The sequence below is a fragment of the Meles meles genome, chromosome 13 (genome assembly GCF_922984935.1).
Source record: "Meles meles chromosome 13, mMelMel3.1 paternal haplotype, whole genome shotgun sequence".
NCBI lineage: Eukaryota > Metazoa > Chordata > Mammalia > Carnivora > Mustelidae > Meles > Meles meles.
Genome location: NC_060078.1, coordinates 8386498 through 9539930, shown reverse-complemented (window position 1 = coordinate 9539930; position 1153433 = coordinate 8386498). Strand labels below are relative to the sequence as shown.

At 40.5% G+C, this 1153433-nt stretch overlaps 2 protein-coding genes, 1 non-coding gene and 1 pseudogene across 14 annotated transcripts; 2 read left to right on the top strand and 2 right to left on the bottom strand.

The window, feature by feature from the left end:
- Positions 1 to 213672: 213672 nt before the first annotated feature.
- ZP4 (zona pellucida glycoprotein 4) lies at positions 213673 to 220266 on the top strand. The gene is made up of 11 exons (XM_046027953.1): positions 213673 to 213844; positions 214097 to 214387; positions 215370 to 215519; positions 216095 to 216282; positions 216830 to 216927; positions 217740 to 217870; positions 218055 to 218244; positions 218321 to 218468; positions 218768 to 218846; positions 219911 to 220027; positions 220163 to 220266. The coding sequence occupies exons 1-11, from the start codon at positions 213673 to 213675 to the stop codon at positions 220264 to 220266; spliced, it is 1668 nt and encodes a 555-aa protein (XP_045883909.1).
- A 59070-nt stretch (positions 220267 to 279336) lies between these two features.
- RYR2 (ryanodine receptor 2) lies at positions 279337 to 1028524 on the bottom strand. Of its 12 annotated transcripts, none has more exons than XM_046026812.1 (108): positions 1028168 to 1028524; positions 827995 to 828114; positions 740972 to 741076; positions 715613 to 715633; positions 707355 to 707369; positions 693873 to 693947; positions 690926 to 691004; positions 687819 to 687931; positions 680136 to 680235; positions 679324 to 679420; positions 657726 to 657800; positions 651815 to 651971; positions 638283 to 638447; positions 632648 to 632769; positions 628304 to 628487; positions 625772 to 625907; positions 610083 to 610178; positions 592346 to 592464; positions 591870 to 592003; positions 589981 to 590222; positions 585076 to 585268; positions 583153 to 583369; positions 581276 to 581380; positions 578457 to 578560; positions 571934 to 572017; positions 545799 to 545958; positions 542625 to 542772; positions 528951 to 529159; positions 526932 to 527106; positions 508800 to 509008; positions 508008 to 508360; positions 506353 to 506467; positions 504169 to 504329; positions 503664 to 503693; positions 502202 to 502361; positions 501501 to 501587; positions 497526 to 497752; positions 493964 to 494768; positions 491695 to 491895; positions 483997 to 484102; positions 477108 to 477251; positions 475129 to 475402; positions 469712 to 469826; positions 468199 to 468331; positions 467897 to 468000; positions 463819 to 463954; positions 462877 to 463063; positions 461146 to 461251; positions 459014 to 459134; positions 455428 to 455597; positions 454206 to 454426; positions 452770 to 452860; positions 450483 to 450623; positions 448805 to 448968; positions 446511 to 446589; positions 444376 to 444465; positions 443465 to 443602; positions 441674 to 441751; positions 439927 to 440002; positions 436360 to 436483; positions 435782 to 435897; positions 432105 to 432169; positions 430969 to 431090; positions 424821 to 424870; positions 414080 to 414140; positions 412636 to 412874; positions 411080 to 411161; positions 405691 to 405821; positions 400759 to 401079; positions 398693 to 398933; positions 398190 to 398277; positions 395101 to 395193; positions 392484 to 392654; positions 391049 to 391108; positions 388104 to 388238; positions 384132 to 384244; positions 381417 to 381513; positions 379423 to 379526; positions 377841 to 377892; positions 370819 to 370872; positions 369568 to 369591; positions 358205 to 358304; positions 356461 to 356540; positions 353793 to 353869; positions 352925 to 352998; positions 351050 to 351067; positions 344067 to 344099; positions 342698 to 342778; positions 341842 to 341930; positions 340191 to 340319; positions 328436 to 328540; positions 325830 to 325911; positions 322073 to 323370; positions 321254 to 321321; positions 319599 to 319746; positions 316626 to 316712; positions 315806 to 316024; positions 314198 to 314328; positions 312852 to 312894; positions 309755 to 309888; positions 306427 to 306487; positions 300004 to 300150; positions 298168 to 298302; positions 285812 to 285968; positions 284261 to 284325; positions 282468 to 282568; positions 281494 to 281545; positions 279337 to 280765 (listed from the first exon to the last, which is right to left on the bottom strand). In XM_046026812.1, the coding sequence occupies exons 1-108, from the start codon at positions 1028213 to 1028215 to the stop codon at positions 280670 to 280672; spliced, it is 14973 nt and encodes a 4990-aa protein (XP_045882768.1). In that variant the 5' UTR covers positions 1028216 to 1028524; the 3' UTR covers positions 279337 to 280669. The 12 variants fall into 12 exon arrangements, with proteins under 12 accessions (XP_045882768.1, XP_045882773.1, XP_045882772.1 ...); XM_046026817.1 differs by lacking the exon at positions 1028168 to 1028524 and adding an exon at positions 851937 to 851995; XM_046026816.1 differs by lacking the exon at positions 344067 to 344099.
- On the bottom strand, positions 560665 to 560802 carry LOC123955825. Its single transcript, XR_006821377.1, has one exon. It is a non-coding gene; the product is annotated as a U4 spliceosomal RNA (small nuclear RNA).
- On the top strand, positions 738833 to 739963 carry LOC123955146 (annotated as a pseudogene).
- Positions 1028525 to 1153433: the final 124909 nt, after the last annotated feature.

Genomic DNA, 1153433 nt, shown 5'->3' with positions numbered 1-1153433 from the left:
GGAGGTCCCTTGATGCTCAAGAAATAGTGTAGTAATTAATATTATATGTTAACATGACAGGATCATAGGGTGCCCAGATATTAAATACTATTTCTGGGTGTGTCTCTGAGGGTGTTTCTAGATGAGATTAATACTGGAATCATTACATAAAGCAGATTGTCTTCCCCAGTGTGGATGGACTTTATCCAATCCATTGAAGACCAGAATAGAATAAAAGACTAAGTGAGAAAGAATTCTTTCTCTCCGCCTGACTGTCTCTGAACTAGGATATCAGTCTTATCCTGATTACAGACTCAGATTAGCCTGAAATTACATCATCAGCTCTCCTGAGTACCTAATTTGACAATTGCAGATCTTGGATTTCTCAGGCTTTATAATTATATGAGCCAATTCCTAATAGTAAATCTTTTTATATATCTATATATGTATATTTTTTTTTTTAGTATTTTATTTATTTATTTGACAGAGAGAGAGAGATCACAAGCAGGCAGAGAGGAAGGCAGAGAGAGAGGGAAGAAGCAGGCTCCCCGCTGAGCAGAGAGCCCAATGCGGGGCTCCATCTCAGGACCCTGAGATCATGACCTGAGCCGAAGGCAGAGGCTTTAACCTACTGAGCCACCCAGGCGCCCCTATATGTATACTCTTTTAAATGCCTTTCCTGCCACAAAAGAAATTGCCCTTCTCATTTGTCCCTCACCCAAAGCCATACACTCAAGAGAATTCTACCTGTAAGTAATTATAGTTTTCATCTGAGAAGAGAGTAACATTAGAGAAAAGAACTTCACTGAAGTTCACTACAGGTTGAAGATACCTCTTGGAACTCATGAAACATCATAAAAGACTAGATTCCTTTTGATGAGGGCTGGAAGGGATGTAGTAAGGAAAGCTGAGATCCTTCTTCCGTCTTTCATCACTCCCATCTCCAGAACCCACACCCACACTTTACCACATTTGTTTTGGTCCATCTATAAGTGATAAACAAATATAAATATGTATTTTTACACTAACTGTAGCTATGGCATTACATTTTAATTTATTACATAGCATTCCATTTTTTGGACAGGAGTAGTGGTAAGGGTTTGGATGTTTATTTTGGATATTGAAATTAGAAACTGAGAAGCATCTAAAAATGCCAGTTTAAATAACACATCCTCTGAAGTCTATAACCTGAGACGTATTTTTAACCTGAGACGTATTTTTTCCCAGGGTCTTAAAAATGCTTTCCCAACATTAACTTTAGGCAGACTGACATCACCTCTATTAATATAATCATATTCCCATTTGAAAGATGTAGAAAGAGTCACACAGAAAAATGTAAGAGGGAGCCGAAGGTCACAGACTTCTGTGCCTGGAATAGAAAATCTTTAAGAGTCGGGCATTTGGGATGTCTTCTTTTTCCCACTTGACAAGAACTAGTCATGCAAGTGACAGCCTAGGAGCACTATCATTTGCAAGAATCCCTTCCTTGCCCTCTCCAAGCATTCTGCATAGTCATTTACATAGAGGCCCATGAATTATACATCAGTAGCATCTCTTTGTACCCTTCATGCACCTACACTTCAAATAGGTGTGCGATCTTGAATTCATCATTTTGATTTTTCCATCTGTCTTCTCCCTAATTTCTGGCAAACACAGTTCCTGCTACAGACACACGACCCCTTGCCACAGCCCTAAGAAGTTAGAGGGAGAGAAAATCCTATCCCTTCCTTGTTCATGTTTTGTCTTCAAATTAAAGAGCGTTCTGACTTCTGGTTATGGATGAGGAAGGAGGTCAGCAAATCCTCTCCCCCAAGAACCTCCCCCACCACTCCCCCCCATCAAATCAATAAATTCTGAATAAATAAATAAAAAAGAATAAAAATCTAACATCACTGATGACTTTTTAAAAAACTCTCAAAAATCCGGAATAAAAGGTAACTTCTTCAACCTAAGAAAACCCACAGGTAACTTCATATTAAATAGTAAGAGACTGAATGCTCTCCCCCAAGGCAATAATAAGGTAATGATTTCTTGTTATTTCCATTCCACTTTGTACTGGAATGTATAACCATTACAATAAGAAAAAAAATTAAAGTCATCTAGATTGAAAAGAAAGATGTTAAACTGGTTTTATGCACAGATAACATAATCCTAATGTAGAAAACACCAAGGAATCCATAAAAACCTATTGAACTAATAAATGAGTTTTGCAAGCTCACAGGATACAAGATAAATACACCCAGATATTGTATCTCTATACACTAGCATCTCAAACATCCAAAACTAATTCAAGAAAAAAAATTTATTCACAGTAGGATCAAAGATAATAAAGTCATTAAATAAATTTAACAAAATGATTGTAGGATTTGTTCACTGAAAAGCACAAAATTTTGCTGAAATAATTAAGGAAACTCACAATGAAAGAGGGGACATTCCATGTTTATGGACTGGAAGACTCATATTGTTAATACAGCAATTCTCTACATATTGATCCATAAATTCAACACAACCCCTATCAAAATCCAACATCACTTTTTTAGAGGAATTGACAAGTTGATATAACAATTTAAAAGAAAATTCAAAGGACCTACTAGATCTAGTAGATCTACAAAGGATCTACTACTAGCTAGAACAATTTTGAAAGAGAAAAAAATCAGAGACCTTTATCTGATCTCAAATCTTACTTCAATGCAGCAGTAATGAAGACAATGTCATATTGGTACCACAAGAGGCACAGACAACAGAATTGACAGTTCTCTACATTCATGGTGGTTAATTTATATTTAACAATGGTGTGAAGATAATGCAATGGGGGAAACAGCCTTTTCAACAAATGGTGTTGAGATGATTGGATGTCCACATACAAAAAAATTTAACTCACACACACAGGGAATGATAATAGTAACAACTCAAAATGGATCACAGATTTAAATGTATGGATGAAACTACACAAGCTTTGGAAGAAGCAGAAAATGTTTATGACCTTGGGTTAAGCAAAGACACAGAACTAAAAGCATGACCTATAAAGGAAAACACTGATAACCTGGAGCTCATAAAAATTAAAACCTATTGCACTTCAAAAGATGCCATTTAAAAAATAGAAATACAAGCTACAGGCTGGAAGAAAATGTTTGCAAATCATATATTGATTGATAAAAGGCTTGTATCCAGAATATATAAATAACAATAAGATTACTAGATTATAGCAAATGTTGTCTCCTAATGGGGACAAAAGGGAAGGGATGGGTTTGGAAGATATATTTGTAACATAGAATTGATATGACGTAGCAATGGATTACAGGGTTATCAAGGAAGAGGAGGGAATCAGGGTGATTATCAAGTTTCTGTGTGTGGAAACTCTATTTGCCCATAGTGCCCATGCATCATGATTAAGGATTAAGAAGAATGGGGAAATGAGAAGTTTAGTTGGTGTCAAAGCAGGCATGTCTAGAGTAAGATGGATATAAGGAAATGAAAGTCAGGAGAAAGTCCTCCTGGAGAAAAAAAACACATAATATAATATAGGGACACTGAATTATTGAAATGGAAAAACATCAGTGGAAAGGGTAACCAAGAAGGCAGAGAACAAATCCAATGAAGAACCAAATTTAATGCTTAGCAACCCAGCTTTTCTCACCCCGTATTTGTGTATTAGGAGCAAGATAATGCTCTGAACTTCAGGTTACTTATGTCTAAAATGAGTGTGATAAAGAAGGAAGGGAAATAAACTGTAACTTTTGCTGTAATGCCTAGCATAGTCTTCTAACCTTGGAAGGCTTTTGTCTACAGGAAGACTATGACCATCAAAGGCATTCCACCCTTTACAGCAGATCTCTCAGGGGCTAACACAATCCCTGATTACTTTAAGATGTGGGTCATCAATCAAAAACTATTGAATCTATAATCATTCCAAAGCATCTACGGAGTGTTTACAGTGGGCCAGGAGCCAATTTTCATGTCATATGGCAAGATCACAATCTCCACATTTAAAAATTTATATTAGGAGGTGAAAAAGAATCAATGTTCTTGGAAGACCAGCAAGAGTAAGTGCTAATTGGTGCACCTGGGTTGCTCAGTGGGTTAAGCTTCTGCCTTCGGCTCAGGTCATGATCTCAGGGTCCTGGGATCGAGTCCCTCATCGGGCTCTCTGCTCAGTGGGGAGCCTGCTTCCTCCTCTCTCTCTGCCTGCCTCTCTGCCTACTTATGATCTCTCTCTCTCTGCCAAATAAATAAATAAGATCTTAAAGGAAAAAAAAAAAGAATAAGTGCTAAGAAGAAACTCCCACCACTTAGACTGAATCCAAACCTCCTCTTTATCAAAAATTTCTCCTTAAAGAAGGACATCACCCATTTAAAAATCATTTATCACATGGAAGGATGGGCAAATTGAATAATTCATAGTCCGGGAAACACACAAGCATAAGCAGGAGAACATTTTTTGATGTCAAAAATCTCACTTTCTATAAAGCATAATCACTGGTATAAGAAAAGTTCATCTAACAATATGAGAATAATGAATCTCTAATTATTGACTAAAAACACACATCTCTGGAAGCTTTATTTGCAAAGGGCTACCAAACAATTAAATAAGAGATTTATTTTTCTTCCTAAAATAATAATTTGTTCGTTTGGTCTTCACATAAATAACCCCAGTTCATCATGGAAAAATTTAAAAGATGATCAAAGCAACAATACTGTCCAGCCATCCAAACAACTTCAGTTTGGTAAGCTACTATTACTATTTTGGTGATGGTGCTGGATGCGGGCTATGTATATGTGTTTTTCAGACTGATCCTTCTATTACTGGTTAGGAATATATCATAGAGATCTTATAATCTTTACATGTAAAAACACACAATCTGCATAATTACTTAAATAACTATATAACAACCCAATCTACATATCTAGTGTTTCAATGTTCTAGAATTCATTTAGTCTATTTCATAGTACTAGACTAATAGTTATTCTCCCCAAATAACTATTTAGCTATTAATGGGCTGAAGTGTGTGGGTATTTTTAATGTATATTTGTATGTATATTTATGTACATTTTATGTATATTTGTCAAACTGTCCTCCATACAAACTGTAACATCTTATATTTCCACCCAACAACAAGCAGGAGAAATCTGCTATTCATACCTTCACCAGCGTTATTGTTTTAAAAATTATTACAAGTAATTTATGAGAAAATAATGGTACAAAATAAGCATGCAAATATGTAGAAAAACCACAATACTAATTCACTGTAAAATATAGTTGATTCTTTATAAAATCACATTAAACAGAAGAGAAAAGCTATATATACAATTCTATAGTGATTTGCATGCAACCTTATAACAGTAATTTGCAACCATGTAATTCACTTTTCTGTGAGTAACATCAATTCTCCTTCAGGATTATGTCAAATAGACGTGCTTTCAATGAGTCACAAGTAAAAACAGAATTGTTTACAAGATCAAACTTTCTCAAGTGTACTATTAAAATATCAATCAAATTCTTAGATTTTTACTGCTAAAGGGCATTATTTTAAGAACAAAAGAGGTTTGTAGACTGGCACAAAAACATAAAACGATCTACAACTTTGTGAAGAAAAATGGTATTTCGTTAGTTTTAACAACAGCAGCTTGGCATGAAAAGTTCACAAAGCCTATTCAGATGTAGCAGATAATGAGAAAATCTTCCAGGGTGACTCTTGTTTCAATAATGTTGGGGGCTCTCCTTAAAAGTAAATTATTTCGCACTAAGCTTTATCATGTAATTGTGACAACTGAATCGACATTTGATCGAAGTCATGCTTTAATAGAATTTTACGAATTTGAAAATAAATCATTATATTTATAGAAGGACATATTGAGGGCACCTGGGTGGCTCAGTGGGTTAAGCCGCTGCCTTCGGCTCAGGTCATGATCTTGGGGTCCTGGGATCGAGTCCCGCGTCGGGCTCTCTGCTCATCAGGGAGCCTGCTTCCCTCTCTCTCTCTCTCTCTGCCTGCCTTTCTGCCTACTTGTGATCTCTCTCTGTCAAATAAATAAATAAAATCTTTAAAAAAAAAAAAAAGGACATATTGATTATGGCAGCATTTCCAAAATACGTTTTCTATGTCACAACATAGTCAATTTTAAAAAGGGTTTCATGGTCAAATATATTTAAAAAACACAGCTTACCATATACCCTTCTCTTAGAGATGTGCAACATACATTAGTAAATTAAGAGCTCTGAAGTTCTAAAAATAAGCATCCTGTTTGTTTTAATATATTCCACATTTTTACCTAGATTCTGCTTTGTGTCCCCTCCCCACATTCTGACTGACAGCTTCACTCTTCTCTGGTCATTTTCTTCTTGGCTGGTGCAAACAAAGCCTGGTGATGGGAGCTGGTCGCGTGACTGCCTCCCAGCATGTTGCAAGGGTAGGAGGCCCAGCTGCTAAATGGTAGAAGAGGCCCACTTATGGGCACCACTGGGTCCCGGGGACAGCTGGGAGCTTGGTCTGCCTCAGTAGCACCAGGGTCAGCTTGCTCCTGCCTCCCTTAGTTCTTATGTAAGCTGAGAGTGGCCTCCTCCATCTCTCTCTGCTCGCCATCTGGGATTTCTGGGCTGTTTGTTTTTGCTGCTTCCCTGACTTCTGTTTCATTCGGGAATTATAGTGATAACACAGTGCAGAAATTCTCATCTTGGCTCAGTCTCCAACTGACTTCACTAATTTAAAAACACATAAGGTGCTTACTGCATGTCAGGCACTGCTCTAAATGCTTCACTAATATGAACTCATTTAATCTCCATACAACCCTATGAAATGCATGCTCCTTATCAGCCCTATACTATGAATGGGAAACTGAAGCTCAGAGAAGTTCAGTAACTCGCTAGTGATTGCTAATGGTGGTATGGGGCTGCGGCAGGATTTGTACTCCACTGCGTTTAGCTACGGTGCTTTTTGCTGGTTGTTACTAATGTTCTTCCACATCATACCCTCTTCCTAAGGTCTGCTCACGTGGCCCCATTGTGTATTCTGCTGGAACTAAATGCTCTGCCAATTTTTAAGTTAGAGAACTATTCCTTTTCTTCCAAAAACATTTAATCTCCTAGTTAATTGAGAGTTCAATCTCAACTTGTTCAGGAAATGGAGCTCTGTTAAAAAAAAAAAAAAATCTTTCTTTTCTTATCTTTCTTTCCTTTCTTCCTTCCATCTATGTGCTTTAAGGTTTGACATAGTCATGTGTAATTCCCTTCCCTGAGCCAATTTCCTTTGTTTCTTCTAAAACAAGCAATGGATGGGGCACCTGGGTGGCTCAGTCGGTGAAGCGTCTGCCTTTGACTCAGGTCATGATCCCAGGGTCCTCAGATGGAGTCCTGCGTCGGGTTCCCTGCTCAGCAGGCAGCCTGCTTCTCCCAACCCCCACCCCTTGTGCTCGCTCTCTCTCTATCAAATAAATAAATCTTTTTTAAAAATTAAAAAAATAAAATAAGCAATGAAAAAGACATTTTAAGTGATGTAAGAATGAGATGAATCAAAAAGATTTTTCTATTGCTCCTTTATTCTCTACCCTAGATGATGTTGAAAATAGATTCAGATGATACTACAAAGATTTCAGCTCTCTGCTTATCTTCTTTCGGATTTTGAAGTGAATGTGTTTCTGAAAACCCCACTCTCCCCGCACCAGGAGAGGGGTCTTGCCTATGGCTGGGCAACTGCTTCAGAGCAAGAAGGTGCTGGAGAGATCCCCAGCCCGAATGTTTTACTTCACTTGAAGGAGAGTGCTGTCTGGACAACACAGATAAGTGTTACTGCCTTAGTGACTGGGGCTCAAGCGGCAGGTGGCCAGCAGCACAGAAATCAATGTTGGAAGCTCAAAAAAATGGTGGTCTATGTTCTGTATTGTCAGACAGTAAAATTATCATCCATGGTACCGTGGAAGATTATATGCCATAGTCCCTACTCTACTCCTGGCTGTGTTTGGCTAAGCCTTTTGAGAAAAAGATAAGTTCAGGGAAGATTAGACAAGTTATACTCAGATGTAACATAGAATAAGAGTCCAGAATTTGGGATATTTAAATGTTTGGAAAAGCCAACTGCTTCTGAATTACACAGTAAAAGATAGGATTTTAAAAGACTTTCAGAGGCAAAGACCTGATAGAGCCTGGCTAAACTCAGGCAAAGACTGGAGTAAGGATGTAGACCTTCTGTTCAGGCCTAATAGCCTTGGGGTAGCCACTGTTAGGTTTAGGGAAGAAGTAAAGACAAAAAAACAGACAACAAAAAGGAGAGGTGAGAAATAAAAGAAAGAGGAAGGAAGGGAAAGCAGAAGACAGGGATGGAGGGAGGCGAGCCAGTTAGAAGGCTGGGTTTAGAAAATGACATAGCTGCGCTTATTAAGAATGTAATTGTCTAGAAGGGAATATATAAGAAACCTTCTAAGCTTGCTCAGGAAATTCCATTTTAAAGGAACACCGGATCAAAACAAAACAAAACAAAAACAAAAACTTAAGACTATTCAAGAGCTAAAATATCCCATGGGCTCCAACCTTCCACAAATGGTAAATAAACTCCAAAACCTATGCAGTCCCTAAGAGGGGACACATGCCAATGCCCAGATGTGGTGGCCAGATGACAACTGGCAAGATAAAACTTCACTCCACCCCCCAGGGCAAAGCAACCAACCAGACAAGAAGAACAAAGAAGGGAGGAAGGAAGGAAGGGAGGAAAGAAGGAAAGAAAGTGTTTCTCCCTAAGAACTGAACCAGTAACCAGTAAGAACAATGCTCCCAAGACCCAAAAAGACCCATCTCTTGGATTCACAGGATTCCAGGAGTGCTGAGGACCACTGCATCTTTAGAATGAGAGTTTTTATTATAACCATCCTATACATGTGTTACCCACTATTGAAAGGATTTGGGGTGCAAAAGAGGGAATACTGGTATCTTAATTTTTTGGTTTTGTATACTCATAAAGGAGTCACATCTGCTATCTGAAGAAGCGGTCTCTGCTGTACATAGACATTGATCTGAATAAAGTTATTGGTGACAGTCTACTTTGTCTCCTTTTTTTCTTTTTTTAAAAGATTTTATTTATTTGAGAGAGAGAGAGAAAATGAGGAAGAGCTGAGCAGGGAGCCCAATGTGGGGTTTGATCCCAGGACTCTGAGATCATGACCCAAGTCAAAAGCAGATGCTTAACGGACTGAGCCACCCAGGTGCCCTCTAGTTTGTCTCTCTTAAAGAGATATTGATTGTGTGGGAAGAATGAGAGATTTGGTCATTAGAAGGGCAAATGATGGCAGCACCTGGTTAAAAGTTTAAGAAACCTATTTCCTCTTCTTCAGAGCACGGTTCTACAGTCATGATACACGTTCAGCTTGGCTTGCAAATGGGATCACTGTGGGACTGGAGTCTAGCTAGTGGTGTGCAAGCAGAAGAGTTGGGTGCTCATCTGGCTCTGGTTCATTCAGATCCTCTGTTCTCTGTGCTCCTCTTCATCTGCAGCAACCCTAGAGGCCATGTGATAATGACAAAGAAACCTGCAAAGAGCAGAGCTTCCCTGAAGCTCCAACCACTTACACTGGATGAAAACTTGAGAAAACAATAAACATTGCATTACTTTCTATTGTTAAGTCTCCCAGATATGTGAGGTGTTTGCTACTGCACTTAGGCTATGGCCACGTGTGCTAATATGGAAATTAGTCAGTGTTCAGAATCCCAAACAGCAAGCAAGCATTGTATGTTCCCTTTGTTCTAGTAAATGTACTTATTTTTCTGCAAGAGTTACAAACAGATCTTAGTGTGAATTTAAGAACAAAGACAACAGTAACAATTTGCTAATACCATCTGTTTTCTGCCCAAATTGCGCGGTGAGGGGGATCGCTTGTATAAAGAGTACTGGGATCATAAATGTTTCTGCCAGGACACTACATCTAATGAATGTATTATACCATGACTGAGGGACCAGAGTGGTGTTCTTCTCTTTCCCAGATTAGACTGATGCACTGGAAATAAGAAAGAACCACCTCCATACCTTCATCTAGTGCCCTTGTGCTGGTCACAGGCATATACATCACTTACTAACGTGATTTATCCCTGGCACAACTGGATAAGCCTTCTGATGAACAGAACATTATTCTGTTTTGTAGAAGAGAATAGAATAGAAATAGTTTTCTATTTCAGACTTAGAGGATGTTTTTCTCATGTGAGGTTTTACAAATACCTAATCACTTTTCTCTAATAAAGATAATACTTTAATACTGTTACATTTATATTTATTTAACAATAATATACTTGTAAGCATTTAGAAGACATTTTTTCCCCAATAGTCTCGTTTCAAGAAAATTTTAGCCAAGAAGATAAGTGAAAATAAAAATTCTTATTCTCATGAAATAGACCTGATTATTTCCACAGAAAATTAGAATGGGTGAATGTTAGAGATAATGTCTGCTGATCAAAATGCACACATACAGAATAAGTATAATGAAAACGTAGCTAATAAAAAACTGTCTATTTAAAGATAAATAATGTCAAGATGAAAATTTAAGCATCAATCATTATTTAATGGTTTCTTAATAGTTTGGTGTGGTTTGGTATTGCCATTTAGACAAGATAATTGGAAGACTGAATTTTCATGTGGATGTTCTGATTCTAACATACCAGACCACTGGTTAAGTGTCACTTTTCAGCCCTTCAAATCTAAGCAATATTCAGATAGAATAAAATGTTTCTTAATCTAGAATGAGTAATATTTATAGACATAATAAATTATTAATCTCAGCATGAATAATTTATACCAGAAAACTCAGATACTCAAAGAGTATTTCCAACTCTGGTACATTTGAAAGAGAGGTAGAATTTTTCAATCCCAGAGATCTACATAAATTATTTTTTCAAGGACAAATACATTTTCCAGAATGTTTCAGATCAACATGAGTCACTGAGGTTGATTTCGTATTTAAATTTATACCTTGCACCTGGTCTCATTCTATTTCCACTTCCTAATCACTACACTAGAACAATATCTTTTCAAGATATTGACAATGCTGTGATATTTTGGGAATGGTGGTTTAGGGAGGAATCAGTGAAGACAATTACTCTCTCTTCGTGAATTTACAGCTTAACATTTCAAGTTGACATGTTCGCATATAATCCTGTAAATGTAATTAATGCAATAGCTCTACAATCAGAAATCTTTTATCAGAAGCTGAACCTTTTGATTCGTTAATATCTTTCTTAACACCCTTTCCATTTTTACATATTATACCTTTCCAATTAAAGTTTAAATAAGGGTTCAAACGTTGCCCTTAGGTATTCATTCACAAAATTGACCTGATTATCTGAGGGCAAAGATTAGCACATTACTTCCTGAGAGAATTACACATGTTAATTGAGGGTAGATATTAGCCCTTGATAGTAATGGAAGCTATTCATGCTCATTGTGCATGTAATTTCATCATTTGCAAGTCTTGTATTAGTGCATAGAAATAAAATGCTGAGAAGCCCTGTTTTTCAACTTAAATATTTGTGTTTAGTTGAACCTGCCCTATAAAGCCAGTTTTTAAATCTATTCTGTGGCTCTTCTCTTCCCTACTATCTGTGACCTTGCTCTCCCTAGTTAGTTATATTTACCCTAGTAGGTATTTATAACCCTTTGACTAACATCTGATTGCCCTGGTTGGTATAAACAGAAGTGCACGTAGGGGCGCCTGGGTGGCTCAGTGGGTTAAAGCCTCTGCCTTGGGCTCAGGTCATGATCCCAGGGTACTGGGATGGAGCCCCAGTCCACTCTCTGCTCAGCAGGGAGCCTGCTTCCTCCTCTCTCTCTCTGCCTGCCTCTCTGCCTACTTGTAATCTCTGTCTGTCAAATAAAATAAATAAATCTTTAAAAAAAATAAAGGGAAGTGCACATAAATAAATTTAAAGAAGGAAGGAAGGAAAGAGGAAAGTAGATATAGTATAATTTTGCTAAATGAATGTGCTTTATTTCTGTATTGAAATTTTCTTTTAAGATTTTATTTATTTTATCTTAGAGAGGGAAAGCAAACATGAGAGAGATGAGGAGCAGAGGGAGAAGGAGAATCTCAAGCCGACTCTGCCCTGAGCGATCGCACAACCGTGAGATCATGACCTGAACCCAGAGTTATCTGCTTAACTGACTGAACCACCCAGGTGCCCCCTGTGTTGAAATTTAAAACCATTTTGTATCTAAATTCTTTTGGAATTCCACCAAGGCCTGGGCATCACAATACTTGTTTGCAGACCAGGGCTGACTAATGTGAAGAATGTGATATTTTAACACTAGATCTTACAATTACAGTGTTGAGAGGGATAAAATATGAATAAGGGCAGAGAATATGTAGAGAGAGTAGATTTCATAACCAAAGTTAAAAATCAGAAATTCTGAGACCTATAGTTTATTTTATTCATTCACCCGATTCTGAGACTGGAAGTGCTTTATTATCTTATGATCACATTAACAGTCTGAGATCACATAACTTCTGAAATGCATGTGCTAACTCAAAAAAATATATATGACTTCCCTTCCAAAGGTAGCTCTCCCTGATGACATGAGCAGAGCATGTAGGAACATGGACAAAGCACTCAAACGCCAGCTGAGTGATAAGCTGAGAAATTCACTCATATCACCTGTACTTACCAGCATCATTCATTGGATGGTGCTAAACTGAGCTCATTAGCTATGTTTGGAAACAGCTTCTATTACACAGTCATGCTACATTTTTTAAGGACCATATTACTAGTAAAAAGAGAGGGTTATCGATAAAGGGTGCCCTACATAAATAATACATAATAGGTCACACTATCTCAACATGAGTAAGAGAATAAAGTAAATAGCACAAGAGTTCTTTGACCCATTTCACTAAAATGGACCCATTTCACTAAAGCAACCCCCTGCCCTGATATATATTAGTTTATTTTTATCTTTTTTGTTTGTTTGTTTGTTTTTCCAACAAGCAAAACAGTACTGTTTGTCTTTGTCATAATACTAACCCCTTCTAGAAGCAAGAACTGTTTCTTAGTTTGGGCAACAATTGTAACTGCATTATAGAGCTCTTTGTATTCCTTCCTTTCCCTCAGCACAGCTACCAGCTGCTGGAATGGCTCCCCAGAGGGGTGGTGAGAGACAGAAACACTTGGGAACATGTATTCAATTTATAAAAAATCAACTCTATTTCAGTTTGAATGAGGAAGGGAAGGGTCCAGTGCAAAGACAGGAAGTCTAAGCCAGGCTTGAAAAAATGCATGTCCTTCCAGACTGAACAATGACTTTTTTTTTTAAGTAGGTTCCACACCTAGTATGGAGCCCAACATGGCTTGAACTCCCCACCCTGAGATCAAGACCTGAGCTGAGATCAAGAGTCGGCTGCTTGACTGAACATCTACCCAGGCACCCCTGAACAGTGACAATATATCTGTAAACATTGGTGGTCTGAAATAGTAAAGCACCATTCATTAAAATCTAGGGTACTAAATACTTAATGGGACTTTTTTTTTTTTAAGACTTATTTCTTTATTTGAGGGAGAGAGCATGCTATGCATGGGGAGAGGGAGAGGGAGAGAGAGAATCCTTAAATAGACTGTCCACTGAGCACAGAGACCAACTTAGGGCTTGATCCCAGGGCCCTGGGATCATGACCTGAGCGGGAATCAAGAGTTGAATGCTTAATCGATTAAGCCAACCAGGTGCCCAAATGGGACTTTTTTGTTTGTTTGTTTGTTTGTTAAGGAAAAATGTCTAGGCCTATTTAGGCTGTACTCTCTAGTCACTTTTGTGAATTCTATGAGCACTTTCTGAGACAAAGAATATCTGGGGCATCTGAGCAGTGTTGCTCCTGGGGGACATGCCATAAGGCCAAGTTCTGATAGCACAGTCTTCCTCCTAACTGCCAGATAGCCTTGGCCAAAGTACTCAGCATCTCCTACATGGCAGTTTGCTCCTCTGTGATGTGGGGCATGCTAATACGTCGCTCAGCATAATGGCTAAGGGTAAAAGGAGTTAATGAGTATAAGAGCATTTTGAAAAGGATAAATCACCTTCTTAATAAAAGTGAAAATTTTCAATGCAGCCTATTTGTCCCTGCTTTACAAATGACTCTGTTTCGAATGTTAACTGTTTTGCTAAAAACATTACCTAGAAATGCATCTGTTAATCAAGAGCTCCTAGATATATTCAGATACATCTTCATCTGTATTTACATTTATCCATGAAGCAACCCTTGTATATACAGGATTATCTTAATTCTGCACATATAACCCACACTCTACAGTACATATCTAGGTGACACAAAATTCCTAAATTTTGTTCAGGTCTGCACATCCACCCCTAACCATCACTGGACATTTAATCAAGGCATTTCTATATTTGGGAATTGAGGCAGGAGAAACGTAGCTAGGACCCTAGAGCACCAAGTTTACTTCCCCCATGGGTGCAAAACACGCACAGACCAAAGAGTTAAGTTTCAAGCAGGTGGTTAAAAAAAAAACAACAACAAATGAATTTCAAATTTATTAATAGGAGGTGATAAGTAGACAGTCAGCTTGAGGAACTGAAGCAACAAACACAAATCTACATTCCAAAAAAATGAACTTTAAGAGTTTAAGATCAGGGCGCCTGGGTGGCTCAGTGGGTTAAGCCACTGCCTTCGGCTCAGGTCATGATCTCGGGGTCCTGGGATCAAGTCCCGCATTGGGCTCTCTGCTCAGCAGGGAGCCTGCTTCCCTCTCTCTCTCTCTGCCTGCCTCTCTATCTACTTGTGATCTCTCTCTGTCAAATAAATAAATATTTTTAAAGAGTTTAAGACCAACACTGTAAATCCAGAAATAACTAGAACAGAATAGCATTCATAAAATAAGATACCATATTCCATCAAATCACAGATGTCATTGTTTATAAAAAAAAATAAACAAAACCGATTTCAGAGAGGATACAAACTAAAAAAATGTTTTGCACGCTGTGTTAGAGTTTCTGAAATATAGCATATGATTGAGAAACAGAAATGTCTCTGACCAACAGAATCATTATTTAGGAATATTTTACTTTTTTCCAGTTTTCTTGAGATACAACTGACATATGATATTATGTAAGTTGAAAGTGTCCAAGGTGCTAATCTGATACACTTGGATATTGAAAAATGATTAACACCATAACATTAGCTAACATCTTTATTAACTGACATAATTATCATCCCTGTTTTGTGGTGAGAACATTTATGATCTGCTCTCCCAGCAACTTCCAAGTATATAATACAGTATTATTAACTGTTATCACCCTAGTGTACATTAGATCCCCAGAACGTATTCACCTAACTAGAAGTCAATGCCCTGTGGCTAACATCTCCCAATTTAGGTACACTTTACCTGATTTCAAGCCCAGGAAAGCTAGCCGGCTCTCTGGGTCCCTGGTGGGAGGTGCATTGAGATTCAGCTATGTGGAATAGGCAGTAGAAAGAAATAAAAGTGCAGGTCTTGAAATATTGGTCAAAGTTGAATCAATCCAGGGATGTGAAGGAATAAAGCACTCCCTCCATAATGGTATTTGAGGGAATCATGGAAAATAATTGGCTTTCATGCTCTAGAAGGTCACTGTGAACTAAGGTAATGAAGGTTCTCATATTGGTCAGACATTGGTATTTCCTTTCCTGAAACACATTCACTTAAAATGTTTAGCTTCAAAGAATCATCAATCTAGTACTTTTTCTTCAGAGAGCAGACCAACTATGTGGCATGTGAGTAAAATGAGGCAAGTTGATAGTGTTGATGAATTTTTCTCGCAGGACCCCAATCTATCATCTTTTGTCACCAAGTTGTGATGTGAACTTTAAAATCAAAGTATAGACTTATTTACTTGTGTTCACATCCATCTTTATGGATCTCTTTGCCAAAAATTGCCTAAGAATTTGTAGGTAAGCATTCCTGCTCAAAAATCTCTCCCCCGACTGTCCACTTCCCATCATGAGACTTACTTTTATAAAAGTGATGCTAGTCATCATTTTCTGTGTTAAAGGGAGCCCAGAGAACACAGGTTTCATTCGTACTGGGTTAGAATCTTAGAGTGACAGAGATGGAACCCATTTACAGTTCCTGAAAAACAAACAAACAAATAAACAACACCATTCAATCATTTTGCTTTGGGTTTGAAAGAGCCTCGCGAAAATGCCATTTTTCCAGGTAGGCAAGCCATTTCTATGAACTCTACCTGATGGTTCCTCTAGGATTGTTGTTAGCTAGGAAAGAATAAAATGTATAGAAATGGAACCCAAGGGGCGCCTGGGTGGCTCAGTGGGTTAAGCCTCTGCCTTCAGCTCAGGTCATGATCTCAAGGTCCTGGGATAGATCCCTGCATCAGGCTCTCTGGTCAGCAGGGAGCCTGCTTCCCCCTCTCTGCCTGCGGCTCTGCCTACTTGCGATCTCTGTCTGTCAAATAAATAAATAAATAAAATCTTTAAAAAAAAGAAAAAAAAAAGAAAAGAAATGGAACCCAAGAAAACAGATCTTGACAAGTCAGGGAGCCCAAAAGTTTGTTCAGAGGACTTGAAAACCAATGCATAAGGTCCAACAGCATCAAAAACAACTTTCTTCATTGTTGGGCATAAAGTTGTTGGCTCACAAACTGTCTCCCACACACAAAGGGCAAGGAGAGATGAGATGAGAAGCAGACCTCTCCAGATCCATAGGTATCATGTTTGATATTTAAGGGAACTTAGAGGGTAGACCTCCACACCTTCCTGCCAGAAGCCTTTTTAAAGGTGTTTAGTCAGCTCTGTTATCCAGATGATCTCAACAACACCTCACTCTCTCAAGACTGTCCTTGGATCAGCTCCCACTGTGGGAATGGGGGTGAAAGGCCATTTCAAGGACAGGGGAGGGGTGAGGAGCCTTCCACTGGGTCAGCTGCAAGTCATGTCCTTTCCAATTACCTCCTCCAACAAAATCAAATATTAACATTTATCTGCAGCATCAACTGGAATAATGATTTAGCACTTAATTTAGCTCATGATTTTCAATGATAGTAGGTAAATAGCTACTGATTTTTAAATATCATCTCTTGGTATTTTGTAGGCCAGTTGTGAAAACTAAAATGGTATTAAAATAGTAAGAAGGCAACTGGGGCACCTGGGTGGCTCAGTTAATTAAGCATCCAACTCTTGGTTTTGGTTCACATCATGATTTCAGGGTCTTGAGATGGAGCCTGCTTAAGATTATCTCTGCCTCTTCCTCTGCCCCTCCACACCCATGCTCTCTCTCTCTCTCAAATAAATAAATAAACCTTTTAAAAAATTGTAAGACGGCAACTGTCAACTGTCAACATCTCATCATAAAAAAAAGGAAATTAAATAAAATGCTCTTGTTCTGAAGAATAACTTAATTCTGAAATGCTCATTAGCATTATTTTTGTTCTTTCAAAGTTAAGCCATGGTTCGTGTCCAAGATCTTTGCAAAATGGACAAACAAATAAGAGGTGGTTATGTATAAATTTTGAATTTTTTCCTGAAGAGGAGCAGAATACATCCCCTCAAAATATGCCATTTTGACAAACTGATTATTTTGAATTGAAGTTGTGTGTGGAATAATCTCTCACATGAAAACTACCCTCCCTGGACCAGAAGAGGAGAGGGCATCCTTATCACCAGAAATAGGAAATTCAGGGCCAGGGAGTGCTTACGAACAAAACTTGTTACTTCACTAATTTACTATGCGAAGCCCAAACTCCTTTGTGCTGTCAATTCTTCACAAATTTACTGTTTCTCTGTCTAAAAGTTATGAAATTTTCCTATTTTGGTCACATATTTGAGTCTAATATTTTTGATAGGGCATCTGTAAGTACAAAATTCAATTTGGTTTTCTCCTGCTAATCTGGTGTATGGAAGAAAATTTTCTTCCTCTGCCTTTCAAGTTCTTCCAGCTGGACCAAAAATTAAATTTACATGAGACATTAACAGGAGGAAAAAACCCAAAGTTTTATTATGTGTGCACAGAGGGCCAATAATGAAATTGAGATCTAAAAAGTGACCAAGTTAGGCAGTTTTTATACTTCCTAGACAAAGACTATAAATTTGAGAGGAATTGACAGGATTAAAAAAAAAAAAGGACAGATATTTGAGAGCTTTTATTAATAAGGAATTCTAAGTGGAATCTGGGCTGAGGGAGCAGATTAGTAAAGAAGTAAAAAGGTTTGTTTCCATAACTCAAAGTTTTCTTGGATTTAAAGTTTCTCTCTCTGCTGATAAGGATGTCTTTCTACCTCTTAGGGCAGAGAGGCCCCCCTCCACATGGGAGGTTTATTTCATGCTTTCAGAGAGACAGGGGAGGGTCTGAGTGTCCTCGTACAGGCTATTTCCCAAGAAGCTTCAATTCAAAATAATCAATACGCCCTTGTGCTACGCTCTGGGTAGCTTGCCCTTTGCCCTGATACTGTCTTATGTCGATTTAGTTATTAGACCAGCCCAAGAATCTAGCAGGAAAGAAGGGACAAGTTTTTTGTGATTTCTGAAAATCCTAAGGGATCTTTAAACTAGACCGGAAATAATTCGATTTTTAAATGCAAATAAAAAAAAAAAAGCATTACTTAAAATCTTTCATATTCAATAGATTTTATTACTTTATTCTGTAATATTTCTAAATATAATTTCAGTATGTTAGTACCTCCTCTGATAAAGGTCTCTTTGGTTGTAAACGTAAAGGCAGGGTCATACGATCTACCTCCTCTTTAGGTCTTTCAGTCCATTTGCATTCAGAACTTGGCAACTAGTCTCTGTCTCTATGTCTTTTTGCAATCCCTCCCTCCCTATCCTCACATTAACCGGAGATGTGCCCCTAAATAGGAAAACAGCCCTTTTGGTGCCCCACACAGTGGAGCCACATGATACAGCACTTGAAACTGAAGTCTGATCACTTGTTGAGCGTGAAAATGCTTTTAATGGTTTGAAAAGGCTACATTTTTCTCTCTGAATTGAATGTATTTTTAGATATGTTAATGTATTTACTCAAAAGAACTGTCTTCCTCCGTCATTCATGCAACAACTCTTTATTGAATTCCTGCTGTGTGTCAGGAATATAAGGCAGTGAAAAAAAAAATCCGATATGGTTGCTGCCATCTTGAAGCCAAATACCGTCTTATCAACGTTTGGCTTCTGGTTCATGGCCTCCCTTTCATTTCTCCCATTTCTCCCATTTCTCCCATTCCCACCACCCAGGCTTTTACTCAAACATCCATCCTGTGCTTGCTTGCATGATTTCTAAGTTGGAACAACTTTCTTAGATGATTTTCTAGCCTCCATCCTTGCCCTTCAGAATTTCAAAGACTTACATAAGCGATTTTAATTAACATGCTCATGAATCCCCACATTCTTACCCTGACCGGAGACGTTGTTATTTCTCTAGCATCGAGTGCGGTACAATAATCTTGATACCGTTTGGTCTTTGCTCTGTTGCAAAAGGAAATCTCATTTCACAGCTCCCGTAAGAGGCTTCCAATTTTTGTTTTATGAGAAATTATTATAAAGTATCTTTCAGAGTTTTTCAAGATGAACTTCGGTTTTCAAATTAACGATTTCCCTGAGAGCACAGTAGCTTTGTTAAAATTTTAGGTTGGTTACTTTAAAATAGACCTACTCCTGTCAAAATGAAGTGAGAGGCAAAGAATAGCATTGAAGTGGGAAAGAGAGTGTTTCATAGTGACAGCTTCCCTGTTCTTCAGTGTTTTAGCAGAAATAATTAAATTGAGACTCAAGCCTACCTTAATTGAGGCATATTTTTATAAAACTCACTCATGAAATTATCCCAGACCCAAAGGCCTTATTCCAGGGAAGTGAATGCCTCCTGAGGTATGATTTGGTTGGAAAAACAAAACTCCACACTGGACTGCTAATAAATATTTTTATCTCTCTCATTCATCAAGGCAAAAGTACTGAAAAATGGGCCTTGTGAGATAAGTACATTTAAAAGTAACATGATGTGTTGGGAATAAAAGTGGGCCAAGAATCAGAGTGATGGATATTAATGCCAGCTCTGGCACGATAAATTTTCGACCTTGGATAATTTGCTTAATTTCTCTGAGCACAGAGTTCCTACTGCATACAAATAGGGTCACAATACCTCCCTCATGGGCTTGTTGAAGGGTAAAAGTGAGATAAAATACATATGTACCTAGCATAAGGCCTGGCTCAAAAATACTAGTTTCTTCTGTCCTTCTCCCTCCTTCTGTAACTGGAGAAGCCCATGTGAGGCAACGGAAAGCCTAGATCTCATAGATGACAGTTGGAAGCTGTGTTCCCTCCACACAAGAGAGAAAGCTCTGTAGGATGTGGGGGAACCAATGCCTTTTCGGTGTGATTTCATGGCTGTCACGACGTCCACTGTGAAACGACGGACATGTCACACTACAATATTTTCACCCCTTCGTAATGGTGAAAAATTATGCTCTGGTTATCAGCCTGTCGTTAGGGAGTTGTCATTGAAAACTTTAAATATAGTGTGAGATTTACCCATTGCTCTGGCTGGTGTTTAATTTCCCTATTCCCTCTTACTTGTTTCTCAGAAACCGCTTCTCTGGCTTCTTCCTTCTCAAGCTCCATGCCATATTCCCTCCTCTTCCAGACTTCTGAATTCTGGAGTGACCCAGGGGTCAATGGAGCCTCTGTTCTTCGTCTCCCAATTCAGGACTCATCCATCTCCCGGACTTGAACTTCCACCTGTATTCCAATGACTTACATAGGGGTTTCCTGCATCTCTCTCAGATGTACTCTGACGTACCCAACCGCCTACTTGCTTAGACATGTAGGGAGGAAAAATAATTTTCCTTCTACCTTTCCAGGATCTCGGCTGGGACTCTTTTAATAAAAGATTAACAAGAGAAACACAGATACATTATTTGTGCCTTATGTACACATAGGGGATACCCAGGAAAGAAATGAGCGACTCCTGAAGAGGCTTAGAATTCCAATGTATATATCATCTTCAACAAAGAACAATACATTTGTGAAGAAAAGATGGGACAAAGGTGAGAAGTTTTAGACTTCCAAGGCAGAAGATAAAGGCTAGTTGCATAGCCTGTTGCACAGATTCATCTCGTGCCTTCACCAGGCTGAAAGGATCTAACGTCATCTTGGGGATTAACTTGTGCCTTCCTGGTAGAGGGGAGAAGAACACCTTTTTAAAATGTATGTCCTGCTTTTAAGCAAATCGGAGGATGAAGAGAGCTTTTCTTATATCCCCTTCTTCTCACTTGTCTTCAGCTCACAATAACCCTTCTGTCAAAGAGCCTTATTTGGGGTGACATAATCTGCTACTCTTCAGAGATCTGATAGGCAAAAGAGAACTCTTGATTTTCTCCCCCCAAAACTACTTCCTTGACTCGGTGAATGGCACTATCAGGCCGTCCATTGCTTAGACCAGAAATCTAAGAGCCAACCTTGACTTCACTCCGCATTCTTCTCTTTTGCTGTTCCCATGTCCCCCACATGCAGCGCACTGACCAGTTTCTCAGCTCCCCTTTCAAAGTATATTCCAGTGTCACACTTCCCAGCACCTGGCCTAACCACACTCATCTCTACAAACGGCCAGTAAAATTGTCTGCTCCCAGGTGGCTCTTTCTGCACTCTGCTCCTCACCAACACAGCGAGAGTGATCTTTCCACAACATAAGTCAAGTTGTGTCTTTCTCCTACTTCAATTCTTCCACTGTATTGTTATTCAACTCCTACTCAAGCTTACAGGACCCCACATTATCTGGCTGCTGCATCCCTCACTGATGGCAGGTGCTGCTAACTCTCCTTCACTCATGGTATTCCAACCACAGTGGCCTTCTTGGGGATCCTTAAATGCATCTGCCTCTCTCCCTCTCATAGCACCACCACCCTTTTCTGAAATGTATCTCCTCAGACCTCCACACAATTCACTGCTTCTCTACTTTTTAGGCTCTTCCCAAATGTTACCTTGAGAACAGGCTGTCCCTGACCATCCCACCTAAAGCAGCTCTTGGATCCTTCTTACTGCAACTTTCTTCCCATCACCGGTTTGAATGACTTGGCATTCTGTCACCATCTGAAATTATTTCATGTATGAATTTATGGACTATCTGAACCCCCTGCTAGAAGGGAAATTCCTTCTGCCAGAGACTTCATCTCTCATTCTCCTTCATGGCATATAATCAGTGTTCAAAGCTATTTTGTGTAATTAATAAGCCATTCACTTAGTCCCCCAAGATGTGAAACTCCTAATGATGTTTAACCTCTTTTCTTTTTCCTCCTGTAACTACTTCATCACTAGCTCTTATTTATTTTATCTACAAAGTGATGTCTCCTCATCCATCTCCATCTTCCCGCCCTCATCATTTTTCATGTGAACCATTACAGTAAATTTCTAACTGATTTGCTCAGTCCAGCTCTTCCCTATCCCTCATTAAATGAGTCCTCTTTTTTGTTTTGTTGCTGTTGTTGGCACTCCATGAAGGCTCAGAAGGGCAACGTAGTCTAGAAGATTCTAGAGCTCTCTTTGGAACCAAAGATTACTTGGGTTTGAAGTTCTAGTGAGTCTTGCTTGTGTATGTGTATCTGTGTGTGTGTGTGGCCTTAGGAAAATCATTCGAAGCCTCTAATGATGGAGATAACACCACTTGCCCTGTAGGATGGTTTTGAAGATGAAGTGAATTGTCATAAGGATAAAATAAGTTACACAGCATATAGTAAGTACCCGAAAAATGTTAGCTATTTTATTATACCTGCTTCTATCTGACATTGATTTGTTCCTGACTTTTAGCTTCCATGACATCAGTTCTGACCACAACTCTATGCCGCCATGTGATTCCAGTGTACAACACCAGCTCTCTTTAATTCCTACTTCTTATGCAAATTCTTTTGAAAGGCATCCTTGGGTCATTGTTTGTCCTTGATCCAGTCACTTAGGGCCAGGAGAAAGAGGGGTCACCTGGTTCAATCAAGTCGACCTATGACCACCCCATCAGCAAGGGCCACAGGAGCAAGGGAAGACTGGGAAGGACCAAGCATGTCTATCCTACTAAGCAAGATGCCTGCCAAGTGTCACCAAGTCCTTTAGGAATAGAATAAAACAATGTAGATTCTTAGTACAAGAATCCTCTATTTCGAAAAAAAAATAACTATTTGAATTCTGTTTTTATTTTCTGTAATGGGGGGGGTCTCCCCTTATCAGTTACTGAAGATCTATTTGGGAGAAGTTAACTTATGACCACCATGTTTAACTGGAGCCAGGGGAGTGGTTTCAAATGGGTAGTTACCCCTGGGGTTGGGTGCAGGTGAAGGAGGAATTATAATGAAGAACCCCAGTTCTGAGATACATCTGGACTTCCTCAGAGCTTCTGTCCCACCCTAAAGGTGGTCCTTAGGAAGATCATCTCTACTAAAATTTTGAATGTTGTGCTTTGAATAGCTTCCCCCACCTCCTATCCCTTGATACTCTTCAGAAATCTGCATAGTAATCACTTTTAAAAAAAAAAATTCTTTTCAGTGTTCCAGAGTTCATTGTTTATGCACCACACCCAGTGCTCCATGCAATACGCGTCCTCTATAATACCCACCACCAGGCCACCGTTAATACATCAATATGTTCATTGGGAAGAGTGAGCTCTTAGGTGCTATCACTTAATACCTCAAATCCTTATCAGTTTGTCAGATTTGCCAGCAGAAGGTGATGTTCCCAGGGAAGAGAGAGTGGGACAGGTACGTTTTGGTGGTAGAAGGGAAGGTGGAGTCCAGAGCATGAAGCATGAAGCTGGGAGGCCTCCTTAGCTGATGGTGTGTACACTGGGTGCTATGAGAAAGAACAGATCAGAGGAGAAAAAATAGAGAGGAAAAATAAGGCTGTAACTAGAGATAGAGGGACAGTCTTAAGACATTTATTCCAAATGTCTGTTTGAAAGCAACCCCTTAATAATGAAGAGTAAATAGCTTTATGTTCAAATGAGGGCTACACCATGGTGTGGAACTCAGAGTGGGTGGAGCCGAGGGTTTGTTCCCATCTTCTCCAGGGATGGTTGTCCCATCTGGGGTTCCCCTGAGCACCTGGTCACCATAAGCAATGGAAACATGTCTTTCAAGTTGATAAACTTCAACACTGTTATCTATCAACACTTTTTCCCCCCAAAATTGCTAGGGAATTTACAAAAGCAAAACTTAATGGGTTAAAGTCCCATTAAACTCCCATGGTTGGAAGTCTACATGTTAGCAAGCTCACAGGCAGCAAGGCATTGTTGGTGAGCACAGGAGCTATTTATCAAATAAGCACACAGTTTTCAAACTTGGCTCAAGATCTAGCTTTGGACCTTTATAACTAAGCCAAGGGAAGATCACCTCTTTAAAGTTGTGAGAACAAGGTTATTTTTAACAGAAAAACAATTAGCTCTTCAACCATTTCCTGGCCTCAAAGAACACTATAGCCAAGTTTACCTTGATAAGCAAAGAGTGAAGCCTATCTTACTAAGCTGTCATTACTTATGAGGTAAATAGAATGACTTCAACCAAAGTGGGCCTCTCTTGCTGCCAGGCAAGAGCAAGGCAGCGTCTCCCATGCTGCTCTCATGGTCTTCCCAGTTAAGAGGTTTTATATCTTGAGGCACCTGGGTGGATCAATCAGTTAAGAATCTGCCTTCGGCTCAAGTCATGATCTTGGGGTGCCAGGCTCCCTGCTCAGTGGGGAGTTTGCTTCTCCCTGTCCCTCTGTTCCTCCCCACAGCTCATGCTCTCTCCCTCTCAAATAAATAAATCTTTAAAAAAAAAAAGTTGTGTATCTTTAAGCAAAAAAAGATCTTCTGTCCTCCTTAAACATCAATATTTTGATATAAATCTTTCATTTCGTTTTGAGGGGATTTATATTTTCTGCAACAAGTGTAGAAGGTAACATTTCCAATGCTCTCAAGGTTTGAGTCACAGTTATACTGAGCACACAGTGATTAAAAGCGCACATTCTAGAGTACAATGCTTACATCCAAGTCCCCACTCCATCACCTCCTAGATGTGTGACTCCATCTACATTAACCTCCACTGTAGTAAAGTCTGCTAACCTCTCATGAGCTAGGATATGAGCAGCATGCACTGAGAACCACGCCTGGGCCGGTAGTAAGTTTTTACTACTGTTAGCATGTTTCATGTACTACGTCATTTATTCTTCACAGAACTCTTATTGAAAGATCCCAAGTAGCCTTCTGAAATTGTTACAATTAAAATCCTCATTTTATAGCTGAAGAAACAGGGCTTAAGAAGATTAAACCCAGGATTGCAGAGCTAAGAAGTAATAGAGGGGGAATCAATCATACGTCAGTCTGACTCCTAAGACACAAGCCAGGTGTGTCCCAGCCCATATAATCAATGTTAGCCATTCCTCCAAGATGTGCTGGCTATCTTAACAGTGTTTTTGAGAGACTGGATTGCCAACAGAGACAAGAGGAGCATAAATAACAAAAGGAAACCAACACACAGAGTGAATTGAAGCCCTATACATTTAACTAACTTGGAGTTCGTGGGGGGCGTCTTGAAGTCTACCAAGTCTGCCAGACAAAAGAAAAGCTGAAGAAGCCAGAGTATGCACTGCTAGAAGGACACAAGATGTAGTCATTACTCCTGAGTAGATGATGATCTGGTTGGACAGACTAAACCCTGTATGCAAAATAATCATATAATTACCAGTGGGATGCATAATGCATGATCAGCTTAATCCAGGGTTGTACTCAAGCCAGAATTTTAGAACAAATGATGAGCATGGGCTCTTAAAAAAAATGACATGACCCATGTGGTTCAGATATTAAATGCTATGGAGTTTGGAGTTAGGGAGAGAATTACATTATTGTAGAGCAAGAATTTGAATTGAGTCTCAAAAGAAGAGTCTTGGATAAATGGGCAGGGATTGAAAGACATTCTAAAAACACGCTGGGTGGGGGGGAAGCATGACTGGTGCCATGGGGTCAGAAGAAAGTGGCGTATGTCTGGGATGGGAAAGGAGAGAAAGGGAGAGGAAGAAAGGAAGGAAGGGAAGAACGAGAGAAAGAAAAAAAAGGGGGGAAGGAAGGAAGGAAAAGAAAGAAAGAAAAAAGAAGAAAGAGAGAAAGAGAAAGAAAGAAAGTGTAAGAAAAGAAAAAGGAAGGAAGGAAGGAAGGAAGGAGGCTGGCTCATTCAAGAAGGTAAGGGATAGAGCTGTTATCTGTGTGATTAAGCTCACAAAGAGTTTTCACAAATGATCAGTTACTACGTAGAAATGTTTGGGTATTAGTATTTCTATTCAAAAAATAAGTTGAAAGTTGAACATACACCGTTCTGCCTTCAATTAGTGTTATAGACTCTTGTTTTATTATATCATCCATTCCCTGCAATACATAGGGTATAGAATTAGACTTTTCAAAGTCAGAAAAAGAATGAAAAGAACATTACAGAGTCAAATGCAGTGCTCATACATCCCATGGAACAGCATCTGATACACTCAGGTCGTTACTATAGGGTTCTACTTTGAAAGCTCTGTGTTCCCCTCTCTCTGTCTCTCCCCCCCTCCCCCTCCCTGTCTCTGCAACATCTGTCCATCTATCTCCATATACAAGTCGTCTACCTGAAGAGTCACCTCTTAGTCCTCTTACCTTATTTCCTTTATCTCGAAAATGAGCTCTGTAAAAAAACAAAACAAAACAAACAAACAAACAAAACAAAACAGAGCAGAATGAATTTGACTTATTGCTATGGTCCCTTTTCAATGGAAGGTCCCCTTCCACCTCTTAAATTTTTAACTTGAGCTATATGCTAGTGGAGGATCTTTGAAGATTCATTTTTATGAAAATATTCTTCAGAAACCCACTGAGATGATAGGACTTCAAAAACACTCCCCTCCCACTCATAGGAGCCCACACAATAGAGAGAAATGAAGCTTATTACTTAGAAAGATTCTGATATAAGGTGGAAGATTTCACAGATTTTTTAACTTTCCTCAGGATCAGAGTCCAAATAATTTGTCCATCATGGTTTATGCCGGAAGGTAAAATGCTGCTTCACATGTGCATGTGTTTATAAGGACTAAGGTCATTGGGACTGGGAAACTCTGGCTTATAAGAAAACCAGATAAAGCCAGAATTTTATAATATTAATATTGACACCAGTAAATGTTTGTTGATTACGTATAGTTAGTGAGGCCCTGTGCTAAGTGCTTTAAATGCATTATTTTATCTTTGCAAGATCCCTGTGTGATCGGATTTTTTCTGCTGTTTTACATGCAGGCTTAGAGGGTGTAAGCAACATGCCCAAGACCATACAAAATATTAGGCCGCAGAACAAAAATCCACCATATATGCCTCTAAAAAGTAAAAATGTAAGATGTACACAGTCTCGTTTCATGTTCAAGCATTATACATTTCCTAACTAAAGGATTCTATAACAACCCCAAACCTCCTAATTATGAAATAATAACACTGATTGCATAAGAAATGGTGGCTTCTCTGAAAAAGATGCTATCAGGAAAGGGAGATAGATACGGGGTTCACTTCTAGGGTCAAGCTGAAGGGTTTGAGGCTTGCTTGAGGAAAGTAGATCCAGTCCTGGAGTGGAGAGGAGGTCAAGCAGACTGAAGCAAATCCCAAAGAGCCAACAAGAAAAGTCTACAGAGGGGATACAAGTGAGAAAACCAGCATGGGGACACAAGGGGGCAGAGTCCTAACAATAGAGTTGAAAAGAAAGCCCAAAAGCCTGCACGGGGAAGGGAGCATAGGTAGGACTTCAGACACTAATGATGTATAAAAATGGAAAACAGGGAGAGCAAGGGTGCGTGATGCATTCAGAGAATGGGCTTAAAAGTGATGGAGAAGCGGGGCACCTGGGTGGCTCGGTCAGTTGAGTGTCTGACTCTTGGTTTCAGCTCAGGCCATGATCCCTGGATCTTGAGATGGAGCCCTCTGTGGGGCTCTGCACTCAGGAGGTAGTCCACTTGAATTTCTCTCTCTCTCTCTCTCTCTCAATATAAATAAATAAATCTTAAATAGGAAAAAAAAATATGTTCGGGAAGCAAGGTGTTTTCTGAATCTACAGCCTGCTACAATGCAGGGCTTTAGCGAAATCCCTTGAAAAAGTGCTTTGCTCCAGCTGGCTGGTTTGCTGATGTGGGAGACACGAGAAGCCCCAGACTGGAGTCAAGCAGGTTAGGGTGGCTGTGAGCCTCTGGGGCCTCGGAAGCCACAGGGATGCACATCCCAGCTCTGCCTTTCACGGACTACACCTCATGCAATCTTCTGTTGTCCTCCTCTGTAGAAATCACCACGTCAACAGATAAAATCATAAGGTTCCATGTGGATTAAATGGCTTGTTTACTGTAAATAATGGACTTCATGCAGTGCCTAATATAGAGTAAGCACTCCAGAAAAGCTATTAACAGGATACAAAAATATTTATAGAGTTCCTGTTTAAGGAGCAGGCCATTTGCAAGGATGATCATTTTACCTGTAATAGTTTATCTAAACATGTGAATTCCTCCAAGCAAGAAGAAAAGGAGAGAAGAGATTAAATAAAACCGAAAAGAAAACAAGGTGCAGTTAAGAACAGTGTCCAATAGTCCCAATATTGCTAAAATCTCCGCCAAGCACCTGGCAGGAGGGCGTCCTGTCCCCCAGGGTAATGTAGTGCAGGGAAGCAGGGGCACAGTGCAGTGAGGGGTATGGAGGCTCTCTAACCTCATCTGTCTCCTTCTATTGCATCCCACAAAAGCAAATGTGCACCTTCATCACAAATCATCACAAACGTCACTCCAGACTTGCAAAATTTTGAGTGTCACTGCAGGGGAACTCAACCCAGGGTCCCATCCCCAGCCACTCAGGTCTCAGATCACTGTCCCTTTGCTTCTGTCCTTCTCGGACAGCCTCATTCCTGCCCATGCCCTGGCCTGTTGCCTTGGTGTCTTTTCCAGCCCGACCCTTCCTGATAGTCCCCTGTGCAGCTCTGCCATGGAAACCTGACACTTCCTGCCCTGGGGTTACTGTGGCTTATTTCTGCTACTGCTGATGGGTGCTGCCACCAGCAAAGGCAGCCTCTCTGGAAGAAGGAGCACGAGACTGGGCAAAACCCTTTGTGGGTATTTCCATCGTATCAGTGCTAGGCAGATCTAAACAACTATGGTCCTATTGTATTTTTTCTTTTATTTCTGTATTACTATGGAGGCATTACTATTCTCATGGTTCACTAGAAGGGAAAGAGAGAAATTCCAGAAATATTCTTTTTTTTTTTTTAAGATCTCATTTATTTATTCGTCAGAGAGAGAGCAGAAGCAGGGGGAGCAACAGGCACAGGAAGAAGCAGGCTCCCCACTGAGCAAGGAACCTTATGCAGGACTCAATTCCAGCACCATGGGATCATGACCTGAGCAGACACTTAACCAACTGAGCCACCCAGGCATCCCCAGAAATATTCTTTTCTTTTAAAAAAGATTTTGTTTATTTGAGAGAGAGAGAGAAAGAACATGAGCAGGGCGAGGGGCAGACAGAGAAGCCAAATCCCTGCTGAGCAGGGAGCCTGGCCCACCCCCACCCCCCAACGTGGGGCCTGATCCTAGGTCCTGGGATCATGACCTGAGCCAAAGCAGACACTTAAGAAAGTGAGCCACCCAGGGGCCCCCAGAAATAGTCTAATTCAGCTAATATTTACTTTGTATCAGTCACTGTTCAGAACACCTCTCTGCCCCCTTAACCTTTCACCCTCCCACTGAATCTGTGCACTGTAGCATCCTCTAGGATGAAAGACTTGCCCAAGGCCACGCAGCCAGCGGTAGAGTTTGAAGTGAACTGTACCTCCCTACTCTTTGTTCTGGCTGGTTCCTTACGTTGCCAAACAGTATCTTCTCTACACAGATGGGTTTTTTTAAGATCCCTGCTCTGACAAAAGACAAGTGTGCTCGTCTCTCCAGGGAATTGCCATTCTATGAAAATGCAAAGTAACTAGAGCTGGAGTTTGGGTTGTCGGGGACTGTAGTCTGTAACACTGTTTTTTATTTTGTGTAAAGTTCCAGGAGGAAAGAGAAAATGCTTTCACTTTGCATTCACTACGAGTGACCCAGGAGACCAACTCTCCAGGATCCATAGCTGTCAGAAAACAAAACAAAATGCCTTTCTTTGCAACACAAGGGCTGACGGTGGACGTTCTGAGAAGTTCATGCTGCAGTCAGCAGTCACATTGTTTCACCAGGTTCAGCCAAAGTCAATAGGCTTTTATTCCTAGAATATCTTAGCCCAAAGACCTACAGCATCCTTTCAGAGACAGTCTTGGAAAGCTGACTGCTCACCTGCAGCTGCTCCTTCCAGACTATAAAGCAACTTTTCTGCAACAGCAGAAGGAACTAGGCAAGTAAGTTTTAAATGGTGGCTGCTTTAGCAAAACATCACTGTGAATTTAGGATCCTTGATTATCAATTTATTTATGGAAAATCAGAAGTAATACCATGTAATATATTCTATGTAAAATAGAAATTAAGAATACTTAGTACTTAAAATACTTAAAAATTCTATTTTTAGCATTAAAAATACTATTTTTATTATTTGCAAAAAATAAAAGTAAACAAAAAAAAATAATGTTGCAGTCTGGTCTGTAATTGTACATCTATGCTACAACATTTCACATTTGATTACAGACTATGTAATCATATTCTCTGCTTTCTTCCTTGAGGGTGAGAGTATTTATTTCTCTTCTTTACAGCTTTCCCCTCACACTGTTGGGCAGGAGGGGTGTTTAATAAACAACTTGACTCGAGATTTTGATCTTCAGTTCCTTAATTGCTAAAAGCAAAGATAGCTATTTCTTTCTGACCTTAGAAGTTTCCTGTCTCTGTCTCTCTTAGCCCAAGAGACTACAGTTACATTTTGCTCTAAGTAAGATACAACACTGATCAGTGCCCTACCCCCATCCCATCCTGGGGTCCCTAAACACTTAGGCTTCGGTTGGCCCTGAAATGGTGACCAAATATTGTGTAGATGTGCTTATGTGCAGCTTTCTCAGTGTCCTTAGCTTTTATTAATTCCCAAAAGACTCTGGATGCAAGACAGAACACTCTGTGAGAATTAGAACTTCCTTTAGAATTTATCAGCAAGAGGTTTTTTTTCTGTCCTCCAGTTTGTGATATTCTATATTGCAGTGATTTTCTTACCCATGGTCCATTTTCTAAGTGTGTCCTGGACTCTAGAGTGCTCAAAGGACAAACACTGCTCAGTGTCAGCACACAATCTTCATTCTGGAATCTTGTTATGTCAGTTAAGAAGGACTAGTCACTGTTTTTGAAGAAGTAGATGTTCTGAAATTGACCCACATGGAAAATGGTACCCAGTCATCTCTCTAAAAACTTCAGGATTGGTTTAAATATGACTCCTCCTTTTCCCCACGTTATGATTCCTTTCTAGTGGCCACGACCTTCCTGAAATTATCAAGGTACCCAAAACCAATCAGGTTTGTGTAATCTTAATATGTGCTAATGTGTTGTCAGCGTTGTTAGCACACACACCAAAGAAGTAAGCTTTCCACCATCAGGCATGTACTAAAGTTCTGCTCACACATAAACAACTGTCCCAACTATCTCTGTGAAGACTCCTAAGAACACTTGCAAGAAGAACAAAAAAGGAACCCGCATGCATGATCTTTGCCCCTTATTTGGAGAACTATGTCTTCATGGGTCTTATCCAGGGATTCTGAAAATTTCACAGAACTGACAAACCATCATTTAAAATCTTCCTTTCTGGACCAAGTGTCCTAAGTTCCTGATGCTAGATAAACTGCTCTGACCTACAGTATCTTCCATGAGGATAAGCAGAGTTATGTAGATCTGTGTGTACTACATGATAACATTTGGATATGTTGGGTTAAATTAAATATACTATTAAAATTGATTTTGTCTGTTTCTTTTGACTTTTTGTGTTACGTGGTTAGCACAGAGCATAAATGTACACACTATAGGACTCACATTACATTTTATTGGTTTGTAGCAACTACACTGCTCTAAGCCCTAAACAGCGAGATGGGGAAGGTAGATCCATGGAGCTCTTTCTAGATCCCATCTTCAACACAAATAGGAAATGAAAACCATGCTGGGATAAAAGGGAAATGATGACTTTCAGTAAGAACGCAGATGTTAGAAAGCAAACTGGAAGAGGATTATAAAACAAGCTAATGCAATGGAGAAAAAAGAACTCTCCCAGTAAGGCCCCAATCCCTCAGCAATCTAAATGTAATACAGGGAACATGTATTTTTGGGAGAAAATATGAGTGGATTTCTCTACAGCCTGAGAGTGAAAGAAGGTTTTCTGATGGTAACAGAAACTTTAGATATTGGGGGGGAAAAGGAGATAAAAAAAAAGTCCATCAGCAGATGAATGGATAAAGAAGATGTGGTGTATATATATACAATGGAATACTATGCAGTCATCAAAAGAAATGAATCTTGCCTTTTGCAACGACGTGGATGGAACTAGAGGGTATTATGCTTAGCGAAATAAGTCAATCGGAGAAAGACAACTATCATATGATCTCCCTGATATGAGGAAGTGGAGATGCAACATGGGGGGTTTGGGGGGTAGGAAAAGAATAAATGAAACAAGATGGGATCGGGAGGGAGACAAACCATAAGTGACTCTTAATCTCACAAAACAAACCGAGGGTTGCTGGGGGGAGGGGGGTAGGGAGAGGGGGGTGGGGAGAGGGGGGTGGGGTTATGGACACTGGGGAGGGTATGTGCTATGGTGAGTGCTGTAAAGTGTGTAAACCTGGCGATTCAAAGACCTGAACCCCTGGGGATAAAAATACATTATATGTTTATAAAAAAAATTTTAAAATTAATAAAAAAGGAGAGAAAAAATATTGATAAACTTACTATATTACTATATTAAAAGTTGGCTAAAATCTTTTTTTAAAGGACATAAGTAAGGTCAAAAGCCAAATGAAAAATTAGAAGAAAATACTTGCAACACATATGACAGGTAAATGACTCATACCCTACTGCACAAAGAACGACACTTCAAAAATTAAGAAAACAGAGACCACAAATTCTAGAGAAAATTGGGAAACAGACTAAAACATTAAACAAAAACTATGTAAAAATACCTATGAGAAGGTGTTCGAACTCTTACAGAGTAATAGAAATGCAAATTAAAACTATAGTGAGGGGCACCTGGGTGGCTCAGTGGGTTAAAGCCTCTGCTTTTGGCTCAGGTCATGATCCCAGGGTCCTGGGATCGAGCCCCGCATCGGGCTCTCTGCTCAGCGGGAGGCCTGCTTCTCTTCCTCTCTCTCTCTGCCTACTTGTAATCTCTGTCTGTCAAATAAATAAATAAAATCTTAAAAAAAAACTATAGTGAGATTCTCATCATCAGACTGACAAAAATTCAAAATCCCAATGATACCATCTGTTGTCAAAGAGCAGAGAAGCACACGCTGTCATGCATTGCTTGTGGGACTACAACCCAACACAACGCAGCCTAACTATGCTCACGTTTACCCTTGGACCCTTATTTATTAGAAACTCCAATTGATCCAGATGGGGCCAAGGGAAACTCATTTGGCTCACCTCTGGGTCCTCCTGACGTACTTCCCTCACTCTCAGGGCACATTCAATTGAAGTAACTTCTGGACATTGTGTTTTGACTCTATCTACCCTCATCTAAAGAGCTGCAAACAAATCTTGGTTGGTTTGTTTATGTTCTGGAGTAGTGTAGGAATGACAGTTCTGAGATGTTTTGTGTATACTAGAAGACTGAGTAAATGCACTGATGTCATTGGAAGTCAAGGTTTCACTGTGGAAGAAAAGCAGCCACACTTACGGAAAAGGATTAGGTGGAAGAAAAGCAGCCACACTTACGGAAAAGGATTAGGTGAGCAAGAACACTTCCTAGTTCACAGTTGTGTGTGTGTGTGTGTGTGTGTGTGTGTGTGTGTGTTTCTAACTGTTCTTTGTAAGGTAATAGAAGCGAAGAGTATACTGCAGGCCCTGGTTTCCAAATATCATTCTTCTTTTTTTTTAAAGATTTTATTTATTTAATTTGTCAGAGAGAGAAAGAGAGTGGCAGGCAGAGGGAGAAGCAGGCTCCCCACCGAGCAGGAAGCCCAGCATGGGACTTGATCCCAGGACCCTGACGTCATCACCTGAGCCGAAGAAAGATACTTAACTGACTGAGCCACCCAGGCTTCCCTCTAAATATCATTCTTTTTTTTTTTTTAAGATTTTATTTCTTTATTTGACAGAGAGAGAGAGATCACAAGTAGGCAGAGAGGCAGGCAGAGAGAGAGGGAAGCAGGGCTCCCACTGAGCAGAGAGCCCAATGCGGGGCTCGATCCCAGGACCCTGGAATCATGACCCGAGCCGAAGGCAGAGGCTTCACCCACTGAGCCACCCAGGTGCCCCTAAATATCATTCTTAATGAAAAAGAACCAGCATCCTTGGAAACATTTTTTCCCTGATTACAAGGCTGGTTCAAGGAAGGTGTAAGATAAGAATGGAATATCTTGTGCCACAAATTCTAAAAGTGCTCCCAAATTGAAAGAAATATGTCAAAAAGATACAGAAACAAGCTTGAGGCTCTTGCTGGCCAAATGTAGGGCAATTTGATCAACAAAATAAACGAGGACATTAAGAGCTTATAAAATGATGATCCATGAGTCTATACTGATGATACAGATTATAGATAGACAGACAGACAGATATGTAGATGACAGATACACAGGAAAGCTCTCCTTTGATATACTCTAGCATATCAACTTAGAAAAAGGATTAATGGATCCAAAAATCCCCATTTGCAACTGTCATGGTTAAAACTGATTCCAGCAAGCATCATCAGTCAGTGGGAGGGTAGTTGTGCTCAGAAACAGAATATTATATAATCTCAAACTAGTTCCTTGCAATACGCATATTAATTACAGAAAGAAGAATAATAATGGTGTCATGGGGAAATAGCACAAAATCGTAACCATATGTTCAGAATTATCATCTCTAACAAGGGCCACATGATTCTCCAGATGTGACACCCAGTAGGGCCCAATGTCACCCATGCAGGATTCTAGGCAAACACAGACAGACCATTGAATCGTGAGGGTACTTTGTAGAATCTCATAGGGACGCAACTTTGTCAGATTTTTCACAAATACCCATAACATGAGAGTCAAAGGAAAACTGATTAATTGTTCTAGATTAAATGGTATTAAGCATAAATGACCCTGAAGGCAATACATGATCCCAGGCAAGGAAATAAAAAGTACTATGAAGGATGTAATTGCGACAATTGATGAAAATAAAATATTGACAAATCAGAATATGGACTGTAGATTAGAGTTTTGCATCAGTGTTAAGGTTCGTGAGTTTAATAGCTAAACTATGGAGATAAGAATATTCTCGTTCTTCTGCAATACACACTGAAATGGTGGGGTAAAGTGATATGATCCAAGCAACCTACTTTCAAATGATTAAAAAAATAAAAATATGTATTTATAGAAGGAAAAAGATAAAGCAAGTGTGACAAGATACTAAAAACTAGTGAAACTGGGTAGAGTATACAGGGTACTTTGTACTACTCTTGCAAATTTTTTTGGAAGCTTGAAATTTTTTCTAAACTGAAAAAAAATGTTTTTAAAGTATCTCTTGAATAGGTTTGTCAGATCAAACAGAGCCAAACTATGTTCATTTCCCAGATAGACCCCAAGCGTTCCAGGCATGATTTCAAAAATAAATGGCCATACAAACTATCTGGTGAGGGACAGATTAGCTAATCTGGGAGATTTCTGTGACCAGTCTTCCAAACAGACTCAGCACAAGTGCCCAGAAGTAACTGAGAAGAGGAAGAGACAGCAGCTCAACTGATTGGTACACAGATCTTAGACAAGGAGATGGTCACCTCAACTGATACCTGACTGGCACCTTCATCTCTCCCCACCTCACCCCTACTTCCAGCACCTAGTCCATGCCTGGTGAAACAGAGATCTCCTGAAACTTAAAATCCAGGTTAGAACCCAATCTAAGGAGATTAAAGTCAGGCACCTGGCCCAAATGGGACCGACCACAAGATGAAAATGAAGTAAAATGTTAAATTAAAAGCATCTAAAAAAACTCCTGAGATTTGGACTTGGTAAAATGTATTATTTACACTTAACATATAACAGCTACCTCTCAAATTGACTCTGTAAAAACACACATTTTAGTATCCTGTGTGGTTTTTATCTAGAGAAAATCGGCATTAAAAAATTTATCTTTTCAAAAGAAGAATGTGTCTCCTGAAACTAGGTCTATTTCTGAAATTAGATCTAAAACATCAGTATATATCAAAACACGTTCACCCTGACAACAACCAAAAAGTGATTCAGCTCACAGTTTACTTCAGCTGTTTTGATGCAAAAAAGAACTAAAAGAAAACACCCATGGCCTGCGACACGCTATTGACTGAACTTCTCATTGCCACAGTCCGGTGGTGCCACATGCTGCCTTCTATGAATGAAATTTCTATTTTCTCTGCTTCTCAAAATGATCTAGAAGCCAAGAAATTTCCTATAAGATGGTATAAATAACCACAGTGAGATGTATTTATTTCCTGTATTTATTTCCTGTGGGGGCCGTTTCTCTGGAGAGCCCTAATACACATGGGAACGCAGTTTGGAAAGTTCAACCAGTCTGACAGGTAGGGCCCCTGTTTCAGAAGTTGCAACCCCTTATCTGTGGCCTTACATACTTCTGTGATTTGTGCAGAAGAGCTAGCTTTCTGTGTCTAGCTGACGGAGGTCACTGCACCTTACGCCATGTTCTAGAACCATGCGCTCCACCTAGAATCAACTGCTGAGTTACATTAGGAAAGGAAAACCTTCAATATTCTCTGTTTTTACCTCTAATTTCTTGGATTATGCATTAGCCCAAGAGAATTCATGTCCATTGGAAGAAGTCATCGAGAGGACATGACCACCAGCTGACCCATGAGTTGGAGCCAAGCAATCAGAGACTCCTTACGCTCTCTTGTCCTTGGAATACATACATTCTGTTCTCCGTTCTCAGAGCCAGAGCTGATTCGAGGGTGCTGCCTTGAGACCGCCTGGACTGAATGCATGACTGAGCTCAGTGAAGGCCTTTTATAAAGTTCTAAGGTTTTGGAGTGTGGGTGTGGAGCTTGGCTCATCCTGCAGCCACCCAGGACAAACCTCCTATGTAAGTTCTCTTGCTTATTAAAACTGCCACCTACCAGTCTGGAGTGATCTGTCTCTTTCTTTGGTCTCTCCTTGCCCTCTGTCTATGAGGACCGGTCTGCACAAGGTCACCTTGTAAAATTATTTGAACTTACACAGTAACGTTCCCTTCAAGATAGGAAAATGGCAGAACACCACATAATGGTGGAAAGAGCTACAGAGTCTGAGAAGCATAGTTTTAATACCGACCTCCTCCACTTACCAGCTATGCGAACTTGGAAAAATTCTCTAATTGAGCTTCATTGTCTTCACATGCATGATAGTGACAAGTATGTCATTCCTTTCATGCAACTGCTGCAAGAATTGAATGGAATAACTAAGGCAAAAAGCCTGGCCTACAAAAGAAAAATGAAATTAACATCCATTCTTTTTCCTCTTTCCATTGTAGCTTGGGTCATGTTTGAGGTAACTTCGTCTTTAGAGATAGTTAATAGTCACATTTTTGAATTAAATTTTAACAGCACCTTAAGTTTGAAAACTTTAAATAAAAGAAAGCTGCCTAACTTTTTAGGCTATTTTTGCCGGTGTTATTGTTTCTTGGCATACTACGCTCCTGTATTAGATGCAAATTAGAAAGAATTTAGTTTTTTTTTCTTTCCCTCTACTTGTCATTAAGAGATTTTACATTTATTGTTCCAGTGTGATGTAGGTTTCAGTGGTGAACCAAATTCAGTGAAGACTGTTTTTAATTTTCTTAGTGTATAAAACAATGTGTTCCCTTTATATTATCAATGTTGAAATGAATTACTTGCGTTATCCTCTCCTTTACCTCCTCTTGGATCTTGGCTGGGACCAATGTGAAAAAATTTTTTATGAAAAGACTACATTTTATGGGGGAGAAGTATAAAAAGAGTTCACTGAATAAAAAAACCTGTAGGAGATGAATCTATAGTTGAGTTTTTGCGCCACGGGGAAACGATAGTGGGGTAGGTTCTCAATGGCCATGCATAACGAGGAATTATTCTTTCTCATATAATGGAATATAATTATATCCTTCACCAGATTTATCAAAGTGATGTTCTGTCATTTTAAATCTGTATTATTTGATCAAGGCAAACAGATATTCCATTTTTCCATTCTTTGCCCAATAAAAATGCCTTAGGACTTCCCGCCCCCCCGAGATATTTGTGTGGAGGGATGCTCTAAGACTGCACTTCATTATTTCTGAAGCCTGGCCAGCTAGAAAGAAATGCAACTTTCATTTGAAAATGACCAGCATTTGCTTCTAAGAGTATAAGGGTGAAAACTGGATTTTATAGGGTTGGGCGTAGACTCTCCTATTCTGGGAAGGACTGCTTGGCAGAGCCTCCTGATCACTGAGAAGTAAGTCAACTGTTCAATTACTGTCCACGGGGAATCCCAAGCACTTGTGAATTAATCCAAATGCAAATGTTGTGACTTGAACAGAAGTATTCTGATTAAGTATGCAAAATTATGTAAATGACCCAATAAGGGCTGGGATGGATTTCTGCAGAAAATGCATCTGTACGTTAAGGTATTTTCAGTTCATTTCCATTCATGAGGACCAGATAGAGAAGAGAGGGAAGAAATGAAAGGGATGGGCCTCTCTGAATAGGAACAGGTCCCAGCAACTGGGTGACACAGAGTAAGCAGGGCTACAAGATTTTAGGGGTGTCTGATGTCCAAAGGAGCAACTCTTACTAATTATGTAGTTAATTCTCTAATGGTAGGCCCTAATTTCATTCAGTTTGCCTTGATCTAGCTCTGATGTGGAAATAAAACAAGGACCTCTATCTTCCTGCAAGAGACAGAGGCCAAGATAAAGTGACCCTGTGAGTATGTTTCCTCTTTCTTGTGAAAAAAGAGTGGTAGTAGGCAATAGAGGGTTATTAGGGCAGCTCCATCTGGGGCCTAGGCTGCTTCATCTTTCTGCCATCCCTAGTTTCTGGCTTCAACTCAAGTTTGCCCCACAAGCACAGAATGTTGCTAACATTCCAGGCATCACCTCCTTATTCCAAAAAGAGGGAAGTCTCCCAGGTTAAGTCGGTTGCCTTTGCATACTTCCCCACAAGTCTTATCCAAGGACTTTTCTACTTATATCTCATTGACCACCTCCAGGTAGGAGTACGGAGTTAAGAAATGTAATATTTTAGCTGGATACATTGTTTTCCCAAATAAATTAGTTTTCTGTTAAAAAGAAAGAAAGGGAATGTCTACTGGGTAGGTTAACAGTTTCTTCCTGGGTTGTGCCCATTTCTCCCAGCATGCAGGAATAGATAGAAGCTTCAGATAGTCTTGGAACTCATGGAGCAGAGAGGACAGAGTGTTTTCCAAGAAGCTATCAAGACCCCAGACTTCCCCCAGTCCATTAAGGTGAAAGCAGAAGAATGAAAAATGGGAAAACAAAGCAGGCATCCCTTTCCACAGTGCCAAGAAGCTCAGGACATCTTAATGTTTCCTATGGAAGGGAGCACACAATGGCTCTAAGTTTTGAATGCCCCCTCCCTGCTACACACCTTTTCCTACCACGTCAAAGTTACTGCTCCAAGGGACTTGGCACCCAACTCTACTACTGGGCTGTGTTTAATCTGGGGCTCAGAAAAATGCCACATGTGGATACTTTGAGAAATCCCACATTGTTCACCACAGGCAGTGGACTCAAATCTCAGTCACAAATTCAGGGGTACAAGAAATTGTAAATTTCTTCCCCTTTTTTACCACCAACTCCATTCTGTCAGACGAGAAAAACATGATTACAATCCCTGCGTGTTCCACAAGTCCACCTCAAGAGCCAGCCCAGAGACATGAGTATTTACAGTAAGATGTGCCAAGCACTTTCATTAGGGTGATCATAATATGCTACTAAGGACCAGGGAAGAGCATACTCTTCATACTCGCCATGAATTTTCTTTTACATTTAATCTTCAATACTTCTTTTACCTCTAAATGTCCAAATCTATGACCTAACAGTCCTCAGGGCATGAGGATTTTAGAAACTTGAAACAAATTCTTTATCTTTCTTCAGTTGAGTCATTTTTTCTTAGTTGAGTTGCATTACTTAAGAAAAGGTTAACATCATGGGGCGCCTGAGGGGCTCAGTCAGTTAAGTGTCTGTCTCATGATTTTGGCTCCAGTCGTGATCTCAGGTCATGGGGTTGAGCCCTGTATCGGGATAACCCCTACCACTGGCCAACTGTGTGACTTTGTGCAAGTCACTCAACCCTTCTGTGGTCAAATTTCCTCATGTATGAAATCAGGGTAATAATAGTACCTCTTTCATAGGGATGGGTTATCAGGAGTAAATAAATTTGTATCTTTAGAATAGTGCCTGCAATAGAGTATTATCCATATAGTGCTATTTATTATTAATTTTCATTGAAGATAATAGATTTCACTGATTTTTACTATTTCTCTGCCTCTAGAAGCATGCTAGGAGGTGGCCAGTTATAAACTATGTGCATTATTTTCTTGGCCAGCCTCTTTCAGAGTCTATGGCATAGATTTGTTAAAGACACCTTAATGTTAAATGGACTTAGTATAAGAATATTCAGGGAAATAAGAAATAAATAAAAAATTAAAAAAGAAGAAAGAATATTCAGGGAAGTGAGGAAACCTTCTTGTAAGTTGGGCTTGCTGGTGTTATTCATCACAGGAAAATCAGTCAGGATATAGCCAGAGCCAGGAGCCCCCACCCTCTGCTCCCAACGAGAGTCGCTCCTCCATCCCCATGACCCAGCCAATCCCCATGTGTCCTCTCCTAGCAGACCTGCAGCTACAATATCTTCAACCTCACTGTGCTGAACTGCTATGTGCTCTTGGGTCTCATATTCCCAATCCCAAAGAAAGGAGACCTGACATAGATCATCAGTCTCTTTCCAACAGAGAGCACACTGCTGGAAGATTTCCCACACCAAACATCCCGTGCTTCATCCTGGCATGCCTGTGCAACGGTGGGTCCAAGTTCCCTGTCCAAACAGTGGTGGCCAATGTACCCAGGTCATGTCTCAGAAGCAGATTTTTGAGGAAAGAAACCCTTCTATGGTAGCTTTTATGAGAAGGAACCTATATAATTGGTAGGCACAATGAGATACTATTGCTCCCATGTATTGCTAAGAAAAGTTTGTTTTTTTTTTAATATTGGGTTTTATTTTTTGCCTATTTGTTCATCTGTTTCAATTAAATACCTCACAGGGTCAAATCTTTATGCCCAAACTTTGAAGGCATATAAGAAACTTATAGTGTATCATCTCCTTTCTATAGACTTAAAATTATCCTCAAAGGTGTTCTTTTTTTTTTTTCTTTTTTGGTCAAGGGAAAAGAGGCCTTCTCTTTCTGGAGTGAAAATCACTACTTATCCTAAGAACATTCATCTTAAAGTGACAGGGGTTGAAAAATATAACATTACTTGCCTTTTCACTTTCAAAAACTGGAACATTTTTAACATGTTGGGGGCTATAAAAATGCCTTTGCTTTTATTCCTAAATCTTGACCAGGAAAAAAAAAAATCCTAGGACTTAATAGACCCAGAGAGATTGTGTCAAAATATGAAGCTACTTTTCCACCTGTTGTAAAATTAACTTTACGTAACTTACTCTTGTTGCCATTCTTAGAAACCTAAAGCAGGGACTGAAACCCTCACCACCCCTGCTATCCTACCCACAAGGCCAAAAGGTGGGCTTCCTCCAATAAGAGGTGTTGGCACTATGCATCGAGATATCTGCCAAAGGATGTACAAATATTGATTTTCCAAGGATTTCCAGTCATGGTACAAAAGAGACGAAGGACTCTGATTCCAAAATTCATTTACCTGTCTGAAGAGGGTTTGCCTTTGGATTAGTCAAGACGGTTAGTGCCAGAGCCAAGTCAACTGAAATATTGCTTTCACAAACAGGAATGTGATGGAAGGAAACTAGGTTATAACTGACAGAATAGTGTGGCCTCAATGAGGAGATGGACAGCTGTCTCAGGGTGGCTGAAACCGGTGACTTACAGGTCATAAGGATGCTTTCCACATCTTCATCTCCATCCCCACACATCCCATCCCATGGAAAAACAGACTTTCCTACTCCCACAGCAGTGTTCCTGGGGCAGTTGCCCAACATGAGCCAATCAGGACAGACATCTGCTTCTGGGCCAGTCCACTGTAGCTGGTGAATGAAGACTCAGAAGAACACAAACCGAAGAGAGAATACATTTCCCAGAGAAGACAAGGTTTCCAGACGAAGACAATGCACTGATCAGACCACAGATTTCTGCTCCAAATTCAAAAATAAAACACCATGAATCTCAACGTGAAAACAGTTTGACTCTGGATGGAAATGACTGACTCTACAATTAGGAAGAAGAATTTGCTCTCTACCAGGTGATACCGTAAGCATTTTTCCTTTGGGTTGCCAAGAACTAAGTGATACCCACTGACAAAACAAACATGAAAAATACATCATTAATATTAGCAAATAAATTTTAGTATTTTCTTCTGACTGAATAAAAAATGATGCCTAAAACTGACATTATGGTAATTTTAAAATATCAACAAAATATTCAAATCCCTACCCAAAGTTGGTCCTCTTGCATTTCTCAGGAATCTTCATTATTTTAACCAGTTACTTAAAAGATGCCTGAATTCATCCTACAGTTTATAGTCATATCAGGATTTTAATCTTTGTTTTGCCCATCCCCACAATCCATATCTACTCCTTTGGAGTAAGAACCGGAAAAGTGTTTCTCAGGGGCTTTCCTTCTTTCCAAGAAACAAGTGTTATGTTCTTCTCAAAAAAAAAAAAAAAAAGAAGAAGAAGAAAATTTGTTAGGTTTTAATCCTTATAATAACATACAGCAGAGGGGAGCCTGGGTAGCTCAGTGGGTTAAAGCCTCTGCCTTCGGCTCAGATCATGATCCCAGGGTCCTGGGATTAAGCCCAGCATCAAGCTCTCTGCTCAGCAGGGAGCCTGCTTCCTCCTCTCTCTCTGCCTGCCTGTCTGCCCATTTGTGATCTCTGTCTGTCCAATAAATAAAATCTTTTTTTTTAATATTTTATTTATTTGACAGAGAGAAATCACAACTAGGTAGAGAGGCAGGTAGAGAGAGAGAGGAGGAAGCAGGCTCCCTGCTGAGCAGAGAGCCCGACGGGGGGCTCGATCCCAGGACCCTGGGATCATGACCTGAGCTGAAGGCAGAGGCTTTAACCCACTGAGCCAACCAGGCACCCCTCAAATAAATAAAATCTTAAAACAAAAACAAACAAACAAAAAAAAACGCACAGCATAGAAGCATAACAATGGAAGAGAAATCAATACCCTAATTATAAAAAAGCAAGATACTGCATAAAATTCAGTCCATAATGACAAGTTTTAATCTTAAACAGGTAAAAATTTCCACCTCTTTCATTTCAAATAGGTTTAATCTAACTCAGTTTTCATATATTGCTGCATTATTTTGTTGTTTGGAAAAAGAGAGAAACGATTTTTATTATGGTAAAATACACATAATATAAAATGTACTATTTTAATCATTTTTAAGTGTACAATTCAGTGATATTAAGTTGTACTTATATTGTTGTTATATATGTTGTTATATATGTACTTATATTGTTAACAATGTTGTACATTGTTGTACAACCATTTCCATCATCAATCCCCAGGTAGAGAAAGAAACCTCACATTTAGAAAAATTTCACCCTTTACCAAAAATACCTTTTTCCAATGTTATAGTTAGAGAGGAAATATTAAGTTCTGGTCCCAAATATATTAAGGCCAAGTCCAGAGAGGATCTCCCTCCTCCTCTGCTCCAAAGTGCTTTTGGTGCCAAGACCAAAAACCATCTGGTCAGACCACTGTCCAGCCCCATCTCTATACCAGAAATCACAGTGCTTACGTCTTGAAATCTCTGAATATTTTCAGGGAAATGTGCATTCACTCCCTTTTCACCAATACATGACAGTTAATTACAATTTTATGTTGGCCCTGACAAGTGGCACGTGGAACAGGTTTTCACACGAAACCTTGATGGGAAAAGAAATGGAACAAAAGCATCAGTTATAAGGATAGATTATGCCCTCTTCACGTGGACGGAATGAACTTCTGAATCCTGAGTGGCAGTCAGTGCAGAACCACTAGGAATAACAAAGAGATAATTGATCCATCTTTCCTCTGCATTTTAAAACACACATAATTGTTTCTTGCTTGACTGGATGTAGCAATCTCCCCTGTCAAGTAAATGTCTGAGCTGTCTTTTAGAAATTAAACTGAAGAAATTAACATTCCTCCAAGCTTTTAGTACAACGTATTTTACCCTCAATAGCCCACAGATTCAACCTGCTTGGGTGATGACAATGTCTTGGCTGAAGGTGCTAACTGAAAATAATATATTATAATCATTATCATGCCAAAATATTAAAAGCCGTTGTGTGTGAACCCACTGCAGTTTTGTCTGATAACCTTTATGAAAATGGTGTACTGTTTTGCCATCCCGACCTCTAGTCCCTGATACAACAGATTAATGTTCAGCATCACAAAAATAATTACAGAGATTATAGCTGAGTGAGATGGGAGAAAAAAGAAGGACTATTTTCTATGCTTGCTTTCTGACTGGAGATTTGCATCATTAATTTTAAGACAAAATGTTGGCTCCAGCTAAAGAAGTGTGTACCCAAATACTGATTATAATCAGCATTTAAAAATTCTGGCATCATCCCAATTGCTTTTGTTACTTTCACAATACAGGAGGTGAAGCTGTTACAGGCTTTGCTTTCAGGGAGGTGAATGTATAGAAACAACTGGAAACAGTCACATGATTATGCATGGATTTCCCCAGGAATGCAGCACCCTACACAGAGAAGAGTACTCAGAAAATGCCCAGTTTTGTTTAAAGCTTGCGAGTTTCCTCTTTGTCACTACAAAGATACATTGGTTAGGATTGCACACCCATTAGAACTGCTAAGGAAGTACAGAATATTGGAATCACAAGGATCCTGCAGGTCATCCCCTATTCCCTCATTTACTGGTGGGGAAACTGGGAGCTCAAGGTGAAGGTTACCTGCCAAGGAGACCAGAGAGATTCAGAATGAATGGAGTTCTTTGTTGTTGTTGTTGAGAGAGAGAGAGAGAGCACGTGCAAGTGCAGGAGGAGGAGGAGAGGGAGAGAATCTGGAGCAGACTCCTCACTGAGTCTGGATCCTGACGTAGGTCTTGATCTCAAGACCCTGAGATCATGACCTGAGCCGACACTGAGACTGGGACAGTTAACACACTGAGCCGCCCCGGGGTTCCAGAATGGAGCTCCTAACAACCCCCGCACCAACAGGTCATCACCTTGATTTCCCCAATCTGCACTGTCCCCTGTCAACTCCCAGGATCCCGGTGGGGTATGTGCGAAACAAGGTGTCCAGCCTGGAAGTGAAGGTGAGCTACCCTCGGCAGACAGATTCGCTGATTACAACCCCTTATCCTGACCTGATTGCGAGGCAATGTAGGACTGTGTAGAGGCCTGAACGGTGGGTCTGGTGGTGAAAGTGAGCATTGCTTAGTTTCACTGGTCTCAGGTTCAGATAGACACATTGATAGATGATAGATAGTGACAGTTGGATAGATAGATAGATAGATAGATAGATAGATAGATAGATGGATAGATATAGACAAATGAGACACAGAGCAAGAGAGAACACCCTGGGTTCTGTGAAAATTAAATGAGAACACATATCAAGATCTTAGCACGGTGCTGAGAATCTTCTTTTCCTGCCCTGGGTTTCTCCAGACAAACAGGCATGGACAATGAACTCTAGAATTACATGCAGGCAAAGTTCACCACTCCTACAACCTTTAATTAGTGAGGAATGGAGCCAAGTGGATGGACAAATGATCCCCCTTACATCCCTCCAGCGGACTCTTCATGGAGGCGTTCTAGAAGTCTCAAGGAGACATCAGAGCCCACAAACTCGGTGACAAGCCCTATGTCAGCTCTTCCCGACCCACCGTCTCTCTCCCCAATCCCTCACACCTATTCCTTGGTCTCAGTTGTTGCCCAAATAAACCACCTGCACCCATGTCCTTGTCCCCGGCTCCGTTCTCTGGGAAACCCAAATGAAGGCAGCCATTTATAGCTAGCTATACAGTCTCGAGAGAATGACTCACAGTCTCTGGAATTCTCTTTCCCCCTCTCAAAGCGTTAAAAATAAGACAGTCCACAGGCATGTTGAAAGAGCCCAAGAAGGTGACTCTGGGGAAGGGCTTAACCCGGGACCAGCCCTTCCTGGGGGGTGTCACCTTGATTATGCCATTCCTGCATGTGCTCTGGCCACATCTGGGAGTCATCCTTGAGTTGGCTCCATCTCTCGGACCCCACACCCAGTTCTGTGGCAAAGTCTCGTCTCCACCTTCAGAATCTCTCCACTCGCCGCCCCTTCTCTCCATCACCGGGACTTCCACCCTGGTCTAAGACGTCATCGCCCCTGCCCACATCACTGCAACAGCTCCAGACTGGCTTCCCGGTTCCTGCCCTTGCTTCCCTGAAGTCTCGTTTTGTTTTCTTCAGGGCAGCAGCTACATGTGAGCCTGCGTCAAATCCTTTAACTCCTCTACCCCAAACGCTCCTCTAAGAGCTTTCCACCCCTTTCAAAATATAAGCTGAAGTCTCTCCAAAGGCATGCAAGGCCTCACGGGAACTGGCTCCCCACCACCCAAGGCCGGCCACTGTCTTCCTCCTTCATTCTGTGCTGCCACAGGGGCTTCATTGCCGCCTCCAGACGCACCTGCAGACAATCCCGTGTACAAACTGCTGCCCACTGCAGATCCACACAGCTCACTCACTCTCGGCATCTAATCCTCTGCCCAAATAGCACCCATCAAAGGATTTTATTCTGATCACCTCTTAGAAAACCACACACACCCTTAGGGGTCCCTGGGGGGTTCAGCCAGTTAAGCATCTGCCTTCCTGCCTTCGGCTGAGGTCCTGATCTCAGGGTTCCAGGGTAGAGCCCTGCCTGGGGCTTCCTGCTCAGCAGGGAGTCTGCTTTTCCCTCTCCCTCTGCTCCTCTTTCATACTTTTTTTTTCCCTCTCTCTCTCTCTCAAATAAAATCTTTAAGCGCGCGCATGCGCGCGCGCACACACACACACACACACACACCCTGACCTAGCAAACTCCCTTACCTGTTATCATCTATTTGCTAAAGAAAAATTGCACCAAACAAAATGAGCAATCAGAAGTTCATTTTATTCTGAAACTATTTCCAGAGATAGGAGAGGGAACACAGACCAAGGCTAGATGGCATCTCCTCTGAAACAGAGGTCTGGAGAGTTTCTTAGTGCTGGGTTGGGGAGATCTGAGGCCATCTGTACTTGCTAATTGGCTTCACCCAGAGGAAAAGTAAAACTTCCACTTTGCAACAGGAGGTGGGTTTTACAAGCTGGAGCAAGGCGGCCACCCCGGTGAAGCTTCTTCTCTCCCACAGAGACTGAGGTTTAGGGATACTGTCTGCCTGGACAATCTCATTTCAAAGGATGGCTCTCAGGTCCTTGAGCAAGGAAGTTGTGGCTAGTAAAACAGGCAAGAGGCTGGTTAAAGACTTATACAACTCAGAGAGGCAGTGTATAATTTACAATTATACACTTTCAAAAGTCAGTCTCTGAAACAAAGGAGGTCAGGGGCCCAGTGTCTAGAAGAAGCCTGTTTAACCAAACGGAGGGAATTAACACTCCCTCCACTGGCCACCTTGGGCACATCACCACTTCACACTGTATCATGCACTTGCTCATTTGTCCCCTCTCTCTTCTCACTAGAACCTACACTCCAGGAGAGCTGGGATTTGGTCTGCCTTGTTGACTGCTCTACCTCAGCCCTTAGAGGAGCCCTTAGAAGAGCACGGAGCTTATAGTATTTGCTCAATTAATAGCAAATGCACAGCATTCTAGAATGTTGCAAACTTTACTTTTAGAATTAAATCATTTTCTTTTGAATAGTTTCAGTGGCCTTATTCATGGTACCACATATTTTATTCAGTTTTTACGCTACAGAATTATTTTGAGGTCATGCTTCCTGAGAACGACTTAAAATTTCTTCTTTGGGTCATCACTCAGAGCTCTTCTGTAGATGTGTGTAATATATGTATATTGATACAGGTCAATGTGTGTACATATACCTATATGTACACACAAAAATTCAGTATGTGCAATATATATAAAAATACACACATATATTGGATTTTCATTCCTAAGCACATTCATTTGAACAGGGTTTCAGTACAATTTATATACTAATAATTTTTTTTTCTTATTCATACACATTTACTACCTAATTCGATCCTCTATCCTCAGCTGGGCTTTTCACTATCTGGAAGACACTCATGAAACAGTTTCAAAATGGTTGAAAAAACACCAGGTCTGAGAAGGAAGGATCCTCCCATAGAGCCAAAAGCAGACCAGAATGGTGGACTCTGGCAGAGGGCTCACCCCATCTTGATGGTGCCCTGCCCTGGGTGCTTCTCTCTTGCCACCCCAGCCCACTCCCAAGCTGCTACAAAGAAGACCCACTTGGTCCAGAGCAGGAAGGGGCAGGTGACCCTGGAGGGTCTCTCAAGCAGAGGATGGACACCCTCAATGAGAAGGTGCAGCTGATCAAGGATTATTGAAATAAAGTGTCATCATCATCTTTACTGAGATCTCTCTGCACCCCAGCTGGAATCCTTGGGTACTGAGTAGCCAATGCTACTAACCAGAGGAATGACTTGTATCTAAAAGTAGAAGGATATTACTCCCAGTAGGTAGCTGTAGTTGCATGTGGTGATGATGGAAAATGAATGACAGATAATTCCCAAGACATTTACCAATAGGCATTTGATATAAGTCAGAAAGAGAAGCCACCCACACACCATTCTTCCTGGGGCTGGCTCTTCATTTTTCTGTATTTTACTAGGAGCTCCTTAATAACCCGGAGCTTACCTACACATGGACTAAAACAGTCTTCTAGGAGGCCTTCAGAGAACTTATACACCAAAGGATGTCATAACAAACAGCACCCTCCTCATGTAGTCTCTTAGTGAAAACCCTGACAGCAGACAGAGCAGGAGAAGAATGTGACGAAGCAGAACGGGCAGAAAACTAAATGCAGGGGTATAGGGGGCATCCTTCTCCCCCTCCAGAAACCTTTCCATACCTCTCCATTTCTTATTCCACGTGGCTTTCCTATGGTGAAGAAGCCCATTCAGGTGTATGGAATTGATGTGTAAATAGACTTTTCATTCTGCAAGCTTGGGAAACTCTATTCCTGATTAATGTTTGTCTTGTCCTTCCTGGTGTGCAGTTTCTGCTCTAGAAGAGTATTAGTGGCTTCAATTCATATAGACGCAAATAGCACCCAAGCGTTTCATGTACAGGACTTAAAGTGCATCTGGTATTGAAGCATCACCTGAACCAGTTGGCAAGTAGCAATGTTTTTATTGTCTTACATGCTGCAAGGTCTGGAAAGACAGTTAATTACATTTAAAGAGTGGTCTATATAACTTTGCAATTTCTACATTCGCTTCTTTCCGACTTCCCTTCAGTAAACAACTTTCCTGTGCTTTTCATGATTTATTTTTAGTAGGAACCCAGAAGCATTAGACTGAATGGAAAAGCAGCTGACCTTCCTGGCCTGGGAGTCACAAACTGAGAACCTCCTGTGTATTAGGATGATCCTGTCTGTCTGTGACAACAGGGAGTCTCCTTAGTCACTCCTCTGGCTGTGGTTAAAGCCGACAACCCGTCTTTGTCATTTTGGTATCAGTATTCGCTTTACCATGTGAAATTAGAATTAACATGGTGCTACCAGAATACAAGCCTTGCTTTCTGCAAATGGAAGGCCACGTCATTCCCTAAGACGCTAGAAATGGGAAATAAGGCACACACGTCCACCTCTGAAACTTCAGTGCTTTTCCCTGCAGATGTGAGCACCTGTGAGGGAGCATCTGGTTCGTCCAGCAATGGCCATGTGGAGGGCTGGACCACTACTGCCTGCGGTTTATCATTCCCTGTCATCTCCCAAAAGAGCCCTGTGAAAACGTGATGCCCTGTGTAACAGCAGAGTTACATAAAATAAACTCATATTTTATAAACCATTTGCTATGCCTTTGTAAAAAGGGCATGTGGTTATTTCAAGGGACAGATGAATTTACTACTTTCTGAAATTTACTAATAGTTTTATTTTATGTAAGACATCGCAGGGACACCCACATTTCTTCACTGTGATACATTTGTCTAGGGATGCCTGAAAATGTATAGAATTGGACTACATTTATTATAGTAAGTGGTTTATCATGGACCAGTGTGGGAGATTTGTTTCCTGCTTTCCTGTCCTTGCCCCTGCTGTTTCTTAAGTAACTTTTATTGCCCAAGTGGCCCTTATACTCATCATTCCCTTTCTGGTATCTGGTATCTTCAATGTAAGATTATCCCTATCAATGTATCTCATGTTAGACGGAAGGAAGATTTAAAAAAAAAAAAAAAAAGGAATTGTTAATATATATGCAAATGCATTCACAGCAAAGGGAAGGAAGAAGTACTAATATTGCTCTAGGCCCTGTTTCTGAAACCAGGCGTATGGTCATAGTATTTATAAAGTTATTGCTTTTCTCCTACTCATTCCATGTTCCTTTGCTGTCAGCAGAAACTCTAGCTGGTCCTTATCCCTAGCACAGTAGGATGACTAAAACCTTCACTCCCGAGGGGCCTGTGTCCTTTGTTGTCATGGCTGCCGAAGGACAAGGGAGTCCTCTGAAGCACGCCAGTGAACTCCCGCATTTCAGAGACTCCTCCCTGTCCCCACTGTGCCATCCATTCCCCTGGGTCCCTTCAACTGTAATGACCAGTTATCTCAGCAACCTCCACCATTCCCTCTATCAGCTGTAGTTTCTGAAGTGAGGACGATTTCATCCTACATCCTTTTCCAGGGGTTTCTGGGATTCATCAATTTATTATATATTCAATTAGTAACCTGACCTCATTCTATATTTGACCTTATATATATTGAAAAAGTTGACACTTTCAATACAGAACTATATATTACATATTATATATAATTATACCTATAATTATATATCAGTTATCATGTACTGTTTCTTAACTGTATTCTGAATTTTCTAGGTCATGTCTTCTTTTTTCCTTTCAACCAGATTGATTATAAATTCCATAAGGTCTTCTGCCTCTTTATTTCCCAGAGAGATACTTTCATTAACAATTTTTCTTGAGAAGTCTTAGGAAAGTCAATAGAATTCTCTTCTGGAATGTGCTGCATTCAAAGTGTTAAATTTTAGGAAGAAAACCTGATACAAATATTTCAACCTTGATCACCTCTGAATTATTCATCCCTGGTAGATATTTTGCGCCCTGGAAGATCTGCCTGTGTCTTAGCAACCCAAGCTGACAGAGCCTTATTGAATGAAAAGTAATCTGAAAGCACGTCATGGGTGGCAAAAATAAATAAATGCTAGATTTTTCTACTCCAGGCAATATAAATACAAAATTTTCCTATTATCTTCTCCACTGATTCCAGTCTTTAAAAGGTGGCTTAAACCTACTAGTATATTCCAGATACTGTCTCAACATTCTTGTGACTAAGTAAGAATAGTCAAATGAAAAACATATATACATAGATAAAAGGAAATTTCAGGTTTAATAGTTGTCCAGAAATTCACTTATCCCAAGGTTCTCTAGGCCAAGAGCCGTGTCTTACTGGTCTCTGTAATTCCGTTGTTTCATAGGGAATCTGACACAAAGAAGGCACTCTCTCATGAATGGAATCAATGTTATGGTTGTGGTTATTACTACTTTGCAGACTGAAGGTGGTGAGTGTCGCCGTGTTGGTAAAAGGACACCATATCATCTCAAGTGTTTGCCTTCACTGGGAAGTCCTTCTATTGCTATCTCAGTTTGGGGTCCCCAGGGAAACAGACTGCCAGAGAAAAATCAGGTGCAGGAGCTGTAATGGGGCAGGTGCTCAGGATCTACACACACCTGGGGGAGTAGAGATTGGGCAAAGAAGGAAGCTGAACTGGGATGCCTGGTGTCCACAGAGACCTCAGCAGATCCATCCCATAGTAAACTCTGGGCTGGGAAGGCCCCTCCCAGTTGCTCTTCCCTGAGGCCTGGGGACCTGGCCCTCAAGGGCCAGGCATTTGGTTGCTTGGATGCAGGCAGATCCAGGGAGGGGCACCTCACTCGGGACAAGCAGCTCCCTATAGCCAAGGCAAGGCCTCAAGAGGGACTCAGCTGAGAGATTCTGAGCAACTGGGTTTTAACTATTCGGGTACTGGGTACTTTCTCCCTGCATATTGTTAGTAAGACTGGAATAAAGTAGTCGTTGTGATTTCAATAATCTCCCAGCCACACGGAAGCCAGTGTCTGCCCCGAAGGGGAATAAGGACAGGGCACTACCTCTGCCAGCACGATTTCTACATGAATTTTCCAAACAATTTCCTCCCCTGGTTTTCATTTTGTGCAGTTGGAGCTTGCAAGTATGTAGCCTTTGTTTTAAACTTTTCTAAACAAGCTGCCCTCTGGTTTCCAGTTATTTTAGTTCTGAGCTGTACATAGACACGCTCTCTAATAAGGTGAACATACTCTTTAGATGTCATAAATGACAAATGTTAGCCAGAACTTTTAGCGGATTGGAAAATGTAACAGCATGTCCAGAATATCGGTGTATCTGCAAATGACAAAACTTATTTCTCAAGAAAAAGCTCAACGTTGGACTCACATATTTCCCTTAGATCCTTCCCTTTCCCTCTCAGTAATGATTGACAGAGGATTATTTGTTGTTTCTCTTATGTGACTGAGACAGGAAGACAAGAGCAAGGGAGCAAAGACAATGAGTATAAGCAGCTCCCGGTTAACTGTTCAGTAAACTGTAAAATTCCACGGGGCACGTTTGGAATCTTGCAAATCATCTCGTTCTGCAAAGACTACATTCATGCATTATTACAGAACTTTCTTTCTTCCTTTTTATCCCATCTTCCCTCTTTCCCTCTCTCATCCTTTCTCCCCTCTGTTCTTTCTTGTGACCTCAGATAGGAAAGTTGTAAATAAACCTGATTTCTCAAGTCACGCAGATAATCTCTGTGCATTCATGCAAGATGTGCTCCTTGCCTGAGAAATATTTTTTTCATTCATTTTTCATTTGTTCATGTCTTCCAAACCTCCCTGAGAGGTACATGCCTCATATATTTAATAAGTATAAATGAATTTGTAAAATATGTGGACTTGGTGTATATATTTGATTTATGCACATTTTACTATAGATCTCATCCTGATTTTTTTCTCACTCAGCACCGTTTTCTGGGATGTAGGCTCTCCTCCCTACTCCCACACACAATTCTGCAACTTGGACCTGTTTTCTTTAAAGATGTGTGTGAGCAGGTCCTTGGGGACATATACCTAGAGGAGGGGTGGGTGGATTGTGACATATCTGCCCCCAGCTAGACCATTCCATGCTGCCTTCAGAGTGTACAACAGGTGTTCATTGATCAGATGGGTCACAACTTAAAATTTCAGTCAAAAAGCAGGAAAGAATGTCCAATGGAAAAAAGACAGCCTCTTCAATAAATGGTGCTGGGAAAATTGGACAGCCACATGCAGAAAAATGAAATTGGACCACTTCCTTACACCACACACGAAAATAGACTCCAAATGGATGAAGGACCTCAATGTGAGAAAGGAATCCATCAAAATCCTTGAGGAGAACGCAGGCAGCAACCTCTTCGACCTCAGCCGCAGCAACATCTTCCTAGGAACAACGGCAAAGGCAAGGGAAGCAAGGGCGAAAATGAACTATTGGGATTTCATCAAGATCAAAAGCTTTTGCACAGCAAAGGAAACAGTTAACAAAACCAAAAGACAGCTGACAGAATGGGAGAAGATATTTGCAAACGACATATCAGATAAAGGGCTAGTATCCAAAATCTATAAGGAACTTAGCAAACTCAACACCCAAAGAACAAACAATCCAATCAAGAAATGGGCAGAGGACATGAACAGACATTTCTGCAAAGAAGACATCCAGATGGCCAACAGACACATGAAAAAGTGCTCCACGTCACTCGGCATCAGGGAAATACAAATCAAAACCACAATGAGATATCACCTCACACCAGTCAGAATGGCTAAAATTAACAAGTCAGGAAATGACAGATGCTGGAGAGGATGTGGAGAAAGGGGAACCCTCCTCCACTGTTGGTGGGAATGCAAGCTGGTCCAACCACTCTGGAAAACAGCATGGAGGTTCCTCAAAATGTTGAAAATAGAACTACCCTATGACCCAGCAATTGCACTACTGGGTATTTACCCTAAAGATACAAACATAGTGATCCGAAGGGGCACGTGTACCCGAATGTTTATAGCAGCAATGTCTACAATAGCCAGACTATGGAAAGAACCTAGATGTCCATCAACAGATGAATGGATAAAGAAAATGTGGTATATATACACAATGGAATACTATGCAGCCGTCAAAAGAAATGAAATCTTGCCATTTGCGACGACGTGGATGGAACTAGAGCGTATCATGCTTAGTGAAATAAGTCAATCGGAGAAAGACAACTATCATATGATCTCCCTGATATGAGGACATGGAGAAGCAACATGGGGGGGTAGGTGGATAGGAGAAGAATAAATGAAACAAGATGGGATTGGGAGGGAGACAAACCATAAATGACTCTTAATCTCACAAAACAAACTGGGGGTTGCTGGGGGGAGGTGGGATTGGGAGAGGGGGAGCGGGCTATGGACATTGGGGAGGGGAGGCGAACCATAAGAGACTATGGACTCTGAAAAACAACCTGAGGGTTTTGAAGGGTCAGGGGTGGGAGGTTGGGGGAACAGGTGGTGGGTGATGGGGAGGGCACGTTTTGCATGGAGCACTGGGTGTTGTGCAAAAAGAATGAATACTGTTACGCTGAAAAAATAAATAAAAAAGGAAAAAAAAAAAATTTCAGTCAAAACTTTGTGACCCAGAGTACACACACACCAAGCAAGATGTGCCTTCAAAAGAGAGTGATGTCAATGTACATAAGCCTGCCATTTTCAGAGACAGCTAGATTTAGTTCTTAAAAAAACAAAACAAGGGGCTCCTGGGTGGCTCAGTGGGTTAAGCCACTGCTGTTGCCTCAGGTCATGATCTCGGGATCCTGGGGCTCTCTGCTCAGTGGGGAGCCTGCTTCCTCCTCTCTCTCTCTGCCCGCCTCTCTGCTGGCTTGTGATCTCTCTCTCTGTCAAGTAAGTAAATAAAATCTTAAAAACAAAAAACAAAACAAAACAAAAAAACCAAGTGTTTGACTTCTGTTAAAAGTGGAGACATCTTCCCATCGAGATGAATTTAATTTTTGTTTAAATTAATTTTAATTTAAACTCAATTTAAATATCTTCATCTCTTCCACATGGTTGAACAAACAGGAAACCACCATAACTAGAAGCAGGAACCTCTTTCAATAAGCCTCAGGCACTCAGCAAAAAGACGTCTGTTTTCCCACGGCAGCCACCTTTTCTATCTGTTCTCCTTCACAATAGTTGTCCTGGAACTTTCTTATGGTTCTAAACTATCTCTTCCCCAACATCACACCACCTTCACTCCTGGAAGAACGAGATACCTGAGTCTAGGCAGTTCACATACATATTATCTTCCTTAAACCTCTTTTTATTTTCAAATGCATGGCCTGCCTATTTGCAGCTGGGTAATATTTTCCCCATCTACTAAAATGAGATTAGACTAGAAGAATGCCAAGGGATACCCTAATTCAAAAGTTCTAGGGGTGCCTGGGTGGCTCAGTCGGGTAGTGTCTGCCTTTGGCTCAGGTCATGATCCCAGGGTCCTGGAATTGAGCCCTGCATGGGGCTTGCTGCTCAGCGGGAAGCTTGCTTTTCCCTCTCCCTCTGCTGCGCCCCCGCTTGTGTTTTCTGGCTCTCTTGCTCTCAAATAAATAAATAGAATTTAGAAAAATTCTATAATTTCACACATTTTTAAATAATTAGTGCTTTCTTTCTATTAAGTCACTAGTTTTGTTGCAAAATTGTCACATCATTTCACTGTATCCAGTAACCCTATTCTTTTGTACAGAGGAAAAGCAAGAGAGCTGAAAAGTCACAGTTTTCTTTATGGTATGGTCCTCTAGTTCTCACATGTAGAACCTATTCGAGTTGGGGCTTTGCCGAGATATAAAAATTATCTCTTATGAAAGATATAAATTATATATATGCTGAACACTAGTTTCTCTTACAGCAAAGAATAAATCCATGCAAATAAAGAATGATACACTTTTCCTTATTATTATATAACCAAACTTCCACCATGAACTAGAGAAAAATCTCTATTATAATGAGCACATTCTGATACAGTAAAGGGGCGATTTTTTCTTAAGTAATTTATTATACATAAAAACAGAACAAGCCTTCCGAGTTAAGGCAATATAGGGAAAAATTCCATGGACCATGCTATAGAGGAATAAATCCCTCATTGCACAAAGAATTAAGCTGGGGAGAAACCATCTTCTAGAATTATCTTTATTTATACTAAGGAATATAAATGAAAATATTTAAAGCCATTAAGTTTTGTTGAAATGATGGAAAGTATCTTGGCTATCCCATCAAAATCCAGGGATACTTTTGACAGTTGGCTATTTTATCTGTGAATGCTTACTGCCAATGAGATATCAATAAAGTGTTCATTGCAATTTAACAATAAAGACATATTTCAGTTTACAGTGCCAATATCACAGCCAAGGAAGTAGGGCAGGGATAAGCTGATTTCCAGAGAATCTAGAACCTTGCAGTGTTGTAATGCAATTCGACAAACATTTCTTTAAAGCCTACCAGGTTGCAAGTGTATCATTCACTCAGCAAAGATACTGAGAGGCTGCCACACAGAACACTTTGTGCTAAGTGCTTTGGGAATATGAAGAAAAAAGAACTTTCAAGGTTTGGGGAGGTTTTTTGTTTTGTTTTTAGATTTTATTTATTTGTTCATTTGTTTTTCTAGAGAGCGTGCAAGTGGTCAGAGGGAGAGAGAGTCATCTTCAGCAGACTCCCCACTGAGCACGCAGCCCCACTCCTGCCTCCATCCTGTGACCCTGAGATCAAGACCTGAGCCGAAATCCAGAGTCTGACACAGGGGTGCCCGTGTGGCTCAGCTAGTTGGGCATCTGATTTTAGCTCAGGGGCTGGAAGTGTGCCAGGCATGGGGCCCCCTGCTCAGTGGGGAGTCTATTTGTCTCTCTGCTCCTCCCCTCACTTGTGCACACACTCTCTCATAAATGAATAAAATCTTAAAAAAAAAAAAAAAAAAAAGTCTGTTGCTTAACCAACTGAGCCACCCAGGCACCCTGAAAACTTTATTGCTTCAGGGTATTTTCAACCATTTTACAGGAGGAAATAAGTAGAAAAAAGTTCAGTGACAAAATATACGTATGCATCCATATATATGCTGGGTTCTCTAGAACGTTTTTAAGCACTAATAATTTTTTTAAGAGTTTATTTATTTGACAGAGAGAGAGGCAGTGAGAGAGGGAACACAAGCAGGTGTAGAGGGAGAGGGAGCCCGATGCGAGTCTCGATTCCAGGACTTGGGATCATGACCTGAGCTGAAGGCAGATGCCAAACAACTGAGCCACCCAGGCGCCCCATTTTTTTTTTAAATGTATAAGAAACTTGCCTTAAATGAATGTATATTATAATATTAAACATACAGGAAATTATTAATGACATTAAGTATGTGCAACTCATTGGATTAATGGCAGGATTATAGACATAGTATGGATTGACTTACTTCCTTTTCTGATAATGTTTCCCTTTCACTATGTCTCTGCAGTCATTTCCTTATTTATTTTCCCAGAGTGCTTACTGGTTTTGAAGAAAGAGAGAAGTTCTCAGGAAGGAATGGGAAGAAGCAAAAACTTTGTTATAATGGCCCAGGAAAGATGAAGACTGTCAAACAGAGCAGCACCCATGCCATCCCTGGGGGACATACAGGTGGCACCAATATTTACTCCGTAAGAGCAGGGATCATGGGTGTGTCTTTGCTGCAACCAGTTATGTTGTAGACTAGCTGATTAACAATATTGTTTGTTAATATTAATATTGTATGCATACATTTCTATTCTGGATTTACTGGAATTGCTATCTATCCATCTATCTATATCTATATATAGGTATATAGATATATTTTAAGTAGGCTCCATATACAGCTTGGAGCCCAATGCTGGGCTTGAACTCAAGACTGTGAGATCAAGACCAGAGCTGAGATCAAGAGTCAGATGCAAAACCTTTTGGAACACCCAGGCATCCTGGAATTATTATAATTTCTTGAATGAAATATTAATAATTCAAACTCCCATCTGGATATTAAAATCAAGATTAATAGACTGACTAGTTTGTCTCTTTATTTTATTCGTCTAGAATTTAATACTCTTTAACATTAAAATTAGATCCTTTTTTATAGTTCAGATGAAATAATCAGACGGCTTCACAGAAATGAAGAAAATGTACATAAGAATGACTTTTGCTCTCGGTATAAAATACTCCAGTGGATGGGCACCTGGGTGGCTCAGTAGGTTAAGTGTCTGCCTTTGGCTCAGCTCATGATCCCAGAGTCCTGGGATCGTGCCCCATGTTGGGCTCCTTGCTCAGCAGGGAGTCTGCTTCTCCTTCTGGGCCCCCTTTTCCCCTGCCTTGCTTGTTCTCTTTCTCTCTCTGAAATAAACAAATAAAATCTTTTTTTTTAAAGTGTAAGAAGACCTTTAAAAAACATATTCTACTGGACAAAAAAATAAGAAAGGTTTAGTGTATTTTGTTAATAAACTAATGTTCTTCAATTTATCAATGCTAAATGATACCATGACCAGAAAGTTCATATTGATCAAAAGAATTTTCCAGGAAATACTAATGCGTGAACAATTCCTTGTATAGAACAATAATCAGTACTCATTAAATGACATTATGAGGTTTCTCTGTTTTATGAGGATGGTGGTTAAAATCATATGTATAATGATAAGTTTTTAGGAATGAGATATATATAATTTGATAAATAATCTTAAAGTTTAAACTTTCCAAATAAGTATATGTTATTTTTTAAAAGTATATAGGGACCCATAGGCTTTTTTTCTCTCAGAAAAAAAAGTAAAATAGTTGTTTAAAACTATTCAGAATTTTCTATTATGGTTTTGGTTAATTATTACACTTCCCATTTGAATAGGGACTTACTTCCATATAACATTCCTAATTAGTTCCTGTAAGCAAAGGACTCAAGTGTGTTTTTCATTGTAACACAACTCAGGAGCAGGGACTCCCAGGAGGGTATTAGGAAGTTTTGTATTATTTTTGTTTTCATTGTCAACTGTATTTGCTTAGTATACACAGAATGTGTTGCCCCTATTCTTGTGATATTGGTTCTATACATTTTCCACACACAGAATTCTTATGGCCACGAACCTGGATAGCAGACATAGCCCAGGTGAGTCTCACTTGGGTCTCACGAGCCCTTAGTGACATGTTAGGGGGAACATGGCAGAGAGGCCGTGTACCTGTGTAGGAGGTGGGGAGATAAAGTCCTTCCCTAGTACTAACTACTCCTGTCTCGGGGTTATTATGACCATTGTCTCTCCTATCACCTATGTTTAAATAATTCTTGGAACACACTGACAAAGGAAAAGCAAAATGCATTGTCAGAGTTTCCTAGGTGCTAATTTTATTAATGTCCTAGGGCTGCTATCTCAAATTACCACAAACGTGTGGCTTAAGAACTAGAAATACAATGGTTAACAGTTCTAGAGTCTAGAGGCTCACATCAAGAGTTTGCCAGGGCCATTCTCCCATTGAAACCTATAGAGGAATATCCAACTTTGCCTTTTCTAGCCTGTGATATTTGCTGCCAATCCTAGATGGATAATTATAGAAATATCATCACTCCAATCTCGACTTTGTCACCCAATGGCTATCTTCTCCCAGTGTGGCTCTCCTCTTCTTATTAGGACAATGATGATACTAGATTAAGGACATACCCTACTCCATTATAACATCATCTTAACTAATAGTATCTGCTTTTACTCTATTTCCAAATAAGGTCACATTCTGAACTACAATGTAGGGAACATAATTCAACCTATAACACTTACCAGACTCATTCCCTCTTCTTCCTCACATAGCTACACTAAAGTTTCTAGTCTCCACAGCAGACAGAGACATCCATAGAAGCCATTCTGGCTGATAGGATGAGAGCATAAATTATTTATGATACTTATGGCCCAGCTATAGGAACTCCCATGCAGTCCTCTGATGCCTTTCTTTCTCTACATCACCCATATCCAATGGAAGAAGCTGCTAAACATGGTAGAGCCATTGGCTGGAAGAATCTTGAACCTCACATGACCACAGAATGCAGAATGCCACTCGCCCTGATCCACACTGGATTGTGTCATGAGCAAAAAATAAAGTTTTATGGCTGAACTCAACCTTTTTGAGTTATCCCACTGTGCCCAAAACAGGCCCCCTGAGATTCATTCAACTATAAAATCATCATAATATAAACATTATGAATTAAACATGGCCTGGTTTGGAGTATGGCACAAAAATAGAAAAATTAAACATTCTTTTTCTGTTCTATGTAGTCTTCACATTTTTATTTGACTTCTCTTCCCTTTTGATCTACATCTATAAGCTTCATCACTTATTATTACTTATCATTACTTTATTAGAGAGAATCTTTATCAAATGGTCATACTTTTTGTTATTATTGCCATCCTTTGTCTTTACAATAAAACACATTAGCAAATCTTCCTCCTTTCAGAAGGAAGAGGTGGAAAAAGAAGGGCAACTCTCAGAGGTATAGGAATGTGTACATTTCCTACTGTCAGATCCATATCCTAATGTGTAAGAGCCAAGCCTATGGCCAACCATGAGAATGGCTTCCCCTTAAGGGAGAAGCTATAGAAGATCTGCCTGACCCTTGGGGTTCTCTCCAGGGCTGTAGTTCTATGTGTGCACCTCCTGGGACGAGTGAGATGAGAGTTCAATATTGGCTTAGAAGCTCTTCAGCTATAGGTTAGGAGAAGACGATAATTAAGTTAATCTGAAGGCTACACTGTCAACTAGTCTTAAAGTTCAATTCATAATCTATTTCCTTCTTAAAGCATACTTAGCTATGTTAGCTAACATAATTCACCAAAATGACTATAAACACAAGACAATCCAAGCACCTGATGTTTCCAAAATTAAAAAACTATTAACTCCTGACGTTAAGTACCTACAAATGAAAATTCAAATATGGAAGTTTCATTTTGTTTTTACAAAGTGAAGAGGGAAATATCCCTAAGCAAAATAACTTAGCCCATTGAAGAAATTAAATTCCCCCCAAAGTTAAAGTTATAAAATCTTCTCTGGCCAATTTCTCTATTTCTTCATGTGAGCCCAAACATCCTTAGTCGGATGCCTGACTGATTTGTTTTCCTGCTTTATCACCCTCAGCAGCCCAAACCATCTTCTGCTGGAAGTGATGTAGCTTTTTCAGAATCCAATTCCAAACCTCTCATGTATCTTGTATTTGCAAAATTTCAGAATCCAAAGGACACATAGAGCTTTCAAGTACAAGTTCCAATTTCATAGCCTTTATAAAACACCAGCAACTCCACTGGTAGCCTGTCCAACAGCTGTTAAATCCTTCCTTCTTGTTGGCACATCCCTGACTTTGTTCCAGTGTCCAGCCTTCCTTATGAAGCCAAGTGCTTTAGGGGACATGAATCCCAACCATTCATACCTGCCCCACTATGTATTATCATGTCTGTATGTGACGCCTGATTCTGAACAAGCCAACTTGCAACCATGAGGGGAGCCAATCATGACACTGATGATGGTTTTATCAGTAAAGGTTCATTCAGAGAAGCAAAACTGATATGAGCTATATAGAATAAGGAACTTATAGTAGGGATTCAATCATCCACAATTCTAGGAGAGGCTAGGGGAGAAAACTATCCAGAAGTGAATGATTAAGGGATCATCAAAAAGTAAGTGAAGACGTCCTTGCAAGAGGTCTATTTCCTTTGCACCTGGTCACGGGTGTGAAGTCAGTTCAGGTTAACAGGGTAGGCAGTTAAGAAGAAAAGCTCAGGGGGTGCCTGGGTGGCTCAGTGGGTTAAAGCCTCTGCCTTCAGCTCAGGTCATGATCCCAAGGTCCTGCAATCAAGCCCGGCATCAGGCTGTCTGCTCAGCAGGGAGCCTGCTTCCCTCTCTCTCTCTCTCTCTCTCTCTCTCTCTGCCTCTCTGCCTACTTGTGATCTCTGTCTGTCAAATAAATAAATAAAATATTAAAAAAAAAAAAAAGAAGAAGAAAAGCTCAGTCAACTAAGCATCTGCCTTTGTCTAGGGTCCTGGTTTCATGATCCTGGGATAGAGCCCCACATCACATCCAGGGCCCCTTGCTGAGCAGGGGATCTGCTTATTCATCTCCCTCTGCCTCTCCTCCCCCATTCCTGCTCTCTCTTTCTCAAATAAATAAATAAAATCTTAAAAAATAAAAATCAAAAAGATGAAACGGTGAATGTGAAGAGAGGCTAATCAAAGACACAGCGGGATCCATGAAAACAAATTAAAATCTCTGTCTCTAACAGCACTGAAGCCTGAGGCCGCATGCTGGTAACCTATAGAAGATGGTACTCATCATCAAATAGCCATACACATCTACCCAAAGACTCAGCAAAGCTGAAGGAGACGATTCGTGCTGGAGAAGTTGCTGACTTACCTGCTGCCCTTCCCCTGAGGACTCGGGTCAGCAGATCAGAGATAACAGGTGTGATCAACCATAGCACGTTCCCAGCCAAGTGGTTGCTGCCTCACCTTTCACTTGCAGAACTATAGAGGGAAGGGAATTCCCAGAAATACACTCTCGGCTTTGCTATATCATAGTACAAATCCACCGCATTGGGAAACAGAAAGACAGAGGGAATTGGGGCTCTTGATTACATCACTGCGCTGCTGTATACACCGACTTTGAGAACTATCTTGTCAGACGTCTTATTTCTGAGAAAAAGTATATTTTTAGGAGACAAAGTCTGTGGAGTTGTGGTCTTTTACCTCTAGCCAAAATTAGGCTGATAAACCCATATTCTTCATAATTTAGAGACACAAACACCATAGAGAAATTTAGTGTTCTCTGGAAGAACAAGGAAAAATAATGAAATGAAAGAGAAATAACTCTTACATATAACACTAGCCATCAATCACTCTATCAGTGTTTGCTCTAAAATCTGTGAATTGAAATTGAAATGGAAGGAACCTCCCATTAGGAAATTGTGATAAAATTTCCTGTATCTTTAGGGGGGAAATATCCTCCTGTACCTGGTTTCTCCCATTCAACATGCCCCTGCCTTTTGAAATGCAAGTGGCTATAACTGCTAAATGGAAAAAGCCAGGTCACCAGAGTGACCCCGTGTTTATCACGGGACAGAACACGCATATTTAAGTTACCTTTATTTCTGTGTCACCTTAACCCATGGCTCTCTAGTGTCACGAAACTGTATGGGTCAGAAGTCTACTTGGAAAGCTCTACTGTGAGAAGAGTAGCCCACTTCCTACAGCCCAGCCCTTTCTTGTGTGTTTATGTCCCAACCAGAACCCTAACAAAGGCATATTTACCCTGTCGTCCAGGCCTCTTGCTCTGGTTTCTGTAAACCTACGAAGGCTGTGTCCTAAGAGAATGTTCTCTTTGGTCCTCAGGTTTGATCCTGCGGGAGAGTCACCTTCAACACACACCTGCCCTGAAGCACGGGACTTGATGCTTCAGAGGCTGGTCCCTTCCAGGGCTCAGTGAAGGGTGTTGTGTCCTCTGAAGTGTGCTCTTGCCCTGCTTCACCTTCATCTTTTAATTTTCCAGGCTTTGGGTAATGTGGGCCATTACAGTAATGGCAGAAACCTATACTGATGTTATTTTTCTCTATTCATAGGAGATGCCTCTGGTATCTACCTCTCTCATCCCTCGATTCCCTTTAAGAGATCAACCAAGGACCTCTTCCTACTCTACGGCAAATAAGGCCCATCTCTTTCTGTTAGGAGCATCCCAGTAGCTCCTTTCTGTTTGTCAATACTCTAATTGCCTATGAGGGAAAGACACCCTTTCTTCCTGAAATTCTGTGTTTCCTCTAAAGCTCTTTTCTTACATTAAACGCCAAAGCTTTCTCAGTTTCTTACAGTAAAATTTCTTTCTGCCTAAGAGTGAATTTGATTTCAAGAGCCAAACTGACCGAGCCACTTAGTTGGGTCATTTTAATATCGTTGGCACTTAATTTTTACAATAATTTTATTGAGATTTTTTTTCCTAAGATGAAAAATGCCCTATGGAATAAAGGCCTCTATTTTTCATTATCTGTAAATTGATGAAATATTTTAACCACTGCAAAGAACTTGATGTATGACTCCATATTCCAAAGCACGATTAGCTTCTAGCCCAAGTTCAAAACCTAGAGGGAGAAGGAGAAACATGACAATGCAGAGAAGGCTCCAGGCTTGGATATTGTTCACAACAACGTAAGGAGGAGCCTACTTTGTCACAGTCGATCTGGGAGAGCAAATCAATACCTTAATCCACTTCTTTTTTTTTTTCTTAAGATTTTATTTATTTATTTGAGAGAGAGAGAGAGAATAACCATGAGCCGGCGGGGGGGGGGGGGGGGGTTAAGGAGAGGGAGAAGCAGGCTCCCTGTTGAGCAGGGAGCCCTACCTCACAGGGTTCAATCCCTGGAGCTGAAAGCAGACGCTTAACCGACTGAGTTACCCAGCACCCCATCCACTTCGTGTTTTAAGGGAAGGAGGCTTCTCCAACTCTAACAAAGCCATTTGCCCTTTCCATGTGTGATTCTGTCAACACAAAATATACTTAACCACAATCAAATATCCCCAGCACAGTTTCCCTGATTATCAAAACAAATGCATCCTTAGCCAATACTAGATCCCTGATCACTCATTGTAAGATTTCAGACAACTTATCTAGACACCAAATATAAACCCCTTTCTACTTAGAGCAGCTTCAGTCACACACAGGATTGTATACGAAAACACGGGAGGCCTCTGCCAGTCGACCAGGAACACTCATCTCTGCCAACTGTAAATCTTTTCTCCAGATGCTACAGCCCCCTAATATATTAAACACCATATGAGGGTTATACCGAGTAGGACACTGCAGGCATCTGTGTCTTTCATGTCGCTACCACCCCAAATAAAAGCATATTAAAAGCTAAGGTTGGTTTAGTGGATTTACCTTGCCACATCCATGGACCTTTAAACTGTACAAATAATTCCCAGTCCTCCTTTCAGAGTTTTCTTAGAGATTTGTTCTATCTTGATACTGTATTATTTTTTAAACATATATTATATTATTTTTATTATATTTTATCTATTTATTTATTTATTATTTTTATCTATTTATTTATTATTTTATTATTTATTATTTATTTCAGGGGTACAGGTCTGTGATTAATCAGTCCCACACAGCACACAGCACTCACCACAACACACACCCTCCCCGGCGTCCATCATTCAGCCACCTCATCCCTCCCACCCCCCCTAGAGATGTTTTTATCTGTAAGACTCCATATCTTCATCAGGTGGAGTCAAATGGAGATACCACCCACTCCCCAGAGCTCATCCAGCCATTGAGAAGGTTCCTTTCCATTCTCTTGACACTTGGAGACTCTCCCACATTTTTTTTTTTTTAATTTAGGGATTACTGAGACTCATCTCCTAATGTCATTTTTGCCTGCCCCTGTCAATTACCATAGGAAAGATCCATTTCCAGATTGGGAGTGTGAGGATCTCAGGAGATAACTCTCTTACAAAAACTATGAAAATGCTGAGAAAACAACTAAAATGAACCATTTCAGAAATCTGAAAATTACTCAAAGCCACAGAAAAACAAAATTATGTATGCAAGAGAAACCACTGACAGTAAGACCGTGGGGTCTGCGACATTTTCACATGTGATTACTCCCTTCACCCCTCTTTGTGCTGCCCAGTGGCTCAGTAGCCTCATGAAAACCCAGTGGTCTCACAGATAGCAGAGAGCTGACCACTCTTGGAACTCTAAGAAAAGCTGAAGTTCAGTGTCTTGTCCAAACTTCCAGACGCCTAGAAAATCTGTTCCTAGGAAGCTTGGCTATTTGACTTAACTCAGAACCCAGCTCAGCAGAGATACAAAGTCCCTACCTCCATGGTGTTCACAGAACAACAGGAGTCTACTCACAACATCGCAGATGCTTTTGGCTGGGATGTCATTTGGTGCAAACAAGAGCCAGGCCGTGAATTTACAAGGATATCCTGGAAAACAAAAAGAGCAGAAGGAACTTGAAGAAGCTCCAATATACTCCTGCGATCCTGAAGGCTGTTTCCATTAGGCAAGGCTGTGTGCATACCCAGGAAAGGCTATAGTCACCTCTTGGTGGGCTTAAAAGTCCTGTCAAAGTAGGTAGTGAGAGCTAAAACTGTCTTGTGAACTGCTTGAAATTTGAAGGTTTGCTTTCTTGTATGGAACACCTTCAGAAATGCTGGGAGAAACACAGGCAAGGCATTTAAGGAAATCTGCCAATCACTGGCTGATTGCAACATAACTGAACTCTCTGATGACCCCTAGGAAGCCAGGCATGAAGTTAAATACAAGAATTGAAAAAAAAAAAATAATGGAGAATGCATGCTATATATTGTACTACAAAGAATACAGAATCCACAGAATTAGTTTAGGGAGGTCCATAAATAAATGAGCAGCAACAATAAAATTAAGAAAAACAAACAGCCAGCAACATAAACAAACTTGGGGGAAGGCAAGGGGGATTCGCTGATAACCGAGTTGTTGCAACTTCCTATCTAAAATGTCCGGGTGCCAACGAGAAATCACGAGGCAGGCACAGAAGTCTGCAGTTGAAAACACCATAAGTGAACTAATTCACTAGAGGGGAGAAGAATGGGGAGTGAGCACTAAGGGGTCCTGGACGTCTTCTGGGTGATATAAGTGTTATCAAGTTAGATTGTGTTTAGTGATTGTACCATTCTGTGAACACAGGGTAGGACAAACCACTAAACTCTGTATTTTAAATACGTTTAAGTGTTGTGATGTATGATTTATATCTCAACAGTTATTTAAAAATCACCATAGAAAGCCCAGCACTCTGGAGCACCTGGGTTGCTCAGTCAGTTAAGCATCTGACTCTTGATTTCAGCTCAGGTCATAATCTCAGGGCCATGAGATTGAGCCCCACGTCAGGTTCCAAGCTAGACATGGAGCCTGCTTAAGATTCTCCCTCTCCCTCTGTCCCTTGCTGTCTCTGCCTGCTTCTCTCTCTTAAAAAAGGATGGGAGGGAGGGAGAGAAGGAAGAAGGGAGGGAGAAGTCCCGCACTCGAAATTCATAATTCATTTCTTACATTATGCTCACCTTTCAACTGTATTCTTGACTTATTTTACCCCATATCCCATTCCTCCTGTCACTAGAATTTCCCTCATTGTGCCTCTGGAATTAGACATTGGTGATCACAAAACCTGCTTTCTCTGCATCCTCTGCTCTCAACATTCCTGTCAACGTTCTTGCTCTAGTTAAAACCTGGCTTTCCCTGAAGACACTGCTTCCCTGCAATTTTTTCAAATGGTTGTCATTTTATCCTACATATTTCACACTTTGGGACATGCAGATGTCTTATTAATTTTCTTAAGTAATTGAACAAAGAATTTTTTATTTATTTTTTTGTTTGTTTATTTACAGCATAACAGTGTTCATTGTTTTGGCATTACACCCAGTGCTCCATGCAGTACGTGCCCTCCCTATTACCCACCACCTGGTTCCTCAACCTACCCCCCCCCCCCCGCCCCTTCAAAACCCTCTGGTTGTTTTTCAGAGTCCATAGTCTCTCATGGTTCATCTCCCCTTCCAGTTTCCCTCAACTCCCTGTCCTCTCCATCTCCCCATGTCCTCCATGTTTTTTGTTATGCTCCACAAATAAGTGAGACCATATGATACTTGACTGTCTCTGCTTGACTTATTTCGCTCAGCATAATCTCTTCCAGTCCCGTCCATGTTGCTACAAAAGTTGGGTATTCATCCTTTCTGATGGAGACATAATACTTCATTGTGTATATGGACCACATCTTCCTTATCCATTCATCCGTTGAAGGGCATCTTGGTTCTTTCCACAGTTTGGCGACTGTAGCCATTGCTGCAATAAACATTGGGGTACAAATGGCCCTTCTTTTCACTACATCTGTATCTTTGGGATAAATACCCAGCAGTGCAATTGCAGGGTCATAGTGAAGCTCTATTCTTAATTTCTTGAGGAATCTCCACACTGTTCTCCAAAGTGGCTGCACTAACTTGCATTCCCACCAACAGTGGAAGAGGGTTCCCCTTTCTCCACATCCTCTCCAACACACGTTGTTTCCTGTCTTGCTAATTTTGGCCATTCTAACTGGTGTCAGGTGGTATCTCAATGTGGTTTTAATTTGAATCTCCCTGATGGCTAGTGATGATGAACATTTTTTCATGTGTCTGATAGCCATTTGTATGTCTTTATTGGAGAAGTGTCTGTTCATATCTTTCGCCCATTTTTTGATATGATTATCTGTTTTGTGTGTGTTGAGTTTGAGAAGTTCTTTATAGATCCTGGATATCAACCTTTTGTCTGTACTGTCATTTGCAAATATCTTCTCCCATTCCATGGGTTGCCTTTTTGTTTTGTTGACTGTTGAACAAAGAATTTTTTAAACAGTATTACTGAAAGACTATTTCAACACATGGGACTGCTGCTAACATTTACAAGACCTGCAGATGGATACAAGTGTGAGGGCTCCAGCTTGCAGTTAGCTTCCCACTCCAAGCTCCATCCCACAGTGTGAGAGACCTTATGTACAAATGTGTACACACCACCACTGCACATCTAATCACAGTCTGCCTCCCGGTCCCCAGCCCCTTGGGACCAAGCATGGTCTACACTTAGGAGGCTAGCTTCAGGTATAGGCTGATCCAGGCCCGCCCTAGTAGCTATATTCGAGACAATTTGGGCATGGGCTTGAAGTGTTCCATATACATTGTGCATAGTCTAGAAGGGATCTGCCAGTTCTGAGTGGCTTGTCCTTCTTGCCCCATGGAATTCATACACCAAGGAGATGGGCATGGCAGGAAGAGGGCCTACTCTGAGCCTGGAAAAATGTATGACTCAAAAACAGGGGCCTCACTTTGCTGAGTCTAAGGATGACACTGTCATTATATTCCCATATGCATAAAAAAACATTTATAACCAACCCTATACACCGACTTGTTTTGAAAATGAAATTCCTTCATCTTTGAAGTAACCAATGTTACATATGGGACTAGAGTAAAGACTAACTCAAAACCACTCTTCTTAAGCATTCCTTAAACTGTTCTTTTGAAACATGTAATTTTTGGGAAAAGATAGGAATCAATAGTTCACCACAAAAAGATGTAAAACAAGTCCTCAAATATTTAAATAAAAAGGCTCAAAGTTGCTCATAATTAGAGAAATTAATACATTAATACAACACTGAGATACCATTTCTTACCTACTAGATTGGAAAAATTTACAAGTATGATAAACCATTCCACCGGACATTCTATAAAAGTAGGGGCCTGGTTGGGCAGAGGGAGCCCTTTTGTTGTGGGCTTGGATTGACCCTGCCCCTCCCGGAGGAACTTGCTTGAAGGCCCCGGATGTAGGGGCGGACCAGCCGGACGGAGACGTCCAATCAGTGGGGCACACACATATTTACTACGGTAAATTGGAATTCTACTGGCTGCCCATATTGCTGACCGAGCGTGACTGTGCAGCTTTCCCTGTGTGCTGCAGTCCTATTGGCCACCTGTGTGTGGGCCGGGCTCGGCCATCCCTATAAAGGTCAGTCTGTGAGGCAGTGTGGGGCTTTTTTTTTTTTGCCCCGTTCCTGGGTTCATCAGGAGAAGCGTTCGTCGGTTTGTTGGTTCATTGGGAGCAGCGTTTGTCCGTTCGCCGGGCAACGGCCTCGCCAGCCGGGGAGCGGCCTCGCTGGGGAGCAGCGCTGCTGGAGCATCATCATCGGGAAGCGGCCTCATGGAGGAGCAGTGCCACCAGGAGTGCCATTGTCGGGTAGGGGGGCCATGGGGTAGCAGCTGTTGTCAGGTAGCGGGAGTCATAGGGTAACGGGAGTCATGGGGTAGCGGGAGTCGTGGGGTAGCGGGAGTCGTCAGGTAAGGGAAGTAATCGGGGTTGGTGTCCTGGTCGATGTTGCCTCTTTGTAAGAGACTGCCCTGACTGGTTGGTTTGATTTTTGATGCTTGGCGTGAAATAAAGTTTGCTTGACTTTGGCTTTGTGTCGGTCTCGTTCCTTTGATCACGGACCCTAACATAAAGAAGCAGGCATTCACCTTTCAATTTGTCAATCCTGGTTCTAAGAATCAACTCCTGAAACTATACCTCCAACTGTATCAAAATATATGAACATATTTATTCATTGCGGTGTTGTTTGTAACTGCAGAATGGTGGGAACAACCTGAATGTCCATATGTAGGAGAGCAACTGAATCCAGTATAGCCCATTCCATGATGGAATACTATGCACTTGTGAGAAAAGAATGAGGAAGACCTTTATGAATTCATACAGAATGATTCTGTGACATACTATCAGGTTAAAAAAAAGTCTAGTCCAAAATATTACAGACTGCAGGCTATGCTTCAAGTGAGAAACAAATTGATACGAGCCCATAAACATGGATCTGTTCATTTGTGTGAAGAGATACAGGAAGGATGAACCTGAAACTTCATGAAAAGAGGTTAGCAGAGGGTGAGAGTTAAGGGAATAGAAAGAAGGAAGGAATAAAAACAGGTAGTGACAATTCTCAGAACATACATTTTTGTACAGCTCTGACTCTTAGAACCTCACATTTCATATATTACAAAATAGATGAACAATTAAAACCAGCCAGAATGTTGGTATTCCCAAGTGAAATATCAGCAATAACAAATAAGCCTAAATAAATGAATATTTTAATCACACTAAAGGGAGTGAGAGAGAAAAAGAACTAACCTAAGCAACTTTAGAAAACAATATTTTGATTAGATATTATGAGGCTATAGACAAAAACAAGTCTATTCAAAAACTGTAATCTAATTAGTAATTTTGTTTCTCCTAGGGGTACTAGTTAGCAATTCTGAAACCATTTTATGTTTATATTAGGATTAAACCAATAAGTAAGTATATGAAATAATGAAAGCCAAGTTTCTCATGACTAAAGAACAATGCTGGGGAACATATTTTCTGTAAACAAAGAATAAGGGAAGGCTAGAAATAAACCTGTGGTTTGGGACTGTAATTAGAGGTATCACTACAAGGAGAACTTGTATCCAAGTATCCAAGTATCTCCCTCAAGATGCTTATTAATTACAAAAGGAAAAGAAAAACTTTACAATAAAGAAATCTAGCAGACACCACTTTAACCAAATGACTCAGGTTAATATCAATGGCAATAGGACATACAGACCTCAGGTACCCCTGATACGATGTACTAACAGTACAGTGTCATTTCTGTGGCATTTGTGACCAAAATGTCTAACCTCAATCAAATGTCAAGACACCAGACAAACACAATTTGAAGGACATTTTACAAAACAACTGACATTCTGACTTGTTGATGACAACACTCTTTAACAGTGTCAACGTCATGAAAGACAAGGAAAGACTGAGGAACTGTCAGACATTGGAAAAGACTAAAGACCAACGACAATGAAATTCAATGTGTTATCCTATACTGGATCCTAGGACGGAAAAAGGATATTAGTGGAAAAACTGGTGAAATTTGAATAAGGTCTATGATTGTGTTTATGCTCCTGTATCCATGTTGACTTCCTGGTTTTAATCATTGTGCTACAGTGACATAAGATATTAATTTGACAGAAAGGGGTGGTTCATGAAGAACAAATGGAAACTTTGCTATAGTTATTTTTTAAAATACTATGGAGTATTATGCCCTCATCAGAAAGGATGAATAAAACCAACTTCTGTATCAACATGGATGGGACTGGAAGAGATTATGCTGAGTGAAATAAGTCAAACAGAGAGAGTCAGTTATCATATGATTTCACTTACTTGTGGAGCATAAGGAATAACATGGAGGACATTGTGAGATGGAGAGGAGAAGTGAGTTGGGGGAAATTGGAGAGGGGAGACGAACCATAAGAGACTATGGACTCTGAGAAACAAACTGAGGGTTTTGGAGGGGAGGGGGTTAAGGGGCTGGGTGAGCCTGGTGGTGGGTATTAAGGGGGGCACGTATTGCATAGGGCACTGGGTGTGGTGCATAAACAATGAATTTTGGAACACTGGAAAAAAAAGAATAAAATAAAAATTCTTTAAAAAGTTTGAAAATAATGTTTTTTGAAACTCCTTGTTTCCTTCGACATCTTTTGGCTGCTTTAAAAACAAAAAAAAACCTATTTTATTTATTTATTTGAGAGAGAGAGTGCATGAGCAGGGGGAGCAGCAGAGGGAGAGAGAGAAGCAGGATCCCCACTGAACAGGAAGCCTGACACGGGACTCAATTCCAGGACCCTGAGATTATGACCTGAGCCAAAGGCAGATGCTTAATTTACTGAGCCACCCAGGGACCCCTGCTGGCTGGTTTTTGAATCAGTTTTAAAAGCTAATCTCTTCTAAGCTCAGGAGATGTTAAGATCCATCTCAGGACCTGTAAATTTCCTAAAATTCTATGGGGTGTGAGGGAGGGGATTGGGGGAGCATGTAGCAGTTAAAGAGAGGAGAAATGTGCAAGAAGAGGCAGCATTATCTGCCAGGAGTATCTAATTTGAAGGAGCTAAGACAACACAGTTTACCCAAATTAATTCACCGCACTCCTGGGAGATTGAAAGTTCATCATTAACTATTAATGTGTTAGCTATAGTAATTACATAAGGATCTCTGGCTCTCTATGGAAAGGCATAAACAGATGACATGAAGCCATGATCAACTACTAACACTTTACAGTGCATTTATTCATGTTGCTCTTTAACGCAAACCGTGCAGTCCCTAAACTAGAACTCCCCAAGAGTGGGACCCAAGACTTCCATGCCTCACAAAGAGAACAGAGGGACGTAGTTCAAACATCAACTCATCTGAATGCCTTCTGACCTTGTTTGGACTAAGTGGCCTTCCCAGTGGTTCCCCTCAGCCTCTGGGTCTTCTACACTCTAGCATTCAAGGCACTATTAAGCCTTTGTTTCCCTGACACCTTGGGTACAGATATTGTATTCTATATGAAAACTTTTTGTTCCCAGAAACAATGGTGGTACTTAATGTACACAAGATAGTCAATATTATGTTGTTGAAAGATCAAGGAAAACGTTTCGGCCCATACTTTTTCTACATTAAACATCTGGTAAAATTTTTTGAAGAGTTGTCTCTTGGTAGTTACTAAAACTGTGAGGGATTTTTTAAACCATGTTTGCATTCATTCATTATGATTAGGATCTTTTTTTAGGCACATTTGTGTGGATCATCTTCACATATCCATAGCTGATTGCCTAGTAAATAATAAAACCTAGTTACTAGGTCATTACTGCTATATACAGTGATTTATGTATGTATATAGACAACCTAGAACATATTCATACTTTATAGATTTATAAATATATCTACACATTACAAAATGTAACATGATATAAAGAATAAATCCATTTCTCTGTAGCTTATTAGGTATCTTGGCCAATTCAGGAAAGAAATTCCTACTCCACAACTGCACTGACTCAGATAGGTTTCCCTTGGGTGTCTAGATGAGGAAGTATTCACACAGTAGCCACTCCATGGGCAAGCCAGAGATCTTTTATATCATTTGGTGTGGAGGCCGTTTTCAGTGAGGGGGATGCCAGGCTCACTCACCTCACTCACCAAGCCTTGATTGTATCAAAATGTGGAGATATAAGAGAACTGGCAAATCAGACTAAGGAGCAGATACTCCAGTGAAGGCACTAGGAAATAGAAACATACAGGAAGAACTTTCTACAGAGTCCCTTTGGAAATGGATTTTCTACATTTTACCACAAATACTCACGTATAAATGAAGCTTGTTAGTTTCACAAATCCTTCTCTTTCCCATCAGAATTAGCCATAAAACCACAGAAAGTGAAATGTCTGCATGTTGGCCTTTAGCAAGGAATGGTGTCCTTCTCGGCCACCAGCCAATGGGTCGGCCTTGCCTATCCTGAACTAGGCTAGGCATTACAGAGGCTGCAGAGAACACTGCTGACGACAGAGCGGCAGTGAGACTAGGATGCAAACCCATTTTGGAGTTAATTCCACCACAGCCAAGTAATCGTCTCCTGAGCTCCTCCTCATTCCAGAGGGCAAGAGTTAGAAGACGCTACAAAAGAAGATGTTCCCAGAGGCGCCTGGGTGGCTCAGTCGGATAAGTGTCTGACATCAGCTCAGGTCATGATCCCAGGGTCCCAGGATTGAGTCCCGCATCAGGCTCCTTGCTCAGTAGACAGCCTGCTTCTCCCTCTGCCTGCTACTGCCCCCTGCTTGTACTCTCTCTCTCACCTTGTCTCTCTGACAAATAAAAAAATAAAATCTTTTAAAAAATTAATAAAATAGGGGCACCTGGGTGGCTCAGTGGGTTAAGCCTCTGCCTTCAGCTCAGGTCATGGTCCTAGGGTCCTGGGATCAAGCCCCACATCAGGCTCTCTGCTCAGCAAGGAGCCTGCTTCCCCCACCCCCTACCTGCTTTTCTGCCTACTTGTGATCTCTGTCAAATAAATAAATAAAATTGTAAATAAATAAATAAATAAAATCTTAAAAAAGAGAAGATGCTCCCATTCTCATGTCTAAGCCTCATGACAACCCTGTCTGAGAAATCTCCCTCTTACAAAGTTTGTATAATCATCTGGTCCAGTTTCCTTTATTGTCAGCCCTCTTCAATTTCCATCATCCCTTTATCATTCCACATAATTATTTTATCTATGAATATTTGATGACAGTGTGCAAGAAATCCGTTTTTTCAAACTGTTTTTCGAATATGCCTCTGAGTGTAATAATCTTAATGGGGTAAGCCTATTTTTAAATATCTCAAAAGCCTATTTTGAGATAAGCCTGTTTTGAATGTCTCAAAACCTTGTTATCAAATCAGTATGCTTATTTATTTATTTGTAATCACAATTTTAGCAAGAAGAGTCTCTTAAAGGTCCTTCTTTTTTTTCTCCTGAGCTGTAGTAATTGCAATATCTCTGATTAAATTTGAAAACTAAAATCAAGTTTTAAATGATTTTGTAACTGTAACTTTATTCCTACCATAAATTATTCTATCCTATCTTTATAATTATTCTATCCTATCTTTCTAAAGAATAACCACAAATGCTATTTCCTTATACAGGTAAAGAAATTATTAGGTATCATATTGCTATTGTGTTTGAAAGAGCCTATTTCCACAAATGAGATATACTTTATAAGAAACATTGTTTTTTGTTAAGAATGCAACTTTTTTAGGATGTAGTTAGTGGGACGTAGTCTGTTTTCTTGGGTACAGTGTGCTGTCCTGTGACTGCTTTGTACAACACAGAGTAACAAATTCTCAGACAGACAAGGGGTAAGGATCAGGGGGTCGGGGTGGGAAGTTGGGGGAGGTAGGTTCTGAAATCAAAGGTCAATCGGACCTAAATACTGACTCCTACAAGATCTCCGAAAACCGTGGGAAACATACACGTAATCCTGAAGTAGGAGGTAGACTCCATACATACAATAGGGTACTCGGTACAGTTGAGGTGAATCGCCAAAGCTGCTTCTCTTCTTCTTTTCACTTGTGTTTGTTAGGAAGAGCGCTAGAGTTACGACAAATTTTGCTTACTTCTCTCTCAGGATCCCACAACAAAGTTATTCTCAGTTAGTTCAGCTGTATTTCTTTAGATAATTGCCCATTTTATAACCCAGTACACCACTCCAGGTCTTTGCATTTACTTGTTAGATGTCAGTTTGGAACTCTGCCACACCTAAAACGTTAATTTCAGAGCTACAAAAAGAATTAAGAAGGAAAAAAGCAGCACAAAGTGAGAAACAAAAAGCAGCATCACTAGAATTCACCTTGAGGAAATACATGATAATGAAAAAGAAACAAGTCAAGAACCTGTGGGAGATGTGGGATTGTCTTCACCCACTGTCAGGAGTTTGGTTGCAGAGGATCGTAATCCTTTCTTTATGGCTCCAAATTTGCAATGGGCAATATTTGTATCATTGTGTATCTGTAGATGTTACTTAGATTGAGTCAACTTAGACTCCAGCTGGAGGTAATACTTGGAATATTTCATCATAGCCAAAGGTCAAATGGTCAGGGAGGGAAGCTGCAATTCCACGTACAAGTTGAAGCTATTGTGCAAAGGAGGAATTCCTTCTCTGTCTTGGGGATACCTCAGCCCTCTTTGTAAGGTCTTCCAACTGGTGAAGGCAGGCCCACTTAGATTATCCAGAACCATCTCTTTTAGTTCAAGTCAGCTGATTAGAAATTTTGATTCCATCTGAAAAATCCCATCACAATAAAACCTAGATATTAGTGTTGGACTAAGAAACTGGGTACTGCAGCCTAGCCAAGCTAACACATCAAAACAATCATCACAGTCCACCCGCAATCAACTTCCCACCCCCCAAAAGTCCACACCAATCAGCCCCCTTCCCACCCTGCCATCACCCCTCACTCTGAAGCACAAGAGAATTTTCCCAAGTGAACCCAGACCGGGGGCGGGGGGGGTATTTTAAGTTACTGGTGACCCTGGAAACCTGCCCAGAATCTGCCATTTTCTCAGATTGAGACAGTCAGTCCCATAGTCCATAATGAAAATGGGAAAAAAAATAAATAATAAGGTAGCACTTATAATATAGTTCCATGCCCATCCCCTCATTCTGAGGACTGACAGTAAGACACAGTAAGAGTAACTTACCTGCCCCACTCGGTTTCATACAAATATATTGGAAAATGTCCTTTAATTCTGGAAGTTTCTTTTTCTTTTCAAGAATGAGACAGAGGGACGCCTGGGTGACTCAGTCAGTTAAGCATCTGCCTTCAGCTTGGGTCATGATCTCAGGATCCTGGGGTCAAGCCCCACCTGCTCCGTGGTGAGGATGCTTCTCCCTCTCCCTCTGCCCCTCCCCACCAACTGCCGCTCATGATCCCTCTCTCTTTCAAATAAATAAAATCTTAAAAAAAAAAAAAAAAAGAATGAAACAGAATACTTTCTTTCAAGAAAATTTCTCCGGTGTTCTGTACCAACTGTCATGTGTGTTTGGACTGTCCACTGCTCTTTGCTGAAACTGCTCCAGTACCAAGCTTATGGCCAAAAGTTACGGCATAACTCAAAGCCAAAGCTTTCAGAAGCCATCTTTCACACTCATCAAAGGAAGTAGCCACTGAGGAGAGGAGGGCTTCCATCATTCACCTCCCCTGGGGATACACTTAGTAATACCCTGATGTCTATTTTGCCAGCGGACAGGTGGGGGGACACCACGATTTCACACTGAATATTTCCGGCTGCCCAGTCCTGACCCACGCTACCTCCTGACATATATACACCTTGAGAGTGAGGGATGCCTGCCAGTAAGTCAGAGAAACTCCCTCAGCCACTGGCAAAGGAAGGCACTCAGCTGTGCAGCTCTCACAAACTGAAGTTAATGAACAGTGAGGCAGAAAATGAACCATGCAGCTGACCGTGGGCACAGAAGGTCATGGGGAAACCACTGAGAGCCCTCAGTGCAGCTGCTCCACAGCGAGCACGGGCCCCTGCTAAGCCAACACCTGTCGTGTAGGCCAGACCCCCCGCAGCTCCATGCAGTCCACGTACTAGGGCATCAGGGGGCAGCCCAGCATGCTGCACCAGGAGCCCCTACCGGCACCAGCGGAGGCCAGTCTCACCGTCCCTGGAATTCTATGATAAAAGAGTAGACAGACAGTAGAGTAGACAGGTACTGCATCCAATTTCCTAATCTATCTATCCTCACAGTGAACCGCTGGGATTGCTGGCCTCCGCATGGGTGCGCTGGGACAGAGAGTCACCTGGAATGACAGGCACTTGATTTACTTAATGCCAGTGATGAAAACATCTCCTCCTTATCACTTAGAAGCCAACTTCTTACTCTCCTGATGTTAATACTTGCCGTGGTGGTAATTTCGACCCAATTCCTACTTGTAATCACTCTGGTATTTTTGCAAATTTAGTTGGTGAACATGGTGGCAGAGATAGGCCTCTTTGGTCTTCACTCAGTCAGCATACCCTGGATCACTTGCTTCCTGAGGAAGGCTGCTTCTCAAGGATGGGTACCCTAGGGCAGCTTATATCCCTTCAGACCAGGCCAGATTACAGTAGCAGTAAACAGGATTCTCTAGTCTACCCCATCTACAAGTCAGCAGCCAGGAAAGCACTGGGGTGGGATGGGAACGCAGCATGGAACAACTGGGTAGTAGGAGGCATCTATCCAGGGTGGGCAGATCCTGCCTCTTGAAAGGCCCAGAGACAGCCACAATACCCACCACAGCTGTGGCTATCAAAAGGAAGGACCCAGCTTACATAGTCACCACTGGCCTTGGTGGGCTGCATTTTCTGTCATGTCCTATCCCCAACATTTCCCCAAGCTTCCAAAGCTGTCCTCACCAGATGACACAGATAGGAACAACCCCCTTCCTGAGGGGTCATCAGTTCCATAAATGGCTCCTTGGCCCTAATAGCTCAATCCCTACCTCCCCAGCACATTCATTATGTTTCTGTAAGTCCCCACCTAACACATGGGCATCTACTGATCCTGCTTAATAATGAGAAATGGGTGTCTGTCACCACTATTTTAGTGTTTCCATGATCCCTATTGAAACCACAAGGTCAGGGGCACCTGGGTGACTCATTTGGTTAAGTGTCTGTCATCCATTTGGGTCATGAGCCCAGGGTCCTGGGATTAAGTCCTGCATCAGGCTCCCCGCTCAGCAGGCAGATTCCTACTTCCTCTCTCTCTCTGCCTGCTGCTCCCCTTGCTTGTGCTCTCTCTCTCAAATGAATACATAAAAAAATCTTTAAAAAAAATAAAAATAAACTTGGGTGGGAGATAAGGGTGGGACAGCACCCTCAAAATCTTTCTATTACCATAAAATTTCTAGCTGCACCACAGCTGTAAAAACCTCACTTCTTTTCAATTTTGTCTCACGCTGTGTCATTGGCCCACTTAAGATTCAGTGTATCAGCACTTATCTTAGAAATTCTTCCTGTTAATTTTTATATTTATGAGACTCTTTTTAGTGAAAAAGAGCATATAATAGAAAAATAAGTTCTTATTTGAATTTTACCCTCGAGGGACATAAGGGAACTTCCTAAGGTGATAAAAATGTGAATATATTGAAAGAGATACTGGTTTCCACAATAAGTGTAGTTACCATCTGTCACCAGACAAGGTTATTACAATATTGCGGACTATATTCCCTATGCTGGACTTTTCATCCCCATGACTTATTTTATAATGGAAAGTTTGTACCTCTTAATGCCCTTCATCTATTTCACCCGACCCCCCCACCACTCCCCCTCTGGCCATCACTGGTTTGTTCTCTGTATTTATAAGTGCTTCCTGTTTTTTGTTTGGTGGTTGGTTTTGTCATGTAGATTAGGTAAGCATTACGTCATGTGTAGAACTGTGGATCACTACGTTACGCACCTGAAACTAACATAACATATACTACAATAAAGAGAGTTCCTGGTTTCACAGATAATGCTCATTTAGCAAAACCCAACAAGTTGTACACTTCAGATCTATGCATTTCCAACAATGTGAATGTGCTTAATGCCAAAAAATCATATACCTAAAATTGGTTTCAATGGTACATCTTATGTTATGTATATTTAACTACAATATTAAAAAGATCTGGGCTTTTCACTGTATGTTAAATTTATCTTAAAAGAAGGCTATTTTAAAATTCCATCCTTGTGTTAATTGAACATTCACAGAACATAAGGATTTATATGTCATACGTGCTGCCTCCAAGCCACAGTCTAAACTCAGCCTGTGATACTGAGTTTTAGCCTTGGAGAGTGCATTACTTTCCAATTTTATTCAGTTAGGCACCCTACTAGTTCCTTGGCACTGTTTTTCAGTGAAGAGTACTTTTGGGAACGGCTTTTGATGTTCCTTTCACCACTTCTCCTAAGGATCGTACGGCTGCCCTGAAGCCCAGGCAGCAGATTCTTTCCAGAGCCGCTCTCGAGGGACAGGGGCCCACAGCATGCTGGGTAATGACTGCGGGCTCCGAAGAAACCGTGGAGCTTTTCAGCTGACAGGTGTGAGGTAACCTGACAGTGAGTTACTGAAAAGCCTGCTGCCATAAAGACTACCCACGGCAGGGCAGTCCCTGGCAAAGACTTTGTGGTTTTTATTTCTCGCCTTTGGGGGAAAAAAATCAATCTCTTTTTAAAAATCTGTACAGTGAATACAAAAATGCCTGTGTCGGATGAGCACGCTTTCAACAGCAGTTCAGAGCTAAGCCAACAAGTTAACAGTCTCAGAGTAAAAGAAGAAAGGGAAATGGATCTAGGAAAGAATGTCTTCGCTCTTTTAATTCCTTTTCATTCAGATGGAGGGACGGGCGTTCCAGTGAAGCCCTGGATTTCCAGAAGACATTGTTTCTGAAGCCTTTAATTTCATCAACTTTGGTAGTGTTGGTCACAGTTTAAAGGAAATCTGTTATTGTAGGAGTCTTGATCAGTCCATTTAATCTGTTTTCTGCAATTAACTGGACTGATCAAGACTCCTAAAATAATTCCTGCTCTATATATCCTAAAACTGACACCTTTCATTGATATCATATAAAAAATAGAAAAAGAAATCACTTCTGTGGCAAGATAGGAGATGTACATTAATAACAAAACAAAACTTCATCCCTTACTTGGGATAAGATAAAGTTGAAACTTCCTGGCAAACACAGTTCTCAAAAAGAATGCAGATCACAAGAGGGCTACATTTTATAAGACTGAAATGTAGAAGAATCAGTTTCAGATTTAGCACTTAGGATATCTAAAAGCAATACAGAAAACAGGATGGAGCAAAAAGGTCTTAGCAAAACTACATTTGAAAAGACTAAGGGGGTTTAGTTGACTACTAGTTCATACAAATAAATTATATTTATGTATATAATTACATATATATATATAGTTGCAAATTATACAAAATAATGCTGCTGTAACGGATTATTATAGAGCATTATTTTGCAGAATTTGTAAGGAAGGTCCTGGTTAGATGGTCCTTGGAGAATGGCATCGATTTCTGGGACTACACGTATGTTAAGGATGTGAACAAATGAAAGCCCATGCAGAAGAAAGTAGCTAGAATGTTGAAGGCTTTAGAACCAGATCACATGAGGAACTATTAAAAGCATGAGGCTTCTTTGCTTGATCAAGGAAACACTCGAGTGCATTTTTCTTTTATCTTCATACATCAGGGAAGACATATTAGAATGATTTTACATTATATTAGGATAAGGTCCAATATGTGACAATTAAAATGCAACTGTCCAACACAAAAGGCTGCATCAGAAGGCCCAAAAGTCCCCTTTAGAAAAGGTGTTTGGACGTATAGAAGTCCATTAACTTATGTTGTCTAAAGACTCTTCCTTTACATAAAATTTAAATGGACAGGGTTTTTGTGGTTTCTGTTTTCCATTTTAAAGATCGTATTTATTTATTTGAGAGAGAGAGAGAGAGCATAGCGGGACTCGTTCCTAGGACCCTGGGATGATGACCTGAGCCGAAGGCTCTATAACCCACTGAGTCACCCAGGTGCCCCTCTATTTTCCACTTGATAGGTATAAAATGAATTGTCTCCCCTCTTAAATATTGTTTCTTATTATGTATCTTATTATGTATGTATATTCTTTCATTATTTTACTGTATATAACATTTTTTATATCTCTAGATAATTTTGATTTTCTTTTTATCTCTGGTTTTTAGAAATTTGACTATAATGTAACCTGGTGTGTTTGTCTTTGTATTTATCCTATCTCTGGTTAACTGAGCTTCTTAGGTGTGTGAGCTTATTGTTTTCATCAAATTTAGTAATTTTTCTTCAACTTTTTTTTTCTGCTATAATTTCCTTCTCTCTTTTTTATCCCCTGGAACCCCAGTAACATGTATATTAAACAAGTGACTCAGCAGTCACTGAGTCTCTGTTTTTTTGTTTGTTTTTCCAGTATTTTTTTCCTCTCTGTGGTTTAGCTTCAATGAGTTTCTAACATCTTATCTTCATGTTAATTTCTTTTATTCCACTAGGTCAGATCTGCCATTAAACCCACTTAGTGAATTTTTTATTTCTAGAATTCCCATTTGTTTATTTTTTATAATTTTAATATCTCAGCTGGGATCCCATCTGTAGTCCCTATACTCACATTGGGAATCCATACTTTCACTTAAACACTGGAATATATTTGCAATAGCTATTTTAAGGTCCTTTCTCCTAATTCTCACATACACAAGTTTATTTTTTCATTAGATACTATATATTGTAGGTGCTACATTGTTGGAAGTCTGGATGTTTTCTTCTTCCTTTAAAAAGTATTGTGTTTTCTTCTAGAAGACAGCTCATTACTGATGGAACAATGTATTTTGTTCAACACTTGGTTTTACACTTTGATAAGGCAGGTCTAGAGTTATTATTCTAAATCAATGATATCCAACAGAAATTTCTATGATGATGGAGATGTATCTCCACTCTTGAATAGTATAGCCCCTAGTAACATGTGGCCATTGGGTGTTTTAAAATGTGGCTACTATGACTGAATAACTATTTTTTTAATTTTGTTTCATTTTATTTCATTTAAATTTAAATAACCACCTCTGACTAGAGACTATCATTTTGAACCAGACAGCTCTAAGACTTGAGAGTAAACCTACTCCTTGGACATAAACTTTCTGTGGTCTCAAATACATGTTTGGGATATTCAGCATGGTTTCTTTACTGTGACTGCCCTGAATTCTCGTGTCCCAAGCACTGCGTGACCTGTTATACCCTATTTAGCTCACCATCCTCCAGTAACTGTTCTCAGACCAGTCTTCTGGAATTGCATGATACACATGAACTTAGTATTCAGTCTAAAATTCCAAAGGGGGTGCCTGGGTGGCTCAGCCAGTTAAGCGTCCAACTCTTGATTTCAGCTCATGTCATGAACTCAGGGTCACGAGACTGAACCCTGTGTCAAGCCTTCCATCATGGAGTCTGCTTGAGATTCTCTCTCTCCCTCTGCCTCTACTAGTGTGTGCTCTCTCTCTCTCTCTCTCTCTCAAAATAAATAAATGAAATCTTAAGGAAAAAAGAAAAAAAGGTTCCAAAGGATACTCATGTGGATTTTTGGAACTTCTACTCTGCAGAGCTCTCCCTTCTATATCCTGCTCGAAAATTCTAGCAACCTGGGAATCCCTGAGCTCCAATCTATTTTTTCTTTATTCAGTAACACCCACTGGTCTCTGCTTAGGTTCTACTGCCCACTGCTACATTATGGAAACTGCTGCAGGCAGAAAGCTGGAGTGAATGTGGATCCCATCTCAAGTGTCTCCCTTATCCTCCAAGATGGCAGCCATCAGCCATACCCTGTCTGTTTTTCAGTACCTGTAAGTAACTGCTTCATACATTTTCTCCACTTTTATAATTGTTTACATTGTGAAAGTAAGTATTAAATCTATTACTTCTTCAAGATCTGATCCAGAAATCAAAAGGATTCCTTTCAGGGCATCTGGGTGGCTCAGCTGGTTATGTGTCCAACTCTTGATTTTGGCCCAGGTCATGATCTCAGTGTTGTGAGATCGAGCCCCACATTGTGCTTGCGCTGGGCATGGAACCTATTTGGAATTCTCTCTCCCCCTTTATCTCCACCTGCCCTGGACATGCTCAATCTCTCTCTCCCTCTCTCAAACAAAAACAAACAAACAAAAACAAAAAACAAACCAAAAAAAATGGATCGCTTTTTTTTTATTTAGGTTTGATTTGATTTTTTTTATATAAAGCTTTCACATAACTTCAAAGTTAAAATTATATACCAGGAACATGTACACAAATGTCATTTCCAAACTTGTCCTCTCTGTTCTGTTCCTTCTCATAGCTTAACATGCTAGCTTTAGTTTTATACTTCTTTAATATGTAGGTAGGTAAATAGACAGGTGTACTTTCTTGTGTAAGAAGATGCTTTCTATAAATACTCTGCACGTTGCTGTCTTTTTTTTTTTTTAAGATTTTAGTTATTTTGACAGAGAGAGAGAACACAAGTAGGAAGAGTAGCAGGCGAGGGAGAGGGAGAAGGGCTCTCTGCTGAGCAGGGAGCCCAACGTGGGGCTCTATCACAGGACCCTGGGATCATGACCCGAGCCGAAGGCAGCTGCTTAATAGACTGAGCCAGCCACAGGCCCCTGCACATTGCTGTCTTTACTTAAAAATAGATCTTGGGAGTGCCTGGGTGGCTCAGTCTGTTGGGCATCTGACTCTTGGTTTCAGCTGGGGTCACGAACTCAGGATCGTGATATTTAGCCCCATACTAGCCTCTGTGCACAGCAGGGGGTCTGCTTGAAATTTTCTCTCTTTTCTCCCTCCACCCCTCTTCCCTTTTCTCCTCCACCCCTCTTCCCCCTCTCTCTTTCAAAAATAAATAAATCTTTAAACAAAACAGATCTCGGACATCATTCATTCACTTTTATTGCTGAATATTTCTCAATTATACAGATATGCCATTTTCTCACTCAACCAATCTGCTTTTGATCAACATTGCAGCCACTTCCAATTCTGTGCTATTAAAACAATGCTTCAGCAGATAGCTATATACATTTGTCATTGCCAGTGTATCACTGAGACAGATTTCAAGAAACAGGATCTGGCGGGGGTGGGGGGCTCAAAGGAAAATCTCTTCATTTTGCATTTATATCTCTCTGCAATTCTATATGCTATGCACTATGTATTTGGCATAAACCGTGTTGTTTACAGTCTCCAAGAAAGCATTCTTTCCTGTCCCTGGGTCTTGCTACCAGTTAGTTCCTCCATTGGAAGTCTACTATTCTATCCTCCTCTGAACTTAACTTCACTGAAATGAAGAGAGACATAGCAGCATAAATGGTAGAAATGAGAAAACAATATGGATGAGGGGAAGGAGGAAATCACATCTCTGTAAGCACAACTGGTAACAAATGAGCTTCAGAATTGGATCAAAATGTAGACAACTGCAAAATTACCCTTGAGGGCAGAAAGAGGAAAGAAAATTTAAAGGAGTTCATGAAGAAAAACAGCATGTAGAGTCTGATGATTAGCGATTACCCACTTTCTGGGGGGCACTGACTAATGAATCATTAACTAAAATTACAACAAAACAGGTTAAGCATTAGAAATAAATGTCCTTGATCCTATGGGTTTTCTGACATAAATTAATTTACTGGAGAAGGCTGAGGAATCTGGTAACACTGAGAGAAAACCACCTTTGAAAATCGTGTACTGATAATATAATATTGATAATAATTAAAAGAGTGAGGAACCAGCATAGAAATGGACAGAGAGCAATGGAACAGATTAGAAAATTCTGGACAAGATTAAAACATATATATATGAATTAGACTATAATAAAGGTACTAATTCAACCACCAATGATTTATCCAAGTAAAATAAGTAAGGATGTTTGCAAATATTTAGCTGTTAAGGATATGCACAGTGTACTTCATAGAAGAGCAAAGAAAAAACAAATTTTCCAGTTACTTAAGTATATATGAAGAATGAAACTGCTAGAATATATCAAAAGCATTACTTTGGAAACATGGTCACTGATATGGAAAATGTTCATGCTATACATGTGATTGGGTGAATACAATGGATTATAAAACAGCACAGGGCGCCTGGGTGGCTCAGTGGGTTGGGCCACTGCCTTCGGCTCAGGTCATGGTCTGGGGGTCCTGGGATCGAGTCCCGCATCGGGCTCTCTGCTCAGCAGGGAGCCTGCTTCCCCCTCTCTCTCTCTGCCTGCCTCTCTACTTGTGATCTCTCTCTGTCAAATAAATAAATAAATAAATAAATAAATAATCTAAAAAAAATAAAATAAAACAGCACAGACAACAGGTTAGTATTTTGTAAATATATCTGCACCTATGTACAGATAAAGTCTTCTAAACATGGACACAGAACAACATCTGGGAGTTTATACTCTGAAATGTTACCAATCACTCTTGGTGGTAGAATTATAGATTATTTTTTTCTGCTTCTTTGCTTTTTAATTTCAGGATATTAATGAATAATAGTATAAAATGCAGTAATAATACCATTTTAAATGAAATTGACTGCTTCTAGTCTAAGTGCATTGAATAATAATGAACAGTACTAATGTAAATTAGTTATTTGAAATAAAATTGAACTTTCAATCTTTCCAAGAGGCACCAGAAAGAAGGAAAGGATTCTTTCCTCCCACACTGAGCCTGTTTAGATGGTAAATAGACATGACCTAGCAGATAAAATAGTTTGATCTTGTAAACATCTCTTACCGTAGTTTTTAAAGGTTGTCTTGGTACTCAGAATTTTTTACACCATTAAAAGCAAGTTAAAAAGATCAAAACATTTATCATGGGGTTTCTTCCGTGGAAGTTAAAAACCGTAACTGCTGGGATTATCTGGACACCAATTTTAATAACGTCATAGTGCCACAAAGACACATGGCAAAATTATAATACGCTACTCAGGCAGAAACCTTCTCCTTCTTTTACTAATGTGGAAACAGCTTTAAGTTACTGAAGACTGAGTGACAAAACAAAGATCCTCCATCAGACACACAGACTATTATATCCTGCTGATTCTCAAATTTAAGCTGAACAAAGGAATCTAACAAGCTCAGAAAGACCTACAATCCAAACAGTCCCTTCTGGAAGTTGAAAAATAAGCTGTAATTGCTGTTTGGTTGAAAACTACATTGAAGGGGACATGGCAAGTCTTTCCAGGGAAGCAAAATAATGTAAATTTGTGCTCTCATTCTATTTCTTTGGTTGCTACTGTCTTATTTGAAGTTTCCATCACAAATTTCAGGCATCATCTGATAGCATTTTGGGATTACAGCTTTTATTTAACACTTAACTGTGTTCCTGCAAAACTTGTAAATTATCGTTACTTAAAAACAGGCGATAACATGGCTCACGTAAGTAGGAGGAAGACATTTTCTTTCCTTTTTTTTTTTTTAAGATTTTATTTATTTATTTGTCAGAGAGAGAGGTCATGAGTAGGGGCAGCAGCAGGTAGATGGAGAGGCAGGCTCCCCACTGAGCAAAGGGCCCGATGCAGGACTCAGATCCCAGGACCCCGGGATCATGACCTGAGTGGAAGGCAGATGCTGAACTGACTGAGCCACCAGGCATCCCAGGAAGACATATTTTCGACGTTGGTCACTGGGCAAGCTATACTCACCAACGCCTATCTATCAAAAAAAGACCATTCGTTCACTTTACATATCCACATGGATGTAAACATTTCTCCAATTATTTACTCGGATTTTACTGAAAAGTAGCATCTTTACTTCTTGACCATGCCTCCAGTGCTTCACTGCACACACTGCCACACTCAGCACACACACATGCTGTTCTCTTCTAGCTTCGTTATTGCTAGGATAGGTAATATGATTTGTCTGGGATTCCTCCTTCCACTGTCATGTTTCTCCGGGATGTCACGTATATCCCCACCTCACTGGCTGAGAAGGGCGGGCCTGAAACAGCAGCTCCACCTTGCCAGGACCCCAAAAGGAGAGGCAGGTAGAGGAGCCCTGGACCCAACCAGCACCTTGGAGTTAAGTCCAGACAAGAAGAAGCTGCTCTGTGAGTCCCTGAGCATAAAAGAAATATTTGCCATAAACTACCAGCAAGTTCAGGGGCACCTGGGTGGCTCTGTTGTTTTCGCTTCTGCCTTCCTCTCAGGTCTTGATCCCAGGGCCCTGGGATTGAGCCCCATGTCAGGCTGCCTGCTCAGCAGGGAGCCTGTATCTCCCTCTCCCTCTGCCCTACCCCCCAGTTCATATTCTCTCTCAAAGAAATAGATAAAATCTGGGGCACCTGGGTGGCTCAGTAGGTTAAAGCCTCTGCCTTCGGCTCAGGTCATGGTCCCACGGTCCTGGGATAGAGCCCCGAATCGGGCTCTCTGCTCGGCAGGGAGCCTGCTTCCTCCTCTCTCTCTGCCTGCCTCTCTGCCTACTTGTGATCTTTGTCTGTCAAATAAATAAATAAAATATTTTAAAAAAATAAATAAAATCTTTAAAAAATAATAATAATAACCTTAAAAAAATAAACTACCAAGTTCTGAGTTGGTTTGTTGTGCACCAAAACTAAATTTCTAAGATGATATATTCCCAGAAAAGTATAAGCAGGATACTCCTAGCCAAAGGAATTCTGAATAGATTAAGGTTAATAACACAGAGTCATTAATTCCCAGTGCATTTTCCAAACATAAACAGTCCTTTTTGGATGGCTGTCTCATGGCTCTTTTGTATGAAATAAATATCTAGTCTCTACATCTAAAGAGTTGCAATCATGTGCAAAATGTAAGAAATAAATAAAAAGGAATGGACATATAAATGAAGGAGCAAAATTCAAACACTTTGGCTAGAAAACCATCCGTTCTATGCACACCATCTGGGTGTACTTTTTTTTTAAAGATACATTTATGGGTTTGAGAGAGCAAGCAGGGGGAGGGGCAGAGGGAAAGAGAGAGACAGAATCTCAAGCAGATTCTGCTGAATGCAGTGCCCAATGTAGGGCTCAATCCCACGACCCTGACATCATGACCTAAGTCAGATGCTTAAATGATTGAGCCACCCAGGCACCCCTGGGTGTACTTTTATTTATATATAAAGATTCAATACATTGATGGATAATAACATGACTGTCCAAGAAGAGTTTATATTCACCACCATCATAACACTGTTATTCTGAAATCCTGGTGCTTGGTCAGATAACCCTCTTCTGTCTTCCATAGCACCTGTGTTCCCCTCCTGCCTGCACTCACACTGTGTTACCATTGCCCTTGTGTTACCTATTCGTCTCACTAGTCTCTGGAGTCAGGGAAAAGTGGGTTTCCCTCACTCTGTGCTCCAGCTTCAGCACAATTCCAGGCATATTGCAGTGTACAGTAGTAGTAGGCCACTACTTGTTTTTCAGTGAGCTATTTGACTGCCCTTTGAATTGTGATAATAAGCATAGCATATCATTCATGAAAACATTTCTATTTTTCTTTACCCTCTGATAAAAGTTGTTTTCACTTAAATCAACTGGCCAATGAAATGCAGCAGAACAAAGGGAGGACTAACCTCAAAGGAGAGAAATTAGTCGAGTAAGAAACAGTTAAACCATATTAACATTTTCTCTTGATTCTTCCTTGATTCAGTCTAGGGCTCTCTTCTTCCTTTATCTGACCTCCCCACTACACTAGAGCACTGAATAAAACTCACGAGCTGGGAGAGGGAAGAATAGATAAAAAATTGGAAATTGATGCTATAAGCAAAAACTAACAGTGCAAAACTTAGTCAGTGAGGAAAGGAGAACCCTGGAACCTTCAAAAATAAGCACAGAATAAATGTGATGAGCTTTGGTAATTCGATTTGCTAATGCAGGGAAAATCAAATTTGAGTTACTTTCAGATGAAGTGGATGGAAGCAAGGACAGGGATTAGCATTCCTCAAAGGAACACAGCTGAAGTACTGGGATACGCTCAGAGAGGGAGGTGAGAGCAGAGGAGGGGAAACCTTTGCCACAACTTGGAGTCAATTCTAACACCGAGTTTGGATAAAAGGGAAGTAAGAGACCTCAGACAGAATTCTTCATTTTAGACTCCTTGCCTGTAATGGCACACATGTTAGTGTTGTGAAATATTTTGAGTGTCTTCAATAAGTAAAACATCTGTTAGACTATCAGTTGTGGTCTGAATATGCTGTCAAAGAAAAAGAAATATATATATATATATATATCTTTATTTTTATACAATAAAATCCAAAATTTATAACATTATATACATACATGTATGTGTCTAGGAATACGCAGTAGATAGAAATACAGGAGACATAATTATTAGAAGTTAGCTAATTAAATATCCAATCTATAGGGAGAAAATTCAGAGGGAATAAAACTATCAAAATGTCTTGAATACATGGCAGAAACTACGTGAGCTACAAACCATGGCCAGCCGGGGACTGGGGCTGCTATCCTCCTGACTTGAACAACAAGGGAAACCTAGCCAGACTATAAATACCAGGCACCTTTGAATGACCTCTGCCATTTCTCTCCTGGTGCTGTCTCTCGATATTCCCTCTAGCATCAATGTCTAGTTTCCATTAACTCTTCACAATATTCAGGGTCAAATGGAATCCAGCCTCATTGCTTGCTGTAAATGACCTTTAAACTGCAGTGACAGGATATGGGTGGTGATGTCACAAATCATGTAATGAACACCTTCCAAGGTGACTTCTAACATCTACTCTGTGGTCTTGGCCCGGGATGAGCCTGAAGCCTCCCAAAGACTGATGGGGTCCCACACAGCTACAGGTTTACCAACCCTTCACAGAAACAGAAAGCAGAGTACGTTCACAGAAGACAAAATGAATGTCCGACTTTGTCAGTATACTCATCAGTGGGACAAAGAAAAGCTGTACATCAGAACTTATCATTTGTAAACCATGATACCACCATTGCTACAGATGAATATGAACTCGACCAGTGACTTAACCTTGTGTCAGCAATCTAACATTTTTGATTCACTGTCATAAATGGGTCACTCACATATTTTCCTCATCAATTTAAGATGCATACCTGAAGAGATGGTTCACCAATGTTTCCCAACCTGGCTCTAAATGCCAGTCCTAAGGGGAAAGGTTTGGCAGTCTACCCACAACTGACCCCCTTCACCCCCTACCATTACAATGAGTACTTACAATGAATACTAGAGAGAGTGCATGCCAAGGACTGGGAGCATGAGGTCTGGACCAGCCACTGACAAGGCCCAGAGCTTCTGTTTACTGAAGCGGGAACACCACACAAAATACCAGACCTCTTTGTCTCATTTCCTCATTTGTAGAAGAGGACACTTATAATTAATGCCACATAAAGTTGTTGCGATAATTATATGAGATAATGTAAGTAAAGAGCTTATCACTAGCAAGAAGTGTTCATTGTCATGGTTGCTCCTCATGGCACAGTATTTCTGAAACTACCATTACTACTATTGCTGCCACTACTACTTCCTGTTGCCGCTAATATGTCATACTGGGTCTGAGTCTGGACTAAGTCAACTTTCAGAGGGCCACTGCTCCATGGAGCTCATGTAGTAAGGAGAGGCAGGCAGACGAATGAACGCCACAAAGCAGATGCTCTAATCAAATGTCTCCTTAAGGTTCTGAAGAAACACAAAGGGAAGAAGGCAGGATCAGAGACCTGGAGTACTGAAGCATCCTAGAATATTCAGGAATCATTTGTAGCTCAGGTAGGACTCTAGAGAGCAAGGGACAGGCTTGCTCATCAGGCCAAATGAGGAAGTGCTATCAACACTGTGTTTAGGAGATAAGGGTCAACATCTCTGTCTTTTGAACAACTCCTATGTGGAAGGAGCTTTCCAGATCTTTTTCTCAGCTTTTTGTAGTACTCAACATTAAATCAGTTTTATAGAGAGGATACTGAGGAAGGGGGTAGAGAAAGGTGTTAAATGGCATGCCCAAAGTTACAGAACTAGTAAGTAGTAGTGCTGGGGCTTGAGCCCAGAATTCACACTCCCAGTCTCTAGAACCTGCCGGTACATGACAGGTGAGCCATGTGGCTTGGAACATCCTCTGGAACAGTATGGAGAGTGACCTGGAGGGTTACTGGACTTATAACAACAGCCAACCACAGTCATGTCATTTCCCCTCAAAGAAGGAAGAGAATTCCTGAAATATTCTTGTCTGTTCCATAAAGCTTGGCTCACTGAGGTCTGAGCATAGCCCCATGCTCCTACAGTACTAGATAAGGCTAGTTTTCTGTGTGAAATTCTTTAAGGCAAACCAAAGGCTGGAAATTCCTGTGGAAGGGAAAACTTGAACAGCAAGTTCTTGGGTTCATAGCTTGGCCAAAGGTCTCTACCCATTACCCATTGTGCGTTTTATACCTGAGAACAGAAAGGAATCAAACTGCAATTATTGGGAAGTTTATCCACTTCACTAAGGTCTGGGAAGCTTCTTTCTTCCTTGTCACAAGGGGAAAGAGAGTTCATAAGGAGAGTTTACTTAGTATTGGCGGAACATTGTTACTGCCATTGATGGGTTTTAGCTTACAAAACTGCAATGGACTAATTTTTCTCACTTTACAAATCTATACTCCTCATCTGGGTCTTCCTGCCCACTATCAATTGTCATGTAAATAAGGATTTTTTCCCCCAGCAGGAGCTGCCCTCCATTTATAAACTGGCTGTGTTTCCCAAGTTCATTTGTAAGTCAATTGCTGAGAACTCAGAATACATTGTCTCAAACTAGCAATTAAGATAATGCTGATTAGGTCCCAGGCCAGCCCATAAGATTTAACCCAGAGTAGTGTGACTAAATCTACTACCTTAGAGCACTTTTCAGTCCCACAAAACCACCATTCATTCCTATTCCTGGTTCCTCAAGGTAATAGATCCTGTGTGCCTTGGAATATAATCCTCTCTCCGGCAGAGGAAGAGTTAAGAAAATCCTGAAAGTTGTCACTGGTTATCATCCAGCATTGTACAAAAATAAGTCTCTTTCTAAGTCTACTTAAGAAAAAGTCCCTCTGGGGTTCCTGGGTGGATCAGTGGGTTAAGCATCTGCCTTTGGCTGGGGCCCTGACCCAAGGTCCTGGGATCAAGCCCTGTGTGGGGTTCCCTGCTCAGCAGGGAGTCTGCTTCTCCCCGTCTCTCTGCCTCTCTCCCTGGCTTGTACTCTCTCTCTCAAATAAATACAATCGTTCCCAAAAAAAGTCCCTTTAGAGGTAGCCTAGGTGGCACAGTCAATTAAGCACGGACTTTTAGTTTCAGCTCCAGTCCAGGGTCCTGAGATGGAGACGTGTGACAGACTCCATGGTCAGCACGGAGTATGCTTAATTAAGCCTCTCTCTTCCTCTCCCTCTGCCTCTCCCTGCCACGCACTCTCTCTAAAATAAGTAAACCTTAGAAAAGAAGTCTCTCTCCATTTCTATATATATTCATCTAAGAGAATGTTCTGCTTTATGTCAAATACCTTTGGGACGCTTTTTAGAATTTAATACTCGTTTGAAACATTCCCGAAGATTCTAATTTAGTCTCTCTGGAGTGGGGCCTAAGAATCTGCATTGTAAACAAACTCTTCAATGATAACATTTTTTCAATTAAGTTATAATTTGCGTAGAACAATAACACACACAGATGTTATATGTTTGGTTTGATGAGTTTTGACAGTCGGTGAAACCACCATTCCAAACAAGAGATAGAACATTTTAATCCTCTCAGAAACTTCCTGATACTCTTCTCAGTTCAATTTTCCCACATTGAGTAGAGTGGAGAAAACCAGAGATTGGATTTTACTGTTTTAGAACTTCCTATAAATGGAGTCACACAATATATTCCATCTTGTGTGTCTCACGATGTTTGTGAAAGACATCCATGTGGTAGCACCTATCACTGGTATGTTTCTTTAAAAAAAAAAAAAAAGATTTTATTTATTTATTTGACAGAGAGGGAGAGTGCACAAGCAGGGGGAGCAGTAGGCAGAGAGAGAGAGAGAGAAGCAGGCTCCCTGCTGAGCAGAGAGCCTTACACGGGGCTCAATCCCAGGACCCTGAGATCACGACCCCAGCTAAAGGTAGACACCCAACTGACTGAACCACCCAGGCACCCTGGTATGTTTCTTTTTGTAGCTGAGTGACACTCTGTGGCATGGATGTACTGCCAATTCATTTATTGTTGCTAGTCATGGGCATTTCCAATTTGAGGCCATTGTGAATAAGACTACTATTCGTATTTGTGTATAAGCCTTTTTGTGGACATATGTTTTTCATGTATCTTGGTTTAAACACCTACGAGTAGAATTGTTGAGTCCTAGGTAGATGCCTTTTTTTTTAACTTTATACTTTCAAATATTTTTCCTAAGTAATTACATCATTTTATCCCAATAGTACTAATATACAAGACTGGTCTACATTTTCCCCAATATTTTATATTAGCAGTCCTTTTCATTTTGGCCATTGAAATATGTATAAAATGGTACTTTATTATAGTTTAATTTGTGTTTTCTGATAACCATAATTTGAGTACCTTTGCTTGTATTTATTGTCCACTATAGTCTCTTCTTTTGGAAAGTGTCTGTTGAAGACTTCTGCCCATCTTTTTATTAGCTTTTTTGCCTTATGTGTGTAGGAATTCTAAATATATCTAGATTTGATTGTTTACACATCATATGTGTGGATTCTGACTATGTCTTCTGGGTCTGGGACTTACTTGCCTATTGATTTTCTTAGTTAAGTCCTTGATCTAATTTGTTGAACGTATTGCATAAGGTTGTCCATAACGTTCTCTTATTTCTCCTTTCTGCATCTATGGTGGTCTCCTCAAAGTCTCTGAAAAGGTTCTATCTCAGTGCCCCTGCCTGTCTCCAGCATTTGGCATCCATACCCACTAAGTGAGGGGTAACAAGAAAGAAATAGTGAGTGTGTGCAGGTTCACTTTGTGGCTGCTTTTCCTCAGTATTCTGGTTTATCTTGTCAGCCCAAACATATATTAAAAACTTGTTCAAACTTCTACTGTTTTCTCCCTGACCCTGTCCATGGTACATTCTTCACATTCCCAACACTCTGCCAGGCATGAAAGGAATAATGTGTCTCTTAGCTCCCAGAAAAGTTAATAGCTCCCTGGATTTTAGTTCATGTAAGTCCATTTTTATCCTCAGTCCTCTGATGGATTTTTTAAAACTATGATTTTATAGCTTGCTGCTAATCTGGTTTATTATTTTTAGAGTAGAAGCAATAGTCTCTCGTGGCTTCCGACAACCCAGCCAGAAAGAAAGTCTCCCCAGTTCACTGAGGCAAGTGCCCCTTGAACAACACTTGAAAGAGCCTTTCCTACATGTTTTCAGTGGGGATATAAAGTATGGCTGGTCCCATTAGGGTGGAGGTTAAGACTCCAGTTGTAAAATTCTCTGGATATCCATATATCCATATATCTTGTGAGGGAGTTCTTATTGCTTAGAAAATCTCAACATGGATGTACTACTTTTATTATTAAGTAAAATGGAAGTTAGGAAATATATACTGAGAACTTTAAATACCAGACTTGAAAATAACCGCTTTCTCATGAAAAACTTAAGCCCTCATTTCTTCTTTCTCTTAAGAATGAAACTCTAGAATTAGCAATCTTCAGTCTAACTCTTCAACAATAAAAAAGTTTTCCTTTTATTCCATACCAGAACAAACTTTATTCCAGATGGTAATGTCTAAGCTAAGGAAGCAGTACTTTTAATGAATTTTAAAATTAAACAAGAGAGATGTGCCTTGACAGTTGGAATAGGAGAATATAATTCTAGATATGTACTTTTCCACTAGAAGTTTTTATTACTTATTTATAACTAGTATTTACCGTGTCAAACTGTTCTATTTTCCAAAGAGAAAAGAAATTTTATTTTTCTTTTTTGCATCTGTATTGTTTCAATTCTGATGATCTCTGGAGAGATTCACATGATTACTAACTTCTAAATTAATGAGATAGTCAGCATTATATATCATATCTACCACAATTTAAATTAAGGGCTCATGCCTATGAGGTCATAATTCATACCCTGTATTTGAAACACACAAATTTCTATTTTTACTCTGCCCTGCAAAGCATACCTTGGTTTCTAAACAGAGTCATAAAACCTAGAGTCAAAATAACAGTCTCAGGAGGGCAGACAGGATATCTTCATCTGCACTTCTATGAGGGTACCGTATTTCAGAATCTGGTCCCCAAACTCTCACTTTACCACCCTGGATTTCTTACTGTATCTTCAGGCACTTGATAACTCAGAACTAAATACTCACAGGAACTAAATATACCCCAAAATTGTACATAAAGTGAAAAGCTCATTGGCAGTAGACCTATCACTGTTTCATGGTCGGTATTGCTTCAGTTCCTACTCAGGACACCCTGTCCTCAGCAAACCAAGATACCCAAATCCTCAATTATTTCTCATAACTCTGCTCTCTGATCCTGTCATTCTGACAACAAAGGTATAATGATCTCAAGGGTATGTTTTATCAGAGCTCTGGAAAAGTACAACCATATAATGACCCCACGAGAGGCAAGGTAAGTTGCTCACTTTGCACAAATATACTATCTAAAAATATTTTCCCTTTTTTTTCCCAACTCTGACCCGTGAATATATTGATTACATTCCTTGTGATTATGATTCTTCTTTTTCTTAAATATGTTATTATCACTAGTAAAACTCTGTGAAGGGTTATTTTCTTGAGCCTAGGAAACATTTTATGTTATTATTAGGGTTGCTCATGATCCAATTAAAATGGGCTTAAACAATGGTTTGAATAGAAAAGTACTTCAATGGGATGCCTGGGTGGCTCAGTGGGTTAAGCCTCTGCCTTTGGCTCAGGTCATGATCCCAGGGTCCTGGGATCGAGCCCTGCATCAGGCTCTCTGCTCAGCAACGAGCCTGCTTCCTCCTCCTCTCTCTGCCTACTTGTGATCTCTGTCTGTCAAATGAATAAATAAATAATCTTAAAAAAAAAAGAGGTATTTCAATATTTATGACAGAGTTTAAATCTGGCCAGGATCCAGGCTCCCACTGTCCTTTTTTGGGTCAATGTCATTGCTTTTGGTTCTTAAGTGGACTCTCTTCCTACAGTCCCTGGTGGCTGCCTATCTCCAGCGCCAGCTTTATTCATTCTTATGCACTGGGAAAAAGAAAGTCTCTTTTGATTGATTTCACGGTGGGGCGGGGGGTGAGTGGTGGTAAGAGTGACTCAGAGATTGTGTCCTAAAATCTCGTTGGTTCTGGGTAGATTATGTGCCTATCTCTGACCCAGTCACTATGATCTGGGGGTTGTGGTATCTCAATTTTCTGAAGCCAATCAAGACCCAGCCCTGAAAGAAAAAGAAAAAAAGAAGAAGAAATGAAAGAAGGAGAAGGAGGAAAAGGAGAAAAGATCTAGCCCTGGAGTTTGAAGACTACTTCAAGGCCACCCAAACCACATAATCAAAATGGGAGTGAGTGAATTCCTCAGGAGAAAATTAGGCAGATGATGGGGAAAGAACCAACAATAGCCACTGTGGGCTCCTTAAATAATGAGTTCATGAAATTAACCAAATCTCATTTTATCTGGGGTCTCCATGATAGGGAGCTACAGGAATTTCTCAAGGGAGGTCAGAGAAACAGTAGAGAGGAGATAAAAGCAGCTCCCTATTTAAATATCTCTGCTAAGAGGAGGGTAGAAAATCCCTACTTTCAGCTCACATCTGATGTTTGATAATGGTTAAGATTTTTTCTAGCTTCAATCAAAACAGGATGGAAGCACAAAATGAAAACTCACAGAAGTTTTCTACATTAGACTGCCAAGTTTGACACAGCAATCACTGTCCCAGAATCATGCCCATAGTGACAAGACTGATGCAGGAGGAGTCTATCCTTGGGCCACACAACAAGACACATATGACAGTCTAGACCTATGTGAGAGGCATGGGACAAATACAGCCATCCTTCCTGTCGCACCCTCTCCATTTCAAGTGGAGTGTTTGTTCTCAAGTCCCTTTTGTCCTTTCTCAACAACCAGTGTTGGATGGAGCCATTCCAATTTACTCAACATGACTCAAATTGACTCAGATTGTTGCAATAGTGCAACAGTGACCCAAACTGTTCAATAACAACCATTCTCAGAAGACCCCTGGGCTCCTCTGCTCTTTTTCTCATCCTTTCTCCAGCAACTGCTATGCTCAATACATCAATAGAAATGAGGATTGAAGTAACTTCACTCTATTCACAGAACAAATGCCAAGGCTCTGGGTCAATATCAATGGACAGTGTGGGACCAAAAAGAAGTAGGAGTCACCCCCAAACAAAAGATGGATGCCCAAGTTAGCAGTCCAACTACTCAAAATGAAAACTGTGAATAGAAGTTATCTTTTTAACTAGAGGAATGGAAAAAGATAAGAAAGGAGGGGGAAAAGAAGGGAGAAAAAAATACTACCTCCTAAGAAATCTCATTTCCACTTGTTTTAGTTATAGGAATGAAATAAAAATCACCAGCATTTCTCTGAATGACTTATTATCTATATATAATTACAGGTAGCATGAGAAATGGTCCAAACCTGCATCATTGTTATTTTATTTGATTAGGACATTCAATCATATTCATTTCTGTTCAGCCATCCTAGCTGATAACATGTTTATCCACTTAAAACTTGGGTGAATTTTATAGGCTTATTGCTTTCTATCATAAGCAGAACACTGCAGTTTGAGGGTGGGAAGGAAGTTGAAGTGGGAGCTATAAGTAAATACCACATGATCCTAATCTTAGGTTACCAAAAATCCAAAAATCTCACTCCTGCATTAAAGTAGGCATACAAGAAAAGCTTAAAAAAATACAGTATAATTATAACACATTTTTGTGGACATATTAAAACCAAGATAAAAGTTTTTGGATTTGGGGATACCTGGGTGGCTCAGTTAGTTAAGAATCTGACTCTTGGTTTCAGCTCAGGTCATGGTCTCAGGGTCAAGAGATCCATGGAACCCCACTCCAGGCTCTGCACTCACTGCACGGTCTGCTTGAGATTCTTTCCCTCTCCTTCTGTGTCTCCCCTCCACAATGAAAAAAAATCTTTAAAAAAAGTCTTTGGAGATATAGATATAGCTATATCTCCAAAGACTTTTTAATATATTATTTATTGGTATATATGGTTTGTATATATTATACACACACACACACCTTAATGTGATTTGTAAACAAACTAAATTAAATATAAAACAAGCTATCATTGTATACAAGTTTCAAAAACATGGAAGTGTCAAGGCTTCACATTTTGAGATACTTCTATTTTCAGAACTCATTACATTTCAGCTGCAGGAATTATTTATGCTAGCCTATTTAAAAAACTGGCAGTTTACAGTAGAATACTAAAGAGTAAAACAAAGAAATGTCAAGAGTTTGGTCATGCGTCTTTGATTATTTGGAAGTAGGTGGGAATCACTGGGTGAGACACAAGATAGAAGTAGGAAGGGTCAAGCAAGCCCAGAAGGATCTTGTGAAAATATAATAATTGGGGACGAGTCTATACTGGGTATGTGGAAGTTGCCATGATTTTTAATGTGTGAACAAAATAGTCTAATTATGAAGTTATGTGAATTTTTCATTGAAACCTAGGTGTTGAGTCTGCTTTCTCTTCATCAGTCTGTTCTAGAAAATACACAGAGTGGCCGGGCTCTGGCACTGGCAAGAGGAGAGCTGGAAGGAACACCGCAATGTCTTGTCGTCCTCTGCCACTGACCCCTTAGTTCCATGTGGTTTAAACAGTTTTTTTTTTTTTTTTTTTTTTTTTTTTTAATATTTTATTTATCTGACAGAGAGAAATCACAACTAGGCAGAGAAGCAGGCAGAGAGAGAGGAGGAAGCAGGCTCCCTGCGGAGCAGAGAGCCCGATGCGGGGCTCGATCCCAGGACCCCGAGATCATGACCCGAGCTCCAATCATCAGCAACTTTGCAATTTAGAAAAGATGTCTAAACTACAGAAAAGTGGAAAATAGAACAATAAGTTCTCCTCTGTCTATCACCTACACTCAGCTATTTTTATCATTTTACATTAATGAGCCTTACTCTCTTACTCTCTGTAAAGAGAGTATATACTTTAAAAAAAAAAAAAAAACCAGGATAGGGCGCTTGGGTGGCTCAGTGGATTAAAGCCGCTGCCTTCGGCTCAGGTCATGATCCCAGCATCCTGGGATCGAGCCCCACGTCTGGCTCTCTGCTAGGCGGGGAGCCTGCGCTCTCTCTGCCTGCCTCTCTAACTGCCTCTCTGCCTTCCTCTCTGCCTGCTTGTGATCTGTCAAATAAATAAATAAAATCTTTAAAAAAAAATCAGGATATTTGTCATCTTTTAATTTTTTTTATTTCACCAAATTACTAATGGTTTAAAAAAAAGGAATTCATACTTAATTTTTACTCTTCTTTTCTTATCATTCACCTACCTTTACCAAGTTTGGCTCTTTTAACTCAAAGGGTTATTCATCTGTTTCTTCCTATTTGCACTACCATTCCCCTGGTTCAAGATTCCATTCTTTCTTTTTTTTTTTAAGATTTTGTTTATTTATTTGATGGACAAAGATCACAAGTAGGCAGAGAGTCAGGCAGAGAGAGAGGGGAAAGCAGGATCCCCGCTGAGCAGAGAGCCCGATGTGGGGCTCAATCCCAGGACCCTGAGATCATGACCCGAGCCGAAGGCAGTGGCTTAATCCACTGAGCCACCAAGGGACCCCATTGTTTCTTAACCAAGTTACAGCCACAGTCTCCCAACTGGCATTCCTGTCTCTGATATTTCCTTCCTCTGGCCCAACTCTGTTTGCACAGTTATACCTCTAACCAATGTCTCCCTGCCTCACCACCTACACAACAGAGAACAGACTCCTTAGACATCTTGGAAACTGGCCCCAGTCTTCCTTTCCATTCTCACTGCCTGCTTCTCCCCCTTGCAGCTCCTTCTTTTAGCCACAGCAACTACACTGCCATTCGCCCAAGGAACTTTCCATGTTCTCGGTCTCAAATGCCCTCTCCCCTTTGTTCATTCAGCATTCAGAATCTCACTAGCATAGTCTTCTTTGACGCCACAGGCTGCTGGATGCCTCTTCTAGGTTCCTGAAACATTTTAACTTGTCACACCGCATGTCACCATTTATTTTCAAATCTGTCTCCTCCCAGAGAGTACATTTCCACCCTTGCCCAACAGCTGGAACACGGGACAGTTTCCCACTGTTGTTCCTAGACGCACTTTATATTTTGTAATTCTTAATTTTAGCAATTTAGGAGGACTGAAAAGAAAATATCTTTAACACTTGAAAGAAAAGACATTAGAACGAGATTTCATTGTTTTCTCACGTTCTACGTATGCTTTAATACCATTTGCTATTGCATGCTTCTGAGACTCACAAAGCCATTGCCTAAAGTATTTGGCCACCCACAGAGATGGAATTTGACCAACAATTAAAGACCAGTTACTGTGCTCCATGTTGATAACAGAGAAGATCCCAAAACAAGTAAAATTAACTAACATATAAAGTCCTCAAAATTAACTAACATATAAGGTCCAAAAATGTAATTTCAGCCAAAAGTGAGAAAAGTAAAGTTTAAGGAACAGAAAGGATAACATTTACAAGAGATGGATTTTTCATAAGCTGCTAAGATGGGGACTAGCACCCACATGCTTACATACCTAAATTACGTTACACCATCCCATCTAGCTCTCCACTACATAACATGGTCTTTTTAATTTTTTATATTGATTATGTTATTATTACTAATTTTTTTTACCTGAGCTTTACATTCAGACCTTCAATTTCTTCCTAGGAAAGGCTTAAAACCTAGAGCTACACAAAGAAATTAAATGTAGACACAGATTAGTATACTGGTATTACCTGGAAAATGGCTAAGAATAGTTTCCTTTTGAGGTTTTTTTTTTTTTTAAGATTTTGTTTATTTATTTGACAGATAGAGATCACAAGTAGGCAGAGAGGGAGGCAGAGAGAGAGAGGAGGAAGCAGGCTCCCTGCTGAGCAGAGAGCCTGATGCCAGGCTCGATCCCAGGGCCATGGGATCATGACCACTGAGCCATCCAGTCACCCCCTTTTGAGGTTTTGTAGCCAATATTTTTTCCTTCTATTTTTTTTCCCCACACATCTACAGGAAACTTTTCCTCCCACTTCCTCCCCTGTTCTCTATCTTTGGCTTCCCTCCTTGTCTATTATTTCCAAGAACTTCTGCACTGTCTGCATAAAGCCAGCTCTAGCCCACAAGACGTCCAACAAGTAACCGTATTGGATTTGCCAAGGGACAGCAAGAGGACGCACACAACTTCCTGTAAGTAAGAACTTCTGGGATGAGTATTCTTTGGCCTAGATATAGCCTTCTCTCCTCATCACCATCCCTCTAGAAATAGCTAATTATTAAACTTTCGCCCCCTGTCCTTAATGCACATACGCACATGCACACGCACACACACACCTTAATTCAACAGAAGTCTCAAGGAATTGCTGACGCAGTGCTCTTAGCTGCTACATCCCTGACAACATCAGCATTGACTCTGGCCTTAGGGGATCCACTATGGATCACAGCACCCGTAACCCTTAGCTATTCTGATTATGAAAATTCTCAGCATCTAGAGCTGATGTATGAGCACCATAATAAACCTTTTACTTGTCTAGTGTCTGCATCTGTGTGATAGATTGCCACGCAATGGCTGTGTTACTTAGACATTCTGCACTATTTGGGAAAATGTCAAGACTACAAGTTACCTACATGACGACAAGTTGAATTTGCTGTGTATAGAGACCCACAACCACTTTTAGGCAGGTAGAATGCCAGAGAGGCGCTATAGGTCTCATCATAGAAGAGCAGGGTCTCCTGCCCAGTCTTCCAAACCCACAAGGAAAGTGGCTATCCCAGTCCCGGGACTCAGTGAGGAACAAAGCCTGGAGAGAATCCTGTGTTTCTTTTAGTAATTGAAGTCACCGCCCTTTCTGCACCGTTCAAGTAAGGATCAAGTGGGCTTGCACCTTCTGCTCCACGATGTAGTAAAGTTGCCCCCCATCATTATACTACAGACACAACCACAACAACTGGATATCCCAGTGGCCCATCTACCTCAACTGACACCCTGGAAACTGCTTGCTCACCTAACACTATCAGGACTAAGATCAAATTGCAGCTTATGTACTTGTATTTTTGTGTGATTTCCTTGCATGCATGTAAAAATAAATTTTCAGGTTTCACGGAGAAAGGAGAAAAAGAGCTGTCAAAAAGCTAAGCTCTGCTACTTGATTACTATATCAAAAAGTAATCAATTTGGCTCTGAATCCCTAAGTTGTTGCCTGTGCATAGCTTATATCTTCTTCAAAAACCTAAATTTATTGCCTTATTTCCCTTTTATCGCTCTAATCCATTTGCATTCAAGATGCTGAATCAAGTTACACTGAACATTGGAAAATGGTATTTCGGTTTAACTCAAATGACTTCACTGGAAAGATACTGTATCTTGTCTATCAGGTTGAGAGAGATTTGGGTTTAATGATTGTTTTCTCTTTAAATTACATTTTCTACAGAAAATTCTTTGAAGCAAATTATCAGGTGGTTTGTGGACTATTTTGAAGGCTTGGAAAATCATATTTGGGTAAGGAAAGCAACTTCTGTATCATAAATAACCTACCTTATAATCATAACTGCCCAATGGTCACTGACAGTGAGAATATACAGTGGCTATTAAACATCTTGCTTTATCAGACAGTCAGTGAAATGTGGACTTCTCCCTAATGACTAAATCATCTCATTTCTGACTTCTACACTATCAAAATTTAGTCTCCTGCACCAACACAAAGGATATTCTCACTGATTTGCGTGTTAAAAAAATAATAATAAAATGAGTCCCCTGAGGCAAGTAACTTAAAATACAAAGCTTGGGTTCTTAAGAATTACAATCAGGAAAAGATTAAGCCCCACACTAGCCAGCTGGTGGAGAAGCAGAAAACAGAAAAGGGCTCTTTAGCAGTACAAAGACAACTGTTCATAGCCCCAGTGTGGTCACAAGGAGAACGTCAGACATGTCCAGCTTCCAAGTACTCTTCTAAACTGTCACAGGAGAGATAAAGGAAGACAGGGGAACTATCACAGATTTGAGGAGACAGGAGGACGGGAGCACCCAAATCTTGAAGAGAAGCCTCCTGTACCTGTGCTTCCGATTTCACATCCTTGCCAGGCTTCCTACACAATTACTTCCTACACAATTCTCCCATCACCAGAAATCTACGTTCCATGATAAGCAAACAAAAACAACCAATGAGAAATGCCAGCAGTCACTCAAATGTGCCCAAACATTTGAGGAAAACCAAGACCTGCAAGAGAGGCCCCAAAGCCAAGGAAAAGAACTAAAAGATTCAGAGTTAATGGAGTAAACAGAAGAGAACATAAAAATAACATTAATTTGTATTCTCAGGGAAAGTCAAGACACATCTTATTCAAAAATCCAAAGAAGCTGATATAAAGAAAAAATAATGGTTTTGGAAATTAAATATATGATGGCCAAAAAGTTTAAGAACACAACAGATGAGCTGAATAGCAGAACTGACCTACAGAAAGTTTAAATAGACAGCTAAAGTTTAAGGAAAGGTTCTTCCAGAATTCATGTGTATTCGTATAAATGGCTGAGATCTTTGTCTTGCATGTCTACAGAGGAGAATAGAGACATGCTAAATTATTTTTAATATATATTTTTTAAGTTTTATCTTAATTCCAATTAGTTAACATGTAACAAGTTTAATATATCTTTATCACCCAGTGCCCAGCACAGTCAAATAAACATGATAAATGACAACTCACATATCAGAGAAACTTAAATAAATGTTTACAGAACAAACCTGAAATAGAAAGATGTCAAGCACTTTGAAAAGCAATGAAACATAGTACATGAATTCAAATATATGTGGGATCCACTCTGGTTTTGCTGCATAGGGGAACTGGGACAACGCCTTGTTTCTCTCAACTCAAATATATCTAATATATCAAATAAAAATCATGCTGGCAATGTGTATATCCTAGAGTTAGCATGAAGATTAAATAACATGAGATTAGCTAGCATAAAACCAGACTAGCATTATGAAAGTTAAAAAAAAAACGAAAGAAAGAAATTACAGACAGAATTTAATTTATTTCATTTTCACAACATAACAGGAAAAAACCTGGAGATTAAAAAATGCACAACTTTTGGGCCAAAAAAAATTGATTTGTTTTTAGAAAATATGCTTTCACGTAGCATGAGGAAAACAGGCTGTTAAATAGAACACCACCTAGGTTACAAGCTGTCTCTATGTTGGATGTTAACACACACACACACACACACACACACACACACACTCGCACAATTCTAGCAGTCATGACAGTAAAACAAAAACAGAATTAAATAAGGAAAAGGGACATATGGTAGGTATGTGTGCCTAGTTGGAGCACGAGATCTGGGTTTCATTCCAAATCCACATACTATAGCACAAGGTAAACAGATGTATCATTGGAAATCAAAACCTTAATCATGACTATGTAACGGACTCACTCCTCCAACGATAATGTATTTCCTTCATCAGACAATCTGATCTGCATCTTCTTCCATTCCATTTCTCCTGTTCTCCTAATCTCTCAATATAAGCTGAATACCCTTGTCAAAAGCTCATCTGCTGACACTCTTGACTATTCCTTTCATAACTGGTTTCAAAGATATCAGCTGCTGGTTTTTCTCATGATTTGATCATCTTTTCAAAGGCTGTTCTTTTCCCTTTCCTTAAGGATTAGGCATTGCCCAAAGTTCTATCTTCAGTTCTCGTCATTCCCATCTAAATGCTCCATAGTGTCAACTATCACTTCTAGATACACGATCACCACTCTGTGTAAACACAAGTATCCAACCACTGTAGACATCACGTAGAGAAACACTGTCCTATGGGGAACTGGAATTCTATGTTTTCCTTAGTCATATTTATCTGTAAAAGACAATGTAGCCAAAGATGTAACGTACAAAGGGGCATTGGGAGGGGCAGTGGTTTGGCATAAATAAGAGTCTGATATTCTTGGGGCAGCTGGGTGGCTTAGTCAGTAAAGCGTCTGACTCTTGATCTCAGCTCAGGTCTTGATCTCAGGGTCATGAGTTTGAGCCCCATGCTGGGCTCCACTCTGGGTATGGAGCTTACTTAAAAAAAAAAAGAGTTTGATATATCAATCCTAGGATCTGTGTTTATCTCTGGATATTTACCAAATTGCTTTAAAGTTCTTTTATTTGTTTTTTTACAGTAATGACTGTTTCTAATATATCTTTATCCCCCAGCACCACACACAATCATATAAATACATTAAATGATAGCACCCATATCATAGAAATTTAATAAATGTTTGTGGCAGAAAACTGAAATGGAAAGGTACAACCACGTGGAAGAGCAAGACAACATAGTGTTTGAATTCAGATATACATGGGACCCACTTTGGTTTTGCTGCTTATGGGTATTGGGGCAACACCTTATTTCTCACAACTCAAATAAAAATAATGCAGGACAAATAATCCTAAAATTTGTATGGAACCACAAAAGACCATGATTGCTAAAGCAATCATGAAAAATAAAAACAAAACTGGAGGGTATTATAATTCCATATGTCAAGTTATATTACAAAGCAGTAGTAATCAAAATAGAATGATACTGGTATAAAAATAGACACATAGATTAATGGCAAAGAATAGAAAACCCAGAAATAAACCCACAACCATATGGTCAATTAATCTTTGATAAAGGAAGAATGAATACACAATGGGAAAAAGACAATCTCTTCAATAAATGGTATTGGGAGACCTGGACAGCCACATGCAAAAGAAAGAAACTGGACCACTTTCTTTCACTACACAAAAATAAATTCAAAATGTATTAAAGACCTAAATGTGATACCTGAAACCAGAAAAATTCTATAAGAGAGCGTAGGCAGTAATCTGTATGAGATCAATTGTAGCAACATTTTTCTAAACATATCTCCTGAGGCAAGGGAAATAATAAAATAAACTATTGGGACTACATCAAAATAAAAAGCTTCTGCAAAGCAAACAATAAATAAAACTAAAAGGTAATGTACAGAATGGGAGAAGATATTTGCAAATGACATATTTCATAAATGGTTAGTATCCAAAATATATAAAGAACTTACATAAATCAACCCAAAAAACCACAAGCCAATTAAAAATGGGCAGAAGACATTAATAGACATTTTTCCAAAGAAGATAACAAGATGGCCAAAAGAGACATATGAAAAGATGCTCAACACCACTGATAATCTGGGAAATGAAAACCAAAACTACAAGGAAATAGCACTTGTCAGAATGGTTAAAATTAAAAACACAGGAAACAAGTGTTGACGAGGATGTAGAAAAAAAAGGAACCCTCTTGTACTGTTCATAGAAATGTAAACTGGTGCAGTCATTGTGAAAAACTATACAGAGGTTTCTCAAAAAATTAAAAATAGAACTACTTTATAATCCAGTAATCACACTACTTGGTATTTACCCCCAAAATACAAAAACACTAATTCAAAGGGATTTGTGTACCCTTATGTTTATTGCAGCATCATTTATAATAGCAGAACTACAGAAGCAGACCAAGTGTCTGTTGGTGGATGAATGGATAAAGATGTGATGTGTGTGTGTGTCTATGTGTGTGTGTGTATGAATTTTAGCCATAAAAAAGAATGCAATCTTGCCATTTGTAACAACATGGAGCTAGAGAGTATAATGGTGAATGAAATATGTCAGAGAAAGACAAATACCATATGATCTCAGGTGTATGTGGAATTTAAGAAACAAAACAAATGACCAAAGGAAATAAAAAGAGAGACACACCAAGATTCTTTTTCTTTTTTTTTAACAGATTCTTACCTATAGAGAACAAATTGACGGCCACCAGAAGGGAGGGAAGTGGGGGGATGGGGATTAAAGAGTACACTTATCATGATAAGATAACATAAGAGAAGAGAAGAGAAGATAATAAAAAATTCATGATGGCAATGTGTGTTTCTTAAAATTAGCATGAAGATTAAATAACGTCACATTAGGTAGCATAAAACCAAATGAAGTACCATTACCATAAACTCAGTATTACCTGATTTTTGCCCTGAATAAAATGATGGTTAAAACTGTAAGCAATCATTTTCAGTAAGAAATGAGGAGAAGTAAAACTACTTATAACTACTTTCGATGGGGCTAAACATTAAGTTAACCCTTTGTTTAGGAGAATAAGTATCTTCTATTTCTGGAAATATGGCAGAATAGATATTCTGATAATCCTTCCTGCTGGAAAACATCTAGATGGCGGATAATATTTCAATAAGTGTCCTTTAAATACATAGTTCAGCTTCCAAGAATATAAGACACAACTCAGGGACCAAAAATGAAGAGGGAGCTGAAAATCCAGTAGTGAGTTAGCAACGAACCCACAGCTGTCCAGGAGATGTGACAAAGCCAGAAGCCTGATGTGCAGACATTTACCACCACACAACCACTCAGAGCACAGAAGACAAAATTTTGGCCACACAAAATGTTAGAAGGAAGAAATTAGATCTTCACATTAAGTTCTCAATTATTACACCTACAATGAATCAGAGGGTAGAGGGGAAAAAAGTCTTAACTGCCAAAATAACAAGAAATCAAAATCATCTCCATTGAGAATAATGTTTTAGGACATGAAAGAAGTTTCAACAAATTTCAGAGAATCAGTATCTAACAGCTCCCATTATCCAGCCAAATGAAGTTCAATTGGAAATCAACAATTCAGATAAATAACTTATGAATCAAAGAAGAAATTAGAATAGCAATCAAAATATACCTTTTGTCAGAAAAAGGTGTTTTCTCATATATATCTTAAAAATTAACCTGCTAATTATGGCCTCTTTGATCTTACTATAACATATTGTAACATGAGAACTTAGAAATTATGATAGTGTATTATATGAGCATGTTTTTTTCTTTGTAAGCTGAGACATTATTTGTAAGTATGATATTTATGGAAATAAACATAAAATAAGTGAATCAAGGGGCGCCTGGGTGGTTCAGTTGGTTAACCTTCTGACTCTTGGTTTTGGCTCAGGTCATGATATTAGGGTCATGAGATCAAGCTCCCACCAGGCTCTGAACTCAGCATGGACTCTGCTTGAGAGTCTCTCTCTCCCCCTGCCCCTCCCACAAGGGCTCCCTCTCTCTCAAATAAATAAATGTTTTAAAAAATAAGTGAATCAATGGGGCGCCTGGGTGGCTCAGTGGGTTAAAGCCTCTGCCTTCGGCTCGGGTTGTGGTCTCGGGGTCCTGGGATCGAGCCCCGTGTCTGGCTCTCTCCTCAGTGCGGAACCTGCTTCCCCCTCTCTCTCTGCCTGCCTCTCTGCCTACTTGTGATCTCTCTCTCTGTCAAATAAATAAATAAAATCTTAAAAAAAATAAGTGAATCAAATATATTAATTTTAAAATACAAAACAAATTCCATTGTTCCGTATTTACAGAGCCTGTGGCTCACAGTAGGTATTCAATACTCGTTAGGAATTTTTATAAAAGGTGACATGGCATTATAACAATAAATAAACTTTACCCTCAGTCATTTTTTTATCCTTTTATCAAGAATACTACCTGGAAACTAGCATTTTCCACAGCAACCCATAAACCAGCTTTCATTTTTCGTTTGAAATGTAATAGAGTTTCTCAGATTGGGGAGTGGGAGGTGTGCAGACCCACTCTAGACAAAATGAATAGAAATAGCTCCAGTGAATCCAACCATTCGTAGGCCAATTCGTGTCTCTGAGAATGAAGGGGAAGCCTACATAGTGTTCTTTTTGCAGTGACATATTTATTTACCTATTTATGTTTATTTAATGTTTAATCTGAAATGTATCCAGTTACAACTGTAACCTGATTAAAAAGCCTATCAGATTTGTTGCGGGCGACACCTCTGGTCATTTTAAAACTGGGAAAGAAGGTTCACTGCGTCCTTCCACAGGATGGACTCCTTCCGGCAGTTTTGTTTTTAAAGGGTGAATATTTTGGTGTGGGTAAAAATGTTCACTTTTAAGTGATCTTTAAATAAATGTTCTACCACTGTGTCTTCTCTGTGGACAGTTCATTGTTTAATGGGTATGTGTTCACTGTATGATGCGATGCTTTTTGTGGAGCCTAAAATCCTCTGTTTAGCTTCATATTTTATAAACTGTAAGACGGTAGAACTTTTATGTGTATTTTTAAGGCTTGATGATGTGAGGGCAATTACGTTAAATAGCACATTTTTGTACCTCCTGTACAACCTCACAATTCTACTGATTGATGATGGCATCAAAGTCTGACCAACCACAAATAAAGGTAGTTTTAAATTTGGAGAAAGGAAAAAGAGGAAAGGAAAGTTTTCATGGTTATTAGATCTTTTTGAGCTTCCCTGAAGAGCTCCTCCTGCCCCTATGGAAAACAGGATGGCAGTTCCTCAAAATATTAAAAATATAATTGCCATATGATCCAGCAATTTCACCTCTGAATTTATTATAGGACTGGAAAAGATGTTTGTATACTCATGTTTGTAGCAGTATTATTCAAGAGGCAAAAGGTAGAAGCAAACTGACTGTCTGTTAACAGATGAAAAAATAAAATGTCATGTACACATATAATGGAATATTACTCAGCCTTAAAAAGGAAGGACATTCTGACATAGGTTACAACATGGATGAATCTTGAGGGCATTATACTAAGGGAAATAAACCAGCCACAAAAAGACAGATACCGTATGATTCCACTTATACGAAGTACCAAGAAGAGTCAAATTCATAGAGACAGAAGGTAGAATGGTGGTGGCCAGAGGCTGCAGGGACAAGGGCATGGGGAGTTGTTGTTTAATGGGGACAGAGTTTCAGTTTTGGAGGATGAGAAGTGTTCTGGAGAGGGACAGTGGTGATGGTCGCACCACAATGTGAGCATACGTAATGCCAGTGAAACGTACACTTAGAAATGGGTAAGGTGGTAAGTTCTACATTATGTGTTTCTTATTATAACTTATTAAAATGGCTCTTCCCACTTTAAACCATACAATCTGCCCAGCCTCCACTGTTGCCAACTGGTTTCTGCTCCAAGCTAAAGGGAAGATGAGGCTACTCTTAATTTTGTGAGAACTATTTCTTTCTCCCGCTTTCCCTCCATTATCTAAAGCAAACCCAGCTTTTATGGATGCGTGAGGATTAACGAGATCTGACAGGAATACTGGCAAGAAACCCCGTAAGAACGAAACATATGAATCCTTTTCTAAATATAGCATAAATATAGGCTATGCTCCAGCAGGAATAATAGTTAGTATTCGGATGTTAAGAGTGTTTACTTTTACTAAAGCAGGCTCTCATTATCCCACTATGATTCGTTAGGCTTCATTATAACAGGAGTATTTCTTTTTTTTTTTTTTTTAAGATTTTTTTTTTTTTTATTTATTTGACAGAGAGAGAGATCACAAGTAGGCAGAGAGGCAGGCAGAGAGAGAGGAGGAACAGTCTCCCTGCGGAGCAGAGAGCCGGATGCGGGGCTCGATCCCAGGACCCTGAGATCATGACCTGAGCCGAAGGCAGCGGCTTAATCCACTGAGCCACCCAGGCGCCCCATAACAGGAGTATTTCTAATATATGGTACACACTCACTCACTCATTTACTACGTAGACTGCCATTTGCATAGCAAAGTGTGACTGCTCAATTGTATAAGTGAGTTCTTGGTTTTTTATGAGACAAGAAATTGTTTTACCCAACAGAAATGCCTGCAGGGCAACATCACTGCCTATGAGAAGGGAAGGAAATTTGTGTTATTAGTATGATTTCTTCTCCAATATTGATTCTTATTCTGAATTTAATAAGACTTTAAAATGCACATTAAAATACACAGGGCCTATTTGAGCATCTCCAACAAATAAATTCTGGACCCTAATCTCATTTTCAGTAGCTCCTCATTAAGCAAGGATAGATGCTAGTGGGCTGCAGAGTGGCGGAAAGGAAGAAATGGGCTTATCCCATGGGTAAGCCACGGGCACACTGACGACTGCAGGGACTCTATTAAAACCATGAGTGCACTTTTCAAAAATAATCTACCTTTCAATTGCTCCAGTCCTTAAAAATAAGAGCAGTAAGCTTCACAGAGATAAGAACAATATGCCACCGACCTCTTTTTTCCCCTCCACAGCATGGAGTTCTGCATTCACCAATTATTTCAAGGGCTTAAATATTTACAGGGCAATTAGAGTTTTCCAGACACGTTCCAGGCCCTGGGAGGTCAAGTGTTAAGGCAACAAAGCCTGGTTCCCTGGCAATTGCATTTGAATCTGGAACATGCCACGTGTTCAATAAATTGGAAAGATTTACGGAAAGGAGAAAATTATTAATGGCTCTTTGTATCTTTTGGTAATTTGGGACTCATGTCAGTGAGAGATATTCCTTTATCTGTGATAGCTATCTTCTGCACAAGCTACAGAACCTTCAGTGCTTCTCTCTGTGGTCTCCTGAAATCAAATGTCATGGACATAAGTGAATCTATGAGTCTGCGTCAACACACACATCCTCCAACACCATGCCCAGGAAGATGGCCCTGTAGAGTGCTCTAGGCTGCTTGGTGAAGTGTCTTTGTTTCCATGTGGGCCTTTTTTTCACTTGTAAACAAGCCCTTTTCCCTTTTTTCCCCAACTTACGGAATCCTTCCTTGATGGGCCCTCATCAGTTCCTCTTCACTGACTCTCCACTCACAATGTATTAGATGAACTTCTCGATACTGTGCGTGCTAAGTTTCCTTCAAACGTTTCTTTTGAGAAAGATACTTAAGGAAAAGAAAAATATTTTCCATGACTTTTTAAAATGAAACAACATAAGGAAGAGATTCTGAGTTGTTGAAAAGTCATTTCCAGAATTACACTGCATCATTTTACCATTTAACGTGATCTGAGCTGGTTTCAGAAACATGCTAAAAATATCTCTAGTTGTAAAGGCTGATTATTAGAAATGTATTTTGATGAAAGATGGCTTTCACTGTTCAGGCACATGACCTTTCTTCCCTGATGACTCAAAAAACAATTTTGTGAGATTGAAATAATGATGTTGCTAGGAATGGGTATGCTCTTAAAATTCCATTTAACATAATTTTCTTTAATGGTGATTTTTGTTTGTTTGTTTGTTTCTCTCCCTTCCCAACTAGAAATTGGCAGTTCAGAGTAATACATTTAATAAAACAGACTGGTGCTCCTCACAATCTGAAACAATGTCTCAGCTGCCTTTTTACAAACAATGTCAAACTCACTTCATCTCCTATAGCCAAGGTTCTGCACACTCTTTTCTACCAACTGGAGATTAAGCTACGACCATAGATAAAAAGAATACTGCTGGACTGGTAATATGCTGAAAAGTAGTATTTACATTTAGGATTCCATTTCCTTTCAAACTTCAAGAATAAAATTTCTGAATTTTGGAATTGAAATCCACATTACTCAGCCTCCCTGGTCTCCTGGGTTTGAGGTCCACTCTGGGGTTCTTTCAGAAGAAAAAAGAAACAGATGAAGCTGTATCCACAAAGGTTGGACTCTGGACTGAACACTCAGAATTCCTGAGAGTGACTTCCTTCTTTCTTTCCTTTCTTTTAAAGATTTGTTTATTTATTTGAGGAACAGAGAGAGCATGTAGGAGAGGAGCAGAGGGAGAGAGAGAAAATCTCAAAAAGCCACCCTGCTAAGACTGGAGCCTGACTTGGGGCTCGATCTCAGGACCCTGAGATCATGAGCTGAGCTGAAATCAAGAGTCTCAGGATGCTTAACCAACTGAGCCCCTCAGGTAATCCTCCCTGAAACATTTTTTTAAAAATTCAAATTCTAGGACTTCAATTCCACACTAAGAATAAGAATACCCAAGATGCTCCCCAAGGCACAGCACGTTTATATGCAACCGGGGTGATTTTTATGCACACTGGATTTGAGAACCAAATGTACTAGAGATGAAGAAATAAGAACTAGATCTTAATTTTTTTTTCCCTCTTTCATATTCCAACCAATACAAAGTGACTGCTTCTTAAATATGTTGACTCTTAAATATGTTGACTCTTCTTAGCTGATGGCAATAATTAGTAGCTAAGAACAGAAAAGGTGGGGTAGGGAAGAAAGAAATCACCAGGGAAATGGTTCTCTCTCTCCATCTGCTTCTTTCTCTGCCTTTCTCTCTCTCTCTCTCTCTCTCTCTCTCTCTCTCTCTCACACACACACACACACACACACACACAAAATGGACCTCGGCTGCTTCTCTTATTTATTTGGATATTGCTTCTTAACCGAATTAAGTCATGCCAAATCACTGGAAAGGAAATGTTTATAATCTGATACCCAAATAAATAAGTCTCTAATTAATACATGTTTAATGCCTGCTTCTTTAAAAAGACTTGTTTAAGAGAGAGCACATGCATAGGGTACAGAGCAGAGGGAAAGGGAGAGAAAAATTTAAGCAGTACCCATGCTGAACGTGAGTCCAAAACAGGGCTCATCTCAGGGCTTAAGCCCTTGACCCCAAGATCATTACCTGAGCCAGAACCAGGAGTCTGACACTCAGCTGACTGAGCCACCCAGCTGCTCCTAATGCCTGATTCTTAAAGACAATACTACTCACACCCCAACCCATTAATGAGTCAATCAATACATTTAACGGACACAGTAGAAGGATGTTTTAACATAAGCACATAAACATACTGAGTTAATGACAATGAACGTAAGAAGCAGAAATGGGAGAGTAATTTCGGAAATGCCTTTAAGGAAGATCTGAAACTTGATGGAGTTTTCAGCACAAGTGGGATTTTCACAGGAAGAAAGGATTAGAGAAGGCATGCCTGAGCGGGGCAGTCAGTTGCTTGAGTATTTTACAGATCTGTCTGTTGTTTACTGAAGGCAACATGCAAAGGTGTCCACTTAGTTCAAAAGTATTCACAGACCACATGAACAGACATTTCTGCAAAGAAGACATCCAGATGGCCAACAGACACATGAAAAAGTGCTCCACGTCACTCGGCATCAGGGAAATACAGATCAAAACCACAATGAGATATCACCTCACACCAGTCAGAATGGCTAAAATTAACAAGTCAGGAAATGACAGATGCTGGAGAGGATGTGGAGAAAGGGGAACCCTCCTCCACTGTTGGTGGGAATGCAAGCTGGTCCAACCACTCTGGAAAACAGCATGGAGGTTCCTCAAAATGTTGAAAATAGAACTACCCTATGACCCAGCAATTGCACTACTGGGTATTTACCCTAAAGATACAAACATAGTGATCCGAAGGGGCACGTGTACCCGAATGTTTATAGCAGCAATGTCTACAATAGCCAGACTATGGAAAGAACCTAGATGTCCATCAACAGATGAATGGATAAAGAAGATGTGGTATATATACACAATGGAATACTATGCAGCCATCAAAAGAAATGAAATCTTGCCATTTGCGACGACGTGGATGGAACTAGAGCGTATCATGCTTAGTGAAATAAGTCAATCGGAGAAAGACAACTATCATATGATCTCCCTGATATGAGGACATGGAGAAGCAACATGGGGGGGTAGGGGGATAGGAGAAGAATAAATGAAACAAGATGGGATTGGGAGGGAGACAAACCATAAATGACTCTTAATCTCACAAAACAAACTGGGGGTTGCTGGGGGGAGGTGGGATTGGGAGAGGGGGAGCGGGCTATGGACATTGGGGAGGGGAGGTGAACCATAAGAGACTATGGACTCTGAAAAACAACCTGAGGGTTTTGAAGGGTCAGGGGTGGGAGGTTGGGGGAACAGGTGGTGGGTGATGGGGAGGGCACGTTTTGCATGGAGCACTGGGTGTTGTGCAAAAAGAATGAATACTGTTACGCTGAAAAAATTAATAAAAAGGGAAAAAAAAAAAAAAAAAAGAAAAGTATTCACAGACCAGGTTTCTTACTCCACCCAAGAAAACAATTCTGTAAGATCTCTTGCCAGAAGAAAAATTACTCATTTTCTCCTTCTCTTACCTTCTCTCTACTGTTCTTGGTTATAGATTTTTTTCAAGAAAGCATTTATTTAAAAAGTAACATCCAAATAGAGTTTGCACTTGAGATATCAAGGGTAAAGATGAATGCCTGCCTGACACAGAATATGGTCTTCTTAACAAACTAATTAATCATACTCATGGGCCCAGTTCACATATCCACACACCGACTCCTCAAGCCCAAAGGACATTTAAAACTCACCCTTCGGGGCGCCTGGGTGGCTCAGTGGGTTAAAGCCTCTGCCTTCGGCTCAGGTCATGATCCCAGGGTCCTGGGATCGAGCCCTGCATCAGGCTCTCTGCTCTGCGGGGAGCCTGTTTCCTCCTCTCTCTCTGCCTGCCTCTCTGCCTACTTGGATCTCTGTCTGTCAAATAAATAAATAAAATCTTTAAAAAAAAAAAAAAACAAACAAAAAAACAAAAAACTCACCCTTCAATTCCTGGGTCAAACTTCATCTCCTTTGCAAGTTATATTGTCATCCGCCGTCAGAATCACTGGCTTCACCCCTGAACTTCTGCAGCACTTTCCACCCTTTCTTACAGCACTGCTTTGAGATTGTGCTTCTATTGCATGAAAGTCTAATGACTAGGTTATGAAGTTCTGTAGGACTGGGACCTTGACTTAAAAAAAATATATATACACACATACATATGCTGGGGCACCTCGGGGGCTGTCAGTTAAGCACTGGAATCTTGGTTTCAGCTCTGGTCATGATCTCATGGGCTGTGAGATGGAGCCCTGCATTGGGCTTGAAGATTCTCTGTCTCTGCTCTTCCCCTCACTCACGCACACACACACACACACACACACACACATATACACACACACACACACACACACTCTCTCTCTCTCACAAATAAATCTTTTTTTAAAAAGTATGCCTATAATGACATATGACAGGTGCTTAACATGTTTGATGAATGAATGAATGGGTGAATGGATGGAGGAATGGATGAAAAATACAATAAAATATATCCAGGAGACTGCTAGACCCAGCTCAGTGGGGAGAACATAGTCCTGACGCTAGCCTCTATGATCCCCTCTGATCCCACAACCATTCACATCTCATTGTTCTCTTTTCAGTTCTCATCCTCTTCTGGTTCTCTTTCCTCTGGCTCCCAAGTCTCTCTGATGCTGCAAAAATTAGAAGTAACAAAAGGCTCCCACTGTTTGCACTCACTGTATCCACTTCCTGAGTTCCCAGGCAACTGGCAGCAATTTGGTTCTTGTGCACTCTACCTTTCCACTGAAACCACTCGGGCAACCATCACCCATGACATCCCACCTGTCAAATAGTCATCAATTCTTATTTCTTAAATTCTGATGTTTTAAGATTTTATATATTTATTTGACAGAGAGAGGGAGAGAGAGCACAAGCAGGGAGAGCAGCAGGGGGAACAGCAGCAGGAGAGGGAGAAGCAGGCTCCCCATTGAGCAGGGAGCCCAATGTGAGGCTAGAACCCACAACCCTGGGATCGTGACTTGAGCCAAAGGCAGATGCTTAACTGACTGAGCCACCCAGGCACCTCTTAACTCCTCTGTTTTAAATGGGTAAGGTGAAACTTCATATAAAATTCTCTCCTCCCTAGACCTCTGTGACATGCCTCCTTATTCTGGACTTGACTGTGCAAGTCTCCTGTCCATTTCCCCTTTCATTTACTCATTACCCAAAGCTCATGTCCCTCAAACCTTCATGTTTTAGCCCAAAGCATGTCTACTCGATGCTTAGCCAGAGTGACAGCTCCTGCTCTCATGGTGGGTGCCAGTGACACCTGTAGGATCGTATGACACCCAGTCAGAGTTAGACTCCCTTAGCCTATGACTGTCCATCTGTGTCTTAAATTGGATTCCCCAGAAGCAGGACTTGAGATGGAGATTCTCTTTTCTTAAGTTTTTATTTAAATTCCAGCTATTTAACATACAGTATAATGTTAGTTTCAAGTGTACAATTCACTGATTTGACACTTGGTGCTCATCACAAGTGCCCTCCTTAACCCCCATCATCTATTTCCCACCTACCTCCCTTCTGGTAACCGTCAGTTTGTTCTCTGTAGTTGAGTCTGTTTCTTGGTTTACTTCTCTCTGTTCCCCCATGATCCTTTGTTTTGTCTTTTAAATTCCACATATGAGTGAAATCATACAGTATTTGTCTTTCTCTGGCTCACCTATTTCATTTAGCATAATACCCTCTAGCTCCATCCATGTCATGGCAAGTGGCAAGATTTCACTCTTATTTATGGCTGAGTAATATTCCATCATATATGTATCCCCTCTTCTTTATCCATTCATCAGCTGATGGATACTTGGGCTCTCTCCATAATCTGGCTATTGAGATAATGCTGCTATCAACACCGGGGGGTGTATATCCCTTCAAGTCTGTATTTTTTATATCATCTGAGCAAAAACCTAGCAGTGCAATTGATGGATCATAAGATAACTCTATTTTTAAATTTTTGAGGAACCTCCATACTGCTTTCCAGAGTGTTTGCTCCAGTTTGCATTCTCACCAACAGTGAAAGGGGGTTCCCCTTTCTCCACATCCTTCCCAATACCTGGAGATTCTTACACAAGGGTTTAATTGAAGAATCTCTGCCTCTGCCTTTCCTCCTTTTGTTGAAGGGAGAACAAAAATAAACTTTTTGGACTATGAGTCTAAAGTGCCTATCGAACACCCAGGTTGAAAGAAAAGCAATGGCATAACCTCAGGTCAGTGTCCCAACTCTAGAAGTTCTGTAAGCCTCATTTTTTAGTGTAGACTATTTTGTTTTTAGTTGAGAGTCTGAACTTTTCAAAATAAAATGTTTTTGATAATACTTCTGTGGTGGTCTTACATTTTTGAAATACTATCAAGGATTTCTGCTCTTGGTATTTCCTTTTACCTCTGGCTCTTTCCCCAGTGCATCTAAGCAACGCATGTTCACCAACTCAAAAGATGGATGACAAAACAGAGAGGCCTAACATCTGGTAAGATACTGTGAGCATAGACAATAGATTTTGGAGAATATCTGATGCATCTGGACAGGGCTTCCATGTCCCAAGACTACAAAAGTCCACAAGTTGGGGCACGGCAGCAGAGAGAATAGGGAGAGGAGGAGCAAGGAGAGCCTAGATCTGACTGGGATCTGGGAAGAGGCCAACACTTGCTTCTGGAATGTAGGGTCTGACAGAAATCCTGAAAGCTTTCAGGAATATATGAGCTTATTCCCAAGAGAAATGCTCTGGAAGAAAAACAGCAATGTGGAGAATGTAGGCATCTTCGTCCTAAGACAGCCACACTAAATTTCCTGTGCCTTGGTGTGGAGGGAAGCGGCATAAGGACAACTAGGTGCCCTGAGGGGGTCCCTGAAGTAGCAGAGAGGCTCAGTAGAAGAGGTCTTGTGATTAGGTATAAAGGGTGATACAGATGTGACCCAGGAGAATGGCAGACCTGGGCGGATGGCAGATGTAAAAGAGGTTGCTTGGACTGACAAGATAGAGAAACCCCCCCCGCCCCGTCCCTGGTGCCCAGGACACAAGGAGCACTGGAGGAAAGTTCTCCCCTGAACTGACTCTGATCACTGACATGGACAGTCATAATAAAATTTAACTGATTTTTCAATATCAAGACAGTTCTATTTCTTACACATATCAGGTTGTAGACTGAGATAAGCAATAATTCATCTTATCTGAAAATTTAGCTTGAGCAAAAAAGAAAGTATTTTTACCATATTATATTTTTCTCACGTACCAGCAAAAACGTTGCACTGAGAAGGGAGCACCAAAGTGTGAGTCCAAGGATGTGAGTTAGTTTGGCTGTGTGTGAGAGGGGCTTGGGGGAATAGGGAGTGTTTGTGTGGGTGTGTGAGGGGGAGTGTGTATATGCATGTGTCTGTGTGTTGTGAGAGGGGGTGTGTGTATTTGTGGGTGTGAGGGGGAGTATGTGTATGTGTATGTGAGAGGGAATATGTATCTCTGTGAGGAGAGAGTGTGTGTGCATATGAGGGGGAGTGTGTAAATGTATGTGTCAGTGTGTGTAAGGAGGAGTGTGTATATGTGTGTGGGGTGTGTCAGGGGGTGATCTAGAAACGTCTTCCTGGGGATCCCGCTTTGCAGGCTGTAGGCCAAGGGTGGGGAGCATGATGGGCTTCGGTTGTCATTGAAACCTGTGTGGAGAGCACTCCATTCTTTCCTAAAGAACACTGAACACAGGCCGTTTGAGAGGGAGTGTGTATGTGTGAGAGAGAATATATGTCTCTATGTGAGGGTATGTGTGTGTCTGCATGTAAGAGGGAGTGTGTAAATGTGTGTGTCTGTGCATGTGAGGGGGAGAGTGTATGTGTGAGGGAAAGTGTGTATATGTATATGTCTGTGGGGGAAGTGTGTAAATGCATCTGTTTGTGAGAGGGAGTGTGTATGTGTGAAAGGGAGTGTGTATGTGTGTGTGTGTGTGAAGAGAGAATGTATGTCTCTATGTGAAGGAGTGTGTGTGTGTCTGTGTATGTGTGAGAAGCAGTGTGTATATGTGTGTGTCTGTGTGTATGAGGGGGAGTGCATGGGAGCTACATCTTGAGCAAGTGCTTCTGGGGCAACTTATTCAGGAGGGAGGAGTTCCAAACCTCACATAAAATTACCACTCTGTAATAAATCTTTTTTCTTTACTCTTCAAAACTAATTAGATGTTAGTTAGTATTAGTATTAAACATAAAACTTGCTCCAATAACTATTATAATTTAGCAATTTGAACTGAAACACAGTGTTTAAAATCTAGGTGTATGACAAGACTTTGGCAGCATATTTAGAAATTATTGATGAATTACTTTTCCCAGGGTAGCCTGGTCCTGAAGGTCATGCCAGCTTTAGGGAGACTCAAAACCATTCTCAAAGGAACTCATAAATAAAGCCAAATCGCCATCTACCCAAGGACAAAATATGGTATAATAAGGCTGAGCAGTTACTGTTCCCCTGGATGGGATGGGAAAGCCCAGATTCCCTCAAGGTACCCCGGGTCACTTTGACAGTCTGTAATACTGCTATGGACTGTGTAACCTACCTGGAGGGTGATCACTCTGACATTTTACTCTCCTCATTAGCTAAGGACCCTCTCCTTTCTTCCCTTACAGATTTACAGAAAACACAGAAAGTGGCCTAAAGCTAGTTTGAGTTTCATCTGTAACTTCTGAGTGTACATTTCTATGTAAAGGTCCAGTTCATTCAGATGGAGAAGAATCTGCTCAGATATAGAAAATTAGGCTTAACCAAACTCACACACACTATGTGAGTTGAGATGAATCCATGTAATTTGCAATTGCTTAGTTTCCTCATCTGGAAGATGAATAAATGATGAGTATCAATCCCTTAGTCCATCTCGGCTCCAGTATTCTATAATCAAGGTTAAGCAGAAGCCTTGACTGGGAGCAGGGGGTGAGGAGGAGGGAGGGTGGGTGGCCAGGGGCATATACATCTTCCCAGTTCATCTGCTTCCCTAAATATTTTATTCCGTCAACATGACATTCTCCCAGTTTATTCAAATCCCATAGCTGTGCTACACTGGAGAGAAATATTCTCTTCCCAAGGCGTCAGAAAGCTCCTCTAAATCGGACTTGCTCTCGTTCCTACCTTTTGTGAACTTACAAAAAAGCCAGATTCTTTTAAAATCTAAATATCATGTTGAGTTCCAGACGTGTCTTGTGTGTCTTACACATCTGAAATAGAATGCCATGTGTGGCATTCAGCAATGTTAACATTTGGTTCCAAACCTCTGAGGGGAAAAAAAAAAAAAAATGAATCAAAGAATCCTCCATGCAACCCTGAACCTCAGCCTGTCCAGACATGGGGCTATGTCTCTGGAGAAGGAGATATTTCAGTTTCTCTTCTAAGCCTCATCAGCCTGTGTTCAGTGTTCTTTAGGAACGAATAGAGTGCTCTCCACACAGGTTTCAATGACAACCGAAGCCCATCTTGCTCCCCACCCTTGGCCTACAGCCTGCAAAGCGGGATCCCCAGGAAGACGCTTCTAGTTCACCCCCTGACATGCCCCACTCATACATAGCTGTCAAGCTGGCAGGAACTGAGCAACAATACTCCCCCTCATCTTCCTTCCTCCCCTAGAAAGCTCCTTCTTCCAAATCAGAATCTACATATAGAGACATCCACTTTTAGTGCTGGGCAAGGTTATATGGAAAAAATTGTTGAATTTCGTATTATTTACCAGAAAACAGCACCCTCAAAGTGGATAATATGATGTTACTTTAATAAGGGGACTATTTACAAAGAAGGAATCAAGGGTTTGGGGAAAGCATCAAGGTATGAGCCAATACTATGGAGCTGAGAACAGGGGGAGCCATCACCAACCCCAGGCCTGAAGAGGCAAAAGGGACAAAAAGAGATTGTTGGTTAGAATGAGTGACCTGAGGAAGACTGTGATTTTCGGAAGAGATGCTAAGACCTGGCAAGCGGAAATCAAAGAAGGAAGTGGCTCTCTCTCCTCTCAGCCAGTACATCTTCGGCTGGGGCCCCCAAGCCTAAATGGAACCAGGACTCAGAAGGCAATGGGTCAGCCTAAATGGGTAGAGCAGTGTGGGAGGTAGATACGGAGAGTCAAATGGAAAGTGGCAGGGGTTGCGCTAGGTTACAAATGGTGGAAGAGGCGGAAGAAACATGGCTCTTCTATGATGGCTCTGACTCTGAAGTTTTAAGCATCCCAATTATGTCGGCCCTCTTGCCTTTTAAACCCGGAAGCAATGTGTATTCCTTGTTTGTTGCTGCATAACAAATGACCACAAATTCTGCAGTGTAAAGCAACACACGTACTATATCATAGTCTCCATGGGTCAGCAGTCCAGGGCCAGTCCAGCTGGGTTCTCTGCAAGGCAGCAATCAGGGATGGGATCATGCCTCAGCTGGGATAGTCCACCTATTTCTCACTCGGGTCGCTGGAGGATTTTGTTTCTTTGATGCTACAGAACCAAGGGCTGTGGCTTATTGCCAGCTGTACTGGAGATGGCCCTCAGATCCTAGGGCCCATCCACAATTCCTTACCATCCAAAACCCCCAGCATGGCTAGTTCCTTCATCAAAGCTGGCAAGAAAGAGAGAGGCCCTAAAGTGAGTCTGTAAGTTAGACAATTTTTTCTATTGTACATTGCAGCAACCGACCTGACATCCCTTCACCTTTGCTATATTCTATTGTTTGAAGGAAATTACCAGCCCCACCCACATTCAAGGGGAATAAATTACACAATGGTGTGACTATCAGGAGGTGGGAATCACTGGGAGTCACTGAGAGTCCGTCCACTGCCCAGTACAAAATCAATCAACTTGACCGTGATATCATTCTTTTTGCACATGTGGTAAATATAATGCATCTCATTTTGGCTTCTACATTGGACATTTTACAGGTTTGCTTGCCCATATCTCTAGTAATATAGACAGACCACCACAGCCCCAAAGACCTAATGATGTTTATGTCTGTGACCTGACCCAAGCATAGCCAAATCATGGGATGGCCAATAAACCTACCATCTGCGTAGCCAGTCTTTAAAATGTGATTTTTGCCTTTCATGTTACTCTCACAGGAATAGAGAATTGGGAACTAAAGAGATTAAGGCAGTTGTTAGTGGAATCAAAGGTAAAAAAGGATGCCAAAGAGCAAGCTGGGACCCTAGTGAGCCAAATACATTCCCAAGGGGAAGGTATACAGAAGTTGAAAAGATGTGGACTACAGTTAATATTCAACTGGGAGAAGAAAATGAAAGAGACACCCAGAGGGTAACAGATGGGCCTGGAGGGAAAAGATGGTTCCTAGGGTTGCCCAAGGGCCTACATTCTCCAGGTTCCAACTGCACACGTCTTTACCAGAAGCACTAATTCTCTCCAGTTAACTGGAGTGATTCTGTTTTTCACAAAAACAATTTCCAACACCTCTTCTCTCCTGGGGCTTGATTTTCTTTCTTCTCTCATTTAACAGAACAATCTTATCTCCCCGTTCAATTTGATGATAATCTCGGGTCTTAACAACAGCAGAGTTGCTATGTTTTTGCCTTGTACAGTTAGCTGACAAGATTGAGCCCCATATTACAGTTGTTTTTAGGCTACAGCAGAAAACTATGCAATGCCAAATTCAAGAGACAAACAGCTAAGGAACAGACAATTAGATGGTATCTCGTTTCTTAAAAAGCTCTGCCAAAGATCTTCCATCCCTGAATGTTGATTTTGTCCTGTTCTTGAATATCCTGCAGTTCCTTGAAATCAGATTTAATATTAGGAATTCAGTGCAGTGACAACCATAGATTGAAAAAATACATAAATTCATTGACTTCTTTTCTACACCTTTGTCATCTACATAAGCATTTTATCATGAAATTGTATCCAGGAGATTATGAAAGTTAATGCTGTTTATTTGTGTCATATAGTAGCCAACGTTTTTAACCACAGATGGTACAACCAATATGCCTTTGATATTAAAGGATAAGATGTTGCAAAAGCCATTTAATATTGCTTTAGACACTGCTCAAAATGACCTTGTATGTCATAGGCCCTTGGGTTCTGTTCTGTTAGTAAGCTCCTTTTTTCTCTAATTTTCAACACAGACAATTTTTTATCGCGATTGATTCTTGGGTTTTGTTTACCAATATTGTACACCAGAGACTGTTTGTCACCTATATTTCTCCTGAACTTAGCTTCTGTTTTTCAAGTTAATATTTTTCATGGGAAGATCAGTTATAAAAAGATAGTGTAGCAACTGTAAGAAACTCCATTCAAAATATAAATACGATAAACATGAAGAAAGGTTTCTTGTGTGACACTAAATTAAAATTACAAAAGTTCACAGGCACTGGGTTGCTCAGTTGGATTAGCATCCAACTCTTGATTTTAGCTCAGATTGTGATCTCAGAGTCCTGAGATCTACGCCCTAGTCTAGTCCAGGCTCCACCCACAGCAAGGAGTAGGCTTGAAGACTCTCTCCCTCTGGCCCTCCCCTACTTGCTCTTTCTCCTAAATAAATCTTAAAAAAATAAATAAAATGACAAAAGCTCAAATTATACTTTAAAAAAATTTTTTTATTTAATTTCTTTTCAGTGTAACAGATTTCACTGTTTATGCACCACACTCAGTGCTCCATGAAATACGTGCCCTCCATAATACCCACCTTAACTATTTAAAAAAAACGGATACAAGTGTAACAAAATATTAACAAAGTTGTTTCTAGGAATATAATTATAGATGTTCTTTCTCCTTCCAATTATGCATATATAAATAAGATGCCCCACACTTTCTATTTTTGACAATTGTACATGTACTGAAACGTCATTGGCCTTACACAAGCCTGAAAGAAAATCATACATTTTAATTCCTTCTGATTTTCTTCAAAAACATGGACCTAGTCTGGAACTCCTACGTGGTTAGAATCCACTTTTATAATTCATTTCATAAAAATTTTATATTTTATTACTACAGAGTTTGATTTAGCCATTCACATTAAATCATCTATAATGTTCATAAGATTCTAAGTTAAAGAACATCTTATAAATAATGTTACAAAATACATTGGTGCCTGAATTCAGTATATCTACTATATTATAACAGTCAAGGTAAGTGGCAATCCTAAGAGAATTCTGCCTTCATTAGGCTTTTTTTTTTTTTCTTGCCTGGGCTTTGCTACATGCTACATCAATAATTTCAATAAAACCAAAAGCTCAATATGACTGAATAATATTGAGTGTTTTAGCCTTGTATCACCAGTAAGTTATTGAAAACAAAGAGCCAGCCTTAAATTCATGAAATTAAATTTATTCTTCTTTATCCTTAGCCATTCAGAGCTTTACCCATTGCTATTAGGCATGGTAAGTGTGATCATATTAAATCATTCTAATCTTTCATAAAGAAAGGACAATTAAAATTCTCAATATGATTTCTTATGAGCTCATTCAAGTAGTAGAAAGAGAAACAAATGTGTTTGTTTTCCACATCCTGGCTAGTTTTGGGATAAATTACTACCTTCTTCATGTGTAATACCTAAAATGATAAAGACCTTTATTGGTGAATAAAAAACATAAACTAAAAGGGATCAAATAAAGATGATGGCTATACAATGAATAATCAACAAATATCTGCAAAAAATGAATAAATGTTTAAGAAGAATATTTTCTGCAAGTAAACTGTAACACTATGGCTACTTCAGATTTTATGTTGAAAGGAGTTCAAATGATTTTAAGATCTAGATAGGTTCGACTTCCCACCAACTATTTTTGTCTCTCCTTTTCCAGTGTGTCCTATTACTTATTCCTCCTCCATATTTGTTCTTATAATGATGGCGTATGTGTTTACAAACAATATTAATTCATTTAATTATGTGTTGTCTGGCTCTTCATTAGAATAAGGATTCATTAAGCCATGAATATTGTATGTCTTTCTCATCCTTATAGTCCAGCACCTACGGCAGATCATAACTGCTCAATAAATATCTGTTCTGTCTTTCCCCCCTTATCAATATACACGTAACTGAGACTCCAAGATGTATGAAACCACGTAGGTTATAATTTTATACAACTCTCGGTTTCCTCACTGAGATCTATTTCTTAAAACTCACTTCATTCACATAGACAATGTACCTTCAAGTTTCTCTTTACTCCCTTTTTGCCTGGCAATAAGTCCTTTATAACCTATTTGGGATAAAAGATAAGGAAGATTATTGTGTAACTAGATACACAGGAGGCAAATGATCTTATTCAAAGCTTATGTCCAAAAAGAGCTGAATAATCATTTAGTTTCAGCTTGGAGAAGACTGAATGGATTCTAAACCTGTTTGTACATCAAAACAAACGGAAGGAAGTTTATTTAAGATTATAAAGTGGAGATAAAGTAGGAACAATAAGTTATATATTGTAAGTAACATGTCATGTATTGTATGCTCTGGTAAATAGAAATAAAGCAAATTTTAACAAGTAGAAAGAAGGAGGAAAAAGTTATTGCTTATTGTATAGACAAGAGAAGGGAGGTAAACATTGTATGAAAGACTTACAAATCAGATTAGAAGGTGAAATGAAAAGATTATGGGACCAGGGGCATTAAAAACCATATAAGTACAAAGATAATCACTAAAACAAAAATACAAACTCTCCTGAATACCCAAAGTATTCTTAAAATATCACAGAAAATAATCACACACAAAAAAAATACCAAATATACAATAGTATCTCTAACATAAAATATAAGACAGAACTGAGACAACATGATTCAGTCATATCAATAAATATCAATGGGCAGAACTTAACCTGTTAAAAGAAAAATATTTTCCTTTTGGTTCTCAAAGTAAGATCCAACTACATGTGATGTAAGAGGAGCAGGTCCCAAACAAAGATATGCAGAAAAGCTAATACTAAAAGACAGTGCTAAAAAGGTAACAGGGGTTTGCAGCGGGTCACAAATGTCAGTGTGAATGAGCTCCCATTCACCGGTCTGGGACAATATGAGCACCAAAATAAGTAATGGTGACAACACAGTATTACACACTGAAGAAAAGAAGAAGAAAGAAAGAAAGAGAGAGAGAGACAAAGGTGGGGGAGGGAGAGAGGGAGGAAGGAAGGGAGGAAGGGAGAAAGGAAGAGAAAAATATCTTCCTTTTAACAGCATGCTAAGTAATGTAGAAAGAATGATGAAATTATAAACTTATTATCAAGCAACCAATAAATTATTATTTTAGACAAGAAGCACCAATATTTGCTAAAAGTAGTGAAAAATTCTATGATAAATAGGACATTTAGACATATCTCTTTACAATGTATTTATTAATCACCAAAGAGAAAAAGTTATTAATTTGCAGTACAAAAACCCAGCAGACTTAACCCTTACCAACTAAAGTTAGCATTAACTGTGATGAGACAAAAATCATCATGTTCCTTCTGACAGCATCCATATACTGGAAGGACACCACGCACTTGTATGGTACCCTTGAGTTTTGTTTAATACATAACATGTATCAGATCATGAGGAAACATCACACACACCCAAAGTGAAGGATGTTCCACAAAATAAATGGCCTGTACTTCTCTCTTTTTTTTAAAAGATTTTATTTATTTATTTGACAGACATACATCACAAGTAGATAGAGAGGCAGGCAGAGAGAGGTGGGGGGATGCAGGTTCTCCGCTGAGCAGAGAACCCGATGTGGGGCTCCATCCCAGGACCCTGAGATCATGACCTGAGCCAAAGGCAGGAGTCCAACCACTGAGCCACCCGGGCGCCCCTGGCCTGTACCTTTCTTTTTTTCTTTTTTTTTTTTTAAAGATTTTATTTATTTATTTGACAGAGAGAGAGATTACAAGTAGGCAGAGAGAGAGGAGGAAGCAGGCTCCCGGCGGAGCAGAGAGCCCGATGCGGGGCTCGATCCCAGGACCCTGAGATCATGACCTGAGCTGAAGGCAGCGGCTTAATCCACTGAGCCACCCAGGCGCCCCTGGCCTGTACTTTTCAAAAATGTTCAGACCATGGAGGTAAGAAAACAATGAGGAATTGTCACAGATGAAAGAACAATACAGAGGCATGATGGAGTTGACAAGTGAACATGGAGCCAGAATGAGAATGTTCTTCTTCTTAGGAAACAAACGTGAAATATTTAGTGGTAAAGGGGCATTACATCTTGTATGGATCGGGGGGGGGGGGGGGGGGGGAGGGATGTCTAAATGTATGTGTAGAAAGAATTCTCAAAATAATAAAGCAAAAGTGATGAGTTTCTAATACTTGAGGAATTGGGGTGAAGGATATATGGGAATTCTTTGCACTGTTTTTAAATTTCTTCTGTAAGTCTGAAATTATTTCAAAATTTAAAAAGAGCCAAAGACTAAAAATTAAAGACAACCCAAAACAAATGAATGTAATCATATATCTAATGGTTAATAATAGAGAGATTTTTTTATACCTTATACATATTTAGTGGGATGTTGTGTAGGAATGAAAAGAACGATCCAGAAATTTCAAATTTCACTGGTGTTTTACTAAAGTAAATCTTGTAGAGTTATTGTTAGTAACAATATCTTGTTATTTTGATACTATTCTTTTACATTATGAAAATAAGTGAAATAAGTAATTTGGCTAATGTCAAAAACAAGATTTTCAGCTTAGGCGAAAAGGTACAATTGAGAAATCAAAAAATTAAAATGCTATAATACTCAAATGAAACAAAATTATCAGTATGAGCTCATGATTTCCAAACTATCTCTTTTCTGACCATGTTCCATGAAATGGTACCCCAGCAATGCCATTCCAGCAGCAATGAGCTTCTTTCATGCAGATTTTTCTAGTAACATTCACACTGACAGGATGAACTTTTTTGGATAAAGGGCTGATTTTGTGCCTAAGACAGGGAAGACCAGAGATGGACTTAGGACATCTGGGTGGGTCAGAAGGCAAAGAAACTCTTAATGCTGTGTCAGTGGGACATGGTGTCCAGCCCAGAGATGTGCCCAGGGGCTACAATAATGACAGTTTGAACATGAGAAGGAAGAGGAAGATAACACATTGCATCTATGTCCACTCACAAAGGCCAGAAAAGTCTATTCTTTCCTATTCAAAAGTGTATTTATTAAATCAACCCCTCAACCTGAAAATTGGCAATTGAAGGGAAAGAAGAAGGCAGTTATTCAGTAAGAACTGAATTTCAGGATAACCAAAGGCCCCTGTTAACCAGCAAAACCTCTTCAAAAGAATTCCAGTTAAATGTCTAAGAAATGATATAATTTTTCATGTTTGTGCCTTTGTATTATTTCAATAATACAAAATCTTCATTGATTTATTGAAGAGAGCTTTACTGAAGTATGACTGACAAAACTCTATATATTTAAGGTGGAAAAAAAAAAAGAAATGGTACCTTTTTTTTTTCAAATTCTAAGGAAATTACTGATTAAGGCAAAAATTGATGTTAAAACCTGTAGGTGAATGGTTGATGGGCAATAAGCCCAGAGCTTGATTCTGAGAGGAGAGGCAGGAAAAGAGGAAAAGAGAAACTAATGGAATTCAACTATAATTTGAAAAGGGGTCCTGATAAGTCAGTAAAGATAATTCTATTAACATGGCTTAAATGAGGAACTGCTAGCTTTTAGATCTTCATAATTAGGGCTGCATTTCCTTTTGTTAGTTAAATTAACATGAAGTTCTTATCTGTGATTAGAATCCAATTAAAATCCTCCTCAAACAGTCTTGGGGGCCACAATTTACACTCTAATTATGAAAGCCCAAAAGTCAAACTTTGTCTTTAATCTTCTTCACCTTGAACAACTGGTAGAAACTCGATGCTGGGAAACCTAGAAAGACCTACAATTTTCTGGACAACATAAGTTGATGATATTTATTGTGATTCATGTATAGCAAAGCACTGTAACTACCAACTGCAGTTGGCCCTTGAACAATGTGGAGGTTAGGGGCACCAATCCACAGTCATGGATGTCAAAAATCCATCCATAACTTTTGAATCCCCCCAAATTTAACTATGAATATCTTACTGTTGACTAAACATCTTCCTGATGAATTACCAGTTGATTAACACTTTTTTGGATATGTTTTATGTATTATATACTGTATTCCTACAACAAAGTAAGCTATAGAAAGGGAAATATTACTAAGAAAACCATTAGGGAGAGAAAATACATTTATAATACAGTACTGTATTTACTGAAAAGAATCCAAGTATAAGGGGACCTGTAAAGTTCAAACCCATGTTGTTCAAGGGTCAACTGTTGTGTTTTGTCATTGAACAGCGATTGCATACCAATAACTTTCCAAGAATAAATCAATCCACTTCTGTGATGCAAATGCAGAGAGATAAAAAATTAGTTATCCACACAACTCTTATAGAGGCCCCTAAGTGTAGGACCCTCCCTTGGATGGTGAGATGCTGAGGCAGGGATAAAGGAATTTAGAATATCAGTTATCGCTCAGGAATGCCTGTCCCTTGATCTTATGTTCTTATAGCAAATACTATTTATAAGAGCCAGAAAACGAATATCATTCCCCTACAGGTTCTTGAACTAATGATACCGGAAAAAGAAAAAAAAATTAAATAATTTTCAAACTACTACCTCCATTACAAAAATGTTGCATTAGTTGGATTTCCAGAAAATTAGCCGTATTTAATGTTAGGAAATGCTTTAAAACAGCTGTAAAATCACTATGTACAGAATTTTGTCACTGATGTCATAATGCACATATTATAAATTTAACATTTACATTTCACTCTTATTGCCTAACTACAATTAATTCCATGCTGTCACATTATTATTAGTGACATTATCTCATCATGTTGGAGCTTTCAGAAAATTTTCCCAATGGTAATATCAGTGAATAGCTTAGCATGAAGATTTTGATACCAATATTCTTTAGTTAAGCTAATTTGCATTACTTGATTAGATTTATCCTCAGGATAAAGGCAGAGTTATTTTATGTAGTGCTGTTTCAATGAAATGTACATTTTCCACAAAAACTGATTAGTAACTTTATTATTGAAAAGAAAGAGTCTCAATTTTTAGCAGATTTTACACAGATTCACCCTGTAATCCTGAGAAATCTACAGGTTTGAGTGACATCACTCCAATAATATTCTAGATCCAACAACCAGATGCGTTTCCCTGAGGAGAACACCATACACTGTTTGCTCATGATTTGTGAGCAGGTAGAAAGAGAAAACAATGAACCATAAGCATGCAGAAAGCCTACTTCCTGGGTAGTCCGCCTTCCCTGAAGAAGTTAGCTCGGAGCTGTATATCCCTAGATAAAGAGTGTGTCTGTATACTGTGGGCTCTGGATGTCTGAATGAGGAGAACTTTATTTGGGGTTCATGTACCAACTTTATTTAGCTGCTCTAATTTTTCCAAGGCACATCATTGTAAGATAATGGAGTTCTCCAGTTATTTGTTTACAGAGCAACATGGTGGCCGCGTTTCCTAACACTTCTCAGCTTCCCTGGCCTCCACCGCGTCTTGACCCAGAGCCTTTCACGATTCCCTGGGCAGCTTTCTCTTTTATTCTATTCCCCACCCTGTGTTCTTGGCAGCTGCTCCTTTGCTTTCTCTCATCCAGCAAACTTCCATCTGCCTCAGCCTTCCAGAAATTTATAATCTACCACTCATTCACTTCACTACATGGGTCATTCCATTCTTAAATCATTTTATTGTTTGCTTAAGAAGGAAGGAGAGTCACAGCTGTTCTTAATCTTATTTTTTTTAATTTCATTTTATTTTTTTCAGTGTTACAAGATTCATTGTTTAAGCACCACACCCAGTGCTCCATGCACTACATGACCTCCTTAATACCCACCACCAGGATCACCTAACCCTCCGCTTTTCTCCCCTCCAAAACCCTCAGTTTGTTTCTCAGACTTTTTAAGAGTAGGTGTAGGTTTACAACAAAATGGAGAGGAAGGTACAGAGAATTCTCATATACACCCTATCTCAACACATGCATAGCCTCTCCCATTATCAACAGTGTTCACAGAATGGTATTTTTTTAAAAATAAAGGATGAATCTACACTGACATATCATAATCAACCAAAGTTCATAGTTTTCCTTAGAATTCACTCTTGGCATTGCAATTCTATGGTTTTGGACAGAAGTATATTGACATAAATTCATCATCATGATATATAGAATATATTTACTACCCTAAAATTCCTCTGTGTTCTGCTTTTCATCTCTCCCCACCATATACAACAATACACACCTGCAACCATTGAGCTCTCCCACCTTTTTAAAAAGACTTTATTTATTTGAGAGACAGACAGAAAGATCACGGCAGTGGAGGGGCGAGGAGGAATAGGGAAAGGGAGAAGCAGACTCCCCCGTGAGCAGGGAGCCTAACACCAGGCTCTAGCCCAAGATTCCAAAATCACGACCTGAGCCTAAGGCAGACACAACCAACTGAGCCACTAAGGCGCCCCCATCGATCTTTTTATTGACTCCATGGTTTTGCCTTTTCCCAGAAAGTCCTACAGTTGGAGTTATACACTATGAAGCCTTTTCAGATGGGTTTCTTTCATTTAGTAATATGCATTTAAGTTTCCTCTGTATATTTTCATGGCTAGACGGCACATTTCTTTTAGCACTGAATGATATTCCATTGTGTTCATTTACCACAGTTCATTCACACATTCCTCTACTAAAGGACATATTCATTGCTTCTAAGATTTAACAGTTATAATTAAAGCTACTACAAGTGTCCATATGCAGGTGTTTTTTTTTTTTTTTGTGGATATAAGTTTTCATCTGCTTTATATAAATACCCAGGAGCACAACTGCTAGATCATATGGTAAGAGTTTTTCTTTAAAGAAATTGTCACAGTATTTCAAAATGGCTGTAACATTTCACATTGCCTCCAGCAATTAAGGAGAGTTCCTGTTGTTCCACATTCTCACCAGGGTGTGATGCTGTCAGTGTTCTAGATTTTGGTCATTCTGATGGTATCTTTTTGCCTTAATTTGCATTTCACTGATGACGTAGGATGCAGAGCACCTTTCCATATACTTATTTGCCATCTCTATATCCTGTTTGGTGAGGTGTCTGTTGAGGTCCTCGGCCCATTTTTCAGCTGATCTGTGTGTTCTCTTATTGTTGAGCTTTAAGAATTCTTTATATTTTTTGGATAACAGTACTTTACCAGATGTGTCTTTTGCAAATATTTTCTCCCAGGCTATGTCTTGTCCCCTATTTTCTTGATATTCTCTTTCAGAGAGCCATTTTTAATTTTAATGGAGTACCGCTCAACCCATCTCTCTTTTGTGGATGTGTTTGGTGTTTTATCTAAAAAGGCCTACTCAATGCATCACGTGAATTTTCACTTGTGTTATCTTCTAGCAATTTTTTAGTTTTGCCCTTTGTATTTAGAACTATGGTCCATTTTGAGTTAGTTTTTGTGAAGTGTGTGAAGTCTGTCTATATTCTTTTTCTTTTTCTCCTGCTTGTGGATATCCAGTCATTCTAGTACCATATGTTAGACTGTCTTTTCTCCATTGTATTGCCTTTGTTGTTTTGTCAAAAGAAGCCTTTGACTATATTTATGTAGGTCTATTTTCAGACTCTCTATTCTGTTCCACTGGCATATCTTTTTTTTTTTTTTTTTTTGCCAATTCAATACTGTCTTAATTAGTTTACAGTAACTATATAGTAAAACCTGAAGCCCTCATTTTGTTTTGCCCCTTCAATCTTATGTTGGTCATTTTGGGACTTTTGCCTCTCCATATAAATTTTAGAATCCATTTGTCAATATCCATAAAGTAATTTGGGGGGATTTTGATTAGGATTGCAATGTATCAATAGATCAAGTTGGAAAGAACTGACATCTTGAGAATATTGAGTTTTCCTATTCACAAACATGGAGTATCCCCCCATTTATTTATTTTAGATTTCTTTCATTAGAGTTTTATTAGTTTTCCTCTTATAGATTTTGGACATATCTTGTTAGATTTATAATTAAGTACCTTATTTTGGAAGGTTATAATGTAAATTTTTTAAAATCTCTATTTCACATGTTCATTTTTGTTATTTAGGAAAGCAATTGACTTTCATATATTAATCCTGCATCCTACCACCTTGTTGTAATTGCTTATTAATTCCAGAAGTTTTTCAGCATGTCATTTTGAACCAAAGCACTCCTGTCCCTTCTTTCTATCACTCTATTTTTTCCTTCACTTTCTAGTTTCGATATTTTCAATTTCATCATTTCCTATTATTACTAGTAAAACCAAAATATTTTACTTTTGCCTTATTTAAAACCCTTTACAGTATTTCTCCTTAAGTACCTTCAAGGAAAAAAGGGATCAAAATGAACAAAATGTAAATAAAATTACCAAGTTTGGGTTCAGTCTCAATAATTTCATATTAAACATTTATTAGTATAAAATAACTGGGGTGCCTGGGTGGCTCAGTGGTTTAAGCCTCTGCCTTCAGGTCAGATCATGATCTCAGGGTCCTGGGATCCAGCCCTGCATTGGGCTCTCTGCTCAGCAGGGAGCCTGTTTCCTCACCTCTCTCTGCCTACTTGTGATCTCTCTCTGTCAAATAAATAAATAAAATCTTTTTTAAAAAATAAAATAACTATAGTACTTTCTAGCAAGAAATATATCCTTTGCAAAAATAAGTGAAAGGCAGGGGGACTGGATGAAGGAAAGAAAAGAGGGTATGATTTTATTATTTTCAAAAATTCCTCCAAAGTTAACTACTTTTTGCTACTGCAAAAAGACATATTAAGCATTACACACAGGTTTTTCCCTAAGAAGATAATGTTAACCTTATGCATTCTATTTTAGAGTGTCCTATCAATGGGTGTACTATTACTAGCTTTCCCTTTTATGCTAACCTGTTAAAGAACAGTTTCAAAAGAAGTTCATTGATTTGAAATACATGATGATCAATTTTATAATTATCTGGGGAAGGAAACAGCCCATGTAGCATTCAAGAGAACTTTGTATATACAGCGCTAAGTGAATTGGCATGTTCCATAGACATGTAACCACTGGGGCTTTTTTCTATCAATTTAAAAAGCTATGTTTTCATAATCAAGCAATGAGACTAAGGAATTTCATATGCCTTCCAATGCTGGACACAGAGAACGACATCCTCATGATTACAACAGTAAGAAAGGTTTCCATTCTCACCTATGATCTATATAGAGTCAAATCCATCTCTCTGTCTCTTGCTCCTACTTCTACCCCTCTCTCCTTCATTTTCTCTATCTCATTTTCTCTCTCCCTTTCCACTCTCTGATATTTTACCCAAATTTAGTTATAGCTGTGGGCACCTGAGTGGCTCAGTCGATTAAGTGACTGACTCTTGGTTTTGGCTCAGGTCATGATCTCAGGGTCCTGAGATCTTGAGGTCAATCCCCATGCCGGGCCCCACACTCAGTGGGGAGTCTACCTGAGATTCTCTTCCTCTTCTTCTCCCTCTGCCCTTCCCCTGCTTGCACTCTTACTCTATTTCAAGTAAATAAATACATCTTTTAAAATATTTAGGTATGGGACGTCTGGGTGGCTCAGTTGGTTAAGCGGCTGCCTTCGGCTCGGGTCATGATCCCAGCGTCCTGGGATTGAGTCCCACATCGGGCTCCTTGCTCAGCGGGGAGCCTGCTTCTCCCTCTGCCTCTGCCTACCACTCTGCCTGCCTGTGCTCGTGATCTCTCTCTCTCCCTCTAACAAATAATAAAATCTTTTAAAAATATATTTAGTTATAACTGTCCAGTAAACATGGTGACTCTTTTGATACATGATCTAAGGACAAAGCATATTAAATCTAAAACATCATTTACCTTTAATATCAGATCCATTTAAGTAATTATTATTGATAAAATATAACCCAAAGTAGCTATAAAGATAAAACTTACAAGAAAATGTTAGGAGTATAAAAAACAGATCTCTATGGTCCAGGTAAAATATAACTGATATTCCTTATCACCTCTTATGATTCAAGGTCGTCCTTTATCCTTGTTTACAATTCCATGAATTATGACAATTAAATGTCTATTTCACATCATCATCGTATTTCTTCATAAGCAAAGTCTGATTCATTTCTCCCCCAACTAATCCTTTCAGTAAGTACAAGAACAGTAGTTCAGTCTTTATTCAGTAGTTGGAATTATCTGTGTCTCACGAAGAGAAAACCGGAAAATGTAAGTAGACCTCTTATGGACCTCATCCTCTTCCCTTGTTGCTGCTACCATGTGATGTAATTTTGAAAATAAATGATCTTTCATTTTTATTTTTTAACATGGTGGAATGCAATTTTGAATATTTATTAAAAATTTTAACACACCACCAGGCACCTGGATGATGCAGTCAGTTAAGTCTCTGACTCTTGGTTTACTCTCAGGTTCTCATCTCGGGTCATGAGACGGGGCTCTGTGCTCAGTGCACAGTCTGCTTGAGATTCTCTCTCCTCTCTCTCTCCTTCTGCCCCTCCTACTCGTGCCCTCACTCTTGCTCTAAAATAAATAAAATTTGAAAAAAATTTTAGTACACTACCAATCCTTCAGTCCTTTATCCTTGTTTACAATTCTAAAATAAATAAAATTTTAAGAAAATGAAATCACCCTGACATCAATCAAAAGATAAAGTGCTAAAAGAATTGGAGTACAGCTGTAATGTGTAATACTATATTTCACATTAAGAGAATTATATATATATAGAAAGACAGATGGACAGATCACCATGTACACATACCAAATGTATGTGTGTTTGTGTGTATGTGTGTTTGTGTGTGTGTGTGTGTGTGTGTGTGTGTATAAAGATTATCAAGAGGGGCACTTGGGTGGCTCAGCTGGTTAAGTGTCATGATCTCAGGGTCCTGGGATTAAGTGCATCAGGCTCCCTGCTCACTGGGGAGTCTGCTTCTCCCCTCTCTCTCCCTCTGCCTCTCCTCCCAGCTCTCTCTCTCTCTCAAATAAATAAATAAAATCTTTTTTTAAAAAAGATCATCAAGAATAATTAGAAATATTGGATATGGAATCTGTAAGCTATATTATTGAGATTGCAAAAGTCCAAAGTTCCAAAAATGGATCCAAAGATTCCAATTTTCCAAAGATTATCAAAACATACTTCTAAGTAATTGCAAAATTAGACATGCAGAATGTGACTATGTCAAAATGAAAGAGAAGTAGGAAAAGCAAAAGTGTAACTCTTCTGGTAGGAAGCAGTAACTTAGGACAGACCAGCCTCCCACTGAGAATAAATAGAAAAGCCAGAGTTAAAAATGCAGAGTGAAAAACACATAATGTACAGAGTTGATACGTGTGAAGGCAGTAGAGAGGTGCCAGGACAAGTAGAGAGTTAAGGGAAAATGTGGACACTGGGCAGAGTTGACTCTGCAGCTGCTTCTCCTGCAAAGCAATTGCCAGTTGGGAGCACAGACACAAGGGTCAGAATCAGGGCTTGGCCCCGTCAAGGGGCTACAGTCAGGGAAGCTCTGGCAGAGACTCCAACAGTCCCAGTTCAGAAGCCCACCTTCTCCCCTTGTCATCTGCCATATCTAGGGGTGATTCAGGTGACACAATGGATTCCTTAGCAAAAACCCTTTGAAAAGCAGAATGGGGTTTTCAGTGGTTTCATGAGACCAAGATGAAATTTAGTGGCCCACGGTGGAAAAGGACTCTATAAAATGCTTCAATTTCTCAGATGCAAATCCTAGAGAACCAGGGTCAATTGAGAGGGGGACAGAGCCTTACCAAAGCCATGACCCAGTCCACAACCAGTAAAAGAGAGGCCACAGCAAGTCACTCTCAAACACATCTTTGTTCTGCATGTGATTACTTGAGTGGCAAGGCAGGTGGATTCCTGTGATTCTGGGCTAGGGTGTAACAGGATGTTTTCTGGGATGATTTACCTCCAACAGTACAACAGGCCGCTTCTCTTGCCTCATCACACCACCAGGGAGAAAGAACAACCTTCCCTATAGCCTGGGAGCAAATGACCAGATTATCCTCTTTTCCAAATATGCACAAGGCATCTTAGAATGCTGACCCTATCTCAAAAACGTGGTGACCGTGACATGCCTCTAGCTTGCTGAGAGGGATGGGATTTTAGGACCAGACCTTTTGGAGCACCTTCAATGCAATTATGACTTCAGTGTCTGCTCACACTGACAGCCAGAAATAACACTAATTTAGATGAAGATGCTTGTTCACAATGAGAATGCAAAGAGGCTGTACTTTCCAAAATAAAGGGTCTAATCCTTAGGGGTGAGGTATTCTTATCCTTATTTCATTCAGATGATGAAATTAAGTTTTAGAGAGATGAAGAAAGATGCATAAGATAATACAGCCACTGGTAGGTCTGGGAGTCAAACTCTGGTCTGATTTCAAAATCATACTTTTTCTGTTACAAAACAGCGTCTCAGAAAGCTGCCGATATTGTCATCACTGTTTCAAGCACTGGAAATGATAAGAATTTTAGTCACACCCACATTCAAAACCTAGTACCAAACCTGTAAAGCAGGGTGAGTAATTAAGTCTGTGTCTGGAGTATAAGTCAGTAAGAGGGAAGTGAAATTTAACAGAGAACGAAGAGGGGCATTTGCAAAGAGGAGGGAGGCTCAGAATGAGAAGGAAGGGTTTGATGTAACATGAATCATTTAGAATAGGTGGCATTATGTTGGGTGACAAATATTCCCCCAAAACTCAGAGGTTTAAAATCACAAAGGTTTATTTTTTTCCTACACTATAGCTGAGAGTTAGCTTGGGTCCAGTCATCTTTCCAGGGACCAGGAAAATCCAGCAGCCACTACCTTGATATATTCTGGTCACCAAGACAGGGTTAAGAGAGCTTGAGAACACATTTGCAGTATGAACAAACACATCTCCCAAGCACATTCAGTTGGCTAAATTAAGTTCTCTGGACACCTCTAACTGCAAGCATGGGGGCGGGAAGGGGTGGTGGAGTGTGGTCTTCCCAGGATCCTGCAGGGAGAGAAATCCAGACTCTCTAGAATATCTGAGAACAGTCCTAACGGTCCCCATATAACGAAAGCTCATTTGAGTGTTGCTTTTATTACCACCAAAGTGATCGAAACCACCAACTACACCACATACATAATAAGAAGGAAAGTTGTCGTTTACTGAGTTCCTAATAAGCAGAAAGAATACCCTTGAGTCCTTTTTTAAAAAGTTCAGTATGATTTTCCCTACCTCTCAGAATGAAATGTGAGATTCCGGAAGTTTCAGTGAAGGTTTCAGGTTCAAGATTGTATACTAAGAACATGCATTTAGCTTCAATCCCTTCTAAAGTCTTCAAAATGAAAGCAAAGAACAAAAGGGAATAAATTTATAATCAGGCCATGAAAAGGAGAGAGAGAGATCATGGAATAGAGATTTGTTGCGTTTCTCAAACAAAAGAACTGATAAAGCAGAGTGGAAGGGAGGGCTCCCGAGAGCCTGAATATTCAGGCATGGAGGTGGGAGGGGAAAGAATGACAGAGCAGCATGATTCAATGGAGATAAATCTAGGGAATAGCTCTGTCAGACCACCCAGAAACCTCACCCACCACCATACCTGCAAATCACCTGGCACAGCGGATCACATGCAACTCCTGGGAGCCTGCCTTCTGAAGCGATTGAATGATTATCTAGGGGAAGGCTAGTGTCTCTCTTGTGAATATCCGTTTCCCTCTCTCCTCTGCTGTGGGGCTGCTGCAGCCCACCTGCCCCTCAGCCCCGTGCTCTCAAGGGGAGCCTGAATGTCATGGAAGTCCCCTGGAAGGGTGCGGTAGGCTGAGCCTGAGTCTTTACATCACCGTCACCACTCTAATAAAACGATAGCTAACATCCTTTGTGTGTGGAGGCTGAACAAGTGCTAACCTCAGTTTCTGCCTGATTATGGAACCACGTGGGACATAGAACATGGAGTCAGTCTGACAAGAGAGCAAACATTAACTTTCTGAATAAAAAAGCAACTGGAAAACCTGAGTTAGGTCTCTAGCACCCGTGGGCCTGGCTGTACTACACCCCAGAATCAGGAAGGTCTGCCAACCTGGTTATGACTGGACCACTCCCTGGGGCCGGCCCCTCTTCCCAGAGAGCAGAGCAAAATGCATGCTCCCTAAGGTTGGCTGGCCCCAAAGAACAATGAGAAAGGAAGGAGATGAACTATGTATCACTCTTCCTCCTCACAAAGTCACCAATCAGACTTGGAGATAAGTCAACAGTCCCCCCTGGGGATAAGACCCCCCGAACGCTATACACGTGGAAGCTTCTCCAAATGAAACAAAAACTAGAGAAGAAGCTTCTACCTGTAACACCTTAATAGTCAGCCTCCAACCAGAGAAACAAAACCATCTGAGCGTATTAACGAGGGCACTTAATACAGGGACTTGGTTTCAGAGTAGACGGAAATGTCCGAAGAGCCAACCAAGGAATAATCAGACAACAAATTAGCAATCTCAGGAGGTCACTGCCACCCACACAAAGATGAGGTGGTGCTATTGGAACCTGCGGGTCTCCTTACCCAGAAGAAGCTGAAAGCACAGCAGGCATCACCTTTGGGGCTGAAGCCACGGAAAGACAGAACTGTCAGAAGTGCACATGACTTAGAAAGGGGGGAGGGAAAACACCTGGCTTCTCTCTCCAGCTAGAAACCAGCAGACACACAGCTCTGGGAGCACAGACTGAAGAGGCTGGCTGAGCCTCAAAGGGAGAGTGAGGATGGGCCTCAGGACAGACAGGTCATGAGTGGGCACAACCACTGATGTTTACTTGCACACTTGGTCTGTACCAGGCACTAAATATGCTAAATATTTACACAGATCACCTCATTTAATTCTTACAGCAAGTCTATATGGTATTTACTGCTATGATTCCATTGGATAGGCAAGAAGCTTATCAGACCAACAGAACTAATATAAATAATAAAATGAGTAACAATCAGGGATGCCTGGGTGGCTCAGTGGTTTAGCCTCTGCCTTCGGCTCAGGTCATGATCCCAGGGTCCTGGGATTGAGCCCCACATCGGGCTCTCTCCTTGGCAGGGAGCCTGCTTCCTCCTCTCTCTGCTGCCTCTCTGCCTACTTGTGATCTCTATCTGTCAGATAAATAAATAAAATCTTTAAAAAAAAATGACTAACAATCAGGGGGAGTAGTTTTGTGGGGTAATCAACAGCTAACATTTACAATTGATGAATGGATACCTAAATGTATAATAATACCACTTAGGATCCTGGAGGAAACCGGAAGAACTAAACCAAGAAGTAGTTAAGAGGATCATCTCTGTGCTACACGACTAGAAGGGGGCAGGATATTTTTGCTATTTTATTTTAGAATTTGCTAAGATATTTAAATTTTTGCCAAATTTCCAAACAATAGGGGGAAAGAACGTTAACTGGAAGAGCCAATGTCATAGAACTCTAACGTTCATGTTTTTACATTACATGGCACTGTTTGCAACCCAGGATCAACCTGTAAATAATTTCTCTGCCACAGAAACCAGTCCCCCCTGTGACCCTGTGATACGCTCCCTGGACAATCAATCCACATGGCTGGAAATCCTGGAGGAAGGGAAAACTGTCTGGGACCTCAAGGGCAAAACAGTGTGCTGCTTTGTGATTCATTACACAGAACAGCCATCAAGCACTTCATCTACTGAACTAAGTATGTGAAGGATGCTGATTGCTACACAACCAACAGCTACAGCGCGGCAGTGTTAGCACAGACTTTGATAGTTGAGTAGTTACTCTGAGGCACTGCTGGCAAAGTTTCTCTGTGATGGGCTTAAATAACTGAGCTTTTCATGTGTGAAGTGTGTACAAGCTAAATAAAATTATCAGGTGTTGTGATTGGTTTTATGGAATAGCTCTAGTCAGTGATAAGGCAATTGACATAAAATTATTTTATAAACCTGAAAGGTACTCTTTCTTCACCTCAGTGAACACCTGCTGCAATCTCAACAACATCTCATTGTAACAGCCAAACACAACATCATCAAGGTGAACTTGACTTCTCCTCCAGGGGCTCATTTAATTACCCCCAGGAAATGGAGACTATACTGCTTAAAATCCTATGTGATCTAGCCTCCCATCTTACAGTTTTCAGCAAAACAGAATTATGACTTCACCTTAATATTTTTCTTCCTCCCTCAAGACCAGTGAGGAAGTGGTTCTTTTGTTGGGAGACAGAATCAAGCATAATAATTCAAGTGGGTCGCCGGAGGAAAGGTGGCCAGTGTTAGGGTATGTTGTCTCCCACCTGGGTTGGTCTCAGAGACCGAGATGCATGGAAAGATCCTACCCATTCTCCTCAAGGACAGAGTAGGAAAAGTGCTCAGAACCTGTAAGCAGGTCCAGCTTCTTGGGCAAGAAACCCACACAATCACACTGGGTCCCGACTCAGATGGACCCTGTGTTTGACATAAATGCCTCTGCTATCAGCAACTTGAAATTCTTACTATCTTTATTTTTTTTTTTTAAAGATTTATTTATTTGACAGAGAGAGATTACAAGTAGGCAGAGAGGCAGGCAGAGAGAGAGGAGGAAGCAGGCTCTGCGCTAAGCAGAGAGCCCGATGCGGGGCTCGATCCCAGGACCCGGGATCATGACCTGAGCTGAAGGCAGAGGCTTTAACCCGCTGAGCCACCCAGGCGCCCCTCTTACTATCTTTATTAGGAGACTTGCATTTTTGTTTTCACTGGGCTCCACAAATTATGTAGCTGGTCCTGCACTGAGGACAAAGCCAAGACCCTGGGGGCAGGATTGACGGGGCTACAGGTACGGATGAAAAAAAGAACAGAAAAAGACAAGACCCGAGGACACCCAAATTAAGGTGAATTTATCTGGAATGAAAGGAGACACAAAAGAAAAAGAAAACTGTTTTGCATTATCTCATGGACAGATATAAGACTATCCCCACAGGCTTGTTTATCCTAATACTGGATCCATAACAGTGGGTGGAGGTTATCTTAGCTCCTATTAACTAGTCTATCAATTCTTCCTTCAATTGAAGAATTCACATTTGGTCTTCTTTAGGTGATTTTATTATCTTACTTCATATTATTTTTTCCTGTTTTTGTTATTTGGTTGCCTGATCTTCTTTGCCAATCTATCATTTGACATAACTGGCCTAAATTTATTTGATGTTGTTGGGACAATAATCCACAGGTAACTTAGAATTTCTACCATATTTTTTTCATTCCATTAATGATTACTTTCTCTAGCACTTAAAATCAGACACATCAGTCCAGTTCAAAATGATAACATAAAAGGATTCTGAACTCATCTCCTCCTATGGAAACACTGCACCGCTGGTGCAGCAATCCACAACTGGAAGGGAACTCACAACACTGAGCTTCTCCCTGAAGAGTGAAGGGTTTGAATGCCATATCTGATACCCCAACTTTTAAGATCTGTAATTGAGAGATGAGACCCCAAAACACCCAGCTTTGAAAACCAATAGTTCTTCTGTCCACGAGATCCACAATGGTATACTGAAATGAGGAACAGTTCTGTGAGGGGGGGTTTTGTTTTTGTTTTTTAAAGTAGGCTCCAGGCGCAGCATGGAGCCCAACACATGGCTTGAACTCATGACCCAAAGATCAAGATCTGAGCTGAGATCAAGAGTCAGACTAACTGACTGAGCCACCCAGGAACCCTAAGAAGCAGTTCTTACAGAGTTCCCACAGACTCACCCACCAGGACTCAGCACAGAGGCAGCCAACCGAAAAGCTCCCAATTCTGCTGTGAAAGAGGCCTGCTGACTTATCTTAAAACTTGGGATTGAGGGGCAGACCTCTATCTGAACACACATGCAGGGGTTTCCCAAGAGACTCTCAAAAGCCTGAAGCCCGCAGGAGCTGTTTTCATACCTTCCAGCTACCTGACTCCAGACCGCTGCTATCCCCAACAAGGGAATTCGTATGCTCCTATGGTGCCCCAATTTTGGGGGCTGTTATCCAGGGACTTCAGTGGACTGCCTGGCTCTGGTGGCCAGCAGGGCTTATAGTCATGGGTCCCACAGGACTGAAACACATGGGGGAAACAGCTCTGTCCACCCCAGGGCACACCATGGAGACAATAGACTGGAATTCATCCCCAGTCTTCCTTTGAAAGAGGTGCGTTACCTTCTTTTCGTATGTGTGACCAGAGTGGCAGGCTTCCTATTAAACACACATTTCAGGGCAGGCTACAGTCCTCTCCCGAACACAGAGAGACCAGGGGTACCATCTCTGTGCCCTCTGCTGTCCCATTCCAGGTCCTCAGTGTCTCTAAGAAAAGAGTATCTGTAGGAAACTGGTTCATTGGGTGAGAACTAAGCAAACTGAGAGAAACAGAAGAAAATACTGGTGACAGAACTTTCTGGAGGTGTTCAGACCTCTGGTGTCAGATACTCTGAAAGTCCATCTGTATCTCAACACTTCATGACATCGTCGTTCAACCCTTCGTTCAAAGATATGAAATGTCCAAATATGCTTATAGCAAATGCATCCCTTTTTCAAAGTTTGAGTTGAGATTAATCATTTGTAACCTAAATTATCATAACTTTACAAGGACTAAAATGTCAGCATTCTCTTACCTCACAATATGCAATGTTTGTGATAAAACATGTAATTTACAGCACACTTGTCTAACAGCCGGAGTATCCAAGCAAAATGTAGGATCCTCAAGGAAGAACTCCATGGGGTGCCTGGATAGCTCAGTGGGTTAAGCCTCTGCCTTCGGCTCAGGTTGTGATCCCAGGGTCCTGGGATGGAGCCCCACATTGGGCTCTCTGCTCAGCAGGGAGCCTGCTTCCTCCTCTCTCTCTCTGCCTGCCTTTCTGCCTACTGGTGATCTCTGTCTGTCTTCAAATAAATAAATAAAATCTTTAAAAAAAAGAAAAGGAAAAAAAGAACTCCATTATAGAAAAGTGACCCATGTAATCTTTTCTCCTATGTAAGTCTTGCACGATGTCAGAGTAATGTTATCACAAATGCTACTGATATGTGTCCCTCAGAAGCTAGAAATAGCAGGAATTTCAAAACTAAATTCTCAAGTTATGTTTTTGTCTGGTTTTTCCTTACCCACAAAACTGTCTATACATATAAGCTCATATTGTTTGAAGAACCACAGAATACACAGAAACACACACAACAGACACACGCAAGTCCCAGTCACTTTAAAATTATCTTAAGAAAGAAGAAAATTTTAGAACTTTTTGAGCCTGTGTCACACTTTAGCAAGAACTTGTTTTGTAGCTGAGAAATCTTGTGGGAGGCCTCAGTTGCCAAGGTGAAAAGGACGCTGGTCTCTGCAAGCTACAGGTTACTCACCAGAACCCTATGCGTGTCCATCAGGAAAGAGAAGGGGAGACAGTTGGGCCTTCTTGGTAACAGCCACTCATGTGACAGCCCCAGAGGGACTTTCACAGCTGCCAACATCAAGGCTCATGGATTCCGTCAAGGAATTAATACTGTCATGAAAAAATATGCTTTATCATTTTTATAGCTTGGCATCCATATCCTTTGACAGACCATCTGCCCTATCCCATTCTCTCCCCTTCTCCCTACACTCCGCTCTCTGTGACACCAGCTGCATTTAGAGACAAATTGAAGAGGAAAATGCAGACAACTGGAGTTTCTGTCTTTCTGTTTGCAAGGCAACGTTGCTGATGTGACTAAGATTTCAGTGATTTTAACGGGAAGGAAACGGGAATGATTTTATCGGAATGCAGAGAGAGAATCTTAGCAGTACTGAGATAGGGAAACAGAAGCATTCCACAAAAACCTGCTCTTTGCTCCTTTTCCTGCTTCTGTTCTTGCTAGAACTGGCACCTCCACTTTATACATGCTGCGTAAGGCAAATTGTGTATGTCCTCCTCATGAGGGACAAGGAGTCAGTGATTTCTCCAGAATAGAGAAAATCTAAGGAAGGACCAGGTGAGAGCGACCTGAAGAAGCTACCATATGTATATTACAGACTACCAGAGCTAGCCATCTCCACAGCAAGACCCCTGAATCCAAAGAATAACACCAATCTTTGTTCTCATGGCTCCTGGATGCCTGAGGAGACACATACACCAGACCATGACCCTCACTAAAAACCCCAGACCCCACACAAAGACTCCCTCCTTTCCTTTCCAAGTCTCCATCTGTACTTGCACTCCCTCTATACCCTGAATAAAGTGCTCTCACTGCCTGGTGGTTCACATTTGACTTCTGTGTGCAACCAGAGACCCTCTTGGCTGGTCCAATGAGACCCCCTGATCCTGCAGGCATCAGTATAAACCTCCCACACCAATCCTCACAGGACCCTCCCAGGGAATGCTGTGCCTGGAAGCAGAGTAGAACAATTTAGCTCTGCCCCCCCATCCATCTCCCGCTTCAGGTGAGATTATCAGTTGGCCTGAATTGAAGCAGCAGATATATCTTTCAGGAACTGATTCAAAGCCATTTTATTTGATTCAGACTATTGCATTTTTCTAAAACCTGACAAAAGCTGTTTTTTTCTTTTGTTTTTTCTTTTTCTGGGGGAGAAGAAAAGCCAATTTAAATTGGGCACTTTTGTGAAAGTGCATTTTCTCAAAAGCAACTTCTCTGATAGGACACGTGGGGAGACGATAGTCCTTGGCCTTCTGGCTGGTAGCAGGTGGGACTCAGAGTGGATGTAGAAGGTTGATAACTTGCATTTTATCTAATTTAGCTAAGAGGGTTTTTCATAATGTTATTGAACACATGAAAACTGCTGCTATTATGAATTTTTCAGTACTATGAACATATAGGGAGAGCTAAAAAAAAAAAATCCAGCACACACTTACACACACACACATACACACACACAGACACCCCCCACACAATAACAATTCACTGACAGTTTACAACTCTGAAAACACATCACATCGCTCAGGGCCTCCTTCCCAATCTGTTTATACTGAACATTGATCACAAGTTCTTTATGTTTCCTGAGGCAGACAAGAGTTTTGTAAATGGATACAGCTTATTTGCTATCCCCAGTGTAATGAATAAAGCATCTCTCATAACCGACTGGCTCAAATAATGATTTGGGGAAGGAAAACAGTGTTTCCAAAGACAAAGATACAGTCTTCCTGCTGTGTATTGCTCCAAATGGAGGGCATCATCTGTGTTTAAACAGACGGGGGAGTTTCCTCAGCATGCTGATCCATCTCTCTTCCCTAAAGGATCTTAATCTTAGTCTCAGCCTTCCCCTCCCCCCGCCCCAGGAGCCTCCTCAACTCTTCCCTCTCCAGTAGCTTGTTTCATTTTTCCTTCTAGATAACATCTACCTCAGCCCATAAAAACTTTCCCCTGTCTTCAGTGCATTTCTTCTCATCCTTATTTTCAACCTGCTCACAAGGTGCATTAACTCATGGGGTTCCTCATCCTCTGACGGACCCTCTGCCTACATTCTGTGCTCCATCTACACTAACACTCCTTTCTCTCCCTGCTCATCTAACACATGCACTTGTTTTATGGGTGTGAGGAAAAGACTCAGATAAATGGACTTCAAGGCTGAAAAACATAATACAAAAAACTACAAGGCAAAATTATATTTTATTTGATTCTCCAACACCTAGAACCACCACTCGATTAAAATAAGCACTCAGTGATTTTATATGGTGTCTTTAACAATGGGTGTCTTGTTCAGAGAATGACCTGGGAAAAAGTTGGCCCATGACAGACCTGGTTTATAGCTGTTGTCCCAACATGACCACGAATAGTTTCCCTCTCACTTTCAAAAATGAAGAGTGCCGGGACACCTGGGTGGCTCAGTCAGTTTAGTGGTGGACTCTTGATTTTGGTTCAGGTCATGGTCTCAGGATCCTGGGATCGAGCCCCAAATTGGGGTCTGTGCTCAGTCAGAGGGGAGTCCGCTTGAGGAGTCTCCCTCTCCTTCTGCCCCCCCTCCTCTCTCTCTCTCAGATAAACGAATAAATCTTTTTTAAAAATGAAGACTGCCTCTCTGCTATAGGTTTGAACAATAAGTTTTTGATCACCTTACCTACAAGTGTACCATATATAGTCCCAAAAAGGACCGAAAAATCCTCAAGAAGATATGTATTTTATTCCCTGTTGGAACCATTAGAAATATAACAAAAGCATATTTGCTTTATTATAAAGCAAATAAAGGGGAAAATGGAATAATTTTTAAAAATTTGATTAATCTAAGAATAAGTCAAGGGGTGCTGGGCTGGCTCAGTAGGTAGAATGTACAACTCCTGATTTTGGGGTTGTGAGGTCAAGTCCCACGTTGGATATAGAGATGATTAAAGGCTTTAAAAATAAATAAATAAAAATTAGTCAAGGGGCTGCTGGGTGGCTCAGTGGATTAAGCCACTGCCTTCGGCTCGGGTCATGATCTCAGGGTCCTGGGATCGAGCCCCACGTCGGGCTCTCTGCTTCCTCCTCTCTCTCTCTCTGCCTACCTCTCTGCCTACTTGTGATCTCTCTCTCTGTCAAATAAATAAAAATAAAATCTTTAAAAAAAATTAGTCAATAAACAAGAGGGAAGAAGAATAAAAACAGATGGGACAAATAGAAAAGAAATAATATATAATAGATATAAACCCAAAAGCACCAGTATGTTTTTAAATATAAATGTTTAAGTGCCTCAATTAAAAAGACTCTCAGACCAGATGTTTTTTCAATCCCACTATACACTGCAAGCAAGAGAGACTCAGAAAGTTTGAAAGCAGAAACAAGCCAGCAGAAACAAATATTATGTGAACACTCACCAAAAGAAAGCTGACATGGACCCTACTAACATTCAGACCTGTGGACTTGAAAGGAAGACACAATAACTAGGTTTAAAAAGGCATATTTCCTGGGGAAGGAGAAGATGGCGGAGAAGTAGCAGGCTGAGACTTCATCAGGTAGCAGGAGATCAGCTAGATAGCTTATCTAAACATTGCAAACACCTACAACTCCAACGGGAGATCTAAGAGAAGAACAGCAATTCTAGAAAGAGAAAATCAACCACTTTCTGAAAGGTAGGACTGGCGGAGAAGTGAATAAAAACAACGGGAAGATAGACCGCATGGGGAGGGGCTGCTCCCGGCAAGTGGCAGAGCAACGGAACACAAAATCAGGACTTTTAAAAGTCTGTTCCACTGAGGGACATTGCTCCAGAGGCTAAACTGAGGTGAAGCCCACGCGGGGTCAGCGTGGCCCCAGGTCCCACAAGGTCACAGAAGGATCGGGGTGTTGGGAGTGTCGCAGAGCTCGCAGGTATTAGAACAGGGAACCGGCTACAGAGACAGAGCCGAGGACTGAGCTCTCAGTTCCGGGGTTACCTTGAACCGGTCACAGGCTGGGTGAGCTCGGAGCACAGCTGGAGGCCGGGGATACGGGAGTGATTGGACGCTGTTCTCTGGGGCCGCACTGAGGAGTGGGGCCCTGGGCTCTCAGGTCTTTCGGGCCAGAGACTGGGAGGCCGCCATTTTCATTCCCGTCCTCCAGAACTCTACGGAAAGCGTTCAGGGAACAGAAGCTCCCAAAAGCAAACCTGAGCAGATTACTTAGTCCGGCCGCCGATAAGGGTGGTGCAATTCTGCCTCGGGCAAAGACACTTGAGAGTCACTACAATAGGCCCCTCCCCAAGAAGATCAACAAAAAATCCAGCCAGGACGAAGTTCATCTACCAAGGAAAGCAGGTTAAATACCTAGGACAGCAACGGAATTCCAGAGGAGGAGAAAGCAAAGCACGGAACTCATGGCTTTCTCCCCATGATTCTTTAGTCCTGCAGGTAATTCAATTTTTTTTCATTGTTTTCTTCTTCTGCTAATTTTTTTTAAACTTCTACCCTTTTCTTTTTTAACGTTTTTTGACTAGTTTATCTAATATATATATTTTTTTTCTTTTTTATATTTTTTCTTTAATTGTTTTCTTTTTTAAATTTTTTTCTTTTTTTTTCCTGAACCTCTTTTTTTTTTTTTAAAGATTTTATTTATTTATTTGACAGAGAGAGAGAGATCACAAGTAGGCAGAGAGGCAGGCAGAGAGAGAGGAGGAAGCAGGCTCACCGCTGAGCAGAGAGCCCGATGCGGGACTCGATCCCAGGACCCTGAGATCATGACCTGAGCCGAAGGCAGCGGCTTAATCCACTGAGCCACCCAGGCGCCCCTCCTGAACCTCTTTTTATCCCTTTCCCCCCTGACGATTTGGGGTCTCTTCTGATCTGGTTAAAGTGCATTTTTCTGCGGTCTTTGCCACCATTTTAGTATTTTATTTGATCCTACATATCCTTTTATCTGGACAAAATGAAAAGGCAGAAAAATTTACAACAAAAAAAAAGAACAAGAGGCAGTACCGAAGGCTAGAGACCTAATCAACACAGACATTGGCAATATGTCAGATCTAGAGTTCAGAATGACAATTCTCAAGGTTCTAGCAAGGCTTGAAAAAGGCATGGAAGATATTAGAGAAACCCTCTCTGGAGATATAAAAGAACTTTCTGGAGAAATAAAAGAACTAAAATCTAACCAAGTTGAAATCAAAAAAGCTATTAATGACATGCAATCAAAAATGGAGGCTCTCACTGCTAGGATAAATGAGGCAGTAGAAAGAATTAATGATATAGAAGACCAAATGACAGAGAATAAAGAAGCTGAGCAAAAGAGGGACAAACAGCTACTGGACCACGAGGGGAGAATTTGAGAGATAAGTGACACCATAAAATGAAACAACATTAGAATAATTGGGATTCCAGAAGAAGAAGAAAGAGAGAGGGGAGCAGAAGGTATATTGGAGAGAATTATTGGAGAGAATTTCCCTAATATGGCAAAGGGAACAAGCATCAAAATCCAGGAGGTGCAGAGAACCCCCCTCAAAGTCAACAAGAATAGGTTCACACCCCATCACCTAATAGTAAAATTTACAAGTCTTAGTGACAAAGAGAAAATCCTGAAAGCAGCCCGGGAAAAGAAGTCTGTAACGTACAATGGTAAAAATATTAGATTGGCAGCAGACTTATCCACAGAGACCTGGCAGGCCAGAAAGAGCTGGCATGATATATTCAGAGCACTAAACGAGAAAAACTTGCAGCCAAGAATACTATATCCAGCTAGGCTATCATTGAAAATAGAAGGAGAGATAAAAAGCTTCCAGGACAAACAAAAACTGAAAGAACTTGCAAACACCGAATCAACTCTACAGGAAATATTGAAAGGGGTCCTCTAAGCAAAGAGAGAGTCTAAAAGTAGTAGATCAGAAAGGTACAGAGACAATATACAGTAACAGTCACCTTACAGGCAATACAATGGCACTAAATTCATATCTCGCAATAGTTACCCTGAATGTAAATGGGCTAAATGCCCCAATCAAAAGACACAGAGTTCAGAAAGGATAAAAATACCAAAACTCATCAATATGTTGCCTACAAGAAACTCATTTTAGACCTGAAAACACCTCCAGATTTAAACTGAGGGGATGGAATACAATTTACCATACTAATGGACATCAGAAGAAAGCTGGGGTGGCAATGCATAGCAGATAAGTTAGATTTTAAGCCAAAGACTAGAATAAGAAATGAGGAAGGACACTATATCATTCTCAAAGGGACAGTTCCACAAGAAGATCTAACAATTTAAAATATCTATGCCCCTAACATGGGAGCAGCCAACTACATAAACCAATTAATAACAAAATCAAAGAAATACATTGACAATAATACAATAACAGTAGGGGACTTTAACACTCCCCTCACTGAAATGGACAGATCATCCAAGCACACGATCAACAAGGAAATAAAGGCCTTAAACGACATACTGGACCAGATGGACATCACAGATATATTCAGAACATTCTATTCCAAGCAACAGAATACACATTCTTCCCTAGTGAACATGGAACATTCTCCAGAATAGGTCACATCCTGGGTCCTAAATCAGGTCTCAATCGGTATCAAAAGATTAGGATCATTCCCTGCATATTTTCAGACCACAATGATCTGAAGCTAGAACTCAATCACAAGAGGAAAGCTGGAAGGAACCCAAATACATGGAGACTAAATAGCATCCTTCTAAAGAATGAATGGGTCTACCAGGAAATTAAAGAAGAATTGAAAAAATTCATGGAAACAAATGATAATGAAAACACAATGGTTCAAAATCTGTGGGACGCAACAAAGGCAGTCCTGAGAGGAAAATATATAGCGGTACAAGCCTTTCTCAAGAAACAAGAAAGGTCTCAAGTACACAACCTAACCCTACACATAAAGGAGCTGGAGAAAGAGCAAGAAAGAAACTCTAAACCCAGCAGCAGAAGAGAAATCATAAAGATCAGAGCAGAAATCAATGAAATAGAAACCAAAAATCAATGGAACAAATCAACGAAACTAGGAGCTGGTTCTTTGAAAGAATCAATAAGATTGATAAACCCCTAGCCAGACTCATCAAAAAGAAAAGAGAAAGGACCCAAATAAATAAAATCATGAGTGAAAGAGGAGAGATCACAACTAACACCAAAGAAATACAGACAATTATAAGAACATACTATGAGCAACTCTACGCCAACAAATTGGACAATCTGGAAGAAATGGATGCATTCCTAGAGACATATAAACTACCACAACTGAACCAGAAAGAAATAGAAACCCTGAACAGGCATAACCAGTAAGGAGATTGAAACAGTCATCAAAAATCTCCAAACAAACAAAAGCCCAGGGCCGGACGGCTTCCCAGGGGAATTCTACCAAACATTTAAAGAAGAACTAATTCCTATTCTCCTGAAACTGTTCCATAAAATAGAAATGGAAGGAAAACTTCCAAACTCATTTTATGAAGCCAGCATCACCTTGATCCCAAAACCAGACAAGGATCCCACCAAAAAAGAGAACAGACCAATATCCTTGATGAACACAGATGCAAAAATTCTCACCAAAATACTGGCCAATAGGATTCAACAGTACATTAAAAGGATTATTTACCACGACCAAGTGGGATTTTTTCCAGGGCTGCAAGATTGGTTCAACATCCGCAAATCAATCAATGTGATACAACACATTAATAAAATAAAGAACAAGAACCATATGATACTCTCAACAGATGCTGAAAAAGCATGTGACAAAGTACAGGATCCCTTCCTGATCAAAACTCTTCAAAGTGTAGGGATAGAGGGCACATACCTCAATATTATCAAAGCCATCTATGAAAAACCCACCGCAAATATCATTCTCAATGGAGGAAAAACTGAAAGCTTTTCTGTTAAGGTCAGGAACACGGCAGGGATGTCCATTATCACCACTGCTATTCAACATAGTACTAGAAGTCCTAGCCTCAGCAATCAGACAACAAAAAGAAATTAAAGGCATCCAAATCAGCAAAGAAGAAGTCAAACTATCACTCTTCACAGATGATATGATACTCTGTGTGGAAAACCCAAAAGACTCCACTCAAAAACTGCTAGAACTTGTACAGGAATTCAGTAAAGTGTCAGGATATAAAATCAATGCACAGAAATCAGTTGCACCTACAACAAGTCAGAAGAAAGAGAAATTAAGGAGTCAATCCCATTTACAATTGCACCCAAACTATAAGATATCTAGGAATAAACCTAACAAAAGAGGCTAAGTATCTATATGCAGAAAACTATGAAGTACTCATGAAAGAAATTGAGGAAGACACAAAGAAATGGAAAAATGTTCCATGCTCCTGGATTGGAAGAATAAATATTGTGAAAATGTCTATGCTACTTAAAGCAATCTACACATTTAATGCAATCCCTATCAAAATACCATCCATTTTTTTCAAAGAAAGGGAACAAATAATCCTAAAATTTATATGGAACCAGAAAAGACCTCGAATAGCCAAAGGAATATTGAAAAGGAAAGCCAAAGTTGGTGGCATCACAATTCTGGACTTCAAGCTCTATTACAAAGCTATCATCCTCAAGACAGCATGGTACTGGCACAAAAACAGACACATAGATCAGTGGAACAGAATAGAGAGCCCAGAAATAGACCCTCAACTCTATGGTCAACTAATCTTTGATAAAGCAGGAAAGAATGTCCAATGGAAAAAAGACAGCCTCTTCAATAAATGGTGCTGGGAAAATTGGACAGCCACATGCAGAAAAATGAAATTGGACCACTTCCTTACACCACACACAAAAATAGACTCAAAATGGATGAAGGACCTCAATGTGAGAAAGGAATCCATCAAAATCCTTGAGGAGAACGCAGGCAGCAAACTCTTCGACCTCGGCTGCAGCAACATCCCTGATGCCGAGTGACGTGGAGCACTTCTTCATGTGTCTGTTGGCCATCTGGATGTCTTCTTTGCAGAAATGTCTATTCATGTCCTCTGCCCATTTCTTGATTGGATTGTTTGTTCTTTGGGTGTTGTTTGCTAAGTTCCTTATAGATTTTGGATACTAGCCCTTTATCTGATATGTCGTTTGCAAATATCTTCTCCCATTCCGTCAGTTGTCTTTTGGTTTTGTTAACTGTTTCCTTTGCTGTGCAAAAGCTTTTGATCTTGATGAAATCCCAATATATATATGCTTAAAGCTGAGTAGTAGTTGTTATCAACAGAAACTCTTCTGAAACCACTGAATTGGAATTAATTTTACAATGGCATAAAAGATGTTAAGAATGTGAGTGACCCTTGGCATCAGGGAAATACAAATCAAAACCACAATGAGATATCACCTCACACCAGTCAGAATGGCTAAAATTAACAAGTCAGGAAATGACAGATGCTGGAGAGGATGTGGAGAAAGGGGAACCCTCCTCCACTGTTGGTGGGAATGCAAGCTGGTGCAACCACTCTGGAAAACAGCATGGAGGTTCCTCAAAATGTTGAAAATAGAACTACCCTATGACCCAGCAATTGCACTACTGGGTATTTACCCTAAAGATACAAATGTATAAACCCCAACAGGACTAATCAAGAAAAAGAGAAAAAGCACCAATAATTAGTATCAGGAATGAGTAGGGGGCCTTTAGTAACACCCAAAAGACATTTAAAAAATAAGACAGAGTGCCTGGGTGGTTCAGTCAGTTAAGCCTCCAATGACTGATTTTGGTTCAGGGTCATGATCTCATGGTCATGGGGACTGAGCCCCATGTAAGGACTCTGCACTCAACACGGAGTCTGCTTGAAGCTTCTCTCCCTCTCCCCGCCACTCACTCTGTTTCACTCTCTCATTTTTAAAAAATGAGAAAAGAGGACAACTTTTCATTATAGCAGAATTCCATGTAATATATGCAGATAGTGTTCCCATAAAAGGTGGACTTTAATTCCTCTCCTCTTGAGTGTGAGCAGGTCTTAGTGACGCAATTCCAAAGAACAGAATATAACAATGGAAAGAAGTAATTCTACACTGGAGAAGCCTGGCAGACACAATGTGATTAGCCCATAATTACAAAAATGGTTCACAGATTAACACAAATCTGTTATTTAGGAAAGAGAAGATTCAAAAACCATGCCTGTCCCTCTATGGCAAATATATTTTTGTGGATTAATTTGCCTCCCACCAAAACAGTATTTGCTTTGATTTAATGTCCCCATTTCTTTGCTCTTTTTCTTCCATCCCTTGTAATCTTATAGAATGGGAACATAAATATCAGGAAACACAGTATCTGGAAAATGATTGCAGTAGATTACTGCAATGTGCTTCCCATTCTTCCATATTCTTTTCTTTGCAGTGTCATGTTTGCAGTTTCTCCCATCAAGGATTAGACTGATTGCTCTTCCCCTAAGTCTGGACTTGGTCATTATCTTGCCTCAGACAATGGGACAATGGGAAATGCAAGCATAGACTTGAAACTTTTGAGACAGCCAAGTGAAAAGTCCAAGGTAGGCTGCTGAAGGATAAGAGCCACTTGGAACAGAGATAAACTGTCTTATCAGAGGTTCTTCCCAGATCAACCAGTCGGCCAAACATCACACAGGTGGGTGAGGCCAGTGCAGACCACCCATCCCCGCTGGGTCAGCCCACACTGGAAGAATCACCGGAGGAATTCACAGAGTCATGAGAAACAGTAAATGTTCTTTCAAGTCACTAAGTTTTGGGATGCACTGTTATACACTGGAAGTTAGCTGATACAATTACCTTTTCTGTTTTTTATCCCTTCTGAGATAGTCATACCAAAAAAAAAAAAAAAAATCTATATACTTAATGACCAGATTCCTACTGCCATTACTCTTCAAATCCCATTAATGGGTTCTCCACCACACATCTGGAAGTAGAGTGTACCTCAGAATCTAGGCCCAACTTTGACCCTCCTGTTGACATAGCCCTAGGGCAATTATGCACATGGCCAACAGTGATTCCCACCTGCCCCTGATATGGGACTTCTGGTTCTTGAAGCTGCCAGGTTGTGCCCCTGAAACAGTCCATGATTGAATCCATTTAATTAAATTTCTTAAATATATACCCATGCTAAGAATGGTACCTGAGAGGTAGAGACAAAAGAGAATAAGAAAACCTTGCTCTCAAGAAAGTGTAGTGCAGGGGAGACAGGCAAGCCAAAAGGGAACACGACACACTGCCATGTCCAGTAGATAGCACTAGTGAACTGGTACCTCAGTTCTCCCCTAACGCACATTTGCCTTGTTGCCTGAGACTGCCGGGCGTCTCCAAAAACCAGGCTATTGTTTCTGTGAAACTGTAGTTTCTCTTTCTCAAGCTGCTCATCTGCCTGCCTGAGTGTTCACCAGTTGCTTGTTCTTTGAGTCTTTGGAGTCACAAATCTCCCCAGGTCCCAGCTTGGATAGAGGCCTTAGATAAGATTAACCCAGCTGCTCTCCTCATCAAGATGTGATTTGTTGATCTCAGACCCACCTGTTGTCACATCCTGTCAATGCCTCCCCTCTTCTTATCTCTGCCCCCCTGCTCCACTGTGTGACCACACCAGGGTTTATGAAGCCCCATATGTCTTCCTGGACAGGTGGTTATCCCTTTTATGGACAATGCTGATTCTACCCCATCAACTCTCCTCCTGGCCCTAATTGTGCTACTTTGGATTCCCCACCACCACCACCTGTTCCGTGCTCTTACTAATTTAGCATGCTTCTTACTATCTTCTGTTCTCCATTCCACAATTTTCCCCTGCTTTCGGCATCATCACTTGTCTCATAATGAATCTGATTGTAGTAAATGTCCAAACTAGAAAATCTAAACCCGAATTAATTGGGCAGAATAACTGAATCAGTTTACATTGATCAAAATCATCCCTTAGTATGTATTTATAAGAGAATAGACAATTTTAGTTAATACAAGATTTTTAAGTTTTCTAAATAACAAGAAGATATGGTAGAGTCATCAACATCTCATTGACAAATTCCTTGGAGATATTTTAAAGGATAACTAGCAGATAGGAAAGGCATGGAATCTGGTTCCATTACTGTTGCCTTTTCCCTTAGCAGTGAACCTATGGAACAAGAGTTATTTAATTCACTGCCTTAGAATCTCCTAATCCTTCCTCTTCTCTAGGAGACCTGATTAAAACAAAGGCAGGAAACAAAGCCCAGACAACCAGCAGAATATCTCCTGTCAGAACAAACAAACAACAATAATAAAAGGATCCAACAACTGATGAAAACCAGGGCTGTAGTTTAGTCTAAAAACAACTATGGTTTGACATTGAACCCCTGTGTAGAACTCGGGTTATTCTGCTGGGGATCCCTGTGCCCACAAAACTCCCTCATCAATCACCCTTAACCTGCATAACCTTGTTTTTTTCTCCTAGTAGCATATGTAAGTAAAACTAAACCTTCCCTGAAGGCAAAACTAATGACTAGCCCCTTAAAATGACACTGTTTATCCTAAACAAATAGTGGACGGGGTATCTACAATTCTGCATGAAATGACATTGATATTTTTTAAATAGTTTGGATGCTAGAAAGATCATGACTGGGCTGTATTTAATAACTCTAAATGTTAAATGTAGTCCAGACTCCCCAGAAACCAATTTAAATTGGCAAGGAAAAAAAAATGTCAGAGTTAGAAATGACTGGTTTGGGGATATTATGTATAACTTCTGCTGATAGTTGAATAAGAAATTTGCCAGGGCTCAAGCACTGGCTAGACCTGAAGCAAGAGAAGAAAGCCATGAAAATACTGTGAAGCTCCTGGCAGAAGTGGAAAACGGTATCTGGGGGCAAGACGTGAGTTGGGTTTGTCATGTAAGCCAGAGATGTTAGCTACCCTTGAGGTAACTTCTGAGAGTTGACCTGAATTCAAAACCATTGAAGTCAAAACCACTCACCAGGAGTTCCACTTGGAGTCCATGAGCCCCCCTGCCTCTCTCCCCCCCACACCACGCACATCTGGGCTGGTGGTCACCACCACCAGCTCCACAAGAAATGTTTTAGGTGTACTGATAACCTACATTCGCAGGAAGGGATGGATCTAGCCATCTCTCTGGCTCCACATCCACCAATTTCTTTTTCTCTTCCAAAACGTATCCTTCCTATGAAGCCTCAGAAGAGCAACCTCCCAGACCCATATGCTGATCAACTCTACACACCCGGGGTTCCCTCTCCTAAACCTAGTACTCACTGGGGAGATTTTACAAACAGACATAGTTTCTTCTCTAAAATGAGTACTGGTGTTTTTCTTGCTCCCACTGAATTATATTGACTTTCATCTTTGGAGTGTGTTGAAGGGTGCCATTTATGTTCTCAATTTTCTTTTCTCTACTATTGCTGCTGCTGCTGTCAGTAATAGTACCTTACTTCTCTTACTTAACATTTCAACAGTCTTATTGAGTTTATGATTGATATAAAAGAACTGCACGTATTTAATGTGTACAATTTGATGACCTTGGACATAATGCAAACACCCAGGATACCATCATCATAATTAAAGTAATAGATATATCCAGCAGCTCCCCAAGTTTCCTTGTGGCCCTTTGTTTCTTTGTCTGTTTTGTGGCAGGAATACTTACCATGAGATATGTGGTCTGATGCTCTCCCATGAGGCTGGGCAGTGGCAGCCTGCATAGCTCCCAGGCTGCCATGAATCACAAGGTTGACAACCGATACATGCACCACCATTTTGCACCCACAAAGCTGTTCTGTTTTTCCCTTTCAGTACAGTATTCAAGAAATTATATAAAGTAATCAACACTGTATTAAAATACACCTTCTGAGGGTGCCTGAGACACTGTTGAGTGTCTGACTTTTGATTTCAGCTGGGGTTGGACTCCACACTTGGCATGGAGGCTGCTTGATGTTCTCTTTCTCCCTCTCCCTCTCTCTCTACCTCTCCCTTGGCTTGCACTCTCTCTCTCTCCAAATTTTTAAACAAGTACACTTTCTGTTAGATGATTTTGCCCAACTGCAGGCTAAGTGTTCCGAGTACATTTAAGGTAGGCTAGACTTAATCTACAGCATTTGGTAAGTTAGATGTATTAAATGCATTTTTGATTTATGATACTTTGAACTTAAAATGAGTTCCTTGAGATGTAACCCTATCATAAGTCAAGAAAGTCAATCTTGACTATATATATTTGTAAAAATCTTTTAGACGCAGAGGAGCACTTTTGGTTGGAGTTACTATGAATCTGTCAGCCTCCCCATGAGGCCAAAAAGACCTAGCCCCAACCTACTTTCTCTAGTAGGGTGCTTCAAATCTTAGTACATAGCTATTGGATATCCTTTTTGCTAAACGGGGAAGATGGATAGTGACCAGAATAACTTTTGTTCAAAGAGCAGCAGCAGTAATAACAGCAGGAGAGATCTATCATGTTTACTGGCAATGTCAACTGTTTGCATTTAGTATAAATGCCCTCCCTTTAAATTGGCCTCATCAGGAAAAATCCTAGAATTTTAAATTGCTTTCCCTTGCCAAGTATAGAAGTTCTGTCCTTTTCTAAGCAAAAATGATGTGTTTTCCTAGGTAGCAAAGCATTCTATTATCTCAGGAAGAAAAGAAGTCCTGGAGAGGAGCATTGTGAGAACTCCATCAAACATTAGTGAGAAAAAAATTCCCCAGAAACTGATCTTTGAGACTTCACCCTAAGGGACAGCCATTGAAGAAAAAAAAATTGTATACTCTAGGGGCGCCTGGGTGGCTCAGTGGGTTAAAGCCTCTGCCTTCGGCTCGGGTCATGATCCCGGGGTCCTGGGATCCAGCCCCGCATCGGGCTCTATGCTCCGCAGGGAGCCTGCTTCCTCTTCTCTCTCTGCCTGCCTCTCTGCCTACTTGTGATCTCTCTCTGTCAAATAAATAAAATATTAAAAAAAAAAAAAGAAATTGTATACTCTAGTGAAGAAAAAGACTAAACTAGAAATGAGGAACTGGTAAGCATTTTTTTTCCAGAGCTCAAAAACAGTCACAAATTCTTGTACATTAATTTTCCTTCTTATTGCCTCGTTACCATGTTCAATAATGAAAATCTGATGATGTTATAACCATATTATGGTTACATGCATAGATTTCCTTGACATTACAAGCTTCCTCTTTATAGGGAGAATATCATAGGGAAAAAAACCACACTGTTGATTCTTGTACTGTTTCACAAAGTTTCAAAAAAAATTAGTAAAACTCTCATCGATAGTCACAATTTCTCTAAGAGCTTCAAAACTCCAAAATCTAGAGGGCTTTTTCTTTCTTCTTAATTTTTTTTTGAGATACCAGATGTTTTTTGCTTTACCACAATTAAAAATCAAACCATCTCCATTAATTTCCATTGACATTTTAAACTTCACATTCTCTGGGGCAACTCAAGGGTTTTTATAATTTTCTCATTTCAAATGCAAGGAATTGGAATTGAGTTTATTAACATTTGAAAATAAGAAACTACTAGTTGTGAGCCTTTTTTAAGAAAAAAAATATACAGAGTAGTAACTAAAGTCTTTAAAAATAATGTACTCTACTCTCCCTGGAACATATATAATTTCTTTGAAGTTAAATGCCTAACGAAGCTAACACAGACTAAAAGGCAAACCCTGAGGGCCAAATTAATGTTCTTCCACTTGTATCTAAATGCTTACCAGGGAGCCACCCACACAAAAGGAATGACTCCAAACCAGAAGAATTTTGAGAACCAAAGTCATTAATGGTCGCTATTTACATATTTCATATTTCTCACCACATATTTCATATTTCTCATGCACTTTTATATGAAGTAAGCTTTAAGACTAAATGCAAACTCAACTTACCCATTATTTAGATCCATAAGTGATTAGACTAAACTAATCATTTGAATTTTAATTGATTAGCTGTTTTGGTCATTGATCAGACTACTCGGCAGAATACAGGCCATCTTTTCGCTTCAAGTCTTCCGTCTGATCACAATGGATCTGTCAATTCCTTTTCCCACTCTACATAGTAGGACTGAAATACAATCTGAAGGTCCCCCTGTTCCTTTTGTCTTAAACCCTAGCTATTAAAAATGGAGTAAGGACCTTCCCAGAGGGAAAAGGCTCAGTTAACAGATTCAACTCAGGGAGGGATTTAAGGAATCAATTACTTGCCAACTAGGGTTAATCACTTGTGAATATGCCCCCAGGCTATACTTCCTTTGAGAAAATAAACCATAACTTACTCCCTTCTGTTTAGTACCTAACACCTGTAAAGACTCAAAGCCTATTTACAGAACTGCAGGAACAAATAAATGAATGAACAGATGAACAAATGAATTCCTCAATCCTTTTCCCCTGACACTGGTGAATTGTCCTATGCCTCCCAAACAAAAGGGTTCAGAAAGACAAGGAAGGCTGGAAAGCTATTATGTATTGGACCCTGGAGACTAACTACATACTTGTTTATATATGTTACTTCCTAAGGTTCAGAGTTGTTCCATGACATTGACCAAGGTCACACACAGCCACTATGTGGCAAGGTCAGGTTTTAAAACTTATTCTGTCTGGTAGTAAAGCTAGTAATCCTTTTGCCACCCCAATACCTGTTACTTTATACCCATTCTACAATATGTGGGGAAGGAGAGAATTGTAAATAAAAGTTTCTCCTCCTAAAGGAGAGGCTGTATTTTGGGAAACTTGCAATTGAAACGTCTTCCAGATGACTTAGGGAAATCAGTAATCACGGAGAAAGAAAAAGCTGGGTCTGTGGTGTATTAAGAAACAGGGGAAGAAAGGTTACAATATTAAGTATTTAGTTCTTTATGGCCAATCATCACCTCCGTTGAGGTTCATCAGTATCTCACTTCAGCAAATAAATCACCAAAGCCAATCGCTAAGATATCTGCCCCCCAATTCAGAAAATACCATGTATTCACCTTCGATCTGGGTCTGGGTCACTGCATATACTCCTTCACAGGAAAGATCAGTCCTCCTTAGCACCAGGAAGCCCACATGCTGACGAATGCTGGTGTAGGACATGTACTCTCTCTGACAAGTCTCCTTACCTCAGTTAATGTCCTACAAACAAAAGCAGCTCTTAAGCAAGGTCTTAACATGGGTCAACAATTGCTGTGTATGTGGGTGTGTGCACATTTTTTTTTTTTTTTTTTTTTGGTCAAGAAGTTCTTTAGCTATTATTGGCCTCCAAAGTGGTTCAAAACTGAAAAGGTTAGAGATTTCTGGGAGAAAAAATACTCCTCATAATTATAATTCCTACTTTATATTTCTCTGATGCTAACATGTGTATTCTCATTTATATTTTATGACCGGATAAAGCATGCTTTTGCTATCAACCCCTAAAAGTAAAAACTGAAAAAATACATCAGTAGATGGTTAAGCTGTGGCAGTAGAGACACTGGGAACAGCTGAAGTGAAGCTTGCTGGTGGCCGCTGGCAAGAGATCTCGTCCCAGAGGCTCTCCAGAGCACGGCCTCACACACAGGACACGGAGAAATGCCAATGGCTTCCTAAAGCGAGTTCAGGTCTATGCAAAGCCTGCTATCAGGCATAGTCATAAAGATGCCAAGGTCATCGCTGTTGAGAAAGCAGGTACCACCTTAGTCCAAACTAAGAGTGACGGCATGCACTAGCATTAATTCGATGGAGATCTGTCGCACCATGGGAACACGGAGCTGAGAGATGAGACACCCCTATTGTCACAAGGCAGCCCAGGAAAAGGTGCATGTCATTCCAGGTCCACACACTGACGCTTTCCTAAAGCACATCTATCAACTGCTTATACTCAGCAAAGTGCCTGGGAATCATTAGTACTTGTTATTACTCTGCTCACACGGACCAGGATGTTATGTGATTTCTACATACAAATTGGCAAAATAAACCCTAACTACACCCAAGGAACCAATATGGCACGTTACATCAAGGGCACAGTGTGAACAATTCCCTGGATAGATACTGTGAAGTCACAGTCTCATAGTTTCAATAGAGGTGCTGACTTGTATTGTGTCAACAGCTGTATGTTAAAGTCTCTCTAAATAGATAGTGACACGACAGGAATAAATTAGCAGCTGTTTGCTGTGCCAATCATCTGAAGCTAATGTGATAAGATGTTGCATATAAAAACTAGAGGGAAAAATAGATTAGGTGTGTTAAAATTCACCTAAGTTTAGTTTGTAGATTATAATAACCTTGTCAAACCGCTTGGTATTTGAATTGAGTGGTCCACTGCACAACCTTCCCAAAGTCTAACACTGAAGCAAGAATGAAGATCAGTGAGCTGTGCTAATTTGTACACAGAATGTTCCCACCGACTCATAAATTTTACATCAACTATTAAATCTGTTGGTGGTACAAGATGCTAATGACCTGAGGTCAAGGTTTGACCCCATGTGTGCCACTTGGTTTCACCTACGTCTGTGACTAAAGATAAACTGCCCAAGCACCAACAGCCTTTCTGCTGGCGAGCACCAGGGGACCATATAGAAAAGGACCAATTTCTCACTAATGCTAAGATAGGTCGGGGAAGGGGGGTGAGGTCCATATTTTGCACAAGCCAAAACCAGTCACATCTCGAAGCAGGACTACAACTCTTCTTCCCCGTGCTTGCTGCAGACTCTCTTGAAAGCAGGACATGGCGCCATCTAGACAACTTCCGTCACTTTTGTATTCCTCACAGTGTCATAGGGCACTAAAAGCTTGGGACTAGTTTGTGGAGTTAGAGTAACATGTAAATATCTACATTTTAGTAATAATGTTCCTCATTAGAAAAAAGGCAATAATAAAATCTACATCCCATCAGTCTCATATATACATTTATGTACGCATACACATATATGTACACACATACATATACACATTTTTACACAATACATCTTCCTATACATATATGCTTATGTTCCACAAAATAGGATCACACTATATATACTATTACGTTAGCTGATTTTTTCCCCTTAGTGATAGGTCATAAAAGTCAGCTAATTGAAGAAACAGTTCGAAAATATGCTTACTAAGATATTGTATGATGTAATCTGAAACAGGTACCTTCAGCAGAAATTCTTTCTGACCTTTTGAAAACTGAAATCTATAGCACTACCAAAGGTTTGAGACTTTGGACCAAGCAACAATCCTATCTTGATTTTCCTTCTCAAGGCCTATCCAACCCCTACCTTTACGGGTAAGAAGCTATAATGCTCCTTTGCTGCCAACTAGTGGTGAATTTTGACCAGTAAATTTTGACCCAGGTTCCCCCTAAAGACAAGAACTGCATATCCTTTGAAAACCATTGCATCTAGACAAGACCCAGACTTCAGACTACAGGCCACAGCCCCTCAGTGGTTGTGAAATCCATTTCATTTTTCAGGGAACCTATAAGAAGAGAAAGGAATAGGAAAATAACAAGCACATCACAAAGTAAATACAGGTGCTGAATTATGAAACTTTACTTTCAGTAGAAAACAACTGATCTAGGGAGAGGAGCTTTTAGAAAAGCAGAATTCCAAAGTTCCCCTAAAATCCCTCTGCACTTAAAAAAAAAAAAGGAAAGAAAGAAAGAAAGTTTAATGCATAAATCCATTAAGTCTGGACTCTCTCCAACAGCTTCAGGGCTCCAAGTAGCCGGCCTCCATATTTGTTAAAAGCAAACCTTTGACAGATTCTTTACTGCCTGCTGCTGGGTTCTTACAGGAAAAATGAAATGTGTGCAGCCTGACTTATTTTAATCATAAAACTAGGCATGTTTCTGGAATAATGAATCTTCTGATTAAAGACTGCAAAGTTCAAAGACTCGTTTTGGCCGCAGGAAATAAAATGATTTGGAATTAAAGACGAAGGCACTGAAGCGGGTGAAATGCGAAATGGCTCAACCACGGCTCTGGTCTCTCCCCTTCCACAGAATCTCCACTAGAGGAGATAATCAGGGGAGACAACTGCTACTGGAACCATTCCTCAGCCCTCGCACAGCATCCATAAATTTAGGACACAATAAAAAAAAGTTTCTGCCTTGACTCCTGACCATTAACAACTTCATGAAACAAGACACTATGATATCCACAAGAGACCGCAAAATACACTACTAATTCCACTAACTCAGCATAAGCTACATCTCCAAACTGTGAGCACTGATTGGCAGGGTTTGAATTGAAAGGCTTAAGAGTTCACTTTGGGAATTAATTGGACAGTTCTCAGTTTGTGTCCTTTAAAACAGTCTATTTCTTGTGAATGTCGTGAATGATTACGTATCTGTTCAATGCAAGATCTGCATCCTTCACAAAGCTTTCCCTGACTCTACTTTTCTTTGCTTTTAACAGTAATAACACACATTCTGAACCATAATGAGGCATATAAATATATACTAGAGTGGACTATTCACTATTTAAGATGTAATAATTTCTTTAACCTGGATCCTTATGGGTAAGGACAGAGTTTGGCATATCATAATCCCCAGATTAACAGAACAATACCGAGTACAAAAAGGTCCCTCAACCAGTATAGATTAAATAACAAAACAGAAACTGAGAAGGAAACCAGCATTTATTGATATCCTAAGTAGTACTGACAATTATTCCTACTTTACAAAATGAAGAAAACTGAGCTCGGTAATGTTCAACAACTCATGAATCATTCCCCAAGTCTCCAGAACCTGGAGATCTTTCTACCATATCAGGGATGGCAAATATGTGCCAGCTGCCTGGCAGATAAGCACAGTGCTCTTCCCTGCTGAGAAAAGACATAACCTCAGAATCCTCCTCAACACAGGGCTCTGAGTAGCTTCAGCCAATTGATCACAGTTCATTCAGGAGTTGAAAACAAATTTCAGTCCTTGAAATTCAGCATCTTGTCTCCAAGAAAATTTCCATCTCAGTCTATAATCCCTACCCATACTTATTAAAGAGTTTTCTAATAATACATTTTAGAATAAAAATTTTAATAAATGTAAATAAAATTATATTTATACATAATATATATATTTATACATAATAAATTAGAAAACTCGAAGTCCTCGTTAAAGAATAATGCTTCAAGATGTCACCTTATCAAGAGTCAAGCTGCCAGTAGGGGCTTCTCTGGGCCTCGAAGCACCCATGCTCCCTCCTTCATTTACCCTCCCCAACCATCTCTGCTTCACTGTCTCTTCCTGTCTGATATGATAGCACTATCCACATGAACTAAGAGCTGGTTCTAACTGAAATGTGCTAAAAATATAAAATACTCTCTAGATTTTGAAGATTTGGTATGAAAAAGAGAAAGTATCTTATTAATAATGTTTTATGGTGGTCACATAGTAACATCGTAATATTTTGAATATAACTGAGTTAAATAAAATATATTGTTGGGACACCTGGCTGGCTAAATTGGAAGAGCATACAACTCTTAATCTCGGCATTTTGAGTTTGAGCCCTACATTGGGCATAGAGATCACTTAAAAAAAAAAGAGAGATTAAAAAAATATATATATATAGTTTGCATCCCCACCAAGAGTGTAAGAGGGTTCCCCTTTCTCTGCATCATCACCAACTTCTGTTGTTTCCTGACTTGTTAATTTTAGTCATTCTGATAGGTGTGAGGTGATATTGCGGTTTTGATTTGTATTTCCCTGATGCCGAGTGATGTGGAGGACTTTTTCATGTGTCTGTTGGCCCTCTGTATGTCTTCTTTGGAGAAATTTCTATTCATGTCATCTGCCCATTTCTTGATTGGATTATTTGTTTTTTGGATGTTGAGTTTGATAAGCTCTTTATAGATTTTTGGATACTACGCCTTTATCTGGTGGGAATGCAAACTGGTACAGCTACTATGGAAAACAGTATGGAGGTTCCTCAAAAAGTTAAAAACAGAGCTACCATATGACCCAGAAATTATACTACTAGGTATTTATCCAAAGGATACAAACAGGGCAATTCCAAGGGGCACATGCACCTTTATAGCAGCAATGTCCACAATAGCCAAACTATGGAAAAAGCCCAGATCTCCAATGACAGATGAATGGATGAAGAAGATGTGGTATATATACACACAGTGCAATATTACTCAGCCATCAAAAAAGAATGAAATCTTACCATTTGTAACAACGTGGATGGAACCAGAGGGTATTATGCTGAGCAAAATAAGCCAGTCAAAGACAAATACCATATGATTTCACTCATATGCAGAATTTAATAAACAAAAGAGAAGAATATAGGGGAAGGGAGGGAAAAATAAAATAAGACAAAATCAGAGGAGATAAACTATAAGAGTCTCTAAACTACAGGAAACAAACAAACCGAGGGTTGCTGGAGGGGAGGTGGGTGGGGGGATGGGGTAACTGAGTGATGGGCATTAAGGAGGGTATGTGATGTAACGAACTCTGGGTGTTACATGCAACTGGTGAATCACTAAACTCTACCTCTGAAACTAATAAAACCCTCTATGGTAACTGACTGATTTTAAATTAAAAAATAAAAAGAAACCTAATTTGTACCTATACTAAAATAATAAATCAATCAAATAAAATATATACATTGTTAAAATTAGTTTCATGTGTTTCTTTTTACTTTTTTGTGACATGGCTACTGGAAAATTTAAACACACGTGCGGCTCTTATTCGTGGCTTGCTCTGTATTTCTATTAGACGGCACTTCCATAAAAGCTTCCATCTTCCATTTTTGATTCTTCTGTCATCCTCCCTTCTGCCCAGCTTCCTATTCCATTTTCAAGTCTGGAGAGTCCTCCATCTTCCTTAGTTGCTGGCTCCCGGCTGCAGTCTGAGTCTGGCTTTCATGTAGTGGAGCTGCTGTTCCTTCTCTCAGTCGGCCATAGTCTCCCCTCACCAACAACCCTCTATTGCCAACTGTTGTTGCTGAGAAACCTCTGAACCTTCAGCTGGATTTCAGTTCTTCTAGCCAAACCCCGTTACTTGTAGCAACCTTAGTTTCCTAAGAGTTCTTTGGAGATACACATCAAGAGATCAAATTTGGAATGGGAAAGTGGGAAGACCACCAAATCTCTCCCTCCGTTGCCTAGAAATATACCTTCTGTTTGAATACTCCAGGTCACAGAATTCCACCAGTGGCCGACTGACAAAGCATCAGAAGAAGGTGATCCTTGCCGATGATGGCTTACCAACTGTCAGGTGTGGAAAATGGTAGTGGAAGTGGAACAGTTGAGACCACAACTAGAAACAGCCAGAGCAAGGCAGATGGCTGTTCGGGGTCCAAACAAGAGATGCAGGGCAGGAACTGGCTCTTTGGGGGGCAGAAGGGAACCGCAGGAAGATTCAAAGACAAGAAATTTACCTACAGAGTATAGTAAAAGAGCAAGCCAGTCAGATACAAACCTCATTAGTCAAAAATCCAACCACCAGGGGGCAGCAGAAAAAACTGTCAAATGACCAGTGTTCACATTTCCGCTCCACCGCCTTATGCGGTCAGTTGTGTCATTAACTTTTGCATCTGAGAATGGCAGACAATAATGCTTATCTTACCTGGGATTGTGTCAGTTATATCAAACACACATGGAAGAGGGGAGAGTTGCAGAAAGAGAAGGTAATAGAAGGGGCAGTGATCTCTCCTCCAATTTCCCAGATTGGGAAAAATATGTAGCTATAAGGGGATGTGATACTTAATATAAAAGCACGAAAGCAGGTATATACATTATAAAAATAATTTGCTGTTTAGTTACTTCAAAACAACATAAAAATGCATTTATTAAAAATCATGCATGAACATTAAAACAAACAAACAAACAAAAAACCAGTGATTCCCAAAGGAACTTGGAGAATGCTGCCTTTGGAAGGCTCTCTCTTGACCACACATACTTCTCCAAAAGTTTAGTCAGAGGAATGAAATCAGGAGTATGAAAATTTTCTGGAATCTTTGCTCAGGTTACACTAGTCTTCTTGCTTTTCTTCAATCATGGTAAACTTGTCTTGCTGTTCCCTGGCTAAAATGCTTTTCCCTGCTCATTTCCCCATTTCTCTTCTACTCATCAGAACTGCCCCTTCTGCTATGCCCACCAGGAGACCTTTGGAGATTAAATGAAACCTGCAGTCTCAGAAGTGAGCCGCAGCCACTGTGACACCAGTTGCCTGAGAAGGCTGTGTGACAAGAACCAATTTGAATCGGCCAAGCCATAGTCTCGGGTGTTCCTCTACATCAATGGGCAATGTTACAGTAAGTCCCTTGTTGCAGGCCACACCAGGGCAAGGCGAAGAGAACCACTCGGGTGGTGTGCGCGCTGACCATGCATAAAAGCTTCCTCTCCCACAGGAGCCAATAACTCTGACAATAAATTAATGTGCGTGTCTTACCGTGTCCCCGAAACCAATATGCTTGGCTGTAAGACTCATGGAGTCAGAGAAGCCCAAAGCATGTCACCCCCATCAGATACTGATGCAATCTACCAATACGCCATCATTTGTATCATAAGTTTGCTTAATAACATAGTTGGTATTTTTTACTCTTACCCGATCACCAGAGAAACAGATCTAGAGTGAAGATCTAGATCCTTAGAAGAGATTCTCAGGAAGAAGATTTAGTTAGCCATCTAAAACAGCAATGCACTCTGTCACTGTAGATTTTCAACCCTCTTGCTCTGCTTTTACATCTATTCATAACACATCATTATTTACTTATGTGTTTGTTGTCTGCTGCCCGCAATATCAGCTCCATTAGAACAAAGTTCTATCTGTTATGTTCCCTCCTGTACCCAGAGTCAAGAAAAATGTCCTGGATAAAGTAGGCATTCAATAAACATTTGTTAAATGAATGACACCCAATAGCCAGGATTTTGTGCAAAGAGAAGGAATCCAAGCTATTACTGGCAGTCTAACCAGCAACCAATGAGCAGACATGCAAGTAGCAGGCAATCCCTTAGTAATCCATCAGCATACCCAGTGTCCCCTGCCCCCATCCCAGAGACCTGATCCCAAGAGCACACGGGCTCAAGGGAAATAATCATATTTCTAAAATGATTAGGGTATCAGGGATTTTATTACAGAGCAATAATAGTGACCTAGTCCCTAGGCCCTAACAAGCTGAAAACAGTAACATCAAACAGAAAGAACTTAATGCAACAAACTAACTACTGGGGCATGAGAATCTTGCCATTGGAATGGGCTCCTCACCAAGATGGCTCCATCAACAGTTGGGTAAACTCTATAAGCAGCCCTGGCACAAGAGATCAAATTACAATATCTTCCACTAGGATTTCCAACAGAGTTCTGTGAGCCATCAGTAAATACTATTTAGAAAAGCATTCTTCTGTGGTAAGTCCCAGGTTAAAGACTTTTGTTTATTAAAAGACTTCTGTGAGAATTTACATAGTAAATCCCAAAGGGAGAACACAACCCAAGCATTTCACCCAAGTTCTTAAACTGTAGAATCCTTCTTTCACAGAGCAGCTGACTGTCCTTGAGAACAACTTTCATAAATTTATTTTATACTAGTTGGTAGAAAATCATATATTGCATATGCCATGACCAGAACCCCTTCAAACGAGGAAGCAGGAACTAAGCTGAGAGCAAAATTAACATACTCAAAACTTTTAAAAAGGTTTTTTTTTTCAGATAGATATATACACAGCAATTTAATTAAAAGTCTGTCCCTGAATACCTACCAGTTCCCCTTGTCCCAGATCTATTCCAGTCTCCACAGAATGCGCCCTTTTATGTCTTCCAATTTTAAGAACAGTGAATAGCCACAAAACCACAGTGCTTATACAACCTGAATAATTTCAAACACTTAAACAGCTAGCTTAATGCCTACCTTTGATAATAGGCAATCTAAGAAAATAGCAATTTTATGTTTAATCAGGTACCAAATGGAACATTCTTTTCCTGAAATGTACTAAAAACGAGGAGAAAAGAAAAACAAATTTGAAAATAAATAGGCCAGCCCAATTTGTGACCCAGACCCTGCATCAGTTATTTGAAGTGAGCATCGGGGTATCTAAAGATCACTCTCCTGTACATGTGGATAGTGTGTGAGGCAGCTGCCCCTCCCCATTTTCTTTCTCCTGGCCTCAGCCAAACACACCCAGGGAGAAAACTAGGAATTTTGTTTGTCCCCTTCTGACACATGGGAAATTTGCAAAAATTTTCTTAGGCAGAATAATGTGCTACCATGCAGAAAGTGAGCTGCATGCAAAGAAGTCTAAATCAACCCAAAATTATATACTCTTTTATCGTTGCGGCCCTCAGATGCTTCCAACAGCCAAATGAAGTGAAATAAAGAGCTTTTTTTTTAAATAAGAGAAATTATCATTAACTGCTTTCCACATAAACTAAGCAAATAGCAAATCAAGAATCTCCCATTTTGCCTACACATGTGAACAAAGGTTGTGTCCAGCATTAATATTCATCTCTGAAATACTGACATGTTTACACTTCCTGTAGTTCTTCACACTTCATGACAAGCAATTTGTTACACATAAAAGATTTTTAAATGTGCACTTCTGGCAGAATAATCATCAATTTTTTTTACAATGAATGACCAAGGAAATATCTTAATTCTAATTCCCATTGCAATATATTTCACTGCCTCGCTCCTGGCTAGAGAACCTCAAAACATTCGAGCAATCTCCGCCCCCATGTCTTACCCCTAGCAGCATAAAGGAAGTTGGGGGGGGGGGGCGGCGCGGTTACTTAAAAACTTGATGTATCTTGTAGCTTTCTGGCAGTCTGCTAACATTTTAAGCATACCATGAATCATAAAACATTTTCTTTTCTTTTTTTTTTTTTCATAAAACATTTTCAATCTTGTCTCCAAGTTAAAAAAAAAAAAAAGGATTCGTTGATTGGTTTGTAGAAAGCAGAGAACAAAGTTAAAATCATTCTTAAAACAGAAATGGTCTGCTTCCCTGTTCATATGTTATCTCATTCCCAAATCTGCAAAAAGGAAAGCCTTCTCTATCCATGCGTCTTCAATGCATGTAGGAACATAGCTATACATGCATAGTAATAACAGGAGAAACACAAAATGCCTATTACGGTATTTGATTGCTATTAAATCAGTGAGCATCAGAACGTGTCCCTGCATTCACCTGGGTTCCCCTCCATCATTCAGCTCCTGCCTGGTTACCCTACTTGTAGTATGTATGCTCTCCCACTTCTAATCTGATCTCCAACTTCCAATAAAGTTTCAGGTCATTACATTCACACCAGCCCCTGTTTAGCAGTCTGTAATGCCAAAGTAGATGTGAAGTGCAAAGAAACCCTTCCACTGCTTATGCCCTTGTTCCCAAAGATTTGCCGGGGCCTAACACACACAAGAAGAGGACAAGTAAATCCTGGGTGTACTTTGTGACCTGGAATCAATGCCACCCTGCTCCTCCAGACTTCTCATTCCAGCTGGGGCTCTCTGTGACCCCACGCCAGGTACCTAGACTATTGTACTGAGACTGATATTACATATGCTCTTTACAGAGACTACAGGATGGCAAATCAAGTGAAACCAATTTAAGTCTAGCTTAAGCAAAAAAAAAAAAAAAAAAAAGCTTTATTATGAGGAAAAAAGGGATATTTCAAGGATCCACAAAGGAAAAATTCCTCTGGGTCTCAGGCAGTCTGAAACAAGGACCAGCAAAACTCTCAAAGGTCTACATCTACATTTCTCTGTCTCCTTGCTTCCGTCTGCACTCCTGTCCCATTTTCTCTTGGCTAATGGGGCATGCTCTGCTTCGCCAGTACCTAGGGTAGAATACGGCCACCCCATATCTCTAAAGAAACTGACTAGCTGGCTGTCAGTCCCAATTCAAATTCCTGAGAAAGAACTGAAGTGGCTCAGCCTGGGCTGGGTATCTACTCCAAACCTGAACTGTGTTTTGGGAAGTTGGGTTAAGAGATGCAGAGCAGGGTCAGAAGGCTGCCCTATAGATCAGCGGTAAAGAGAGAATTCACCTCCCATTCCCCCTCCAAAAAAAGACAGTTAGTAACTCATGAACAAGCCAGACACCCAAAAGTCACATGATCAAATGGGCAATTATGAAATGCAGGGTTTGGCTTACTGCTTCAGGGACATTCTGCCTTAAATGAAATGTTTCTTTAAACTTTATTAATTTGAAAAACATTTAGTTATTTTGAGAAATGTGTCTACTGTAAAATATCAACACTTAAATTACACTGATTCTATCAGATGAAGCTGATATGACAACTGCTTATGATTTGTAATACTTTTTAAAAGAGAGAACTCAGTAGCAGAACTTTGATGTGAAAAATTGATCATATTTTATAACTATATTGCACACACATGTATACAAGCATACCGTATTTCCCACTTGGTTATGATATCACATGGATATTTTGAGCCCCTCAAATTCATTCTTGAGATGGAAAGTTATGGACGGTGAGTTCCTGCAGGCCATGGTCTGGAACCCACCTCAGTCAATAGCTTTGTAAACAGTGTCTGCACTAAGTGTCAGTTTCTCTTTTGGAAAACAGAGTTCATAACTCCCTCCATAGGCTTTTATGAGATTTTTAAAAAGATAAAATATGTAAAATATATCATGCCATTTGGCACATAGTAAGTGCTCAGCTGATATCATTCTCTTCTTCTAGAATAAAAGGAATATTAAATAAATACAATTTTTAGAAGGGGAAAGGCTCCAAACACTTAAATCAAGAGTAGTCATTATCGTATAAATACAAACAGATTGAGTCCAAAAGGTGCCTCAGATGGAGTACCAAGGAACAGGCTGGGCAACTCAGGCAGCTGGAGGAGACCACCAGTTTGCCAATATGCCACTCCTCCAACTAACAGTAATGAATATTTTTTTTTTTGCATATACCACTTCTTTTCCTTTTGTTACGAACCACTTTCTCAGGATCAAGTTTTCCTAAAACAGAAAAACTCCAACTAAAAATGACCTAAATAAGATAATAGTTTATTTCCCACTCTCACTTAAAAGAAAAAAAAAAAAAAAAAAGTCCTGCATTAGGCATGAGGGCTCGTGGGGCAGCCCCAAGAGGTAACCAGAGACTGCATACCAACCCTCCTTCCTGCTCCACCAACCCTGCACCTGTCTGTCGCCTGCAGGAGCCAGAGCACGCTGTGGTCCAGGATGGTGGGTGGTGCTCCTGCTGTCACATGACTCTTCTAAGCCAATGGAAGGAAGTAATAAACAGTGAGCCTGTTCCTTCCTGGACATCCGCACAAACTTCCGCTTACATTTCACCAGACAGAACTCAGGTATGTGCCACAGCGAACTGCGAGAAGGCTGACAAATTTATCTTAGCTCTCCTCAGGGGAAAAGCAGCCTTCTGTTCCTAGGTCCTAGGCAGCAAGGGGATAATGGATGTTGGGGTACACAAGTTAGCAACTACCACCATACCAAACTTGCCCAGACTCATCCTGGCATTCCCCTCTGCCACTGTAATCTATCATACACACAAGTTAATCATCCTAAAAAGCTCTTCCACTTACAGGGTTCAAGATGAGACCAGACATTTCAAATCCACATCCCCTAACCTCCCAAATTCATTTCATTCCTGAGAATATTTAAGAACCACCCCTGCTAAATCATCCAAAAGCTCAGTGCCTTAAGGACCTCAATCGCCCTCCCCCAAGATGCCCCCTCCAGATTTTTCACCTTCACCTTTATTAAAACAGGGCTCCACCCAAATCCGTCACTCAACATCCACTGAATGCAGCTAGGGTTCTTCTACCTCTGAAATCTTTCATTGTTTACACCAAGGACCTAGAATTTATTCTTGTTCTTGCTCTCATCTCAGGCAACACTCCCTCTGCTCCTCTAGTCAAAATATTTACATCCTTTAAAAGCAAAATAAAGTCCCATCTTCTCGTTGAGGCACAGCCTAAAATTCATCAACTGGATATAATTTATCTGAATTGTATAGCCTTCGTGTCTCTTCTATTTATTTAATGCTTATGATTCTCATCTCTCCAAGGCACAGAGCCTTTCTATTCCTTACGGTTATCATGAAATTTAAACGGTATATTTACCTGTTCCCATATGCTACAGCTTCTAGTCTACACATAGTAAATATGCAACAAACACTTCTTGCCTGGGTTACCTCTGCCAGAGTCTCACTTTGTATGACCTTAAACTTTATTTAAGATGCTATTCTGTTTTCCCCCAAATACTATAAGGCACAAAAAGCTGCTGTTATCCTTTCCTGGGTGATACAGGGTAGCCAAGCCTGTAATATTTTAACTTCCGTCCCCATACTATTTCAGGATTTCTCCTGCCAAAGCAGAAAATAAGGTCTCACATGAAGCATATACTTTTCATAGCTGGAAATCATCAAGGTGCTTTCCTGAAACTTCTATAGCCTAAATATCACTTTTGCAGTACTTTATCCAGAAGTGACTCTTGGGGCAAGAAGAACAGAGATTATATTTGATGCCAGAAGCGATATAAACTACTATGGAAGCGTGATTTTAACCTGATGCTTTTGGAAACACCAACTAGATAAATCAAAGCAAAGGGAACAAGAGAGAAGTTTACTTTGGATGCATCTATGGTTAAACATTCGCTCGGAATGAGTAATTTGTGCTTCTGCAGTCACTTAGAGGGTTCAAGATTAGAACAGGCAAGTCTGAGCCCTGTTTCCTAATTTCCTAAACACACTTCACTCCACTCCCAAGAAACAACATCCAGAGTGGATCCATTGGCACTTATTGTACAAGCACAGATTATTTGTTTTGACCCCAATTCCTTGGGAACAATCACATTCCCTTAGCTTAAATTACCTGCCTAGAAACAATTGAGTTTGGTACATTTTTTCCTAAGCAAGTGAAGAAAAATTTACCATGTCTTTCAGAGGTACAGTCTTGGATTTTCAAGAAGTCCAATACTGTATTTTTCAACTTACACTTAATAACTCTGAAAATATTTTACTCTCCTGATTCAAGAATTATATGAAACGAATTTTCCAATAAATTGAATCCTTCTGGACCTCCTATACAGTAAATGCTGAAGCATTTTAATGAACTGGCTTTAGAAATCTTAATAGAATAAGTCACAATCATGATCCCACCCTACTCTGTGATCCCAGTGAAACAGAATTTTCTATCAGCTGAACCAGGGACATAGGCTAAATCCTAATGATGTGTTGAGAATAAACACTAATGTTTGTGATAAATTCTACTGTCATTTGTGAATATCTTCTCCCATTCTGTGGGTTGCCTCTTTGTTTTGTTGATTGCTTCCTTTGCTGTGCAGAAGCTTTTGATCTTGATGAAGTCCCAAAAGTTCGTTTTCACTTTTGTTTCCTTTGCCTTTGGAGACATATCTTGAAAGAAGTTGCTGTGGTTGATATCGAAGAGGTTACTACCTATGTTTTCCTCTAGGATTCTGATGGATTCCAATCTCACGGTGAGGTCTTTTATCCATTTCGAGTTTATCTTTGTGTACGGTGTAAGAGAATGGTCAAGTTTCATTCTTCTACATATAGCTGTCCAGTTTTCCCAGCACCATTTGTTGAAGAGACTGTCTTTTTTCCACTGCATATTTTTTCCGGCTTTGTCGAAGATTATTTGAACATAGAGTTGAGGGTCCATATCTGGGCTCTCCACTCTGTTCCACTGGTCTATGTGTCTGTTTTTATGCCAGTATCATGCTGTCTTGGTGATCACAGCTTTTCAGTAAAGCTTGAAATCGGGTAATGTGATGTCGCCAGTTTTGTTTTTGTTTTTCAACATTTCCTTAGCAATTCAGGGTCTCTTCTGATTCCATACAAATTTCAAGATTATCTGCTCCAGCTCTTTGAAAAAACCTGGTGGAATTTTGATAAGAATGGCATTAAAAGTATAGATTGCTCTAGGCAGTATAGACATTTTAACAATGTTTATTCTTCTGATCCAAGAGCATGGAATGGTCTTCCATCTTTTTGTGTCTTCTTCAATTTCTTTCATGAGTGTTCTGTAGTTCCTCGAGTACAGATACTTTACCTCTTTGGTCAGGTTTATTCCCATGTATCTTATAGTTCTTGGTGCTATAGTAAATGGAATCGATTCTCTAATTTCCCTTTCTGTATTTTCATTGTTAGTGTATAAGAAAGCAACTGATTTCTGTACATTGACTTTGTATCCTGCCACATTACTGAATTGCTGTATGAGTTCTAGTAGTTTGGGGGTGGAGTCTTTTGGGTTTTCCATATAAAGTATCATGTCATCTCCAGACTCTTTTTATGAAGCCAGCATTACCCTGATCCCCAAACCAAACGAAGACCCCACCAAAAAGGAGAATTTCAGACCAATATCACTGATGAATATGGATGCTAAGATTCTCAACAAGATCCTAGCAAATAGGATCCAACAGCACATTAAAAAGATTATCCACCATGACCAGGTGGGATTCATCCCTGGATTACAAGGATGGTTCAACACTCGCAAATCAATCAATGTGACAGAACAAATCAATAAGAGAAGAGAGAAGAACCACATGGTCCTCTCAATTGATGCAGAAAAAGCATTTAACAAAATCCAGCATCCGTTCCTGATTAAAATGCTTCAAAGTATGGGGATAGAGGGAACATTCCTGAACTTCATAAAATCCATCTATGAAAAACCCACAACAAATATCACCCTCAATGGGAAAAAGCTCACAGCCTTCCCATTGAGATCAGGAACACAAGGATGCCCACTCCCACCACTCTTGTTCAACATTGTATTAGAAGTCCCAGCAACAGCAATCAGACAACAAAGAGAAATAAAATGTATCCAAACTGGCAATGAAGAAGTCAAACTCTCTCTCTTCACAGATGTGATAAATTCTAATATCTATCGATTATTTTGTAGAGGTCTGATGTGCATAATACTATCATCCCCATTCTTGGTGAAGAAACCAAGGAGCACAAGCTTAAGTGATTTGCTTGCAATTATGTAAGTAGTAGGTGGTACAGCTGGGATTGTGTCTGGCTACTTGGCCTCAGACTTTGTGATCCTCATCATGCTGCTGTTCTATAATAAGTTAAGGAAGTGATTCTCCAGATGTCAACAAAAAACATAGTTCACCATCAAGGATCAGGTACAACTTAAGATACTCATCCTGTTTCATCTATAGGAAGATAAAAGAAAGAAAAAGTGTAGGGAAAATGCAGTAGGAATTTGGAAGACCAGTAATAATACTTTCCCAGTTTTCACAAACACATGCCAGCAGTTAGTAAGTTTATTACAGAACACTTTATAAATTGGAAATCCCTAGAAACCAATACTTCTGGTCCTACCAGTGTAACAGTAGGTCTAGAAACTTGCATCAATCTACATATAAGTTAATCAGGCTGCAGTCTATTTGGTGGGATTATTGAGGATTTTCAGAAAGTTGTCACCTATGTTTTACTGATATTCCTTAATAATGCTGATGACTTGCCAATTAAAAAAATTTTTTTTATTTCTGTGTTTAGTGTATAAAGGACAAAAATAGATGTCATTAAGTAGTGGTTTTCTGGGGTGCCTGGGTGGCTCAAACGGTTAAATGTCTTGCCTTCAGCCCAGGTCATGATCCCAGTTTTCTGGGATCAAGGCCCACATCAGGCTCCCTGCTTTACAGAGAGCCTGCTTCTCCCTCTCCCTCTCTGCTGCTCCCTCTCCTTGTGCTCTCTCTCTTCCTGCCAAATAAATAAATAAAACCTTAAAAAAAAAAAAGGTCTTCTCAGCAATATTATTTCTTTGCAAGCCAACACAAAATTTTAAAATAAAACACATAATATTTTTTAAAACTATTGAATGCTTATAAAGATACTTAAGTCAATGTGAAATCACATAGAATTATAAATATATAATGAGAAAGTACAAATTTGGATAATAGGACACAAAGAATAAATATTTTTTAAAGATTTTATTTATTTGAGAGAGAGAGGAGAGAGAGAGAGAGCACAAGCAGGGGGAAGGGCGGAGGGAGAAGAAGCAGGCTCCCCATCGAGCAGGGAGCCTTATTTGGGGCTCAAACCCAGGACCCCAGATCCTGACTGGAGTCAATGCAGACACTTAACTGACTGAGCCACCCGAGCACCCCAAATAAACTTAATTTTTAAAGTGGGTTTATCATTGAATTTTCATATTAAAGAATACCAGTTGATAACTCCCCAACTGTGGTTACTGTAGTTGTAAGAAAATCCTCTTTACTCTTTCAAAGAACAAAGATTCAGCATTAAGCTAGCTGCTTTTATTAATATAAAATATCACCGAGTAAGTGTTGATCTTAACTACAGACTAGACATCAACACTATTATCTTCCAAAAGGTCCATCTTTGGCAAGGTCCACATGGATTCCAAAAACATTATACAAGTCTCAGTTGGTTGAGCCACTGGAGATGGCCGATAAAAGAAGCTGTTCTAACAGCTTGCATTCTCTAGGTAATCTGAGAAATGTCACAGAAAATAACAGGGAACTTTGAAATGATGTAGCAAACTGATGTCTGCTATCAGATAACAGCACACATTTTAAATCAATTTCAAAGGATTTGCAGAGTGCTCCCACAGGTTCAATCATTCTAAATAATAGATCTAATCAATTATTACACAAAATTAAAGATTCTTGAAAAGTTCTAAGTATTTTCTACTTGAAAAATCTTAGAATTTTATTTATAAGGAAAAGCTGAAGAGGTCTTTCTCAGAAAATAACATAATTTTGTTATTTAAAATATCTAATGTTAACATCTGAATAAATGATATGAACTTCAGAACTTTCAGGGTCTGGTCAGAGTTCTGAAATCAGATTTGGTTAAAATTTTGACTTTTTCAATCTGTGACTGAGATCTAGGACATTACTTACTTTGTCTATGTTTAATTTTTGTCAGTACTACATACTTCACAAGGTTATCCTAAGTTTGAAATAAGATGGGCTGCAGTGTTTAGCATAGTTAGTGATATATGGTCAAGATCTCAATTTTGATGGACTTTTTAAAAATTCAATATATAGGTATCCCTTACTGTCTCTTTCCCAGTGGAAAGAAGGTGGCCACAGTGAATACAGGAACATCAATTCATTCAGTGCAATGTTAAAGCCATTTTTGGTAATATTATAAGAGCTCAGTAAATATTTATTGATTGGAGAACTAATACTTCATTATTATTTGAAATGGAATATCCTACTACTCTAAAGTTCATGATTTCCATATTCTAAAATGTCTTTCCTTCTATTATAAAATGTAAGAGGGGCTCTCACTATTGATCCCATGAACATTAAAAGGATAATAGGGGAATATTATGAATAACCTCTGCCCCCCAAGTTTGATAATTTGGATGAAATGGATCAATTCCTTGAAAGATTCAATCTATCAAAACACATACAAGAATATAGAGGTAATGTGAAATTGACCTATATCTATTAAAGAAATTGAATCACTAATTAATCATCTTCTAATCATCTTCTAAAATAGAAAGGATCAGGGCCAGATGGTTTCCTTGGTGAATTCTACCAAATATTTTAGGAAGAAACAATAACAATTCTCTATAATCTCTTCCAGAAAATAAAAGCAAAATGAATATTTTATTCATTCTATGAGGCCAGCATTACCTAACACCAAAAGTAGATAAAGACATTACAAGAAAGGAAAATGACAAGACCAATATCTCTTCTGAACACAGATCCAAAACTCCTCAACAAAATACTAGCAAATCAAATCCAACAATGTATACAGAGAATTATATACTATGATCAAATTGTAACAATTAATCTATCACATCTACAAGCTAAAGAAAATTTACATGATCATATTAATAGAAGCAGAAAAAGCATTTGATAAAATCTAACACCAATATATGATAAAAAAAAAAAAAAAAAAAACAACTCTCACAGACAACTGGGAACAGAGGTGAACTTCCTGAACTTGATAAAGCATATCTACAGAAAAACCTATAGCTAATATCATATTTAACAGAGAGAAACTATTTTGTTTTTCCACTAAGATCAGGAATAAGGCAAGGATTTCCCTTCCCACCCCTTGTATTCAACATTGCACAGCAAATCTTAGTTAATGATGTAAGAGTAGAAATAAAAGGTATACAGATTAGGAAGGAAGAAATAGAACTATCTTTGTTCTCAGATGATATAATTGTCTATGTAGAAGATCCCAAAGAATCAATAATAAAACAACAAAAAATTTGAATAAGTGATCATATCAAGGTGGCAGGATACAACACTAATATACAAAAGTCAATCACTTTTTGTATACCAGCAATGAACAATTGAAATTTGAAATTAAAAATAAATATGCCAGGGCACCTGGGTGGCTCAGTGGGTTAAAGCCTCTGCCTTTGGCTCAGGTCATGATCCCAGGGTTGTCGGGTTCTCTGCTGGCGGGAAGCCTGCTTCCTCCTCTTTCTCTGTCTGCCTCTCTGCCTACTTGTGGTCTCTGTCTGTCAAATAAATAAATAAATAATCTTAAAAAGAAATAAATATGCCATTTATATTAGCACCAAAAATTGAAATATTTTAAGGATAAATCTAGCAAAATAGGCATAAGATCTATATGAAGATCAGATAACTCAAATAGGGTAGAGACATTTACCCTAACTCAAATAGGGTAGAAACAATAAAGTTCTTCAAGACATTTGAAGAACTTTATTGAACTTATAGGCAACGTCACACTTTCTATTTTCCTCACAATCCACTTTTTAGAACTCAATTCATGCAGAAATCCCTATTTTTAAGGACATCATTATCCCACAATAATGACATGATGCATATATCTTTAAAAATATATGTATGTACATCGATACTTCAGATTTTAAATAGAAGATTCCTCTTAGATGATATCATTGTTTTCCCTGGAGAACAGCCTCGTCCATCAATTTTTCCACTTATGCAGCCAAAATTTCCAAGTCACATCTTTGAAACAAACTAATTGACAACTCTAAACTTAGTTTTCCCTATTAAATGGAGATAGTTATAACATCCTCATTGACTTACTGACACTGAAATAAGATCATCAATCTAAATCTCTCAGTTTAGTGCCTTGCACGTAGTAAATACTAGCTGTTCTTGACTTGTTTTTCTATCTAATCTTCAAAGTAGAAAGGGAGAGGGAAAAGGAAACAAATTGGTATTCCATCTGTCCCAGCTGCATGGAAATCTCTGGCAGAGTTGCCCTTCCACAGCTTGACTAACATATATTCATGTAATCTGAAGGCCATCAGCTAAAACAAAGGCTAGAAAAATGAAATACTGAAGATGAAAGTAAATGGATGTTAGCAGACACAAAGATGGATCTTGTCAAAACTACATCTAATTGATTTTTGCCAAGGCAATTGGATAAGAAAAAGAAATAAAAGGCATCCAGATTGGAAAGGAAAAAGTAAAAATATATTTACAGATGGCATAATCTTAAATATTGATAATTCTAAGAAATATGTTTTGAAAACTACCAGAAAAAATAAGCAAGTTCAACAAGATTATTGACTATAAAATCAATTGAATTTATATAGAATAGCATTGAAAGATCCAAAATACTAAATTAAGAAAAATAATTCCATTTACAAAAATATTCAAAAGAATGTAATATTTAAGAATAAACTTCATGGTCTGGGAGATTCAACATTGTAAAGATAGTAGTACTCTCCAAATTGATCTATAGATTCAGTACAATCTCTGCCAAAGTTTCAGCTTGTTTTTTCACATAGATTGACAAGCTAGTCCTAAAATTCATGCAGAAATGCAAGGGACTCAAGAAGCCAAAACAAACTTGAAAAAGAACAAAGTATGAGAACTCACATTTACTGTTCTGAAACCTTACTACAAAGATCATAATCAAGATCCCATGGTACTGGCATAGGGTAGAGATAAAGATCCATGGAAAAGAATAGAGAGACCAAAACCAAAGTTCACATATGATCAACTAACTTTTGACAAGAGTACCAAGATCATTCTTTTCAACAAAGGGTACTGGGACAACTGGATATTCACATACAAAAGAATGAAGTTGGACTCCTACCTCGTTATATACAAAAATTAACTCAACATTACGTAGGCCTAAATGTAAGAGCTAGAACTATAAACTACTTAGAAAAAAATCACAGGCATAAATCTGTGACTGTGGATTAGGCAATGATTTTCTACATAGGACATCAAAAGCACAAGTGACGAAAGAAAGAGAGAGAGAGAGAGGAGAAGGGAAGGAGGCAGGAGGGAGAGAGAGAGAGGAGAGGGGACAAGGAAGAAGGAAAGGAGGGAGGAAGGAAGACTGGAAGGAGGGAGGGAAGGGGGGAAGAAGGAAGGGAAGGGAAGGGAAAGAAAAAAGATAATGTGACATCATTAATAATGAAAACCTGTTTTGCTTCAAATGACAGCACCAACAGAACAGTGAAAAGAACTCACGAAGTGGGACAAAACATTTTCAAATCACATGTCACTTCAGAGACTTATATCCACAATACATTTTAAAAATATCTTACTACCCCACCGTAAAAAGACAAATGACACAATTTTAAAATGGGCAAAAGAGGGGCGCCTGGGTGGCTCAGTGGATTAAGCTGCTGCCTTCGGCTCAGGTCATGATCTCAGGGTCCTGGGATCAAGCCCCGCTTCGGGCTCTCTGCTCAGCAAGGAGCCTGCTTCCTCCTCTCTCTCTGCCTGCCTCTCTGCCTACTTGTGATCTCTCTCTCTGTCAAATAAATAAATAAAATCTTTAAAAAAAAAAATGGGCAAAAGACGTGTACAGACATTTCTCCAAGTAAGACATGGAAATGGTCAATAAGTCCATGAAAAGACATTCAACATCTTTAGCCATAAAGGAAATGCAAATCAGAACCATAATGAGATAACCCTGCATACCCATGAGGATGGATATAATAATAATAAAAAAAAAACAATTACCAATGCTGGTGAGATGTGAAGACATTGGAACCATCATGTGTTGCTGCTGGGGGTGTAAAATGATGTGGCCACCTTAGGAAATAATGAGTCACTTACTCAAAATGGAATTTTCATATGATCCATCAATCCCAGTCTGTTGTGGCTACTTTTAAGCAAGTGATTGCAGATCTCATCTTTGAGGATAGACCTCAAATCAAAGGAATGTTATGAATTCTGACATTAAATGTCAAAGGTCACTTTTTACACATGGCAAATCATACTCAGCAAAGTCCTTATAAATACACAGACGCAAACTCTCATGAAACCTTATCAATATCAGCACTAGTGTTAGTTTTAGTTGTTGCTGGTGTTCATTTGCCTCTTCAGTTCATCCAAATATTTGATGTCCTCTTATATAATCAATGTCTATTCTGACCCATGTTACAAGACCTGAACCTTCATTTTGTCATTTTAAACAATCATAGGTTTTTAGTTGTGCTATCTTTCTCTTGCCCAGCACAAAACTGTCCTTTATTGAATTTGAGTCCCTGGACAGGAAAACAACTTTAGTGTACACATTGAGGGAGGTCTTTGTGGGGTGTTTGTTTGTTTGAGGGAGGTTTTTGTATTCTGACCTAAACTACCAAGTGACTCAGCCCTTCCAGTTCAGCTTCTAACATACTTGCTGTTCCCTGGATAGTCAGGGCACTCTCCATTCTGGAAAGTTTCCTCTGTCTGTTATTCCTTCTCATTTCTTTCTTTTCTCTTTCTTTCTCTTTCTCTTTCTCAGTCTCATTCTCTCTTTCTCCCACCTTCCCTCCCGTCTTTTGTTCCATCTTCCTCCACTAATCAAAGTCCTACTATAGCTAACTTAAAAAACAACAGCAACAAAACTAAAGAAACTTTCTCATTCCCTCCATCGCAATGTATGGGTATTTTCTCTGTGTTCCAATTGCATAAAATGCGTAAAAATGGTAAATCTAACCCTACTGAGGGTTTACCACGTGGCAGGCTCTGATGCTAAACACGACAGAGTGTTGGGGAAAGCCACAGAAAAGACATGACTGTCTAATGACCCATGAAGTGGACCCAGGCACTCAGAGATTCCTCTTCTCCTCCCCTGTCCTTGAAATGTGAGTATCTCCTGCCTTTCCCACTCACAGAGACTGATCCAAGGACACAGCCTTGAGAAAGTGATGTGGTGTTGAGAAAACCGACACGTTATACATGACTGAACCCAGTCAAGGCCTCTTTACAAACTTTTAAGATTTGGTAGACGGATATAGGGATCCATTTGTCTTGCTGCCATACATGTAAGTTCCCTTGCTTATTAAAACTGCCACCTGCCAACTGCCTCTTTCTTTGGTCTCTGCCTGCCCTCCATGTATAGACGGTGGTTTCAGATTTCACTCTGGCAGTTCCAGAGAGGGCCACAAACCAACACAGAGATCCCTTCATTTACTCTTCTCAATATCCCACATAATGACAGTCTTATTAATCCCAATTTTACAATTTACAAGGAAATTTTAGGAAGATACCTGGTCATAAGAGGTAGAGCTGGGATTCAAACCCAGGGAGACTGACTCAAACTAGCCCCAGACTGTTGATCCCACTGACCAGAATCCTACCTGTATTCAGGTTACTAGTTTCTGGATGGCCTGTTCTTCTCATTTGACTGGAATCTGGGGATGAGGGGTGGGAACAGGGGTGGAAACCATCCTCTTATTTCTACTTCTACCTTGCCAGGCCATACACAATGCCTGGGACATAGTGGTGCTCAATTCACATTTATAAAATTAAATTACAATAGTGTTCCCCCTGGGAAATTACAATCAGCTCAAGATAATGCTTCATAATTTTGTCCAGAAATGTCTTGTGGCAAAAAGACCGGATTACAATGATGTGTTTGTTATTCACCCACTCATTACCTAGAATCATCTGTCTTATCAATACCACCCACTCATGTTCCTTAGTACTCAGAAAGAAGCAAGAGCTCTGTCCAAGATGAAGAGAGAAGATGATGATTACAATAACTAGAATCATCATCATTATACACGTCCGTATTCTAAGTGTTTTACACATGCATCGTTTCATACATATAACAAACCTATAAAGTATGTGCTATTATCTCCATTTGAAAGATAAGAAAACTGAGACGCAGGTTAAATAACCTGTCATAGGTCACAGACGATCAGTCCCAGCTGTCTCTCTGCAGAACGCAGGCCCATGAACGCCCTCCCCACCACCACATCACTCACTGATCGTGCACTGCAACAGGGTTTGGTGCATGCATCAGGCCAGAGAGTGAGCGGCTCCCAACCAATGTCTCCTCTGCTCCCCGAAATGTCCTCTGGGTCTGAAAAGTCCAATGACATTCTTCAGCCCCAGGCAACACCATTTTATACAAACCACCACCACGTATTTGTAAACAAGAGCTAATATTTTGTTTCCTTAGTGGTTTCTCTCTTCCTTTTCTGTTGCTAGCCTCAAAATCCCCACAAAACTGCTAGCAGGATAATGATCATCTCAATTCCATTTCGAAGAACCAACTTACAATCCTTTTTTTTGGGTGTCCCTAACCCAGAATACAGTCTTTCTGCTCTTCTCACATAAGTTAATGGGATTCCAGCAGTCCGCATTTTAGGCTAAAGTATGCACTCTACAACCGAAGTAGTAGTTCATTGTGTAGTGCCATGCTATGTTGTCTTGTCTCAGGTTATCTTGTGTTACTGCTACAGTAAAAATAGGTTTAATGGTGGTGAGAAACATCTTCTGGGTCATTTCAGAGTAATCATTGGAAATTCCCTTTCCAACAACAGTGAGTTGCAAGGTGCTAATGTCAGAGAAAACATAATTCTTTAGTGTCACTTTCGGGCATATGAAGTGCTTCATTTTTTTTTTCTTTATTGTTTTAATCCCAATTTTCTTCCTTGTTGGCACAGTCAGAATGGCATGGACTCATCCTATGTTAACAGGATCAGTTGCCAATGTTCCCCAAAAACCTGGAAAAATAAGAAGTCTCTCTGTAACTCTTACTTTCTGGGGCCTTCCCTTAGACTTTGAAGGAACAGATTCCACTGATACAAACAGAAAGCACTTTTGCAAAGAAAAACATCTTATGGATGTTCGTACAAAGTAATCCCAAGAATGAGTTCTTAGAGGGACATATCCGAAAGTATTAAATTTGTGACATAAATCCTTTGACCTTTCCATTAATTTGTTTAATAATTAGTTTGGCATTTTTGCTGCTTAATTAAATGGGGAAAAAATCTGCCCATTCTAAAGGCTTGTCTAATCAATTTTAACTAATGTTTATGTAAATTTGTAAATCTTACTTGAGCAATTAATATTATAATAAGGATGAGTCTTAAATTAAAGTCTGTTTATCAGGGAAAAATGAGCCCATGGGAGTGGCATGTTCATTGTTGCCAGTTTCTCTGTTTCCATTAGGACTCTGCAAATGGGCATCATTTATATATTTGGCCTAGTTTTCATTTCCCTGGTAACAAAGCTCCTGCAAAGGGAGGACTGTGATTTCATCAAGGTTTAAGGACCACAAAGAGGGCTCGCTCAAGGCCTCTGAAAGTGTGCCTTTGATAAAGAAACAAATGCAACAAGAAATAACTGACCATGGAAATTATATTCATTATTTATATTCTGTCCCTTTGAACTCTCAGTGCTCTATGTCATTTTCTCTTCCAAATATTTTACAGTCAGATGTGTCTCTGACTAAAAGCCAATGAAACTAAATAAGCAGACAAGTAAGGAATGAGACAGAAGCATGGTAAGCAGAAAGAGTTGTTACTCCATTTATTTTTGAACTGTAGATTTGGGTAAGGGATGTCGGCATCCAGGGCTAAGCAAAGGCGAGGTGGTGAAGCAGGTGCTTGGGCCCACCTCTCTTAATGTCCACAGCCAGGTCCTTATGCCCCTGTCTTCCTACCTTCAAGGTCCAGGACAACTTTCCTGCATGCCTGCCTGCATGAGTGCCCACTGGGCCTGATGCCAACTGATAGAACTCTGTAGAGGCTAACTGAGCAAAGGTATTTGGACTGAGGCTTTAACAAGTTGACATTGACATCTGAAAGTTAGCCTTTAACCCTTAAACCCAAAGGAATCAATCATGTGATGTCAAAGATGGAATTTTCCCCAATGAATTAATAAGAATTCTATTTTTTCAGAGCCATTTTTACCTGTCATCACATTTGCTTTTGCAGAATGAAACAACCCTGTGAGGTACTGAAAAGCAAATAATAATGGCAGTGGTTGTATTCTCTTTTTAAGGAAGGAGGATACTGAGGTTTTCTTGGGGGGACAGGCAATGGCTCTCAAGGTCATGGGAAAAATGTATTGGCTGTTAAGGTGCAAGACAGGTATATCCACTCAGAGCAGTTCCCTTTCCACCTCCAACAAGTGAGGCTACCCTTTGTACTCAGTGCTTCCTGGATCTCACCTGTCTCTGGTGGCCTATACTATAGACACTGCCTGTAACTATCATGGTCTGAACAGCTCATGAACAGGTCTGCTCCCCTGATCTGGGATAGAGGCGTTCCCTCCTCCTCAGCCTTCCCTCCCCTGCACCACATTCACACACCTTACAAAAGCCCAGCTCAGAAGGAAGAAAAATTTCTCTGATCTTTAATTGAAATTCATCACATCCCCTACTCTATATGTTTTTCACTGAATTTCTTGAGATGGATTCTTAAGGTTTTAAAATATTTTGTTGTAAACTTCTTGTGTTTAATTCATATTATTCTTTAATGTCATAGTAGGAAGAGCAGTATAGAAAATAAAACTGTTACTTATAATCTCTCCCAACCAGGGGTTAAAACAGTAGGGCAAGGAGCAAAGGTCTGGCAGACTCTCAACTTAAGCCCTCATGATCCCCACAGATAAGGGTTAATGAAACAAAAAACTTGTAACCAAAGATCCCCAAATCCTCAGGGAAACAGATCTGATGGTGACAAACAACTGATAATATATTTAGAGCCCCTAGAACCATAGTCAACAAAATTATTAAATATAGGACAAAAAGTGACCATATATGAAACATTAAATAATAATTAAAATAAAAGTGGAGGAAAGACCAAGAATGAAGAAGCTATAAAAAGTGAATAGGCAGATATAAAAAAGACCTAAATATAACTATTAGAAGCAAAACATATTTTTTGAAACTAAAAACACAGTGGAGGAATTAAAAAGTACATTATGCCACAGTCAAGGAAAAAAAGGAATTAGTCAGTGGGAAGACATGGGAAATAATTACTTAAAAATTGAAGCTCAGAGAGACTGAAGATAAAAATATGAAAAAGGGATTTAAAAAATATAGAAAAGTAGCATGAGAGAACTGTTATAAAGAATTTGGCTGCCATTTGTCCCCCAGATCCTGGGACGAAGTCTCTGAATCTTTAGAAGTAACCCAGTGATGGGGATGTCTTTGTTTTCAGGGTGTGCCCTGATAACTCACGTTATCATGGAGGCTGGTGGTGGGCCCCTGGATAGTTGATGTTACTGTGAGAGTCAGAAGGGCGCTGGCCCCAGCAGAAAGACCCACCATGTTAGGGCAGTGGGGGTTCTGAGCCATGTGATAACAGCCCAATATCCAGAGGGGAGGGAGGCTGGAGACTGTGTTCAGTTACATGGTCACTGATTCAACCCATCAGGCTTCAATGATCTAGAGTAACAGTTCCGCATGCTAAGCTCAGGTGAGCTTCCCTGGTTAATGATACTCTGTGCATATTCTTACCTAACAATGTTCCAGGAAGGTGATACATCCTGACTTCACAAGGAAAAGGACACAGAAGTTCCACATCTGGGATCCCCTCAGACCTCATCCTGGCTGGTGTTGATTTGTATCGTTTCTGCCATAATAAAGCTGTAGTCGTTAAGCATAGCTTTTTCCTGAGTTCTAGGAGTCATTCTAGTGAATTATGGAATCTGAGAAGGTAGTGGGAACCCCTGAACTTGCAGTCAGTTGGTTAGAAGTACAGGAGTCCTGGGGACCCCTGAGCTTGTGGCTGGTGTCTGAAGCAAGGACTGACTGTGAACTTCACTTGTGATGTTTGGCCTATCTCTGGCTTATTGGTCCCGGAAGTCATTGCAATAACATACTTTTAAGCAGAGTCCCAGAAAGGGGGTGGGGGAACACATGGAAATTGCAAGAGTCCATTTGTTTAGAAGGAGCCTATCTGGGTGTTAGGAACCACAGATCACAATGCACAGACTCAAGATCAAGGTGTCTCACCCCAGGTGGAAAGACTGGCAGTACCCATACTCTATAAATTAATGAGCCACAGAAATCCAACTCCAAGTTCAGTCAGGCCTCTGGAAGGCCTGCGATGTCAGATAGAGATCCACAAAACAAATTTTTTTCTGAAATTATCCCTGGAGTGATCTGATCCATGGTTTCAGCCTGTGTGGGCCCCACCTCCCTCCACCGCGGCACTGCCTGCCCATGGCAGTTCTGTTTCCTCCTCCTTCTAGCTCATGGAGTCTGCTTCGACATGGGCTCTCCTGACTCATAGGGGATGTTTGCATTCTCCCTTGTCTGTCTGAGTGTCTCTCTCTGAAGTGTTTACACTCGGATTCTGAGTAAGAGGAGATGCGAGGGCCTGTCACTCCACATAGAAGCTATCTCTGACAGACACGACGCTCACAGTAGGTAGGAGGTCTCACAGGCTGCTGGTCTTCCTGAAGCCCAGTCTGTAAAGTACTGGCTTCCTTTGGGTCCAGGACTTACCCTCAACCCAGTCAGTCATGCCCATAACTGCTGTTTCATGTGGCATTCAACATGTGTACGAGGAATCTCTTCTGGCTTCTCTGTACAGAATTAAGCTGCAGAGTAGGACAAATAGCACAAGTATTTTGGATTCCTCTCTATGGCTTCTACGTGTAAGACTCTTGAAGGGTTCCTGGGTTCTGATTCCTTCTTTACTTTGATAAAATATCACTGTGCCAAAGACTTCCATCATAGCCTATACAAGACTGAAACACAGCTCTTTCATTTCACTCAATCTGCTCATCCCTTCAACACTTTCATCAAACCTGCATTAATAGCCTATTGTTCTGGGGCACCTGGATGTCTCCGTCAGTTAAGCATCTGATTCTTGGTTCTGGCTGAGGTTGTGATCTCAGGGTCATGAGATCGGGTCCCGCACTCAGCGTGGAGTCGGCTTCAGATTCTCTCCCTCTGCCCCTCCCACTTGTGTTCTCTCTCTCTAAAATAAATAAATGAATCTTAAAAAAAAGAAATGAGTATCATTGTCCCACTACTATATGCACCATGTAATTTCAGAACACGCTGGTAAGAACATTATATAGATTTGCTTCTGACTTCTGTTTTTACCACTTTAGCATCAGAAAAGCTAAACAACAAGATTTGATAGTAATGATATGCTGACTAGCACTTACTCTGTGCCAGGCACTACTTAAGGAATTCTATTATAGCTATGAACTCATTTATCTCTTGTAAAAGTCTCCATATAACAAGTAATATTATTATCCCCCTTTTGCAGGTAGGGAAACTGAGTTTAAGGACTGGAGTCATACAGTTAGTTGCTAGAGAGACAGAGCCAGATGGCCTGACCCCTGAGTCTCTGCCCTTGCCCATCATGCTAATAACCACATATTTAGTGGCTATGCATTCAAGAGCAGTCAGGAAAACTTGGACTCAAACCTAAGGTTTTTCAATTTTGGTTGTATAGCCTCAGTTTTGTTATCATCTGTGGAGTGGAGCTAATTCTCTCACAGGATTGTCAGAATAATTAAATGAGTTCATACATAAAGAGCACTTAGCATAGTGCCTAAAAAGTAGTAAGTGGCTACAAGTTGTGGCTCATTAGTACTGCTCTGAGCCCTATTCAGAATGTTAGCCTCAAATCAATATTAAATAAATATGAACTATTGCTTATCTCATAACCACACACTGAACCATACAAACGAAAACAGATGAGCATGGCGCTCACACTCGGACACAGCTCTCGAGTTCAAAAAAGAAAGCACACATAACTACCCATTGATGAAATGTATGAACTGAACAAAGGGTTGGACAAGTCCATCAATCTGAAGGGGAAACGTGGTGATGGAGGAGGGAAGGTGAATGCTATGTATGGGCTGGTGTGGGAAACACATATAAAGTTAGTACCTCATCCCACCATCCGGGGAAGACTTCGAAAAGAAGTAAGAACTAAGGGAAATTCTGGAGGTGAAGAAGAGGACTGTGCAACTTTTGAGAGAAGAAAAACAGAAGGGAATTTCCATACTTCCTTGTGAAGGAACAGGGGACTGAATTTCCCGAGTTTCTGCCATTCAATGATTTGCTTAACAAATTGAGCTAACATCATTTCTCGCTTTGTGTCTTCTCAAATTATCAGGATTTCATGAGCCATCTGTTCTTCTAAACTATCTACTGGTTATTCTAGATGTTTAAAAGCAAAATATAGGTTCATCTTCCCTGGCCTCCAGCACAGGTCCCAGAATTCAGTATGTGCTCAATAAATGATTATTCGAAGAACCTTGGTGATTACATGCAGTGAAAGCTCTCTCATTCTAACAAGGTTCTACATGTTTAACTATGTATTAGACTGTTACTAATTTCAGCATATTTCTACCACCATCACCTTATTTGATGTGGTCCCAATTGCAAAGATTCATACTTGTTTTCTCAGCAGTTAAAAAAAAAAAAAAGCCTCTGGTAGCATGATTAACACAAATTCACACACACATATGACTGACAGCCCCTCATAAAAACCTCAAAAAACCAAAAAACAAACAAACAAAAACCACCAGAATGTTGGAGAAAAGAACTGGCTCACATATCTCAGCAAACTAGTTGAAAAGTCTTTATGGAATTGTTCTATTGGCCAAGAAGTAATTCTGTAATGACGTGAGTTTGCACAAGGTTAACAAAAGATTTTTTAGCCCCCAATTTAACTTCAGAGCATTCACATTAAGGCAAATGGCCATAGTAGCTTTAAAGTTTTAATATACATATTCTGCATGAATGGAAAATTGTTAAATGAGGAGGAAAAAACCATTCTGATATAATTCCTGCTTCATTTAATTCAGAGTACAAGAAAAACTAACCTTTCTGGATACTTTATTCTTATTCAATGAACAGTTCAACTTTTATTTTTCCCTCAAACATTGGTATTTATAATTACCTTTCTTTATACTTTTAAAAGAAAGACATAGTTTTAAGAAAAGCTCAAAATGAGTTATATTTTGTTCATTAACATTGGTCACTCACATTTTTTTCCCCATTTTATTTATTTTTTTCAGCATAACAGTATTCATTGTTTTTGCACAACACCCAGTGCTCCATGCAAAACGTGCCGTCCCTATTACCCACCACCTGTTCCCCCAACCTCCCACCCCTGACCCTTCAAAACCCTCAGGTTGTTTTTCAGAGTCCATAGTCTCTTATGGTTCGCCTCCCCTCCCCAATGTCCATAGCCCCCTCCCCGTCTCCCAGTCCCACCTCCCCCCAGCAAACCCCAGTTTGTTTTGTGAGATTAAGAGTCATTTATGGTTTGTCTCCCTCCCAATCCCATCTTGTTTCATTTATTCTTCTCCTATCCCCCTACCCCCCCCATGTTGCTTCTCCATGTCCTCATATCAGGGAGATCATATGATAGTTGTCTTTCTCTGATTGACTTATTTCACTAAGCATGATACGCTCTAGTTCCATCCACGTCGTCGCAAATGGCCAGATTTCATTTCTTTTGATGGCTGCATGGTCACTCACATTCTTAACATCTTTTATGCCATTGTAAAATTAATTCCAATTCAGTGGTTTCAGAAGAGTTTGTTGATAACAACTACTACTCAGCTTTAAGCATATAAAAGTGAAGCAAGTGAAGGCACTTTTTACACACTCATCACCTTATATAATGCAAGTAACTTTTCCAATCTAATTTTTTACCTTTGTGACAAAATTAATTATACTTGAGGGAAATTCTTATTTTTGTATTAGATACATTACTTATAGAAATAGATTATTTGTTTTTTTTAATATTTTTTAAAAGCTGTTACCTATTTATTTGTCAAGGAGAGAGCGGGAAAGAGAGAGCACAAGCAGGGGGAGTGGCAGGTAAAGGAAGAAGCGGGCTCCCTGCTGAGCAAAGAGACTGATGCAGGAATCGATCCCAGAACCCTGAGATCATGACCAGAGCTGAAGGCAGACACTTAACTGACTGAACCACCCAGGCATCCCACAGACATACATTATTATATACTACAATAATTGGGAGTAAGAATACTAATGGTGTGCATGTCTGAAAGTTTTACAAAAGGTGCATTTATACTGCTTCTGTTCTAATCAGCCAACAAAAGGACTCAACTTTGATGTGGGTTCCAATTTATCCTTCTGATTGGATGCCCATGGTAAACACTGTTGGCATTCCCCTAGGAACGATACTACCCAATTGATTCATTTAGGAACCAGTACTGCCCAGTTGTTTCCTCTCAGTAGATGAAGAGCTTCATCTCCTCCTTCAGGAGAATAGAGATCTCAGCTTTCTGATTACAGAGCAACACAGGTTTTGAAGGTGAAACATGTCTGCTTCTCCCTCTTGCTATGCCCCTTCTCCAATGTAAGGTCAGTTCCTCAGCTTATGCTCTGGGCCCACTTCCTTTTCCCTTTGCTGGATTCTTACTTCCACTATCAATGACCTCTTCTTATCCTGCATTTATTCTTTTATTTCTAGTTAATGATTACATTCCATCAGGTTTTAAACAGTCTTAAGTCTCTTCCATCTTAAAATAAAATTCCTTCTACCTTTACCACTTACTCTTGAAGTCACTGCCCTATCTCTTCTCCTTGACACTGAAATGTCAATATAATTCTGTGTTAACTCACTATCTCTATTTCTCACCTCCCCAAACTCAATTCTTTTCCATATATCTTTCATCTCTTTCTGTATCAAAACAACTTTCCAGAGGCTGTCAGTGACAATGACAATAAACCCATTAAATTGTTCAGTCTTCATCTCACTTAACCTTTCAAGAAACACCATCAGCCTTCCTTCTTAAAATGTTCTCTTCTACCAGCTCTGATGGAACTACACACTTTTAGCTTCCTCTGGCTACTCTCCAATCTCCTTGGTTAATTCATCCTTCTCTGAATACCTTTTAAATAAGAGGGGGCTCCTCATGAATTAGACAGAGGTATGCACACTGTTTTTACTTTATACCCTTTGTTTAGGGTGATCTCATGGCTTCAAACATCATCCAGATGTCAACGAGTTCCAATTTAAGTATGTAACCCAGACCTTTCCTTGGAGTTCCAATTCCAATACACCCACCCAACTCCCTACTCAACATTACCATACAAAGCCCTAAAGGCACATTAAATTCAACAGGTCCCAAACCAAACTTAGGACTTTCCCAAAAGCCTAGTCTCCCTCTAGTCTTCCATATCTTAGTGAATGGCAACTAACACCATTAGGCTATGCACATCAGAAACCTAAGAGCCAGTCTTGACACCACACCCCCTTCTTCCAGCTCTGCCAGTTACTATTTACCTAATTTCCAAATTCTTCACTCTGTCTCTACCACTGCCACCCTAAACCAAACTACCATCTTATCTTACGTGGACTACAGTTCAAGCTTTCTAACTGGCCCTGCCCATATCCAAAATGGACCTTCAATCTGTTCTTCACACCACAGCCAGACTGGTGAATAGCCAGTCTCTGTTCTAGCTGCTGAGGCTCAGCTTTTCAAACCACAATCTGCTTATTCCATGCTCTAGCTCAGAACCTCGTAATGGAACGCCCATTGTTGTCATGATAAGGAACGAAATACGTGATGTGTTCTCCAAGGCTCCATGTGATCTAACCTAGACATGTCTTCATAGCACCATCCTCCTCACTCTCCACACCAGCCGCCCCAACCTTCTTTAGTATTCTTGACCAGTCTAATAGCACTCTCCATTTTTTCTTCATTTGCCTTTATCAAAAGTTTGACATATTTATTTTTGGAGTACTTGATTATCTGTCTTCTCTAAAAAACAGTTTTTAAAATTATCCCTCAGCATTTTGCTCACACATAGCCGGCATTCCCCACACATCTACGGATGAATGTCTGAATTAGGGGTATCAGATTTATGATTAATCAGTTAAAACTATGGGATCAGATAAGCTCAGCTAAAATTAAAAGAGAAGTAGATCCAAGAGAGCACCCCAAGAGAGCTGTCATTCATGGGTACCCAAGGAAGAATGTGTAGGGTAATTAAGGTTGTAGGAAATTAAACCAATCTGGCATATTTTAAGTAGCTCTGGAAAGGTATTCTCTTAGCATAGGTTATCCACCCCCAAATTTTACTTGTTTCTCCTGAATTATTAACAGAACAGAGCATGAAATTTCTCATGGGTATCCTTTCATCTTTTCCCTGTGATGTAGACTTGCCTCATAACCTAGGGTTAAAGAAGTACCAACTTCACTTGTTTTGACTGATGTGCAACAGAAAATAACCAAATTTGCCCCATTGGTCCCCAAGGCAGGGTTCCCTCAGGAACTGGCAGTAAAGGTGTGTCACAAAAGTTTTCAGGGGCAAAGTTTTCACTGTCTGAAAGGCTGGCTGGAGTATGAGTAAAGGACCCACTTTGGGTGAAGAGACTATGACAAACCTCCTCTGCTTTCTGAAAGTCACATGCCAGCCATCCATCTCCCCTCTCCTAGGAAGGATAACTTAAACCTCTCAATAACTAGGCAGCAAGAAATCCAATAGGAATACTGAACCTCATAAAAAAGATGCCAGATCAAATATAGGGCATTCACTTAAGTTTGGATTTCAGATAAACAACAAATAATTTGTAATGTAAGTATGTCCATGCAACATTTATAGTTTAAAAAGTATTCATTTATTAGAAATTCAAATTTACTGTGTGCTGTATATTTGTTGAATCTGATAACCCTAGCCAAAGTCCACTCATTGATTCATTCATTCACTCATTCATTCTTCAAACATATTTGAGCACCAACTGTGAGCCAGTCTCTGTTCTAGCTGCTAAGGATCAGCAGTGAACGAAATAAATTCCCGCACCAAGCTTTTAGTCCATGATGAAAACCAAATCTAGGTGCTTGAAAAATCTGGCAGCTTCCCTGTCTGAGGAATGACCCCAACGCACCACTTGGCCCAAGATGTCCCCATCAAAAGATGTAGAGTTGGTCTCTCCTAAAGACTTGCAGTCTCCTTGTTAAAATATTCTTTTCTTAGGACGACAGCCACACCAAAATTTTGACAGGGATTGTCATTGGGGTTGGGAGCTTGAATGATTTTTTTTTTCCTATTTCTTTGCATTTTCCACATCTTCTAAATATGTACATATTACTTACAAAAAATAGTGTAAATTGTTCCATCAGCTGTTCATCCAGCTGCCATGGGTCATTTCTTTCTTTCTTTTTTTTTTTAATTTGACAGAGAGAGAGAGATCACAAGTAGGCAGAGAGGCAGGCAGAGAGAGAAGGAAGCAGGCTCCCTGCTGATCCCAGGACCCTGAGACCATGACCTCAGCCGAAGGCAGAGGCTTAACCCACTGAGTCACCCAGGCGCCCCTGCCATGGGTCATTTCTTAAAGTGATCATCCAAGCCCTGATCTGTACCATTAACAGCATATCTATTGTCTACCGCTGAGATGCCCCTCACCTCCAGAATTGTCCGGGTACTTGAGCAGTCCCAAAGCGGGTGGGGGTGAGGGTTGGAAGGAGGGCAGAGATCTCATCACTGTAGCATGGCTAGTGCCAGAGCCTACTCACCACCCCCTGAAGGATCTACCCCTGCGGCAGGTGTGTCCTGTGCCCAAAGCAACAGCAGGAGCTGAGACTCTAGGGAATGGCCGCCTGCCTAGAGACTCTCTACAGTAGGGTCACCCTCTCCTTCAATAATCCAGTGTGCACCTGAGGCTGCAGAATTTCAGGTTTGGATCTTCCTGTTGCTACACCTAGCCACCTCCCTGGGGACCTACTGGTTTTCTCTTGTGGACTCAGGGCTGGTTCTGATGTGCTCACTCACCTCTCCTTTCACTGGTCCAAAACCACAGCCCGCTCCTCTTCTTGGCCACAGCCCTCCCCCCACTTCCTAGGAATCCACACTTTGGGGGCTCCCAGCCTCTCTTTCGAAATACACAAAACACAAGGAATCAGAGTACATTTACTTTTCTACACGGGCAGGGTTACTGCTCAGCAATACCCATCTAAAAGAAGCTTCTTCAATACCCCAGGAACTCCTACCCTTTCCAGGGGAGCTCTGGCAGGGATTCCAGGCGGGCCAACACCCAGGCTAGAGAAATTAACATTTTCCCTACTGGGGTTCTAAAGCACTTTCCTGGCTTTTCTTTCAGAAGAGAAAAAAAAAGGTACAAATGTAATTTCTAGTAGGGCATCCCCATGCATCCATAGTGAATACATAAAAATAACATAAAGCATACTGAGCCCACATCCCACCATTCACCAATGGACTTGATATGGATTTCTTAAGCTCTTATGTCAGACAAAGCTTTTCTTTCATTACCTTTATCTTACTAGGTAACTCATAATGGTAAAATCTCTCATTGGACTAATTTTTAGAATTAGAAATAAAGCTGAATGGATCAAGGTAATGTGCCCTAACATAAATTTAATGGAAAATTGTTCATTTTTTAAAATAATATTTTATTTCACTGGTCTTGGTATGATCTCCTATGCCTAACAATAACTATTTACATATAATCTAAAAATAGAGATTGCCTTAAACAGAATTTTCATCATGAGCAAAATTGTTAGGAAGACTTTTCAATTCATACATCACAGGCCACAGCTAACATTTTTATCAGATGAGTCAAAAATGATAATTAAATAAAATAAGCTCCAGTCTCACAAGGTCCAAGTCATAGGATTTTAGTGCAGGAAAGATGATCAACAAGGATGCATTTATTTCCCAGCTGAGAAAACTGACACCCAGACAAGCAAATGTACAAGATCCCCCAACTAGCTTGTCATACATTCAGCAATTTGTGAGCTTGCAACTCTGACATGAGAACCCTCGGATAGCAAGTAGAAGGATGAAGACATTGTACATGGAATAATCTGATGGAACTAGGACCCAGGCCTCCTCAATCCCAGACCAAATTTTTTTTCCTTCCCTAGAAGACAGGTTGTTGCAATAGCTTCTGCTCCCTTTGGGATATTTAATTAGAATGGCATTTAATGGCTATCAGACACATGAAAAAACGTTCATCATCACTAGCCATCAGGGAGATTCAAATTAAAACAACATTGAGATACCACCTGACACCAGTTAGAATGGCCAAAATTAGCAAGACAGGAAACAACGTGTGTTGGAGAGGATGTGGAGAAAGGGGAACCCTCTTACACTGTTGGTGGGAATGCAAGTTAGTGCAGCCACTTTGGAGAACAGTGTGGAGATTCCTGAAGAAATTAAGAATAGAGCTTCCCTATGACCCTGCAATTGCACTGCTGGGTATTTACCCCAAAGATACAGATGTAGTGAAACGAAGGGCCATCTGTACCCCAATGTGTATTGCAGCAATGGCTACGGTCGCCAAACTGTGGAAAGAACCAAGATGCCCTTCAAAGGATGAATGGATAAGGAAGATGTGGTACATATACACGATGGAGTATTATGCCTCCATCAGAAAGAATGAATACCCAACTTTTGTAGCAACATGGACGGGACTGGAAGAGATTATGCTGAGCGAAATAAGTCAAGCAGAAAGAGTCAAGTATCATATGGTCTCACTTATTTGTGGAGCATAACAAATAACATGGAGGACATGGGGAGATGGAGAGGAGAGGGAGTTGAGGGAAACTGGAAGGGGAGATGAACCATGAGACACTATGGACTCTGAAAAACAACCAGAGCGTTTTGAAGGGGAGGGGGTGGGGGTGGGAGGTTGAGGAACCAGGTGGTGGGTAATAGGGAGGGCACGTACCGCATGGAGCACTGGGTTTGATGCCAAAACAATGAACACTGTTATGCTGTAAATAAACAAATAAAAAATTAAAAAAAAAACCTAAAAGATAAACAAACAAAAAAAAGAATGGCATTTAATGTCTGGTCGCATTAGTGAATACCCAGCCAATATCCCACACTCTGAGGTTTTTATTTACTGTCCAGGGGTCACTTACACACCCATAGACGAATAACCTCTGTTTGGAAATAAGGAAGGTTTGGAGAATTTTCTCCAAAGTCATACAAGTAACTCTGAATCCAATGGTATTATCAAATCCCCGCATGACTTTGAATGCTTTCTCCCTCATTCTAAGCCTCTGCTAAATTATCTATGCCCCAGAGCATGAAAATGCAGTGCATAAGTCAAAAACAGGTTGTTGGTTGTTGTGGGTTTTTTTTTTCCTGTGCTGTTACAGAAATGTCAATTTGCCACATCATTTAGCAGCAGAGAAGAAGGCCACAGATGGGATAGGGGAAGCATGAGCGATCACCCTGATCACTTGGGAAAAAAACTTGGAATTTCTGACCAAAGTGAATTCCTTAGAGTTTCAGGGAAAGGTATTATTATTATGTAGATAAAATAGGAGGCCTGAAGAATTACCTCCCCTACCCAGACTGTCTCAGTTTTTATTTTGATAGTATTTATTCCTAATTCTCTCCCACACACTGACCTCTTCTGGCTATCCACAACACCATCATCATCACTGTCATCTGAAGTGTTTCCCTTTTCAATTTTTTTTTTTCCATCCTAATTAACTGATGGCTTCCCAAACTGAGATAAAATCCAGATTCTTTATCTAACTTGGCAAGCAAGAATCCATGTTTTTTTAAATACACAGAGGAAAATGCATACGTGCGCGCCACCAGAGGACACAACTGGAAGAAGGTATTTGTTTCCATGGAAAAGTCCTTAGACTTAGGTTTAGGAGGGCTGGATTCTGATTCCAGGTCTGACATTCAAATATAAACACCTCCAGATCTACTATACTCACCCTGTACATTTGCTCCCAATGCAAGGCACATGAGAGGAGCTAAAGAGGCATCTCCTGTCAAATTTATCTCCTGGCATGGAACTTCACTGTCTCCCATCTCTACATCCTGTTGATTCCGTGTTCTAATAAGTGTTCCTTCATGGATTTAGTCATTGAATTTTCACTGGTCACTACTCATCACATCTAGACTAACCTCTTTCTTTGCCATCTACCCTTTCCTATGAGACCATCCTCAACAAGAACTCAAATTCCACTTCTGGACAGCTTCAATTCCAATGTCATTGGTCTTGCTCTGCTATGAAGTCCTCACTCCTTCTGCTAGTACTACACATTTTTCCCTTGGTTATATAATGTCTTGTGTTATTGTTTTAGAATTTGTTTGCATTATTTATTTATTGCTTCACTGAGTTTGCCTTGGTTCCCATCTGAGTTCTGAACTCTTACTCTATTTAATCAAAAGTCTTAGTTTCTTGTTCCAATTCTCAACTACTCCTAATGACTCTAAGCAAAACCAACAATATTCCATTTTCTTAGATAAAAAATAAGATCTTTAAAATTGCTTCCAGCTCTAATATTATAAAAGTCTGAGATTTTCTTTACTGTTTAAAAATTCAGATTTGCTTTGAGTTTTTTTAATTACTATCACTCCTTTCAATTCCTAGCACAATTATAGCATATCATACAGTTGTCCCTTGAACAACACAGGTTTGGGTCCACTTATATGCAGGTAGACTTGTTTTTTTTTAAATAAGTACAGCACAGTACTGTATATGTATTTTCTCCTAAGACTGACATTTTATTTTCTCTAGCTTACTTAAGAACACAGTAGGAAACATACAAGATATGTATTAATTGTTTATGTTATTGGTAAGGTTTCTGGTCAAAAATAGGCAATAGTTTTGAGGGAATCAAAATTTACACATGGATTTTCAACTCTGGAGGGGGTCAGCACTCCTAATCCCTACATTGCTGAAGGGTCAACTGCAGATGTTAAATCAAGGAGAAAGTTTAAATGAGGCCAGTGAGATCATTTCCTGGCTATTCTGTGGAAGTGCTAGGATTCCAAGGGTGGAAATGAAGTCCCCCACCTCCTAAAGCTTTTCCTATTAAGCTACGAGTTTCATCAAAATGTCTTCTTTTTCCCCTTTTGAAGTCCCGAACAGGATACTATATACACACAGCTCAGTACTTATTGCAAGAGAAAAGCTCCCTAAAAATCCATTTTCAAAACACGATTTTCAACTGATGAGAAACAATTCCTTTACCTCCAAAGGCCACAAGTCTTCGGTATTTTTAAATACAGGCATGACCTGTCACACAACAAGCCAACAATAAGACCCAATTTAAGAAGAAAGAAACGAAATGATCAACAGTTTGAGTTTGCAATTTGGAAAGAGAGGGTGAGGTCTGATAATCCTGGCATGTTCCTCATTTTCTGCTTGAGGAAAAAATAAAGGGTATTTATGGGAACTGTCCAGTGTTATTAAAGTGAAATGATTGCTTCTACCCTTCTAAAATGTTTTATAATATTAATTTTTCACTAATGACATTTTTAATACACTCCATGATAAATCCCTGCCAGAGTCTAGCTCTCACTAGCGTGGGTGCATGGGGCTGTAATAAGCATGACCCCAGCCTCTTACACAGATTGGAATCATTTATTACCCAATGCCGTAGCCAATTTGCATCTCTGATCCACAAGCAATCTCTCTCCAGCTGTTACCTCAATTTGTCCTTGCAACGATTTTCATCAGTTCTGGAGAAATTTTGTGATAAAGCTGTGCAAAGTATCACTAAGAGTGGGGCGAAGAGGGATTGCATGTCCTTCATCAGAGGACACCAGGTGAGTCTCAGTTTCTAGGGGAGACTCAAAGGGGCAGCCCCTTTGGCCTTCAGAACCTACAGGTCCCCCAGTCAGCAACATCAGCCCAAAAGCTAGTTGTTCATAGGCTCCTGGTGAATTTGGAGGAATCTTACTTAAAATTTTATTGGCATCAAGGAGATCAGATGGCTTTGTAAAAATGAGGGATTTGAAGTTTGAGGGAAAATAAAAAGGCAAACTTGACTAGGTTTTCTAGCTCAAATTCTGCCACATGAAGGAAGAAAGGAAAAGGAGGAGAGTGAGAAATACATGGAGAAGATGAATATTAGAGGCATTCTCTGGAATACTTGGCATCTTGTCAGAAAGGACACCCCCCAAACCACATGGCCTGATAAAACCAGGGGCTGGTTGTTCTTAACTGAAATGTATAAAAACATTTGAAATTGGCTTATCCATGATTTTATAGTATCCATCGCCAGATACTGCGCTCGGCATAAGAATCCAGGTGTGATTAACTGTTGTTCAGAAAGCAACTCATCTGTAAATTCCATGAGACCGAGTACCTCCTATTTACCACTAGACCCCCTGAGTCTAGCATAGTACATGGCAGGGAATATGCCCAATGCAAGAGAGAACCAGAAAATGAGGGCAGGAGAAAAATGAGTTCCATCCCCAGGATCTAGGAAAATATCTAGGAAATATCTAGGAATATGATCCAGAATGTTAGTCATTCACATTCAATGAATGTTAGTTATTGTTTTTACATAGAGTGGAATTAACTTTTTTTTTTTTTTGAAAGGGAGAGGAGGAGAGAGAGAGAGTGCATGTACAAGAGAGCCAGGGGGACAGAGGCAGAGAGGGAGAGAGAGAATCTTAAGCAGGTTCCATACCCAGCCCAGCATGGAGTCTGACTCGGAACTCGATTTCACAACCCAGAGATCATGACCTGAACTGAAACCCAGAGTTGGATGCCACCCAGGCATCCCATGAATTAACATCATTGATTCCCAGAACATTCACTAACTGTAGGATTTGAGTTATTTGTGTTCAGGTTGGATAAAAAGATCTTAACAGAAAATTTTCATGCTTTCATTGATTATTTACTTAGAGTGAAATGAACCCAGTTAGCAGCTGCTCTTCTCCAAGATATATTTTTGAATATGATCAAATATGTTTTGGTAAAATCATTTTAACTAGTCCAACTTCCAGGGAAGGTTGTAAAGAAAGTAAACAAACAAACAAACAAACAACAAAAAAAGCAAAAAAAAAAAAACCCAACTCTGTTTAAGTGAATGCAAATAGGACTGCTACTCAGCAGTGTGGAATGCAGGCCAGATGCAAGAGGGTAGGAGGGCATTCAATGGGTTAGTTAAATTTCCTTTAAGAATCATTCCCAGAACATTATCTGTCCATTCTGGAATTATTTATTGAGGCCTTGATGTGTTGAAGGCACTAAACTAGAAAGAACACAGCCTACACTCAAAGCCCTGTGGCCGAGAAGGCCCCAGACAGAGGAAGTAATAATTAAGATGCACTGAGAAGGGTTGTAGGAGCACAAGGCACAGAATGTCCCAGGATACAGTCCCCAACCTAGCCCGGGGGGCCAGTGGCCAGACAAGGATTTCCAGAGGGGGTGATACCACAGCCAGACATTTGAAAGAATAAGATACAATGATGAGGTACCTGGTAGATCAGTTGCTTGAGCATCCTACTCTCAACTTCAGCTCAGGTCATGATCTCATGGTCCTGGGATTGAACCCTGTGTTGGGCTCCACACTCAGAGGAGAGGCTCCTTGAGATTCTCTCTCCCTCTGTCTCTGCCCCCCCCCATTTGTGTTCTCTTTCTCTCTTTCAAGTAAATAAATATATATATATATACGTATATATATATATATTTTTAAGATTTTATTTATTTATTTGACAGACAGAGATCACAAGTAGGCAGAGAAGCAGGCAGAGAGAGAGGAAGAAGCAGGCTTCTCCGCTAAGCAGAGAGCCCGATGTGGGCTCGATCCCAGGACCCTGGGATCATGACCTGAGCCGAAGGCAGAGGCCCAACCCACTGAGCCACCCAGGCGCCCCTCAAGTAAATAAATATATATTTTTTAAATGCAATGACATAAGTTAAAATAATCCAGGCAGGAGCAAACAAGCAGATAAGGCCAGAGAGGGTGTTTCAAAAGAAGAAAACAGCACAGGCCACAGCTCAGGGTGGGATAGGTCAGAGTAGGTTTGGGAAAACTCAGAGGAATTCTATTTGTCCAGCCAGGGGCAGGAAAGAGGCTACCCTGGACCTGTGGGCAGGGGCACAGTTGGGGAGGGCTTGGGGGCCATGCCAAGGAGCCTGAATCCTAGCCTGAAGATAACAGGAAGGTTCTATTCACATGCTGAGATAAGCCCCAAAATACAGGCTGATGGCAATTATGAAGTAGGCCCTGTAAAACCAGCTTCCCTCAGAAACATTATGCAAATGATTTAAATATTCAGAGTTGAAATAAGTACATACAGACAGACATACATAAATACTCAGAGTTCATTTGTCTCAAAAATACTGTCTGAACACATGGGAAAATCATGTGGGGAATTCAAAGGTGAGTATGATACAGCCTTCAAGGACCTTACGCTCCAGGAGGGGAAATAGAATACTGGATCATAATGGTTCCAAGAGGAACACAGAGGGCACTGAAAACCAAATCAAGAGGTAATGACCACCAGTCTGGGGACTAGGAAACACTTCATGGAGAAGAGGAGCTGGACTCTGGTCCCACCGCAAGGTACGCTACCCCAAGGCCTGCTTCCCAAAGTTGAATATGCATCACAATCACCTAGGAGACTTACCCATACAATATTGGTGCCCATACCAGAGCTTCTGATTCACCAGGTCTGGAGTTAGGCCCCCAGATTTACACTTCTGATACGTCCTCAGCTGAGACATACACTGTTGGTCCAGGGATGAGTCTTTGGAGAATGTTTGCTTAAAGTGAAAGTGGGGAACTGGTCCAACAGAGACGAGATCATAGTCAGCACATGAAGAGGAAATTATGCATGTAAAGGCACCCGGTTAGAAAAGCAAGGTTATATCCTGGTTATAAGCTGGGGTAGAATGTAAGAAACCTGAGTATATAAGATAGCATCAGACACAACATTTGTAAACTCCAATCAACTCTAATCAGCTGAGAACAATTGCAATGACCAAAGTGGGCATGGCTCCAAGTGGGCTGCATCTTTCCTTTTAAATTTTCTAACCTCAGCTGCGCTGGCTCACCAGGTCTGCCCTGCTTTCTAAACCAAAGCAGCCAATTGGTACCAACCAACTCAGCCACGGTATGCATTACTGATCCCTTTCTTCTAAAAAAAAGAACTTTAAGATCCTTTAGTTTAGAACAAAAACTTGCAAATTCATTCTATGAGGGCAGCATTACCCTGATACCAAAACCAGAAAAAGACACCACATAAAAAGAGAATTATGGGCCAATATCCCTGATGAACATAGATGCAAAAATCCTCAACAAAATACTACCAATCAGAATGCAGCAATACATTTAAAAAAAAATCATTCACCATGATCAAATGGGATTTATTCCTGGGCTTCAAAGGATTCACAAATCAATCAACATGACATATCAGATCAGTAAGAGAAAGGATAAGAACCATATGATCATCTCAGTAGATGCAGAAAAGGCATTTAACAAAGTAAAAAACTATTCATGATAAAAACCCTCAACAAAGTAGATTTGGAGGGAATATATCTCAATATAATAAAGGCTATTTATGAAAAATTCACAGATAGCATCATCTTTAACAAGGAAAACCTGAAAAATTTCCCCTAAGATTAGGAACAAGATGAGGATGTCCACTCTCACCACTTTTACTCAACATAGAACTAGCAGTCCTAGCCACAACAATCAGACAACAAAAAGAAATAAAAGACACCCAAATGGTAAGAAGTATAACTTTCACTATTTGCAGATGAAAAATACTATATATGGAAAACCCAAAAAGTCCACCCCAAAACTGCTAGAACTGATAAACAAATTCAGTAAAATTCCAGGATACAAAATCAACATACAGAAATCTGTTGCATTTCTATACACCAGTGATGAAGCAGCAGAAAGAGAAATTAAGACAACAATCCCACTTACAATAGAACAAAAAATAATAAAATACCTAGGAATAAACCAAGCCAAAGAGGTAAAAGACCTGTACTCTGAAAACTATAAAACACTGATGGAAGAAATTAAAGATGATATGAAGAAACAGAAAGGCATTCCATGCTCATGGATGTGAAAAACAAGTATTGTTAAAATGTCCATACCACCCAAAGCAATCTGCACATTTAATGCAATCCCTATCAAAACACCAACAGATTTTTCACAGAACTATAACAAACAACCCTAAAATTCACATGGAACCACAAAAAAGCCCCAAATAGACAAAGTAGTCTTGGAAAAAGAAACAAAAAAAACACAAAGCTGGAGCTTTCACAAGTCTGGACTTCAAGTAGTATTATGAACCTGCAGTAGTCAATACAGTATGGTACCAGCACTAAAAAAGACAGATCAATAGAACAGAATAGAAAACCCATAAACGAACCTACAACTGTATGGTCAATGAATCTTTGACAAAACAGGAAAGAATGTCCAATGGGAAAAAATACTCTTCAATAAATGGTGTTAGGAAAACTGGACAGAAACGTGCAAAAGAATAGAACTGGACAACATTCTTTCACCATACACAAAAATAAACTCAAAATGGATTAAACACCTAATTGTGTGGCCTAAAATCATAGCAGCCACAGCAACTTCTTACTAGCCATGCCTCCTGAGGCAAGGAAAACAAAAGCAAAAATAAACTACTGGGACTACATCAATTAAAAAGCTTTTGCACAACAAAGGAAACAACAAAACTAAAAGGTAACCTACAGAATGGGAGAAGATATTTGCAAATGACATATCCAGTAAAGGGTTAGTATCTGAAATATAAAGAACATAGAAAACTCAACACACAAGAAGTGAATAACCCAACTAAAAAATGGGCAGAAGATATGAATAGACATTTTTCCAAAAAAGACATCCAGATGGCCAACAGACACATGAAAAGATGCTCAACATCACCAATCATCAGGGAAATGCAAATGAAAACCACAATGAGATAGTACCTTACAGCTATAACAATGACTAAAAACAATGTAAGAAACAGCTGGTGTTGTCAAGGATGTGGAGAAAGGGGAACCCTCTTGCACTGCTGGTGGGAATGTAAGCTGATGCTACCACTTTGGAAAATAATATAGAGGTTTCCCAAAAAGCTAAAAAATGGAACTACTCTATTAACACAAAAGAATACAAAAATAGTATTTCAAAGGGATAACTTCACCCCAATGCTTACAGCAGCATTATCTATAGTAATGAAATTATGGGAACAGCCCAAATGTTCATTGACTGATAAACTGATAAAGAAGTGAAAAATAGATGACAGAATATTACTCAGCCATAAAAAGAATGAAATCTTGCCATTTGCAACAATGTGGGTGGAGCTAGAGACTATCATGCTAAGTGAAATAAGTCAGTCAGAGAAAGACGAATACCATATGATTTCATTCATATGTGGAAGTGAGGAAACAAAGGAGCAAAGGGGAAAAAAAGAAAGACAAACCAAGAAGCAGATTCTTAATTATACAGAACTGATGGTTACCAGAGGGGAAGCGGGGGAATGGGTGAATTAGGTGATAGGGAATAAAGTGTCCACTTGTGGTGAGCTCCAGGTAATATGTGGAATTGTTGAATCACTGTATTATACACCTCATACCAATATTACACTGTATGTTTACCAACTGAAATTAAAATTTAAAACTTTATGGGACACCTGGGTGGTTCAGTCAGTTAAGCAACCAACTCTTGATTTCGGCTCAGGTCATGATCTCAGGGTCATGACATTTAGCCCCACAGTGGGCTCCACGCTCAGCATGAAGTCTACTTCAGAGCTTCTCTCCCTCTCCCTCTACCCCTTCCCTCCCTTCCACTCTAAAATAAATAAATAAATAAAAATAGAAACTTTAAATAATAAACAAAAAAAAATCCCTTCCGTTTTGCCAAAGCAAGGTAGGGAATTTTTTTTTTTTAAGATTTTATTTATTTATTTGACAGAGAGACACAGCGAGAGAAGGAACACAAGCATAAAAGGAGTGGGAGAGGGAGAAGCAGGCTTCCTGATCCAGGGCTTGATTCTAGGACCCTGGGATCATGACCTGAGCCGAAAGCAGATGCTTAATGACTGAGCCACCCAGGCACCCCAAGTTTGGGAATTTTTTAAAAGGAATTTTAACAAGGAAATAAAAACTATGAAAGTGGAGAAACAAAGGCATTCACATGCACACAGTTCTCATGTCTTTCAAATATAAAGAAAAAAAAAAAGGTCCAAACAAAGATTGGTTTGGCTGATGTGGCTTTACAATGTTTGGCAAGATGTTTTGAGCTGAATTATGCCTAACGAAGACATGTTAAAATCTTACGGAGGTAATGAAGTTAAAATCAGATCATTAGTGTGGGCCTTAATCCAATATGACTGGTTGCCTTTCCCTTAAGTAGATGAGCACAATTAAGGAGGCAGGGCATCATTTCAATTGACTCCCTTATGAATCAGAAACAGCAACTGTATCTGTAAATCCCTACCCCAAAGTCCTTAATTTCAGCTCTTTTTTTTTTTTTGGCAACTTACTCTCCTACCTCTTTATTAAGCACCCCTTCCACTTCAAAAGAGAGGAACACCAATATATATATATATTCTTCCCAAAGTCCAAAAAGCTATTCAGCTAGGTCTACCTAGGGGTGAAAGGGGAAGGATATTTCTTCTTAAAGGTAGCCGTTGGTCCTGGTGGCAAAGAAAGGGGTACAGTGGAGGGGTCAGACAACTTCAAAGCAGAGTGGGCACTAGGGAGGGGTGTTGTGTGGCCCAGGATGGAGACAGGAAGTCAAAAGAAGAGACCCAGCAAGGGGACTCATCATCTCACAACTGAGTCAGGCTTACATTTCATTCTTGCTTATTGAAAAGAAAAACCATGTAAGTACTTACAGTAAATTAAGTTTGACATCTTCCTTCAGAAGAGAGTGTCCTAATTTCCACCACATGCCGAGAACAGCTGGGTACTCCCTCACTGCTCCCTAATTACTAATTAGCACACAAAATGGTCTAATCGCTCCTCCATATTTGGGGGTAATTTTGATTATTGCTTTATCAGACTTGAAGAGGGTTTCCTGGGGCTTTGTTTACCCCATACCTCACCCTCCAGTGAGGAGGACACACACCAGTCATGGCAAGGGAACCACTGTAAATGCCTATCCCGAGGAATGGCCAGAAAGCTTTATAATAACCCTGGAACTATCAAAATGCAACCATCTCTACAGAAATTACTATGTGTGTCCACATTCCAAAAAAGGGAACATTAGTAAACTGCATAGTGATACCCTTGTTTCTAGTTTAAATTGAAACAGTCAAATGTGACTCAGGAAAAATATGCCCTAATTGAATAAGGATTCTGGAAATCACAGTTTGCCTTGTCCCAGGGGTGGAAACTACCCTGTCCTCCCCTCTTAGCGGGACCCACAGTGGCAGACCAGTGAAAGAGAAACTGGTAGGATCTTAGTCAAGGTTCTCCATGGAAACAGAAAGAATTTATATATATATATATATAGAGAGAGAGAGAGAGAGAGAGAGAGAGATTTATTATGAGGAATTGGCTCACATATATATGAAGAACAATCTTCCCAGCCCACGGATTCAAATGCTAATTCATCCAAAAACACCTTCTCAGACACACCCAGAAATAATATTTAATCTGGGAACTCCATGCCACAGCCAATTTGACACATAAAATTAACCATTACAAGCAGTTTGGCCCCTTGTGTGGGACTCTCCAGTACTTTGGTACTTGACACAAGGTAGATCCTTAAATATGCCTGTAAAATATGGATCAAAGGAATATTACCTTGATTACAGGGCTTTCAGTAAGTCTCTACGAGTTATGCTGATTTGTATTCTGTATGTAATTCCAGAAAAATTATTTTTAAGTGATCGAGTGATTCTAACATAAAACAGCATCTACCCTTCCAAATTCAAAGAGCAGAGCATTACTTTTGAGATAATAGGGGGACAGGATATCTTATCAGTTAAATTTGGGGCTCCTCAAGGTGGATCACACGCTATCAGTGCACTTTCTCTTCTGCAATTGAGTGGTACAGTTGAATGAATATATCTTCAGAGGATTTAGCACAGGAGTGAGGGAGCATGAAGTCACCTAACCCCAGACCCCTGCTGGCATAGTCTCCTGGGAACTCATCCTTCATCCTCTGTGGCATCAGGAGGACTGGTATGAGCCGGGGTAGACCTCCAGATATCTCCACTCAGTTTCGTTTTTTAACTCTGTAAACACACAACCTCCCTAGAGAATGTGATCCCACCAGGATAGGCTGTTCCTCAGACTCCCCACCAATCCAAGGAGGCCACTGCTTGGCACCTGCTTCACCTTTCTGTCTCCAGTAGGTGGACTGGTCTTGTTGACATCCCTGACACTGAGACAAGTAGCAGTTACACAGCAAGTTTTGTAACAGACACTTATTTCCTTGAACAATACCTGTTGGTTATGCTACTACCTCACATGTGAGGCAGGTGTTACTATCCCCACTTCACAGATGGAAAAGTTGTACCTCACTGACAGAGGCCACAGGGCTAGGAAGTAATGACTTGGAATTTGTACCCAGCTTCATTCGTTGCCAAAATCCAAATAACTACGATGCTACGCTGCCGCCAAGCATTAGCAAAAAGGGCAACTCTCCTTGATCTTTCACTGCTTCAGAGAACAGCCTTCGTAAGTCTAGTGGGGAGACTGGCCTGTAAGCTACTGAGACACAACACGCTTCACCTTCTTTCTTATACCTGCAATCACATATAGAGTAACCTGAAGAAAAACAGCTAAAGGTTATGAGTTGGAGCCACATTTTCAAGGGGGGCAGCCTTAGGACATGGCCACTAACGAATGCAAATTCATGGATTCATTCTTTACTCAGTGAGCAGGGAGTACACACTGTCTAAGGCATTGAGGATGCAATGAAAAATAAGTAAAAGGCCCTTAGAATCCAACACAGTAAGTCCCCTGAGCAGTATATGGGCTGTGTCAGGCCAGTGGCCAAATCCAGTGCAGACAAAGGATATCAGGAAGCCACATCCCACCCAGGAAGGCAGAGTCCTGTGTTCCTTCAATGTTTTCTGTTACCACGTGGTTAAATGGGTCATCCAATTTCCCTAGGAAGATATATGCTTATTTGTTCACTTCTAGTAGCTGACAAGAATTAGAGATAACTGTATATACATTCTCAGTGCTTTGGCTAAAACTTTTGCTGACTTGGGATATGTTATTGTATGATAAATATTGGGCTAAATATAAACAGAAGATCATTTGGGGGAAAGACCATGGAAGCCAGTTTTCATGTTCCTGCCTCTCCAGTAAGGAATATATCTATCCATTCCTCAGACTCTTAGAATATCTCTAGAACCTGGTCTGACACTATGGCCCAAATAGTTGCCAGGACATGTGAACCACAAACCTTGTAAGAAGGAAAAAAGCAATGTGGAAACCAAGCAAATAAGAAACTCCTACATTAAAAAAAAAGAAAGAAAGAAAGAAACCTGCACATATTCATGAAAATATGTCTAAAACAGAGGTAAGTGATGAGAGATTTTGAAATTTCCCTAAGAAGCTAAATTCCTTTAGGGAATCCATGTTATGATCCACATTTCTCCTTATGTCCTATATAGGAGCCCAATAGGATAACTATGGCAAATAAAAGCTTTGGAATTTGTCAAGACTCTAGTGGTGGAACTCTTAGGACCAGGGAAAGGTTCTAAATCCACTTTTTTTTTTCTTGAATCAAGGTTAAATTTCTGTGAAATTTCAAGCCAGACTCCAATTTTCCAATTTTGCAAAGCTTAGAACCATGAAGGTAACGGGGATCCCTAAAGGCCCCAACAGTGTTTACCGGGCACTCTTCGCCTGAGTATTTGGCACACAGTTGGCCTAGAACACCTCACTTAACCCTCAAGAACACTACTACAGGGAGATATTATTCCCATTTTACAGAAGAGAAAACCGAGTTTCCAAAAGGTTGTAACTTAGCCAGATTGCAGAGCTCATAGGTGACAGAGTTCACATTCCTACCCAAATGTGCAAAATTCAAGAGTATGGTCTTCTAAAGTCAATAAGCTACTAGAGTAAGTGCTACCTTGACCAACTCTGGGGAAGCCTCTTTTAGCTAAAAGGTACCACATTTTTCCTAAGCTTGGAATTGCCTAGATTGCAATGTTTAAAGTAATGCGGCTGCAGACTATGGCCCAAAGTGAATGAAGCTGGAAGAATCACCCTTCCCAAAGGAGGTCCACCTGCATATCACACAGGCCTGCAGGTGAAGCCAGTTCCTTCTGTATATAAAGAACCTCACGGAGCATGGGGAGCTCTGGTTCTTGGGAGTTTAGGCAGGTCTTACAGCCAGTGGGGGCTCCTAGCGGCACTATGTGGCTGCTGCAGTCCATCTTGCTCTGTTTACCCTTGTCTCTTGCTTTGAGTGGCCACCAGAAGCCAGAGGCACCAGATTATCCTGGTGAACTCCAATGCGGGCTACAAAGCCTTCAGTTCACCATAAACCTGAGCCAGGGGACAGCAACTCCTACACTGATAGCCTGGGGTAAGTTTGATGACTCACTCGGCTTAGCCCTCTAGTTTCCCCTCCTAACACATTCCCCTTTTGGTAAACTCTGCAGCCTCTCTTATAGACTAAATCCTCTAAAACACAACTTCCCTTCCCAGAGTCCCTCCTTCTTCTTGCTGCTGCCACTTGAGGTCTGATAGCAAAGCGGGCTATCAGTGCTGGGCTTTCCCAGCACTGAGGACTGTGGCCACTGACCCCCTGTGCTTTTTACTCCTGCCTGCCCTCCAGACAACCACGGGCTGCCACACAGGCTGCAGAATGACTCTGGCTGTGGTACCTGGCTAAGGGAAGGCCCAGGCAGCACCATGGTGCTAGAAGCCTCTTACAGCGGCTGCTATGTCACTGAGTGGGTGAGGACGACCCAATCGCCAGGAATGCTGCGAACCCCTGCACCACCATCTGGGGGGACTCCCCAGGATCCCCACTACATCATGCTACTTGGAGTTGAAAGAGCGGATGTGGCTGGACGCAGCACGGTTACAAAGACAAAGCTGCTCAAGTGTCCTGTGGATCCCCCAGGTAAGGGTTGGAAACTCTCAAGGTCTGGGGGGAGCTGAGCTGCCTGGAAGATGCTCTTGGGCTCTTCTACCTGCTTTGTGCCATGACAGTGACCTGAAGGACTGTCTTCCAGCTCCCCTGCACATGAGGTCCTTAAGATAACTACTACTTGAGTGCCTAGATTACTCAGTGCCAGGCACCGCAGAGGGCAGAGCACTGTCCCCTCCCCAGTCCTAACCAGTACTGTATGTACTGTATGTGCTATTGCTGCCCCCCACTGGGGAGCTGCCCCCCCACTGGGGAGCTCCAGAGCTGAGATTCAAACAAGAATTAGCCCAAGACCAGGAGCTCCTCAGTCTTGAGAAGCACAGGAAAGGAACTAAATCTATTAAGGATACTTGGCAAATATCTCTGAGAATCAACTATGCCCTGAAAATAGGGTTCAGCCCTTTCAGGTGGAGGCTACTTGATCACTTAATGGGGGAATTAGCAGAAAGTATGACTCAGCTTCAGCAAATCTTGTCTTGTGCTCTGCAAGCCCTACCTTCAAGTCCTAAGGGATTCAAACTTGTAGTTCACTCTTTTCCCCTGCCTTGTACCCAAAATATAATCCAAAGAGGTAGCACTGACAACATGCAGAATCCCAATCTCCATATCAGACCTGCTGTACCAGACCCCACATTTCAAAAAGATCACCCATTAACTCACAGTACAGGAAGATAGAGAAGCACCTCTACAGAAGGAAGAATTCTTTGTTTGAAGGAAAAAGAAGCCCCATTGCTTCCCCTCACCTTGCTGGTATTCTCTTCTTTCAAAAAGTACTAATTTCAGGGGACTTCATATTTACTTCGCTTTCTGAAACTTACTGCTAGCATGTAATACAGACCTACCCTGATCATCTGGACATCTATGTGAATGTTAATACTTTGTAATGAAATGATTTTTTTTCCTTAAGACCCAATTTTGTTATCTAGCTTACGTTACTCTCCTCTTCAAAATGTAGCCCTAGATGCTCCAAAAGCTGACCTGTGTGACTCTGTCCCAGTGTGGGACAGGCTGCCATGCACTCCTTCATCTATCAGTCAAAGAGACTGTGAGAAGGTTGGTTGCTGCTACAATTTGGAGGATAATTCCTGTTACTATGGAAACACAGGTGAGTTGCTGCATCTCTGAAACCAGCTAAAGAAAATTACCAATAACTTGCAATTAAATCCAGAGAAGAGTGATCTCCCCCCCCTCCCTCCACCCCCAGAAGACAAATGTTAAAGATGACCAGAAGTTAGTGTATAAGCAATGAGGGTATTGTAGAATATTGACCCTAAAGGAGCACTTTCTACAGCCTTGTCTTGTCAACTCTCCTAGAAACCAAGTATTTTTTTTCTCTTTAAAAGATTTTATCTGTTTATTTGACAGAGACAGCTAGAGGGGGAGCACAAGAAGGGGGAGTGGAGTGGGAGAGGGAGAAGCAGGCTTCCCGCCAAGCAGGGAGCCCAATGCAGGTCTCAATCACAGGACCTCAAGATCGTGACCTAACAGGAAGCAGTGGAGGCAACGCTCAAATCCAGGGCCTCTATCCAGGCACTCGTTCAGGGCTTCAGTTAACTTGCACAGAGTCCATTAGGTGGGACTGCCAGCCTCTCAGGGGAGGGATCAAAACTCTCTAAATGTCTAGCTGGCTTAAAACAGGAGGTATGACCTGTTTTCAGCACAGCCACTCTGGTTTTTCAGTGACGTCCCACTGTACCCAAGATGGCCACTTCTCCATCGCCGTGTCTCGGAAGGTGACCTCACCCCCACTGCTCTTAAATTCTGTGCACTTGGCCTTCAGGAATGACCATGAATGCATCCCTGTGATGGCAACCCATGCCTTTGCCATCTTCTGGTTTCCATTTAATTCCTGTGGTACCACAAGACGGGTAAGAGCAGTTGACCTTTGGCTCTGTTCCTAGCTCTAGAAGTCAGATAGAAATGCCCTAGTGACTGGAGGGAGAGGTGGAGTATCTTAGCCATGAAGGAGACAGCTGACTGCGGCGTGGTGCGTATGATGGTCTTTAGGACAGAGGAATATTAACCACTGAGAAAGCCGAAACCACCCCTGGGCGTTCAGCTAAGATCCCAGCTGTGCTCAAGGGGCCAGCACTTCTACCAAGCCCTGGACAGGAGGAACAAGTAATAGGTTCTTCTTGCCACATTGCCCCAGAGAAGTAAGCAGGGAGGTTGGCTGACATTATCTGGTCCTGTTCCTGGCTGCCTCATTTGAGTACTCCAAGCCCTATTGCCTTATCCTGAGGTAAGGTGAAGTGATAATGTCCCAAGTTAGTTGCCACCTGCTTCTGCTGTTCAAGGAGCAGAAAATGCAACCTAAAGTAGCCTAGCACTGCTAACTGCTAGGTGAGAGCAAGTTCTGAATGACCTGGCACCTGGCTAACAGGAATGATAATACTTCTTTCCCCATACGTCTAGATCATTGGAGACTGGGTAGTATATGAAAATGAGCTGGTCGCAGCTAGAGATGTGAGAACTTGGAGCCATGGTTCTATCACCCGTGATAGTATTTTCAGGTAAAGGTCTCAGTTAACCTGACCTTGTTTAACAAGAATGCCTTCTCTTCCATAAAACAGGAGTTCTGAGGTAAGCCCTGAATCCACAAAACCTCTTTTCATGACTGGAGAACCTGTCTCCTGACTTGGTTGTCCAATCTCAGGGATCATTTTTTGACCAAGTCATCCTGAATCACTGCCATCAAACTCCCTGGGACTCCGATTTCAGTTACTTGGACCCTCATTTTGCCCTTCTCCTTCCATAGTCTTTCTGGAACATAAAGAATCCCCTCAATGCCTCAGAGAAAATGGCACACTTAAAGCTGCCTCATTGTCTTGTCACAGCTTAAACTTGACATGAACAGAACCTGAAGCACCTGCTTGAAATACCTCCTACTTCCCTCTCTAGTGCAAACCCCTCAAATACCCTCTATCCCTCACTCACTATTCCCCAATCTCAGACTGAAGTCCCTTAAAGATTCCCAGAAGGACAAAGTCTAGTCTCCATTCTCTGTTCTGTCTGCTGTTTCTCTCCTTCCTCTTACCTCCATTACTTTTTATCTTCCTTCAAGACCACTCCCTGCAAGCTCTTCCCTGACTACCCTCTCTACAGAAAGCACCTGTTTCTCTCAGTACCACACTGACTGTGATCCTGTATACCTATTGGTCTCCCCAACTAAGATCTAGCACCTACAAGCTCAGGAACCACACCCCTCATGTTTACAAACTTGTCCAGCACCTCGCATGTATGGTTCCTAAAACCTTTACAAACTGAAGGGTGGCCTGGCCCATCCTACTACTCACACTAGCTAACAAAGATCTTGGTTTTTTAGGCTTCGAGTTAGCTGCAGCTACTTGATCAGCAGCAATGCCTCCCCAGTTAATGTCCAGATTTTTACGCTCCCACCACCCCTTCCTGAGACCCAGGCTGGACCCCTTACTCTGGAACTCAAGATTGCCAAAGGTAAGACCCACTTGGCTGGAGCTTCTGGCCTACAGTCTCCAGCACTAGCTCTTCTCTGGGCATTAAGAGAATAACCCAGTAATAAGATCTGCTGGAGGTATTCGGGTGTATATGCTCGGTCTCAGGCAATATAGAAGTTCCTAATTCTGGTTTTATTGCTTCAACTCCTTTTGGGCTCTTATAGATCAGCGCTATGAATCCTACTACACTGCCAGTGACTACCCAGTGGTGAAGCTGCTTCGGGATCCCATTTACGTGGAGGTGTCTATCCACCACAGAACAGACCCCCACCTGGGGCTGTTCCTCCAGCACTGTTGGGCCACACCCAGCACGAACCCCCAGCATCAGCCCCAGTGGCCTGTGCTGGTGAAAGGGTAAGGGGCTCCTCTGTGCACCTGTGCTGGAGTCCCTCGGAGAAGCCTCTCCTGACTGTCGGATATCTTTGCTTAGGTGCCCCTATGCTGGAGACAACTATCAGACGCAGCTGATCCCTGTCAGGAAAGCCCTCGATCCTCCATTTCCATCTCACTACCAGCGGTTCAGCATTTTCACCTTCAGCTTCGTGGACTCAGTGACAAAGAAGGCACTCAGAGGACCGGTACGATGCTTCCCTCTGTGCTCCTCAGCTCAGAACCCCCCGACTCAGAAGTGCTTCCACATCCTACCACTCTTTGGCCAGGGGTGCTCCTTAATTGTGGCTGTTGGTACTCCCTCAGCACCATCACTGGTCCCAATGGCATGAATGACATTTGCCTACTGGACTCCAGTTCTTCAGTGTTGTTGTGGTATCTGCGTAGGATGTCAGGATATTACAACTTTCAACTTCTTCCCGGGAAGTTAAGTTGGAAGACTTGTGATGTGGTTCTGTACAATGATCTCTATTCTGTTGGCTCCCAGGTGTACCTACACTGTAGTGCATCCATCTGCCAGCCTGCTGGGACACCATCCTGTATGATAACCTGTCCTGTTGCCAGGAGTGAGTAGCCAAGCTGTCCACACTGGAGGACAGACCCAAAATCCTCTTGAGTCCCATGGCTAACTTTCTTTAGCCTATAGGCAAATGATTCCAAGTAAACAATCCTCTTATTAATGAGTCCACTTTATGAATTTTTAGGATGCAGCAGAACAGACAACAAGCTTTCTAGAATTCCAGGCCTCTTAAATATAAGCTATAAATCCTCAAGTCTCAGCCTTAGTCAAAATGTATAGAAAAAGCTAAGTAAGGAATCGGACTGGCCCAAGACCTACACATGGCTCAGTCTAACAAAACCTTTATCTGGCCAGCTCACAAACCAAGCCATTGACACCTGCTTATAGGCCGGTCTAGCAACACGGCCTGAAGATCTTTAGTTGGCAAATGACTGCAGACAGAGTACGTGCTCTAGTTGGTCAGACCCAGTCCTCCTATATGTGTGTACTCCTACCTGGGCCACTGACTTTTACCTGTCTAGCTCCTGAATTCACTGGGATTCATGACCCCTAAAACTTTAAGTCCCTTGTTGGGGTGGGCAGGCCTCGTATAGTTACACCTCAATAATAGTTATGAAATACTGAATTAAATATTTAGAACCTAACTCTGATGACCTATATTCTAGACCTTTCTAAAAGAAATGTCTATGCTTCTGAAAGAAACAGATACCCTTCCAAAACTTAGACTGACTTTTCGAAGATCCTATAACTGGCAATAGAAATGGGATTCAAACAGCTTTGCTCTGTTACTGTCTTACAGTTATGTTTGTAGCTTAGGACAAGGTCTTGGTATTAAACTATTACTGACCAAATACCTCTCTTACAGAATAGCAGTTTGGGTAAAGTCAAATATCATAATTCTATTATCAAATTCTGGTGAAAATGAGGTAGCAGTGTTAGATACAAAGTCTTGGACTTGTTTGAGTTTCTATTAACACACTTAAGACATGGAACAGAGCTGTGCCTATTGAAGGACCTAACTCTCCCATTCCCATCCATGTACAAAGAATTCTAATTATTAGAATTATTATAATTATTCTAATTAATCCCTAGCTCTCCTTTCTCTAACAGGAAGAAGAAACTCCAACATCCATTTTCATAACCATACTGCTAGCATTTCTAGCAAGGGTCCCATGATTCTACTCCAAGCCACTAAGGACTCCTCAGAAAAGCTCCATAAAAACCCAAGTGAGTGGGCAGAGAATAAGCAGCTATTAGAAGCCCCTTACCTGAACCAATAGTCAAGCCAAAGCTACTTATATATATCAAGGTTATAGAATCACTTGGTCTTGGCATACATTAACCTACCTTTCTACCCCACAGGTTCTCTTGTAGATTCCCAAGCTCTGTGGATGGCAGGCCTTTCTGGGACCTTAATCATTGGAGCCTTGTTAGTGTCCTACTTGGCTATCAGAAAATGGAGATGAATTATTCCAGTTGTGTTAATAAAACCAGACCGAACTACCGGACTGTGCCAAGCTTCTCATTTCAAAGAAAGTAAGTAACCTGCTGTTGGCATCTCCTCTTTGCAGCTTGGGGCAGTATTTTGCATGACAACAGAATAACAACCATGATACCCTGGGCCTCTACTTCAGCCCTTCTAACTTCTGTAGATTCATAGTTGGTTGACAAGTTAGGTAGTAAAGTAAACACAGAGAGGGCTACAAGTTTAAGAGGGGTGTAAAACAAAACTCTTCCACAAAATCCATCAAACTAAGGTAGAACTAGCCTAGAGCTAGTCTGGTATCTTATAGACACTGGTTCTCCAATTTCAGTGTACATCAGGATCAAAGGGGGCTGATGAAATTGATTACTGGTCCCACCCCCAGAATTTAAGCAGGTCTGAGCTAAGGCTTAAAAACTTATATTTCTAACGATTTCTCAGGTGAGGATGATATTCTAAACATCATATTGAAAACCAATGTCAAAAACAATGACTAAAAGGAAGTATCTGATCATCGATTGGTCAGCTGGAAGTGGTTTGATCAGAAGAGGCTTAGTTTTGAGCCATACCAGCAATTCCCTAGTTTAAGGGTCCTTAAGACTAATAGAAACACATGGTGACTTAAAGTAAATATTCTGCTCAGCTCTCTAGTAACTAACATTGTTGGCCATACTCTGGTACTCTGTACTCTCATCATGGCGGAGTTCTGAAATTAATCCTGGGGAAATTTCGTTTCCCCATTTGTCTTCAGGGAGTAACTTTTAGGTTGCCTTATATTTCAGCAAAGTTAAGGGCATTAACCTCGGTACTTAAATACCTGCTTTGTAGGCAAGTCAACTCCACTTCATACTGCTTCTAAGCAGGGAATGAATATTTCCTTACTCAACTGACAAGGGCACTGTATGCTTTTTATGTGACAGGAACTATCCTAAATGCTTGATAACATACTTGAGCTTTATGAAAACCTAGAAAGGTAAATATTCATCCCTGATTTCCAGGATTTGGAACACCTATAAAGCCAAATAACTTACCCAGTATCACATAGTCAACTAATGGCAAGACTGGACCATAAATTCAAGTTTGATTTCAGATACTGTGTTTTTAACTCCATATTCTACTGAAAATACTCAGTCCTTCCATAGGACCAATTTCCAGTGGGACAGATTCAGCTTGACCAAAGTTTTTCTGCAGCTTGCCTGTCTGCCTGACACTTGCTTGAGGGAGGCTGCTAAAACAGATGCCTAGAACAAAGGTCTGGGACTAATGACAGACTCCCCTTTTTGCTAAAGAGGAAGAACAGTGGTCTTGGATTGCAGTGGTGACAGTGGTTAACTTGGTCAGTAACCAAGTATAACAGTAGGTTACCTGGGCAATCATGAATAGATGTATTAGATTAAGTACAATTAAAATAAATTAGGGGTGCCTGGGTGGCTCAGTGGGTTAAAGACTCTGCCTTCGGCCCAGGTCATGATCCCAGGGTCCTGGGATGGAGGCCCACATTGGATCTCTGCTCAGCAGGGAGCCCTGCTTCTACCCCCGCCTCTGCCTGCCTCTCTGCCTACTTGTGATCTCTCTCTAATAAATCTTTAAAAAAATAAATAAATTACATGTAAGTTTTTAATCACTTAAGTAAAGCAGAATTTGATATTTTTATACCCATGTATATTTGTAGCACATCTCAATTCGCAGGTAAAAAATTGGAAGTACCATATTTTTAGGTCTCCTAATATTTACAGGTGAAAAAAGATTCATGTACCCAAATTGTTCCAAACATTAAGTTTTCTTATAGCTGAGAAAAGTAGGTGTTTCCAAATTTAATTAAAACTCCTTTTTTTAAGATTTTTATTTATTTGACAGAGCAAGAGAGCACAAGCAGGCACAGCAGCAGAGGGAGAGGGAGAAGCAGGCTTCCCATTGAGCAGGGAGCCCGAAGTGAGCCTCGGTCCCAGGACCCTGGGATCATGACCTGAGCCAAAGGCAGTTGCCTAAACAACTCAGCCACCCAGGCACCCCTCTTAATTAAAAATTCTTATACTAGCCATACTTCATGTGTCTATAGCCACATCTGGCTAGGAGCTACTTCAGCTAGGAGCTACAGCATGAGTGAAGTCACTAAATTCAAATATGTACTAGACCTCCTATGGGACAGGCATTATACTAGCATGGGAAAAAAAGGCAACGTAAACCATGAAAGATGTCCCAGCAACAAGTGCAGACAAATCGTGATGGTAAATAAGGGGGTGGGGGGGGAATCAAGAGAATGATGAGGAGAAGGAATTGCCAAGTCCAGTCCTGCTCTGCCTGTGAGAAAACTAAGTGAATAAGGTCATGAGTTCCTGGCTTATCCCACTAAAACAAAACCAGTGTGTGGAGTCCTATAGACTCAGTGCTGACTGAGCTCAAGCCCAACTTGGGCTTGACACTGAGATCATGACATGAGCCAAAACAAAGAGTTGGATGTTTAACTGACTGAGCCACCCAGGTGTCCCCTACTTTTTTTTCTTTTGGAAAGGTGATAACCTCTGTATTTATACTAGATCCAATTAAGGAAAAAAATCATGGAGCTTAAGCCTTGACCTAGAACATGCCAGGTTCTCTCCAGCCAGGTTTCTCAGATTGATATTAATGCGTTGTTAGCCTCCAAAGGGAGCTAAAAACTATTTCCCAAACATATGTGACTGTGGAAAATTTCTTTCAGAAAATCTTACAGGAGTAGAGCTCTACAGAACATATTTCTATATATCTAGGGTGTTTCTGCTTTCCTAACCATGGAATCCTTATTGGAACTTAGACTGCTCAACAGGGAAAAAGGAATATTGCAGAGAGAAATTATTATAGTGTACCTCTGAATAGAAAAGCCGCTGGTTAAATCTACTTACCTTAAAGTTAAATCATAGTTCTAAAGTGAAATATCAGTTGGGACCATTAACTTGAATAGCTTATTACAGTCTCTTAGCTAAATTGGAAACTTTATTATCCCCAGAGGAGATAATTCTTAAACACTCTCAAATTTTATACTACTTTTTGGCATTTGTCTAATTTTAAGAGGCTTTTTCTGGTAACTTCTTATAAGCTTATATTGCCACCCAGACTCTTCCCTATCTTCACAATATACTCCAAACTTAATAAAAGTGATTTCTAGCTCTTGTATATTTTGGGTTTTTCCTGGATAAAATAATTGCTCATTTTGTTTATTCCTTTGTGTGCCTATTACTAATTTATCTTGCAGAGTGTTCACTCTCTACGTAGCTCCGTAGGACTGTTATACAGCTATCAGCCTAAGATTTCCCTTTGATGGCTTCCCTTCCTCTTGGATGAATCTTAGCTCATGTTTCCGTTTGTTACTTAGCTCTGGCACCATATACTTGTTTTTTTTGTTTGTTTGTTTTTTGGATATCCATTTGAGAAAGAATGGCATAGAAGGCAAACTTTAAGAACCTGGATGCCTGAGAATATCTTTCTTCTTGCCCCTCCCCCAAGATAGCTCTTAACAGTTTAGCTAGGTACCAAATTGCAGATGAGTGGCCTATTCTCTGTTTTGAAGGTATTGCTCTGTTGACCTCCAGGTTATTCTGGAAGGTTATTCCAGCCCATTACTCTGACTTCTGAACTCCTGTATTTGGCTATTCCATATGCTTTAGAACTTAGAATATTCTCTATCACTATTCTCTGGTCTTCTGTGATTTGCTGATAGAAAATTTTAATATAGAGTACATGACTTATAACTCAAGGAAAAATCCTTGTTTCTGGTTTATCCGCCTTCTGTCTTGTCTCTATCCCCCTAGTTCATTTCCAGATGAAATGTTCTTAAATTGCCTATTTCCTTGATCTGTCTTTTGTTTAGGCACATATTTTGAGATTTAAAAACATTGTATATTCTGACTTTTCAAATACAAATCTGGTTTATCCTGAATTGTCTTCCCAGACCTTTTTTTCTTGATAATATGTCTTCAAGTATCAAACTTTTCCATTCACATGGTATAAAAGCCAATCGGAAGCTCTGTGTAACTGAAGACCAAGAAGCACCAACTTTGACCACAAACTCAGTGCTCACATTTCTCCCACATTTATATGTATCTACTCATTCAAAGTAGACTGGAAGAGTCTTACACTCCTAAATTCCAGGAATCCCTTGTCCCAGGTCCATCTGTTCAATGCCAGGGTGGAAGAAAGTAAATGGCCTAGTCATATACAGAAAGATCAGGTGTTTAACAGTTCCTGGTTTTTTTTTCTTCTCTAGTTCTAATATACATACAATGAAGCTTATAATGCATACCAGTGTTGTAGAGAGCCTGCTGAATATATATTTGTCTAACCACCACCCTAATCAAAAGATAAAACAAATGAAGCAACCCCAGGAAGTTTCTTCATTTTTATCCCTGGTGAACATTTTCTAGAGGTGCTGTCTTATCACCAGAGGTTTGTTTTACTTGTTCTTGAACTTCGTATAAATGGAATCATACATATACTTCTGTTTAGACTCTTTAGTGTCTGAGATATACATTACATGTGTCAACTGTTATTTTATGTACTACATTACATGAAAAATATCAGTTTAAGGGTGTGTGGGTGGCTCAGTCAGTTGAGCATCGACTCTTGAATTTTGGTTCAGGTCATGATCTAAGGATCATGAGACTGAGGCCCCCATCAGGCTCTACACTCCACACAGTCTGCTTGTCCCTTTCCCCATGCTCCTGCACCTGTTTGTGTTCTCTCCCTCTCTCCCCTCTCCCTCAAACAAGATCATTTAAAAATAGGAGCTTGGGGTGCCTGGGTGGCTCAGTGGGTTAAAGCCACTGCCTTCGGCTCAGGTCATGATCCTAGGTTCCTGGGATCGAGCCCTGCATTGGGCTCTCTTCTTGGTGGGGAGCCTGCTTCCCCTGCTTCTCTCTCTCTGCCTACTTGTGATCTCCGTCAAATAAATAAAATCTTTAAAAAAAAAAAATAAAAATAGGAGCTTAAGGGGGTGCCTGGGTGGCTCAGTGGGTTAAAGCCTCTGCCTTCGGCTTCGGTCATGATCCCAGGTCCTGGGATCAAGCCCCACATCTGGCTCTCTGCTCCTCGGAGAGCCTGCTTCCTTCTCTCTGTCTGCCTCCCTGCCTACCTGTGATCTCTATCTGTCAAACAAATAAATAAAATAATTTAAAAAAATAGGAGCTTAGGGTACCTGGGTGCTCAGTTAAGTGTTTGCCTTTGGCTCAGGTCATGATCCTGGGGCCCTGGGATTGAGTTCTGCATCACGCTCCCTGCTTAGTGAGGAGGCTGCTTCTCCTTCTATGCTTCCCCCCTGTTCATGATCTCTCTCTTTCAAATAAAATGTTTAATATAAAATATATTAAAAAGGAAATTCCTCTTTTTTTCTTATTGATGGGCATTTGAGTGGTTACCCCTTTGGAGTTATTAAATACTGGTAATCAGCCTCCTTCCTAGTGTACAACAAACTTATGCAATCTTCTCTTCTGAACTAAAATGGCCCTGTGACAATAGAACATAGTAAAAGTGATGATGGGCCGGGGCACAGGTTATAAAAGACTGTGCAGCTTCTGCCTTGTCTACGGAGAAGTCAGTTGTCCTGCCACAATAAGGATGCTGAAGCAGCCCTGTGGCAAGGGACTGAGCCTCTCACCAGCCAACAGCCATGTGAGTGCCTCCTTGGAAGAGAATCCTCCGGCCCACAGCCTTATAAAAAGACCTTGCACTGGAACCACCCAGCTGAGCTGGTTCTGAATATCTGTTCTACAACCGTGAAAAAGAACTGATTATTACTTTTACGAGACACTATGTTCCAAAGTATTTCTCTTTTTACACTCAGGCTAGCTATTAACTATGTAAAAGAGTTCTAATTGTTCTATATCCCTTAAGGCCAGGCACCTATTTTCAGAGGTAAGATCTGCTATAGTCCAGTGTCTGCTCCTCCTCCTCCTTAGGCTGTACCTAGTCCTGGCTACAGGGGTCCCCTCCATCATCACTGTTTTCTGACACTATGCACCTTGGTATCGGCAGATCCTATTAGACTGCTATGTCCTCAGTGTTAGCAAGCTGGGGGGTTGTGGCTCCCTGTGTCTAATCAGCCCATAAGCAAGGGAGATTTAAAATAAGTCTATGAAATATCTTAGATTGATAATACCTATAAAATTGAGAGATAAAAAGTAACAGTTTCAGTCAAGGAGGATGGAAATCTGCTGGTCATTGACCACTTAGGGACCTAAGTGTTAAGATTCCATCATTCTGTCACTTTCCAGAGAAACAGAATTTCCTCTTAGGACAAATCTAAGAAAACCCAAAGCAGTTGGCAGATGATGGGAAATAATATCTTGATTTGATATTGATATTTGAAATAATATCTTGATTTGAGCACTATGTATTGAAACTATATATATATATATATATATATATATATATATAGGATCTTCATGTTCAACAAATTCCCTTTTGTATTGGGAATTGAGATTAGAATGATCTATTACAATTACAGAGAACTTAGATGGTCTGAGAACAGGAGAAACAACAGAGAACCAGAAATTGAACCTGATATCATAGTGACCATTCTAAGACCTTGTCAGCCTCTGCTGCCCCCACTTTTACCCAGAATATTCAGACCAGGATACTACTAGCTTGACTGTTGGTAAAACATTTAACCTCTACAGACTTGACCTTCTCATATCTGAAATAAGGACTAAATTATTTCTATCTTTCTGGATTTAAATTCTTAGCTCTTGGACTTTTCTGAATCTCCTTTGGTCATTTTTGTTGGTCTTGATTCCTGGCTATCCCTTGGAAATTCAACTTCCCTAATTCCTCACTCAGGATTTTCATGCTGTTGAGCTGGCAATGTGCTTTTGTCCTACACTACAGCACACTTCTGCCTTCTGAGAGCTAAAGCCTTGTTTTTCAATCAAAGTCTAAACAAGTCTTATTGCAATAGTCACAGGCCAGGGGGGAGCACAAATTAGAAGGGCCTGCCACTCAACAGCCTCTTCTCTTCACACTTCTTCCAAGAAGTACTCTCTTATCTTTGCTGTTATGGAAGGGACTAAACGCCATGACAAAGAGAAATATATCACCTTCCCCAGCACTCCCAATAACTGAGTTAGGTGATAAGAAATGGCCAAATCCAGTGAAGTCTCTCAAATAGTTTGGGAGGGGAGGAAGCAGAGGGCAGAGTGCTGACTGTAAAAAGATTGATGGTGGTCAAATAAAGATTTAGGCTTCAATGATACAAAATGAAATAGACCAGTCAAGTTTTAACTATTAATCTCAATATTAGAGTAAGAACTGGATTGTAATAGCTACTGCTGCATGTTTACCGGCTGTTTCTCCCCTGTGCCTGTCTGGTAATTCATCCCCTCGTTCGTCCATAAGCAGGGCTCTCTCAGGATGCTGACTTTATTTTCCATGGGTCAAAAATACCTAGGAGTTTAGTTTTCAAAGAAGAATCTGTTCTCTTATCCTCATGATTATTTGGCCTTATTGTGTTCTTCAGGATAACCCTAGGGGTTGGCAGGGAGGGGGTGAGGAGACAAGCACCAACCTAAGGAGAGAAACCCATTGTCTACCGGTCACTATTTCCTCACAGCGGAAAAGGACACGTCCAGGAAATGCCCTGAGACTGACAACATAGCTGTTGGGAGGTCTGATTCCTGTTGCCAGTTGCCTTCACAGCTGGTTGTGCTACCCAGACCTCCTCAAAGTCAGACTCTCATCCTAAAAATTCCCTTGTCCTTGTCCAGGACAAAGGGACTGGCACAGCCTGGGAGCTCTGGGAACATTTGCTGAGTGAATCACACCAAATTATGACATAATTTAACCAGATTTAAAGGAGCATAGAAAATCCCCAGAGAATGGCTGAATTTACTCAGAACATAGTCATTCCCTAAGATGGGAATTCCTGACCAGGCTGGCCTTTTAGGACATGGGCACTGTCTACTTCTGTTAGCAACTACCTAACTCCTTGAGTCCTCATGGTTCACAGGAATGGAAAATGCTTCAGGATAACAAAGGATTGTCCCTTCACCTACAACTCATTTTTTCCCTTCAAGAAAAAGTACCTGGCCAAAGCATAAAAATGCCACAAAAAAAATTACAAATCCAATGGCAACTATAGCCTTTTCTCTTAAACCTAGTCTTTGGTGCTCATATAATTTAATAACTTTGTTGAAACACTGTTCACATTCTATACAATTTAAAATGTATACTTCCATGGTTTTTAGTATATTCAAAGTTGTGCAGTCACCACTCTACTCCATTTTAGAACATTTTCATCAGCCCAAAAGAAATACCATTAGCAGTCACTTCCCTGTCTCTCCTTTCCTCAGCCCCTGACGTCCACTAATCTACTGTTTGTCTTTAGAGATTTGTCTATTTGGGAATATCTCACATAAATCATACAATATATGGCCCTATGGCCCTTTGTGATTGGCTGCTTTCATTAGTGTAACATTTTCAAGATTGATTTATGCTGTAGCATGTGTCAATACTTCAGTTCTTTTTATGGCTAGATAATATTCTTTGTTTCATTTCCTAGTTGATGGGCATTTGGATTTTCATCTTTGACCATTAGGAATAATGCTCTATGAACATTCGTGTACAAGTTCTTGTGCATACAGACATCTTTATTTCTCTTTGCTCTAGACCTAGGAGTAGATTATGGGGATCATATGGTAGCTCTATGTTTAACATTTTAGGAGCTTCATGAGTGTTTTCCAAAGTGGCTACACCATTTTATAGTCCTACCAGGAGCGTATGAGGCCCCCATTTCTCCACATCCTCACCAACACCTATTACCTGTCATTTTATCTCATAACTGTAAGCAACATTTGTAAACTATTTTTAAATATAACAAAGCATAAAGACATTGACAGCACCCATAATCCTACCAAAAAAAATATTAAAGTGTATGATTCTAAATAATTCAAACTGTATACCAAAGCCAAATGAACAGAACTCCCACCATCCTCTGCCTCCAGTTGCTCTTCCTGAAAGCAATGGTCATCAAACGCATCCTGCATGTCAGTCCTGAAACAAGTCTCACGAGCATGTGTATTTCAGTTTCACAATGGTGAAAACCCTCCTATACACAGTTCTCACTGTTTTTTTCCTATGGTATATGCTAGCTGACTCTTGTCCAAAAGGCCTATAGTCTCCAAAAATTAAGGACATGATGGCACAGGAAGGCCTGCATGCCCCTCAGGAGTCCTGAAGGACATCGCAGTATCTGTTCCCTCTGTTCCTTTCACAGGCCTAATCAAGCACTCTGCATAGAGGAAAACCATTTTCACAAGATCACTTTTCCTTGACCACAGTGGGAAGAAAGCGAGTGTGTTGGCTTTTTTGCTGAGCGCTCTAAAGTAAACCCTGGGTGTGCAGAAGGCAGAGGCCAGGGTCAGTGGTGCTTTTATGTGCTTGCATTGTATTCTGCATTAGGCTGTTAGATCGGGCTCCCTGCTCCTGTTAGTACTTTGCACATTGTCTTTCTTGTCTCCTTCAAATGGTTTCTACCTACAAGCATGCTGTTTCTGGCATTCGCTGTTACCCAGGAAGCTGCAGAGACAAGTGATGGGGAAGTGTTCATAAATAAGCCTGTCCGTAATGAAGGCCAGGGAAGAAGCCCTCTGTCAAAGTCACATTTAAATTCGATGAGTCAACCCTTTTTGCAATTACCATACAGACAAGCTTAATATAATCTATTGGAGTGGCCTCCGTAAGATGACACCAAAGCCCTGAGACACCTCCGGGATGACTCGGTGCCCTTGGTTTGGGGCCAACTGACTTAATGTTCTGTGTTTCCTGTGAATGAGTCCTTCCCCTCATCTCACCCCACTGGCAACATTATAATTTCTTTTTCTTTTTTTTTTTTTTTAATTTATTCATTTGACAGAGAGATCACAAGTAGGCAGTGAGGCAGGCAGAGAGAGAGAGAGGAGGAAGCAGGCTCCCTGCAGAGCAGAGAGCCCAGTGCGGGACTAGATCCCAGGACCCTGAGATCATGACCTGAGCCGAAGGCAGAGGCTTAACCCACTGAGCCACCCAGGTGCCCAACATTATAATTTCTTAAATTCTCACTTTAACCAGTTCGTTCGTTCATTCTCTCTCTTTCTTTCAATATCTGGTACCTCAGAAACCATCTTCTGGCCACAGAAAAAAAATAAAATCTGGAATGTGGTAGCACAATGAAAGTGTTCGCCCGCTGAGGTCTGATAAACAATATAGTAGAATATATTAATGGAGAAGTGGACAGAGCATAAAAACTGTGTGATTTAAATATGACAATTGCAATAAATGTTTATTTCATGTTAATGATGCACTGGGTAAAATTAAAAACAATGAGATGCAGAATTAATCATGAGTCCACCCTGATGAACTTATCCAAGTGAAAGGTTATTCTATGAAACAGATGGAGTTGAAAGGAAAATATTAATTTGTGCATTTTAACCCCTGAAGCAAATGTTAGAAAGCATAAAATAATAATTATCATTTTTTAGCATATACAACATGCCAAATATTGTGTAAGCAATTTCCACAGATGATTTTATTTAATGCTCATAATAATCTATAAAGTAGGCAATACCTTAAAACAAAAAGAGAGAGATTTCTGAGTTTTATAAGCTGGGGCTACACAGAAGAGCATGGTTTATAGTAGATCTGCAATGAATATTTCATGATGAATGGCAAATTAATGTTGTCCATGGCCTGCACCACAGCACCAAGCAGGCTAACCCAGTGATCAACACTCTGGTTCTAAGAGGTTAGGAACTAAAGAAGGAACCAATAAAATCACTAATTTCTCAAGGTATGCCTGTATATCCCACCTCAAAAAGCTTTTTGAATTTCTACTTTATTACTTTCCAGCTTCAATTCAGCTTTGGAAACTGAAACCCAGAGCACTCATTAAACTACTTGGTAATCCGAATTTGGATTTGAATTTTCCCAGTTCCAAAGAGCATCTCCTTTCTACTGTAACACTTCCCTACATTCTTCCTCATTCTGATAGCTCTCTTTATTTTCTCCACTTTAATTTGGAAGTATCAAATTGCAGTAATCCATGTAAGCCTTGGCTCTATACCTCTGTTTAGGTGCTTCCACAGAATTTACAAATGGAAGCCAGCGGCCTAGGTGTCTGCACTCCCCACCTTGAGGCTCAGTAGGAGAGCTGTTAGTAGGTGTATTTTGTTCCTTAGTGTATTTGGGTAGCTACTTCTGCATCCTTATCTCCATCAATAGGCCGTTCAAATAACCTGTGGCTTAAGTCACTAATATGAGATACCTTGACTTTTAATTTATTGCAGTTCAACTCCTACCAAGACTTTGAGGATCTTGGTAATTGGTTTCAAAAGTACCTCTTTTAGAGGAGCCTGGGTAGCTCAGTTCATTGAGTGTCCGAATTTTGGTTTTAGCTCAGGTCATGATCTCAGGACCCTGAGATCAAGCCCCATGTCAGGCACAGTGCTCAGCAGGGAGTCTGCTTGTCCCTCCCTCTACACCTCCCTCTGCTCTCCCACTTTCCCACTCTTTTTCAGAAATAAATAAAATCTTAAAAAAAAAGTACCTCTTCTATCAGTCCCCAGCAAGACCTTCAAGACCCTCCAAATCCACATAACCACCTTCACCTAGTGTGCTCCTTGTCCTCCCTGGCCCCTGAGGATTCAGTTGCCTCTGTTAGATCACTTGCTGGGAACTTCACCCATGACCCTGCTCTGACTGCATCACACTCTTCCTCTCTGCCTTCAAACCCCTGTTCAAAAATGGCTATTCGGGGGGGGGGGGGGGAGCAAAAAAAAAAAGAAAAAAAAAAAATGGCTATTCGCAGGAAGCTCCAAAGTTTATTTTGGGAAGATCAGAAAGTCAGATGACATTCATATACAGAAAATGAAGATTAAATGGGATATGTTTAATCAGCTTAGCATAGTGCACATCACCCACAAAAATGGTAGAGATGTGTAGTATTGACATCATCACTACATCACCATGGGATGCTTATTAAATATTACACTTTTGGTACAGAAGTACAGCTGTACCTAAGAAAATGAGCAAAAGTAATGAGCTCTCCAGGACCCCACTTCCATCCCTTCTTCCTGACTGAACAGTCATTTGAATCTACCTCACCCCACACCCTCATGTTATTAGGAGAAGCTGACCCCACCCGTGCTTGAGGAAGTGGCCTCCTTGGTCTAAGAGTCATCCCATCTCCTTTATTAATAGTAGCTGGTTCTGGAGAGAATGCACAAACACCAGGGCTTTGAGACTGGAGAATTCCTGAGAGCTATCAGGGATACTCTCCTTTTCCTCCAGGTGACTTGTCTGTGCAGCTCGGACAGCTGGCACTGCTGAGTTCTGTGTGCTTTCTCTCTATTTCCACAGGCTTAGCCTAAGGGGACAGAGTGAGTTTAGGGAAGACTACCGGCATTCCTGGGGACATCACTGAGCCATGCAATCAACCTCTCTGTGGACTTGTAGTTATATGTGGTAACAAATGTCTTTTTGGTTTAAGACAAATACCCCTCAAATATACCAGAGCTGTTAAATATTTAGACAAGGCAAAAATAGCAAAACCTGCTGAATATTTATAGTATGCTGCCATCTTAGAGAAGATCAGATAATCATAGGAGAGCAAACTCTTAACTTATGTACCCAAAGGTCTCTTTTGAGTTTATCATGGGAGGATGCCAAAGATAGTTTTGGTTTCTCACCCACCTGGTACTTTCCTTAGTGAGAATGAGGGACACACTCCTTCATGGAAGCCAAAGTAAAATTCATTGTTCAAGGACATTCTCTTAAACATTCTTTTAGGGTGTCTGGGTGGCTCAATTGGTTAAGCATCTGCCTTTGGCTCAGGTCATGATCCCAGGGTCCTGGGATTGAGCCCCTACATCAAGCTCCTTGCTCAGTGGGGAGTCTGCTTCTCCCTTTCCCTCTGCTGTTACCCCTGTGCTCACTTGTGTGCTCTCTCACATAAATAATAAATAAAATCTTAAAAAAAAAACCACCACTCTCTTGTCAGGCACTGTGTGAGGGAGGTATTACGGATCAGAACTCACAGTCTACGGAATAACTTACTGAAGTAAATGTAACACAGAGATAGAGACAAGGAAGGGTACTTGCAGGGACCACATGCAGGGACCCAAAATGTAAGGGCTTAAGAATCTGGGGTTTAAACTGGTGAATAACTGGAGTGGGAGGGACAGCGAGGGCTAGGAACTTAGAAGGAGACAAAGGAGGACATTCCAAGCAGAAGAAAAGGCATGATCAATGTCAGGGGGAGGCAACAAACAGCCCCATGTAGCCAACAGATGCTGAAGCATATGATATAGCTATCAATTTTCGAACACTGTGAAAATTGTTCTAGAATGGTCAAACAGACCAGAGAGCTGAAAGAAAACCATTTATACCAGTAAATTTTGTATATAAAAAAGGGCAGCATTTCTAATCATTGCAGAAATGCTGAGGGATTTCACTTTTCACTCTTATCACTATATATTGTTTGAATTCTTTAAAAAATATTTATATATTACATAGGTTTAATAAAAATAAAAATCCTTTACTCCTTTTCATGACTAAAAGTAGAGGTGTGCATTAAACATTTGAAACATATAAAGTAAAAAGATAGCAAATATTACCCTTGGGTGCATTCTTCTTGCAAAATTCTTAAGTATTATTTTTCTTTTTATAAAAATAGAATTATAATTCATGTTCTGTGTTTCCCTTCTATGGTCCCCACCCTCATAGTTGGTTTAAAATATTTCTTTGACATATCTCTCATTAAGAGTAGAGCCTTACTCCTTCCCTTGAATGGGGGTCAGGCTTTGTGACTGGCTTCTAACCAACAGAGTATGTTGGAAAGACAGGGTATGAATTCTAAGGTGAGATCATAAAGAAGATATTGCTCCTGTCTTCTGTGCTGCTATTGTACAGCAAAATAGGAATAAGAATAAATACACCAATACATCATGGACATCTCAATGTTAATGTATGTAAATCTGATTATATTAGATGGTGTGGCAAACTGACCTTAGCCAATCTGTCCATGTATAAATCTTAGGTTCTTTTGGTAGATAATAGTAGCCACAGAACATGTAGGTAATTGAGAGTTAGCTACTTCCCACCACAAATGAAAGCAAGGCTCAGCCCAAGTTTATCCCTACACACATACATAGATGGGCAATGTCATCTATACCATGAACTAGGTGAAAGCCCAACTCTGTAGGTTTTTTTTTTTACCATCTTTGTCATGAGCTAGACCTCAAGACCTGACCTTTACTGCTCACCTACTTATAACCACTAACTTTTGTGCCACATTTCCCCGTAACCTCTTCTTTCCACATTAGCTTCTAACTCAAGCAAAGGACCCAAAGGGCATAGCATCCCATACAGTGACTGCCCAGAGGAAGACCAGCCAGACCAGTGTGAGCAAAACCCTTGATTCGTGCCTACACAGATAGACCCGGGAGTGACCCAGAGTGACCCAGTTACCTCTACCTCATTATACTACTAAAATATCCACCCAAGGAAGAGCCTCAGCCTCATTTACATTACATGCAAATTCTGTACAAGCATGTTACCTTAAGGCCCATGTGCAGCCTTATGTGGCTCTACCTATGATGACAAGGCTCCCCTTTCCGAATATTCATTCTAACACTAAATAAAAAGAACCCATCCACCCTTGCTGGGAACTCCCAGCTTTGGAATTTATTCCCTGTGATCTCCTTATTTGGACAAATAAAGTTTCCTTTGTGTTAAGTTTCTGTGACTCACCAAAGAGCAGATTCATGTTGATTCAGTTAATCTTGAATGAAAGCTTCAGTCCAGCAATACAGAATGTCCTAGAATCCAGTCAGCCTGGGCAACCAGAATCCAGACTGAAATGGAGCACTGTTGAAAGGCCAGCTTGAATCGGCTACTGGATTTTTTAGAATCAAGCTTCAATGTTTCACCCATTTGGGTGTGGGCCACAGGCCTTGTTAAATTCTTACACCCTCTTCAGGTGAAGTTAGGGGGTATTTCAAATAGTGAATTCAACCCATGATCATAAATACCACTGATTTCACCAATAAGGACCATCTCTAACAATCATTAGGGTAAATAGCTTAGTCTGTGGGGCTGAGGAAGCGATGGGAGCAAGGATCCCTGGCTGTGGTCACACTAAGTGGGGGCTTCCTGATTAGAAGGTTAGCTGACTATCCCTCTAGGGTTCAAATTTCTGAAAGAATAAACTATATCCGGGGTGTAGCTTTTTTAAAAGTTTTTTGTTTGTTTGTTTGTTTTTAAAGATTTTATTTATTTGATAGAGATCACAAGTAGGCAGAGAGGCAGGCAGAGAGGAGGAGGAAACAGGCTCCCTGCTGAGCAGAGAGCCTGATGCAGGGCTGGATCCCAGGACCCTGGGACCATGACCTGAGCTGAAGGCAGAGGCTTCAACCCACTGAGCCACCCAGGCGCCCCCTGTTTGTTTGTTTTTTAAGTGATTGCTACACTCAACACAATCAAGAGTTGCATGCTCCTCCTGGGTCACAAATCAGGTCTCAACCGGTATCAAAAGATTAGGATCATTCCCTGCATATTTTCAGACCACAATGCTCTGAAGCTAGAACTCAATCACAAGAGGAAAGCTGGAAAGAACCCAAATACATGGAGACTAAACAGCATCCTTCTAAAGAATGAATGGGTTAACCAGGAAATTAAAGAAGAATTGAAAAAATTCATGGAAACAAATGATAATGAAAACACAACAGTTCAAAATCTGTGGGACACAGCAAAGGCAGTCCTGAGAGGAAAATATATAGCGGTACAAGCCTTTCTCAAGAAACAAGAAAGGTCTCAAGTACACAACCTAACCCTACACGTAAAGGAGCTGGAGAAAGAACAAGAAAGAAACCCTAAACCCAGCAGGAGAAGAGAAATCATAAAGATCAGAGCAGAAATCAATGAAATAGAAACCAAAAAAACAATAGAAAAAATCAATGAAACTAGGAGCTGGTTCTTTGAAAGAATCAATAAGATTGATAAACCCCTGGCCAGACTCATCAAAAAGAAAAGAGAAAGGACCCAAATCAATAAAATCATGAATGAAAGAGGAGAGATCACAACTAACACCAAAGAAATACAGACAATTATAAGAACATACTATGAGCAACTTTACGCCAACAAATTGGACAATCTGGAAGAAATGGATGCATTCCTAGAGACATATAAACTACCACAACTGAACCAGGAAGAAATAGAAAACCTGAACAGGCCCATAACCAGTAAGGAGATTGAAACAGTCATCAAAAATCTCCAAACAAACAAAAGCCCAGGGCCAGACGGCTTCCCAGGGGAATTCTACCAAACATTTAAAGAAGAACTCATTCCTATTCTCCTGAAACTGTTCCAAAAAATAGAAATGGAAGGAAAACTTCCAAACTCATTTTATGAGGCCAGCATCACCTTGATCCCAAAACCAGACAAGGATCCCACCAAAAAAGAGAACTACAGACCAATATCCTTGATGAACACAGACGCAAAAATTCTCGCCAAAATACTAGCCAATAGGATTCAACAGTACATTAAAAGGATTATTCACCACGATCAAGTGGGATTTATTCCAGGGCTGCAGGGTTGGTTCAACATCCACAAATCAATCAATGTGATAGAACACATTAATAAAAGAAAGAACAAGAACCATATGATACTCTCAATAGATGCTAAAAAAGCATTTGACAAAGTACAGCATCCCTTCCTGATCAAAACTCTTGAAAGTGTGGGGATAGAGGGCACATACCTCAATATTATCAAAGCCATCTATGAAAAACCCACCGCAAATATCATTCTCAATGGAGAAAATCTGAAAGCTTTTCCGTTAAGGTCAGGAACACGGCAGGGATGTCCATTATCACCACTGCTATTCAACATAGTACTAGAAGTCCTAGCCTCAGCAATCAGACAACAAAAAGAAATTAAAGGCATCCAAATTGGTAAAGAAGAAGTCAAACTATCACTCTTCGCAGATGATATGATACTATATGTGGAAAACCCAAAAGACTCCACTCCAAAACTGCTAGAACTTGTTCAGGAATTCAGTAAAGTGTCAGGATATAAAATCAATGCACAGAAATCAGTTGCATTTCTGTACACCAACAACAAGACTGAAGAAAGAGAAATTAAGGAGTCAATCCCATTTACAATTGTACCCAAAACTATAAGATACCTAGGAATAAACCTAACCAAAGAGACTAAGAATCTATACACAGAAAATTATAAAGTACTCATGAAAGAAATTGAGGAAGACACAAAAAAATGGAAAAATGTTCCATGCTCCTGGATTGGAAGAATAAATATTGTGAAAATGTCTATGCTACCTAAAGCAATCTACACATTTAATGCAATCCCTATCAAAATACCATCCATTTTTTTCAAAGAAATGGAACAAATAATCCTAAAATTTATATGGAACCAGAAAAGACCTCGAATAGCCAAAGGAATATTGAAGAACAAAGCCAAAGTTGGTGGCATTACAATTCCGGACTTCAAGCTCTATTACAAAGCTGTCATCATCAAGACAGCATGGTACTGGCACAAAAACAGACACATAGATCAGTGGAACAGAATAGAGAGCCCAGAAATCGACCCTCAACTCTATGGTCAACTAATCTTCGACAAAGCAGGAAAGAATGTCCAATGGAAAAAAGACAGCCTCTTCCATAAATGGTGCTGGGAAAATTGGACAGCCACATGCAGAAAAATGAAATTGGACCACTTCCTTACACCACACACAAAAATAGACTCCAAATGGATGAAGGACCTCAATGTGAGAAAGGAATCCATCAAAATCCTTGAGGAGAATGCAGGCAGCAACCTCTTTGACCTCAGCCGTAGCAACATCTTCCTAGGAACAACGGCAAAGGCAAGGGAAGCAAGGGCAAAAATGAACTGTTGGGATTTCATCAAGATCAAAAGCTTTTGCACAGCAAAGGAAACAGTTAACAAAACCAAAAGACAACTGACAGAATGGGAGAAGATATTTGCAAACGACATATCAGATAAAGGGCTAGTATCCAAAATCTATAAGGAACTTAGCAAACTCAACACCCAAAGAACAAACAATCCAATCAAGAAATGGGCAGAGGACATGAACAGACATTTCTGCAAAGAAGACATCCAGATGGCCAACAGACACATGAAAAAATGCTCCACGTCACTCAGCATCAGGGAAATACAAATCAAAACCACAATGAGATATCACCTCACACCAGTCAGAATGGCTAAAATGAACAAGTCAGGAAATGACAGATGCTGGAGAGGATGTGGAGAAAGGGGAACCCTCCTCCACTGTTGGTGGGAATGCAAGCTGGTGCAACCACTCTGGAAAACAGCATGGAGGTTCCTCAAAATGTTGAAAATAGAACTACCCTATGACCCAGCAATTGCACTACTGGGTATTTACCCTAAAGATACAAACATAGTGATCCGAAGGGGCACGTGTACCCGAATGTTTATAGCAGCAATGTCTACAATAGCCAGACTATGGAAAGAACCTAGATGTCCATCAACAGATGAATGGATACAGAAGATGTGGTATATATACACAATGGAATACTATGCAGCCATCAAAAGAAATGAAATCTTGCCATTTGCGACGACGTGGATGGAACTAGAGCGTATCATGCTTAGTGAAATAAGTCAATCGGAGAAAGACAACTATCATATGATCTCCCTGATATGAGGACATGGAGAAGCAACATGGGGGGGTAGGAGATAGGAGAAGAATAAATGAAACAAGATGGGATTGGGAGGGAGACAAACCATAAATGACTCTTAATCTCACAAAACAAACTGGGGGTTGCTGCGGGGAGGTGGGATTGGGGGAGGGGGAGCGGGCTATGGACATTGGGGAGGGGAAGCGAACCATAAGAGACTATGGACTCTGAAAAACAACCTGAGGGTTTTGAAGGGTCAGGGGTGGGAGGTTGGGGCAACCTGAGGGTTTTGAAGGGTCAGGGGTGGGAGGTTGGGGGAACAGGTGGTGGGTAATGGGGAGGGCACGTTTTGCATGGAGCACTGGGTGTTGTGCAAAAAGAATGAATACTGTTACGCTGAAAAAATAAATAAAATGAGAAAAAAAAAAAAAAAAAAGAGTTGCATGCTCCTTGGGGCACCTGGGTGGTTCAGTGGGTTAAAGCCTCTGCCTTCAGCTCAGGTCATGATCCCAGGGTCCTGGGATGGATTTCTGCATCGGGCTCTCTGCTCAGCAGGAAGCCTTCTTTTCGTTCTCTGTCTCTGACTGCCTCTCTGCCTACTTGTGATCTCTGTCTGTCAAATAAATAAATAAAATCTTAAAAATCTTTTTAAAAAAATCTTAAAAAAAAAAAAAAAGAGTTGCATGCTCTACTGACTTAGCCAGCAGGGCGCGCCTCCAGGGTGTAATGTTTAAAACTCCGCCTATGGCAAAATATTTTAAAGCAAGTAATAGACATCGCTGTAAACAATGCCATTGTATTCTAATATATGTCTACACCAGACTTTTTTGAATCATGTTCATTTAATACATATTTATGCCATGGCCCATTTTTTTATATTGTAAACAATTCAGAGATGCATGCCCTCTACATATATTTTTCGTGCCCTGTTCTAATTATTCTGTAACTGGGGTACGAGGAGGCAGGAGCACCTGGCTCCAGGGGTCCCAAAAAGACCAGGTTCAGCCACCTACCGCTGGTAAAATCCAAAGGCGGAGATGAGTGGTAGTGACACAAAATAGGAACTTACTGCGGTACCTGGGTGGCTCAGTCATTAAAGCGTCTGCCTTCAGATCAGGTCATGATCCCGGGTCCTGGGATCGAGCGCCACATCTGGCTCCCTGCTGAGCGGGAGGCCTGCTTCTCCCTCTCTCACTTCCCCTTGTGTCTCTCTCGGTGAAATAAATAAATAAAATCTTAAAAAAAAAAAAAAAGGAGGGGGGGGTACTTCTTTCCAAGAGGCCAACACTGGGAACAATGGGAGAAAAATAAAGTTGAGGCCATATTGCAGCTCACAGGCTCAGGCAGGATTCCTGAGGCATACAGGTTGTAACTCCCACTGCTCCCTCAAGGACTTCCTTTAATGTTCTACCGCTATAGCTTTGCTCCAGTGTCACTTCACTTCACATAACCTAACTCCCCCAAAATACGTTAGCAAGTCATCTGTCAAACATATGGCCCACTGACACACATCTGAAGGATCTCATGACTAAGGTTTTACTAGACAACAATAAAAGTAACCTTAGCCTAAAACAACTAGCCCTCCGAGGTCCCGGAGACCTTGCTTCTAATATGCAAACTCCTTAGAGACCTTCCCTATCCCTAACCCCCACTAACTAAGAAGTACATAATCAGTATCCCCTCACAATCCCAGTGCAGCTCTTTCTGCCCACGGGTCTTGTTCCCGTGCTTTAATAAAAGACCCTTGACAATGTCTCAAATTATTTCTTGACCTTTCGTTTGCACCCCACATCAGGAAGACACGGGACTCACGGCTCAAAGACTGTCTCCAAAATGCTGAAAATACTTCTAGGTTTATATAAGGAGGAGGTGGGACAAAGGTCAATGGGTATGAGACAGAGCCGGGACTGGACTGGGGGTCCCCTCGATCCTGACTGGAACCCAGGGCTCCCTGATAGCTGAAACCGTGCCGCGGAGTCACACACCTTGCGGGACGCGGAGGCAGGCAGTTTACCAAACGGGCCTACACCACGAAGACTGGCGAAGTCAGAACCAAACCAGTCTGCTCCGGGGTGGACCCCAGCGCTGACCCTTTGACAAGCTGTGTCCCACGTTGTAACATAAAAATCACCCCCCACGGTGGAGATTTAACATGCTGAAGGGATCCACGAGGTAGGGTCTATCTACTGCGCCTGCGCACGCAAACTTCTGGTTCCCGCCCCTACGTACTTTGACGTCACTCCATTCCCTCCTCAGTCTCTTCAGAACTTCTCGCGTTTATTGAGGAGGTCGGCGTGGAGGACTCGAGTCTTTCGCTTCCGTTAAAAGGTAAGCTGGAAAGAAAAAACAACTCACCTAGAAAATACAGGCTGAAGTCAAAATGGAGGCAGTTGAAGTTCTCTTTAGGCCTTTGGGATAAATTTCTCCCAAGTGGGATTGCTGGGTCAAATGGTATATGCGGTGCCTATTTTCTAAAAAACAAAACAAAACAAAAAACTAAACAAACAAAAAAAATGTAAGAAAGTTAGGTGAAGATGTTAAATAAAAATACTTCTTAAAAGATTTATTTAAATATGTGAAAGCACGTGGCGGCGGGGGGTGGGGGCAGAGGGAGAGCTCTCACGCTGACTTGCCGACTTCCTGCTGAGCAGGAACGTGATGACGAGGATGACGGGGTGGGGGTCGTAGAGGCTCATCTCAGAACCCTGAGATCATGACCTGAGCTGACACCAAGAGCCGGTGGCTCGAACCGGCTGTCACCCAGGTGCTCCCAAAGAAACGGTACTTTAAAATTAAAGGCGGGTAGTAAAATACAAAGCTCCAAACAGAAGTAAAAGGAATCTGTTTTCAGACTGTCAATTCCCAAACTTAAGATATGCGCCCAGATTGCTTCCTTCCCAGTCTGGCTAGAACCCAGGCTCCTTGCGGACCTCTCCCCTCCCCAGCCTCCCATTCCCGGAGGGACCAAGTACATAGTCCTAGGCGAATTAATGGAATTGTTTAGAATTAGGGTTTTCCTTTCAGCGTGCAATCCTATTTCCTTCTCTTTTGCTTCAAGGGGAGGAATGGGAAATGAAATTTTAGTCCTTTCTCCTACCTGCAAGTAAAGGGGACAGCACAGTTCCCTGAGGGTGGGTGAGCGCAGTAGGAAAAGACCCAAACTCCAGGCTCCAGGGTGTCCTAGGAAAAAAGGGATTAGCTTCACTTCAGTCAGTGCTCCTAAGAGGAGGCAGCTTAAGTCCAGACAGGAATAATCCAGTTCCAATTTCTGAATTGAAAAAGATTGGACTCTTTAAGTGACCAATTAAATCTTCTTTACATGACTGAAACCAATTTACATAACTATTTCCCACTTTCAAACAAAAGGACAACAAACAAACTTCCAGTGAGTGAAGAACAGAGGGGAAAGCAGGCAGTCTCAAGGTTACCTGGGGCAGGATCTGGTACCCAGAGATAAGAGTCAAAGCCTGGAACCCAGGCTGAGTTCCTATGGGGCAAATGCTTGTTTTATTCATTGTCCTGTTTGAACGTGCGAACCAATTACTGCACTGGTTGAATGCATTTCCACTGAGGGAAAGTGAGAGAAGGAAGAAGCTGGCATTACCCAATGACTCCTAGGCAGGATGGACAGAACGACAAGGACAGGGACCATAGCATTGTCTTACTGTCTCAGCAGCGCAGGTCTGATCAGCACTGGTAATGGACAGCTGATGACTAGATGCATGAATGTTTGATAAACTTGGATCACAGTGCTGATCTCGCAGCAGTTACTCATCAGGGGTCAGTGCCCTTGCTACACTGTAACCACTGAAAGAAGTTGGGAAACAGGTGCTGTCAGTCTGTTTTAAGTGTCCAAGCACGGCTGCTGGGAAAACAGCTTCACACAGGTGCTCGCTGACGAATGAGTGGATGCCACCAGGAGAATGCTCATCATTAGTGGTCCAGTTCCCATTGGAGTCTAGGCAGCTTTTAATCAAAATCACGTGTGTTTCAGCATTCATACACTGTAAGCACACCCTCCCCTCAGCAAACAGGAAGGTAAGCAGCTTCCTTCAGCCCATGTCATGTTCAAAACCCAGGAATGGCCTCAAAAGCCTCCTGACTTATTTGACAAATAATAAGTGAAAGATAAATGTTTATGAGAAAACAAAATAATAGCACATGTTATTTTATTAAAAGCAATCTTTAATGGGGAAAAGAAGTCACAGTGAGCATGAAATCACAACTCCAGTTAAGCAAATGTCCATTAATACAAAAAAAAACCCACAAAAAAACTCCACAAGCAATTAGACCAAAATTACCCTGTTCTGACCCTCTTCTTTGGATGTTTCCACTCTTGGATGGTGGCACCACATGCCTCCATTTCCGCGGACAGAAACCCAGGACTCTGCTATCTGACCTCTTTATCTGGTTTATCTCACTATCCCATTAGTCCTGCCCTGGTTCACAGTCTATCCCTCCTGCCTGCATACCTATCCCCAGGGCTGAAGTGGCATTCCCAAAAACACAAATTTGATCCCTTCCTCTCCTTGTTAAATATGCAGTATTCACTGCCTACAAAATATGCAACACACCCCTTCCACTCCCCAACTTTGGTCTTAGACTCAGCTCTCACCTGCCCAGCCCGGCCTTGTCACTGGGATGCCCTTAAGACCTGTCTCTCCGACGTGGCTTTAGTTAATCAGGAACCACCAAAGGCCAGCAGTGCTTTGGGAACAGTCCAGAAACAGTGGCCTTGGCACAGAGGTCAAAACTCCCTCAGTGTGCAGACAAGGCAGTGGCAAAGCAGCTCCCCAAGTGGGTGGGAAGCAGAAGACAGGAGAGAGCATGGATCAGAAATACTTGGGTGGGAGTATGATATTTTAGAATATAGAAGCCCCACATTATTCATGCAGGTGCAAATGACAACAAATATGAATTATAACTTATAGTAGGCCCCTTAAGCTGGCCAAGTCTAGAAGAAGTTAAATTAGACTTAAAAGTGATTTAATCATTCTATTTGGTTTTTGCTTTTACTAAAAGTAAACAATGATAGGGTTTTTCTTTGATTTTGTTGTTGGCTTTTATTTTTAATAAACTTTCAGAAAAAATTAACCTGAAATTCAGAAATAAGCCATGTGGCCTCACACAGTAGCCTTTCATGGCTTTGTTTTTCTGATGGTTATAACTGACAAGGGGCATCTGGGTGGCTTAGTTGGTTGAGTGCAGGATGCTTGGTTTCTGCTCAGGGCATATCTCCCAGCTGTGAGTCTGTTCTACCCTCAGCAGCAAAGTCAGCTTGAGAGCCTCTCACTCTGCCTCTCCTCCCACTCACACCTGTGCAGGCGCATGTGCGTGCACATTCTCTATCTCAAATAAATAACATAAATCTCTTAAAAAATGACAAGATTCAACTTCATGATTTCTCAGCTTCCTTCCAGCTCAGGAATATTGTAGTTATTTCTGGGATGCATAAGATGTTTGGGGTTTTGTTTGTTTGTTTTAAGATTTTATTTATTTATTTGACAGATCATAAGTAGGCAGAGAGGCAGCCAGAGAGAGAGGAGAAAGCAGGCTCCCTGCTAAGCAGAGAGCCCAATGTGGGGCTTAATCCCAGGACCCTGGGATCGTGACCTGAGCTGAAGGCAGAGGCTTTAACCCACTGAGCCACCCAGGCACCCCAAGAGGTTTATCTCTATATTTGACAATTTGTATTAGAATTATCATAATTCCATTAAAAGTAATTTAAAACACAGGCAACAGGGTTGCACTCACACTGGCTCACACTGGCATTCACACTTTGCATGGAAAGGAGGAGTAAGGAAGGGAATATCAGGGAAGCCAGGGACACAAGCTGAAATTCACTCAGGCCTCAGGGAAAGGAATGGGAGCTGTCAGGAGCTGGTGCTGCTCTCTGACATGGCCTCCCCACTTTCATGGGCTGTGAGCACCCCTCCTGGCTTCTGCTCCTCTGAGCTCATCGGTCCCATTGTCTCCTGATGCCTACAACCACCCCTTGCCCCCTGCACATTGCCAGCTGGGATACCTGTGTCTTCACAGTTCCTAATGCTGACCAGGACCCTGCCGGTGTTGCAGGAACTTTATGTTCAGTTCCCCAGAGCCAGTTCACTTTCTATTTCCCAATTCCAAACCCTACATAGAGAAATATGGATTGGATTGGAGCAGCTCATCTTTGGAATCAGACCTCGCTAATCACTAGCAGCCCCCAAGTGTCTGTCCTTGAGGCAGGTAACAATCCCTGGTCCAATCATCTGTGGGTGGGGGTGGGGAGGTCATGTGACAAACACTGGCCACTGATGTGTGGTGTGGGTGGGGCAGATTCCCTCATTTACACTATCCACATTTCAGGTGTTCATGTGATTCATGGCTACTACATTGAATTGCACAGATATAGATAGGGAAGGTGTCCATCTTTGTAGGAAGTCCTGTTGAATAGCACTGGCCTCCAGATGATAGATAAATCTGGTGGAGTTATTAAATCATTCTCAAAACATGAGAATCTAAATTCAAATTAATTGAGATAAAATAAAGTTAAAAAAATCCAGTTCCTTGATTTATTTGACAGATAGAGATCACAAGTGGGCAGAGAGGCAGGCAGAGAAAGAGAAAGAGAGGAGGAAGCAGGCTCCCTGCCCAACAGAGAGCCGGACGCGGGGCTGGATCCCAGGACTCCGGGATCAGGACCCGAGCCTAAGGCAGATGGCTTTAACCCACTGAGCCACTCAGGTGCCCCTCAGCCATCACTTTCTTAACTAGGCAGAGACTATTTCCTAAGTTGTGGCCTAGTCCATGATTTTTGGGATCAGCAAGAAAATCTACAGATGCACAAGGGGAAAAATGAGAACATGGGTACTTTTTTGTTTTTTGTTTTTGATTCATTTGTCTCTGTCGTGAAAGCGCCAGATTCAAAACTGTGAGATTTGGTACCCATGCCAACAGGGGTTCCATTGTCTGCTCTGTCAAGATGACCCTCAAAAAATGGTCTTAAAGCATTAGAAGCACAGTGCTTGGTCCTAGCACAATAAGAAAAAAATGGATTGATCTGGGTCCTATTGCCTCTCCTGCCTTTATTCTTGTAACCAGAGGGGTACCTGGGTTGGGGGGGAGTAATCCTCACAGGACAGAAAAGGGGGAAAATGGAGGGAGGGAGAGAGAGAAAGTAAGTCAGAAGAGAGAAGCATTAAAGTGACTTCTTTGTACCTCTGATTCACTGGCCCCAGAAGTGAGACTCTTGTAAGCAGTTAATACTTGTCCTTTTCTTGAAGGACTCTAATTTAGGTTTATTTTACTTGTAGCCAAAGGAATCTTCATTTTCTTTATGCCTTGAAGCCAACTAATGACAGGAAAGAAGATTAGCTCTTAAAGTAAGTTGTAAGTTACTCATGGCTTTAATGTTGCATTTGCTCTCACAAGTTTAATTTAGGTTTTTGAAAGTACACTGAACATTTGATGCCCTCTTTCTGTAGCACTGTATTACTTGCTCTTTGTTCTTTTCCCCTCTTCCTCTCTCTCTATTAACAGGGTTCATTTTTAAAAAGATTTTATTTATTTGTCCAAGAGAAGGGGAGCAGCAGGCAGAGGGAGAAGCAGGCTCCCTACTGAGCAAGAAGCCCAATGCAGAACTTGATCCCAGACCGCTGGGATCATGACCTGAGTGGAAGGCAGATGCTTAACTGACTGAGCCATACAGGTGTTCCCAGGGTTCATTTTTTTAAGAGAAGTTTTAGGTTTATAGAAAATTGAAAGAAAATATGGAGGAGAAAATATATTCCCTTTCCCCACCCCAACAATTTCCCATTATTAACATCTTGTATTAGTATGGTACATTTATCACAATTGATGAACCATCAGTTGTACTCCATTATTAACTACAGTCCATAGTTTATATTATGGTTCACTCTTTAGGATATTGTACATTCTCTAGGTTTTGACAGACGACTAATGTTGTATATCCACCATTACAGTATCGCACAGAATAGTTCCACTGCCCTAAAAATTCTCTGTGCTCCACCTGTTTATTCCCCTCTCTCTCCAAACCCCTAGTAACCACTGATCGTTTACTGCCTCCATTGTTTGCTTTCTCCAGAAGGTCATTGAGTTGAAATTATACAATGTGTAGGTCTTTTCAGATTGACTTCTTTCACTTAGTAATATGCATTAAAGTTTCCTCTATAATTTCTCATGGTTTAGTAGCTCATTTCTTTTTATTGATGAATAATATTCCATATCTGGATGCACTACCATTTATTTACCCATTCACCTACTGGAGGACATCTCAGTTGCTTCCAGTAATGAATGAAGCTGCTGTAGATTGTATGACCTCTTTCTCTTATGGCCTATCTGTCCTTTTCTGAAAGCTGGTTTTCATTTTTCAAGAGCTACTCCAATGTCACTGGCCTGACAACCTTCCCAGCTCCCCCAGATGGTGTAAATCATACCATAGTCTCTTCCTACCACACTTCCTGTATGTTTCTATAAGCATTATCCCATTATTCGGTGGTTTCTTGGTCTGTGTGTTCTTTGCCACAGTAAACTCTTTCAGGATGTCTTATTCTCTGTTGAGCTACTCAACCTCCCTTCGTCTTGGTTTCCTTGTCTGTAAAATGATAGGGTTATTGTGAGAAGTAAATAAATAAATTTACAATAGATTTATATTTAGAATATGCATAGATTGTGCATATATTTAGAATATATATTTAAAACATAAAGATTATATATGATATATATTTAGAATATATGTTTAAAATATATACAGCATATATAGATCATGTATATGTAGAATATATATGTATATATGTAGATTATATTATAGCATATATATTTAGAGCATATATAGATCATATAGGTTTAGAATATATATTAAATAGAATATATGTATTTAGAATACAGATGTTTAAAATACATATTTAGAATATATGTATATATATAAACTGCATATATATAGATTATATGTATTTAGAACGTACGTATTTAGAATATATATTTTTTGTGTGTATAGATTAGAATACATATATTTAGAAGTATATATTTAGAATAGTACCTGGCACACAGTATACACTATATAAATTTTACCTGTTTTTTTTTCATTATTAATATTAATCTGTGTACATATAGCAAGCAGCATATAGACACCATTTCATACATAGTTTTTGATTCAATAGTTTCCTCGTGGTTTTGTTGATATGTGATTGATGTGGACTTATAATTTAAAGTGGTGATAACTCTATCAGAGTCCTTCCTGCTGGTTAGGGCTTCCCCACACCACTGCTCAGCTACTTTCACAGCCTTGGCTAAGCTCTGCCTGGACTTAGGGCCTGACAGGCTATGGCCAGCCGAGCAGGCCTGAAATTACTGAAAGAACTGAGGCATCCCCCACTTTCAGGTCCCCAAACTCAGTAGATCCAGAAACTTTATATCTAGTGCTTTTGACTTGATTCATCTCACAGGAATTGACACAAACTCAAAGTAAACTCAACAGGCTCTGGGAAGAAAACTAGAACATTAATTCTTTAGTTTTCCATAAAATCTGTGATTGCCCGAGGAAGGTGAATGGTTGGCCAACCTTGAGCAGTGCATTTATTTTCTCCCTGTGGGAAACTCAGTGCCACAATCCTACCTCAGTCTGTGGGTTTAAAGACATTTCACCCAATTTATATACAACCTATGCCATTTACAAAAGGAATATAAAAAATACCAACGTTATCTTCATATCCTCCTCCCCTTTCAGCAAGAAATAAAGTCAAGCTATAGTCAGTGTGTGCTAGGCACACCCTGGGACCCAAGTCCTGAAGTCTCAAATTTGGAGCATTCCAGTTGCCCCTCAGCTTGTTTGTGCAATAGGGTTAGGGATACTTACTTCCAAGGGTTGCTATAGAGGGAGTTGAATAGGGAATGCACTTCAGGCGTTTAGCAGAGAGCCTGCCTCAAGTTCCCTTCCTCTCTCTTTCTCTCTCCCCCTCTCTCTCTCCCCCTCTCTTTCTCCCTCTCCCCCTCTCTTTCTCCCTCTCCCCCTCTCTCCCTCTCCCTTTTTTGGCAATCAAGAGCACGTGATATGGGGGTGGGGATGAGGAGTGGGGGGATGCATGGTACAGCACAGAGGGAGAGAGAATCCCAAGCAGCCTCCATGTCCAGCACAGCCTGATGCAGGGCCAGATCCCATAACCCTGAGATACCACCTGAGCCCAAATCAAGAGTCAAATGTTCAGAGGGCCTCGCTCCTGCTGCTGAATGCCCACCTCCCAGTGCAACAGGATTTCTACATGCCTCTCTGCGTTGTTCATGGCTGACTTGCCTTAAGGCTTAGATATAACCAGCTTTTCAAAAGTTGAGTTAAAGATTAAAATTCCTAAAAAGTTAAATCTCTTTGGGCCACAGTAGCACTTGAGACTTAATTACTTTATAAATGAGCTTTGATCTCTCAATTGTGACAGCCTTTCCATCCCCCCTCCCTCCATCCCCCCTCCTGCCCACTGTTCAGTCAACTATGCCTAATTATCTTATCTTGCTAAGTCATTAAATATGCATTTGCTAAAGTCATTTCCCTTCTCCCCGCACCCTCTCTGGAGATTTTATCCTAATTACTGATTTGATTTGCTTCAGGAGAGTATGATTAGATCGTGAATCTTTTGTTCGCTAACTTGTCTCTGTAACTGGGTGGTCTTGTGAATCCTCTGCAATAACTAGTTGTGTCCTTCCCTTTTCTCTCCAAAGGAGAGACTTGGTAGGAAGAGAAGTCCAAACTCCACAGTTGATCTAAATGAGCCATTTTTGAACTGGGTCAACCATTTGTGTTTTAGCCAGGGTTCCTCTGAGGCGAAAACAGAGACAAAGTCTTCAGGGCAAGTAGTTTCCATGTTGGCAGGACAAAAGTAAGAGACCAAGAGGGCTTACACTTTCACTAAGGGAAGGAGTAAAAGCCAATGCAAGGGCATGTTGCCAAGTTAACCACTGTTGCAATGCACAGGGGCTCCATCCTTCTGAACCCAGATATATTTCTTCATTCCCTTAAACCTTTACTAGGCCCTCCCTCCAGTAACTTCATTTGCTGCACATGGGTGCATTTCTCTACCTCTTTGTAAGAAGTATTAACCTTGTCCTTTTGTTCTTTCTCTTGAAGTACAGTACAGGGACCAGGGTTAGGATGCCGGTTGATAATGTTTGTCTTGCAGAACAGATATCAGACATGAGGTTAACCTGTAACAAACCAGAAGCCCCAGATGGTGCTAGGATGCCAACAACAACTTATAACCTGGATAAGTTTTGAAGTCTGTGTAGGTCCTGCCCTGACCTCCACATGCTTTGGTGATCATATATAAACTCTTCCTAGGCTCAACAGGGCAAAGCGCATTTGGGACCGATCCTTTGCCTTCTCATTAGGCTGTCCTGGTAATAAAGCTTTCTCTGCTTCCAACCCAGTAATTCAGAGATTGGTTCACTGTGCGTCAGACTCACAAATCTGATTTCAGGGTTTGGCAACACTGGCATTTCCTGAGGATCTTTCTGACCTGTGGCTCTGAATGTCTTTCCCAGGGAAGTAGGAGGCAGCATTTACCCATTGACCCTGGTTCCCTATCAGTTATAGCGATATGGTTTTGGAATACAGGTGGGGTGAGGTTGGAGCCGACGACCAAGAAAGAATTCTTGAGGTGTCTTTGGTGCAAAATGGTAGTTTATTAAAGCAGGGGACAAGACCCGGGGGCAAAAGGAGCTGCTGTGCCAGTGTCTTGAACAGTGATGATATACTTAGAAGATGGGAGAAGTAAGGAAAGGGAGGTTTCAAAAGAACTTTCATATGTTAAAGAGGACGAACCGATACCAGAGGTCTTGCCATTGCTAAGTTAAGGTTGTTTTCCCTTCTAGCAAGGTATTAACGTTAAGACAGTTGGGAGACTTCTGGATGAATGTCACACGTGTCCCACCCAGGAGTGGAACGGTGGGGGGAGGTTGCTGGTGTCAGCTTGTGCTTTGCCTTCAAGCAGAAGGCTCCCTCATCAATAGGACTTAACTCTTTGGGTTGTATTTCAGGGCAAGGGTGTATCACCTAAAACCTCATAGGTGATAGAAACCTCAGGCTTGTTATGCTGCCAAGGCAGAAAAGCCCAGAGCAGGAAGCAACAAGTCTGTGGCATGATCCAGGCAAGGCGTTGTAGAAAGTAGCAGCCCAGTGTCAGCAGACCCCTGGTGTGGAAGCACAAGGAAGGGAGGTGTGCACTAGAGATCAGACTGGCATTTGTACCTTTAGCCCTTTTAATGTTCTACTTCCAATGTGATTTCAAATGATACAGACCTTTTTCAAATCCTTTATCTGGTGCTCCTCATTTTGAACTGAAGTTTAGAAGGAAAATTAAGTTGATTCTAGGCACTATTTAATGACAGTCTGGGTCCTGCCAGTTATTTCAAAGAAATATTGTAAAATCCTCCAAAATGATTTGAACTTGTGTTTTAAAATACCATAGCACACATTTAAGAGGAGTATTGATTTGGGGGAGGGAGGCATGTCATGGAGTCAAGCAGCAATGAGATGCCCCCCCGACCCCCCCGCCAATAAAGCATCAGGAGTTTGCTTAAAGCATGATATCCACTTTAACACTGTCCTGTGGAAGCTAGTGGCTGCCTGGAAAGCTTTTGCCACTGACTCTGATACCGTTTAGAGTAGGGAGCGAGGGGACTTCAAACCCAAGATGATGGAGGTTCAGAGAAAATGAATGCTTCCTTACCAAATAGAATATATTTGGGAAAATATTTTCCTCTGGCAATGCAGAAAACCGTTGTCTGCTTCAGAAGTGGCTCACATGTGATTCAGAGCATTTTTATATTTCTTCAGCATAACAAAAGTAATTTAGAGTCTGAATTTAAATGCACAAGACTCTAGAGGGCAGGGAGTTGATTTATATACTTATCACATTGTGGCTAATCATGTATTTGAAAAACATGATGAATTACACTAAGTAAGACAGGCAAATACGTAAAGGCCAGAGTGTCTTCAGAAATCAATTACTCCACTCTGGTTAAAAGTCACACCCATGGTAACTGGCAGGAGGAGGTTTACATTCAGATCTATAGAGAAAACATGACCTTCACCATCTAAGTTAATGAAAGAACACGATGCGTTGCCCTGAGGAAAAACAACATCCTTCAGCCCACAGCAAAGTGAGTTACTTAACTATATAAACTACGAGCATGTGGTTGCAGTTTTCACCAGCTGTGATTTCTCATTCTGAGGATGTTTTCGGGAAGAGAGCCTGACATTAGCTAGCGCAAGATAGTAGGGTATTTACCTGAAAAGAGTCAGTCTAAAGCCTGAAAAAAAACTTTCAAGTGTGTTACAATTTCTGTGGAGAAAACAGACCTTATGGTATTTGTCTATGCTATTTCTAACCTGAGACAATGGATAACTGAAGAAAGTCAATGACCCAGATGACACTGTGGAGAAAGAGAGTCAGAAGGGTGATCCATCCAGAGAAGGATTGAGTGAAGCAAGTGGGTAAGTGTTGGAGGCAGAATGTTGGAGGTGGGGCCGAAACTAGGAAATAATATTTGTGAGATTAGTCATCTTTAGACAGTACAGGCAGTGAAGAGAGAAGATAAAATGTTGAGAAAGGGATAGGCAAGGTCAAGACCTTAAGAAACAAAGGCAATTTAGGAAGTTTATTTTAGAAGCTGCAAGCAAGATATGGACAAGAAGGTTATGCTAAGGGCATAGTTATATGAATGAGGGATTTAGCTGCAAGATATGGATACATTTAGCTGTTACTCAATAAAAATGATTAAGGATAAAAGAAAGCCATGATTTTACTCTCCTGCTTCAATAATAATTGAGAAATTTAACCTTTGCTCTTCTGGAATTGGAGACATGGCAAAAAGCTCAGGCTAAGCTTGATAATAATAGGGTAAGTAAGATTGATCTGTGTATGTGTATGTGTGAGAGAGAGAGGCTCTGGGAGGATTCTGCATAAAACCAGACTGCCAACATGTTTATAAATGTAATTAATAAATTCTCATCAAGAGGATTTTTAAAATTTTTAAAAATACAAAATGCTTTGTAGTTGACTTGGGAATATCAAATGCAAATCATGGAAGACAAATTCCAGTTAAGGAACACAAGAGAAACTTTTAGAGATTTTCAGCTTCCAGTAAGCAAATTTAAAATAAATGAAAAGAGAGACCATAAAACTTACTCTTAACTATTGAAGAATAGTTGAAGCACACACAGTTTATTACAATGCCATTGTGAAGATTATTGTAATGTAACCAGAAACCCTAATCACATAAGATTTTTCAGTATTCTAAATCACTCAGTCAACAAAAACATCATGGAGAATTCAGAGCATTTGATTTACCACCTGTTTGAAGCATGGATACAGATTATTAACAGATATGATAAAGACTAATATTTACTGAGCATTGTTCAGGCACATAGTAACGTTGGCATCTTAATCTCATTTAAGTCTCATGACAGTGCAGTGAGGTTAGACATTGTTCAGTCTTCATTCTGTGGTGGAGAAAAGTGAGATTAAAAGGGTGAGGAAATGTGCCATATTCAGTTTCATTCACGCCTATGTTCATAGTACCATAGCAATTGTATTTAGTAACAATCTGCTGAATGAATGATGAATGAATGAATGAATGATGAAGTTGAGGGGGGAGGGATAAAGGGGAGGGCAATGCCTAGATTCACATCCTGAGCTACCTAATGCCAAACCTTTAAGGTTTCTGCTCTATTGCTTATAACTAATAGGACTGTGAAATACAGTTTGAAAGGAGAGTTTAGTAGTATTAATAACTTTAAGCAGCCACCAAGACAAGTTAGCTACATCCTTTCTTTGGAATTTCTGTGGCTAATCCAATGGGATATATATCACAATAATCCAAGAACCTACAGAGAAAGTAGGTAGAACTTGCAGTTTAGCCTCTTCCTCTCATTTTCCAAGCCAAAAATTAGTATCTACATTCAAGATAGGCTTAAAAACTCATTAGAGGGGGGACGCCTGGGTGGCTCAGTCATCAAGCATCTGCTTTCAGTGGATGAATGGATAAGGAAGATCTGGTCCATATACACTATGGAGTATTATGCTTCCATTAGAAAGGATGAATACCCATCGTTTTTATCAACATGGACGGGACTGGAGGAGATTATGCTGAGTGAAATAAGTCAAGCCGAGAGAGTCAATTATCATATAGTTTCGCTTATTTGTGGAGCATAAGGAATAACACGGAGGACATGGGGAGATGGAGAGGAGAAGGGAGTTGAGGGAAATTGGAGGGGGAGATGAAAAATGAGAGAATGTGGACTCTGAAAAACAATCAGGGTTTTGAAGGGGTAAGGGGTAGGAGGTTGGGTGAGCCTGGTGGTGGGTATTATGGAGGGCGCGTATTGCATGAAGCACTGGGTGTGGTGCATAAACAATGAATTCTGTTACACGGAAAAGAAATTAAAAAAAAAAAAAAAGCATCTGCCTTCGGCTCAGGTCGTGATCTCAGGGTCCTCGGATGGAGCCCCACATCAGGCTCCCTGCTCAGCAGGAAGCCTGCTCCTCCCTCTCCCTCTCCCCTTAGTTGTGTTCCTTCTCTCACTATCTCTCTGTCAAATAAATAAATAAAATCTTTTAAAATAAAACCTCATTAGAGGGGATGTGTATTAAAATACCTACAAAAACCCATCCTTACACATAAATTAAACCCCAAAGTATTCAACAATCAGACAGACATCACAGTCTTTTTTTTTTTTTTTTAAAGGGGTTGAGAGTCAGGGATGAAAAAGAAACCATGCTCATAGGAGACAGAAATGAAGACCTTCAGAGAAGTTTCAGAACATCAACTGAGAAAGAATAAAATCAGAGTCATGCAAAAGAGGTGGTATCTACCATGTCCACCCCAGCAAGAAGTCGTCCTACCCCACGTTCATTTGTGCATTTTCAGGGAGGCAGTCAGATTGTCTCTACTTGCTGCACCATAATTGGATGGCAGTTATATTAGGAGCCGAACATGGTGTCTGGAGGCCAGCAAATATGCTTTGAAGGACTGCTTTCCTGTTGCTCCTTGCTAAGCAACTCTGGCAGTGATTCCCTGGGAGACAAGCATCCAGCCTAGAACTCAGTGCTAGGAGAAGCTGCATGTTTTTAGCTCCGTTCAGTTGCCTTTTCCTGGCTCTGATTACACCTTGCCTTGTCTTTGTAGAAATGTTTCAGTGAAGTGCTAAGTGCTCATACAAAGTACAGGTGGGTTTCCTATCTGGTGGTATAAGTAGGGTACCTATCCTGATCATCTGTCCCAGGAAAAATTAAAACACAAAAAACAACTTTGGTTTAAAATAACATTTTAAAAATATTTATGTATTTGAGAGAGAGCATGAGAGGGAGAACATAAGCAGGAGGGAGAAGGAACAGCAGATCTCCCGGCTGAGCAAGGAGCCGGACACAGGACTCGTTCCCAGGACCCTGGGATCATGACCTAACCTGAAGGCAGATGCTTAACTGACTGAGCCACCCAGGTGCCCTAACTAAACATTTTTATTAAATCATGTCATGCATAGAGAAAAATACTCCAGTGATTGCATAATTAGCACAAAGTGAACACATCTGTATAATAACCACCCAGATCAACAAATGTAACCCGACTTGCATTTTAAAAGCTAGCCTCTGTCCACTCTCAGTTACAAAGCTTCTCCTCTTCCCAAGTTGATTTTAAAATCCTAGGTTATTTTTGCCTGTTGGGAATCATACAGTATTTATTGTTTCTAGATCTAACTTCTTTCAGCTGAGATGCATTCATACTGTTCCATGTGTAGTAGTTCATTCATTTTCATTGAGGTATAGTATTCCATTATGCGAATATAGAACATAAATGTAGAATTGATTTGTTTATTGAATTGCTGAAGGACATTTTTCTGCAGTGTTTAGCTATTACAAAAACTTATGTGAAAACTATTGTATATATTTTTTAAGTGCACATATGTACAGTTGAGTATTCTCTAGTGGAATTTCTGGTTCACGGTATGCATGCAATCACCTTTATAGATATCATTATGTAGGAAATTCATCTTATTACACAGCTTTGATGAATTGGCAGGAAAGTGAGGAATAGTTGGAAGACAAAGACCACCCCCCACCCTCCCTTCCTTCCTCCGATCTATGCTTCCTTAATAATTCAGCCTAAAAACCATTAGGAGGGGCATCTGGAGGAAGAGGGGGCAGTGGTAGCATCTCTGTGTGGGGTGTAGGAATTCCAAAGAAGTGAAGATGACAACTTCAAGGGAGAGTGAGAGTGAAGTCGAGGGAGGATGGGAGCAGCGAGAGAGGTCTATTGAGGGATGAAGAAGGTGTCCAGGTTGGAGGAAAGTGACCAAGCTGGTAGCAGCAGTGACTGGACATGAAATGGCTACATAGGCACAAGCAGTCGGTAGAAATACCAGAATCTGAGTGAGGCAAGGAGAGGGACCAAATGGAGGATGATGTGGAAATGGGAAATTGGTTACATAAAGTATCCATCTAATAAATCTATTCAGAATGAAGGGACCCAGGTTTTTAACTGCTGGAGAAAAAACTTACAAATATGGAAGGGGAGATTCTAGAATGAACTCTGGCTTTGGACTGAAGTTGGAGATATTGTGTAAAATCATACTTTTCAATATGTAGAAATACAGAAATGTGGATGAAGATGTAAGTGTGCGTGGGTGGAAATACACCTCTATCCCCTCGGTTTGTCTACTGTGAATATGGATAGTTTTACTTCTTCCTTTTCAATCTGGTTGCCTTTTTTTTTTTTTTTAAGATTTTACTTATTTATTTGACAGGGAGAGAGAGATCACAAGTAGGCAGAGGGGCAGGCAGAGAGGGAGGGGGAAGCTGGCTCCCTACTGAGCAAAGAGCCTGATGCGGGGGCTCAATCCCAGGACCCTGGGATCATGACCTGAGCCGAAGGCAGAGGCTTAACCCACTGAGCCACCCAGGCACCCCTAAGATTTATTTATTTTAGAGGGAAAGTTAGAGAGCTGGGTGGGGAGCAGAGGGACAAGAGAGAGAATCCCAAGAAAACTCCTTGCTGAGCATGGAGCCCGACTCTGGACTTGATCCCATGACCCTGAGATCACAACCTGAGTCAAAACCAGGAGTTGGGGGGCGCCTGGGTGGCTCAGTGGGTTAAGCCTCTGCCTTCAGCTCAGGTCATGATCTCAGGGTCTCTGGGATCGAGCCCCGTATCGGGCTCTCTGCTTGGCAGGGAGCCTGCTTCCTCCCCTCTCTGGCTGCTGCTCTGCCTACTTGTAATCTCTCTCTCTCTCTCTCTATCTGTAAAAAAGAAAAAAAAAAAATTAAAAAAAAAAACAAAAAAAAAAAAACCAGGAGTTGGACACTTAACCAACTGAGCTACCCAGGCACCCCTGAATGCCTTTTATTACTTTTTCTTGCCTACTTTCCCTGGCTAGGACCTCTAATAAAAAGTTGAATAGAAATGGTGAGAATAGACATTTCAATTTTGTTCCTGATGTTAGGGGAAAACATTCTGTCTTTCATCATTAATTATGATGTTAGTTGAGGGGTTTTTGCAGATGTTATCAAGTTGAGGAAATTCTCTATTTCTTGTTTGTTTTCATCATGAAAGGCTGTTCGATTTTGTTAAATCATTTTTCTGCATCTGTTGAGATGATCATATACTTTTTCGTGCTTTATTAGGTTTTTTTAAGATGTTACTAGAGCTCACAGTGGAGGGGGATGGGTGGTGAGGGGCAGAGGGAGGGGCAGACTCCCCGCTGAGCAGGGAACCCGACAATTGGGGCTCCATTCCAGGGCCCTAAGATTGTAACCTAAGCCAGAGGCAGAGGCTTAACTGACTGAGCCCTCCAAGCACCCCATGCTTTCTTCATTTTTTAAGTAAAGTTTCTATTTTCAGTCTTCTTCTTTCCACGATTTACTTTCAGTAGTGTTCATTGTGATTTCTTCAAGTTCCTTATCATTTCTTTTGCACTCAAACATTTGTTAATCCCATCCCACATATCTGTCATCTCAGATGCTATATCATTGCATTACTGTGTCTGTCCTGGTATTTGTTTTCTACTGCTATCAGAACAAATTACTATAAATTTGGCACCTTAAAACAACACTTACTTATTATCTCATAGTTCTGTAGGTCAGAAGCCCGGACGCTGTGTGACTCAGTCAATTCTTTTTTTTTTTTTTTTTTTTTTTTTAAAGCTTTTATTTATTTATTTGACAGAGGGAGAGAGATAGATCACAAGTAGGCAGTGCAGCAGGCACAGAGAGAGGGGGGAGCAGGCTCCCCGCTGAGCAGAGAGCCTGATGTGGGGCTCGATCCCAGGACGCTGAGATCATGACCGACTCAGTCAATTCTAAGCTTTGTGTTTTAAAGGGTTGAACTCCAGGTGTTGGCAGAGCTATGTTCCTCTCTTGAGGCTCTGGGGATGAATACACTTCCAAGCTCATTCAGGGCGTTGACAGAATTTACTTCCATGCTGCTATAGGTCAGATCTCCTGTTTCCCTGTTGGCTGTTGGCCAGGGTCATTCTCAGCTTCTAGAGGTCACCTGCATTTCTGGTCCCAGCTATTCTGTCTTTTAACACAGACACCTCTGCTTTCTGTTCTTGTCACACTTTCAGTCTTACTCTAACAACCTCTTCTGACTTGTCTCTCTTCTGCCTTCAGCCTGAGGAAATTCTTTCAGGTGTTTTGTTGTTGTTGTTGTTTTTGGTTTCTTTTTCCTGGCTTTAGGTATTTTCCTTACAGACTTCTGTTGATCATTACCCAGCTAAAGACTGGAGGGGACCCTACACACATCACAGATTTCTCTATAACCCTCTCTCTCTCTCTTTCTGCAGCTTTCCTCTCTCTCTGGTTCTCTTCCCACAGAACCCTAACTACTGTTGGCTTCCCCAGACTCCTAGCAACATCTCCTTAACTTAGACAAGGTGGTAGTATTGTTTCAAGTAAGGGAAATTAACCAGCACTTCCTTAAGTAATTGATTTGTATGGAATTGGAAATATCAAAAAGTTAAACTCATATTCATGGACACCAAAGATTATATCCTTGAGCATCAGTTTGAGAAATACTAATCGGTATAAAGAAACCCCAAATCATTTCAGGACTGTTAGGGATTGAATTGTGTCCTTCCAACAAAAGATATGTTGGTACCCTAACCCCCAGTACCTCATAATGTGGACTTATTTAGAGATGGGGTTGTTACAGAGGTAATTGAGTTAAAATGGGATCATTATGCGGCAGGCAAGAGGGAGCAGTGCTAATCCAATATGGCAGGTGTCCTTATAAAGAAGGGAAATACTACCCAGATGCGGATCCAGGGTGAATGGCATGTGAAGGTTAGAGTTGCATTGACATAGTAAAGTTACTTCAGAGATCACTAGCGAACACTGCAAGTATGGTGTTTGCTGGGGCAGAGGCATGGGGCAGGTACGGGGCAGACTCAGGGGGAAGTGTGATTTTAGAAGGAACTGAGACAGTACATTTCTGTTTAAGCCACTCAGATTGAAGAGATACAAACAAACAGAGCATTGAAAGTGTTTCTAGTTTGACAACTAGAAGAATGTGTGTTTTCTACAAATGAGTCAATAATTGTAGCAATTAAAGCCCTAATAAGAATTTTTTGGAACTTGTGAAAATTATTTAGATATTACCTGAAAAGAACTGAAGCATTAGAAAAATCAAGAGCTTGGGGAGAAATAATAAATGAGGATGGAAGGAGGGCTTGCTTTATTATATATTAAAACATTTTGAAGTTTTAGTGATTAAAATAGGCCCTAATGTAGGTTTTGCTTGACACTTCTTGTTGCAAGTAACAAAATTAGTTCAAACCAGCTTAAGCAGTAATGAAAATGTTAGTATTTTATATAAATGAAAGGCTGTATGGCAGGCTTTTAGTGATGCTGTACGCTAGATGTTCATGATGACATTAGGAACATAGCTCTATTTCTCTGTACTTTCTCTTCTGCCTTCCCCTTCTGCCAGCATCATTCTTGGACTGCATTCTCTCACAGTAGCAAAACATCTGTCTGAACTGTCAGAGCTCAATGCTTGTCATTCAGATCCAGCGTGATAGATTCCTAGTCAAGGGGATATGTCAAGTCCCCTATCAAATAAAAGTCCCAAGCTTATTTCCGATAGACCATCGTAAGTCAACTACCTGCTGTTATAAAAATCACAAGGTCAAGGACATGGTTACTTCATTGCTGACCATCTGTTTAACGATATAAACAGGCTCTTCTTTTGCAAGAATGATTGTAACTAGAAGGAAAGGACACTTGAAATAGTAGGGAAGACACACTTGGATGGAATTTACCACTAAAACCATCTTTTAAGGAACTTTTTTTTTTTTAAGATTTTATTTGTTTATTTGACAGAGATCACAAGTTGGCAGAGAGGCAGAGAGAGAGAGAGACAGAGGAGGAAGCAGGCTCCCTGCTAAGCAGAGAGCCAGATGCGGGGCTTAATCCCAGGACCCTGGGATCATGACCTGAGCCGAAGGCAGAGGCTTTAACCCACTGAGCCACCCAGGTGCCCCTTAAGGAACATTTTATTTCTCTATAAAGATTGTAGAATTTTATTTTTTTTATTTCTTTTAATTGTAACAGAATTCATTGTTTATGCACCACACCCAGTGCTCCATGCAATACGTGCCCTCCATAATACCCACCACCTGGCTCCTCCAACCTCCCACCCCCCACCCCTTCAAAACCCTCAGATTGTTTTTCAGAGTCCATAGTGTCTCATGGTTCATCTCCCCTTCCAATTTCCCTCAACTCCCTTCTCCTCTCCGTTTCCCCATGTCCTCCATCTTATTCCTTATGCTCCACAAATAATTGAAACCATATGATAATTGACTCTCTCTGCTTGACTTATTTCACTCAGCATAATCTCCTCCAGTCCCGTCCATGTTGATAAAAACGATGGGTATTCATCCTTTTTGATGGAGGCATAATACTCCATAATGTATATGGACCACATCTTCCTTATCCATTTGTCCATTGAAGGGTATCTTGGTTCTTTCCACAGTTTGGCAACCATGGCCATTGCTGCTATGAACATTGCGGTACAGATGGCCCTTCTTTTCACTACATCTGTATCCTTGGGGTAAATACTCAGTAGTGCAATTGCAGGGAGTCTCCACACTGTTCTCCAAAGTGGCTGCACTAACTTGCATTCCCACCAACAGTGGAAGAGGGTTCCCCTTTCTCCACATCCTCTCCAACACACGTTGTTTCCTGTCTTGCTAATTTTGGCCATTCTGACTGGTGTCAGGTGGTATCTCAATGTTGTTTTAATTTGAATCTCCCTGATGGCTAGTGATGATGAACATTTTTTCATGTGTCTGATAGCCATTTGTATGTCTTCGTTGGAGAAGTGTCTGTTCATATCTTCTGCCCATTTTTTGATATGATTATCTGTTTTGTGTGTGTTGAGTTTGAGAAGTTCTTTATAGATCCTGGATATCAACCTTATGTCTGTACTGTCATTTGCAAATATCTTCTCCCATTCCGTGGGTTGCCTTTTTGTTTTGTTGACTGTTTCCTTTGCTGTGCAGAAGCTTTTGATCTTGATGAAGTCCCAAAAGTTCATTTTGGCTTTTGTTTCCTTGGCCTTTGGAGACATATCTTGAAAGAAGTTGCTGTGGCTGATATCAAAGAGGTTACTGCCTATGTTCTCCTCTAACATCCTGATAGATTCCTGTCTCACGTTGAGGTCTTTTATCCATTTCGAGTTTATCTTTGTGTACGGTGTAAGAGAATGGTCAAGTTTCATTCTTCTACATATCGCTGTCCTGTTTTCCCAGCACCATTGATTGAAGAGACTGTCTTTTTCCCATTGAATATTTTTTCCTGTTTTGTCGAAGATTATTTCACCATAGAGTTGAGGGTCCATATCTGGGCTCTATTCCACCGGTCCATGTGTCTGTTTTTATGCCAGTACCATGCTGTCTTGATGATCACAGCTTTGTAGTAAAGCTTGAAATCAGGTAATGTGATGCCGCCAGTTTTGTTTTTGTTTTTCAACATTTCCTTAGCAATTCGGGGTCTCTTCTGATTCCATACAAATTTTAGGATTATTTGCCCCAGCTCTTTGAAAAATACTGGTGGAATTTTGATTGGAATGGCATTAAAAGTATAGATTGCTCTAGGCAGTATAGACATTTTAACAATGTTTATTCTTCCAATCCAAGAGCATGGAACAGTCTTCCATCTTTTTGTGTCTTCTTCAGTTTCTTTCATGAGTGTTCTGTAGTTCCTCGAGTACAGGTTCTTTACCTCTTTGGTTAGGTTTATTCCCAGGTATCTTATGGTTCTTGGTGCTATAGTAAATGGAATCGATTCTCTAATTTCCTTTTCTATATATTCATTGTTAATGTATAAGAAAGCCACTGATTTCTGTACATTGATATTGTATCCTGCCACATTACTGAACTGCTGTATGAGTTCTAGTAGTTTGGGAGTGGAGTCTTTTGGGTTGTCTATATAAAGTATCATGTCATCTGTGAATAGAGAGATCTTGACTTCTTTGCCAATTTGGATACCTTTAATTTCTCTTTGTTGTCTGATTGCTGTTGCTAGGACTTCTAATACTATGTTGAACAAGAGTGGTGAGAGCAGGCATCCTTGTTATGTTCCTGATCTCAACAGGTAGGCTGTGAGCTTTTTCCATTGAGGATGATATTTGCTGTGGGTTTTTCATAGTTTTATGAAGTTGAGGAATGTTCCTTCTATCCCTGTACTTTAAAGCATTTTAATCAGGAACAGATGCTGGATTTTGTTAAATGCTTTTTCTGCATCAATTGAGAGGACCATGTGGTTCTTCTCTCTTCTCTTATTGATTTGTTCTATCACATTGATTGATTTGCGAATGTTGAACCATCCTTGTAATCCAGGGATGAATCCCACCTGGTCATGGTGGATATCTTTTTAATGTGCTGTTTGACCCTATTTGCTAGGATCTTGTTGAGAATCTTAGCATCCATATTCATCAGTGATATTGGTCTGAAATTCTCCTTTTTGGTGGGGTCTTTGCCTGGTTTGGTGATCAGGGTAATGCTGGTTTCATAAAAGGAGTCTGAAAGTTTTCCTTCTGCTTCCATTTTTTGAGACAACTTAGGAGAAGAGGTGTTATTTCTTCTTTGAAAGTTTGGTATAATTCCCCAGGGAATCCATCAGGTCCTGGGCTCTTATTTTTTGGGGAGGTTTTTGATCACTGCTTCAATCTCTTTACTAGATATCGGTCTATTCAGGCTGCCAATTTCTTCCTGGTTCAATTTTGGGAGTTTATAGTTTTCCAGGAATGCATCCATTTCATCTAGGTTGCTTAACTTATTGGCATATAACTGTTGATAATAACTTCTGATGATTGTTTCTATTTCCTTGGTATTAGTTGTGATTTGTCCATTTTCATTCATAATTTTATTAATTTGCACCTTCTCTCTTTTCTTTTTAGTGTGGCCAATGGTTTATCAATCTTATTGATTCGTTCAAAAAACCAGCTTCTAGTTTCATTGATATGTTCTACTGTATCTCTAGTTTCTATCTCCTTGATCTCTGCTCTAATCTTGATTATTTCCCTTAAGGAACATTTTTAATGACAAATGTAATCTTGTCAGTGTAGTATAGTATTTTTCAAGAATGTGTCTGTTTCATTTTAGAAAAAATAAACTGTCAAGTTTATTGTCATATAGTTGTTCATAATACTTATTATCCTTTGGATACCTGTGCTATCCATAGTGATATCCTTTCTTTTATTCCTGATATTAGTAAATAATGCTTTCTGTCTTTCCTTTTTTCATGTTCAGTCTTCAGAAAACCAATTTTGGCTCGATTAATCTCTATTTTTTGTGTTTTATTGATTTCAGCTCATGTCTTATTTCCTACTAATTTAGGGTTTAATATCTTTTTTCCATTCTAACTTCTAAATATAGAAACCTACATAATTGATTTTATTTTTTAAAGAATTTTATTTTTTCAGGGGCGCCTGGGTGGCTCAGTGGGTTAAACCGCTGCCTTCGGCTCAGGTCATGATCTCAGGGTCCTGGGATTGAGTCCCGCATTGGGCTCTCTGCTCAGCAGGGAGCCTGCTTCCCTCTCTCTCTCTCTGCCTGCCTCTCTATCTACTTGTGATCTCTCTCTGTCAAATAAATAAATAAAATCTTTAAAAAAAAAATTTTATTTTTTCAGTGTTCCAAGATTCATTGTTTATGCACCACACTTGGTGCTCCATGCAATATGTGCCCTCCTTAATACCCACCACCAGGCTCACCCAACCCTCTCCCCCTCTCCACTCCAAAACCCTCATTTTGTTTCTCAGAGCCCACAGTCTCTCGTGGTTCATCTCCCTCTCTGATTTCCCCCAACTCCCTTCTCTCCTTCTCCCATTGTGCTTCCTGTCATTCCTTAGGCTCCACAAGCAAGTGAAAGCATATTATAATTGACTCTTTCTGCTTGACTTACTTCACGCAGCATAATCTCCTCCAGTCCCATCCATGTTGATACAAAAATTGGGTATTCATCCTTTCTGATGGAGGATACTCCACTGTATATATCGACCATATCTTCTTTATCCATTCATCTGTTGAAGGGCATCTTGGCTCTTTCAACAGTTTGGCAACTGTGGCCATTGCAGCTATGAACATTGGGGTACAGATGGCCTTTCTTTTCACTACATCTGTATCTTTCGGGGTAAATACTCAGTAGTGCAATTGCAGGGTCATATGGTAGCTCTGTTTTTAATTTCTTAAGGAATCTCCACACTGTTTTCCAAACTGAAAAACACTTGTTTACTGTCTTGTTGATTTTGGCCATTCTAACTGGCATAAGGTGATATCTCAGTGTGGTTTAGATTTGAATCTGCCTGATGGCTAATGAGGGATTAACATTTTTTTGTGTGTCTGTTACCATTTATATGTCTTCTTTGGAGAAGTATCTGTTCATGTCTTCTGCCCATATTTGACATGATTACTTGTTTCTTGAGTGTTGAATTTGAGGAGTTCTTTATAGATTGTGGATATCAGCCCTTTGTCTGTAGTGTCATTTGTGAATATCTTCTCCCATTCCGTGGGTTGTCTCTTTGTTTTGTTGACTGTTTCCTTTGCTGTGCAGAAGCTTTTGATCTTGATGAAGTCCCAAAAGTTCATTTTTGCTTTTGTTTCCTTTGCCTTTGGAGACATGTCTTGAAAGAAGTTGCTGTGGCCGATGTCGAAGAGGTTACTGCTGATGTTCTCCTCTAGGATTTTGATAGATTCCTGCCTCACATTGAGGTCTTTTATCCATTTCAAGTTTATCTTTGTGTATGGTGTAAGAGAATGGTCAAGTTTCATTCTTCTATAGATAGTTGTCCAATTTTCCCTGCACCATTTATTGAAGAGACTGTCTTTTTTCCTCTGTATATTTTTTCTTGCTTTGTTGAAGATTATTTGACCATGGAGTTGTGGTTCTATATCTGGGCTCTCTAATCTGTTACACTGGTCTATGTGTCTGTTTTTGTGTCAGTACCATGCTGTCTTGGTAATCACAGCTTTGTAGTAAAACTTGAAATCAGGGACTGTGATGCCCTCAGTTTTGTTTTACTTTTCTAACACTTCCTTAGCAATTCAGGGTCTCTTCTGGTTCCATACAAATTTTAGGATTGTTTGTTCCAGCTCTTTGAAAATGCCACTGGAATTTTGATCAGGGTGTCATTGAAAGTATAGATTGCTCTAGGCAGTATAGACATTTAACAATGTTTATTCTTCCGATCCATGAGCATGGAATGATCTCCCATCTTTTTGTGTTTTCTTCAATTTCTTTCATGAGTGTTCTGTAGTTCCTTAAGTATAGATCTTTTACCTCTTTGCTTAGGTTTATCCCCAGGTATTTATGGTTCTTGGTGCTATAGTAAATGGAATCGATTCTCTAATTTCCCTGTCTATATTTACTTTGTTAGTGTATAAGAAAGCAACTGATTTCTGTACATTGATTTTGTATCCTGCCACATTCCTGAATTGCTATATGAGTTCTAGTAATTTGGGCGTGGAGTCTTTTGGGTTTTCTATATAAAGTATCATGTCATCTGTGAAGAGAGAGAGTTTGACTTCTTCTTTGCCAATTTGAATACCTTTTATTTCTTTTTGTTGTCCGACTGCTATTGCAAGGACTTCCAGTATTTTGTTGAACAATAGTGGCTAGAGTGGACATCGTTGTCACATTTCCCCATTTTCAGCTTTTCCCCATTGAGGATGATATTCGCTGTGGGTTTTTCATAGATAGGTTTTATGAAGTTGAGTAATGTTCCCTCTATCCCTAAATTAATACTTGAATTGTATTAATCAGGAATGGATGCTGTATGTTGTCAAATGCTTTTTCTGCATCAATTGAGAGGACCATGTGTTTCTTCTCTCTTCTCTTATTGATTTGTTCTATCACATTGATTGATTTGTGAATCAACCCTTGCATCCCAGGGATAAGTTTGTTCTATATTTGTTCAAATATTGATTTGTTCTATCACATTGATTTGATTTGTGAATCCCTTGCAACCCAGGGATAAATCCACCTCGTCATGGTGGATAATCTTTTTAATGTACTGTTAGATCCTATTAGCCAGGATCTTGCTGAGAATCTTGGCATCCATATTCATCAGGGATATTGGTCTGAAAGTCTCCTTTTTGGTGGGGTCTTTGCCTGGTTTGGGGATCAGGGTAATGCTGGCTTCATAAAAAGAGTCTGGATGTTTTCCTTCTGTTTCTGTTTTTATTTTTTGAAACAGCTTCAAGGGAATAGGTATTATTTCTTCTTTAATTGTTTGGAGGAGTTCCCCAAGGAACTGTCAGGTCCTGGGCTCTTGTTTATTTGGGAGGTTTTTGATCACTGTTTCAATCTCCTTACTAGGTATTGGTCTATTCAGGTTGTCAGTTTCTTGCTGATTCAGTCTTGGAAGTTTATAGGTTTCCAGGAATGCATCCATTTCTTCTAGGTTGCTTAACTTATTGGCATATAACTGTTGGTAATAATTTCTGATGATTGTTTCTATTTCCTTGGTGTTAGTCATGATCTCTCCCCTTTCATTGATAATTTTATTAATTTGGGTCCTCTCTTTTCTTTTGGATTAGTTTGGCCAGTGGTTTATTGATCTTACTGATTCTTTCACAGAACCAGCTTCTAGTTTCATTGTTGTGTTCCACTGTATCTCTAGTTTCTATCTCATTGATCTCTACTTTAATCTTGATTATTTCACTTCTTGTGCATGGGGTTGGCTTAATTTGTTGTTGATTCTCCAGTTCTTTATGGTGTAAAGAAAACCAGTGTATTCTGGATATTTCAGTTTTTTTTGAGGGAGGCTTATGCCTATGTATTTCTCCCTTAGGACTGCCTTTGCTGTACCCCATAGGTTTTGGACCAATGTGTCTTCATTCCCATTGGTTTCCGTGAATTTTTTAAGTTCTTCTTTGATTTCCTGGTTGATCCAAACATTCTTTAGCAGGGTGGTCTTTAGCTTCCAAGTGTTTGAATTCCTTCTAAACTTTTTCTTGTGGTTGAGTTCCAGTTTCATAGCATTGTGGTCTAAGAATATGCAGGGAATAATCTCAGTCCTTTGGTATTAATTGAGTCCTGATTTGTGACCCAGTATGTGATCTATTCTGGAGGTTTCAGAATTCTCGAGAGAATTCTCGAGAAGAATGTGTATTCTATTTTTTTTAGTGTGGAATGTTCTGTATATATCTATGAGGTCCATTTGGTCCAATGTGTCATTCAAAACTCTTGTTTCTTGGGGCGCCTGGGTGGCTCAGTGGATTAAGCCGCTGCCTTCGGCTCAGGTCATGATCTCAGGGTCCTGGGATCGAGCCCGGCATCGGGCGCTCTGCTCAGCAGGGAGCCTGCTTCCTCCTCTCTCTCTTCCTGCCTCTCTGCCTACTTGTGATCTCTCTCTCTGTCAAATGAATAAATAAAATCTTTAAAAAAAAAAAAAAACTCTTGTTTCTTTATTGATTTTCTGCTTGGATGATCTGTCTGTTACTGAGAGTGGCATGTTAAGATCCCTGCTATTAATGTATTCATATCAATATGACTCTTTATTTTGATTAACAGTTGGCTTATGTCGTTGGCTGCTCCCATATTGGGGGCATAAATATTTATAGTTTTTAGATCTTCTTGGTGGATAGACCCTTTACAAATGATGTAGTGTCTTTATCTCTGACTACAGTCTTTAGTTTAAAATCTCTTTTTATCTGATATGAGAATCACTACGCCAGCCTTCTTTTGGGGCCCATTGGCATGAAAGCTGCTTCTCCATCCCTTCACTTTCAGTCTGGATGTATCTTTAGGTTCCATGTGTTTCTCTTGTAGACAGCATATGGATGAGTCCTATGATTTTATCCAGTCTGCAACACTATGCCATTTTATGGGAGCATTTGGGCCATTCACCTTGAGAGTCATAATTGAAAGATATGTTTTTATTGACATCATATTGCTTGTGAAGCCCTTGTTTCTATAGATTGTCTCTGTAAATTTGTGTTCTTTGTCACTCCTGGGTTCTTTCTTTTCTAGAACCCCCCTTAATATTTCTTGTAGTGCCTGCTTGGTGGTCACATACTCTTTTAAACCTTGCAGGTCTTGGAAGCTCTTTATCTCTCCATCCATTTTAAATGTCATCTTTGCTGGATAAAGTATTCTTGGCTGCATGTTTCTCTCATTTAGTGCCCTGAATATGTCTTGCTAGCCCTTTCTGGCTTGCCGGATGTGGGAGGCCACGGTAAGGCTTGAGACGAGGATGAAACCAGGCCCTCACTTGTGTCTCCTTTACAGTCCGAATAGCCTAACAAAAGGCTTATTAGGCGGAAAAGTTGAGTTGCACTGAGAAAGGGTCTATGCTATGTGTTGTGTGCTTGCCTACATGACTTCCCTCACGTTTACTAGTGAGATGAGAACAATTTGGGTGGGGTCCTAAATTTTTAACTGGTCCTTGCTGTTCCAGCACAGCTCAAAGAACACTCTCAGGTTTGTTGTTACTTCTTTGTAATTATTATCTGAAGACAAAGACCACTGGCCTTGGAAGATCTGCATTTAGACCTTGAGAAGTAGTTAATGGGGAAGTCTGGAGGGTTTCATGCATATGTAACAAATTCTTTCATAATTAACTAATGATGGATACTTCTTTGTAATTATTTCTGTTGGCTATATAATGCCTCTCTGCCCTGAATAAACTTTGCACTCTTGGACATCCTCCTCAGTATCCCTCCTGCCCCCATCTCTTTGTCTCTTTAACTTCTTTTCACCATCCTCTTACCCTCACGTTCCCTGGTCGATGTGTCGTGACAGCCGGATTTCTGTGAGAGGTCTGACGTTACTCTGATGGACCTTCTTCTGTATGTAAGGAATCTCTTCCCCCTAGCGCCCCTCAGGAGCTCTTGTCTAAAATTATGATTTGTCAGTCTCATGATCAAGTGCCTTGAGTTCTTTCTAGATTTGTTGATCCTGGAGTTGTTCTTTCTGCCTCTAGGACAGGAACACTGGTTCCATTCCTCAAAGTCAGAAAATGTTCATCCAGAATTTGTTCGGCTGTATCTTCTAGTCTTCTCTCTTTCTCCACCCCCTCAGGGATCCCAATAATTCTGATGGTGGAACATTTCATGGCGTCATTTATTTCCCTAATTCTGTTTTCATGGCTTCTAAGCTGTTTGTTCCATGCCTCCTCTTGATGCTTTTTCTCTGTTTGTCCTCTAGATCACTAATTCTGTGTTCTGCCTCAGTTACTCTAGCTGTTAAAATATTTAGATTAGATTGGATCTCATTGATAGCATTTTTTAACTTCTTCCCAGGAGGCTTTCACTTCTGCCCTTAGAGATTCTATGTTGTCACTAATAGTTTTCTGCAACCTAGCCATTACCTGGATAATTGTTACCCTGAATTCCCTTTCCAACACACTGTTTATGTCCATATCCAATAGTTCTGTTGGAGATGGCACAGTCTCTGAATTTTTCCTCTGTTGGGTGTTCCTCTTCTTGGTCATTTTAGTGAGAGGTTGTTGAGGGGAATGTGTAGCTGAACATATCAACCATGAACAGGCAGGGTGCACCCTGCTTCTCTTCACTGGAGTCTTCTGCCCCTGTAGAGATCCAGAAGTATATAATCCTACATCTCAGGCTGATTTTGTGGGTGTTCAGAGTGTTCTGCTAGATAATTAGCTCACTTTAGGAGACCGGTTGAAACAGGGTCTCCTACTTCTCCCCATCTATACTGTGAAAGTAAATGTCAAGTCCCTTGCTTTAATTGTTTTTCAATTCTTAACATTTGCATAAACTTTGATCCTCAAAATTCTGCCATTAAGCATGAGATAAAGCAGTCCAGCCTTTGCCAGGTTAAATGAATTCATCAATGCAGGTTAAATAAATTTACCAAAAGTATATAGCTGCTGAGAGCAAGAGCTGGGGCTGAAAACCAGGTCACCAGACTCCTAGGTCAGTGCTCTAACACATCACACTGGAGGCCAGTGCCTCCTGTCCTCAGCCCTCAGCAGATAATCATAGGATCTTAGGGACTTCAAGATCATTAATGCAACTTTCCCCTTAGCTGTAGTCAGTGAACCACTTGAACCAAATACTGTGCAGTAGGGGAGACTGGGTACTGATTTGAGATGCAGATTCCCTGGCTTTATCAGGATTTCCAAATCAGAATATTTTGGAGTATGGCTTTGGCGTATGAATTGCTTATGAATTCCCAGGGAATTTATGCTCCTTGACTGAGAATCTCTCCTAGGAATGCTGAAAAATTGCCCTTTACTCTCTACTTAAGTATTTCTCAAGGGAGTATCATCACCCAAATTCACTTACCTCCCTGTTGGGCAGAAGTATTAAAAAGCCATTGGAAAGTTGAGAAAAAATCTATATATTACTTCTGACAAGTGGTTACACCTTTTTGGAACAGAATTATTTTTATTTTTCCTATGACATCTTCAGAAACTTGAATTTTTCAGATTTGATGAGCAGGCCATCTATGCTCTCATTCAAGCGATTAATTGAACCATTCTCCTTGTTGGAGAAAATGAAAGTAAAGTAAGGGTTAAAACTTTGTTCTCGGGGCGCCTGGGTGGCTCAGTGGGTTAAGCCGCTGCCTTCGGCTCAGGTCATGATCTCGGGGTCCTGGGATCGAGTCCTGCATCAGGCTCTCTGCTCAGCAGGGAGCCTGCTTCCCTCTCTCTCTCTCTGCCTGCCTCTCTATCTGCTTGTGATCTCTCTCTGTCAAATAAATAAATAAAATCTCAAAAAAAAAAAAAACAACTTTGTTCTCTTTATGTGATCTATTAGCATGAGTCCATGTTCCCCTAAGCTTTGAAGCTACTTTTTTCTTGTCTCCATTTTTTATTATTAAATATTTCAAGTATATAAAAAGAAAATGAAAACTCCTATGATGGACACTTGTAGCAGACCCAAATCTCATGTGCTTCTTCAGATTATCTCCATGCCTCCTGTTTCTGGGGCCTCCAGCCTTTCACCCTGCCTCAGCCTCCTGCACCAGGCAACTTTTTTTAAGCCATCATAGTTCTATTGCCTGGGGCCAACCAATCTCTTGCACTTGACACACTGGCCTCCTCTAGGCCCTGTGTGTGCATTCAGGCTGAGTGGCTCCTCTTCCTACTTCCTGACTCGGATTCACCTGCCCACTAGAGCATATAGATCTGACATTCAGAGTGGGCTCCTAGAGTCCAGATAATTCAGTACAGTAGTGGATGGGGAGAGGGATTTGATAAGCCTCAGGGTGAACTTTGACCAATGGGAAACAGGAGATGGAGGAGAAATGATAGACATACTCCCTGCCCTATCTCCTTCCCATGGACCATTCCAAGGTAGAATTTCTTTTTACAGAATGTCGTGTGAGTTCCTAGCATGCCAGTTGGACAGACCTGCCAAGCAGCCTTTTCTCTTCTGGACTCAGGGTATAGTGCGGCCATTGCATGCATGCATTAGCTTGCATTGCTACACATCCTTCGTTGACTCACCCTTGCTTATTGCTTGGCTGTCCTAATAAAGCATAATCAGTTCCATCCTTGCCTCAGGCTACATTCTGGAGAACCCAGGCTAATATAAAACCATGTAGGCCCTAGCTTTTTAGCTCCTTTCATGCTGTTAAGCCTAGTGTGGGGTATGAATTATTTTTACAATTTATAAAATGTGTAGCATTTTGTCTCAGCTCATTCTAAACTCGGCCTTCATGACATTTTTATATGCCGGCAGTCCCCTCATGATTTATACTCTTCAAAACAAAATGGTAAGAGTTTCTCGCAGTTTACCTCATTGGTGAAAAAAATGCTTAAATGTTTGTCTTCTGTATGTATAGAAATAAAGAATGACAGTCATCTGGCTATGACTTTTTATTAATTCATAATATATCTTGCTAAGACTTCTACTCTATTTATCTTTATTTTATGTAGGACGAAAGTCCTTAGTTTGGTTATAATATTCAAAGATTAAATAGATATCTCCAATTTCTCTTTCTGCTGATAAAGAATGTAACATCTCCAGATCATCGATTACTTTTCTCTTGATATTGTATCTTCCTATATTTCTGAATTTACACATAAAGTATTAGGTCTACCTAAATGTTAACACAATTTTGAAAATTAGGATGAAAACTGCAGGTAATTCACATTACAATGAGCAATAACTTCCAGGTTTGGTGGTCCTTTAAAAAACTCATTAACTCTAGTGTTTCTACTTATATGTTAATATAATATTGTTCACGTTAGGAACATCACATTTTATAATACTTACTAGTGTTAATCAGGTCTATAGAAAGTAAATTTTTTTCTTTACAAACAAAAATTCAAAGGCCTATTTAGCTTAGCCATGCTTAATGCAAAGAGAGGGCACGTATATCAGGTTTACAAATTTCTTGGAGGAGAATAAGGTTTATGATGTGTGGAAAGAATCAGAACATACTGTGGGTGTGTGGGAGTTGGTGGACAAGAAAGGCAAATCAGATGCTCCTTTGCCATTAAAACACCTTTGATGGTGTCCCTGGGTGGCTCAGTCAGTTAAGCATCTGCCTTCAGCTCAGGTCATGATCCTAGAGTCCTGGGATGGAGCCCTGCATTGTGCTCCCTGCTCAGTGGGGAATCTGCTTCTCCCTCTGTCCTTCACCCTGCTTTCATGCTCTCTCTCTTCCACTCTCAAATAAATAAAATCTTTAAAAAAAAAAAAACCACCTTTGACATGCTAACATGTAGGATTCTTTGATCCCCTCAAACTTTTCATCAATTGGTGATACCCAAAATGTTTAAGAAGGAAATAAAAACCCAAATTACTATTTTCTTTTGGGAGGAGGGGATGCACATGCATGTCCCTGCAAGCAGGGTAGAGGAAGGAGCAGAGGGAGAGAGAGAGAGTATATCTTAGGCAGACTCCATGGCCCAGCGTGGAGCTTGATGCAGGGCTTAATCTCATGACCCTGAGATCAGGTCATGACCTGAGGAAATTCTACCTTGGAATGGTCCATGGGAAGGAGATAGGGCAGGGAGTATGTCTATCATTTCTCCTCCATCTCCTGTTTTAGGAGATCATGACCTGAGCTGAAATCAACAGTCAGATTCTTAACCTTCTGAGCCACTCAGGTACTCCAAATCTGAATTATTTTAATCATGGTGAATATTATAATGAGAATTGAATCTATTAGCCACAGTGAAGTACTTATGACCATTAGGAAAACCAGTGAAATATCTAACAGAACTCTATCAGGAAGGTAGATACAATACTGAAACAATCCTGAGGTGAGAATTTCCTACTGTCTTGGAATAAAAATTTTGTTTTTATTATGTTCAGTTAACCACCATATAGTACATCATTAGCTTTTGATGCAGTCTTCAGTGATTGAGTAGTTGTGTGTAACACTCAGTGCTCATCACAACACGTGACTTCCTTAATACCCATCACCCGGCTACCCCATCCCCTACCCCCCTCCCCTCTGAAACTTTCTGTTTCTTGGAGTCCACAGTCTCTCATGGTTTGTCTCCCTCTCTATTTCACCCCCTTCAGGTGAAATGGTCTTCCATGTTATCCCTTATATTCCACATATGAGTAAAATCATATGGTAATTGTCTTCCTCTGCCTCACTTATTTCACTTAGCATACCCCCTCCAGTTCCATCCATGTCGATGCAAATGGTGGGTATTCATCCTTTCTGATGGATGAGTTATATTCCATTGTATATATGGATCACATCTTCTTTATCCATTCATCTGTTGAAAGGCATCTCTGCTCCTTCCATAGTTTTGCTATTGTAGACATTGCTGCTGTGAACATTGGGGTGCATGTGCCCCTTATTTCCACTACATTTGTATCTTTGGGGTAAATACCTGGTAATGGAATTGCTAGGTGGTAGGATAGCTCTATTTTTAATTTTTTGAGGAACCTCTGTACTGTTTTCCATAATGGCTATACCAGCTTGCATTCCCACCAACAGCGTAAGAGGCTTTCCTTTTCTCCACATCCTGGCCAACATTTGTTGTTTCCTGCCTTGTTAATTTTTGCCATTCTAACTTGTGTAAAGTGGTATCTCATTGTGGTTTTAAAATTTTTTTTTCTTTTTTTCTTTTTTTTTTACAGAGAGAGAGAGAGAGATTACAAGTAGGCAGAGCAGCAGCCAGAGAGGGGGAGGAAGCAGGCTCCTTGCCAAGCAGAGAGCCCAATACGGGGCTCAATCCCAGGACCCTGAGATCATGACCTGAGCTGAAGGCAGAGGCTTAACTCACTGAGCCACCCAGGTGCCCCTCATTGTGGTTTTGATTTGAATTTCCCTGATGGCTAGTGATGTTGAATGATTTTTCATGTGTTTGTTAGCCATTTGTATGTCTTCTTTGGAGAAGTGTCTGTTCATGTCTTCTGCCCATTTTTGACTGGATTACTTGTTTTATGTGTGTTGAGTTTGAGAAGTTCTTTATAGATTTTGGATACCAGCACTTTATCTGTCTGGTCATTTGCAAATACCTTCTCTCATTCCCTGGGTTATCTCTTAGTTTTGTTGACTGTTTCCTTTGCTGTGCATAAGATTTTTATCTTGATTAAGTCCCAAAAGTTCATTTTTGCTTTTGTTTCCCTTGCTTTTGGAGACATGTCTTGAAAGAAGTTGCTGTGGGCTGATTTCAAAGAGGTCGCTGCTAGGATTTTGATGGATTCCTGTCTCACGTTGAGGTCTCTCATCCATTTTGAGTTTATCTTTGTGTATGGTGTAAGAGAATGATCCAGTTTTGCTCTCCTATGTGTAGCTGTCCAATATTCCCAGCACCATTTATTGAAGAGGCTTTTTTCCATTGGATATTTTTTTCCTGATTTGTCAAAGATTAGTTGACCATAGAGCTGAGGGTCCATTTCTAGAGTCTCTGATCTGTTCCATTGGTCTGTGTATCTGTAAATGTTGCAAACAATGCTGTCTTGGTAATCACAGCTTTGTAATATAGCAGGAAATCAGGCAACATGATGCCCCATCTTTGTTTTTCTTTTTCAACATTCCATTGTTGATTCGCAGTCTTTTCTAGTTCCATACAAATTTTAGGAATGTTTGTTCTAGCTCTTTGGAGAAGGCCAATGGTATTTTAATAGGGATGGAATTGAAAGTATAGATTGCTCTAGGCAGCATAGACATTTTAACAATGTTTATTCTTCCAATCCATGAGCATGGAACATTTTTCTATCTTTTTGTGTCTTTCTCTATTTCTTTCGTAAGTGTTCTGTAGTTTCTAGAATATAGATCCTTTACCTTTTTGGTTAGGTTTATTCCTAGGTATCTTGTGATTTTTGGTGCTGTTATAAATGGAATCAGTTCCCTAATTTCTCATTCTACAGTTACATTATTAGTATGTAGAAAAGCAACTGATTTCTGTGCATTGATTTTGTATCTTGCCACATTAATACAATTCATTTGTATTAATGAATTGCTGTATGAGTTCTAGTAATTTGGGGGTGGAGTCTTGTTGAAATGACAAAAAGGTAAAAAGAAAAAAACATAGAAGAAACATAAGAGAAAGAATAAAAAGAAAACAGTTGTATCTGAAAAATTAGCCGTGATGCAATGACTAGACCTCAATATACTATTTTCCCCTGGTGTTTAACCCTATGGGAACCATAGGGTTGTCATTTTCTTGTTCTTCCAGACTGTCTTCTGGAGAAAGGGCCTGCCGCACTGTTTCTCAGTAACCCTGCTTGGGCAGAGTTGCCCTGCCCCGTGTGTGTTTTGTGGGGGCAGGCTGGGCTCTATGGAAACCAGTTTTTTCAGCTTTTATTCCCTTGCGGTTTTCCACACCTCCTCCCAGGGTCTGAGCAAAAATGGCTGCACCCAAACCTCTGTCCAGAGCAGAGAAATTGCAGTCTGTTCTCATCACTAAACCCTCCAAAACAGTCTCTGTTTCTGTATGTGTCCCTGAAAACCCCCACCTCCCACAGTGCATACCCACAGCGACTGTCAGAGGTCGTCCCAGGGACCCAGGCATGTCTTGGCCCTTTGTGTTTCTAAAAGCAGGAGCACCCCCAGCCCCAGGTTCACACGCACACCTGCAGCGCCTAGATCCTGCCTGAGCTGCTCTAAAGCCCTGCCCAGCTGCTACCAAGCTGCGAGTTTTCACCCAGTCCCGGTGTAGGCCATTTTTGTGCTCCTGTTGTATTGCTTTACTGGTGCCAGCTTATGGCAGCTCCCTTCCTGTTCTGTTTATCTTCCAATACATCCACAGAATCAGGACTCCACCCTTCCTACCTTGGGACAGGTGGTGTTTTTCTGCTTGTAGAGATCCACATATATATTCTTACTTCTCAGGATGATTGCATGGTTGTTCACAATGGTTGGTAGATATCCAGCTAAAGTTAGGGGACCAGTTGATACTCCTCTGCCATCTTGCCTCCCTGTCTTGGATTAAAATTGATGCTAAGTTTCTTTTTCTCAGAAATAGCTGCATTTAGTGGTGCATTCTGGAACCAGCTGTTTGTTTGATAATCACTTCCAGAATTCTCCTTATCACAGACACAGAATGTCAGTGAGCACTGGTGACATTTCATCAAAGCTTTTGTAACTAACTGCTTTCCAGTTTCATTTTTGCTGGATCATAAGGAACCTGTTATTTTTCAAACCATTCTGGCCACAATAGGAGAAAAATTAAACGGAAACCTGGCCCAGCTCTGCCACTAACCAGAGATGTGACATTTAACCTACCTATATTGCTCAGCTGAAACATAATTGCTCAAATCTTTTCCAGCTCTGACATTCTAGAAAGCCTCAAATATTATACATACAAGGAATGTGGTGCTTCAACTGCTCACTGTTTCTATACTGAGTTGTGACATTATAAATTCTCTGTGATTTGGGGAACATGGAACTTGAAGGACCTACTTAGCTACCTATTTAATACTTGCATTAGCACACAATTGAATATTATGGGTCTAGATGATATGATAAGTTCAGACCTTGTCCTATTAAGGAATGTGTTATTACTATTTATGGCCACTAACAAACCTGGGTGCCATGCATGCACTTGGCCCAACATGGACACACTCCTTTTCCAGCTTCTGTCTTAGGTATTGCAGACTGCTGGACAGAAATGTCACCAGTAAGAGGACAGGGAGGTCTTCCTTTTCACCACACAATAGATGCTATAAAATAATTTGGAGAACGTCTGTCCAGAGCTTTCCATGTCAAGTTACACCAGGCTTGGGTAAATATATTAAACACATTTTTTTAAAGTTCCTCTTTACTGTGTCCAGAGTAAATGAGGCACGCGCCACACTGACAGCCACCCAAAGCCCTTCCAACAATGGGCGGGGAGCATATTGGTATATTCACCCAGAAAATTGGAGTTTAAGAAATATGAGCACTTATCCCAGTTAAGCAAAATGAAATGAAAAGCAGTATGAAAAAAAGTATCATTTTCATAGATACACTTTTACAGTCAGGAAGAAAGAATTTTCATTACAATATGTCTTTTACATGAGGTTTTGAGGGGCTAAGAACTGCTGCTTGCACGTGAGAAATTATGAGCATCAGTCCAACAACTAAGTACCATTTAGTGCATTTGGAAAACTTAAACTGTGATTCCAAATTTGTTTGATGGAGACATGTTTCCGCAGGATCAAGACATGTTTCTACAGGTGGTGGTGGGGAGGAGAAAAATAAGAATGGCAGAAAAAGTTCTGAGTGTTCAAATGGAAATATGCAGACATAACATCTGTTGGGAAGGTCTGAATATTTGTATAATACAGAATCTCTAAAGGGATTCTGGAGGTTGAGTTAGGCAGCCTGAGTTTAATCAGAAAAGTGGAGAGCCTCACTGATTTCTATGACATTTCCTGGGAGAATTAATAATGCTGATACAGAAAAGCCTCCTCTTCCCCTGAGGCCTTGAGAAGGGAATGGAAAGGTGACTGCCTTTCAGTGTTAGCCATGATGATGCTGGGCAGAGGGTGGCTTTCTAAAGTGGCTGGCTCTTCTCCCTTACTCTTTCTTTAACATTGATGCCCAGAGTCTGCGGGAGGAGGGAAGCTTCCTTTCCAGAGTTTGGCTTTTTTCTTGTTTCTCTGTGGGCACCATCACCTTCCCAGGCACTAAAGCCAGGAGCAATTAAGGGAGTGAACAGTTCTGCAAAATCCAGGCCAGGTGATGACTAGGGATTTGTTCACTCACCTCTTACCTGTGCTATTGTTTCATATCAAATCTGCCTTTGCCTTATAAATAGAAGACCTGAATCTATCAGCAGATTTTATGTCCTGGAGAAATACTTACTCCTCCTTGCTATATGCTTCCTCTGCTGTGTTTCGTGTCAAAGGGGAACGTGCTTCCTGTTTACTCCTCAGAATCTAAGAGCACCTCCTTAAGCAGGCTCAGGAGTTCCCATTCTTTCCCCCAAACAAAAGTGATACCAAAAGACAAATGCAAAATCTAGGTACCACAGCCCTCATGTTGTGTCAGTAAGGTGATAAATGATACCCACCAGTGCTTGGCACACAGCGAGTGTTCATTTAGTGTTTGAGAGTTTAATACACCACTTCTAGTATACCAGTCCTCTTTCATATGAAGGCAGGAAGTGAACCCCTACTATTACAGGGAAACAAATTTGCCCTGAGCAAGGAAGAACCTTCTAGAATGAGAGCTGTGTAACATTTAAAATGATTTGGGAAAGAGTGATTTTTCCTGTCGGTGGTGTTTAAGGAACTCAGGATGGCCCCACGTCAGGGAAATGACAGGCGTGGAGCGAGGTGATTCAAACTGCTGCTGACTCTGAGGTTCTGTAATCCTAAAGCAGAGGACTTGTCAGCCACCCGGAAATCTGCAAGGGTTAAAGGCTGTAGGGCACGGTTTGCATTGCCCTTAGACTAAACCCCCCCTCAGGTTATTATAAAGCCTCACCGCTGTAAGTGAAATGGGAAAAGAAGAGAGTGAGAATGTTAGTTAAATAGTTTAATCAGAGCAGTTTTACAGTTCTAAAATTAACAAGCAGACTTGTAATAAAAGAGCTCCAATGTTTGCAAAATGATCTTGCTTCCATTCTGAATCTCTTTTTTATTTGTAAAGATAAGCATTACATTTAAAAGGACTCAAAATGGAGTAATTGATAATTATCATCCGTGTTTTTTGATGCAACTGATGAAATCCCTGAATGGATATTGCTTCAGCTTTGATATTAAAAAAATGGCCTGACAAGAAGTCCTTAATCAGCAACTGATCACAGGTGGCCAAAAGAAAGAGAAAAACCCAAAACTACTGTCAAGTTCATAATGTATCACATTGTTGGTGGATGACACTGGCTCCAAATATACAAGTAAGCCCACGACACTTTATTACTATGAATATAATTATCATGAAAATTCTCTCACGTTGATCAACTTGCTTCTGGAGGTTTTCTTTGTTCTTTTAAACTTGCATAATAAACATGCAATGAATTATTTCTTTTGAAAGTATATTTTTTTGCAGTCTTTTTGTTTTCATACAAAGATTTCATAAAGTTGCAGTGTTGCATCAGAGCATTACCAAAATAAGAGCAGGAGCACATGGGGAGGGTAAATGTGAATTTAGCGAATGAGAAGAGCCTCCTCTAGTCCTGAGACAGGCCACCCGTCTTTTTTGCTTAAAAGGTGCGCACAAACTGCTTTTCTTACCCTCCCCAACCAGAGAAAAGAATAAAGAAAAAAAAACCCACAAAATCAGTCTAACTAAGGAAAGAAAAAAAATCGACATAAAATAAAGATGTTTTTTCATGCACATATCTTCTGCATAGCTCAACCCACATATAGTAAGGCACTATTTCCCTTCGTAACTGGTGTCCACAGCAATCTCTTAAGTGCTACAGTGCTCTGTGACCATCAGAGAGTTCCTTTCAGGATGGTGAAATAAAGAGGCCGGATGAGTGTGGCTGTTATGCTTCTCTGTGACTGTCCCAAAGCTCAAGGGGACTTCCAGGAGTCTCGGAAGGAAATTGGTCTGTTGGCATTATGATTGAGAGTGTCCGAAACGGTGTTCTTTCCACAGTTCCTAGTTTGTCTGTGTAGGAGTTTAGGCTATTCTTCAGTCTTTATTCTCAAAGAAAATACAGAAGGTGGGGGGGAAAGCATGGTCAAGTCTTCAGAAACAGAGTTCACTGCTCCCAGAAAGAAGAGAATGCTGGCAATTCACAAATTCAGCAGGATGTTTCCGAGAGAGCAGAGACAGAGGGAGAGAGACCGAGACAGAAAGAGTGAATGTGTATGTTTTGGTTTTCAGAGGTGATCTGAGTCTGAGTTTAGTTTAGCTGGTCCTCATACTGTTTCCGGAAACAGTCCCCTGCTGGGAAAAATTCCCAGCACCTTTCTTGATACATCTTCCAGACATAAGATTCCTGGAAAAGTAAAGGAAATGTATTAACATCAGGTCTTTCCCCAGAATCTGGGCATCACCACAAAACAGAAGACAGAAAGAAACGCAAATTTGTTGCATGTATATATCCCGGTAACTGTGTAGTTATGCATAATTTACATGATTGGAAAAGCCTATATTCATTTAGAGAGTTCTTAACCATACCAGACCTCACTTCTATTAATAATCAGTCTTCATCTGGACCATAATCTAATTATGATTAAAAGAACTCTTAAAATCATATACTACAAGTAAGTTTTTAAAAAGACATTACTATTATTAATTGTATCCTTCAAATTCAAACTATTAACTGGAGGCAAATATCTGCAGGGGGAGATTTTCAAATACTTAAGGAGAACCTTAGACATTTCATACAAAATTATTTTTAACTGACCCTAATAATGTGGGTTGAAGTTCATCTGAAATCATCTGCTGATTAAGCAATCAAAGACATTATACTTAGCAAACCCCAAACTCAGCATGTTGAGCTAATAAAAGCTTAAAATTTTTATGTGAACTTATAATTTTACCCTTTCTACAAAGGCGATTTTTGCACACTTGTCCAGGTAACAGGGATTTCTTTAGTAAAATACTACGACTAATATCTGAAAGTAATTGCAACTCTTCGTATTTCATGCACACATATGCCCACCATGTATAGATTCTCTGTCACTTCTTTCAGAAGATGGTGTGTGGTCACTGTTTACCTACCTGTCCTGTGTGCTCTGTTTCATCTTTGTTTATGAGATACATCAGAAAAAACCTACAGATACAGAGAGACTAATCAGAAATGGATGGAATGGACATGTCAGCATACACAGATACTTCTGATTGGGCTACAAGCTAACTCTTGACACTGTTGGGAGGCCAAAGAAATGGAACAAATGGCAAGGCAAAAACAAAAACAAACAAAAAAACATGCCATGGTAATCAAACACTTAACCTTTTTTAAAAGTATTTTTTCAGAGGAGCTAAAATGTGTGCACAGAGCATGTTATTCCTCTTGGGAGCTGCTATCTGCCATGCTTGGGTGCCAGATCCCACCTTCAAGGGTATCCATATTTATTCACTCAGGGGCCAGGAATCCCAATCCCCACTTAGAAAGCCAGGGATCAAAAAGTTTAAATAACTTGTCAAATGCCTCATGGCTGTGAATTCTAAAGCCTGCTTTTTCCCCCCTTTTGCTACAATGCTACTCTGCATCTCTTCTGTTTGATACTAAAACTGGGTTAGAAAGTAAGAATTCTATTTTACCAAACTAGTTGTAAGCAAAAGATTTCTATGTGTTTTTTTTTTTAAATGCAGCTTTTGACTCTGTTAAAATATAGTGCCTCAAGAGATATGTAGGTTCTCAGAAAAATGGAGATTTATAGATCTCGAGGAAGCAGCTGGAGTCTTCCTACTTGAAATGGGAAACATGGCCAATGCTCTCTGAGAGGCTAAGCATGTATTCCACTTATTCGAATTTTTCCATCTTTCCATTTCACGTTTTAGAAGGTATTGCTCACATGAACGGCTGCAAGTTCTTTTCTTAGGTGAACCTCCTCTTGGGGATAAGAGAACCACTAGCTGTGGGTCTTTCTCTCAAAGCCTGAGCCCAGTTGTATAAAGAAAAGGAAGCCATAGTTCTCTTCCATTTCTGAGAGAGAGGGAGAGGCTGAAGAGTCCGAGAGAGGCACACTCACAGGTAATTGGCCAGATTGTGTTCCTGTAAAGTGTGAGTTTCAAAGCCATGTGGTACTGTGTCGAAGTAATCGTTGCCTATCCCACAGATAAAGCATTTGGTCTAGAAGACAAAGGGAAATATTAAAATGTCAGATATCAAAAAGTAAAACAAAGGAACACACAACTCACCAATGGGGCAGCTGTTTGATTTACTCAGTATTGTATAAGATCATGAGGGAAGACTGAGCCAAGCACATGAGTATTAAGGTAACTGTGGCCTCAACTGTATCTTGCTGGAGGCTTAAAGGACATAGGTACCAGTGACAAGTAACATGGAGAAAGAAGTGTCCATAATGATGGTGGTAAAGCTCTGTCTTTTCATTGTGTTCTCTACCCTAAGTGAGAATGCCCAAGACTTAGTGATCACTCTTGTTCATGACATTGACTGAAATTAGGTAGGCAGGACTCAGTGTGTCCTCGACTGAGACCACAAACTTGGTACCTACCTGAACAAAGTCTGATGACCCAGGGGAGAAAGGTACAGATGACTCACATTTGGGGAGGGCCAAATCAAATACCAGGCTGTGGGGTGTTCAGTCCATGCCTGAGAGGGTCTGCCGTGTGCCAGGCACCGTGCTAGATACAGAATTAACCAGTGAACGGGTACTGGGGTAACTTTCTACTCTAGGGATGGGATGCTGCTCCTTCTGCTCCCTGTTTGTTCGTACCACATCTCTTCGAGCGACACCTGCTTAGGTCTGCCGTCCACGAGACTGGCATGCAAGACCCCCCGAGAAGCAGGCTTTCTGTTTTATTATTAGAATTTTTTATGTATCAACTGGAGTGAATTTAATCATTGTGGCCTTCATGTGGCTCCAGATGCTCACCTTCCTTGCAAATTAGAAACTGTTTAATACCACTGAAGGCATGTTTATGATGCCTTAGATTTTAGGGCCTCGACTAGAGATGATTTAAGATAATTTATTGAATTCTCTCTGTCTTATTGATCAACGACTGTGGACAAAGATAAGCACATTCATCAGTAGGTCTTTACAGCACTCGATGTCTTAACTATGTGGGCTCACACATAACAGGTCACCCGTGGACCTTCCCTTCCTCTTTGTTACCTCTCGTAGTTACTCTGGGTATAACTGAGCCACCATCTGTCTGGTAGCTCATGCTGGAAATCCGGGTATCGTTCCTGCTTGCTCCAAACCCCTCGTCCTCTGCATCTCGCCAATCACCCACTTGTCACACCAACTCCAAAGTACTGCTTGAATCCATCTGGCCCCTATATCTTTGATTTCTTCAGGAGCCTCATAATCTCCTGCCCCCCAAAAAAGTGCTCACAGCCTGCTCCTCTGCCCCTGATCTTCCCAGTGGCTAATGTACTCCCTATGTTTTAAACCATAGTAATCTTTGCAAAATGTAAACCCCCCTCACCTGCTTAAAACCCATTTCTGGTTTTCCACAGCCTCTAAGTTCTATAAAGTTCTTCTCTGAGTTATTAGAAAGGGCTCAACATAGGGCTCTGCAGTTGCCTGTTTATGTGTCAGTGAATCTATCATTTTGAATGGGTGGTTCTCCCCCTCCTTGAGGGGTTGATGGTGCCTTATTACTTTGCACACACCTGGAGCCCTAGCAGTAAACTGGTCAGTGGTACGCACTGCCTGGATTGGAAGCAGGCTAAGGCAGCCCCCTGTTGCTTATGTCCTCCACCTACTTTCTCCCACATTTATGAATCTTGGATAAAGACAGTAGGGGAGACAAGTGCCCACAGTAACAAAGCCGAGCCAGCCACAGACAGACTCACCTCCATGTCTTCTTTGACTTGCTCCTGTTGGTCTCTTAGTTCTCCAAAAGCATCAATAATTAAACCTAGTGTTCAATAAAAACACACTCTAATCTTTATCAACCAGAGAAGAATAATAAATTCCCAGCCCCTTGGCTGATCCTTCCAAGGTCAGGGAAAATGTACAACCGTGCCGGGAGAGGCTCAGAGTGTGGCACCAGTTGTGAGCGCACACCCGATACTCCTCCCAGGGCAGCAGCCTTCTCTCTGGGGGGCAGGAAAGGGTTTCAAAATGAAGGGACACAGCAGGAAAAACCCTTTGTTACCTTGGCACTTACAGAGGATAGGTTTCCTGCTACTTCACTGTGAGAAAGAACACTTGTGATTTCTGGTTGGAAAGCGCCAAAAACTCCACTAATGAGATTTTCGAGTACCAATTTGGAAATCAGACATTACCATATTAACTGAGGAACGTGCCTCAAATCATTCTTTTCACAAATTCCTGACAGATAAACTCAACAGCACATTATTAACCATATCAGCCAGAAATTAACTGCCCTGCGCTGTTTTCCCTCAGACCCTTTTCCTTCTCGGACTCACGGGCTGCACCTCTTCCAAGGGATTTATGAGTTTGCTCTCTTATAAAACACATCATTGTTACACTCAGTGAAGACAGAAAGGATGGATTATGAATCCTTTAAACTTGTTCGTGTATTTTACTGGAAAAAAATTACAGTACCGTTTAGTGCCTGTATGACCTGGAGGATAATATCACGTTCACAGACATTTAATTCAAGCCAGGATCAGGGATGAACAGAAAGAGATAAATAAGAGTGATTTTTCTGAGGGAGGAAAACACCACATTGCAAGTGTCCCTGGAGTGAAGGGAAGAACTAGGGGTCGGTATGGCATTCTGCTTTTAAGTGAGGGCTCTGGGTCCAGACACCCTGCCTGGGTTTGGATTCCAGCCCTGACACTTCTTAACTGTGTCCTTTTGCCAAGTTACTTACACTTGTTATGGCTCAGTTTCTGAAATCTAAAAACCACCATTCTCAATGGGTGCATGAGGGTAGAATTAATACCTGTGGCAGGCACGTAACAGATACCCAACAATGGTAGCCTTAAGATTATTTAGGAAGCACAATCTTGCAATAGGTACTCTCTGGATACTTGTGTATAAATATCACTTCTTTTAAAAGAAAAAAAAACTTTTCAATAATCTACTGTAGCTTAGAGATTTATATAATTTGCATTTGAAAAATCCAAAGGAGTTACACTGCTCACCCACCCAACACTGTGTCAGTAAGTGGCAGGGCAGAGAGTCAAACTGAGGGAAGTGCTGCTTTTAGCAGGTTATGGGAAAAGAGCCCCATACCCATCTTCCCCTACACCCAGGGTCCTATGCTTCTTTGATTTTCCTTCACAGACTTTGAAGGAAGAAATCCTGAAAGGAAAAATTCTATTTGGCTTTTGCAGAGAGCAGCTGACGTTCCTACCCTACCTTAATGTTACTTAAACAACAGGTGGCTCAAATTCTAGATCCTCTGGTGCTTCAGTGAAGACAATGCTTACCTTGTATTATGGCCAAGAGAATGACAATCACGAAGAAGAAGAAGGTGATGTCAAAGATGATTCGATAGATCTCATATTCGTCGCCTGCTGGGTCTTCGATTTCATCACCGATCCCTCCTCCAGCACGTACCCCGACATACATGTGGAACATATAGCACTGGAAAGGAGAGAAACGGTCACTGCTTGAGGAACACTGCAAAGCTAAGATTCTCCTTCTAGTTCTTAATCCTCACTCTGGAAGCAGTGAGAATCTTCGCATTCTACATTGCCTCTTTTTGTTTCAGTATCTGTAATTGTAACGCACATACTTGGCTCCTACACTCTGCTGCCTTTTATTTATTTATTTTTTTTTATTTTTTTTTTAAAGATTTATTTATTTGACAGATAGAGATTACAAGTAGGCAGAGAGGCAGGCAGAGAGAGAGAGAGGAGGAAGCAGGCTCCCCGCTAAGCAGAGAGCCCGATGCGGGGCTCGATCCCAGGACCCTGGGATCATGACCTGAGCTGAAGGCAGAGGCTTTAACCCGCTGAGCCATCCAGGCGCCCCTCTGCTGCCTTTTAAACAAAACTCTACACTGCACACTCTACTTAGCACCTTTTGTCACACTTTGCAGAGAATGAAAAATACCTCACTAGCATCTGGCATAAGGTGATCCTATTAAGATCACATTAAAGTCCACAAATCTATGTTTAATCACTCTGTTCATGTTTTTAGCATAATAGACATAGGAAGGAGGAAATAAAAATAAATGTATAATCGGATGGAATCTCAGAAATTTAAACTAGAAAAAACCAAACTCCATAACCCTCACCATCCCCTCATCTGTCATGTATGGAATGTGGTGCTGAAATTTTTCTACTCGAATATGAATAATAATGAAGAGAGGAGAGGCAGGGAGGAAATAACAGCTCATTGTTTAAAGTGTGAAACATTAAAGCAACCAGTAATAAGTACAGCTTCAAGTGTCTGGAGGGATTTCTCAGCATCAGCCCTATTGACATTCTGGGCCAGGTCACTCTTTGTGTGAGGTCTGTCCTATACATCATAGGATATTTTTTTTTCATCATGGGATATTTTAGAAGGATCTCTAGCCTCCACCCACTCAATACCAGTCGCACCCCATCCTGCAGATAACCAAAAGTGTCTGCAGACATTGCCAGGTGTCCCTGGGGGGCAAAATCAGAACAGTTGAGAATCGGTGGGTGTAAGCATCCATGGTTGATCTTTATTCAGGATAAGTTCATACTGTCCATGTTGGGGTCTCAGATACAGTGACACTTAACCCCTCTCTGGTGATCAGTCATGGCTCCCAAACACCACCCTCCATCCTAACCATGCCCTTCAGATAAACTATCCCAGATTCTAGATCTTGGTTTGCACATATTCCTTGAAAAATCATTCCACATTCTTTTTTTTTTTTCAAAGATTTTTTTCAAATATTTTCAAAGATTTTATTTATTTATTTGACAGATCACAAGTAGGCAGAGAGTTAGGCAGAGAGAGAGAGGAAGCAGGCTCCCTGTTGAGCAGAACGTCTGATGTGGGGCTCGATCCCAGGACCCTGGGATCATGACCTGAGCTGAAGGCAGAGGCTTTAACCCACTGAGCCACACAGGTGCCCCTCATTCTACATTCTTATGCATTCCTTTCATCCCTTCAACCCTCAATGAATAACCCTTCCTCCATGAGACCTTCTTAAACTGTTCCAGACACTCTGATTTACCCAACTGATGTCACCCACCAGTGCAAGACACATTTACCCACTGTCTGCCATAATGAAGGGAGTAAAGGCCTTGAAAGTGTTCTCTTGGGGAGACATCACAATCCCCTGATTTTCTTCTACATTTCTGGCCATTCTTAGCCTCCTTGGCCACTTCTTCTTCATCTTCCTGTCTTTTCATGAACCAGTGCCCTAGCACTGGGTTCTCTGACCTCTGTTCTTTTAGGACACTTCCTAGGGGAATGTGCCCAAGTTCATACTTCAGTTCTCATCTCTGGGCTAATCACTTAAAAACATTTCTGTTTACATCATGGGTCTCCTTCCTGAATTCCATCCAGACTTGTATCTCCAGTTCACCTAGTTTTGATGCTTTATGATCTCTCTCACTCAACTAGGATTGGCTTCATTAGAACTATTTTGGTTACTCTCTATCATCAGTTCTAGAAGAAGGTCCAGCACATGATAGGAACTTATAAAGCACTTGTGGGATGAACGAGGAGTGAAAAATCATGACTGATCAGTGTTCTCATGGAGACTTCACTGCCTCAACCTATAAACCTCAACTTCTCAGATCACCTTAAAAAGCACAAAATGCAGTCACAGAACTGGCAGCAAGGGGATACCACAATGCTCAATAGTTCAACAGCTAATAGTGATAGATATAGCTAAAAAGTTTCCTGGGTCAGATGCCTGGAATTTAATGAACAAAATTTTTTAAAAACTGGGTCACTCAGAAAGGAAGGTTGTCAGTCTGGCACACAAAGAACAGAGTGTATCACAAGGCAGCTCTACACCCACCCCTACCCCAGCCAACCAAGAACTGTTCTGGAGCTCAGGTATGGGGCTACTCTCACAGAGAGGCCTGGAAAGTCAATATTTAGAGCCCAGTGAGACCAGTGGTGCCTAAACTAAACTATGTATCTGGATCACCTAGAGACAGAAACACTGAGGATTCCTGGTACCCCCTACTGAACTAAACTCTGGAAGTAAAATTTTGAAGACCATCTCTTAAAAAAATATCCCTCAGGACACTGCATTAATTTCCAACAACTGTCTAAAACAGTGCTTGAAACTCAGAACAGTGGATCTATAGGAAGAGGAAATTTTATTTTCACTATATACTCTTGCATACTATTAGGATCATTTTTACCATAAGCATTTTAATTAAGAAAAAAAGATCAGGCTGTATATTTTTCTCTAAATCTGTCTTCATATGTGCTTAGTTGTGGGCATGGGAAATAATTATTGCAGCTGCCTACTCTTTACTTGTTGAACTAACATAGGCCATCCTTTCCTGGCTTCACCATATTTAGCCAGGCATGTAACTCCTCTGTGGGCTGGAGACTCAGTTCTGACACTCTGCCTGGCTCTGGTCTAGCACTTCTCCATATCCAGTTCGGCCCTTCGGCTCCCACACTGCTGCTATACCCATATTGGGCCAACAGTGTAACACTGCAGTGCCCCATCCAGGTTCTGGAATGTCCTAGCTCTCCAAGTCCTGCTTCTTTGACAAGTAGGGGATGAAGATCATCTAGCTCCTTCCTTTTTCTAAATCTTGCTAACCAAGACTTTGGATTATAATTTGGCTTCCAACATAGAGTTTGTGTTGATTTGTGGCACAAACTCTTAACAAGTAGGATGTTGGTATTCTGACTCATACTTCTGACTCTTAGGAGCCTGGTTAATTTGAGTCTGTCCTCAAACAAATGATTCATTTTTATTTTCTAGACATGTCTAGGAGACAAGACCATGGAATGATGCTAAATTACCAAAGTAAGTGTCTACTATTTACTATTCCCAGATTTTCAGATCTCATTCATCTAGCCTCTCCCAGCAATAGCCCTGTCTCTCTGCCCACCTTCATTCTGTGGCAACTCTGATGCCAGAAAAGGCATTAACTAGCAATAAAGACTTAAGGCCATGCTGAAAAGATAAGTAGTCCTTAGGGATTTAATTATTTAGGCTTAATAAGATAGTACATTTTAAAAGAATAAAATGTGTGGTTCACTTGTGGGATTTTTTATACTGATTTTACCAACCTTAACCTTCACTACCTGCTGAAATAGCAGGTAGATGGCTGCTAGGGTAGACTGTAAGATAGTGTGGTAAACAACCAGAAACATGGGGCAATCAGGCTTTTAGTTGTCAGGTTCTCATTCTGCTTCTGAAAACAGGAAACCTCCTGTTCAGCTTCCTTTTCATAAAATCAGCTCAAACCTGATCATCAGAGCTGGAGAATGGGAAGTAATTCCAGGAGACAAACAGATATATTTTGTTCAGAGAATCTGAGTCACAAGGAAGGAGGATATCTGGCACTACAAACACTGGACACCATTGTTAATTCTCAAGATTTACTATTCTATGGCTTCTGTCACTCATCTCAGTGGCTTCATTCCGGGGTTAAGCACTGTTTGCAATAGCTGTAGGAAACACAGGAGAAACAGTTCCTGGTGGACTGGTGAAGATCTTTATGATCTTTATCCTGATCCAAAAAATGGGGGTGGTGGGGCACGGGGAGAAATAGAGATAGAGACCGAGATTACTTGTTGGGAGAGTAAAATAAGTGATTCAGAATAGTGGCACCCATGTGGCTCAGTCGGTTAAGTACCCAACTCTGGATTTTGGCTCAGGTCATGATCTTAGGGTCCTGGGATTGAGCCCCATGTAGGACTCCCCATTCGAGGTGGGAGGTCTTTGTCTCCCTTTGCCCCTCCCCTGGCTCCCTCTGCTTGCTAGCATGCTCTCATTCTCTAAAATGAATAAATCAATCTTAAAAAACAAAAAACAAACAAAAAAACCTAAGCTGGTTACTTACCTAGGAGTGACTCCTTATCTCAACCACCTGGAAAGTTTTTTGGTTTTTTGGTTTTTTGTTTGTTTGGTTTTTTTCCCCCAAATACACAGGTCTTGACAACTCCCTTGCAGTATCTGATTCAGGGGATCTGGGGTCTTCCCAGAGACCTATGGATTCATAAAGAGCTGCCCTGGTGAATCCTGTGTGCCTTGGTAGTTGAGAACCACCCCTTTGGAGATGAATGTCTTTATATATGTCAAGCCAGTCTCCCTGGCTATCTAGCTAAAATCATCTCTCTGCCCAGGACTCTGGAACTTTGGATCATTTTTCACTTTTTCCTCTTACATTCTTGGAGAGGAGGTTCAAATTCTCTCAGGATATTGCTGGCTTAATTAGATTTTCACGCTCAAAACACCAGGCATGGCTGTGCCTTTTTCCCCTGGCAAGTTGTAGGTACTTAGTGCAGGGTATGGGTAATATAGAGAGCACAAACGAATATCGCCCTGACATATGTTTGCTGAGGCGGCTCCTAAGGGTGGGAGGAGCAAAAGTCAGCAAGGGTAAACTTTTGGAGCTTATAAAAGTAATTAAAGAACATCACTCCTGGTTCTGTATATTAGGGACTTTAGGCCTACAGACATGGGAGAAAGTAGGTCATGAATGAAAACTTTTGCATGCTAAAAGAAAACCAATTCCATTACTTTATGGTCTACTTGGACTCTTATTTGCTGCTTTCTGGACCTTTTGCAAACCCCAGTGTCTCAGGTAAAAATTGAAAGTGGGGTGGGCCCAGGTGGAACATAAATCAGTATTTAAACTAAGTTATCTGCACTACATGTAAAACTTACTCTGTCGAGGTCTGCTGAAGGTCAAATAAGCTCATATTATCTCTGTTGGAATTTGTTAACAAAAAGATGACTAAACTGATAATTGTCTTTCTCAAAGTTTTCATGGGTAATTGTTAAGATAGCTTTTGAAGTCTTCGGTAACCTGAAACTTTAGTTTTGCTTGGATGACAAATGAAATTAAATTTGTTGGACATCCAGGTCTTTTTGAAATGGGATAAAATGCTAAAGCATTAATTACTGGACATAGTTTTGTGCTTTTGACTTATTGCAAAGAACTAAGGATATTTAAATCTGTTGGTAAACATGTTTTGTGCTTAACTGATTCACAAATTTGACATCTAAAGAATTCTGGTGTAACAGTCCACAACTGGTTACTCCTTAGTCTTCACTGGAGATTAAGGTTCCTAAAGAGTGCAAAATTCTGCTAACTGTAAATAAGACTGATGGAAATAAGGGAATCAACTCTGTATGTGGAAAAGTAGGAGATATGTAAGAAAGATAAGGAATGGGAATGCATTTTTGTTGAACATAAAAGAAGGTAATTTTGTCCTAAATGAGATGGTTGTTTGGAAAGAAATGACTTGGGACAAAATCTGAATGCAAAGGAAAGTTGTAGAAGGTTTGTGAAGGGAAATCTTTGGAAATGAATTTTAGGTGTGTTCAGGATGGACTGAGATTGAAATGAATGAATTTTAAAGACACTGGTATAAGATTGAAAGTCAGCTTTCGCTCTGTTCAAAAAGACAAAGTATTCTCAAGTGTTGTTCTGCTCTTGATAAGAAAATTCTGCAAATAGTTGTTTTCTCTCCTTCCTGCCTGGAAAAACCAGTTTCTGTGTCTTGCCTTTATCAGGTTTTAAGGTCTCTGAACTATTTAGGCATGTGTTTAAAACTTCCTAAGGTTTTAACAAACTCCCCCAAGATTTAAATCATGCACCAAGTCTTTTTTTTTTTTTAAAGATTTTATTTATTTATTTGTCAGAGAGAGAGAGCAAGAGAGCAAGCACAGGCAGACAGAGTGGCAGGCAGAGGCAGAGGGAGAAGCAGGGTCCCTGCCAAGCAAGGAGCCCGATGTGGGACTCGATCCCAGGATGCTGGGATCATGACCTGAGCCGAAGGCAGCCGCTTAACCAACTGAGCAACCCAGGCGTCCCTGAACCAAGTCTTAATAATGTTCTGGTTCTGACTATTAAAGTGTTATGTGTCACAGAATTAGTTTCCTTGTCTAATTATATCATAGTGAACTCTCATCAGATCATTAACAATGTCCATTTCTGAGGGGTTTTTTTGTTGTTTATAGTTGTTCTTACTCTCTGGTAAAATGAGTTTCATTTCAAGAAGAGTCCCATAAAGGACTTTTAGGACAATATAGGTATTCAGTATCTCTGAGATCAGAACTGAAGTATTTCCAGAGCTAACTAAAGCTGCATTCAAGCTAAATCAGAATTAGTAACATGGGACTAAATAAAAAGTTTATAGTGTTGTGACTCTTGTTTGAAATGTTGCTGGTTCTCTAATGTTTGCTCTTCCAGACTAAGGAAACTTTTTCTTAAGATATCTGTGACTTGTAGAAGTGTAAAAATACTCATTTGTAAACAAATCAAAGCATTCAACCTTTCTCTCAACCCATACCCTCAAATTCAAAGGTCTCAGTAAGCTTTCTTCCATGATAATCCTGGTCACTTGCATAAATTCACTAAGAATCTGTTCTTGTAACAGGACACCATTGGAAACATGGGTCATTTTACCAAGGCTTTGACTGGAATGTCATATTTGAGAAAGACATGCATAGACTCAGATATGACCCGACAGCTTTAAGGAATTGAGGTTGACTTTATGAAACCTGGAGCCACAAAGCCCCTTGGAACTGTTGTCCTGATACCTTGCTTACAGGTTCCCAGCAGCCTCACCAAGTGAATAAAGAATGTCACTTCCTCACAGGTGCAGGAACCTCAGGATACTCTGGGGACCTCAGGAAGAGGAATTCCACCCAACTCCCCAGGTACTGCAGGCATTTCTGATGGCAAATATTTGACTTGGCTTCTGGCCTAGAGCTACTAAAAGTTCAACCTAGAGATTCCTTATAAAGTTCTAGCAAAGCAGATTCTAAAAGATCTGTATGATCACTCACTGTTCTTGCTGAGTTTATGTAAATAATTAGACCAAGGTTGTTAAAACTGGACTTGTTTTTTCAAATAAACTAGTCCTGATTTGGCTATCTTTGGAAATGAGGGCAATTTAAGAGAAAAAAATTGTTTAAAAAACAATTTTAAACACCCACCTTTGTGGATGTTAAATTCTAGATTTGATTGTCTTTAAATGTTTGTAGTTTACCTAAGCTAGACACCCTGAGGTAAGCTTCTCAGAATTTACTGCAGTAACTCCTGTATAGACGATCTTTTTACTTATTATTCTATGGGGATAATAACAGAACCCCATGGACACATAATTATTTAAACAGCTGGAAAATGGAATTAATTCCCCAACAATTGTGTAACTCAACTAGCACCCTGACCAATTCTGTGTGGCGTGGATAATGAAATTATTCCCTAAAAGCCAGAACATATCCCACTCCACAGGATTGACTATGGACTTGCGGAGATAATGGATGGCCCCACTTCCTTTATGATTGGATTGGATGATGCACTTGGGGATAGCCTTATCTCCTGAGACAAGTTTTCTCCCACTTGCCACTGATCCTTTGTAATTAGATTATTAACATTTTACCTCAAACAAAGAGGTCTTGATGGTATTATTCCTTAGTCATATTTATCCTAGAAGCCACCTCTATTGAGGTACAGTTGCAAACAAAGGCTCTAGCTAAGCATAAAACAGCCCTCCTGCTAAAAGGAGCCTCAAAGCTCACTATGGGACAGTCCCTGACTGTAATGACTTCACCACGTGGGCAGATGATCCTGACCACACACAAAGACACTTCTTTACTGTTGGTGTTGGATTCAGCTGCCTCCATCTTTTGTAACTCCCCTCTACACTCCCCAACTGACCAATGTTGACCCGAGTAGGTAGGGACAACTCTATGTCCTATTCAGCAGGAAGAAGTTAAAGAAGATGAGACCTTCCACCTTCAAGAACCTTAAAGATTTAAGGTAAAAAAAATTGTTCAGGGGGAATGAAAAGGGAACAAAAGGCAAAAGTCTGTTATTATGGTTCTACGTCAAAAATCATCACTACTGGTCTCTCAGCACAAAAATCAGAACTAAGGACAATGATTACACCTTAATAAATAAGTAAGCAGAGAAAGAAAAAAAGAAAGGAAAGGAGGGGTGAGCCAGCCAAATCTGAAGCATCACCTAATCTGAAAAACTGCAGCTATAGCGCCACCTGCTGTTAGATTTGAAACACTGGCAGGTGATCAAGGACCCTGAGAAAACCTAAAATGTTCTTACAATACCCTAGAAAACAACCAGAAATAACAAAGGCAGTGGAAGCTTAGCATGATGCCCAGAAAGTAGGGCATGAGTGAAGAAAACCTATCTCAAGCCAACAAAACTAGTTCTCCCCTGTGAAGACTAAATGCTAGAGGTGCATGTAAAGGGAGGATTCTCCTTTGAGAAGCACATGAAAGAAATCAAACCTGACCACCTCCTACTCCATCCTTCAGCCTTGCTGCCTGCTTGGTTATACTAAGCCATGACTTCTGATGAGCACTACCTTAAGTGATCAGTTACATCTTACATGTTGTCGGCTTGTTCACGCCTCGCAGCAGGAGTATCAGTAAGAGATTAAAAGGCATTTTGAGACCTAACCACTATAAGGGAAATCTAGGTCATGTGGCCTCTGGTGCGACAGTTCTTAAGCACCGTCAGCTAGATGGGAGCATGTGCAAAGCTACACAGCCTCTTGTCTGGGTGGTCCACTCAACAGCCGCACACAGTTATGACTGAGCTGTTTGTATCATGGCATTGAGTTGTCTTTTGCAAGAACAAACATCTAAGAGGTATCCTTGTGGTGCTCCCAATCTCACCCCAGCCAAAGGCAAGACAGAAAGCTTTAGAGATATAAACACGCACAACAGAGCTGGTCGTAGGTAGTCTCACTTATATGGACAGAAACCCCTTCAACTGAGCAAAATCCAGGCTCAGTCCTGAGCCCATAGTTGAAAACATCAAGAAGCTTTATTTCTCTACCTTCTCTATACTTGCGCCATGCAATTGGTAAAGGCAGTTAGTTGTCTTCCTAACCCACCTCTTGTTCAAAGCATGCCTGGATTCTTCTCATAATAAGTACATTGGCAAAATTCACAAAAGCAGTAGAAACACATACTGAAAGTGATATTCAAAATGTAGTCATCCAAGGATACCATTAGGATAACGAACAGGTCAAATCTGACTCATGACATTAGAAGGAGAGACCAAGATATTGCAGGGTAGGAGGTCAGGGGATGAAGGCCACACTGTTCCTACTCCCCAAGATAGGTCACTCGATACTGCTCCCTGAAGTCATCCCGCCTTTCCAGCATTCTTCAGCAATGGATGAGGACCATACCCTCTGAGAATGAATGACCTTAGTAAACCTTCTGACCTAAGGAGCGTGGACTTTGAGATTTAACCACTGGGGACAGGGTGGGAGAGGGTTCTGCGGGTAGAGAAATGAATCTCCCTGGAGTCCGTGGAAACACAGTGGCCTGCTGTTAGTACTTACTCCATTTCTCCTGTGCCTTGTCAACTCTTCCAGCCTTCAGGTCCCCTCCCTGCCTCTGGCCAGCTTCTATCCCTAGTCTTCAGGGTCATCAGGTAGAGAAGCAAAATGGATATTAAAAGCAGCTCCCAGAAGAGGAGTTAAGGATCTCTAAAGTACTTCCTTACTGATTGTAAAGTGTTGCACGTTAGTGACTCTGGTGGGTGTTTTGCTACCAGTGACCAGTCTCTTACTATGTAAGTTTATTTGCTCCCTAATCTAGTCCTGCTCCCTGTAGGAATGCTTGTTAACAGTTTCCTATGTATCCTTCCTGTGTCCATATTGTAGCATATCTAATATGTACATTCTAGCGTGTGTGTGTGTGTGGTGTGTACACACAATTAGGATTTTATGATACTATTGAAGATCCGCTCCCCCTCCACTTAAAAGCAATTTGTATGCTTTTGTATATCAACATGTAGAGATCTATCTTCTATTTTTTATTTTTTCCGTCTTGTTGTTGTTGTTTTTTTATATTTTATTTATTTGACAGACAGAGAGGTCACAAGTAGGCAGAGAGGCAGGCAGAGAGAGAGGGAGAAACAGGCTCCCCACTGAGCAGAGAGCCCGATGCAGGGCTCAATCCCAGGACCCTGAGATCATGACCTGAGCCGAAGGCAGAGGCTTAAACCACTGAGCCACCCAGGAGCCCCTTCCGTCTTATTTTTAAATAGCTACCTACTTTCCTGTTGTATGGATTTGCCATAAATGACTTAATCAGGACTCTATTGATAATTGTGGTAGCAGCAAGTATCCTTGGACATACAGGAGCATATTCGTAAATAAACATTTACATCAATACTAGTAGAGGAACTGACAAGGAAAAGGGTAAGTACCATTAAAAATGTGAGAGCAACATTGCAAAATTTCTCTAAAATCATTGTGTTGATTTAAATTCCCAACAAGTGTTTATGAAAGTGCCAGTTTTCCCATCAATATCACAACTGTGGGTATTAACAAACTTTAATATTTTGCAAACCTGATAGGTAAAAAAGGGCGGCCAGTTGTTCTGATTCACATTTCTTTAATTACAAAAGAGGGTAAGCATTTTCCCAATTTATAAGCTGATTGAATTTTACCATGAGTTGTCTAGACATAGTCTGTTCATTTTTCTATTGGCTTGTTTATTTCCTAGTGATGTAATAAGGACTCAGTAAATTAAGGACACTTAGAATTGTTTATATTCTTCTCAGTTTCTCATTTGTCTAATATTTTGCTTATAGTTGATCTTTTTTAAAGTAAGTTTTTAGGCTTCCATACATCTCAGGTTTTATGTCATACTCAGAAATACCATTTCCCACTTAAAAATTGTTATTATTTCAGAAGTCAAATTCTAACTTTTTTTGCATTAAAATATTTGTTCCATTCAGATTTTTTTTTAATTTAAAGAACTAGGCTGATACCAATTTTTATCAAAATTTCCTCAAAAGCACATCCATAGCACCAATACCATTTATTGAATTCTTCAGTCATGATTTCAAAAGCCACTTCTATCATGTTAATTTCCCAAGTGTATCTGCATGTATTTCTAGACTCTATCCTGCCCCATAGATTTATCATAGTCTTGTAATATTAGTTCTCTCTCACTATTCTTTTGGGATGTTTATTTTTTCTAGAGTAATTTTACCATCAGTTTGTTAGTCTCTTACCCCACTAACCCCATTTATGTAGCTATTTTGATTTGATGTCATTGAAGAATTCGCCTCCTTTCAGCTAGAGGTACATATTTCCAATCTAAGATCTCATGTTGGATAGCTTCTGATTTGCCATTTTCAGAGGGGTGGGTTACGGAACAGTGATAGACCAATATGAAAATGTTCACATCCACTGATTTTAAAATCAAGACTAAAAAGATAATTTAAGCCAGGATCTGAATATAGAAGCAAAAACCAACAGTTATATTAAGATGTATTTTTGGACTTCAGTGATGTCAGTTAATACCATTAAAGGGAACAAGTCACTAAGGCTTCAAAATAGTCTCCAAGGAAATAATATCACCTGCTGTCCTGGACTCTGTGAACCAGTAAGCTAAAGTGCTGATAGTGAGCCTCCCAGTTCTAAGTTCTTTATGCAGGAAATCTCCTCATTACCAGGTTGCTGTACCTGATGTGCAAAAATGGTAGAAATGGTCCTTTATGTTCCATAAAAAATTGAAAATAGTTGTTTGTTTGCCACACAACTTTTTACTGTGCATGCTGTTTTCTCTTCCACATGGCTGAAGAATAACTACACTGACCGACTCAGGCTGAAGAAGGAGAATTTTTTCATTCATATGAGATCAAGTGTATGAACTTACCGTTAGCATATCATCACATTTCATATCTGGAGTATCACCATCTTCACTTTTATTGTAGAATTTTCGGAAAAAATTGAATGCCACAACAGTATATAGGTATACAACAACAGCTAATAAGCCAACGGTTAATACAAGCTGGAAAGCAAGGTGACAATGGAAATGCATTAGAAAAGTAAGACATATATGCCTGGCATATTTGACATCAGTGTGGGAGGAAAGCATTCTATGAACACATAGTTGGATCTGTGGACTGGAAAGTAATGGCATCCATACCTTATTCCATACCTTTCTTACTCCCCTGGGGGGGATTTATTTTCATATTCTCTTTATCAAGTTTTTAGACTATTTCGTGCAAAAATTGCCTACTTAATTGCTAGTCGATGCATACTACACATGGAATAGGAATAAACTCTGATTTACTTTCATGTCCAAGCTGATCAGAGTACATATATGTTGAAAACATGACTTTCACCAGGTTGGTGAAAATATGTTTCTGGTTTTATCACAGAAATTCTAAACACGCCAAAATGCATTCTTTTTTCTGTCTACTTCCTCTGACTACAGTGAATCCCTGTTGTGCCCTGTGGCAGCACATCTTAAGTCGTTCAAAAATCACTTTATAATGATCTGGAGAAAACACGTTATCTGAATAGAGGGCTTAATTCACTTCTACAAATTAAGTACAATGCCACTGTAAATTTCAGCATGTTTTACCTATAAGGACTACGAAACTCTCTAGTTTGCTGCAAATGAAAAACTGATAGCTCAAAAAGAAAAGAAATAATCACAGCAGAATTTTAGAAGTAACTGAAACTAGTGCCAGAACTTGTGTGAAAATATACAATAGATTCAGCATCTCCAGTTTTTTAAATATATGAGGAACTCAATACTATAAGTGAATAAGCATAATATACTCTATTGCTAAAGTCATATATTCAGAAACTAAAGTGACATGTAGGAACAATGTGTTGAAATTTGGGAAACTAAAGATCATGAAAATTTAACTGTGAATCAATCATGTGAAATTAACAGTGGACATGGTTCAAGTTTTTTGCAGGGGCATGGATTTTAAAATATGCTGGATTATAAAATTCTGGGAGAGGACTCTGTTACGCCAAATAACCTTCCAGTGGATACTCGATAGAGAATGAATCAATTAATACATGCTTCTACAGTAAAATGACATTACAGTTGGACTCCATTAAAACATAAATTGATTATCTGGAACTACACCATTATTAGGTAAGTACTCTAAGTATGACCCTGTCAAGTATGAAACATTTTTTTGTTTTTTTCCACCCAATTTAAAAGTGGAGAAAAGAATACCTGGATACCCACTTTTGAAATACTACGTTAAAATAAGAACGTGGCATCTCGTGTTTTATTACTGTTACAACTAGTGGCTCAGGATGCTATGACATATTTTGGTTCCCTCTGGTATCAAATGGAGTAAATATGGTATTGGGGAAAAATGAACTATTTCCTGGGGGTGTTTTGTATGTGCTGCGGCCTGTGCTAACACCCCCACAATTATGTTTTTATTTAATTTTCCCCCAAACTCTAAAAGGCAGGTACTTTTATTGTATTCATTTTACAAAATGAGTAGTTTTAAAAACGTTAAGTAAGTTAGTTATCCAAGGTCACTCAGCGACTCAGGCAAGCCCAGACTTGAATGTGGGTTTAAGGGGACTCTTAATAACTCTCATGGTTTATAAAGGTACAGATCCTCCATTCACAAAAATCTGTACGTTGCCATTGGAGGTTGGGTTTATTTAGGTTAGTATATTTGTTGGGGTTTTTTGGTTTTTGCAGGAGGGGGAAAAGTTCAACTTTTACCTGCTTGCCATTGTGAGTTACCGATGACAAGATAGTTCTTAGCGTCTTAAATCCCATAGCAATGTCAAGAAGATGAGCAGCAAAAAAAAAGTTGTTATAGTGTCCAAGAACGGACATAGTCATATACCAGGCCAGGTAGAGGAAGGACTGAGAAGACAAAACAGGAGGGAAGCATATTAGAAGATAGAGTGAGTGACTATTATCAAAAGCTACTCTGATTTCATTCTACTATAATCACTTCATTTACTCCCTTCTTAGTCTATACATTTATATCATTCTAATTAGTTGTATCAGTTTGTGTATTTTATTATCCTTTAGTTTGTTCGGAGAAGTTCAATGTCCCTTCTCTCCTTTATAGCAGAGATCGTGTTCTTGAGAATTTTCCCACAGAGAAAGTTTAATTGACTTAATATTTGATAGCAAGGGATCTCCACCTATGCACTACTGATAGTTTACACTTGGTAATTCTTTGTTGTGGGGACTGTCCAAGGCATTGTAGGATGGTTAGTAACAACCCTGGTCTCTACCCATCCAATACCAGTAGCCCCTCCTCCATAGCCATGGCCACTAAAGATGTCCCCAGACATTGCCAAATGCACTTTGGGGGACAAAACTGCCCCTGCTGGGACCCCCCTGTTCTAAAGTCAACCAAAGAACCAACACACTTACCTTCCCTATTTCTCATTTACTTAACTAAATCAGTATTTGTTGAGACCTACTAGTTAGATTCTATGTGATGTCTTTTTTTCTATTAATATATAATGTATTATTTGCCCCAGGAGTACAGGTCTGTGAATCATCAGGCTTACACACTTCACAGCACTCACCATAGCACATACTGTCCCCAGTGTCCATCACTAAGCCACCCTATCCCTACCCCTCACCCACCCAGCAACCCTCAATTTGTTTTGTGAGATTAAGAGTCTCTTACGGTTTGTCTCCCTCCTGATCCCATCTTGTTTCATTTTTTTCCCTCCCTACCCCCCAGGACCCCACCATCTCTCTCAAATTCCTCAGAGAGATCATATGATAATTGTCTTACTCTGATTGACTTATTTCGCTTAGCATAATACCCCCTAGTTTCATCCACATCATTGCAAATGGCAAGATTTCATTTCTTTTGATGGATGCTTAGTATTCCATTATATACACACACACACACACACCCCACATCCCACATCTTCTTTATCCATTCATCCATTGATGGACATCTAGGTTCTTTCCATAGTTTGGCTATTGTGGACAGTCCTGCTGTAAACACTCGGGTGCACGTTCCCCTTCGAATCACTACATTTGTATCTTTAGGGTAAATACCCAGTAGAGCGATTTCTGGGTCGTAGAATAGCTCTATTTTCAACTTTTTGAGGAACCTCCATACTGTTTTCCAGACTGACTGCACCAGCTTACATTCCCACCAACAGTATAGGAGGTTCCCCTTTCTTGGCAGCCTCGCCAACATCTGTCATTTCTTGACTTGTTAATTTTAGCCATTCTGACTGGTGTGAGGTGGTATCTCACTGTGGTTTTGATTTGTATTTCCCTGATGCCAAGTGATGTTGAGCACTTTTTCATGTGTCTTTTGACAATTTGGATGTCATCTTTGGAGAAATGTTCATGTATTCTGCCCTTTTCTTGGTTGGATGATTTGTTCTTTGGGTGTTAAGTTTGATAAGTTCTTTATAGATTTTGGATACTAGCCCTTTATCTGAGAGGTCATTTGCCAAACATCTCCCTTTCTGTCAGTTGTCTTTTGGTTTTGTTGACTGTTTCCTTTGCTGCGTTAAAAACTTTTGATCTTGATGAAGTCCCAATAGTTCATTTTTGCCCTTGCTTCCCTTGTCTTTGGCTGTGTTTCTAGGAAGAAGTTGCTGTGGCTGAGGTTGAAGAGATTGCTGCCTGTGTTCTCAAGGATTTTGATGGATTCCTGCCTCACACTGAAGTCTTTCAACCATTTTAAGTCTATTTTTGTGTGTGCTGTAAGGAAATGGTCCATTCATTGGACCACTGGACCACAGCATGTGGCTGTCCAATTTTCCCAATACCATTTGTTGAAGAGACTGTGTTTTTTCCATTGGACATTCTTTCCTGCTTTGTCAAAGGTTAGTTGACCATAGAGTTGAGGGTCCATTTCTGGGTTCTCTATTCTGTTCCATTGATCTATGTGTCTGTTTTTGTGCTAGTACCATACTTTTGTGATGATGAAAGCTTTTTTTTTTTTTTTAAAAGATTTTATTTATTTATTTGACAGACAGAGATCACAAGTAGGCAGAGAGGCAGGCAGAGAGAGAGAGGAGGAAGCAGGCTGTCCGCAGAGCAGAGAGCCCGATGCGGGGCTCGATCCCAGAACCCTGGGATCATGACCTGAGCTGAAGGCAGAGGCCTTAACCCACTGAGCCACCCAGGCGCCCCATGATGACAGCTTTATAATAGAGCTTGAAGTCTGGAATTGCAGTGCCACCAACTTTGGCTTTTTCAGCATTCCTCTGGCTATTCGGGGTCTTTTCTGGTTCCATATAAATTTTAGGATTATTTTTCCATTTCTTTGGAAAAATTGATGGTATTTTGATAGGGATTGTGTTAAATGTATAGATTGCTGTAGGTAGCATAGGCATTTTCACAATATTTGTTCTTCCAATCTAGGAGCATGGAACATTTTTCCGTTTCTTTGTGTTTTCCTTAATTTCTTACATGAGTACTTTATGGGTTTCTGAGTACAGATTCTTTGGATCTTTGGTTAGATTTATTTCTAGGTATCTTATGGTTTTGGGTGCAATTGTAAATGGGATTGACTCCTTAATTTCTCTTTCTTCTGTCTTGCTGTTGGGTATAGAAATGCAACTGATTTCTGTGCATTGATTTTATATCCTAACACTTTACTGAATTCCTGTATGAAGTCTAGTGGTTTTGGAGTTGGAGTCTTGGATTTTCCACATAAAGTATCATATCATCTGCAAAGAGTGAGAGTTTGACTTCTTCTTTGCTGATTTGGTTGCCTTTTATTTCTTTTTGTTGTCTCATTGCTGAGGCTAGGATTTCTAGTACTGTGTTGAATAGCAGTGGTGATAGTGGACGTCCTTGCTGTGTTCCTGACCTTACGGGAAAAGCTCTCGGTTATTCCCCTTGAGAATGATATTCACTGTAGGTTTTCATAGATGGCTTTGATGATATTGAGGTATGTACCCTCTATCCCTATAAAGAGTTTTGATCAAGAAAGGATGCTGTACTTTGTCAAATGCTTTCTCAGCATCTATTGAGAATATCATATCGTGGCATATTCTTAACCAAGCATTTCACTTTATGTGAGCCAAAACAAGTCGAGCAGAAATTGCAGATCTCATGATACAATTGGTACTATCTGTAGAAATTCTGATTACAATCAATGTGAGGGATTAACTTTTCAGAGGCTAGAAAATGTATATGCTTTTTGAGGGGAGGGGAATGAATAAAGTAGAGGAAAAGATACTGTGATCATGCTTACTTTTTGGATTAGAGTCTCTTGGGCAAAAGTTATGTTTTTGCCAGTAGGGTTGGGAGCTACCTGTTTTGGGAAGGGGTGGAAACCTCCGTTTTGACCAGAGTATATCTTAAACCTTAGAACAAAAACAAGACAAGGGGCTGAGATGGTACAGAGTTTTTATGGGCAGCTTGGGGCTTACGTTAGAAATGAGGCTGAAAAAAAAATACTATTTGAAAACAGACACTGAGGTAAGACTACGCAGAATGTGCTCAGTGTGGTTTGGCAGAGTTTCAGAAGATGAGTCTGGAAATGTACAGCAGGGTTGGAAGGCCTTAAGCCCATGTGAGGGGTGTGGGCACATCTTTTGGCCCATGAGAGCCCCTGGAGCATTGTACAGAATAATGGTGTATGAAAAGCGGCATCTTATGAACATGTCTTGAGCACCTACCAAGTGCTGGTCACTGCCCTATATATTTGCACATACAGTCTCTCATTTTATTCTAGCAAGATCCCTGGTAAGGAGGCAGTTTTAGCTCCAAATTTACAAATGAGGAAAAGTGAGCTCACTCAGGTCAAGCTCCCTCCTAAAAGAAGTTGTAGGTGGCAGAGCCATCATGCTGGGACACCACTGGCTGAGCCCATGGGTGGGTGAGGTTATGAGAGCCCTGACTAGCAGCAGAACTGGCCAGGGAAAAAGGGAGAATCACTGAGGACAGAAAAACAATATGATTATTAACATAATTAAATGTGTATGTTGGAAGGAAAAAGAGGAGCCCAAGCTGGTCATTTAAGTGTAGAAGAATAATATACTGAGAGAAAGAGGAAATGGCAGATAGGGGACTGCATTTAGTGGAAGGGGAGAGGGGAGATACATTTGTCATGGGACATCTGGATGGACACATCTAGCAGGCTATTAAGAAATGCAAAGAGTGAGGAGCAAGGACAAATTTGTGTGCATAAGATGAGTGAGGTGCCTAACACAGGTGATAAACTGAGCCAAGGGTATGTGTGTAGACTACACTGGGGCTCTGCTGAGACAGCCAGGTTTAGCAAAGAAGAACACAGGCTGCCAAGTTATAGCAGAACATCGGGTAAAGAAGAACTAACTTTTATTATTACTGTTCTTTAAGATTTTAGTCACTTATTTAGGAGAGAAGATTTTATTTTTAAGTACTCTCCACACCCTAGTGTGGGGCTCAAACAACCCAAGATCAGGAGTCATGTGTTCCACTGACTGGGCCAGCCAGATGCCCCAAGAATAAGTAATTTTTAGTTTAAGTATGTCCCATGCAGTATTTGGGATGTCTACATTTAGTTATCTGAAATTTTAATTTAACTAGGAATCTCGTACTGCATCTAGTAACCTCAGTGGTGTTTCAGACAGAAACTGCACTGTGAAGAATAAAGACATGTTGAAAGGTGACTGGCCAAAGAGAAGCCATGAATCTGCAGGAGGATGAATGATGTATCATAGTAATATATAGGGAAGAAGTCTGTCCATGCCCTGATTCTCTGGACAAGAACTGCATGGCAAGAGGACTATTACTCACGATGCAAGTTACTGTGGCATATGAGGGGGTGAAGGAGGACAGACCTCCAGACGCCAAGATGGCAGGGCTACTTGAATGGAAAACACCAGTGCTGGAGGTGAGTTGGTCTTTTTACTCAAGGGAGATGCTTCCATTATTAGATGAGAAATTGGTCAATAGGCCATCTTACTAACAGTTGACAGTTGCAAAGGATACTTACAAGACTTGTTTTTGGGCTCTTTGGAGAGTTCTCCAAGAGACCCAGAGTTCTAGGCCTATGGCTGGGTGGCGATAGAGGCAGGAGAATTTGGGGGGTGTCATGGGCCTTCAGGAGAATAGAACTAATGTTCACTATAAAAGTCAATGCCAATTAGAGTGACATTTTGAAACTAAATGAGATGTCCAACGGAGAAAGCACAGAAGCAAAAACAGTGGAAGGTCTATGACTAAGCCTTTGGATATGTTCATACGTTCCCCTTCATAAGTGTGTGAGGGTGGTAAGAGGATTATGAGCCAGCAGGAGGAGATGAGCTGAGACCCCATGGCAAAATTCTAGTTGATCCATCCAGCAGAGTTTCAGGACCATCTCCAGCAACTTCCCATAGAAAGCAAATGAGAGCATAAAAACAAGTGATGGTAACAATTTTTAAACTGAAAATTCTAGGGGCGCCTGGGTGGCTCGGTCAGTTGAGGGCTGCCTTTGGGTCAGGTCATGATCCCAGGGTCCTGGGATCAAGCCCCGCATCGGGCTCCCTGCTCGGTGGGGAGCCTGCTTCTCCCTCTCCTTCTGCCTGGCACTTTGTCTACTTGTGCTATCTCTCTGTCAAATAAATAAATAAAATCTTAAACTGAAAATTCTAAAAGTCAAAAATGTCAGGCTGTGGAGCAAGCCAAGGTAATAAAATGTGACTGAGCTGACAGCTAGTGGCTCTTAGTACTAGGGGATTTTTGTTCCTTATATTTGGACATACACTTGGGCCCTATGTTTTAGTTCATAGGCTCCTAGGCTCTTTGAGAAAAGGATTGATCAAGAATAAAAAATACAATAATTTAACATGCTTAATTGGAGAAAACTTAAATTTATAAATGTTTTTAAATTTTATTTACTTAGAACTTTTGTTTTAACGTCTAGAAAACTTTGAAGTATGCCAGTGTCCAACTAAAACCTAAATGAAAATACACATGAATTTGCCATCTTAGTTTCTTTTTCTTATGTAAATATATTTTCATATTAATCTTCTGGCTATTGAAAGAAATGGGATGAGAGATCAGCTAATTAATCATGTATTTCCCTGGGTCATTGTCAAGTAATGATCTGTATTAAATGAATTGATATTTGATTAATTTTCTCAAGTAACTGTTGATCCCTCTGCAGAAGCCCAGCAGACTCCTCTAATGTGAGTGCGGTGTACTTTATGGAAATGAAGGAGGGCTTACGTTGTCGGTGAAGACGACTCCAAGTTTCCACATCTGATACTTCACGTCGATAGAGTTCAATCTGGAAAGACAAAAAAGAAGAATTTGTAGATATGTACATGAAGCGCTTTCTTGTCCTACATTAAATATAAGGTAAACTCACTTATGTGACAGTGATCTCTAGAACTGCTAAATTAACCAATGTGCACATCAAGCGTCCTCACTAGTTTTCATTATACAGTGGTAAATACATTCCAACAAAATAATTTTTACTTACACTGATAAACACTTGCATAAAAAGAGATATTCATTTTACAACTATACTTAGTTTAGCAATGAAAGGGCTTTTCCATCTTCATTGTTTCCTTTTGTTTTCAAAAGCCTCTCTACCCGAGAAGGGATTCACTTCTTCCCCTTGGTTCCCAAAGCACCTTGTAGGCTTGGACTTACTATGATTTCCCACATTGTTTTGTGGTTATGGGTACGTAGGTATCTATGTATGTACATTATGCCTCTCTCCCTAGTCTGTGAGCTCCCTAGCCAACCAAGCACATTATATCTTACATGGAACATTTGTCAGTAAATACATGTTGAGAGAATAAATCTTAGCATAAGTATTCATGGTCTTTGCAGATTAAATACACACGTATTAAAACAAACTTTCTAATTTTCATTTTTTTCAGAACTTGCTACTGATTTACAGGTTAAAAAGTATAACTTTGTTCGCCTTTCCAATATGCCGAGTACTTGATATAATGCAATATAATATTAGCATTATTTTCAAAAAGGCTTCTGTAGACTTATTGTCTTAATCTTTGATTATTTCTTTACTCATTGAAAAATGCCAATCTTTAATTATAAGTGGTAGGATCAATCATGGCTAATCAAATCTGACTTCTTAGGAGACTTCACCCTCAAAAGTTAAGTTTTGTTGACCTTAGCCCAGGACTTTTTAAGCAAATAGTTATCTTTGAGCTAGAATCAATTTTATTACTAAAGAATATTTTTTAATAAAGATTTTTATAATGTATTTTAGAGACAGAGTGGAGGGAGGGGCAGAGGGAGACAGAATTTCCAGCAGACTCCCTGCTGTGCATGGAGCCCTACAACGTGCTCCATCCCACAACCCTGAGATCATGACCTGAGCCAAAACCAAGAGCCTGATGCTCAACTGACTGAGCCACCCATGTGCCCCTGCTAAAGAATATTTTTAAAAGTTCTGTGAATATTTACAATGGGTTTCAATATAAGACTATATTTTTTAAACAATGCGGTAAAATGCTCGACAGCATGATTGTTTTCCATGAAAGTAACCTAAAAAAAAAATATATATATATATATATATATTTCTATCAGGGTGCCTGAATGTCCTATATCAGTTTCTTACTTACTTAAAACCCCATTCTCATTTATCATCCCTATCAATCATTAGGATGACAAGATTGCTATCAATATCATGAAGCAGCATATCCTTTTCATAGTGCAGGACACTCTTTTCTAACCAATCGGGGGCAGTCCTACTGTTTGGGTGGGCTGACCTACCCCCCAGGGATGGGCCATCCCTGATCTAGGCCAGCCAGGACATGTATGCACCTCACCACAGTGCGTGGTTCAGGGGAAACTTTAAGCCAGAAGCTGAGGAGTTTTGCTAGAGAATTTTGAGATACGGGTCCACATAAAGACACAAATGAAAAAAATGCAGGCTGCTAGTTGTCATTCTGTCCCCAGGAGGTAATCTGGCCACTGATTTGATTGACAAGCTCTATATTTTTGATTGGTGGATAAATACATGCACAGATACATGAATCAATTTAAAAGTATTAATGCCTAAGGAAAAAAAAAAACTAAGGAAAAAATGTATTATGCCACATTAATTTCTCGGTCCTTTGCAAGGAGTCAAACTTGGAAACATTTCCTAGGTGAAACAACGGAAAATGCCCCTCATTTAAAACTATTTGTTCATAGTGGGGGAAAAAAAAAACCAACAATAAAAAAACAGTCTGAACTTTACTTCCATTTTTTCAGACTTATGTTCTAGGGTCATAAAGATGGCTAGGGAAAGTGCATAACCTAGTGAAACTTGTTGATTCTACATTGTTTGTTAGAGATCTGAAAATATTAGTAGAAAGCTCAGCACCACTCTGACCCTTGTTTTATCTGAAATTCTAGCATAAGGGTCTTAGTTCTAAGCACCATCAATGTGCTTCATTTTCTATACAGCGACACAGTCTTTAAGTCCCACATGTGTTTTCTTAAAGCACCAAGGTGATATTTTGGATCTAAATTTGCGGTTTCTGACATATGTTTGCTTATCTGATTTTCAACTGAGTTCAAATTATTTTTAAAAACCACTAGCTCTAACAACTTCTCAATAAACAATATATGACTTATAAGATAGGTCAGCCAAAGTGGTTTTCTTTTTTTAAATGCTAGTTAAAATATTTATCTGAGACAAAATAATACTGCCCTACAAAGCCTCACATATCTACAGTTTCAAATTCATCATCACATCCCTAGTTGGCTGAGACCATAAATATACAAATGGGAAGGGTTGACTTATTGTAAAGAAAAAGTAACTGTTACATTTCTTCTAAAATCATTTAAGTGGCTACAGTAAGAAATTACATTTTTATAAGCATGTATGCTTAACATTTATTCCAGAATTACAGGTGGTCCAATTTGCAAAATATATTTATATGTACACTCACACTACGTGTGTGTGTGTGTGTGTGAAATTCAGTCTCAGGCAAATTCAGCTCAACTGGTTCACATCCTTCTAGTTATATAATAAATTAGTCCATTAAAAGCATGGCATTAGGAGCACCTCATTTTAAAATTAAATTTCAAGTAACAGCATGACAGCATAGTACTTCTGGCATTGGAGTCTTTGCTATTTAAATGAAACACATTATAATAAAAGAATATGAACTTTGAACATTTCTAATGAAAGGGCTACACAGATCCCTTTTCCAGAACATAAGAAAGATTAACCTCTTTTCAGGCAGTAAGCATCAGAAAAGAAAGTCAAATATGCTTTTGCATGTGTTTGACTTTGACTTAAGTGGCATATAGGGATTAGAAAAAGCAAATTAAGAACACAAATATTTATTTTTGCTTTATGTAAATAACAAAAAGTCACCTTCCAAAATTAGTAGGAAAAAAAAACAATCATTCCATAACTGAAAACACCTGCAAGTTTAAAGCAGACTTAGGTTTATCTTCTGTTTCTCTCCTCTCTATGCCTCAGACATCGAGGGAAAGGAAATCAGTGCACTAGCAAGTTCAGAAATGTCTGAATTTCTTCTCCTTTCAGTCTGTAGCTATAGGAAAGGGCATAAGCCGCACTCACACGGCCGACAGGGAGCTGTCTTTCTTCGGCTTCTTCTTCTCCCGGGCATCGCTGAAGTCCAGGGCGGCTTTGTCCATGCCGAGGAGCTCACTAATTCTGTCCCGGCCGTAGAACTCTCCGTACTTATCCATAACCTGGGGGACAGGAATAAAAGCACTTGACCCGCCTCATGCATTAACTAACTCCTTGTATGCCTGTGTACACAAACATCTAATTATTTTTACACTTATTATATTTTTGCCTTATGTTCAAGTTCACTTGAAATTCTTGTTTATGGCTCCTTTTCTGTGATCACACTGCTTAAGGTCAAAGCAAGCTTACAGCGTTTTAGATAATACCCCTCGGTGGAACAAGATTTCTTACTCAAGAGGGAGGCATGCAAAAGGAAGAGAGTAGGCCAAATATGTAAGAGAAGAAGTAGAAGAAGTTGGAATGAAAGGAACTTCAACCAAATTCCTACTTTGTGCCAGGAATCATGGTAAGAACTTTGCCTTGCTCTCCCTCATAGGATTGTCACAGTATTTAACTTTCCTGTTATTAGGATCCTACTCTGCAGATAAAGCAGTTGTGTCTTAGAAAACAGAACATGCTCAAGGTTGCTAAGCTTGGCAAGAGATGGAGTAAGAAAGCTATCAGGCAGGAGCTGACTCGCGGCCAAGGTCTGTATAGACGACCACTGACCAAGGGCGGGCCACTAGTGATGGCATTGGGATGCCCATCATCCCCACCATTCAACACTCCCATCGTTTCCTGACTGAAGCAGCCCTTCAGTAATCCCCAGAGCCTTGTCTCCTCTGCTCTCCTGTCTTCAGGGCAGTCCTAGCATAGGTTCCTGGGCACCATTTGAATCCCTTCTAAGCAACCCCTGTCTCCCTTGGCCACATGCACCTGGTTTATTTTCAGACTAGTGCACAGACATGGGCCCACAGCTCACCCCTGAGCCCAGGAGGTGCAACTCCATCACACAGCCACTCTTGGCCCAATGCTGACAGACCACGAGAGTCCCCCACACAGAGGAAGTGGGGGCAATAAGAACAGTAAGAAGAGAAAAGCAGGAGAGAGGACCCGCTCTGAGGGGTCAAGGAGGTAGGAAAGGAGGGCAGAAGGACAGGAGGAAATAACATGGGGAAAGGAGGCAAGGAATGCCAGAGTGGGTGAAGAAGCACACTAATGGGAAGGCAGAAGGGACGAGCAGAAGTAAAATTCAGAGGCGCCTGGGTGGCTCAGTCAGTTGAGGGTCTGACTCTTGATTTCAGCTTAGGTTGTGGTCTCAGGGTGGTGGGATCAAGCCCTGCATCCAGCTCTACCCTCATCGGGGAGTCTGCTTGAGATGCTTTCTCTCCCTCTGACCCCTCCTCCACTTTGTCCTCTCACTCTCTAAAATAAAAAATTCTTTTAAAAAAATCAGCTTTCTCGGGGCACCTGGGTGGCTCAGTGGGTTAAAGCCTCTGCCTTCGGCTCAGGTCATGATCCCAGGGTCCTGGGATCGAGCCCCGCATCGGGCTCTCTGCTTGGCAGGGAGCCTGCTTCTCCTCTCTCTCTCTCTGCCTGCCTCTCTGCCTACTTGTGATCTCTGTGTGTCAAATAAATAAAATATTTTTAAAAAATCAGCTTTCTCTAAATGTGTATAATGAAAGTAAATGAAAACATGAAAGAGTAAAGAGTCTGTGAACACTGATTACAAAAGTTCGTGAAAACACTTGTTCTGTGTTATTCTTCTGGCACTACAGATAGGCTGGGATAAGCTGAGTGATGGTTCCCTCTGGTCTGTGTTCTCACCTGGTTCCCAGAAGGTTCCCAGAAGAACGAACTGGGCAGCACACAAACACACACACACACACACACACAGAGCCATGAACAGTCCTAGCCGCAAGTACTGTTCATCTGATCCTGAATGTGCAGTTTCCTTCTGAGAAACTTGTGCTTTAAGAATTTAAAGCTGCTTCTTCATTAAATAATTGAGACTAAAATGATCAAATTATCTATTTAAAATAATTTAAAAATAAGTCTTTCCATGTTTAGCCTAGTTTGGATGTGCTCCTTAGGCAGTAGCTCAGTGCTACTCACAACGCCAGGTCGCACAAAAATCTTGCACCGAAATAAAAAGCAACTACTCTCAACTAGAAAGTCTTGTTATTAAGGGGGAAAAAAAGGTCAGTGGGTTTCACCATGTACCTGATTTTTAAACTCTTGGTGCAAGCCCTCCATTTGCCCTGAGACTGGTAATACAGAATTTGCAGCTGCTTCTGGAGAACCGTCCTGAGTAACACTGAATTGGGGAAATCAAAGGGAACAAGATCACTTCGTGTGGCCGGTGCCTCTGCCTGTTCACTCCAGAGAGCATCCCCTGGGGCTAGAGCCCATTAAGGAGCAGAGGGTGAGCTGGGTCAGTTTGGCAATTAAAAAGGTTCAAAGAATAAGTAGGAGCTAGAATGTAATCATTGTAGTATTTTTACAACATACAAGTAATGGTGCATATATTTCATTCAAAAATGTGATCTAACATTAAAATTCTGTGTGGGAAAAGCAGAGATGATCCTTGATTCAAAATCAGAGACTTAGCAGGTGCCACAGTGGTCTACGGACTCTGTATCAGTGTTCTTTCTGCTACACTCTGAGGCGGTGGGCATCAGAAGGATAAAACGTGATGAAAATAAAAAGATCTTTGAAGTTTATAGAAAGTAAATAAAACTCAATCCTTTGTTGTCATACAAGGACTTGACTTCTGTAAAGCAGGATTCCAGCCCTAGTGATTCATAGCTGTCTTATCAGAAAATGGCCATCAGCTAATTTATGTTACCCAAACAATCTCAGAAAATTCTCACCAAGTCCTGATACTGTGCAGACCGAGTACTGTTTATTCGCCGGAGTCAGAGCACAGGCAGATAAAACAGTGCTTATTTATCTTAGAGCTACAGCGCATGTGTATTTTTTACATGCAGTTTTTGAAATTCATATTCAGTTACGCTGCCATTTTGAAATGACATTGACAGATAAAGCACACCTCAGTATTTCATTCTACATAGGAGCCGCATCAAATTCAAATCTGAAGTGTGCTCTAGGAAAGAAAGAATGCATTCCTTTTGAGAAGTATTACCTTTCTTTTAACAAATTTGTCCCAGTAGTTGTTGGGAAATGACCTAAAAAATACAAAAGCATACAAGTAAAATAATATCATGTGAAAAAACAATAAGCAGCATTATATTGTTTGGACTATACAACATACTTCAAATAATATGTAAGATCTTTCCATTCACAAAAATCATAATTTATGTCCCATCTTATCCCATAACTTTTCTATATTTTAGGTAAATCAAACATTATTTAAATGTTACTCTATCAATATATACATGCAAAATCACAAAAAGACTATGGGCTGCTATTTTAGTGGAAAAGAATATGAACATATTTATTAATAAGCAGTCTTGTTATATTTATTTACATGTCAGTATATGTCATTTGTAATGTCAAATACAGTTTTTCGTCAATTGTGTTTAAAAATTAAAGTACCTAAAAGTCTGTCATTGTTTTTCCCATGAAGTAAAAAACATCTCATTCCCCCTAGTTATCCTCAAGGAAACTAAGCAAGATACCAAAACACCATTCTGGCACCTTGACTAACACTGAGTTCACTTAAAGGGAAAGACTTAATTGGCTTAGTATAAACAGCTAGAGTTGATAAATTAAACATTTATAATGCACAAAGAAACCATCCCTATTTGAGAACTTGGAGTTTATAGAAATGTTAACTTTTTAAGAATAAGCAAAACTGATGAAAATAAAAAGTATTTCAGTCTTGAGTAGTACAAACTACTCGAAAAGTGTAGCATCACTAATGCTTTTAGTGTTGGACAATTACACTTCTGTGATGAATTCACACCTGGAACAGCAGCTAGTAGTTTGGGTCTTGATCTCACAAGGCTAAATATTTAGTGTACAGAAAAATTATTTGTTTCTCTGCCTTGAGTTTTACAGGTCAGACTCTTTAACTCATTTGATACCCTGCTGGATGGTACTGACAACAAGCTTACAATATAGATACGTCAAAAGTATGAAATTCAGTATTTTTGCTTTTAAGGCTACAACTCTTTCCCTTATTTCTGCCTCCTCTGTGCTTTTGGAGGAGAGAACCCTGTACTGTAGTTATGTACCTCTAACTGTGCTCTTCCCTGAGCACTGAGTAATGGATCACATTCCATCACTTCTGTGAAAATGGACTCAAAGCCATTTTTGATTAAGGAATTCAGAACACAGATGGGAAAAAATGGATAGCATCCATTAAGAGGCTGACAGCGCTTAGTCTTTTGATTTTCTTGGCTGAAAATATCACTATTATTCACCTCTGCTAAACTTTTGACAAATCTGTAAGAACTCCAGCAAAGTATTTTGTTTTTGTCTTAAAATTTTTGAGCATAGAAATGTCTCATATAATTCTTTACTCACTGTGTGTTGATTACAAGTCTATCCCACTGGCCTTTAATATCATCTTCTGAAGGCTGTTCTGTAATATAAAGCCCATCAAATTCCAGTTTTCGAGCTACTTCCTTTTCTCGCTTAAAAATAACCAATGGGACCTATGTTTGAAAAAATAAACACATTAAAATTAGTTTAGATTTACTGGTATCTCTTGTGGTCACTATCTGTACAAAACAGCTTTTTGGAAAAAGAAATACTTCCCATGTTACTTCCAGGAACCAAAACTGAGTGAAAATGAATTGGGTATATTTAGGCAGAAAGGAACATCTAGAGGTTTAGGAAAAATAGAAATGGAACAGATACCATGTACAACCCTATGTTTCTAAACACACAGAATTTTACAGATATTTGCACTAAAGAAATCATTTTTAAATATTAAAGAGAAGATACATCTTTTATTACAATATATTTGTTATATATCTTTATATATATATGAGACACAAACAGCTACAATAAAATATAGCAATGTTACCAAGGTTCCAAAATGTATGCTCCTAAAAAGTGCAGTTTTAACTTGCGAAATCTCTTTAATGATTCCATGCTCAGAGTGTCCAAAATGCATTTTGAAATAAACTTTAATTTCTGCAAAAATCTTTGTCAGTTTGCCCAAATATTTCCAGAACATACTGATTCTTATCATCTCATCTGGACAGATTTTACACAGGGCACAGATATGAAGAGGATATAGACATTCTGGAAGTATTCAAGAATACTTCCTCCTGCCCCAACTCATAAAACAGGAAAGAAAAGGAGAGGAATTGCTGAAGAAAATTTTACATTATAGTCTTTTACTCCAGGCTCTGGTTTTCCAAAAGTCTTCTAGAAGTTTCACAATCAGAGGCAGGGGACAGTGAAATAAAGTGTTACCATGAAAAGGGGTCTTGCTAGGAAAAAATAAAGAGGTTTGCAAAAGTAATGGGCAGCCCTGAGCACTCGGAGACTCTTGAGTTCTATTCACCAAATTATATTATTCTTTTGGCAGGGATCTAGGGATAGAGCTCTATTTTCTGGGTGAAAAGCGACAAACTATAAAAAGCATTTCTGCCATGAAGGCTTTAGATACATTCCTTACAAAGGACAATTCAAACAACTCAGTTCCACATGACGTATTCTGTAACTCTAATATGCCAGAGCATCGCTAGGACAACAGGGTGGGTTACTTCTGTGGAGTCAAGTTTTGGTGAAACTGGCCATTATAGGAATGATTACCAATATGGGACAGAAAGCTACAGCAAGAAGGCTCAAAGCCCCCTGCCCTTGCGGGGACAGTCTGTAGCCAACGTGGAGCCCTGAAGACAAGCCTCCAATGCCCCAATCCAAGACAACTGTGTAGGGGTATCCCACCCCCGTGGACTAAGGCCCACATGTGTGCCCTGTCGTGTCTGAATGGTAGCCCCACTTGTCCTTGCGTTGCACTCTGCTTCCTTCCCTTGCCCCACAGGTGTTGACTCATAGAACATTCCCTTCATGCAGGTAATTTTCCCATCTCAGAGTCTGCTTCCCCAGAAGTCCAGCCTGCAAGAGACACATGCACACACAGACACACACAGGTAACTTGGTGCCTTACTATCTTACTTTCAAGCAGTAGTATCCGATGATGCAGAAGAAAGAAATGACCGTGTGGAGAACAGCTAGGATCCTCAGCGTGGGTTCCATATAGCCACTGCTCTCCTCCAGGACATAGTGAACCGCAATGATTCGGGGCGAGCCAGTGTCTAGGCTGCTAACTTTGGTGTTTTCACTCAAACTGCGGATGGGGAGCTCCTTTCCTTCAACCACAGAAGAAGTGGAGACCTGATTCAAACCATTTAAAGTAGAGTCAGTTCGCTTCCTCTAAGATACCGGCGCAAACCAGAAACCCAATGGAAACCCAGCAAAGAGCCAGAGATGAAGCCCGTGCCTGTGAAAAGACTAAAATCAAGGGCTAAAAATAAGATAGCTTTTCAAAACTGATGGCAAATCATGAGCACACTCTTTAAAATGCCTTCTAATCCAAGCAAGACTTAGGAGGATTCTAAGGCATGCCTGGGGTGGGAGGGAGTACAGATGGCTAAGCCACCTTCCCAATTATCCAAAGAATTTGACGTAATGAAGTTATGCCACACCTGGAAGTGGTAACAAGTGAGAAATTCAGCCAAATGAGGCGAGGGACACTGGGGAGACCCTCCACTGAATCAATGCTCATCAGCTGAGGCATTTCCCATTTAGTTCGGAGGAAAAAAATCTACTGCCTTACTAGAGCGTCAGTGACGTGCTTAACCTCTAGGTTCCTCTTTCGTCAAAACATTTTAGAATGGGTTTAGACGTGCTCATTAGTGGATTTGTGAACTCTATACATGCAATTAAGTCCATCTGTAGTTTCGTACTGGTTATTGAAAGATGAACACGTACGTACCTTATAAAAGAGCAAGATGAAATTGATTGCAAATGCGACAAATAAGGCTAACATTCTCATGTTGTAAAAGTTGCGAGCAAAATAGTTCTGAAGGTGAAAAAAATGATTAAAAGGTCACTGAATTGAGATTGACATGTGCAGACAATTTAAACTAAGCATTCCTTCCTTTACCCAAAACTATTTCTCAAGAGTCTACTTTGTATCAAGTAGCCTTCTTGGTGCTGACATAACGGCAAATAAGAAAATCTGGGCCACCAGTGGAGGGTAGAAATGATAAGCACATCCACAGATTAAAGATAAAATGAAACAAAACATAATCTCAAGGGATGCTAATACTTTGAAGGAAAAGCCATCAGGTTAAGGGCTTTTGGAATGGGGGTGCTATTTTAGATAGATGGGTCAGGGAAGGCTTCTTTTAGGAAATGACATTTGAGCACAATCTTGAATACCATGGGAAAGCAAGGCAAGTAAGCGACTGGGGAGAGAGTGTATGAGAGTGAGAAAGAGCACATGGGCTGGGAGGACGAAGGTTCTGAGTTCAGAGTGACAGTGTTGTTGGGGACAGTGAGGGAGAAGAGGAGGGAGTGGGAGCAAATGAGGTCAGGGAGGTGAGGCGGACATAGGCTTACAGGCTTCTGGTAAAGTTTGTAATGTTCCTTCCCATGCAGTGGGTTGGTTTATGACCTCTGGAGCCACACTGCGCACTCGCTCGCTGCAAATGCAGACGAGCACTTAAGCACTCCGACAGCATCCCTTCTATCATCTGTAAAGTGGGCATAACAACAGAAGCTTCCTCAGAGGTTTGTTCTAAGTTCATGGAGGGAAAGTTAGTTATTAATCGTGTTATTATAACTGGAATTATTACTTTATTCTAGGTGGGATGGCAAGCTATCAGGGGATCTGAAAAGGGCTTGATATGACCAGATTATAATTTGGAAAGATCATTCCAGTTGCTGTGTGGGAGACAGGAGGCGAGTGGAAGCAAGGGGACTAATCAGAGCTACCACAGGAGCGCAGGAAGGGATGATGCTGGTGGTGGTGGCCTGGTCTAGGGGGAGCTGTGCGGATGGAAGAATGGAGCAGACTCTGGCTATACCTGGAAGACAGAACTGGGAAGAATTCCCGCTGGATTGGATTTGAGGGAGGCAAGAAAGAAAGGACTCAGATATAGTAACTTCTGGATCTGGGGTCAGAGCAACTCATTACATGGTTGGTGCCATTTAGCGGCTGGAAAAAACACCCAGAGGAGAAGTAGGTTTAAGGGAAAAGGCGATGGGGAAATATCAAGTCTCTGTTTTACTATGAAGTGGGAGATGTCGACGAGGCATCCAAGAGGATATGCCAGGGGCTTTCGCGTGACAGGTCCTATCGAGATGACAACGTACTCCATTATCAGTCTCCATGTACACACCCCATTTGGGTGCGTCATCTCCCATCCAAGACCCTACCTTTACTGCCATGGCTTACGGACTAAGGCAGCCCGCCACAGACTAGTCACATTGGTTCTCCTTGCAGAAGGCTGGTACTGGGTCACAGAGGCTGTAGCCTTGGTTATCTGAGTTGTGACCTGAAGGACAGGAGGCCTCGGGTGGCCTGATGTGGCTGTGATTAGTCTTGTGTAGGCAAAATGGTGGGGAGAGAAAGTCATATTGGAAAGAGAAGCAGGAAAACAGAGAACGCGTGACCCCGAGGCAGATGACGTAAGAAGACCTCACTGACTTGCTCTGCGTGCCTGTAGTTAAATGCAGTCTTCAGGAACCCACTGGGGCTATGGAGGGTTATCGGTGAGCCCTTTCAACCTCCTGCCCTACCATCGATGCTGCCCCTGTCGCCATGGCAACTATCACAACACTGAAAATCTGTGATTATCCAGGGGTATCTACATAATGTTTACGTTTGGGATACTTTGTGATATAGGGAAAATACAAGATAATTTAAGAAGACATAGTTGAAACTATTCATTAAAATATGTTTGCATAAATGATATAAGAATGTGTAATATTTATTTACATATAAGCAGGTAGAATATATAATTACTGAGGACACTCCATTTCCTTATAGGTGAAGGGCTAGAATATACTGTGTTCCTGTCCATTTTTGATTTTGCAAAGGCTGTAAAACATTAAATATGACTTTGACTTTCAAACGGTGTTATTACGAAGAACGTTGGCCTTGGTTTCTAGGTCGACATTGTTGGTTAGCCCCGCCTGTAGGGTTATTCTGCACATTCATCTCCCAACATTTTCCTGCCTTAAAAAACTGTATTAAAGGCCTTTCAACCAAAATTTTTATGAATTCCATCTTGTATGAATAGGAACAGAAAACTACACCTCCTTTCTTGGGTTTTCGAATATGAATATGCATTTTATTTGGGGAGCATTTCTGCAAAATATATAGGACACTATATAAATGTCCTCTCTTTTTTCATTCCCTTCTTTCCTCGTTTCTATTTAAAGAGTAACTTTGAATAGACCTTCTTATTATCAGGAGGAAGCTGGCTCACTACTACAATGTTTTTGTAACTGGGCTTTTAATAAAAAGGTGATGTTCTAGGAAAACCTGATGAACCCAGTTCTGGAATAGCAATATGAATCTACTTGTACCCTTTTAGTCGTGTTTTTGCTTTCATGCACCGCAGACCCTCACACAATGGCCCACAGAGTATATTTATTAATCTGCCCTAAAGTCTTTGTGGGAAGACGTTGGTTGCCCTCTGCTGGCCGTCACTATATCAGAAGGTCTCAGATAATGTGGACATGTGTAACAGCTTATGGTTTGGTGACAGGGAGCAGTGGACCGTAGGCATTTATTATAAAATATGAACACACTCAGGTGAGCAAATAAAAAAATACTTGTAGGACTGACTGGGTCCCCTGATTGCCACCCAAGGAAAGATCAACGAATATATACTGGGCCTGAATTATTACGGTCTCACAACCTACCAATAACAATATTCACTCTAAAATATCTTACTAGAAGTTTCTGTTGATATGCTATGATTTTCTTCCAGAACGCTGACTCAGGAACTTCTGGCTCTCCATATCTGTGTGTGTGGAGCTGCCTCAACTTCTGTTTACCCTTCTCTTCTTTGGCTTTTTCTTCTTTTTCTCCATCTTCTCCCCTATAAACACAAACGAATGAAATATAAGCCAACCAGAAACTAAAGAGGTTAACAAGTTTGTGCCAAATTATACAAATCAATAAGTATTTAAATCAAAGTATCACTATTGAAAACTAGTTCTTCTTCCAGTCCTCTATGATATTCAGAATTTTAGAATGAGGGCTAGGATTTTCTGCCTTTGCCTGTCCCCAGTAGATGGACAATCCTGTTAAGTTCAAATCTAAAGGACATTTTATGGCTTGAAGTGTCTTTATAGCCATATGTAGTGCATAACCTTCCAGTTGTGCAATAGAAACATTTACGTAAAAAGAGTATCAGTGACTTATTATTATTTTTTTTTTCTGTGACTTTCAAACAACCTTCTTTTTAAGTTACGATTTTAATGTTCAGTTTTAACACTGACCAGCCATTAGGACTTAAAATCAGAGGCATATGCATTTGGCTGTTCACATGTATAAAGCATGTCAAGATATTCATTTTGCAGACAATTATAGAGTTAGAAGCACTGAAATTTGACACCTACACCCCTTCCAGGTGCAAAATACCGCAATCCTTTATGAAAGTATATTTATGGGTAGTCGCATATACATAACTCATACTTAACCTGTATGAGGTCTATCTAACATCCTTTTTAACATGGAAGATTTATCCCTGAAATGACTGTCATGCTGTTTCATTTCACTAAAACAGTTATTAACGTGACCATTTTTACAACCAAGAAGGATCTATAAATAGAGCTGACTATAAAGAATAGCCAAAGAAAATAACAACGAAGGGAAAAATACAAGTGCTATGAGAGCACAGTGGCTCTTATGGGCACTTCAAATTTGACTTTGCTGATTTTTAAAAGTATGCACATGAAACAATCTGAACTGGGGGGAAAGATGTAGGTTTCAATGGTTAACAGAAAGCCAGGGTTATGAGGAAGTGATCCATTTTTATTGCTTTGCACTCAGATCTTTATTTTTTATTGCTCTGTAGTACCAGGAATGTGGGAGGGGGGACTGAAGATTTCTGGGTCCCGAAGATTTCTGGGTCCCGCATCAGACCTGCCGTATTAGGGATCTCTGCAGTGGGGTCCAGGGATGGATCTTTGTTTTAAGAAATTCACCAGGCCATTTTTATGCATGTGGCTCTGGGACCACGCTCCGAGGGACATCACTGCAAGAACTGCATGCAACAGCGTTAGAACATTTGTCTCCTCCCTGGCTTACAGGACAGGAGCGTCTGCATGGTTTTAGGCACAGAACTGAAGCAGTCGGTGCCTGTGGACAGCGTTACATGGAATCCCCGGAGTCGTCCACAAACAGAATCCTCATGGAACAAGGAGGAAGAGATGGTGTGGCAGCCCGAGGGTCCTCCCGCCCCCCGGGCCACAGAGCCTCTCCTCTGGGATGGCGGAACTTGTCCTATAGCACCAGACTGACCAGCATGGCCTCAGAAGGGAGGGAGAGCAAGCAACAGAGACTGACTGAAACAAAGGGAAGTATACAGAAACGACACATACTCGGCCTTTTCGGGTTCAGATTTGTTTTCTTCTTTTTCCTCCTTTTCTTCCTCTTTCACCTTCTGTTCCTTGAATGAGCCAAGGGGGAGAAGAAAGAAAAGCAGGATCACACGTCACCTCACACGTTGAGAGAACCCTGTGACCGCGAGCCGGATCATAACCCGCAGGAGAGACCCGCTTCCCACACAAGCCCTTCACCCTGCTGGTCTGAATCCTCAGCCTTCCCCGCACTCGGCCCTCCCCGCCAGCAGTGAGGACAGACCTGCTGGGCTCCTCTTCGCTTTCTTTTCGTGCGTCAGAAGTACGGTCCTCACCTCATCCCCCGCTCAAACGTTCCTCACCCTTTAAGTTTTACCGAACTACTCCCAACCAGAGTGATGTCTCTGCTTTCTCAAGGTTTGCGACCCTACAGTCTGTCTACACGGTTGCGCACTTACTGGTTTCCCAGTTTTTTCGTGAGCATCAGTGATATTTTTCTAACAAACTCTCTAAGGCGGTCCGAAAGCCGTGGTCACATCTTGTTTCCTTGGATGCACTCTGACACCCCGTGGCATTAGGCACATGGTAAAGACTCATAAAATATGTGTGGATGGGATGATCCCTCCGCTGACGGCTGTCCTCACAGCTTACACCTCAACAGTTTAAGATACTTCAGTCATTTGTAAAGACTCTTAACAAGGCCAGCATTGCCAAGCGCTTCCTTTGGAAGCTCAAGCACGTATATAAGAGCGCTCTGGCGCCAGCTGGAGGACGGGTGTAGGGTTCATTTTCCACACCCACCTGACCGCCAGAGGGCTACGGTGACTTAGAGCCCATTACCTGGAATTTTTCCTGCACGTCGGGGATGGGGACCGGGTTGCTCATGAGGTCACTGAGGCCAGCGTTCGGGTTATGAGGAATGAGTTTGTACTGTCCTCCTTCTCTCTTTAGATCCAAGCCGAATATGTCAGAAAGGAGGTCGCTTTCCTCCGTCAGTTCCTTCAGGTCTGTCAGGTCTTCCGAGGGCAGGGCGGCCTCCATGGGCTTCCTGTCCCCCTCCTCGCCGTCCCCCCTCACCTCGTCCTGGGTGGGGTCCGGCATGTTAGCTAAGAGCTCCGCCACCCTGATCTTCTTCGCTCCTTCTACCAGGCTGCCCCCCAGCAGCAGGCTGCAGACGATGCGGAAGAAGCCTCTGGAAACGCTGGCCACGAAGTGCAGGAGGCTCATGAAGACGCTCCAGTAGGACGAAAAGGCGGCGGTGACCATGTCCTTCACGGTCATCTTCTTCACCTTCTTCATCTGTTTCTTCAGACTCTTCAGGCTGAGCATTCGCATGAGGGTCAAGACATTGTACCTGAGAGCCAGCAGCGCCGACGTGACCGTCAGGATGGAAAAGAAGCCCATCCTGGGCCCCTGCTCCTCCGGCTTCTCCTTCTCGCTCTCGTCCTTGCTCACCGACCTCTCGTTCAGATCCGACTCTGAGATCTGCGCCGCCAGCTGCATCTCGAAGATGGTGTCCTCACAGAAGTTGACGAAGAGCTCCATCTTCTCCTTCTCCCCCCCTTCGTTGACCACGTCGAATATGAACTGCCGTTTGGACTCCTTGACCTGCGGCTTCTCCCACTGCGTGCGGCTGGACTCGCTGATTTCGAAATAGACCCGCTCGATGCGCTTGGCGCTTCCCATGATCTCGATGCGGCCCAGGAAGGGCTGGAAGTAGTTCAGCACGCTCTCGGCCAGCTCCAGGAAGGTCTGCAGCCGGGTGTCATTGGGCATGTGTTCAGACAGGTTGGTCAGGAGAACAGCGACGTTGAAGCCGATGTCCTTCGCGGGCTCGTGGAACCGTTTGACGAACTCTTCATAGTCGAGGGTCTCGTTTTCGTCCGTCTCCGTGCAGGACAAAAGAAACTCGGTTTCGGACTGCGTGTAGTGCTTATGGCTCTCCATCGCTTTATGGAAGTCCCTCTTGGAAATGACTCCCTTGCCATCGGGATCATATTCCTTAAATGTGTCAGAAGATGTCAAATCCTTTAGTTTTAAGAACATGTCAAAAAACTTGAGAATCATCTCCACGTTGTTGGAAGATTCCACGAGCATGTCGACCATCTGCTTGCCGATGGTGCCGTTGACAACATTTCCTGGTGGGCAAGAATTGCATGTGTTCAAAGGCAACATTTTTGATAAAATCAGTGTCTACAGAAAAAAAGGACAATATAAATCTTACATGACATCTGAATCAAGGATGCCTCCTTGTTTATCTTCCACTGCATGAAGGTTCAGGAAAAGAGGGAGAGTGATTTGCAAACTCTAGTTTAAAGAAGGGATTACATAAACACATGCAAAACCGTATTTGCAAAGTGGTTAGACTAACAGGAATACAGCAATATTTGAACAAAAGCTGTTTTTTTTTTCCTTCAAATCGATCAAGGAAGCAACATGTTCTCGAATAGAGAAAATGGAGGAAACATTTATATCCTAAAGTCAGAAACTGAAGTCCAGTTTCATGTTAATAATAAAGATGAGCATCTGGACGGCTTTTTTAAGATTGAAAAATCACTGGAAGGGGGCACCTGGGTGGCTCAGAGGATTAAGCCTCTGCCTTAGGCTCAGGTCATGATGTTAGAGTCCTGGGATCGAGCCCCGCATGGGGCTTTCTGCTCAGCAGGAAGCCTGCTTCTCCCTCTCCCACTCCCCCTGCTTGTGTTCCCTCTCTTGCTATCTCTGTCAAATAAATAAATAAAATCTTAAAAAAAAAAAAAAGGACTGAAAAATCTCTACTTGAAGACAATAGCCTATTTAATGTTCAAAGGTCTGTAAGGCGGGTACTTTTTTTTTTTTTTTATTAATTCTGATTTTACTACTGAGGAAAGTGAAGTTTAGCAAGGCTAAATCAATGTGCCCTTTGTGACAGGATAAGTGGGGGCGAGTGCCAGGACTTCAAACAGATCCTCTGAAAGCAAATGATATGCTCTTTCTGGTTTACAATGTAAAGCCCTCTCCCTGCGTTTCTTCATGGTCCAGAATATTTATTGTCAGAAAATGGGAGATCACTGATAAGCTTGAGAAAATTAGATAGTATCCTAAATTATAGAGTCACAGAATGCTCTTATTCCTCGAACAGAATGTGCAGTGTGACATCAAGACCGAAACAGAACAAAGACACGTGGTGAAGTCTGCTGGCGTCCCCTCGTGCCGCAGTGAACACCGTGGTTATGAGTGTGGGCTCGGGAGCCACACTGTTGGGTTTGAATCCAGGCTCCACCATCTACTAGCTGAGCAACTGGGCAGATGTCGGTGCCTCAGTTTCCTCATGTGCAAAATAACGATAATGATAGTATCAAACTCGTCACCCTGGCATGAGGATTAGATGAGCTGACACGTGAGAGCGGGTGAATTTACGTTGTCACGGGGGCAATCACTGCTGCTCCTCTATTATTCTGCTTGTCATTACTGTCGTCCAGACTTGAATTTGATGTGACGTCATAGTAAAGCGTCCTGCACTCTGAGGCTATATAATGACTGCCACCTAAGGGTTTCTGCATCTTTGAAGTTCTAGCACACGGCATGCCTCCTGTAGTTATGCAAAGCACAACAGACTAAGAACCAGAGAGAAATTAGGAGGGATTCGAGAAAGAAGGATAGGCAACAAAAGCAAATGGTTTTTTAATGGCTTTGGTCCTAGTCACGTGATTTCATGGACTTCTCACATTCCCTCTGTCATCACCTCCAATTCGCGGGGGAGGAAGTGGAGAAGGAACTAGTGCACAGGTTGCACTAAGCACTAGGAAGTAGGGAACTGGGGATTTGAACCCAAGCTCTTGACCACCATGCTTATTACTGTGTGACACAGAAGAGAAATGCAGGAGCAGAGAAAGACAAGCTGGAAAGAGAAAAGACGAGATGAGTGCTGAGGGAGGCCCATGGTGGGAGCACGAGACTGCCACCAGAGGCTGCTGTGCGGGCCGATGGCCTCTGTCCTCCTCCTCCTGCAGGATGTGAATAACCCCCCGAGAGTCACAGTGTAGCCAGCTCAATGCAGTGGTTTACACAGCTGGAGTTATTCAAATGCCCGTAGTCCCCACTGATCACAGACTAACAAATGAATAAGATCGTTATGTACTATGTCTAGAGAGTGTATTCTTCAGGAGAAGTGTCCCTAAACATTACTACTGGTTTCATCCCACTGCTGTATAAACCGAGATAAGCAAGTTATCTCTTTTTAAAAAGATAACTTGGAGGGGCGCCTGGGTGGCTCAGTGGGTTAAGCCTCTGCCTTCAGCTCAGGTCATGATCCCAGGGTCCTGGGATGGAGCCCCACATCGGGTTCTCTGCTCAGCAGGGAGCCTGCTTTCTCCTCTCTCTGTCTGCCTGCCTCTCTGCCTACTTGTAATCTCTGTCTGTTAAATAAATAAATAAATATTAAAAAAAAAAGATAACTTGGAGAAAACAGTAATAAAGCCAGCGATAAATCCACGGTATCTGTCATATCTCAGTGTTGATATTTTATTCTCTGTGGCAGGCGGACTTCACAAGCAAGCACCTATTGATCCTTGAAATAAAAGGATAACGGGTACTTGAAAATATAAATCAAGATTACCTTCTAACATGGACAGCAACATGACTACCATATCCTTCTGAAGATCCATTAATTCTTTTAAGAGTTCAATTTGACTGGAATCCTGAAAACATTAACATAGGTTATATTAACATAGAACACATAATGCATCATAGATATAAAATACATAGCATATTTCTGCATTTGAGATAATATGAGAAAATTATGTAGCAGGAAGGGCATACTTATTCTCACAAAGAGTACTGCTTCACCCATCGTAAACACTTTCCGGGATCACAGAATAAAAGAAAGGCCAAGTGTAAGCATGTAGCTTATTGCAAAGAGATGCACTTCAGAATTAGTATTTACTACTAATTGTATCTCATTTTATTAAAGTATGTGTGAGGACAATGAGTAAGTCTAACAGAGGGATGAAAGCAGCAGCAAATTCTCCAGCAACATGCAAGACTCAGGTGCCTCCACCATCAGAAGTCTTTCTTTTACTTGAAGACTGAATTTGTTTTTCCTTCTTCCTAACTTATTACACAAAAATGCTATATGTTTTGTAAGAATTAACTTATTCAGGAAAAACAGGCGAAACAGTGATATGACGTAAATTTACATCAATCTGACAAAAATGTAACCAAGTAACACCTGTATGAACAATGTATGATGTATCTTATTTACCAATTTTATTCAAAACCCTGATATTTCTCTGGTTAAGATTTTCTGAGTTTTTTTGTTTGTTAGTGTTTGCTTTTGATTTTTTGCCACGAAAAAAATTCTTTTACAAAGATATGCTGTGTCCAAACATCAATTGCTTAGATTTTGCATCTTGAAACACAATGTACTTACATCAGCGTTAGGACATTATGAATCACCAAATTGTCTTTTAATTTGAAACTATGCTTTGTTTCTTTTTAAAAAAATTATAAAAGGCAGTCATTTTATTCATTTAGATTTTGCGAAATAGAAGGCTGGAAGAATGAGACTTTGTAAATAGTGTTCCCTTGGCTAGGTCTACAAACTGGATGACTACTAGGTAGCACCACATGTTAATAAAATGATGGAACTACACTAGAATGAGAACTCTCTTGAAAGTGTATAAATTTGGCTCATGTTGGTTTCCTTTATTTAGTAAAATGCCACTAGTGGTGAGATGAAAGAATCATGTTATTTCCTTATTTGGTGGAAGTCACCAATAATTAGATATTGACAAAACTCAAGTCAGGCTCTTCTGAGTCCTCTTTTCAACCAGGGTGTAATCTGGGGCTCAAAGACTTGAACAGAATAATAACTAATAGAGTTTCTACCAACTTAAGGCTGCATCCCCTAGGATGGTCCTAGCCCACCTTAGAGGGACTGCATGGGAAAACTCAAGGCTGCTTAAAAAACAAACAAAAAATTGTCCTGTGTGTGCCTGCTGACACGGGGGGACCGGTCTCATCTCCCGTCTCTGTATGAGGGTAGGAGCTGAACTTCAGTAATTGCCAGCCTGTGGACACAGCTGGCCTAATCGTATCTACACTGACCAAACCTTTGTGATCTCTCCCTTCCTACCTCTACTGCCCCCACCCACTCATCCCTGTACATTTCCCTACTGTGATCGTTATTGCTGATGAAAACCTGTCCTCACCACTTTAACCAATGCCTGGCTTTGACATGCTCCTGCTTGTAGCCACTGGTGGTGTGTGTGTGTGTGTCTGTGTGTGTGTGTGTGTGTAAATGTCCCTACTTCACAGGAGGAAAGGGAGCTGGTGCAGGCATACTGTAGGGACACGTGAATGAAAACACGGCAGGACCGGCAATGGTCTGGCCTTAAATCCAGCAGTCTTTCCTCTGACACCGGGCAAACACCCGCACCCTGACAGGTGTGTCAGATCTCAGGACCTGTCATCAAAGTTCACCGCATCAAAGAGACTTATCTACTCTTTTCTGTAAATCTCTTCTTTATGTGCTTATTCTTACGAAGTTTTTCTCTGACTTTCACAAAATTAAATGTCTTGTTGATGAGTGAATCTCATCTACTGAGAACAGCTGCTCATTTATGACTCAGCAAGGAAACTGCTTCTCTTTAACAAGGGATTTACACATGACAAATCCTTTTTCAGTCACCTGGATGGAGGAGGAAAATTCTAGTGAATAATCACTAAGAAGTCTATGGGTCTCCGAAGGACTGTAAAATGTCCCATGTTTGAGGACTACACTGTGTTATTTCTTCATTAAATTAAACTCCTTAATATCTTTTGTTCTCCAATTTGAATAATGGCTCCCACCTATTCTTAGTTTGCATAAAATACTTGAATTAAAAACTCTTTAAAATATAGAGTAAAAGAGGGGTGCTTAGGTGGCTCAGTTGGTTAAGCATCTGAATCTTGATTACGGCTGAGGTCGTGATCTCAGGGTCATGAGATCAAGCCCCCCATTGGGCTCTGCACTCAGCACGGAGTCTGCTTGCAAATCTCTCTCTCCCTCTGCTCCCCCTCCCGCCACACCACTCTCTCTAAAATAAATAAAATCTTTAAGAAATATGTAGAGAGTAAAAGATGTATAAAGAAGTGATCCAAGAAAGATCATCGTCAAACAAAGGTGAGCATGTTGAGTTTGCCAATGATTACAGTATTTGTCATTTAGGCTGGAGGATTTACCTGAGACAGCTTCATCTGCATGTGGGCAAATACGTGAAGAAAGCCCACAACAGCATCCCACAGCCTGCTGTGGGCCAGGCTCTGCTGATTCCCAGTGCAAGGACCCTGGACCGGAAACAGATGGACAGTGATCATTCTCGGTGACTTATTGCCAAAACAAGCTGCCCACTAATGAGCAGGGACAAAATCAACTTCGCGTTCACATGTAACAAATTCTAGACACAGTCTCTCAAGGATTTTCATGTTCTTTCTGTATACTTAATAACAAAAAAAGGATGGTGGATTACTTCATGTCTGTCTGGTTTTTAGTTTCTTTTATTTAGAGGAGGAAGGTAGGATCCAGTTTTGGTTATTAAGTCACATCAATCGGTCATTACTCTCTGCTGTAGGATCTGAGATGAAGCTTACGATAAGAGGCAATTACTTCATATTGCTAAATAGTAACCTGGACAAAGCATTCATATCAAGGGAAAAGTCCTCTTCAACGACTTCTTAAGTGTGCAGCATTTACCAATCTTACAACCACTGAATTTTAAAAGATTATTACTCAGTGATTAACTTCGTGAATCCAGAATCCAGGGCAACTGGAACCTAACTTCACTCTCTTGGCTCACACTTCAGAAGTGATCTTTAGGTTACACCAGAGAGGACACATTGTAGCAGGCAGAGTGCTTGAAGGCAGACCGTTTCTATTTTTATTTTCCAAGGAAAAATTCTATAGTCACTAAGTTTTGCATGCATACCTATATCGACCAGGGAAATAAATGACAGGGATTTTATTTAAAAAGAAAAAATATACATACAATACAGTTCTTAACTTCCAATTTACTCATTCCTTTCGACAAATGACTCTTAAGGAGTATAAATTTGAGAGAACATTAAAACACATTTACTCTAGGAACAAGTGACCAGAAGAGATGACCACGTCGAAGATACTGAGAAGATGTTGAATTGGAACTTTGTCCTGTGTCCGGCTTCTCTTTTGTCCTAAAGCTGATGGTAAAAGACAGTAAGTACCAGGTGACCCCGTGCTTCAAAAGCAAGGTGCCAGACTCAGTATGTGCAAAGGGGGAGACCAAATAGCTCTTTCCACCCCAAGGATATAAAGGAGATGAAAGTGAAAAGTGAGACTTTGGAGAGCTCCGCATGTGCTCGGCATCTCCACCTTCCACTCCTGCCGTGATGGAAGAGGGGAGACACTGAATCCTTTATACCAAGTGAGCAAGGAGCCTTCGAGAGAGCCATTGGAGTGCTTGGCATCTGTCTCCTGAAGCTGGGTGGTAGAGAGTGTGAAAGGCACAGAATAACCAAAAAAGATACGTGTTTCTCACACAGGCTCCTATAAGACGATGGAATTTTGCCCAACAACACTGTCTGAAAGTGTGATGTGATTCCAAGGTGGATGGACAGAGGTCACGGGATGCACAGGGTCTGGGTGGGAGAAGAGGCATGGGCGGCCCAGGCCACTCGTCAGAGAAGAATGCAAGACGCACCAGACCCGACTCCGGCGTGCAGTCCTGAATTACACGTGTCCTGGGAGGGAGAAGACCTTCTCCACCATCAACCCCCACCTCCACCCCTAATGCTCCTTCCTCGCACGGGTCCAATCCACCCCTGAGGACACCAGGGGCTGAGGGGAAGGAGGGGAAAGAGAAGGAAGTAAAGGATCCTGTGGGCGGACAGAAGAGAAGCGCGGATCATACACCTGGCCGCCTACCTTCATGTCAGAGGCATTTCCAGCCCCAAGGCAAGGGGAGATTTCACATAAGAGTGTAGTATATACACCACTGTGCTGGGACTGAGTGGGACTCCTCCTGTGACAAAGTGCCTGAGGAATGGATTTATCTGAGAGCGGCCAGTGCACAAGACCCATTCAAAGAGTGGTCAAAAAATGGCCCACAAGGGGCACCTGGGAGCTCAGTGGGTTAAGCTTCCCCTTCTCCCTGCCTCTCTACCTACTTGAGGTCTCTCTCTCTCTGTCAAATAAATAAATAAAATCTTAAAGACAGAAAGAAAGGAGGAAGGAAGGAAGGAAGGAAGGAAGGAAGGAAGGAAAGAAGGAAAGAGAAATAAAGAAATAAAGAAAGAAAGAAAGAAAGAAAGAAAGGAAGGAAGAAAAAAAAAAAAGGCCCACAGGGGGCACCTGGGTGGCTCAGTCATTAAGTGTCTGCCTTCAGCTCAGGTCATGATTCCAGGGTCCTGGGATCCAGCCCCATATCAGGCTCCCTGCTCGGTGGGAAGCCTGCTTGTCCCTCCCCCACTCCCCCTGCTTGTGTTCCCTCTCTCGCTGTCTCTCTTTCTGTCAAATAAATAAACACAAACTTAGAAAAAAAGGATTATAGACCTCAATGCAAAATCTAAAACTATAAACCTTCAAAAACAACAACAGCAGCAACAGCTCACAGCATAAGTGTGAGAGAAAGTGGTGAGGAGGGATCAGGTTATTTTAACTTACAGCTTGATACCTTCGGGCCATTCAAGCGACCAGGCTAGGGGTACTCGACTGTACTTCTGGCCCGGCCGGCTCCTACAACTCCAGTTTCGAAGCAGTGGAGCTTCAGGATTTCCCCCGGGGCTCAAGTCAAGCATCTGCACGGTGCTTCACGTTGCAAAAACCTGCGAGGGTGCCAAGTGCCGGGGCCACTACGGGAATGCTAAAAGGCCATTTCAGGGGTGCCTGGCTGGCTCAGTCAGAGGAGCGCACAACTCTCCATCTCGGGATCGTGAACTCAAGCCCCACCCTGGGTGCAGAGATCACTTCAATAAACAAGTATGTAAAAATAAAATAAAACTAAATGCCATTTCAAAGAAAATAATCTTGATTTTTCAAGTCAGGAAAAATTTCTTCATGGGGTATTCGGTATTTCAAACAAAAGTTAAAATATTATATGGCAAGGGACTAAGGTCTTCTGCCAACTCGAGGTGACCAAGAGTTATTTTTGCAACCCAATGTGGCAGAGTGGCAGACATGAGGCCAACGGGCCCGTTTTTCCTTCTAAAGTAGAAACATCCAGAATTTACACTACTTTGTAGGACCTGCTCAACCTTAGGCCGTGTACTTCTAGGAAGTGATAACGAACCCAAATCGGGCACGTGCGTCACCCACTTTGGAACATTCTTATTTCTTTCATCTCCTCAGTGCCTGCCTCGTGTAAAACCTTGACTGACTGACGGAGAGTGGGTTGGTCTTACTTTCAGACTGAACTTCTGGCAATAACACCTAAAACTTTCTCTTTTTTCACCAATTATTTTGCCGTCTTACTCTAGGTACTGAGACAATATAATGTCCTCTCCCCCCCAAGCACTTCTTGTGCTTCCCCCCTTATTAAAACTGCAATGGAATCCTAGAGATGATTACCTTGATTTCACTGGTTTTGAATCTTCCTCTGAAGTAAGTCTCTAGAGTTAGCAAAAATTTGAATCAAAAGCAATATGCAATATGGTAATCTAAAAGGCAGTCCAAAATAAGCATGAAGCTAATGATGAGTTTTTAGTCACGGTATTAACAACTGTCAGTAAATACGATGCTAACACAAGCTTCTTCAAAATATATTTCATTAAATTCAATGTGGTGGCTTGGATTGGTTCCTGGAACAGAAAAAGGACATTTGTGGAAAAACTGGTAAAGTCTGTAATTTAGATGAGAAGATTCTATTTCTTGCATTTGGTAAATGTGTCATAGTTACAGAAAATGTTAGGGAGATCTGGGTGAACCTTACTTACACAGAGACTTTCTCTACATTTTCTTGGCAACTTCTCTGTATATCTAAAATTGTAAACAAAATAATTTTTATTCACATAACTATTTCAGAATTATTTTAAAAATGCCATATAAACTAGGAGTAACAAGTTAAAAAATGAGTAAGCCATGGGGTGCCTGGGTGGCTCAGTCAGTTTAGTGACTGCCTTTGGCTCAGGTCATGATTCCTGGGTCTGAGGGATTCCCCCACATTGGGCTCCCTGCTCAGTGTGTATGGGGGGGGGTCTGCTTCTCCCGTCTTGCTCCTGCTCTCTTTCTCAAATAAATTTTTTAAAAATCTTTTTTTAAAAGATGTATTTATTTACTTTTTATTTGACAGAGAGAGACAGCAAGAAAGGGAACACAAGCAGGGGGAGGGGGAGTGGGAGAAGGAGAAGCAGGCTTCCTGCTGAGCAGGACCCTGGGATCGTGACCTGAGCCGACGGTAGACGCTTAATGACTGAGTGACCCAGGCGCCCCAATTTTTAAAATCTTTTTAAAAAAATGAAGCCATAATAAGCTAAGCTACTTTATCCCTTGGATGCTCATCTAGAATGTTCTCTGTTATGTGAACAAGTGAGAATAAAGTTTGGGGTTCCAGTTCAAGATGATGACATAGGAGGGTCCTGAACTCACCTCCTCCCACGGAGACAACAAATCTATAGCAATGTATAGAACAATTTCCTTTGGGACAAAAAAACCTACAATTGGTGGACTGACCCCTACTTGTCTCCAACTGAGACAGAAAGCATATGCAAGCAGGCAGGAAAGGCTGAGCAGTCTTGCCATAAACTCCACTCCAGGTATGATACCCCACAGCTGGAAGAAAACTCAAAACCCAGAGTTTCTCCCTGAGGAGCAAAGGGCTTTGCACCATACACTGGACACCCCAACTATAAATACCAGTACCTGAGAAATGAGCCCTCAAAACACTTGGCTTTCAAGACCAGTGGGGCTCCCGCCCACAAGACCTATGGGGCTATGGTAAACTAAGGAAAGAAAAGCTCATAAACTACGTCTGAGTAGACTCACCCTTCCCAGGGCCCAGCACAGAAGCAGCCCCTTGTAAAGCACCCAGACTTCATGTAACAGAGGCTCATTTCCTAATTCCAAAGCATGGGGCCGAGGGGCAAGGGCCCACTGGGATCTCTCCAGGGAAGGAGGTTGCCATACTCCCATTTCTCCTCAGCCTCGCTGACACTAGCGGGCACCATCTCTATTCCCCAGTCTGGGCTCGCTCATCCCTGCTCTCCCAGGGCTTGATGAAAGCCAGTTTGCGGGGGGGGGGGGGGTGTTAACCATCTTTTTTTCCTTTTCTTTTTAATTTCTTCTTCTTTTTTTTCCCCCCTGGTGTGTACTGTGTTTCCACCCCAGCCACTGAGTGCTGTCTTCGCACTGTCCCCCAGCTGCGGTCGGGAGCACCCGTATCTCCAGACGGGACCCCCCATCCATATCTGGAGGACTTGCGATCCTGGCTGCCATGAGGCTGTAACAAGTGTAACAAGCAGACAGGAGCTCTTGGCAGAGCCCTGCTGGCAGGATACTGCACCGAGAGCAGCTAGAAACAACCCCCCCCCCCCCCCCCCCCCCCGTGTTTCTGAGAAGAGGCTTATGTGTTTGTGTAGGTGCTTCAGGCTGGGCGCTGGCTTCCTGGGTGACACACTTCCAGGGCCCGTGGAGCTGCGCTCAGGGCAGGAGGGCCGCGGAGCACAGTCTTTGCGCTCTCCTTCCGCCTTGCTCCTGCAAACTGGTATCTTGCGGAGAGACGCTTACACTCTTCTCTGGGCCCCTGGTTTTCATGGCTGCAGACAGGGAACACCTCTACAGTGCCTGGCTCCGGTGGCCAGGGAGGCTTAAACTCAGAGGCCCGCAGGATTAAAACGGATGAGGTCAGAGTTCTTAAAACCTAGCCCCCCCCACCCCCCCCCCCCGCCCCCCACCCAGACCCAGGAGCTCCATCTTTCTGTGAAAGAGGCTTATTCGCATATCAAGGGACTGCAAACAAGCAGAGAAACAGCTCTCGGCAGGCTACCAATTCCAGGGAACTGCATGGAGGGCAGACAGGAACATACCCCTTGTCTTTCCATGAAAGAGGCCCCCTTGCTAGTCCTGGAGCTTGTGTCACGGGGACAAACTTCAGGTCAGGCACACACAAGAAGCCAGAAGGTATTTTCAGGGAACGCGGGCTGAGGGATGCCATCATCGTCCCCTCCACCCCTTTCTGTCTTGAGACAGCTCCCTGCTGTCCCCCAGAAAGGAATATGCACACTCATCTGGAGCCCTGGTCTTTACAACCGCTGCCCATGGCACACCCCCAGATTGTCTTGTTCTGGGGCCAGCAGGGTTAATGCTTGCCATCCCACAGGATGGTATACTTTTGCATTTTTGAAAAAGCTGCTGCCTGAGCATCTAGCTAGGCGCTAAGCTCTTCCCCTTTGGGTCACTGACTGGCCCAGCCTCCTTCAGCTATTGTCAGTTGTTAAAAATAAGATACACTGTCTGGGCAATCATGAGGGTTTGAGACACAGCCAAGAGCTAGGGCAGGCCTGACCAGTAAAGTTCATCTACAGGAGGCCACCCCTTCAAGACTGAGAGGGGTAACTGTTTCATTTAATATATAGAAACCCATACAGAAAGTCAAGAAGAATGAAGAAATAGAGGAATATGTTCTAAGTGAAAGAACAAGATGAAACCTCAGAGAAAAAATATTAACCAAACAATATGGAGTACAAAGGAATGGTCATAAAGACACTGCCCAAACTCAGGGTGAAAATGGATATAAGTGAGAAATTCAACAGAGAAAGGAAATATAAGAAAATTCCAAAGAGCTGAAAAATACAACTGAACTGAAAAAAATATGCGGGGGGTTCAGTAGCAGACAAGATGGAGTGAAGAGAGGATCCGTGAACTTAAAGACGGAGCAGTGGAACTCACCCAGTCACAGCAGCAAAAAATGAAAAAAAGTGAAAATAGCTTAAGAGACTTAAGGGATAATACCAAGGGAACTAATATTCACATCACAGGGGTCCCAGAAGGAGAAAAGAAAGGGACAGAAAACTTACTTCCAGAGAGGATGGCTGAAAACTTCCTTAGCCTGGGGAAAGTAACTCATTAAGAAGAACCAAAAGAGACCAAGGCACATTATAGTTACAATATCAAAAGTTAAAGCCAAGGAGAGCCTCTTAAGAGCATCAAGAGAAAAAACAACTTGTTACATCCAAGGAAATCCCCATAAAACTACTGGCAAATTTTTTCAGCAGAAACTTCTCCACTAAGATCAGGAATAAGTCAAGGATGCCCACTCCTTCCAAAAGTGAATTTTGCAAAAGCAAAGACAAACAAGTGGGACGACATTTTTATTCAACGTAGTACTGGAAGTCTTAGCCAGAGCCATTAGGCAAGGGACATAAAAGACATACAAATTGGAAAGAAAGAAGTAAAACTATTCTTACTCGCATGAGGATAGGATATCGTATATATAAAATCCTAAAATACACTCCACAGAAAAATGGTGAGAGCTAATATTTCAATAAAGCTGTAGGATACAAAATCGTTACACAAAAGTTAATAATGAACTATCAGAAGAGAAATTAGGGCAGCAATCCCAAATACAATTGCATCAAAAGATTAAAATACCAGGGACAGGTTTAATCAAGGAGGTAGAAGTGTTGTACAGTGATAACTGTAAGGCCCTGTTGAAACTGAAGAAGATACAAACAAATGCAAAGATATCCCACACTCCTGCACTGAAAGAATATATATTGTTGAAATGGCCAAACCACCCAAAGCAATCTATTGATTCAAAGCAATGCCTCTCAAAACTTCAACGGCATCTTTCACAAAATAGAACAAATAATCCTAAAATCTGCATGGAACCACAAAAGATCCTGAATAGCCAAAGCAATCTTGTGAAATCAGGAGGTACCATGTTCCCTGATTTCAAACTATACTATGAAACTACAGTAATGAAAGCAGCATTGCACTGGCATATAGACAGACCTGCAGATCAACAGAAGAGAAAAGAATCGGGAAATACACACTTCTGTAGTCAATCAACTTATGACCAAAAAACCAAGAATATGCAATGAGAAAGGAGGTCTCTTCCATAAATTGTGTTGGGAAAACAAAATAAACCACACATGCAAGAATGAAACTAGACCCCTACGTTACACCATCCACAAAAATTAACTCAAAATGTATTAAAGACTTGAGGGGTGCCTGGGTGGCTCAGTGGGTTAAGCCTCTGCCTTCAGCTCAGGTCATAATCTCAGGGTCCGGGGATCGAGCCCCGCATCGGGCTCTCTGCTCAGCACCCCTGCCTGCCTCTCTGCCTACTTGTGATCTCTCTCTGTCAAATAAATAAATAAAATCTTTAAAAAATCAGTGCATTAAAAACTTGAATGTAAGATCTGAGAGCCATAAAGCTTTTTAAAGAAAAAAAGTATTAAGTTCCTTGAAGTAAATCTTAGCAATAATTTTTTTTTTGACACCAAAAATAAAGGCCACAAAAGCAGAAACAAACAAGTGGGACTGTATCAAATTAAAAGCCTGCTGCACAGCAAAGGAAACCATCAACAAAATGAAAAGGCAACCTACGGAATGAAACAAAATACAGGTAAATCATGTATCTGATAAAGAGTTAATATCCAAAATATACAAAAATTCATACAACTAAACAGCAAAAAAATAACCTGATTAAAAAATGAGCAGAGGTATCAGACACATGAAAAAATGCTCATCATCACTAGCCATCAGGGAGATTCAAATTAAAACCACATTGAGATACCACCTGACACCAGTTAGAATGGCCAAAATTAGCAGACAGGAAACAACGTGTGTTGGAGAGGATGTGGAGAAAGGGGAACCCTCTTACACTGTTGGTGGGAATGCAAGTTGGTGCAGCCACTTTGGAGAACAGTATGGAGATTCCTCAAGAAATGAAAAATAGAGCTTCCCTATGACCCTGCAATTGCACTGCTGGGTATTTACCCCAAAGATACAGATGTAGTGAAAAGAAGAGCCATCTGTATCCCAATGTTTATAGCAGCAATGGCCACGGTCACCAAACTGTGGAAAGAATCAAGATGCCCTTCAACGGATGAATGGATAAGGAAGATGTGGTCCATATACACAATGGAGTATTATGCCTCCATCAGAAAGGATGAATACCCAACTTTTGTAGCAACATGGACGGGACTGGAAGAGATTATGCTGAGTGAAATAAGTCAAGCAGAGAGAGTCAAGTATCATATGGTCTCACTTATTTGTGGAGCATAATAACAGGGAGGACATGGGGAGATGGAGAGGAAAGGGAGTTGAGGGAAACTGGAAGGGGAGATGAACCATGAGAGACTATGGACTCTGAAAAACAACCTGAGGGTTTTAAAGGGGCGGGGGGTGGGAGGTTGAGGAACCAGGTGGTGGGTAATAGGGAGGGCCCGTACTGCATGGAGCACTGGGTGTGGTGCAAAAACAATGAATACTGTTACGCTGAAAATAAATAAATAATTTAAAAAAATGAGCAGAGGACCTGAATAAACATTTTTCTAAAAAAGACATCCAGATGGCCAACAGGCACATGAAAAGATGTCAAACATCACTCATCATCAGGGAAATACAAATCAAAATCATAACAGGATATCACCTCACACCTTTTAGGATGGCTATTATAAGTAGACATGTTTTATATATACATATATAAATATATACATATATTTCATATACATATACATATATATATATATAAAATAAGGAGCATTGGCAAGCATGTGGAGAAAAGGGACTCCTTGTGCACTGTTATCGGGAATGTAAATTGTTATAGTCACTGCAGAAAACAGTATGGAGGTTCTTCAAAAAAAAATAAAATGGAACTACCAAATGATCCAGCAATTCCATTTACAGGTATCTGAAGAAAATGAAAACACGAACTCAAAAAAATACACGCAATCCTATGTTCATTGCAACTTTACTTATAAGATATGATAATAACCTAATTGTCTACTTATAGATGAATGGATAAAGAAAACGTGATACACACATACACAGGAGTATTACTCAGCCATAAAAAAGGAAACTTGACACTTGTAACATGCATGGACCTTGAGGGTATTATGCTCAGTGAAATAAGTCAGACAAAGAAAGACAATTCCTGTATGATCTCACTTAAATGTAGAATCTAAAATCAAACAAATGAATGAAAAAGTTCATAAACATACAGAAAAGACTGGTAGTTGTCAGAGCTGGGGGTGGGCATGAAATGGGCAAAGGGGTCAGGAGGTTCAAACTTTCAGTTATAAAATAAATAAGTCTAGGGAATGTAATATACAACAGGGTAACAACAGTTAATAACACTATATTACATATCTGAAAGTTGCGATGAGAATAAATCCTAAATTTCCTCCTCGTAAGAAACTGTAGCTATGCACAGTGACAGATATTAACTAGACTTATTTTGGTGATCATTTTGCAATATATACAGATATCAAATCATTATGTTTCTATCTAAAACTAATATAATATTTTGTCAAGCATATCTCAATAAAAAATTAGTTTGCACATAGTGAGGGGCTAATGGATTCTTCTAGTTTTATATATATTTAGGAATCTCACCTATTTTAAGAACCAGGAAATGCTCGCTGTCCACTGAGAAAGGCATTTAAGTTCCATATGTGATACAGAAATCATTTTATCAGCTTTCTATAGAATTCACTGGCTTCCTAATGTCATCGGATAATTATATCATTTAAACAAGAGAATCCACACGGAATGCTATGGCTAGACCTTGCATGACACGTGTAAGAAGACGAAGGCAGCAGTGGAAGCCAGTCAAGACAAGGAAAGAGGAATGTGACTGGATCGAAACAGATTTAAATTTTCACTTTTATCTGACTTAAAGAAAAATTCTCAGAATGATCGACTGTGGCTTTTCCATTTTGAAATGTGGTAAGGATCACCACTTTCCTGCCCAGGGAGGGAGAGAATACAGAAAGTGAGATCCGTCCCACGTATGACTAGAGAGGAGAGAAGGGGCAGAGGAGGGGAGGGGTCGTTCCCTCTCACCCCCCACTTCTGCAGCCGCATCCCTGCGTCACCCTCCCCTGGCCCTGCATGTTCATCCTGTAAACACCTGCACCTATGCTAGGCCCTGGGGGACCGTCTGCTATTTTTACTTCCTGCTTTACGTCCTCTTCCTGCCACAGGCTTCTGTTTAAGTCTAATGAAACAAACTAAACGTATCCCTCCTGTTTTCTCCTCGGCACATGGCACTTCAAACACACTGACTGATTTAGAGGGATTCTGGCCACCGAGACAGAAAACAAAGATGGCTGACAGTGCCCTAGCAAAGAGCAAAGCTTCACGCGTTGAAAAAAACAGAATTTTATAAAATCTTTTAAAAATCTACAGGTTAAGTCTAGCTGTTTAACCTAAGGAAAATATAAAACAAATTGATGTTAAAAAAAAAAGATATTTTCTTCATGGTTATTGGAATTATACCTGAAATATACATTACTATACGATTTTATATTTATGAGTGTATGTGTACCCATACACGTATGTGTTCTAAAATGAAGCTTCACTATTCTCTTTTATATAAAGTTTCTACAAAACTCCTTATTTTTACTGGAACACAATAAAGAGTAATTTAGTGTTCTGTCCTTTCACTTTCCCTTCTTCTTTTTTCCTCCTTCCTTTCTTTAATGTTTACGGAGTACTTACTACACATTCCAGGCTCTAGAGATACAAGAGAGTCAACGCTCTTGTTCATGCCTCAAAGGAATCAATAGTATCTCCATCCGCCAAACGGTAAAGCAAATTCAGTCCATATAAAATCACATCTCAACCTGATATTTACTTGTCACTGGCTAAGAATCTATATGAAATGTTCACAGGAAACGTGGGCCATGGCAGGAAAGTAGGCATCTTGCATTTTCCAAAGAATTCCAAAGGAATTCAAAGGTAACCAGTTGACTCTTTTTTATTTTTATTCATTAAAGGCAGAAATATTTAAATGTTTACCTGAATATATTCTGTGAGAGTGTTAAAGACTTGCTTTGCTACTTGAATTGCTTTGGAGAAATTCCGTTGTCCTTGTTCATCAATAACGTCTTTCCCAGAGTAATACCAGTAGAAATCGCTAATGGATTCCTGGAAAAGAGGGGTGATAGGATTAAGATACAACCTCAAGCTACCACTGACCTGTCCTCCCTAGACAGAAATAACAGCTGGAGAGAAAAAGCAGAAAACTTAGCTTTAAAAATGACTGTCTCTGATGATCTTGAATCTCACAGACATAAGGATTCATAAGATCAACCTATATTCATCCACTGAGCAAAGCTAAATGTTGACTATGTAAGCACAAAAATTAGACAAGTCATGGATGTTTTCTGGGTTACAGACCTCAGGGCTTTTTCTCCAACAAAGTCCATAATGTTTCCTCATGAGAACTCCCAAATGTTCCTTGTTCCTGTAAATGCCCCTCAAGAAACTGATTAGACTATTAAAAACACTGACACAACCAGGGTGCCTGGGTGGCTCAGTGGGTTAAAGCCTCTGCCTTCGGCTCAGGTCATGATCTCAGGGTCCTGGGGATTCAGTCCTGCATTGGGCTCTGCTCATCAGGGAGCCTGCCTCCCTCTCTCTCTCTCTGCCTACTTGTGATCTCTGTCTGTCAGATAAATAAAATCTTCGAAAAAAAAATTAAAAAAGAAAACACTGACACACCCATAAACAAAATCAACCTTTCTAAACAAGATGTTGTCAATGATAATCTACATTGGAAGGAATTTTAGTGGGCTAAAGGACTAACACACTGTAGTCTAGCACACAGACTACACTTGGGTTTTGAGATATGATTTTTAAAAAAACCACAAATATGTTTTCAGCAATTTTTTTTTGTAATTTACTTTCAAAATGGAAACTTTAGGTAATATATATATACACACATATATATATACACACACATATATATAAATGTGTTTGTGTATAGTGCTTTTATACACTCCAGAGATTCAGGGAGAAACTGAAAGTTTGAATGTGCAGGTTTTACACAACTCTATCTGGCCAGTCTTATAAATAAGATGAGGGAAGTAAAATTTGTACAGGGCTCCCATTACTTAGAAGCCTAAGCCTTCAGATTCAGTCTATTAACATGTGAAAGATTATTACAATATCAGGGAGATTTTTAAGTGGTGGAGTGTTAAGCTGAATTTTAAAATTAATTCACATTATCAGGACAGCTGAAAATAACTACCTGTTAAATTTAAGTATATTGTAGATATTTTGAAAGCCTTTCCTTCTCACTTTTGAAAATGTTTCAAATACTCTTCCCCCATTTATCTATGAACTGTAGTGGAAGGAGCAGAGCATGTAAGTACTTTGCAAAACGAAAATGAATTTAAAATGCCATCAAGCTGAAAACTATGGGGGAAGAAGATTCCCACTTATAGAAAGGAAATAATGAGCCAAGGAGGAGCCAGGATCAGAGGCAAAGACAAAAGGAGCCGTTTCACCCTAGGACTTGGTGAAAGGCTGTGATCACGGACAAAATACCTCCAAAACTTCCATCTAGTCCTCCATCAAAGCACATTACAACAGGCCAGTTTAGGAGCTCTGCCCCTCATTTCAACTACCCCGCCCTTCCATTTCTTCCCAACAGAAGGCAACGCACCTGGACTCTCAGGAGGTAGTCTACGGTCGAGATGATTATGTTCACAGTCGTATTATTGCCAGTCTGAGTTCTCAGATAATTTTGAAAATCTACATAAGATCAAAAGATGTTACTAAAGCTTCCCAATAGCTTAAAATGAGTTATCTGAAGAACTCCAAAAGCAAATGATGTCTCCAGCAAAATCAACGTGGCTAAGAATGGTGCTTGCTTTATTCAAGAAGAGAGTTTTACATGGGAATCCCAACACATCGAGGTGCTTCACAGACTATCAATATTCAATTTTTGGTCTACAAGGTGGCTAACGTCTGTTTCCTGATCCCTAAGTCTAGAGCTCTGGACATGGGAATCGCCGGAAGGAGTTCCTTCCTTTGGGATGGAGTAATTAAATTACGTATTCAGTTATCCTTTGTCCCTCAGTACTGTTCTCAGTCCTGGGGATACAAAGATAAAATTAAGATACAGTTCCTGCTTCCTACAGAGTCTGGGAGAGAGCTAGTTACATCAACTTGCGAGAAAGCAAGTTATATCAACCACAAGGGAAAATATGTTATGCTAAGTAATACAATGAAGTAGATTCCCCAGTTAAAGAGAAGAGGTATAAAAGAAATAAAGCCCTGTATTTCTCTGTAGCTATCTGTCTCATGTATCTCTTTTTTCCACCTGTCTTCTTCAACAGAAGAACAACTGATGGAAATTGAGTGAAGAGGCTAGCAAAGGACTTTGAAGGTAGGAATGCAATACATAAAAGGTCACCGTGCATGTACTGAGCATACTGAAGAAGGCTTGGGGCTGCTTGCTGACTGGTTTCAAAATTCTGATTCCTTGGTACCATCCCATAGCCTGGGGTCTCACACACCTGAGTTGTGTCCCTCACAAAGCAGTTGTAGGAAGCGAAAGAGGTCGCAAGTGAACTCGTCATCCTGGAGAACCTTTTCTCCTGCAGAAAAGCCAGAGAAATCAGACATGATCAGCTACTCTGGCCTGTCCCTCCCCCTTCTCTCCCCACCTCCATAAAACTTGCAGGTTGATCTAGCATTGTTCTGAACCAAAAACAGTCACAAATCATAGCCAATGTTCTATCTGAAGCTCATACGATCATGCGCTTGGCAGATAGATGTACTTTTTCTTTGTCAGAAAAGAACATTTGAATCTTAAAACTAGGTTTCTCTCTGTTAAAAGTAGCAGCATGGGTTTGGCAACATTTTAGAAACAACCTGAAGGTTTAAACGTCTCTTCTTTTCTTTTCTTTTTTGGGGGGATAAGGTGCATCTAGGAATGATCTCTACATCTCTTAAAAACACCAAAGTTAAGTCTCCTTTGTTCCCAGAGTAAGACCAAGTGATTCAATGCAAAGGCATTCAATGCATATGGAAAACAGGACCAAGAGTTTCTTTTATTTAAAGAATAATTAACAGAAACTGTAAATAACAATGGAATTTATAAATGACTAGAAAATGTTTCTTAATTCATTTCAACTAATGGTCTCATTAGCTTGCCTATGGATTTTTAAAAAAGTAAAAGCTTCAAAAATCTGATACAGAGATGTCATTGGTTGGAGCATTACTTGCAGAGGAGAGAGAACTGGTGAACAGACCTAATTTTAAATACCAAACCAAAAGAAAGACTTTGGTGGCTCATGCTCTGTGAGTAGAGACAAAGCAGCAAAGGTGAAAAGAAGGCTAGCTCAGAGCTACAGAAGCATCATTTAAAAACAAAATGAAAGTAATCGGGTTTCTCTTCAGATCGTATAAATCTTTCACCTTTCAAAAAACAAAACAGAACAAAACAAAACAAAAAACCAATCTATCTCTATCAATGGGGCAAGCAGGACAGCTCAGAAAAGCGTTCAGATATTTTACCTACATTTCAGTCAAAATGTATCTTGATCACAAGTCACTCTGAAAGCAAAAACACAAAGAAAGAAACAAACGGAAAAACGGCACCACACAAATGAAAGTTGATTTCAAAAGCATAGAGTGTCAGTGGAAAAAATTTCAACGTTATGAGTGTACGTTCTGGCGTCTAAATGTGTTGTCCAGAAATCAAAATGACACAAACATGTTGTTCGGCAAGTGGATGGATGTACTTATGTCTTTGAAAAAAAATGATAATAACTTTTCAGACTGGAAATACTTTGGGCCAAGAAAGAAAACTATGCAATGACCATGTGTTTACTTTAACTAAAATTATGAATGATTATAAGGACAGAGAGCTGATGGACTTACCAGTCTGTAGTCTGTGACTTTCAAAGTGAGAGGCTTCATATAATGGGAGGGTTAGGAAGCAAAACCATTTTGAAAACTAATATAAACATTAAAAAAGGTACATAAAATCACTGTCCTGGTTTCCCTGCAAGATATGATATTTGGTGACCAAACTAAAATCACCATGCATACAGACAGTCGTGTGGCAAGTTCAAGTTTAAGTGCGCATTGCTGTGACTCAGTGCATGGCTGATAAGCCCATTCCTCAGTGTCTACATTCATGGCGGGATAGCAAAGACAGGGAGAACAGTCTAGGCTAATAGACAGAACTCATCCCGGATGATACTCAGTATCTTTCTGTGAACTATTTGAATCAGAAGAGTCTTTAACATAATATTTAAACCAAAATATGATGAGCTATTGACACAGACTTATTGACTCTCTCCTTGCGAGCCCATCTAAAATGGTTTTTGTTCTAGAAAACTGCATTGACAGACCAGGTACTTCCCAGTGTTCATATACTCAATGTGGAATAAGTAACCCTTGATAGAAAGTCCTCAGAAAGGTTAACAACGGAAAAAAAAAATATACAGTCTACCTGTGTTCCTAGAAATGCTCTGCACCATGCACACTGATTCATGACATAAGGCTATATTCATTGTCTGCATGCACAGTAGTTTCATGACATACCAAAACACATACAAGTAACTTCACTTACATAGGAACACGCTGAACACAGCAGAACAATGGGAAGAGGAGAGTGGGAGGGGGCGGCCAAGCCTTTATTTACCATCAGGGGATACAAGGTATAAACTGGGGTGCTCTTGCCTATTGGACACATTACTATCTGATTAAAATGCTGCCATTCCCCATGCTGCATGTAAGTGGTACAGTAACAGAGATGGATGATGGCTTTATGTCTGCAGAAGGTACAGGACCAACCGTCTATTTTGTGATGTATGCAAAAGAAATTCCATTGTAAGATGGAAACCGAGATTAGTAACATAACGAAATGGAGTAAAATGTAGTTGAAAGTGCTCTGACGTTCTTAAAATATTTTGTAATAGCCACGTGATGGTCAAATGCAAATATAGTAAAGGGCATTCCTTTGGTTTCATTTTTAATTATAAGGGGCTTATGATTTCTAATACCATAATAAAGGGAGAGTTATTTCAATACTGTTGCTGATGATGAGATGCTTTTGTGTTCCCTACTGTTCTCATCTGTGAAATGAGAACATGTGCACTACCTCATTGACTCTTCATAATTTGTGGAAGCATTTATAAAATTGTGGAAAGGTTACAGTTATTAGCAGCAGTGGCAAGAACACTAAATAAACATGGGAACAACATGCCTAGGTGATGAAGAACATAATTATTAAACGTGTTCAATATTTCTGAAAAGCCAGTTTTAGTGGGCCAAAATATTCTCAAAAACAGAAATTTTCACTTGGAAATAATATTAGTAGACTTTCTTTATTCAAGCTACCAGTAAAATTAGTTCCTATTTGAAAAATCTAATCACTTTCATTTATTTTTTTTTTTAAGATTTATTTTTTATTTGAGAGAGACAGCAACGGAGGGGAGGGCCTCCTCCCCTCCCAATGGAGGGAGAGAATCTTCAAGCAGACTCCCCATCGAGTGCGAAGTCCAACGTGGGGCTCGATATTACAACCCATGAGATCACAACCTGAGATGAAAACAAGCACTGGATGCTCAACCAACTGAGCCACCCAACAGCCCCTGTTGGGGTCACTGTTCTACTCACTAATTGGTTTATCTAATTAATAGAAAAGTACATAAGGGATTGCTTAAGTGTTTGTTTTATTAGTTACCTAAAACATCCATGGACACAGCTCAATGCTGTGACCTAGAGAGGGTGGGTTTAATTATTATTAATTGCTAAAAGTTATCAATAATTGTTTAAAAAAATGAAAGCAATGAGTGAAAAGACTACCTACATAAAAACAACTGAATTAGGATAAATAGACCAGAAGACTAAGATCCTCTTTGTTATAAGGTCTTTGCATGGCAACATCTCCAATAATGGAAAGCTAAAACGGTGAATAGCATGAAATAGAAGATTGGCTGCATCAAAGAACTCCCTACAAAAGCTTGTTAACTGGAACTCAAGAGTGCTTCCCCACCGCCCTCCACCCTGCCAAAACCATGGAAGAAATAGTTTTGATCACTGATCTTCAGAGGACTCAAATATCTATTTTGTACAATGGCAAAACTGAAAGATTAAGATAAAAATATTTTTCAATAGTGAAAAGTCAGGTATTTGATTCCATGTGGGTGATTTTACTGTCACTGCTTAAATGGTTTAACTGGCTGCTTAAATTATATGACCACTCAACTGACAAAGGATACAATTTTTTAAACGGATTCACAAGTAACGTTTAGTTAGTGACTACAGTGTGCTAGGCATCGTGCTAGATATATTCTCTCATCATTTCATCTCAGGTTTGCAATAATCCTATGAGATGGGTTACACGAATCCCATCTTGTGTTCAGTAAACAAATGAGCAATTAAGTAACTTGACGAAGATCCTATAGCTACTGGCTAGTTAAAGGTTTAAGTCCAGTAAATTTCAAAAAACATTCATTAGGGACACCTGGGTGGCTCAGTCGCTGGGCATCTGCCTTCGGCTCTGGTCATGATCCTGGGATCAAGCCCCACATAAAGCTGACTGCTCAGCAGGAGGCCTGCTACTCTCACTTCCTCTCCCCCTACTTGTGTTCCTTTAGCTGTGTGTCTCTCTGTCAAAAAAATAAAATCTCTAAAACAAACAAACAAACAAACAAACAAAAAACCCATTCATTAAGTGTCATCTACACACTAGGCACCTTGTGAGGTCCTGGGCACATAAGGAGTAACAGACACAAGCCTGAACCTGAAGTTTATAGTCTAATGGAAAAAGACAGGCAATGAACAGGTCATTTCAATATCATATGGTCTGAGTCCAATATGCTCTAGTTTCTACACTTCCTACAGCTCACTCAGTAATCGGTAAGATCTTTAGCTAACAATCACTGACTACATGGACCCTATGTTAGTTAAAATTGTGAACTCCTACTTGTTTTTATCAATTTTAGAACCCAAGAAAAAACATCTTCAAGCTATATGGCCTTGGGAAAGTCAGTTCACCTTACTGAGCCTTTTTGTCATTCTGATATGGCAATTAACAATCTCCAGAGCTAATGACTTTATAGGGTTGTTGGGAGAATAAAATTGGTTTGAGCAAGTACAATTGCATTGAGATATGCAACACACAATAGGAATAAAAGTGACATTTCAATGACATGAAGTCATAGGTTCAAAAAAACCTAGGTTTCTAAAACACAGACTTCCAGTGGGCTGTGGAGGTGTAAGTAATCCACATATGCCGTGCACTTGACTTGACACCAGTGCATAAAATGTATTCCTCTTGCAGATCCCAAGACAGCAAAAACGACCACTACGTGAAATAAATTAGGTATGTCCCATGGATAACAGAATTAAAGGACCTGTCAGCTATGGAGGAAGACATTCTTTTGCTTTCAAATGGGATGCGCAGATTATTTCTCTTATAACCTCTTACTGCCTTTCAGCTCCCACTCCTCTAACCGGAATCCTTACTGTTCTTCACCCATTCCATCCACCGACATCCTGACGGATCTCCCTGCCTTCATCCTGCGGGATTCATCATACACACCGCTGCCCACAGTGCTGGTAGGCAATCTAATTGCAACACTCTCCCATGAAACAGATGTGTTCCTTTCACAGTAATTATGAAAAACAGACTCTCAAAAATTCCCTCAATCTATCATTAAACATAATAATCTCAGAGCTCTCAACTTCCATGAAGGAAATCATGCTGCTCACTATCTTTGCAAAGACTCAGGGTCTACTTAGCATGCTAGCTGAGGAATGAGTCATTTAGGCACTTGAATGTCACTGGTCGGAACAGTGGATGCTAGGAACTTAATGCCATGTGGGTCATCACGCAACATGGAATACTACGGATGTGTTACTTACATAATGACTGTCCATGGCCTCGGAAAGAAAGCATGGAATTCCTCTGCATGGCACAAAAGGCTTTCACAGTGTCCCATGAACTATCTTTCTCTTCTAGTCTGTTTATTTCTCTCCAGCCGTATCAGGTCAGTGACATTCCTTGTCATGCCTTGTACCTTAAGCCCTGCGTGTGCGGCTCCTTTCCACTGAAATGTCTTCCTTTGCCTTCCTTATTTACCAGGTAAACACCTACTTCAGGCCATCTGGTACCTCTACCGAGATCCTTACCCTGTGAGCCTGGCAGCTAAGTACTTCAACACAGTCCACTCACACACACAGATCATGGGTCTTGAAATTATTTGTTTACAAGTCTGTCTACACAACGTTGAGCCCATAAAGAACTCAGAGGCCTAGGACGGCGTCTAGCACATAACAGCCACTCAAATTTCGATCAGAGCTTTACTCTTTAAAAACTGGGCAGGGATATTAGGAAAATCTCTTTAGTGCCATGAACTAACATCACAGGCTTTTCTTGAAAAGAAACTTGACCCAGAGGAAGGGCAGAGCAGTGTAGTCAGAACTCAGAGGGTAAGCTGAACTAGTATCAGACTCTGCAAATCTGGGGTGGGAGATAGCCAATAAATAATTAAAGTACTAAGTAACTACTAACAAAAAATTAGGATAGCCAATATTGAGAGATTGTGTTGATTATTGTTTTGATTAATAATGAATGAATGAATGAATGAATGCTTTTGCTGCAACTTCATATAGACTTGATGAGGTCACTATAAACATGCCTAGTAAGAACCTCGATTCAGCATATTATCAGATACAGATGGAAATTTAGAAAGGTTAATTGGTAGTTAATGCTTTGTACAGAATTTTAAAAAACCAAACGATTTCTGCGGAATGAGATCCGCTTCAAGATTTCATCTTGCTGATGAAGTCTAGGACCACGCAAAAGGATCAAAAAATAAAATAAGATCTCTCCTACTACATTCCAAGAAGTTTGAAAGAAGAAAAATTGCACTTTCAAGCTCATAATGACTTTGTAATGAGGTTTAATGGTTCTGAAAAAAAATAATCCAAGGATGGAATGAAATATTAAATATTCATATAGGTTTTTGGCTTTGAACTTCCTTATATATTAAAGGAAAACACATAGGGCTAAAAAGTATACAGAGAGGACAACACTGAGCACATCACAAATCTACTAAACACACCTGCCACGGAAAACTGTTTCTCGGTTTTGGTTTTGGTTTTGTTTTTTTAAACAAGTGGGAGGTCCAGGCTTTGTAGAAATGGGAGAAATTTAGGAAGAAGGGATATTAATACTCGCAAACATACATGATGGTAACAGCCGTGGAAAAAGGAGCGTTAAATCATTAGACTGAAATCCTCACGTACAAACCTTAGAAAGGCACGTATTCCCCAAGGGTATCTCAATACAAACTTAGGAGTATCACGTTTAACCATACAAAGTTCCAAGGTGACTTTACAACTTCAACATTAAGTGCAAAAATTGGCAGAAGATTCGTGTCTTTGAAGGGAGGAATGAGCAATAAGTAAAAAAGCAAAAAATACCACGTAACCAATATGGTAAGTACAAAATGAGCCCCTGGAAGATAAAAGATGGAGGAAGGGACTGGCTCATGAAACTGGTAACAGTGGGAGGCTGAAGGCCTGCATTTCAGTCTTCACCCTGCCATGTCACTGTGTGATACTGGACAAGCCTTGTACCCTTTTTACCCTTCAACCCCTTATCTATAAAATGGGGACAATATCTTACTAGTGGTTGTAGGTACCAAAAAGGTACATACAAATGAAATATTTTCCAAGGCTATGCAGTTTATGGTTATTTTCTCATCATCAGGAAGAGATCTGGCCTAATAGAGACAGCTGGTTAGGATGGAGAAAAGTTAGAGTGACAGATTTTTTTCTCCGTGCTGAGTGTGTAGTGTTTGGGCCTCAAACATATGGAGATTTTTTCAACCTTCACTATGGATTCAGGGAGGAATGATCGATTTTCCTTCCCCTATGAGGGTACAAACTTTTCGTAACTTCTGTAGACCTTAAACAAAAGAATAGACATGTCACAGAAATTTTTTAAAAATGTGCCAAAAGGCAGAGTTGCTCTAGGGGTTCTCAATTTGGGAAGTAGTATATTATTCGTAGAACAACTGAATTATCATTGTTTTCTCAATCGGCCTCTTGATAAAGGTAAGACCGAATATTCAGAGAGCACAATCTGATCTCTAAAGCCTTGCTGATGTATTAGGTACTTTTCAGAAATCTCATCCCTTGTTTATTACCACAGCATATCACGTCTTTTAGAAACTACTATCTGTGTTACTACATTAGTTTGCAACTGTTGCCACTGCTCTTCGAATTCAGTCTGAAGGATGAAAAACAGTTTTTATGTTAAGAAGGTCTTTAATGTGTGATGTTTTCAAGGGAATAGAGTAAAAACCGCAGATCTCTCAATATTTGGAAAGCAACTGGCAGAGCCCCCTGGCCAAGAGGAGACGCAGCCAGTCACAGCCCCCCACCGCCCCGATAACCACTGATTTTCCCGTGCACCCACTGGTGCAGCCATAAAGCCACAGTGTGTCCAAGACAGAAACGCCACAGGGAGACTACGGCACACATCTATGATTCATTCATTTACACAACGGTTGCAAACACTGGGTCCACCAGAATTTTTTTCAAAATGAAAGAAATGGAACAAAACAAATCCAAAAAATGTAACTGAAATGCTTCTTGCCCCTCCATGTCTAATATGTTAATAACTGCACATCCTCATGGAAAGAAAAAAATAAGGAAAGCTTGGTATATGAGTTTTAAAATAAAAGGATGCATAATGATGGAAATGAAATAATCTATTCATTAAACAGTCTATAAAAGGAAAAAATGCACAAAAAAACTGTCACTATTAAGACTATACACAAAGCTAAAGACAAATGAAGGAGCAAATAAAGAAAAGGCAGATCATTTGTAATAATTACCACGCTCATGTGTGATGACTGAGGAAGGGAGGAAAGTACATTTACGGTTGAAAGAAAAGGAAATGAGAAAAAAAAAGAAGTTGAAATGTTGGTTTTGTCTTGCTGTTTGTAAGGAAGTAAAATAGAAAAAGTGTTAATCAGTTTGGGCAATTATTTGTGTGTTGAAAAAGAATAAACCAATCAAATCAATTTTGTATTGAGAGATGTGACTAATTCTCACATCGGAATGGTCATTCTCACCAAGTGATTTCTGATTTAGGACTCAGGAAAGTTATTCCAATCCGTATCTGGCTGACAAAGGACAGGAGACCCAGTAAGCTAAGCCTGCCAGGGACCACCACATGGGAGCCGATATGAACAATGATATGATATGAAGAATGATTAATGGGACTGCCTCTGGAACATTAAGTAATAACTGTAGGGGAAAATGAAATTGATTTCTAATTCCAATACAGGGAAGTCAGACTTTGGAGAGAGAATTCATTCATTTTCAGGCACTTTACAGCTAAAGGAAAATGCCCAGGGCTTCCAGGAGACCCTAGAGGCAGGCAGGTAATGGGCTCTGAGATTTGTAAGGACTCTGAGTTCTCGAGATGGGGCCCTCTGGCCGGGTGTTATATAACTGTTGACACAACCCTTAATAATGAAGAGATTTGGCTGGATATTCATTTCGGAAAATTTAAGTAAGTTCAGAGGGCTGCTGGCAATTTTTCTTAAAGGTAACTAACACAATTAGGTAGCTGTGGGGCTGATGGCGGATGGCTGAATCCATACATTCATATGTCAAGCCGAAAACAAAGTGGCATTAGTAGTAGCAGCATTACAACATACATAAATGAAAATTTTTCAAGAGCAGTAAGAAACATGCAGCTCATTCTTTTACCTATTACAAGAAGAAAAATATACAGAAATAATTAGAGAGATTAGTTAATTTGAAAATATTTCAGGAAGGTATTTCAGACTGCAAATGGCAGATGGGAGAAAATTTATTTTTTGAAACAAGATTAGTTTTATCGAAGATCCAATGTTCCAAAACTAATACATTGATAAGATGACCACTCCAAACAAGACCAAGCAAACGAAAACAGATAAACACACAAGGCCTTACTGAAACTAAATCAACTGAAAAAAGTCAAACACAAAAGAATAAAAGCAAATCAAGACAAAAAAAAATACTGAAGATTATTTTTCTTAATAAGTACTTAATAAGTACTGAAATGCAAGTGCAGCAATAGTATTTCTGCTTTAAATGTGTTAAATTTTCTAGTGTATACACACATCTATTAGAGACAAACTCTAAGATTATGTGAGCCATTCTATTGCTGCACATGTAAATTAAGTGATCGATTATTTAAACATTAAAAATGACTCTATCTTAATTTTTTTCATCAAATTTGGACTTGCAAAGACATATGGATGTATGACATATCTGTGCTAAAAGGGAGGAGACAGAATAATGGTTAATGGAAGGGTCTCTCAAACCATCCCTATTTTAAGGAGACAGAGAATCTGAGAGTTTGGCAATTTGCCAGATTAGCCACAAGAAGTCAAACATTCTCTGATGTGGTTCATCCATCTGCTTTATAATTTTACAGATAATTCTCTAATAAGGGACCTTGATCTACTACCCAACTAGGGGAATGGCAACTTACAGTAGGTCTGGAACAAAAAGGTGTTAATGGCCAATAGGGAAGGTTGAGTTTTGGGTGTGACCTGAGTGAGTATGTAATAATGAACTTTTAAATGAATCACAGAAGCATTTGGGCCATTTAAAAATAACCTTGTATCTCTCTGTACTCAGAATGGTAATTGGTGATCGACTCATTTCAGGTAAGGAGGGGGGCAGGTGATCCTTTTAATGTAAGTGATCAATACCTGATCCTTCTTCGGTCACCATTCCAAGGCCTTCAGCTTTGTTTTGTCTCTCGAATGCATTTAGGTCGAGGACACTACAATAACAGGGAGAAAGACATTGAGAGGACTAATAGAAAATCTTCTTTCTTCAGGAGAGCAAGTGTCTACAAGTCATGTATCATGAAACGCAAACCAAATATTAACATACGGTGAAGACATACCCCAATTCAATGTCTACCAATCATACTTTCCTAGTGGCAGCCCAGTTTCTCCCCAGGGTCTGCACTGAAATGATCCATGTGAAAGGCAAACATAAGGCATTAATGGGTTTCAACTTTGGGTGTACATTACAGTTAACAGGCACACTGAAATATAATTATAATAATCATGTTTTTCCAGCTAGAATAGCTTATTACATTAAGTATCTGTCAGATTCCTTTGTCAAATGTGTCTGAATGATTTTAAATACTGTAAAAAATAGACAATGATTATCATAAATTAGTTGGTTATGGATCATTTATTTAGGGAAAATGAGAAATGGTCTACAAGCTCCAAAATAAAACTCATCAGAATCTTCCTTTTCCTCTTTTAAAATTCATACACTGCTCATTTTCAAGTATGCAGAATACACATTAGTTCCCTAAGGTCCCAATTTAAACACAGGGAAGACTATTATAAGACATCATTAACACTGAGTAAGTTAATGATTAAGACATTACTAACAGCTAACAATAAGACAGAAAATAAGACAACCTCTATTGTCCCACTTTAATGTGTACTTAATCATTAAAAAATATCCTCTGTATCATTAGTGTCAGCAAAGTAAAACAAAAACTTTGAAAGATACAACCCACCGAGTAGAACCAAAACAAGGGAGGTGTGTGCTTACCTACATGACTGCATCAGGCCAGCCAGACTCTGAAAGAAGCCCACATCCTTTTTCTCCTTGAGGTAGTCAAGCATTTTCTGCAGTAAATATATAAACCACAGGGCCACTGAACACAAATCTTATTCTATGTTAAATAAGAAACAACAAAAACATGCTCTCTATGCTGGAATAAAGACGAAAAACACTCAGTGCATACAAATATGACCACAACTTTAACAAGAAATAGAGATGAGTGTGTCAAGGCACGATGGCTATAGATTTCAAAGTCAATAAAAGGGTTGGCTTGGAACAAGGAACGTAAATATCATAAGCACCAGGACTATCCAGGGAAAAATCACTCATAACTCTCTTCTAGTCACTCTTTAAGTATGTGAAGATTCAGATTTTTAGTTCAAGCTTCCTAGGAAGAAGGCCCACCCAGATGCTCGTCATAGATTTCCACACTAAAGTGAGGTCCTTAAACCCAGATAATGCTGGCAACTGTATGCTGGCATAGACAGAAATTTAGTTCCCATCATCATGGTCTCTAAACCCAAGGAATGGTAGGAATTGTTTGACAATTACATTTTTCTTCTCTGTTGTCAGAATGATGTCCAGATTCTGTGGTTTAAATTCTGATTAAACACAAAAGTAAAAAATGCAAAAGCAGGGCATATAGCTCTACCTTCTTAGCTTGTTATCACAAATTACAGTGAAACAGTTGCCTTGAATGTGGATGGCACGTGTCGGAAGTTTCAAACGAGAAGCACACACAAGATGACAAAATGACAGAAGGCACACCAAAGGTTTGAAGAAAAGAAAGACACTGCTTTTCTCCAAGTCTTGAATGGAGGTGAATAATTCCTGTTATCAGTGCTGTCTCAAGGAGGGCTGAGCTAAAACGGTCAGCATTTTGGTAGTAATTTGGTTTCTAGAAATTTGAGTGAAAGGTAATGTAAGGTACTAAATACGTAGAAGTTGTGTGTGTATGCACACGCACACAGTACACACACACGTAATGTACATACACATACACATGCAACACACAAACACATATATACACAGACGTGCATATGCACATCTCACATGTATACACACACACAAATATGTACACACCACGATACACACAAACACCTGGCCGTTTTGAGGGGAGTGTGCTAAGTTCCTGGTCTAATAAAACATGAAGCACTTATTAATCACGGGAAGTTTAAAACAAGGAATATGGCTCAGAGTTAAAGGGAGGGGGTAGGATATGTAGCTGAAGGTTTACAGAAAAAAGAAAAGCCTGGATAGACAAGTTCCTGTATTACATGATCTCTCATGGCTCCATTTAGCTCCAAGGATTTCGGAATCTATCTGCTACCTAATTTAGGACTTTTGAAGTAAAACATAAAGGGAAATTATTTTGTGCTATTATAGAGAGTAGGTAGGCTTTCTTCAGTTTTCCTTTCTTTTAATTTGAGTCAGGTAGTCATTTGCTATGGAAATCAAAAAAGGACATCTGTAAATTGGGTGGGGAAAAAGACATCATTATTTTCATTTAGTTCTAACAGAAACTTAGCATTCCTTTTGATTACTAATAGAAGCAACAAACACAAACTCTGATACTGTCACCAGTAGAAATTCCAGAGATCTTCATATCACATCATAGTCATTGTTGAAGTGACTTAAAAATACTTAGGCTAATCATTTCTTCTCAATAATTAGACCAAGTACCAGATCTTTCATTTAACAATTCATAAAGGAACACAACTTACTTTATCAAAAACCTGTTTATAATATATGAATAACCACATTTCACTAGGTGTGGTTTCTTTTGCAAACCTGCGCGATTTCCCTTCGCAATTTAAAAACATGACACCAAGAGGAGTCCAGATGCTTCACTAAACAATCAGAGGCATTAAAAAGAAAAAGTTAGGCACCCTGGCTTAAATTAGACGTATGTACCAATCCAGTCTGCAAATGTCACAATTTTATTTACAGAAAAAGAGGCACGCAATTTAAGAAAAATGTAAAGATGAGTTTTTCAGCTATTCTTGGTTGCTAACTTAACCTAGTCCAAATCTTCACCAACCCAAAGGCAATCTTCAAAAATTCTGTTTTTCTTAGAATCAAAGATCTTCTAGGAACGTACTCAGGGCTTTGTCCACTGTGGTGTTTTGGGAGCACACAGCAACCTGATGTCAAATATCCCAAGGTTTTCACTAGCTTCCTTTCCTCCCCTCAGGGTAGCCCTTTCCCTGCCTCTCCAAAACTTACCAAGACACAACGGTTATTAGCTTCATGTTCATAAACTGTTCTTTCTCATACAGAAGGCAATACAGGAAAATATGAGAGAGATGTTGCCAAACTAGGCTCCTGAGCTAAGAACACTTACTTTTCTCCACTATTAAAGCAAACCAGTTTACGCTTAGTCACATGAAATGCAAACTTCACAGATGACACATCTGATGGGACTTCAGATTCCTCAAGAGTGTTCGTGCCCCGCATGGCAGCGTGCGACCTAGATGTCTGAGTCCTGGGGCGAGATGGCCACCACATAAAGGCTTTTTTTTTCCCCCACAGAAAATGAAAAATTTTCCAACTAATAGTTCTTCCAGGAGGACCGAAACAGGGACTAAAACCAAGGGATGGCCATATGGTCCATCTGTACGAAGGCTACATTACGGGGACGGCTTAAAGACATTACCTGCTGCACTGTGGAGTTCCCCCCATTTAAGATAGCAATTCCAAGTTTCAAAGTCGCAGCTACCATTGGTCCCGTGTCCCCTGAAAAATATAAAAAATAGCATTCCTTATATCATTTCACCTGTGCGTGAACGACCTCTGTCTCAAAAGGCACACTTTTAGAATGATCACTCCCCTGCAAATCTGCATAACGATGGAGGACAGACTGACTGACTTACCAAAAAACATTTCAAGAGTAATAGTGTATATTTTGCCATCAATGTTCTTACTAAATTCTGTGTAATGTATCTAGGAATTGAAACTATATGAGAACATTAAAAAAAAAAAAGAAGAAGAAGAAGAGGGGTGCCTGGGTGGCTCAGTTGGTTAAAAATCCAACTCTTGATTTCAGCTCAGATCATGATCTCAGGGTTGTGAGATGGGACCCCATGCTGGTACAGAGTCTGCCTCAGATTCTTTCTCTCCTTTTCCCTCTGCCCCTCCCTCTCGCTTGTGAGTGTACTTTCTAATAAAATCTCCTAAAAAATTAAAAAAAAAAAGCAACAATTGATTCTGCAGTCAAATGCTCTGCCCCTGAGCTATACCCCCTCAACAACTGATTCTGAAATACTGAGATCTAAAGTTATAAAGATTCAAAACTAATCATGTATATTAAAATAATAGTTGAATAAGAGCTACCGAAGATTTCAAAATTTCTCTCCCTCTCCACTCAATATTACATTTAAATAACTTTTATCATTTTTATTTCAGCACCTTTATCTTACAATGTTTATAGTATTGCTTTATTAGGATGACTGGTCACAATGTTAAGGCATTCAAATAATAATGACAAAATTTTAAGTCTATTTATTTATTTTAGTAATTTCTACACCTAACATGGGGCTCGAACTCATGACCCTCAGATCAAGAGTTGCATGCTCTTCTGACTGAGCTAGACAGGCATCCCAATAATGACAAAATTTTAAATCTAACGAGTTACATTATATATCATTGAATATATTTTATTTTTGCATTATTCACCTCTACTTATCTTAGAATATAGAAAAAATAGAAACAATAATAGAGATCAAAATATCTTAGAAATCTGGGAGAGGGGTGCTTAATAACAGAATGTATAACTGTCATTTCTCCACCCCACTGCAAATTATAGGAAAAATATTTCACAAAGAAGATATTGCTAATGTAAGAAAAATGCCCTTGGCTGGCACTGAAACATACAATAGTATTTTAATTGTTAAAAAGGGATCACTTAAAAAGTCTAAACTTTTACATCAAGGGTTTGAAAATTATGGACTACAGGGTCAAGTCCAGCCTGTCACACATTTTTGTAAATAAAGTTTTATTGGAACTCAGCCACACAGTTTGTTTACATATTGTCTGTAGTGGCTCCCCTAACTACCATGGCAGTGTTGAAGGGATGTGACAGAGACCCATGGCCAGCAAAGCCAAAAACATTTACTATCTGGCCTCTTACAGAAAACGTTCACCCATCCCTGATTTATATGGCTTGTTAGGCTCGGATCAAGATATAATTTCTAAATCTTAAAGAACAGAAATAAATCTTTCAATGACTCTGAAGGGAGAAAAAAACCCAATAATGTTGGACTGGGTTAACGAGAGCCTGCATTTCCGAAGTCACCTAGCCTCGTGATGAACAAGAGACTCAGGGACTAACTAAATCAGCAGAATTTAAATCGAGGTGCTCCCGGGGAATAAAGAAGTCTGAGGAGAGCAGCAAGCCTCACCTTTGCTGGCGCTGATGGTCTGCAGCACCATCTCAGCTGCCCCGCGGTCGTGGAGCCTGGCTTGTTGGTAGAGTAGCTTTTGCTTTTCCATTTCTTTTTCCTGAACACAAATCCCAACCGTTTATGTTGTGGCTGTCATTAAGCACGGCAGCTTTCTATAAACCATATTTTTAGTCATCTCTTCATGTATGGGCTCTATGACAACATATGGACCATTTCAACACCAACAATGTTATTCAACAGATGTTAACAATATTCAACTCTTGGTTTTTGCCCTTTATATTTTTCTTGATATGCTTTTGGTACTGGCTTATCAGGATGGATTTTCTCAATTGTAATTGTTTGATTAGTCCAAAGCCTGTATCACAGTTTCAAAGTACTGTACTTCGTCATTGAAACTTGCACTTTCTGAATTATACGTTTGTGCATGAGTTTGTTACGTTTCAATCATCTCCCATGCCATGGCCATAACTTGATACTGCTCAGCAAATGGCTCGAGTTGCAAGGTATCACTAAATGACAGAAAAACATTCACGGAGACGTGTTGGAGTTTAAACAAAATTGAAAGCTGATATGAATCAAAAGGTAGGCTTCAACGAAGTAGTGGACTCATGACACAGATCTCCCCAGTCACCCCCCAAGAATAAAAGAAGCAATGTGCCTTTATATTTTGTATTCTCGGGTGGTAACAAACGATACTGCATGGGGCCGTCAGTGCAAATGGCTGGGGTTTGTTCTTTTCCACTTAAACTACCACTGAAAACATACAGAAGAAAATAAAAATAAAATATAAAGGCACAGCAAGTTCAAGACTGGTAGGATCATTCACTTGAGCTATCCAGTTCACTGGAGAATTGAGACGGAACTAAGCAGTACAAGTTGCAAAATGAAAGTTGCATAGAGCCCTAGGACAGCGAGTCCATCAAATGGCGTGGTAGAGAAGCTTAGTCAATGGGACATGAAACAGTCAATTAGTATCATGTCCATAAACACAACGGCCAAAACATATGTGACCCAAGAGCAGGAAGAGCGGCAGCAGAAGGAGCCAGAGGGACAGCTTTGCTGCCATAAACTTTCCATCCAAAGTACGAAAAATAGACACAGGAAGATGGAAGAGGTTTAAAAAATGAAGGCTTGCTAGTTACAGAATATGAAAAAGAAAGTAAACTAAAAGGGGGAGGGGGGAAGAAATGGGCTCAAACAAATGAAAAAAGAAACCTTCAAATCAAAAGCAACCAACACAGACATTTATGCTGTTACCAGAGAGTTCTCGCCGAGGCTGGCAAATTTGTTTCTTAAATCTTTGATAATATCGTGCTGCGAAAACAAAATTGATCAGGGTTTTTTTTCACACTATAGTTAGAGCTCCTGTGGTTAAAGTTTTATTTTTTTTTTTTCTTAAATTATGTGATAGGTCTAAATGGAAGCAGAGAAAAGAAAAAAAAAAAAAAAAGGCAGCTTTGCTTTGTTGTAGCCATGCTAACATCTAAAAGGTTTGCCTTCATGTTTAAACCTCTTCCTGCAGCGTCAAGAACAAAACGAAAACAAAACCACACGGACACACAAAACCATACTGTCATTACAACACAGTTTCAGAAAAACTGAAAGAAGACCCTTTCGCCTGCTCTTCAGGTGTGCTTTTGAACTGGTCAGCAACATTTGATCCCTCCTTTTAGACCCAACAATCTTTCACTTTCCTCCCGTGGCCAGAGCTACATACGAACTCGGCACTTCCTCTTTGTAACCAAATTCCTCTCGTGGAAAACGTTTTCAGGAAGACAGAGATTTAAAAAAATTATTGGCTAAGGAACTGCCCTCTCATCTTCAGCAACTAAAGAGGCAAGGGAGTCGGAAAGACTAATTCTTCTTTTGACCCAATAGAACATTCGAAGATAGTCCTCGGGAAACCCAGAGAAGAAGACAGATGGCAGCATGTCATTGATTCCTGAGGAAAAACAAACAAACAGACCCCAAAACCCTTTGCCTTTTGTGCTTCAAAAGTAGGTGGGCCAGCTCAAAGCTCTGCTAGAACAACTTGTACAGGACATTCTAGACCCCACTACTCTCCTCGGTAACTGAAATCATGCCTGAAGGATGAATGTCAGGAGGATGGAGAGATAGCGTATCAAACTGCCTTCTTTAAAAAATAAACTCCCTGGGCGGAGATCACCCTCATTTTTCTCACACAGCATCTGAATTTCAATAATAATAAATACTTCAGGGGAGACAATGAGACTCATCTGAAAGAAAAAAAAACTAAAAAACTAAAAAATAACTAAAAAAGATCTGATCTAGAAGCAGGAAACCCATACTTCATAACAAGGGATCAGGTTGACCTCTCGGTTGAATTTCTTCTTTGTCATACTGAGTTGGAAGCTTTCTCCTCAGAAGATATTTAATATTATTTCTTTCCGGTATTTTGTCCTTGGAGAAGTGCTTCTGGGCACGCAATTCAATCTCTCTATTGGAGATTTTATCACATTGTAATAAAATAAAACTTTGAAAGCTAAACCAGAAAGTTTACAGACAATAAAATGTTGGATTATGTGAAAAGAAAGAAAATTCTTTAATTTCCAATTTACTGCAGATTAGCTTTTCTAAGAAAACTGAAGAGAGATATTTTTAAAGTATTTTACCTGGGGAAATAGCACTTTGGAAGGACCTTTTAAAGCAGGGTTTCTGCCCCATCCCAGATTCTACCTAAAGTGCCAAAGGGTCTTAAATAAACATTATACCTCTTCTTGAAGTTCAGTCTTTCAATGATTCTAAGGTTACAAAAAAGGTTGGGGTGGGGGAAGGAGCTCCAGAATTTCAATTTTCTCTTAGGCTTAAAGTTCTGATCACCAAGAACAACCAGGAAAGATCAGCTGTTTTCCTTATAACACTGTTACAAGTCTTTTCGAGGTCAGTGGTGGTAATAAATCAGACCTAGGATCAAATTGCAGACATTGAATGGGAAGTATTCTACATCATGATTGCTTTTAGTATGACTGAAGGTCATAATAAAATTGCTAATATTCTTTCATTCTTCTCCCCCAGGGTGCCTCACGGTTAGCATTGGATGGGGGGAGGGGCGGCAAGGGAGTAGAAGACCTGAAGAAAAAAAAAAATCCTTTCAGTTCTTCAACAATTTGTTTTGTATGAGGAAAAATACTGAAATAAAAAAAAAAAAAATACAATTGCCCCTCCTTCTTGATGGAGAAAATAGTTTATCCCTACAATAGAGACGAACGATATTTTAATCAAGAGCAGCTTTTTTGACAGCAAAACTTGTACCCTGTTTTTGTTGGACCCTCCTCAGTGACGTGGGCATTTGGGGCAACTGGTACCTCACAGCTCACTCTGTGCCCAACACTGCATGAGCCCAGTGGGCTTGCTGTTTTCCCTTGAGTTTCCAAGCCTTCAGTAACTGCTGAAAAGGTTTTCATAATGTTTTTCTCTTCAGCTGCGTGTGGAAGCTACCTCTAAGTGAACAGAAATCTCCAACAACCGAACTCTTTTAAAAAATACTTTCCATAATTTCTCAGTAAGTCGATCTTAAATATCCTTCTGATTTGGCATCTTAAATGTAGTCATTACCTACGAGGTAATGTTGAGTCTCGACATTGTAAGAAAAAAAATGGAAATATAGGAGATTTGATTGGATAGCCAGGAGGACAAAAGCGAACGGCAGTGAAATGGTACTAATAATTTGGTCAGACTAAGGGAAAATAAAAATATACATAAGAGTCATATTGTCCGTTTCAATTAATTTTGTTCGGTATTCTAGTTTCTGATACTGTAGATGGGCCACATTCATGAAGAACTGACTAGGAGTGCTAGGAAAACTCTTAAGATTATAACTTTGTTTAAAAATGGATGGTCCCTCAAATTCATAATTTTTTTAAGATTAAATGAATGTATATGGACTTTTCTATAAGTAAGTCACCATGAGGACAGGGTCTTCAGAGGTTTTGTTTGCTTGTTTTAACCATAAGTATATATGCAGTAAAGTTCCCTGCACAAAATTGGTGTCCAAGAAAACTTGATGAATGAATAACAGAACTAAATAATGTGATATCATGTAGTATATACAATTCATCTGAAATTAAAATGTTAACTTTTCATTTGAAGGGATACAAAGCTACTAAAGTGGGGAACATCTAGTTTGTTTTTGGTACATGGTCAAAGAGTCAAGAATTATACACATGTGAACAATAGTTCTCAAATTATGCAATTTTAAAGCTCAATTAATTTACTGTCTGTACCTTGATTACCCATTGTCTTTGTTGCTAAATACTGAATAGTATAATCTCCCAGAGTTCTATTTTTCAGTAGGATAGGCATAGTTTCTAGTGCTCGTTCTTTAACAACAACAACAACAACAACAAAAACCCACAAAAAAACAAGAAAGAAAGAAAGAGAGCGAAGGAGAGAGGGAGGGAAGGAAGGAAATACGTTTTGACCCAAAGCAAACTTTGGTTCAATCCTGAAGTTTAACTAATAGACAATCGGAGAGGACAAAGCAGAAAAAGTGCAGTCCGGTTGATGTGTTGGAGGCTCTGAACTTTGGATGTACTGGGTAGTGTGACTTTGGCTTACTTATTCATCATTTATACTTCCACGCTTGTTAACATATTGTTTCCCTTGGATTCACCATATTTAGACTAATTAGCACTATGCCGAAACAATAAAACCTAGCTGCGTTCAAATGGTTTTCTATTTCAGGGGCCTGTTGACAAAATTTATACTGCATCACGAACGCAAACAAGCTATAAAGTAGGAGAGGGAAAATGAGCAACTATCAAATCAGAAGGCATCGAATTAGCAAAGTTACACCAAGTTATCATTGGAGGGAATGGGGTTTATTCTGAGCACAAAGGTGATTTAGAACAGCTTTCATTTACCTATTTGTTTGTTTAAGTCTTAAAAGCACTGAACACTGCCTTGAATACAGAAAGAAAACGCTACTGGCGTAGCCGGACAAAAGAATGAGAACAATAAGGTTGATGACCTCTACTAATATGAAGATATGGTTGGATCAGGAAGGTGCCAAAATGTTGGAATAACTTATGGGAGAAAGAGAAGTTAGAATAAATTTTACCATAGAGCAGATCATGGCAAGTCATTATGTGGATTTTGAGTTCTCTCAGTACTAGCTGTTTCAGTGTTTATAATTTTAAGTTTTCACACACGATTACTGGTCCTACCCCAGAGTGACCCTCGAGATACAGCTGCGTGAGCTCTTTAAGTACTCGATACAGTCTCCAATTCCCGCCAATTCCCGGCTCGGCTCAGAGACGGATTTTTCTGGAGACTGTCTTATGGGAACATAGCATTTTCATTCTTCTAGATTCCTAATACTTATCCTCTGCTCAGCCATCCTCAGATGTCACCTGGACATCTGGACTTTATTGCACAAATTCTCGATTATTACCTCTACTGAATTGCTGCAGGTTATAGGACATGTTGTCCTCCTCACAGAGATCCTCAGGAATTCCTGTTTCTCCCAAACAAGAAGACGTGTTTATTACACTGATAGAGTAAACTGAAATTTATGTGACTTGATGCACGCTCCTAGAAAGCTTGGGATCGGTAGTGCTGACAAATTCCCACTAATTAGCAAGAGTCTAAGGGATTGGTTTCATTCTTGGAAGGCTCCAGTTGGTGTCCCCAAACTCCTCTCATCCCTCAACACATTTTCCTTTTATATCTTACTCTATCATGTATAACCGTGTAATACTTTAAACACCAAACTAAAAAAAGGTAGAGATACATATATATGTACAGAAGCTAGGCTAGTGTCTACAAAGCATTTCTATTGTGACTCAACTAGTGTAAATAAAATGAAGTTTATTTCCTTTTTCACTCTTCCACAAAAGATTGGAAGAAAAAAAATACCCAAAATTTGCATGCTTCTATTAATATTCATCCATTTAGGAGCATTAAGAAATTTCCCTGGCACCTGGGTGGCTCAGTGGGTTAAAGCCTCTGCCTTCGGCTCAGGTCATGATCCCAGGGTCCTGGGATCGAGCCCCGCATCGGGCTCTCTGCGCGGCAGGGAGCCTGCTTCCTCCTCTCTCTCTGCCTGACTCTCTGCCTACTTGTGATCTCTGTCTGTCAAATAAATAAAATCTTTAAAAAAAAAAAGAGAAAGAAATTGCCCTGAAAAATAAAAAGAACTTACTCGTGAACAGCAAAGTAGACACTTTTAAAGATGAGTATGACCCCTGAGAACATCCAGGTCAAAGCTTTTAGTTCAAAGAAGGAAAAAACCGAGGCACAGAGTAATTTAAATGTGACCCACTCAAGGCCACCTCGTCAGCACCCAAATGAGATTCCAGGTCTCCTGTCCTGTGTAGTTCCGTGTTCACTCTCTCGTGAAAGTTTTCCCAAGGGATTTTCTGGTTTGATTTTAGTAGGAAGGTAAAATTGATTAAAAGTAATAATAACAGTAAATACCTAGAGAGTTTGTTATATGACAGCCAATGCTCTGAGTGTATTATACATATTAACTAATCTAATCCTCACCACATGAAATAGATACTATAATTAGCTCCATTTTATAAATAGGAAAATTGAGGCTTGAGATTGCACAGGTAGGTGGTGGAACCGGCATTCAAACACAGGTGGTTCGTTCAAACACCTATGCTCTGAACGATTCTGCTGTATTCCATCTGTTATATATATAATGCAGTCAAGCATTATGGGACTAATTATTGCCAACTGAAATCATTTTTTTTAAAGATTTTATTTATTTATTTGACAGAGATCACAAGTAGGCAGAGAGGCAGGCACAGAGAGAGGAGGGGAAGCAGGCTTCCCGCTGAGCAGGGAGCCTGATGCGGGGCTCGATCCCAGGACCCTGAGATCATGACCTGAGCCGAAGGCAGAGGTTAACCCACTGAGCCACCCAGGCGCCCGAGATTATTTTTTAAATAATAGCATACAATGTTCTACTATCCTGTGCCTCAGAAATGCATAACCAGATGGTTAGGTGTATGTTCTATACAGTTTGCTATTTATGTGCATGCAGCCACTATGCATGAATTACCATATATGATCTAGGGGACTGTGCTTTCTGGGAATTTTCCTCATGCCAAGACCAGGACTCCATCACACCCCACATGCCCCTTCTCTCCAACACTTGGCAACCTGCCTTTCTCAGAGTACGGTTATAAAAGCTGGCTCCTATCATCTCTACCACCCACTAAGGAGGCTCCATATGCAGAGACTGCAGTGCCTGAACACTGGGTAGGCTGGACCCAGCTGCCTTTGGCTTCCCCAGGTGGCGCATGGAAAATCTGCTTAAAAACAGGAAGTATGAAGAAACTAAGTCCCTCTGACCAGAGAAAGAAAGGAGGTGGGACAGAACCAGTGCTCATCCTTCTTCCCTAGGAGGCACTGTTCCCCGGTGCATATATGTGGTTTTTCTACGGCCATCTGACACCATGTTGAAAAGGCACGGTCAGCTCAGGAACGCACTACCTTGTATTGGCTCTCCCTCCTTCCTTAGATAATCTGCTCTCTTTTACCCCCTCACTCTTACTCCTCTGGGATTCTATCAGCGCCCCAACCCCAATAAAGCGTCAGCACAGAATCTCTTTGCTCTATTTTCTAAGGAGCCTGGGCTAAGACATGAGGGTATTACTTGAGGCCGATAATTTCAGTATATAACAATGCAGTTAGCAGCTTTCGGCAAGAGGTATGAGAACAGTGGCCATCAAAATTCCTTCTCCCTCCCCCTCTACCATTCAACAGTAGCGTAACAAGCAACTCAGCACTTTCGTCCCAATTGTGGATACCACAGTGTTTCTGTAACAGAAACTAAATAACTATTAAGTGTACCTGATAAAAGGAATCATTGCTTCAATGTTCTATATCCATAGCTGTATCTTTTATTTATTTTTATATAAACGGGTTGTCTTTGGTAAGATTCAGGGAGCCCTTCTCATTTAAATTGCTTTGCTCCCACGAACAGAACTAAATAAACCCATTCAAAGATCAAATTACACAGCTGTGGAGATGGTACATCTTGCAGCAAATTCGTTGCTGCAGGATTGCCGAGGAATGGAGTTCTGTTCAAAACTGGACCACTGGAGGGGCCAGACAAAGATGGTTTTGTCATGGGGTAGAGCTATTATAACATCAGACCTCAATGCACTGGGGCCTAAATTGATTCTTCCATATTTGGTGATGCACAGTTTGGAATACGAGCTAGGTATTGGTCTGAATACTTTAGCGGGTATGATGTCATTTTAGTTATGCCTGAGGCCCATCTGGGAGAGAACATAAGTTGGTTTCCTGAGTCTTACTACAGAATGTCAACACTGCCATAGGCATTTTAGTATTAAGGCACATGCTATTCTCTTTAATCAACGGTACAGAATAACAGGACCTCAGGGACATGCAGAGCATTCATCTGTGAATTAGAAATTGGGCATTTGCCAAAGGATAATGCAACTTGCCTAATATTTGAGAAAGATGGTCTAGAAGGCAAGTCAGTGCCCCATTCCTCTGGTTTATTTAAGCTCCACTATCATTAATTTTGGTTTTTTATTAAGTAATAAATCTATATTACAGTACCATAATAGTCCACAGAAATGCTTCTGTTGAATTAGCATTTAACGCCACACACTCAGATTTTAGAGAACGGCAGGAGAGAAGAAGAAACTGTCTGGGGAATGTTTGTGCGTATTTTGCAAAAATCATAGTTTAAAAATGTGGTTTGTTCTGGGACCCAATCTATTTGTGAATTTAAGTGAGGAAAAACCCACGCTGCTCAGAAAAGTGAAGTTATTTGACTTGCAACATTATCAATTTGTTGTTATTATTCTCTGCTTTGGCTTATAAAAATTCAAAGCTGTACAATGCGCTCAACTGTAGTAATGAACATTTTGAGTCACTGCTAAGATATTTCTTCCCTTTCAGTTACTCCTAACCTTTTTATAGGATTTAACAGTCCTTTTTGTAGTTTTAGTATTGGCATAGTCCCAAATCTAAAAAGTCATATATACTTAACTAAATAAGCGATAAAGTTTTTAAATAAATAGTTGTAGAGACAGAATATTTACATATATTATTGATGAAGCAGGGAATTAAATTACCAAGTTAAATCTCTTTGCAAGTTTTAGCAGAATCCTATCAGTAAAACATCGATGTGATGGAAATAAGAAAAGAGCTAGCAAATACTCAGCATTCTAGTCCCCACATCCTGTGTTTCATGTTTCTTAAGCTTTGTTTCTTCCCTCAAGGAAATTATAATGCCCCTTTTTAAAAATGCCTACTTCCTTCTCCAAATTGTCACTGAATACTTACAGATAAAGAATTTAAGCAAAAAGTACAGCAACTATTAGTAATCAGTCAGTTATAGAAATAAAATTCAGTTATCACATGCTTTATGTTATCCCCAAATTTATTTAACATAATTTAAGAATTCTTGAAACTGCCAGATAACCTCTAAGATCTATTATACCTTAGATGAAAAATTCCACTATGAGACTATCTTTAAATGATATTAAACAATCAGAAACTTCAACTCAAAGACCTGGTATGTTACTCAATTTATAAAGACTAAGTAATAATCCAGTTGTCTGGTCAAATTTTCAGTGTCTTTGTTGGTATCACAGAGTCAACCTCAGACAAGAGTATCTTCACAGGTGTCTCAACTTGGTCTCAGGTTCTATTGCTTACTCACAGAACACATATTTTGTGGAAAGTAGCATGCTACACAAATTAGGCATACACAGTAAGTCATAGTCCCAAATCACATGGAAATTCAGTAAAATATCTGGTTAAGAAGTGCAAATTCCCCTATCTCGTCTACGGTGTAATGCCCATAAGTAGCAATCATAAGAAACTTCAAAATCCTGTTTCATGGGGGATGGTTATACTTGCTGGTTTCTAGTCTCCTTCCTGAGATTAATTGCCAGGCTTCACCACTGTGTGAATGTCTTGCCCACCATTCTAAATCCGGGACATATAGCCTGTTTTCTCAGGTCAGGCTCCAGGCTCCATATCCTCACCTGATTTCTTGACTTCACTCTGACATGAATCCTAGATGCTAAAAACTGATTCCATTAGCCATTCCTAGACTTCTTTCTGAATTGGAACTTCTCTAATGTCGCCAAATTTGACCCTATTTACCAAACTGGATTTGCTTTTTAGACTCCCCTGAAACTACATTCCTCTTTCCGAGGAAGATGGTTTTCTTAACCAGCAATGCCTTCTGATTCTGACTTTCCTTATCTACCCTTATCCCACAGATATCAATTCACGCTTGGGGCACACATTTTGGTGCCAGGACATCAAATCTTTGGCTACTGTTAGGAGGTCCCTTCATATTTTTGACCCTCAATAATCCAAATTCTATTTGAGATAATTAGCGATAAGAGCATAAATATCAACTTAGTATCATATTCATTATTACCTATGATTTAAGCCAAGAAAATATTATTGTTATGTCTATTATATGACATTAACTATTATACCCATCTACTAGAGCTGTAAGCTGATAGCTGTATGAATTCAAATTTTTAAATTTGTAAGGATCATAGTGTAAGAATAATAATATATTCCTCCAAATATAAGACTAAGTTAAAATATTATCATTTGTTTCTTCTAAATAGATTCTTCATGACATTCTAAATTCAGTTTAACAGGACTTTTTTTTTTTTAAACTAAAGCCATGATGGATATTTTTCTCCTCTGGGATGTTCTGGTCAATTTTCCTAAGAATTAGTCTCATGAAAATAAATTGTAAGCTTAATAGGTTCCTATCAAAGAAAAAAAATTTTTGATGCTCGAAAAAATGTTTTTTTCTTTCAGCAAATGTTCCAAGTGCTTAGCTATTCAAAATATACTAAGAGATAGAAATAATCATCAAGTTCTTCTGTAATGAAATGCTGACATCAACATCAACATCGTCTCTAATTACTAAATGGAGATATTACTAACACACAGGGAAAGTAGACTTCTTCCCAATCTCACTAGTGATGCCATTTATCAGGTCTTTTGTCGAGAAACAAGACTTGTATTTTATAAGCATCAAGAGGGGATGAGGCCAGAATGCAGTCCTGCTAGGTCCCGAGCTAAGAGTGAGTCAGCTAAAGGGCTGGTCCCTTTTTACCTGAGCATAGCATGCAGCCCAGAGTTCACACGTAGGATGAAATTTCAAATTATGAGTCATTTAAACTCCAAGAAGAATAAACCTGTGTCTAGGAAGGGGTACTGAAGAGACCAATTGCATGGGAGCTACAAACTCGTAGAAAGATTGCAAGACCTTTTATTACAAAAGAATCCAAGATGTTGGGTCTAACAAAGGTAAATGTCACAAGAAACCGAAACTCAGACCCGGACAAATACACACATATATATAGTTTTACCTTGCTGCGTTGGGATCCTGTGGCCTTAAGGAAGGATGAGGACAAGAAGCAAAATAGCAATAAACAATTGCTCGGAAGACAACTGGTAGACCATAAATGGTGTGCACTTCAGAAAACACAGTATTACTTGCTGCTCAGAGCTCATTCTAATTTACCTCAGTTTCTTATCAATAAAGACGGTCTTGAGAATAGGATACATATACATTAGAAAAGATTATAGTGTCACATAGGAAATTAATCTTATGGCTTTTCTTTTCTCAGCAATAGGCATAGGTTGTTCTCAGACTAGCTTTTATACTTTCTATGCATTGATTTCAATGCTGCAGAGATGCCATATCAAATTGGTCCTGGAAGGAGTCCTACTCTATGTCCCCCCTCAATCTGTACCTTTCAGTGGGACCACTGTCATTAAGGACTGACTGCTGGTTACTAACAGATTTCCAGACTTCTAGCTCAAAATCCAGATATATAATAGAAAAAAAAAAGTAATCTATTTCTTTCCACTTCTTTTTGAAAATTCTAAAAAAAAAAAAAGACAAAGAAAAAAAGAAAAAAGGGAGAAAAGTGGCAGTCAGCAACAACTCTTTTCTTCATAGAAAGCAAAAGTAAAATCTAAACAAATGGGGTCAAATAATAGTTCCTTTCCTTCTGGCTAATTAGCACAGAGCAGTATTTCTAATTTTCTGGGTATTTAGGCGCTGAGAACATCTGCAACAATCGTACAATAGAACACAGTCCTAGAAATATATGCACTCCTACCTCATGCAAGCAAATGGCATAATGTGCCACCGTCTGTACATATGTACAGGGAATGAGTGACCTATTTGGGTTGAATTCACAAGAGGCCAGATCTTTAAGACTTCTTCAATTCAGAAGAAAATAGCCAACCAAGGGTTTAATTAAAACCTCGATGTCATGTTGCTTGTCAATAAATATTTTCCTTCTATGTCCACTGGAAATTTCGTTTCACTGAGATGAGAACGGTTTGAAGCACTCTCATCTCTGAGAGTTCTCAGGGACACTCATTCTGCACATATGGGTTTTATTTGATTATTTCATTAGTCTACATTCCTTGGTCTTAACTTTAGCAAATGTTAGGACTCAGATTTGTCCATCCAGCTTCTGACATGCAGTTCCTTGACACAATAAGCTGCGATAAGCCATGAAGCAAGAAACATAAATGTCAGTTATAAGCTATGAAACAATGTTCCAAAGTAGAAAAGAAGACAAATCTAGAAAGATCCATCTTACTTCAAAACTCTTCACTTCTTCTTCCCCATCATCATCTTCCTCATCATGACAACTCTGAGACATGGAAAACATTAAGAAAAGGTTATCAGGATTCAAATACATTGAGACAGAAAGTACAAAACGATGCAGCATGAATACCAAATCATCTGTACTAAGTTGTCTTTGACATCGTTTAAACAGACGGATTAGATACAGTAAATGCAGATGGCATGATCAACGAATTCAGGACCCAAAAGAAAACTATACTGCGGTTTTACAAAATCAAAATAATCAAACTGTCAATTTTAGGCACAGCACGGAGATATTGGCGGGATCCCTACCACAGTACATGGACCTCTTATTCATGCATTTATTGCCTTGTTCAAACCAAACTGCAAGCCTTAAAGACAAGGATTGTTGTTTTCTCTTATTTTCTGTTGCCATTACAATGCACAAATATAGATGCATACAATAACTATGAATTAAAATTAACAGAAAGCATGTCTGTTGTTTAAAGTGACTCTTGTAATCCTTTACCTTCCTTTTTCATTGTAATTTGGCCAAAGGAGGAAAATGAAATTCTAGCTGCTACTAATACTATTATTTTACAGAAAAATAACTGACTAATCCATTGAGTTATTTTCCCAGAAATGATAAAGGAGTTACGCTAATTCATACATATATTCTTATCTAATTGCCACAGCTAAAGGTTTTGCTTCCTAAATTTAAGGGAGAGTGGTGTGGTGATTAAGAACATAGCCTGAAGACACAGGGGGCCTGCTTCACATCCTGATGCTCCCAATTATTAGCTGTTCAGGTTAGGGCAAGTTTCTTTACCTCTCTGGGTATCCCTTTTCTCATATTTAAGGTAGAAATAAGACAAAGAGGACCACGGCTCCTGAGAGGATTATGTGAATTAACATATGTAAGTTGTTGGCATAATTGTTTAAGTGTCTGAAAAATAATAAGCATTAGATAAATCTCAACTGCTATTATAACTATTCTGGTTGGGAATAAAAAGTATCATGTTGACCAAAGGAAGCTGGCATTAACCAAAAGCCATGGCAGGAAAAAACCTATAGCTTTTAAGGTGAGAATGTTCTAACCCTTCTAAGGATTTCTTCCGGTCTGCAAGCCCTCAGCATATCAGTGAAGTGAATGGTGGCAAGTAATTAAATATAAGTGACAAATCAGAAGAATAGTTTCAGTTCAATGATTCCCAGTATTCTGAGTCTGGAGATGAAGTGGGGACAGGAGGGGGGGAGAGAAAATATGATCCTTCTACCCACAAGATGACAGATTCTAAAGGTCTGTCCTGTTCTTTTGTTCCCTCAAGGAATACTATCACCATTTCCAATCTGGAGTAAGAAGACTGACAACGCAGTTTGCAAAGGAGAAAATAAACAATTCTGCTGTTTGGAAAAGGAGTCCCATAGCACGTTTCCCTGCAGAAACAATGTTGTTGATTATTTAATCAAGAGTATGGGGAATGGGGGCGCCTGGGTGGCTCAGTGGATTAAGCCGCTGCCTTCGCCTCAGGTCATGATCTCAGGGTCCTGGGATCGAGCCCCACATCGGGCTCTCTGCTTCTCAGGGAGCCTGCTTCCTCTCTCTGTGCCTGCCTCTCTGCCTACTTGTGATCTCTCTCTGTGTCAAATAAATAAATAAAATCTTTAAAAAAAAAAAAAAGAGTATGGGGAATGTTCTGCTATGTGCTAAGGTCACCTTGGCGCTCATGCCATTAGTTAACCAGAAATCTAAGAAAAAGAACCATGAAAACTTGAGCAAAACACATCTGATAGGCAAACCTGTAGTCCTCTGTAAATACTGTGCAGCTCATGTTAAACACAGAGGAATTTTGATTTATCTGTCCTTCCTCTGCATTAGGAAATAGAAGTAAAGCACAGCATTATATTTACATTTATAGTAAACAAGCATGTTTACTATTTAAGCAAATAGAACACTAATCTGTCTCTTGAGAAGGTGAAGCTTAGGGGCACCTGGGTGGCTCCATCAGTTAAGCATCTGCCTTGGGCTCAGGTCATGATCCCAGGGTCATGGGATTGAATCCCATGTCAAGCTCCCTGCTCTGGGGAGAGTTTGCTTCTCCCTCTCTCTCTACCTACCAATCCCCCTGGTGCTCTATCAAATAAATTTTTTTTTAAATGTTAAGTTTAGGGGTGCCTCGGTGGCTCAGTGGGTTGAAGGCTCTGCCTTCGGCTCGGTCATGATCCCAGGGTCCTGGGATCAAGCCCCACATCAGGCTCTCTGCTCATCAGGGAGCCTGCTTCCTCTTCTCTCTGCCTACTTGTGATCTCTGTCTGTCAAATAAATAAATAAAATCTTTTTTAAAAATGTGAAGTTTAAGAAAAAACTTTTTTTTCTTAAAATACTGTGGTTTATGGGGTGCCTGAGTGGCTCAGTGGGTTAAAGCCTCTGCCTTCAGCTCAGGTCATGGTCCCAGGGGTTCGAGCCCCATATTGGGCTCTCTGCTCAGCAGGGAGCCTGCTTCCTCTTCTCTCTGCCTGCCTCTCTGCCTACTTATGATCTCTGTCTGTCAAATAAAAAGTAAAATCTTTATAAAAAAAAAACAAAAAACAAAAAACTGTGGTTTTACATTTTCTAAAATTATCTCCTATATAAATTTCATTATCTTTAGAAATATAGAAAAGATACAAGTTTTAAGATGAAGAATACATTCAGAGAAAATATCATTTGGAGCTATAATGATAAGCTTTATAAAATTCATATGATATGCTTCTTTAGAATTCCTTAAAAAATTTAGAGCTCTAGCTGATATTTTTTTATAAATGTTATTTTAATGTTTTTAACAGATTTATTTTTCAACAGATTTATTTTTTTTTCCCTTTTTATTAATTTTTTCAGCGTAACAGTATTCATTCTTTTTGCACAACACCCAGTGCTCCATGCAAAACGTGCCCTCCCCATCACCCACCACCTGTTCCCCCAACCTCCCACCCCTGACCCTTCAAAACCCTCAGGTTGTTTTTCAGAGTCCATAGTCTCTTATGGTTCGCCTCCCCTCCCCAATGTCCATAGCCCGCTCCCCCTCTCCCAATCCCACCTCCCCCCAGCAACCCCCAGTTTGTTTTGTGAGATTAAGAGTCATTTATGGTTTGTCTCCCTCCCAATCCCATCTTGTTTCATTTATTCTTCTCCTATCCCCCTACCCCCCCCATGTTGCTTCTCCATGTCCTCATATCAGGGAGATCATATGATAGTTGTCTTTCTCCGATTGACTTATTTCACTAAGCATGATACGCTCTAGTTCCATCAACAGATTTATTTTTAAATAAACTATTTTTAAAATCTTCCCATGAAAATTTAGTAAGATTTGCTTCTAATAAGGTTAAAATTTGTGATGCTTACGCAGACCTGGATGGCTCAGTGGGTTAGGGCTCTGCCTTTGGCTCAGGTCATGGTCTCAGGGTTCTGGGATGGAGCCCGCATTGGGCTCTCTGCCCAGTGGGAAGCCTGCTTTCTCCCCCAACCCCCGCCTGCCACTCTGTCTACTTATGATCTCTATCAAATTAAAAAAAAATTGTGATGCTTGAACCTATCTTGCTTAAATCAATTTGGAGTACATAGCTGACAAAACTCATCAAGCCTACAAACTATTTTAATTTCTACTGATTGGATACACTGAGGATACACTGGGACCACAAGAAAATGATAGTAGATCTGCAATTTGTTGATGTACTGGGAATAAAAAGGATTGAAAAGTCTAGGAGATATGTTTTTTCACTAGCAAACTGCATCCATCTAGTATATATGGTAAGTAAACAGGAAGTTCTATGAGATAACTTTAGCTTTCTGCATCAAAATGACAAACTCCAGGCATCAAGGAGTTATACCATATGTCAGGAGGGGAAATGTGAGTAAAATCCATAGACAAAGGGACGGAAGCATGGAATAAGAGAATTTAGAAGAAGAAAAGAAAAAAAAAAAAAGAAGAGGGAGGGAAAACTAGAATAGAGGCTACTTCGGACCATGCAGGGGTCTAGACCAAAATTCAAAACTGGTGATGAGAATCCATAAGCAGTAAATAGGGCATTTCACTTTGCCAGCGTTTTCTGGGAATTTCTTTCCTCAGAGCAAGTATATTTCATACATTTTAAAGTTGCCTTTCTGACTGTGGCACTCCTCAGAAGGTGGAGGAAGCAAAAGCAGAAGCTTTTAGGATGGATTTAAATCTAAAAGCTAATGGGTGAGATAGAATGGGTGAGATAATGTTTGATGATTTTAATAAAACCGACAATGGATAGAACACTAGGTATACCTTAGCGCAGATCCTAAATATTTCAATAAGTTAGTAAGAGAAGGAGGAGGAAAAGATTTCCTCAGCCAGAAACACAAAATAGTGGAAATACCGTTGAGTGTTTAACTTATGATGGCATCATTCTAGAGACTTCCACATGGTTATCTTGCTCATATTGGTAGAAACACCCCAGTCAGATGAAACGGCTTCAGACTGCTGAGGAGAGGTAACGGGTAATACTGAGGCATTCTGGGAATCGAGCATGAGGGGCCATGGCGATGACAAAAGCAGTGGCAACAGCAATACAAGCCAATGTGGGTAAGTTTGTAAAGCGGTGGCATAACACGCCAGGACTAGAGTTGGAAAGATGGACATGGAAAAAAAGAATATTCATCTCAGGTTTAACACAAAGTATGGGGCGCCTGGGTGGCTCAGTGGGTTAAGCCTCTGCCTTCGGCTCAAGTCATGATCTCGGGGTCCTGGGATCGAGCGCCACATCAGGCTCGCTGCTCAGCAGGGGGCCTGCTACCCACCCCCACCCCCGCCTGCCTCTCTGCCTCCTTGTGATCTCTGTCGGTCAAATAAATAAATAAAATCTTTGAAAGAAGAAGAAGAAAAAAGAAGTAGGCAGAGAGGCAAGCGGCACGGGGGCGGGGGGGGGGGGTAAGCAGGCTCCCCACTGAGCAGGGAGCCCAATATGGGGCTCAATCCCAGGACCCTGAGACCATGACCTGAGCTGAAGGCAGAGGCTTGATCCACTGAGCCACCCAGGCGCCCCTATCCTTCCCTCTTTTATCCTTTAACTCAGTGTTTTTCTTTTTTCCTTTAAATTTTTGTAAAGATTTTATTTACTTATTTGACAGAGAGACACAGCGAGAGAGGGAACACAAGCAGGGGGAGTGGGAGAGGGAGAAGCAGGATCCCTGCTGAGCAGGGAGCCTGAAGCGGGGCTCCAACCTAGGACCCTGGGATCATGACCTGAGCTGAAGGCAGACGCTTAACGACTGAGCCACCCAGGGGTTCTAACTCAGCATTTTTCAAACTATGGGTTTCAGCCCTTTTATTGGATGCAGAATCTATTTAATGAGTCGGGATCTAAAATAATTTTTTTTAATTTAAATAGAATAGAAAATATCAGGCTCTACTGCTCATAGGAAGGGTATAATTTCATGAAAATGTTCTTTCAACAAACCAGTTTTGCGTGTCCATAAATACACTGGGTAAATGTGTTTCTTATCGGGGGTTATGGTTTAAAAGAAAGCTGGAAAGCCACAGCTTTTCCTGATGCTCTGTAACCTGTCCTCTCTCCCTGCTCCCATTCACTCAAGACCTCCCACCACAAATTACCCCCTTGCCCTCTCTATTGGTTCCTTCCCACTAGGAGAGAAGCATGTTCAAATCAAACAAACAGCAAACAAACAAAAAAAGATAATCCCCCTCAATGTCACAATTCCATCTGGATATTGGTCACTTCATATCGTCTCTCCCCTCTCTCAATCTTCTAGTGAAGAAATGTCTAGGCCACGTCCCCTCACATGTGAGTCTCTACTTGCTTCCCTACAGTATGGCATTGGCACTCCGATGGCCTCTCTCCGTACTGTCCCGAAACGGATCTGACTGTGGTCACATGACACACATGCACTAAATCCAAGAGAAGTCTCAGTCCTCGCCTTGTTCATCCACACCCTCAGCAGCATGTGGTCCCGCTGAGCACCCACTAAGACCCACAGCTCCTACATATGCTCACACTTAAAGATTCTCCCCCTAACCCTTTTTTATGGATTCCTTTTCGTCTTATCATCTCTTATATACCCATGTCCTTAGAGACATGGTCATGGGCCCTTCCCTCTCATGATACCTTCTCCTCCTAGGGCAAGACCATCTACTCCTACCGCTTTGATTCCCTTCAAATGCAGATAAATCCCAAATCTGTATTTATAAGCCATTCTTGGGAGGCTGAATGTCAGACTTGAATGTGTTATCACATATCTGATCTCTCCACTGGGCTGTCTCACAGGCATTTTTAACTCACATGTCCAAAACGCAATTTGCCATCTCTCCCCTTCATTCCAGGCCCGCAGTTCTTCTAGTGCTCCCCATCTCAGTATCTGGTACCACCGTGCTCCTAGTCACCTACATCAGAGGCCTCAGAGACACCCCGACTCCCCTTTTAAATGCATCCCCTCATTCACCCTCTACTGTGGGATATAAACGAAATAAAGACTCAGTACACACAAGCTGGTCCTATTGTTGCACAGTCCACCCATCATTAGGCAGTCAAGGACTTCCTTAAACCTTAGCCTAAGCAACCCTCACTACTCTCCTGTGCAACCTCTTCCCTATACCTCTGATAGCGCCTCTACCATTAACCCTAGTAGAGCTTGCTGCAATCACCTGCCAAAATTTTGCCTTCTCCATCAGACTATATACTCCAGGAAGAGTATGTGCATTTCCTTCTTATTCACTGTATTACCTCCAACACCTTGATGCCCCATGAGTATTTGTTAAATGAATGAATGAATGTTTGGAAACTTAATGAGCTCCCCATAAATAAAATGTCAAGAGAGCAAACAATGATTCAGAACAGAGACTCATACAACAAGTGGAAAATTAAGATTAATACCCCTTAGGTTACTAGGACTTAACAGTATTTTATTTGGACACAAAAATATTTCCAAAGGATAGATTCTTTATCCCTTTATTGGGATAAAAATGATTTTCCTTTATTAAAATTAAACACTAAAATCAAGATATTTTTACTCACCTTTGCCATAATATCTGCATACGCCATGTATAAAAAATCTTCCTCCAGTTTGCTATGAGAAACAAGAAGAAAACAGGAAATTTTAAGTGGGAGGCTAGCCATATGCAAAACTGTCATCACTATATAAAACCACCTTTATTTTTCAACCAGTATGCCTTTTTAAAATGAAATAAACACAAAACCTAGGCAAAGTCATCATTCAAAAATATGGCAGACTCAGACAGCAAAGATCTCTGACCTAAAGAGCTGATCCTTCTTACCTTCCTGAAGAGGCCTTCAAGTCTCACAGAATAAATGGTCTATTGATTTACACACAAATGTTAACAGCTTTAAATTTCTTGAAACTACACAAGCTGAAACAACCAAGTTCAAACGAGGTCGGGGCTTCTGACAGCAGAAGTGTTATTTGACATTTGATGAAAAGACTCCCCAAATTATTATGCTACTACACTGTTCAGAAATACAACAGTCACAGTGATCCCTAACCATTAAGAAATGCGTTTAATATCTTCTTCTTGAGAAGTACGGAAACCATTAACTCATGAAGAAAGGTTTCCAAAAAAATACCTAATATTTGCAAAGTTATTCTAGTAGTTTTAAGGTTCAGCCATCAGAAAAATTCACTTAGGAAAATACCTCGTTACCTGACAATGCCAGACAGAGGGTTGCTCTATGCTTAGGGATGAGATGATTTGGTTAGTTAGGAAATAATAAGAGAGAGACATCGTGAGAGGAGGATGGATCACATTGGCTAAGAGGGAGAAATGCGCATTGTTATGGCATGCATAGAGGTCAAATGAACTCATCTAGACTCTCAAAAGACTCATGGCGGTAGGGCTGATCATTAAATTATCTTCCAGCTTCTGCAGGAATGTGAGTGAAGTCTAGGGCAAAGTAGGCTCCCTTTTGCACGGCAGGGAGGCAGATAAATGTTTTATTGCCTCAGAAAGGTTTCATCACAGAATCTCTGCAGTGCTCCCCATTATGAGCAGACGCTGAGCCCATCTGGATTACCGGGCATCTGAGGACACAGAGATTTAACCACACAGAGGTTCGGCCTTTGTGGCTTCGGTGAATTCACATCAATAAGACTACAGAAGCCATGGAAAATGGAGAATGCCCCAAATCAGATGTCAAAGAAACTTCCTGTTGAGATGATGGTACACCTGCCTCTAAAGGTTTCCTAAGACCCACTGCACAATGGAGACACAGGAAGTTTGGGTCACCAGTGGCCTCCACACTTTTTTTTCCTACTGGAATTTGCTTTGGGCTCTTTTGTTTTCTTTATAAAGGCCATTTGTGACAAAGGAAAAAAAAATCATTTCATAAGATTCAGGATCAACTGCAACAGCTAATGACAAAATTGTTAGGAATAACTTGGACTCATGGACAGACATGAAAGCCTGAACTTGAACGAACGTTGGCCCCAGGTGTAGGGCCAACTGGTCCTACCTCGGAACAATTCTCTCTCCTAACAAGAGTAAGGTGAAATTGCAACACGAATGGGTCAAACACAAGATACTCAGACATGGGGTTTCTTTATCTGTTCTTCCTATGCTCCCACGAACCCTCCCAACCATACCATTTCTCTGTTAAAGCTGTTCGACTAAACAGAAGTATGAGCTGATGGAGGGGATCAACTCTCTTCGTGCCTTCTTCTTCTTCTGGAGGGTTGGCTCCAGGTTTCTACAAAAAAGCCAAATAGATAAAATTTCACATTAAATGAAATGCGGACACAAACCCAGGAGTAATATGAAGGTCAGGAACAATAACTAAAAAGGAAGCCATCTTCTTTGGCTCTGGCATGTGTATGTGTGTGCATGTGTGTGTGTGTGCGTGCATGTGTGTGTGTGTGTTTAAGACTTATTTATGTATTTGACAGACATCACAGTAGGCAGAGAGGCAGGCAGAGAGAGAGAGAGAAGGAAGCAGGCTCCCTGCCGAGCAGAGAGCCCGACGCGGGGCCTGATCCCAGGACCCTGAGATCATGACCTGAGCTGAAGGCAGAGGCCCTAACTCACTGAGCCACCCAGGTACCCCAGTGTATGTGTTTTATATGCACTGTGGACGCACGTGTGTTTTATACAAATGTGCATGCATGTCTGTGTTACATTAATCAGTGCAAAACTATGCAGCTTAAAAAAAAGATATTTAATAATTGGACCAAAAACCACCGAGAGCAGGGATGACATTTAAAATTCTGAATGGTATTCTTAGAAGCAGAATCACAACTGGGGGTATATTTGGTACAGAGATTTCAGCTCTAGGGAGAGCTGAATTTACAAGGAATTACAATAAAATCCTAAGTTACTCCAAGTATAAACATTTAGTTCACAGAGCAGTGAAAACTGGTTATTATCAAATGAAACATTTTCCTTGCCTATACAAACAATGTCAGGTAAAGAATGCTAAATGAGTTAGTGCTTAAACTACTTACATATTTTTTTTTTAATTTTCAGTTACTTTAAACTTAGAATAATTTTGTACTATTAGAACTTTTAACACAAGAAAAATTAAGCATTTTTACTCAATGTAGAATTAATTAATTCTATTAATTAAGAATTAATTAATTCTTAATTAATTAAGAATTAATTAATCTTGACTCTTCAGTGAATGGTTTAGGGACTTTTATATATCTATTACCTTACCCATTCACACTGATTATCTCTCTACATAAATGATCTTTTCCTGGGTTTATGGCTTAACACTGTAGATAAGGGACACATTTCTATAAGATATCTAATAGTCTATGGGTTGTTTTGGTTCTAAAGACAAACTGAACTCACTTAAAATATATGGGGATAATCAAGGTCAAGCTTTCACGATTTACATCAGTTTATCCAATATTCCCTGATACCTTGTGAGTGTAAAAAAAAAAAAATAACTTTTAGAGACGAGGTCTTTAACTTAGGAATCATGAAGCCTCTAACTAGTCTGCAAAATTCTACCAGACCACACACTTGTAAATTTTCCTGAGACGATGGCTTCCATCAGATATTTTAACAGGTCCACCACTTCGAAAAGATTAAGACAATGGCCTCCCAGACTGCTCTGCTCTCAATACAACAGCATCCTTACCAGCACAGCATGGAAGGACCAAAAACCTACTATGCCATCTACTACATTCACCAGGGCTTCCTGTTCTTCTTGTAGCCAGTCTATCATTCTCGGCCTGTATGATTTTAAAAACCAGCTACTTTTCATTGGCTTTTAAACCTTCACTTATGTTTGGTGAATAGCTTCATTATGGTTCAAGTTTTAAAGCTCTATACTGGTTCTGAGGTGGTTAAAGGGACTTTGATGAAGAATTTAAGAGAATAATGGAATCAGTGTTTGGTTAATAATAAAATACCATTCAGCTTAACTTCTGAATTGCATGATGTTGAAGAGAGAGATGTCCGAAATAAGGATAAAATGTTCCCTAAACACTGAATGCAATGATCTACAAGAATAAGTTTCCTAGGAAGAATCGCTACAATGATATTTTCTCTTCAATATGACATGATAAATGCTCACACCAACGTTATCCCACCAAACCCAAACCCTCTTTCATCTTAAAACCTCATTAAAACATACTGCTAAATCTTCTATCAGTTTATCTTCAAAATAGTGTTCTTCCGTTTCAATCCAAGACTTTTCATATCCCTGAAGAAAGAGATTGACAGCCCGGTGCCTAAAAGGAAAAGGACAATTTCAAACAAAGGATTTTTTTAAATAAATTGGAAAACGAATTATTAGTGCTTTATCACTGGATTGTCTGTGCACTAAAAAGAGATAAAACAATAAACTTCCTACTCATGATTCCAGAAGCAACACATTATAGAAAATAAGGCAAGGCTTCTCAGATTGCAGGCTGACTTACATTCAAATTCTGGCTCTGCCATTTCAAAGCTTCACAACACTGGCCAAGTTATTCACTTGACCAACTTCCACTTTTTCCGCTGATAAAACTAGGAGAACCCCATCTTCACTTCAGTTTTGCAAGACGTAAAAGGAGATAAACAATTTGAAGCACATTGGGTAGATAGATGGTCATTAGGGGGTAGCTATTATGACATAAGGTGGCTCTGAGAAACAATGACTAAGTGTTCATAAAGGAATTATTCAGTATTTGAGTTAACATTAGATAGAGGCCCTAAGGATTACTAAACAAAATGTCTTACGTGAACTTAATAGGAGTAGGTATCCAAAGACTAAATCCTAGGATACTGAAAATAGACGGTTGCCTATGAAATAAAGAGCCCTGCAGACTAAAAGAATCAATAAACTCATCATGAAGTTGATGAGAGGTACAGATAAGATTTCACCATAAGAAAGGAAAAAAGAAAGTCATGGCCATAAGAAAACATCCTAAGAGAATATCAGAAGTGTTAAAAGGAGAGGTGCCATCATCACAGGATGGAAAGCTGAGCCTCGCTATACTGATGGCAGGCTATGGAGTCATGAGGCACATGGTCAGACAGGTTTACAGAGAGTCTGGAAGACCAATGGGAAGAACTGACTTGATGCACCCAGAACTGCTAGAAACTGCCATAAAGTTCCATGAAACAGGCATGACAAAGGGAGCCTCAGCCTTCCTGGGACATCAGAACCAGCCGAGTGGCTTTTGTACAATATACTTGCTAAGCACTCACAGAAATGCTGATTCAATAGGTTGAGGCTTGAGTGTTTCTGTGATGAATATGGGTGTATTTCCCAAAAGTACCAGGTTTGAGAAGCGCCGCAAAAAGGGATACAATTTTGGAAAGGTTTTATTAGAGGGAGTGGATCCAAAGACTCTGTAACATCCTTGGGGAAACGAGCTCGGAACCTGCTGCCATCAACTTGGTAAGGGGCGATAAACAAGGAAGCTGAAGAGGTGGCCGTAAAGGAGAGAGGATCCAAGTGAAACAGATCAAGGAAAAATCTGATGGAACTTGGAGAATGGCTAGATAGGAGGGACCAGAAAAGGAATAAAACAATGAATTCAAGATTAATATTCTATTGACTAACAGGTAACACCAGAACAGAGTCAGAGAATTTAAAAGGTGCACATGGTCGCAGGGGGAAATTCTTGTATTTTTATACCCAGCGAAGGTGCCAGAGCAAGAAATCCAGCTGTTTTAGTGAAAGGGGATTGTGTGAAGTTTGTTTGCTTTGTTGCGGGTGTTCTTGTTTTGTTTTACTCCTTGACTCATTTATTTATTCAAACATGTACTGAAAGTCATTGTTCTAGGTACTGAGGGTATAAAATTGAACACAACTCTAAAAGATCTCAAAGCCTGGATCACAGAGACAAATAGGCCCAAGACCATGTGAATGTGTCCATAGCCAGAGACCTGGAAAAGCATCCTAGAAACAAAAAGGAGGAAGTATTCCATCCGCAAGGAGTGGAAGGGCATGGTCTGGTCAGAGATGTTCTGAAAAAGAGAGGCAGCTGAGCTGAACCCTGTTTACCAGACGTGAGGATGGTATCATTGACACAAGGCTCCCAGGGGAAAGGGCACAGTTTCTTGGGAAAACTACAAGGAGGCTGAACTGGTACCTGGGCCACAGAGCCAGACTCAAATGTACCAGGGGATTTTCTCTATTTTTCTCTATAATTTCTCTATTTATATAATGATAATATATAAACATATAATAAAACATAAAAATAAAATATATAAATATAACTATAATACTATAAATATTTCTCTGTAATTTCTCTATTAACAAGTCCACCCACTATATGAGAAGACAGGGAGTCTGTTAAACGCATTGAAATTATTTCCATAAACTAGGTCCATATCACTGCTTCTCCCCAAGATGGACAATCCCCCCCAAAATAATAAATAGAAGTTAACAGGTATAGTGTTAAGTTTGGCTCTAAGCATTCCGTATACCTCAACCCATTACGTCATCTGAACAAATCCAGGAGGCAAATCCCATCATGGTACACATGAGGAAATCTGAACCATCAGGTAAGAAACTTGACCAATGTCAGGAGCCATCAGCTAAGATGCCAGGATTCAAATCAAAGCAGTCTGAGTTCCTAATGACCCCACCTGCCTTATATATGCAAGCAGATCTTCCTCAGTATTAAAGAGTATTTAACAATCACACTGTAGACCACAGTCCTCTGGGAACACCCAACGAAGAAAAAACAAACGCAAATATCATACAGAAGAACCAAGTATTATACAGAAGAACCAAGGGATCTCTTCCTTCTGTCTCTCAGACTACTGCACTCAGGTTAAAATTGATGCTATACTCCTAATGCTTCATAGGGAAAAAGAAAAACAAAATTAATTACAGAGATTTACAAAGTCTGACCTTGGCAGATTGTATAAAGGAGCCATCCGGAAGCAGGCTACCACTGCCCTTTTCCTCTGCTTGGATAACAGTTTGTGCCATACAGCCTTCTTCGATCTCTGTGGATGTTCCACCTGAGGTAAAAGGATACAAAAAAAATTAAATATTTAAACCCCAAACTACCCTCAAAAATACAGTATTAAACAGCTGTGCCTTTTCGATTAAAAACTTTTGGAATTTCAATTCCAAAAGCACCTTACAATTATTATGGAAAAACCCATGTCCTAGAAGTAACCCAATGCTAAATTGGAAATAGTTTTGAATGCTACATATTTTCTTTAGTCAGAATATACTATTTTCCCAGTAGTGTGTACTTGAGAAGCTATGTCATCTCTAAAATCAAAGAAATAAAAAAACATTCTACATAGAATCATGTTTTCAGAATTTGGTATGGTTCTAAAACATATTTTCTGTCTATACAAAAAAAAACACAAAAAAATTATTTATGTATCCATTTAAGCCAATTTTATCCTAAGAGTTACAGCAGTCAATGTGAATAGGGACATAGAAAATTCTTCTGAAAATTCAACCCTTCCTTAATATAGTAGGATGGAGAGAAAATGACAAAGCTTCAAGAACACATTACTAGGAATGAGGTAAAGAATTTAATTTTGCAATGTTAAAATACTTAATTATTTTGTTAGAGAGGGACAAATGAGAATTCAAAGTTGCAGTAAATGAGGCAAGCAAGCTATTTATTTAGCTGATGGTGTTTGGACCTCCAAGACGAAAAAGAGATTAATTATAAGTATTAGAGAGAGAAAAAAAAAAACCCAACATGTAATTCTAAATTAATTAGTAGTCTCTAGGTAATTGAACACTGTACTTCCCAGACTGTAATATCTCCGGCGCAAACATGTAGATTTCTGGAAGAAATAAAAATGTTGCGTTAGCTAAAAAAAATTAAAGTCTATTACCCTTTGCAGTAAAGGGTCAAAATATGAATGTCACAATGCCTGAAGAAAACATTAACAAAGTCTGGACTACAGTGGTTTAGAAATTTTAATGAAGCAACTTGTATAATTGGAAAACACTTATTTCTTTGATGGTCATCCCTCCACAGGATCAGCAAATACTTTCTGACAATTGTCCTCTTCTGTTTTCTTCTGGGTGACTGTGTTAAGTGAATCGAGGGCAGTATTGTTCAACTAGATCCAATGCATTCAAGTTTCGTTTTGAGATTCAGGCTGCACAGACTCGCTTTCTGTGGGAATCTGCATTCTGATTGGTGTGGGGACAGTCAACGATCATAATACAGTACCAAAGCACTGAAGATCCAGAAGTGAACATGGTGGAAAAGTGTCTGCCATCATGAAGCTTACCACTTGGCAGAGCATTTTATTATACTTGAAAAATCTCTGAATAGTGAGGCTTTGTCTAACTGTCCGAATGCCCAGAGGTGCTGATGTGTTAGCGTGGCTTGAGTTGAGTACTAGGAAAAGGCAAGGGGACAGGTTACTCTCAGGGACCAATGACTAGATATGCAGTATAAAATACGCAATCGCAAAGGTTGCTGATACCGGAGATAAGTGAAATCAAGTCTCTACTATGCACCCACTGAGTTTAGCAAGTGAAGATATTCTTTGCAAGCTGCTCTATGACTGAGCGACAAGTTAACACTGGATAGAGGTAGTGCAGGCATCAATTCCTCCTGTGGCCCATCTTTCCCCTTTTCTAGTCTTTGGTCATTGATGATTTTTTTTACTCGTATTCTTAACAATGTGAAGAGTGGTTGACCTTAACTAAAATCTGTCCGCCTAGAAAATGACTTCAAGATTATGGGGATCACCTACTTGGCAACTACACTAAGTCTGGACTCCTTTTTTAGTCTAGTCCGCACATTTTGTATCCGGGCATATCTGCATCATTACAAGCGGTCCACATGCTCCGCATGGTCCTGACCTACTTGAGTAGAGAGACAGCCTTCAATCCCCGGAACCTGCACCACCTAATGCTGCCATATGGTACTGTATGCAGTAAATGTTCATGGAGGGAATGGCTGTAGCATAAAATGGACCTCACTACTTTACAGATGACTTCGCTCGTTACAACTGAATATAGTTACCAATATATGTCAATAGAATAAAACATCAGATTTCAATAAGCTTCATTTAATGTATCTAAAAGTCATTCAAACAAATCCAGACATGTGCATGGAAACTAGAAAGAATTAGAACATTACAATATGGGACACGCAGGTGGCTCAGTTGGTTGAGCCTCTGACTCTGGATTTCAGCTCAGGTCATGATGTCAGGATCGTGAGATTGAGCCCTGCTCAGGCTCTGTGCTGGGTGTGGAGCCTACCTGGGATTCTCTATTTCCCTCTCCCGTTGTCCCTCCCCTGGCCCTCTCTAAAAAACAAAACAAAACAAAAAATCTTATGGTAGGGTACTGCTGCCAGAAATAATCCTCAGGTAAACATTAAACAAACATTTAATAGTCTTCTTAAATATGTGTGTAATTCTGGAAAATAACTCTATGACTTTTTAAGTCATCAAGATTTCATTACCTTAAATCTCATCATCTGCTGAGTGATCATTTGTACTCATGAAATATTGTGGAAATATTATGAAATATTGTGAAAATATTGAAAATATTTCAATGAAATATTTTGGAAATATTTGAAATATTTGAAAATGAAAATATTCATTTCATGAATATTTTGGAATGAAAATATTATGGAAATATTTAGGGGAATATTGAGTTTGCCAACTTTTATTATATTCTATTATTATTAGTGTGGTGTTACACAATGTAAATACACAATGTACATACATGTCGATAGCCATGTGATTTAAGGGTAGCCTAGTTAAATTTCATTGGGCGTAGTGATGACTTGCATGGCATGGGGGAAGTTTTAATATTTGAGGGGCACCTGAGTAAGCAGGAAGGAAAGTAAGAGCATACTACATTAGGTGATATCTTTATGTTATTTAACTGGTCAAGGTGAGGATGGGAGATCACCAGATAATATGAAATAGGAATCTAAGAAAAAAGTTTGTTATTGCTATGCCAATATGGTCTACAAAACATTTAGGTGACGAAGTTCCTGAGATGCCATATGCCCTTTTATTATTTTAAGTTTGTTGTAAAATGAGACACCTGCCATGTCAGATGAGGACTGTCATGAAGGCCCAAGGACAGATCACACAGTTGGGTTCCCACTGAGCCCTCTCACTTGGTGTCATTGTGCTGAGTGGACCTCATGAGAAATAGGGAAGATGTCTCGGTATTGCAGATATTTTACCCAAACCAGAAGATTCCTCACACAACAATATAATCCACGGATGGGTATTGTTTCAAATATTATTGGTTTGAGAACTGTTAAATAATGAATAAGGAAATCAAACACATAGTGAACTTTGTAGTTTAAAGTAGGATACAACCAAATAATTACATAAAAACACGATTCTCACATAGTTTTAGTATCAATGCACTGCTCTTCTCTAAATGTAATTTATTGCTGATCTTGGAGCAAATTAACTCAAAAATATCTCTAATGAAAGGTGAAACTAATGGCCCCAAAAGAATCAAACATTAAACGAGTGAAAGCATCTCAAACATGTTGTTATGAGCAGTTATAACAAATGATACGTAGAACATGTAGTCAGGCAACTCCTGAAATTTTTGTTAGAATGATTTAAAGTGAAGCATATAATCTTATTCATCTGTATAATCACAGAAATATTTTGAGAAAAGACAATAAAACAAAGGCTGTGATATCCCAAAAGACATTAGCTATATATTGCTACAAAAACCATGAGCTTGGAAATCTTGCTTATTAGAGACAGCGCTCCTCAATCATAAATTCTTCATCATGAATCTGCTGAACATCTATGTTTTTTGGCCCATACCTAACTACGAACACACACCATCTTTAAAGTGTGCTTACAATGTTAAGGCAAACACGATGGAATCAACACAGACTCTAACCTGCTCAAGATGGAAAAGCACATTCGCTATATCTAATACTCTTTCCACAGTCTTCTCTGGATCCGAGGTATCTTCGGTCCTATTCGGTAAGTCTTTGTAAAGAGCCATTTGCCATCGAATAGCAGGATCCTCCAACTGCAGGAAAAAACGAAGACATCTCAAAAATAGAAGGTTATGACCTAAAGAGGAGAAGACCTACTTAATGGAGTGTTGCCTATGTCAAAACACTGTGCAGAGACGAGAGCAGAGAATGATCTAGTACTCATGAAATTGATCATCTAGTGGGGAAGACAGAAATTAAATATGTACAATTGTGATGACGGCTACTCCAAGAGAAATATTAGGTATCGCGAGCTTCAAACAAACCTGCTGGTGGTTGGTTAAGAGTCCCCTGAACAAGGGAAGTTTTGCCCAAGACTTAAGGATGAGATGGACCTGGTCAAGGCAAGGAAGTAGACAAAGCAACCTTCTATCTTTCTCTTCCCCTCTCACAAACACTGAAAGATCTACATACTTACTTTCATAGCAATGATATGGGATCACACTTACAGGTAAATACAGGGACTCAACAACTGAGCTCAGTGTCACTGAAACAAAGATATTGATATCAACTGATGGAGGGCTAATAAAATCATATTCTATAACGAAGGGGTCTTTTTAATACCGTCAAATTTCCTGAGTGGGAGACATAACTGAACTCTCTATGTTTTTGAGAAGGATTATTATAAAACCATAGAAACCAAAAAATACAAGCATCCTTTCAAGAAACAGATCACATGACTTCAGAGAAATAATACAGAAATAACTATGTCATTAAAAACAGGCAAAGCAATCCCCTTATATTTCTCTTCCCCTTTCAAATTTCCATTAAAAATGGAAGACTGAGGGGTGCCTGGGTGGCTCAGTGGGTTAAGCCTCTCCCTTTGGCTCAGGTCATGATCCCACAGTCCTAGAATGGAGTACCGCATTGGCCTTTCTGCTCAGTGGGGAGCCTGCTTCCCTCTCTCTCTCTGCCTGCCTCTCTGCCTACTTGTGATCTCTGTCTGTCAAATAAATTAAAAAAAAAATCTTAAAAAAAAAGAATGGGAGACTGAGGGTCATGAAGCTGAAGTAAATGGACAACATCTGAAACTTTACAACTCCTAGTCAGAGAAAGGAGCATTGGAAATGTGGAAAAATAACTTTCACCAAGAGGCAGACACTCAATGATTTGTAAACACCATTTGTCCTTGGACAAAAGGAAATATTTTTCTTCCATATACTTTTTTCATCTGAGGACTGTGTTCGGTACGTCCAGATTTTAATACACATGTTTACTTGTACTTGGCAAGATAAGCAGAGATGTTATTCCTTCTAATATAAAATTACTTCTTCTGGCTCCCAGGATTACCAGTCCTACAATTTCAGGACAATATATCTGAGAAGGTGTTAGGAACAAAAGAATTCATCTTCTGTAAGTCTGTACAGCTCCATAATATGTGTGCCTAACTCAGAGCACAAGTATAGACAGAAATGTCAAAAAGAAAATCTATGTATTCATTACCACTTTATTTTCTGGTCTCGTTCATTTGAAGGTGAAGTGTTGATTGTAAACATGTTTCCTTCTCTGCTCTCCTCTTTCTTCCTGACTCCCCAGTACACAATTTAAGTTGTCCATAGTACTCCTACAAGTAACCTCTAGAAGATAATGGAAGAATTTCCTTCTGTTTCTTCAAGGCAACCTTTTTCATTTGATTATTTCCTGAGAAGCAGCACAGAACCTTCCTTAAGAGGTCCTGACCATCTCCTGACTCTGCTCAGTGGTGGTTGTCCTAGACCATAGTTCTCAAAGTGTGGTCTCGAGTCCCCTGGGAGACTCTTTCAAGGACTACATGATCTCCCCAAACACCCATGTATATAGCATAAACCCTTCACTAGAGGTGTAGTTGGAAGATTAGTACATTTTAAAATGTTCAAAATCTTTTTGCTACCTGGAAAGCAATCAAGCTGTAACAGGAATTCATCTCCTGTTCTGGACCAGTTTATAACTAAATGTATGACTGAGGACATACACATCAAAGTGCATATGAAATTTGTTCTAAATCAGTATTTGTTTCCTGGGAATATTGGAAAGGTACACCTCACCTATATCATAGTGTCATCCTAAGTGTTAAAAGAAAAAGTATAGGCTTTTGATCTTGGAATGAAGCATTTTAATACCCAAAGCAAATATTATACTGTAGTCACTACTTTTTGAGATTTGGACATTTTCATAATTTAGAAAATTCTCCAGAAGGGACACCAGAATGGAAGCAAATACCCTGAATCAAAATAATAAACTGAAAAAAAATAATAAACTGCTAGACTTCTTACACTGCATAGCAGTTTCCATAAACAAATGAACAATTTATGTTCTAGTAAGAAACAATTTCCAAATAATAGTAAATGATTACTGGACTGCAGAATGTGCTTTCGCAATTTTTTCTTCTTACCCAACATTAATAAGTAGCTGTTCTCATGATTTCCGTTCATGTTTTCCTTCGCCTCCCTAGGTAAATTCATTTATTCCTATTACAGCAATTCTCAATATCTCCTATGTACTAATGACTCCTATTAAATTCACATATTTAATTTCTGTCACTAGATGTAAAAGTTCAAATTCTTATGGACACCTGTCTCCATGTCCCAAAAGTCCTCAAACACAGCTAAGGAAGGAAATTTCCAAACTTTATTTCAAATCGTGGCATATTTTCTTCAAAGCGTGAGAATCGTTGATGATCTACTTCAAAAATTCATCATTCATTATCTTGATAGTCCTTAATAGCAAAAAGTTTGAAAGTAGGATAAAAACTGACTAAAGTAATATATTTCTACTTTCTTAAATGGTAAAGTAACATTATTTGTAATATATTCTAAAGAGAGATTAAGTAATTCATAAATGCTAAATGTGCTTAAATTTGGCTTACCTTGCCTTGTAAATGAATATTACTGCGGATTATATCTCGTACTTCATCTTCAGTGTCTTTCTGTCAAGAAATAAATGTTACCTAAAGGAAGTCTTACAATGCATCAACGATCACAAGTCAATGGAAATAGATCTTACCGATTTTGAAACAGTATAGGTCTGAATAAACATATCTACAGGATTTAAATACATGTCACAAATTTAGAGGGGTTCTTTTTCAGATAATTTCTTGATACTGCTGTGACTAGAAACAAGATAACAACCTACTTCAATTCTACAGTAAGTGCTGTAAGACTACATGGAACAGAATTTCCAGTTCACAAGAAGTAGGGCAGAACTATGTTCCCTTGCGTTCAAACAAATATGTCCCCATCCTTCTCTGAAATCCTTACCAAGTAGTAATGGCACTTTAGGATATCCCCCACAATCCACTGATAACAAGGAGCATATCCTGGGAATCAAATACTAGAACAACCCCCAGCAGAACAGCACCCATGCAGTCCACTCTGCTACAACATCCCCTCAACCTCCTATCTCACGGTATCAAACCCTGATACACAGAGAGGTGCTCCATTCAGCCTGGGAACAGGTGGAGGAAGAGTATGCCCTAAACATAACAATACGCAAATTCCCTAAACATAATACAGTAATTCCACTGCGTATTTTTGTAAAATTGCATCTGCATAGCCTTGAAGAGAAAACACAGGGGCCATAAAGAGATCTGGAGAACTTAAATTTTGAAGCTTGCAAAGGAGAAGAGCCACTGAAAAGTCAACCCCTTATCCAACCACCATCAGCACAGTGCAGGACTCTTCTAACACTGAAAAATAACCCCTCAAAAATCTGAATACACTTCTCATAACAAATGTTATAGGGGAGTTCACAAGAAATCCTTCTTTTTTTTTTTTTTTAACTACCAGGAACTTGTTTGTATCTTTTCTCTTTGGTTCCTAAAGATTCCCTGAAGGTGATTAACATAATTTAGAAATTAAAAAACAGCCACACACACACACAAATAGGCAGTCTTTGTATCTGAATGATAGAGCCTATGCAGTAAAACTGCTTAACAGAACATTTAATGCAAATGAAACACCGACATTGGGAGATGGAGAGAAGGGAGTTTAAGTTGGGGGAAACTGGACTTGGATGGGGAGACAACCATGAGAAACTGTGGACTCTGAGAAACTAACTGAGGGTTTGGGAGGGGAGAGGGGTGGGGGGTTGGGTGAGCCTGGTGGTGGGTATTAAGGCGGGCACATATTGCATGGAGCACTGGGTGTGGTGCATAAACAATGAATCTTGGAACACTGAAAAAATAAAGTTAAAAAAGAAAGAAAGAAAGAAAGAAAGAGCGAGAGAGCCATGAGCAAAAGGAGTCTACACATCTGAGAGTCTGGAGGTCAAGTGATCATCCCTGGTGTGCACAGGAAACTTACCATACTAAATCGGTTTTTGGCCAGAGCAATGAGCTCCTGGTCCCCAGGCGCACAGATGTTTAACCCAATGGGCAGCAATCGCTTCAGAGCTGCCACAATAAGGGACGTCTGCATTGAATACCGATCTCCTTTGCGCTTCATTTTCTTCCTCTCCTGATCAGAGACGGCTGCCTAGAGAACAGAGTTGAGTGTTGGAATCTGTGACAAAAAAAAGTCTTAAAAGCAAGGAAAGAAAGCATGATCACTGATTTCTAAAGACTTCGTCAAGGGCACCTGGGTGGCTCAGTCAGTTAAGGGGCTGCCTTCGGCTTAGGTAAAGATCAGAGAGTCCTGGAATCAAACCCCAAGGTGGGTTCCCTGCTCAGAGAGGAGTCTGGTTTTTCCTCTCCTTCCGCCCCTCCACCTGCTCATCTTCTCTCTCTCTGTGTCTCAAATAAATAAATAAAATATTTTTTAAAAAAATAGGGTGTCTGGGTGGCTCAGTGGGTTAAGCCACTGCCTTCAGTTCAGGTCATGATCTCAGGGTCCTGGGATCGAGCCCTGCATCGGGCTCTCTGCTCAGCGGGGAGTCTGCTTCCTCCTCTCTCTCTGCCTGCCTCTGCCTACTTGTGATCCCTCTCTCTTTGTTAAATAAATACATAAAATCTTAAAAAAAAAATAAATGAATGAATGAAGGAATGAATGAATACTTCATCAATGTTGCTGTTATTTGCTATGTATCCTGTCTCAGAGTGTCAGCAGTCATGTGGTAAAGAGATGGAAAGGTTGAAATTTCGTGCTTGTGGAGGCAGGGTTGGGGGGAGGATATTAAAATGCTTCTTCCCATTACTTTGCATTTTCTCCCTGCAACTAGGAGTAAATGTTACTCTGCGTCCATCTGCACAGATGCCCCCGTCTGGCCTCCAGGAGGCACAGCACGGTGACCGTATGCTTTGAGCATCGCTGGGCTACAATGAGGAAAAAGAGGGAAGAGGATGTCTGGGTAAGAAGACGCAGACCTCTGCTCTACAGACTTTTCACTCATCGTGAGTGTCATGATAGACCAGAATCACCATCATCCTTTCAAACGCTGACCCCTTCTGCCCTCTCTCTGTGCCTTCGTTAACACGGTCCTAAGTTGACACCATGCTGTCAAAGCAGAGACATTTGCTAACAGTTTTCAGTTCAAAACATCCATGAGACACGTGCTCCTAGCACAGCGTCTCAAGACAACATCAGCTCACTCTCCAGACTTGCTGGCGGCCCAGAGGAGAGAAAAGTTCTCGTCTTTCCTGTGTGCTTCCAGAGCCCAGCCCGGAAACGGGCTCTCGGCTGGACGCTGTTCGAGGTAGGCGAACCTCCGGCGAGGGTAAGCACTTAGCTCCTGTGCAGTAGCGTCAAAGACAGGGCATTTAACACTCTGAAAAACATGAGGTGCTCTGAGGGATGCTAGTCAACTGTCCTCGTGGCCACCAACGAAGCAAGTGACAGGTACTAGTCATTCCTGTGTCCTTCCCACTGAGACTCTCTCCCCTCAGTGGCAGAGTTGGTGGAGACGGAGTTCCTCAGCCAGACCCACACTAACTCTGCATCTTTGGCCATTTGGCCGCACACTTTCTATGTTTCCCCCACGTAATAGATTCATTTTCTTATTTAGTGGTAATTCAAACAAGAAAGGAGTGATTTTTAAACTGTTTTGAAAGTCCTTTCCCTCCCCAACATGAGTGACAGAGAAAACAAAAATCTAGAGCCACACACCCCCATCTCATATGTGAGAACCTGGAATTCATGCATGTGGTCCTTAACAGTTCAGCTAATTATCTGGATGTTTACATACTTGGCACACGTAAATGCATACACGTAATCTTGATGAATAGACAGTATTGACTAATTACATGTGTATTACACTGACTGGCAGTGTGTGTGTGTGTGTGTGTGTGTGTGTGTGTGTGTGTGTGTGTGTTACGTATGTCTTTTTACTCTGATGCTTCGGCATCTTGGGGTCTTGCTGATCTTTGTCCCTCCCAATGCTGGCCGTTTCCTACAGATAATAAATTACTTTTCCGCAGGCATGCTTTTCATACACAAACCAAGCAACAGTGAGTCTCTTAGTCCCCAGTTATTTCTTTTCCTGGGTCTTGACCCACCTGTCCTAATCGCCCCAGGGTGAGGTACCAGAAAACTACGGATGCCCACTACACCCCATGCCCAATGAAATTATTCAAACTAGCTAATCCTAAACATGCTTACCCTGCTTTGCCTGTTCCTTCCCATAGAAACCTCAACAAAGACTCCTGCCTGTCTTCCCCCCCATGCTCCCTCTGCCACAAGACTGACAATAATGCTTTGCCACAGGCCCCCACCATATGCCATGCCTTCAGTTTCTAGGGAACTGTGAATAACACCTTCTTGCCTCACAAGAGTAATTTCTGTGTTTGTGCGTCTTACCATACTTCCTTAAAACAAATCCCGGGTACCCTTCAAACTGTGTGTATGTGCGTGTGTGTGTTTAATTAGTAAACATCACAAAAATCCCTAAAATCTCAGTTGTACACCTTCCAAAAAATGTAGAAAAAAATCAACAATGAAAGTTACATTCAAAAAATTTCTAGAACAGTGCAACAGATTATAGAAATACCTTTGACATCTTTGATTTGGTGTCAGTAATGAGGAAAGACATATTGTTGATTTCATTCTGTACCACGAAGTTCTGCTCTTCTCTTTTGAAATTCTGAGAAGTTGCAAAGAAAATTTCAGTTAAAACCACATAGACAAGAAGTCCATGTAATTAGAGGTTACACAGGACCCAAAAGTTTATACAAAGGTAGGTAGTAATTTGATATATAAGACTTCCCAGGGGCGCCTGGGTGGCTCAGTGGATTAAGCTGCTGCCTTCGGCTCAGGTCATGATCTCAGGGTCCTGAGATCGAGTCCCGCATCGGGCTCTCTGCTCCGCAGGGAGCCTGCTTCCTCCTCTCTCTCTGCCTGCCTCTCTGCCTACTTGTGATCTCTCTCTGTCAAATAAATAAATAAAATCTTTAAAAAAAAAAAAAGACTTCTCAAGAAAAGGAAACAATTTTTTTTTTAAATTATCCAATGAGGATACTTGGCTTGGGGCAACTAGATATAAATATGTATGCTTACATACGTAAGCTTCAATTATATATGAGTATGTATGCTTACATATGTATGCTTCAAAGGTGGGAAAACTAAGATCCAGAATATTTAAGCACCAATGTCACACATCTACCGAGGGGTAGAATGAGTACTCAAATGCAAATTTAGCTGGTGAAAGGCATAGACTGCTTCTGGGGGGAAACACAGGGAACAAACATCTATGATATAACTTTTTAGTCTGTCAGATATTTTATCTACTTTCTCGTTGTTACCTACTATATGACTATATCTCACATTATCTACTATAACATTATTTTATTCATTTTTCATTTTGGGAACATATGAACACAGGCAAAGCCAAGTGTTTGAGCTGTGATAGCAAAGGGGACAAACACAAAATGAAAGCAGAGAGAATCAGAGTTTTAAAAGAGAAGTTAATGATCTCAGCATATGCCTTCCTCTTTGGGATGAGCAAAACCCAAATAAAATGATTTCCTAGTAAGTATCCACATATGTTAATAACTGATGAGTAGTAACAGATTTTGTGCAAAGGACAGTGAAAGGACTAAGCTTTGACTTTCTTTCCGCTCACATTAACATTCTGATCTTACCATCCACAATAATATGGGTGGTCATACAGTCTCACCTTTAAATATTTGGGGAAGAATATATAAGACACACACTAACAGATTTGGGTTTTAAATACACCCATGAGATCCAAAAGTACCTATTCTGATTTTTTTCTTACTCTTGAAATTACCATTAGACATTCGTCTAAAAATCTACCGATTGTGATAAATACCCCTGCAAGAACTTGTTCCAAAATTCTGTCTTGCATATACATTTAAAGAAGCTTTTTTGGTATTTTGGTGATTGATGAAGTTGAAGATTTCTAGTTCTTCAAGGAAAAATGTGCAGTTTTTAGTTTTCTTAAGTGATTTGCTCCTGGGCTCTGGATTTCAAATATTCCTTCCAAGGTACCCTGAACAATCTAGTGTACTTTCTCAACATGAGTTACACAGGCTCAGAAATCATTTGCTTTCATCCAGAGGAACTTAATGGATCTAAAAGAATTTTGGGCATCACTGAAAATGAAAGTCATTGTGAAAATGTAAGTGCATACATTTTGAAAAGCCATTATTCCACATATTATTTCAGTGTAATTGTATTTTATATACATTTTGGTACCAAGTTTGACAGACTCCTCAGGGGTAGGCATGAAATAATATTTCTTATCCTAAACATTAAGTAGGAAAATTTAATTTTTAAAAAATATGGCATTTTTAAAATAAAAGAATTTGTATAACAATCTGATAAAATAAATTGGGAAGTCACCTCAAATAATGAAGCTGAGGTTGAGGTTTTGTTTTTATTTTCTTGGAGTCTCCCATTTGCAAATTGCTATTGAGAATTATAATTGACACAAGAATTCTAAGTTTTTTAAATAATTTGGGATAACAATAAATGGTCACTTAGCCATACTCTGCTAGTTGTTTGAAATATTTATAGAATACTATAACAAGTTTTTATTATTGAAATCTTTTTCAGATTTAAAAACACAGATTTCGGGGCGCCTGGGTGGCTCAGTGGGTTAAGCTGCTGCCTTCGGCTCAGGTCATGATCTCAGGGTCCTGGGATCGAGTCCCGCATCGGGCTCTCTGCTCAGCGGCGAGCCTGCTTCCCTCTCTCTCTCTCTCTGCCTGCCTGTCTACTTGTGATCTCTCTCTGTCAAATAAATAAATAAAATCTTTAAAAAAATAAAAAATTAAAAAAAAATAAAAACACAGATTTCTACTTGCAACATACAAAATAGTGAAAATGCACTAAAGATGTGCTTTATAAATTCTATCAACAGGATTCCTAGAAGGCACTATGTTTTATTCTAACATGTGAGCAAAAGCAAACTCCTGTAGAAACATAAGTGTGTGCTGATGGAAAAAATTTAAAGAAGTAGTACCGTACAAGTAAACAAGAGTTATTCTTGTGATTGGAAAACAAAAGTTCACCTCAGCATTTCTCAAACTAGGCATGAGGGCTCCTAGGGGCTTAGCAAAACATCTACACAGAGGGAAGCCTGGATGATAAAAAGCCACATCTCTATGTTCATGTTACCCTAAAGATTTAGGGGTAAAGGAAAAAGAAAAAAAAAAAGTCCACCATTTATGAGTGCAACTAAAAACCCCTGTGATACTTCCCAAACCCTAAAGAGGGTTTATATTTCCTCAAACTACCTAGGGGAATCTGTTCTCTCTCCACACCAGCTAAGTGATCCCTAGGAAGCAAGCTCGAGAAACATTATCATAGGTATTTACTAAGGGGACTGAACATTGGTTAAAAACGTGTAACCCTTGGGGCACCTGGGTGGCTCAGTCAGTTAAGGGGCCGCCTTTGGCTTGGGTCATGATCCCAGTGTCCTGGGATTAAGCCCCACATTAGTGGGGAGCCTGCTTCTCCCTCTCCCCATACTTGTTCTCTCTCTCTCTCTCTCTCTTGCTCTCTCTCTGTTAAATAAATAAATCTTAAAAAGAACACACACACAAATACACACACAAAAATGGGTAAGCCCTTAACCTAACCAAACAGGAAGTGCTGCCATATTTTCCTACTTACATGGGATTTGGACCAGTAGATAAACACTTCGGCCACCATGCGGAAAAGGTCCTCTGCTTCTGGGTTAGGCTCTTTTAGCCACTTTGCCCTAGATCACATAATAAATGAAGTGGTTTCTCAGTTATTCCTTCGAGTTATTATTATTATTTTTTTTTAATAAAAATCACCCAATGTTAAAATGGAAACCAAGTAAGCTAAGGGTGAACCAGGATATCAGAGCTCACAAGTGGCTTCAGAGGCCGTTTGTTTAACACTGAAAACAATTTAAACATCATAACTGTCGGACTGCTAGCGTGAACCCACAAAAGGTCGCCTGCTCCAGAACGTGATTTCCAACCGTAATTTGGAGACGCTTGGTGAAAACCACCCTGTCTCTAAGCATTTGGTTATGTCACAATCATGTACAAGCTCATCATGCAGTCAATAAGCAAGTCCACTGGGACGCAGGAACCCAGCAAGGTCATGACCGAATCAGAGAAGTTCATCACTTTTGAACACTGTACCTGTTGTAGTCCACAAATCTAATCAGGAGCGGGTAGAAGGCATAGAGGTCTCTGGCCAGCGTGGTGAACTCATCGAGAATGAGAAGTTCTGCCTCGGACATATCCCCCCTGGCCTCTGCCTTCAGATGGTCCTCCTCAGACACCACCATTGCCGCTTTTTTCTTGAGTTTCTCCATTAATGGCAAAAAATGCGTTTTTAGGAGCTGAGGTTTCACTTTATTTATAATGGGCTGTGAAAAAACTGTTCGAAGATAGACATTAATATTCTGCCCTGCATTGACATTTGTTAAAGTGAAGACAGATTATAATTACAATTGTAATTGCACGATCTACGCAACCCCTCCTCCCCCGGCATGTGGCTTCTTTCAGGATTCAGCCTGTGCCTCGGCCATTTTTCCAGTCCCAAACCTAATTGCACAGTTGCTGTTCAAAAATGATTACTGAATTGAATTTGATGTGCTTTCTTGTTTTTTGTTTTTAATTGGCAGCTAATTTGGAATAGGAAAAAAAAAAAACAAAACCAACCAGAAACACGTTCATTCACTTTAGAAATCAATTATTCTCACAAAAATAAGAAAAAATCCCCAAATGGAAAAGGTCCCTCTGGTCCTTTCTTTACAGGGACTATGTACCACTGGATAATTATGAGAGGACGTCTAGTATTATCACTTCTGATTTCCCATCCTGGTCCCAGTCCCAGTGGGTGACTTACACTGCATGAGACACTGTTCTTTCATTTTCTAATAATAAATGTATAAAAGAGAAAACACCCTACCCAAGTTAGTAAGACATCATGTATTACTTTGGAGTTTTGTTTTGTTATTTTTTTTTAATAGATCTTATTTATTTGTTTGACACACAGAGAGAGATCACAAGTAGGCAGAGAGGCAGGCAGAGAGAGAGGGGGAAACAGACTCCCCACTGAGCAGAGAGCTGGATGTGGGGCTCCATCCCAGGACCCTGAGACCATGACCTGAGCTGAAGGCAGAAGTGTAACTCTCTGAGCCACCCAGGCACCCCAGCTTTGGAGTTTTTAAAGTAAACGACTAATTTCCTTCTCTCCTCTGTCCCTCCCTCCTTTCCTTGACTTACCTTGCATGGGACACTGTTCTTTCATTTACTAATAATAGATGAGTAAGAGAGAAAACACCCTACCCAAATTAGTAAGACATTGGTGTATTACTGTGGAGTTTTTTAAGTAAATAACTAATTTCTTTCTTTCCTTCCCTTCCTTCCCTCTTCCTCTCTCTCTGAATTTAATTCTTTAAAATCCTTCTTTTCATCCTTGAAACTGATTCCTGGGGCACCTGGATGCTTCAGTCAGTTAAGCATCGGCCTTCAGCTCAGGTCATGATCTCTGGGTCCTGGAATGGAGCCCCATGATGGGCTCCATGCTCAGAAGGGGAGTCTGCTTCTCCCTCCCCCTGTGTGTGTTCTCTCTCTCAAATAATAAATAAAATCTTTAAAAAAAAATAAAAAGAAATTGCTTCCCATTATCCAACGTAAATAGTGCAATGATAAACAAATGTAAATTTTTGACTGCATGTTTTGATTTTCTTCCCCCACTCCTAAAAAGATGAATTGCTAAAAGGGGGATGTTTCAAAATCCAGATTTATTTTTCTGTCTACTGAGTCATTAGTTTTCACCCTGCATTTACTGACTAATCTTACAGAGACTGTTCAACTAGGAAAATGTTTACTTGCTTAAAAAAGTTGGAACAACAACAACAAAAATATTGTAACAACATGGCAAGTTACCTGATGCTTAATTCAATCTACATTGTTTTAAAGAACAGTATGACAGAAATAATATTTTTAATATTTTTTGACAAGAGAAAAAATATTGATAAAGACAAAGACGGGAACCTTCTAGTCTTCGGTATTTCATTTTTTTAAAGTTTGTTTATTAGGCAAGCTCTACACCCAACGTGGGGCTCAAACTCATGACCCCGAGATCAAGAGCCACATATTCCATTGACTGAGCCAGCCAGGTGCCCCTCGTGTTCTGATTTCAAATCCTTCAGAGATAAAACAAATGAAGCAGTTCATTCCTTTCCAGTTCTCACCTGCTAACCTCTTCATCCAGGCGCCCTCATCAATTCCCAAGTTATTATATATGATTTTCAAAATATTCCCCAGGAGCGTGTTCATGTGCTCGGAGTTCAGGGCTGTGCAGCACATTTCAGCCCTTTCCGGGTTGTTTTCGGGTCCGTGCTCCCACCAACGGGACATGTAGCTGCAAAGCATGGGCAGTATGACTTCCATCACATGGGGCATTTGTGTGTAGCGAATGCCAGACTCGGCTAATTCCACGATTTCTTCCATGAGTTTCTCCAAAGACGGTATATTTGGGCAAACGTCTTCCACATTGGTTGGCAAATTGAGAGCTAGAGAAACACACATAAAAATGAACTGTGTTCAGCGAAAGAACAGACAGACGATGACAGCCAGAATTCTAGAAGATGTAAGCAACCATTCCATGCTGGATTCAAAACTCAGCAAGACCAGCCATGCCTTCAGTTGGCTCCCTCTCTCTTTAGTCATGGTGATGTGGGAAACAGAGGCAGAAGAAAAATTATTAAATTTCCTTACCTACTGACAAGCCCTTAAAACAAGCAGAGTGACTCTCCTCTAGGGACTCAACTATCCCCACCTTAAGGTTTTGCTAAGGGCAAAGGACAATCCTAGCCTGACCAACCCCCTACCCCCAACCAGGATCCTGTAAGTCTACTTTAACAATTCCTTTGGAAACTTTATCTCTAAACCTCTAAGATAGTGTGGAGAATCATTCCCAAGCATATGGCCCACTGATATACATCTAAAGGGTCTCACAAGAAGATTTTATTACTGGTAATGAATAACCTTTTTCCCCAGACAATAACTAGCCCCTCAAGGTCCTAGAAACCTTGCTTCCAAAATTCCTTAGAGACTTACATCATCCCTAATTCCCTTCCCAACTTACAAGTATATAATAGAGCACTCCTCACATCCCTGGGGCAGCAGCTCTTCCTGCCCACGGGTCCTGTCCCCATGCTTTCATAAGCCACCATTTTGCCCCAAAGATGTCTCAAGAATTCCTTCTTGGTCATTGACTCTGGACCTCACCCCACCGAACCTCACCTGTGTTCTAGAACTTGATCAATGGCAGCCATCAAACTTTCGTTCTTTTTCCCAAATGCCTACCCCACCACCAGTCCCTTAAGATCAGCAAACGACCATTTCTTCTACTTCAGAGAAAACCAGGATAGCAAATGCTTCTGCCCACAAGTCTTCTGGAGGGTCCATCCTCTCCTGTCTGCTCTCCATTTTCAGTGCAAAGAGCTGTGTGCTCCCTGTTCATGGTCTAGTCTGTGTTCTCAATGCAGAGTCTGCCACCCTTCAGGGGCCTTGCTGGGCTTCTCAGCCCCTTGCTCTGTAGGATCTCCTATCTCCTCCCCAGCAGCCTGTACCTGTACTTCCAGTCTCCCCTGGGTTAATGAGCTTTTTCTAGCAATGAAGTCCTCTGCTTCCCACCGCTTACCTGTTTCCCTCTTTCACAAACCCATACCCCACTAACTGTTATGGGGGCTTTCCCACCACTCACAGAATTTCCTTTTCCTTAACTTCAATGCATTCATTCAGTCTTCCTGACTCCCTCCTGAACGCTATAAGGCTCCTTTCCTGGCTGTTTGCTCCTTGATGAACTTTTAAATATTGTGAATTCTCTTTTCTTTCTACCTTGAATTCTCTTTTCTTTTTCACCTTCTGCGTTTCCCCGGGTGGTTGTGGCCATTCCTATGGGCTTCTGCTATAAGCTAATAGCTCTCAAAGCCAGATTTCTGAAAACCTTTGCGTGTAATACCGAGTGTCTCCAAAGCAGCTTAAAACACAATGGATCCAGATTTAAACTGGACCATTCCTCTCCCGCCTACCTCCTGAGCATGTCTTGCTGAAGACAACATTATGCAGTCAGTTTCCCAGACCAGAAACTGAGAAGAAATTTCCAGGCTGTAATGCTCTCCCATTTCCCACACAACAGGATGGGTCTTCCAGGACCTCTCACAACCATGATATCCTCCATCCAAAGAGCCTTCCTCATGTCCCGTGTCTCCTGAATTACCATTGCCATTCTCTGAACCGGTGACTCACACCCATTCACCTTCTCAGCTTCTGTCAGGCTGGATTTCTACAACGCTGACCTACTCATGTACTCCTCTTCCTAAAGCCAACAGAAGGATTCTGTTTGTGTGGTGTGGTGCCCACCCCTTCCCTAACAAAGAAAGCCTACTTCTCCTGGTTTTCCATCCTTTCCTCCCCTCTGAATTACGCACTCCCCTCCCCTGAGGGCTTGAAGTTTCTCCGAATGTACCAGAGTTCCAGGGTTCCTAATTTCAAGATTCCTCTTGAACCAACGCAGTGAAGTCTCTCCCGGGGTCCCAGGCTAAACCTGCATTTTGGTGGAGAACAATCCTTCTTGTTCTTTATTCTGAATTCCATCACATATGCCTATCAGTCCCTCTCCTTCTGTAACTCACAACTTCCTGAGAGAAAGAATCCGGTCTTGCTCCTCCTTGTATCAAATCTCCTCCTTCCACCCCAATGTACACCACAATTACTTGTCCAATGACTAAAACAGGAATGAAAGGAAATCATTCACCCCAATTCCTTTACTTTGTTATGCAAAGGAGCTGTTACAGAAGCAAAAGCAGGTAGATTATCTGCTCTGTGCATTTTCTTTTCTGTAATGAATAACAAATCTGCTTCATTCTCGGCTCACAGCAAAAGTATTAATTAGTCAAAAATCCTAAATAAGACAACATAATAGGGCAGGTTTACACAGATGATTAATAGTTCAAACTCAACCATTTGACTATTTACAAATATACTGTAGAATTTATACAGAGAAATATTGCAAAGTCACACTACTGAATGTTGAATTTTTCTTTAACTTTCTATTATATGACATTAGAATTATAAAATAGGCAAATTAAATAATGATTACTTGAGTCTGTAAAAGATTTCTTTTTTTTTTTTTTTAATGCAGCTGTGAACATTCTTGTTTGTTGGTGCATTGTTTGTTTATTTGTTTGTTTTAAGATTTTTATTTATTTATTTGACAGACAGAGATCACAAGTAGGCAGAGAGGCAGGCAGAGAGAGAGAGGAGGAAGCAGGCTGTCCGCAGAGCAGAGAGCCCGATGTGGGGCTCGATCCCAGAACCCTGGGATCATGACCTGAGCCAAAGGCAGAGGCTTTAACCCACTGAGCCACCCAGGCGCCCCAAAGATTTCTTACTTGATATAAGGCATTATAAAATCAGTATAACCAGCAGCTCCCCTAAAAACATGGGCTTCTTACACAGAGAAATAATCTCATTAACAGAGAGATACGCATTTGTTAACAGCAAACAGCTCTTGTCCAAGTTTTGAGAACCCTTTGGAGAGTTCTCTTTGGAGAGAGAGGCTATTGGAGAGCAAATAAAATACAGTATACTGTATCAGACTTAGGAATTCAAACAGAAAAGTGATATGAGAGGACATCTCTGTACCATTCAGGTCTTGAGAACTGTTTGGTTCGCTTTAAAAGCCTCATTAGAAAAAAATAACTACTTTTTAAAGTATTTCTTATCCAAGTTCATTTAAATCCTAGTAAGTAAATCCTATAATAGGTTCTTACTGACCAATCCTTGAAATCATCAGGAATGGTTCTATGAGCTTCTCAACTGAGATGGTGGAAATGAGCCTACCTAAACAGAACAATAGATTTTCCCAAGTGAAAAGCAACAGGAGGCATATTATATTTATAGATGCCTAGTATACATACAGGCATAAAAATCTTAAATATATGCATGCTAAGGTTGGGTTCAAATTCAAGTCACTGACTGACTGTGTCTCAAATTTATACTTTTTAAAAGATAATAAATAGACTAAACTATTAGGAAAAAACACATAGAATAAAACTGTCCCAATAAGATGGACATATCTGGTGAACAAAAAAACCCTGAAAGGTACAAATCCATAAATGTAACAAACAAGAACACCACTTACTGTAGGGCCTATTTAGCCAGATCGGCCCCACCCAGGTTGAACTGCCATTTTGTTGTTTATGCAATAAAACTTAAATTGACCCTGCCCACCCCCCCACCAGGGGAACTTACTTAAAAGCAAGTCCGGGAAACCAGTCCCATGTAACTAAGCCCAAATACAAGGGTGGGTCAGGTCAGGTGGAGACATTCAATGGGGGGGGGGGGGGCGCATACTGTCTCCTAGCTACCAAGGAGGATGGGCCCTGCCCCTGGGGTGCCTTTTGGGCACCCATTCTGACTAAGGTGATAGGCTAGTTCAAATAGCTACTATGGGGTGATTTGTAGTTCAATTGGCCACCCGTGTGTGACCTAGCATGACTGTGCAGCTTTCTCTGTGTATTGCAATCTCATTGACCACCTGTGTGTGGCCAGACTCAACCACATGGCCTTTGCTCTATAAAAATTAGTCTGTGAGGCTGGGAGGGGTCGCACTCTCTGTAAGAGGCATCGCACTCTCTGTAAGAGGCGTGGCCCGGCCCGTTGGTTTGATTCTCAGTGCTTGGCGTGGAAAAAAAGCTTTGCTTGACCTTCACTTTGTTATCAGTTTCAGTCTCGCTCCTTTAATCACGGACCCATTATTGGGGGACCCAACACTGGGGACCCAACAGTACTTGCTGATTATTAGAGATAATGGAATCAGAGACCAGATTGGCCTACTTTTTCAATTTCTGCCGATTATTTTGTCTTATTCTTAAGAGTGTTAATTTGTCTGTAATTCATTTACTTAGAAGAAATTAAACGGATTTTCTTTTATAGATGCTATGAGAATACTATATAACATTCCAAAAAAAAATCCAAATAATATTTAAGAACAAATAGCACTGGAGATATAAAAACTGAAATGGACCATTTTTAAAAAATCACTGTAGGAAAATAAAACAAGTGTCATTAAGTTTCAACTTCATATCTCAAGTACGAACATGCTTCTGTGTTACCTGCTCTTTCTCGTGAGGACTTAGTATTGTAGATGGAGTAAATGTTATGTTTGTCGAGATGAGTTTCCAAAAATGCTACAGGAAAGGCACCAGCAAAAGCAGCAAGACATTCTCCTAAGGCAGAACGTTGCCTGCAAGTAGAAAACATTTATGGTTTTTATGTCTTCCAAGTGAATGACTGAAGAAGTTAGAGTAAAATTAACCAGTTTAACCTACAAGAGGGATACTACTAGTGCTACCAATAAAATTAACTCCAAAATCCAATTTTTATATTGCAAAACAACATATGCTTTCATTAGCATAGTCCCGCCATTAAAAAATAAATAAATAAAGCTAAATTATCTTTAAAAAAAAAAAAAAAAGACCAAAATCCCTGTCAAATCCCTTCACAAGTTTGTACATGTCTTTTGCTTTGCTTGTTTTCTTTACATCTTTTTTTTAAACATAATGACCTGGTGAAGAATTCTTGGTAGGTGAATAAACATTAAAAAAATAAAGGACTCACACCAATACACTAAAACAGTATTTTGAAAATTTACTATGTATAAGTAATTTCAGGGTAGCCAAAAAATAGTAAAACATAATAAATGTCAAAAACTATTAATAACACTCAAAACTGACTTACCATTTTTTTTTTAAGATTTTATTTATCTATTTGACAGACAGAGATCACAAGTAGGCAGAGGCAGGCAGAGAGAGACGGAGAAGCAGGCTCCCTGCTGAGCAGAGAGCCTGATGGGAGGCTTGATCCCAGGACCCTGGGATCATGACCTGAGCCCAAAGCAGAGGCTTTAACCCACTGAGCCACCCAGGTGCTCCTTGACTCATCATTTTTAAGGGACAGAAGAGGCTTAAGGTTTCATGCTGTGATCAGTTGATTTAGGGAAGGGTATGACCCAAAGCTGCCCCTGCCACTGACAAAAATTCCCTCTTTCCCTTGGTTACCTACGGCATCCAAGGATTCACTGGCACATTGTTTATTAAATGCAGACCAATTTGAGAGTTATTTTGGTATATTATGACCTTCTTAATTATTGTGTATAAATGTTTTATTTTCAAAGTCAATAAAATGTAATTAAGAAAAGATTACATAATTTACTTAGTAGTTCTAAATTTCTAACTAAAAAATACATGATTACTTAAAATTAACAAGGTCTGATTGTCTAATATTTTAAATTAAAATGATTAGAAATTTAGTCAGCTACGAGAAAATTTCCCTTCATAGAATGACACTGAATAACATAGAGTTTAATTCAAACATCAAATAACATTTCATTGTTAAAAATAATTTAGGATATCAAGAAATTACAAAGACTATAGGGCTTTGATTCAGACAGAACTGAGTTCCAAAACTATCCCAAACTTGTATTACTACTGGAAAATTACTCATTCTTCCTATGTTTTGCTTTCCTGACCTAAAATTAAGGATGCAGAACTGCAAAATTTCTGGTACATATTATGAGTTCAACAAATGTTTGAAAATAATGAGGATATATTTATTCAAGAATTTAATAGTCTAAAATGTTTCCTGTATGACTCCAAAGTAATTTATTCCCTTACATCTGACTGGACGAGTCCTTTTATTTCATTAATAATTCATGTGACCTATTTAATAATTCACTTTAAAATTTTGATTCAACTAGTAATTCTCAGACCAACTCTGATCATTTGTGTTGGTATTCTGCAAATAGCAATTTTTTTAGATGACTCTTATTAAAATATCTACATTTTTCTTTTTTTCAAGATTTTATTTATTTATTTATTGAGAGAGAGAGAGAGAGAGAGAGAGCAAGCATGAATGAAGGAGGGGCAAAGGGAGAGGGAGAGAGAGAATCTCAAGCAGATTCTATGCTGAGCACAGAGCCAGACTTGGGGCTCAGTCTCCCGCCCCTGAGATCATGGCCTGAGCTGAAATCAAGAGCCAGATACTTAAGTGACTGAGCCACCCAGACACCCCAATATCTACATTTTTCTCAAGTTATAGTGTTACTTCTTCATTTTCTCAAAATATGTTTCACTCATCTTTTGATTTTCATTTTTATATTCTGCCAAATGACTTTATAATTGCAAACAAATAAAAAACATGTACCTTTTTTTAGAACCTAACAAAAGGATCCCATATTTTATCTAAACCTCCCCTTGTCCCTGAAAAAACAACCAGAAAACAAAAAAAAAAAACCAGAGGTAACAAGAGCGACAACAGCAGCCCTTCTAAGGTAATGAGAGAGTATTGTTATATTAGTACAGCATTATATTAGTATATATTAATGAGGATATTAAAATGTATCACAAACTCTTAATAATTCAGGCTATATGGTAATGACCTAATCATTTAAAAAATCAAATAACAGAATGGAATAGAGATTCTAAAAATATGATCTAGTAAATGTATTACCTCAGAATATGATGGTTTCATTTTAAATCAGCAAATTAAAGAAATATTTAATAAATCACTACTTGGGGAGGGAGTTAGGGGGATAAAGTTAATGAGGATTAAGAGGCACAAACTTCTAGATATAAAATAAGTCACAGAGGGGCACCTGGGAGGCTCAGTCGGTTAAGCGTCTGACTCTTAATTTTGGCTCAGGTTATGATTCCCAAGGTAGTGCGACTGAGCCCCAGGTCTGGATTCCCGATCAGTGGGGAGTCTGCTTGAGGATTCTCTCCCACTGCCTCTCCCTCCCTCTCCCTCATTGCGCTCACTCTCTCTCTAAAAGAAATAAATCTTTAAAAACAAAAAATAAGTCACAGAGATGAAAAGTGCAGCATAGGGAATACAGTCAATAATATTGTAACAGTGTTGCCTGATGATACATGTAACTACATTGATGGTGGTGAACACAGAGTAACGTACACAACTGTCCAATCACTACCCTGTACACCTGAAACTAATGTGACATTGTATGCCAACTACATTTCAATGAAAAATCAATACTTTCCAGATGGTGGATGATTTTAGACATTTAATTTGCATTCCTTGTAACATTAAAGAGAAATACGAAATTCAGATTCATTTCTAGTAAATTCCCTTCTTACTCCAGAAAGGATCACTTCAGACATTCTCTACTTGCCTACTTCTTACATTTCCTTTTTCAGTCATCACTTGGCTGAGGCATACTTTATAGAGAAAACGGAAGCTACCCGACACAGACCCATTTATACCTGATTTATCTACTAATCTACTACCGGCTTTCCACTGAATGGGGGAAAGTTCTCAAAAATCATGTTCTCAAAAAAAAAAAAAAATCATGTTCTCAAACATACATTCTCAAGTACCCCATGTCATTCTATTTACTGTCTGCTTATTCACACGCGATAACGTGCCAGTATGACATTTCCCACTTTATTTGTTTTGTTTTCTGTTTCCCCATTAGGTATAAGCTCTTTGAGAATAGGCATCTATCTTACTTACTGCTGTATCAGAGAACCTGGCATTTAATCCTTATTTATTGAATGAGCAAAGGATTAAAAAGCTAAATTTAAACAACTAAAAGAATGAAAAACCTAAGAGAATATTTGAATTTCTAACTGTTATAAGTATGGTATAACCTGTTATGGTATAACCTGTTATAACCTGTTATTAAGGGGAATAAAAACCCATGAGATAATTAATAGGTTATAATAATTAAAATTCCCAAGTCATAAAACATTATCTGTACATGATTTTACATATAATCACTATGAAGTTATGAAAATGCTAAAAGTCATAAAGATGGTAGAAATAACAGGCAAGAGGTTAATAGTTTTAATTAATAAAATTCACTCATCAACACATTAATATAAAATGTATAATAGATATGAAAGGTAATTCACAAAGTAAAGAAAAATGACAAACCACACAAAGAATGGGTAGGAACCAGGAATTAGGGAAATGTATTTGAAAAGACAAAATGAATCCCATTTTTAACTGTTATATTTTTAAATAGTAAAAAGAGTAACAATTAGAAATGAGGAAAATGTGAGGAAATAAGGATTCTCTTATAAAACTTGACAGTGTCAACTGAATCAATTTTCTGAAGAGACAGTGAGATGTGTATCATAATTATTATATGTCTACTATTCCTTAACCCACATTTCTAAATTCTGAGATTATAGCTAAAATAAATAAGAAGAAATATACACAGAAAACTATGAACATAGATTTAGCATTATCTATGGAAATGAGAAAAACAGCCCGCAAATCAAAAATAAAGTAACATTTCAATAAATTATAAAACTTCCTTAGTATAAAATATTTTGAAGCCATAAAAATCATATGAAAACAGAGATTAATTAAAAAGGCAGGTAAGGCGTGCCTGGGTGGCACAACTGGTTAAGCTTGGACTCTTGATTTTGGCTGAGGTCATGATCTCAGGGTCATGAGATTAAGCCCAGTGTCCGGCTCTGCACTCAGCATGGGTCTGCTTGAGATTCTCCCACTCCTGCTGCCCCTTTCCCCACCTCTCATGCTCACTCATGCACTCATGCTCTCCCCAGAACAAATACATAAATCTTAAAAAAAAAAAAAACTGGTAAAAAATATGCAGCATGAACTGAATTATCCTTTTACATTGATTTACTGTCCTATCTCTATGCACTTGCAACCATATTTTAATTACTGATCCTTTGTAAGTTTTAAGATTTGGTAAGCCAAATGAGTACCCTTCCATCACTTTGTCCTCTCTCAAAATTTTATTGGCTAGTCTTAGGAGTTATTCTTTCAAATGAACTTTTAAATTATTTTGTCAAATTCAATAAAAAGCAAATTTCCACTTGAAACTGTATTATAATGAACTATAGATTACTTTGGGGAGAATTTACATCTTTTCAATATTATTCCATCAGAATATCCTTTCATTTATTAATTTTATTTGTCAGTCTTCTCTCTGAATGTCATTTTCTTTAGTCTAACATTTTTAAAAAAACGTTTTCTCTTCTCTTTTTCACAGAAATCTTTTAATGGAATCACCAGTGACCTCTCATCTTAAACGTAGTGGAGAGTCCTTATCTTGACCCATCCACATCATCTGATAATCTCTTCCTCTTGAATGTGAGAACATGAAAAAATAAAGCTCATTCTAATAACTGCTGATATTCACGCCCATTTTGCTTTTCAAATATATAATGAGAAACTGTTCCAGCAGACTCCTTCATAAAACTCACAACACCCTCTTTAATCTTTACATTAGCTTTACCATTATTGCTTTACTTTTTTTTTCCCCACAAAATTATATCAATTCAAATTCAGCTTAAAGACTGTTCTATTACTCTCAAGAAATTCAATGTATTAATCTGGTTGTTTAGTTTATAACTAAGGAAAAACTGATAAAACAAAGATTTGAAACAAATAGTTATAACACTTGAAACAGCTTTGAACACTTGAAACAAAATTAAAGTTTTAAAATCTTACCTTTCCACATAAATACTTTTGCTGGTTCCTAAAGCATATAAGCTAGTCAGAATTCTATAACATGATACCTGTACATCTTCCACTAAGGAAAAACAGAAACAAAAACAAAAAATACTTGTTATTTATATGTTGTCCTAAGAAAGTTTAGGCTAAAACCAAAATTCCATACTGAGGGTATGCTAATATTTTAACACTTAAAAAAAGCAAAATTAGAACAAATAGATAAGTAAAATGAAATATAAAAACTATTTCCCAAACTAAATTCTTTGCTTTAATGAGCTGAAAGCATTCCAAAGAATGTAGTATAATTATTGAGAACATCCTAAAGAACATTTTTTATATAATTTTTCTCTAGATAGAAGAAAATAGGATTTCTTCAAGAATAAAATTAAGCACGAGACAGTCTGGGGGGAGAGAGAGTTTCTGTCTCCTCTTCTGAAGGTATACAAAGACTGTGTCTTTTATTTTAACACCTAAGCAAACAATGAACAATGTTGGAGGAGGTAGTGAGTTAGTGATTATTTCTGACCCAACATGAAAGGCAGAGGTAAGTCAAGCCTAAAGTGATGCCAGAAAATAAAATAAAATGTTACACATGATCTATGATGCAAGAAGACATGTTTAAGAGGCAAAACCCCCTAAGAACCCTGGGTTTTTAATTTCAGTGCTTCTACCATTTCTTGGAGAGTTTAACCTGATAGGAATGGAAAATCATTCCTGTGTTCCAGACCTGTACCCACATCCACTCTGCACTGTAAGCAATGTTCCTGCAATGGTTTAAGGAAATGGTATTCCCCGCTGAGCAATGCAGTCGTTTTCACTCAGAGCTCTGCTGCACTTGGGAGACCTACAAGGTTGAGGGTCTGAGTAGGTGTGTCTGCCCTGAGGCCCCACGTGCCTGTTTAACAAGGGCTTGCATCTCCTTTCATGTTCATATCAGCAGGAGATCAGGAAACTGGGACAGGTCTGATATTATTTGTATTTTCACATTGTTTTGAGCAATCTGTGGATATTTTTAAGGATTATGGTTCCAAGCCGAAACAGCTGATTAAATCCCCCATGAAAATAGACTGAAACCTATAAACAAAAAATATGTGAGCCACCCTAGTAGACCAATGATTTAGACAGCATTTTTTGCCGTCATCTCCCTATTTGTTGGTCACACAGCTTGTGGAAACAATCAGCACTGACTCAGAGATAATTTGAAAACATTTAATGTTGCGTGGCTCATGCTTCAACTGCACTGGGAAAATTCCACGGAAAGAGAGAACGCAGAAATAGTAAAAATTGGAAGCTGCACTTCAACAAGGTGGAAGTGAGTGCCCACAGCCACGACCTTACCATTCCTTTCTGGGAATCCACGTGATTCGGGGGCCTAACTCTATAAGAATGGTTTCTGTAACTCAAATGCCAACCTAATAACGTTGTGCAGAAGAGAAAACAATAAACAAACGTGCATTTTAATGAGTCGGCAGGGTTTCAGTAACTCGATGGAGCATTTATGATTTCTCATTGTACTCTTAGATAATGAGACTCTAAGTAACAGATTTACATACATATTAGATCTTCTCCGAACTGATGCTGGCCAATATGCTCAAATAATGACGACAGCATCGGCAACAGAGCCACCGTGGTGTAATTGATAATCTGAGTGACTCCTCTGGGTTGGTTTCGGGTGTGGGTGAACTGGCCCTGCTTGAGGTTCTCCATGGTCTTCTCCAGATCCTCTGCGGCGTTGTCCAGAAAAGCTCGGAGCGCGCTTTTAACGCTCTCTAGGCCGGTCTTCATCACAGTCCTAGGCAGGAAAGAAGGGAGCAAGAGGGATACAAATAAAACATATTTCTACCCCTATTTACCCATTACAGTCACTCAGTCTACTAAATCTTTTTAATTCACTCCCAATTTTTCCAGTGTACTTGAACTCAGAGCAGTATGGCTCTGTAAGCCCATCACCCTTCCTGAATGCCCTCGAAGTCGGCGTAATTAGAACGCCGATCCAAAGTCAGTGATAATGCTCTATATTTTCTACCACCGTTTTCAAATATGGAGAGTGTTTGTTTTACACTCTGACAAAAAACCACAGTTTTTGAGCCCTTTGACTTAATCCTAAATCCAAGACAACCAGAATGTTTCCTGAGGCAACGAGTGTTGAGAGAAAACATTGAATCCCAGCTCAACCAAGTCATCAAATGAGATAGATGTTTTTGTGCCTTAAGTGTAGCAGTCAGCTAAACGAGCCTCCAGAGGAAGAACTTTGTACAGAAGTCACCCTCTAATGCCACTATGTCTAGGAGGAAATGAAGGTATATAATAGCATCTACTTTTCTTCATCTATCACACAAAATGCCTCACGTACAATTTTAAATGTGACAGTTAATAGCATCATGGCATTTCCTCTATAGGAGACATTTAGGAATTCTTATTTAGATTTATCCTGGATAATAAACGAAACATGTATGGCTTAAAGGCTGAATCAACCCCGTGAGATATACTGGTTTTGCTTTTAGGCAACCTGTTGGGTTTCCAGTCATGTTGCCAGGAGGGCAGAGTAGAAAGTACACACACTTGGGAACTGGTCTACTTCCACACTTACTATGCAATCTTAAGCTTCACTTTACTCATCTGTAACATAAGACTAAAACCCTGTTCCTGTAAAGCTAAATGTTATCACAAATGCGGAGCACAACGGTACCAGACCCAGAAGCTACGAAGACCTCTCAAGTTGGATCTCACCGTTTCTCTGGCATGTGATACATTCCCAATTCAACCCTCCATGACATATCTAGATGCCCCTGCAATTACGTGAAATTTGAATAACAATTTAGAGAAGATCCTAGAAATAATAAAATGCCATTGTATCTGTCATTTATGAAATATTCTTTTCACCCCCCACTTAAGTCTTTATCACAATTCCAAAGAATAAAATCAAGAGACAAAGTGAGTCTTCTTATTCTCGCATGGCATTCCTACAGTCCTGTAGACAAATATGTGTCCACTTACCTGGCATCCAAGGTCTGACCCAAAATATGAAGGCAGTTGACAATTGACGTGGCATCATTTCCTACAGAGGAAACAAAAGGTTGTATAAATAGCACTGAGGATTTCTCACTGTTCTTTTCTAGAAAAATTTGTGTACCAAAAATGAGTCAATGGTACAATTCCATAATAACTCAGTTAAAATGATTTTCTGATATTCAAGTTTGAAATCATGCAGGTTTTCTGCTCAAAAGTGGTTATGCATATGTAAGGAGAGAAGCAAGAAAGCATGTCTCATCAAAGAGCTGACATACTAAAGAAGCATTCAAAGCATTGTGCCAGGCTGAGGTGTCTGAACTGAATTCTTCAAATATATTCGCCTCCCCATACTGGCTCGTCTTCTTTCTCAGTCAAGTTGTCAGTCAACTTTTCAAGGGAACTCATAGGTTTATAAAAGGAGGTGGACTAAGCCTAATAAATTTAACTCCCTTTTAATTACCCACGTGTCTCTGCTTTCTGATTCCATCCAACTGCATTAAGATGAATCAATGTGCCTGAATGTTTTTGGTCTTTGGTGGAAAAGAACCAGTAAACTGCCTGTTAAATAAAAGCACCAGTGGCTGAAAAAGTTAAATCCTCTTCTTATGAGAGATTTGAAATGGGGATGATTTTTCTTGAAAGTCAGATGCAATTCACCCATTATCATTGGCATGTTTTATCAGAAAGAATAGAGATATGAATTATGCAATTACTACGTTCATCCTACTTTGTGATAAAGATACATGAGAGCAAATACACAAAATGATAAATCCAAAGTTACGCACTGGACCACTCACAAGATATTCTGATAAGTTACTTCCTCATCTTATACTTTCCTATTTATAATATATAGTCATTTCCTGGGTCCAGAGATTAACAACTTCCATTGGGATATAAGTTTTTGTAACATTTGTTAATGTTAAATTCCTTGTGCAAAAAAAAAAAAATTAAAAAGTCCTAAAATGAATTAAATATACATGAAAATTAACAACTACCCTGGAATCTGGACAAGCCAGTTTAGTGATCTGCTACAAATAAGGAGGGAAGAAAAGGTATTCATTGCTAGACTCTTGAGTTCTTAAGTAAAATGTTCCATTCATCTTGTGCCTTGAGTCTCAGAATTTCTGATAATAATAAAGGCAACATTAGCAGAAAGGCAGAATTTGGTACGTCCTTGTCTACTGATCATACTGGCAGTCCTAGAGCTTCCACTGAGGTCCATAGAAGTATTACGCATTTAATGATTCATTCACTCAACAATACTTGTCAAATACCAGGCATTCTCCAAGTCCCAGTAATACGTGAAAGAAGAGTTCTCATGGTACTTGCATTTTAATGGGGACACAGATAATAAAATATTAAGAAAAAAATCAATTGGAAACATAATATCAGGCTACACTAGAGAAAGTATTTCATATTTGTAGATGTTAATTCTGTATAATTAAATAATTTATATTATATGTTATATAATTACTATTTATCTATATCAGGGAATAGGGATTAGAGCAACTGGACAGACTAATATAGTGAGTGGTCACAAAGCCCTTTCTAAGACAGTGGTACCTGAGCAGAGATTTGAATGAAGTAATTGTGCATAGATCTGGGAGAAGGACCCAGACAGAGGCGCCAGCATGTGCAAAGGGTCTGAGGCAGAAAATGAAGCTGGTATTCCAGGGAAGGAAGTGGAGGTGGCTGATGCATGATCAAGATTCGGGGGAAAGAAGGGACCTTATGAGGTGGAGAGGAAGGGAGTGGTCAGGTTCTAGAGTCTTGAAACCAGTGCAAGAACTTTTTTTTTTCTCCCCAAGTGCAAGAGGGAAACATTCTTAAGGTTTTGAACAGGAAGGGAATCTGATTTATATTTTAAAAGGATTAATTCACCATGTGCAAAACTCTGGAAGGGCAAAAGTGAAGCCAGTTAGGAAGCTACTAGAGTCATCTAGAATCAGAGGACTGATGGAATTTAGTATTTATTTTAAAGATTTGCTTATGGCCTGAACGTGAGATGAGATGGGAAGGAGTCAAGGATATCTTATGGCAAGACTGTTCGGGTGACCACTTGTATGAGCAACTGGGTGAATGGTGATAGATTTCCTGATGTGGAAAGGGCACCAAAAAGGAGCGAAGGAGAGAGAAGAGCAGGGGCAGGGGGTGGCAGGCTCTGCATTGGACAGGTTGAATGCGATGGGCCTGCTGATCTCAGGTAGAGAGGCAGAGCAGGCAGTGGGTACACAAATCTGGGACGCAGGGAACGGATTGGAGCTGGAACACCATAAGCATACCGACCAATATGCATACAGAGACTTCCAAAAATTGTGGGCCTGAATGAAGTAAGCTACCATGTGCATAAATACAGAAGACAAAAGGTCTCAGGGCCTCTGCTGTTTGCAAGTAGGAAAGATAAAGAGAATGTAGCACAGAAAAGGAGAAAGAGAAAGGCCCAGGAGGAAGACGGGACACAGGGCAACATGCAACCATTATTGAGCGCCAAGTCAGAGAAGCTGGCCCCTTAATCTGGTCCTAAAACTCATGGTTCTTGGGGCGCCTGGGTGGCTCAGTGGGTTAAGCCTCTGCCTTCAGCTCATGTCATGACCTCAGGGTCCCGGAATCCAGCCCCACATCAGGTTCTCTGCTCAGCAGGGAGCCTGCTTCCCCCCACCTCTCTCTCTCTCCCTACCTCTCTGCCTACTTGTGATCTCTCTCTTTCAAATAAATAAATAAAATCTTTAAAAACAGAAAACAAACCAAAAACTCAGTTCTTTTTCCCTTTCCCTTCCAGTCTGTTGACTCCTTGTATAGATGACCAGTGTTTGTACTTTGTCCTGAGCCTGGCCGTGCCCCTTTCCAAAAGAGCGGTTGGGGTATTTTAAACCTCCAGTCCTAAGAAGGAGGAGTCTCATAAGGGACCCACTCATGAGGTGGGACTTTTGTTCCCTGTTGTAGGCCGGCCCCTAGGATAGCGTCTGACCCACAGCAGGCATTCAGTGGAATCTTATGGGTTTTGAAGACAAGGAAACCATACCAGTGGCCAGAAAAGTTGTATGGGTCAGATGGAAATGCATGTGGTGAATGTGAAATTTCTGTGATTGCAGACTCGCAAGCTGTAAGCTCCGCGAACCGACACATTTCCCTGTGCTCCATGGAAGGTGCCGCATAACTCTGAATGGTAACACCTCAGTAAGAAGAATGGTGGAGAAAGGACCCTAACAAACACAGGAAAGGTATTAACAGAATCTTCAACATTTCGTGGCGTAGACCAAGCAAAACATCTGTTCTGTCAGCAGAGGAAAAAGCCCAACTAATGGTTAGTCTTGAAGAGATAAAGCTTGTAGTAGGAGTTTTTGTTTTTTTTTAAGATTTTATTTATGTATTTGACAGACAGAGATCACAAGTAGGCAGAGAGGCAGGCAGAGAGAGGGGGGGAAGCAGGCTCCCCACTGAGCAGAGATCCCGAGACTCTGAGACCATGACCTGAGCTGAAGGCAGAGGCTTAACCCACTGAGCCACCCAGGTGCCCCAGGAGTTTTAAATAAAATAAGAATTGTCCACATCCTGCCTTTCTTAAGGCTTCCAGATCACCCTCACCAGAAATGTCAATCATGTTATCAGTAAGAACAGGAAAGACATGTGAAAGTGTAGTAGGATGGTAAAATTTTAAAGTGATGATTGCATTTTCAAGTATTTAACTACATATAATTACTTCACGGCTCAGACTAGACTAAAAATCAAAAGTTTGATACTTTTCAGTTCATGCTCTTTCAAGGTCAAAACTACTTCACTAGACTAAAAATCAAAAGTTTGATACTTTTCAGTTCATGCTCTTTCAAGGTCAAAACTACTTCCCTTGTCTTCAAGCATACCTGCAGCACCCCTAAACACCTAAGGAAACACCTGTGGATGGCCTGTTTGTCTTTAAGACAGGGTTTGCATCAGTGTGTAAACATAAAAGGTACATCATTAAAATCATAACTTTCACCTGAGTCTAAGAGTGACAGATGGCAAGCATTCAGTTTTTAAAAATCATTGTACCAACTCTCACACAATACTATAACTCAAAAATAAAGTTTGGGGTGCCTGGGTGGCTCAGTCATTAAGTATCTGCCTTTGGCTCAGGGCTTGATCCCAGAGTTCTGGGATCGAGCCTGACATCGGTCCCCCTACTTGGCAGGAAGCCAGCTTCTCCTTCTCCTACTCCTCCTGCTTGTGTTCCCTCTCTCACTGTCTCTGTCAAAGAAATAAATCTAAAAAAAAAGAAATCTAAAAAATAATAACAAGGGGCATTGCTGAATTATTAGTAGATATTACTGAATTACTGAAACTTTAACTTGGTGAGAAGTTTCAGTTAAACGGAAAATATAATTTACATAATTACATAATCTATTCATTTACTCCAAAGTCAGGATATTCTCTCATAGAGATATGTCCAGGGAAAAGAAACATCTGTATTGTTCCAATACTGTTTTCTGATATGATCTTTATTATAGGTTTTAATTCTGGTATTGCTGACTGAATGTATCTCTCTGTTAGAAATAGGTTATTTTTTTTAGTTTTTGTAAAAATACCTTTTTTTTAAGATTTTATTTATTTATTTGACAGACAGAGATTACAAGTAAGAGAGAGGGGGAAGCAGGCTCCCTGCCGAGCAGAGAGCCTAATGCGGGGCTCTATCCCAGGACCCTGAGATCGTGACCTGAGCTGAAGGCAGAGGCTTAACCCACTGAGCCACCCAGGCGCCCCAAAATAGGTTACTTTTTATATAACATAAAAACAAGTTAAATCCAGGAAATGCTTATCTTTGCCATGTATAGTGTCATCAAGCCACAGAAATGTTACGTTAGGGGACGACCTTAATGGTCCTCTAGTGATGACAGCAATAATCAGAAAGCAGCAGACTGTGCAGAGCTGAACTATTAGATACCCAGCGTAACGACGGGTTCAGTTCTCAGATATGCACTATCCTCAGAGACTCTGAGGACTTTAAGTAAATCTCCTTTCATTCCATGTCCTGGGAAACAAAAGCAAGCACCATCTGAGCCTTCTTAGGGATAACACGTACATGGGCTAATTTTCTACGGTCTCTTCATAGGAGAGAGCAGTCCTCATTGTAAACATCTCAGTGGGTTCTGGGGGTGAGCAGAGAACAGATGAATGAATGTCAACCTAACCCACTGATGTCTTAATCAGGGGGAGACACCAACTGACAGAATTGAATCTATGAGTAACTTTACTCTTGAAACGCTTCCACACATAACATTAAGATTTAGGCGGCAGTTTAAATCAGGCATTACCCACCTAGTGGGAGAAAACCCAACATCTTAACAAGAAGTAATGCTTCATTTAAATATAGGACAATATTTAAATGAAGCCCTGCGGTTAATACTGGAATGGATCTTATGATGGGCCATGTATGGGTCTAGGGTCCCTGAGGTCCAACCTGAAGAAATTCTGGGGTCCTATGCTCGTTATGTTACTGAGTGCTTGCTGGAGTCCAGGCCTTCCTAGAAGTCTCAACACCATCAAATCTGGAAACTCTCCAGTAACTCTGGACAATTTGCTATCTCACTAATAACGTTAAAAATTCACCAGAAAATGGGAAAGTAGAAAAGGCCCAGACAACTGCCAGGCTTCTCAAATTCCTCCTGTAGCTCAAAGGATCACTACTGGTCGGGTTCAGTGATCATGTTTGAAAAGTCATTACTTACGTGTTACTTCTTCAACGTAAGTGCCCTAAGGGTTTTCTCAGACAGCTTGAGGAATAATTTTTTAAAAATGTGATTCTTATAAATTGTGAGATAATTGGATACTACATTTTTCTTAATAATCTTATAAGCAAAATAAATAAATAAATAAAGTAAAATTTCACTTACTCATGAATGTAAGAAAGTTCCAAATCAAGAGTTCTTACTGCCTTGTTCTTAGTGTCTGCTCTTCTCTATTAGACTATAGGCTTCCTGAGGGTAGGACCTAGTTGGTTCACTCATTCAGTCATCAGATATTGATAAAATACCTACTATGTGTCAGACCTCAGATACAAGAATAGGCCCTCAGTGAGCTGAGAGGTTTGTGCAGGAGAGAGAGAGAGAGAGAGAGAGAGAGAGATGTCAATCTGGAGACATCATCGCCGAGATGAAGGAAAGGTCCTGGGAGCTGTGAGAATGTTGTAGTAGGAGGGGAGGGAGTGAAATTAGGGAGAATGGGAACGGTTTTCCTGGAAGATTAATATTTGTGTTGAGGTCAAGAATGAGCGGCTTACTCCATGATGGGTGTGGAGGACCAGAGAGGTGACTGCTACATCCGGAGACCCCATTCCAGTCAAGAATTACAGCACGTGCAAAGACCCGGTGCAGAAAGGAATACACCACTTTGAAGAAGCAGAGAGAGGCCCACTCAGGTGGAACCACCGAGAGCAAGCAAGAACGTGCCAAGAAATGAGGATGGAACGGTACACGGGGAATACTTTGTGAAACAATACTGCGGCCAGATTGAGAACTTTTATCTTCAGGCAAAGGGAAGCCAACTGAATTTGCAGGAGTGAGACAGAAGACACCGGGCTCAGGGAAGATCGGACTGTTGTGGAGCATGGCTTGGAAGAGCAAGAGGGGATGCAGACAGAACGGTCAGTTTGTTCTCAGAGGAGGACAGGTTATCGACACCTGGATTGGCCTGGCTGTAGTGGACAGGTGTGGGAATCTTCATTTTCCTATCCCCACAGCCTGAAAGAGTGCCTCCCACACAGCAGAACACAGTGAGTATTTACTGAATGAAGGCGCCAAATGAATGTCATTAAGGCATTAGATTTATTTTCACATATAAAAATAGAGCCCTGAGGAAGCCCTGCTATGCGGACACCTGTGGCACGATTGCTGTCCCTGTTGGAGGCTTAGGTATGGAGTCTGCTTCCTCTAAACCTGACTGAAGGGCTTCAGTGGGCTGAAACAGGAAGGCTTCTGTATTTTCTAACTGCCTTGACATTAGTAATCAGAATTGCCACTTAGCAAAAGCAGGAAAAAAATGACGGGATTAAAAGCAATATTTCCATTGAAAATGGCCAATGGAATCCTTCCCACTTTTCAACTTGCCTGGGCATATCCATGCCCTAACCAATTTTCTGAAACACTAGAGTGCACCAACTTACAATCACTGGCAAGCATCTCAGAATCCAAACAGAAAGCCTATATATATAAAATGAAGATACTAATTTCTTATTTTTTTCTGTAAAGTAGTGGAATGGACATACCAGAACTACTGTTCTGTGGGGAAAGGGGCTTGTGCCCCTTTTTAAAAAACTTAACCTTGGGGTGCCTGGGTGGCTCAGTGGGTTAAGCCGCTGCCTTCGGCTCAGGTCATGATCTCAGGGTCCTGGGATCGAGTCCTGCATCGGGCTCTCTGCTCAGCAGGGAGCCTGCTTCCCTCTCTCTCTCTCTGCCTGCCTCTCTATCTACTTGTGATCTCTCTCTGTCAAATAAATAAATAAAATATTTTTAAAAAAAATAAAAAAATAAAAAAGATAAAAAACTTAACCTTTTTCAAATATAAAATGAACTAGTTTAAGCACCTCAAAAAGAATATATGAAGAATTAAAAGCATGACTGATCACTAATTCTCAGTGTGCCTCAGTGTATAGAACATATTTTAAAGTAGGTAAAAGATATACACAAATAGAAGTCCATATTGGGGAAATCTTCAATCAGGTAAGTTTCAACTACAAATGAAGTCTGGAGGTATAATGACAACTTGGTAGCCAGCGTGGAATAAGTAGTCCATTACTCATCAAACCCTGAACTCACCACAAGTATTTTGTCTCTCCGTTTATGTTAACGTTCTGCCTCGTGTTTCCAAACCCACCTCTGCCTCGTGTCTCCAAACCCACCTCCCTGATTCGTTGAAGGTTATTGTGTATCCTTCTACATCTCGATCTTTGCTCATTGTTCATGAGACACAAAGCCCAGGTATTTCTTTGCTAGCTTCCACTTTAAAGTGTCTTAATTTACCTTAGCTGAAGTCATACACAGTTGAACTAGGAAAAACATTCTGATCATCATTGTGTTATCCATCAGAATATGGAAAAATGATATCATGTAAAAGAAGGGAGAAAATAAAAAAAATAAGAGATTATAGGACTATAAAGGACCACCACACCTATATCAGTAGGTCTCTCTCTTTAGGGAAATCCACAAGGGCAGAACTACACATCAAAAAACAACAAAAACAACAACAACAAAAAAACAAAAAAACACTTGGCATACCACATTTCACACCAGAAATGGGTAAATTATAAAGTCTTCATGGTGCAGGTACTTTAAACAGCCAAGTCCTCTTGTCTGCTTCGTTTATCTAAATAAGAACTGGGCAAATAAGACCAGGAATCCCTTAGCTTTCAAAGCTGTAAAGTTAAACGTTTCCACAGCATTTGAGCATTCATTACCCTACATTAGATCAGCTATGTGCAACGGAGCTTTAAGATTAAGATTTAACCTACTTTAAAAATGAAAAAAAAAAAAAAATCAGGGGTTCAAGAGGTCAAGTCCCTCATCAAATCATTCAGCTGGTCTAGTTCCAAAATACAGCACTTAAATCTAGGTTTTCCGATTCGAAGCCCCTCATTTTTCCAGGACATCCTATTAGTGTCTAAAGTCAGGTTATCACTGTCGAGTGTGAAGATGACATGGGTAAGCCTTAAAGATTCCCATGATTTAATACGTCTGTATCAGAAAATGTTTGATGAAGGAAGGCCTCTTGAAATTTGTATTACTTTGCAGGCCAATGTCAACGCAAATTTGAAACAAAGAAAACAGGAGAGACTAGAATAATACAGAGAAGACAGACAAATACACTTCTAAGGTGAAGACACATATTAGCTCTCAGTAAATTCCTGTTTAAAATAAAAGTAATAGTATTTAAAGGCTAAGGGATATAAAATGCAATGCTTAAATGGTATATCAACATCACATAGGAATGGAATGAATGTTAAAGTCTCGGTCTATACTGAGAGGTATGACAAGGTTTACTACGCCTTTATCTTCAATTATAGGATCCTTAAAAAAAAAAAAAAACCTACCAGGATATTAAAGAATAGGCAAAATTAACCCACGGTAATGGAGGTCTACATATAGTTTCTTTGCAGAAGTTTATAAATTGGGAAATGGCATAAGGAGGCTTCTGGGATGCTGGAAATATTCTATGTCTTGATATATATCTATATATATAGCTATAGATATATATATGGAAAGTTTCAACAAACTACATCATTAAGTTATCTTCAAGATTCGTGTATTTTGTTCTATATTTGGAGTACCTCAAAAATTTAAAAAAAAAATTATAATGAAATATAGAAAAGCAGGAATTTGCAATAGGCACAACGTTAGAAATAGCACAACAGACAGTATTACTATGCTCATTAGTAAGAAGTCAAATACCGCACTTAAGGAGTCCCCGTCAGAGTGACACAGAATAAGACAAACGGAGGACCCATGATCCACTGTTATTACAAGAAAGTAGAAGAGCACATAACAATTCTGTCTGCACGATGCTCACAGAAATTTTTCTGAGTTGAAGAGAAGTCAAACAAAGGTCAACTAGAAATTATCTTGAAGATAATCCGTCCAGTGATTTGGGATAACTGAAACATTAATGCAAAAACTCGGGCAATTTAAATGAAATAGGACTTTTAATTACTAAATTTAAGAGCACCATATATTGTATCTACTAAAATTAGAAACCAAACAGGGTTTTAAGGAATTATATCCAGAAACTATCATTTCTCAAAAAATAGAGTGCTTGAAAGAACTTAAAAGCAGTGTGTGTGTGTGTGTGTGTGTGTGTGTGTGTGTAAAGATATATACACACATATTATTCCTCAGTTCATTCCCTGTGGCTTTTAAAGAAATGACATAATCCTTAGCTTTTCCTGTAAATGGAATTGAACCTACAACATCTGTATCAGCACACTCAACATTTTATGACCGAAATGACCCCAACACTGTCTCACAACCTAGAGTGCACAGGCTTGAAGTGGGCTTTTGTGGTTTATCAAAGCAGATGCAGGAAATGAATACAGAGATTCTGCCAACTTCTCTCGAGTCCTACAGCCCCACAGAGAGGAGGATCTGTGGAAAGGCAGGGACCCCCCGACCCCCACCCCACACAGCTGTCCAATAGCAGGCACTTCAGCCAGTGGACTTCAGTTACATGAATTCCCAGACACCAACAAAAATGGACTCGAAAAGTCCCTTTTGCCCAGTGAAGCCCTTGCCTCACGGTCTCTTCTCTGAAGCTCCCATGTCTGGAAGGCAGTCGCCATGCACAGTTGGAGTGAAGAGCTTTACAAACATAAATAAGTGCAGTCAAAATGTTTTGACTTATGACAGCTCACTCTGTAATCTATTGGCAAGAGACAAATTTGAGGGCCTGGTTCTGCTTCACCCCTCTGAAATAAAAAAGGGCAGAAGCTGCCACTTGCATTCATTTTATTTTTCCTAATAAAAACTTCTGATTTTCAAAGGGGCTTTGGACCAGCATGAAGAAGTTACCGTCTTCGATTTCACCGCAGATAATGCTACCGACGAAGAACCTCGAGGACCTTATCTTACCTTCGGACCTATGACGACCACGCATGCAGCCGTGCAAACATGCATTCATGCAACATAGCCGCACACGACACGGTGCAAAACCGGCAAAGAAAACCAAGTGATGGCCATGCTCGTATTCGTTTCAAGGGTCTCCTTACCAAATAGTGAAATCCTATGCCTGACAAGAACTCCAAGTTTGCAGAATAGGCTGAAGACAAAAGAAAAAAAAAAAAGAGAGAGAAAGAGGGGGAGAAGGGGAAGGGAAGGTAGAAAAGACAGGGAGAAATTAAAATAAAATTTAAAAAAAAGAAGAAAAAAAAGAAAAATAAACAGCTGATATATGAGCAGGAAAAAGCAACATGATGTCACGCAGAAAGAATCAATTCTCGGAGCAGAATGTGGAGTAAAGGTATTAAAGAAAGAATCTTTGAGTGCATATCTTTAACAAACATGGTTAAAAAAGCACATATTATAAGTAAAGAAACAAAAAAAAATTTGGAAGCAAAGCTAATTAATATAAAAGCCATCTGTATGAACTCCACAAGAATATACTACTCAAACACTGCAAGGAGAACAAATTTTATCTGCCCAAATGTACCACTGGAAGTCTAGAATTTTTGTCATCGTTGCTATGGACATTACTTAAAACCAGAAGCATGGAGCATTGGGTGTTAAAATGTTACTTGTAAGTTTCAGGATGTTTATCATTTGAACTTTTCTTCTTTTCCAGCCTTGACCACACACCCCTTACGCACATACCAAAGCATCCAGTGAATTTGAACACAGTGAAGGGGAGACAGGATTGGAACAACTGACGAGCATTACAGATGGGATAACCTCAAGGGATCTCGGTGCTCAGGCTTGAGTTGAGCTTGTTTCTTATCTCCTCTAGACCCAGTTCAGTAGTGGGAGAGTCAAAGGAAAGGCGGCTTGTATTCAGCATTCAGCATGATAGCACAGGTATGAACTCTCACATTAAACCCCAGAACCGGGGCAAGACCACCAGTGACCCGGCTTGCCACCAGGCCAGAGGGTGGTCGGCTCCTTACAAGTCTTCTCGGGAACACCCTTCACTCACTTCCTTGCTATTGCCCTTCTACGCATCCCTCATGATCCAGTACCAGACAAGTCCACTCCAACAGGCCTTTGCGAACACTTAGGGCTCCTTCATTACTCCCAGTCCAAGCTTAAAGAGTTCCCCTTCCAGCCTCTCCTAGGGGCCATTTGCAAACCTCTACCATGACACCTTTCCTCCCGTACTCCAACTGATGATAGTTCCCCATGTCCCCACACACTCCTGAGCTCAGAGAGCACAGGCTCTGTAGAGACCGTTAGCCTTGATGATCCATTTGTACAAAGCTACCCACACCCAGCTTGACTGTCCCAATAATGGTAACAGCTCTATCCTGACTGTCCCATTCCATCTTGCCAAGCTCTCCCACGAACAGCAGTGTGCGGACATACACTTGCCAGGATTGGGGAGACACGCTATGCCATGGGGTAAAAAATGGAGTCACGTGCTCGTGGCAGGATGGGAGAAAGGAGACAGAGAATCACATTGGTGATACTGACCTTCTCAAGAGGAAGTTTTGGCTATCGTTTCTCATTTCAGTAACTCCACCAATAAGGTAAGAATGAAAATTAATTATACAGAGCATTGTATAGCTTTTCCAAGAGAACATTCATTAACAAATGTCTAAGTGAATCTGAGGTCTCGAGAAATCTCCTAGCTGTTCTAAAAGTTCTGAAAACAATGATCTGCTCACGTAGATACTGGAATTTTAAATGGGATCTCAGCCTCCTGAGCTGCTTTATGGGCTGTATATTGAAGAGAAGAAAAAAAGACAATAAACAAAAAACATCTTTCTCCAGGGGCCCTCAACCACTGAGCCTTATGCACGCTAACCCAACAAAGGTCTGTCTCCGTCTGAAGAGAGTGATGACTTCTCAGAGCTGTACCCATTTTGGAGCTCCGTATGTATACCAACATATTTGAAGGGACCTCTTCTATACCTTGTACTGAGACTCTCTGGGATCAGCAGGAAACATTTGGAGATAATGTTGAATTCATGACACTAGGATCATGTTTTAACCCAATTCGTCCAGACCTAGGACATTTTGCTGTGATGGAAAACAGAACAGCTCTGTATCCTATTCTGTTGAGATACTGAATGTCTGACAGTCTGTCCAAGAAAAATAACTTCTTATAGTAAAAACTGCTTCTTAACTTTGGTTGTTCCTTATCAGTAGCCAGCGTGCGACTGGAGGGAAATAAATATATAGAAAGCCAAATCCACCCAGAAGACAAATTATATCTTTTTCCCCTCCTGTGCCATCCACTTTGAGAGAGTAGTTTCTATGTGGACTATAAGGCTTCATTACTATAAGCTTTGGCCTATGCTTCCTCCAAAAATATTTTCCATAATGCTGTTATCCCCTTTCTGTATATGCCATCATTGCTAACATTCTTAAGAATTTATAACGTACCTACATCTCCTTGGCTTTGATGCCTTGCTTTGTCATTTTGCTTTTCACTTCACTGCTCTACTGAGAAGCTCCCTAGATAGTCTCAGTACCTGCCAATCAGAAAATCTCATAACAGCTTTTCAACCTCCGTCCTGAAGAGCTCTCTGTGGTACATGGCATCATCAACCACTTCAATCTGGGAAACTCTGAATCCCGTTTTACAGCAATGCATTTTCCCCTCTTCTCTAAGTAATCACTCTCAGTGTTCTTCAAGAACCCTCTTTGGAAAACCCTTCACATGGAATAATTCTCCAAGTTTTGCTATTCAAACCTTTTGCTTCTCTTTCCACTTCCCCTTCATCTGTTTTCAGGACTTGGAGCATCACATGGGTATAAACTCCCAATATGTCATTTCTTACTCTGGTCTCTCCACCAACACCAAATACTCATTTCCAACTTTCTGCTGACGCCTCCAGCTGAATGACCTGCTACAACTTACATACCTCAATGACCCCCTAACCAAATTTAACGTCTTCTCAAAATGAGTTCTCTGGCCATTTCTTTTTGCTATCGCCACCAATATTGCTCCAACCACTCAGCATCGAAACTCCAGAGCCATGTTGACCTCCTTCTTCCTACCTTCCATAGGACTCATTGCCTTGTCCTGTGATTTTTCTCTCATCCGTGCTTCCCACATCCAGCCCCACTCTGCATGTGTATCTCCTATATTCCCGGACCTTTGCTCTCCAGGGAAGCAGGTACTCAGCTGCGCTCTGGCGTTAGGAAGCACATTGTTGGACATGCCTGTTTATCCTCAACCCAGGACAGCACCTTGCACGTGGCAGGCTTTCAGAAATACGTGCTGAATGAATCAGTGGTGGAAGCACCTATCTGAGGAAAGAGTTCTAATCTTAACAGCCTGCACCACTATCAATGGCCTCCTAGCTAGCGGACTCTTCTCCATCCTGCTTTTGTTGCCAGACTGTCCTGTATCCCAATGGCTTCCCAGGGCTAAAGAATCAAGAAAAAAGATGAAGTATAAACATTAAAAAGAAAAAAGGAAGAAGATGCTTTGTTCCGGCAATGTCAGTTACAGTATTCCATAAGGAATCTACGTAACTCATATTGACCCTAAATTACTACATTCTACACTCTTTATGTTGTTATCTGCATGGAGAAAATAGCCCCCCTTCTGAATCTATGACCTGCATGTTTTTTTAAGACCAATTGTGAATTATCATGACTTTTTCATATCTCTAGCCTGTCCATACCCATCCCATGTGGCCTCACTTAACTCTGAATCCCACAGCACTGCATGGCTCTCTTCTAGAATGGGATTTCTACTCCCACACCCAGCTATTACCAGGTACCCTCCTGAAGTGCAGAGACCACACCTTACCCTTTTTCACAGACTTGATCATATAGTAAATGCTCAATACACAACGTCTAGAACCAAGAAGCATCTAACATCCAATGGAAACAACCCGTTCTTAAACATGCAAGTTAAAGTAGACCCACGCAGCTATACCACTACACACAACTGTTAAAATAAAAATTAAAATGATCACTTCAGGTTCAACCTGTGTATGAAGCCATGAGTGCTTATCCACCATGGCAGGGCCAGTATTTTTGGTTCTATTTTGTCCTCATTTTTTTTTAACCTATTTTATTCACTGAAGTAATATTTAACTGAAGCAATAAGAAATCATACATTTATAAGTCTCAGTGATTTCATTTTAACACGTCAAACAAAAGTTTTAGTTGGTTTTTGTTACTTTCATGGTGATTTCGGTTGTTTTAAGACACATTTTTATGATTATAAAAGCTTTTTCATTTTAAAACCTTTAAAAATACACAAAACGAGTAAGAAAAAAAAAAAAAACTGCTATACTAGCCCCAAAGAAAACAATTATTAAAATCAAGTTTCTTCCCTACCAGTATTTTTCCACACATATAAATTTAGGTTTTTAAAAACTCTGGATCTGTACTATCTAAATATATATTTTACTTTTTAAATACTCATTGTCATAAGTTATTACATATTTGCATGCTTAGTTTTAGTGACTGGGCAACATTTTGCATGTGCCATAATTTATTATTACCTTAATTCATTTTTTCATTCCAGAATTTCTGAGCTTAAATTCTGTCTACGTTTGGTGCACAGGTGCTGTGATGAAATTAAGCGACTCCTATTACTATGCGTCTCAGTCTTGTATGCTGGAATTTTAGACAGATTTCTCTTTTGGAAACAGTAATGGGAAAAGTAAAATTTGCCAACCCTTTTTCAGGAGGCGAAGAAAAACTGAAGATGACATTATAGAAAACATTCTGGTGTGGTGTTAATAATGAAAAGGGGGTATCTCAGGCCCCAAACCACATTAACTGAGCTGGCACGGAGTAGCAATGCTCGTCTGATTTATTCTGAGGGAGAGCCGGCAAAGGAAAATTTAGTTCCTTCTGAGGTCAGGGAACAGTTTAAAGAACAAAACGTAATGGAGATAAAACATGATACAGGAGAGAGGAAAGAATAGAGTTTGTGTATTTGTATTTTTTCCTATATTCTCTGACTGCACTGCATCTTGGTCTATGTAATTCAGTGGCATCTTCATCAACAACTCTGGGAACAAAGCTGCTGTTACAAAAGACTTGGGGTGCTGGGGGGTTGGTAGTGAGGAGACTTTGCAGTATGGGCAACTTGATGCCCTGGCACTTCCAGCTCCCTAGAAGCTCCCAGTCCCCTGGGGATGGTGATCCTGTGAAATGCAGAGGGATGGGCCTCTCTCTCCTGGGGCAAGAGGAAACAAGACCCTGCCAAAGGGAGGCAGGGGAGGGGATTCACATCTTGGAAAGTAGCCTCTCACTCCTCTGGGTAATAAGGTGGGTGGAAACAAAGTGCGCCAAAGGATGGATTCTCTGTTTCCTTAACTGTAATCACTTTTACTGACTTCACAGGAAGATCATTATTTGAAGATGTTTGGGGTCAATTTTAACCTAGTTGCAATCTTACATCACATGACATCACAGATCATTAAAGTCAAGTTCAAATCCAAGGAAAGCTTGTATTCTTTGTCTAGGTTACTCACTTTCATAGAAATTTGTTTTCAAACATAATCTAAAACCTGGGTGTGGACTCCTGTGCAATTTGATAATCCAAAAATAGATTTGCTGAGTAATTGATTCTCACGAGTACTAAATTTTGGCAGAATTTTGAAAAATCAGACTCGAAATACCCAGCAGAACTACAAATCAATCTGCAAGGAGCACTTGGGGTTCAAAGAGAAAAGAGAAAGCCTTGCTAAGATGCCAGCTTGAGTGGTATGAGGGGAAATCTTTGGCAAGTATGTATTTTCATGTCATTTTCTTCCACAAATGGTCATTATTTTCAAACAAACATTGGAAAAGATAATTTCGGTAAATGGGGTTTTGGCCTCCAGAAAAATCCCTGTATTTTTCAAAATTTGGGCAAAAATAATAGATTCGGAGAAATTTTAAAGCAGGTAACGTGAAAAGCACCACTGATGTCAAATACTAATCCAGTGATGTCTGTACTCGTGGATTCTACCGGGTGCCTTATTCCTTCTATTCTGCATTCTATTTAGCAGCAAAATAGAGGAAAATTCAACATTTAGAACACACACATTAACCTGCATCCTCCTCAGAGTGTTTGATTCCAAAGGGCACCACGGGTCAGGAAGCTGGGGGCAGGAGTGGGGGCCGTGGGGAGTGAGGGGAATGGGGGGGAGGGCACCCCACGTGTTCCCATTAAGGTCTCCTACGGCTCTTTCTCCAATGCAAATACATTTCACTCAACAAGAGTCTTTATTTTATGGAGCTGTTTACCTAGTCACCATTTCTTTCTCCTTGTTTGATGCTTGTCCTCCAGAACAAAGAGGTCGGCTTGCTGCAGACAAGAAGTATAAACGATGGTTTTTGAAATACTGATCGATTAAAGGAAGAACAACCTGAAAGAAAGGAAAAGAGAACAGATCTACACAGTGGGCTGAGGCTCTGGAGCAGCCAGAGTTCCATCCACCCTCTGCAGGTTCCCACTGTCTGTAGCCATGCTCATCATGAGTATAATCCCTGGGATATAGTCTGACCCATGTGAGTGAATGAACCCAAGAAGGAGAACCTGCAACGCTTTGTCTCCTTCCCTTCCTGGCTGAGAGAAAGTTGATGAAGGAGCCAGGCCAAGAGCAGATTATTGATATATTCTTATTAAATGGAATGAATACTAAAAATTGATATAGTTGATAGAGAAACAGTTTATCCTCTCTCATCTTCAGCTTCCCCATCTGCAAAATGAGGAAGACGAAGGTCCCAGAATAAAGATTATATAGTAAAGCTTTTTTTTTTTTTTTAAAGATTTTTTATTTATTTGACAGAGAGAGATCACAAGCAGGCAGAGAGGCAGGCAGAGACAGAGGGAAGCAGGCTCCCGCTGAGCGGAGAGCCCGATGCGGGGCTCGATCCCAGGACCCTGGGATCATGACCTGAGCCGAAGGCAGCGGCTTAACCCACTGAGCCACCCAGACGCCCCTATAGTAAAGCTTCTTATAATGTAAAGCTTGTAAATTTTATAATTTATAAGTGGACAAATGCTTTTCCTCTTTATAAAAGAAATGCTCATACATTTTTAAATCATTACAACCATCGCATATTAAGAAGTAGGTATTTCTCTTCTCTGTCATTTGATAAAAGCCCCCCAAAAGGGGAACGTTGAATTAGACTCCATAGAAATGGAAGTGATCTGCGAATTATGGCAGGAAGAACAGTAAGTTAAAGTTTATGACCAAGTATCCTTGCAACAAATTTATCCCACATGATTCAGAAGCACTTATTTCTGTGCCAGAGAATATTTACTTGTAGAATTCACATTTGTAGACCAGTAAACTCTGGAAGGAGGCAAAGATCTAGAGAGTATATTTTGTAAACAAACATACTGAAGCAAAAGCAAAACGGATTGTATACTGTACTTTAGCGAAGAACTTGATTTCTTGTTCATAAGGGAAATGTTCTCCTTTGCATCTGCTGCCCCCATCTGTAGACAGTAAGAGTTGTTAGGAACATGTCTGACTTCAAACATTACAAGATACCCACCCAAAATGCAACATTTAGAACACACTGCTCAATGTGCTATCCTGGGAAACCAAACACAGAAAGGCATCCAAAATATCAAGGCTAACTTCATCCAGCAGAATAATAATTTTTCAAAAGGATTAAAAAAAAATATCCAAACCCAAATAAAAAATTCATTGAGCTACCCCATACATGGGGTTAAAAGAGCTCACACGCTGGTTTAGCGTTACAATCTTCTTGACACACGTGTAGGGGGCAAGTGGAAAAAAGTAAAAATCCCACCTCTTCTCTCAGTAGGAAAGAAGCTCACGGCAGTGAGCAGAGAGAGTACAAACTAAGGAATAAAATTGGTGACATTTTAACCCTGGTGCCAAGTAAAGGGAGTTACTTCTTGCTGTGACCGAGAGTTACAATATTACTATACCAATTAAAAAGCTACAGGAAGCCAGCCTGGGATGGGAGGGTGGATCACGACCATAATATTAGATGGGAAAATTAACATGCGGCTCAGAAAGAAGGAAGTTCACTTATGTCACTAGATAATTTCCATAAGCAAAGCAAAGACATCCCAGTTTTCCCCAGGGTTTAGAAAATGATTTCGAGGTTAAGAACTGATTGATCTCATGCATTTAGCTTGGAAGTGGCCTTTTACACCTTCTTCATGCATACAGAAGAGGGTTCCTGCACACAGAAGAGGTAACAATGGGTATAATAACCAAGATGATACGCAGATCACACCGGAGAGCAGAAGATTTCAAAAACTGAATATAAAGTTTTAGTATAATTTATAAGCCGAGCTTCCTTATTTTATAAGAATCAAACTGACTTCTGCTAGAAAAAGTTATTTGGTAAATAGAAATAAAAGCAATTGAGATATATTTCATTAAATCGGAGAGAGGAGTTGGGGAAAAGTCTTAGGAAATTTAGGTAATATTTTCTAATATCAGAATAATGCTCTTCCCATGAATATGTAGAGGAAACTTATGCCTTTTTTATATTCACAGATTTCATTTGTGTACACTTTTAAATTCAATCTCTCTCAAAAATATTGCATAAAATGGCTAGATCCACTTCAGGGGCTTTCTCATATAAACTATGTCTTGACAGTTTTGCACATAGCTAAAGATGCTGGCATTTCAAGGAACTAACTAGGAAACATCTTTCCTTTTTACATTATACATTTTAACAAAAATGCTGATGTGCAAACTCCTGATGGAGAGAATATGATGTAGATATAACACAAAACTCGGAAAAAGGGATATGTGCATTCTTACTATGGCCATTAGCCTCAGATATGTTGCAAAGGCAGTAAATTTACAGATAAAGGAAGGCATGATAGAAGTTTCATTTGCAATGACAATGGAAAATTAAAATTAAAATAAATGGAAACAATCCCAACTCTGCTCCTCTAACAGAGTTCTTGGTCATAGCCAACTGAAAAAGGAACATGTGGAAAAAAAAAAAAAAGGCCCTGAATTTCTTGGGATCTACATTGAGCTTGCCTCGCTTTTTGCCCAGAACTGGGGTTAGAAGACCCTCTACCCTGTGGAAAGAAAGAAATGCACTAAGTGGGTGAATTTGCAGCCAGGGTCTCACCACTCCCTCTGTACAAACACTGGCTTGAATACAATGTGGATAAAGCCCAAACACATTTACCCATCACATTTTTGTTTCTGTTATCCATGAAGGGTTAAAAAAAAAAAAAAAAAAGTTTTTCTTAATACCCTGATTTTGCTTTCCTTCTTCCCTCTTGACAAAAAGAAGACCGAATTTGAGTTGCTACTCATATCAGATCCTTTTCAATGTGCTTGAGAAATTTCAGTATTTAGCTATATGCACAAAGACTTCCAAAATTTATCATGGCCTCATTTTTTTTTTAAAGCAAATTTCATTAATTGAGACAAATTTGCTACTTTTCAGGGTGACTCATAAATTGTATTTTTTAAAATTATTGCATGAGCTACAGAGAGATTACATATTATAAATTAGTTTGCACAGTTGGCTTTTGTGAAAAAGATAGTTAAAAAGATAGTTAAGAAATTCAAAGTACAGGGGCGCCTGGGTGGCGCAGTGGGTTAAAGCCTCTGCCTTCGGCTCAGGTCATGATCTCAGGGTCCTGGGATCGAGCCCCGCATCGGGCTCTCTGCTCAGCAGGGAGCCTGCTTCCCTTCCTCTCTCTCTGCCTGCCTCTATGCCTGCTTGTGATCTCTGTCTGTCAAATAAATAAATAAAAAAAATCTTAAAAAAAAAAAAGAAATTCAAAGTACAGCACGTGGCTACAGATAAGGAGCAGGTTGAGAAATTAGGAGGCTCTTTAAGAGAACAGGATTCAACTGGAAAATCTTTCATCCCATTAGGTATGATCAGGAGACCAGGAACAAGAAAATACCAAAGCTCGAATTTCGATGAACTTTAATCTGACGTGCCAAAAACAAAGACCTAAATCCTAAGATTCCTTGGTCAGGATGGGTTTGTGGAGGATATATTTATTGCTAAAGGATCTAGGACTATGGGCCCTGAGGAGAAGTATTGAAAAGCAGAAAGAATGAGGATTAAAAAACAAAAATAAAAATAGGAAAAAAAAAAAAACCATGAAAAAGAAAATAAAAAGATAATTACCAGAACGTACTGGTTTTTCCAAAGGGGACATCTTAATCCTTAATCCTTCTACCTTAATACCAACCAGGGGCTAGAAAATGATCTGACATGAAGCTCAGTAATTAACAACTCAAATTTTAAGTCAGTAGTGCGGAGGACAATCCTGAAATAAGATGTGAGAGGAGGCTGTTTTGAAAATCCATTCTGAATCTAAGACAAAAACAAGGAGTTCCTAAGGTGCCTGGGTGGCTCAGTCAGTTAAGCATCTGCCTTTGGCTCAGGCCATGATCCCAGGGTCCTGGGATTGAGTCCCGTATCAGGCTCCCTGCTCAGTAAGGAGTCTGCTTCTCCCTCTTCCTCTGCCCCTCCTCCCACTCATGTTCCCCCCGCTCTAATAAATAAATAAACTCTTTAAAAAGATTAAAAAAAAATAAACCAAGGAATTCTCTTCATACTTTGGGAGCATGGGGCCACATGGGAAAGAGGACTTCCATTTTACTTTGACAGGATAGCAAAGTGCTCTGCATCGCAAACACTCTACCATAATTGTGTGTCCCTACAAAGGCTAAACTCAAGCCCTTCACATTGCCTAGAAAGTTTGGGGATCCACAGTTTCAGTTTTCTCAAGAGCATGGGCATTAATTTCATAAGGAAAGATTTAGCTCTATCTCCATTTCTGATATCCATCCACAGTGTCTTTCAAAAATAAAAATAAAAAATCAATGCCAATAAACAGTATAAGGAGAAAAGAATGGTATGTTTTTTTTTTTTTAAGGTTTCTACATTTACTGATCTCTAAGAACGTGTTTGCCTACTGACTGTTAGACTCTGTTTAGAAACAGAATGGGTAGACAGCGTTTATACTTCCCGGGAACAGACCAAAACCAGTCTGGCAGTCTGCTGTCCGAGACCCTGATGTTGTCAACATGAAGAGTAACAGACACTGGACCGTTAGTAATGGGACGATGGTACCTACCAAACTCCAGGATATACTGATGGGCTTCGTCTACATAGCGAATGAGTTGCTGAAGGAAGCTATAGGCAAATCGTTTCTCAATGGACGGTGTGTCCAATTCCAGGTCCTTGAATCCCCTAGGGTAGCAAAAATAAAATACGGAAATCAGTTCCTACAAAGACTATTAGGGGTACCATTTTGCTTAAAATGTACATGTGGAATATATAAAAATTGGAAAATGATCTAATATCCTTGCAGCTACAGGCAAAAGTGAGATTCAATTGATAAGGAATACTTTGCATCTGATAAAAAAAAAACCTCTCGAGAATAACCCTATTATTAAGCAAAAAAAAAAAGTCGCCTTTAGAGAAACAGAGGGTCATTTTTGTCAAAAATTTGGGCCCAAAGATGGATAGGATTTAACCTAAGCCATGAAAGGAACCAATCAGGTGGCCAACAGCCAAAGGCTTTAATATTTCTGATGTGTTTATTTTGGAGATACTAAATAGCACAGAATCATTTTCAGCATTAAATTTGACAGGGACAGTTAAACACTCAGTCTTCGTAACAAGAATGCGTAATGGTAGGTATGCTTTTACCTGGATACAGCGTAGCCATTGATCTGCAAGAACTTGAGGATGTCCTGTGCTTTTTCCCTATCCTTGGCCTTCTCTTTGGCTGTCAGCGTATCATAGGGTACCAGCAGGGGATGGTTTCCACCTCCTGAGAGCATGCCCAGACAAGAACACAGCATTGCAATTAGAAAATACTCCAAAATGTGATAGGACCACGGATAGGACTTCTGGCGTCTTCCTATTAGACACGGAGTATGTACACGTTGTGTAAGGCTCTTGCCTTTCCAGTGCCTTTAATGCTCTGATTATTTTAGGAAACCCATTCAAAAAAGGACGGCACATATGCCTTCCAAGAGGCCTTTAAAATATGGACACGAGGCATTTGTGACATCACATGTCGATGACATGTGCAATCACAGGGGAAGGGAGAAGCAGCCATATTCCTCTCTCCATCCAAATGAATTCTGGATGTGGAGTGTGTAAATACACCAAAACATACACAGCATGAGCTAGTGAAATTACAAGCATGTTTCAAGGGATAGGCTTCATTCCCCACCCTTGAGAGACAGAACAGGGAAAAAAAGTATTAAATAGGAATTTTTAGTACACCTCCCCGACCCAGCAGTACTTTAAAGTCACACATTCCACACAAACCTATACTTATCTGCTAATTTTAAAGCTAATCTCTCTTAAATATCTCCCAAGAGCAGCATACATACTTGACTGATTAAAAATTCTGACAAGTATCTAGGTTTCTAGTTTACCTATTTTAGTGAGAAATACAAAAGTGCATTCCTTTTAGATTTAGAAGATATTGAAATTTTTAAAGAATTAATAATGAAAAATGTCTCTATAAAATTACAGACTTTGTAAAAAATTTTTGTAAGGTTTATAAAAGTTTCAGAAATCGCAGGGTAATTCCAGGTACAAAGATCTGATGAGCGGTGTGCCCCAGATATAACGTTTATGAAACACAGATGGGAATATATTTTCAAAGGGATGCTGAAATTTCCTGAAACCAAGCTGCTAATGGGAATTCCAGAAAAAAGTACTTAAATATTTGGCTTGAACTGTGGGGGCAACATAGAGCCTATAAGATCAGCATCCAATATGATGTGGCCAGGAGCCACTTAACCAATCATAAACAATGAATTTGCCTGACAGGTGAAAGAAGCAATCAAAAACCGCAAAGGAGAAAATGCCATGGAATCACGCACTGAGCTTTCTCACCACTAGATGGCAGTATACTATCATAAATGCAAAGGGACAGGCCTTGGCTAACCAAGGAACACTGCTTGTATTAAGGATCTGTCAGTAATTTTATAGTTTGGTATGAACAGTATTGACTATAATGCAATTGTCAGAAGACAACAGAAACCAGCATTCGATGAACAGCAAGAAGGATATAGAATATGTTATTAAGCACACTGAGAACAGATTTGACTTCTACTGTAATCAAAGATGTAACAGGATGTTTTATGGAAAAAAATGTATAAATCAAGCATCTAATTTAATCACCCTGCAATCATCTCCTATTTTGAACTCCACTAATTCATTTAGTTCTTTATTCCCAGAAAATTATATTATTTTGGCAACCACAATGATTTGGGGGTCAGATACCTGTACCAGATACTCAAGGAAGGAGATGGAGAGGGTAGGAGAGAAAATAAAAAGCCCAGGATGGGTTGGAAACTAGAGTGTGCAGCACCTGAATGGATTTTTTTTAGGTGTCTAGGTGTGTGACAGATTGTAAATGACCTTCTGTTTCTAGCTGCCTCCTTGTTCCTGACTTCCTGTGCTTCTCTCCTGTTCTTTCCTCCGTCCCTCCCCCCCCTTTCCTCCCTCTCTCTTTCTCTCTCTCTCTCTCTCACACACACACACACACACACACACACACACACCCCACAGGCACTAAGACATAGGGACTGAGACAGGCACCTCCTCCATGCCAACCCAGATCTCAGAAGAAGCAGCATGGTCAGGATACAGGTTGGGGTCAAAGTCCCCAGAGGAGAGAACAAATTTGAGGAAAGACTCAAGTCATTTCTTTCCTAAAGCTGTTCACAGCCTCTAGCTTATCTTCTTTCCAAGACTCATCTCTCACCTTTGTTGTTCCTAACAACATAAAGCCAAGACCTAGCACTGTGTATTCCAACACCTCTTCTCCTGGTCTGCTGTTTCGGTCCTCAACCACTCACTTTCTCCTTCAAAGGGGGAAGATTACGAGGAGTAAGAAGAATGACTAAAGGTTCTGCAGACTCATATCACCACCTTGCCCCATAGCCTGGCGCACCCAGGCCTGTCTCCCAGCCAGGCAGTCTGAATCTGGACCAATGCCAGCTGCCCGCTGAGATCCGGGTGTCTCACTTACAGGTGGATCGCTTTCAAATCTACACTGACTGTGGGATCCCTAAGAGCTGGCTCAGAAATGGACCAAGCCACAGTGATGGAAAGCTACTTGGGGAAAAAAAGAGAACATATTTTTTTCACGTCATCTGCCTGCATGAAAAATGGGAATTTTGTTGACTAGTCACTTGGATGATGTCTCTTCAAGAATTCCACTAAGCAAAACTCTATGCCACTATGAATCAGTGATCCATCCATCCGTCAGCCAACCAAACATGTGGCCACTCATTTAACAAACATTCATGGAATGCTTCTAGAAAAACAGGCCCAGCCCTGAGTCGAATTTTGCAACAGGCAATTGTGGTGTAAGGACTCCTTTCTGTTTATTTCCATGACTGATTCTAATGTGTGCTACTGTTTCCTACTGTTTGATGCCCGGTCACATCACAGCTCTAGTTTTAACCCTGAAATACACTGCCCTTCAAAACTATCTCCCATATATTTTTATTTATGCCAATAAATAAGAAACAGAATTTCTTGATGCCTAGAACTAAATGTGGCAAAGGTAACAATGTGTGGTCCTGACCTGGAGACAGTTACATTCTCAGTGAGGGAAAGAAATCCATGTAGGAAGTAATGAGAGGTGTGCGCGTGCACCCACACACGCAAACACGTTTATAGACCAATACAGAATAGATAATGATGAGAGAGATCATCAGTGTGGGATACACTAAATTGAAGAGGTTATTTATGCAAATAAATTAAGAAAAGATTTGAGAAAATGATTAAGAATATTTAGTCACTTTAGTATTTAAGAAAAACAGCAGAAAAGAAAAGCAAAACATGTAAGGGACAAGAGCATGACTATACTGGGCCCAGCAGAGAGGGTGACTGGAAATGGGAAGGCACGATGTGAGAAAAATATTTAAGTTAGGGATAGAAGTCAGGGAGCGAGGTCTGAGAAATGCACAGAATACCTTGAATGTTGGAATGAGAACAGGTATCTGCAAGCTAAAACGGGCCTGAGAGAGCCATCGGAATTCTGAGACATGAAGAAAGGTACACTCGCAGTCAGGTCATTACAGAATTTCCACCTGAAACTGCTACAAGCGTATTTGAACTATTCTAAGAAAACAAATGTATAGTAAGTTCTCATTCTCAAAAGACCGTTCCATCCATTTCAGAGATTCACATAGTCGCACTCTGATTGTTTTTTTTTTAATCAGGATTTTTAGAAAATATTACCTTTGGATTCCAGCTCCATTTTCTTTTTCTTTGCCCATATATTGTGGTAGTTTTCAGCCATCATTTCTGCCATAGCCTTAAGTGAACAAAATATTTAGCAAGTAAGTTATAGTTTAAGGAGTAGAAATAGAGAAATTTGCTTGTCAATAGGTAATATCATAACATACTTTAAATTAATAAATCATAGTGTGTCAGTGCTAAAATACCTTTAAAAGATCATCAAACACAACTCTTTTTTTAAAGATTTTTTTAAAAAAGATTTTATTCATTTATTTGGCAGAGAGACAGCAAGAGAGGGAACACAAGCATAGGGAGTGGGAGAGGGAGAAGCAGGCTTCCCACTGAGCAGGGAGCCCGATGCGGGGCTCGATCCCAGAACCCTGGGATCATGACCCGAGCCAAAAGCAGACTGTTAACGACTGAGCCACCCAGGCGCCCCGAACACAAGTCCTAGTTGGAATCTGAATCCCGAATAATTCTACCAGCCTGTGAAACCATGCAGCAGTAAATAGCAGAGGTGATCTGATGGGAATGATTCTTGTTATTTATAATATTCAAGGACACAGGTTTTATTAATTAAATAATGAAATTTCAAATTAGCTGTGAACTTTAACAAAAAAAAATCTATTTATTTGCATGTTCTTATTGTAATCTCCAAAGCTTTAAAAGACAATCTAAACTTTATTAAACAGTGAATGCAAAGAACCTAGAGGGACATTTTAGATTCCACATCTGTCCCAAACTTAGGGAGAGATCAGAGAACTTAGACAAACCACATTAACCTTTCTGTGGACTTTTTTTGTTTTTTTTAATTTATTTGAGAGAGTGAGAGAAAGAGAGAAAATGCGTGTGCACAGGGGGAGGGGCGTTGGAAAAGAATCTCAAGCAGACTCCCACTTGACTGGGGAGACCAACACAGTGCTCGATCTTGCAACTATGAGACCATGACCTGAGCTAAATTCAAAAGTCAGACACGTAACTGACTACCGAGCCTCGGAGGCTCCCCACTGTGGCCTTTGCTTATCAAAATCTTATCTAAAATCTTATCTCAATCTTATCAAAAGATAATATTGCCTCTAACATTCTCTCTTCTCCTTTTGATTTTCAAGTTCACTATCTCATTTTAAGATCTCGGTCCAGACAAGAGCAACCACAGAGGGCAAGCCAAACCATTTAAGATAATTAATATGAACTACTACATAGGGTTTCTCTTTATGTATTTATTTCTCTTGGATCAATACTAATGATGCCAATACTGTTGTTTGATCATCATACTGACCTGTTGACTTCTGATACAAGACAACACATTTTCTTTTACTCAAATCAGCCATTTCAAAGTATGCTCCTTCCTTAGCGACCAAGGAGAACAGATACAACTATGGACGGAGCAGGCAGGATGCCCCCGGTTTCCTTGGATAAACGACTTAGAATACACATTCTTTAATGAGTAACTGAGGGTACCCTTAGGCAGAGCATGACTAATTCCTGATTTATTCTCTTCTCACACACTACTTCATTATAGTGGGATTTTTTAAATAGCCATTATCTTTAAGGAAAATATGTTATCCAGAAGAAACATCCTAGAAAAAGTTATATCAACTTTAAAAGCAATTAAGGTCCATAATTTTCAATTTCACAGACCCTTTATATGATCACCACATTCAAATAATTCATGTGGAAAAGACAGGCAGGAAAGCGTCACAGTCGGCTTTTTAAAATGATGCTTTTAAAAGTCCGTAACACTTACGTGCAGGTCTCTGGATAGTGTGACATTGCTCATGTCAATGGCTCGGGGACTATACCCATGTGCGGCATCCACAGAAACCTAGGTGATTTATGTGACAAAAAATGGAGCCTAATTAAAAGCCCAGTGGAGACTTAAGGCAAAAGTCAGAAATACAGGACAAATAAACTTCCACACGTCATGTTGCATCAGATGAAACCGGCAAGTATCTGGACAAACTTAGTTCACAAACGTATCTAGCAAATTAAATGCTGTTTGGGTGTCTGATCATTTCAATTGATGACTGAATAACATATCCCAACATCTCAGGGACTGCCAATCCCAAAAGCTAATGATCAGAATTCCACAAATTGTGCAATGAACCCAATATTCTGAAACACTACCTTCATCAAAGGATCCCCTGTATTCTTGGGTTTCTTACATATTCAAATTAGCTGCATAAAATTTATTCTTCCTCATGCAAACAGTAATTAATCAAAGAGGGCAATATTAGCAAATGTTTTAGCGGGCCAAATGTTAAGACAAAATACAGCCAACTCTTTAATTCTAAAAGTATTTCATACAGTGGTCAACGATTAACCAAGTTATCCCCAATAACAAGGAAACTTAATTTCTGAATTTTGGTAATTTCTGAATTTTGGCATTTTTATAAAATGAAACATACCTTGTTATCAACTGTAAGACTTCTCGTACTGCTCTGTGCTTTTTTTTTTTTTTTTTAAGATTTATTTATTTGAGATGTGGGTGGCAGGGAGGGCAGAGGGAGAGGGAAAAGCAGCCTTCCTGCTGAGCAGGGAGCCCAACATGGGGCTCAATCCCAGGACCCTGGGATAATGACCTGAGCTAAAGGCAGGCGTTTGACAAAAGAGCCCCCCAGGCGCCGTACCCTCACCCCACACCCATCTCAAGGTCTTTAACTTTGATCATACTGGCAAAGCCCAAGTAAAGCAGTATTTTCACTGATTCCAGCAACTGGGGATCATCTTTGGGAGCCATATTCTGGCCAACACAACATCTATAATCAAATTATTGTTCTCTCCAAGCGCTGCTGTGTTCCCTACCTTACTCAAATTAGCCACCCACCTGACAGGCCAGTCTGGATCCCATGATGATCACCTTGAGTACTCCTCATCCACCATCCTATATCACACAGTCACAGAATTCTGTCTCTTCTACTTCAAAAATATCTCTAGGATTTATCCATTTCCCTCCATTCCCACTATCTTTGCTCTAATTCAGACATTTAATACTTCTGTTCTGTTTCGTGGTATGTCTACAATATCCTTCCCAAGGAATCGGCCTTTCTGTCTTCAATCTCCCCCTTCTCTGATTCATTCCCCATTCTGCTGTCAGAACTATATGACCAAAATGTTTGTCATTCTCTAAATTTTTTTGCTATACAGGAAACATCTGTGGGCATGGATGGAGTCTTCCTCATCTTAGTATTCTCTGTAGCACCAAGCCCTACTTCATCTGCTCCATGATGATAAAATGATTCCTAATCTCACAGATACTGTAGCAAATGTCTACCTTTTTTTTTTTTTTAAGATTTTATTTATTTGACAGACAAATCACAAGTAGAGAAGCAGGCAGAAGCGGGGGTGGGGGGCAGGCTCCCTGCTGAGCAGAGAGCCCCATGTGGGGCTCGATTCCAGGACCCTGAGATCATGACCTGAGCCAAAGGCAGAGGCTTTAACCCACTGAGCCACCCAGGTGCCCCTGCAAATGTCTATCTTAAAACTGATAAAAAACAGAACTAGGCACGAGCAGTGGATTCGCCAGTGTGGTTCTTACCTGACTTGTCTGAGAAATGCGACGCGTCCGATTGTAGAGGGCCATGCTGTCTCCCTCCCGAGTTCTCTCAATCCTCCAACCCCATGCCAGCATGGTTTTTAAAGACTCTTTGATTGGCCAGCGATAAATTTCTTTTTCCTAGGGACAAAAACAAAGAGGGGAATAAAGGGCGTGGACATGATGAATCCGAATGAAAATAAAAAATCTGAAATAGGCTGCCTCTCCTTAAAAAGAAAAAAGATGGACATCGTTCACTTAAAAAAGAAAAGGTAAAATAAAATTTCAGAAAAGCAGAGTGTGAGTAGAGATTTACTTTGACCAAGACCGCTAAGAGGGATCGCAGCTTATTACTGCATGGAGGTTAATTTCCTTTAGTTTCCCCGCTTCTGATACTTTGTATAGAAACTAAAAAGGAGAAGCAGTGCCAGATTATATGCTATGTATGTGAAGGCTTTTCTGAATAAACATCTGAATAGACAGATAAGAATAACTCTCCCTCCGTAAGCACCAAGCTACAAAGTCCTGTATTTTTCAAGATACTGACTATTCCCCCACAGTAGTAAAATACATGAAAACGTATAAATAATAATCATTGTAAATTACTTCATTATCCCTCATCAAGAAACTCTTAAGCATGATAAGAATATTTTCCAGAGTCCTTAAAAATATGGGGGAAGAATAAAAATTTTAAAAGGACTGAAAAATACTAAGGAGATTAATACACTGATAGAATTAAATACTGATAGAAAATGAGAATAGAGAAGACAAGAGACAAAAGATAAAAAATGGGACCTTTAAATAAAGGATTTTTTTAAGTGTATACAATAAGACATTTAATAAGAAAATACATCATAAAAATTTCAAAATAAATTATAACTATATAACCACACACACACACAAAAAGCCCTCACCTTTTCGGATAATAGTTTATATGGCTTCATTAATGGTTGAACTTTAGACGAGTCTGAATATATTTCTCCATAAATCCATCCATTTGCCAACTTAAAAAAAATCATCAAAATTATTTTACATGGATTAGTTGGGGAGAGTGTAGGTGTGCATGTGTTTAAATACATTTGGTAAAATAAATCTAAATAAACCAAGCCATTAGGTTCTGAATCCCACCCAGCATAAGTCAATATAAAGAGTTCCACCCTGACCAATATTATTTTTGAGTAATCACTGAGAGTAATTCTATTCACCCAGAGATTAAACATACCCAGTCTTCCTTAAACAGACCCAGGTCTGTGACTGGGTCATGAGCACCCCCCAGGAGCAGACTACGGGGTGCCTGGCCCCCACGACAGTGATTCTGCCACATCGTGTGAACCTCCACCTAAGATGTTCATTATTTTTTTAAAAGGTTTTATTTATTTATTTGACAGACAGAGATCACAAGCAGGCAGAGAGACAGGAAGAGACAGAGAGGGAAGCAGGCTCTCTGCTGAGCAGAGAGCCCAATGTGGGGCTCGATCCCGGGACCCTGGGATCAGGACCTGAGCCAAAGGCAGAGGCTTTAACCCACTGAGCCACCCGGGTGCCCCTTTTCATTATTTTTTTAATGCTTTTTTGAAAAGCTCATTTTTAGAGGAAAACTGGATGATTCTGCTTTATGGAAAAGCTTTTCTGAATAATGCTTCCTGTCTGTCCGCTCCAGTACTCAGCGATCTCTCAACACGTTTGTTCCGCATTATTTTGCTCACATACGTATTCTGTATCCATCACCGCTTCCCCAGCTCCTCTCCCGTCCGCCTACGGACTCCGAGGAACCGAACGGGAACCCCTCAGGACAGCCTTCCTGGACACTTCCTCCCCATCACCACCAGCTCAGGACCCAACAGGGTCTTTATGGAAAACAGAACTTGACTCCTACTGACTCACCTCGGAAGTAAACCTACTGAACAAAGAGCCACATATTTATCAAACCAGAAAGAGGGTTTCTCAGGAGGAGACCGACTGGCTGAGGCAAGACATGAAATCGATAGGAAGTCCAGCCAAGTAACACGAAGCTGCCCTACAAACACAAGCGCTGCAGAACCCGTCCTGTTCGACCTTCACTCTGCCAGCAAAACGTGTTTATCTCTGATTCCTGGGTCCTCAGCTCAATTTCTCTGACAAAAACTCACGGCTGTCATCTCTCAAATGTAACCAGGCTCAACACAGTGTGGGTACTCGGCCACAAGCTTTGAGAGAATTTCATGGTAGTGCGACATGTGTTACTTATCTCATTTGCTTGCACCATTTTTTTGGGGGGGGACAACACAGACATGTCTTCTGGCTATGTGATTTATTCTTAGTGACCTGCAGATCTCCTCAGTAGTAAGACACACGACAGAGGAGTGAAAGGTGTAAACAATCACTCAATTTCAATTAATAATTTTCAAGGTTTTAGCTAACATAAAATTACATATAAAGTTTCTTCCAAAAGATTTCTGAGCCTCACCTTTTCTGATAATAGTCTGAATGGTTTCATTAATGTCCGAAGTTCAGATGAGTCTGAATATATTTCTCCATAAATCCATCTGTCATGATTATTACTTGTACTTATGATTACTTTGTACTCCCACAAACAATATGTGTTTAGAAACTAGATTTATGACTTCATAGAACTTTTATTCCTAAAACTGTGTGTCTTATTAAAAAATTCTTTTTTAAAAAATATTTTATTTATTTATTTGAGAGTAGGGGGAGGGGCAGAGGGAGAGAATCCTCAAGCAGACTCCTAACAGTGCACAGAGCCAGACTCAGGGCTCGATCCCACGACCCTGAGATCCTGATGTAAGCTGAAACCAAGAGTCTGTTGCTCAACTAACTGAGCCACCCAGTCACCCCCTTATGAACAAATATCCTATTCATATGTGTATTACACATAGGTTAATGGCAGAACTAAATACTGTATCAGCAAATCATAATTAAATGTTCTTTCCCAATCTAGACACCGCTTTCACTTTAAAGTAGGAAATGGTCACCGTCAGAAATATCTGAGCGGTGACCCATCATTGGGTATACTCAGTCCTGAGTTAGAATGTGATACTCTGACTTTTACCTTGTCCATTGACCATTTGTCATGAGAATGTTCTGCATACTTGTTAATGAAGTATTCCAACTTCTCGGGAATTGTAATACTATGAGAAAAACAAAGAAGAGAAAACTTGATTTTTTTATAGGATTTACAGGAAATCACACCAATAATTTACTCACAACTTATGACTGCATAAATCCCACTGGATGCACAACTCTTAAAAAATCATCTTAACAAGCTATTACTTTTCCATAGTGTAGGAACAAATTTAAACTCAAGCTGTAATGTTCTATCTGCTCATCTTAAATGAATTCATACATTATTATGGCTCAACATAAGTTATATATGATAAAAATTATATATAATATAAATAAAAATAATTAAAATATACTCAAAGATAAGGACAATAGATTATATCAAAATATTTTTTTAAACCTGAATCAAGATACGGTTAGACTTAATGAGCTTAAAGACATACTTCTCTTCCATATTCATTCTTTGAACTTATTCTCCCTTTTTGACTTACACCTCATCTACAACAACTATAAGTGGGTAAGAGATGGCTGAAATCTGGTTACATTTTTTAAATGTACTAAAATTCTAAATTAAGTCATACAACTGGTGATGTGTTAATGATTTTACATTTCATGGTCTACATATAGCATTCTAACGTTAGTAATACGGACTATAGTGAAACGTAAGCTCTTCATGCTTTGTGATAACACTTATTTTTGGTTCCTTTCATATCTAATTCATATTTGATTTCTTGAACAGATGTTGAGTGCATGTGAGTGATAACCAAGTCTGATGGTAAATATAGGACTTGGGAATATTAAATATATTGATGAATGGAAAATTATATACATATAATTCCATTCATTCACACACATAACTTACTAACACAATTACCATTGAGAACTGAATTCTTAAAAAAAAAAAAAAACCTAGCATAATGAGACGGTTTACTGTTCTTTTTTAACAATGTTATCAGTCAGTAATTGAACTACAGGACACAGACATATTTAAGAAATAATATATAAAAATCACAGAGATGTAGAAATGATTGATATCAGTAAGTAAACCTAATCTGGTAAGAATTCCCCAAAGGGACAAGCCTAGGCAAATGAATACACATGCCCGATGGTTGTTAATTAATTAGAGTTAATTAATCAACACCAAGGCCATGACATGCTCTGATGTTATTTTAAAATCCTGGATTATACTATATGTTAGCAAACCACAAACTTACCCATGTAGGAACTGAATATGTGATAGTCTGATTTACTTACATTGAAGAGATACAAAGGATCAATCACATAAGCCAAATACTGGGGGGGGCAGAGTCTTTTCTCACAGGACTGTCATCAAATACCAAACATGCAAATGTAAGGCATTATCCAACTAATGGCATACCACTCGGGATGAAATTTTGATCTGTTATGGAAGCTAAACCAGCCGGGGGCTGCCCAGAAGCCTAAAAGTTGAACTCCCAAGCAAATTCAGATGCTGTGGACAGTAGCTACCAAGTGACTCCCTTGCTAACCACTGATGGTACAGGGTCATCATGGAATCGATAAGATAATGTAGCACGAAGAGTCAGCTTTCCTCCCCAATGGGAAACCATGGTCCTACTCAAAGACAGTAACAACAGAAATGCTGAGACTCCCAGACACCTGAGACATCCCACGTGCGAAATGATTTATGCAACTAAGTACAAGTAAGAATGTTGATAATGTTAAGTAACATTTTATCTGTGGCTAAGGGTATTGCACTGCAGTCTAACTGCATGCTCAATTTTCCACCAATATTCTCATGTGATATTCCCTGGAATCCCATACTTTGCTTTATGATGTTGAACATCAGCTTCTGCCCCTGGGCTCTGCTGAGATGTGGTGATGGTGGAGTGACGTCCCACAGCTCACAGGAACAGCTTGGTCCTGCATGCTGGTATCACCCCCGTCAGAGATGATAGACAGAGGTTGGCTGCAGTTTTTAATAAACACTCAGGGTCAATTTTCAACTCAAGATAGAGCCGATGGGCTTTCTTGATTCTCATCACTGTAGGTATTACCCTGCAGTTATATACGGAGAACCTGGGTTCTGATGAGTATCCTACAAGGTACATCTTGTCTACTTCTGATATTTGGGTAATCATAATTATTACGACTATCATTTCATCAAGTAAAGGGACCCCTATCAAAAGGATACCAATTCAAAGGGGGCATGGATTAGAGAAAGTTCACTTTAGTACCTTATTCAATTTCAGACTTCACACATCATTTACAATAAAAATCTGCTGCAATAGAAAGAGTCCATACTTTGAGGTATCAACAGGTTGTGGGTTAAAGTTCCCTTCAGAATCCATTGATGACTGTTTTTCCATCATACTGACATAATTTGACTCCATGTAGTCTGGGGGCAAAGCTCCCGCAACTGCACTCAGGCAAGGCAGTGCCAGTTTGAAAAGTTCTTGTTCATATTTCTGGGAAGAAACAGAGGATCAAAACAAACCAACCAACAAACAAAAAGAAAACACACACACACACACACACACACACACACACACACACACGACAAAACAAAATAAACAAAAAACACAAAAAAACTCTGTATTACTATTGAGCACAAGTTGTCAAAATGGTTGCTGTGGCTGGCAAGATATTTTATTTTTTTAAAAGATTTTATTTATTTATTTGATAGACAGAGGTCACAAGTAGGCAGAGAGGCGGGCAGAGAGAGAGGGGGAAGCAGGCTCCCTGCAGAGCAGAGAGCCTGATGCGGGGCTCGATCCCAGGACCCTGAGATCATGACCTGAGCTGAAGGCAGAGGCTTAACCCACTGAGCCACCCAGGTGTCCCTGGCAAGATATTTTAAGCAAAAAGCAGAATGACCCTAGGCTAACTTAACTCCCTTACAGAACTCTTCCTCTAGCAAATGGGAAATACAGCCAGAAATCCCACCAAACAGGAGAAAGGCTGAAGCCAGACCGACTGCCATTACCATTTAAGAAGAAAATCTTGGCTTCTTCAAGAGTGGTTCTCCAATAATTTATGAAATCAATCTGAATGTTCTAAATGTATAACATGTCTTGATGACACAAACATAATTTCAATCAATTGCATAATTATAGAATATTGCTACACCATATTATAAAGACTACATAAAGGGACATTCTGGAGAGTAAAAAATTTTAACCAATCTGTATCATATTACAAAGGTCTAAAAAATAAAATGCTAAACTAAGAAAGAAATTCTATTGGGAGTATGCACAAACAAAATTTCTGGGAAGTGTTATTTGTACATTAATTACATAACTGATTAAATTTATATTTATGATTTTTTAAATAAAAACTTATTATTATTTAAAAATTCACAGCAAACTTCTGGATATCTTGCTCCACTTGTCTAAGATTGTGTATCCAGGAATTCAAACTGATTTGGATTAACAATTTAAGCAGAAGCTTACAAAGCAGGCTGTTCTGATTTTCCATGAAGAATGATCCCCACCCCAGCCTTGTGAAAATACATCAACTATTCCTTATAAATCTGCCAACTATTACAGGATATCACATATAGAAAGCAACACAGAGTGACTTAAATCTCCCTAGGAGCAAAGCAGAAAAGCCACTAAGGGCACTGGAATATTACAATTATATGAGATTGCGTTTGTTTATATTTGACTAGATTTCTTCATGGTTTTAAGATCTAGTGACCAGGGAGGGTTTGAGTCTGGGTAAGTCCAAACACACCAGAAACTTAACCACGTGCATAATTTCCCAAAATGCTTAGCCATTTTAAGTTCCGAAAGTGTTATGATCACAAGGAACAGGTTACCATAATGGTTACTGAAATCAAATATAAGTGGCATTCTCAACGTTTGTTAGACATTGAAAAAAAAGGAAAAAGAACTAAGTCTTAATAAGACAATATTTCACTAGGAATATTTATAGCTTTTAAATGACTGCATCACACAAAGTCCATAAAATCTTAAATCACCTTTTGCGACAGGGCGTCAAAGATGCCCCAAAACAGCTTTCTTGATAAATGAAGCTCTTCTTCAGAGGCAGCTCCAAAGTTCCCCCACCCTCCAGGCAAACAGTAATATTTCCAGCATCTTTCATAATGATTTGTCAGCAGCTAGGGGAGAAAACAGTTATAAATGCAATGAGTGAAAGATACATTTTCATTTTTCCCATTTCCATTTGACATTCAAATGCCATGTAATAAGGTCAACTGAAACAAAACCGCTCAATCTCCTGTGAATTCTTCTGGAGAACACTATTTATTACCTTATATATAATGCCTGTTTAAAATTTAACACTGAGCAGTATGAAGACCCAATGCCCAATGTAACTCCTAACTGCATCTTGGACAGCATTCTTTATGAGGCTGGCTAGGGATGTATCCCTGGTCCTATACTTGTTGCTATCATTTGCTTGGTTTTATGAATCATGAGCCTTTGGACAAGCACAGGTGTGCTTAATGAAAGGACTGATGTCAGGATGACCCAGAGGCTCAAGGGAGTATCTCTAGGGCGCAGCAGCTGAAATGTACATTAGAAGGGAAATCTACCTCTGAGCATTTTTGCTTCCTTTTTGCCAATCCTTAATCACCACTCTTTAAGCTTTGCTCCAGACCTTCAACCTCTAAGTAAACTTCCCAGACTACTCCATTTCAGTAATGTCTTTACCTACCTTTCTTTGGTGGTTATTTACCTATATTTTATTTTGCAAATAAAATATAAAATATTTATTTTATTTTACCTATATTTTATTTTACCCATATTTCTTTGGTTATGCAATTTATTATCTTGCCGAGCGTCTGTGTTCATCTTTGGTTTTCGTCTGTGTGCGTCTGGTTTGTTTCGGACTACACTATAAGTTTAAAGTCAAGGATAGAATCTTCTAATTCTGTAGTCCTTCATCATTTCATTTTTGATCTTTAAACTAACAAACATACACGACCACCTGAATTAATAAAATGATCTCTATGCATCAACTATAAAATTTTTGGACTCTCTTTTCTGTCACTAAGGAGGGAAATAGATCAAATAGGATGGATGTTATTAAAACAAACTACATCTCTTACTAGAGAAATACTTCCAGATTGGTCTCCCTCTCAACTACAAACCACACACACACACACACACACACACACACACACACACGCGCGCGCGCGCGCACATGTGCACACATACACAGGATTTAGAAATCTCAAATGATGAAACAGTGAGATCGAGTGTGTTCGGATTAGCTTGGAAATATCTACAACCTGAAAGAGTTTATCATATAAAGTAATACTATCTCTTTTTTCAGGTACCTTCCAGCTCATCTGTATGAAGAAAATTTTGTATGGAAAAGCTCTTCCAGAGGATAAAAACTGTAAAAATGGGATTTTCAATAAGGATATCATTATTCTGCCTCATTCATTAATCTAAATTTGTTAAACCAAAATGAATTTTTCAGGGATAAAGACCATATCTGCCAGATGTCTAGGGCTGCTGAGAGTAAGAGCTCAAAAAATTGACTCATTTTTATCTCGAACTTCTTTTTGCCATCACTGTTACTGGGTGGCCATGAGGAAAATGAGGTTTACCAGATGCCTGTGCAGAAAGGCTCCCCATAAAACAGTTACAATTACAATTACACGTTCTATGACCTCCATCCACAGACTGTGCTATTAAATGTATTAGGACACACCAAATATTCTAATCCTCAATCTGCATTGTGATATTAGATGAGAGAAAAATATTCTCAGGTCAGTAAGACAGTATGAGACTCGATCATTCATGAACAGAATAATGAAGGACAGAGAAAATGTCTGATTCTTCTATACTTAGTGACAAACTGTGAACAGCATAGACAGAGAGGTTATCTTTGAACCCTATGACATAATATTTGGAAACTGCCATGTTTCCAAATGGGTGTTTGGACAGCCTGCTCTTTATCTCCAGAGGCTGCTAATATTTCAGGCCACATGTACTACATGTTTTCCACCCTTAAGAATACTTTGGCTCATGTTTTCTTTGTGGCCTATTTTCCCGAATGACTTCTATTTCCATTCACCTACAGGAAATCAGTCTTAAAACTTCCGTGATCTTTCAGGACTTCTTTTATTGTGATGTGCACAGTTCTCAAATTTATACGCCTGCTTTCCATGAACTGGAAGAAATTTTCCAGCATTGAAAACCAAGCATGGCACTTCTAAGAGACGTGCGTGTTGAAGAGGAGAACAGTCAAGAGGACCCAGTAATCCCGTAACTACAGATGTTCCCCCTACTCACCTTAAGAGGCATCTTTGCGTGTTCATTTAATAACGGGACGTCAAATACTAATCTTCGGAGCAAGTGCTGCATCATAGAAGGTCTCAGTTGGCTGGTGGAACAAAGTTTATTTTAATAATGAAGGGAAGTAAAAAAAAAAAAAAAACACAAAAAACCCAAACCAAACCAAAACAAAACAAAACAAAAAAAAAACAAAAATGAAGGGAAATGTCTCTAAACTAAGGAAATAATTCATAAAACTATGTAAGCCAAGAACCTGTACCTACACCTCTCTTCAGAAGGGGTTACTTAGGTGCCCCCCAACCAAAGATTAGCCCACTGCTACACAAACATAAAGTTACATTTCCAATTCATCTCTATCCCGTAGATCTGAGGCCCACTCCCAACTGGCCACAGATGTTCCTCTTCTCCCTTTACTTCCCAAACACCCACCACCACAGACCCTTGCTCCAGTAATGTAAGTGCTTCTTCCCTCACTCCACTGGCTGGGAAGGGTCTTCCATGACTGAATTAGAAGCAAACACAAGAGGAGTGTTGAAAACAGGAGGGAGGGAAAAAAAGCTGAGGCAGAAATTTGGCCAGAGGAGGAAGGGAAAGAAAACTCACACAGCCCTATTGTGTCAGGTCAGCCGGAATGGTTCACCTTATTTAATAAGGAGATAAACTCTGTGAGATAGTTATTTTGGGCCCATTTTACAGAATTTTAGGGCCAGGGGAGTTAGAGACGTAACCCCTAATTTTTCATCTCCTTCAGTCCCATCTGGTTTCTGAACCCACATACATCGCTGTGAGTGAAAACATTTCTTCACCAGAGCACTGCTAGGTCACACACCTTCACCTGCTCTTGAAATTAGAAGGAAACCATCACCGAGCCAGTGGCTTAAGAAATTTTCACTTTAGTTGTCAGAACTCCAACAGGAGAAGGTTATGTTCTGGTTTTCAGAGTCAGATATTTGAACACTTCTACCTATGGGAAGTGGTTTTCCAGGATGAAGGAAATATGATTGCCACAATAAGTAATGCTTTAATATTATACTGTGTCATCTTTTATATTTCATAAGTCTCTCTTTTCCTTTCTTTTCTGGAAAAGGAGTTAAAATCATCGCACATCGTCTAAAGGGGAGAATCTTCCAGTCTTACACAAAGGTGGCCAGGGACTCCTCACTTAGTTCCCCTACCTACCAACATCCAGAACACGGGTCCAGCACTCCGTCCAACTGCCATATACCCTAGAGAGGCCTGGAGCAAGACTCCCGCACTTGACAAGAGCAAGGCTGCTCTGATTCCAACCGTGGGTACAGGGCACTATCTAAAACGAACTCGCTTTTCGGTACGGAAATTTCTTCCAAAATTCCTAACCATTTGTCAAGGGCCATATCATACATTCTCTCTCTTCAAGCAGCAGCAGCTTGCCACAGAGTGCATCTCCCACTTACCCACAAATAGAGAGTAAACAAACTTCTATGGAATCCCGCTGAGCTTTGGTGAGGGAGCAGCCCTTGGAGAGTCTGTACACAGTGTGAAGTAAGGAGTCAATGAGAGAAGCGTGGTGCTCTGTGCCCGCAAAAAGGGGGGCACATCTCGTTAACAGAGGCAGCACGGCTGTGCAAAGGTATCGATTGAGGGCCAAGGCCATGTCTGTAGCACTCAGAGCAGCCTGGAAAAGAATCATGAGAGTAGAAAGTCATTTGCGTTTGGCAGGGGACAACTCTCAAAGGGATGAACGTGTGGACACGGGCTTTTGTTCTCTAGAAAACGACAAGTACATGAACAATGGAGATGGTCTCCAAGGTTCTGTCTTTAAGTGTGGCTTGTAGTTTTTTTTTACCATTAGAAACAATCAACTTTGTATCGCTCATAAATAGATAAAGACGAAGGGATATCTGTAGTGCTAGCTCCCTCCTCGAGAAGCCCAAGAGGCTCACATCCTGTCGTAAGATATCAAGGGGAGGATGGATGGGAGATGAAGACACTAATCAACGATATTTAGGGATGGGAGTTATTTACATTTATACGTTAGCTCATGTCCAGCAGAATCAATAGCGAAAGCTCGATTGTCTTATTATGGTATCAGAGGCATTTAAGTGAGACTAAAAAGGGTATTATTATAACTACTGAAATAACATTTAGAGCGTCAGCTTATTCTACAATGCTTTGGACAGTAGAATATTTATATCAGTAATGACAGGTTCTCCATGTGGGCCATTGGATGGACAGGAGAAGTTTCAGCCTTATCTGTGCTTTAAAAATAAAGACACCAGGATGAAACTGTAATTGGCACAACTCAACAATGTCCATTAAACATTCTTAATACTGTAACTGCTTTCCTTGAGAAGCATAATTCTTTAGGCCAGTTTGGAGGTTAAAAGGAGCCTCCGTGACTTCCCAAATTATGGTTATTCACACTTATTGTCCTCTGTAGTACCCAATCAGAATTCTTATCATACTCCTTGAGGTTTTAAGTTTTCTCCACTTTTCAGTGAATTCCTTAGGACATAGTCTGTTTTATTTTCTCTTTACCTACCACCTCCCTAAAAATGTAATAGGTAATCAATAACATTTAGTGACCATGAATAAATGAATGAGCATATCTATGGAGACTACCACAAGCCAGAGAATGAAGAGTCGAAAGCTGATGTCAACTGTTCAGATCATTACCGTATCTAAAGAAGCAGCAGCCCGGAGATCTGGCAGAAAGCCAACCTCGAGGAGATGGAGGAGGAAATCTTGAACCTCAATCCCATAGACCCTGTCAAGGAACAAAACCATGGCTGCCTTGTGATCTGGGCAAAACCCTGCAGACATGTCAGGCTCCACCACATTCCCATCTAAAAGAAAGAAGGCGACATGTCGTTGTTAATGGATGGATTACAAACGGCTTCTCTCCAGCCTTCTCAAGTTTTAAGTCATGTTATCAGCTGAGTGGTTTTTTTTTTGTCCTACTACTACCCACAAGCAAGTGCTGGGAATTGGCTGAAGGATTATGCCAGCACAATTTAAATTCAAGGTCATTAAAAATACGACTTGGGCATCCGTTTATTAATCGCATGTATCATCAAAGACATAGAATTAGGTTAGATAATAAGAAGGAAACAAGAAGGAATCCAAAATCTACACTGTAAAATGATTGTTCACTGTTTTCAAAAGTGAGAGCCTCTTTTAAACACTAATAAAATTCATGTACCCGTATGTGATAGTCATGGTTCATTTACATATTTATGGCTTAGGCAATTGCAAAATGATGAAACAACCCTCTGAATCAGTTTGACTTTCAAATGAAATATGTCTCATTAATCATAATAGCATTTAATGACATTTGAAACATATTTGAGAGTCATAGTATTTTTCTTTATTAATAGTCAATATTTGATGCCTTTATAATGAGTAAATCTCTCAGTAGAATTCCATAGATGCACAAGTTGGGAAACACTGATATGAGGAATTGGGGGATTATGTATCAACTTAAGGTACTGGAGAGCAGATTTGTTTCCTGTTTGACCATGTGAAAATGATGCCAAATAACATTCTGCTATCGAGGACACACTGTAAGATTCTACAAATGACTTGGAATCTTTAATACTGATGCAGTGTGGAGGAAAGAAGGACCCGGGTAAAGAGGATACACCAACGCAACCTCCTGGAAAAATAAAGTTACAACGTTTTTGTTTTCCTTCATTATTAAGGAATGGATTTCGTATCTGAACCGTGAAACTCAACAAGAAACAATATTTTAAGGGAAATTACATTAAAGGCTAATATGAAATAGCTTCCATTCCTTAGTAAATTATAGTAACACCCAATATACCTACTACTTTTCTCCCTATAATTAAAATAATGGGAATAATAGCTCTGTTTATGTTGTTATCAGGCACTCGGCTAGGAATGTTACAGACGCGATCTCACACAGTTTTCAAAACCACACTGTGAGGTTGGTGTTCTTAGCTACATTTAAAAGATGACAACCAACCTTCAGAGACGTGAAGTAACGATGCCAAGGTTGTACACCTAGTAACTGGCAAAGTTGGACTTAAACCAAGGAAAATCAGATTTAAAACCCAACCAAAGCTGATTTAATCTTTACTGTGAAATCAGTGGGCTATACTTTTTCATTAAAAATCTCTATGAAGGGGCGCCTGGGTGGCTCAGTGGGTTAAAGCCTCTGCCTTCGGCTTGGGTCGTGATCCCAGGGTCCTGGGATCGAGCCCCACATCGGGCTCTCTGCTCCGCAGGGAGCCTGCTTCCTCCTCTCTCTCTGCCTGCCTCTCTGCCTAGTTGTGATTTCTCTCTGTCAAATAAATAAAATATTTTTAAAAAAACTCTATGAATTTCCAGTTTAATTCTCCTAAAAATCACATTATTTGGGAATTTACAATTAAAAGGTCCCAGGATTTTCACATACAGTTGTGCCTACGGAAACGGTAAGCCACCCACTGATTCTGAAATGAGACTCCTTCACACAGACATTTGTTTTCAGGCACGTTACAGCCCACAGGCCTGGGACTCAGGACACAGCCATCTGCTACCACCCACTGTTTCATCTTCACCGTCTCCTGAACACACTGGAGACTAAAAAGCTGGGGAACAGCCTCTCGTCACTTCGAGCTTATAAACTGGAAGGAGGAGGGCCACGTGCACTGAGCTTAGCCTGTGGTACCTGCAGTACCCTCTGCCTCCCATCACGGCCTCAGACAGTCTGTCCAAACCTGCTGGGGCCACGCACTGCAGGAACAGAACATCGACTTTGAGACCGTGTGCTTGCCCTCAGGTTTCTGAACCCCTCCTGCCTGCGTTATTGTTCTGGGCCACACTGCAGTTCTAAAACATGATAAAAGATTTTGAGAAAGGTCTCAGCTATCACTAAGGGAGGAAGAGGCAAATTTCACGTACTTAATACAGAACATACAACAGTAATTATCACTGAGGAGTGGTGATGTTTAAAGAACCAGTGGACATGTCCCTGGAACATACAAAAAGCTACCGATTTCACTTTTTTTTAAAAAAATATTTTATTTATTTATTTGACAGAGAGAGGTCACAAGTAGGCAGAGAGGCAGGCAGAGAGAGAGGGAGAAACAGGCTCCCCACTGAGCAGAGAGCCCGATGCGGGGCTCGATCCCAGGACCCTGAGATCATGACCTGAGCCGAAGGCAGAGGCCTAAACCACTGAGCCACCCAGGTGCCCCCCGATTTCACTTTTAAAGTTGATTTAAATGAATGCCATGGCAAAATTTAAACAGTTTTCTGTCTACGTTTTCCAAAAAAGAACAGTAGTAAGAAGAAAAATGTAGAAATTTAATAATAACCAGTGGATTGGGTTTTAAGAGTCAACCTTCATCATGAGTTTGATAGTTCACATGCAAACAAAAATCCTTTAAATCCCAAGGTAGACAATACAGTGCATACTTATGAAGAAGAACATCACAAAATAATACAATTACAGAACAACTAAGTGAAAGAGGAAAGAAACCAACTTGGAAAATCTTAAAGGATGGTAAAGCAGATAAGTGGAGCAAAATTAGGAGACATAAAAGACTTTGGGGCGAATTCTGAACAGGACATCTGACTTCACTTATCGCCCATCTCTTGGTTCTTCGTTATTAACTAATTTTACCTTAAAATGCAGCACATCTGTGCACCGCTGGAATTACTCTTCTATTTTTCCTGACAGTGTCGTGTCTATTTTTTAAAATCGTCTCCTTAGTCTTGAAAAGAGCCCTTCTTTCAACACACTGGGAACTTTTAAACCCTTAAGTCAAAAGCTATGATCATTTTTTTTTGCGGAAAAAAGCATCATAAGAAAATGATAATTAAAACTATGAAAGGGCGATTAAAAGAATTGCAGTCAAGAAAGAGAAGAATGAGAACCAAACACAGTAGGAAAGCAATTAGGTAAGACAGGGTGAGGTATGTATTTCCTCTTCTTGGGAATCACGTAAAAAGAATTAAAATCTCACTGGAAACAGCTGTTTAAAAACAATGAGAACAGAAAATACTTTATAAAAAAGCAGCATCTTTTTTTTCATTTAGATGTGTTTGTAACCATATGTGTAGAAGCATATGGGAATAGAGCTTTTCTTAGTTCAATCAAAATAATATACTTTCTAGTTCATTTCGTAAAGAAACCTAGTCCTGTAACTATGGTGTCAGGTGGGGCCGGGGGAGGGAATGTGGATGCTGAGGATATTATTGAAACATCATGTCCTCCCATGCTCCACTGAACTACTCGAAGAGAAGTTGGCCTTACCTTTGGCTACTGTTGGCATCTGAAAAGCAATGCTGATTACTCCCACCAAATCTCCCAGCGGAATTAGGGATCTCAAAATGGACCGAATTCGGATGGCTTCCCCCTTACCAGCATGAATCAACTATGGGAAGAAAAATCAAGGAATGTTAGAAAAACTTTGTGAAATCAATATTAAAATTCCATCTGGAAAATCTCACGTATAGGAATCCAAGTCTAAAATAATTTTCTGTTAATGATACCTATACAGTTAGACCTCTGGCAGAAATGGTTGTCTGAGGCTTACATTACAGACATTTACTTGCCCACAGTTTTACTGACATCACCATATGCCGAATTATGCATTATAAAGAAAAAATTATCTTTAGACCCAGAATATATAGTGATATTTATGACTGATTTAGCCTCTTTCTTGCATGGGATGAAAATGTAATTGTGGGCACCTGGGTGATTCAGTCTTTAAGTGTCTGCCTTTGGCTCAGGTCATGGTGCCGCATTCAGGGATCAAGTCCCACATGGGGCTTCCTGCTCAGCAGGGAGCCTGCTTCTCCTTCTCCCTCTGCCTACCGCTTCCCCTGCTTGTACTCTCTCTCTCTGTGTGTCAAATAAACAAAATCTTAAAAAAAGAAAATATAATTGTATGTCCATTTATATTCCACACGCATTTCTCCTAAGGAAAGGTGTATAATATGTGTGTGTGTGTGTGTGGTGGGGGAGGGATGGTGAAAAGGGATCATGACAGGTTTTTCAGACCATCACCGGCTAACCAAACACTGGAGAGGACCATGAATCTGCCAAGTTCTGGAGCAGACAGCAGGTGCCCATTGCCAGGGAGGGCATCTGCTTCCTTCCCCATGAGGGGAGAAACCCAAGGATAATTTCTCACACACAGGAGGTCCTCAACCAATAGTTATAGAAGATGAGTAAACACAGAAGTGAATGGTTAGTCCCTTACTGAATCACTTGTTTTTTTCCTCCCACTTTAATAGAATAAAAAAAACTATTTATTAGCTAATTTCTGATCTTTCACTTTAATGGAAACAGAACACGGCGAGCAAAAAGTTTTTGTCTGCAATCAGCTCCTGCCTGCAGGTTTTGATAATCTACTCCTCCCACTTCCTAGGATGAAAATCTCATTAGCGGCAAGTTAAGCTTTTACCAAAATCAGGCTCTAGGTTTGCCAACATTCGGACATCTCTCCACGCTGTGATTCCTCTCTGTTCCCAGTGAAAGATTTTATCAAGAAAAAAAGGAAGTTTTACCCTACAGCTGGGGGAGAAAGGGATGCTCCCCCCATAACAACAACAAGGAAGAAAAAGGAAAGACACACAACTATAAACACAAACCCCCCAGAGATGCTAAGGGCAGGGAAAAAGATAAGCTCTGGAAGCAGAGGTTCTTCCGGCTTCAAGCTCAGACCAGTTCAGAAGCCTATTTCCCTTCTACTCCAGCACCTCTCACTGTGTTTCAGTCTCCACACTGTGTCCCATTACCAGCTCACAAAGCTGGTTTTATGAGCCCTAACTAGCATTTTTAAATGAATATAATGGAACGAAACAGAATAGATCAAGATAAAGTAAAAAATATCTGAGTGTGTTACAGAGTAAAAGGAAGTACCAGTCAAGGAAACTTAATTTCTTCTTGATCGAAACATTGTAGAAAAAGCTAGCCCCTCAAGTCTGAAGAGCTGTTTCCTTCCCAGTGGGTAACTCCTCCCACCACCCCCCACTGTCCCCTCAACCAATGGAGGGCAAGAGATGAAATCGTGTACACCAAGTAAATGACTTTTGACAGGAGTGGTTTCTCTCTGCATGCACTAAATGAGGAGAGGAAGTTTATAGGAAAAAATGGGTTCTTTTCTTCGTCAAGTGTGAGGAGGCTGTCTGAGTTTTAGACATACACGAGGTAACTGGCTATTCTATTAACGACTTGTACTGAAATCTCATTACTAATTTTTACAACCAAGACATTTCCAACTAAGTAAACACTTGCTCAGCAATTAGGCTGTAGCTATTATTTTTAATGGAGCGTGGAGATTATTGGCTTTGGATGCTGTTATCATCTTTGCCAGCTATGGATTTCTTGACACCGATGGGTAAGCCAGGATTGCCGCTCTTGGGCCACAGAGCACTTACGTGCATTTCAGGAGCACAGCGTCCTAAGAGGTCAATCAAAGCTGCATAAAAGGTCATGATGGCATTCCCCATGTGGATAGTGTCATCCTCCTCCTCTTCTGTATCACTTTCATAGATTTAAAACAAACAAACAAAACAGAAAGCAAAGCAAACAGGATAAATTCCATTTCAGATCTATTACAGACTTCTCAGAGAAAAGGGACCCCTAAGATAGCTTATTTTGCCTCTTCTGCTACTTTTCATATAAGTGATTAATTTGTACCTTGACATTTTTAAAGGAAAATGAGTTTAAAGACGACACCAAGAACACATTTGTGGAAAATTTGATATGAAGAGTCCTTCAAAAGAGAAAAAGAGAAACTGCTAATTGGATGGATTCTACTTATTTCTAGAGGCAGGCAGGCTTTGTTTTAACAAAGAAAATAACTAACGGAAAGACTTGATAAGTTTAGACTACTTTTGTAAATAGCATACATTTTGAGAAAGGGTGACAAAGATCTGTTCTGGAAGGTGACACAGATAAGGCACCGAGAACAGCATTTTGCCCAGAGAAAGCTCTTCGGAAACGGGAGAGCATTTATTTGCCTATCTCCCTGCCATCTATTCTACCTCACCCACCCACTCCCAAAAAATCCTTCAGTGTCTCCCTCCCACCTCTGTGACAAAACATCAAGATTCCATTATCTGCAGATAAGAGACAGATCTAGATGCCCTTGGAAGATCCCTTCATTTTTCCTCCTTTGGTAGCTCAGCTGGTCTCAGCAGCTGCAGGGTAACAGCGAGGCCTTATTGCAAACACCATCTGGGCATGCAACCCTGCTTCCAGGGCCTCTGTGGGCACACTGGCTGCTGTGGTCCCAGGCCAGAGATCCCTTGATACATTTTCCACTACTTGGAGAACCTGAGGGCCCCCTAATCCCTCTATGGCTAATTGACCAACATGTAACGGGCTCTTGGAGGACCTCCCAGTCTGAAACCATGCGGGCCTTGGCATGGCCAGAACATCTATGCACAGTCTGCATATGGAAGAATGATGGTTTGCAGAACTGTTCTGCTTGGAAATTTGTCTCCCATCAGCCCTACATTCCATCTTCACCAATGGTATTAGTAGGACATTCTTCTCCACAGATAACAACTGTGAAGTGACCACCTGAACAAACTTACGTCTACTGCTGGACTCAAGTGTGAGTAATGTACACCACGGAGAAACGTAAGGTAGTTGCAGTCTTCCCTATCTGCTATAATACTTTAACCAAGCATTTTCCTCCTCAGAAAGACAATATCCCCCTTTCTGGACTTGACCACCATTCAAGTTGAGTTAAGCCCCCCATTCTCTTGCTAAAGGTCTTTCTTACTATTGTCTTGAAAACTCATTCCAGCCAGCTTCCTGCTAAATCCTGCTACAATTTCAGAGGCTTGCCTGCCATCCTTTGTAACCACTCACTGAGCCAGAGCCTCCTGGAAAAATTCACAGAATACATCTCATCCTACACCCTGAACTTCTCCCTGCTATATCTACCCTATCTTCCTTAGTTTTCTCTTTTTCATGCAATCTATTTCCACAGCAAGTTCCATCCATCTTCCAGGTCTAATTCATTTTATTTTCAAGGGCAGAAATCAGGAGGACCAGAAAATTATACCACAGCTAACAGAATGCAAATCATGTTTTGTAAAATTTCAAGTCAAGGAATATAATTTACTCTTCAATAAGAGTGTGGATATTAGACCTACAGTGTTTTACTGGATCCGCTAGTTGGGGATGGACCGTCTCGTGAGGGATCCTCAGATATTTTTATGGCTTCTTCCATGGCTGCGAGCAGACCATTCCCACCTTCCCCTCTCAGAGCAGGACCGAAACACTCGGGCCTCCGGATGAGCAACCTCACCACGACGTTCGCGTTCTCTTCCACGCTCTCCCCTAAAATCAAACAAGGAACAAGAGTGAACAAACATTGGTTTTGTGGAATGGACATTCTGAGCAAATAAATGTTATACTAATCCATTTATATTTAAAGAAAAATAACTAAAACCAAAGAACAAGTTACTAATAATGCTAAAATTCAGTTCAAATCACTAGTTGTATGTACTCAAGACACAGTAAGTTTCTTATTTCATACTCAAAATTTTCAAAGTAAAGAAAAGCATTAGAGAGGCATAAAGTATTCATTTTTGTTAATTCACTATAGGATATGAAGCCATAAGCTCACCTATTATTGGAACCCCACTATAAAAATCTATGAGAATAACTTATAACTGCCTAAAAAGCTTAATTTAATAATAAAGGCAAAGTATCCCTATTGAAACAAATATTAGAAATTCAATTATTACTATGGAAAAAAATACTGATTATAAAATACTCAATGTCTTTATTAATATTTACTTTCTTCAAGAAAATACTGGGATATACCATTTTTGATGTATCTAATTTTTAAAAAATATTTTATTTATTTGACAGAGAGAGAGAGAGAGATCACAAGTAGGCAGAGAGAGAGGGGGAAGCAGGCTCCCTGCTGAGCAGAGAGCCCTATGCAGGGCTCAATCCCAGGACCCTGAGACCATGACCTGAGCCCAAGGCAGAGGATTAACCCACTGAGCCACTCAGGTGCCCCTGATGTATCTGATTTTTAAGAAGTTTTAATCATGACCAAAAAAGACCCAAGCAATCAGACCTACCATTACAGAAGACAGCAAATCTGAGAAAGTCAAGATATCTCTCTCCTTCAACTGGATTCCAGCCAATGTCTGGATAACCCTTAGACACCAACATCTGGCAGCTCTGCAGTCCACAACCAGCCAAATATCGAACTACCTACAAACAAGAGGATAAGCAAAAGCGTTATCCCGCGGGTGAGGAGTCATTAGATGCTAACACTACACATGATAAGCGATATCCTCAAGGGTTGGTTTAAAATGCATATGGTTCTGCAAGTTCTTTTTAATCCCGTGACAATCCTCATGAACTCCCTGCAGTAAAACCTAAGAGTTAAGAAATATTTAGAAGCGGTAACAAAGTGCTACTGTAATAAAAATATTTGTGAATCAACTCTGTGAAAGAAAAATAGTCCTATGTTTCATACAATTTAATTTGAAACCTTTATCTATAAATGTCATGATATTTGGGGCGACTGGCTGGTTCTGTCAGGAAAGCATGTGACTCTTGGTCTCAGGGTCATGAGATTGAACCCATGTTGGGTGTAGAGTTTATATAAAAACAAAAACCACACAAATATAAACGTCACTGGTATGTGATGCACTTCAAAAAAGTCTAAAGACCTCTGACCCAGTATAAACCCTGAATCTATCTGAGATAATAAAAGATCCATCTGAGACAGTGATATTTCAGAGAAGTGATTTACTTCGAAAATGATATTATGAATCTAATGTGGAGGGGGATATATTTGAGAAAACATGTAGAGAAATTTAAGAAAAGCCCAAGCTTAGGTTCAAATATCCTTGGGTCCACCTGTACTTAGTGGATCATTTTGTGCCATGATTTCATGGTCTATAAAAGACGGGTATTAACTATGTTTCAGTATCACTGAATTTAACACACTAAGTTTTCTGCCTATTTTTGCCTTTCAAATTATTGTCTTTTTTTTTAAGATTTTATTTATTTATTTGACAGAGAGAGAGATCACAAGTAGGCAGAGAGGCAGGCAGAGAGAGAGGAGGAAGCAGGCTCCCTGCAGAGCAGAGAGCCCGATGCGGGGCTCGATCCCAGGACCCTGAGATCATGACCCGAGCCGAAGGCAGCGGCTTAATCCACTGAGCCACCCAGGCGCCCCTCAAATTATTGTCTTATATGACTGTTGGTCCTTGACAATATTTCATAACTGAGCCAGTTTTGAAAGAAATCCCTGTTACTATCAATGGTAGTAGACTGTAAGATAAGCTACTCTTCAGTCAAGGTAAACCAGCTTTAAAAAGAAATAAGTAATATAGCTAAAAATATTTTGTAACAACTTTATCTAAGTATAATTTACGTACAATAAACGTGTCTATTTAAAGTATAAATTCGGAGCACCTGGGTTGCTCAGGTTAAACATCTGATTCTCCATTTCGGCTCAGGTCATAATCCCAGGGTCGTGAGATTGAGCCCCACAGAGGGCTCTGCACTGAGTGTAGAGCCTGCTTACGATTTTCTCCCTCTCCCTCTGCCCCTCTTCCCCCACCCCACTTGTGCGTGCACGTGCGTGCGCTCTCTAAAAAAGAAATAAAAAATTAAAATATAGATTCAGTGAACTTGGAAAGATTTATGCTTCTGTAAAAACACACCACAGTCAAAATGCAGAACATTCCCATCACCCCTCCGGCCCCAACCATCCCTCCCTGCAAGCGAAGGCCTTCCTTAACAATCTGCTTTGTAACACTACAAATTAGCTTGTGCATTCTAGAACATTTATATATGCAATCATCCAGTACGTATCTTTTTATGCCTGGCTTCTTTCACTCAGGATAACAATTTTGAGATTCATTTACATTGTAGCACATGTCAGTACTTCCTTTCTTCTCACCACATAATAAAAGAATTCCACAGCACATGGAAACAGCCCACATTTCCTTAACCATTCATCCGCTGATGGACATCTGAACTGTCCCCAGTTTTGAGCTAAAATGAACAACATTACTAACATTCATGCACACAAATTCCTATTTCGGTTGAGTAAGTATCTACAAGTAAGAGGGTTAGGTATACGTTTATGACAGGTATATGTTTTGTTAAGAAACTTATTAAGAATTTGTTAAGTTAGGGGTGCCTGGGTGGCTCAGCCGGCTAAGCATCTCGATCTCGGCTCAGGTCCTGATCTCGGGGTTGTGAGATCGAACCCTGCCTGCACTGAGCATGGAGTCTGCTTAAGATTCTCTCTCTCCTCTCTCTCTGCCTGTCCCCCACCACACTCTCTCTCTGTGCGAAGGAAGGATTTCAGTTAAAACTGCCAACCTGCTTTGCAAACTGACTCTACCATTTTTTATCTCAACAGGAATAGAGGAGGGTTTTCATTGCTCCACACCCTCCAAAATTTTTGGTATGGTCAACTTTTTAAATATCAGCCATATTTCAGTGTGCAGATAAAATGATTTTAAAATATAAGAGAAAATGCTCCTGAGGTTAGTCCAAGATGCAAAGCTTTGTGACCCATGACCAGCAGGTCAGAAGGGTTTGAGAAAGAGATCACTTTTTCATGCCTCAATTACCTCTCCAATGCTAACATTCTTCTCAAAGCTGGGACAAAGTGGTGAACAACAGAGAAAAAAACATGCCCTGAATTCACTGGCCTTATAATAAGGAGTTGATTTTTTAAAATACTCAAATGTATGTTTTATAAATAATATGAAAATGTGTCTTTGTCTCTAACATACAAATAATTTTTTCAACTGTTGGGAAATAAAGCAGCAAAGAAGACAAGACAGGAAACCGAGAGGAGGTTTTGATTTTGAATGGCATGGACGTGAAGAGCTAACTAAAATGTGACTTGGGTCAGTGTCTGGAAGGACCTCAGGAAAAGAGCCAACAAGACATCTGGCGAAAGAATATTGCAGATGGAGGGAACAGCAAGCACGGAGTCCCCGAGGCAGGAGCACACCTGGCAAGTTTCTGTGAAAGCAAGGGGACCGGTGTGGCTGGTGGAGCAGATGGAAGGGACGAGGAGAATGGCCAGCAGTAAGAGGGACACGTGAAATCAGCTGGGTTAGAAGCCATTACAATGTCTTTAGCTTTTCCTTGAAGTGAGATGGAAAGTCTCTGGAAGTGCTGTGGACGCAGAACTAATACGAACTTTCTAAGAGGCTCATTCTGGTTGCTAGGTAGGGGAGCAGGGAAGGGCCAGGAAGACCACTTGGAATGCAGTCACAATGACAGTGCCAGGGAAATTTACCTATGTTCCGGCAACACGTATGCAGTCTTAAGCACTCAGAGCTCAGGGTCTTAGTATATCAGGGATATATGTCTACACGATAGAAAATGTACTTTGAGGGGCGCCTGGGTGGCTCAGTGAGTTAAAGCCTCTGCCTTCAGCTCAGATCATGATCCCAGGTCCTGGGATCGAGCCCCCCCATGGGGCTTTCTGCTCAGTGGGGAGCCTGCTTCCTCCTCCTCTCTCTCTCTTCGCCTGCCTCTCTGCCTACTTGTGATCTATCTCTCTCTCTGTCAAATAAATAAATAAAATCCTAAAAAAAAAAAAGAAAATGTACTTTGAGATGTTAAAACGACTTATGGAAAAATCAAAATTGTATGAGTAAAGCAAAATTAACAACTGATACCATGAAAGGACAGAAACCTGCAAGACAGAAAAGTTGATTCCCTTTTCAGAAAGAAATAGATGTGATCAGAAGGAACTCTTGATCTCAACTTTCTTGTTCTTTGTTATTTACAACTATAGGTTCTACGTAATATATGTAATATGTTCTCTTTTTAAGATTTTTTGGTTAAAAGATTTGTTTATTTGACAGAGAGAGATCACAAGTAGGCAGAGAGGCAGGCAGAGAGAGAGAGGAGGAAGCAGGCTCCCGGCTGAACAGAGAGCCCGATGCAGGGCTGGATCCCAGGACCCTGGGATCATGACCTGAGCTGAAGGCAGAGACTTTAACCCACTGAGCCACCCAGGTGTCCCAGTAACATGTTTATAATATACAATGTATACTATAATTATGTCAATATATAACTCTATAATGGTTATACTTCAATAATCTTGAGAAACAACCATAAACAAGCCTAACTCCCAAAAACACAAGGGACAAGGATGTTGTTTACCTTTTCCAGATCTGGTTCACGCAGAGCTAAGGCCAGTTCATTATTATCCATCACTGACGCAGCTGCCACATCCAAAGGTGTTGAGCCTCTCATAGCTGGTGAGGCTGTTAATTCAAACAAGGATGAGACAAGACCTGGTTTGTGCTACAACAACAAATTCCATATAAAAACACACTGTCCCCTAAATACAACACACATTCACACATTGCATTAATCTAAAATTACTTTGCATTAAAGTTTAAAATTTAATACAGTATGTATATTCTTCTTATAAGATTAAATAAAAGCTATAATTCACTCACCAAGACCGACACTGCTGTTCTCCAGTAAATAGCTGAGATGATCAAACATAGCTTTTTGATTCTGCCTACTTATACGACAGAAGTAACAAAGGAAACGGCAACAGTTGGCCACCATCTTCGGAAAAGTGATTTCCTACATAAAGAACATTTAGTTAGCTTGTAGGAGCAAGTGGTCTTCAGAAAACTGAGTTCAGAAGTTGAGGTCCAACTACATTGTTAAACCATGCGAGCCCATGTCTGCATGGGCTACTAAAGACTAAAGACCTTCAATTGTCTCCACGTCAACTCATCTAGACCTTGAGCCACTGAAAATCGAGCCCAGCGTTAATGGAGAAACCTCATTAGCATTAAGGGATTGCTCTGGAACTAATCTACAACCCTAAATCTATAGGTGACATAAGCTTGATTTAGCAATCAGGAAGACTTGGCTGTGATTCCGGACTAACAATATTAGCTTCCTTGGGAAGACTATTAAGTCTCATTTATTCAGTTGTGTAAAACTGGAATAAAATGGATAATAATTCTTAATTTAGGTAAGAGAGGAAAGTTCAATGAAACCTTTTATTAAAAATACCCTATTTCCTACTTGAAATCACATTAGGGCATTCCTACCGTAAGTGGTGTTGTCTTTAAGATTCTAGGAGTCACACCTTCCCTGATTTGCACACGACTCGTCTGCTACGATGAGCACCCTGACCCAGAAGGCCCGCATGCTAGACACCTTCAAATATATTTCCCTTAAGCATCTAATCTTATTCTAGGATACCCCAGATGATCCCTGGAATCCTTCCTTATCAGAATATTTTATAAATATTTTATAAATATCTTTATAAGTCTGTCTAACTGGTAACTTGAACATGAGAAATATGAACTCTCCCATATTTGGGAAAGCACATCTTAAAATTTCAAAAAAATAGTGTAATAACTTTTGTAAATCATAGATCATAAAATTATACTGATTCATATGAAATTGTTGTATTACTCTATTCACTTGGTTTTGAAGGTTTGAAAATTTGAAAGGTTTCACTTTATTTTAACTTTAAATCATATAAAAAGTTCACTTTATATCTTAAAACTCCAGAACATCATCTTCAAATTTGGGCCTGGATCAAGAATTTAGTGAAACCAACTGCCACCCAAATCAAGCAGCACGTCTGGGTCTGAAGAACATGCTTGTGTTTTGGACTTTTAATGTGATGGACATTCACTTATAATTAAGAATTTAAAAAACAGTATTTATGTTCAAAGTTTCTAACTAACCACTGAATAGGAGAAGTTTAGGAGACAACAAATTACACAGCATAAGACAGAAATTGTTATCAATATCAAAGGAAAAAATAACTAGAAGCATATCCAATTCTCACTCTGTAAGGTTTGCTTTGTTTTTGCAGGTGTTCTTTAAAAAACAGTCCTAAGATGATTTAAGAAATCCTCATTAAGAATATGCTCCAGGAGTGTACGTACTCCATGACTCATGTTCATTGGCAACTTAATAATCAAAGGTTTCCTTTACCTTGGACTCTCCACCTCCAAGGACATTCACCATGACCTCCATCACTGTCTCGTGCATCCCAAGTGCCCTCATGAGATTAGGGTGCTGGTAAAATACTTTATTATTCATGATATCCCTAGAAGGGACAATATAGGTTTGGGGGTGAGGGAGAAGCACAGAGGGCAGAGAACAATTTAAATGAAAATTTATCTGAGATCCTGATGAATATTTTGGAATTACTGGCATGAACAGAAAATTATGTGCAGTCATGATTAAAGTTAATAAAAACAAAAGTTAAGAAGCACAATTAATTGAATTTCCTCCAAAAATATTGATAGCCTCTCAAAAATAGTATACAAGTTATCCGTTCTTTTCAGTTACAAGAAATGTACTACATATGTAAACATTCATCTACATGAAATATATTTTTGGACACATCATTCCTAATTTTATGTATATCCAAATATCTGTTCAATCTTCTTTAGCATAGAGATATGAATCACTATACCACATTCTATGAACATTCCTATTTAAATTATTGATACACAAGTATCTGCTTTTCATGTAGGATATTTTTAGTACTACATTCAGTATTTCTATGTTTAATAACAGTAGTGTTATTTCTTACTATATTTGTGTTACCTTTCCAGAGAACTACATGTAAAGAACTCATATTCTCAAAGAGAAACGGGATACACCTCAAATCCAGGTACAAGTAGTGCAACAAATTAAAATGGAATTTGGGGGCGCCTGCGTGGCTCAGTTGTTGAGCATCTCTGCCTTTGGTTCAGGTCATGATCCCAGGGTCCTGGGATCAAGCCCCACATCAGACTCCCTGCTGGGTGAGAAGCCTGCTTCTCCCTCTCCCACTACCCGATTGTATTCTCTCTCATGCTCTCTCCCTGTCAAATAAATAAATAAATATAATCTTTAAAATTAAAATAAAATAGAATAAAATGAACATTTGATTTGAAAAAACCAGCAGATGACACCCAACATGCTTCATATTATCATTATTTCATTATGTGTTATTATATTATGTATGTAGAGGTATTCCTAAGGATGTTACAGCTCGGTAGTCATTAAAATAAAGAACTCTGCTGATTTTTATGTGAATGTAAATCAAACCAATACAGGAGTTTTGTTTTTTTTTTTCCTACAAAAACACTTCCTGTCACAACTCTAACAAGAAAATTTTAACACACGGTCTATGGGAAAACAAACTTTCCCTGCAGATCTCATCTCCTTAACCAACTCACCCCTTCATTTGGTCATATGCTAACTTTCAGTTATAGCAAGTATATCAAGAGAGTGACGTAGTATGATTCCTGTATAATGATTCTCTTCTCTTTTTTCAGTTTTAGTTTTTTGTTTTAATTGAGTTTAGTTTTGCTTTAATGACAAGAGTTTTTAGATAGCACAACTCAAAAAAAAAAAAAAAAGACATGGGCGCCGAGGACTAAAATAGGTCTGATCTAGTTTGTGAAGAACAAATGGAGTGAAGAAAGGCCTTTTTTTCCTTCACATAAGACAGTAACATATTTAGTAGGAGAACCTTCAATTTTTCAAACCGCAGTTGTAATCACAGGATTGTTCTTTCATTACTTCAAATCCTTTTATAGGACCCAACTTTGGACAATTTTGTTTTGAAAAAAATCTTGTTTGCCTTTCGTTCTAGATAAATTAAGTGGCTTTGTAAATCTACTACTCGGTAGGCAGGTTGGCATTTATTAAATGTGTCCTTTGAGAAATATTCCTAATACCACAAAAACATAACTTTATATTTTGTTTTATAATCATCTTAAGTTTTTTTTAAAGATTTTATTTATTTATTTATTTGACAGAGATCATAAGTAGGCAGAGAGGCAGTCAGAGATAGAGATGGGTAGGTAGGCTCCCCACGGAGCAGAGAGCTGGATTCGGGCCTGGATCCCAGAACCCTGAGATCATGACCTGAGCCAAAGGCAGAGGCTTAACCCACTGAGCCACCAACAGGCCTCTAAGGGTTTTTTGTCTGTTTGTTTGTTTAAGATTTTATTTATTTATTTGACAGAGACAGAGAGAGAAGGAATTCAAGCAGGGGGAGCTGGAGAAGGAGAAGCAGGCTTACCGCTGAGCAGGGTGCCTGATGTGAGGCTTGATCCCAGGACCCTGGGATCATGACTCCAGCAGAAGGCTGATGCTGAACGACTGAGCCATCCAGGCACCCCCATTTTAAGGTTTACCACTACTGAGTGATTTATGTGTTAACAGCACATATTACTGTTACATGTTCATTTGAAAAGAAAAAGCCTTCCTTGCTCATTTGGTTAATGACGATCACTTAGGTGAGACCCTTTTTGGTTAGATCAATGTATTAGTATCCAAGAAAAAGATTCACATTCACACAATTATAAAGACTACCAAATTTGCTTTTGTTGTTTAAACTTTTCTGTTCCCCTTCTTTTGTTCTGTTAGTTTATTCATTTTTACTGTGCAATAATGATAACGATTTTAGAATATAACCTTCAGGCTTATTTTAATGATTTCAAACACCTGATAGATCCAAGGGCAATATACATTATGTGTTCTGCATTTAGATAAATAATAAATAAATAAATAATATGACACAAACTGAATCTTTCTATACTTTGCTTTTTATCCACAGGATTATTTTTTTAGATCAAAGAAATAGTTGTTGTTCTATTCCATTAGTTTTTTGAAGAACCATCTGTAGGGTTCTTAAACTTTTTTACTGTTTCTTTACATCTTTTTTTATACATGTCAATAGTTATTTTCATTCTCTTGATTTCATTTTCTCTTCTTTAACTTTTTTGGCAGAATATGTGTATTCTAACTCACTTTTCAACATTCTACATTCGATTTCTACATCCTTATGTTTCAGTATTTTTTTCTTATAGACATCATAAAGCTTAATTTAAGCTTCTATTGTTTTTCCATTTTCACACTCCCAAACTATGCAAGCTGGTGAATGATTCCCAGATTTATGCATATATGTGCCAATAATACACTAAAACTCTGCTTCCCATTCTTTCTGAGTTCTATTATCTTTTCTCAACGTACAGCCTTTAGAAGGCTGATGAACTGTAAGTAAACATTCTGAAATATCTTTGTTTTGCCCTCTCTCTTAAATATGGGATATAAATCCTCATCCCCGAATTTCTATGAAGCACAAGGTCATGGTATGGCATTCTCAGTTGAGTAACACCTTCTAAACTGATGGTTATTTTCCATCAGGATTTGCGAGTGTGGTATTCCACTGAGTAATGATCTTTGGTTTTGCTGTTGAGAATTCCATATACTGTTGGGCTTTTTTTTTTGGTAAGTTTTCTGGCTCTTCTTTCAACTTGCCTTTAAAATAATCCATGTATCACTGGTTTTACTCCAGTTTGACTGCCTATGCAGGTGAAGAAGTGGAACTACATGTCCTTTGGGATAATCTGTGAATTCATGTTCTTCATTGATTCTGAAAGTCTCAAGTCAGTAGCTCTTGAAATATTCCCATTCCATAAATCATCTATTCTGTCTTTTCCAGAAATCCTGTTTACTGTATCCTGGACCTTCTTATACTATCCGTCCAGTCTCACAACTGCTCTTTCAAATTTCCTTATCTTTATCTTTCAATGCTGCAGTACTAAGTAATTTTCTCAGATCTATGATCCAACTTATTAAATTTTCTCTTCAACTATATCTTATCAAATTTAATTAGCTCACTGTTTTCAGTGTCATTTATTATATTTTTCATTTCTAGAAACTCTACTTGGATCTTTTTCAAATCTTCATGGACTTTTCTCCACATCTTATTTTTGGAGAGTTGACTTATTCCTTTTGTATTTTTAACCATTTTAAATATAGTAACTTATGTCTCTTTCTGGCATTGTCTTATCTGAAATTTTTGAAACAGGTGTTCTGACCCTACTATCATTGTTTCTGCAAGACCCTTGCTTATGAAGGATTGTTTCCTTACGTGCTTTGCAATTTTGGTGTAAGCTGACTGTTCATGGTATTTAGTTTTTTCCTGCAAGATTTCACAGTGACTTGAGGTGAGAAAAGTATACCTCCAGGTCCAATTGTTACATTCTCAGTTGAGGAATCCGTAAACTACACATGAGATATAAACATTAATCCCTAAATTGACATGAAGCACACTTATGATTTTGAACTAGCAAAAGAATTGTGTTGTTTTCCCCATTCTTTTTCAAGGTCCCATTGGATACAGACAAATATTATTTCCTGCTGATGAGTGTTTGTCTCTGTATGGATTTTCATGTGTTTTTATTAACCTGCATTTTTATATATGATTGTACATTACTGAAAAAATAATTTATTTTTTTAAAGGATTTTATTTACTTATTTGACAGAGAGAGACACAGCGAGAGAGGGAACACAAGCAGGGGGAGTGAGAGAGGGATAAGCAGGCTTCCCGCTGAGCAGAGAGCCTGAGGCAGGGCTGGATCCCAGGACCCTGAAATCATGATCTGAGCCAAAGACAGAGGCTTAACAAATAAGCCACCCAGGCAGCCCTGAAAAATTAATTCTAAGCACCTCTAAAATATGTGCTGCATATCATAGCCACCGCAGCATCGAGTTGTAAAATTAGTCACGTTTTGCTGGTGAGAAACTTTTCTATTTAGCTTTAAAACATAATGTCTAGAAAAGCAACAATCTCACTTAATAATCATATACAGATATACCTCACAAATATAGCAGATTGGGCTCCAGCTCATGGCAATAAAGCAAATGAAATAATTTTTTTTTGGTTTTCCAGTACATACAAAAGTTATGTTTACAATACACTGTAGTCTATTAAGAGTGTAACAGTGTTATGTTTTAAAAATCCATGTGGGGGCACCTGGGTGGCTCGGTGGGTTAAGCCTCTGCCTTCGGCTCAGGTCATGGTCCCAGGGTCCTGGGATCCAGCCCTGTCTTAGGCTCTCTGCTCAGTGGGGAGTCTGCTTCTCCCTCTATCTCTGCCTGCCTCTCTGCCTACTTGTGATCTCTGTCAAATAAATAAAATCTTTTAAAAAAATTCACATACATCCCCTAATTAAAAAATATTTAATTAGTAAAAATGCCAACTATCTCCTGAACTTTCAGTGAGTCGTAACCATTGGTCACAGATCACCATAACAATTATGATATAATAAAAAGTTGGAAATACTGTGAGAGTTGCCAACCTGTGACACACAAAGACAAAGTGAGCAAATGCCGTTAAAAAAAAATGTCGACAGACTTGCTCAATGCAAGGTAGTCACGGACCTTCAATTTGTAAAAACACACTGTCTGCGAAGTGCAGTAAAGCAAGGCACAATAAAATGAGGCATGCTTATAATCAAAATAGTGGATTTATATTAACATACCTACTGTGCAACTACTGGGATTAACAAGTAAAAAGAAGACATTTGTAAGACAAGAGTTGTAATAGTTAAATAAATTACCCTAATCCACGAATCATAAGCTTCTCTTCTTCTTTGCCCATTCTTACACTCAGCAGAGAACGAATCTGACCAAGAGACGCCAGCAGGTTGATGGTATCCTCCACGGAGACACCATTTATAGTGTAGGTCTTTGGCAGAGCCCGGACCAGACCCCCAATGCCATCATACTGTCGATGGAGCAACACAAACATGGCCCTCACCAACTCGGGGTCTTCAATGACAGACTCTTGTGCCCATCGGACCATGGTCTCAGAAATCAACTGTTGAAGAGTGGCTATAAAGTCATTATGGATGTTTTTTAAAAAGGGAAATAATAAGAAAAGACAAATTAGCTGGGCATTTCAACTCTACCTCTCACAGTCCCAAACTAATATCTATATTTGAACCAGAGTTGAAAAAACTAGGAATATTCTTGGAGGAAAATAAATTTCACTTAAACATTTTATACATATGTCAATAAAAATGAGTTATGAACACGCAAGAATAAAAAAACACAAGCTTTTCCTTAAAAACTGCTCTTATTAAGGAATTTTAGCGGTTCAGAATTATACTTTTCAAAATTGCTGTTGACAATTCATAGGGCAGTCAATATGAGTTGTCCCATTACTTTTATTTTCTTTGTTCCATTATTTTCCTCCCAGAAGATGTGACATCATATACCCTTATAAAATCAGTCATGGGCATCCAAGGGAACGATCTATTTTTTTCTCTCTTCATTTGAGCCATTTGCAAAAGTGACCTCATATATTTTTACTATAATTTGGATCCATAATAGTCACTTAAAATGTTTTGATTGTAGAGCTGTATTAAAGTGAAAAACTATTCTATACGTAGAAGATTACTTGCAATGTGTCATGCAGTATATTACACATAAAAGCAACAGAACTTTCAAACCTCCAAAATAAAGAGCAAAGTTATCAAAGCTAAGTGGGTTGATGTGATCAACACATACATAATAAGGTACTAATTCCTACCATTGATACACTGGCAGATTTTCAAAAGAAGCTGTTTACCTGCTTTAATCTATACATTATTTAAGGACAAACAAAAACTACCAATTTTAACCAAATCCATAATGCAGATAAAATGCCAGTACACTTCCACATGCCTCCAAACCATGCTGACATTTTCATTAGATCAAAATCATAAACCTGATAAGAATAAAAAGTGGTTCATAAGAAACCTTGAACTCTCATTTTGAAGAAGACCTGATCCAAATAAATCTGGTTGTGATACTAAAGAATAAATTTAGAGTTCATTGTACAGATGAAAGGTTTCCATTGTGAGTAAGCACCTAAAACAAAACAAAGCAATACAAACAAACAAAAAAAAAAAAACTAAAATTTTTCATGAGTTGATTTTTCTTCTTTGAGTAAAAACTGTTCCTAGACCAGTGGGCTGCATCACAGAATGAAGGGGGACTGAGATGTGAGATAATTAGTAAGATGTATCTCACCAACCTACTACTTGAACCCCTTCTGATGAGTGCCACATCTGAGCAGCATTGCCTCAATGCATTACTCTTCAATTAAACAGGATAAAAATGAACCAGAAATGCCTAACGGTTTAGCAAATATCTTAGAAGCAAATACAATTAACAGATAACTACCTATTTACACTTTAAGAAAAGGTTTAACTTGGTACAAGAATATTTGAACGCCAATAGCATTGTATTTATATAGGAAAGCTACATTACTCCCTTTGTACTTTCTCTTGATTGTCTCTGATCAAATATCTACATTTGCAGTCCTCGGGGGAGCCCACCCACCCTTATAAATACTGCTACCTCTCAATCTTTTCCTACAAACATATTTTGTTGCTGCTGTCTACTTCTGGCAGCCACAGCCATCTACTTAAGAATCTGATTCTTGGAAGCTTCCAGCTCAGTTTTCTCACTGGCTCATATAGTATGATGTTAGTTCAAGGGATGAATAAATGTCAGCAGAGTCGCTTTGCCAGGGCCCTTCCATACTGCTTACAGGACTTCTTGGAGTCACTCTCAACTGGTTTTTCAGCTTGTTTCTTCTTCAGGTATGTCACCTTTTCTACCAGGGACAGCAGGCGTCCTCTAATTGTTAAGTCATTGTTTCCATCCAAAGACCCATCTTCATCCAGCTCAATTCCTACAGGAGAAAAGCAAAGAGAAAGAAATAATTAAAAAAAATACATTTAGGAGAAATAATGCTCTGGTTTTGTAATTTGTCCCATTTATAGCTTAGAGCAATGCTGCATGTCCAAAATATTTGACAACATTGAGTTAAGTTCTCCTGCTCACTAGCACTTGGGTAAAATCCATTCACTGGCATCTTGTCCTTTCTCTTTTTCCCCTGTTCTGATGGGCCTAGGTCTATTAGTAGCCAAGACAAAATATAAAACTGAGCAGACAGCAAAAAGATGCTCTTAGGAGTCAAGATCAATTCTGCTGTTTGGTCTGACCCTCAGGCTGACCCTGAGGCATCTCTGACTTTAGGTGCTATCTGCCTAGACCTACAGTTTTACCCTGAAGAAACCCTCCTAGAAGTTCAGCCTCCTCATTTGCTTCTAACAATTACAGTGGCATGTTAATAAACTGAAAAAACAGAGAACAGGCATAATTAGGTATCCTAGTTCAGGAAACACTTTATGTCTGAAGCAATAATCCTACCATTTTAGAGTACCTCTTTATTTACTGTAGATAATATAACTTTCTGGCACTCGTCTAGTGTCTCTCTATTCAAAAGCTGAATTAATATGCAAGGTGATGTTTATATTCTCATCATTAAAATAAAATAGAAATAATGCAACTGGTGCTATGCAACACTTAAGAAATGGCTAATTCATTTTCTTTCACTGGAACACTTTGTCCATATCACTGCTTAAAGGGAAAAGAACCACAGACTGAGAACATCAAATAAATTCCATTTTTAAAGTTCTTAGGGTAAAAGGAGAGGAAACCTACCTTAACAGATTTGGGCTACTGACATAAACTTCATAAAGGATTTCCTTAGACATTTATCATTATTCTAAAAGATACATGCTGCATTTCCTGGCCAATTCTAAAAAGTGCCCCACAACTGGTTTAAATACAACTATTTGTGATCAACTGTCTTTACACTAAATCAATCTAACAGTCATCTCTCTGCCAAAGCATCTGGTTACATGTCCTCTGCCACAGAGGAGAAAAGAAATAAAATTTTGGCTATCTCCTGCTTGCTCTTAAAGCCTTTCCGGTATCTCTACCTGTCGTGATTTTCCACAAAGGGTCAGTTAACTATTTTGCAATAATAAATATTCTTACATGAACTCCTAACAGGCATCATGTATATTTATGAACCTATTTACATATATATTAACTTTTGTACCAACTAAACATTATGAGAACAGTTCAAAACAAAACAAGAAGTTTGACAAGGAAGTAGCAACCATTAAAATGAACAAACAAATTCTAGAGTTGAAAAATACAGTAACCGAACTACTCAGTTGAGAGTTTCAAATGTAGACTTAAACATGCTGAAGAAAAAATTAACAACCTGAAGAATAGGTCTATGAAAATCATGCACTCTGAAGAAAGCCTATAAGATTTATGGGATACAATGGAAAGAGTCTCACAATATTCAGACTATGGGAATTCCCAAAAGTGACAAGAAAGAAAAAGGGACAAAAAGTATATTTAAAGTAATAATAGCGGAAAACTTCCCAAACCTGGGGAGAGAAACATGCAAGCAGATAGATGAGGCCCAAAAGACCCAAAATGTGTTTAACTTGAATAGGGCTACACTGAGACACATTACAAGTAAATTGTCATAAGGAAAAGGCAAAGAAAGAATTCTAAAAAGACACAAGAGAAAAGAGAGAAGTTACACAAAAGGGAAATCCCATAAGACCACTGGAAGATTTCTCAACAGAAACTCTTTAAGCCAGAGAGAATATCATCACATATTCAAAATACTGGAAGAAAGTAACTGTCAATCAAGAATTCTATACCCAGTAAAGCTGGGTCCTTCAGAACGTCCTTAAGAAAAGGGATGAGGGAGAGACTTTCCCAAACAAACAAAAGCTGAGGAAGTTCATACTGCCAGATCTGCCTTACAATAAATACTAGAGGAAGTTTTTGAATGGAAGTTAAACAACACTAATTACCAGTGCAAAAACACAAAAAAGGTAGTGTAAGTCTTACTGGTAATGGTAAACATATAATCAAAGTTAGATTCTGCAATATGGTAACCATGGTGCATAACTCACAGCTCTAGTTTAAATTTTTTTTTTAAGAATTAAAATAGGTTCTTAAAACATTAAGATACTGTATGTAAACCTCGTGGTAACCACAAGGGAAAATCTTGTAGTAATTATACAAAAGAACCCAGTAAAGGAGTAAAAGCATACTCATAACAAATATATTAACACATACATACACAACATACAGCAGGATAGGAAACAAAGAAAAACAGATCTACAACCCCCACCCAGATTAACAAAATAGCAATAGTAAATCCTTACATATCAATATAATTACTTCAAGTATAAATGGATAAAATTCTCCAACCAAAAGACATAGAATGATTGAATTAAAAACAAACAAACAAACAAACAAAAAAAAAAAAACAGGTCTAACCATATGCTGCCCCTAAGAGATTCACATTAGCTTTAAAGACACACAAAGAAAAAAGAAGAAGAACAAGAAAAAAAAAAAAAAAACACAAAGGGAGAGCAAAGGGATGAAAAGCAACACTTCAAGCAAATGGTAATCAAATGAAACAAAACAGGGGAAGCTATACTTACATCAGACAAAATAGATCTTAAATTAAACATGGTAAGAAGAGACAATGAGGGTCATTGCATAATGGTAAATGGATCAATATATCAAGAACATGTAACATTTATAAATATTTATTCACCCAACACCAGAGGACCTAAACATATGAAGCAAAAACAAACAAATAAAAAAACTAGAAGGGGAAATAAGGAGTAATACAATAATAATTGGGGTCCTTAGTATCCCACTCTTAACAATGAATAGTTCATACAGAAGAGAATTAATAAGGAAAGAGTGGATTTTAACAACACTGTAGACCAAATGGACCTAACATACAAAAACATTCTATCAAGCGACAGCAGAATATTCTTCTCAAGTGCACATGGAACACTTTCCAGGACAGAATATGTGTTAGGCCATAAAACAAGTCCTAGTAAATTCAAGAGGGTTGAAATTATACCAGTAATCTTCTCTGACCACAATGGCATAAAACTAGAAATCAATGAAAAGGGGAAAACTGGAAAATTCATGAACACGGAGAAATTAAACAACACTACATTTAACAAACAATGAAGCCAAGAGAAAATTTAAGGGGAAATAAAAGAATTTATTAAGACAAACAAAACGGGAAATACAACATATCAGAATTAATGGGTGCAACTAAAGCACTTCTAAGAGGGAAGTTCATAGAAATAAATGCCTACATGAAAAACCAGGAAAGATCTCAAATAAACGACCTAACTCTACACCTTAAGGAACTAGAAAAAGCAGAACCAGCAGAGCCTGAAGGTAGCAGAAGAAAGATTAGAGCAGAAATTACTGACATAGAAATAAAAAAAACAACAGAAAAGATTAACCACATTAAGTTAGTTCCCTGAAAAAAAAACTGCCAAATGTTTAGCTAGTCTAGCCACGGGGAATAAAGACAGGACTCAAATCAACAACATTATAAATGAAAAAGATATCACAGAAATTCAAAGGATTGTAAAAGGTTACTATGAACATTATAAGCAAACAAACTGGACCACCTAGAAAAATGGAAAAGTTCTTAGAAACATACAATTTGCCAAGGAAGAAATGGAAAATCTGAATAGGCCAATTAATTGTAAGGAGAGTGCATCAGTAATCAAAATCTCACAAAGAAGTAAAGCCTTACTGGTGAATTTAACTAAACATTGAAATAAGAATTATACCAATTCTTCTCAAATTTTCCCAAAAATATCCAAGAGGAAGAAACATGCCCCAAATCATTTTACTAGGACAGCATTATCCTGTTACCAAAAATGCAAAAGGACACCACTAGAAAAGAAAATCACAGGTCACTAACCCCAAGGAACACAGATTTCTCAATAAATACCAGCAAACTGAATTCAACAGCATATTAAAAGGATCATTCACCATGATCAAGTGAGATTTATCACTGAGATGCTAGGAGGGCCAACATAGGTGAGCCAATCAATGTGACACCCCACAATAACAGAATGAATGAAAAGAATCATATTATCATCTCAGTGGGCACTTTAGAAAAAGCACTCAAGAAAATTTAACATCCATTCATGATAAAAATTCTTAACAAATTAGGCACAGAAGGAATACACCTCAACATACAAAGGCTATATATGACAAGCCCACAGCTAACATCATCCCCAATGGTGAAAAATTGAAAAATTTTCCTCGAAGATCAGGAACAAGACAAAGGCATCCATTTTCTCACCATTCGTGGAAGTCCCAGCTAGAGCAATCAAGCAAGAAAAAGAAATAAAAGGTACCTGAATTGAGAAGGAAGAAGTAAAATGGTCTCTATTTGCAGACAACATGATTTTATACATGGAAAATACTAAAGACTCAACCAAAAAACTGTTAAACATAATGAATGAATTCAATAAAGCTGCACACATGAAATTAACATACAACAATATGTAGTGTTTTTATACACTAAAAATAAAATTTCTTAAAAAGATATTAAGAAATTGATTTCATTTACAATAGCATTAAGAACAATAAAATACTTAGGAATAAGTTTAAGGAGGTAAAAGATCTCTATCCTAAAAATTACATGAGATTGGTGAAAAGAAAAGAAGAGGATATGAATAAATGGAAAGGCATCCTCTATTAATGGCTTTGAAAGAATTAATATTATAAAATGGCAATACTATCAAAAGCTATCTATAGATTCAGTGCAATCCCTATCAAAATTCGAATGGCATTTTTTACAGAAGTAGGAAAATATCTTCCTAAAATTTAAATGAAATCACAAAATCTCCCTAATGATTGAAGAAATCCTGAGAAAGAAGAATAAAGCAGGAAGTGTCACACTCCCTGATTACAAGCTAATCTAGTAAAGCTATAGTCATCAAAACATAATGGTACTGACATAAAAATGGATAGATAAATGGAAAAGAACAGAGAGCCCAGAAATAAACCCAAGCATAGATGGCCTACTAATACTTGACATGGGGGCCAAGAATACCCAATGGAGAAAAGATAGTCTTCAATAGGGGCGCCTGGGTAGCTCTGTGGGTTAAGCCTCTGCCTTCAGCTCAGGTCATGATCTCAGGGTCCTGGGATCGAGCCCCACATCAGGCTCTCTGCTTGTCAGGGAGCCTGCTTCCCCCTCTCTCTCTGACTGGCTCTCTTCCTACTTGTGATCTCTCTCTCTCTCTCTGTGTCAAATAAATAAAATCTTAAAAAAAAAAATAAAGATAGGAGTGCCTGGGTGGCTCAGTGGGTTAAAGCCTCTGTCTTCAGCTCAGGTGGTGATCCCAGGGTCCTGGGATCGAGCCCGAGTCGGGCTCTCTGCTTGGCAGGGAGCATGCTTTCCTTTCTCTCTCTCTCTGCCTGCCTCTCTGCCTACTTGTGAAATAAATAAATAAATAAATAAATAAATAAATAAATAAAATCTTAAAACAAAACAAAACACACAGTCTTCAATCAACAGTGTGGGATAATGGGATATTTATATTTAAAAGAATGAGACTGGACCCATATCTTAACCATTCATTAAAAATTAACTAGAAATAGATGGAAAGACTTAAATGTATGACCTGATATCATGAAACTCCTAGAAAAAAATGTAAAAACAAAGCTCCTTGATATGGGTTTTGGTAATGATTTTTTGGATATGACACCTAAACCACAAGCAACAACAGCAAAAATAAACAAATGGGACTGCATCAAACTAAACAGCTTCCATAAAAACCAAAAGAAACCACTAACAAAGTGAAAAGACAACCTACAGAATGAGAAAAAAAGTATGTAAGCTATGTATCTGATAAGGAGTTAATATTCAAAACATATAAAAGACTCCTATATCTCAATAGCAAAAACAAAGCAGTATAGAGGATCTTCAAAATTTTTTTTAAAAACTGAATTACCATATGATCCAGTAACTCACTTCTGGGAATATATCCAAAGGAAATTAAAACACTAACTTGAAAAAGATATCTGCATTGCCATGTTCATAGCAGCATTATTTATGATAGTCAAGATATGGAAACAAGTTGTGTCCATCGATAAATGAATGGATAAAGGTGTTGTGGATATGGAATATTATTTAGCCAAAAAACAAGGAAATTTACCATCTGTGACAACAGAGCAGAACTTGAAGGAACTATGCTAAGAGAAATAAGGCAATGTAAAGAGAAATACTGTGTGATTGCACTCATATGTGGAAAACTAAAAACAAAAGACTCTGAGAAAAACTGACCATACTTGTTATCAGAGGTGGGATAATAGGGAGAAGGGAATTGAAGGAAAGTGGTCTAAAGTTACAAACTTTAAATAAGTTCTAGGATGCAACATATAGCATAATGACTGTAGCTAACACTGCTGTATGATACACAGGAAAGTTCTTTGAAGAGAATAAGTCCCAAGGGTATATACACCACAAGGGGAAAAAAAAATGTCTTTATTTCTTCTTTCTTTTCTTTTTCTTGCATCTACATGAGAAGATGGATCTTAGCGAAACCTATTATGGTAATCATTTCACAATATAAATAAATCAAACAATCACAATGTACATCCTAAGCTTACATGGTGGTGTATATGTATATGTCAGTTAATTCTCAATGAATACATAAGTAAATAAATAAATATATAACACATTTAATAAGAGTTGTAAGTCAAGAAGACTTTACCACAATGTGTCATCAAATCTTCATGAAAATCTAAAAGCTGGTCACGGATTTCTTCAGGACATGGACATTCACTTTTGTCATCCTTAAAATTGAGAAGCATATTGATCTGAAAGTTTGGAAAAACAAGAAAGAGGTGAGCAAAAGAACAGTGAATTCAGGAATGACACAGAAAAAAAAATCATAAAAACCAAAGATGTTCAAATCTTTGAGTATTCACAAATTGCTGCCCAACAGATGAAAAATCATTATTCAATACAATGAATACCAAAAAAATAAATAATACTATTCAAAGCCTAGCTTGCTGCAAAATAGTCCCATAATTTGCTTCCTTTTTCTCAATTCCAGAGTATGTTAGACCCTTGTGTACTTAGGGCTCTTAAATCAACTAAAATCTAAATATTATTTAAAAAAATTTTTTATGCTTCTCCTAGATTTCCATTTTTGTCTTGTTAATTTCTAAACTTCCTGGAGTACTTTAAAGAATACTTTTTGAGAAGGATATAGAGTAAAGATGAAGAAAAATCCAAGTAGAAAATAAAATGGATAGCTATGCTTTTACTAACATTAATGGTTCAATTAAATAAACTTCAACATACTATCCTCCATTTGTTTTAGCCTTAGACACAAAAATATTACATTTATGAACGAAGAAAAGAATGCTGCTGTTTCATAATTTCCCCCGAGGAAACAATTTTAAGTTTTCTTTTTAGAGTTTTTTTTATGTGAAGTTTTTGTTTAACTTTTATTTTAAGATAATTATACGCATATGCTATGGTAAGACATAGTCAAAGAGATACCATATACCCTTTACCCAGTTTCCCCTGGGAATGGGTAACATCTTTACAAAACAGCCAGTACAATATCACAACCAGAACACTGAAACTGATTTCATCACCTGAACAATCATTCCTCCTACCCCTTTATAATCACATCCACTACCCTCCCACATGCTCCTCATCCCTTATTCCTGTCAATCACTAATCTATTGTCCATTTCTGTACTATTGTCATTTCAAAAATGTTACATAAATGGAATCATACAATAAATGCACACATACATTCCCACCTGATCCTTTTGATGTCTGCAGGGTCTGTAGTGATACCTCATTTCATTCCTGATATTGGTCATTTGGGTCTTCTTTTTGTTAGCCTTTTCAGTGGTTCGTAGATTTGATATTTCTAAAGAGCCAGTTCTTAGATTCATTATTTCTTTCAATTGTCCTGTTTTCAGTTTCATTGATTTCTGCTTTTATCTATATTAGTACCTTCCTGCTATTTGCTTTGGGTTTATTTTTTCTAAAATTTTCCTAAAATTTTCTTCTTTTTCTAAATGTCTGTGACAGAAGCTTAGATTATTGATTTATTTTTCTCTCTTTAAGTATTTAGTGTCATAAATTATCCTCTCAGCACTGCTTTGGCTGTTCCCACAAATTTTCATATGTAAAATTTAATATAACATTAAATTATATTTAATATCAAATATAATTTAATATAAATATTTAATATAATCTCATTTTCTTTCAGTTCAATATGTTTTTAAATTTCCCCTGAGACTTCTACCGAGTTATTTAAGATTGTGTTCTTTAGGGGCGCCTGGGTGGCTCAGTGGGTTAAAGCCTCTGCCTTCAGCTCAGGTCACGATCCCAGTGTCCTGCGATCCAGCCCCACATCGGGCTCTCTGCTTGGCCAGGAGCCTGCTTCCTCCTCTCTCTCTGCCTGCCTCTCTGCCCACTTGTGATCTCTATCTATTAAAAGAATAAATAAAATCTTAAAAAAAAAAAGAAAAAGAAAAAGAAAAAACTCATTTAAAAAAAAAAAAGACTGTGTTCTTCAGTTCTCTAGTATTGGGAGACTGCCTGTTACCGTTCTTTTATTGATTTCTAAGTTGAACTCCATTGTGGTCAGCAAAAAGATTCTGTATGAAAAAAATCCAATGCTTTTAAATGTGTTTAGGTTGTTTTATGGCCCAGGATAGAGTCCATCACTGAGAATGTTTCAAGAGAACTTGAAAAAATATATATTATATTCTTGGGTGGAGTGTTCTACAAATATCCAAAGATCCTGTTCGGTAGTGCCAGGGTTGTGTTTTCCTATACTCTTGCTGACGTCTGTCTAGCTTTTCTATAAGTTATTGACAGAGGGGTGCTGAAGTCTCCCCCTATAATTGTGTATTTATTTATTTCTTCTTTCAGTTATATCTGTGCAGACCTCACATATTTTTCAGCTCTATTACTTAATACATGTACATTTGTCTTCTTAGCAAGTTGCTCTTTTATCATTGTATAATGTCCCTGTCTGTCTCTGATAATTCTTTGTTCTGATATACACCTATTTTTTCATAATATATCTTTTTTCACATATTTTTAAAAAGATTTTATTTATTTGACAGACAGAGATCACAAGTAGGCAGACAGGCAAGTGGCGGAGGAGGGGGGAAGCCGGCTCCGTGCTGAGCAGAGAGCCCGATGCGGGGCTCGATTCCAGGACCCCGGGATCATGAACCAAGCCGAAGACAGAGGATTTAACCCACTGAGCCTCCCAGATGCCCCTTCTTTCACAGATTTGAAGGAATACATACACAAAGATGTTTATAGCAGCATTATCAACATTAGCTAACTATGGACAGAGCTCAAATGTCCACTGACTGATGAACGGATAAAGAAGATGTGGTATATATATACACACACACAATGGAATGTCACTCAGCCATCAAAGAGAATGAAATATTGCCCTTTGCAATGACATGGATGGAGCTAGGATATATTATGCTAAGTGAAATAAGTCAGTATCATATGATCTCACTTATATATGGAATTTAAGAAAGACAAATGAACATATGTGTAACCATCCCTCAAAACAATGTACTGCTTAAAATATAACCCATGAGAAATTGTACTAGTCTGACAAGCATGCTTAAATGTTATCTTAAGAAAAACATGCATTAGCAACAGGTCTCTGGGGGAGAGGATGATTTACAGCTTGGAGGCCGAGCAGCCAGGAACGCCTGGCCCGCTCAGGGTGGAACGCCACCTGTTTCATTTTTTTCATTATCTCCCCTGCCTCAGAGACAGCCTGCCATTAATCAAGATAATCCCTTTAAATGTGCTTGCTCCCCTATAAATTCTATACTGCGTGACCAAACATATCCTACTCTCCTTGCTTATCTATAAGATTTATAATCAATGTTTAAGTCATATTCCTTCTTGTTTATCTACAAGGCAACTGGTTAATGCAGAGCCCTCTTCTACTCCTTTGTTGATTGTTATCTTGTATCTAATAAACACGGGACAGAGGAGTTGTTCGGGGCAACAGTCTTCTCTACTGTCCAGCCCTGCCCACTGTCTCTCGCACCTGACTTGTTTGTGCCTCATTCTTCTCTCGTGCATCATGGGGAAGCGGCTCATATGGGATGGGAGAAAAGAAAAAAAGGAGAGAGTGAAACAAGCCATAAGAGATTCTTAATGAAAAGAACAAACTTAGGGTTGTAGGTGGGGGATAGACTAGATGGGTGATGGGTACTAAGGAGGGCACTTGCGATGAGCGCTGGGTATTATATGTAAGTGATGAATCACTGAATTCTACTCCAGAAACCTATTTTTCACTGTATGTTAACTACCTAAAATTTAAATTAAATTTATCTATCTATATCTATGTAACTTTTTTTCATCCTTTCACTTTCAACCTATCTACATCATTCTATTTGATATGAGTTTCCCCTAGAAACCTAAGAGCACATGGTCAGGCCAAGTTTCAAAATCCACTCTGCCAATCTCTGCCTTTTAATTAGTGTATTTAGATTATCTATATTCATGACTTTATTGAGGTGCTATAACTTAAACCTATAATTTTATGTGTTTTTTGTTTGTTCTGCTTTATTTTTCCCAACCTGCTATGGGTTCCTTATTTTTAGGATCTCATGTTGAGTTAACCCTGGCATTTTTTAATTAATTAATTTATTTATTTTTAGTATATCTCTATAGCTTAAGTGATTGCTCTGGATATTACATTATATATATATATATAATTCATCCAGACTACTGGCATCAATATATTATCAGTTTGAGTGAAGCACAGAAAATTGACCTCTCTTTAGACCCCTTATCCTTCTTTATTTAAAATATAAAATGTCTTGCAGTACCTGGGTGGCTCAGTCAGTTAAGCATCCAACTCTTGGTTTCAGCTTGGGTCATGATGTCACGGTCATAGGATCCAGTCCCATATCAGGCTCTAGGCTCAGCATGGAGTCAACTCGTCCCTCCCCCTCTGCCCTTTCCCCCATGCTTGCTCTAGCTCATCCACACGTGGTCTCTTTCCAAAATAAACAGATGAATAAAATCTTCTTTAAAAATTAAAAAATAAATAAACTACCTATGTCTTAAGTATTTCCTATAAATACATCTAGAACACATTAGACAGTTTTATCATTTTTGCTTCAACCAACAAATATAACTTAGAAAATTCAAAAAGAAAAGGAAAATGCATTGTAGTTATCCATGCTTTAACACCTTCCATTGTTCTTTCTCCATTCCAGATTTTCACAATTTTCTTCTACTGTCATTTTTCTCTATTTCAAGGACTTTGTTTACAGTTCTTTCAGGGTCCATCTGCTGTAGTCCAATTCTCAGTGTTTTCCTTCATTGGAGACTGTCTTGATCTCCCCTGCATTCCTAAAGGATGTTTTTACTGCCTATAGAATTCTGGGTTTTCATTCTTTTTCCAGGTGAAAACTGGTGTGCCCCTTCTGTCTCTGTGTGGCCTCCATTGGCCAGGCTGAAATCGCAGTCACTCACACGGCTTTTCCTTCTCTGCATGTCATTTCTTTCTCACTGCTTTCAAGATTTTCTTCTGAGTTCTTAGTTTTCAGAGGTTTGACGATGACAGTCTTGGTTTAGATTTGAGTACCTGGTTTGTTCAGCTTCTTCAGTCTCTCTCTTTGTATCTTTTGCCAGACTTGAAAAGTTTCAACCATTATTTATTTTTTTTCCCCCAGTTTCCCTTCTTTCTCCCATCTCTGGGACTCTAATGTCACAAATGTTGGATCTTTTGTATTATTTGCAAGTTCCTGAGGCTTTTATTTTTCCTTCTGCTTTTCAGACTGGGTAATTCTTTTTTTAATTTTTAAAATTATTTAAAGTTATTTTTAAAAGTTATTTAAATCTGATTTTTTTAAATGATAAGATTTATTATGTAAAGATTATTTTATTTATTTAAGAGAGAGAGCGTGCGCACGTGCACAGGAACAGGGACGAGGGAGAGGGAAAGAATCTCCAGCAGATTCCCAGCTGATCACAGAGCCTGATGTGGCGCTCAATCTCATGACCCTGAAATCATGACCTGAGCTGAAATCAAAAGTCTGACACTTAACTGATTGAGCCACCCAGACGTCCCTGGACTGGGTAATTTTTTTTAATTAGCATATCATGTATTATTTGCCCCAGGGGGACAGGTCTGTGAATCATCAGGCTTACACACTTCACAGCACTAACCATAGCACATACCCTCCCCAGTGTCCATCACCCAGCCACCCCATCCCTCCCCCCACCCCATCCCAGAAACCCTCAGTTTGTTTTGTGAGATTAAGAGTCTCTAATGGTTTGTCTCCCTCACGATCCCACCTTGTTTCACTTTTCCTTCCCTTCCCCCCACAATCCCCCACCCTGTCTCTCAGACTCCTCACACCAGAGAAATCATATGATAATTTGGACTGGATAATACTTGTTGTTCTCTCTTCAGTTCAGTGATTCTTTTCTCTTTCTCCTTCTTTCTACTACTAAGTCCATCCACTTAAGGTTTCTTTATTCTGGTTATTTTCATCTAAAATTTCCATTTGGTTCTTATTTCTATATTTCTTTGTGATGAGTTCCCGCCCCCCCCACCCCCGCCCCATTTTGAAGCAGTTTTATGATGGCTGCTTTAAAAGTCTTGTCAGACAAATTTAACATCTTCTTCACCCCAGAGTTGGTACCTATTGAATATATTTTCTTTAAGTTTTTCCTGGTTCTTGGTGTGATGAGTGATTTTTTTTTTTTTTATTGAAACTTTGACATTTTGGTCTTATGAGACTTCTGGATCTTATTTAAATGTCTGGTTTCTTTTGACACGAGCTAGCAGGAGAAGAGTTTGAGCTGCCTTTTTACTTGCTACTGCCTGGTAGGATTGCAAGCCCATTTCCTCACTCAGCTTCCATGAACACTGAGAGAGGAGACCTTGTTCTCACTGGGCAAGGCTGGGGAATCCAATTTCCCACTAGACCTATACTCATACAACCCTGGCTAGAAAGGGCAAAAGTGCCATGTACTTACTTCTCCCTCTCTGGCCTCTACTGACACTCTGGTAGAATCGGGCCACATTACCAGTCATCAGGGATGAGGTCCCAGCTCCCCATAGTTTTGCCTGGTGCACCTCATTGCATCCTGATGAGGGTGGAGGTCTGGGCTCCTCACTCAGTGTCTGCTGGCTGGGGTGGGGGTAAGGCACAGTTCTGTCTAGTGTTCGACTGGAGTAGTACAGTTAGTCCCTACAAGTTTTTGGTTTTGCTAGAAAGACAGTTTTCATGGTCTTCTGGCTAGACATAGAAGCCCTTGGTTGGGCTTTCCTTGATGATGCCCATTGGCATTTCTGCACTGTGGGCTCCTTTAGCCCCAAGTCTGAGATAGATGAGGCAAAAAGAAAACCCAGGGGACTCACCACCACGTTGTTCCTCAGGTCCCATTTCCATAGCCAGTCTTCTTGCTTCTACCTTTTAGAGTCTTCCTATCTAATCTTTTATGTAATTTCTAGGATTACAGTTGTACTTAGAAGGAAGAATCAAGAAGGCCCATGTACTTCATTTTTCCAGAAGCAGGAGCCTCCTGATAGCAGTTTACCAAATGGAATTAATTTGGGAGGGCTTGGACTTGTTTTCTGCTCATGCTCTTCACAGCAATGAACAAAATTCCACGACCCCTCCCTCAAAGAAACTACATTCTGGTGAGAAGACAACTTCTGCTACTAGTCCCTAAACATTTTCACTTAGAGGTGTCTTGAGAGGGAAATGCTAAGGGCAAGAGACTGAAGATGAGATCTGGTGGTTATACCTTTTCATCACCATCTTGGAAATCTCCCACACCAGGCATCCCATCCTGAAGTAGATTCCAGACTAGCTCTTTGTCTGGATGAGGCATGTGCCCTTGGTTCTACTATACTGCAGGGAGAGAGGCAAGTTTGGAGTGAGCAACCAGAAGAACCATTAACAGGTGATCCATCTTCCGGCAAGCTTTGGGGCATCGACATTTGATCTTTCAGGAGGACCAAACAGAAGGTATCTGACATCAATTCTTAGAAGGGAGGGGCTCCTTTTCACTTGGGTGGTGCCTTGTCAGCCAACGAAGATCTTGGAGAAGACTGATGTGCCAGATTCTGAAGTTCTGCAAAGAGAACTTCAGAATCTAGCACATCAGTCTTCCCCAAGAGTCTAGATACCTAGATACCTTTCAGTAAGTCTCTTGTTTGCTTAAACTAACTGGGTTGTTGTGTGTGTGTGTGTGTGTGTGTGTGTTTGGTGAAACTAAGAATTACTGACTAAATCAATCTGGCTTAAAGACGACAGGAAGGGAAAAAAACAACACACTTGTAACTTCTGATATAACTTTGCAATTACCATATCCTGGATGACGTAAAACCCAAGTAAAAAGGAAGGATTTCCATGGCACTCTTGTACCTGCTCTTGAGGGGGTGATCTAAATTCCTTCGTTTTCCGGGCGGTGAGGGCAGCTGACATGTTTAAGGCTTGCATCACCTCGTTGTATCGGAAACGTTGGTTGTCTTGGAGCTTTGCTACGAAGTCATCGGAAAAGGCCACAATGGCTTCTATCCGGTGCCGGACTTGGCAGTCACAGAGGTACTGAAGCAGTAGGCACATCTAAAAAGATGATGACAAAGGAGATGAGATTTAATTTCTGGATCTTTACATGGTGAATGAGTATCAGATCAAAATCTGTGGCAGACATGCTTAGTGGCCAACTCTTCTTTACGAACAGAATTCCGATTTTGTGTAGACTGTGGTTGGTCCCAGGGGATAAGACGTAATTTTTCTAGCCAAAAGGGTAAATACACATTCTTCTGGTGGACACTTACCATTCTGGCCTCCTCTCAGCCACAGGTACTATGGTGAATAAGATATATAAGGAGAAGTTAGCCAGGGGGTCCTGTGGGAAAGATTTCTCATCAAAAATAAAAGACCAGAACACCTTTTTTTTTTTTTTCCCCCCCAAAATGGGTACAACTGGGTAATGACTGACACGATCACTTCACTTTAGGAGGAAAACCACACACTGAGGAGCGCAGGAAAATATTAACGGCCAGGTTCCTGAGGACATTATTAGGCTGCTATACGAATTTTAGAACTGTGTACCTCCAGACTTCTCATGTAAATTTATTAAGTGGTTCTGTCGCTTACTCATGAAACAGTTAGTTGGGTATTCTTCTACCTGCATCCAAAAGGATTTTTAACCAACAGTGTATGTTGGTAGAAATATGCCTATGAGAGAATGCTCTGCCCGTGCTTAGGAAAACATTTAAATCATATAATACTAACAACCAATATTATAGAATACCATATAAGGAAGGTGGTATTTAAAGAAAACTTCACAACCACAACAGGCACATTCCAGTCAATGCCAGCTCTGAGGTAGCCCTATCATCTACCCTCCTTCTCCATGCCCTTCACCCCACCCTAGAGTCAGCATCATTCCCTTGTGTCTGGACCAACATGATAGCTTCTTGACTGAGTGGACATTGGATGACCCTCCCTGTCTCTCCTTATCGATTTTCATCACAGATTTTTTTTGAATAAAAGCATCCGTTAAAATTCTTCAGTGATTTAAAAAAAAATCTTCAGTGATTTTATCTGAACTTAGGATAAAATTTAAAGGCTGGTTTTATCAAATGCCTAGATTCTACATGAACTGCCCCCTGCCTACTAGACCCATTCTCCTCAGCTCATTAAGCTATCTGGTCTTTTTCTGTCTCAGAATCTTAGTTGTGCTACATGCTCTGGGTGAAAATCTCCTAGAACAATCCTCCTGCTCCTTCTTCATGTCTACTGGACTCCGGCTCATCCATCTGACCTCAGCTTAAAAGCCACCATCTCAAAGAGGACTCCCCCACCTTTCTTGCAGTAATCCAGTGGACATTTTCTTTTTTTCTAGTCATCCATTCTTTTCCTTCAGATCATTTAATGCAATTAGCAATAAACTATTTTAATATGGAGAGATGAACAAGTGCTTATTTCCCAGGAACTATGAACATCTGGAAGGTAGAGTCCACATCTGCTTCCTCCATCCAGAACCAAGTGTCTGGCTCAGAGGAAGACCTCAATCAATGTCAACTAAGGAATGAAGAGCAAGGGAGCGTGTCAATGATGCAATCCCTCAAATGGCCTCTGGTGAACTAAAGAGATGTTAAGAAAGGATCCTTACACATCTTCTGGATGAGCACAAGAAATAGACGATGTCTTTAATTTCGTAGAAACATACATGCAGGAAGCAAACCCTTGCTGTGTGAGAATGGGCACACCTACTGGCAAATAAGTATTTGAAGGTTGGCGTGAGTAGAGGCGAGGTTAGAAAGGGGGTGAGGTGCCTTCAATTTCAGGCATTCCAGCAATGAATGAAGAGGAAAAAGAAAAAGGGCTGGCAGGTAGATACCTAGACCTACACACACAGATGCAAATTACTAAGGGTATCTCTGATGAATTACTGTCAGCTGACTCCCTTGGAAAAATCACAAATTCCATTCTAAATGCAACACAATTATATGGACACATCCCTAAGCACAACAGGAAGTTGGTTAATTTTACGAAAAACTATCATTATATAGGAACACCAAAGCACACACACAAGCCCCGAGAGAGAAGGAAACAAAGGTAAATATTAGTACCTTCACAGTTAGTGACTCTGAAATGGACTGAAATCATCTTTTCTGATTACCTGCAATTTAACTGGCTCAGGCAGTTTCATCTGGAGCAGGCCTTCCTTGGGCCTCTTACCCCCTTTGGCTTCATCTTCGCCAGCTCCGTCTGGTTTGGAGTCTTCTAGGCTGGGCTCTTTCTCCAGCGTGTCTGTCTCCTCTTCCGGAGTGGTGGCTTCCTTGAACACACTGGGCTCTATCAACCGCAAGATGTGTTTCAAGTCCTCATTGTGGAAGATCCCCATGATGAGCAGAGTATAGAAAAGCTTGATGAGAGGTACAAAGAGGAACTCAGTTGTCCCCCCAACAGGGTCCCGGGCATGAAGGCTGCCCTCCTTAACAGCTTCTGTCAACATCTGAATGGTTTTGGCCTTGAGGATGTCCAGCGGGAACTCCGGACTGTACTGGTAACATTCATTATTAATGCTGACAAAACTGGGGGAGGAAAACTGTATCCGTGGCCTGAGAGAGGTGCTGAGGCCAATACCCGGGAGGCCATGTTTTTTGTTCTCATCAGGGAAAAGGGTGATGCTCTTGGTCTCCTCCGTCATGGGCACGATGAACTCACTGTTCATCATGAGCCTGGCCGTGGCGTAGGAGCTCAGGTGGATGTCAATCAGCAGGTCGTAGTAGCCGGCGCGCAGCAAGCCGGGCATGTACTTGTTCTCGATGGCGTAGAGCAGCTGAGGCTCGTCCACGTGGCTGCACAAGGCGTGCGCCACCCGGTGGTTCCCGAGAGCGCAGACGGCGGAGTACAGCCGGAGAGTGTGGTAGTGGAATTTCAGCAGCTCCTCCTGCTCGGTCAGCTCCAGTATGTCAACGGACCTGCGGAAGGGAGGGGCGCCGGAGCGAGGTGAAGTGGGACACTTTCCGAAATTCTGAATCGCAGGAGAAATCTGCGTACGTCATAAATTTCCAAAAAGTTACGGAAACACTTTTTTTAAATACTTTTCTATGACAGGTTTCATGATAGTGTAGTGGTTTGTTTTGGTTTTGTTTTCCCTTAATGAGTACTATGTATGTTACGAGTGTTCCCATGCGTACAATTGTACGTTGGAAATTTCCAACTGGAGGCACTTAGAGCTTTTCCATCTTCCATCACCCCAAGGTTTGGGGCACCGCTTTTCCATACGGTCTCCACCTGGATGTGGGGACTCCCTTTCTTTCAAAATGTAAGCACTCCTTGGAAAATCTGGAAGGTCTCTCTCCAACTTGGCTAAACTGGCTCAAGAAACGAGGAAACTCTGCCTTAGGCTGCGTTGCCCTTGTCTCTGACCCGTGATTAGCTACTACCCTGACAGTCAGAAGAAAGGGAATGGAGGGTTAATTCCTCTGACATGAGTGACCATCTCATACATCCCGCACAGCCCCTGCCCGCCCACCAACGCAACCCTGGTTTCCACCAGATTTGTGCAGCTCGGGAAAACAAACACTATCTGTGACATTGCACTTGGGAAAGTTTCTACCGGGAATCTGGTTACACTGGGCTCTTAACTCAGGTCATTTTGCTTTTTATCATGCCCTTCTAACACATAAAACCTTAAAAGTGTGGCCAGAATATGCCTAAAGTAAAGCCTTTCCTTTCAAAATAGAGTCAATTTTTTAAAGCACATAATTCTTTTCGATGTGCAAAATTTTCTATACTGTTTATTAGTATGTTATTAAGATGGCTTATAGGTGACACTGTAGAATTAAAAGGAGAAACCTGATACATTCACAATAAGGGGAGTGACTCATTCACTAGGAAAACATCCCTGGTTAGACTCTAATATTAACTCATCAGAACATGGATTATTATATGCCTTGTGTATTAATACTTATCATGCACTCAGCCCAGTACACAGTAGGTGCTGGGTAATTCTTTGTGATTATTTGTTGTTAAGCTCTGTCACTGTCCTTAGGACTCTATCATTCTGCCCATGTCACTGTATCTATGCTGCCTGGCTCAAAGGTATTCCACTGAAAGCCTAATGGTGCAGAATTGTTCCAGACTGCACCTCTGAAATCTCAGAACCAGAAGCTTTATGCATTGGAAACCCTAAGCAAATGATTCCCCACCCTGTGTACCACCTGGGCCTCTAGGAAACCACATAACCATGGGGCTCAGCCGCTAGCAGCCAATTCTTGGGAAGGTATAACTGAGTAGGCGTTCTCCCTCACAGTATAGTGGACAATGATTCCCGGGTCTTAGGTAAGCCTCCCAGTCTCTCAAGAAGACTGTTAATGTGGCCAATGGTCAAACATATATAAACCCGTTCATTGTAGCAACACAGAACATCTTCATTCTAGGTTCCTACTGAGGAATACAACTTTCTCTACTGTCTAATCATTCTCAAAGTGTCAGTATCTAGAAACATCTAAGGACTCTACAATTTTACACCGTTGCTGCCACCTTCCCATATACCCGCCGCTATTCACTTTATGGCATGCCCTCCCTTCCTTTAAAGGAAGCAGACTATGAAGTAGGCAGTCCCTACCAGACTATGAAATCTTTTAAGGTAAGAGTCCTGTCTGTTTTGTACACCAATTACTATCCAGTGCCAGGGACACAGTGGGAACTAAGACATATTCGTGGAATGAACGAATTAGGGAAGTCTGAAGGATGTAGAGTCTACATCTTCCAACTCTACACTTAGGTGAAGGCAAACCAAAGTACAGACTGCACAGCTTTAACTGCAGGAGAAGAAAAAAAGTAACTCATTGTTTTATCTGTTATAAGGACAATACTAAATATAAAATAAAATACTCCCTTAGGGGCGCCTGCATGGCTCAGTGGGTTAAGCCTCTACCTTCAGCTCAGGTCATGATCTCAGGGTCTTGGGATGGAGCCCTGCATCAGGCTCTCGGCTCAGCGGGGGGTCTGCTTCCCACTCTCTCTCTGCCTGCCTCTCTGCCTACATGTGATCTCTCTGTCAAAACAATAAATAAAATCTTAAAAAAAAATAAACATAAAGAATTTTGAAAAAACCACTCCCTTAGCTCATGATACAGATTATACTGTCCTTTCTAAATATTCTTCCTCTTCCTTCTTCCCTGTATGTGGAGTAATCTTCTCCGCCCTGCTTACTTCGGGCTTGACTATGACTTGCTTGGATCAATAAAACAGGAGTGAACAAGCAAAAAGAAGTTCTCAGAGACCTCAAGTGTCCATTAACCCTCCTGTACACCCACGCTTAGCCATAGAAACCCTGTGTCTCAGACTGGAGCTGCTCCCTCAATTTGGGCCTGGGGGGAGGAAGGCCTGTGGACCACACACGACCCATCCCAGCCCGGAGCAGACCTCGTGCAACCACCGAGTCTTAAGTTCGATTGCAGCTGCACTTGTCGGAATGCTGACCTGCTCTGGGTGCAGAGCAAACAAGGGGAAAGGAGCAATATCCCAGAGCTCCTCCAAGGGCAGTACAATGGTTTTGTTTCAGTAACGAACTGGTTGAGAAAGAGATTTCAGCGTGGAACATGTGAAATAATATCTCCATCGCCCAATGAAACTGGGTATTCTTAAGCTTCCTTTTGCTCCCCCAGAAACACCCCCCCCCATTTCGAAGGGTCCCAATTGGACGGTAAAGGGTACGTGGGGCTGACCTGTTCTCCTCCGGGATATGAAGAGACATGAACTGCAGAGGATCCAAACACTGCACCAGCCAGCCTTGGCGCTCACTGATTCGAGAGACATCTACCTTCAAGAACTGGTTGGGCATCCTGCTCCACAGGACGTGGGACAGAAACTGTACGTGGAGGCGCGGCGGACACTGTGGCACAGGGTTTTTGTGCTCGCTCTTGAATAATCCCGCCGACAGAGGCATCACATTCTAGGGAACGGGGTTGGGGAGAGGGGAGCAGAAAAAGAATTAATTTGTAACAGTCTATGGGGTTAACGAAGTAATGACCATGGTCCTGTGCAGGAAAGACGTACTGGAAGTAAGATACTCTCCGCATCCACCAAAGTCAGTAAAAGAAATAAGAGAACTTGGATTGAATCGTTCCTGTAAGGACAAGAGGAGAGAATATTATGAAAGAATGTATCTCCAGATGGTCTGGGGGGATGGCTGGGTGGCTCAGCCCAACCTTCCACTCAGGTCATGATCTCAGGGTCCTGGGATCAAGTCCCACATTGGGCTCCCTGCTTGGTGGGGAGCCTGCTTCTCTCTCTGCCTGCTGCTCCCCCTGCTTGTGCTCTCTCTTGTCTCTCTTTCTCTAAGAAATAAAATCTTTAAAAAAAAAATAAAAAACAAAACTGGTTTGGGGATATTGCTTTCATTATACTCTCTGGCTCACTGGGAACACAATGGCGACCAAGTATAACCACAGAACCTTCATATTTCTTTGCCGAGCAGGGCCCTCGGTGAAATCCCACATGCCTTCAGGCTGCTTTTGGTGCCCAACTCTGTAATTGAGCTGCACCCACTTGGCTCTCTCTCCTCACCTGTCCCCTGTCCCCTACCTCCTCCTTCAACCACTCACCCACCCGCTGTCGGGTTTAATCAGGCTTTAGTAGCTGGTGGTACTCCGGAGACAGCTCAACAGATAAATGGGACCATCACACAAGGAAGCATAATTCATTAATACATTAGTTAATTAATACATTAATACAATTTATTACATTATACAATTAATTAATACATTTTATTAATGTATTAATTAATACAATTTATTTCTCGTTCACCTTCCTCTACCTCCAATATGTATCATCTTCAGCCTTCCTAATTCCTTCCATCTGGTCTCAGGGAAAGAGGTCTCTACTGGGCCACAACTTATGACCTTGATACTACCCATACCTATCTCTTAAGGGCCATATAAAAACAATGACCTCACTTTTCCCATTACCTTCAGTGTCTCCCTCTCCTGTAAAGCCTTGTCTACTGCATACCTTTAGACAGTCTCATCCTCAAGCTACTTTCCTATTCTCTTTTAATGGGGTGGTGGGGGAAAGACCCAGAATGGTTTTAGGCACCAAATGAACATAACACACAAAATCTCTCCTCTCATCCAACTTCCATTTTTTAAATTGAAGATAAAAAATAAAGTCAAAAGAAAAAAAATAAAGTCAGAAAGCAGACTGAACAGGAGACTCAGGATGAAGGAAGCAGAAGGCAGGGCAGGAATAATAAACAGGTAGTCAGAAAAGGGGTTGCTGAAGGTGATCAAGAAAGATCCAAAGAAGAAGAAGCAGGTGGACATGCAAGGGAGGAAATTTCTATGCAGCAGGTATGGTCAATACGAACGACCCAGGGAGGAAGTCTGACTGGCAAGTCTGAGGAAGAGCTGGAAGCCAGGGTGGGTGGAGTGGAACAAAGGAGAGGAAGTCGGGGAGGGAACAAGAGAGTAGACTGTTCAGACTTGAAAACCATCATGAGACCTAGGATTTTTGTGCTCAGGGAAAGAGGGTTTGTGAGCAGTGGAATGACACAATCTGACTTCTCTCTGAGTACAGTGACAGTCACTCAGATTGTTGAGTGATGAACAAAGGGGCAAGGAATTCAGGAGCCCCATCAAGAGGCCACTGGAGGAACCTGATGGAGAATGATGGTGATGGAGATCGATGTAGTCATCAGAAGGGGCGATGGTGACAGGTCGCAGGCCGGGGATTCACTGGTGGATGGAACTGGGATGCGGAATGTCAAGGAGAGAAGTCAAGGATCACCCCGAGGTTGTGGGCCTGAGCAAGTGACTTTGCTATTCACTGACATGAAGAAGACTGTAGATCGGACAGGTTAGGAGGAGGAGGTACGATGGTCCGCATTTCCATTTTGGACATAATTGGACATATTTAATCTGAGATGTCTGTAAAACACCCAGATGGAAATGTCAAACAGACCAACATTGAGTCAGAGTTCTATGAAAGGACCACTTTTCTGGTTAAATTGTATATACATATATATATGCATATATATATATATATATATATGTGTGTGTGTGTGTGTTTTATATATACAGAAAGAAAAATATATAAAATTTACATATACATGTATACATAAATAGGTATAAATACATATATACACATATATATAATATACCTGTATGTGTTTATATATACGTGTATGTGTGCGAAAAAATATACATGTATATATGTATATATACATATATACATATTTGCTGTCTTTCTCTCATTTTCAATCCTGAATTTGCTATAATATAGCTTGATCCATCATTTTGCTGAAATTCTTCTGGTAAGGTCAGAGAAGCCTTCCTAATGAGTAACAGTCATGGATTCCTTTAGTCCATACTATATTTGCCTTCCTGTGGCTGCTAAGAATCTCATTTCACAAAGGCAGAAACTGAGCTCACACAGCTGAAGGAACATGTCCAAGGTCACCGAGCCAGCCCTGGAAAACCATCTACTGTATCCATCCTGATGTGTGTCTGGCATCACAAATCTACAACTGCAAAATTCAGTTCAGTTCCTTTTCCTGCATTTCAATAAGCTCTTCTGCTTGTTGTATTAACATCCCTTAGTTATCCAAACTAAAATAATTAAAAAATTAATTGAATCCCTGATTCTAATTCAGCAACAAATCTTATCAATCCAACTAACTGTCACATTTTATCCATTTCTCTTCTACAGCACCTTCTCATTTATCATTCTCTATTACAACTTCCACGACTCTCGTCACCTTGTCTCGTGCAGACAGTATCAAATTGGCAGCACCTCATTATTCCTGCCCATTCTCACTCTCGAGACAGCAGACCCCTCTCCACATTGCCACCTCGATGTGACTGCCAATGTATTTTTCCAAAACAAGTTTAATTATACCCAGGCCCCTACTTCACGTTTCCAGTGAATCAACACTGTCCACATAACAGGTGCCAACTTCTTAGCACGGCATTCAAGGCCTTTCCAGCTTGCTGGGACTCAGTTTCCCTTCTATCCACACTGATCTCCAGCCACATCCTGAAAGGCACCCTTGGCGAAAGTCCCAATGAGTTCTTTAACCTCAGCTCTCTGACTCACATAATTTTGCTTTCTTGGGCTCTCTGTCCAGAATGGCCTCTCCTACTAAATGTATTCTGAGAGCTCTTACTCCACAGTTAAGAATCAACCTGCATGTCCTCTCTTCTTTTAGCTTTACTTGATCCACCCCTCCAACCTCCAACTTCTCTGCTCTTCCCTGTGTTCCCACAGTTCTCTATACCTGCCCTGTTCTAGCACTTACCATTATGTAGGAGTTTCAGGTCTTTAAGCCCATTTACTAGTTCAGTTCTGAATTCAATGATTACCGAATAGTATGTTATTGGGCATTTTTATTCCATATAAGCCTAGTTTTATTGAATCTAATACTTATGATGACCACAGAGAAACCCTTTTTTGATCTTAACCATTTCAATGAATTAATAAATACTTTAAATTGTCACTAAAACCCTTTCTAATTAGTTTCATTGCCCCAGTGACCTGAAGGAGATTACAAAACTTTCAAACATGGCTTACTTTTCTTTTAAAGGATCATTTATGTAACTAGCATGAGTACTAAAAAGAAAAAAAATAGTGAATTCATTTAAGAAACAACTGCTATTCCTAATAGAAAGACCCCAAATATAATAACAGCAATGAGTCTTTCTTACCTTTATTCTTCCCAACTCAAACTGGAAAACATTGGGACTTGTTGCTTGTGCAAACACTGCAGGAAATAATTTTGTGCTTGGCTCCACCTTAAATAAACAAATGAATTTGGTAAGATTAGTCAATGAAGGAATGCAAAGAAAAAATATTTTCTTTATAATGACTAAGGAACGCTTTACAGAAGGGGACAGGACAACTGCATTCTCTCAGACAGATACCCTCTTTCTATAATGATTTTGGACTATTTAATGGTGTTACCATATGAACATTTTTGGAGGAATATACTGTTTCCTCTGAAAGGCACTGTTATTATTCAAACGGAGGTAGAAGAGTAGAATTAAACTCATTTCTATTTTTATTTTCTTCTAATTTCTTTTTTTAAAAAGATTTAATTTATTTACTTGCAAGACAGAAAGAGAGGGATCCCATGCAAGGGGAAGGAGCAGAGGGAGAGGGAGAAAGAAAGAAACCTAGGCAGACTCCCTGCTGAGCCCAGAGCCCGAGCCAGGGCTCGATCCCACAAACCTGAGCTCATGACCCAAGCCAAAAATCAAGAGTTGAGACTTAACCAACTGAACCACCCAGGGACCCCACTGTTTCCTTCTAATTTCTAATGTACTTTTTTAAATCTAAAATGTGTTTTCTTCTCATGGGGAAAAAAGGCTTTCTTTCTGGAAGCATGCCATCATCTCTGCCCACAGACCTGGTAGTACGTGCCCAGCTCCTTGCCGTTGGCAGTGAACGTGAGCAGCCCACTGGCAGCGTCCACCACACACCCAATCTCCAGGCCATTGTTGTTGCGTCCTTGCCCGGGGCTCATGCTCTCACCGGCACACACCATATAGCAGTTACTGCGTTTGATGCTGAATTTCAAAAAAAACCCACATTTTCATCTTCGTAGGACCACAGACATAACAGAAAGCGTGTATATCTTGCAAACTAAACCTAAATTATGCTGCGCAAGCAACAAGCTCATGCTGTAATGGGAGAGGTGCACAATGGGCCCGATTCTGTGATTCTGAGCAAAATCCCATTGACTTCGTGGACATTTTGAATCAGGTCTTACACGTCTCTGAATTTCACACCTAATGGAGACAGGTCAACAAGTTGGAACCAAGTAAAAACTGACCTGCACCTTCCCTCCAAAAACTCAAACCAAACTGGACCTTTTTCTGAGGTTCAAAAAAGTTTAACTATTTAATAATCATCCAAATTTGCAATTTTCATTCTCAAAGAGTTCTTTTTTCTTTTTTTAAACCACTTGTTTGGGGATGAGAAGCATTCATTTCCAAACACTATCAAAGTCCTTAGGCAAACTCTACGTGAGCCATCAATGATTCAGTATATTTAAAATTTGACTAAAATGATGCCCCTTTGTGGACAATTCCCGGTGATCTGTTATGAGAGAAAGAATTAGCTAGAATATGCATAAAATCAGCGATATTAACAACAAACCCTTGTTTCACCTTCACCGAAACCTTTACGAGAGATGGTAATAAACCCAAGTGATTTGAGCTTTGCCTCCTTCCTTTTCTCTGCCACAGCAGAGTGGTGTGCTCAAGAAACTAGCAAAAAAAGTCAAAGGCAGGCAAGTAGGAGGAAAAGAAAAAGAAGGCTGAGATAAAGTCAGTTTTGGAATAATCAAGTTGGCTCTGTTTCTTTGCACTACTTACGTAAGATCCGACAACCCTTCCCTACCCTCTATTTCTTAGGTAAAATCATCTCTAAGGTATCCCATCCCTCTGTTGGGTTATTTCCTTATACTGTTGCCATCTCTGAAAATCCAATGTGTCCTGCAAGAATATTCCCGGAGACAGGTGGTTTGGGACCCCCATACTGATGTAAAGCACTCTTGACTGGAGATTTTGGCTCGGCCCACCGTCTCAGGGCTCCAGTGTAACAACCTGAAGGCAGGAGAGTGAGCTTCCAGTCACCACAAACGATGGTATAGAAGAGAAGCAAGGTATGGAGGCCTTTTTCTATGAGACCTGTCACAGCAGATCAGAGAGGATGCATGGGCACAAAAGGTAGAAGCAAATGGTCAGATCTTCTCTTGTCTTATTCCGCAAGGAAGATAGCCTTCTTCACTTTTTTGAAGGTTTGGTTTGAGTTTGGTTTTGTCTTACAAATGAAAAAGGATGGCACAGAAAGTGTAAGTGACTTACCCAAAGCCACACAGCGAGTCAATGGCAAAGCTGAGGAAAGAACCCACTAGTCCTCAGTCTGAGTTCAAATGCGTCCACCTGGTCTCAACTACTAGCCCATATTCTCTTCACGTTTATCTCCCCACCACATCAACAGTTCCCCAGACACATTACGGACCACAGAGGTCTCACATTCACCCGTCCCTAATCGCTAAAACAAAGCCTAAGTATGGGTAACCAAACGGTTAGTCACATCCAACGTCACCTGAAGGAATATATGAATATTACCCAAAAAGGATGCACTGCTCTTACTTTATAATGTTTTTCACTTTTAATATATTCAGATTCCTTACTGGTTTGTAGGAGTAACAAAAAGGACACTGCCATCAATGGTTTGCTGATATTGCTTCTATAAATACAGTATTATTCTGGACATGAAATCCAAGGGGGAAAAAATGAACACCTAGGTTGATCAACATTTTCACCAGATATCATTCATGTAAAAAGAAAATTGAGAAAAACCGACCTCTCATGCACTTTTCCCTTCTCGTCTCCTAGAGTAACGGTTACTGTACGAACTCTGTCCAAGTCAAAGCCTGTATCATATTGATGAAAATCTGATGTAATCCAGCCTACCCAGACGTTAGCAGGTTCTTGGCCAGGGAAGATTCTCACTGAGTAATAGTACTGTCAAGACAGTAAAAACAAGTGTTGGCAAAGTAAGAAGAAACAAAACCTTGATATGCAGTGTCTTTAAACTGCCCTAAGGCTGTTATTTCTTTATTTAAAATCATTTGGCCTAATTCAGATGTTATAGGTACAAAGAACTAACACTGTGAGATAGGTCTTAAATTAGAGCAAAGGGAAATTAAATCAGAAATAATGGGAAAAAGAGAAAAGATTTTGTCAGAGCAAACATTCTAAGTGATTTCAGGCTCTTTATACTCATAAGTATAAAAGTTTTATACTTTCATAAAGTATAAAAGTAAGTTTTATAAAGTAAGTTTATATACATTCATAGCATACCTACAAATATATGTGTACATATATAGTACACTTATGCAGAAAAATAATCCATTTAGGCATGTAAGCTTCATATTCTTTAAGCTTACAGAAGCACACCAATCAGTGCTGGAGTATTTATACCTGTTACCCACTCTTTGAATATGCTTCACCTTTCCTATCAATAACATAGTATTTGACACCTTAAAATCACTTTGAAATAGCTCAGAATATGTGAAAATCTAGCCCAAATGGGGGGGCATGCTACGAGGGCTAGAACTCTATATTTTTTCCCCCACTCGGATTTTTTAGGAAAAGATGTTTTGAAAACTGTAAATAGCATCCGGCAAAACGTGACCTCCGACAAAGTGTGTGAAATCACCTTCCTTTAGACATATCGCTAAGATGAAGGAAATCATATGCACTTGGAAAAATTAAGTGGAAATTAAAATTTTTTCAAGAAACAGGCTAGCAACCCATGGAATGGGAGAAGATATTCGCAATGACACTACAGTCAAATGACTGATATCCAAGATCTATAAAGAACTCCTCAAACTCTACACACACAAAACAGATAATCACATCAAAAAATGGGCAGAAGACATGAACAGACACTTCTCCAAAGAAGACATACAAAGGGCTAACAGACACATGAAAAAAGGTTCATCATCATTAGCCATTAGGGAGATTCAAATTAAAACCACATTGAGATACCACCTTACACCAGTTAGAATGGCCAAAATCAACAGACAGTAAACAACATGTGTTGGAGAGGATGTGGAGAAAGGGGAACCCTCTTACACTGTTGGTGGGAATTCAAGTTGGTGCAGCCACTTTGGAGAACAGTGTGGAGATTCCTTAAGAAATTAAAAATAGAGCTTCCCTATGACCCTGCAATTGCACTACTGGGTATTTACCCCAAAGATACAGATGTAGTGAAAAGAAGGGCCATCTGTACCCCAATGATCATAGCAGCAGGGGCCACAGTCGCCAAACTGTGTGAAGAACCAAGATGCCCTTCAACTGATGAATGGAGAAAGAAGATACAGTTCATATATACTATGGAGTATTATGCCTCCATCAGAAGGGATGAATATTCAACTTTTCTATCAACATGGACAGGACTGGAAGAGATTATGCTATGTGAAGTAAGTCAAGCAGAGTCAATTATCTTATGATTTCACTTACTTGTGGAGCATAAGAAATAACACAAAGGGCACTGTGAGATGGAGAGGAGAAGTAAGTTGGGGGAAATCGGAGGGGGAGACAAACCATGAGAGACTGTGGACTCTGAGAAAGAAACTGAGGGTTTTGGCGGGGAGGGGCATGGGGGGTTGGTGGCGGGTATTAAGGAGGGCACGTATTGCATAGAGCACTGGGTGTGGTACATAAACAATGCATTTTGGAACACTGAAAAAAAATGAAATTGAGTTTTTTAAAAAAAGTAAAAAAAAAAAAAAAGAAAGAAAGAAACAGGACAGCAAATCAGGATTAAGCACACCATCAGGATGTTCTGCCTAAAATAGGTCTCTTAGTAGATAACATATATCAGAATACACCTATACTTTTCAAATTTTCGATCCCCAAAATATAAGCAAATAATAATTTAAAAATAAGCTGGCCAAACCGGATGAATGAAAATGAACTCTTCAAAATGCAACACATAAGAGACAAAGAGGCGTACGTGACAAAAGCTGCAACCTCATACCGTGGATGTTTGCATCAAGTAATCGTAATCATCTCGATCATCTGCAAGGACATCTTCCGTGAGTCTTGCAGAATGGCTCGTACTGTAATCTGGCTTTGTTCTTCGAAGCAAAAATCTGAAATACAGTATAGGATTAAGAATAAGCAACATTCAAATGTTCTGCCTCATTGGAACATGAGCATATAATCATTTTAGTAGAGTGGTTCAAAACCAGGGTGATTTTGCTCCCAGGGGACATCTGGTACTACCTGGAGACATTTTTGGTTGACACAGCTGGGGGTGTGTGCCAATGACATCTAGTGGTTGGAGGCCAGGGATGTTACTAATATCCTTCAATTAATTCTCACAAGTAACTACCTAACCCAGAGCATTGATCATGCCAATGTTGAAAAATTAGGATTTAGTACAAAAAAGGTTCCTAAAATAACTTGCCTCCTTGTCTATAAAAAATACTACTTAGAATACTCTAAGTTTCAACCAAGAAAACAAATATAAACATCTCATAAAGCTAATTCTTAGGAGAAAATATTTGTAAATTATATATCTGATAAGGGGCTAATACCCAGAATATAAAAAGAACTCCTACAATTCAACAACCAAGAAGCAAATAACCCATTAAAAAAAAAAAAAGGGCAAAGAACCTGAAAAGACATTTCTCCAAAGACGGTCCACAAATGGCCTACAAGCACATGAAAAGATACTCAACATCATTAATCATCAGGGAAATGCAAATCAAACCCCCAGCAAAGACGTCATTTCATAGCCGTTAGGATGGCCAATATAAAAAAATCAGAAAGTCACAAGGGTTGCTAAGAATGTGGAGGAACTGGAACACTTGTGCCCTGTTGGTGGGAATATAAAATGGTGCAACTATTGCGGAGAAGACCATGAAGGTTCCTTGAAACCTTAAAAACAGAACCAGCAGCAATTCCATTTCTGGGCCTATGTCCAGAATAATTTGAAGTAGGGCCTTGAAAATATATTTGCACACACATGTTCACCTCAGCACTATTCACAATAGCCAAGAGGCAGAATCAACCCAAATGTCCACCAGTGGATGGATAGCTAAAGGTATCTATACTCAATATGATAATACTCAGCCTTAGAAAGGAAGGAAGTTCTGCCATGTGCAACAACACGGATGAATCTTGAGGGCATTATATTAAGTGAGTTAAGTCAATGACACAGAAAAAAATACATTATGATTCCACTTCAGAAAGGCGTCAAATTCATAGAAATAAAAAGTAGAACAGTGCTTACCACAGGCTGGTGAGGAGATGGAAAAGGAGAGTTGTTTAATGGGGACAGAGTTTCAGTTTTGCAAGATGAGAAAGTTCTGGAGACCTGTCTCACAACAATGCAAATCTACTTCACACTACTCAACTGTACGCTTAAAAAATGGCTAAAATGGCAAATTTTGTTATGTGTTTCTTACCACAATAAAGAAGTGCCTTAAATAAGTAACTCTTGGCATAGATTATGTCTGTGGTAACAAACGAGATAGCAAACAGGTTGCTTTCTTGTCCCCTGTCGAATCCTTTATATGTAGAAGGGGGGTAAGAAGAAACAAGACACTGGGCAATCCCTTGCTCTCTCCTGTACCCCTCCCCACATAATAATGACACATTTTAAATCATGTTGCATATATCAATGACCTTTGTTTCAGACGAGAGGGCTTTTCCTGAGCATAATCTTTGTGGTTATTAAACTCTGGTTTTGTGGCTTCCTTGTCTTTGTCCACTCGATCTGGCACCAGATGGCCATGAGCAGTCTTCATTAGAACCTCAAAGTCAGAATCTGCATCATAGTCCTCCAGATCATTCTTGGGTCCAAAGAGCCCGGCACCTGGAAGTCCTCCTGCCACCATCTTGGAGAAAACCTCTGCGCATTCGATGGGCATGCTCAGCCGATAGAACATGATATCGGTGCTGCTGTTCTGAGAACCGAAGGACTTCTGAGTGACCTTTAAACACGGAGAACTGTCTATGGTGCCATCTATTCTGGTCACCTAGCAAAGGAAGAAGTGGGAATTCAGATGTGAATCCACACCGTCGACCTCCTGATTTTAAAAGATGGCTAACAGACATCATGGCTTTCAAACCCCAAACACGGCCCACATGCGGCAGAGTTTTGTGAATGACGTGATGAAACACAATTAGTACTACGTTACGGACTCAGAGCTCTGAGTCACTTCCAAAGGCAGTTTGGGAAATTCATGTTACAATTCTATTTATTCAGATTGAATCTGGTGTTGCTCAGTAAAGGCCCCATGAAGTGCCTAAAATCAGAACCTCATGCTGTGTTCGGATTCCACCATTACCTAACACTTTAGGGCCACTTTTTAAGTAAGTGGCAAGAACTGTCCAAGGGGGGAATTCTCACGTGTAAAGACATTCATTCCACCCCTGGATTTTGGCAATGGTCTGAATTTTAAAGAAAAAGCAAACCTCAATATGCTCATGATTAGATGGGACCTGGAGAAACTGAGGAAGCCTCTTGCTCAGCCACATCGTAATATCCCTGTTCGTGTTAACAGCAAATGGTTCATAGCCCTCTTGTAAGCCACAGATGGTGAAATATTTCAAGGTGCTGACGTCCTTTCCAAAGTTCATGCGGCCCACCTGAGCCACTCCAAGGCTACAGACAGGAATGAATCCTGGGAAGAAAGAAAAAAAAAATCAAATGTTCAGTATCATTCGTGTGACAGCCTGTTTGATTGGCATTCCCAAAAGCATTGTTCCGGAACTCTTGTCTTTGGGATAGACGTTGGCGTGAGGTAATACAGTATTTGGAGAAAAGAGACCATTGACGCTAAGTATTAAATGTAAGGGTCAGAAGATCAGGGTTTGATCATAATTTACTAAACATGGCCCCTAGATAAGACCTTCCTTTCACCCCAGACTTCTGTGAAATGAGAGAAGTGCTCAGCAGCCCCCAGTCCTCCTGGGATCTTAGGGTGGACAGTAACAGAAGGATGTCCCCAACCCACAGTCTCTTAGCTCAGGAATGCATGGGACTCCCTCGCAGAGGGAAAGTAAGAAGGAAGTAAATGCCAAGTGGGCTGCTCTTCAATCTAGAACAAGCCCTTGAAACATGGGACTACTGAGCACAGCCTGAGCCACAGACTTCTTCATATAGAACTCAAAAAAAAAAAAAAAAGATGAAAGACAACATTTTTAAAAGTTTTCATTCACTTACAGCTGCTTTTGATTTTTGGGGAAAAAATTGTGCCTTTTTCTGGGGGACACTAGATCTAAGTATAGAAAACATATGTAAATAAATAAATATTCAGAAGTAGTTGCTAAAAATCCCACTGAAATGCCTCCATCTGTCCCCTTCCCTTTGATGTCACTGCCATTATAGATTAAGTGGGACAATTCACGCCTAACCTAAATAATTAAGGTATGAAATCAAAGTATAAGTTAAAAGGAAACAGGAAACTAAATCAAAAGCAATAAAAACAACAGGGGCGAAAACCAAACATTTCATCAGCTAATCTAATGTGTGGCAGGATTAGTAAATCTTTTCCCTACTGAATAAAAAGGGGAATCTACGTTAATTCTGTTCATTGTTTCTTTGAATTCTTTGTAACTGGTTGTCTTTAGCCAGGGGCTGGGATGAAATTTTTTAGGGGTGGGGGGGTATGTGGAGGGATGTTTATGTACTCTTCATTTCCTTCTAGAATATTTTACACAGAAATTCCAGTAGTCAGCACAATAAATACAGTCTACGGAGTAGAGGATCTAATTTACGGATCAAAAAAGCAGTGGATCCTAAGAAAAAGCTAGCAACTATCTACCATTATGCTTTATATTTCTTCCCTTGTTGAAATTAGTGACAATAAACACAATATATAACCCTCAAAATAGCATGAGACAGCAAAAATTACATCCCATAATCCATAATGATTTCACTCAGTTTGTATTCATTGGGATATATACGCAAATAAATGGTTGTAGAACAGAGCTACCGACCAGGAAGCAAGAACACACCCAGCTGTGTTCAAGGAAGTGTGAATGATGAGTTTCTAGTTAAAACTAAAGCCCACAGCTGTGTCTGCAGCTGTGTCTTGAAGCAGCAGTCAAGGGAAATTGTTTGAAAGAAGTGTCCCCAAAGGAATCAAAGGAAAGGATTGGATAAATACAATGGACCTGAGACAGCCTGAGCTACATTTGCACAAATTGGCAAATCTAACACCCATTTGACATAAACTAGGGGATACCAAGATAGAAACATCTCGGATTGTAAAGACTTACTTCTTGCTAGTCACTTTACGTGGAGAAAGAATTCCTACCCTATAAGGGAAAATATATACATTTGCATAGTAGATTTTGGGGTGTTTGTTATACTAATATCCAGACTTTTCTGTATGTTTGAAATATTTTCATAAGAAAAAAAAAAAAACAAGTAACTGGGGTTGCCCACAAAGATTTATATCCCAAACTGTTCACTGTGGCTGTGTTTATGATCAGAGGACATTGTTAGCACAGTAAGTATGTTTTTCCCTTGAGATGTAATACTATTTAGTCTTTGAAACTGGTTTTCAATGATTCATTAATATATAGAAAAATATTCATAGTAAATATTATTTTATGAAAGAAAGCTATAGCATATGATTTATTTTGAAAGCTGGGAAAACATCAAGTTTTTTTTTTATTTAATTAATTTATTTTTTCAATGTAACAGTATTCATTGTTTTTGCACAACACCCAGTGCTCCATGCAAAACATGCCCTCCCTATTACCCACCACCTGTTCCCCCAACTTCCCACCCCTGACCCTTCAAAACCCTCAGGTTGTTTTTCAGAGTCCATAGTCTATTATGGTTCGCCTCGCCTTCCAATTTTTTTTTTATAAACATATAATGTATTTTTATCCCCAGGGGTACAGGTCTGTGAATCGCCAGGTTTACACACTTCACAGCACTCACGATAGCACATACCCTCCCCAATGTCCATAACCCCTTCCCCCTCTCCCAACAGAAGTTTTTTTATTAGAAAATTACAGAATGGTTTAACGCGCTTTGTTCTTCCCTTTTTTGCTTCTCAGTTTAACACATTTTCTTGGCTGAATATGTATTTTCCTATGAAAACAAGTGGTAGCCTTTGTAAAAATACACTAGTCACTTAATAAACTGGAGAGCCAGAATATGCCTACACCCTTCTCATACAGAAATGTGTAAGAGTAACGCGGATATAAAATAGTCAAACAAGTTCAGCCTTTCGAAGATCAAGCTCTCAGCGCTGCTGGGTGTACGGTGAGTTCAGCATCAGAAATCTTCCCAATAAAATGAAATGAGTACAAATTCATGAAGAGCAATTTCATAATATGCATCAAGACACTTTCAACCATTCATTTCCTTATCCAATAAATACTTATGAGCAGCTCCCAAATGCCAGAAACTGGGAATAAAAGTTGACTGACATGAAGACATCAGCCCGAAGGTACTCACAGTCTAATGAGGGGGGAAGACAGGCAAAGACGTTATACCTCTTGAACCATCTACGGAGATGGGGTGCTAAGAGCAGAGGAAGAGGAGAGAGATGAAAATCAGGTGCGTTTCTCATCAAAGATGGCGGACGGGTGCAGGTCCTCTGAAATGACTAAGATTATGGAGCTTGAAGTCTGAGACCTGCACTAAAATCTCTGTTCCACCAACTCTCAGCTTTTTGACCTTTGACAAGGTAAATTCTCTGAGCGTTGATCCTTTTTTCTGTAACATCTGCCCCACAGGATTATGGTTTTAAAAATGAGATCCTTTGTGGGTAGTGCTTAAAACATGGATGCTCAGTGAACAAAATTTAAAACTGGGGGGAAGGTAAAAGTAACTAAACAGCCACAATAGAAGAATGGACAAGTATGATATATGCACAAAACTGAGTATGTGCAGGCATCAAAAATCATGTTCAGGACTCATTTGATTATAACTGCAGAGAGAGAGAAAACCAACATGACAAAATTAGAACAGGTGGTGATTCCCAGTGGAAGGTAAACAGGTGTCCACTGCACTATTCTCGCACTTTTCTGAAAGGTTATTTCTCAAAATAGAAAGTTGGTTAAAAAAATCAAAGGTTAAATTTAAAATGTTTTTATATCATGGAACAGCATTTATAATATTACATTAAAAAGGTGGCTGGAGAACATTATTTTAACATCTCAATGCTTCAAATGGAAGAAAAATACATTAAAATCAAATCCCTGATATGAGGACATGGAGAAGCAACATGGGGGGGTAGGAGATAGGAGAAGAATAAATGAAACAAGATGGGATTGGGAGGGAGACAAAGCATAAATGACTCTTAATCTCACAAAACAAACTGGGGGTTGCTGCGGGGAGGTGGGATTGGGGGAGGGGGAGCGGGCTACGGACATTGGGGAGGGGAAGCGAACCATAAGAGACTATGGACTCTGAAAAACAACCTGAGGGTTTTGAAGGGTCAGGGGTGGGAGGTTGGGGCAACCTGAGGGTTTTGAAGGGTCAGGGGTGGGAGGTTGGGGGAACAGGTGGTGGGTAATGGGGAGGGCACGTTTTGCATGGAGCACTGGGTGTTATGCAAAAAGAATGAATACTGTTACGCTGAAAAAATAAATAAAATGAGAAAAAAAAAAAAAAATCAAATTTCTCTCTGGGTAGTAGGAATCTATATAGTTTTTAGCCATTTTCATTATACTCCCTTCCTTGTATTTTCCAAATATTCAACCAGAATTTATTACTTCTTGATAAACAAGTAAATAGATGTAATGTTTCATTAGTTTACGGCAGATATATACCTGTACATGGTATTTTTACTGCCTTCCTGTTTTAAGGCCCTTTCAGGGCATGTATTCCTGAAAGAACATCCATAAGTAGAAATGGGTATATGTTTTCCCCTTTTTAATTTAGATGGAGTCAAACTTAATAAAATTTAAATCATACTGTGACTTCTGAAGATGTGGTTTTATTTTGTTTTGTTTTGTTTGTAGAGAGTGGGAGAGAGACTGCTGTCTGTGGGAGGTGGGGAGCGGTAGAGGGACAGAGAGAAACTTAAGCAGGTTCTGTGTCCAGTGCAGAGCTGGACGAAGGTCTCGATCTCACAATCCTGAGATCACGACCTGAACTGAAATCAAGAGTCAGGTGCTTAACCTACTGAGCCACCCAAGCACCCCTGAAGATGTAGCTTTTATAAAACTTCTGTCATCATAAGATGACCAATATTTCTAAAAATTCCATGTTTTTAAATTAGCGTATGCACAGCAGGAACATCTGGATGGCCATGACATCATGGAAGAGAGTAGAGGGAAACTACAGTACTTTGTAGTCACGTGACAGAAACGCCAGGCATCAGGCCCCTGCATTTGGCCGGTACGTGGCAAAGTGTCTAGCAAATAAAGGTACAGACAATAGATAACATGCCTGTCACACGAGGCTCCCTAGTAGTGGATAATGGTTCCTGAGTGTTTTTAACTGATGCTCCTCCAACATTAACAACCGTTGGTTTGAGATAGGAATCGTTATTATCACTTTCCTGACAAGGCAACCAACCTTTTAGCTTAAATTGTTTGCTCACAACCAAGTAGCCAGAGAAGAAACCCAGGCCTGCTCGATCGTAAGGGCCATGCTTTAAGTCAGGGCTATACATAACCAGAGGACAGAGTAAGGTTTCGTGGCCCATACAGTCTGGTGAAACGCCTCAAACTTGAGTGAAAGTCCAAAAGGGGCCGAATAAATAAATGAATGTGTGTGACGGTATTCCAATAAAACTCTGTTTACAAAAATAGGTGGCAAGCTGGGTCTGCTTCAGGCCTTAGCATGACAACCCCTGCTCTAAGTTACTCTTCAACACTGTCTTCTTTTAGGGTCCGGCCCTGCCATTCATTAAGTATTTAATGAACACCTACCACGTGCCAAGCACCATTCTTGGCTGGGGATACAGCTGTGAACAGAATGCTCCCTTTCTGGAGCTCACCTTTGGGCAGGCGTACTAAGTAAATAAATATAGTTATATATACAGATATAAAATACGATGTCAGGAAATGATAAATGCTATCAGGACTTCCTGAATGTCTGCCATAAATTAAGCAAGATGGGTTGATAAATGACATCATTCTTAACCACTGCCCAGAGCAAAACATGGTAATGGAGGTTCAATTCTTTATCAGTTCGAAATAAGCTGAACACACAAATATGAGATGAGAAAACAGATTTCCCCAGATTCAGGCATATACCTCGGCATAAGTAAAATGTTGATCCTACCTTCCTGTGCTTTGCCTTCTCCATCTTCTGTTGCAGTTACCTTAACTGACACCCTGCAAATAACAAAGCCTGGGGATGTCTAAGGGAAGTTTTCTTCCTGGCGGTGGATCTTAAATTTAGTCCACACGAGTCCCATTGGCTTCTTGGGGCCGAGCCAGACCCACCCTAGCCATTTGTAAATCTGTTGAAACAGTAGCTACAACGTATGGTTAAACTGCTTCCTCCAACAAAAGACAGATGGCTTCAGCCAATTTTAACTTTCTCCGTGGATAAAAGCCTCCCTGCTCCAGAGCAGAGGGGTGTGTGACAAGCGTGCGAGTCCAGCCAAGGAATTGGCAGTCACAGGATGTGGGGGTGTGATGGGGTGTGAAATCTGTGGCGGGGGCTAAAAGGAAAGAAGATAAAGCAGATCCCAAGCATACCAGCTTGTTGTAGGAACACACGGTTTCAGACTTCGAAACTTCTGAACTACAGATACAAATCCACATTTATAACCCAAGCCAAATGGCCAGAAGCAGTAAAATGGCCAATATCAGACTAAAAGGTACATCTGAATTATTTGATCTGAAGGAAGAACAGCACAGAGTATGTGCCAGATAATATATAAGCACTTTCCCATTTATTATTAATTATTAACCTCATTTTTCAAGATGAGGAGACAAATATTAAGTTAAATCATTTGTTTCAGGTCCTATAGTTGGTTAAATGGGAAGCGAGTCTTTGAATCAAGAATGCAAGAGGGAAGGGTGCCTAGGTGGCTCAGTGGGTTAAAGCCTCTGCCTTTGGCTCAGGTCATGATCCCAGGACCCTGGGATCAAGCCCAGAGTTGGCCTCTCTGCTCAGCAGGGAGTCTGCTTCCCTCCCTCTCTCTCTGCCTACTTGTGATTGCTGTCTGTCAAATAAATAAATAAAATATTAAAAAAAAAAAGAATGCAAGATGGAAGGTAAAACAGAAATAAGACCGACTTGCCTTAGATTTCTGGGATCTTTAGAACTGGAAGGGGCATAAAGAGATCATTTCCAGTTAGAGCTTTTCATTTTAAGGAAATGAAAACAGAGAGGCTATTTGCCCAAAGCCATGCAGGAAGAATTATTTTCAGAATTGGGAAATAGCCATACAGGAAGAATTATTTTCAGAATTGGGTCTAGAACCAGGACTTCAGACATGAAATCTGCTGCTTCTATTCCACTTTGGCTTAGAAAACAACTTGGCAAATACACTGGGTAAGGCCTTCGGGGATTTACTGAGTTGCAAGCACATCCTTAGTGCAAAGACTTTGTAATACCAACTTTGACCCAAAGAGGGACATCCCCACACTTTCCTCCTGACTCTCGGTTCACTCCAGATAATCAAGATCAGTAGGCAATTTTATTTTTGATCCTGAATACTACTAAGTGTCCTCTTTTCATCAATATACACAATGTAAATGTCAGTTAACTGGTCAGGTTAAGCTAAGCAGAGTTCGGTTTTCACTGAACTCGTCAATCATTTCACAGTGAATTTCCCCAAATAACGCATGTAGAAAATATACAGGTAAACTCAACAGACAGAAACTAGATAATCTGAAATTCAACTCTAAACAATAAAAGTAAGTTTCCCTCATTTGTTAAAGTCTTATTTAAGAGTTGTATTCTTGGAGAAGCCCAAAGAATTTCTAGAATCTCTCTTTTCTGAATCTAGACAAAACCATGAAATGGAATATGCCAGTTCCCAACATCTTCAGACTCTAGAGTTTGTCTACCATTTTGTAAATAACTGTCTCTATCGTTACTCAAAATACCCAGTGTCCCAACACAATTTGGGGCTGTTTGGATGGCTCCACTGTAGTGGAGCTCTAGACTTCTTCTCCCAGCCAGTGCTAATTTTTAATTATGAATATCCTTAGTAAGTCACTGTCCCGGGTGGGATACAGACCTGCCCCTGAGGTCTGTAACAACAGCAGGTTTTGCAGAGTGACAGGACAGATGTTATGGGGGAGCTGGAGGGCAAGGATCTGGGACGGCACCCTCCTTCTACTACTCTTAAATTCATGTCGTGTCAAAAACCTTCTCAACCTTCATCCATGAAGTGGTTAAACTGTTGCAATATTTCAACTCAGCATAAAAAGAGTATGTTGTTTCTGAGGGTTCCATGCTCCTGTTTCCATCTTTCTTTTTTTAAAGGTAGCACGACAAAATCAGTAATGGAAAGTTATGCTTCCCTCTCTTTTTCCTTAGAGGGCTTTTCAGCCTGAAGCTATGCAGTTATTTTCATTACAACAATATTCTTCTGTTTCGCTCCTGTGGAGAGGAATTCCGTGCCATCTGAGCCCTGGGTGCTCTGTTTCGCTCGCTGTTCTTCCAGGTGGCAGACAGAGCGTCACAAGCATCAGTTCTGGATTTGATTATAATCTTTACAGATGCAGAACCTGAGGGCCCTGAGCTGATCTTTACTTACAGAACAGCCAACGAGGTTGAAAAAGCTCCAGTGTGATGAGGCAATAACACAGCCCAAGATATGTACCTACAGCCGACTTCATCAAAGGCAGGTGATCTCCAGACAAAATAACTATTCTCTTACCATACGGCGAGATTTTAAATGACTCTCTTCCTTGCTTTAAATCAAGGGTATGATTAGCTCTACAAACCGCTGGTAACAGAAGGCTCAGCACATATAGAACAAGAGCGCTACTAGGTTAGCAGGGGACACGTGCGGAGGGGGAGGTGTTTCAGTTTCCTAGGGCCGCCATGTAACAAAACACCCCCGACTGGGTGGGTGAGACAACAGAAATTTGTTCTCATGTTTCCAGAGACAGAAAGTCCAAAATCAGGGTGTCTACAGGTTTGGTTTCTCCAGAAGCCTCTCTCTGTGGCTTGGGGATGGCTGCCTTCCCGTGGCCTTTCCTCTGTGCATGGGAACCCTTGGTGTCTCTTTGTCTTCTTGCGAGGACCAGTCATCCCCAATTAGGGCCTGACCCTTATGAACTCATCTAACCTGAGTGATTTCTTTAAAGGCCCAAATACAGTCACTTTAGGGGGTTAGGGTTCCAACATATGAATCTGGGTGGGGTGCACAATTCAGGCTGTAACAGGTGGGTTCGAACGTGGTTAAATTCAGAATGTCATATCCCCAGCAAACACATCTTCTCGGAAGCCATGCTTGCTTGCTGAGCCCCGAGAGACCCCAGGATTTAAAGAATCTGAACTCTAGGAAGAATTTCACTCAACATTCCCACAAGGCATTTCTTCTTTTTTTTTTAAAGTAAGCCTTGCTGATTTCTCATATGCTTCAGGAGGTGGCAAGCCCCAGCAGAAGTAAGACATGCATTCGTCTTTACTGTAGTAAAAACTGGCTCATAGTACATAAGTTTTTTTTCAAGTGTGGGACGTGAGCTACGTGTTCAAGAAAATTCTGTGCACCATCAGCATGTTAGGAAATGTCATATCATTTGTACATTTCACCAGTTTCTTTGTTTCCTTTTTTGCTTTATTGTTGCGCTTTTGTTTTGCTTTTCTGACATATTTTTCTTTACATTTTGTGAGGGAATCTGAAATGTATAGTATGTGACAGTTAAGAAAGTGACTCAGTAGAGCTGGTCAACAAGCAAACGAAAGAACAAAGAAAGGAGGGAATGCATTTTAAGTTAGGGTGTAACTACCATGTTTACTACTCACGTAATTTTAGGGGGGTTTGGTATTGCTTTAGCATAAGTGAGGTTTAAATGGGAGGCTTGGATGCATCCATTTATTCCAGTTGAAGTTAGTGATAATTAGTTTTTGACCTATGGAAATGTGTCCTTTGTGCTTTTAAGTAATAAGTTATCCTTATAAGGAAGGAAAGAAGGCACAGGGCTAATACAAAGTACAGTTTGCAATGAGCTGGTACTTGGGACCAAGATTCTGTTTTTAAATTGGGGAACTGGGTTACATCATGAGTGAACTGCCAGGATTTCCTTCAGTTTCTCCAGAGACATAGAGAAAAAGCCACTGGCTAGTCTTCCTGGCTTCTTTCCTCTAGGCTAATAAACCAAATCTCGGGCTTTGAGATTCTGCCATTCTGATGGCACCAAAAACAAGAGCCAACCCAACAGCTCACCAAGGAGAAGGTCATTTCTCCCTGAGGCCTGGAGCAGCTTTGGACATTTGATGAAGGGCTCTTCTCTCCCTGAGGTGGCCTCAGACTGACCCTAAGAAGAGAGGGCAGGGTGAACACCTCATTCCCACTACCTCAGCGCAATTATAGAATGGGAGAAGAGATTTCCAATGAGATAAACCTCCCCCACAGAGGAGACGCATCCTTTGAATTCCTGTTCAGAAACTCTTTTGAAAAGTATTCTCTTGTGGAGAACCATGGTGGAACATGGACGGGAGACCTCTCCCCAGGGTCAGGGTTCCAGAGGAGGAAGCAACAAGAGGCACTGAGGTGACAGGTGGGACCCAAGGCGACCAAATATTAGGGAAGTGACAAAGAGGGAGAAAAGCAAAGAAAAGAAACTTGGGACTGTGGGAACTGTGAGTCGTTCACTTTGGAGGGCTTGCCTGCCAACACGAGGCACTGTGCTCGTAAGACACAGGCCATTACCATTCCTTATACCAGACCCTTATTCTCTCCGCTGTAAAAGGAAAAATTCTTCATTATCTGTGCTGGAGATCACACCCTCTTCCCCTTCTCAGGAATTTCAATGAATACCGTCTCTCGGACTTTTACCATCAATTTCTCCCTCTCTACTAGATTATTCCCCAAAGCTCTACAGACATGCTCACGAATCCTATTTCTTCTTTAAGAATCTCAAGTGCACAGCAGTGGAAAGTGGATTAATTACAAACTGTTGTTCCCGACACGCGTGTCATGACCTGATTTTACTTCATTCTTTAGTTGGCCCTTTTTAGATCCTGTAATAAGCATCCGCTAACCCACCACCCAAAGGAAAACCTAGAGCCTTAACGATAGCCTACATCTAACCACATTATGCTGACTTTCCCATCTCCCTGCCTCCCTCCCCCTGAAAAACCATCGCCCCAAATCCTAAGATCAGCACTCTCTTACTTTCTCTATCTGTACTTTTAAAAACAGACTTTTAAGGTTTTGATTATGTGAAACTTTTACAAAAACGGTAGCATCCTCTATGATTCTTGTACTCATTTCCTATTGCTTTTGTAATAAAATACACCACAAATTTAGTGGCTTAAGACAAAACCAATTTATTAGCTTGTATTTCTGAAGGCTAGAAGTCCAAAATGGATTTTACTTGGCTACAAAGTGTCCCCGGGGCTTGTGCTCCTTCTAGGGACTCTGAACTCTGGGAAGAAATCTGTTCCCTGCCCTTTCTAGAAGCTCCCTACCTTCCCCGACTTCTTGACTCTTGACTCCTTCAGAACCAGCATCTTCGTATCACTCCCCTCTCCTGTGTCCCTGCTTACTGCTGCCTCCCTCTTGAAAGGACCTCTGTGATGACCCTGGAACCATCCAGAAAATCCAGGAGAGCCTTACGAATGCAAGACAGTTACCTTAATCACATCTGCTAAATCCCTTTGCCACACAGAAGGTAATCTATTGGCAGGTTTTAGGGAGTGGACACGGACCTCTCTTCGGGGCACTGTCTTTGCCTGCCCTAGTTACCTTTCAGGACTTACTTCTCTCCTGGACATATTCCTAGTCCACCTGTCACTGTAGCTTCCCACCCTACTCACCCATCCTCCTGCAAGTGTTACTGATGGGATGGCTTCCTGGCTTTGGCTACTGTGAGCAGCAGTGTTCCTATGAACATTCTTGTTCATGTCTCCTGCTGTAGAGATATATAAAGGTCACTGGGGAACTGGAACAGACTTTTTGGGCCATGCATATGGAAATATTCAAATTTCAGAGATACTGCCAAACTGTGTTTTTGTTTTTTTAAGCGAGAGCACCATGTGCACCCCTAAGAACCAAGGAAAGCAGTCCTAAGGAAAGCCAACACTTGGTATTGCCCAATATCTAAAAAAATTTTGCCAACAGAATATATCTAAAATAGCATCTAATTATGGTTTACACTTCCCTGATCATTAATAATAACAAATATTTCCTCAAATGCTTATTGCCAGGGTGCCTGGGTTGCTCAGTGAGTAAGCATCTGCCTTCGGCTCGGATCATGATCCCAGGATTCTGGGACTGAGCCCCGCATCAGGCTCTCTGCTCGGCAGGAAGCCTGCTTTACTGCTTTACCCTTCTCCTATTCCCTCTGCTTGTGTTTCCTCTCTCATTCTCTATCCCTCTGTGTCAAATGAATGAAAAAAATCTAAAAAAAAATATATTTATTGCCCATCTGGATTTATTTGATGAGATGTCTACTGAGGACTTTTCATCCTTTTTCTTCGTGATTTCAGTTCTTTATGCTTTTCTTGACACTAACATTTTTTTCAGTTGTTTACATTGTATTTGAGTTCTCTGACCTCACTAATAAATCATTTCTCCATTCCTTTTAAGGTTTCTTTGGTTGCTCTTTAAATGAAAGTTCTTAAGTTTGTATAGATGGATTTACCAGTCTTTTATACTCACTAGGTTTTTGTTTTATAATTGCTTGTTCTACTCTAAGATAAAGGTTTCCTATCCCATTGTCTAAAAAGATTTAACTATATTTCCTACCAAGAATTGCAAAGATTTGTTTTTGACATTTAAGTCTTCAGTCCATTTGGTGCTGGCTGTTACAAATACAGTGTAAGGAAATGATCTAATTCATTCAGATCCCAATCTCCCTGTCTCCAGCACCCTGACAATGCCACCCATCATATTACAAGGTTCCAAACGTGGGCTGATGGTTTCTTCTACCCTCTCTAATCTATCTTATGGATTCCTTTGCCTGTCCCTGCACTAATACTACATGTCTTAGTGCTTATAGCTTCAAAACAAATCCTTACTGGGGTGCCTGGGTGGCTCAGTCAGTGAAGCATCCGACTCTTGGTTTTAGCTCAGATCGGGATCTCAGGGTAGTGAGATCGAGCCCGGCATCCTGCACCACGTTCAGCATGGAGTCTGCTTAAGATTCTCTCTCTCTCTCTTTTCCACTGCCCCTTCATCCCCACGCATGCACACACATGCGCTCTCTCTATAATAAATCCATCTTTTAAAAAACTCTTATCTATTTTATCTTTCAAAATCAATACAGTACAACATATACCCTATCCCTGTTCTTCTTTATCATAAGTAATCTCGAGATTGTTAGTCTTTTACTCTTCTCTATACATTTTGGCAACATTATACCAAGCCCCATGAGAAAGTTCTTGAGATTTTAAAAGACAAAGTATGATGCTTGGATGGGATCTATACATCAATTTTGGAAGAACTAATACCTTAAAGCTATTGTCTTCCTTCTGAACATAATACAGCTCTCATTTACTGAGTAATAAATCTCTTTTTTGAGCCATTTTATTAAGGTGTGATTGACATAGCAAAGGTTGTACATACTTAATGTACACAACTTGATGACTTTGGAGATAAGTATACACCTCAGAAATCATCTACACCATAAACATATCAGTTATCTCCAAAAGTTTACCCCTATCATCATCATCATCATCAACAATGTGTGTGGGGGGGTGTGTGTAAGATAAGAACACTTAACATTTACCTTCTTTGCAAAATTTGAGGCATGTAATTCAGGCCTATAGTTAACTAAAGGCAGGAACTCTCTAGGACTTACTCATCTTGTATCACTGAAGGTTTGTACCTTTCGATTAACACTTCTCTAGTTCTCCCTTTCCTTAGCCCCTGGCTGCTACCATTCTACTCTCTACTTCTGAGTCTGACTGTTTTAGATTCATCATTTCTAAGTGTATCATGTAGTACTTAGTACCCGTCGTTCCATATCTGGGTTATTTCACTTAGTCTAACGTCCTCCAGCTATCCATGTTGTCACAAGTTACAGCATTTACTTCTTTTCTAAGGTAGTAACATTCTATTGTACATAAATTTCATATTTTCTTTATTCATTTATCTGTCAACAGACACTTCAGCTGTTTCCTTACCTTGGCTGTTGTGAATCATCCTGCAGTCTACCAGTTGACTTCCCATGAACAGTGCATGAAGGTTTCCTTTTCTCCACACCCTCACCAACATTTCCTATCTTTAATTTTTTGGGTTTGTTTTTTTTTTTTTTTTTTTTGATCACAGCCATTTTGACAGTATCTCATTATGGTATTGAATTGCATTTTCCTGGTGATGAGTGATGTTGAGCACCTTTCCATACAACTGTTGGCCACTTGTATGTCTTCTCTGGAGAAAAATCTACTTGGTTCCTTTGTCCATTTTTTAAATAGGCAGTTTGTTGTTGTTTTTGCCAATGACTTACAAGAGCTCCTTATATATTTTGAAAGTTATCCTTTATCAGATATATGGTTTGTAAATATTTTTTCCCACTCCACAGGTTACCTCTTCATTGTGTTGATGGCATCCTTTCTTGTGCACAAGGTTTTTAATTTGGTGTAATTCCACTATCTATCTTTCCTTTTCTTGGCTGCTTTTGGTGTCATAACCAAAAAAAATCATTGCTAAGAGCACTGCCAAATAGCTTTTCCCCTATGTTTCCTCTTGTCATTTCACGTTCAGTTCTTATGGTTAGACTAATAGTCTTCAGTCTATTTTGAGTTGATTTTTCTATATAGTCAAAAAACATTGTGTATAGTCCAAAATTGGATAAAAGGTCCAATTGCTTTTTTTTTAATGTGTCAGTATCCAATTTTCCCAACACTAGTTATTGAACAGACTACCCATTTCCCATTACAATGTCTTGGTATCTTTGCTGAAGATCAGCTGACCAGATATGATAAATTTCTTAACGAAGTTACTCTATCAATAAAGTTTAATGATTTCCTCTGTAAACACTTTGTTCACCTTCTGTTAGGGTGATAACTAGTTCCTGAAAATTCCTGATGTTACTGTGGATGCTATCTTCTCTTCAGTCTAGTTTCAGATTTGCTTCTAGCATAGAAATGCTAACTTGCTAAGTGCTTCAATTATTCCTAGTAAAAGCTATAGATTCTTCAGTTTTCTCTGTAAATAACTACATTATCTGCAAATAATGATAGATTTGTTGTTCCCTTTATTCCAAATCTCATTGTCACTTCCAATTTCATTTCTTGTCATATCACAAGTTTGAAAAAGAATTTACGATAGACTTTTTCTTTTCTTTCTCTTTCTTTCCTTTTTTTTCCCCCCTTATAACACCACACTTCCTAGCACAGGAATGTACTGTAATTGCTAAAGTACTAAAAGATTTTGTAAGTGTTCTATATTTAAATTCTTCTTACATGTCTTTATATCTGTGCCATGCTTGATATGGCATGTGTTACCATCATCATAATTCCTCCTTATCTCTACAGAGACAGTGAACTCAAACCCATTAACACTGGTTATTAAAGCAATCAAAAGAACCATGTGGGAAGATCAATGGAAATACATATGTATATTTCCATATATATATATCTCCAATCTCTACCAGCCCTGTTCTTGTCCCCTACCTAACATGGTAAGAATCACCTCCACAGAGCTCTTAAGGAAGTCTATCAAGAAATGCTTCATATGAAAATGATTACTTAAAAAAAAAAAAAGCTTTAGTCCCAAATTGGATTAGAGATAACCATCTCTGACTTTAATAAGATAGACTAGATTCAGTCAGAACTCCTTTCAGGCTCTTGCTAAGGGACAGGTGTCCTAGCTTGGCTGGCTACTAGAACTCTGTGGGTAACAATATGAATGTCAGCCACTATGGGCAACACGGTTTGTGACAGAAATGACTCTTGATTAGTTAACTGCATATGGACTGGGAGAACCACACACACATCTCAGTGACTCCTGAGGAAGTGGCAGGTTCGAGGCTGAACATGCTCAAGTTCCTCTTCGCTATCCCTCTGAGTAGACTGGCTCCAAGGATGGCCCTTGCAGTACTCTGGCCACAACAGCATATCCCTGTGGCTTCTCATACTTGCTCTTTTGAGCCCCGTTTGTCTCGAGGACTGTCGCTCAAGGGTGACGGGTAAATTAAGGAGCCCATCTCAGGGTCTCCTGTTACACCCAGAGCAGGCCCATCGAATTTCTTATTTTTCAGTAAGCTGTGGGAAGTTAATTGATAGGGAAATGGAAAATTCCACTCCAAAAAGCATTTTCAAATCACAGGCATTGGATAAATTCCATTTTATGGAAGAAAATTTAGATTACAAGTGGGCTCTATGAAGTTAATTGCGAAGGATCATGGCTACGTGAAAATAATAACCTGCCTTGGAGACCAGAAATATACCTCTCCAACACCTCAAACCAAAGCCCAACAATATTCACATAAAATTTTCAAACAACTCACGAGAAAGCTATATGGACTCTCTCATAGTGATACCAACTATGAGAGTCATTTTTTAAATTTTAAAAAATTCTGTGAAGTGTAAAGTCATAAACATTTATAAGACTATACCAGCCAGACTAGCTCAGTCTATTTCACCTCCACAATGTGACTGACTAGTCTTTGCAATAGCTCCACGAGCATGAACATTTGTTATGTGCTTAAATAGTATGGATGGGCATTCCACGTTGTTTAGAATTCTAACACCATTCTCTGAATTTATGTGGCATAAATTAAGCAAACAGAGCTCACACAGGCACTTCCTTCCAATGAAGGAAGGCACAGCATACAACAATTTCTAAACAACCGATTAAAAAATTAAAAGCTCAGGTCATATCTACCAAAAAAGACAGAAAACACAGAAAAAACCCCTCTCCCACCTTCCCCTTCCCCCTGATATGTTAACACTCTTAAAGACAATCAAACGTAAAGGGAGATGGGTAATGGGTTGGTAGAGTGCCAGTTCCACCAGAGATACAGATGTGCAACATAGAAATTAAGTTACACAACTATAGAATTCTGGGGCACCTGGGTGGCTCAGTGGGTTAAGTGGATGGATGCCTTCGGCTCAGGTCATGATCTTGGGGTCCTGGGACTGAACCCCACATAGAGTTCCCTGCTTAGTGGGGAGTCTGCTGCTTCTTCTCCCACTGCCCCTCCACCCTCCCAATTAAATACAATCTTTTAAAAAAATTTAGAATTCCTACCATTCTTGCAAATCTATATTTGAGAAACGATGGTCATACCTGCTTACAAGCTTACTGAATGAATGAATATAGAACTTAACGCAAATAATGAGGGGACTAACTTTTTGAGGCTCAGTGACTTTTTTAAAAGATTTTATTCATTCATTTGAGAGACAGTGTGCACATGAGCAGGGGGGAGGGGCAGAGGGAGAAGCAGACTCCCTGCTGAGCAAGAAATCAACATGGAGAACACAGATGCGGGGCTTGTGGGGCTCAACGGATCGGGAGACCACGACCTGAGCCGACCGAAATCAACAGTTGGCTGTTTAACCAACTGAGCCACCCAGGAACCACCCCTCAAAGCGATTTTGAAAAAAAAAAAAAAAAAAAGTGTTCATTTTAAAATGAGACATTTATATGTTTTGTTCATTTTTTATATTGTATTTTTGTCCTGTCTTAATTACATGCTCTAGAGTAACATGATTGAATACAACTTTCTGTGACGTTCTAAGTGTTCACCATCGGTGCTTCGTGCTAGGGGAGAGGGGTACCAGTAGCCACAGGTGGGCACTGAGTACTTGAAAAGGAACAAGTGTCTCCAGGAAACTCAATTTTAGCATTCCTTCATTTCAACTAATGTGAATTCAAATAACCCCAAGAGGCCAGTGGCCACCTTGCTGGAAGTGTAACTCCAATGAATAAAATCTCTTCCATTTTTCATTTATTTCACAAAGGGCTTTCACCTTCCCTTTACAACCCTGCTCAAGGTCATCTCAGAGCCCTGCACTGCGTTTCCACAGAATGTTCATCAATTTAGAGCTTCTCTACTCAACAGAAAGCACTCCAGTGCTGACTTCCCTTGGTATACTGTAATCTACACAAAAATAGGACAACGTTTTATTAATCTCTGTCATCTCAGCATCCTGCAGAGGGCCTGACCCGTGATAGGTTCTCATTACATTTCTGTGAAATGAATGAACAGAAAGGAGCCATCAGCCGCTGATTATACACGGAAGTTCTAAGGGAAAATTTCACGTTTGTGATAAACTGTCCTTTCGCCTGGCATTTATTTTCTTATTCACATGCATAAAAGCCATTTCTACCTTATTGAAATCCTAGCTAAGTAGTGGAGGTAGCGTTTCTGTTAAAGCAATTTCAAGGGTGTCTGATCAAATAAGCCATACGGCAACCTTGCAATTTACAGTGGCAACTCGTCTGCCACTCACCCTCAAAGATGGCTGGTTATGAAGCATGAGAGCAAATGCTCGCTCCACTCATGCCGCTAACCTGAAAGCAACGCCAAATGCAGAACACTTACCATCGCCAACATCAAAGTCCTTGAACGCCAGTTCTGAGCCCGAATCATCAAGAAGGATTTCGCCATTCAGTGTGAACATCATGGTGTGCTCTGTCATGTCAACCATACATCCTACCACATCTCCGGCTTGCCAAGAGCGCCCATAGTGCTCATTACCCTGGTGCCACCGTTGGGCCTATGGACAGAAGAGTCACCTGTCACGAGAAAAGCCAGGAGAATGGGACCCACCCACCCAACCACCACTGCAGACATGATTCACTGCAGCTCCTTCTATGAACGCAGCAGGAGGAAGGACGGAGTTCTACTGCACTCATCAGTGTGGCATGATGCCCTAGCTGGTGTGGAGGTGCCTAGCAATTCTGAATCCCTCATACTAGTATCATATGTTACTGAATTTTGAGGAAAGACCAAAATGCTATTTCATTACTTTGAGAAATAATTAATTTAAAAATCTAACCCAACATACTTTCTATTAAAAAAAAAAACTCTAAGTTTTTAGAAATTAATTTTTCACACTAAAATGAATACATCCCAGGATATGGATTGTTTTTCTCTATTTCCCAAAATACAAAGAACCATGAGTAGAGAATGAAGCTGAGAACTTATCAATGAAAATGCCATTCTAAATTTTCATCTATTTCAAAACAAAATTCCACTCCTTGGAGCCAATGGCACTGATAGGTTAACAGAACAGAAATCTTGAGGAATTTCAGTACATATCAAAACCAAAAAAAGCTTCAAATCAAACCTAAAAGATATTTACCAAAATAATGAGTCAAAAATTAAATATACACGCCAACAACGTCTTGTACACATAAGTGAAATCTCATATTAGAAATACATCTCAAACATAGTTTGGATAATGTGACTTTTGAATCTCTAAATATAGTCCACTGACTTATGGGTGCACAATTAGTTGTATTATTTTGTCAAATATATCTGCTCATTTTTCCTCTTAAGAATCGCCTCCACCATGAATTGATATGTAAGGGGGACAGAGTCATCAATGCAAAGCAATGATGTGATTATTCCCAAGCACAAATGCACTATACTTTTAAAAAAATCTATTCCAGTGAATTACGTATCAAAAGATGTTAAGTTTTCCATATGAAGTGAAAAACAGGCTCAGGAAATGTGGTGTTTCAAAAACAAAGTAGGTCAGTTATTCTAGAAGACACAATATTAACTTCTAGACTAGAAATGCTTCCCTACACATGCATACCTCAGTACATGAGATATGTATAAATGTCAAATCTCTTATGATTGCTTATTTATGCTAATTTCCTTTTTTAATTAAAAGTAACTTTTCCCATAATGAGAAGGAATGCAAATTCACAAAGAAAATAAGAGAATAAAAATTAGAGGAATAAAATATAATTTTATCAAAAATGGCTATCATTATCCTACTGTAGCTAGATTCATATATACATATCTTAAAATATTTTATACACATAAAATAATTTTTAAACATTTATATAATGTCTAAGTAAACAATAAAACAAGCACCTGACCAGCTTCCTTAAGAAAACCCTAAGACCTTAAGAAAAATTACTAATACTGAAAATGAAAACTTTTTGTGATTTTAAACAACATTGTCTCAAACGTTCTTACGGCTATTAAATGTGTGTACCTACCATTTATTATTGCTTGAAGATAAATTCCTTCTACGGAATTGCTTGTGTCAAAGTGTATGCCATTTGTTAGCATATGCATTTTTAACACTTATGACAGGCAAAGAAGATTCATTTTCTTTGGTAACAATGGAGAAGCAATGTTTTACTTCTTGAATTTCACTACGGGGTGGGTGGGGGGGGGAATGCTTTGAGATCACAAGGACAAGAGTTTCCCTAGGACTTTTTTTTCCCGGTTTGTGCTCCAGAAGGTTGTAATTTTGCTGTCCTCCCTAAAGGAGCAACGGTAAGGAAGGCACCCACAGGTGTACACGTCCCAGGAGACAGCAGCCTACAGAATTAGGAACCTACGAACTTCGGCGTCTGGTGCTCAGCACAGTCTGCTCACCTTGAAGCCATCAAAAGCAAAGGCACGATCGTCGGAGCCAAGCTCTTGGTCAGGTTGACAACCTGGCCTGCTCCAGCCAACCCTCATGTCACCGGCAGTGACTGCCTCGAACTCAAAATACCACCTTCCTGCCTTGACAGCGTAGGTCTTCTCGGCGCGGAAAATTCGGAACCTCTCCCCGGTGCCACTACACACTTCCGCTCTGGCAGCTGTGAAGGGAAAGAGATCCTGGGGGTCACTGGATGGGAAACCAAAGGAGGAGGGAGGACGTCACATAGCGTCTCTAATTAAACTTCCAGGGATGATGGCAACCGTCCGGTCTTTCTTACCCTGGCTCACATTTTGTGATGTGTTTTCATATACCTGAGCAGAGCCCAAATCATGTAACCAGCTTGGAGAAAGGGAAAGCACAGGGCTTCCAGTGGAGAGAAGGGTTGTCAAACCTCATAAGGGTGCAAGGGAGGAGAGGGAACTAACTGCAGGAGAAACCTCCCAGCCTCTTGGTGGTTTGGCAGTGGGATGTGTGATGAACTTGAGGGCAGGGATGGGAAGAATCCCATGAAAGAGATCTGAACTGTTCTGCCCAAGAAATGAAGAGGCATTCGGGGGTGGGGGAGAAAGCAGCAGCAGCTAGAAGGTGAGGAGGAGAGAGAAATCAACAAGGTAAAGAGATAAATGGCAGAGAAGGGTAACCACTGACTAGTTCTCCAGACAGGATGACTAAGGGCAAAGCTCTAGTAATGTCTCACACCTTCACCATAATGTGCCTCACACACAAATGTTGTGTTTAAGTTTTGAGGGAAAAAGAAAAGGGCCAAGTCAACATCAAGGACTAGTGTGGTGCTAAGTGGGGGCAGAATATACATATTTGTAAAAATAAGATGCACATGGATTGGAAATGCCAGAAACACAAATCTTCAGACCAATGGGCCTGATGCCAGGACAGCCATGAGAACATAAGCCCCTAGGAAATCACAGGGCATGAGGACAAGGGCCCACTGAGCTGATATGTCAAAGGATATACGGTCAGCTCAGCTCAGTTCTATGTTAGACAGAAGAGAACATTTAAGCGACATTGACCAAAGTCACATGAAGAACAAGGAAGAATTCTAAAGCTGTTTAATTTAACAGTCTGTGTTCTTTCCACTCTGCCTCCAATAGCAGGCACAGAATCAACAGGTCCTGGTTAAATATTAGTTCTCATGCGCTCTCCTTTTAGGAGTTGGTAAAGATCTTATAAATAATAGAAGTTTAATATCTGCTTAACCACTGATTTGATATGAACAAACAAGAACTATAAAAATAATTCCAATAAGCTTTCAAGGGCACCAATAAACACACAGCCAGATCATCTACTGAAGATTAGGTTGGCATTAAGAAACAAAGGACTAAAAAAAAAGAGAGAGAAGAAACAAAGGACTAAGATGTTTCTGTTGATTGCAGGACATACAGGTGAACTGTAACTCTTGACAAATCTTTCAAAAGCTGGGTTAAGCTTCTGAATAGGCAACACTTTGTTGTCCCATCTTCCCCTCCCAGTTGGACACCCATGCACACCCCAACCAACAAGTCTGCTCCAAGCAATTGTGTCTCCAGCAGCGACAGCCTCAAATTCCAGCGCCACCTTGTATGCGTGCTCACACACACACACACACGCACACAAACACACACGCACACATCATGCTATACACTCAAACATCTTGCTGAAATATAAATGTGTTACTAGTTTAAAAACGGACATTCATAATAGTATATGGAGCACGCTGCACGTATGAAATCCTCTGAAGAGAAAAAAGTTTGATTCTAATACTTTGCAGTTGGGGGTGGATAGGAGCCTGAATGAGAAACATCTCTATGGTGAAGGACAGAAAAACTCTCATGTGTTACTTAGTAACAATGATTTTTGAGAGACAGGAGAGCAAACTGCTTTTTGAGGAAAAAAAATATTATCAGATTTTATGATACTTAGAGGCGGTTATGGCTATTAAGAAAATAGTCTAGGGGTGCCTAGACTGGGTGGCTCAGTGGGTTAAGCCTGGGCCTTCGGCTCAGGTCATGATCTCAAGGTCCTGGGATCAAGCCCCGCATTGGGCTCTCTGCTCAGCAGGGAGCCTGCTTCCCCCTCTCTCTCTCTGCCTCTGTGTCAAATAAATAAATAAATAAATCTTTTAAAAAAAAGTTCTAAAAAAAAAAAAAGAAAAGAAAATAGTCTAGTGGCACTTGGCTGGCTGTCAGCAGAGCATACGATGCTTCATCTCAAAGTTATGAGTTCAAGCCCCACATTGGGTGTGATGCCTACTTAAAAAAAAAAAAGGCAATTCTAAATATTACAGTAGTAAAAAAATTGAAGTCAAATTTTCAGTTGTAATATTTCCTGAAGTAACAGCATGCTGATCCATTATTTCCTTAAGTCATGGTTGCAACCTTCCCTGAATTGAATATTGGACCATGATCCACATGAACTTTTGGAAGTTTTTAAATGAAAGATAAAAGCTCTCATGTAGATAGCCATAATTTTAATTATGTCAACATTTACAGATAAAAATCATACATTATATTCTAGAATGCACTAATAAATCAAACTCCCAATTTTCTAAGGATAAAATATTCTGTTCTTTAAAATACTAAAAAACCCATAGGTTCTTTTTTCCCTCTTTCTGTTCCCAGGCCAAAGGACCCCACTCACATGCATAGTGTTTTCAAGGACAGCAAACAAATTTTAATATGAGCTTAAATCAAATATGTTAGAAGGCAAATTTGGTATAAAAATGTAACAGATCACTTCCTTCAAAGCCACTACAAATTTCTCTTGGTAATAAGATTTACCATGAATTATCTCTACATACAAATAATGAAAATAAGGGGCACCATATGGAAAAATGTGCGTCAATCACAAGTAACAATGCAGAATTTCTTAGACTTTGCATTTTTTTTTCCTGACCTTAGCTGCTGCATTATTCTTACTCTCATTGATAAGACTCAACCTGAACTGGAAATGCACACATTATTCATAGACACCATTATGCAAGGGACTTGTAACCTCTATGGACTTCCTCCAAATGTCTGTAGGATTCATGGTTCCTAAGTATTTTTTACATTAGTTTAGAGCAGCTTACGATCATGGCTGCAAGAAGCAACAGTTTAGCATTCCATTTTCTGATAAAATACTAATTATTATTAAATGGAAATCTGGATCTTACAGAAGTCACCTATACACACAAAGATCCCAGGCAATCTGTAACAATTTCTTTTGCGTACCCTGTAGCATGGATCTGCTGGACACAAAGTAGGCACTCTTTAAGTCCCTGTGAGACTGAAACTAGGAACAAAGGCTTTCCTGAGCCTGGAGGTAGGAGACCAGGCATATACCTAATGGGCAGTGTTAGTCTCAAAGGCACAGAGCTCTCCCCCAAATGTGCTTATGTTTTCTTTAATTTTAAACATATTCATGTAAGTTTGGTAGGTGATTATAGCACATGTAAGTATGTATAGCTGATTTTCTTATATTGTTATAAAGAACATAATAATTGACATTTAAAAAAAATGAACCATTAGCAGATGTATTCCTGGTGAATTTTATCAAGAATACTGATACTCAAAGAAGAAATTCAGGAAGTGTGCCTTTAACAAACCATCTTAGATAAACAGTAAAGCCTGATAAAATCCTGTGTTCCCAGGACCCCAGGGATCCTGGCACAAAGAGGGCACACACCAATGACGGACCAAATGGGACCTAAAGCGTCCATACATGCTGTACTCCAAACCCTACTTTTTAAAGATACTTACCACTAGGGGGCGGTCAAGATCCAAAAATGAAAGTTACATATACTAAGGCATGAAGGAAAGCAGGCCAATCTCTTCTAAAAAATTTAGATATGTTTAAAATTTATAAAATTTCATAAAATAATAAAATAAAAAAGTTTATACATATCTAAAAAATTTTTTTAAATATCTAAAATCCTTCAGGTGTGTTTACATAATAATTTTTAAAATTATTGATACTAACCAGTCATCTTTTCAACTTCCTGGTATTATTTCTAATCAAACACGTCCAACCTTGATAAAGCCATACAGTAAGAATAACTTAGTTTTTCAAATGTTTTAAAATGTTATTTAGAACATTACTCCAAAGGTAGTACGTTTCACATACTGAGTTCATATTCAAGGTGTAATATGTAAGCATTCAGGTGATAAACAGAAAATAAATTACTACCCTGATTAAAGTACACAGGGCTAGATGCAATGTTATCAAAATTGTAAGCCCTTAACATTTTTTTAATGTCAGCAAGGACAGCACAGCCAGTTATGTTTTTAATCTTATCTCAGGGATCACCAGATGTATTTTGCTTTATTCCATAATTTCTCACATCTATCTTTTAACTTCCACATTCACCATCCTTGTTCTGAAAAATCACAAATTTTCTAAAGCCTCCCAACTGGTCTCTCCACCTCCGAGCATTCTCCCCCTCCAATCTGTTCCTTCCCACTGTTGCCATAGTTATATTGCTATTGGAAACTGTGGTCACACATCAAGCTTTTGCTTTAAAACTTCCTGGGGCTACAATTCCTTGAACAAATTTATCCACATTTCTTAGCTGGGCTTTCAAGCTATTCCATATTTTGTCGTAATTCTTCACCTTCAACCAGCAGTGTTTTCTCCCCACTTGTAACTCATAATTTATCCCAACTAGACTACTAATCATCTCTCAACTCTTTCTACACTTAATTACATCAGATATACTTTCCCTCTGGTGGAAATGCTCTGCCTCATCTATTATCTACTTGTTGACATTTTGATCCCTTCATTGCCTAACTCAAATGTCATTTTCTCCCCTTATTGACTCCTTCAATTAGAAAATAATGTTTTTATGTATTTTCCATAAAGAACAGTCAAATCGCTACTATAAGGAAGGCATTCTGCTATATACGGGAACACACGGTGGACAAGAAACAGGACCTCAACCTTCACTGTGGAGTATACTCCACTAGCCTGTTGCTTATGGAACTTCGGGAGACAACCTCGCCAATCAACAACCAATGGTTTTCTCTAAATTCCTAGCTTTCAGAAACCATGCCATTTTCTGATCACTACTTTTCCCTCCTAGTTTCCTCATTTCCTATACAAACACATTCACTCCTGGAACGCATTAATTTCTTCCTAGGCTTCCCTTTCTTATCTAGATAGCCTTCGATGTCTTCTGCCCTATTTCTCTTCTCCTCATTTGCTGTCAACCCCAACCTTTGTCTGATTTCAGGTTCTTCATTCTCCTCAACATCTATACTTGCTCTGCTGAGCTTGCTGGAAAGCGTAGGCACACCACAGATTGGCACCACTACTAGACAAGCTCATGGTCTCCAACAGAAATGGGACCATTAATGTTTCTCTGCAATCTTTTTATCTGTTCACAACTAGCTCTCTGTTACAGCCCACAAAACAGCTATTTCTAGTTTTTAATTGTTGAGTGTCATCAGCAGGGTAAAGACCTCCAAAAAGCTTCTTCTATAAAACCAATGAGAACACTGGAAAAAATCATCAAAATCAACTTTTCAGGGTTCTGAAAATTAGCCAAAGTCTGGCAACAAGCTGGGACGTTATTTGATCAAAGTGGATGAACATTTGTAAGGACAGCAGGCTTACTGGGGTTTTAACTTGCTTTGGTGCTATCCTCTTCTCTCTAGCTGCATGGCACATTGAAAACCAACAGCCTCTCCATTACAGTGAAAATCAGCAACCTAGATGCTGAGATGAGAAGAAGAATGGAGTCGGAATTCCTCCAAGGCTCAATTCACAGATAACTATCATTATTTTCTCTTAATGGTAGTTCTTGGAAAATCCCATTTGCAAGGCTTCTCTTTATTTGACCTTTGTTTGCCCAGAGCAAACAATCATTTCCCCAAGGGCATTTGCTGACAATCATCAGAGGCAATTTTTTAACACTGCAGCTACTTAGGCAGCAGTAACAGTGAGGCAAACATTAAGATGACCAAAAATTGAAAAAGAATGGCTGATGAATGACATGTCCATTTGGGTTGTGAAAAGTTCCAGTGTAATCCTGGAATCCAAAATGCCACATTCATGTCCAGGCGCACGTGTGTGTGTGTGTGTGTGTGTGTGTGTGTGTGTGTGTGTGTGTGTTAGAAAAGACCTGAGAAGTCTATAAGTTCTCACCACTGGGGTACTTTAAGGCTCTGCAGTAAGTGAAGGTGCCTGGTGATATGTTGGAGGCACGTCCCAACAGGCACACAAAACCCCTCCCTTAACAAAGACAGGGAGACTTCAAGTTCCAGAAATTTAAGGAAGTCTCTGCCCAATCCCTAGTTGACTATGAGGCTAATGAAACAGAGACTCCCGGGGCCACACATAAAAAAACAGAACAAAAAAAAAGTGTGCAAAACGAGTTAAGAGGGGCGCCTGGATGGCTCTGTGGATTAAGCTGCTGCCTTCGGCTCAGGTCATGATCTCAGGGTCCTGGGATCGAGTCCTGCATCGGGCTCTCTGCTCCGCAGGGTGCCTGCTTCCTCCTCTCTCTCTGCCTGCCTCTCTGCCTGCTTGTGATCTCTGTCTGTCAAATAAATAAATAAAATCTTTAAAAAAAAAAAAAACGAGTTAAGAAACTTGTGCAAAGAGACAAAGTATGAATCCCACAGGGGAATAAAAGAAATCAGAAATTGTCCCTGATACTAGACAAAGGTTTTTCATTAGCTACTTTAAATGTGTTCGAAGAGTTAAAATAAATCATGTCTGGAGAACAAAAGTAAAGTATGAGAATGAGGTCTCACCCAAATACAGAATATCAATAAAGAGATTGAGATTATAGAAAAGAACTAAATAGGAGTTCTGGAAAAGTACAATAACTGAAAATAAGAGTCTACTAGAGGGGCTCACTGTAGGTTTAAGCTAGCAAAAGACAGAATCGATTAAACTGAATAGATCTACTGAGATTACCAAGTATGAAAAACTGGGGAAAAAAGGAATGAAAAAATAAACATCCTCAGAGGCCCATGGGACACAATCAAGAGCGCCAACACACGTATAATGGACATATCAGCAGGAGAAGAAAAGAAAAGGGCAGAAAGAATATTTAGAGAAACAATGACAATTCTCCAAATTTGATGACTAACATACAATTACAGTCCCATGAAGCTCAACAAAATCCACGTAGGGTAAGCTCTAGACACCTTATAATCAAAATTACTGAAAGACAATCTTGAAAGGACCAAGACAGAAGCTACACATCTCATACAAGGATCTTCAATAAGAGTAACAGCCAGTGTCTCATCAGAAACACAGGGGGCCAGAAGGCAGAGGGAGGACATATATAGTGAAGGGAAAAGAAGAAAAGCCAACCTAGAATTCTACATTTGGCAAATCTTCGTTGTTCTCTTCAAGGCTTCCAACACAGTCCAGCCCTCTCCCTCTGCTGCCCCCTTAGCAAATAAGCTCATTTTATCTTTCAACAGAAAATAGGACCCGTGTAGCAAGAATTCCCTGGGCTTCATCCTGACTTTCCATGAATATGAGTTTCTACATTCCCTTCAATCCTTACCTCTTTTACCAAACTTAGGGGAGCAGGTGTTCTCCCTATTATATTAGGCCAGTCCCTTCCTGCATGCTCTGAATTCACCCCCCACCCTCTGGGAAACTCTATTTTGTCCAGCTCCTTTTCTTTATCTTCAACCTCCAACTTTCTACTGGTTCTTTCCCTTAGCATATAAAAATGTCCAAATGTAAAATAAATAAAATGGGAAAAAAAATGTCCAAATGTCTCCCATAAATAAATAAATAAACAAAATCTTTAACCATTTCTTCCTCTCTAGCAGACAGTCTCAGCTTTATACTTAGCTATGAGTAGTAGGTAGCTGCATGCATTTCAAACTCAACATGTTTATTTTGCTTTTATTTTTTTAGAGAGGAAGAGAGAGAGAAAGAGAGAGAGAGAGGAGAGGGGAAGGACAGAGGTAGAGGGAGAATCTCAAGCAGGCTCTATGTACAGCACAACTCTGAGATCATGATCTGAACTGAAATCAAGACTTGGACGCCTAACTGACAGAGTCACTCAGGCGCCCTAAACTCAACGTGTGTAAAGTCAAACTTGGAATCTCCCCAACATCCATCTCTACCTGCTCTGACTCCCGTGTTCCCTGTGAACGTGGAAGTACTTGACATCTACGGCCAGACACCATCCCTGACACCCTTTGTCCTTCTGCTAATTCTGCCTCTACAAGTCAAATGATTCTGTCCTGTTCTCTCCATGCACAACATTGCCTAGGCTCAGAACTTCAACACTCCTCATCTACACTTCTTTTATCGCTGCCAAACTGTTGTCCTCACTTCCACTTACGTTCGCCTTCAACCCATTCTCCCAAGAGTCACTAGATTAATTTTTTTTAATAGAAAAAAAAAACCTTAATATTTTTTTCAATCTCTGCCTCCTCTACTTCATTTTCTGGCACTTCTCAAACTCTACATTTAGACACACCAAGCTGAAATCCCCACATGCAATGCTCCCTTGTGGCTCCAAGCATTTAGACATGTCATTCTCTTGGAATACATGGAACCTGGTTGATTTCTATTCATCCTTCTATATTTTCCCCTAGCTTAAGTAGGTAAAGTACATGGTTTTAAAACATGTCTCCAAATATTTTGTCACACTGCCTTTCAAAAAGTGTGGGCTTGAGTGTGGGCTGCTTTACTGATTCACTTGTAACAAACAGAATATGGCAGAAGTAATTGTAATGGGCACTGATGCCTCCCCCTCACACTATCTCTTATTCATGCTGGGGGAAGTCAGCTGCTGTGTGAAGGCACTCAAGCATTTCTCTGAGGTGGTCTACTGGCAAGGAGCTTGGGCCTCTTGCTAACAGCCGGACAGAAACTGAATCCTTTGGCCAACAATTATGCAAATGAGCTGTCCTAGAAGCAAATCCTCCGTCCCCACTGACGTCTTTAGATAACTGATTCCCTGAGCAACGTGACAGCAGCCTCAAGAGAGAACACGAGCCACAACTACCTAATCCACTCTCAAAGTCCAAACATGGCAATTTTGACAACAATGTTCATTATGTCATTAAGTTTTAGGGGGGAAATTTGTTACACAGCAATAGACAACGAACATACTTCTACAAAGACCACTCCGACATCAGCAAGCTGAGTTAAGCCCTCTGTGCTGTGACACTTGATGATTAATGCTTACACCATAGAGAGACGTTGACAATTTAGTCTCTCTTCCTTGCCTCCACTGAAAGCTACCTGTGGGCAAAACCAGTTTTACTCATTTTTAATCTCCACACCTAGGCATAACTATGTATTAAAGGCAAATGGAAAGGAGGATGACTTGAAATATGGAAGTAACATGAAACCCAAACAAGGATTTTATAACTATGAACTCCTTCCCTTCTTGAAATTCACATAAGCAACAAGAAAGTGGGTAACTGGAAGGTATCAATACATTGCCTCACAAGGATAGGAAGAAGACAAAATTATGGTTGTAAATACTGTAAAATTATACATCATAAAGGCAACATCTTATGCGGTATCCAGGGAATACGATTATCCCTAAAAGTGAAGACATCAGATGTAACTGACACAACGTATGCCTTTGACTGATAATGTCTTTAAAATATAATCATCACTATTTTTTTCTGGCATATACTGCACTTGTCCTTGTACAGGGTAAAATGCACTTCCTTTCCTGGATATCAGCCATAATTTTTTTTAACAGTGCATTTCTTTTGTTTGTTTGAATGAGTAATGCAAATAGAGTATAAAATTTAAAAGAAATGTTATGTGGCAAAATGTAAATCTTCCCTCCCACAGCTGTCTGCCGGCTATCTAGCTATCCTTCCTGGAAGCAATCACTGTTACCATTGTTTTCTGTGTCTATTCGCAGTCTGTCTGTGCATGTGCAAGCGTTTACATGTATTCTTTGTTATAACGCGAATAGTACCATGCTCTTTGCAGACTTCACGACTTTGCTCTTTAACCTTAATATGAAACCCCTGAGAGAGTTTCCTATCAGCACTTCGTTGTACTTAACACCTTCATAATATCGTATCATATGAATGTACCATCATGATTTTAACCAGCTCCGATGCCAGAATGTTTTCTAATCTAACTTTTCGTTTTACTTTTTGGGGTGTTCATGTATGTGTGTGTGTGTTCATATAAGTCTGTGTGGGAGAGGGTGTGTATGCGTGTGAATATGTGTTGGGAGCTTCAACAGAGACTCCACTACTCAGTTCATTCATATTATTCTGTTGGTCTGTGTAAGTCTCCTTTATTGCTCTTTTTGTTTTTTTTTTCTTTTTTCTTAATCCTTGATCACCACTGGCATCACTCCAATATTTGTGTGATGTTTTCCTTGTTCCCGGTCTTAAGGGGAAAAGTCTTGATGTTTCACTATGAAGTGAAGGCAGGATAACCTCTCTCACCACCACTATTAAACACTCTAAGTCTTAACCAGTTCACTAAGTCAAAAGACAAAAAAGCATGATAATTATAAAGGAAAAAGTAAAATACGGGGAGGGGAGAAGGGAAAACATCATAGTTATGTGGGTAGGAAACTATATACGCTTTGTACACAGAAAAAGAGAAAAAGAAAAAAAAGTAAGATGAATTCTGCCAGACCATATGATATAATAATATGTACATACTAATAGTGTTTCTCATATTCACAGTGAACAACTGGAAGGTGAAATGAAGTGAAAACTAATTTAATTTATGATATTTCCAAAATATCAGGTGCCTCTATAAAATAATGGACAAGACCTCTACTCTGAAAGTCGGAGACAAACTAAAGATGACAAAAAAAAAAAAAAAAAAGGAAAGATATTCTACGTTTGTGACCTGGTAGACTAAATATTGTTAAGATATCAATTCTCCCCTAGACTGACCTACAAAGCCAACTGTAAGCCCATCAAAACCAAATTACAAATGGGATCTAAAATGTAAGGAAATGCAAAGAAAAAAAGAAACTGACAAAACTCTTAAAGAAGTTAGAGGACTACCCTACCTGATTTTAAGATTTGTTAAAAAGTTACAATAATAAAGACAGTAGTGTGGTATTGAGTTAAGGACAGACATATAGATCAATAGGACCCAACTGTCAATAGGTAGTTGACAAAGGTACCAAGGCAATTTAATGAGGAAAAGATAATCTGTTCCAATAAATGGTGTTGAGACAGCTGGATATCCACCAGGACGAAAGTGAACCTTGACCTTAGTGTCTCATCACAAACAAAACTCGACTCAAATTAGACTACAGACCTAAACAAAAAAGTAAAATAATAAAACAACTGAAAGAAAGCACAAGAGAGAATCTTTGTTTTTGCACAGGCAAAGATTTCTCGGCACATAAAATATACAACCATAAAGGGAAAAAATCACAAAAGACTTCATCAAATTAAGAATGGTGGGCTTTCTGAAAGATCTCACTGAGAAAATGAAAGCACAACCCAGAAACGACGAGGAGTTATTTCCAATATCTGACATAGCCCTTATACCCAGAAAACTTATACATATGCATATAATTACATATACGTATAATTCAATAAAAAGATGACAAAACATATGGACATTGGAGAGGGCATGTGCTATGGTGAGTGCTGTGAAGTATTTTAACCTGGCGATTCACAGACCTGTACCCCTGGGGATAAAAATACAGTATATGTTTATAAAAAATAAGAAATAAATAAAAAATTTTTTAAAATGACAAAACAACCCAATTTTTAAATTGAATATAAATTCAGGGGGGAAAAAAAGACTTATACTAATGGCCAATAAGTACAAGAAAAAAATTTCAACATTATTACTCATGAGAAGAATGAGAATTGAAACTGCAAGATTCCATTTTGCATCTACCAGAATGGTTAAAATCAGAAAGATTAGCTACCAATTCTTGGCCAGGATGTGGGAACAACTGGCAACCTCATACACTGGTCATGGGAGTAACTTCGCAGAACCATCTGGAATCTTCCTATAAAGACTCTATCTGTCCCATGATCCAGTAATTTTCTCCCTAGATATTTACCTGAAGAAAAATGAAAAGTCTAAGTCTTCACAAAGACTTGTCTATAAGTATTCATAGCAGTTTTATTCATAATTGCCAAAAACTGAACACAATTCAAATCTTCATCAACAGAAGAATGGATAAAAAAAAACAAACTTATGGTTTATTCTGTTATATCTTAGATTGGAAGCTTTGTATTGTCTGTTTCCATTCCAGTGGTCATGTGGACTATAGACTCTTTAAGACAGGGATCCTTCTCACACCTTTCACACCTGATAGCACCCAGTTAATAAGGGTCTACCAAATATTTGTTGCTATAAAATTGACCTCAAGAGAAAATAAGGAGTTATAATACAATTATGAACATCATTGTTACCAAGGAAACACCTAATTTTATTGGCAGCAAATGTTAGGATTCAGTATGTACTAGAGCTCTTGAGATGTTAACTACCTACTGAATCAATTCCACAGACTGAAATCTGGAGTCAGAACCTGGGGATAGGATTCTGCACCTGCAACATAGTAGACAGAAAGGCAGAGAAGTCTCTGCATCTCAAGTTCCTAATCTGTAAAATGAGCTTAATGCATGGACCATCCCCATAGGGTTACTCCTGTGAGGATCACCTAATTGTAAGGTCTCAGAAACACCTGCTGCCCATGATAAGCACTATATAAACATTAGCTACTATTACTACTTATAGTCTGGATTTCTATGCACAGATACAACACTGAAGATGTTAGTCATTAGAGAATAGTTAGGATACATTTTTTAAAAATTTCTATCAAAAAAATATAGGCACTATAAGGAAACACACATTGTTTATTTCACTTTACCAATTTTAAAATGTGGATAGTCATACCAAGTATAACTTCAGGCAAAGGATAAAGGAATTGATACTGATATATTAAACCATATTCTTAAAAGGTATTATTTAAGGGGAAATGTGTTCTTTAAAAGATCTCTGAAAACCCATTTTTTTCGACACCAATTTATTGAATGCCTATTCTAAGGCACTTATCTTAAAGCAAAATGTTGCATTAATTAGTTAATATTACCTATAGGTATGAGTATAAATAATGGAAGTTCAGAAGACACGAGCTAAACAACAAAACCAACTCTTCTGAAGGAGAATGGGTGGGCTTGGGTGGGAGCGATACCACAGTTAAGACAGTTCACTGTTCACCTCAAACTCTTTGGGAAGGTAACTCCGTTTCTTCCCCCAGCAGAATCACTGTGGTCCTGAGACACTCAAGTGAGAGATGAGTCTAATCCCTCAAGTGTCCTTCAGGAAAAAAAATGCTCTAAACCACTGTACTAAATTACAAACTAAACGACATCCCAAAGGACTCATTGTACGCTGTCCTTTTAGTTAATTATTTGGCTTTGAAGAACTACCACACAACTTCGAGACCTGAGAGGAAGAAAGGAAAACCAGAATACCATGATCTTCCGGATGCCTGGGTGGCTCAATGGATTAAGCGCCTGCCTGTGGCTTACAGGACCTCAGGATCCTGAGATCCAGCCCTGCATTGGGCTCCCTGCTCAGTAGGGGGCCTGCTTCTCCTCCTTCTTCCCCTCCCCCGCTCATGCTCTCTCTCTCTCTCTCTCACTCTCTCTCACTCTCTGTCTCTCAAATAAATAAATAAAATCTTTTTAAAAAAATACCATGATCCTGATCTGGTGCCTCCAGGTTGTAGCCATACCCCAGCAGCGTGCGCACGGCCTCACGGAGGCTGTCCTTATTGGATTTCTTGGTGCGGTCATCTAGAAGGGCATAGGGAACCAGGCGAGGGTTTCTTCTGTTCTTTACATCCTACAGGAAGAGAAAAGGTGTTCATCATCAAAGCAGGACTAAAGCAATCCTTCTGGAAGGGTGCCAGCTTCCAAATAAAATAGAATGTGAGGCCCCTGAGATAAAAGCTGCCCCTCTCCCACCACCTTAGTCTTTTCAGGTAATGGAAGTTACTGAACCCCTAGCAATAGGAAAGATGGATCAGATGAGTGACTGCAGGCCCTCCCCAGGAGAAGTAAACAACAACAACAAAGCCAGCTGGAAGGATCTCTTCAACCACCTTCCATCTGCCGGGGTCACAGGGCAATGTGCGAATTTAGAAGACATGGTATTTCCTTGCAAAGTTGACAGACAAGTCTTCTTTACAAGAACAGCCAAATGATCACTGGTCACTTGTCAGCGATTTTAGTCTATAAACAACATACGGCTGCTGTTTCTTTCTCGGAAAAACCCAGCGTGTTATAGACAGCCATTCTATGAACTCAAATGGCCTGAACAGTAATGCACTAAGGTGACTCCATCAACCTGTGAAAACTGTTAATAGCAGAAATACTGAAATACCTACAAAACTCATGAACTGTTCATGACAAAAGAGGCTCCAGGTTTAAAATGCGAGGGCACTGGTGTTGGCAAAACCAGAAAGCTAGCTATCCTACCATCCTGGCAAAAGAAAGCACTTCCTTTCATCCACTGCCTGAGACTCTGCTGCAGATTTTGTCGGACTTTCCAGATCTCAAGAGAGAAATTCCAGATCTCAGGTGAACCTGAGCTTGACTAAGAATGACGAGGTTGTGGATCCCTCCCAAATTCCTCAAAACAAGTATGCTACGTGGTGGATGGGGTTTGTCTCGGTTGGGTAAGAACAAGGAAAGCTTTTCTTACTGTCTTCTCCCCCTTCTCTAGCAAATTTGTACTGAACACCTGCTCCTGAATACATGAACATGGACGGACACGTTGGTGGTCAAGATCACCTAGGTCATTTGGCGGGGAGCACAACTCCAAAGCCATGCCAAATAAACTAACAGTATAAACATCACCCTGCACTCCTCTCTTTCAACATGGTTTTAGCCCCCAAACTTTTCCTCTATAGAAGGTCTAAAGTGTTGAATGAATCATCATCCTCTCTGGAGATGGTGTCCTGGGACTCAGTTAAAAGGAGCTCCCCAGGGGATCCGACGCATACTCATGTTTGAAAGTAGCTGTACTCGAGAGACAGAGAAGAGGGTAATTTGAGGAAACCACTCTCAAGGACTTTCAGTAGGTTATGTTAACAAGAAGGTGATGGAAAATTCAAGACACTTATTCAAATAACCTGGCAAACACGGGCTATGTCAATGGGGAATGTGGTGGAGGAATGGGGTGCGACCTGGGGGAAGGAATAGGGAAATGATTTAAATGAGAGCTCCAGAAGGTTCAAACAGAGCCTTGTGCTTTTATGAGGAAACACAAACACAGGAAGGAGCACCCCTACCCCTGAAGACAGGGACCTTAGGGAACTCCTCGTTTGTCTGACAGAGCTCCGAGGTCTTCAAGGCAAGTAAGCCCTCCTTTTGCAGAGCCAGTGTGACCCCTCATCCATCTGGGAACATAAGGTTCAGGTTCTCTCTCTCTCTCTCACACACACACACACACACACACACACACACACATACACACACCCCTACACACAGACACAATGCTGGAGCAGATGTAGTGTTGACATTCTCATCAGCTACAACCAGCTTAATTCAATATAAAAATATATTTTATGAGGAACATCAAAGCTCTTCCATTTTTCTTTGGCCTTCCCAATAGCAAGAAGTCACTGGCTTACAGGGGTTTTCAAAATTCATTTCTTCAAACCAATATTTAGGCCGTTTCCTGGACCTAAGCCTGTAAGTAAGAATCCATTTTATTCCTGAAAAATTTTAAGTAAAATTTTAAGGAAGCCTAAATTGAGCTGCCAAGAGGCACTGCAACAAGGCAGTAAAGCATCTTGGCTCTGAAGTCTGAAGGCTTGATCCCAAGCAGGGTCCGCCACCTGCTAGCTGCGGCGCGCTGGGCAAGCTGCGCCCATGAAGGCTCCCCATGCACCATATGTCAGCTGGGAATAAAAGGATTCATCCCTCACGGAACTGTTGTCAGAGTTAAGGAGAATATGTGTAAAACTCCAGACATGGGGACGGCCACCTAATTGAAGAGCAAACCGCCCTACGTACTTGGTCTGTCCAGGCACTGCTGTGAGCCTCTCTCACCAGTAAGTTATAGAATGACGTTAAGTCGCTTACTGCTGAGGAAAACAGTGGCTCAGAGAATTTAAGAAGCCCGCCCAAGGTCACACGAGGACTCAGAGGTGAGGCTCAAATGCGTTCTTCAGCCCCTCGGTGATGATACCTCCGGTGTACTCACTGACTGTTAGTCACTCCCGCCAGCACCACCATTAATAGAGAGAGAGCCACGACTCTGACATCCAGAAACCTCAGAAAACTCATCCTTGACTAAGTTTAACATAAACTCAGTTGGTGGTAGAACGTGATCTGAATTGAAGCAAGCCTGTTTATACGCTTTATTTATCCCCTCTTGGTATGATCATGCATACACGGTGCTGAACAAATAGTAATTTACATTCTGCTGCCCTGCGGAGGGTGCTAAGAAGCATGTAATCTATCACCGTATCGCCATTGTGGAAACCGAAAGATATCTGGATTCTGACATTCATCTGGCCCCAGGGGTTTCAAATGAGGAACTGTGGACCTCGTTTATTATTATTGTATCTCAATCTTCTCATATTTCAGAAGTTTCTCCTTAAAAACAATCTCAGAGAGAGAGAGAAATGCCATGAAACCACATTATAAATCACTGTTGTGGTTCAAATTCCCTGTTTTTACTCAGGGTTATGGTCATCTGACTTCCTGAGTCCAGCACTGGACAGGTGTGTCTAGAGCATACGTATATTAAGACATGTATGTGAGTTTCAAGACAGTAATTATTTAATCTCCCCTGTTACGAACTACGCTGATTACCACTTAAGCAAACCTCAGCCTCCATGCTCTAAAGCCCCCACGTACCTGTTGGATGCCATAAGTCCAGCCCTGCCGGATTCGATCCCGGGCCCACACGTTATGGGCATTTTCTGCCAACTTGTCCACCATCGCTTCCTGAGATGGGGTGAGTTTGATGAAGCTCAGGTCCATTGGGGCAGGCTTGTACCCACTTGTCAGCTGGTAACTACAAGGCAAAACAAAAGAAATATGTAATTGACCTTTTTGGAAAAGTCAAAGCTTAAAAATCCCTATACCAGTCTGTTTACGGCCCTACCTACTTCTAATGGTTCATTTAACCACAGCAGTTACCTGGTCAGCAAGCCTGGAACCCTTCACTTAAGCGAATAACTCATTAGGTAGAAAGGCCACACAATCTTGGTCTTTATTTTTATGCCAGTGAAAGTGAAATGAGACAACTTACCTATCTCTCAAAGTTGAGAAGGATTTATTGAGTTCCTAACTCTTGAGGCTCTTCTATAGTACAAACCAAAATACCGGTTATCAATGAAAACATCTGATGGATTTCTCTTCCTATTCTCATTTTCTTCAACTATTAAGTGTTGTATTAATTTGTATATTTATGTATTTAATGAATCTCTAGATCTTTACAGATACTAGCTATTATTCTATAGGTAAATTTTAATGCACGTATAAGTTATTTTCCTATTGTCTTTCTTAGTTATATAATTTAGGAAGCATCTGGATAAGACAGAGAGTAGAAAATCCCAGGTATTTAATCATCTAAAAAATTATGAAGGCCTGGGTTTTAAGGAACTCTTCTTACCTGAGACTACTTCTATATGCTGAAATGGAGAGAAAGCACTAAAACAAGTGTAGGTTTTCATCTTTCGCAAGAGATATAAAACTGAAAAATACAAAATTTCCAGCATGTACATACATATTAGGGCAATAATACTGCCTTGCTTCCCACAGATACACACACAGTCACCTCATTCTATTTAACTACTGATATTCCAACAAAACCTATTTTATCGCTGCTTCTCTTCCATTCTTCTGTCATTGTTATATTACCTATAGTCAACTAGGCCTTGAGGTCAGATTTGTTTTAATCCATTTTTCAAAATGCCATTATACTTGAAATAGGGCATGGCAGATAATCAGCTTTTTGATTTATAGTTTTTGAAAGAATTAGTGGAAGGAAGCAAGATGGTAGAAAAGTAGGGAGCCTTGTTTCATCAGGTGCCTTGAATGTAGCCAGATAACTATCAAATCATTCTGAAAACCTATGAATTCAACCTGAGATGAAAGAAAAGAAATGCTGGAATTCTACAAATAGAAAAGCATCCACTTTTGGGAAGGTAGGAGGTGTGGAGAAGTGAATCAGATGGAATATATTGGAAGATAAACAGCAGGGGGAAGGAGCCTCTGTAAGCCAGCTCCTGGAGAGTGTTACAGCCCCAGAGCACAAAATCAGTACTTTAAAAAATCTGCTCCAGTGAGAGACAGCCCTGCTGGAAAGGTGCTCAGATGGCAAAGCGGGACAAAATTCTAGGTGCGATCCTGTGGACTCAGGATCCCCGGGGTCACAGAAAGAATGGGGATGCCTGAGCTGGCAGAGTTCCCAAGCACTGGAGCAGGAAACTGGCTATGGTCAGAAAGCCCAGGAGGGGGCTCTCAGCTCAGTTTGCCATAAACCATGAACAGCAATTCAATCAGGAGACGGGTCTCCGTGAGGGGGTCCTACAAGTGGCAGGCCTGCGAGAACCCTCCTCTCTCCCCTGGGTAGATACGTAGGGTGTGCTTCGAAGGAGTCTGCAGAGTTTGGTGCACACAAAAGTGAAGACTGCTTTTCTTTGAAGGTTTACTGAATTTAGGGGCCCAAGATCTTTCAGCTCAAGGGCTGGAAACAGGGATACAGCCAATTTTAATTTCATTTTTATTTTAATCTTCTAATGGGCCAGAGAAATCCTTCAGGGAACAAAAGCCACATAGAGCAACCCAAAGCAGCTTACACTGAGACTGGTACCCTGGCAAGGGGCAGTGCAATTCCACCCACGCAAAGGCACCTGAGAATCAGAGCAGCAGGCCCCTCCCCCAGAAAACTAGCTATAACATCAGTGAAATACCAAGTTTACCAAGCACACAGAATTGCAAAACTCCAGTGTGAAGGGAAAATAGTATATAGAATCTGAGGCTTTTTTCTCATGATTCTTTTATCTTTCAGTTCATCATCTTTTTTTCCCCCTTTTCAACTACTTTCTTATTTTAGCAACTCTTTATTAGTCTTTTTTTTAACTTTCATTTTTACATTGACATTTTACAGATATAGTCTTCATTTTTTGCTTCCTTTCACTATATTCAATTTAATTTTTGTATATATATGTTTTGCTTTCTTTGCAATTTTGGGATTTAGGGTCTTCTAACAGAGCAAAATACACCCAGGACCAAGTGGACCACCCTGTTTCATCCACTTGAGAAATTATATCTTTTTTCCTTTTTTTTTTTTTTTCCTTTTTCTTTTCATTTTTGATTTCAGACCCCTTCAGATTTTGTCTAGTGGGTATTTTGCTTGAGTCATCCTTGATATTTTTTATTTTATTCCCTTGTTCATCCATTCTTCTCTGGGCAAAATAACTAGAAAGAAGAATTCACAACAAAAGAAGGAACCAGAAGTAATACTCTCTGCCACAGACCTAATCAATATGGGTATAAGTAAAATGTCAGACCTAGAATTCAGGATAACAATTATAAAGTTACTAGCTGGGCTTGAAAAAAGCATAAAAGACACCAGAGAATCTCTTAATGCAGAAATAAAATATAATCAGGCTGAAATTTAAAAATGTTTCAACTGAGATGCATTCTAAATTGGATGCTCTAACAGCTAGGGTAAATGAGGCAGAAGAGAGAATCAATGACAGAGAAGACAAGATGATGTAAAGGAAGGAAGCTGAGGAAAAGAGAGAAAAACAACTAATGGATCACGAAGGGAGGCTTCAAGAAATTAGCTATACCATAAACAATATTAGAATTATTGTGGTCCCAGAGAAAGGAGAGAGACAGGGACATAAGGCATATTTGAGCAAGTCACAGCTGAGAATTTCTCTAATTAAGGAAGGAAACAGGCATTCAAGTCCAAGAGGTAGAGAGAACACTTCTCAAAAATCATTAAAAATAGATCAAAACCCTGACATATAATAGTGAATCATGCAAATCTCAGAGATAAAGAGAAAATCCCAAAAGAAGCTTGAGACAAGAACTCCTTAATCTACAATGATAGAAACATTAGACTGGCATCAGACCTATCCATAGAGACCTGGCTGGCCATAAAAGGCCAGAATGACACATTCTTGGTGCTAAATGAGAAAAACATGCAACCAAAAATACTTTTTCCAGCTAAAGTATCATTCAAAATGTATGGAGAGATAAAGAGCTTCCAGGACAAACAGAAACTAAAAGAATTTGTGATCACCAAACTAGCCCTGTAAGAAATATTAAAGTGGATCCTCTGAAGAGAGAGCCCAAAAGTAACATAGATCAGAAAAGAAACAGAGACAATCTACAGGAACAGGGACTTTACAGGTAATACAATGGCACTACATTCATATCCTTCAATAGTTACTCTGAATGTAAATGGACTAAATGCTCCAATCAAAAGACACAGGGTATAAGACTGGATAAAAGCAAGACCAATCCATATGCTGCCTATAAGAGACCTAAAACCTATACCTAAAAATACCTTCAGATTTTTTTTTTTTTTTTTAAAGATTTATTTATTTGACAGAGAGAAATCACAAGAGAGGCAGGCAGAGAGAGAGGAAGGGAAGCAGGCTCTCCGCGGAGCAGAGAGCCCGATGTGGGACTCGATCCCAGGACCCCGAGATCATGACCTGAGCTGAAGGCAGCGGCTTAACCCACTGAGCCACCCAGGCGCCCCAATACCTTCAGATTTAAAGTAAGGGGGTGGAGAACCATTTATCATGTCAATGGATGTCAAAAGAAAGCTGAGATAGCAATTCACATATCAGACAAATTAGATTTTATTTATTTATTTTTTAAGATTTTATTTATTTGACAGAAAGAAAGAGAGACAGCGAGAGAGGGAACACAAGCAGAGGGAGTAGGAGAGGGAGAAGCAGGCTTCCCACTGAGGAGGGAGCCCAATGCAGGGCTTGATCCCTGGACCCTGGGATCATGACCTGAGCCAAAAGCAGATGTTTAATGACTGAGCCACCCTGGCGTCCCAGACAAATTAGACTTTAAAGCAAAGACTGTAGTAAGGGATGAAGAGGGACACTATATCATACTTATGGGGTTTATCCAACAAGAACATCTAACAATTATAAGTATTAATTATATAATTATATACATATAATTATATATATACTTATAACAATTATAAGTATTAAATTAATAAAGAAAACATATTGATAATAATAGAATAATAGTAGGGGACTTTACCCCACTCACAGCAATGGGCAGCTCATCTAAGCATTAGATTAACAAGGAAATAAGAGCTTTGAATGACACACTTGACCAAATGGACATCCAGATATATACAGAGCATTCATCCTAATGCAAAATACACATTCTTCTCGAGTGCACATGGAACAGTCTCCAGATATATCGCATACTGGGTCACAAATCAGGCCTCAACTAGTACCAGAAGATTGAGAATATTTCTGCATATTTTTAAATCACAATGCATTGAAACTTGAACTTAGTCACAAGAGGAAATCTGGAAGGAACTCAAACACTTGGAGGTTAAAGAGCATCCTACTAAAGAACGAATGGGTCAACCAGGAAATTAAAGAAGAATTTTTAAAATTCATAGAAATAAATAAAAATGAAAACACAACTCTTCAAAACCTTTGGGATATAGCAAAGCAGGCCCTAAGAGGGAAATACATAGCAGCACAAACTTTTCTCAAAAAAATTAGAAAAGTTTCAAATATAGCTAGTCTTACACCAAAAGGAACTGGAGAAAGAACAGCAAATAAAGCCTAAACCAAGAAGAAGAAGAGCAATAAGAAAGATTAAAGCAGAAATCAATGAAACAGAAACCAAAAGAAAAGTAGATCAATGAAACTAGAAGCTGGTTCTCTGAAAGAATTAATAAGATCAATAAACCACTAACTATACTTATCAAAATAAAAAGAGAAAGGACCCAAATTAATAAAATAATGAATAAAAGAGGGGAGATCACAACCAACACTGAGGAAATACTAAGAATTATAAGAACATATTATGAGCAGCTATATGCCAACAAATTAGGCACTCTGGAAGAAATAGATGCATTTCCTAGAGACATATAGACTACCAAAACTGAAACAGAAAAAAATAGACCCATAATCACCAAGGAAATTGAGCAGTAATTAAAAATCTCACAACAAATCAGGGTCCAGGGCCAGACGGCTTTCCAGGGGGAAGAACGAATACCTGTTCTTCTGAAGCTGTTTCAAAAAATAGAAAGGGAAGGAAAACTTCCAAACTCATTCAGTGAGTTAACAAAAGAAAGGACAAGCACCATATGATCCTCTCAGTAGATGAGAAAAAGCATTTGACAAAATATAGTATCATTTCTTATTAAAACTCTCCACAGTGTAGGGATAGAAGGAACATACCTCAGTATCGTAAAATCCATCTACGAAAAGCCCACAGAGAATATCATTCTCAATGGGGTAAAACTGAGAGCTTCTTCCCTAAAGTCAGGAACACAAACAGCAATGCCTACTCTCACCACTGTGGTTCAACATAGTACTAGAAGTCCTAGCCTCAGCAATCTGATAACGAAAAGTAATAAAAGGCATGCAAGATGGCAATGAAGTCAAACGTACTTTTCACAGGTAACATGATACTTTATGTGGAAAACCCGAAAGACTCCGCCTCGAAATTGTAAGAACTCAACAGGAATTCAGCAACATGACAGGATATAAAATCAATGTGCAGAAATCAGTTGCATTATGTGCATTATGCACTAACAATGAGACAGAAGAAAGAGAAATTAAGGAGTTGATCCCATTTACAACTGCACCAAAAAAATGATTAGATATCTAGGAATAAACCTAAACAAACAGGTAAAAGATCTGTATTCTAAAAATTATAGAACACTGCTGAAAGAAGTTCAGGAGGACACAAAGAAATGGAAAAAACATTTCATGCCCATGGACTGGAAGAACAAATATTGTTAAAATCTCTACACTACCTAGGGCAATCTATACATTCAATGTAATCCCTATCAAAATACCATCAACTTTTTTTCGCAGAGCTAAAACAAATACTCCTAAAATTTGTATGGAACCATAAAAGACCCTGAATAGTCAGAATAACGTTGAAAAAGAAAATCAAAGCTGGTGGCACCACACTGCCAGACTTGAAGCTCTATTACAAAGCTGAATCAAGACAGTATGGTACTGGAACAAAACCAGACACATAGATCAATGGAACAGAAGAGAGAATCCAGTAACAGACTCTCAACTCTATGGTCAACTAACCATTGACAAGGCAGGAAAGAAGATCTAATGGAAAAAGGACAGTCTTTTCAATAAATGGTGCTGGGAAAATTGAAGAGCCACATGTAGAAGAATGAAACTGGACCATTTTCTTAAACTACACAAAGATAAACTCAAAATGGTTGGAAGACCTAAATGTGAGACAGGAATCCATCAAAATTCTAGAAGAGAACACAAGCAGCAACTTCTGTGACCTTGGCCACAGCAACTTCTTGCTAGATGAGTCCCCAAAGGCAAGGGAAACAAAAGCAAAAATGAACTACTGGAACTTCATCAAGATAAAAAGCTTCTGCACAGCAAAGAAAACAGTCAACAAAACTAAAAGGCAACCTATGCAATAGAAGATATTTGCAAGTGACATATCAAATAAAGAGCTAGTATCCATTATCTATAAAGAACTTATCAAACTCAATACCCAAGAAAACCACAAATAATCTAGTCAAGAAATGGCAGAAGACATGAACAGACATTTCTCCAAAGAAATACAAATGGAGGGGCGCCTGGGTGGCTCAGTGGGTTGAAGCCTCTGCCTTCAGCTCAGGTCATGATCCCAGAGTCCTGGGATCGAGCCCCACATCACTGCTGAGCAGGGAGCCTGCTTCCCCCTTCTCACTCTGCCTGCCTTTCTGCCTACTTGTGATCTCTCTCTGTCAAATAAATAAATAAAATCTTTTAAAAAAGATATGTATGGCCAACAGACACATGAAAAATCGCTCCACATCCCTTGGCATCAGGGAAATGCAAATCAAAACCACAATGAGATACTATCTCACACCAGCCAGAATAGCAAAAATTAATAACTCAGGAAACAATAAATGTTGGCGAGGATGAAGAGAAAGCGGAATCATCTTACACTGTTGGTGGGAATGTAAGCTGGTGAAGCCACTCTGGAAAACAGTAGGGAGGTTCCTCAAGAAGTTAAACATAGAGCTACCCTACAACCCAGCAATTGCACTACAGGGTATTTATCCCAAAGATACAAATGTAGTGATCTGAAGGGGCACCTGCACCCGAATGTTTATAGCAGCAATGTCCACAACAGCCAAATTGTGGAAAGAGCTGAGATGTCCATCAACAGATGAATGGATACAGAAGATATACACATGTATATGTATATACATATATGTATATATACATCTATATGTATATATACATATGTGTGTGTAAGTATATATTCACAGAATATTACTCAGCCATCAGAAAGGATGATTACTTACCATTTACACTGATGTGGACAGAACTGGAGGGTATTATGCTGAGCAAAATAACTCAATCAGAGAAAGACAGTTTATTATATGGTTTTACTTATATGTGGAATATAAGAAACAGCATAGAGAATCGGGAGGGAAGAGAGGCTAAACTGGGAAATCATCAGAGAGGGAGAAAAACCATGAGAGACTTAGCTATGGGAAACAAACTGAGGATTGCTGAAGAAGAGGCGGGTGGGGGGAATGGGGTAATTGGGTGATGGATATTAAGGAGGGCTGGTGATGGGTATTATAAACAACTGAAGGGTATTATAAACAACTGATGAATTACTGAACACTACATACTACATCTGAAACTAATGATATAAGTTGGCTAATTGAATTTAAATTAAAAAAGAATTAACTTTATATGCTGAATTAATATAAAGGTATATGTACCTTCATCTCAAAGATTCTCCTTTATACAAAGGAAGTTCACCAGCTAATTATGCCAAGTTTTAAAAAAATAGCCAGAACACGAGAAAATGCTGAGATAAAACTATGTAATCTTTTTTCTTTTAAGTATTCTGGGCTGTGGCTAGCAGAATTACCAGGTAAGCTTCTTTATGGCAGGGAGTTCCACTGCTTTGTTCCTCCCTATCTACAAAATGGAGAATAATGTCTGATCTGTGGTAGGCAGTCAATAAAAATATGTTGAATGAATCAATGTGTTACAGCAATAAATATTTTTTTAAGAATAAAGTTGAGACTCCCTTAGTTACTATTTTATTATAAGACATCTCGTATTTTATAAATCATTTATCTATAGACAAAAGTATCAGAAATATTTTGTTTTGTTTAAGTGGATTAGATTAGTGCAGCAATTGTAACAATTATGGCTAATTACAGCCTTATGTCATTCAATTTACATCACAAGCTACATTTATAGATGAGAAATTTTGTTCTGTTTTAAATCAAAACTCTGAACATTTTTGGGTAATTAACAATATTTTTAAATTAAAAAAAATGTTTTATAATGAAGCCAAATGGGATTTTTAAACTTATTTTTCTTTTTAAAGATTTTATTTGTCAGAGAGCATAAGCAGGGGGAGCAGCAGGCTGAGGGAGAGGGAGAAGCAGGCTCCCTGCTGAGCAAGGATCCCAGTACCCCAAGATCATGACCTCGACAGAAGGCAAATGCTTAACTGAGCTACCCAAGGCAAACCACGTGGGATTTTTTAATTGCTCATATAAATCATCGTATGGTATCAAATTTTTGATTATAAATAGATAAATCTATAAACTATAAGCACAGCCCATATACGAGTTCTTATTCACAAAATTTTTTTTTTCAATAAAGAGCTTCCAATACATTTCCAAGGCACTGACAAATGATCAAGCTGGCAGAGTCTAATTTCTAAGTTTAATGTGACTTGTCGGAAGCAACCTTAGGAGCAATGACAAAGAACTCAGTCTTCTCTACTGTCCCATCTTCCTATCTCTGCTGACTTCCCCACATTCGCCCAGCACGGGGTAGCCCAAGAGCACACATTATTTCTTATTTCTTCTCTCATTTTTCAATAGCAACTTGATGAGAGCCAAAACCATCTTAATGAGCAAAGTGTGCATTTGAAAAGAGGAAAAATACTCTCTTACAACCAGTTCTAAAGGTAGACATCCCAGCAATATTTCACATGGAACAGGGGGTTATGTTTGAAAAGTGGAGGAAGGGAAGAAGGTCCTTCCAAGTCAAACATTATAGATAAGTTCTACCAATGTGTAAAGCTGGATAATATAAAACCCTAAGCGTTTCTCTTGATTTTCTAAATTCTCCCCTTCTAACATGGAGTATCTACTATAGCTGCTTTAATCTGTGATCACAAGGAAAACCCACGGAGGTGTATTTCCATCTGTTGATTTAACACAGCACAATAATTAATTGGTTCATGCTCTCTGTCAGACGCAGACTACAATTCATTTTACTTTTCTAAATAACCCTGTGCAAGAAAGGATTTAAAGCTTCAAACGATTCTTTGAAATGGCTAATAATCCCATCCAGATCAAAGTTACTAAGTCCCATTCCACCCGAACCTTATTTCCATCCTGTTGTCCTTCAAATCATCTACAGTAAAATACAAGTATCTTCAAAATTCATAGACTTCAACCTACTGTGTATTTGATAAAAATGCTGACATCATGAATGCCTAACCAATATTAATCCGTATCAACGTGATTTATAAAACTCTTTTTCTGTTTGTAGTGTATGTTGACAAAGTAAGAATCAAACCATTGTTAACAAAATGGGATTCTGGGTGATCAGAGTTCCTTGGTAGGTAATCAGCTCACTTTTAAATGGTTGGTGGGAATGCAAGTTGGTGCAGCCACTTTGGAGAACAGTGTGGAGATTCCTCAAGAAATTAAAAATAGAGCTTCCCTATGACCCTGCAATTGCACTACTGGGTATTTACCCCAAAGATACAGATGTAGTGAAAAGAAGGGCCATCTGTACCCCAATGTTTATTAGCAGCAACGGCCACGGTTGCCAAACTGTGGAAAGAACCAAGATGCCCTTCAACGGACTAATGGATAAGGAAGATGTGATCCATATACACTATGGAGTATTATGTCTCCATCAGAAAGGATGAATACACAACTTTTGTAGCAACATGGATGGGACTGGAAGAGATTATGCTGAGTGAAATAAGTCAAGCAGAGAGAGTCAATTATCATATGGTTTCACTTATTTGCGGAGCCTAACAAATAACACAGAGGACATAACCAACTGCTAGATGGAGAGAAGGGAGTTGAGGGAAATTGGAGGGGGAGATGAACCATGAGAGACTATGGACTCTGAAAAACAACCTGAGGGTTTTGAAGGGGAGGGGGGGTGGGAGGTTGAGGGAGCCAGGTGATGGGTATTAAGGAGGGCACACATTGCATGGAGCACTGGGTGTGGTGCAAAAACAATGAATTCTGTTATGCTGAAAAGAAATTTTTAAAAAATGGGATTTTTTTTAAAAGATTTTATTTATTTGACAGACAGAGATCACAAGTAGGCAGAGAGGCAGGCAGAGAGAGAGGAAAGCAGGTTCCCTGCCGAGCATAGAGCCCGATGTGAGGCTCGATCCAAGGACCCTGGGACCATGGGATTGATTTTTTTAAAGAGCACAAATAAACTTTGGCTAATAAATAAGTAAATAAACAAACTTTGACCAATAATGTCCACTTCACCTTAATAATATAATCTAATTACAAAAGTAAATCTAAGTACAAAAAGATGAACCAACCAACTGCTAGTAGGAAATATTATCTTCTTATGGTTGAAAAAGAACAAAAAGCCAAGCTTTTGGAGTAAACTGTGATTGACATAATCCTTGGAAGCTAAGTGGTTTCAAGTAATGTTTCAGATTAATTTCCAGAAATTTAAAAGAAATGAAAGAAAGACTGCTATACCAGTTCTTGGGGAGTAGAATTTCATAGCCCAAATAATAGGGACAAGTCATTATCAGTAGTAATTAAATTAATACAAAATACATAAAGTTCGTGTTAAAGACATCCATGTGTTACATTCTACCTTCTTGAGCTTCCTGGGGAAATTCTACCAGAATCAGTCAACAGCTATCTTTCTCCTGCAATCCAGCTGTTTAGCAGGCATCCTTTTAAACTTCTTTTACCTTAATATACAAAGTCCCCATTCCATCAATCATCCTGAAATTTAGATTATGAGGAATATATAGGGAATGAAATAAATATATTCAATATACTCCCTTTCCAAGGTATCCAAATTCTTTCGCAGTTATTAGCTCTCAATTTATTTTGATGTAGCATATAATCGAATAATTAAAATAAAATAGCAAGATTAATAAATTATATATACAGGGCTTCAGTTTCTTTTTTAAAGTACCTGTTTCCCCAGAAAAATAAAACAAAACATAACTGGCAAACTGCCAGTTTCATCTGCATCAAATTACCAAAGATATGAACAAAAAAAAATTGATGGCACTTGGCCCCACTGATGAGTTGTCCCGTTAAGTAGCATTTCAGTTTTGTACTTCATTCCCACCTGACCCACATTTTTCCTAAGCAGGTATTCTAAGTGAGCCTTTGAAAAAAGTGTGCAGTATAATATCACTGAAGGGGCAAGTAAAGTGGTCTACAAAAAACATAGCAGAATAAGAAACACAAAGGAGAAGAACCTTTTCCTTTTTTTTTTTTCTAGCCCCTCCCACTCTCAAGTTTACTTATTTAGTAGGAATCAGGATAAATGAAGCTTGGAAGTCATCATGCTGTGAAAGATGTGCAATAAACATGAAAAAATTATGTCCAAGTTCAGTGGATGTTAGGTGTAAATTTCCAAACCAAATCAGCCCTTCAAGTACCTTGGAACCAATGGGAAAATCGCAGATGACTGCACACCAGAGATATTAAGGAAGTTTTGCTGGAAGCACATCTACTAAAAATGCATACGGGGCTGACATTTGCACAGAAAGAATAGAGAGATAATTCAAAAACCCTTCTCGGGAAAACAAATACTGGAGAATTAATTTCAATGTAGAGATTAGAAAGGAAACGGACAAGGGAGATATTTTTTCTACTACTTCACTTCTTTGTTTTTAAGTAAATGTAATATGATGATGTGCCTGGGAGGCCTCCCTACCCCACCCCACCCAATTCCTCTTTTATCAATTTCTTTTGACTCCAAGGCCTTCCACTACCCCACAGGCCCTTTGAAACAAAACCCCAAGGTATCCAATGCCCCAAGAACAGCTCATCTCAAGAGAAAGACCAAAGAAACCCATACTTGGCTTTTGGATTTTTAATACAGGCTTTGAAAATTCACTGCAGAGACATTAGTCTTTCAGATAAAAGTCCTTCCGATATTAAAAGTTATGCTTTTGAATATCAAAAAAGCAAGCCCAGATGCCCTGAGACTTGAAGAAAACCAGATAAAGACTCCTTCTCCAGACAGGTTCCAGAGCCTAGAGGGCAGGGGAGCTGGAGGAAGCCAAAGCTCCCTGACACTTACCCAGGTAGAGACCAGGTAGATCCCAGCGCCAAGGTGAACTTGTCTTGCTTCCCAGAGCACACTGAGGAAAATCCTAGGTCCTAGAATCTCCCACACCCAACCCTTTCCTTGCATGGCACAACTTCAGAAAAACAGACATGGCAGCCAACCCAATCTAGGCTGACAGGTGACACTCCCTACCCCCTCCACCCACACACTGCAATACCCAAATTGGCAGGAAGAGTATTCTTAGGTTTTTGGCACTCCCTAAAAGCCTTCCTTTAAGCCCATAAAGGAAGCTAAAAGAAGAGCAATGACCTAGAGTACTCACAGAAATGAGAGTAGACCCAAAGACCAGTGGGGTAAATAGGCATCCCATAAGATGCCAGCAGTGATGAATGAAGGTAATTGACAAAGACACTCCCTCTGACCAAACCTGAGTCAGGCTCCTCTGAGCCCTCTTTGAGACTGGGACTCTGACCTTGGGCTCTGTCTTTGTTCTAATTAGTTCCATTTTAGCAAGAACCCTACTGGATCAATTTAATGAAAATCCATCCTTGATACTGGATCACATTCTTCTTCTCCCTTTCTTGGTATCTTATCACTGAGTCTACCTTCAGCAAGAATCCTATCAAATTGGTCCTGCAGAATTCCCCTTCTCCTTGATGTTTCCTAGTAGTAATCTATCCACTGCCCACCTGCACTCCTCATGCTTCTCCTTGTCAATAAATCCCCACTCATCCTCATTGGATTCCAAATGGGGTTCAGTTTGATCCAGAGGTCTCTCTTCCCCAACTGCAATAGTTCCTGAATAAAATTTGCCTCTATACTTTTAACTTCTATCCAGCTCTGGTTTGCTTTGACATTAATTCATTCATGAGAGCAAAATCAAAAGAGATGGACCATGGATCGTCTCCTCCCCATCTTGTGAGTGTACCAAACACAGGTAGCCCCAGTGGTTAAGAGAGAGGTAGACACTGAATTCAAATTCAACAACAAATACTCAGTCAGTACTAGGAATTACTGATATTATCATTAAATAACATGGACAAAGAAGTCTGTCTTTATAGGAATTATGTTCTGATGCAGAATCAGGCAATAAACAAAGTAAGTATAGAACAACAGTATGTTAGAAGACGACGTAAGTGCTGTGGGAAAAAATAAAGGAGAAAAGGGGGGATGGGGAAATGTACAATTTTAAATAGGGAGCAAATTTTTTTTATTAAGTAGGGAATAATCTTAAAGACGTGAAGAAAGAATGCTTTGAGAAGATGACATCTGAATCAAAACTTAAAAGTGAAAATAAACACAGAAAACATTGATTTTAACAGAGTTTGCACTCAACAGACTAGGACTAAGTTTCTAATACTAAGCTTCATTGTGGTGCAAGGTTCATGGGGCTTAAATACGAAATTAAACCTGATCAGAGAAAATAAAGAACATTACATATTAGCACATTTTTAAATTTGCGGTTTGTGAAATTTGCTCATTACACATTAAAGGGGTGTATAAAGCTGTTTTTTTCCCCCTTCATGATCACAGTGCTTCATCATTAAAGAAAAAAATCTAACTGTATTTGTAACACCATCTTTCACTTAGGTAAATATTTACATTAACTGAATTTGGTACATGTGCTGTGTCTATATAAACAGTATATCTCTATCTCTTTATCTTTATCACGGGCTGACACATTCAGCATCCAAGCCTTCAACTTAGAAAGTCATTTATATAGACCTATAAGCATTGAGAATATCACTCTTGACTTTTATGTGCCCCTATACGCCTGAGACACCACTCACATCTCCCCTTCCCAACATTAGCTGGACTTCAAAGGATTAGTGGTAAGAAGGTGATGGTGGGGGGCGCCTGGGTGGCTCAGTGGGTTAAAGCCTCTGCCTTCGGCTCAGGTCATGATCCCAGGGTTCTGGGATCGAGCCCCGCATCAGGCTCTCTGCTCTGTGGACAGCCTGCTTCCTCCTTTCCTTTCTCTCTCTGCCTGCCTCTCTGCCTACTTGTGATCTCTGTCTGTCAAATAAATGAATAAAATCTTAAAAAAAAAAAAAAAAAAAGAAGGTGATGGTGGACAGAGGGAATTGACCACTGGATTTAAAGACCTCTCAGACAATTCTAAATACTACCAGTTCATAATTCAACACTATCTATTATTTTCCAGTGATAAATACAGGCAACCAGTTCCTGATCTACTATGCTCTGTGTTATTTTAATAACACAGACACATGCTAAAGAAAAGTTTTACTAAATGGCATTGGTATTCAGACAAGGATTTTTTTCATTTATTTTTTAATTAGCAATAATCGCACCTCGGATAAACCTCATCAGCTACGATACTGCCACTGTTCAAAGCTTTCATTTATTTTTTAAAAGATTTATTTGTTTCCTTGAGAGAGAGAGAGCACAAGCCAGGGGAGAGGGAGAGGGAGAAGCAGCCTTCCCGCTGAACTGGATCTTGACCTGAGCTGAAGGCAGATGCTTAACTCACTGAGCCACCAAGGTGCCCAGATTTTTTTTTTATTATTATACCTATAATTTTGTTCTGTTCTTAAATCTCAATTACTCAGGCGTATTAGAAATTGGCAATCCCCAGATCTCAGAAGTGGATTTTTTTCTACTGCATTCTTCTTTGTCCCTGTAGTAACTGGACTCTATGTTCATCAGACTATGCAGTGGGTCAAGAGCTTCATTTTGCAATAAATGCAGGAAGATTTATGAATTTAGGAATTGATAATATGTTACACTTTTCAAATGCCTGCTTTTTTGTTTTGAGGAGGAATAAGAAGAAAGGGAGAAAAGAACTACAATGAATCACACATTCCACAAACATCCTTAAGGATTTTTAATGAAATGTGTTTATACATTAAAAAAACCCCTAATAGTCTGTCCAACAAGAAGATCTAACAATTTTAAATATCTATGCCCCTAACGTGGGAGCAGCCAACTATATCAATCAATTAATAACAAAATCAAAGAAACACATCAATAATAATACAATAATAGTAGGGGACTTCAACACTCCCCTCACTGAAATGGACAGATCATCCAAGCAAAAGATCAACAAGGAAATAAAGGCCTTAAATGACACACTGGACCAGATGGACATCACAGATATATTCAGAACATTTCATCCCAAAGCAACAGAATACACATTCTTCTCTAGTGCACATGGAACCTTCTCCAGAATAGATCACATCCTGGGTCACAAATCATGTCTCAACCAGTATCAAAAGATTGGGATCATTCCCTGCATATTTTCAGACCACAATGCTCTGAAGCTAGAACTCAATCACAAGAGGAAAGCTGGAAAGAACCCAAATACATGGAGACTAAACAGCATCCTTCTAAAGAATGAATGGGTCAACCAGGAAATTAAAGAAGAACTGAAAAAATTCATGGAAACAAATGATAATGAAAACACAACAGTTCAAAATCTATGGGACACAGCAAAGGCAGTCCTGAGAGGAAAATATATAGCAGTACAAGCCTTTCTCAAGAAACAAGAAAGGTCTCAAGTACACAACCTAACCCTACACATAAAGGAGCTGGAGAAAGAACAAGAAAGAAACCCTAAACCCAGCAGGAGAAGAGAAATCATAAAGATCAGAGCAGAAATCAATGAAATAGAAATAGATGAAATAGAAACCAAAAAAACAATAGAAAAAATCAATGAAACTAGGAGCTGGTTCTTTGAAAGAATCAATAAGATTGATAAACCCCTGGCCAGACTCATCAAAAAGAAAAGAGAAAGGACCCAAATCAATAAAATCATGAATGAAAGAGGAGAGATCACAACTAACACCAAAGAAATACAGACAATTATAAGAACATACTATGAGCAACTCTACGCCAACAAATTGGACAATCTGGAAGAAATGGATGCATTCCTAGAGACAAACTACCACAACTGAACCAGGAAAACCTGAACAGGCCCATAACCAGTAAGGAGATTGAAACAGTCATCAAAAATCTCCAAACAAACAAAAGCCCAGGGCCAGACGGTTTCCCAGGGGAATTCTACAAAACATTTAAAGAAGAACTCATTCCTATTCTCCTGAAACTGTTCCAAAAAATAGAAATGGAAGGAAAACTTCCAAACTCATTCTATGAGGCCAGCATCACCTTGATTCCAAAACCAGACAAGGATCCCACCAAAAAAGAGAACTACAGACCAATATCCTTGATGAACACAGACGCAAAAATTCTCGCCAAAATACTAGCCAATAGGATTCAACAGTACATTAAAAGGATTATTCACCACGATCAAGTGGGATTTATTCCAGGGCTGCAGGGTTGGTTCAACATCCGCAAATCAATCAATGTGATAGAACACATTAATAAAAGAAAGAACAAGAACCATATGATACTCTCAATAGATGCTGAAAAAGCATGTGACAAAGCACAGCATCCCTTCCTGATCAAAACTCTTCAAAGTGTAGGGATAGAGGGCACATACCTCAATATTATCAAAGCCATCTATGAAAAACCCACCGCAAATATCATTCTCAATGGAGAAAAACTGAAAGCTTTTCCACTAAGGTCAGGTACACGGCAGGGATGTCCATTATCACCACTGCTATTCAACATAGTACTAGAAGTCCTAGCCTCAGCAATCAGACAACAAAAAGAAATTAAAGGCATCCAAATTGGTAAAGAAGAAGTCAAACTATCACTCTTCGCAGATGATATGATACTATATGTGGAAAACCCAAAAGACTCCACTCCAAAACTACTAGAACTTGTACAGGAATTCAGTAAAGTGTCAGGATATAAAATCAATGCACAGAAATCAGTTGCATTTCTGTACACCAACAACAAGACAGAAAAAAGAGAAATTAAGGAGTCAATCCCATTTACAATTGCACCCAAAACTATAAGATACCTAGGAATAAACCTAACCAAAGAGACTAAGAATCTATACACAGAAAATTATAAAGTACTCATGAAAGAAATTGAGGAAGACACAAAGAAATGGAAAAATGTTCCATGCTCCTGGATTGGAAGAATAAATATTGTGAAAATGTCCATGCTACCTAAAGCAATCTACACATTTAATGCAATCCCTATCAAAATACCATCCATTTTTTTCAAAGAAATGGAACAAATAATCCTCAAATTTATATGGAACCAGAAAAGACCTCGAATAGCCAAAGGAATATTGAAAAAGAAAGCCAAAGTTGGTGGCATCACAATTCCGGACTTCAAGCTCTATTACAAAGCTGTCATCATCAAGACAACATGGTACTGGCACAAAAACAGACACATAGATCAGTGGAACAGAATAGAGAGCCCAGAAATCGACCCTCAACTCTATGGTCAACTAATCTTCGACAAAGCAGGAAAGAATGTCCAATGGAAAAAAGACAGCCTCTTCAATAAATGGTGCTGGGAAAATTGGACAGCCACATGCAGAAAAATGAAATTGGACCACTTCCTTACACCACACACGAAAATAGACTCCAAATGGATGAAGGACCTCAATGTGAGAAAGGAATCCATCAAAATCCTTGAGGAGAATGCAGGCAGCAACCTCTTCGACCTCAGCTGTAGCAACATCTTCCTAGGAACAACGGCAAAGGCAAGGGAAGCAAAGGCAAAAATGAACTATTGGGATTTCATCAAGATCAAAAGCTTTTGCACAGCAAAGGAAACAGTTAACAAAACCAAAAGACAACTGACAGAATGGGAGAAGATATTTGCAAATGACATATCAGATAAAGGGCTAGTATCCAAAATCTATAAGGAACTTAGCAAACTCAACACCCAAAGAACAAACAATCCAATCAAGAAATGGGCAGAGGACATGAACAGACATTTCTGCAAAGAAGACATCCAGATGGCCAACAGACACATGAAAAAGTGCTCCACGTCACTCGGCATCAGGGAAATACAAATCAAAACCACAATGAGATATCACCTCACACCAGTCAGAATGGCTAAAATTAACAAGTCAGGAAATGACAGATGCTGGAGAGGATGTGGAGAAAGGGGAACCCTCCTCCACTGTTGGTGGGAATGCAAGCTGGTGCAACCACTCTGGAAAACAGCATGGAGGTTCCTCAAAATGTTGAAAATTGAACTACCCTATGACCCAGCAATTGCACTACTGGGTATTTACCCTAAAGATACAGATGTAGTGATCCGAAGGGGCACGTGTATCCGAATGTTTATAGCAGCAATGTCTACAATAGCCAAACTATGGAAAGAACCTAGATGTCCATCAACAGATGAATGGATAAAGAAGATGTGGTATATATACACAATGGAATACTATGCAGCCATCAAAAGAAATGAAATCTTGCCATTTGCGACGACGTGGATGGAACTAGAGCGTATCATGCTTAGTGAAATAAGTTAATCGGAGAAAGACAACTATCATATGATCTCCCTGATATGAGGACATGGAGAAGCAACATGGGGGGTTAGGGGGATAGGAGAAGAATAAATGAAACAAGTTGGGATTGGGAGGGAGACAAACCATAAATGACTCTGAATCTCACAAAACAAACTGGGGGTTGCTGGGGGGAGGTGGGATTGGGAGAGGGGGAGGGGGCTATGGACATTGGGGAGGGGAGGCGAACCATAAGAGACTATGGACTCTGAAAAACAACCTGAGGGTTTTGAAGGGTCAGGGGTGGGAGGTTGGGGGAACAGGTGGTGGGTAATAGGGAGGGCACGTTTTGCATGGAGCACTGGGTGTTGTGCAAAAACAATGAATACTGTTATGCTGGAAAAAATAAATAAAATGGGGAAAAAAAAACCCCTAATACACAAATAGCCTATTCTCAAATAGGAAATGCAGCATATAATTCAAATGACATTTTGTATCCATGTTAATCCTTAAATCTGAAATGGGTCTTTTATAGGCAGCATGTAGTTGAACATTTTTTCCATCCAGCCACTCTGTACCTTTTGATTGGTAAATTCAAGCCACGTACATTTAGAGTAATTGTTGATATGTAAGAATTAGTAACTCTGCGCTGAGCAGGGAGCCCAACCTGGAGCTTGATCCCACAACCCTGAGATCATGACCTGAGCTGAAATCAAGAGCTGGACACTTCACTGAGGCACTCAGGCACCCAACTGGCTTTAGTTCTTTTTACTCTTCTACTTTAAATTCCATGCTTAGTTGCATGGTTACCACACCATCTGAATGTAGTGTTAGAGTTCTCTAAGTCTGACTGATTTTTCCCCATTACCAGTGCACCGTTAGCTTTCACATGCTGCTATATTCCTGGGTTAGCGTCTTCCCATTTCAGCATGAAGAATTCCTTTCAGCATTTCTTGCATGGCAGGTCTAGAAGCAGTGAACCTCCTTCAGCTTTTGTCTGGGGAAGCCTTTATTTCCCTTTCATATCTGAAGAATAAGTTTGACAGATAGAATATTCTTGGCTGACTATTTTTATTCTTTCAACACACTGAATACATCATTTCACTCTCTCCTGGCCTGTCAGAGTTTCTGTTGAGAAATCTGCTCAGGCCTAATGGGGGTTGCTTTGTCAGGGACTTTCTTCTCTCCCTGGCTTTGAGATTCTTTATGGTTGATTTTTGACAGTTTCATTAAAATGTGTCTTGGAGAAGGTCTTTTTACACTGAGGTAACAGGGTATATGCCATTAGCTTCATGGACTTGTACATCCAAGTCTTTCCCAGGGTTTGGGAAGTTCCTGGCTATTATTTCTTAAAACAAACTCTGCCCCTTCTCCTTTTAGGGCCTGATCATCAGATATTTGCTTTTCTGACAGAATCTGAGGGCTTTTTTAGGCTTTCTTCACTCTTTTTAAACTCAGCTCCTGCTCCTCTTTCAACTGTATAAATTCCATATTCGTAACCTCCAAGCCATTATTCTTCCTCCCCGGGATCTGCTGAGACGGATCATCTTCTCTATGTTCTTCACCTCATTCACTGAATTCTTCAGGTCCAGTATTTCCATTTGGTTCTTTTTTAGAATCTCAATTGCTTTGGTAAGGAGCTCCTTGTGTTCATTAACTTTACTCCTGATTTCACTGGATTGTCTTTCTGAGTTTTCTTGGAGCTTGTTGAATTTCTCACAACAGCTATTTTAAATTCATCATATTGTAATATTCTATGCCTTTGAGCCTGGTTGCTGGAAAATTATTTTCTTTTAGTGATGCCCTATTTCCTTGATTTTTCCTACTACTTGTAGCTATGCATCTTTGCTTTTGCATTTGAAGTAGCCAAGACCCTCTTAATTAGCTCTGTGTCTTCTCGGGTTCTTACAGTTTGCTAGGCAGTTTATTAGAAACTATTTTTTGTTTTGTTTAATTTCCAGAGGGGTGAGCTATATCTCAAGTTTGTAGATTCTCCCTTGCCCACTAAGTGTGGCCTATGTTCTGAGCATTCTCCCCGTCTCCTGAAGCTTGCCTTTCCCACATACTCTGGAGTACACACACAGCTGGCAGAGTTGGGGGAAGTATGGATTTAATACTTGGTGAGTTGGGGGTGCCCATGGACCTGGTAGGGAGATGAGGCAGTTCATGTCACTCCCAAAGGCTTGTGGGTGGACTTTCTGCTAAGCAGATTCAGATAAGAATTTGAAATTCTTATCTACCTCTTTCCCAAAATCCTCCCGAGGCTCTCATGACTAAGCTCCCACCGCAGTACTCTGGGTGCTGATGGACCAAAATGCGTTTCTCTGGCTGCATCCTGCCAACTGATTTGTTTTCTTTCTTAAATGCCACATGAGTGAAATAATACGGTATTTGTCTTTCTTTGGCTGACTTATTTCACTTAGGATAATACTCTCCAGTTCTATCAATGCTGTGGCAAATGGCAAGATTTCTTTTTTTTTTTGGCTGAGTAATATTCCATTGCATATACACACTGCATTTTCTTTATCCATTCATCATTTGATGGACACTTGGGTTGTTTCTATAATTTGACTACTGTAGATAATGCTACTATAAACATCAGGGTGCATGTATTTTTTGAATTAGCACTTCTGTATTCTTTGGGTAAATACCTAGTAGTTCAATTGCTGGATCATAGAATAGTTCCATTTTTCTAAATTTACTGATTCTAAAATACCTATAGCTTTGTATTATTTTTGTGGGATGTGTAAACCATGAGTTATCTTTTTTAATCCAATCTGACAATCTCTGTATCTTACCTGAAAAAATGAATCCATCCACATTTATTGTGATTACTGATGTACTTGGATTTGTCTCTGTCATATTTTTATTTTTTAAAATAACCATTCTTGACACAAACAAAAGAATATGTTTAAAGCATTATAATAAAGTGAATTCCATTAATCCACCACCTTGTTAAGAATATTATTAAAACCACTGTATCTATCTGTATGCTCCTCACATAGATACACACACACACATATTATATAAGTATGTTTTGTTTGTTTTTCAGTCTTAAAGACAGTATTATACTTTATATAGCCATGTCGGGTATATTTTTATCCATCCTGAACATTATTTTTTAGGTTCATCTATGTTGCCATTTATGACTATAATTCATCAATTTTATTGTGTGACTATATCCAACTTAATCCATCTTCCTACTAAATAGTATTTCTCCTACTCTTCTCCCTTATTTTTATGCTATTACAGATAATATTTCTAAAACAATGGCTTTCATGTTTGTTGGTGTGGACTTTCTCTACGGCATATCTCTAGGAGTGACTGCTGGGTATCAAGATGTGCAAATGTTTAATTTTATACAATTATGCCAAACTGCTTTAAAAATGATTGTAAACACACTCCAACCTTTAAGACTTATGTGGATCTACATCCACAACAATCTTTGCTATTACCAAATTTCTTAATTTTTGCCAACAAATGAGATGGTATCTCATGAAAAATTGAGACATAGGATAGATTTCCAGCAGGTGTGAATAGTTTTCATTTAATGACATCATTGTGTCTATTTCCCCATTTATGTTCAAGTAATGCAGAACTACTAAAAGCAACACAAATAAAAGGCATCAATAAAATATTACAAAGGCAGAGGACTTTAATCAATCCCTCAAGAAGACTAACTTATTGCAAACTCTATGCTCTGTGTATCCATTGATCAATCATTTGGTTTCTATTTATCTCAGATTTAGATATCAGAATTGAAGTGGCTACTATAGGAATAAACATTAACCCACTTACCTCAACAGAATAAAGAAGCCTGACATTTTCCGACCAATGATAATTCTATTTAAACTGATGGCTTTCACAGAGAAAACTGGTTTTACCAATTAGATTTTATGGCAAATGAATTCCATAAACTGAATAAGCTAAATTCTGACCTGGGGGGGGGGGGCGCTTGGTTATTTTTTGGACTATTTTTTGGAACAGTTTTATGTTCACAGCAGAATTGAGATGAAGACACAGTGCTATTCTCTGCCTCCACACACACAGCTTTCCCCATTATCAACATTCTCCAAACAAAGTGGTACATCTGTTACAATTCATGAATCTACACTGCAACATCATTACCATTCGAAGACCCTAGTTTATATCAGGCATTGTACATTTAATGGGTTTAGATAAATGTATAATGACACTATCTAGTCATTATAGTGTCATACACAATATTTTCTTTGTCCTAAAAATCCTCTGTGCTCTGACCATCCATCTCTTCCACCTTCTCAACCCCTGGCAACCACTGATACTTTCAATGACTCTATAGTGTTGCCTCTTCCAGAACGTCATATAGATGGAATCCTACAGAATGTTTTCATACTTTTCAGATTGACTACTTTGCCTCCAAATTGTGACAAGATAAACACATGCAGCACATAATAGTTTCTTAAATATGTCATGCTGTCAAAGGTAATCTGAAATTAATAGTTCTATCTTCTTATCCTTACATACATCAGGTTAAGTAAGGTATCTTCTAATTAAATTGACAGACATAACTACTAGCTTTTGTTGTTCTTTTTCATTTTAATAATGCCTTTGTGATATAATTACCAAAAAACCGAGATAAAAGTGATTTTATTTTATTTTTTTAAGATTTATTTATTTGACAGAGACAGAGAAAGAGAGAAAGAGAGAGGGAGCACAAACAGGGGGAAGTGGCAGGCAGGGAGAAGCAGACTTCCCACTGAGCAGGGAGCCAGATGCGGGGCTCAATCCCAGGACCCCACTATCATGACCTGAGCGGAAGGCAGGCGCTTCACTGACTTGAGCCACCAGGTATCCCAGTACTTACTGGGATGAACTTTAATAAAAAGCTAAAAAATTCTTTCCTAAGTAAGGTAGTTTCTAATTTTTTACTTTAAAAAAGCTGAACAAGGAAGGACATGACTAGTCATCAAGTGATAGGTCATCAAACATGATTTCTTTTTCTTTTAAATTATTTACTTATTTATTTATTTGACAGACAGAGATCACAAGTAGGCAGAGAAACAGAAAGAGAGAGAGGAGGAAGCAGGCTTCCTGTTGAGCAGAGAGCCAGATGTGGGGCTTGATCCCAGGACCCTGGAATCATGACATGAGCTGAAGGCAGAGGCTTAACCCACTGAGCCACGCAGGCTCCCCATCAAACACGATTTCTGAGGATGGACCACTATTAAGTTTCAGTTCACTGAACTGAATGATTTTTTTTGCTGTCTTTCATTCTTTCAACAGATTTTTTTTCCTTTAAACTGAATGATTTTTAAAGAAAAACTTATTTATGTAAACAAAGAATGCAAATGACCCAGAACCTGTCTCTTTTTATCAATAAACGTTTATACATGGGTATATGATATAAATGGAAAAAAGAATAGCTGAATCCATTTCATTATGCACTATTTTCCATAAAATCTTATTTTTACTTTTTTTTATCAAAAATGAATTTATGTTGAACACCTGTTTACCAAATTAATTGTAATACCTCAGAAGAAAAATGTCAATGTTTACTGACTGTGACCACAGAAAACAAAAAGCAAAACAAAAAAAAAATTAGATTTAGTTATAAAGAAATATGACAGAGTGATGAATCAAAACATATTTTAATAGGGTAACATTGTATGAAGGAAATGGATTGGAAATACAATTCAAAGAGAAAAACAAAATGATGGAAAAAACATAATATCAACATTTATATGTAGTTTTAAATAGATGATAGTACATATCTCATCACTGTGGATCTGCTTTTTTTAGTGACACTGAAAATTGACATAGAAGTGTCATTTCAAAATGTAAATATGTGAAAATGCCATAAAACAACATCCAATGGATGTGCTTAAACTTCTGAGGAAAACTTATAGAACCTAAAAATGTGCTAAGTAATAACATAGCTCTCAGACATTTTTTTTTCCTTCCAGGTTTTCTTCCTTTTTTTTAATTTCATTTCAGTAACAGAATTCATTGTGTATGCACCACACCCAGTGCTCCATGCCGTATGTGCCCTCCATAATACCCACCACCTGGTTCCCCCAAACTCCCACCCCCCGCCCCTTCAAAACCCTCAGATTGTTTTTCAGAGTCTATAGTCTCTCATGGTTCATCTCCCCTTCCCATTTCCCTCAGACATTTTTTTAACGGAATACCTGAGTAATAGTGTTTGCTGAACCAGAGGACTTGCCTGAATTGGCATCTGCAGGGCAAGCTCACGATTTCTATTTTGATTTTATGTTTATCAGGGGTAACTTGAGGCCAGGGTGACCAATTAAGAGTATGGGGTGGCTCTTTTGCTTTATGCTCATGATATAACTTAACACATGGCCAGACCTGCTATCTATCTATAAGGCACAGGCCTCGGAAATTGAAACAAAACAAAAATAGTAACATGAAACAGCAATCATTCATTGAGCACTTACTCATTTAATACCCAAAAGACATATCACCTGTTAGCCACTAAGAAAAAACCTGGATTTTTGAGAAGTTCAACAGCATCATAGACAGAGGCTATATGGCCCAGCAGGCAAAATCACCCCTATAGCATTCATGGCCTCAGTTTACACAACTTAAAATGGGGGTAATAACACCAACTTTATAACTCGTCCTAAAATTTGCTTTTTGGTAAAAAAACAAATGAAATTAGGGGTGCCTGGGTGGTGCAGTCGGTTAAGTATCTGACTCGGTTTCAGCTCAGGTTGTGATCTCAGGGTCATGAGATCAAGCCCCACGTCAGGCTCTTTGATGGGCGTGGCACCTACTTAAGGTTCTCTCCTTTGTCCCTCACCCCCAACTGCATTCTCTCTCTCTCTCTCTCAAATAAATAGATCTTTAAAAAATGAAATAAAATTATTAAAAACATCTTTTGGTGCAAAGTGGAAAACCAGACATAAGCAGTTAGGGATATGGACAACGAAGTGTTCACACATACCTACATGCAACGAAAATAGCACACTTTTTATAATATACTCCCAAGATTTTCTGAGTTTCGTTTCCTCTATGGGCAAGTCATACACGTATCTATCAAGAGTTTTTTGGGTGCAAATAGACTGGAAAATCCATTTGCACCCAAGTAACTGAATACACGATTGAATCAATGCAGAGACTAGTTAATATTGCTTAGACATTCAACTTACTTCTTAGGCAGCTTCATTTTTTTCACCTTTTCTTCAGCATATTCGTCTGATATCCCCACATGACATCCTAATGCCAGCAAAGTCCTGGAAAACAAAACCAGAGATAAGCTGCAAGAACTCATTCTCCATCTCCAGAATAACCCGACATAATGGCGGATGGGAATCAAGAGCAACATTCCACCTTGAAAGGAGAGCAGAAAATGCCTTTAAAGCAAAGGAAAAACATTTATTTCTAAATCATTTACTTTTGAGTAATGTGTAAATCATGTGATATTTCAATTACTACCAAAAGCAATATATTGAATAGTAAGTCGTCCTCCAATCCCCTCCATGCAGTCCCATTTCTTTTCCTAAAGACACTGGTTGCTACTGATTCTTGAATGTCCTGCTACAGTCTGTGCAAATACTAACACAGACTTGTGTGTGTGTGCGTGCATGTGTGTGTGTGCGCACAGGAATGCATATTGTTTCTTTTCCCCCCCTTTTACATGACGGGTACATACAAAAGACAGCTCTCTGCAATTTTCTATCTTGACCTTACTCTGTAACTCTGATATACTGTTCTTTCATATAAAGCCGGTTTATTTTTCAACAGTTCTGAAGTACTCCATTAGTTGAATGTGTCATGTTTTCACCCAGTTCTTTGTTCAATCTTTTCTTATTACAAACAATGCTATAATGAATAACCCCATACATTTAATACATGTACTGTGCCCTTCATCTATAGGCTAAAAATTCCTAGACATGGAATTACCAGCTTACATTTTAAAGATTCACAAGTATTCCCAAATGTCTATAGAGTTGGTAGTAATTTACATTCCTACCAGACATGTATGACATTGCCTCCTTCCCAGACAGTTCTCTGCTTAAACTTTGTCAATTGGTATGTTAAAAAGGTATCTCCTTAAGGAGCCTGAGTGGCTCAGTCAGTAAGGTGTCTGCCTTCAGCTCAGGTCCTGATTCCAGAGTTCTGGAATCAAGTCCTGCACTGGGCTCCTTGCTCAGCTGGGAGCCTGCTTCTCCCTCTGCCTGCCACTCCCCCTGCTTGTGCTCGCTCTCACTCTCTCTTTCTCTAACAAATAAAACCTTAAAAAAAAAAAAGGGGAGAGAAAGTTATCTCATTATCATTTTAATTTGTATTTTTATAAGATTTTATTTTTAAGTAATCTCTACATGCAACATGGAGTTTGAATTTATAATCCCAAGATTAAGAGTTGCACACCGCTGACTGAGCCAGCCAGGCATCCCTGTATTTTTCTTAAAATAAGTGTATTTGAGCACCTTTTTCATATGCTTGATATCTGTACTTACTTTCTGCCTGTGAAAATATTCTTTGTTCAACTTCCCTTTAGTTATAGGGTTTTAATTGCATTTTAGAAGCTCTTCCTGTGTCTGGGATATGAGTTGCAAATGTTTTCCTCTAGTTTGTCTTTTTATTTTCTTTGTATTGTTATTTCTAAGCAGAATTTCAAATCTGTTTTTATACAACTGAAAATTTTCCATCTTTTCTTATGGCTTTTGGGTTTTATATGGCACTCAGAAATTTCCCATTTGTAAAATCATTTAAAGGAAAATGTCCATGCTTTCCTGTGTGGGGGTGATGATGAGGGGATTCTATTAGCTTAAGGCATAGCTTAACTTTATTTTTTTTCCCAGATGGGTATCTAATTCTCCATAAAATATTTACTAAATAATTCATCTTTTACCCCTGGTTTGAAACGCAACCTTTTTTAGATACAAATTCCCCAGATATTGTTAATCCTGTAGGGGACTTTGTAGTTTAGAACAAATTTCATTTTCAAATGACACATCAGGGTCCCTGTTTGCCAGGAACTATTTGCCCATTTTTTAAAGATATTTTGTATTCTGTATTTTTTTTCTTCCCCTGAATGACTTCTGTTGATTTTCCCAAGACAGATCCTTACAATTCACTTGTAGAACTCAACCTTTAGAGTCCTCTAGGTTTATACGGAACAACATGACTTCACTATCCACGACAATAATGGTTTCTCCTATTCCAGCAGAATAAGATAGAATGGCTTATCCTTCTGGATTACAGAATTTCTAGGGCCTAGTCACAGTAGGTATGTGGCAAGTATCTACAGTTCACTCACACTTTCCTCCACAACATCTGAAAAATGAAAATCTGGAGACAGAAAGACAGATGGTATAGGTAAATGGAGCTGTGTGTATTACACACACACATACACACACACACACACACACACACACACACTGTTATCACATTAAATTTTAGGTAAAATCTTAAAAAAAAAAGGTATAAGATAGGGAGTTTAAAGAAAGTAAAATCATGTAGAAAAATCATGTAAGAAAATCATTACCTTCATGTAACTTAATCTAGTAAGAAAGGAAAAGAGTAAATAACCCCAGAGAATAATATTAAAAATGGAAATGGTAGAGCAATAAAAAAAAATATATTAAAAGGTGTAAGAAGAGAAGAGGAGAAGTGGGTGAGAAAGGTCTCATCCAGGAAGTATACTTAAGCAGAAACAGGAAGCAAAAGTAGGAAGGGGCCCATCTAAGCATCAGATAAAGAATTTTCAGGCTAAAGGAACAGCACAGATGAGGCAGTAAAAAATCTGAGTCACTGGAGGGAAGAGACCACGGGGGCTGGACCATAGTGAACAAGGACAGGAGTTGGGTAGGTACGCTGAGAAGTGGCCGGGGTAGGTCCCCAGGACTCACGCAGACTCCTGCAATGAGTGCAATGGGAAGGCCGTGAACAGTTCCAAGCACCATGTGTGTGAGTATGCCAAGGTACAGGTGCATGAACTCTGGCTGTGCACAGAATGAACTGGAAGAAAGTAAGTGGGGGGAACAGTGAGGAGATTCTCAGGGCAGTCGAGGGGACATGTGATGGTGGTTCAGACCAAGAGGAGTGCTGTGGAAAGGGGGGGAGGGGACAGACTGGAGATACGCTGGAGAGGACCTGGTGATGGGCTGGGCCCACTGATGGGCTAGATGCAGGGATCGAACATAAGGAAGAGTCCAGGATAAGCCCCGGGTGTCTGGCCTGTGCAGCAGATGAACGGAGATACCACTCACAGGGGACATAAGGCTGTGGGTCAAGCTGCCTCAGATCCAGGGAAAATAGCGCTGAGGAATGGGATACACACAGAACAGGTGTCTGGGGTAACAATGCACATTTAGGAAGCTGTCAGCAACTGTGTGGGTTTGGGTGTGTGATGGGTGTGATAAGAAGTTATGGGTGTGGATAAGAATGCCTAGAGACTGTGCAACAGAGAGAGGAGTGAGCCCAGGACTCAACGTCAAGAATCACAGCAGAGATCGGGAAAACTGCTGCTGGCACGAGACTGAAAAAATAAAAAACAAAAAACAAACAAAAAGAAAGTATAAAGTTAGGGGGAAAACCTGCTCTTTTAGACAAAAATCATGTCTCTTCCTTAACTACTTTTCTCCCTTTCCTATGCTCTCCTTGGTGTCCCTGTGTCCTTATGCTTCTCATCCCTCCCTACATATGTATATAAACACATCGCTTTTCCTACAAACAATTTTAGGGAAAAAACTACTTGATCAAGGATGCCTGCGTGGCTCAGTCAATTAAGCATCTGCCTTTCGCTTAGGTCATGATCCAAGGGTCCTGGGATTAAGAGTCCTTCATTGGGGTCCTTGCTCAGTGGGGACCCTACTTCTCCCTCTGACTACAGCTCCCCCTGCTCATTCTCTCTGACAAATAAATAAAATCTTTAAAAAGAAACAAAAACCTACTGACCAGAAGAAAAATATTATTCTAGTCTTGCTCTAGTTTTGCTAACTTACAAAGAAAGATTCTATGAAAATATAAGATGTTGATTAAAAAATCACTGTATCATTCATTCCTTAAACATGAGTCATTTATTCCAAAATTAAGATCTGAAATTCAGGAACTACTGTTAAGTAAAGCAGAGCTTAAACCTTTAGTGACACAGGCTAAATTGGGCACGGGGCTAACAGGCCTGCTGGAAGCACAAGGTTGTCCCGAGAGAGGGAGCCGGAAGTCTGCAGGACTCTGCAGCGCCCAGATAACCAGCCAGTCTAAAGCACAGACAGAGCATCTAACATTCACATCCACGTGAAATCACCCTTCAGCCCAAAATAAGGGATATTCTGTAGTAATCTTCTGCTTATTTGTTACTTCGGCACTCTTCAGAATTCAAGGGAATAAAGTTTTGATCCTTCCCATGATACCTTTATGGAGTGTGTCAGACATATGGTGCTCCAAGCTTGGTCATTATTATAGGATGTAGTCCCCACCACAATTCTATGACCACTCCATTCCATTCCACTATGACCCCATTTCACTGATGGAAGAAAATCTAAGGTTTGGGAAATCTAAGATTCCCTTTGGAGCAGCAAGTCCTTGACCCTGTACCATCTAACACCAGAGCCTGTGTTCTCACCTACTCTGCTCTGGGAGCTACCAACTAAACAAGGCTGTAATGGAAACACAGAAAGAAACCACCAACTACTGAGATTGGGCTAGGTGTGAATTTTGGAGAAGTAGGGGTTCTTCCTGCTATTTAGATTTTAAAGAAATACTTTAAATCAGCTCACTGTAAAGTATTGAGGATTAGCTCAGGGACAAGGTCATTAGCATTCATGATGGGCAACAGCACCTCAGTACAGGCACTGTGATGATTAATCAAATCAGCCACCAGTCCCTCTTTAGGAATGAGGTCAGATTACAGGCAGTCAGACTCAGCACACTATGCAAATAAGGAGGTTTCTCCACTTCCCTGCTTCCTGGGATTTGTCCTTTGCAATAGCTGGCTTAGTTGTCAATCACTAAAATTACAGGGAATGTAATCCAAATTTAACTGAATAATCTTAGACCATGACCTTTCAATAAAACATTTTGTTGTAAAAGATGAGCAAATGGTGAGCTGCTGTGAATCACTTACTGAAATGTACAAGCCGCTAACCAAGAATACAAAGGGAGTCAGGGGACCCTAAACACAGGGTCCACAGGTCAGATTCACGCATCATGCATTATCTCTGGGAGGTTCTCAATTTACTTGATTTGTATATATTTCCCTTTCCTTTCAAATTACTAGTAGAACCTAAACTCACTAGATGTTATATATGTTAATTTCCATAACGATTATTAGAACCGCAACTTTGAAGAAATACACCTGAACCCAAAACCCAAAGTTTGAAACAGTGGTGAAGTTTTATGTTCTGAATCCTTGGTGAAATCACTTCGAGGGAAATAACTCCTTACTCTTAACAAAACTGAAAGAAACAAAAATAGACACAAGGATATAAGCCTAACATAAACATGCATTAGAGTAAGTGATCTATTTGAATAAATCTAGTTCTAGAGGCCACCAATGACAGAAAAGGAATTAAGAAAAGGTAGTCTTTCAAAAATACTTTCTGGACTTTTTTCTTTTCTTTTGAGAGAGAGAGAGAGAAAGAGAAGAGGGGGGGAGGGAAAGGGAGAGAATCTTACGCAGGCTCCATTCCCAGCACGGAGCCAGACACAGGCCTCAATCTCATGACACTGAGATCACGACCTGAGCTGAAAATCCAGAGTCAGATGCTTAACTGACTGAGCCACCCAGATGCCCCTTTTCTAAATTGTTTGTATTAAAATTCTTGTCCTTCCTTTATTTTTACTCCACCTCATTCTTTCATTTGCAATGATAAGTGGCCAATTCCCTGAATGCAAAGTGAATCTGCCTTTAAAGACGACATGTAAATGGTCTAAGGTTGCTTTTCTCAAAGTATGTTCCTCAGGCAAATGGTCCCGAGGCACTCTCTGACAAAAAAAAAAAAAAAAAAAAAAGATGGGATGGTTAAATAAGACAGGGAAATAACAAATATGGATTCCATACCATATTAGAGATTCACAGCACTGAAAAATCCATCAGCAAAATAAACAATTATTTTAACTCAGCATCTTTAAAATATATTAGAGCAGCGTTTCTCAAACTATCTGTGATAAAAGGCCAATTTCTTTTTAATTTCTAGCCTATCATGATCTGATTCTCTGATAAAATACAAATAAAATTTGTTGGAGAAACTTAAAATTTTTAAATGAAGACATATAAAATATAAGCCTACATTTTATAAATTATGAGATTCAGTAAGACATATAATTGTTCCCTTAAATTGGCATAAACCTTTCTCACCACCTACTATTAGTATCTTTACTTATGTTGTCACAAATCAAAAGCAGTTTGTGACAGACCTGGTCCTTGGCCCACACTGTGAGCAGCAACGTATCTGATCAGAGAACTCTCGTACTCTGTCATGCCCAAAATATCCATATTTAGAAGGCTCTATGGATATTTAGTATTCACTAAATACTTTATAAAGCATAAAGACATAAAATAGCAGGGTCAGAAGTCTAATTCCTAACAAATCCTGATCCAATCCACCTGGGCATTATGAAAAGTTCTGAGTTAATTAATTTAATTCTAACTGAATTAAACTGTATTGACACCTTGTTTGTTTCAGGCCAGGCAGATCAGAAAATAGGAAAAGGTAAGAAACTCACTTCAGGGTCTCAAGCGACATCTGCAAGTTGTAATTGCGTTCCTGTTCAGGCAGCTTGGAGAACTCCACCAGACACGGGTGCTGTCTCTTATTGTCATCTCTAACCTGAAATGGGACAGAAAATCCTCATGATAATCATCTCCAATCCAGACACCAGCCACAGCAATCCACAACAGCATGGCAGGAAAATGAAGGGGAGAAGCAAGAAGGAAGGCTCAGCTCATCGCCCCAGCAAAGCTGTCCTCATAAGCCCCCGGGCACGCTAATGTTTATGATCAGTGGTAAAACCTGGCCTAACCTCGGCCCCATGTTCTGTTCAGTGTAGTTCCTGGCCCCCAGGGCCCAAGCTGGCTCTACCATGACACCCACATGCTTCCCTGCTCAGCCTCCTCCAACGTTTGCTTAAATCTTACTTTCCCAATCAGGGTCATCCTGTTCTCCTTCCCAAGATGACCATCTGCCCACTCACCCTACACTTTCATTTTCTTCTGTAACAAATTCCACATGCCAGCAGAACCAGACACGCACTTGCCGGTTTACGGTCTATCTCCTAGCACTAGAATGTCAGACCAAAGAAAGATAAATTTTGTTCTTTTTTCGTCTTTGATGTACTCCCGTCACCCAGAACATGCCTGGCGCATGGTAGGCACCCAACAAATGTTTCATGTGTTGAAATGAAATCTATGTAAGAAAGGAGTAGTGCTGACTTAGTTTTAATGTGTAGTACTTTTATGTGTTTAGAGCCAGACTAGAGAAGCCAGTCGACAAGATGACTGACTGATCTAAAGTCTTCACAGTGGTTCCAGCGGATCATCTCACCCACTGTGCGTAACCTGCAGATACTGCAAATCATACCTTCACCTTAATGAAATCACTTAGCCGATGGGCACTTTTCATATTTACTCTTGCAAGTGTTTATCAGCCATCAGAGTAAACAAAATTCTAGATTTTAGGAATGAATTAATGAGAAAGATGTCTTAGATTCTTGCACCTGTAAACAGATTATCTGCTCAGAAACCTAGATGACACAGGCATCACTATGCTGTAGTCCCAAGATGACAGCTGGGGAACAAAAATTACTCCATGAGAATAATTGTCAGGTTCTAGAAATGCCACCTAAAAAGGACACAACCTAAGCAAGAACTTTTTCTAACTCTTCAGGCATCACTAAGTTAAAAATAACATATTATTTTTTTCTTCCTGGTGATCTTTACAAATGAACAGGACTTACATGAAAGAATATTACTTGATTAAATGCTTAAGTACAGAAATGAAATCTATGTTTAGAAAATTTCACTCTGAATTCTAAACATCAAAGTAGAAATGAAGGTGTCCAAGTCCTGAAATAATCTGCTCCCCATTTATGTAATGTCCATTTCGCCTCCATTCTGTATACGAGAGAATCATGGACACCAACGTCCTCTCAGGTGTCCAAGCTAAAACCGGAAATTTGCCCAGACTTCCCTCCCTCTCTTGCCCATACCCCGAACGTGAACTCTAAAACATGTCTCCCAATCATGTCTCTCCTCCCCCTGCACACAAACTCGCCACCTCCCACCTCGGCCACACGTAAGAGCATTAGCGAGTCTTACAGTGAAAACAGTTTTAGAGTGAAAGCTAGAAAATCTGGACCCCAGTCCGAGCTCCTCACGAGCACTTGCAACCACTCTCAAGGCCCAACTCTCAGGGATGCTATCGCCAGCAAAACTGAAAGAACAGCCCTATGTGCTATTAGGAAAATTTAACCCAATAACCTGTGAGAGTTTATGTGAGAATGGGAAGTTCTAAACAGATATATAAAAGTGAGGGAGTGGCGTGGGGTATCATACAGTAGTCACCACCAACACTAATAAAAAATATTCTTTATTCAAAGCTCAATGCAATGAGCTATGACAAGACGAATACACTCCTTTCTATAGTCAGTCAAATGTATAAGACAGCGTTATAATCTTTGGGATTCTTAGACTAATAATATTATAAAAATATAAGTGTTGCCACAGTCCTGCCAAAAATAAGGTATATGATACACTGGAATTACACAGAAAATTGTTAAAAAAATAAATTTTATTGACAAACCATAAAGATCTTCATTTTCTTAAATTATTTAATTTACTTGAGAGAGAGAGTGAGAGCAAGCATGGGGGAGGGGCAGAGAGAGAGGGAGAGAGAGAATCGCAAGCAGACTCCCTGCTGAACGTGGAGCCCGACTTGGGGTTCGAGCCCACAACCCTGAGATCATGACCTGAACCAAAATCAAGGGTCAGATGCTTACCCAACTGAGCCACCCAGGCACCCCACTATGATCTTTAAATAATAATTTGGAAATATATTCAATCATTGTATCTCAGCCCGTCTTCCACCTATGAAACCAACTGTGGCCCTCTGTCCACAGGCCCGGTACTGACCACTACACACAGTTAAGACTAGAAGAAGCAAAGCACCAGATAAAGGAAAAGGAAAATGACTAATTTCTTTCCATTTTCAACTTTCACTTTCAATTTCAATGAGATTTTTTTCCCCCCTCAGTGGCTTAGAAATCAATCCCTATTGTCTATATATGTTAACCTTGATTTTAAAATATAACTTTCACCCTCAAGAATGATGACTTTTCAATTGTCTAGGCAACTGGGCCATTCTTCAACGAACACGCCAATAATGTCATTCCCTCTTGTAAAGAAAAACTGGACAAAAACTAATGTGGCGGGGGGGGAAATCAATCTAATCGATTCATGTCACCACGTAGCAGGATGAGTGAGAAAAAGTTATGTTTTTTAGAAAGATGTATTAACAAATCGGAAAATAAATTTCAAAATTACATACCGGACCATACTGCCAGCCAAGTTCAATTTTATTCATAACCCAGAGTTCATGGATATTCTCTGCCAGTTTTTCTCTTATTCTCTCTAGGTGAGGAGGCAACACGATCTAAAATAATAAAGAAAACACACATCAGAAGCAAATGCAATAAAACCACACTAATTGTCCTCACTGTGAACTGAAACAAGTAAAACCATTGTAAACCACGAAGATGTTAATAATATAATTAGACTCTAACCCTTCTAACATAGTTACAAAACTATAACAAGGTACATCTTAAAATTGTTTAGGTAATTTGAGGATGTTTTGGTGGGACAGCTTAGGTTTCCAAGTGAATTTATGAACAAAAGTGGGGAAGAAGGAAGACAAGGGTATTGGTGGGGACAAGTCACCGCTAAGAACAATGCCTTCACGGATGTGGGATGTAAGCATCAGCACGGGCATCACTTAAAAAGAGACATCACCCCAAGTTTCTTCAGCTAAACTGGCCATTACACATAGGCCAGAATGAAGGCAATTCAGTGATCAAAGGATAACCCACTGGCTCTCCGAGCCTGTAAATATTTGCAGTGATTGATGTTTTTCCCTGGATCTGCTCTGTTCCTTCTAGTGGTTTCCAAGAATAAGCTTCTAAGGAAAACAATCTTTACATGTTCTCATTCAAAGACGTTTAATGACCTCTTCATAAAGAACACGAATGGTTCTCAAGGTCAGGGGTTGGTTGTTGGGGTTTGGCAATGCACTTAGGTGTCACCCCACAGCCAGTTCCTCCACAGACAGCAGGCGACTGCCTACAACCTTCACTGATGAGACAGTTTCCGGAAGGAGCAGGCTATCCCTGCTCCCTTTCCCCACAATGTTGAAGACAATCTGTGTCATGAGAAATCCTCCATGCGCTCCCACTGCATAATCCAATTGTCCCGTCCAGTCCATTTCTAGCCTCCTGATTGTGTTTACTACTGAAATTTGGTAGCATCACACATATCCTGCCATCTTGCAGCAAGGAACAACACGCTGAATTTCCGCCATGGACAAAGCTTGCTTCTTTCACTCAATAATATAAAAGGCCAGCATGATGAGGCACAAAACAGGATTCAGAAGCTAAACCAGTATCTGTTCAACAACCGAACCTTCTGAGTTAGCCTGGTGTTAACACTACGTTAGACTTTGGAGGCAGTCTCTTGGATTTTCAAAAACTTTGCATAACTGACCTTACTAAAGTTACGTCGGCATCAAGATAAAGCAATATTTATTTAATTCACTGTCATTGCCCAGATGCGTTCACATCTATGAGACAGAAAAGAATAAGGACTCACACTTCTCGGGTGCCCGTTTGTAAAGTATTGTGCTAATCTGTTATTTATGAACTCGGTCCAGCATACTCTCGGCAATCCAACTGACAAGGAGAGGGACTTCCTCAAGGTCCCCAAGTAAACAACTGACCCCAGGCGCTCTGACTCCAGAGCCCAGGATCTCAATCTCTACTTAAGATAAAGGTCCGTTAACATGCTTCAAAGTTACAATGTATCTGGATGGCTGAAGAAATAAACTTCATGCCCACCATATACAAAAAGAGCACCCTCAACAAAGCATGAATTACCTCCAGTTGTGACCCACATTAGTGCATCGTGAAATCCATGTAATAGCTTGAGATCACTCCTTAAAACTACAGAATAGAATCTGAATACCAAATAGGTGAGTGGATCTGAAAAAGGTTTACTTTAGAAGACTTTCTTTGATTCTGCATAGGAACTGTGGGGTTGGCAGATGTGTTCCTGTGGGCTGCGGTTCAGAGTGTCCACCGAAAGCCACTGCCCATCAGAACAACAGCACAAGAGGACAACAGTACAAACGGCTGCCATTACAGGTGCTCCAGGTACCTGGCTGGTATCCACAGGGATGGGCGTGAAGGCGGCCTGCGTCAGGGAGACTGTGGGCCCCAGGAGGTCCCGTGTGTAGGTCCTTTCTTGCTTGTACTCTCGGCTGTGCTCCACTTTCAACTTTTCTTTCGGCAGAACGGCTTCGTAACAAGGAGCGTACCCAGGAGGCGGGAGGAATTTAAATTCTCCGTGTCTTCCCCCAAGCAGAAAGCGTACCCTACAAAGGATGCAAGTCAGGGTCAGGTATAGCTCTGGTGTATGGAAAGTTCCCTAACCAACAAAACAAAACATGGAATAAATCATTCGCACAAAATTAGCTTTATCAGAAGCCACACTTTCCCCCGAGTGCCGTCATAGTGTGGGCACCTTGGAGTCTCAGGGTCTCTAAGCACAAAAGGTAAAGCACAGTGAGAGGAAAAGCTGATTACATTACATTGATGGATCCGAGAAAACTTATCACTCACTGGAGAATTTGCAAAAGCACGTGCATCATCCTTCTATAGGAGAAATATCTGTGCACAGTAATTGGTCATTTAATGTCTCCAGGGGCCCAAAGAATCACCAGAGAAAGGAGAGACATTATCTAAACACCTAGATACTTAAAATTACAGGACTGCATGAGGTTTGATAAGAAAAAAAAAAAAAAAAGTAACAGTCACTTTCCAGTGTCCAACTTTCCAGGGAAATTCCTTAAAGGGAACTCAAATGATATTTCCTTTGAAGAAGAAAGTCACCTTATTCCTTCTTTGATGACAAAAAACAAAAAATGAAAAACAAACAAACAAAAAACCAAAACCTTACTAAAATCTTTCATACATCAAAGTCCTTTAATTAAAAATAATTTAAAACAAGTTCCATTGAACGACACTTTTTCAAACACAGCTAAACAATACTGACTCCACAGGCCCTCAGCTTACAAAAATAAAATAAAAGTTTCGTTTTCCTTGCAATTCTTTTTCTAATTTGTGGTTCACTTCCAGGCCAAAAATAATCGTAATAATTATAAAGCAAATAAAATAAAAAAGCAAAGCGCTAAAAATGAAGAAAACAAAGGTTTTAAAACACTCCAGAAGGTTATAGAAAGAAATGTAATTTGTATAAACACACCATAAAAGGTCATTGGTGCATGGATACATAGTATTTCATGCTTTTTCTGTCCCCTCTTCAATATGGTGCTTCTATAACCACGACTTACTCATATGAATAGAATTCTAATAGGAAGAATACCCAGAGTGACTTGATGGTCAAGTCGCCCTCTCTCGTGAGGGAGCCACACACACACATTGATAGGTGACAGGGTAGCCCCTTATCACAACAGACCATCTCTTGTTCTCTTTGTAGAACTCCCAAAGAATTATCATTTATCTCTTTCCATGTCACAACAGCAAGACAGCAACAGGTTAGAGGAAACTGTCTTGACCCAACTGATCACAGCAGACAATTTACAAGTACAACAGGTAGCTGATAACACAGAGAGAATGAAAAACAACAACAACAACAAAATCCATTTAGTTTCTGTAGAAATGAGGTTTGGAGTGGGGTGGGGAAATAGGAGATGAGAAAAGGAAAATTAATGAAACATTAGGAAGTAAGTGGCATTTTCTTATGCAATGTTGTTTATTTTCCCTTATTAAATAAACAAGTAAACTTAAATGGGCTTGAACTATTTCAGGACATGGATTTGGGGTAGGTTAGCAAACTTCCCCGCCTAAATGGTAGGACAGGTGGACAAAGCCTTCGGCCTCCCAAGACGCCTCTCTTGGGTGAATCTTACCTCTTCCTCCAAGGAAAAAGAAAAATGCCCTGGGGACAGACAGGAGCGGGCAGAAGGTTAGCGGAGTGTGGGGCACGGCAGTGCAGAGTCTTCTGTGAAAGTAGGAGAAGTCAGAAGGGACACAAACCAAAACACACAGAAATACTAACTTTATTCCTGCAGAGAAACTAACAACTGGAAAGAAGAGGCCATCAATGTTGAAATTCTCAAACATTCCTTGAACAGGTTGTCCGTTAATTCGGAATGAGATGCTCGGGGCACTCAGATCTAGACAGCAACTGATGACGTCATCCGTTCTCAGCAGATGCTGGTTTGGTGAGCTTACAGTTCGAGCAATGCAGCCTATAGAGGAGAAACAGTAAGGACAGTGATTTCTTTTCCTCATAGAATCATCTTCCGAGGCAAAGATTTGAGTAGGTACTGAGAAATCAATGCACAATACTGGAAGAGAATAAATTTTGAATGCAAATTAATCCTATATGTTAAATCCTTTGTCCAAAAAGTGCTGCTTCCTGCTTCCCCCTTCCCCCGGGGCCAGGCTGCTCTCTTTATTATAAAATGGACCTTCTGATATGCAGAGAGACTTCTGCTTGGAGCAGGACGGCATCTGATGCACAAATCAGCTTAAGCTGAGAACAGAATGATGTCAGAGAGGAATCTCCAGGGAGAGACTTCCAACAGATGCTTTTCCACCTCCTACTTGTCTGACCATCAGCAAATTACATAATCTCTCTAAACCTTGACTTCTTGGAAGCCAAATGCCATCACCTTGCAGAGTTGTTATGATGATTAAACTAATGGTTTAAAAGAACACAGCGTCTCAGACATAGTAGGGCTCGCATGTCAGGACCCTTTCCAAATATTCAGTCCCTTCTGTTTTATAAAATAAAAATAACAGGGATAAGGAAAGCAGAAGATGTGTTCATTCGTGCATTGTTTGCTGAGATGCACATGCATGCCAACTGATTTGTTTTACAGTTTATTTCACACAAGATCTTGGTTGGCTTCCTGAGAACAGCAGGATACGAGTTGAGGTGTGACAATGATTATTTGATAAATGTCATTTCTTGCCCCGGCCAATCTGTGGCCTATGCTCATTCTTGATTATGTCAAAACTCCTTTGCTAATTAGTCTCTGTGGACACACTGAAAGACATGAAGGTAAGGCTCTCTCAAACACATGCTCACAAATGCATACAAAATTTCTCAATTTGAGCAAAGGCAAAGATGGATTTCATGATACAAGATTTTCATTTTTATAAGACCTTTTTAAAATTTCCAGCATGCCAAACTTTTTACCAAACAGCATATCTGAAATGCCAGCAGTAGAGCGCATCTACTTTTTAAAATGTGTCAATGTTTTATTTTACCAATATTCAAATCTGTAAGCAATAAATTCATTATCAAGTAGTACTCCTAAAATTCCCTGAGTATAATAAAGATGGCTCTTGAAAAAATCATAAGAAAGCAATGCAACTCACATAAAAAGGTTTACACCCTTGTTTAGCTCAAGATCAACAGCTAATAAAAGTGTTATTATACAGATATTTATATACACCAAATATATTGGTCTGTCTGAGGGATATTATTATGCTAATGCTAAGGACTAAAAACCACCATGGCAAACTCTCTTGTGATGCCTGAAACAAGCAGGTAAGACAGAAGGATCACTACCGAACAACCTCAAGTCTATAATTTCAATGGCGCTCACACCACTGAATCCACTTAAAAGCATTTTCAGGTCACATTTATGCAAACCTATCACACCCGATGACAACTACATTCCCGTTCTCTGCATTAGCCACAAAGACAGCAGCAGTCTGATTTATCACTCTTGGACTAGAAATTTCTACCCATCTTTCTCTTCTCCTGTTCTAGGACATTCCTCCACACTTTATATTTAAATGCTCCCAAAGCACCATGATTTTTCATACTTTTGGCCCTCCCTTACAAACATTTGGAACTTGGATGCCCAAAAATCCAGTTCTGCCTTCCCAGAGGGGAGAATGTAACAACACGGTGTGTAGTTGTAATTGGAAAGAGTAAGTGAAGACAAAACTCAAAACTTTTGCTCATGAGCCTAATTCTAATTCTCATTCCAAAAAACGTCAGTACCCTTAAATTACAGCAAGTTAAGTGGTAAAGAATGTGCTCTACACCAGAAGTCACAGATCTGAATTCTATTTTAACTATTAAAAAGAAAAAGAACAGGAGAATGACCCCAAGAAAATTAATCCGAATTACTAGGATTCTGACCTTGGTAAATCCGTCAGAAGCCAAGTGATTCAGTTTTGTCTTTGTTGACTATGAATCTAAAACTAGGAACCATTTAATATGGCCAATGTCAAAGAAATTACTGCCTGTCCTCTCTTCCAATATTTTTATGGTTTCAGGTCTCACTTTAGGTATTTAATCCATTTTGAATTTATTTTGTGTATGGTAAAAGAAAGTGGTCCAGTTTCATTCTTTTCCATGTTGCTGTCCAATTTTCCCAACACTATCTGTTGAAAAGACTGTCTTTTTCCCATAAATATTCTTTCCTGCTTTGTCAAAGATTAATCGACCATATAATTGTGGGTTTGTTTTTTTTTTTTTTTTAATTCCATGCTATTGATCTGATCTATGTGTCTATTTTGATGTCAGTACCATACTGTCTTGATGACTACAGCTTTGTAATGTAACTTGAGTTCGGAACTGTGATGCCTCCAGCTTCACTTTTCTTCTTTCAAAATTGTTTTGACAATTTGGAGACTTTTCTGGTTCCATGTAAATTTTCAGGATTTTTTGGTTCTAGTGCTGTTGGCATTTCCTAAGAATTATATTAAATAGGTAGCTTGTTTTGGATAGTACAGACATTTTAACAATATTTGCTTGTCCAATCCATGAACATGGAATGTCTTTCCATTTCTTCATGTCATCTTTAGTTTCTTTCGTCAGTGTTTTATAGTTTCAGAGCACAGGTCTTTCACCTCTTTGGTTAGGTTTATTACCAAGTATGTTATAGTTTTGGTGCTGCTGTAAATGGGAGTGTTTTATTACTCTTTCTGATGCTTCATTATTGGTGTATAGAAATGCAACAGATTTCTGCACATCGATTTTGTATCCTGCTACTTTACTGAATTCCTGTGTCAGTCTGGCAGCTTTTTGGGGGAGTCTTTCAAGTTTTCTATATATAGTATCATGTCAACTGCAAACAGTGAAAATTTTACTTCTTTCTTACCAAAAAATTTGGATGCCACTTATTTCTTTTTGTTGTCTGACTGAATAACCCCAGTAGCTTGAGAGACCACACATCTCTACTATAGGCAAGGCATGGTACATACTTCTTGCCATTAAAAAGAAAAAAAAAAAGGAAAAAAAAAAGAAGAAAAAGTTGAATTTTTTCCTGATATAAAGTTTCAAGTGATTTTCTCCTGAATTCCACAACCTATCCTCCTCTCTGAGATATATTCACAGATCCACTGAAAACTTTTGTTGTTATTCTTACTGTTTTCCTTAACAGATACCTAATAATAAAAAGTGTAATGCATACAGGTTAAGTCTTGAGTGCTGGGTTGTCTTTGTGAGTTGAAAGAAAAAGCTTCAAAGCTTGCAAAAATGAAAATGAGGTGGCATTGTGTGGTTCAAACATTTAGAAGCAATTCCGCATTATTTTATCAGAGTACTCTTCCCCCATCCATCTCTGTGTAATGGGAAAACAAGTTAACATGTTTCCTTCATTTATCTGAGTAGCCACAGCACTTGGAGCCATTGTAGGAGTAAAGTGAGAAGAGAGTAAAATCTGAAGGGTGAGAATTCATTCACATGTGTTATAAACAAGACATTACCTCTGCTTTCTGTTTGTTGGACCTTCTGATGTTAGTGCTCTTTGCCTTCTTTCAGTCAGTAGGAAAAGTGTACTGTGGAAACAGGCTCTCTGACTCGCCTGGCCAGAACAGTACGGTGTGTAAGACACGCCACCCTCCTATCTGGGCCCCAACCACATGCCCCCAGGGCTAGATGAAATATCCAAAACGAAGCCCCATCTCTTCCTGACTACTGAATACAGTCACTGAACAAAGGAAAAATTCAGTAAATACTCAGGATAAAATACAATGACGCGAAATGTTTCTATCTCTAAACACGTTACCATAAACTCTTAGATTTAATTCAATTTAACTTTTAAAATGCTCATAAGCTACCATTTCTCTAAAGCATTGATAAATATCACTTGTGCCCCTAGGAGACAGATTTAGCTTTTTATATGTAAGAATACACATATCTTTCATGTTTTGTCTATGCTTACTATGTTACAAAAATATGAGAACTATATTCTAAATGCAGCTGTATGAGCACAAGCACATGTCTGCAGAATTCCCATGAATTCCAGTTTCTTAGAAACAGCTACATCATTAAGAACTGAACTTTTGAATGGAGCCGACTAAAATGTACCTTCTAATAGAAAAAAGGATACAATTTTTTTTTACCTATCACTCTTATCACTCTTTTACCTATCAGTCTTAATATGTACTCACTATCACAGTTCAGGTTGATGGCTGGTGAAATGAACTATATGCTTTTTTAAAAACAGTTCCACACAAAGCGTCATCTGATTATTACTGACACCTCACAATATGCATCACAAATGACCAATTCCCAACATTACGTTATCGACGTCTATTTCTTCCAATTATTTTCCAGGATCTATTTTTGGTGAAAGTTAGAGCTTCATACACACCTGTTAAAGTAAGTAGGAAACACACAAATGCGGTGTGTTGTGTTGTTATGTTTTTGTTTTTGTTTTTTTGCAGTTGATTATGAATCAAGACACCATTTTTCACACATATTGTTCATCAACAATACAGTCTTTGGAAATGTACCATAATTGTAAGAGTTTTGTTCTCCCCTAGTGAAATTCTGCTTTTTACTTAACATTCTCTCTCATCGTTTCCATGGTAAATTTCTGAAGAAAAAAATGCATTTGAATACACGCAGCACGGATGGCTTTTGGAAACCCAAGAGCAAGGACAACAGATCTCCTTTGCGCACACAGAGGAAGACATGGATGGTGCTGACCTGACCAGAGATGAAGGCCATCGAATCCGTAGGAGAAGAGGTCGTCTCCGACGCCGTTTCCACCCCACTCCTCACCGCCTCCTGGGTAGGGCGAGTACCCTTCGGTGGATGCCCAGCCCACCCGCAGGTGCGTGGCTTCAGCGGTCACAAACGGCTCCGTGTGGTCCACCATCAGCTCATAGTACCACTTCTTATACTGAGCGGACCCTTCACTGACGCCCAGAAAAATGTTGGGTCTCATGCTTTAAAGAAATAGGGAGAGCACATGAGCAACTCTGGATAAACCTCCTGTTGTGTTCATTTATGTCTATTTCGAACATTCATCCCATTTCTCCAAAATGCAATATATTAAATCTATGCTTTTCCTTCAGTACTGCAAAATTACTAAGTCACTGAGGCAGTAGGCAGGGATAGCCAGCCTAGAGCTAACATTCAGTGATGGGTATCTGCTTTTCGGATTACTTGACAACGTCCCTCAGGGATCTCAGATTATTTTTTTCTGAATTGCTTTTCAGCACATTTTATACCATTGATCATGTTTAAGGTGAGATACTCAGTGTAACAGGCCCGTAGAATTCACGCAGTTATTATTAATTCAGGAGATGCAGACATTTTCCTAACTAAGCCATGGGTCAGGTAAGGTACAAGCTGAAAAGCCATGTTATTGGCAAAGGAACCAGGGTGATAAGCAGCTTTGTTGTTCTCAATGCCTCTCTGAGGGCAGAAGAATTTCTAGGTAGTTGTATATAATTCTGTTTCTAAGAGACTTAGACCCTATGTTAATGCTAAGGATTAGTGAAGGTCTCAGGAAATATCAGTCAACAATAGCACATATGTTATACAAAGAGCCACTCAAGAAATCTTAAATCAACCCTGTTTAAAAAAAAAAAAGAAAAAAGAAAAAAAACACAATATAGAAATACACATCAAACCCTTTTTTTAAAAAAAAAAGGTAAAACAGGGTAATTTTTTTTTTTTAAACAGGGTAAGGAAGTGATTACTTTCTGGACAGCTCTTAGATATAGTATTACAAAATTATTACTTTTTTTAAATTTTTATTTAAAAATTAAAAAAAAAATTTTTTTTTTTAAACAGGGTAAGGAAGTGATTACTTTCTGGACAGCTCTTAGATATAGTATAACAAAATTATTACTATCATGCAAAATATTTTCTTACTTGAAAGCTGTATCATTATTTTTATTATACTATTTGGTATATACAAGGCAGCATGGCTCGGTATTTAAGGCCTTAGTCTTTGGCATTAGACTTGAGTTCCATTTACAGTCCAACATTTTAATCTATAAAATGTATATAATAATACCTAGTTGGACTAGTTGAACCCAGTGTAAACATGGTGGAGGACACATGGAAAGCAGAGAGAATAGTGACTGACACACGGTGCTGAAGGAACGTCTGATACCTTGGAAGGGACATCTAACCAAAAATGCAGTTTTATTGTATTTTTTTATGGAATTTATTATATCGTAGACATTCCAATTCAGCTTCTTGTTATTATATATAGTAGCCACTTCGAAGTTGGCATTGAATGGTAGCATTTTTACTTATCTTCTAAGAAAGCACAAAACATAATTACATATAACTGGAAGCCTGTAGAACTGTCAGCCTGCCCCTGAAGATGTCCGTGATAAGCCGGCCTCGCAGGATGTGACTAGGGAAGCTTACTGTCTTGTGATAAATGCATGTTCTGCTCGGTTCACCTATTGTTATTATTACCCCAACCAACTGACAGGACAACTACACTATTCGTTAGGCTATTATGTAAAATATCTCAATAAAACAAGCAGACCACCGGATGCTTTAATGATAGAGCTTGAACGTGAATTCCTTGTTAGGCCACCTGTTTGGTGACCATGCCTGTCCGAGTCTACCTGCTGACATGGTTCACAAGACGTGTCTGCAACAGTAGATCTCTTCCTGGCAGCAGATTGTCACAGATGAGATGCTGGTTGGAACGGACCGCCACTCCATGGCAGACACAGAGAGAACACAAGACGTCCAGAACCTGAAGAGAAAAAGCACTTCCAGCCGATTAATTCCCTTATTCAGATTTGAGTATCCCAGCATGTCTCGTGAGTGTGAACACACTCCCTCTGACCCAGCCACGTGAACACGACAGATACGTGAACACGAGGTCACGTATCTTCCAAGGTTCTCTTACATGCGAGCTGAGAACTGCTCGGTGTCTCAATGGTGCTACAAATAAGCACTAAACAGCATTATGCGATTATAATTAAGGAATAAGAAATACAACACATCCAACACATCTTTTAAAAGTTATATTATTTTAAAAATACATTTAACATTATTCCAGAATTCATCCATGGCAATAAACTCATTCCCTTACCTTGTGGTTTCTCCCATGCTTGTCTAAAAGGGAGATTATGGATTTAATGTGTCCTTCCTTAATAATATTTAAAGCTTCCGGACTTTCTACTAACACACAGTGTAAAACTTCAAGAATACCTAAAGATAAAGAAAGAAAATATGATTAAAGGGTCTATGATGACCAGTGCCTTTCCTTCTCTCTAGGTATTCCTTCAGGTCAACATGTAATTATTGTGGGCTCAATGTGTTTGTCACAGGGCACTGGGTGAGAGGGGACAAGTGATGTTTGTGACAGGACTGATAACTAGAGATGATGAAGTAGTTTAGTGAGGAACAGGCAGTGTTAGCAGAGTAAGCAGGTACCTCTGCCTGGGAAGGTATGAAAGAAAGGAGCCTTAACTCGAGCCTCAGAGAACAAATTCATGACCATTTTCCAGGCCAAAAAGTTAGGGTGGTATGAGGCTGAGTGAAGTCTTAAACGGAATGCATACTTGAGGAACTCGTAGTATAGAGCAAGTAGGGGACAAGACAGGTAGGTAGTAGGTTAGGACCAGCTTATGAAGTTTCTCAGCTTGAAAGTATAACCTTATAACAATGCTTCCTAAACCACAAAGATCATTACACTCTTGCAGAGGTAAATGGTAGATAATGTTTTAGTTTACAAAACAAGATAAATATAGAGAATAATACAAAACTACATAGAAACATACAATATACAAAACCTGATTAAGAACGGGGGTATTTTTTTTTTCCCAAAGGTTTTATTTATTTATTTGACAGGGAGAGAGAGCACGCACACAAGCAGGGGGAGAAGCAGGCAGAGGGAGAAGGAAAAGCAGACTTCCTGATGAGGAGGGAGCCCAGTGAAGGGCGCCATCCCAGGACCCTGAGATCATGACCTGAGCCGAAGGCAGACACTTAACTGAGCCACGCAGGTGCCCCACAAACGGGGGTATTTTAAAGTATTAGCCATCAGAGAAGATAAATGGGGATATGCCCTTTCTTATATTAGAGCTTAAGAGAGATAACAGAAAATAGTTTTCATTATCAAAATTTTTAGTGTGAACTTGGGAAGTTGAATGTATACATATGTATTCATTGTTTCTGAGAAAGCCCACTCTGTTACTAATGAAAGCACAGACCACTTGTAGCAAGGAGATATAACATTCAGAAAATGTGATCTCTGATTGCTACAAAGTATCATGAAGAGTCACAGGGAAATCTACAGAAAGGTCTGTACATCTCCAATGGAGTTCACTGTCTCGGAAAAGTGCTCAGGTTTACAAATGGCAGAACACAGAAGTAATGGTAGACTATGGCTGCCACAATCCATGATTGATCCAAATCCCAATCCATTACAGGACAGGGACTACTTACGTTAATTTCTTTACTGATGACTTACTTTGGTGAAGTATGATATGAATGTACACTCAGTTAAAAAAAATACTCAAAAAGATACGTCAATTTTTGGTATAGTTCAAAATCAACCGCTGTGTTAAAAATCCAAGATAGCAGAAAATAATACAACCGGCTAATGGATAAAGATGTTTGTATAAGGGTACTTAAACTGAATCCTTCTGCTATTAAAAATGGAAGTAATAAAATAAACATTCATTCTTAGCTAAAATAAACTAAACTAATAGAAAAGGGAAAGCAAAAAAATAAAAAAAGAAAAAAAAAGAAAAGGGAAAGCATTTTTAAAAGATTATTCATATTTTATCCTGATGTCTTTGTTTTCTTCCTGTTACCTATGACTGCAGAACACAAATACAGCTGCCTGTGTTTGCAAATAAAAATTATACTACGTATCATCCATACTCATTTGTTCACATTTTATCTGTGGTTGCCTTTGCACCAAAGAGGCAGAGCTGAGTGGTTGCAACAACAGAGTCTTATGGTCTACAGAACAGAAGACGTTTACTATCTGGCATTTTGCAGAAAAAGTTTGCCAAGCTCTACTTACAGGGTTAATATAACCATTAAAACAAAAGACCAAGAAGTAGAAGACCACAAGAAAAATAAATCCTCTTTGTAAATAAATATACATAAAAATCAATAGCATTCAAAAACTAGAATATACCAGAAAAGACTTAAGACGGGACTGAATGAACAGCAGAGATCACAAAACGCAAGAATGGCAATATGAACTATGAAAATAAATCTGATTTTCCCTGTATTCAGCTTACTTTAACAGAAGGCTTCCAGAGTTTGGGACTTAACATTAGAACTTTTTTCTTTTTAATGCTGCTACATCAGATGCAGCAAATAAACATTTAGTTGAAAAGCACTGACTAAGTCTAAGTCTGACAGTAAAAAGTCATGGAAAGCTATTTTTATTGTCAAGTGTTCGGATAAACAGCAAATAAACTTTTATTTCTTGTGTGTTTGGTTAGAAATTCCTAAAAGAAAACAAACTAGAAATACCAAAAGACAAATTTTTAAAAAAAAGAAAGACTGGGGGGGGAGGTGGGGGGGGGTCGGGAGAGGGGGAGGGGATTATGGACATTGGGGAGGGTATGTGCTACTGTGAGTGCTGTGAAGTGTGTAAACCTGGTGATTCACAGACCTGTACCCCTGGGGATAAAAAATACATTATATATTTATTAAAAAAAAAAATTGGAAGGGGAGGCAAACCATAAGAGACTATGGACTCTGAAAAACAACCTGAGGGTTTTGAAGGGTCGGCGGGGTGGGAGGTTGGGGGAACAGGTGGTGGGAAATAGGGAGGGCACGTATTGCATGGAGCACTGGGTGTTGTGCAAAAACAATGAATACTGTTACGCTGAAAAAAATAAATTAATAAAAAAAGTCAAAAAAAAATTGAAAAAAAAAAAGACTAGCTAGACTGACTATATTAAATGCATATATAAATTATACCAATATACGCCTCCAACTTTGGTGAAAAAAAGACAGAGGTACAGGGCTTAAAAAATATTACAAGGGCTACATTTAACTAAAGATGAGTTGACAATTAAATTCTAAACGCACTGAGTAAGACCCAGAAATGGGAATAGTGCCTAACACTATTCCCAGATTCTCAAAGGATACATTTAAAGTTGGCAGATCATAACAGTATTACCAGAATGATTTATGAACATACAGTAAATATTCAAAAACACATACACACACACAAACTAATAAGACAAAACAAGATTTTATAATTTGTATACATAACCTGATTTGTAAGTTGTAATAAATTCACAGAAATTTAGGTGGAAATCTTAATAACAGGAAGAACATGTAATGTAGAATATAAACTTACACGAGTAGATGCACGACTGGATAAATATTATGTTTGCAACTATGTAAAATATATTTGTATGTATAAAACATGTATTTCAAAAAACACCAGGAGTTAGTATGCCTGAAGGTTGGTGTTGGTTATTGCTGGACTCGTACACCTTCCTTCCAATACTTCATGAATTCCAGAAAAAGTGTACACATTACTTGCATAGTAAGAAATATTTTTGGGGGCGCCTGGGTGGCTCAGTGGATTAAGCCACTGCCTTCGGCTCAGGTCATGATCTCAGGGTCCTGGGATTGAGCCCCGCATCAGGCTCTCTGCTCCGCGGGGAGCCTGCTTCCTCCTCTCTCTCTGCCGGCCTCTCTGCCTACTTGTGATCTCTCTGTCAAATAAATAAAATAAAATCTTTAAAAAAACATATTTTTGAAAGGACAACAAAATAGGAAGGGAGGTCTATTTCCTTTTTTTTTTTTTTTTTTAATTTCTTTGCTTTAGGGAGAGAAAGAGTACAGGTGAGCCGGGGTGGGGGGTGGTGGGGAGAGGGAGACAGTGAGAGTCTCCTGAAGCAGACTTTGCACTGAGCGTGGAGCCCAACATGGGGCTGGGTCCCAGGATCCTGAGATCATGACAAAGAAGCAGCCTCTCAACCGACTGAGCCCCCAGGCATCCCAACTAAAAGCACACATTGAATTGATGTCACTCTGTGCTTAAAAGCTCCCATGGCTTTCGGGGATATCCAAGGTCAAAGTCCATTCCCTAGAGCATGGTACATCAGCTCCTTGATAGATGACCCAACCCAACCCGCCTTAGCTCCCACCAACTCCTTTGACAAAGAACGGGTAGTGTATACTTTTACTTCAAAGTACATGTTATAAATATGCTTAGGAGCTAATGCATTTACAAGACACTGATACACTTATTAAACGCCTACCAGGCACTGTTCTAGGCAGCGGGACCATAGCAATCAAGGCCTGCCACAGCCCAGTGGGAGCTTGTCAGCTCTGTCCCACCTCCCATGTTTTGTACATGTTATTCTTAGACTGAAATACACTTTCCTCTTTGGAAACTTCAGAATCTGAATCAGTCTGCAAAGGCAGAAAGTCACCTCATTTGGTGGCTTTTTACCGACACTCTAGGATGAATTATTCTTTCTTGGTAGTACTGGTCACTTTGTGTTAAAATCCTTTATGCTCATTTCAATCTCCTATTAGAGTCCTTGAAAGCAGAGATGTGTCGAATTCAGCACACTTGGGCCCAGCAAGGCCCATCTCGTGTTTGCCAACTGAGTAAGTGAATGAATATAAATGGACACTTTCAGTTTAAAACAACATAAACAAGAGTGATTACTGTGAAGAGTATATATATTAGCTACATCAGCATATTTTCTATCTGGAGATTTTAACATTAAAATACTTATTTTTTCTAAAGGTAGAGAAGAGGGGCGCCTGGGTGGCTCAGTGGGTCAAAGCCTCTGCCTTTGGCTGAGGTCATAATCTCAGGGTCCTGGGATGAGCGCTGCATCGGGCTCTCTAATCAGCAGGGAGCCTGCTTCCTGCCACCACACCCTGCCTGCCTCTCTGCCTACTTGTGATCTCTGTCAAATAAATAAATAAAATCTTCAAAAAAAAAATAAATAAAGGTAGAGAAGACATGATAGAATATGGATGGAGAATTTACATTTCGTAGTTCCAGTATTTCCTCACTGAATGACAGGAATTTCTGTAGGCTTTAGTCTGTGGGGGTCATGCACAAAATTCAAAACCGATGGAATAAGCCCTTTATACGTAAGATACATGAACTATTTATTTAGCTCTTTGCCTTAAAACTTTTATGGCTGTAACTTTCTGAATTATTTCTAGGGCTCATAACAAGAAAAATCTCTGAGAGTGTAACAAAATGTCTGGAAATAACTTAAGGGTATTGGAAACATCCAAGTTCTGTGGTGGGACGTGCCCTGAGCTGTCCAAGGTTGAGGGTTTACATGGAAAAACTGAAAGCAAGCCATAGAACAGAAGTCCTGTATTTGCTCTGACTTTATATACTGGAAAGAATCTAGCCTAGGGATTTGGCCCCACACAGAGCAGGCACAAGGTCACGGGAGAGTCTTGCGCATTCGAGTGAAGTGCACAGAACCAGGCAGGGAGCCACTCAGGCACAGGTGGAGACGGAGCTCTCATTATCATCTCAGGACAACAAAGAAAACCAATGGACTTGGAAGACAATGCCAACATGCCCTCTCCAGAAACTGTTTTCTCACCTGCAATGACAAGTGTGCAGCAAAAATCAAACAAAATTAAAATCATCTCAGAACACTGAGGTCTATGTAGGCTTGATGGACCGTGGTTCTCACCGCAAGAGGGTCACACGGGTGTAATTCAGCTTTGGAAAGGGACTCCATTCCTGCATCTCTGTTCTGAGAGTGGGTAATGATCCTAGAAATTCCTGATGGAGCACATGGCCTTAGCTGACAATTTCAACATGGAAGCATCTTGGTCTAACTGGCAAGCAAACAGAAGGCTTCAACCCGGGGGCTAACTGGTATGAATCAGACTGTCCCCCAGTGACAGAAACACTGGAGATGCAGCACAGAAAACACACACAGAACTGCCCTACCCACTTGCAGGGTCAGCAACAATCACAGTTAGAGAAACTGTGAATTCCAAATCACAGGTTACATGTCTACTTCTTCCTACCTAGGAGTTAAAATCCTTCTTAACCTTTTGGTCAGACCTTATTAGTCAAATCCCCAGGGCTCGCGGGAGGCAAATGGAAATGAGGAAAGTTATATTTTTTGCCATGCATAATTAACGTAAACAAAGGGACTTCAGTAAAAAGACTGGGGGAAAGGGACTGAGAAACAACTGACAACAAGCACGAAACAGGCAGGCCAGGCTGTCTATATCATGACCGTCATCCTTTCAGAAGGGGGAATGACATCCTGGATATTTACTAGGCTTAAATGAGGAACTAGAATAGTAAGAGGTATTAACATGATCCTGTTGTCTTATGTAGTGGTTATAACCAGGGACACAAGCCAACAGGCCCCACTTGAGTCCTGGCAGGTTTTAGGCAAGTTACTTACCTTCTGTGTTCTAGTGTCCCCATTTCTAAAATCAAATTCCAATAATGGTTCCCACCCTGGGGGGAGATGTTGTGAGGAATTAACACATATAAAGCGTTTAGGAAAAGGCCTGAATCCAAGCAGTGCGGTGTAAGCGTCTGTTCTTATTTGATGGTTGTAACAAAATAATATAAATGACAAATGAAATGAAATAAAAAAGTATCAGCTGGGAAATCTGACAACTAGGCTTATTTTAATACAGAGATTAAAAAACTGTTAACATCAGAGAACGGTAGAGAAATGCTGAAGGACAACACTAATCGGAAGGAAAATCCAGGGGAAATATTTATTGATCACTATGGAGAAAGGAAATTGAAGTTAGATATCAAAATAGTTAAATGAGTAAATCCAGGACACCAGAGTGTTAGAAATTGAGGGAAAGACAAAGAGACACAAGTAGGGCAACAGACAGAACTGTAGGAAGCTCTACATTCTGGAGAGAACAGGATTGTTGAGCCAAAAATACCATGAAATGTTACACCAAGCAGACTTACTGGCTCATAAATGCTTAAAAAGACATAACGTGCTCCTTTGACAAGAACCCCCTCTCTCCCCATTAAAAGAAACAAACATGCAAATGAAGTGGGCAGCAGTTAGAAAAAGCAGAATTAAAGTCCAGCTAGCTCCATGTTGACAAAAAGGTCTGAGGTGTGTGGCAGGGACCGGGGGAGGCCAAGAGAGAAAGAATCTGAGTTACGTACAAATGCGTTCATTTGTTCCTGGGCCTGTGCGTCTGACAAGGCTCTGTAGAGACACACCTCTGCTGTTTTGTTCCACTGATCTGAACGGAACCGACCTGGGGTGATAAACCATGGGTCGCATCCAAGTTTTCCTTCTTTGGTGGTGGGGCACGAAAGTGCTACTTCTAGAAGTAGCGGAAACTTCTAGTTTGAGCTAGTGGAGGGCTGGCAGAGAGCCTGACCAAATGGCATTGGGCCCACGCAGAACAAACAGGAGGCAAAAACCCATCCCTATATGGCATAATTACGACACATCTTACCATTTAGAGGAGAATTCTGCAGGCCACAGACTGAAGCACTGAGGGAATGAGGAATGAATATCTGTGGTTTGTTCAAAACGGGTATAAGTTTGAAGTCAAGGGAGTATTTGGGTTTCAGTGTGAGATAAACTGATGAATTTATTTTTTAACTTTTGCAAGCAGAAAGGGAAAAAAGATAACAGAAGCAATGTACGTTTTGTTTCCTTTCTATAACACAGGGCTTACTTGTAAAATAAACACTAAGTAGGGTTTCCGTATCACACCCAAATAGAGAGGAAAAGGGGACTAAGTTGAAATAAATATTAAAATATAGAGAGGCTTTAGAGAAACAACCTCAAGAGGTAGGGGTCTGAGCCAAATAGGGGAAACACATCATCATGTATCCTTCCATTTTTTTTTTTACAATGGTTTTGAGGCATGAGAAGAAAATAAGCTCATGAAATCTTGAGCTAACATAAAGTTGAGAAGGGAGAGAAAAAGTGACAAAGGTAAGATTAAAAGATAACAAAATGTGACAGAATTAGGAACATTAATAAAAGCAGAAGTTAGTGACAATAAAGGTCTGTATTACATTTTTAGTTATATATAGAAAGCTATAACATCATGAGTGCATTAGCAAAATAAATTAAAAAAATGGACTTAGGGTATTTTATTGGAAGATGAAATGAACATGAGTCAAAAATCTCCTGGGGTACAGTATCCAAAATAAATAACACATAAAATGAGCAATGTAATCAGTGTCCTGAGTAGGACACTGTAAGGCTGAACAGTATTCAGCCTTAACTAGGCTTCTCATGGTTTGTTGCTTTCAATTTAGGGAGTAGTATTTTATAAAAGATAGACAAACTACAGGAGTTAAAGACAATTAAAGAAAGAAAATGTCAATCAAAGGCAGGTCATGATGCAACAGTTAAATAATAATGTTAGAAATGTTACACCAAATATTTATTTGTATAAATTGCCATATTTCAAAATCCACAGAGGACTAAGTGCCAGACAAGAAATTATAAATACTTTGAGATATTCTTGTCTGGCTATTTACTCTTGGGTGTTTTCTCCCATTTACGTGTTCAATTATCTTTTAATTCATAAAATGGGCCGTTCTATGTGTCAGGTTCTGGGTATCAGTAAAATGAGGAGTGGAAATTGATATAATTCCTGCTTTTGTGACTTCACAGGCCATATAAATTCAGTCCTAGCTCCATTACTTCCATTTGACCTTGAAAAGGTTACCCCTCTTGGCTTTTCAGCTTCCAAGTCTTCATTTGTAAAATGGAAATGATAATGGAACCTACCTTACAGAGTCCTGTAGGATCCAGTGAATACATATGACATCTTAGCACAGTACCCTAAATTCACTTAAGATTTCTCTGGCCCCACAATGTGCTCACTAATGTGTTCAAAAAAACAACAAATGTGTGCCTCTCTGCGAAATATGAGAACTTATAAAAATGTTAGCAGGTGCAATTAATTGCTGAAAAGGTCTTTAAATAAAAGTTCTGAAGACCTATGCATCTGAGTACTTTTAAGATGCATCTTTCAGGGCAAGAGAAATATAGATTAAGCAGCTCTCCAAAAAGATATTTAGCTCAAAGCAGCAAATATTTATTGAGAACTATTCTTTTGGGCAGGAATGTAAAATGATCAGAGCATCTGACTGAGCTTTGGGTCAATTTTAAATGTTATCTTGAAAAAGGCAGTCTCTTCAATAAATGGCACTGGGAAGACTGGATAGTCACATGTAAAAGAATGAGACCACACACCTATCCTATACCACTCACAAAATGAACTCAAAGTGTGTTATAAGATATAAATATGTAGACCTGAAACCATGAAATTCCTGGAAGAAAGAGGAAAAACCTTCTTGATACAGGAATTGGCAATGATCTTTCAGTTAGGACCCTAAAGCACAAACAACAAAATAAAAAAATAAGGGGGACTGCGTCAGGGGCACCTGGGTGGTTCAGTGGGTTAAGCGTCTGCCTTTGGCTCTGGTCATGATCCCCGGGTCCTCAGATCGAGCCCCACATCAGGCTCCCTGCTCAGCTGGGAGTCTGCTTCTCCCACTCCCTTTGCCTTCCCCCTGCTCGTGTACTCTCTCTCTCTCTCTCTCTCTTTCTCCTTCTTGTGAATAATTAAAATCTTAAAAAAAAGTTAAGTAGGACCACACCAAACTAAAAAGCTTCTGCACAACAAGAGAAACCATCAATAAAGTAAAAAGACAACCTACCAAACTGGGAAGGGGGGGAAGTGTAGATCAAATTATCTGGTGAAGGGTTAATATCCAAAATATATAAAGAACTCATCAGAAAAAATAATCCAATTAAAATGGGCAAAAGACCCAAGTAGATATTTTCCTGAGGAAGATATATGGATGGCCAAAAGATATGTGAAAAGACGGTCAACATCACTAGTCATCAGGGAGAAGTAAATCCAAACCACAATGAGACACCGCCGCACAGCTATCAGAATGGCCTCGCTCAGAAAAAAATGAGGTAACAGATGTTGTGGATGTAAAGAAAAGGGAACCCTCGTGCCCTGTTGGTGGGAATGCAAACTGGTGTAGCCACAATGGAAAACAATACAGAGGATCCCCCAAAATTAAATATGGAACTACCATATGATCCAACAATTCCACTTCTGGGAATACAAACAAAGAAAACAAAAACACGGGGGTGCCTGGGGGGGGGGGTTCAGTTGGTTAAGTGTCTGACACTTGATTTCACCTCAGGTCATGATCTCAGGGTCATGGGATCGAGCCCCGCATCAGGCTCCACGCTCGGAGTCTGCTTGAGATTCTCTCTTACCCTCTGCCCTCCACCGGCCTTCCTGCTCTCCTCTCACAAGTAAATAAATCTTTAGAAAACAAAAACACTATCTCGAGAAGATAGCTGCACCTCCAGGTTCATACCAGGATTATTTACTACTAAAAACAGCTAGAAAGACAAGATATAAACCAAAAACGCTAAAAACAAATAAGCAAGCAGACAAAAACCCAAAAACAAAACCCTCAGAGAAAAAGATCAGATGTATGTATTCCGCAGGCAGGGAGTCGTGGCAAAGGAAAAAAATCACTACGTATTAGGGCTATAAGATACAATATGATGAGGATAGCTAAGCTGCTCTATGATACACAGGAAAGTCAGTAAGAGGGTAAGTCCTAAGAGTTTTCATCACAAGGGAAGTTCTTTTTTGTTTTATCTTTTTTTTTTTTTTAAGATTTTACTTTTTTTTTTTTTTTTTTTTTTTTTTTTAAGATTTACTTCTTTGAGAGAGAAAGAGAGCACAAGCAGGGGGTGAAGCAGGGGGAGAAGGAGAATCTGAGGCAGGCTCCATGCTGAGTGCAGACCCCGACATGGGGCTCAATCCCCCAACCCTGAGATCACAACCTGAGCTGGAACGGGCAGTCAGATGCTTAACTGACTGAACCATCCAGGTGCCGTTTTTTTACTTTCTTAAAAAATTTATATATATGAGATGATGGATGCAAACTAAATCTGTTAGAGTAATAATTTCATAATATATGTAACCAAACCATATGCTGTACACTTTAACCATGTACAGTGATGTGTGTCAACTGTGTCTCAATAAAATAGGGCAGAGAGAGTTCTGCAGTATGAAGACAGTCCAGAGGCCTCATTTCCAAAAGCACAAAAGAAAAAAAAATGAAAGTGCATAAAAATAATGTACCTCTGATACTTGGCAAGTGTGGAATAAGGGAAGGAGAAAAGTTATACAACACACTGTTTAACAAAACACAAAATTTTTTAAAGATATTTTTTAAAGTAATCTTTACACCCAATGTGGTGTAAAGATCAAGATCTTTAAAAAATAATTACCACAACCCCAAGATCAAGAGTCACATGCTCTACTAAGCCAGTCAGGTGTCCCGAAACCCACAAATTTTAGATAGATAGGGTATTATGTGCAGAAGGGTGTGTGGTCCTAAGATGAAACATTACATACAAAGCAAAGTACAATTTAAATGTTTTTTAAAATTGACATAATTTTACTATATATTTATTTATATATATTATATATATTTTGTTATATAATATTTTTAAAATATTCTATTTATTTGAGAGAGAGCGAGCATGAACTGACCTGGGGGAGGGGCAGAGGGAAGAGGGAGCAGAAAGACTCTCCACTGATCAGGAAGCCCGACGTGGGGCTCGATCCCCAGACGCTAAAAATCACGACCTGAGCTGGTCAAATGCATAACCGTCTGAGCCACCCCGGCATCCCCAAGTTTGTTTGTTTTTAAGTTTTTGACTAAAGGTCTTTGTACTGTGCCCAGAGTACAAGTCTGCACATTCACGCCAGATCTGGCAGCCAATATCTAACGGTCCCCACCCAACCCCCACCTGGAGCTGAAGGCACGCTGTTCATCTGAGCTCTCAGTGGTCTTCACTATCTTTATAGTAGAAGACAGAACACCTGTCTAGTTTATGTCTACAGTGCTCTTTGAAGAAAACAAAAATGACCTTGTAATTAAAACAATTCCTAATTACAAATGAAAAAGGTGAAACACTTATTGTGATATTTGTATTCATTTAACATTATGAAGACATCCATAGTGTTGACTAACAATCCTTGTGGGGCAGGAATTATTACAATCCCTGTTTTACAAATGTATGTAAAATGGGAGGTACAAAAGGGTTAAGATCATGCAGCTATCAAGGATGATCCTGGAATTAGAACTTAACCAGTCCAACTCAGAATCCATACTTGTAATCAATCCTAAGTTCTGCATCTCCTTAACACAGTATAAAAGTAGGTAGACACCAGAGAAACAAACTGAGGGTTTTGGAGGGGAGGAGGGTGAGGGGTTAGGTAAGCCTGGTGGTGGGTATGAAGGAGGGCACGTAGTACATGGAGCACTGGGTGTGGTGGGTAAACAATGACTCTTGGAACACTGAAAAAATAAAATAAAAATGATAAGAAAAAAATGATAAGGAAAAAAATAAGAGATGATTAAATACGGAGCTTTCTGATGACGCAGTCTTGCCAGAGCTCTACCCAATTTTTGAGGAAGAAATGGTAGGAAACCCAATGGCAGGTCAACCCTCAGGGAAGGCACCTGAAGAGTGCACGTCCTGCCTTGGGTAGTGATCGACATCCTTCTTTTGACTACTGGGTCCAGTAAATAGAATCCACATTAAAAGCCTAGGTACTTAAAAGACTTGATGCGATCAAGAGACAAGTCAGCTTGACAAAACTGGGATAAGGTATACACACTGCAAAGAGACTTTAATGAACTCAGTTAGAGACAAAGTCCTCAAGCCAGGATAATGTACCCAAGGGAGGTCACTGTCACTTAACTTTAAGTATGACTGAAAGCGAGTGACACAGCACAATTATTTCACTGAAGATGATGATGAAAGTTTTTAATATCCAGCATGAGACGAGCAAAACCCAGTCAGACCAGACACTGGCGTCTGTCCAAAGTAGCATATAAGAGCTCAGGTCTCCGTTCTGTCCATAATCCTCAAAGAGGAAAAGACACGGTCTAGGTCAAAGGTAGCAATCACTGTCTGTGATTTTGTTTTTAGCAAGTTTTCCTCAAGTGAGCCCTTCTAAGATGACACAGTTTCTCTGAGACCAGATTTCCTCTTCTCTTCCTCCAGCCAGCCAGATGGTGATAGGACGCCTCCCTAACTGGCTGTGTGTGGGGAGAAATAAAGTCAGCAAAAGGGGCCAATGCTCCAACCTCCAACCCAACCCTGGGAAATCTAAAGAAATGGGATGGGAACATGGATTCCAGGAAGAGCCCAAGAAGACCTCAGGGAAACAAAGGCTCTCCTGAATTGGTGGGAGGTTAGAGGTGGGTGGCTGCAGTCTGGATGGGGAGCATGTCCACAGGACAGGTGGGGTCAGGCGTCACTTCAGGGGTAAACTCCTCTCATCTCTGCCCTCGGACTATCGCCTGCCCTTTGCTGGCCACTGTGGCCAGTATGGAATAATGTCAGGAGGGCACAAGACCCCACCTGGGGCTGGGAGGTGACTAAAAGGGGGCCCAATAACCTTGGGCTTTCAATCTTTCATACCTGCCTCACCTAAATCCTTAAGAGGCTGGTGAATTAGAGCCTAGGGAGACTGTCTCTGTCAAGAAATGCGTCTCTCTGAGGTAGAGAGCCCTGACGGGCATCCTGCCGTGTTGGCAGAAATGGGGTGAGCAGCACTATGGTACCTGTGACTCTCAGCCTGGCGCCTGCTTTCTCCTTGCTCCTTAAAAAGACTGGATGACAAGACTGAGCCTGGCTTTGGCCCTCCTGCCATCGAACCTATCCAAGAAACTGGGGCCCCCAAGGCCAGCACAAGTTCACTGACCACTGAGGCAGAAGTGTCAAGCAGACCACGAATATAAAAGGAAGACGAGAAACAGATGCGAGAATTAAGCACTGGCTGTGAATATCAACTTCCTATTGCATATCAAAAACACAGGAAAAGAACCAAAAAAACCACTGCATAATTCAGAGAGCCACCATCACGGGAACAAGACCACCAGACCCCACCGGTCTCTGAAACCCAGGGATGCCCTTCGCCCCATCACTTCCGGTCTCCTTCAAACTTTAACACCCATGGCCAGGCATGGCTGTTACACAAGTTACTGTGGGAAATGCTTATAAAACCAATCAACTATGTCACAAAGCAGGATAGTTTTCTTCTCCAATGTGAGACAGTTGACTTTTTTTTTTTTTCATCTCTAAAGAACCATTTCTAAAAACACAATTTGCCATCTATCCCACACACAGGCTTTCAGAAGAGAATTCTGAAAAGCATAGCGACTCCAGACAGCAAGGCAACCCTGATCACTTTTTTCATTCAGAAAAGAACGTTCTGTTTCATTTGGATTTTACTTGGAGGTACTATTTTTTTTTTTCTTTTCACTTTTGACATTGCTGGTAAGATATATTTTTCAAAAAAAGCCCTCTGAACATAGATTCTCCATTCCCTGTTCTCTTTTGCTTTCCAGTTATAACTTAATGCTTTGCTGGGAAAGGAAGGAGTACAGCTGTACTTGGGACTTTTCCGGCATCATTCAAAAATGAGTAATTTTTGACAAAGGACGTCGCTAAATATTCAATTAGTAACCTTTAATCGTTAATGTATTATTTCAAACATTGAATGATTACCTTTGAAAAGTGTACAGTAGGTTTGTCTGTCGTAAGTGATCCATCACCTCAAACGTAACTTACCATCGTGATGACCCAGATCATTATTAAAAACACCAGTCATTGTAATGTTCTCCGAATGAAGCGACAGGCGGATGGATGATTGTGTTACAGTGTAATGGTAGGGTCAAACGGGTATGGACCCAGCAATGATCACGAAAGGTTTTCTTTACAAAGTCTGCAACATCACCACGATTCTGATTTTATGTTTCTCCTAAGGGTCAGATGCACAGTCTCCTGGCTATAACCAGAACTGGTTTTCTGCACAACCATAAGATTTGAATCAGAGTGCCTGGGTGGCTCAGTCGGTTAAGCATCTGCCTTCAACTCAGGTCATGATCTCAGGGTCATGGAATCAAGAGCCCTGCATCAGGCTCCCTGCTCAGCAGAGAGTCTGCTTCTCCTTCTCCCTCTGCTCCTCTTCCTGCTTATGCTCTCTCTCAAATAAATAAATAAAATCTTAAAATAAAAGATTTAAATCAACCAACAGCCGAGGTTTCCCTTTTTTCAAAGTTACTTCCTAAAAAACTGTCCCTTTCTGTGTCATCATTATGTATTGCCTAAACTGCTGATATCACTCCAAAAGGTTAGCTAGGATTTCTGCATAGCCAACAGCAGGTCTCATACAATATCCCGTGGGCTCCTGCTTTTTCTAACACAGATGTTCATACCTAAGTACATATCAAGGAAGAAGATCCTGGCAAACACAATTCTGGGGAAGAGTATTCACATGTAACAATTTTTTCCCTTTAAAAATGATGAGCTTACACTCTGTAAGAAACAGTTGTGAAATCTTTGGAAGCTTAAAACTATTGTATGTGAGCACATGCTCAGGTAGTTCAAGCCCCCTGAAAGCTTCCTTCTGCTGGAACCCAGAGGGAACATCTTTCACGGCACATAACTAGGAGTGGGGAGGAACTGGCAGGAATCCCCAGTAAGCCACTTGCACCACTGCAAAACTATCTGCAGAAAAGACTGCACAAAAGTTAGACTCAGAGAAGGGATGCAGCCCCCTCCAGCAGACTGTGCTCAGTCAGCTCTTTCTTGAAATGCCCAAACAGCATTTCAAGTGTGGAGAACATCTTAAAGAAAACTCAGCCTTCAGAAATAGACTGGTTTCTTGCTGGACTTGCTCATACAAATCTTCTCTTTTCCATTAAATTTGGCCTAGAGACACAGTCACACAGGAAGCCTGGGAATAGGTCTAATTTTTCCTCCCAAGAAATTCACAGTGACTCTTCTCATAGACAGATCAGTTATCCTACTAAACCTTTATGCACTAGTGATACTAGTCAGCCTTTAATGAAGCGGAACATGCGTAAGAAAATAAATCTGCTCACTCCTCTTCGGAGCCCCACAATCAGAGAAGGCAATAAAGAGGAGCTGGCTGGGTACCAGATGCTGCCAGGACCCTGCTCAGATTCTCATCCTCTGTGTGCAGAGCTGGGGTTTCATCTCTCCTGTAACAATTAATTCTAGCATCTCCAGTCAGTCATTCAAATGTCCTATGCCTTGATTTCCTTTCCTCTAAAGTGAGATGTTAGGTTCAGAATTCTCCAAAGGTCCTTTCTACTCCTGATGTTCCCTGTGCTTTCTGAGCGCACAGGACATGCACTTGACACGGAAGTACCTGTGACCAACAGCTGGATTGGACAAAGATCATAGCAAATGGCAATTTGTATCCAGTGGAACTGTGCCTCCAACCAACCAAATTGAAGACTGTAGAGACGGGACTCTTCTTGGCTGAGTTTAAAGGATGCTCCATTCTGTTCTTTCCTTCTCTCTCTTTCCTCTCTGCTCTGAGCATTGTGTGTGTGTGTGTATCCTAAGTGAAGCAGCTGATTCATCTAACATTAACACTGTCCTGAAAGTAGCTCTGCCCATCTCTCTCGAGATTCCCTGTGGCCAGAAAAGGGGATCAGCATACTTTTTTGTATCTACTGGAGATTGCCAACAGTTCTGGATACTCTGACCCAAGAACTTATCCATTCTTGCAATCTTGCCATCATTTTGTTACCACTAACTTGACCACCTCCTCCGAGCATTTATTCAGTTTTCTCCTTATTTAGCAAGTTCTGTGATGGTCCACAGCCACCCCGTTTGTGGTGCGATACCCTGAAAACCCTCATCTTACGATCCTTGTGTCTTTTTTAGCTCAACAATCTCCCTCTTTATATCTGCCACCCAACAATCCAGCAATGTCTTAAAACTCAGTGTGTGACTCAAATTTCTCCACCTCCTCCTCCTAAATCTTAAACACTAAAATTTTACCCTGTGACTTAAAACTTCCCTCTTGGACCACAACCGTCTGTTCTTCTACTCATTCAATTCCAACAAACCTATCCTTGAGTGAGTCTTTCTCATGCAAAAGTCATGAAATTTTATCTGTATTGACTGGCATTTTCTTAAGGGAATTCAGCCATTCATTCATCCATTCATTTATTCATCCTACTAGATGCCAGACGATACGATAGACCCAGAGATGAACGAGATCATGCTCCCGGCTTCCAGGAGTTCATTGCTAGTTAGGAGATTGAGAGGAAAAATCAGTAACATAAAGGGGCATTAGTGGCACAGAATGGCAACTAATGAGATACTGTGCAAAAAGAGGGAGGAGCAATCCACTTTGGTTTGGGGGGCCGCTGATACAATCTATGTTGCTAGACAAGCTCAGGTTATCAGTTTTAAGTTTCCACAACACCAAAATAAGAATAACACACATATTAGAGAGTGAGAGAGATCAGGTTCATTGCCTATCATACTATCATACTATACATCACTTATTATACAGACTCATAATATTAATATGTACTCAATCACTTTAAAACAGTGTGCTGTACGATTTGGAAACAAATTGATTTTTGGTTATTATTGTCCAAATAATCTTTTGAACACAAGTTAAAAGTAGACGTTCCAAACCAGTTTTTTTGTTTACATAATACATTTGGAGTAACTGATCTGAAAAAGAATGGGGATTCTGGCTCCATGGTAGACTAAGGGACTTCATTTTTTTTTAACGTAAATGAACTGTAAAATGGCTTTTCAGAAATACTAAAATACCAATGAGTTTAACAATAAGTAAAAATTTCAACTTATTCAAAGGAAAACATTTAAATGGCACTGATGCTCAAAATTTGTTTTTATACCTTAAGGAATGTAAAGTAGAAGAAAACAGGAGTTAATGTATAAAGAAAAGAAAATAACCAGAAAACATACCAGAAGAAGCTTCCAGTCTTTCCAATCGGCTGATCAACCAGTCAAGGGAACCAGAAAATTGAGCACAGTTTTTACGATTTCCTCTAATTAGAGCCGCTGCAGAAGAAAAAAGCAGACATCACAGCTATATGATTCTCCAGTTTAAAATGCAAGGTAAGCTGGTAGTAAGCCCTAAAATGCTGGAACAAGAACAAAATACTCTGACTTTACCTCTCAGATCTATACAAATACACAGACACATCTGCATATATAAAATTGAGATTTTATTTAAAGTCCATTAACAGATAATGTATTATTAGTTTCAAAGGTAGAGCTCATTGATTCAGGGATCTTACATAACACCCAGTGCTCATTACATCATGTATCCTCCTTAATGCCTGTCACCCAGTTACCCCATCCTCCAGCCACCTCCCCTCCAGCAACCCTCAGTTTGTTTCCCATGATTAAGAGTCTCTTACGGTTTGTCTCCCTCTACAGTTTTGTCTTGTTTTATTTCTTCCTCTCCTCCCTTATGATCCTCTACTCTGTTTCTTAAGCTCCACATATGAATGAAATCACCTGATATTTGTCTTTTCTCTGACTGACTTATTTCACCTGGCAGAACACCCTCTAGTTCCATCTTCATCACTGTAAAAGGCAAGATTTCCTTATTTTTGATGGCTGAGTAGTATTCCTCTCTCTCTCTCTCTCTGTGTGTGTGTGTGTGTGTGTATCATATCATCTTCATCCATTCATCTGTCAATGCACATCTTGACTCTTTCCATAGTTTGGCTACTGTGGACATTGCTGCTATAAACATTTGGGTGCACGTGCCCCTTCGGATCACTATGTTTGTATCTTTAGGGTAAATACCCAGTAGTGCAATTGCTGGGTCATAGGGTAGCTCTATTTTCAACTTTTTAAGGAACCTCCATGCTGTTTTCCAGAGTGGCTGCACCAGCTTGCATTCCCACCAACAGTGTAGGAGGGTTCCCCTTCTCCGTATCCTTGCAAACATCGTCATTTTCTGAGTTCTTAATCTTAACCATTCTGACTGGTGTGAGGTAGTACTCATATTTTTCTTTTTAAAGAATTGGTATTTGTTAATAGGGACTGGAAAACCATACTGCTCATTAGAAGGAATATATTTTGAGAAAGTAGTATTTCATACTGGGAGGAAATGATGAAGGATAATGGAAAAACCAGTGTCCTGGGAGTCTCCTCGGTTGGGTTCTGATACTCATTGCTTTTAATTAGCCATGAGACTAAATGATTTAATTTCCCTAGAGCTCAACTTTCTCATGTCTATAATGAAAAAGTTAAGAGCACATCAGTTTTCCTGAAAATATAGCACAAAACACTGGGAGATATAGTTAGTAACTGCAAGAGGCACATGGAGAGATACAATTAATTGTTACCTGGAAAAAAGGGTGGGAAGGCAGATGGCTAATAAGTTTGAAAATGTTTCACTTTCCTCCTGTATCTCTACTTTTCTTTAAAGTTCACAATGCACTTGAAGGACTCAAAATTGCTGTAGTCAAGTCACCTGTATAACTTTGTTTCACCTAGGGTTTTTGATTGGTCTTTGATGAAAGAAACCATCTTATATGAAATTCCTACACAACCTTTATGATCTCCTTCAACCCAATTTATAGAATCCATTTAAAACTTCTAATGTCTCACAATCATGCAATTATTTCAAAGTGAATCTTGTCAAAGTTTTATGAAAATTCTACTCTTAATGCCCATGAGATTGTTCCAAAACAGTACAACTATTTACAAAGGGTTGGTGTGATGTTGACACAGTAGGATATTTAATAGGAAAAAGATGTTGCCATAAGAAAATAATCACTATTTAAAATCTGGTAGTGCTAGGAAGCAGTTTGAAGGAACTGAAGTTCAAGGGCACTGCCTATTTATGCCCTTGGTAAGAGTAAGACGGAGGAGTCCCTACAGTGGCAGAGTGCAATTAATCTTAAAGACTTTATTTAGTCTACCTGATGATTAAACAACAATGCACTTGATTACTTAGACTCCCTGGGACCAGAGCCCCAGCAAGAATCAGCAACCAGCTAGACACACACACACAAAGTGACAAGTGTCAGGGATGAAGTACAGTAGAATGATAAGGAGCCCTATGTGCTCCATGGGATTTCTAATTTTAATCCATAAGAATATCTGTTCATGACTTACAATAGCAGCCATTGAGGGAGAGTATAAAACCTCTGAATCTTTAGAGTCTCATTTGCTTAAAGTTTAACTCACTCTTATTTTTTAAGATTTTGTTTATTTGAAAGAGAGATAGAGAGTGAGCGAAAGCATGAGCAGTGTGGTAGGGAGAGGGACAAGCAGACTCCTGGCGGAGCAGGGAGCCAGATGCGGATCTCGATCCCAAGACCCTGGGATCATGACCTGAGCTGAAGGCAGATGTTTAACCCACTGAGCCACCCAGATTCCCTTAACTCACTCTTTTAATTTTACCTCTGGTTTTTAAAATTAAAGAGATTAAATGTTTTCTAGAGGTCAGATGTTAGAGATAAGGTGCTTCTTGAAGGAACAAACAATGTAAGAATGGACCCTTTCAATAAACCATGAAACATTTAAGAAAGTCACATAATAAGCCACAAAATAGAAGACTTCATTAAATTTACTGCAAACAGAAATGGTATATCCCATGTTGGCCTAGCCCACTGACAAAAATGAAATGAAACTAGAAATTAGTAAGAAAAGTAGAAACTAAAAGTCCCAAGCACTTAATAATTTAAACTCACTCACTAATAATTTTTGAGTCAGTAGGGGATCAATACCACAATTGTAGACTGACTAGTAAATAGCAAATATAGAAATGTTACCTAATACAATCAGTGGTAGATAGTCAAAACTGTACTCAGAGGAAAATTAAACACTTTCTTTCACCAGGTGAAAAGTGTTACCCTAACATCCTTTCAAGATTTAAGAAATAACATCAAACACATATAAGTAAAATAGGAGAAAGAAATAAATAACAAAAAAGGAAAACAGAGATAAGAAAATGATCTATGTAATAAATTTAAATGGTCGGATTGATCAATAAAGTCAAGAATTTTTTAAACATATGTTAAATAACTCTCAAATCATGAAGGAAAAAGACAAAATTAAGAATAAACAGTAATTATAAATACAGACACTTTAGAGGTCTCAACACTAGTATTTTTAAACATATAGGAAAAAGAATGGTTTCCATTTGTGTATATATAAATATATATATAAAAATATATATATATATATATACACACAAACACACACACATTTTTTTTCACCAAAACTAACCCAAAGGAAAAAAATCTAAAGGGAAAAATCTAAAAAGTAAAATCAACCATGATTAATACTGAGCAAAGGCCAAAAACTTTTTTCTATACTCAAGAAGTAAGGTATTTCTAAACTATTTCAAAGTAAAAAAACTAAGGAAATCTCCCTAATTATTTTACATAAGACAGTATAACACTGACATCAATACCTAACAAAGTGTGTATATGAGAAAACTAGAGGGAACTCTTATTATAAATATCAATCCAAAAATCTTATACAAGGATGGTATTTAGAAATTATATTCAACAATACATTAGCAACATTAACTCAAGTAGGGCTCCATTCCTCCAATGAGACAGAAAGGTAGTAGGAAATCTGTTAATAAGTCACAGAAAAAATATGATAATCTCAATAGACTGTGACAAAATATATACTTCTAATGAAAGAAAAATTAAGCTCCATAAAGAAGAATGCCTTCTGAACCTTATCCATTTGTGTGTATATGTATGTGTGTGCAGGTACATAGCATCCTTTACAGATAAATCGAGTGTGCAAAACATTATGAATTCAGCAAGTTAGTTAAGAAGACATCAGTCAAGTGAGTTTAAAGTAATTGAAACATACACAGAGAATTATAGGGAAGTTCATCACAATATAGTTGATAATAGTAAAAACCGGGACACAGCCTGACTATGGGCTAAGTCAATGGCACATCCCTTCAGTAGGCTAGTGTACATCCACTAAAACCATCATTTACTACCAAGAAGATATGCCTGCAATACAGAAGACCATTCAAACAAATGCAATAAAGGAATATTGATCATACAATCCCATTTTTGTGAATACACACACACACACACACACACAAACACAGAAGTATATGCGTACCATGGAGAAACCATGTTTTTTCCAGAATACTCCTTGGAGAATGAGCACAGCCTCTGTGAACTATATCCTGATAAGTCCCTGGGACAGAAGCACAGATAAGGGTGGGACTGCCTTCCCAGTTCAATACAGGATATGGTCTTATTTTAAAATAGGAAGAAAGATGAATAAAGCCAGTGGAGGGGGAATAGTGCTCTATGGTGTGCTCCTTCACAAAGACCCCTGAAGTCATAATAACTTTCAATATAAAAAAAAAAAATCACAAATGCTGAATAAGAATGGCAGTTTTTATTCACCTATAAGGAAGTGAAATTCTGTGGCCAAGATATTATGTAACCTTAGATAGACAGAGGATATTGAAGAAGCATGAAATGGGAAACACTGTCTCCAAATAATCCCCCAGAAGGTACAGACATCAAAGAGAAGCCATGAGCCTGTCTCAATCCCTGGCTTTGGCATTTGGACCAAGCTAACTAAGCCTTCAAGAGAGGAGGCCCTAACTGATACCACAGTGGTGCAGAGTTTGCACGGGTGTGAACCCACAATGCTTCAGTAGGTGTGTGCACGTGGGTGTGTGAAGTGTTTCATGTGTGTATAATGTTACCTGGATTCAAAGAAGTATTTTTAAAAGGTCCTACATTACCACAGGCGGTTACATTTTTAACATGGTTTCCACCTTTTTGTAGTAATATCGAATTTTTATAATGAAGCATTAATTTTAAAATCAAATAATACAATACAAGGTTACCTTATTTTCAAGAAGAAAAGGTGAAACTACATCATTGGTATGGACAGCTGCTGCTGGATGTCTCAAGAGTGCCAAAACACAATGGCAACTTTAATTTAATTTAATCTCACGATGCTTCAAGACGAAGGTGCGACAACTCAAGACAAACGTCCTTCCTCATGCAGGACAAGCGCACTAAATCCCTTCCAGTCCTCTTCCGTTGCTGGCTAATGGGTCTTCAAGATGGTGAAGACCTTTGCTCTTCCATACATCTATATTTTTCCTCACTTATTTAAGAAATAAATTTATTTTATTTACAAAATAATATAAATATCTGGCTCAGAGGGTGGGATGTGTGACTCGATCTCAGGTTTGTGGGTTCAAGCCCCATGCTGGGTGTACAGAGTGCTTAAAATAAAAATCTTTTAAAAAATGAATGTAAATGCATTAGGCATCAGAGCTGGCCCTTGTGAGTATGAACTGGAATAACATGTGAATATAATACAATGGTTTGAGGGTCTTCTTCTAGCATATTATAAATTCTTTTCTATTTGACACTGTCTTATTACACCTCTGTACATTGCCTGAAATTTGGAAGGTATGTTATTTCTTAATATAGTGAATGGATAAGTAGCATCCAGTCTCTTACGGAATAAGAATATTCATGGTTAAGTACAGTACAATTTAAATACGATGAAAACAATTCAGACTGAGCTCTAAAAAGGGAAGTGGTAGTTCACAGAACCATTTTTTTAAATGTTGAATAACTAATTAAATTTCTAAACTTTTATCCCATCAGAAGATGAAATGCAAGTAATATTGGTGGTCAATTGAAAAATGATGATTGTAGGGGCACCTGGGTGGCTCAGTCGTTACGCGTCTGCCCTCGGCTTGGGTCATGATCCCGGGGTCCAGGGACTGAGCCCCACATCGGGGTTCCTGCTTGGTGGGAACTGTGCTTCTTCCTCCCCCACTCCCCCTGCTTGTGTTCCCTTGCTCACTCTGTCTCTCTCTGTCAAATAAATAAATAAAATCTTTTTTAAAAATGGTGATTGTAAAAAATACTCCATCCTGCATTTTCTTATTTGTATTGTAACATCCGTATGTCCTCATGCTTTGGTGTCTTTAAGCTCCAAGACTCTTAACTTCTCAATATACTCAAAGAATCAGGAAACTACAAATAGATTAAGATATAAGATCTTCCAAGAAAACTCTCACTTTTAAAATTTATTTATCAAATACGAATTACCTGCTTTGCATCTGGCACTACTCCAGGTCTAAGAGATACAGCAGAAAATCAAATGAGCTTCTCTCCTTTGGAGAGATAGAGTCTCCTTTGGAGCTTATATGCAAAGTCTGGGAATACTAATCATTCCAGCACAGACAAATGAGGGACCAAAGAACCAGAATCCAAAAAGATTTTTTTTTTTTTAAATTTTCAGGTTAACAAGTTGTTGTTCCTAAGTCCAGAAAACCCAAAACATCAAAAATAAACAAGCAAAAACTCCAGAATGTTGTTGAAAAATTTAAGAGCGCTGTGCCATGGAAACTTCTTGGGAAGCGTGAGGAAAGGTCCCTGCTGTTCAGGAATTTTGTGAACTCAGGTTTGATGACCCTGCCCAGGAAGTGGACAGAGTAAGAGAAGCAATGAAATACTGCTTTGCATGCACTGGCCTACATGACTGCGTTGGGCCAAGAATGCATGAGCATTTCTCATGGATCCTGGGGGAGAGCATCTCTGTAGACTCGTCCTGAGTCCACCCAGTAGAGCCATCAGGAGCAGCAGGTTGACTTCAGGAAAAAGAGGCTGGAGGTCGACTACTAGCTGTACATGGCCAAGCAAGGAGCTACCAACAGCCATCCAGAACCAAGCTGCAGGTATCCTGTCCCATGAGCAGGAACTCAGCTAAAGACCTCTAACATGCGAGCAGGAAAAAGTCAACTCCTTGCCAGTCCCTCCAATCCCCCACGACCATAGATGAGAGCTTTAACCTTCTGGCTAGAGCCAGAGAAGAGGCAGCCACACAACCAAGTAAAAACTGTGCGATGTTCTCCTCTCCCTCTCTACCATCATCAGGAGGCAATCAGCTCGCTCATGCAGGGGAGGGTAAGTAGAGACAGCAGTGTGTTCCTGCTTGTGGGGCTCACAGGGGAGCCAAGACTTTAGAGACAGGCAATTCTAATTCCAGAATTTAGACTCAGGTCCAGTCTGTGCTGCTCCAACCCCTCCCTCCACCACCATCAGTCTCTTCCTGCCGGAACCCCTGACTTAGAAGAGATTACCAGGGGTGGGATCCTGGCCGTGTCTATCAACAGATTAAGAAGACATCTCACAAAATAGGTTACAAAGTGCATTTCCATTAAAAAAGGATTAGTGACTGTCACAGTCATTTCGTAGACAAGGGATTATTACCAGGTTAAAAAGAAAAAATGTGTTTTGTTTATAAAATGTCTTACAGAATTTCCTGGAGGATAATACAGAAACATCTGTATGTGCAGATGCCAAAATAACCCCTGGTATGAGCAAGTTTGAAGCAATGCCCTCCTCTTACATCTCCTGGCCACCTCCCCCCCACCCAATGTTTTATAGCATTTGGGAAGATCTGCCACCTTAGGACCCAGGACAATGCCCCGGATGTGCCCAAATCCTTCATCACGGTTCCCTATCCAAGTGTTAACGTATTCAATAAAAGCTAGCTTCCACCTTCCTGAGAGGGCCAGGGTTTTTGCTGTTTGTTCTATCCTTTGAATCTTCATGAATATTCATAGACAGAGTTTGCCAAAGGGCCATTTCTCAGACATCTTTATAAAACCATCCTGCCTTGCAAGCCTCCCACAGATTAATTGTGTGGATTTCACAAAAGACACACGGAAGAAAGCCACAGCAATGCTTTCAAACTATGAATGCTGGCGTCTCTGAGATTCCTCCACATGGCAGGCTCATAAATCTACTTTCTTCATTCTCCACCTAAAACACATATTAAATATATCTGTGTCAAATTTTAAAATTGTTATAGATTATCATTCCCACCTGCTCTCTCCATGCTAAATACACCTACTGAAGAAAAAAGAAGGCGTATTTCTACACAGGAAGCCAAGACAGGGTCAACTGTCTACCTGGTTGGAAGCATGGGAAGGAGGCTTAGTAAATTTGGAATGAATGAAACCTGAGCCCAACTTCCAATAGCTGGGTAAGGAAGGACTGTGGGGTATAAATGTGTTATGAACTCCAAATATTACTGCAGACCTGATACGTTTGAAGACAGACTGAAATATACCCTCATGTAGAGATGGTAACTTATAATCACACCAATTTTAATAGAAATTACTGGCAGCAAATGATTCCTAAATCAACCTAAGAATGTATTCATTTTTTTTCTAATCACAAAATCAGTGTTCACTACAATAAATAGAGAAAATCAAGAGTAGTCAAAGAAGTATTTAAGCCACAAAATCTCTCCTCGTTCTATTTACCTCAAACGACCACCAGTGAACGTACCACGTATATATTGAAAGAGACCCTCTTTACGTGCATGCACTGAATTATAAACATTCTGCTTCTTCACTCAACTGGAATTCATGTACTAACTTTCCCTTCCATCCTCAGTTGTGTAACAGGACACAGTTATGTTAATGACCTTTTCAATTATAGAAGTAATGTGTGTAAACACCATACGAATATATAATAGAACACACAAACAAGTAAAAGATCTGTCCCCCCCAAAAAGTAGCTACCTAGCAGTTTTCTGGGCATCCTTCCAGAAACATCCAGGGTGTGTAAGAATGTATCTTTTCCTGCATAATTCTAATACAATACAACTGGAATCTCCATGGGCATACAATGTTCCTCTTGGTTGTTTTTTTTTTTTTTTTTTCTTCTTAATACCATATCCTAGACGGCCATGCTAGAAAAGGACAGCAATCTGGCCTGTCTTATACAATTTCCCCAATGATGCGTTTATCTCAATTTTCAATGATAACACAGTACTACACTATTACTTTTGTAACCAATTCCCTGTTGATAGAAAAATAGTTTTTAATTTTACGTAATCTATAAACAACTTTGCAGTGGACATCCTTCCCACACTTGTGCAAATATATCTCTAGAATACATCTCTTAAAGTAGGATTTCTAGAGTAAAAGGAAACACATTTCAAGAGTGATGTGTACTGCCAACCAAAGTTTGTTTTAAATTCCACCAATTTACATTCCCACTAAAAACATATTACCCAAGTTTTTCCCCAATAACAGGTGTTTTCAAATTTTCTATCTCTGCTAAGCTAATAAATGAAAAATGATCCTTACTCATCATCTTAATTTACAGTTATTGGTCATGTTGAGAATCTTTTATTATTTTATTTGTTTTTCTGGAAACTACTGTCTCTATCTTTTGCCCATTTTTCCATCAGGTAATAATCCCTTTTCTTATGGATTTATGAAAACTCTATATATTAGAGAAACTGAGCCTTTGTCTTTGATATAGATGGCACATTTTACAAAATTCCCACCTGCTTTTTATTTTTAATATCATTTATCATAAATATTTTAATTTTTGTGTAGTCAAATTTGTCAATCTCGTATTAATCACTTACTAACATCATTTAACAAGAACTTGCATCAAGATGGTCAAGGCAGTAAAGTCAGTGACTGCACAACATCATGGCTAGCATTGTTACATGCACTGTGTGACTCTTACTGAACCATCAATTCCATGGCAGCAGGGACTATATCCTGGTCACAGCTGACCCTCACTGCCCAGATTAGGGCATCTTGGACAGCAAGCCCTCAATCTTTTGACCAGATTGGACTCCTCTTTAAATCCAGATTGACTGGACTCCAAGTCCACGCTCTCCCAACATGGCACGGTTTCTGTTGCAGAGGATGCCCTCTGAGAAGACGGTAAGAGGAACAGAGATTCAAGACACTTGGGAAATAATGAACAAAATGAAAAAAGAAGCTTCCTGAAGAGAGATATTGAGAGAACGACAGAGACAAAGAAGTATGTGTGGGGGACTAACAAAAACTCTCAGGAGTAGCAATGTGGACATATAAAAGTTAAAGTTAAGAATGTGTGTGTGTGTTTGTGTGTGTGTGTGTGTGTGTTTGTATGTGTGTGTTTGGAAAGTACATTCAGAACTTAATTCTCCTGCTGCATGAAAAAATTAGTTTAAAGGCCACAAAATATGCATGTGTCTGAAATCATTATGTATTATCTTATTGATATATATGCTTACTATACTGTTACCCTCTTTTCAGATGTGAGTCTTAGGGAATTTTATTTGTGTCAATTTTAAGTAACAGCTCCCTCAAATCCTTTCTTAATCAAACAGGATGTAAACACTTAAGGAAACAAATACACATATTTAAGAAATATGTTCTACTTATTGTACAATAAGTATTCTACTTATTGTAGATACTGTCTATCAAACCTCTTATACTGACTAATTCCAGACATTCTGGAAGAAGAGTACAGGATGGGAGGGACCCAAAGCTCAGAGACTAGAGACAAAGTGAGTGAGGTCACAGGTGAGATGGGAGACAGAGACCAGACATGGGGCTTGAGTGTTCCAAACACTACAATAGGAAGTACATACCAAGTACCTGAGAGTCAGTGGAAATTTATGATGAATTTCTGAGGGTTCCCCAATGTCTCCAATAAAGATTGGTGGAGAGAAGGCACAGAGTCAGATTAACCAGAAATCTTACAGCATCCACTTATCAATGTGATTCTCAAGTATTCACCAGATACCAGCTATGTACCAGATGTGGAGGGTATGGGTGTAAGACACATGTGTGTTCAGGGAATGCATGGAACAATGGAATATAAAACATTCAGCGGGGAGGGGACTATGAAGAGAACTTTATTTCCTCCTTTTTCTGATGAGGAAACCAAGAGCCACCATGTATCTATAATAATCACAATGCTACTTCTTTATATTTTCAAAATCCAGAACTTCCCTTGCTATAGCCAACAGTTCCAAGTGAAGTTTCTTTTCTAAGGTATATGTATTTACTTTTTAAATGATTTTATTTATTTATTTGAGAGAGAGAAAGAGAGCGTGCAAGCACACAAATGTGGGGAGGGGCAAAGGGAGAGGGAGGAGCAGGCTCCCCATTGAGCAGGAAGCCCGATGTGGGACTCAATCTCAGGACCCCAGGATCACAACCTGAGCTGATGGCAGACACTTAACCGGCTGAGCCACCCAGGCCCCCTCTAGGCATATTTAGAAGGCAAAAACAGTAAGAACAGAAACAGAAGTCAAAGAAGGAAGTTTTACTATGCTAATGAGGATGAGGATGGTAATAAAAGCATCCTAATGCCGGCGGGGTGCGGGGGGGGGGGGGGGCAAAAGGAATAATGAGAAGGAGAGCAATAAGACACTATGTTAAGCATTTGACATACCTTACTATATTTAAGCCATCCAACATCATCATTAAGGGAGTATTATAGCCACATACAGGTAATATGTATAACAACAGGTATCACTCACTAGTGCCTGGTGTTCTCAGTACGTCACATCCCCTCGGGGGATTGCATGATAAACCTCCGGAGCAGGCACTCTAGATTCGGTGTTGCAGATGAAGAAACGAACTGTAAGTTTAGTCATCTGTTCAAGGTCGTACAAGTAGGAGTGCTCTAATTCTGAGACCTTGTGGTTTAAAAAGGGGTCATTTTCTCAGAGACTGTTGCCTACTGATTAAAGATTAATCCTTTTTTTTTTCCCAAGAATAAGACACAATGGTGGGGGAGTAGCAGGTGCACTGGTGTGTAATGCAGTGACGCAATGACCACGTCTAAGCTATTATAGGAAAATCTAACTTCCCTGGTGTCGCGGTCAGCACGACAACACGACCAGGGTCAAGAGGGTAAGAGGATGGTGAAAAGAAGTTAAGATACAAAGAGATGGGAGCAGGAGGGACAAAGTGGATGATGTCCGAACAATGCCAACTTTATTCAGGGCAGCGAGGCATTATATAGCTAACAGAAATAGTTAGAAAGAAGTATCTATTTTTAACTAATTATGAAAGAATTTGTTGCATGCGCATAAAACCCTCCAGGCTTCCCCATTATCTATTTCCCAAGCTCTAGTAGCAGACCTTCCAAGGCCAGTGGTCTCTGTCTTCAGGTAACTCCTTAACCAGCTGCACTGACTTCAAAGTGACTCAAGACATAGTTTATGATCCGTGCAAGCACAGCACAGGCCCACAATAATTTATTGACCAGGCCTGCTTTGCCCATTCCAGATAAGCACCTGCAGGCAACCACGTCAGCGAGTCCAGGATCCATAGCTCAGGCCCTTTCTCAAGCACTGCTCAACTTTTCCACCCGCGAGGTTATTAACCCCTGGGCTTCCAGGAGGCGTGAGTAGGGGCCTGGTTTGGTCTCATGACTCCAGACCAGTCCGCGGCTGCCTACACCCTGGGAATCTCTAACATTATTGAATAATTCAAACAAAGATTTATTGAGTGCCAACTCTGTTTACACATGGTGCTATGTGGAAAACAAAAGCACTCAGATTAGCATTTAGTCCATAAAACCTTTTGGATGAGTCAAGTATCTGAGGTAACATTTGAGCCGGACACTTCAGCATCTTCCCCAGAATTTTCTGCAATGTTCACCTCTGTATGGCAGCCAAGCAATCCAAGGGCTTGGCCCCAGTTCCAGGAGTGAATCCTTGATCAGTCAGAGCCAGTGTTAGTGAAATTCCTTCATTCCCTTGCAAGAATGATGAGCTCAGGAAAGACAACAGATACAGTCTGGGCTAATGAGATTAAAGAGGGGATTTACTAGGGGTTTTAGGAAACGGCATGCTCTTCCCTAAGAGGTAATTTCCAGGAGCAGCCTCTTTCAGGTTTTGCCTGTCAGAGAGGAAATCTGCAGCAGTGGGAGCCGAGGGCAGCCCGCTGAGGCCACACAAGGGAAGTGGGTATCGCAGGAAACTGACCTTTGTGGAAAGCAGAACAAATATAAAGAAGCGGCTTCTGGATGCCATGGTGAAGCCATTGAGTGCACCCACAGGCCAATGTCTAGCTCTACAACCCAATAAATGCCCTCCATCACGTGAGCTACTTTGAGCTGAGGTGGACATATCCTAAGAGATCCATCATCATTCCCCTGCACAACTGCTTCTTCCCCCTCCACACTCTGAATAAACCATTTAAAAATTTTATCTTTATTCATGGTCTCATTAAAAATAAAACCATGAAACCGATTCTGATGAGGAGTAGTGTTCCCACTCTCCACGTCTCCAGCATTTTGTAGAATTCATTACTACTACTCCATTAGGTTCTAAAACAATGAGACTTAATCCCCCAAAGAAGTCTGTGAAGGTAAAGTATAAGCTTGAGGAAACATAACCCAAAATGATAAAACTGAGATGTTGACTTTGCTGGATTAAACTTTTTCTATGATTTTAGAAAAATCATTAGAGTTGTCTCTGTACGTTTTTATTCTTACGGATACATGAACACATGGACCTGTTGAAATGAAAAAAGTAACAGACTTGGAAAGAGCTAATATGAAATTGTCACTAAGATGTGCATTGTCTAGATATTTCCAAAACAACACTGTCTGCACATAATCCTTCCTACCCTCAAACACACACAGATGAAGCACCTCTTGACCTTGAGCATCAAGAATGTCACAGAAAGGGGCGCCTGGGTGGCTCAGTGAGTTAAAGCCTCTGCCTTCGGCTCAGGTCATGATCCCAGGGTCCTGGGATCGAGCCCCACATCAGGCTCTCTGCTCCGCAGGGAGCCTGCTTCCTCCTCTCTCTCTGCCTGCCTCTCTGCCTAGTTGTGATTTCTCTCTGTCAAATAAATAAAATATTAAAAAAAAAAGAATGTCACAGAAAGATTCCCATGTCATAGCAAGTGAAGATGTTAAATTGTTAAACACGACCGTACACCAGTCTCTACCAAATACAGAAACTCACCACTGTAATTTCTTCACTGGAAAAGACGGGCAGCCTCCAGACTATGGCATCATAAAATCCTTGTCCTAATGATTTCATGGGTAAAATAATAAATCCAGATTCCTAGAAAGCCTCTGTGGCCTAGTCAAGCTCAAAGAAATGCTAGTCAGTATCACCCCTTTTCCTAAAAGTATCAAAATACCTGTGTTTCATTTTAATGGCAGATCAAATAGCCCACCTAAAGGGAGCAGATTAGAAATGCTAGCAGGCACAGGAGTTCTATTCGCTAAATAGTGTTATTAAGTTTTAATGAGTTTCAATTAGATTACAGAGAATTTCCAAATATTTTGATACCTTTCATTCTTCACAACACACACACACACACACACACACACACACACACACACACGCGCGCGCGCACCTCGAGACTTCTTTTCTCTACTTAGGAATATACTTCCCTGCTCTATCAGAACTCAATTTATTTAATTAGTCAACCTTTACTGAGTATCTGCCATGTGCCAGACATGGAGTTAAAGGACAGAGATGCAAAAACCAGAGAAGGTGCCATTCTTGCCCTGGAGATCATAGGCACCTATGTATCTAAGAAATGGGTAAGTGTTATAACACAAGTAAATACTAAGTGCCAAGAAAGCAGAGAGAGAGAGAGGAGGAACTGTTCAATCATGCTATAGAGTTAGAAAAAATGTCAACATTAACTTCAAAAAAGTCATGCATGAACCGAGCCTCGAAGCAAATACAGGAATTCTGGACGGGGGGCGGGGGGGGGGGCGGGGGGGGGAGAAAAATGTTACCGAAGCATGGACAGGGCACGCAGAAATGAGTACAGCTAGAGAAAAGGGAAAGAGATTGGCAAAGATCAGGCTGGAAGAGTTCATCAGGACCTCACATACCAGGTGAAGCAAGTTAAACTTCACCTTCTGGAATGATGGAAAAGGTAAGAAATTTCTAAATGGAAGAGATGCGCAGTCACAGTGTATCAGATGAGTCTGGGATTTTGTAATTGAGGGTGAGTGAAGACAGAAGTCAATCTCCATTGGTCTCTTATTTTTGCATGTCTTGTAAAGGAGCCACTGAAAGCCTTTCTTATAGGCTTTATTTTCCAGGATATTTGTAGCAAGCAGCCTTAGATGATGATGATGTCTCCAAAGCAAAAGGGCAGGCAGGAGTATTTTCAGTGTAACTGAATTGGACTCCTAAGCTCACAATTCTTTTCCTGTGACTCAGTCCACTGGGATTTGAAGAATTGGCCTCCAAATGCTGATATTTTGGCTTCATCCACTGCTTTGAGAAATAAACTATTTTTCTTTATCCTCATTGGAGGTCAGCTCACTAGCTTGCAAGTTCATAGTTCCTAACAAGAGACAAGTGAAAGCTAGTTGAATAGCCCAGGCCAAAAGTACTAAGGACATAGGTTTGCATACAGTCAATAGGAATGCAGCACCAAACACCACAAGCATTTCTTCATTTACCTCAAGCACACCTTGAAGGTGCAAATGCAAATCTCAAAAAGACTACAGAAGGTGAAGGGGAAGGTTCCTGACAAGATTCTTGTGAGAGAGAAAGAGGGGTCTTGTGGGACTAACCTGAGAATTGGAGAGGAAATATTTGATGCATATTCACACAGAGGTCCCTCACCCACAAGCTCACACCCTTGAAGACTCCCCTCCATAAATCAGAGATCAATTTACTGCTCTGGCTGCATTCCACACTCCAAGATGGATGTAAATACAACAAGTATCACTTGGCTTTAAGCGCAACAACAGTAAACACCAAAAGCCTTGATGAAGAAGCTTATCATGAAACTACATTACCTGCTATGTGATCATTTGAAATAGATGTGAGTCAGCTGCCTTGAAAACAGTCATACTTCTTACCTAGCAACTCATAGAGAGAATTCAGGATCGACTTCCAGGACTCGCCGGCTTCTCTCCCGGCGACATCAGCAAAGTGGGCCGCGCTGCTGTACACGTGCAGCCTGTCTATACACTCGAGCACGAGGTTGATCATTCCCTGGAAGGTTAATACAAATTACCATAAGAAACTGTGATTCTGTTCACAGACCAAAAAAATGCTAGGTTGAGTCATTAAAAAAAAAAAAAAAAGTCTGGCTTAAAGTAAGACTGTTAATCAGTTGAGGTCCAGAAATTGAGGTCCTATTATTTAAATGTCAGGAAGAAAAACACTTGTATGTGAAATAAAATGTTCTCGACATAATTCAAGTGGTTTTTAAATCCTGAGGGCTATTCTCGAATAGAAGCAGAAGAACAATACAAAGGTACGTGCTTTCTACTTCGATTTGCAAGGTTTACTAGTGGATTAATGGATCAGTCACAACTGTATTGTACTATGAGTAAATGAAGAGGTTCAGAGAATGCCACCACAAGATACGTCACTTTGGCACAAGGATTATTTGGAGCTGAAGGCAGTTGAGAAAAAGCAGACACAAGAAAAATTTTCTGCCCTTTTTCCTCCTCCAAGAAGGATAGAAGATGTTAATCATAAGAAACAAGGCCCAACATCTATCAGCCCAGAATCTTCACAGAAAAATCTATGTAACTTTACTAACTCACCCTTAACTTCCACTGGTTCCCCCATGTATTCACCTTCCCACAACTTACTGCCCCTAGAAGCTCAAAACTCCTTTCCTTTTCTACAAATTTACTGTCCTTCTGTTAAGATGCTGTATAAGCCCGAGTTCTAACCACTCCTTTGAGTTGCTCATCACTGAGTGCTCCCATGGATATGTGTGATTCACATGTTAATACATCTTGTTTTCTCTTTAATATCTGTATTTTGTCACTCTAATCTGCAGGACCCCAACCAATGAACCTAAGAGAAGTAGAGGAAAATGACTTCTTTTCCTCTATTAGAAAAGCATAAGAGCTAAGAAACCTTATTCTTAGAATAGGCATCATTATGATCATAATCATTATCATTATTTTTAATATTAAAAGATCCAATAAATGAAGAAAAGCTCATGACAAGAGATCTTTAAAGCAGGTCAAAAATGCATTATAGAGCTTTGTAAGATGCTGTCTACATTTGAACTTATGTTTTTATTATTATTGCTAGATCAAAGTTGCCAAAATGAGGCAAAGCATATAAAAGGAGGAGTTAGTTCAAGTTGACTGATCAAGGGAACCTATTTCTCACAGAGTTGTAAGAGGCACCAGGAACCTATGCCCATCTCTAGGTCCCCATCTATGCCGTCTTCTGTGAGAAATTAAAAAAAAAAATCCAAATCAATACTTCAAAATTTCACACCCTAGTATTTCATTTTATAGTTTTCAGGATACTAAGTGAACATAGCATAGTCTAACATTTTGGCACACACCAAATGTAAAGGGCCCACCAAACTACTCCATGTTGTTACTGGCTCATGCTGACCTGCCCTGTGCTTTCATACCACTATGGTCTCTAAACACATCAGTTTTGTATATACAGTAAAAGTCCTCAAAAATTAATGTGAATTTCAAAGACCTTTGATGGAAAATCAGGAAACGGTTTTAAAACTAGAAGAATGTAGAGTTAGGGCTTGTGGATCCTCAGCAATATTCTCTAACCTGTTTTCTTAGATGCTTTTACAGAGATAGTTTTACTCAGACACATTTATTATTCCACGTACAGGGAGCACTGAGAAGAATTCGAGCACCTGCTGAGCTGGCCGGATTTGCCAGCTCACCTCTTGACATCCTCCCACTGAAACTCTTGAATATACGGTACTAATTCCAACGCTCATTTTAGGATCAGTAGACCTATCCCTCGGTCCTTCTGTTATTCTGTGTATGAAATATGGCACTTGAGCTCTTTTTAACTGGAATGTGCATGAAATAAAATCACACACAAAAACTAAACACACATAGAAGTAGTAAGTAGAGTTGCTCTAAGCAGAGAGCCCTGAGTTCTGCCTCCTCAGGTGGCCTGCCCTCTCCTGGACAGACTCCCTCCCCATACAAAGCTTCCTGTGGATCCTCAGGCACGTCCAAGTAGCCTCAATAACTTCTGGAATAGTGTAAAAACACTGTTGTTTTTCAAAGCCCGTATTCATTTAGACACTTCGTAAAAATATATATATCTATATATAGTATAAAATACTGCATTTATATAACGAACACGAAGTAAACTGCAGTGCAATGAATGATTGGCATGATGGCTGAGCAGACAGCAAAGTAAAATGTCTTTTGCCAGGGGAGGGAAGTGTTCCATTTTTTTTTTTTTTTTTAAGTGAGCACTCTCTGACAGAGAAACAAAACTAATTGCAGGATTCCTCCAAGGCCTGGTTCCCTTATGCCACAGTTTTCATGCTCATCCAACTCAAAATGTGAACCTGTCAGAGAAATTCCCCACAGAGAAGTTGTTTTCCTGAGACAGTAGCATAGAAGAGATGAATGTCGGTAGAAACTCACCTCTTCCTGGAAGAGATTCTGCCGGTTCTTCAGAGCTCGCAATCTGTTCTGCTTGTCTTCGTGCTCTAAATGCTCGTCTGGAGGGTGAAAGTAACCAATCAAGTCCTGTAGACTTAGACTCACAGATTCTATAGGGAGGTCCACCGTGGAAGCCTTCACTTTCTTGCTGAGTGCATCAAGGCCCCTAAAATAAATAGCGAACATTTCTCTGTATCAGCGATTTGCAATCTTATTGATTTTTTAGACCACAGAAGATGTAATGCTTTATTCTCTGTCCCTACACCTCTGCAAAAGGAACCCATAAGCAAGTCCCTAGTTTTCCTCAAACAGCAGTAACGAATATATTCAAATAAAAAATTCTAAACTTGGTCAAGTATATATGAAGCTATATTAGAACCACCAGCATCAAGAGAAACTCATCTAGACAAAAATTTAAAGGGCCTCAAGAACCAATTCCTACAAAGCCCATGGTCTCAATATTTAGAAACCAGTTGATTTGCATTTTAAAATCACTACGTACACTTCAAGGTTTAAGATGCAGCTTCCCAGCTTCAGAATTCTGACTGCACTTTTTCTGTTTTTTGTTTGTGGAGAAGGAACTGTTAACTGCTAATGATCAGGGACTCCCACTGCCATTCAAAAAATTCCTGCCTGTTTAAACATACATTCCAGGGGCGCCTGGGTGGCTCAGTGGATTAAGCCTCTGCCTTCGGCTCAGGTCATGATCTCAGGGTCCTGGGATCGAGCCCCACATTGGGCTCTCTGCTCAGCAGGGAGACTGCTTCCCCCCCACCCTGCCTCTCTGCCTGCCTCTCTGCCTACTTGTGATCTCTCTCTGTGCCAAATAAATAAATAAAATCTTAAAAAAAAAGATTTAAAAATACATTCCAATGATGTTAATTATTAAAATTTTCTCAATCAGAAAATAATATATTAAAATGCTTTTAGCTGACAAAAAAGTATTTAAAATTGGATTAAGAAACATCATGTTGCATTTTCTTCGAAGAAAAACATATTACTGGCATGTCAATGTGTTAAGTTGGTAAGCTTTCTGAGATTCTGAGTTTTGAAATTCACAGCTTTGAATGTATCTGGAAAGAACTTTAAAATATGGTATCTGTAAATAAAAATCCTTTCAAGATAAGGGATGCCTGGGTGGCTCAGTTAGTGAAGCGTCTGCCTTCGGCTCATGTCATGATCCCAGGGTCCTGGGATCGAGCCCCACATCGGGCTCTCTGCTCAGCAGGGAGACTGCTTCTCCCTCTCTGTCTGCCTTCCACCCCACTTGCTTATGCTCCTTCTCTCTGCCAAATATATAAATAAAATCTTCAAAATCATTTCAAATAAGAATATATTTAAAAAAAACATACAACAGACACCATAAAATAATGGGAGAAAGCATCTACAATAGTTGATAAAGTGATACTCATATTAGGTATGACAAAATTTAATGCATAAAATATTATACTTCCTTTCCAGTTCTCTCCAACAGCAAAATTATATGGCAATATTTTATTCCAAGGAAATGTTTCTGGATAATTATCTGCTTTAAAATTTACATTTATAAAAAATAAGGGCCTCATAAATGAAATTAGCTTATCTTTGAATTTACAATGCTCACAAAAATTTAAACTGCATCATCAATTACATAAAGATGACAAATAATTTTGAAATTGATTTCAGCTTTTTAAAGAGTAGAAATAGGAAAACCGTACAACTCTTCTAAAGTTTTTGTCTGCAATTTCATTACAATCCATTACATGGAACTTATCTATTACCTAGTTTTATCATCTGTATAAGTCTTTCTATGCCCAAAAAGTAAAATAAATGACTTTTCAGAAGAAAACATTTCTCCCCTTCTACAATAAAAATTTATATACAATGATATGGTTCTGTTTTAAACATTTTATCCTATTACACTTTAGTTGAATCATAAATATATTTATAAAGAAGTCAAACTCAACTCTCACACTAAAGTGAATGAAATTCAAAATTATTCATATACAGTATCTACATTTTTAAAAAGATTTTTTTTATTTGAGAGAGAGAGAGAGCACAAGTACGTGAGCCAAAAACCCATGTGTATGGCAGGGGGTGGTAGGGGAGGGGAGATGGACAAGCAGACTCCCTACTCAGTGTGAGCTGGACAGGAACCTCAATCCCACAACCTGATATCATGACCCAAGCCAAAACAAACAGCTGGAAACTCAACTGACTGAGCCATCCAGGTGCCCCATCAAATTTAATATCTAAATTTTTAAATGTAAAAAGAAATAATAAATGTCAGGTTTTAGGTTATTAAGTTGAATATATCTGCTATCTGCAATGTAACCATTAAATTACTTTCTAGAAGCCTCTGTCAGACAAATACTATCCAAGACTCCTAAAATTGTTATTTAAGTTTTACAACACCTGTTTCCTATGAAGACATTCATCATCTTAATTTATCAAGAACAAAAAAATGAAGAAAAAAAATAATTGAGGTAACCAAAGGTAGTAAAATCATACTATATCAGAGCAAAAGTTAAAGTCATGAATTTCATCTCTACATTTTATACTTTGAGGATCAAAAAATATTACTACTGAATACAGATTCCTCCCTAATATAATTACTTCAAGAATACATTCATTAATATACCTAAAGAAAAAGAAGGTTTTATATGTTTTTCTTGCAGTTGAGAAAAATAGAATCCCTTCTCACAACACAAATGCAAACACACACACACACATACACACACACACACACACACACACACACACACACACAATTCTGCCACCACCACTACCGTGACCTGGAAGACAAGAGACCAAAAGGGTCACAAAAAATAAACTGAGGAGCTCCTGGGTGGCTCAGTTAAGCGTCTGACTCTTGGTTTCAGCTCAGGTCATGATCGCAGGGTTGTGAGATCAAGCCCCATGTCAGGGTCCACACACAGTGTGGAGTCTGCATAGAATTCTCTTCCTTTCCCTCTACTCTTTCCCCCATTTGAGCATGCACTCCTGCACTCTCTCTCTCTAAAATAAATGAAATCTTAAAAAGAAAAGAAACTACATAAGAAAATACAAATGAAGAAAAACTAAATGACCTTGACTCTCACTCTAAGAAGTAAAAACAGAAGTCTGCCTATGCATTTATAAAAATTAGGCTCTTAATAGTAAATAAACTTACATTAATAAAAGGGATATTTTTTAAAAATTTACTTTGAAAAATACATAGGTGCCAATATTATAAAGACATGGAGATTTTAAAGAATTCTGTTGCTTTCATGAATATTATGGAAGGATCAAATTATTTTACTTAAAATAACATACCCTTTAAAATATTCTATAATTTTGTAAAATGTTTCAACGTTTCTAAGATACATTAAAAAACTGTATAAATTCAGGAAGTCTAATAGTTCAGTAAATACTAATGAGCATATAAGTAAAACTCACATGTATAAAAAACATATGAACATGATGAATTAAATTATGTAATAGGTAAATCACAAAGAAAAATAAAGAAATCTGATCAACAAACATGAAATACTTTTCACAATTCTTGAACAAATTCAACTTAAAAATTATTATAAATATATATATATATCTGTATGTATATATATATATATATCTGTATATACATACACACACATGTAAATTTTTTTCCCCCATCAAACTGACAAGTTTAAAGAGACATATGATACATCCATTGCAAGTCAGAATGTATACTGGTATAATGTTACCAGGAAACACCTTGACCATGAGCTTGATTTAGTTTGTCGATATGCAACTGTTTCCATTAGGAAGTAGGAAAAGTTATTTACTACAGGAATCATTTTTAAATACCATTCAAGGAGTGCCTGGGTGATTTAGTTGGTTAAGAGTCTGACTTTTGATTTCAGCTGAGGTCATGATCTCAGGGTTGTGAGATAGAGCCTTGCGTTGGACTCCACACTGGGCATGGAACCTGCTTAAGAGTCTCTCTCTCCCTCTCCCCCTCTCCATACCCTTTAAAATCAATACATACATATACACATTCATACAGTTCAAAACTCACTAGTATCTAGGCTTCATTAACCTCAGTGTGAAAGGAAATTTAAGTAGTTCCAGCAAAAGGGTATATTATAGAATAATCCTGAACTACAGCTACAAATTATAAGTTACACACACAATTTATAAAAATCGCATTCCCTTTTTTAAAAGTTTATTTATAAAAAAGACATAAAATCATCTGTCATTTTCTAATGTGTACTACCATCCTACTGAATTACAGGTTTACCACCATCATATATCTTAGACTTATATATTTGTAAACTCGAACTGAAATAAAATGCCAAACAACTACTACAACAAAAGAAAATGTACCTTATAAATCTATTGAAAAGGAAGACTGTACTCCGGATGACTCGTGCGGTCCGCGATTCTTCATGCTGAGATCTAGATAAATTCAAGCCATCGTCCATGTGACCTTCATGATGCATAATAGCCTGTAGAAATGCAGAAATAACACCATTACTCCCATCTCCTTTCTAAATGGGTGTTAAGAAGATGTGCACTCCAAAGGTAAGCCGTAACAATAAATAGAATCAAAAAGGATGTACAAGGGGTGGTAAGCTGATATGTCCATTTAAAATAATGAGTGCAGGTCTCTTACAAACCACTCACTCAATATATTGAGTTTTTCTTTTAAAGATGAGACAGTAAATAGTTTGAACAAGAGAGACACCAGAATGTTCTCACATATATATGTTCAATGACTGAACTACAATCTAAGCAAACTCTAAACAAAGCAGTAAAGGAAACATTGCATTGGTATACTAGTTAGACGGCAGTTCTGAACACAGACTGAGTAATAAGTACTGATCATTGTTTCTAAGGCATCTAAGTTCTTTTAAAATGCAATTTTATTAGTTTTGTTAGGCTTCATGTTTTTGAGCTTTCTATGAAAGTAATAACATAAGTGTAGAAATCTTAGATGAACAGCTGAATAAAGGCACCGCACAGCCAACACTCCAAACAAGAAAGAGAACATTATAGTACCTGAAAGTCTCCCCAGTGTTCCCCTGCTGTCCCCATCCTCCATACTGCTCTGCACCTTCCCAACTCTTCATAGCAAAGCTCAGTCGTGTGCTACACATAAACAGGACTATGTGTATCTAGCTTCCTTCACTCAGTGCTTGTTGCAAGACATTTCAGCACATCTAAGCAGGCGTACTGGACTAAAATTAATAACTAGAATTAAAATTATACACTATTTAGAAAGTAAAGAGGAACTCCTTAGACCAAAATCAATGAGACAGAGCTATGTCTGTATTCAAAGTCAACTCTGTAGCCTTAAATGTCTTCATTGACAAAGGGAAAAAAATGATTAAAATGAGGCAACATATTAACTGTTTAAGATCAAACAAAAACAAAGTGGAAAAGTGGAATTAAGGAAGATAAAAAGAATTAATGAACTAGAAACCAATGAACAACCCAAAATTTGATTCTTTGAGAAGATAAATAGATGAAACTTTCACAAGCCAGGGTAAAGATAAAAATTTTAAAAAGAAAAAAAACCGAGAATAAGATACAAGACATAAAAAGACATTAAAATTGTAGCACTGTCATAAGTCAATACTATTTACAACTCAATGGCGAAAAAGTTAATATCCTAGAGGAAACAGATGGCTTCCTAGCAGATTAAGAATCAAATCAAGTAGGAAATTGCATGAGATCAACTTATTTAAAAGAGACTATAAAGGAAATTTAGGAGCTGGTATTTAAAAGATCCTAGGTTTACAAGCAACGCTAATGAATCTTCAAAGAATAGAAAATTTTCATGGTAAACTGGTCCAGACCAGAGGTCAGGAAACTATGGCCTGTTGCCTTTTTTAGTACAGCCTGTGAGTGTTAAATGAATTTTATATTTTTATATGGTTGAAAAAGATCATAAAACAATATTGTGTGACATGAAAATTCCATGAAATTCAACTTTTAGTATCCTTAACAAAGAAAAATTAATTTTAATTCTGAATGTATATGAAATAATTCTAAATAAAATATAAAATATAAATAAGATCTAATAATATTTAAAAAGCATAATAAACTATGGCCAAATAGGGTTTCATCTATGCCTTTACGGATTCTTCAATATCATAATGTCTATTACCTTATTTGTCAACAAATTGAAGGACACTAAAACATGATTTATAATTCCTTTAATTGATAAAATTCAGAAATAATTCCTAAGTTTTTTAAAAGCCGGAAAAACAGGAATAGCAGGATATCACTTACATATAAACTATGTCAATTCTCTGTAGGATCCAAGAAGGTATAACTTCTGTGAAACAGGAGTGAAGATTCACATGAGATGAGCATCCGGAAAGATGAAAAACAGAAAGCTGACATAAAAAGTGATTGGGGCGAGACCATGAAATATTACAAGAAAAGTGAAATTTCAAAGGCTTTGAAAGAATTTAAGGACACAAGCACCAAACAATAAAATGAGCCATTTGGAGGACACAACTGAGAAGCCAGATCTAGAAACTAGGAAGAAAGGTAAGAATACAGAAAAAGAAGATGGCCAACATGGAGAAGAGGAACAAGCCTATTTCCTGAGAAAGAAAGTAACAAACAAAAGGGAAACAGAAACCAAAGATATAGTTGTACAATTCTCCCAATTTTTTTTATATTTATTTATTTATTTATTTTCAGCGTAACAGTTCTCCCAATTTTAAAAAGACCTACATGTGTGAATCAAAAATTCTTGGTGACAGATGTTTTCAGATTTTCTTAAAAAGGCAATACATTAAAAAAAAAAAAAGGTAATACATTATATAAACTGTATACTATTTGTAATATTCTGGTGTCATCTGTGCATTACTCTACAACCAATAAATTTATATTTCAGCAGCAAAACATAAATATTCACATAATATGGGACATATTAAAGCTATGAATAGTGATTCAGACATCTTTTTTAACTAAGCAAGTTTTTATTTATATAAAGCAACAGAAAGCCAGTTTCAAATATATAAAATTCTGGCAAATATATGACCAACATGCTTTTCTTAAAAATTAAAATGATTTGAATGGAGAAGTATATAAAACTAGCTAACTGGGAAGTATATAAAACTTAGGAGATCTGGACTGAGAGGTTCTCATATACAATGAGGTCTTCCCCTAAGGATTTAATATGGTAGATGGTTTTCCTAGTGGTAATAAGTCTACCAGAGATTTTACTAGATTATCTCATCTATGGCCTATAAAGTCTATCTTCTCTAACTTAAGATTGGTTAGCTTCTCAACACCCTTAGCTTCTAAAAGGAAAGTTTTATGCTATCCGATGATGGTGAGTCTAAGTCCCACTTTGACTTTAACCCATGGTTAAGGAATAAGACAGCAGAGTAATTATTAAGAACCCCAGCATAACTGCAATGAATGGAAGATAGAGAAAGGACTGATTAAACAATGATCTTATGGAATTACCACAGGAAGTAAAGCTCATCCATGATGGGTTTTGAACATGGCAGTCATACAGCCAGAATAGATTGGAGAGAAGTAAGACTGAAGGCAAGCAGACACACTGGTTAAGAGGCTCTAGAAATAGTGCGCACAAGGGATGATAAAGGCTGAACTAGATCTGCAGGGATGTGGTGGAGGAAATTACTTTGAGATCCACTTAGAAGAAAAAATTTCCAGGGCTTGGCGTTTTCATTGAATTTAGCAGAATGGGGAAAGGCAATTGTGGGAACTCTTGGTATTTAATTCCCAGACAACATATTTAAAAGACATATGTAGATTTTGGTTTAAAATGTTCCTATTTACAATAAGCCAGAAATCATTTTATTTGCAACTACTTTAATTTATAATAAAAACTATGCCATGAGGTGTGTGGTTTTAAAAAATTCATTCAGGTGGTACTTGGGCAAAAAAGGATTGAAGACAATTGTTTAAGCTCTCTCTCTCTCTCTATATATATATATATATTTTATATATCTTATATATATAAGATATATATCTTATATATATATATCTAGAAGATCACTAGAAACTCCAGGTGTTGTTTCCCCATTCTCTATACTTAAGTGGTAAATGCAAAAAAAAAAAAAGAAATATATTTATATATATATAAATATATATAATATATTTCTTTTTTTTGCATTTACCACTTAAGTATATAAAAAAAGAAATATATATAATATATTTCTTTTTTTTTTTTTTGCATTTACCACTTAAGTATAGAGAATCTATACTTCTCTTCTGATTCTATACTTGATCTTCTGATTAAAACTTATTTCTATCCTTGCAAAAATATGACAGAGCCTCTGGGTGGCTCAGGAGGTTAGGTGTCCCACTCTTTGTTTCAGCTCAGGTCATGGTCTTCGAGGTCCTGGGATGGAGCCCTGCATCAGGTTCTACACTCAGTGGGGAGTCTGCTTGAGATTCTTCCTTCCTGACCACCCCCACTCGCTGTCTCTCTCCCTCTCAAATAAATACATCTCTAAAAACATGTGCCTATATGTTACCATTTCTACCTATATTTTGCCCATGACCATTTATCACATTCAACTTTTTAAAAAAATATTTTATTTATTTGACAAAGAGAGAGATCACAAGTAGGCAGAGAGGCGGCCAGAGAATGAGGGGGAAGTAGGCTCCCTGCTGAGCAGAGAGCCTGAAATGGGGCTCAATGCGAGGACCCTGAGATCATGACCCGAGCTGAAGACAGAGCCTTAACCCACTGAGCCACCCAGGTGCCCCTATCATATTCAACTCTTTAAAAAAAAAGCTATAATGGGGGCACCTGGGTGGCTCAGTGGGTTAAATCCTCTGCCTTCAGCTCAGGTCATGATCCCAGGGTCCTGGAATCGAGCCCTGCATCGGGTTCTCTGCTCAGCAGGGAGCCTGCTTCCGCCTCTCTCTCTCTCTGCCTGCCTCTCTGCCTACTTGAAATCTCTGTCAAATAAATAAATAAAATCTTTAAAAAAAAAAAAGCTATAATGAAAATATGGTGCTAGAAAAGAGCTCAAAGAAAGTCATATCTGAGTTAAAAATTTTGCATTGATTCCTCTTTCTGTTCCTTGTGATTTATGCAATCATACTTTGAATGTTTACCTTTCTGGTAAATATCAGTGTATAACATTGATACTGCATACAGGATGCAGTAGGGCAAATCCAATAAAATCTCCATGCATAAAATGAAATAAAAAACCTTGTACAGAAATCATCTCCAGTATGACAAGCAATGACAGTGTTTATCCTTCGATGTGGTAGTAATTAGAAGCAAGCATGGGGTGGGTGAGAAGGGTGGCAGAAAGTGTTTCTAAAATATGTAAATTTTTCTAGAGCACACACCAAAGAAAATTTTTTTAAAGGTAAAATTTTAATTATATATTTTATTTACCCTAGTATATCCAAAATATTATTATTTCAATGAATAAACAGAACAAAGCTGTTAATGAAGAATTTAGCATTCCCTTTTTGTTGCTCTTTGCCTTCAAAATCCAGTGTATTTATTTTTTATACTTATTTATTTTTCACACTTATAGAATATCTTGATTTGGATACCAAATTATTGGTGAAAATACTTGATTGTTTTAGAATTGATATTATAGTTGGAAAAGGACATTCACATACTGAAGTTGTCCCAAAATGCACAAAAATCTAATAACTTAATCAAGTGTACTCCTTTAAATTTAAATTAATTAATTAGTTAGCGTGCATGAGCTCTCCTGCATTATAGACACATAACCCTGGCCGGAGCATGGAGATCAAAGTGAAGGAGGCTTTAGACTGCTAGAATCCAGAAAAGAGTGTATGTCTTAGCTTAGTACTTAAAGCCATGATGTGACATCTGGCATTGTTACCTCACAAAAACCAAAGAGTTGATTATGATGGGATTTGACCGTTTTGCGTGTTTAGCAGGTGGCTCAAGGTGTTAGCTACCTCTTGCTGTTTTTGTGTATTTTTGTCATACAAAATGGCGACTGTAAACTGCATGTTTACATAATCTTACCTTACGTTGTATGGATCCCATCCTCACTGATTTCACATCCACAGACTGGTAAGTAAGCCACAGGCCTGTATTTATATGTTGTATATAGCATACTGAGTCTCCATACTTTATTTCAGATGTCCCCATGCCATCAACTTCTTTTCTTACTCCTACATCCAATTTTTCCTAAGAAGAGAAAAGAAAAAAAAAAAAAAAAGAAGAAGAAGAAGATAAGCAAAAGTCCTGAAAACACGGGTATGTATTGTGTGTGAGTGTGTGTACACATACATATACAGACATTTAATACATATGTATTTTTTAAATATTTTATTTTTTTTCTGACAGCAAACAGACAGAGGCAGAAACAGAGGCAGAAGCAGGCTCACTGCTAAGCAGGGAGCCCAACATGGAACTGGATCCTAGGACCCTGGGGTCATGTTCTGAGTCAAAGGCAGACACTTAACCGACTGACTCACCCAGGTGCCCAAAGTACTAGCTCATATTGAAAGAACTTTGCCTTTTTGTAGCTATGTTCCTTGAAAAATTCAGCAGTCTGACATCCTTTAAAATAATAATGTCACCTCCTCTCTGGTAACCGTTACCAGAGAGGAGGTCGGGGGACGTGTTAAATAAGTGATGGGGATTAAAGAGCGCACTTGTTGTGATGAGCACTGGGTGTTGTATGGAAGTGCTGAATCGTAGTATCGTACACCTGCAGCCAATATTACACTGTATGTTAACTAACCGGAGCTTAAATAAAAACTTGGAAGAAAAAAAAAATAATAATGTCAAATATTCTATTCCAGCAGTTCAATTGATACTGAAAATCAAAGGGGGAAATTATTAAGATAAATTAATATACCTTGAATTATTTACACTTGTAGGAAATTATTTTGGCCCTAACATAAAATTTTACACTGCTGAAAGGCAAACTCAAAACCAGAGATCTTAGTATTAGTAGCTTATGCTTCATATTGTTTCTAGATTTTTAAAAAAAGATTTTATTTATTTATTTGACAGACAGAGAACACAAGTAGGCAGAGAAGCAAGCAGAGAGAGAGGAGGAAGCAGGTTCCTCCTGAGCAGAGAGCCTGATGGGGAGCTTGATTCCAGGACCCTGGGATAATGACCTGGGCCAAAGACAGAGGCTTTAACCCACTGAGCCATCCAGGCACCCCCAGATTTTTTTTTCATTATTGGCAATTAAGGGCATAGGTTTAAGGGAACAGAAAATCCAGTTCTGAGTTCAATCTCTGCCACTGATTACCTCTGTGACCTTAAGACAATTTAAGTAAACCTTTTCAGCCTCAAGTTTCTTATCTGTAAATAAAGCTAAGGAAAGTATCTTGCCCATAGTATCAGAAAAAAATGAGATAAGGCACGTAAAGGGTTCAGCCCGGTGCCTGGGACAAAATAAACACTTACCTAAAATTTAATGATTCTGACTATGAAAATGGTGTCAATAAATGTAGATGGTGAGTTACTAACGATGTTAATAATACTGAGGATTTCTTTTGAACCGATCAAAGCTATAATTCAGTTTCCGCAACTGCAACTTCCAAGGGGGACTACAGAACGATTCGCCCCTGTAGGGCTACTAGGGCAAGCTCTCTGTGTTATGAAGAAACAACTAATCCTCTGATTCCAAATAAATATAGAAATCCCTCCTTATTTTAATGTTTCCTCCTTCAACACACTCTTTCAGTTTTCCCTCCCACATTTACTTCTGGTCTTCAGGCACACATATCTTCAAGATCTATACAGTCCTTAAAATAACAGCAAAAAAAAAAAAATCTAATGTTCTTTTGGTTACTGTACCTCCTTTTGTGGTTTTTTTTATTCTTCTCCTTGTTCTAACTTGTATAGTTAAATTTACTTTAAATTTCATCTGAGTCTATCCTTGTTTGGCCTTCGTAATAATAACACAAATGTTTTGAAGATTAGTATGGAATAAACTTTACGGATGTTATACAAAAAGGAGTAGTTCAAGGAAAACATAATTTTGATAGATTTTTGTTTTGCACGTTATACTAATAACTCTAAAATGGTTATAAACACTCCAACATTTGAAAATTAAAATGAATTGAAATTCTTAATACAATCAGTCAAGGTCATATAAGAAAATGAATACAATTTTAAGTTGGTTTAACCATCATACAAATAACTTAAAACACTATTCTAAGAATCTGCAATAAAACAGATTATTAAGCCATTCCAACTTCATTCTGTCAAAGAAGATAAACTACTAATCCACTTACACCAAACCCATCTATGGGAAAATTAAATTCTAGGGAAAAACATAACAATGTAATTATCTCCTCAGAATAAAAACAATGAGCCTCTAACATTCTAACTTTTTGTTTTCCTTTTATCCAAGGGAATTAGTTGGTGGTCTATTTATGGACTGTGGACTATGTTTTGAGAAGTCACATTTACTAACTTACTGTAAAGCTATGTTGTTTTGGTTTTGTTTCGTTTTGTTTTTAATTTGACAGAGAGAGATCACAAGTAGGCAGAGAGGCAGGCAGAGAGAGAGGAGGAAGCAGGGTCCCCGCCGAGGAAGGAGCCCGATGTGGGACTCAATCCCAGGACGCTGGGATCATGACCTGAGCCGAAGGCAGCCCTTTAACCAACTGAGCCACCCAGGTGTCCCTTTTGTTTGATTTTTATTAAGCAGTTCACTTTACTCTCTGGGTTCAAAGTTTTAATCATGACATTTCAGGAAAACTGGGTAGTTACTATCTCTGGTCCTCAGGTGAGGGAAGAACTGCTGAAGTAACATTAGCAAAAAGTAACATGTGAATAATCACATGTATAAAAGAACAAAGGCCATTCATGCTCTTTCCATCTTTTATTTCCTATCATTTTCTGTAAGTCAGGCTTAAGAGAAGGAGAAATCCAGGTGAGAATAACCTAGATGCTTTGAACAACTATAAGCACGAATGTGACAGCTACTAAAAGCCTCTAACATAAAATTGGGCTGTATTACTAGAAAGAAGTACAGTGTCCAGATTAGGCAAGTAATCATTTTACTAATACTCTGTCTTAGCGATACTGTATCAAAATTAGCAGCTTTTGTCTTGGCATCACTTTTTTATTCTTTTTTTCCCCATTTTTAAAATACATTTATTTCTGCTTTTGTTTCCTTTACTCTGGCTTTAGGAAACGACAGAGTACTTAAGTTGGACTATTCCTCCCCATAGATGACAATTATAAAATTTAGGAAAAAAATACTTCCCAGAACCTATCTGAAGATCTTTGCGAGGGACCAAAAGCAGGGGGAAATTGGAGAATATTTTTCTCCCTAGAGGAAAACAGGACCCAGGTGATTTTTTAAAAAGCTGCTTTTTGCCCAGGGGTATGCCTTGCCCATCCGCCTGCAGCTCAGGCGAAGAAATCTGCTGTTTTCCTGGCTTGAGATATCAGAGAACACACTCTAGGGTTCACAAGCTGCCAGAAAATTAGATGAGCTAAATCCTAGACCAAAAAAGTATCTGCCATGTTTGCTTATAAAATGCATCTGAATTCTTGTTGACCACTAAACTATGCCCTACAAAAATGACAGCAGATGAGAGCTGAAGTAAGGTAGCAGAAATACGAGCCACTGATACCTGCAAAAGAGAGAACAAAACTGGAGATTCAATCCAACATGGTTAAATGCCTGCTAAAACTTAAATCACTCTTATAACAAAAACAAAAACAAAAAATCTACAGCAAAAAATATATCCCTAACAAAACTAAAAGTCTCTATAACCTATCATTTCTAATATCCAGTATATACTGTCTAAAATAAGTAAATGTAAAAACAAGAAAGGATGGTCTACACTAAATTAAGAAAACAAAACCAAATGTGGCTCATACAAGAAAAAATAATGATAAGTAACAGAAATGATGCAAAGATGGCCCTTAAAATGAGCAGACAGGGACTTTAAAGCAACTATTATAAATATAAAATACATTCAAGGACATAAAGGAAAACATTGACATAATGAATAAACTGATGGGAATCTCAGTTGAGAAACAGAACTATATAAAATGAAATGTATTAGCAAAATGGAAACAATAATTGAAATATAAAATTAATTGGATCAGCTTAACATCAGATAGGAATTACAGACTAAGTTGAAAGTAGATCAACAGAAATTTTCCAGTCTCAAGATCAGACTGCTTTTTGGGTTTTTTTAAAAGATTTATTTAGAGAGAGAGAGAATGCACACATGTGCATGGAGGAGGGGGGAGTGAGCAGAGGGAGTGGGAGAGAGTAGTCCCAGACAGATTCCAGCCTGAATGTGGAGCCCAATGTGGGGCTTGATCCCAAGACCCCGAGATCATGACCTGAGCCAAAAACCAAGAGTCAGGCACTTAACCAATGGCACCAACCAGGAACCCCCAAGATCAGATTGCCTTTAAAAGCACTCTGACGTAATAGGCATTTTGTCATTAAGTGGAAACTTTTCTCCAAAGACTACCTAATATTTAATTCCCATACCTCCTGCATTTAACTTAGGAAATGTTTAGATCCTCACTGTTATCTTAGCATTCACTAACATCCATAAATTTTTAAATCGTCTAATTGTCCATCCTATAAGAATAATCTTGAGATTTGAGAACCATAAAGATGTTCAAAAAGGAAACTCTTTTTGACATAGTCTCGAGTTACTGAAAAAACTTACATTTTTACTATTAGATGATTTTTTGGACAGACATTCCCCATTTGCTTCACAGACAACCACAGCACACTATACTTCAACTATGAGAGAAATGTTATCATTCTACTGAAATTGCTTTTTGACTGCCTTCTTTCCCACTTGACTATGAATTAGTTTTTCAAAGGCAGGAATCATAGGTCTGGTTCCTTCATCTCAATGGCCCATATCCCCAAGAGCAGAACGGTGCCTGCAAATACTAGATTCTTGATAAAGATTTATTAGATGAATAAATTTTGGGGGGGAAATCATATACCCCATCAGATTTCCCACAGAAAATATACTTGTAAACTACTTCCAATCCTAACATTCAAATAATTCCACTTATGAATGATTAGAAAATCTAATTTCCTAAAATACTAAGTGATATTTTGGCTTTGGGCATACCAAACTGGCTCATTAAGCCAAAACTATTTCTGACAATTGTCCATATTAAGTGATATATAGGCATTGGATAAACCAAATGAAGCTCATTAAGATATTTTTTGGAGGGGCATAGGGGCAGGGGCCGAGGGAGAAGTAGAATCAGAAGCAGTTTCCACACCCAGTATGGAGCCTACGTGGGGCTCGTGGGATTCATGACCTGATCCTAAATCAAGAGTTGGACACTTAACTATTTGGGCTACCCAGGCACCCTGAGGCTCATTAAGATTTTTGAATTAGTCATGTAGGATTATATTCCTATTATAATGGACAAGGTAGTTCAGAGAAATTCTTCTAGTATTAATTTAAATCATCCTTAAATCCTTCCAAACTATTCTGTCAGGTGGCTGACAGGAAGTGGGGAAAACCAAAAAAGGCCTTTATCCTTAAAGGATGGGAGTGTTTGTTTTTGTCCTAGCCAGTTCTCCTTCAGACAAACAATGGTTAAAGTTAGGAAATTTAAAAGGTCAAAAATTTTTGGCTTCTTTATGGTGCCACACTTAAACACAAAATAGTCACTGAGAACTCGGAGTCTAAAAATGCAAAAGGGTTAGAGAAATTATTGGAACAGACAGACCAGGCCAATAAAAATACACAGCTTTTTTAAAAATTATTATTCCTGGTGCTCAGAAATCTCATGAGGAGACACACTGGTGGGTGGGTTGGTGGAGAGAAGGGCTTTACAAAATTTCTTGTTCTGGAAGCGTCTTTGAGCAGCAGTAAAACAAGATCACAAGGCCTTAGGAAAAGCTCTCTGATACCTTGTGTAATCTCTACTCCCTGAGTGTGGTTTGGGCCAATAAAAATGACGGGATAGCACTCATGGTCAGATTATATTACATGGCAAAAGTGAAAAGATCTTGCTGATGTACTTAAAGTCCCTATTTTAGTTGACAGTGAGCAGATACCCTGGGTGAGTGACAGTTAATCAGGTGGGTCCTTTACTGAGGGCTTAGGCTTTCCCTGAGCTCAGAGACTGCAAGCAGCTAGCCCCGTGGGGTTCCCTCCTAATCATGATCGTCCTTTCCAGCCACTGGCAGGATGGACTCCAGACTTGCTTAACCAGTCCTCACATCTCATAAATTGTGATAATTTACATAATAAAAATTCCTTAGTATACACATATCTCATGCTGGCTCTGCTTCTCTGGCTGAACTTTCATATACCTCATCTTAACCACAGAAGGTTTCCCTGAGCTCGTTCTTGAGCTGACTGCCACTAAAAAGGATCAGCATAAAAATTCTAACTGAATTTCTTTATCTTCTATGAAACGATAATTGGCACTATTTTTATTATGCCATCAATACCCCTTGAAAAAGGGTGACTGAAAAAATTCATTTTGAATTTAATCCTGATTAAATGCGAAATCCACCTCTACTGATGATTTTGCGTAACTGTTTTGATAAGAAAAAAATAAATTCACTCTGCTTTTATTTTTTCAGCTATTTAATCAATCAACAGCCATAACAGATGATCACAGGTGAGCAATGTACCTTTTCTAGCTGACATTATTATTATTATTATTATTATTATTATTAAATCTTTAATTGACTGTGGACTCTGAGAGACAAACTGAGGGTTTGGGGGAGGTGGGAGTGAGCCTGGTGGTAGGTATTATGGAGGGCACGTACTGCATGGAGCACTGGGTGTGGTTCATAAACAATGAATTTTGGAACACTGAAAAAAAATAAAATAAATTTTTAAAAAAGAAAAAAAGTGAAACAGGAAGAAATACTAAAAAAAAAAATAAATAAATAAAAGGGGTTTTAGTTTTAGTATTTATGTCTGGAGTCTGAAATTGCCATATAACCCATCCAAGCCTCAGTTTCTCATCTGCATAATGAAGATTAAAAATATTATCTAAGCGTCACACCTATGATTAAATAAGATAATGGAGGCGAGGTGTTTAGCACATTACTTGGCATATGGTAAACTGTTAGCCGTTACACTTATTTTCACTGTGTGTGTATATCTTAAAACACCTTAAACATTTTTCGAACCAAAAATTTTTAAAAATCCCCAAATAAAAATGACATACTAAAAACTATGTCTTGAAAAGTTTTGTTCTTTCTATTTTTGCCAAGCGATCCACAAGTCCTGTCATCTCAATGGCAGCCTTTTTGAGGTAGGTATTCCATCATTTCAGCAGCAAAAGGTTTTTGTTCAGGGTGTGTGGAAAAGAGAAAACTGGAGAAAATCACCCACTGGGGAATATTTTAGTGACATTAAGCTACAGAAAAATTACTTTTTGGTGGGGGGGAGCATAATACATTTGTAACTGGCAAGACCTACCAATGATTAAAACTGACATTACACGAAAGTGATGGTTCAAGTTTTAGGAGTAGAGAAACTGAGGAATACTTAGTCTAAAAAATTTACTTAAATCAAAATTGAATCCTTCATTAAGTAAAATGTTATCTTTAAAGGAAAGCCAACATAATTTGTAATTTATACATGTATCAAATCATCACATTGTGTAGCTTAAACTTACACATTGTTACATGTCAATTGTATCTCAAGCTGGAAAAAAGAGAACATAGGTTATAAAATAGTGGAAAATAGCTTTATTCCGAGTATTCTGAAAATATGTACTTATCAACAATTGTTGAGTCTTCTCTCAAATCGTGAATTTGAGACTTGGCACTGAGTGTTCATATTAGTGTCAAAGACATCCCAATGACAATAAAAAATTGCTAACTGTTCCTTATATTAACTAGTAGAATAGTTTTCTAAATCCACTTTAACTTAAACTTTTAAGAATAATTTTTTTTTTTTAAAGATTTTATTTATTTATTTGACAGAGAGAGATAACAAGTAGGCAGAGAGGCAGGCAGAGAGAGAGGAGGAAGCAGGCTCCCTGTGGAGCAGAGAGCCCGATGCGGGGCTCGATCCCAGGACCCTGAGATCATGACCTGAGCCGAAGGCAGTGGCTTAATCCACTGAGCCACCCAGGCACCCCTACTTTTAAGAATAATCTTAATGATTTGCTAAACTTTAAGAATATACTTTCAAAGGGGTCTCAGTTACAGAGAAGGGAATGCTAATTTAAGTACAAAGAATCATGAGAGATGATTTTTACTTCTAGAATTTCCAAAACCATACCCTAAATCCAAGATAAAAGTTGATATTTTCAACTGATCTAGAAAAGTTCAATTTTTCATCAATAATGAAGAATTAAGTTCTAACATAGTAGTTACAACAATCAACAGTCATTATTGTGTACTCAAAACATACTAAGAATAGAAGAAATTCTATATAAAAAAAGTCTCCACCTTCCAGAAATTGAAGTACTCATTATTTTTATTGGAAATAGTATAATAAAAACATATAAAGATATGACAAGCAGTTTTAACCTGTCAATAGGACTGAAGAGGGGCGCCTGGGTGGCTCAGTGGGTTAAGCATCTGCCTTTGGCTCAGGTCATGATCTCAGGGTCCTGGGATTGAGCCCCGCATCGGGCTCTCTGCTCAGCAGGGAGCCTGCTTCCCTCTCTCTCTCTGCCTGCCTCTCTGCCTACTTGTGATCTCTGTCAAATAAATAAATAAAATCTAAAAAAAAAAAAAAAAAGAGAGAGACTGAAGGGGAAAAAAAGCATCAAATATACCTTTAAGTGAAAAAAATATATATACACCTTTAAGTGAACCCTATATTTATTTCAAAGACCAGGGGCCATGATCAAATGTTATAATTAACATAGTAATGAGATAATTTATTTATAATATTTTCTCTAAAATCTTGATAATGTAAAAAATGTTTTGTTTTAAAAATAATTTCATGTATAATTAAAGAGTATTTTTATTCTATTTCAGTTGGTTCTAAGTTCAATGCTTCTTTATTGTGTAACTGCAGAAAACAACTTTCCTCAAATAGTTTTCAATTTTAATTATTAGCTTAAATATCTAAACATGTATCTATTTGCTAATAAGTGAAATACATATATGATACAGTTGTTTCTCAGAAAGGGAATGTAATTTTCCCTACTATATTTCTTTATTCCCTTTAAAAATTTTCTATGATTATTATACATAATAAAAAAGTAATTTTAGAAAGAAATGATGGCGTTTCTATTTCTATATCATGGGAAAGAACTATTACCTAATTTGCCAGTGATTTTAGATGAAAATTCTGTGATTGTAGAAATAAAATATCTCCCTGCCTTTCACCTCTACCTCACTACTCTCAACCATGTTATCACATATAATTATCATGGTGAATTTAAAAAGTGGGTGTTTAGGACAGTGAATTATCAACTACCTTCATATTAGAGTGATTCAATAGGAGATTAGCTTTAGAGAAACCGAATAGTTCATTACAAAGTACCATTGGGATCCTTGTTCTCTATGTCCAGTGTAAGCTATGACATTACACAGTTGTCAAAATCCAGAAACAGAGCCCCCGAGCAGAGGATGAGAAAGATCTAGCCAATAAAATTCTTCAAATGCCAGCGATACTCTAACAATGACAGACTATTAGCAGAGATATTTGGAGGAAAAGGTTTCAAAATCTACTATTTTGGGCTAGAACTTCTATCCAGAGCTTCTGAAAATATTCATCATTTTTGAGTACTTTCATTTCTAGGCATCCAACAACAAAAAATGTACATAAAACTTAATGTCCAAGAATGTCAGTGTAATGGTTGTTTTCTACTTTAACTGATGTTTTGTTGTTGCAAAAGAAATATGGCTATTTAATAAGCAAAATAATCCAGAGATTTGTTTTTTAAAAAGTTAAAAAATTTCCCCATACTTACTTTCATATACCTTCCATTCTGATGCTTCTAAAGTACTCAAAATTAAAAGATTAGTATAGATCCTTCTGCGTCTATCATATAATCATATACCTACACACATACAAGAATTTCTTTTTTAAGTAAAAATAACATAAGTTTTTAAAATTACATTATGATTTTTTTAGGATGTATTAGGTACTAGGACAGATATTTTTCCAGATCAGTATATTCTGATAGCTAATACCACTTAGCTATCAACTATATTTGTTGAATACTGGAGTCTTTTCCAATTTTTTTGCCATGACAAAGAATGATGAATGAAGTTGACCTGCACAGGTTTTACAGCAGTAAGACAATCTCCCCACATTAGGAAAAATTACATTGCTATGTGTATTTTCATATATGTTCATGTGTTTGTGTATGAACATGTATGTGTTCATATATGTATAATAGGTATATGTGTGTTCGGTGGCTATATGTATACAACAAAGTTTAAAAATATGTCAATACGTATTTCTCTTGTATTTCCAATATCCATGTGAATAACCTATCCCCATTTTGCACAGGCATCGAATTACCTCCTGGAGAATCAGGATTGCTACAAAAAGAACAAAAGGAGGACGGCAGTTTCAGTATTCAGATTTCTACAGAAACCAGATTTTTAGAGACCACTGGAATATGGTTGTTACAGAAATAACAAAAATAGAAAAGATGAATTCAGTATTCAGATTTCTACACCAAAATACTGACTTTTTGCCTGGGAGCCTGTGGAGGGCTGGGGTGGTGTGTCAGCTGTTGGGGGCCCTGCAGGGTGAAAGGCACACCTCCGGACTCCAGGGGCAGCCAGGCAAGGGGAGAGGTAGGGATGAGTGAACTAGTCACTTCAGGATTCCAAGCCTGGAGCTAAGGTGTGGTTATTTAAACCCGCGCTGGACAGGTGGTTTAGGGCAGGGATAACCTCCTGTCCATGGCTGTTCTACACTCCCAGCCCAGTGACTTGGACAAGAGATTCATCCCTCCTGTGCTTGGTTCTCCCACCTGTAAAATGGGTGTCTTGATACTCTGTGAGATCAGTTACAGTTGGCAGACCTATAAGAGGCCACAGAAATGTAGCAATTATTGTCTTTAAAAAGCCAAGGGGTGAGGAAAGAAAGGGTCCCGGTGAGTTCCCAAGCCAGATCAAGGCAGTCCTTAAATGTTCCAAAGTGAATGAATGTCCACGGAGGGGCAGGGTCCCTGGGTAGGCTCCCCAGGCTCAGACACCCTAAAATTCCTCAGTGGTGTGGAATACGTATATATTCCTTACTACATGGCATTTACATCTTCTGTATGTTATCTATCATGAACTGAGAAACAATGACTTCATGTCTCCTACCACTAGTTTTTCTGTTTATTTCCTCTTGTATCTCCTATAGGTTTGGTTTAATGAATATGAATACTATGTCATTTTATTTGGTACATAGATTTGGTTAACTGTTACATCCTCAGGGAATTGCACTGATACTATGATACAAGTATCCTTTGTCTAACTCAATACTTTTTTTTACGTGAATTTCTCATCTGATATTAAATCAGACACTTCTTTGTTCTTATTTGTATTTTCCTGGTATCCCATGAACCATCTTTTAATTTACAAACTTTCCAAATAAAACTGCTTTGGAGGTATCTCTTAAAGTCAGCATCATTTATATGTCACGATCTAATATGAAATTTTTATTTTAAATTGTGATTTTAGCCCATTTTTATGTGTTGGTAAGGCAAATACATGAGATGTCCACTCTGTCACATTTTAGGTTTTCTGTTGTTACCTTTTTCTGTTTTCTAGTCATTTGCTATGTGGCCTCCTGTCTCTGTTGACTGTGGGTTTCTGTGGCTGTGTGTGTCTACAATTCTTATGGCCTTGTCCTCTTTCTACTGGATTGGATTACGGACGGTGACAGCGGTAGTATTTTCCTCTTTTTTCACCAAATCCTCTCTCCTTCACCACCTTTTTTAGTAAATTTCATTATACTTTAGTGTTTGTCTTTTTACTGTTAAATCTTACACTTCATTACCTGACTTTTCAGTTTTAAAAAATATTAACTTGACTTCTCATAAGGCAATCAGAGCACTTACTGCCCCTTTGACTTTTTCCCTTTCACCTCCAATTTTGGCTAGATTTTGCCCCTGTAAATGTTACATCTTGAAAAACTTTTGCAACATCTTTGTCATATGGCTGTTCAGGTTCTTCTTCTCTGGGATTTTGTTTTGCTGAATTATATTTTGCTAAATTATATTTTGCCCTTAGGAGGCCATGCATTTCCTTTAGTTTTTCCAATTTTCTGCCTTAAAGCTCTGTGTCACTTTAATTGGTACCATCTTTTTTTTTTTTTACTTAAAAAGGGCTTCTACCATCAGATAACTAATTCCTCTTTGCTGAGCTCAATGTTTGTTTCCCTTTTTGGACTGAGGTAATGGATAATGGATAAACTAACAAACTCCCACCCTTGTGCTTAGTTAGGCTGGAGGAAAAAGCCCTTAGCACTAAACTCATTCACAATAAGGCCAACTGTGCTTTCCATATACAGAGATGACGAGCAACTGCCCACCAGACGTCCATGAAATACAGCATTCAGAGCCCTCTATGGGTCCACAATAGAAACAGAAACATGTGAGCCCTGTCTGAGCTTCAGCTCTCTACTCCCACCATACAGAATAGGGACCTATACCGCCGTCTCTCCCAGAGATCCCTGGGGAACTCAAGAGTGTGGACCATCTACCACCACTCTGCATACTGCAAAGCAGGAGAACTAACAGAATGGCACTAGGGACCTGTACTCAGTCTACTGTCTTCTCACAGTTACTTCTGGACTCATCCAAGTTTCCTTTAGCTACAACAGGGACATCAGCTTTTGCAGCTCTGTGACAAAAGCTGATCAGTAATCCAGCTTCATTCTTACCATTCTGCTCAAGTTCCACATTCCTCGTGACATTAAGGACACAAGTATATAATTATGACCAAAATTAATACAATAGATGCTTGGCATCTGTCAGCTCAACATGTGATTTTCGACTACTCCAGAGACACCTCACTGTTCAAGACATTTGTTATTTTGCTGAAGCCTGAGTGGGAATCCATTGCATTGTGAGGTTGGTAGTCTGGGGACCATGAGAGAGGTCCTGAGGGGACGAACATTCCAACTTGACTTTGATGCATGTGTTTTTTCCTATTCTACTCATCATCTGGTTCAGAGGAATTCTAATTAGAGATCTAAAGAGTTTTTCTTAGAGGTTTTTTTCCCCTACAAATGATTCAAAAGACCTAAGAAGAAAGGTCTACATGTAAGAGGAGATATGTAAATGGGCCTCTGAGGTTCTGACATACTTTACCAACATATCGTTATAGGACAACAGCATGAAGTTTGTGCTAAGTGCGCTTGTCAAAGCCTAAGTAAACAAAAAACGAGCTAGATGAATGTCTTATACGTAAACAACCAAAGAACTATAAAGCAGGTGAGACACCTGGGCAGGTTTTAGTGGTTTAGGAAATGAGTTTTAAAGGAATGGATGGAAGAGAAACTGGAAATTTAGAAATACATGTCAAAAAATGCCAAGAGAAATGACAGTCACATCCTTTCTCTTTCCATTTCTCACATCAAAAGAAATGTGGTGGGGACATAATTATAGGTAATCCAAAATTATATTTTCTGTCTTACCTTGGAAGATCGGAAGGTAAATGCCGTTGATTTTACATCAGCCTTTTCTTTGTCCATGAGCAGAAGGCTTTTGTCTTCCATGAGACTCAAGTATTTTCCTGTTGTGACATGGCGTAGTCGGAAAGGCTGTCCCCATCTTATGTGGCTTCCACTCCACCTAACAAACATAGTTAAGACCTGATCCAATAGCATCCACAATCACAGGAGAAAAAGCAATTAAGATGTATGTGTTGGACAAGGAACTTTGCTTATCATAGACTGTCTCATTTAAAGTTCTCAAATACCTTGAGCTGCACCAACATCAATTTTGATATGTTTGTGAATTTCACTCCACAAACAACAAAATGGTTATCCAGAATGACTAAGTAATAGTCAGTCTTACACAGCTAATAGTAAATTGAAGCAAAATTTAACTCAAAGCCCTTGATTGTAAATAGAACACCACCCATACTATTTACTGCCCCATGGAAGGATGACTAGGGACTTGTGGTCCAAGTTAACATCTAATCACTAATCACAGATATGGAAATTATAAGTTTAAAGAACACTTTAGAATTCACTAGTTAAAAACTTCTGTTGAATTTGCAGACTTGAAAAACAGTGGTAATTCAGTCAATGCCTAATTATGATTGATTGGAACTCATATATATAACTTAAAGTATACATTTACTTGATACCTATTCCTATGCATTGAAATTTAATAATGTGGAACAATTATATCATTCAAAACTGATCAACAAAAAAGACAAACCAAGAAAATGAGAATTCTAAAACGATCAAGAGAGAAAAAAAGGAAAAAAATAAAATGCAAAAAACAACATACAAATTAAGGTTGCAGGCAAAAGATAAAAAGCCAAGTCATGATCATTGAAATCTGGTTTTTAAAATGATTTCCAGATAGGGGAGAAGAGAAAAATCAAGATGCAGACCATCCTTGTTTTGTGCAGTGCTGTGTTAACTGAAAGTCACATGTGTATGAACCTTGTACGCACTAGGGTACTGATACATGGCTCTGATATCCACAACTTTCAGTTAAATCAGTTATGTGCAAAACAAGGACGGCCTCTTAACACTGATAAGAATTATTCTGAAAGTCAAGTAAGTTTTTCAAGACCTAAAAATGAATAATAAAAAAAGATTTATCAGGCATATAAATTCAAAAGGAAATAGTGATGGTAAAGTTAATATTAAACAAATTAGAGGGGTGCCTGGGTGGCTCAGTGGATTAAGCCACTGCCTTCGGCTCAGGTCATGATCTCAGGGTCCTGGGATCGAGCCCCGCATTGGGCTCTCTGCTCCGCAGGGAGCCTGCTTCCTCCTCTCTCTCTGCCTGCCTCTGTGCCTACTTGTGATCTCTCTCTCTCTGTCAATTAAATAAATAAAATATTTTTTAAAAAAAGTATTTAAACAAATTAGAATTTAAGGTAAAAAGCATAAAGGGGATACAATCAGGTATTTTATAAAGAGAAAAAACATACTCTAAAAAGAACGCATGTCATGAAGCTTCACAGGGCAATGGAAAAGAGAAAATGAGACAAAAGAAAAAGATAATTAAATATAAAAACAATTATAGTGGAAGCATTTATCACTATGTAATGAATCAAATAGACAAAAAATGAAAGTATGGAGAATTTTAACGTGATTTTATTAATTTGTAAGCTTGTTTTAATATAAGATGATTAAAAGAGTCATCAAAAAATATAGGGCCTCTTGCAGTCTACAAATTGAGAATACGTTTTTCAAATTCACCAATCTTAGTAAACTGTAAGTCATTTTATGCTAATTTCCTAACTTGGATTTTTCACTTTGAATATTAGCAGGGAAAACTAACAAAGTGATACTGTGATAAGATCTTTACTACACGGATATGTTTATACAGTCAATTAATTTGGACAAGTTCCCCCAACTAAAGTAATAACTGTGTGCCAATAAACCTTACTAATAACACAGTATTGTTAAAAATGAAATTAAAATTTGCTTACCAGCAAGAAAATATTAAATCATTTCTAGTCTGGTAAAGGAACAAGTTTTATTTATTCCCCTCTTATAAAATAAATGTATTCTTTGCAGATGCTATGAAAAACACAATTATTTTTAATATTCACATTCCTTATTTGAAGAACCATCTAAATTTTTTTTTCTAAGTAATGACTCATCTTAATTATCATAAAAAACAACTTCATTTTCAAAATAGTTCCAAATTTGGACCAAGCAATACTTTATACCAGATTTTCTAGAGGGTATTCTGCATAAGATGTACAAATCTACTTAATAGGGAGCACATTTACAAGCACTCCTATTAAATCACCAAGAGAATCTGGCCAATTATCAGCAAAACACTGAAAAGTCTAAGTACATTTTCTTTAGTGTATAGCCATTCAAATTAGCTGGCCTCCGATGCTCATGGCCCAGAAGAAAAGAGGACAAGCCTAGGAGAACAGAAGGCCACAAATATTTAGTCAAAGCTGAAAACAGTAACAGTGACATAGAAATAGAAAGTAATTTCCTATGGTAATACAACAGAAAATTATTCCCTATGTATTACCTATATTCACTTGAAATGACCTCAAAGGATTAAGAAGTAATTTGGTCAGTTGTCACGATACATCCACCTTTGATTTTGTGGGTTCTTTGTAACATATAAGAAAGCGGAACTTGAAGCATACATAATGCATATTTTAATTGCAATTATCATTCCTACTACAGAAACTAACATGTATTTTACTTACAATGTTCTAATAGCTTTACAATACTGGAATGTGTTTTCTATTATATTTAACTCCCAAAGTTAAAACTTACCTTATTAAAATGTTCATGATACTGAAAAATTTTTGACAGTATTAATTTTATTTGTAGGAGTATTTGATATAAAATACATAACTGCTAGGCTGCATAAACTATATCAAATATATAGTTTGAGACCTGGTTGGAGTTAAAAAAAAAAGAATATCCCAAATATTATGGTATAAATATTGACCTTCGGGTATAAAGTTCTGTTATAAATTTAAGCAGAATGTTTGATTATCATCTTCTAAGTACAAAGAAAAACATGAGTATTTACAAGGCCAATGCATGTAAGAAGCTTTATAAAGTCAATGTAGTCTAATGTGTACATTTACAATGAAGTCAAAGTAGTTCAAAATTTCAATAGAACCTGAACCTGAAAAAACACTTAACATAATTACATTCATTACAAGTGAACCTCCCACTTTTCTAGCACAGACAGGAAGATGAAACGGTGCAAATCAAGGGTCACAGAGTCCAACAGAAACATCTCTCTTTCTTCTGTTAGATGGTTGAAAAACTACCTGCTTTGCGAGCTGCTCTAAGTTGCCCTGCTGTCATTTGGATTCTGAGGCAATCAGCAGACGTGCCCCCTTTCACCTCTGACTGACCTGGAGATCAGCTTCTTTCTATATTCTCAATACCGCCCCCCTTCAAGTGAAAACAGACCCCACAATTGCCATTTCAAGCTTCAAACAGTAGAGAAAAAGAATCGAGACCACATCATGGAAGGATACACAGAAGACCTGGATTTACGTAATTACAGTTCATCAAAAACAATGTTGACAACAAAAAGGAAGCCCTGCCTGGTTTTCAGGAGTCTGCATCCTTCTGGGTTTGTTTGTTTGTTGTGTTTTTTTTAAGATTTTATTTATTTATTTGACAGAGATCACAAGTAGGCAGAGAGGCAGGCAGAGAGAGAGGGGAAAGCAGCTCCCTGCTGAGCAGAAAGCGAGATGCAGGGCTCAATCCCAGGACCCCGAGATCATGACCTGAGCTGAAGGCAGAGGCTTTAACCCACTGAGCCACCCAGGCGCCCCAGGTTTTTTAATCTACAAAGTGAGACGTATTTAGGGCCTCCTTTGCTCAAAACAAACAAACAAACAAACAAATTTAAAAAAAAAAAACCATTTCTTTAAGCACATCATCACAAAGGGGAGGGATATTAATAAATTTGAAAACACCTCTGGAGTCTGTTTTCCAATGGTGGCAACATCTATCTCCACTTTAACAATTTCTCTATTTAAGCTGTCATTTTTATAAAACACAAGGTAAAGGAAATACCTGTATGTCTTTAAAATCCCTTTCCCTCAATTCTCTGAATCATTTATGAAGCACACAAAAGCTCTGAGTTCCCCTTACTTCATTTTATGAGGCCACCACTTCTTTTTCCATCTTCAGAGATGCATTTCCAGTAAAATTTTTCTTTCAAGTTCAGTGTTTACCAAAAACTTTAGTATTTAGCTAATTTCATCAGCTACGTATTTAGATGGAAGAATTTATTATCAGCTAATTAACAATTAATGGGGTTAAAATAGAAGAAATTTTTAAAGTTACAGACTATCACCAGAAATGTAAAGATATTTTACATACATATTTTTGTTGCTTAGGAATATGCTAGAGTGAGCAAAAACAGTCTTTCAATCATAAAAAAATGATTTGGAATAAACAACTCTGTCATGGGAGAGTAAGAAATATCATGACAATGAGAAAGAGTATATAATTTCTACTGTTAAGGTAGACTATGCTCAAGTATTTTTAAATAAATAAAGATAAGTATTAAATCATAGCAGTATTTAGAGTTAATGAGATACTTTTAAAAGAGTGGTATGCTATTTCATTTTAAAATATCACTTCCAGGGCACCTGGGTGGCTCAGTTGGTTAAGTGACTGCCTTCCACTCGGTCATGATCCTGGAGTCCTGGGATCGAGTCCCACATCGGGCTCCCAGCTCCATGGGGAGTCTAATTCTCCCTCTGACCTTCTCCCCTCTCATGCTCTCTCTCTCTCAAATAAATAAAATCTTTTTTAAAAAATCACTTCCTATAATACACCATAAATTATATTCTACACATCTATTTAAACTGATAATGAAAAAAAAACTATAATGAAAAATGTAAATGTCAAACCTTACAATGTTCAAGGATGCACCTTTCAAATTGTTTCAAAACTAATGTATGGGATATATAAGCAAAAACAACTAAACTATTTTAATCACCATTGGATACACATTAATCTCAAAATAGTAGGCCTTACAAAGATAGCTATTTTATACTAAGATAGTTCCCTATAGCCATTCATGGAAACTATAACTTTAAATCAGTAATTTCCTAAAAGTGTAATGTAATTGGGAACAAATACACTAAAAACTTATTGCTCTGTAGCCAATGGAATGAACCTTCCAATCAACAACAAAAAAATCTAATATTTTAATTCTAATGAAAATAATTCAAAATGACACCTTTACCATCAATATTGCATTTATCTACAGGAACTAAAAGTCAACCTCTGAACAACTTTTTGAAGCCACCAAAAAGTAAAAAAAAAAAAAAAAAAGAATATGAATATATATGTATTTGTTTGTATAATGAACAAATACACAGTGACTTTGTATTGCAATGCAGATTTCTTACTTAGCTATCAAGGTATTTGTAAATAAGGATAGTGACTGCCAGTAACGACCCTTGTACTCTTGTTCATGTTCAGGTTTCCTTTAGACTGTTAAACCCAGACAATGTCAGACCTGAAATGTAAAACAGGCTTGGAAACCATTTGTCCTGTTTCCAAACCTTACATCACTCTGTCCTAGAAGCACCTTCTGCTAGGAGATGCACAGACAGGGATGAGAGGATGTTACCCAAACAAATCAGGCTAAAGACAAGAGCAGACCATATAGAATTATAGAATTACTGCATACCACCTGGTGAATTTAGGCTAAAGACAGCAAAATAAATGTAGGAAGAAGAGCAAGAGGAGAGAAACTCTACAGCACTTTCTCATTTGCTTGTTTCATTTGCTTGTTTGCTGTAGTTGTTCACATGAGCTTTCACATAGAAGCTCAAGTCCACAGCACTGGAAGTATTTTGTATACTTGAAGCACTCAGCTCTATTCAAAAATTCTACTTACGCAACTCTTAGTGTCTCTAGTCTCCACAGGGAACGTGCATGAACGGATACAGCACCACCTTCATAGTGAACGGTTCTAGTTAAAAAAAAAGAAAAAAAATAAGCCTGATTTTAACACATGTCATTCTTGGACTCTATTTTCTCAAGCCAATTACAAGAGAAAAGCAAATGGAGAGCCTTTAGATAAAGTTATACTTTCTGGCGTGAGACAGTATAGCTGGAAATAAAAATAACAGAAATAACAGTAACAGTGATCAATGTAAGTTTGTCCTGAATAAACTCTTAATTGAAATGTATTCTCTCATCATTTTCTCCCTCCACGTCCATTCTTTCCCTCTGCCTCCCCACTGCCCACCTGTTTCCCTGTCTGACTCTCCCTCCCTCCCTCTCTCCCACTAAATACATTCACTTGACTTATTTAACTTAGGTCCATTAAAGTACTCAGCTATGAGTTTACATATAGTTTAATACCTTATTACTTCAACATACACATAATTATTTGTGGTTCTAAATTCTGTTCTAGATACATGAACACTAAAGAAATACAAGAACATATTAATTTTAGTGCTTTATTATAACAATCTGCAAAATGATGGCAGAAAAGTATAAGGACCACCAAAAATACAAACATCAACAAAAAAAGGTACACAAGAAGAGAAATAACTTTGAATGAGCATCACACATACACAAATTCCAAAGCTCTCATTATGATAATTTGTTAAAATGGTAGAAATAATGCTAAGTAATTTTTATAGATTATCCAAATTCAACTCTATGCCAACCCATTGAGATGGTTTTAAGAAAACCAGTGCTTACGTATAACTCCGTTTCCTCCCTGAGACTCACTGTCTCTGCCTCTACTGAATCTCTTTCATCATTCAAACACACATAACCTTATCCTAACTCAAACATAATTAACACACTTGACCATATTCTCCTTTCCTGCCCACCCCTTTAGCGTGTCTCACGATCACCCTCTCACTTCTTTGTGCATTCCAGTCTTGCTTTCAGACCCACTTCTCCAATGACACAGATTTGCTAATGCCATCAAACCACATTCATGTTCCAAATTCAATGGACTGTTGTTGGTTTTTGTTTTTGTTTTACACTGTGGAAACAACTACTGTCCTGACAGTTTTTCTAACACCATTATCCCTCACCTGCTTTTCCTCTCACATGCTTAGATATTCCTTCTCATTGTTTTTATTATGGAATTTTTCAAAGATAAACAAAAGTATAGAGATTATTATAATAAAACTTCATATACCTAGCACAGTGTCAACAACGATCAACACAGGGCCAATCTTGTTCTACCTGTAACCTCTAGTTACCCCTCCACATACAATTCCAAAAAAATACATACACACAAAATACACTTCTGTGAAATATCATATTTTACATTCAAATTTTCCATTTTCTCAAAAATGTTTTGTTTTTCTGTTGCTCTTTCAAATCAAGACCCAAACAAGATACACAAATTTGCTAAGTAGCTTAAATTTCTCTTAAGAAAAGTTCTCCCGTCTTTTTTCCTTGTTGGCATTATTTCTTTTTTTTTTTTAAATATTTTATTTATTTATCAGAGAGAGAGGTCACAAGTAGGCAGAGAGGCAGGCAGAGAGAGAGGGAGAAACAGGCTCCTCACTGAGCAGAGAGCCCGATGCGGGGCTCGATCCCAGGACCCTGAGATCATGACCTGAGCTGAAGGCAGAGGCTTAAACCACTGAGCCACCCAGGCGCCCCGGCATTATTTCTTGATAAAAATCTGTATCATTGGTCTTGGAGTTTCCACATTCTGGATTTTGCTAATGACATACTCACAGTCGTTTTTAGAATGTGCCTCTAACATGGTAGTTAGACTTCTAGATTCAGTGTTTTACACTCCTTGCTACGTCACATCCAAAGGTAATAATGACTACTTCTCCATTTTTCATATTAAAATTGATCAGTAGGTTCAGAATCTCTTTGACCCATCCATTATAAGAGTTTTATGTGTACCAACGAACAATGCCATAGTGGTGGTTTTCAGTCACATCCGCAGATGTAATTACATGGATACATTTTTAGAATGTGATGCCATGCCCTCACCAATGGCCAATTAAGCTACATCTGAGGTCAGAATTTTTTTTTTTAAAGCCCTCCAAATGGTAGTCGTGAGAAAGTCATGTTGGGAAATCACAGTTCAGATCAATTTCTAAAAGCAGCACTATTGATATTTTGGGCCAGATAATTTTTTGCTCTGGGTGACTGACTGTCCGTGCCCTGATCCTTGGGCCCTACCCACCAAATGCCAGCAGTAGCTGTCTCCTCCACCACCACCCCCCAGTTGTGATAACAAGAACTGTTCCCAGATGTTACCAAACGTCTTCTTGGGGACAAAACCAACCCTACTGTTGAGCCACTGGTACAGATTAGTGGCTTTAAGTCTTTAGTGAGTATCAGAATTATCTTACAGGCTTTTAAAAATATGTATTGCTGGATACCTCCTGCCCCCAAGTTCCTAATTCGGTAGATCTAGATTAAAGCTAAGAATCTATATTCCTAATAAGTTCCCAAGTGACCCTGGTGCAACTGGTCCACATTCTGAGAACCACTGGACTAGAATGTTATTTTATTAGGACATTGATTTTTAAGACATGGTTGTCTATTAGAATCACCTGGAAAACTTTGAAAACTCCAATGCACAGACAATTCTTAGACAAATTAAATTAGAATCTTTGGGTATATACTTAAAAACAAATGACAAAATATAGAGGTATATGTGTGGTATACATACATAGATAGATACGTAGATTTTTAAATCAATCAGACCTTTCATAAAGATCTTGTATGGGGCCACAAAGAAAATTTCATCAGATACTTTTAAACCTAAAGCTATTTACTCATATTTTCTAATTATAACCAATAACACCTGGAAATAAATACTAAAAAGGGTTTTATAATTTAAGAATTTGGAAAACTCAGAAACTCTTGTAAATAATTCATGGGTCAAAGAGGAAATAGAAACCATACCATATCTAAAAGTAAAGAGGACAAGAACATTTCATAACAAATCTAGGATTCACAGGTAAACTTTGAAAAATTTAGGCCTGAAATCCCTTAATTATTAAAGAAGTAATGAAAATAAAACTTGAGTTGTCTGAGGAGAATAAACAGAGAACGAAATAAACCACAGAAAAGAAAAAGAAGGGATTCTATGACGTATTAAAGTAAGTAAAGTCTAAGACTGTAAATGATACACATTTTATGTACAATATAAATAAACCTATGGCATATACGTATGTAGACACACAGACATATTCTCTATATGAACATGGAGAAAGCTGCTGAATAATGAACACCAAGCTGGTAATACTAATTACATAATAAAAGTTCTGCAGGAGCTAAGCTTGAGAATTAAATGGACTCGAAGATACAAATAGCATGAAAAATGTTTACATAATATTTATGAAATATTTATTTTATTTTTAATTACCCTTCAAATGTTTTATTCTTCCACTACTTTTCCTTTATTAGTTGAATTTAGCAATGCTCTTGAATTTTTTTGTATATGTAGAAATCTAATGATATTTTAACTTAGAAGGAAACTTGTTATTTAAAACACAAATACAAAGTCAAAAGGAAAATTGGATCCTCCTTTCTACCTGACACATTTTTAGCTTTATCTGGTTGGCTTCCTCAATATTTGCCTCCTCAAGGCACTTCCTGCCTTGAATTATTTGATTATTTCTTTTTATTCTCTTAAATGTTTCACTGGCGGTGTAGAAAATCTGATGTTGCATCTTTGTTGCCAACTGAGAAAAGCTTTCCTATTATACAGTCTCCCCCTATAAATACATGGCATGTCCCTGGTTGTCTAATCAACTATGCATAGGCAATTTCAGACTGAAAACTGGCCTCCCGATATCCAGATCCTAAATACAATAAAAATCAGTCCACCATAAACAACACTAAGGGCATTTAAACTTATTTAGAAATCGGTACCCCTGGACAGATACACCTGCTCTCTGAAGAGATCACCCCTTTTCCCTGCATTGTGCCCCAAGTATTCAATCAGAATCTAGGAAAACAATGGTTGTAAAGACCCCCAAATTTACCAAATGGCGTTAGAGGCCCATTTAAACCCATACAACTAAATGATCAACATCATAGCAAGTGCTTTTGTCAACAGAAGACGAAGGGAGAAAGATTCTCTAAGGACTCAAACAGACTCAGAGCAACAGCTCCTTTGGAGCTCAGCACCCCAGGAGGTTTCAGTGCAAACCACAGCAGTGTCGTCAAAATTTAAGGGAAGGTCAAGGTTATGAAACACAAGGGTACTATGCAGCTCTCTGTTCACTCCAAGATGACTTTTGCAATGAACCACAACGACATTATCAGTACTAAGAAAAAGATGTGTTAAGATAACTGGCCATTGATATCATTGATGGAATTTTATTTCAAAGAATTTCCCACCTCATGAATCAGAAAAATTCGAAGTTACTGTAATTTCACTGACTATGAATTTTTTTTTGAGTCATACCAAATTTATTCAAAAACAAGAAGCACGTCTTCTTACTACCTTTGAAACATATCTTCAAATTCGAATATACTTTGACTATATCTCCAAAGATTTCTTATATAAATGAGTTTGTTGTATCTGCTTTTAAACTCATACATTTATTGTGCTAATGTATTTGTTTTAACCTGCTATTAGTATTTTAAATATCAGATTTATTTCATTACTGTTTTATGATACCTATTGGCATGGTCACTGGGTTTTCTTCTTCACTATGTTAATATGGACACATAAGACCCAGAAGTTGCATATTCCTGTTGATCAGTCTTCTCAGATAGAGGGGGACATTTCTCTTCTTGCTAAGACATAAATTTCTACTTTTTTTTGTTTCATCTCTTGTTTAAAGTTATTTGTCCTATGCTTTAAGGTTTTAGACTTTTTTTTTTTTCCAATTTTCTCTAGGAGGCCACTCCTTACTTTGTTTTCAATTTTTTTTTTTTTCATTTTATCTAGAACATTGGATAAAAGTTCTGTCTTCTTTGTGGCTATTCTCTCCATGTCCTTTTTTTTTCTTTGGTTTATCCTGGTTTTCTTCCATATACTTTTTTTTTTAAACATTTTCCATTTTATTTATTTTTTCAGCGTAACAGTATTCATTCTTTTTGCACAACACCCAGTGCTCCATGCAAAACGTGCCCTCATTGGGGAGGGTAAGTGCTATCGTGAGTGCTGTGAAGTGTGTAAACCTGGTGATTCACAGACCTGTACCTCTGGGACTATGAATTTTTTAAGTACACGCACCTAATAACCAACAGTGTGTGTCTTATTCAACAATACTTAGAAAAATTCCAGGCTTCAGGCTCTAAGTTATGCCTACATAACACATTATCACCCCATATAATACGCTTCATTAAGGAGCTCCTATTTCAGGCTGATCACATTAAATGGCCTGAAGAGGCCCTTTCAGGTTATTCTTTTTAATAAGTACAAATTCTTCCTATTATGTCATCAATTCCACTTCTCCTAAGCATTATAATGTTGTCTACTGAAATAAAAGTAGTGAGCTACTTCTGCATTTTCGGTTTATAAAATACAATTTCAATCTAATCTCAATTGTCGAACCACTTAATTTTCTGTAGAAAGCAGGCATTTTGACAGCCAGGATAGGTCATCTTTAGAATCTGAGGCCCGGAAGAAACAAGATTAGCATAGAAATAAAAGCACAGTCATGAGGATCTCTTCAGAGCATGACAGTTGGCATCTATTGGTATGTATTTATAAGAATTTTATAAGATACACAATTCCCATTAGTGGACTTTCACACAGAATCATAAAACATGATTAATGAAAGATTCACCCTGGAGGAAACTACTGCTTTTCACTTTATGAATGTTGCCACAGGACACCGTCATTAGATGGCCTCACAATTCTTAGCTCACATCCAGGACAAGGCACCGAGAAGTGGACAAATCACTCTCACGCTTGATTGTGACTAGCTTTTGGAACGTGTCACTTTGTCATATAAACTTGTGCAAATTAACTGAATTCCTCCAGGCCTCATTTTTTTCACACACATAAAATGAAGCTGATGGTCACGGGGTTACTGTGAGGAAGAAATGGAAGCTATAATCCATGGAGACCTCTCGAAAGAGTCCTCACTCAGCAAATGGGGCACTGAGGGTGTGGAGGAGGAAGAGGAGGAGGAGGAAGAGGGGCAGGAAGATGGTGACACGCTCAATCTTCCCAAATATAGAGTTAAAGACCCAACACTGTGTATTGAATTGAACAGACGGTAGGTAGTACCATACAAAGACAGAGGAAGTCCTAAATTATAAAACTGCTTAGGACAACCTAAGAAGGAAATAAAGCCATAATTTACATGACCTCCTTGCTACTTCTTCTTCTTTGTTACTTCTTGCTTCTTCTTCTACTGCACAATCATGTGGTTCAAGCATTCCTTTACAGCCATGATTTACATAAGTCCTTTTGCTTCTGCTAGTTCTATGTATCAAATAAAGTGATTCTTCATTTTGTATCTTTGGGGTCTCAAAATTCACATAAAAATCAATTTGACTTTTCTTGGAATCTACTGCAGGACACTAGCGGAAACTCAAATTCTGAAAAGAATATACACATAGATTAAAATAATTTTTTTTTCCTAGCCACCTTCTCCCTCTTGCAAAGACCTACTTCTGAAGATACCCTGGGTGCTTTTGGCTCCCAGCAGAGGACTGCCCCATGTCTCCAGGACTGTTGGGGTTGAGAGGCCACCCAAGACTTTCACTGCCACTATGAAAAGGAGTTCTAGAACATGACCTGGCAAACTCTTCTCTAAAGGTCTAGTAAATACTTTAGGTTGAATGGGCCATATATTTTTTTTCATACTACTTAACTCTGAAAACATATTAATAGACAGTATGTGAAGAAATATGCATGTCTATGTTCCAATAAAACTTTATTTAGAAAAACAGGCAGTGGGCTGGATTTGACCCACACACCACAGTTTGCAAATCATGGTCTAAAAGATCCCGCCCACATTACTGGTAATTTAAATCTCAGAATCAGCTAGATAAAATCTGAGGTCTGGAGGTTTTCATAACTGTATTAGGGTTCTTCAGAGAAAGAGAATAGGATATAGACAACTTTTTTTCTTCTTTTTTAAGATTTTATTTATTTGGAAAAGAGAGAGCACAAGTTGGTGGGGGACAGAGGGAAAGAGAAAAGCAGACTTCCCACTGAGCAGGGAGCCCAACACAGGGCTCAATTCCAGGACCCCAGGATCATGACCTGAGTTGAAGGCAGATGTCTACCCACTGAGCCACCCAGGTGCCCTGAGCATTTTCAATATATACTTGTTTCTTTCCTTTTGCTATCCTCATTCCTAAAGTGGTATCACCCAGGAATTATTCATTTTCTATTATGTAACAACTGACCATTGACTTATTAGTTGGAAACAATACCATTTATCATCCTATAACCTGTAGGTTAGAAGCCTGGTTGTGACATAGTTGGGTTTCCTGCTCAGGATCTCACGGGCTGAAATCAAAATGTTGCTTGGGGCTGTGTTCTTCCTGGAGCCCAAAGTATTCTCTTAAAGTCAGTGGTGGCTGGCAGAAGTCAGTTGTTTGGAGCCATATAGTCCCTGTTTTTTTGCCAGCTGTCTGATAGGGACCTCTTTCAACAACTAAAGGTTGCCCTCAGATCCTGGCCACATGGTCCCCTCCATAGACTCTCTCACAAGGTGGCAGCTTACTTCTTCAAGGTTCACAGGAGAATTTTTTTTTCACACTTTGAATCTCTGAATTCAGTAGGCTGTCTCTTCCATTAATGGCTCACCTGATTATGTCAGGCCTACCAAGGAAAATCTTCCTCTTGATTAACTCAAGGTCAGCCGACTGGAAAACTTAATTACATATGCAACAACTTTCCAACTTTGTTATATAATGTTACCTAATTGTGGAAGTAAAATCCACCATAGTCATAGTCCCATCACACACAAAGAAGAGGGAATTATACAGACCTTGTAGAGTAGGAAGCAGGAATCTTGGGGGCTCAAGTCAATCTTCTACTCTCTATTTGTCCTACTCCTTCTAAACTTTCCTTTCTTCTGAATTAAGTATTTTTTCATATTATCTTTCTGCTTTCCTCTTTAATATTTTATATCCTTTTACTATTTTTTTAAATGATTACTATAAAGATTATAATATGTGTGCTTGGTTATTAAAATATGAAGTAATTACTAATTTTACCACTTCTCAGGCAACACAGAACTGTCATTCAGTTCAACTTATTCTCCCGACTCGTGTGCTGCTCTTAAGATGAATTTTGTTCTCCATAGTTTTTATTTTTCTATAGTTTTTAAAAACCAAGATTTACAACTGCCATCATCATTTTACTTAATCAAGTCTTTACAAGTTCTCCTCGTATTTGCCTTCCTCCTGCTCTTTTCTCCGCTTTATCTCCAAAATTATATCTGAGAACATTTTCTTCTACTTGAACACTCTTTAATATTTCCACAATTTGCTACAAGGCTGCTGGTAATAAAATTCCTCAGCTTTGTCTTTGGAAAACTGCCATTTTAAGGGGAGTCTGGGTGGCTCAGTCAGTTAGGTGTCTGCATTTGACTCAGGTCATGATCCCAGGTCCTGCGATTGAGCCCCTTGTTGGGCTCCCCATTCAACAAGGAGTCTGCTTCTCCCTCCATCCCTCCCATTCCTGTTCATGATCTCTCAATCTCTAGATCTCTCTCAAATAAATAAAATCATTCTTTTTTAAAAAGTCATTTCAGTAGACAAAATGGTCATCAGGCTGGTAGTTATTTTCTTGAGCACTTTGAAGTTTATATCTCATGTGTCCAATTGTTTCTTAGACAAAGTGAGATGTACATCTTAATATTGTCACTTTTAAGGTACTATACATTTGTTTGTTTTTTGCTATGTTTTACTATATTTTTTTGCTATGTTTTTAAGTGTTCCATTTTGTGTTTTGTGTTTGTAGTTTTACTCTCATGGTCTTAAGTATCCCTTCTGTCCATCTTACTTAGGATTCACAGTCCTTAAATCTGTATCTTTATATTTTTTATTTTATTTTTTTTTAATTTATCAGAGAGGAGAGAGAGAGAGAGCACACAGGCAGGCAGAGAGGCAGGCAGAGGTGGAGAGAGAAGCAGGCTCCCTCCCGAGCAAGGAGGCCATGTGGGACTCGATCCCAGGACCCTGGGACCATGACCCAAGCCGAAGGCAGCGGCTTAACCCACTGAGCCACCCAGGCGTCCCCTTAAATCTGTATCTTAATACACCTAGTCAGTTGTGCAGAATCCTTAAGCAGTTGTATTAAACACTGCCTGTGTTCTGGTGTATTTGCAAGCTTTCTTGTTTTTGCTCTCTCTCCTTCTCCTGCTGCTCCCCTCCCTTCTTCATCTTTTTATTTGGGAGCTCCAATTACATGTGTGATAAAACATTCATCATACCCCATATATTTTCTTATTCTCTCTTCTATATTATATTTTCCAATCTCTTAACCAGCAATGTTTCAGTCTGAATTCTTCTGACCTAATCTCCAGTTCACTAATTCTCTTTTCAGCTACTTCTAAGCCGATGTTGAATTTACTGAGTTTCTAATATCAGTTGTTTTAATCTTCAGTTTCATTTTAGGAATGCCTACAACATCCCTTTTTATAACTTTCAATCCTCTACTAAATTTCTTCATCTTCTAACTCTTAGGTCATAATAATCATAAGTATTTTAAATTCTATTTGTGGTAATTCTATTATCTGTGTATCCATGACCTGTGTGACTTCTTCTATCATGTGTGTTTGCTGTTGCTCCTTGGTCAACTCCTATCTTACATGCCTGTGTTGTATAACAAACAAATTGGCTGACCAATGTCCCTGCTTCTTGGGAGGGAAACTCTAAAACCTTGCAAGTTTCCACACGAAAGAAGGGGCTTTGGTTTTCAGGAACCCCCCCTGGATCACAACTCAATTTTGGCTAATGAGTTCACTCATGTCAGCCCTAGATGGCTTCAACATGGGGGTTGGCCATGCTAGAAAGACCAGTGATGACTAGAAGGTTGGCAGTTTGATGCAGCCTGACCTCTGGGGAGGGGCAAGTGCTGAGACTGAGTTCAGTCATGCAGTCGAATATGTAATCAATCATTCCTACATAATAAAACCACAATAAAAACACTGTAGAACCAAAGCCCAGCTGAGTTCCCTGAATGGTGGACACAGCGATTTAATGTATCCTGGTCCAAAGGGAGAGGGCAGAGAAGCTCTGTATTCATTCCCTCCCAGAACTCACTTGATACAACTCTTCATCTGACTGGTCTGATTTGTAAGCTTTATAGTAAAACTGAAATCATAATTATAGCACTGTCCTGAGCTCCTGAATCTAAAGAGATTGGGGAACACCCAAATTTGTAGCCAGTTGGTAAGAAGCACAGATGGTCTGAGAATACCACACCCAACTTGAAGCTAGAGTCTGAGATAAGGGCAGTTTTGTAGAGACTTAAGTCCTTAACTTGTATAATCTGGTAACTCTGGGTAGTTAGTGCCAGAATTTCACTCTCCTATACCAATTGGGGTTGAAACAGAAGAGCTCATTTAATCTTGACTATCACACATCATATATAGAAAATTATAGAGATCATTTGACTTCTAGGTCTTATTTTCTCCCAAAAGATATACTTTTTTGCTTCTGGCAGGTACAGTGGTCAAAGGTCACATGCAATCTCACATCATCGTAATCCAAACAGTTATTAGTATTATTTAAGGCCAAGTCTGAATACCTGAATACCTGAATACCTGTGAGGGCTGGTCTATTTCTGGTTCACCATTGCGTCAAGGGGAAAGCTCTTGGAAAGTGCCTTTCCTCTGGGGGTTCCTGTATCAACTTTGATCCACTTCCACTCTGATTCTTACCACAACCCTGCCCCAGTTCCCTGCTCCTGAGCCACTGCAACCCCTTAGAGAGAAGAGGCTGCTCCAAATGTTAAACTCAATTCTCTGGTCTCCTTGTATTTTGGGAAATTGGCCCCATGTATTTTCACTATTTTTTTTTTTCCTTTTCTTTTTTTTTTTTTTTTTTTTTTTTTTTTGCTCTCCATTACCTTCAATCAGATTTTAGGGGGTGGTTTACCTATTTTAGTTTTTCTCAGGGGGACACTGGTTTGAAAAAAATCTATCTACTATTATTATCAATATCACTTTTTAGAATTATCTTTAGAATTATCTTTAAGGTGATTGACATCAGCTTAGAAGTAGCTGAAAAGAGAATTAGTGAACTGGAGATTAGGTCAGAAGAATTCAGACTAAAACACTGATGGTTAAGAGATTGGGAAATATAATATAGAAGAGAGAATAAGAAAATATACGGGGAATGATGAATGTTCTATCACACAAGACAGATAACTAGGTGGCTCAGTTGGTTGGGCATCCAACTCTTGGCTCTGACTCAGGTCATGATGTCAGGGTTGTGAGATCACACCCTGTTTTGGGCTCCAAGCTCAGCTCAGTTTTTTTGGTTTTTGATGGTTTTTTTGTACTTTTATTTTGTTTTATTTGTGTTTGCCTATGGGCATCCATTTGTTCCACCCAAAAGTCTTTTTAGTTGAAAAGTCCCTTCTTTTCTTCTTTTTCTTTCAGAGACAATCTGTTTCTCTCTGTTCTAAGACATTAGACAGAACACAGGGGCTGGCGAAGTCAAGTGTCAGATGCTTAAGCAGATGCTTAACCTCCTTGAATTTAGTCTTTAGGGAATAATAGTCAGGAAGAGAAGTAACTTGTACAAAACTTAAGCTTTCTGTGGGGGTGAAAAACACAGGCACCACTAACTGCTTAAATGAGGAGAAATAATGGAAAATTCAGTGAGAAATCCTACATTAACATCACAGAAACAATTTTCCATGTTGGCAAGTCTGTGAATTTTCTAGAAATGTGTAACATACAACAGGTTGTCAAAGATACCCACAAACACCCTTTTCTTTTTTTTTTTTGAAAACTACTGTTTTTCAAGGCTCAGCTTCCTGCTACAAGAATAGGGATTCTTCCCTGTCGAGTTTTGTCAAGGTGCTTCCAATAGAGAAGGCTCTGAGCCCAGGATGTGGGGACTCATGGGCCCCAAAGCAGTTTTCTATCACTAGGTTGGTGTGCAGATTTAGTAAGATATCTTTTCTTCCCCTCCCTGAAGTACAGGCAGATGACAATCTTCCAGAAGTCACAAAAATAATACAAGTGGAAGACCTCTGATCTTGCTGAGTGAGCCAGAGTGGCCGTCAATGTAAGTATCACTCTCCTTAACACTGTTCTCCTTAAACAACCTACTATAAAGTGCATGACTTGTTTTCTCTACTTATTTCCTTTGCAAATATGAAAGAATGAGCATTTGTGTGCAGATTCCCATATATATGTCCCTGTGTAAAAGATTAACAAGAATGAATAATGTGGTCCTGGCTGAAAACTGAATAGATGGTCAACAGAAGAGACTGACCACCACTAAAGATAATAAATGGTAGTTGGTGACAAGTGCCATTATTTGTATCGGGCAGTTAAAGACAGTCCTACCACCAACATGGTCCCAACCAAATTAAGTTCAACTGTGTTGATATGTTACCAGACCCTAGATATTGAAGCTTCATCTATGAACATAATAAGGAAAATAATTAGGTTCACAGAAAAATGACCCACAGACAATTTCTATTTACAGTTGATAGTGAATAGCAGATTCAAACCAATTAGTGGAAAGAAAAGCTTATTTTACTAACTCATATAGGCTAATAAACTTATTGCTTCAAAATCAAAGATCGACAAAGATCCCCACCTTGCTGATTTTCCTCAAAGGGTAGAATGGTAAGAGATGTTGTCTCAGATTTAATTTGTAAAAAGACTGAGATTGGCCACTCTCAGATTAACATCTGCTTCTTCTTGAATGTAATATCAAGATCTTACTAGAACGTAAGCTCCTTAAACACAGGGGCTGGCGAAGTCGAGTGTCAGACGCTTAAGCAATTGTGCCACCCAGGTGTCCCATAAACCAACATGTTTTTTTTAAAAAAAGTGTATTTACTTTTTCAGAAGTATTTAAAGAAATGGCCTCTGTCACATTGAGTCTGGCCAGGAGCTGGAAGGGAAGCATTCGCAGGTGAACTATATGCAAAAAATAAATAATTCATTTTGTAGATAGATCAGCAAATTTCAGGCATTTCTCTGTACTTCTTCTGTTATTTTAGGGCTTTTGGTAATATATTGCTTGCACATTCCAGGCTTGCATCAGTTATGTTGCAAGATTCAACTAATAATACCAAAAGTGCTAAAGTGTGGTCCTGCCTTCAAAGAGTTCCCAGGTTCCTGAGGCCAAAAAATACATATAACATCTTGCAATTAAAAAATACTCAGGTTAGCCCTCTTACACTGTTGGTGGGAATGCAAGTTGGTGCAGCCACTTTGGAGAACAGTGTGGAGATTCCTCAAGAAATTAAAAATAGAGCTTCCCTATGACCCTGCAATTGCACTGCTGGGTATTTACCCCAAAGATACAGATGTAGTGAAAAGAAGGGCCATCTGTACCCCAATGTTTATTGCAGCAATGGCCACGGTCGCCAAACTGTGGAAAGAACCAAGATGCCCTTCAACAGATGAATGGATAAGGAAGATGTGGTCCATATACACAATGGAGTATTATGCCTCCATCAGAAAGGACGAATACCCAACTTTTGTAGCAACATGGACAGGATTGGAAGAGATTATGCTGAGCAAAATAAGTCAAGCAGAGAGAGTCAAGTATCATATGGTCTCACTTATTTGTGGAGCATAACAAAGAACATGGAGGACATGGGGAGATGGAGAGGAGAGGGAGTTGAGGGAAACTGGAAGGGGAGATGAACCATGAGAGACTATGGACTCTGAAAAACAACCAGAGGGTTTTAAAGGGGTGGGGGGTTTGGAGGTTGAGAAACCAGGTGGTGGGTAATAGGGAGGGCACGTACTGCATGGAGCACTGGGTGTGGTGCAAAAAACAATGAACACTGTTACGCTGAAAATAAACAAATTACAAAAATTTAAAAAAAAATTCAGGTTATGGGGGTGTGTGGGTGGCTCTGTTGGGTGTCTGCCTCTGGCTCGGGTCATGATCCAGGGGTCCTGGGTCCCGTCTGCTCAGCAGGGAGTCTGCTTCTTCCTCCGCTCCTCCCCCTTCTCATGCTCTTCTCTTCAATAAATAAAATCTTTTTTAAAAATTTCAAGTTATCTCTTGCTATACAATAAACTACCACCAAACTTAAAAAAAGACAGGGGCTGGCTCTCACTCATTACACGGAGCACACACCAAGAGGCCTACACCATACTAGTTCCTCACTAAGCATTAAAGGAACGGAGTTGAAGTGATGGAAAAGTAGGCCCAGGATTCAAAGGTTATTTCGGAGTGGAATTGTAAGTGTTTGAGTTGACACATTTGTCACAGTAGAATTTGTGCTTCTGTAACACTCCTCTCTGTGCCTCCGAGGGTGTTTGGCTGAGCAGCTGAGCCACGGGCAGGTGCTAAAGCAAACTGTCAGGGGAGTGTCTTCATAGCAACAGCGAAACCAAGAAGTAGATGCCTACCCAGCACTGAACGAAACATGTATTCACCCAGGGGCTGAGCCTCTGAGGATATTTCTATTCAAACTGCTGCACAAGAGAAAACAGGTAGGTTTGGGGATGACACGTCCAAGTAAATGTAAATGAATCATCGCGGATTAAAAACAGGATCCTTCTGGGGCGCCTGGGTGGCTCAGTGGGTTAAGCCTCTGCCTTCAGCTCAGGTCATGATCCCAGGGTCCTGGGATCGAGCCCCACATGGGGCTTTCTGCTCCGTGGAGAGTCTGCTTCCCCCTCTCTCTCTGCCTTCCTCTCTGCCTACTTGTGATCTCTGTCAAATAAATAAAATAAAATCTTTAAAAAAAAAAAAACAGGATCCTTCTACTCCAAATCATTATTATAAAGAGCCACGTAAGTAGCACTAGAGCAGAAAAACAGCAAGAGATGTTGCTGCTTTTGCTTTTCATGCCAACCAGTTATATATATATACAGTTATATACAGTTATATACAGTTATATACAGTTATATATATGGTTATATACCACAATGGCATTTGGAAATTAAAAAGAAGAGGAAGCTCTTCTTTCCCCCCCAACCCCTGAAAGATATTGCTTATATATCTAGATTAAGAGAATAAATGAGACATGGACAAGGAAATAATGGTATTGAATTTCATTGAGGGGGCACCTGGGTGGCTCAGTTGGTTAGGCTTCCATGTCTTGGTTTGGCTCAGGTCAGGATCTCAGAGTCCTGGGACTGAGCCCTGCATCCGGCTCCGTGCTCAGTGGGGAGTTTCCCTCTGATCCCCGTCATCTCCCCATGTGGTGGGCGCTTGGCTCTCATTCCCTTTCATTCTCTCTCGAATAAATAAATAAATCTTTAAAAAATTTTTAATTGCATCGAGAAAATAACTGGAGGATTTCTCTTTTTTTAATGTTGATGTTTTCATTCTTTTGTATCTTTTTCAATGTCCTCAACTTTAAGAGCATCCAACATTTCAGGTCCTTTTTTTTTTCCCCCATTTTTACTGAAATCCAATGGCTCCAATTCCTGTGAATATTTTTAATCTTTGGACTTTGAGGCCCATGTTTTTTAAAACAGTGCATTCCAGGCCAGTGCTTCCTTGAGAGGGTGGCTGAAGACCAAGCCAGTCTGCTTAACAAGAACATGCTGAAATAAACTGCTGAGTTCTCTGCAATCAGCAGGGAGTTTAAGTTTGGGGAGAAGAGTGCACCTGTCTCAAGGGACAAGAGGCAGAGAATAGAAAATAGTTCTCTGCTATGTACTTACTCTTCATCCAAACTGCCTAGCACAGCCATGCTGCTCCCAGACCCAGGCTGCACAGGTAGACGCAGGTCATGGCTGGGGTTAGGGGGAGCGGGGAAGAGGAGAGAGAAGCCCTAACTGGATAACTCTATCTCCTTGATCACTCAGGAGCCCAGAAGGTGGCTTTATGAGCTTCCTCCTAGGTAGTGACTGAGGGCATACAAATTCTGTAACAGCATTAGTCATCCGATTGTGTACACAGATAGAAACCATGCATCTCTTCCAAAGCCAGACTGAGAGACATTTCATCCCTGCTACCAAACCCATCTCACGCCTTATCAATTATTTACAACTTAAGCTCATTAAATCATCAGAATATCACAAAAGGGGCAAGGAGGCAAAAAAATATTGTCATGCATACATATGGCCCAGCTTCTGCCCGCTGACTCATGTTCTGGAAAGGAAATGGAGCATTTATTTCCAGCTATTGTCAGAAACAATAACTCACTTGTCTTGCATTTCAAAGTAGCAAAACAGAGCAAGTAATGCCTGATAAGACAGAGCTACAACCTCTCTCCTCTGATCACTCCCTCACTCGAACTCTCTCTTCTTCCCTCTCCCCTCTCTCCCTCCCTCCAACACACACACAAACATGGACCCTCTCCATTCCTTTGTCACCTCCCCCACCCAAAGCCTTTATCATCACCTTCTGGATTACCAGGGGTGTATCCATATGTGTGTGCATTTACAAATAAGAGCATTTATGTTTTTGCTGTCCCATATCCCTACTAGAATGAAAACTCCTTGAGAAGAGACATTGTATCTTTTTTATATCTTACTATAACCCCAGCACCCAGAACATGATAGTCATTCCACAAATTACTGATTGAATAAAACTACCTGTGCACCACGTAGCATAACCTGCTTTAACTTACAAATGATGCTTTTGGGGGGTGGGGGTGCCTGAGTGGCTCAGTCAGTCAGGCCTCCAACTCAGTTTTGGATCAGGTCATGATCTCAGAGTCATGAGACTGAGACCTTACTGGGCTCCATGCTCAGCAGGGCTCAGCAGGGAGCCTGCTTGAGATTCTCTCTGCCCCTCCCCCTGCTCTCTCTCTCTAAAATAAATAAAATCTTTAAAAAAAAACAAACCCATACAAATGATGCTATTCAAAAAATATTCCCCTAATACTGTAATTCCCAGTAATATTCCTCTAATCTATCCATTTTAAAATACACTAACTTAGAAGTACAGCATGCTTCATTTAGATAGTGCATATTTAATGCAAAAGTAAGTGTGTGTGAACATAAAGGGAATGCCTTTGCTGATATTTTATTACGCTTCACATAAAAACAGACAAAAGTAATAAGATGCAATCCAGAGACAAAACCTAGGGCAGAAAATACTCCCTACATAAAATATGTCATGCTCGAAATGAAAATTGGTAATCAAATTTCCAGCCTCCAGAATGAAAGCTTATTTCTAAGTCAATAATTAAAACACTATGTTGCATCTGACAAATCCCAGTTTCTCCTTAATGTATTCTCACTATCTGAAGAGCCTGAGTAAGAACTAAGAAATTACAATTTAAAGCTAACACTTAAAGTATCTCTCCCTTTTACCCAAATGCTCACAAACCATATAGATTATATGTTTACTGTTATTTAGACAAGTTGTAAACCATGAGTAGTTTTAGAGCCATAGCTCTTCCCGGAAAAAAAATCTCAAGAAACTTAAAATAAATCTATAGTGCTGCTAGATTTCACAAGAAATGTCAGAATTCAAACTATACATGTAAGATGAGCAAGAAAAGTGGAGACGACCATGAATTTAGCTTAACTTGGGGAGGGCCTCATTTGCCCACTTGATTCCACTTAATTGAATGGGACACCGTATGCTCTTCATTCCAAGAGTTTTTATTAATTTTATTTAATGTTATTTAATTAATTTTATTAATTAATTAAATTTAATTTTAAATTTAATTTGTTTTGATTAATTGATTTATCAATTTATTAATTAATCCTCTCATGAGAATGCCTACGTGATCACATCCACATACAAATCTAAATGCAAAGGGAAATTAAAGATAACTCCGTTGGTCTCTAGAATAATAGAACCCATACCTGAACTGCATTTTCCATTGCTAAAATTACTAACTTACTCGGAAGTAACGGTTACTTCTGGCCTTCTGCCCATTTCCACTGCTTCCTATGACTAATCTGGTTTGACCTCAGCTCTGTGACGTTAATAATATGACACAATTAATGAGCATAAGAAAATCACAAAGATGGCAAAGGGCTGTGAGGCAAAATAAATTTTTACATATTTCCCTGGAACTTCTCCAGCTTTCAAGTTGCTGTCCAAAGGTCAAATTATTTTCACTTCTTTGTTTTTAATGAATCAAGATATATATTCCTAGATTATCATGCTATTTTTCTCCCCCAGTATGGATTCATATCAATTAAAGAACTTCTGCCTTCAGGCTGAGCTGCCCTTTGCCTCCCCAAGTCACCTAAGGCACCAAAATGACTCCAGATAAGAGCAGAAAGATAAAGAAATTTCTACACCATGATATTAGCAAGACTTGAAATAATAGCGTGCTTAGTGAATGTAAAATTGAAGAAATTATTGTTATCATTCTATGAAAATCAATGCCCAATATCGCCATTTAATCAAGGCAAATGTAACTCTCCTTTTGGAAGCAACAGCCTTCAGGCTCCCACTGCCTATTTCTGATTCATTTTCTCCCTTGAGTCATGATCTGACATCTACTGAAATCTAATTTAGCCTGTGTAAACATGCTATACAAAGGGCACAAACGGATATGTTCTTACTGACATCACTTCCTAGAAAGAGCTGTGATGTGCTGAACTGAATACACAATGAGATTAATTTGATACAAAAATTAACATTAAATCAAGAATGATACGCAAAAGGACAGACTTTCACATGTGTGCGAAGGGAAAGTGGGTCCAGAACAATAGGAAAAATATCTCTGAAATGGCCCCTTGTTTTCTCTGCAGTTAATAACCAGCTACGTACAGAATCAGGAGAAATATCCATTCAATAAGGAAACACCTACTGAACATACAATTGCTCTAATGTCCAGGAGATATGGAAAACGGTATTTACTGCCACGGAGCTTAGCTGAGGAAATCCGGGGTCTTTCAGACACTGAATAGTCTCATTTGAGAATGAAAACCTTCATTCAACTGTTACAACAAAAACTATGCTCATTCATTCCTGGCTTCAGAACCTTGGCAACAATCAGGAGAACCTTCCTCACTCCACACCTATGCCATTCAATACAAAGAAGAGAGGATTTTCTTTGCTAGAGTTTAGCTTCTCTACTAAGCTTTCATCCACATGCCTGGGGTCCCTCAAATTTTCCCCTACCTGACTAAATGCTGCTTTTCTGTTAAATAATACGTGACAACAAAATCTGTTGACCTCTTAATCTGTGTCAAGTACTCTCCCTGCTTTTCTTCTGAATCTTCACAACAATCCCACAGAGCAGCAGCTAATATTTAAGCTGCATTTTACAGAGGAGCAAAGCAATGGTTCAAGAAATTCAGGGCCTGCAGGAGGAAGCGGCAGAGCTGAGGCCCAAACCCAGGGCTGTCTAGCTCCAGAGACCATTCCTTTAACTACAACTCTCTCTAGTGTCTGTAGAAAGAATAAAGTCTCTAAGAATAAAGTCTCTTCTTTCTTAAAGAAGAAAGTCTCTGAGAATCATTTAAGTGTTTGATTTCACAAATCAGGGAATAAAGACCCCCAAAACTACAACACAACCTCTTTTTGCTCCTACGTCTATATAAACATAACACAGTATTTAACACATCTGCCCCCCAAACCTCCTTTGGCTTCCATGACTAACCTCCCTGGTTCTCCACTCAACCATCATGCCAGCACTTTCTGGCCCATACACATCTTAAATGGCAGCATTCTGAGACTCCACCCTTGGGCTCCTCTCTCGTTCATCTATTCCAAGGTTTTACAGACTTTTCTAAAGCAATGCCCAGACGGACAAGCACATCCCCTTAATCCCAGCTCTACCCTCCCTACCTAGGACTCCCATTCCTTCAACTATCCCCCATGGGCTTGGGATTTACATCCAAGCCAAGCTTTGTCTAAGTGAAAGACTCAAAAATTCTAATTTCCTGCCTGATGTCCCACAGACCCTCTGTACTCACCACTGCCCAAACTTTAACTCAATCCTTGTACAAAATATGTCTCCTACATCCTTAGTACTGTGTCTCTTCACTCAAATCAGAAACATCAGGACATCTGTGGATCAAATACATTCCCTCACAGTCCATAGAAATTCATCCCTAAACCAATCAACACGACCTAACGTGTCGCTGGTCCGGGTAGACGTCTACCAGGGCAACTTTCTCCTCTCCTCCCACACAAATGCCTAAAAACAGCCCTGTCCTAGTTGGCTTCCCTGATCTGGACTCTCCTTATCTTTGACTGATGCTTTGACTGACGGTCCTCCTGCCCGTCAGATCTATTTCTTTACAATAGACCTGACAAATTCACCCTCGTGCCACGCTCCTTCCTAACTCCCTCAGAATAAAAAGCCTGCCCAGGGGAATGGCACCAAGGATCCTTCAAAAGCTGACCACATTGGTCCCTCTTGTCTAGTATCCACCTCTGATTCCATCCTTCCCATGGTCACTCTGGGGAAGGATGCTACTCCCAGAACACGCCCTCATCCCCTCGAGTCTTATGTTTATTCTTCTGTTTGGAATTAAGTCCTCAAACCAACTGTCTTTTGAATTCCCTCTTGTCTTTTATTCAAACCCTATCAACACCATCAACATCTTCTTCCTAACGTAGCATAAGGAGCATTGTTTTCTTGACAGAGTTTTCCAGGCTCTGCATTTCACCGGTCACAATAAGCCAGATCCTCCTGGTCAGAGAGGCATGACTAACACCCAGGTCCCCAAAGGACCTTCCCCAAGGTCCAACAGCTAGTTAAATGAGTGTTAACTTTCCAAATGTTCTCTAAGTTACCAAAAATAAATATTATAATAGTTACCTCTCTATGATGTTAATATTATGAGCAATGTCCATTAAAAGAATTAAAAGCTTGTAATAAAACATCTAGACAATGCTTTATCTTGCAGTAATCCCTTGTGTGTTCAACTCACAATTCACCCACTAATTCCTCAAGCAAAGCAGAACATTCAAATCATCCTAAATATCTTATGGCTTTGTACTATTTGTGCACTTTTCCCAGTAATTCCATTAACTTCAGTCTCTACCCAATGCCACCAAATATTAACGTGAGAGAGGTATTACAATCACATAATGTATTAGAGACAGTGGTCCATTTTATTATGTATGTATATAAGTGGGAGGTAATGGAAAATGGTCCTGAACTTCTGCACCGTTTGAGAACTCCAACTTTGAAACTGAATTTAGATGAAATAGGCCAAAAAGAAAAAATTAATCAAAACTAATGAACATTTAAGGAAGTTGTAAGTAGTTTAATGTGTTCACTCCTTCTGCTCTGTATATTTTAGTCAATACTTCTGACCATGTTTTATTTTTACAAAAATTGTCAACATTCTATCAAGTGATAAAAATAGAACATAAGAGAAAACTTCTAAAGAGGCAACACATGGATCCCTTCAGTGGACAGAGGAAGTGTTAGTGGCCCACTTTCTCTTATGCAGATGACCTGAACAGACATATCCTTCAACGACCATACCAAAGCAAGGAAGTGCAAGGCTCAAGGTGCAGGGCTTGGTACCAACCTCCGCTGCTCTTCCCCGTGTTCTCCTGAAGGGACAGTGAGGCATTCATCCATGTGTCCATGCAGCAACCTGAGGACGTCACCACCAATTAGATACCCTGTAAGGATTGAACCAGTCACATTTGAACGGTCATGGTCAGATGCTGATAGCTGGACAGATCATCTGGTCCCATCTTCTATTTTCACAGACAGAGAAACAAAAGCTTAGTGAGGCCTCAGTGCCTGGCCCAAATCACAGAGAAGAATGGTACCACCTGCTTGCCACCTCTGAGCTCATGGTTCCCAAGTCCCACAGGTAGTGATGTCCCCACTAGAAAACACGACCTCAACCCCATAAAATCCTCCCTTTCACATACAAGCATGGGTAGGATCAGATTGAACCTGCATAAGTGAGAATAATCAGAACATAAATGCAGACATTTTCCGAGAAATCCTGATGCATAAACACTACTGTGATCTGGCTCTAAGTCACCCAACCGTGGACGATGAGAAACCTCGATGTTAGCCTAACTCAGCAACACCCTGAGGCCAAAATACTGGAGTGAATAACATCTAGAAAGCTCACACATAAAGCCCACACAAATAAGCAAAAGCTGTAGCAGTAGCAGAAGAATAGAAAAAAAAGATCAATGTTCCCACAAACTTCACTTTTAAATAGCGATTTAACTGAGATTCTTAAATGTCACATATCTGCATTCTGGAAGGGTCTAACAGAAAATGCTCTAATTAACAATCTGCTCATTATCACAATTCCAGATATGACTGTCAACTGTGCAGTTGGGACAAGCCCTCTCACAGAAGTGGAGTTTTTACCTTGGGCGGCTTCGCTTCCTGAGCTGATGGGGGCCACGCTCCAAAGAGTCTGCTGGAAAGCAGCGTCCACGTGTAAGCTTCCATTGCCGTAAGACAAATGCTGCGGGAGAGGCAAAAGGAGACATCTCTTCAGGTGCTCGGAAGGCTCACTGCGTGAGTGCTCCTATCAGCTGGAACCTAACACTGCAGATTGGGAAATGTCCACAGACAGCATCTAATTCAGTCCTGTCACTGAGTCATTGAGAGACTAGCAGAAGGAAAATTAGAGTTCCTATTTGACTGTAGGTATTTTTCAACCTCATTCTAAGCCACTCATCAGGAAATGCAAACAAGACTACGAAAATAAACGTGTTAAAACAGACTAATTTGTTTTAAGGTTCGTTGATGGACAAAAATGTTCAGGTAGTGGGCACTTATCATTAAAACTGTAATTAAGTGTCCTACATATCACACTGTGACAGTTTTTTGATGGTGAGGTAGATAAAATCTACTTAGTTTTATCAGGTCCTCTGGGAACTTTTATCTGCAATTTGATATAATAGCCATTAGGTGGCAATATTTCCTAATACACATCTCAAACCAGGGCACTGAATTTCCTCCAAAATTCAGATATTACAAATTTTAGATTTTCCTTCTTAAAAATAGAAACGTGCTAAAATAATAACATATTTCCTATCTCTGAGCGCCATCATATGAGTTATCAAATATTAGTAAAGAAAAACAAAATTACGAGTACAGCCAAATATGTGTTGCTCATTTTACTAATCGCTACTTCGCTGCCTCTAGAGTTTCAAATAGACACAGAACAACCACATTTTCCTTAGAGTCAGCTCAGTAAACACCACCAATATTCCTGTAATGTTTCTGCAACACCTCTCCAAAGCTGATGACAGCCCAAGCTTTTAAAGTCTTTAACTGTACTAGATTTTCCCCTGAAATCTGACCCCCTGGGTTAGATGAAGCGCGATTACAGTCACACTTACATGTTCCACAGGTTGATCAAGACCCTAACATTCTTTTGCCTAAGCATACCATTCTCAAGTAACTAGCAAAAATAGGTATTTCACCATCTTTCTCTTAGGAACAAAACCAAAGGAAGTTTTGACCTTTGACACATATATCCAGCTTATCAAAAATCTTTCTAATCAATAAAATTAAAAGTTTACCAGATGCTGCATCAGATTTAGCAATCACTTGCTCTGACCCCCCTTCTCCTCTCAAGGAGATGGGCCTGTTTACAAGCCCTTAGCCTCAGCCTGTCCCACTGCCACAAAATCCCAGCTGAGATTTGGTTTTTCAATTCTTCCTCAATATTAATATTATTTAACTATTTACAAATAAGTCGTATGTTCTCTGCTTCCACAACCAAGAAAAATACAACTTCCTTCAAAGCAATCATCACACGATGTAATTGTTCTGTGTATTTTTCTTCCCCATCTCATAAGCTATTAGAAACAAGGTATACCCACATTGATCAGCGTTGTTCACTAAGCAAGTATGTGGAGAAGCCAACCAAACCTTTAGAATCTAAGTAGTACAAACCAAAAAAAATTTCTGAAGTTATTCTATAAATATTCCTATTTCAATGATCTGAATTAAAATAACAGCGTGCACGCGCGCGCACACACACACACACATCCATATGGATTTTCCCAACCCATAACAAGACAATTCAAAATAACAATGCCTATATTTTTACTTTTGAATTCGAGTGAAAGCTCATACCCCATGATGATAAATAGGTTACCATCATTTGTTAATTCCCCATGTTTCCGTAATATGTTGTGTATGAAGCCTGTGTTAAATAGTAAGGGAACAACTTCTCTGGACTCTGAGGGTGCTTGTCATAGGGAAGGGAAGGTAAAATATATAGGCAAAATGCTACAAGTCAGCATTTTAAAAAAAAATGTTAGGTGAAATGTAATCAAAGTGCTACAGGAATGGAGAAAAGAGAACATTTTAGCCAACCTAACATGAACATGGTTCATCACACAGAACCTTGAGGACAGGCAACTTCTGCACCAGAGATGAAGTATTTCCGGTGGGATGAGGGCTTTGAGGTGTCAGTAGGACTGTGTGGTCTGGTATTTAGAGATGTCGTCCCCAAGTAAGTTTGTACATACACTGGATTTGGGAATGTGTATTAATAATGTTAACGTGCTAAGTAGAAATGTTTAAAATGTGTCAAAATTTTTATGAGACAATTTACATTTTGTCAACCAGCCTGGAGATTTTCATTTTTAATATACCAGAAACATCATAATGGAAAGTGGCCCGGACCTCTCTAGCCCTCCAAGATACTCTGATAGCGGGGATGCTACGACAAAGGGTAGAGGGTCCTCAAAGGGACAGAGATATGGGAACATCAAGTAGAGAGCTTCACCTGTGGGGCTCAGAACACAGTGAGAGATAGATCTGCAGAGAAGTCAGGTATAAGGACCTGTACTTCACACAATAAGGAGCCACTGCTGTGGGGAGGTGGGTTAAGATGCAATTTTCAAACCCTACCTAAGCCAAGAGATAAATACTACATATGAGAGGATCATAAAAATATGAAAATTTCAGTCACAGAAAGTCCAAAAAAATGTCAAGTTCATATCACACTGTATAAACTTATCTAGATAATGCTCACTCTTCTCAAGAAAATATTCTCCAGGCCTAATTATATTGGACGCTTCTAATTAATTTTGCTGCTTAACAGCAAAGGGAAGTCTGAGGAAGAAAAACATCGAGTCAGGCCTGTCGCATTAAATACTCAGAATGCAGTAACGATTTCAGTTACTAAAAGGAAATCCTCCTTAAAGCAAAAGAGATGTTGGCCAAGGTTGAAAGCAAAGTGGGCCTTAGGCTGAAACATGTAACTACTCTAGAATGTACATACCATGGGAGCATCCGCCCATCAGCAAAGGTCACCTTGACCTTTCTGTTAGATCTAGACCTTTCTCAAAATCTAATACCCACAGGAATCAGTAGAGGATCTTGTCAACAAACGCAGATTTAACTCAGGAAGTGGGGGCAACCAAGCCTGCTGTGGCCCCATAACGGTGTTTTGAGGAACAGGACATTCTATGATTGAAGCACAAAATCTCAGAAACGGGATATTCTAAATAACCAGAACTCCACTTTGGTAACTTCTAGTTTTCTTTGTGACCCTGTGCATCTATTTTGTGCATTTTAAAACCTTACAATCTTGGAACACTGCATCAAAAACAAATGATGTAAAAAAACAAAAACAAAAACTAATGATGTATTATTATATGGTGACTGACATAACACAATAAAAAATTTTTAAAAATAAAATAAAAGATAAAACCTTACGAAGACAAGTGGTCAATAATCTTTCTCAGGTTGCTCAAGGAGTCTTCGGCACAAAAATTTCTTAAGACTATGTGAATTCAACCCTTATCAGATGCATTTTTTCAACACATCTATTTCTCTAAGCATCAGGCACTTGGGCCCCAGTGAGCAACATTCTGGATAAATTACCATCCAGTGACAGGGAACACAAGTAAGCAAGACATATCACCCTACAGGCTTCATGTGTTTTCTTCTGAGAAAAAAATGAGGGGCACAGAACAGACACTCTTTCCACATGTAATATTCTATGCTTCCATCACCTGAGCCCCAGAGAGAAAAAAAGGAAAAGGCTCACAGTAAATAAATAAATAATGTACTGGTTGATACCATCATTAGCTTGGAAATATTTATGGTCATGGTCCTTCTTAGCTATCGATATTTTTATGCAACTTGAGGCAATTCAGCAACTTATTCTACCATCAAAACACCTAGCATCTCTTATGAGAAATTCAGAGACAGGGTGGGGTAGAGGTAGGGAAGTTCTTAGGAAGCCCAAAGGAGTCTTCTTCAAGCATATGCCAGCACTCTTTAGATTGTGGGTTTCTGTTCTTCCTAACTTACTTTTAGACTTTGTTTGACAATGCTTCCATGGTTCTTAAAAACAAACAAACAAAAAAATCCTATTTCTATAGGTGACCTAATTAAGAAAAAATTAGTCAAAAATCAACGTCTCCAAGCAGGCAATCTAATCCATGGACTGAAGACATTTGTGTGTAGCAGGCTGATTTTACGTCTTTCTAAACCAGTAAAGCTTGTTTTGTATGCTTTACCTTGTTTTGTTTAGTTTGAAATAGATTCCCAGTCAGAAATACCTACTTGACCATGTTTTCTCTATTTTAAATTGTCTATTTCTCTTATATTTAAGCTGCTTTGCCCAAGTCTTCTTGAAAAGACAAGTAGTCCAATAGGAGCAAAGGAATTTGTTTTTCCTCTTGGATATCCCTACAAAGGAGATTAAGATATCATTCCATATTAGAATACGAAATAGCCAGGTGAGAAAGGACAGTATTCGGATGAGTGGTTTACAACCATCTCTAGAAAAAAAGGCCCTTTATTCCTGGGAAATCATGTGGAGAGGTCCAACTTATAAAGCAGAGGAGGACGGAGCCTGGGGGCTCCCAGTGCCCAACACAGCGCCCTCTCCAGTCCATGAGGCACCTCTGCAGAGCACAGGCTGCGAATCAGTAGCTTACAGTCAGTCCATTTTAACCCATTTAGCACCCAACGGTTATGAGCTATAGTAGAGTACCAAAGGCACATTTCACAGTGGTTTAACCTCAGCTCATCACTGTTCGTGGATGAAAAACAGATCAAGGTCAATGGATACCAATGACTAAAAGTCATAAAATCAATGACTAGACATGTTTATTTAGAGTAGTTGGTTATAAGGACTGTGTTTCTCAGCCAAAGTTCTTAACTTGTTTCCTCTGAAAGACATCAGCAACTTCTCAGAATGTGAACCTGGCTTTCCAGAACAAGCCTTTATTTAAAATCAGCTACCCTACTCCCTTCATTGCTCCCTTTCTGATTTTCTCTTCTGGTTAAGTATCTGCCTTTTCCTTAAGCTTTCTCAAAAAGTACAAACCTTTTAGGTAAACAGTGGTGGTAACTAATAAGCAATTCTTATATGTACCATTCACAGAGCTACAAGTTTTGCTTGGATCAAAGCATTTAATCCTGTTAACACACCCATGAGCTAGATTTATCATCACCTTACTGGAAATGAAGAAACTGAGGGTTTTGCAAAGTTATGTGATTGACCCAGGCTCATATTTACACCAACAAACAAAATATATAGATACACAGCCCATTTTTAGCTATCCAGTTATATGTGGATTATTCCAACTGCCATATTCCAAAGACCTTTTATTCTGTCACTTCTTGCCTGTATGTACTTCGTCTAGAACCTTCTAATCAACCACAGTGGCAACATGAGAATATAATTAACCATCTCTGTATCCTATATCCATAACCTAAACAGTAACACATACTTACTGCCTTTGTAGTACTCTCAAACATTTCCCTAGGTGTTTGGTTCATTTCTTCCACTAATTTTTTGTCGGTAGTAATCACACACAATGTGCTCTTGGTCCTTCCCGTGGTTTCTACAACATGCTAGGTGCTCAGAGATGAGCACTATAAGCACTGAGTCTGTTACCCAATTAAAGAGAAATCTTAACAGTCTGGTTGGCCACCGTGTGTAGTTCTCAAAGAGGTTACCAGAAGAGGAACTTGCATAAAAGGGCTAAAAGGGGGGGTGCCTGAGTGGCTCAGTGGGTTAAAGCCTCTGCCTTCAACTCAGGTCATGATCTCAGGGTCCTGGGATCGAGCCCCACATCGGGCTCTCTGCTTGGCAGGGAGCCTGCTTCTCCCTCTCTCTCTCTCTGCCTGCCTCTCTGCCTACTTATGATCTCTGTCAAATAAATAAATAAAAAATCTTTTTTTTTTTAAAAAAGGGGGGACTAAAAGGTATCTCGAACATAACTTGTGAATTTCATTAATCATGAGGTTTATTGATTTCTAAAGGCAAGAGGTGAATCTCATGCATTAGGATTATTGGTCTTATTTGTATAATGCTTTTTCAATCAAACCATATTCAAATTCATTATCTCATTGCTTCATCCCAGGAACCTTGTGTTAAGTATAATCATCATCATTTTGCAACGAGAAAGCCAGAATTCAGGCAATTACACGCCTCTCTCTGAAAAGTGGTAGCAGAATTGATTCGAGAACCCGCAGCCCTTGCGAGATTGCCCATTTTCTACTCCTTCAGTGGAAAGTACAAGTTGTACGGCAAAAAACATGCATGGTTATGCCAAAATCAAAATAAGATCTGTAGATCTTTAAAAGTATTCATGGACTATTTTTAGCTGTTATTGGTTTCCATATAAAATTACAACTCAAATGTCTATCTACTGATCAAGACATACAGCACCTTAATGCACAGCATATGCACACAGCAAGGGCTTAATAAATGCTTATTTGACAAGCTGACACACTTGTCCTAGAAATGTGGAGGGTGCCTGTTTCCACCTCTATTGGTTAAGAGACAAAAAGAAAGAAACGCTCCAGGCCTCCCTTTAGCGAGGCAATGTTAGCTGTTCCATTTAATTTAATACTCCCTGTCAGTTACAAGAACACTGTTCCATCATTTCCCTGTCTTATTACCTATTTCCACAAAGCAAGTAAAATGAAACTGTTCTTCTCTCAAAATTGGAACTAAATGGGTTGGTAAGCGAAAGTGACTTCAATACCCCCAAACCCACTCGAACTCCCATATTCATGGAGCAGGGGGTACCAACTACCTACTTAATCCTAAATCCATTACACACAAATAATATTCTAATTTATACCAGTTGGAATACACTTTCTATAAATCAGTCTGTGCTTAACTGAAACAACGTTTTACTTCTGATTTTTATTTCAATTATCATCTACTATGGTGTCTGGAATTTTTTTATAGAAAAAGTCATGTGAAGCTTATAGCACCCCTATTTAAACCTGTTCACTTCCCTTTTTTTTCTCTAAAGATTTAAGTAATCTCTACACCCAAAATGGGGTTCGAACTCACACCCTGAGATCAAAAGTTGCATGCTCCACTGACTGAACCAGTCAAGCGCTCCTATTTGTCTAATTACTTTTTCAACCTTAAAATAAAAAGAAATATTTTGCACTGGCATCCTTCATACTCCCATTGACTTCACACTTCTGCGAACTTTGGTACAGGAGTATTCTATAGCAAAAATACAGTTCACTAAATAACTTAAGTCAAATATAGCATGGCCTCGCCACAGAAATATAATACACTTTCAAAGTTGAAATAAACCTTTTTCCCTTCTCCCATTGCTAACCCCTGCCCTCTGAAACAATGTCCTGTGGATGAGAGAGGGGAGCTCGTTTTCATTGTGTCCATTTCTCCTTTCTCAACAGGCACAAGCTTCTCATACAACAATTTGCTTTCATAGATGTCAAAATTGGTACTCACAACCTCATTAATATAGCCTTCTTCACTGGGCACAAAATAAGGTCCATGGAATTTTGAATTCCTGATTAGACCGCATTTCCATGCCATTAGTACAATAATCTAAGAACAGGTGCTCTCAGGCTCACGAACACACAAGCTCAGGGTACAGGTTAAACCTGAGAAACCACACTTCCACAAAGATCACATTATTCCCCTACTTAGGGAGTTATTTGTCACTCGTCAAGAAGAGATATGGACTTATTTCTAAGTAACTTCCCTAGATCATTTGCAGTCTACAGAAAAGCGGGATTGGCCTGCACTTGATCCCACTGCCAAACACATGACCAAGTGGGCCCACTTACCAGGTACCGCTCAGAGGACACACTGACCAAGATGAGGTCATCTCCAACTCGAACCTTTTCTCCTTCCGACCGCTGCTTGGAGGCGGGATGAATGGTCCACCAGCAAGCCTCCCCTGCAGGATGAACACAAAGAGGCACCTCTCACTATAAAATCGATCTTTCTTGCCAGCAGCTCCAAAATGAAAGAGGAAGATAAAATAAGGCTTTCAAATCAGTCTCCTGACAAATAAATAAAACTGTCCTTCCCACAGTTTCCCGAAGTTTGAAATTGACTGCAAGTTCCTCTTGCAGACCATGAAAATCAAAAGACTTAGGCCAAATTAACTCAGGATAAAGACATACTGAAATGCAAAGATTCTTCTCATGGAACCCTGCTGTGGCATTTTGCAAAGTGAGGTTTGGTGTCTCTCCCCTCTACCAAGAATTGCTTAAAAAGCTATTTATGCTACCATAAGGCCAAATTTACCAGTCATGCTGACCTTCCTGCATTCCTTACATAATCACATGTTCATTGTTCTCTCTCAATATCTAGTTTTCTGGCACACGATTTTCAAAAGGACTTGGGGTGTTGTAACACAACAGTTGTGTTATATCAATTTTAAAACTCTGTACTTGGGGGATACAGATTAAAAATAGATGCAGTGTCGTCACTGAAATTTTACTATTCTGTGCCTTGTTTTTATTCTTTATTTTAATAGGTGGTAGTTTCCACTAAACTAAGGGTAAAATTATATAAAAGAAGCGTACTATAGAAGGATACATTATAAAAATAACTGGGTACACATTTAATCAAATTGTTTCTTCTAGAACTAGTCAAGCATAAGCCTCATGAGCCACATAACAATTCATTCTCCAGGCCCATTAGCTACAGTATAAATTTATATAAACAATTCTTCAACCTGTTTATAGTTCCTTTTAGAATTTAAATGCGAGCTCCTTCCAAAAATGAGAATAGTTTTTCGGTGGTATCTGTTATCCAATACTTACTCCATCCCTTTCACCAGCTTTATTGTTTTTCCGTAATACTTGCTTTTTTCTTCTTTGCTAATTCCCCAATGCCAGAATATAAGTTCCGTAACAGCAGGAACTTTTATGTGTTTTGTTCATTGGGGTTTCCCCAGCTCCTACTAGCATACTAAAGGCACTAAATAAAAATTCAATTTGCATAAATGGGTAAATTAATCATCCAGTAACATTTCTCAAGCATCCTTACAGGCAGTCTGTAATGAACCCTGAGATGCTTTTCTTAGACAAACCACAGTCCTACCTGAATGTCACCTTACAGGACTCATTTTTCATTCAATTCACATTTTTAGAGTTGCAGGGAGTTTTCATTCATTCGCTCAAACAATTATAATGCACCCACTATTTGTCAATCATTGCTTTAGTAGCTGGGGATGCATCGATAAACAAGGAAGAAAAAAATCATCTGTCTTGGGAGTTTAATTCTGATCAAAGCACATAAGAAATAATAAATAATAATAATGCAGCAATTCAGATGAAGTAAAAAGCTATGCAGAAAATAGTAGCATAAGGGGATCAGACGTAGGCAGAGGGACTACCTCATCTTGTTGTTTTGACTTATATAATCATCTCAGTGTATGAAAACCAATTCTAGACCATGCATGTTCTTTACTTCTTTTGAGAAAGAGACCTGAAGACTTTTTCATGTAACTGCTGCTGAAGGATATCAAAAGAGAAAAAATTTTTTAACAACTAACAAAGACACAGAGGAATGACTGAGCTTCTATGAAATGAAATAAAAATCAAAAACAGTATTTATCTTGGGGAGCCAAGATTACCAGTTGGTTAAGTGGCTGACTCTTGGGTTCAGCTCAGGTCGTGATCTCAGGGTCCTAGGATGAGCCCCACGAGGGGCTCTGCACTCAGTGGGGAGTCTGCTTCTCCCTTGCCCCTTCCCCCTCTGCCACTCTCCCTCCCTCTAAAATAAATAAAATCTTAAAAAAAGAGAAAAAGAAAATAGTACTTATCTTTTTGGTGTCTAGAATTCTGGAATTTTCATGCATAGTGATGTACTGGTCTCTTAAGAGTTAATTAGGTTGGTGACTATTAGTTTATTTTTATCCATTTGTTGTCTGAAAACTTTAGAGTATAGGAAAGTATTTTTTAAAGATTTTATTTACTTGAGAGAGAGAGAGAACAAGAGAAAGCACGAGCTGGGATTGGGGAGGAAGAGGGAGAGGGAAAAAGCAGGCTCCCAGCTGAGCAGGAAGCCCAACGTAGGACTCAATCCCAGGACCACAGTATCACAACCTGAACCAAAGACAGACCTGAGCCAAAGGTAGATCCTTAACTGACTGAACCACCCAGGTGCCCCTGGGAAAATATTTTTTAAAATATGAATAGGGGGTAGATGTGGGGGCAAAGCTTGATCCCACCTCTGAAAAGAACTACTTAATAAGAGTTGGTCTATTGCCCTCCTTTTATTTCTACTTGGTCTTTTACTTATTTTTAATTCTAAAAGTCATGCATGCTCATTGTAAAAGATTAAATAATCACATTGAACATAGCTGTATAAAATGTAAGAATAAAAAATAGGGCCTCTGTCCTCCAATTTTGATTTTCTATTTTGTTTATGTAAACATTTTCGTTCAAAATATAAAAATACATGTGTATTCAGACAGATTTGTAGCCCTCTGGACACAGAAATGAAGCACTTTCATTTTATTTTTTGTTTCAATGCTGATATTAAGTATGTTTCATTTTTTAGACAAACTATTTTTAAGGTAAAAGATAAAAGATATTTGCAGGCTGCTTCACGAGCAGATCAGTGCACACTAATACAGTTAACAGCCAGTAAATCGGGTAATAAGTATGGTTTTTCTAGCCAAATCCCTAAAAAGAATAAGGTCTGAGATAGAGTTTAAACCTCCAGCTAATCATTGTGGCAATGACAAACTAACGGAAAGAACATACACTTCTTCCTTCTACTAAAAACTTTCCTTAGAAAGGCATTCATTTTTGTCTTCCTGGCTCCAACCATAAGAATATTTATGTACCGTAACTCTTTGTCTTAGTACTTCTTCCAGTCCCATCCCTGCCACATTCTCTTGGAACGCAGCCTCTTCCGGGAACAAGGCACTCACCTGTTGTGTCCTCTTGCAAGCCAACATCAAAGGCCAGTTTATCAGTTGAAGACCGGGAGGTGGACAGGCAGCACAGATACTAGAAGACAGAGAATCAGTCATTGTCAATGAGCATTTTTAGTCCCGCGGGGGTCTGACTTTGCTACCAGTAAATCTCTGCTCTGTCAGTCTTCTCCTTCACATCTGGACGCTTCTGTGCAAAACCCAGGTTCTTCATCAGGAGGTGGACACTTATACAACATTCAGTAGGAGATGCGCTTTTTTTCCCCAACTCGTGAACAACTGAGGAAATGTGTTCTGTCGGTAGAAGACGACACCTAACTGGGGATATGTCGGTACATCTCTCGCTCTATGAGATATTCATGATCCTAAGCAGAGAGACGACCTGATCTGACAGTTGGAAATCTTCCTTCCCTCCAGAAATTTGAAAACAATTCACTCTCATCATCTAGTTTCGTTTTCATTTTTAAAATCTTAACTCTCTAAAATCCATCTGGAATTTATTTTGTTGTGCAGCATGTGACCTCACTGCAGTGAGGTTCTCTCCTGTGTGCCTGTGTGTGGGTTTCCCCAAGAACAATTCAGTTCTTGCAACACCATCATCTCCTTACACCTCTCCCTCCTTCAGTTTCCTTAACTGTATACTGTTGGACATGAAGGTTAGGATAAGTCAGTCCAACTCCCTTAACCCCATTCCAACCTCAAAAACCTTGTTAACTGGTGTAAGAATGAGGACACAAGCTGGTGAGGAAATGGAGAAGGGGGAACCCTCTTAAACTGTTGGTGGGAATGCAGGCTGGTGCAGCCACTCTGGAAAACATTATGGAGGTTCCTCAAGATGTTAGAAAATAGAGCCATCCTACGACCCAGCAATTGCATTACTGGGTATTTACCCCAAAGATACAGATGTAGTGAAAAGAAGCAGCAATGTCCACAATAACGAAACTGAGGAGCCGAGATGGCCTTCAATGGACAAATGGATAACACAGATAAAAAAGATGTGATATATCACACACACACACAAACACACATATGCATGTGGTGGAATACTACGCAGCCATCAAAAAGAACTCTCGCCATTTGCAATAACGTGGATGGAACTAGAGGGTATTACGCTATGTGAAGTAAGTCAATAAGAAAAAGACAATTATCAGATGATCTCACTGAAATGTGGAATTTAAGAAACAAGGCAGGGGATCATAGGGGAAGAGGGGAAAAAATGAAATAAGATGAAACCAGAGAGGGAGACAAACCATAAGAGACTCTTAACCTCAGGAAACAAACTGAGGGTTGCTAAAGGGGAGGGCAGTGGGGACGGGGTGGCTGGGTGATGGACACTGGGGAGCGTACATGTTGTGGTGAGTGCTGTGTGTTGTGTAAAACTGATGAGTCACAGACATGTACCCCTGAAACAAATAATATATGTTAATAAAAAAATTTTAATTAAAAAAATAAGACTAGGCAATGAGGGCAGAAAAAAAAAAAAAGAATGAGGACACAGGGATGAACATAGCATGAGCTCAAGATACACTACCATCCACAGCAGGTTATGCTTAGTCACCTATTCTGATTTAAATAATATCAGAATTATCTCCTTCCTAAAAGGAACAGTCAATTATATTTTACTTCCAAAGGTTGACCCTCATGTACTCACAAAAATTATACTGATGAAAAGTTTAAATGATGTAGAAAATGCTTATGCTAAAACAATATGTTTTAAAAATCAGGTATAAGTTTGGTTATGCAGTAAGAACTCAATTATGTAAAAAATTCTTATAACAGAAAAGATTACAATTTGTTAGAAGTCCCCAAACTTTCTCTCATTAAGATGATCATGAAGAACTATGTCTTCTGTAATTTCAAAATTTCATAAAATGAGTATGTGCTGTTTTTATAACTTAATAAAGCTTTCAAAAGAATAAAACTTTTTTTTTCATTTTATTTATTTTTTCAGTGTAACAGTATTCATTCTTTTTGCACAACACCCAGTGCTCCATGCAAAACGTGCCCTCCCCATTACCCACCACCTGTTCCCCCAACCTCCCACCCCGACCCTTCAAAACCCTCAAGTTGCCCCAACCTCCCACCCCGACCCTTCAAAACCCTCAAGTTGCCCCAACCTCCCACCCCTGACCCTTCAAAACCCTCAGGTTGTTTTTCAGAGTCCATAGTCTCTTATGGTTCGCTTCCCCTCCCCAATGTCCATAGCCCGCTCCCCCTCCCCCAATCCCACCTCCCCGCAGCAACCCCCAGTTTGTTTTGTGAGATTAAGAGTCATTTATGGTTTGTCTCCCTCCCAATCCCATCTTGTTTCATTTATTCTTCTCCTATCCCCCTACCCCCCGATGTTGCTTCTCCATGTCCTCATATCAGGGAGATCATATGATAGTTGTCTTTCTCCGATTGACTGATTTAATAAAACTTTTATATATACTATAAAATATATGAAATGTTTCATTTTACATAACATAAAAATATACAGAAGTGCAGAAACATAAAACATTTCCATCTGTCTATGTAGCTTTCTACATAGACAGATGGAAATGTGTATGTGTATCTATACATATAAGGATAACCCATGTGGATAAAGCTTTTCTAATCTTGTTTCTTTAATCATATGAGTTAATTTTCTAATAAAGGAGCCATTTAAAAATAATCAGAACTGAGAAATACTTCTTGACTCTTATGCCTCCCTCCTCCTAAAACCAGTCTATTAAAAGAGACTAAAAAGTAGGAGTCACAAATGATAGAACTGAAGGACTTTACAGGTCATCAAAGCGAATTCTTATTTTATAAATGAGAAAATTAAACCAGGTACAAAGATATTAAAGAACACATAGAATTACAGAACTCATTAATACATCCCTAGAAAAGCTATTACCAATGTCTCCTGATGATCTATGTCTAAACGGACCATCTGAGAGAGGATACCAACATGCCTACTCACCATGCCACTGTAGGAATGGCGGAGCAATATGGCATGTCCATAGAGGAGTGTCCGATGACCACCACCTTGAGCAGTCTGCAGGGAAAAAAGAAAGGGTCGACAAGGGGAAAAAAAAAAAAAGAGTGATCGTAACTAAGTCATTAAGATACTCTCTTGTTAACAAGGAAAAGTTTAATAGGAAAGAACTAAGTAAAACTAAGCAGAGTTCTATCAAAGAATATTTAAATTGGAATAAGCCTACTAAGAAAATCTCTACTGTGGGTCGGCAGTTGATCCAGTCCTCAAAGAATGAACTTGACTTTGGCATAATTTGTAATTATTTATTCATAGTTATTTATTATCTCTATTTCCTATCATATTGTGATCTGCATCAGGTAGGGACTATGGTACTTTCTTCACCATCCCCCCCCCCCCACCAGGTTCCTAGCAAAATGCCTGGCATACAATAAGGATAAATATCTGTTCAATGAACGACTCTTCCTAAAACACAGTTTTGATCAAATCACCTATTGGTTTAAACTTTTTCACGCCCTTCAACTGTTTTTTAAAAAGAGTTCACATTTTTTATATGAAATTGAGGAAGGCTTCTCAAATTTTAGCATGCTTATAAATCACCAGCAGAGCTTAGCATAAAGAGTGAGGATACTAGTTGTGTATACTTTAAGAAGTGAAGAAAACACATTAATATCTATTAATACTATACTTCTTTTCGCTCAAGATATCCCCCTCCCTATAGTTCCATACAATTTCTAAAAATAATTTTATTTTCATGTTACGTTTAAAAGACCTCAAAACCATTCTTACAACAGGTATGGAAAGGTATTCCAATAAGAAAAACTGTTTTTTAAAAAAGGAGAATCACTTTTCTCATATGCTGAGAGTAAGAGAGAAAAATCTACTTTGCAAATCACATTCCTCCTCAGAACAAGGCCCTCTTTAAAAAGTACTTTCATTTTTTTAAATAACATGTTCTATTTAGTGTGGCTAAGGATAATTTTATTCACTTTGTCTGATTTGGATAGGAGTTCACCTTTTCATACCAGATGTGGGCTCCAAAGCCTTAAAATACTAATGAATTTGAACAACACTGGACAGTCAGGCCAATCAAAACAAGATTTTTCAGAAATGCAGGACAAGGCCTCAGATATAACCCAAAAGTGGCAAGTGCTCCGTTCACTCTAAAGATTGCCCACAGAGCTCACTACATACACTGTGCATGTATGTATGTATACGTGCGCGTGTACACATGTACACACATATGTAAATGTTCAAACTGGTTACGCTAAAACAGGTATGCAGTGTCATAGCGTCTGAATTTTCTGTCAACTATAGACGTTGCACAATTAGACAATTACAGATAATTACACTATAGATTTCCTTACTACTTAAATACAAATCAATGCCACAGATTTAGTTTTAACAAAACTCCCATAAAAGTATGCAGATAATCCACACGAAATCAACAATAGTACTTAAGAGAGTACTATTAACACAAAGTGAATCCAATTTCTGTCACAGGGTCTGCACCACTCTTCCGCCAACCTGTCATTTTAAAAGATACTGTTCTAACTGGTTCTGAATCAGAAAAAAATGTGTAATTTCCACTTCAGCAGACTGGATAATCTGTTCACTCAACATTTCTCAAAAAAAAAAAAAAAAAGTGTATGTGAGAATCATCCAAAGAGTCACCTTGGTTCTTTTCCGTGATTTTTATTTCGTCATGTTAATTTTTCTGTTAAATTTGGCCTGTTCCTGGCTTTATTTGAAGTGAGCAAATATTTAGGGACTTCTCCTGCTGTAGGGAACTTCTGGTAGCCACTTTTAGGGTTATTCCTTCAAGATTCTACAATATTGTGCCTTATGTGAACTGTTAGACTCCTCTAGAGCAATTTCAGTTAGAAAAAGATCATCACTGCTGGGTGGTGTATCGCAAGCGGTTGTACTTCAGGACCCTGGAACAAAGGTCCATTTTCCCTTTAGTCCCCCAAAACTACACCAGTAAGCACTCAGCAATATGACCATATGACACTATGAGACCCTGCCAGGATCAGCTGGATAGGAGTCAACCAAGCTCATGGAGCAAGAAGCTCAAGGTTGGCCTGCCTTTCAAGATCACACACAGGAAAAGACAATCTTGGCTTTTTTTCTTCTTTTTGAAATTAACATGTTAACTGTTAACACATGGGTAAGTAAGGAGGGCTTTCAAATTTATCAACTGAAAAAAAGAATTAAATTTTACATAAGGTGAACACACTTTCATTTTACACTAAAGCCATCTATACTTTAACTAGTCCTGCTTTGGGCCGCTGCCTTCGGCTCGGGTCATGATCTCGGGGTCCTCGGATCGAGTCCCGCGTCGGGCTCTCTGCTCGGCGGGGAGCCTGCTTCCCTCTCACTCTCTCTGCTTGCCTCTCTGCCTGCTTGTGATCTCTCTCTGTCAAATAAATAAATAAAATCTTAAAAAAAAAAAAAAAAAGAAACACTCTGCCCTAATCATTCAGAAGCATTGACTGGAAGGCTACTGTCTGAGAAGTAGGAGAACCTGATGCCAAGAGTATCGTGCATAACAAGCTCACATTATATTTTCTTCTGCACTGAGGATCAACGCTTTCTCCAAAAAACTTACTTATTCACTCAACAATTATATACTGGATCTCATATAGTTTCCTTCAATATCTGCACACTAACAGCAAAGAGAATTTTAAGTGTTAATGTATAAATAATGGTATGTTTCTTAATGCCGCCAACTATGGGATGGATTATCAGATCCTTTCCATCGAAGTAGTACGTGAAATTGACATGTCCCTCAGGTACATTTCCAAGTGTGACTTAGACCCTACCTGTCCCTGAAAATGCAGCTGTCAATCCAGCGTCCCCCAGCCCTGCCCATAGGATTCCTAGAGCCTGTATTATGGTTGTGAGTTGGTCCCAGGCAGAACCAGGACCCAGAAGTCAGCCTCTGTGAGACGACCGGGGTCTTGGGTAGATGATGGGGTCCATGTGAAGGAGCTGCGGCCCTCTTAGGGAAAACAACAACAACAACAAAAACATTACCAACTGTCATCTGCAAACTCTCTCCGTACTTCTGATGTTGGGGAGCTAAGCAACAGTTATCAAAAGGCAGAATCTGACTTTTTGAAAATAACAGGGAAAAACCTGTTTTCGATTCTGTGTGTCGGTTTGATCCCCTTACCCCCTGAAACGACCGGCAAGGTTAGGGACGCACAACGGTGTAAAAACCAACAGCTCAGGAGCTATAAATGGATAAGAGTCCAGAGCACACTCAAACAACACTGCTCTATGTATTCTGAACCAGCCTCAAGCTTTACACCAATTATCGTAACAGCAATTTAGTATTGATAGGCATTCCTATGCCTCTAGCTTGCCAAAGATGTCCAATTAGGGGACGAGTATTATAAGTAAAAGCTTTGATGTAAATGCATCTACATTTACGTTTATTTAGAACAATATGCAGTCGATGGGCGTAATGTATTCATCTGTTATCCTCTGTGGGAAGGGGGAGAAATTGGATCCCTGTAACTCCATCTGAAGTATTACTATTAGAAGGTTAAAATGTAAGAGCAGAAAAGCATAAAACATAAAACCGTAACAGCAATGACTAAGATAAACTTAAGGGGTTTATACGCACAGAAAAATCATTGGTACTGTGCTTCCGTTGTTTGGGGTTTGTTTTCTTTTTCTGTTCTGTATTCTTTTTTTTTTTTTAAAGATTTTATTTATTTATTCGACAGAGAGAGAGATCACAAGGAGATAGAGAGGCAGGCACAGAGAGAGAGAGAGAGAGAGGGAAGCAGGCTCCCTGCTGAGCAGAGAGCCCGATGCAGGACTCGATCCTAGCACCCTGGGATCATGACCTGAGCCAAAGGCAGCGGCTTAACCCACTGAGCCACCCAGGCGCCCCTGTTCTGTATTCTTTAAACATGTGTTTGTGTTATATATTGGCTTATTAACATGTCACTTGTGTGGCTGCTGTTTAAAACTGTCTAATTTACGAAGCACATACTACCTAAACATTTTAAGTTTTCTGTTTTTCTCATTTTTTCTGTACAGAAATGCTATGTTAACAAATGGAGGACATTTCTCATAATTCCAGGCCCTCATTATGCAAACTTTTTTTTTTTTAAATAAGCCCAACTACAGAACTTCACAGCCCTTGACGGATAAGACATAACATGCTGTCTTAGAAGCAAAACAATGAAATCGTAACAGGAATTTATTACTATAGGTAATATTTAGCTAAGCTGCCGAAATTTAAAACAACTGAGAGCAAGGATAAGAAATTTGCATTACAGAATTTTGTTCACTGCATTCAGCTATTTAAGTAGAGAAGCTTTACTGTTTACCTTGAAATACTAAAAGTAAACTTGAGAAATGAGTTGTTCCAAGGAGAAAAACAGAAAAACATTTCCACGCTTAAGCTTTCAAATCATCTAAGAAAAACACAAACGGGAACGTCTCAAGATCAACAAGAGCCACACAGAACTATGGAGCCGCGGGTTCTGGCCAACCTAGGGGTCTCCCAGCAGCTGGAGATACTCACAAGGCTGCCATCTTTAATAGGGAATCACATAACAGATTCATAAAATGACTGTAATAATGAGAAATCTGGCATCAGTGCAAAATAAACGTATCTGACAAAGCCAGCTTAACATTGTCAAGACAGTCATTGGCACTGGATGGCTTACTTCTGATGGGGGCTTAACCAAAAGCCTCTGAAAAGGGGGCTAGATTTAAGGTCGATGGCAATAGTGACCAACCCTTGTGCCAAGAGCACAAATAGGCTCCCACCATAAGAAAGCATCGGTCTACTTCTAGGAGGTCGGATGACGCCTGTCCAGGTACAAAACCCAAAGCAAACCATGCCTGAAAGATGGCAGCTGAAGAAAATTCATCATTTTTCCCTTTTAAGTGGCTTAAAATACTACAATTTCACGCATAGCCCCTCTGCTCAAAATTCTAACCTTCCAAGATCATTCAGGGCTGGTAAGAAAAAAAGCCACTGGGCTTCTGGCTTTGCAATTAAAAGGAATTAGAACCTAATTAAGTTATTTTAGATACGCTGCTCTTTGCATTGATTTTTATATGAAGCGGCTCTCATGAAAGAGCTTGCAACAGAAGTTTCAGGTAACTATTCCACTCACCTTCTTCCAAGGGGATGAAACACTGGATGAGGGATTGATAGGGTAAAATGGCAAGATGATAAAAGGAGTATACTAACGGCAGATGTGGCAAGAAAAATGGAGTGTTTCAAACAAAATTTCACTAGCTGTGTATTAATAGGTGCAAGGATAGACAGGGCATACTCCGGTTTTGCTAACTATTTATACCATTTTCCCAAATAAAATGCTTGTTTCATGATGTTTAACTAAGTGGTTAATGTCCTCTACCCAAGTGTTACAATTAGTATCTTCTACCGAAAACTAATAGCTGCAGTTACGTGAAATTTTGGAATGTCTCATGTCCTTTGTGATAGATGTCTTTGAAGAAGTGTTCTGCTCTGTCATCTCATACGAACTGTCAAATTCCTAATGTTGACTAAAGGTGCAGTGGTTGGGACCCCACAAAGCTCCTGGGTCAGAGATTCTGAAAACAGTAATGACAGACTCAGCTAAGTAATTCCATGGACTAACATGAACACTTGGCGTCCTTTACTACATGGTGCCTTTTAATTTTTCTTAATGACTAAATTTATTTCAGTCCCCCTTTTTAATCTACACCCCAAATTTTGATTTAGCAGGTCTCATAGTTTATATCTTTTTAAATGATATGCCTTTGAATTTTTTAATTATATTAAGCCTTTACTAACTGAATACAGTAAGTTTCTCTATTGTTTCCTCACTTTTAGGATAAAAAAATTAAATTTCATAAATGGTATATGAGAAACAGGACGGTACGTAAAAATGAAACAAAAAAATTCTAGTTTATGTCTCAAAACAATGACATTCTGCTCTTCCCCTTCTTCTGCATATTTTCTTCAATAACATGACCATGTACTTTACTCTCCTGTTTGAGTCTGTCTCCTTTGAAAACCTTTCCATTTTTCTAATTTGGTTAAGCAATGAAAAGAAGTTAAATTATTTTCACTTCTCCTGGACTAGGTTAATTCAATAGTACCTTCTTGGTGCCTCTTCTAATTTCCCACAGTATAAATTCCTACTGTATTCATGCAACACTGCTTAAAACAAAATAGTCAATATAATCCAGAGTGAAAATACTTTTTTTTTCTTTCTTTCTTTTTTTTTTTAAGTAGGCTCCACACCCAGCACAGAGCCCGAGGTGGGGCTTGATCTCACTACCCTAAGAACAAGAACTAAGCTGAGATCAAGAGTTGGATCCCTAAGCAATTAGCCACCCAGGCATCCCCCTATCCAGAGTGAAAACTCTAAAGGAAGCTGTTGAAAAAATATATTTTTCCTTTTTTTTAAAAAAATTAACATGTATTATTTGTTTTAGGGGTACAGATCTGCTGTCCATCAGTCTTAACAATTCACAGAGGTCACCATAACACATACTCTCCCCAAAGTCCATCACCCATCCACCCTATCCCTCCAACTCCCCTCCCCTCCCCTCCAGAAACCTACAGTTTGTTTCCTGAGATTAAGAGTCTCTTATGGTTTATCTTTCTCTATGGTTTCATCTTCCTTCCTTTTTTCCTCCCTTCCCCTATCATCTTCTGTTTTGTTTCTTAAATTTCTCATATCAGAGAGATCATATGATAATTGTCTTTCTCTGATTGACTTATTTCACTTAGCATAATACGCTCTAGTTCCATCCATGTCATTGCAAATAGCAAGATTTCATTTCTTTTGATGGCTGCAGAGTATTCCATTGTATATATATACCACATCTTCTTTATCCATTCATATGTTGACGGACATCTAGGCTTTTTCCATAGTTTGGCTATTGTGGACATTGCTGCTATAAACATTAAGGAGCATGTGCCCCTTCAGGTAACTACATTTGTACCATTGAGGTAAATACCCAGTAATGTGATTGCTGGGTCGTAGGGTAGCTCTATTTTCAACTTTTTGAGGAACCTCCACACTGTTTTCCAGAGTGGCTACACCAGCTTGCATTCCCACCAACAGTGTAGGAGGATTCTCCTTTCTCCACATCCTTGCCAGCATCTGTCATTCCTGACTTGTTAGTTTCAACCATTCTGACTGGTGTGAGGTGGTTTCTCATTGAGGTTTTGATTTGTATTTCCCTGATGCCAAGGGATGCTGAGTACTTTTTCATGTATCCGTTGGCAATTTGGGTATCCTCTTTGCAGAAAAGTCTGCTCATGTCTTCTGCCTATTTCTTGATTGGATTCTGTTCTTCGGGTGTTCAGTTTGAAAAGCTCTTTATGGATTTTGGAAACAAACCTTTTATCTGATATGTCATTTGCAAATATCTTCTCCCATTCTGTCAGTTGTCTTTTGGTTTTGTTGACTGTGTCCTTTGCTGTGCAAAAGCTTTTGACCTTGATGGAGTCCCAATAGTTCACTTTTGCTGTTGTTTCCCTTGCCCTTGGCGATGTTTCTGGGAGGAAGTTGCTGTGGCTGAGGTCAAAGACGTTGCTGCCTGTGTTTTCCTCAAAGATTTTGATGGATTCCTATCTCACATTGAGGTCTTTCGTCCATTTTGGGCCTATTTTTTGTGTGTAAGGAAATGGTCCAGTTCATTCTTCTGCATGTGGATGTCCAATTTTCCCAGCACCATTTGTTGAAGAGACTAGCTTTTTTCCATTGGACATTCTTTCCTGCTTTGTCAAAGATTAGTTGACCATAGACTTAAGGGTCCATTTCTGGGCTCGCTATTCTGTTACTTTGATCTATGTGTCTGTTTTTGTCCTAGTACAATGCTAATGGTGATGATGATGACAGCTTTGTAATAGAGCTTGAAGTCTGGAATTGTGATGTTGCCAACTTTGGTTTTCTTTTTCAACATTTCTCTGGCTACTTGGAGTCTTTTCTGGTTCCATATAAATTTTAGGATTATTTGTTCCATTTCTTTGGAAAAAAGTTGATAGTATATTGATAGGGATTGCATTCAATGTGTAGATTGCTTTACGTGGCACAGACATTTTCACAATATTTGTTCTTTTAATCCATGAGCATGAAAAATATTTCCATTTCTTTGCATCTTCCTCAATTTCTTTCATGAGTAGTCTATAGCTTTCTGAGTACAGATTCTTTGCATCTTCGATTAGATTTATTCCTGCTTATAGTTTTGGGTGCAATTATAAATGGGATCGACTCCTTAATCTTTCTTCTGTCTTGCTGTCTGTGTATAGATATGCAACTGATTTCTGTGCATTGATTTCATATCCTGACACTTTACTGAAATCCTGTATGAGTTCTAGCAGTTTTGGAGTGAAGTCCTTTGGGTTTTTCACAAAAAGTATCATATCATCTACAAAGAGTGAGAGTTTGACTTCTTTCCCAATTCAGATGCCTTTTATTTCTTTTTGTTGTCTGACTGCTGAGTCTAGGACTTCTAGTACTACATTGAATAGTAGTGGTGATAGTGAGCATCCCTGCTGTGTTCCTGACCTTAGGGGAAAAGCTCTCAGTTTTTCCCCATTGTGAATGATATTGGCTGTGGGTTTTTCATAGATGGCTTTGATGACATTGTGGGATGTAGCCTCTATCCCAACACTGTGAAGAGTTTGGATCAAGAATGGAAGCTGTACTTTATCAAATGCTTTTTCAGCATCTACTGAGAGTATCCTATGGTTCTTGTTATTTCTTTTATTAATGTGTTGTATCACATTGATTGATTTGCAGATGTTGAACCAACCTTGCAGCCCAGGAATAAATCCCACTTGGTCATTTGAATAATCCTTTTAATGGACTGTTAGATCATATTGGCTAGTATTTTGGGGAGAATTTTGGCATCCATGTTCATCAGGGATATTGGTCTGTAATTCTCCTTTCTGATGAGGTCTTTGTCTGCTTTTGGGATCAAGGTCATAGTGGCCTCATAAAATGAGTTTGGAAGTTTTCTTTCTATTTCTATTTTCTGAAACAGTTTCAGGAGAATATGTATTAACTCTTCTTTAAACGTTTGGTAGAATTCCCCTGGGAAGCCATCTGGCCCTATGCTATTGTTTGTTGGGAGATTTTTGATTACTGCTTCAATTTCATTACTGGTATGGGTCTGTTCAGATTTTCTATTTCTTGCTGGTTCAGTTTTGGTAGTTTATAGGTCTCTAAGAATTTATCCATTTCTTCCAGATTGTCTAATTTGCTGGCATACGGTTGCTCGTAATATGTTCTTATAATTGTATTTCTTTGGTGTTCGTTGTGTTCTTTCCTCTTTCATCCATGACTTTATTAATCTGGATCCTTTCTCTTTTCTTTTTGTTAAGTCTAGCCAGGAGTTTATCAGGTTTATTAATTCATTTGAAGAACAAGTTTTTAGTTTCACTGATATGTTCTACTGTTCTTTTGGTTTCTATTTCACTGACTTCTGTTCTGATCTTTATTATTTATTTTCTCCTGCTGGATTTAAGCTTTATTTGCTGTTCTTTCTCCAGTTCCTTATGTGTAGGGTTAGGTTGTGTATTTGAGACCTTTCTTGTTTCTTGGGAAAGGCTGTATTTCTAAATACTTTCCTTTTAGGAACATCTTTGCTGTATCCTAAACATTATGAACAGTTATGTTTTCATTTTCATTTGTTTCCATGAATTTTCTCAATTATTCTTTAATTTCCTGGGTGACCATTCATTCTTTAGTAGGATGCTCTTTAGCCTCCATGTATTTGAGTTCATTCCAAATTTCCTCTTGTAACTGAATTCTAGTTTCAGAGCATTGTGGTCCAAAAATATGCAGGGAATGATCCCAATCTTTTGGTACCATTTGAGACCTGATTTGTGACCCAAGATGTGATCTCTTCTGGAGAATTGTCCATGTGCACTAGAGAAGAATGTATATCCTGTTGCTCTGTTGCGTTGGGATGAAATGTTCTGAATATATCTGTGATGTCCATCTGGTTCAAGGTATCATTTAAAGTCCTTATTTCCTTGTTGATCTTTTGCTTAGATGATGATCTATTTCAGTGAGAAGGGTGTTAAAGTCCCCCAATACTATTGTATTATTGTCAATGTGGTTCTTTGATTTTATTATTCATTGGCTTATATAATTGGCTGCTCTCATGTGAAGGGCATAGATATTTAAAATTGTTAGATCTTCTTGTAGGATAGACCCTTTAAGTATGATATAGTGTCCTTCCTCATCTCTTAGTCTTTAGTTTAAAACTTAATTTGTCTGATAGAAAGACTGCCACCCCAGCTCTCTTTTAAGTCTATAAGCATGGTAAATGGTTTTCCCACCTCACTTTAAATCTGGAGGTATCTTTGGGTCTAAAATTAGTCTCTTGTAGACAGCAAATCGATGGGTCTTGTTTTTTGTTTTTTGTTTTTAATCCCATCTGATACCCTGTATTTTTGATTGGAGGCATTTAACCCATTCACATTCAGGGTAATTATTTAAAGATATGAATTTAGTGCCATTGTATTGTCTGTAAGGTGACAATTACTGTATATTGTCTCTGTTCCTTTCTGGTCTGTTACTTATAGGCTCTCTCTTTGCTTAGAGGACCACTTTCAATATTTCCTGTAGGGCTGGTCTGGTATTTGCAAATTCTTTTAGTTCTTGTTGGTCCTGGAAGCTTTTTATTTCTCCTTCCATTTTGAATGACAGCTTGTATGGGTATAATATTCTCGGCTGCATATTTTTCTCATTTAGTGCTCTGAATATATCATGCCAATCCTTTCTGGCCTGCCAGGACTCTGTGGATAGGTCTCCTATCAGTCTAATGTTTCTACCATTGTAGGTTACAAACCTCTTGCCCCGAGCTGCTATCAGGACTTTTTTTCTTTGTCCGTGAGACTTTTAAGTTTTACTATTAGAAGACAGGATGTTGACCTATTTTTATTGATTTTGAGGGGGGGTTCTCTGTGCCTCCTGCATTTTGATGCCTGTTTCATTCCCCAAATTAGGGAAGTTCTCAGCTATAATTTGCTCCAATATACCTTCTGCCCCCTCTCCCTTTCTTCTTCTTCTGGGGTCCCAATTACTAAATATTGTTCCATCTCACGGTATCACTTATCTCTCTAAATTCTCCCCTCCTGATCCAATAGTTGTTTATCTCTCCTTTTCTCAGCTTTATTCTCCATCATTTTGTCTTCACTAATTTTCTCTTCTGCCTCATTTATCTTAGCAGTTAGAGCCTCCTTTTTTTATTCCATCTCATTAATAGTCTTTTTCATTTTGATTTGGTTAGATTTTAATTCTTTTATTACTCCAGAAAGGGATTCTCTAGTATCTTCTATGATTTTTTTCAAGCCCAGCTAGTATCTTTATAATCGTCATTTTGAACTCTACTTCCAACATCTTACTAATATCCATATTGATTAGGTCCCTGGCAGTTTGTACTGTCTTTTATTCTTTTTTCTTTTATGTGAGTTTTTCCATTTTGTCATTTTGTCCAGAGAAAAATCGATGAATGAGAGAACAAAATGTTAAAAGGGTAACAAGGACCCCCCAAAATATACATCAAACAAATCAGAAACTGGGGGTAAAAGAAAGGGGAAAAAAAAATAATATGACCAAGCTGGTGACTAGAACAGAGCCATACACTAGATTTTGGGTGTATTTTGGTCTGTTAGAAGAAACTGCCTTCCAAATTTTAAAGAAAGAAAAACATATATATACAAAAATAGGGGTAAATAGAATGAATGGATGGAATATGACTGTAAAGATGAAAATGGAAAAATATTTTTAAAAAGGAATTCATAAGAAGTTGGTTTGAAAAAGAAAAACAATAAAAAAGAGGTGAGAATGTGATCAGGCAGGAGACTAGAACAAAGCCATACACTAGATTTAGGGTATATTTTGGTATGTTAGACGACACTGTGTCCCAAAATTTTAAGAAAGAGAATCTCCTGTGTGTCTGTGTGTACACACACACACACACACACACACACACAAGGTTAAATACAATGAAGGGAGAGAATATGACTTTTAAAATGAAAATTAAACAAGATTTTTAAAAAAGGAATTGATAAGATGTTGGTTGAAAAAGGAAAAAAGAAAACTTCAACAAAAAAAAAAAGAAGAAAAAGGAAAGAAAAATTTTAATTAATTTGAAAGACTAAAGAATCATGGGGGAAATGCCATGAATTTTATGTGCTCTATTCTCCTAGTGCTGGAGTCTTGCAATTCTCACTGATCGGTAAACTTGGTCTTGGCTGGATGTTCTTGCTGATCTTGTGGGGGAGGGGCCTGTTGCAGTGATTCTTAAATGTGCTTGCCATAGCAGAATTGCACTGCTCTTGCTAAGGGCCAGGCTAAGTAATCTGCTCAGGTTTGTTCTTGTTAGCTTTTGTTCCCTGAATGCTTTCCATCCAGCTTTGGAGGACAAGAATGGAGAAGGCAGCCTCCTGATCTTCAGCCCTGGAGGAGCCAAGAGCTCGGGCCCCCAGCTCCTCAGTGCACCCTCAGAAAAAAGCAATCACTCCCATCTCTCTGGTCTCTGGCAGCACTCAGTGCTCACCCAGCGTATGACCAAGCATTTCTATCTCTGCACACCAGCCCATCTGGAGTCTCCAGACCCAGCAGAGTCCTACAGCACACTCTTGCTCCACTCCTCCTGGGGGAAGATGGGGGAGTCTCCCTGGATCTGCCACTTGTGGGGTTCATGCTCAAAAAGCAGTGGTCCGACTGTGCCTTAGATCACGGTTTATGGCAATCCCAAGCTGAGAGCCCACTCCGTGGGTCTGCTTTGCAGCTGGCTTCCCTGCAACTTGGAAACTCTGCTGCACTCAGACATCTCTGGTCTTTCTGTGACCCGAGGGTCCTCGGACCACACTGTCCCAGTGAGGGCTCTATCCCCTGCTTAGCCTCTGGAGCAATGTCCCTCTGTAAAGCAGACTTCTAAAAGTTCCAATTTTGTGCTCTGCTGCTCTACCACTTGCCAGGAGCCAGCCTTTTCCCCACAGTCTATCTTCCTATAAGTAGCTCGGATTCACTTCTCTGCACGTCCTACCTTCCAGAAAGTGGTCTCTCTTCTGTTTCTAGAATTGCTGCTCTTCTACCTCTTGTTGAGTTTGTAGATGTTCAGAATAGTTAGTTAACTATAGCTGAATTCCTGGGACCAGAAGAAATTTAGGTCTGCTATTCCTCAGCCATCTTGCTCCTCCCCTCCCCAAAATATATGTTTGAACAGGAGAAATTCCTAGCATTGGCTAAATAAAACAACATATTACAATACAACCCAAGATGTCAAATGTTGTTCATTAAGCTGTCAAATCTAAATGAATGATTTATTTATTTTATTTACAAGTTCCAAAGTTTGGTTTACATTTAAAAAACTTGAAAATGTGATATGCCATGAATTTGAAAATAAGTAAAGGTAAACCAAACTTAAAATGCACAAAGTATTACATACATAAAAGATGATCCAATGTCTTACCTTCATCATGAATTTCTGTAAGGGCATAAAGAAAAGAGAGAAAATGTTAAATATACATTATTTCAAAGACTTGTTTTTAAATATCTCTTATTTACAAAGATTCCACCATTCAAAATGAAGTTATGTGAACAATAAGCATAAAAAACCACACTCGCTGTGGTGTCAAAGGGAAGTTTAATATCAACTACATGCTAGAGAAAAGCTGTAGCACGCAATACTTTTGTAGCTCTCTTCAAAAAATGTCTTTACATTAGTTTTTCCTATTCTTGTGAAAACATGCTCCTCTACTTTAATGCGTGATTCAATTTACAATACAGCTAAGCACCCAAAACAAAACAAAACAAAAAACAAAGGTAAAATCTCAAAAACTATACTCTGAAAATGCTTTAAATTTTTTTATTTCATCTTTTGCATAAAAATGCCATGATATAAACAGCAATGCAACAGAGTTTTGTAAAAATTGTGGATTAGAAACAGGTAAGGTGGATTATAAAATAAAATGCTGTGATAAACTGCTCCTATTTCATGCAAAATAACTATAAGCAAGTCCTACACACTACATATTGTGAAACGTGATTTTCAAAGAAAAATCACAAAAACTTCTTTTTCCTTTAAAATGACGCAGCCTCTTCTCACGATTTACATTTATTATAATAGCTCTTTTTTGCTTCTAAAAGTACATGGCATATCCTTATTTTCCTTTAGACCCATAGAGTTTGACTCCCTCTTCTTAGGAGAAGTACACAGATGAAAAAGAGCTAAGAAAGAAAAATGATATTATATTTCCAAACTTAGGATTAAATTTCATTGTCACAGCATGTAAGCCCTACAGAGAAAAAAGATACACATATTTATATTCATATTAGAGAAAACAGCAAGGGGAATTTTTCTAACATAGATATTTGTAAATACCACAGTAATGGTATTTCCTGAAACATACGTGCATAGTAATTTATGCATAATTAAATGGCAACTCTATTGCGACTCGATTTTTTTCTGTTTTTAATATTATAATTTGATTACAGTTTTGTTTAAATAATCTCTATACCCAAGGGGTGGGCTCAAACTCACAACCCCAAGATCAAGAGTTGCACACTCTTCTGACTGAGCCAGCCAGGCACCCCCCGTACTGTTATAATTTTAAGGAAAAAGTGTAAAGAACCATTTTATTCTTAGCTTTAAAGACATAGGCTGTTTGGTTACATTTTTGTAAGTGATAATGGTAAATGACAACAGAAAACTCATTTTTCATGATGAAACGGACCAATCACCTCCTATATGTGACCTCTGGTGATATATATAGCTATCACTACATGAGGAATTAGGAAAAATCATTTTTAAGGCTTAATTCAGAGAAAAACAAAAATCCAAACTTTTGTTACAGATCATGGTTTATGAAAGATACTTTATTCATGAGGTTTTTTTTTTTTCTTTAATTGATCTAGGTTTTGGAGATTTTTCCTTGAGAAATGTTCTCAACCAATATTGTCAGTTATCTAAGGTTAAACTAGTTCAGATCTGCAGTAAATAGAAAAAAAAGAATGGTCAGGGGAGTCTGAGGTCTGCTATTCACAGATTCTAAATTGTGTCTAACTATAAGAAGGGCAAGTCACAGGGGAGAATAATCTGGATATAGAGCAAATGAGAATGAAAACCGAAAATTAGCAAAGGCTAAAATATCCATCTATAAAATGAGAAACAATAGCAGATGTAATAGACTCACATTATCAAAAGATAATCAAAAACTTAAAAGATTATTATGGCATTACTGACGTTAGCTATTTGTACAAATCATTTGTTGGTCCATTTGGCTTAAGGGCTAGTGATAACAAAGTGGCAACATTGCGAGAAATGGATCATTCAAGATAAAAAATGCAAGATACATTAAAACAAAAAGGATAAATATGTTATTTTAATCTCAGTGTAAATTGTATAGGTATGATAAAAAGCAACAAAAAAGTAATAAAATCCTTTAAGCATTGCTGACTTGATTTAAAAAAAAAGAGAACAAAGAAACCCATGCATAAAGATAAATACTAGAGAACAGGCTTGATGTAGGTTGGATAATATCACCTTACGCTTACAAGTTACACTTATTTATTTCCCTCACAGAAAGATAATTAGGTAAAAGCTAAAATTCCTTTAGATGAGATACAGAAATGCAAGATTATAAACACAGAGTCCAGACACCACCATGGATTGACACTGCTTTCTGTCTCGCAAGAGACTGGTGAAGGATCAAACCCAAAGGGGGATTTTAGCTCTTTAGGGTGAAATTACAAGTAGCTGTACCTCAGTGTCCCGGGTTTAGTGTAATTACTTCAAAACTGGTAGTGAGATGAAGTTTCGGACATGATCAAGGGTTGGAGGCACCCCGTGCGTTACACAAAATGAACACAAACCAGCAAGAGAAAAAGCACTTCTTATGCTTTAACTCCAACAAAGATGGCCCTGGGGTCTAATGGATGGCAAACTTGAGCAGAACAGTCTTTGTCTAGAAGAGTATGCCATTTGATCTAGCACATCAGAAGACCTTAGGGATTTTTCTCAGCATATGCAAATGATCATGAGTAGAAAAACAAATCAAATAGCAATACTCCACTCTGAAAATTGTAATCAAACACCGGACATCATGAGAATGCATAATTACATTCAATCTGTTGCTGGTATAAAGAAACAGTGATTCGGGTGCGGTAAAAAGCTCCCCTACCATAATTATGCCTTTCAGTTCAACCTTGAGTTTTTTAAACTGTTTTTTCAGCTTTGTGAAATGACAGTTGACTAAAAAAAAAATTAATACTTCTGCCTATGGACCTGTTTTAGAAGTTTTAAAAGAATCTTTCTGAAACACCTTTTTAAATATCATATAGAACCAGAATTAGCACAAAATAATTTGGTGGCTTGTCACTAAGAAGAACTATCCAATACAAAAGTCTAAGGGACTAAGGCAAAATCTTGACTCAGGAGTCCTTTTAAAATGAAATTCCCATTAGGGGGATGAAATGTCCTACCCTGTAAACGACCTATCCATTGAATTTCATCTCATGGGCCACCTTTTCTTTCCATGTCTCAAGATGCTATGATCTCTCCATAATCTTCCAACTGGTAACCTCTCCTTTTGAGTGAGGATCCATCTGGTAAACTTCATTAGGTCAAGGAAAGAAAAAGGCATTTCACCACCAAAGACGTGGTGCTATTGGTGGCTATTTTTTTTAAACTAAAGACTAACTGACATGCAATGTTATATTAGTTTCAGGTGTACAATCTATTCATTTGACAATCTATACATTACTGGATGCCCCACAGTAAGTGTAATCACCATACCTTACTACAATATCACCGACTATATTCTCTATGTTGTGCTTTTCATCCCTGTGACTTCTTTTATAACTCGAAGTCTGAACCTCTTAATCGCCTTCACCCATTTTGCCCATACCCCCCCCCCAATCTCCCCTCTGGCCACTACTAGTTTGTTCTCTGCATTTATGAGTCTATTTCTGTTTTTTGTTATTGTTGTTTTTTCATCATTTTTTTGTTTTGTTTTTTAGATTCCACATGTAAATGAAATGATACAGTATTTATCTTTCTCTGTCTGACTTACTTCATGTATCATAAAACCCTCTAGACCCATCCATGCTGGTGGCTGTTTTAAGTTAATAATGTTCCCAACATATTTCAGGGAAAGAAAGAAGTTTAAGATTAACTCCAAGTTCCAAGTGTGTATCAATATAGACTATTGACTAGGACATATGGATATACACTTGTAAAAACAAAACCCTCAACTATTTCTTCTATGATCACAACATCATATGTGAATGCTTAAATTTCCAGGGACACCCCACTGAAAATATCCAAGACTGAATTGGTGGACAGACGTGTTGACTAGAGGCCCAGAAGGCATTTAAAAGAGTCACAGCTTCCAGCCCATGAAAGAATAATGGGACCTTAATGATAAAGGCCAGGGCTACGCTCTCACATTGTTCATATTAATGACAATCCCTGGCATCTAGTGATATGTGCATGCTCGTACCTTTTAAAAAATTCATTATATTCTGGGGGGCAGATCAGTAGTAATGTTGTCATTTTCAAACTATCAATAACTCGGTCCAGGCAAGGTTTAAATGGACTGCCTTTTCTTTTGAGTGTAATGGATTTGACATATATGCAGAATTATCTAGTTCTTCTTTAGAAGGGTAAAAAAATTAATAAAAAATAAATTATTCTTATAGTTTATTTCTTTTTTATGTATCTATACACATAGATATATAATTTATATCTAATTCTTCTTTAGAAGGGTAAAAAACATAAATTATTCTTATAAGTTACTATAAACCTCCCATTTTCTCTCTCAGACAGATGTTTGTAAATCACCAAGCTACATGAACATCCAAAACATGAAGCAGAAGAACTATTTAGGACTTACCTCTTTGGGTAACTTGTCTGGTGAAAAGATCTCTTAAATCAAAAACAACGAATTGATCTCCACACCAACTATAAAGATCATACTGACCTGAAGATACATAAAGCCTCACCTATGCTCAGACTACACTCTACATATAGAAAATTGTGTACATCAAGATGCAGAAGATTCCATTGTTTAAAACCATTTCAAACATGAACGAACCTTGATAACATGAAAACATTTCACAGACCCTCACATAATTGTACTTGCATAAGAAAACACATCATCTTTTTAAAAACTGCTCTGAGATAGGAACATTTGAAAGAACTTTTTATCATCTTAACAATTACAATGGCATCAATGTATTCTTAAAAAGAGCAAGTAAATATACAAGACCTCATTTGGTCTATAGACAACGCTTCACATATAAAAATATCACCACTTTTCCCATTCCTTCTCCCCAACTCCACCTGTGACCTGCAATCCCAGGCCCCACGTTAGAGACCAGTGCTCTGGGTTAGGGGTGCCAGAAGGCTGGGGTGGAGCAGAGGAAAATAACAGGCAATCAATCACCTATTACCCAGGACTCACCAATGTTATTCCCCTTTGGTGCATGAAGAGCAGCATTTGATTACTCAATGGGCTCATGATTACATGCAAAATACTCAGAGATGCTCCAAGAGACACTGGGAAACAAGTGGAGAGAGGGGAGGAGGGAGGGAGGAAGACATTGATTAAGACTGACTGATCGCCCTCGGATGAAGCTATCCAGAATCATGTTATCAGAAAATGGATAAAGAAGCCATCTCAATTTCCACATATATGTAAGTTTTAGAATGCTCCTAAAGGTCTTCATCTGGGGTTGTTAAATGTACTACGGAGATAAATATAAGAGCGTTAAAGTAGAACGCCTGTCTCAGAACAACGTGATGGCAAATACTACCACATTCTAGACCACCTAAGCAGGGACACCAAAGGGGGTGGCTGAAGATCCACTTGCCGCCTTTGGCTGATCCCCAGTTCTGGTCTTTCAGAAACAGATGGAGAGCAAAGAGCTGGTTTCTTAGAGGTAGGTTTTGCTCTCCCCCCACCCAAGCCTGCCTTTACCTCAAGCCTAGCAAGTGTGGCTTCAGAGACACCTGTGTCCTCAGGAAGCAGGACACTAGAGACCAGCATCTGACTGTGCCTGAAGATCAAGGAGAAGAGACATGCTCGCTAAGCAGGCTGTGTCCGCAGAGTGCAGGGCTGCCACTGGGAAGTGGCTTGCTGCCAACAAGCAGACTGGCCATCCTAGGAAGAGCCAGGCTAAGGAGGTCTGTAATGCCCCCAAGAGAACTTAGGACAAGGCAGTCATCACCACCGGCCAGTTGGGGGGCCACTGGTGGCAGCAAGAGAGCCACAGGTCTGATTTCTGGTGATGGGCATGCCCCCCAGAAAACCTTCCCAGGTGCTCCCGAAGTCAGCTTTAACACCGGGCAAACCTGATGAATGGCATTGCCATCAATAAAGACACCCTGCCAACTCTCCTTTTCTCCCATGTTTCCACTGCACCCTAAGAGGGGCAGGAGCTCTGAACAAGGGGCAGAAGTATGAGGAACCCATCAGTGAAGTGAGACGCAGCTCCCCACAGCCCTTTCCCCTCCAGGCCTCCCACCTGGAGTAGCCTGAGCCCCAAGACAAGTAACTTGCATTAACTTCAGATTTCATCTATTACACAGGATTGGGAGATTTAATTACCAAAATGACACTTGTAACTTAAAATGACTGAGGGATGTCTCACAGTCTGAATATAAGAAAGGTCATAGGACCCATCCTAATTTAACTAATGGGACGGAGGAGAACAAGCCCCACACAGAGCAGGTAGGTAGGTAGGCAGTTAGTATGTTTTTGGTTACCCTTCAAGGTACCTGTTAACAGTAGAATTTCAAACTTCCAATGACGAATACATTAAGATTTGAATTACATAAGTCTTCAAAGAAAGAAAGAGCTCAAACCTAAAATTTACTGAGTCCTATGCTCACAGTGATTATCAGTTTTCTCAAATGAATCCAGCAAGGTATTTTAATTATATGATACCTAAATGGCAGTATATTCCACCATCCATGTTTTATTATTAATATAATGGTAATATTTTAGAACAAGAAAGGACTAGTCCAGATACTAACCCTATAGACAAGATTATAATCCACAGAGAACCTACATAAGGTGAGGAACTGCCTGATTTTCAGCTCAATATTACTTCCATTACTTTCTCAGGATCAAAAAAGAAATCTCCACTGCAAAGATTTACAAATAAACTTAATTTTGAGATGTGAAATTGTTAACAAAAGTAAGAGAGAGAAAAGCCACATAGTGAGGGAGATCAAAAGTAACCAGCTACACAGAGGAAGAAAGGGAAATACTTACAGACAATGGCAAAGGGGGTTTCTATTTCTGTGAGCATCCTACTCCTGGGAGATTTGAAAGCGGCTTGAGTAGTTGGTTCAAGAAAAAGTGATCTAGGTACGGCACAGAAATAGTGTAATGGAAATGATGGGGTACAAAGATAAGAAAACACAAAAAGAATTGTTTCAGGATGGCTGATACTGCCAGGGGACCCCAAAAGGTGATAAACATGTTCTTAGAAACAGGCTTTCATTCCAAAACCAGAATAATGTAAAGCTTGGGTCAGAACTTTAGCTACAGGCATAGAAGATATGAAATTTCAAAACAAAAACAAATTGAACAAAATTAGGAATAGTTTAGTTATGAATAGATAGATAATGAATTTACATTATTGCCAGAAATATAATATAAAAGTAGTTCTCAAAATCAATATATATGTGTCATCATCATGGAAATGGCCACTTCTTTAAAAAAAAAAAAAAGGTTTCCATGAATATAAAAGGATATAGTAAGTGCAAAAGAACCAAGATTCACAAAAAAAGAGGTGAACATGCACTCATCTGGGAAACCACTGAAAGGCTCCCCCAAAAGTAGCAAAATATTCACAATATGGAGAATATTGAGATCTGATCCCACGATCAGGAAAATTAAGAAAGATAAAAATGAAACCCACCAGTTAAGCCAATCTTTAAAAAGTCATCCTATTAAGTCACAGAGCAAATCAACACAAAATAACACAACTATGAAAATAATACAATATGCCTCACTGCTCTGCATGCTCTGAAAAAAAGTGGATGGGGAACATCAGTGTTGGTAAGACTCTAATCTCCATTCAGAATTATTTGGGATAATCAGGGTTTTCAGGACTGGAAGGATCCTTCTCTCTCCCTCTCTTTTTAGCAGAAGAGGAAAGTGACACCAATGTAGTCATTAGGCCACTTCACATAGTGTGTCCCATGTTGGTCCAGTTAGTCTCCAGACTCCTGCCATGGCACCTTACCTCATGCTACTGCCATTCACCTTAGCTTTTTAAGATTACATTCATACAGATAACAAACCGTTTCTATAGTTACCTGGGAAAATAAAGGAACCAGGAAATAGGACTTGAAAGAGTCTAGATTCTTTTGATAAGAGATACACAATATTCATTCCTTTGACTTGATGAACATTCATTCAAAGCCTTCCTTTGATCAGAAGCATATCCTAATTACAAAGCCACTGATAGAGAAAGCCTATGCTTCTAAGGTGTGGGGAGGATTTCAATCTACCTCATTTCGGATGAAGAAAAAACGATCATTCGTAAGGTTCTAACTAGAAATTGGTACAAGATGGGTTCATTACAAGATAGCAGTTATTTTGAAGACTCTAGAGTCCAAGCCACACTGGGAAGCAAAGCAGAACGATTAGAGGCAACAGCAAACATGCACTCACTTAGATCACGATTTCTTTGTAAATACATGGAAACACATACCCATTTTTCCACATCAACTTGCTGTGGAAAGAAAAAGCCAAAATAAATAACGAGCAAATAAATACAGACCTGGCAACGTTTCAGTTAATCTCACTTAAATAAATAGTTATGAGATCCCTGCACCCAAATCTACTACTAACTCTAACGGATAGTAAAAATATTCAAAATTCTCATTAATAACATTTAATCTCCTGAAACAAAAAGAAAACTCAATTAATTTAGTGATTGGAACTTCTAAAGTTATTAGGCTAGAAAAGCACCAGGTACATGAATAATACTAATCCAACATATTCAGAAGCAAACATGAACCTTTCTTTACCTAATTCTCAAACCTAATAGGCCTCCTGATTTAGGGAGGACTGTTCTCCACTAAGTATCTATTTAATGAAAAAGGTCACTTTAGAAATCCAGCATCTAACTCTAAAAACCTTTCATGTAATACAAGTGAAACTTCTCTTACTCCAATCTTAATATTGTATAAAATGTCACAATATAACAAAAGGCATGCCTTGCTGAATAACTGAAATTATATCAGCATCAAATTATCTTCAAAATTGCATTTATTAATGAATGTATGTTAGCCTCATAATCATTATGTGATTCTTTAAAAAGCTCAGTGAAAATAATTATATTCCGAAGTGTAAAATAGAATTAAAAACCATACATCTACAAGGACCATCTTCTACAATGCCTTAGGACTCCCAGCCAATCAGTCAGAACAACAGGAACAAAAAAATTTGACACTGAGGAGAATACTCTGTGTCAGAGTTAAATCTCCATGACCCGCATCCCTTCTATAATACATATGATCAGTGTCCTGTGACTCTGGAGGTTTGCTTCAGATTCTTCATCCATTTAAGTTTATTTGTAACCCTTTTTCTTAGAAAATCCATTAATCAGGGAAGACGCTAACACTATTTTGGCAGAAATCTTGGGTCCTAGGTGAGAATCTGCTTCCCTTGGTAAGCAAGCTTCTAGGAGGAAATGTGCATACAATATAATATATGGAGTGGCTATCTTTAAGATATTATAAAGTGATATAAAAATATCAACCTAAATATACAGATAGAATTGTTTTTGAAGCCCCAGTGAATTTCTATTCACTTAAATTTCTTGTAATGGAGCACTTTGATTTAGTTAACAATTTGGCTAGTCCCCTGAAAAATCTGTATTAAACCTCTTCCCAACCTACGCGTTTTAAAAACACAACATTGATAATAAGAAAGAAAAATTTACTGAATGCAAAGGCCCAGTTTTCACTATACATTTTTAAGGTATTTGGCTATGATACAAAGCACAAGCCCTCATTTTAAACATTAACCTATTAGAGTGATGAATTTATTTCTCTGATTCTGGGGCAAAGGGAAGTTCGTTAAATTTAGTCAGTTATAAAATAGTTACCATTTATTTTTCTACCTCCAATAGGACAAATTCTTGTATTTATTGTCTTTCAAAAACAATAATTTAAGGAAATGTGCAATGATTTCCTTTAAATATTTGCCAGTAAAACAAAATACACCATTTCAGTGATTTCAATGATTAGCAAAGACATTATATTAGCCCATCACTATTTTCATTTCTAAATGTTAACTGCTCCCTCTCAGTTTGCATCAGTGCAAAGATAGAGGATTGCAGGATTTTTCTAGAAGAAAGAGAACTTATAATTAAGAATCAAAGCTGTTTAAAAAAAGAATCAAAACTGTTATTAGTAATAGAAGTTCTTTAATGATATATATTAACAAAGAGAAACAGTTCTTAAGTAGCAAAAATTAGTAGCAATATACCAAATTCTGTATCCCAATACCCAAAGAAAGGCTTAGCAACAGCATGTCCTGGAGATGAATTATCAGATCAACACATAAGACAAGACAAACAGCCCACAGATTTACAAGATGAAAGTGCAGTAAAGTTGTAATTATGCATAAGCGATGCAGAAAGATTTCATGACACGTCTCTTATTAATGTTAACAAGAGGCATTTCATTAAATGCCTGCAAATGGTGAAGAGGAGAATGATTTCTTGGAGCTAGTTGAAGAAGGGGAATATAAAGTCCACAATAACCTTGATTAATTTTAGAGTTTAAATAATTACCAAATCCATACAGCATGTCAGACAAACGAACATTCATTCCAATCATTTATTATCCAAACATGTGTCATTTAAAAAAAATAGAGATTTTGTTAATTTAGAGAAAATAAACATTTTAATATCACCAGGAAGTTGCATCATATATTCTATCATAACACGACTAATAAAGGGCAATCTCATTTTTCAAATAAAACAAAATTTCCATTAAGAAAAACAAAATTTAAATACCAACCTCATTTAACAGAGAGGACAGGAGTTCAAAATATAATACAAAAGTAATTAATTCTGAATTATATCATTATATGAAAGATAGAATGTTCATAGGGCATCTCTTTTTATAATCATATTTTAATTAATACATTTTGGACATATAAACATGAACTATCCCAAAACCTTAAAAAAAAAATTCCAAATTGCTTAACTCATTTTACTGTGTAAGCTGAGAAATTTTACTGTTATTAAATCTGTAAGCCAACCATTAAGCAGTTTCTATGTGCTCTGCTTTGAACTAAATGCTTTACATGTAATCTTACTGTCTGCATTTTACAATATGAGGAAACAAAGGAAATATAAAGGTGTTAGGAACACAATGAAAAAAAAAGTTACTTAGTTACAAAACAATGGAACTTGACCTGAAATTGGGTCTCTGACTTCAAAGCCCATACTCCCTTACCACTGCTACGTACACCATACACAAGTTATATCATTTTCTTCTTTTTTTTTAAGATCTTTATTTATTTATTTGAGAAAGAGAGAGAGAGACAGAGAGAGAGAGCATGCATGAGCAGAGGGGAGGGACAGAGGGAAAGGGAAAGAGAAGCAGACTCCCCACTAGGGAGCATAATGCCAGGCACCATCCCAGGACCCTGGGATCATGACCTGAACCAAAGGCAGACGCCCAACTGACTGAGTCACCCAGGCTCTTTTGTTTCAAAATTTTATTCTGCATTTAATTTGAAATTGCTCTATAGCCTATTTCTTTCTGGTAATTGCCACCCAATACAATGTGTTAACATCTAAATAAGAAAAAGTAAAAGGCACCTCAAGGTTTTTTTTTAAGTAGGCTCATGCCCAATGTGAGCCACAAACTCACAACCCTGAGATCAAGACTCGGACACTCTACAGACTGAGCCAGCCAGGCGTCCCAAATTCTTGTAACATCGAAGATGTTAAATTTCAGTTGTTCAAGGCATGTTTGGTTTTCTGCATAGATACATTTCTAAATAATTACACTGCAACAATAAAACATTCATCATGAATATACGTTTTTTAATATCAAGGCATAACACAAAAAACACAAAAAACATAATTCAATGCAAGCCTACAATCTACTACCATGTTGTTAAATTTTTTTAAGTAATAAATTACAGAAAAATGAAAAGAAAAAAACTGTTCTACCCTATAAATAATTCTCCACCACACAGGCTGTTTATTATTAAGACTGCAAGGGAGGGGGTGGGGACATGACAATTTGCACACTGTGTTCCGGGATTCAAAATATGATGAAGTCATCTAGATTTTTTTTTAAAGTAAATTATGATCTGGAGAGGCCATGTTTTTAATGAACGTAATCAGTTCAGAAAAATATGTAAGTCATGGGTATATGGTTTGCTGAAATTTTACTGAGTAAACAAACCCATGTAATCAGCACCCAGATCTAAATATAGGACACTACTATGACCTCAAGCATACCTTCACATCCACCCTGAAGGTAACCATTATTCTATCACTATTAATTAGTTTTGCCCTTTCTTATTTTGAAAATAAAGACTATGTCCTCTTTTTAACTAGCTCCTTTAGCTGATATTAGTTTATAAAATTCATCACGTTCTTGTACGTGGTAGTAATTAATTCACTTTCCCAGCTTTATAACATTCCATTGTATGAATACATCACAATTTACTTATCCATTCAACAGCTGGAGTAGTGAGTGATCTATTGCAACTTGGAAATGGAACTACTAAAATTTTTCCCCAGTTTTTCAAACAAGTCTGGCCCAAACAGTAAAACTCCAAAATAAATTAAAACTCCAAAATAAATTAAAACTACTTTGTTTTGCATCACTCGGCATCAGGAAAATACAAATCAAAACCACAATGAGACAGCACCTCACTCACACCAGTCACAATGGCTAAAATCATCAAGTCAGGAAACGACAAATGTTATCAAGGATTCAGTGAAAGGGGATCCCTCTCACACCGTTGGTGGGAATGCAAGCTCGTGCAGCCACTCCTGGAGAAGAGCAGGGAGGTTCCCCAAGAAGTTAGAAACAGAGCTACCCTACAACCCAGCAATTGTGCTACTGGGTATTTAACCCAACGATACATATGTAGCGATCTGAAGGGGCACGTGCACCCCAATGTTTACAGCAGCAATGTCCACAACAGCTAAACTATAGAAAGAGCCCAGATGTCCATCGACAGATGAATGGATAAAAATGTGGTGTGTGTGACACACACACATGCTGAAATACTACTCAGCCATCAAAAAAACCCAGAAATCTTGTCATTTGCAATGTATTATGCTAAGTAAAATAAGTCCATCAGAGAAAGACAATTATCATGTTGTTTCACTCATATGTGGAATATAAGAAATAGCACAGAGGATCATGGGGTACGAGAGGGAGAACTGAATGGGGAAAAATCAGAGGGAGACAAACCATGAGAGAATCTTCACACTAGGAAACAAACAGGTTGCTGGAGGGGAGGGGAGGGGGGGACGGGATAACAGGGTGATGGGCATTAAGGAGGACACATCATGTAATGAGCACTGGGTGTTTACACAATGGATGAATTACTGAAGTCTACATCTGAAACTAATGATGTATTTTATGTTGGTTAATAAGATTTAAATAAAAAAAAAAAAACCCTACTTTGTTTTGGCTTACATGTTTCCTTTCTCCCACCTCCGCAAAACAAAACAGATCCTCGGTGCCTAGTTATTTGTTGAATGAGTTACCCAACTGCCATTGAATAAGGAATTAAAATCACATTATACACTTTTATTAAAATACTGGCATGTATATAGGTTAATTACATCTCAACAAGCAGTGAGTTTATCCCTTGGCAACAGAAAGAAACTAATACTTATTACGAATCTACTACTACAGATACTGTGCTGGGTATTTTTTTTTTTTATTTATTTTTTCAGCGTAACAGTATTCATTGTTTTTGCACAACACCCAGTGCTCCATGCAATACGTGCCCTCCCTATTACCCACCACCTGGTTCTCCCAACCTCCCACCCCTGACCCTTCAAAACCCTCAGGTTGTTTTCAGAGTCCATAGTCTCTTATGGTTCGCCTTCCCTTCCAATTTTTTTTTTTTTTTATAAACATATAATATATTTTTATCCCCAGGGGTACAGGTCTGTGAATCGCCAGGTTTACACACTTCACAGCACTCACGATATGTGCTGGGTATTTTTATACTCACTTTCTCCCTTGTAACTGTAAGTTTTCACAGTTACAAAGATATATTTTTTTCTTTATTTCTGCTTTCTTTTTGATTTTCATATATATTTACAAATAACAGAATTAAAGATTCACCGGATCTCAAACTGAGGTATTTACCTAAATGCTCTCTGGAGTGAGCCACATAATATTAAAATGGAAAATACGAAGTATTAAATTAGAATGGAGAGATGTGGTGTTAATGCTGAGGAAATTATAATTTTAAAAAAGGCATGTCTCCATAATTCAATATTGAACGTGGTTTGTATTTTAAACCACACGAGACCTCAAAGTCCTCTCTGTCATCAGTTGAAGAAAAAAAAAGCTCATCATAAACTTAATTAAGCAAATGAAGTCACAAAAGGGAAGTCCAGAAAAATTCACTGAATTACACTTTGGTCCCATTTCTTGGCTTTATTCAGACTTTTTTATTAATCAGGCAGAAACCTTCATATTTGGGGGAGTATATGAAACAATGAAACAGCTTTAACACAATACGGTAAACTTGACAATCTCCTACACCAGCACATTTAACTCAATTGTAGGAAAGAGTTTAGAAAATCTACATGAAAGTATTTTTTTCTGTCTAAAAGTTAAACTAAGTGATAAAAGACTAAGATCTACCACTTCCTAAATTATTCCCATTTTAGAAAAGGAACAGTTCCTATAATACTGCTTAAATTGCTTTCTGAATTTATTCAAAGCCTCAGGAACACCCACTTTCTCTTTAAGCAGAGAATATGTCAAAATGGCTCTTGCATAAACTTTAATGTTAACAAATTCAAATAGATAGGTGCTAATGAATAATATAGTAGCTCTCTTCCAGGTAGGTTCTCATGAGAATTACTATGTTCAATTAAATACCACGAGTAAATTCATTTGGGAAAATTGATCATCAAGAAAAGTATTAATAATCTGTGAGGGGGAAAAGTAATGAGGTGGAACTTGCCCTACTAAATATCAAAACATTTCCAAAATACAATGATCAAATCAGTGCTGTTTGGGTATAATAATGGACAAACATATATGACAGAATGTTTCATATTTGGGAATGTATGACTTTAATGTATGACTAAAAAGTATCACAATCAGTAGGAAATGGAATAATCAGTCATGAACAAGGATGGAACTTTTGCTTAGCTATTGGGGAAAATAATTAATTGAAATACTAACCTTAAATGAACTCTAAATGAATCTACTATGAGAAATAATAAACTCCATATAATAACAAACTAATAAATTCCAGATTCATTTACTATAAAAAAGTGAGGGATGCAGGACGCCTGCGTGGCTCAGTTGGTGAAGCATCTGCCTTTGGCTCAGGTCAGGATCCCAGGGCTCTGGGAAAGAACCCCAAGTGTGGCTCCCCTGCTCAGTGAAGAGCCTGATTCTCCCCCTGCCTCTCCCCCCACTCATGATAAATTCTTTAAAAAAAAAAAAAAAGAAAGAAAGAAAAAGGTGAGGGATTCAAAGATGGATACACTGATTCTAACAGAACAATTCAATGCAATTCCAGTGAAAATCCCAGTAAGCTATTTTGTGGATACTGACAAACTGATTCTAAAGCTTATATGGGAATGCAAAAAAAAAACTCAGAATATCCAACACAACACTGAAGAAGAAAAATTAAGAAGATGGACACTCTCCAACATTGAGACTTAATCTAAAGCTACAGTCATCAAGACAGTATGGGACTGGCAAAAGAACAAAGAGATCCCTAGAACAGAAGAGAAAACCCAGAAACAGACCCACATAAATACAGTCAACTGATCTTTGGCCAATGGTCAAAGGTAATGCAATGAAAAAAGGATGGTATTTTTTACCAAATAATGCTGGAATAACTGGACATCCTCATGAAAAAAAGAAAGAATCTAGATATAGTCCTTAAACCCCTTCTAAAAATTAATTAGAAATGGATCACATACTTAAATGTAACACATCAATCAGTAAAACCCCTGGAAGGTAACACAGGCGAAAATCTGCATGAGCCTGTGTTTTGCAAGGACATTTTAGATACCACCACCAAAGCATGATCCATGAGAAAAAAATTTGACAAGCTAGGCTTCGTTAAAATTAAATCCTATGTTCTGTTAAAGACTGTGTTAGCCAAATGGAAAGACAAGCCATAAATGGGAGAAAATTTTTGCAAAATACATATATGATAAAGGACTGGCATCCAGAATATACTGGATTAAGTACTCTTAAAACATAGCAATGGAAACAGCCCAGTTAAAAAAAGATTTCATGGGCACCTCACCAAAGAAGACATCAGATAGCAAATAAGCATATGAAAAGATGTTCAACATAGTATGTCATCAGGGAATTGCAAACTAAATTCACACTAAGATACCACTACACATCTGTAAGAATGGCTAAAATCCAAAGACTGACAACAGCAAATGCTGAGGGTGATGTGGAGGAACAGGAACTCTAGTTCATTGTTAGCAGGAATGCAACATGACATAGCGACTTTGGAAGAGAGTGTCTTACAAAAATAAGCATACTGTTAATGCTGTCATCCTGTAGTCACATTCCTTAGTGTTCACACAAAGGAATTTAAAGTTTATGTCTACATGAAACCTGCACGTGAGTTCACAGCAATTTTATTCACAATTGCCAAAATTTGTAAGCATCCAAGATGTCCTTCAGCAGGTGAATGGATAAACTGTTGGGCCCCCATACAATGGAACACTATTCAGGATTAAAAAGAAAGGAGCTTTCAAGCTAGGCAAAGACACGGAGGAGTATCAAATACACACTGAAAGAAACTCGTGTGAAAAGAGTATGTACTATATGATTCCAACTATATGAAACTATGGAAAAGGCATAACTATGGAAACAGTAATAGATCAGTGGTTTCCAGTGGTTGGGAGAGGGAGGAATAATAGGGGGAGAAGAGGGGGTTTTTAGGGTGGTAAAACCATTCTGTATGACACAATCATCATGGATACATGACATCAAACCTTTGTCAAAACTCACAGATCATACAGCACGAAGAGTGAACCCCAATGTAAACAGTGTGCCTTTCTGCGATCAGGATGCCATCAACATTGGGCTCACCAATTGTAACAAGGGTACCACGAAGGCAAGACCATAATTATAGGGAAACTGAGTGCAGGGGTTATGGGAAAAAAAGTGAAATAAAAAGCTTTTCAGACATAAAAGGCATTTTCACATAAAAAAGTGGGTATAATACATACCAAATAGTTGTTATGTAATATAAAACGAGAGAAGCGTAAGCAACTGTCAAAACCCAGTGACAGGGGCTCTGTGAGTGGAAATACTACTGCTGGCCAGGAGATTTACGAAATTGGTCAAGGAAGAGGACCCTTGGAACACGTGCAGAGAACAAGGGAGTGTACTTCTGAAAGACCCAGGAATCTAAGCTGAGGCATGAGTGTGGTAAGCATACAAGGAATGCTATCTGCCGAAAACAGAGCATATTCAGGGAGTGAGTCCAGACTGGATGGCGGATGGACAGAAGAAGGGAGAAAGAAAGAAAAACCAGCACCTACATTCCCTCACAAACACTGAACTCACAGAGCAACAATTAAATCAGAACAGTCTGTGCAGGGAACAGACACAGAGGGTGATCTGATGATTGGCTCGACCCGTCGAGGTACACAGATTCTTTCCTAATTCATACTTGAGTGGCTCTCAGAAGCAGCAACTCCTTATGGGGAAAAACTGCAAAGCAATCAACCAAATTTATGTATCCAGGCAGGATCCTCCTCAAATCATTCCTGCTGGTTTAGCAACTAGAGCTCATGACTGAGTCAATGAGAGAATTCACTTCTCTCCTCCTATAATTGTTATACACACTAACACTTCTATTCTGTAAACCACTAGAAACAAATCAAAATTTCCAGGCCACAGATGTGTACATTCAAATCCCCTTTTTATCTCTGACCCCGAAACCTTATTTTTATTCCTTCACTCCCCAGAAAAGCATTTTCCTAGTGTTTTCAAGGCACACATTCCTCTCATACCCTGTGGCCCTGTCTGGGAAGAAACCATCCTGGCTTTCAGACTCCCTCTCACCATCTCCTCTGCAGAGACCATGCACCTGGTTACTCATCTGTAGGTTACTAACTCCAGCCTACAAAGTGCTCAATCTTCCTGGCTCACTGTTGCTTCTCTCATGTCATGTAATGCAACGCTTTCGATATGTTCTTCCCCGTCTCACGTTCACCAGAATTATGAGAATTGGTATACTATGATATGAAGCCTATTCTGTGCACCCTTGGGTGCTGCTTTCTGCACTCTGTGAAAGGTCCAGGGGCAGTCCTGAGGTTTCCCAGTCCAGCAAAGAACAGGCCACGCACTCTTAGAGCTACTGACCTCACCATGACCTCAGAAGCCACAGGAACATAATCTGGTTGTAATTACCAGTCCTGCCTTAAATGTTCCATCTGGTCTATTGCATCCCCAGGTTATGCAGATCAGCCTGGTCTTTGTCTTTCTCTTACAGCTCTGAGATTTGTTGTATAAAATGGGACAGCTTCTAAGAGAGTGTGTCTGCAACTCCAAGGAGCTGCATGGTCTCCTTTTAAATTGTCACATCTGAAATCACATGACAGATTTTGTATGTGTGCATATTATCTATGTTTTCTTCTGGGAAAAGGTACTAGAACTTTTATCTGGTTCACAAAGGCACCATGCCTGGGGATGGCCAAAAAAAATCTCACCCGGATGAGACCCTCTGGACAGTAAAAAGGGGAACTTGCAAGAATTAAGCTGTGACAACAGGGCTTCACCTGGATTGTCCAACAAGGATGGGTGTCCAACCTGGATTTTTCAGGCCAACAAGGATGGTGGGTACCTGACCCCAAAGTTTAACTTCCCATGTTCCCTTCTGAAAATACTTCTTTTCTTCCACAATGGCAAGGGGCAATGTGAAAAAAAGAGCTGTACTTCCCAGGCAAAAGTTTCACCTTCTATTCAAAGCTGTTACAAGAGTAGCAGAAACACAACTTTTGGCACTTTTCATCCCTCTGATTTTGGGTTCGTAGGGTCTACCTTGCGGTTCTGCAAGTGGCAATATTTACTGAAATCTGGTTCATAACCTGCATCCCATGTGGTAGTGGTTAGAGCGAGTGGTCACCACAGACTGAAAGCCTGGCCCTCATGGGGTTTACACTCTAGTGGGGAGAGGTGGTCTTGAAAAACAATAGAAAGGAAAACAAAAATGGAAGTGTATACTTTGTCAAAAGGTAATAGTGCTCTGGGGAAAACTCAAGCAGGCTAAGGAGAAAGACGAGTTAGCGGGGAAGGGGCATATGGGTGGTACCGTCTGCTGAACAGACGCGAAACAAAGAAGACAGACTAGGATAAGACTAGAATGTTTTGGGCACCTGGGTGGCTCAGTGGGTTAAAGCCTCTGCCTTTGGCTCAGGTCATGATCCCAGGGTTCTGGGATCAAGCCCCACATGGGGCTCACTGCTTAGCGGGGAGCCTGCTTCCCTTCCTCTCTCTCTGCCTACTTGTGATCTCTGTCAAATAAACAAATAAAATCCTAAAAAAAAAAAAAGACTAGAATGTTTTACGAGAATAAGGTAGAACTTTAAGAGAATAAAAATTAGGGGACAGTTAGCTAGACAGGTTATGAATCTCTTTAAATCACTAGTAAGTTCAGGTATAGTTTACCACATGAATTTACCATCTATTCATTCACTATCAAAGATTTCCATATGTAAGATTTTTTTTTAATCTTAAACACACGCACACAAAAAAACTCTGAGGAAGATGCCCAAATTGAATGAGAGTAATCAAATAAAATAATCTATACATTCAAGATTCATCATCTAAAACAGTGCATAACTGCACCACAGTGATTAAATTACGTGCGAATTAAATTGGCCTCCTTACTGAGTTCGATGCTGGCGTCTTGGAAAATCACTTCATTCAAATACACAGAAATATGGAGTATCCTTAGCTTCAGAGTGGAAAGTTGTCTTTCTGGCTTTGGAAAGACCATAAAAGAGGCAACGTCTACTAAATGAAGATGTGCATTTTAACCGCAGACAAATATCCACATTCACGTAAGTGACAGATAAATAACGGTTGCTCAGTGAACACTTTGAGCTATATGCCCTTCAGGAGATTACAATCATATTCATCTTCTAAATCACCTCTCCAAGTTCACAGATGGAAGACGGGTACAAGGCTATGTACAGAGGCTTTACACAAGATGCTGGTAGATGATCCCATCAAGCTAGTAATTTGTTAATTTATTTGCATTATAACTCCACTCCCTAAGCAGTATTTGTGCTTCACGAAGATTGTTCCTGAACAGTAAGATAAATAGAAATCAGCCTCTGGAAAGAAAATGTTAAGTTATAGTAGGTATTTGGGAATTGCTCTTTCGATATAAATAATAACACTAAATTGTCTGCAATATAAACAAACTAATCCATTAAGCCTTGCACAGCTCTTCCCTATTGAGGACATCAGCCACTTATGATGTGATGCAGAACGAGATACAGGGGGAATAACGCTGGGTGAGTTATCAGAAGCGCCTTCCTCTCTGTACTCTCATTGAGGAAAGTTTCTCTTCACAATTCCATCACTAAATTTCTCAGGAGGAAAGATTCATTCTTATTTACCTCTGGCAGCTCCAGCCCAGAATTCACAACAGCAACCCCATAGACTTTTCTGGAACGAATGCTACTTGAACCAGTAAGGCAGAAAAAGGATGTGGCTTTTCCATTTCTCAGCTATGGAGACAACTGAAGCATAGACTTGCCATCTCTTTTTCTAGATCAGGATTTAACTTGTTAGACCTAGTTTGGCTCAAGAACCTGGATAATCTCAAATGTAAATAAATAGTTCCAATTAAGGCATAAGAATGCCAACTCTGGGTCTGCCATGTACTGCAGCAATGACAGAAATGATCCAACGCTCACTTACAACACAACTGTCTTCCTTCTTCCAAAAAAAAAGAACCTAATTTTATAGATGTACCATTCTTCTCTCCCTCCCCATGCTCTCAGCCAATTGTGCTGACCACATTTCCCTCAGTAAGTAATGGTCATAATCATGCAACAGTGTGCATGAGGGAAATTCTACCAGGTTTCTTTATTCCCTTAAATAAACAACAACAATAACAACGACAACAACAAACACAGAAAGTCAGCTCCTTTTCGTGCCTATGGAAGATGCTAAATTTAGAGATCGTTTCTGAAACTAGCCTAAGAACTAGGCAAACAGAGAGAACAGAGTGAAGAGAACTATACAAAATGTGAGCCAGAGCCCTGATCAATTAAAATGGGACTATCTGTCTTTGGACACTTTGTGTCATTTTTTTAAAACCACGCATGATTCAGTTATAAAAGAGGACACAGCAGTCAGTAATACGATGCAGTTGATGTAAAAGTATTTTTGTACATGACTTTCTAGATGGATACAGACCAATCTTTTAGCGATGGTTGTCTTCAGGGAAAAGGAGGATTATGAAGCAAATATTTGCATTCAGTACTTTGCAATATTACTATTATGAGGATAAAAGATTGTGAAATGGTTCTGGAATTTAAATTTTAATGGAAATTAAAGTGTATGTTTCTATCGCATGCATGGCAGGCACTAATTATGTGTTTTCCCCCAGCTTTATTGAGATATAATTGATACACATGACTGTAATATAAGCTTAAATGTTCAGCATAATGGTGTGATTTACACACATTATGAAATGATTATTGCAATAAGTTTAGTTAGCATCCATCATCTCAAGAGAGATACAATGAAAAAATTTTAAAGAAAGAAAAAAAAATTGTTATGATGAGCACCCTTGGGATTTACTCTCTTGACAACTCTCCTACACACCCCACAGCAAAGGTTAACTATGGGCATCATGCTAGACACGACAGCACAGAACTCGTTCATCCTTTAACTGGAAGCTGTTCTCTTTTGACACGCCCCCCCCTTCTTCCAATCCTCCCTCATCCCACCTCTGGTAGCCACAAATCTGATCTCTTTCTCTACGAGTTTGTTTTTATAGATTCCACATATGAGTTAAGTCACACAGTATTTGTCTTTCTCTGTCTGACTTATTTAACTCAGCATAACATCCTCAAGGTCTGTGCATGTTGTTGCAAACAGCAAGATTTCATTCTTTTTTTTTTTTTAAAGATTTTATTTATTTATTTGATGGAGGAAGAGAGATCACAAGTAGGCAGAGAGAGGGGGGGAAGAAGGCTCCCTGCTTAGCAGAGAGCCCAATGTGGGGCTCGATCCCAGGACCCTGAGATCATGACCTGGGCTGAAGGCAGAGGCTTAACCCACTGAGCCACCCAGGTGCCCCGATTTCATTCTTTTTTATGCCTGAATAATATTCTATCACACAGACACACAAACACGCTTTTTCACCTATTCATCCATCAGTGGATGCTTAATGTTGTTTCTGTGTCTTGGCTGTTGCAAACAAAGATGCGGGGAACATGGGGTGCAGATATCTTTTCGAGTTACTGATTTTGATTCCTTTGGATGTAGTTCCAGAAATAGAATGGCCGAATCATACAGTAGTTCTATTTTTATTTTATTGAGAACTTCCCATATTTTTTCCAGAGTGGCTGCACCAAGTTACAATCCCATCAACAGTACACAAGAGTTTCCTTTTCTCCACATCTTCTCCAGTGTTTGTTACCTCTTGTCTTTTTTAGGGTTGACAACCTAATGGGTGTGCAATGGTATCTCACTGGGATTTTGATTTATATTTCCTTAATGACTAATGATGCTGAGCATTTTTCCATGTATGTGTTGGGCATCTGTGTGTCTTCTTATTTTGCTCTAGCACTATCCCTGCCATTGTAAATGGCAAGATTTCATTCTTTTTTATAGCTGAGTAATATTCCATTGCATACGTACACTACATCTTCTTTATCAATTCGTCTATCAATGGACATTTGGACTGTTTCCAAATCTTGGTTTTTGTAAATAATGCTGCTATAAACATAGAGGTACATGTATCCCTTTAGAATTAGTGTTTTTGTATTCTTTGAGTAAATACCCAGTAGTGTGACTGCTGGGTCATAAGGTAGCTCTTATTTTAACTTTTTGAGAAACCTTCGCACTATCTCTCACATTGGCTGCACCAGTGTGCATTCCCACCAACAGTGCAAGAGGTTCCTTTTTCTCCATATTTTTGCCAATACCTGTTTTCTCCCATGTTGTTGATTTTAGCCATTTGACAGGTGTGAGGTGATATCTCATTCTAGTTTTGATTTGCATTTCCCTGATAAGTGATGGTGAGCATCTTTTCATGTGTCTGTTGTCCATTGGTAGGTTTTCTTTGTAGAAATGTTCGTGTTTTCTGCCCATTTTTAATTGGATTATTTGGCTTTTGAGTGTTGAGTAAATTCTTTATATATTTTGGATACTAGCCCTTTATCAGATATGTCATTTGCAAACATCTTTCCCCCTTCTGTCAGTTGCCTTTTAGTTTCGTTGATTGTTGTTTGTTGATTTGCAGAAGCTTTTTATTTTGATGTGGTCCCAACAGTTTATTTTTGTTTCTGTTCCCCTTGCCTCAGGAGACCTATCTAGAAAGAAGTTGCTCTGGCTAATGGCAAAGAAGTTACTTTTAACATACCATTAATCAAGCAAGTAAATAAGCAAATGAGGACATTTATATGTATCTATATTTATATTTATAAAGTTTATTTATACCCAACCATATTCTAGCCAGGCATTGTGCTGAAGCAAAAATAAAAACTGAGTATGGTATTATTTTTATTAAAAAGTATCCCTAGTTCAGTCTCTGGCTCTGGTCTCTTCAGAGTCGGGTGTCTACTAACATGATATTTAAAAGTATAATACTCATCATTTGATTCTGTATTTTAATGGAGACTTAGGACATGCAGATCAGTAACATATTTAAAAATGGATGAACAACATCAAGCGTTTAAGTTAACTTCACTTTTTTCTGGTGAGTCATTAGCTCAGCCATCTGAGAAACTAACTTTTAATAATGTACAGAACACAATATATATTACATGAATCACAAGCAAGGTCTGTGAACCCTTCATCCTCCTACACCATCCCAATTCACTTTAATGAGAAGGAAAGCATATGGGAAAAAAAAATCAACATGGAAATAAAACAACCGGTTGGACAGAAAATTAACTCTTTTAATTTCTGATCTCCCCAAGAGCTTGAACAAATAGGTCCTTAACATGCAGTACCACTGGGCATATAGCAAAATACCAGAAGAATAAGGATATAAAGGAAACATCAAGATCCACTTTTGGAATGCCCAATCAATACTGAAAACTCCAAAAACTCTTAAGCGAATAAAGTCTTTTAAATACATGTGTATCTATGAATTGATACATATACCTAAGACAGACTGATCTTAACCTTGACTGGCTTACAAGAAAGTACACTTTTCAGATCTTATTCAACTAGATTACTCTGCTTTTCATCAGATCTTGTCAACATCTTCCACCTACATCCCAAAAGTAGTCGGCTAGAGAATGGTACCCCACAGACATCCACATCCCAATCCCCAGAATCTGTGAGTATGTTACAGGGTAGTATGTACTTCATTTTGAAGATAGAGGATGGGCCACAAACCAGGAGTGCGAACTAGAAAAGACAAGGAAACGGAATCTTCCCCAGAGCCTCTATAAAGAATATCATTCTGCTAATACCTTCATTGCAGCTCACTGAGATTAATTTTAGACTTCTGAACTCAAGAACTGTAAGATAATAAATTTATGGTGTCTTAAGCCATCTGGTTTGTGGTCATTTTTTTTTTAAGATTTTTTTTATTTATTTATTTGACAGAGAGAGAGTTTGTGGTCATTTTTTAACAGCAGCCACAGAAACTAATGCATGTGGCTTCTGTGACGGTTTTTTCCTGGTTCTCCTCATCTCTCAGATGGTATCTTCCCAGAGCCTTCCAAAGGATCCTTCTCCTCTTCCTCCCAAGGCTTTAATAGTGATATCCCCTCAGGTTCTTCCATTGCTTTTATTGTACGGACACTCTGAGTAAAGAGCTTAAAAGCAAAAACTTTGAACCATGAGAGATGATGGACTCTGAAAAACAACTTGAGGGTTTTGAAGGGGTGAGGGGTGGGAGGTTGGGGAACCAGGTGGAGGGTAATAGAGAGGGCACATATTGCATGGAGCACTGGGTGTGGTGCAAAAACAATGAGTACTGATACGCTGAAAATAAATAAATAAATAAATAAATAAATAAATAAATAAATAAGCAAAAACTTTAGAGTCCAGAGGACATGGATTTGCACCCCACTTATACCATATGCTCTCTATGTGATCTTTCAGATATTGCAGTTCTCAGGTCTAGAAACTCCATTTTGTTTCTTTGATTAATTCTTCTATGTTAAGTATTTGAATCTTTTATTTCATTGAACATAGTTACAATAAGCTGCTTTATGCTTTTGTCTGGAAAGATCATCTCAGGGTTCTTGTGGATTGTTTCTTCTCTTGAGATTGGATCACATTTGCATGTTTCTTTCCATGTCAACCAACTGCAGACTGTATCCTATCTTTTTATGCTGTTAAGATTCTGAATTCCAGGCCCCTGGGTGGCTCAGTCAGTTAAGCGTCTGTCTTCAGCTCAGGTCAGGATCCCAGGGTCCTGGGATCGAGTCCCACATCAGACTCCCTGATCAGCGGGGAGTCTGCTTCTCCCTCTACCCTTTCCCCCTGCTCATGATCTCTCTCTCACTCTCTCTCAAATAAATAAATAAAATCTTAAAAAAAAAAAAAAAAGGTTCTGGATTCTAATTCTAATATATACCTCTGGAGAATGTTGAGGGATTTGTTGCAACAGTTAATTAAGTCAGTGAAACTCACACTGCAAGATGCTGGGTGGCAGCACAAATCTCAACCCAGTATAGTCCTTAGCACTGGCAACTGCACGGACATCTGCCCCCCACACGTGGTTTAAGCACTAGCGAGAGGCTAGGCAGTTTATACACAGAATCCGGGGCTCCCCACCTCTGGATTTGTCTTTTTCAGGATTATTTCTGGACTTTCTCAAGGCCCCAAGTTCCATCTCCAGAGAGACTACGGGTATTCTCTTGGAGTCTGAGCTGCCACACAACACTGACTTGAGGCCACCTTCAGGCTAAAAGCCTTAAAAATGAGGAAATTCATTTTCTCACGTCAATCCCATTTTCCAAATCCAGCTCTTCTCTAGAATCTTCCTGCTTTGGCCCAACTCTCCAGAGCCTTCCAGTGTTTGGGATGTTTGCTGTTATTTGCACTGATTTTTAAGATTTGGTCCTCTATAGTTCTTCCTCCAGAAGATGAGGTCTGCAGGAGCTCTGGGAGGCAGGCAGAGCCAGACAAAAGTCCTGAGAATAAGGACCATGGCTGTGGCGTCTCCTGTGTGCAGGGACTGACTGGCTGGCACATGTTCGTTGCATTAACTTATTAGAGTCTCCCATCAACACTCTCAGGGAGATATAAAGATTTCTCTTTATAAATGAAAAAAAACTGAGGGAGAGAAAGATTAAGCAGCTTTCCTAAGATTACTGAGAACTGAACTCCGAGTCTGTGTCAGATCCACGAGCTTCATGCCACTGTGAAGTCTGTACGGGTCTTCTTGACCTTCATCTGCTCCTCCTGCTTTTACATAAACTGATATGATGCAATCATGTGCCTGAAATCGGTGCTTCACTATCTGATAAAGGTACTTTTTAGAAACTCATTTATGGTGCTTCAGTGTTAAAAAAAAAAAAAAGTATTTTTCAAAGACTCGCTTACCAGTAAATTTAGCTAGCTGCGTTCTTGGTGCATTTTTTATATTCTGCATACATACCTCAAAAAGGCAGAGGTTTTATTAGAAGAATGACACAGCTGTATTAATAATACTCTGCATTCTAGAACTTCATTTCTCATAAAAACTGGACATGTCAGAGTCTGATGTATATTTGTATTGATAATAACTGCATTATCTTGAATCTTTAATTACAAATAGTATATAATTTAAAAATATGAAGAAGTCATATAAAATAACAAAACATTTTAGTAAATTGAGACATAAAAATCATCTTAAGAATATCTCTGGATATGTTAGGCAATGTCCTCCTGGCAAGTATAGTTTTCCATTAGAATTCTTTAAAAATAGCCCAATGAGATCAAATTATTCTTTGAAGAAAAATTTAAAATGATTTTTATATCAGTACTTTGAGAATGAACCCGACTTGTCTTAGAAATGGAAAAAGTCTAAAGAAAATTCAAGGGAATGACAAGTTCCACGTACCTAATCCCTTCATTGTGCTTACACTATGAGTGCATATACTAAAATGGTAACACATAAACTGTAATTGTTTTTCTATACCTGCATTAGACTGTGGACCCACTGATGACAAAAATCACTTATTATTCATCTTTCTATCCAAAGAGTCTTCTAACGTATATCTTATAAATGTTCAAAAAGTTTACATTAACTGATGAGAACTGAAAGATTTTTATTCTTATTAATTAATGATACCAATCATAATTACCTAAATTATAAATTTCAACCTACTTCTCCAAAGAGCAGGATACATGGGGCAAACACTGGTTTCATTTTAGGTAATTTTTCTTGGTTCAAGCTATAAAATTCAAAGAAGGAACCAAGAGAGTCAAGTGGACATGAGGGTCTTATAATTCTTTCAGAAACAACTAAATCAAAAGACAGAAAAGCCAGTCAATGTTACAAATTTAAAACATAGTCTCCTAAACACAATATACAAGTAAGCCACTAGATACACTCATGGTATTATTAAAAAAAAAAAAAGGCCTTTTCAACAAATGATAATTATTAAAATTATCTGAAAAAGTAAGACTTTTCAATAAAGTGCACAGGCTTCAAAAACAAAGCTCTTTCCACCACACTATGTGCCCTCTCACTTCCTATCTGTGCTCCTATGAAACGGAATCCTTAAACTAGACCTTAAAAAAAAATACAACCATGTAGAGAAATTGTTTATCCCAAAGGTCTGTGAATTAACAGAAGTATAGTAAAATAGCCCAAAGCCTAAGATCACCTAAGTCATTAAACTTTATTCACTACAATACTGACTCTATAGTTTAACATAATTATGCCCTCATTAAACTGGCAGAACCATGTGCCAGAAGTGGGTTGGGATGTTGGAGGAAGAGGGACAGAGAGCTGGACCAGCCACAATGGCAGAGGAGCAATAAGCCAAGGCCCAGGAAAAGGCCATCAGAAATTCGGAACAGTCCTACCAATGGAGCATACAAGGGATGAGAAAAAGAGTAAGGAAAAGAATAATAATGGCCCCTGTTCAAATATGCTACCAGAACAACAGTCTCCAAGCACCATCACCAAAGCTGACGATAAAGACTTACCTTCCCCAAAGCCACAGAGTGAATACACGGGCCAAGTGGTATTCTAAAATATTTCTCTAATTCTACAAAGCCCTTCTATTGGCCCTGTGCTATATGTAAAACCAGCATACAAAATCAATCAGAAGAGTGAGTAGAGACAGATGGGTGTGGGTTCACAGACAGACAAGTTACACAGAACCACATAAACCCAGGGGGAGGACAGAAGGAGTAACAAAAGCAAGGATGCCCGTGTACAGAAGCCCAGGCAAAGTTCGCCCAAAGGGATGGGCACTGCTCCAGGGGTCATTTTCTCCTTGTTTATGTGCATTACCTCCACCCTCAAAATTTTAAAGGCTCTAAGAGCAGATACTTGGATAAGTGGGTCTTAGTCTCTTTAATATTGATAAACTTTGAGTAAGAATAAAATCTAAGTGGTATTCAGTGGATATGTACATATGATCTAGATCTGTCTTACTACACTTTTTTATTAAACAGATGAAAGTCTCTTTAGATAAAACCCTTCAGAATGCTTTTGGGCCACAAACGTCTTAGTTATTTTACTAATAGTCACGATAAGCAACTCTACTGCATCAAAACTTCATAAATTAGGTAATATTTTTCCCTGATTCATCTTACATATACCCTTTTGTTATCAGGAATTTTCTTGATTTGTTTCAGCACAAGTGATGCTGGGAATTTCTCACTAGTTTCCTGAATCTTTATGAAAACCATGCATTTATTCAAAGAGACCCAAGAATATGAGCAAAATGGGTTAACCAAAAAAAGAAAAGGCACAGTTCTACATGGGATTTTTTCCCTTATCATCACCAAGTGTGTTCATATTACTATGCGCATATGATAACATTTTGGACATTAAAATAGTATTATGCAATTTACTGAATTACATAAAGAATTTAGAAGGAATTATGTTTTTTTCAAAAAGGACAAGGCTTGGGGCGCCTGGGTGGCTCAGTGAGTTAAGCCTCTGCCTTCGGCTCAGGTCATGATCTCAGGGTCCTGGGATCAAGCCCCGCATTGGGCTCTCTGCTCAGTGGGGAGCCTGCTTCCTCCTCATTCTCTCTGCCTGCCTCTCTGCCTACTTGTGATCTCTGTCAAATAAAATCTTCAAAAAAAAAAAAAAGGACAAGGCTTTGTAAGTAGAGTTGATTATGAACGAGTTAGGAAATCAGGAAATACGTAAGGTTGTGTTTGATACACTGGCAATTTGTAAGGGAGAAAAATGATTTCATGAAAATCAGCATTACTTGGTTGTATATACCCTTCTCGTAAAAGTCGATCTTTCTTTTTTTTTTTTTAAGATTTTATTTATTTACTTGACAGAGCACAAGTAGGCAGAGAGGCAGGCAGAGAGAGAGGAGGAAGCAGGCTCCCTGCTGAGCAGAGAGCCCGATGCAGGGCTCGATCCCAGGACCCTGGGATCATGACCTGAGCCGAAGGCGGAGGTTTTAATCCACTGAGCCACTCAGGCGCCCCAAGTAGATCTTTCTTAAAGCAAATCTACTGTCTACAGTTTATTAAGCTGGAGATGACAGTTTGCTTGACATAGGTCAAGGTTTCCATAGATTCCTGTAATGAATTCAAAGCAACAGCTAGGTAGGCTACGGATACCTATAAAGTCCAAAAGACTTGACTCCTACAAATGCCAAAAACATCCACTATAGCATATAATCAGACACGCTATTAAGCCAGCTTGCACTAGTACATGTAGGATGGCTGCTAGGGTGGAGACCTTCTCTCCTTCTTGATAAAAACTCGTGGCACCAAATCTGGTATTCCCTAGCTATGATCACCCCAGGGCTACCCCAGGATACCCTCAAATCACTGGGGCCACCCTCACATCTTTCCAGGACTTCGCCTCTAGCATTATAGCTGAGGTCCACTCTCATTAATTGACGCCTGTTCCAAAGTTGTTAAGTATTTTGGGTATCATTTCAGGGTATAATTCAAACTACTCTGTGATTAAGAAGCGCTTCTTTCTCCAAGATATAGAATCCCCTTGAGCTAATGGACAGTGGTTTCCTCCTAAAAGTCAGTCATCTAAAAGTGACATTCAGATCAATGAAAGATGTCCTTTCCTTGCAGCAGATTCTTCTCAGCTTACATTTTCTAATGAAATGAATGTCTTATGGTAGCTACGCTGGGCTTTGAAACATGCTGTTCCACACATCACATAAATTGCCACCTTAGAAACTGACAGAAACCTGTAGATGGGGAATAATTCAAAATAAAATACAGCTAGATAAGAATATTAGGGAGAGGATGCAGAAATCCTAATAAATATCTGAAAAACATAACTCCCAGTATTTCCATCACCCCAACACACAGAAAATTTAGAGCTTGCCAAATCCAACTTCATGATTTTAGGGGGATAAAACATCTTTTCAAAGATGTTAAATTTAAGAAAATTTAGCTTAGCAATATAAAAATAAAATTTATGACCATTTCATACTACATACTACATACTACAGTGTAAGTAAAATGATAATACATACTTTCCTAGATGCTTAGGCAAAAGAAAAATGCTTTTCTTTTTAAAAATAGATTTGGGGTGCCTGCGTGGCTCAGTGGGTTAAAGCCTCTGTCTTTGGCTCAGGTCATGATCTCAGGGTCCTGGGATCGAGTCCCACGTTGGGCTCTCTGCTCAGCAGGGAGCCTGCCTCCCCCTCTTTCTCTGCCTGCCTGTCTGCCTACTTGTGATCTCTGTCTGCCAAATAAATAAATAAAATCTTTTTTAAAAATAGATTTGAATTTCAAAGCTGACATGCCTCAGTGATGTTTAAAAATCAAAAGAGGTTATTCCAGGTACAGACAAAACTATTTGAATTGAGAAATATTTTACTCCTATGTAAGCCTATTCTAAAAGCTTCCTGTTGAAGAAGAGAAATTTTAAAAACATTTAATATAGCTTAACACAGAAATTTCAAACTTCTTTGTAACCAAAAATGAACTTGAAAATAAAACTTGAAAATGAAAATAAAACACATATATTTGGATCTTTTGTAAACTAAATTGTTATTCTAATATCAAATAAAAATCCCTAAAGTTTCTCCTTGATACTTACTAGTATACTATTAACATTTAAAATTAATTAGAAGTAATGTACAAACCAATTAAGTTTTATGTGCAACTAAATCTTTCAAAATTACGAGGCTAATGAAAATACGTTACATCCTAATTGATCACTCATTTTCTGTGGAACTATGTGTTATGATTCAATGCTCTCACTTATCAAAACTGGAATGATTAAAAACTGTAACAGTGCCCTTTGGAGCTGAGCCATTGCTGGTTCATAGAGCTTGAAGGATACATTGTTTACTTGTTTTAACAAAACGGAAGAAAACAAACAGGGCAACAGTATGGATCATTGTGAAGTTCTCAGCAAGAAAGTGATTGAGTTCAAACCACCAGTGTATGAACAGAGATACCACTTTGTTAAAAACTTAGTCAATCAACATGAACACAAGAAGATTGCAGACTTGGGCTTCCGGGACACCACACTTCTATGGATGCTGAAATACCACCCCTGCGTTCACTATCTTGTTGGAGTAGATATTGCTGCCAAACCCTTTGAATGGGGAGGGGGTAGGCTGTCTCCAGGAGTGGGGAGTTACATCATTCCTCGGGAACTAGATTTGACTATAACCTTGTATCGTGGTTCTGCTGTACAAAAAGACTCCCGTTTGTGTGGATTTGACTTGATAAATGTATTGAATTGATAGAACACTTAGATTCTGAAGATTTGGCCAAGTTTCCTGAGGTCGTGTTTGGGTACTTTTCTCCGAGTATGGTTGTCATCAGCACACCGAACTCTGAATTCAATCTCCTGTTTGCAGCTCAACCTTTAGAGATCCAGATCACAGATCTGAGTGGACCAGAAAGCAGTTTCAGACATGGGCTTTGGATGTGGCAAAGCTCTACCATTACTCTGTGGAGTTTTCTGGTGTAGGGGATCCACCAGCAGGAGCGGAGCATGTTGGATACTGTACCCAAATTGGGGTCTTCCAGAAAAACAGAGCAAAGCCAATTGAATCGAGCATTTCAGAGCCAGAGGAACACGTTTATGAAGTTATTTATACCACCTCATACCCGAGCTTACAGCAAAGCAAATACTTCCAGTTTACTCTGAGTATCCAGGCGGTGAAAGCCATCGACTTGATGAAAAGCCGGTTTCTCCGGGGTCCAAGGAGAAAGGAAGGCGACCGGGTGGTACCGCTCGGCAGCTGCACCCCGCAGCACGGCTTAACAGAAGCTCAGAGGGCCGAGATAGAGCAGTCCCCCAAGCCGTACAGTGTGGAAGAGAAGTTCTACTCCTCGCTCACCCGAAGGTGAACCGCTTGGTGGCGGGTCGCGCGGAGACGCTGCGCACGGTGCTCTCGGAGGGTCTGCTGCCGAACCGAGATCAGAGGGCCGTGCAGGTGGAGTTGGTTGACTACCGCACGCCGCGCCTCTTCCATGAGCATTTGGTCAGCCCTGCGCTGGAGTCCTAAGTGAGGCAGCCTAGTTTGCAATTTTCTCTAACCGCGTGTTTTTTCATAGGCTTTTTGTAGGGCGGTGGAGGGCCCATAATGTGCTTGTTCATGTTTGTTAGACCCATGTTGAATGTGACTTTAAAAAAAAATTTTTTTTAAGCAAATTGGATTATCAAATAACACCTTTCCCCAGGGAATAAGTAGTTTTAAATTCAAAAAAAAAAAAAAAAAAAAACAAAACTGTAACAGTAACATAGACCAATAATGGCAAGAGAAAATTTTAAGTTTCATTTAAACCCCACACTGCAGTAATTATAGTGCGAAAAATAAGCAAACAAAAAACAAGAAACCAAAATTTGGCCATCTATCCTCTGCTTAATTCTAAACTTTAATGAATTAGTTAAGAATGAAAGTAGCCCAGAAATCAGTCATATCAAGTTATAGCATAGAAAAAATTAAATTAGCAAATCAGATTTCACAGAAAAATGTCTTCATAGGGGACAGAGTAAGAATTTCAATTTTCAGAAGAAAATTCTTAGATGTTTACAAAACTATAATTGATTTAAGACATATTGTCATAATTTTATTACTTAAAATACACGAGTGTCATGAAATTTTACTTGCCATAAAGAAGCTTAGAACATAGGCATATGGTTAGAGGCATTTGAAAATGAAATAAAGGTTAAGGACAAATAGCCAGGCATGAAGCAATTAATTAAGACAGTAACAATAACAGGCTCTGAAAATGTAAGAAAACACACAAATTGCTCAAAGAAAAATTATGTTTTAAGCCATAGGCATAAGCATGAGGTTCAATGACACACATCACCTGGAGGCTGGATTTTTTTTTTTTTTTAAGTTCTTTAAGATACCACAGGTCTGCCGGACAAAGTAGAAAGTCAAACTTAAGGAAATTACAAGTAAAATTCATTGACTTATTTCAGCACAAAGAAAACCTCCAATACCTATGAACAAAATCATTCATACAATCAAAATACTAGAAGTATACATAAATTAAGTACTTGCCCCTTCTGACTTCTCCACGGTGTTAGCCAGCATCTCCTGCAGGGCCCGGACAGAGAGAGATTGTTCCAGCACAAAGGTGCAGATGGAGAGGTCTGGGGGAACATTCTGCGTGGAAAGAGGGAAAGATACCATCATCACTGCTGTCGCCATCACCATCATCATCATCATCATCATCATCATCAAGCAACAAGACCCAATTTACCTTATTATGTATCAGTTTCCTTCATTTAAAAAAAAAGTACTTGTCAATTCTCTAGTATCAGCTCCTAAATCATCAAAATATATTATCTATTTGCTCACACTTAATCCATTTTTGAATTTATAGATAATGATAGCCACCCTTTTATTGAGTGCCTGCCTACTCTCCTAGGCATTGCACTCAAAGCTTTATCAGTAACTCCTATGATTGTCTGTAAGGATTATTACTATCATTGTGTGGACAAGAAAACAGAGAAGTTAGGTGACTTTTCCAAAGTCACAATAACTAAATTCTTCAAGGCAGTATTGAAAGGCCAGATTTCTTGGACTCTCAAGCATTCTATTCTAATGTACCACACAGTCAGCTGATAAAAAATATAAAGAACAGAAAAATTCTTGCATTGAACTAATATTGAAGTTTAAAAAAATAGAAAACTGAACTGGTACAATAGAGCCTTTTACATAGGCTTCTCTTCATCCAGAAAGAAAACAATTACTTTGTTTTACTCAAGTTGGATACATATTTGAGATGTGGCAATGTGATTTTCTGCTCTATCCTGGGATGGATAGATGAATGGGTGAGTGGATCTATGTAAGTGTTGTTTTTCTCATTCATACTTTTCCCCTTCTCTTTCCATCCTTTGAAACTCCCACTCTAAACAATAATCCCATAAATTCTGAAAAACCCAAAAGATAACTATCAAGGTGGTGAAGGAAACAGGTAAGTGAGTTAGAATCATTCCAATCAGGAACAAGTATATTATCATTCATGAAGGTTTTTGCTTTAGATAACGAGCTCCCAGCAGGCAATCCAACTGGGCTGGGAAGATCCTCAAAGGAGGATTCTCGTAACAGAGTAACATTATAAACACATTAAACACTAAACGCAAGAGGGACGATGTCTTCTTCATAAAAAGAACATTAAGAGGATAAATTTGATAACCTGATACAATGTATCAAAATTACAATTTTCAATTTTTAAGTGTTTATTAAATTGAACCACTACCATTAGAATGATTCCTATCAGCAGAGAATGATACACTATCATTTTAAGGCAAGATAAAGAGCTAGGGCTCCAGAATTAAAATTCTTTTGTGGATGAAAGGAACACGTCGTCTTGGCCACTGGGGTTTCTCATATCCCACAAACCTCTCTGGCGCCCATGTTTTTTTCTGCTTGGTTTTATCTTTAATGAACTTTCTTTCGCTGGAATCCTCCATCTTCCTGTCATGGGCACAGCCAAATGTCTTTCCATTCCTCCTCAGACTACCTCAGCTAGTGGTCAAAACCAATTCCCAGATCTGGGTATAGCTACTGCCTTCGTAATCTGCAGTCAGCCGAATAAGAGCTTTCTCTCCAAAACCCTCAGATGAAAGACTGGATAAAAGATATAAGATAAAAGCTAGGGAAGAACCTCTCTCTTCCTTTCACATTTGGAAATAAATTCTTTTAAATTTAATTTTCTCAATTCTAGCTATATTAATTATAATTTATCAGATGAAGAAAAATGCTATGGGGCAAAAAATCTGATACTCAAAGCATTTATTCCATTCTTATCCATTTTAAATGTTAAGGTTTGCAAGCTATACTCTGACAAACACTGCTGGTAGAATCTTATGTTATTAAGTGGTGTGCTAGGGAACCAATTTCTCAAAAAAAAAAAAAGCCTTGATTTGTAGCATTTGCTCATTTCTATGACATACATAAGCTGATTTCAAAGTCAAAGTTGATACATCAGCTTACAAAATTCCTAAATATGTAACATATAGCTCTCAGGTATCTATGAGAACTGTTCCCAGGGCACCACTGGACTGATTTCAGACCCCCTATCCATTAATTGCTTGAGAATGACTATAAAGTAACAGTTAAGAGCTTGGATTCTATAAATAGCTCCCAACACAATAATCCTGGCCTCACTACTTAATACCTGCTAATTTCTCTAATCTTTGGTTGCTTCCCTGGAAATACAGTAATTATAATAATTCTATCATCCCCATACACTTGCTGTGAAACATAAATGAGATAATGTAAGTGAAGAGCTTGTCACAATGTCAAGAACATAACAAGAAATCAAAATAAGGGAGTCACTATCCTTATTTTTGCATATTATCCTTTCTCTCCGTGGCACTAATGAAGTACCACTCATTTCTTAAAACTGATTCTTAAATGGACTCTACTTTGGAGAAAGTGTTTGAAAACACACATCAATAATCATGCACTGGTTCATAATATCCAAAATGTTCTACTATTTTCAAGAAAAGGTCATTTTTGGCCAAGTTCATATACTGAATGTACTTAAATTGTTTCATGCTTCACTTTGCTCAAAATGTTAAAATATGGATCACTATACCAGTCTGTATTTATTTTAAAGCTCCTTGAAAAACACACGGATTGGGAATGAATTAATCCCGCACACGAATTTCATGTTGCCATAGACGGACATGCCCGTTACAAGATATTTTTCTAGATAGTGGGAGTCAGCAAGAGTAAACAGACAATCCATAGAGGCAACTGTCTCTCAAAGTCTCAACCCACTTTGTTCTGACCCATCTTCCTCTTCTCCCTCTCTCTTTGCCCTTCTCCTCCTCAAAATACGCACAGATGTCGAGAAAGGCTGAGCAGGAATAAAATTTTGTTTACCCCTTTAGGAAAATGTGAAACAATACATCAGAGCTCTATAGTATTATGTTTTTGTTTCACTCTAAAGAAAAATGGTCTGGTTGTTTTAGGCAACAGAATTATTACCCTAACTCGTGACCTTTCAAAGTGAACTACCAAAAGTATTCCTTAATTTAGATGAGGGTTTCTTCAAATAACCTTGAACATTTCATAGCTAAACTATACTATGGCATTTATGTTAAGCCTCAGTTCCCATTTTCCAGAAATAAAATTAAGTCAGGGGAAAATAAAGGGTGTCATTCATTCATTAATGACCAACTACATGGCCAGAAATCAAAATGACTCCTAACACCAGGCACAGGAAATACAGTGTAACATTCTATAAACTTCTGGAACGAGAGGTCCAACTCTCAAACATTTGCAAGCTGTCACATTGTCCTTTGCCTTTAATTTTTTGAATCAACTCTTCCTGTAACCGAGAAATTGAAGTTTTCCAACTTCAATATGAACGAGTGTTGCTTGTCCTTACAATGAATGCACTCCTAAATTGTAAAAAGCAACCCTTAGGCTGTATGCTTTTACATTATTAAGTGCTTGGAAACAGACCACGTAAGAATGTTACAGAAAGACAGCACAGCATGTATGCCTGTCTGCATCTTAAATGTTATCCATAACATTTATTTTCCTGCAAAGTTAAGTCAGAGAAAGTGCTTCCAACTAAATGTCTACCTAGGCTGCCCAGAACAGTACCCAAAGCAAGCAGGCAAAAGGTTAGTACTACTCTTCATGTGGGACAACCTCAATTTTATCGAGACATGTACTTCCCCAAGGGTAACAAACCTGAAGCTAGCAACCTGGCTATGGAAATTTTCTTCCTTTTAAAACACAACAGTGGCCATCTTTCTCCTCTGCCTGACAGTTCCCTAGACTTAAGGGGAGAAAATTCTCAAGAAGAGCCTCACACAGCATCTGGCTTTGTTGGCACTGGAGAGTCTGAACGAAATTAATGAGGTTTCCAACTGAGGTATCCATCAAACCATTTGGCTTCCAAGGATATAACTGCCTAACCCATTTAAAAACCTATTGAAACATGCCATCACCTTAACTGAACTGCAACAGATAATTTGGGACTACAGAAGTCATAGATCATCTCTCTCGTTGTCACTGTATAAAAGTGCATAGTACCTAACCACTCTATTTTAGCATCTCCATACCTTTGCTCATGCTTTTCCTCCTTTAGCCTACAATATCCATTTCCAGGTCTCCAACTATGGAAAATCCTTCATGTTTTTGAAACACATGTAAATAAAATCACATAACAAAACATTTTCCTTATTGAAAATTCAAACAATAGCAAAGGACAGAAAACTCTCTTTCCAAATTTATATTCATTCTCCCTTATCCTCCCTTCCCAGGCATCACCAACTAGAGTTTGCTGACCCATTGGATGTGCACCTTTTCAGGTCTTTTTCAAGCATGTACATGCATATGTGCATATACAAGTATATGGAATGGCTTTTCCCATTAATGGGCTCACCTTGTACAAATTACATATATTGTAAATTACTAATACGTTTTAGAGATCATTGCCTATTAGTAGATCTTTATCTACCTCATTATTCATGACTGCTAGAGGATCTAGATATACTATATTCCTCCTGAAGATTGGTTCAAGTTCTCTGCCATGTAACACTGTTATTCAACTTGAATCCTCACCCTCCCAACAAAAGAAGGTGCTCACTGTTTCCTTGAGTTGACCTCAAGCTCTGAGTCCATCTATATCTGGAAAATTAAGCAAATCTGCATAAAGGGATATGGGTAGGTATAGCTCTAATGGTCTCTAACAGATCTCTACTTATTCCTAGACTCCTAATACAAAGACAAGTTAACTTACCTTTTTGCAGTATCTTTTTTTTTTAATTTGATTTTTTTTCAGTGTTCCAAGATTCATTGTTTATGCACCACACCCAGTGCTTCATGGAATATGTGCCCTCCTTAATACTCCTTAATACTGAGTTCAGGCTCACCCAACCTCCAAACCCCCTCCCCTCCAAAACCCTCAGTTTGTTTCTCAGTGTTCATAGTCTCTACTGGGTATTTACCCCAAAGATAGATGTAGTGAAAAGAAGGGCCACCTGTACCCCAATGTTCCTAGCAGCAATGGCCACAGTCGCCAAACTGTGGAAAGAGCCAAGATGCACTCCAATGGACGAATGGATAAAGAAGATATAGTCCATACATACTATGGAGTATTATGCCTCCATCAGAAAGGATGAATACCCAACTTTTATATCAACGTGGACGGGACTGGAGGAGATTATGCTGAGTGAAGTAAGACAAACCACCAGAGACTGCAGTATCTTTCAAATGTGCTCCATATAACCTGTAGGGTAACTCAGATATCTCAAAACGTATTTTGAAAATTAATGGGATATTAAATCTTCACAATAACAGCACAGGAAAATGAGTAAGTCACCGCATCTGAGGACATGGGGTTCAGGTCCAGCATGTAATGTAACTATCCAAGGAATTTCAGATAAATCAGTCTGAGCTTTCCCATCTATTAAGTGGCAAAATATTTAACACATTTTGAAGAATTGTTTCTGATGTTCAAATAAGAAAATCAAAGCATTATGAACCAGAAATCACCAATAAAATATAATTTTATCTGCCTAATTTAAGAAAAACCTAAATCAGATAGAAAGCTCAGAATCAACAAGATGTAAATTAAGAGAAGAGCTACTCTTCTATGAAGAAACATGAAGACAGTATATTTTAGAGTACAGCAGATGGTCTGAGGTTGAGACAGATTTGTTTGTGCTCAGCCACACATCTGCTGAGTGGTCTTTGGCAAGGCACTGTAACCATGGAAGGTCAACTTCTCCATGAACCGTGGAGGTACTGAACAGGATCTTCTCCAAAAAATAAAGCTTGTTTAATTGTTTGTTTTTTCAAGTTGCCAAGTAAAAGCATGAACCAGACAAAATTTCACCTACCACATGGGGAATAATGTTCTTTAAAACATTTATGTATTTGGTCACCTGGGTGGCTCAGTAGGTTAAGCCTCTGCCTTCAGCTAAGGTCCTGATCTCAGGGTCCTGGGATGGAGCCCACATCGCATTGGGTTCTCTGCTCAGCGGGGAGGCTGCTCCCTGCCCCCTTCTCTGCCTGCCTCTCTGCCTACTTGTGATCTCTCTTTGTCAAATAAATAAGTAAAATCTTTAAAAAAAAATTTTATATTCTACCATTCCAATAAAATTATGCTTTTGTATCCCATTCACTTATGCAATATACTGTAGGAAGAAGTATCAAGCAGAATATAAGGAAAATCTTAGTTGACTTTTTCCTCTTTATAGATCTTTAAAACTCCAACACTAACACTTCACCCTATTTCCAGCCTGACAATGTGGTTATTACAAGACCATCACGCTTTCCCATGGGACTTCACAGTACTGACTTTGTTTGCTTTTATGTTTGTTTTGTCATGTTCTTCTCCCCTTCATCCCACTTTGCACCACAGGTTAACAAGAAACTGCCTTAGGGAAAGAAATACTTATCCTCCTATGTAAATGAATTCTTTTAGATGAGGTTTTTTGTTTTGTTTGTCTTTTTTTTTTCTTTTCTTTTCTTTTTCTTTTCTTACCAAGCTTAATGTAATTGTAATGGATGAAACCAGTATGTCTGGGTTTCCCAAGGTCTAAAGACTTCAAATCTCTTCAGAAAAACTCAAGTCATTCCACTTGGTATTCCTGACAACAGAGGTCCAGGTGGGGAAGGATCTGTTAGCAGGTTTAAAGGACTGGTAATTAGTGTAAATCACCACTACCTACAGCCATGATTCTGTCAATTCAGCATTGACATTGACATTGTTCATTAGGACAATCCCAAGTGAATTAGAAGGGTTTCCCAGGATTTGCATAGTGTTCGTTTTGCCCACTGGCACACATCTTTTTATGCAACGTATAAACATAATACTGAATATAAAATTAGGTAGATACACCAACCCATCTCATTTTTACAATTATTTTCACATTGACTGACTCAGATGTGTCAGTGCAAATCAGAGGTACACTAGTTTGACATTCCATCATGCATCACCTCTCCCATTCTAATACCACCACAGGAGTGTTGTCTCAGGTCAAATCCCGTCACACACCTTGAGTGGAAGCCACTGTTGGTGATAACATAAGTACATGATATTTTGAAAGCAAAACCCTCAAAAGAAAACCAGAGGAGACTTCTGCTATGAATTAAGCCTTAATAGGAAGGTATCTTAAAGATCACACATGCTACTCATAGTTCGCTGGCTCTAGCCCCCTGCTTCTAAACTTTGCTAAGTCAAATGGTCTTATCAGTCACAATCTTGATAACGGCCTAATTCTCTAGACTCTAGGTAATGGCCCAGTTATGTAATTTGCATTTAAAACACATCATTTCTAGTCCAGTAAGTACATCATGATGATGTTCTAGGAATGTGGGCTCCAAATTTAAAAAAATCTATTTTGAAAATGATTTATTTGTCAGAGAGCGAGCGAGCAGGCAAGCAGGGGGACAGGCAGGCAGAGGGAGAGGCAGGCTCCCGCTGAGCAGCGAGCCTGATGCCGAACTCAATCCCAGGACCCCAAGATCATAACGTGAGCTGAAGGCAGACACTTAACCAACTGCGCTACCCAAGTGTCCCTTAAAAATCTATTTAAAAGGCCATGATCTCACCACTAAATTCAGAGAGTTTAGAGCTACTTGCAAATATATAGGTAAATGGATGAATATACAAACCACAAGAATAAATAAATTGGTGCAAATATTGGAGGCACTGCTCTAGTGCAAGTCACCACAGATAATTCTGGAGCAGTTTCCCTCTACTCAAAAAAGATTTTTTAAAGAATTAGCAAAATACATATATGCTCATTACCTATGCACTAAGGAAGTGGCATTGTTGTGACAGTAAGTACACAATAATAACTTAGACAAAACTACTGTGAGGTCCAAGTATTTGTTGAATGTTAGAATCAGTGACACCTCAGCCTTGCTCCATGTTAAAATCCCAGTGAAGCAGACAGACAAATACCATATGACTTTACTCATATGTGGAAGCTAAGAAACAAAACAAATGATCATATGGGGGGGTGAGGTAAACCAGGAAACAGTCTTTTTTTTTTTTTTTTTTTTTTTTAAGGAAACAGACTCTTAACTATAGAGAACAAACTGATGGTTACTACAGGGGACATGAGGTGGGAGGTGGGTTATACAGGTGATGGGAATTAAGGAGGGCACTTATGGTGAGCACTGGGCATTGTAAATGTTGAATCCCTAAATTCTACTACACTTGAAACTAATGTTATACTGTATTTACTTAATACACAGTGAATTTAAATAAAAACTAAAAAAAAATCAAAAGTAAAAAAAAAAAAAAAAGACAGTGCTCAAACCTGGTAGATCCTCCAGCGAAAATTTCTTTTTATTTTTATTATGTTATGTGAGTCACCATAAAATACATCATTAATTTTTGATGCTGTGTTCCAAGATTTATTGTTTATATCCAGTTAAAATATCTGATGATTAACAGTGCAGTCTCAGGAAGTACTGACAGGCTCACTGCTTGAAAGTACTTGGGGAAAAAACAAATTTTATCATAACTAGGTCAACCTAATTATCTGCCATATGACCTTTTGCTAAAATAATCACAGTCCTTGGTCTCATAATATGCTAAAAGAAGAGGAAAGAATGCACACAAACTTGTGAAAAGGGCAATCAACAGATTCCGAAATTACTCAGAGTTCCACAGTAAGAAAGGAAATAAAAACCGAAAAGGAGACTTACGGCTTCCACATCAAGTTGTATAGGCAATAAGATGATGTCTGCACATTTAATTAATTATGTAACAGTACAGATTTATTCAGGCATAATCATACAAATACCAACCATCTCACCCATAGGTATCTCATTCCATGAAAATGTGCTGGATGATTTTATCTAAATTAATTTAAAATGGCAAGAGCTAAATTAATTGCTCAGTATCAGTCTGAACAAATCAAGCTAGAATGAACTCAGTGACCTCACCTGGAATCTCAAAACTAGAACTCCAAGTAGACACAAACAGAGACATTCAGCACCAGGAAATTCTTCCTAGGAATTCTACTAGCATGGAATTTCTCTGCAGTTTCAAGAATGTAAAATAAATAAAACCATGTAGAAACAATTATGTAAATGACAATACATTATTTTTGAGTGTTCTCTGCATGTTAGGTCCTAATTCTCATCACGACCCTACAAGGGAAGCAGTATTATCCCCACTTCATAACTGTGTAAACGGTGAACCAGGAAAGTCAATGACTTGATCTAAGCCAGAAACTATTGACAGGCATATCTGCTTAGTCTAAAACCCATACCATGTTGCCACTCTCAAGGTAACATCAGCCTGGTTCTTGGCTGTTTGGTTTTTCCATCCATTTGTGATGGCAATTATTACTGATAAATTAAACCTAACATGAACGTGTTCATGCTCTAAAGAATTACACACAAAAGTAGAGTCAGGAATGACCCAAACTCTAGGACTTGGGCTTGTGGGATATTTTTAAAAGCTCGAAACCTGGTATGAGCCGCTCTGGGAACATGTTAGCAGGAGTAAAATTGTAGTAAGACCTTAAAATAATGATCCTCTCTAGATGGATGCCTTATGGGTATATTTGGACACAGGTATCTTATCCTTGTCTGAAGAAGACAGGACTTCTAACCACTTTGGTAAGAGATACCGTATTTTCTAGCTGATGAGAGGAGTATATACTGGAATTAAAAAAGCTAAGTCTGGGGCGCCTGGGTGGCTCAGTGGGTTAAAGCCTCTGCCTTCAGCTCAGGTCATGATCCCAGGGTCCTGGGATCAAGCCCTGCATTGGGCTCTCTGCTCAGCAGGGAGCCTGCTTCCTCCTCTCTCTCACTCTACCTGCCTCTCTGCCTACTTGTGACCTCTGTCTGTCAAATAAATAAATAAAATCTTAAAAAAAAAAAAAAAAGCTAAGTCAGGGTAGATACTTCAGGTAAGTAACACAAAATTGAAACTGAAGCTATTTTGGTGAAATTTAACCCTGACATGATGTTAAGTGATCGGAACATACTTCAGAGGTCAGTTAATCCATATACACTATAAACATCCAGCAGAAGATAACAGAGTACAAATACAGTTTGGATAACCAAAAATTCCCTCTTGCTTAACACGTATTTTTGCTCAGAAGGGGTAGGGTAGGTAATACAAAGAAACTAGAGGATATTTTAGGAAGATGACTCTAGCAGCTGGGTACCTGATAAATTAGAGCCACAGTGTGATACTTTTTGATATTTAAGAATCAATTCAAAGAAGATAAAATGGTTGATGAGCGACATTAAAAACAAAAATGATGGGGACTTCCTCATGTTGCTGAGTGTGGAGGTTGGATAATCTCCCTGAAAAGCAAGGTGGATAAAATTTAAACAAACGTTCAGAGCTGTGGGACTTAACCAAAGGCATTAAAAATATATGTGACAAACTTCCATATTGAAAACTGCTGAACTTGAGGTAAAAACAGTCAGAGTCCATGGTATTATGTCTCCAGGCTTCTTTCATCTCCCCTCAGCTCAGTCACTGTTGGGATTCTGCCAGATTGTGGCATGGGGTGATTTGTGAGGACCAAAAGCTGTACCACATCATGGAGGGGAGCTCACCTGATTCAGAGTAGATGCCATGCATGCTACCTTGTCTGTGAAGTTACACTTTGCAACAAGACCTGACAGGTTTTCTAGCCTGACTCAGAGTGTACAAGATGCGGGTGGAGAGGGACAGAGGGAGATAACCCTAAGATCATGACCTGAGCAGAAATCAAGAGTTGGACACTTAACAGGATACTTAATCCTTAACTGACTGAGAACCCCCAGGTGTCCCCAACTCAGTACATTTCTGAATGAAATAACAAGCATAAGAAATAGACCCAAGCTATTCACAGACTCCAGGTTAACCTGAAGTGGCGTGTGCCCAAAGAGACACCAAAAACCCATCACAAAGTAAATCCAAAGCAGAACTCAAATGACCCAAACTTACTCACTTTACCCACACACAGGTCCATCTGGAGAGGACAGAACCCTTACTGCTCAAAGTAGCTCGGTGCAACCTCTGTGCAGTCATTGCCCTAACTCTAAGACACTGCATGAACAGGGCAAATTATAGGAACAGGGTTTAAACAAAAAGAAGAAAAAAAAATTGGAGAAGTGACATGAGTGTCAAAATATCACAGGGGAGACAGATTTCACAGATTCAGCCCAGGCAAGTCGCTGAAAAAAGAAAAGACAAATAAAACTAACGCCACCACTACCTTGACTTGGGGAAATGTCAAAATTTATTCTTTCTAAAATATTATATCTTTAACCCCCCAAAAAATGTGCCATAGGCAAAAACAAACAAACAAACAAACAAACAGACAAAAACAAACCAAAAATGACACCAGAAAAATGTACCAATACTGATGGGGAAAAAAAAATAAGTCAAGACAAACTGTCCCTGAGTGTTTCCAGATATTACAGTTAGCAGAGAAAGTCTTCAAAGCCACATTAAAACATAAATATATTTAGAGGAGGAGTCAAGATGGCAGAGAAGTAGCAGGCTGAGACTACATCAGGTAGCAGGAGATCAGCTCGACAGCTTATCTAAACATTGCAAACACCTACAAATCCAACGGGAGATCGAAGAGAAGAAGAACAGCAATTCTAGAAACAGAAAATCAACCACTTTCTGAAAGGTAGGACTGGCGGAGAAGTGAATCTAAAACGACGGGAAGAGAGACCGTGGGGGGAGGGACTGGCTCCCGGCAAGTGGCGGAGCAACGGAGCACAAAATCAAGACTTTTAAAAGTCTGTTCCACTGAGGGACATTGCTCCAGAGGCTAAACCAGGGTGAAGCCCACGCGGGGTCAGCGTGGACCCAGGTCCCGCAGGGTCACAGAAGGATCGGGGGTTTCGGAGTGTCGCAGAGCTCACAGGTATTAGAACAAGGAAGCCGGCTACAGAGATAGAGCCGAGGACTGAGCTCTCAGCTTGGGGTTACCTTGAACTGGTCGCGGGCTGGGTGAGCTCGGAGCGCGGCGGGAGGCCGGGGATACTGGAGTGACTGGACGCTGTTTTCTAGGGGCACACTGAGGAGTGGGGCCCCGGGCTCTTAGCTCCTCTGGTCCGGAGACTAGGAGGCCGCCATTTTCATTCCCGTCCTGCGGAACTCTACGGAAAGCGTTCAGGGAACAGAAGCTCCCGAAAGCGAACCTGAGCGGATTACTTAGTCTGCCCCCGGTAAGGGCGGTGCAATTCCGCCTCGGGCAAAGACACTTGAGAGTCACTACAACAGGTTGCTCCCCCAGAAGATCAACAAAATATCCAGCCAGGACGAAGTTCATCAATCAAGTAAAGCAGGTTCAATACCAAGGACAGAAGCGGAATTCCAGAGGAGGAGAAAGCAAAGCACGGATCTCATGGCTTTCTCCCCATGATTCTTTAGTCTTGCGGTTAATTTAATTTTTTTTTAATTTTTTTTTCTTCTTCTGCTAAATATTTTAAACTTTTACCCTTTTCTTTTTTAACGTTATTTAACTAGCTTATGTAATATATATATTTTTTCTTTCTTTTTTATATTTGTTCTTTATTTGTTTTCTTTTTTCAATTTTTAATTTTTTTTTTTCTGAACATCTTTTTATCCCCTTTCTCCCCGCCACGATTTGGGGTCTCTTCTGATTTGGTTAAAGCGCATTTTTCTGGGGTCTTTGCCACCCTTTTAGTATTTTACTTGCTCCTTCAGATACTCTTATCTGGACAAAATGACAAGGCAGAATAATTCACCACAAAAAAAAAGAACAAGAGGCAGTACCAAAGGCTAGGGACATAATCAACACAGACATTGGTAATATGTCAGATCTAGAGTTCAGAATGACGATTCTCAAGGTTCTAGCCGGGCTCGAAAAAGGCATGGAAGATATTAGAGAAACCCTATCTGGACATATAAAAGCCCTTTCTGGAGAAATTAAAGAACTAAAATCTAACGAAGTTGAAATCAAAAAAGCTATTAATGAGGTGCAATAAAAAATAGAGGCTCCCACTGCCAGGATAAATGAGGCAGAAGAAATAATTAGTCATATACAAGACCAAATGACAGAGAATAAATAAGCTGAGCAAAAGAGGGACAAACAGCTACTGGACCGCAAGGAGAAAACTCGAGAGATAAGTGACACCATAAGACGAAACAACATTAGAATAATTGGGATTCCAGAAGAAGAAGAAAGAGAGAGGGGAGCAGAAGGTATACTGGAGAGAATTATTGGAGAGAATTTTCCTAATATGGCAAAGGGAACAAGCATCAAAATCCAGGAGGTGCAGAGAACCCCCCTCAAAATCAACAAGAGTAGGCCCACACCCCATCACCTAATAGTAAAATTGACAAGTCTTAGTGACAAAGAGAAAATCCTGAAAGCAGCCTTATCCACAGAGACCTGGCAGGCCAGAAATAGCTGGTGTGATATATTCAGAGCACTCAACGAGAAAAACATGCAGCCAAGAATACTCTATCCAGCTAGGCTATCATTGAAAATAGAAGGAGAGATCAAAAGCTTCCAGGACAAACAAAAACTGAAAGAATTTGCAAACACCAAACCAGCTCTCCAGGAAATATTGAAAGGGGTCCTCTAAGCAAAGAGAGAGCCTAAAAGTAGTAGATCAGAAAGGTACAGAGACAATATACAGTAACAGTCACCTTACAGGCTAATAATGGCACTAAATTCATATCTCTCAATAGTTACCCTGAATGTTAATGGGCTAAATGCCCCAATCAAAAGACACAGGGTATCAGAATGGATAAAAAAACAAAACCCATCAGTATGTTGCCTACAAGAAACTCATTTTAGACGCGAAGACACCTCCAGATTTAAAGTGAGGGGGTGGAAAACAATTTACCATGCTAATGGGCATCAGAAGAAAGCTGGGGTGGCAATCCTTATATCAGATCAATTAGATTTTAAGCCAAAGACTATAATAAGAGATGAGGAAGGACACTATATCCTACTCAAAGGGGCTGTCCAACAAGAAGATCTAACAATTTTAAATATCTATGCCCCTAACGTGGGAGCAGCCAACTATATCAACCAATTAATAACAAAATCAAAGAAACACATCAATAATAATACAATAATAGTAGGGGACTTCAACACTCCCCTCACTGAAATGGACAGATCATCCAAGCAAAAGATCAACAAGGAAATAAAGGCCTTAAATGACACACTGGACCAGATGGACATCACAGATATATTCAGAACATTTCATCCCAAAGCAACAGAATACACATTCTTCTCTAGTGCACATGGAACCTTCTCCAGAATAGATCACATCCTGGGTCACAAATCAGGTCTCAACTGGTATCAAAAGATTAGGATTATTCCCTGCATATTTTCAGACCACAATGCTCTGAAGCTAGAACTCAATCACAAGAGGAAAGCTGGAAAGAACCCAAATACATGGAGACTAAACAGCATCCTTCTAAAGAATGAATGGGTCAACTAGGAAATTAAAGAAGAATTGAAAAAATTCATGGAAACAAATGATAATGAAAACACAACAGTTCAAAATCTGTGGGACACAGCAAAGGCAGTCCTGAGAGGAAAATATATAGCGGTACAAGCCTTTCTCAAGAAACAAGAAAGGTCTCAAGTACACAACCTAACCCTACGCGTAAAGGAGCTGGAGAAAGAACAAGAAAGAAACCCTAAACCCAGCAGGAGAAGAGAAATCATAAAGATCAGAGCAGAAATCAATGAAATAGAAACCAAAAAAACAATAGAAAAAATCAATGAAACTAGGAGCTGGTTCTTTGAAAGAATCAATAGGATTGATAAACCCCTGGCCAGACTCATCAAAAAGAAAAGAGAAAGGACCCAAATCAATAAAATCATGAATGAAAGAGGAGAGATCACAACTAACACCAAAGAAATACAGACAATTATAAGAACATACTATGAGCAACTCTACGCCAACAAATTGGCCAATCTGGAAGAAAAGGATGCATTCCTAGAGACATATAAACTACCACAACTGAACCAGGAAGAAATAGAAAACCTGAACAGGTCCATAACCAGTAAGGAGATTGAAACAGTCATCAAAAATCTCCAAACAAACAAAAGCCCAGGGCCAGACGGCTTCCCAGGGGAATTCTACCAAACATTTAAAGAAGAACTCATTCCTATTCTCCTGAAACTGTTCCAAAAAATAGAAATGGAAGGAAAACTTCCAAACTCATTCTATGAGGCCAGCATCACCTTGATCCCAAAACCAGACAAGGATCCCACCAAAAAAGAGAACTACAGACCAATATCCTTGATGAACACAGACGCAAAAATTCTCGCCAAAATACTAGCCAATAGGATTCAACAGTACATTAAAAGGATTATTCACCACGATCAAGTGGGATTTATTCCAGGGCTGCAGGGTTGGTTCAACATCCGCAAATCAATCAATGTGATAGAACACATTAATAAAAGAAAGAACAAGAACCATATGATACTCTCAATAGATGCTGAAAAAGCATTTGACAAAGTACAGCATCCCTTCCTGACCAAAACTCTTCAAAGTGTAGGGATAGAGGGCACATACCTCAATATTATCAAAGCCATCTATGAAAAACCCACTGCAAATATCATTCTCAATGGAGAAAAACTGAAAGCTTTTCCATTAAGGTCAGGAACACGGCAGGGATGTCCATTATCACCACTGCTATTCAACATAGTATTAGAAGTCCTAGCCTCAGCAATCAGACAACAAAAAGAAATTAAAGGCATCCAAATTGGTAAAGAAGAAGTCAAACTATCACTCTTCGCAGATGATATGATACTATATGTGGAAAACCCAAAAGACTCCACTCCAAAACTGCTAGAACTTGTACAGGAATTCAGTAAAGTGTCAGGATATAAAATCAATGCACAGAAATCAGTTGCATTTCTGTACACCAACAACAAGACAGAAAAAAGAGAAATTAAGGAGTCAATCCCATTCACAATTCTACCCAAAACTATAAGATACCTAGGAATAAACCTAACCAAAGAGACTAAGAATCTATACACAGAAAATTATAAAGTACTCATGAAAGAAATTGAGGAAGACACAAAAAAATGGAAAAATGTTCCATGCTCCTGGATTGGAAGAATAAATATTGTGAAAATGTCTATGCTACCTAAAGCAATCTACACATTTAATGCAATCCCTATCAAAATACCATCCATTTTTTTCAAAGAAATGGAACAAATAATCCTAAAATTTATATGGAACCAGAAAAGACCTCGAATAGCCAAAGGAATATTGAAAAAGAAAGCCAAAGTGGGTGGCATCACAATTCCGGACTTCAAGCTCTATTACAAAGCTGTCATCATCAAGACAGCATGGTACTGGCACAAAAACAGACACATAGACCAGTGGAACAGAATAGAGAGCCCAGAAATCGACCCTCAACTCTATGGTCAACTCATCTTCGACAAAGCAGGAAAGAATGTCCAATGGAAAAAAGACAGCCTCTTCAATAAATGGTGCTGGGAAAATTGGACAGCCACATGCAGAAAAATGAAATTGGACCACTTCCTTACACCACACACGAAAATAGACTCAAAATGGATGAAGGACCTCAATGTGAGGAAGGAATCCATCAAAATCCTTGAGGAGAATGCAGGCAGCAACCTCTTCGACCTCAGCCGTAGCAACATCTTCCTAGGAACAATGGCAAAGGCAAGGGAAGCAAGGGCGAAAATGAACTATTGGGATTTCATCAAGATCAAAAGCTTTTGCACAGCAAAGGAAACAGTTAACAAAACCAAAAGACAGCTGACAGAATGGGAGAAGATATTTGCAAACGACATATCAGATAAAGGGCTAGTATCCAAAATCTATAAGGAACTTAGCAAACTCAACACCCAAAGAACAAACAATCCAATCAAGAAATGGGCAGAGGACATGAACAGACATTTCTGCAAAGAAGACATCCAGATGGCCAACAGACACATGAAAAAGTGCTCCACGTCACTCGGCATCAGGGAAATACAAATCAAAACCACAATGAGATATCACCTCACACCAGTCAGAATGGCTAAAATGAACAAGTCAGGAAATGACAGATGCTGGAGAGGATGTGGAGAAAGGGGAACCCTCCTCCACTGTTGGTGGGAATGCAAGCTGGTGCAACCACTCTGGAAAACAGCATGGAGGTTCCTCAAAATGTTGAAAATAGAACTACCCTATGACCCAGCAATTGCACTACTGGGTATTTACCCTAAAGATACAAACATAGTGATCCGAAGGGGCACGTGTACCCGAATGTTTATAGCAGCAATGTCTACAATAGCCAGACTATGGAAAGAACCTAGATGTCCATCAACAGATGACTGGATAAAGAAGATGTGGTATATATACACAATGGAATACTATGCAGCCATCAAAAGAAATGAAATCTTGCCATTTGCGACGACGTGGATGGAACTAGAGCGTATCATGCTTAGTGAAATAAGTCAATCGGAGAAAGACAACTATCATATGATCTCCCTGATATGAGGACATGGAGAAGCAACATGGGGGGGTAGGGGGATAGGAGAAGAATAAATGAAACAAGATGGGATTGGGAGGGAGACAAACCATAAATGACTCTTAATCTCACAAAACAAACTGGGGGTTGCTGGGGGGAGGTGGGATTGGGAGAGGGGGAGCGGGCTGTGGACATTGGGGAGGGGAGGCGAACCATAAGAGACTATGGACTCTGAAAAACAACCTGAGGGTTTTGAAGGGTCAGGGGTGGGAGGTTGGGGGAACAGGTGGTGGGTGATGGGGAGGGCACATTTTGCATGGAGCACTGGGTGTTGTGCAAAAAGAATGAATACTGTTACGCTGAAAAAAAAAATAAAATAAATAAAAAGGAAAAAAAATAATAAAAAAAAATTAACAAATTAACAAAATTAACAAATCTCAAAAATCTCTGAAAATGCATCAATATACATATAATGAGTGTCCCAGAAGAACAGGATTAAAGGAAAAGACCAGAAGATAGATAGATATTCAGATAGATGTATTAGTTAACATAGAGTGTAATATTAGGTTCAGGTGAACTGCACCTACTCTGGAAAACAGTAGGGAGGTTCCACAAAAAGTTAAAAATAGAACTACTTTAGTATCCAGCAATTGCACTACTACGTATTTACTCAAAGGAAACAAAATTCCTGATTCAAAAGGTTACATGCACCCTGTTGTTTGTAACAACATTATATAAAATAGCCAAATCATGGAAATAACACAAAGGTCTATCAACTGATAAATGGGTAAAGATGATGCAGTGTACACACACACATACACACAGAGGACTATTACTCAGCCATAAAAAGAATGAAATCTTGCAATTTGCAATGATGTGGATGGAGATAGACAGTGTGACGCTGAGCAAAATAAGCCAGAAAAAGACAAATACCATGATTTCACTCACTCATATGGAATTTCAGAAACAAGATAAATTTGAAGAAACAATGGCCAAAAACTGCTAAAATTCTAGGGGAAAAACTAATTTACATAGCCACACATTCAAGAATCACAAAAAATCCCAAGCAGGATGAATACAAAGAAATTCATACCTGGACACAACATAATCAAACTGTAAAGGAAGAAAGGAAGGAAGGAAAGGGAATGGGGAGGGAGGAAAGGAGGAAGAGGGAGGGAGGAAAGAAAGAAAGAAAGAAAAAGAAAGAGAGGAGTAAGGGAGGGAGGGAAGGGAGGGAGGGAGAGAGAATGAAGGAAGAAAGGAAGAAAAAGGGAGAAAAAACATCTAAAGCAGCAAGAAAAAAATTACTCATCACATACAACGTAGAATCAATATGATTAACTTCTGACTTATCATTTGAAATGAGGTGAGAAGACAGTGGACGTATTCATACAGCTTAAAAAATGTAAATTCAGACATCAATATCCAGCTAAATTACTTTGCAAATAGGAAGTAAAATAAAGACATTCCAAGATAAACAAGAATGGAGAAGGTATTGCTACCACTGCTGACTTACACAGATTGATAGAGGAAGTCCTTCAGGAACTTTCATAAAATCTGAAGAAAGAAATGAAAAGCACCAGAAAGGGGCACCTGGGTGGCTCAATGGGTTAAGCCTCTGCCTTCAGCTCAAGTCCTGATCCCAGAGTTCTGGGATCGAGCCCCCCATCGGGCTCTCTGCTCAGCAGGAAGCCTGTTTCCCTTCCACTCTGTCTGCCTGCCTCTCTGCCTACCTGTGATCTCTGTCTGTCAAATAAATAAATAAAATCTTAAAAAAAATTTTTAGGGGCACCTGGGTGGCTCAGCGGTTTAAGCCTCTGCCTTCGGCTCAGGTCATGATCTCAGGGTCCTGGGATCGAGCCCCGCATTGGGCTCTCTGCTCAGTGGGGAGCCTGTTTCTCCCTCTCTCTCTGCCTGCTTCTCTGCCTACTGTGACCTCTCTCTGTCAAATAAATAAATAAAATAAAATAAAAAAATTTTTAAAAGAAAAGCACCAGAAATAAATATATACATATACGTATTTATCTTACATAAATATATATATATATATGGGCTAATGTAAAAGATTCTAGAAATATTGTTCTCATTTTATCAAGTAACTTCTTTAAAGACTGTAGGAACAAGAATAAAAAAATCTAAGCCCATAGTGAATGAAGAAAATAGTAAAGATCAGAGCAGAAATAAATGACAGACTAGAAAGACACAGTAACGATCAATGAAACTAATGTATGAAAGGATAAGCAAAATAAGTCAAACTTTCAAGCCAACTATCCCCCAAAATAAAATTATAAATGGAAGAAGAATTATTACAACTGACATTAGAAATACTACCAAAAAAAAAAAAAAATTAGAGGTTACTATTAACCATTATAAACCAACAAATTGGATAGCTAAGAAAAAATGGTTGAATGCATAGAAACATACAACCTATCAAGAATAAGTCATAAAGAGGGCGCCTGCGTGGCTCAGTGGGTTAAGCCGCTGCCTTCAGCTCAGGTCATGATCTCAGGGTCCTGGGATCGAGTCCCACATCGGGCTCTCTGCTCAGCAGGGAGCCTGCTTCTCTCTCTGCCTGCCTCTGCCTACTTGTGATCTCTCTCTGTCAAATAAATAAATAAATAAATATCTAAAAAAAAAAAAAGAATAAGTCGTAAAGAAATAAAAAATCATACCAACCCTGTGTATGGTATATAAGCAATTTATCTTGGAACATGAAAAAAATAAAAATTAAGATGTTAAAAAAAAACAAACCTCATACCAACCCAATTACTATAGAAAGCAAGATTTTGTGTGTGCTTGAATAAGCTTTTAATTTTTTAAAATCTTGGTATATTTAACCTGTAAGCTCAATTTCAATATTTACTACATTAGTCTTTATTTCAAAAAAGCTAAAGATAGAGTTTACTGTAAGAGATATTAGATATGAATCTAAATTTCATAAACCTGTCTTGATAATTTTTGGCCAAAAAGTCTTCATTAGCTTTTTTTTTTTTTTTTTTAAACTAGTCAAATGGTTGAAGGACTCCTATCTTGGAATAAAAGAAGTGTTAACTCTACATTTTCTTGCTACTGTCAGCTTCACACACTTTTTAAAAAACTTTTCACTCCACTGTGGTCAGCATACAGGGCCGTATGAGTTTCAGGTGTACAATAGAGTGATTCAACAGTTGCCTGTATCACTCAGTGCCCATCAAGTATACTCTTAATCCCCTCAACTACTTCAGCCATCTCCCCCACCCCCCACCTACCTTCCCTCTGGTAACCATCTGCTTGTCATCTATAGTTAGGAGTCTCTCTCTTAGTTTCTCTCTCTTTTCCCCTTTCTTCATTTGTTTGGTTCCTTAATTTTACCTATGAGTGACATCATACAGTACTTATCTTTTCTGACTGGCTTACTCTGATTAGCATCATACTCTCTAGATCCACCCATGTGGTTGCAAATGGCAAGATTCTATTCTTTTTTATGGCTGAACAATACTCATTTTTGTTTCCATACTTAGGGGCTTTGGCAAATAATGCTGCAATAAACTTAAGAGTTCATGTATCCCTTCAAATTACTGTTTTCACATTCTTTGAGTAAGTATCCAATAGTGTGATTATGGGATCATATGGTACTTCTATTTTTAATTTTTTGAGGAACAGCCATACTATCTTCCACAGTGGCTGCACCAGTCTGCATTCCTGCCAACAGTGCACAAGGGTTCCTTTTTCTCCACATCCTCAACAACACTTGCTGTTTCTTGGGTTTTTTATTTTAGCCATGTATTTTATTTTAGCCATTCTGGCAGGTAGGCAATGATACCTCATTGTGGTTTTGATTTGAAATTTCCTTCTTGATGAGTGCTGTTATGTATCTTTTCATGTGTCCGACATCTATAAGTCTTCTTTGGAGAAACGTCTGCTCATTTTTTAATGATATTGTTTGGGGGCCTTTTGGTATTGAGTTGTTCAAGTTCTTTATTCTGGATACAATCCTACATTCTGGATACAAATCCTTCATCAGATATGTCATTTGCAAAATATCTTCTCCCATTCAGCAGGTTGTCTTTTAGTTTTGTTGATTGTTTCTTTTGCTGTGGAGGAGCTTTTGTATTTTGACTTAGTCTCATAGTTTATTTCTGCTTTTGTTTCCCTTGCCTCAAGGACACAGATCTACAAAGATGTTGCTGGGGTGGATGTCAGAGAAGTTATTGGTTGTGCTCTCTTCTAGGATTTTCATGGTTTCAGGTCTCACATTTAAGTCCTTAATCCATTTTGAGTTTATTTTTGTGTCCGGTGTCAGAAGGTGATCCAGATTCATTCTTTTGCACATAGCTCATCCAGTCTTCGCAACATCCTTTACAAAAGAGACTTTCCTTTTCCCATTGAATATTCTTCTTCTTTGTCAAAGATTAACTGACCATATAATTGTGGGTTTATTTCTGGGCTCTCTATTCTGTTCCATTGATCTATATGTCTATTGGCATACCAGTACCACAATGCTTTGATGACTACAGCTTTGCATTACAACCTGAAGTCTGTAATTGTAATACCTCCGTTTTGTTTTCTTTTTCATAATTGCTTTGGCTATGCAGGGTCTTCTGTGGTTCCACTGCAAATTTTAGAATTATTTGTAGTTCTGTGGAAAAAATCTATTGGTATTTTGATAAGGATTGCATTAAACGTGTAGACTGCTTTTGGGTAGTATAGACATATAAACAGTATTTGTTCTCCTAAACCATAAGAGTGGAATGACTTTCCATTTCTTTATACCCTCTTCCATGTCTTTCAACAGTGTTTTATGGTTTTCATAGTCCAGGCCTTTCACCTCTTTGTTAGGCTTATTCCTAAGTATCATTATTTTTGGTGCAATTGTAAATGGAATTGATTTATTTTCTCTTTCTGGTGCTTCATTATTGGTATATGGGAATGCAACAGATGTCTGGACATTGATTTTATACACAGAAATCTTACTGAATTCGTTCCAGCAGTTTTTTGTTGGGAGTTTTTAGGGTTTTCTATATAGAGTACTATGCCATCTGTAAATAAAACTTTTACTACTTCCTTACCAATTTGGACGCTTTTGGATGTTGTCTAAGCACTGTAGAAAGAACTTCCAGAACTATGTTAAATAAAAATATTGAGAGTAGACATTCTTGTCTTGTTCCTGATCTTAGGGGGAAAGATGTCAGTTTTTCCACATTGAGTATAACATTGGCTGTGGGTTTTTCCATACATAGTCTTTATTATGTTGAAATATGGTCTCTCTAAACCCATTTTGTTGAGGGGTATTATCATGAATAATGTAGAAAAAGCATTTGGCAAAGTAGAACATCTATTGAGTTGATCATATGGCTTTTATCCTTTCTTTTTTGGTGTGATATATCATGTTGAAAGATTTGCAAATATTGAGCCATCCCTGCAACCCAAGACTAAATCCCACTTGATCATAGTGAATAATTTTATTAATGTATTGTTGGATTGGGTTTGCCACTATTTAAGAAGTTTTGCTTCCATGTTCATCAGGGATATTGACCCATACTTTCACATTTTTGGTGGTGTCCTTATCTGGCTTGGTGGCAGGGTAATGTTGGCCTCATAGAATGAATGCGAAGTTTTCCTTCCTTTTGTTTTGGAGTAGTTTGAATAGTTATTAATTCTTGAGATGTTTGGTAGAATTCACCTGTGAAGCCTGGACTTGTTTATCAGGAGTTTTCTGATTACTAATTCAATGTCATTTTCTCTTTCTTCTTGCTTCATTTTTGGTAAGTTTTATGTTTCTAGAATGTGTCCATTTCTTCTAGGTTGTCCAATTTGTTGGCATGTAATTTTTCATAAAATTCTCTTACAACTCTTTGTTTCTCTGTGCTGCCATTATTTCTCTTCTTTGATTTTGTGTCCTTTTTTTTTCCCTTCTTGTTGAGTGTGACTAGAGGTTTATCAATTTGGTTGAGGCCAGAATTACCCTGATACCAAAGCCAGACAAGGATGCCATAAGAAAATTATAGGCTCATATCCATGATGAACATAGATGCAAAAATCCTCAACAAAATACTATATAATCAAACTCAATGATACACTAAAAGTATCAAACATTGGGATGCCTGGCTGGTTCAGTCAGTAGGATGTGACCCTTGATCTCAGTGTCAGGTCATGAGTATAAGCCACGCCCACACTGCATGCAGAGTCTACTCAGGGAAAGAAAAAAAAAGGAGGGGCACCTGGATGGTTCAGTCATTTAAGCAAAGGACAGCAGCTCTGGTCATGATCTCAGGATGCAGGAACAGGAGCTTCTGGCTCCTGCTCAACAGGGAGTCTGTCTGTCCTTCTCCCTCCACCACTCCCCCTGCACATACTCTCTTTCTCTATGTCTCTAATAAGCAAAATCTTGAAAGAAAGAAAGAACGAAAGAAAGAAAAGGAAGGAAAACAGATAGTAAGTTAGTTGCTAAATTCTTAAAAGTACTTACCACAATCTAAAAGTACTTATCACAAAAAAATAATGATAAATGGACAATACAACATGATCAAATGGGATTATTCAGACATGTAAGCATAGTTCAACATTCACACATCAATTAGTACAATGCATCTCGTTAAGAAAATGTAGACTAAAAATTATATGACCATCTCAATAGAAGCAGAAAAAGTTTTTGACAAAAAACAACATTCTTTCATGTATAAAAATTCTCAATAAACTGGATATAAAGGAAAAGTACTTCAACACAATAAACTGAGTAACACTCAAAGCATTTCCTTTAAGATCAGAAACAAGGCAAGAATACCCACTCTAAAGAATTTTCAACATAGTACCAGAAGTCCTAACCAAAGCAATCAGGCAAGAAAAAGAAACAAAAGGCATCCAAATTGGAAAAGAAAATGTAAAATGGTCTCTATTTGCAGAATGACATTATATCCAGAAAACCCTACAACTCCACCAAAAATCTCTTAGAATAAATTAACTCAATAAAACTATGTGATAAGATTTCAAAATGCAAAGTTCAATACCAGTTGTTTCTAGACACTAAACAAAAACTATCAGAGAAATTAAGAAAAAAATCCCATTTACAATTTCATCAAAAAGAATACTTAAGAATAAATTTCACCAAGAAGATAAAGATCTATACTGAAAACTATAGGATATTGGCAAAATAAATAGAATAAGACCCCCCCAAAAAGGAAAGATATTCTGTGCTCACAGAATGGGAGAAATATTAAAATGTCTACACAACCTAAAGTGATCTACAGATTAAATGCAATCCTTACCAAATTCTAATGGCATTTTTCATAGAAATAAATAATCCTAAAATCTGTATGGAAAAACAAAAGACCCCAAATAGCCAAAGCAATCTGGAAAAATAAGAACAAAATTGGAGGCATCAAGCTCCTTGTTTTCAAACTACATCACAAAGCTACAGTTATCAAACAATATGGTACTGGCATAAAAGAGACACACAGATCTACAGAACAGAATAGAGACCCATAAATAAGTCTATGCATATGCAGCCAACTAATTTACAGCAATGAAGCCAAGAATATACAATGGGGAAACAATAAAACACTGTTGGGAAAATTGGATGGGCACACATAAAAGAATGAAACTGGACCACAAAAATTAATGTGAAATGCATTAAAGGTCAGACCTGAAGCCATAATACTCCTCACAAAAAAATTTGACATCAATTTTGGCAATGACCAAGAGCAAAGGCAACAGAAGTGAAAATAAACACACAGGACTATATCAAACTAAAAAGCTTCTGCACAGTAAAGGAAATCATCAACAAAATGAAAAAGCAAAAAAAAAAAAAAGATCTGATGAAGGATTAATATCCTAAATGTACTAAGAATACATATAACTCAAGAGTAAACAATCTAATTTAAAAATGTGCAAAAGAACCTGAATTGATATTTTTCCAAAGACCACATTCAAATGGCCAAAAGGTACACAAAGGTGCTCTACATCACTGATTATCAGGAAAATGCAAATAAAAACCACAATGAGATATCGCCTCACACCTATTAGAATGGTTACTACAAAAAAGACAAGAAACAACCAATATTGGCCTGGATGTGGAGAAAAGGGAGCCTTTTTACACTTGATGGAAAGGTAAATTGGTAAAGCCACTATGAGAAAAAGTATAGAGGTTTCTCAAAAAATTAAAAATAGCAATACCATAGAATCCAGGAATTCTACTTCTGGGTGCAAAACCAAAGGAAATGAAAGCAGTATCTCAAAGAGATATCTGCATTCCCATGTTCGTTGCAGCATTTTTAAAAATATTTAAGATATGGAAACAATCTCAGTGTTGATGACTATATGGATAAAGAAGAGGAGGGATATAAACAATGGAGTATTATCCAGCTGTGATTAAGAAGAAATCCCCACCATCTGCAACAGCAGGGATTGAACTTGACAGCTCTAAGTGAGCTAAGTCAGACAGACAAAGACAAATATTGTGTATCACTTATGTGGAATTTAAAAAACCCACACTCAAGGACTAGAATGGTGGTTACCAAGGACCTCAGGGAGGGGGAGATAGGAAGATCGCTGGTCAATGAGTACAAACTTCTAAACAAAGGATCTAATTACAACATAGTGATTATAGTTAATAATGCTGTATTATATACTTGGACATTGCTAAGAGAGTAGATCTTAAATGTGCTTACCACAAAAAAGGAATGGTAATTAAGTGACATGATAAGGATGTTACATAATGCTATGGCCGCAATCCATTTGCAATATATGTGTATCAAATCAACATGCTATACACCTTAAACTTATACAACAGTATATGTCAATTATACCTCAATACAGCTAGGAAAAAGACAAGATTATATAAAGTAATAATTATAATACTATGTTATTGGGTTTACAATACATTTAAAAACAGTGCATAAAGAATGGAGCTATATGGAGTAAATCTTTATTTTACTGAAATTAAATTAGTATTACTCTGAAATATGTTGTGAAGTTACAAGGATGGGTTAAAGTAAAATAACGCATATTGTCATTCCTAGAGTAACTATTAAGAACACAACTCAAAAAAATTTTAGTAAAATAATTGGAAATTTTCAAAATGGAACACTAACCATTTTACACAAAAGAACAAAAGCAAAGAGGAGGCACAAACAAAAACCATAAGGGCAAATGTAAAGCCAACTATTCTCTACATGTTTTTAAAAGAGAATATGAGAAAAAGACAAAAAGAAAACACGATGTCTATACAGACACACACAACAGATTATTATTGGAATGAATATTAATTATACTTGAATAAAAAATAAATTATACATTACACACACAGAGGAATATTATTCATCCTCTACAGAAAAAAGAAAAAGGAAATCCTGTCATTTACAACATCAATGAACCTGGCATTAGGCTAAGTGCAATCAGTTGACTCAGACAAATACTGTATGATTTCACTTTCAAGTAGAATCTCTAATAGTCAAATTCACAGAAGCAGAAAGTAGACTAGAATGGTTATGGTTAGGGGCAGGGGAAATGGGGAGACGTCAGTCAAGGGGCACCACATTTCAGTTTTGCAGAATTAATGATTCTACAGATCTAAGGTACAGCATGGTAACTGCAGTTAATAATACTGTATTGCATAATATGAAGTTTGTTGAGCGTTCGTCTTAAGGGTTCATGCTACATACAAAGCAATCATAACTGTGCGGTGAGAGACATGTTAATTGGCTTGACTGTGGTAATTATTTCACCATATATACAAAATCACATTTTATGCCTTAAGTATATACAATTTTAATTTTTCAATGACAACCTCAATAAAGCTGGGTGGGAGAGGGGAGCCGGGGAAATTCCATTACCTAATAAATCAATTCCAAGCTCCCTACATCCATATACTGGATCCAACCCAATTTTCCAGCCTATATTTAATGCCTACTAAAATTAGGCTAAATTGGACAATCCTCTATGTTTCATGAACACATCTCCTTTCCCCGTCTTTGTCCTTTGTCCAATTTCTACTCATCCTTCAACTCCAAGTTCAAATACTACCTCATCTGTGAAGCCTCCCCTGATGACTGTGAAGCCTCTCCCGATGACTTGTATTATGTCTATTTAAATGCAACACATCCTTCTCACTACTTAATAAGCAAATGAGACTTTGTTACCCACCACAGCACTTTACTTGTTATGGATCTTGCTGTATATTCTTAACAGTACTGCCTGTGCTTCAAGTTCAAAGTCCATTAAAGAAGAATATTGTGACATGATACTTACACCATCTCACTGCAAATAGAACACTGAAATATTTGTAAAAAAAGCCCTAAAAGTATTTTTAAATCAAATTACTTTTATAAATTTAAGTGATGAGTTTTAAATAATGTAGATGTGATTTTTCAAAGGTAAGCATGTGAAAATAATGCAAAAGCTAATATCTTTTTTTTTTAAAGATTTTATTTATTTATTTGACAGAGAGAGAGAGAGATCACAAGTAGGCAGAGAGGCAGGCAGAGAGAGAGAGAGGGAAGCAGGCTCCCTGCCGAGCAGAGAGCCCGATGTGGGACTCGATCCCAGGACCCTGAGATCATGACCTGAGCCGAAGGCAGCGGCTTAACCCACTGAGCCACCCAGGCGCCCCAAAACCTATTATCTTCATGACGGTCTCAAAATTCTAACTTATGCTGATTTTGAAAATAAATATTTTTTAAGATTGAATATTTAAAAAATCAAATGTATCAGGGCTCATGGGTGGCTAAGCATCTGGCTTTGGCTCAGGTCATGATCTCAGGGTCCAGGGATCAAGCCCCAGGTTGGGCTCTTTGCTCAACAGGGGATCTGCTTCTCCCTCTCCCTCTGCCTCCTCCCTCCTGCTTATGCTATCTCTGTCTATCTGTCTGTCTCTCTCTCCTTCAAATAAAAAAATAAAATCTAAAAAAAAAAAAAACTTGTTTAAAAAAAGTCAAATTTACCTACACAGAATTTAATTACATTATTTCAGGATCCTCAATTGCAGGAAATAGGATGCATTCATACACATCTAATCCATTCACATGTAGGCTACTAACTGAAAGATTCATTGAATCTTTATAGAGGTAAATTATTTAGTGATAAAATTACACACTTTTAAATCTTTTATTTGGCAAATACCATGTAATAGAATTGAATGACTAATGCCAGGCTTAATCCTAGGGAAAAGATTCAATGATAAAAACACCCATTAAAATAACCATCCATCTATTTTCTACAAGCTAATCCCAGTTTATATTAATTTCATCCACATTAACCACAGTTTATGTTTATACCACTAACTGCTTAAAGAATGATCTGGTTAAGTTTTCGCTGTCTGCTGAAATGCATCTTCGTTAGACTGATCTCATTTCCTACAGAAACCAATTTCATTTCCTTTATCACAGAGCACCAGGCCATAATCACCAGGAAAAAGCAAGCACGTAATTTATCAGGGACTTCAGGAAAGCTTCCCTCTGTGTTGGACAGAACATGCTCACCTTTAAGCACGTAACTATTCAAACTCTCGCAGTTTACAATATGCCTGTACCACTAACTTGAACAGCTCCCACCGAACTGATATGTGCTGAACAGAGCTAACAATTTATTTTTCAAATCCAAATAGGCAATCTGAACACCTCGAAAGCTAGTACCACTTTTTCACCTACAGAACTTCAAAACTTTAGCTACAGATACAATTAAAAACATAGTATAAAAGCTCTGCTCTTTAAACTGAGCATTATTTTTCCAGGATGCATAACTGACATAGTTTTGCCTTTGAAAATTCACGCTTCCTGAATTTGATTTTTAAAGATTTTTTTTTTATTCTTATTTATTTATTTGACAGCGAGAGACAGGAGATCACAAGTAGGCAGAGAGGCAGGCAGAGAGAGAGAGAGGGAAGCAGGCTCCCCGCCGAGCAGAGAGCCCGATGTGGGACTCGATCCCAGGACCCTGAGATCATGACCTGAGCCGAAGGCAGCGGCTTAACCCACTGAGCCACCCAGGTGCCCCTGAATTTGATTTTTAAATAATTTTTAAAATTTTTAAAAATTTTTAAATTTTAAAAAAAAAATTTTTTAATTTCCTACTAAGTAATTCAGATCATTTTCCAAAAGATCTTCTGAAATTCTTTTTGAAGTAGAATAACCCATGGAAATCAGCAACATGATGGTAGACAGCTATCGAAAGAAGAAAAATGAAGTAAAACACAGTGCTATAGGGCGCCTGAGTGGCTCAGTGGGTTAAGCCGCTGCCTTCGGCTCAGGTCATGATCTCAGGGTCCTGGGATCGAGTCCCACATCGGGCTCTCTGCTCAGCAGGGAGCCTGCTTCCCTCTCTCTCTCTCTGCCTGCTTCTCTGCTACTTGTGATCTCTCTCTGTCAAATAAATAAATAAAATCTTTAAAAAAAAAAAAAACAGTGCTATAAAACACCTAAGGTTAATTTCAAGCAGGAGTAGTTCATCAAGTTTGAAACAGGAATAGAGATGACTGGTCTCCAAACTTCTCATCGTACACCACGTACGACTTTCCTAATGCTAATTAACCAATTACCATGAATTTAGTGGCAACACAAATTTATTCTCTTCTAGTTCTAAGAGGTCAGAAGCCTGAAATCAGTTTTGTTAGGTTAACATCAAGATAGGAGCAATGTTGTTCTTCCTGGCTCTGAAGGGAGGCTCTGCTTTCCTGCCTTTTTCAGGGACTAGGGACCCCCTGTATTCCTTGACTTGTACCCCTCTCCCACTGTCAAAGCACATCCCTCCAATTACACAGCCACCATATTCCCCTTCTCCCCTTCCACAGTCAAATCTTTCCGGCCTCCCTCTTAGAAGGACACTTGTGATTACAAGCAGAAGTTAACCCAACCTAGGACAACGTCAAGGTGCTTAACGTAGCCACACCTGCAAATCCTCTTTGCCATGTAACTCATTCATAGGTTACAGAGATTAGGATTTGAGCACCTGTGACATCAATTCAGCCTACCACACACTCCATAAGCAAGTACTCTGAACGCACATTTGCAAAACTAAGCATATTAAAATGTTGTTTTAATCAAATATCTGATGAATCAAATCAAATATCTGTAATACCAATAAATTACAGAATATCAAAATGAAACCAAAATATATTCTATACCATGGTATTTGAACAAATAATTTTTCACTTGGTTATAAATGGAATAGACTGAATATGCTTTATGATTTTTAAAATCAACGATTAAAATCTGTGCTACAATAATATGAAATGCTGGTTTCGAGTGAAGTTTAATCTCAAAAATAATTTGTTTTAATGGCTTTTAAAGCTGAAAAAAGAAAAGTCACAAATATGTCCAGATCCAAAGGGGAAAGGATTCTTATTTTTCATTTCAATTCACCAAGTAAAATTATAGTTTCTTAAAATTCACCTAGCAACGTCCTATTTTCAATCCATCCTTACAAATATATCATGCAATTTTTCATTTTCAGCATCTTTAATAAATGGATTCACATTTCATTTTCTCTCTTTATTTGGAGAATTAGAAAATTCTCCATTCGAGTTTTTAAAGTCTGCTTATGTTAGAGGTTTTATATGTGAAACACTTAGATCATTCTTAGCAACACATTCATGTAATGAGGAATTCTACACATTCATTTTTAAAATGTTCTTTCCACAATAAGATCACCTGGAAAGCAAGTACTTTTGCATTGCACAAACGTGTCATCTTCACCTTGGAAATATCTGAGGGAATATGCTAAAAAAAGAAAAAAAAAAACCACTCCTGATTCTCACTGAAAGTCTGGAGCACTTAAATTTTTGTAAAATTAAGCACGTTAAGTATTTTGCCACAAGATTATAAGAAGACTGTTCATGATATAGTCATTGCATATTTCATTATAAAGTACTATTAATATCTTATATTCTGGCTCCAACTTTTTTGCTACAACAGCTTGCCTATAAAAGCAGCTTGTGAATTCCACATCAGGAGCTATTTCTGTGACCATACCCCAGGATTTTTATTTTATTTAGAGTCAAGCAGCCCCACTCCACTAGTGATTCTATCTGCCCATTTCCCTACATGAATACCAGCCTCATCTCCAAAAACGCCTTGCTTTTACAAAAGACTCTCAATACTATTGAGAATGTCTTTCTCCATGTTTCCATTTTTTTAAAATTTTTTTTAACAAAGTAGCTCTTCATGATTTTCATTGTTGAAACAGAATCGATGCAGTTCTATAGCAGGTCTCCCTGCTAAGTAATATTCCAGACACTTCTTTCACTCATTCAGTAACGTTTTCCGCACATCTTCCAATCATATTTCCTAGCATAAGAATGCATCTTGGCATGTGACAATATGGTTTCCTAGTCCTACTTCAGCCTGTTTTAGGACTCCCAAGGGAATGTGACATTTTGTCTTCTACTGTTAGAGAAGACAGTAGGAATTTCTAAATGTTTTTCAGCAACACAGAAGTCCTAGGATACTCAAATTTCATGATCAAATATTTAGTTCTAAAGTATCTTACTACTACTACTACTACTACTATCCTCCTGACCACATGCTCTTATTAGATTAATATATACGGCTCAAGGAACAACTGAACCATAAGATATGTAGTTAAAATGGGGCACCTGGGGCGCCTGGGTGGCTCAGTGGGTTAAGCCGCTGCCTTCGGCTCAGGTTATGATCTCGGGGTCCTGGGATCGAGTCCCGCATCGGGCTCTCTGCTCAGCAGGGAGCCTGCTTCCCTCTCTCTCTCTCTACTTGTGATCTCTGTCAAATAAATAAATAAAATCTTTAAAAAAAAAATGGGGCACCTGGGTGGCTCAGTGGGTTAAAGCCTCTGCCTTTGGCTCAGGTCAGGATCCCAGGGTCCTGGGATCGAGCCCCACATCAGGCTCTCTGCTCAGCAAGGGAGCCTGCTTCCTCCTCTCTCTCTGCCTGCCTCTCTGCTTGTGATCTCTGTCAAATAAATAAAATCTTAAAAAAAAAAGATATGTAGTTAAAATACTCTAAGTCCATATATACCTTCTGATAGATTTGAGTGTTTTTTTACCATTTTCTTATCAGCTCTAATTACTGTCATTGTTTGACCTTGTAATACCCCTGGCAAAGAGTTTGTGATAGAAATGAAAATACCAACTTTTTAATTTTTCTTTTTCTTTTGCGCTTATACTGCTAGGATAGTTTTCAGTTTGTGTGTCTATACAGAATATCTTAATGTCAGTTGTTCACTTTTTGAGCTAACTTAGAACTAGAATTTCTGATAGTAATAATCATCGTCATAATGGCTAACACTCAGCTGATGCCTACTCTGAACCTGTTAACTGTTGCAAGCACTTGATATTTATTAACTCAATTCATCTAGAAACTTACAGAAGTTAGATATCCACTACACTGTGTTATGATATACTAAAATCAAACAAATCCTAATTGTGGAACTCCTGATCATCTACATGATATTTCTTATACTTTAGGCAACAAATAATGGTGATGTGTAACCAAATGTCATTCAAACCAAGAAAGAAAGAGACCGTCAATTTGTGTCACAATTGTTGAATAAGTCTGGTTTCTTGTCTTTTAATAAAAATAATATAAAGAGCTACTATAATATCTTCCCACAGCCACTGAATCGTCTGTATATCACCTAGAGGCAAGACTTTAGACTGGAGACCATTACTAGAGATAGTGGTAAAAGTCTATTATGCTATAGTCTACAATAAGTGAGTAATAATATTGAACAGATAGTACAGTTGACTGAAGGCTAATACAATATTGTAATATTGTAATATAAATTACAAATATATATACTTATATTCCACTTATATATATTACAAAGATATCTGTTATATACATTATATATACATTATATATCTCTCTATATATTACAAATATATCTGTTATATACATTATATATATGAGATATATACATAATGTGGTATCAAACTGTATTTAGTACTAGAAGCAACAGTTCCCAGGATCTACATAAGTATCAGAAGGAATAAAGCAGACTCTAAGATCAAAGCACTGAATATTTCAGGGGCCATGAAATGTGACAGAATGCTAACAAATATGAAAAACAGGAACAAAGTTTAAATGAGCTTAACAAATAAATGACAAAGTTCAATAAACTAATAAATATAAACAGAGGCTAAAATCATATCGAATATATTCATGACTGCAATTTCAGAATTACTGTAGAAGTTCACATCTGTTCATGTGACCTTGTCACCATTATACTATGAAAACCTAGACCAGCATTTCCTGTTGCTTTTCAATTTAAGAATACCTATGCATTCACTACTGCGTCAAACGTTTATTTTCTGCTAAAGACAATTCATCATGTTGTAGTTTGAAAGACTACTAGTTTGAAAGGTGTATCCCTGATAAACCATGTGCATGCAACAGGTGATAATAAGGTGATTATTCTAAAGCTTTTAAGGTAGGAAAGAAAATAGCTGGGTTCAAGTACAGTAGACAAATGGCATCGTATCACAACGAACGCACTACAGAGAAAATAAACTCAATATCACTCCCAACATATTGCTAATTTCTCAAGTACAAGTTAATGAAAGTGTTGGAGTATAATTGTGTACCTCATACAAGTTAAAATTATCATTCATTAAAATATATGTCTTTATTATAATGTGTCATCATATTAAGGCATGACGGATACAGAAGAAACGATGTACTAGAACTTGGCCCAAATTTTCATCTTGATAGATGTAAACAGATGATCAGAAAATTATTAAAATGGCATTTAATCTGATATGCTACTGTAGGTGAGTATGACCGATTATTCAATAGTCCATTCTTAGAAATATTTAAAGTTTCTCTCCTCATTTTGTAAGTCATTCATTTCTTTAACCATGTACTTGTTCTTCTGCTTATTAGAGTGGCATTGGTAAAATAGAGTTAAGAGAAAATTCATTTATTGCTAACATTTTCTACAGTCAAAGTTTGCAGACTGGGCTCCAACCACTACCTTCTAGCCCCCCACAGTTTAATTGAGTTAATACTGTATTCTGAAAAGAATGTATATAAAGAAGTATAAGTTTTAAATAAAGTGAACACCCAACCTATGAATCCATGAAGCAGGTTAAAATACACATTACAAGTGATGTGATTTGGGAGGTCCTTGTATACCTCTAACCAACAGCATTCCCTTGCTTTTCTTTTAAGATTATCACAAACTTATTTTTGTAGACCTACACAAGATATTGTTTAAATTTGCTGGGGTTTGCCCTTTAAAGAATGAGAAACAAAGTATATATTCTTTCCTAGTGTTTTTTCAGTGGTGCAATACTACATTATCGAGATTCATCCATAGTGATGTGACTACCTGTAGTTCCCTTTTTTATTGCTCTAGAGTAATCCACTTAGAACCATAGCTCAATTTATTTACTCAGATGCTGTTTCCAATTCTTTCTGCATCAACAGTACTACAACATTCTTTTTTTTTTTTTTTTTTATTTGACAGAGAGAAATCACAACTAAGCAGAGAGGCAGGCAGAGAGAGAGGAGGAAGCAGGCTCCCCACGGAGCAGAGAGCCCGATGCGGGGCTCGATCCCAGGACCCTGGGATCATGACCTGAGCCGAAGGCAGAGGCTTTAACCCACTGAGCCACCCAGGCGCCCCAGTACTACAACATTCTTAAAGGGTTTCCTTGTGCACACATGCAAACATTTTCCTAAGATACGTACCTAGGATGAAAAACCTAAGTTATAGGGTACCCACATCTTTGAGTTTACTAGTTATGGTTTTCCAGTATACATTCCTGCCAGGAGTGGGCCAAAAATCCTATCATTCTGTGTTCTTACCCACGATCATGCCAATCTGTGAAACAGCACCTCACTGTGCTCCAGTTTTTCAGGTCACCAATCATTAATGAGGCTGATAATGTTTTCATAGTATCATGGACCATCTGTATTTCCTCTTGAAATTCCTCTTCCTGTGTGTCTCTCTGGTTTTTTTGGTTTTGTTTTGTTTTGTTCCCTATTAGGATATTTGTCATTCTGTATTGATTGACAGCAATAGTCAATGTATTCTGGACACCTCTAGGTCTTGAATTTTATGCTTGGACATGCAGCAAATCAAATAATAAAATTGGGTTTTGCTTTAATAGTTTATTCTGTTTACTGTCTTGTTAAAATACATTTTCATAAAATACATGGCTTTTTTTCCAGATTTTTTTATTTATTTGTGAGAGAGAAAGCACGAGCAGGGGAGAGGTAGAGGGAGAGAGAGAGGGAGAAAGAGACTCCCTGCTGATCAGGGAGCCTGATGCAGGGCTCCATCCAAGAACTCTGGGATAATGACTTGAGCTGAAGGCAGATGCTTCACTGAGCCACCCAGGCACCTGAAAATACATGGCCCTTTAGCGTTTGAAATCATTCCCCATTCTGGATACACATACACACACAGACAACTAATATACACATAAATAAAGAGAAAACCTTCATCACATGTATTTTGAATACTTGATCCCAAGTTCCCCACACCTAGAAATGGAAGAAGGCATAAGATAACTGTCAAGGGACCTTAGGATGCAAAGAAAGATCTATTAATAAACAGGCTTTGAAACAGACAGCCCAAATGGCAGAGCACACATGCAGCTCCTGGGCACGGGGCCTACACACAGAGATTCAGAATAACCAGAGTGGAGTTTCTCCTCTTTCTCCCCTAGCAGCAATTTACATTCCTATAGGACTTTACATATTTTCAATGTACTTTACATACTTTGTATGATGCTCAAAACAATTATAATGGATGAGGAAAAATCAATGATCATTGACACTTGAGAAGTAAGAAAATAAAATGATGAGGGATTTGCCCCAAATGGGAAGAGGCTGTTTTGAGAAAAGCCCAGTTTCCTCACCTCCAGCCCAGGAGGTGTATTGCCTTCATATTGCCTTCTCAAGTAAGAAACCAACACTGCCAAAGCACGAGAGATGGTGTTTTTTTAAAGTCTGATTCATGGATGAATATACGGCATAATCCTTTTGTGAGCAGTAGATACTAGTGCTCATAAAAGGATTATACCATACTTGGAAGAATTCTATGGTAAAGTGAGGTCCATTAGAGTTGCCGAGATAGAATTAGCGTACAGTAACCATATCCCTCCCACACCACTCATCCCCTATGAGGTCACGATCTCCCCTAACCACAGATCTCTTATACTTCACAGAAGATTTACACCAAAAAATAAAACATGGCTATGGTGGTGTGAATTAGTAAATTATCTGATAACTAGGACTACAACACTGGATAAAAGATACTTGGATTTGGTCTTGTGGTCCATATTCTCCAGCAATATGACAGCCACATACTTCCTCCAAAAGATTTATCACAACCTTCTGTCTTCGATTCTTGAGCAAATAGTAGACAATAATATTTAGAACCCTCTTAAAACATAAGAAATTACCAATTCCCAGTACTAAATATTTGCAACCTTGAGGTTTATAGGGATGAGAGGTATGTATTCAATTGAGGAGGACCTCAGATGAGTACAAGGTAGAGAATAGCAAAGGTTAATTTTTTTAAGCTCCAAGCAGAATTTTAATTGAGATTATAGTCTTGTTTCATTTTGTTTTATAAAATCTCCTAATTATTTGGTTTACTGGTGTTTAAGGAGTGTAACGTAACTGACTGGTTATTACAAAGTTGGCATACGTTGAAATCAAAGCCATATGCTACAACATTCACAACATACCCACTCCCTTCCCCTTGGGGAACAGGAGTCCTTATCAACTCAATTCTGTGTAAAATACATTATATGTTTACTAAAAACATTTAATCAGTACCTAGTATATGGCAAGAACTCTGCTTTTCCATTACATTTATTTCAAGTATCATAAGACAGTTACAAAGACTCAGTTATACCTAGGACTGACTGGCAGAAAACTCAACAGACTTCACAAATGCCAGGATGTCCTCTCAGCACCAAGGGAAAAAGGATGGGACTCAAGAGCAAGTTTCTAAGTATTTTCTTAAAAAGTGGAGAAGTAACATATATCCCTACTGGCACCAACTAACTCTATCATAATAGCTGTCTGATGACAAATTGTAGGAGCACTATCAGGAAAATCAGGATGGAAGCTCTTTGCCTAAGTCAACATCGAAGATCTTTGTTTTGTGAGTTGCCAACAAATCATGACAGTCAGTGGATGTACATGACCACTGAAAAGTTTGCAGCAGAGCAGAGCTACTCAATATGCTAGCCACAGGGATCGTGATGTTTGGTCCCCTGCAATTTTTAGAATAAAGACATTAGATAAACACCAAAATTACATATACCTACACATCAACTTGGATGCAGAGTCCAGCTCACCCCCCCCCAAGGGCTATGCTTAACAGACCAAGGGAAAATGAGAGAGCCAGAACAGCAATTGGAAGGGGGAAATATTAACAAAAGTAACCAGATTCCCAACCAGGCAGAGAACTCCTAGCAGCTCTGTTAGGTATGACCTAAACCCCCTTCATCAGAACAATAGGTAAGAGCCCACTCAATTTTTCATTGTTTGTCCAGGTATCAGCTTACTGGATTCTATCAATATCCTCTGTAAGCCCCTATATTATACCTCTTAGGTATGTTCTAGCTAAGGCTTAATGAAGTGCTTCATGTCAGATGACCTGTTCAAATCCTGACAGAGAGGAAGTGAAAACCCTTGCCCAAAATCAGCCTCCCAAAGTCAAGAGCAGCCCTTTCTCTCCTCTGCCACCGAGACGAGAATGCTGCATGAGTCAACCATATTCTTCAAGTCGAGAAATCAAAATGATAGGTAGCATCTCACAAAGGAAATTATTTTCGAAACATTATTCCAGGTTAAATCTTTGTGCTTTCCATCATAGCAATTTAAAACACATTACGAATTTGTCAGCAGCTCCAGGATCCACAGCCTTGGCATAATTAAAACCCATTAGTTTGGTTCACAGTATTACGGCATCACATGTGCTGTGAAAACATATTCTCCTAAAAGCCCTTAGGAGGACATTAAACATTCACAACCCACAATAAAAACTTAGCAGAACATGTCAAAGAGTAAAACTTTTTATTAGCAGATGGTATAACTCACCACTGGGATACTATACTTAGATCCAGCCAGTCCTGTTTATGACTTTGAACTAATGGAAGTGGGAAAATGATTGCAGGGGCCTCAGAAAACTTCTTCTGGCCCAGAATTCCACCGTGCCAAAGTGACATCACGGGGCTGAGAATTTTCCACTGCACTTTTGAGAGAAGCTGCATGTTCAAAGACCACCCCCCACCGCCACACCTAATGACTTTTTTTTTTTTAAGACAGCGTGTTGGGGGGTAGGTGGATAGGGGGCGGTATCTTAAGCAGGCTCCACACCCAACAAAGAGCTTGATGCAGAGGTGACCTCAGAACACTTGACATTATGACCTGAGTGGAAATCAAGAGTCAGACTCTTAATCTACTGAGCCACCCAAACACCTCCCAAAGCCCTAATTTTGTATTATTCCTTCTTTTTTTTTAAAGATTTTATTTATTTATTTGACAGACAGAGATCACAAGCAGGCAGAGAGGCAGACAGAGAGAGAGGAGGAAGCAGGCTCCCTGCCAAGCAGAGAGCCCGATGCGGGGCTCGATCCCAGGATCCTGGGACCATGACCTGAGCTGAAGGCAGAGGCTTTAACCCACTGAGCCACCCAGGCGTCCCTCATTCCTTCTCTTTATTAGTAACTCTCTACAACTCAGATCTTACACTTTCCTTCTCCTATACTCAAATTTGCTCAAGTTTCATCATCCCTAGCCCCTTTCTCTCTAGCAGAAGGTCACCTTCTGGGAGTCACATTAGAATAAAAACACTCTGGCCAATGAGAACTCTCAGTTCTCATCGAATAAAGAGGGAGAATTAAGAGGGGGAAACAGAAAAGTTGGTAGCATTTTAAGGATTTAAGCTAAGACTACAAGTTTAGAGCAAAATCTATGTAGATCTAAGCAATAAAAAACAAAACTCTAAAAATTGTACTTTAAGCATTCATCATTTTAAGAAAAATACCTCTAAGCACATTCATATAAATGATAAATAGTTTACAACAATGACAGGCACATGTATGGTACAAAAACAAAGGAACACTGACTCTCACAAAAATATCTTTCTAATATATATAAAAATTTATATATATAAAAATCATTCACCCTGTTATGTTGCTGCAGTGGCCCCAAAGGAAACAGAAAGAAGTGAATGACGTCAAGGTTAAGGATTTCAATTCCCTAAGAAGATTAGGAGAATATGAAAACCAACACAAAAACAACACTACATCTTCCAGATACACAATATATTTGTAGAGCCTGGGCCAGTGGTTATTAGTTTTGTTTTTTGTTTTTTTTCTTTTTGATCATAGACCTCACACAACTTCAAAGGAGTACGAGTCCTCACAAGCCATCCTTGAGCCATAGACAGCCTAGAGACAGTCCCTGTAGGAAACCATGAACTCCGGAGGTGGGGATTCTCATCTTCATCCTTACAATGTCAGCACCAAGCACTGAAACCTGTGTCCAGACAGGGGCACAGCTGAGGGACAAGAATGGGTGACCACGGCCAATGATCACTGAATGATCACCACAAAGAAGAATCTGATTGGTTAAGGGAACAGTAACCCTAATCACTGAAGAAATGAATGATTCAAATGCATCAGTAAGCATCATTATAATATATAAAAAATATATGACAAGAAAACTTAGCCTTTTGAAAGGAAACAATTACTTAATTTATACATGCATGGTCCCAATATATAATGAATACTCCTTTCACAGTGAAATTCTCAACACACGTTCAGGGTACTTTTTTAAAACTAAGAAATTTGAAATTAAAATTATTGGAATTGAAGAGTGGCTGCATTGCTCTCAACTTATTCTTAACCAAGCCACCACTTTATACTCCCAATGGACTCAATTCTACTGCAAATGCTGGGGCACCTGGGTGGCTCAGAGGGTTAAGCCTCTGCCTTCAGCTCAGGTCATGGTCTCAGGGTCCTGGGATCAAGCCCCACAGGGGGCTCTCTGCTCAGCGGGGAGCCTGCTTCCCCCTCTCTCTGCCTGCCTCTCTGCCTACTTGTGGTCTCTCTCTCTGTGTCAAATAAATAAAAATCTTTAAAATAAATAAATAAACTCTACAGCAAATGCTTTAAAACTACTTGAAATAGTTGTTCTTCCTGGGTTTTGGAAGCACACTGAAGAATTTAACCCCGAACACCCACCTTTACCTTATTTTCTGTAGGTAGGCTATTATACAAATGGAGGATGGTGGTTTTAATCTTTATGTAAGTCATTACTCTGTGTTAAAACACACTAAAGAGCTTATGCCTTTCGTGTTCCTGCAGCTTGCTAGAGCACAGCACAAAGATTACCTTCAGCCCCTCCCTCTAATTATTTAAATCCATGCATGAGCCTCATGCCTTTGTCTTCCTTTGTTCTTTCCCTTCCTTTTCTTTACAAATCAATCTTCTCCCTCTCAAGAATTTCTATTCCTGGGATGGGGTTTTCCATTACCTTCACTTTTCTTTCCTCTCCCACATAAGAAGTATGACTATAATTACATCTTTGCTTTCATCTTTGTATTTTTGACAACTATTTTGCTCCTTTTACATTACTTACTTTTTCCAAATACACTCACCTATTAAAAGTTTCCAAAAGTGGGATTTTATTTTTTAAAGATTTATTTATTTATGGGGGTGGGAGGGAACAGAGAGATATCCAAGCACTGAGAATGGAGTCCTACACGGGGCTTGATCACACAATGCCAGATCACACCCCGAGTTCACAAAGCCAAGGTCACAACCAAGAGTCATATGTCCAACTGACTGCACCACCGACACACCCCAAAAAGTATGATTTTTTTTTGCTCTCATCATGCACTTTTATCTTTTACCACTACAATTCAACTGAAGTATTTACATTTAACTCACCATCTATTCTTTCAATTTTTTGGACAATAAGTATTCCAAGAAAGATTCTGATAATCTTAGAAGATAAAAAACAAAACAAAAAACTGTCACTTTTGCTGAGTCATGATGCCCTGAGGTACGGAAAAATGCTGAAGTGCTTGACCTGAGGCTCCTTCTCTGGCACTGATGAAGTTCTAGAACATAGGTGAGGTTCGGTAGGGTGAGGTCCAGAGCCGATGACCAAGAAAAAATTCTCGAGACATCTTTGGTGCAAAATGGTAGTTTATTAAAGCACGGGGACAGGACCCATGGGCAGGAAAAGCTGCTGCCCGGGGGATGTGAGGAGTGCTCTATTATATACTTGTAAGTTGGGAGGGGGTTAGGGATGGCATAAGTCTCTAAGGAATTTTGGAATCAAGGTTTCTAGGACCTTGAGGGGCTAGCTATTGTCTGGGGAAAAGGTTATTCATTACCAGTAATAAAACCTTCTCGGAGACCCTTTAGATGTATATCAGTGGGCCATATGCTTTGGAACGATTGTGGACACTATCTTTGAGGTTTAGATAAAGTTTCCTAAAGGAATTGTTAAAGTAGACTTATAGGATCCTGGTTGGGGGTAGGGGGTTGATCAGGCTAGGATTGTCCTTTGCCCTTAGCAAAGCGTTAAGGTGGAGGTCACTCTGCCTGTTTTAAGGGCTTGTCAGTAGGTAAGGAAATTTAATAATTATTCTTCTGCCTCTGTGTCCCACATCAGCATGACTGCTAATTCCCCTGGTGATTCTGACCCAAACCTATGACTCTCAAGTCTATGTCGCTGAATCGGACCTCTCCTTGGTACTCCAGACTACCACTAAGCTGCTTATTTGACAATCTCTACTAGACAGTCTCAACATCAGCCAGGAGAGAATTTTTGCCATAGTCAAAACAGAATTGAATATTAATGTCTTCCTTTCTCTGTGCTTTCCACCAACGTTGCTCATCTCAACAATATGCTCAAATCCAAAAAGCTCGGATTCCTCCTTTTCCTTTAATCTAACAAAGATTCTGAATTCAACCACTTCTAGAGCCTTTGCTACTACCCCAGTTCAAGCTACTGTCATCCTTGGTCTTCTCCAAACCCCTCTCTTTGCAGCAACTAGCACGAAAATTAGAAACATAAATCATGTAACACATTTTCTCACAACTACGAAATGGCTTTCTACTGAAATTACAATAAAAAACAAATTTCTTAGTCCAGTTTGCAAAGTACTTGATGACTTGGCCCCTGCCCAACTCTCTGACATCATCCTATCTCATCCTTTCCCATGCTAGACGCCAACCATGGCAGCCATTTTCTGTGCTTTGAACTGTCCACACTCTCCCTCAGCTTAAGAGTCTTCACACCATGTCTCCAACTGCCTACACTGCTCCTTCCTCTACACCTCCAGTGACTCCCTCCTTCTAGTGCTTCCACCCCCAGAAAGGCCTCTACAACCAAGCCAGTCTAATGGAGCTATCCCATCATTTTACTACCAGCTTACTTATTTTAACATTCTCTATGGCATGGATCACCAATGTGACAAAACTGTTCTTTTTATCCACTCATGAACTCTATCTCAGTCACTGCTTTATACCCCATGATTTCAGACACTGCTTGGCGCACAGTAGGTAGGTATTCAGTGTTTACTGAATGAATGAGTTTTAAGAATTTATTTTAAACACCAGCCAAACTCTATGAATGGCATGGCATTGATTTTCCCCCTTTTTATACAAAGTTAACACATATAATAAGATCTCAATCAAACTTACCTATTTTAGGCCATTTTCATGGAAATTTTAGCCAGAAGAGAAGATTCAAATATCACAATCACAATGTTCAAAATATTCCAGAAACTACAGTACCTCCAAACCCTACATGATATTAATTACACATTCTAAGTTATTGTATTTTCAATAATTAACAGAAATACAGATAGTTCAAACCTCAATGTCTAAGTTATCCAAAATATCCTGTTTTTCTAGGATTAAGGAATTTAATCTCAATGTTGTGTGATTTTTATTGGCAATGTGAAATGTATCACCGAGGCCTCCTATGGTTTTTTTCCTCCAAATTTTTTGGACCGCTTTCCTTCTGTACCAACAAATCAGATTTTTTACTACCTTGCACACAATGCTGCAAGAATTATTCTACCTTCTTCTGGCTTCCCTCACTCCATTTTTGTTCAAATGCTCTAAGTACAGTTTATAAAGGATTTCATTTAGGCCACTCCCTTGTCCAAAAAGAAAAACACACCCATGTACATCAATGTGATATTTCACTGACTCTCCCCAGAGAGACTTTATGCTCCATGTTAAACAATGCTTCCTGAAATCCTTAACACATAATTCACTGGGTGCCTATCTGAGATTAGGGATTAAGGATTACAAGAAGGAATCAGGGAAACGACCATACATTCCAGAAGCACTGTCTGTATACTGAACAATTTATACATACTAAAATGTATGTGCAGGTATGTATAAATACATACAACATACTTGCATTTGCATTTACTATTTAAAAATGTATTTGATCAATCAAACAAGACATTTTATTTAAATAAGCAGCAGTGGGGCGCCTGGGTAGCTCAGTGGGTTAAAGCCTCTGCCTTCAGCTCAGGTCATGATCCCAGGGTCCTGGGATAGAGCCCTGCATTGGGCTCTCTGCTCAGCAGGGAGCCTGCTTCCTCCTCTCTCTCTCTCTGCCTGCCTCTGTCTACTTGTGATCTCTGTCTGTCAAATAAATAGATAAAATCTTTAAAAAAAAATTAAATAAGCAGCACTTACCAAAAAGAGCATTTTCAGTCATGTCTCATTTTCTCAAAAAATGGACATCAAATATATAACTCCAATGACATTAAAGTCCTAAAAGCTTTCTGACATTCAAAAGGGGTTCCTATTTTTAAGAACCGCTCTCACATTCTTTTTCTTTAATTGAACTCACAATGCAAACACTGTGCTTCCAACCCATGTGCCTCCCACGCCAAAGCAATGAACACACCATGGCTTAGAAATCTTCCTTAATAAAGTACGGCTTTCTAACCATCAGCCCATTATGCACTTTAATCATTACTGAGCCAATGTGATCCAATTCAGAGAAATAATTTTTATCTTTTAACTAGACTCCCATTTTACTCATCAAATATTAAGCGAGTAAGAAAAAGTATTAAAGATATTCCTAAAAACCTCTAATACTTTACTTTGTCAAGTCTGGAAACTGCTAATACTACTCTCGTCAACACTGATGGAAAATTACTTGAGAGGATCTCTAAACCAAAAATGAACAAAAAAATTTAAACATCAACTGAAACAGAATTTTTTTCAAACAGAGGGCTCACTGTTTTTTACATTTAGATATGTAAGGAAAGCCACAAATATACCGTAACATCCCCCGGTAGTAAATATATCAACTTACTCATTTTAAACTTAACTTATTGCTTATTAACTTAATACCAATTTCACCTTATTCATCAGAAATAAAAATAGGAGACACTCAATATGAGCAGTCAAATCCCTGAAAAAAAGTAATAATGAAATGTAATATATTCAATGGATATAAAATGTCGACAGTTTAAAACAGTATCTCTTAAAGCTGACTCCAGAGAGTGCCTGGGTGGGCTCAGTCAGTTCGGCATCTGCCTTCGGCTCAGGTCATGATCCTGGGGTCCTGGGATTGAGCCCCACATTGGGCTTTCTGCTCCGTGGGGAGGCTGCTTCTCCCTCTCACTCTCCCTCTGTATTCTCCTTCTATTTCTCTCCCTCTCTCTCAAATAAATCAATGAAATCTATTTTTAAAAAATAAATTAGGGATGTCTGTGTGGCTCAGTCGGTTAACCGGCTGCCTTTGGCTCAGGTCATGATCCCAGCGTCCTGGGATCGAGTCCCACATCGGGCTCCTTGCTCTGCAGGGAGCCTGCTTCTCCCTCTGCCTCTGCCTGCCACTCTGCCTGCCTGTACTCTCTTATCTCTCTGACAAATAAATAAATAAACTCTTTAAAAAAATAAAAATTAAAAATATAATAAATAAAAAATAAATTAATTAAATTAAGAGTTGACTCCCTTCAAAAATCCTTCTGAACAACTACCCTTTAAAAGTTGATTTAAACCTTAAAAGTGCATCTCACATAGTAGGTAAGCTCTCTATTTATGAAAAGGGAGTCTAATACTGCATTTCTGTGTTTGTCCAAAGAGTGTACACCCAAAGATAAAACTAAGTTGTATTCCCTTCTGAGGAGCTTATCTACCCTCTGTGTAGCTATAATAAATAAGCTTTCTATATAGACATGGTCTGCTAATCTATAGGTTTTTCCCCAAAATAAGGATATATATCCTTCAAGGCGTGACTTAGGCATTTATTGAAAATGCTAAGATTGGGCAAGATGACATTCCTGTAGGTGCCATTAGCATCTTATACTGGACTCTGGATAGCACTTATCATCTGTAAATAAATATTTCGTTCCTGTCCCCAAACCAGGCATAAAAGCTAACCACAGTAAGGATCATGTTTTCACGATAAAGGGATGTTGTTTTCATGTTAAGGGATTCACAAATTTTCCTTGGAGTCTAAAACTTACTAAATGCTCAATAAATACTTGTTGAATTAATTAAACGGTTCCAAAATTCACAGAACACAATGGAAATTTTCAAAGGGGAGAATACCCTCGTTTATAAAGGAAAATCAGTAACTTCCACACTATCCAAGACATATTCTGCTTTTTCTAAAAATAGAGAATCTGTTTATAAACAATACTGTTTATAGGGGTTATTTTCACTCTTAACTACCTTTAAGGCAAAGCCTTCAGGAAAACTATCCAAACTATTTTTTAGAATATATGCACATTTAATTTTCTATGACAACAGAAAATAATCAGCACCCTAGTTAGAAATAATAACAAGCAGTTCAAAGAAACAATAATGAGCAGTAAAAAACACTGCTTACATTTACTGTACACTTTAAAAAGCACTGTTCAAAGCACTTTTTAAAATTAATTTATTTTTTTCAGCGTAACAGTATTCATTGTTTTTGCACAACACCCAGTGCTCCACGCAATACGTACCCTCCCTATTACCCACCACCTGGTTCCCCCAACCTCCCACCCCGCCCCTTCAAAACCCTCAGGTTGTTTTTCAGAGTCCATACTCTTATGGTTCGCCTCCCCTTCCAATTTCCCTCAACTCCCGCCTCCTCTCCATCTCCCAATGTCCTCCATGTAATTTGTTATGCTCCACAAATAAGTGAGACCACACGATACTTGAATCTCTCTGCTTGACTTATTTCACTCAGCATAATCACTTCCAGTCCCGTCCATGTTGCTACAAAAGTTGGGTATTCATCCTTTCTTTTCTTTCTTTCTTTTTTTTTAAATAAACATATAATGTATTTTTACCCCCAGGGGTACAGGTCTGTGAAAAACCAGGTTAACACACTTCACAGCACTCACCATAGCACATACCCTCACCAATGTCCATAACCCCCTCCCCCTCTCCCAACCCCACCTCCCCCCAGCAACCCCCAGTTTGTTTTGTAAGATTAAGAGTCATTTATGGTTTCTCTCCCTCCCAATCCCATCTTGTTTCATTTATTCTGCTCCTATCCCCCTAACCCCCCATGTTGCATCTCCACGTCCTCATATCAGGAGATCATATGATAGTTGTCTTTCTCTGATTAACTTATTTCACTAAGCATGATACCCACTAGTTCCATCCACGTCATCGCAAATGGCAAGATTTCACTTCTTTTGATGGCTGCATAGTATTCCATTGTGTAAATATACCACTTCTTCTTTATCCATTCATCTGTTGATGGACATCTAGGTTCTTTCCAAAGTTTGGCTATTGTAGACATGGCTGCTATAAACATTTGGGTGCACGTGCCCCTTCGGATCACTATGTTTGTATTTTTAGGGTAAATACCCAGTAGTGCAATTGCTGGGTCATAGGGTAGTTCTATTTTCAACATTTTGAGGAACCTCCATGCTGTTTTCCAGAGTGGTTGCACCAGCTTGCATTCCCACCAACAGTGGAGGAGGGTTCCCCTTTCTCCACATCCTCTCCAGCATCTGTCATTTCCTGACTTGTTAATTTTAGCCATTCTGACTGGTGTGAGGTGATATCTCATTGTGGTTTTGATTTGTATTTCCCTGATGCCGAGTAATGTGGAGCACTTTTTCCTGTGTCTGTTGGCCATCTGGATATCTTCTTTGCAGAAACGTCTGTTCATGTCCTCTGCCCATTTCTTGATTGGATTGTTTGTTCTTTGGGTGTTGAGTTTGCTAAGTTCCTTATAGATTTTGGATACTAGCCCTTTATCTGATATGTCGTTTGCAAATATCTTCTCCCATTCTGTCAGTTGTTTTTTGGTGTTGTTAACTGTTCCTTTGCTGTGCAAAAGCTTTTGATCTTGATGAAATCCTAATAGTTCATTTTTGCCCTTGCTTCTCTTGCCTTTGGCGATGTTCCTAGGAAGATGTTGCTGTGGCTGAGGTCGAAGAGGTTGCTGCCTGCGTTCTCCTCAAGGATTTTGATGGATTCCTTTCTCACTTTGATGTCCTTCACCCATTTTGAGTCTATTTTTGTGTGTGGTGTAAGGAAGTGGTCCAATTTCATTTTTCTGCATGTGGCTGTCAAACAAATTGGACCATTTGTTGAAGAGACTGTCTTTTTTCCATTGGACATTCTGTCCTGCTTTGTTGAAGATTAGTTGATCATAGAGTTGAGGGTCTATTTCTGGGCTCTCTATTCTGTTCCATTGATCTATGTGTCTGTTTTTGTGCCAGTACCATGCTGTCTTGATGATGACAGCTTTGTAATAGAGCTTGAAGTCTGGAATGGTGATGCCACCAACTTTGGCTTTGTTCTTCAATATTCCTTTGGCTATTCGAGGTCTTTTCTGGTTCCGTATAAATTTTAGGATTATTTGTTCCATTTCTTTGAAAAAAATGGATGGTATTTTGATAAGGATTGCATTAAATGTGTAGATTGCTTTAGGTAGCATAGACATTTTCACAATATTTACTCTTCCAATCCAGCAGCATGGAACATTTCTCCATTTCTTTGTGTCTTCCTCAATTTCTTTCATGAGTACTTTATAGTTTTCTGCATATAGATTCTTAGCCTATTTGGTTAGATTTATTCCTAGGTATCTTATAGTTTGGGTGCAATTGTAAATGGGATTGACTCCTTAATTTCTCTTTCTTCTGTCTTGTTGTTGGTGTACAGAAATGCAACTGATTTCTGTGCGTTGATTTTATATCCTGACACTTTACTGAATTCCTGTACAAGTTCTAGCAGTTTTGGAATGGAGTGTTTTGGGTTTGCCACATATAGTATCATATCATCTGCGAAGAGTGATAGTTTGACTTCTTCTTTGCCGATTTGGATGCCTTTAATTTCTTTTTGTTGTCTGATTGCTGAGGCTAGGACTTCTAGTACTATGTTGAATAGCAGTGGTGATAATGGACATCCCTGCCGTGTTCCTGACCTTAACGGGAAAGCTGTCAGTTTTTCTCCATTGAGAATATTTGCAGTGGGTTTTTCATAGATGGCTTTGATAATATTGAGGTATGTGCCCTCTATCCCTACACTTTGAAGACTTTTAATCAGGAAGGGATGCTGTACTTTGTCAAATGCTTTTTCAGCATATATGGAGAGTATCATATGGTTCTTGTTTTTTCTTTTATTAATGTGTTGTATCACATTGATTGATTTGCAGATGTTGAACCAACCTTGCAGCCCTGGAATAAATCCCACTTGATCGTGGTGAATAATCCTTTTAATGTACTGTTGAATCCTACTGGCTAGTATTTTGGTGAGAATTTTTGCGTCTGTTTTCATCAAGGATATTGGTCTGTAGTTCTCTTTTTTGGTGGGATCCTTGTCTGGTTTGGGGATCAAGGTGATGCTAGTCTCATAAAATGAGTTTGGAAGTTTTCCTTCCATTTCTATTTTTTGGAACAGTTTCAGGAGAATAGGAATTAGTTCTTCTTTAAATGTTTGGTAGAATTCCTCTGAGAAGCCGTCTGGCCCTGGGCTTTTGTTTGTTTGGAGATTTTTGATGACTGCTTCAATCTCCTTACTGGTTATGGGCCTGTTCAGGTTTTCTATTTCTTCCTGGTTCAGTTGTGGTAGTTTGTCTCTAGGAATGCATCCATTTCTTCCAGATTGTCCAATTTGTTGGCGTAGAGTTGCTCATAGTATGTTCTTATAATTGTCTGTATTTCTTTGGTGTTAGTTGTGATCTCTCCTCTTTCACCCATGATTTTATTTATTTGGGTCCTTTCTCTTTTCTTTTTGATAAGTCTGGCCAGGGGGTTATCAATCTTATTGATTCTTTCAAAGAACCAGCTCCTAGTTTCATGGATTTGCTGTGTTGTTTTTTTGGCTTCTATTTCATTGATTTCTGCTCTGATCTTTATGATTTCTCTTCTCCTGCTGGGTTTAGGGTTTCTTTCTTGTTCTTTCTCCAGCTCCTTTATGTGTAGGATTAGGTTGTGTACTTGAGACCTTTCTTGTTTCTTGAGAAAGGCTTGTACCGCTATATATTTTCCTCTCAGGACTGCCTTTGCTGTGTCCCACAGATTTTGAACCGTTGTGTTTTCATTATCATTTGTTTCCATGAATTTTTTCAATTCTTCTTTAATTTCCTGGTCGACCCATTCATTCTTTAGAAGGATGCTGTTTAGTCTCCATGTATTTGGGTTCTTTCCAAATTTCCTCTTGTGATTGAGTTCTAGCTTCAGAGCATTGTGGTCTGAAAATATGCAGGAAATGATCCCAATCTTTTGATACCGTTTGAGACCTGATTTAGGACCCACGATGTGATCTATTCTGGAGAAGGTTCCATATGCACTAGAGAAGAATGTGTATTCAGTTGCTTTGGGAAGAAATGTTCTGAATATATCTGTGATGTCCATCTGGTCCAGTGTGTCATTTAAGGCCTTTATTTCCTTGTTGATCTTTTGCTTGGATGATCTGTCCATTTCAGTGAGGGGAGTGTTCAAGTCCCCTACTATTATTGTATTATTATTGATGTGTTTCTTTGATTTTTGTTATTAATTGGTTGATATAGTTGGCTGCTCCCACGTTAGGGGCATAGATATTGAAAATGGTTAGATCTTCTTGTTGGACAGACCCTTTGAGTAGGATATAGTGTCCTTCCTCATCTCTTATTATAGTCTTTGGCTTAAAATCTAATTGATCTGATATAAGGATTGCCACCCCAGCTTTCTTCTGATGCCCATTAGCATGGTAAATTGTTTTCCAGCCCCTCACTTTCAATCTGGAGGTGTCTTCGCGTCTAAAAGGAGTTTCTTGCAGGCAACGTATTGATGGGTTTTGTTTTTTTATCCATTCTGATACCCTGCGTCTTTTGATTGGGGCATTTAGCCCATTGACATTCAGGGTAACTATTGAGAGATATGAATTTAGTGCCATTATATTGCCTGTAAGGTGATTGTTACTGTATATTGTCTCTGTACCTTTCTGATCTACTACTTTTAGACTCTCTCTTTGCTTAGAGGACCCCTTTCAATATTTCCTGTAGAGCTGGTTTGGTGTTTGCAAATTCTTTCAGTTTTTGTTTGTCCTGGAAGCTTTTGATCTCTCCTTCTATTTTCAATGATAGCCTAGCTGGATAGAGTATTCTTGGCTGCATGTTTTTCTCGTTTAGTGCTCTGAATATATCATGCCAGCTCTTTCTGGCCTGCCAGGTCTCTGTGGATAAGTCTGCTGCCAATCTAATATTTTTACCATTGTATGTTACAGACTTCTTTTCTCGGGCTGCTTTCAGGATTTTCTCTTTGTCACTAAGACTTGTCAATTTTACTATTAGGTGACGGGGTGTGGACCTATTCTTGTTGACTTTGAGGGGGGTTCTCTGCCTCTCTTGGATTTTGATGCTTGTTCCCTTTGCCATACTAGGGAAATTCTCTCCAATAATTCTCTCCAGTAGACCTTCTGCTCCCCTCTCTCTTTCTTCTTCTTCTGGAATCCCAATTATTCTAATGTTGTTTCGTCTCATGGTGTCACGTATCTCTCGAATTCTCCCCTCGTGGTCCAGTAGCTGTTTGTCCCTCTTTTGCTTGCCTTCTTTATTCTCTGTCATTTGGTCTCTATATCACTAATTCTTTCTTCTCCCTCATTGATCCTAGCAGTGAGAGCCTCCATTTTTGATTGCACCTCATTAATGGCTTTTTTGATTTCAACTTGGTTAGATTTTAGTTCTTTAATTTCTCCAGAAAGGGCTTTAATATCTCCAGAGAGGGTTTCTCTAATATCTTCCATGCCTTTTTTGAGTCCGGCTAGAATGTTCAGAATCGTCATTCTGTACTCTTGATCTGATATATTACCAATGTCTGTGTTGATTAGGTCCCTAGCCTTTGGTACTGCCTCTTGTTCTTTTTTTTTGTGGTGAATTATTCCGCCTTGTCATTTTGTCCAGATAAGAGTATCTGAAGGAGCAAGTAAAATACTAAAAGGGTGGCAAAGACCCCAGAAAAATGCGCTGTAACCAAATCAGAAGACACCCCAAATTATGGGGTGGAGAAAGGGGATAAAAAGAGGTTGAAAAAAATTTAAAAAATAAAACAAATAAAGAAAAAATATAAAAAAGAAAGAAAAAATATATATTTTAGATAAACTAGTCAAAAAACATTAAAAAAGAAAAGGGTAAAAGTTTTAAAAAATTTAGCAGAGGAAGAAAAAAGAAAGAAAAAAAATTGAAAAAAAAAATTGAATAAACCGCAAGACTAAAGAATCATGGGGAGAAAGCCATGAGTTCCGTGCTTTGCTTTCTCCTCCTCTGGAATTCCGCTCCTGTCTTAGGAATTGAACCTGCTTTCCTTGATAGATGAACTTCATCCTGGCTGGATATTTTGTTGATCTTCTGGGGGAGGGGCCTGTTGTAGTGACTCTCAAGTGTCTTTGCCCGAGGCGGGATTGCACTGCCCTTACCGGGGGCGGACTAAGTAATCGGCTCGGGTTCGCTTTTGGGAGCTTCTGTTCCCTGAACGCTTTCCGTAGAGTTCCGGAGGATGGGAATGAAAATGGCGGCCTCCCAGTCTCCGGCCCGGAGGAGCCGAGAGCCTGGGGCCCCACTCCTCAGTGCGCCCCCAGAGGACAGCACCCAATCACTCCCGTATCCCAAGCCTCCAGCCGCGCTCCGAGCTCACCCAGCCTGCGACCAGTTCAAGGTAACCCCGAGCTGAGAGTTTAGTCCTCGGCTCTGTCTCTGTAGCCGGCTTCTCTGTTCTAATACCTGCGAGCTCTCCGACACTCCGACACCCCCGATCCTTCTGTGACCCTGCGGGACCTGGGGCCACGCTGACCCCGCAAGGGCTTCACCCGGGTTTAGCCTCTGGAGCAATGTCCCTCAGTGGAACAGACTTTTAAAAGTCCTGATTTTGTGCCCCGTTGCTCCGCCGCTTGCCGGGAGCCGGCCCCTCCCCCCGCGGTCTATCTTCCCGTCGTTTTAGATTCACTTCTCCGCCAGTCCTACCTTTCAGAAAGTGGTTGATTTTCTGTTTCTAGAATTGCTGTTCTTCATTTCTTCGATCTCCCGTTGGATTTGTAGGTGTTTGCAATGTTTAGATAAGCTATCGAGCTGATCTCCTGCTACCTGATGTAGTCTCAGCCTGCTACTTCTCTGCCATCCTGGCAACATCATCTTAACTTTTAATTTATTTAAGCACTTTTAATTTATTTCATATAATCATTATAGTGATAGCATAAGGTAAGGACAATCACACCTCATACACACTCTACAGTGCAGGATACGGGGAAACAGGCATTACGCTAATGATGGCCTGCAGCCACATACTTTGTAAGAGCCACACAGGTATAAATCCCACTCTGGTATTTGTAATGCTAGTAAATTAATTTTCTTGGAAAAACAAGGCAAACTCAAAATTGTTACTGATTTTCTATGGAACATATTAACAGAATCTATTTTCTTTCCTCCTTTTTTTTTTTAAGATTTTATTCATTTGAGAGAGAAGAGAGAGAGTGTGTTTGTGCAGGAGCAGGGGGAGGGGCAGAGGGTGAAGCACACTTCCTGTTGAACAGGGAACAGGATGCGGAACTTGATCCCAGGACCCTGGGATTATGACCTGAGTGAAAGGCAGATGCTTAACCAACTGAGCCACCCAGGTACCTGAATCTATTTTCTTTTAATCTCTTTAATATCCTTTAGTGTTTTGGGATAGATATAATGCTCTCAGAGACTACAGAGAAAGGATTATGCAGTTCTTAACCATTATATTTATTTTAACACACCCTAAAAGGTTGTTTCCTTTTTCAAAATACTAGCCTAACAGTGACAATATGTATGCAATGATGAGGCAACCTTTCTCTATAAATCTCCCATATGTTTTATGTATAAGTTTGGTTACAATTTCTATTATGTATCTGTTTGCCCAAAGAATACATTCTCTTTCATTCTGTTCTTCCCTCATGTCTGTCAGTAAGACTGACATTTTCGCCAGAGGTCTCAAATATCCTTTTATCACCTGGTTTCATATGTCTGATCATTTCTGGTGTTACTGTGAATAACATTGCTAGTACATTTTCTCTTTGGTTATTGCTAGAGTACAGTAATATTACTGTATATGGATCCTACATACATGAACTTTGCAGAATGATCTTATTAATCCTAATAATTCATCTGCATGTTCTCTTATATTTTCCCTATAGATAATCCTACTGTCTCTACATATTGAGAGTTTGATTTCTCTTTCAATTCAGACCCAATGCTGCCACTCTCTGTATGACCTAATGTTACTAGGATTCACTTTGTTCATTTATAAAATTAAATGACTGAGTCGGGTGATTTTTTTTTTAAATGCTCATTTATTCTAAATTTCCTAAATTACATTATATATACATAAAACACCAGGTTGCAGCCTGTCCTGCCCTTCACCCAACACAGTTCCTTTGGACTGTGCCCTTCCAAAGAGTAGGAAGCCTACTGCTCTACGAGTATGCCTAAGTAGCAGAAGCACGTATTATTTACTAAACAGACGTGAGATTTCCCCCCAGTTTCCCAGCTTCCTTGAAGTTCTGTCAGACCATGAGCCAACAGCTCTAGTATCTGGCTGTAAGCCAGAGACAACATGTATCTCCCTTGGGACCAAAACACCAAAACACACACACAAAGTTGGTTCTCCATACTCTTTTCTTCCCCTGCCATGATAACTGAAGCCATTCTAGATGTGGCGTGTTAGTCACCTGGGGTTCCTGAGTAACCATCTGCAGCAGAGCCCCCTAACTGGTGTTGGACAAGTAACAGGTATGCGAATTAAACCTTTCCTGTATAGAAAGCCACTGAGATTTTGGGGTTCATGATTTCTTTCTTATTGAGCATAACTTAGCCAATTCTGATTAACCCAGGATGGCAAATCAGTTTCATTTCAAGTACAATGGATTAGTACTAGCTACCTGAAACAATGTATGTTAAATATACTGAGAGGCTATGTCTGGGAAAATGAGAAAGGAATGCCATACACATTCAACATCTCCACAAGTATGGGGACTGGATAAAACCTGGGAGCCTGATTAAGGTCCTATGTTTTATGCAAATTGAAGCTTACAAACTAAAAGACCGGTGGTAAACTTTAGTTAACTAGTGGTGTGAGCACTACGTCCAACCAGTAGTCTGCTAATACTAACGGGTGCACCATAGTCTCTAGAGCAAACACCCTTAGCTCTTGTCGGTTCCATACTCCCATTCACCAAGATGACTATCTTATCCCAATACTAAACTTCCAGTTAGAATGAATTTCCAGTGAATCAATTTCCTCTGCAGGATCCTAAGACATAATCTTGAAAATGTAAATATAAAAAGGCAAAAAGTTATTATTCATAACATCAAAACCTCCTAGATTGTATGTTTGCTCTTCATTGAAAAAATGTTCTAATAATCTGATTAAAAAATGGGGAGAAGACATGGAGACATTTTTCCAAAGATGACATCCAGATGGCCAACAAACACATGAAAAGATGTTCACCATTGCTTATCATCAGGGAAATACAAATCCAAACCACAATGAGATACCACTCACATCTGTCAGAATGGCTAAAATAAACAACACAAGAAACAACAGGTGTTGGCGAGGGTACAGAGAAAGGGGAACCCTCTTGCACTCTGGGTGGGAATGCAAACTGGTGCAGACACTCTAGAAAACAGTACAGAGGTTTCTCAGAAAGTTAAAAATAGAACTACCCTATGATCCAGCAATCACACTACTGTGTATTTACCCAAAGAATACAAAAATACTAATTCAAAGGGGTACATGCACCTCAAAGATTATAGCAGCATTATCTATAATAGCCAAATTATGGAAACAGCCCAAATGTTTGTTGATTGATGAATGGATAAAGATGATACATACTGATATACACACACACACAAAGAGAGAAAGAGAGAGAGAGAATATTACTTAGGCATAAAAAAGAATGAAATCTTTCCATTTGCAATTACATGGGAGGAGCTACAGAGTATTATGCTAAGGGTAATAAGCCAGTCAGAGAAAGATAAATATCATCTGATTTCACTCATATATGGACTTTAAGAAACAAAACAAATGAGCAAAAGGTCCGGGATAAAAAGAGAGATGGGGGCAAACGAAGAAAAGACTCTTAACTACAGAGAATGAACTGATGGCTCCCAGAGGGGAGTAGGGTGGGGCTTAGGTAAGTAGGAAATGAGGATGAAGGCGTGCATCTGTCGTGATGAGCACAGGGTGATGCGTGGAACTACTGAATCACTGTGCTATACATCAAAAACTATTATCATGCTGTATGTTAACTAACATAACTAGAATTTAAATAAAAAATTTTTAAAAAGGTTCTAGCTACAAATCATTATTTTCCATAAGCTATTTTCAAATGGAGAACTTCGGAAATACAAAATAGTTTAAAAAAAAAAAAAGTACCATAATAAACACCCATGGGCACCTGGGTGGCTCAGTCGGTGAAGCATCATCGGCCTTCGGCTCAGGTCACGATCTCATGGTCCTTGGATCAAGTCCCGCATTGGGATCCCTGATCAGAAAGAGTTTGCTTCTCCCTCTCCCACTCCCCCTGCTTGTGCTCTCTGGCTTTCTCTCAAATAAATAAGTAAAATTTTAAAAAAATAAATGAAATAAAAAAAAAAATCACATAACCAGCTGAAGCCACCCAGGTACCCAGCTGTTATTTTATTCTGCTTGTTCCCCTGAAAAAGCAATTATCATTCAGCTGAACTTAATGTTTATTATTCAAATGCATTTTTTTACAGTTTTACTATATATGTCTATAATTCTAATACTAGCTATAGACTTGTTTTTAATATTGTAACATGACATAAATAAACAGTATCATACTGTGTGTCCGCCTGTAATTTGATTTTTCAGTTTTGCTCAACATTACGTTCTTGGGATTTATTTATTTTGGTATGTTTATAGTTTCACTGTGTGTATTTAACATTGTTTAAATATACTACAATTTAATTATCAATTTCCCTTCAGAGAATTTCCCTACTGAGCTCTTTTGTATGTAGGTTCCAAAAATAAAATGTCTTTGAGCTGTTTCAGGTTCACAGCAAAATGGAGCAGCAAATACCAAAGGTTCCCATACATCCCTCCCGCTGCACACAATCTCCCCACACCAGAGTTGTCCCTTTGCTACAACTGGTGAATCTACACTGACACACCATTATCACTGAAAGTACACAGTTTACATTTGAGTTCTCCCTCAGTGTTGTAGGTTCTATGGGCTTCAAAAAATACACAATGCCGTGTCTCCACCAATACAGTCTCATACAGAGTATTTTCACGGCTCTAAAAATCCCCTGAGCTCCACCTGTTCATCCTCCCCTCCCCCGAACCCCTGGTGACCACTGATCCTATTACTATCACCACAGTTTTGCCTTTTCGAGAATGTCAGTTAGTTGCAATCCTACGGTATGTAAGCTTTCCAGGTTTGCTTCTTTCCCCTTAGTAAGACACCTTTAAGTTTCTTCCATGTCTTTTCATGGCTTGGTAGCTCATTTCTTTTTAGTGCTGATTAATATTCCATTGTCTGGATGAACCATGGTCTATATCTCTACTTCTCTACTGAAGAACACATTAGTTGCTTCCAGGTTTTGACAAGTGCATACAAATAAAGCCGCTATAAACATCTGCATGCCGGGGCGCCAGAGAGAATCAATTAGGCGGCTGACTCTTGATTTGTACTCAGGTCATGCTCTCAGGGTCCTGGGATCAAACCCCGTGTTGGGCTCCACGGTCAGCGTGGAGTCTGCGTGAGATTCTCTCTCACCCTCTGCCCCTGCTGCTCTCCCCACTCCCATGCTCTCTCTCCAATAAATAAATCTTTTAAAAAATTAAATGCTTATTTTTAAAAAGCTGTGTGCAGACTCCACATGAATATAAATTTTCAACTCATTTGGGTAAATACCACAGTGCACAATTTCTGGGTCATATGGTAAGAGTTTAGTTTTGCAAGAATCTGACACATTGCCCTCCAAAAGTACCTCTTCCATTTTTTTTTTAAGATTTTATTTATTTACTTATTTGAGAGAGAGTGAGTGAGTTAGAGAACATAGCCAGGGCAGAGGGAGAGTGACTCCTGCCAGGCAGGGAGCCCAACGCGGGGCTTGATTCCAGGATGCTGAAATCATGACCTGAGCGGAAGGCAGAGGCTTAACCCACTGAGCCAGGCAGGCACTCCCCATCTTGCATTTTCACCAATAATGAATAAGAATTCCTGTTGCTTCACATTCTTGCTAGCATTTGGTATTGTCAGTGTTTTGGATTTCATCATTCTAATTGGTGAGTAAGGGGTTTTTTGACTGCTTTTGTTACTACAAAAAATAATGAAATGAACGTATATGTACATAATTTCATGAGCCCATGTGCAAGAGTTGGTCTAAGCCAGACATATTTAAGTTCTAGATAATACTATCTTAAACATTTAGGTATAATATTGGTATAATTATTTTTAATTAATACCAATAGATACAAAATAATCAGGTATAATATTGCTCTCTCTAGTAGTTGTATCAACTTATACTCCTAACAGGAATCTATGAATACTTCCACTGACCCATATCTTTTCCACCGTTTGACACTGCTGGTCTCACTAACTGTTGCCAATTTCAAGCATGAGAAATAGAATGTGATCTTAATTTGCACATCCCTTATTACTAAGGATCTTGAGCATGTTTTTAAATATTTCGAAGCCACCTGAGTTTTCTATTCTGTGGACTACTTCTTCAAAGGTTTCGAACATTTTTGTACTTGGATATTCTTTCTTCTTTATTAATTGGTACATGCTCTTTATACATTCTGGATAGTAACATTTTACCAGTTTTAAATACACATGTTAAAAATACCTTCTCCCAACCTAAGGCTTTTTTTGTTTAATGGTTTCGGTTGCTATCCAGAAGTCTTTAATTTTTATGTAATCAAGATGTACTTATTTTGCTTTGTGGTTTATGCTTTTGTGGATTTTTAAAGCATCAACTTTGTTGAGCTATAACTTGGCCCCATAAAATTTTCCATTTAGAGGTATACAACTTAATGAGCTTTAACATGTGCCTACAGCCATGTAAACCATCACCACAACCATTAAAAAAAAATCGTTTCCATGTTTTATAGAATAAAAGCCACTGTGTGTCTCTGCAGTAAATTCCCACCTCCTTCCTCCAGGCCTTGCCAACCACTGATCTGCTTTTTGTCACTGTGGCTTTGCTGTCCTACTTTCACAGGAACAGAATGGCACGGTATGTAGTCCTTACTGTCTCGCCTCTGTCACTTGACTTAAAGCTATTGAGTTGCTTCTGCGTTGTTGCACAGCTAAAGGGATCATTCTTTTTTTTTTTTTTTTTTTTTTTTTGCTAAATGGTATCCCTTTCTAAGTCGGTGGAAATTTGGGTTTATAAATAAAGCTGCTCCAAACATAGAAGGCTTTGAGCAGAAACATGGGTACGGAACCCAGATAAGCAAACTTGGGCTTAAAACCTGCCAAACTGGTTCCTAAATGTGCCATTTTGCATCATCATCCACACTGGGAGAGCTGTAGTTGGTCTTGGTATTGTCAGCTCTTGGTAATATGCATCTTTTCAACCTCAGCCTTTGCAGTGGTCAGGCAGTGGTTTACTACTGTGGTTTTCATATGCTCTGCCCTGACAACCATCTTTTCACGGGCTTACTCACCTCCCTCAGGAATGTGTTTTTTCAGCTGCAGTGCGACATTTAAAGGACTCTATTCTCCAGAGGCATTCAATGGATCTATATCTGTTGGACTTTTCCTGTATTCCCTCAGCTATAGTTAATACTACTGATCCCTTGGTTCCCACCAAAAATGCTCTCCTCCCTTGACTTTTTGACTCTGATCTAGCCTGTCTCATCTTTGTGCTCTCCTTGTTTTCATCTTGAGTCCCTTTCTTGGTCACTGTCAAGTTCATTCATGACTCACTCTTCTTCCTTTTCTGCACTGGACACAAAGACATTCCTCACCAATCCAACTAGACCCTGCCCCTAGCAAATCTCAGTTCCGAAATCTTTGCTGACAACCCAGTTCATAGTGGTCCTTCCCGTATTTGATATTCTACAGACTGCGCTTAGATCAGATTACTAACTAATCCACCAGTACATCTGATTAAATAAATCTCTTATGTTCTTCACTGGCTATTTTAGGTCTTTTTTTTCCCCTCCCATATGAGCCTGACTAAGTTTTGCAAGAACGAGGATATTTTAATAGTAAAACACATGTTAAGCATTTTATAAGTAATGTTGCCTGTTGCATAATTTAAGCAAAGTAAAAAATATAATCGGAAGTTCTTTATCACTTACGATAAAATGTATGAAATTGAAAACTTTCTATGCCACAAGAGTTATGGAAGCAAAAAAAAAAAATCCTACCATGTCCTTCTGTAGCAACTTTGTCAACTATTTATATTTTTTAATCATGGATGAGCATGCTGAAAAGATTCCTTCCTTACATAAAGTAGAAAATTAATTATTCCTGCAATGCACTATACCAAATCCATTATCAATCTGTACTAGATTTAAGCACTATTAGAGTCACAAATACGAACATTTACCCAGGTAAATCCAAAATCATTAAACTCCTTAAATCATGAAGACAGTGTCGGTGCATTCTTTGGAAGACAGAGTAGGATTTAAAAAGCCACACAAACTGGTAAACTGTCAGAATAGATACATCACTATTAATCAAGTCATCGGCCCCAAGGAAAGGACAAAATTAGTAAGAAATCAACTACCGTTCATACATCATCTACTTCCTTCAGAAATGTGCGACGTCCCAGAGACAGGAGATGAATGAAATACTCCCTGCCTGAAGGTGTTTTCGTGATTATTATTTCATAATAATTTCAAAAAGTAAATGTCAAGGGACAGGTGATTTAGCGGTAGGAGGTACAGTAGAAGGAGGAAATCACTTCTCTTCATGGAGAGAGGAGGAGGGAGAAGGTGCATGAGAACCACAGAGAGTCACCCACGAGAATGCTTCCTTCAGGGGAGGCACTCATTGCACAAGGGCATTCCCGGAGGAGAGATAACTGACCATACACAAAGGCAAGTCTTCTTCCAGTAAACTCAGCCAGGCTGGATTGTTTACAACTCCAGGGAAGGTTATCCATGTCGGAATACACAAATCAATGAGCAGTGACAATGATTAGCAACTTGACCAAACTCCTACAGGGCCCACAAAACCCTCTTTTTGACTAGGCCTCAACCCTGGCCTATTAAAAACTAGACACTCTCAACAAACATGATTTTGTCCATACCCCTCCCCTACACATTGAAAGATTTCATCAGTAACAGTTTTGAACAGCTAAGGTCACACCCCTAGGATGACCCCAAGCCACCCTTCGCGGCCTGTCTGAGAAAGCTCGAGACTGCCAAGAGATTTTACAGTTTGTTCTAGCCAACACCTGGCAACAGGCCCTATGCCCTTTCTTAGAGCATTCACTAAAAAGGTTTTACAACTGAATTCTTCCTCTGTCCCTTTGGGATATACCTAGATCTCTTCCAACTCAAGAGTGTCTTTCTGGAAAATCTGAAAGCCATTCCCTTGAAATGGCATCATCAAGGACAGGACCTCTGTTCCCGAGTCTTGTTGAGAGAACGGAATCCTAGCTTCAGTAGCTGTCAGCTAGCAGACACAGCTGGCCTAAACGGCATTTACCATGACTATTCCTTCTAATTTCTCAGTTCTCTTACTCTACTAAGCCCTCACCTTCCCCCATTCCCAGCTCTCCTCCCTTCTGTCTGTAACATACCCAGCCACCTCCATACACATCAAAATTGAGTTCAGTTCCCCCTGGTCTCCCTTCCCCATTGCAAGAGGATACTGCAGATTAAAATCTGTCTTTACTAGGATAACCAGCCTCTGGCTTTGGTGGTCTCTGATAAAGGAGCCAGAAATACTGCAGTCCACTGTTCTCAAGCTTTCAGTAGCTCTCTTTACCAGTTGTTGTAAGGGTGACCTGGTATTTGAAGCCTGGCCCCACCCCCAACAGAGCACTTAGGAATTCCTATTCACAGACAAATGCCTCTCCTCTGTTCCTTTGTCCTTGCTTTCCTTATGCCAGGCTTCTCTACACAACCAATTTATCTCTATTCCTTTTTCACTCCTTTATTCTCTCATTCATATGCCAAACATATTCATCAACTCAATTCCACTAGTCAAGAAGCCCACTCTCTAACCTTCATTAAACCTCCTATAGTTCCAGCCAGAAGCACTCTTTCCAAACTTTAGGAGAGCCTGAGGACCTTTAACCTGCAGACAGAACATTTTTCTTACATCTGTAATTGTTGTTCCTATTGTATTTCTTCTAGCTTCTCCTTTAAGAATATAAAATTTTCTGTATGTTCTATCAGGTAGAAACACACTACAGTCCATGGACCAAATCTGGCCCACTCTCTGTTTCTGTACAGTACAGGAGCAAAGAGTGGCTTTGACACTTTGATAGTCGAAAAAAAAGAAATCCCACAAATATTTTAATTTTTCAGAAAAAATTAATACAAATTTCTAATAGAAATTTAGAAATGTTCTAAAAAATAAATATTTTTAAATTTCAATTAAAAAAGTAATAGAAAATTGGGGTGCCTGGGTGGCTTAGTGGGTTAAAGCCTCTGCCTTCGGCTCAGGTCATGATCCCAGGGTCCTGGGATGGAGCCCCGCGTTGGGCTCTCTGTTCAGCTGGGAGCCTACTTCCTCCTCTCTCTCTGCCTGCCTCCCTACCTGTGATCTCTGTCTGTCAAATAAATAAATAAATATTTTTAAAATATTAATAGAAAATTAATAGAAACTTAAATGCCCATAAATATATATAGTTTTTAATGGAACACCAGGATGCTCATTTGTTTACATACTGTCTGTGGCTGTTCTCCTGCTACAAGGTCAGAAGTGAGTAGTTGCAGCAAATTCATAGGACCCACAGAGTCCAATTTATTATCTCGCCGTTTTACAGAAAAAGCATGTCAACCCCTATGTGACATCATTTGCTACAGTTGTGTTCACTCCAGTGATGGGTAAACCATACTTTCAGATACAGAAAATACAACAGTGTGTAAGACCCTCCTGCAGTTTTCAGGGGTTTACTGGCTTTCATTTACTTCAGCCCTGATCTTCTAAGTTGGCAGCTTCTCCTTCCCTTCTCTTGGTTCCGTTCTCTACTATAATAATCAATATGCCATCATCAAAGTCATAAGTCCTAGCTGGGCTTCTGCCAACACTGGTCCTCTCTCTGCACATGCCTCACGTACTTCATTTGTGAGGACCAGAGCTTCCAGAATGCAACAGGTCATCAGCTTCATGCCTACCAACACCCATACCATTTGTCAGGACTGTGAACTGAGGTCAAGGGAGTCACTGGAGGGACCAACACACTGCTGTTCACCTTCCTTGTTAGCACAGTCCCTTGAGCAAAGGCAGGTAGGTTGGTTAGGTGGATTAAAGTGTCTACCAATATTTCTAGAGTGGTGCTGGTGAACCTATGTGTATCAGAGGTGAACTCCAGGTAGGTTTTTCTCCAACTGGTTCCATCTGTCTTATAACGAGTAGATACCTCTCCCAGGTTTTAGATTGTTTTCCAGTCTTAGGTTTCAGTGTTTTCTCAAGTTTTTATTTAAAGAAACATAATGGGAATCAGAAGCTCAGTTTTGCCTTTAAGAATTCCTTAAAGTCTTGGGGTACCTGGGTGGCTCAGTGGGTTCAGGCCTCTGTCTTTGGCTCAGGTCATGATCCCAGTGCCTTGGGATCGAGCCCCACATCAGAGTCTCTGTGTGGTGGGGAGCCTGCTTCTCCCCTCTCTCTCTGCCTGCCTCTTGGCCTACTTGTGATCTCTGTCAAATAAATAAATAAAATCTTAAAAAAAAATTCTTTAAAGTCTTTAGAAGAGTCCAAGAATGAGTCTATAACTCATAAGATAATCTACTGGGGAGCAGCATCGATGTGTATGTAAGACACTAAGAATAACCAATTCCACACAGCTTACAAAGTACAAGTTAAGGAATAGTTCTCTGCGCATCAATAATCAGTAAAAAACTGTTAGGCGTTTCCTCATCGTGCTTCCATTCCAGCAGAACTTTGTGTAAGTACACGATCGTTTATTCTTTGTCAACAACAAAACACCGAAATTAAGAGGTTTCCTTTATGCCACACCTACAATCACTTTTGTTTTCCTCTTAAAGTATCGGCAAAGAAATACCTATATAACAAAAGCACAAAGATTTTGAGAATCAAATATGGCTTCTGGTCATTTATTTTCTTTCCCAACCACCTTGGCCTTTTTCCTCCCTTTTGCTCAAAGCAAAATTCTGTGAAAAATCACAAGTAAGTAGAACAGAAACAACAATAATGTTAATATTTATTTTCCTATACTTGTCTTTTATTACGTCAATTAATTTTTAGAGGAAACACATTGAGAAACTACCATCTGTTGCTTAAAATGTTTCCTAAACTTTATTTTTAAAGTGGATCTTCCTTACATCATCCAGCACTTATTTTATACTGACATTTTTATTATTCAAAAATTTTCACTTGAAAAAGAAGAACAGTTCATCTGGAATATCACAACTATGATACATCATTAATATCCTAATGCATTATTTATCATGGTGAATAATATCCTGAATGAGAAGTCACTGAAGATAAAATATTGCTCTATCATGTTCCATTAAGGGAAAAAATACTTTTAATTAAAGTGATGCCATAGAAATTAGAAGAAACGGAAAGAGCTCTTGAGATTGTTCTATCAACAAGGCTCAACTTCCTTTTTGGAAGCCCCATAAAAATCAACAGTGTTGTCTTGTACATGTGGTGGATATGGACCAGTCTTAACAATTCCAGTAGCACTAAAGTGTTAATCTAAGACAGATCTTAAAAATTCTTCATATCTCTGCCCTGAGTCCACAAAGAGTAACACCAGAAAATTATGCTTGTAGCAATAAAATCATTCAACAAGAATTTTTTTTTAACAAATTTTCTCCTTTGAGAGACTTCATGACTATTGTTTTTTTTTCATTTTATTTATTTTTTCAGTGTAACATTATTCATTCTTTTTGCACAACACCCAGTGCTCCATGCAAAACGTGCCCTCCCCATTACCCACCACCTGTTCCCCCAACCTCCCACCCCTGACCCTTCAAAACCCTCAGGTTGCCCCAACCTCCCACCCCTGACCCTTCAAAACCCTCAGGTTGTTTTTCAGAGTCCATAGTCTCCCATGGTTCGCCTCCCCTCCCCAATGTCCATAGCCCGCTCCCCCTCTCCCAATCCCACCTCCCCCCAGCAACCCCCAGTTTATTTGTGAGATTAAGAGTCATTTATGGTTTGTCTCCTTCCCAATCCCATCTTGTTTCATTTATTGTTAAACAACTGACCAAAGACTATTACTGATTCTCTTTATAACTTAATGTACACTTAAATTCGTACACACGTGTGTGAGCACGCCAAGTGTCATTCCATACATGTATATGTTTCGATATCCTCTCTAACTGAGCAACATATGTGAAGGCTATTGATACCTTCATTTTATAAGCAGCTTTTTTATGGATTTCTCTCATAAATCCATTTTGCCATAGCTTTTCAAAACACTGATTTTCTTGAGACTTTTAGGCATGTCATCAAATCGTCTGCAACTGTCTCTTCATATCCAAACTTAAATCTCTAGGTCTAATTACACTGGCTCAAGCCTCCCACACAAACAGGGTCAACACAGAGATAACGAATACCCCTAACTTATGCCTAATTCTGATCATGAGTATTCCCCTATAGATAAAGCAATGACTTAATTGAAGTTGTGTTTGTATAAAATAATGTTAGTGAGTTATCCACCAACTCTCAGTTTTATTAACTTCTGAAACATACACTCTGAATTTTATCAAGTGACTTTTTCCCTATCTTCAGAGATGTCCAAAGGACTTTTCTCCTTAGCGCTACTAATATGAAGATTATTAATTATACTTTTTTCTTGGTACCAAGCCACTCCTGGATTCCTGGAATAAATTACTTGGTCAGGATGTATGTTTTAATGCAACAGTAGTTTCTTTTAAAAAAAGTATTTTACTCAGATTTTGGTATCAATATTCATAAATGAAACTGATCAAAAATTTCTCAATGTGATTTGAGATTTTTAGAATCCATTTTATAGCTTACTTGAAATAAATTTGGAAGTTTTCTTTCTTTTCTTAGGCTTTGGAATAATTTGAATAACATACATAAATAGGGATAATGTGACTCTGGTGTTTCTTGTCAGAAAATTATTTTACTGCTTTATTTATCTGATAATTAGCCTATTTAGATTTTCTGTGGTAAACTTAATTTTTTCTAGAAAATAATTCATTTTGTGAAGATCTTCAAATCCACTTGTACATAATTGAGCAACTGGTCTCCTATGATTTAATTTCTTCTGTTTCTATCATTATCCTTCTCCTACATTTATGAAACTTTTAATATTTGAATATTTGTGCTTTTTTTACTTAATTACTGGTTTGCCTATTTTTCTTTCCAAAGAACCAATCTTTAAATTAACTCACCCATTTCCTTTTTACTTAATTCCCTCCTGTTGCTTTCTTTTGCTATTTTTTCTAGTTTTTAATGTGATTAATTCATTTTTAAATTTTTATTGATATATACATTTAATGCTAAAATCTCTATTCTCATGACTTCCATAGCTGTGTCCCACATATTCTACATCACGTTTTCATTCTCACTGAGTGCAAGAAATCCTTCAATTTTATTTGACACTTCTATGTTCACTCAACACTTATTTAATAGTGTGACTTAATTCTTATGTAGAAGGGACTTTTGTGGGGTTTTGGCTTTTTTTTTCTAAGATTTTATTTATTTATTTGACAGAGAGAGATCACAAGTAGGCAGAGAGGCAGGCAGAGAGAGGGGGGGAACCAGGCTCCCCGACAAGCAGAGAACCTAATGCGGGGCTCGATCCCAGGACCACGAGACTATGACCCGAGCCTAAGGCAGATGTCTAACCCACTGAGCCACCCAGGTGCCCCTGGCTTTTTTTTTTTTTTTTGGAAAAATTAATTTTTAGTTTTATTTCTTTAGACTTATGTTTATATTATTGCTGCTCTTTGGAATTTAGTGTGTGTGTGTGTGTGTGTGTGTGTGTGTGTGTGTGTGTCTTAAAATGTGTCAATATCCTTTAATGTTTTATGTGAACCTTTTAAAAACATACTCTGAGGTTTAGGTCTTGACATGTCTTTATAAGGTCAATCTCACTGAGCTTTTACACTAAGCATTTTACTCATTTTTTTCTACCTGAAGTGCGTTAGATCGCCTATTTTATTTTTACTCTATTCTCTTGGCATCTGTAAATTTTGGCTTATGGAAGTGGTTTCTGTTACTGGGTGCATACACCTAGGTAATCTTCACTGAGAAGTATACTCCTTAAAATTATTAGATATCTTGCTTTGTCTCTTTTCAAGGTTTTTGGTCTTGATTATACCTTATCCAATAATGAGCTTGAGAAATCCACTCTATTTTTACTTGTGCTTCTTAGTATACCCTTGTCCATCCTTTTATTTGTACGTTTTGTATTTGTTTCAGTAGATATAACATCATATTTGGCATTGTTAATTCAAAAATCTTAAGTTCTTTGTAACAGGTCAGTCAAGTACACTTACAGTTATTTATATGAACGTTTAATATAATTAATTCTTAAACTCTTCCCACTCTTCTCCCATTTTTGGTAGTTTACCAGCTTCATAGTGTTGGGCATGGACTCACTCTGCATGACGCTCTCTCCTTCAAAATCATCATGAGTCTCAACAACATAAATAAATGTGCATTGCTTGGTTCCAAACAGTCCTCCTGCCAGAGTCTCTACTGAAGCTCACTCTCCAGTAAATTCCTAAGGAAGGGCTCATGGAAACAATATCCCTAAATTGTTTCACATTCATAATTGTTTCTGGCTTTTACATGAAAAGTCAGTTTGGCTGGGATACTTGACTCAGATTTCCTTTCCTTGAGTTTCTTAATATATGACTCCATTTTCAGTTGGCATAAAGCATGGGGTTATAAAATCTAATGACAACACGACCTCCTTTCTTTTAAAAGTGATTTGCCTTTTTGCCCGGATTCAACAGATTTTTTTTTCTTTACCTTTAATGAATATACTTTACTAGATTGTCTGTCTTCACCAGCTAAGAAGTTGGTTTTCCAAAGTATACACTACGCATTTTCAATGTGTAGTTTCAAGCAAGTGTTCCTGAGCTTTGGTATTCCTCCCAGGGTCTTTTATTATAAATACATTAGATGGTCTTCTAACACGTTCTGTTGTTCTCCTTTATAGGAAAAAGGAAAAAGAAAAGAAGACCTTTTTTTTTTTTTTAACTTTTATCTATGAAGGAGAACAACAGAACATGTCAGATAAAAGTAAAAAAAAAAAAAGTCTTTTTTGTCTTTTCTTTCTTTTTTTTTTTTTCCTTTAAGTAGGCTCCACACACAGCATGGAGCCCAACACAAGGCTTGAGCTCACAACCCTGAGGATCAAGTCAGATGCTCAACCAACTGAGCCACCCAGGTGCCCCCATCAATAGATTATCTTTTACTAATTTAGTGTTCACAGCAAAACTGCATGGAAGGTACAGAGATTTTCCCATACATTCTCTGCCTGCACATCTGCACAGCCGTCCCCATTATTAACGTTCCCCTCCATAGTGGTACATTTGTTATGACACATGAACACACACTGACACATCTAAATTGCCCAAAGTCCATACAACTATGGTTTTACACTTAGTGCTGTACATCTTTTTGACAAATATATAACGACATGCATCCATCATTATACCATCATACAGAATAGATTTGCTGGTCTAAAAATCCTCCCTAACCTTTGGCAACCACTGATTTTGTTCATGGTCTCTAGAGTTTTTTCAGTTCCAGAATGTCATATAACAAGAATCATACAGTTCATAGCCTTTTCAGACTGGCCTCTTTCACTCATTAGTACATATTTAAATTTTCTCCATGTCCTTTCATGGCTTGATAGCTCACTTTTTTTTAAATGATAAATAATACTCCATCATCTGTATAGACCACAGTTTATCCATTCTTTAATGAAGGATATCTTGATTGCTTCCAAGTTTTGGCAATTATGAATAAAGCTTCTATAAACATCCACATGCAAGTTTTTGTGTGGACATACGTTTTCAATGCCTTTGGGTAAATACAAAGGAGCACAATCAGGGGATCATGGTAAGAGTATATTTAGTTTTCAAAATGGCTGACCCATTCTCCACCCTCACAGGTCACAAATGAGAATTCCTGCTGCTTCACATCCTTACCAGCATTCGGTGTTTCCAGTTCCGGAATCTGGCCATTCTAATAGGTCTAGTGGTATCCATTTCTATTTGCGTTGCCCTGATCACATATCACACGCATTTTTTCATGTGCTTATTTGTCATGTAAATATCTTCTTTGGCAAGGTGCTTTCTAAGGTTTTTGGCCTATTTGTTATTCAGTTTGTTTTCTTTCTTATGATTTTTAAGAGTTCTTTCGATGTTCTAGCTAACGGTCCTTTACCAGATGTGTCTTTTGCGAGTTTCTTCTCCTAGTCTAAGGCTCATCTTCTCATTCATTTAACACTGTCTTCCCCAGAGCACACGTTTCTAATGTGAATGAGCTTTCATGGGTTTTATCTAAAACGTCTTCACCATACACAATATTATCTAGATTTTCTACTGTTATTTTCCAGGATTTGACAATTCTGCATTTTAAAGTCTGTGATCCGGGGCTCCTGGGTGGCTCAGTGGGTTAAAGCCTCTGCCCTTGGCTCAGGCATGGTCCCAGGGTCCTGGGATCGAGCCCCACATCTGGCTCTCTGCTCAGCAGGGAGCCTGCTTCCTCCTCTCTCTCTCTGCCTGCTTCTCTGCCTACTTGTGATCTCTGTTAAATAAATAAATAAAATATTAAAAAAAAATAAAGTCTGTGATCCATTTTCAGTTAATTTTTGTGAAGGGCATAATGTCTGTCTAGATTCCGGTTTTGTTTTTGTTTTTTTGCATTAAAATGTCCAATTATTCCTGTACTACTTGTTGGAAAGCTTACCTTTGTTGTCTTGTCTTCCTTTTGTTCATTTGACAAAAATCAGTTGACTTTATTTGTGAGTCTGTTTCTGGACTCTCTGTTCTGTTTCACTAGTCAATTGGTTTTCACTAATACCACACTGTCCTTAGTACTATAGCTTTTTAAGAAAACCTTGTTTTCTCCTTCAATATTATGTTGTCTATTCTGGTCTTTGGATGCTCCAAATAAACTTCATAAACAGTCTGTCAATATCTGCTAAATAACTTGCTGAGATTTTGACAGGCATTGCATTATCTACAGATCAAGTCTGAAAGAACATTTTGCTAATACTGAGTCTTCCTATTCATGAACATAGAATATCTCTCCAACTAGCTAGTTCTGCTTTGTATCTTTCACCTAATTTTCATAGTTTTTACCTTATAGATCTTGTAATATTTTCTTAGGTTTACAAGTAAGTACTTTTTTTTTTCCATTCTAAGATAAATGGTATTGTGTGTATTTTTTAAAGATTTATTTGAAAGAGAGACCAAGCCACGGAACACAAACAGGAGGAGGGGCAGAGGGACAGAAAGAGAGGGAGAAGCTGGTTTCCCCGCTGAGCAAGGAGCCCAAGACAGGGCTTGATCCCAGACCCTGGGATCATGACCTAAGCCAAAGGCAGACACTTAACTGACCAAGTTACCCAAGTGCCACTTCTCTTTCTTATCTTATTGCATTTGCTAAGTCTTTTCAGCAAAATGTTAAACATCAGTGGTGAAAGCCAACATCTTTGGCTTGTTTCTGATCTTAGTGTGAAAACTGCAAGCTTCTCAATACTAAGATACTAGCTGTAGGTTTTCTGTAGTCTTCATGAAGTTGAGAAAGTTCCTCCCATTCCTAGTTTACTGAGAGTTTTTATCATGAATGGATGTTGGGTTTTGTCAAATGCTATTTCTGTACCTAATAATATGATCCTATGATTTTTTCCTTTCTCGGTTGATGTGATATATTATAGTAGTTGGTTTTTTAATTTGAATGAGCCTTGCTTACCTAGGATAATAAATTCTATGTGGTCATGATATGTAATTCTTTTTATACACTGTTGGATTTAATTTGTTAATAATTTTATTTACATTAATGTTTATAAAAGGTACTGGTCTGTATTTCTTTCTTTGTTATTTTGTTTTTGGTGGGTTTTTTTTTTTTTTTGGTCTTGTATTTTTAGGTTTTGATTTAAGAGTAATCTTGGCCTCAAAGAATGAGTAAAGAAGTATTTCTTTTGCTTGTATCTTCTGAAAGATTATAGTTAACCTATATAGTTTCTTCTTTAAATGTTTGATGAAATTCACAAGTGAATCCATCTGGGCCTGACACATTTAGTATAGAAAGTTATTAACTGTTGTTTTAATTTAATATCTAAAAGCCTATTCAAATTGTCAATATCTTATGTGCATTTTGGCAGACTGTGTCTTTCAAAGAATTGGTCCATTTCACCTAGTTTATAAAATCGTGGGTACAGAATTATTTCTAGTATTGCTTTATTACCTACTTAATGTTTGTGGGATCTATAGTGATGTCTCTTGTTTCTGATATTAGTAATTTATACTTTTTGCTTAACTAGACTAGCTAGAAGCTTATGAACTTTATTGATCTTTACAAAGAAACCCTTATTTTTTTATTGATTTTGATTTTCTGTTTTCAATTTCATTGAATTCTGCCATAGTTCTTTTTCTTTTCTTCTGTTTACTTTGGATTTAATTTGTTCTTCTCTTTCTAGTTTCATAAGGTAGAAGTTTGGATTATTGATTTTAGACCTTTCTCATTTTTAATAGATGCACTCTACTTTTCATGCCCTACCTCCCACAAGCATTGCTTTTGCTGCATCTCAAATTTTGATAAGTTGTGTTTTTATTTTCATTTAGTTCAAAGTATTTTTCTAGTTAATCTTAGATTTATTTCATGTGTTATTTAAAAGCATGTTAATCTCCAAGTACTTAAACATTTTCCATCTTTCTATTTAAATTCAGTTGTTGTCTGAGATCAGATATTGTATGGTTTATGTTCTTTTACATTTGTTAAGTTATATGTTATGGCCCAGAATATGGTCTATCTTGATGAACGTGTCCAGATGAGCTAGAGAAAAATGTGTATTCTGTTATTGCTGGATGAAGTAAACCATTACTTGCCCATTATATCCAGTTGTTATATATATATTGAGATATAGATATATTGATATATATATATAGTTGATACACAGTTCAACTATTCCCTTGCTAATTTTCTGCCTTTTAGATGTCCCCATTTCTCATAAATGGGTGTTGACGTCTCCAACTGAGACCGTGGATTCATTTATTTTTCCTTTGATGCTGTTGTTAGGCCCATACATGTTAAGGATTGTTATGAGAGCTGATTCCTTTGTAATCGTGTAATGCCCTTCTTTATCCCTGATAACTTTCCTGCTATTCCTACTTTTTTTTATTATTATTAGCATGGTATATCTTTCTCTATCCATTTGCTTTTAACCTATGTGTCTTTATATTTGAGGTGAGTTTCCTGTAGGCAAGAAATAGTTAGGTGTCATTTTTGATCCAGTCTGACAGTCTCTTAATTGGTGCATTTAAACCACTAAGGTTCAAAGTAATTATTGTTGTAAGTGGATTAAGATCTACCATATTCATTTCTGTTTTCTATTTGTTGCCCTTATTCTTTGTTTCCACTTTTTCTTCCACTCTTTTCCTGCCTTTAGTGGCTTCAGGTGAAGATTTCATATGATTTTATTTTCTCTCTTTCACATATAGGTTATACTTTTTTGCTGTTGTTGTTATTAACAAAACAATTATTGGCTTTATGTACACATCAGGACTTTTTTTTTGTCTTTTTTTTAATTTCTTTTCAGCATAACATAATTCATTGTTTATGCACCACACCCAGTGCTTCATGCAATACGTGCCCTCTGTAATACCCACCACCTGGTTCCCCCAACCTCCCAACCCTTGCCCCTTAAAAACTCTCAGGTTCTTCTTCCGAATACATAGTCTCTCATGGTTCATCTCCCCTTCCAGTTTCCCTCAACTCCTTTCTCCTCTCCATCTCCCCATGTCCTCCATGTTTTTTGTTATGCTCCACAAATAAGTGAAACCATATGATAATTGAGTCACTCTGCTTGACTTATTTCCCTCAGCATAATCTCTTCCAGTCCTGTCCATGTTGATACAAAAGTTGGGTATTCATCCTTTCTGATGGAGGCATAATACTCCATCATGTATATGGACCACATCTTCCTTATCCATTTGTCCATTGAAGGGCATCTTGGTTCTTTCCACAGTTTGGCGACCATGGCCATTGCTGCTATAAACATTGGGGTATACTTTTTTTTTTTAAGTGGTTTTCTTAGCGTCTGTAATATTCATTTACAACTAATCCAAATCCACTTTCAAATAACATTACACTCACATGCCATGGAGAGTGGACATACCTTACAACAAGATAATCCTAATTCATCCCTCTCATCCTTTGTAGCACTGCTGTTATTCATTTCACTTATACCTAAGCATACATAGGCAAAGAGAGTGTTGCTGTTGGTACTCTGAGCAAACTTTTACCTGTTATATCGATTAAGAATAAGAATAATAGGAGACTGAGTCAAGATGGCGGAGAAGTAGCAGCCTGAGACTACATCAGGTAACAGGAGATCAGCTCGATAGCTTATCTAAACATTGCAAACACCTACAAATCCAACGGGAGAGCGAAGAGAAGAAGAACAGCAACTCTAGAAACAGAAAATCAACCACTTTCTGAAAGGTAGGACTGGCGGAGAAGTGAATCTAAAACGACGGGAAGATAGACCGCGGGGGGAGGGGCTGGCTCCCGGCAAGCGGCGGAGGAACGGAGCACAAAATCAGGACTTTTAAAAGTCTGTTCCACTGAGGGACATTGCTCCAGGGGCTAAACCGGGGTGAAGCCCAAGCGGAGCCAGCGTGGCCCCAGGCCTCGCAAGGTCACAGAAGGATCGGGGGCGTCAGAGTGTCGGAGAGCTCGCAGGTATTAGAACAGAGAAGCCGGCTACAGAGACAGAGCCGAGGACTGAACTCTCAGCTCGGGGTTACCTTGAACTGGTCGCGGGCTGGGTGAGCTCGGAGCGCGGCTAGAGGCTGGGGATACGGGAGTGATTGGGTGCTGTCCTCTGGGGGCGCACTGAGGAGTGGGGCCCCAGGCTCTCGGCTCCTCCGGGCCGGAGACTGGGAGGCCGCCATTTTCATTCCCGTCCTCCAGAACTCTACGGAAAGCGTTCAGGGAACAGAAGCTCCCAAAAGCGAACCCGAGCCGATTACTTAGTCCGGCCGCCGGTAAGGGCGGTGCAATCCCGCCTCGGGCAAAGACACTTGAGAATCACTACAACAGGCCCCTCCCCCAGAAGATCAACAAAATATCCAGCCAGGACGAAGTTCATCTATCAAGGAGAAAGCAGATTCAATTCCTAAGACAGCAGAGCAATTCTAGAGGAGGAGAACGCAAAGCACGGAACTCATGGCTTTCTCCCCGTGATTCTTTAGTCTTGCGGCTACTTCAATTTTTTTTTCTTTTTTCAATTTTTTTTTCTTTTTTCAATTTTTTTTTCTTTTTTCTTTTTTCTTCTTCTGCTAAATTTTTTAAAAACTTTTACCCTTTTCTTTTTTAACGTTTTTTGACTAGTTCATCTAAATATATATATTTTCTTTCTTTTTTATATTTTTTTATTTGTTTTATTTTTTAAATTTTTTTCTTTTCTTTTTTTTTTCTTTTTTTTTTTCAGAACCTGTTTTTTATCCCCTTTCTCCCCCCCACAATTTGGGTTCTCTTCTGATTTGGTTACAGCGCATTTTTCCGGGGTCTTTGCCACCCTATTAGTAGTTTATTTGCTCCTTCATATCCTCTTATCTGGACAAAATGACAAGGCGGAAAAAATCACCACAAACAAAAGAACAAGAGACAGTACCGAAGGCTAGGGACCTAATCAACACAGACATTGGTACTATGTCAGATCAAGAGTTCAGAATGACGATTCTGAACATTCTAGCCGGGCTCGAAAAAGGCATGGAAGATATTAGAGAAACCCTCTCTGGAGATATTAAAGCCCTTTCTGGAGAAATTAAAGAACTAAAATCTAACCAAGTTGAAATCAAAAAAGCTATTAATGAGGTGCAATCAAAAATGGAGGCTCTCACTGCTAGGATCAATGAGGCAGAAGAAAGAATTAGTGATATAGAAGACCAAATGACAGAGAATAAGGAAGCCAAGCAAAAGAGGGACAAACAGCTACTGGACCATGAGGGGAGAATTCGAGAGATAAGTGACACCATAAGACGAAACAACATTAGAATAATTGGGATTCCAGAAGAAGAAGAAACAGAGAGGGGAGCAGAAGGTCTATTGGAGAGAATCATTGGAGAGAATTTCCCTAATATGGCAAAGGGAACAAGCATCAAAATCCAGGAGATGCAGAGAACCCCCCTCAAAGTCAACAAGAATAGGTCCACACCCCGTCACCTAATAGTAAAATTGACAAGTCTTAGTGACAAAGAGAAAATCCTGAAAGCAGCCCGAGAAAAGAAGTCTGTAACATACAATGGTAAAAATATTAGATTGGCAGCAGACTTATCCACAGAGACCTGGCAGGCCAGGAAGAGCTGGCATGATATATTCAGAGCACTCAACGAGAAAAACATGCAGCCAAGAATACTCTATCCAGCTAGGCTATCATTGAAAATAGAAGGAGAGATCAAAAGCTTCCAGGACAAACAAAAACTGAAAGAATTTGCAAACACCAAACCAGCTCTACAGGAAATATTGAAAGGGGTCCTCTAAGCAAAGAGAGAGCCTAAAAGTAGTAGATCAGAAAGGTACAGAGACAATATGCAGTAACAGTCACCTTACAGGCTACTAATGGCACTAAATTCATATCTCTCAATAGTTACCCTGAATGTTAATGGGCTAAATGCCCCAATCAAAAGACACAGGGTATCAGAATGGATAAAAAAACAAAACCCATCAGTATGTTGCCTACAAGAAACTCATTTTAGACGCGAAGACACCTCCAGATTGAAAGTGAGGGGGTGGAAAACAATTTACCATGCTAATGGGCATCAGAAGAAAGCTGGGGTGGCAATCCTTATATCAGATCAATTAGATTTTAAGCCAAAGACTATAATAAGAGATGAGGAAGGACACTATATCCTACTCAAAGGGTCTGTCCAACAAGAAGATCTAACAATTTTAAATATCTATGCCCCTAACGTGGGAGCAGCCAACTATATCAACCAATTAATAACAAAATCAAAGAAACACATCAATAATAATACAATAATAGTAGGGGACTTTAACACTCCCCTCACTGAAATGGACAGATCATCCAAGCAAAAGATCAACAAGGAAATAAAGGCCTTAAATGACACACTGGACCAGATGGACATCACAGATATATTCAGAACATTTCATCCTAAAGCAACAGAATACACATTCTTCTCTAGTGCACATGGAACCTTCTCCAGAATAGATCACATCCTGGGTCACAAATCAGGTCTCAACCGGTATCAAAAGATTAGGATTATTCCCTGCATATTTTCAGACCACAATGCTCTGAAGCTAGAACTCAATCACAAGACGAAAGCTGGAAAGAACCCAAATACATGGAGACTAAACAGCATCCTTCTAAAGAATGAATGGGTTAACCAGGAAATTAAAGAAGAATTGAAAAAAATCATGGAAACAAATGATAATGAAAACACAACAGTTCAAAATCTGTGGGACACAGCAAAGGCAGTCCTGAGAGGAAAATATATAGCGGTACAAGCCTTTCTCAAGAAACAAGAAAGGTCTCAAGTACACAACCTAACCCTACGCGTAAAGGAGCTGGAGAAAGAACAAGAAAGAAACCCTAATCCCAGCAGGAGAAGAGAAATCATAAAGATCAGAGCAGAAATCAATGAAATAGAAACCAAAAAAACAATAGAAAAAATCAATGAAACTAGGAGCTGGTTCTTTGAAAGAATCAATAGGATTGATAAACCCCTGGCCAGACTCATCAAAAAGAAAAGAGAAAGGACCCAAATAAATAAAATCATGAATGAAAGAGGAGAGATCACAACTAACACCAAAGAAATACAGACAATTATAAGAACATACTATGAGCAACTCTACGCCAACAAATTGGCCAATCTGGAAGAAATGGATACATTCCTAGAGACATATAAACTACCACAACTGAACCAGGAAGAAATAGAAAACCTGAACAGGCCCATAACCAGTAAGGAGATTGAAACAGTCATCAAAAATCTCCAAACAAACAAAAGCCCAGGGCCACATGGCTTCCCAGGGGAATTCTACCAAACATTTAAAGAAGAACTCATTCCTATTCTCCTGAAACTGTTCCAAAAAATAGAAATGGAAGGAAAACTTCCAAACTCATTCTATGAGGCCAGCATCACCTTGATCCCAAAACCAGACAAGGATCCCACCAAAAAAGAGAACTACAGACCAATATCCTTGATGAACACAGACGCAAAAATTCTCGCCAAAATACTAGCCAATAGGATTCAACAGTACATTAAAAGGATTATTCACCACGATCAAGTGGGATTTATTCCAGGGCTGCAGGGTTGGTTCAACATCCGCAAATCAATCAATGTGATAGAACACATTAATAAAAGAAAGAACAAGAACCATATGATACTCTCAATAGATGCTGAGAAAGCATTTGACAAAGTACAGCATCCCTTCCTGATCAAAACTCTTCAAAGTGTAGGGATAGAGGGCACATACCTCAATATTATCAAAGCCATCTATGAAAAACCCACCGCAAATATCATTCTCAATGGAGAAAAACTGAAAGCTTTTCCATTAAGGTCAGGAACACGGCAGGGATGTCCATTATCACCACTGCTATTCAACATAGTATTAGAAGTCCTAGCCTCAGCAATCAGACAACAAAAAGAAATTAAAGGCATCCAAATTGGTAAAGAAGAAGTCAAACTATCACTCTTCGCAGATGATATGATACTATATGTGGAAAACCCAAAAGACTCCACTCCAAAACTGCTAGAACTTGTACAGGAATTCAGTAAAGTGTCAGGATATAAAATCAATGCACAGAAATCAGTTGCATTTCTGTACACCAACAACAAGACTGAAGAAAGAGAAATTAAGGAGTCAATCCCATTCACAATTCTACCCAAAACTATAAGATACCTAGGAATAAACCTAACCAAAGAGACTAAGAATCTATACACAGAAAATTATAAAGTACTCATGAAAGAAATTGAGGAAGACACAAAAAAATGGAAAAATGTTCCATGCTCCTGGATTGGAAGAATAAATATTGTGAAAATGTCTATGCTACCTAAAGCAATCTACACATTTAATGCAATCCCTATCAAAATACCATCCATTTTTTTCAAAGAAATGGAACAAATAATCCTCAAATTTATATGGAACCAGAAAAGACCTCGAATAGCCAAAGGAATATTGAAGAACAAAGCCAAAGTTGGTGGCATCACAATTCCGGACTTCAAGCTCTATTACAAAGCTGTCATCATCAAGACAGCATGGTACTGGCACAAAAACAGACACATAGATCAGTGGAACACAATAGAGAGCCCAGAAATCGACCCTCAACTCTATGGCCAACTCATCTTCGACAAAGCAGGAAAGAATGTCCAATGGAAAAAAGACAGCCTCTTCAATAAATGGTGCTGGGAAAATTGGACAGCCACATGCAGAAAAATGAAATTGGACCACTTCCTTACACCACACACGAAAATAGACTCCAAATGGATGAAGGACCTCAATGTGAGAAAGGAATCCATCAAAATCCTTGAGGAGAATGCAGGCAGCAACCTCTTCGACCTCAGCCGCAGCAACATCTTCCTAGGAACAACGGCAAAGGCAAGGGAAGCAAGGGCAAAAATGAACTATTGGGATTTTGAAGGGTCAGGGGTGGGAGGTTGGGGGAACAGGTGGTGGGTAATGGGGAGGGCATGTTTTGCATGGAGCACTGGGTGTTGTGCAAAAAGAATGAATACTGTTACGCTGAAAAAATAAATAAAATGGAAAAAAAAAAAAGATCAAAAGCTTTTGCACAGCAAAGGAAACAGTTAACAAAACCAAAAGACAGCTGACAGAATGAGAGAAGATATTTGCAAACGACATATCAGATAAAGGGCTAGTATCCAAAATCTATAAGGAACTTAGCAAACTCAACACCCAAAGAACAAACAATCCAATCAAGAAATGGGCAGAGGACATGAACAGACATTTCTGCAAAGAAGACATCCAGATGGCCAACAGACACATGAAAAAGTGCTCCACGTCACTCGGCATCAGGGAAATACAAATCAAAACCACAATGAGATATCACCTCACACCAGTCAGAATGGCTAAAATTAACAAGTCAGGAAATGACAGATGCTGGAGAGGATGTGGAGAAAGGGGAACCCTCCTCCACTGTTGGTGGGAATGCAAGCTGGTCCAACCACTCTGGAAAACAACATGGAGGTTCCTCAAAATGTTGAAAATAGAACTACCCTATGACCCAGCAATTGCACTACTGGGTATTTACCCTAAAGATACAAACATAGTGATCCGAAGGGGCACGTGTACCCGAATGTTTATAGCAGCAATGTCTACAATAGCCAGACTATGGAAAGAACCTAGATGTCCATCCACAGATGAATGGATCAAGAAGATGTGGTATATATACACAATGGAATACTATGCAGCCATCAAAAGAAATGAAATCTTGCCATTTGCGACGACGTGGATGGAACTAGAGCGTATCATGCTTAGTGAAATAAGTCAATCGGAGAAAGACAACTATCATATGATCTCCCTGATATGAGGACATGGAGAAGCAACATGGGGGGGGTAGGGGGATAGGAGAAGAATAAATGAAACAAGATGGGATTGGGAGGGAGACAAATCATAAATGACTCTTAATCTCACAAAACAAACTGGGGGTTGCTGGGGGGAGGTGGGATTGGGAGAGGGGGAGCGGGCTATGGACATTGGGGAGCGGAGGCGAACCATAAGAGACTATGGACTCTGAAAAACAACCTGAGGGTTTTGAAGGGTCAGGGGTGGGAGGTTGGGGGAACAGGTGATGGGTAATGGGGAGGGCACGTTTCGCATGGAGCACTGGGTGTTGTGCAAAAAGAATGAATACTGTTACGCTAAAAAAATAAATAAAATGGGGAAAAAAAAAAAAGAGCATACCAACAAAATGAACACATGGGACTCCATTACTCAACTTAACAACTAGAATTTCCCAATACTTCTTTGAGAATGTGCTTCCTTTTTTCCCAACCTTCCAACTCCCTGCAGAGAGACTACCATCCTGTATTTGATGTACTACTCCCTTCATTTTTTTGAATAGTTACATGGCATACACTCATTCCCTCAACAATGTATCTCCAGGAGCACCTGGGTGGTTCACTCAGTTAAGCGTCTACCTTCTGCTCAGGTCATGATTTCATGGGTCCTGGAATGGAGTCCCAGGTAGGAGCTCCCTGCTCAGCGGGAAGTCTGCTTCTCCCTCTGCCTTTGCACCCTCCCACCCCCGTTCATGTGTGCTCTTTTGCTCTTTCAACTAAATAATCTAAAAAAAATTTTTTTAAATAAAGACTTTAAAAAAAAAAAAAGAATAAGAATAATAAAAAACTTTAATTTTACTGTCACCGATGGTTCCTTCCTTCCTTTATGAAAACTCAAGTTTCTGAGCTTTCCTTCGTGCTCAAGAGCTTTTTTCAACACTTCCTGTAAGCCAGGTCTACTGACAACAAATTTCTTCAATTTTTGTTTGTCTGAGAAAGTCATTTCTCCTTTACTCCTAAAGGACAGTTTTATAGGATACAGAATTCTAAGTTGATAGCTTTTCCCTCCCAACATTTTAAGTATTTTACTCTCTTCTTGCTTGCAGGATTTCTAAAAAATTGGATGTAATTCTTATCTTTGCTCTCTTATAGGTAAGATTTTTTTTCTCTAGCATCTTCCAGGGTTTTTTGTTTGATTTTCTATACCTAGAAAATGATATGCCTACATGTAGTGGGGATTTGCATTCATTCTTCTTGATATTGTCTTAACTTCCTGGATCTGTGGTTAGACGTTGGACATCAACTTGCAGAAATTCTCGGTCATTATTCTTTCAACTATTTCTTCTATTCCTTTCTTCATGTTTCTAGAACTCTTTCGTAGTTGTCCTATGGTTCCTGAATATTCTGTCTTTTTTTTTTTTCTTTCTTAATCCAATCCTTTTTTTTTTTTTTAAACACTTTTCAGTTTTGGAGATTTCTATGGACATATCCTCAAATTCACAGATTCTTTGTTCTGCCAAGTCCAGTCTAATAATAAGCCATCAAAGGCATTCTTAATTTCTGTCAGTGTTTTTGTTCTCCACCATTTCTTGTTTCTTTCTCTGAATTCCACCGCTGCTTACATTGCCCATCTGTTCTTGCAGGCTGTCTGTTTTATGAAGTGGAGTCTTTAGCATATTAATCATAGTTGTTTTAAATTCCTGGTTTGATAATTCCCACACTGCTGCCATATCTGAGTCTGGTTCTAATCCCTGCTCTGTCTCTTCCAACTGTGTTTGTTGCCTTCTTCTTGATAGCCACACAAGATGTTTTGGATAAAGGGAATTGCTGTACACAAGCCTTTAGTAAAATGATGGCAAGGTGTGGGAGGAGGAAGTGTTTGACGGTTCTATTAAGTCTCAGTTTCCCAGTGAGCCTGTGCCTCTGGACTGCGAACTTCACACATTTCTCAGTGTCTTCCTCTTAGGTGGGACAGGGTAACAAGAACAGGTAGCTGGAGTTGGCTATTTCCCTTTCCCGGTTAGGTTAGTTACTGATACAATCCCAGCAGGTTGAGTTCTGGCAAAATAGTGTGTCTGGAGGGCAGACCTTGTTAAGAACATAATACTCTGGATTATTTCAAAGTGATTCTTCTTCCCTCTCCCTGACAGAAGCACAAGGGAATTTTTCTCCAGTATTCACTGTGAGAAGCTGGTAGAACCCCAAGAGGTAAAAACCCCAGAAGCGTGCAGCCCCTACGTAACTGGATCCCCATGGATTTTCTATGTCTTAAGAGTTGTCCACACTGAGCCTCCAGCAACTCGTCAGTTCCACTTCAGGTTTTCCCACCCAGCACGGGTTCCTGCTCACGGGAGCCGGGATTCTCTGCACCTGCCGGTTAGTCTCTCTGATTTGGGGGTACAAGTGTGCCCTGTGACTTTGTTGTCTCATGGACCTAAGAAGGGCTGTTCATTTCTCACTTTGCCCAACTTTTTACTTGTAAGGACAGAGTGGTGACCTCCAAGCATCTTACATGGTGGCTAGGAACCTGGAAGTCTCCCACATGGTTTTATCTCTTCATTTCCTTTGGAGATTTTATATTATATACATATATGTGTGTGTGTGTGTGTCTGTGTGTTTATTTTTTTTCTTTTTTTTTTAATCAGGTCTTCACTTTTCCATTTTCTTTCATTCTTAAGGCATTACCATGGGTTTATATGCTCTCATGTCCTTTCTAGTTTAGTCTCCATTTCTAAAGTTGGTTTCTCTGTGACTTAAAATTTCATCCTCTTTTCAAATCTTTCTCTTCTCTACTCACCTTATTTCTGAGTTTATAATCTATGCTGTTCCCTCAGAGCACCGCTCTTCACTAAATTTTAGTTCATTCTGGAACATCATGTAAACAGTTAAGTCTGGTGGACCTGTAGTCCCTATAACATTATTATGCTCCTTTTTGACATATGAAATTTTTATTTGACATACAAAATTCCATATACATATATGAATTATATATAAAATTATATATAATATTATGCACATAATTTTATATATAATATTATATATTATATAATAATATATTATATTATTATATATTATATAATTATTAATTATATATTTATTAATATATAATTATATATTAGATTATATAGATTATATAATTATAATTATATAATATATATTTATAATTATATAATATTATATTATATTATAATTATATTTAATATGTGTAACTTATGTGTAATAATATAAATATAATATATTATATGTATATATATATTATATAATATATATATGATATAATATATGATATATATGATATATATTCTGTCATATATATGATATACATATTATATATATTATATATTATAATATATATATTATATATATATAATATACATTATATATTATATTATATATATATAATATACATTATATATTATATAATATATATGATATAATATATTATATCATATATAATATATTATATATTAATAATATTATATATTATATAGTATTATTATTATATATTAATATTATTAATATTATATATAATATATCATATATTATTTATATATTATAATATAATAATATAATATTTATATTTATATTATATATATATAATTATATATAAAAGATAACTTCAAATAATTATGTAGATAAATATATATTAGATTACTTTATTCATTATTACACATAAGTTACACATATTAAATATAATTATATATGTATACATAATGGTTTTATATGTAGTATAATTATATGTATACGTGTACACTATCATTATATGTACTATGTAAAATATATTACACATAATTTATGTAATTATATATGTATATATAATGATTTCATATATTGTATAATTATGTATAGAACATGATATAATTATGTATATATAATATATATGTGCAGTATACATAGGTATATATTTTATAAAATAAAATAAAAAGAAAAAAAAAAAAAAGACACCAAGCAGGAGCAGAATTCTATCCACAGGCAATAAAGACATAGCAGATAAACTGGAAGGAGCTTTCTCACAGAAAAGGAGGGTGGGTCAGCATAGCTTCTGTAGCTACGTTGCTACAGAGTAACTTCTTCTCTTGTTTTCACCCAGTATTCAAAACACAGTGATTCCTCTATGAGATCCGTTGGCCCTATTTCCCTCACCCCATTTTACCTGATACTTCTCTATCCTTTGCCCCTACTCAATCCATACTTGATTCTAAATCTTTTCTCCTCAAATCCAGGCCAATCTAGATTTGAATCTAGATACAATCTAGATTTAAAAGGTTTGTTTCAAAAGTCATAGGCTGAGACTGCTCCAGAAATATTGGTTCATCTTTACCATGTCTCCCTCATCCCCTCCTCATTTCAGCTGCTTTTTCTGCACTGGCCCACCATGTCCCCCAGGAGTCCATGTAACTGGTTTTTGGACACAACAGAAACCAGGCTGCCTTTCCTCCACTTCTTTCAGTACATGTCTGTACACCCTGTGTGAGGATAACATGTCATCTAGTTTATTCTAGATCTTATGTTGTCTGTGTGTGTGTTGCGGGGGTGGGGGGGCGGTTCTGCTATCTTCTGAGCTCTGCCTGCTTTTCTGTCAAGATTGGTGGAGATGAAAATCTATGCCTCTATGATAACTTCTCATTTTCTCTCAAACTTTTAGTGATAACAAGTGACTAGGTTTCTGGTAGCAAAAGCCCAACATCTCAATCGTAAAAGACAGAAAATGAAAAGACATTCATATAAAGAATGCAAAGTATCCACGATTATAATTTACAAACGACTAACTGAAAGATATCATCAGATTTGATGTTTACACATTCTGCACGAAAACCTATGCTAGAGTTATGAACCATCCTGTCTCAGGCAGAAATCAGCATGAAGAGATGTCCAAGAACATGAAACAGTCTTCTGAGAAAGGTAGTCCTGCCTTTGATTAAAAGATTCTGTAGCTTAAGACATTTTTAATGTCTTAAGACCACTCACCACCAGCAACTTTATTCTCTCCACCTTTTTAATAAATGCAGGAGACAACAAACTTGAGAGGTGGGGAGAAAAGGACCATTTCCCATTTCCCACCAATGAAAATCAAATCCACATGTATCCGCACAAAACACATCTGGACCTAGGTTTACATACTTTAAACATGAATGAGATCGAGTTTTGACACTCTAATTACAAAACAATTAAAAGTCTATAGAAGATATAATTGGGCTAAGAGTAGTGGTCCCCTTTCAAACCTAATGGTCCACTTAATTTTGTGGATGACTTACTAGGTTCAAGGCACTGTGCCTGGTACTAAGCAATAAGAGAAGAAAATAAAGGAGAAATGCTCTGCTCCTCAGGGATTCAGAAGCTGGTGTATGTATCTGAGAGCAGGTGAGAAGCTGGTGTGGATTATACAGAATTAAGCCCACCTGGCAACTTAACAAAAGTATAACAAAGTACGTTAGAAACGCAGAGAACAGAACTCAGGGATCTTGGAAAGAAGCAACCCAGAAAAGAGACTATTTGAAAAAAGGCTTTGAAGGACAAGCAGCATTTCAACCAGCTGAGAAGTACAGGAAGGACGTAACAAAGCCAAGTGGAAATACGGGGAAAAAACAATGACATAGTTGGGGTTTTCAAGTAAGAGTGTATTTATGTTGTAAGTACTCACAAAAAAAAATAAAAGTTCAAATAGGTTTACTGGACATCAACTGCTATTCATTCTATGTTTGATAAACAATCCCCGTATCTCATTCCACATGCACATTTTCAAAGACACCAGAAAAGAATACAAGAGGATGACAACAAAAATGGTCAAAATGGTTGGCTCACGAGCTCATCATGAGTTAACAATGAGAGCGTCAAGTATTCCTCCCAGGAAGGAACCAGTTTAAATGGATACCTAGCCTCATCAGTGGCTTCAGTGACACATGAAATGCCTACCACACATCAGGAGCATTTGTTTTTAATATGGAGACCCCCGTCTTACATTACAGGAACGAGAGAACAATCGCCAACACAGCGTTCACCATAATGTGAAAATCAAACACCAGCTAGCTAAATGGTGTGCCTGGTTCTATGCACCACAGAATCTCAGAAACTACGGGGGGTGTGCTCAATGTTAAAACGCTTAATATTTTCCTCTTAAAAACACTTCTCACAACTAACATCTAATGCCGTAATTTGAACAAAGAGAACGCTCAATCAACACTTGTCGAATCAAAAATAAATCTAGGCAGGGCTGTAAAACGCATAATGTTTTGCCACCCACTATTATAATGTGAATCATGTTACTTGGCATGGAATTATTATAATAAATGAATCCTATGTATACATTGCTCAGCACTGTTTCACAGAATAACCAAAGAGGTACTGTGGTATAAAGGAAAGAATCAGGGATTTGCAGCCAAAAGGCCGAGATGTAAGCATGGAAAACCAATGCTAACACTGTGGCTTTGAGTCCCATTAACCATATTAGGTACAGCACCTGACCTCTATTTGCTTCCCATGTTCCATGTGTACAGTGGATTTGACAGTTCTTACTGTCACACTCTTACTGCAGCAGCTGAATGAGACTGCCTGTCCAAGGACTCCAGAGACCAGAAAGTACTGCACAAAGGATGACTACATGGACTGATTTCTGGTTGACTTCCCACCCATCAGACATCTGCCTCTTTCCCTTCATCCACACAGTCTGATCCTTTAGCACATCGGCTACATCTGCAAGGCATGTTGTCAATCCCCCCCAGGTCCCCCACCATCACTCTAGTCTGAAGAACCAGCAGTTGCCATCCAGATCTCCATCTCCCTGCTTCCAGGCTTGTTCTCTCAACATCCTCCAGTCACAAAGCAATGGCTAAATCAAATTGCACCGTTCACTGGTTCCAATGGCCTCCCTTCATCCTAGAGCGATACCTCCCCTCCTGGCCATGGCCTGGAAGGCCTCCATGACCAGTTCCAGTTGAGGGAAACTAACTGAGGACCCCTGCATTACGTGGCTCCTCTTTCTGGAATGTTCCAAGAGACTAAGGACTGCTCACTCTCTCTCACTTCTTGAGTATCACTGCCTCAGAAAGCCTTTCCCAAATACCTTTTAGGAAAGGGGGAGCCCTTGCCCCATCACTCTATACCCCATCATTCTGCTTTCTCCATAGCCCTGAGTTCCAAAATCATACCACTCATTTACTTGTTTACTTTTCCACTAGGACATAAACACCATGGGGATGAGAGCTCGGTCTCATTCTTGTCAACAAACTTACCTGACTTGCATGCAAAAAGGAAGGGCTCGACTAGAAATTTGCTTAATGAGTAATAAGCACATTTTTTAAATCCCCTTCAGTTTATCCGTTCCACAGACAATAACAGAGTGCCCACACATAACTTCAGTACCACTAGTAAAACCCGAATATCTGGAAGGCCTCGAAAGGCTTTATCCCACCTTGGAATTTGAAGTGGACTCCAAGAAACAAAGCCGGTTGCCAAACCCTTCTGCGGCCAAACACAGCTTCTGTTGCTCTTTCTGGATGGTTGTGGTACACTGCAGAACCACCTCGTCATCCTGCAGAGGGGGAGGCAAAGAGAAAAGGGAAGTGAGGTTTGACATGCCTAGACAGTCTAAATCAGACCTAGAAGACTAGGATTTTAGTGCCTCTTAAAAATTAAAAATTTTAGCCCCTATTAAAAATGTATCAACAACTTCTCAAAAAAATTCTACAGAATCGATCCCTAGAGAATTTTTCCTTGTTTAAAAAAAAAAAAAAAAAAAACGCAACTGGATGGAAGGAGGAGAAAGAGGTGATTACCACTCAGGCAGTCAACAGCTTCCTCACTAGCATTACTGATCCGCACACGCAACCCACAGGAGGAGCGATAAACTACAGACTCTCCACATTAGCACTCTCACTCACGGTTTTAATCATCGAAATGACCAAGCAACCATCTGACATCAAGCATCATCAGGACCAGCCCCGTTCCAACAGCAGGCACACACAGCGCTCCAAAACCAGCTCAGGCGGCCAGGTCAAGAACAGAACACCTGGGTTCACAGTGACCTGAAAAGTCATCTCGGCTCATCCACACATTGGCCCCTTGTCCACATTTGAAATGAGCCTCGGTTGCTTAAAAATGTGCCGAGAGGGTCTCCCAGTTCAGTCCTGTGAAATCCCCACTGGTTCCCAATGAACTATGCAGTGGTACGGGATGAGTTACACAAGGGAAGAGATGATAAATGGGACAACTCCGTGTAGGCAGCATGAGGACTGCAAGAAGCATGACCTTGAGACTCAGCAACAGCCGGACCGGCCATCCGGGCTCTGCCATCTGCAGGTCAAAGACCCTAGACCAAGCACTGAATCTCTAAGATGACGAGATAAAGGAGTCACACAGGGACGGATACGCAGAAGATGCTAAACAGACAATTAATTGGGAGCTATCATGGTCCTTTTTAAACAAAATATCTGGGGTACCTGCGTGGCTCAGTGGGTTAAGCCTCTGCCTTCGGCTCAGGTTGTGATCTCAGGGTCCTGGGATCAAGACCTGCATCGGTCTTCCTGCTCAGCGGGGAGCCTGCTTCCCCTCTCTCTCTGCCTATTTGTGATCTCTGTCAAATAAGTAAATAAAATCTTTTTTAAAGAAGTAAAAATAAATAAATAACAAAAAATCTCACTTTAACAAGTCAAGTCACAACTGCCTGAAAAGTCTAACCACTTGTATTTTGACATCTCAGATGCAAAAGAATTGGGACACTTAACAAAGGAGTCAAAGAACAAATATATTCATTGACCCTTTTCATTAGAATGGGAGAGAAAAGGGACCAAGAAGTCTATCCTAGAAGACCCCCATTATGGAAGAACGGCAGAGCGGGGGTGATGAGATGTGGTAAAAATTCAAAAGCAGAGAGGCTCCTGGGTGGCTCAGTTGGTTATGCGTCTGCCTTGGGTTCAGGTCATGATCTCAGGGTCCTGGGATCAAGCCCCGCATCAGGCTCTCTGTTCAGCAGGGAGCCTGCTTCTCCCTCTTCCCACTGCTCCTGCTCTCTCACTCTTTCTCACGCTCTCTTGCAAATAAAATAAAAATAAGTAAGTAAAATCTTACAGAGGGCGCCTGGATGGCTCAGTTGGTTAAGCGACTGCCTTTAGCTCGGGTCATGATCCCGGAGTCCTGGGATCGAATCCCACATCGGGCTCCCTGTCCAAGGGGAATCTGCATCTCCCTGACCTTCTCACCTCTCATGCTCTCTCTCATGCGCCCTCTCACTGCCTCTTTCTCAAATAAATAAATAAAATCTTAAAAAAAAAATCTTACAGAAAATTCAAAAGCTGAAAACAAGCCTTTCAGGTTAACCCAAAGAATATGCTGTCTCCAGTGGAAAAGTACAACTCCAGTCTGCATTTAAAACCTTTATCATGCTATGTACTTGCTTTATTTCCTATATGGTGCAGCAATACCTAATAGCTGGCTTACAGCACCAGTCACAGGCAAAGTCCAATCTCTTAATAATCACCTCCCCACTCTCCCTCCAGGTGCTCATTAATTTCCAGTGAACACTCAACTGCTACATTTAAGAAGTCATCCGCTTAAAAAAAAAAAGCATTACTTTCATGTAACGAGTATATATGAATATTAATTCATGCTCAGCATGGCTATAATAAAAATAATGAAGGGTTTTTGTTGCTTATATAATCTGCAACATCAAAGATATTGTTTTCCAAATACGCAGCCTAATAACCAAGAACCGGATTGTGCTGATGTGCTCCATGGCTTACCAAATCCCCCCAGTCTCTTACTACCTTGTCTCATTCCCCCTCTGGAACTAACTCGAGCATGCAAACTGCACTCTTGGGTAAGATGGGCTCCCCTGGATGTTGGAGACCATCTAAATTCCATTTAGTAAATAATTACTTTCATGCACTCATTAAAGATAGTCTGGGAATGAGAATTAAGAGAAAATAAAAAGATAAAGGACAGGCGACAACAGTACTACAGAGGAAACCCCCAAGAGAAGACGGGGCACGTCGTATTGGCCAAGAAGCACAGTGTGTATTGGTCCTGGCATTAACGGATTTACTCTTCCCCACATCCCGTGATGTAGAGATTATCCACACTCATACAGATGAGGACAAGGAGACTCAAGGTAACTTGATGCTCACAGAGCCAGCTGATTATACATATCTCCAGGCACTAATCATTCAACCTAATTTATCTGAATCTAAGAGTCCTTGGCCCCACGATGCTTCTAGATGGCTCAGCTGATTTTTTTTTTTTTTACTACGTTTATTGGCTAGAAAAGTACTTCTCAGTCTTTAATATGGATCCTATCACCTGTGGGAAATGCTGATTCTGTTTCTGTTGGGCTTGCGTGGGGCTGATCCTGGATTTTGAACCAGTGATCTGAGAAGCTAGGATCCCCAGTGGGTCCCAGAAAGGGGAGAGATGCCAGGAGACATGTCAGTAGTCTCTTGTAAGAGCTTGGAGGCAATCAGTAGTAGCTGTGCATTAAAATAAGTCCATATACTTTGGACAGAACCAGAAAGAAGAGCACACTTGCAGATGGTCCTTGATATGTGGTCCATCCCAACCATATTAGGGAAGGGAACTGATATAAGTAACACACTGAACTACCCTACTAGGTTTATAAAACCAACTCACTTGTGCAAAGTGTCGCTTCAATCTAGCGCGTCAACACTGTGTGATGGAGTGCCTGGCCACGAAGCAACATTAAGTTCAAGAGCACTCTGCCCCACCACCAAGGAGAGGGGCTCTAACTACAACGTGCAATATCATGATTCCACTTTGAATGACAGCACCGAGCCTGATGCACTTATCACGCTTTTTCCAGTTTACCTGGGAGCTGTTGTGATTGTATATTCCAGAGCAGAGGGTTCCTTTCTGACAGAAAGTAAAATATGCTGAGCATTGGATGGACCAAACACCAGTTCATAAATACCTGCCGGTTCCCTTTAATTAACTCATCAATCATCTCGAAGCACCATTTTTCTCCAGAACCATGCTGGCTCGAGAGCCTACTGGCTATGCATTGGAGAAGTCGTGATGAGCAGCTTTTTGATTTATTATAACCCATGTGCAGTAAATCTGGTTTTTGCCAACATATACATGTGTGCATATGGATACAGGTGCGCACACACACACACACACACACACGAAATCTCTTTTCTATTCCAAGAGCAAAGACTAATACGCACAGCCTCATCCTGTTGGGACTCCAGAGAGTTAATTCTGTTAAGGTAACAGAACAATAAAGGCTATATACACTGTGTCTCTTGGGTCATAAAGCTTCTGAATTAGTCTCTGCCACCTTGCCTGAGGTCCAGGCTCCTCTCATTTCCCATCTTCACATTTTAATTGTGCCTGCTGTTGGTGCACCTGAGTGCCAAAATGCACACAATGGCCCTCACTTTTCCAGACTTAGCCCGTAAAAAGTATAAAATCTTCCTTAAATATTTACCTTTCAGTATTCTTGTTTTTTTTGAGTCCATGTCTTAGGTCTATTATCTAGGGTGACAAATTTTGATTCAACTCAAGAAATCATATTCCATAGCCAAAATGCTACAAAAGTCTATTCTGCCTACATTCTATTATTTCATTATTTTTTTAAATTTCAAAGTCTGTTCATTAACTGGGAATGACTAGCATAATAAGATACCAGAACTTTCCTCGAAACGCTGGAACTTATACCATTGTCCATTTCATATAAAACAAACTGGAAGAAATGGAAGTACTTGATTTTTTTGTTGTTGTTGTTGTTTTGTTTTTGTTTTTTGTTTTTTTTTTTACAAATTTTGAATGAAATTAATTGTGAAAAAATATTCTAGGAGAAACTTTATGAACTTTGTGAAAATAAATAGTACTTCAGAGAGAATGCTCTCTGGCTTACAATTCCCCAAAGTCCTGTGAATCCTATGCCAAATCCATCAACTTCTCATCATACCATTTACCGTCACCTCTTGGTTATTAACTTCAAACCCCACTGAATAGTTTTCCACACTGCAAATTCCCTTCCCGTGGTGCTTCACCTCAAGGTCACCCAATCAACCTGACCATAATGTTTCCTAACTTGAAATCTTTTAATGGCTTTCCATTACTCAGAGGGGAAAGACCAAAAAACTCCTCTAGTCGACAAGACCCACTCTGCATTGACAGTATCAGCCCAACATTTCCTCCAACCAACCTTCCTTCATTCCTCTGCTCCTACCGGAGTTTGCACATACTTTAAACCCTTTCTCCCTGCTCTAGCTAAAGACATATTCATCTTTCAAATCTTAACTCAAGCATCCATTCCTGAGGTGGGCCTTCCATGACCCACAAGGCTTTTTCAGTTCCTTTGTTTTGAGCTCCTATACCACTATATTCTTTCACTTTACATAACTTACTACATAATGATATTATTGAATTACAGCACTTAACACTGCACTGGGCAAATGTAACATACTCAGTAAATGATTACCTTAATCCACCTTTGGATTGCTCATAAATGTGCTTCCATACTGACAAAATTGACTTGCTCTTTACAAAGACCCTACCTTTCCAATTAAAGTTAGCATGGTATGATCCCATTAAGTGATTTTTCTGGTCATATTCAGCCAGGAAATAGGGCAGCATTTGAGGACAATTGCTGATCTTATTATATTTGTGACAAATTTTTTTTTAAGATTTTATGTATTTATTTGACAGAGAGAGATCACAAGTAGGCAGAGAGGCAGGCAGAGAGAGTGAGAGAGGGAAGCAGGCTCCCCGCCGAGCAGAGAGCCCGATGTGGGACTCGATCCCAGGACCCTGAGATCATGACCTGAGCCGAAGGCAGCGGCTTAAACCACTGAGCCACCCAGGCGCCCCTTTGTGACAAATTTTAATGAATTGTAAGCACCTGTAGCATCAATGTAAAACCCAATGAGATTACTGGGGGAGGGGGGAATTAGTCCAGTCCCTCATTTCCCCATAAACATAATAAAACTTTGGTTACAACTCTTTCCATATGCCATCTAAGCAAATCAAACATATCGTCCTCTTGGTAAGTCAAGAAATGTTCTTCGTAACTCGGGTCATTAGGAAGTCCCTCAAATCACACCAGGGACTCTTCTTAGACCCTTATGATGATTGTCTTTTGAAATGTTTATCCACGTCTATACCTTCCAGAACTTGTCTTCTCCCTTGGTTAGGTAATAATTTTTCCACAAAACTGACTCCAATTTAAAAAGCTCACTATATGTATTGCATCCTATGGCTGTTGGTGAAGCGGGTTGGATTGAATTCTAAGGAAACCAGGGGTCCACTGAAAATAACTGTTTTGGGGATGCCTGTGTGGCTCAGTCGGTTAAGTGTCCAACTTTTGGTTTTGATTCAGGTCGTCACTCATGGTCATGGGATTGAGTCCCTCCTCTGCACTAAACATGGAGCCTGCTTGGGATTCTTTCTCTTGTTCTCATCTCTCTCTCTGCCCCTCCCCATCCCATGCATACACAAGCATACACATCACTCTAAAAAGAAAAAGAGAAAAGTGCTTCAGTTAAAACCCAAGGCAATCACATCACCCAACTCAGATATAGCAAATGCTCCATAAATATATGCTGGATGGAATTCCCTTTGTTAAATGCTCTTGTACTCTTCCTGTGACCTGACAATGCTTTAGAACAGAGATTAATGCTGCATTCCAGGCAATTCTGTGATGAGTAAATAAGACATGATTTCTAAAACAAATGCTGCCAAGTCTGCTGGAATAGTACATGGGAAATAATTATCAAACAACAGCAGTAGCTTCTTTCAGACATTCACTTATCATTTAATAAATATTTACTGAGGATCTAGTATGTAATAGAATATATCCCAAGCACTTGAGATAAATCACTTTATAGATCAAAGATCCCTGAATCCATTATGCCTACATTCTGGTAGGGGAAGAGGGACAATAAACAAAAACACAATAGATCTGTAAATTACATTAAAGTTCTGTGAAAAAAAAATGGAACAGTGGGAGAGGCATCAAGAGTGTTGCTGCGGTAGGAAGGTTGAAATTATAAATAGAACGGTCACGCCTCATTGAGGGGATGAGTTCCAAGCAAGACTTGAAACAGGGAAGGAGAACAGACACTGCAGGTTGAGGAATGGCCAAAGAAAGTCCCTAAGGCAGGAAGGCATCCAGCAGGGTCAAGGAAACTGAGGATGTTCTTGTGGCTGGAACAGAGCAGTCAGAGGGAAGAGGGTGGAAGCTAATGGGTGGGGCCAGACCATGAAAGGCCTTGAGCCCAGAGTCAGATCTTTAGCTTCTGCTGAGGAAATGGGGGGCCACTGGGTGCTGTACTAAATCCAGGGAGACAAGGAGGCAGCACAGGGACCTGAAGTAGGTGACGTCAGCCATTCAGGGGAGAGAAGATGATTCAGACGAGGGTGTAGCATTGGAGGTGGACTGAAGTGAGCCAATTCCAGACACATGCTGCATTTATCAAGTGCCTCCTATATTCCAGGAACTGTGGTAAGTGGCCACAAATTTGTCTCCTTTACATCATCATCGCATCTGGCTTTTCTGGCAAATGGCCCAATAAAATGTTATCTCTATTATGTGTTTTTCTTACAGCAAACATGTGGTTATCAGAGCAAATGAGTTAACACAATTTAAAAAAAAAAAAAGCCCCTATTTTTGGCCTTGCACTGAATTTATATTCATTCATTTTAAAAAATACAGACTATCCTCAGTGTGCTCATTAGCACAACCGTAAAAATGACTGTGCCAAGCAATGTTCGGAAATATTGTTTATGACAGTTCTATGATCCTTAGAAAATTTTTGTCCAAACGTTAAAAACTCTATCAGTTATGAAAGTACCAAAAATGGGGAAAAAGTCAAATATTTAGTCTCCTATAACCTAAACATTAAGAACACAGAGATTAAGGTGTTTTGTTCTTTGTAAAACCCTTATCCAGAGCAGTCTGAGCGGGGCCTGCCTTATCCTTCTCATTATATAACTCTCCTTCTGGAAGGAGCATCTCCTCAGCGTCTTGGCAAATGGTCTTATACCTACATTTGGATCACTCTCCAGCATTTTCAGAGTTTAATGTGAATTTCTTAACCGGTATCACTTCCTCTGGGACTTCTCCAACCTCTTTGTCACAACCATGTTCCTCATTTATGTCAACAAGGTCGCCTTCACCCGGGCCCTCTGGCTGCACGTCTATGATTTCTCAAGGGGCAAACTTGTCCATACTCCCACTCCCACTGCCTCTACGAATCCACTAATGTTCCATCAGAATTTCATTTCCAGCATTCCTACTTTTTCTCTACTGCACTTTCATCTTTGTTGGCCAATCCCACTTACCCATGCTTGGGAAATGCCCGAAGCCTGGATCACAGGGAGATGAGGAGATAATTAATGCAACTGCACAGGTGTGGTCTGTGTGGGACACGAAAACCAGAGGTGCAGTGACCAATCACCATAGACTCTGAAAGCAGCACTCTGCTGGGTCACTGATCACGATATCCATGTGGTATGTATTTGACTGTGATTCATAAACTAAAGAGCTAGCAGGGAAATCTGTGCTTCATGCGGTTCCTCGCAGTTAATATATCTTGGGAAATGAAATATGAACCGTGATGTTGGGGTGCTGATGCCAATTAATCAAACCCGCCAACTGAAATTATGCCAATGATAAGCATGCAAATTGCAGGTCATCACCTATGTTTACTGAGACCCTACTACAGACACAACAATTTGAACATAGTATATTAAGGTAGAAGTAGCAGGAGTTGCTGACAAATTATATAAAAAAAAAAATCCAGACAGCTACTATTTCAGAAATGGTTGTACAACTGGACCAAAATAAAATTGTCACACTAGAGAGAAACCCTATAAATAAAATGAAGGCAGAATAGCCTCCAACTAAGGATTTAACCTTTATGCCCACCCGGAAACTCAGACAGGGAGATACTCTATGACTATATTCTTGGTATAAAAGCCTTCAGTCCTCATTCAGCCCTAAAAAGTACATTTTTAAATTCACACCAGTAAAAATACATTGAAATGTCTGTGGCACAGCCTGTAATGCATACTCTGTCCCTAGATAACATCAGAGACTTCGCAGTAGAGAGAAATCCTATAAATGCAATGAATACAGAAGAGCGCTAGGCCTCAGCACACCCCTATAGAGACACCAGAGAACTACACAGGGGGAAAGACTCTATGAATACAAAGATTATGGGGAAGACATCAGCCAGAGGGCTAACACTTATTCACACTAAAAAATTCGTACAACAGAGAAACTCTGTGCTTTCAGTCAGCGTGGAAAGGCCTTCACTGATAAATGAAAAACATAAGCAAATTTGCACGAGAGAAGGTCCATCACCGTCATCACTGTAGCGGGGTTTGGGGTGAGCTCCAGCTCCCACATGTAAAAGAAAGGTGCAAAAAGTCATCATCTTTAAGAAAGAAGGCAAGGGGACGTTTACCTGGAGGTATAACTCTCTGGGAGGATTCCAGAGAATTTCTGCTCTGAAAACAAATCAGTGAAGAAAGCACCCGAAATCCTCTACTCATAGAGCAACACCTATAAGACAGATACGGACTCGAAATGCACAACACACTCTCAGCTCCAGGAATGAAGAGCTCTCCTCCATGATCACTCAATTCCTTAATCAACATTAAAGACTTCACCTGAGGAGGCACTTATCCAGTCAAGTCAAGCTTCAGTTGGAGCTTCCAACAGAAAACTCACGCTGGGAAGACACTATCTGAAGAACCCAATGCTAGCAATGACTGTCGAATGACCTCCGACTGAAGAGATGTAAGATAAAGAGATAATGCTGTGAGAAACGGTGAGTGCAGAATTTGGTAAGCAGTTGTAATAAAATTATAGTGATACCAGTTAAACAGTATTCATTAATTAAAAACATGCTCCTCAATAAATTTGTACTTGTGAATATGAATGCAGTAAAAATTGTTGAAAATCTAATATGTTGCTATTTCTCTGGCCATAACCATGAAAATACGCTGAGTGAGAATGGGCCCTTTTCTCCATTAATAGTCCTTCCCTGAAGATCAGTTAGATGGCTCCTTCCATTTATGCAGCACTAAACATGATTATAAATACTTAGGTTAATCAGAAAATAACTCAATGCAACTAAAAAATGGAGAATACAAAATAGCATATCTTTACTATAGAGTGTTAAGTATGTATTAACATAAGAGTGAAGAAAATCCCAAATTCATAATTTATTAAAAATAAATAAAATTGGATTCCTATATCCTATCATACCAAAAAAATAATTCTAAGAATTAAAGATTTGGGGACTGGGTGGCTCAGCTGGCTAAGCATCTACCTTCGGCTCAGGTCATGATCTCAGTGTCCTGGGATCAAGCCCAGTGTCAGGCTCCATGGGCTCATTTGAGAACTGTGCTTCTTCCTCTACTCTCCTCCCTGCTCATCCTCTTTCTCTAATAAATAAAAATTAAAATAAAAAAAAAGAATTAAAGATTTAACTGCAAAGGCAATCTTTTTGACTTTTAGAAGAAAATACAGGTTAAATATTGGTATAAGTTTGTAATAAAATAAAAGCAAGACATAAAGAACACAAAAGAGATTGAGAAATTCAACTTTACTAAAATTAAGAACTAGTAGTCAATAAAAGGCACCATGAAGTAAAACAATAAATCAAAATATATGGGAAGAGATTTGAAATTCTTCTAAAAACAAAAACATACATGAAGGATATATAGAGTCATTGAGGAAAAAAAAACAAAAATAGGCAAAAGCATCAACAGCATTTCGGCAGAAAATGAAATACAAATGGTAAATAGTAAGAAAAGAAGTTCAGTCTCATTAGTAATTAGAAAAATACAGACTAACAGGGAAATAAAATCCATTCTATATTCTCCAGACTGTGGGGGGGGGGGGGTCTGACAATACCAAGTGTTGGCACCAATGTGGAAAAATGTGAACTCTTATACATGTCTGATGGGAGAATAAATGGTTACAAACCATGTTAGGAAACAATTTGGCATCAAACTTGAAAACGCATGTTTCCATTCCTAAATAAATTCATTCCCCAGAGAGAAATCTTGTTTGTTTGTATGAGAAAGCATGTGTACTGATGTTCCTAACGGCACCAAAATCATGAAGGAGAAATGCAGCTATCAACTTCGACAGCAGCGGCAAGAAGAGTGACAGAGTCAGCCCTAAGACTGGAAACCAAGGAATGGGTTGAGGTGAGCATTCTGGAAGGGAGGTCATGAATAGTCCACGTGTGCCGGAAGAACTCTCTTTTGTGGCTTCCTATCATGTGATTTGGGGGCAGACAGCAATCTCAAGGGTCCAGCCTGAGCTGGACATCAGTAGAATGGTCACAAGTCTTGGAAAAAGAGAGAAACCGGGACATGGAAGTCTAGAGGCACACTAGATTCCACAGGCGACTAGTTCGGGACTCCTGGCCAAAAGACATATGCTTTGCAATAAAACCAAAGGCACTGAAGCAAAACTGAAGACTCCTAATCTCTCTCTCTCTCTCTCTCTCTCTCTCTCACACACACACACACACACACACACCCACACACACACAAACCAGAGAGAGAACCGGAGGGTATGTCAAAGCCCACTGAAGCATGGGCTGCACCAATGAATCAACCCTGCAGAAGCCTGGGGGGAAAAAATCCATTTTCCTCCTGAGTAGTATTATTCTTCACAGGGCTAGGATCCCACTTACACTACAGTGTGACCACTCAGTCCTCAGCTCCTCACCAGTAAATGAACGGACTATCCTTCCAGGTCCCTTCCAGGACCTGCATTTTATGGTTCTGTGGGAAAGACAAAAGGAGGAGGATGGAATTCCCTTCTGGTAGAAATTCAAAGATCGCAATTACCTTTCACACTTCTACTCTGTAAACTATCTCTAGTTTCCTTCTTTTTTTTAATTTCCCCTCTTTTTTTGGTAGAGGCAACTAAAGGATATCTCATTAACATCCCTGACTATTCATGCTATGTATGTGGTTTTATGCAAGAGGATAGTAGCACTTTTTTTTTTTTTAATCTCTTTTCCCCAATACAGCAGTAATCTGGGGCTCAGTGCTATGGATAATCAGGCTGAAATACATACACAAAATGGCATATGCGAGCTGATGAGCCGTGAGGACAACATTAGCATGTGCCTGGGTAATGTCAGCTGAAGGGGAGCTGGACAGAAACGCCTAAATATCAGAGACAATCAAGACATAAGACCTGTTCTTAATTTCCAAGTTATAAGTGGCAGCTATCCAAACATAAGGCACAAGGCAGAATGTTTCCTCTGAATCTATAAACATTTCATCAGTGCCTTTCTAGTCCCACTCTGGTAGAAATAAACACTTCCATTAGAGGGGAGCTTCACCTTTTTCATCTTGATACACTGTATTGGGAAATCCATCCGCAAGCAGTAAATTTAACACACTTAAAGTCTCTCGGGAAAGCTTTGGGTTCCCTAGGATCTGCACTGTTCTGACCAATGGAGCTAGAGTCCCACCCTGCTGTCCTCCTCATGGGCCAGCAGCAAGCTCTACTGATGGGGAATTTTAGCTTCCTACCAACTAAGACTTGACAAGAAACAAAAGCTGGAATCATCTACAGAGGTCCTGAACGTCTTTCTTAAATGCTGCAGAAACCAACAAAGACATCAAACAAGGTATAGAGAAGCCTTTATCTTATGAAGAGTCACAGATAATGATCCCATTTTTAAATTTTTTTAAGATTTTATTTATTTATTTGACAGACAGAGATCACAAGTAGGCAGAGAGGCAGGCAGGGAGAGAGAGGAGGAAGCAGGCTCCCTGCTGAGCAGAGAGCCTGATATGGGGCTACATCCCAGGACCCTGGGATCATGTCCTGAGCCAAAGGCAGAGGCTTTAACCCACTGAGCCACCCAGGTGCCCCAGTGATCCCATTTTAATAGGGCTATATTCCTCTTGGAATTTGGCATACCCAAATGTCAATCTTCCTTAAATTCCCCCCAATTTTGCCATGCCCCAACATTCCTTATCTCCATAAGCAGAACTGTCAATCAATGTAATTAAAACCGGACACCTTTAGGTGCCTGGGTGGCTCAGTTGATGAAACGTCTGAGTCTTGACTTTGGTTCAGGTCATGATCTCAGGGTCCTAGGATCGAGCTCCACATTGGTCTCCAGTCTTAGCACGGAGTCTGCTTGGGATTCTCTCTTTCTCCCTCTGCCCTTCTCCTGCTCACACTCTCTAAAATAAATAAAATCTTTAAAAAAAAAAAAAGACACCTAACTTCCTGCTTCTATTGCCTGCATTCCTTTCACCAGCTCTCCCACCATCCCAGGCTTCGTGCATGTCAACTCATTCTCATGGTCTATCGGACCCCACATGCTCTCTTTTCTCCAGTTCTACAGCTATCTCTCCAGTCCTTCCCCAGGTCGCTCATTACAATCCAGCCATACACATCTTCTGTCTATTCCTCAAACGTGGAAAGCCCTTTTCTGCCTTGCTTGCCTTTCCCTTTGCAGAAGTGCTCTTCCTCTGGCCCTCTGCCAAGCCTGCTCCTTCCCATTACTGACAGCTTACCATATAGTCCTCTCTGTTGCTTACCACTCTACCCCAGTCTCATCACTCTCGCTCCCTCATACCATGGGTCCTGCTTGGCAACTGTCTTCTTTACTTAACTGCTTTCTTGCTCATCCTTTCTCCCCTAAAATTACATACATGCCATGAACAAAGGGCTCTTGCCTACCTTGTTTATACTGATACCTAGTGCCCAGCACACAGGAGACATTCATAAAGGATATCTGGAAAATAAACGAATGAAGGGATTCTTTCTGTGCCTATACAGGGGAAAGGAACTGCCGTTTATTATTTGCTAGAACTACCTCCTCCAAATACCAGGAACAGCTAACCACCATGAGACACCTATGTCCCAAGTACTGTGCATTTCCTCCGTGACACACTGAGGGAAGTCCTAGGTCAGTTCTACTTAGCAACTTCTATCATCACAGAGCACAACATCTGGCCCAGAACACCATCACTGGGTGAGTAAATGAAGAGCTCTAGGAGGTAAGTGTTGTTGTTGTGCTTATGAGGACAAGCAGGTGCTATTATTACTACAGCTACTTTACAGATGAGGAAAAAGCCATCCTGACAGTAAACTGCTTGTCCGTGGCTACCCAGCTGGGTGTGATGGAATGGGGCGGGAAGTCTATCCTCCAACCTCGAGGCTGCACAGTCCTACACGTACTGACATAAAATCATTGCATCAAGAGTCTGCCTGGGGAAATTAAGGAATCGACCCAGGAACTGAACCTAATCCTCCAATTTCCTTTTATCAAATATGTTTGATCATGTGGCTACAGGCAAAGTGAACAAAGTTACCATATGCAGGTTGAACTGTTTTATAAACAAAATCAAGAGCGGGGCGGCTAGGTAGCAGTCAGCTGAGTGTCCGACTGACTCTGGGTTTCGGCTCAGGTCTTGATCTCAGGGTCGTGAGATCGAGCCCCGCCTTGGGCTCCGTGCTCAGCCTGGAGTCTCCTTGAGATTCTCTCTCCCTCTGCCCCTTTCCCCTCACTAAAATTAAATAAATTTTTAAAATCAAGTGAAAAACCATAATGAGATAAGTTCAAATTAGTTTGAAGGAGGAGTAGCAGGAAGTGGTGAGATGAGAAAGAAGGTTGGATGTATCATTAATAAATAACGACAACTTAGTCAATAGTCAAGCAGTAGGCCAAGAAAGGGCAGTCTGAAGTAATGATGCTCGATTGCTTTTTCTTCTGTCTTAAAATCTAAGTAGAGACAGAGGGACAGAAGAGAAAAACGGACCTTTCTAACTTCCACATCTGAGATGGGATAATACTAGCTTAAAACTTTTTCTGGACTGTTGTAGAACGAATTAACACGTTGACACTTGCCATATCCTTTGGGACTCATCAAAATACTTGACAAAATAACACGGTATGCTTAGAACTCAGCAAAGCATCCTCCCCTTCCATCACTGCTTTTCCACGTTTCCACACTATCCTGAAGCCCAGGGGCAGGAATAAGATAGAAGAGCGGTGGCAGAGGAATGAGGATGGAGGAAGGTCATTGGCACAGGTCCGCCCCAGGGGCAGACAAAAGGCAGTACTCCCTGCAGAGAGTTTTATTACCAAAGGGTAATAAAACCCAGCAAAAGTTGGCCTGATTTTTCCTTTCACTGTGCAGAGGCAATTCTCGACAATGGGGAATACACTCCTTCCTGCCTGGTTAACTGTCCCCTCCACCAGATGTCCCTGACAAGGTAGAGCCGCTGAATTACTAAAGGAAACCTACACACACACACACACACACACACACACACACTACTATACCAAACAGCACAACACCTCACCAATAATTTACGGATGCAGGTACAATCAGCAATCGATCAGATCCCAACTACATAAGAACCGAAATAGGTCAGGACTGATACACCCAATAAGACTACACGAAAAATCCATTCCGCTATCCTGATAGGACATATCCCATCTATTTTTTAAATTAACATATAATGTCTTATTTGCCCCAGGGGTACAAGTCGTGAATCATCAGGCTTACACAATTCACAGTTCTCACCATAGCACATACCCTCCCCAATGTCCATCCCCCAGCCACCCTCTCCCTCTCACCCCCTCCTCTCCAGCAACCCTCAGTTTGTTTCCTGAGATTAATATCCCATCTATTCTTTAGTGAAATTTTATTTCAAAATGGGGGGGGAATTGAAACTACCCTCACAAATACCACCCAGAAGAATAAGAGTTCCACAGAAACCACGAGGTAAATGAAATTTCTTGGTTCCTATCATAAATATTTAGAAAATAAATTTCTGAAACAAGTTCAGAGCTGTGATAGAACAAAATTTGGAATTAAAAAAAGATAAAGGGAATTCAAGAGCCAAAAATGGCTTGGATAATATGTGAGCTCATATATGTAGAACTGTAACAGTGGAAACAGCTTACAAAAATTAAGCATTTAACTTGACCTTGATCACAGGAAAACTGACTTGCAAGTAAAAAAATCAGATCTAGAAAGACCAAACATATTTAAGACATTCTCAGTGTCTGTTTCATGCCAGACAGAGATTAAGTTTGACAGATACATGCACCAACAGTCACATCAACAGAAATGTATCGGTTTCTCTTTTCCACTTCGAAAATATCATGCATGGACGCAAAGCCTATGTTCCCAGCTCTGAAATGATCTGAAACTCCTTCTTGGCACTGAAGATTGCCACAGATAGAAAAGTCCTGTTAAAATGCATCTTCGTGTATGTGCTGGGTTTGAGTGTTAGTCTGGCTCTCTCACACCTTACATGGAACACAAACCAAGGAACAGCTATTCAAGGAAAGGAGTGCTCCTCTTTGCACATAAAGCATTAAGACTCAACATGGAAATAGAGTCATTTAGCACTAAATAATGTCTCCTTGTCACTTGGCTGATATTCAAGCAGAAAGTATTAAGAGACCAAAGACAACACCAGATGGGATGACCCCTTAGGATTCATTCTGCAATTATACCAGAGTGTTACCTACTGTACAAACCATTTATGAGATATTATGCTTCTATGAAAAATTAAATATATTTAGTCATACTCCTCTGAAATATTTAGTATCTGTGCACGGCAGATAAGACCCACATGTAAGTATAAATATAGGTACATATCATGCATAATAGATTGGTTGAGATTGCATGCATATTTTAAAATATTAGCAGTCTGCCTTCTCCTGAGGAAAGGCAGAGGCCACAGTGAGCAAGTGGCACAGTTTCTCAGAAATCCATACTAGACTCACATTGTATAAACCACATTAAAATCCTAAAGAGAAAACTACTATGTACTAATTATCCCAGCACTGAGGATGAATACCAAAAAGATCTTATTTTAAGTAAGATTATGGAAAAGATGGAGAAGTAATTTTAGAGGCAATTTTCAAGATCTGAATATATATATATTATATATATATAATTTCAAGATATATATTATATATTATATATATATATAATTTCAAGATAAGGCAATTTCAGACATTATGGTTTCTTGCACACACTTTCTCTGTCTCTTCCATCCTTCCTCCCTCCCCCTTTAGGTGTTACATATACAGCTCCATGATCTCTAGTAAGTACATTTTTCTTATATTACATAACACAAGGACAAACTTTCAAAACTGATCCAAAAAACTATATAACAGCAATCAGATACATAGTAATATATACCACCCACAGGAGAATAAACACCACAGTTTTCAGCAAAAACATGTCAACATGGAATAATCAAATTCACAGAAACTACTTTAATCTCGCTTCTGGGATAGGTTTCAATACAGATCTCCCCACCTGCACGTTTATACAAGGGTTCATCGCAGAAAATGTATAGATAAAACAAGTGTCTGAATTTCTAGATTTGCTTTTGGAAAACACTGAAATATCAGTATACAGCCTTAGGCTCCAGTTAATCTCTGTAATTGACAAACCTATTAAATTCGGGTCTTGCTAAACATAAAAGTCTGTAATACAAAGGGAGATTACTATCCAGTGTGCCAGGTGCCAAAACCTCTCTATTTTCATAGGCTTCCAGTAATTTACCTCACTTCTGTTGCAATCAGTGAGTATCCCAGCTGAGTGCTTTTCTCTGACATGAGAATGAATCAATGAACCAGCCAGTTCTACCTGAGCATGGAACTCCTGATAAGAATTGGGTACATTTATGCTGTAGACAGTGAGTCCAAGAGAAGTAGCAAATTTCAGCTCTTATGTTATTTTCACTCAGCCTACACAAGTATTAGAGAGGTGAGCAAAATGTTAATTTGTCCATGAATTCATGATGTAAATTTTAGGGCTAGATTTTGGAAAGCTCAGCACTGAATTCACAAATGCAAGCTTACAGGGGGGCAAAGATAATGGACAGCAACCCAATGCTACCCAGATAAAGGGAGACACACAGATGCCTGTTCCAGAAACGCTGAGATTGCAGGGAAAGAGCCCAATCAGAACCCAGGATCGGAAGACCGTGTTCAGCCCTTCCTGGCTGCATGACCCCAGGCAATTCTCAAGCACTTGGTCCTTAGTCCTTTTCATCAATTAGGTGGAAATAATAACATTATCTAATAGTAAACTGTCATAAATTGTCCAAAACACATTAACCTGTAATAAAAAGTAATGTAAGTTAAGGGGGGGAAAGCCTTATTTTTGGACTAAAATCAGTTTGAATGCCAGCTGCCCAGCTCTCTGTCCTAGTCACTATGATCATCAGTATTTTCATCCATGAAGTGAACACCTCCCTCAGAGGGTCATGTGAGAGATTAATCAAAAAATATATTCAAACAACCCAGGACAGGCTGCTCAGAATATAAAAGATGAATAATTGTTGCTGCATCATTCCTATTTCGGTAAGGATTAAATTCACTTGCTCAAGACACACTAGCATCAACAAGACAGAACAAGTTCCCACACCCACGAAGCTCACACTCCTGCAGGAAGAGAGAAATGCCCAGCAAATGAACGGTTGTGAAAGCGAACACCGGAGAGTGGTAAGAGCCTATACCATAGAGAAGGACAGGGTAGAGTAACGAAGGGGGGTTATGTCACCCGCTGGTCAGAATCGACCTCTGGGCTGAGGGGACACACAATCACTATCACATCAAGTTGCGAGTGAGCATGTTGAATATTCCAGGGCAACAAACACCATTCTGCAAATGGGAAAGGGTTCCGTGAGCTCCAGAAAGAGCAAGGGGGCTGGTGGGTCAAGAGGAGGGAACAAGGACAGAGACCAGGTGGGGCGGGACCCTTGTAGGCCATGGGAGGGGCTTCAGAGTTTAGTCCATGCAGGACAGGAACTGTGAAGGGTTGTGAGGAGGGGAGTGACAGGACTCATTTTACTTCAAAGGACTCATTCTGGCGTCTACATTGGGAGCAGCAATGCTAGTGGAGAGGGTATTACTGTAACCGAAGCAGAAGACGATGGTGACTTCTGCTGGGATGCTGCCTGTGGGGAATCGGTGGGAAGTGGCCACAGTCTGAATGTAATTTAAAATATGGGACGCCTGGGTGGCTCAGTTGGTTAAGTGTCCAACTCTTGATCGATCTCGGCTCAGGTCTTGATCTCAGGGTCCTGAGGTAGGCTCCATGCTGGGCATGGGGTCTGCTTAAAGAAAATAAAAATTTTAAAAAGTAGCATTGACAGGAAAGGAGATGCAGATAGAGAAAGGAACAAGTACAAGTTTTAGGGCTGAACACTCAGATTAACGGCAGTACCATGTACTAAGATGGGAACACTGGGAAAACAGTCTGAGGGAAGGAAGGGGAGGGGGTGTGAGGTCAGTTTGGGTCACATTAGGTTTGGGATAACTTTTATCCAAATGAGATATCAAGTAGGCAGCTGGAAAACAAGACTCCGGAACTCAGGTCAAATGTTACCGCTGAAGATAAATACTTAGGAGTCATCGGTACGATAAGGTTGCAAAGGGGAAGTCAACCTGAGTGGGAGAAGGTGAAGATGACCATCTCTTCTGGCAATGTGTTGTTCATTGGTGGCCTCCTCAAGCGTCATTTCAGTAGGGTGGTGAGGATGAGATCCAGAATGGAAGGGATTTACAAGAGAATGGAAGGAGAGGAAGTAGAGACGAAGGTATGGAAAATTCTTCAATTGTGCTATAAAAGGGGAACAGAAAAATGGTACAACAGCAGGAGGGGAATATGGAATTACAGAAGGAAATAATCTGGGGTCCTCTATTCCTCTAATATTCTTCTGGGCATTGTGGAGGGAAGTGATCAAAAGAGTCAAAATTGCTGCTCTCAATCAATAACGTCAGGACAAGGATATGAAAAAACTAAAGCAAGCCAGGACAAAGATATAATGGAGTTGATATTTTAAATGGCTGTATAGGAAGAGCTCTCTGGTAAGATGACATTTGTGTGGATGATGAGGGAGAGCCAGCCATGAAGAGATTTAAGAAAAGGTTCTAAGAAAGATATTACTGGGGGTGCCTGGGTGGCTCGGTGGGTTGAGCCTCTGCCTTTGGCTCAGGTCATGATCTCAGGGTCCTGGAATCGAGCTCCACATCAGGCTCTCTGCTCAGCGGGGAGCCTGCTTCCCCCCACCCTCTCTCTGCCTGCCTCTCTGCCGGCTTGTGATCTCTGTCAAATAAATAAATAAAAGAAAAAAAAGAAAGGTATTACTGATATGGTTGAGAACTATGTCATCAGATGTTGACATGCTTGTGGGAATAATCCTACAGAAACCCAGTAGAGAGGGAAAAGCTTGTGACTGAGGGAGAGAGAGCTGGGACAGGTGCATCTCCTCCTGTCATGAGTTCAGGAAGGAGGCAGTGGCCACAGGTAGGAGCAAAGACAGAGCTCCTGGTAGGTCAGTTGACTTCATAGAGGGAAGATGTGGAAGTTTGCTTCCAGCGACATCTGTTTTCTCAATGAAATAGGAAGCAAGTATTCAGCTAAGAGTGAGAAGGAAGAAGAGGTTTGAGAAATACAATACGGGGCAGTGAACCGCCTAGGGAAACACACAAGGACGGAATGTCAAGACCCACTCGAGGTCAGGGGTCCTAAACATTCACTGATACGCACGGTAGTGCAAGATCTATAAACTCTAAAATGCTACGAAATAAATGATACTATACGTTTAAAAAAATGGAAGAAGAAAGATAATGGCTAAGCAGAGAAAACAAAATGTCCTACTCGTGTGGACACAGGTTGGACATGATGAGTTAAATATCCTGAAAATGGTCTGCAACGAGCACTTCAGAGCACTTAGGGCCCACCGGGGAGACAAGAGGGAGATAACCGATGATACTGGAGCATACACGTGGTGCAGCGTCGGGACAGAGGGAAGGAGAGGACAGAGGAGGAGCAGGAAGGGACAGGCCACCAGGAAGAGCAGCCCCAGCCTCCTGCATGTGTAACAGACATCGTAGAGCCCCTTCCTACCTACTTTCCAGTTCAATTCATCCCAATGCCATTTGAGACCTATTAGAAAGGCTATCCCAATTGCCTAAAAAAATGTAACTCCACAAGGTCAAAATATCAATTAACTCTATAAATCTTAAAGTGGACTGATGGATTTCCCCACTGGGACCCTGGTTCACAGCATCCTTCACGCCTCTAGCCCAGGCCTCTCTCTTCCCGGACCACACTCTTCAGGGACAAGGACAATGCTTCTTGTTACTGCAGCCGTGTGTCGAGCCTCATACTTGGATTATTACAGATTTTCAATACATGTTGGATAGATCAACAAATGAATAAAAATGTGTAAATAAAAAAATCATAATCAACCAAAGTCTCGCCAAAAGGAATTAAAATACCAAGTCTCTCACTTTCTAGTACTTACCCTTGGAATAATCCCCTTCAGGAAACTCAATGATCTTATTCACACACAAAATAACCACCCCCTTATTAGATTGCATTGATCACTATAAAGATTAAATTAAACAGACGAAGCCCTTTGGAAACTGAAGTGCTAGATTACTAACATCCACACACGGGTAGCTCAGATCACCCACAGAGGTCACGAGCAAGGTCATGCATAGTTTCAGCAGCACGGCAAACTGCTAATGGGGAGACCTGATCACCCATAAGAACTCAGTCTGGGTCAGTATTATCCACAAAAGACCATGGTCTTTTTTTTTTTTTTTTAAAGATTTTATTTATTTATTTGACAGAGAGAGATCACAAGTAGGCAGAGAGGCAGGCAGAGAGAGAGGAGGAAGCAGGTTCCCCGCCGAGCAGAGAGCCTGATGTGGGGCTCGATCCCAGGACCCTGGGATCATGACCTGAGCCGAAGGCAGAGGCCTTAACCCACTGAGCCACCCAGGCGCCCAAGACCGCGGTCTTAAGTAAAACAAAGCTTAACAGAAAATGTAAAAAGGCGTCCATTATGAGTGATGTGAAAACCAGACTTGATTTAGAAAGAGAAGCACTAGCCTGCCAAAGGTACTCACCCAAACTTTCATCTAAAGGAAATGGGCACTTTAAACTTCCCTGGTTTCTGATATCCTGCCCATGATGCTCGATCAAAAAACTATCAAAAATGTTCAATTCAACAATTTTTGGATTAAAAAATTGCCTAAGAGGACATTCAATATCTACCATTTTTGTGTGTCTTTTAAAAATTCAAATTGGACTTTTTAGAAATCTCTCAGTGGTAAGATGCTGTCACAACTAGTTTAAGTCTCTTTATCATGAAAATTGGGTTCATTCCTTGTTTTACACATTCCTTAGAGCAAAGACAGTTACATTACAACATCCTTTTCTATCCTTTCTAGCAATCAAAAGGTATCAAGGCCATATTATGAGCAAAAAAATAAACTTCATATGAATAGAGAAAAAGAATTTCCTGCCTGGGATTCTTTGGATTAGTACTGACAAGGAAAAATAAAAACCAAGAAAATACCCCTCAGTTCATGTTGGGAGTATCTTGGAGAGGTCTTCCGTCTTGAAGATAATTTAGTCAAATTATAACTGAAACACAACCCAAAGCAGTATTTCTCTTCTTAAATAAGTGGATTTTCCAAATTAAGTATCCTCTCCGTAGTAATCTAATCAGATCATGCAAAATCCCCAAAGCTCATGATTTGTAGGTGAGATTTCAACATTATAGAAACCTCTGACTCCTTTGCTCAGTCCCTCCAGATGTCAAATAAAGAGTAAGTTTTCATCTTTAAGACCCACCTAAGATAGCCTGGACTCTGTTTTTCACCTGTGTTGCCGGCATATCCAGGCTCTCTCCAAGCTACCGTTTCTCCCTTCCATTCCCCACAAGGCTCTAGCCACCTTTCTCCAGTTACCCAAATACCCTGTGGCATGGTCTTTGTTCTACAGAGTGTTTCTCCTGTGTGTGTTCTTCCCATGGTGCAGTACACTCATGAATTATCTACCATGACCAGCGAGGGATAGCTTATTAAGCTGTCATGAGCCCCTTTTCGTAATCAACTCTGGAAAGAGAAGTCTCTTGTGCAGTCAAACATAATGAAGTTTCCAACCCACTAGCACCTCAAAGGTCTGTGACATCTCAGTGGGCTCCGTTTTTCTAATGTTTCTTTTACCCAGTAGTTACTGTAACTACCTCTCTTTTTTTTTAATCAAAGATTGCCCCTCACCGGGGTCCTTCCACAATAAATGGGCAGGATAGGGAGAGTGCGCACTCTCCATATGAAAGTCTATGTAATTTAAATTCCACAGCAAACAGAAAGAACAAGAAAAGTGGAGCTGTAATGCTCATTTTAAAGAAACAATTTTTTGGGGCGCCTGGGTGGCTCAGTGGGTTAAAGCCTCTGCCTTCGGCTCAGGTCATGATCCCAGGGTCCTGGGATCGAGCCCCACATCGGGCTCTCTGCTCTGCAGGGAGCCTGCTTCCTTCCTCTCTCTCTGCCTGCCTCTCTGCCTAGTTGTGATTTCTCTCTGTCAAATAAATAAAATATTAAAAAAAAAAAAAAAGAAACAATTTTTTTTTTCCCCAGGAGCTCAAAATGCTGCTTCTTCCTGCACAACTTAATAGTTTCGAGGACTTTTTCCTTTCACTTCTTATGCAATCTCACAGAAAAATCAGGAAAAAGTGTTGCCAAACTCTTTGTGATTAAACTGTGAATCTTTAAAGATCTCCTTCAAATTAAAAGTAAGTAAAAGCAACATTTATACAAGGGCCAGTCTTCAGCAAAATAAGATATAAAAGAGGTCTTTCAATTAGGACCAAGAATCACTTACAAAATAATATACAGGACCACAAGAAATAAGGTTATCATTAGGACAAAAAGTTTTATCAATCTCCCATTGAAATTGGGAATCGAGTATTTTAACTTCTCCATTGCTTGGCTGAACTACCAAATTAAGTCAGTGGTCATTAAATCATGGAAACAAATAAACAAACAAATATAAAAACAAAAACAAACCCACAAACCGGAAAAAAGAAACTTAAAAATAACCAAAAATTTTTTAAAAACCATGGAACCATTAAAAACAAAGTAAAAATTCTCACATGTAATCCTATTTCTGAGCAAAACCCAAATCTAATACAGTAAGATGCCGTATTACAACCAAGCCATAAACAACAAACAAGCCATAAACAACCAAGCCAGAAAAACATGAGGAGGTAGGTTCCATTACTTTCAAATTGAATACAAATTGTTCACATTGTACTCAACGATTCCAGTATCTCATAAACAACACTGATGTGCAGAAAATGAACATAAGTGCCTGAAAACAAATAGCACTGACAAGCTCCTGATAATTCCATTATGCAGCTGGCACAGAGGGAGGTCAACCAGAGTGACAGACCAGCAGGGCCAAGAAAGAGAACAGACGTCAACACTTAGGGTGTCATATGCCTTCAGATTAAAGCTGCTTCTACAATGAAAAATGTTCCACCGCTGTTGAGGGACAAACCTGTTGAGATTCCATGAAGAGAGAGAACAGAGGTTTCCCAAGGCAGAATTAGCAGACGGATCTTAACGCTCAACACTGTGCTTTCTCAATATTCTCTTTGTTGAGGTTTCCCTCCCACTCTGAAACAGTATTTAAAACTCCTCGATTTATGGGGCGCCTGGGTGGCTCAGTGGGTGGGCCTTGGCCTTCGGCTCAGGTCATGATCCCAGGGTCCTGGGATCGAGCCCCACATTGGGCTCTCTGCTCAGCGGGGAGCCTGCTTTCCCCCCTCTCTCTGTCTGTCTCTCTGCCTACTCATGCTCTCTATCAAATAAATAGATAAAACTAAAAAAAAAAACCTCTTCAATTTACATCAAACCCCAGACACAGAGATCACAAATAGGCAGAGAGGCAGGCAGCAGGGGGGGAGGGAGAGCAGGCTCCCTGCTGAGCAGAGATTCCCTATATGCCCATGTGGGGCTCGATCCCAGGACCCTGAGATCATGACCTGAGCCGGAGCCAGGGGCTTAACCCACTGAACCACCCAAGTGCCCCAATAGTCTTGGTTTTGACAATCTGTGGCCTCCATCTACTTCTGTTTTAATGGAAATGAACTTTTCCCTGCATGTTCTAACCGACCCTACAACCTTACTGTTTCGCGATCCTGACCAGTATGGAAAGAGAGCTGAATTGTATTTCTACCTTAACAGGTACCTGTTTGCCTTTCGGAGCCTATGTAGAAATTGTCTCACGGGGCTGCTCAGTACATGGTGAGCTGTGTCCTGCCCGAGCTCCAGAGGTCAGAGAGGCGTTCCAACAGAAAAACAAAGGGGTGCCCAAAGGGTCCAATCATAAGGCACACAAAAATTACCTTGAACAAGTACTAATAAGACATCAAAACCATGAATTATTAAAAATTATGTTTAAAATAAAACAACTCCTTGTTTTTTCTAAGGAAGCAAACATACTTTAAAGCTTCACTATAAATGGCTTTCAAGGAAAAGCCCCCACTTGAACTCGTGGCATCAGACCAGAAGCACTAAGTGTGGAAAGATTCCTTTTGTTTTCTAAATTTTGAAATACCACCTGGTGCATGAATGTAAATGGACAGGAACATTTAAAACAGAAGGGAGCAGCAGTTTCTTGTGTGGATAGCCTAGTAGTCGCTGCCCCTTCTGGTGAGATAAACCTTGATTTTCCTCTTTGGAATGAACTTCACCTCCCAGACTTTCAGTCTAAGTGATTTGAGTAAAACACATCATGCACTCCCATCCTTCTATGGGGCACACTCGTGACCAGTAATTTCCATCCTGGTGACATGACCCAAGTCGGAGCGATGAGACTTAATCCCAGCACTGGAATTACTAGGAAGGTGAAGCGCTCTTTTTCTCCCAGTTTCAGAGGTAGTAGAATGTATGTCTGGAGCTGGTTGTGACCATTCAGCCATGTCAGAGGAAAAACCCATCTGCGTCTGAAGCCAACACTGAGGAAAGCATAGCCAAGAACCAAGGGGACCAGTCAGAATGGCATCATTTACAGAGACGTTCCCTGGCCCTTTCAATGATAGGAGTCAATAACACACCCCTCCTTTATTTTGGCTTAAACCACTGTAAGTTGGGTTTCTGCACATCCCAAAGAGTGCCACCAATAACTTGAGTAAATCATTGCAGCATTGGCAACATCAGAAATACAAAAATCCTTTTCAATGCAAGAAGGTCACTTTCCCTAGGAAAAGTCCATGGGGACCTGGGAGTGAGGTGATTTCCATAAGGTCACTGCTCTTCTGCAAGAATTTGTGTTACGTATTTTCTTAATCCCTTTACACTTCAGAGTTACATGACAATGGTGACCTCCTACCAGCTGGAGAACTCCTAACGTTGGGAAAAAAAAAATCTAGAATTCAATGGTTTTGTGATACCAGAGAATTAAACACCAGATGAAAACAACTACATATGGCAAAAGCAGGTGAGTTTCTTTTGTGCTTAAACATTAATGGCAGTCTTAATGAGCAAGCCAAATGATCTCTTCTTGTGATCAAATCCTAAAAGAGAAAGGGAAAGATGTTCTTTTATCCAAGCTCCTTCCCTCCCTGCTGGGAATATTTAAATCTCAATTATTCCTCAGAGTCTTTGCAACCATGCAGCGAAAATTCCTGATGGGAAAACAAACAAACAAACAAAAAAACACCAAGATCCTTTCTGGGTGTATTCGCTCCACAGTGACAGTCAGAAGCTGGGGACCCCCTCACTGCCTGGGTTCAGAAGCATTTTTCCAAAGAAAAACAATAGCAAAAATATACGTATTTCCATGTACAGGCAAAAGTTCACCGGAATTTTACACGTTAGTATTGTTAAGTTTCTGTGTGCTGAAAAGGGAGGCACGAAGAAGTCTGATGGGGAAAGGTGCTAATGTTGACTCAGGTAGCAGGATCATACGCCTGGATGCTTCCAAATCACCTAATTGGTTTCATACACCTTTCTGTGGTTTTTCACACTCACCTTCTAAATGCTCATAAATATGCTAGAGAACAGGTCATTATTCAATTCAAGACAAAGTCAAATCATAACTAAATAACTGAATATTCCACAGGCTCTGTGTGGGAAGGAATTCATGAAGGAATTAAATACCACAATTTACTAACAACCTAAACTACTTTCTGGTAAGTATTGTGAATTCTGTCTAGACATAGAGGGTTGATGAACGAAGTGTGGGAATGACACGGGAAGGTTCAAAGGTTCACTTTGAGGGGTTCCGTCCAACTCCTATGGTTCCCCAACCATATTATATTATATTATATAAGAAGCTGTATCTTTAGGAGGAAAGGCACAGAAGCAAGGAAGAGACTTCATTCTTGCTGAAAAAGAAAGGGTTTTACTCCAAGGTTAAGGTTCCTTCAGGATATTCTAAAACAAAAATGTCGGCGGCTCTCACAATCAAGGAAAATGCACACTAAGTGCATTCCTTACGAGTTCCCTGAAGTCAGTTACTTAGTATTCCATGTATTGAATGCCCCATCCTGACTGGTAGGCCCAGTATCTTTTATGTCCTCAATAAAAGTTTACTGACTAAATTCAAGACTCTCTCACTCTCAGCAAATGTAATGATTTATAAAGTAATTCAAATAAACACCAAAGCTTCTGCATACAAAATAACAAAATTGGCAAAGTCAGAGTCGAAGCATAACCCATTATAATCAATTAAGAAAAACATGGAAGCTGTGTCTTTTTCAATTTAAATTATTTGTTTGCCATAGCTGGTAGGGTTGGGGATATTTAATGTCTTGAAAAACAAACAAACAAAATATTTTGTAGATTATAGGATCAGCTTCATCAGAGGGCAGGAAGTAGGTCTTCCTATTCAAAGAAGGCAGGGCAAAATTTCAGTAGATGGGACCATCTTCTGCCTGGAAACTAAGAAGTCTCTGGGGATCTTGAAGGTAGGAGCAGAAAGTTATTGTTCCTACAAAGGTCAGACAGTTTACCTAGAACTTCTAAAAGAAACTTCAGAAAGTTTCTCATCTTTTCGTACTTTGCTGGTTATTAGCTAAGTGGGAGAACCACACAGAACTGTCCAGTAAGACATATGACCCAGGGTTCTAGATAGAGGAGTAAAGCAAAGGTCTACGGAACGTGTAGAGCATTCCTAATACCTTAGAAAGAGTTGAATACTGAACTCTCTGATAGGTAGGTAACATGCTTATGGACATACGTTCCTACAGTTGGTATTATTAACATTTAGGAGAGCTGTTAAATGGGAGTTTTGATTTGCAGGATTTCTAAACAAGTTACATTCAAAGGGCATATCCTTCCTAATAGGCACTCCAAGGAATACATAAACAACAAAACTACCAAGTATAAGACCACCAAGCTGGGAATGGCAAGACTAATAGCCATTATACTTGAATGATACATATTCTAGGCATGACATGTGCATAAAAATAGAGAACATCAATCAGAAAATCACCCAATAGAAACTGAGTATAAAAAGTCACCCAAAAAGGTGTTAATAACTAATAACAAATTAATAACTAATTATTAATAGTTATTAATTATTTATTAGTTATTAACTATTAAGAACTAATTGGTTAATAACTAATAACAAATTACTGGATAAGACCAAGAGAAAAAAAAAACTAAATACCTAACATGATCATTTATACCATAAACTTCTCTCTCTAGAACAAAAAATTCTGGGTTTAAGGGTTGCAAAAGGAGGAATTTCAAAATGGATAAAGCAATCTGTGAACTTCTGAAAACACTTTAAGTTTCATCTTAGTCACATGTTCTAACAGCAGAATTAAAAACTTTTGCAGCATTGAAACAAACTGGAGACCCTTACCGAACCGTAATTTACCATTTTCATGGGAATATAGGAATTATCTCAGGGTATTTCCTAATAAATATGCCCCAACTACAAACTGATGTTTCTTTAATCTTCACGTTCTTTCTCCATTGGCTTTCTTCCATATTTTTCCTCAATATCTTCCTACAATGCAAAGCTGATAAAAGTATCAATTATGTATACAGTAGGAAAGCAGTGAACAAAAATGTCTTTAGCGCTGAAGTACTTTCAAGCATAATTTCATATCACTCTAGCATCTGCAACTTTCTCTCCTCTGTTCACATTTTCTAATGTGCTATGGTCTAAATGCTTGGGTCCCCCCAAAATTCACACGTTGGAATCCTAATGCCCATGTGATGGTGTGTTAGAAGGTGGGGCCTTTGGGAGGTGTTTAGGTCATGAACATGAAGCCCTCATGAATGGGATTAATGTCCTTATGAAAGAGAGCCCACAAGGCTCCCTAGACCTTCCATGACATTAGGACAGAGTGAGAAGTCTGTGACCCAGAAGACTGCCCTCACCCAACATGCTGCACCCTGACCTCAGACTTCCAGCCTCCAGAACTGTAGGAAATAAACTGGGTGGCTTAAGCCACTCAGTTTGTTGTGTTTTGTGCTAGCACCCCAAATGGATAAGACACCATGTAGACTCCAGAAGTTGCTACCTAAAATCAGAAAAACATTAGAGGGCACCTGGGTGGCTCAGTTGGTTGGGCGACTGCCTTCAGCTCAGGTCTGATCCCGGAGTCCTGGGATCAAATTCCACATCGGATTGCCAGCTCCATGGGGAGTCTGCTTCTCCCTCTGACCATCTCCCCTCTCATGCTCTCTCTCACTCTCTCTCGGTCTCAAATTAAAAACTAAAGTCTTTTTAAAAAATATTTTAAAAAAAGAAAGAAAGAAAGAAAAGAAATGAGCTACAGAACACTGGGACAGTAGTGAAAAGACCTCATGTTATTCAGCATCTAGTGTGAGGCCCAGAGATGCTGAGTGATTTGTCCATTGCCACCCTGATCCACGGCAAAGCAAATCAGTACTCATCGTGACTCCTTTAAAAACCAAAGTGGAGTAGGATTGGGTGGGAGGACATGGGGAAGGCAGAAAAAAACAGAAAACACACTATGACCTGCTTAGGCCATGGACATAAGCCTCCCGACAAGGCCGTCAGGTCCCCAGTGCCTAATGCCGCACACATCTGCCTTCGCCGGGGAACATGAAAAAGCGTCTTCTGTATTCATACCCATGTACTACGTCATGGAGAGATTAACTAAATTTCAGCTCGGAGGGGAATTTATATGGCTAAAACAAAATACAGGAAAGGCATGGTAAGTATTTTAATCAACCGTAGGCGCTGCTAATGCTACCGCTGGGCTCTCCATTATAGATTCACATACATATCATCAACACGAACTACATTCCTTGACAAAGTTCCCGCCCCCCATAAAGTATGTTCTTCCAATCAAATGAGCCATTCCCCCCAGGTGTTGAACGGTTAACAGAACACAGAAACACATCACTCTTGGCTCCTGTTTGAAACCAGCGAAGTTTTAAGAAGCTCTAATTCACTTTACATACCTCTGTGCAGCAAGGCATTTTCCTGGCTGAATAAGTAAACACGAAAAAATGATGCAAAAAATAAAAATGTCCAGTTCTTTGATTGTCATGATACAAAGCTACTCACGGACCAAACAATCAGTACATAAACAAATCTCATGATCCTCATTTTGCTAAAATAAAATCATGGTCTTCTTAAAATGACCACAGACTTAACTTCTATTAAAGGAAGAGTGCACTTCAGATTACAACTAGTCACAGTTTTAGGAGTATCCTTTTAAAAACGAAAACAGGCCCATATACAACTAACTTTTCTATTAAGTCATCTATCATGGTAACAGATAAACATGTTATTTAAAAACTTACGTCTCTACTGTCAAGGAAGATTCCTCAAAATACCTCCATTTGAAGGAAAAAAGTAACATAATGTTGAGAGAGTTATTCATTCATTCAGCCAAGTGACCGTTGGCTGTTGCTTTTCATTTCTCTAAAGCTATCTGGCATTAAAGGACGTGGAAACAAGTCTGAAACTCCAGTAACTAACATGCAGAAGAGAGATTAACGTCAACATTCTCTTTTAAATAAATCAAATAGCCTTAGGGATAATATTAGAAATATTTATTTTTAAACGTATTGGAATGATCACTAGGGGGACATTTGCCCTCTCTATTTATGTTAGCCACAATTTAAGGGTTTGGTTTTTTTTTTTCCCACTCAGTGTTTCCTCCAGGATAAATAAGATAGTTGCTTTTCATAATTAATTTTAGTTACTTTCCTTAGGGTAATGTAATAGTTCAACATTTTATTCACCTTTCAGCCTAACAAAAATTTATGATGACATAACAAAGGCATCTAGATGGCAGTGTCCAGGCAGAAGGCAGAGTTCCATTAAAAAAAACAAGGAAGACGGTCTTCCCAGGCTGGTGTTCTTCTAGATGAGCCAACAGGGCTGGTGGTGGGGGGCACCTATTCTGCACAATACCCCACACGGTCTTCCCCTGCCCGGGAACAGTGGCAAGGCTGGTGGGGGATCTCTAGATCTACATCTAGAACCCACCAAGGTAACGCTGGGCCACTTAAGTCTTTATTAGGAGCCTGGCAAATTTCAGTCCAAAGCCTTCTAGTGGGAACCAAAAACCTCTGAGGGTATGAATCTTAAGAAGTGAACTAACTGGCATAAATTGCCATCTCCCCAGCCCCAGGCAAGCATGCTGGGCGCAGCGTGCGTGAGTGCGAGGATACAAGCACATTCAACACCCCTGAGGAGGTCCTAGTGTGCTCACAAGCAAGCCTGGGGTACAACTTTACCCCCAATCATCTACACAACCTCGGGGAACCAGCATCACTCCCGAAAGCCCGAGACTCTGCATCTGGAGAATGGTTAAGACCTCCTGGAATTCCAGGACGCCGTGATTCAAGTGACTGGTACAGTCCACGGCACACGGCCAAAGGCAACACGTGTTATCTAACACTGCTCTCTCTTCCCCCACTCCCTTCATGTCACTGCGAGGTTTTCATTCAAGTTCTACGCCAAAGAGCTTTCGAAAACCATGAAGAGGAAGAGAACATGTCCTGTGTTTTAGGAAACAGTTTATATCAATTTTGGACCGCCCTCCTCTTCACCATTTACCCATAATTGTAATTGAACAGTTTGTGACATACGTGCCTCCCCCACTTCGTTCCAGAGGGCTCCCTGCAAATGAACATCTGGCCTCCTACACTGTCCTGCCACTCGTATGAACCACAAACTTCGGGGCACCTGGGTGGCTCGGTCAGTTAAGCTTCTGCCTTCATCTCAGAGTCCTGGGATGGAGCCCCACCCAGGGCTTCCTGCTCAGCCGGAAGCCTGCTTCTTCTCTCTCTGCTGCTCCCCTGCTGTGCTCTCTCTCTCAAATGAAATCTTCAACACAAAAAAAAAAAAAAAAGAAAGAAAGAAAGAAAGAAAAAACCACCCACCCACCCACCCACCCACACACACGCATTTCACCACTAATCCCTTCTTGTTATACTGCAAAGTAGCACTGGAATTTTTTTTTTTTTATTTTATTTCTTTATTTCAGAGAGGGAGAGAGAGAGCAAGCATAAGTGGGGGCTGCTCCCTGCTGAGTGGAGAGCCCGATGCGGGCTCGATCCCAGGATTGTGAGATCGTGACCAGAGCTGAAGGCAGATGCGTAACCAACTGGGCCACCCACCTGCGCCAGCCCTGAAGTTTTAAACACTCCTAAATGTTATTACAATAGAGAACAAGGTAAAGTCTAACTACCTACTAAGTTACCTCTCCCAGCCATCTAGTTAGATACTGTTGCTGAGCTCTCCACACTGCTTGGAGACCTCAGGTGCTTTTCTAAGTGAATAGAATTACTATTTATACCACAAAACATTCACTAAGACAATCATGCCTTCTAAAGTGTAAGGACGGGTCACACTATCAGAAAAGGAAAAAAAAAAACAAACAGGTAAGCAATGGCTTTGGAAACAGAATGAAAAAGACAAAGCATTTCAAGGACACAGAAAGGAAACAGAAGTACATGGGTCCAGAGGAATCCACTTCAGTTCCAGAAATCAGGGGGAGGGGAAAAATGCAGCAATTTAATATGAAGTCAGGAGGAATCCTAGTCCATCTGCAGCATCATGCAGTTTTTCCAACGAACCACCCAAGTATTACTGAACATCATCACGCAACCCCTGTAACAGGACTGCTAACTTTCAGCTAGATTCCCCACTGGATCAACTCCTGACTCTGAAGGGAGGAGGGCTCCCTCCCTTTCTCCATCCCCAGTTTCCATTAGGAAGGATTCTCTCAGGCTTCTGTCTCTTCCTCCTCTGCACCCCCAGGAGATGGCTTAACCTAACAGATTGGCCCTTTCCTCCTCGTGGGAACACACCGCCCACAAGAATGGGCTACCCAGTCGGTAATAAATGTGATGTCATAATCTCTCACTTGCTCTAATCTTTTATTTCCCACGTTCTTCAGAACCCAATCAAGAAAATGGACTGCCTGGGCCCGCTCAGACAGACCAAAAAGCGACCACCTCCCACGAAGACTCAAACAAAATCTAACCTTTGGAAACACAGTCCAGGGGTTAAGAGTAGAGAATCTAAAACTGGGTTGCAAGGGGCACCCGAGTGGTCAGTCAGTTAAGCACCCAACTCTTGGTTTTGGTTCAGGTCATGATCTCAGGGTTGTGAGATCGAGTCCTGTGTTGGGCTCTGAGCTCTGCAGGGAGTAGGCTCAAGATTCTCATTCACTCTCCTCCTCTCTCTCTGCCCCACCCCCTACTCTTGCTTGCTTTTTAAATAAATAAAAACAATTCAAAAAAAAACTTGGGATGTAATGTTCTGCACTACATCCTCTCTGTGAACTATAAAGGTGTGGGTAGGGGTGCCTGGGTGGCTCAGTTGTTAAGTGCCTGCCTTTGGCTCAGGTGGTGATCCCAGGTCATGGGATCGAGCCCTGCATAGGGCTCCCTGCTCTGAAGGAAGCCTGCTTCTCCCTCTTTCTGTCAAATAAATAAAATCTTAAAAAAAAAAAAAAAAAGTGTGGGTAAAACTCTTCACGTTGCTGGGTCTCAGTTTCCTCACCTGTAAAATGGGGATAATAATAGTAACTCATAAGATTATTATATATGTAAAGACCTTAGCACAGTGCCTGAACATAATTAAGTAAATTTAAGGATCACTACATAGAGTACCATTTTTCTCATTATACTGATATTATCTTGTCCCACAAAGTAAGACTTGAAAGAAAGTACTCCTCCATGCTAGGTTAGAGTCTGTTTTACGAGTTCACGTCTACACAGGAGACCAAGAATGATGAACGAACTGTAACGGAGAAATTGTAGGAAAATGAGTCCGCTGGCCCACCGTGAGCAAGGTCCTCTGAAAAGGCAGTTTCACGTCACAAGAAAAGGAAACTCCCTCAGTGCACACCATCTAGCACACACACCGAAACCTCTGTGTCTGTTGTTGTTCCTTATGTCTGTAATTGCTCGCCTCCCGGTCTCGGGATTGTAGGTGTGCGTGTATCTGCCCGAGGACAGCATGACTGCGGCCGACCTTAGACGTGCTCAAATGTTTCTGGGTGACGGCAGAAAACCTACGCATCCTTTCTGCTCAGGGTTTTCTATGACCCACGCCCGGTTATTTTTCTCCCTCTACCATGTACTTAAAAAAAAAAAAAGGAAATTGTTATTTGATGCGCCAGAGTGCATTTTAACTGACCAAAATATGCCTATGGCTAAAATGCTAACAGAGTTGTCAAAGACCTTTCATCTTGTTAGTGACTGAAATGGAGATCCTGCCTTACCTGGGGAGAACAGGGGCCTCCCTGCAGATCACAAAGCCGCACACAGCACGGGTAACTGGCTCCAGAGAGTCACCAGCACTGGTGTTCAGGCCACATGTTATCTTTCGGGGTCAACTTGCTCTAGCAGCAGGCACCAGGTCCGCTGCTCCGACGGAAGCGTGGGGAAGCGCCTCATGTTTAGAAAAGCACAGTGTGCCTGAATTAACTCAGGGCAAGCCGGCTCTCGCATGTATCCTTAGAACAATAAGACGAGTAAGAAACAGGAGTTCGGGGTTGGAAAATGCCATTGCTTCTGGACTATTAAAAACTTTTTCCCCAACCAGCATCTACCAAAACCTTCAATACAGACTGAAAGCCTCAAGGGAGAGAGGTGATATTTCTTTCCAGTACACAAGCAAAAATCCAAGGAAAGCGAGGGCAGTAACAGCAAAAAGATAGGACTCTGGCTAGCCCAACACAAGACGTTTAGAGTATGTTTGAAGACGTAACACGGAGAGCTTCTCTCTGGCCTATTTATTATGCACTAAATTATTATGCACAAAAATATCTCCCAACACTGGCCCCAAGCCTCCATTTTCATATGCCAGAAAGAGGATACAAAACATCACACAAATTCAGTATTCCCAGTATAAAACAGGCACACGAGTCCTCCCGGAGCCCATGGCTTCCCTCCATGGTACCTGCCAACGGTTATTTTCACACCTCACACACTGTCTGCTCTGCCAAAGCTGTTCCTTAACTTTCCAAATGTGTGCCTTCCAAAAATAAAAATAAGCAGGGTCTGTAACCATTCCACTGAAAGATTATGATACTGGGACGCCTGGGGACTCAGTGGGTTAAGTATCTGCCTTCGGCTCAGATCATGATCCCAGGCTCCTAGAATGGAGTCCTGCGTCAAGCTCCCTGCTCAGCCAGGAATCTGTTTCTCCCTCTCCCTTTGGCCCTCCGCCTGCGTGTGCATGCACGCTCTCTAGCTCTTTTTCTCTGGCAAATAAATAAATAAAATCTTAAAACTCTCTAAGGGTTCTCCAGCCTCTTAGTAAGGAAGATGGGTTTATCCTATCGCCCAGAGGGCTCTGTCTGCTCTGGTACCTCGTACCTGCTCTGAATTCACTTTTCAAAAAGGAAAAAGAAAAAACGATTATGATACCATTGATAAAATGAAAAATGTCAACACACCATTCCCCCAGGTGACCCTCTGGCGGGGGCAAAACAAAACCAAAACCAAACCAAAACAAAATGTCTATGCTGACAACTGCCCAGAAAATGTCACTTCAGTAAGACACTGGATGAAGTGATAAAAACACATCCTTTCTTGTTAAATCACACAGATGCTTTAAATGTGTTTTAAATCCAGAAACAGATAAGAACCCAATTACTAATTTGACTTCTGAATATGTATCTAATAAGGCAAACAGTAAAAGAATTTTTTCTTCGAAAACCGGCAGTACATGGGAGTAAATCAGATATCGACATTATTAGCCAAATGTTTGAGATGTCCTGAAATTTCCCAGTATTTTCATGCTCTTCACTTTTTAAAATCAAATCTTTCCCTATGATCTTATTTCCTAGGAAGTAGGCTGTGTTAGAAAGGTCATGTCTGTGACCTAAACAAAGGCAATCAAATCGTTATTTCTAACATTATTATTTCTAACATTGACTGCTAACATTGACTGTTTTCCTCAGAAAAGTCACTCTGCTTCTGGTACATTTCATAAACTAAATTTAATGTCTTCAATAAGCATAGATTAGCTACATATATATATGCATAGATTAGATATAAACACACACACAAACGTAAGCATAGATTAGCTGTGTGTGTGTGTGTGTATATATATAAAAGCTATATGACGTGTTTCATCAAATCAGTGTTTTCATTCAACTCTATCACTAACCACAATGCAAAATTAACATTAACAGAGAAGTTACAGATTTTAAAGACTATAAATGCATGAGATACTTTAGCTACCAACTTTGAAGGTTAAGCAGACGTAGCCCCAGTGTCTATTAATGAAAGAGACAAGCAGACTTTGACCTGCAGGAGGGGACTCCTTCAGACCGAGTTTTAACCACAACCAGCATTTGATAGCATTCCCTTAACAATCCTACATACATTTTCTCAACGGAAAACACTTGCTCTGAAACACTGTGGCAAGCAGCATGGATAATACACATAGTGCACAGATAATAGAGGGTAGGACACAACAGGTGTTCACTAATCCATCATCTGTACTACGAAACACGTAGTCCTAGCTGCTAGTACGCATACACACATCCATACATACGGGGCAGGTAAGTCCCGTGTGGGTCTGAGCACAGAGCCCACCATATGGCAGCCTCTCAAAAGACAGCTGGTGAAAAAATTTAAAAAGGAGAGCCCAGCATTTCTTCAAATTGCACAACTTTCAGTACCTAAGCCTAATTAGAAGCTAGAACATGTGGCCCCCGTCTCCTGTACCTTCAAATGCAACAGAACCTCCTATTCTGAGGCTGGTCTTTGTGTCCATCTCACTGGACTAGCATGTGAGCTGAGTGTCAGCCTCCCTCATTTACACATGAGGGGATTGAGACTTGGAGAGGAGATGAGCATCCTTTCCCTGCTTCCTGTCTAATGGGATCTCAGTTTTGTACAGTTCCCCATCCCTCCCCCACAAAGCCATGTGCTCCAAGAGGAGGTTATTTCCACTTTGTTAGCAATTGTTTCAGAAATGGGCATTTGACCAAACTCTGGTTACTAAGACACAAAAGAAGCTTGGCTTCTGGAAAAAATGTTCCTTTCTACTAGTAAATGGCCCCCAGAAGAAACAGTCTGGTTTCCTCCTCTGGACAGTGCCACATCTGCATATGAAGACTAGACTTTTTTTTTTTTTAAGATTTTATTTATTTATTTGACAGATCACAAGTAGGCAGAGAGGCAGGTGGCCAATCCCAGGCAGCCTCTATCTCTAGACTGAAGAAACTCCCTTTGGTAGAAGGCAATTAGAAATAAGAGTCTCTTGGGGCGCCTGGGTGGCTCAATGGATGAAGCCGCTGCCTTCGGCTCAGGTCATGATCTCAGGGTCCTGGGATCCAGCCCCGCATCGGGCTCTCTGCTCCGCAGGGAGCCTGCTTCCTCCTCTCTCTCTGCCTGCCTCTCTGCCTACTTGTGATCTCTCTCTCTCTGTCAAATGAATAAAAAAAAAAAAAAAAAAAACTTAAAAAAAAAAAAATAAGAGTCTCTTGTTTGCAACCAAAATCACCCCAAGTGGTCTACAGTCTAAAGTTAGAGAATGCCATATTCATACCCAGACCTGTTCGACAATCCAGCTTGCTCTCTCAGCTGCTATATTCCAGCAGACCTTAAAAGGTTCAATAGGAGCCCCCCAATGCTAGAGGGCAAGGTGAAGGTAAAACACTGACTATATGGCAGGTCCCCCGCTAGACACTTTATAACATTATGCAACTTAACCCACCATAGCTCAATACTGGACTCTAAGACTCAAATGCCAAATTGGCCACAGTGAATGGATTCCTACAAAAGGTTAGATTTTACTAAAGTTAAGAACAATTTTTTTGGGGGGGGGAGTGGCCAGTTGTACCAAGATCCTTGATTTGCAAAGTATGGAAGAAAGAAAACGAGCTTAGGAGTTGAAACCCATATAACATCTTGGGTCAGTTGGTCAAGGTCTCCTAGCCTGCATTTCCTCAACTATAAAACACCTCTCCTGAGAAGCTCATGTGGGATAGTAGATGCTCAAAAATCAGTACATAATCATGGTTAATAGTATTCTTGGATCCAGCTACCGTAACACTAGAAAAGAATCTACGAGCATTCCAGGATTTGAGCGGGCTCATTAATCCTCTGATCATCATCGATAAGTCCATCTCCATTCAGCAAGGATGCCTCTTAACGTTTATCCACCATCAACATGAAAAATAACCCTTAATAATCTATAATCTGATTTATCTTTCCAGATTTGACAAAGAATTATGAAACCTTACTGATATTTCCTGAATGGAAGAGCAGAGATGAAAAATGAATGTGCATCCAGCTGAATTCTCACAGCTTAGAAATATTAATAGGAGAGCCGCCCTGCATATCAAGATACAGATTTCACAGGCCACTAAGGTATTCGTCACTAAGTAATTTTAAATTTTACCATTAATCCTCTTGTCCCCATTAACGATTATTTCATATTCCGAATGCCACAGCCATAAGCCCTTAAAGCAAACAAATACAGCAAAGCCCACGTATGGAGACCACAAATCATAGGTATGAATCAATGCTCTCTCTCACTGGGGACTCGGGATGCATGGGAAAGAATCGGCGGTACCCTTCGGAGGCCAGGAAGGGGTCAGCAGCCGTGGCTCCCATTGAATCACAGAACATGGCTACCCAAGGACAGCAGGATACCTTGCAATCTACACCCACAGGGTCCTCATCACCCTTAACTCTTACTGAGCTGTTAGTCCCAGCCACCACATAAGTGGTGTGCAATCCAGCAAACCAGGTGCCATTATCCCTGCGGGGTGAGGAGAAAATGGAGTATGGCCAAGTTCAAGCCCAGGGTCACAGGGATAGTATGTGGGGTGTAGCCAGGACTCAAAGCCAGGACCACTGACAGCAGAATTTCTGCTTCTAACCACCACCTATAAAGCTCTCGGTTAAGACTAGTTGCTATCCAAACTAAACCTTCCCAAATATTCCTATGGTCACTTTAGGGACCTCTCACTTCCCATCCAGAATCTTTTAAAGAAAGTCTTTTCGACTCTAACGTCAAGAGGACAGGTAGATCAATGAGTCCCCTGAAGCCTGAGTCACCGAGGAGAAGTTGTTATTATAACAATGTCACCAAGCACTAGCATTACACAGAGCAGACGGAGAGAACAAGCATTTACAAAGGACTGCTTTGAAAGAAAAGCCAAGTAAATTCCATGTATCAAAACTGTTACAGCTGAGCCAACCTCCTCTCCCTTTTGGAGGCTCCTTTTTCACCCAGAAAGTTCAGAGACCTGGAGGTTGAGGTCCCCGTGGGAGAAGTCTTCCCCAGGGAAGGCGGTCTCCTCCGGCAGGGGTCCTTAAGGCCTCTTCTCACCAGCTGCATACCCACTGTGTGCGAATCCTACTTTCCGTCAGAGACCAAAGACTACAATGTTCAGTAGTTGGAATTCTAGGATTTCTAGACAGTCCTTCACTTAAACAGGAACTGAATACCTCTGTGAGGGGGACACTCACTGTAATACCCATTCACCGAGGCTGTGGTACACTGGGCTGTATACCGAATGCTTTCCTCACTGCACTATCTAAACACGCTGAATATGTTACAGCTTTTGAGAGATACCATCATTTAACACCTGAGATAAGGAGAAGAATCTTCATTTTTCCAGGTTTTATTTTAGGTCCCTAAAATATGATTTTACTGATTTGTTTTTAAAGCATAGATACTTTGGATTCAAAATCCAATATTCAAGGCTGGGTGTGGCTGGCAGGCAGCATACCCACTGAAACAGTTGAACAGGTGGGATACACCAAATTCAGAGATCCGGAGGGCTTATGGAACCTAAAATTCACCTACGAACCAGAGACGTCTTTAAAAACCAGAACTAAGGCTAATCTGAAGGCAAGAGGCCCTAATATTGTACATCATTGGACACATATTTTTCATTCTGTATGTCGTTAACAGGATTTAAATTGGGAATGGTAACATGTTCTTTCCCTATGTATTTTTTATTTAGACTTCTCTAAACTTCAAATATTAACTAAACTTCAAATATTTATTAACTTGCACAAACTGGACTATTGGTTATACTAGTGTGAGAGGACGCTGTACAGTTCTGTATTTGTAATTCCTTAAACTGTGTGACCTAATCCAATTTTAAGGATAGAACTTCTAGATTATAACTGAAAATAACCTGGAGAGTTTTCAACAAATAATCTGTGAGGTTCAGCCCATTCTTCCACAAAAATGTTCGACTATTAAAACAGGAAACTCTGTCAACATGCGTCTGCAGTAGACAGAGGAGAATATAACCATTTCCAGAGGCTGGAAGACTAGTAAACTGCTATCTATTGGTCTTCCCTTCATTTGTGTGTGAATACAATAAAAGTACTTTAATATGTTTACAATGATTATCACTGAGCCAGAAACCCGAGTTAGAAGGAGAACAGAAAGAAATGGGAAATAATACAGGGAAATTTGTAGGTGTAACTACATAAAGACAAATATTCCCTATGACTCCAGGACCACCAATGAACAAGAATCCTCACTTAGAGCATCTTAGTTTTAGCAAAGAAGGAGGATAACTAATAAATATACGCCCCCAAAACAAGCTGTAACAACCCAGAGTCATACCACGCTAATCAGTATTTAAAGAGCTTAGAACCTGCAAATAGAGCATTCTGCAAGATTCTAAAATACATCTTGGCTTTCTGTACTAAATACATGCTTCTGACTTGTACCCTTATGAAATGTCAAAAATCACTGTAGGGTTGGATTTGAGCTGAGCCTTGGATATTTCATTTCCCAAATTTAAAATCTGGGGATGCCTGGATGGCTCAGCGGGTAAAGCATCTGCCTCTGGCTCAGGCCATGATCCCAGGGTCCTGGGATCGAGCCCCACTACCAGCTCCCTGCTCAGCAGGGAGTCTGCTTCTCCCTCTCCCTCTGTCCCTCCCTCCAGCTCATGTGCACTTTCTCAAATAAATAAAATCTTTAAAAATAAATAAGATGTAGCATATATTCTCTCTCCAGTTTTGACTTCATACACATGAAAAAGATTTAAAATGGCAACAATAGAGTAACTCTAAAGGAAAAAGAATGACAAGGAGAAACAGTCATCTATTAACTTCGGGTTACATTTTTATACAATGCATGCAGAAACGTGTAGAAGATATCTTAACACTAAAAAATGTTAAATGCCATCAGGGCAACTAAAAAATACTAAAGGATTAATAATGACCTGACCAACGGTGAGACCTAATACAAGGTTAAAGAAAGTGCAGGTGGGAAGACCTGGCAAGATAGTAACTTGCTAGAGGAGTCGGCTTGATTTTAATGACTTAGACCATATTTTAAGAGTGCTGTTCTTTATTAAGCATGGACTTAGGAGTGCCTAGGAAACCAGTCAGACCTCTGGCACTCAACGGTGCTGAAGGACAGACACTACCTTTTCATGTGCACTTACACAAGGAGAAGGCAGGAGATCATTCAGATCCTGCAAACGCTAGAGATCTTCCTCCCGGGAAGATTTTCAAATGACTGGGGGGAAAAAATTCAAGATTGCTTTACTCCGGGATTGCTGGTTCAATTCTTGGGTCAGATGAAGGTACAATGGGTGTCTGATTTAAGTTGCCATTTCTTGTTTACAGAACAGAAAGAATTTAAACCACGACCCTCACCTTCTCCAGGCTGAGATCATCTTATGAGATGAGCATACTCCGGGGCCGTGTTCTTTTTCCTGCTCAAGAACCACAAACCTTGCAAATTTCTAAGGTCAGTGTCAAATTCCTAGCTAGACATGAGCTCCAAGATGCCTCTTCTATGAGGACACAATCTAGTTCCTAGTTCTCACACTGATATTGCTAAATAAATAAATAAATAAAATTTAGAATACTTGTATTCTTAAAGTTCATCTGGAAGAATAAATTAATAAGAAAGCAAAATAAAAATACTGGAAAAAAGAACTGTATTGGGGGTTCCTGGGTGGCTCAGTGGGTAAAGCCTCTGCCTTCAGCTCAGGTCATGATCCCAGGGTCCTGGGATCAAGTCCCACATCAGGCTCTCTGCTCAGCAGGGAGTCTGCTTCCCTTCCTCTCTCTCTGGCTGCCTCTTTGCCTACCTGTGACCTCTGTCTGTCAAATAAATAAACAAAATCTTTAAAAAAGAAAAGAACTGTATTGAATGAAGCTAGCTTTAGTACATATTAGAACAATATAAAGTTATAGTAATTAAAGAAATATGGAAAAAGTATACCTTTGTGTATGTACATTAAAGCGTCTAAAATCAATGACATGAGGATTTGGACAATCAGCTACCTAATGATTCAGAAAAAAAATAAAGCTCTACCTTGAGCTTTGCCCAAATAAATTTCATATGGATTAAAGATTTAAGTCCTAAAAACTGGGGAAAAGACAAAATATTTTAATGAAGCATAGACAAGAAGAGAAATACAGAACTACATAGTAAAGTGAAAGTCCTTCACCACAAGCGCATTTAAAGGTAAATTACAAACTTGAAAAAGTCACATATAAATCACCGAGGATAAATATTCATATCATACACTGAAAAGAAGAGCTTTCCAACAGAAAAAATAGGCAAAGAATATTAAGGAGAAAATTCACAAAACAAAACAAAACAAAAAAACTATACTCGTAACTACAGAGGGAGTTCAACCTCATTACTGAAATGAAAAACTAGGAAAATAAACCAACTAAGTTCTGGGTTCGTTATTTTAACCTATCAGGCTGCCAAGTAAAAAGGATTAATAATAGCCAATGAGGGCTAACACACAGGGAAATGAGCATTATTTTACAGGGCTGGAAATGTACATTAACGTTATTTTGGCAAAATGTTTCAGAAGACTTTAAAATGTGTGTACCTGTGGTCTAACAACGCTATTTCTAGACATTTTTCTTAAGAATTTAGTAAGTTCACAAAGGTAAGTGCATATAACAGGCTATTCCCTGCAACATTATTAATAAAGGTGAAAATGGGGCCCCTTCTGCCTTATGAGGACACAGCACCAAGAAGTCAGCCCCCACTAGACACTGAATCTACTGGTACCTTGACCTTAGACTTCCCAGCCTCCAGAACTATAAAAAAACATGTTTGTTCCTTACCCCCCCCTCAAAAAAGGTGAAAACTGGGAAAGCTTAAATGTTCATTAATGAGAGGACAGATAAAATAGAATGCCATGAAGCCATTAAAGATGAGCGTGGATAAATGATGTTATTAATGTTCAACCAGGAAACATGTCCACAACAGTTTTAACTGGGGGGGAGGGGGTGTTACGTATAGTATTAAAACAAAGAAACATGGGGGGTACTTCTCTCTGGATTATAGGATTAAGAGTGAGCTTAGTTTTTTCTGCATCATTTTTACCATTTTCTGAACTTTTTTCAAAGAATATTCTTTGTAAACAAGAAAAAAAAAAAACACTGCAAGAAACAGTCAGAAACAAGACAGATGTCTGCAACTGTTTTTAATGCTTGGTCACCTACCAAACCGATTTAAAATGGCACGATCGTAAAATTTGTAGATATCTTCATAGCTCTGTGCAAATCTGACTCCAAATACCTTATTTATCTATTTAATTTCCCTCACCTAATTAACTTCATTTGTTTCAATCATCAATTTCATCTAAGTATGCCCCACATAAAAGGTGACACTTCCCTCCAGTGGGTATCCTACTTATCAACCATCCTCAGGAGTAATAAATCATACTAACTGAAGTGAAATTAAGGGGGGTAGGGGGGTGGCTAATAATCCTTAAACACACACCACAATTCTTCAATACACATGAAAGCACTTTGGCATTCAGGTAAATCAAGCATGACATTGTTGATATTTCTTAAGAGTGGGGCAATCATGGTTCAGAGACCTGTCAAAGGGATAAATGATAAAGCAAAGAATAAATCCACGCCAATGAAACAGCCTTCCAGAAAGCAAATGATTCAGTGGTTTGGCTGAAGCCTTTGCACAATGGTAGACAGAGCACCAGACTTGGTACAGGGAAAACCAGTTTCTCATCCCAGCTGCACCCCTTACACTAACTATGAGAACTCTGGCAAGCCTCAGCATAGGCCTCCCAACTGCACCCCTTACACTAACTATGAGAACTCTGGCAAGCCTCAGCATAGGCCTCATTTCCTTGCCTGAAAGACTATGAACCCAGAAAAAAATACCAGGATTATTTGGAATACAAATGAAAAATGATCATGCCATAAAGGATGCCTCCAAGAGCATAACTGATCCCTACAAACTGTAGCACCTCACCATCATTGCCAAGTAAACTGATTAGTTGTACAGATATGGTCAAAGCAAAGTATGGGCATGGCTGAGGCTCCTGAGTCCATGTCCTGGGACTGTACCACACACTAGAAACTGTGGGGGTTCTGTGGTGAGCCTAGAACTGTGTGATCTATGGGGAAAAGTTTCAGGTTTCTATGCCCTATTCCGACAGGGAAGAAATGCACACTCATCCCAATCCGTGCCTTCATCCAGGAAGGCCATCTGAGAACCTCGCCAGTAACCAGTAACCAGGGCCAAGGCTGAGAGGGAACACTGAGCTGAGTCAGACCAACCCCCCAGCATGTACACCTTTGTTGCGATGAGAGCCAACTCACTCGGCTTTTTTGTTCCCCACAGTTTCCAACAGAAATATCCATGACAACACATAAAGGCTGCCAAGTCTAACAGCACAGCAAACGAGGAAAATCAATTAAGTAGTTACCATTATCTGTGGAATGATCCCCACCTTTGGCCCCGGGTGGCCCCATCTTGCCTCCCTGAGGGATGGACCTGGACTGTTGGCTCCAGAACCAGCTTTCAGAAGTGGTGGGACCAGGAGCACCTGGGTGGTTCAATCTGTTCAGCATCTGACTCATGGTTTCAGCCCAGGTTGTGATCTCAGGGTCATGAGATCAAACCCCATATTGAGCTCTGTACTTAGTGGGGAGTCTGCTTGAATGGTGAGAACAGCTCCCTCCTTCCACACAGCTCTAGACTGGGAGTGGAACCTCTTTGCACCCAGGACTGCAAACCTAGGACTGCAAACTCAGAGACTGTCCTTTTGCCTCAAGACACAGGGCCAGCAGAAAACCATGGTTACAGGGTCCTACCTTCACAGGAGGATCAAAAGGAAATGATGACTCAGTCCAAGATCAACCCCAGAGCCACACATGCTCAACCTCAAAAAGCAGCCAGGGGTGGGCATATTAATTTGACCTCCAGACCTGAGGGGAGATTTTAGGATCATTCAAGCACAAAGAGAGAGCTGTTAAAAGCTAAGCTCTTTTTACTCAAGGATGGGCACACAGGGAAAAACCTACCTAAGAAACGACTGATGTGAAACAAAATACTCAGCGTTCGGAAGGAAACCATAAGCAGCCTCAAGACACAGGCCATAAGAAGATGAAGATGGTGATACAGCCATGTGAAAAGTTATTTTTACAAAGAGTTTATTAGTGGAGAGATAATAATGATATAAAAAGTGAAGGAAAAAAAAAACAAAGCATGCATTTATGGATAAGATGACTCCCAATCTATTTTTTTTGACTTTTATAAATGTCTTTTTTTTTTATTTTATTTTTCAGTGTAACAGTATTCATTCTTTTTGCACAACACCCAGTGCTCCATGCAAAACGTGCCCTCCCCATTACCCACCACCTGTTCCCCCAACCTCCCACCCCTGACCCTTCAAAACCCTCAGGTTGCCCCAACCTCCCACCCCTGACCCTTCAAAACCCTCAGGTTGTTTTTCAGAGTCCATAGTCTCTTATGGTTCGCCTCCCCTCCCCAATGTCCATAGCCCCCTCCCCCTCTCCCAATCCCACCTCCCCCCAGCAACCCCCAGTTTGTTTTGTGAGATTAAGAGTCATTTATGGTTTGTCTCCCTCCCAATCCCATCTTGTTTCATTTATTCTTCTCCTATCCCCCTACCCCCCCCATGTTGCTTCTCCATGTCCTCATATCAGGGAGATCATATGATAGTTGTCTTTCTCCGATTGACTTATTTCACTAAGCATGATACGCTCTAGTTCCATCCACGTCGTCGCAAATGGCATGATTTCATTTCTTTTGATGGCTGCATAGTATTCCATTGTGTATATATACCACTTCTTCTTGATCCATTCATCTGTTGATGGACATCTAGGTTCTTTCCATAGTCTGGCTATTGTAGACATTGCTGCTATAAACATTCGGGTACACGTGCCCCTTCGGATCACTATGTTTGTATCTTTAGGGTAAATACCCAGTAGTGCAATTGCTGGGTCATAGGGTAGTTCTATTTTCAACATTTTGAGGAACCTCCATGCTGTTTTCCAGAGTGGTTGCACCAGCTTGCATTCCCACCAACAGTGGAGGAGGGTTCCCCTTTCTCCACATCCTCTCCAGCATCTGTCATTTCCTGACTTGTTAATTTTAGCCATTCTGACTGGTGTGAGGTGATATCTCATTGTGGTTTTGATTTGTATTTCCCTGATGCCGAGTGACGTGGAGCACTTTTTCATGTGTCTGTTGGCCATCTGGATGTCTTCTTTGCAGAAATGTCTGTTCATGTCCTCTGCCCATTTCATGATTGGATTGTTTGTTCTTTGGGTGTTGAGTTTGCTAAGTTCCTTATAGATTTTGGATACTAGCCCTTTATCTGATATGTCGTTTGCAAATATCTTCTCCCATTCTGTCAGTTGTCTTTTGGTTTTGTTAACTGTTTCCCAATCTATTTTTTTAATTAAGAAAGGAAGATGAGGGGCCCTTGGGTGGTGGCCCCTGTCTTTGGCTCAGGTCATGATCCCAGAGTCCTGGGATGGAGTCCTGCATCGGGCTCCCTGCTCAGTGGGGAGTCTGCTTCTCCCTCTGCCTGCTCTTGTGCTCTGGCCCACTCTCTCTCTCCCACCCACCTCAAATAATAAAATCTTTTTAAAAAAGAAAAAAAAAATGCAAAGAAATGGAAAGACACCCCATGCTCATGGATTGGAAGAACAAATATGGTTAAAATGTCCATCCTACCCAGGTGCCTGGGTGGCTCAGTGGGTTGGGCCGCTGCCTTCGGCTCGGGTCATGATCCCAGGGTCCTAGGATCAAGTCCCACATCAGGCTCTCTACTTCAGTGGGGAGCCTGCTTCCCCCCTGCCCTGCCTGCCTCTCTGCCTACTTGTGCTCTGTCTGTCAGATAAATAAATAAAATCTTTAAAAAAAGATATTTTAAAAAAATGTCCATCCTACCCAAAGCAATCTATACTTTAAATGCAATTCCTATCAAAATACCAATAGCATTTTTCACAGAGATAGGACAAATAATCCTGAAATTCGCATGAACTACACAAGACCCCAAACAGCTGAAGCAACTTTGACAAAGTAAAAGCTAGAGGCATCGTAATTCCAGATTTCCAGGTTACAAAGCAGAAGTAATTAAAACAGTATGGTACTGGCATAAAAACAGACAAAAAGATCAGTGAAATAGAACAGAAAACCCAGAAATACATCCACAGTTACACAGTCATTTCATCTTCAACAAAGGAGGCAAGAATGTGCTATCTGAAAGACCATCTCTTGAAATGGTTTTGGGAAAACTGGACAGCAACATGCAAAAGAATGAAACTGGACCACTTTCTGACACCATACATATAAATAAACTAAAGGGTCACCTGGGTGGTTCAGTCAGTTAAGCACCTGCCTTAGGCTCAGGTCATGATCCCAAGGTCCTGGGATCCAGTCCCATGTCGGGCTCCCTGCTCAGCGAGAAAAGTCTGCTTCTCCCTCTGCTTCCGCCTGTTGTTCCCCCTGCTTGTACTTTCTCTCTGCCAAATAAATAAAATATATAAAAATAAAATAGGGGCGCCTGGGTGGCTCAGTGGGTTAAAGCCTCTGCCTTTGGCTCAGGTCATGGTCTCAGGGTCCTGGGATTGAGCCCCGCATCGAGTCTCTGCTCAGTGGGGAGCCTGCTTCCTCCTCTCTCTCTACTTGTGATCTCAATCAAATAAATAAGTAAAATCTTTAAAAAATAAAAATAAAAAAATAAAAATAAAATAAAATGTACTCAAAACGGATTAAGAACCTATATATGAGACCTGAAACCATAAAACCCCTAGAGGAGAACAGAGCCAGTAATCTCCCTGACATCAGCCTCAGCAACATTCTTCTAGGTAGGTCTTCTGAGGGAAGGGAAATAAAAGCAAAAATAAACTATTGGGACTACGTCAGAATGAAAGCTTCTGCACGGTGAAGAGAACAATCAACAAAGCTACAAGGCAACCTACTGAATGGGAGAAGTGATTTGCAAATGACACATCTGATGGGAGTTAATATTCAAAATACATACAGAACTGATACAACTCAATACCCCAGAAAACAGATAATGCAATTAAAATGTGGGCAGAAAACATGAAAACAGACATTTCTCCAAAGATGACATACTGATGGCCAACAACCATATGAAAAGATGCTCAACATCATGACTCATCATCAGGGAGATGCGAATCGGAAGTAGAAGGAAATATTGCCTCACACCTGTCAGAGTAACTAATCAAAGAAACAACAGGTCTTGGTGAGGATGTGGAGAAAAAAGGAACCCTCATACACTGTTGGTGGGAATGAGAACTGGTGCAGCCACTGGGAAACAGTACGGAGATTCTTCAAAAGATTAAAACTAGAGGGGGCGTCGGGGTGGCTCAGTCAGTTAAGCATCTGACTCTTGGTTTTGGCTCAGGTCGTGATCTCATAATGGAGTCGGCTTGAGATTCTCTGCCTCTCCCTCTGCCTTTGCCCTTCCCCCTGCTTGCACCTTCTCTTTAAACTAAACAAAATCTGGGGCACCTGAGTGGCTCAGATGGTTGGACTTCCAACCTCACCCAACCTTCCTGACTGCCTTCAGCTTGGGTCATGATCCCGGGGTCCTGGGATCAAACCCCACATAGGACTCCTAGCTCAGCAGGGAGCCTGCTTCTCCCCCAACTTGTGTTCACTCTCTCTGACTAATAAATAAAATCCTTAAAAAAAAAAAAACAACCAAAAAACTAAAACTACCCTAAATCACACTATCGGTATCTAACAAAAAATACAAAAGCCCTAATTCAAAGGGATACATGCACCCCTATGTTTAATGCAGCATTATTTACAATAGCCAAACTGTGGAAGCAGCCCAAGCATCCATCCGCAGATGAACAGAGAAAGTGTGTGTGTGTGTATATATACACACACACACAATGGACTATTATTCAAAGTAAGTAAAAAAAAAAAATAGCACATGATTTCACTCGTGTGGAATTTAAGAAACAAACGAGCAAAGGAAAATAGAAAAAGAAACAGGCTTTTAACTATAGAGAACACACTGGCAGTGACCGGAGGTAGCCATGGCGTGGGGTGGGGGGATGGGGATAAAAAAGTACACTTATCATGATGAAAAAAAAATGAATTGATATTAAAAGGAAAGAAGAATATAAACACAGACCTATAGAAAAAGAATAGAATAAAACATATTAAATATATCAACAGCAGTTTATCTCCAGGTAGCGAGATTACAAGCAGTTTTTATCTTATTCTGTGCATGTTTGTATTTTCCAAATTTTCTACATGTTAAGTTTCTAATTTTAAAAACACCATTTGAATTAAGAGATGGAAAGAGAAATCGAATCCTTCTGAAATCCTAAGGATGTTTCAGGTGTATCACCCTTCCCATTTCTGATACTTTTAATTCATTGGATTCATACTTCCCAAAGGAATATAATATACTGATTTTATCCTATAGTAAAACTAGAGTATCAGAAAAAAGCTTTCATATATGTAAACATATGCACATATGTTATATGTAACTATTCAAAAGACTTCTCATTTATCACATAAAATAAAAATTTAAGATGGCATTTTCCAAAATCTTACCTACCCAGCAAAATGCTAGAAAAAATTATATACATATGAATATATATGTGCTGAGCAAATTATATATATAATAAATTATATATATAATAAATTATATATATAGGTATCCTATATAAATGCTATATAATATGTACTTCTTACATATCATGTATATGGCATCTCAAGAAGCACACACACTTTCTGGTTCAAGGACAGTATTATTCCAGCATTTTTCAAAAGAAACCACATGACATATGCATTCAACATCTTATGTAATAGAGCACAGAGTGCTTCAAGGGAGAAAAACAGACACGCCACCACACAAAAGGAAATCACTCAGCTCCTCATTTGAGCATGGTCCTGGACACTCAGAAGTGTCACCATTGTGAACAAACTGTGCAGCTGACGAGCTCCAAACCCGTCTGTGTCACTGACGTGATGGAATGAGAACTCAAAGGTTTTGCTCCTCTACACATACCTTAGTCGACCAGGACATTTAGCATCATTCCAAAATGCCCACATATGGTGCACTGGTATTAGCAGAGCCAATGTGCCCTCGTGTGTGACTTTTCCCCCCACGATTCTCACTGGTCAACTAATGTCAGCCCATCCCAGGTGGTATGGTTGGCCTGGACCACAAGGTCCTCACCAAGCAAATCTGAGTCCTGAAGTCTATCTAGAACCTCACAGAACCCAGCTAGTTTCAAAGATCCTGAGTTGAAAAATAAAAACTAATATGCTACTAGAGTTCTGTAATTATGTACAAAGTCAAAAAGGATGGAAACCTTATACAGTGTTGGATCCTACTAGCAGATAAAAAATTTTTTTCCCATAGTTATTAGGAAAATTTAGAAAAGACAGGTCTCTTAGGGAGGTGGGTATACTAACAAAGGATTTCACAAAATTACTTTTCCCTTAAGAGTTATTCCCACAGAATTCATCACCACCGGTCTTTCAAATATTTGGCTTCTTTTATAATATGATGCTTGGGGAAGTGTCCAACAGTGGATTGATGACCGTTTGAACAAAGGTTTTCTGAATAAGCTAATGTGCATTATTTCAAATAGCTACAGAGTGGACATGACCTAAATCACTCACAATACAGGAATAATCCCATAAATTAAGGTATACCTAACTTGGTATTAATATTACTGAGGATTTAAAACATGGGATAAATAGTAAGACACAATATTAAGTGTACAAGTCAGGAAATTGGAGGGGGAGACAAACCAAGAAAGACTATGGACTCTGAGAAACAAACTGAGGGTTTGGGAGGGGAGAAGGCTGGGGGTTGAGTGAGCCTGGTGGTGGGTATTAAGGAGGGCACGGATTGCATGGAACACTGGGTGTGCTTGCTGCCTAAACAATGAATTCTGGAACACTGAAAAAAAAAAAAAGAAAGAAAGAAAGAAAAGAAAATACATCTATCCTATTATCTATGTGGACTATAATTCAACACACATGCAAATATAGTTGGCGTGTTAGCGTGAAAGCGTCATAAAAAACTCTTCAAAGAGAACTTTCAGGGCACCTGGGTGGCTCAGTGGGTTAAGCCTCTACCTTCGGCTCAGGTCATGATCCCAGAGTCCTGGAATCGGGCCCCGCATCGGGCTCTCTGCTTGGCGGTGAGCCTGCTTCCTCCTCTCTCTCTGCCTGCTTGTGATCTCTTTCTGTCAAATAAATAAAATTTTTAAAAAAATGTTTAGAAAACTTTCATCACAGGCCTGTTTGCTCAGTGGGTTAAGCATCTGCCTTGGGCTCATGGTCCTGGGACTGAGTCCCGTTTTGGGCTTCCTGCTCAGTGGGGAGCCGGCTTTTCCGTCTCCTTCTGCTGCTGCTTGTGCTTTCTCTCCGTCTAATAAGTAAAATCTTAAAAAAGAAAAAAGAAAACTTTCATTATGTTACTTTAGAAAGTTGTTCCTATAGTAGACACTTTCTCAAGGAGGGTAAAGCACTTACAACACAGCCCTCCTCACCTGCCTGCCATCCTCCTGCCTTCTCCAAGTTTCAGAGAGAAAAATCTGAGCAGAAACAACACCTGAAAGACGCAGACAGCCATCTTCAAAATTTCTGAATGAAATCTGTTCAGAACCAGTGTTCAGTCAACAAGTTCTTTTTCAAAGGAACCTCTTTTTCAAAAGAAACTCCATGCATCATTTGCAAAGGAAATGGACTATGGGAAAATGGAAGTCATGCTAAGGGACCATCAAATCTCTTCCTGACGTAGAAGTCCTCGGAATTGAAGCCAGGTGGAAGAAAGTCTTGGAAGCAGAAATGAGTGACAAAGAAATGAGACCTGAATGTGAGGCACAAAAATCTATCCATCACATCGCACACACATCTATGTTGAGGAAAATGTTATAATGCAGTTTATAAGGGATTCCAGGATTTTGATGATGTTAAGATGAAAAGCTTTCCTCATGTAAAATAAGATTCACCATAACCAACAGCATCTTTTGGGATCTACACTATGCTTTTTGTCTATGTCAGTCTTATTTCTCTAACTTTTGTATGAACAATGTTTTATAGCTTCCGCTCACATTCATTACAAGCCACCCTCTCTGAGAAAATCCAGCCTGTCTTTCGTCATCTGGCAGGCAGGGCAGCAAACCAGCAGACATGATGAAAAACCTTGGGAAGAACCGTGCAGTGCTTATCAAACTCACGTTGAATATACTCTCTTAGTCCATCACCTGCCAGACTATGTTAGCACACCACAAGCTTGTCCTGAAGCTTCCTACCATCCAACGGCAGAGTCATCACGCAGCCAAGAGAGGAAAGACGTCAGCAGCTCCGAGGGCCGGTTGTCCAGTGCCTATTCCACATGCGAAAGTGGACCTTCTTTGAAACCTTGGTGATAAAAGAGGCTGATGGGGGCGGGGGGAGACAGGGTAGGTACGGAGGGAACGGATGCTGGTTTATGGAAGGGGCTTCCCTGACTTACTGTAAACACCGCACCTATCAACTAACCATTAATTTCACACTTAGCGCAATCAAGCTTTGAGGACAAGATCCTACCCATGTCTGCTTGCCATTTCCCTAGAATAGCCAGAAAAACACAAATGAGATTGCACAGCACCATCACAAAGCTACTTTTTTCTAAGCTGCCGAGTGTGCATGCATCTCATCTGAAGCTACAAAGTATCTGTCTAGAACTATTAAAGGGGAGAGGGGAGGAGACAGCAGTCAAGTCCAAGTTTTGCCAGTAAAACAAGACCCTGAGTACCAGCAAGGGCAGCATCAGGACCTCGAAATGACACTCATGGGGTGCAGGAGTCCACAGGCTCAAGTCAGGTTGATATCTTCCATTCAATCACTAGCAAGGAAGGCAACAACAGGATCAGGTCAAACATGTCTTGGGCCAGTCATTTTCAATTCTTGGCTCAAATACTTTTTGAAACAAATGTAACTCAAGAAAATGATACTCTGATGTTTCTTATCATTAAAATTACTCTCTTCCCACAAATGTTATCCTGTATCATTAAAACCCACGTGGGAAGGCCTGGATTTGGGAAGTCCGCATGGATTATTGTCATAGGAGCGATCTGCTGAGACAGAGCCAGAAACCCCAGCCCCGTCACTACATTCCTTACTGGAGGAGACCCATAAGTCATCAGTTCAGGGAGTAAAAACCGTAAGAGACAGTCTTAGAATGTATAACTTTAGCAACTGATGGGGGGGGGGGGGGTCGGGGGCCGAAATCAAGGTTCCTCTGAACCAAATTCAGACAAATAAGCATTCCAAGTGACATTATCATTATATAACTGTTGTTTTCCATGGTTTCTTTCCATGGTCTCTTTCTTTGTGTTTGCTAGGGGTAGAAGGGTTATAAACCCCAAGTGTCAACGTACTGCCAACTATTAAAAAGATGCCCCCCCAAAAAAAGATGCCCAGAGAAGGGTACAAGTAATGCCCCCCACATCCCCCACCCTTGCAAATTTTCAAATTTCCTATTTCTTTTCTGAGGAGTATCTACTTCATTCACTCCAAGATAATACCAAGAATAGGTGGTAAAGAATAAAACAGAAGAAACCAAAAACAAAGAGGCAGAGTGGATGGAGCTCAGCTACCAGAATTCAAATCCTGGCTCTACTATACATGCAGTAGCTGTGTGACTTTGGGCAAATTAGTTAACCTCTCTGATTTCCTTATCTTTAAAAGAGAGAGGATAGTAACAGACCTAGCTCATAAGGTTCCTAGGAAAGGTTTAATGAGTTCCCAGTTGTAAAAGCACTTAGTACACACACAGAACAAGGGCTATAGAAATATTTATGGTAACAAACAAAAAGTTCACTAACGTATGTTTCTGAAAGAAATCCCAATTAGCATAATTTTGAATTTAATATAATGGAGATATGGATATATCATTTAATTTTTAGTGGGAAATTTTTATATTCTTTTTTCCCCCATGCATCAGACATATTTTTCATAGATCCACAGAGTCAAAGAGTTCTCAAAATTGGTGGCACAATCCTATGCTAATCGTTGGCTACATTTTCAATCCATTTTTTCTAAATTTATTTTATTTTATTTATATGACAGAGATAGACACAGTGAGAGAGGGAACACAAGCAGGGAGAGTGGGAGAGAGAGAAGCAGGCTTCCCGCTGAGCAGAGAGCCCGATGCGGGGCTCCATCCCAGGACCCTGGGATCATGACCTGAGCCAAAGGCAGATACCCAACCACTGAGCCAACCTGGCACCACTCAATCCATTTTTCTGTCATGATGGCAAAATGGCCTTGAAGACAAAAGCTGTGTCAGACTTTCACTTCATATGCTCTGCAGGACCTTGCAAACTACTTGGCATGAGGTTGACACTCGTCAAATTAACCGGATCAATCCTAATTGGATTGATCTAACAATTATGGGGCATTAGCCTGGAACCAAGTTCGTTAAATCCTTACTTAAATATAGAGAACCTGGTCAGTTTGGTTAAACTAGAATCCAACAACTTGTTGAAAACCTACCTTAAGTCACACATGGACTATCATTTCCCCTGGGGGGAAGGGGGTGCAGGGCATGGGGGGAAGAGAATATACTTCAAAACAACAACAACAAAAAAAAAACATTCCTTCCATTGTGATCTTCCAAATCCTTTTCCAATTTTTCAATAGCCTAAAAATTATGGACAAAATAAATTCTGGACATGGGTCCTTTCCAGAACACCGGGAACGAACAAGTCCATCCTCCAAGTTGAAAACCTACTCTTTTCACATTTTTCAACACTTCTCAGAGTGGAAGGTGATTTGAGAAAATGCAATCTTCGAAACTGTTGCTATAAATGTGAAAGTGATATAAACTAGCACAAAAGGAACTTTAAGAAAAAGACCACCCCTCCCAAAAAAGTAAGTCAACAATACTTAATAAGGACAATTACAAATCTTGGTCCTTAAAATGCAAAGATTAAACGGTCTGACACCACATTCCATGTCAGGAAAATGCAGCTTAGTTCAGGTGGTAACACATTTGAGTTATGACAAGACCAGCTCAACACTTGGGTAGATTCAGCAGAAACTCAACAGACCGATGGTAATAAAGGGGCATTGATTTCGGATAGGAACAAGTGGGCCATTCTATTCACAGACAACCCATATGACTTACTCATCTACAGTGCTCTCTGGAAACCACTGTATCCTAAGCTCTGAAATGCATGGCCATCGCCATCAATACCTGCAAATACTTCTCTTAAAATCACAGACCTTCACTTCCCTATCAGATAACGATCTCCCTCCTTCTATCTTTCCCACTGCCTCATTACCAAAAGTTTGTCCAGGAGTATCAACCCTGTTCCTGACTTCTCCTCCTTCTTAAAGGAATCCCATCCACCTACAGTTGGATCAGATCAACTATTCTTTGGAACCATTCCCTCCTTAATTCCCTATTTGCCTTGCCATTATGCTACAACCGCCTTGCACAGTCACATCTTTAGATCAATCCAGCTCCCTGAATTCCTATACTCTGCCCCCAGACTCCAGTCACGTATGGGGCACTATCATATTAAACGCCGAAAAACTGCTAAGCAGTGCTACTAAAAATGTAATTTTAACCTTAGCTGTGTGTGTGCTAGTATTCATTTTACTTCTCGTTCCCCCAAACAACAACTCCAAAAGTTCACCACCCTTTGCTGCCCTCCACACTGAGCCCCTACTCCTCCCATTTCCACAAGATGACACTGTCTCCTATCGACATCAGTTCCGTGATGTGTCCACACCTACATGAACCCATCTTTCAGAAACTTGCTTGGTTTATTATGTTTGCCCTTTTCATCCAGAAGTTTTTGCCTCAGTGTTATAAGATTATATAATTAGGAAATACATAGTTAAGAGATTAACAGATAGAAAAGTCTGGCCAATCAATAAAAGTAGAAAAGCAGTTTAAGAAAAAATTCAGCACCAGTTTAGAAGTAGCTCTTGGTGAAATTGGGATGAACGGGAACTTGCTCAACTTGAGAAAATGTTATCAAAACTCTATAGCAAACATCATAGTTAATGCCCACTTTATACCACTTCTACTGAACTCTCTGCTAAAAATCCAAGGTATACAAGGAGATAAGAAAAAAATACATACATGAGGATCACAAATGACATTGTTCAGTTTAATTGGCTATAGAATCTTCAAATTATTTGAATAAGAGTTCAGCAAAGTAGCTACTATCACATCAGTTTACAAAAAAAAAAAAAAATTTACTTCATACACACCAGGAACCAACAGAATATGTAAATGGAATCTTTTTAAAAATTACAACAGCAAGAAAAAAATAAGAAGTATCTAAAAATAAATGCAACAAAAGATAGAGGAGACCTTTTGAAGAGGATTATACAACCTGATAGATACACATTAAAGGGAACCAAAATAAATGGAGAGAGAAGATTTTCATTAAAAAGCCAGGATTTTGGGGCGCCTGGGTGGCTCAGTGGTTTAAGCTGCTGCTTTCAGCTCAGGTCATGATCTCAGAGTCCTGGGATCGAGTCCCACATCGGGCTCTCTGCTCAGCAGGGAGCCTGCTTCCCTCTCACTCTCTCTGTCTGCCTCTCTGCCTACGTATGATCTCTCTGTGTCAAATAAATAAATAAAATCTTAAAAAAAAAAAAAAAAAGCCAGGATTTTGAAGATATAACTGTTCCCAAGTTGACCCATCAATTCAATGTCATTCTAATTAAAACACCTTCAGCATATTTCACAAACCTTGACAAGTGGATTCTTATATCTACATCAAAATGCAAAGTGCCCAGAATAGTTAAGAACATGTTAAAAATAAGAGGGTTATTATCAAGACTTTGATAAAACCACAACATAATAATGGCACAGAACTGGAACAGACTTGGAAGGACTAAATGAGACCTGTAGGTACACAAACTTGAAAAATGTCCAAGCTAAAGTATAAATAATTGGGGTAAAGAGCAACAGAGATATATCAATATGGAAAAATAAACTTCCAAAAGAAAGTCCAGGTGAATTCAATGAGTAATTGTGAAAAGCAACATCTAGAAACTTGCAAAAAAAATTTTTTTCATGACTTCAGACATAAAAAGAGTGTTCTCAGATAAAAGAACACAAAAGCATAAAAAGGCTGAGAATTCTTCGTCAAAACTGTAAAATTCTGTGTATCAAAAGATATCATGTTAAAAAGATAAACCAACAACTGAGAAAAAAAAGTCACAATATGGAAGAAAAAATATTTATATCCACAGCATAGAATAAACCAAGGAAAACAACCCAATGGTAAATGGACAAAGACTAGAAATAGGAAATTCACAGAAGTAACCCAAATGTCTAATAACTATACAGAAAGATGTTTCAAACTCACTAAGAGGGAGGAAAATGTAAATTTACAACTTCAAGATAACCATCATAATCCCTCAGATTGGCAAAATAATTAGAAGTCTGATAATACTAACTTTGGGTGAAGATAGGAAGAGTCAGGAACTCTTTCTTCCTCACCACAGATGGAAGAGTAATTGGTACAACCTTTCCAGGAAAACAATTTGTCAATAGCTAAAAAAGCCAAAATGCCTAAAGCCCTGAGATTTGGCAATTCTGGCCCTGGGCTTATGCCCTAGAGAATCTCTGTGCATCTGTCCAAGTAAACAAAGAATATTCACTGGAGCAGTGTCTCAAAGAGGGGGAAAAAAAAACAAACAAAAAAAACAAAGACACGTGTAAACAATTTAAATATCCAAAGACAGAAGAGATGAATAAATTATAGTATATGCAGTATGTTAACAATGCAGCAGCCGTACACAATGGCACATCAGTGACCTGGGGGACCTAGATCAATCTGGGGAAAGAAAAAAAAAAGATCTCTAAACATTGAAGAAATAAAGCAAGTTACAGAAGAATACAAAAAAATATTTTATCATGTTTTAAGACACACTACTGCTTATGCATGGATGCATAAGGAAAACATGCACATTAATGATAAACATAAAATTTAGGAGAATCAGTTCCTCTGGGAAGTCAGGGAGGGAATGGGAGCTGGGTGGAGGACATGGGAAATTTCACTAGTACCTTTTCCTTCATCTGGGTAGTGGGTACATGGGTGTTTGTTCAAATAGTCTTCATACTTCTTTGTAGGACTAAAATACTTCATTACTTTTTAAGAGCTTTAAAAAAAAAAAAAAGGAAGAAGAAATCTGAAGGTAGAAGACATTAAGTGGAGACAATAGTAACCAGGGAAGACTTCAAGAAAATCCCGATTAGACCACAAGCCAACGATCTACCTTTCACCCTCCAAATTGGAATCAGATTCAAACTTGTGTAAACATCTCCATGAGAGCAGAATCAAGTGGAAAGGATGTTTAATTATCCCTCAGTGAATTTTAATCAGAGTGGTTCATGAGTTTCCTTTTCACTTATCCCCCCCTCTGAGATTTCTGTCTTCCAACTCACGGTATTTGTCACTGACATAGTTTAAGCTTTGTCACATCATATGTAGTCTAATCTAGATATTCTCTAACTTTTTTGCAGAAATTGTGACAATTCAAATATTTCTTGCATGAATGAGCTTTACTGAATAAATTCAGTATTTAGGGACCACAAGCAACATTTTTTTTAAGATTTTATTTATTTATTTGACAGAGATCACAAGTAGGCAGAGAGGCAGGCGGGGGGGGGGGGGGGGGAGGCAGGCTCGCCACTGAGCAGAGAGCCCAATGCAGGGCTCAATCCCAGGGCTCTGAGATACAACCTGAGCCCAAGGCAGAGGCTTAACCCACTGAGCCACCCAGGCGCCCCCACAAGCAACATTTTTAAGAAATATGTGATATATATTAAGAACCCCCATTCATTTCTATAATTTTTTTAAATAGTATATTAGTTAAAAGAAAACAATTTAGTAAAAAACTAAGTCGAAAAAATAAATAAATAAAAAATAAAAGAAAAAGAAAAAAAATCCTTCCTCCTTTCACTCACTGCTAAAGAATCTTCTCCCAGGAAGAGGTAGAATGAAATTGTAGGGACACCACTCAAGTTCAGATGTTTGAACCACAGTTTCAAACTATGGGAATATGGACTAAAATCTCGATTAAATTATCTCTCATCATCCTAAAACTATGATTCTGTAAAATATCACTACCCCCTTTCCACTAAAAAGATAGTATAGAAGAACAGTGAAGAACACAAACTCTGAAGCTCTATCACCTACCAGCTAGGAAGTGTCCTTGGTCATGTCTCTTGAACTCCCCATGGCTCAGTTTTCTCATCTGTTAACCCAGGATAATAATAGTACATGGGGTGTTGTTATTGTTGCTATTCTAGTTAATGGACCTATGTAGTTTTTGTAAACTATCACACAATAAACAGAGATGGCACACATGCTCATTAAAATCTTGGCTACCACCAGAAATCTTTTCTTTAAAGTACCATTTTAGTACCCTGCACATGGAAAAGGTTTTAAAAATTATGAGTATCTTTAACTTATTTAATACTACATACAAAGATGGGTCAGCCCTACAAACTTTTTAATTTCTGCAGTATGCTCACTCTAGATCCCTTGTTTTTCTACCCCTTTGGCCCTCAACCAGGATGGTTTTGCCCCATCCCCATCCTTTGGGGCTATCTGGCAGTCTGAGATGTGGCGACCACTGTGGAGATGTAGGGGGTCAGTGACATCTAGTACGTAGGGGTCAGTGACATCTAGTACGTAGAGGTCAGGGACTCGGCCAAGAATCCTATAAGGCACAGGACAGACCCTCCACGGGTAGGAATTATCTGGTCCAAAATGTCAAAAGCACCAAAGCTGAGAAACTTTGATATAAACAATTATTATTTTCCCTACTATTTGCAAAAATATTACTCAAAAGATTTTACAAGTTTTAAAGAGACACAAGAAAACTCTCTGGAAGGACTGTCAATGTTCTATTAACTGACCGTGGAGGTAGTTACCGTGGTGTACGTTTGCCAAAACTTACGGAAATGAACACCTAAAAATGGATGCATTTAATTGTACATAAATTGTACCACAGTAGAGGTTTGGTTTTTTTTTTAAACAAATTACAACCTGTATTTAAGGAAGTGTTTTATATTATTGATCCAGTTCCAGTCTGTGTTTCTAAAGATAGAACCTAAGCCAGCTATGGGTAAAATCTTTTAAAATACTACTAATAAACAATGAATAATTTGTAAAACAGAATGCATGAGTTCATTTTAAAATCTAGAATTAATCTTAACTGCATTTCAAATTTTTATAAATTTAACTTAGAAAGTTTATTTTTATTAACTCATTAATACAGTATCAAAAATATGAATTTGTTTTTAAAGGTGAAAGATTTTTCTCCATGTAGAAAAATCCTAGAAAGCATTCACAGACATCCTACCCTCCATAACCAATATATAATGGTTTCAAAGGATGGCTGAATTAGAGAGAAGGCTTTAGTTCCAATCTACCTAGCTATCAGAACTTTGCAGAAAATCTAATACGATGATACGTAAGGAAACATTTTGAAAGTCTTCACAAACTATATCACAAATACATAAGAGGCAATATTACAAGTATTATAAAGCCAGGCAAGTATGTTTCCATGTGTAATTATTCTACCCAAGTTACCCAACTCAAGTAACATTTTTTAATTTTCCTTATTTCAATGTGTTTATTTAATATGGTTAAAATGCCACTAAAAATAATTCATTTTTAGAACATTAAAAGCCTACCAAAAGTCCATTTCCAGAAGTATCCTTAAAACATAGTATATTCAGTTGTTCATAGTATCATAGTATATTGTATATATATAATATATCATAGTATATAGTATATATATATATATACTATATATTATTATTATATATATTAAATTATTATATATAATTTATATACATATTATATATATATTATTATTATAATATATATTATTATATATATTAAATATATTATACTATATATTATTATATATGTATATATATTATATATATACATAGTATATAGTATATATATAATATATCATATATCATAGTATATTCAGTTTATTTGACACTTGTAATTAATGATTTCTTAGCTTGTCCTTTGCATTATGAAAAAAAGAAAGCACTTCTAGGATGCCCTTGAAAGGTGAGTCTTGAAACTGGAAAAGAAAGATTCCTTTCAGTACCCAAGGATTTCAACAACCTGGCAGACCAAGTGTACTATTCGATGGTGAGGTACTGGAGGAATAAAATCATAAAGGACTTCTCCCAAAGAATTGCCCTATTTCCTCATCAATATTCACTTCAATAATAAGCAGCACAGTTAATATTAACTGATGGCTTACTGTTTCCTGGGTATCATGCTACGCCCTTCACATACCTGAGCTCATTTATTCCTCCTATCTACACGACGAATATTGGGTCTCTTACAGATGAGGACAAACAGTTAACCCAAGATTATGCAATCACTCATAGCAGACGCGGACCAGAATGTGGGTCCTGTTTGGTGCCAAGTCTGGTATTTTTAGTCACTATTTAGTACCACCTCGTTACAAGGATACGTGTGCATGAAAGACGGAACAGAGCACACTCCAATTACAAAAAGGAAAACATGGAAGAGAAACAATAAAGGAGGTTGAAATTCTAATCCTGGTTCTTCTAAGCGCCAGAATGATGGGTGATTTCATTTTCATTTCAAATTAACTTTAATAATTGAAGATTTTAATGGATATTATCTGTGGCTTCCAAAATCTATACAGTGAGCATATTCAAATTTTACAGTTAGAGTAAACATGTTGGAAAAATAACCAGAAAATATACCTACATGCATGAAGCTAACAGCTTGAATAATAGCTTAAGAGTTCAAAGAGTTTGTTAGGTAAATATTACAATATTCACAGATCAGAGTCAGTGAACGTTTCCCGATCACCTGAAAGGGGCCAGGCACATGCAAGGCCCTTGCTCAAATGTCATCTCATTCCATTTGCTGGCGGAGAAGAATCCCTTTTTCCCCATGAAGAAATTGGTATTCAGGGGAATCTCAGAGAGAGCAGGATTCCGGCCCAGTGCCCCTCCCACTGGTCGTCCGCTGCCTTTCATCAAGGAAAGCTTCCCCTGGGGACAAAGACGATGTTTGCCAACTAGCAGCTGAAACAGCTCCCAACACCTGGCTCTCAGAATCAAGGAGCAAAGATGCTTTGTCATCCTTCTATCCAGCAACAGCTCATTTCTGTGGGCTCTGCTAGCTCCCTAAATCAATCCAGAAGATGAGTGCAAGGTGTGGGTGAGAGGGTCTGCATCACTGATCACTATGGATTTCCTTAACTCTCTGACCTAAGCACCTGTCTGCCTAATGCTATGGGCCCTACAGGGACCCCTTCTTCCCCCAGACTTGCCATCAGCTCCCACTGCTTCCAGAGGTACCTCTCTTGCATAACAATCTCAAGGACTGGGCAATTAGCACTTGAAGGTGTATCTCATTCAGGTACAGACACAATGGAGTTCAACAAAGGGCTTCAGAATAATTCATTAATGATCTTGACTTTGTCCGGGACACAACTGTGATGATAGCCCTAAGATCTCTGTTCTTCTCTGGATCTCTATTGCAGGTCCCTCCGCCCTGCCAGTGTGTCTAGGAGAAGAAAAGGAAATCAGTGAATGCCAAGGAACTATAAAATCATATCTGTATGCTGCCAGCAAAGCACATCAAGGTCAAGAGAAGAAGAAATTAAATGCATTTATGCAAAGGAAATGCTTGAGAATGCAGAAGAAAGACATTTCCAAGCAGAACTTCTTTTCAAGTGCTCCTATCAACGGCAAGTGCTCAAAGGCATCAAAAGGATCCTGCTTCCTCAAAGTCTGAAGGGGAAAAAAGAGAAGGTAAAGATGGCATGGCATTGAGGAGGCGATGTTTGACTCAAGAGAAAGACAATTTCCCCTTCCTTTGAGGTTTTTTATTAAACGACTAGAAATGCAGTGAGGAAAACCAACAAATATATTCTTGAATTTGGTCAAAGTCCTGGTGCCTACAACTTTGTTCTAGAGCATTTTATCATAAGTCTCTTTGTAAGGACTTCTAAGTTTTGACATTAGTAGAAAATGTGCATCTTATTTCCACAAAGTCCTCAGAGTTTATAAAAAATAAGAAATGTGAATTACATGAAAATGAGATCCAAATTAATCTGTAATTGACAATAGCACCTTCCCTAGAAAGCAATATGGAGCGTCTAGTGTTGGCTGGGGGGGGTGGGGGGAGCCCGCGGGGGGGGGGGGCGCACAGCGGGGGGAGGGAGGGAGGGGGAAGTAAGGATGCTTGTCTGTGGAGGGCAATGAATTCCCCTTGGATTAATCATTTTACTTTGTCACAGTGACGATGTTAACCAGTTAGAAGCCTCTAAAAAAAATTCAATCTATTTTTCAGAGGCAGAAAAAAGTAATATTCAGAGAAACTGCAAACAGGTGTCATGGGACCCACAGTGTTTGAATTTGAGAGGGCACTCAACGGCAGGCCTGCTTTATCTGTGTCATCATGTTCGGCTTCTAAGTAACCTCGACTAAGTAAACGACATATAATATCCAGAGCACTATGATGGATAATGCATGACCGACGACTACTCAGTTATTCTCAACCTGAAGAAGCACATGTAAGAGGAGTAAAATAAAAATTGGCTTTTAGAAAGTGATATTTAATAGTCACCTGTCGCTGGGTCCAAGGTTGTAAGCTGAAAGTACATGGCTCCTTCCCTTCCTTAAGTTTTAAAATGAATAACATCACCCATGCTCTTTTGACCCCTATGTAAAGGCATTGTCCAAAGGCTAATTAACTGGCCTCGCAGCTGAATGCAGGGTCTCTGTTAGGTAATCGAGGTCACCAAATTTCAGATTACTACTAAATTGGCCAAATGCCATCTGGAATGATTTTGTTAGGAGCAGAACAGCCATGGTGTCACAGAGCACGGAGTCAAGTCTCCCTCTACCCCTAGGGCCCATCAGGTCTTGGACATGTGACCTGATGCCTCTGAGCATTATCTCCCTCCTCACACTGAGTATTTTCTAGAAACTCCTGCTTTGTCCATCGCTCTGTAGGTGTTGAGATGGGGCTGTGGAAGGAATAAACAACGTGTTCAAAGAGGCAGGACTCAAAATCCACCTCTACTCCCTTAAAGGATATGACCCAAACGTGTGGACAATATTACCCAGCAAGGGACAGTGACAGTGACAGCAACAATAGGAAACTCTCACCGAGATCTTCCTCTGTAAAGCACTTCCATGAGTCATTTGTTATTTTCAATAGTTAATTGATGGGCACCAGGGTGGCTCAGTGGGTTAAGCAGCAACTTTTGATTTCATCAAATGAGATCAAGTCCAGCATCCAGCTCTGAGCTCACAGGGAGTATGCTCAAATTCTCTCTCGGGACACCTGGGTGGCTCAGTCGGTTAACTACCTGCCTTCAGCTCAGGTCATGATCCCAGAGTCTCAGGATTGAGTCCCTGCCGGGCTCCTTACTCAGATTCTCCCTCTGCCTCCTGCTTCCCCTGCCTGTGCTCCCTCTCCCCCTCTCTCTCTCCCCTGACAAATAAAATCTCAAAAAAAAAAAAAAAAAAAGATTCTCTCTCCCTCTCCTTCTGCCCCTCCCCATATGCAAACACACACTCATACCTGTGCATGCTCTAAAATAAATCTTAAAAAAAAAAAAAAAATTCTGAGTCTTTCAACATAAAACATATTTGTCAGCAAGAATAAATGCTCACTGCTCTTACCATTAATTCAAAAAATTACTAAAACCATCTCTTCACCATTTAGAAGGAGAGAATATTTGTCTACAGATTGGCCTGCATGGTTTGGGGATGCTATTCTTTTCTTTCATCTGGCCTCAGACACACACACACAGACAGACCACCTTAGAGCGACAGAAATGTTCTGTAGCCGACAGCTCCCTTTTCTTGTAAGCCTGATGAACAGTTTCATCTGATAAAATCTAAGGGGGTCAAGATTCAACACAATCTCTATCAATATTCCAATAATATTCTTTGCAAAAATAGAAAAAAATCCTAAAATTCACACAGAATCTCACAGGACTTGACAGTGTTTCAGGACAAGCTCACAAAAAGGAAGACTGAAATCGGAGGCCTCCCACTTCCTGATTTCAAGATATACAACAGGGCAACTGTAATTAAGACGGTGCGGTACCGGTATCGAGACGGATATATAGATCAGCGAAACAGAATGGAGCCCAGAAGAAAACCTTTGCGCATATGGCTGAATGATTATCAACAAGGGTGCCAAGACCACACTATGGGAAAAGGACAACAAATGATGTTGGGGAAACTGGACATACCCCCATACAGAAGAATGAAGCTGGACCCTCACCCTACACCAAATACAAAATTAACTGAAAATGGATGAAAGACCTAAACTTAAGACCTAAAACTAAAAAAATCTCCTAGAAGAAAATAGGAGAAAAGCTTAAAAAAAAAAAAAAAGTTTAGGACATTGGATTTAGCCATGATTTCTTGGCTAGGACATCAAAAGCACAGGCAACATAGGAAAAAAAAAAATAGATAAAAGGGACTACTTCAAACTTGAAAACTCCATGAAGGAAACATTCAACAGATGAAAAGTCGACCTATATAATGGGGTAAAGTATTTAGAAATCCTTTATCTTTTAATATCTAGAATATATAAGTAGCCTCCACATTTCAACATGAAAAAATAATCGTCCAATTTAAAAATGGGCTGAAGACTTGAACAGGCAGTTCTCCACAGAGATATACAAATGGTCAACAACCAAATGAAACGATGCTTAAATACCACTAGCCATAAGAGAAATACCAAAGAAAACTACAAAGAAACACCACTTCCCAGAAGAGAAAAGAACAAAGGTTGGTAAGAATGCAGAGTAAGTGGAACCCTGGGCAGCACTGGTGGGGAAAATGGTGCAGCCATTATGGGAAAAATAGCATGGAGGGGCCTCCAAAGATGTAAAAAGAGAATTACCATACAACCCAGCAATTCCACGCATAGGTATTCACCCCCCCGAAAAAAAATCAAAGCAGGATTTTGAAGAGTTATTTGCACAGATATCCACTGCAGCATTATTCATTATATAAGCATGGAAGCAACCTAAATATCCATCAACAGAGATACAGATAAAGAAAATGTGGTTTCTACATACAATGGAATATTATGCAGCCTTAAATAAAGAAAATCCTGTCACATTCTACAACATATATAAGCCTAGAGGACATTATCCTAAGCAAAATAAGCCAGTCACAAAAGGGCAAATACTACATTACCCCACTCCTGTGGTCTCTACTGCCATTAAAATCATAGCAACGGGAAGTATAAATGTGGTTGCCAAGGGCTGGGAGAAGAGGCAGAAAAAAATGAATTAGGGATTAATAGGTATTGAGTTTCAGTTTTGCAAGATGACGTTCTGGAGACTTATCTGCACAATGACGGGAATATATTAATGAACCGTACACTCTGAAGATGGAAATTTTAATGTTCTGTGTTTATTACCGTAATTTAAAGAAAGACACAAAACAAAAAGCCTGTTAAAATAATTTAAGGACGTTAATACTGAGACTACAAAACAATACTGCAACATTAGACTCTAGACGGTCACAGTGAAGAATCCATTCTAAGTGATGTAATGATGCTAACATGTAGTGAATGCACGTTCGAGACATGGTGCTAGGAGCTTTATGTGCCTTTTCTCAGCTTACAGTCCCAATAGTTAGATCAGAATTGCAGAATTTATGCAAATATTGAGGCTTAGAGAGATCACACTCTGGTAAGAGCTGCAGGACTCCCAGCTCCTCCTGAGGAGGGTGATGGTGCACGATGCCGGATCCAACCTTCCCCGATTAAACACTTACGGGGCCAGAGAATGAAACCCACCACTGATGCCATCTTTTCACTAATTAAACAGACATCAATAGCCAACAAGCAGTTCTGAGCTTGGGAAAGTGGAATGGAAGTACTCACGTCAATTTTCCTTTTTTATCATAAAGCCTCCAATAGCTAACTGCACATGAGGAGTCCCTCACTCTGCTCCTTTCTTTTTGACCTAAATTTGTAAATAAATGCCAGGAAACCCCCTAGGGCCAACATATTGACAGCTGAAGTATGCTTGTCCACTGCCCATGCACAGCAAAACCACAGCAAGGCATATATTACTACATTCCTTCATGGAGAACAGAGTCCATGAGACCAGATCGATTTCAGTTTTCTCATCTCAAACAAGGCCTGGGGACTGAGAGATGCAGCTAGGGCTGCTGGCTGGGTCACGCGGCTTTAGTGATCTGGGCAAAGAGAACAAGTTAAATCCAACTACGAAACGAGGGGATGGTTTAGCAATATGCGTAACATGATGGACAGCAAAGGGCTTAAAGAATTTTCACAGACATACCCACCAAGATGCACACTGCAACTCAAAAATCAAGGAAAAGAAATCCGTGCTCTGACAGAGGGAGCTTGGGGCTGAACTCCAGTTCTTAAAATAATCCCGTCTGTGGGTCCCCAGAAGACTGCACCATTCTGCCACTTTGCCTTGGCTGAGAGAGCAATTTCACCGTTAGTCTAGACGCCATGCTTACCGCTACATTTCTACTAGAACGCGAACGCGAATTCAGGGGTTGGGGCTGCAAAGGGTCCCATGCATGTATTTTGTGAACTTAGCCAAGAGTCAGGCTTCTTTCAGCAAGGCTGCAGTGAGCTCTGCCTCTGGCTTCTGCACATGGCAGGAAGCTGGTCTTGTTCCTTGGGTCGCCTTCACCAGTGGAGCAGACCCCAGAGCTCATCCTCAACATGCTGCAGCAAAACGAGGCACAGCCCTCAGAGCAAGGCTCCCTGGAGGCCAGGCAATGCAGGCTGAATCCTCTGTAGCCATTTGACATAAATCCGTCAGATGCTGAAAACACACTGCAGACTTCAGTGACACCACCACAGGGAAAAGCAAATAATTATCTTTTTCAAAGGCCTTCTCTACTTTCCACAGTAAATCAAGCCAATGGGATTTCGGGGAACATATGGGAAAAGATAGCCTGTACTTTCAGGCACAGGGATATGGCCTGTTACACAACTAGATTTTATTCTGTTTGTGTTGTTCCATTAGAACGAATACCCAGAATCATCCTCCAGAATCTACCTTCCAATCCTGGTCACCAAAGCGGAGAAAAAGACCAACGTAAATCAAAGTATTGAACCAAAAATTCAGGATCATGGACACCTTAATCAAAAACAAACAAACAAACAAACCAAAAACCAAAAAACAAAACAAAACTGAAGCAACTTCAATACTCAGATTCACATGTTCAGTTTGGTCCAGCCAAGCTGAAACCAGATGCCACCACAACAGCCTGTGGTGGAAACCAGGCGTCTCCCTAGACTAAGCATCTCATAGGACCATGTATTTGTTCTTGCATATGCAACTGTGTATTACGAAAGAGGCAAACATAACCATAATGCTTGCATGAAAATAGCTCCAAGTGTACTATCTGTACTAATGGGGAGACTTTGCCACAGGCAGTAATTATGTCTGGAAATTGCAAACCGGGAAAGAGAAGGAGAGAGAAAAGTGTCTTCCTAGTTCACAAGGAGAAAGCCCCACAGCACAAGATCTCATCTCTCATGAATCAAGATGCATCATTTACCTAAAGGGGCTTGAGATTTCATGGGGGAGGATAGGGAGGCATTGGGCAGCTCCCAGGTTGCAGACCTCTAAGAGGTCCTGGAGCCGCAGCCCTCAGACCCCTGAAACCCAAGAAATCAAGGGCCTACGACCCAGAGATAGATGGTGCCAGTACGAGGCTGGCAACACAACCCTTTCGCGAGGCTCCTAAGGGAATGAGCTCTATGGTTTCCAAGCTGTACAAGTTCAGGTACACTGGAAATTGTCACCAGAAGGTCTGGATGCCGTGTTATATTCTGACTGTGGTGCACAGAGCCACCAAAAGAGAGGCAAACGTTTGTACTTCAGGACTTTTGGTGACCTTGGCGTCATGTGTTAACCACGCAAGCCTAATGGCCCCAGAGAGATGAATCCTGACAACTGCCCAGGAACCTCCACTCCCCTTCTCCACTTGCCCAGCCACGTGCTACCCTGACCTTCCCAAATGGACCATGAGGCTATGGAGTAAGGGACTGGTCCTCTCCGTAGTCCTATCCCTGCTGTAGACAGCGAGTGAGTGCTCAGAGGTTTTCTCTTAGGTATTAGACCGACAGCACAAAGACAGGGAGAGACTCAAACCCAAGGTGTCCCAACCTAAAGAGCACAGGTATTCGGCCATCTGTGGGTTCCCCAGTTCTGAGCAAAGACAATGAGCTCTGCTTTCGATATAGGGGGCGTTGTTTAGTCTGTTTGGGCTGCTATACCAACGTACCACACAAGGGTGGTTTGCAGACAACAGACTTTTCACAGGTCTAGTAGAGGCTAGAGGTGCCAATGACCACATAGTCAGGGGCTGGTGAAAGCCCTCCTCCAGGCTGCGGACTGCTGACCTCACTGTCCTTGCACAGCGACAGGGAGCACAGGGAACAATCTGGCAGCTCATCTGTAAGGGCACAAATCCTATTCAGGAGGGCCCCACCCTCATGACCTACCCCGACCTCTTAACACCATCAGCTTAGGAGCAAAGTTTATGCAAACACTCAGTCCGTAACAGAGCACAAACCTAACTCAGGTCAACTGGACAAAACATGCCAAAGTCTAAAAATGTTATGCTAACTATATCCATAAAACAGTCATGCTTGGGACTTTTTTTATATATAAAGACACCTTCAGATGGGACAGAGATCCTTCAACCCAAATGAAGCAATTGGCTTTCAGTGAGACTAAAGGAGATTCCACAAACTTTTAATAAAAAAATATAAACAGGGGCGCCTGGGTGGCTCAGTGGGTTAAGTCGCTGCCTTCGGCTCAGGTCATGATCTCAGGTCCTGGGATCGAGTCCCGCATCGGGCTCTCTGCTCAGCAGGGAGCCTGCTTCCCTCTCTCTCTCTGCCTGCCTCTCTATCTACCTGTGATCTCTCTCTGTCAAATAAATAAATAAAATCTTTAAAAAAAAAAAAAAAAAAAAAAAAAATATAAACAAAACCCCAGAAATTTATCATCCTAGAAGCACTACCCTCTGATCAACATTCATTTACAAATAAGAGACCATGAACATCCCAGATCATTTACCGACAACCAACATACCCCACACGGCACTTCAGTAATAGCTGTAGTTAATCACGATCTAATTTTTAAGCAAAAGCGGACCACGTAACTATTATCTTGGCCAAAGACTATCTGTTCTGCCAAGAACTTAGAAGTCATGCAATTACGCCTATTATTTAACAGAAAATAAATTATGTAAGCCTCTGAAAAATACACTCTGGATTAAATTAATGGTTCTGAAAGGTAGTTCTTTTCTTGTAAATCATATTCCATAATTTGAGAAAACTTGCTTCATCGTGAGCAGATAAAGGTGAGTCAGCATCTTCCCATCCCAGAATTGGGAGAAAGGGCGGGAGACACACGTCCTCCTGGGATTGCAGTGAGAGAATTCATTTTTCAGTCTCCTTCCTACTCTGGCCCCCTCCCCTGCTCTGCACCCAAATAAGGTCTTCTGGGGGAGGCAGAGTGCCCCCCAGAAAACCCATGCACTGCACCAGCCCCATCTACTCCAGTGACCCTGACGTTCTGCCCCCTCGATCCGAGTACACCCCATTCAAAAGTTACACATCAACAGCAGCACAGGTCCTTCCAGAAGGGGCCGGGGACACAGGCAGCTTCCTAAAGCAGTAAATGATGTGGAAAGGATGGGTCATAAATTCTGATCTACTCACTCCAAGACCTTCCAGTGTAAGGAGCCTCTTTCCCGTAAGTAAATGGGGTGTCAGACTTCTGACCACCGACTTACCCAGAAAAGCGATAAGGAATAGGAAGCTGGGTCTTCAGTCATCAGATGAGCACAAAGGGGTCATGGAAAAATCGAATTACTAGCAGCCGCCCTCACTTACAGAGAAAAGCCCTCCTGCTCTCCCACCCTTGTCCCACGCCGTCCCTGGTATTTTAGTTTCTAAAATGTAGCAGAGGAGGAGACATAATATGTTGTCAAACTGGGAAAGGAATGAAAAGTCCCCTGGTCTGTCCCTGTATTTCTCCATTAGCCTAAATTTTAACTGTAACATTTCACTTTTTTTTTCCCCAAGGTGACCTTAGAAGAGTCCCCCAAAACTCATTTCGTTTTTTTAAAATATTTTATTTATTTGACAGAGAGAAATCACAACTAGGCAGAGAGGCAGGCAGAGAAAGAGGAGGAAGCAGGCTCCCTGAGGAGCAGAGACCCCGATGCGGGGGCGGGGAGGGGGGTGCTCAATCCCAGGACCCTGGGATCATGACCTTAGCAAGAAGGCAGAGGCTTTAACCCACTGAGCCACGCAGGCACCCCCCAAAATTCATTTCTATGTATATTCCTTATCTTTACCACCTGGAAATTCTTTCTCCTAACCTGAATAGGTCATATTAACATTTAAATACACTTTCCTTTACTAGGCACTCACTGGCTTCTCCCCCTCATCTTTCCATGGCCGCCCAACTGGATGGTCCACAGACTGTAGGGAGTTCCGACCCTAAGAGGCTTCATTTGGTCCTGCTGTCACGGCCTCCTTTATACACAGAGGCGCCTTTAACTCCATTCAGATCTGCAAGGCCGGGACAGCCCACTCCTTACACGGTGGTTAGTCCAGAAGAACTAGAGTCTGGGTCTTGGCAGAGCCAAGTAAATGGAACTGCAGTCTGGCTGACCCACTCAGGTGTCTGCTTATCACACTACACCAGAGTGCTGTTGTGGTGGTTGTTTCCTCGGAGAAGTGGCATATCCCAAACTAGAAATACCACGTTATTACTTACCAGTTCTGTCATATTCAGGTCCCTACTTGGAACACCTTGATGGACTCTCACTATATTTAGAATAAAATCTACATTCCTTATGCTGGTTGGCAATGCCTAAGGATTTGGTCCCTGCTTACCTTTGGAATCTTCCTGACCTCCTTTGTGAGTCCCTTAAAGACATCCTCCTGGATCCAAAGTCCAGAACCAGGAAAACGAGCATGTGTATGTTCACACAGAAGAGTATCTGTCAAATCCCCGAAGAACATATGGGCAGTACATGATGCCACCTCTAGAAAATTCAAAAGCAAGCAAATCTAGAAATGTATTATTTAGGAATACCTTCTGATTCTTGCGGAAGAAAATAACAGAATGCAAGAGAAAGAGAAACTCGGGATTGGATGACAGCAATTTCCAGGAGAGGGAGGTGAGCCCTGGGATGGGACCAGGAAGAAACTCCAGGGAGCTACATTTTCTGTCTAAGCCACATACCCTATATTTACACAGAACATGCATTCTTTCATATGTACCCAGTGTCGCATAATTTAAAAAGATATTTAAGACCAAGTTTGCTGGGCCACACCAGGGCTGTCTGCAACAAAACCAATTCATTTCACCCTGTCCCAGCTCTGGAGACAGCAAGACCCTGCTCTCTGTTGCCAAGAACCTAGTCCTCCCAGATTAGCCACCCCACAACAAGTCGGCTGTCACAGGAATTGCAGATTGGAATAAAATTACGTCCCCACTAATCCTTCCCTTTTTCAAAACTCTATCATGCAGTTTCTTAACCCTTCCTACACAGACCCTACTTGGCACTCATTCGGCATGTTTAGGAGACCTGCAATTCCCTTTCACAGCCCTCGTGCAGTGGTTATTTTTCCAAAAGCCGGAGACTGATGGCTTGGCTGGTTCTCTACCCTTCCTACTGCTTTATTTCTAGTGGAGGCACACATGAGCCTCAGCCTGGAGCCAACTGCGTGACCTTGTGTCCTGGGAGTCCCCAGCTCTGTCCTACCACCTCACATGCCCTGAGCAGTTCTGAGATCTCCCGCCTGTCTCTTGAGGGATCCTTCCATGTCAAAGAGTTCCCTGAGTTCCAGTCGTGGCTCCCCCACTCACCCACACGCTTGACCTTGAGCAAAGGACTTAAAATACAAATAATCATTGGAACTTCTCACTTGGGCTGTCCTCAAGATTAGATAATGCACCTAGAGCAGCAGCTGACTCTGCTCCCTGAGGGGTAGCTTAGAGTCATTATCCAAGCCGACCAGGGATAACATTAATTACCCGAGCTGACCAGAAAGAGGAAGCATGTTAAAACCAGAGGTCGCACTGAATGATCAGAAGTCATCTAAGTCTCCAAGAGACACAAGTGATACTTTGTATTAGAAATGAAGCGGCCAGAAGGTCAGGAACGAACAAGAGAGAAACCAAAGTCCAAAAAGAGAAGCATGTGAAACACAGGCCACACCACAGCCGGGGTCTCCCACGGAAAGGGGAGGGAGGACAGACTAAGCTGGGGATGGGCAGCCTGGAATGGTCACTGGCCACCAGTGGCCCCAGCACCTCCCGACTGAGGCCTCCCTCTCGAGACCTGGGGACCAAAATGCAGCATTCACGGTGCAGCCACTGTCCCAGACTATTACCACATGACAACTTGACCTGCCCTCGCACTGCAGGGCAGGCACCACAGCAGACGACAAGGACACGGTTCAGAAAGTTGGCCCTCCCATTAACCACACACCCAGGATCAAAGCCATATCGCTCAGTGCCACAGACCTGCAGTGTGGTCAGAAAGCCAGCGTCACTTTGGCACCTTGCTCTACCTGCCAGGCTCACAGGGGGCACACGCCAACCCACGGGACTCTTTGCTTCCTCTTGGTCAGTCAAGCAGCACCCAGTCCCAGCATGGCTCTGTGAGGACAGTCACAGAACACAGACCAAATCTGGACAGCTGCCCCCACCCCTCCCTGCATCCCTGTGTCTAGTCCCAGAACCCAGTCGGCAGCACGCAGGTGCCACTGGGCAGCAGGTGTGAGTGAGACCACACAGGCTCTGGGTGGGGACAGAAGGGGGATGGAGCCCTAATCGGACACCTGTGGGCTGTGTGACTTGCCGCAGTCCCTCCACACATTCCAAGTCCCTTTTCTCAGCCAGAGCACAAGAGGCATGATCCCACTGCAAAGATGCGGGGAAGGTAATTGAAATAATGCAGACAAAGGGCTTAACGGAGTAGCTGAAGGCCAAGGTTCCGATGTGTATTATTAGGCTCTTCCTTTCTGCTTCCTCCTCCTTTCCCTCCCCTGCTTCCTGAGAACTGTCACACAACAGTCTGCAGACATTCCTAGTCTCCAAAAAGACTTTCCTGGGGGTTTTAGAATATAATACCAGTGTCTAAATTTCTCATGAAATCTTCAAGCTTGTTTGGGGAAAAAAAAGAAAAGAAAAGAAAATTATATATGCAAAAGACTGAGTTACGGTGTGATTAACCTTATCAACAGATGGTAGTTTTAGTGACTGTCTCTACGAGGAGGTCTCCCAACCATTTGAAGTATTTCTGAAATGAGTGAAAGCAATGTAGACATTCTATTTCCGTGTCACTGTGACCTGTCACATGGTGGAGATAAAACTTGCTAATCAGGATACTCTTGAAGAAAAGCAAGCCTGCCCTTAAAGATATCAAACTTATTATAGTAGCTATTGTAATTCAGGCAGGAGAGTGTTGGCAGAGGGACAGCAAATCTATAGAAGAGAGAACTCAAACGCACGTATGATAAAAGGTGGCAATGAACAAAGATGGCTTATTCAATAAATAGTACTAGGACCGTCATTTACACAGATTTTTTAAAACAGCACTGGATATATACCTCACACCATACACTATACATTTTTCAAAATGGTTGTTAAGAACCTAAAGGTTAGCAAGTAAAACACTGAGATTTTTTAGAAGGAAGTTTTTTGTTTTTTTTTTTAAATTATGACCTTGGAGGAGAGAAGGATTTCTTCAAACACAGAAGAGTCCTAAGTACAAAGAAAAATAGACATTCTCCTACTGTAGGAATTAAGAATGCCTGTTCACCAGAAAACTCGAGAGTGTGGAAAAAACAAGCCAATAATTGGAGGAAGAGAGATGTTCGTGGTACATGTCACTGACAAAGAACTGAACATACAAACAAGAAAAGTGACAACTGAATAGACAAGTAAGTATTTCCAGAAGAAAGATCAACAGCCAACAGCCATGTGAAAAGATATGCAAGCACGTGAGGAATCCGAGAAATGTAATTAAAGCTACAGCGAGATTTTATGTTACATTCCTCTTCTCAGCAAAAAAAAATTAATGTCTGACAATGTCGAGTACAACAAAGACATCGAGGAGGCAGAATTCTTACATAGCACTAGTGAGAGAATATGCTGGAAAACAGTTTAGCATTATCTTGTGAACATGATCATGCCCATTCCCTACAACCCAGTAAATTCCTCTCTAGGTATAAATTCTAAAGAAATTCTTACACCTGTACCTAAGATGACATTTACAAACTGTTCATAGCAGCTACTTAAAAAAAACAAAAACAACAACAAAACAGTCTAATGACAGACAATAGTTTACATATTTATATACATACATACAATAGTTTGTGAAACAAATTATTTGTTTACAAAATGAAGTACTACACACTTGTGCAAAATAAATGACCTATAGTAACCAGCGCTGATGTCAACCAATGAGAAACAATGTTCAGTGAAATTAACAAGTTGCAAAAGAATGTTTATAGCATGAGAAAACATTTTTAAAGCTCACAAACAAGCAAGTAACACACTCATGCCTGGTTTTAAAAGATGGGAAAAGAAAACGAGAAAAAAAATTCGGGATATCCATTTTATCCATCGGGAAATGAGAATTTTCATCAGGAAACAGCTCCCAGGGGCAACTACTGAAGCTGGCAATGCTTCATAAATTGGGGGGCGTGCTCACACATTTCCAACTTATTGCTAGCCTTTATAATTTACATATCTGTGGCATTATTTTGAATATCTAAAGCTTAATAATTCTGAAAAGAATTTTAAGACCCAATTTGCTATTCGTATCTGTCCCCAAATCACAGAGCAATTCAAATCAGACGGTGGACTTTATTGTGTAAGTACCCCATCAGAAGGACTGGGGCAAAGATATGGTCAGAAGGAGAGCAAAGAAATACTCTAATAGTCACCCAAACCAGGCTCCATGCTTCAAGGCTGATGAGGAGGTACTGTTTTGAAGGAGAGCAGAACATATACTGAAGCCTATCTTTTTACTGACAAGGAGATCTAGTTAGTTTCTCTGCAAAAAGCTCAGATAATCTCAATAAATATCAAAATATTATTTCTTCCCTTATAATTAAACATCTGACACACATCTATTCCCAGGATTAACTTGTGTCAGACACAGTTTTCCTGAAACACTGTGTTCTTGAACCTTCTACTATGCTCTCATACAAATTTCAAGAACATCCTCACCAGACACAAGGCAGTCAAATGCAAAATAAGGATTTGCTACCAACTCTAACAACTGTCAGTATTTTCCCTGGGACCCCAGGCAGAAAGTTAACACACTGCAGCATTAAAGATTTCTACTCTTTTAAAAACCCAGTTCCCCAGATACAGAAAGCATTAACACTTTGATCAGTAATGGGACAAAGTGGATAGTTAATGGAAATTATAAAATAATAATCTAAAAAAAACCTGTGATATTAAAATTTGTTTCTTAAATAGCAAGACTTGCATGTCTCAAAAATCTACGGTTTATTTCAAACAATACTCAGTCCAGCTAAGTGACAGAATCCAATAAAATCACCCTACGAACATGTCTGTGATTTTTGTAAAAGGAGAACCATAAATATTTATATATAATAGTGTATTTTTAAGATTTTACTTATTTGAGATAGAGCAAGAGTGAAAGAGAGAGAGAGAGAAAGCAGGGGGAACAGGAGGCAGAGGGAGAAGCAGGGTCTCCACTGAGCAGGAAGCCCAAAATGGGGCTCCATCTCAGGACTCCAGGATCATGACCTGAGCTAAAGACACTTAACCAACTGAGCCACCCAGGCACCCCCAGAACGGTATTTTTTTTTTTTTTATTTGAGACAGAGTGACAGTGAGGGAGAGAGACAGAGAAGGAGCAGGAGAAGGGGCAGAGGGAGAGGGAGAAGCAGACTCCCTGCTGAACAGGGAGCCAAAAGTAGGGCTCAATCCTGGGTCACCTGGGTTACCAGGATCACGACCTGAGCCAAAGGTCGACGCTTAACTGACTGAGCCACCTGGGCGCTCCCAGGATAGTATATTTTAAAGTAGGAACCACTGTCAATTGTAATTAGACAAAACAATCTGAGAAAATTTTACAACCTGAATAGGAGTGAAGTAACACTTGCTATTTGTCTGAGTCAACAGGAAATCAATATAATTTAAAATTAACTTCCCAACCTATCATATCTACAATGTGTCTAATACTGACAGTGCTAATGCTACAGAGCAAAAAAGACCCACATGGGCTTTTCAAATCACAGTATAGCAAACAGGTCTTACTAAGAAGCCCTTTTGTCTATTAATGAGGACTACAGGATCAAGACCAGGATAAACCTGGAACCCAACCAAGGCTGTGCTGGCTGGGACTGTCTTAGCAGGGCACTCTGCTTGGAATCAGAAGTATTCTTAGCTTTAGAATATTTATTCTGGGATATCTGTGTGGCTCAATGGGTTAAAGCCTCTGCCTCCGGCTTGGGTCATGATCTCAGGGTCCTGGGATCGGGCCCTGCATTGGGCTCTCTGCTCAGCAGGGAGCCTGCTTCCTCCTCTCTCTGCCTGCCTCTCTGCCTACTTGTGATCTCTGTCTGTCAGATAAATAAATAAACATCTTAAAAAAAAAAGAATATTTATTCTGGGGCGCCTGGGTGGCTCAGTTGTTAAGCATCTGCCTTTGGCTCAGGTCATGATCCCGGGGTCCTGGGATCGAGCCCCACATCAGGCTCCCTGCTCAACAGGAAGCCTGCTTCTCCCTCTCCTCCTCCCCCTGCTTGTGGTCCCACTCTGTCTTTCTCTGTCAAATAAATAAATAAAGTCTTTTGAAAAAATAAATAATAAAAATTTATTCTGGTTTTGATGACTGCTGGAGTAGATTGCTCGCTCTCTCGCTGGCAAGATCTTTGCCCAGGTCCTTCCGAATTGGCTATTACACCAGAAAGTCAGCTGTCGGCTTCGATTGTTCTACGATTCAGGACATGATGTAACGGCAAATCTGATCTTAAAGCTCTGTTCAAAGTCATTTGAAATTATACAGAAGCTAGATCATAGACATTAAGACTGCTGCTTTATATTCCAAAAGAATTCACATCAACAGTTCCATCATCTCTACTAGAACAAGGAGAACACAACCAGTTCCAATATATTACAGAAGCACATGCGAGCATGGGTATAAAAGTAGGCAGGTATAGAGAGACAGATACACACAAAGCGAAGAAAATCATACATCGGTTATGGGCAGGACTCTAAATACTGAATGTTCCCAAGGCCAAATGAGAAAATAAACCTGGAACGCTTCCAGCAGGCTGGCATGTATGAGAGCAGGCTCCAGAGGAACCACATTTGCTATTTTAAGTTTCACCATGAGGAAAACAAAGAAAAAATTATTTCTGAAAAATACATAAATTCAAGAACTATAGCATATAATTAAGGTGCCCCCAGGGACACTATCTAGATTGAATGTGGTACACAGACATTATATGGGAGAAACTATATCTATAAAAGGTAATGCACATGAGACATAACATTTTTTAAATACACAGAGAAATAGGAGCCCTCAGATTAGGAGTATTACAAGACTTGCACGCTTAAATGCTATGCATGCAGAAGTGATACATTATTAATAAGACTAAGGCTTTGCAATCATCAAGGTTGACTCATGATCCTACACTTGAAATCTGAAGAAAAGTATTTGTTAAGATTTTCTGTTTGCAACATTTCTTGCCTACCAGTTTTGTTAACCTTCAGGGATTAATTTAGGTGAGTCAGTGACTTGGCTCTTTTTAAGTGGAGGTCTTTTTAAGTGCAGGCTACCCTTTCCCTTACTAGTCATTGGAAGATTTTACAAAATGGGGCCCCTGGGGGGCTCAGTCGGTTTAATGTTCAACTCTTGGTTGAGGCTCAGGTCATGATCTCACTGTTGTGGGATCTAATCCTGCCCCAGGCTCTGTGCTCAATGCAGATTCTGCTTCAGATTCTCTCTCCCCGACCCCTCAAATAAATCAAAAAAATGTTTAAGGAAAAAAAAAAAAAACCAGATTTTACAAATGCTACTTAATCCTCAGCCTGTATAACCGTTAGAGTATTTCTAACAGCATGGTGTAAAAGAGCTCCATTATGTGATTACCTAACTATTTAGCATGAATTAAATGCATCCTCCCCATTCTGCTGACTGCTAAAAGCAGCAGGTATATTAGAGCATGAGATCGGTAAATTTCAGATCCCGTCTCATGTTAAAATAAAGAACTAAGAGGTAACTGCGGTTCGTTCTCTGGAGAGCTAGCAAAGGGAAGCCCCACAGCCCTAGGAGGAAGGTGAACCCAAGTAAAGTTAGCGCAGGCTGGGAGCAGGGGTAGGCGTAGCAGGTGAGTTCAGGGTGAAGGGAAGTTCCTAAGCATCAAAGACCAACATCAAGAGAGAGCAGGTGCATTTCAACTCTAAGTTCAGTTAAAGGAACTTTGTTTAGACAAGGAACTAAAGGTGATGCCTTAGAGCTAGACGGAAAATAGATCACAAACAGCATTATGAGCCAGCTCAACATTAGCAAGAATATACTCGCTGTTTGCAATTTTTCAATACTACCACTAACCTGAGGACAGATTAAAACTCAAAACACTTGAAGAAAACTCAGAGCCATGCTGCTTTATTACAAAGGTGCTGTTCATGGTTTAACCTGTTACAAACTTTCTGCTTAAAGATTAAACTACATTGAATGAAGAAAAATGACACATTTTTGTTTAATTCTCATAATGCTGAACACTCTACCATTATCAAGAATCCTTGGAATGATCTCTTAAATTATATTACTCTTTTATCACGAAGGTCGACTCTCTTTCAATGTATGCCCGATTCTCTAATGCCTATACAGCAGTTAAGACTCATGCATATTGGGGCGCCTGGGTGGCTCAGTGGGTTAAGCGTCTGCCTTCGGCTCAGGTCATGATCCTTGGGTCCGGGGAGGGAGTCCTGCCTTGGGCTCCCTGCTTGGCAGGGTATCTGCTTCTCTCTGCCTCCCCCACCCTCTGCCCTGCTGCACCCCTGCTCATGCTCATGCACTGTCTTTCAAATAAAGTCTTAGCAAATAAAATAATACCTTAGAGGTAAAAATAACCTTATGAGAGTTACAGCGAGGATTAGGTGGGCAAGAGGATTACTTTGATGCCCAAAACCAGCCTACAGCCCCAGGAAGCAGGTCCGTGACAATGGAGATGCCCGGACCTTGCATACAGTGAGGAATCTGACCTAGGACGTAAGCTTACCTAGCATTCTGTGTATTCAGTATGGCATGCTGCAAGTGGTGATCCCAGAAAGGGGAAATGGAGATTCCTCGGGAACCTTCCTGGGGCCCCAAAGTCACATTTATACCTAGATGATGGGGCAGTACCTCCTGCCCCAACATTCTACAGTGAGCATTGAAATCAGTAAAACCGGTCTTCCCAGAAACTTCCAGGGCAAAAGATTGGTGAATTTCTGGGGGGAAAAATTTTTTTTTTTTTTTTTTTTTTTGCTTTTCACATCTCTTTTTACCACTCCTAATCAAAGTATTCTATTCTGGCTTCAGTGGTTTTAGGAGGATGTTATATTCATTGGAGCACTGGTTTTCCTTTCAAAAGAGAAATCAGAATAGGTATTTAAGATGAAAGCAGTTTTAAAAATCATCTCTTTTGTTTCCTGTGCACACTGGCCCATGAACTTCTAGATCTCACTCACCTAGGACCTCAAATAATGCTTCTCACAGGGGCTAACCAGTTTTCACCTTGATGCACCAATGGAGGCTAGGATAACAAAAGAAACCTATGTCTGGGTTCACACCAGAGAAGCAAAAGGAGTTTCACTTAGCCAACAGTGAACAGAATCCAAAGTCTAGTGAAAGAGCCCACTTATTAAATGCATCTTTTATAGCTATACTTTAAGAACTTAAGGAGGAATGAGATCTGTTTCAACAGAAGAAACAGTGCTTTCATTTTGTCCAAACACACATGGTCAACATGGAGATCAATGAAGCCAGACTCTGATGAACTTGCTATGCTCTTCTCAAAGGTCCCCATACTTGTAAGGGGACAGACTAGCCAACCTGCTGCTTAGCAGACACTGAGGACAAAGTCAATAGAGCCAAGGCCCAGGACACACAGTGCTGAGAAGAATGGAAAGTGTCTTTAACCTCATGGGAGCAAAGCATGGGAGCAAAGCAGAGAACCCCACAAGTGAAAGCCTGGATATTCCAATGACAAAAATGACTTCTGTTTGCCTTGAGCTCTGTGATCTTCAACTTGGGAAACAAAAGCACAGCACTATGGATTGTACAAAACAAAACTGTGAAGCCATGAGGGGAAGTACAGATGAATCCACCACAGCCTTTTTCTAAACCACTGCTCCACACCATTAGAGAAACTCGGATGAAAGCAGGCTTTGAATAATAAGTTCCCGATGAATCAGATTTTTGCTGGTCCCTAGATAATATCTGATAATATTTTGGTAGTACAAGAGGCTAAATGCCAAAATATCAACAGGCGGGTTACCTAGGACATCGAGCTACAAAGGTTTCTAACGCCTGGGAAGGAAATGAGTACATGGAAGGGAGATAAAAATCAGTCATAGGCATCCTGATCCAGATGTTATTATCACTCCTGTGTTTCCTCTGGAGATAGTCATCAACAGGACAGACTCAGTGATTTGTAAACATGTAGGGAATTGTGTGCTTAAAAATAAGGAAAGTCCTCTACGTCCGTAATCATTATTCTGTTTCACTCCTATGGCACTTCTTGCCAAAGATGGACCTTCTAGAACAGAGAATCTTAAAACTTTTTTTTTTCTTAACAGGAGGACCTATTTTCAAGAAAAGTCTACCTATAGTGGACTAAATTCTCTACCGTAACCAATATCCCTCCAGGAACCTCCAAGAAATCCCACAACTACTTTACAGATAAAAATCACTGGTGAAAAAAAAGAAAGAAAGAAAATCACTGGTGACACGCATACACCTTGCCTCCTCCCCGGACTCCCATCTGTGCCCACACCCACGCCCGCATCTACGTCTACACCTTCAGTTACACCTGCTCCTATGCACATACCGACACAAACCACTTTCAAGTTCAGGCAGGTTTTGGGTGTTCCATCAGCTGTCTCTTCATCTAGCTTTGCAACACAGGAATTCAACGTCAGACTCTAAGTTGTACTCACTGCTTTTCTGAAAGATTTTCTCTATCCAGAAGACAGTCACTTCTTTGGCTTCCTAATGTCCTTCTTGTCTCCTTACTTTAAGCACTTTAACAAGTATGTATTGTAAAGATTTAAAAAAAAAACAAAACACACACACAGGCTTGTTAGGAGGATGAAATGAAATAAAATATATATTTTTATTACCTACAAAGTTATTTCTCTTCAGTCACATTTTATCATTAGCCCATCTTCTGGGGGCCATTGACAACCCCCAGACCATCTTCAAGGCTGAGGAGAGTCACTGCTCTACGTGCTGTAACATTTCAAGTCTTCACTGGAGCCCTGCCCCCCACCCCCGCCTTACACACCAGATCTACTTCCACCACAACGCCCTCTGACCTGCCAAGCTTCTTCCCACCTAGGAGCTAGGCATGTGCTGCTTCTCTGTGCGGAAGGCTCTTCCGCTAGGTATTTTCAGGTCTGGCTCTTCTTCATCATTCATGGCTCAACTCCAATAGTACGTCCATAGACATGAACAAACAGATCAACCTGCCTAAAACACGCTCCTCCTACCCCCAAACTCATGTTGCTCTTTGTCTCATTACTCTGTTGTTGTTCTTCAAAACAGTTGTCCCACCTTCAATTCTTTTGTTCACTTATTTTGTTCACGGTCAGAATCGTCCCATCTTCCAGGGTAGGCTTCCCAGGGAGAAGACCGTTTGTCTCTTTCACTGAATCTAAACCCAGCACCTAGAATAAGGACTTAAGCCAACAAGGGCTCAACAAAAATGAATAAAGCTTGGGGTGGGGGGGGGAGTGGGGAGTCCAAACCATAGCTAAAATCAATCTCTCTCTTTTTTTTTTAGGATTTATTTATTTGACAGACAAATCACAAGTAGGCAGAGAGACAGGCAGAGAGAGAGGGAAGCAGGCTCCCTGCTGAGCAGAGAGCCCAATGCAGGGCCCGATCCCAGGACCCTAAGATCATGACCCAACCCGAAGGCAGAGGCTTAACCCACTGAGCCACCCAGCCACCCCTAGCTAAAGCTAAATCAATCTTAAACAGCTAATTTTAGAGGAATTTTTAGATCCAAAGTTTTATGTGGTGTCTAACAGTTCACAGAACGTATGATTTTAAGTAGCATTCAGTCTAACAATTTTCACTAAAAAGCATATTCATGCCTCTAGTACATGAATTATCCTTATAATAAAAATCTACCTAGGTACAAATGGTACGATTATTTCTAAGGTTCCAAGCAGATCAGCTTACTTCATCATTTTGTGCTTAAAATATTTCAATTATGTTATGCATTCAGAAATGCGAAAGTGAAATTCCATTCATATTTATTTTAAAAACCCAGCAAGAAATTAGAAGTATATTTCACCTGGTAAAAAAGCAATCACACACAGAAGCCCATTTGTATCACAAGCAGCCAAGACAAAAACAAAATGATCTTTTCGTGTGTGGGGGGAAATTAAATTAGAAATCTGATTAGATGACATTTAGAAAGTGATGAATGCATGTTCATCCTAACTATAATTTAATAACAATTTAATATTTTATGCAATAACAGAAAGCTCGGTCTATCATTATCAAAAGAAAAAAGAAATCACCATGCCATATCAAAGGTACTTAAAATTTCCATTATTACAGAGTACCCAAAGATGGGAAAAAAAAAAGTCATAGAGTAAAACACCTCACATGAAACATTTAACCAACTCTGCTCTTTTTGGAGGACTAAAGAATAAAACAAAAACAGAATAATCAATAGCCAATTTTTTTCCAATGTTCTGGGCGCCACGGGAAAGAGAGAACTGGATAGACTTAGATAACTGATACTTATGTCCCAGTATATGTAAATTAGCATCCTAAAATATCAAAAGGCAAAATTGCTTTTAACCATCAAATTAAATCTAGAGCTAGTACAGACAGAGCCTTTAACATCACAAATAGGACAAATCGAACGGCAGACAGCTCTGCTGTTCCTTGCACTGACCAACAAAATTAGCAAAGACAGATCATTGAAACCTAGAAATTTCAGATTACCCCATTTAAGTTTTCCCCGTAACTACGTTCAGGTCTTAGGCACTACACCGCCATCCTCCAAAGGCACTGACAGTCCTCTCACAGAAAGGCTGTAGAAGGAGAGGTGATGTCGAGGAGAAGTCTCTGGAAATCTATCAAGATCAGACCCATTTTCCGGAAACCTTCATCCCTAATGAAGTATTTCATGAGCCCATGGCCAGGAACATGAGAAGGACAACACTGGCCCAGAGTGGGGCCAACATCCACCCTCTCCTGGGCAGCTGGCCAGGTTCCCCTCCCAGGCGGGATGCACACAGACAGCCTACGGGTGAGCTAAGTGCCCATCAAGCCTCTTCTAAGACACACTGTGACAGCCATCGGCTCCAGCCCACCCCCTGTCCCCAGGACTCCTGGTCTCCTGAGGTCAGTATCCCAGTGAAATCAGTTTCCTGTTAGCTGGGTGGGTATCCAGGAAAAGAAGGAACTGTTCCTGTGTTATGGTTTTAAGAGAAAGAGAGCTGGTACCTAGAATCACAGCTTTCAAAAACAAACAAACAAACAAACAAACAAACAAACCTCACTGCATTCAGGAAGAAATCACCATGCTCTCCCTGTATGCAAACCAAGAGCTCCAAAGATGCCCTGATTGGAGAAACCAATTATTGACAGTCTGCACTGCTTGTTCTGGGTCTTCCAGGCAAGAAGGATCCAGCTATCACAATTCATCAAATCAAACCAAGAGCACACCAAAGGATCCTCACCATCGTGCCCAGAGATATTACTCAGCACAACTGTCCTCACTGAAGACCAACTGTTAATGGAGACTTTGTTCCTCTAGGAAAAGGTAGACCACGGTTCTGTTCGATGGGAGGCCCGTCCTCAAGCCAGACGTTGACTTTTTACTGGAAGATGGGGCATTCCGAGTGTTCACTCCCCACTCTGGCACTCTCTCGGGTGATGGTTAACAATCAGCCTTCTCTCTTCTCTGGACTGAGAGACAACCCCTGGAAATCTCCAGAAGGACAGACTCCTGAAGCCACCAGCAGGAATTCACCCAAACACCCCTGCAGATACCCGCAGTCTGTTTCATCAAATATTCAACAAAGCAAAGTTTCAGAAATCAAATAAGAAAGCGTTGGTTATAGCTTCTTGGGACCATCTTAGAAGGCTCAGTGTTAAAAGCCAGTCCTCGGTGACGAGGATGGTTTCCTTCCCAGTGTATTTGTTGCTTCGTTACGTTTTAGTGTGTTTCTTATTCAAACACAAATAGAGACATTTAGCTCCCTGGTGTGTCAGCACAGGCTCCAGTGACTCCTGATTTTCCTGTCAAGGCCATGCTCTGCAGAGACAGAGCCGGGGCTCCAGAACCTAACCGGCACACTGATGGTTTTCCCTCCTCATCTCAACGGATACAGGAGGCTGAGGCAGCAAATGCGCCAAGCTCACCAGAACTTCTGCACTGCAGTGCAATTTGTAACCTGAGTCACAGCAGCTCTCTTCTGCCCAACTGGCCACAGGAAATCTAGGGGTGCCACAGAACTACTATTTTTGTGAACACTCGTTAATATGACTCAGTAATGTAACTGCTCTAAAAAAGATACATCAATACTAGATTTTGCCTGCCTTTCAACAGGCCTGTTCACTCATTTTAGAATACAGGGCTAATTTCACTTAGAGTTTTGCACCGAAAAAAAAAAAAAAAAAAAAAGTCTTCCAAATAATTTAAAAACCTGAGCTCCATCCATGTGTACAAATGCTTCATATGTATCAGAAAACAAAGTGCTTAATTGGCTCATCTTTCTGCCTCCAAAAACATTCATGTAGAAAGTATGTTTTCTTGCTGGTGTCGTCTAATACAGTTTCCAAAAGAGTGCTCACAAATGATATCAGATAATCGAGAGGAAGATGGCAAAATACCCAGGTGTTTTAATGAGGTGACCAGAACCTGTCCCCGGGAAGCGAAGCTCCCAGCTTACAGTCAGTCCCATAAAAACACATGCTGGATGTCACGCCAACTGGCGCCCACAAGGGACACCTTCACTCCTGTGGGGGGTAAGGCAGGAAGATCACCCTCACACAGTTGCCCGTTTTGAAGTTTTAATAATAAATGAAAGAATATTATTTAAAATGTATGAACAGTATTGGGTAATTTGGGGATAGGCAGTTTGTAACAGCCCAGAGCCCTATTTTTGACAGTCAAAAAATTTTTAATTCACAAATCTGTTTCTATGGTGCTTTCAAATGAAGCCAGTCAGAAGCAAAGAAATGTTGAACCATTTTGAGAGGTTTCATCTCCACTCAGCAGGCATTTGTACGTGAATCTGTTAGTACTTAAGATTTTTCTCTTGAAAACAAAATCATTCCTATCATATTACTGATTTTCAACCATCTAGGACTTCCCCTCACAGTCCTGCCTTCCCCATCAGCATGCTCAATTCCAGGAATAAAAAGCAAAATGAATAATAAGTAACATGAGACCTGAAAGCAGTAACATGGCAAATAATTTTCTGAAACATATTCTGACACGGGACCATTATTTCATGATTTTCAATCTAACCCAACAGGCACACGGGGGTATGGACAGGAGGTGAACAGAGCTCTGCAGATTCTAGGGGGAAAAAGAAGGGGAGTGTGGGGAACTGCCCTTTGAGAGTTAGCATACAGAGTAGAAGAAAATTATGAAAGAAAGAAAAGATAAAAATCAACCTAGAGCACTTTGGCCTGAACTAGATTGTATTTATAAATCTAACTACAGAAAGCCTATCTATCAAAAAGGGAAGGAGTCCCAGGAGCTCTGGATCCCAACCCCACCAAGTATCTTTTGGCTTAATGGCCAGAAAGGATTCCGCAGACCGGTGCAATGTAGGCCAGCAATCCGGCCAACTTGATGTCACGGCCTCTGATGGTCACCTTCCACGTGGCACACATCATTATCTGATAGTTTTTTATTTTTGTGTGGTCCGTCTCCACTTCCTCACCCGGCCTCCCTCTTGGCACAGCCTCCAATGTAAGTCTTGTTCACATTGTATCCAAAGAGCCCAAAATTATTGTTTGGTGAACAATGAACCACGTGTCTTGCCAAGTCCACAGCTGGGCGGCTGCGAACATCCAGTCTAGCTGATGGTAACATTTCTCCGTGACCGTTAGCAAGTCAATGCTCTGACGGTATTCCTCTGTTCTGTGAGCTTTCTGAATGTGGAGCCGTCAATCTGATTCACTCCAGGACACTCCTACAAAATTATTTTTCAGATCCTGCAAGAGGCAAAGACAGACCTCTCCGCCCACCTGCTTCCATCAGTAACCTGATCGGCCGCTGACTCGCTAAGACAGCCCCGTCCCCCCTTAGCTGGCCTCCTCCGTCTTTGAACCTATCAACATGCACACAAATGGTTATACTTGCATTCAGGGGCTGAAGCAGATACCCAATTCCTGAGCTCTCAAATGTATATCCAATCTTTGTGGTAAGCTAACAAAAACTGGGGCATTCACAAGAAAAGAGTTGGTACTCCAGCCACCTGTTCTGTCTGGTTTTCAAATGGAAAGACCAATTCACCATCCACCACTAACCAGCCTGACTTTGAGCTTCCTTGAATAAGCAGTGCTTTAAAAAGAAAGGCAACAGCCTTCAAGAGAATTACTTACTTTCACGCAAAGCGATGGAGGCACCAATGTGTGCATGGATATAATCCAAGTATGGTCCCCAAACCTGCAGTGTTTGCATCAGTAGCTCCCAGGGGAGCCCTCAAGGCTCCGGAAGTTACCCATGCACATCTTGTGCTTTCTGGAAAACACTTGACAGGGGCGGGGGTGGGGGCAGTTTGCCCAATCTCTTCTGTAACTTCTAAGGAATGTTATGGATGGGAATGAGGGACAGCATAGCCCTTAGGTGGATAAAAAGAAGGAACCACGGGTTAACTGAGTGCAGGTGTGGGGTTGAAGGTATTTTAGAAGTCTCTGTGGATTCCCAGCATCGGCAGTTGGTGGAGAGCTTGGTATGTGTGCTTGGGAGTTTCCACTGAAAAGCTGAAAGAGGACCCTATCTCAGGCCAGAGTCTATGGTTGCTCCATCTCTGCCTCAGTCAAGTACAATGCATCAATAATAACACTAATATCACATACCACTGGGTTTACCACTGGATAAAGGAGATGGAGCATTTCTCACCTACCCCCGTTGAAATAAGTAATTCACACCAGATGCAGCCTCTTCGCCCCGGAGGTTCTAGAACCACTTCTTAGCCACACCCCTGTAACAGCCCGATTAGACTCCTGGAGAACACGGTCACTCTACCTACAAACCAAGTTAAGATAATGAGAGGTTCATTGCACTTTATTTTTCCAACTGGCATAATTATCCTACTGAAACACTGTTCCAATACACAACAGGGTAAGTACCTTCTGCTTTACAATAGCCTCGTTTCCCTCATTTAAAAAGACCCAAGTTACACTAAACATACAACTAAACTCCCTTCTTACTATACAAGTGGAGGGAAAAAAAAAAAAGGGGGGACATTCTGAAGTTGTAGCCCATGCTACCTCGATACCTACTAAATATTAAATGGATTCAACTCATGACATTCTGTGGACATACAAGCCTGGAGACTTTATGGGTGGCAACCTTTGGTCAAATAAAGTACCACAGATGATAAAAACTCAGCAACTTATAGAGGAGAATCATGGTTTCCCAACACATGACGTGAGGACCTTGAGGGGCCCCAAGGCTCCACACATCTCTTTTCCTACCACATATTTATATGAGGTTCTATTTTCTTCAAATACTTCAACCAAGTACCTTAAGTAGCATACAACAGACTGAAAAAATGAGATGTACGAATCCAGTTGTCCTCTCTAAAGCCAAACATTAAAATTAACCAAATTCTAAAATGTTATTCCTCTATTTTTTTCATTAAGAAATACATTACTTATGTTAATATTATAACTGTTTTAAATGATTAATCCATGTCTAATTTTCTAATATAGTAAATACTGATAACTAATTCACATAAACAAAAGCCTTTAAAACCTTCAATAATTTCTTAGCATAAAAAAGCACCACTGGGGGGCGCCTGGGTGGCTCAGTGGGTTAAAGTCGCTGCCTTTGGCTCAGGTCATGATTCCAGGGTCCTGGGATGGAGACCCACATTGGGCTTTCTGCTCAACGGGGACCCTGCTTCCTCCTCTCTCTGCCTACTTGTGATCCCTGTCTTAAAATCTTAAATCTTAAAAAAAAAAAAAAAAAAAAAAAAAAAAAAGAACCACTGACTTGGAACAGAGACAACTAAGTGAAGCCTGCTCATTGGCATAACCTGGTCCAAAAATTTAGGCTACTGGCATTTCTACATTTTTAAGACCAAGTGTGTCTGTGAAAGAGAGGCATCAAAGGCTGGTTCTCTTCCTTCCTTATCTTCTTTCCTTTTCAGGGGAAAAAAAAAGATTTTTAAAGAATTATATCTTTATGAGATTCTATTTTTGAAACGGCAATGTGACTTTTATACCATACTTACATAATACGAGTACCAAACACAGCTAAAAGGATTAAGTATGGGACCAATTGCACTTTAGACCTTTCATAATAAAAGCAACTAATGACACCACTGATTTAAATGTGAAAAAGATCAAGTCAGCCATGTCAAGAGTCCCTCCGATGGCTAGGATACTCAGGGACATTCATTACGGGGCTGCAGCATTTCAAATCTTTGAGGACGGTTATGCTGGCATTTTCCTGCAGCGTGTGATTTCATTTCCTATCAAGTTTCTACTACTCCAACATTTGCTCCTATAATCTAAACAGTTTATTGAAGGAAAACAAGAGCAACTTAGAATCAGAACCTGCTGGCTAACGTTCATTCAGCCTAAGTATGCTTTTGGTCATCAGATATTCGTTAAGTTTAAATTAACTTTGTTTGTTCAGTTTAAGGAGGGTTTTGGTCCTCACATCCCTAATTAACTCTCCTTAGCCTTTTTTTAAAGTGCCTTGATGACAGACTTTAAGGTTATTCCTGGCAGTGGGAGAGGGGACTATCATGTGACACGGAAGCCCTGTAAAGATTTCATGGATGAATTACATCATTATGTAATGGCATGATCATTCTGTACCAACATTTAGTTCCAAATGCCATCATAAATGATCCACACAAGCAGTAAGCTTGTAACCTGTAAGCAGTAACGAGTAAGCAGTAAGCTTGTAACCAGTAAGCAGTAACCCGCTTTCTCACCCCATCTCCCAGAAGCAGCTGTCTACAAGTTTAGAAAACCAATCCAAACACAGTAGGTACTGTGCTGGCAAAACAGCCAATGCTCCTCCACAAGCCCAGAAGATGCTTCAAATTCATCTGGTTTGTAACAGTAAGTTAAATCCTAAACAAACACATAGTATAACCACCAATCCATCTCGTCCCACCTGGTTTTCAGATGCTAGCCTCTTGATCTCAAACATCTGCATGCACACTCCACAGCTCCAACAAATGATTCCTTCTCTATAAAAATCAGACTCTCTTAATACAGCACTCCATTTGATCTGTAACTTAGTTTCCTACTAAGCACATTTAAATTAGAGGATTTCATAAATGTGTCTCAAGAAAACAACTGCACTGGGCAATAAAACTCTAAACAAAAATCTGATCTGATCCCATCCCATCCACATCCAGATGTGCCAAAGCTCGCTGGGGTCTTACTATCTTTCTACACACACGAATAATTAATAACTTATGAACTGCAATGGTTTAGAATTAAGTTACAAAGAATAATTCTTTTTATCAGTTTTCAGTATCAATTCTTAGTTTCTTGTTTTGCTTTATCGTTGTGGGGGGAGGGGCAGCACACGGAAATACCTAGTTTAGACTCGTCACCTTGAGCTTCCCAGAAAAGAACTATAAGGATCAAGGACAGGTTGTCAGTAGACATTAGTAAAATGGACAAATCCATTCACAATAGGATGAAGATAGACTGAGACACTCAGGGCCACACTCTCCAACATCTCTTCCATTTAAAGAAAAAAAAAATCACATACGCTGGTTTCAAGTTCAAAACAAGGACTGGGGGAGAGGAGGAAGCAAGAAGGCAGAGCAGTAGGAGACTGAAATATCATTAGATCTCAGGGGTTCAGCTATATAGTTATCAAACCATTCCAAACACCTACAAACTTGACAGGAAATAGAAGAGGAGCACAATTCTAGGAAAGAAAATCGACCACATTCTGGATGGTACGATGTTGGGAGAAGTGCATCCGAGGAGATATATGGGAAACTAGACCACAGGGGGAGGGGTCGGCTTCCAGCAAGCAGTGGACCAGGGGAGCACAAAATCAGAACTTTTAGAACTTGGCTCCACTGAGGGACGTTACTCCAGAGATTAAGCAGGGGATGGAGTCTTCACCGGGACAGTGTGGTCTCAGGACCCACTGAGTCACAGAAAGACTGGGGGTGCCTGAGTGTGGCAGAGCTCCCGGGTATCAGAGCAGGGAAGCTGGCTGCACAGATGGAGCCGAGGAGGGGCTCTCAGCTCGGGGTTACCTTAAGGTGCAGTTGGGCCACTACTCTTCGAGCAAGGACCCCACAAGTGGCAGATCTAAAGAGACTCACCTTCCTCCCCTAAGGGGAGCTGCACGGGAGAGCATCAGGAAGCTGCTGGGTATGGAGACTCCAAATGGGGCTATGCACCAGAGATAGAGATGCGTGGTCACAGGCTGGGTGAGCACAGAGCACAGCCAGAGACCAAGGAGACAGGAAGGATTGACTTGCCTTTATCTGAGGGTGCACAGAGGAGTGGCCCTGAACTCGAGGCTCCTACAGCTGGAGATTGGGAGGCCGCCATTTTCATTCCAGTCCTCCAAAGCTCTACAGAAAGGGTTCAGGGAACAAAAGCTCCCAAGCGCGAACTCGAGCAGATGACTTAGCCTGGCGCCTGGCAAGGGTGGGGCACCTCCTCCTCTGGCAAAGACATTTCATAAAAACAGCAACAGGCCCCTCCCGTAGAATATCGGCAAGAACATCCTGCCAAGAACAAATTCACTGATCAAGGAGAACTGCAGAACTCCAGAGCTAGGGGAAAGCAACGCATAGAATTCATGGTATTCTTCCCATGATCCTTTATTCTTGCACAGTTAATTTTTTTTATTTTCTTTTTTTCTTATTCTATTTTTAACTATTAACTTTTGCTCTTTCCTCTTTTAAAGTTTTTAACTATTTTATCTTAACAATGCCTTCTTAGAAAAACTTATTAAATTTTTGTTGTAATATTCACTGTATATAACCTTATTTTTTTTATACGTACAGGGTTTTTTTCGTTAAAATTTTGGGATACAATTTCTTCTAATAGATGAAAATATACCTTAAATCTAAATCTAGCACATGGCTTTGTTCTAGTCTCCAGCCTAATCACATTCTGTCCTCCTTTTTTTTCTTTTTCTAACAAACTTATCAATAAATTCTTTAGAATCTTTTTAAAATTTTCATCTTTACAGTCATATTCCATCCCTTCATTGTGTTTAACCTTATTTTTGTATATATGTAGTCTTTCTTTCTTTAAATTTTTGGGAGGTAGTTTCTTCTAAGAGACCAAAATACACCCAAAATCAAGTGGGTGGCTCTACTCTATTCAACAGTCTAATACATATACATTTTTTAATTTTTTATTTATTTTTATTTTTCCCCCCAGTTTTGGGTCTCTTCCCATTTGGTTAGCATATATTATTCTGGGGTCTTTTAGTATTTTATTCTCTTGTTCATACATTCTCATTCGGATAAAAGGACAAGGCTGATAAAAGGACAATCTCACCACAAAAAAAAAAAAAAAAAAAGAACAAGAGGCAGTACCAACTGCTAGGGAACCTAATCAATACAGACATTGGTAACATGTGAGAACTAGAGTTCAGAATGATGATTGTCAAGGTGCTAGGTGGGCTTGAAAAAGGCATGGAAGAGATTAGAGAATCCCCTTCTGGAGAAATAAAATCCCTTTCTGGAGAAATAAAAGAACTAAGATCTAACCAAGTTGAAATCAAAAAAGCTATTAACGAGGTACAACAAAAAAATGGAGGCTCTTACTGCTAGGATAAATGAGGCAGAAGAGAGAATTAGTAATACATAAGACCAAATGATGGGGAATAAAGAAGCTGAGCAAAAGAGACAAACAACTACTGGACAACAAGGGGAGGACGCGAGAGATAAGTAATACCGTAAGATCGAACAGTATTAGAATAATTGGAATTCCACAAGAAGAGAGAGAGGTGCAGAAGGTATATTGGAGCAAATAACAGTAGAGAATTTCCCTAATATGGCAAAGGGAGCAAACATCAAAATCCAGGAGGCACAGAGAATCCCCCTCAAGAATCAATAAAAATAGGTCCACAACCCCATCATCTAATAGCAAAACTTACAGGTCTGAGTGACAAAGAGAATCCTGAAATCAGCTCAGGACAAGAAGTCTGTAACATACAATAGTAGAAATATTAGACTGGCAGCAGACTTATCCACAGAGACCTGGCAGGCCAGAAAGAGCTGGCATGATATATTCAGAGCACTAAATGAGAAAAATATGCATCCAACAACACTACATCCAGCTAGACTTATTAAAAATAAAAGAGATAAAAAGCTTCCAGGACAAACAAAAATTAAAAGAATTTGAAAACACCAAACCAGCCCTACAGCAAATATTGAAAGAGTCTAAGTAAACAGAGAGCCTAAAAGTAATAGACCAGAAAGGAACAGAGAGAATATTCAGTAACAGTCACCTTACAGTCAATACAATGGCACTAAATTCATATCTTTCAATAGTTACCCTGAATTTAAATGGACTAAATGCCCCCAATCAAAAGACACAGGGTATCAGAATGGATAAAAAACAAAACAAAACCCATCAATATGCTGTCTACAAGAAACTCATTTTAGGCTCAAAGACACCTCCAGATTTAAAGTGAGGGAGTTAAAAACGATTTACCATGCTAATGGACATCAAAAGAAAGCTGGGGTGCCATCCTTCTATCAGATAAATCAGATTTTAAGCCAAAGACTATAATAAGAGATGAGGAAGGACACTATGTCATACGTAAAGGGTCTGTCCAACAAGAAGGGCTAACAATTTTAAATATCTATGGCCCTAACATGGGAGCAGCAAGTTATATAAACCAATTAGTAACAAAACCAAAGAAACATATCGAAAACAATACCATAATAGTAGGGGACTTTAACACCCTCCCTTCACTGAAATGGACAGAGCATCCAAGCAAAAGATCAACAAGGAAATAAAGGCTTTAAATGACACACTAGACCAGATGGACATCACAGATATATTCAGAACATTCCATCCCAAAGCAACAGAATACACATTCTTCGAGTGCACATGGAACATTCTCCAGAATAGATCACTACCTGGGTCACACATCAGGTCTCAACTGGTACCAAAAGACTGGGATCACTCACTTCATATTTTCAGACCACAGTACTTTGAAACTAGGACTCAACCACAAGAGTAAAGTTAGAAAGAACTCAAATACATGGAGGCTAAAGAGCATCCTACTAAAGAATGAGTCAACAAGGAAATTGAAGAATTGAGAAAATTCATGGAAACAAATGAAAATGAAAACACACTGTTCAAAACTTTGGGACATACCAAAGGCAGTCCTGAGAGGAAATTATATAGCAATACAAGCCTTTCTCAAAAAAACAAGAAAGGTCTCAAGTACACAACCTAACCCTATACCTAAAGGAGCTGGAAAAAGAACAGAAAGAAAGCCTAAACCTATTAGGAGAAGAGAAATAATAAAGATCAGAGCAGAAATCAATAAAATGGAAACCAAAAGAACATTAGAACAGATCAACAAAACTAGGAGCTGGGTCTTTGAAAGACTTAATAAGATTGATAAGTCTGGCCAGGGGTTTATCAAAAAGAAAAGAGAAAGGACCCAAATAAATAAAACCATGAATGAAAGAGGAGCGTTCACAACCAACACCAAAGGAATACAATTATAAGAACATATTATAAGCAACTATATGCCAGCAACTTTGACAATCTGGAAGAAATGGAGGCATTCCTAGAGGTCTATAAACTACCAAAACTGAACCAGCAAAAAATAGAAAACCTGAATAGATCCATAACCAGTAAGGAGATTGAAGAAGTCATCAAAAGCCTCCAAACAAACAAGAACCCAGGGCCAGATGGCTTCCCAGGGGAATTCTACCAAATAGTTAAAGAAGAATTAATACTTATTCTCCTGAAACTGTTCCAAAACATAGGAATGGAAGGAAAAATTCCAAACTCCATTTTATGAGGCCAGCATTACTTTGATCCCAAAACCAGACAAAGACCCCATCAAAAAGGAGAATTATAGACCAATATCCTTGATGAACATGGATGTGAAAATTCTCACCAAAATACTAGCCAATAGGACCCAACAGTACATTAAAAGGATTATTCACCACCACTAAGTGGGATTTACTCCTGGGCTCAACATTCAAATCAATCAGTGTGATACAACACATTAATAAAAGAAAGAACAAGAACCATGTGATACTCCCAATAGATGCTCAAAAAGCATTTGACAAAGTACAGCATCCTTTCTTGATCAAAACTCTTCAAAGTGCAGAGATAGAGGGTACATACCTCAATATCATCAAAGCCACCTATGAAAAACCCACAGCGAATATCATTCACAATGGGAAAAACAGCTTTTCCACTAAGGTCAGGAACACGGTAGGGATGTCCACTATCACCACTGCTATTCAACATAGTACTGAAGTCCTAGTCTCGGCAATCAGACAACAAAAAGAAATAAAAGGCATCCGAATTAGCAAAGAAGTAGTCAAACTCTCACTCTTTACAGATGATATACCTTATGTGGAAAACACAAAAAACTCTACTCCAAAACAGCTAGAACTCACACAGGAAATCTGTAAAGTTTCAGGATATAAAATCAATACACAGAAATCAGTTGCATTTCTGCACACAGACAGTAAGACAGAAGAAAGAAATTCAGAGTTGATCCCATTTACAATTGCACCCAAAACCATCAGATACCTAGGAATAAACCTAACCTAAGAGGCAAAGAATCTCTACTCAGAAAACTATAAAGTACTCATGAAAGAAATTGAGGAAGACACAAAGAAATGGAAAAATGTTCCATGCTCATGGATTGGAAGAACAAATATTGTGAAAATGTCCATGCCACCTAAAGCAGTCTACACATTTAATGCAATCCTTATCAAAATACCATCAATTTTTTCAAGGAAATGGAACAAATAATCCTAAAATTTACATGGAACCAGACAAGATCCCTAATAGCCAGAGGAATGTTGAAAAAGAAAGCCAAAGTTGGTGGCATCACAATTCCAGACTTTAAGCTCTATTACAAAGCTGTCATCATCAAGACGTATGGTACTGGCACAAAAACAGACACATAGATCAATGAGATCAATGGAATAGAATAGAGAGCCCAGAAATAGACCCTCAACTCTATGGTCAACTAATCTTTGACAAAGCAGGAAAGAATGTCCAATGGAAAAAAAAAACAGTCTCGTCAACAAATGGTGCTGGGAAAATTGGACAGTCACATGCAGAAGAATGAAACTGAACCATTTCCTTATATCACACACAAAAACAGACTCAAAATGGATGAAAGACCTCAATGTGAGAAAGGAATCCATCAAAATTCATGAGGAGAACACAGGCAGCAACCTCTTTGACCTCAGCTGCAGCAACTTCTTCCTAGAAACAATCACCAAAGGAAAGGGAAGCAAGGGCAAAAATGAACTATTGGGACTTCATCAAGATCAAAAGCTTTTGCACAAAAAAGGAAACAGTCAACGAAACCAAAAGACAGCTGACAGAAGGGGATAAGATATTTGCAAATGACATATCAGATAAAGGGCTAGTATCCAAAATCTATAAAGAACTTATCAAATTATCAAACTTATCGAACTCAAATTTATCAAACTTATCTTAAGTTCTATAAAGAACTTATCAAACTTATCAAAGAACAAATAATCCAATCAAGAAATCAGCAGAAGACATGAAAAGACATTTCTGCAAAGACAACATCCAGACGGCAACAGACACATGAAAAAGCTCCATATCCCTCGGCATCAAAACCTCAATGAGATACCACCTCATAATAGTCAGAATGCTTAAAATTAACAATTCAGGCAGGAAAAGATGTTGGCAAGGATGTGGAGAAAGGGGAACCCTCCTACCCTGTTGGTGGGAATGCAAGCTGGTGCAACCACTCTGGAAAACAGCATGGAGGTTCCTCAAAATGTTGAAAATAGAACTACCCTATGACCCAGCAATCACACTACTAGGTATTTATCCTAAAGATACAAATGTAGTGATCCAAAGGGGCACGTGCACCCGAATGTTTATAGCAGCAATGTCCATAATAGCCAAACTATGGAAAGAATCTAGATGTCCATCAACAGATGAATGGATAAAGAAGATGTGGTATATATATACAATGGAATATTGTGCAACCACCAAAAGAAATGAAATCTTGCCATTTGCAATGACATGGATGGAACTAGAGGGTATTATGCTGAGCGAAATAAGTCAATCAGAGAAAGGCAATTATCATATGATCTCCCTGATATGAGGAATTTAAGAGGCAAAGTGAGGGGTCTGGGAGGGCAGGGAAGGAGAAAATGAAATAAGATGGGATCGGGAGGGAGACAAACCGTAAGAGACTCTTAATCTCACAAACAAACTAGCAGTTGCTGGGGGTGGGAGGGTAGCAAGAGGGTGGTTGGGTTATGGACATTGGGGAGGGTATGTGCTATGATGAGTGCTGTGAAATGTATAAGCCTGATGATTCACAGCCCTGTACATCTGGGGCAAATAATACATTATATGTTAAAAAAGTAAATAAAAAATTTTAAGAAAGACTAGATTAGGAAAAGAATTAGATTTCAGTTTTCAAGATGGCAAAATCTAGAGAGCCAAATAGAAAAGAGCATCACTTCACATTACTGATCAGTAAAATTTAAGAATTACAAACAATATTTCAGAAACGAGTAAAATGAAATTGAAGATCATAATAAAACTGTTGAAATATATAGGTGCTTGGTGTAAAAACTGACCATCTTTTGTTTCTAAAGTATATGATTAAGTGTACACTCCAAACCCTAATGCAATTCATATGAACAGTGTATAGAAACTTGTTTTACAAACTGAATGACTTTACTCCAATACTGAGGTATTCTTTAATGTTAATACAGAGATTTCACTACTATTATAGTATGTGTTTACCAAATATTGATTGTCCGAGACCGTAGCAATCATATAAGATTATTTTATTAACATGTCATATTCCTCAATCCATTAGTAACTCATGGTCCCTGACCTCCAGTATTCAATCTGGAGGAAAAAATAAAACTAATAACCACATAGGAAGCAATTAGTAAATAATAAGTAATATGACACAAAATTAAGCTTCCCACTGCACAGTAGTAATTTCATAGGATTCTGAGTTCACTGGGGATGATGTTATGGATGAGATGGTGATGTGGGACTTAAAAGCTGGCTCAAAACTTGTATGTATTCTCTATAAAATTGAAGATTTCCCAAAGGACCAATCTACCACAAGGTCTTCATATCCCTCGATTCCCAGCTCCTTGCTGAGTACACATTTAAATCAAGCATTTAATGAGCTGAATCACAAGGGCCATAGAAATGTAAGTGTATTTGTCATCAAAGCAATTCACACATTTAACAGGACTCTCCTGTCCACTCAACCACTGTTCCTCCCTAGATGCATTCCCCATAGACCATACCCCCTCCCGGACCTAACATGACAACGAATCTGTTTCCATTTCTCTTCTTGCTTTGTCCTAGGCCTTTCTAACATCAGTGGATAACCTCGACTCCACAGTTTGTATCACTGCTCAAGTGCTTGTGATACAAACTTTGTAAACAAACAAGTTTGTATCACAAAGGACTTGTTTCCCAAGGAAAGGACTTGTTTCCTAATACTGGCTACCTTCACATCAACTATTGAGAGATCCTTAGCCTCAATCTTAGATACAGAGAGCTCGATCTATTCTTTATTCATTCATTCATTCATTCATTCATTCGGGTGGCCATTATCTCATATGTAACTACTCTGGGTTGAGTACAATATTAAGCACTGAAGGAATGAAAATGAATGGGATTCTTGCCTTCAAATAGCTCAAAGCCTATTAGTTCAGGTGTTAATGAAGACAGAATAAGAAGATCTTGGAAAAAGGCACAGCACACCAAAATGCTAAAAGCTGAAGGTGAGGAAGCCAACATGAAGGCAATTGTAGGAGCAGGAGGAAAAGAAAAAGGGAGAGAAAGGAAAATAAAGCAGAACTGTGCAATCTTGATAGATACAAGCGTAAAAAGAGAAACATTACCCATTTCCCGCTCAAGAGTCAGGGAGATATGGCCTGTCAGAGGAATACCATGTGGAAGTGACCCGTTTTCCTCAGGCGTCCCTGAGTACGCTCTTCTCATGGCTCCATTCATTCATTATCTTGTCCTCACTAATGTCTTCTCCCTTTGTCTGCATCATCCAAAATCCACCAATCCCCGAACGCCTCCACACCACAACCTCCCCGGATTCCCACAGCTGGAAGAAATCTCAGCCTGAACACCCAGATCACTTCATCTATCAACAGTTTGATAATTTAGTTTTCCACCGGAAGAGAAAGCAACTAGCATTTGTTTACTTTCTAGGCCAAGACACTTCAACTGCATTAGCGCTTTTAATCCTCAAAAGGTGTTTTCAATGTACATTTACTAGACCAACACATCAGAGGTTAGAGGTCAAGTAGTCACGGGAATCCACAGGGAAAGCCAGACAGTGCTCTGGGTCTCCACTTTCCGCTCACTATCATCTACAGGTTGGTACACAGACTTAACTGTGTCATCCAGCATAGATTTACAAGGCTTATTCTGACCCCTATTCTAGGACTACAAAAGTGGGCCTGCCCATACCCTCAAGAAGATCTCTATGTAGTGCGGAAGAGACATAATTAAGCACGCAACTGCAATTTAATGTCCTAGAGAATATTAGTTACCTGGACATTAATAGGTAACTGTTTTTTTAGAAAATATCTCAGCCCTGGGAACACTAAATCAAAGTTAAAAAAAGAAAAACAAAAAAACTCTTTAAGATTTCTCAGATTACTTTAATGTAAAATCTCCAGGAAGTGAGTGTAAGTATTTTGCAGGCTTCCTTTTTTGTTTGGGAAAATTAAAAATTTTAACATTTTTGTGTACAATTCACTGGATTTATGTACACTGAAAATGCTGTGCAGCTATCATTAGCATCCATTCCAGAACTTTCTGACCACATATTTTGTGGAGAGCACCAGTAGCGAGGGGGTCCCAAAGAACACATCCTGATGTATCTGCGAGATGATGGCCAGGGTCACCGCAGGGGAATGCCTGGGATGCTGGGAGCATGCTGAATAATGGACTAGGGCAGGTCTCTCCAACACAGAGCCCTGTCTAACCAGACACCCACAGGTCAAGAGTTAGGCAGAAAAGAGAGATGTGAAGTTGTACGGAATGAACAGTGATATAAAGGCCCAGCTTTGAGCATCAAAGTACACCATCAGGGCTATGAAAATTACCCACAGGCCTGCAGACATGGAGTCACACCATGGAAGCGAGTGGTTGGTCAAGTGGGAAGGACACTAGACAGTGAGAGGACCAGTCGATGCCTGTGATACTTTCATGAATGGCATGACGAAGGTAAATGCTGTAATTTCTGGAGGCTCACAATTCAACTTCCATTCTCAATGGGGAAGAGCAGCGAAAGGTCAAACCATTCCAAGCGCTCCCCATCAGATCCAAAACAGCATGAAGGATCTCGAAATAGTTGGCCATGCCTACATTCCTCAAGGACTACATCATTTAGAAAGAAACCACAGGAACACTCAGATGAATGCTTACATTCCTCGGACAAAACTTAGTGAGCTCTCTTCCCATACAGAACTAGCAACACCCCCCATCTCCAATGGAACCATCTACTCTTTCCCCTAAAGAAAATTCCAATATCAAACCGTAGCTCTTTCTCTACTTTGAGATACTACTGCCTGCCTGTCCTGTGGATTTCAGGTCTTAATTTATTTCACTTCCCGTCTTTTAATCGGGGAGCTTAATTTGAGAAATGAAGAGACAGCCTCCACCCAAAGTAAATCCCAAAAGACCTAAGACCCCTGAAATGAGAAATGCAATGAGCCTGGGTGTCAAAGACTTTCATATTTTCCCAGCACCATTTATTGAAGAGGCTGTCTATTTTCCACTGGATATTTTTTCCTACTTTGTTGAAGATCAGTTGACCATAGAGTTGAGGGTCCATATCCGGGCTCTCTCCATTGATCTATGTGTCTGTTTTTGTGCCAGTACCATACTTTCTTGATGATCACAGCTTTATAGTAAAGCTTGAAATCAGGTAACATGATGCCCTCAGCTTGGATTTTCTTTTTCAACATTTTCTTAGTGATTCGGGTCTTTTCTGGTTCCATACAAATTTTAAGATAAATTGTTCCAGCACTCTGAAAAATGCCAGTGGAATTTTGATCGGGATGGCATTGAAAGTATAGATTGCTCTGCACAGCACAGACATTTTAACTGTTTATTCTCTGATCCATGAGCACAGAATGCTTTTCCATCTTTTTGTGTCTTCTTCAGTTTCTTTCATGAGTGTTCTATAGTTCCTCGAGTAAGGATCCTCCAAAGATACAGATGCAGTGAAAAGAAGGGCCATCTATACCCCAATGTTCGCAGCAGCAACGGCCACAATAGCCAAACTATGGGAAGAGCCAAGATGCCCTTCAACAGATGAATGGATAAAGAAGATGTGGTCCATATATACAATGGAATATTATGCCTCCATCAGAAAGGATCAATACCCAACTTTTGTATCAACATGGACGGGACTGGAGGAGATTATGCTGAGTGAAATCAGTCAAACAGAGAGAGTCAATTATCATTTGGTTTCACTTACTTGTGGAGCATAAGTAGTAACATGGAGGACACTGGGAGATGGAAAGGAGAAGGGAGTCGGGGGAAATCGGGGGGAAAAACCATGTGAGACTGTGGACTCAGAAACAAACTGAGGGTTTTGGAGGGGAGGGGGGTGGGGGGTTGGGTGAGCCCAGTGGTAGGTATTAAGGGGGGCACATATTGCATGGATCACTAGGTGTGGTACATAAACAATGAATCTTGGAACACTGACAAAAATCCAATCAAATAAAAAAAAGACTTTAGTAAAAGCAGGAAGAATATGAACAGTGAGGAACTGCTCTTCTACTTATTCTCAGGACCAGGACATGCTTCCTCTTCACTACAGACAAGGATGGTAGCTTGCCACAGAGGGACATACACATGCTTAAAAATCCTATTTCACTCTTCAAACCAACAGGTAGAGAGTAAAAGGAAAAATATACAGGTATAATCTACTTTAAACCATGTATGTTATGCACACTGCAGTCTGTAAAACCTCTTAGACAGAGAAAGAAGGTCCAAATCCACTAAGGTCATTCCTGAATTTCTCTGCTTAAATCCTACCTCATCATCAGAAAGCTGGGTAAGCAGGTTAATGCTGTTTCACTGACCGATAAGAAATGGAAAATAACTTCTATGTGGAATCTAAAAACCAACCAACCAACCAACCAGCCTGCCAGCTCACAGAACCAGAATACAGAGGTGGGCTTGTCAGAGGTGGAGGGGCCAGGGAGTATAAAATGCATGAAGGGGGTCAAAAGGTATAAACTTCCAATTACAAAATTAATACTGGGAATGTAACATACAGTATGACCTAACCCTGTGTGGCATATTTGAAAGGTGCTAAGAAAGTAGATCCTAAAAGTTCTCATCCCAAGAAAAAAAATTTTTTTTTCCAAGATCTTATTTGACAGAGAGAGACACAGTGAAAGAGGGAACACAAGCAGGGGGAGTGGGAGAGGGAGAAGCAGACTCCCCACTGAGCCGAGAGCCTGACACAGGGCTCCATCCCAGGAGCCTGGGATCATGACCTGAGCCAAAGGCAGACACGTAACAACTGAGCCACCCAGGCACCCCAAGAAAAAAAAAAATTCTATAATGGTATGTAGTAGTGGATGCTGACCAGACCTATCACGGTGATCACTGCAAAAATCAGTGCAAATATCCATCATCATGTTGTACACCTGAAACTAATCTAATGTTGCATGTCAATACCTCCATTAAAAACAAAAACTAAAAATCCTGAATCCAAAAAAAAGTAAAAGTCAATGTTGTAAAAGGCCATGTACTTTATTTCCCAGTTGCAGATTCACCCTGTACACTGAGAACTTCTGCAATACAGAAACCTGTACATCTTTGTCTGAACACACACACAGACACACACAAAATAAAAAGTGAAAATTGGCTGCAACTAACTTTCCTTAGCCCACAGATCCTCCGTGGTACTCAGGGACAACAGCATCATAAAACAGCTGGAAAGCTTCATCATCCAATCACTGCAGATCTCCATAGATCTCAGCCTGCCCCACCAGGAACACCCTGTGCAGAGAAGCAATGAATCACTCACCTACCAGGGGGTGGGCACCCTTCTTTGTGTTCTTGTAAAGTAACAATGAACCAGTAAGCCAGCTCCAGTAGGAGTGCTTAGAAACTGGAAGTTCAGAGAAGCCCAGCATCTTATTTGCGGAGAAAAACTGCACAATCCATAATCCACACCTCCCATGATGACTTCCCTTCAGGGCTATAACTCGAGGTTAGCTATGTTATCTGGTAACAGCCACGCAGCCCGAAGTCCCACTCCCAGGTTGCAGTTTTTATTCCTATTGTCTTCCCCTTAAATTGCATTTATCCATTTATGACAAAGCTGCTTCCCAAGGTCATCCACTCTTTAGACTTACAGTCCTCTAGAATGAAAATTTTTGGAAGCATTAAGTACCAACCCAGAAAATTTTAAGAGGCACATCATTGTAATCTCTCCTTTCAAGAATCCAAAAGCAATCTTTGCCTACTGGTGAAACAGAATTTCTATAGTAGAAGACTACTTTTTAATTTCTAATACAAAGATTTAAATGAAAAATATGTAACTCAAAGAAGTATCATCTAAATTTATGATGTGCACTGGCTACTTGTGGCCTAAAAATGGTTTTGCAGGTTGCCGGCAAACTTACTGGAAAAACAAAGATACCTATATATTATGTATACATATAATTTTTTTTTAAAGGAGAAAGAGAGAGAGGGAGAGAGAATCTTAAGCAGATTCCACGCCCACCATGGAGCCCTACACCGTGCTTGATACCACAGACCTGAGATTGTGACCTGAGCTGAAACTGAGAGTCAGACCCACTGAGCCATCCAGGAGCCCCTAAAAGATACTGAGTTGTGACTTATAACCCTCAAAAACTAGCCAAAAATATGCTCTTCATATACCTTCCTCCTACTGTCTGTCTATTCCTCCTACTGTCTGTCTATTCCTCCTACTGTCTGTCTATTCCTCCTACTGTCTGTCTATTCCTCCTACTGTCTGTCTATTCCTCCTACTGTCTGTCTATTCCTCCTACTGTCTGTCTATTCCTCCTACTGTCTATTCCTCCTACTGTCTGTCTATTCCTCCTACTGTCTGTCTATTCCTCCTACTGTCTGTCTATTCCTCCTACTGTCTGTCTATTCCTCCTACTGTCTGTCTATTCCTCCTACTGTCTGTCTATTCCTCCTACTGTCTGTCTATTCCTCCTACTGTCTGTCTATTCCTCCTACTGTCTGTCTATTCCTCCTACTGTCTGTCTATTCCTCCTACTGTCTGTCTATTCCTCCTACTGTCTGTCTATTCCTCCTACTGTCTGTCTATTCCTCCTACTGTCTGTCTATTCCTCCTACTGTCTGTCTATTCCTCCTACTGTCTGTCTATTCCTCCTACTGTCTGTCTATTCCTCCTACTGTCTGTCTATTCCTCCTACTGTCTGTCTATTCCTCCTACTGTCTGTCTATTCCTCCTACTGTCTGTCTATTCCTCCTACTGTCTGTCTATTCCTCCTACTGTCTGTCTATTCCTCCTACTGTCTGTCTATTCCTCCTACTGTCTGTCTATTCCTCCTACTGTCTGTCTATTCCTCCTACTGTCTGTCTATTCCTCCTACTGTCTGTCTATTCCTCCTACTGTCTGTCTATTCCTCCTACTGTCTGTCTATTCCTCCTACTGTCTGTCTATTCCTCCTACTGTCTGTCTATTCCTCCTACTGTCTGTCTATTCCTCCTACTGTCTGTCTATTCCTCCTACTGTCTGTCTATTCCTCCTACTGTCTGTCTATTCCTCCTACTGTCTGTCTATTCCTCCTACTGTCTGTCTATTCCTCCTACTGTCTGTCTATTCCTCCTACTGTCTGTCTATTCCTCCTACTGTCTGTCTATTCCTCCTACTGTCTGTCTATTCCTCCTACTGTCTGTCTATTCCTCCTACTGTCTGTCTATTCCTCCTACTGTCTGTCTATTCCTCCTACTGTCTGTCTATTCCTCCTACTGTCTGTCTATTCCTCCTACTGTCTGTCTATTCCTCCTACTGTCTGTCTATTCCTCCTACTGTCTGTCTATTCCTCCTACTGTCTGTCTATTCCTCCTACTGTCTGTCTATTCCTCCTACTGTCTGTCTATTCCTCCTACTGTCTGTCTATTCCTCCTACTGTCTATTCCTCCTACTGTCTATTCCTCCTACTGTCTATTCCTCCTACTGTCTATTCCTCCTACTGTCTATTCCTCCTACTGTCTATTCCTCCTACTGTCTATTCCTCCTACTGTCTATTCCTCCTACTGTCTATTCCTCCTACTGTCTATTCCTCCTACTGTCTATTCCTCCTACTGTCTATTCCTCCTACTGTCTATTCCTCATACTATCTATTCCTCATACTATCTATTCCTCATACTATCTATTCCTCATACTATCTATTCCTCATACTATCTATTCATAACTGTTCCATGCCAGCAGACTCAATGTTAAATTTATTTCTTATGTATTACACCAGCACATCAGAATTATTTAATAGAAGTATTATGACCTAATTTGAACTCTCAGAATAATGATGGGCAATAAATGCCCATGATTATCCAAAAAAAACAAATAAACAAAACAATTCAGGTTTCAATGCAGACAGTCCCAGGAAAGACAATGGTCTCCTTTCCTTTATCTCACCAACTTGTTCTTATTCTCCCATAGATCCCCTCTTCTGCATTAACAAAGTCATCATTTACCCAAACACCAACACTAGAAATCTTTTATCATTCATAATTCATTCTTCTCCCTTCCCAGTGTTTCCTCAGTCCAATTCATCTGCCTTCTATCCATTCCTACTCCAAACAGTCTCTGTGCTCATCTAGTCTTTGTCTAGATCTTCATTATCTCCCATGGGTCCATACCAGAATATCCATTCTCCCTATTTCCAGTCTCTCTGTATCTACACCTTCAACCATCATTTTACTTGTATTTAAGGGGGGAAGTGGTCAGTGAGAGAATCTCAAGCAGACTCCATTGGTTACTTAACCGACTGAGTCACCCAGGTGCCCCCTGAGTCACCTTTTTAAAACACAAATGTGGGGGTGCATGGGTGACTCAGTTGGTTAAGCACCTGCCTTTTGGCTCGGGTTATGATCTTGGGTTCTGAGGATCAAACCTCAGAGCCTGAGATTTGAGCCTGAGTGTGGCTCCCTGCTCAGTGGGGAGCCTGTTTCTCCATCTCCCTCTGTTGTTCTCCCTGCTTGTGCTCTCTTGCTTGCACTCTCTCTCAAATAAATAAGATCTTTAAAAACAAATAAAAAAGAAAAAGAAAATGTGATGGGTGCTTAGGTTCATGGAGCCACCCAGGTACCCCTAGGAGTCACCTTTTTAAAAAAGCAAATGTGATGGGCCCTGGGTGGCTCAGTCAGTTGGGCATCCAATTCTTGATTTTGGCTCAGGGATCAAGCCCTACATCAGGCTCCCTGCTGAGCAGGCAGCCTGCTTGAGATTCTCCCTCTCCCCCAGGCCCCGTCTCTCCACTCATGCACGCATGCACTTGCATGCTCTCAATAAAATCTTTGAAAAAAAAAAAAAAAAAAGGAAATGTGATCCAACACCTATCACAGTGACTACCATAAAGGACCTAAGTCAGTATTTGCTGGATCAATAGAGGTTGTGTCCCACTGCTTAAAAACCTTTGACTCCACACTTTGCCCACCTCCCTTTATCAAAAGGCATCAACTACAAGGTCCTTGCCTCCCTCCATCAACAGTCATCTTGACATTTTCATTATTATAAGCAACAACAGCATCAGTAATAATGGCCCCACCCCAAGCTAAATATCATACATCTTGACATGTTTTTTTAAACTACAAAATCCTCGCTTAGCAGGTGTAAGAAAATTGGGAGTTACAAGGAAACACAGAAAGATTGCAATAGCAAAACCTGAACTCAGGATTTTCGGAACGAACTCTATAGTCATCTACTACCGTGCCTAAAGCTCCATTATAGCAGGAAATACCATTTGTTACTTCAAAGTAACATTTAGAAGTAACCATTTGCAGAGCACTTTGAGAGGTGCCTTATGCATTACTGACAGTCATTTTCTTTAGAGTCAATATAACAAAACTTTGAGTGGCTCCCTCTGTTAAGGTAATTCCTCCACTCTAAAGAGACGAGATGCCCTTCAACAGATGAATGGATAAAGAAGATATAGTTCATGTACACAATGGAATGTACTCAGCCATCAGAAAGGATGAATACCCAACTTTTGCATCAAGATGGACAGGGACTGGAGGAGATTATGCTGAGTGAAATAAGTCAAGCAGAGAAAGTCAATTATATGGTTTCACTGTGTTACTCCTTATGTGTATGGAACATAAGGAGTAACACAGAGGACATCAGGAGAAGGAAAGGAAAAGTGAAGGGGGGGGTGAGTGAGAGGGGGAGAAGAAATATGGGAGACTGTGGACTTGGAGAAACAAACAGGGTTTTAGAGGGGAGGGCTTTGGGGGATGGGTGAGCCCAGTGATGGGTATTAAGGAGGGCATAGACTGCACGGAGCACTGGGTGTTATACGCAAACAATAAATCATGGAACATGACATCAAAAACTAATGATGTACTGTACGGTGACTAACATAATAGGATTAAAAAAAAAAGCTCTGGCATATTCACTCTGACATATCCATCACTACAGCAGACAGACACCCAGTTGTTCTTTTAAGTAACAACGTCTTTAGGAAGAAGTACACTTGTCTCTGGACAGTTCTGGCAATTGCAGAATAGCATCTGAATACTAATGTCTAGATACTAAATTTTAAATTAAAAATCAGGCACATCCCATCCTGATGCAAAATTAAATGGCCCCTAAGACTATTTTCCTGACAGCATCATCATTATCCCTAGATCTAAAATTAATCAGAAGTCAAAAAATCAAGATGAAAACTAATCAACTCGACCTATTTCTCCTGTGATTCCCATTTATTTGTTTAAATTTCACCTTCAAAATCGGGACCCTGAGATCTAAAAGAGTCATCCAAGTAGAACTAAAAGCAGTGACTTAAACCCTTGCCCCTCATGTCAGCAAATCAGCATTCTCTTCCTCCAGCCATACAAGAAGTAGACCCCTAACAACCAAAAGCAAAGTCAAAGCCTTTGAAGCCAAAATCTGGGGGATTTTCTATTAATTCCTTCAGACTCATGTCTGAAGGATTTCCAGAATCCTCCAGATGAAACACTCCAGAGCTTCCTCCCTGTGTTTTCAAATTCCCGAAATACATTACCTAAAATCAGTAAAATGTACTGTAGGTTCAATATTTCCATTAGCCTAATTCCTACCTGTAGTGTTTTCTTTCATAGAGTAAAAAAGTTAGTTGTGCAGACGATGCCAACTACACACACACACACAAACACACACACACACACACACACACACACACACAACAAAACAAAACACTTTTCAACCCCTCCTTGGAGAAAAGTACCCACCTTACCTATTTTCAGGGGCTTTCCACATGCAAGTGTTGTGTTAAGTGCTTGAGGACACAAAACTGAAAGGCCTGGTCTCAGCCCTATCCAAAGGCTTGCATTCAAAGAACCTTTCATCTTATGACCTCACTTCATCATAAAACTGCTCACTGAGGGCCAAACCAACATGAAATCAAATGCTCTCTGTCTTTATGTTTTTAAGTTTGAACACGTCTCGAAGGAGAGAGAGGAACGATGACGAGCACAGGCTCTGAAGTAAGACAGATCCTGTTCAAGTTCCAGCTTGGCTACTTACCCTTGCATGTCCTTGGGAAAGCAATCTAAGGTCTCTAAGCCTAGGGAGAGGAGAGGAACAAAGGAAGATACGAACGCAGCTCACAAGGTCCTCACAAGCAATGATGTACAGAGAATACTTAGTGCGGGCCCCGACATACGTAGGTCCTCAGAACCCCACTAACGTGCTTTCCTGAGTGGAAAATAGGGCAGCACGGAATCATAATGGCAATGTCTCTTACATTTGAAAATACTGGTTTCTATCTCTGCCCCCCAACCCCACCTGCAAGGTCTCCCAGAAGGACACTTTCTCAAGGTATCTTTGAAGTAAATGGTGAGCCTGAGGTTTGAGCCTGAATGTGGGTCCCTGCTCAGTGGCGTTTCATCTCACAAGAAAACAAGGTAGTATGATAACCAAAGGCCAGTTATGTAATGTCTTGATGCGCCAGCTTAATTCATGGCGAAGTCAAAATAAAAGTTAAATTAATACATTGTAATCGTGGTGGTCTATAACAGATATGGGGGGGGGGGACTTCTTTGCATTCCAGAGGAGAAAAAGCAATCCCTCATCGTGTTTTGAATCAGATCCAACAATACTCTGATACTGTCTTGTCCTCTTCTCAGAGTGCTGCCTAGGGTTAATTTTATTAAGTGAATCTGTTATTTTGCTTACAGCACTTCATTAGCAAGTATGTTTTGGGGACCTAACTGCTAAATCGCACCAAAACATCCCTATAAATTGACTAGCCGTATCAAGCACTTCATATGTGCCCTATTCTAGCTCCTTTAAATTTTTTTTTTATTTTTCAGATATTTCAAGGACAGATACAGACATGGAAATTAACGTAAAAGGCAGCTTTTGAACAAACTCCCACAGATCTAACAATGTATCCTCCACCATGTTTGGTATCAGTTATTGCCTTAGTTTTTGAGGTACTATCATTCCATGGATGCTTTGAAGGGTCTCCTATTTGCTTGCTCTAAAGAGAAAGCTAATCCAGAAGCAGCTTGGGCTTGGCACCAGCAGTAAACACACAAATATGAGAACTTGAAAAATTCATATTTTAGGTAGGGCACTACTCTGAAAAATGAGGGTCAAAGCCAATCTTATCTAGATCTTCAAGAGTAGGGCAACTCCAGTGACAATACAAGTAACTACTAACATTTCATACCTACTGTGTACCAGGCAACTTTATTCATCATCCCTCATCAGGGTAACAATCCTATGAGACAGATATAATTGTCACTGTTTTATAAGAGAAATTGGAAGCTCAGAATGACTGGTCCAAGGATGACACAGCCAAAATCCAGAACTTGGATTCAAACCCAAGCCCACAGGGCTTCTGAACCCATATCCTTCCCACTCTGCCACGTTGCCCTTTCTAATAAACTTCTGCTTACCCACAGTTATTCACAAATGCAGACTGAGGAGAAACTCCAGGAAATGGATATTAGGAAAGAATGGTGTTTGTTGCTGTTTTTTTGATTAACTGTTTATCCCACCATCTGATGTTTATCAGACCCTGGACATTTCAGCCAATGCCCCTTTACATGCCCCTGTGACCTCCCCAGCTTGTAGTGGAACACAGTTTGCTAGAGAACTATTGTACCATCCAATTTTCAGATAATTACAGTCAGCAAGTCCCACTAGATGGGTTAAGTCTGGCCTAAATAAAACCAGAGAGGGTGCCACAAGGAGACCAAGGTCAAGTCAAGGCAGCAGAAGTCTTTCTAAGAAAACACCATTGAATTGGCCACGTCACTTGCTTGGTCCTTATCCCAACCTAAGAAGCCTTTGCAATAACTGACTTCATATTTGGTCTTTGCTATGTGCAGTTAGAACTGTTTCTCCGACAGCCAGAGCTCCAGGATTCCAGAACATTCTGCTCAATAAACACTCAGGGCGCAAAGACTACATGCCAGATACACCAGAGGAGAAGGTACAAGCAGTTAAGAAATGGCCTCCTCTTCCCAGGGAGGTTATTTTTACATAGTGCATCAAGGAAGAGGCTGTGACCTCTTACAGAGAAGTTACAATAAAATTTTACAATGGGATCACCAATAAAATCTCCCAATTACATGGCTGCCCCCAGACAAATTCAAATTGCTGAAGGGGTATGATGCTCATCGTTTGTGCAGGAGGAAGATGGATTAGTGAGGAGGTAAAGTTTAAGGGAAAAGATTGAGTGAAGTTCACCCTAGGCAGGTCATTGTGTGTCTCTCCCATCCCTGCTACTCTCTGGAAATGCCCTATTTCACTGGCCATCGCTAAGGTTACCAAATCAACCACAGACCCTTTCCCTTTTATAAGAATGGTAATAAGGGAATTTATCGAAGTTAGCGAGACTAACAAGGAGCTGGCTTGCTTCATGATTAACCTAAAATAAAAATGCTCTAAAAGTCCATTTAGCTTTTAATCAGAAAGAAAGATTTCCCAGTCCCTCTTACGTAAATACAGAGCCCAGCCTGGTATCCTCTATCTTTTCTGGCACTCAATACGTTTAGGTAAAAAGAGTTTCCTGTTACTTCCAATCCATATTTTCAAGTTCTCCGGTTGACCACCCCCTCAAGAAGACTCTTACTAAGAGATTTGTTTAGGCATTCATCATTCCCAGTCCAGAGTTAAAGGGAATTTATAGCCCCTTCCCCAAATTTTAAAGCTGGCATAAAATTAAGGGCAAATTTAGAATTTGAAAGGTATTATGTTTAATGCTAAATGAATTATAAATGGGTGATTATTCTAGATTTTAAGCTAGGGGGCGGGACCCTCCAAAAGAAGCTTTGTCTCCCAACTGAACAAAAAGACTGTTCGATGATTCAACAGGAAGATGAATCTGGGAGTTCAAAATTCAAACCACTAGAATAAATGAGGGCAATACTTAAAATGCATTCTGGAAATAGATTAACACATTTGCCAAGTCAAAGAAAAAAACTGGCAAAATGACAGCTCACAAGAGCCTAACTCCCAGTGGGGCTAAGTATTTTTACTAGTGGACAGAAACTGGTAAAAAAGAAAACGAATTTTAAAATGATTTAAATTGCCACAAATGAACTAGTCAGGGAAAACTGCGGGCAATACAGCAAAGGGCCAGGAGAAGAAAGCTAGCCTACACAAGGTGGCAACAGTTTCCTCCCGGAACACGGGCCGCCATGTTCTCTGCATAGTTGAAGCGGGTTCCCAGGAGAGCCAGGTCAGTGACCCTTGGAACGGTTTTCTCAGGCATTCCTCTCCATGTCAACTGAACAACTTTCTCAAACACAAACCACACAGTGAATTCAGCAGCACCTCTTTCCAATTCTGGCGTGTTCTGCAGACAGCTTTCTCACAGCCCCTAGATACCACACACCGAATTAGAATGTGGGATTAAAAATAGGGAAATCAATGAAGTCAGATTTTAAATCATACTTGGATATCTCCCTAAGTTTCCAAACCCCGCCATCTGATGAAGTTTTTCCACTCCTTCTAAAAAAAAATTTGGCTTTTTGAGAGAATTTCAACAGCTCGTTCTGTTTTCAGGATACCAAAGAACGCCACCTATCAAATTTCTTATCCAAGTGGATGTTAATCCAGAATCCCTCTTCAGTCAGTATCTATTATCAGCATACCTACCTCTTGGCAACATTTACCCTAATGTTCTTATTAATACCTACATTATTACTGTATTTACTGAGACGTCAATGCTTTAAACATGATTGTTTATTCCAACACAGTGGCAGCTGGAAGAGAAAACCCTTTCAACTTTAATAATAGATCTTGACAGTCAGAAACCCCTACATTTAAAGATACAGCCAAGGCATATAATTTCTCCCTTAAAACTTCTATTTTTGGGCTAGCAACCATCAGTTTCCTAGTGTTCATTTTTTTTTTCTCCACTGCCTTCCCCAGAATGGAGAGTTGGTATTCTCTGGAGAGAATATTTAGAAAAAGCCATCATTAGGATTTGATTCGGGTCACTGGTGCTCATGTGGAGAGCAGGACTAGACCCAATGTGTATACACAGCGGACTGAGACATAGGCCCACTCTAACAGAGATCACACCGGAGCAGGAGGGCAGGAGAGAGACAGTAAGCAAGGAAACAAACACATGAACAAGGCGTCTTCAGAGGTATCAGTGCTAGAAGAAAAACCAAACAGGTGCCTCACCATTCCACTCCTAGTACACATTCGTAACCTCTGCGTATGGTACCAGGAGATACCAGGAGAATGTTCCTAGAGTCTCACAGAAGAGGCAAGCAACAGACAGTTGTCAACAGACAGGAAAATGGATAAATGCTTGTCTATGCACATCATGGAGGTTCAGAGACTGGCAAAAATGTACCCAGCGGCAGGCAGTAATAAAGTGAGTCTTAGAAACATAATGTAATTGAGAAAGTCTAGTACTCAAAGACCACCTACAGTGTATTTTTTTTTTTAGTGCAAAACTAAGCAGAGTTAACTAGTGGGTTAGTGTAGAACTAGTGGTTAGGGAAACATGCAACAGGTGGTACAAACAAGGAAATATAAACAGAAAATTCCAGTTAGGAAGTCTCTGGAAGAGAGTCCAGAAGGGTCGAACAGAGGATTCCCAAGGCTTAGTTCTCAAGCCGGGTGCTAGGTTCACAAGGATTCACTTTATTACTAGGCTTTCTACTTCAGCTAGGTGTTACATCTTAAATATCAAATATTACATTCAGAAAGCTACAAAGAAAGTAAAAGGAGGGATAGGATGGAGTCTGCAGGGCAGCTAGGACTGAAACATTGTATAAGGGCAAATACACATTTAAAATAAGCTTAATTCCCACTATTGGAAATAAGGGAAGGGATGTCCTAGCTCCCTTTTGAGTATTTGCTTTAGAAAATTTGTAATTACAGATTTTTTCTTGTCTCTTCGAAATATATGTAAATTATTTTGCAGCTAAATAAGGCTCTACCAGCTTTATGACCCAGTTAGGTCTTTCTCAAGGACCAGAGAACCAGCTTTTTGGAATGTTAGCATCCAAGGGAGGGAGCACCCCCATCTCCCAGTCTCTGTGAGAGGGGAGGAGCCCCACTGTGTGGGCTGTGCCTAGCTCCAGCTGCAAAATTACCTCCTGTCCTAAAAACAGGAAAAATAAACTTTTTTTGTGTGTGTAAAGCCAATTAACACTGGTGACCACCCCAATGGCCAGGTGAATTTGGAATGAACTGTGGGTGATAAATGGTGCCGTCAAGTCATCTTCCCTGGGGACTAGTTATTGCCTGACTTGAGAACATGAATGCCGTGGGCTGTGTCTGCTTCACTGTACAGAGAGGTGAGATTTCTCTCTGCTCTCTCAGCAAATGGCCCATGTGCCCATCACATTTTGATCCAATGCTTATTCAATAATAGAACTATTTTTTTCTCTACTACTTCTGTAGAGAGGATTTCTGGGTTGGAAGGACATTTCTTTTTTTATTTTTTGAAGAGTTAGCTTTTAATTCCATTTCCCCAAGAGTGGTTGGAGAGGGGCTACTGAAACTGGGTCTTAAGTTGGACTCCCATGAGGCAGACCCTAGAAGGAAGAGTTGTGTGCGGGACAGTTAGCAGGGAAAGGCTCCCAGGAAGGTAGTAAGGGCTTAGGGATGGAGTCTGGGGGTGGTGAGGCCAGGATGGAGGCAAAGCCAAGCAAAGAAATGATGGTGGCTGAGGTTCCTGATTCCATAGGGGGAACTCTGGAGTGTAAATTGTGCCTCAGCAGGAAGTCCCCGTAATGAACAGACAGGGAGAGCGAGGGGATGGCCAGGAGCATAAATTCATGAGTATTGGCTGCTGTAAGCAAAGCAACTATGCACAACAGGTAAAGCAGGTAAAGCAATGTCTTCCAAGGAAAAACTGTTCGAGATTGGGAGGGGGGTTCTACACCGAGAAGCAAAACTCTCCAAAATGAGGTTTTATAGAAAAGTCGTGAGCCGGGCAGGACCCTGAGGCTGGAGGTATGTTAACCCCCGTGAGGGAGCCTGGCATTTATCCTGAATGCACTGGGAAGCTACTAGGGAACTGGAAAGGAATGACTTGCTTTAGGTTTGGTGCCGTGATTTCCGGTTCTGCACCATCAAACACCAGGGAAATATGGGTACTTTTTTGCCTCGACAAATTTACAAATGTCCTGTCACAAACCTTAGTAAGAGTAACTCACCAAACTGCGAACATTAAATTTAAAAACACCGAGGAACGACTGAACCTTCCTTCCCTAAGGAAGAAGGAATCTGGAAGATAGTCTCATACTCCTCGAAGCTGATGGGCGTCTCCACCAGCAGGGAGCAGTGTGACATATAGCTGGAGAGGCAGAAATCACCTGCAGAACTGCTTTCCCTCTGTAAGGGGCCATGAGATGCCATGAGATGCCTCCCCCTCCCCCCTCACCCCCCCCTCCCCCGCCTCCCCATGCAAAGCTTCCAGCAAAACAGGGACAGGATAAATGAAAATAAACTGTCAATAGGGAGCAACATGCTGTGCTCTGGCAATTTGAGCAATTTGAGCACCCTCTGTGCACCTGACCTTGAGCTCACTTAGCAGAGGGAATCAAAGATCCCCAGCATGGAAAATCTCTTTAGACCAAGACATCCGCATGCTCCTCCCCGCTGACCCGTCTCACAGGGCAGCAGGACCTCTAGCAGTGCTGCTAGGAAATGCTGTTCCACTCCCTTTTCCTCCACGCCTCTGTGGAATGCTTCCCATTACCGAGTGTCTGCCTTAATCCTACCAGATGGCTTCCCTCCCTGGGGTCCATGCCCAGAATTATTATTTACCTAAGCTAAATGGAACATGGTCATTTTCTTAACTCACAGCCCCAGCTTCCAATCTTGTTGGACTTTTCTTTAGAGCCAGTAGGACATGCAACAGAAGCATAAAACGTTATGAAATATACAGCATTTCCCTTTTTGTCCCTCAGTAAGAGACTCACACTTCGGTTTCATACAAGCACCTGAGAGTTTCACAAATAGAAGGGCAGGGCCCTCAGACCATTTAGGTTTCTCCAGTGAGAAGCTCTTTGAGAATGTATCTGCCTGGGCAACCTGGGTGGTTCAGTTGATTAAGCAACTGCCTTCAGCTCAGGTCATGACCCTGGAGTCCCTGGAGAGTCCCACATCGGGCTCCCTGCTTGGTGGGGAGTCTACTTCTCCCTCTGACCCTTCCCCTCTTATGCATACTCTCTCTCTCTCTCTCTCTCTCTCTCTCTTTCATTCTCTCTCAAATAAATAAAATCTTTAAAAAAAAAAAAAAAGGAATATATCTGCCTGGCTGGTTTTAAGGACAAATCTGTTGAGAAATCCCACAAATGCTCTAGGGCAATGGAGGAACAGGGGTTCCCAGTAGGCTTGGCTAAATGACAATTATGGGACTCCTTCCCAAGATATAAAGGCTAAACTTAAGTGACTGGGGGCTCCCAGACTACTCCAAAAAAAGAGACATTAGGATATTGGAAGGATGCATCGTTGGAAGTTTGAAGACTAGATTAAAACAAAGTTGCCTAAAACACATTTGATAAAATTCAGCCACCACCTATAGTTTTAAAAAAAATCTTTCTGGGACACCTGGATGGCTCAATCAGTTAAGTGTCTGCCTCTGGCTCGGGTCGTGATCCCAGGTCCTGGGATCGAGTCCCGCATTGGGCTCCCTGCTCCGTTAAGTACTGTTGTCCAATTCTTCTCTGCTTGCTGCTCTGCTTGTTCTCTCCACCCCCAACCCATAAGTAAAAATAAATGAAGTATTAAAAAAAAAATCTTTCTCAACAAGGAATAAGAGAATTTCTTTAATGACCTGACTGAGTGATCTACAAAAAATCTATAGCAAACATCTTAATGGTCAAACATCAGCAATCCCCTTCAAAGTCAGGAGCAAGACAAGGGCACCCACTAACACCATTTTATTCCCCGATGGTGCTAGAAATTCTAGAAGGCACAGATAATAAAAAATAAAATAGGCGTATGCTCTATCACTCAGCCATCCATTCCTAAGTATGTCTGGAAGACATTCTCATACTGCACACAAGGAGACAGGTACAAGATTATGCCCTGCAGAACTGTTTTGCAAGCAGAAATTGTTAAAAGGGAAACAATCTAAACGTTCACCAATAGGAAAATGTTTAAAAACTACAATACGTTCCTACAAGGGACCAGAACAGACCAGAAGCACTGCATAACCCACTGGTCCGGATAAAGAAAACGCAGATCTAGGGGACACAGAGAGGCAGGGAAAGGGGAGGCTGAGTCCTGATACTATACATACTTTTATGCAGATAATCCAAAGACATCCTATGGTCCAAAGTGAGCCAACTCACCTGTCATAGTTCAAAGCCATCTGATAATAATGAACTCACTTCTAATAAGCACAAACATGGTCTGGACCCAGAAATTCCACAGGTTTCCAGAGCTTTTCTATGCAAAGATTTTTAGTGAACCTTAAAGCCAAATCTCTAATATCATCCCATAGACTTCACCAGGAAATGCCACCAACTAGAACTGCCTAATTTCAAACTGTTTGGAAACAGATAGTTGGACAAGATCATCTCTAACAGCCTCTCCTGTCTCCTATAGTAATATGAAGAAAGCTACACATCAACAGCTTTTGTCCTGGAGTTTTTCAGACACCCTCAGATAGTTCATCAGTGTTAAGTTTTTTGAAAGAAAATTTGGTTTAACAGGGCAGTGTGGGGAACAATTCATCACAATCTAACCTGTGATAATTAGCTTAATAATACATTTGCGTGTGCTTATTTTTTTAAAAGTTTGCTATGCAATACCACTAAAAATAATTTTAAAGTCTACCACGCAAATAATCCAGCACAAAGGATTATTCTACTCACTTAGAAAGGTCAATCATCAAGTCCTTTGGAGGGAGGTAAGTAGATATTCTTTTGTAAACTAAATAACAAACCACGAAAACTGCCTAATAGTAATTAATTTCATGGTTTACAAACTATGTTATACAATGGTGCTTCAGGGTTCCCTGAACACTGGATTCTGATTTCTTTTCCTGGTGGATTTCAAACTTAAAGAAAACTATATAGGGGTACCCTGGGTGGCTCAGTCAGTTAAGCATCTGCCTTCAGCTCGGGTCATCATCTCAGGTCCTGGGATCAAGCCCCGCATCGGGCTCCTTCGTCAGCAGTAAATCTGAGTCTGCTTCTCCCTCTCCTTCTGTGATATCTCTGTCTCTCAAATGAGTGAACTAAAAGCTTTAAAGGAAAAAAAAAAAAGAAAGAAAGAAAGAAAAGAAAAAGAAAGCTATATATTCAAATGTAAATTACATTTCATCAACTTCATGTTCCGATTCTGAACAAACCTCACTTAAATATAAACATCACCACCTCATCCTTGAGTCTGAACTTGCATGCATCTTTGTACACACATTTTAGGCAATCCCATCACGAGAGCCTGCCAGTCAGTAATTCCATTCTGTTAACATCCCCCTACTGATGAAACAAAGTATCATGATGCTAGGGAAATTATTTGAAACTATTCCTGCATCTTGCCCTTTATAAAAACATAAATGTAAGTATAAATATTTTGAAAAATGCAATGTCTAGTGATAAGGGAGGCAAAGCAAGTCATTAGGCGCTAGGCATGCCAGACGAGGTGTCTCTAGGTCACGGTTAGTGTGGAAAGGTGGACCTGCTGGATACAGATCACAGCTGCTCACAGGGATTTTACCACAGTGGCTTTTCTCAGAGTCCTTTTCCTACCTCCTGCTGTGTAACGTGCAGATCATGATCTCAATTTGACACCTCCAACTTTTTCATGATGATTCCACTCAGCTAGGATTCATTTGCCATACAATTCTTCCATTTACAATGGGCAGCAGAGTACTTTTCGGTTTGTCCCCAGAGTTGCGCAACCATCAGCATGATCTGTTTTAGAATATGGTCACCACCCTGAGAAGAAACTCTGCACCCTTAGCGGCCACCCCCCAAATCTTCCCAGCACCCTCAAAGCCCTGGCAAGCACTCATCTACTTTCCATCTGGACATTTCATATAAATTAAATCACTTGACAGGGAGTCCCGTGCGTCTGGTTTCTTTCTTTCTCGTGTTTTCAAGAATCATTCATGTTGCAGCAACCAAATACATATACATTTGTTTACCCATACGTGAGCTGATGGCTATTTGCCTTGTTCCTACTTTTCGCGCATTGTTATGAATGATGCCGCTATTATCATTTGTGTGCAAGTTTTTATGCAGGCATAGCTACATGTCCACGCCAAAGGAAAACCCAAGAGTACAACTGCTGGATCTTCTGACAACGGTGTTTGCCCAGTTAAGGAACGCCGGGCTGTACCACCTTCCACTGTCACCGGCAGCACATGACCGTCCCAATTTCTTGACATGCTCACCAACACCTGTTTTTATTACAGTCCTCCTAGGAAGTGTGCAGTGCCTCACTGTGGTTTTGATTTGCCTTTCCTAAATAACTCATGATGTTAAGCATCTTTCCATGTGCTTACTGGTTACTGCACATTCAACTTTTATACCCCTTGAAAAATGGGAGGACTCCAAATCTGCCCCCCCCCCCCGCAGATGACAAAGGTTAACATGCTGAATACTGCCAAGTGCTAATGTGTTCTCGTTGATTCATCTTATAATGACTAAGTTTTAGAAATCCAAACTTACATAAGACTAATGTATTTGCTTTTATTCATACACAACATCTTACCGAAACAAAACCAAACAACAACAAAAAATAATACCAACAACAAAAAATACTAACAGTATGAAACCACTGATCTAACCAAATCTCTTTTGCTTTTTCCACATTTAAGAAAATAATCCCAGGGGGCCTGGGTGGTTCAGGGTGGTTCAGTGGGTTAAGCCTCTGCCTTCAGCTCAGGTCATGATCTCAGGGTCCTGGGATCACATCCTGCATCGGGCTCTCTGCTTCCCCCACTCTCTCTCTGCCTGCCTCTCTGTCTCCTTGTGATCTCTCTCTCTGTCAAATATATAAAATAAAGTCTTTAGAAAAAAAAAGAAAAAGAAAGAATGAAAAAAAGAAAAGTATCCCAGAGACTCTAAGTGTAAAAAGTAAATAGAGTTGGAGGGGAAAAGGAAAGGGGAAATAAGAAGCAAGCAAGTAAATAAACAGGTATGTAAACAATAAAAAGTTCAGCTCTAACAGAAGACGAACAAGAACAAAATTAGTAAAAAAACACGTTAAACATACATTATATAATATGCCCAGCTTAAAAGAAGTGAAACTAGAAAGCAAAACAAATAAGTGATTATCAAAAACGTCAGTCAGGATAATCACCAGATTGTTCCAGAAGAGCACACACGTTTTTAAGTTTCCCGGTGCTGACAATGTGCTATGTTGGGTCATCCTTAAGCGAGTAATCACTTACTTATTTAAATGTTTGTAAATGTATGGACACTGTATTTCACAATAAAAACTTTAAAAATAAATTCATACTCATGCAAACTTATAGCTAAGTGGGAGATTTTGCTTTACAAAAGAAACTGCTTAAAATCCATCCAAAGCTGACAATTAAAAAGAGAATTATCTCCCATCGATCTCTCATCCTTATTTGAATGGAGACCCCACTGCACATCTCCATTTATTCTCTACAGATAAACAGAAGACTCACCTTCAAAGGGAACCCATTTTTCAAAGTGACTCCCCTTTAATAAACATCATTTGCTGCCAATTTACTGACAATTACACTGACTGCAACATCATAAAATCCCTGACATGCTTGACAACGCTCAACCAAGCACAACCCAGGGTCACACCTGCTCTTCCTCCTCACCAGGAAATTATTAGCAGCAGCAAGGACATCTCACATTAGATACTAAAAGCCTTAATATTTACACAGCTTGGCAGCCTGGAGCCTGCTCTCTAGCAAATTATTTTAGAGCTGGGGAATTTGAGGTCAGCCCAGCAGAACAAACACATGCAACAAGGTGCTAGAGACAATGACAGAGTAAGGAATGCTCCCCCGCTCTTGCTGACTCAGACTCCTACCACTGGCAAAGAATCTTTCATTAAAGGAAGTGAAATTAATGGTTGCAGTGGGGTGCGCGCACATATACACCAGTTACATTACTTGGTGATTCACAAAGCAAAGTCAAATTTTGCAAGGTCCCTAGTATAGGCCATTAAGTGTGAGACCACTGGCTAGAGGATCTACAATATTTTCCTCAGGGTTCTTTCTTAACCACCGATCTGTAACCTCTGATGTACCAAGAACGGTAATTCTGCTTTCACATTGGCATGTATTTGAACAAGCAACCCTCTGTCTACCCCCTCCAGTACTGTCCCTCCCACACACAGTCTGCTCTAGAAAGATCCAATGCATCGAGCACACAACCTCAATAATCATCACTGTGCAAGATGGCAATCCTGACCGGGACCTGCTGGAGGAAGCAGGGTGTGCTATCTATGAGCGTGTTGGGAGTCTGACAACCATAGGGTGGAGAAAGGCAAGAGAGAAAGGTTGGATGTGGCCCTTTATCATTTGGAGCCCTCAGAAGCCCTCCTACCCAGCGTGCATGCCGTCACCCAGCTCAGGCAGGTGACTGCAGGAAAGAGGGGATGGGACCATGGTTGTTTAGCACCTTACACCCTTTTGCACTGCACTAGATATTTTTCCAAGATCCTCCGTTTTATAGCAATATCGTACTCCCGGTGACTTTCCTTATATGGCAAGTGCATTATGAGCATGTATTAGAGGACTGCACCTACTTTGTTGGGACATCAAATAACACTCGTGAAATTCAATTGGCAAAGCGGACGGTTTGGGTCAGGGTGAGAGAGCAGTTGGTCATGGACACTGGGGTTACGGTAGTAAGTTAATTATACTCTTCTTTCTTTCCCAAGAACTAGTAAGGAGCACATCAACATCAACTGAGTGGGGATTCTGCCTCCTACCCCTTGGGCTGGGGCAACTTTTGCTTCTTCTCAAGGACCCCCAACCAAGTGCAGATGTGGTCACAAGCTGATACACCTGCATGCCCACCCCCACGGGGAAGCTCTGCCCTTTCTCTCTGTTGCATGTTATCAACCTGAAAGACTTCACTCAGCCCTGGAAAGACCCTCCCACAGGATCCACATAGATTCGATGTACGAAATGAGAGGTTGTACAAGAGACAAATCTCTCAAAATTAAGAACGCTCAGTAAGCCATATAATCATAACTTGGTGTAAAACACAAGCAGTACAAAGAAGCTGGGAGAAGCTGGAGTGTGAGACTAGGATTTCTAAGCCACAAGAGTATTGAGAAACCTCTTCTCCCCATGAGATTCTATTACGGGAACTTACTTCACTTGCCTCGTGGTATTCTAGGACAAAGATAAATGAAGAGTGATGCTAAACCATGTTAGTTGCTGTTGCTAAGATCTTGAAGACACATGAAAATAAATGAAGTGGAACTCAAGGCATGAGTCATCCAGCCCTGAGAACTCACATACTAAGCATGTGACATTCGATCGGCTGACTTGCTCACTAGAAGGGATCCCAGTGTTTGGGTTTCTGGACTCAGCCTCCACTTCCAAGTTGCTGGCTTGGTTGTGCTCCATCACCTTCCTGTTTCCTGCCATCACGAGATCACAGGATAGCACAGGATATCGAGCAGGGCAACAAGTTTAAGAGCCCAACAAGCTGGCTTTGAAGCCCAGCCCTGCCACTTACAAACTCTAGGACTCAGTTTTCCCACCTGTACAATGGACGTGATACTACCAAGTGTTCCAAGGATGAAAGGAGCTAATAAACTGAGCATTCACAACAGTCCCTGGCATCTTCTACAGCTGTTTAGGACTCTAGCATTATTACAGAATCAGAAATGCTGACAGTACCTTGACCACTTGCCTTGAAAGGAAATATTAAATTCTCTTTTACACATACATTGTACTTAAGGAGAACATCAGACAACCCAGTTGAAAAATAACTTAACACCAAAAGTCAGTTGGTGCTCTTTCAGGGGGAGGCCCCCGCTGGGCTGGACTGGCTCAGAGTCCACCAACCCAGGGGGGGCAATGATGATGTCCAAGTAGTACTCGGAGCTAGGAACATCACAGGCCTCCCCCACCATGGTGCCCCAGAAGCCTCCCAACATGCTTCATGCACCCCAAATGCTGACTAAATCCCATCAGGGGATGAATCATGCAAAAGTCATCCCAGTAAGCACAGAACTACAAATCCAAGGAAGCCCCTCTAGCAGCTGCTAAAAGAAAATGCGGGCAACCAACAGAACACATGCCTTCTTGCTTTTCCTGACTAAGGGATGATCACTACCTTCACAGGGGCTCCCGCACCAACTCACCCCCTACAAACAACTGGGGAAGGTGTACTTGCCCTGAGAGGCAGTCCAGCCCTGAACATCCAGTATTAAAAGGCTGAGACACCCACCACTCAACATACTTTCTTCTTGAGCTTACATTCTAATAAAGGCATTCGGAATGGGTGTGAACATTAGGCCGTTCCATGTCCATTAGAGGGTTCAACCTACCTCCTGTTTCGACTGGCTGCAAGCAAAATATTCTGGTCTTTATCACCCGAGACAAATGGCTTACTAACTCCTACCAAATCCCAAGAAAGACAAGAAGTCGGGATGCACATTCTAAACCAATGGTCTAATTGCAATTCCAAGCAAGTGGCCTCATACTTCTTCTCTTCCGATCATCTTGTTCTCCACCGGACTCCCACCCAGCATATTTAAGATCATGGCCCAGACCTCACCAAGGGTAACCCCTCCAGCAGCTCCCTTTCAAATATCTGACTTACATTCTTGCTAGTCGTTTGTCTGCAAGATTCATCAGACACCCTGGACCCCACAATCCCACTCCTGCAACCAGCCACGAGCCTCCAACCCCCTTCCCCACTCCTCCAAAGTCCTCCCAATCCTCCTCACTCAGCCTAAGTACAAACCACTGTAGCATTACTCCCTGATAGGCACCCCACTCCCACCTCCTGTCCCCCCTTCCTTCCTTCTACTTGCCTGACAAAACCATCCCTGGTAATTCTACCTTAGTGTGAAACCAAGTGGGACTACAGGGAATCCTTGGTCATTCCCTGTTCAGTCTCACACCATCCTAGGCTACTTCATTCTTCCTCTCTCCTGAAAACTCAACATCTCCCCAGTTCCTACTGTCCATGGAAGCCCAGGTCTCTTAGTTCACCAAGAAAACGGAAGCAATCAGAAGAATTGCACCAGCTCACACCTGTTCCCTCACCTAAGTGCAACTGTGCCCACAGGCTCTGCCTTCTCTCCCGTTTAAATGGAGGACTATCTGAGATCCTGGCTAAGTCCCACCCTTCAACAGAAATACCAGACCCTAACCCTTCCTTTCTCTTATTCAAGGATGGCTCTCCTCTCTGTCTCTCCTGCATCAAATATTTCCTCTCAGTTGATCCTTCACATCAACAGACCTCCCTGCTTTCACTCCTCCCATACTGAAATTCCCTTGACTTCACTCCCCAATCCAGCTACCATCCCATTTTTCTCCTTTCCTTCAGAGCCCTACTGGGTGGTTCAGTCAGTTGAGTGTCTGCCTTGCATTCAGGTCATGATCTCAAGGTCCTGGAATGGAGCCCAGCATCAGGCTCCCTGCTTGGTGGAGAGTCTGCTTTTCTCCTCTCCCTCTGCCACTCTTGCTCCCCCCATGCTTGATCTCAAATAAAATCTTTTAAAAAAATAAATAAAAGTGTTTACATAGTACAACTCTCTCCCGGTTTTCACTATTTCCATGTCCTTATGTTGTGACTGTGTCTCTTGTAAACAGTATATATTGTAGTCTCATTCATTTATCCAGGCTGACAATCCTTGTCTTTCAACTGGCAATTTTAGACGATTTTCATTTAATGCAATTACTGATATATTCGGGTTTAAATATACTACCTTTTCATTTCTCAACTCCACTTCCCTCCTTTGTGGCCCTCTTTTGAAAGGATGTAGAAGACTTACTGTTAGAAAATATTTTTAACTGAATAAAGATTTAATCTCCCTTGTCATTTCTTTGGTCCATGGGTTTTAAAAAGTGTTAATTCAAAATACTTGGATATTTTGTAGATATTTTGTATTGATTTATAGTTTAATTCTATTTTGAACAGAAGAACATACTTTGGGATTTTAGTCTTAAATTGGAGGTTTTATTGTTTGTTTGTTTTGTTCTGTTTTTAAGGATCCAGAATATGGCCAGCCTTGATGAATATCCATGAATATCTGAAAAGTACTACTGAATGGCACTGATTGTTCTAGAATTGTTGTTGATGGATAATGCTGTTAAAATCTTCTATATCCTTAACACTTTCCTATTTCTTCTCTTCACTGAGATAAGAGTATTGAAGTATCCAACTCTAATTGTGAATTACACAATTACACAATTACACAACTGATATAATTTACAATTCTATCAGTTTTTCTTTTATGTAATTGTGAAGTGCTGTTATTAGATGAATGTACACCTAAAATTATGTCTTCTTGATGAACTGATACCTTTATCATGTAATATTCTTTATTCCTTATAATATTTCTTCATCTAGAATCCAAAGAAGGATTTATCTAGAAATCCAATTTTCTTTTAGTGTTTGAATATCTTCTTCAATACTTATCTTTATCTTTGAAGTAGGTTTCCTATGGAAAGCACATAGTTGGATTCTTGCTTTATTATCCAAGCTAACAACCTCTACCTTTGAAGTATTTTGGTTACATTAAATATAAGTATCAATATGCTCAATGTGTATTTATCATTTTGCTTTTCTTTTTTATTTGTTATACATTTTCCCTTTTGAGAATTCTTATGTATCTCTATGAACTGGCTGTTAAGTATAGCCCTTCATTTGTTTATTTCTCCAGAGTTTTTAATACACATTAGCATCACTGTCTACCTCACATAAGGTACAGTCTACTTGCGTTTGCTATCTCCTGTCCTTTGTGTTATTGTTGTCACATGTTCATAGGTTATGAACTCCACAATACACTTTTCTTTAGACAGCCAATTATCAAAGGAGATAAAAAGTTAGAGAAAAGGGTCTGTTTTTGTTTGTCGACATTGTAACCATTTCTAGCACTCTTCACTCCTCCACATCGATCTTCCATCTGTTATTTTCCATTTGCCTGATCAACTTCATTTAGAAGTTCATATACTCTTAGTCTGTTGGCAATGAATTTGTTCAGATTTTACTTCTCTGAAAAGGTCTTTATCTTCATTTTTTTTTTAATTTATTTATTTGACAGAGAGAGATCACAAGTAGGCAGAGACGCAGGCAGAGAGAGAGGCAGAGAGAGAGGAGGAAGCAGGCTCCCCGCGGAGCAGAGAGCCCGATGCGGGGCTCGATCCCAAGACCTTGAGATCATGACCTGAGCCGAAGGCAGTGGCTTAATCCACTGAGCCACCCAGGCGCCCCTATCTTCATTTTTGAAACCTATTTTGTCTGGGTAAAATTTCTAGGTGGATTTTCTATTTATTTACCCTGCTTGGCGATCTCTAAATTCTTGGATCTAAAGTTTGTGGTCTTTCATTAACTTTAAAAATAATGGGTAAGGACTTTTCAAACATTTCTCCTATACCTTTATCTCTTTTCCTTCTGGAAACCCAACTGCATTTATTTGATTTTTGCCCCACATCTCATATGTACTATCCTTTTGTTTTGTCCTGTTTTCCATTCTTCAATTTTTTGTGTTCTGGTTTAACTTTAATTGACTCATTTTCCAAGTTCACAGATTCTGTCCTCTGAAGTATCCAGCCCATTTATAAGCCCATCTATATTAGTTACCCATTATTATGTAATAAATTAACCCAAAACTAAGTGGCTTAAAACACAGTTTCTGTGGATCAGGAGCTAAAAATACCTTGTTTGATGGTTCTGACTCACGGCCTCTCATGAGACTGTAATAAACGTCATCCAACGCTGGGGTCATCTGAAAGACTGGATGAAGCAGGGGGATCTGCTCCCAAGAGGACTTACTCACATCGTGCTGGCTGTGGGTAGAAGACCACGGTTCCTCTTCACCTGGCTCCTCTACGGATCACTGGAGTGTCTTCATCACACAAAAGGATGGCTTTGCTCAGAACATGTGACCAAGGAGAAGGCAAGGCCTGGTCATCTGGCTTGCTCCCAGCTCTTTTCCTAAATGGAACTGTCTCAATGAGGCCTTCCCCAAGGATCTTCCCCACTGAAAACTCCCTTCCCTACTTTACTTTTCTCCACAGCACTTTTTGCTGTCTCATATACAATTTATTAGTTAACTTATTCATGCCTCGCTGCCCCCACCAGGATATAGGCTCCACATAAGAAACCATATTCATTGGCATAACTCCAGTACTGTGACCAGAATCCAATAAATAAATATTTGTTGAATGAATGAATGTGGTGGCCTTTAAACTTCCCTATCTTTGATCCTGCACTCCATAAATCATCCTCTCAAAGTTCTGGGGTCTCATGCATTGATAGAAATGAAAGGCCCATTTCTACCTAAAACAGGTATTGGTCTATTTTTAAATCTTCTATCACATTTGTCGTTTATGATAAATTTCAAGGATATTAGCCAGGTATATTTAGTAGTAACAAACTTTGATGCTGTTTCTTCATCTCTGAGAGCTACTTTTCTAAGGTATAAGACCATCTATGCTTCTACTCCTGGATTCAGGAGATTTTTCTCTGGATAACTCTAGATGAGAACACCATGTATTTGCATTTCATTAGTTATGAACCTCATAAAATCAACACTGCCAAGAAACATCTACATACCAACTCTTGGTTTTCATCAATCATCAAAAGAAAGGGCCACAAGAAAACATTTGATTTTACCGAAGAACAACTGACAATGACAACATTTATAATGACAATATTTATGCTACTTATTGTCCCCCATATGAAGTCCCATGTAGGAAATTCCTTTGAAAATTTAATGCCAAGAGCAATCTCTTCAACCTCATCCACAGCAATGTCTTCCTAAGAACATCACCAAAGGCAAGGGAAGCAAGGGCAAAAATGAACTATTGGGATTTCATCAAGATCAAAAGCTTTTGCACAGCAAAGGAAACAGTTAACAAAACCAAAAGACAACTGACACAATGGGAGAAGATATTTGCAAACGAGGTATCAGATAAAGGGCTAGTGTCCAAAATCTATAAGGAACTTAGCAAACTCAACATCCAAAGAACAAATAATCCAATCAAGAAACGGACAGAGGACATGAACAGACATTTCTGCAAAGAAGACATCCAGATGGCCAACAGACACACGAAAAAGTGCTCCACATCACTCGGCAGCAGGGAAATACAAATCAAAACCACAATGAGATACCACCTCACACCAGTCAGATGGCTAAAATTAACAAGTCAGGAAATGACAGATGCTGGCGAGGATGCGGATAAAGGGGAACCCTTCTACACTGTTGGTGGGAATGCAAGCTGGTGCAGCCACTCTGGAAAACAGCATGGAGGTTCCTCAAAAAGTTGAAAATAGAACTACCCTATGTCCCAGCAATTGCCCTACTGGGTATTTACCCTAAAGATACAAACGTAGTGATCTGAAGGGGCACGTGCACCCAAATGTTTATAGCAGCAATGTCCACAATAGCCAAACTATGAAAAGAACCTAGATATCCATCAACAGATGAATGGATAAAGATGATGTGGTATGCAAACACACACACACACACACACACACACACACACACACACACTGGAATACCATGCAGCCATCAAAAGAAATGAAATCTTGCCATTTGCAACGACATGGATGGAACTGGAGGGTATTATGCTTAGCCAAATAAGTCAGAGAAAGACAACTATCATATGATCTCCCTGATAGGAGGAAGTGGAGATGCAACATGGGGGGTTTGGGGGAGTAGGAAAAGAATAAATGAAACAAGATGGGATCGGGAGGGAGACAAACCACAGAGACTCTTAATGTCACAAAACAAACAGGGGGGCCAGGGGGAGGGGAGTAGGGAGAGGGTTATTGGGTTATGGACACTGGGGAGGGTATGTGCTATGGTGAGTGCTGTGACGTGTGTAAACCTGGAGATTCACAGACCTGTACCCCTGGGTCTAATAATACCGTATATGTTTATACAAAAATTTTAAAAAATGAAAAACAAAAACAACAACAACAAAATTTAATGCCAAGAAAAACAGTGTCTCCCCCAAATAGAGTAATGCTTATGATAAGCGTATTTGCTTCCTCATTTGTTCAATTCTGATTCTATAAATGTTTTAACATTAACTTATCTAAGTCCTTGATTGAGAGCTACTCCAAACACTTTGGGGAAAAAAAACTGAAAATGTCAATCAACAGACACATCTGCAATTACCACAACTGGGGTGGACAGCTATCACAGCTTACCCAGGAGAAGGTTCATATAACACAGGACTTTCAGGCTAAAACCCAGAAGGTCTCAGGCAGAACTGAAGGAGCTGGATCAACTCTATCCCAAGCCTGGTAAGGGGACAGTTCACAATATCCTGAAGCCATCTTAAAATTCAGTCAATGATTGGGAGCACCTGGGTGGCTCAGTAGGCTAAACATCTGCCTGCGGTTCAGGTTATGGTCATGGAGTCCTGGCATCAAGCCCCGCACTGGGCTCCCTGCTCAGCAGAGAGTCTGCTTCTCCCTCTGCCCCTCACCTCACTCATGAGCTCTCTCTCAAACAAAATCTTTAAAAATAATTTTTTTAAGTCACTCCAGGATTCTCTAACCCTTTGGGTGCTCCAAAGAACTGACACCAAGGAAGATGTAGACATGCAAGCAACTTTCTGTGGAGACACCCATGAAAGACAAAGGGCAAACACAGCAGAAGTAGGCAGAGAGAACACACAGACCCAGATGCAGATCTGACATCTGCGAAATGGGTGGGGGAAGGAAGGAGCACCAGGATGCTAAGGCCTGCAAGTCCTGGCAAGGCCAGTTAGGGGTAGAGGAAGGGAGAGCAAAGACTGCCCACCAGAAGAGTCCTGTGTAGGGCGGGAACAGCCCAGCTCTCGTCTGCCAGGCTCCATTCTTGGGTGGAAGGAGACCAGGGAGAGAGTGGACTGGGCGTGACCCACAGCACATCTGAAGGTCCCATAACAGAAGGCTGTTGGTCCCCCACTGTTCCTTCACAGCTGGTTCCAGAAAGGTGGGGGGAGGAGGGGGAGACAAGGTATGGCGGCAGACGTCCATGGCTACCATGTGTTTTCTGCCAACGCCTTATTTTGTTCATTGGAGAAAATAACATTTTGAAAAGAGAGGTTTTCACTTATAAGAAACCAAGGTCTCTTCTTGCCCATGCTAAATTAAAAGCGAAATCCAAGAAAAAAGTAGAATTCTGTTTATTACACGTTTATCTGGCTTGTCACAAAGGACCTTCATTTGAAAAAACCTGTCTAAACTGATTTTTCATTGTTTGATAACTTTCTAAATGCCACTTGAGGCACTTAATATAACAGTGTTCCTAACACTTTTATATCCCTTAATTTATCAGTTTTCAGTCTGTAATTCAATTTTAATCTCTCCAGAATGAAGCCATTCCCATCAGAGTAGAATACCGTTAAGGGTTACTCAGCTGTTGTAGTTTCAGTGTTAATAGAATGCAGCAGTAAATCACACGGTGTGTTTTTGTTTCTTGTTTCTTTAAACAGTCTTTACGAAGTCATCACTTTGGGTAGTTGTTTTCCGCCCTGTGGCCAAGAGCCGCGGACAGCAGACCAAGCTCCCCTGGCTCAGCTATTAGAACCTCTAACAACATCAGAGCTGCTCAAGAATCTTCCACAAGCACTCACAACCCAACCCGCTGACCCGTGGGCCTTGGGGCAGCCACCTTGAAAGGGACTTTCCAACCACAGCCGAGTACAACCTCAGCAAAGGCGACAGTGACCAGCCCAGTGCCTTACAGATTCGTCTGGGCTCTTTATTCAAGACTCATAGATTCTCCTCTTTGTGGCAAACACCAAGCAAATAACGCTCGCTTCAAAAGGCAGTCTGTGGAGAGAGACCATATTTCCTAGAAATTAGGTTCTGCCACAGTCTTTCCTCCCTGTCAGCGTTCAACACTGCTGGTTTTCAAGTTGAAGATCCCCAAGTTTCCTTCTTCTACTTCTACAAACTCACCTGTTACACGTCCTTGTCCTAAGTTAACACATACGTGTTTCCCAACATTAGAATCCACAGACAATACAGACTAGCTCAGAACACCGTGAGTGTGGCAGGCACAGTAATGGCCCCCGAAGATGCCCAGGGTGTCATCCCCAGAGCTGGCAAATACATTACCTTACCCGGCAATGGAAAATTAAAATTGCAGGTAGAATTACAGTTGCTAATCAGACCTTAAAATAAAGAAATTATCTGCGTCAATCTAATGTAATCACAAGGGTACTATAAAATGGAAGCCGGAAGCAGATCAAAGAGTCAGAATCTTGGGACGGAAGACTCAGCTGCCCATTGCTGGACTTGAAGATGGAACAAGGCCAATGAATGCAGGCAGCCTATAGAAGCTGGAAAGGCATGAAAACAGATTTTTCCCAGGATTTGCAGAAAGAATGCAGCCCTGCCATGGCCTTGATTTAATCCAGTGAGACCCATTTCAGACCTCTGAATTACCAACCAGCAAGATAATAAATTTGTGTTTTGTAAGCCTCTGAATTTGTGGTAATTACAACAGCAACAGAAAACTAATGGCAGTGAGATGCCCATTTCTAAAGGTAATCAAGCAGACGCAGGTCAACAGGACAACACAGAAGTGTCCTCTGCATTGAACAACAAGTTATAATAGACTTCTACAACTCCTTCCAATTCTAACAATCTATAAGTTAATATCTTCTCTTAATTTCCTGACAGGAGGTAGCTGACAGGTTTGAGACAAGTCATCCCCAAACAGGCCATAAACTGAAGACAAGACTCCAGTTTGTCTCCTGACTATGACAACTGATAGCTGGAACTGCTCTCACCTGTAAGACAGAAATTCCCAGCTATCTAGAAGCATTTCACTTGACATCCTAAAACATATAGTGTAATAAATACATAAAATACTATATATATTTTATATATGATATTCTAAAAGTTTCTCCTCAGAATGGGTAACTACAGTTTTTAAACATGTACTGAGGCTCTGTTGGAGTAGTACTTTTAAAATAGTGAGATTTTCTTTTTTTTAAGATTTTATTTATTTGACAGAGTGAGAGAGCACAAGTAGGGGGAGCAGCAGAGAGAGAGGGAGAAGTAGACCGCCCTCTGAGCAGGAAGCCCAATGCGGGGCTCGATCCCAAGACCCTGGGATCATGACCTGAGTGAAAGGTAGACACTTAACCAGCTGAGCCACGCAGGTGCCCCAAAACAGTGAGATAAAAAAAGAAAAAAAAAAATCAATAAAGGAAGTCTTCACCAGAATAGGATAGATTCGAATAAAGCAGAAAATATTGGAAAGTATCCAAGAGTTTGTATTTTGTGAATTTGTTTCAGCTCTGCATGAAGTGTGAGTGTGTGACTGTGTGTGTGTGTGTGTGTGTGTGTACGCACTGATCACCATGCAAAATGTAGTTCTTACAGTAGGTCACAGCCCAGAAAGTTCAAAACCCACTGTAGCAGAAAAGACAGGAACACATCACTTAGACTAAAAGACAAACACGGTCTTGCGCGTGTGTGCGCGTGCGTGTGTATAAGAGTTGCATCATTCGTTCCCTACTGCTAGAACACTGACACTTGCTCATTAATTTCAAGGAAGGTATAAATGTCTCTCCATCTCAGCATCTCTGGAAAATTCATCTTGGCCCTTAGAGAAGGTTTTCATCTGAAAAATTTCTTGAGACAAAACATGTTAACTTTGCATAAAAACTGTGTGCGGAGGGTGACGGCACATTTGCATGTGGCTTACCCTTGTGCCCCTTCACACAATGAGTCCTTCTGCAACCCCTAACAGAAACCAGGCAGCACACCTCAAAGCGCCCGAGCTGCTCCTCCAATCTCTGAATGAGGATCCGAGAATTTGCTGACTAAACCTTTATTCACCCTACACAAGCCATCATTGCTGTGCGTGTTCCTTCCAGCTTTTGAAGAGGAGAAGTCATTAATCCTGTTAAGTCTTTCCTTACTTAGAAGCTCAGTTTTTCATTTCAAACCAGTGACGTTTACGGGAAGGTACCTCCCTGCTAGAACAGGACCCTCACCTCTGAATCCCTTCCCTCTTGACTGGATCGTGTCCATGAGCATCCCGCACCTTCAACGGCAAGCCCATTTTTTTGGCAGCTCACATGAGTGAACTCTCAATGTTCCACAAACTTGTTAAGCCTGCATCATTGACGGCAGTGGCCAAGAGCCAAAGTCAAAGCCGCCGGGCAGGCTTCCCCTCAGGGTAGATCTCAACCCACCAACGAGAACTTTGAGAAAACAATTTTAACTAGTTTTGTCTCCACACAAGTGAACCATCATCCATTATACTTCCCCTTAGACTTCAACTCTGTTTTCCACAAGGATACCAAGAGAGACTTTACCAAGGGCACCATGTCTGAATCTACACATCCCCACAATTAAACAGTCAGCTACGGTGTCCAATGTGGTGATACTATTTAGGAATCCACCGTGGTGGTTCAAGTGAACCCATGGAGGGCTCTGTTGGTCACCGCTTCCCCTTTTCACTCAACAAAGATGTGACAAGCAGTCCAGAACGTTGTCATCTAAGACGAACACCAACATGCCCAATCTCAAGTTTAGAAGATTCCATTCTCCATCTTGCCCACCTCGCCTTCTACAGCACCTCAATGACCAATGACAGTGCTTCAGCAACTTCACTACAAATTCTGGAAAAATCCTAGGAAGGAACTGGTCTGGATCAGGAAACCAACTTATCTGGAGTTTACCCTTCCTGGGCTTCAGTTCTCTTACAAGGAAGTTTTGTTTTGTTTTGTTTTTCCAGCCTTCTCCTTGACCAAGGAAACAGAAGCGAAGAAAGGAGGTGACTGTTTTCTCTCTAGTAACTCTTTAGCCGAAGCAGAGAATTTCTGTACAACGCCAGCCACAATGTTTGGCACTAAGGTGGTACTCAAAACCATCGGCTACTTTCCCTCCCCAATCTCCTCAGGAGTCAAAGTAATCCTTTTCCATTTTTCTCCTTGACCTAAATACAACTCCAAAAAGATGGTGTCGATGGTGTGTCTGCATTCTGCAAACTGCATGAGCCTCACTTGAGATATTTATCCTTTCTGTTGACCCTTGCAAGTCAGTACCGTGCCTGCCACGCAACACCTGTGTCAGAGGTCTGACTAAACACATGTGCACATACACAGCCCATGCTTACACCTGTAGTTCTAACAGATCTGTGGGTTCTGACAGGAGAAGGAGACTCCTTTGCCTGCAGAGCTGCCTTCTTGCCTAGAAAGGTCATCTTCTTGGATGCAGCCCACAGCCTCCAGAGGGATGCACATAGCATGAAGGGAGAAAATGCCTCACAGATCTCCAGATCACCTGGCAACCAGCAGGGGCCAGGTGCACCACACAGACTGCTGTCACGGCTGCTCGGAACTCCGTTTTCAAAGGCCCTCCCCCCGCATTAGCTGTAATATATTTAAGACAGCAGGGAGATCAGGGAAAACATCAACGACAGCAGCAAAAACAACATAAAGGGGCACCTGGGTGGCTTAGTGGGTTAAGCCTCTGCCTTCGGCTCAGGTCGTGATCTCAGGGTCCTGGGATCGAGCCCCACATCAGGCTCAGCAGGGAGCCTGCTTCCCCGACCCCCACCTCTCTCTGCCTGCCTCTCTGCCTACTTGTGATCTCTCTCTCTCTCTGTCAAATAAATAAATAAAATCTTAAAAAAAAAAAAACCATAAAGCTCCATGAAGCACATTTAGCTTCAAATCAACCTAATAAGGTGGCTTCTACTATTGAACCTTTACCAATGAGGAGACCAATGCGGCTCTAAGACACTAAGAGACTTGCCTGTCACAAAGCCACTTTGTGGAAGAGCGGGACCCAACCCAAGCCCAGACCCACCGTGACTCGACTCTGTACACGGTTGAGCCACCATTTGTCCAGCACTTACAAGATCCCAGGAACGTGTGAGACACTTACAGATGGCGTCCCTTTCCAGACTCGTAACAACTCTGTCTTAAAGAGGAGTGGACTACATCACATCTACGATATATATATATATATATATTTTTTTTTTTTTTAAAAGATGGACTTGACAGAGAAAGAGAGAGAGAGCACAAGCAGGGGAAGTGGGAGAGGCAGGCTCCCCACTGAGCAAGGAGCCCGACACGGGACTCGGTCCCAGGACCCTGAGATCATGACCTGAGCTGAAGGCAGACACTTCACCCAGGTACCCCAAATCTCCTATATTTCTGACACAAATTTAAGTGGAGTTAAGTAATCCACAGTTGTTGGAACTCAAAGATCATTTCCCAACCACGGCAACTCCTAAAGTAGTTTCTTATGCGATGTTTAAATACCAGGATAATAGTAACGAGCATTCAGCAGGGAGCCTGCTTCCCCCTCTCTGCCTGCCCCTCTGCCTATTTGTGATCTGTCTGTCAAATAAAAAATAAAATCTTAAAAAATAAAATAGTAACGAGAATTTACCAGCTCTTACTATGTATCAGGCAATGAAACTCGACCACAAATAAATTACCTCATTAATCCTCCCAAAGCCCCTGGGATTAAAAAGGCTACTGGTAAACCATTTTATAGATCTGGAGACTGAGGGTCAGAGAAGCTAATTGAGTTGCTACAGGATACAAACTGAACAGGGGAGACAGGAGTCAAAACCAAGTGGTCAGACTCCAAAGACCAGGAAAAAAAAAAAAAATCTCAAACTATGGGGCGCCCAGGGGGCTCAGTTGGCTAAGCATCTGCCTTCAGCTCGGGTCATGATCTCAGCATCCTGGGATGGAGTCCGAGTCCCACACTGGGCTCCCTGCTCAGCGGGAAGTCTGCTTCTCCCTCTGTTCCTTCCTCCCCTGCTCGTTCTCTCTCTCACTCTCACAAAAGCAAAAAACAAAAAACAAAAACAAACAAAGGAAAACACCTCGCAGTACATTAACTCTGCTTTAAGAACAAGCACCTAATATCTGTCCTCAAGTATTTGTACGCAGGGAAAGGGGACTGCTCGATCCTTTAATAACCCACGTTAGGATAAATGATTTATCACTGAAAGGCATACATGATATGAAAAAAGCCCAAAACCATGAAGAATAGTCAACGCAGATGAGATCCACGGAGATGTGGTTCCAACAGACCACCTTTAGAGACCCAGCCGAACGGGCCTTTCCTCCAGGTGTCGCAGGTACTGAAAGCTACAGACCACAGGCCCTTCCCTTCCCACGGTCCGTTTTTCTAGCCCCAACTTCCATCTGTCAGACACAAACAGCAGAGCAGCCCCAGGCCCACTGAGGTCAAGCTAGCCCTTCCTTCCACTCTTCAAACGTGTCTGTGTCCCGCAGACAAACGGACCACCACACACAGAGGGACCCACTGGAGCCAGGAGGGCCCATCTGGCACGGCACCTGCAGCTGTCTCTGCACACCTGGAGTCCGGTCTGTCCCCAGCAGCGCAGCGCCCAATGCTCACTGTGGGGCATGAAGAGGGGAGCCGTGGCACCCGTGCAAGGTTAGCAAGGACCTGCCGTCTTAGTCGGCGAGGCCTACTGCCGTGGAGCACGACGCGCAGCTAGCTTCAACAGGAGAAATTCTGTAAGGCCTGGGGACCAGAAGCCAGAGATCAAAGGCGTCAACGGGGTTGGCTTCTTCTGAGGCCTCTTCTCCTTGGCTTACAGACGGCCGTCTTCACCCTGTGCCTTCACCTGGTCCTCTGTATCCGATCTTCATCTCATCCTACGCGGACACCAGTCATACTGGATTAGGACCCACTCTAATGACCTCATTCTAACTCAACTGCCTCTTTAAAGGCCTTGTGTCCAAACAGGCACATTCTGAGGTATTGGGTGTTAAAACTCCAACGTATGAATTTCGGGGCCCCCTAATTCAGCCCATTACACCGCATTAAAAATAAACTTTACAAATAGTCAAAACTGCATTCCATGTTCATTTTTTTTCCTTTTTCACATAAATTAGGTCCAAAAAATTTAGGTTCCTTTAAATATTTGGCCATAACTACTTGAGTAATGTTAATAAGTAGAGAGGGAAAAAAATCCTCAAAAATATATCATCCCGTTGACCCAACAACTCCAGTTGTGTGGAAGAACTCTGAACATTTATATATAAGCTCATCCTCCCATGCTTTATTCTAGCAACCTGTAGAAACCTCCTAAAATGTCCAACGTTTAAATAATTGATTAAATAGTGTTATGGCATCTTACACAGCCATTAAAAATCATGTAGCAGAAGAATGTTTAGGATCGAGAAAAAACTGATAACATGCTAAGTAAAAAATGTGAGTTATGAGGGGCGCCTGGATGGTTCAGTGGGTTAAAGCCTCTGCCTTCGGCTCAGGTCATGATCCCAGGGTCCCGGGATCGAGCCCCACATCGGGCTCTCTGCTCAGCAGGGAGCCTGCTTCCCCCTCTCTCTCTACCTGCCTCTCTCCTAGTTGTGATTTCTGTCAAATAAATAAAATATTTTTTAAAAATGTGAGTTATGAAACTCTATGTTCAAAATGAGGCCGCTTTTTAAAATAAGGTATATTCATATAAAAGGAGAGGCATAGGGATGTAAGCCAAAGTTATCCCCAGAAAACCAAGAGAATCTTTTTGGTTTTGGTAGCTGTTTTTGTTTTGTTTTGTTTTTAAGATTTTTTTATTTGAAAGATTGAGAGAGAGATAGAGGGAAATAGTAATAGAAATATAGGGAACACAAACAGGGAGAGTGGGAGAGGAAGAAGCTGACTTCCCACTGAGCAGAGAGCCCCATGTGGGGCTGGATCCCAGGACCCGGAGATCATAATCTGAGACGAAGGCAGACATTTAATGACTGAGCCACCCAGGCACCCCTTTATAGCTTTTTAAGAATTTTTTACGAGAGGAAAAAGATGTCAATCTTGTCTCTTTTTACTTGTCTGTGTGACTGTGGTGTAGGCACTCAAAGGCTCTGAGACAAAGTCTTCTCATCTGAGAAGGGAAGATGTTAAGTCCTTCTGAAGCACTTACAACCAGTGTATTCAAAACTGCTTTGAAAATAATTAAGTTATTGGTAGGCCTGAATGGTTGATAGGTTAAGTAAGCATCTGCCTTCAGCTCAGGTTTTGATCCCAGGATCCTGGGATCGAGCCCTGAGCTGGGCTCCCTGATCTGTGGGGAGTCTGCTTCTCCTTCTCCTTCTGCCGGCCCACCCCTTGCTTGTGCTCACACATATACGCATGTACTCTAATAAAGTCTTTAAAAAATAATAATAATTAAGTTACATGGATACATATATACACAAAGCTTCTAACTGCGGTTAAAATCCACACCATATAAATTTACCATCTTAACCACTTCTAAGTGTGCCATGTTCGGTACGTTCACACCCCTGTACCCCCAACTCCAGCACTCAGCTCATCTTGCAAAACTGGAACTGTACCCATCACACAGGGACTCGTCTTCTCCTCCCCCAGCCCCTGGCAACCACTGTTCTACTTTCCATCTCTATTAATTTGACTAAGAGCACATCTTTTTGACTAATGAGCCTGTCCCTTGGAGGCAGTGACCAAATAATTTTATTTTTGTTTCCCCAAGGGCCAAGCACAGCCCCTAGTATGCAGTTGAAACAAATTACTGAATGATGAAAACAGCAGCTGCTTTGCCACATCTGGGAAATGTCTGTGGCTTCCATTATGTGGCCTCCATGATGTGGAAAAGCACTTTGTGTTAGGTCGGTGGGAAGGACTATCCCCTTCCGTGGTGGCAGTTCCCAGAGGGAGTTTCAGAGGTAGCAGGGAGTCTAATTCAAGAAATTTCTTTAGGGGCACCTGGGCAGCTCAGTTGGTTAAGCACCTGACTCCTGATCTCTGCTCAGATCTTTATCTCAGGGTTGCGAGTTCAAGTCCCATGTTAAAATTTCTTAAAAAAAAAAAAAAGTGAATAAATACCAGTCAACTCCCATTTAGAATGTACCTACCTATGTGTCTATCCCTGTAAGTTCTTTTGAAATGGGAGAAGGGGTATTTGCACGTCCTCGTGTATATGCTATAAGTTCATAAAGACTGAAACAGATTAGAATAACCAACCAGTCACAGACTCCAGCTCTTCCTAAGGACAACCGACGTCCCAGCCCTGGCATGAGGCTTTCCTTAACTTCATCAAGGGAATCCAAAAACACCCAATTTAGGTAGAGGATCAAACAGAAAAAGGAGTCCCTCCACCCAGCCTGTCCATGCTCCACACTGCTTCCCCATTCATCTTCCGAATAACCTGGTGAGGTTTCTCCTCCTTTACAAACCTCCACGGACCTCCACTGCCGGGAGAAACAGGTCAGAAGCCCTCAGTGTGACAAAGAAGGTCCCTGTGATGTGAACCCGACCTAACCCCTCCATCCTGACCCAGCAGTGCTTAACATTCCACTGCTCACTCTTCTAGAAAATTCTCTCAGAACTTATCCCTCCACTTTTGTATTTGATTTTCTTTCTTCCCTCTTCACCACCTTCTTTATCTGAGCAGCTCTCATTTACCCTTCCAGACGCAGCCTCCCATGATCTGGGTCTTCCTTGACTCACACGCACGGAGGGAAGCCCCTGTGATCTGGGAGCACAGACCATCTGCTCACACCCTGCTAGACCAGTGTCTCCCAGGACGTCTGCCTCCTCCCTGAGTGCAGGCGACGTGCCTTGGCCAGCGGCCAGTCTCCAAGGCCTGGCCATGTTAAGTTTCTGATACAGAACAGGTCCCCCACAGAGAAAGGGCAGGGACAAATTTCCCACCTGCTTCTTCTCTCCCTCGGGGCTAAGTCCATGCAAGCTGGTGGGGGGTGTTGGGCAGGTCACTTAGCCTGGCTCACTTTCCCTTTCAAAACAAAGACTGATCATAACAGCTTTCCTTTATCCTCCTTACAACACGGAAGGCTTACAGAATCACTCTGTAAGAATCCTAGTTCAACAGAAGGTTTTCAGATTCTGATATCCTAATTGCAGACTTTAAGATCAACTGAAATCCTCTCTTGACCCTATTCAACTGTCCTCAATCTTATTTTTTTAGGGAGAGAGACAGAAAGAGGAAGTGAGTGGGGCAAGCGGCAGAAGGAGAAAAGGAATCCTAAGCAGACTCCATGCTCAGTGCGGAGCCCGACATGGGGCTTGATCCCCAAACCCTGAGATCGTGACCTGAGCAAAGGCAGACACTCAACCAGCTGAGCCTCCCAGGTGTCCCTCTTCTCTTATCTTATGGGCCCACACGCTCTTTCAGTTTTTAGCCAGACAAGAATACACAAGGTGTTGATCAAAGTACAGAACTCTATGATCCACAAAAACCAAAACGGACAAAATGTTCACATCAATATCACATTCAACCTTCCGATCTAAATTTGAATTTAAAAAAAAAAAAAAAGAAAAAAAAAGAACTTGGGAGCAAAGTTTCACTTAAGTCAGCTTTACTGCTTTTGAAGAATAACATTTCACACCTTTGAAAAATACTACAACCCACAAGTTTGCTCCCACCCAGAGGCACAGGCACATTCCCACCTGTTTCGGTCATCAAAGCTGAGTTCTAGTATTTGGGGCTTCACATTTTCAGGCAGGGGTGGGGGGTGGGGTGGAGTGTGGAATCAACCTTTGTGTTTAGGAGTCCTGACTACAAAAATCGACTTCATTTCCAAACAGAACACTTTCGTCACCACAAGGAAAATCATTTTATCACATATTCTAAAGAAAGGCTTAACAAAACGTATTCTTTTTTTAACCACCCTGAGTATTCCTTTGTGCTCTGGTCAAGCGGAGTTGGGGGCTCTTGTTTCCAAGGGTTAGCCTTGTGGCATAGGGGCTGCTGTCATCCAGGGAACTGGAGGGGGATTCGCCGCCACATCGGTCAGAGACAAGAGACAAGGCCAGGCAAGCAGACCGAGTGACCCCCAGGAGCAGGGGGCTGCCAGCTGGCCCCGAGTGCTCACCTCACCTGGCCCTCCTTTCCTCCCCCACGCATTTGAATTTCATCTCCAAGACTGGGAACCCTCCCCAGGTCCGCACTTAGTAAGGCCTACCTTACCCTTTCTGGTTTCCTGCATAAGCTTCACCACCAAGAGCCCACAGTTCAATACACATTCAGTCATCAATTCTGCTTGCCCATACCTTTTTCTTGCATTAACTTAAGGGATCCCAACAGCCCTTGAGAGCAAATACCATTCCTATTCCCACTTTACAGAGGAAGAAGCCAGGAGGCTCAGAGGCTGAGTGACAGGCCCAAGGTCACTCTGTGAGTTGCAAGGTGGTGGGACTTGAAGCCAGGCCGTCCGGGTCCAGAGCACTGGCTTTTACCCTCTAGAGTAGACCAGTCTTCACCCCCATTACCTTCCGAAACTAACACTTCTCAGTGGAGTCATGCTCCATCCACCCAGGTCTTTCTCCCTCAAAAGCAGAGTTTCTAGAAAGATTTCCCAGGAACTTCTATAATTCACTATCACTTGCTGAAAGGCGCAGATGTGTTCAATTTCATTATTTTTGAAAACTTAAAGACAAGGTAGAAAATCTTTTGTTTATCTGAGACTTTTTACATAAAAAGTTATCTGTGCTGGTCAGAATTTTAAAGAGAAAACATTCTTACATATCAAATTTAATAAGATTTCTGATCAATAAGAAAATGTAAACAAAATTAAAAGAGTGGTCAGCACCAAGGTCAGTCTTTGGCATAGTGAACAGACCAGGTCTGTTTTGGTGGGGGGGGGGGGGGGGGCTGGCCTCTTGACCTTTCCTCTCTCTCCGCACCCCTGTGAAAATGTCTAACCAAAAAGAATCACTTCTATAGAATTCAGATAGGAATTTAGATCAGCTGGATGGTTCTATATCCCAAGGACATTTTTTAAAATATTCTATCTATGAAAGAAAAGTCTCTGCTCCCTTCACAAAGAAGTGCCTGGTGGACCTTGTGTTAGTTGGGCCAACAGCTGAGAGGAGGAAGAAGCAAGTTGCGTGCCTGTTTGGAGCAAGAAAGACACCAAGCAGGGGTCCTGCCCCAGCCACCTGCTCTGCCCGAGCCTAGGGCCCTCCTGAGATTTTTCATTTCCCTCATTTCAACAAAGAAGTGTGAGCCAGCCTATCCATCCTATAGTTTGGAGAAGTATTAATTCTCCTGTGATCTTTAAAAAGAATGCCCTCAGATACCAAAAGAAAGGGAAGTGAAATTCATCTCTCTACCACCCAACAGGCGTTGCCTGCGGAATGCCACCTTCTAGTTCTCTACTCCTCTGCCACCAAAACTCTGGTCCTCTCCCTGCCTCTCACGTGTACGGCATGCGTCTCTATCCCAGCCTGTGGCGGCTTCAGTACCACTCCACAGATATCTACGAAGGGCTCTCTCCAGGCCAGGAGCGACGCAATGCTGGTACACGATGAGGACAATGTGCTCCTGACCTCCAAGGATCAGATACATCCTTAAATGACCATGGGACAGGGTCCTAGAAGAGAGGAAATGACACTGTCCTGCTGCCGGTCAGAGGGGAAAGCTAAACCTCCGAAATTCTCCAGACCCAAAGGGCAGGGGTGGATTCTCCATCCTACAGAGTACTGGGTCTAGGATGCAGAAAGTGCCAAGCCCATGTGGGAAGGAGCGCACGGTGGAGATCTGTGAACACAGCCCTGGAAAGATTCTAGGAAACTTCCATAGTAAATGTTTCTACAACGCTGAGGCTCTAGGAAGTAGGGCACTTAAGGATTAAGAAAAAAAAAAAAAAAAAAAAGCAAACCACCAAGACACAGGATTAAGGATAAACCAGCTAAACACAAAAATGACAGCAAATTACACAGTAAGGCATTAACTAGATAGGAGCCAGAAACTCTCCTGTTCTTTTAAAAGTCAGCATGTGTCATGAAGGCATCATGGGCCCCCTTCCTAAGAGGCTTACATCCTCACAGGGAGAGAAATCAAACACACATGGACCCCAGAAATGTAAAACTATAATGATTACTACATGTAGGGCTGGAAAGGGGAGCCCTTGTGTCAGAGGAAGGAAACATTAAGCTTCTGAATCCTAGAAGTTTGCCTGGAAGGGGGGAGCCATTAACTAGTTTTTTAAAATGGCGTAGATGAGGGGAAAAAAAGAGGTTGAGCTGGACTTCTCCTTGGCGAAGGCATATGAGAGACAAAAAAGCATTAGTGGAGGGGTGCGTGGGTGGCTCGGTGGGTTAAGCAGCTAGTGGACTCTTGATTTCGGCTCAGGTCATGGTCTCAGGGTTGTGGGATCAAGCCCTACCTCAGGCTCCATGCTCAGCGTGGGGCCCTACTTAAAACTCTCTTCCCCTTTCCTCAGCCCATCCCTCCTGGGTGTTCACTCACTAAAACAATTTTTTAAAAAATTTTTTTTAAAGTTAGTGGAAAAAGTAAACAAATTTTTAAAAGGAGCCAAAGAGCAGAGATGGGGAAGAGGAGGAAAGAACTAGGGACAGGGACACCTCCTTCCCTCCGTTACACCCATTACCTCACTCACCCCTTCTGACCAGCTACTGGGGCCAGCCTCTACCCCTCACCCACGGGTGGAATCACCTACCAGGTGTCCGACCCATGGCTGCTGGATGGGAGGAGGGACACCGCTAGGGTACGGGCTTGGGGGGTACATTGCCTGCCCCATGGAGCTTATGTGAATGATTTATACTTTATCATCCCAGTTTTACAGGCTAAGACCTCCAACCCTACAACTGAGAGCCGATGGTAGAGCTCTCATGGGGCAGAATCAGGGCACAGACCACAAGGTTTGTAGGACCTCAAATTCATGCACTTTCTGTAACCCTCTATGGTCACTGACCAGAGAAGCAAAAATGAGCAAAAACTCAAAAGAATCCCAAAGGCGGCGGAGATTTCCACTTGATATTTTCCATTTCTGTTTCCAGGCCCTATCCTGAGGCTCACCTCACACTCAGGACTTCAAATTTTTACTTTCCCCTCAAGAACTACCTGAAAAGCCACCTCCTCACAGCAGTGGCCACTGCCCTGCACCACAGAAATTCTGAGTCACGCAGGGAACGTCCTGTGGGAAGTCGACGGCAGGAAGGAAACAAACACAGTAACTTCCCCCATCCTCTGCTGCTTTGAGAGGAAGGACAGCAAAACCGCTGGGATGGATAATCCCACAACTAATTCGACCAGGAGAGAGCCATGAACATCCCTCTGAGTTTGACATAGCGGTCAGAAATGTCACCAGACACACGTACAAAATAAATATTCATCATACATACTGAGTCTCGGCACTCCACCTTCCAATTCCTCATACAGGATGCAAATAGCCAGAGGAAGATTCACGGTGTTGAAAAGAAAACCCAAAATGGCGTCCTTCAGGCCAAATCCCCAAACCAGGATTTAACAGCTCGTCTAATTGCAGTTTCAACCTCCCCCAGGAAGGTCTTCAGGTTGGTCAGGAAATTTCTAAGGAGCACCGCAGGGGCCCTTTACAGCCCACCTCCCCCACCCCCATCCCAAGGGATGAGGAGGTGATCTGCATAACAAGACTCCCAGACGGGAAGCTGCCAGACTCAGGAATCATTTAGGAAAGCCAGTTACATTTTTAAAGATACTTGAACTTTTTTTAAATAACAGCGACAGGGATGACAGGGGCCTGGCACTGTTCACAGAGGCTGGGACTTTGAGACCGTCACGTCGCTGGACCTTGGCAAAGACACATAACAGTGTCAGGGGAGGGAGACTCACAAGTTACCTCAGGAGGGTGGGAGCCCGGACTCAGGTACCTTGCGCACAGATACGCCGACGCCCGATCCAAGGCTTAGTTTGCACAAATCACACAAGAAGTTGGATTCCACACGGGGACATTCCCGAGCACCAGAGGAAGGAAGCAGAGAACCAGAGAGAGAGAGAGAGAGAGCAACGCTTACCTGGGCAGGTGGGAGGTGTGCGCCCAAGACCAACGGAGTTGGCCAGCTCTGCCTATGGCCGCCCTTCTTAAAGGGTGGTCCACGGACCAGCAGCATTGGCATCACCTGGGAACTTGTTAGAAATGCGCCCCAGGCCCTCCTAATCCGAAACTCTGTTGTCAGGAGCCCTCCAGGAGATCCTGATGCATAGCTTGAGTCTGAGAATCCCCAGGGAGCAAACTCGGGAGCACAGAACATTTAGTGCTGGGCCTCTGCATTTCTAGAAGGAAAGTTAATACCGGATGTGGGGTCTCCACCATCCCTACCCTTGAAAAGCACAGCAGGAGGATGAGACCTTCTCGGCTTAGCAAAGAGGGTGTCCCTGGCCATGGGTGTATCTTAGGGTGAAACTCTGGAACCTATAATATTGGGCAGTTCTCTTGGAGCCCAAAGCTGGGTCCCATGGCCCAGAAATGCCACTGACTACCGTGACAAGGCATCTGAGGCCAAAAGCCCCCTTGGAGGACCCTTTGTTGGAAAATAGAAGGCCAGCGGTCATCGAACTTTCCCCATCTCCCCCACTGGACTAAGGCATATGTTTTACGTTTCCCAAATCAATGGAGTCACACCCTTGCTCAGGGAGAAGATGCTGCCTGCCGCCCCGCAGACCAGGCCCACCATGGAGGCCGGTCTGGAGAAGGAGCAGGCGTGATGGCGGCTGGGGAGATGTGAAGGCCAGATACCCGAGATACTTCTTGTAGATTTCCCAAAACATTCAGCTAACATCACAGATGAAAATCAATGCAGAAATGTCTTCCTTTTCAAATCCCTTTTCTGAGTAACTCCCTGCCTGGATTTCACTGCATGTTCCTTTGCCAGCTTTAAAAAAAATTTTTTTCTCACTTTAAAAAAGTTAAATTAGGGGCACCTGGGCGGCTCTGATGGTTAAGCAACTACCTTCGACTCAGGTCATGATCTCAGGGATCCTGGGATAGAGCCCTGTGTGGGGCTTCCCGCTCAGCAGGGAGTCTGCTTGTCCCTCTCCCTCTGCCCCTTCCCTGTTTCATTCTCAATCTCGCGCGCACGCTCTCTCTCTCAAATAAATAAAATCTTAAAAAATAAAAATAATTTAAAAAAAAATTAAATTGGAGGGGCACATGGCACTTTCCTGCACATTTTCTTGCAACCTCTGTGAATCCATAATTATTTCAAAGTAAAGTTTATATGTAAAATTGAGACAGTTAACTTTTCCCCCTGTTATTCTGTTACCTACACATGGGCAAGCACTCACAAGCCAAAATTTTTGGGGTGGTTTCAAAATTAAACCCACTTGCTCGGGTCTGTGCGGAGCAGTGGCCTCGCCAGCAAGGCCACCCAGGAATAACCCAGCGAGGGAGGTCCCTGTGTAAGCACCATCGGGTGCACGCCCTAGCTGCCCTGGGGAGCCAGCGCCCAAAACACAGCAGCTGGCTTAGCTCGGAGATCCTGAAAGTGTAGGAGTGGAGGATTCCAGTGAAAAATCACAGAGACAAGATCTGTAGGAATCCTAGGACCCACTTCCCAGATTTTCCTGATGATGCAAATCACCCGGGGTTTGGAGGGAGAAGGCTTTTCCCTCTCCTGACTGCCAGGATGTGGGGGTGAGGGGGAGTGTGCCCCAAACACGCTCCTGGACTCTCTGTCTCTCCCCTCCCTCTGCTCCTGCAGGGAAAAGGAACTTCTCGGACTGAAAGATCTGGGTGAATGGCCTACCCTGCTCGGCTCAACTCAGCTCCCGCTCAGGCCCCTTATCCGTGTTGGAAGTGAGCTTCTGCAGCTTGCAGAGGCTCTCGAGGCTCTCCTGCTGTTCCAGAGCCTCCGCCCCGAGGGAGGATCCGCTCAGGACTCCAGGCAAACAAGCCTCCTTCCAGGAATTCAATCAGCAGGCCTCTGAGGCAAGAAAGAGGACTCCTGGACCTTGGGCCCCTCAAATAGCCCCCCCCCCCCGTATGGTCTAATAATGCAAACTCTCCATCCCACCCCCCTTTCCGTGGGGGCTGCCTGGCTAAGGCTGAATTCGAACCTGACGCTTTCAGAAGAGCCCAGGAGATTCTTGTTATCTGGGAAGTTGGGGAAATACTATCCAAAAGAACATTCTAGTACTGAGTTTCCCTGTAATGCAACATTTGGGTCTATATGAGCCAGCGTCACCAAGGTTTACAGAATACTGAGGAGCTCAGCCCAAGCCACACCAATGGGAATTTTTGCCAGGAGGTAAAGCTGACCAGCACAGGAGGAGAGGTTTTCCAATGACAGCTCCAAGGATGCAAGGGAAAGTCAAGTTCCGCCTTTAGAGTGTCCAGGGCCATAGAGAAGTTGGGGAGAGCTATGCTGTGAGGACAGGGACTCCCAAAGCGCCGTCCACCCCAAGCCCCACATCTCTCTCCATCTCTGTGGCCACGTCAGACCCCAAGTGTGCTTGGGGACGGGACATCAGGGATGGAAGTCACCAGCGCTGAGCCAGAAGTCAGAAGTGTGATACCCATTACCCGTAATAGGGCAAGGTGTGGTTTGCTGTTGTTTTTAAAGATTTTATTTATTAATTTGGGAGTGAGAAAGCAAAAAAGCATGATAGCACAAGCCAGCGTAAGAGGGAGAAAGAGAGGCAGGCTTCCCGCTGAGCAGGGACCCCCCCGCCCCGGACATGGGGCTCGACCCCAGGACCCTGGGATCATGACCTGAGCCTAAGGCAGACATTTAACCCACTGAGCCACCCAGGTGCCCCACAAGTTGTGTTTATAAGCATCTCAGAAAAACTACAATCACAGGGAATGTTTTCTACTAAGCAAGGAATCATAATTGGGGATTCACAGCACAGCACCCATGACCTCCAAGTTAAGGACAGAACACCGTGCCATCAGGTCCATTGTCACTGACATCCTGAGATCATTCTATAACACGCCAGTCTGTTTTAAGAAACCTAATAAGGTTTATTAGAGACTTCACTGGCCCACTCCTGACATGAGTCCTCCAACCCTACTTATCCCACATGGTCTTGGACTTCTTTTTTTTTTTTTTTTTAAAGATTTTATTTATTTGACAGAGAGAAATCACAGAGAGGCAGGCAGAGAGAGAGGAAGGGAAGCAGGCTCTCCGCTGAGCAGAGAGCCCGATGTGGGACTCGATCCCAGGACCCTGAGATCATGACCTGAGCCAAAGGCAGCGGCTTAACCCACTGAGCCACCCAGGTGCCCCTGGTCTTGGACTTCTTATTCTGACTTAACCTCTGCACATTTGGGGAAGTTACTGTACGTACACCACACCGAGAAATCCATTTCCCCAAGGGCAAGTTTTTATCTCCAGACCCTTCTCCTAAACCCCCTACTAACCACCTCCCAGCAACTCCCCCTGACTCCCCAGCAGCTGTGGAACATGTCCACGTGTCCAAAACCAACCTCCCGGCGCACTCCTGCCAGCCCCTCTCAGATGACAGCACCAGCAGGAAATCCGGCCTCCTCGAAGTCCCCAAGGTATCCCAAGTCCTGCCACTTTGTACCATTTCCACCTGCTGCCCCAGGGAAGCTGGTCTCCCTGCCCCCCACCACCTGTCTCCACTCTCTCTTCTCATCACAAGCAGCCAGACTAGTCCTTCTAGAATGGACAGGAACGAGTCATGCCTCTGCTCAAAGCCCTCAGTCATTCCCTGGTTGCAGCTAGCAAGAAGCCGGTCCTCTCTCCTGCTCTCCTGCTCCTACGTATACTCTCTGGACACAATCCCACAATCCCACCTGGGTCTTTGTGTTTGGCTGTTCCTTCCTCCAGGACGGCCCCAGACTAATGGCCTCCCTCACCTCCTCCAAGTCTGCTTGGGTGGGACCGTTTAAAGAAGACCCATCCTGATCACCAAGTATTTAAAATCATGGTCGTTCCCTCCTTCAGTCCCCTTATCCTGTTCTCCCTCTCATTCTTCCCCCACAGTACCTGCTAACATACCATGCAATTCGCTTCACAGGTTTCTTTTGTGTTCTATGTCCCCCAGCAGAATCTGAGCTCTACGAGGGCACAGCGTTTACTCAACCATGTATCTCAGTCACCGAGAACATAGCAGGTGCTCAATAAACCCCAGCGTCTTCCCCTCGTACAACCTGAAGGAAGTGGCCGAGCCACCATGGGGCTTAGCTCCACATGGCCCAACCGTGTTTGCCCGATGGGGAACCTTCTCTCAGGACCCACATGCTGGGAGCAGCAGCCCCTCCCTGAGGTCTGACTTACAAGGTTCCAGAAGGCCCTTCTCTACCAAAGTTTCTCTCCCAACAATCTGCCAGAGTGCCTGAAATGCTCAGGACACCAACGAGACCACCGATGGGGCCTCTACGGGGGAGACAATGTGGTAAGACCTTCACGGTCATTACCACCTGAGCACTCATCTGCAGGCTGGAGCATCTGTCCCACAGCAGTGAGCACATACAGACGGACTGACGTGCCAGCTGAGCTTGGACACTCAGTGTCTGACTTCACAGGACACTCGGTCCCTACTTTCAAAGATGTTGGGGTCTCGGCGGGGAGACAAGGGCGCTCACAGACCACTGAAGCACTGTATGGTCAAATAAAGTCGTGCACAGCTCCCTCAAGTATCGGAGAAGAGAGATGGCGGACAAACACCAGAATGTGCCACACAAAGAAAGGAGGAGGAGGGAGGAGTCCCTGCCAAGCCACAACGCTTGTGAAAGGTGTGGCGCATTTAAACCCCAGCGCTGACAAGCTCACTGCGCTACAGTGTCACCCAGAAACCCTGTTAAGATGAGGCTGGAGGGTGAGAGCGCGGGCTCCGTTGTGCAGGCTGGGGAAGGCAGTGGGGTGTGTGAACCGGGCAGATTTGGGGGAAGGCAGGGGCAGGCAGGAGCGGGTGTTGGAGGGAACAGACCTCACTGGCAGCGCCTGAATAAAAAGGCTGTCCTAGGAGTCCCATGAGAAGGCAGGCATGCTGGAAGAGAGGCAGGAGCGACGAAGAGGGACTTATGAGCTAGAATTTTCTATCCAGTCACCTAGGAAGACTCAGGGAAGAGGGAAAAGGCACACACTTTACTGGAAGAGAAGAAAAGAGCCCAGAGCATGATGCAGAGCTCCTGCAGGGCTGGGACAGCTGGGAGCCACGGAGGGGAGTTCCTGAGCACCAAATGGAACGCAGGAGGGACACAAATCCCCCCCAGTCCAAGCCTCCAGCAGGCACCTGCCAGGGATGAGAGCTTCCTGCGGCCCCTCCTGGTCCTACTACAAACAAAAAGGGTAGGAGATGGGCTTGAGATGGGGAGCCTTGTCTTGTCCAGGTGAGAAACGACTGAAGGCTGGCCTACGGCACTGCCCATGAATATGAAGCTACAGCCACACGAGATGGGAAACCCCCCTGAGACGCTTCAGCCTGGGATGATGTAGACCAGGAAAGGCCTGGTTGACCAGAGACAACCAGACCAGAGAAAGCCAGAGGCCCTGGTTGCAAATGAAGAGCCAGAGGCCCTGGTTGCAAATGAGAAAACAGTTAACCGAGCCAGAATGCTGAGGGGCGCTCATGGGTTGATGGGGGGAATGGAACAGTCGGCTGGGAAGGAACCCAGCCAAGGAAGCTGGTGGCCAGAACAAGGCCCACCGCCAAGAGCCACACGGGAGTGGGGAGGGTTCCCCAGCGCACACCCCGGAGTGAGCTCACACCCGTCCCCGGGACCCTTATATCTGGGACTTCAGACTCCAAGTCCCAGGCCAGAGTCTGGTGGGCTGTGTGAGGCCAGGTCCTCGCCCTGGGCAGCACCTCTCACTGGAAGGGGACGACTTTACTAAGTGGGCAGCACATGGACTTGGAGGGAAGAGGCACCGACTGGGGAAGGGCTATCGGTGCGTACACGTGTGTGCGTGCGTGCACGCGGGGCTGGGGTTGGAGAACAGAAGTCTGCTCTTGACCTTTCTGGGTGTTTCTGCAGGCGGAAAGGCACCACCTCTCCCCTAAATGAACCCTCGACTCTGGGTAGACTGATGTGTTCCCGCTCCCATTCCTTGTCCTCTCTGGGGGTTCTCCCCCCCCACTGACCTGTTCCCCATCTACCTGCCAACATCCCATCTACACTCTGAGGGCTCACTTCGGCCCTGTATATTTAAAAAGTGAAAAACCAAAGTAGCAAAAAAAAGATACAAAGTGCAGGGGTGCCTGGGTGGCTCAGTGGGTTAAGTCTCTGCCTTCGGCTCAGGTCATGATCTCAGGGTCCTGGGATCGAGTCCCACATCGGACTCTCTGCTCTGCAGGGGGCCTGCTTCCCCCTCTCTCTCTGCCTGCCTCTCTGCCTACTTGTGATCTCTGTCTGTCAAATAAATAAATAAAATCTTTAAAAAAAAAAAAAGATACAAAATGCCTTCTGTGTGATTCTTTAAGAGCTCCCTGGGCTGTGAAGGGCAGTAACTCCTCCCTTAACCACAGAGGGCGCTTGCTCTTGCTTTTGTATAAATAAAGGTTTGTGCGGTATTTATATACCTGTCTGGATGCTGTCTCCTTATACTATTAGTTATCCTTTTCATGTGCTTTAAAGAAGATCGGAAACATTACAGGAGCAGGAATCTCCTCTCTCTCTCTCTCTCTCTCTCTCTCTCTCTCTCTCTGTGGGGGGGGGGGGGGGGTGTATGTGTGTTTGACCTCTACAGAACCTAGTAAGTGCTCAATAAATAACTATCTGATTAGCTAAAAGAACAGAAGTGAGCTTGCTTCCCTGACTAACAGGGAGACCACACGTGGCTGCCTCTCCTCTACAGAAAGAGAGTCTGGTTGGTGAGGTTTTATTTAGAGTTGAATCTGGCATGTATTTGCCCAGGAGGCGACGAAGGGATGAGTCTAAGCGAACAAAGTGGCCAGAGCCAAGTGTCTAAACTTGCTTATTCACTGAGCCGCGGACCTAGAAGTCATGCCAGCTCCACCAGGGAGCTGAAGGGGAGAGCTATCCCTCAGACAGACAACAGGGCCATTAGGCAGTGGGCCAGACACCCAAAGGGAAGCTTCTGGACGCTGCAAGGAAGCACTGTCATGCAGCCCCGAGTTAACAGCCACTATGGGACCCCTCTGTCAGCTTAGGAGGGGCAGGGGCAAACACAGACTGTGCCTACAATTCCCTTTGGATGGACCAAGCAGGGCGGAGAATGGGTCTGGGGTAAGGGGAGACTCTGGGGCTTGGAAGGATAGGGGTGACCAACAGGTCAGAGCAGTGGGGAGGCAAGAGTAGGACAGTGCCACGACAGGAAGTATCTTCTATCCTCAGGGGCCAGGATAACTTCGGAGGGACCCCAAAGGGCCACACGAAAAGGTAAGTGTCATTTGCTGCCTCAAGAACCCCAAGAATTCCAGGAACACAATGCCTTTCTCACCCTGCTGCTCCGAGCAGCTGTCCATTCATGCTCTAGCTGGGGAAGTCCTTGAAAGGCGGGACAGGCGGGAGAGCCTCCATGCAGGAGGTGAGGAGGAGGGAAAGAAGTTCATTCTCTTTCATCTCACCTCTTTCTCTGCTTTTCCATTGTCTTCTCTCTCCTGTCACACCCTCTCCCTGCCCCTTATTTTGTCCATATGTGTTCCTTAAAAAGCTCCAAACTGGCCCCGATGGGGACCCCAGAGAAAGGAAAACGACCCCATTTCTGACCTAAGCTGTTCACGAGAGCAGATGGGACGGCCCAAGGTGGGGGGGGGGGTGGAGGCGGCAGCTCCCTTCACCCCAGGAACTGGGGAAACTGCACTTGAATTTGAGAGCAAGGATCCGAGGCCAGCTCTGCTTCGGAATGGCTGCTTACCCTGAGGAACGTTACAAAAAGTCCTCTCTGCCTCAGTTTCCAAATTTGTAAAACAGAAAAGAAAAAGAGTGCTTACTTGATTGTATTTTTGGGAAAATCAAATAAGTACTTAGAACAGTGACTGGTCCTAAATACCTCTTCCTTCCCTCATGACACCCCACCAAATAAATGCCTAAATATTTGTTTCAAAATGCAATGCGTATCAGAGCAAAAGTTCTACTGGTCCACCACAGGGTATGCAAAACAGAGCAGAAGTATTAATTTAGAATTTGTCCTTACCGGTATGCCCCGTCCCTGGATTCATCCCGTAACCAGTGGCACAGCGTTCCAGAAGAAGTCACTGAGGCCAGTGGGCCATCTGTGGTTTTGGAATGTGGGGAGAAGAGCACTCTCGGCTGACCAGCTGGGCTGAATTGACCTAAATACTGTCTTTACATTAATACTGCATTTTTTGAGTTGTTGGCTTTTTCCCCCCCTTAATGTTCACACTATGTTCTCGTTTATAAAAGATGATCGTTAAGACCATTCATTTATCAGACGGGTAGTGGGAGCTGGAGTCCATGCACGCAAAGAACCCAGGTGGCTGTTGGATTCCTTCTGCATCACACATAGTAGACAAGGGCCTGTGACTGCAGCAAAGATACAGTGGAGAGGTGGGGCGGGGAGGGGGGGAGATGCAGTGTTGGGGGGGAGATGCTGGGGGAGACGTAGCAGCAGTGGGGGGGTGGGTGTCAAGCCCTGCTGACTAGTTAGCAGGGGCCACTCCAGGTCTCCTGGACCGCTCCTGTGGTCAGGGATGCACCATGGGCTTTTCTTCTCTGTTCAGAAATCTTATGGCACAAGTGACTTTCCCTTCCAACTAGTCTCCATTTTCAAGGTCTTAAATGCCATTTTGCTACATGAATAATTAAATGTTTACCATTCCTATGGGAGATGAACAGGGAGCCAAAAAGACCATCAGAGCTGATCTCGGTTTTTATCTGAAGTACAAAAAGTTTAATGCATACCTTTTAAGAAAGAAACTGGTAAAGGGAATTCAGTTGGAAATTCAAATCATGGCCCAATATATTTATCTAAAATAGAAACACGGACCAACGAAACCACGACAACACAAAGGCCAGCGGACTTGCCAAGACATCACAGAATGCAAGGCTTGGTCTCTCCAGGTCTCCAGCCCAACTGACCATCACTGACGTCACTGCTAATGGATGAACACGGACCACATGCTTGGTTAAAAGAAAACAAATCCTGGGGCACCTGGGTGGCTCAGTGGGTTAAAGCCTCTGCCTTCGGCTCAGGTCATGATCTCAGGGTCCTGGGATGGAGCCCCGCATCAGGCTCTCCACTCAGCGGGGAGCCTGCTTCCCTTCCTCTCTCTCTCTGCCTGCCTCTCTGCCTACTTGTGATCTCTGTCAAATAAAATCTTTAAAAAAAAAAAAAGAAAAAAGAAAACAAATCCCCAGAAGGAGTGAAATGGAGTCTTTTACATAAGCCCCACCTCCTCCTTGCCAAAAGAAATTAAAGTTACTTTCGCTGTATTATAAAAGATAGCTTCCTTCTTTCTTATCCTTTTAATCTCTTATGGTAGAGGGTATGGTCACGTGGTTCCTCCCTGAGAAACAGAGACAGGCAGCAAGTAGAAATCCCTCTAAACATACCAGAGACCCAGAGGCCGGGCTTATTACCCAAACATAATTCTTTCATATTTAACCTGATTTGAGCAACGGAATAGAACTCAACAGTCACCCAACAAGAGAAAATTGCTGTCATCTAGGGTTCACTTCCTTATTAAAAATTAGCAGCCAGTTATCATCACCGAGTGGCACCTGCCACCGCTGGAAATGCTCACGAACCAGGGGTGGGGGGTGGCTCTGCTAGGCACCCTGCGACCCTGTGGGCTGGCTTCCCCAGGTCCTAACAGGTCTTGTGTTTCACACTAATAAATGTGCCCACTGAGCAGAAGAAGAATTAATTAATACGTGAGCATGAAGAACCCAACAGAATAGTGTTCTGGATTCCTTACGTCAAATAGCTCAGTCCCTTCCCTCTTTTAACTCCAGGCTTTAAATCTCTGCACCGTTCTTCAGAGTTTAGCGGGGATGGAAAAGGTCAGTCTGGCGGCTCTGAAAGAATTCCACTCTCTATTTATTTATCCACCTAAGGGACACAGTTTGGATCCTTCACTGAACTGGAATGCTTGAATCATACTAGTTGGAATATGAGCCATCCAGAAGTTGAGAAATAAAAGAAAATATATATTCAAGCTAAAAATCAATCCAATTTTAAGAGAAGGCCATTAGTCAATTCCAATTTTAGTAAGGTTTGGAACAAACAGGCTGGACAAAAATAGACTAAAATCACAAGTGCGACTGAACCGCTTTCACTGAGGACTCTAATGCCACAGCCGCCTGGGGTGGAAGTCCTGCCCCCCCACAACCTGGGGGGACAGGACTTCCACCCCAGCGCCTAATTCAATACAAGTTAGGGGAAAGGCTTTCTGGAACACACCCCCACCCCCCCAAACACTGAAAGGGGGGCATGAGCTACTGCCCTCTAGCGGCCAGGTCCCAGAAGACACGTTCCAAACACGCGGGAGAGCTCACTGTGTACTCTTCTGGAACTTTCATCTCTTGTCTGAGTAATTTTACAGTTACTTAATTTTATAGTGAAGGGTCTTCAGATTTCTTCTTTCTGAAGCAGGTCACTGATGACAGAATAACCAGCATAAAGTCAACGTTACTCCCAGATACCATTACTGCGGGTAGGAAAATAAGATACCAAGGTCTAGTCCCTTGCCAAAAGGCAAAGCTGATCAGGGAAATGAGAACTGAAGAGGACTTTAGGTTTTAAGTCTTGTTACCTTCCACATGGTGCTGTAAAGAAAGGATTCTCCTAGGAATCATGAACTAGAAGCACTAATTTCTGGTTAAAAAAAAAAAAATCACGTAGAGAGGAAATAGGAGTTTCTCAAGTACAATGGTAAGAGATGGAGAAAGGAGTTGCATGTGATTTAATCCCTAACAAAACAAGTCCAGGGAGAGATTTCCCAGACCGGTAGTCGAACAGCGAAGGACAACTTTTTCTTCCGTGGAAGGTATTTGAAATAGGGCATTGTTTAATGTCATAAACTCAAAGGCATGTCCCTTCTGTTGAAGGAAGAGACTGTCAAATCCAGTTTTTATTCCTCCTTCCCATAAATCCAGGGCTGTGAAAGTCTATGAAAACATAAAATAATTTTCAGGATCCCAGGGGCCACGACTTTCACCATCTTCCTGCGATATTTTATAAGTCCAACTTGTCACAATAATTTATTGGAAGACTCAGAGCTCTGCATGAAAAAAAGGAAAACTATTCTAGTAGAACAATTCAAGCAAAACCTAGTTTTCTCAGGGCTCCCGCCTGTGATGTCCAGAGTTCAAGGTCAACCATAAGTCTACTTCCCCATATAACCAGCGGATAGCCTTATCACTTGCAGGTTCCCCTTGTCTGAGTTTTGCCTGAGCCAAGCTGAGCCAGAAATAAGTAGTTCATACCATGCCTATTCCAGACCATCTCGTTTTCTGACTGATTTCCTTTGCAATGAACTACTCCCCAGCTGGGAGCACTGTGTGGCAATGGCTGGTGGATCATCCTTCTCAAAGCAAATCCCCCTCACAGATGTGGTACACTAGCAGTTAGCTCACTGATCTCCAGTGACCAGGCGAGGGGGGGACACTACAGTTTGCCAAGAGAGCATTTCCCTTTAGTGAGAAAGCCCTGCAGTCAGCTAAAATGATGGTGTAGCAGGTTTTGGCTACAGAGTGGTTTCAGACAAGGTCCCGGGAAAATGTGACACTTTCCTACTCACACAGCAGGACGGTGGTCCTGGAACTTCGGGATCATGGCGGTTGGAAGAGTGCTGCACAGACCCACAGATGAAGTATGCCTTACGTTCTTAGGAGTATTTACAGTGTTCTAGTTGAAGACCAAATTCTAGAAACATGCAGTGCCCAGCTCTGGCTTACATAACCCAAGTTTCGAAGTCGAAGCCAAGGTGTCTGTTTGCCAGGCAAAGTGATTAAGTTTACAAATTTTATCTCAGATACCCTTGACATGTGCCCGTTGTTATCTCTAAAAATTTTAAGGAAAAACTGCTGAAGGAAGAAAAGATTGCCATGGGCAGGATGTTATTTTTAAGACTGCAATTTCCTAGTGGCAGCTAACTCGCCAGTCTGTGCAGAGCCCCAGTCTCATGGTGGGGTCTCTCCTGCACCACCACCCCCAACATCATCCCTTACACAACGCCATCAGCGGGCCCCCAGCAGGCAGGCCCCTAACCCACTCCATTCTGCCAGTCTCCAACCTAAGGAGAGATGAACCATCATTCTGCTTCCTTTTCCTCCTGCCCCACCAGTCACGAAAAACGCCCACTCAGTTCACGAATCCACAAGGTGGCAGGAAAAATAAGGACTGTGGAGTGGGGCAGGCATGGGGACCCCAACTCAACCACTGCAACTTTCTACCCATCCTATTCTTCCTCTAGAATTTGGGGGAGAAATTAGCAAAGGGCTAAACCTAATAATATTTCCAACATTTTAATTGGCAGCTAGAGCCTGAAGACAATACTCAACCTCTCGGAGCCTCAGAAGTCCCCTCTATAAAATGAGGATAACGATTACCCCATGAGGCTGTCCGAGGTTCATGTGACATAAGCCACAGAATGCACTTAGCACAGTACAAGGCACCTGAGAAGTACTCAAAACGCAAGGTGTAGGTTATTCGCCACTACTGTTTAGAAAGACAAAACAATTGTCCGCATTTACAAAACTGCAGGATGCTTGGTAAGATTGTCACTCTGCCAACCGGTGTTTACTGAGCCCCTTCACTGGTCTGAACGTTCGTGCTCCCCCCAAATTTGGACGTGGCCATCCCAGCCCCCAAAGGTGATAGTGTTGGGAGGTGGGGACTTTGAGAGGTGAATAGGGCATTAGCAGAGGCCTAGAACGTTCCCTCCCCCCATGACAACACAGCAAGTGAGTAGGCTCTATCTGTGAACCAGAAATCAGGTCCTCACCAGACACCCAACCTGCTGGGGTCTTGATCTTGGACTTCCCAGCTCCAGAACTGTGAGAAATGAAAGTCTGTTATTTGTAAGCCAACTGGTCCATGATGTTCTGTTATCACAGCCAGAACAGACTAAGACTCTCACATTCTAGAATTCCATCAAGAAACAGTACCCCCCGGGTGCCTGGGTGGCTCAGTGGGTTAAGCCACTGCCTTCGGCTCAGGTCATGATCTCGGGGTCCTGGGATCGAGTCCCGCATCGGGCTCTCTGCTCAACAGGGAGCCTGCTTCCCTCTCTGTCTCCCTCTGCCTGCTCCTCTGCTACTTGTGATCTCTCTCTGTCAAATAAATAAATAAAATCTTTAAAAAAAAAAAAAGAAAGAAACAGTACTCCCAACCTTCCCCCCAAAGGAAAAAAAGATACCTATGTCCCTTACTCGGAAGGATTTCATTCCCTAGCCGGTCGGTGATGCACGGAAGACATGTAAAAAGCACATGAGAGCATCTGGAGATCGTGTGTGGAGAGGAAGTTAAAGGACCTACAGTAAAACACAAACAATACAAGGTGGCAATTCGCTGCAAGAAAAAAAAAGAATTTTTCAGCATTGTTGTACGTAGCAGGACTCCCCCCAAGTGCATTTAAGCTGTACGCTGACTTTCTTTTATCATTCGGCTCAGTGTTTCAGGAACACCCCGATCTATAAAGCCAGAGGCATCCATGCAAAACACAGAGGTGGGAATGCAGAAAGGCGGCCCAGCCCCCCTGCCCCACCGGCCCCTCCAAACTGAGGCCCCCCAGCCTGCCCTCCCTGCAGCCTACCAGACCTCTTCCGTTGACACTGCCCGGAGTTCAAAGACCCGCCCTCCACGTATCCAGGATTCCTGCTTCCCCTGCGGCATCCCTGCCCACACCCTGCCCACCACCCCAACTCTGATATAAAGTGCTCTGTCCTCTGTTTAATGGGACCTACTGTGCTGTAGTGTGCAGAGGACCTCAGGAGACACGGGCCATAAACAAATGGTCTCACTTAGAGGGAAATCAGCACCATCAACGGCACCGGACGGCAGAATCCATTCATTTCTTTGCCATTGAGATTCCACATCTTCCAATGCTCCAGCTGCCCTTGAAGCCCCAAGCACTAAGAGTCAGGCCGTCCCTCCTCCTCCCTGCTGTGGCCCCAACACTCATTCCCACCTCCACACTGCGGGCAATTCCCCAGAGCCTACAGTCCCAGCAAAACAGAGGGTTTCTCTATGAGCCTGTCCTCGGGGCTGGCACTGCTCTCCCCCGGTTTCACCCTCCAGAAGCTCTGAGTTCCCGCTCTTACCACCGTCCCTGTGCGCTGCCTGATCTCCCATATCCTTCATCTCTTTCCTGGTTGAATGCCCAGACAGCTCATGTCATGAATGAATCACCCACCCTCTTTTATAATTCAGGGTTTCCTTAAAGTCTCAGTTTCTTCTTAGCTCTTCCCCCCAGAACACCATCATCCTGGGCTCCATCCGAACGTCCAGTCCCAAATCCCTACACACCCCTCAAAGAGCCTCCCATCTAGGCTCTCAGCTCCTGGACATTCTCTCTACTCAAATGATCATATCGAGCAGTGCTGTCCAATATGGTAGCCCTTAGCCTTGCGCGGCTGTTTACATTCAAACGAATTCAAATTAAATAAAATGAGAGACTTGGTTCCTCAGCGGCACCAGCCATACATCAAGGACTTCATGGCCACGTGCACCCAGGCTACAGCGCTGGATGGTGAAGGTAATCTCTCTGGGACAGAGCTCCTACAGGGCTCTGATTTAGACCCCGTACGTGCTGCTCCGGCCACAGGCCAGCAAGGTCCGGCCCACAGAAAGGATTTAGCCAAACAAGGTCATGAAGGAAGCCACTTTTGAACTAGGTTTTGAAATCGTGATGATGCTATCTCATACTGAACAGTATTCTGCATATACAAGGAATATAAAACGGACATTCTGTGTATTTTAAATGACACAGTTCCGAATGGGGTAACGTTTCATGGGACAGAACGGCATATGCAAAGACACACAGGAGAAAAGACAAAGCCTGGAAGGTAAGCGGACATGGCCTCTCAAGCAAACAGACCTTCTTTAATTTGAGGGGATTTAAAAAGTATCCCAAAAAAACTGTTTAGATTCTGTCTACGCATATTCTGACCGGTTTTTACATTCCTTCATTTATCTTTTTTTTTAAGATTTTATTTATTTATTTGACAGACAGAGATCACAAGTAGGCAGAGAGGCAGGCAGAGAGAGAGGAAGGGAAGCAGGCTCCCTGCTGAGCAGAGAGCCCGATGCGGGGCTTGATCCCTGGACCCTGGGATCATGACCTGAGCCGAAGGCAGAGGCTTTAACCCACTGAGCCACCCAGGCGCCCCTCCTTTATTTATCTTAACAATTCTCTAGACTGCTACCAGGTAACACTGACCTGTTAATAACCCAGATGCGGACAGACTACATCCTATCATACCACAAATTCTCTGTGAAGACCCGCGTCCTCTGAGAGGGGTATTGTAAAGGGCTCCGGGGCCTGCCAGTAAGCAACTCTCCTTCCAGCTGTACTCATGTTGCATCAAGACCAGAGAGGGCTGGGAAGAAAGGACCAATAAAGTATAAAAGAACGTATCGTATCAAAAACATACCTCCCTTTAAAACCCATCCCCTGTTGACTCTCTGCCCCTCTCTCCATATTCTCCTCTTCGGAGCCAAGAACCCTGGGGTTAAAGCTGTGCCTTCCGCTTCCAGAGCGCCATTCACGTAACTGCTCTGGCGTGGGTCCAAAATTTCAAGGGCAAGGGTGGGACTCAGAGGAAGCAAACGGAGTAGCTCAGGTTCAGCCACGGTTTGGGATTTGAAGAACAGGTCTTAGAATAACAGCATATCATATCATCCTACAGCCGCTACCCACTTTTTCTAGATGTTCCTAGAGCCCCCCAGTAGTTACCAGGGGTGGTGGCCAGTCCATTTGCCAAGACACATTTTCAAACTCAGTATTAGTATCTTCCTCCAGAACGAGAACCCTCCTTCACCAACCAAAACTCTTAGGCTATACAAACATGTGAAGATTTTTTCAAGAATAAGTGTCTGATCTGTTTAGCTCATAATCTGTTTAGCTCAACGTTGTAAGGCATGTGTGGTGACGTTCTAGAGGCTGGAGTTCTAAAATGGGTTGGCTAGGCTGTGTTCCTTCTCAAGACTCTGAGCACCAATCTGTTGGCTTGTCGCCCCTTCCTCCAGCTCCAAAGCCTGCACTGCAGCATCTTCTAATCTCTCTGTCTGCCCTCCACGCCCTACATCACATCTGGCCTACCTCTGGCCCTCTTTTCTGCCCCTCTTCTCAGAACCCTGTAATTATGTGGGATCCACCCAAATAATCCAGGATAATCTTCCCATCTCAAGATCCTCAATTTAATACATCTGCAAAATCCCTGTGGCCTTGTATGGTAATGTTCACGGGTTCCATAGATGAACACACGGATTTGGTGGGGGGGGGGACAAGGGGACATTATTCTGTCTGGCACACCAGTCTTATAAACTTATCTCCACGAACTACCTGATTAAGAATAATCTTCTAAAGTGCCAGGGATTAACTGAAAATTCATTATACGGAGTCTCGCCACCTGAAGTTTTATATCTGCGCTACGTACTTCACTATCACATGGGACACACCGGGAACAGCTAAGCAATAGGAATTATTTTTCTAAACTATAGACTATTTTTACCTTTCTATATTTCTTAAACTATTATGTAATTTTCATTTGCCAAAACCACTGGGGATTCTGTTGAATCCTTGGAGGAGATTTGGGTGATAAAATGTGAGGTCACATATAAACCCGACATGATACATTGTAGTAGCTTATTTCTTTAAAATCATGTGACTTTTGGGATGCCTGGGCGGCTCAGTTGGCTAAATGTCTCACTTCAGCTCAGGTCAGGACCCCAGGGTCCTGGGACTGAGTCCCGCATCAGGCTCCCTACTCAGCAGGGAGCCTGTTTCTCCCTCTGATGTTGCCCTACGTGCTTGTGCTCCCCATCACTCTCTCTCTCTCTCTCTGACATATAAAACCTTTTTTAAAATTTTTTTTTAAAAATCATGTGGCTTTTGGTTACTTCTTATTGATTCACCACCTTAGTGACAAATCTGAACTAGTCCTAGGCGGAACAAAAAAAATGATTTCCGATCATAAAAGCCTTTGAGAAAAAGAGATGGTTATTCTTTTGAACTCCTCTATCTTATTTGGAAACGCATCTAAAAATCTGACAAAGCAATGGAGAGAACGAGCCCTGCTTATTCTCAGACTGTGCCTACCAAGATGTCAGCTTTCTTCATTTACACCTCAGAAAAACTGGTCTTAGATCAATCAGAGAATAAAGCCACTCCATTAGGAACAGATTAATATGGAGGTAGATGAAAGGGATGGGACGAGCAGACATCTGAGAGGTCTGAAATACTTAAAAGGTAGCACTCTGCAGCAAAAAGGTCAAGAAATGGCAGGGTGCCTCTCTGTGAGTCTGAAGCACTTTTGAACCCAAGGACACAAGGTTCAACTTCACGTGGCCCATATAAATTTGGTTACTATTTAGGAGCAAAAGCATTTTTCCTGTTAGAGTAAAAAACTCCATCAAGAAAGGGTTATTCTGGGGGCGCCTGAGTGGCTCAGTGGGTTAACCCTCTGCCTTCGGCTCAGGTCATGATCCCAGGGTCCTGGGATTGAGTCCCACATCGGGCTCTCTGCTCAGTAGGGAGCCTGCTTCCTCCTCTCTCTCTGCCTGCCTCTCTGCCTACTTGTGATCTCTTGTCTGTCAAATAAATAAATAAAATCCTAAAAAGAAAGAAAGAAAGAAAGAAAGAAAGAAAGAAAGGGTTATTCTGGCTTTATAAATAATACACTCACTCACTGAAATTCAATAAAATGCTATGTCTCAGAACACTGACCTGTCGCCTCTTTGGAAGGCAACCCGCTATAAGCCATAGTTTGTATCCTTCACGTGACAGCTTCCTCTACACTGGTTAAGTCCCACAGAAAAAATACCACCTACCACAGAAACAAGGTGGGAAAGAATTAACCCAATGGATAGAAGACTTACTTTACCCCTTGAATATTTCCTCAAAAACATAAAACCAACATGGGCTAATATTATGAGTCCCTAGCTTAATCTTTTACACAGTAACAGAACCCAAAGACGTGGAATGATAAACCACAGATGAACAACCTGAGAAAAGTCGAGGACAAACACCAGTGCCCCCAGCTTGGTTCTGGCTTGGGTTTAGTCTCGTATGACATAGGCGTCTGGGCGGACAGGTCATGAAAAGCATTTACTCTGTCACCCCACACCGAGCAGACGCCCAACATACATTCGCACATTTGTTGAACAGAACCCACTCTTGCGAGGAAAGGACAAGCAGGACAGCACAGGACAAGATCTTGCTTCCCATCCCTCCTGACCAGCCACTGAAACTTAGGAGTCACGGTCATAGAGTGCGGTGGTCGCTTGGAGGACCTCACTCACCACCTGCATTTTGCCCAAACACCAAAGCCTGCCGACCCATGAATGTACACACAGCAGGCACGTCTTTGGGCGGGAGCTACTCCCAAGGATTGGGAATTGGGGGGCACAGGGGGTAAACTCAGTGAGTATTATGTCTTCCGTCTATTTATGTCAATTTCCAGCACTCTCTGAAAGACAGAAATAGCACGCATCGCCATCATTCCACGTCTAGATTTGAAGGTGTTACTGGACACGGGTCTTGGCTGATGTTGGCAGATACCAAACAGGGGGTGACCTCCGGTGGGGACTTCTGCCAACATTCACAGAGAAATCATGGCAGTGACCACTGTCTTTCAAAAGCAGTTCACAATGTTTTCTTTCTTCTCAATAGCGAGAAGGGTTTCGGAGATGAAAACCACAGAAGCTGAGGAGAGATCTCAAGTTTTTATTAAGGCTCATTTGGAAACACATCCAAGCCCACGGTGGCAGGAGGAATGTGACAAGAGAAACTGAAGACAGCCACCCAGACACAAAGAGGGACATCAATTCTGTCAACAGCTCAAGTACAAAACTGTGATGAGATCCAGTCGGTTTCAGTCCTATGGCGTGAATGCCATTTTCTGCCTCTTGACATCTCTGTGGGCCGAAGAAGGGAAAAAAATTGTCTCCTGGTGCATCTGGTATTAGGAATAAATCCACATCCACACACGGTCCTGGAAAAGTGAATCACTACGCATGACCGTCCTCACGCTCTACATCTCCATTTAAACAAAAACATTTACATTTTTTATGTAATGTAAATACTTTGCTAGACTCTAAAACCAGATGATTCCTCACAGGCAGGTAACCAGGTTAGTAAAATTAAAAAAAAAAAAAAAAGTGGGGGAGGAGGGAGAGAGGAGAGGGAGGAGGAGAGAAGGAAGGGGAGGAGCAAAGCCAGAAAGAGCAGTGTATCTTAAGCCTAGGATCATGCCTGAAAGCAAAACAGTGCTGAACAAAGCGCACCCCGCTGCAAATACACTCTGTAAAAACCCGGCCCAGTGAAGGACGACGGGTGAATTCCTCCCTCGGCCCTGATGCTAGTCTGAGGTGCCGCTGGAAAAATCCACAGCAACCAACTGGTGATTTGTAAGTTCCCCCTAAAGCAGTCCTTCCTGCGGGGGGATTAAAGCTTTCGTGTGAAAGCCGCCCTCCTACTTTTCACGCGTGCAAATGGAGACGTTTCCTTGTGGCCTTGGGCCATGAAAACACACGGTGCCATCTGCAAAGAGAGGAATTTGTGCTACTGTAATTTGAAAGGTGTGGGTATGCAGACACACAGATACGGACGCGTCCTACCCCTTCAGGCTTAGCACAAACCTGTCCGCTGTCATCAAATCTAACTAAAAAGTGTAATTTTTACTACGGGGGCAGAGGGGACAGTCTGCTGCAGCGAGAGGAGGAAGGCCCTGTGTCTTTGCACACCGAAACCCTAACACTGCCTGGGGCCTGTCTTCCCAGGGCCCCACGGCTCCCAGCCTCCTAGAACAAGGTGATGGGCCCCAATCAGGGCTCCCTGCCCCCCCAAAGCCCCCCAGGACCAATGATGTTGGAGGAATCAGATTCCCCTGAGCAAGCTCTGGCTTGAATTATCAACCCCTTGAGGTCAGCTCCCTTCCTTTCTTTCCCACCTCAGTAAGAGAGGTAACAGAAGGGGACCAAGGAAAGGGTGAATCCAGAATGCAGAAGAGTTAAAAAAAATAATCTTGATCGCTAAAATGGGAAGTGATAGGGAGAGATGCGCTCCCCCAAAATGTGTATGTGAGAGCCCTGACAACCAGTAGCTCAGAATGTGACCACATTTGGATATCGACACTGTGGAGAGGTAATTAAGGGAAAATGAGGCCATGAGGGTGACCCTAATCCAGTCTGACTGGTGTCCTTAGAAGAAGAGAAAACGAGGCCGCGGAGAGATGGTATGGAGCCGCAGTGGGGAGACAGCCCTGTGTGAGCCGGGGAGAGGAGCCTCCCGGGAAGCCAAACCCCCAAGGCCTTGCTCCTGGCCTTCCAGACTCCAGAACCTTAGAAAACAAACATCTCGTTTAGACTCCAAGCCTGTGATGATTCCTTACGGCTGCCCCAGCTGACGACCACAGGAAGGAACGGGCTGGGCCTGATTAGCGGTCCAAGTTGCGTGGTGCTCTTCCTGACCCCGTCTACACAGCAGTCTGCCCCGATGCTCCCTTGAGTCCCCAGGAACAGGGGTCTTCATACTGCACCCCCCACACCCGAAATCAGGTGACGGAGCATTTCAGCCCAATCACTCCTGGCTCTTGATACCAGAAAAGCAAGCTGACTGGGTTGCGTGGGTGGCTCAGGTCACGATCTCCGGGCCCTGGGATCAAGCACCTCGGCTGGCTCCCTGCTCGGCGGGGAGTCTCCTCCCCCCTCTCCCGTTCCCCCTACTTGTGCTTGCGCGCTCTCTCTCATATAAATAAATAAAATGTTAAGAAAATAAAGAGGAAAGCAATCTGATTAAACACACACACATGCATAACTTACAGAATTGTTGAGTCACTATGTTGTACACCTGAAACTATGGGAACATTGTGTGTCAACTGTATTTCAATTCTTAAAAATCCGAGAAAGAAACAAAACAACAAAAAGCAAACAAAACACACACACACACACACACACACACACACACACACACATTACAGTGTTTCCAAAGTACAGCTGCTGTGTACCCAGTGGCTTCCTTCTGCCCCCTCCAGCTTCCAGAACTGCAGAGATGACATCGACATTTACTGTGCAAATGAAGAATTTCATTTTATGAGGCAGATTTTATTTCATGCAAAAGGAAAGGGACTTGGAGAGATTAAAGTAACTTTTGCAAAGGGGTGGAATGGAACCAGGAACTGAACCCAGATATTTCTGACGGCAAAGTCCTTGTTTCCCCCCATCCCCCGCATTGCCACAGGTTCCTTCCTGCAGCTGAGATGGCCCGATGCTTACAGAACAGTTCTACTGGGGGGCGTGGGGGGGAGGGGGAAATGTCCCTGTAAGCAGTAGTCTAATATCTCTACAGATCCATGTTAGGTTGGTATTAACTAGATGCTCTCTACTATGTAAGCCTGCAGAGAAACTAAATGTTCACCTCAAATTCTATAAATCACGCTAAAAAAACGATGCCAGCGCCCTTGAAGAGTTTTCACTGAAAGATAACTCAACGAAAGATGGAATAATAAGAAGGCACCGTGAACCCCGTGCCGTCCTGTCATTCATGATTCAGCCTTTGGGGGCTACAGCTCAGGAGACGAGGGCTCTCAGAGGCCAGGGTCCGTGACAGAGCCGGCCCCTACCTCCTGCAGGGGTGCAGCAGGTGAAATCAGCAGTTCACTTCACCTTATGAGACCCAGGTCAGCTCTTAATTTAATTTTCTTTCCTGAGAAGTGACGAGGGACAAGGCTGTCCGGGAAATGCCTGACTGAAAGCAAAGCACTGGTTTACTAAGCAGGAAAACAGCAAGAGCGAGGGCACCACAAGCTGCACGGCCAGCTCCCTCCCAGGACAGAACTGATAAAAACAGAGCATCCACCCCCTCCTGGCAGCAGGGAGGGGAAGGAGGGTCACAAGGCACTCCCTCCTCCATTTTCCCATCTGCTCCCCAAAATGCTTGCTCTGCCCATGAATAAAAGCAATCATCACCTTAATGTTCACGAAAAGCTCTATACAGCTTGTCACCTCGCGGCCTGTAAGAATTACGCACATCATTAAGAATGTTGGGCTTTCTTCTAAGTGCCATTCAATTTCCACCATACCCTCAGCTCCTGGGTTCTCAGTATTCACAGCTCTTGGCTTAGATGGCCTGATGGTTCTCTTACTGCTTTATAAATCAGAGGCAACATTAGAAGTCAGGAACATAAAAGAAGCATGGACAGAAGCAGAGAGACCAGCTTTGTACAAGTGCATTTGATTTGGGGCAAGCTGAATTGGAGGTAACAATGGGGCACCTGGTAAAACGGAGACAAGGCCCGGGGGTGGCATCCTTGCCCTAGGGCGCTGGTGGCTGGCAGAGAATGAGAGTGTCAAAGTAGAGAAAGTGCGTACCGATGAGGGAAGACCCAGGGCCAGACTCTGAAGGCATTCACCTCGGGCCATCGGAGAACCATGGGAAGCTGAAGGAAACCAGGCTTGGCGGAGAAATGCTTGTTTACACAGCTTAGAGTAGTGCTATCCCAAGGGCTTGTCACGTGTGACCACTGGACATGCTGAAATGTGGCCAGTCCACACTGAGATGTGCTCTAAGTATAACATTCACACTGGATCTTGAGGCCTAAATGGGCATTCCCATCTCTATTAGAAAAGTTCAAGGTGACTAACGGCGAGAGAAAGCGTTTGATGATCCACAAGTAGTGTTTCAGACAGCCATTCTGGAAGGTGATGAGCCGTACTCCATCAGGCACAGAGAGCAATAAAGCCTTGCTGTATCTAGACATTCCTGACAGGGAACAGCGCAGTGCAGTTAAGGGACATTTTTGTTGTCATTTATGAAAAGGAAGACCTGCGATTTTTTTTTTTTAAGATTTTCTCTATTTATTTGACAGACAGAGATCACAAGTAGGCAGAAAGGCAGGTGGGGGTGGGGGGAAGCAGACTCCTTGCTGAGCGGAGAGGCCTATGCAGGGCTCAATCCCTGGGATCATGACCTGAGCCAAAGGCAGAGGCTTAACCCACTGAGTCACCCAGGCGCCCCTTGACCTGCAAATTTTTATGAATAGCATGCCAGCTCCCTTTCTTCCCAGCGAGACACAGACATGCTGTCTCCCGAATTCACGTTCTCATCCCCACGAAACGTTACGAACACACGGGAAAAAAAAAGAGAGCGGGCAAGTACTTATAGAGGGTAAGTCATGGGGTAACTTGTTGAAACATCTGGGCTTCATTTCATAAACAACTAGACTTTAGTCATGTTTCTGTGATTTCTCTAGTGCTTTTCAAGAAGAGCAAAGAGACACAAGCATTAAGTTCCCCTGACACTCCAGGTGTGAATAGAAACATCCCTTTCACTCACAAATTGTGCAAATTACAAACTTCCCCTTTATTTCCCTTATTATTAACGTCCTCAAATGATGATCTGTGACAATAGCAGGGTCCAATTTGACACCTTCTACATATGGAGGAAACTCACAGAGCAGCCCACACACATCTGCTTCTCTGAGCACCTGGCGGTTAACCTCACAGTACTAAGAACTTGGTATCACTACAGAATTACTGGAGAGTCAGCAAGAAGAGGCAATCATCTCTCTAGTACAATACATACATCATATTCTTCCTAGTTGAAGAAACATAAAACCAGGGTTTTCAGGGGACCTGGGTGGCTCACATGGTTAAGCATCTGCCTTCAGCTCAGGTCATGATCTCCAGGTCCTGATATCGAGCCCCAGCACAGTGGGGAGTCTGCTTTTCCCTCTCCCTCTGCCTCTCTCCCTGCTTGTGCTCTGTCTCTGTCTCTGTATCCTTCTCAAATGAATTTTTTAAAAAAATCTTAAAAAAAAAGAAGCCAGGGTTTTCATCCCACAACATAAGGGGGCACTGCATAAAAACAGCACCAACAAATTAACACAAAGGTGCGCCGAGAAGAACATTTTTAACACGTCACTTCCAGACCACTAGAAAGGGTTCGCATCTTAGTTCACTGATGGCCCCCACCAAATGCCCTGGCTCGAAAGCTGTCTAGGACACTTGTCCACACGCAGCTCTGGCACAGGTCTTGAGCACTGGCTCGAAATGATGAACTGTGTGGTTTAACCTCCCCGTGCATCAGTTAAAATGGAATTCATAATATGGTGCTCTATGTCAGCCGGCACGTTAATCTATTAAAGCGTATGAGAACCTCACCGGAGCAAGCCAGGATTCCGGCTGGTGACCTCACAGACACAACCACGTGTGACAGGGCTGGAAAACTTCACCTCTAAGGAAGTTTTGCCCCCCACTTCTTCCTCTCCCCATCAAACATTCAGTGATTTTTGGAACTGCTCGTTTTCTTCTTCGTGATGGTCCCGATAATGCCTACCCTCCAGGAAGCATTTTAAAGAGGGAGAAAAAAAAAAGTCCAGTAATGGAAGCAGGGAGAAACCGACTGATTGCTCAGGTGCCAAGGTCTGGTGTCTTCAGCCCTTAGGTGGCTGTTTCCTACAGACAAAAGCAAGGGAAGCCAATGGGAAGTGCAAGTTTCCAGATAATCACCAATAAAAACCATCTTTCAGTCTGGATGGGTCACTGAGGGTACAATACTATGGCAAGAGATGTGTGATGTAGGTAACATATCTTATGCATCAAGAAATTTCCACATTGTCATGAGGAATTTTATTGGGTAACTGACTTCAAGCACACATACACAGACAGACATGTGTATGTATGTACATAGGTACATATACATATGGAGACGCATATGTGTGTGTATGTGTCTACGTATACGTACAAAGGGAGAGACCTCTCATAGATACAGGTTGTCCCTTTGTAACTTACAGTCCCTCCTTGAAATGTGGGTGCTGGGTGTCCACACACAGGGACTAAGGAACAAGCCCGGGCACCCTGACCCAAAGCCAATGTACATACATCACGTCTTTGGCCCAGAACTTTTGTTGACATCCTTTTCCACAAACTTGCTTCCCACATGCTTATACTCTTCTGAAGGTAAGAAAAAATACAAGAGCAGAAAAGGTGTAAAACCCTGAAGAAGGAGAACTATGAAACGGGTTTTCCAAAATTTTGCTTAGAGCCTCCGATTTTAAAATCACACCAATGACATCTAAGCATGCAACCTAATTTAGGGTGGGTTCAGTTCTTGGGTCTTGAGCCACACAGATAATTTTAAGTTTTCTCATAGACATGTTTAAAAAAAAAAAAAGATGAAAAGGAAAAGGCGAAGCTAATTTTAACCATACACTTTATATAATATGATATGTCCAAAGCATTATTTCAATGCTCAATCCCTATTGAAAAAATATTGCAATATTTTACATTTTTTTCCACACTAAGTCTTTGACAACTGGTGTGTGTGTTTTACCCATAACAGCACATCTCAGTTCCTTCTCGCCACATTTCAAGGGTCAACAGCCACATAATGACAAATGGCTACCACATTAGACTCCAAACATGCTAATGATTATTTTGAATACAGATCACGCCACTAACTCACAACGTGGTCCTCTGAAAGGCAAGTTCTCTCGCTCTGGCCTGGGCCCACTCATAACACCCATGTTCCACGTTGCCTCTGGATTAATCCACCAAACATGCTCTGATGCACTTGCTCAAGGCAGGTGTCCACCCAAAGTAGGAGCCATATTGGTATGTCAACACCTACCACAAATTAGACATCCAGTAAGTGTTTATTAAATTATTTTAATTAAGTATTGCAAAAAATTAAGTACTCCAAGATGAAATGCAAGTTCCTTAAAATGGCATTCAGGTTTCACCTTTAATTCCCCACCTTCCTATCTATAAAGCCTCTACTCCGAGACCCGAGATGTCTATTCCAGCGTGCAAGGGGGTGAAGGTCGTAAAAGGTCACAGAGTGAACATATGCTACATCTTCCCGGAGCACCAGTAAAACTGCCTGCTGAGTATTTTAAAGTATTTTTTATATTGGGGCGACTGGGTGGCTCAGTGGGTTAAAGCCTCTGCCTTCGGCTTAGGTCATAACCTCAGGGTCCCGGGATCAAGCCCCACATCTGGCTCTCTGCTCAGTGGGGAGCCTGCTTCCTGCGCCCACCCTCTGCCTGCCTTTCTGCCTACTTATGCCTTCTGTCTGTCAAATAAATAAAAATCTTTAAAATATATATACATATTTTTATATTAAAATGTTCTGATATATCCAAAAAGAGAAGCTGAAAATCCCAACCAGTTGTTAATGATTAAACACAAGTCTCCAGATATATTCTGTGCTTAGTGAGCAGCTTTCGAACGGACATGAGCAAACCTCCAGCCACTCCCATCGGCGTGAGCTCCCCTCTTGCTGGCTGGCACACAGACGAAAATACTCTGAGCAGCCCTGGCTGCCGAGTGGCAGCTGGTCACTCCTTGCGGTTAGTAGTATCCCCTCCCTGTCTCTCCCTCCCCCGATCTGCTCATCCACAATGCCAGGAAGCCCGTCCTGACTGGTGGGAAGGAGAACCTCCCAAACTCCACCTGACCTCCAAAGCTGCACCATTTTCTTAGCATCGATCTTCTGCACACGGTCAGGTAGCCAGCTTTCCCTCCATTCCCACACTGGAGGATCCCTGAACACAGGGCCAGTATATCCTCCTGCTTCCAATTCCCTGGAGCGACTTGCTGTTGGCTGAGTAGATGAACAGAATGTGCAGCCAATTCTGCTTCAGGTCAGCAAGCAACATAAAAAAAAACGGAAAAGGAAAAAGTTGGGACACACATAAGCATGTCAAACCACCCCGCAGCTTCCCTGGGCAAACATGTCCTTCTTAACAGTGGGGGATGAGTTTAAGATAATATGATGAATGATGGAAAACAATTAAAAATTTAGGGTGGGGAGAATAAGGGAAAATGTTTGTTAACACCAGGCCACACTCTATGTGGATTTCAATTTCAAAGAGAAGTTAAAAAAAAAAAAAATCCTGATGAAAGCAATAGCTAGGGAGAAATCAGTATTGAAGTGGAAAATAATCAAGCAGAACATCTTCCTTAAGAAACAGTTTCATAAAAATGAGCTGAAGTAAATAACTTTGAAAATAAAACCTCTGGGGGGGGGGGGGGGGGGAAAGAAGTCCAAAACGCAGCTAACGTTATTAACAAGACAAAAAATGGACTTTGTCAAAATAGTGAAGGAAATTATTTGCTACCAATAATTCAATACTTCTCTTAAGCTTAAAAAAAAAAAAAAACCTGTGAGAAACAATAGCACTGCCTGATAAAAAGCATCATCAAGGATTTTCCTTCAGAAATGTTTCTCTCTTAGTCTAAATGTTATATAAACATTCCTGATTTCTTTGGACTACTTTTAGCTATCCAGATGACAGACATTAATAATTAAGTCCAGTACTAAAGTCTGCTCTGTACCCATCACACAAGCTATAAACGTCCAACGTGCTGTACCCACTCTGAAATGTATTACTTATACGAGGCACAAATAATTTTTTAAACTATTAAATCCCATAAGAAGTAAGCTTGTGTATCAACACACAAGAGAAAATTATCCTCTTAAAATCATTCCCTTTAAATTCTAGTGCTAAACATCTGAGTGGTTTTCTAGATATTTCACTCACTTTGTCTTAGCCCGAGACAGCCAGATTATCAGGAAATGATGCATAACTGGGTAAGCTGCAAATATATCCCATCGGTGCTTCTTGGACCTATAAGACATTCACCAACTCTCCTCCAGAGAAACCTCTAAAGACAAGCCTTAATTCGATTTATAAAATATCAGCAGCTCAAGATCATATTGTCCTGAAGAGCCGTTTTCTCCCCACGCATCATTAAACTTTTCTTACTCTAACAAGCTCTTTTCAGAAAAAGGCAGTTACCTGGAGTTACTACGATCTCGCCAAATTTTAAGAGATACAGGAGATGTTGCCCCAGTACAATGTCTCCATTGCATGTATCTTTTCTCACCAGGCTCACCTAAGAGCTGGTTGGAAGACAATGTCGGTTAAAGGCCACAATAGAGGGAGAGTCTAAAACCAGTAAGAGAAGTTCATAGTATACATCAAAAGCCAGAAGAAAGTGTGTGTGAAATACTTAAGCTCAACATAAAAATGGATTTTGGTGAAGAATTCATCTCCATACTCGCTTCCATCAAAACAGAGAAGAACGTTCTTAAAGGAATATCCAGGGACGCCTGAGTGGCTCAGTCAGTGAAGCATCTGCCTTTGGCTCAGGTCATGATCCCGGGGTCCTGGGATTGAGTCCAACATCGGGCTCCTTGCTCAGTGGGGAGTCTGCTTCTCCCTCTCCCTCCGCTGCCCCTCCTGTTTGTGTTCCCTCTATCTGGCAAATAAATAAGTAAAATCCTAAAAAAGAAGAAGAGGAGGAGGAGGAAAAGAAAAGAAATTCTCATACCCAAACCCATTTTGCAAAAATCAGGACAAATGTAACCACAATAGGAATCTATATTCCTATGAATGACGTTAAAATAACAAATGGGAAGCTGTTGTGTTTTAACTCCTAAGAATAGAGAACATCCATCCATGTGCAAAAATATGGAACTGCAGAATTTATTTACACAAATGTGAAACAGAGAATTTATTCGCGCAAATGGCCACAATGCAAAGGGACAGTGGACAGCAAACACGGTCTTATCAATCACAGTAAGCCTCAACGGCACATACAAAACAATAGCCCTCTCTACTCATCATAAGCCATGGCCAGGGTTCATGACCTATAAAACTACTATTTTGGCCATGGCACAGACTTTGCCTGTCGGTAAGTGAGACCCCAGCCATTAAGCCCGGTGTCTGCAAGCATGTAGTTAAGATTCTGGAAGAGGTATGGCTCCGTACGGGCTGTCTAGAAACAAATCAACCTCGGATTAATGTGCATACTCTACCTACCTGCCAGATATTAACTAACATCTGTGAGAGAATATGGAATATTCTGAGGAATATTGAAAAAGGGAACATCGCCTACACGTCTACAATTTTCCTTATATAATATCCTTATATAATATTTTTCAATTAAAAAAAGACCATGGATGCCAGAAAATGAGACCAAATGACTGAAACCCAAGAAGATAAACAAAAGACAATAAAAATAAATCTACATGTGACACAAACATTGGAATTATCTATTACAAAATGCTATCTTTGCAATATCTTTGCAAATAGATAAAAAGATAAAGACAAGCACAAGAAAGCATGCATGCAGGAAATGGATCAAGGCAAATCTTATTATTAAAAAATAAGATAAATGAAAATTTAAGAAGTCAATACATGGGTTCACCAGCATGATAAAGCAAAAGAGACTTAGGAACGGATAGAAAGGTCAGAAGACAAAATCCAGTTTAAGGACAAAGAGGGGAAAAAAAGTAAAAACAGAGAAAAGAATGTAAAACAGACACAGGGAAAAGGAACCAAATATATATAATTGGAGTCCCAAACAAAGAGGGAAGAGAGAAAATGAGATATTTTGCAGAAATATATTGCAGAAGCAATATTTGAAGAAACACTAGTCAAGAGATGGATGGAAATATTAAGTCACAAATTAAAGGTACTCCACAAATCCCAAAATGGATAAACAGAATGAAAATATCACCTTTAAAAATTTAAATAATAAGGCTTACAGGTGACCTTCCAAATAGAAACAGAAGAAGCTAGAAGTGCTGGTGGGGGGGAAGCCACCAACAACTGCCAAGTATATACTCAGACCAGGAGAAATACAGAAGTTTTCAAACCAAAAAAAAAAAGAGAAAGAGAGAGAGAATTTTTTTTTCTGTAAATTACATTATGTTTTGTCGTAGAGCTTCCCTATGACCCTGCAATTGCACTACTGGGTATTTACCCCAAAGATACAGATGTAGTGACAGAAGGGCCATCTGTACCCCAATGCTCATAGCAGCAATGTCCACAACAGCCAAACTGTAGAAGGAGCTGAAATGCCTTTCAACAGACGAATGGATAAAGAATTTATTTTAAGTAGACACGTGATTAAAAAAAAAAAAAATCCTAAGGGAGTTCTTCAGCAGAAGAATGATCCCAGATGTAAGTATGGTAATGGAGGAAGAAAAGATATGGGCCAGCCTACTATACAGATAAATCTAAATGAGTACTGACTGTTAAAAGTACAATAATAATGTCTTATGGGGTTTAAATATATGGAGAGAATTAAAATACATAACCACTCTAACACGAAAAAGCAGGAGGGGCATCAATGAAGTTGAAATGTTATGCGGTCCCTGCAACAACACATTTTTTGTCCAGAAAAAAGGAAAAGTTCTAATCTAAGGTAGACACTAGTAAGTTCAGGATATATGCTGTAATTTCAATCATAAACACTGAAAGAGCCATAAAAGAAACAAGATGGGATTGGGAGGGAGACAAACCATAAGTGACTCTTAATCGCACAAAACAAACTGGGGGCTGCTGGGGGGAGGTGGGGTTGGGAGAGGGGGAGGGGGTTATGGACATTGGGGAGGGTATGTGCTATGGTGAGTGCTGTGAAGTGTGTAAACCTGGCAATTCACAGACCTGTACCCCTGGGGATAAAAATACATTATATGTTTATAAAAAATAAAAAAAAAACTAAATTAAAAAAAAAAAGAACATATAACTGACAAGCTCATGTTAGTAAATACCTGATTACAGCCGATTTCCAGATGGACGCCTCCTGCTGCCCCCACTGGAACTGGGGACACACAAGGGGACAGTGTGTCCTTGCAAACACACAAGGGGACGGTCACTGCCCTGCCACCATACCCTCCACTCTGCCCTGCCTTCTCTGAATGGTCCCACTCCAGACGACCTTCAACTGATATATATTCACCATGGATTTCTGTATTTCAAAGACTGTGCTTCACCTGCTAAAAATTAAATACGATTTTAATACACCAAGAGAATGACCAATCAATCACAATTAATCTAAAAGAAGGAAAATGTGAAAAAATAAAGAGGTATAGAGAACAGAGCAAAAAGTAAGATAACAGGGGCACCTGGGTGGCTCAGTGGGTTAAAGCCTCTGCCTTTGGTTCAGGTCATGATCCCAGAGTCCTGGGATCGAGCCCCGCATGGGGCTCTCTACTCAGTGGGGAACCTGCTTCCTCCTCTCTCTCTACCTGCCCCTCTGCCTACTTGTGATCTCCGTCAGTCAAGTAAACAAGTAAAATCTTAAAAAAAAAAAAAAAAGTAAGATAACAGATATAAACCAATGTATTTAGCTGCTTAAAACAACAATTAAAAAAACTCTTAGCAAACCATAGTAAACATACTTGATGAAATTCTCTAAGTTTTCCCTGAAATTGAGGGAAGCGGTCAAAGATCTGTTATGACGTCTTCCAGTCATCATTTACTGAGTGCAATGGGTCAAGAGCAAGAAATAAAACAGAACAGGCAAAAAATAAAATGATCCTTATGCATGGAGGACATAACTGGGTACACAGAAAATCCAAAAGAATTGACAGATAAACTATTAGAATCAATAAGTGAACTTGGCAAGGTTGCTGGTCATTAGGCAAAGCCAACTATATTTTTACATTCTAGAAAATAATTTCTTTAAGATTTTATTTCTTTTTCATTAGAGAAAGAAAGAGAGAGAGCACACAGATGCACATGTGCATGAGTTGGGGGAGGGACAGAGGAAGAGGGAGAGAAAGAATCACAAGCAGACTCCCCCCGCCCCACCCCCGAGCACAGAGCCCAGCGCAGGGCTCTATCTCATGACCCTGAGATCATGCCCCAAGCCGAAATTAAGAGTCGGACACTTAACCGACTGAGCCACCCAGGTGCCCCACTAGAAAATAATTTTTATTTTTTATTTTTTTAAAGATTTTATTTATGTATTTGACAGATAGAAATCACAAGCAGGTAGAGAAGCAGGCAGAGAGAGAGGAGGAAGCAGGCTCCCTGCTGAGCAGAGAGCCAGATGTGGGTCCTGGGATCCAGGGTCCTGGGATCCTGGGATCCAGGGTCCTGGGATCATGACCTGAGCCAAAGGCAGAGGCTTATAACCCACTGAGCCACCCAGGTGCCCCAGAAAATAATTTTTAAATGATAATATTTACATTAATGTCTGTTAAGTATCAAGTACCATGGAATAAATCTGATTCAAAAAACATGCAAAATGCTTCATAGCACTCTAAATGTAATTCCTGAGAGAAATTTAAGAATAGCTAAATTTAAACAGAAGAATTCATGTTCCTAGACTGGAAGACTTAATACTGTGAGGATGCCAGTTTTTCCCAAATTAGTCTATAGATTTAATGCCATCTCATTAAAAATCCCAGCAGTTTGGGAACATGGGAGGCTTAGTTGGTGAAGCATCTGCCTTATGCTCATGTCATGATCCCAGAGTCCTGGGATCGAGCCCTGCATTGGACTCCCTGCTCTGCGGGGAGTCTGCTTCTCCCTCCGACCCTCTCCCCTCTCATGCTGTCTCTCTCACTCGTTCTCAAGCAAATTTTAAAAAATCATTTTAAAAAAACCCAGCAGTTTATTTTGTTGGAATTTACAAGCTAATTCCAAAATTTAAGCTGAAATGAAAGGAACCAAGAGTAGCAAAGAAAATTGTGAAGAATGAGAGCAGCGTCAGAAGATTAGCACCAACATATAACAAGTCAATGCAAAACTAGAGCAATTAAACAGTCATAAGATTATAGCAAAAAATGGGGGTGGTCCTTTAATAACTGCTGCTGGATCAAGTGGACATCCATGGGAGTGCAGGGGAGATACTAAACTCTAACAGACTACAATGGAAAATCAATTCCAAATGGATTGTAGACATCAAGGTCAACATTAAAATAGTATGGGACACCTGGGTGGCTCAGAGGGTTAAGCCTCTACCTTCAGCTCAGGTCATGATTTCAGGGTCCTGGGATCGAGCCCCGCATCAGACTCTCTGCTCAGCGGGGATCCTGCTTCCCCTTCTCTCTCTGCCTTCCTCTCTGCCTACTTATGATCTCTCTCTGTGTGTTACATAAATAAAAATCTTTAAAAATAAAATAAAATAGTATAAGCTCTAGAAGAAAACATGGGAGAAAATCTGCATGGCCTTTGGATAGGCAAAAATTTCTTAAACAGGTTATAAATGACAAAAAATCACAAATGAAAGACCCAATCACGTGAAATTCCCTGAAATGAAAAACTGCTGCTCAACCACCACAAGAACAAAATGCCAGCAAAAGGGGACAGCAACCATGTCGGAGAAGCGATCTGCAACAGACATATTTGACAAAAGGCTCATATGCAGAATATATAAAAACTCTCAACAAAGGAACAAAAAAAAAGATAACCTTATTTAAAAATGGGCCAACACTTGAATAGGTACTTCATAAGAGAATATCCAAATGGTCATTAAAGATACAAAAAGGAGTTCAAGATTTCGGTTTATCATGAAGTGCAGCTTAAAATCACAACAAAATACACCACGGTGATTCATATTTTTAGAAACCAACATTAACGAAGTCCTATTGGTGGGCACGATGACTGGTGCAACCACTTAGAAAAGTGTTTAGAGGCTGAGCTTAAGTCAGTAATTCCACCGACAATTGCACATCCAAAAGAAATGTACACATAACCCATATTTCATTTCAGGTGATCAGTCAACATGTAATATCTGAGAACATCAGCATTATTCATAATACCAGATCTATTCATAACAGTAAAAACTGGAAACAACCCAACGTCTATCAACCAAATGACTCATCAAATTGTGACATAAAACAATGACAATAATAATCTACCACTCGATACAACAAGATGAACACATCTCACAGACATAACAGTAAGTAAAAGAACCAAATACACAATAGCATATATTATACTATTCCATTTTACATAAAATGCAAAAACAGGCAGATTTATTCTGCTAGAGATCGGAATGGTGGTTACCTCTGGAGAGGCAGGTAACCCCTGGAAGCGGGTAAGAGGGAGGTTTCTAAGTGCACACAACATTCTACATGTTGAGCTGAGTGGTAGTTACAGGGTGTGTTCATGCTACAAAAATTCATCAAGCTCTACTGTTAAGATTCATGGTCAGTGATATTGTAATAGCAACGTAATGGGACACAGGGTAGTTGTGCTTGCGGTAAACAGAGCATCATCTGTAAACTTGGCAAATCTCCAAGTTGTATACCTAAAACCAATGTAACATTGAAAAAAAATTTTAAAAACAAAAAATGCACTAAACCAACTTTAAAAAAATGATTTACATATAAGTATGTTCTTTTTTTTGGTAGGATTTTATTTTTTTTCTTATATGTAAAAGAGAGAGCATAAGTGGAGGAGAAGTAGGGAACCCCACGTGGGACTTGATCCCAGGACCCTTGGATCATGACCTGAGTCAAAGGCAGACTCTCAACCAATTGAGCCACCCAAGTTCCCCTATAAGTATGTTCTAATTACACTTCTATTTAAAAAAAAATTTTTTTTTATTTACTTAGGAAAAATTCAACAGGAAAAAAGCCTCTGAAAGGCAAATAAATTAGTCTTAGGAATAGTCATTTATAGGCAAGAACTGTTTTCTATATCTCATTATGTCCATGCAGTCAAGTAGAAGGTCTTGCATATAACAGGTATTTAGAAATGCTAAGAATATAATAATAATAATAATAATAATAATAAATACATTTACATGTAATTTCTATTTCTATGGATACAAATATGAAGGCTTCCAGCCAGCTTTTGATCATCCTATTAATTTCTCCTTGGACAAAATGGAAAAATGTGGACTGTTTGATTATAATGTTGAACTAATCTGACCTAGACTTACAAGGAAATCTTAGGTTGGCCACTGGATTCTAGCCTCACCCCTTTCCTATTTAGGAGACTCATTAGTGACTCTATGGAAATGTAATTTTAAAATACAAAGGAAGAAGAGAGCTCTAGGACAAGCCCACAGCACCCCACAAATACCCGGCAAGTGAGAGGGAGTGAATACGTTGTTGCTAACTGCACAAACACACGTACATAGATAATCACGGTCCCTCCCATTTAGCATATTCTTTTTTTTTCAAGATTTTATTTATTTATTTGACAGAGAAAGATCACAAGTAGGCAGAGAGGCAGGCAGAGAGAGAGGGAAGTAGGATCCCTGCTGAGCAGAGAGCCCAATGCAGGCCTTGATCCCAGGACCCTGAGATCATGACCTGAGCCCAAGGCAGAGGCTTAACCCACTGAGCCACCCAGGTACCCATTCAGTATATTCTTAAGATCACCATTCAGTGAGAACAGCAGCCTAAAAAATGGCCAATCCAATGTTCATGGCATTCATAATTAACTGGAGCCACCACAAAGCCAATCGTGTAGTTAAATATGAATGCCCCAAAACATACTAATTCAGTGCCCAAATATAAACAAAGCCTAATTTCTCCTATCAGTTACAGTAGTTTTTCTTCCCTCTCCCACACTCATGTGAAAAACTGTTATGCTCTCAGTAGTTCCGTTTATGGCATCAAAGAAACTTATCAAAAACACGTCAGCAATAATTTTCCTCTGCCCATAAAAATAGGCTGAATTTATCTAACCTTAAAAATAGACTCCATTTATCCACAATACTGGCCCCATCTTGGAAGCTGAACTATTAAATTATGTTGACTCCTGATGGCCTGAACAAGCAAAAGAGGGGGCCATCACTCATTTTCTCTTGCAGGCAAAGATGTGCAAGTCCTTCTCCATGATGTACTCACCAGACTCCGCTTGGGTCAGGTTTTACTTTGCCATTATTCACAGCAGAGGGCAACAGCAGCATCGTTGTTAAGGCTAAGATTTTTAAAGCCCATTTCCACACCTTGAGTCATCGGGTTATCTACAGACATGCCCCCTCTTACAGAGCTCTGGGCCACACGCTGCCCATCTGTAGAGTCAGTGGAGAAAGGGTCTCTCTGGTCCACCCCTACTGTGTGACTGCATGACACCGGTGTGATGTATGGGGTCATGGGTACCTCCCTCCACTGACATTCAGGTCTTTGCTTGAGGCTCTTCCAGAGCAATATTTTTGTTTGATACAACTTGGGCCATGTTTCATGCTCAGCCAGCCGTGTGAAATACTCAAAATTTTGTTCTGTAGAGAATGTCCTTGGCAGGACCAAAATGAGAAAATGTTCTACTAACAGCAGCTAGGGTGGTTTCTTATCACATTATAATGAAAGTGTCAGGTAGCTATCTTCCACCTTCTAATTTGTGTTTGAGTGTTACCATCCTCCTACTCATCCCCCATCTCTGGATCAGCATCTGTAAGCGCTGTAACGAGGTGAAAAGATGGTAGAGTCCCAGGGATGGGCTGGAAGAAGGTTCTAGATCATCTGGTCCAGGCCCCGTTTTTCTCCCTGTGGCATGCCCAAACCCTCTTTTACATTTGCACAAGAGTGATTTCATTTTCTAAGAAAGGAGTGAGAACTGGATGTGTCTTCAGGTAACTCTAAGTCTGAGGCTCAACACACAGAAAGGTGGAGTCTCTGACCTTTGATCTGTGAGGACCTCTGCTTATGTAGGTAATCTGGCATCCCCAGGTACGTCTCTGCAAGACCCAAAGGACAGACAAAACATCTGAATACTTCTCCTAGTACCTTACTGATTAAAGAAAGTTCATAAACTGTTACAAAGCAGGGATTCCCGGGTGGCTCTGTCGGTTAAGCATCTGACTCTTGATTTCGGCTCAGGTCACAATCTCAGGGTCCTGAGATCGAGCCCTGCATCAGGCTCCATGCTTAGTGTGGAATCGGCTTGAGATTCTTTTCTCCCTCTCTATTCCACTCCCTCCTCCCTTTCCCTCTCCCTCAAATAAATAAAATGTGTTACAGACTATATAAATGTGTTTGACATCTGGCATACACATATACATATATACCTGTATATTACACGTACATGACCTATCTATATACATTAGACAAGGAAAGACATATTGTATCTAAATTTAATAGGGGCAAAAGGTAACATACTTTTGTCTTAATGTTGTTTTGTTGCATGGTGAGCAGCATGTGGTTGGGATAGGTTTGGGCAGAACCTATCATCACCATCATCCTAAAAGCAGTTTCCTTTGAAGAAAGTGTTGCAGGCAGTGATTGAGGATAGTAAAGAGATTAAGATACATTGTTTTGTACAGACTTGGCTGAAAGCTTTTACTTTGTTATCACCGGGGTGAAATATAAGACAAACTGGGGAGGGCATACTTAGATGCTATATGCATTTACTACTTCGATTTAAAAAAAAAAACAACTTTGCAAGCTATAGATTATAACTGCAGTATCGTGCCAATGACCTAAAAATGTAATTTTTGTGGAAATTAAAATAGCTCAGAAAATGTAAATTGCTTAATTTTCTGAAAAATCACTGGTTTGTTTAGCCAGCTAAGCTATTTATCCTAGTAGGAGAGCCAAGGGCAGTTTTTACCAACACGACCACTTGGTTTCCTAAGATATTTCTACGTTCCCCGGATCAGAACTGTCAGAGAATTGTTTGAATATATTCCTACACTTTCCTTGGGCTAAAAATTATTTGTGAATACCTCTACAAACCCTGTCATCTTTCTGAGTGAGTAGCTAAGGGAAAAAGAAATTTTAAAAACCCCACCAATATAAACTCCCACACATCCTCATGACAGACGCTCGCTTCAAGCCTATCTGGATTATCAATCACCAACACCAGGCAACACACCCAGGGTAGAACCAACGAAGCTCTAACTTTAACTGCTCCCCAAAAGGTCCCCAGCAGAAAATGAAATTATACAAAGCTAAACTAAAGCCAAATGAAAGTAAGTGTGTGCTCTCGAATTGGGTAAAGCACCAATTATAGCTCAACAAACAGGCATGTCGGTGTCTCTGTGAGCCCAGCCACGGAAGCTGGTGGAGGGCTGTCTCTCTCTTGTCCTTGCTCCATCAATTACCCCTCCTCCTCCATAACGTAGATGATGGTCTCTCTCATGGGGAAAAAAAAAGGTAATCAATAACTCTGTCAAGCTCGCTTCCCCCTCAAGCTAACACCACCCCTCCCTCCCTCCCTCCTCCTCATCAGTGTCTGGGATGATAAGGTCATTTCTGTCATCTACCCCTGTCTACCTCGGCTTCTGGCCACCCTCACCTCTTTCCTGCAGCCCGCCATCTGCCTTCACCTTCCTCTTAGAGACCATGTCAAAGGCACTTTTGGTCACCTCCCTCTCTGCCTTTGCTACAAAGTGCTACGTGCTCAAGTTCACGGCTTCACCATCACACTAATGGCGTGATGGCTATCTCCTGAGGCCCACCCTCTCCAAAAGGCCGAATGCACATTTCCAATAATGCACCCCTAGTAGCTTCCTCGGAACTGCCATAACAAAGAACCACAACCGGGTGCTTCAGAAATTTGTCGTCTCCCCGCTCCAGACGCCAGATGTCTGAGATCAAAGGGTCAGCGGGGTTGGGTCCCTCGGAGGGCCGTGAGGTCTCTCTCCTGGTTCTGGTGGTCTCAGGCATTCCTTGGTTCACAGGTGCATGGCCCCAATCCTGTCTTCACGTGGCGTTCTCCCTGTGTGTCTTCACATCATCTTCACTCTGCACGACTCTGACTCCAAACGTCCCTTGTGGAAGGATACCAGTCATCTTGGATTAGGGCAAACCCTGATGACCTCATTTTAACCTGATCACCTCCTTAAAGACCCTCTCTCCAAATAAGGTCACATCTGAAGGAACTGAGGGTTAGGACTCCAATGTATTGTTTTGGAGAGGACACAAGCCAGTCCAAACATACCTCAAATTCAGTATGTCCAAAACTAACCCCACTGCCTCCCCTGAAACCTTGAAAACCCTGAAACCCTGAAAAAAGTCTCCTAAACTCATTTTTGTCTTATTCTTCTCCTTATCAATTACCCATCCTTCTTCCACAGCGTCTCCTATACTTCTCCCCTCGTCTTCATTCCCACAACCACCACGCAAATTGAGGCCGAATTATCTTGCACCAGCTTCATGATGACTGTCCCCTAACAGGCTCCCGACCTGCAGTCTCTGTCTGATCTCTCTCTCTACCAATTCATCTTGTAAATTGCTGCCACATTAATCTTCCTAACAGACAGCTCTGACCCCGTTCCCTCCCCAGAGAGCAGAAAAAAAGAAAAAGAAAACAGACTAATAACTAAAGGCCCTTCTTACCTTATGAAATCAGAATAAATCCCTGCCTCTGGGGGTCTCAAGGCTCCCCATCCTCTCAGGACTACCACAGCTCACGTCCACACCCGCCCCTTTCCCAACCATGGCCCCGGGGGTCTCCTGGCTGGGGTTTCAGCTGGGGTCATTCCGAGAAAAGAGACACTCACGGAGAATTCTTCACTGCAAGGTGTTTAATGAAGGGAGCGAGGAGTGGGTAGGAGGGTAGCGAGGAGGAGGGTGACGGGGTCCAACAGAGAGGGAACAGCAACAACGGGGAGCTTTTACCAGCCCTGTGTCTCGGGCAGCAAGGGGAGGAAACTCTTCCCAGGGCTCAGGGAGAACAGGTGCATCCCGCACACAGAGCAGGGCGCACGTGAGGGGAAATGCGAACAGGTGCATCCCGCACACAGAGCAGGGCGCACGTGAGGGGAAATGCGAACAGGTGCATCCCGCACACAGAGCAGGGCGCACGTGAGGGGGAATGCGTCAGGGATGGGAAAACAGAGAACACGAACATCACCCGCCTCCACTCACGTTCCCTTTCTCCTGGGATCCTGTCTGCCCACCCTCCCCGAGGCATCAAAACCTGCCCTTCTTTGAAAGGCAGGTTGGTGACATTGAAGATTTCTTTTAAAAAGGCAAAAACACAACTTAAATAAGTATAAAATAAACTTAAATAAATATAAAATAAAATATAAAACATAAAATATAAAAAATATATAGAATGTCTGAGATTTTCCTGAAATTTTTAGAAATAAAAGAACTGATATAATGTCACAGCAGGTTCAAAGGAGCACCCAGAGGCACCGGGGTGGCTCAGTCCACTGATTTTGGCTCAGGTCATGATCTCAGGGTCAGGAGATGGAGCCCTGCTTCAGGCTCCCTGCTGAGCTGGGATCCTGCTTGGGATTCTCTCCCTCTCCCCATCTTCTGCCTCTGCCCCTCCCCCTCCACCTAGTGTGCTTTTGCATTTGCTCTCAAAGAAAAACCAAAGTTCAAAAGAGAATCCAAAGAATGTGCACATATGAAAGTCCACCAGAAACCTGACACGAATTTGCTTGCTGAGTGCAAAACGGCTGAGCGTCGGCAAGAGCATCCCACCCGACACCTGTGCGTTTCTGTGAACAAGAACCACAGAATCATCGCTACATTGTCTCCCACAACCTACAGAATTGCAAAATAGCTCAAAGACAAATGAAAGGCAGCAATAACCCAAATGAGCTAGGCGGGCAGGACACCCACAGTTGTCTTCTTACTGGCCACGTTCGCAGTCTTCCACAACCTTTCCTGACCATTGCAAGGAAGGAAGGAAGGAAAGGATGGACGGAGGGAAAGAGGGAAGGATAAAAAAGGGTTTTGGCACCGGAAGGACGTCGGGTTTACAACAACATCACATAGTCCCTCGCTGTCCTTGAGCAAGTCACATCACGTCTCTGCCAAACGGCTTCCCGATCTGCCCAAAAGCAATCAACAGCCCTACGGACTAAATGCAGGAAGCAAGTGAATGGAGGCCATCCTGTCTGAGCTGAATGAATGGCCGCCAGAACACTGGAGGAACTCTTTTCCCTTCACTGTAACATCCTGGGGTTAGACCGACGTTCCTTTTGAGTCCAAAAATTCTGTGACTCTAAATGTTGCCTCCTCCAGGAAGCCTTGGGCAACCACAATTACCAGACACGGATCCCTCCCTCCTCAAAATCCTCTCCCATAGTAGTTATCTGTAGTAGGACATTTGCTTTTTCCTTACTCCCCATCCCGCCCACCAGAGACAGAATAAACTCGATCAAGGAGGACAGGCTCAGATCGATTTGATTCCCAGGACCCAGCGTGGTAGGTAGTCAACGGATATTTCAAAATGAACTAAAAGAAAAGACTCATCAAAACCACAATGAGCTATCACCACACACCTGTAGAATGGCTATTATCAAAAAGACAAAAAATAGCAGGTGTTCAGGAAAAAGGGAGCTCTTGGGCCCTGTTGATAAGAATGGAAATTAGTGCGGCCACTTCAGAAAACAGTACGGAGGATCCTCAAGAAATTAAAAATAGAACCACCATAAGATCCAGCAAAATCGCTTCTAGGTATTCAACTGAACGGAACGGAAACACTGAAGAAGATATCTGCACCCCACGCTCACTTCGGCATTATTTACAACAGCAAAGATATGGATGTAACCTAAGTGTCCATCAATGGATGAATGGAGAAGGATGATGTGGTGTATATAATGGAATATTACTCAGCCACAGGAAAAGAATGAAATCTTGTCATTTGTGACAATATAGATGCACCTCAAAGGCATTACACCAAGGGAAATAAGTCAGACAAAAACAAATACTCTAGGATCTCACTCATATGTGGAATCAAAAAACAAAAGCAAAATGAAAAAACCAAACTCACAGATAGATACAGGGAACAGATGGCTGGTGACCCTCAGTGGGGGAGGGGAGGGTGGTTGAAATGGGTGAAGGGCATCAAAAAAGGGACAAACTTCCAGTGAGAAAATGAGTCAGTCCTGGGAATGTAATGTACAGAACGGTAATGACAGATAAGAATACTGTATTGACGGGGCGCCTGGGTGGCTCAGTGGGTTAAAGCCTCTGCCTTCGGCTCAGGTCATGATCCCAGGGTCCTGGGATCGAGCCCCGAATCAGGCTCTCTGCTCAGCAGGGATCCTGCTTCCTCCTCTCTCTCTGCCTGCCTCTCTGCCTACTTGTGTTTGCTGTCTGTCAAATAAATAAATAAAATCTTAAAAAAAAAAAAGAATACTGTATTGTCTATTCAAAAGCTGCTAAGGCCGTAGATCTTAAAATTTCTCATCTTGAGAAAAAACTATTTTGTAGCTCTACATGGTGATGGATGTTAACGAGACCTGTTACCTGTTATGGCGATCATTTCACAACATGTACAAATACCAAATCCTCATGTTATACACCCAAAATTCACATAATGATATATGTCAACTCGATCTCAAATAAATAAAATACACAAACACATATACATACATATAAAGCAGTCCTGTGGGGGAAGAAAAGACAAGACAGGGCACAGGAGACAGAAGGGATAAAACCACAATCCTCACTTCTCCTTTACCAATTTCTGTATTGTCTTTTGCATAAATAGGACTTAAGTTAGGCCAGTTCTGCAGGCTTTCCCAAGTTCTCTGCATCAGCAGCAGCGAGACCTTTCTACTCGACAGTGACACCTCTTCTCCAGGAGATGATGGCCCCCTTTATTGTCACAAAGAGGACAGCAGCCGAACGGGATGCTCTCAGCTGCCTTGACAGCCGCCCATCAGAAAGTATTCATCTCAGCTCTTCATTTGTCTGTGACTCAGGAGGAAATGCTCTCCTGATGTTTCTACTGAACCTACAAGTCAGAACGTGTAAGCTGATCAAAATGCCCAACCACCGGCACTGTCCCCAAAGACAAATTGTGGCAGATGTGTCCAGGACCAGAGGGGATGGAAGGGATATTCTAAAAGAGGATAAGGAAGAAAGAAAAATGGCATTGAGGATTAAAGCCAGTAAGTGTGTGCGTGCGTATGTGTACATGCATGTGTCTGTGTGTAAGTGTGTGCATGAGTGTGTGTGTGCTGAATTTTTCACATGTGTCAATCATCTTTCAATATGCTGCTATTCTCTGAAAGAAAGAAATCATGTTCTGCCCTACAGGCTCATAACTATACACGTCCCTGAAGTACGATTCTATAAAATACTGTCTTCCCTTTCAAAAAGGCACTTTGAGGGGCACCTGGGTGGCTCAGTGGGTGAAGCGTCTGCCTTCGGCTCAGGTCATGATCTCAGAGTCCTGGGATCGAGCCCCAAACAGGGCTCCCAACTCAGCAGCGAGTCTGCTTCTCCCTCTGCCTCTCACTTTTTCCCCTTCTCTCTCTCTCAAATAAATGAAATCCTTAAAAACAAATAAATAACCCCAAAGGGCACTTGAATGTGTATTTTCACCCCTTAACCTATTCCCCCCAAATTTCCACTGTTCCAAAAATAAAATGAATCAAAATTTTTTTTCCACAACTCTCAGGAGTGGGATTTGGGGGCATTTTCAGAGATCTACGTGCCATTTTATTGAAGTTGCACTTCCCGTCTGAAGTGTTGTTCTGCATTGTGGATGCACTGTTTTCACATCTTATGTAAAATCTAAATCTCTTTTTATGGCCACGTAGTCCACCTCATGGAGGTGGAGTCTTTGAGCCCCCCATAATGGGCGCGTCTCTCGTCCTTTCACCTGTCGTCCCCTCTGACTTTACACAGAGCACAGGCCTCCGGGACCGCGAGCGGACTGCTCCCGAGCTGACGTGAACAATGCCCGGCTCTTCTGACACCTCAGCTGTTGGAGATCGTCTTCTACTCCAAGCGTCTCCCACGTACCTGGTATTACGCTGTGAACAAACTGAGCTCCCGACATGTGCATCTTGAATTAGGAAAACCTAGTCAACCTGGCACACAATTGCTCTATTCTGTATTTATTATCAAAATGCTGGCTCACTGAATCCGTTCCATTCAATTCCACAAACATTTAATGAGAGCCTGTCATGTGGTACGCATCCTGCGAGGCACTGGTAGTTTAAGCACTCGGTATTATAAAGTACATCCCCACAGAGAAAAGCATGGCATCGAGTTTCCCTCCTGTGTGAAAATATATTCATCTACAGCAGAAAGGGGCCCCAGAGAGTGTCTGTTGGGTTCCAGAGCCACCTGCCTGGGCCTGAAACCCTAGCGCCTTGGCCTGGACCGGCCAACGGGGGGGCAGGTGACTGAACTTCTTCATCCCTGCCTCGGAGGGATTTTTGTTAGGATTTCATGAGCAAATACATGGAAGATGCTTAAGAGCAGACATTCTGGACACGGCATATACCTGAAGCTGTTAAAAATCAACAAGACAGGAAACAACAAGTGCTGGTGAGGATGTGGAGAAAGCGGAACCCTCTTACACTGTTGGTGGGAATGCAAGCTGGTTCAGTCCCTTTGGAAAACAGTGTGGAGATTCCTTAAGGAATTAAAAATAGAGCTTCCCTATGACCCTGCAATTGCACTACTGGGTATTTACCCCAAAGATACAGATGTAGTGAAAAGAAGGGCCATCTGTACCCCAATGCTTATAGCAGCAATGGCCACAGTCGCCAAACTATGAAAGGAGCTGAGATGCCTTTCAACAGATGAATGGATAAAGAAGATGTGGTCCATAGATACAGTGGAATATTACTCAGCCTTCAGAAAGGATGAATACCCATGATTTACATCGACATGAATGGAACTGGAGGAGATGATGATGAGTGAAATAAGTTAATCAGTATGTGGAATATAATGAATAACGTAGAGGATCCTAGGGACAGGAAGGGAAAACTGAATGGGAAGAAATTAGAGAGGAAGACAAACCACGAGAGACTCTTGACTCCAGGAAACAAAGTGAGGGTAAACAGAGGGAAGGGGGATAGGGGAATGGGGTAACTGTATGATGGGTATTAAGGAGGGCACAGTGGTGATTAGCACTGAGTGTTATACGAACTAATGAATCATTGGCCACTACCTCAAAAAGTAACATAGTACTATCTGCTGGTTAACAATAAAAGACGAAGAAGAAGAAGAAGAAAAAGAACCTGCCAGAAATAAAGTCACCACGACGTGGATGGAACTAGAGGGTATTATGCTTAGCGAAATAAGTCAATCGGAGAAAGACAACTATCATATGATCTCCCTGATATGAGGACGTGGAGATGCAACGTGGGGGTTTGGGGGGGTAGGAAAAGAATAAATGAAAGAAGATGGGATCGGGAGGGAGACAAACCATAAGTGACTCTTAATCTCACAAAACAAAGTGAGGGTTGCTGGGGGAAGGGGGGTCGGGAGAGGGGGGTGGGGTTATGGACATTGGGGAGGGTATATGCTATGGTGAGTGCTGTGAAGTGTGTAAGCCTGATGATTCACAGACCTGAACCCCTGGGGATAAAAATACATTATATGTTTATAAAACATTTTTTTAAATTTAATAAAAAATAAATAAATAAAATCACCAACAGTGGGTAGCTATCTAAAAAACTCTGACCTCCCAACCACACCAGAGAGAAGGTAACCCTCCAGGGGCCGCCAACATACTTCAGATGACTTCTGTCAGCCTCTAGAACTATTTGGATGACCCTAAGAAGTCTCCCAGACAACCTCAGAAAGACACGTGGGATGGTGCGGGTGTGTCTCTGGTCCTGCCACCATCAGAATGGCATCTCTCACAGCCCGTGCCTCCACAGGCCCTGTTGCTTTCTCCCTTCAAAAAACAAAAACAAGACCTTCAAAGGACTAGAAGCAGCACCAGAAACTGACATCTCATTATCACCCATCAACTAATCTACTAGAATTTCACTTTAAAGTCAAAATTTAGTGAAAAAGAAATAGGAAATACTATCTTTCTCTCAGGAGAGTGAGTGTGTTTTGTGTGTGTATGTGAGAGACCAAACTTTCTTAAGGAAAATTTCCTTGAATGTGAAAGAAATAAAAACTCCAGCAAAATCTCAGACGTGAAATCATAATTCCATTTAGTGGGATAACGAGAAACCTACTAGTTTTCCAGAAAATTGGAAAACAAGTGAGCACAACTTTTAATGGTTATGAAGTCAGTGCGACAGTTAGTCCTGACTTTAACAATGTCCCAACTCACTCAAACACTCAAGGATTTGATTTTTCCTATAATTTTTCTGTTTTCTTGTCTTTTTTTTTTCTTTTTGTCCTCTAAAACCCTATCTTCCACTTCGTATCTTTGGTTATGTATTACAATATGAACGAAATCCATGGGTTCATGTGAACATTAGGAGTCGGATTCTAAATTCAGAGGGAAATAAAATATTTTAAAGTTTCGTTAGAAGTGGAACAAGTATGCAAAAAGACTTTTAAATCGTAAACTTTTGCAAGGAAAAAAACAGAGTGCTCACTGTAGCAGACAAAATAAATTGGCCACAGTGAGTTGTCACTCCGGCCGTGCTGATGGGGGTGTATGAGCCTGCGTCCCTTACTCACTGATCTCACACGAATTCCCCACACACGCACTAAGAAGTGTGTGTCCGTGCAAACAAGAGTGTGCTCACAACGCCCGCGGGAAATGCCTGCCTCAGCCTTCCTCAGACCCAGCAAGGCCCCATCGCCCTGCCAGTTCCTACCGCACATTCTCCTGTTTTGGTCACTTGGCCCCACATCCGGGTGGCTCCCCAGCTGGATTTAAGGTTTTTTTCTGGTAAACTGACAAATACTCATCATCAGTTGGTCACTGCGCAGCCACCTAGAGGAGGTCCCACCCCGCTCAGCCAGGGCTCCCGCTCTCTCGGTCACTCACTCTGGTGGGAGCCCTGCTTGGTTAGTGAGCGTGGAGGCAATGACAGTCAGGTGCCCTGGAGACTCTAAGGTAGTGGCAGGGAAAACTGGCCAATTTCTGTTTCATTGCAAAAAACATCACCACAGAACTTTTACTGGGCCATAGGAACCAGGAAGTACGCCTTCCATCTGGGCTTTGAGGCCAACTGTCATGTTTTAGGAAACCCCAGAAATATGGGTCCCTTGTTCACTGACCCAAGTAATAGGAAGCCAGAGAAGCCCTTTGAAGCTGAGACAGTAGAGAAGAGCAAAGAGGTTCATGAGAAGTTCAGTGACTGACCAACCCTGTGATCTACCAGGATGAAAATTTCCAGGGATCCCCAAATCATTGAAAGTATGCATTTCCAGCACAAGGGAAGGTTTTTTTATTATTATAGTCATCCTTCTAAACGATTTGAGTTTGGCTGACCCCAGGAACTCAACAGGGAATGTGAAACAACCTCACAGGAGGGCCCCTCAGAGCCCAGTCCCCGCTTGATTTCCACAGCAGAATTTTCATAGGACAACCCCAAAGTCACAAAACCCCTCATGTTCCAATGTTCTTGCCGTGATTAACAGAGATGAAAATAAGTGGATGAAGCTGTTCCATAGGACACCCCTGCGGTGTCCTGGAAGTCACCTCATCATCTAGAAGCTTCTCATTTATACAAATTCTGACAGGGACCTAGGGTCTCTCTTGGGCAGTCCCCATCACTCAGACCTACTTAAGTCTTCATTTATTCTTTCTCTCCTTAGGTCACCTGTCTCCACAACTTCCTTCTGTCAAATGCTCCTCACATGCCTGGCACCAGCATGCCCTCCCCTGCTGGCCCAGGAGCCTCTGCAGCCCTCCCACTGCCAACCAAGCCAACCATCATGCCTGTCTCACCACCCACCTCCTCTCTCCTCCTCTCAAGACCTAACCGCCTCCCTCCTACTCTTCTGCCTCTAGGAGGGATCTTACTAACGCTCTCCCACCCGCACTGTTTGCCTACTTCCCTCATCACAGATTCCTTCCTTCTTTCTTTCTTTTAAATATTTTATTTATTTGACAGAGAGAAATCACAACTAGGCAGAGAGGCAGGCAGAGAGAGAGGAGGAACAGGCTCCCTGCTGAGCAGAGAGCCCGATGTGGGGCTCGATCCCAGGACCCCGGGATCACGACCTGAGCCGAAGGCAGAGGCCTTAACCCACTGAGCCACCCAGGCACCCCAGATCCCTTCTTTCTGCACTTGAACACATTCACATGGTTTTCACATTTAATTGGGGGACCAGAGAGGGAGGAACCTTTCTCTTGTCCTGGTCTTCTATACCACCGATTCCTCTCAGACCTGACCTTGTAGGTAACACTGTGCTAAGCATCATGGGAAACGAATGCCCGTCCCCCATCCCTCACCAACACAGTTGCAACCCTCCCACAGAGCATCAGGCGACCCAAACTCGGGCCACGAGTGATAAAATGTGTGGAACTGAGACGCTCAAGAGTTGGTTCGAAAAAGGTAAGGTCAGAACTGGTTGGAGCAATCCAAAAGCTCCAGCAGGATGGGGAACCCGAGTAAGGTGTCAAAAATGAGATCATTGAGGGTCATGAGCCAAGGAGAGCGGTTACACTGGATGTGACAGGAATCTGGAATTGGGCAGGGGTGGCGTGAACACGGGGTTTTAGGAGGATTCAGATGGAAAGAGAGTTCAGGGTGGGTGACTAGTAGCTGGTGGAGACAGAGGACCAGTGAAGGTCAGAACAAGTATTGGGGTATGAAAGAAATCTAAATCCGAGCGAGGTGCCAAGGAAAAAACCACAGGAGATGATGCCAGATGAGATATGAGGGGAGGAAAAAAGAGTTCAATCAATGCATGGAGTGCTTACCGTGAGCCAGGCACTGGAATAGGTTTTTCACAAGAATCCTATCAAGTGATCTTCAAAAATCCCCCTAAGGTGCGTAATATGACCTTCATGGTGTAAGAAAACATTTTTAATTTTTCTCAGGTATGTAAGCTAGGTGTTGGTGGAGAAAGGCCTCAGACCCAGGTCTCCTGCAGTTAGGATCAACCTGCTGTTTCTGAGCCAGAGCTTAAAACGGCAGTGCCACGGGCCAACACAGGGCCACTGGGAGGAAGAGCCATTCAGGGGACCAAATGCACCTGGGCTCAGGACCGTGTGTCTGGAGGTCGAAGGGCAGTCAAACCAGAGAGCCAGAGGGGTGCCTGGGTGGCTCCGTGGGTTAAAGCCTCTGCCTTCAGCTCAGGTCATGGTCTCAGGGTCCTGGGATGGAGCCCCACATTGGGCTCTCTGCTCAGCAGGGAGCCTGCTTCCCTTCGTCTCTCTGCCTGCCTCTCTGCCTACTTGTGGTCTCTGTCTGTCAAATAAATAAATAAAATCTTTTAAAAAAACAAAAAAACAGAGAGCTAGAAATAAGGGGCGGAGCACTCTCAGATCAGTAGTGGGTTTCGCCTACAGGGAGGAATGACCTTGAGGAAGTTCCTAGAAGTTCTCTGGCTCTCGGAGTTGGATGAGGTCATTGTTAAGTCTTTTCAAACTCTCATTCCTAGGATCCCAGACTCCGTGGCACAGATAAGCTCACGAAGGCAGAAGAGACAGAACAAGAAAAGGGAGAGAATCTTTGGAGAAAATCACAGACTTGGAGTCCAAGAGGCAAAAAGAGCCCCCAAAAGCATGAAATGAAATGTGTAAAAATGACTCCGAATGTGCCACGTGTCCCAAGGCAAACAGAGGAGCTTCCGAAGGGAGGGCGAAGTTAGCAGAGTGTGAGGGGTTCAGAAGGCACAGGGGTGGAGGGGAACATTTGTATTTGGCATGGAGGAGGGGACTGGAAACACCCAGCAGAGTGGCTGCAACGGGTGAAAGAAGCTACATGGCAATTACCAGCGGGGGAAGAGACAGGCGGTGGGTGGAGACCACACTGGGACGCGCTGCACAGCTAAATGAGGCTCGGGGGTCAAACCAGACACTGTGAGGTGGGAGAAATGACCAGGGTGGGGGGAGGGGGGGGGAGAAAGAAAGAAAAAAGAAATGACTGTGCTTCCAGATCCACCGGAAGGAACAGTGGTGAGGAAGGATGGAAAATGCGTGCTTGAGTCCCGTCCCAGACCAGGGGGCAAGCACTGGGCTCTCGGATGCGTGAAGACTACAACTTTAGACAGAAAGAAGGAAAGAAGCTTCCTCTTCTGTGGCTGGAAGGATGGGAGCAGATGTGGACGGTGAACCCTGCCTGGGAAGAGGAAGAGAAGAATCAAATGGGACAGTGGGTTTAAATCTACTCTGTAAAGAAGAACGGTGCTCTGGGAATGACCTTTCCAACCGTTGCGCAGAGATGCTCACACCTTCTGTGTTACTCCACGCCACTGTCAGGGACTGAATGTCTGCATCCCCCTAAAAGTCACACACTGAAATGCCAAGTCCCAGAGGGATGCTAGTAGGATGTGGGGCCTGGAAGAGGTCAGGAGGCTGGGACCCTTATGAATGGAATTCGTACCCTCAGAACAAGAAACACAGGAGAGATGATTTTTCTCCCTCGGCCATATGAGGATACGACAAGATGACCACTGGCAAACCAGGAAAAGGTCACACACTGCACCTGCCAGCACCTTGATCTTGGATTCCCCGACCTCCAGAACCATGACAAAAATAAATGTTTGCTGCTGAAGCCACCGAGTCTATGATATTGTTACAGCTGTGTGACCAAGACTGCCCCCAATCTGGAGGCTGACACTGAGCCAAAGCATCTCCAGCTCTCTGTGCTATAGCTTCCTTACCTGCAAAATGCTGGCTGGGGAGGTGCAGAGGTAGACCAGGGGATGTTTTCTAAAGATCTCCTCCTACCCTAATATCCTGTGTTTACCTGTGTTTTTTCTTCCTGATTGTTCCATGCCAGCCGCCAAACCTTTTCTTCGTGACTGTCATTGCAAACATGTCTCCTTATTTTGGACGCTTCCTTAACACCAACTATCACACCGGGCATACAGAAGGTGTTCAACAGATGTTTCTCTGAGTTAACAAAATGTCCAGAATGTCACAGTTTCGGGAGACAAATGCGTGCTTCAGTGTCTCTCCCTCTCCCCAAGGGCTCTATCTGCAGGAGCACAGTCCCCAGAAGTAGCAATCTTTTCTCAGTGACTTCAGCCTTGATTAAAAACACTCATCTGAAGACCAAGCACAAATAAGCCTGAATGCCAAATAAATTAGTGGCCTAATTGTTTCAGAGTCTGTCCTTCCTGCAAACGTGTACACACCAATATTTGAGAAAAAAAAAGTGTGATTATGTAAACCTGGATGTGCTTTCCAGCAGATCCTTAAAAAAAAAAAAAAGAAGTTAATATCTATCTAAAGCTCCTCATGCCTTCATTATCAAAGGAGCAAAAGGTGCAAATTCTCACGGCTCACTCAGAGTCTTCTCCTTTGTGCTCTGTGACATTCCTACAGCTGACAAAAGCGATTAGGTATCTTGTTCACTGCAAAGCTAAAACAGACTTAAACCACTGATAAGCAGCCATTCTCTCCTGGAAAGGACACGAGCCTAAGATCTGAGTTTTAGTCTCAGTTCCGCACCGATGAGTCCCAGAGTTTGTACAATTAACCTCCCTGTACCTCGACAAATGGGGCTAAACATTCCAGCCCAATCTCTGTTACACCATCGGGCACTGGCGTATACACTTTATGATTCTTACTGCTAATTGCTGAGTGCTTTCTAAAATGCTTCTTATCGTTATCAGCAAGATGGACAAGTGCTGTGAAGAAACTCACAGTGAGACGGTTCATTCTGCAAAGGAAGGCTGGAGAGAAGCTCACATGTTCCCATCAGATTCATTTCTGCAGCCCCAATTCTGTTTTCAATCTCAGTCCAGGCCTAAGTACAAAAGTAGACGTCACAGTGTACACCAAGGGTCACTCAACTGGTCTACGCAAATGAAAGAAAGGTGAAGTACTTGGAAAAATCAATCCTTGACTAAGGTCATCTCACATCATGGGTTTCTTCAAGTCCAGGACTCCTTGCATAAAATTTTGTAAGATGGCTTGAAAAAGAGAGAGGAGCATCACTTCAGAGACCCATGGTTTTAAATACCAAATTACAGCTCACGGACACACAAGAAAGTTAATAAAAATTTTACAACAAAATAAACCACACATTCCAAATCCTGGGCATGTTGGGCTATGCCAGTGGATAGGTCCATTATGGGGGTGAGGGCTCATTTTAGGGTAGGATTCTGCTCCAGCATACTCAGTGGACCCACATCCACATTCTCAATTTCCCTCAAAAATAAACACATCAGGGAGGGCACGCTTCCAGCAGGTGGGGCAGCCGCTGAATCAAAGCTGATCATCCACAGAAGCACTTGAAAGGAATGTTAGCAAACTCACAACTGCATAATGGAAAGGAGATGGGAGAGGAGCTGGCAAGGCTAACTGGTGACAAAACTCTCCTTCACAGATGAAGAATTAACTCACAGCCGTGGCCATAACTCATGGACACAGTTCATTCAAGGTTTCACCTTTGGTTCCCTTAACAGCAATCCCAGACCTCCTCTAGAAAAAGAAGAAGGATAAAAAGCTTTCTGTAGACAGAAGGATGCCAAGGGTGCATCACCGAGCTACAGTGCTTGGAAAAAAAAAACACCAAAGATAATACTTAAGGTGTTCTAATCAGATATAGGAAACGATCAGTCAGCTTCACCATTAAGGATTCCTAATGACTAACTGTTTCTTTTTAAAAAAAAAAAAAAAACACAATATCTTTGTCCTTAATTCCTAACTATTTTAGCCAATATATAAATTGTTAGTACTCCCTGGATCATTAGCTTAAGAAAGAAAGAACTCATAATGACACGATTGCAAGACAGCACACTACAAAGAAATGCCCAGAAAAAAAAATTTATAAAGAGATGAATTTACTATAAGAGCAACATTCTCTCCATTAGTAACTCCATTTACCATTTCTGAGCCATTCACCTAATCAGGTTAAGGGAATAAGATGGAAAGGAGCTAGGGCAAAAGGCAGAGGAGCTGGTAAAGGGTTTGCAAATTTCCCTGTGAAATTGTAAAACTTAGAGGAAAAGACACTTTTCCTTTTAGATGGTAAGCTACACCAAAAAAAAAAAAAAAAAAAAGAAGAAGAAAGAAAAAATTCCCCTGCTCCACTGTGCCACCTCCTTCAAGGTCATTTATCATCAGAACAACCTACGGATGTTTTATTAAAAGAAAAATCCCAGCTTAGGACTGCCAGATCTCTACACAGGACCCACTTATCAGAGGTGTTGCTGGGGCTGACAGACAGCCGTTGAGTGGCGCAGAGTTAACATTACTTTATATGCGCAGAACCCCATCAGCAAGCACATTACCCGGGTCTCTATTAAGCATTCTGATAACCACCTCCAACCAGCTTGGTTTAACATTGAAGCCTGCAGGAAGCCCTAGAGTGCAAGAAGCCTTCCAAAATTTTCTAGCTGATTTTAACCCTACAGAGTTTGAAGGAAAAAAAATGAATTTAAAAATGACCCAGCACCTAAATATTTTGTCCCCCTGAACAAAAGATCTTGTGGTTTGGAGAAACGTATTTTCATGGGCTTCTTATTTTTTTCAAACCTTACAGACAGTTTTTCACTTAAAATAATAATAATAACCTGTATGACTAGTAGGCTCAAAACACTCCCCATGAACAAGGTTTTAGCATACAGGCTCAGGCTTGTCAGAGCTGGATTTGGGGCCAGTAGCACTTCTAAAGCATACGGAATGGTGCATAACACACAGCCATTCTTTCAGACCATTCTCCATCTGATGCGGACCCCGGATTTTGGCCTTTCCAAAGGCTTTCTGCCCCCACCCCAAATAGCAAGCGAAAATGAATGCCTTAAAACTATTAGAAGAGCAAAAGGAAAAAAGAAAACCGGTCACTTAAAACGTTCTCGGACAAATTCACCCTTTTCACTTGTTCAGCTCCCAAATACATCACCTGCACTATTTCCACCCCTCAAAGTTACTGTCTGGTTAATATTTCAAGATTTCAGTGTCTCTATGATTTGCCTAACTCCGGAGGTAAATGGGAAGTGATCTCTTTTGCTCTGTTGAGGAAAGAAGTGACAGCAGAAGCTGCAGTCCTCGGGCGGGGGGGTGGGGGAATCCTGGAAGGGACGATCTTCCCGAGACAAGTGCAGGAAAAGCATGGAACGGGTGCTGCAAATGCTAACGAGGTTATTCTTAACGCGAAGTTATGGCATTTTCTTTTGCCAAGAGGCTCTCCAGTCCCAGCTTTGAGGTGAGCAATGCCTCGGCCTGGGAAGTATCTGCAGCGTTCGAACAAATCAGCGAGAGGAAGGAGCAGTGCCAAGAGGTACTTAAGGAGAAAAAATTGTATTAGTGTGGAGCCAGCCTTTCCCTGCTGCCACCCAGTGTGGAAATTCCGGGCAGCCACCCTGCCCTTACACACACGCACACACGCACACACACTTTGCTGCACTAGGCATTCAGTAAGCCAGCATTTGGAGAACGACACGTTCACAATGTCCCCGCCACCCCCGCGCGCGCGCACACACACGCACACACACACACGCACACACACACACATACAACATACACACAAGCGCGCGCGCGCACTCTCTCGTCTTCCATCCCTTCCACGTTCTGCAAGCGGTCGCATCACCACGGCCCCGCGCCGGGGAACCGCGGTGACCACGGGGGAGACTCCCCTCCCCTCCGCAGCACCCGGACTTGGGGGAGCTCTGGGGGCCGCGTCCCGCACCCCCTCCGGGACCAGTCGGCCGCGGCGCGCTCTACGCCAAGTAGGCGAGTCCCCGGGTTGCGCGACAGCGCGCAGGTCCAGCCCGCAAGCCGGAGAAACCGCGCCGCGGCGGAATTCCCAGCGACAGCCCGCGCGACCCCGCCTGCCCCGAGCCCCGCGCGGGCCGCCCGGTCCGCACCCTCCCCCGCGGCGCTCTGGAAGGCGCCGGCCCCGCCACAGGTCAGGCCGGACGGCCTCCTCCTCCCGGACTCCCGCGGCTCCCAGGCGCCGCTCCTCAGCGCCCCGGGACCCAGGCTGCGCGCCTCCCGCCCGCTCGCAGCGCTCCAGCAGCTCTCCGGCCCCGGCTTCCCCCACGAGCGCACCGACACGCACCCTTCCCTCCCGTCGCCCCCACACGGCTCCTCCGGAGCCCGCGGGGCACCCCGCCCCGCCCGCGCGCCCCCGCTGCCGCCGTCGCTCCGCGGGGCCCCGCCGGTGCATGGCGCCCCCGTCCCCGGGGAAACAGGCGACGCGCGCCGCTTACAGTTCGCAGGAACTGGATCTCGTCCTCGCCCTCGCCCCCATCGGCCATGGCTCCGCGCCTCCTCGCCTGGGCTACCTCCCGAGCCCCGCGGAGCCCGGCGGCGCTGGCGGCGGCCCCTCGCGCTGCCTCCTGCCGCTGCTGCCTCCGCTGTGCTGCCGCTGCTGCCGCGGCGCTGCCCGGAGCCGGGGGCGGAGGGGGCCGCGGCGGCCGGGTGCGAGCGCCGGGCGGTCCCCGCCTGCAGAGCAGGGGAGGAGGAGCGGGCGGGGGCGGCCGAGGCGGGAGCCTCCCTGCGCCGCACTGTGCGGGAGGAGGGCGACCCCGCAGCCCAGCCGCGCCGGCCCCGCGCTCCCTGCCTGCAGTCGCTGACTGCTCGGCCCCGGCTCCGGCGAGCGAGTGCACCGAGCCCGCGGAGCCCGGGCTGGTGCCGCGGTGGGGGCGGGGAGTGGGGGCGGCGGGCGGGGAGGAGCTCGCCGGCTCCCCTCTGCTGCAGGTAATCCGCAGCCCGCTGCTCGGGCCCGCCAAACCCGAGGCCCAGCGCCGCTTACTGGCTGCGCTGGGTATCGGGGCCCTAGAGCGCCGACGAGCGCACAGCCTTCCACCTGGCGCGGGGCCTGAGCCCGCGGGGCTCTCCTCGCACCAGCCCCTCTGACCTTCGGCGAAACCCAGAGCTCAGCGTTCCTTCCTCCCCGAGGGGCTTCGGCGCTAAGTGCCGCAGAGATTCGGACGGCACGCCAAGAAACCTCTTTCTCTGAGATGCACGGAGTGGGTATTAAGTTACCCAGCAGAGGGTATTTTACACTCGGATCTCTCTATTCCTGACCCACAAGAGAATTCTGCAGTATCCAGTCTCCATGGACCGCGCTTTTCACTGGTCATGTATACAAAGTGCGCGGTGCACAGAACTTTGACAGATTCTTCCAGCCAATACGTGGTGAGTGCCTGTGCCAGACACCTGTGGTACAAGGCAGACATGAATTAGAGGACTAAACTTTAAATCAATGATGAATTGCAATACAGGAGGGGATAAAATAAATTTGAATCATTGATGAGCTAAAGAGAATTTGGTACCCATTATCACCACCAGGAAGCCATTTATTTCCAAAGAAATTTGAGCGTAACAATATCTACCTCGGGCAAATCCATGCAATAACTCATCACATCCCATTTGACAAACGGCTGTGACTAACAAAATGCAGGGTCTGATTTGGGCAATTCCGACAAGCACTAATGTCTTGTTCCCCGGTCTTTCACTTAAGATACTCAGCAATGGGGCACCTGGGTGCCTCAGTCGGTTAAGCATCGGTCTTTGGCTCAGCTCATGATCCCAGGACCCTGGGGTTGAGTCCTGCATCAGGCTCCCTGCTGAATGGGGAGTCTCTGCTTCTCCCTCTAAACTCCTCTCCCCCATGATCTCTAAGATCTTTTTTTTTAAATATTTTATTTATTTATTTGACAGAGAGAGAGAGATCACAAGTAGGCAGAGAGGCAGGCAGAGAGAGAGGGAGAAACAGGCTCCCCACTGAGCAGAGAGCCCGATGTGGGGCTCGATCCCAGGACCCTGAGATCATGACCTGAGCCGAAGGCAGAGGCTTAAACCACTGAGCCACCCAGGCGCCCCCTAAGATCTTTTTTAAAAAACATACTCAACAATGAGTATATACAAAGCAAAGTTACCTAATGTCAGTCCAACAGAGATGAAGAAACTGTAAAGCAGACCTACCTTGCACATTTTGCTGCATCTAATTAGTTTCTAAAATCTACCAGTAAATTCTATGCAGCATACATTTTATTTGCAGCTTTCGTCAACTTTATACTTGCTGAGATAGTTTTGCATGTTTCCAATAGAATTAATACCAGTAACAATATGTGTTATATATACTTCCGACCCTGGTAAGGCTAGTAATGCTCTCTTCTATTTAATGGTACTAGTCATCTTATCTAAGGACTTGAAATATTCTTGGATAGTGATCCATGACAACTAATTCTTAAATTATTACAATTTATGTGAATTTTTACTCCTAGGAGCTTCTAAATGAGCAATCAGAGTTCTCGCAGAAGATAAAAGTCCTCCATGAAGCATGACTATATTCTGAAATGGGCTCATAATTTTATGTTAAATAATCTGATCCTCCAAATTTATGACATATCAAATTGAACTTTTCTATATTTTATGCAGAATGATGCATACATAGACCATTTCTTTTTTTTTTAAATTAACATTTAATGTATTACTTGTTTCAGGGGTATGGGTCCGTGATTCATCAGGTTATATACTATCCAGTGCTCATTATAACACATACCATCCCCAACGTCTATCAGCCTGTTCCACCATCCCTTCCACCCCCCTCCACTCCAGCAACCCTCAGTTTGTTTCCTAAGTTTAGGAGTCTCCTATGGTTTATCTCCCTCTCTGGTTTCATCTTGTTTCATTTTTTCCTCTCTTCCCCATTGATCCTCTGCCTTATTTCTCAAATTCCTCATATCACTGATGTGATCATTGCCTTATTTCACTTAGCATAATACCCTCCAGTTCCATCCACATCGTTGTAAATGGCAAATTTCATTTTTGACAGTTGCATAATATTCCAACTGTGTATGTATATACCACATCTTCTTCATCTGTCAATGGACATCTGGGCTCTTTCCATAGTTTGGCTATTGTGGACATTGCTGCTAAAGCAAACATACACACTGTATGTTTGGGAATTACTCAATTCTCCCTATACAGTAGGTAAAATATAAAAACTCTAACACACTAGCTTTTCGTTTTGGCATATTAAGCTAAGCTACACATTTTTCTAACAAGCATTATAGTTACGATTTCTTTAATTATCTCAATATAAGTGATACGATGCTCAATGGCCTGAGTACTCAATATTCACCATATAATAAGTCTTCAACAGCAAACAGAGGATTTTTGTAAAACAGCTTATGTGGACTTTAACACAAAAATGCAATACTATGAGGTTTACAGATCTCTAATCTGTACTAAAAGTATAAAAACATGTTCAAGAATCACTCATATTTATTTTTAAAAGAACTGATGGAAATACAGCAAGTGGTTTATTATTGGTGGTGAGTATATGGGTGTAATATTATTTTTGGTACTCTGATATGTTTTCTATATTTCATAATTACAAAAATTGAGATAGTTTTTATTTAAAAAAAACTACTAAAGTTACTAAAAGCTATGGGAATTTTTCCCCTTACAGTATTTTTAAAAATCGGCTGTTTCGACACATGAAAAGTTGTTCAACATCACTCATCATCAGCGAAACACAAATCAAAACTACAATGAGATATCACCTCACACCTGTCAGAATGGCTAAAATCAACAAGTCAGGAAGGGACAGATGCTGGCGAGCAGGTGGAGAAAGGGGAACCTCCTTGCACTTTTAGTGGGAATGTAATCTGCTGCAACCACTCTGGAAAACAGCATGGAGGCTCCTCAGAAAGTGAAAAATGGAGCTACCCTATGACCCAGCAATTGTACTATTAGGAATTCACTGAAAGAATACAAAAATACTAATTCAAAGGAATATGTGCTTCCCAATGTTTATAGCAGCATTATCTACAATAGCCAAATTATGGAAAGAGCCCAAAGAAGATGTGGTATGTACACACACACACACACACACACACAATGGAATATTAGTCAGCTATAAAAAAAGAATGGAATCTTGCCTTTGCAACGATGTGGATGGAGCTAGAGGGTGTTATGCTAAGGAAAATCAGTCAGAGAAAGACAAATACCACATGATTTCACTCATATGTGGAATTTAAGAAACAGAAAAATGATCGTAGGGAAAAAGAGGGAAGCAAACCAAGAAACAGACTCATAACTACAGAGAAGACACTGGTGGTCACCCGATGGAGGGGGGTGGGGGGACGGGGCAAACAGGGGATGGGGATTAAGAAGTGCGCTTGTGATGATGAGCACTGGGTAAAGTATGGAAGTGTTGAGTCACTATATTGTACACCTGAAACTAATATTACACTGTATGTTAACTAACCGGAATTTAAATTAAAGCTTTCCAAAAAATCTGTTTCACTTTCTTCAGTTCAGGTATGATTTCCTAGTTTGTTCTGGTGAGATACCACGGTAAGAAAAATTGGTTTTAACTGGAAAAATCAAAGAATGATAGGATGAAAACTAATCTCCATTTTAAATATAATTTTAATTGAGGAAAAAGAAATAATTTTGGTTACTGCTTAAAGTTTATGTTCAATGTTTTTTGGTTTTTGTTTGTTTGGAGAGAGTGAGCACACATGAGGGGTGGGGTGCATGGAGAGGGAGAGAGAAAGAAGGAGAGAGAATTTTTAAGCAGGCTCCAAGCTCAGCTCAGAGTCTGATGCAGGGCTTGATCTCGAGACACTGAGATCATGACCTGAGTTGAAATCAAGAGTCTGATGCTTAACTGACTAAGCCACCAGGTGCCCCTCAGTGTCTTTAATTCTTATTGTAGATTTAAGCTATAAGGAGTTGGCAAGTACATATTTTCACAGGTACAAAACTACAGTTCATGAAATAGAAAAAAAGATTTTATTTAGAATTTTCATAAGCATCCAATCTGATTATCTCTGTTTTTTTGTAGTTCTTATAAAAATGTTTCTTTTTTTCTATATACATATTACATATAATAGTTTATTTTGCTTTTTGTTACTGAAATTAGTTATCTTAATATTGCTTTATTGGAATCTTTGTACTCTGTAGCAATATATTTGTTTCCTATAACACTGTTTGAGGACTTCACTAATTATAATATAAAATAATTTAGAAGATGATATTTCCATACATCTTAGTGCAAACCTGAAAAACGTTTTACTTCATGACCAATGTTAATCCTGCAACTGATGGGAAAAACCCATATTTCCTTTTTTGTTTTCAATTAGAATTTTTCTAGAGTCATTTAATTCAAAATGAGGCAATGTGGACCACTGTCCACTCAGCAGGACCCTAGACATCCTTAAAGAACAAAAAATTGGGGCACCTGGGTGGCTCAGTGGGTTAAGCCACTGCCTTTGGCTCAGGTCATGATCTCGGGGTCCTGAGATCGAGTCCCACATCAGGCTCTCTGCTCGGCGGGGAGTCTGCTTCCCTCTCTCTCTCTCTGCCTGCCTCTCTGTCTGCTTGTGATCTCTCTCTCTGTCAAATAAATAAATAAAATCTTTAAAAAAAAAAGAACAAAAAATTAAGACAAATATAAGGTTTTTCATATATGATTATAATTTACTAATCTCACCAATGATGTATATGGGCATTAAAAAAATAACTTCTTGCTGAAGATCTCTATAGAAAATGAGCTAAAATACTCAGTGTTATCATTTTAATTCGGCTTCTTTCAGTTAAGATCACATTAATTAAGCAATCTAAGGCTAAGGTGAAAGCCTCTGGAATGGTCATTAGATCATTATAAAATTACAGTTGGAAAGGCCCCAATATCTCGAGATTGAGCCCATTGCTTATCAACTCAGGATTCCAATTCCAAAACCCAAGGAAGTTTTCACAGCATTTCTTCCGATTGTATTTCAGAAATTAACAAACCAGTATTTTAGGAAATGTCCATTGTATTTCCATCTTCATCACATGTGTCCTAAAATAGTACAGTTCTGAAGTGGACCTAAACTAAAAATAAACTCCAATAGATATTTGGAGGGCAGAGCCTGAATCTCTGGGTCTGCATTAATGCAAGATGGTCAGGAATGATGTTGGAATGATGGTGGTGATTACGATAGTGATGGTGATGGTGATGATGATCGTGATGATGGTGTGATAATGGTGATGCTAATGGTGATGGTTGTGATGATGGTGATAATGGTGATGGTTGTGATGATGGTGGTGATAATGGTGATGATGGTGATAATGGTGATGGTTGTGATGATGGTGGTGATAATGGTGATCCTGATGATGGTTGTGATGACGGCGGTGATAATGGTGATGGTTGTGATGATGGTGGTGATAATGGTGATGATGGTGATCATGGTGATGGTTGTGATGATGGTGGTGATAATGGTGATGGTGGTGATAATGGTGGTGATAATGGTGATGATGGTAATAATGGTGATGGTTGTGATGATGGTGGTGATAATGGTGATCCTGATGATGGTTGTGATGACGGTGGTGATAATGGTGATGGTGGTGATAATGGTGATGATTGTGATGATGGGGGTGATAATGGTGATGGTGATGATGATTGTGATGATGATGGTGATAATAAAGGTTCATTCATGGAGCATTTACTGTGCTCCAGGCACTTAATTTTTATTGCTTTTTCCATCTTTACAGCACTGCCATTTTAAAGAAAAGGAGACCAAGGCTTAGAGAAGCTAAACGAAGACTGAGATTACACAGCAGCTGAGTGATGAGGCCAGGGTCAAAGGTCTCCAGACTGGAGCAATCTGTTGCTGTTTCATGCGATTGGCCCTCCCCCATCCCAGCATGAAAGCACAAGAAGAGTCTGGACTAACACAAACTAAAACAAAGGCTCCGAGAGCCCCAAGAGATTTATTCCTGATTTCAAGCCAACCCTAGAGGTCCTGTTAGCTCATGGAATGCCAAGTGAGTTCTGGAGAAGGAAACAGGGATTATTATGTGATCAGAAATACAATCTAACTTATGCCTTCCTCTGTAGCTTGGGTTCTTAGGGGAAATCAGCTTTTCAGGACGTGAAAGTTTTTCATCACTATCTTATCAGTTCCCTAAATGGAGCTAAAAATTGTGAAACCCCAGACTATAATTAGTATTCGGGTATCTGAGGTCAGGACAGAACTGCATATAGATGATAATAATGAACACGATCTATCTCTTGGGGTGAGCAGAGCCCTTGACATCACAAAAAGGATTGACCCTACTCAACTAAAAGTTTGCTAATTAGCTACCTTCTCTACTGAGAAAGGTGTTTCTGAGGAGGTATGGGCTCCCCAAAGACACTGCCACCCCAAATTGCTTCAGTGCCTTCATACGTTGATCATTACGGCTGCCATATACTCCCCAAGGTAGCTCTTCCTCCTGGTTTTGCCCACACATACTATAGCACAACTACGATCCAAAAGCTAATCACCCTCTTTGATTCTTCCCTATTATAGACTGAACATTTGTGGACCCCCAAATCCATACACTAAAGCTTAGCCTCCAATGTGATGGTATTAAAGGTGGGGATTTTGGGAGGTGATTAAATTAGGATGAGGTCAAGAGAATGGGGCCCCCATGATGGGATTAATGTCCTTATAAAAAGAGGAAGAGACAAAAAAGAGGTTCTTTCTATGAGCATGGAGTGAGATGGCAGATACTTATAAGCCAAAAGAGGCCCCAGAATGAAACCTACCTTGGGAGCATAGCCAGAACCTCAAGAAATAAAATTCTCTTGCTTAAGCTGCCTGCCCAGTTCGTGGGATTTTGTTAAGGCAGCTGGAGCAGACTAAAACATCCCTGACCTTCCCCACCCAATATCAACGTCCTTTTGTGGGTAAAAAGATATCTTCCTGATTCTTGTCTTTACGTCCCTAATTATTTCACTAACTTTGTAACTAGTCTTCCTGGATTTTGCTCTTTTCTACTGTGAGCCATCTTCCAGACTCCACCAAAATAACCTCCTACAACATATTTCCAATGAGTTACTTCCCTACGCAGTAGGAATTGGAGCCATTGAAGAATGACTCCCACTTACTGTATTACATTCAAACCCCTCCTTCTGGCATTTGAGACCCTCCACAATAAAGCCTTTCACATTCCTTTCAATATTTACCTTCAAGTACTCTCTTGTGTTGGCTCCAAACCAAGCTACTGTTCCTCAGATAAAATGTGAGCATTAGCCAACCCTTTTCTTTTGCTGTTTCTGTATATCAGAGGCATTCAATGCCGTGAAGAAATATAAAGCAAGACAAAGAGATAGACAGCAACAGAAGGAACCATTTTGCAGATAACATGGTCAGGGAAGGCTGGTGCAGTCACATAGCGGTTACTTGAATCATGTAAAGAAATGAGCCTCAAGACTATCGAGAAGGAGAGCATTCTAGGCAGAGGGACTGATGTGTGTAAAAGCTTTGAGGTGAGAGGGCATGTTTGTAGGACGGCAAGGAGGGCAGTGCAGTGCACAGAGCAAGGGAGTGGGAGGGTGGTGGGCCATGAGGCCAGGAAGGCAGTGAAGACAGTACAGATCCTGCCCCATTCCAAGTGGGAACATCCACCATTTTTATTTGTTTGGTTGTTGTTGTCTTTGTTTGTTTGTTTGTTTTCAGGAAAAGGCCCTATGCTCAGTCTAGTTTTAATTACGCCCAGTTGGCTACATACTTTAACATCTACCCAGAATCTCTATGCTCTATGCATGTCAAATTCCTGGGTACTAGGAATCATCCATCTGAGTACAAACTCTCTTTATCTGTTGAATTTTGCTAGCAGGAACAACTTGATGGATTATATGTACTTATTGTTATACAAATCACCCTACATTCCACCACCCTCACTGTTGACTTGATGAATGATGAAAACACAAGGGCTCGTGCTCATTTCTCCATGTCCCAGGAACTAGGACAAGGTAGTGATCATCAATGTTGGCTTTGAGGCTAAACAAACTCAGTTCTAGGCCTTTCTTTGCCACTTAGTGTGAAGATACTTACTTGTCTCAACCTCGGTGTCCCCACGTATAAGATGAGCATAAGAATAATACCTCACAGGCTTGCTATGAACATTAAATGAGATAAATTGAACATAACTTGCAGAGTATAGTGCCTGGAATATGGACACAGTCACTTAAGTGTGTGTGTGTGTGTGTGTGTGTGTGTGTAATTTAAATTTAGAACCAAAAGTATTTATATTTTCTCTGAAATAAAATCAATCAGATGGTATGTTCAGTGCAACAACTTCAAAAAGAAAAATGTTTCTGATTTTTTCATGATGACTAATATGAAAAGAGTTTCTTTGGTAAGTTCTCAAGCAAGACACACATGAACTTACCTTCCCATAAACACGCCATCGTCTTTTAGAATATTTTTGGTTACAGGCAACAAAGACTGGGGCCTAAACAACATAAGATATCATTTCTCTCATCTAACATGGCTGAAACTGACAAATCCAAAACCAGGCAACCCAAAACTGGCACAGAGTCTCCACAATGTTATCAACGTGCCATTGTCCTTGTATCTTTCAGCTCCATCATCCTTAGGTCATGGAATCAAGCCTCATTGTCACAAATGGCTGCTGTAGCTCCAGATATCAGGTCCAAGTTCCAGATGGGAGTAAAGAGTGTATGGTGGGACAAAATGGCACATGCCATACAAGTTAACCCACCATGTGAGGAGCTTTCCTAGAATTCCCCAATAATCTTTACTTCTATCTCATTGGCCAGAATTTAGTCTTATCTCTTTATATGAGACGATACAAAATATAGGTTTTAGCTGGCTATTAAAGCCTCAAGACAATCAGGGCTCTGTTGGTAAAAAAGAAAATGAACATGAACGTTGGGTAGACAACCAGCAGATTTGACCTCAAACTTCTTATGACTGCCTATTTTCTTAGGAGGTAATGTACATAGTTTTACAAGTTAATGGTTAAGAAAGTGGTTTCAAGAACATCTGCAATCCCTTAAGAAAAGAAATATATTTTATGTCATCAAATCAGGACATCCATTTGCTTAATTCCCAAATGGAAATACTTTAGGCATTTTCTAAAACCTAAGAAAATTAGTTATGTAATTTACTAAAATAGATTCCTGCCTGTTTTCATCTTCAGTTTGATCAGATGCTCCTGCCACACATACTAAACTTCTTCTCCATATAATATATTGAACTTCTTTTTAACCACAAGTCCTTACCATATTCTAGCTTTAACTTGATTCGACGATAAGAGATCCATTTTTCTGGTGCTGGGAAAAAGACAAGGTGACACACACATCCAACATTGTAATACTTTTGGAAGAGTAAAAAGTCGAGGAGAATTTTAAAAAATTTTTATCTGAGAGATAGAGAGAGAAAGAAAGAGCAGGGAGGGACAGAAAGAAAGGGAGAGAGGGAATCCTTAAGCAGGCTCCCTGCTGAGCACAGATCCTGACACAGGGCTCAATCCCAGGACCCTGAAATCATGACCCGAGCCAAAATCAAGAGTCAGCCACTTAACCGACTGAGCTACCCAGATGCACTAGTCCAGGAGAATTTTAACACTGATTTCTACAATGCCCACCTGCATATGAACTGAATAACAGTGCTAGGATATGAACAGAATTATGTTTTTTAATTTGCCATTTCGTGTCACAGTCCCAGTGATATTTCTAAAGATGGTGGATTAAAGAATGTGAGTTTGAGAAAAGGAGCTATAAACCTTAAGATGAAAATAATTGATCAAGCTCTGTGATGTGATGTGGTTCTTGGGCATGAGTCTAGATAGATAGATGATAGATAGATAGATAGATAGATAGATAGATAGATAGATAGATATACACTTCAGTTAGCAGGTGCACTGAGCCACCAATGAGAACCGTAAAGGATGAGATTGCCCAAAATAGAACACTCCCTTTAATACAGGCTGGGCTCTAATAAAAGTTGAAGGCCATGGGCCAGGACAGATCCACCCCTGAAACCCAGCCTATGAGGTTTTACAACTGGTACTTTCCTGGCAATCCATTCATTCATTCATTCACTCACTCACTCACTCATGCATTATTACTTACTGCCTGGTTCTCTTCTTGGAATGCAGAGTGAATGATCCAGTGCTGGTCTTCCTGGAGCTTCCAGGGGTACAAAATGCAGAAAGGTAAGGGCTGTTACAGGTGCGTGGGGACAGGCTGATGAGGACGATAAGGAGGAAGTGTAAGCTGAATGGTGAGGAGGTGTCATTCAGATTTGGGGATGGCTGGACACAGGAAGACCAATGGTCCTCATGATTGAGGAGCACAGGAAAAACCAAGGCAGAAGACGAGATCACAGGGATCTTGGCAGCACCCTCCCAAGAGCCTCCACTTGAACTCAAGGCCAACACACTACATGAGGGACTGTTACTGATGTTCTTTCATACTGTGCTTCAGGGAGTCAGGAGTTGAGCAGACACCAAATTCCCTCAAGTCCTGTCTCACTTCAGCTGTAAATTTTCGGGGTTCAGGGAAATACCTTGTGTGTCCTAGACTAATGGATTTTCAGGATTGTGAATTGACAACCTCCTTTCCTAACTGTAGTTCCTTATTGATAATTAATTGGTTCAAAAAACAGTTACTGAGTGTCCACTAGACGCCAGGCACCAAGCTAAGGGCTGAAAAATACAAATATAACATATTCAAGGGGAGTAAAGAACGGTGCACTCAGTCGAGGTATTACTGCTGCATTCAAGCCTACAAGTCAACACTACACCAACCCAACATCAAATCCAGTGGCTGCCTCACCAGTAAATTTTCATCCTGAATCTAGATCTTCCGATAGTTCTGTTATTGTTCAGCCTTTGTCTAAACTTGTACGTGTTTCTGAAACTACACAGCTCAGGGATACATTGAATATTACTTATCAGTATAAACAATACCAATTAAAATTCTAGATTTTCATGGGTAGCCATCTAATAGAAGCATAATTAAAATCAGAAAATGTCGTCATCTTTATGACATCTTAGCCAGTACCCAGAGTAATAACTGCAGGAACTACTCATCCATCCAGTTCCTAAATCAGATGACATGCTTAGGTTTAATAGGTAAAGTACTGAAAATTGTGTTATCAAAATATGATTGAAGCATAATGAATATTGCATAATGGAAAATTATTTAAGATTGTAAACTGGGTCAGTTGTTCTTTGTTCTTAATTGGGAAAAACTTTTGAGAGGACATTACAGATTTTTATTCTGAAAATATATCTTCATAATTTAGTTTTAAAAACACTTAATAAATAATAATAGTTAATGGTAATAGTTAATATTACAGTTGATATTTATGTGTAATGCTTTGTTCTAAATGCTTTGTTCTGCACATAAATTAATCATTTAATTCTTAACCATCCCTGTAAAGTATGCACTATTATTATTCCTGTTTTATAGTTGAAGAAATTGAAGTTCACAGAGGTTAAATCATTCATTCAAGGTCACACAGCTGGCAAAATGATAGATATAGAATTTCAATCCAGACAAACTGTATTTACATAAATATATACATATGTATTATATATGTATAGACTTAAAATGGAACCATTGCCTTAGTGCAATAGTTTTCAGTGTGTCGTCTTCAGTTCCCTGAGACTCTTGTATGGGTTTGGGAGTCAGTACTATTGTCATAATAATAAAAGACACTGTTTGCCTTTTCCACCATGTTGATATTTGCGTTGTGATGCAAAAGTAATATTGGGTAAACTGCTGGTGTCTTAGTATAAATCAAGACGGTGGTACCAAGTATGAGTAGTTTTTGTATTCATTCCCACTATGCACTCCCAATAAAATACATTCATGCTTGATTTCCTTGATGAAGTATTAACATGTTATTTTGTAAAATCAAAAAAAAAAATGGTAAGATGGTAAGATGGTAGTTGTTTGCCTCAACTGCAGCTAAGGCACCAAAGCCAAAATTGACAAAATATGAGGAAAAGACTCCCACATTCTAAAGAGAAATTCCAGAATGCCCATGTAGGACTTGCAGAGAAGGTGCTGGAAACTGACTTTGAAGCCCTTAGTCCTTAGGGATATTAAAGGGTAGAGTTTGAAGTGGCTGAGAAACCTGATTTCTTTGGAGAAGGTTGGAGTGCTGCCAAATTCCTGGACCTACCACTCCATCTGGGGGAGGAGAGGAGGGTATGTGCCCCCTCACTGAAAGCCAGGGAGGAGACACAGAAAGGGTGATGTGGGTCCTCTGAAGATTCATATCTGATTCATGCCTGAGAAAGGCAAATAGTGAGAGGCATTTGGGGAAATGCATGGGGAAGAGACACGGCCACACCAGCAGCCAGCTGCATTTAGCAGAAGTAGAGGTATTTTCCCACAATTTAGGATTGGTTGTTTGTTTGTTTGTTTGTTTTAAAGGCACCCTATCCAAGAGGGCTTCCTGCCAGGGGAAGGACAACCTCAGCACAGAGGCTGGAGATGGATGCAGCATCTGGGGGGGGGGGGGGGGGCAGTGGGGAGACATATCACTGCTTATGGGGAACAGAAGTGGGGAGGGGTGGGCCCTCTAAAAAACCCCTGAAGACGTCCCAGAAAGAATCACCTTGAAGATCTGCCAAGTGGGAGTAACTTCACTCACTCTCCCTTCCAGTTGTTCCTCCCTCTCAGTGACCCCGACCAGGTCTGGAAGTATCGAGGGGGTAGGAAAAGAAGATCAAAGTAGGGAAATAAGAGAGAAGTGGACCCCATGGTCTCCCAGCTTTAGGATCCCCTGCCAGATGCTCCCAGGCTCCAAGAAAGGACAAAGTTTCTATACGAAGTTTAAAGCCAGGACTGTGAAACTGGACTAAACATCCTATCTTTGAACCAAGACTATGCTTGTGACTAAAAGTGACTGGAGTGGTCTCTAAATGAGGGGCCTGAGATTTCATTCATGGAACAGGGAAAAACAAAAAAGACCTTTAAGTGGTTTTAAAGGGCCAGTGAGAGGAAAGAATAAAGTTGCTTTCTGAATGTCTCTACTCGGCTCCGGTTTTTCAATGTAATGGTTGTACAAGGTTGTAGAAGGAAGCATAGAAGCTCTAAGAGGGAGAGGAGATTCACAACCATTGTAACCCACATACTAAAAAGTAGAAGTACAATGGTGGGACGTATGGGATGGAGAGAGAGGAAGATAAACGGAACGCTTCAAACTCTTGTAGATGTCCAACAAGGGTTGCTAAATGCAAAGCAGAACATCCACGTACATTTTAATTTTGGATGAAAAATGAATAAATATGTTCAGTATGAGACTGTCTCATGTGATGTTTTTATTTGTTAAATCTGGTAAAGCTACGTTCATGGGACAGAGATTGGCCCTGGAATCCCTCTTATGGATGTAGTCTTTCCTCCTCATTGCTCTTTTTCTTCCTGGATTTGGGGTTCTACGGACACACCTGCCACTCACCTACTATTATTCGTAGCTACCACACAGAGAAACCATGAGGATCCACACAAGGCCATCTCAATATCATCTCTATGCTGTGACTTATAAATGGTGTATCTCTAGCGCTAGCCTTTCTGCTGAGCTCCAGAGCAGCTGGTCGAAGTGTCCTACTACCTACTCAACCACAACATATCCCAAACAGAACTGACAGCTGCCAAAATTCTTCCCCAAAGAATTTTCTTTTTTTTTTTTTTTAAGATTTATTTATTTGACAGATAGAGATTACAAGTAGGCAGAGAGGCAGGCAGAGAGAGAGGAGGAAGCAGGCTCCCAGCTAAGCAAAGAGCCCGATGCGGGGCTCGATCCCAGCACCCCGGGATCATGACCTGAGCTGAAGGCAGAGGCTTTAACCCGCTGAGCCACCCAGGCGCCCCCCAAAGAATTTTCTTTGGGGAAATTCTTAGCCAATGGTGCACTGTGGAACAAGCCAAAGACCCAAGCATTGTCCATGGGTCAATTCTCTTTTCTCACTCCCCGCGTGTAATCCACTGACAGTCCTACTTCTAATGGCCAGAGCTGGCCCTCCGGACTATGTCCACAGCCAGCATCCCAGCCCAAGGCTTTGGCCTCTGGTCTACTTCCGTGGCCTCTCCCTGCTTCCCCTGTCACCTACTCTTGTCCACCCTGCACAGCAGCCAGGGGGGACCTTTTGCAAACATAGAGTGGATCACGACACTCCCTTGCTTACAATCCTCAAACCCCTTCTGCTGCCCTTGAATAAAATCCGTACCCTTTATCACACACCCTCAAGAGCCAGCATCCTGTGTCTCTTCTGACCCCTCTTGTCATCCATATCCCACCTTTGTTTACTACCCTTCAACCCCACTGGCCTTCTCTCTACCCATCAAACAGGGCAAGGTCACCCAGTAGCTGCTTCCTCCTTGGACAGTTGCATGATGGGTTCCTTATTATTGCTCAAGAAACCTTCCTGACCACCATGTCTAAGGAACCAGCCATCACCCACCATTTCCTTCTCCATATTCTGTTCTGTTTCCTTCTCAATTAGTTACCACTACCTGAAGTTAACTTATTTATCTGCTCCCCAAACAGAAATCAAAATCTTTGCTGAAGTCATGTTAGCTAATACCTATTACCTCTTTCCCAGTGCAGAGACTCGTCATTCCGTCAGAGGAGGAGATCAGTTCAACCCGACAGCATTTGTTCTTTCTAAAGCCACGCCGTTTACCACCATTCTTATTCAAATATTTATCAAAGGGTTTCAAAGTTATTTTCTTCCAGCTTCTTTCCTGACGTGGAGGTTGTGTTTGTCAGTCTGAAGACATCTAGATTCTTCTTTTTGTAAATATGCAGCTTAATGTTTTTGTTAGTGTCCAAACTTCTCCTCCGCAAATCCTCTAAAATGGAACAAATGCTTCTCTTATGTAGAACTGTAAATAACCAGAACTCCTGGACGTACACACCTCAGACTTTCCCCTTTACTTTATATTCAGTTTATACCTCCAAAATAAAATCACACAGTGCTGTTCCAATAACCATGCACACCGGGATGGAGGGATAGGGAGTTTTTAAAAAAATGTCTCCACTGTGGAGGTATCACTAAAATCAGATTTCTGTGTCTGTCTAATGAACAAAAATACTTTTGTTTACGTATTTCATAGTAAAACATTTAGTCTTCTCAAATTGTCTTCTTTGAACGTAGCTTTGGATTTCTCATTTTTACCTGCTAACTGCCAGTGCTGCTCATGGTTCTAGTAAACTGTCCTACTTTCATTCCTATCATCTTCTCATTTATATTCCATGTCCCAGAAAATATTATGCTTAGTCAATTAGTTTTCCTTTTACATTTTTCTCTTTTCCACATATGGAAATTACTATATTGTCCTTAATAAAGTGGATGCAAAAATGTCCAGTCTTTTTGCTCTGCTTTCATTTTATATTTCATTTTCAGTTTCTACTAATTCAATTTGCATATTCTTAGAATGCACTTTAATTATTTGCCCATCAGTCTTAACCTGTTCAGTATAAAATGGGGGGGGGGGGGAAACATAGGTTTTTTTTTTTTAACTTTTTAGTGTTTTTTTTAAGATCCCTCTTGTTTCTTTTTTCTTTTTCTTTTTTTTTTTAAGATTTTATTTATTTATGTGACAGAGAGAAGATCTCAAGTAGGCAGAGAGGCAGGCAGAGAGAGAGAGGAGGAAGCAGGCTCCCTGCGGAGCAGAGAGCCCGATGCGGGGCTCGATCCCAGGATCCCGAGATCATGACCTGAGCCGAAGGCAGCAGCTTAATCCACTGAGCCACCCAGGCGCCCCTCTTTTTCTTTTTTTAAATTTAGTTTTATTTTTCCAGCGTTCCAAGAGTCATTGTTTATGCACCACACCCAGTGCTCCATGCAATCCATGCCCTCCGTAATACCCACCACCAGGCATTGAAAGTCAACCCAGAGCAACAACAACAAAAGCCTGTTATTTAGGAACCACAGGAGTCACTTGATCCCACACATATACTAGGTCCCTTCCCTGCATCTCTAAATCAGCCTGAGCCCGTCTGAGTCCATTTGGGCTGCTACATTATAACCAAAATACCATAGATAGAGTGGCTTAAGCCACAAACATTGATCTCTCACAGTTCTGGAGGCTGGTAAGTCCAAGGTCAAGGCACTGGCAGGTCCCTGAGCACCCTCTACCTGGTTTGCCGATGGCCATCTTCTTGCTGGGTCCTCACAGGACAGAAGGAGTGAGGGAGCAATCCAAGGTCTCTTACATAAGGACACAAATCCCATTCATGAGGGCTCTGCCTCAGGACCTAAAATCACCTCGCAAAGGCCCTTTCTCCTGATACCATCACATCGGGGGGTTAGGATTTCAACAGTGAATTTTGGGAGAACGTGAACATTCAGTCCATCACAAAGCCTAAGCCAAGAAACTTTCAGCAGCCCCGCTGTGTGGCCTCACAGTTGGAGCAAACCCTTAATTGCAAAGGTTCTAGATCACTCTGGGCCCAGCGTGATGGGCTCTCCCCTGAGTCCTGTTCTGACTCCTTTTCTCTTTCTAGACTGAGATCATGCCTTGCCTTTGCCGTGTTGCACCCGAGAGTTGGGGCCCTAAACCATGCCCTGGGTGGGGGTGGCCTCCACCTATGCTTGTAATTGCCACCAACCCTACTCATGTCCCCCTCTTTCCTCTGTCAGAGCTGCTTGTCATGTCATGGCTTTCCCTTCTCCCTCCCTCTTCCACACCTCCCCCATCCCAACGGACTACGGATCACTGTAATCACCTTTGGTTGTACTCCAGTGATCGTGCAGAGCGGAGCCCCCCACCAACCAAGAACATGCTCCTCTCTGAGAGACAGAAACAAACTTCTATTTTATTCAGGCAGTTGTCATTTGGGAACTTCCGTGTTACAGAAGCTTGACCTTGACGCCCAACTTACACTATACATCAGTACTAGATAAGAAGGTAAAGCCAGAGAGAAGCAGCTATTTTAAGAAAGCCACTACCGTGAAAAAGAGAAACCAGCAGAAACAGGAAAAGAACCTCAAGAAACCAAAAATACAAGGTGTAGAATAAAGCAAAATAAGGACAACAACAGCCACAAGGAATACCATCGTTCATTTTAAGATAGTGTACCCATAAAGCAAGAACAATGACCTCTGCAAAAGGAATAATAAGAAAACAAGTAATTATGGCTAGAACAGTGAAAACTGTTATGAAAATCTTATTATGACATATTCTTTAAGTAGAAAACATTAAAAGTGTAATTTGTTACAAGATACATTTAAAAGAAAGAAAAAAGAAAATGAGTAGGAATCATTAGGAATTCCAAATGTTAACCAAAATAAAAATTTCGATCAGGTGTTGTAAGATAAAAACTGAGGAGCTTTCCCAAGAAGTGGAATCAAAAGACCAATGGAATAGGAGAGAAAGATGAAAGCCTGGGGTATCAATTTTGGCAATATGGCATCGAACTCACAGTAATAAAACAAATGGAGAAAATACAGGAAGAAAATTATCAAACGATAATACAGAAATGAGGTGTCCAAGTCGAGAGTCTGAGGTGGCATGAGGAATGTGTGCTGTACTGTGTGTGAGCTCTGTCTGAAAGAGGAGAGGGTCTTCTCTTTGGTATCAAGGTACCCATTAAGTAGCAGTTGGACCCCCTCCCCCATAATACTGGGGACAGCAAGGACCAGCGGGCAGACGGATGTGAGAGTTGAGAAACCTTGAAACAGTGGCATCATTACCATGTAGCATCAGCAATACAGTCAGAGGAGAGGACCTAGCCCAAACTTCCTTATCCAATCCTCATAATTAGAATACTTATAGCCCCGGAAGAGCCAATAGGTTGCTGGGAGTGACCTAATTCATCGTACTCAAAACACCCCCCATTCCCAGCACCTGGCCCATAGGAGGGCATCAGTGGACACTGATGGAAAGAAGGAATGAATGAACTACTAAGTGAACAAAGAACTCTCCTGGAATGTAGTATGGGGAGGCTGTTTGGAAAGAAGAGGTCTTGTGTGTTAGTATTTGTGTACTTCTGTTCAGCGGGGAAGTCAGAAGGGCTGGAAAGACAGAGAAGGACAGGGGACAGGGACAAAGCAGAGCCAGGGGGAGTAACAACATGCCAGGATCACAGCCTCTAGACTGAGCAGGGAAAACCAACAGCCCCAGGGAAACGTCAAATTGGGTCAGTTAGTATTAATGGAGAACTTCAATAACACACACACAGATTGGTAGAATGCCTCTTCTGGAGCAGATGTAGATGAGGTTTTGGATAAGAACAAGTCATTTTAGAGGCTATAAGGAAAAGATATATATTGGGTTGTTCACCAAACTGTTAAAGAGAAATGGATGCTGAGTAGTTCAGTGTAACAGAAGTCATAGTACAATTAATTAAATTCAGCATTCTGAAGAAGAGAACAAGACAATCCCTCCCATCAAAAAATATAGAGCCTTGACAATGAAGAAAGTAGTCTTTGATAAATAACTGGGGCACCTGGGTGGTTCAGTGGGTTAAAGCCTCTGCCTTCAGCTCAGGTCATGATCTCAGAGTCCTGGGATCAAGCCCCGCATCGGGCTCTCTGCTCTGCAGGGAGCCTGCTTCCTCCTCTCTCTCTGCCTGCCTCTCTGCCTACTTGTGACCTCTCTCTCTGTCAAATAAAAAAAAAAAAAAGATATGTATTTTCAATCTTAAAGCAACCACAGAAAATAAGTAAAACAAAGGTGTAGCTAATATACCTCCTCAAAAAACAGGACATAAAATACAATAATAAAAACCCTCAATGGATCCAAAGGAAGACAAAAAAGAGAAAAGCAGAAAAAAAGAACAAATGGGACCGACAATATAAATAGCAAGATGGTGATTTAAGACCAACTTGTTACTAATTACGTTAAACGTAAATGGTCTAAACATTTCAAGAAAAGGCAGACTGGACAAAATAACCTCTCTCTCTACCCCCTCTCCCTCTCTCTTTTCCCGACCCAACCCCCTTTCTCCCTTCCTCCCCAATCTCCCATATCCCCTGCCCCCTGGGGATTTCCTCCTCTCTTTTCCCTTCTCTCACCTTCCCCTTTCCTTCCCTCCCCTCCACTTCTCTCCAGTCACCTCTTCCCTGTCTTCACCTCACCTTTTCCCCACTGTCTTTCCCTTCACATCTTTATATTTCACCTTTTCTTTGTTTTTTTCAAGCTCCCCCTCTCTTTCTTTGAGGCCAATTAAAAGAAGTCAAAGTTCTTCTCACTTTCTCATGCCAAGGAATTTAACTCTTCTTTAAAAAAACTGATAATCTCAATTAGGCTCTAGATCTCACCTTCATGACCCATAAGATCCTCTCCCTTACAATCCCACCTTCCTCCTTAGCCAGACAGCCCAAACTTCCCGTTGTTTTCCCTCCTGTAACATCTGTACCACTGAGCAACTGTAAATGTATGGGGAAAGAAAGATGTGCCAAAGAACTGAAAATAGGCAGAAAAGAGATTATCTTTCTTTACCATGACCATTATAATAAGTTCACTTTTCCACATACCTTGGAAGGTCATGATATGCTGACTACTAAGTAAATAGGGAAACATCAGTATTAACCTCAACTGTCCCCACTGTATTAGCTTCTAAGGGCTGTCAGCAAACTATCACAAACTGGGTGTGTTAAACAACAGAAATTTATTCCCTCATAGTTCTGGGGGCCAGAAGTGTGAAGTCAAGTTGTCTTCTTGACAGGGCAATGCTCCTGCCCAAGACCCTAGAAGAGAATCCATTCTTCTGTTTTCCAGTTCCTCCTGGTTTCTGGTGTTCCTTGGCTCATGGTAGCAAAGCTCAGATCTCTTCCTCTCTTCACATGGTGTTCATATGGCCTTCCTCTCTGTGTGTAGCTATCTCTGTGTCCTCTCCTCTTCACTGGGATTTAGGGTCCACCTTAAATCCAGAATATTCTATGGTGAGATCTCTAATTACATCTGTGAAGATTCTAAGTCCAAATAAAGACACATTCTAAGGTTCTGAGTGGACATCAGTTTTGGGGGGATGCCACTCAACTCACTTTACCTACCATCCTGCAATTTATAATAGCCAGGGATTAACTTTAAAAGTCCGTATTTTTCCCTAAATTTTTCAGCAAAGCCTGTCACATTTTTCACTCATTCATTCACTCACTGAACACGCATTTATTGCACATTGACCACTGTGCTCGACACAGGGGTTTGGGTCCTTTCAATAAGCCTAAGTATTGCTGCTACTCCTGAGTTCTTCATGCTGATTTTGTATCTCTTCTTTCCAAAGGGAGTTGCCTGCCAGAAAGGGAATTTCTTCCAGGCTGGAGTTATTTTCACACTTCAGTTTTTAAATTAAAACAATAGTAAAGTGCACTGACATTTTGTTCCTAGAGCATGTGGAGTAATATTTTTATGGTTACTCTGGCAACCACAGAGGCAAGAGTGGGCAGGAGGAGAGGAGCAGAAGGGCTGTCGTCAGTAGCAGAGGGTGGAAGGAGCCCCTCTCTGTGGTGTGCTGGCTCAGATCCTAACAGGACAAGGCCAGAAGTCCAGCTACTTGCTGCCCAGAAAATGGGCCAGATCCCTAGCCTGAATCATCATCCTGTGACTGGACAGATGAATTTCTCAAAAAACCAGTGATAAACTGAGGGGTATAGGAATTAAGAACCCGTTCTAAAAAAGAAATGTTTATACAGGGCCAGACGCCAGCCCACGAAGGACAGTCATTGGTTGCACCACTACTTGTAGACAACAGGTACAGGCATTGCCAAGTCCACAGCGGCGAATGTGTTTTCAAGGACAATGTATCAGATTGAGACAAAGCCTGAGCTGGGTCCTGCTATCTCTAGCGTCTCTACATTTAGGAAACATGGCTCCACCATTAATTAGTCAGTTTCTAACCACTCTGCACCAGGTACATGCACAGCACTGAACCAGTATTTTGGGAATGAAAAAAAAAAAAGACCTGGATTACTCTGGTCAAAGATCTAATGCAAGTGAGACAATAAATTCATGCTTGTGTGACTTGCATGTTTTACCTTGTAAGTCTTTGGAAAAAAAAAAAAAGTTGCCAGAAGTAAAGAAAATCCAAAATCCTGTTGAGAGTCTACACTTAGTTAAGCATATGAGCTTGACTTCATGTGGTCCTGGATTTGAATTCCAACTTTCCCTTCCTCGTTATATATCCTTGCAAGTTACCTACACTTACTGACTCTGTTTCCTCAGTCGCAAAAAGAAGGGGGAAATTCTTACCTCGTGGGCTTGCTGTGAGGATGAAGCAAGAAAATGTCTGATGAGCACTAATAGTATGTCTTGACCTATCACTGACACTCAACACATGGAATTGTCACAATTATAATCTTTCATAGGTTCAGTCCCACCCTTGTCATAACTTGGGACATGCGCAGAGACATGGTGCCTTACTGCTAGCAGTATGGAGCTGGCATGGGTAACAAGGGCTGGGACCACTGAGAGACTTAGAAGCTAACTTCTAAGACCCAGCCTTCTGGAACAGAGAATGCACAATGATCTGATCATCGAGGTCAGGGACAGCTTAAACACTCAGTCATCAGCTGGGACCTATTCACTAAAGTTCCTGGCTCCAGCCACTTAACCTGGAATTTACTGGATTTCAACTAGTGTGCTAGATACCTTGTCAGAGGGTGGGGAACATGGTCTGGGTGGGATCAACCAAAACCTACTCCATAGAATGTTCCAACATTGGGAGAAAAAGTGATGACTGCAGGAGGAGTTGCCATGCATGGAAATGGCTGGTTTCTCCTAGGGACTCCGGTGTTGCTTAGGACCCCACCTTGCAGCCTTCATTATGAATCCTGATAGAGGTGGGTGGGGCAGAACAGTCCACGTGAGTATGTAAGGAAACAGAAGTTAGGTTGGGTCTTCAAGAGAACTGTCCAGGGCCATGATGTGGGACTCTGGGCAAAAGAAAAGAAGCATGACCAGCAGCAATGTGGTGAGGAAGTCGCCCTTGGCTGTTGCTTCTGTAACTCAGAGAAATCAACTTGGATGAACAAGAAGTCATTCCACCTCTCTGTTAGATTAGTCACCAAATTAAAATTATTTTTAAGATATGTCCTCTTTATATACCAAAGAGCTAAGTATGGAACAGTGTGACTCCATGAGTATTCAAAAATATTCCACATGTGCTACAATGAAAACATAAATTATAATATAAAGCCAGGCCAGATTACCTCAACTTTCAGATTATATCTGGAAAGTAGACAATATTAACATTCAAATGTGTTTTAATCATAGGAGAGAAAACTGTTTCCATTGGTCACTTTCTTAAAAACAAAAACAAAAACTCCAATCTCTGTAAGTACATGAAGTGATTTTGAATATAAATAATCACTTTTGGTGAATATGGTCAAATTGGTTATAAGAACTACTAAAAGCAAGCAGTTTCATTTCGTTTCCAGTGAGATGATATAATTCGGACTTTCCTAGTAGAAATGTCTTCCACGTTGTCTGGCAAAACATAGCAAATATCATATAGTACATAAGTGCTGTAACTTCCAGAAAAATGGGCGTGTGGAAAGAGAAGTGGAGACCTGAGTCCCAGGCCCCTGCCCTAGACAAGTCACTCAACAAGAAGTTGAGCAGCACAGTTCAGAGTAAATAAGGATTCTGGGAGAAGACATGGTTGGTCCTTTGTCTCAAGTAATTTAACATCTAATTGGTGTCACAAAATGGAAACCAAAGGTATGGTGCTACCAGTAAGAGAATTTGCAAGGAGGTTCGACAGTGATGTATCATTCAGAGGAATGAGGAGAAAGGAGAGCCTGTGGGATCTGGAGGCAGAAGTCAGGCTGGCCTGCACTGTTAGGGAAGCTGCAGGTAGGGAAAGGGGAGAGTAGACAGAGCATCTTCTGGATTAGGAGTCCCACAAAGGAGCATGGGTGGAAGCCGGTGTGGGGTAGGAGCCCATGGGGCTCTGGGGGGCCCTGGGAATGGACTGTGCACAGAGAACTGGTGAGTCAGACTGGAGAGTCCTGATACAGTGTGAAAGGAGTCTGCCACATGCCAGATCCTGCAGGGACACCGGGAAATGACACTGACATCAAGAGGCGTGGTGGCAGTGTGACACTGAGGTGGGGTTGGGGGAAGCCAGTAGGAAGCGAGAGGCCTCAGCTAGGAGATTCTGGACTACATCAGTGAGGACCCAGAGAGAATGTAGAAGAAGAGTGGGTCTCCAGAGAGAAGTGGGAGATATTCCCTGTCCCAGGAATGGACGACACAAACTTTAAATGATTCAGAGTCACTGGATGAGTGGGTGATTGTTGGTCCCAAAGACAGAACCAGCTGTCAGGTGACCAGGGCGGGGCCCATCAGCCAATCCACTGGTCAAATGAGGGTGTGAGTAATTTCCTTCCTACTTTATAGGATTGTTTGAAGAGTGAGAGACTTATTATTTTTTTAAGATTTTTATTTATTTGACAGAGAGAGATACGGGGAGAAAAGGAAGACAAGCAGGGAAAGTGGGAGAGAGAGAAGCAGGCTCCCCATGGAGTAGAGAGCTCGATGTGGGGCTCAATCCCAGGACCCTGAGATCATGACCTGAGCCGAGGCAGATGCTTGATGACTGAGCCACCCAGGCGCCTTGAGAAACTGTTTTAAAAATCATTTAAAATCTATAGCCCACAAAGAATTAGAAAATGCTCCACTTCGTATGCGGATCAGTGCGGCTGCCGCCCAGTTGGTAGTGACTTCATTTCTTTATTACTCATTTCAGATGCACACCGTTGTTTTCTGACTCTGGATTATACCATTTTTAGAAATATTAACAATAAATGCCCAACATGTAAGGCACAGCCCCACCGCTTATGCACAAAGGCCACAGTTACTGTGTGTGAAGCGTGTTCTATTTGCAATTTTATCTCTTTGCCTTGGGTTCCTAATCTCAGAAGGGCTTCTCACGCCCTGATTGGCTGGGTCAAGTTGTTCTAATTCTGCTGCTTACCATCTGGACAAGGACGGCCACATGATGGATACTGGATGTCGGTGCAGCCCCTTGGCATTTCCACTTTTTCTGCTCATCGTCCTCAGGGGGTTAGAGACTGAGCACCCACTTTATCTTATACACCTGGTTTGCATAGACAAATTGACTTTCAGTAACATGATTTTATTTTTTTTTTAGCAACTAGATTTTTAATGCTGTATTAATGAGTCTCTGTGGTGGGATGCCTGGCTGGTTCCACCAGTAGAGCAGCTGACTCTTGATCTCGGGGTTGTGAGTTCAAGACCCATGTTGGGTGTAGGGATTACTAAAAGATAAATAAATAAACTTAGGGGGAAAAAAAAGAGTGGCTGTGGCTGTATGTGCAAAGACTGGCAGTGTGGGAAAACAAAATGGACCAGTAAAGAGAGCAGAGAGAGAAGAAACTGAATAGTTGGGAGTAAGAAAAAAGCCCTCCCCTCCCCCCTCCATTTTGGTTCTCAGTGCTCACCAGCACTTTTTTCCTGCCTTCCCCTTCCACTGCTGGTATAGAGCCTGTAAAGAAAGAGGCGATGACGGGAGGGAGTAAGAAGGTGTAGAGGTAAGACGTTATGAAGTTATAAGGAAACTGAAGAGGGCAGTGGCACCTCAACTCCTTCCTCCTCATCCAACTCTTGCCCCCTCCCATACCATTTCCAATTAAGTTTTATTTTTTTGCTCTTTGCTTAAGCCCTTACTAGCCCCTTTGGCATTAAAGTAGGAATTTAAGGATGGAACTCACTTCTACCTTGCCCTCTTTTCTATTGACGTTCAGGGAGTGCCCAGCCTCTGTGGAATTGAGAACCAAGTATGGGTGTCCTGTCCTCAAGGATACTGGGATTCACTGCCCGAAGGGAAAAAAAAGTCTAGCTCCCCCTTGTCTTGAAAGAAACGCTAAAATCATAGAAGAGATACAGCATGGTTGCCAGCAAAATGGACTGGGCAGAATTTCAGGTATTTTTGGAGCAATTCATAATATTTGTACCATCATCTCCCATCTTCTTGAATTTTTAGCCTTTCCCTTCAGTGGCAAGTCGGTTAATATCTGAGACATTTGTTGCCTTCAAGCCACAATATTTAGCTCTCAAGAATGTTATGAGGATTAGTCACATATATGCCTTAGAGGAATGACCTAAAGGGAAGGAACATAATTAATTATAAAATATTTAACAAATAATGGGTGCTGCATACAAACTGGTATTACCAATACCCATAATTATTGCATTAAAACACATTCCAAAACATTTGCATAACTTTCCATATTCTGCTTAAATAATAATTGTTAAATTGCTGTGAGGATCCTAGACCATTAAAGACTGCACAAGGAAATTTCAGTGATTTCTACTTTATATACTCAAAACATAGTCATCAACATCCTTAAAACTTATCTTCTAACCCGCTCATAAAATTGAAAGTATGCACACAGGGTAGAAAAGAAGAATTAACTTGGATGATAAAACAGTCTAGAAATGAAGACAACCTTCCGAAGAATGAGCAGAAATGCCATTTACAACAGTACACAATTATGGTTTGGCAAGAAGAAGGAAGGTCTATCAAGAGCTCAATGTTCTAATAGATTTGAGGTTCTATACATTTGATGCTTTTTGTCAACAAGCCAGAAGCAGCAATGGATGTGTGTGTGTGTGTGTGTGTGTGTGTGTGTGTGTGTTTCATTCATTCATTCACCTGGTCAGTGTTGAATGAGCTCCTAATTCATAATAGGCACTGGAGTTAGAATAATAAATAAAACAGACAAAAATCCCTACCTCCATAAACTTACATACTAGAAGGTAGCAATAAGCACCTGCTTATTTAAATTTTTTTTTTTTATTTGACAGAGAGAGATCACAAGTAGACAGAGAGGCAGGCAGAGAGAGAGAGAGGGAAGCAGGTTCGCCGCCGAGCAGAGAGCCCAATGCGGGACTCGATCCCAGGACCCTGAGATCATGACCTGAGCCGAAGGCAGCGGCTTAACCCACTGAGCCACCCAGGCGCCCCAGCACCTGCGTATTTATAGACTCAAAGTTGTATGGTGTACATAGGTGTATGTATTCTATTAGAATATTTATTTCCTTCCTATCTGCAATACTACCTCAATAGTACAATAATTATAATTTATACTTACTGATTGTTTTCTTCTTAAATTAACCTTTTCAACTTCTTGGTGGAGACCTGGATAATGCTGAACGGATACCCCAAACCCAGAATAAACAGCTCTAATATGCTGATTCCTGAGTTAAACCAAGACAACAGTCAAAAGTAAACTGCTTGCTCTGGGTTCAAGACAGTGAACAAACGGAACATACATGACTACTACTCTTTTCTTTCCAGATCCCATTCACTTACAGTGGAAAAAAGATACACATGGAATGAAACCCCAAATAGTACCAGAAATGGGAAAAGTTAGCTATCAAGGAAGAAAAATTTTTGACAAATTCTAGAATATGGTGTATGTATGGAATATTTTAATAGTTAAAAGAAAAAAGAGAGTGGAGGAATCTACCAACCAGAACTTGTATTAGGGAAGAGTGAAGGGGATGCTAGTATGGGAGCTCTTTCCATGGAGGCTTCAAAGCACAAGAGCAGATGGGGGAGAGTGATGTCACCAGGATGATGGAGTTGGAGTCTCCAGCCTCTGACCCCTAGCAAAGACCAACAATTACACAGTCACCCATGAGTGAAAACAATTCTGAAACAGCTCTGGAGCTCACTTAAGAAACTCCAGCAACACAATGGAGCAAAAAGAATGACCATACAAGAATAACCATACAGGAAGAGAAGACAGCCTCTTTTTGCCTGTATCATCCCCTCCCCAAAGCCAGCATTGCCGGGCACCAAGATGGCACTCTAGCTAGAACAAATTCCCCTCACCAGGAAAGGAGGATGGGGTGATTGACTAGCTTCCCCAGGTTTTCAAGGCCACAACTCAAAATTCCTGCTTTGATTTCATCCCATCCAGACAAGCAAAGCTCAGATATATAGAGTTGGGTAGGAACAAGAAAGAAAACCAGGGACGAGTAATAGCAGCCACACAATGGACGCAATGGAGGATCCCTGTGACACCAAACACTGGCCTCCACCGCCATGTGCACACCCATGGGGAGAGCTTTCAGGCACAGGAGAGCACACTAACAGCCAGGGCCCCTGTAGCTGCTTGTGGGCCTGGATCTGATCCTATCTCCTCTCACTGGTCTCTCATTGGACCTTGAAAACTCTCTTTACAAGGGGGAAAAATTAACTATGGTGATGGATGTTGACTAGAGTTACCATGGTGATCATTTTGCAGTATTTACAGATATCAAATCATTACATTATGCACCTGAAACAAACAAAAAATTATAACTACAATAATTTGCTAATTGATACACAATACAAAAAGATGTAAATTTTGATATGAAAAAGAGTGTGAGGGTGAGGGAGTAAAAATATAGAGTTTTTGTATGAGATAAAAGTTAAGATGTTCTCAACTTAAAATGGACTGTTAATATCTACAAGATGTTTCAAGTGAGCCACATGGCAACCACAAAACAAGTAGTAGTAGATACAGACAAGACAGAGAGGAATCAAAGTCTACCACCTCGGGAAAATTATCAGTTCACAAAGGAAAATAGTAAATAAGAAAATAGTAAAATAGTAAATGAGAAAAAAAGAACAAAAGAACTACAAAACAATTAATAAGATGGCAAAAGTAAGGGGCGCCTGGTTGGCTCAGTGGGTTAAAAGTCAGGCTCTCTGCTCAGCAGGGAGCCTGCTTCCCTCTCTCTCTATCTCTGCCTGCCTCTCTGCCTACTTGTGGCCTCTGTCTGTCAAATAAATAAATAAATAAATCTTTAAAAAATTAAATTTAAAAAAAGATGGCAATAGTAAGTCTTTATCTGTCAATAACTACTGTAAGTATAAATGGTTGAAATTCTCTAATCAAAAGGCACAGAGTGAGGGGTGCTTGGGTGGCTCAGTCTGTTAAACATCTGCCTTCAGCTCACGTCATGACCCCAGGGGCCCTGGGATCAAACGCCGCATTGGGGTCCCTGATCAGTGGGGAGTTTGCTTCTCCCTCTTCTCCCCAATCATCTCTCTCAAATAAAGAAAAAATCTTTAAAAATTTTTTATTTTTTATAAAAAGGCACAGACTGGCTAAGTAGATTTTTTAAAAAATAACAAAGGGGGGAGGAGTCAAGATGGCAGAGAAGTAGCAGGCTGAGACTACATCAGGTAGTAGGAGATCAGCTCCATAGCTTATCTAAACATTGCAAACACCTACAAATCCAAGGGTGATTGAAGAGAAGAAGAACAGCAATTCTAGAAACAGAAAATCATTTTCTGAAAGGAAGGACTGGCAGAGAAGTGAATCCAAAATGACAGGAAGATAGACCGTGGGGAGAGGGGCCGGCTCCGGGAAGCGGCGGAGCAACAGAGCACAAAATCAGGACTTTTAAAAGTCTGTTCCACTGAGGGACATTGCTCCAGAGGCTAAACCAGGGTGAAGCCCACGCGGGATCAGCGTGGCCTCAGGTCCCACAGGGTCACAGAAGGATCGGGGTGTTGCAGTGTCGTAGAGCTCGCAGGTATTAGAACGGGGAAGCTGGCTACAGAGACGGAGCTGAGGACTGAGCTCTCAGCTCAGGGTTACCTCAACTGGTCGCAGCCTGGGTGACCTCGGAGCGCAGCTGGAGGCCGGGGATACGGGAGTGATTGGGCGCTGTTCTCTGGGGGTGCACTGAGGAGTGGGGCCCCGGGCTCTCGGTTCCTCCGGGCCGGAGACTAGGAGGCCGCCATTTTCATTCCGGTCCTCCGGAACTCTACGGAAAGTGTTCAGGGAACAGAAGCTCCTGAAAGCGAACCCGAGCAGATTACTTAGTCCGGCCCCCGGTAAGGGCGGTGCAATTCTGCCTCGGGCAAAGACACTTGAGAGTCACTACAATAGGCCCCTCCCCCAGAAGATCCCCCAGAAGATCCAGCCAGGACGAAGTTCATCTACCAAGGAAAGCAGGTTCAATACCTAGGACAGCAGTGGAATTCCAGAGGAGGAGAAAGCAAAGCACGGAACTCATGGCTTTCTCCCCATGATTCGTTAGTCTTGCGGTTAATTCAATTAAAAAAAATTTTTTTTTCTTTCTGTTTTCTTCTTCTGCTAAATATTTTAAATTTTTACCCTTTTCTTTTTTAATGTTCTTTGACTAATTTATCTAATATATATATATTTTTCTTTCTTTTTTATATTTTTTCTTTATTTGTTTTTTTTTAATTTTTTTCTTTTTTTTCTGAACCTCTTTTTATCCCCTTTTCCGCCCCATGATTTGGGGTCTCTTCTGATTGGGTAAAAGTGCATTTTTCTGGGGTCTTTGCCACCCTTTTAGTATTTTATTTGATCCTTCATATCCTCTTATCTGGAAAAAATGACAAGGTGGAAAAATTCACCACAAAAAAGAACAAGAGGCAGTACCAAAGGCTAGGGACCTAATCAACACAGACATTGGTAATATGTCAGATCTAGAGTTCAGAATGACGATTCTCAAGGTTCTAGCCAGGCTCGAAGATATTAGAGAAACCCTCTCTGGAGATATAAAAGCCCTTTCTGAAGAAATAAAAGAACTAAAATCTAACCAAGTTGAAAAAAAGCTATTAATGAGGTGCAATCAAAAATGGAGGCTCTCACTGCTAGGATAAATGAGGCAGAAGAAAGAATTAGTGATATAGAAGACCAAATGACAGAAAATAAAGAAGCTAAGCAAAAGAGAGACAAACAGCTATGGAACATGAGGGGAGGATTAGAGAGATAAGTGACACCATAAGATGAAACAACAGTAGAATAATTGAGATTCCAGAAGAAGAAGAAAGAGAGAGGGGAGCAGAAGGTCTATTGGAGAGAATTATTGGAGAGAATTTCCCTAATATGGCAAAGGGAACAAGCATCAAAATCCAGGAGGTGCATCTTGTTGATCAAAATCTACAAGAATAGGTCCACACCCCGTCACCTAATAGTAAAATTTACAAGTCTTAGTGACAAAGAGAAAATCCTGAAAGCAGCCCGGGAAAAGAAGTCTGTAACATACAATGGTAAAAATATTAGATTGGCAGCAGACTTATCCACAGAGACCTGGCAGGCCAGAAAGAGCTGGCATGATATATTCAGAGCACTAAACGAGAAAAACATGCAGCCAAGAATACTCTATCCAGCTAGGCTATCATTGAAAATAGAAGGAGAGATCAAAAGCTTCCAGGACAAACAAAAACTGAAAGAATTTGCAAACACCAAACCAGCTCTACAGGAAATATTGAAAGGGGTCCTCTAAGCAAAGAGAGAGTCTAAAAGTAGATCAGAAAGGTACAGAGACAATATACAGTAACAGTCACCTTACAGGCAATATAATGGCACTAAATTCATATCTCTCAATAGTTACCCTGAATGTTAATGGGCTAAATGCCCCAATCAAAAGACACAGGGTATCAGAATGGATAAAAAAACAAAACCCATAAATGTTGCCTATAAGAAACTCATTTTAGACGCGAAGACACCTCCAGATTTAAAGTGAGGAGGTGGAAAACAATTTACCATGCTAATGGGCATCAGAAGAAAGCTGGGGTGGCAATCCTTTTATCAGATCAATTAGATTTTAAGCCAAAGACTATAATAAGAGAGGAGGAAGGACACTATGTCATACTCAAAGGGTCTGTCCAACAAGAAGATCTAACCATTTTAAATATCTATGCCCCTAACATGGGAGCAGCCAACTATATCAACCAATTAATAACAAAATCAAAGAAACACATCAATAATAATACAATAATAGTAGGGGACTTTAACACTCCCCTCACTGAAATGGACAGATCATCCAAGCAAAAGATCAACAAGGAAATAAAGGCCTTAAATGACACACTGTACCAGATGGACATCACAGATATATTCAGAACATTTCATCCCAAAGCAACAGAATACACATTCTTCTCTAGTGCACATGGAACATTCTCCAGAATAGATCACATCCTGGGTCCTAAATCAGGTCTCAACCGGTATCAAAAGATTAGGATCATTCCCTGCATATTTTCAGACCACAATGCTCTGAAGCTAGAACTCAATCACAAGAGGAAATTTGGAAAGAACCCAAATACATGGAGACTAAACAGCATCCTTCTAAAGAATGAATGGGTCGACCAGGAAATTAAAGAAGAATTGAAAAAATTCATGGAAACAAATGATAATGAATACACAACGGTTCAAAATCTGTGGGACGCAACAAAGGCAGTCCAGAGAGGAAAATATATAGCGGTACAAGCCTTTCTCAAAAAACAAGAAAGGTCTCAAGTACGCAAACTAACTCTACACCTAAAGGAGCTGGAGAAAGAACAAGAAAGAAACCCTAAACCCAGCAGGAGAAGAGAAATCATAAAGATCAGAGCAGAAATCAATGAATATTGATTGATAGAAACCAAAAAAACAACAGAAAAAATCAATGAAACTAGGAGCTGGTTCTTTGAAAGAATCAATAAGATTGATAAACACCTGGCCAGACTTATCAAAAAGAAAAGAGAAAGGACCCAAATAAATAAAATCATGAATGAAAGAGGAGAGATCACAACTAAGACCAAAGAAATACAGACAATTATAAGAACATACTATGAGCAACTCTATGCCAACAAATTTGACAATCTGGAAGAAATGGATGCATTCCTAGAGACATATAAACTACCACAACTGAACCAGGAAGAAATAGAAACACTGAACAGGCCCATAACCAGTAAGGAGATTGAAACAGTCATCAAAAATCTCCAAACAAACAAAAGCCCAGGGCCACATGGCTTCTCAGGGGAATTCTACCAAACATTTAAAGAAGAACTAATTCCAATTCTCCTGAAACTGTTCCAAAAAATAGGAATGGAAGGAAAACTTCCAAACTCATTTGATGAGGCCAGCATCACCTTGATCCCAAAACCAGACAAGGAGCCCACCAAAAAAGAGAACTACAGACCAATATCCTTGATGAACACAGATGCAAAAATTCTCACTAAAATACTAGCCAATAGGATTCAACAGTACATTAAAAGGATTATTCACCACGACCAAGTGGGAATTATTCCAGGGCTGCAAGTTTGGTTCAACATCCGCAAATCAATCAATGTGATACAACACATTAATAAAAGAAAGAACAAGAACCATATGATACTCTCCATAGATGCTGAAAAAGCATTTGATAAAGTACAGCGTCCCTTCCTGATCAAAACTCTTCAACGTGTAGGGATAGAGGGCACATACCTCAATATTATCAAAGCCATCTATGAAAAACCCACCGCAAATATCATTCTCAATGGAGAAAATCTTAAGTTCCGTTAAGGTCAGGAACACGGCAGGGATATCCATCATCACCACTGCTATTCAACATAGTACTAGAAGTCCTAGCCTCAGCAATCAGACAACAAAAGGAAATTAAAGGCATCCAAATCGGCAAAGAAGAAGTCAAACTATCACTCTTCACAGATGATATGATACTATATGTGGAAAACCCAAAAGACTCCACTCCAGAACTGCTAGAACTTGTACAGGAATTCAGTAAAGTGTCAGGATATAAAATCAATGCACAGAAATCAGTTGCATTTCTGTACACCAACAACAACACAGAAGAAAGAGAAATTAAGGAGTCAATCCCATTTACAACTGCACCCAAAACTATAAGATACCTAGGAATAAACCTAACCAAAGAGGCTAAGAATCTATATGCAAAAAACTATAAAGTACTCATTAAAGAAATTGAGGAAGACCCAAAGAAATGGAAAAGTGTTCCATGCTCCTGGATTGGAAGAATAAATATTGTGAAAATGTCTATGCTACCTAAATCAATCTACACATTTAATGCAATCCCTATCAAAATACCATCCATTTTTCTCAAAGAAATGGAACAAATAATCCTAAAATTTATTTGGAACCAGAAAAGACCTCGAATAGCCAAAGGAATATTGAAAAAGAAAGCCAAAGTGGGTGGCATCACCATTCCGGACTTCAAGCTCTATTACAAAGCTGTCATCATCAAGGCAGCACGGTACTAGCACAAAAACAGACACATAGATCAATGGAACAGAATAGAGAGCCCAGAAATAGACCCTCAACTCTATGATCAACTAATCTTCAACAAAGCAGGACAGAATGTCCAATGGAAAAAAGACAGCCTCTTCAATAAATGGTGCTGGGAAAATTGGATGGCCACATGCAGAAAAATGAAATTGGACCACTTCCTTACACCACACATGAAAATAGACTCAAAATGGATGAAGGACCTCAAAGTGAGAAAGGAATCTATCAAAATCCTTGAGGAGAAGGCAGGCAGCAACCTCTTCGACCTCAGCCACAGCAACATCTTCCTAGGAACATCGCCAAAGGCAAGGGAAGCAAGGGCAATAACGAACTATTGGGACTTCATCAAGATCAAAAGCTTTTGCACAGCAAAGGAAACAGTTAACAAAACCAAAAGACAACTGACAGAATGGGAGAAGATATTTGCAAACGACATATCAGATAAAGGGCTAGTGTCCAAAATCCATAAGGAACTTAGCAAACTCAACACCCAAAGAACAAACAATCCAATCAAGAAATGGGCAGAGGACATGAACAGACATTTCTTCAAAGAAGACATCCAGATGGCCAACAGACACATGAAAAAGTGCTCCACATCACTCGATATCAGGGCAATACAAATCAAAACCACAATGAGCTATCACCTCACACCAGTCAGGAAATGACTAACAAGTCAGGAAATGACAGATGCTGGCGAGGATGCGGAGAAAGGGGAACCCTCCTCCACTGTTGGTGGGAATGCAAGCTGGTGCAATCACTCTGGAAAACAGCATGGAGGTTCCTCAAAATGTTGAAAATAGAACTACCCTATGACCCAGCAATTGCACTACTGGGTATTTACCCTAAAGATACAAACGTAGTGATCCGAAGGGGCACGTGCACCCGAATGTTTATAGCAGCAATGTCTACAATAGCCAACCTATGGAAAGAACCTAGGTGTCCATCAACAGATGAATGGATAAAGAAGATGTGGTATATATACACAATGGAATACTATGAAGCCATCAAAAGAAATGAAATCTTGCCATTTGCGACAACGTGGATGGAACTAGAGGGTATCAAGCTTAGTGAAATAAGTCAATCGGAGAAAGACAACTATCATATGATCTCCCTGATATGAGGACGTGGAGATGCAACATGGGGGGTTAAGGGGATAGGAGAAGAATAAATGAAACAAGATGGGATTGGGAGGGAGACAAACCATAAGTGATTCTTAATCTCACAAAACAAACTGAGGGTTGCTTGGGGGAGGGAGGGTTGGGAGAGGGGGAGGGGGGTTATGGACATTGGGGAGGGTATGTGCTATGGTGAGTGCTGTGAAGCATGTAAAACTGGCGATTCACAGACCTGTACCCCTGGGGATAAAAATACATTATATGTTTATAAAAAAAATAAGAAATAAATAAAAAATTTTAAAAAAATAACAAAGAGAAAACACACAAGACCGAACTGTCTGCTGCCTATAAGAGGCACATTTAACTTCAAAGACACATACAGGCTCAAAGAGAAAAGATGGAAAGAGATATTCCATGCAAATGGAGACCAAAAGAGAACAGAAGTAGCTATCCTTCTATCAGAGAAATTGACTTTAAGTCTAAAACAATAGTAAGGGACAAGATAATTGTGATGATAAAGGGGTTGATTCATCAAGAGGCTATAACAGTTATAAAAACATGTGAAACCAATATTGGAGCACCTACCTATATTAAACAAATATTAACAAACCTGAAGAGAAAAATAGACAGCAGTATGACAATAGCAGGGGTTTTGATACTACCCCTTTCAAGAATGTATAGATTATCCAGGGGCGCCTGGGTGGCTCAGTGGATTAAGCCACTGCCTTCGGCTCAGGTCATGATCTCAGGGTCCTGGGATCGAGCCCCGCATCCGGCTGTCTGCTCTGCAGGGAGCCTGCTTCCTCCTCTCTCTCTCTGCCTGCCTCTCTCCCTACTTGTGATCTCTCTCTCTGTCAAATAAATAAATTAAAAAAAAAAGAATGTATAGATTATCCAGACAGAAAACCAATAAGGAAACACTGGACTTGAACTACACGTTAGACTAAATAGACCAAACAGACATATATAGAACATTCAATACAACAGTAACAGAATATACATTCATCTTAAGTGCACATGAAACATTCTCCAGGATAGAAGAAAGTTCGGTTACAGACATATATAGAACATTCAATACAACAGTAACAGAATATACATTCATCTTAAGTGCACATGAAACATTCTCCAGGATAGAAGAAAGTTCGGTTACATTCATTCATAGACTATACTCATACATACATTCATATGTTGGGTTACAAAAACAGTCAGCAAATTTAAAAATACTGAAATCATATCAAGTATCTTTTCTGATCATAATAGTATGACACTAGAAATCAAAAATAGGAGGAAGACTGGAAAGTTCACAAATATGTGCAGATTAAACAACATACTTCAGAATAAACAATCGGTGAAAGATGAAATTCTAAAAGATCCTAAAACAAAAGTGGAAACATGGCATACCAAAATGTATGAGATGAAGAAACGGCAATTCTAAGAAGGCAGCACATAGCAATAAATGTTTATGTTAAGAAAAAATCAAACAAACCACCCAACTTTACAACTCAAGGAACTAGAAAAACAAGAAAAGGGACACCTGGGTGGTTCAGTGGGTTAAGCGTCTGCCTTCGGCTCTGGTCGTGATCCCAGGGTCCTGGGATGGGGGTCCCACATCGGGCTCCTTGCTTGGTGGGGAGCCTGGTTTTCCCTCTTCCTGCTCTGCCTGTTCTGCCTGAAGCTCTCTGTGCTTCTCTCTCTCTCTGACAAATAGATAAAAATCTTTAACATGATCTCAGGGTTCTCGGATCAGGCCCACGTCGGGTTCTCTGCTCAGCAGGAAACCTGCTTCCTCCTCTCTCTCTGCCTGCCTCTCTGCCTACTTGTGATCTCTGTCTGTCAAATAAATAAACAAAATCTTAAAACAAAACAAAATAAGAACAAGCTAAGTGCAAAGTTAGTAGAAGGGAGGAGGTTAGAGAAGAAATAAATGAAAGAGAGAATAGAAAAACAATTGACAAATCAATAAAACTAACGATGGTTTTTTTAAAACAAAATTTATGAACCTTTAGCTAGACTTACTAAGAAAAAGAACAGGGGACTCAAAGTTATAAATGAAAGAGGAGACATTATAACTGATACTACCAAAGTACAAAGTATTATAAGAGACAGGAAAATGATATGCCAGCCGATTGGATAATCTAGAAAAAAATGGGTAAATATCTAGAAACATAGAACCTACCAAAACTGAATCATGAAGAAATACAAAATCTGAACAGACGAATAACAAGCAGGAGACTGAGTCAGTCACGAAGAACCTCCCAACAAAGAAAATCCGGGATCAGATGGCTTCACAGATGAATTCAATCAAACATTTAAAGACGAATTAATGCCAATTCTTCTCAAACTCTTCCCAAAAACTGAAAAGGAGGGAACACTCCTCAACTCACCTTATAAGGCCAGCATTACCTTGATACCAAAGCTAGACAAGGACACTTGAAGAAAGCAAGCTATGGGCCAATATCCCTAAGGAACATAAATGAGAATATTCCCAACAAAATACCAGCAAACTGAATTCAACAGCATATTAAAAGAATCATTTGTTATGATCAAGTGGGATTTCTCCCTGGGAAGCAACGATGATTGGACCTAGGGAAATCAACAAAGGTGATATAGCCATTAACAGAATGCAAGACAAAAACGTATAATCAGCTGAAAGGATGCAGAAAAAGCACTTGACAAAATTCAATATCCTTTCACGATAAAAACTCTCAAAAAATTGGGCATAGAAGGAGCACATCTCAATGACAAAGACATACACGACAAAGCCACAGCTAACACCATATTCAGTGGAAGAGGGTTGTCTAAGATCAGGAACGAGACTGGGGTGCCCACTCTCGCCGCTCCTACTCTGATTAAAAACAAAAACAAAACAACAACAAAACAACGGTTCAGGGTCTTCATTTTTTCTTTAAGATACAATAGAAATTTGATTCCATTTATTTTGTTTTCTCTGTTCCATTCATTTTCTTGCTCAGGTCTCCGGCAGCAAAGGCACAGTCCAGCATCAGTAGGCTATGATCACCTCAAATGCATGAACAGGGGGCGCCTGGGTGGCTCAGTGGTTTAAGTCTCTGCCTTCGGCTCAGGTCATGATCTCACGGTCCTGGGATCGAGCCCCCCATTGGGCTCTCTGCTCAGTGGAGAGCCTGTTTCTCCCTCTCTCTCTCTCTCTGCCTGCCTCTCTGCCTACTTATGACCTCTCTCTCTGTCAAATTAAAAAAAAAAAAATTTAAAAAATGCATGAACAGGAGTTGCAGAAAGGGTGGGGTTTTCGGAATCAACCAGGAAAATGCAATGGTGCTCAGTTGGCTTTGCTGGAGGAAATGTAGCCACACGGAGATTTTTCAAGACTCAGGGCAGCTTTGCAGGACAATCTCCCTTGTTAATGGCCCCTCATTAGCTAAAATAGCAGATAATCTCCGAAAGCCAAACGACTCCGAGTGGCAAAACTGGTATCTACTGCAATGTAACTGCCCACACCTCGTGGCCTAATACAACCACAATTTTCCTATAGTATCTCACAGTCACGTGGCTCAGGAATTCAGGAAGGGCTGACCAGGCCATTCTCCTGGTCCACGTGGTCTCTCATTGGAACTCACTTACAGGGGGCCTGATCTGGAGAGCCCAGGATGGCTTTCACCTTTTGGTGGGGACAGCTGGAAAACTGGGCTCCTCTGGGATCATGGACCAAACTCTCAGTACGTAGCCTCTCCCGGAAGACACATTCAGGGTTCTGGGTCTTTTTATGTGACATCTCAGGACTCCCTGAGAACATGCCACTCAAATCCGAGATAGAACAGGCTGAGTCCTTTAGGCAGGCTGAGGTTCATGACTGGAGATTTATCCGGAAATGGGACCTCAAACTAAGGGTAAGGTAAGAGTGGTGAGCTGAACCGCTGAGCCAAGTAGACAGAAATGAGTGTGAGTTCTTTCCTATTGTGGTAAAATACACGTAGCTGGAAATTGCCATTTTAACCATTTGCAAGGGTACAGTCAGTTCTGTGGCACGGAGGACATCCAAATCACTGTGCAACGATTCCCAACATCCGCCTCCAGAACCGCGTTATCTTTCTAAACATTTCAGGGTCGGAATGTATCCATTGAACACTAGCTCCCTATTCCCTCTCCCCGAGCCCCTGGCAACCACCATGTTACTTTGTTCTGTGTCAGTTTGATGACTCTGGATATCTCATAATAGTAGATTCGTACAATATTTATGCTTGTGCCTGGCTTATTTCACTCCGAATTGTTTTCAGGGTTCATCCGTATTATGGCATTGTCAGAATTCCCTTCCTTTGTTCTTTTTTTTTTTTTTTAAGACTTTATTTATTTGAGAGAGAGAGAATGAGCAGGGGCAGGCAGGAGCAGAGGGCCAAGCAGACCCCCCACTTAGCAGGAACCCTGAGGTGGGGCTCGACTGAGCCACCCAGGCGCCCCTCCCTTCCTTTTTTTTTTTTAAAGATTTATTTATTTATTTATTTATTTGACAGACAGAGCTCACAAGTAGGCAGAAAGGCAGGCAGAGAGAGAGAGGAGGAAGCAGCCTCCCCGCTTGAGCAGAGAGCCCAATGCGGGACTCGATCCCAGGACCCTGAGACCATGACCTGAGCCAAAGGCAGAGGCTTTAACCCACTGAGCCACCCAGGCGCCCCCCTCCCTTCCTTTTTAAGGCTGAATAGTAGTCACTGTATGGATGGCACCACACTGGACACCGTCATTTTTCTATTCATCCATCGATGGACGCCTGGGTTGCTCCCAAATTTGGCTACTGTGAATAATGCTGTTATGAACACGGGTGTAAGTATCCAGTGGAGTGCCTGCAGTCACCAGAAGTGATTGTTTTAAGGACTCAGAAAGTGAAAAATCACAGCTGAGAAACTGTAAAGCAAAGAGTTCCTAAAAATAAACAAACCCACAGTGAGGTCTGCCGCTGTCTGCTAGCCGTTCTGAGCGAGGGCTCCTGTGGGCAGATGACATTGTGCAACAGGACCAGGAACAGCTCTGATCAGGAACCACTCTGATCCTTTAACACATCGGAAATATTTCTCCCAATTCCCTTTGTGACCAAAGAAACATTTAAGAGCCATCTGGCTGAGATGAGGGAGTGTAGCCTGTGGCTATAGCCTCGGACACACCAACTTGTTCAAGAAACATTTACTGAGTACCTTCTGTGTCCCAGACACAGTCCTCGGTGCTTGGGATACACCTGTGAACAAATCAGACCGAAGTCTGGCCTCATCCTGATGAGGGTGGATGGACAGATGTTTAAAGATATGCTTCATAATTAAGTGACTTATCTAATATTATATATCAGTGTCACTGAATTGATTCACTCATTCATTTATTTAATCACCTAACAAATATTCACTGAATACCTTTTTATTCTTAAATATTTATTCTTAATCTATAAATATTTGTTCTTAATATTTATTCTTGAATAAATTTAAATTTATTCTTTAATGAATAAATACCTTTTTATTCTTAAATAAAAAGGCATTTAAAAAAATACAGCTTGCAGGGGGAGCCAAGGTGGCTCCGTCAGTAGAATGACCGATTCTTGACTTCGGCTCAGTCCTGATCTTGGCTCAGGTCATGATCTCAGAGTCCTGTGATCAAGCCACGAGTGGGGTTCCCCACTCAGTGAGGAGTTGGCTTGAGATTTTCTCTCTCCCTTTGCCTCTGCCCTTCCTCCACTCGTGCATGTGCTTGCATGCACGCCCTCTCCCTCTCTCAAATAAGTCTTTTTAAAAAAACAAAGACAGAGCTGGGACAGAACTGTTCATTGGACGACATACTAATGGCTCTTCAGAGCTCAATTTACCAGCATCCTGTGTGTGGAATACTGTGCATTCTGTTCTCTTGTCCAGCACTGGTATTTATATTAAGGAAGACATGAAACAGAGATCTGAACTGAAAAGAAGACCAGAGATTATGTTCAGTTGCTGGAGACTCAATTGTAAAATAAATTAGAATCTCTAGGATAAGTTGTATTAATGGCATTAAAAACGAGGGTGAAATAAACACGGCCTTACTTGAGGCAAGCTTCCATAATTTCAAACCTATTCTTCACTTCTGTTGTAATTAGAAAACAACAAGCCAGACTTCCCAAAAGCCTGGAAAAAATCTCTAGACACTAAAAATGTGTTTATGCATATTTAGCTTCTCAACGGCAACAATTCTCTTTTAGCTTTTCACTTCTAATATCTAATTAGATATTAGATATTATCTAATATATCTAATATATTAACTAATATCTGGTCAGAAAGCATAGCCATAAAATTACACCGAAGAGCTTATGTATATCAGAATGGTGAGAAATATTCCATTGTGTACTGGTTCGATTTGACGTTCCTTACAGAATGGCATGTCATTTCAGGGCAGCAAAAGAGAAAAGAACATTTAGAAACTATCAAGAAATTAAAAGGTAGAAGCAAAGACCCATCATCCAGTTTGGCTAAAAAATGAGTTTCTTCCTCCAGCTCGGGGGTCCGTGGTGGGTGGGAGGCTCTTCTTTGCAGTTCTGCCTGGAGGCGAGTGGGAGGTTCCCCTCTGGAGCTCAGGCTGTCCCCAGGAGAGAGCGCAGCAGAGGCGGACCGGCAGGAGACCACCCGTCCGCCTCTTCCCCACCCAAGCCCCTCTCCCACTTCTACTTTCTCCATCAGCAAAAAATCCACCATAGGTGCTGCCTGTGTGTTGGAATTCTTGGGGAACACACCTCTGCATCTTTTTGTATTTGATGAAAAGCATGTAGTGTAAGCACGTGACATTAAGCTTTACGACTGTAATGTAGCTACCCAACATTGGGCTTTTGCTCACCAAGACATTCCCTGCAAAGACATCCATCTCCAATGAGCACGTCAACAGCTGTAAGACACAGCTCCTGGCAAATCAGCCAGATAAGGAATCAGGCCACCCCAACCCAGGAAGTTCCCTCTTTCAGAAAGTCCTGGGTAAGCGACATAATGACAGTTTGAGTGACCTCGCTTCTCCCGCCTGTTGCCTTAATTCCCACTCTTATGCCTTAAATGATCCAATGAAGAGTGGACTCAAGAAACCCTATCAGACACCCTGCCCTCACCCCTTAATAAAGGCAGAACTACATGTCCATCCTTGCTCCCTGATTTTGCTGTACCATGCACCTGGCAGGACCTGTGAATAACACATCTTGTTCCCGTAGTTTCCTGATAGTTCTTGCTCAAGTGCATCCTATAACCAAAATAACCAGAGGGCTGGTCCAGCCCCAACACTGGCTCTGGTTGGGGCACGTCTGCAGGGGCTCGGGGGCATGACTAATGCGGGCCCAGGCACTCCTAGATGATAGCATCACTGTTAACAGACCAACACAGCACAATGGCTCTGTGGGGTTAAGGAGCCTCAGTCTCTCCCTGAAGGCAACGGCTCCAACCTCCTGTCCATATCACCTGGCTGCTGAAACAATGCAGCTGGTCGAAAGAGTGAGGCTTGGAGGAGGAATCATGAGAGGCACTAGTGAGCAGGCCAGTTCTGGCCGGGGAGGGAGACAACCGCAGGGTGGGTTCCACCAGACAGCAGCCATGAGAACTAACCCCCTTATCACGCGGGGCCAGCTCTGTGCCCCAGCAAATGGCTGTGACAGGAAGAACGTCTCATCAGATGTGCCAGTGGTGTGGACTTTGCCTCAGTTTCCTGTTTGTGAAGGAGGGGTGCGGTGGGGATTAAAGGGCTAATAAGGGAAAGGATTCAGGGTGTCAGCTTTCATCCCGGCCTGAATCATCATGGCAGAGTTGGGTCCCCCAGTTCCCTGAGGGCTCATCCGTCAAGTTCTTGTGGATTCTGAATGCCCGAACCAAAAGGAGCTGTGTAGTTCCTTTGAGGGTGCCGTCTCCAGACACGGGGCCAGGACAAAGCTTCCCCCTGTCTTCACAGGAGGAGGAAAAGGAGGGCATGCTGCTGGGTCTCTGTGGAAAGTGGTCCACTATCCTTGCCTTTATTGGGAAAGAACGTCCTTTGTTCCAGGATTATTCGTGTCAGGGCTGCCCGTAGAATGTGGCTGTTCCCGCCCCCGGACCTCCCGAGGGCTCCATCTATGGTCACCGCAATGGCAGTGACAGCCTGGCCTGCTCATTTGCTGACATGAATGGTGGCCGGTTTTCTTGTCTTTCTTCCCCTTGTCCTCTTCCTCATCTTTCCTCTTCATCCTCCTCGGTTTCCTCACCAGCAGTCAGAGGAAGAAGGGACGCCCCGAGAACGTAGCTGCGGGGGCACCGGGGCGGCTCCGCTGGTTGGGCATCTGTCTTTGGCTCAAGAGCCCGATCCTCCCTCGCCCTCTGCCCCCTCGCCCTGCGTGTGCTCTCTCTCTCTCAGTAAATAAATAAAATTAAACAAACTCAAAAAAAGAATGTAGCTCCAGAGCCAGTGTTCACCTGGGAATTGAGGGCCAGCCCAGACATGAAAGGAGAAGAGGGAGATGGGATCAGTTTATGTTCGAGGTTTCTAAAAGGACATAGCAAACCTAATATACCATCCAAACAAAACTCACTGGGAAACCTAAGCCTAAGAGAAAGAAACGGGGGGGATATTAGGATACAGACCCATGCCTCCTTCATCCTATCTAGACAAATACATCTGCAAGTCCCTGGTGGATAGCCAATGAGCAAGAGAAAAACATGAAGACCTTGGGGCGCCTGGGTGGCTCAGTGGGTTAAAGCCTCTGCCTTCAGCTCAGGTCCTGATCTCAGGGTCCTGGAATCGAGCCCCACATCGGGCTCTCTGCTCAGCAGGAATCCTGCTTCCCCTCCGCTCTCTCTGCCTGCCTCTCTGCCTACTTGTGATCTCTCTCTCTCTCAAATAAATAAATAAATAATCTTAATAAAACAAATGTGAAGATCTGCATTCTGAAGCAAGCCACCTAAACATTCACCTTACTATTTACTACGTCAGTTTTCCAATTTCTGTTCCTTAAAATTCCATGCAATTTCTACTCTTAGAAGTGAGTGAACAGGGGGTCGGGCTAATGTGGTCAAAAGATGATAAAGCAGGATTCCTAATGGGCAGTGAGTAGGGGCGCTTACCGAGGGAGAGCTTGGTAAATATTCTCCGAAACTCCTTGTTCGAGAAAATGAGGGAATTGTATGAGATGATCTCCAAGGAGATCACTTTGAAATTCAATGTGCATTTTTCCAGCTACACCTGGAAATGAAGCCAGGGCATTTAATACACTGAGGGCTTTAATTCGGCTGACCCCCCCCCTTTTCCTGTGCTCAGATGCCACAGTTCACAGCACCAGCTTCCATAAGCTGTAACCATTCGGTCTTAATGCCAGAGCCTGGGACTCCCAGGGAAGATACAAGCCAGGGTCATGTTTATTTCCCACCCACTGGACAACTATCTGATGGGCATCTCCTGTGTGCTTGGCTTGGGACAAGATCTCAGGAACCTGACAAAGAAGGCAGACTTCCTCTCTTTAGATCTTTCAGAATCTAGGGGTGGGGGGAATTCAGCACGAGCAATTCCTAACACTGTGATATATGCTTCAAGAAAGTTGGAAGAGGGGCGCCTGGGTGGCTCAGTGGGTTAAGCCATTGCCTTCGGCTCAGGTCATGATCTCAGGGTCCTGGGATCGAGTCCCGCATCGGGCTCTCTGTTCAGCAGGGAGCCTGCTTCCCTCTCTTTCTCTCTCTGCCTGCCTCTCTGTCTACTTGTGATCTCTCTCTGTCAAATAAATAAATAAATAATCTTAAAAAAAAAAAATTGGAAGGGGGCGCCTGGGTGGCTCAGTGGGTTGAATGACTGCCTTCGGCTCAGGTCATGATCCCGGACTTCCTGGGCCGAGTCCCGCATCGGGCTCCCAGCTCCTCTGCTTCTCCCTCTGACCCTCTCCTCTCTCATGCTCTCTCTCACTCATTCTCTCTCAAATACATAAATAAAATCTTTAAAAAAAAAAAAAGAAATTCTCTATTCTTTAAAAAAAAAAAAAAGTTGGAAGAGGGTGCTGTGGTCACTAACGCTGGTGTGCCCCGCACCAACCAGGTCTCCCTAGCTCTCTAGAACATGACTCACAGGACTTCCCTGATAGAGCAACAGTCCTCTGGCACCAAACGCTGACACACACAATATCTTCAGTGACAATTTGGGAAGGTCAAAAAATACCCTTGTGACAGAAGCCAGCTCTGCCTCAGGGAAGGGAACTAACAGGGATTCCAGTTGCAACGGTGCCAGGCATTACTTGGAGGAAGCCACTGCCACATCCTGGGCTCCAGCGACTCTCGGCTGGGAAATGACCACCGCCCTCTGGGCCCAGGGAGGGCAGGAGTGGCTTCATCCTGAGGCGGGCAGCTGCAACTAAATTATTTAACCCTTCCCCCCTCACCCTGTCCTGCCTCTCCCCGTCTCTCCGTCGCCTTCCCCAGTTCCTCAGATAGCCTCGCTATCTCTGAGGACACAGAAGGGATGGTGTTGTGCTCTCCACTCCCCTCCCCCCCAGACACCCACTGGGACTCAGTGACCAGTACGTGGGGAAGCACCATTTATATCTGATGCTAGAAAGCATCCGAGGGTCCACGGCTCAGCCTCACTGGTGGGAGGAGGAATAGCTGCTCATGGAACATGAAACATTAATGAGGAGAAGATGAGAACCTGGCTTCCCTTCTCCTCAGGCCAAACCAAATCAATAAAAGTCCCAGCTCCTGCCAGCAAAGGGCAAAACAGAAGCACACATTACCCATGGATGGCCAGATTGCCAGCAGAACTAGACTATTCAGAGCAGCAAGACTCTGGAAGCTTCCCACAACTGGACAGAGAGGAAAACGGATGTCTGGAATTTTGGAGGTTTAGCCAAATTTTGGTGGCAGGGTCTTGGCTCGGACCCATCTCTGAACAGGCTTTGCTGACACAAGTCACAATCAGGAATTTCACTGGTGTCACAAAGTAATGGGGAGACAGGTCAAGGGGTAACATGTCAGAGGAACGCCAACTCCCTTGCTTTCAAAAGGAGCCCCCAGGTGGAAATGGAAAGAGAAAAAGGCATACCCAGGTTCACCCACTGCCTTCACCCTGCCTGGCACCCTGGGCACACTGGTTTCCTCTGCGCCTTGGGAGTAACGACAGAGACGACAAGAACTGGAATCCTGCTCAGTGTCCATCTGGTGTCTGGGGAGAGCCTGGGAGGAACCGGAGCCAGTGTGTTCCAGCCTGCACTAAGCCCAGAGTCCCCACGCGTTCTGGGCAGCAAGATACATCCTCAACCTCCCCAGGCTAATTGGCTTGCAAATGAGATGATAATAACAAAGCTCTTCTGAGCCAGTCTCATTTTCTAAGCACAGAGTCAGATAACCCTATTCATCCCATAATTTAAACCTTTAAAAAAAATCCTGTGTTGGGAATTTACAGTGCTTTCATTTTTTTAAGACTGCATTTTTTAGAGCAGTTGAGTTTCACAAAAAAAAAAAATGGAAAGGGAGGGGCGCCTGGGTGGCTCAGTGGGTTAAAGCCTCTGCCTTCGGCTCAGGTCATGATCCCAGGGTCCTGGGATCGAGCCCCACATCGGGCTCTCTGCTCCGCAGGGAGCCTGCTTCCTCCTCTCTCTCTCTCTGCCTGACTCTCTGCCTAGTTGTGATTTCTCTCTGTCAAATAAATAAAATATTAAAAGAAAAAAATTTTTTTAAAAAATGGAAAGGGAGGGACAGAGAGTCCCTTTCCCCACACATGCACAGCTGCCCCCATGAGGACTATCCCCACTGGAGTGGTACAGGTTACAATTAACGAACCTACATTGACACATCATTATTGCCCAGAGTCCACAGTTTACCATCTTAGGGTCTACTCTTGGTGTTGTATTTGGAACTTTTTGAGATTTTTTATTTAACTGGTAGTGTTTTCCTCCTTTCTTCCCCAGCTGTGAGTCTGAGGAAAAGCCTGTCCTTCTACAAAGTGCTCTGGGGGCAAAAGGGCAAACCCAGCACAAGAGAAAATCTACCACGCCTGACCCCATTCCCCTTCTTGGGGCACGTGAACTCACTGAGGGACACAGAATGTCAGCAAGCCTCAGATTCATGGGGGAAATGAGGACACCGATCTATCAAAAGGGCCACAGCCAAGGAGACAAAAGGCCACCCCACATAGGTGTTACCTCAACAGTCGAGTGACAAGAAGCTATTTTTGGTCGGCTTTGCCAAAACTTGTGAGCGCAGTCCTGTCAGCAAGCAGCAGGGGAGGGGAAGGGTGACAAGGGACATAGAGCAGGATGACAGCCACAGGAGAGGCTGTCCGGGCACGCCTGACTCGTACAGCTCTCTGCATCTCCATTCAAGGAAGTTGGGCAAGAGAACATCTAACTAGTGTGACCAACTTGGCCAGGGCCAGAAAGACAATCACAGAGGACAGAAGGACACCAAGGGTCACAGATGGCTTTCTCAGCATCTGGAATTTTTATAATATTATACCCCAAACCTCTGCCTAGCAAAGACCTTATTACCAATCATAATGAATACTGAGTACCCCACAATGCTCCCACATACACATTCATCAGAGCATCTCAAGGAAGTTGGTGTGGCTCCATATGCTCACTCTGAGGAAGTCTCTGTCCCCTGAGAGTCTCCACCTGAGGACTCCAGTGAAGTGGCTAACCCCAGAACACCTGTCTGCTCTGGGGCTCTGGGGAGCTTGCTCCTCCTACAAGAGAGAATGTATAATGTCCAAATAAACTGGGGTGTGGTGCAGATGTCTGCCTCACTTTCTAGTAAAAATGTCAGCAGAACTACTCCATCGGGCCCTTCCCTCTGCTCACCTTAGACACCACAAGAAGCTCAAACCTCCTCCAGTTCAGCATGGCCCGCCTCCTATTGCTGCATTACTCATACCTCCCTCACATAAGCTGGTCCCCAGTTCTTCTCCCCCACCCAAACCCTCCCACTGGGCCTTTGGAAGGAAATTGTGTTCTGTCATCAAAACGCTTCTCCAAAGCTTCAAACCCTTTTCTCAGTTATCTGTTAGCCTCTTGGCTCTGAGGACCCTGATTACTTTGCACTTTTGCAAATTGAGAGTGAGTTCACCACCTTAGAAAAGATGTGTTAGACCCATTATAAAAGGGTCTTACCACTCCCACCCCAGTCTCTATTTGTTACCCATTTTATTTTCTTCATAACACTTATCATTACTTGAAATTTTCATGTTTGTATGTTTACCTGTGTATTTGTTTGTTTCACCCCCCAGAAGGCAAGCTCCATGACAGCTGTGTACTTTAGTCATTGCTGTTACCCTAGTGCCCTCATGGGCCCATAGTAGGTGCTCAATGAATATTGACCAAACGGATGAATGAAAGAGCTACCTGCAGAGAGCACTGTGATGTCATTTAAGCACATATGAAGAATTCTGGAAGTAGGTGGCTCAGAATGGCAGAGAAGGGACAAAGGAGAAGAATCAGAGAAGGCTCAATGGGAGGACTAATGGAAGTTACCTAGGTAAAAAAAGGTGGTTGGAGCTCTCTGCATAAAGATGGCAGCTTGGATCTATACATTTACTTTTGTTCCTATCTAAAATGACAGTAAAAGAAAAATGTTTTAAAGACAAAAATTCTCAGGAGAATAAGACAATGGGAGAAAACAGGTAGCTGGCAAGCTATTGGAAATGATAACTAAATGGAAGAGCCAAGAAAACCGAATCCTAAGCCAGTATTGGGAAAGGCCAAAACTTGACCTACTTTACATCACAGAATGGCCAAAGGCTCAGGAACTGGTGGGACTGGTTAGCTCTGGAAGTCAAGTATGTATGGTGGTGGGGGTGAGGGAGGTATAAACATCATAAATCTGTTCTCCACCAAAACAATGAAATAAACCAAAAAAGAAAAAGACTGGCATGGGACACAGGAAATACAGCAGGTTGATTGATAGAGAAGCACGACCAAGTAGAATGGTGCTAACCTGTTTACAAAGAAGGGCCTGAGATCCATCCACTCCCTAACTTCCACCGTACAAATGGGTGGATATCCCTTCCCATTCCAGTGAGAGAACAGAAGCTTATTCTGAAAAGGATCTTTACTCCAGTGATTGAAGGCCAGCTGGGGGTGAGAGTGCCATACTGAAAGCAAGGGATTAAGTGAACATTTATTTACAGATGGCAAGATCCCTAGTCTCCTTCCCCAACTCCGCTCCCAGCATGCTGGGAAGTGGGAGATTAGAAGATACTTGGAGAATCTGTGAGTAGCTCTGAAAGAAGAATTAACACTATTGACAGAGTTTTCCAGTGCAACACCCAGCTACATTCCCTACAGTCCCACAAGCCCCATCAAAAACTCAGAGCTTCCAATAGTCTTCTTAATTTCCTATATGAAATATGAGCACATAACTAAGCATCACAAAACATTTGAGAGAAGCCCCTAAAATAGGTGAAAGAACAATAGCCAAACTATGGAAAGAACCTATATGTCCATCAATAGATGAATGGATAAAGAAGATGTGGTATATATATACAATGGAATACTACGCAGCCATCAAAAGAAATGAAATCTTCCCATTTGCGATGACGTGGCTGGAACTAGAGGGTGTTATGCTTAGCGAAATAAGTCAATCAGAGAAAGACAACTATCATATGATCTCCCTGATATGAGGAAGTGAAGATGCAACATGGAGGGTTTGGGGGAGTAGGGAACGAATAAATGAAACAAGATGGGATCGGGAGGGAGACAAACCATAAGAGACTCTTAATGTCACAAAACAAACTGAGGGTGGCGGGGTGGGGGGAGGGAGAGGGTGGTGGGGTTATGGACATTGGGGAAGGTATGTGCTATGGTAAGTGCTATGAAGTGTGTAAACCTGGAGATTCACAGACCTGTATCCCTGGGGCTAATAATACATTATATGTTTAGTAAAAAATTAAAAAAAAAAATTTAAGTAATGAAAAAAAAATAGGTGGAAGAATCCAAAAATGTTTTTAAAACAGTAAAAAAAAAAAAAAAAAAACCTGAAGGAAATATATAAGAAGAAAATTCAGAAGTACCTGGGTGGATCAGTCATTAAGCGGCTGCCTTTGGCTCAGGTCATTATCTCAGGGTCCTGGGATCAAGCCCCACACTGGGCTCCCTGCTCTGCTGGGAAGACGACTTCTCCCTCTCCCACTCCTGTTGCTTGTGTTCCCTCTCTCACAATTTCTCTCTCTGTCAAATAAATAAATAAAATCTTTTTTAAAAAAAGAAAACTGAAAAAGTTTCTTTAATATCACCAGAGATAGAAGATACTACTTCCACGAAACAAAAACCAAGATGCTTTTTCAAAAAAGAATATTCATGTCAAAAAATGGGCAGAAGACATGAACAGACACTTCTTCAAAGAAGACATACAAATGGCTAACAGACACATGAAAAAATGTTCATCATCATTAGCCATCAGGGAGAGTCAAATCAAAACCACATTGAGATACCACCTTACACCAGTTAGAATGGCCAAAATTAACAAGACAGTAAGCAACAAGTGTTGGAGAGGATGTGAAGAAAGGGGAGCCCTCTTACACTGTTGGTGGGAATGCAAGTTGGTGCAGCCACTTTGAAAAACAGTGTGAAGATTATTCAAAATACTAAAAACAGAGCTACCCTATGACCCTGCAATTACATTATTGGATATTTATCCCAAAGATACAGATGTAGTGAAAGAAGGGCCATCTCTACCCCAATGTTCATAGCAGCAATGTCCACACAGCCAAACTATGGAAGGAGTCAAGATGCCCTTCAACAGACAAATGGATAAAGAAGATATGGTCAGTATATACAATGGAGTATTATGCCTCCATCACAAAGGATGAATACCCAACTTTTGTATCAACATAGACAGGACTAGAAGAGATTATGCTGAGGGAAATAAGTCAAGAAGAGTGAGTCAATTGGCATATGGGTTCACTTACTTGTGGAGCATAAGGAATAACATGGAGGATATAGGGAGATTGAGAAGAGAAGTGAGTTGGGGGAAATCAGAGGGGGAGACAAACCATAAGAGACTGTGGACTCTGAGAAACAAACTGAGGGTTTTGGAGGGGGTGGGGGGGTTAGGGTGAGCATGGTCGTGGGTATAGTGGAGGGCACGTTTTGCATGGAGCACTGGGTGTGGTGCAAAAACAATTTTGGAACAATGAAAAAAATTAAATTTAATTAAAAAAAAGAATATGCAAAGAATTAAAAAAACACTTGAAAATTAAAAACAGGACCCCCTCTATTATGCTAAGCAAAATAAGTCAATCAGAGAAAGACAATAATCATTTGATCTCTCTGATATGAGGAATTTGAGAGGTGGAGTTGGGGATTCATTGGGGGAAGGGATGGAAAAATGAAACAAGATGTGACCAGGGAAGGAGACAATCCATAAGAGACTCTTAATCTCAGGAAAAAACTGAGGGCAGCTGGAGGGTTGGAGAGGGATAGGGTGGCTGGATGATGGACACTGGGGAGGATATATGCTATGGTGATTGCTGTGAATTGTGTAAGACTGAAGATTCACAGACCTGTATCCCTGAAGCAAATAATACATTATATGCTAACTTTAAAAAATGACCCCCTCAAAATCAATAAAAATAGGTCAACACCCTGGCATATAATAGTGAAACTTGCAACTCTCAGAGACAAAGAGAAAACCTTGAAAGCAGCTAGGACAGGTGGCCCATAACCTACAAGGGTAGAAACGTTAGACTGGCAGAAGACCCATCCATAGAGACCTGGCAGGCCAGAAAAGACTGGCATGATACATTCAGGGTGCTAAATGAGAAAAAAAATCCAGCCAAGAATACTTTATCCAGCTAAGCTGTCATTCAAAATAGGAGGAGTGATAAAAAGCTTCCAGGACAATGAGAAAGTAAAAGAATGTGTGATCACTAAACCAGCCCTGCAAGAAATATTAAAAAGGATCCTTTAAGCAAAGAGAGAGCCCCAAAGTAACATAAACCAGAAAGGAACAGAGACAATATACATAAACAGTGACTTTACAGGTAACACAATGGCACTAAATTCGTATCTTTCAATAGTTACTCTGAATGTAAACGGGCTAAGTGCCCCCAAAAAGAACACACAGTATCAGACAGGATAAAAAAGCAAGACCCATCAATATGCTGTCTGCAGGAGACTCATTTTAGACCCAAAGACACTGCCAGATTGAAAGTGAGGGGGTGGAAAACCATTTATCATGATAATGGACATCAAAAGAAAGTTGGGGTAGGAATCCTTGTATCAGACAAATTAGATTTTCAACCAAAGACAGTAATAAAAGATGAGAAAAGACACTATATCATAATTAAAGGGTCTATCCAACAAGATCTAACAAAATAAATATTCATGCCCCTAACATGGAAGCATTCAATTATATACACCAATAACAAAACTAAAGAAACACATTGGTAATAATACAATAATAGTAGGGGAGTTTAACAGCCCCACCCTGTCACTGCAATGGACAGATCATCTAAGCAGAAGATCAACAAGGAGACAAGGGCTTTGAATGACACGCTGGACCAGAAGGACTTCACAGATATATTCAGAACATTCCATCCCAAAGCAACAGAATACACATTCTTCTCAAGTGCACATGGAACATTCTCCAAAATAGATCATATACTGGCTCTCAACTCGTACAAAGATTGAGTTCATTCCTTGCATATTTTCAGACCACAATCCTTTGAAACTTGAACTCAAATCACAAGAGGAAATTTGGAAAGAACTCAAATACATTGACACTAAAGAGCATCCTACAGAAGAATGAATGGGCCAACCAGGAAATGAAAGAATTTTAAAACATCAGGAGAACAAATGAAAATGAAAACACAACTGTACAAAACCTTTGGGATACAGCAAAGGTAGTACTGAGAGAGAAGTATAGAGCATGCAAGGCTTTCTCAAGAAACAAGAAAGGTCTCAATTACACAACCTAACCTTACACCTAAAGGAGCTGGAGAAAGAACAGCAAATAAGGCCTAAATTCAGCAGGACAAGAGAATTCATAAAAATTAGAGCATCAATCAATGAACTAGAAACCAAAAGAACAGTAGAACAGATCAATGAAACTAGGAAATTTTTTGAAAGAATTAATAAGATCAATAAAACCCTGGCCAAACTTTCAAAAAGAAAAGAGAAAGGACACAAATAAATAAAACCATGAATAAAAGAGGAGAGATCACAACCAACACCAAAGAAAATACAAACAATTATTAGAACACATTATGAGCAACTATATGCCAACAAATTAGGCAACCTGGAAGAAATGGATACATTCTTAAAGATGTATAAACTACCAAAACTGAAACAGGAAAACATAGAAAACCTGAACACACACATAACCATCAAGGCACAAAGAAATGGAAAAACATTTTATGCCCATAGATTAGAAAAACAAATATCATTAAGATACCTATGCTACCTAGAGCAATCTATACATTCAGCGCATTCCCTATCAAAATATCATCAACTTTTTTCACAGGGCTGGAACAAATAATTCTAAAACTTATATGGAACCAGAAAAGACCCCAAATAGCCAAAGAAATGCTGAAAAAGAAAACCAAAACTGATGGCATCACAATTCCAGAGTTCAAGCTCTATTACAAAGCTGTAATCACCAAGACAGTATGGTACTGGCACAAAAACAGACACATAGATCAATGGAACAATATACAGAGCCCAGAAATGGACTCTCAACTCTACAGTCAGCTAATCTTTGACAAAGCAGGAAAGAAGATCCAATGGGAAAAAGACCATCTCTTAAACAAATGGTGTTGGGAAAACTGGACAGCCACATGCAGAAGAATGAAACTCGACCATTTTCTTACACCATACACAAAAATAGACTCAAAATGGATGAAAGACCTAAGTGTGAAAGAGGAATCCAACAAAATCTTAGAGGAGAACACAGGCAGCAACCTCTGTGACCTCAGCCCCAGCAAGGTGGCTTTGCTTGCTAGACAAATCTCCAAGGGCAAGGGAAACAAAGGCAAAAATGAACTATTGGGATCTTCATCAAAATAAAAAGCTTTTGCACAGCAAAGGAAACAATCGACAATACCAAAAGACAACCAACAGAGTGGGAAAAGATATTTGCAAATGTTTTATCAGATAAAGAGTTAGTACCACAAAATCTATAAAAACCTTATCAAACTCAACACCCAAAGAACAAATAATCCAATCAAGAAATGGGCAGAAGACACAAACAGACATTTCTCCAAAGAAGACATACAAATGATCAACAGACACATGAAAAAATGCTCAACATCACTGGTTATCAGAGAAATACTCACACCTCACACCAGTCAAAATGGCTAAAATTATGATTCAGGAAATGACAGATGACAATTTTTCCTCAAAAAATTGAAAACAGAGCTACCCCAGGACTCAGCAATTGCACTATTGGGTATCTACCCCAAAGATACAAATGTACTGATCTGAAAGGGGCACATGCACCCGAATGTTTATGGCAGCAATGTCCACAATAGCCAAACTATGGAAAGAACCCAGATGTCCAGCAACAGATGAATGGATAAAAAAGATGTGGTGTAGGGGCACCTGGGTGGCTCAGTGGGTTAAGCCTCTGCCTTCAGCTCAGGTCATGATCTCAGGATCCTGGGATCAAGCCCCACATCTGGCTCTCTGCTCAGCGGGGAGCCTGCTTCCCTTTCTCTCTCTGCCTGCCTCTCTGCCTACTTGTGTTCTCTCTCTCTCTGTCAAATAAATACATAAAATCTTTAAAAAAAAGATGTGGTATATATATATGTATATATATATATATATACATACATACATACTGGCATACTACTCAGCCATCAACAAAATGAAATCTTGCCATTTGTAATCATGTGGATGGAACTAGAGGATATTATGCTAAGAGAAACTTATTGCAATCAAAGAAAGACAAGTACCATATGATCTCACTCATATGTGGAATTTAAGAAACAAAACGAGAATCATAGGAGAAGAAAACATAAACCAAGATGAAATCAGAGAGGGAGACAAACCATAAGAGACTCTTCTTTTTTTTTTTTAAGATTTTACTTATTTATTTGACAGACAGAGCGAGAGACACAAGCAGGTAGAGCAGCAGAAGGAGAGGGAGAAGCAGACTCCCCACCAAGCAGGGAGCCCGACGTGGGGCTCGATCCCAGGACCCTGGGATCATGACCTGAACTGAAGGCAGCTGCTTAACCAACTGAGTCACTCAGGTGCCCCCCATAAGAGACTCTTAATCATAGGAAACTAAGGGTTTCTGGAAGGCAAGTTGGGTGGGGGAATGGAGTAACTGGGTGATGGACATTAAGAAGTGCACAGGATATAATGAGCACTGGGTATTATGCTCATTATATCCTGTGCACTTCTTTTTTTTTTAATATTTTATTTATTTGACAGAGAGAAATCACAAGCAGGCAGAGAGGCAGGCAGAGAGAGAGGAGGAAGCAGGCTCCCTGTGGAGCAGAGAGCCCGATGCGGGGCTCGATCCCAGGACCCTGAGATCATGACCTGAGCCGAAGGCAGAGGCTTTAACCCACTGAGCCACCCAGGCGCCCATATCCTGTGCACTTCTTAATGTCCATCACCCAGTTACTCCATTCCCCCACCCAACCTGGAAGAAATGGATATTGTTCTTATGAAAATTATGATATAAGCAAATATTTTTGGAAATTGGTAGACGGAGACCAAACAGGTGGATGCAGTGGGGGAAAAGAAGAAAGAGAGACAAATACTCATTTTCCATAATGGACTATAAATTGGTATTATCTAAAGCTAAAGAATCTAGAAATAACTATCCAAAAGTTTAGCGTGTTTAACATGTTGCCTTCTGGGAAAGGGGCTCAAAGGAGCGAGAAGGAGCAGGAGCAGGGGGTGTTGCCTTCATTAGCAACTCTTTTAAAATATTTGCTATTAAACTGTATTGTTAAAAAAAAAGAATAAAGCAATAACAAAAATAAAAACAAAAGGTAATGATAGAACAAGACATTCTTGGCAGAGGAAATGGTAAGGCCTTGCATCAACATCCCAGAATGTTCTGCTTACATAAGGCTTGGAGAAGAGGCAGAGATGCAAAGATGAGAAAGCAAAAGGAGATGAGTCTGGTAGTTCTTCTCTCACCTATGTCGTGGGAAGATCCAGGAGAAGGTTGCTCCTATCCTAACAGTGTGAAAAAGCAGGACAATTCACAGACTACTAACTGATCTTGAACCCAACAGAGAGCTGAGGTTTCAGGGCGATGAAGAGAGCTGAATTCCAAAGAGTGACAAGCCCCTCCAAGGACAATGGGATATAGTAACTCTTTCACCATTGGAAGAACATGGGAGGGAAAAGAGGCTGAGGTAGAAGTGAGTTAAGATGACAACAGCTAAAAAGTGAACCAATTCCTAAATGCCACATGTGGCTAGACCATTAATTTAGAACTGGGAGCCCTGGTCACACAGAAAGTTTGCACTCATCCCAAGACTTTTCCATGAACCTCTACCTGGTGCTCGCAAGAAAAATTGGAAGTGGCAGGGCAGGGGACCTTAGAGAGCTCCTCTTATTGACACAGGTGTGGGGGGGGGGGGTGAATGCTGCCCTTGGGGCCAGGCAAAGAACATCATCTGCTACCCCACATGTTCTTTGCACATGAACCAAAAACCTGAAGCCATGGAAAGAAGCAGCAAATCTTTCTTTCTTTAAGAGTGCTGAGGAGGAGGAATGAAACCTGTTTTCTTCTAGGGGAGAGGCAGAAACTCCTCTTCTTGCCCAAGGAATGAGCCAAAGATTTACTGTGTCTGGAGGAAGAGTAGAATCCTCAGACGTCTATTCCTAGAGAAGGGGCAGGAAAACTTTCACTGACTGCAGGATCCTGCACAAATACACAGCAATAATCTTGCTATTGTAGGAGAGGTGGAGGAAGCTCCTTCCTTCCCAAGACTTTCTATAGATACAAGCAAAGTTTGCCTGTGATGGGAGGAGAGATAGGAATTCCAAGAAAGCTCACACTTGAGGCACACAAGTCCTGCCTAAAACTGCAGCTGGACCAATAGGACCATGAGAACCTCCTTATCCCTTCTTAATAAATTCAGCACTGAGCAATCAACAATAACAGTTTACCAACGCAGAAGAGGAAAGAGTATATAGAGAGAACCCCTGTATGCTTAGATGTACAAAGATGGCTGAAAGCTGAAAGTGGAGTGAGTACACTGAGACAAACCCACTGGCAGCCCAACCCTGAAGGAATATGAAGCCATATGTACCGAGGATAACAAACAGCAAGAAAACTCAACTTTGATCAACTAGATTGACTCACTCCCACCACACACACACCCTACCAAATAAAGAACAGTTTCTATTTCCAGATGTAAATACTGCTTACCTAAGTCTCTTCTGTTCTATGAATGGTGCCCATCATTCAGTAACAAATTACAGCACACATAGAAAAGCAAACAAAACAAAACAAAATAAAAACCCAAAAACTAAACAACAACAAACAACAACAAAACAAAAACCCATCGTCAGGAGATAAAGCAAAAAGTAGAATCAGATTCAGAGATGACTCAGATGTGTAACTCTTAGACAAGACTGGAAAATAACTGTGTTATATGGTATAGGATCTAGTAAAAAAGATGGACCAAAGCATGAACTTAATTTAGGCAGAGAGATGGACACCATTTTTAAAAAGTCAAACAGAAATGCCATAAATGAAAGCATGATATCAGATATGATAATTTTTGGTGGGTTTATTAGACACAGTAGAAGGAGGAAAATCAGTACACCTGAATTTAGATTTTTAAAAATGATTCAGAATAATACAGGTATAAATACTGGGGATGTAATGCATGGTGACTAGTTAATAATGGGTTGTATATTTGAGAGTTGCTAAGACAGATTTTAAAATTTCTCATCACAAGAAAAAAAATTGTAACTATGTGTGGTAATGGATGTTAATTCGACTTATCATGGTGATCACTTCATTATATATGCAAATAATAAAATCATTTCATTCTGTACTTGAAGCTAAAGTAATGTTAAATGTCAATTATGTCTCAGTAAAAAAGAAAATCAAGGAAAAATAAAACAAAGATTTTACTCTAAAAAAAAAACACAAAAAAACAGTTAAGGGAAAAACGGATAAATAATTTGAATAGATATTACCCCAAAGAAGATATTTTTAAAAAGCCAATAATCATATGAAAACATACTCAATATCATTAGTCATTAGGGAAATGCAAATGCAAATCAAAATCCCAGTAAGATATCACTTCACACCCTCTAGGATGGCTAGAATTAAACAGACACTAGCAAGTGTTGGCAGAACTTAGAGAAATTGGAGACCTCAGGACTGATCATAGGAATGTAAAACGGAACAGCCAGTTTGATAAACAGTTGGAAGTTTCTCAGAAAGTTGAACATAGATTCAGCAATTCTACTCCTATTTTAGGTATCTATCCAAGAGAATTGAAAACAAGTGTTCAGACAAATATTTCTAGCAGCATCATTCTTATTAATCAAAAGATGGAAACAACCTAAATGTCCATCAACAAATACAGGGATAAACAAGATGTGGTATATCCATGCAATGGAATATTATTCATCCATAAAATAGAAACGAGGGGGGGAGGAGTCAAGATGGCGGAGAAGTAGCAGCCTGAGACTACATCAGGTAGCAGGAGATCAGCTCGATAGCTTATCTAAACATTGCAAACACCTACAAATCCAACGGGAGAGCGAAGAGAAGAAGAACAGCAACTCTAGAAACAGAAAATCAACCACTTTCTGAAAGGTAGGACTGGCGGAGAAGTGAATCTAAAACGACGGGAAGATAGACCGCGGGGGGAGGGGCCGGCTCCCGGCAAGCGGCGGAGGAACGGAGCACAAAATCAGGACTTTTAAAAGTCTGTTCCACTGAGGGACATTGCTCCAGGGGCTAAACCGGGGTGAAGCCCACGCGGGGCCAGCGTGGCCCCAGGCCCCGCAGGGTCACAGAAGGATCGGGGGTGTCGGAGTGTCGGAGAGCTCGCAGCTATTAGAACGGAGAAACCGGCTGCCAAGACAGAGCCGAGGACTGAACTCTCAGCTCGGGGTTACCTTGAACTGGTCGCGGGCTGGTGAGCTCGGAGCGCGGCTAGAGGCTGGGGATACGGGAGTGATTGGGTGCTGTCCTCTGGGGGCGCACTGAGGAGTGGGGCCCCAGGCTCTCGGCTCCTCCGGGCCGGAGACTGGGAGGCCGCCATTTTCATTCCCGTCCTCCGGAACTCTACGGAAAGCGTTCAGGGAACAGAAGCTCCCAAAAGCGAACCCGAGCCGATTACTTAGTCCGGCCGCCGGTAAGGGCGGTGCAATCCCGCCTCGGGCAAAGACACTTGAGAGTCCCTACAACAGGCCCCTCCCCCAGAAGATCAACAAAATATCCAGCCAGGACGAAGTTCATCTATCAAGAAGAAAGCAGATTCAATTCCTAAGACAGCAGAGCAATTCCAGAGGAGGAGAAAGCAAAGCACGGAACTCATGGCTTTCTCCCCATGATTCTTTAGTCTTGCGGCTACTTCAATTTTTTTTTCTTTTTTCAATTTTTTTTTCTTTTTTCAATTTTTTTTTCTTTTTTCTTTTTTCTTCTTCTGCTAAATTTTTTAAAACTTTTACCCTTTTCTTTTTTAACATTTTTTGACTAGTTCATCTAAATATATATACTTTTTCTTTCTTTTTTGTATTTTTTTATTTGTTTTATTTTTTAAATTCTTTTCTTTTTTTTTTTTTTCTTTTTTTTTTCAGAAGCTGTTTTATCCCCTTCCTCCCCCCCCACAATTTGGGGTCTCTTCTCATTTGGTTACAGCGCATTTTTCCGGGGTCTTTGCCACCCTTTTAGTAGTTTATTTGCTCCTTCATATCCTCTTATCTGGACAAAATGACAAGGCGGAAAAAATCACCACAAACAAAAGAACAAGAGACAGTACCGAAGGCTAGGGACCTAATCAACACAGACATGGGTAATATGTCAGATCAAGAGTTCAGAATGACGATTCTGAACATTCTAGCCGGGCTCGAAAAAGGCATGGAAGATATTAGAGAAACCCTCTCTGGAGATATTAAAGCCCTTTCTGGAGAAATTAAAGAACTAAAATCTAACCAAGTTGAAATCAAAAAAGCTATTAATGAGGTGCAATCAAAAATGGAGGCTCTCACTGCTAGGATCAATGAGGCAGAAGAAAGAATTAGTGATATAGAAGACCAAATGACAGAGAATAAGGAAGCCGAGCAAAAGAGGGACAAACAGCTACTGGACCATGAGGGGAGAATTCGAGAGATAAGTGACACCATAAGACGAAACAACATTAGAATAATTGGGATTCCAGAAGAAGAAGAAACAGAGAGGGGAGCAGAAGGTCTATTGGAGAGAATCATTGGAGAGAATTTCCCTAATATGGCAAAGGGAACAAGCATCAAAATCCAGGAGATGCAGAGAACCCCCCTCAAAGTCAACAAGAATAGATCCACACCCCATCACCTAATAGTAAAATTTACAAGTCTTAGTGACAAAGAGAAAATCCTGAAAGCAGCCCGAGAAAAGAAGTCTGTAACATACAATGGTAAAAATATTAGATTGGCGGCAGACTTATCCACAGAGACCTGGCAGGCCAGAAAGAGCTGGCATGATATATTCAGAGCACTCAACGAGAAAAACATGCAGCCAAGAATACTCTATCCAGCTAGGCTATCATTGAAAATAGAAGGAGAGATCAAAAGATTCCAGGACAAACAAAAACTGAAAGAATTTGCAAACACCAAACCAGCTCTACAGGAAATATTGAAAGGGGTCCTCTAAGCAAAGAGAGAGCCTAAAAGTAGTAGATCAGAAAGGTACAGAGACAATATACAGTAACAGTCACCTTACAGGCTAATAATGGCACTAAATTCATATCTCTCAATAGTTACCCTGAATGTTAATGGGCTAAATGCCCCAATCAAAAGACACAGGGTATCAGAATGGATAAAAAAACAAAACCCATCAGTATGTTGCCTACAAGAAACTCATTTTAGACGCGAAGACACCTCCAGATTTAAAGTGAGGGGGTGGAAAACAATTTACCATGCTAATGGGCATCAGAAGAAAGCTGGAGTGGCAATCCTTATATCAGATCAATTAGATTTTAAGCCAAAGACTATAATAAGAGATGAGGAAGGACACTATATCCTACTCAAAGGGTCTGTCCAACAAGAAGATCTAACCATTTTAAATATCTATGCCCCTAACGTGGGAGCAGCCAACTATATCAACCAATTAATAACAAAATCAAAGAAACACATCAATAATAATACAATAATAGTAGGGGACTTGAACACTCCCCTCACTGAAATGGACAGATCATCCAAGCAAAAGATCAACAAGGAAATAAAGGCCTTAAATGACACACTGGACCAGATGGACATCACAGATATATTCAGAACATTTCATCCCAAAGCAACAGAATACACATTCTTCTCTAGTGCACATGGAACCTTCTCCAGAATAGATCACATCCTGGGTCACAAATCAGGTCTCAACCGGTATCAAAAGATTAGGATCATTCCCTGCATATTTTCAGACCACAATGCTCTGAAGCTAGAACTCAATCACAAGAGGAAAGCTGGAAAGAACCCAAATACATGGAGACTAAACAGCATCCTTCTAAAGAATGAATGGGTTAACCAGGAAATTAAAGAAGAATTGAAAAAATTCATGGAAACAAATGATAATGAAAACACAACAGTTCAAAATCTGTGGGACACAGCAAAGGCAGTCCTGAGAGGAAAATATATAGCGGTACAAGCCTTTCTCAAGAAACAAGAAAGGTCTCAAGTGCACAACCTAACCCTACATGTAAAGGAGCTGGAGAAAGAACAAGAAAGAAACCCTAAACCCAGCAGGAGAAGAGAAATCATAAAGATCAGAGCAGAAATCAATGAAATAGAAACCAAAAAAACAATAGAAAAAATCAATGAAACTAGGAGCTGGTTCTTTGAAAGAATCAATAAGATTGATAAACCCCTGGCCAGACTCATCAAAAAGAAAAGAGAAAGGACCCAAATCAATAAAATCATGAATGAAAGAGGAGAGATCACAACTAACACCAAAGAAATACAGACAATTATAAGAACATACTATGAGCAACTTTACGCCAACAAATTGGACAATCTGGAAGAAATGGATGCATTCCTAGAGACATATAAACTACCACAACTGAACCAGGAAGAAATAGAAAACCTGAACAGGCCCATAACCAGTAAGGAGATTGAAACAGTCATCAAAAATCTCCAAACAAACAAAAGCCCAGGGCCAGACGGCTTCCCAGGGGAATTCTACCAAACATTTAAAGAAGAACTCATTCCTATTCTCCTGAAACTGTTCCAAAAAATAGAAATGGAAGGAAAACTTCCAAACTCATTTTATGAGGCCAGCATCACCTTGATCCCAAAACCAGACAAGGATCCCACCAAAAAAGAGAACTACAGACCAATATCCTTGATGAACACAGACGCAAAAATTCTCGCCAAAATACTAGCCAATAGGATTCAACAGTACATTAAAAGGATTATTCACCACGATCAAGTGGGATTTATTCCAGGGCTGCAGGGTTGGTTCAACATCCGCAAATCAATCAATGTGATAGAACACATTAATAAAAGAAAGAACAAGAACCATATGATACTCTCAATAGATGCTGAAAAAGCATTTGACAAAGTACAGCATCCCTTCCTGATCAAAACTCTTCAAAGTGTGGGGATAGAGGGCACATACCTCAATATTATCAAAGCCATCTATGAAAAACCCACCGCAAATATCATTCTCAATGGAGAAAATCTGAAAGCTTTTCCGTTAAGGTCAGGAACACGGCAGGGATGTCCATTATCACCACTGCTATTCAACATAGTACTAGAAGTCCTAGCCTCAGCAATCAGACAACAAAAAGAAATTAAAGGCATCCAAATTGGTAAAGAAGAAGTCAAACTATCACTCTTCGCAGATGATATGATACTATATGTGGAAAACCCAAAAGACTCCACTCCAAAACTGCTAGAACTTGTTCAGGAATTCAGTAAAGTGTCAGGATATAAAATCAATGCACAGAAATCAGTTGCATTTCTGTACACCAACAACAAGACTGAAGAAAGAGAAATTAAGGAGTCAATCCCATTTACAATTGTACCCAAAACTATAAGATACCTAGGAATAAACCTAACCAAAGAGACTAAGAATCTATACACAGAAAACCATGCTCCTGGATTGGAAGAATAAATATTGTGAAAATGTCTATGCTACCTAAAGCAATCTACACATTTAATGCAATCCCTATCAAAATACCATCCATTTTTTTCAAAGAAATGGAACAAATAATCCTCAAATTTATATGGAACCAGAAAAGACCTCGAATAGCCAAAGGAATATTGAAGAACAAAGCCAAAGTTGGTGGCATTACAATTCCGGACTTCAAGCTCTATTACAAAGCTGTCATCATCAAGACAGCATGGTACTGGCACAAAAACAGACACATAGATCAGTGGAACAGAATAGAGAGCTCAGAAATCGACCCTCAACTCTATGGTCAACTAATCTTCGACAAAGCAGGAAAGAATGTCCTATGGAAAAAAGACAGCCTCTTCAATAAATGGTGCTGGGAAAATTGGACAGCCACATGCAGAAAAATGAAATTGGACCACTTCCTTACACCACACACAAAAATAGACTCCAAATGGATGAAGGACCTCAATGTGAGAAAGGAATCCATCAAAATCCTTGAGGAGAATGCAGGCAGCAACCTCTTTGACCTCGGCCGTAGCAACATCTTCCTAGGAACAACGGCAAAGGCAAGGGAAGCAAGGGCAAAAATAAACTGTTGGGATTTCATCAAGATCAAAAGCTTTTGCACAGCAAAGGAAACAGTTAACAAAACCAAAAGACAACTGACAGAATGGGAGAAGATATTTGCAAACGACATATCAGATAAAGGGCTAGTATCCAAAATCTATAAGGAACTTAGCAAACTCAACACCCAAAGAACAAACAATCCAATCAAGAAATGGGCAGAGGACATGAACAGACATTTCTGCAAAGAAGACATCCAGATGGCCAACAGACACATGAAAAAATGCTCCACGTCACTCGCCATCAGGGAAATACAAATCAAAACCACAATGAGATATCACCTCACACCAGTCAGAATGGCTAAAATGAACAAGTCAGGAAATGACAGATGCTGGAGAGGATGTGGAGAAAGGGGAACCCTCCTCCACTGTTGGTGGGAATGCAAGCTGGTGCAACCACTCTGGAAAACAGCATGGAGGTTCCTCAAAATGTTGAAAATAGAACTACCCTATGACCCAGCAATTGCACTACTGGGTATTTACCCTAAAGATACAAACATAGTGATCCGAAGGGGCACGTGTACCCGAATGTTTATAGCAGCAATGTCTACAATAGCCAGACTATGGAAAGAACCTAGATGTCCATCAACAGATGAATGGATAAAGAAGATGTGGTATATATACACAATGGAATACTATGCAGCCATCAAAAGAAATGAAATCTTGCCATTTGCGACGACGTGGATGGAACTAGAGCGTATCATGCTTAGTGAAATAAGTCAATCGGAGAAAGACAACTATCATATGATCTCCCTGATATGAGGACATGGAGAAGCAACATGGGGGGGTAGGAGATAGGAGAAGAATCAATGAAACAAGATGGGATTGGGAGGGAGACAAACCATAAATGACTCTTAATCTCACAAAACAAACTGGGGGTTGCTGCGGGGAGGTGGGATTGGGGGAGGGGGAGGGGGCTATGGACATTGGGGAGGGGAAGCGAACCATAAGAGACTATGGACTCTGAAAAACAACCTGAGGGTTTTGAAGGGTCAGGGGTGGGAGGTTGGGGCAACCTGAGGGTTTTGAAGGGTCAGGGGTGGGAGGTTGGGGGAACAGGTGGTGGGTAATGGGGAGGGCACGTTTTGCATGGAGCACTGGGTGTTGTGCAAAAAGAATGAATACTGTTACGCTGAAAAAATAAATAAAATGAGAAAAAACAAAACAAAACAAAAAAAATAGAAACGAGGTCCTGAAATTCATTCTATTGCTCTATAGAGGGATGCTACAACAGGGATGAACCTTGACAACATTATATAAAGTAGAAGAAGTCACTCACAAGGGCCACAGATCATATCAATGCATTTATATGAAATGTCCAGAATGGGCATAGAGATGGGAATCAGCTGAGTGTTTGCCAGGAGCTGGGGAAAAAGAAAGAAGGAAGTAACCACTGAAGGGTTCGTGGTTTCTTTTTGGTTTGATGAAAACGCTTTGAAATTGGACAGAGATGATGGTTCCACAACCTTGTGAAGGTACCAAAAACCGCTGAATTGTACACTTTAAGCAGGTGAATTTCATGGTATGTGAATTATATTTCGATTAAGAAAAATTAATGGGAGGAAGAAAGAGAGTATAGACAACTCTTTTTTCATAAACTTGAAGGACGTTACCATACTGATAAAAGGTAAAGTTTGGAGACAGAAGAGGGAAGAAAACAGATGGAGGAAGGGATGGAGAGGAGTCCCTGAAGAAGCCGATAGGACAGAACCTAGAGCAGCTTCGCAGAAACCAGCCACAGAAAGAACAAAGCTTTCCATCTATGGGCACGAGAAAAAAGGGATGACAGTCGTGGGTATACAGTTAAGTGGGTATGTAGAAGGTCCAGAAGTTGAGAGGCCCACCAAGACACTGTAGAGGCTAAACTGAATGCGGGCCTGAGGAAAGGAGGCATCAAGGGGAACTGATGGATGCCTCTCGAATTTGGACTGATTTGGGGACATGGATGAAGTCTATTCTGAATATGTTGACTTCAACACATTGGTAGGACATCTGGATAAAATGTTTAGCAAGCGGCTAGAAATTGAAAATTCCACAAAGTAGTCAGAGGTACAGATGGGTTGTGGAAGAGAGATACACGAAGATAATAGCTGAAATTGTAGGAGTGGATATAGAGATACACGAAGATAATAGCTGAAATTGTAGGAGTGGATATTGTCACCTATGGAGACAACAGAGAAAGGAGAGAAGGCAGCCAAGGGCTGAAGTCTGAGATATGTCTGCTTCCAGAGATAGGAGAACACAGAGGTTTCCACAGAGATAGCAAGAGTGGCCCAGAATAAGTAGCATAATAGGAGGGGGAAAGCATCAGAAAGCCACAGGATGGGAGAGCTTCATGGACAAAAAAGGGTGTGATGATCTAATAGATTGCCATAGAGATGATAACTGCAAAAAGCTATCAAATGTTATGAAATCTGCAGTAACTCTGAAGGGGAACAGTTCTCTAAAAAGAGTGCAAGTACAAATGGGAACCAGAGTCCTCTCTGTGATCAAAGTCTGAGAAAGCTTAGTGCTGGGACTACAAGACAATTCACTGCTCTTGTCTTGCCATAAGAACAAAGCCAGAGAGTCCCTTCTGGACACATAATGCTCAACACAGTCTTTTTTTTTTTTTTTTAACTTTCTTTTTTAAAATTTTTAATTATTTTTTAATAAACATATAATGTATTTTTATCCCCAGGGGTACAGGTCTGTGAATCGCCAGGTTTACACACTTCACAGCACTCACCATAGCACATACCCTCCCCAGTGTCCATCACCCAACCATTCTCTCCACACCCACCTCCCGCCAGGCATCCTCAGTTTGTTTTGTGACATTAAGTGTCTCTTATGGTTTTTCTCCCTCCCGATCCCATCTTGTTTCCTTTATTCTTTTCCTACCCCCCAAACCCCCCACATTGCATCTCCACTTCCTCATATCAGGGAGATCATATGATAGTTGTCTTTCTCCGATTGACTTATTTCGCTTAGCATAATACCCTCTAGTTCCATCCACGTTGTCACAAATGGCAGGATTTCATTTCTTTTGATGGCTGCATAGCATTCCATTGTGTGGTGTGTGTGTGTGTGTGTGTGTGTGTGTGTGTGTGTGTATGTATCTCACATCTTCTTTAACCATATTGTGGACATTGCTGCTATAAACATTCGGGTACACGTGCCCCTTTGGATCACTACGTTTGTATCTTTAGGGTAAATACCCAGTAGTGCAATTGCTGGGTCATAAGGTAATTGCTCAACACAGTCTTAAAGTATGACTTTCCACCACAGAATAGAGCGCTGGGCATGAATATTCCAGCCTGAAAGCCACAGTCAGACCGAAAGGCTCTCTGGAACTCCATAAATTGGCATGGCGTGTCCTTGTTAAAACGGGCTAGGTGCCATGTGGTCTCACCCTCTCAATTTTTAGATGAGGCGAATCCAAATTTTCCACAGTGGACTAAATCAATTTTCCCAAGGAAATTCCTTTGGTTGGAAGAGCCAGTTCTATAACTAAGGATCTCTGTCTTCTCTACTGCCATCTGTCTCCCTCCAAAATATCACTCACCTTTGTGAAATCACCTCCAGTGCTCCTCGGGAAGCGGCAGAGTAAGCAACAGATACACACAGCCTAGAAAAATCTGCTCCTTAGCCTATCCCGTTGGAAATCTGCTCGGACTGTGTTGCAGTCGTCTTCCAGCTGCAAAAGCAGATGCTCGTTCATTTGTCGTTGATTTGGTAAATCTCGTAGAACATTCCCTTCCTTTCTTTCTCATGATGATTCTTGTTGCAGGGTGTCCACTGGGATGCCAGTGGGTGAGAGCATTTCTCCCACAGGGACAGCAGTCACTCTTAAAGTCAGCCACACAGAAGCCGCTTACTAAATGTTATTTGATGGCCGTAAGGGTGCAGCAACCGTCCTCGGCACATATTCCCTTGTCACTTTTCCCTCGCTGCTCATAAGCACTGAGAAGCCTCGCATATCCACATGCACACGTATATTTTTAGCTTCCTGTCTCAAAGCATTTGGCAAGCTGAAAAGTCATGCACTGGACACCTGCGAGGACCATCTTGCAGCTCCCGGAAATGCAGCCTGCTCTGAGCCAGCATCTGCTCTGCGGTGCAGGGCGATGGCACAGGGGAGCTCAGGGCAGGGCCCGAAGACAAATGACAGCAAGTGGAGCAGCAGGTGGAATTCTAAGTGGCCGCAACATAAGGAGCAGATGGTCAACACTGAGCAGCCAGAAAGGGCTTCTTTACCCAAAGTGCTCTGGATCCCTTCATGACCCCAAATGCTGAAACCTGGAACAGATGACTGTCGGATCTAGAAAACAAGAAAAAAAAAAAAAGGTATCTGGGAAAAAAAAAATACACATCACAGCCAACCAATACCAACAGCAAAGTCTACCTGAAGTCCTCTGTGTCGAGAGGGCTGGGCGGCTGGGACACAGGCAACAGACTCTCATGAGAGCACAGTTTCCATATTTAGAATCAAACCAACTTTGGCTACAGGTAGTCACCAAATGCTTGCTGGCTTTACTGTTTCTCCGAGAACGTGTCTTTACTGGATTTCACTAGTCCACTGCGGAGGGGACAGCGTAAAGGTTCTTATTTGCCCAAACAAATCAGAATTTAAGTCAGGAGGACATACTAGATCTTTCACCTGCTTGTCGTGGGCCTGGGACCTCGAGAGACGAGTATGAACAAAAGGGGGTCTTTCTAAAGCCAGAAACAAACACAAACACTGCTTCTGTTCTCTCCCCCCTCCTCTGGCCCCTTCCCCCTCCCCGCCTTTTCCTTTCCTTCCCTCCTTCCTCAAGTGTTTATTATAGTTTCCCTTTGGCTTCTACACAATTGGATAAACACACTTCTTTTTTTTTTTTTTTATTTGACAGAAAGAGATCATAAGCAGGCAGAGAGGCAGGCAGAGACAGTGAGAGGGAAGCAGGCTCCCTGCTGAGCAGAGACCCCGATGTGGGACTCGATCCCAGGACCCTGAGATCATGACCTGAGCCGAAGGCAGCGGCTTAAACCACTGAGCCACCCAGGTGCCCCAACACACTTCTTTTGAAATAGGAATAAACGCTAAAAATATCAGATCATTTCTGTCCCCGCTTAGATTTTATGTTTTGCAATGTTGCATTAAACGCATGGGAACAACAGAGGAAAGAATTTGCTCGTAATCACATCACACCATCAGCTGTGTATTTTCCCTTGTTTCTTCCAGTCCTTGTTCGCAGAATTAGTACATGCATTGCACAGAAGTGGATTGTATTTACAATATTTCTTTTCCGTATTCTCCCCTGAGTTCTGAACCCTCATTCGTTCCCTGCCGCCTCTGTCCGTTTGTGCCCTGTGTACCAGAGTACCACTAGCACAAGCAGGGACTCGGTGGGTTGGGTTCACCGTTTCGGGGTCTAGCGTACTGGAGGCATCTGATACCTATTTTTTGAATAAATCTAATCTTTACAATGATACTTTTTAAAGGCTACCTGGATTCCATGGAGTAGATCATGGTTATTTCCAACTGTGGAGTGTTTGCTTCCAAATTTCCACTTGCCCATGTATAAAAGTGCATGTATGACCAAATACGTGCCCTCGGCGTATCTACGGCTTTTCCCCTCCCCTTCAGTTATTTTCTTAATACGAAGGTCTCAAGAGGAAGCCCGTGGTTTAAGTGGACTTAACGTTCTTACACTTCTTGATACGGATCTCCAAATTGTTCCTCCCGCGGAGACGGTCCTTCCCCACTGCTGAGCGCGCTTCCTCCCGGAAACTTCCAGCAGCTTCCTAGGGGCGGAGCCAGGACCCTGGGAGATCGCGCTGCTTTTGGTCCTCGGTTTTAAAGAGTAACCAGATGCTCTACAGGGTCGTCCTCTGTGCATGTCCCCCAGTGCTTCCTGAGAGCCATCGCCTCTACCTTTCTTGGTTTAAATCACTAAGAGTAGGCTCAGAGCTGGAGCCCCTCCAGGCGCAGACGCTGACAGCGAGTTGGAGCGCAGGGACGCCTCTTGGAGCTCTTGGCCACCGCGTGGGTTGAAGGCAGCCTTCACACATCTGCTCCTCGGCTGCGGGACCTCATCCTCTGCTCCAGCATCGCTTACTTTGCACAATATGTGTCTGGGTAAAAATTTTGTTTTCCCGCCCACTCGTTCTCTGTAGGTGCCCCTGCCCAAACGGCACCCGTGGGGCTACGTCTGTTGGGAGCACGTGGGGCATCGGCTCCTAGACGAAATTCACAGGGAACTTACAGTCCAACCACAGCCAGGCGTTGGGGGTTACCTGCCACGTGCGGGTTGACAGGATAGTAGAAGACCCTGGACGCTGGTGTCGGAAGCCCTTGTTCTATTTCTAGAAGCTGCAAGATCATGGGTGAATCACTTACCACCTACAATCTTGGGTCCTCCCTCTCTGTGAAAGAGAGGATAGCAGCCCTGCTGTCTCTCCCGCTGGCGGTGAGAATCAGTGAAACAATGCAGGTGAACACTTCGCAAACTGTGAAGTGTTATTGGATGTGCAGAGCATTGTTTTTACCCCTGCAGCACTGACTATCAGGTATAGGAGAGACGCCCTTGTTTACCTTGACAGCCGTCCCCTGCAAGGTCCTTACTCGCTGAACCCCAGCTGTGCTCAGGTGACTGGTGGCTTTGCGGCTAGTGTGCAGGCATGGATCACAATTGATCTACAGGAGTCGTGACTATCCCATGCCCTCTTTGCTGCTTTGAAGTAAGCATGTGATCTGATTCAGACTCGTGACACCTGCAGGAAAGCAAAACAGTGAGGTGTGGCTGGCCCAGCAGGAGAGACAGCCCTCCCTGACATAAGGAGAAAGCCATGTGAGAAGAACCCCTCCTCACCAAGAAGGTGACACCCTCCTCCTCGTGACACCTGCAGGAAAGCAAAGCAGTGAGGTGTGGCTGGCCCAGCAGGAGAGACAGCCCTCCCTGACATAAGGAGAAAGCCATGTGAGAAGAACCCCTCCTCACCAAGAAGGTGACACCCTCCTCCTCTTCCTTGATGTCTCCACGTGAGCCCTGGGGCTTGGTGCCTCTGGTGCTGGGCACGACAGCTGCCTGTTGGTACCCAACAAGGGACAGCCAAGAGCAGCTCGGGTACTGATCCAGGGTCCCGACTTGGTTGAACCAGTGCATTGACACCTTCCAGAACCACTAATCTCCGGATTCCTTGTTTTGTGCGATTTGCTACGAAAACCAGTTATTCTTGGAAAGGCACAAAGGGGACACATGCGGAGGTGATGCAGTGGTCAGACTGAGCACATTGTGGCGGGCATGCTTGATTCCTCATTCCACCCACTCTGCTCTATTGTGGTTCACTCTTAAAATTACAGTCATTAGTAAACCTCTGAGGCAAAAGCAAAATCACCTATGAATTTAGGAGTGGAAATAAAATGAAAATATGGGAACTATGGATGGGGGAACGGGGGGCACTGGGGACTGGCCATGGGCTGATAGGTCTACCCCCAAGGACACAGGGAGGCTAGGAGAGAGAATGGGGCGGGCCATCGGGCAGTATGGGCATGGCCCTGGGTGCGGACTAAATACAGGGATTCTGGGGCTTGAGGAGAAACTCTGAGGAGGAGTATTTCCCTTGGAATACTGTCCCCTACCATCTGTCTGGCTTTCCCCAGACACAGCTCTTAATCCCATGATTAGGCTCACTGTTTTGCCTTTATTATCATAAAAGTTTTTGTTTAGGTTTTGTTTGTTCCTAAGTAGGCTCCATGCCCAGCACGGAGCCCAACACAGGGCTTGAACTCATAGCCCTGAGATCAAGACCTGAGACGAGATCAAAAGCCTGGCACTTAACCACCTGAGCCACACAGGCGCTCCCTAGCTTTGCACCTTAAGTGCATGGAACTTTACCAAGTGCAATCCTTGGCTCATGATGCATAATCCTCGCTGGGCCTTACATAACCCTTCTTCCTTTCATGATTTATTTTTATTACATAACAAACACTGCTAAGCCATCCTCACCCGAGACTTAAAAATTTCCCAATGACATACACCCACCTCTGTGCTCATCTACTATCCCACTTCCCCGCCTGCTTCCTGCAGCAAGTTAACACCTTGGATCTTGTGTTTATCATTCTTATCCTTTTTCCTCTTTTTGTGTGTTTTACCCCATGTGTGTGTATGTCTGCCAATATACGGTTTGATTCTACTTGCTACTTAACGCATGCAGTTAAGATCCAGCCAAGTTGTCTCACGTGGCTGGCACGGATCTGTTTTCACTGTGGTGTGGTAGTCCATTGTGTGGATATACCACAGTGTATCTATTCTCTTGTCAAAGGGCACCAGGCTGTTTTCAGTGTCTTACTGTTTGGAATAAGAATTCATGAAAAGTCTGGCACATGTGTCTTCATGCACATGTCCTGAAGACTCTCTTGGGCATTTACCTAGAAGCGGAATTGCAAATATGCAAATGTTGAAATAGACATGATAATGCCAAGTTATTTCATAAAGCGGTCGCTACGTTATTTTCCCACTGGCAATACAGAGGAGATCCAATGACGATTTTCTCACTAATACTTAGCGTTGTTCGATTTCTTAATTTTCATAATCACGGGGGTATAAAATAGGGTCTACTTGTGCACATGCTGTATAATCCCCCAAGGCTTACCATCTTTTTATGTATTTATCGGCCACATGTGGTTTCTCTTAGATTAAATACATTTTTATGTTTTTTGCTCATTTTTCTATATGGGGTTGTTTTCTTTTTCCTATTGATATGTAGGAATTCTCTCTTATTCTTGAGTAATCTTACTGGTTATTATTTTTGTGGTGCAAATATCCTCTATCTCATCTCTTGCAAGGATAGTGCATACAATTATTCTCCGAAACAATATATTCTAAATTCACATTAAGAAAGACTTACGTATTTGGTATTGTCAGCTCTTTGGAGTTTGGCCATTTTAGTAAGTGCGCAATAGTATCTTCTTTTAATCTGCAATTCCCTAATGACAAATAATGTTGAGCAGCTTTTCATATGCTTATTTGCCATCTGTGTATCTTCTTTGGTGAGGTGTCCAGATATTTTGCCCAGTTTTTTTCAGTTGGGTTCTTTCTTTTCTTATTATTGAGTTTTAAGATTTCTGTGTCTATTTTGTGTACAAGTCATTTTTGCAAGTGTTTTCTCCCAGCCTGAGTTTTCTCTTTTCATTACCTTAGCAGTGGCTCTTACAGAAAAGTATTTTTTAATTTGAATGAAGTCCCAACTTTGTCTTCTGTGGGTCATGTTTTTGGTGTATCTAAAAACTCATCACCAAACCCAAAGTCACTAAATTTTTTCCCTGTGTTTTCTTCTTGAACTTCTTTAGTTTTGCATTTTGTATTTAGGTCCAAGATGTGTTCTGAGTTCATTTGTATGGAAGTTGTACAGTCTGTGTCTAGACTTCTGTCCTTTGGGGTGCGTGTGTGTGTGTGTGTGTATTTCCGCATATGGTCATACATTTGTTCCAGCACTGGTTATTGAAAAGAGTATCTTTTTTCATTGTTTGCCCTTGCTCCTACGTCAAAGATAAGTTGGCCCCATTTGTGTGGGTCTATTTCTGGGCGCTCTGTTCTGTTCCTCTAATCCAATGGTCTATTCCTTCACCAGTACCGTGTTGTCCGAATTACTGTGACTTTATAGTATGCCCTGACGTCCAGAAGTCAGCCTCCATTTTCAGGAGTGTGTTGGTGGTTCAGGGTCTTTTGCCTTTTCACATAAACAGTAGAATCAGTCTGTCAATATCTGCAAAAGAACTTGCTGGGATTTTGATTCAAACTGCATGGAGCCAAGGGAGAAGAAGTGACATCTTAACAATACTGTCTTCCTATTGGTGAACATAAAATATCCCTCCAGTTCATTTTTTTTTGGTATTTTATATTTTTTGTCTTGAATTAAAGGAATTGAGCAAGAAGTGGAAAGAATTAGCCAATAAGGGGGAGGGACAATCACTTAAGCGTCCGACTCTTGGTTTCGGTTCAGGTCCTGATCTCAGAATCCTGAGACTGAGCCCCATGTCGGGATCCGAGCTCAGTGGAGCGTCTGCTCGGGATTCCCTCTCCCCTCCCCCTCCCCTGCTCATGTGCTCTCTCTCTGTCAAATAAATAAATAAAATCTTTTTTAAAAAAACATAGCCACTAAAGTGGTGACTCAGGTGGGACATGAGAAAAAACTCTTCTTATTAAATACAGTTGAGAAAAAATACTTTCAAATTAGGGAAGGGGCCAACCTTGGGTCACGTACACAACAAATAAGCGATGACCAGGAGCTCTGTTGATATTTAGACAAAGTGTAGAGCGTAGAAATAGGATTATTTCATCCCTAAAGCAAGCTCTCTGTTGAAACACTCTGGAGCACATAAGCAGTTGTCTGTTTGCAGTAGCTGAAGAGCTCTGAGTGTAAATCATAGTCTTTATCTAAAAAATGGGTAAGTTGGACTCATTGTAAAAAGAAATAAAGTGGAAGCTTCCTTTACTTATCATTAGTTAGGACAGTGATCCATGACTGCTTTGGGCCAGATCTAATTTATCTTAGCAAACTAGGGTGTGGCCGTCACTGACAAAATGAGGAAGTAATTTGAAGCAGTTCTTGTTCTATTTGGGTCAAAATATAGTTTGATCTCAATTTTCTAGGTCATGGAAGTAAAAGTTGTCCCTGGGACTGGGAAAATCAGTAATTGCTTCATTTCTCTGTTTTCGACGGTAGGATGATTACACACTGGTTATTTCTCTGAAGAAAACATAAGCACAACCTGGATCCAGTTTAGCAGTGAGAGTGAATATATGTTAATTATTGATCCATTTATTTTACTCAACAGATTATATTGAGCATGGCGTGCTGGGCTCTGTTCTAGGCCCAGAAGAGAGGCGTCCTCTGAAGAAATGTAGTGCAAAGAAGGGAGACAGAGCTTGGAGGTCTGGTTTCATATGAGACCAGAAGAGCTATGGAGCTCTTCAGAGAGAGCTCCTCTTACAAGATGACCCTGGAGCATGCAGACCTACAAGATGAAAGAAGGGGCACCACGTATGTACCTGGAGGCAAACGCTTCTAGGTAGAAAAAGACAAGTGCAAACCCAGGAGCACCCCTGGGGTCTCTGAGGAGCAGCGAGGAGACCAGAGTGGGGAGTTGTAGGATGGAGTGAGGAGACAATCAAGTCAGAGTGGATGCTAGGGCCAACAGGACCTTGCAGGGCCTTGTAGGTCTTGGTGAGGACCTCTGAAGGCCTTTGAGCAAGAGAGTGAAATGCCTTGGTTTCCATTTTTAATCTCTCTCTCTCTCTTTTTTTTAGAGCAGGGGGTAGGAGCAGAGGGAGAGGAAGAGAAATATTAAGCAGGCTCTATGCCCAGCACGGAACTGGAAGTGGAGCTCCATTTCATGACTCTGAGATCATGACCCAAGCCGAAATCAAGAGTTGGACACTCAACCAACTGAGCCACCTGGAGCCCCTGATTTCCATTTTTTTTAAAAGATTTTATTCATTTATTTGAAAAACAGAAATTACAAGTAGGCAGAGAGAGAGAGGAGGAAGCAGGCTCCCCGCTGAGCAGAGACCCCGATGCGGGACTCGATCCCAGGATCCTGGGACCATGACCCGAGGCAAAGGCAGAGGCTTTAACCCACTGAGCCACCCAGGCGCCCCCTGATTTCCATTTTTAAAGGCTCACTCCTCCTGTTACTCTTTAATAGAAGCATTTTCTAACAACTAAAGCTAAAATAGGAGCTCAAAGCTCAGCTCTGTCACACGATCTTTTACAGGAGCAGGTCAGAGGCAGAGTTAGAGACAAAACCATAAAATGTTCTGGTATATTCCAGAACCTCAGCCATAGGACACTAGTGAGTAATTTCCCAATAAATGTATTTCTCTATTAGTATTAGGCTTAACAGTATTATTTAATTTTTCCATAAGAAGATTTTCATACTCTCTTACTGATAGGGAAAGGGATGCTTACAGAGCCAACACCATTTTCTAGAAGCTCTGTAGGAGTGGGCTTCTCCTCTCCTTGGTGATTTGGGGATTTGATAGTTTGCCCACGAGCTTGAACTCTCGGGTCATAAAAGTAGTAAATTCAGGCCTTCGGTGAGGACAGCAGATGAATTGTGTCCATATCACATCATTACAGGGCTTCCTAGGTCCTTACAGTCTACCAAGACAATAAGAAAAGTACTTGGATTGATCAGTTATATGTTCTAAACAAAGCTATGGCTTTCACAGGAATGCAGTCTTCTTTATCCTGAGCCAAACACAGGCTATGGAATTACATAGACCTATGTTCTGCCTTATTAACTGGGGGACCTCGACTAAATTACCCAGTCTTGCTGAGTCTTAGTTTTCTCTTCTGTAAAATGGGAAGTTTTGATGATGAACTGAGAACATGCCTGTGAAGTTTTTAGCATAGTTATAGTAATAATTGAAAGTGCACACCTGGTGGGTGCTGTTATTATAAATATTGTGATCATTATTAGCTTCCTGTCATCATTCCCATCCATCCATCCATCATCCATCATCCATCATCCATCCATCCATCCATCCATCATTCATCCATCATCCATCATCATCCATCCATCCATCCATCCATCCATCCATCCATCCATCCATCCAAGCATCCTAAGCAACTACTATCCATGTTGGCTTGTTTTTCCACACCTTCAAGGACCCATAGGCCAATACACCACTGCTATGTCTTTTAATTTTTCCATAACCCACCCTTTTCTGTCACTTCCTAGTTCATGTCTTTCTTGGTTGACCCCAGTAACCCCAAAGGGCTCTAGGTTGTGCCTCTGTGGCCAGACAATAGTTAACCTGTTTACGAGTCTGTTCTTTTGGGGGGATCAAACTGGGTGGAGGAGGGAGACTGGGCTTGCAAGGAACATATCTAGGGTCTGCAGAAAGATCTTTGAGACTGAGTGTGGGGAGAGAGTAGAGTGTGTTCTTGCCTGGAAGAGACCTGATATGACAGGGTACCAAACACCCAGTCAGGAGCCCTCCTGGGAGGGCTCTGTACCCTAGCTTTGGAAAGAACCATGTGCTCTGGGGCGATGTTGCGTTTCAATAATATGAAAGCACACTGAAAATCAAAAATCAGGAGTCAGACGGATGCGTGACTGACTGTGCCACCCCAGCTTCCCAGGGTACATAAGTCTTTCCTGCTGAGCTACTGTGGGCATACCCATCAGGAGGGCACCTTCATCTCCTCTGAGCTCTGAAGTCTCAAAATAATCCCACAAGCACTTCTCTCTCTACTCCAATATGGTCTAGAGAAAGTTCTAGGAGTTTAGGTGCTTGAGCTGTGATGCCAAGTGTGTGCAAACTTTCCTAACTTACTAATTTATCACCACTCTGCCCACACCCCTCCCCAGTGACCTTTTAAGCATGAATGCATTCCACACAGAATTTACAATCAGATTTATTTTTGTGGTTTTCTCCTCTCTTGGTATTCACTGGCCACTAACCACCAAACAGCCCAATTTTCAGCGGGCAGTCCTTGATGTCCCTAGTGGTGGGCCCCTCCTGAATCTAGTACCGCCTATATCTACTCTGCTGCTGATTCTCATCTCAGATTGTTTTTTTCTTAAAACGTCAAGTTAGTTTAGACCTAGAACCAACTTTAGGCAGCAGCCTTGTTAAACTCAGCTCAAAATCCATTTCTCATTTTCATTCTTTTGAACCGAGGGGTGGCCCCCACCCCCACTTCTCCCATCTGACTGGCTTTTTTGTGACTTAAAATCATCACTAATGTCTAAGTCCTTCTCCCTTCCTGGGGCTCTTCAGTAGACCCTACTCTGAGAGCAGAATCTTACTAATTTTATACTCATTGACAAAGCTTTAACTCTTCCCTTACCAAGTTATATAAAAAATAATGACAACCTGAACTTCCATGCTTTCCTCCCATAAGCACAAGGCTCTAAAAATTAATATGGGACAAAATTCCATGGCAGTGAGAGAATGGAGGGCACGATACATATCAATGCACCCACCTTCCTTGTCTTTCTCAGGACCAGGAAAATGGCGGGTGGAGAAATTTACAGAGGAAGCAGAGAGCAAAAGCAGCCCCTTTCCTGGTTTGAAACCAACACCACTGACACATGACACGGTAGACCTCGCTGAGGATTCTGGGGGTTAGGGCAGCGGTTTACATTGTAAGTCAGTTCAGCAGATAATTTAGAGTGTATTAGACACCCTTGTCTTTTGGAGCTCCTCAGCTGTCCCTACCTGAGTGGCTCCTTCTCTCCTGGTGCCAGGATTCTGCATGGTTCTTGCCCTTTCTCTCTCCCCGTTTGCCCCCTATCTCCCTCCCAGTGGCTCCCTGAAACCCTTGCTCAGGGACATTCGAATGTCTTGCCGCTCCCTTAGCTTACTAAAGCCACATCTGACAGCTGTCATTTCACAGGCCAAAAAGTTTTTCATGCTGCTGTGCTGAAAAATATTTCCCCCCTGAAAGGAATTCTGCTCCCAGGTTTTGCATATTTTCTCATCACTTCATGTTGAGGAGAGATATTTTTATGTTTTTATATTTGTGGAACACAGGGTGTCCTTCTCTCAGCTTTTTACTGCCTCCCCCTCTTCTACCAGAAAGAGGGAGAAGAGAGCCCTAAATATTTGTGATTTCAAAGGCCAGGAAAGCAAAGTATGCCACTGATGTAAGCTGTGAGATGGGGGATGATACTAGAAAATGAAATTCTTCCTAGCGTCACCGTGACCTCTCCTCACCAGTGTGCCATGGTGGACCCTGTCTGCCAGTCCCAATCAAGGTGACGCAGCTAGACGGGCAACTGAGTGGCTGGGCACTTGCTCGTGCTCACCCACAATGGCAGATGGTAGAGAGAATCCCACTGAGTGTGAATCCCAGGAAGGAAAGAAGAAAGGAAGGGAGGGAGGGAGGGAAGGGAGTGAAGGAGGGAAGGAGGGAAAGGTATTCAGTATCCCAGGGAGGCATCGGGCACAGAAGAGAATAGTGCACAGTAGAATAACACTTCTACTTGGTGTTGGCATGTTGGTGCCACCAACCAGAGAGTCCTGATGATTCATGATAAGAAACGTTTCCTTTTCTGAAACCTTGGCCTCTTGGGGCTGTAGGAAGGGAGTTCTGACAACAAAGTCCCTGAGTATGGCAGGTGAGGTAGATGCTGCTGAGGAATGTGCCCCTTCCTGCTGGAAATGTGGACAAAGGAAAAATCAGTGGGAGAAGGTAGTTTGGTTCTCTACCTACAAATCCTGACCTGTGCTTAGTGGGGTCCACGAGGGGAAAGCTGGCCTGGACACCAGCAGAGAGCATATGGGACTTCTCCCTACTGCCCTCACAACTTCTCTATGAACCTGAAATTATTGCAAAATTTCATTGAAAAATCAAAAGTTATTATTTTACTCCTCAAAATCCCACGGGAGTCACATCACATGCGGGAAATCCTCATCATGGCCTCCTGGGTCCCACAGGATGTGGCCAATCTCTCTTTGTGATCTTTTCTCCTCCTTCTCTCTGTCTTTCTAACTCCTCCTGTTTAGACTGGCCTTCTTGCTGTTTCTCAAACCTCAGAGCCTCCACCCTGCAGGTTCCCTCCACCTGGCATAGTCACATTTTCACATATCTTGTCCCAGTGCTATATCCTAGGGTCATTCTATTTTTAATTATTTTGAAGACCCTCCCTATTGTTTTCCGCAGTGGCTGCACCACTTCATCTTCTCACCAACAGTGCACAGGATTCCCTTTTGCCCACACCCTTCCCAATACTTGTCATCTCCTGTCTTCTGCTTTTCTTTTTTTATTTCTTTCTTTTGAGAGAGAGAGAGAGAGAGAGCAGGGAGGGGAGGGGCGGAGGGAGAGGGAGAATCTCAAGCAGACTCCACACCCAGCATGAAGCCCGACACGGGGTTCAATCTCATGACCCCGAGATCACAACCTGAGCCAAAATCGAGAGTCAGACACCTAACCAACTGAGCCACCCAGGCGCCCTACCTCCTGTCTTTTCAGTGCGATCATGCTCACTGGTATACTGGTGGTCACCTCACTGTGGTTTTGAACCATGTTTCCCTGGTGATTACTGACGTTGAGCACCTTTGCATACCTGTTGGCCGTTTGTTGTATGTTTTCTTTTGAAAAACGTCTATTCAGTTCCTCTGCTCATTTTTAAATTGGATTGTTTGTTTTTTTGGCAATTGGGTTGTATGGGACTTTGTATATTTTGAGTGTTAACCCCCGACTGGATTTGTGGTTTGCAGATACTTTCTTCCATTGCATAGATGCCTTCCCACCACATCTACAGGAAACAAACACACCTTCATAGTCCTCCCGTGGCCTTCTCTTCCCCCATAAGACATTTAAACTCGGAAGAGTTAAATGTTCACATCTGCTTTCTAGTTACATTTTCTTCCCTGGTAGTCTGGTTTATTCCAATTTCCTAAAAAAAGTTTATGTCTTGATGAGTCGCAAGTTCTTATCTTCAACCCCAACAACGCCTCTCATGCCAGATGTATCCATTCAATAGCTTGCTTTACCTCTCCATTTGGAGAGAAAGTGCAAAGCAGAACTCTGCTTCCCTATCCTGCAAACCAGTTCCTCCCCTTGTCTTCTCCACTGCGAGAGGGGCATCTTGCTGAGGGTGGGTTCTGTCTTTCAACTCAGCTAGCTGCTGAAGCCAAGAATCTAGGTAACATTCTAGGCTCCTCCGTCCTCTCATTCTACCCACCCCAACATCCCACCATTTGTATGTCCTGCCAATTCAACACCCGAAATATAACGAGACTCTGCCCACTCCCGCCACCCCATGGCCACCACCGGGTCCACGCCCCCATAATCTCCCAGTGATGCAGTAAGTTCCTCTTGCCACTCTGGCTCCTCAAAGTCCAAGTTTCCATATGTATAAAGACTGATCTTTTAAAAAAATACAATGAGGGTGCCTGGGTGGCTCAGTCGTTAGGCGTCTGCCTTCAGCTCAGGGTCCTGGGATCAAGTCCCACAGGGACTTGAAGAAGCAGGGAGCCTGCTTCTCCCTCTGCCCCTCCCCCTGCTTTTATTCTGTCTCTTTCTATCAAATAAATAAATAAAATCTTTATTAAAAATCAGTAAATAAAAATACAATCAAACTGTGGCCACGCCTGCTTGGAAAGCTTCGCTAGCTGCCCTTGGTGCTCAGAGTAAAGTTCAAGTCCCTAACCTAAGAGAGTTCAGGCCAGCCTCACAGCTCCCTTGTCTCTCTTCATCTTTTGCCACTCTGCCCTTTGCTCACTGCACTGCCAGACTTGCTGATAATGTGATAGTTTGTAGAACATGTCACACTGTTCCCCCACTTTTTTTAAAAGATTTTATCCATTTATTTGACAGAGATCACAAGTAGGCAGAGAGGCAGGCAGAGAGAGAGGAGGAAGCAGGCTCCCTGCTGAGCAGAGAGCCCAATGCAGGGCTCGATCCCAGAACCCTGGGATCATGACCCGAGCCGAAGGCAGAGGCTTAAACCCACTAAGCCACCCAGGCGCCCCTGTTCCCCCACTTTTCACCCCTGTGCTCTCCCACTTGTGCTCAGCTGGCTCTGGCTCTTCCTTTGATCTTGGTGTCCTGAATGTCCCCGTCTCTGAGGAGCCTCCCTGACCACCCTCAGAAACTTCCCGAGTGTCATCCTGTGTGGTTCCCTCATAGCATTGTTGTTTGTTCGTAATTGTCTGCCTTTCCCTCTAGAAGGAAGGCTTTGTGATGACAGTAGGGCCACAGCTTGTCGGCAGCTCTGAGAAATGCCCCTACCCCCCTTTCCCCCAAAATCATCAAGGGCATCAATGAATAGATACTTGGCCCCCGGACCCTTCGTGCTGGCTGACAGCGGGCTTCCATATCTTGAGCTTGGGGAACAGGAAGTTAGGTTCTCTCAAGAAAATCTGGCACTGATGAGTGATTGCGAGTAAATCACTTCATGTGTCTCATTGCTCACTTCTTTCCCATGAGACGCTTCTTACCTAACTCTGCTCAGACAGATGGGCCCTGTGCCAATGAAGCAGGTCAGGAGGGAAACAGAGCCTCATCCTCATGGATGCAAGACATTTCTTCACAGGCAATGTTCCTGTGCAATGACTGTATTTATTCTAGAATCAGATTTAAGAATGCTCCCAGGGGGGGCCCTCTGTTCCAGGGCCATCTGTGATCCTAACTGCCTGAGTTGTAGCTATGGGGCAGGAAAACAGCACCATTTCTGGGGCCCAGAGATGTTGTTCTTGAAGATTTCTGCCACTGAATTCTCTTGTCAAAGAGCCCAGGATTGAGCCACGTTCCTGGTATGACACGATCAGAACACTGCTCAGCTCGTTGAACATGTCACAGGATACAACAGAACAAGGGGACATGTCTTCTATGAAGGCTCCAGACAGCAAGTGAACCAGTACTTCCACAAAGGACAGCAGATTGCACACACAGCTGTATCAAGCACACGTCATCAGCCAGAGAGGGGAGGAAAGAAACACTGAGCTGAGCCTGACCAGGCATGCTGTTCCCCTTAAATGTAACGGATTGGATTTCCTGCCCAAGACACATTTGCAAGCCCAGAAAGTCTTCACTACGGATAAGAGGTGCCTGAAGGACATGGTATAAGATGCCATTAGAGAAAATGTTCACAGAGAGAAAGGTATTGTCCTTCTCCCTTTTTTCTCTCTCTTCCAGAGATATCTCTTGGTGGAATAACCTTGCAGCTGTTCATTCCTACATTCAGACCAATCATTTGACTGTAGGAAATTAAGATCCCCAAGCACAGAGAAGATGATCAGCCCTGGATAAGGTCTTCGATCTCCAAGTAGGACTTTGAACCATTGATATCAAGTTCCTATGAATGGAATGCGATGTGTGAGTCCTTTGCATTCATAGACACATGATTTCCGGTTCTGAATGTCTTAGTACTTACCTCCCCATGCCAAAGCCTGTCCCCACAAGCTGTAACTTCTGTTCCCTGAGTTTCATGATGTGCTGAGCCACTTCCAAATAGTGAGAGACAACCTGAGACAATGGACCAGGGTTTTGTGCTGAGGGGAGGCATTCTATTCCCTGGAATAAGTTTCCTGAGAAAAGAAAACTACTTTGAAATTCTGCTCAAAATTAGCTCCAAGATGTCACCTAGGGATAATACATTCAGTTACGTAAACACATTCTTCCCGGAGGGAGTCAGGTATAGTAGACCTTTTTGTGAACTACTTTGCCTAGACACTCAGTCACACATTTATTCAACGCATATCTACTACCTTCCAAGGCAGAGATCCATAAGTCAAAGGAATCCTAAAACTCAGGGAATGGGAGGTGTGGCTTGAGCTTTCTGGAAGACCTGGACGTTGTGGGGCTTTGGCTGGCTCACTGGATGGCCTGAAATCAACAGTCATGGAGAAGAGGAAGGAGGAAGAAGGAAAAGAAAAAAGGAGTGAGGGGAAGCATCCAGTCAACTGGCCATTTTTGTGGAGCCCCAGCAACTATGTGTGCCAATGAATGGCATTTCCAAGTTTGTCCTTATTTTCTCTCCATATCTACATGCTCTGATGTGGGGAAACTGCCTGGCTTATGGATAAACCAAAAACTTAGGATGTTTGGTTAGTTTTCAGATCTACAAGTAGGATCTCTGGATCATTTATTTCAAGTTCCTGTGAACAAAACACCCTCCATGAACCATTCTACAGTTATGACTGTGCCATGATGGCAGCAGGTGATGCTACAAACATATGGAGCACTGTGTCCACATCCCTCTGAATCTTCCTTAGGGAAGACCTATGTTGCCTTCCGTGGCCTCCAGCACCCATACAATCTGGCCCCTGCTACCTGGCTGGCCTTTTGCCATACCATTCACCTCCTCGCTCACCAATCCCCACCCACAATGGCCTCTCTACTCCTTGAACATAGCCACATTTTGAACTCACTGCAAACGATCATTCTTGATATATCTCCCGGCCTTGGCATTCTTCCCCGGATCCCAATGATGCCAGCTCTTTCTCAGTCCAAATGTCACTTCCCAAATTTCCACTTCTGGAAGTGGTTCTCCCTGCTGAGAACAGCTAGGAAGACTGGTGTAGTTGTAATGACATCTGTTTGGAGGCATCAGAGAGCTACCAAAGCAGTGAGGAATTGAAGTTCTAAGAAAGAAAAGGAGGCCCAGGGGTGAGACTGATGCCTGGGACTGCTTGTCCTCAGAGGCATATGCAAATCCTGAATGTGGAAGCTGAGAGCCTGAAGAACTGAGCAGAGTTCTCCACACAGCAAGAGACTATGGGTTTCATCATGCCATTTATATGCGGAGTCTAAAAAGTGAACCAAATGAAAAATAAACAAAAAGAAGAATCAGACTTAGAAATACAGAGAAGAAGCTGATGGTTGCCTGAGGGAGGAGAGGTAGAGAATGGGGGATGGGAGGTGGTCGGGCGAAATGGGTGAAAGGGAGTGGGAGATATAGGCTTCCAGTTATAGAATGAATAAATCATGGGAATAAAAGGTATAGCATGCGGAATACGGTCGATGATACTGTAATAGGGTTGTATGGTGACAGATGGTAGCTTCACTCGTAATGAGCACAGCATAACCTATAGAGTTGTCAAATCACTATGTTGTACACCTGAAACTAGTGCAACATTGTGCATCAACTATACTTCAATACAAAAGAGAGAGAGACAGAGAAAGAGAGACACCATGGGTTTCAGAGACAGTGGAGGAGGGAAGACCAGGAAAATATCCGAGGCTATCAGTTGCCTTGGAGATAAGTGTGGACCAACAGACCAGCCCTCTCTGGGTCTGAAGCTCAATTTCAAATAACCTAAATCATTGACTGAATTCAGGTAATCTGGAATTAGAGTGTTTGTAGCCTAGATGCCTTCCAGAAGCAAAGTGGCATTAGAAAAATCTCTAGAAAGATATCACAGCATTAAAAGCCTCAGATGATCTCTGCAGAGGTTTGTACACAATATCTGTCACTCATTAAAATGTAATGAGGCATGGAGAATACAAAACATGACCAAAAGTGAATACAAAAATAGACGATAGAAACAGACCCACAGCAGGTCCAGATAATAAAGCAGACACAAACTTTTAAAATAACCATGACAAACATGTTTAAGAAATAAAAGACAGGATGAAGGATTTCGATGGATGACTGGAAATTTCTGTTAAAAACTATAAAACTATAAAAGATGAGCCAAATGGAAATTCTGGTGTGGAAAAAAATCATGACTGAAATGAAGACCACAATGGATAGGTTCAATATCAGATTACATACAGCAGAAACGAAAATACATAAACTGGAAGCTAGGGCAGAAAAATACAGAGAGATGAAAGAGAGACCCAAAGATGGAGAAAGAAAACAAGAGACAAAAGACATTATGAAGAGTTCTGACGTTGTCGAACCTGTGTTCGAGATTGGGGCAAAAATGATACTACTTGACTGACGAGAATTGATGGCTTCATGTGCGCACACGCCATGTCCTCATTGTGACGCAGCAGCTTGGGGAGCAAGGCTGTACTGAACTCAAGATTTTATATGAAGGAACATGGTGGTGACGTTACTTCCTTGCCAGACTTACACCCTCCTGGATATATTCAGGGATCCCCACCCAGTCCCTCCCCCAGCTCCTCTGATGTACGTGAGCCTGGTTACCACTCCCTGTGTCTTCCTCCATTCTTCTCTCACTCAGTGACGCTTGCTGTGGTAATCATTAAGACTGGAAGTTAGGTGGGAGCTAACCGAAGTTAGCCGGTTGCCTTGCTAGTGACCCATGACAGTCGTATCTATTTTGAGTGGGAGCTTGAAGACCCGGTGCTCAGTAGGAACTTAATACATGTTCTTGTCTTCTCACTGCTCACATGGGCCCAGTTCCCGGATGCTGACGAGAGGCCGCGCTTCCAGCTGGTCTGCGAGGAGCAATCAGCGTACCTAAGACATGAACCTGTGTTATGTGAAGGTGGGGAAACACTGGGGCTCTTTGTCACCACTGTGTAACTCAGCCTGTGCAGACGTGTGTCCCCTCACATGTCTGCTTTTCACCATTTACTTCCTATTTCAATCCCAGACCCAGGAGACCTTTGCTTCCCTTCTTTTTTTTTGGGCCACAGAATCTCAATTTCCCCTTAGTTTTTCTGTATCTATTCTCACTCCTCATTTATGTTGGCTGAAGGTGGTGACCTTCTTTATCTCTGAGAAGGCACCATTTATCCTGACCGCTACAACTCCACACAGCAAGGGAAGTTTCTCAGCAAACGACTACACATCACGTCCTAGGGAACGAGCCACCTCCCTCACCTCTCTAACAGCCTGAGGCCCCCAACCTGCCCTGAAGTTGGACCATTCTGCCAGCGCAGCTCTGGTTCCCACTGCAGACAGATGGAGAAGCTTCCCCAGGTCTTGTCTGACCTGGGAATTCAGCAGGTGACCCCTACAGGCAAAGGCTGTAGCTCTTTCCGGATTCTGGGCCATCCCCTAGCAGCTGCCGGCAGGCTGCAAATCAAGCAAACAACAGGCTTTGAATTATAGCTCGCGAGCTGCACGAAAACGAAGAAGAAAGCAATGCTTATGATGGTGGCCTGGAAATGGTGAGCCTCATTTCTGCCAGCCAGGACAGACAGCTTGGAGTAAAAGACTTCATCTATTTTATTGATTGATTGATGGACTGTAGTATACCATTTTATTTTTTTATTTTATTTATTTTTTTAATGAATATATAAAGTTTTTAATGCACAAAATTTGCTGTGAGTGTGTGTGTGTTTAGATATGAAAGAGTCCTCCTTTCAGATTAGCAAGGGATAAGAAAATCCCTCCTGATTCGCAAGGTAAAACTATTTTTCGTTTGTGGAGTATTTTGTTTCTAAAAGCTCCGACAGATCTCTGAATTCAAAGGCCGCTGTGGTGAAGGTGTTTGCGCATGCGCACACGCACACAGGCACATTTTCTCCAAGCAGAGTGATAAAGGTTTCTATCCCTCCCAGGCACAGAAGGATGAGTCGGAAATACCATTTGAAGAATCCCCGTCTCCTCAGGGGACAGATAGAGTCCTGACACTCTCATCTGAAGGACACTGGCCGCTGCTGGGCTCGGCCGACTGTTTTCTGCCAACAATCTAGCCAGATTCTAACACTGAGTCTCTGAGTGATCTAAGGCAAGAGCCGGTCTCTTGCCTTTTCTCTTGCTTCGCCCCCCAGACCACAGCATGTAATTTATCTCCCCCGCTCGCTGCCGCTGGAGCGGGTCTGGCTTAACGACTGGGAGAAGTGGCGGCAGGTTCAGGGCTATGCCCTTCTGCTGAACACTTTGGAGTTCTCCCTTTTCCAGACTCACATAATGCCTCTCCCTGTAGTACTCAACTGTTGGCAAGGCTGGCGGCTCGATTCTCCAGACAGGGCTGAAACAGCTGCTGTTCAAGGAGCTATTTTAAAAATACTGGTGTTCCTTAGAGGCAGGGAGGTGAGAGTAGCTTATTTCTTTGGAATCCAGGAAGAAAAGGAAATGCAGTCCATCTACCCAGCGCCAGCCGCGTTTCATGGGCAGAGCAGGTGGCCGCCTATATGTTGGTCTGTGAAGGATGCCAAGAAAACTCCCAGCCAAAAATCCACCCCCCACACCCAGCTGGTCATGAGATGCTAGAATCTACCATCCTGCCTCCAGCCCTCCTCTCCTCTACAATTCCTCCTTCAGCATCCTCCTCAAGGGTGCAAGCAAGCAAGGGGGAGATCGTGGATCCTTAACTCCTTGTTACGGACTGCACTGTGTTTCCCAAAAGTCTTATGTTGAAGCTCTAACCCACTGAGGCCCAAAATGTGGCTATGTTTAGAGAATGGACTTTTAAAGAAGTAATTATGTTTCAGTGACATTTTATGTTGGATCCTAATCCAATCTGACTGGCATCTTCATGAGAAGAGGACACCTGGACACCCAAGAGACACCAGGGGAGCATGAACACAGAGAGAAGACTGTGGGAGGGCCGCCATCGGCACGCCAGGGAAAGGGAGGGGCCTCAGAGGAAACCAACCCCATCAGCACCTTGATCTCGGATTTCCAGCCTCCAGAACTGTGAGAAAATAAGACACCGTTGTTTAAGCGGCCCGGTCTGCAGTATTTTGTTATAACAGCTCTAGTAGACTCATATATACCTTAATGTAAATTAGTTTATCCGATCCTCTGTTTTTTGTCAATTAGAGGAGGTTTGGAGTAGAAATGAGAAATACGTTCTTCCCCAAAAGGGAAAGATCTGGAGAAGATTCCCAAAGAATTATGGGTGCTGAGCACACGGGAGGAATGGTGTGCTGGACTGGGAGGAAGAGCTCGGGAATGGGAAGGAGGAAGGTCATTATGCAACTTATATCTTCTTTTTTTTAAGATTTTATTTATTTATTTGACAGACAGAGATCACAAGTAGGCAGAGAGGCAGGCAGAGAGAGAGGAGGAAGCAGGCTCCCTGCTGAGCAAGGAGCCCGATGTGGGGCTTGATCCCAGGACCCTGAGATCCTGACCTGAGCCAAAAGCAGAGGCTTTAACCCACTGAGCCACTCAGACTCCCCACCACTATGTCTTCTACTTGTGTACAATTATATGATTCCAAAGTGCTTTCACGTTGTGCATTTTATCCCGACGACTGTGTAAGGGAGATATCTCACATTCTCCATGTCATGGATGAAGAACCAGAATCTCAGAAAACATGTGTGAATTGCTCAAAGTCACTGGCAGAACCCAGACTCAAACCTGATTCCCTTGAGACGAATTGAAGACAATGTCTTTGGCTTCCCAAGTTTGCTGCAGTCGACACTGTGCACCTGCTCACTCTGCCACCATGCAGCCTCCTCCAGCCGGTACGAGCTGGACTTCCCCGGGAAGAAAGGGCCAAACCACCCCTTAACCCTTCAATTTACCCTGCAACCTCGCCCACAACTGGGAACCCCTTTGGGGCCAGAGCCAAGTCGTAGTCCCCTTAAGCCCTCATCACACCTGAGGGAGAGACTTACCTAGGAGCAGAATATCTGCTGACTGAACCAATATGACCCCTCTTTCTTTTTTGCAAAAGCCAAGTCTAGATTAATCCAAGGCACATACAGGGACTTATTCCAAAGATCCTTCAAAACAGGGTGGAAGGCACCAACCTGAACACAGAGGGCCCCTTTGTCAAGCAGGGAGGCCAGCGGCCATCACTGAGTCCAAGGGCAGTAGCAAACCTAAAATCACACGCAGGGCTGCTGTCGACACCCAGACCTGTCCTACCAGGCCTTTGGGAAGAGGCATGGGGAGCGGCTCAGAGGTCTCAGTGCCACAGAAGAACAAGGGTCGGAAGCTAGAAAGTTCTGTCCATACTACTGTAAGGACCACTGGGAGCAGGGCTCAGACCCCATAGAGGAGCAGCAGGCAAAATCTGGCCGAGGAGTTCGGTGACCCAACCCTCTAGACTGGGGTGAGGGGCTGGATCCCCACCCGGCTGGGAAATGGGCTGGAAGCTGGTAGCTGGAACTATCCCAGCAGATACAGAGGAAGGAAATGAGGGAGGAGGGGAGCAGCTGTTCTCCCTCCCTGTGGCCCGGAGGGATCTGCTGACTGAGGACCTCCCCTCCTCATGTCCCCTCTGGTTCCCAGGAGCAAAGGAGCTGAACCTGCTCGGATAGATGCATTAGAACCACTGACAGCAGTGAAAGCCCAGCAACTAGAGCCTTCCTACACAAGCAGGGGAAGTGTGAGGGGGGAGCCCGATGTGGGGCTCAATCCCAGGTCCCTGAGATCATGACCCGAGCTGAAGGCAGACGCTTAACGACTGAGCCACCCAGGCGCCCCTAAATCTAGAATTTTCCTCATCATAATCCCCATAGTTCTGGCGAGCTCTGCTCCAATCTGCTGCTACAGAGCAGCGCATTTTTGTCTAAATCCTAGAATGTAAGAAGGCATGGCTCACCGTCAATGTTTGTACTGCAGACTTGTTTCCGCTAGGGGAGTATAAGATCTCTTCTCTCCAACGCTCCCACCCCCTCTCTCTCCCTCTCTTGCCCTAGATCTCCCCGGGAATAAACAGTCGCCTGAATGTTACTGAAAAGGCTCCCCATGACTCAGAAGGCCTGTGCCCCACAGAGCCTCCCGTGCCTTCCACCACCACCCACCCTGAACACTGCCCACCTGCTGCCTGGGCGGGACTCGCTGTTGCCTGATTTCTGTGTGTGTCACGCACTGACTTCTAGTGGGGAGGCTCCGCTCTGTGTAGGAAATACAAATGGAAACACATACATTATACTCCGAATTCCTTCTGGAGGTGAGGGTAAATGACTTCCAAGACTCCTGCCCGAATCTACCGCAAAGGAACCAAATTCTAACGGATGAAGATTCCACCTGAAATCGCCGGAGCTCCGAAGCAGCCATCTCTGCGGACGCCAGAGGCTTGCGGATGAGTCCAACGCTAAGATGACCATAGCTCACGCTTACTGAGCCCTGATGATTGCTCTGAGGAATGGCCCCTAATACCCCCTGTTCCAGATAAAGAGATCGAGGTTCGCAGGGCTTGAATGGTGCCCAAGTCACACAGCAGGGAAGTAAGGGCACAAGAATGTCCTGTCCGTGTCACACCCATGTGACCACCTGGGCAGGTTGGTGTTCTGAGGAAACCAGTCCCAGGGCCAAACCTGTTCCTAGGCCCTGGTTGTGGTTTCTCATGACAAGAACTGAGTTCAGCGTGGTGACCGGGCTGGGGTTGCTGAGCCCATGGGTTTTCTCTGCTCCTGTTGCAGATTCTGACCATTTTTCACAGCGCCTTTATCCCTACACTGGCTTACTGCTTCCTGGCCTTGACTGTGTGTTCAGATAGGATCTTTCCCCAAACGCTTTGGAAGTGTGCTGTTTGAGGTCAACAACTCCGGGATCAGAGGGAAGGGTCTGCACTTTCTAGAAGGGCTACCTGATTAGCATGACCCTCTTGCTTTGTTTCTGTGTGTATCTATCTACCTTTACATACTGTCTCCATTACTCGATAACTGCAAGGTCGTAAATGGTTGGATCCATTTCTGTTCAGTAAATCCGATGAACTACTACATTGTGGAGTCAGATCTCATTGCCCTAAAGCATATTTCAGTGAGTCATTGGATGATTTGGAGAACAGTGTCAGACCGGGACAGAGAAATGTGTGCGCGCGTGTGTGTGTGTGTGTGTGTGTTTCCCATCTTCTCCGTGACCCAGACCTCAAACAGCAGCCTTCAGTTTGCCCGCCCACACCCCGGCTCCCCTACAAGCTTGCATCATTCCTCCAGTCCTGCAGACATCTTGGGGTCTCCTCCTTTCCTCTGACACAGACAAACTCTACCAGCCTCCTGTGCTATCTGCCCCCTGAATCATCACCCCTCAGTGACGTCAGCCAGTCCTCCAGGAGTGGTGCCTCCAACCCCACTGCGCATGGCATGTACCTTATGATTTATCCCACCAACCAGTATAGAACCAACATCACTGAGCCTCTGCTTGGCCCAGGAACTCTGCCCCTGCTCAGGAATGTTGCTAGTGAACAGGATATGAGAGCGTGGTCAGTCGGGAGCACATGGAGCTCACCAGGCCCTTCTGTGACTCCCCCAAAACTGGCTCTGTTCCCTGAAAGACCTTAGTCTCTTGCCTATTAAACTCATTCTTACCTCCCAAGGCAGGGGTCTACCTGCCGTAACGGTGACCCGAACCTCCTTAGCATCCCCACCCAGAGCCTGAGCACCTGAGTTTTAATCCTGGCTGGCTACTGACTAGTTGGGTGACCGTAGAGAATTTTCTTAATGTCCCCAGGTCTCAGTTTCCTCATCCTGAAAAAGAGAGATAAAATACGTCCTGGAATAGCTGGCGAGAGGACTAAACCAGATTTTGTACTTAAGACATTCAGAACAGGGGACGACGTCATTTCCCACCTTTGCTTAAAGTGCTGTTCGTGCCTTCCCATTCTATCTGCTTCCTCTAGTCGATGTTCCGTCTCTCGCGGCCAGGGACTGTCATTTACCTTTGCATTCCACTGTCACCTAGCAGAGTTTCAATCCCAGGAGATGTTTAATAGATGTTGGCTTAGTTGAGTTCAATGGCTACAGGATCGTAGGTACCTTGGGGAATTTTAAAGTCATTTTAGCCATTCCCTTTCTTTCCAGTAGGACTTTCCTAAATCTAGGTAGATGAGAGTCGGGCCGACTGACAACCTACCCCACTTTCTGACATTTCAAACAGACTGCCTCTCCAGACCTTACGCTTCATTTCATGCAAGGATGGCAAACAGATGCCCTTTTCTGTGCTGATCAATTAATCATTACGTAGCCAGTCGTGTTATCATTCATTAGCGATGTCTGCTCCTCACATGAGTTGGGTGGCTGGTCACAGGCGGGTGGCGTATTTGCTGTTCTCAGATTAGTCCCTTGCTCTCATTCGCACATAAGGAAACTGGTGTCTAGGGAAGTTGAGTGACATCCTCGGGGCCACACAGTTAGAAGCAGGTACAAACTAGAAGCCAGGTGTTCTGAATACTAATTCCATTTTTTTTTTCTTTTAGAGAGAATGGAGTATGGAAAAGAAGAAGAAAGAGCTCCCACTAAGTGTACACCTCACTTTCCCATGGTTCTAAGTGTCCATGCTTGTCAGTCTGTGGCCTGGGGATCGTCTCTCTGAAGCATAACACGTGAGCAGGAGTAACGTAGAGAAGGAGCGGCCCCTTCAAGCCACGGGCATGTCCTTCTCTCAGACAGCCGGTCCCAACCTGGGACTGCCAGACAGACCCTGCCCCAACCATGGGATAGCAAGGCTGAATCCTGGCTACTTCAGAAACAGAGACCTCTCCAACAAACGCCCGTGGATTTTAAACTCTTATAGAATAAGACGAGATGCCTGGTAGTCCTCTCTTGAAGAAAAATACTCTCTACTTCATAATGCTGAATTCGTGATTTCAAATTAAAAACTGACAAGATTTTTGGGGAGGGAGGGAAATGATTCTGCAAGATCCAAAAAAAAAAAAAAAAAAAGTTGTAACCTTCAGAAGCTCCCAATAAGCTGAAAATTAATTTCTGAAGAACTCAAAACTCTAGTAGAATCTCGACTCTGGTTACGTACGGACTAAAAGAATTTGGGGAGCGGAGGGGGTATCAGTGCACAAGAAAAAGAGCACGAAGAAGCAAAATTCATGAAAAGCCAGGCATTCGCTCTCGGGAATGACTGACATCCCAGCTGTAAGCCATCCAGCCCCATGGCTGAGTCATGCCACGTTGTAAATTTCCTAAACACAGCTTGACACCAAGTATAAAATGACACACCTTGTTGTACATCTTAGCAGGCAAACACTGGTGTGTAGAATCGTGGGACATTACAGCTCAAAAGGAAATTAAGACAGAGGCCCAAACCCCTCACCTTACAGAGGTACGCCGGCCCCCCCCCCAAAAAAACAGTGGTTTAACTGAGACCAGACTGCCAGTTACGGGCAAAGCTTGCCGACCAACCTGGAGGTCTCCATTCGTTCTCTCTGCTGTCCAGGGTACACATCCCATGGAAACACAGACCATTGCAAAGAAAGCATCCAAAGAAATTGTATTCGTCCCCAAAGACCAGCATTTCTGTCACCTGAGTCAACAATTCCATTTGTTATCTTTTGCTTTGAAATGGCCAAATAATATTCATGTGCCCCGCCCAGGGCTCCTGAGAGCTCCCCTCTTCTTGCTTCACACAAGTGGAGAAGCCAGTATTGGCTGATTGCTATTATGTGCCAGGGCCCACCCACGTTATCTCACTAGAGCTTTTCAATTTATTTTCAAGAACCTGATTCTTGGAGAGGTTTGCTTACTTAAGACTATTTAACGATTGCTAAATGATGGAGCATTGATCGAAAGCCAGGTCTGACAGCCTTCAAATCCCATGGACTTTGCACACCGCCAAACTACCTCCTCAGACCGAAAGGGTTAGAGGACATTTACGGTGTTGTTTCTGAAAAGGCAGGGAGGGAGGGAGAGGAGGCGCAGGGCCCTATGCCCTGTGTACTCGTGTCAGGGCCCGGGCTGTCCTTTTCCCACACAAGCAGGCCACCTGTAAAGCGATGGTTCATTTTATGTATGCACCTGGCTAGGCCACAGCATGCAGATACTGGGTCAAACCTGAGTCTAGATGTCAGTAGGAAGGTATCTTTTAGGTGAGGTTAACAGTGAAATGCGTGGAAGGTGGGCCATTCAATCAGTCCAAGAAGGCCTCTAGAGAAAAAGACAGGTTTTGCCTCCAGCCAGCCTTCAGCCTCAAGCTGCTGCACGAACGCTTCCCTGGGTCTCCACTCTGCAGACTGTGGACATCCCCACTCCAGAGTCATGTAGGCCAATTCCTTAGAGTCTCAGACTCTCTCTCCCTCACCTCTTGCTTCTGTTCTCTGGAGAGCCCCAGCTAATGCACTTGGGATGAGCCCCCTTGAACCCCTTTCGGTCCAGAGCAGAAGCCTCCTCAGCAGCACCCAGGTCGCTTTGTTCTGGACCCCCCTCTGACCTCCACTTGGCCTTCCCTGGTTGGGCTGGGGTGGGGGCTGGAGGGCCCCCTCCTCCCAAACCACAGCCTGGCCCTCCCTGTTCAGAGCACCGGCCTGAGAGCCCAGGACAGAGGCTGACCATCCCTCAGCTCCTCCAACCAGAAGTCCCACCTGTTTTCCGGGGTGAGGTGGGGAGGTGGGGGTAGAAGTGGGCCGGGCATCCTGTGGTCGCAGATTCCATTTCATCCCTAACGCAGGTTTGAGTTTTTGTTCCTGGGAGAGCAGAGAGTTGAGAAGTAGAAGGTCCCCTAGAGGCTAGAACATGTATCAGCTTCTCAATCCGGACTCTTCATGCATTTTCTGGTGGGAAGGTTCAGCATCCAGCCTGGACTCCTAGGGTGGGCATCCGGCACCAGAGGGGTCGCTCCAGTGAAATCGCGGGTCCTGACGTCAGCCAGGCCAGGGCTCCAACCCAAGGCAGCCTCAACATCCCTGCTTCCTTATCTGTGAAACACCCCCTTCCCCATCCATTGATCTGAACATCTATTCCATTGCTACTCTTTTCGTGGATACTTATAAATACGTACTGCTTTGGTTGAACTCCATGAATATTATGTGAATATCACCAATATTAGGTCATTTCTTATTGACAGAAGATGGTAATTCTAGGTGGCTCAACCAGCTTCCCAGGTGGAGCTCTCCCAGGATCTTTAACACTCTTTTGATCTCCCTCACATGGACATGCATGTCCTTCACCTCTACACACTACATGGATGTTATGTGCAAATCAAGGCTGATATTTCTAATAGAAGAATGTTTTCTAAACAAAAGTACATTTTACTTACTTTCCCTCACTATTACACCTTGCATAATACTTCTTGCTGCCAGAGTCTCATTGCTACTAACAGGAATACCACCTCTGGTCATTTTTCAGGCAAAACCTGTGGGTGACAACCTTTCAAAGACCTTAGATGACTTCAAGTGTCTTTATTTCACTCCCACTATTAAGTAATTATTTGGCTTGATATGGAATTACGGTTCACATTCTTCCCCTCAGCACTTTGTAGATATTCCTCCCTCATGTTCTGACTTCCAGTGCTGGCTGAAGAAATATATGCAGCTTTTCCACACATGTGCTTTGTCTTCAAGGTCGCCAGATAGCCTTTCTTCAAAGTCCTGTGTTCTCAGTTCAGGATCCACAGCTTTATGGAAGTGACACCTTCTTCATCTGAGAAGCTTAAGTTTGCATTTTTTTTTAAAGTTTTTGTGACAGCTTTATTGATGTATACTTTGGATTCCATAGAAATGTACTCATTATAATGGCACATGACAATTTTTTAAAAATTTATAATTGATGTATGGCAGGCATACAATGTTATATTAGTTTTAGGTGTACAATATGGTGATTCAACAAGCCTAGACATTTTGCGGTGCTCAACACAGTAAGTGTGGTGACCATCTGTCACCCTATGTTATATGATTTTTTACTATATTCTGTATGCTATACTTTTAATCTCTGTTACTTAATTATTTTATAACTGGAAGTTTGTTTTCTCCCACTCCCCCACCACCACCCCTCCGGCCACCACCAGCTTGTTCTTTGTATTCCAGAGTCTGTTTTGTTTTGTTTGATTGTTCATATTTTTGTTTTGTTTTTAGAGTCCACATATAAGTGAAATAATACAGTATTTGCCTTTCTCTGTCTGGCTTTTTTCACTTAGAATTACATGCTCTAGATCCATCTATGTCATTGCAAATGGCAAGATTTCATCCTTTTTCACAGCTGAGTAATATTCCATAGTATATATACACCACATCTTCTTTATCCATTCATCCATTGATGGACACTTGGGCTGCTTCCATATCTTGGCTATTGTAGATAATGCTGCAGTAAACATTGGGATACATATATCTTTTCAGATAGTACTACAATTATTTTTAATAAATGTATAGAGTTGTGCAACATCACCACCATCCAGTTCTAGAATATTTCCATCACCTGAAAAAGTATTGTTGTGACCATTTGTATTCAATCTTCCCACCCCAGCCTGAGGTCATCGTTAATAGGCTTCTTGTCTCTATTTTTTCCTTTTCTTTTTTAGAAATCTCATATAGCATGTGGTCGGTCTTTCCTAGCTTTTGTTTTTCCTCTTAGCATAATGTTTTGGAGGTTTCTCCATGTGGCAGCATGTCTTAGTAGTTTGTTATTTCTATTGTTGAGCTGTATTCCATTGTGCCTCATTGTTATCAAGGGCTTCCTATGTGCACTGTTCTATGCCTATTTCAATATGGCTTACAATGTACACAGGGGATATGGCCATCCCCGTCCAACCTGGAACCACTTCCGGAATAAGACATTGTTGCTTCCTTAATAGAGCCAAGCCCAGCCTCATTACCTATCACTTCAAGGTGAACAACAGCATCCTCCTTCCACGGCTAATTAGAAAGCACGTATCATACTGTGAGTCCAAGCTCCTGCCTTCATCACTCGCTGGCCCCATGCTGGCTTCCAGGTTAAGTTAATCTGAGCTGGTAAAGGCTGGGAGAGAGAGCGTGAGGAGCTGCCGGCAGCCAGCTCTGGGGAGGGGCCTGGAAGCCAGAACATTCTCACGGCTCCTTATAGAACGACATACCTTGTTCTAAAGTGTGCAGCACAGAGCTGGCTCTTCCCATAAAGAAAACTGTTCTGAGTTTCCTAATGCTTACAAAAAAGAGAAAGATAAAATAGGAAGTAAAGGAAGGAAGGGAGGGAGGGAGGGAGGGAGAGGAGGGAGGCAGGGAAAGAAGAGCCATTTCTGTCTTCGGTCTCTTTCAAATCCATCTCTGGACACGTTTGTTGGCAGCCCTGCCAGCTGTTGAAAGTATCTGAGAGTTGGCAGCAGGCTGCAGTGAGAAAACCAAACCTCTGTTCTTCCAGAGAACTCCATTAGAGAGAGATTTGGACTGTGGCTTCGTCTGAAAGAGGAAAGACAGCAGCCCACGAGGAAACCTCCCGTCTCCTCAGAAAGCTCTGAGAAGCAGCTGGGCCCTGTTTCTCGGGCCTTGACAACACTACCTACTCCTTCCGCCCACAGAAATATTCTGGAAAAAGACATTAGTACGCTAGCGGCACCACCTCTCCTCCCATGCTCCACCTCACACAGGCAGGATCCAGCTACATGCACTTGTCAGTGCGCCTGGCGGGCTAAGGATGTCCCTGGGACTGAAAGGGAGCAGAGGTGCTGCAGAAATCCTGCCCTCAAGCATAATCCTGGTAGGTCTCTAAGCTAAGAACACGCTATTCATCAGAAGACTGACAAATTTGGCTACGTGTTCTCAGAAGCCTAGATTTATATAGTACGAGTGTAATTCAGAAGAGCTCATCTTCAATTTCAAAACCAGCAATATGGTACAATTTTATCTGTGTGACAGTTTCTTTGGAAAACTCAGTCTTCATTTTCCAGTTAAATTAATTATTAGGGGCCATGGAAGTGTTTATTACGATTGACCCCGGAATCCCACTGCCAGGAACGTGTCCCAACCCACCAGTTCAACGTGGGGAAGCAGCCCAGATGTTCAAGGACTGTTCTTGTCATTAAACTGCAGAACTAGGTACTATCAAATTGTGCCACAAAGAAAAATGGTTAAGTAAATTAGGAGAAATCAGTGTGTTGTGACATTATGCAAATACCAGAAGTGATTATGATGTCAATTATGTTGTCTCATGGGATATCTTTGTGACATAATGAATCAGAAGATATATCTGGTATGTGGCCCGAGCTTACAGTTTCATGGAAACACTTATGTATATGGGTCTGCCAAGAGCATGTTACAGAAAAATGAAATTTGTTGTAGTAAAGTCAGAATAAAAGGGATACTAATAGGAGCAAAAGTTTTCTTTTAATAGTGCAATATCATATTTTTTTAAGATTTTATTTTTAAGTCATCTCCACACTCAACATGGGGCTTAGACTTACAACCCTGAGATCAAGAGTCGCACACTTCACCGACTGAGCCAGACTGGCATACCCGATTGGTGCAATAATATATTTCTTAATAAAAATGGAAACCAAAGCAACACATTTTAGTTAGCTCCAGTGCACCAAATCCCTTTCAGCTCACATGCTGTTAATCCAAGTACTAATTGTTCCAGCCTCAGTTGCAGGGCCTGCAGACAGGCTCTGCAGAAGGAAAATTAGAGAGAAGGGGCGGGGAGAAGAGAGTCAAGGAAGGAGGAGGAGGCAGAGAGAAGACGGATCAGGACTTACCTCTCTTCAATCTGTGTTTAACGTTTTGTCTTAAGTTGAACTTACTGCTTGAGCTTCTGGAATCAATTCCTCCCCTGGATTACATTTTTTTCTTTTCTGATTTCATGTCTATTTCTCTCCAAACTGACACCAGATTCTCTCTTCAGTCAGTATTATGGTAATTCAAGATCTATGGTTTCAATAAATACTTGATTAAAAATCAGCTTGGCAAATGAGAGAGCAAGTAGGTGTCTTCCTTCCAAAGGTTACTGGCTTCATCCATCAATTTATTGTAATGGTGATAGTATTTTAAAACATAGGAATATTTGATTTTTTACCTTTCTCATTGCATGACCTTCTTCCTAGTTGGTCCAGAGCATCCACTTTCCTAGGAGTAGGCATAAATTGGGAGGAGGGGATGTTTATGGAGAAGATTAAACATGTCACAGAAAAAGTATAAAGATAAATACAATTAATATTCAGCTTTTGACATGTAAAGTAGGATTAGCTACAAAGGCAATAATAGTCTTGCAATAAGGCTGCAGCTTTAGTAAAAGATTAAACATCTTTCCCTCCTCCACTGGCATATTAACTATCAAGCCCGGATGATTCGGGTCATACAGTCATCCATATAATGAAGAAGAGGTAACCCAGTGGCCCATGACAACCACATCGTGGAGATAATTCCATGACCTGAGTTCCTCTAGAGTAGAAGCAGAATGTGACTGTGTGAGTTGAACTGCCTCCCCTCTCAAATTCATATGCTGAAGTCCTAAACTCCTAGTTCCTCAGAATATGACCTTATTTGAAGATAAGGGCTTCGCCATGGTAATTAAGTTAAAATGAAGCCATTAGGTAGGGCCTAATTCAACATGACTGGCTTCCTTATGAAAAGGGGAAACTTGGGCACAGCGATATGGGCAGAACGCCACACGAACATAAAGACGGCCATCGACAAGCCAAGAAGAGAGGGTCTGGGACAGAGTCTTCCCTCACTGCCCTCACAAGGAACCAAGCCTGCCGACACATGTGATCTCAGACTCCAGCCCCCAAAACTGAGAGACAAAACATTTCTGTTCTTTAGGCCACCAGTTTACAGCCCTTTGTTATGGCAGCCAGGCAACTAACACAGGGACCAAGGGAAGACAGGAAACTCCTGTCCACTCTGAGGGGCTATCGGAAGAAGAGGAAAGGTGTGTCCCACGCTCTCACTTGCGGGTCTGGAAGAAAACCACAGGAACAGGCTTCCCTGTACCAAACCAGGATGCTGCCATGTCAAGGTAAACGTGGCCACAGAGGACAGTCAGGTGAGCAGGCTTTGGGCACATCTTGACTGGGCTTTCCTCAGTTCAAGTGGGGAATACTGTGGGGGAGGAAAAAGAATTTTCCCTCGACCCTTCCAGGTTCTAGACTGTGACACCATCACTGCCTCTGCTCCCCCAATAAAAAGGCAGATCAGCGGGAGAAAAACAAAGAGAACTTTGATAGCATGTATACCTGAGTAACTCCCCATAATGGACCTTATATAGTGTCTCCAGCTGAAGACAAAAGAAGTTGTTAGGGAAGAAGGCAGGCCAGTTATGGGAGGTGACCGGGCAAAGCACGGTGAACAAGGGTATGGTTGTTACACAGATTTAAGTACCTTCTCCACTGATAAGAGTTCCCGAAGCTTTAGTTATTCTCCTCTTCCTGACACAGAGAGAGAGACAACTTTATAAAGGAAGATTTCCTTTATAAATGTTAATATCTCTGACAAAACGTTAACTTCTACTCAATTTTCAGAGATTTTCCTATGTCTGCTGTTTCTTAAAAATGATAACCGGGACTCCTGGGTGGCTCAGTCGGTTAAGAGACTGCCTTCGGCTCGGGTCATGATCCCAGAGTCCTGGGATCGAGTCCCGCATCAGGCTCCTTGCTCAGCAGAGAGCCTGCTTCTCTCTCTCTCTCTCTCTCTCTGCCTGCCACTCTGCCTACTTGTGTTCTCTCTCTCTCTCTGTCAAAAAAATAAATAAAATCTTAAAAAAAAATAATAACCAACTCAAGATAGTTCTTATGCTAAAGGGGCATATTTGGGGGTTTATGTTTTACTCCTCTTCTGTATACAAGACCCTCAGGGGCTTGTCAAGTCTGCAGAGTGGGAGCTGACCAGAGGAGGTCGCAGTAACAGGGATGTAGCCTCGGAAGGGCTACGGAGGGGGCCCAGCCCAGTGGAAGTCACAATCCGGCTTCAGAAAAGATAAGGTCCAGTCTGGGCCCTAGGCAGACAGAGGCATCAGCTGAAGCCCTAGCAGGGTGCGTAGCTTCCCATGGACACAAATCGTCACCTCCAAGATCAAAGCACTGCTAAGCATCCCAACAACTTCCCACCACGCAGGGCATGTGTAAGCCTCACTCCATTCCCTACACCATCTCAGAGAGAAAAAGTGCGAGAAACCACCTGAGAGACTGAGAATTTTTAGTCAACAGAAGCTGGCCACAAGCAAATGACCGGATCAAACTGAATTTTTTTAAAGATTTTATTTATTTATTTATTTGACAGAGAGAGAGATCACAAGTAGGCAGAGAGGCAGGCTCCCTGCTGAGCAGAGAGCCCGATGCGGGACTCGATCCCAGGACCCTGAGATCATGACCTGAGTCGAAGGCAGCGGCTTAACCCACTGAGCCACCCAGGTGCCCCAAACTGAATTTTTAAACCAGGATGGATGTTATCTTTTCCCTCACAGTACCAAGTCATTTTGTGAGTTTACATTCTACAACATATACACAGAGTGCTTCATTTATCACAGAATTTGGGGGCCAGGGGGGAAGAAGCGGGACCATTCATCATCAATTTCTCCCCACCCACAAGACACGAGTCTCTTGATTTTCCGTTATCACTCATGTCAGTGTTAACGGGGAACGACAGCGAGCCATGAAGCTTCCTTCCATTTCCAAAACAAACTAACTTAGGAATGAAGATGAAAGGATATTTTCTTCTAAACCAACAGTGTAAACGAGCTGGACTGTTTTGTAAAAATATCACACCCTCTCGACACTTCAGTGGCTGATTTGCATGGTGCCAGATGATTTCCTTTTTCCCTCCTTCAATCAACTCAAGTAAATATACAACACTCAGCCAAATTACATCCTCTAGCGGGAGGAGAGGTTCTGAAATGTTTTCTTGTTAATTGTTCACCTTAATCCGTTGGTTCACAATTTCTGAGACAGGAATGACAGATCATCAGAACGTTTCCACAAGGATTTTCAAGGGATGGGCGGCAGCTGGAGGTTTGTTAGACAACTTCCATTATATGGCTCTTTCCATTTTCAAGGTGCTCAGCAGACACTGGCTAATTAAGACAGGAATTGACTTATGTGCCTGACCACTGCAGCTAGCTGCGACGAGTGTTTCACACTCGGTGCTGGAAAACATTCTCGTCGCTTCTTCGGTAATGCTGAGCCCTGGTTAGAGAGTAATGACAGCTCACTGCTGTCACTCCGTGAATGCTGGAGTCAATACGTTCACGGTCCGCAGAACCTCAGGGATCATGCAACCCTCCCACTGAAGGGACTCCGGCTCCCCAGCTTCTACACATCCCAGATTCCCCCTGAACATGGCCAGTGACAGATATTTGCTGTGGTTCTGGTGGGTATGAGTCAAAGGGAGTTGTTCACATAAGTACTGTACCCTCTGTGGGTGAAGGGGGGGAGTGAGGTCCCAGAAGGAAGCATGTGACTCCAGGGGGCACCTGGAAGATGCCCATCCGAGTCAACTCTCATCCAAGGTCAGAATTCTCCTACTAGCGCTTGCTCCTCTGAGTTTAAGAGATCATCACCATAACTTTCTATTATTAATTAAGCAACAATATTGTGCCAGATACTGTGTGGGCCTCCAGGATGCAACTTAAATAAGACCTACTCTTTATCCACCAGGAGCTGACCATCTAGTTAAGTTTTAATTACTTTCAAATTGGCCAAATAGAATTCATCATTTTTATAAGTTTTGTCAAATAGACATTAATTTATTCAATAAAAATGTATTGACTAGGGGCGCCTGGGTGGCTCAGTGGGTTAAGCCTCTGCCTTCAGCTCAAGTCATGATCCCAGGTTCCTGGGATCGAGCCCTGTATCGGGCTCTCTGCTTAGCGGGGAGCCTGCTTCCCCCCCTCTCTCTCTGCCTGCCTCTCTGCCTACTTGTGATCTCTGTCAAATGAATAAATAAAATCTTTAAAAAAAAAGTATTGACTAGAAGTTACAGTCTGGTAGGGAGGGAATCCTAAATAAGTCATTGCAAGTGCCACGTACAAGTTACAGGTGGCTTAATAAAGCACAGTTCACTTACTTGACCCTTCTTAAGGTAACTGGGTCAGTGAAAGCTTTCAGAGGTGTTAAGGCAGAAAACCTATGGGCAATGAACGCATGTAGGAGTGGACTTTGGAAGAAGGACGCTGCCAGAAAGATCACCTGCTTTCTGATTCTGTTCAAGGGCAGCTCAGCCATAAGCCAACTGACTGACTCCAGCAGTCCTTGGACAACACCTAAAATCATTCTTACCCGCTAAGGTGGTGTGACTAATGAGAGGTCTTGTGGTCGTGGCTTAATGAGGTGAAACAATTAAACTGTAATTAGCGCATTTATTACCTTAATATGAATCAATGCTTCTAAAGCTCCTGAAGTGAATTTAATCTCCAAAATAAATTAAGCCCTTCCTACAAGCGCCTTCATACTATTAACATGCCGATTTTTTTTCTTCTGGGTATAAATCACAGATTTCATCCCCCAGATAGTCTCAATCATGCAAGCAGCCAGGCTAAAAGGTTATTAAGTTTGATTGTAAATTGTTCTGTGGGTTTTTCTGCAAGTCCCAACCAAAGGCGAGGAAGAGCAGACCTCCAGCTAGGATTGAATCCTGATCGAAAACGATGAGGGCAAAGCCAAAAATGGTGCTTTCCGGTCAGAGGGCCTGCCAGGAGTCGGCAGGCAGCCAGAACTGGGCTTTCTGCAATCACTTGTTGCCTTCACGCATTCATCCATCAGGCTGAACACAGAGTCAATAACTAGTTGCCAGGCCGGATTTTTTAAGGTTATTGCTTGCAATCCTTCATTTGATGGATGCTTCATGTCAATCATATTGCCCGAGAGTTGAAAAGTAGCCTCTGATGCAGGTTTGGTAAGTGCCCATTTTCTGCCAGATAAAGAAGTTTCTACAAAAGAAGAAAAATGTCTTTTCTGGACCCCGCTCTTGCTCTGCAGGAACAGAAATGTAGCTAAGAGGCTTAAAGCAGAAACACCAGACAATTCAGGCTTCACCAAGGACGATGGTGACTTTTGAGACGAAATTCCTCGTGTTCTGCACATACATTAGTCAATGCTTGGACGATGCCGAGGTTGGGGTGCGGGACTCCTGCCCCCGTGCTGAGAACTTCTGGCCTACTCTTGGCCAGAAGACTTGCTGATAACACAGCCAATGAGCACATATTCTGTGTATGTATTACACACTGTATTCTTACATTAAAGTGAGCTAGAGAAAAGCAAATGTTAAGAAAATCCTAAGGAAGAGGAAATACATATATAGGACTGTACTGTGTGTATTGAAAAATGCAGGTATTAAAGTGGACCCGTCCAGTTCAAACCCCTGTCCTTCAAGGATCAATTGCATTTTTAAAAACCACTGTATCTTTTTGCAAGAAAGACTTTTTTTTTAAAGATTTTATTTATTTATTTGACAGAGATTACAAGTAGGCAAGAGAAGCAGGCAGGGAGAGAGAGGAGGAAGCAGGCTCTCCGTGGAGCAGAGAGAGCCCGATGTGGGGCTCGACCCCAGGACCCGAGCCGGAAGCACAGACTTTAACCCACTGAGCCACCCAGGCGCCCCAAGAAAGAGATTTTTTTAAAAACAGGAAATATTTAAAAGGAATTTCCTTTGGAAGCTCCAAAGCAAAGCAAAATCTATTAGATATCTCATATTGGTCTTAGAATAACCCTAATTCCAAGTAACACATATCAAAAACCTGTAACTATCAAGTTACATATTTCCATTTATCCAAAATGTTTCCAAATACTGGGATATTTTTTAATTTATATTTATTTTTTAAAGATTTTATTTATTTATTTCAGAGAGAGAGAGACAGAGAGGAGAGAGAATGAGTAGGGGGGAGAGGGAGAAGCAGGCTCCCTGCTCAGCAGGGAGCCTAACTTGGGGCTCAATCCCAGGACCGCATGATCACAAGCTGAGCTGAAAGCAGATGCTTAACCTACTGAGCCACCCAGTGACCCCTGGGATATTCAAATTCAGGTTAGAAAAGAGATACTAGAGTGCTAGCCTTGGCAATGGACTTTCCTTCTTTCCACATTTGTGACTGCTTTCTCCAGCAGGGAGAAAAATGCCTTCCATTAACAAAAGTAGTTTTCTTTCAGCTTTGTTGGGGTATAACAGAGCAGTGATACATCAAAAGTGTACACGTAATCATTTGATAGACATATACACTGTCAAAAAATTCCCACAACCGTGTTAATTAACACACCTGTCACTTCACATATTTGTCTTCTTCTTCTTTTTTTTGTGTGAGAACTGTTCAGTTTTACCAAATTTCAATTACATAATACACTATTATCCGCGATAGTCACCATGTTGTAGATTAGATCCTCAGACCTTACTTGCGTTGTAACCCAGAGTTTGTACCCTTTTAGCAAACTGTCCCCATTTCCCCCACTCCCCACCGTTCTGCTCCATGTGTCTAGGAATTTGACTTTTTTTTTTTTAAAGATTCTACATGTAAGTGATACCGTGCAGAATTTGTCTTTCTCAGAATTTATCTAATTTCACCTAGTAATCTCACCAATACTTACAATCTCTTATCTTTTTGCTAACAGACATCCTAACAGGTCTGAAGAGAAACCTTATTGTGGCTTTTAATCTGAATTTCCCTGATGGCTAGTGTTACTGACCAGGTTTCACGTACCTCTTGACTATCTGTATGTTTTCTTTGAAAATTTGTCTATTCAGATCTGGTGCCCGTTTGTAAAAATTGGGTTATTTAGTTTTTTGCTAGTGAGGTACATGAATTCCTTGTCTTCTGGATACTTACCCCTTATCAAATAGGTGGCTTGCAAATATTTTTTTCCATACTCTTGGTTGCCTTTCCATTTTGTTGGCTTCTTTTGCTGAGAATAAAAGTAGTTTCTAGAATTGTTAGCCCAGGGCACCTGGGCGGCTCAGTCGGTAAAGCATCTGCCTTCGACCCAGGTCATGATCCCCGAGTCCTGGGATCAAGCCGGAAGCTGGGATCCCTGCTCAGTGGGGAGTCTGCTTCTCCCTCTCCCCCTGCCCCTTCTCTCTCTCAAATAAATAAACAAAATCTTTAAAAAGAAAAGGAATTGTTAGACCCAACCTCTGCAAAAAGCAAGCCTACTGAGTTCAATATTTGTTAAATTTATTTTCCCTTGAGTTAAAATTTGCATGAAGTGCAACGCAGATTCTTAGACGTACAGTTCACTGAGGTTTGATAAACCTGTACTCCATCCAGGATATAAAGAATCATTGCTCCAACCAAGACCTAAAGAACACATGTGTTAACCAAGAAACTGCCCTTGTGGCCTCTTCCAGTCAATCCCAGCCCCTGTAGACACCACTGCTCTCAAGCCTATGACCGAAGATTACTTCAGCCTCTTCCTGAATGTCATCTCATGGAATCATCAAACTATGTGCTCATCTATGCCTGGGTTCTTCTGCTCAACAGAACGTCCGTTTTTGCCATCAAGATTAAGCTAGGGTCGTAGAAACGACTGGGGAGTATTTGATCTCTTACTACTCTCTAGAAGAGCACCTCTAAGATTAGAGTTACCTGTCCTTGGAAAATCTGTTGGAATTTGTCCGTAAAAATTCTCTGGTTTTGGAGTTTTTCTTTGTGTGAAAATTTTAAACTACTATTTTGATTTCCTTTCCTTGTAGATATTGGACCATGTGGCTGTCTCTGTTGTCCAGTCTGTCTAAGCATCTGCATTTATCAGCATAAACCTGTTCATAATATTCCATATTGTTTTGAATTTTGCTTGGATCTGTGTTTATACCATTTTTCTACTCTCAATATTACTATTTTTACTCAATTAATCTCACTGGAGATGTAACTATTTTACTAGCGTCTTTTGAGGACAAAGTTTTGGCTTTATTGATGATTTTTAGGGTATTTTTAAAAATTACTATTGATTTCTGCTTATTTTTTGCATATAACATGATTTTATTTTTATTTTTTTTTAATTTCTTTTCAGCATAACAGTATTCATTGTTTTTGCACCACACCCAGTGCTCCATGCAGTACGTGCCTTCCCTATCACCCACCACCTGGTTCCTCAACCTTCCAAACCCCCCCCCCCCCCCGCCCCTTCAAAACCCTCAGGTTGTTTTTCAGAGTCCATAGTCTCTCATAGTTCATCTCCCCTTCCAATTTCTGCTCTTATTTTTTTTTTTAAGATTTTATTTATTTGACAGAGAGAGAGATCACAAGTAGGCAGAGAGGCAGGCAGAGAGAGAGGGGGAAGCAGGCTCCCCGCTGAGCAGAGAGCCCGATATGGGGCTCAATCCCAGGACCCTGGGATCATGACCTGAGCTGAAGGCAGAGGCTTAACACACTGAGCCATCCAGGTGCCCCATTTGCTCTTATTTTTAAATATTTTTTTAAAGATTTTTTTTATTTACTTATTTGACAGAGAGAGATCACAAGTAGACAGAGAGGCAGGCAGAGAGAGATGGAAGCAGGCTTGCTGCTGAGCAGAGAGCCTGATGCGGGACTCGATCCCAGGACCCTGAGATCATGACCTGAGCCGAAGGCAGCAGCTTAACCCACTGAGCCACCCAGGCGCCCCCATTTGCTCTTATTTTTAATGTTCTCTCTCTTTCCATATTCTTTGGATGTATTCTATTTTCCTCAATTTCTTTATATTGACAACATTGCTTTTGATTTTTTTTTTAAAGGCAGGGAGAATTTCAGCATTTAAAGATTTATGAGAGAGAAAGAGCATGCTTGTGAGCGAGTGAGCGAGGGTGCGTGTGAGCGAGTGAGCGAGGGCCCATGGGAGAGGGAGGGGGAAGCAGAGGGAGAGGGAGTCCCAGGCAGACTCTGCCCTAAGCCTGGAGCCCAACACTGAGCTTGATCTCACAACCCTGAGGATCATGACCAGAGCTGACACCAAAAGTCAGCTGCCTAACTGAGCCACATGCTCAATCAACCCTTTCTTCCTTTTTACAGTAAGTGTTTAAGGCTATATATTTCATCCTAAGTATCACTCATAAATATTTTAACATTTATATCTTGCCTCATTTGAGAAAAGATTTATAAAGAAGAAATTAGTAAAAGATTTAAAAACAAGATTAGGAGGAGACACTTGAAAGCTGGTAATGGTGGTTGCTTAGGGTTGTTCTCTTTTGTTTAACCGAGTTGCTTTTTTTCCTATTTTTAACTGAGTTGCTCCTTTACATTTATAGTGGGTTTCTTGTTGGCAGCTTGCAGTTGGGTATTGCTGTTTTATCAAAGCTGATAATCTCTGCACTAGAAGTGGCTATGTAGACAATTTACATTTAATGCGATTACTGATATGGTTTGATTTAAATCTTCCCTATAGCTGTTGTATTCTGTACGTTCCATCTGTTCTTTGTTCTTTTTACTCTTTTTATGCCTTTTTTTTGATTGAGGGTTTTTTATTATTCAATGTTATCTCCTTTGTTGTCTTATTAGCTATAACTCCTTGTAGTGTTATTTTAGTCTTTATTTTAGGGTTTAGAGCACACATCTTATTTTACCACAGCCTACCTTCAAGTGATACTGTATCACTTCGAAAATAACATAGAAAGCTTACAAGAGCATGTTTTAAGTTCCTTGGAGAAATGTTTACTCAAGTCCTTTGCCCATTTTTTAAAAAGGGTTGGTTTTTTGTTATTGAGTTTTAGGTCTTTCTTTTTTTTTTTTTTTTAAGATTTTATTTATTTATTTATTTGACAGAGCGGGAGAGATCACAAGCAGGCAGAGAGGCAGGCAGAGAGAGAGAGAAGGGGAAGCAGGTTCCCTGCTGAGCAGAGAGCCTGATGCGGGGCTCCATCCGAGGACCCTGAGATCATGACCTGAGCTGAAGGCAGAGGCTTAACCCACTGAGCCATCCAGGCACCCCAAGTTTAAGGTGTTTCTTATATATTTTGGAAATTAACCTTTTATCAGATATATGGTTTACAAATATTTTCTCCCATTCTGTAGGTTGTCTTTTCATTTTGTTGATTGTTTCCTTTGCTGTGCACAAGCTTTTTAGTTTGATGTAGACCCACCTGTCTAGTTTTGCTTTTGTTACCTCTGTATTTGGTGTCATTCCCAAGAAATCATTAGTAAGACCAATGCCATAATTTTCTTCCATGCTTTCTTCTAGGAATTTTATAGTTTCAGTCTCACTTTATGTGTCTTTTTGAGCATAGCAATCATAGTAGATATGAAGCAGCATTTCTTTTTTTTTTTAAGATTTATTTGAGAAAGAGAGCGCACAAGAGTGAGTGGAGTGGAGGAGGAGTGGGAAAGGGAGAATCCCAAAGCCGATATCCCATGGAGCTCAGAGCCCAACACAGGGCTTGATCTCATGATCATCATGACCTGAGCCAAAATCAAGAGTCAGATACTTAACTGCCCAAGCCACACAGATGCCCCATGAAGTACTATTTCATTGTGCTTTCGATTTGCATTTCTCTGATGGCTAATGATGTTGACCAACTTTTTATGTACTTGTCCATTTGTATATCTTCTTTGGAGAACTGTCTATTCAAATATTTTTGCCAACTTTTAAATTGGGTTTTTTTAAAATTAGAGTTATAATTGTCTTTCTGTATCATACATACAAGTTCCTTATCAGATCTATGATTTGCAAAAAATATGTATTTCCCATTCTGTGAACTGTCTTTTCATTCACTTGAAAGATACCTCTTTTAAGGCAGAAAAATTGTAAATGCTTATTTTCTTAAATTTACTTGTTTCTTTTTTTTTTTCCTTTTGTGCTTGTTCTTTGATGTTATGTCTAAGTAACCATTGCCTAATCCAAGGTCAATAGGATTTATGCTGTTTTCTGCTAACACTTTCACGTGGTCTTTTTTTTTTCTTTGTATTTTATTAACATTTTATTGATACTAAAATATTCCTTTAATATTTCTAGGATTAAAAACACAAAAGCATGAAGAAAAATCTGAAGGAAACTGAAACAACATATGTATAACAAAAATATAAATAAAATTCAACATACTAAAATAAGGACAGCTAATTCCAGAATTTCAAGAATTCATGTCAAGGTTAGACTCTCCAATGTTTGGTAATTTTTCTATGGTTATTATATAATACATCAATATCTATTTTTTAACAATTTAAATATAATTACCTATTTAATTCTCATGTATGGGAGGTACCAGGCATGTTTCATAACTGACTTTTTTTTGTTGTTTTTAACAGGTTTATTTATTTTTTAATTTTAATTTTTAAATAAACATATAATATGTTTTTATCTCCAGGGGTACAGGTCTGCTTTCACATGGTCTTTTAAAAAATAGTCTTTTGGGTGCCTGGGTGGCTCAGTTGGTTAAGCGACTGCCTTTGGCTCAGGTCATGATCCTGGGAGCAAGTCCCACATTGGGCTCCCAACTCCCTGGGGAGTCTGCTTTGCCCTCTGACCTCCCCTCTCATGCTCTCTCACTCTGTCTCTCTCTCTCTCAAATAAATAAAAAAATTCTTAAAAAAATAGTCTTTTGATACATCTTGACTTTATTTTTGGATATGGTGTAAGGTAGGGTTCAACTTCATTCTTTTGTTTGGAGATATCCAGTCGTCCCAGTACCACATGTTAAAGAGACTATTCTTTCCCCCAATCAATTGTCTGTGCAACCTTGTCGAAAATCAGCTGGTTGTGGGTGTTAGGGTGTGTTTCTGAACTCTCAGTCCTGTTCCTCTGATCTGTGTGTTTACAGCTGTGGCAGTGGCACATTATCTTGAAAACGACTGATTCATAGTAAGATATAAGAACTCTTAGTTTTTTTTTTAATTTTTTTAAAGATTTTATTTATTTGACATACAGAGACCACAAGTAGTCAGAGAGGCAGGCAGAGAGAGAGAGAGAGGAGGAAGCAGGCTCCCTGCTGAGCAGAGAGCCCGATGCGGGGCTCGATCCCAGGACCCTGAGATCATGACCTGAGCTGAAGGCAGAGGCTTAATATGTTTTTATCTCCAGGGGTACAGGTCTGCTTTCACATGGTCTTTTAAAAGCCTGAGCTTTTAAAAACCTGAGCCACCCAGGTGCCCCAGACTCTTAGTTTTATGTACAAAATATTTAACAATTTTCACAAAAGAGAGCCAAGTAGAAAATGACAAAAATATGATAACAGGAGAATTTAATTACTTCCGTCAGTCCAAGACCAATCAAATGGATAAAAAAAATCAGTAAAACTATAGAGGGTCTAAGCAACACAATCAATAAGATAGATTTTATAGAAATATATCAACTCTGAACTCTAATAATAAAGGATACACATCCATTTCAAGTCCCCATGGAATAGTCAAGAACGCTAATCAGAGTTTAGGTCACAAGCAAAAAAATGCTATTAATTTTTGGGTAAAAGGTGAAAGAAAATTAAATTGTAAAATTTTTTTAAAATAACAGTAATGAGAAAAGTATGTATCCGAAACTGTGGGACAAAACTAAAGCAGTTACCAGAGCATTAAATGTCACACCAATAAATAGTTTAAAATAAAATGAGTTAAGCACCCAAGTAAAAAGGGAAGAAAAACCAAAGAAGCAGAGGACAGAAGAAATCTACAAACAAAAAATTAATGATTTAGAAAACAGAAAACAACAGAAATAACAAATCAAAAAGCTGATTCAACAAAAGAGGTGAAATAATAGCTAGCCTAATCAAGACAAAAAGTAATAGAGCATTAATATACAAAAGTATCTATAACAAATGGGGTAATCAACAAAGAGAAAAGGTAAGGAAAAACCTATGAGTCTGCTTTGCACAACTCTCTACAAATAATTTTTTTTAGAGATCTTATTTATTTGACAGAGAGAGACAGTGAGAGAGAGGGAATACAAGCAGGGGGAGTGGGAGAGAGAGAAGCAGGCTTCCTGCTGAGCAGGGAGCCCAATGCAGGGCTCGAACCCAGAACCCTGGGATCGTGACCTGAGCTGAAGGCAGATGCTTAACAACTGAGCCACCCAGGTGCCCCACTACAAATAATTTTTTTTTAAAGATTTTATTTATTCATCTGAGAGAGAGAGAGAGACAGAAAAAGAGAGAGCTCATGAGCAGGAGGAAGGGTTAGGAAGGAGAAACAGACTCCCTATACTGCGCAGGGGGCCGGACATGGGACTCGATCCCAGGACCCTAGGATCACTACCTGAGTCAAAGGCAGATGCTTAACTGAGTGAGCCACCCAAGTACTCTCTATAAATAATTTAAAAACCTAGATGAAAAGAATAATTTTTAAGGTACAGCCTGAAAAACTGATCCCAGTAGATACAGAAAGTCTTAATAGACTACCTGCCACAGGAAAAATTAAAATGGTTATTCGCATACATACACACACAGTAAACAAACAAACCAAACCCAGGTGGCTTCTCAGGGTACTTCCACTAAGCCTTCAAAGGTCAGATATTTCCAATTAGACTTAGACAATTATGGAACAGGAAACCAAATTTGCTTTATGAAGCAAGAATAACGGTGATACATACAAAATTCTGATAAAGATTGTTCTAAGAAGAAAACTAAAGAACAATTTTGCTTATGCATGTTGAGGAAATGATCTTAAAGAAAATCATTAAATAAAGAGGAAAAGGTTCTCAACAGCAATGGTCATAAGGGACAAGCAAATACAAGTCACAATGTGATATCATCATACACAAAATGGCTAAAAATGTTCAAGGCCCGGCAGCACAAGATTGTCAAGGATGTGAGACATCAGATTTGAGTTCTCCCAAAGGCTGATGCTGAGACAAATTTTCAAGTGGAGGTAATTTATCTGGGATGTGATCCCAAGGTAGACAAGCACTGAAGAGAGACAGGGAACGAAAGGCAGAAAATGAAACATGCTTTACCAAACAAATTAGCAGCAGGAGTAAATTGAAGCTTAATCCCACGGGAACTCTGAGAGACGCTGCAGAACACTTGTCTTAGAGTTATCCTACTTGGGGAGTGAGGGAACTAATGGGTTTTTATACCAACATCTGTCATGTATTGGTTGAAAGTGCCTCCTGTAGGCAGTAACCTTAGAGCATTTTCCAGGATGCCATCTGCATGGACAGAGCAGGCTCCAGCCTTCAGAGAAAGCCCTTGGGCAAAGAAAGATGCAGATCCTGGCAGGGGGTATGCCCAATAACCCAAAATGACTACTAGACGGAATAACTGGAACTTATTAACTACTGATAGGAGTGCATACTGGCACAACCACTTTGAAAAATGTTTTTGGAATCATCTGCTAAAGCTGAAAACAACCTCTTAACTACTCTTAGGAATATACCTGATGTAAATGATCATGTAGGTACCCCAGAAGACAGGCCCCGGCATGTTCATAGATCCTTCACTGTCATAGTAAAAACTGGAAACCCTAATGTCTACCAATAACAGAAAGAATAAATTGTAGTCTCTTCAAACAATAGAATACATCAATGAAAAATTAAAGACTACTATGATACACAACATGCTTTAATCTCAGAAATATAACGTGAGGCAAAAAAATGCAAGACCCAAGAGTCCATATAACAGGATTCTGTTTATGTAATGTACAAAAACCAATCTGTGGTGATAGAACTTAGAATGTTTACATTTGGGAGTCACAATAACTGGGAGGGAACAAAAGGGAGGCTCCTCGATGCTAGGAATGTACTGTGTCTTGATTTTAATGATAGTTACACTGATGTTTACATTTGTAAAAATTCTCTAAGCTGCTCACTGATGATATGCACATTTCGAAAAAGATTTTATCTATTTCTTGGACAGAGAGAGATCACAGGCAGGCAGAGAGGCAGGCAGAGGGAGAGAGGGAGAAGCAGGCTCCCTGCTGAGCAGAGAGGGAACTAGAGTCTCTTTAGTTCACCAGTGACTGGACTTTGCTGACGCACAATGTTGCTATTTGTTCTTTCACCATCTAGCATACATGCTTAGCCCAGCAATAAAAGTGACTCTGTTGACCTATATTGTGGCACAGGCTGAAATGTTTGAGGGAGGACAACTGCATCTCTCCATGCTAGGTTCAGCCACTGCACTTAGGTACCAAAGTTCAAGTCCTTAGCTCTCAGCTCTTTTAGATAATTTATGCTGTCTCTTGCCAGGATGCTTCCAGAGAACTGAGTCAGGACAGTTCCAACACATCAAGGATTCAGAAGACCCAACTCACGAAGATGAAATAAGATAAATACCCAAATTAGCTAAATGGGAGAGAGGGGTTAATACCCACATAGAGTTTAGACAGCTCACTTCCATTTCTGGCAATATGGTAGATTATGGTAACTGAGAAACTTCCCACCTGGAAATCAAGCACAAAATATAGTAAACATCCTTTAAATACATAACTAAACATGCAAGAAAGTAAGGGAAATCCCTAAGGACAAATCCAGAAACAAAATAAAAAAGCAGAAGTTCAGATAGCCCTTATGAATTTTGCTGGACTTGACAGCTGTTGGGGAGGAAAACTTTTTTCTACCCTTCAAGATTGTTCCAGCTGGTCTAAGACTTAAATTGGCATGACACCAATTAACAGGGAAAATGAAACCCCAGTTTAAGTGTGCGTGGCAACCCAATGATGAAATTGACACCTAAAAAGACATGGCTGAGGCAGGCAGTTTTTATACCTTTTAGACAGACAAGAAATCTGTGAAGAATTGATATGACAAAACTTACAGTCAGGAGCTTTAATTAGTAAGAAATTCTAAAGAGAATTTGGGCTGGGGTAGTAAGTAAAGTAACAAGAGTTGTTTATACAGCCGTCTCCACTCTGGATTCCCTATCTCTAGTAATAAGGATATCTTTCTACCTTCTGGTGTGAGGGAAGAGTACCTTTTACATGGGAGATTTGTTTCTTACTTTTGGAGAAAAAGGGGGTTCAGAATTGATGACTCTTAAAGTCATCAATATGCCAAAAGGGCACACTTCAGAAGCCTACCCTTAGCCCCTCTATGGCCAAGAAATTATCATTTTAATAGCCACGTAAGGACCAAAAATATAGCCTTGGAGCCATGGTAGGAAAATGGAGCAGAAGTTCTTTTTTTTTTTTTTAAGATTTTATTTATTTATTTGACATCACAGAGCTCACAAGTAGGCAGAGAAGCAGGCAGAGAGAGAGGAGGAAGCAGGCTCCCTGCTGAGCAGACAGCCCCATGCGGGGGCTCAATCCCAGGATCGTGGGATCATGACCTGAGCCGAAGGCAGAGGCTTTAACCCACTGAGCCACTCAGGTGCCCCTGGAGCAGAAGTTCTTAAGAAGGGACGCCTGGGTGGCTCAGTCGGATGGGCATCTGCCTTCAGCTCAGGTTGTGATCCCAGAGCTCTGGGATCAAGCCTCACCTCAGGTTCCCTGCTCAGTGGGGAGTCTGCTTCTCCCTCTGTCCCTTACCCTGCTCATGCTCTCTCTCCCTCTCTCTCTCAAATAAATTTTTAAAATCTTAAAAAAAGATAAAGTTCTCAATAAGAGTCAGGACCCTCAAGGCTGACACCCTCAGTAAAACTGTGAATTAAGAATATCACCCATCAGCAAAGTGATATAACAAGATAGCTTTCTGGTTTCATCCTGTGCTTTCAATTTAATTGTCTTTAAAATCAATACTACTCGAGAGTTTTACCCGTGGACATTTTATCTCCTCTGTTTGCAGTTCACATTTGTACTACCCTTTGTGTAGGGATTTCTACATTGAAAGATTCACATAAAAAAAGTCATCTCAGGCTGAAAATACCCCTGGTATGCCTGAAAGAAAGAACTATCTAGAGGGACACACCTTTACTCAAGCCTACAGGACTCCAGCAGGTAAAACTCCACCAAATGTGAGTTCACAACCCATAATTATATGGTATACTTAAGAAAATGTGAAGATTGAACCCGCTTACACATAACTGAACCATATGAAACCCAGATATTTTAATAACTTGCCAAAGTCACATGGTTTTTTAGTGGCTGGGCCAGACCAGAGCTCAGGTCTTATGAACTGCTTGCAAATTATACATTTTTTTCTTCAGAAATATGCCTTTTTTTAAATATGGAACTTCTCTCTTTTGAGAACCGAAGGGGAAAACCAGGTTTAATTGTCTTTAAATTCAGCATTCCAACATTGAAAAATGAACCTTCTGCCCTCAGATAAACAAGTGGATTATGCCCGTATGATTCTTCAAGTTCACAGGTATTCTGATCTATATTCTAGAAATAGTCTGCACCTGAAAAAGTACATTTTAAAATGTGTTACTCAGCACTCTCATCATCTGCTGATCAGAACACCCTTTGGGAAAGTAATGTGGTTAAATACACCAACAGTTTTCAATGTAATGTTCCTTTGAGTAAATCATTCTTAGGACATTCTTGGAGATGTGAACAAAGATTTAGTTTGTTCACTTATGCTCACAATTATGCTCACACTTTTGTAATCTACAATGACAAAAAAATTAGAAAAAGCCTAATGTTCCACAAGGAGGACTAGTTACATAAATTATAAAACATACTTAGACTAGATCAGGTGTTTTGTTTTTGAGAGAGTGAGTGGAGGGGAGGGGCAGAGAGAGAATCTCAAGCAGGCTCCATGCCCACCACAGAGCCCAGTGTGGGGTTCGATCTCGTGACCCTGAGATTCTTACCTGAGTGGAAATCAAGAGTTAGACAGTTAACCAATTAAGCCGCCCAGGTGTTCTTAGAATAGATTGTTATATAGCCTTGAAAACAATATCTTTAAAGACTTTGATACAAAACTGAGTGGAAAAAAAGGTAACAGGAATATATACATGTATAAACAACCACTACGATGGCTGTTATTTAAAAAAAAATAAGAAAATAGTAAATGTTGGCAAAGATGTGGAGAAACTGAAGTTCTTGTGCTCTGCCAATTATAATGTAAAATGATATGGGCTCTGTGGAAAGCACTATGGCAATTCCTCAAAAAAATCAGACACTGAATTACCATATGGTCCAGCAATTCCGTTTCTTGGTATGTACCCCCCAAAGAAATGAAAGCAGGGATGTCAGTAGGTATTTGTACATCCCTGTTAGTGGCTTATGCAAAATGGTCAAAATGTGGAGCCAATCCAAGTGCTTATCAACAAATGAATGGATCAACAAAATGTGGGATGCCTGTACAATGGAATATTATTCGGCCTTAAAAAGGAAGGAAATTCTGACACATGCTACCAAATGAATGAATCTTGAAGACGTTATGCTCAGTGAAATAAGTCCATCACAAAAGGATAAATACCATACAATTCCAAAGATATGAGGTCCCTAGAGGAGTCAAATCTATAAACACAGAAAGTGGAATAGTGGTTGTCAAGGGCTGGGAAAGGGTGGAGAGGAAAAAGGGAGTTAGTGTTTAATGAGGACAGAGTTTCGGGTGGGGAAAATAAGTTCTGGAGATGGACGGTGCTGATGGCTGCACAACATGAATGGACTTGATGCCACAGAAATATGCCCTTAAATGGTAACTTCTATCACGGGTAACTTCTATACACGAGTATCATGTATTCGTGTACATGAATACATACAATATGTATAAAAATATATTAATATCTAAAGTACAACATACATATTACATATATAATTATGTATATATGTATATAGCAACATATAAGTCATATAAAAAAGACAGTATGTGGTAAATGGGTTAGTAGGTAGAAAAACTGGTAAGATTCATTGTATATTCACCTCCTATCACTGCTATAGCAAATTACCATAAATTTGGTGTTTACAGTTAGTCTTTTACAGTTCTGGGGTTGGAAATCAGAAATCCGTATTGCTAGGCCAAAATCAAGGTGTCAGCAATGCTGGGCTCTTTCCAGAGGCTCTGAGGGAGAATCTATTTCCTTGCTTTTGCAGCTTCTAGAAGCTGCCTGCATTCCTTGGCTCACGGCCCTTTCCTCCATCTTCAAAGCCAGCGACACCTTGCTTTAACGGTGACTTTGTCTTATTCTGTGTCAAATCTCCCTGTTTCCCTCTTCTAAGGAGACTTATGACTGCATTAGGCCCACTGGATTATCCAGAATAATCTCCCCACTTCAAGATTCTTAATTTAAGGCCACCTTTCATCACAGAAGGTAAAAGTCATCTTTTTGCCATAGAAAGTAATATTCACAGGTTCTGGGGGTTAAGACCTGGCTATATTTGGGGGCCATTATTTGGCCTACTCACACATGGATGGGAAGAAGGAAAGATAACAAAAGGAAATGTCACGAAGCATTAATAGTAGCTAAATGTGGATTCTAGAATCACGAACTGTTTTCCTCCATAAGCTTTTATATAGTTTATAAACTTTTTGCAAAGAACAAGTTCTATAATAAAAAAATACTACTTAAAATGCAAATATAGCTCAGTGTATTGGGGTGCTTTTCCAGGTGTGGGATGATGGATTTCACTGAAGCTTGTCTAACTCTCCTGATGACCACAGTAATCCATCTGTAGACGTCAGTCCTGTAACAGGGATGCTGTCTATAATGTAGAACCAAAATAAGTTACCCACTTACGACTTGGTTCAGGAATGAATCCAGTCAAAATTAAAATGAATTTCCTATACAGAGAAAGGTTAATTTAAAAAAATGTGATGCTACAGTTAAAAGTCATTTCATAAAACCCAGCTCTGAATTCCCAGCATGGCCTTGGTTTGCACCCAGTTGGCTCATCTGTAATATTTATGGCTCCTTCTGGAAATTTTCCAGTCTCGCCACTCTTAGGTCTCTTGTCCCTAAACTCTTGTGCCACTAGCATTCATAATTAGATTTATATACATTGTCTGTAAATGAGGTATATTTGATATGGTGTTGCATTCATTATTTTGGTAGCATGGTGAAAAACTGAGAAAATTAAATATCTCCCAAGGGTCTTGACTGTCATTCTTCAGTGAGTGAAGACTTTTTTTAAGTGAAGCACTGTGCCAAGCATGCAGCCACATCCCAGTGGACTCTCAGCCAAAGGTGGGTGATGGTCCAGAGAAAACAGACACAAGACAGAGATCAAGACATAGGTGTATTGGCGGAACTTACATAAGGGGCGTCTAGGAGCAGCCTATTGGACAATGCACCTGCTCTGGGATCTACAAGCAGCGAGCTCTTATGATGTGGCAACTAGCCCAGCAACTATCTGCAACTCTTTAAACAGCCAGTGTTCCAAGGCGCTCAAGGCCTGCCACCCAGACACTCATCATTATAAAGGAGACGCTTCAAGGTGACCATCCCTGGAGTCCCTGACCTTGAACGCTAAACCACATGCTCCTCCATATACTCTGCTTGACGGGAATATAGAGGAAGGACGGGATCTCTCCTTTCCCGAGATAGTGATTGATGGGCATTCATGGTGTGCTTGCACAAGCCAGCCTTCCAGCACATACCATGTCGCTGGGTGCTGTCTGTAGAGTACCACATTTGAGTTCTTACACTAGCATCATGGTCCTTTCTTAGATGGAGAAGCTGCAGCTTTCAGAGGTCATGTAACTTGACCAAGGGCACCCAAGCTAGTAGTTGTTGGAGGCATGAGTGCGGGCGGGGGGGGGCATCTATGAAGTAACACAAAACATACACTATGGCTGATCTCACACCTGTCCACTGAGATCAACAGTCTGACCCGAGTGCCCTCATACCACTGGTCATCTCAGGTCAGATTCCTCAGTAACAAATGCCTAAGTATCTGCTCTCTTCAAAGTTTCAAAACATAAAAAGAAAGCAGAGAAGATAGTTTTTGCCCTTTTGAATATCCTCTAATCTAATTCGGGAGCTAAGCCATTATAGCCTATGATGTAAATAGAGTTACAAAGCAATACGGAATCTCAAGAGAGCCACACATGAGTGACAAAGGGCTAAGACTTACAAACTGAGGGAGCCATACGGCTGGCATTCATCAGAGAAGGGTATTTTGCTGGTTAAGGTCATTTATCTTTACTAGGCACTTGAGGGCAGACTGGTTTAACATGATAAACCAGGGTTCCATAGATTTTACTCACCATAAATACCCTTTAATGACAGAACAGAAAAGTTATTATAAGGTAAGGTGGGGGCTTTTAAAAAAAATTTCTGTTATTGTGAAATTCCTATCTCCTCGTTTACCAAGGCTCAAAAAGCAAATTTTTAGGAAAGACACATAGAGAAGGGAGAAAAGAGGGGACCGTGATTTAGAGTAATGTTGCAAGTTGCATCAATAAATCTCTCAAGAGCAGTTTGTTAAATAAATGGTTTCTCTCTGGAAGGCAGATGTTTATCAGTAAATACTCCTCAGACGTGCAGTTTGTTAATCTGCAGGGGAAATGTCTGGGCACTTTTGTTCCCCAGAGGCCAGGGGGAGATAAGGCGGAGGAAGCTTGACAGCTGCTCTTGGATCTGTATTCACGAGCCGTGTTTCTGCTCATGGCTGATCACAGACCTCTCCTGCTAAGACAGAGGCTGGAGGTGCTTGTGCACACACGTGTGTGCATACAGACACACATGCACACACACCCACTGTATAGGATTCCAGCAGAGGAACAAGGAGATTAACCATCTGAAAGAGGTCTGTTGCTGGACCAGTGTTTCTGACGCTACTACACAGCACATGGGTTTCAACCTGGGGTAAGGAAGAAGAAAGGCAACCAGGCTTACTTGGAGAAGTCTCCAGCTGAGGCTGATGAGGGGACAAAGCAAAAGATCAACGTTTCCTAACCACCAGTGGTTGCCCTCAGAAGCACCAGCAAAATCTTGGGGAACAGGTCTGAAATCTACATGCATTTGGTTCCTCCAAAACCATACCCCCGGGGTCCAAGAGAGGGGATGGATGCCTCGTCTGCTTTTAAATCTGCAGTGGAGGACGGGTTTAAGACTTGAATGACACAAGGTACTGGAAGGAGTCAGTTCACCACAAACTGCAGAGAATGATACTCTCCCTGAGCGCAGGGAATCTGCCTCACTTGCTATCCTCGCATACCCAGCCCTAGGACAGGACCCGGCCCAACAAATAAGTGATGAACGAGGACAGAAATGAATGAATCGAATGAGCATGAGTGAATGATCCCACGTCATCTTCCGGCATGCATTCCCCCTCCTGGGGATCTCAGCCAGAGTGAAAGAGAGGTAACTTTCCCAGCCAGCATTTCCCACTGTAAGATCATGAGCACTGTTTGAGCTCATGACAAAAGAAAAAGGTAGATGTCACCGGTTTGCCCCCTATGGCTGCAAATCTTAGCAGGGCCCTGACCACCAGGTACCAACCAAATCTACAAAATAATAGAAGTTTTTCCGATTTTTACCTGCAAGGAGTAAGAGAAATTACTATATTCATAATACCAAAGCAACAGGCAACAACACACCCACCTACATTTTTCCCTATGAAAGGCAGGCTTTATCCTCGAATGCTGGTAGGAAAACACTTGGGTAAATTCCCTTCTGCCCCTCCCAATGACGCCCACAAATATTTGCTACTTTTATTCCCAGACCCTTTGAAAAATTTACCCTCACTCCCCACCTTCCAGGAATCTCAACTTTCCACATCCCCTCGGACCTCACACACTTTGTGTATAAAAATTTAAAGGTGGCATCCAAACCCTATAAAGTCCTTACGAAACAGAATCCAATAATTAGTCTTTCTAAAGTCAGATACTGCTGCTAATCAGATAGGAACCATCCAAAATTAGCATCTTCCTTCCCCCTCAGTGCTAACGGCTCTCAATGACTCACCCCCCATACCCCTACCCCCGCCCAGGGTATGCGCTGACATCCTTATCGCGACACACTCCTTCATCCTCTAACTGCATTTTTTCTGCATCGTTACCCTGATGGACCCCTGCCCCTCGGCACCCCTCTGTCTGGTTTACACACCGTCCATAAGGCTGGGCTCTTTGGCCACATGGTGATAACGGCAGAAGATACTCTGGTGTCTGACATCATGGGGGAAGGAAGAATTCTTCTTAGTCTGTGTTCTGGTTAAGGGAGAGGGATCACGCTTCTCATACTTGGGTGGCCAACCTTCAAATACAGTAATTCGCACAGGAAAATGCACTTCATGCTGGAGTTATACTAAATTTTAACGTCTTTGATGATTCAGAAGGCACTGCGGGAATACTACAATACTTGTGACTCATCCTTCTGAATATCAGTGATCACGGAGTAGTAGGTTTTGGAAAGGCCACTGACGGATGCATCAGACTTGTTTTGGCTCAATTATTTCTTTGCATTGAACAGATGCAGCAAATCTCTGAATGTGCCTGGAAAAGCTCTAGGGAGTCCTACCTGTGTAAGCTTAAGACCCACAATGTGTTGTTTGATACATTTATATATTACAATGTGATTATTAAAGAAGCTTAGCTTGTACCTTTACCCGGTCACATATCATTTCTATTTTACTTTGAGAACAGTTACAAGATGGTCTCTTAGCAACTTAGAAGTTCCTAATACAGTGTTGTTGACTATAATCACTATGCCGTGTTTTCAGTCTCCATAACTTATTTGTCTACTAGTTGTAAGCTTATACCCTAAACAACATCTTCCCAGTACACCCCAACCCCGACCCCCAGTTCCTGGGAACCATCATTCTACTGTTTTTACAAGTTCAGGCTTTTTTAGATTCTACATACAAGTGAGGTCATACAGTATTTGTCTTTCTCTGACTTAGCTCCCTTCCTAGCTGGTTTCTTGGTGCTCGAGCCTCTGGTATGATCTCATCCATCCAACAAATAAAGTTCTGCCTATGCACCTGACAGGATTTCTAAACTTTTGGTTCTGGTGTTAACTACTGCAAATGTTCTCCTTCCTTGAGTACCTTATCAAGTAGGAGAGGTATCGCCAGCTTTCTGGTGAAGGCGGGTTTGCTTTTGCCCATTTTCTTCACGATGGTCAATTATGGGAGACAAAGAAATTTCGTAAGGCTCTTCTCTTGGCTCCTCCAGTCTGGCTGGTAAAGAGGCACAGAGCACATGAAACATGAACAGGTTTTTATTTTCAGTTTGATCATTTTTCTCATTTTTTAAAGAAAGATTATTTATTTCTTTATTAATTTGAGAGAGAGAGCATGAGCAGGGGAAGGGGCAGAGAGGGAGGGAGAAGCAGGCTCCCCGCTGGGTGGGGAGCCCGATGCAGGGCTCGATCCCAGGACGCTGGGATCATGATCTGAGCTGAAAGCAGATGCTTAACCAACTGAGCCACCCATTTTTCTAATTATAATAGATAACTGTACCCAAACTCATCCCTATGTCAAGATGAGATGTACTCACTTATTAGCTTTATCAATCTCCTTCCTTTTATTATAACTCACTAGTTTGGGGCGGGGTGGCGAGGAATATATTCACTCACTGTATTTGAGGCCTAGCTTTATTCAAAATTTAATTAATTTGAAGGCACACTGGAGGGAAATAGGATTCTGCAATCCAGGGGTCAACACTGGCTCTGCTAATGACCAAGCTCTCACTCGGCTTTTCTGTACTTCAATTTCCTGAACAGTTTTAGAGCAGGTACATTATAACCTGCCCAGAGCAATTCAAGGAGCAAGGAGACAGCTGAACAGAAGGCTTTCTATAAGACAAGCCACTGAAAAATGGCTTGGAGTTCACTGCTGCCTTTTCTCAAAAGAGTTGCTGTATTTAAAAAATAACCAAGCCACTTGTGACACTCAGATGCTTTTCACTGAAATTCTTCACGTTTTCTGGATGTGCTCATTTCAACGGAATTAAATAGCAATCTCTCACATCAGGTAAGAATATTTTTAATTAGTGACATTTAGCACTATCCACCAGGCCGGCTGGATTGCACAGGTTTTTACTGAAGACATGCACAAAATAAATGGATCTTCTTTCCTATAATAGGATAAACAATGCTGCATGGCTGAACACAGGTAAGCACTGAAATCCGTCAGATAATTTGGGAGGAAATGTCACTTTTCTCTCCTCTGAGTTTCTGTCTGGGTAAAAGAACAAACAGGATTGTAAGAAGTTCAAAGCTCCTTTCTCAGAGGCCATGAGCTTCACATACTCGGGCTGCCATACGTGTCCCGTTACGGAAGGCAGAGACCGTGATAAACATCATTCCTCAGTCTGTCTGGTTTTTGTTTCTTCCATTTCACACGATATCTAATCTTAAGGTTCTCAAAAACCATTTAACTCAATCCTTTTCCAGGCAACAATTACTGAAATCACTTGTTTTGTCTCTCCAAAAGGCTGTAATAATACTTTAAAGCAAAGGACGAGGCAAAAAATAGCCTTGAAAATCACATTCGAAGAAGAGAGAACGTAAGTGAAATTAGATATTCCACGTGTTGAGAAATGGGACCAAGTTTGGGGCTTAATTGATTTAAATCCTAACTTTTCACTCAGATTATTCAAAATAGCATCTATTTCAAGCTGAGTTTGTTGCCAAGCTAATCTTTTTTTAAAGTACAGCAATAGATTGTTGTAGAACTCTGAAGCAGTGCAGAACGAGCCATGTCCCCACCACAAGTCCCTCGCCCCTGGGCCCCCAGTCCCATTACCCAGCAGTAACCGCTTAAGAATTTCCTGTGTACCCTTCTAGACATTTTCACTGCAAATACTAGTGTGTTTCACATACACACATGGAATTAACATACACTCTGTGTCCTCGGGACACCTGGGTGGCTCAGGCCGTTAAGCACCTGCCTTCGTTTGGCTCAGGTCATGATCCCAGGATCCTGGGATCAAGTCCCACATTGGGCTCCCTGCTCAGTGGGGAGCCTGCTTCTCCCTCTGCCCGCCCCCCCAACTCATCACTCTCTCTCATAAGAAGAAATGAGACTCTAAGCCTGGGCGGGGTAGAAGACAGGAACTGAAGAGGTATTTAGTGCGTAAAACAGTCACAGTATGGCCACCAACTGCACATGACATTCCAGAAAGAGGGAGGGTAGGGACAATTCTCAGGTTTAAAATGCGGGGGACTGGTAGATGGAAGTCCAGTCTCTCTGGACTTAGGTGAAATTTTGGCTGTTAACAATGCTGCTACAAACATTGGTGTGCAGATGCCCCTTCAAATCAGTATTTTTGTAACCTTTGGGTAAATACCCAGTAGTGTAATTGCTGGGCTGTACGGTAGTTCTACTTTTAACTTTCTGAGGAAACTCCATACTGTTTTCCAGAGTGGCTGCACAGCTTACATTCCTACCAACAATGTAAAAGGGTTCCCTTTCTGTTCATCCTCACCAACATCTGCTGTTTCCTGTGTTAATTTTAGCCACTGTGACAGGTGTGAGGTGATATCTCACTGTGGTTTTGATTTACATTTCCCTGAGGATGAGTGATGTTGAACATCTTTTCATATGTCCGTTGGCCACCTGGATGTCTTCTTTGGAAAAACATCTACTCATATCTTCTTCCCATTTCTTGATGGGATTATTTGTTTTTTGGGTGCTGAGTTTCAACAAATGGTGTTGGGAAAACTGGAGAGCAACATGCAAAAGGATGAAACTGGATGACTTTCTCACACCATATGCAAAGATAAATTAAAAATGGGTGAAAGACGGGCACCTGGGTGGCTCAGTGGGTTAAAGCCTCTGCCTTCGGCTCGGGTCATGATCCCAGGGTCCTGGGACCGTGCCCCGCCATCGGGCTCTCGGCTCAGCAGGGAGCCTGCTTCCTCCTCTCTCTCTGCCTGCCTCTCTGCCTAGTTGTGATTTCTGTCAAATAAATAAAATATTTAAAAAAAAAAGAAAAAAAATGGGTGAAAGACTTAAAATGTGAGACAGGAATCCATCAAAATCCTAGAGAAGAACACAGGCAGTAACCTCTTTGACATCTGTCGTTGCAACTTCTTACTAAGGATTAATCTCCTGAGTTAAGGGATACAAAAGCATAAACAAACTTTTGGGACTACAGCAAAATAAAAAGCTTCCACAGAGCCAAGGAAACAATCAACAAAACTAAAAGGCAATCTTCGGAATGGGAGAAGATATTTGCAAATAACATATCTGATAAAGGTTTAGTATCCGAAATCTGTAACAGACTAATCAAACTCAACACCCAATGTTCTTTAAGTAACAGAC

Coding starts and splice junctions, on each gene's coding strand:
- ZP4 (XM_046027953.1), top strand. CDS start 213,673: ATGTGGCTGCTGCAGTCCATCTTGCTCTGTTTACCCTTGTCTCTTGCT. Junction 213,845..214,096: donor TCCTACACTGATAGCCTGGG/GTAAGTTTGATG, acceptor CCTGCCCTCCAG/ACAACCACGGGCTGCCACAC. Junction 215,520..216,094: donor CTGTTACTATGGAAACACAG/GTGAGTTGCTGC, acceptor CTGGTTTTTCAG/TGACGTCCCACTGTACCCAA.
- RYR2 (XM_046026812.1), bottom strand. CDS start 1,028,215: ATGGCCGATGGGGGCGAGGGCGAGGACGAGATCCAGTTCCTGCGAACT. Junction 741,077..827,994: donor AGTCCACTTCAAATTCCAAG/GTGGGATAAAGC, acceptor CTTTCCACGCAG/AATGTTCCCCCAGACCTCTC. Junction 340,320..341,841: donor ACTACCTCCTGAGAGTCCAG/GTGCGTTGCCTT, acceptor CCTCTTTTCCAG/GAATCCATTAGCGATTTCTA.